Source organism: Schistocerca americana, chromosome 1 (assembly GCF_021461395.2).
Source record: "Schistocerca americana isolate TAMUIC-IGC-003095 chromosome 1, iqSchAmer2.1, whole genome shotgun sequence".
NCBI lineage: Eukaryota > Metazoa > Arthropoda > Insecta > Orthoptera > Acrididae > Schistocerca > Schistocerca americana.
This window is the reverse complement of record NC_060119.1, coordinates 660,534,614-661,688,046: the sequence shown is the minus strand read 5'-3', so window position 1 is coordinate 661,688,046 and position 1,153,433 is coordinate 660,534,614. Positions and strand designations below refer to the sequence as shown.

General features: G+C 40.4%; 2 protein-coding genes and 2 non-coding genes across 4 annotated transcripts; 3 read left to right on the top strand and 1 right to left on the bottom strand.

Moving 5' to 3' along the window:
• The first annotated feature begins 288,009 nt into the window (after nt 1–288,009).
• On the top strand, nt 288,010–898,613 carry LOC124587131 (collagen alpha chain CG42342). The gene is made up of 25 exons (XM_047131431.1): nt 288,010–288,054; nt 288,811–288,846; nt 315,583–315,618; nt 324,142–324,213; nt 342,237–342,290; nt 345,773–345,952; nt 371,777–371,830; nt 436,800–436,905; nt 462,874–462,971; nt 464,199–464,325; nt 471,989–472,077; nt 480,599–480,688; nt 533,457–533,501; nt 553,123–553,149; nt 638,778–638,813; nt 650,729–650,833; nt 669,239–669,283; nt 677,940–678,002; nt 684,170–684,196; nt 790,362–790,415; nt 790,781–790,807; nt 813,034–813,069; nt 836,753–836,887; nt 847,002–847,179; nt 897,743–898,613. The coding sequence occupies exons 1-24, from the start codon at nt 288,010–288,012 to the stop codon at nt 847,170–847,172; spliced, it is 1,758 nt and encodes a 585-aa protein (XP_046987387.1). The 3' UTR covers nt 847,173–847,179; nt 897,743–898,613.
• A 75,906-nt stretch (nt 898,614–974,519) lies between these two features.
• LOC124544630 (retinoid-inducible serine carboxypeptidase-like) lies at nt 974,520–1,147,711 on the top strand. The gene is made up of 9 exons (XM_047123240.1): nt 974,520–974,649; nt 998,359–998,585; nt 1,048,828–1,049,058; nt 1,065,821–1,065,931; nt 1,087,386–1,087,587; nt 1,103,030–1,103,200; nt 1,106,051–1,106,128; nt 1,106,228–1,106,382; nt 1,147,546–1,147,711. Exons 1-9 carry the CDS (start codon nt 974,592–974,594, stop codon nt 1,147,606–1,147,608), a joined length of 1,296 nt encoding a protein of 431 aa, XP_046979196.1. The 5' UTR covers nt 974,520–974,591; the 3' UTR covers nt 1,147,609–1,147,711.
• On the bottom strand, nt 1,027,953–1,028,027 carry Trnas-uga. Its single transcript has one exon. It is a non-coding gene; the product is annotated as a tRNA-Ser (tRNA).
• Trnaf-gaa lies at nt 1,139,960–1,140,032 on the top strand. Its single transcript has one exon. It is a non-coding gene; the product is annotated as a tRNA-Phe (tRNA).
• Nucleotides 1,147,712–1,153,433: the final 5,722 nt, after the last annotated feature.

The following is a 1,153,433-nucleotide window of genomic DNA, read 5'->3' as shown; positions in this document are numbered from 1 at the left end:
AGCAGCGTGTGCCACTCCAGAAGGAACGATTCTCCTGTTGACAGCAAACGCCTATCGACCTCGGCCGTCCGCCCGCCAGTTTGGCACACGTTTCCTACTCTCTATCTCTCTAGGAGGCGGTCCTCGCCTCCCAAGCAGCTACTAGTGTTCCGTTCGCTGGCCGACTCCCAACTGTCTGTCGCCGACCGGTGGAGGCGCTACGAGCACTTGCCAGGCTCTGCCCCCGACCTCTCGCATATTCTGCGCCGCACCGACTTGAACACGCCCCGCCAGCGGCGGGAGAGGCGAATGTGCGGCCGCAGTTCACGGGAGAATACGACCCCCTCAGTTTCTGACGACTCGTCTAGCACTTTAAAACGAAACGATTGGCAGCATGACACTCCTCAGAATACAATTAACATTCAATAAAGAGAAACCAGAAAGAACGTAAGGCTATTTGTTTCTTCTGAACTGTCACCACTGTCATTGTCGCTGTTCAGAATGTTGTGTTCACGATTCACGCTGCAATTTTTCAAGAATTTCAGAAAATTTTGCTTCTCCGCTCTTGAGGTACTTTCTCGTTTCGTTGCCACAACAAGTTTGAGTCCCCTCAATAAATTCAACCCTTTTTCTCAATAATCAGAAAAACCACGAATTGGTGCGACCATCGCACAACATTCATGGAAAACGATACGAAGGAGTTAAAAGGAACTCCTTTCAGATGGTTCAAACGGCTCTAGGCACTATGGGACTTAACTTCTGAGGTCATCAGTCCCCTAGACTTAGAACTACTTTAATCTAACTAACCAAAAGACATCACACACATCCATGCCCGAGGCAGGATTCGAACCTGCGACCGTAGCAGCAGCGCGGTTCCGGACTGAAGCGCCTAGAGCCGCTTGGCCACAACGGCCGGCGGAACTCCTTTATCTCTAAAATAAAATACCTTATTTTTTTTCGCCACATGAACTAATTTTCATAAAACTATAAATTCAACATAAAATTTTAATGTATATATGTGTTTATTTTATAATGAAGTTCATCCTGAATGAGATTTTCACTCTGCAGCGGAGTGTTCGCTGATATGAAACTTCCTGGCAGATTAAAACTGTGTGCCGGACCGAGACTCGAACTCGGGACCTATTGTCTTTCGCAGTTAAGTGCTCTACTCCCGAGTTCGAGTCTCAGTCCGGCACACAGTTTTAATCTGCCAGGAAGTTTCATATCAGCGCACACTCCGCTGCAGAGTGAAAGTCTCGTTCTGGAAACATCCCCCAGGCTGTGGCTAAGCCATGTCTCCGCAATATCTTTCTTTCAGGAGTGCTAGTTCTGCAGGTTCGCAGGAGAGCTTCTGTTAGGTTTGGAAGGTAGCAGACGAGGTACTGGCAGAAGTGAAGCTGTGACGACGGGGCGTGAGTCGTGCTTGGGTCGCTCAGTTGGTAGAGCACTTGCCCGCGATAGGCAAAGGTCCCGAGTTCGAGTGTCGGTCCGGCACACAGTTTTAATCTGCCAGGAAGTTTCAGGTTGATCCGGTTTTACCAGTTACTCAAATTGTCAGTATGCAACCGATATTCATGTGACAAATGTGTTATTTTGTAATTCAACTGTCATATCCTTTGTTCTTCATTTTAAAAGTCTAACTCCTAAAGGCGTCGTAAAATGTTTATTCTATGTTGTTTACCTACAAGTATGTACCTTAAAAATGGTGATATCTCCATACAACTGCAGCTTCATCGTAAGGTTAGAGCTGTAACAGCATATATTCCCGCATTGAAACGCAAGGTGTACTAAAAGTTTTCACTACAGCGGCGTTGCTGGTTGCATTACATAGCGGCCTCGTCTTGTTTATCTACCAAGATGTTCTCCGCTGTTAGTGACTTCAAAGAGACACGGAGTCCTGAGACCCAATGAACGTGGTAGTGGTGGCTTCACGGGCTCCGAGCACTCCGCCGGCGCAGTTAATCGCCTTAATTATGGCGGTAACTGAGTTTCAACAATTTGCGGCGGCCGTGGCTGGGCAGCGCGAACCGCTCCGGCCGCCATTCGGCGGTGGAGGGCTGGGGGAGTCGCCGCACGACCTCCTTGTTCCTGCACATGTCCATCAAAGCGCTATCGCATCTACAGTGTTCTCATGGTCTTCACCCTGCTCTGTATGCCAAAAACATCCTCGACGACATTCTCGACGTATATTTTGCTATATTTGTAGTATAGCACTGTAATCTAGTTGCTGTTAAACATTAAATTTTGAAATGTACCTGAAATATTATGTCCGTGTGTATAATGCACTAAACAGTCTACTTAATATCTACAGTGTTCTCACACTCTTTTCGTTTTCAAATTCTGTAGCATCGGATTTTAGTATTAGCATATGGCTCCTACAAACTTCCGATGCCCCCATTACAGATTGCTGTATTATATGCATCATCATCATCATCATCATCATCATCATCATCATCATCATTATCTCTTACATTCATATAGAAACACAAATCATTTACTAACCGACAGTCTCAATATTTTGATGGTGCACTGTTTACGAACGAAGAGGGCTATGAGAACAATTTTATTATTATTTTGAGCTTTTCCTCATTACAGAGGCTTATCTCCAACATAATAATTTACTCGGAAATTACAATACAAAGAATAAACGTTCTTAAACTATATTTTCAAAATATTCCTCCAGGTGTTTCGATCTTGTGTGTCCTCTTCCTCTGCGCCCATTCTCCTCATTGTGTGCCGTACATTTTGGATCCAGGTGGTCACAGGTCGTCCTCTTCTTCTCCTCCCCTCCGGTTCCCACTCCAGTATCAATTTTGGTATTCTGGTTTTCTCCATTCGTCGTACATGCCCGTACCACTGTAATTTCTTCCTATCCATTACGTCATATATTCTTTCTTTTATTTCCATTCTTCTTATTATTTCGGTGTTCCTTATCTTTTCTTTCCTGGAGATTCTTGCCGATCTTCTCCAGAAGTCCATCTCTAGAGCTTGTAATTTTTTAATGTGCTTCAAGTTAATTGTCCAGCTCTCCGTTCCATACAGAACCACACTCTCTAATATGGATTTGTATATTAATTTTTTAGTTCTGCTCATTACATTCCTGCTCCATAAGACTGAGTTAAGCATCCCAATGACCCTCCGTCCGCTACTAATTCTTTTATTGATTTCTGACTCTGATTTTCCCTCGATTTCTAAAATGGATCCCAAATAACAGAAAGTGTTTATCTTTTTGATTTTTTCCTTCTGTGTATAGCTCATCTGAATCATTAGTCAAGTATTCTGTTTTTTTGGTAATTAATCTTCAAACCCCAAGTTTTGTATGCTACTGCTAGTTGATTGCACATATAGTTTGCATGCCCCCCATCTTGTGCTACGACTACTTGATCATCAGCAAACAATAAATGATGTAGGTAAACTCCATCTCTTATTTCTAATCCCATACTATTACATTTACGAGACCATGTTCTAAGGCTAATAACTATATAGATTTTAAATAATGATGGTGACGTGGGACAGCCCTGTAAAAGGCCTTTGCTTGTTCTAAATTTCTGTGGAAGTTTATTACCAACTTTCACTTGGCAAATGTTATCTTTATACATCTGTCGTATTATTTTAATCAAGGAAGGGTTTATGTTTGCCATATGTAGTGCTCTCCAAAGTAATTTTCTTGGAACAGTATCATACCCTTTTTCTAGATCTTATGAGAACAATACACATAGTAATCATAGTATTTAATGTTTTAAGGCGCGACAGTATATATATATGATATACTTCACATGAGACTAACAGGCTTGTCATTATGCTAGATTTGTCCTGAAAGGCACCATACTATATTGTCGCTGCGTCCTAACTAAAGCATGACAATACACTAATTTCTCAACAATCCCTCACTGTTAGACACTTCTCGTGCCAGCACGAAATGCACCGCATCATTCCTAATGAATAGTTACGTTCTAGCAATTTATTTTTGACGTAAGGAAAGCATTAACTCCCAAAAGCTGATACCTTAATCATACATCCTGTAAACAATATTTTCACATTATCTAATCGAGACTTTTATCCCAAATAAAATGAATCTGTTCTCGTATCACAGTAACTATCAAAGCGTCTGGATGTGAGTTGAGCGCGAGAAGTGTTTTCTAGACGACAAAGACTATTATTTTAAAGTGGATTTTTTTCATTATTTCGTAATAATTTGATCGCCAGTAAAAATGCTGACAAAGTAATTGCATTTCAGTACAGAGCAGTGAGCTATAGAAGAGAACTGCGGAGACATGTGTCGCATGTCTCGAAATTTGGAACAAGAATTAGTTTCTCAAAAATTGCCTTACGAAATAATACGCACAACAAATATGTGAAAGACAGCTTTAAAAAAATGAAAATATATGCGGTAAATTACATTATATTTCTTCTAAGAGGAGACGAAATAGTAACGAATCCAGTGTGGTTTTCAATCGTAGAGGTAGCTACAATGAATTTTCACTCTTCAGTGGAGTGTGCTCTGCAGAGGAAACATTCATTCTGGCTGGCTCTGAGCACTATGGGACTTAACATCTATGGTCATCAGTCTCCTAGAGCTTAGAACTACTTAAACCTAACTAACCTAAGGACATCACACAACACCCAGTCATCACATTCATTCTGGAATCAATCCCCAGGACTGTGGTAAGCCATATCTCCGCAATATCCGTTGTTCCAGAAGTGCTAGTCTTGCAAGGTTCGCAGGAGAGCTTCTGTGAATATAGGATGGTAGGAGATGAGGTACTGGCAGAATTGAGGGTATGAGGACGTGTCGTGAGTCGTGCTCGGAGAGCACAATCGGTAGAGCAATTGCTCGCGAAAGGCAAAGGTCCCGATTTCAAGTCTCGGTCCGGCACACAGTTTTAACCTGCCAGGAGGTACCTAGTTTGTGAATGGAAATATATTCATAAACTGTGAAACAAAGGTCATCAAAATCGCTCATACCTACAAGGTAGTGACGAAATCCTAATCTGTGTATTACTAGAACATTACAAGAAACGATAACAACGCTTACATGAGTGAACCTGTAATGTAACGTTCAAGGGTAGCAATGTATTTGATGATACGACTGCTCAAATATTTCGAAATGTATAACTCTGACCATCAAGTGTATGTAGAAATAGGTACCGAGTGAATATAGGGAAGGTCTGGGTCTACATACGACGTTTATCATTCAGTATCGCAATAGTATAAACGCTGTAATTCTTTAACTAAATGTTGCCTGTTAATTATAAATCTGTAAATTAGAAATTGTCTGTAAATTAAAAATTAGAAATTAAATTAGAAATAGAAATAGAAAGTAGAAATTCCTTATCCATTAGTACTGCACTCCATGTACATTCACATCTTTGGATACACAGCTCCGAAACGGAAATTTTTTAACGCAGGAGGACATAACAAATTGCGTATAATAAACATCAACATTGAATCTCGGTTCCTTTTCAGTGATCTTAACTGGTAAAAAGTTTTCGAGGGCATTGAGCCACAGTCATCCTAAACTTTTTAAAAGAGTAAACTGCCATTTGACTGCGCATTACTATATTTATTTTTTGTACTATCCAGACTTCGATTTTACGCCATTATCAAGTACAATGCTAAAGGTTGTTAGACCTTGTACTTTAATGCAGCCCAAAGCCTGGACTGCCTTATCAGATATGACTTAATAATGGTCTAACAATTTTCAGCAGCAGCGCGGGGTAGCCCTGCGGTCGGAGGCGTCTTGTCACGGCTCGCGCGGTTTCCCCCGTCGGAGGTTCGAGTCCTCCCTCGGGCATGGGTGTGTGTGTTTTCCTTACCATAAGTTAGGTTAAGTTAGATTAATTAGTGTGTAAGTCTAGGGACCGATGACCTCAGTATTTTGATCCCATAGTCCTTACCACAAATTTCCAATTTTTATTTCCAGCTTTCAGCATTGTACTTGATAATGGCATAACAACCGAAATCTGAATAGTACGAAAGGCAAATATAATAATATGCAGTCAAATGGCGGTTTACTCTTCTTTTTTTTTTTTTTTAAAAAAAAAAAGAAGAAAGTCATAACTAGTGATTGTTCGAGACCTATAATTTCCTATTGTTTTTTGGTATTGTTTATGATGCAGAGCGTTGATGATTGAAGTCAGGCTGTATTTGGCAGTATATTCTTCTCCCTATGTTTTGTGGCGTTTCTATGACGTCCGGAAAAATATATTTGCCACGACTGTTTTATCAGCTGTCTTTAGACACTGCATGTCTCATCATAGAATATACAGTAGGTGATAATGTTAAGTCGCCTTGTAAAAAAATTTGCCAGATGTGTCTAGTTACTGTGTTTGACGCTAAGTGCAGACGAAAGTCAAATATATAAGCCTCTAGTTTAACCGAAGTTAGAACTTATGCTTCGTGTATTTTTAATCTCATATTTGCGTAGATATATTTGATAGATGAAGCCCATCGTTCAGTTAAAGCCTATTAAATCAGGTACTTCTGAGTCTTTCTGTAAAGAGTATTTACTTCGTAATTGGCATCTCAGAGCTTGCTTCGAGAGAAAGTTAGCACCTATCATGAAGATATTGTTATGGTTCAAATGGCTCTGAGCACTATGGGACTCAACTTCTGAGGAGGTTAGTGGCTTAGAACTACTTAAGCCTAACTAACCTAAGGACATCACACACATCCATGCCCGAGGCAGGATTCGAACCTGCGACCGTAGCGGTCGCGCGGTTCCAGACTGTAGCGCCTAGAACCGCTCGGCCACTCCGTCGGGCATATTGTTTATGCCTGTATTCTTAAATCTTTTTCATTTCATTAAGCTTTCCAGTGTATTATAACTTTTGCTTCTTCTTACTTCCATAGCCTTCACAGTACTTGCATTAGTTCAGTGTAAATGGAGTGAATTGCCATTGTCTTACAGCAGTCGATTTTGACTGTCGTATAGTACTTCTCAGACGCGTCAATATTTTTTCCTGAGATTAGCCCCGCTGCGCAGTGCGGCATCATGAGATGTGTATACTGCATGCAATGACAACGACAGTCGCTAGGAGACAAGGCCTATGTCTAGAATAGGTACACGAGCAGATGAACCGGGTAAGACGCCTCTAAGATCCTACAATGTAAGCAACTCTGTGGGCCCTGTGGGATACCGCTGTCGGAGGAAATGATGCGACATACAAAGGAGCTATGGATGGATGGAGTACTCATTGCGAAGAGTTAACCGATGCGGCCATTGAATGCGCACCTCAGAAAATATACAAGTGGTTAAAACGGAATACCCGGTCACTGCAGAATATGAAGTCATTCCAGGCTTTGAGACAATGTTTGAATTGACTTTAGGTTGACTAACCCCGTCAGTGCTGCAATGCCGGCCAACCCGCGACAGATGTGGCGCAAGCCCCTAGTAGAACACTGTATAGGACAAGCTGAACAATCCACCATTTTGAATCGTACGTTGAAGCGCTCGTTTGGACAGTACGGAACACTTACAGCTTTTAATATGCTCTTAAGACCAACAAATGTACATTCCTTGCGCAGATAATATTACAGCATGGTAAATGTATTGTCTTACATTTTCCTTTAACAGGCGAGCAAATTAAAGGTGGCGATTAGACGACATTTCGAGATATGATACATTCACTTACGTTCCGTGTAAGTCATACGTTGCTGTTCTAAATATTTACCAAACACAGTTAAAATGCGTTACCAGTACCGCATTTTCTAGTTTATTTATGATACATCGACTTAAGTTTGTAGTAAGTAAGAGTTGCATTCGTAAATAATTACGGAATGATGTTAAAATGGAACACAACAGGCATAAAAATTTCATTCAGCACAAGAGGGAATTACATGAGCACTGAAAGTATATTACTACCCCAATTTTATAGACTATTTCAAAAGCTTTAAAAGAAATCTGTCAGAAGTTATTTAAAAAATAAAAAAACTGCAAATATTTTGTTACTACCAACAAGTTGCGATAAGGTATTATTAATTTACTCTTTGTATAAAATTAACAGCTCCTTAGGATGACTTGTCGTTTTATACACTCGTTGTAAATAAAATCAAGGAAAGTAGGTTACTGTAAACTTCAGTTGTTACGACGTGTTATGTAAACATAATCTGCAGCAAAAAAATGCTTCAAATGGCTCTGAGCACTATGGGACTTAACTTCTGAGGTCATCAGTCCCCTAGATCTTAGAACTACTTAAACCTAACTAACCTACGGACATCACACACGCCCATGCCCGAGGCAGGATTCGAACCTGCGATCGTAGCGGTCGCGCGGTTCCAGACTGAAGCTCCTAGAACCGCTCGGCCGCTCCAGCCGGCAATCTGCAGCAAGACTAAAATAAACACACTTCTTCATATATAATTTCATTATCACCACTCTGTGAGCACAACTATTTCCAAGACAAAGAAAAAAAAAAGCCTGTTTACTTACATGACACTGGTAGTTTCTCGATTTTGGTGTCCAGTCTCTGCGCCTTGCATTTGCAGGCCACCTTTTACGCCGATCTATGTCTTAAGGAAACCGATAAAACTGATAGCGACCATTTCTGCTATTATTTGAGCAGTCTGGAGCTGCACTCCAACCATTTGACGCTGTGGAACAATAAAATTAAACAAAATTCTCTAATTCACTTTCCTACGCCACGCGTTACAACACTGTTCTCTGATTGGGATTCAAAATGGCGGATTGGTTCAAATGGCTCTAAGCACTATGGGACTTAACATCCGAGGTCATCAGTCTCCTAGACTTAGAACTACTTAAACCTAGCTAAGCTAAGGACATCACAGACATCCATGCCCGAGGGAGGATTCGGACCTGCGACCGTAGCAGCAGCGCTGTTCCGGACTGAAGCGCCTAGAACCGCTCGGTCACAGCGGCCGGCTGAATGGCGGATTGTTCAGCTCGGTATGTCCGGTGCTTTAGCCCCTGGCACTCTGTCATGATCCAGAAATGAGTTTAATATTCTCGTCCGGCGGTGCAGAAAGTACCAGGTATAAAGCTGATAAGAACAGCTTTTTTAAACAAAATATGTCTTAGTTATGCTTCTGTGGAAGCATAAATTTAAATAAAAGTTGTAATATGATGCAATAAAATGTAAAATATTACGATTTTACGAAAAAATCCTTTTTTATATAAAAATTTACGCGATGATACATGTTAGCCAGCTTATAGGTATTTTACTTGTAGTTGGAACTGGTTTATAAAGTTCATATAGCACATTAAAGCCCTCTGTTTTGGAAGTGCACCCTCACCTGAAGGCCTTTCAACACTTTCCGTACTCTTCTGTAGCTCCTGCCTCTGCGTCACGAAACAGATGAAGGATACTGCGAACCACGGAAAGCCGTGACGTAGCGCATTCTAATTTTTCTCCGGCTGGAAGCCCCTAGAGCACACTTCCAGCGAGTAAGCCAGGCTCACAGCTCACCGGTTGGAACTTCACAGGGCAGGAAAGTATGCATCGTACTCTGCAGCATGCAGAATTGCTAGGTGGTACGCTGCTGCAATGTCTTATTTCAGCTCGGTGGCCTTTTCAGTAGTTGCAGGGGCAACAGTCTGGATGATTGACTGATCTGGCCTTGTAACACTAACCAAAACGGCCTTGCTGTGCTGGTTCTGCGAACGGCTGAAAGCAAGGGGAAACTACAGCCGTAATTTTTCCCGAGGGCATGGAGCTTTACTGTATTCATGGAGAGCTGCATCAAACCAGTCTCAAGACTGAAGACCACAACAACAACAACAACAGCTTTAAATAAAAGCCTCCAGTGAGACAGCCATTCCGACGCCTTGTTGGTTGTCGGGACTTGAAGGGCCACGCACCCGTGCTTGACACTCCCATCGATGGATCTTCCATATCCGTAAATACTAAACCTCAATATAAGTATGCTACTCGAGTTCTTGGTGGGGAGAACAGTGCGTGTTATATTGGATGGAGCATGTTATATTGGACGGATCGTCATCGGCATATGCAAAAGTAAGTTTAGGTAATTTTGCAGTGAACACATAGTGTGTAGTGGGGCGATCACTCTGTTGTAGAAATAATTCAAAAGCTAAGATCGCTTAAGTACTGTTCACTGGATAACCGGTTTCAACACACTAAAGGTGCCATCATCGGATCTGAATGTAGATTAATATTTGTAAACCATTTGGATGTAACGAAACATGAGGCAGACCAGCTGATATAAAATCACTGTCACAAAAATTAAGAAACAACTGCTCTCCTGGTGATTTCTTTGCATGACATATGTAAAACCGAATTCACAAGATAAAACTATTTGGTACATGACAGCTGCTCGACTGACAGCGGTCGGCATCACACTCAGTGAGTTTGGGTAATTCGCAAAGAAGTGTGTTAGGATCCTTCTTGTTCATACTGTATTTTAATGACCTGGCAAACAATAGTAGCTGTAACCTCGAAGGTTTTGGAAATGATGCAGTTAAATGTAATGAAATATTTACTGAGAAACACTGCGCAAATATTCATCATATCTTCATAACATTGAAAATTGTTGCAAAGATCGGCAGCTTACTTAAAATGTTTGGAAATGTAAAATTGCACACGTCACAAAACGAAACTGCGTAGTATCATTTGACTACAATATCAGTAAGTTGTAGTTGGAATCAGTCAACTCATACAAATACTTAGATGTAGAACCTTCTGGGGATATGAAATGGAATGATCACATAGACGCACTCAGAAGCGAAGAGGTTGGAAGATTTAGGGTCATTGTTGGATGATCTCCAGAAAAACTCCAAAGAGGCAATATCGTTAGAGAAGTATTTATTTAAATGACCGGTTTCGGTAAGACTATGCTACCATCTTAGGATCTTCAACTTCATATTTCATGCAGTCTCCGCTATCTTCGGTTTGTATTGTGTCATATCACAAATGTATGGAGTAAGGATTGTGGAAAACACCAAGATATCCGCATGTCATAATTAATATAACTATTTAACTAGTTAATTACGATATGTGGACTTCCAGTATGCTGCACAACCCTCACACATACGTTTGTGATATGACGCGATACAAAGTGCAGATGGTGGAGATTGTATGAATTGGACTGCTCACACAAATAGATACTTAACTTGTGAACTTGACTGTCTGGAACTTTTCCGGAGGGCCAATGCACGAAAAATGCAATCACATCACAAAAAAATCGTACGCCGGTCCTCGAATATTGGCTCAAATGGCTCTGAGCACTATGGGACTTAACTTCTGAGGTCATCAGTCATCAGTCCCCTAGAACTTAGAACTACTTAAACCTAACTAACCTAAGGCCTTCATACACATCCATGTCCGAGGCAGGATTCGAACCTGCGACCGTAGCGGTCGCGCGGTTCCAGACTGCAGTGCCTAGAACCGCTTGGCCACTCTGGCCGGCTCCTCGAATATTGTTCAGCTGTAAGGTTCCCATACTATATTTGACTAATAAGGAATAGCGAACTTTTACGAAGAAGGGCAACACAAATGGTTGGAAGTTTCTGCTTCACATACAAGAGAGCGCTACAGAAATGTTGAAAATCTGAGCTGATAGACGACAGAAGATAAAGGCCAACTATTCTGCTAACGCATATGTGCAGATTGTCGAGGACCATTACGAAGTGATGAATCTAGAAATATACTGTAGGATCATGCGTATCGTTCTCATTGGGCCCGCAAAGAAACGCGCACAGAGGCATTCAGGCAGTCATCTTTCCTGTGCTCCATACGCAAATTGAATGGGAAGAAACTCTAATAATTGTATTGTATGTATTGTATGTTAACCGGGGACTTAGAAACGACAGAGACGCAGCCGCAGTGGTCCACAACCCCACGACGACTACCGCAGTCCACGTCACCCCTCCGCCGCCCCACACCGAACCCAGGGTTCGGCCCCCGGAGGACCCGCCAAGGAACGTCTCACCCCTATGTTTGCGTGGTAGAGTAATGGTGGTGTACGCGTACGTGGAGAACTTGTTTGCGCAGCAATCGCCGACGTAGGGTAACTGAGGCAGAATAAGGGGAACCAGCCCGCATTCGCCGAGGCAGACGGAAAACCGCCTAAAAACCATCCACAGACTGGGCGGGTCACCGGACCTCGACACAAATCCGCCGGGTGGATTCGTGCCGGGGACCGGCGCTCCTACCCTCCCGGAACTCGAATAATACGAGGAACATTGAGGAGTAGACTCTGTCACGCTATGGACAGTGTTTTTGGAGTGAGAATGTTGATGCGGAGGAAAGGCGGCTTACGCAGGCCGGAGAGCGGCTGCCGCGCGGGCGGCGGCGCCACAGGCGCAGACGCGGCAGCTGCACTGCGGCGCTCTCGGCCACCGCGGCCCTCAGCGGTGGCCCACCAGTCTGTAAAGATAGTTATTTAAATAAAAACTCTTTCTAGAGAAGGCTGATTAATCGAAATATCGAACTGACGTAAAGTAACGCAAGTGCTTAATGTTCTTGACGCATCGTAGTCTTAGTAGCGTGACAACAGCCGAGCCGACGTGAATACACCGGTTCCCGTCATATCACAGACGTTAAGCACCGTCGGGTGTGGCCAGTACTTGTATGGGAGACCGTCCGTTATGCTGCGTGACGTTGGCAATTTTCCCTTTGCTTTTACGGTAGAGGAGACAGGTGGTGCAAGGTACCTGATCGGCAGTCTTTGCGCCAGTGTCCTGGTTTATTATCCAAACCACTTCGCAGTGTCACATCAAGTGACGACATGCGATACTGTTTCAGGTGGTCCTTCCGTCGGATCGAGACCTTAAGCTGGACGGCCTCCTTGGTGCTCTTCCACAGGAGTAAGCTAAGTGCTGGCACCGTGTTTCACCGTCTCTCTTCTCTCATCATCTCCAACATGAACATGACACTATAGTACACACACACACCCGCTACAGTCACCTCCACTTAACATAAATACTTACATACACAGCACTCATACACTGAAGTGGCAAAAGTCATTGCATAGCGATATGCACATGTACAGATTACGTCAGTATCGCGTACAGAAGGTATAAAAGGGTAGTCCGTTGGCGGAGCTCTCAAAATGGTTCAAATGGCTCTGAGCACTATGGGACTTAACTTCTAAGGTCATCAGTCCCCTAGAACTTAGAACTACTTAAACCTAACTAACCTAAGGACATCACAAACACCCATGCCCGAGGCAGGATTCGAACCTGCGACCGCAGCGGCCGCGCGGGCCGGAGCTCTCACTCGTACTCATGCGATTCACGTGAAAAGGTTTCCTACACAATTATGGCCGCACGACGGGAATTAACAGACTTTGAATGTGGAACAGTAGTTTGCGCTAGACGCCTGGAACATTCCATATCGAAAATCGTTTGGAAATTCAGTATTCAGAGATCCGCAGTGTCAACAGTGTGCACAGAATACCAAGTCGGGCATTACCTCTAGCCAAGGACAGCGTAGAGGGCGACGGCCTTCACGTAACGACCGAGAGCAACGGCGTTTGCGTAGGGTTGTCAGTGCTAACAGACAAGCAACACTGCGTGAAGTAATGACAGAAATCCAGTTGGGACGTACGTCGAACTTATCCGTTGGGACAGAATGGCAGAATTTGGTGTTAATGGGCTATGGCAGCAGACGAACGACGCGTTGCCTTTGCTAACAGTACGACATTGCCTACAGTGCCCCTCCTGGGCTCATGACCATATCGGTTGGACGACTGGAAGACTGCGATCTCCTCATATGAGTCACCGTTTCAGTTGGTAAGAGCTGATGGTAGAGATCGAGATGTGGCGAAAACTCCAAGAAGCCGTGGACGCAGGTTGTCAACAAGGCACTGTTGAAGCTGGTGGTGGCTCCATAATGGTGTGGAATGTGTTTACATTTAATGGACTGGGTCCTTTGGTCCAACTGAACCCATCGTTGACTGGAAATGTTTACGTTCGGCTATTTGAAAACCATTTGCAGCCATTCGATGAAGGAATTTTTATGGATGGCAGTGCGCCATGACATCGGGCCACAATTGTTCGCGATAGGTTTGAAGAACATTCTTAACAATTCGAGTGAATAATTTCGCCACCCAGATCGCCCGACGTGAATCCCATCGAAAATTTGTGGGACATAATCCAGAGATCGGTTCGTGCACAAATTCCTGCACCGGCAAAACTTTCGCAGCTGTGAACGGCTAGAGAAGCAGCATGGCTCAATATTCCTGAAAGGGTCGTCGAGCGACTTGTTGAGACCATGCCACGTTGAGTTGCTGTACTAGCCAGGCAAAAGGCGCTCCGATACAATGTTAGTATGTTGGTTGATTAGTTGATTCCGGGTGAGGGGGCCAAACAGCGAGGTCATTGGTCCCTTTTGGAGGTATCCCATGACTTTTGTCATCTCAGTGTACTTTGCGGAGTAAATGTGGCTGCAGACGCGGAGTGCAGGGATAACCTTTCCTAGTAGGCAGCTGAAACTGCCCTACCGGCTCTCCCTGACATTCGTGCCATACTACTTTACTTAATAATAGCGTGACGTCTGTGTGCATGTATACCGTACAGCAACGAGCAACTCGCGCTCGTCTTTCGCCCTAACTTGGGTACACAGTCCGAAAAACAGTGTCGCTGAGTGTAACGGAATACCGAAGATCTACAAACTATGTGGAGGTCATCACCGGATGTGCTGGACACCACCTAAAACGACCAATATCTAGTATGTCACCAACTTGGATACTTGCACGCATGAAGCTCCTGAGGCACAACTGATGAGACAGTTCTGAAATTAAAATTAGTCAGGGGACATGTTCTTGTCGAATTGTTCCGCAGTTTGCTGATTAGTGACAACGACGTATCTGGTCGATGACATAGCGCTTATTTTTCTTTCGCTTGGTTAAAATTTCAAAGAAAAAAGATTTATTGCACTCGATATAAATCGTAGGAAATAACCAAAATAATATTCGCCATTGAAAAATTAAAATAATGGCGCAAGAAACATATCTCACTGCACAGTTGGAAGATTTCATATAACAAATAAACATCTTTAAACCGAGATTTTGACGATAGATCGAACATTTTCATAGATTAGACCATGGTTTGAGACACCCATATACAGGAGTTTTAAAAAAAGTGGAATTCTGTAAGAAATGCATGCTTGAACGTAAATGCAGATGCTTAAAAGCCTGCACGTTGCGCTGTTGCATTTGACCACGAACACCATCCGTTCAATGTCCTCAACATGTTGCAACATGTGCAAGGTCCTCGCCCCGTAAGTCCATTGTCCCCTGTTTCGTGTATTGAATAGTCGCTTTCTCTGCAATACCATGAACTGGAATATACCAGTAACTCCAGATTCACACTGTCTAGATTGACGACTTTAGACTTCCATCATTTCATCACATTCTTCCATTATTTTACCTCCACAGGTTCCAATGAAATATACAATTATTTTTTGCAAGGAATCCTTCCTTGACATCTCATTTACCGTTACCGAAATTCCATTCAAGAAGTTTCATTGTCTTGGCTTCAGTTCTGTGTACCTTATTTAGGAATATCGCATGCAATTCATTGGATTTTTAGTAGCTTACAGCCCAAAGATTTTACTTACTTTTAAAGAAATATTGCTACAATCACATCATAAACGAAGTGCGAAAAGAATAATAGTTTATCTCACGGCGTAGTTTTCTTCATCATACTTGGGAAAAAGATTCGCATGATGCATTCTGTATATCATATGATAAATTTCAAACTTCGTTCGTCAATGCTTCCTATGACAGTTACAACACAAGCAACGGCTCAAGGAATGCTCAATCGGAAGAGAGGTATTATGAGAAGTCGGCAGTAGCGAGAGAAAGAATATACATCTTGCGGTTGACACAGCAGGATGAACTGCAAATATAATTGCGATGGAAACAACTAACTCGCTATGGATGTGTGTGGGAGTAAAAGGAGAAACGTAGTGGTGCGACAATGAACTTAAAATAAGTTACAAGAATTTTGTGCGTTTTTTTCCTCTTAAATTAATAAAGAAATCCAATTAACCTTCAAGATAAGAGAACATATAAATATTGACTCGTACCTGGTTCAAAGCATCCATATTTTTCAGAGTTGTGTTACGCTCTGGTTTTGGACTCATCCCGTGGTATGCGTTGGTGCGAATACCTCGCTTATTATCTAACTGTTCATTACCGTAATAGCCAGGGCTGTTTTCACAGCATTAACTTTAATTACGTCAGCGTAAACACCTGTATCACTTTGCTGATGAATGTCCCCTGAGAGCAGTCTACAAAATCAGGGCGTTCAGGTACTCTCTGCACTCAGATTAGCGTTGGCTGCAGCGGTTCCAAACATTTCGTCCTGTTTGTGGACTGAACACGTACAAGCGTATAATGTTTAATAAATCCTGAAGCGAAAATTTCTTCATTTCAGTAGAGTTTTACGAATAGCTAAAGCAACGAATAGAGTATTCATTTCAGAATATTCGAATGTTTCGAAGTCTTAAGATCTTGAAATAATGCGCGCTGTGTTGAAGTGGTATAAACCAGGGCGAAGAATTGGTTAATAATGTGATGATGATTATTTCAGTTTTAAATGCAGTATCATCTTGACGACTTACTAATTATTTACATGACGGTTCTTTCAAGAGAGGGTTCATTAATCGAGTTATCAAACTGACGTAAAGCAGTTCATTTACTTAAGTTCTTGGAGCGTCCTGTTCTAGTAGCGTGGTGTTCTTGTACGAGTGTACCGTACAGCACTGAGAATTCGTCTCCGTCTTTTGTGCTTGCGTTGGTACACAGCATAGAAACCATTGTCGCAGAGTTTAGTCGTATACGCTGTAATGAGGTCCACGCGGTACTGTATCCGATAACCTCATCCGCAATCGGATGCATAAAAAAGAAAAAAAAAACAAGAACACGTATTTAGAGTAATTGCCGTAACCACCCATCCACTTTAGTGGAAACAGGTGTATCGACTGCAGTTATCGACAAGTAAATTATTTCTTCACCTGGCAGAGAAAACAGGACCGTCATACTTCTATGCATTGCACATTTAACGTCATTCGCCATACGCCAAGGACAGTGCATAGAAGATACAGTTATGTCTATTCTTACAGGGCCTCAGAGAAAGTGATACAAAAAATAGGTTCAAAAAAATGTTCAGATGTTTGTGAAATCTTATGGGACTTAACTGCTAAGGTCATCAGTCCCTAAGCTTACACACTACTTAACCTAAATTATCATAAGGACAAACACACACACCCATGCCCGAGGGAGGACTCGAACCTCCGCCGGGACCAGCTAATACTGCTTTTCACAAAAAATAGATGGCGTCCTTTGAATGGTTATTGCTGTTCGGTGGGTAAAGTGGACACAATTAATGCGCAGGCGCACTATCTGGCTTTCTCAGTACCGAAAATACAAACACTCGGGTGCAGTTCTGTGACTTTCAGTATTGTAGTCAGTCATTTACAGTACGACATCACCAGTCTTTTATTTGGTTCTGTACTTCCTGTTTTGAGAAAGGTTTTTGGAATCTTCTGCAAACTGCATAACATTGTCATTCAGAGGACTCGTCTTTGTGATCCGCTCTCATGAGCATGTCGTCGATGGGGCTTGAAACGCTAATGTACTTACCAACATGCCTCCCTTGGTGCGATCTCCATTCAAGGTTCGGAAGTGTTAATAAAGTAATACCATCGAGCGTATCAGTCAGAGTATGACCTTTACTGCCGTTAACATAACAAAGATAAGTATTTCTTGTAATCATTCTGAAGTGACTTACAACATCGGCTGTTTCAGTTGTACAGTAATTGACCTACGAAAAATGTAAAATAAATTTCTGTAGAAAAATGAAGACATTGACTACAAATTTAAGAACTTTGAAGAGCATGCGGGTGATGCTGAAAATAAGGAACAGGTGGAAATAGTAGAGGAAACAGCTTTATTAGGAATACAGGTGAAAGGTAATTAAAAAGGCAGACACAAAATTAACCTTCAGTCTGACAACAAATGTGGAAGACACGCATTTTCGTTTAGAAACATCGGAGGTACATTCGAACAACAAAGTATAGACCACACACGAAACGATTACACATTCAGAAACCACGTCGATGCAAGATGCGGAACTTCATCCTGGAATCTCCACTTCACGTGACAGCCGTGCTACCCCGACACAATGGAGGCCAGAGAAGGAGAAAATTATAAATATTTATGTTGGAAATCTGTTCCTGTAGAACTAACGCATAGTAGGGAAAAAGGATGTGAAACATAAAAGCTTTAATATGTAACTCAATTAATTCTGGCCGTTGACTGTAGGCAGCTTAAGAGATGATGGGTGTTGCTCTATGTGAGGAAATATAGCATCGAAACAATTGAAGTAAGGAGTCTCGTTTGTGTAAGAGGGGTCAACTGGATCAAGCAATAGATCAACGAACTGGTAGTATGTCATTTACATTTCAGTAATGCTGACACCGTGAGGGGGGCGACATGGCGCCGCGTTCCTGTCTGTTACTTGACGTTGGCCAACCGTGTCGGGCGCACTCTTCCGGTGAGGGCTCCGTAACGGACACGACCGCAGGCTGTCAAGGCGTGACACGTGGTCTCTACTGCAAATAAGCGTCCAAACGTAAAAGGCACTTTGCTAATCCACTGTTAATGCGCTTCATTAACACGACGTGAACGGCGCGCATGAAGTTTCTCTCTACATTCATTATCTCTTAAGCTGTTCCAACATTGATTCCACAGTTTTTGGTCTCAAATAAACCTTTTCGGACACGTTGACGTACTTCTTTTAAATGAAGTAGGAAACATCACCCATCGGAAAACGCTGCGTCTTCCCAATTAGCAGCATTCCGGTCCAGTCCAATCGTTTTCGTTGAAGCGGTGTCGTTAGTTTGAGTAGAGCGATTGTCCATCTGTTTCGAAGCTAATCACGGTTTCTCGAACTGTTGTGCTAAACACGCGTCTCCTCATTCCCTCCCGGTTTATTTCGATGATGAACGATTGCACTGGGCAACAGGCCCTCCCCGTATAAGCTCCCACAGGATACCAAAGGCGTGAGAAACTCTGCAGTTTTGATGACAAATGTTCAGATTAACGCCTCCTGTTTATTTTCAACGCAGTGTACGTGAACATATGCAAAACTGCGTTGTTTCACAGTGACAACTCCCTTGATCGGAAATCAGAAGACCATTTCTGAATCCAACTCGGGTTCATTGTCGTGGCGGCTACTAGCCAAACATGTGCAGAATGCTTTTCTTTTTAATGCGTTTTATTTTCTGTCCCGAAGTTTAGAGTGGGCTGTTCAAAATCCACTGTAAAGGAATCACGGTTTCCATTATTTGCAGTTATCATTAAAGTTTAGCGGCATAAAAAAAGTTTCGAATTTAGGCATTCCTTTCTAAACAGGATAAATCTCATCCACTACTACGGTAGATCCTTGACTCCAGTCTTAAAGATGAGTAAAAATACGAAAATTAAAAAAGAAAAGCGAAATATTTTTTTGGGATTTACCTAGAACATACTCACTCGTGATTAATGACTATTTACATTGTCTAAAAGTTCATTCAACAACCCGGAATCACATGATAAGTCCAAAATGTCAACAAACACAGATACCAGGTGTAAAATAACGCAATTCTCCAAGATTGGCGATGTTTTACAGAAGCTCGAACCGAGCGAGGTGGCGCAGCGGTTAGCACACTGGACTCGCATTCGGGAGGACGACGGTTCAATCCCGCATTCGGCCATCCTGATTTAGGTTTTCCGTGATTTTCCTAAATCACTCCAGGCAGATGCTGGGATGGTTCCTTTGAAAGAGCACGGCCGACTTCCTTCCCCGTCCTTCCCTAATCCGATGAGACCGATGACCTCGCTGTTTGGTCTCTTCCCCCAAACACTCTAAACAGAAGCTCGAATTTAGTCTCTATGCCAATGCGAGATGCCTTTAACAGTTTCCACAATAAGACAGTGCCTTGAAATATGGCACGAAATCCAAAGATATTCTGCTGCTAAGTAAAGCTCAGCAGCGCTACTGGCGACAGCGCCACTATAGTAAATTCTCTAAACATGCTTTAACGAAATTCCGTCACCATAGAAGATACGCTAAGTATTCCAGAACTCATATGAAAAACCGCAGCCAACATGATTTACTTAGAAGTAAACATAGCATAGCGAAGCAGCTTAAGTCATTTAATAAAAGCAAGTCTTCCAGTCCAGATTGTATACCAGTGAGGTTCTTTTGGAGCATACTGATGTAGCAGCACCGTATTTAACAATCTTACTCAACCGCTCGCTTAATAAATGAGCTGTGCCTAAGGACTGTAATGTTGCACAATTCACACCAGTACATAAAAAAGGACATAGAAGTACCGTAACCTGCTGAATTATGGACCCATATAACTGACGTTTTTTAGTAAGATTTTGGAACATATACTGTGTTAGAACATTAAACAATAATTTGAAGAAAACGCTGGTCAACACGGATTCAAAAAGTATCGTTATTGTAAAATTCAACTGGCCCTTTATACCCAGAAGTAAGTGCTTTAGATAGGGAATGTCAAGCTGATTCCGTATTTCTATATTTTGAAAGGGTTTTGACACCATTCCTCACAAGCTACTTATAATCAAACTCCATGTCTGCAGAGTATCGTCTCAGTTGTGCGACTGGATTCGAGGTTTCCTGTCATCAAGGAACCGTTCGTAGTAATTGACGGAATGTCACCGAATGAGACACAGGTAGTATCCGGCGTTCCCCGTATACAGTATAATTAAATACCCCCGAAGCGACGTAGATGACACTGAGACAAGTAATTTAATATAAGATACATAGGGTCGCAAATATAAGCGAATACCCCAAAATTGGATGAAAAATTGTAACGTCAGCAGATGACGTACCTCGCCACATGTGCAGCGTTTGAGCCTGTCGGTCTGGGTATCTGATCATCCCAACCAAAGTCAACTATTCACGTCAATGTGGCTCTGACCGTGATCCACTTTAGCGCATGGAGCTCAGGGTTCGAGTCTTGCGCCTGGCAGGCGTATTTTTTTCCATTGCGTTGGCCAGTTATATGTTTACAGTGAGGTAAGACTTAATTTACCGATCTCACGGTCACCGCTGGTTTATACCAAAGTACATTACCGTATTGCGTCACAAGTGTAAGCTTCCGAATTGCGTTCTGCCAGTAAATGACCCACTTTTTCTTTAGTAAATGAGGTCTGATTTCAGAACGAAACATTTCTGATTACTTTGTTGCGTTCCCTCACTACATTTTTTCGCCTTCAGTGTTTACTTGCGTGCAGGATCCCTGTTTCAAGCATTTGACGATCCACAGTAGCAAACGATATGTTAGAAGGTGAAACATGCCTTGGGAAACGTTCTGCGTAAATACGTCTTTCTACAAGCGCATTGCTATTGGCAGCACCACAACAGAGATGCATGTCTGCAAGCTCTTTAAATGTACACCGATTAATCGTTGTCTTGTGTTACCACACCGCGAGCACTACCATTTGGCATCGGACAATGCAAGAACGAAAACATGGCAGCCTGGCGGAGGGATGTATAGCACTGCCGCCTACCGGTGAGGGTAGAATCGACAAGCCTAACCTCTGCACGTGCGACGAGGTATGTCATCTGATGACGTCACCGGTTAAATATTTGTCACCCACTTTTGGGGTATTTCCCGACATTTGCGAGACCATATGTCTTATATTATGCTTATCTCAGCGACATCTACGTTACTTTGGTATACATTAATCACCAACTTTCTCCTCTGTAAAAGAAGGTATGTCGTTGACTCCAGCCTACATAGGACGAACTGACGCGACAAAATGAAAGGAATCAGAGCTCGCACGGAAATATTCAAGTATTCATTCATTCCACGTGCTTTTCGGGCGTGGAACTGTCAAGAAATAATCTGAAATTAATTCTGTGGATCCTCTGACAATCGCTTAAATGTGAATTACAGAGTAATGATGTAGATTGAGGTGTACTGTGCTCTGATTGGTCTGAGGCGACTGTGATAATGGCCGATGCTAAAGCGCGCGCGCATTTCAAGGGAACGCAATAGTATGAGATTTTTCTGTGCCCTACATCGAGCCAGTGCCGGGTTGGGGCTGGTGTGGAATGTGTCCAGTTACCGCGGATAACCAACCATATCTTAACGTAAGCAATTATTACGAAGCTGCCGCCACTCTCAAAGGCATTTTAAAGCTCTTCTCCGCTAGAGAGGAATCCCTGCAACCCTCTGCGTTTAGTGCTTATCGCTTCGTCAAATGTGACAATGTTTCATAAAGTGTTTGCGCGTCGTGTAACTGAGGCGGAACGAGGAGTCAACTTCAAATTCAAATGGTTCAAATGGCTCTGAGCATTATGGGACTTAACATCTGAGGTCATCAGTCCTCTAGAACGTAGAAATACTTAAACCTAACTAACCTAAGGACATCACACACATCCATGCCCGAGGCAGGATTCGAACCTGCGACCGTAGCAATCGCGCGGTTCCAGACTGAAGCGCCTAGAACCGCTCGGCCACATCGGCCGGCCGGAACGAGGGAACCAGCTGGTTGTTTATCTAGGTGGATGAGGAAAATCGCCTAGAAATCACATCCAGGTGCCCAGCACACTGGTCCCCATCATTAATCGACGAGGCAAACACACACACACACACACACACACACACGCACGCACACACACACACACACAAAGAGCATCCCCTAAAGCACTCTAAAATTACAAATAAAGATAATTAAAGGTAAAAATAACATACTTCAGTAACAGTGTACGCAGTTAGAGAAAATGTAACATCGAGAAGTCTAAGAATTTTATGAATCAAATCATGAATAGACACCTGTTAATACGTAGATACTAAGGCCGCTGGGATACTAATACTCTTCCTCGTAGACAAGACGTACTCTCCACTAACGTTTGTTTCAAAGAGACACAACTTTTAGGTTAAATATCGTGACACTTAGTTGCAGAGGGCAAACTTCATAGCCATTAAAAATGAGCGACGAATTCTCATGTTGATGGCTGTTCAAAAATTACTATATAAACATATAAGTATGTATATTAACATATCTAAAGCGCGCATTTTTATCGTGACTGCTGCGAAACGCACGCCAATCGGATACATCTGCAGATCCCTCGGCGCAGTGGGTAGGAGTAGACATTGTTAAGAATTCTTAGCTCGTGGCAGTCTCGTCTTCCTGTCGGATTCGTTTCTCGTCGTTGTGTACACTGACGATTAATCTGACATAATGCTATACAACAGCATTTTCTGACTTCCATTACCTTGGGTTCAGGCTTGCAGGTTGCAGGCTTACTATGAATTGCACCGCATTGCGAGATACGGCGTCGTCCGACGGCACGCTTCGACGCTACGACGCTAAGACGTGCCGCCCACCTACATGCGATTGCTACATTCATAAGCGCTGCGGCTTATATTATCACTTCAACGGCTTTCTACAACTCGCGTAGTTGGTTAATGGTTCCCATTCTCTATCAGCATAGTTTTTCCCCATCTGCGTATGAAATTCGTTTTGCTATTATCTTGCCGTTCCGTTTCTAACACGATGTGGGCTGGACTAAGGAAACTGTTCTATATTTTTAAGACTTTTTGCGTTCTAGAAATTTCCCATGTGACAGGGTTGTTTTCACTTATAATCCAGTGGCGTGGAATAGTGTCTCCCTAAATGGAAAGGCTGCTTCACCTTTAATTCTTTTTGAAGAATATAGCTAAATGAAGCTAAAATTATAGTAACTGTTTATTGTCTGCAGCCGTCCCATATTTATATACGAAGTTTCAGCTGAAACACCTGTTGTAAGCCAAGAAGTCTAATGCTGCTACGGTCATGGTGACTGAAGAAATTCTCTGGAAGGAAGAAATTACTTCTACATCTGCATCTACATGACTACTCTGCAATTCACATTTAACTGCTTGGCAGAGGGTTCATCGAACCATAATCATACTATCTTTCTACCATTCCACTCCCGATCAGCGCGCGGGAAAAACGAGCACCTAAACCTTTCTGTTCGAGCTCTGATTTCTCTTATTTTATTTTGATGATCATTCCTACCTATGTAGGTTGGGCTCAACAAAATATTTTCTATGCGAGAAGGGATGGAACTGACAATTAGGAAAAAACTAACAGCCAAGATTTCCACGTTTTCAAAACGCGTGTATATCAGTTCACGAATACGACAACAGACGCACATCTCTCGAGACGGATGATCGCTGCCACTCACTCTTTCGGAGCCTCTTTGCTATGAGACAGATATCGGTAGCAACAGTGGCTCTGAGCACTATGGGACTTAACTTCTGAGGTCATCAGTCCCCTAGAACTTAGAACTACTTAAACCTAACTAACCTAAGGACATCACACACATCCGTGCCCGAGGCAGGATTCGAACCTGCGACCGTAGCGGTCGCGCGGTTCCAGACTGTAGCGCCTAGAACCGCTCGGCCACCCCGGCCGGCGATAGCAACAGTGTTTCAATCTTCATTGTAAAATAAATCAACTTGTCCACATAATTAAACGATTTCATTAAAAGAGCGTTTTGTAATACAGGCACAAATACACTTAAAAGTATGTAAACAGTTAAGTAATGTAAGGATAGTAGCTCAGTACTGAGCGAAGTATTATAGAACCTTAAGCGTAGAGAAATAAAGATGTCTGTTACCTTTATGATTTACATCAATACAAAAAAATATAGGCTACTAATGTTGTCTTCACGAGCCCGTAGTAGAATCCAATTTCTTCCGCAGCCGAATACCAGGGAAGGTGGTTGTGGGGTATAGTTAATGTCAATTGAGATTGTTTGAGAACGGGCTTACAGTTCCAATATTTGCGTTACAACCGATGAAAACCCTACCGAAAACCTTAATCAGAAGGTAGGAAATTTTTTTAATTTAATTCTAGGACACTAGGTCTCATGTACCTGTAAGTGTATGGGTTTATGTAGTATACAGAGTAATCTGGATGACTTGCGAGACGCCGTGGTGCACGGAGAGCCTGTGCTGTGCGTCGGACATTCTCAGCGAGTTCGCCGGTGCCGCGAGAGGGAAGGCCGGCGGCGGAGTACCGGTAGACCGGGCTGCTCCGCTGGACGCAAACTCGATTTGTGTCCGTCTGCTGCCAGACTGGCAGCCTCGCCCTCGCCCCACGCCGGCTGGCGCTTCAACGGCGATTTGCCGGAAAGCCTCGTGGCTCCAGGGACGCCCCTTTTCCGCTTGTCCTTCTTGCTGTGTCCTTCTCCAGCCTCGCTCCCCTTTCCTCCGTTTTTTCTCTTCGCCATTCCCCAGACGTGTGTATGAGCGTGTGGCAGCGGAAGAGAATAGCGATAGTATTTTCTTTCCTTTTATTTTCTTTTTTCGTGCCTCACTGCATTCCCGAAACGAAGTGACAGAAACTAAACTGCTAGCTAAACTCAATAACTGACTGTCTGTAGTAGCCGTATCTGCTTTAGCGGCCGGGTAAGATCATACACTTCGTCCGAAATGAAGTGCTCTCCTTTGCTTCTCTTCCATAATTTAACAGCTTTTAGCGGCGCAATGTGGAGGCTGTAAATTTGTAGGGAGAAAGAATAGGATCATACAGTGCATCTCAATAAGCAGCTAATTTCTTCCTTATAAACGTATTTTTCGCTGCATGTATTGCATAATACAGTGGAGATTATATTTTACAGCGAGTTCATTTGCACTGCGTTTAATGAGTGAAGGAAACCACAATATTTAATTGATTCGCAAACTTCAGCAAATATTTTGTACTTTCGGCACAGGATTTAGGAAGATAAGAGTTTACCTCCCGTCGACGCGAGGATCATCAGATACTGAATACAAGCTTGCATTGGACAAGGGAAGGAGCCGTTTCGTTGCTTCAGGTTATTGTTTATTTCCGACGACGTCATTGTGTTGAAAAGCGGAATATAGGCTTATACTGGGCAAGGAAACCGGTAGCGTCCTTGGGTAAGGGACTACTCCAGTATTCACCCGGCATGATTTAGGGAAACAACGAAAAGAGGAATCTAATCTAAAACACGCTGTTCCCGAATACGAGACATTGTCTTAACGGATGTACCACCTCGTTTGACGTACGTATAGTATTTACATCTACATGGATACTCTGCAAATCACACTTAAGTGCCTAGCAGAGGCTGCATCGAACCACCTTCACAATTCTCTATTATTCCAATCTCGTATAGCGCGCGGAAAGAATGAACACCTATATCTTTCCGTACGAGCTCTGATTTCCCTTATTTTATTGTGGTGATCGTTTCTCCCTATATAGGTCAGTGTCAACAAAATATTTTCGCATTCGGAGGAGAAAGTTGGTGATTGGAATTTCGTGAGAAGATTCCGTCAACACGAAAAACGCCTTTCTTTTAATAATTTCCAGTCCAAATCCTGCATCCTTTCTGTGACACTCTCTCCCATACTTCGCGATAATACAAAACGTGCTGCCTTTCTTTGAACTTTTTCGATGTACTCCGTCAGTCCTATCTGGTAAGGACCCCACACCGCGCAGCAGTATTCTAAAAGAGGACGAACAAGCGTAGTGTAGGCAGTCTCCTCAGTAGGTCTGTTACATTTTCTAAGTGTCCTGCCAACAAAACGCAGCATTTGGTTAGCCTTCCCCACAACATTTTCTATGTGTTCTTTCCAATTTAAGTTGTTCGTAATTGTAATACCTAGGTATTTAGTTGAATTTACGGCTTTTAGATTAGACTGATTTATAGTGTAACCGAAGTTTAACGAGTTCCTTTTAGCACACATATGGATGACCTCACACTTTTCGTTATTTTGGGTCAATTGCCACTTTTCGCACCATTCAGATATTTTTTCTAAATCGTTTTGCGGTTTGTTTTGATCTTCTGAATGAACATCTTAAAAATTAACATTTGAGATCACAATAATATATCTTTATTTGTTTGACCCCCTATGGCTGGCGCTGGCGGCTCCTCGGATTTTTCATGATACCACGAAAGATGACAGTCGTTTTACGGTGCGGACGAAACTATATGTGCTCCATCTGAACGTGATATTATTTGAGTGTGTGCCTCAATTCACTCTGTGGAGAGATTTTTTATTGTGTGCCGGATATGGATCATCTGTAGTGATAGGGGTGCACCGTCAGCGAAATGGCATTGAATTTTAATTATGTTAACTTGCGCTTAACGTGTTTATAGTCTCGTAGATGGTTTCAGGAAGCTTTTGCCACAGTTTTGGGCGTAGCTGACAGCGCTGTATGGCGGTTATGTGGCAGTTGGTATGTTGCCGCTATTCAGTGCTTGTGAAAGGAACATTGTGCTCTGTGCAAATATTACAATGAAAATTCTAAGTACCAAAATATTCGGTTCAGAATATTAGTAAACTTACGCATAAGTGCATGCGAAATAATCTAAGTATTCAAACCAATACAGTCTCTCGTTGTACTAGAAAAAAGGGCATCTGTGTTCAATTGGACTGTTGTTCCTTTCTTTTTAAAAAAAGGCGTGCCCTTACTGAGCACGTAATGTTTGTGCAGCATGTTCCATATAACTGACACGCAGTAAGGCTGTTTCCTATCCTCCAACGAACGTATAAGTTCTGTCACGTCGTTTGTATTCCCTCGACCTCGTTTATGGAATTACATTGTTCTCAGAAAAGATGATGGTAGCGGAATACCAGTCGCCACGGTCGATGTTACTTCGAATGCATGTCAGTTGTCAGATTAGGAAGTTTCTCCCGGCAACAGAGAAACTTTCCGCGTCACGGGGAATCTTGTGGGAATAAAATGGCCGTAAGATCCTCTTTTTCGTAGAGAACACTCTTTGAAACAAGAATCTCTTAGTGTACGCTGCACAGTCTGTTGTAGAAAAATACGCTGTTTCATGGGAATTTTGACAGTTCTGCTGTTTACTTATATACGGGCTGTAAAGGCGTCGACCGAATCAACTGAATGTTTTTATATTTCCTATTCCCGCGCTGCATGGAAAACCCGGATGACCTACATCTGAGAAGATCGCACTATTACCGAAACTCTGCTATCACCAGATATTTCTGCTGTTGCTCCTAATAAACTATTTTTATTGGTTTGTTTTGTGACCATCTGTTCCTCAGCGTTTTGAAATATAGCCTTCAGAAACTAAACATAATAACGGAACTTTTTGTGCCTAAAATAATCGTATTATGTTCAGAGGCACAGATCTGTAGATCCTAACGTCCGTTATTAGTAATGCTGTCAGTTATCGATCGGACAGACTATTATTTTAACGTGCTTGTATGTATACATCAATGCGATGTTGCTTCTGTCGTAACTGATAAACGCACTTGATATAATTCTCCTTCCCATTCCCTTTTATATTTTTACTCCTAGACACTTCTGCAGAGGCCGGCCGCGGTGGCCGCGCGGTTCTACGTGCTGCAGTCCGGAACCGCGGGACTGCTATGGTCGCAGGTTCGAATCCTGCCTCGGCCATGGATGTGTGTGATGTCCTTAGGTTAGTTAGGTTTAAGTAGTTCTGAGTTCTAGGGGACTGATGACGTAGGATGTTAAGTCCCATAGTACTCAGAGCCAGTTGAACCATTACTACTGCAGAAAACAATATTTCCTCTGTAAAAATATGCCACCCTGAAAACAAACCCACATGTTACTAGTAATTTATTGCTACATCTCGAAATATCTTTGATCGCAAACCATTTTTGATACGAAGCACTTGGCTCTTAATATGAACTACGGTTTTAAAAAATAAAAAATTACAAACGATGAGAAGTCGATATACTACCAACGACGTCAGGAAAATTTTTAATACAGGCTACAAGCTGAATTTGCTTGTTAGTCTGACTAAGCATTACATTCAAATTGCTGTACAACGGAGCATTTGTTTCGTTTAATGTAAATTTTATGGTTTAAGCTTGCCTTCGCTAACATTTCTGTTCCTAAAAATTTTTCTGTCGTTGTTTTCATACGAATGTTTTCTTCAATGAGTTTCATTTATCATTGATTTTTTTCAGCGGTTCATACTAGTCGGTTAAACAATATGGAATTTCTGACTGCAACATTACCCTGAACCAGTGTCATAAGGAATTCTTGTACTCGACCTATATATCATGTAAGCTCTGCAGCGTGTAATCTCAAGAGAAACATGGTATGAAGGATCCAGATCAACATTCACATAGATGAATAGAAGTCTTCTATCTTACTAGGTACGAAAGAAAGAAAGATGAAACCAAAATAATACATTAACGGGCCGTCACCATAAAGGTATTGTCGGTTTGGCAACGGTGGAGCATGAAGTCGATCGTGGGCCCGTTAAAAAGGAGTCGTAACAGTATAAGGCTTGAGAAGTAAACTCAGGATCTCCCGATGGGCATTTGATGTTCGCTCTTTCCAAATCCATATCTATTGCCAAAACTACCACACCACTTCTAACGGTCATTCAGGAGCAACGGTTTCAGTTCGACAAACTCAGGTTCTACAAAAACTACCAATTAATTGAGGCCCCTGTGTGGTGATGTCTCTCAGGAAATGGAAAATGGCCTACGTTTGATTCGTAAATCATCTGCAGTATGATGCTAAAGCTTCACTCGAATGTCAGCACAGTATTAAGCACGCACACCGTCAAAAGTTTCTTCTTTTGTTTCTTTATTCACCTAGAGCATAGTCACCAGCACAAAATATCTCGACTGAATACAAATGACCTGGTACATACAATGTAATTAGTTCACCTCTTGTGTCGCTTGCCGTTTTTTCCCTTCTCTTTTCAGCCCAAAGAGCGCGATAAATACGGAAGAGCGAAATATAGTACAATGCCGTGAATTAAATGAGCGGTAGGAGCAAGTTATTTGCCGCGGGATTTGGCAGCTTTCAGTGCGGTGTTTACGTGAGCATTAACCACGTAAGCTGCTTACGGCCTGGCGCTCCCCGAGCCCGCTCTGTGCCGTTTGTTGTGTAGCTCAGCAACACGTGCCGGGCACAGCCAGCGCTGCCTCGCCTCGCAGAAAGCGGCTGCGATGCGCTCTGCGAAAACCCATCTTGCCTTCTCTCTCTTGGCATTCCTCAGACGCGTACAGCAGCTGTTATGGAAACCATTTCTTGGAACTCCATGTACTGGCCCATAACTACATCTGTAGGCCCTAACTGATCTCTATTGCACTTTCTGCTCCGTTCACGTGTGGAGTAAGTGGCCAATGTATGTTTAGACAGTTATTCCAGAAATATTAGGCGTCCTTTGATGAAGTGCCCACCAGTTATAATTTCAATTTTTTTTTTACCCTTTCAATTCAATCATACAACCTTTTGACCATTTTTATAGCTCTTCTTTGCGTATGTTGACGTGTGCTGCTAGTCAACGTCATGCGGAACCCGCACAAATAAACTGGTGTAAGTCGTGCAAGAATTTTGTAGGAAGCGATCTGCGAAAGCAAACTGGAGTTTCCAAATAACGCCGAGCGAAGAATCAAACACTCCACATGTTTCACCAACAATGCAGACGTGTGAACATTCAACTTCATATTCCCATGCGTGTATCCCGCTCCGATAAATCACGCCTGTTTTTCATTCGCGCCTTTCAGCCACCCAAACTCAGATGCAGTTCCGGAACGTTCCATCTACCCTTTTCTGCTCTCACAAACAATACTCCTCTGCAAAGTGCTGCTTCCTGCTAGGATTTTTCAAAAATTTATTTCAAACTTGTGCTGGAAAACACCTGTCGTCATGGAAACGTAGCTAGCCCTTAAGGTAACACAGTATGCCCACCACTACAACCCATTTAAAAGGGTTACAGGGAGACCAACCCATTATTCCAGGCTGTACAAAGCCTCCTTCCCTGGGTACTTGAAACTGGCTCCAGGGTTCACAGATACGAGATCACGGTCGCAGTGAAGAATATGTTGCAAACCCGGTACTTGTGAAAAACATGTATGAAGAAACGCCAAAACACACTATGAGCATGAGAGTGTACCACAAACAAGACCCTTAAAGCACATGTCTTTATATTCTAAGATACCACGCCTTCGTGGAGCGAAGGAAAGATCTGAGTGCCTTACTTACGAGCAACTTGGTATGAAGGTGAAGACATTTTATGAAGCTTGACATGATCAAGCTGCGGAAGACGACTTTTTGTTATTCATTAAAGGTTTTGTTAGTCTCGATCACAAATACCGTGTGGTTATAATTGAAGTGCAGCCACTCACGGAGGTCCAATATGGACTGTAATTATCTTACGGCAGCGAAACTTGGCAGATATGCTAATGCGTTAAAGTGGGATCGATGTACTCTGGAAAACAAATTAGTTTCTCTTGTGGCCACCAGGCCACTGCGTGCAAATCAGGTATTTTACACTGTTTGTATGACGGTATGACACCCACGCTGTCGTTTGACAAGCCCTAACGTGAGTAATCAGTACGGCTGTCTAGAAGAGAGACCGTGCACTGTCAGTGAAACTTTTTATGTGAGCGGCAGCAATTACAGTGGTGCATTAAAAGAGTATCGCCGACTGAAAGGTCTAAGAAGAGACCCGATTCCATTAAATGGTTTAAAGAAGATGATAATGAAATTCTAAAACCCGGGTAAGCTTGGTGTGACACATGGAAGGCGAAGGCTTGGAAGCTATTGACGAGGAATAAAAGTTTTTCAATTATGGACAACGCCGGCCGGTGTGGCCGAGCAGTTCTAGGCGCTTCAATCTGGAACCGCGCGACCGCTACGTCGCAGGTTCGAATCCTGCCTCGGGAATGGATGCGTGTGATGTCCTTAGGTTAGTTAGGTTTAAGTAGTTCTAAGTTCTAGGGGACTGATGACCTCAGATGTTAAGTCCGATAGTGCTCAGAGCCATTTGAACCATTTTTGAATTATGGACAAATAGGAAAACGTAACTAAGGCCTTTGTCCGGAAGATTTACTCGAAACTCTTGAGTTAGCTAAAGCTAGAACCCATTCGGTGTAATTCAATGCATACAACTGACTTCTTTGTGTTTAAAGATACTGCTGAAATACTGTTGCCAATGCAGGTGGATAAGATCTCCATATGTAGCATGATCATAGTGTCTCATACTCAGCCATCTGAAACAGGTAAGCTGAAGTACCGCTTTCTGACAGTAGGCGGCCCTGCCCAACCCGACCCACCGCTCTGCCAGTGGAGGGGCGTGTGGTCAGCCCATGGGCCTCCCGGTCCTTGTCGGGTTACTTTGCCTTGGAACCGCTACTATTTGCTCGAGTAGCTTCTCAGTTGGGCTCACGAGGCTCAGTGCACACCGTACCAGTCCTCCAACCAAGAGAAAAAAAAATCGTTGGCATCCATCTGACATAGCTATAAAAAATCGTTAACTTGCAACAGAAGAGCGGAAAAATATCAAAAGAGGAAAGACCATGACTGATGTATGTCACGTCGTCCTTCATCTAAAACACCAGCCATCCTTATCAGTTGCATAACAGAAAGGCCTTTTGACGATGTTTTCATTTCTTCGTCAGGAGCACAGGAGTTCTACAATAAACTGTGCAATATCTGGTCCCAAGAATGGAGTCGTGTAACAAACAGATGTCCATGCGGGAAAATCTTTTTCTTGATTTAAACTTTGTTATTTCTGCGGTATCGGCCTCTATCCGATCGGGCGCACTTTCTAATACGTGCGCTGCCAGTCACGCCGCCGCGTTTCCTACAGCCGCCACCGCGACACGAGGGCGTTGCCACGAGCGATTACTCCGTGCTGATGAGATGCCCTCTCCGGAGCTCCACTGGCGCGTGTACTTAAGTTCGAACATTCGCGCACTCCACCCATTTTGTGTTCTTGAATAACGTCTACAGATTTTCATAGTGACCAGGCTTCGTGATGGACTGAACAGTTATCGTATTGAAGACTGACTGACTTGTAAATCCACGGCATCTGTTTTTATAATCAACGCTGCCGTTAATAAATGACGCTGCAGCTACAGCAACAATGTTATGTATTATTTTTACTGATTCATATTATATGTAGAATAAATTAACATCTGAATTCTCTGTTCATGTACAGCATCTGTTCCTCACTCCTGTATCCATTAAAGAACCACACGGCGTGCAAGGAAGTTATAACAGTTTTCTTGTAAAAATTTTGTAAAATATGAGAAATGGTTTTCGTTGAAGACAGTTCTACTATAAGAAAAGAAAAGGAACCACCAGAGCCGTATCACCGAAGAAATTTATTTCAAACGGCTAATATAGGTGCAACATGTACGCCATCTTCAGTTCCACTATAAACCAAAAGAGTACTTTCATTCCTTGGCCTGTGTATCGTAGAACCGATATAATACTACTCGTCGTGACTGCATAAACCAGGAGTGTATACTCTACAACGTGTTCTCACCAGTGGTGACACCACATTGTCATTCACAAAAGTTCCATTGTTCGTTGGGAACACGAAGTCCGTGAATGACTGCAAACCGCCTCCAAGTAGCCAAAACTAACCATTTCCAGTCAATGATCGGTTCATTTAGACCAGAGGACCCACTCCATTCCATGTAAACACAGGCCCACATGCCATTGTTGGGCCACCACCAGTTTAAACAGTGCCTCGTTGACAATTTGGGTCCATGGTTTTGTGGGGCCTGCGCCATACTTGAACCCTGTCATCAGCTCTTATCAACTGAAAGCCGTCTAGTGTCCAACTGACATGGTCACGAGCCCAGAAGAGGCGCTGCAGGCGATGTCGTGCTGCCAGCAAAAGCACTAGCTTCGGTTGTCTGCTGCCACAGCCCATTAACGCCAAATTTCGCCGCATTATCCTAACGGGTAAGTTCGTCGTACGTCCCACACTGATTACTGTTGCTTGTCTGTTAGTACTGTACAAAAACGCCGCTGCTCTCGGTGCTTACGTAAAGGTCGTCGGTCACTGCGTTGTCCATGGTGACGGTTAATGTCTGAAATTTGATATTCTCGGCACACTCTTGACACTATGTATATCGGAGACTTTAACTCTCTAACGATTTCCGAAATGGAATGGCCCATGCGCCTAGCATTAACCACCATTCTGCCTTCAATTTCTTCTCTAATTTTGTCAATTTCATAAATGATATTACGCTTTTTAAGCTCTTTCACGATTACCAGCATTTTTGTCATTCTCATTTCCCTATAAAACGGATCTGTGCCGTTCTTCTCTAGCCAGTCCACTAAGTAACCTCTCCTACTGACGAATATAGGGACTTTGTTTTACTGAACGGCGTTGTTTGGTACATATTCGAAAATTATAGTCGAGTTCTTTTCAGTTTCGGAAGCAAAGAGTGTACGAATCACTTTCATTTTAATTCCATCATTTCCCGTTAGAACTGCCAAGATTTCTTTAATCCAAACAACTACGAAGCATTTGGCACAAACCCACCGATTGTTCCAGCACGCAAACGAATGAGCCACTTGCCTTTATCTAATGGAAGTTTCATTTTTTCTCGTGCAGTGTCGTCAGTCCCCGCGGTGGGTCTGGAATGATCAACATTTACCCACGTTTCGTCCAACCAAATGGTTTCGTGGGGATTGCATTTCCCTAAAAAAAACAGTATCCCCAGTCATCAATACGCTCCCGTTCAAGCATAACTCCTCTTCCAGAAAGCATTTTCTTTCGAAACTTAATATTTTTTGCTACCACTGAAAGACTGGTTTTACATCCAAAAAACTACTCACGATCTCGTAGTGAGAGAAGCAGCTTCTTCCGTGTGAGATATTTCTCCGCACATAATAGTCATATGTATGTCGCCGAACTGCTTCCTCCTGAGAATTACTGAGTTCCTCCATTTTAGCTGTAAGCATTCTTGTTTTTCCTGAAACCGAAAGAGCAGCAGTTGTTTCCTGTAGATCTTCGCCATACTTCTCCCACGTTATCTTCTTCACAGAAATCGTTCCAGTTTTGAGAGCAGCAGCTACTCGTTCGATGATATTCGACAAAAATGTAAGAGGGACGGTGTCATCCCTTTCTTCCTCAGAATGTCATTGTACATTATATACGAGCTTCCGAGACTGGCTTTTTAAGGTAGCGTCAATGTCCATTTTCCTGTGGCTGGAAGAACTGGCCATTTGCAATTACAAAACGACTCTTTAGACCGCTCCGTTAATACGAACTGAATCGGTAACTGACGACTCGCAAAAAACGCTTTGCAGCCACTGAGTTTAGTACTAGACACAACCTGAATTATCGGGGTGGCAACGGGGCACTATCACTGTTGCAACGTTTACGAATTCCTGAGCTCGGATTGGTGCTATAGTGTCCTCTCCACACAATGTGGTTAACGTGCGTGAACTTTCAGGGACGTTCTTTCAGCGGCTTGACTATAGCAGAAATGTATTGAAGTCCATCGTTCTTGTGGACAGGGCACAGCGGCTGCTAATATAAGTAAAGAAAGCGAACCATGACAGCCGTATCATCGGCCACAGTTGCTCACGACTGATGTGAAGAATATTCTGAACATTTCTGGCGAATTATTTGGCCACCCAGATCGCCCGACATGAATCCCATTGAAAATTTGTGGGACGTAATCGAGAGGTCAGTTCTTGCGCAAAATACTGCACCGGCAATATTTTCGCAGTTAAGAACGGCTGTAGAAGCAGCATGGGTCAATATTTTTGCGGGGGACTTCCAAAGACTTTTGAATCCATGTCACGTCGTGTTGCTCCATTACGCCGACACGATATTAGGAATTGTCCCATGACTTGTGTCTCTAGTCTATGATGCATACAGAAAGAACAGTTTTAAATTACGCTATTGGCCATTACACTATTGCCCACTTATTAATGTATGTGGTATACAGACTACTGGCCATTAAAATTGCTACACCAAGAAGAAATGCAGATGATAAACGGGTATTCATTGGACAAATATATTATACTAGAACTGAGATGTGATTACATTTTCACGCAATTTGGCTGCATAGATCCTGAGAAATCAGTACACAGAACAACCACTTCTGGCCGTAATAACGGCTTTGATACGCATGGGCATTGAGTCAAACAGAGCTGGGATGGCGTGTACAGGTACAGCTGCCCATGCAGCTTCAACACGATACCACAGTTTATCAAGAGTAGTGACTGGCGTATTGTGACGAGGCAGTTGTTCTGCCACCATTGACCAGATGTTTCCAACTGGTGAGAGAGCTGGAGAATGTGCTGGCCAGGGCAGCAGTCGAACATTTTCTGTCTCCAGAAAGACCCGTGCAGGACCTGCAACATGCGGTCGTGCATTATCCTGCTGAAATGTATGGATCCGCAGGGATCGAATGAAGGGTAGACCGACGAGTCGTAACACATCTGAAATGTAACGTCCACTGTTCAAAGCGCCGTCAATGCGAACAAGAGGTGACCGAGACGTGTAACCAATGGCACCCCATACCATCACGCCGGGTGATACGCCAGTATGGCGATGACGAATAAACGCTCCCAATGTGCGTTCACCGCGATGTCGCCAAACACGGATGCGACCATCATGATGCTGTAAACAGAACCTGGATTCATCCGAAAAAATGACGTTTTGCCATTCGTGCACCCAGGTTCGTCGTTGAGTACACCATCGCAGGCACTCCTGTCTGTGATGCAGCGTCAAGGGTAACCGCAGGCACGGTCTCCGAGCTGGTAGTCCATGCTGCTGCAAACGTCGTCGAACTGTTCGTGCAGATGGTTGTTGTCTTGCAAACGTCCCCATCTGCTGACTGAGAGATCGAGACGTGGCTGCACGATCCGTTACAGCCATGCGGATAAGATGCCTGTCATCTCGACTGCTAGTGAAAGAACGCCGTTAGGATCCAGCACGGCGTTCCGTACCACCCTCCTGAACCCACCGATTCCATATTCTGCTAACAGTCATTGGATCTCGACCAGCGCGACCAGGAATATCGCAATACGATAAACCGCAATCGCGATGGGCTACAATCCGACCTTTATCAAAAGTCAGAAACGTGATGGTACGCATTTCTCCTCTTTACACGAGGCATCACAACAACGTTTCACGAGGCAACGCCGATCAACTGCTGTTTGTGTATGAGAAATCGGTTGGAAACTTTCCTCATGTCAGCACGTTGTAGGTGTCGCCACCGCGCCAAGCTTGTGTGAATGCTCTGAAAAGTTAATCATTTGCATATCACAGCATCTTCTTCCTGTCGGTTAAATTTCGCGTCTGTAGCACGTCATCTTCGTGGTGTAGCAATTTCAGAGACCAGTGGTGTATAAGAAGTCAAAAGTTTAAAGCGAGAGACATTGGCCAGTGTTATACCCACACCGCGGACAGGGGTTTGCGCTGGCGTGCCTGCGGTGGGCGGGGCATCGTCGCGGCCGGCCACAGCGCGCCACTGCTCGGCGGGCCGCGGGCCACCCAGCGCGCCGCACCGCACTACACCTGCGTGCCTCTGGCGGCCGCGGCCGGCCCGGCCTGCTCACGTATCTGCCGCACGAGCGCCAGCCGCGGTGCTAACGGCGCTGCGTGACTCCGCCCGCCACCGTCTCGGTGCTTTGTGTGCATTCTTTCTGTGCGTCGTTAACTGTCCGTCCATTAGGCAGCTGGCCACACGACGCCGAATTCTATCAGCAAAGTTCGAAACGGCAATGCACCGATGGAAATCAGTTTTTCTAATCGAGAAATATTGGTTAATGAATTATTATGCGAAATTAATGAATATCTATTCATGACTCCACTGTAAAGTGCCTCGTAAGATTCACCTTTTACATTATGAATTGAAGACTGTGAAGGGCTGTCGTAGCAAGATTGAATATTGTACTCCCCAAATTCTCGAAAAATAAACGAAAAATATACCTATTCAAAAAAGCAGATAAAAATTCACTTGATGCCTTCCTGAGAAACCATCTCCACTCATTCCAAATTAATAATGTAAGTGTAGACCAGATGTGGCTTGAATTCAAAGAACTAGTATCGGCAGCAATCGAGAGATTTATACCAAATAAAATAACAAACGACGGAGCTGATCCTCCTTGGTACACGAAACGGGTTAGAATACTGTTGCAGAAACAACGAAACAAACATGCCAAATTTAAACAGACGCAAAATCCCCAAGTTTGGCGACTTTTTACAGAAGCTCGAAATTTAGCGCGGACTTCAATGCGAGATGCTTATAACAGTTTCCACAACGAAACTTTGCCTCGAAACCTGGCAGAAAATCCACTGCGATTCTGGTCGTATGTGAAATATGTTAGGGGCAAGAAACAATCAATGCCTTCTCTGCACGATAGCAATGGAGATATCATCGAAGACTGCTGCCAAAGCAGAGTTACTAAACACAGCCTTCCGAAATGCCTTCACAAATGAAGACGAAGTAAATATTGCAGAATTCGAATCGAGAACTGCTACCAACATGAGTAACGTAGAAGTAAATATCTTCGGAGCAATGAAGCAACATGAGTAACGTAGAAGTAAATATCCTAGGAGTAGTGAAGGAACTCAAATCGCTTAATAAAAGCGAGTCTTCTGCTCCAGACTGTATACCAATTACGTTCCTTTCGGTGTATACTGATGCATTAGCTCCATACTTAACAATCATATACAACCGTTCGCTCGACGAAAGATCCATACCCGAAGACTGGAAAGTTGCACAGGTCACACCAATATTCAAGAAAGGTAGTAGGAGTAATCCACTAAATTACAGGCCCATATCGTTAACGTCGATATGCAGCAGGATTTTAGAACATATATTGTGTCCGAACATTATGAATTACCTCGAAGGAAACGGTCTATTGACACACAGTCAACATGGGTTTAGAAAACATCGTTCCTGTAAAACACAACTAGCTCCTTATCCACATGAAGTGCTGAGTGCTATTGACAAAGGATTTCAGATCGATTCCGTATTTCTGGATTTCCGGAAGGCTTTTAACCCTGTACCGCACAAGCAGCTGTGTGAAATTGCGTGCTTATGGAATATCGTTTCAGTTATGTGACTGGATTTGCGATTTCCTGTCAGAGAGGTCACAGTTCGTAGTAACTGACGGAAAGTCATCGAGTGAAACAGAAATGATTTCAGGCGTTCCCCAAGGTAGTGTTATAGGCTCTTCGCCGTTCTTTATCAATATAAACGATTTGGCAGACAATATGAGCAGCCGTCTTCGGTTGTTTGCAGATGACGCTGTCGTTTATCGACTAATAAAGTTATCATAAGATAAAAACAAACTGCAAAACGATTTAGAAAAAAATATCTGAATGGTGCGAAAAGTGGCAGTTGACCCAAAATAATGAAAAGTGTGAGGTCATCCACATGAATGCTAAAAGGAACTCTTTAAACTTCGGTTACACGATAAATCAGTCTAATCTAAAAGCCGTAAATTCAACTAAATACCTAGGTATTACAATTACGAACAACTTAAATTGGAAAGAACACATAGAAAATGTTGTGGGGAAGGCTAACCAAAGGCTGCGTTTTATTGGCAGGACACTTAGAAAATGTAACAGACTGCCTACACTACGCTTGTCCGCCCTCTTTTAGAATACTGCTGCGCGGTGTGGGATCATTAGCAGGTAGGGCTGAAGGATTACATCGAAAAAGTTTAAAGATAGGCAGCACGTTTTGTATTATCGCGAAATATCGCAGAGAGTGTCACAGAAATGACACAGGATTTGGGCTGGAAATAAGTGAAAGAAAGGCGTTTTTCGTTGCGATGGAATCTTCTCACGAAATTCCAATCACCAACTTTCTCCTCCGAACGCGAAAATATTTTGTTGACACCGTCTTACATAGGGAGGAACGATCACCAAGATAAACTAAGGGAAATCAGATCTCGTACGGAAAGATGTAGGTGTTCATTCTTTCCGCGTGCTATACGAGACTGGAATAATAGAGAATTGTGAAGGTGGTTCGATGAACCCTCTGCCAGGCACTTAAATGTGATTTGCAGAGTACCGATGTAGATGTAGATACACGACACTGGTTTAATACTCTGCAATATGTATTATTTGTTACACGAACCGGTTTTCCGCTATTACTCCATCATCAGGTAAATAGATAACTATGTGATTAAGTATTTTGCTGGATTGAAGATTATAAACTACTGCCTAAGAGTACCTCCGTCTCCAGAGATGAGAAATGTTAATTATTTCAGTGCTAATGCGGGATAAGATTATTTAACTAATATAAAATATGTGACAGATTAACTAATTCTTTACCCCATCCTTGACCCACGACCTCAAGAACGCAATAAATGGTGCAAAATTCCATACTTAGGAAAAATCTCACTGGATGCACCTAGAAAGCTTAAATCCAGGAACGTAAAGATATCATTTTATGTGTACAACATTGTTGTACGCTTTTTGCCTAATGGTAAAGACAGCACTCCAGCTTTGGAAGAGAGAGGAACATATAAAATTACTTTTAAAAAAAACACGTCCGAATAGGACATGAAGGTCCAACACAACCGACTGACCGCCATGTCATCCTCAACACCTTAGGTGCCATCGGATGCGTATACTGAGGGGCATGTGGTCAGCACACCGCTCTCCCGGCCGTTCTCTGTTTTCATAATCGGTGTCGCTACATCTCAATCAAGTAGCTCCTCAATTGGCCTTACAAGGACCGAGTGCACCCCGCTTGCCAACAGCACTCGGCAGACCTGGTCGGTGACCCATTCAAGTGCTAGCCCAACCCGACAGACTCATAATTCCATCAAGGCCATGTTGTAAATTGCCCCTCTTCTTTATGCCCCATTTCCTTTATTTAATTTATTCTGATTTCTATCATTCAGTTAAAAAATTTTACATCGTCTAATCGCACCTGTATCTCTCACCTGCTTAACATCAGTATTGTACTAGTTTTTTTTTCAAGCCATTTCTTTGTAATATATCACCAAATTTTATTTTTCAGTTTTCTTCTGTTATGTAAAACTGTCTCTTGTTTTATTCCTATCTCTAACATTAACATTTTCATCTCTGGAAATGGAGATGCTCTGTAGATGCACTAGTTTAAAATCTTTGATCCAGTTAAATTTCCCTGCACCACATACCTGATGATGGCGTAACATTCGAAAACCGGTTCGTGTAACAAATAGTAAATATTGTAAAATATTACAAGTTTTGTGTGTGTTTAATTCTACCAAGAACCGGCGAAATAGTGAACGACTGCGATTCACTTTTTACGTTATTCTATTTCAAGAAGTCTACGGAAGCTTTGTGTAAAGGACTTGCGCACTCTCGAATCCGGAATCTTTTACTCTGCAGTGAATAGTGCACAGGTTCCAGTTTTCCGACAGTTTAAAACTGAAACGGACGGAGATTCGTAAACGGAAGCTCTCTTTTGGCGTGCGCTGCTGTTACCAGTGAAGTTACGCAGACGAGACTTGCCCCAGGTGCTGTTTTAATCTAACGGAAATTTTCTCTGAAAGCTGGTTTCATGAGCTGTTTCCGTAGTGAAAAATGATTCAAAACGTTTTTTGCACAAACTAATAAAGGGTCAGACACCTGACTGGTCCCACACCATAAACTACAAAAGTACTTGCATTGCTTTTTCTTAGCGTAGGTCTATTGTCCATAATTTTAGCACCCCTCATCCATCAGGACCTAGTGCTTTATAAGACCGACAGTTCTGTTAACTGTCTCAGAAGCGCATAAATAAATAAGCGACAATATACAGGTATTCGCTATCGTCTTTCAATTTCTTTAATGCCTCCTCTGTATCTACTCTTTGTGAGAAGAAAGGATGTTATCTAATATTACGTTTACGTCTGTCACCGCTGAAAGATGCTGTTCAGAAGAGCGGAGAAACGAGACGTCTAAGCGACAGATCATGTGAAAAGAAATCCACCTGGTTAGCATCCTGACCCTTCCAATTTTTGGCAGTTGCTCGACACTGCGGAATAATGCATACGCAACGCCATGCCTGTGTCGTCTAGCTGTCCATTATTTACTTCATTCGTTATCCAACTAGTTATCCGGACAATTAACAATTAGGGGAAACAAGCGCTTTGTGGCACAGCTGACTTAGAAAGAAGAGAGGCTGATAGGACGCATCGAAAAAACATCAACCAATTGTTAATTTGGTAATGGAGGTAAGTTCAAATGGCTCTGAGCACTATGCGACTTAACTTCTGAGGTCATCAGTCGCCTAGAACTTAGAACTAATTGAACGTAACTAACCTAAGGGCATCACACACATCAATGCCCGAGGCAGGATTCCAACCTGCGACCGTAGCGGTCGCTCGGTTCCAGATTGTAGCGCCTAGAACCGCACGGCCACTCCGGCAACGGAGGTAAGTGAGGAGCGGCTAAATATTGTAGAGGGCAACAGAAGTAAGTGCAGATTGTCGTTGGCTGCACCAGGTAACGGAGAGATGAAGAGGCTAGTATAGAATGGAAACCGTGAGGAGTAGCATCAAACTAGTATTCAAACTGAACACTATCACATCCCGTAACGTCACGATGATTAGATACAGTACGATGAACAGTAGGTTGTCGACGATTGCTGCTAACTTCTCGAAGTGGCTTCCTACCAACAATAGCCTCGCCCTATCTGAACCACTTCTGTATAGTGCTCAGTTCCGATGCTCTGCCGGCCGGTGTGGCTACGGTCGCAGGTTCGAATTCTGCCTTGGACATGGATACGTGGGATGTCCTTAGGATAGTTAGGTTTAAGTAGTTCTAAGTTCTAGGAGACTGATGACCTCAGATGTTAAGTCCCGTAGTGCTCAGAGCCAACTAGTCCGATGCTCTGTTGATGTTCCTGACTTTCTAAGGAGTTTCCAAGTCGTGTTTTGATTACGTTGATGTTATTACTGAACGAACCCACAATACATTTACGCTCTAACATTTTTCACATACAGTATGCAGTTGCTGTTTGTTCAGTACTTCACGAAAGCGATGTGAAAGTCAGGCGAGCATGTATACTGGCCCGAATATCGTTCTCTCTGACTTTAAATGCATTGATTTGGTGAGACTCCAAAGAGCTTCAAGGTTAAAGATCGTTGACAGTTTTATGCGTCCTAGACTAAATTACATGCTTCCATTTTCTGAAGTCATACCTCAAGAAGTTGAAGTACTCTTCCATCTCACAGATACATCGGTCCAGCTCTTTACTTGGTCGTATTATGATTTGCATCTGTGTGCAAGTACTAGAAATGTAGCACAGACCGTATCATCACCCGTCAAACGCCGTTGCCTTGTCAGTATATCTGTTGGTTGCTGTGGCTTGATCGCAGGCACTGTTGACAGAACTGCCATTAGACGGCGGAGATGCGGGTGGCTCTTCCAGTGGATGCCCGCAGTCGACCTGCACCTGCGCGGTCGCTCCCAGGCGGTGCCAGGTAGGCCGTTTTTTGTCGCAGTGGCGGATTCTGGAGGCTGTGGGTGCCGCCCCATCCGTCACGGCCTCCGTTCCTTTACCGGCCGCGCTGCCTGTTACCACAAAATATTAGTGTTTCCATTCACGACCCTGCCTTTACCTCCTTTCTGTTGGTCTTCTGTCAACCCCTAACCGCCCACAGCGTTCCTAGAGTATGTTTTGCAAAGCACAGAAGTCGAATAGGAGGGTAGTATATAGAGGATCGTCAAACACTTATACCTGGAGAAATATAGGTGAACCATAAAAAATGAGCACAACGACGGAACGTCTGTGTAGTAAAGCAACGTTTGGGAAAGCGTCTCGTTTTTTTCGTCTTCATACCTGTACCTCTGATGGCCTTGGCTGTATATAAGTTTATGGAGGTCATATAACAAAAAAAGGAAATTACCTGCCGACACCGGTATCAGAACAGCAACTCTGTAAAATTTTCATTGTTTTTTACTAAAACACTCAACGAGGTCGCGTAGTGGTAAGGCTGTGGCCTCGAATTAGATAGAACGGTGGTTCAGATTCCCATCCAGCTGTACGCGTTTAGCTTTTCCGTGATTTCTCTAAAACGATACTGCTTTCCCACCCTTCCACAACAAGAATGTGTGCTTAGTCTCCAACGATCTCGGTGTCGACGGAACGTAAACTTCTGTCTTCATTCTTCTTATTCGAAGAATGTTCTTCTTATACGTTCTTCACCATTCGGTACCGTGCGCAAAATATATCAGAGGTATACCTTGTGGCTATACACTTCATTACGGAAGTGACTTTCGAGACAGGAAATCGAGACATAATCGAATCGAATTAACGATAGTCTGATTTAGCGGTGACTTCAGACGTATTTCTAGTCACACATACACAACATGCACTCCCACGTTGTAAATCGAGTGAATGAAAGTGCGAAGTTCAAGGCAAGTTGCAAGGAACCACTTTGGAGTTTCACGTGCAGACTTTGGGTACCGTTTCGATGCAGTGTTCGTAGCAGCAGAAGCTATTGTGTGTAATATCAGATAGCAACGTGGCTTAATTGAATGATGTTACTAATTATAATTTATTGTAGTTCAAAGAGAGTCTAATCACCCCCATGAAATTAGCTGCGGAAGTAGAGGAGCGAAGGAAATTCATCCGGTTCTTGAGATAAGTTGCTACCTAAAGTGTCTTGGTCTGATTACGTCGCGTAGCACGAATATCGAGCGGGTTACGTGAAATGCGGAGGAGAATGGTCGCTGCAACTGCTCAGAAACAAAGAAAAGATGTAACGTTGTACTCGGCCTTATTTTCGGGAAATAAGATACAGTTTTTCCTTTAACACTATCATGAGGGTTTAAATGTTTAAACGTCCATATTTATGAGAATTTAAACTGGAAAAAGCACGTTTTGGAACTCCTCAAACAACTTATCTCAACCATATCTGCACTTAGAATTATTGCAGATCTTGGGGAGAGGCAAATCAGTAAGTTGACATATTTTGAATATTTTCATTCAGAAATGTCATATGGAATAATATTCTGGGGTAACTGATCTTTAATAAAGAAAGTCGTTGTTGCTCAGAAACGTACTGTAAGAATAAAATGTACTGCGTACCCATGATCATCTTGTACACATCGTTCTAAGGATTTCGGTATTCTGACTACTGCTTCACAGTATATTTATTCCACCATGAAGCTTCTTGTAAATATCGCACTGCAGTTCAAAAGGAAGTATGATGTACAAAATTACAATACCAGAAGGAAAAATGACATTCATTACGCCACATAACGATTGTCTATAGCATAAAAAGGGGTTCACAGTGCTGCAACAAAAATTTTTTATCCGTAAAATAATTTCTTTTATACTAATGTGTAAAAGGTGGTGGGTAGGAATTTCTAACTCACATCTGTATATTAAAAAAAAAAAAAAAAAACTTATAAATGTTCAGTATGTAACCATATTTACAAATTAATTTGCTATGTGAATATAAAGTAACTCGTTCCACATCATTACGATTTATCTTGTAAACTGATCCTTGGAGCATGAAACTAAGTAACCGGCATCAGTGACAAATACGCTACTCGTTAAATACAGTGTTGTATGGTCATCACGAACAGTCATCACGTAGGCTCTGAATGCTCGCTGTAGACCAGAAAAAAGCTTTATTCCCTAAAACAAGAGAGTGGTACCCAATTATTAGCCCAAATTACATCGTTAACTGATAAGATGCAAGGTAAACCAGCTTAAGTGTGTGACGGATACTGACACTGGACAGTATTCTGATCATTAAGTCATATGATCTTTATACGAATGCGTGGTGTCTGTTCTTTCGGACATGTCCCAAAGAACAGACATCACGCATTCGTATAATTGATTCACTCCGATGGGCCATGAATCCATTGCTTTCAGTGAGGGTGCACAATTATATTAGACCTCCTGCAAGAATCTCAAACTAGCGAGCATGGAGGACATGGAAGGGACTGCGGATAGGTGGCATTCGGTGGGAGTGTGGGTGGGTCGGGAGGCTTGCCGAAACAGTCTGCGCAAATTGCGATAGTTTGTCCGTGTGGTGTAGGTTAACGCAACTGCCTAGTGAGCGGGAGAGCCCGGGTTCGGGCCACGGTCCACCACATATTTTCACTCGTCGCCGTTGATTCCGCATAAAGTCCCGCAGATGACACCAAAAATTCCTTCCCTTGCCCGCCCGGTTAGCCGTGCGGTGTAACGCAAAGCTTTCCGGACTGGGAAGGAACGCCTGGTCCCCGGCAGGAATCCACCCGGTGGACTTGTCGAGGTCCGGTGAGCCGGCCAGTCTGTGGATGGTTTTTAGGCGGTTTTCCATCTGCCTCGGCGAATGCGGGCTGCTTCCCCTTATTCCGCCTCAGCTACACTATGTCGGCGATTGCTGCGCAAACAAGTTCTCCGCCTACGCGTACACCACCATTCCTCTACCACGCAAACATACGGGTGTGAGACGTTCCCTGGGGGGGGTGGGGGGGGGTGGGGTCCACCAGGGGCCGAACCGCACCCTGGAAGAGGGGTTCAGTGTTGGGCGGAGGGGCGGGGGGTGGGGGGAGGGTGAAGTGGACTGCGGTAGTCGTCGTGGGGTTGTGGACCACTGCGGCTGCTGCGGGGACGGAGCCTCTCCGTCGTTTCTAGGCCCCCGGTTAAAAAATGGTTCAGTGGCTCTGAACACTATGAGACTTAACTTCTGAGGTCATCAGTCCCCTAGAACTTAGAACTACTTAAACCTAACTAACCTGAGGACATCACACACATCCACGTCCGTGGCAGGATTCGAACCTGGGCCTAGAACCGCTCGGCTACTCCAGCCGGCCCCCCGGTTAACATACAGTACAATACAGTACAATTCTTTCCCTTCCCTTTCTCCCTCCTGCACCTTCAATTTGCATAAGAAGTATGATCTTTGCTGTAATTTATGTTCAGCACGTTCGTACTCAGTGTATCACGACTGAATCACTTCGGTACTTGGTGCAGTGGCACCAATCGCATGGCTCCCCACAGCCCGAGAGAGAGAAAGTGTACGTTTCCTACGCAGCGCAGCGGCACGGCGAGTAAACAGTTGTTGCATTTTGATGGGATGTTTTTCCGATAAGTGGCCGGCAGAGCAGTGCGGAGACAGCTGAGCTCGGGCAGGCGCAGCACGCAGCCACTTGGCGCCCGCGGCACGTCGCCTGCCGATATTGCCGGCCGGCATCGCAGCGCCGATGGCGCCTGCGATACACCACGCTCGCCGTCTGCCGCCGCCACCGAATAAAACTTTATTGCGCTTCCAGCGCCGCGCGGCTTAATTCCGTTAATGCGGCAGCGCCGGCGCAGGCTATGCGTCGCATGCCGTAGTGTGGTACCGGGACCGTCTTCTCTGAGCCAAAACACTGCAGAGCGCAGCGCACACTGTCTTCAGTAGAAGTAAACTAATTAAGCAGGCGACTGAGGGTGGGTGTGCAAGACGGGGAGCCATCCGAGTAGAGAATTCACCACGTTGCAGTTTTGCTGCTTAGTACCAGCACACGCGTGTCTTCGTAGATAATGTTTTAATAAGATTGTTGTAGCCATGGTTTTCGACAGAGCTGACACTGGGTATTAATTAATGTAAATCAGACTTATCAATAACAAAATTATTGCTCTCAAGTTTGGCATTTAAACTGGAAACAAATCACAGCACCAAATATTAATGTATGTAGAGTAATTAAATTTCGATAATACAGTTGTCTAGCTGATTCATGTGATTAACATTGCAAGATCACAGGGTAAAGTAAGCGCGAGGTAAACCACTGCATGTGAAATGTTGGTGCATTAATAAGCCGGCCGGAGTGGCCGTGCGGTTCTAGGCGCTACAGTCTGGAACCGAGCGACAGCTACGGTCGCAGGTTCGAATCCTGCCTCGGGCATGGATGTGTGTGATGTCCTTAGGTTAGTTCGGTATAATTAGTTCTAAGTTCTAGGCAACTGATGACCTCAGAAGTCAAGTCGCATAGTGCTCAGAGACATTTGAACCATTTTGGTACATTAATAACCGGTCTAACAGCCGGAATGTTGAAGTAAGCACGCAAACGTGCGTGCTTTATGTTGTAAGGTGCGATGACGTCCCGTATGTGCTCGACTAAAGACACATCTGGTGATCTAGCAGACCAAGGCAACGTGTCGACACTCCGCAGGGCATGTTGGGTTACAACAGCAGTATGTAGACCAGCGTTATCCTGTTGGAAAACACCCTCTAGAAAGCTGTTCACGAATGGCAGCACAACAGGTCGAATCATCAGATTTACGTACGTATGTGGAGTCTGGGTGCGTGGAATAACCACGAGTGTGCTCCTGCTGTCATACGAAATCGCACCACAGACCATGACTCGAGGTGCAGTCTAGCACTCAGACACGTTAGTCGCAGGCCCTCAACCGGCCTTCTTCTAACCAACACTCAGCCATCACTGGCACCCGGACAGAACCAGCTCTCATCAGAAAACCCAACAGACCTCCTCCCTGCCATCGAATGAGCTCTCGCTTGACACCATTGAAGTCGCAAATTGCGGTGATTTGGGGTCAGTGGAATGCACGCTGCATGACGTCTGGCTCGGAGCTGTCCTTGAAGTAATCGATTTGTCACAGTTCGTTATGTCACTGTGGTGCCACGGCTGCTCAGACCGCTACTACAGATGCAGTACGACGCACCAGAGACGTACGTGACGTAGTGCAACGTCGCCCTCCGGTGCGCGGTCCTCTTGCGACCGCTCATTCTCGTGATCACCACGGCCAGCAATCATGTACAGTGGATACATTCCTGCCAAATCTTTTCGCAATACCGCAGAAAACATCCAGTTTTTCGTAGCTCTATTATAAGACCTCGTTCAAACTCTGTGAAGTGTTGATAACGCCGTCTTTGGCGCCTTAAAGGCATTCGTGACTAAAATCAACTCACCACGTCCACTAACGTTCACAATCGTTACAGCGCGTTTCCAGAATGAGATTTTCACCCTGCAGCGGAGTGTGCGCTGATATGAAACTTCGTGGCAGATTAAAACTGTGTGCCGGACCGAGACTCGAACTCGGGACCTTTGCCTTTCGCAGACAAGTGCTCTACCAACTGAACTACCCAAGCACGATTCACGCCCCGTCCTCACAGCTTTACTTCTGCCGGTATCCCGTCTCCTACCTTCCAAACTTTACAGAAGCTCTCCTGCGAACCCTGCGGAACTAGATTTTATAAATGGTACTTTGAACAAATCCAGGTCAAATGTAGTTCTGGCATAATTTTTTACAAATAAAAAAGTAGTTTTTGTTGGAAGCGTCTGGCAGTCAATTGAGAAATGTGGGGAAAATCCGATACAAACATATCATGGCAGACCGCTGATTTGAAATCCCGCCCACGTTTTGCCAACAGTCACGTGGTTTATGTTGGAGCCACACTAGCCCCATAGCTTCTGCACAGCAAGGCCAGTCTAGTAGTATCTATGGTCGAAGCACAACTCCTTCTTGGTGTTGCTGTTTTGTTCCATATGAACCTAATTTATACTTAACTCTGGCCTGCGTAATTCTTATTTATACGTAAAGTTGTGTCGTTCCCGGCAAAATCTAATTTAAAAACATGTTAATTAAACCTTGCATTTGCGTAATGGATTATTACGTAGTTCGCTGTTACACGTAAGACATTCCGGTGAAATAAATTAAGTTTTGCATAGTTGTAGTGAGCATTGTTGTTCGAATCGTAGCCCTGTGATAGTTTCCTTAACTTTATTGACGTAAACAAGTAAAGCGAGCAGGCGCAACCGCGCAGACAAGAGGCAAAGACACGATTAACCAGAGCGGGCGGGATGTAAACAACACTCCTGACGCTGTAGTCTTAGCACAATAATTTTTTTTGTAGTAACAGTCGAGAAGTCAAAAGTTGCCGTCTGACGTTTATTATTGAACAGCAGTAGCTTTCGATCAACCACAGAGAACATAAAATGGAAAAGTTACACACTAGATCATAAAGTAAAATTCATACAAGAGGTGGATGCCAATCCACACAAAACGATATCCGTTATTGTTTGAGATTTAGGAACTGTCTATACCACACTATGTACATTCATCAGCTAAAGAAATATAATTTCGAGCGAGTTATTAAAACCAGGTGCAAAATCAACAAAACGCAGCCATAGATTTGGAAAAGGCACTTGTTGCATGGTTCCAGAAAAAATGGGCTGTAGCTCTGCCGATCATTGGCGACATGCTGAAAGGGAAGATGACAGATTTAGCTACAACTATGAACATCACTGCTGATTTCAAGGCTTCATCAGGATGGTTACAAGGATTTAAAGATCGTCATGGTATCACAGGGAGAACAGTTTCTGGTGAATCGAAAGCTGTGGACGTCGCGGTGCAGCACTGAATTGATGAGATTCTACCGGGTATCTTAAGGGATTATAAACCTCAAAACGTCTACAACTTTGCCAAGACCGGGATGTTCTACAGTATGTTTCCTAGTAAAAAATTAGTTGAAAAGAGTGACTCATGCCATGGAGGAGAAAAGTTAAACTGACGTTACAAGATTTCTCGCCATAAATGCAGATGAATCTGACAATCTTCCCAACTTGTGACAGGAAAATCTAAGAATCCAAGATGTCTCAATGGTGTAAAGACTAGACTTATGGAACGCGAATCCAATAAAAATTCTAGGATGACCATGATTTTAATGGAACAGTAGTTAAAAAATGTACATTATAATGAAAAAGAAAAAAAGTAGAGGATCCTTCTTCTTATGGATCGAGTCGCAGCACATCCACCCCATGCAGTTTTGGTACTTATTCGAGTGGAATTTTTCCCTTCAAATTGTACCGGTGTTCTACAGCCGCTTGAGTTGGGCATTTCAAAGTGCACTGTAGACAAAACTGGTTTAACATTTGATAGCATTGACATGCAGGAAATGAAAATCTCTCCATTAACTTATTGCAAGGCATGGAGTTTATTTCGCTGCCTGGCAGCTGGTGTCATCTTCCACAGTCAACAACTATAAAACTGGTGCCTTGCTGGAAGAAACTACCGCTGATGATGATGACAGTGGAGCCGTGTCTGGTAATGAGCTATCTCTACTGTATGGAGCAGATTTCGACAGTTTTGTACATTTTGATGATAATCTTTCCGTCTATGCGTAACTACAGGATGAGGAGATTGTTGCTGATGTGTGCCAACAAAACAGTGATGATCGAGAAGCTGGACCTGCTTCAACTGACAGCGGTGGAGATAGAGAAGACGACTTGAATCCCGAAACACCTAAATTGAGTGAAGTGTTAAGTGCAATCGATGTGTGCAGCCATTACATCAGTGCAAAAAGTAGTAGTGAAAAAACTTTAAATTCATTAATAAGTTTGCAAAATGAGGTGTACGAGCACACGAAAAGTGAAACAGATATCTGATTTCTTTAAAGAGGGATCAAGTTCAAATGAATGTATGTTCTATTTAAAACTGTATCTTTGTTCTTTGCGCAGTGCAAACCGCCAAATTACACTTCTGTAGAGTTGACGCATGTTTCTTTCTTTTATTTTTTTTTATTTTTTATTTTATTTTTTTTTTTTAATAAGGGAAAATATGCATATGTCTCTATCTGTGTTCTAAGTAATTCCAGCTATATATAATCATTTCTCTTCCCCTTGATATACGTTTTACCATCATGCGTGTAATCAAGTTTAACTGTATGTTCCTCTTTAAAAGACTGGCGGAAAAGTGGGGAACCAGCTAGCTCAATTTTCATTCTGCCGTCATCACCAAAAATTTAGGCATACAAACACGTTCGTGCTCTTTTAACACAGGACACTATAAATCCTTTCATCTAGTCCCTCTCTGTAGTGAAGCCTTCATACTCAGCGCTAGCGGCTCAGGGCGAGGGGAAAGTTGGATCTCATACAGAGGGCACCAGAGATGCGTACATAAGCGGCATTCCGCAGTCACACATTAGGTAGGCTGGCGGATCCCCTCAGTTCGTTTAGGAAGAGTCAGAAGTGTGCAGATAATTGTGGACCCCCTAGGCAGTAAAATAAAGGATAGACACAAAAGCGTCAACAATGCACACATGAAGACGCGTGAAACTCCTGGTTGGCAGCAGCCGTTTTCACTTGCCTTAAATCAGGAGACATACGAATAACTGATTGACCCCTGTAGGCACCGGGACGAAGCGGAGACACAAACCGCCAAGAATTCATACAGGGAGGTATGTGAAACTATGAAACTGTAGAATAAGTCAACCTGCTTACAAAAATGTTTGCTGGACAGAGAGAAGATTGCGTATAAATCACGAACGCCAGCAGATTCTTAGATGAAGCACAAACACATAAGCCTGTCGGGGTCTCACGCAGAGACAGCCGTTATCATTGAAACGTCCCCTTTGAACAATTATACACGTGACTGGGCTTAAACTGACACACAATATTTTTAGCGCAACGCAATCTCACTTTCAAAAATCCCTACAAAAGAATGGCCCTGACTAACATTAACCTATGCGTTTCACAAATCGCTTACCTCACAAAAATCTTGGTTACTCGAACTACAGCAATGCAGCAAGCGCCACTACTGCCAGCTAAATAAAAGATTCAAACTACGGAAGGCACTAACTACTGATAGGCATAGTTAGCAAATGAAAGATTTTGATAGAGAACAAACAATGTATTTACCTTAATAGTGTTGAAAAATCATAATATACATAGCAGTTCATGATATCCAGTATTAAAATTTCAAAACTCCGCCATCTCTCTCCCCACATCCACCACTGCTGGCGGCTCACCTCCAACTGCACAACGCTCGCGCTGTTCGCATCCAGCTGCCCAACACTACAATGGCAGACAACAATGCAAACTAGCCACAGACTGCACACAGCACAGCCAGTGATTTTCATACAGAGAGCTACGTAACGTTGCCAATAAGAAAACAAACAGCCTACTTACATAGCCCCCATGCTCCCCACAAAAAATTTTACAAATTGTTTTGGGCACTGGCCAATACATATTTGTTAAAAAATTTTCATAATTATAATTAGAATAACAAAGAAATCAAATGCACACACTTATTGATACAATGTTGGTCAAAAGCTAACATTTTCTCACAGTCCATAAAGACAGTCCTGATCGTTTATCACAGTAAAATAGCAGTGTTTTTCTCAATGTCTGAGCAGTAAAAGAAAATGCACACGGAAGTAGTGGATTTCCATACAGTCTTGAAGAAGTAGTGTTGTCCTTCCAACAGAAAGACAGTGCTGACTCTTGACATGCAGACAGGTAAAGGGCCACAACAGAGCAAACTCACAGCAGAGTCAGTCGAAGTTGAAGGATATTGGTAGGTAGGTCATCACAGAGCAGACCCACTGTAGTCCTGGTAGAGATTACGGTGTTGATGGGTCACCAGAGGTGCAGACCCACTGTAGTCCTTGTAGAAATAATGGTATTGATGAATCATCAAAGGTGTAGACCCACTGTAGTCCTTGTAGAGATGGCCAGCAGCCATCTGCTGCGACTGTGGTGGTGCACAATCACCATCGAAGAGTCTTGCGGACAATATAGCAAGTCCATAACCACCACTTGTGCACTCACAAAGTTTTTGGAATTGTCCTTAGAACCAGCAATGCTGTTATCCAGTCCCTTGCTGAATTATTAACACACGTGTAAACACTAACAGTCCCTACTTCTCACATATTGTCCATATACTATGACCAACAGAAACATGTGCAGTGAAATGTAACTTACAAGTTAATAATATGATGAACTGGTATCAATTACAATTTTATAACACAAGAATACAATAACAACGGAACAAAATACGTCATTAAAAACATAATAATACAGATAAAATTTGTAGGAATAGGGGCTTTACAAACGAATGGAAATAAACATATACATCAGTGTTACAGCAATTATGACATAAGTAAATACATAAAAGATCAGAATAATTATTGAAACATCAACTTCACACATGAGCATTAAAACAGAACAGAATTAATAGTGTCTAACATCTTTACAAAGTAAAAAACATATTATTAATGCAAATTATATTTGATGATAACAGTATTCTTCATTATAGTTCATGTAGCTGAGTATTAGAAAAATTCTACAACATAAGTGTTATCAGATAAACATATAAAGACAGGAAGAACATAAATACACAAGGGTACACAAACACATAGTGGGATAACACACGGAAAGGACAGGGTTTGTTTTACTGCAGTATTTTGCAAACAAAACTTTCTTTACTTCTCGGAGATCTCCCTTCGTTCTTCATTATTTCCAAAAAGTCCTATCTATACCTGCTTTCTGTACTTTTCTCGTATAGCCTCTCAGTGCAATTCTTCAAATTCATCGCAACTCATTCTCTTATAGGCTACCCCAAGCTAACTTAAATCCACTGAGCTCAGATGCTAAACTAAGGGACGAGGCAATGCAGCAGCACAAAACAATTAACACAAACAGCAATGACAAAAAAAATGGAAAATTGCAAAGCAAGCTACAGTAAATCTAAATTACCAAGCAATGCAACATTACAACTAATATGAGCCAATGTGCAGCAACAAGAAAAATAAATCAGTAGTAAAGCTAGCTTAACAGAGTAATACAAAGTGAAATTTAGTAGCACTATTCCTGGCAAACAGCAGCAGCAAATGTAATAACTTATATCTAAACGTGACATAGCTCAAGCAGAAAAAAATATTACACTAAAGACAACAATGCAGATGGGGGAAATGTATATTCACATCTTAATGTCTATGTAATTAAAGTGGTGCATTACAACTTATTCTACAAAAGAAATTACCATCTACTTGAAAAGAAAATTCTGTATGCAATTCCTGTGAAGGGAAATGTTTTTTTGTGCTCCTTCGTTTTTTTTTAAGTACATCATAAAGTTACTATTTACTGGATCTGTAGGCATAAAATATCTATATTAGTACATCTATAAAATTTTATTTTAACCAATGCTGCAGTGCAGCTAGAAACTTGATGTTAAACAAAATGAGCAATCTCTCAACTACAAAGACAATAGATGGAATTGTTTCTCATCATTTCATTAGACATTTTAGTAAATATCATAAATTAAGAACTCCACAGTATAATCATATGTTTTCAAGTTTGAGCGTGTCATATTTGCGATGCTTTCTACAAAGGAATGTCAATAGCGAGGCTAATGGCCTCCCTTTTTTTTCCACCTGTGCCTCTGAAAGGCACACACTAATGGCTTTTTTTTCCAGGCGTCTTTCGCGCAGCTGGGTGCCCACAACACATTATGTGAAGGTGGTCACTTAACTTTCTTACCGAAATATTTACGACAGCAGTTTCCGCTACAGTGACAGTCTCATATAAAAAAATTCCACAGGTTGAGAATTTGCGTTACAGATGTGTAGAAACAAAATCCTGTAAATATAACAGTGTTCAAAAAGTTTTCGTCGGCATTGTGATACAGTCACGCATTTACACACATTTCATACCTCTTAAAGTACGATTCTTGGTTTCCAACATCCTTTACCACAAATCAGAGTCCCTAAACAGTACTCATTATTCCTTACCTTATTCGTCGACACTTCTTCAATATTTCATCATAACAGATATGTAGCATACTCAAATAACTCTTATAGCATCAGCGTATTGATCATAAACATACCTCAACAGCATAATACACATCATCATCGTAATAACAACATCATAAAACCTCAGCCAAATCTCAAAATCGTCATAGCTTCCTCCAATAGTTTCAAAACCTAAAAAAAATTCTCTGCTCATGTCAGTAGTATCATTTACCTCAAACTTACTTCAAAAATCATGCTCCCTTACCAAATACATCATTCAAAGCTCTCGTAGTATCACAATGGTTCCAAAAAAATATGAACAGTTCACAAAGTACAGACAAAATACAATTTCATAAGTGTGAAGTTACCCAACTGTGTAATTGCGTAAACATGTGTCACTGGTGTAGTACAAAAAATATGTTTATCTCTCAGTTAAATGATCAGATAGCTGTGTAATTGGTGTGTTAGAGAAATATGGTACCGATGTGTAAAGTTGTATAAGCAAATACCATATTAGCTAGGGCTCCTTGTGCTTGCCAAACACATGGTACACAAAGTAAACGTGTAACCCCCTGAGGATTAATGTAATTATACCCTCAGGTGTTACAGATTACAGCAATGGAATGAAATGTATCACGGAAAACTTTCTTTGTAATTCAAAAATCTTTAAAAATAAATGTTTTAAGTACAAAATTAATCACTGAAATGCGTGTCCTGTAGCGCTAAATGTGCGTCTTGCTGTAAGATAATTCTGTTGAAGTGTCGCAGTTATCATCCTCTGTAAGCAAAGTTCTGCTGGGGTCAATGTACTCACCTCATCATAAACAAAAGTGAGATGCTTTGCGTATAGATATCTTAGTTATTACGCTTATTGTTGTGATGAAGAAAGTCCTGTACTGTAACGTATTGTTGTGCTACGGAAAAGGCTGTCTCATTGTAGCTATACCACAAAAGTTACTACTAACACATGTTTTACTTTCCAGAATAAAATAGAAAACTGTGCAGATATAAAAAGGAAACACTGCAAAAGCAACATTGTAAATTGTCACTCATTAGTAGCGTCGTGATAAGATCGTGTAGGTGTCACATAAACTATCCACTATGTCATCTGGTATCTCACTGAAAGTACTTTAAATCCAGAATGTATTTTCAAGTAAACCAAAATTTTGCATTAAAATTTCATTAGCAGTACCAGTATATGTCCTAAGTATGTAAGCCTGATAGTCGTTACGTAATCGTGCAACTAACAAGCAAGAATGTACAAATACAACACTGTGTCATCTGTTCACTATAACAATGCATTCGTAATTTCTGTTTAAAAATGTTCCCTAGGTTCTAGACTGGATATTTAACTTCAAACATTGTTGCATGTTAACAGTTTCTTAAGTCTGACAAAGCATACTAGAAATGTGAAGTGAAAGTTTTATGGCAAAGACAAAGTTAAAAAGCAGATTATCTTTCAATAAACGGTTTTACATGTGAAATGTGGTGTAAACCTTTACTCTTCCTAGTACGCAGAGTTTCAACGCAATTATCATACAGTATACGTCGGTAAAGAATACTGGAATTTTTCTCAATGTTAGCGTCTATGTTATTTTTCTCTGAGCCAGCCGGCGCACGCGTCTGCCTGCGCTGCGAGTCATTGTCTGTTTCTTTGTTGGCGCGCGTTGTTATTGGGATTAGGAGACCTAACTTCTACAAATTCACCTTGTCGAAAGTGCCCTGCTCTTTTTGAATCTCGCCAGTTCTGATGCAATTCAGGTCTGTCGTTACGATTATATCGTCTGTCGTCATGTCGGTAGTTCCTGTAGTTTCTTTCTTGTCGGTTAAGTGGTGGAGAACTTCTCCCTGAATCGTAACTGCGCGCTGGTCCGTTGTGTCTAAAGTTATTCTGTCTCCCTTGATAATATTTATTTTGGTTCCCATATTGTCTGTTTCTCTGATTGTCTCTGTGATAGTCATTACCGTGGAGAGGTGATCTTTCCCTGTAGTTATTACTACTCTGCCAACGGTTATCATACGGGTGGTGTCTGTTTTGGTCATGATTTGTGTTGTGAGAATAGCCTTGTCGTGTCCAGTTATTATTTCTTTCATTGCGGAATTGCGAAGGATGTGACCTGTAATTGTTGTGTTCCTGTTTTCGCGTTCTGCGATTGTCAGTGTCAATTTCTAATTCTTGTAAGAGTCCGTGAAAAGCTTCAATGTCGTCTTTGCAACGTCCTGCCAAAATAATATGTCGTAAATGTTCAGGTAATTTGATTAAGCAAATGCGGATGAGTTCTGAGGGGCCGTATGGGTTTGACAGGTACTGATTCTTGTGCAACATGTCTTCAAAATATCACAAGACTGGAAAATTCAGATTGTTCGAAATGTTTCATCATTATGATGCTATGTTTTACTCGGTCTTGTGTAGCTTGAGACCAATATGCTGAGAGGTAGGCATGGTAAAATTCTCCTTCACTGTGACAATCGTGAATGACCGATCGCATTCTTACAGCTGGTTCATTCTCTAAGTAGCCACACATAAATTCTAATCTGTGCTCTAATGACCAGTTGGGAGGAAAACAATGAGAGAATTGATGGAGTCATGCTTGTGGATGAATGTCGTTGCCAGAATGTTAAATGTTTTGAATTTACGTGTAGTAATGAACAGCTTATAGTCAAGATCATCATGTCGGCGAGTCGCGTATCGGTCATTGTTACGTCGTTTCGGCGGTTCCGTCTCAAAATTCGGTGTGCCTTGCCAATTTCTTTCATAATTTCCGAAGTGTCCTGTGTTATTATTTTGTGGTTGTTCCGTATTTCTAAGTCCCTCTTCCCGTGTTGGGGCGCGAGTGTCCTCTGAAATATGTAATTTTTGCATTACTTGTGTCAGCTGATCTTGTACTTCCCGGATTTCTCTTTGGTGTTGCGTATTAATTTGATTCTGATTTTGTTTGAATTTCCTAATTTGTTCGCACTCTTCTGTGTCATTAAATACTACCGGTTTTGTGTCATTCAGATTATCATCTACCTTCGTAGATAAATTATTTAGCCGATCCGAAAGTTCAACTACTTTCTCTGATAATGAACTAATTTCCTCCATGCGTCTTTCTACTGTGTCCTTTAAGTTTTCCTGAGTTTTTGCAAGTTGCGTAACCGAATCGGTAGATGCAACTGAGTCAATTTTAGCTTGGAAGGTCTCATGATTTTCATGAACAATAATTTGCAGTTCTTTTATGGTTGCTTCGTGATTCTGTAATGCATTTTCATGCCGCAAAAAAATAGGTTGAAAATGCTCACAAATTTGTGTTTTTACGTCGTTACAGACTTTTTGACATTTCGATTCGATTTTATGTAACTCAGTAGTTAAATCTTCACGTGTTTGTTCAAGCGTGGTGTGAAGATTTTGTTCCATTGCGTCTAACTGTTGCTGTGTTTGTCTCTGGTGTTCTTCCATTGTGTCTAACTTTTGAAGATTTTGTTCCATTATGTCTAACTTTTGAAGCTTTTGCTGTGTTTGTCTCTGATTTTGTTCCATTTGTTGCATTAGCTGTAATAACAATGCATTAGTGTCTGGAATCTGTTCCTCTACGCTTTTCGGCAGTGCATTTGCACCGGCAACATTCACATTTTGACAAGCAGGAAATGTGTCTTGACTTATTTGAGAAAACGGTGTGGACGCAAAACCTGACTCTACAGTATTTGGAAAATTGTGTCCTGTCATTTCGGATTCCTGAGGCGAGCTGTTGCCGACCGATCGATCGATAATGCTTCCCTGTTCACTATTTGTTTCACTGCTTACGCCATTGTTTGCCGCCCGCTCCATTTCCCTATGCACAATTACCAAATTACTATGTTGAACATTAGTTAATTCATTACACGGTGGCGCTAACACACTGCTTTCGTCTTCACTGTCATTTCTCAGTTTACTTTGGAGCCTAGTATTACGTTTTTCACACGCCATTATTGTCACAATATTTCACACGACAACACAGAAAAATACAATTTGAAGAGCAAAAATAAGAGAACACATTAACATAGCACTGAAAATAATATGTAGTTAATTGCAAGCGCAGCTGCGAAATACTTGGTGCAAATCTACATGCATGCCACTACTGTTTTACTGTACAACAATGAAAAACTACAACTACAAAGGAAATTCTCTCTATAATTACGCGCTAGCAATAAACAAAAGCTACACTAATTACACAAACTACAAGAAAAAATCAGAAGATTCCAGTGAGGTATTCTCGGCTAAGGGTCGACATATGAAACGTCCGCTTTGAACAATTATACACGTGACTGGGCTTAAACTGACACACAATATTTTTAGCACAACGCAATCTCACTTTCAAAAATCCCTACAAAAGAATGGCCCTGACTAACATTAACCTATGCGTTTCACAAATCGCTTACCTCACAAAAATCTTGGTTACTCGAACTACAGCAATACAGCGAGCGCCACTACTGCCAGCTAAATAAAAGATTCAAACTACGGAAGGCACTAACTACTGATAGGCATAGTTAGCAAATGAAAGATTTTGATAGAGAACAAACAGTGTATTTACCTTAATAGTGTTGAAAAATCATAATATACATAGCAGTTCATGATATCCAGTATTACAAATTTCAAAACTCCGCCATCTCTCTCCCCACATCCACCACTGCTGGCGGCTCACCTCCAACTGCACAACGCTCGCGCTGTTCGCATCCAGCTGCCCAACACTACAATGGCAGACAACAATGCAAACTAGCCACAGACTGCACACAGCACAGCCAGTGATTTTCATACAGAGAGCTACGTAACGTTGCCAATAAGAAAACAAACAGCCTACTTACGTCATTAAGTGTTGTGCGGCTGCTTTCACAGCAACTAGGGAATGTGGAAAAACATCGGAAAAAGTGCGACAGCGAACATGTGAGAAAGCCGCCAGTTCCCGAATCACACACCAGAAATTTCCACCTTGCAGGGGGATGCGTGGTCACGAAAAGGCGATCAGTCATTGGATGGCATCGTAAATTTAGTCCGCCAGTGACAACGCCGAGAGGAGCAAAACTTCGAGGAGCCTGTGAGCCAAGCAGAGTGATGAGAGGTGATGGGATTCGGTGAGACAGCACGGAAACAAGAGGACGTAGGCGGTCTTCCATTCATCGCCTACTTAGTCTGCTGACTTTGAATCTGATCCTTACTCCCATACGAATGTTCGTCGTCATTTTGTGACTCATTCTTTTCCGGTTTCATATTAACTGGACGAATCCCTGAGGTCCATTGTTTAAGAGTTAAGCACTAGACTGGGCATTGCCGTTTCTTTGCCTAATATCCGCCTCGCGACACAGCGATGTCGCTGTTTCGGCTACGGCAAACCACCGTTCTGAGGCCTGACTGCTAGGCAACGGCACACAGATGAGAGCTGCCGACTCGCCGCCGTTGCTACGAGGCGACGCGCCGTAATGAGCCGGCTTCTGCCGCCGTCATCACCACACCACAAATTACTACGAATAATGGTGACATGATTCATTCCCCTTCCTTCCCCTTAATAACTCAGTCGTGACCACACCTTGTCAAATCAGCCATGAGATCTGTAATTTTCTTATGTAAAAGATACTGTAACGAAAGCAACCATTTCATATTTTAATCACCTAATTAATCTGTTTCATTCTTACATCAATGCCTTAATCTCAGAGTAATTTTTTATTTGATTTCACTAAATTATTGATGTCACTTAATTATTGGCTCCCAACTTGGTGCGATCTCATTGGTAATTTGCATCCTACGTCATACCACAGGGTTTTGAAGGATTCACTACAATACACATCTCTCCTCCACGGTATTCTTTTTCTCCCACTGATATACAGTGTATCCCACTGCCACTGTCTCGTCTCTCACATTGCCGCCTTTTTTTTTTCTTTCCCGCTGCCACTGTCTCCACCATACCCCGGAAGCTCAAAAATTTTGGCTGGTTGAACTTTTTTCTTTTCCCGATACTCACTTGTTGAAAGTTTCAGTCCAAAATGCGCCCTCTCCTACATCTGTGTGTTAAGGTCCAGAACCCCCAAGCCTATGTATGGTCTCCACTCATCTCCGTTTTTCATTTCAACTGTTTCCGCTCTCTTTTACTCCCACTGTTTCTGTCTCCATCCATCTCTCTTTCTCTTTTACTAACACTTCTGTCACTGACCATCAATGCCTCGTCTCTGTTTGGCTCCCACTGCTGTTTTCTTCGTCTATATATCTTTCCATTTCACTCTCAGTTTCTCTCTCTCTCACTATCACTGCCTCCTGTCTCTCTCTCTCTCTCTCTCTCTCTCTCTCTCCCTCCCTCCCTCCCTCCCTCCCTCCCTCCATCCCTCCCTCCCTCCATCCCTCCCTCCGTCCCCACCTCTCCCTCTCCCCCTCTTGAACTGTCACCTCTCTCATCCACAGTAACTGTCTCTCTGCTACTATATCTTAGCACAAAAGAGCGCGAATATACATGCACTCCAAAATTTTTGGTGAAGAAGGCGGAATGAGAACTGAGGCACTTTTCTATCAGAGTCCTTTAGAGAGGAACACATTCGTCTTTTTTGTGGTCCGACAGGAGCAGTTTGCCCATTGTCCCCCAGGCTGTGGCTAAGCCATGTATTCGCAATATCCTTTCTTTCAGGAGTGCTAGTTCTGCAAGGTTCACAGGAGAGCTTCTGTAAAGTTTGGTAGGTAGGAGACGAGGTACTGGCAGAAGTAAAGCTGTGAGGACGGGGCGAGAGTCGTGCTTGGGTAGCTCAGTTGGTAGAGCAATTGCCCACGAAAGGCAAAGGTCCCGAGCTCGAGTGTCGGTCCGGCACTCAGTTTTAATCTGCCAGGAAGTTTCATATGAGCGCACACTCCGCTGCAGAGTGAAAATTTCATTCTGAAACGATTTGACAGTTTATTGGTCGTTTTGCAAGTGCACAGAATTTCGCATGACAAAACAACTTTTTGTAAAGGCGCTTACGCCGCCAGGTGACACCATCGAATAATTTCTACCTCAAGAGAGCCTGTATAGGTGTCAAGGGTCCATTATACAGAGACAGCGCGTTACAAAGTTTTATTGGTGAAAAAATGGTGACTAAAACATTCTTTGCTGACCTCAGAACCCTTGCGATGACGCCAGAACCCTTGATTTGTGTTCACTACGTTAGTTAAAACTGCATTTACGCCTGAGACCTGTTACTTTACGTGCACAAGTACGGTAACTTTGAACCTCGGTAACTAACTGTGATAGCAACAAAAATCTCAGGGTTCCTCGAGAACATCTTAAGATAATATGGTAAAAATTTCGACGATTTGTCGTGAATAAAAGTTATAAACGTGACCATCCCCACATTTGGTGATTTTGGTACAAAAAAACCATGGTTTTTCGTGGCATTCTCAGGAACCGCCCATTCACGAATGGAGTTTTAATAAGTTCCTCCCTAGACCACACCTAATGCAAAAGAACCAACCGATTTTCTTAATTTGCCTGGGCTGGAGGAAGTTTGTAATGTTTAGACTTTGACCAGGCGCTGTAAGGTAGCTACAGTTGTTCTTCCGATACAAGCGGTCGCTAGGCCAAGTCCCATCCAAAACAATTGACTCCTTATTTCTGTGGTCAATAGAACTCGATATACGACTCCCTGAAAAATCTTATTTTCACGTGCGGCTTTTTGGATCATCATGGGACCGGGCATCGTCGTGCACAGACTGATATGTGCAAGAACCACGAGGGAACAATAAGATCGAAATACTATGAACGAAATATTTAAAAAGGGTGTAAGACATGGATGTGGTATTCAGACCTGCTGTTCAGTCTATATATTAAAGAAGCAATACTGGAAATAAAAGTTGAAGACATGTTTAAAATTCAGGTGCAGTGATGTCAATGATAATGTTCACTAATGACATTACTATCCTTAGTGAAAGCGAAGAAGAATTACAGGACCTGTTAAATGGAATAAACAGTGCAGTGAGTATAGAATGTGGATTGAGAATAAACCGAAGAAAGGTGAAAGTTCAAAAATGGTTCAAATGGCTCTAAGCACTATGCGACTTATCATCTGAAGGCATCAGTCTCCTAGAATTAGGACTACTGAAACCTAGCTAACCTAAGGACACCACACACACCCATGCCCGAGGCAGGATTCAAACCTGCGACCGTAGCAGTCGTGCGGTTCCGGACTCAAGCGCCTAGAACCGCACGGCCACAACGGCTGGCCAGAGGCGAAAGTAATGAGGAGTAGTAGAAATAATAATAACAATAAACTTAATATCAAAACTGGTGAGCATGAAGTGGACGAAGTGAAGAAATGTGCTAACTTGGAAGCACAGTAACGAATGATGGACGAAGCAAGTAGGACTTAAAAGAGACTAGCACAGGAAAAAGGGCACTCCTGTCCTAAAGAAGTCTACTAGAATCAAACACAGTTCTTATTTTGAGGAAGAATTTTCTGAGAATATACGTTTGGAGCACAGCTTTATATCGTAGAGAATCACAGACTGTGAGAAAACCGAAACAGAAGAGAATCAAAACGTTTGAGGTATGGTGCTACATATGGCAATTGAAAACTATGTGGACTGATAAGTTAAGGAACATGTACATGAGTACTCTTCAATTCATGTTGAAGTGCCTGGCAGAGGAGGAAAATGTTCGCCTCGTAATCGGCGAAGAAAGGAACATATGGAAAACACTGGTAAGCAGAAAGAAAATGTGTCAAGAAATTAGGGAGTAGCTTTCATGGAACTAGCAGGAGATGTAGAGGACGACAGAGACTGGAATACAGCCTACAAATAACTGAATAGTGCTAATCTGTGACGTAGAGGTTAGTGCGATAGACGGAAAGTCAGTACCTGCCTTGGAGGACTCGTGATGACTTAGACCGTTCGCCTGGTGTAATCTTTTACTTGATGCCACTTCGGCGACTTGCGTCTCGCTGAGGATGGAGTGATGACAAAGACAACACAACATCCAGTCCCTGAGCAGAGAAAAATCTCCAACACGAAGCGAACCCGGGTCCCTTGCATGGTATTCCACCACGCAGACCACTCAGCTATTGAAGCGTGCAGAGAAATAGTTGTCAGTCTTTTCACCGGGCTGATGGTTTGTCGTCATCGGATTGCATCTTTTACCGTACAGAAATTCTGTAGACGACTATCCTCCAAGGATAACGTGCTGCGTCCTTTATGGTAGGATATTATCCGTCTAGTCGCAAACTCAGTTGTGTATCCAGAATGAGATTTTCACTCTGCAGCGGAGTGTGCGCTGATATGAAACTTCCTGGCAGATGTCATTTTCAATGGAGAGAAGTCTTCCGAAGTAAGAGTGATTTCAGGTGTGCCGCAGAAAGATAGATCCTTTATCATTTAGCTACAAAATAGCAGGTCAGCAACTGGAAGCAGTTAATACCATAAATTATCTGGGAGTACGCATTAGGAGTGATTTAAAATGGAATGATCATATAATGTTGATCGTCGGTGGGGCAGGTGCCAGACTGAGATTCATTGGAAGAATCCTAAGGAAATGCAATCCGAAAACAAAGGAAGTAGGTTACAGTACGCTTGTTCGCCCACTGCTTGAATACTGCTCAGCAGTGTGGGATCCGTACCAGATAGGGTTGATAGAAGATATAGAGAAGATCCAACGGAGAGCAGCGCGCTTCGTTACAGGATCATTTAGTAATCGCGAAAGCGTTACGGAGATGATAGATAAACTCCAGTGGAAGACTGTGCAGGAGAGACGCTCAGTAGCTCGGTACGGGCTTTTGTCAAAGTTTCGAGAACATACCTTCACCGAAGAGTCAAGCAGTATATTGCTCCCTCCTACGTATATCTCGCGAAGAGATCATGAGGATAAAATCAGTGAGATTAGAGCCCACACAGAGGCATACCGACAATCCTTCTTTCCACGAACAATACGAGACTGGAATAGAAGGGAGAACCGATAGAGGTACTCGAGGTACCCTCCGCACACCGTCAGGTGGCTTTCGGAGTATGGATGTAGATGTAGATGTAGATTGAAACTGCGTGCCGGACCGAGACTCGAACTCGGGACCTTTGCCCGCTAAAGGCAAAGGTCCCGAGTTCGAGTCTCGGTCTGGCACGCAGATTTAATCTGCCAGGAAGTTTCAGTTGTGTATCCCACGGGAACGTACTCTTATTTTGTGTACAAATCGTTTATATGTTAACCGGTCAAATGGTTTTGCAAAGGCTAGAAACGCTGAACCGTTTGCTGTTCTCAATGCATGGGACAGAAGGTATTATGTGTGAACGGATCGAGCTATGTTTCTGGTATCCATGCCGGTGAACAAAGTTGTTTTGTTGCCGATAGTAAAGAATAAATGAAAATTAGGATCTAACTTCCGCGGCTACGACCTTCTTAGTGACGGTTCACAGAATCGAATAGGGTAAGGACAGGGGAAGAAATGATGGTGTCCTTTATTACAGATCATCACCACATTTTCCTTGAGCGTTTTGAGGAGACCGGGAGAAACTTAAACTTGGATGGTCGGATGAGGATTTGAACCACCGCCGTCTAGAATGAGCGAGTCCGGAGTCTTACTACTGAGCCACCGTGCCCAGTTGTTCCTGGTAGATCGTATAGTCAGAACTTAAGAGTTATGTTTTGGAATTCTGTTTCAAATAAATGTAAATGATATCGGCCGATGTAATCAAAGAAGATTATGACAATATGCGTACACTGTACGTCATTTTTGATAGCGTCACGCACTCTTCACAACACCATCCAGTTCCGCAGAATTTGTCATTTCATTCAGCACAAACATTTTTCTGTGTCTGGTGCCTTACGGGAGACGAAGTGGTATTAATCGCCTAGCCAAATAGAATTATGACAGTAATTAAAAATTGGCACACATAAATAAAGGAAGCGTAAATTCAAGGTTGAGGGGAACCCTTGTAAAGAATATGATGGAACCAAGGAGAAAACTGAAAACAAATAGAACTACACCAAAGTTAGTAAAAGTGTAACTGGTTTTGAATATGTCTCTAGGAGAATGTTCCGGAATGATTTGGAGTACTGGAGTGAGACGAATCGGTTACAAGTTGTGGGTTGTGGTTCTGCAGAGGAGCATTAAAATCGGAGCTGGCTAATAGAACACAAATAGACAGCATTCCACACGAGCTGTGAGAGGGAGGAGAAACTTCTCGAAAAATATTAAATACTTTGACGGGGATGACAGAGAGGTTCTGCTTGAAACAGCATTTCAGTTTGCTTTCTGTTTTTACATTTCACTTGCCGAATAAAAAGAGTTGAGTCGGTTTGGCGAGGAGCCCATTTGACACAAAACGCGAGCTGATTACCAACGGAAATGAAGTGCTGACCGCCCAGGTAGGGGGGCCAATTTGTAGCCGTGTCAGCTATTAGCGTCATTTCGCGCGCAGGTGCAACAGGCACGCCTGTCAGAACGACTATTCGCAGTCTTTATGCGACGGGACCTCACAACTGGCTGTAAACAGAACTGAGTTTTACGAGCGTTATGTTTGAAATAACGATATGGGGCCTTCTCCGGTCATTGCTTGGAAGAAACAGGTTAGCTTGGTGAGAGAAGTGAGGCGTGAAGAAGAACTATGTGGCTGTTGTGATTTATTCACCCATTGACAAGATCTTTCAGAAACGACAGTGTTCATGAAAAACAACTGAAGTAATACTGAAAGATAATGCACCGTGTCCACGAGGGAAAACCTATTTTCTAGTAGTTACTTTCTGTTATACGTCTTTGCTCGTACTCTGTTGGAAAAAAATTCCTGCGCCTGTAAAAAGATATGAGTGGCCGAGCGGTTCTAGGCGCTACAGTCTGGAACCGCGAGACCGCTACGGTCGCAGGTTCAAATCCTGCCTCTGGCATGGATGTGTGTGATGCCCTTAGCTTAGTTAGGTTTAAGTAGTTCTAAGTTCTAGGGGAGTGATGACCTCACAAGTTAAGTCCCATGGTGCTCAGAGCGATTTGAACCATTTTGTAAAGAGATAGATGCATGAAGCATACAACAGCTACAAGCGTCATATCTTGGCAAAAGACCTTGCCGAGGAACCGAGAAAATTCTGGTCCTACCTAAACTCACTAAGCGGGTCGAAGGTTTCTATCCAACCACTCGTTGACCAGTTTGGTGCGGTGGTAGAACGCGGCAGAAGGGAAGGTGAATTTTTAAATTTCGCCTTTAAGAAATCTCTCACGCAGGAGGCTCATACAAACATACAGTCGTTTGTCTGTTGCACAGCCCCCATTTCAGAGGACATCATAATAGGCATCCGTGACGCAGAGAAGCAACTGGAAAAGTTGAAGACGAATAAGTCGCCAGGTCCGCAAGGAATCCCAATTCGGTTTTATAAAGAGTACTCTACGGTGTTGGCCCTTTACTTATCTTGCTTTTATCACGAATCTCTCGTCCAGCGCAAAGTCTCGAGTGAATGGAAAAATGCGCAGGTGACTCCTGTATATAAGAAGAGGGTTGAAGAACAGACCCACAAAATTATAGACCTATATCCGTAACATCGGTTTGATGCAGAATTCTTGAACATATTCTCAGTTGGAATATACTAGTAATAAATTTTCTTTAGACGGAAAAGCTTGTGTTCACAAACCGGCATAGATTTAGGAAGCATGGCTCCTGGGTAGCTCAGCTTGGTCTTTTCTCGCACGATCTCCTGCGAATCATGGATGGATGGCTGGCAACAGGCAAATTCCATGTTTCTAGATTTCCAGAAAGCGTGTGACACGGTACCCGACTGCAGACTCTTAACGCAGGTACGAATATACGGAACAGGTGCTAGATATGCGAGTGGCTCGAAGACTTCGAAAGTAATAGGACCCAGTACGTTTTCCTCGACGGGGAGTGTTAATCAGAGACAAGGGTATCGTCAGGAGAACCCCAGGGAAGTGTGATAAGACTGCTGCTATTCTCTACACACATAATTGATCTGACGGTCATTATGAGTAGCAATCTGCAACTGTTTCCTAATGATGCTTTGATGTACGAGAAGCTGTCGTCGTTGAGCGACTGTAGAAGGATACAGGATTTTTATTATTATTATTACTTTTTAGCTTTTCCTCATTACAGAGGCTTATCTCCAACATAATAATTTACTCGGATATTACTACACAAAGAATAAACCTTCTAAAACTATATTTTCAAAATATTCCTCCAGGTGTTTCGATCTTGTGTGTCCTCCTCCTCTGCATCCATTCTCCTCATTGTGTGCTGTACATTTTGGTCCCAGGTAGTCATAGGTCGTCCTCTTCTTCTTCTTTTTCTTCCCTCCAGTTTCCACTCCAGTATCAATTTTGGTACTCTGGCTTCCTCCATTCACCGTACATGCCCGTACCACTGTAATTTCTGCCTATCCATTACGTCATATATTCTTTCTTTTATTTCCATTCTCCTTATTATTTCGTTGTTCCTCATCTTCTCTTTCCTGGAGAGACTTTTCGATCTTCTCCAGAAGTCCATCTCTAGAGCTTGTAATTTTTTAATGTGCTTCAAGTTAATTGTCCAGCTCTCCGTTCCATACAGAACCACACTCTCAAATATAGATTTTTATATTAATTTTTTAGTTCTGCACATTACAGTCCTGCTCCATAAGACTGAATTAAGCATCCCAATGACATTCCGTCCGCTTCTAATTCTTTTATTGATTTCTGACTCTGATTTTCCCTTGATTTCTAAAATGGATCCCAAATAACAGAAAGTGTTTATCTTTTTGATTTTTTCCTTCTGTGTATAGCTCATCTGAATCATTAGTCAAGTATTCTGTTTTTTGGTAATTAATCTTCAAACCCCAAGTTTTGTATGCTACTGCTAGTTGATTGCACAATGTTGAGACAGGATTACGTAGACAAAATTTCTAGCTGGTGTGATGATGGCAGCTACCTCTAAATGTAGAAAAATGTAAATTAAAGCAGATGAGTAGGAAAAACTATCCCACAATGTCCGAATACAGCATTAGTAGTGTGCTGCTTGACATAGTCAGGTCGATGAAATATCTAGCCGTAACGTTGCAAAGCAATAGGAAATGAAAGGATCACGTAATGACAGTGTGGGGAAGGCGAATAGTCGACGCCAGTTTATTGGGAGAAATTTAATAAAGTGTAGCTCATCTACAGGGTGTTTCAGAGGTGATGGTCAGTATCCAGGGATATGACAGGAGAGATCATTCGAAACAGAAAAGTCAAGTAAACATGGGCTCTAAAACACATACCTTAAGAGCTATGAGCAATTCGTAATCTTCGGTACTGTGAAACAAATCTCTTCTACTGCGAGCTCTGTGCTTTCCATATGTTTGGAAGTGGTAGTATGGACCAAAATAAGAAAAAAAGTCCGCTAAACATATGCTCTAAAATGCATACCTTAAAAGTAATGAGCACTTGTTCATTAGAACAGTTGTGCTTGAAAGTAGCGAAGATGAGGAAGTGCCCATAGCTCTAAAGGTATGCATTTTAGAGCACATTTTTACTGGACATTTGGTCCATACTACCACTTCCCAAAATATGGAAAACAAAGAGCTTGTAGTAGAAGAGATTTATTTCTCAGTATCGAAGATCAAGAATTGCTCATAGTCCTTAAGGTAAGCGTTTTAGAGACTATGTTCACTTGACTTTTTTATTTCGAAAGATCATTCTTGTCATATCTCTGAATATTGACTATCAGTTTTGAAACACCCTGTATAAAGGAAACCGCGTGAAGAAAACTACGGCAACGTATTCCTGAGTACTGCTCGAGTGCTTGGGATCCCCACCAGGTCCGACTACACCGAAGTAATTAAGAAGCAGGGTGCTAGATTTGTCACCAGTGCGTTCGATCAACACGCGGTTATTACGAAGATGCTCCGCGTACTCAAGTGGGTAGGGAAGACAACATTCTTTTCGAGAAACACCATTGAGACTGATGGACGGTACACTGTCACATTTTGTATTCGTGGTTAATCACGACCAAGGAAAGGAGCGAACAAGCGCTGTTAACCATCATGTAGCTCCTGTCTAATAACTTGAGGCAAGAGGGCCAGCCTAACAAAAGCCACGAAAAAATGTAATTTTTTGTTTATCGCGTATTTATATCAGAACAGTTTTGCAGAGATCTATCGGCGCACGCGAGAAGTTGAAAGGTCAGTGATCGTTCACCCTTGGCTATTCTCAAAGGAAAGATTCTTTAACATAGGACAGCGCATTTTCTCTTCGTCATGATTTGGAGCAACGACAGGCAGCCTCCCACAAGACTTTAAGAACTTCACAGCAGTGAGTTAGACAGTAACGAGAGTAGAGCACGCTAGTAAACAAAAGACACATTCTTAAAAGATGGATCTTGAAACAAAATATACCTTAAAAAGCTTTTCACTACAGAAGTACCCCTGACAAGTTAGAGATAATATTTGGAGCTACGTTTCCTCATTGAGCTTGTTCAGTAACGCCTGTTTAACTGTCTCGGTTCTGAAAGACGTGTGTAGTGATGAGAAGCGGTGACTATTCCCATAAATAATGATAGTTAAATACTCCCAAGCTATGCAAAAACCATAATTCTTATGTCCCAGAAAATAGCTTGAAAACACTACTCGACTCGAAAAGTTTAACAGAAATAGTCACGCGTCCACGTACATACAGCGGAACTACGAAAAATGGACTTGCATAGCTACTATTTGAATACTGATTCCCTGAATATTGATCAAAAATTGAACAAGTGTTGACGTTCTGCTTGTAAACACACATACAGACTCTCTCTCTCTCTCTCTCTCTCTCTCTCTCTCTCACTCACACACACACACACACACACACACACACACTCGCGCACGCACAGTGTCAGATTGTCTCTCAAAGGCCAAGACCTCGTATCTTAAAATCGGTGACACATTAGCCGGCCGAGCTGTTCTAGGCGCTTCAGTCCGGAACCGCGCTGTTGCTACTGTCACAGGTTCGAATCTTGCTTCGGGCGTGTGATGTCCTTAAGGTTGGTTAGGTTTAAGTAGTTCGAAGTCTAAGGGACTGATGACCTCAGATGTTAAGTCCCATAGTGCTTAGAGCTTTTGAACCATTTCAGTGACACATTGCAATTTTGAAAGTGCAGTATTCAAGGCGAGGATAATGGGGAAACTAAAAAAAAGTAGTAGCTGGAAACATTTATGTAAATAAGATTCTGCATTAAGTTGTCTATGGATGCAGACCAGAAACTGTGAAAGAAAATCAGCTATAACGCAAAATACAGAATACCAGCAAACCACAATATGTGGTAATAAGCTAAACAGGTTGAGGTAGCTAAGACAGGCCACGCCAAATATATCCAGAATGTATAAATTTATCGAGATGCGGTTTCCGCCAACTTATGGGGACAATATCGTGAACGTCATGATGCTTGCAAGTAATTTTTATTGTTTATAATCACCTAATTACGACACCAGCTTAATTTTTTTCTAATAGAAGTATATATTTTTTTATGTGACCTTTGAAGGAAATGTTTCTGTGACCTTTGAAGGAAGCTTCTATGAGTGCTTCAGCGACATAATAGGTATAGGACTTGGTTAAATAACATCAAGATAACAGCATCGCTAATCACTGTCCCACAATCAGGATAAATGTTACACGAACGGCTGTCCTATTATACAAAACGTAAGCGAACACGTAGCTCATGTACGGTTCGTGTGTTTAGATCGCGGCTGTCATACCAAGTGCTCAAAATTAACCTTGAGCACTGCTACACGCTATAAAGTGATTCTGCAGTAGGTAACGGCTGCCCAGGCCCTTGATATAAGGCATTTTATGCCTTCGGTAGTTGTCGGTGTTTCTTAATGGGCCTCCTTTTTTAATTTCTTCACAGACAAAAGTATAAAAGTGGTAAGTTTGGTGAGTGTGTAGGCTATTTTGCGTTTCCTGAACAAGCGTTCCATTACTCTCAAAATGTTCTCTTAAGAACGTTTGTATGTACCCGGTATGGGAGGTACGTCCGTCATGTTGATGCCACACTGACTGCGGTATGTCCATTAGCATGACTTACAATAACAGCGGCAGCAGAATATCTTAGGAACTAGGGGGGGTTGGGTTGTTTTAGGAGAAGAGACCAAACAGCAAGGTCATCGGTCTCATCGGATTAGGGAAGGAAGTCGGCCGTGCCCTTTCTAAGGGACCATCCCGGCATTTGCCTGGAGCGATTTAGGGAAATCACGGAAGACCTAAATCTGGATGGCCAGATGCGGGATTGAACCGTCGTCCTCCCGAATGCGAGTCCAGTGTGTAGGAACTAGGGATAATTAGTATTAGCATTATTTAGATTTCCATCAATAAGAAGGGAGCAGTGATGCGGTCTTCAAAAACAAGCACTAGACGTTGACAGACCAAAAGCTTTGTTTTTATCCACTTCTTTGAGTCAGCGTGGTTGTTCTACTGACGATTAGTGCGTATTGCGAAGTTTGACTTGTCCTTGGTTTGTAAACAATGCTTCTTCCTTAACCAAAATTTTGTATAGATATGCTGCATCACTTTGCACTTTTGCTGGCAAACATATGGAGGAATGTAACCAATTCTGGAAGTCATTGCATGAAGTTGTAGATGCAGCGAAACGTGAAGAAGAAGAAATGCGATGGAATGTGGCGTTCGCAGAACATTTATTTGATTCATCCCTCTCGTACTTCCGAGTTGACTCTTAGTGACATTTTCACTGTGCGTTACTACTACTACAGCGTTAGTTTCATTTCATTCATCAGTTGCTCTTCCTTTTCCTTGGCGTATTTTATTCTCCACACTTCCTGTTTCTAGAACTTTCTTTTATAATGTTTACAGAAACAGACCGTGAGTTCTTGGCACGATCCGGGTACTCTTCAACAACAACCACACCGCTACTCTAATAGTTTGGCAACATTCACCATACACAATATTAACTTTTTCGACGGACATTATGTTGTGTATGTCTCACTAGCTTTACGAAGAAGTAATATGATTGGTAAAACAGCACAAGACAGGCAGATGGACGCACAGATAAATACAAGAATCATACCTGAGTTACGGGTTTGCTTACATTTGGTATAATTAGGGCAGACGTTTGAGGAACCTTTTCTCCTGACGGGGGTACAGTGGTTTGCGGCGCTGTACCTTGATACTGTTCAATCAAGTCCCACACGTTATACCGCTGAAGTCGTCTCAGAAGCTTCTTTCAAAAGCCACAGAAAAGTATATAATTCCGCTAGAAACAAATGAAGTCGGTTCGTAATTTGGCGACTATAAACGATATAAATTACTTGCAAACGTGAGGAAATTCACCATATTGTTCGCTATAATTTGGCGAAAACCGCACCTCGATATATTTATTCATTCTGGATGTAGGCTGAGTGGCCTGTCTTAGCTGCCACACCCATGTACAAAATAAAGTCTGTTTTCAAATTTCTCAATACTTTTCTGAGAAACTAAAACGCCGGTAAGTACAGATAGTAAAGAGCAGTTTTCCTGTTATTTAATAGAAATAAAATAAAAACCCCACTCGTGATGCTGTAACTTCAGGGAAACATGCCTCAGTAAAAAGAAGAAAAAATGTGTTTTCTGAAGGTGGAAACAACCCAAAAAGAGGTTTTCTTTTAAGCAAACACGGCAAAAGTGAGCTTTATTAACCTCAGTATGAATGGATGACTTAGGTTTCGTCTGGTGATCTCATGTTTTACTTTATATATACTTGATTATACGATGTTTCTCCTCCATAATTGTCCATGATATATTCGTGGATTTATTTCTGAAACTTAGTATGTAAGGTCACTGTAATCAAGGTACAAAACGTAGTAACGTGCGACAAGTAAGCCTGGAAAGACTTTTGTTTACCTATTTATCTCCAATACGTCGGGTAATCATATCATGTTCTTCATATACTTTAAGTTACCTGCGAGCCACTTCCGTACGTTAAAGCAAAGTTCGCTGTTGGATGTCTGAAAATATGGCATTTCCGGATTATGTTTTCGTTTCTGTCGTTCTTATTCGAGTTTTATATGGAATTTGGAAATTAATCTAGCTGAGTACGAGGGGCGCCCACATTACATTGCAAACAAAATAAATCATTCTGTTATTATCTTCAGCAAGTAGCTTCATTGTAGCGAACGGTAAAGGAACTCCCAAATCTCCATTGTCACCTCGCAAGTAAGACTACGTTTAGTAAGTACTCTTCTTCGAAAATTGTTGAAGTTTTCCTTTAAATGAGTCGCATGTTACAGGATTAGCGAAAATGTTGGTAGATATTTCCAGGTTGCGCCGTTGAGATAAGATTATTGGTGTGAGTGTCGCTGATGTCGCATGCGGTGTGAATAATGGATGAGCACAGCATTAAAATTAACACATGCTGTCGCGCGCTTTATTAGAGAAAAATATTCGTTTTCTTCCTTTTTACTATGTTTCTTCCAATTTTGTCTTAGCCGTATAAATTTCTCGAGGCTAGTACCGGCTGCGCTGCGTCTGTGAACATAGTTGGGACTTAAATTAATGAGGCCCCCTGAGGACGAGAAGCACCGCGTGAGGCGGCAGAACTGATGGCGACCACAGGGAGTCTGGGCTAATTTAGAGGCTCGCGTCGAGTTTGTGCGGAGACAGCGTCTTGTAGTCACTAGCGGGACGTGGTGTACGTTTCCTACGGTCTTGTTTGTTACGAAGTGCTGATATATGATACGACAGGGTTCAACTTTTGTCTGTAGGTATTAATCAAAACTCGCATGAAATAAATGCGCTGAAAACTATCCATTCTATGGTGTAAAGACACTGGTAATGTTGCCACGATCTGAAGTCTAACGCAGCAACAATTTGGGATTTATGCAACGCGTCCGTTGGGATCTTCTCCGCTTTTTTCCATTTTCAAGAGAAAAAGGTACAAAATTTGGTGTTCCGAGCGCTGATATACCAGTGAGCTTAATATTTCAATGGTCGATCGGCGTTTGGAGTCCTTGTAAAGTAGGCATGACAGCAGACATCGAACAAAATCAGGTCGGTTTAGGTCATACGAAAGTGTAGCAGAGATCTAGCAGAATTGAAATTGGAGTCTTTGGAAAAAGTGCGTTGTAACTCATAAAACCTTGTTACATAAATTTAAAACACTTGTATGCAAGGAATATTGTGCAATAATTTTGCTGCCGCCGTCGTAGATCTCGCATGACGACCAAGAGAGAAAGGGAAGAGAGATTAAGGGTTAATAGATACGTACAGATAGCCCCTTACTCCCCGCTGTATTTGCCAAAGGTGTAACACAGAAAATAATACTAACACTGATACCGAGTACCCTCCCACACCTAACGTGTAGTGGCTTGGAGAGTGCATATGTAGATGTAGATCAACTTTAGGGAATACCAGTTTCTTAATTTCGTTCATTATATCAGACGAGCCAGGAAAGCCTGCAACTGTGTCATTCATGATTTAAATAATGAAAACTGCTCCAGTTACATATTTTTTGAGTTTAGCACAACGCTTTACGAGATTTTGTTCTCGTTTTCAACTTAATTTGTGTATCTGTTTACATGAATATGTTTGGTGATATTCGCATGTGTGGTTTTAAGCCTCTCTTGAAGATATACGGCAATCGTAAAATCGGACTTCCTGAAGGTAGACTGCAGTCGGAAAGTCGGACATTTTGAAGTTAGACTGTGACCGATTTTACTGTGGCTGTCTAACTTCGAAAAGACACAAAAGAGGCAGAAAGTCGCACATGCGGATATCACAAACATATTAATGTAAACAGATATAGAAATGCACTTGAAAATGACAGTAAATTCTCGAAACGCGTTGTGCTAAACATAAAAAATGAGTAACTGTGCAGTTCTCATTATTTAGCTCATGAATACCAATTTCGTTCCCGAATTCCTCTCCGTGTTCATATCCCACAAACAGCTGTAATATCAGTTAAACGTCATTGTAGAGTTATCACTCGCGTGGATGCGTGGTGTTGATGGCTTTTAAGGAGTGTTGTACCTCAGTGGAGCCTTATGATTCGCGTCTTTACGTATTATTGTTGAGAGTGAGGATGAACCTGGTGTCGACCCCCTTTCGGAAATTTGTGTTGTTGGGTGCCTCGCTTATTCTCTTCATGCAGCAGAGGTATTCACGTAAAGCAACAGAAGATCAGGTGTTATTTCTGTATATAAACAGTGCAAAAGCCGGCCGCGGTGGCCGAGCGGTTCTAGGTACTTCAGTCCGGAACAGCGCGACTGATACGGTGACGTTAGCGGACCTTCGAATTCTGGTTAGTCCGTACCAACATCCTTTGAGGATGAGTCGCCGCATCCTGAAATCACTGGACCTAAACTCAGACCAAGACGGAAAAGCTTCTTCGCAACATTTAATTCTCATTCACTGTTCAAAGTGAGTAAATTGAAACATCTGACCGATTCAGTAACACAACACAACATAGTACTGGCAGCAGTACAGGAAACCAGATTCGTGGATGATCATGTCTTTGAGTCCCAAGGATACTGAATCCTCAAAGGAGAAGTGGGTAAGTGGATAGTGAACAACGTACCTCACTTAGTTACAGGATTTATAATCAGTCACAAGATACTGAATTCAGTGATTGACTTCACCTCTCCAAGCAGTCGTGTATCCATCCTCTTACTCAAATGTGCTAACAAGGGCTACAATGTAGTCAACGAACATGCCCCAACCAACCAGGACAACAGACGCAATCCAGACAGAACTGCAAAGTCTGGGAAGACTTAGAAGATATTCTCTCTAAAGTTCCAGAGACACACACCATCATACTGCTTGGTGACTTCAATGCCCATCTTGGAAGAGAGAAAAGTACAGAAATATAGTGGCAACTACCCGGCACATATGAGGACCAGCCGCAATGGTAGATCTGTGTAGGACTTCTGGGTTGGTCATGAAGTCTACAGCCTTCAGACATCTGCCAAGGACGCAGTAGACTTGGATTTCACCTAACACCAACTTGGGTGAATTCTAGAAAGATCATACGGCCATTTCAAGAAAATCTTAACAGGTAATAAAAAACGTTAAGGTATTAAGAAGTGCCAATCTGGACTTAGACCACTACCTCTCAAAGATCAAAATGAGACTCCAGCCTTTTGTAGATGACATGGCACCGACTGCTGATTCTCTTGAATCGTCAATAATGATGGTAAACTGCCTCAGAAAACAGACAGCCAAAGTGGGTCTTCAGGTGTCGCTGGAGAAAACAGAGTTCTTCACCAACATCAAAGAAGCTAACAAATGGTTCAAATGGCTCTGAGCACTATGGGACTTAACTTCTGAGGTCATCAGTCCCCTAGAACTTAGAACTACTGAAACCTAACTAACCTAAGGACATCACACACATCGATGCCCGAGGCAGGATTCGAACCTGCGACCGTAGCGGTCGCACGGTTCCAGACTGAAGCACCTAGAACCGCTCGGCCACTCGTGCCGGCAAAGAAGCTAACAGAGAGATGTTACTAGACCAGGGAAACATCAAAAGGACTGAGAAGTTTAAGTATCTCGGCGAATGGATTGAACCCAACTTGTCAGAAGAAACACCTACAACAAAAATGCCTGTCACGCAACCCGAAACTTAAGCAGTTTACATCAGTCATACGACTAGAAGCCCTGTATGCAATGGAATGTCTTTCCTTGAACCAGAGACGTCTGATGGAGAAATTGGAAGTCAGAGGGAGGAGAAGTGTCAAGTAGAACCTAGGCCCGGTAGAAGAAGATGGGGAATTCAGTAGGCGACATATCTCGGAGCTCTACGAACATATCGAGAGGTTCACTGACTGTGCAAGAAAAATAAGGGCAGCTTTCTATAGCCCTGTTGCGAGATTGCCTCCAAACAGATTGATCAACCGTCTGTTCACCTTCTGTCAAAACAAGAAGGTTCGCACCACTTTGCTGACAGAAACTGAAAAGGACGTTGAAGAACAAAGAACTAGGAATAACTGATCTCCAGAACAGCCAGTCTGTGAGACGTACCCTGGAGGAAGTCCGAGGATTTCAGGAAAAGCCCCGATGGAAAGGTACCCTCTGGACAGAAGAAAGGAAGTAGTTACTTCGTCAGAGGCTACGACAGTATTGGGCAAAGATCAAAGCCCACAGTTGAACAAGCGTGGTCAAAGTAGGCCCATTCGAAACAAGAAGAAGAAACATGGGCTCTAAAATGCACACATTAAGAGCTTTGAGCACTTTTTATTCTTCGCTAGTGAGAAACTCATCTCGGCTACTGAACAAGGGCCTATAACTCTTAAGGTATGCGTTTTAGAGTCCATGTCTACTAGACGTTTTGTCTTGTTGTGGTCGGTACTACCTCCTCACGAAATATGGAAAGCAAAGAGCTAGCAGTAGAAGAGATGTGTTTCATAACATCGAAGATAAACAAGTACTCATATCTCTTAAAGTATGCGCTTTAGAGCCTTTGTTACCGGACCTTTTTTCTTGTTTTGGCGTAAGGAATCTGTCCCTAAAGATTGTCGGTGTTTTTCTTTGAGCACACTGTATACTAATTTCGTCCCGTTGACAGACCTCAGTGACAAAGCCGGTATGATAGTCGGTAAGCGACTGTACGTAACTGTACTGCATTCTTCGAGAAGTCCAGGGAGCTGGTATCCGTAAGTTTCCAGTGGTTGACACCTGGGCGCTAGGCGAGCGCTCCCGTCTGGCGGCGGGAAGGCGCGGGCTCAGTGCGGAGCGGCCAGCATGGGTGCGTGTTTTTGCGGCTGGGGCTGGGTGGCCGCGCCGTGATTTACCGCGCACCGCCAGATGCGGCCTGCCAGCGAGTCACGCCGGCTGCGCGCCGGGACCGCAGGCACCTCACACGCCGCGCCGCCTCGTGTCCGCAGTCGCTGGAGGGGAACGCGGCGGCGCTTTCTGTCCCCGCCCTGCCACTGCCTCTATCTGTGCGGTGGCTTTCTCATTTGTTTTTACCTCCCTCCAGCAAGTCTTTCTGTGAATTTACAACTTACGACATTGTGTTGTTTAAATCTCCATCTGCACTCGGACAGCCACTTTACGGTGTTTGGCAGAGGGTATTTTGTGTACCAATATAAGTTCCCTCCGTTCCTCTTCTTGTAGCGAATGGTGCATGGGAAGAATTACTCCTACTAAGACTCCGTATTCTCTGGCATCTATCTAATTCTATCTTCTCGGTACTTTCGCAATGTACGTATGTACCAAGAAGTGACAAGTTGTTTCGCCCTTCTAGGAATGAGTGCCCTCGGAAATTTTGACAACAAGCCTTACCGTGTTGCACAATTCCACTGTCCTAGGGTCTGGCATTGGAGTTGGAGAAGCAACTCCAAGCCAGTTTCTAGTTTCCTAAAAGGATCTGTGACGATCGGAGTTATTCTTCTTTGGATCTCCTCTATTTCATATCTCAATCTTGCCTCGTGAAGACCTCAGGCTGCTAAGCAGTACTCACGAATCATTCTTACAAAAGTTTTATAAACCACATCTTTCGTGGATGAATTACATTTCTTTAAGGTATTTCCAGTGAATCAGTACGGAATTTGTAATTCCTACTCTTATTTTCATTTGGTCGTTCCGTTTTTAATAGCTCCGGACTCATGCTCTGGGATATTTAACGAATGTGACTGTTTTCAGTCGTTCTGCGGCAATTGTGTTGTCAAACATAATGGGTGCTTCCGGCGGTATATCTGCAATATCTTACGTCTCTGTATCATAAGCCATCCCATTCCTCGTCTCCACGCACTTCAATTTTCTAGCGTTTCAGCCCATCTGTTCGGAACAACGTAAACGGCAAAGTTCCTCTTGTAGCGCTTTACGTTATCCACGAGGAACATTTTACGTACATTGTGAACAGTAATCGTCGTGTAACACTCCCATGATGTACATGCTAAGTTACATTTACATACGAAGATTTCTCTCCGTTAAGACCGACAATCTGTGTTCCGTTTAGTTCAGTCTCTTCAGTCCAACAACAAAGAGCGCCTTGTGTTAAGTGCGTTTGTACACTGTCAGATCACATTAATGTTACCACCTGTCAAAGAGCCTGAATATCGTGCCCTGGGGTAGATGTATACTTGTGTTAATCCATTGTGCTTTCCAGAATGACGAAATCATCCACAGAATACCACGAAAACATTCGCCAGATCATAATACTGCCTCCTCCGGCCTGCAACCGTCCGACGATAGTTGCAGGGTGTTTGCCTTCAAACGTCTCACGCCTTACATTCCAACGGCCATCTGTCCTATGGAGCATAAAACGTAATTCACCTGAGACGTGAGAGTAGACATCCAGTTGCGGTACTGGCGTGCAAATTCCAGCTTCTGTCACCGATGAACATCAGTCAGCATTGGAGCATGAATCAGGCGCCTACTGAGGAGGCCCATAAACAGCAATGCTGTCTGAACGGTCGTTGAAGAGACCCTTGGTACATCTGGGGGGTCAGTTGCTAAACAGTTGCACATCTATTCGTCCGTACATTTTTCCGCAACCCTCGTTCACCACTGTCGTGTATGGCCCATGGTGCATCACAGCTACCTCGGTGCTGGTTTTTGATAGGACATCACACTCACCCATGCCCGAGGCAGGATTCGAACCTGCGACTATAGCAGCAGCGCGGTTCCGGACTGAAGCGCCTACAACCGCTCGGCCACAGCGGCCGGCTAATGTATCGCTGATTTTAAGATACGAGGTCTTAGCCTTTGAGAGACAGTCTGACACTGTGTGCCACAACGGCCGGCGGGTACATTCAGATGATATGATGATGATGTTATTCGTTTGTGGGGGGCTCAGCATCTTGGTCACCGGCGCCCGTACAAGTTCACAGTCTTTCCATTTCCAGTCTCGCCACGTCTCGAATGATGATGAGAACAACACAGACACCCAGTCCCCGAGCGGAGAAAATCCTCGACCCGGTCGGGAATCGAATCTGGGACCCCATGATCCAGAGGCAGGGTTCATTTAGTACAACCAAGGGCGTTACAGAGATGCTCATCAAACTCCTGTGACAGACGCTACAAGAGAGGGGTCGTGCATTACGCGGAGAGGTTTACTGTTGAATTTGGGAGGGAGAGTATTCCCAGAGAAGCCGGGCAACATACTTTGACGAGACAAAATCTTGTGACCACTGCGGACTCCGAAACTGAAGCCGCCTGGTGGCGTTTGTGGTTGCGTGTCGCATTAAGGAAAGTCTACAAGCGGAGCAGAGACGAATGGAAAAGCGTTCTAGGAACTTCGCCAGATGACTGATTGTTATGGACCGGCGCCTGGGCACGAGAATATCGCAAACAGTGACGCTGTTCAATGATGATGATGATGATGATGTTTGGTTTGTGGGGCGCTGAACTCTGAACTGCGCGGTTATTAACGGCCGTACGAAGTCCCAATTATTTCACAGTCCACTCTAGTCACTGTCACGAATGATGAGGATGATGATGAAATGACAAACACCCATTCCCGGGGCAGACAAAATCCCCAACCCGGCCAGGAATCGAACCCGTGATTCCGTGTGTCGCTATTCCTGTGCTACTGACGCGATCACACTATGTTATCAAAAGTATCCGGACACCCCCAAAAACATACGTTTTTTCATATTAGGTGCATTGTGCTGCCACCTACTGCTAAGTACTCCGTATCAGCTACCTCAGTAATCATTAGACATCGTGAGAGAGCAGAATGGGGCATTCCACGGAACTCACGGACTTCGAACGTGGTCAGGTGATTGGGTGTCACTTGTGTCATACGTCTGTACGCTAAGTACAGACATCCCTAGATCCACTGTTTCCGATGTGATAGTACAGTAGAAACGTGAAGGGATACGTACAGCACAAAAGCGTACAGGCCGACGTCGTCTGTTGACTGACAGAGACCGCCGACAATTGAAGAGGGTCGAAATGTATAATAGGCAGACATCTATCCAGACCATCACACAGGACTTCAAACTGCATCAGTATCCACTGCAGATACTACAACTGTTAGGCGGGAGGTGAGAAAACTTGGATTTCATGGTCGAGCAGCTGCTCAAAAACCACACATCACGCCGGTAAATGCCAAACGACGCCCCGCTTGATGTAAGGAGCGTAAACATTGGACGACTGAACAGTGGAAAAATGTTGTGTGGAGTGACGAATCACGGTACACAATGTGGCGATCCAATGGCAGGGTGTGGGTATGGCAAATGCCCGGTGAACGTCATCTGCCAGCGTGTGTAGTGCCAACAGTGAAATTCGGAGGCGGTGGTGTTATGGTGTGGTCGTGTTTTTCATGGAAGAGGGCCGGCCGGTGTGGCCGTGCGGTCTAGGCGCTTCAGTCTGGAACCGCGTGACCGCTCCGGTCGCAGGTTCGAATCCTGCCGCGGGCATAGATGTGTGTGGTGTCCTTAGGTTAGTTAGGTTTAAGTAGTTCTAAGTTCTAGGGGACTGATGACCACAGATGTTAAGCCCCATAGTGCTCAGAGCCATTTGAACCATTTTTTGAACCATGGAAGAGGCTTGCACCCCTTCTTGTTTTGCGTGGCACTATCATAGCACGGGCCTACATTGATGCTTTAAGCACCTTCTTGCTTCCCACTGTTGGAGAGGAATTCGGGGATGGCGATTGCATCTTTTCAACACGATCGAGCACCTGTTCATAATGGACGGCCTGTGGCGGAGTGGTAACACGACAATAACTTCCCTGTAATGGACTGGCCTGCACAGAGTCCTGACCTGAATCCTATAGAACACCTTTGGGATGTTTTGGAACGCCGCCTTCGTGTCAGGCCTCTCCCCCCGACTTCGATACCTCGCCTCAGTGCAGCACTCTGTGAAGAATAAGCTTCCATTCCCCAAGAAACCTTCCAGCAAATTATTTAACGTATGCCTGCGAGAGTGGAAGCTGTCATCAAGGCTAAGGATGGGCCAATACCATATCGAATATTGAATACCATAGAAGAAATTACATTAACAGATAGTATTTTCATAAAAACAAAACACACATTACTTACACTGAAGATATACCATAAAATTAATATTCATTTAAATATATCTAACAATATTTACCATTTTGTGCTGTACTGTGTAACACATAAAGCAGGTTGATTAAGGCGTTCCCTTTGAATTTTGTGCGACCAAGGAATCATTGAAATGGGTTCAATTTTTTTCAGTTTAGCAGTAAGCTGTTGGGAGCCATCCCTGTAATTCCATAGCAGCTCGAATTCAAGGTTGTATCTGATGTATTACACAATTCATATCGTCAAAGCCAGACAACTGCAATACTTTATTAATGTTAGATCCCCGATCACGAACAATACAATGCACCTCTTGGTCATTTGTGTCTCATTCTTCAAGTATAGCTTCATATTTTGTAGATATTACATTTTTATGGTGCCCAGTCATGAATTCACATTTAAAAATTATTGCAATGTCCTGAAAATCCTTTGAAATACGAGTACCAAGAGAAGTCAAACTAAGTAAGGAAGTTCCAGAATGTAGATCAGACCATATGTCAATTGTGAAAGATATTTCTTCACATTTTTCAAGTAAATTTTTGATTTTTGTTGTCAGCTTGTTGCACAAGTTATCGCACAAATACGAAGAAAGAAAATTACGATCTTTCAACTTACGCTTTGGAAGAGCAGATTTCATTTCTCTGCGGAAGCCGGTACCCACAACAAAATTAAACGATAAGTCCTGGAGGGCAATCATTTCAGCAATCACACGATCCATTTGTTGAGACTTTAGATGTGAGGAATCCCAGTAATCATTTACTTGCAGACTTTTTTGCAGTATAAGTTGTTGTTTAGCATCTTTGGCTGGAGTAAAAGACACCCATAACAACCGACACAATAAAAATAGCAAATATGCGTAACTCGGACGCCAGCTGGGGGAAACTGCTGAAATGCCCTGCGTCCGCGTGCCAAATGTTCGACCCGGAATGGCAAATTGCAACGAGACGCCGCATACCGCACGGGCGTTCACCAGCCGGTAATTAACTCCCATTACCAGAGCGCTCGCGTGCTGTATTCAGCGCCGTAATTGCGCGGTTTATAATTGCGCAGATTGCGCCAGCCGCCAGTGGGAGGAATCACCGAGGATACTGTTCTTCGGGCAGACAGTCGTCGCGAACCGCCGCGACAAAAAGTTGAATGCTATCCATCTTATTCGCGTTCGGCTCACGTCCGTCACAACTCGAAATTTATAATCACGTGTTTTATATAATCACCGTGTTAAAGAGGCGCGTTTTGCCAGAGGAGCATCATAAATATGAATGGGTTGGGAAGCAGCGTCATAGAGGCAAGAGTAGCAGGAGCAACGGCGATAGCAAAAACCGTCTGCGGCGCGTAATGAGGCCACGGCGGCCAGTGGGCCAGCAGTCTCTCGCCGTCTCGTTATCGTCGAGTTTTACGCCCTGCGCAGCCGCTGAACACCACTCGGAACTGCCTGCACCACTTTTGTTTGGGTACTCCAGCTGCTCGCCTCGCTTGTTCCGAGTTTCTTCTTTGCAGCTCGCTGCTGTCTGCCCCCACCTCTTATCAGGACTCGAAATGTTCTTCTTGTCTTGTCGAGCACAAACGCGCGTGTGCGTGTACCCAGATACATGTTTCGGTAGTGTCTGCGAAGTACGTACAGTAAGACCCCCAGTCAATAGATGTTGAGGCATTGTCAAAATTCTACACTGATATCCTGTATAGATCTTGAGGTGAATCACGATTATCATGATATTACCTAACGGTGAGCTACCAGAGCTACTGTGTCTGTAATGAGATCTTCTGCAGAGAACTATAGTGCCTCCTTTCCTGTGAGTACCTTGTAGAAATAAAAGAAGGGATAATACACACATCAAAAAAAGTTTTGCATCACCCCGTTTCCCAAAACTCCTGAAGACAGACGTTGACTGTGGATATTGTATCACGGACACAGTCCCTTTGACTGTTCAGAGATGTCACTAAGCCCGCCCATAGATGTAAACAACCATGCATGAGCGGCGCCTGTTAGACGGAGGGTGTCCGACAGCCGATCAGTTCCAGTCGTTCCAACAGGAAGGAGGTACACGGCTCCTGTAGTTCAACCATGGCTAGACGGTCAGTACCACAGTTCGATCGCGTTCGCATTGTTACTTTGTGCCAGGAAGGGCTCTCAACAAGGTAAGTGTCCAGGCGTCTCGGAGTGAACCAAAGCGATGTTGTTCGGACATGGAGGAGATATAGAGAGACAGGAACTGTCGATGACATGCCACGCTCAGGCCGCCCAAGGACTACTACTGCAGTGTATGACCGCTACCTACGGATTATGGCTCGGAGGAACCCTGACAACAACGCCACCATGTTGAATAATGCTTTTCGTGCAGCCACAGGACGTCGTGTTACGACTCAAACTGTGCGCAATAGGCTGCATGACGCGCAGCTTCACTCCTGACGTCCATGGAGAGGTCCAGCTTTGAACCACGACACCATGCAGCGCGGTACAGATGGGCCCAAAAACATGCCGAATGGGCCGCTCAGGATTGGCATCACGTTAACTTCACCGATGAGTGTCGCATATGCCTTGAACCAGACAATCGTCGTAGACGTGTTTGGAGGCAACCCGGTTAGGCTGAAAGCCTTAGAAACATTGTCCAGAGAGTGCAGCAAGGTGGAGGTTCCCTGCTGTTTTGGGGTGGCATTATGTGGGGCCGACGAACGCCGCTGGTGGTCATGGAAGGCGCCGTAACGGCTGTACGATACGTGAATGCCATCCTCCGACTGATAGTGCAACCATATCGGCAGCATGTTGGCGAGGCATTTGTCTTCACGGACGATAATTCGTTGCCCCATCGTGCATATCTTTTGAATTACTTCCTTCAGGATAACGACAACGCTCGACTAGAGTGGGCAGCATGTTCTCGAGACATGAACCCTATCGATTATGCCTGGGAAATTGAAAAGGGCTGGTTATGGACGACGTGACCTACCAACCACTCTGAGGGATCTACGCCGAATCGCCTTTGGGGAGTGGGACACTCTGATCTAACAGTGCCTTGATGAACTTGTGTATATTACGCCACGACGAATTCAGACATGCATCGATGCAAGACGACGTGCTACTGGGTATTAGAGGTACCGTTGTGTACAGCAATCTGCACCACCACCTCTGAAGGCCTCACTGTATGGTGTTACATCACGCAATGTGTGATTTTTGTGAGCAATAAAAAGGGCGAAAATGATGTTTATGTTGATCTCTATTCCAATTTTCTGTAGAGATTCCGGAACTCTCGGAACGGAGGTGATGCAAAAGTTTTTTGATGTGTGTATGTAAGTCGCTGCTTTCACGTGTCTTACTTTTCTCGAAAGATACAGTCTTACCGGCTTGCTGAATGCACGAATTTCTTGTACGGATTAGCAACACAATATCTTTTACCCTCGTTGTCACCTCATATAACACGATGCAAACTTTGTAGTTCGGTACCTGTGAAGTAAAGCTATCCATTACTCTCTGTACAAAAAGGTTTGTGCTGTAAATTTCTTTCATCTTTAGAATTACAAAGAGAACAAACACTTTTAACGAATACTACGTACATACTGCCGAGTGATATTGTTATTATCTACTTTACGTTGCGATGTACGTTTCGAATTGCCCTTTTGTGTGTGCGTGTGTGTGCGCGCGCGCGCGTGCGTTGACACTAGCAGCATAAATATTGCTCGTAGATGTTACTGGATAAAACTACCGATTCACTTGTGTCCCAGTGATTGATTACCATGGTTTCTGCGCAATGTGAGGCGGCATTCGTTATAACAATGCTGTAGTTTGTTAAGTGTGCCGATAAGGTGAAGGTTTCTGAAGGGATGGCCGGATGGTAATTATTATCCGTCTGTAGTGTTGAATCCCTTTCTTTAATCAATGAGCTACCTCTTCCGAAGAATTCGATGGTAACGAGTATTCCAAACATTGCAAGTGTAAAGCGACGCCTTATGAGAAAGATACTTATCATGGACTTTTAAATTAGGGGAAACATGTGCATTAAATACTGAGTAAGTTGACACAACCGACAGATACACATTATTCTAAAAAATAAAGGGACAAGATTCTATGAGTCTGTGGATTAAGATTACGATTTGATGTTGGAAGTGATTTTTAAGGATAGATATTGTGTCATATCAGTTCTTACAGTACATAAACTGTCAAATTATTTGTCATTCATAAATTGTTCTGTACTTCGAAAATTTTTTTTGGTACTATTATTTAAAATCCAGTTTTCCGCGTTTGTTTCTAAGTAATTGTTTTCGTGTTTCAGGTGAGTGCGTGACCCTTCTGCTGCAGCTGTATTCGTAAGTCAGATGCTGTAACATTTAGTGTTAATATAGTGAATAATGGAATCTGCACAAGTTGCCAAATGTACAAGAATAGTCATCCGAATTTCCAGAAAGTACCGCCACCTCACGGACGTATTTCCATGATTTTTGGAGGAATGCTTTAGCAATGACATTATAAGCACAGCGATGTAGTAAATCATTCACCATTGGTGACAATAGTGGCTTATGACTCGCAGACACACACACATAGAAGAAAAACAAAGTTATGTTTCACAATCCATCTTCTTTAGTTAAAAGTAAAGATAAGATAAAAAACACAAAGAATCATTTATTATGTAGTAACTTCATGATATAAACATATAAAAACTGAATATTTGTCTTTGCGGAGAAGTTAAATGTACCACGTTAATTATATAAATAAAATAGGCAAGCAAATTATTCGTTTTATAAATTACGTAGAAGAATCTCACGCAGCACAGAAACTATTTTATGCCTTGCAGGTACAGGCATTATTTTCCCTTGCTGCTTACTTGTGTACTTATTGAAGTGTATACATGTTATCATACGTATTATTGCTGTCAAATTATTCCACTGTGAAGTGATCCGGCAGCGAGTAAAATTTCGAAGGGGGTGACCAGATCGCCTAAGGATGATTAGGAAACATGTTGAAATGTTTCTTCATGATTACTATGTCACTCAGTTGATCACCAAGTTCGAAATTTTCGTCACTGATGGATCCGTGAGAAAGGTATAATGTGGCATTGTACACAGCTATCATTTCAACTAAAGATGACGATATCCGAACGTTGCTCCATGATGATGCGGTTCCTGGTCTGGAAGTCTGAGAATATTTCATCAGTGAAACCCGCAGAAAACGTTTTCGCTCTCGTACAGCGAGTTACTTCAAAAATGGTTCAAATGGCTCTGAGCACTATGGGACTTAACAGCTATGGTCATCAGTCCCCTAGAACTTAGAACTACTTAAACCTAACTAACCTAAGGACGTCACACAACACCCAGCCATCACGAGACAGAGAAAATCCCTGACCCCGCCGGGAATCGAACCCGGGAACCCGGGCGTGGGAAGCGAGAACGCTACCGCACGACCACGAGATGCGGGCACAGCGAGTTACTGTTTTTATTTTTGTTGATAACAGATTGCTAATTCTACAAAGTTATTAATGGACCAGTATTTACTAAATCGTACGAGTAGTTTAAAATTATGTACTGAGTGTAGTCAATAAGTTATCTAAGTATACGTTGCGTATTTGTAATTCCATACGTTACGCTGGGGTAAAGAAACTGATGATTCAGGACTCTCTCATTATATCCATGTCTGAACTAACCATGTACTGGTCCTATTATTTCATAAAACGTTTTCTTCACGTAGACCGTAATCGATTTCAGATATCTTGTATATTGTTAAAACCAAGACTTTTAGTGTAGCTATCTGAAGATGAGAATAGCTGCCCCAAACTGATTATCATCCAAATAACGCATAAGTTTTACAGAATATTGATCTTGGCCGTTCACATCATCGTCATGAAAGTTGGATATTTTCTATCTTCGTACAAGTGCGCATGTTACCAACCTACTCTCTCAGTTCCAAAAGGAATCCGTATGTGTGTATAATCATATCTGCGGTTTTAAATTTAAAAAAATAAAAAAAAATGCACGTTATGTGGTACTCCTAGCGTAAACTGAACCTTCAAATCACTTCTTTACGTGTGCGTTATTGTATGTTAACTCCGTTTTTAACCGCTCTTTTGCTGGAAGGGGTTTTCACCCTGCACGCGAATAATTCGTTGTGTCATGTAAGTCAGAGACTCTCAAACTATGGGTTGTATTCCACAGAGTCGTGGCGACGTGAATGTCTTCCAAGTGGAGGAATAAGAAACACTCTCACAATGCACAATTAAGAAGTACAGTTTTTGCTGAAATGAAATGATCATATGGCTTTAATAGTCTGTCTGCTCGTCCAACAAGTGCAAGTCTTTCTACTAGGCGTTGCTTCGGGGAATTGTGCATCTGATAAAGATAAGATGAGTGATGAAGACAAAAAACACACACACAGTTCTTCCTCAAGTGCCAAGTGCCATGAAGCGTATTTCTTAAATACTACAATTCGAACTATGAATACTGCAACTTTAAATGGATAAACTTTCCAGTCAAAAACGTTATTTAAAAAGAAAAATCTGATATCACTGTTCTGCTTAGTGCTGTCAGCCATTAATGTCTTTTTTAACTGGATGTGAAGAAATGGAGTAAATTGCAGAGCGAGACCAAGGACTGACGACAGTAAACAGGTTCAACACGATATAGCTATGCGGAGCTGAACAGTCTTGCACAGAATAGATTAGCGTAGAGATCTGCATAGTACCAGGCTTGGGCTGAATCCCATACAAGAACAAGACAAGCTTGTATCCATGATATTTATAAAATCCTGTAAAAAAAATCGGAAGTATCCAGACAGAAAATTCCACTCTTGAGTGCAGTATGCACTGTTTTGAAACATCTTGGTAGTTTAAAACTGTGTGGCGGACGGAGACTGGAACCCGTAATCTTGCTTTCCGCTGGCAATGCTCTAACCAGATGACGTTTGTAAGAGTGGTTCAGGACCCTCCCTCACATACCATTACCACTCTCCTCCTTTCCAAACTTTAAAGAATCTCTCGTGCGTACACTGCGAGGCCAGCACTTCTGGTAGGAATATTGGGGAGATAATGATTAGCCACAGCCTACGGTCGGTTTCCAGAGCATCTGTCAGGAAGTTTCAAAACAGCACACACTCCTCTTGCGAGTGGAGATTTGCTACCGAAAGGTTTGTCTCCAGTATAAATATAGCTTTCTATATGTGCTATCGATGTTATTGTTTTTGTTTAGTGCACTATATGGCATAAATTGGAATGTGTGCTCTCGCCATACGTAATCAATAGGTTACTATTCACTGTAGTAGCCGACAAACCTTGACGTTGCTTCAGTATTCATTTTGCCAGTTTTCGACTAGGTATGGAAACAATAACGAATTGTTTTTGTAGTGTAATATCGAAAAAATTTCATTTGCAAGTACTCGTGGAAACACCTTTGAAATTATGAAATAGTTATGCAAAGAAATACGCATAATGTGCTAAAGTATAGGCTCAGTATCCCGGAGAGTTTCTGTATGCTGGGCGCAGCTGCTTCGTGTGTCTACAAAGCGATTTTGTAAACGTATCTATGGCAACGCCTCTTCATGGCTCTATAAACAGCTTTTGCTTTAGCGTGAAGCCGTTGGCGCTTTGCAGCTGAAAATTGTCAAAAGTGCTGCCAGGTGTCAGGGACTTCCTTAAGTTGACTCGACTGTAGGAGTGTCCCAGCAGAAAAGAAGAAATGCATTAAAACTTCATGCAAGGTGTGGCATTTTTTTTCACGCATCTAAAAGTGTTCACCAGGTTATATTTCTTGTACTACACGTCGCTCAATGATATATTTGCGTCGGTACATTCAGCGGCATATGTGAATATCGTGAGCGAAATATGTGGCGAATAGAATTAGTAGCAAAGAAGTAATAAATTTAAACGTCATGCGTGATGAGGCAGTTTTTCAGGCAAGTCTTTCCTTGTGACTTCATCTCTCCTGAGCTGTGGTAGGCAGGTGGTTCTCACCCACATAGTGCCTGTTGGTTGACAATAATGGATATGTGTAACAAACGCGTGCGCCCACACAAACACTCAAACACACATCCATTTTTATAATACATAGCGTACGGAAATTCCACTTGCAAATTTCTAGGATTTGTAGGTGGGAGTGAGTACGTAATATGAATAGGAACCTATATCTGGAAACGTACCGTTTCCTTTCTTTGACGATTTCAAGTCAGATGTGAAATGCGTCCTCGTCTGCTGAAGGAAAGAGAAAAGCCGGAGAGTTGCTTGTCGTGGTGTGCGGTAGAGTAGACAGGATGATGTGTACTACATCAGACGGTCACCTGATGTCACTTAACGTCTGTCTTGCTGCATGACCTACTCAATGGCGGTGCATTTCCGATACAGTAAACATGGTCCGGTACATGTTTTCGAAATACACAGTGTATGGTGATGCTCGAGGTAACGGAAAAACTGTTAGTCGGCTGTATCACGTAGGTTTTCCGCAACTCAGAACACCATCGCACAAGCTTTCTTTCCAAGCTTATGCAGCGGCTCTGAGAAACAGGTACCTTCACCATGTGGAGGCAGGACTGCTGTGCTCCACGGTAACGCCACATGCCCGAATTTGAAGGAGATGTACTGCATGACGTTGAAGAGACCCGTCAACAAGTACTCGGAACAATTGCAGGTGCAATGGCTGTTGGTCACAGTATCGTCTGGAGCTTTTTGATGAGCAAACGTTACATTCCCACTACTTACAAAGTGTACAGAGTATGAGTCCAGCCGATTTCCTACAACGCGTTACCCATTGCTCGTGGTTCCTGCATCGCTGCATTGTCACATCCCTGTTTCCACATCGAGTCCTGTTCACAGATGAAAGGAATTTCACTAGGAACTGTGTTCTGAATTTCGAGAAACAGCCATGTCTGGACAGACGAAAACCTTGGTGCCATGCTTGTTCAGGGATTTCAGAACCTGTTTGGTATTAACGTATGGGCAAGTATTCTAGACGGTAATGTGATTGGGCAGTACCTCCTTCCACTCAAGCTAATTGGTCCCTCATACTTGATCTTCCTTCGAAAAGTATTGGACCGGGTCTTGGAAGCTGTGCCAGTGGATGTCTGTCAAGAAATGTGGTTTCAGCATGATGGTGCACCATCTCACTTCTCACGAACAGTTCGGAGACATACATCTCAACAGACTATATGGTAAAAGATGGCGAGACCGAGGATGTCCAACCGTGTGGCTGCCGCGATCGCCGAATGTAACTCCAACGGTCTGTTTCTCGTAGGGTGGTATGCAATCTTTAATTTACGGGACTCATGTAGAGACAGAGAAAGATCTGCTAGGACAAGTTCTGACCACTGCACAAGAAATTGAAGAGACACCAGCTGCCGGCCGCGGTGGCCGAGCAGTTCTAGGCGCTTCAGTCCGAAACCGCGCGACAGCTACAGTCGCAGGTCCGTATACTGCCTCGGGCATGGATGTGTGTGATGTCTTTAGGTTAGTTAGGTTTAAGTAGTTCTAAGTTCTAGGGAACTGATGACCTCAGATGTTAAGAGCCATAGTGCTCAGAGCCATTTGAACCATTTTTTAGACCCCAGCTGGTATGGAGAGTGTGTACCAGAACACATGTTTCGTAGATACAATGTTTGTAACAACGTTGGTTGTCGCCACATCGAGCTGCTGTTGTAATGCATCAGTATTGCTCTGTATGTACAGTATGCTAGGTTCTTTTTTGTTTTGGAATAATATAAACATGTAATGTTTAAGTGTTAATACAAAATTTGCTTAAGTAACAAATGGATGTTTCGTTATATTTCCTTTCAGATTGTCACCTAATAATTGTTCTGGGTCACGTCTAATTCAGTTACTCAGGCAGAAGTGGATAATTTAAACACCTGAATTGGAACCGTCGTAGAAAGAAACGGTACGTTTCCGGAAATTGGTTTCTATTCAGAATATTATATACTCACTCCCCTCTACAAATCGTATAATTTTGTAACGGGACTTTCCGAACAGGCTCTATGTATGGATACCTTATGACAGAATGCTGGCGAAACGCGCGCTGCAAACTAAACGTTGTTAATAACCGTGAGTGAGGCAACAAATCATGTTGTCTATAAAATTTGTTGATTGCTGTTCTTTGCGAAAAATTTATCTGATTGTATACGAATTGTAGAGTTCTCTGAGTGGTGTTCAAAGCTGCAAGGAAGAACGAATTCTTCTGCTTCTTCCCCAGCCGCCTCACCTCGCACTTCCTCCGCTGTCAGTCACTCTGCTGCGCTTTCTCTTTTGCCGAAGCCAGAGAGGAGCGCAGTTGGTTTACATAGCGGGACTCAAATGAGAGCGCGGCTGGAGATGGGGTGCGGCGGATTGCGGCGCGTGATTTGGCCGGCTGCGACTGTCGCCGAGGCGCCGCCCCGGGCTGGCGCGGACTTCATTTGCAGAGATGAGTCCGCGCTAATTCCGCCGCCCACCCAACACTGCCGGCTGCAGCGGCAGCATTCCATCCGCCCCCGGCCTGCAAGTGTTCCTCCTCGGACGCGCCACCAGACAGCAGGCAGCAGGCGGCGCGGAATTCGGCAATATCGGCCCCGGCCGCAATATCCGCAGCGCGTCGGCCGGCCAATAACGCCAGGGCCTCGTTGTTTCCTCGGCCGACCGGCGAAAGGAAAAATAACTGGTGGCTCGCGCCGCGCCCTCGTCGTTCCGAGGCTGCCGCGCGTGTCGCCGTACCTAATCGCTCGCTCCGATACGACTCGTTGGCTCTGCAAGACCGCACCACACCGAGTCAGGTCACTGCTAAGGTACACTAGAGGCGTAGACGTTTGCGTCGGCTGCCAACTTCAGTTTCTGTAAACTGATTTCCCAATACTCTATCTCGATTCTGGAAATGCGGCTTGCAGCTCCCACAATCGGTTTTCGCTTCGTGTAAACTCTCTATCGCATCTGAATCGTGGCTAATGTGTCACGTTGCTACTTGGTTATTAAATTGTGTATTGGCGTGGGTGATTATTTGGTATAAAATGAAGGAGGAAGAGGAGGAGAAGAAGGAGAAGAAGAAGAAGTTGGACTGATCAGGAAGTTAATTTCATACATTTAATTGAAATTTGTTGACATTGAGTATAGATTTAAGTGTCAGGAAGTCGTTTCTGAAAGTATTTGTTTGGAGTGTAGCCATGTACGGAAGTGAAACATGGACAATAAATAGTTTGGACAAGAAGAGAATAGAAGCTTTCGAAATGTGGTGCTACAGAAGAATGCTGAAGATTAGATGGGTAGATCACATAACTAATGAGGAGGTATTGAATAGGATTGAGGAGAAGAGGAGTTTGTGGCACAACGTGACTAGAAAAAGGGATCGGTTCGTAGGACACATTCTGAGGCATCAAGGGATCACCAATTTAGTATTGGAGGGCAGCGTGGAGGGTAAAAATCGTAGAGGGAGACCAAGAGATGACTACACTAAACAGATTCTGAAGGATTTAGGTTGCAGTAGCTACTGGCAGATGAAGAAGCTTGCACAGGATAGAGTAGCATGGAGAGCTGCATCAAACCAGTCTCAGGACTGAAGACCACAACAACAACAACAACAATTGAAAAGAAGTGAATTCTTTATCAGCTGGAAAGATATACATAATTATACTACGCATTCATATAAAATGCGTAAAATTAAACTACTTCTGTACGCTGGCCAATAGGAAGTTGTCAATAGTTACAAAAACAGATGCATCGTCCCATATATTGGTGAAATTCAAGATAATCTCACAAAAAAATTTGAAGTCTCGCAACCACATTCTTCCACTCTACAAGAACAACTGTGTTTCAAAATCTTTATTCATTTATAAATACAGACTGCAACCCTTGACAAACGGTGGTCTGTATGAAATCACATGCAGGCACTGTGAAAAAGTATGTACTGGTCAGTCAGGCACAGCTTTATCAGTTGCATTTTCTGAACATGAGGGGAGTTAGAGACTAATGAGTCTTTGTCGATCACATATAATGCAGACTTCGAAGTCGTACATTCTGTTAGAAAGGGAAGAAAGATCACCCTGCTGCAAATCAACAAGCATGTGACACAGAATGCCATCATGGTATTAAATGGCGAAACTCAGTTCAACTTTTCCTCTGTTAAGTTACAAATAACAGATTAAAACTGTAAATTCAATTTTATTTCGTATCAGTTGTTAAATATGTCTCCACATAAAAAATTGTTACGTTTTTAATTTACGCATCACGAAAAATGTACTACTTCCTATGCAAACACTGTAAGAGTCATCGTCTTTCTACCTTCTGTATGTATATTATCTGTGAAAGTCATAGTTATTTTATCTTTGCTTGCGCCATTCAGTTGTCACGTGAAGATAGCCTAAGTAGCCGAAAGGCGGTTCCTGAGCACATACACTATGTGATCAAAAGTATCCAGACACCCCTAAAAACGTACGTTTTTCATATTCGGTTCATTGTGCTGCCACCTACTGCCAGATACTCCATGTCAATGTCCTCAATAGTCATTAGACATCGTGAGAGAGCAGAATGGGGCGCTCCATAGAACTCACGGACTTCGAAAGTGGTCAGGTGATTGGGTGTCACTTGTGTCATACGTCTTCACGCGAGATTTCCACACTCCTAAACATCCCTAAGTCCACTGTTTCCGGTGTGGTAGTGAAGTGGAAACGTGAAGGGATACGCACAGCACAAAAGCGTACAGGCCGACATCGTCTGTTGACTGACGGAGACCGCCGACAGTTCAAGAAGGTCGAAATGTGTAATAGGCAGACATATATCCAGACTATCACACATGAATTCCAAACTGCATCAGGATCTACTGCAAGTACTATGACTGTTAGGCAGGAGGTGAGAAAACTTGGATTTCATGGTCGAGCAGGTGCTCATAAACCACAAATCACGACGGCAAATGCCAAACGACGCCTCGCTTGGTGTAAGGATCGTAAACGTTGGACGACTGAACAGTGGAAAAACGTCGTGTGGACTGTCGAATCACGGTACACAATGTGGCGATCCAATGGCAGGGTATGGGTATGGCGAATGCCCGGTGAACGTCATCTCCCAGCGTGTGTAGTGCATACAGGAAAATTCGGAGGCGGTGGTGTTATGGTGTGGTTGTGTTTTTCATGGAGACGGCTTGCATCCTTGTTGTTTTGAGTAGCACTATCACAGCACAGGCCTACATTGATGGTTTAAGCACCTTCTTGCTTCCCACTGGTAAAGAGCAATTCGGGCATGGTGATCGCATCTTTCAACACGATCGAGCACCTGTTCATAATGCACGGCCTGTGGGGGAGTTGTTACACGTCAGTAACATCCCTGGGACTGGCCTGCACCGAGTCCTGACCCAAATCCTATACAATACCTTTGTGATGTTTTTGAACGCCGACTTCGTGCCAGGCCTCACCGACCGACATCGGGGTCTCCTCAGTGTAGCACTCCTTGAAGAATTGGCTGCCATTCCCCAAGAAACCTTTCAGCACCCGATTGAACGTATGCCTGCGAGAGTGGAGCTGTTGTCAGGGCTAAGGGAGGGACATCACCATAGTGAATTCCAGCATTACTGATCGTGGGCGCCATGTTCTCATATTCTACCAAGCACCGCCGGAAAAATCAGTTAATGCTATCCATATGTTTGGTGAATCATCAAAGCTGAACTGCTTGACCAAAATCCTATAAGCGTCTAGGGATCTAATTTGTATACCGTTACACCTGTTCATCGTTTTGGTGGCAAAGTACCTCATGAACAATCAGTGGCTGGTGACCAAACGTTAACTACTTTTTTCCAGAGAAACAGGAGTGTGTCTGCACGCATTCGGAAGTTTTCTAACTATCCAAGTCTCCAAAACGTTGGCGTTCACCAGTCGCCATGTTGCGCATTTTCTCAACGCATATGATCTACATAGATGTAAGAAAAGAGCTTTGCGCGCATTAATTGACGTCTATGCGATTTTTTAACATTGCTGCTAGAACTTCTCCTTCGCCCTCCCTCCTTCTCCTCATCCTCCTTACTATTTTACTCATATCCTTAAGAAAATTGCAGTCTCTGCTAAAAAATTACGAAGATAATGATCATCTCACTTCGATCTGATGACTAAATCTAAAGAGCTGATGTACAGACACTACATGCATAAAATAACTGGCGCCTGTAAAACCGATATGACTGAGTTTTTAAAGTCGGTTAGTGCCTAATACGTAACTGTGATCACGAAACTCAGTTTCTGATTTCGATTTTCGATTTTTCGCAAGTTTTGAAACATATAAACGCAGTATTACGGACGTTCTCATTGCATGCAAATGTCTGTACTTTAAGACTGTCTCTCATAATACACACAAAACATAGCTGTATCGTCAACAGTCAAGACTTGTTACAGCTGAAGAATCCAAATGTGTATCTTCTGCGAGTTGTTCAGCGTCACGCCTAAGCAAACTACATCAACTTTTTTTCGTTAACTTCCGAGTTACGCCCTTTGTTTCGCACCCAGAGCGATACATCTTGTTTCACCATCTAGTATAGATAGTACCGTGTCTTCAACTCAACTTCCTAATTTTTAGAGCCCTTACCAGTACCCAGAGATCACAAATTTCCTGTTCGCACAAATCATTTAAGAACAGAGTGAAAACATCGTGTCTTGTGGATGTATGGGTGGAAGGAAGCTTTAGTTAATGCTTCTCAGCAGAATGACTCCTCTGTTACATGGTAGAAGTGTTATTACTATCGGTCGAGAGCCGTAATTGTGGAATAGGCTTCGAAAGCAGTGCTACAAAAAAATATTAAGTTACTTTCATGTAATCTGGTCACGCTGATGATTTGAATGTGGCATTATGGACACACAGCTGAACTACATTCCACGTAAATCTGCTCTGTACCTGTACGGTGATGAAGAACAGGAATTTACTCATTAATTGGAAATACAATGTATCGAAATTTATTTTTGGTGTCGTTTCACTTTCGAGATGAGAGAATCGTAAAAAGTGTTTGGTTATCTTTCAGCAAAAGAGTGGTGAAATGAAACTGTCCCGGCTAGTGTGACTTAAAATCGCAAACGCGATCTGAAACATACAGAACTGGCCTCTGACCATTCCTCGTGTAAATATAGTCTTAAAATTCTGGAACTCTGAAGTGGAAACATATATTGCGCTATATTAATAGAATGTTTCTCAAATACGTTAATACATCGAGGAAGTAGCATATTAATTTGTCATTGGAGGTGATAAATAATGGAACATATTGATTAGTCTGTATAGATACTGAAAGATTCATATGTTTGCTTAGCAGATATAAAGATGAAAACTATGAGGCAATTCTATAATTTAATCGATCATATGATTACTTAGATGGAAGGGTTTCCTATATGATCTGCGTGCTTTCCTCCTAAAATGTTTTGCTGACGTTTGCGAATAAGTATGAATATTTTGACTTTCCGGAAAATTTAAATCATCGAGAAGATGTTATTTAAAAATTACACCAATTGAAATTCTGGTTCAAATGGCTGTAAGTACTATGGGACTTAACATCTGAGGTCATCAGTCCTCTAGACTTATGACTACAAGACCTAACTGACCTAAGGACATCACACACATCCATGCCCGATGCAGGATTGGAACCTGCGACAGCGGCCGGCGCAATTCTGAATTTTTTGGGCACTTTCCTCCTTGTAATACTCGGAGACTATGTAGAAATTTACCTCGTTGGATTCCCGCTTTGATGCTAATGGATTCTCACGTGAAAGCCACGATGTCGAAGTTCGTGTGTATATTGCTGAACGTATTCGCGTCGAGCACCGGGGAACATCAGAGTGAAAACAACAGATGGTAGAAAATAAACGGAAGGCGTGTCCAGTTCGTGAGAATGTTCACGGCACCTAAGGGACAGTCCGCTTGGTGCTAAAATGTTATTTTCCGAGAAGTTCGGGAGAGAAATAAAAGCGGAGCGAAGGAGCCGGTTGTTTGTTGAAGAAATGCTCGCGGTCAGCGTTGCCTGTGACGGGTGGTGCCTCTTTGTTTACCCGCGGCGTTTGTTTTCCTCCCATCGAGTATTTCTTCTGCCTCCAACGAGTCCCAGTAAGCGTTGTTTACGTAACGTTCCGCTTTTGTTTTACTATCGCCAGAAAACAGTCCCGCCATGTAAAAATGTATCGTGGAAATGAGAACTGTTAGTTGGCGGAACGACTCGACGAAGTTCGTCAGCCCGGTGGCTTAAACACGCAGAACACGAGTGCGACCCTCGCTGCCTCGCCAGTCTTTCCCTGCTGAATTCGAACGAATTCCACTCATCTGTTACAAGGTGCAGCTTCCTGGAGTTTTCAGTCTCCAGGATGCTGCGTGTCCACTGCAAGATGCAGGTCAGCTAATGTCAGGGCACTGACAAAGTTATATCGTAATCTGTGAAGATACCTTGGCCACGAAAAACAACTTAATACATTAGTGACCATAACGATGCTGAGAAGTTAGCTATCTGTAACCCTGCAGATCCAGCAGTGGTAAATAAGCACACTCAACCCACTCATCAGTCATATGTCCTCGTCGCTGACGGGACATCTCCCTCACTTGTACTTACGTTGTCCACACAGAGCAACCAATACAAAACTCCGAGTGTACACAATGTTTCACGTAGATACTACGCCATATTTTAATGTACTAACGTTCTCGGATTATCAGTACTGCGTTCAGTGTGACATATTCGTCTCGCTGCTTCTGTTCCTGTATTCTTCCATTCTCTAGGAGTTCACATCGCGGTACGTGTGAATGATTTCTTTGGTACGGAAGGGAGCCCGGGTCTAAGGAATGCGAGCAAGCTGGTTTTGAAGCTTCTGCTTTACATTATTGAAATAACAGTAACAATAACTTATTTACAGTAATAAGCAGAAGTTGCTGAACAGAAGTACAAAATCACAAACAATTTGCTTTGAACCAGTTAAATTTTTTAATTGCACAAAATAAAATTTTATAACTTCGCAACTACGTTTTTAAGAAACAAATGTAAATTACCAGAGTGAACGCAAGCACTTAACAAATGCTGAACTCCCGATTACATGTAGACCAGAACATTACAAAAAAATCTTTTTTCTAAAAAAATCTTATTCCAGGAGGCAAAACAAACAACGCAAACAACAACGAATGATCTGACCAAAACCTGAAACCAGCACGTCGTTAAGACCGTCGAAGCAACAACACCGTCAAGGAAAAAAAGACAGTTGGGTACAGCACACCAAACAAACGCCCTTTATTTTATCTAGCGCGTCACGATGTTCTTTTACAAAGTGAACTGAATTTAAAATATTTAAATTTTTTCCATTAACGTAATGCAGTATGTATTTTATAATTAATTGCTACGTGAAGTTGAAACGTCGCTCTTTATATTGTGATCTAGTACTCTTTGGTGGTTGTTGACCACTGGAACGGCAGAACAAAAATGGTTCAAATGGCTCTGAGCACTATGCCACTTAACTTCTTAGATCATCAGTAGCCTAGAACTTAAAACTAATTAAACCTAACTAACCTAAGGACATCACACACATCCATGCCCGAGGCAGGTCTCGAACCTGCGACCGTAGCTGTCGCTCGGTTCCAGACTGTAGCGCCTAGAACCGCACGGCCACTCCGGCCGGAGGAATGGCAGAACATGAGAAACAGTAGTCAGCTGTGAGTTGTAGGGACCCAGGAATGATTTTGATTGTCTGAATTAGTTTCTCCATGGGATTTTCATTTTAGGGGGACTTCATAGCGATGGTTCTTCACATACAGCCTGTAATAAGTCAAACTGTATGAACTTCAACGCTCCGGATTCAATTCTCAGACCCTTTTAAAATGGGAGCCATCACAAATATAAGCTTTTCGCTCCACAGTCAGTCACATATTAGCTTTTTTCCACTTTCCTACACCTGGATAAGATTGACATAGTCCCCCTGGCGACGAACACATTTCTCCTGGCAAAAGATCAGTTTGTTAGAGGATGATCAATGACAATCAACCCAAGGTGTCGAATTGGTGCAGATATAGCAGCGAACGTTTGTAGTCTGGCATGTCGTACTGTAAGAGAGGGTTTTCCATGTATGGACGAAGTCTTCGAATTCAAAACTTCGGCCGGAGTGGCCGTGCGGTTCTACGCACTACAGTCTGGAATCGAGCGACCGCTACGGTCGCAGGTTCGAATCCTGCCTCGGGCCTGGATGTGTGTGATGCCCTTAGGTTAGTTAGGCTTAATTAGTTCTAAGTTCTAGGCGACTGATGACCTCAGAAGTTAAGTCGCATAGTGCTCAGAGGCATTTGAACCAATTCGAAACTCGATAAGAGTAGGCTGTTTGTCACGCACCGACATAGTTACGGTACACACCACGATGTTACACGCTACAATATCGGCCCCTGTAGCGGCAGAAAGTTGTAAATATGTAGACATGAAGAATAAAGATGTAAAATCTTAATAACGTTTGCTTTGTTTATCAAGTTTTAAGAGTTTCCTCATAAAACTTTCGGACGCTTTTCAGCACGACCTCGTACATTGTTAGAGAGCGCCTAATTGCTAATAGTTTCTGACGCGCAGGATAGGAATGGTTTCTCACCTGCACTGTTTATGAACTGTGTATAGAATACGTAAACCGAAAAGTTAAAGTTTTCGTAATATGTTGCTCCTCAGTGTGTAAACTAAGGATAAATCAAAATTTTTGCTTATAGGACATTATATGACTTTGTTTCATTCTTAACTGTCTGTCGCTTATTTATTCTTACGTGCCACCTATCATTTGGATAGCAGCTAGCGTCTTGATAGGAGCTCTTTACCTGTTTTATTAAATGTATCCCTTTTTACCCTACACTACTCTTTCGATTTTTGCGTAACACCTATTTCTCCATAAAGCGATCGCCTAAGAGAAATGATAATGCAAAAAGAGTATTTCAGTGCAGAAGGACAATAATATATAAACGGCATTTCCAGCTTTAGTGTGATTCAGTAGTAAAGCTCGACTTTTAGCGCGATATAGATTTTGACTGATCTTTCTGTTAACGAAAACGTAAAACAAAACTTTTAACTTCGGTTTAAAAATCTCCCATTACACCCAACAGCGAAGAAACACTGTTCCTTCTCTCTGATCTCGAATATAAATCTTCGACTGTATCTTCTTCCGTAACGGTAATAAAAGTCGTGGTGGCATAGCAGGTACAGCACTAGACTGCAGTTCTGGAGGTCCCAGGTTCAGTCCCACATAGGGGTCGGGAATTTTTCTCGTTGGTGTGTCTCCTGCCTCCCCTTCCCCCCCAGTTCCCAGTTCACTGTCTCTGCTAACAAATAAGTGCTGTGGATCTTGCTTGAGAGATGGACCCGCCACCTTTCTCATCCTAGTGCCGCGGCGAAGAAAGTTTCCGCTCTATCTGGAGTGAGGCCAATAGCCCAATCACGGGCTTGCGCCAAAAACTTTACCTTCACCTTTAACCGTACTAGGGTGGTAACTTTACCGGCTACTCTTTCAAATAGTTTAATGTTTGTAACATTCCCACCTAAAAACGTGCACGATTTTAACTGCACCGCGCACTTTCATAACATGGCAATTTTTATCTTCGCAGAATCATTATTTTACACAGAAAACCACTTTTATTAGTAAAAGGACGTAAAGAAGAAAGAATAAATGGTATAAAGTGAGTGTGACATTCACTCTTAGTAGAAATCAAAGTTGTGAATAAATACAAATTTCTAATTTATCGCTTGAAACATAAAAACCTTTTTTTACCACGGCTGAGGTGAATAAAATAGCTTCTTAATCAGTAAAATTTCGCAGATAGGCTTTAGATCTTCTAAGCGTGACCCACAACAGGACAATTTAGTGATATATTGTAGTAGCTACACATTACATCTATCCATTATAGCCAAAATATGTTTGCATGTAAATAGATTGCTTGAAACGGCAACTTGGGCGATTTGTCTTCATTGTGCCGCGAGAGTAATTGAAATGTAAAATATGTTTATCACTGCCTCTTAAAATATTCGAAAAACGTCGTGATTTACCTGCTCGAGCTGCTGATAAAATTCTTCATTTTACAACCAGTTTCGTTTGTTAAATAAATAAATTTATTAGCAGCTCGAGGCGGTAAGCATGACTTTTTCAAATATTTACTTGCTGTGGGCAACGCCAGCAGAAAATTGCCTCTTAATCTTCCCTAAAAACAGATCAAGGAGGTGCAGTGTCAAAGTTGATCTAGGTTCCTTATGAACAAACCAATCACAGAATGCTGTAAAGGAAGGTTGCTGCTGTTATCTCTCGAGAGCACAACACTGGAGGATTAATGAACTCGTCATTTGACGGGAGCGAGAGGGTTCGGGCTGTGTTAACAGCGGCAGCGGTGACAACTCTAGCTGCCCCCGGCGTGTAGGCTAGCCGCGACACATCCTTGGCAGTGGGCCCGCAGTCGTTAATCACAGACCTCCAGCGCTACACTGTGTGGTATGGCGCGGCGCACACCGCTCCCATTGTTGTGGTTGTTCCTCCGCCAGGAATTCCTCTCATTGACATGTAAGAGATTAATAATACGGTTGTGTGTGTGTGTGTGTGTGTGTGTGTGTGTGTGCGTGTGTGTGTGTGAGTGCGCGCGCGCGCGAACGCGTGTGTTTCAAAAGGATTCCTTTGCTGAAAATATGACGTATTTTGAATTAAACTGAAACAAATCAGCAATTTAAAATCGAGAAAATCGACCTGTATTCAATCTTTGACCTTCGGAACGACATACTGATGGACTCAGTATAGGAGTGTCGGCCACAGAGTTCGTAGTCGAACGTGAATCAGAATGAAAGACGAGTACTAACCCGATATACAACATTCCAAACAAGAAATTAATTTTAAAAAAATGTTCCGTTGCTGACTGACACATAATTTTTAAAGTGCAACTGCTTTTTTCTGTCTAGTTAATTTTTCATCGTGCACCTCATCCTCTAACTACGAAATTCATGGTGACATCTCGTGTTTCCTCAATTCATCGAGTTCCTTTGAGCAACGCTTACCCTGCTTTACAGAACATTTTGCCGAAACGTCCTTCGACTGTTCCTTTTTCAATTTCCACTATTCATTTCTCTTATGCTCCTCTCGTTGTTTGAAGAATATCAGTGCAATCGGTTAACAGCGGCTGACATTACACTAAGAAGCGTAATGATACTCGTGCGATCATCGACAGATAGGCGACACTCGACTAAAGTGTCGGTAATACTACATTCTTTTATTACCGAAGTTTGGAGCAGGGAATTTAAGTGCATATTCCTTTTACACACAAGTATGTGCTTAGGGCTCACCAAAGCACAATTAATTAGTCAGCGGATTATTTAAATGGGCAGGGTATTTGTGGAGCAAGAGGATAGACATTTATGAAGAACACTGGCAACAAAACGATGGTATGTTTGCGTGTGGTAAGAAGGTACAGGTTAACCCACTGGATTTCCCTTTAATCATTGTCGAATAGCTACTTTTACAGTCAGATGGCTGTAGTGAAGAGTTTAATGTGTAAAACATGAAATATAATTGTGCGTTCGATGGTTGCCAATGCTAGAACGGCGCACAGGATCCCTAAGATGGCCGTAATGAAATGTGACAGGATGTAGGGATGGCTTGGAGTGGGTGAGTGGTTCTCTACCGGAGATGAAAGTACGCGCAGCAAAAGAAAGCAGCTTGTGGATATTAACACCTTTTATTGTTTATTATTTACTATCATTCAGTCTTCTTGATCACGGATGTGAGATTTCAGTTCAGCCCCGGAACATGTGAAGGCAGCTGGTTCTTAGCGACTAGACCCACGCTGACGGCGGGGCGCAGGGCTGGCAAGAGCAAGGGCAGTCAGGCAGAGCAGTCGAGGGTTCCATGCCCAGTGACGGTTTTCGCAGATGCGTCATAGATACGTGGCTGTTTACTCGGTCGCGGCAGCATCCGACGCAGGCTGGGCGTAACATAACTCAGATATCCAGTTATGATTGGCTGGCTCCCCTCAGCGGGTGTGGTGATGGTGTTGGGGGAGGGGGGGGGGGGGGGGAATAATGCTCTCTAGAGGCTGATCACGTGGAAGAGGTAGCACTGCCTCATACTTCCATCACGCGGAAGCTTCTTGAAAGATGGGTCAGTGTCCGAGTACTCAGCCATTGCCTCGCGGAGGTAGCTTGAAATGCAGAAGCGGCTCACAGCTCCTGAGGGTGCAGTGGTCAGTGCCTGGATATGGTGCTGAGTCTGTAGGCACCGTTTCGTTCATTACAGAAATGAGGTGGCTGACTCATGAGTTACGGACCCACGTTTGGGATCAAGGTCTAAATTTCTTATTCATTTGAGGCAAATCAACGCAGCCAGTTTCTTTACCCATCCTTCATCAATCTGAGCTTGTACTCCGTCTATAATGAGCTCTATGTCGACGGGACATTAAACAACTATCTTTCTTCCTTCTTACATCCACCGCAACGTCTGTGACAAGAACGGCGATCCTCCAATTGGTTACTTTGGATCTTAAACGCGTCTAAATGGATTTTGTGTTACCTTATTCTTTTGGCGTTTTTGGATGACTCCTTTTGGCATTCTCGCATCTCAAATCGATTTGAATCATTTCCGCCAAAGAGATAACATTTTGGAACGATGTTTTATATTCTCTCAATATAATACATCATCTTACGATCAGGTAAGTGTGAGAACGTAGCGTCGTGGTATCTTCTCCACTTAAGTCCCAGTGTACGGAGTGCTCAGAAACAGTCTGAAGAGCTTCTAAGAGTGTTGTAAGGTAGGTTATGCTGAGAAATAATTGTTAAGAAAAAATTCGACACTTTGCGCACTTTCCGAGTTAATTACCATCGAAGTTAGACAGTAAGGCAACTGCGCGTGCTAATTCAAACGGTCCAGCAAATACAGTCAGTGCCGGTTGTTCACAAAGCAGAAATGATAGTGCACGAGACGGCTCACCCTTTGGTTCAGGTTCGATTCTTGTTACCGTCCCGTGTCCAATTTTTGGAACGCTCTCTTGTTCCGTTTTAAGAAACAAAATGAAGCACACACTTCGCGACGCCGTCTCTTGCAGGTAGCTTGAATAATTGCGATTAGAAATTGTTTATATGTCGTGAAGCAGCGTAACTCACAGCGCACAAATACCCAGAGTATAGTCATCCAGGATTTGAGAATGAACGCACTTAGTGACTTGCACCAAACTTAATTTCAAGCCTTTTCTAAAACTTTTGTCGCTTACACGTTAACGTCAAATATTTAACGCATTAACTCATTATCAAAGTAACCAGGAGTTGGAAGCTGTTTCATACATGCGAGTTCGATTCTTTAAATAATTGTGGGTCTACTGGAGCACACAGAAATGGCGTGCAGCTGACGCATGTCGGCGGCGATACAGGGACGTGGCAAGGGGGTGCAGGACGATCGTACTACAAATGGATCCGAGTATGTCGTCTTCATTAGACGAAGATAGTGATGCACTGGATGTTTTGCAACTCGTAAATGTTCACCATCGAAGAGGATATTGGATGCATTCATTAATGGTTGAAAAAATGGAAGAAATATGGCATGTTCGACGTAATGAAAGACCTGAGTATGTATCCCGACAGTTTTCAGAATTTTTACAGAATTTCTAAAAAGTATTTCTATATTGTGTTGAACAAAGTTAAATAAAGCATTCACAGAAAAGCAACGAACTTGAGGCAGCCTGTCTGTCCGGAGGAGAAACTGTTGGTGGACTGATCTTGAGATATGTCAATTACAAAACAATCTTTGTTTGCTAAGCAAGCAGTTCTTTAAAAGTTTTCTAAAACCTAGAGTGATAATCATTATTCGTCGCTGTACATGTGAAGTACAAAATTAAAGATGTGAAATTTCATTCCTTTGGCGGTACTGTGTTACTGGATGTTCATTGAAAGCCCTTCTATTCTACTTTCTCGGCAGGCCATTCCACAGATCGATTAACTGTGCATGACACACCATAGGGTTTATCGCAGAACTTTAATACATGTCTACGCCTTCTGCAGCCAGATAGGAAGGAATAAAGCACCGTTTCTATGCGCTGTGGAACTTGCTCAACAGTTTCGGTAGTGTCGACGGTAAACACATAATAATAAAGGCACCACTACTTTCTGGCTGTGCCTCTGTTAACTACAAAGGATGTATTTTTTCAGATATGTTGTTGCGCGCCGCAGAATCAGACTGCTTATTTGGAACAGTAGACGCAGGTGAATATGGACATAACAGCACTGGACGAGGTTTTCAAAACAGTAATTCTGATCGAGATTTGCAACAATGACCAGACCCACTCCAATACCGGGTGAGACGTACAAGATTCCTTTTTATTTCGTGGCAGATGAGTCGTTCGCCTTTCACACAAATATGATGAAACCTTTCTCACGGAATCGGTTGATAAACGAGCGAAGAATATACAACCGTAAAACTTCCTGGCAGATTAAAACTGTGTGCCAGACCGAGACTCGAACTCGGGACCTGAGTCATGCTTGGGTAGCTCAGTTGGTAGAGCACTTGCCCGCGAAAGACAACGGTCTCGGTCCGGCACACAGTTTTAATCTGCCAGGAAGTTTCAAATCAGCGCACACTCCGCTGCAGAGTGAAAATCTCATTCTGGAGACATCCCCTAGGCTGTGGCTAAGCCATGTCTCCGCAGTATCCTTTCTTTCAGGGGTGCTAGTTCTGCAAGGTTCGCAGGAGAGCTTCTGTTAAGTTTGGAAGGTAGGAGACGAGATACTGGCAGAAGTAAAGCTGTGAGGACGGGGCGTGAGTCGTGCTTGGGTAGCTCAGTTGGTAGAGCACTTGCTCGCGAAAGGCAAAGGTCCCGATTGCGTGTCTCGGTCCGGCACACAGTTTCAATCTGCCAGGAAGTTTTCTGCCAGGAAGTTTCATATCAGCGCACACTCCTGTGCAGAGTGGAAATATCATTCTGTATAACCGTAAATTGTCAATGGTACGAAAATCATTGGAATGCTCGTTTGGTTTGTTAATATCTAAATTCAGAGTTTTAAATACGCCATTCTATTGCAACCATTCCAAAGTTAATGCTATCATTCAAGATACGTGCGTGTTATACAACAGTATCCGGAACTTCGATGGAACATTTTCAAGATCTCAGTGCGCCGTAATCATAATAGGAAACCAAATGAGGAGTGAATTACAATCGCAACGGACAACTCCACAATACAGTAGAGGGTATCTCTGGAAATACTTAGTAGAAAGCTCTCCTATTCCTTTTCAGGATAGGTATCTCGTTGACTACACTCACACAAGTAGAGTAAGTCTAGTGCGATGGGTAAACTTTCTTCGCATTGTTACAAGAAGACTCTCAAGGTGCTTGACTTAAGGACTAACAGTGACATAATTTTTACTGATAAGCGTTGTTTGAATCATATGAAACTACGTTATACTGTTGTTAGGTCTGAATCTTACGAACTCATTCAATTGGTAGCTACTACAAAGTTCAGTTTCATTATCTGTCAGTCCTTGTGGCGCTGCATTTGACCGGTCTGTTTGGAGATCAGTTTGACAGCTGTTCGAACAAGCGCTGCTGACGAAGGGAGGACAATCCAGGGATCCTGTTCCAAAAGTGCGCTACTTAACTCGAAAATACCTATTTTGAACTTTCGTTTTCGTTGTGCCGTCATTGCCTCCAAATCTGGAAGCAAATTTTCGAGAAAAGCTATATCTGCGACAAATTCATCTACTTTGATCTGTTTTCGTTTTAATAAATTTTGCTTTTCCTGAAAATACTTAAAAAAAACCTTCCTTGACCGCTTGTATGTTTATTTATGCTTTTGTCTTTTTGTTATCAATTTAACAACTACTTGTATGGTAATTTATGCTTTTGTCTTTGTTATCAGTTTAACAACTACAGATGCTGTAGGCAACACTTACAAAGTATTTCGTTGGAAAGTAAGAGATGGTCCTTATCAGGAAGAACAGGAATCTTGCGCCAACAGGTCATGATCTTCTGGCATCATCTACATCTACACCTACGTGATTACTTAGCTATTCACAATTAAGTGCCTGGCAGAAGGTTCAATGAACCACCTTCAAGCTGTCTCTCTAGCGTTTCACTCTCGAACGGCGCGCGGGAACTACGAGCACTTAAATTTTTCTGTGTGAGCCCTGATTTCTCTTATTTTATCGTGATGATCATTTCTCCCTATGCAGGTGGGTGCCAACAGAATATTTTCGCAATCGGAGGAGAAAACAGGTGATCGAAGTTTCATGAGAAGATCCCGCCGCAACGAAAAACGCCTTTGTTTTAATGATTGCCACTCAAATTCACGTATCTTGTCTGTGGCACAGTCTCCGCTGTTTCGCGATAATACAAAACGAGCCGCCCTTCTTTAAACTTTTTCAATATCATCCATCAGTCCCTCCTAATACGGATCCCATACCACACAGCAATACTCCAGAATAGGGCGGGCAAGTGTAGTGTAAGCAGTCTCTTTAGTAGATCTGTTGCTCCTTTCAAGTGTTCTGCCAATGAAGCGCAGTCTTTGGTTTGCTCTACCCACAACATTATCTATATGATCGTTCCAATTTAGGTTATTTGTAATTGTAATCCCTAAGTATTTGGTTGAATTTACAGCCTTCACATTTGTGTGACTTATCGCATAATCGAAATTAAGTGGATTTCTTTTAGCGCTCATGTGAATAACTTCACACTTCTCTTTATTCAGTGTCAATTGCCACTTTTCGCACCACACAGATATCTTAAATCATTTTGCAATTCGTTTTGGTCATCTGATGATTTTACAAGACGGTAAATGACAACATCATCTGCAAATAATCTAAGAGGGCTACTCCAATGTTGTTAACATAGATCAGGAACAATAGAGGGCCTATAACACTTCTTTGGGGAACGCCGAATATCACTTCTGTTTTACTCGATGGCTTTCCATCTATTACTACGAACTGTGACCTTTCTGACAGGAAATCACGGATCCAGTCGCACAACTGAGGCGATATTCCATAGGCACACAGTATGTTTAGAACACGCTTGTAAGGAACGGTGTCGAAAGCCTTCTGAAAATCTAAAAATATGGAGTCAATTTGACATCCCCTGTCGATAGCACTCATTACTTCATGAGTATAAAGAGCTAGTTGTGTTCTGCAAGAACGATATTTTCTGGTAGGTTGGTTGTTTGGTTGGTTTGAGGGATAAAGGGACGAAACTGCAGGGTCATCAGTCCCGGTATTTTCTGAATCCGTGCTGACTATGGGTTAGTAAACCGTTTTTTTTTTTTTTTTTTTTTTGGAGGTACTCCATAATGTTGCATAAAGTATATGTTCCAAAACCCTACAGCAAACCGATGTTAGTGATATGAGCCTGTAATTGAGCAAATTACTCCTATTTCCCTTTTTGGGTATTGGTGTGACTAGAAAAAAATGGCTCTGAGCACTATGGGACTTAACATCTAAGGTCATCAGCCCCCTAGAACTTAGAACTACTTAAACCTAACTAACCAAAGGACATCACACACATCCGTGCCCGAGGCGGGATTCGAACCTGCGACCGTAGCAGTCACGCGGTTCCGGACTGAAGCGCCTAGAACCGCTCGGCCACCGCGGCTGGTGGTGTGACTAGAGCAACTTTCGAGTCTTTAGGTAAGGAACTTTTTGTGAGCGAGCGGTTGTATATAATTGCTAAAAATGGAGCTATTTTATCAGCATACTCTGAAAGGATCCTGACTGGTATACCATCTGGACCGGAAGCCTTGCCTTTATTAAGTGATTTAAGCTGTTTTGCTACACCGAGGATACCTACTTCTATGTTTCTCATCTTCGCAGTTGCTCTTGATTGTAATTCGGGAATATTTACTTCGTCTTCTTTGGTGTAGGAGTTTCGGAAAACTGTGTTCAATAACTCTGCTTTGGTGGCACTTTCATCAGTAAATTCACCGTTGTTATCACGCAGTGAAGGTATTGATTGCGTCATGCCACTAGTGTGCTTTATATATGACCAGAATCTCTTTGGTTTTTCTGCCAGATTCCGAGACAGAGTTGCTTGTGGAAATTATTAAAAGCATCTCGCATTGAAGCACACGCTATATTTCGAACTTGTACAAAACTTTGCCAACCTTCCAGATTTTGCGTTCTTTTAAATTTGGCATGCTTTTTTCGTTGCTTCTGCAACAGCGATCTGACCCGTTTTGCGTACCATGGAGGATCAGTACCATCACTTATTAATTTATGTGGTATATCTCTCTCAGCTTTTCTACATCATTCCACATCTTTTCTACGCTTACGTGATCAGATCGGAAGGAGTGGAGACTGTCTCTCAAAAAGGCGTTAAGAGCATTTTTATCAGCTTCTTTAAATAGATATACTTTGCGTTTCTTTTTGATGGTTGTGGGCGTTACGTATTCAGCCTTGTGGTCGCTAATCCCTGTATTCGTCATGATACTCCCTATTTGTCCAGAATTATTTGTTGCTAGGAGGTCAAGTATGCTTTCGCAACCATTTGCACTTCGACTTGGCTCATGAACTAATTGTTCAAAATAATTTTCTAAGAAAGCATTCGGTACAATTTCGGATGACGTTTTATACCTGCTGCCGGCTTTAAACGTATAATTTTTCCAGTATATCGAAGGTAGATTGAAGTCGCCATCGACTATAATTGTATGAGTGGGGTACCTATTTGAAATGAGACTCAAGTTTTCTTTGAACTGAACTGTTCAGCAACTATATCATATGAATCGTGGGGTCGGTAAAACGATCCAATTATTAGTTTAGTCCGATTGTCAAGTATAACCTCTACCCATACTATTTTGCAGGAACTATGTACTTCAATTTCACTACAAGGCTAACTACTTCTGACAGCAATAAATACTCCACCACCAACTCTATTTAATCTATCCATTCGGAACACTGTTGCATCGTTTGAAAAAATTTCGGCTGAACTTATTTCCGCCTTTAGCCAGCTTTTTGTACCTATAACTATATGAGCTTCGGTGCTTTCTGTTAGGTCTTGGAGCTCTGGTTCATTCCCAACGCAGCTACGACATTTTACAACTACAATACCGATCGTTTTTACAACTACCTTACTGTGTTTTACCTGCCCCCTTTTAGACGGACGCCCTTTTTGTGGTTTCCTGAGACCCTCTAACGTAAAAAGCCGCCAAGTCCCTTGCACACAGCCCCCGCCATCCGCGTAGCCGCTTCCTGTGTGTAGTAGGTTCCTGTCCTATTAAGCGGAACCCGGAAACCCACCACCCGATGGCGCAAGTCAAGGAATCTGCAGTCTACACGGTCACAGAACCGCCTGAGCCTCTGATTCAGACCCTCCATTCGATTCTGCACCAAAGGTTCACAGTCGGTTCTGTCTACAATGCTGCAGATGGTGAGCTCCGCCTTAATCTCGTAAGCGAGACTGGCAGTCTTTAACATTTCCGCTAGCCACCCGAAACCAGAGAGAATATCCTCCGATCCAAAGCTACATGGTACCGACATGGGCCACCACCTGCAGTTGGCTGCACGCTGTACTCTTCATGGCATCCAGAAGCACCCTTTTCACATCCGGAATGACTCTCCCCGGTATGCACATGGAGTGCACATTGGCTTCCTTCCCCTCCTTGGCCGCCATGTTTCTAAGGGTTCCCATTACGCGCCTAACGTTGGAGCTCCCAACTACCAGCAAACCCACCCTCTGTGAATTCCCAGACCTCGCGGATGTCCGGATGAAGAAGCTTCCTCTGGAACAATGTGGACGACTGCATCCGGCTCAGAGACTTCGTCAGCCACAGATAGCGCCCGAAACCTGTTCATCAAATGAACCGGGGAGGCCCTACGATCGGCCCCACGGAAAGTCTTTCTCTGCCTGCGAGACTTTGGAATGATCTCCTACTCGACCGCGGGTGAGGGGTCAACCTCAGTGCAGGCAGTACCTGGTGCTGCCACAGCAGTGGATCGATCAGGGGACACGTGGGTCATGCTCGACGTTCCTTGTATCCCTGCGTCCGACCCCCCACAGTGATCCCCCTGGGCAGCAGCCTCAAACTGTGTGACGAAAGCCAATACTTCCTGGAGCTGTGAGCAAAGGGTCACCAACTCAGCTCGCATCTGTACACAGCAATCACAGTGCCTATCCATTTCTGAACTCACTCCTGTTTGAAACTCGTAAAGATATGCAATAAACAAACGGTGTACTCGCTTCACTAGTAACAGGAACTTGCGGTGCTCTCTCACTGACGGTCTACCCGTTATTCATATGAAATCTGTCATTTTCTTGATCATCTCTTGTTTCTCCGATGACAAGGTTAACCCCCTCAGATAGCAGGGTGCGTCAGCACGTCACTTCAGGGACTCAGGGAGGCGAGCACAGCCCGCATCGAATTCGCTTCGCTGATTAACGACCAAGGCTGGTGAGCCAGCAGGCCTGGATGTGGTTTTAGGGCTGTTTCCCACATCTGGCTAGGTGAATGCCGGTCTGGTGACCATGTACGGCCTCAGAGTTACGCTACATAAACATTTAGAAAATGGTCTCACACTTGTACGTAGGATTGGACGAAGACAGATGGGGTACACAGATTCCGTCCTGCGGGTTAATGAGTGACTGGTGACCTTAGATGTTCCGACTCTTCAAATCCTTAATCTGTAAAGGCAGCAGATGAAAAGGTTGCTGTTTTAAGGTAGCGATATTAAAAAACTATCCAGAGGCTGAAAATGTCTTCCAAGTAGTGCACTCTAATATGTTTAGCTCCAGAACGTTATGGAAGTAATGCCGCCTTTTTCTATTTGGTGTACCGCCCTCTTACATTTCTCCAGCTCTCCTTACAGTTACTCAGTAGAAAGAAAAATTCCATCCTACTGGCTAGTGATTGGTATGCTGTAGAAGGTGAGGATGTTTTCAGTAATTATGCATAATCAGGTCCGATATTATTTACGATGAGGTTTATTATTCAACCTCTTTCATTTAGTCCTCCAGCGTTGTTCTGCATGCTTTCCCTTGCAGACAGCTATTGCAACAGTATGCTCAACTATGATCGTTTAGTTGAGTTGAGGATACTTTCCTGTTGTTTCATAAAACTTTACGTTAAACTCTTAATCATCTTACATTTTGACACTTAGAATTAATGAAAACAACAGCGCGCCACTTAACCGTCTCCGCCATTCGTCGCTTCGGCGTGCCACTCACGGCTCCAAACGGATATGCCGCGGATCATGAAGCGACGGAGGGCACTACACCTAACTCCCGAAATGGATTCGCTATTCCTTCTTCAGGTATCCCCTCTACTGTATTCACGAAGCTAAATACGCCGCGTTTTCAGTCATGTCAGGAAGAACTATGTCTTGGCAGTACCGGAAATGAAAACGATGCCCTCCGTGTAACGGAGGCAGGCATTAATCTCATTATGTATGAGTATTTTTTCTCTGGGTGCTGATGGTATCGTTCTGACAGAGCACTAGCTTGTGTGCCAAATTGTCTTAGTTTTTAAACTTCGAATAATCGTTTTGGAAGCTACGAGTCTGCGAAGTTGATGGTAGCCAGAAACCGCTCGTTTCTCGCACTAGAGATTATACACCTGATTGCGAGTAACTGAGGTGCCTTGACGCTGCCTACGACGCAGTAAATACATGATTGTCAGCCTCACAAAGATACGCCAAAATCGATTCCATGAGAGTGAAATCTGACAGTTTAAGATCTGATATTTTCGCTACTTTCCAGCGCATTATACAGTATGGGTTTAAAGATGCGGCGACGCGAAAACGAAGGAAATTAATTACACATTGTCAAGGGATACGGCATGAGCTGTCGGCTTTGATTTCATCTTTTCATCTCGTCACTAGGCTGCCGCATCAATAAATCAATTCCTTCTTAATTAGTACAGTATTAAACATTCGCTCAGATACATAATACTATCAAATGCCAAACGTCGCATTTAGAGAAACTGTTGCCCATTCTCAGTTTAAGTAAACAAGAATCTTCGCAGTATTAAAAATCACCAAAAGCCACACACTAAATCATCGGCATAAGCAAGCAACTTTGTTCACATTACAATCAGTCCCCTTCCCGCCACATCGATCTCGTCGAATCCGTTCCCTTGTCTCTTCCTCCTCTACAGTGCTCTCTCCCATTAACACTCCACTGTCACGTATTTACTGCCACAACGCGACCCCGAATCGTCAGTGCACTGGCGCTACCGGCACTTACCGCGCCACCTCCGGAAGACACGTCACCCATATTCACGTACATCTTTCGCGAGGACATTGGATAATAGAGTGTCAGTCCATTACAAGCTGCGTTGAAGTTTGCTGCAGCGTTTTCGCAGCTTTTAAATAAAACACTCAAGCCACGTTGTTGTTGTTGTTGTGGTCTTCAGTACTGAGACTGGTTTGATGCAGCTCTCCGTGCTACTCTATCCTGTGCAAGCTTCTTCATCTCGCAGTACTTACTGCAACCTACATCCTTCTGTATGTGTTTAGTGTATTCATCTCTTGGTCTCCCTCTACGATTTTTACCCTCCACGCTGCCCTCCAATACTAATTTGGTGATCCCTTAATGCCTCAGAACATGTCCTACCAACCGATCCCTTCTTCTAGTCAAGTTGTGCCACAAACTTCTCTTCTCCCCAATCCTATTCAATACCTCCTCATTAGTTGTATGATCTACCCATCTAATCTTCAGCACTCTTCTGTAGCACCACTTACGGCTTAAAAAGAACCTCGTCTCATGTAGAAGCAGAAGCGTTTATTGGTTTCCAAACAAGTCTATTTTCTTTCTCTTATTCAGTGTGCGTAGTACTTCATGTTCTGTATCTATTATGGCTAGGGAATGTCCAGTGTCCGAATGTGGCTGGTCTATTGATTTTGTTCAGTATATAGGCATATTTGTGTTAGTTGTATCTCAATTTAAATCTCCTCCCCGTCTCGTCTACCTATTTAGCGTCGCATGATGCCAGATTTAATTATTTTCCCCGTCATAACGTGAGATACGTCACAGCAAATTATCTGTTGTGTTCGCTGCCATAACGTTGAGAACGTTAACTACTTTTTGCGAGATACTGCCGTAGTACGATAACATTTTACGCTTCTTATCACACTCCTGGACCAGAAATTCAATCAAATTTTATTGGTTACCCTTTTTTTCAGTTACAGCTTTTGTTATACTGAATTCGGGCTGCGTATAGTTTGTGGGCCACTGGAACTTTAAGAATCCAGTCTTCTAAGCTACTAAACGCAGATTCTTTATAAAACTCGGCGGGACAGAAATCATTCTGTCTTGCCAAATCGTAGATTTCGGTTTCCTGCGTACATTGATTTCACGTGTTCTGTCAGGTGTCTTGATGTTAACATCTAGGAACTGTAGAGTTCCGCTTGTTTCATATTCCGCTGTAAATGTAATTTCCTCGTGTAAGTTATTGAATTGGTTAATATTCCAGTAATTATCTAACAACTACGCTCTCATGAGAAAATGTAGTATCCAGTAGGTTCCGTCGTTCTCAGTCTTTTTAGGTCCGCGTGAAGTTACTACGGTCGCTAGTGAACAGTTACGTTGGGAAGGACGACAGGAGGCGGAAATCTGCCAGCAGGCGCGTTTCTCTGGCGGAGGAGGCGTCTCGGCGCGGTACGTCTTGCCCGCTTATTAAGCGCAGCGCCTCCGGCCGACCGCTGGTTCTACGGCCAGCCCGGAGAAGAGGAGAACTTTCTCCCCTCAGGAAGGAAGGAAGGAAGATCTTGCAAGGGAAACATAATTGCGTTTCGCGCAAGTTTACAGCGAGTTAAGTCTTTGTTTAAAGAGAGTGCAGGGAAACCTCATGAATGTTAAAACGGCGGCTGGGAAATCGGCCGGGCAGAAGGGCGGCCGTTGAGGTTATCGGGTGCAGCATTGCTCCCTCGCGGCTCTGCGCTCTCGTCTGCCACGCGTGAGGGGAGCGGTACCGGCGGCCGGCAGCCGCGCCGGACCTCGTGACTGGGGATAGTTTTTCCGTTGCATTTACGTGCGTTCTTAGAACTGCCAAGCGCAGACGCCTGCAGACAAAAACAATAACCGTCTATCGAGTTCCAGCAGTACTGAGGCGTTCCCATAGCAGACCAATAGAATTAGCCTTTACAACAATTAGGATCCACCCACTGTACTTCACTGTATGTAAGTTACGATCGATGTGCTGTCGAGCTCAAAATTATACGAGCGACCTGATGCATTCCGCCTGATTTGACTGCAGCCCAGGTAATTAACTCTTAATCCCTCTTTGGTACAGTCGTTTCATTATACAAAATGGCTGCCTGAAGAGACCACAAAACAACATTGCTCTTTATGACAATATGTTGTTGTTGTGGTCTTCAGTTCAGAGACTGGTTTGATGCAGCTCTCGATGCTACTCCATCCTGTGCAAGCTCCTTCAAGTACATCTACATCTACATTTATACTCCGCAAGCCACCCAACGGTGAGTAGTGGAGGGCACTTTACGTGCCACTGTCGTTATCTCCCTTTCCTGTTCCAGTCGCGTATGGTTCGCGGCAAGATCGACTGCCGGAAAGCCTCCGTGCGCGCTCGAATCTCTCTAATTTTACATTCGTGATCTCCTCGGGAGGTATAAGTAGGGGGAAGCAATATATTCGATACCTCATACAGAAACGCACTCTCTCGAAACCTGGACAGCAAGCTACACCGCGATGCAGAGCGCCTCTCTTGCAGAGTCTGCCACTTGAGTTTCCTAAACATCTCCATAACGCTATCACGCTTACCAAATAACCCTGTGACGAAACGCGCCGCTCTTCTTTGGATCTTCTCTATCTCCTCTGTCAACCCGACCTGGTGCAGATCCCACACTGATGAGCAATACTCAAGTACCTGCTGCAACCTACATCCTTCTGAATCTGCTTAGTGTATTCATCTCCTGATCTTCCTCTACGATTTTTACCGTTCACGCTGCCCTCCAATACTAAATTGGTGATCCGTTGATGCCTCAGAACATGTGCTGCCAACCGATCTCTTCTTCTGGTCAAATTGTGCCACAAATTCCTCTTCTCCCCAATTCTATTCAATACCTCCTCATTAGTTATGTTATCTACCCGTCTAATATTCAGCATTTTTCTGTAGCACCACATTTCGAAGGCTTCTATTCTCTTCTTGTCTAAGCTATATATCGCCCATATTTCACTTCCATACATGACTACACCGCATACAAATACTTTCAGAAAAGACTTCCTGACACTTAAATCTATACATGATGTTAATAAATTTCTCATCTTCAGAAACGCTTTTGTTGCCATTGCCAGTCTACATTTTATATCCTATCTACTTCGAACATCATCAGTTATTTCGCACCCCAAATAGCAAAAGTGATCTACTACTTTAAGTGTCTCATCTCCTAATCTAATTCCTTCAGCATTACCTGATTTAATCCGACTGCATTCCGTTATCCTCGTTTTGCTTTTGTTGATGTTCATCTTACATCCTCCTTTGAAGACTCTGTCCATTCCGTTCAGCTGCTCTTCCAAGTCATTTGCTGCCTCTGATAGAATTACAATGTCATCGGCAAACCTCAAAGTTTTTATTTCTTCTCCATGGATTTTAATTCCTACTCCAAATTTTTCTTTTGTTTCATTTACTGCTTGCTCAATACATAGATTGAATGACATCTGGAATAGGCTACAACCCTGTTTCACTCCCTTCCCAACCACTGCTTCCCTTTCATGCCCCTCGACTCTTTATAACTGCCGTCTGGTTTCTGTACAAATTGTTAATAGCCTTTCGTTCCTTGTGTTTGACCCCTGCCACATTCAGAATTTGAAAGAGAGTATTCCAACCAACATTGTCAAAAGCTTTCTCTAAGTCTACAAATGACAGAAACGTAGGATTGCCTTTCCTTAATCTATCGTCTAAGATAGGTCGCAGGGTCAGTATTGCCTCACGTGTTCTAACATTTCTAAGGAATCCAAACTGATCTTCCCCGAGATCGGCTTCTACCACTTTTTCCATTAGTCTGTACAGAATTCGTGTTAGTATTTCGCAACCGTGACTTATTAAACTGATAGTTCGGTAATTTTCACAGCTGTCAACACCTTCTTTGGCTCTGAGGACTATAGGACTGGACATCTGAGGTCATCAGTCCCCCAGAACTTAGAACTACTTAAACCTAACTAACCTAAGGACTTCACACACATCCATTCCCGAGGCAGGATTCGAGCCTGCGACCGTAGCAGTTGCGCGGTTCCGGAATGAAGCACCTAGAACCACTCGGCCACCGCGGCCGGCAACACCTGCTTTCTTTGGGATTGGAATTATTATACACTTCTGGACGTCTGAGGGTATTTCGCCTGTCTCATACATCTTACTCGCCAGATGGTAGAGTTTTGTCATGGTTGACTCTCCCAAGGCTATCTGTAGTTCTAATGGAATGTTGTCTACTCCCGGAGCCTTGTTTCGACTTAGGTCTTTCAGTGCTCTGTCAAATTCTTCACGTAGTATCATATCTCCCATTTCATCTTTATCTACACCCTCTTCCAGTTCTGTAGTGTTGCCCTCAAGTACATCGCCCTTGTATAGACCCTCTATATAAGCCACCTTTCTGCCTTCCCTTCTTTCCTTAGGACTTGTTTTGCGTCTGAGCTCTTGATATTCATACAAGCGGTTCTCTTTTCTCCAGAGGTCTCTTTAATTTTCCTTTAGGCAGTATTTGTCTTACCCCTAGTAATATTATGCCCCTACAGCCTTACATTTGTCCTCTAGCCATCCCTGCTTAGCCATTTTGCACTTCCTCTCGATCTCATTTTTTAGGCCTTTGTATTCCTTTTGTCTGATTTATTTACTGCATTTTTATATTTTCTCCTTTCAGCAATTAAATTCAGTAGCTCTTGTGTTACCCAAGGATTTCTACTAGCCCCCGTGTTTTTACCTACTTGATCCTCTGCTGCCTTCACTATTTCATCCCTCAAAGCTACCCATTTTTCTTCTACTGTGTTTATTTCTCCCGTTGTTGTCAATCGTTCTCTAATACTCTCTCTGAAACTCGCTACAACCTCTGGTTCTTTCAGTTTATCCAGGTCTCATCTCCTTAAATTCCCGCCTTTTTGCAGTTTCTTAAGTTTTAATCTACAGTTCATATATTGTGGTCGGTGTTCACATCTGGCCCTGGAAAGCCTTACAATTTAAAAACTAGTTCCTAAATCTCTACCTTACCATTATATAATCTGTCTGAAACCTTCCAGAGTCTCCGGGCCTCTTCCACGTACACAATCTTCTTTCATGATTCTTGAACCATGTTTAGCTATGATTAAGTTATGCTCTGTGCAAAATTCTACCAGGCGGCTTCCTCTTTCATTCCTTACCCCCATTCCATATTCAGCTACTACTTTTCCTTCTGTTCCTTTTCCTACAATCAAATTCCAGCACCCCATGACTATTAAATTTTCTTCTCCTTTCACTATGTGAATAATTTATTTCATGTCATCATACATTTCTTGTAACTCTTCATCATCTGCGTAGCTAGTTCTCATATATACTTTTACTAGGGGTAGGCGTGGGCTTCGTGTCTATCTTGGCTGCAATAATACATTCACTTTGCTGTTCGTAGTAGCTTACCCGCCCTCCTATTTTTTTATTCATTATTAAACCTACTCCTGCATTACCCCTATTTGATTTTGTATTTATAACTCTTCATTCAACTGACCAGAAGTCCTGTTCCTCCTGTCCCCTAAATTCACTAATTCCCACTATATCTAGCTTCAACCTATCCATTTCCCCTTTTAAATTTTGGAACCTACCTGCCCGATTAAGGGATCTGACGGAGACCCGAATGGGGGACTATTTTACCTCCGGAATATTTTACCAAAGGGGACGCCATCATCATTTAACCATACAGTCAAGCTGCATGCCCTCGGGATAAAAACCTGTAGTGTTCCTCTCTGCTGGTGCTGATACTGTTAACTTTTCGTGACGAACGATCAGACGGCCATGTTGTCTATGATACTTAACGTAGATTTGTTTCTCCTTACACTGTTATTCTTATTCTTTCCTTTCATTTCCTCCTTTGGTTCTTCAACATGCAAGTTAAGCAACAATATCGGTGGCAAGTTGCAACCTTGATACCACAATCTTATTTTTCTTCGTTTTCCACTTCATTACTCCAACGGTGAAGTAAATAAACTAATAATATAATTTCTGTTGATTTACCCGGGACGACGACTTTGCAGTCGAAAATCACGGATACCAACACTTCATGCCAGCAGAGGTGTTCCAGCTAGCAATTGTTCTCAGCCCTTGAGCAGAACAGCGGAGGAATACGCACATCGATCTGATGTTTTTTCTCTTGCTTCTCTGTGGCCGAAAGGAAGAATTCGAACGCAGAGACTACTCATGGGAAAAGTCTTTCAACACTGTCTGCAACACTGTTGTGTGGGAAGAATGCTGACAGATAGTGCCACCGGCGAAGATGGTTCGGCATGCGTTGCGGAAAAGACTGCCGCCACCGCGGAGGTCTCACTAGCGAAAAAAAAAGAAAGAGCAGGAACATTTGTGAGATGCCGGCAGGTCGCCGTATGACTCGTGTCGCCGTGTCCCGCCACCGCCATTAACAAACAATGGCGGCCCCTGGCGGCTTGTATTACCACACAATCTGCTGCGGTGTGTGGCGAGCGCCACCTGTGAGACGCTCGCACCCCTGGACGCCGGCGCCGAGAACCGAGACTCCAGCTACCGGCCTCACGCCGGATTTGTCGATGCATCAAAAGTAAGGAAATCACAACCGATTACGCCGTCTTCATATAGGTGGCTGTAGCCAACCGCCGACCGGAGTGGCCGTGCGGTTCTGGGCGCTATAGTCTGGAACCGAGCGACCGCTACGGTCGCAGGTTCGAATCCTGCCTCGGGCATGGATGTGTGTGATGTCCTTAGGTTGGTTAGGTTTATTTAGTTCTAAGTTCTAGGCGCCTGATGACCTCAGAAGTTGAGTCGCATAGTGCTCAGAGCCATTTGAACCATATTTTTGTAGCCAACCCTTGTCGTGAAATAACTGCAGGAAGTCTAGTCTATATTTACAATTTTATTCTTCATTACGCATCTATTCATAGATTTGCTTACACCGTCAGCAATATGAACGTATTTTCTGTTGTTGATACACGTTGCGTTGAAGCGAATGCTGTTTTTTTTTTCGACCTTCGTATTAACGGTGTTACAGCAGATACAAACGCTGCTATAGATCCTCTTGAAATTGGTCCCTCATGGCAGCCTGAAAACTAAAATTTGCGAGTCCTAAAGCACTTCATTACGGAATCTCCAAAGACTATCTCGCAATGCATCATTCTGTTCAGAATGCAGATATAGAGATAAGAATTCCCGCACGGTTGGTGCGAGGTGCTTGGGGTGTGTCATTATTAAATAGTAAAACTATTTCAGCTATAATGTGGCGGAAGAAGCCTTTCATTTGTCATTAAGTTGTTCTGTTGGGTCGAAGAAATGCACGAAATGATGGATAGCTTTACTAATATCGTACGGAATAACGATGTTCTCTGCATGATAGCATGCCAGACTTAAAAGATTACATAAAAGTTCCGTAAAGCTTTCCATAAACACTCAATGAAAAACTGCAGCAATGCAAAAAGGGATCTGTCAGAGCATTCATAATGCTATTCTCAGTTCCAAAGGCATCTATGATTACACCAATGACAAGGATGAAGCTGTTGGTGTGTTTGACGTATTGACATATTATCTATGATAAAAATTCACAACTGATTTACATAATTACCTTCGTGTACGCACACTCGGATTTTACAAATCTAACACTATATCCTGCACTACGTCATGCCTATAGCACGTATAGTAGCCATAGGGTCACTCCTGCAGGCTGCACGTTACCTTCCCCGATAGAGAACGATGCCACAGTGGTTAAGACACTGAACCCCTCGAATAACGGAATTAAAGTCTCCAGTCTATGAAGGTGTTCCATGATTTGCTGTGACCTGTCTGAGCTCTTACTCCGTTGCTAATTACCTCACTCTAACCGATCTGGACCACTACATTCCTTCTTTCACACATTCCACCCTTACCCATTCGAAGCGGTCATTGCAGCCCTGTAGTGACAGTGACTGTATAGAAAATCAGTGCCGGCCTTCAGCAATGTCATCGCCTTGAAACCTACAGAATTTCAGTGTTTACTCCATGCCGAGGCCTTTGCATAAGAGCTGCAAAAAAATGTTGAAATGTGTGTGAAATCTTATGGGACTTAACTGCTAAGGTCATCAGTCCCTAAGCTTACACACTACTTATCCTAAATTATCCTTAGGACAAACACACGCCGGCCGGAGTGGCCGTGCGGTTCTAGGCGCTACATTCTGGAGCCGAGCGACCGCTACGGTCGCAGGTTCGAATCCTGCCTCGGGCGTGGATGTGTGTGATATCCTTAGGTTAGTTAGGTTTAATTAGTTCTAAGCTCTAGGCGACTGATGACCTCAGAAGTTAAGTCGCATAGTGCTCAGAGCCATTTGAACCATTTTGACAAACACACACACACTTTCCCGAGGGAGGACTCGAACCTCCGCCGGAAACAGCCGCATAAGAGCTGCACGTATGGGCGACGTGCAGGTAAACAAAATCTGTCGCCTATGAGGGTCTCAATGAAATCCCGAAGTGACCATCCGCCATCCGCCAAAGCGTCTGGATAGCTGCTTTAACGCTTGTTAACACTAGTGACTTTGATCATCGTTGTTAAACTTTAGTACTGTTCTCCGAGGCACGACTTCCCATTTAACTGAACATTAAATACAGGAAACCGGGAAAAATATCTGATTCGTACTAGTGTCAAGCGATGATGCTATTCCTTATTGGACTGCTTCGTAGCTGATAGGTGCCAGAGACGTTACTACGTCGACGTGGTATGGTTTATGGAACGTTAATGTCAATGAAAATTAGTAACTCCTTAGAAAAGCAGAATGATGTAATACCTCTCAAGCAATTAACTACGACGAATAACAAAATTATTTTTCCATTTACCATTCTGCTGCTAGCTATAAACCTTTGAGTGTCCGATTTGACGATTGTTAAGTAACTACTCCAGCTCGACAACAGTAGAAATCTTTCACTTACCTTCCAACAGCTAAGATTAGTAACGTATGCAGACATCAGGTGGACGCTGGGTGCTGAATGTCGAACCCGTAGACCTCGGTGGCGCATCGTCGTGCAGACAGCAGCAGCTTGCATGCCCACTTCAGCTCGATGGCAGGCTGACCTCGTGACACTAACATTCCTGACCGGGCTGCTGAATTGGCTGTTAGAACAATGCCAAGTTAAGGACTTGTTGGCAGCCTGCCCCAGCCGTTGCAAATGACGGGAGCGTAGGCATCTGGGTCGTGAACCCTGGGGCGGAGTCTAGTTATCGGCGTCTGGAGCTGGCAGGTACACTTGACAGCAAAAAAGTGGGCCACTGTCGAATGCAACCAACGTAACGTAGCTGTTCCGCAGCTTAATGGCAGTCAGCTTAGTTTTAAACTAATACCGTCATACAACAAATATAAAACACTTTATTAGAGATGAGACAGTACCTAACACTAGTAAATTAAACTTCATTACAATAAGTGACACGTCGGAAGACTTATCACACCCATTAAATAATAAGACGAGTTTTTTTCGTGATCCAAATTTGAACCCACTTTTAACCAAACAAAGCTGGCGTCTCTGGTCGAGACTAGACTAGGCATAAAGAAATGTAAAATATCGAACTCGTCACCAGTATCAGTTTACAAGAGCGAACGTCCAAGCCTGGAAATAAATGACGATACTTTTAGCAATGCACCGGGATCCCCATGAAGCATGTACTGTCACTGTGAAGTAACTGGGAAAGGTATGTCACATATTGGAACGCATAAGTTTGAAATGCCTTGAAGTAAAGTTGTGGCTGTGGACGGGGAGTAAAACCCAGTACCTATGTGAATTGTTAACTAAGTACAGTCAGATGTCAAATAGTAAATATGTTCACCAGTAGCACCATATTTGTACCTGAAACCTGGCAGAGATTCAAACCCGGTATCTTTCGCTATTGTCTTATAGCTATGTATAGACACGAAATATTTATCGTTTCTTCACTAGTAGCGAGATGTGTACACTTTCGGCTACAGGTAACGCAATGAATAGTTCCGTGCTGCATGGGATTCCAATCCCACGCATATCGCCGTTGTTGACACTGTCAACAACTGGGAAAGGTATGTTAACTATCAAATTCCCTTTCACTAGTAGTTAGGACCGCGTCATTTATACAGACCTGGAGGAGTTTGGCATCGTGAGGAAACAACGAAATGATGGGATAGTATCATCTCAAAGGGTTCAAATCCAGAGAAAAATTTGAAATGGGGCTCCAATCCTACTCCAGGGCTAATATTTTCAAAATCACATAGTCGCTTTAAATAGGAAGTGAAAATCCTATGACCTTACACGACGATACTAAAATAACATTTGGAATTCCTGTGTGATAGTCTGGATAGACATCTGTCTACTACACATTATGACCCTCTTCAACTGTCGGCGGTCTCTGTCAGTCAACAAACGAGGTCGGCCTGTACGCTTTTGTACTGTACGTGTCCCTTCACGTTTCCACTTCACTATCACATCAGAAACAGTGGACCTAGGGATGTTTAGGAATGTGGAAATCTCGCGTACAGACGTTGACACAAGTGACACCCAATCACATGACCACGTTCGAAGTCCGTGATTTCCGCGGATCTTCCCATTCTGCTGTCTCAAGATGTCTAATGACTACTGAAGTCGCTGATATGATTTGGCAGTAGGTGGCAGCACAATGCACCTAATACGAAAAAAGTATTTTTCTGGTGGTGTCCGGATACTTTTGATCACATAGTGTATGTGCAGATGATTTGTTTTGATCTGTAATGACTCCTCAAGGACACTCATCTTCTGGTTTCTCTGTGTGGGACAAATTAAGGTCGCACTATCAGCTTTGTAGGGCGTACTGTGACTGGTTTGGCCTGACTGTGTTACAGTTCCAAAATGGAAAGTAGTTTGTGCCGTCAGGCACGATTACTAGTATATTATGCACCTTCAGTTACACTAACTTCTTCTTAGGAGTGGATGACATAACATTCGAACCGACATTGTGTACATATTAGGGATATTTGCATCAAATCTGTTACTGGGTTCCATCCTGACTGGTATCAATATCGAGCACAAGGAAAAGGGACCCGTCCTCTGACGCCGCAGAGACCCTGTGTGTGGATAAGTTGGAGTAACTCCAGGAATAATTCGTCCATTATTCTCCCACTTCCCATCCCTCCTTTCAGGCTTTCAGGAAGTCTTCTATTTACTTTCCAACAATTTATGTTAGTAACTCATGCCCAAATCAGGCGGGTGCTGGGTGGTGAGCGTCGAGTCCACGAACCTGGCACGGCGGACACCGAGTTCTGGTCGTGCTGGAAGCATGGTCCAGTCGTCGCGAGTGACGAGAGCGTCGGCACCCGGAGTGTATATCCCTGTCCAACGTCTGACTGGCAGCATCAATCACTGGCGAGAACCCCCTGGCTCGGTAGCTGGGAGGGCCAAAGTTCGACCCTCGGCCCATAACTTCTGCAGCTCGACCGTGGGAGGCGCCCCTGTCAGGATGACGGTCGAGTGGTGGATGCCTCATGCCGGAAGTGCACTCTACAGTGGACGCCAACTCGATGCCCAATCTTAGGGGACAGCCTGTGTTCATGTGTGCAGAAGGAGATTTGCTGTGGAGTGGCCACCACAAGTGTGACCTAAGCCGCGTGCCGAAGCGTCCCTCGATTCGATAGCTCGCCGGTCACTGACAGGGCAGCGGGTTGCAGCGCCTACGCAGGCGGCGTGGCATAGTTCTACGCTAGCATTTTATGGCAAGTGGGTCTCTTATATTAATGTGTGGTGTCTGATCATTCGGAGATGTCCGAAAGAAGAGACACCACATGGAATCCGCACCAGTGATACATGTTATGTAAATGGAATGTGGAGGGGGGGGGGGGGGAGAAAGGAAAGGTCAGAGAAGGGACTATTGATGTCAGCTGCATCGGGGCTTTATATAGCGACGCGTGAGACGAGTAAGCAGGATGTCCTGCTTCGGCACACATTTTCAATCGTCGCCACTGATTCCGCATAAAGCCCCGGTGCAGCTGACCTCCAAAGGTCCCATCCCTAATGCAGCTGACATCAAAATTCCCGTCCCTTTCCTTTCTTCCCTCTCCACCTTCAATTTGCATAACAAAGTGGGTCTCTTTCTTTAACGAACACTTGACTTTGGGTTCCGTCATTTCATTTAATAGCTCTTGCGCACTGAAATGCAATACAGATTGAGAATGAACTGTTCACGATTACTAGAATCTAAAGAGATAATAATATTTGCTGCTGAAGTTTCGGGTTCTGATGTTCTTTAACGTGTAGTTCTCAAACTACCAACGACTTTTCAGGGTTCATATCTATCACGAATCCCACAGACATTTTCCATCACACAAATGCAGGGAGATAGCGGCCATGATATTTTCCAGCACCCACCGCCGAAACTCTTCCTTCTTATAGGTCGAGTGTGGGGCATTTAACGCCTTAATTCTATTAAGAAAGATTGCAACATTTCTTTTGTTAGTAGTATATAATTGTAACGACATACTGAGTATACATTACGTGTGAATCAATAAATAGTCAAAGTACATGGGTGTTTAAAATCATCTGTTGTTGGGCTCCCGCACAACATTTTATGTCCTTTCCAAGTAGCAATCTGTCGTGTCTCATGGCCTGGATAAATATACTAATATTCTAGAGTTTTCGTTTTCGTATTTGTGTCTGTTGCTTAACACATGCGAGCGGAATATTGCCTCGTCAGGAATGTCAATCTCTAAACAGCACCCTGATTTCGTCTCTGTTGACCAGAGAAAGCATTCGTTACTGAGAGCTACAGCTACAAAAGTGCCTAGTAGGGCCTGCTGAAACATGGATGTTCGTCGGAAAACACACACACAACCACTTTACAAGAAAAGAGCTAAGTAATTCTGGAAAAGTCAACCGTTACACATTTTATTCGCAGGTATGGAATGATTTCTATAGTCACTTATTTATTTGATGAAAAACGCTTGGTTTGCGTGGTATTTTTCTTCAACAGTTTGTTTACGGGGTGATTGACGTGTTTGCTTTTGCATGTTTCGCTCTGTGCACACTGTTTGAAATCACGCCAACAGAGACGGCAATGGCTCGTTTGCTGTCCACTCAAAACACGGCCGTGTCACGTTGCCGGCGGCCGCGAACGAAATGAAATTGGAGCAGTTGACCTGTGAACTTTGGGCGGTGACGTGGGTTTTTAGCGTCACGCGGCCGGGCCGCAGTGGCTGCACAGACAGCAACGCACACAGGCGGCGCCGCGCACGGCGGACAGTAGCGCCGGACCGCTGCTCCAGCCCGAGGAGGCGGCGTCCGGCACTCACACTGCAACGAATTCAGCTCCTAGCGTCGGGCAAGATATTCTCGGCGCTTCCTTTCTAATAGGAGTGATCTGATGGAATCATATCTCAACGCCGACTTGAGAGTCTCGTGAGGGTTCAGTCGGCTAAATCGGAAAGATTTTCAGAATTAATCGTTTGCTCCGCAGCAGACCGTGCGCTGATTATCAACTTCCAGGCACATTAAAACTGTGTGTCGGCCCGAACTCTAGCCTCAGACGTTGTTTCCGTGGACGACGCTCTAATCGACGGAGCACCAAGGTACGATTGACGACCCATTATCACACTTTCGACTGTGCTCGGTATCTGTCTCCTTGACTGTGCTGCTGATCCCGACGGAGGTTGGAGTCCTCCCTCTGGCATGGGTGTGTGTATTTGTTCTTAGGATAATTTAGGTTAAGTAGTGTGTAAGCTTAGGGACTGATGACCTTAGCAGTTAAGTCCCACAAGATTTCATATACATTTGAACATCTGTCTCCTTCTTTCAAGCTTTTATGTATATCCTGCCGCACGATGAAAGGGTATATCGATTAAACTGGTCAGCCATAGACGAAAGGTTGTTTCCAGAGCATCTGCCAGGAAGTTTCAAATCAGCGCACCCTCTACTGCAGAATGGAAGATCCAGTCTAGCAACAATCCCCTAAGTAGTGCTTAACTCGTTGTACAGCAGTTCCTTTCTTCCAGGACTTCAAGTCTCCTGAGGTATGAGATCTTCCGTGAAGTTTGGAAAATAGGAGGGAGATAGTGAATAGAACTGAAGCTGTGAGGACGGATCGTGAGTGACGCCTCGAGTAGCTTAGTCGCTAAGTCAGGGTTCCACATCACACCATCCACTCTTTGTGATCCTTCTCAGCCAACCAGCACCTATAACCTAGTGGATATATGGCAGAACCTCTGACGTGGCATCAAAACAGAATGTGTGACAAATACTGGGGGAATATCTAGTGGCACCTGAGGGAGTTGCAAATACTGGCTACATACCATGTTTCTTAGCCGAATCGCATTCTCAATTCGGTCATTTTATTACTATCTTAAACCCGTCGGCGACCTGTAACCGCACTGTTGGTCTGATAATACAGGGTGATTCAAAAAGAATACCACAACTTTAGGAATTTAAAACTCTGCAACTACAAAAGGCAGAGCTAAGCACTATCTGTCGGCGAATTAAGGGAGCTATAAAGTTTCATTTAGTTGTACATTTGTTCGCTTGAGGCGCTGTTGACTAGGCGTCAGCGTCAGTTGATGCTAAGATGGCGATCGCTCAACAGAAAGCTTTTTGTGTTATTGAGTACGGCAGAAGTGAATCGACGACAGTTGTTCAGCGTGCATTTCGAACGAAGTATGGTGTTAAACCTCCTGATAGGTGGTGTATTAAACGTTGGTATAAACAGTTTACAGAGAATGGGTGTTTGTGCAAAGGGAAAAGTTCTGGACGGCCGAGAATGAGTGATGAAAATGTAGCACGCATCCAGCAAGCATTTGTTCGCAGCCCAGGAAAATCGACTCGCAGAGCTAGCAGAGAGCTGCAAATTCCACAATCAACTGTATGGAGAGTCCTACGAAAAAGGTTAGTTATGAAACCTTATCGTCTGAAATTGGTTCAAGCACTGTCTGCAGCTGATAAGATTAAAAGAATCGATTTCTGTGATTTTATCCTTGCTCAAATGGAAACAGATGAATCTTTCGTTTCAAAGATTGTGTTTAGTGATGAAGCAACTTTCCACACTAACGGGAAAGTCAACCGTCACAATGTCTGTATATGGGGCACTGAGAATCCGCGGGAAACAACTCAGTATGAACGTGACTCGCCTAAGGTGAACGTTTTCTGTGCCATTTCAGCCAATAAAGTTTTTGGTCCCTTTTTCTTCGAAGGTGCTACTGTAACTGGACTACAGTATCTGGAGATGTTAGAGAATTGGCTGTTCCCTCAGCTCGAACAAGAAGCACAACAATTCATATTTCAGCAGGATGGAGCGCCACCACATTGGCACTTATCTGTCCGTAACTACCTGAACGTCAACTACCCGAGGCGATGGATCGGCCGCCAGGCAGCCCGTGACAGAGGACTTCATCACTGGCCTCCAAGAAGCCCTGATCTTACCCCCTGCGATTTTTTCTTATGGGGGTATGTTAAGGATATGGTGTTTCGGCCACCCCTCCCAGCCACCATTGATGATTTGAAACGAGAAATAACAGCAGCTATCCAAACTGTTACGCCTCATATGCTACAGAGAGTGTGGAACGAGTTGGAGTATCGGGTTGATATTGCTCGAGTGTCTGGAGGGGGCCATATTGAACATCTCTGAACTTGTTTTTAAGTGAAAAAAAAACCTTTTTAAATACTCTTTGTAATGATGTATAACAGAAGGTTATATTATGTTTCTTTCATTAAATACACATTTTTAAAGTTGTGGTATTCTTTTTGAATCACACTGTATATTCACTGTCGCAGTATTTGTCTGGAAAAACCACTTCATACAGAGATAATGTCATACCTCGATTTGCCGGCTGGAGTGGCCGAGCGATTCTAGGCGCTACAGTCTGGAACCGCGCGACCGCTACTGTCGCAGGTTCGAATCCTGCCTCGGGCATCGATGTGTGTGATATACTTAGGTTAGTTAGGTTTAAGTAGTTCTAAGTTCTAGGGGACTGATGACCTCAGATGTTAAGTCCCGTAGTGCTCAGAGCCATTTGAACCATGTTTTGGATCACACTCCCATCGTATTATGTGCAGCATTTCGAATCTTATTACACCAAATACCACTCGCGAGCAGGAGCTGATCCTGTCCCATTATCATAATCGTCAGAATAAAACTAACGGACTCTCTCCTCCAGCCCGTTACATGAGTCCTGGTCCCTTCCACTTACTTCCTGCAGTTGGCATAAAGCCTCTGAACGTCGTCTTCCAGATAGCCTCCTGCAGCTCCATCATTACCATCCAGCACTACACTGACGACACAAGTATTAGCAGGAAAACCGTTATCACTGCATGATAATCACTTGTTTTAATAATATAATTTGTCTTTTTTCATCTATTGATACGAGGGTTGGAACTTAAATAGTGAAAACTGTTTATTCACAACCATTACAAAAGAGTTACACGTTTGCACTTGTTACTGTCCTTCAAAGTAGTAGGAAATTTGGGAATTTGTTGTAAGGTCATCGGTCCCTAAGCCTACACACTACTTAAGCTAACTTAAACTAACTTACGCTACGAACAACACACACACACCTATGCCCGAGGCGAGGACTCGAACATCCGACAGGGGGACCCTCACGGACTGTGACAAAACGCCCAAGACCGCGAGGCTACCCCGCGCGGCGGATTCAGAGTAGTCACAAGAATTGTGTACAACCCGTTGCCAGCGATGTGGAAGGCGCAGTATACCGTTAGCAGAGCCTGTTCTGTTGATGGTGCGAATGGAGCGGTCGAAAGTTATGGTGATTCTCGTGTACGACAGTGATGGTGTTATCCTAACACATTATGTTCCTCCACGGCAGACCGTCAGTGCACAGTATTACTGTTCGTTTTTGGAGCATCACCTGCGACTAGCTTTGCGAAAGAAGCGGCGACACTTTCTGCGCAACCTACCCATCATTTCGCACGACAATGGGCGGCCGCATACAGTGCTAAGCTGTGGCTGCTCTGTTCGGTCGATGGGACTGGGAAGTACTGTACCATCCACCATACTCCCCGAACGTAAGTCCTTGTGACTTTGATTTGATTCCGAAGATGAAGGAACCACTTCGTGGCATTCGCTTCAGAACTGTTCCAGAGATTCGACAGGTAGTAGATCGCTCCATTCGCACCATCAACAGAACAGGCTCTGCTAACGGTATACTTCGCCTTCCATATCGCTGGCAACGGATTCTACACAGCGCTGGTGACTACTTTGAAGGACAGTGACAGGTGCAGACATGTAGCTCTACCGAGCGAGGTGGCGCAGTGGTTAGACACTGGACTCGCATTCGAGAGGACGACGGTTCAATCCCGCGTCCGGCCATCCTGATTTAGGTTTTACGTGATTTCCCTAAATCACTCCAGGCAAATGCCAGGATGGTTCCTCTGAAAGGGCACGGCCGACTTCCTTCCCCGTCCTTCCCTAATCCGATGAGACCGATGACCTCGCTGTCTGGTCTCCTTCCCCAAACATAAAATAAATAGTTGCCACTATTTAAATTCCAACCCTCGTAAACTGAATTGAAAAAATAAAAAAAACTGTGATTCTGAAGAAAAGTACATTCTGCTACCAGACCAACCCCTGTGCTTTTCTGGTAGCTATGAAATAACGATAAAGCAAACCAGCGGTGGTTGATATGGCATGCTACGCTGTCTCCGCGTGCTGCGCTCTGAGAACAGGTCAGCGACCCGGACGGTGTATGGTTCAAATGGCTCTGAGCACTATGGGACTTAACTACTGAGGTCATCAGTCCCCTAGAACTTAGAACTACTTAAACCTAACTAACCTAAGGACATCACACACATCCATGCCCATGGCTGGATTCGAACCTGCGACCGTAGCAGTCACGCGGTTCCAAACTGACGCGCTTAGAACCGCACGGCCACACCGGCCGGCCGACGGTGTACGCTGTAAGACAGCTGAACAGTGGAGACTGATGTCACGAGAGTCGTGGGATAGCAATATGCACATATGCAGATGTCTGTAGTATCGCGTAGACAAGGCGTAAAAGGACAGTGTATTAGTGGAGCTGTCACTTGTACTCAAGCGATTCATGTGAAAAGGTAACCGATGTGACTATAGCCACATGACGGGAATTGACAGATTTTGAATGCAGAATGGTAGGTTAGAGAGAGACGCATGACACATCCCATTTCGGAAATCGTTACGGAACTCAATATTCCGAGATCCACGGTGTCAAGACTATGCCAAGAATACCATGTTTCAGGCAGTGTCTTTCAACACCGACAACGCAGTGGCCGACGGCCTTCACTTGGCGACCGAGAGCAGCGCCGTTTGTGTATAGTTGTCGGTGCTAACTGACATGCAACACCGCGTGAAATAATCGACGAACGAATCCGTTACGACAGGGCGATGACATTTGGCGCTAATGGGCTATAGCAGCAGACGGACGATGCGAGTGCCTTTGCTAAGAGCACGACATCGCCCGCAGCGCTTCTCCTGGGCTCGTGGCCACATGGATTGGACCCTAGAAATTGACCTGGTCAGATGAGTCCTGCTTTCAGTTGGTGAGGCACCAGAGAAGCAATCCTGACGTTACGGTTTGTTAATGGAAACAAGACTAAAGCAACATCAAGACACGTTCGTAGGACTTGTCGATCTAGAAAAAGCGTTCTACAATGTAAAATGGTGCAAGATGTTCGAAATTCTGAGAAAAACAGGAGTAAGCTATAGGGAGAGACGGGTAATATACAATATGTACAGGAATCAAGAGGGAATAATAAGAGTGGACGACCAAGAACAAAGAACTCGGATTAAAATGGGTGTAAGGCAGGATGTAATCTTTCATCACTACTGTTCAATCTGTACATCGAAGAAGCAATGATGAAAATAAAAGAAACGTTCAGGAGTGAAGGGATATCAATGATACGATTCGCTGATGGTATTGCTATCGTGAGTGAAAGTGAAGAAGAATTACATTATCTGCTGAATGGGATGAACAGTGTAATCAGTACAGAACATGGACTGAGCGTAATTCGAAGAAAGACGAAAGTAATGATAAGTAGCTGAAATGAGAACAGCGAGAAACTTAACATCAGAATTGATGGTCACAAAGTAGATGAAGTTAAGGAATTCTACTATCTAGGCGCCAAAATAACGAATGACGCAGGAGCAAGGAGGACATAAAAAGCAGACTAACACTGGCAAAAAGGGCATTCCCGTCCAAGAGAAGTCTAATAGTATCAAACATAGGCTTCATTTGAGGAAGAAATTTCTGAGAATGTACGTTTGGATCACAGCATTGTATGGTAATGAAACAAGGACTGTGGGAAGACCAAAGATAAGAGAATCGACGCATTTGTGGTTTGGTGCTACAGGCGAATGTTGAAAATTAGATGGACTTGTAAGGTAAGGAATGAGGAAGTTCTGCGCAGAATCGGTGAGGATCGGAATATATGGAAAACACTGACAAGGAGTAGGGGCAGGATGATAGGACATCTTTTAAGACATCTGGGAATGACTTCCATGCTACTAAAGACAGCTTCAGGGGCAAAAACTTAGAGGAAGATAGACAGGAATATATCCAGCAAATAATTGAGGACGTAGGTTGCAAGGGTTACTCTGAGATGAAGAGGTTGGGATAGGAGAAGAATTCGTGGCGGGCCGTATAAAACTAGTCAGAAAATTGATGACTCAAGAAAAAGAGCTGATTGTAGGTTTCGAGTGTGGCGCAGGCCTCACGGAGCATGGACCCAAGTTGTCAACAAGTCACTGTGCAAGTTGGTAGAGGCTCCATAATGGTGTGGACTGTGTTTTCATGGAACGGACTTGGTCCTCTGGTCCCACTTAACGGACAATTGACTGAAAATGGTTACGTTCGGCTGCTTTGAGACCATTTGCGGCCGTTCATGGACTTCATGTTCCCAGACAATGATGTCATGTCACCGTGACACAATTGTTCACGATTGGTTTGAAGACAATTCGAGCGAATGACTTGGCCACCCAGATAGACCGACATGAATCCCATGGATTGTTTATGGGACATAATCAAAAAATGTGTGTGAAATCTTATGAGACTTAACTGCTAAGGTCATCAGTCCCTAAGCTCACACACTACTTAACCCAAATTATCCTAAGGACAAACACACACACCCTCGCTCGCGGGGTAGAATCTGAGCTAACTCTTTGTAGTATCGTTCCCAGAACCGATTGCGGTCCTCTGGTTTGGAGCCGAGTAGAAGGCTTAAACCAAAGGCTCAGACGATTCTGCGGAGGTCTGGGGTGCAAATTTCTCGACCTCCGCTATCGGGTGGAGAAATGTAGGGTCCCCCTGAATAGGTCAGGCGTGCACTACAAGCTGGAAGCGGCTACAAGAGTAGCGGAGTACGTGTGGAGTGCACATGTCGGTTTTTTAGGTTAGAGAATTCCCTCCCTAGGCCCGACAATACGCCTCCTGGGACGCGGCAAGGTTAGGAGCAGGCAAAATGCAACAGGGAATAACAATATTAATGTGCTAATAGTAAACTGCAGGAGCGTCTATAGAAAGATCCCAGAACTGCTCTCATTAATAAACGGTCACAATGCCCACATAGTACTAGGGACAGAAAGTTGGCTGAAACCAGATGTAAACAGTAATGAAATTCTAAACTCAGATTGGAATGTATACCGCAGAGACAGGCTGGACAGTGAAGGGGGAGGCGTGTTTATAGCGAAAAGAAGTGCAATAGTATCGAAGGAAATTGACGGAAATCCGAAATGTGAAATACTTTGGGTGAAGGTCACGGTTAAAGCAGGCTCAGACATGGTAATTGGATGTCTCTATAGGCCCCCTGGTTCAGCAGCTGTTGTGGCTGAGCACCTGAAGGATAATTTGGAAAATATTTCGAGTAGATTTCCCCACCATGTTATAGTTCTGGGTGGAGATTTTAATTTGCCGGATATAGACTGGAAGACTCAAACGTTCATAAAGGGTGGCAGGGACAAAGAATCCAGTTAAATTTTTTTAAGTGCTTTATCTGAAAACTACCTTGAGCAGTTAAACAGAGAACCGACTCGTGGCGATAACATATTAGACCTTCTGGTGACAAACAGACCCGAACTATTTGAAACAGTTAACGCAGAACAGGGAATCAGCGATCATAAAGCGGTTACTGCATCGATGATTTCAGCCGTAAATAGAAATATTAAAAAAGGTAGGAAGATTTTTCTGTTTAGCAAAAGTGACAAAAAGCAGATTTCAGAGTACCTGACGGCTCAGCACAAAAGTTGTTTTAAGTACAGATAGTGTTGAGGATCAGTGGACAAAGTTCAAAACCATCGCACAATATGCGTTAGATGAATATGTGCCAAGCAAGATCGTAAGAGATGGAAAAGAGCCACCGTGGTACAACAGAGTTAGAAAACTGCTGCGGAAGCAAAGGGAACTTCACAGCAAACATAAACATAGCCAACGCCTTGCAGATAAACAAAAATTACGTGAAGCGAAATGTAATGTGAGGAGGGCCAGGTGAGAGGCGTTCAATGAATTCGAAAGTAGAGTTCTATGTACTGACTTGGCAGAAAATTCTAAAAAAAATTTTGGTCTTATGTCAAAGCGGTAGGTGGATCAAAACAAAATGTCCAGACACTCTGTGACCAAAACGGTACTAAAACAGAGGATGACAGACTAAAGGCCGAAATACTAAATGTCTTTTTCCAAAGCTGTTTCACTGGGGAAGACTACACTGTAGTTCCTTCTCTAGATTGTCGCACAGATGACAAAATGGTAGATATCGAAATAGACGACAGAGGGATAGAGAAACAATTAAAATCGCTCAAAAGAGGAAAGGCCGCTGGACCTGATGGGATACCAGTTCGATTTTACACAGAGTACGCGAAGGAACTTGCCCACCTTCTTGCAGCGGTGTACCGTAGGTCTCTAGAAGGGCGTAGCGTTCCAAAGGATTAGAAAAGGGCACAGGTCATCCCCGTTTTCAAGAAGGGACGTCGAACAGATGTGCAGAACTATAGACCTTTATCTCTAACGTCGATCAGTTGTGGAATTTTGGAACACCTATTATGTTCGAGTATAATGACTTTTCTGGAAACTAGAAATCTACTCTGTAGGAATCAGCATGGGTTTCGAAAAAGACGATCATGTGAAACCCAGCTCGCGCTATTCGTCCACGAGACTCAGAGGGCCATAGACACGGGTTCCCAGGTAGATTCCGTGTTTCTTGACTTACGCAAGGCGTTCGATACAGTTCCCCACAGTCGTTTAATGAACAAAGAACAAAGTAAGAGCATATGGACTATCAGACCAATTGTGTGATTGGATTGAAGAGTTCCTAGATAATAGAACGCAGCATGTCATTCTCAATGGAGAGAAGTCTTCCGAAGTAAGAGTGATTTCAGGTGTGCCGCAGGGGAGTGTCGTGGGACCGTTGCTATTCACAATATACATAAATGACCTTGTGGATGACATCGGAAGTTCACTGAGGCGTTCTGCGGATGATGTTGTGGTATATCGAGAGGTTGTAACAATGGAAAATTGTACTGAAATGCAGGAGGATCTGCAGCGAATTGACGCATGGTGCAGGGAATGGCAGTTGAATCTCAATGTAGACAAGTGTTATGTGCTGCGAATACATAGAAAGAAAGATCCCATATCATTTATCTACAATATAGCAGGTCAGCAACTGGAAGCAGTTAATTCCATAAATTATCTGGGAGTACGCATTAGGAGTGATTTAAAATGGAATGATCGCGTAAAGTTGATCGTCGGTAAAGCAGATGCCAGACTGAGATTCATTGGAAGAATCCTAAGGAAATGCAATCCGAAAACAAAGGAAGTAGGTTACAGTACGCTTGTTCGCCCACTGCTTGAATACGGCTCAGCAGTGTGGGATCCGTACTAGATAGGGTTGATAGAAGAGATAGAGAAGATCCAACGGAGAGTAGCGCGCTTCGTTACAGGATCATTTAGTAATCGCGAAAGCATTACGGAGATGATAGATAAACTCCAGTGGAAGACTCTGCAAGAGAGACGCTCAGTAGCTCGGTACGGGCTTTTGTTGAAGTTTCGAGAACATACCTTCACCGAGTAGTCAAGCAGTATATTGCTCCCTCCTACGTATATCTCGCGAAGAGACCATGAGGATAAAATCAGATAGATTAGAGCCCACACAGAGGCATACCGACAATCCTTCTTTCCACGAACAATACGAGACTGGAATAGAAGGGAGAACCGATAGAGGTACTCAAGGTACCCTCCGCCACACACCGTCAGGTGGCTAGCGGAGTGTGGATATAGGTGTAGATGTAGATGACGGGGGAGGACTCGAACCTCCGCCGGGACCAGCCTCACGGGACATAATCGAAAGGTCGGTTTGTGCACAACTTCCTGCGCCAGCATCACGTTCACTACTGTGGAGGGCTACAGCGGCAGCATGGCTTAATAGTTCTGCAGGTGACTTCGAACGACTTGTTGAGCCCATGCCACGTCGAGATGCTGCACTACGCCGGCCATAAGGAGGTCCGACACGTTATTAGGATGTATCCCTTGACTTTTGTCACCTCAGTGTGTATCGTATGGTCTGCCAGTCGTATCATAGCCCATTAATCACGGACGCGTGACGTCTCCAGAGCATCCGAGAAGTTACTGGCTCGGCGGTCTGTGCGCGAGACAAATGGCGTAAGCCGGCCGCGACAGACACCAGAGTGGCGCCCGCCGAGACGGACGGCGTGACGGCGCGGCTCCGGCGCGCTGCCAGCGCCTCTGGCGGTAAATGCGGCGGCGCTGGCGCGGCTCCGCTCGGGGCTCGTTTGTTGCCTGAAATAGCGGCAGCGCGTAACATACGGCGCCGCGGCCGCCACTGTCACCAGAATCCGTAAACCGCGCTCTCTCAAATAAGTGGCCCGCTCCGCCGTAAACAGCGCAGACTTCTCGGCAGTCCGAGCCGTTTCGCTGCCGCCGCCGGCTGTTTCCCGCTCAGGGCGTGTGAAGAGCGCCAGTTGACAGCGCAGGCTTTTAATTTTAACTGACCAGTTGACGCGCCGCAGATCGTTTCGGAAGCACAGTTCTTTTTCTAGTCGGTTGAGTTTTATGAGGTTATGCTGACTCATCTCTCTGACGACGAAGAGAATTTTCAGGGCGCACTAGCAGTATGTTACTTTGTTGTTTCGGGTGTAGAGTATGAAGCGTGGAGCGTAGCTTCCCAAAATACGTTGTACTGTTTTCCTCAAAAATACGGAAATTTCTATTTCCTAAAAAAATAGATATTTGCATCTCTACAACTTCCGCTTTTCTTCCATCGTATGACTAGAGCATGACTCGTAAAATTACGATTTTTAATTTCCATCCCTGATGGACAGCAAAAACGTGTTTTGAAAAAAAAATTGAATTTGTGGTAAACTACTGAGGTCATCGGTCCCTAAGCTTACGCACTACTTAATCTAACTGAAACTAACTTACGCTAAGGACAACACACACACCCTTGCCCGAGGGGTGTGACGCCAACTGGAAAGACTTGCAACTCGGCGGCCAAATTTCCTAAGGTGGGGACTTTAGACCATCAGTGCCATACGATCATTTCCCCCCCCCCCCCTCCCCCTTGTTTTTTACTTTTATCATGTCCTGTCTCTACTTCTCATAAACCAAAATCACGGTTATCGAAGAATAAGTGTTCGTGAATAAAGACGGCTTACAGCGTCGTCATAAATCTAATCGAATGTCACTCCATGAAGCCGGTGTGTGTGTGAGAAACGCCTAATGATGAAAAAAAAAAGAAATAACTGACCAGTGCACTAAGCCACCTTAATCCACTTCCACGTTTCCACATCTACATCTATACTCCGCAAGCCACCTTGCTTGTGGTGTGTGGCGGAGGGTACTTTGTGTACCACTGTTACCTAACCATCCTCACCCCCCTTTCTTTTACCAGTAGCGAGTATTCCGCCGGAAGAACGATTACCAGGAAGCCTCCATGTGGGAACAGGACTCTCTAATTTTATCTTAGTGGTCTTTTCGCAAGATATACATAGGTGTAAGCATTATATTTGTTGACTCTTATAGGAACGGACGCTCTCAGAAATTTAGCAGTAAAACATACCCTGATGCAGAACGCCTCTCTTGCAGCGTATGCCACCGGAGTTCGTTGATCATCTCTGTGACGCTTTCTGCTAAACAAGGCTAAAAAGAGATTGAAATTTTGGTCCACGACTTTTAACTTTGCTTCGATCGTGGTAGAGTTATTATCATTTTACTGCTGGGCACACTTTCATTACAAGGCGAAACTTGGCGCTCAGTAAAAGTCCTCGGAGGCGGCTTTCTTCGATATCCACAACAAAAGCTGCTGAACATCCTTCCTCAAAACTGCACTTACGGCCAGTACCCCAAATCCACGACTAACAGCACACCTGTGATTTCCTATTGCCCACTATGTGGGACACATCAGTAACCCATAATGTAGAAGTGTTTCAGTGTCTCGCTACAGACTGTTATTTCATTTTTATTACAAATTTGACTAAACAGAAAATTATTAAGCTAGCCACAAATTTTTGGTGGTGTACAGCATCAGCCAGCCACAACTGGTTTTAGGGTACGCTATTCCAAAAGTTCCGTTACTGGCTTCGAATTTATACGACTCAACATCAGACGGCTTGCATGCTCTCTTTGAAACTTTTGGTACGAGGGCCTGGTTATAAGTAATGTCTCCGAAGTTTTTACGTGAAAATTCTATAAACTTATTAAATAAAACAAACGTTATTAACAATCGACATCTCCATTCTTTGTGTCTACATATTTGTTTCTCAACATGGTCACGGCGTCGAGCACGTTCCAATGAGAGACCAGTTTGTTGATACCGTCATTGTAGAATGTTTGACTTCGTTGACGGATCCACACCCTCACTTCTACTTGCGCCGTTTCATCACTAACAAACTACTAGAAGGTGTTCTTGAAGCTTGCTTGAAACGTCCGCCTGAAAAATTTGTTTGTACAGCTTTTCTCAGGCAAATCATATTCAGTATTCATGTCCTTTGCATTTTCACGCACAGTTATTTTGAACTGAAGACATATTTTCCTTTAGATAATATAAGACACTAAATACAGAAAATAGACGGCGTTTAGTGAACTAAAGCATTATAAAGTTCTTTTTACAAAGTTAGATAAATGTGGATAAGATAGTAATTAGAAATCTCGTTTGCTATGTGAAAAGTGTTGAAAGTACATTAAGATTTATTGATATCTAGTGCCATATACTTACTGACCATACTAATACGTGCAGTATTGTGACATTTTAATTGATCAGCCAGTAGGTGGAGGAACTAAATGAATATTGCCGTGTGGAAAGCACCTGTGGAAGTTATTCAGGAAAACAGTATTAGGCAACTCAGTATGCTCATTAAGGATGTGGTCAGGGAAGCCATTTGTGTGAGTGTGGATTTCCGTTTCTTGTAAAAGGTTCATAGTGGTTCCCTTTTCTGCTGTGTGTAATGTTTCTCACTGGATGGTTTTCTCCATCCGCGTGTGCTGCAAACGCAAATTTGTTGAAGTTCCAAGTCCTAAACATTAAAGGTATTTGTTGTTTCTAATTCTTTATGAGTATGCTGATACAATAGCTTCATATTCAGCAACGATGTATAACGGTCGCTCGTCGAAAAATCCGTATCTAAAGACTGTAAAGTTGCTCAAAACAGGCAAAAACCCAAGAAAGGAAATAGGAGTAATCCGCTGAACTACAAGCCTGTATCACTAACGTAGATTTGCAGTATCATTTTGGAACATATATTGCGTTCGAACATTGTGAATTACTTCGAAGAAAACGATTTACTGACAAATAGCCAACACGAATGCAGAAAACATCGTTCCTGTGAAACACAACTAGCTTTTTATTCTCACGTAATAATGAGTGCTATCGAAAGGGAATGTCAAACTGATACATTTTTAGATTTCCAGAAGGCTCTTGACACCGTTGCTCACGAGAGGCCAATCAAATTGCCTGCTTACGGAGTACCGTCTTATTTGTGCGACTGGATTCGTGATTTCCTGTGAGAAAGGTCACACAGTTCGTAGTAGTTAACGAAAAGTCATCGAGTCAAACAAAGCTCGTATCTGGCGTCCCACAAGGAAGTGTCACAGGCGATCTGCTATCCCTGATCTACGTGAACGGCTAGGGAGACCAGCTGAGCAGCCGTTTTAGGTTGTTTGCAGATTTTGCTGTCATTTACCGTCATGTAAAATGATTGAGAGGAAATACTTGTATGGTGCGAAAAGTGGCAGTTGACTCTAAATATCAAAGAGTGCGATGTCATCCACATGAGTGCTAAAAGGAACGAGTAAATTTCGGTTTCACGATAAACGACTCGTATCTAAATGCTGTACTGTATACTCATCTGGATACTTCAGGATTGGAATTACGAATTACTTAAATTGGAACTATCACATAGATAATATTCCTGGGAAAGCAAGTAAAATGCTGTGATTTATTCGCTGAACGCTTAGAAAATGCAACGGTTCTTCACAACTCTTGTCCGCCCCCTTCTGGAGTATTGCCGCGACTTATAGCATCCGCATCAGATATAATTGGCGGAGAACATCGCGAAAGCGAAAAGAATTTGTGCTACAGTGAAACATAGAAGAGAGTGCCACGGAGATGATACGCGAACTGCGGCGATAATCATTAAAACAAAGGCATTTTCGTTGCGAAAGGATCTTCTATTGAAATTTCAGTTACCAGCTTGCTCCTTATAGGAAGAAATGATCATCGTAATAAAAGATGAGAAATCAGAACTCGCACGGAAAGATTCAAGTGCTCGTTTTTGCCGCGCGCTGTTCGAGAGTGGAACAGCAGCGAAATACCTTGAAAGTGGTTCGATGAACTCTCTGCCAGGCACATAATTGTGAATTTGCAGAGAAATTCTGAAGACATAGATATATAGATGCAATCTCAGTATTTCTCCCAGTTTGACCCATGTTGAATTATGAGCATGAATCACATTTGGCGTTTCAAGCTTAAGTAGGAATATCTGGCCTCCATCACTATAAATTTCTGTTACATCGTTTTCCATGTTCAGTATTACTATCTTACACGTCTAACAGCAGTTTCAGTAGCTTATTTTCATTGTACTCTGACTCAGCAACTTGGGCGTAAGCTCCTCACCTCTTCGCTAAACAAACTTTCGTCTGGCCCCAGCACACAGACCGAAGCATCAATTCAGTATCAGCTCGAAGAAAGGTGGAATGTGTGACTGCTAATGACTAGTAGCAGTGTGCTGAGTACGATTGGTTGTGAAATCCCGAAAATAGGCTATGTTGCCATTCACCGGGAAATTAATATGAGTTGGCTGCCGAGAGGAACAAGCCACATTCGACATAAATTGCCTTGCGTCTGTTCCGTTAAAGGTCTTAGAAGGCGTTTAAGGTCGGGAAGCAGCTACAAATTTGTTGCAAGTTGAAATACAGTGGAAACTGTCTAAGAACTTAACAGAAAAAGGTGCGCTGTTCCGCTGGGCGATACCACTAGGAGCCTGCCAGACAGGTAGCCAGAAACAGGATCTGTCCGCTACCTGTGGGCTGCGGCTGCTCTCTCGCGGCCCGCCCTGTCACAACAGGATGCGCCGCGTGGCCTACGGACGCGGACACAAAAGCGTTCCGGGAGCGTGCGCGGAAGGCGCGCACCAGCCGCGCCGTGCTGATAGCGCGACAGCCAGCAGCCACGCCACGCCACGCGCTGACTCACTGCCGAGCACAGCGCCGGAAGCGGGCGCTCGGCTTGACTACGTCTAGTCGGTCAACATTTACTTCCTTCGCCTAAATGTTTTGTACCTGCCGCGAGTTTTTCCTAATCACGACGCCGACTAAATGATGAGGTTGGTCCTCAGATCAGGCCGATCCGACGTCCTCTTTACCATTTGCGCTCACCGAGCAGTCTGACATTTGTGAACACTCCTTATGCCTAGACCACGTCTCATCTGGTGTTATTGTAACGAAAAACATCGCCTTGTTAGACTCTTCATTTATTTATTATTACCAATTTCGATCTAATGCACAGATCACATTCAAATCCAAACTATTGTTGCAAAACGTAGTTTGTCCAAGGGATTCAGGATACAACCGTAAACTGCTTATCAACAAAGTGCGCTTTGCAGCACTAGTTTCAGATCTGAAGATGACATCTGTACGAGTTACTTCGACTTCTCGTTAATTATCCGAGTTATGTCGATGCTGAAGATAGTATAACAGATTGATAATATCAATATTTTCAATTTATTGCATTTTCAACGTATCAGGAATAGTTAATTTTACACCAAAACAGACTTTAGGTTTAAAACATGACTCTTTTGTCATTTACGAGTAAATTTGTTTTACGTGAAGTATGTCATGGTTGATGAACACAATAAACCCATATTCATCTTTGTATCACAGCCAACATACATACATCAAAAAAAGTATTGCATCACTCAGGTTCCCAGAACTCCTGAAGATAGACATTGACTGTGGATATTGTATCACAGACACAGTCACTTTGACTGTTCAGAGATGTCACTAAACGCGCCCAAAGATGTAAACAACCATGCATGAGCAGGGCCTATTAGCTATTAGACGGAGGGGGTCCGACAGCCGATCAGTTCCAGTCATTCCACCAGGAAGGACGTACACGGCTCGTGTTGTCTGTAGTTCAACCATGCCTAGACGGTCAATACGGCGGTTCAATCGCGTCCGCATTGTTACTTTGTGCCAGAAAGGGCTCTCAATAAGGGAAGTGTCCAGGCGTTTAGGAGTGAACCAAAGCGATGTAGGTCGCACATGGAGGAGATACAGAGAGATAGAAACTGTCGATGACATGCCTCACTCAGGCCACCCAAGAGCTACTATTGCAGTGGATGACCGCTGCCTACGGATTATGGCTCGGAGGAACCCTGACAGCAACGCCACCATGTTGAATATGCTTTTCGTGCAGCCACAGGACGCCGTGTTACTACTCAAACTGTGTGCAGTAGGCTGCATGATGCGCAACTTCACTTCTGACGCCCATGGCGAGGTCCGTCTTTACAACCAAGACGCCATGCAGCGCGGGCCCAACAACATGCCGAATGGACCGCTCAGGATTGGCATGAAATTCTCCTCACCAATGAGTGTCGCAAATGCCTTGAACCAGACAATCGTCGGAGACGTGTTTGGAGGCAACCCGGTCAGGCTGAACGCTTTAGACACACTGTCCAGCGAATGCAGCAAGGTGGAGGTTCCCTGCTGTTTTGCGGTGGCATTATGTGGAGCCGATGTACGCCGCTGGTGGTCATGGAAGACGACGTAACGGCTGTACGATACGTGAATGCCATCCTCCGACCGATAGTGAAACCGTATCGGCAGTCTATTGGCGAGGCATTCGTCTTCATGGACGACAATTCGCGTCCCCATCGTGCACGTGTTGTGAATGACTTCCTTCAGTATAACGTCATCGCTCTACTAGGGCGGCCAGCATGTTCTCGAAAGGTGAACCCTCTCGAACGTGCCTGGGATAGATGGAAAAAGGCTGTTTATGAATGACGTGACCCACCAACCACTCTGAGGGATCTACGCCGGAGTGGGACAATCTCGAACAACAGTGCCTTGATGAACTTTTGGATTGTGCCACGACGAATATAGTTATGCATCAATGCAAGGCGACGTGCTACTGGGTATTATAGGTACTGGTGTGTACAGCAATCTGGACCTCCACCTCTGAAGGTCTCGCTGTACGGGGGTACAACATGCAATGTGTGGTTTTCATGAGCAATAAAAAGGGCAGAAATGATGTTTATATGGGTTTCTATTCCGATTTCCTGTACAGGTTCCGGAACTCTTGGAACCGAGGTGATGCAAAACTTTTTTTGATGTATGTAGTATTTGGAATCAGCAACGTTAACACTTTTTAAAGTTCCACATAATACCTAAGTTCAGACCAGGCTCAAAGGAGTCATACTGAGCAATTAAACACTTAAAATCAAATCTACAACAGGTTCACTGGGAAAAATTTAAAAATGTTCCAGAAATCGTGTACTACTCGGATTCAAAATGATGAGACTTTTTTACACACAGACGATTCCTTTGATTTGTATTGTAAATTGAGGGTTATACCATAGATGTGGACATATAATGATTCACATTAAATAAATGAGTTACGTTTACTTCCAATACTTATGATACAATCAAATAAAAAAAGGAGTTTTCATAAGACTAAAGGATGATTAGCATTTAACGGCCTGTCGACGACGATACTACTAGATACCGGGAGGAGGAGGAGGAAATGACTCGACCATCTGCTTTCCAATGGATTCATCTCCACGTTTGCCTTAGTTAATGACGTCATGTCCGAAGGAACATTCCATCGTACTTCCGAGCAACACAGGCATTGCAATATCGCATTATCCGCCGACCCCAGACAAGCGACATGCAATGAAAATACCTCCCTGGCACGGGAATGTACACAATGGATGTACGAGTGTAGGTTGTAGACACATGGTTGACGATGTGTGTACGTTTGAGTCTGGCTGTGGAACGTGCTCGGATAGCCTAATGGTAAGGCGACCGCTCGCGATAAGCGGGAAATCCGTTTCGAGTCCCAACCGGGAACAAATTTTCATTGACATCATTCCATTCTACAGCTGATGGTTGTCCATATTCGCCACTGCGAAAACATTTCACATATTTCCTATAATTGTCCATGGCATCTGTCAGAAAGTGATGTTTCACCAGTGCAAAATTACGCGCTTCATCCATGTCCCGACTGCGCTGTAGAAATAGAAAAGGAAAGCGAGCTGCGATATTTTTGGATACGTTGATTGAACGGATATCGACTGGCCTGTTGTGTCATTTTATACTAAGCTCGTTTCAAATTGTAGGACGAAAGATTATGGGTTAACGTTCCGTGGGTGGCGAGGTCCTCAGGTCAGTGCGAACATTGGAGGAAGATGGTGAAGGAAATCGGCCGTATCCATTTCAAAGGAAATTTCCCCGAATTTGCCATGATCAGTTTTTAGGGAATTCACAGAAACTTTAGTATTGATGGCCGAACCGATACTTAAAGGCAGTCTCCCGAATACTTGTCCAGTTTTTTACCACTGCCTCCAGAACTCGATCAGAGTGTTGAAACTATAGCAGCACAGTCCCAAAAATTTTGAGAGATACTGAAATTGTGCCGAATAATGTTACTGTTCGAAGGCTGTGTAATAGTGAACTGCAATCTCGAAGGATCGTTTACCGATGTAACGCAGTTGCCCTTTTGGAGTATTCTCAACATTTTAAATCTGAATATAGCTGTATGTAGCTGTTAGGCAAGACTCTTGTTTTAATAGGCAGACTTTGTTCCACATATGTTATATTGGCATATTGCCTTTGGTGTTAGACGCGTTTTCGTGAGTCCGTTCCAAGTCGTCTTTGAACACTATTGGCAACGGATGCCTCATAGCGTGAGGGAGGATGCTGAAAGTACAACAACAGTATACTATATAAATAACAATGAAACGTAGCCATTGAGATTACAGTTCAAATACAATCAATTGACATCTATCTGGACATCTATTGACTGCATCAATTGTAAGAATTCTTCAGTAAATTACTAACATTAATGAGCAACATTCCGTAAGTATCTGTACTTAATATCTCAGTCTTAAATCACATTATCTTTGATGGAATATCATTCTTCATCAGGTAATGGTATCAGAATAATATTCTAACACTGATACACAATTACCTAACAATAAAACGGAATTTCAGTCTGTCTGTTCAATTCAGCTACGGCCCAAGAAGCGCACTTGTACGAGAGGGAAGAGGCATCCTGTTCGGTTAGTATTTCAATTAGAAGCGTGATGTGAGCATTGTGGCTTTTCCTTTGTGAATAAATTTTTTTATGTATGTTCATCTTTATTAAATAATTTGTTGCTATTCACTGATTTGCCGAGCAGTTTGTCACTCAGACGTGATGTTTCTTCCCTTCTGTTAATCACTGGGCAGCGTCACCGAATTCTGTGCACACTTCGAGAACCTAACGGTGTTGGACTTCGACCCCTGAGGCGCATTCTTGGATTATTGCACGAGCTCGACGCTTTTGTCAGGCTTCAACCCTCACTGGTCCACGACATCCCTTCTACACCTGGGAGGACAAGCAGACGGTGCCTCGATTATTAGGACTCTCAGCAAATTTCTAAATTAAATATACACGCCATCCAGTCAATCAGCCTCAAGAGCACAATACTGGAGGTTTCATTGGTCGTCATATTCTCCCGCTAATTTCACTTCTGTGGAAAGTATTGCTTCTTGCCAGGCTTTCCTCGCAAGTCTATTTCCCACTTAAATGGTGATCGAAAAATTTTGACGTCGTCAGAAGGTCTCCAGTTCTTAAGCCGTCGCCACACAGACCGTGTATTCGAATATCAACGTTGAGCGTGCCTTGTTGCTGACGTAACGCGGAAGCAGCACGCTGAGGAGTCTTTGCGAACCTCTAGAACAATATCCTACATGTCAGACATTCTGATCGCTCATTTGGACGTACACTAATGAGGTGAAGAACGCCACCTACATAACACGCAGGCCATCTCTCTTTTCAGTACAGAGTTGGCAGACGCCATATTGGATTTCAGGTGAAGCCCATATTTCAAGGGTTGTCATTACAACTTACGGCGTATGAATACGTGCCGTTTGAGATCATCAGCACATTGAAGATCTTTCGAAACGCATAGTTACTCATCATCATCATCATCATCATCATCATCATCATTATCATTTAAGAGTGATTGTGCCTTTCAGCGTTCAGTCTGGAGCATAGCCCCCCTTATAAAATTCCTCCATGATCCCCTATTCAGCACTAACATTGGTTCCTCTTCTGATGTTAAACCTATTACTTCGAAATCATTCTTAACCGAATCCAGGTACCTTCTCCTTGGTGTGCCCCGACTCCTCCTACCCTCTACTGCTGAACCCATGAGTCTCTTGGGTAACCTTGCTTCTCCCATGCGTGTAACATGACCCCACCATCTAAGCCTGTTCGCCCTGACTGCTACATCTATAGAGTTCATTCCCAGTTTTTCTTTGATTTCCTCATTGTGGACACCCTCCTGCCATTGTTCCCATCTACTAGTACCTGCAATCATCCTAGCTACTTTCATATCCGTAACCTCAACCTTGTTGATAAGGTAACCTGAATCCACCCAGCTTTCGCTCCCATACAACAAAGTTGGTCGAAAGATTGAACGGTGCACAGATAACTTAGTCTTGGTACTGACTTCCTTCTTGCAGAAGAGAGTAGATCGTAGCTGAGCGCTCACTGCATTAGCTTTGCTACACCTCGCTTCCAGTTCTTTCACTATGTTGCCATCCTGTGAGAATATGCATCCTAAGTACTTGAAACCGTCCACCTGTTCTAACTTTGTTCCTCCTATTTGGCACTCAATCCGTTTATATTTCTTTTCCCACTGACATTACTTTCGTTTTGGAGATGCTAATCTTCATACCATAGTCCTTACATTTCTGATCTAGCTCTGAAATATTACTCTGCAAACTTTCAATCGAATCTGCCATCACAACTAAGTCATCCGCATATGCAAGACTGCTTATTTTGTGTTCACATATCTTAATCTCACCCAGCCAGTCTATTGTTTTCAACATATGATCCATAAATAATATGAACAACAGTGGAGACAGGTTGCAGCCTTGTATTACCCCTGAAACTACTCTGAACCATGAACTCAGTTTACCGTCAACTCTAACTGCTGCCTGACTATCCATGTAAAGACCTTTAATTGCTTGCAAAAGTGCCTCCTATTCCATAATCTCGTAGAACAGACAATAACTTCCTCCTAGGAACCCGGTCATATGCCTTTTCTAGATCTATAAAGCATAGATACAATTCCCTGTTCCACTCATAACACTTCTCCATTATTTGTCGTAAGCTAAAGATCTGGTCCTGACAACCTCTAAGAGGCCTAAACCCACACTGATTTTCATCCAATTGGTCCTCAACTGATACTCGCACTTTCCTTTCAACAATACCTGAGAAGATTTTACCCACAACGCTGATTAAAGAGATACCTCTGTAGTTGTTACAATCTTTTCTGTTTCCATGTTTAAAGATTGGTGTGATTACTGCTTTTGTCCAGTCTGATGGAACCTGTCCCGACTCCCAGGCCATTTCAATTATCCTGTGTAGCCATTTAAGACCTGACATTCCACTGTATTTGATGAGTTCCGACTTAATTTCATCCACCCCAGCTGCTTTATTGCACTGCAATCTATTGACCATTTTTTCCACCTCCTCAAACGTGATCCTATTTCCATCATCATTTCTATCCCATTCTACCTCGAAATCTGAAACATTACTGATCGTATTTTCACCTACCTTGAGCAACTCTTCAAAATATTCCCTCCATCTGCCCAAGGCATCCACAGGATTCACCAGCAGTTTTCCCGACCTGTCCAAAATACTTGTCATTTTCTTCTTACCTCCCTTTCGAAGACTGCTAATTACACTCCAGAATGGTTTTCCAGCAGCTTGACCCAATGTCTCCAACCTGTTTCCAAAGTCTTCCCAAGATTTCTTCTTGGATGCTGCAATTATCTGTTTGGCTTTGTTTCTTTCTACAACATAACTTTCTCTGTCTACCTGAGTTCTAGTATGTAGCCATTTTTTATACGCCTTCTTTTTCCTTTTACAGGCTGCCTTGACTGTGTCATTCCACCAAGCTGTTTGCTTCCTCCTACTTTTACGCACTACTGTTCCAAGACATTCTTTAGCCACTTCTAGTACTGTGTCCCTGTACCTTGCCCATTCCTTTTCCAATGACTGTAATTGACTACATTCAACTAACTGGTACCTTTCTGAGATCGCTGTTATGTACTTGTGCCTGATTTCCTTATCCTGAAGTTTCTCCACTCTTATCCTCCTACATATGGACCTGACGTCCTGCACTTTCGGCCTCGCAATCCCAATTTCACTGCAGATTAAATAATGATCAGCGTCATCAAAGAATCCCCTGAATACACGTGTGTCCCTCACAGCCTTCCTGAGTTCCTGATCTGTTATTATATAGTCAATGACAGATCTGGTTCCCCTGCTTCCCTACGTATACCGGTGAATGTTCCTATGTTTAAAAAAGGAGTTTGTGATTACTAAGCCCATACTGGCACAGAAATCCAAGAGTTGCTTCCCGTTCCTGTTGGCCTCCATATCCTTTCCAAATTTACCCATAACCTTTTCATACCCTTCTGTTCGATTTCCAATCCTGGCGTTAAAATCACCCATGAGCAGAACACTGTCCTTGTCCTTTACTCTAACAACTACATCACTGAGTGCCTCGTAAAAACTATCCATCTTATCTTGATCAGTCCCTTCACAATGCGAATATACTGACACAATCCTAATTTTCTTGCTAGACACTGTCAAATCTATCCACATTAGTCGTTCGTTTACATACCTTATTGCAACTACGCTGGGTTCCATTTCTTTCCTGATGTAAAGCCCTACACCCCATTGTGCTATTCCTGCTTTGACTCCTGACAAGTAGACCTTGTATTCTCCCACTTCCTCTTCTTTCTCACCCCTTACCCGAATGTCACTAGCAGCTAAAACGTCCAGCCCCATCTTACTTGCAGCCTCTGCCAGCTCTACCTTCTTCCCAGAGTAGCCCCCATAGATATTAATAGCTCCCCATCTCATTACCGTTTGTTTGCCAAGTCGTATTTTAGGAGTCCCTGGTTTGTCAGTTAGAGGTGGGACTCCATCACCTCCAAAGGTCCGAGGCATTTTGCTCTGATTGTTGCCAGCATCATTTCTAAAGTACCAGGGAAGCAGGTTGCTAGCCTTACTTGCCCCGAGTCCCATTGGGTTTTACCCCTAACGGCTGAGGGACTAACCGGTGGATTTGGTAGTCTTTGCCATATGAGCATAAAGGTGACCACGACTCAGAATATGTCCGAGATGCCCAGCCTCATTCCAAAGTAACTGGTATCCCGACTGTCGGGACCACTTACTTGGCCACTCATACGTTGCCCGTGGTTCATGAACTAGGACATGACTACAGAAACCCACACCATGAACCATACATCGTTACTGGCACGATTTATTGTAATACAAAGACGGGAATCGTCATATTGGTAGTTAAAGAATTTACACATTGTACCTTGTGCATCATGAAGTATGCGGTTTCAGGGCATCGGCACAATGAAGTTCCTTGAAAAACGACTTGTTCTTTGTGCTTTTTTTATGATTAAATGTCAGTTAATAACGTGTCGAAAATTTAAGCCTCCAGGTTCTGCAGACATCCAAGTTCAGCGTAGTGACGCGTAGAGACGCGAAATTACTTCATGGTGTCTGTATGTCTGATGTGTACGTCTGTTCGTGTCTCACTTAATTCAAATTTTTTAAAATTTATTTTCGCATTTTCTAGAATGTCCAGGTACTTTATTATTAATTTAATAGAAGTATGTTCCTGAATGTTTGATGTTATGTAAATGTATTTCCGCGCTCTCTCAGGAGTGTGTTTGTACGATTGGCTTTATCTACAAGAGATTTTGCTCTACTTCCAGCGAGATATTTTGCAGTTTCTTGTTCCAAGTCTTGTTTTTCACATGTTGTAAAGATTCTGCTCTGTATGGAAACAGCTATCTAATAAGAATGACCTTAGGATTTGACTAAAAAGCGAGAATGATGAAATTTTATCTTATCGAGAAAACTATTGTAAATTTGTATCGCACTTATTGTAATGGAATAAGCATTTAAGCTAATGCCCTCAGTGATTGGGAATTGAACTTTCCTCTTTGCTTCATAACATGTTCATGGATAATGAATTTTATACTAATACACACTACAGTCAGAACAACATGACTAGCACGTGCACAAGGATGGAATTTTGTGTTTTAAAAGCTAAAGTCGGAATTTTATGCCCGCGAATTTCGCTAACAATCTGTGATTTCAGAGCCAGATACAGCCGACAACTACCGCTGGAGCGTCATGCACTCGCGTATGCCACGTGGAAGCACACATACCGTGTGCGCAAGATGTGTCGTTTCAGAGCGTTCAGTAGCAAGGTGGGGGGATAAGTCAGCGCGTTACACGTTTAATAACGCGGCCCATGTGACGATGACTTTCGGCAAGCCCAGTGTTATGTGACCACAATATTTACCACACATGTTTGTCTCATGCAGCACACACTTTACGCGTGGAAGGGAAACTCAACGTATTAGTTTCAGGTCTCAAAGCAAGTTACCTTTAACTAACAGCCTAAGCAAAACTTGCGTCGGTAACAGCTGAGATCATGTTCTCAGGCAGCGGCCATTTATCAGACCAGATCCCAAAGAAACTAAAATCCCTGCCCCATTAAATTACTAACAACGTAATAGCTGCTTTGAATACTCATCTCGTCAGGTTCGAAAATGATATGTTACATTTTGTATCTTGTCATTGCTAATATATATTTGATACTATGCCAAAGAAACAATTAAGAGAGTGGCAACATATACGCAATGAGAATAAATACCAGTAATGAGAGTCACACATGACAGTCGTTCTGGTTCTAGGCGCTTCTGTCCGGAGCCGCGCGACTGCTACGGTCGCAGGTTCGACGCCTGTCTCGGGCATGGATGTGTGTGATGTCCTTAGGTTAGTTAGGTTTAAGTAGTTCTAAGTTCTAGGTGACTGATGACCTCAGGTGTTAAGTCCCATAGTGCTCAGAGCCATTTGAACCATTTAGTCGTTCTAGCCCGAAACAGGCAAGACCCATAGAATACAATGAATAGCATACTGGCTGTAAAATGTGGAACTAGGGAAAATGAAGATATAGGTGATGAGAATGGAGAACAGCGATTTGTTAAATGTGAATACTGTGAAAGACATAGCAACAGATGTGAAGGGACTCTCGACTTAAGCACAAAGGTTACCTAAAACGGCTGAAATAAGGAAATTATCAGGTACGGACAGATACGTATGTAGAGGGGTTTCTTTACTGTCAGATGCTGACGTAAATTTCAGGATGTACTGAAAAAAGTTAAATATTATGTGAGGAGATAAAATACGAATGCAAGAGGTACAAGAAAGAAGTTCACAGAGAATCGTTATCATAGTGACGCCCTGTAGAGGTCAGTTGTAACTATATCCAGAAATAGTTAACTGTGAGATGAAGGAAACAGGAGGAGGATAAGTTGTGGAATTAACAGCGATTACATTTGGTAAAACAGACGATCAGGCCTGAGATAGTAAGTTTTCACGAGGTCGGTTGAAAAGACGGCAACCAAGCAGTCGAAAGATCGATGACTTAAGGAAAAGCAGACACATAACTTACAAAAGTAGACAGGTAGTCTGGCTTCCCCCACCCCCGCAGCAGCTTGGCGGTGAAGCGTGCGGTGCGGGTTGCGCAGAGCCAGCAGGTCGCTGGGCGTTGTTTGCGCGGCGCGGAGCGGCGCTGAGTGGCGGCATCCTGTGTGAGAAGCGACCCCTCCGCCGGCGCTCGGTCACACCACCCACCCACAACCGGCCACCGCTCGCTCCAGGGTGCGCCAGCTCAGCCGCGTGTCACGGACAAGCCGGCGGCCCGACACTGCACCACTCACATCGGCAACTGTCTGCACCGGAGCTGCAGCTGCAGATACGTTGTTGTCGCTGTGATATACTTTTATGCGGCTCTCCACGCTAATGTATACTGTCCAATCCTCAATGACACTGCACTTATTAAAAGAAACAGGAAATTCGTAATTACAAGAGGTGGTGACTCATTTTCACCAAAACTATTTTTCGCCAACTAGAAAGAAGTTTTAAATAACAAAACTGAGATGGAGAAGGAACGCTTATCAGAGGATCTTACCTCTAACATCTCGATTTACAGCTGACTTTGTTTTGCTTACTTCGACTACAAATTTTTTTTTGAAACGACTGAAACTACTATACCAAAAAAAAACACAAGAGGGGAAAGGAAGAAAAGTTTCGTCCTCGCCGGAGGCATTAGACACGGAGCCCAGCGTGGAGTAATCAAGGGCAGGGAAGAGAATCAGCCACGGCCCTATTTATGGAACCAAACTGGTATTTTCTTAAAGTGAGCTAGGAAAAGCACAGAAAATCTAGATTACGATAATGGGACGGGAATTTGTATTATCTTAATCAGTGTCTTGCAGAATTTAAGGAAGATTTGATTGCTGAAAGAAAGATATTGAAGAATGCCAGTGGCGTTGTCGGAACAGTTTAATCTCAGTACTTCGAACAGTGAATATGGCAGGTGCTAGATAGCAGATTAAATAACAAAGGAAGTAAAGATATTAACCCTTAAACGCTAATATTCCTTCATTCGGGAACTAAAGTTACAGAATTTACTTGGAAAGATTTACAATTTCCCTAGAATATCCGTTCTTACAGTTTCATATACGCAATCCACAGAAAATGAGAACTTCACAGTGTACAGTAGGAAGGAACACGTAGGAAAAAAGGAAGAAGGTCTGAGTTTCTACGACCAGGCCATAACATCTGAAGCATAAGTTCGCAATGCACAAGGATAGAGAAGGAAAACGACCATTTTCTTTTCAAAGAAACGTGCGTCCTACGCTAAACTTAAAACTGCAAGCATGGTCGGAATATCAAACTTGCCTCTACCGAGCGTTGCTCTACGTCGTGACCACAGAGCCATGTCGCTGTGTGAAACACATCGAAATAACGATAGAACGTGGCGTTGCGTTGTAAACTGCTTATACTGTTTCAGTATATTAAAATCCTGGAAGTAAAGCGTACCGTGACTACTACTGTATTTTTACGGTTTTTGTACTTTTAAGTGTTAGTTTTTGAGTGTTATTTGCACAAAGGGTTTTTGTATCTGTTCATAAGATGTAACCTTACTGCTGTGGGAAGATCGTGAATGAATATGCTACAAGCAGAGTTTAATGTGGATCATTGACACTCACAAGTTTTTATCCTGAAACAGTATTCTGCTACACAAGTGTATAATCTGCTCTGCGTTACCTTTAAGATAATGGTGAGCTTCCAATGTTCCCTACCTTAAATATGCCATTTAAGTAAACTGCTCTCAGCAGCCTTTACTACCAAATCTCCCAACACCGATAACTCTATTTTGTGTAGCCAGCCCCACTGTAAAAGGCGAGGGTTTTATTCTGAACGGAAATCATTGGTCCATCTGACAGTCGTGAAGATCCAGCGTCTGCTCATAAGTATCGTCGAACCGTAAGGATACCAGTGCAGAAATGCAGACACTACATGTAAACAAAACCTACCATCATACTAAGATTACGGCCGCCACAGAAAAGAGATGTTGGCACAAAAGCATAAAACACAGATGGAGAGACTGACTGTTAAAGGTAATATAAATTAAAAGTGGAAAGGGTTTTATTCACATCCTTTAATTAACGTTCTCATCCTTTTATAAGGCTTCATCTAGTCTCTGTATTTATGTTAGCTAGTAAATGCTCCTTCTTTACACTATAACGAATAAAGTTTAATCTAGTCTCTGTTACGCCATTAGACACTTCCAGTGCTTTTTGACAACTAGAAAGACCCACAAACTATGTGTCCTCCAGCCTTCGATCCATCATAATTACCTGTTCCCACCCATAAAGGAAACTATAGAAAGTTTACTACGGTGCTTTACCTTTGACAGAGAGGGCTGCGCCACTGCGTTCTCATCAGTCCTTTCCGAACTGCCACTTTCTTATTTCGGGTTGCTTCCAACTCTTCACACCGCTGTCACCTCAGTTACACTACCGGCCCCGACTCCGGACCAGCACCCACTGCCTTCACTAGTCTTTCAAGCCCTGTACACCCATACACAAATCTTGGCCTCTGCCCTCTTTAGACTGGCTGTCTCATATCACTCGCAGTGCTGAGCTGTCACTGCTCACTCGATTCAGTTCCCTCTTACCCCACTGCCTCTCTTGCTCTTCCCATACAAATTTCTCGGTATAACTGTGGCTCGGGGACCACAGCTATTACGATTACCGGGAAAGTAACACTTGGCAGCTGGCGTAACACTTCCATTCTGGGTTAGGAAAGTAGCCTCGGAGTTCCAGAGCCGCTTTGGTTCCGTAACAACTCCAGGGGTCTCAAGGCCTCGTGAGAAACACTTCCGAGAACGGTTTAATTTGGCTGTGTCTGGCATTTGACATCTGTCGAGAGAATGTTTTCAAAATAGCCTAGGAGTTCCCACAGCCGCTATGGTTCCACAACAACTACAGGAGTCGCAAAGTTTCTTGATAAACGCTACTGGGAACGGGTTGAATTCTCGGTATTCGGCGTTCCCAGGGCCCTCGTTCCCAAGCGAGTGGCCAACTACCCACTCCGTCGGCGGAGACCGTTCTCCTTGCAGCCGAACCCACATGTTGCCCACCTCCTCCCTTTCAGTAAAGCAAGACCAGTATCGAACCTAACTACATCTCCAGACTATAGTCTCACTAAGTGATCCGTAAAAAGCTCAGCTTAAGAGTGTCGATCTTTTCTTAATATCGATTCGTAGGTAATTTATTAAATGAAACAATGGTTCTACAATTATTCCTTTTGAGTTACCATTCACCATTTTCAATTTGTTTTCGGCGCCGAATGTTATCATAGAACATTACCATTGATGGCACCGCATTATTCCACTTCGTCCGTCACTTTGTTAAAGTAATGCTTGTTCCCCAGTTGTCATATTCAAGAGTTGCATCTGTCTTGAACCCTTGGTATTTTGTCTAAATTGTTAATTATCTCAATATAGCTACAGCACTCATATATTTCAGCGTCATCTTTCTTATATCCAACCTTCTCCACGTACTAAGCCTCTCTGTTCTGCTCTGACGCTACTGACAGTACTCTGCTGTCCCCTTCCAGCGACTTAGCGTCCTGGTGTCGCATAGTACGCTTTTCACTGACTTACATCACAGTGTTTCATATGGCTCACCAATAAGGACAATAATCTTCCCAACTATTTCTTATTCCTATATATGCTTTTTCCTACGAAACTTCTACATTAAAATGGGGGGTGAGTTCAGGGTAGATTTATTTACCTATACAACAGTTTCAGTTATCTGCACATTATTCAGAATATGAGGTGACATCGAAGGTTTCAGAAGATATGGTCAGCTTAGAACGAGAAGCGATAGAAAACAAAACGAATAGATAAATTGTGTACAACATTTATTTTATTTTTCTCCGCGCTAGTGTGTGACTGGTCATTTGAAAGCGTCGCGTGTACAATTTCAGAAATTACATAATGTCACCATGATCCCAGCTACTATCTGTACCTGGTACAAGATTAAGTACCTCCGTTTGAGGATTAGCGTATCAAATGGAAGAATTAAAATCTTTTAAAAAGCTTAATAAAGTGGCTCGTAACAGTATCAAACAAATTATCTGTCATTTCTGTTACACTCTTCCTCCAGTAAGACAAGCATGCGATCATACTTGTCGCCCTTATTCGTATATGCTCGGTGTCCTCTGTTAGTCCAGTCTCAGGTGAAACGGATCGCATGCACTTGACTGTATTCCAGTATGGTCAAGTTTGGTCAAGTGTTTTGGAAGTGAATTGTTTCACCTATAAATCAGATTACGCGATAGTTTCAATTCATTTATCTTCATTTTATTTATGCTAGATATTTATGTGGCGTGACTGGCTCTAATTGCATTTCGTTAATCATGGCGTCCATGACAACATTATTTAATTTTTTTCGTGAAGTGCACAACTTTACATTTCTTTATATTAAAAGCGAACCAGTCTCGTGTTTTTTTCAGGGTATAACTGGATATTATCGCGGCTTTCATCGGATAAAACTTTCTTACGGATAAATGCGTCATCCACGAAAGAGTGTAAGATGATCTCTACTTTGGAACACATCAGATGTAATTTCTGTTCCTTTAAATGCGAGTATCGGATAACATCAATTTTCAGTCTATCGCAAGTGTGGTTATGTGTCGAAAGCGAACGTGTCTACCTTAGAGTGCCTCGTTTTGGTACTGAGTAAAAACCGTTTTTGAAGTCCAGAAACGCCTGACTACCACTCTCTATGAGACTTTGGATATCATGCATGGAGAGTACAATTTCTGCATGATTTATGTTTTAGTCATTCCTGCTGGTTTTCAGGTAGGTCATTTTGTTTCATAGTAGTAATTTTATAAACACCTGCATTTCCTGAGAGCCGCATTTCCACTGCCTGAAAAAATAGAGCGCCCTGCTCGCTCACGATTTATTGTTGCAATATTGCATATGGAGTACGTGAAATGACTACATTTACAAATCAACCTTAAAACTCTGTCTACTCCTCCGCCCCCTGAATCCTCGGCGGCCACTGCTGATGATTTTTGATCAAAATTTAAGCGGTGGTGGTGTTCGAACCCGCGACCGAAGACATTTTGATTACTAATCAAAGACGTTACCCCTAGTCAAATAGAAGAAGCACACTCCAAAATTTACGAAATCCTAATTTCCACGTGATCGGTTGAAAATAAATAATGAGTCCTTGCGATATCCAACAAGATTAGCTGCAGTCATCATCGCAGTTCTAGTGTGAAAAAGAATCTCTTGTTGGGAAAAGGAAGGAAGAAAGGAAATTAAAACTGAGATGTCCCCTCGAGAGCGTGTCATTCGAGCCGGAGCACAGGCTCTGGCTGAGAAAGGATGCGGAAGGCAGTGGAGCATACCCATTCTCTAGAACCACCCGTCAGTTGCCTTAAGCGATTGAGCAACACCACGAAGAATGTTAACTTGATTGGTCGGGCAAGGATTTGAACCGACTTCCTCTCCAATGAGTGTTCAGTCTGTTACCACTGCGCTTGAATAGAACTTTAAAAAATCAGATATTAAAAAATATAACTACATTTTTGTCAGTGGATATTCCAATAGCCGAATCTGTGGAAGTGTTTCCCCTCTGGCCTGTGTGTACTAGTTCCGCACGCTTGCAGTTCCTGGCGTTCGAATGTGAATTGCGCGCTTTGCTGCACTCAGATTGCATCGCGCAAAGAATCGGTTCCTATGACGCTGCAGATGGTTGCGATATTCGCTGTGCATCTGACATTCGTGACGGACGTACCGTAACGAGCAATTCCCATGAACTGGTAACGTCTGAAAGCACAAACTGAAAAAAAAGTTGTTTTTTTTTAATTCCCGCGTTGTAAAAAGATCTGTAGGTGAATGAAGCATTGCTACATCAATTTCTGGCGTTAGTTTTCGTTTAATATCCCATTTTTAAATGGAACAAAGGAAACTATTGTTTCTGAACTCACGTGATTCAGAAATGCTGCAGTGTTTTCGGCTGAGTTCGAGGAATCGAATCCTTCTTATTTTGAAACATAAGTGTAACGGTGTTTGATAATATTGAAATGTTCTTAGGTATTCATATGGATGGCATCACTCAGATGCTGGAATGTTTCGGTAAGAGGCATTGCTGCTTTCGCCCGGTTCTAACAGTGATCGTACAAAAATTAACTTCCAGAGTTCTTATTAAATAAACATTAACAAATTGGGATAATGGGACAAGTCATTCATGTTGATACTAATCTATAGTTTATATGTGGAGAACTTTTTGTTTTGGTACTATTTTCTGAGATACTCTATAATTTACTTATAACGATTTGTGTATCTGTTGAACAATACTGTAAATACGGTCATTTCATAGCTGTTACAGTATCTACCCAAATGTGTGTCGTACGCATAACTACGTTGTGTGTAGCATTTGCTATTCATTTTGTAAACACTTTTACGTTATAAATATGTTAATAGTTTCTGCGACTTCTTCTCTTTATTGAGACGTTACATTTTCTGGAGTGTGTCTGGAAGTGGTTTTCGCAATTTTAGTGAATATTCGAAGCTTTAGCTTTAGCATATTCAGAACCTGACTATATTGCTTAGCATTCACAAACATTACTCGTCCCCCTTTCACATCTCGCCGTAGCGACTCGGATCGCTGCTCGGCGCCCTCTGACACACCTACCCGGTCACTTCATGGGAACTTAACAGCCATCTGATCCTCAACTAAACCCGCCATTGTAGAATACCTTGCAAAGCGGACTTGCCACTCGTAAAATTACCCCAATGCTGATTGATTTACTTTTATCTTCGCGTGCGGAATCAATATTGGTCACGCTACTATGACTACCATTATTCGAGTCTGTAGCAGTTCCCACATTTATGATCATCTCCAGTGCTTGATCTAGTATATCTTGACTTTCAATGTACCGCTTATCAGTTTTCTTTATGAAGTCCTTGCGTTTCTTTTGTTATGGAAGAAAGTTTTAATAATGTGTCCATTCTGAATGTCATGTTAAGTTCAAAACCGCCGATCTTGACAGTTGCCCGTTCAGGTCTGTAGGAGTCAATTCTGGATGGTATAGGATACAATAGGATCATCTCTGGTTAAAGTGTTGTCTACTTTATAAGCTCCATGGCCTGGTTTATCCATTTTGATCAATGAGTATAACTGTGGTCTCAGCATGTACTTAGGAATTCTGTTTCCTATTAACCAGGACACCACTTTTCTCCTCGTGGAGATTGATCTTGGAGCTCGAGTCAGCTGCTTGTATGGTAAGGGACATTACCTATAATGAGTACAGTAGAAGGTGTTAGATTAGGTATTACTCTCGCCTTCAGTCAGTTTCCGTAATTTGAGAAGTCCATGTCGTCTTGATATCCCGTCTCCTACCTAGCTTTTAACTTGGTTCAAATGGCTCTGAGCACTATGGGTCTTAACATCTGAGGTCATCAGTCCCATAGAACTTAGAACTACTTAAAACTAACTAACCTAAGGACACACATACAACCATGCCCGAGGCAGGATTCGAACCTGCGACCGTAGCGGTCTCGCGATTCCGGACTGAAGCGCCTCGAACCGCACGGCCACCGCGGCCGGCTAGCTTTTAACTGTACGTAGAGGTTGAATACAGTACCATCCTCTGTACCAGCATGGATGATGATATTATTCAGCTTGCTTTGGAAACTGGTTTCAACAGAATCTGTTGAGATGTCACTTCATCCGTATAGTGCTGCGTGGCAAGTGTAAACATATGTCCCGTCCGTATAGAAACTGAACGACAGTTACGTCTGTACTCTCAAACACTTTTTAAGTAAGCACTTCATTTCGTCATGATACTGTTTTGTTCCGTGAGTATTTTTCAGTTACTCACTGTTTTCTTCCACCTCAATCTCAGAACGCTAAGGATTTTTCAGACTGTGTTCATACTTCCCTCAAAATTCTACAATTCTTTATGTATTTTCTTTAATGTGGGTCTTCTTTTATCTGTAATATAGGAGTTATTCATCACGTGATTAACGGCTTGCATACTAAAACTATCTAAGTTCTCCCTACAAGGACTTCTGGTCCTTTCGTCACGATGTGTCGAAAATCTCCAAGATTCGCCTGTTTTGACTCATTCCAGTTCTGTCCCGTCCTGTCCTGATATATTAGTTGCTCCCGTTACTTGTTTCACAGTTTCTTTCACCATAAACTGGTAGACACTCGCAACCACTTTGCGGGTTTGACTACGAAGAACCTTGCTCTTTGCTTGCTTTGTACTGGTAGCATGTTCAACTTTGAATGTACTCTGCCAGAGTATTTTCTAGCTGAGCGCTCCCCCTGACACGATGGCAGCACGCCCGACGCTGCCGATCGACTGAGCAGGGCCTACTGCGTGAGATCTGTTGGCATCAGCTTTACGATTCGTGTGTGCACTCGAAGCCCGTCGTTCTGTGCTCTGCTGTTGTGATCCGACAACTTGCTCCAGAGTCTGCTCAGACGTCTACAGAGTATACGAAAGAGGAAAAGTAGATACTAACTTTATTTATGGCGGATGTCGCCAAACGTAGAGCAGCGTTGCGACTCTTTGTTGAAGGTGTCCTGAACATGACAAGCCCTCATGATCTTTCAAACATTATAAAAAAAATCAAGAAAAAACGACATTCCGTTGAAGGACATCAGTGACTAGCCTATTGTGAACATCTGTTCGTTTCGCACATAATCACTTTCTATGACAAAAATGTAACTGTATCGGCCTGCAATGACCTCGCGATGCTATTGGCCATAGATGTATTTTGGTAAACCGCACGTTCACTATATACGTTCTCAGCTTGCTTGAATTTTGCAGTGCATATAATCAATGTTTTGCTCACGAAATGCTTTCCATGACTAATAGCATCTGAATATGGCCATTGTTAGCCGAAACTGCGTATATTTGTTTCACGGAATACAACTGTGTCCAAAATACGTAGACGTTCACAATACAGAAAAGGAAGTGTAAAGAGTAAAATAAACAAACGAATGAGGGAAATGCAAGTAACATTCCAAGCGTGGTACTATACAATCCATATGTCAGTACGAGGTGGCCTTAGTGAGCGAGTGGGATCAGCAGAAAAAGTGTTCTGTGAGTACTACATTCCAGTATACTTCATCCTTTCCACACTTAGATCCGTCATGAGCTTCATGGAATCTTCGAAAAGCACAAAGTTATGCGGCGTTTCTTTGCAAGAGTTTGTTTACGGATGGGAAACCACTTTTGAGTCGTGGGCTAAATCATTTTCAGAGTATGCACTAGTGTTTATTTTAGAATCTACGCTTGGTGAGAGAGGTGAATGGTGGGCTTTACATGAATCTATCATTAGTTCTTGTTTTTCTGATGAGACTAATGAGCCACCTCCTTCGTAACAGGTATGCTACAGCAGTTATTGGAAGATCCCACTGAACATAAGGCTGTCGACGTGGTGCCAGCATGACGGATGTTATTTTCATTCAGTGTAGGAAATCAGAGACGTTCTTACCAGAAGGCATGGAAATCATTGGATCGATCGTTTGGGAAACATATCAGACTTAACACCTCTTAACTTTTACCTGCGGAGAAAATTAAAACGGAGGAAATTAAAACAAAGAGTCTACACGGAAACACTGATGACTCCCGAAGACATAAAATACCATGACGCGGACCTATGCTGCGAAAAGTCCTGATGAGATTCACGTGCTATATTTTCTGCCTGGAAGCGCTTTGTAGCGTGTTTTTGTACTTAAGGTCAACATTTTAAGCAATTTATAACACAAATTCCTGACAGTGTCAGTATTTTTTTTTTGGGGTGGGGGATGGGGGGGGGGGGGGGGGTCGGTGGGGGGCGTGATCTGTAATGTAAGGTAACTGGAGAAAACTTTACACGATCGCCAAAAAAGTATTTTATTGGATGACTGATTTCGACAGAGCTGTGCTATCATCGTAAGATCCGATAATGACAGCATAGCTCTGTCGAACCAGGTCGTCCAGTGAAATGCTTTTTTAGCGTTCTTGGCTAGTGAAGTTTTCTTCAATTACCACTTTATAGTGATACACACTCGAACCATAACTGAGTTACCATTTGAGTACATTTGTTGCTGTAAGGCATATATTTGTGGCACCTCTCTACTGATGCCGGGACGCTGCTTTTGTGGTGCTTTTATCATATCACGTCGTTGATGTCCTCTTTGAAGGTTCTTTCCAGTGTCACAGTTTAAAAAGATCTATATCATAATTCGGCAGTTGTAAACATTAAAAAATCACACCATCTGACGACGCCACCCTGATGAATAGCCGAGAGCAACTCAAGATAAGCGTAATGTCTTACATTTGTATTGAAATACGTACATTACTGTTACCGAATATAGTTACTACGAAATATCAAAATTAGTTAAACGTGCATACTTGATTATCGATTCGTATCATGTCATTGATGGTGACTTTACGTCTTGTAAATTTCGAAGCACACAGTATCTCGAATATAATGTAATTAACACTGTGATCGCGAACGTGTGACAAACGACAAAGAATGAAAAATGGTTATCTTCGTGGGTGCCTAAATAAACGTAAAACCAACGAGCTTGTATTATAAGCCGGCCGGTGTGGCCGTGCGGTTAAAGGCGCTTCAGTCTGCAACCGCGTGACCGCTACGGTCGCAGGTTCGAATCCTGCCTCGGGCATGGATGTGTGTGATGTCCATAGGTTAGTTAGGTTTAATTAGTTCTAAGTTCTAGGCGACTGATGACCTCAGAAGTTGGGTCGCATAGTGCTCAGAGCCATTTTTGTATTATAAGCTACGATTTTATATCAGTCAAAGAATACTTACTTTCACAATGTATCGGATTTAACGGCTGTTTTACGTGCTTGTTTTGGCTCTTAATGAACAATTTTCTTCTCTTATTCTTTCACATTTTAATCAACATTTTTTCGGTTCTGATTATACCTCTGCTTCTTTCTTTACGTCCTAATCTAACATTCTCGACGAATTCGCTCGAATGAAAAACTTAACGATATTTTGTACATATTACAACCTTCACACCCTCCTATTCCTTTTCCTGCCTGCTACTGCCTGTATTTAAGCATTTTCGTGGGCTGGGCGTCCAAGCACAGAACCAATGAACACCTCCGTTATCCTGGCAACAGCTTTCTCTAGAATTATTTGCTCCTTCTTTGATACCTAATGACGACTGATTTCTCTATTTATGAATTAGTTTTTCTTCGGTCACGCTCTGTTGCACGCGGAAGATTTCGAATGACGTGGAGGCTGGCGAGAGCGCGGCACAGCCGGTTGCCTAGCGTCCAGCCTAGCTGTCCGCGCGCGGACCCTCGCCCGTGCCATCAATTTGCATTTATACAGCGCTTTAATTCGAGGAAAGCAGACCCTCCACCAGGGACCCTCGCGTGTACGCTTCGATTGCTTTGGCCGCTAAACGCGTGCGGATGCAGCCGGCGGCGGACGCCCGAGCGTGGAGCGCTACCCAGCAGCTACCAACACTTGTCAGCGAGCAGCCGTCCCACGAGAACATCATTTGATTCCGGCACGCGCCCTTCCGTGTCACGTGCCTCTTCAGGTAGTTGCGTCTTAGATTTATGTAATGCTTACTCTCGGTGCATTACAGTCACAGCTTTACAGCTTTCGGAAAGTTCGGATGTTATCGTGCTGTCGAGAAAACGTGTCAGTGCTTCTTTCCTTTCATTATAGCGTTACTTTTGTTACTTTTTCACAGAAAGAATGAGTTGGCACTACCTTTTAGACGTGTATCGATTTCCCGCGCCGGATAAACAACCACTGGTTTGATGTGATTCTTCAGTTTCTCGCGGCGTATTTGTTGCTCGAACAGTCCACGGGTATACTGCCGGTTCAGACATGTCGCCATCGTCAGCGCACCTGACGATGGCGACATGTCTGATCGCCGAAATGTTGTGCCCGTTGGGCTCTATGAACCGGCAGTATACCTGTGGACTGTTCGAGCAACCACTGGTTTGATTTGATACTCCTACACCGAACAATGTGAACGGTTTTTAAGCTGTTTTCTCGTCCGTCTAGGCATTGCTCATCTAACCCCTTAGCTCCACCTCAGTTTAAACAATTTGCAGAGAGTTCTCACAGTGTTGCCTCATGTCTTAAGATAAATGACGGTGGACAAAAAAAGAAATCCGACTACACAAAATGCTGTTGAATTCCGGCGGGCTTAGTGACCACCGACATCGGACGAGATTAGTGGCAGGGGAGGGAGAAAATATGAAAACGGTGATCGGACCTCACTCATCAAGATAGCGCTGATGTTTTGACTACACTAAAGCAAATGATGCTCTTTTGAAGGCTACATCTACCGTACTTGTAATACTACTGTAATGACAATAATGAAAATGCACAAAAGCGTGCCTTTCTGACGTAGTGTTGTAAAATATTGAAATTTTATCATCACGCTGTTTGAATGTAAGGAGGATGGATTGTGATGCACGGACAACAAATTTATATCTTCCGTTTCTCTAATTGGTAACTAAAGGAAACTACGACACTATAAACAAGAAATATCACCTAATAAATATCAGTTATCGTATATGTAATATCTTCGTGGGTTTTTAGCAGAGGAAACGTCATGGTTGTCGCAACTGTTCGCCACACGTTTAGACAGTATCAGCCAAGCAGTTCCAGTTGAACATAAATTCGACAGTTAGTGAGAATTTGTTGTTGTTGTTCTAACAGCGGATGATAACGTGTCAGTGTTGATGTTTGCTCTCCAACAGACAGCTGTAGACGTCTGCAATGCATTTTGTATACCTTCTACTGATGTTACATTGGTCCGTGATTTAGCCTGTTCCCGAGTGGTGGGATGGATCATCTGGCTAAAAGGAGAACCTGCGCGTCGTATTTCTACATCTCTGAGTAGAGCCCGTTTAACGACCATTGACTTCCAAGTATCGAACTGTGACATGAGAAGACCAGCAGCAGCAGTTCTCCAAGAGCTGTTGTGTTGGAGACGAATTCAACACGATCTCTTGCAGACTACATGCACTCTGGCCATGACCTATCGAAGGTATATGTTATTGCTTGTGAAACCTAAAACAGCAAGAAGGACATTTCAAAACGATGTCAGTGTTAACGGACATTCAAACTTGTGGCATTTAATAAATCCGAATTACATAGGAATAGTTGCTGCACGGTCTCACCGGTGCATCCTGGACAGCCATTCTAGTTGTGTATGGAGAGAGATGCGGAACGTGTGGCCAACCTTTAGGTTGAATTAAGTCATCTGGTAGATGTCCGAAGCAGAATGCTTTGAGTTAACAAAATTGACAGTTAGAAATTATATATATATATTTTACTGACATAAAGAACATCCATCTTTCAGTAACGACTTAAACTGATACCATGCATCGAAGGTGACGACCACCAGTCTCAATGCATGCATTACAACGACACACTCTCTCAAACTTCCTCATTGTCTGCTCTGCTGTCAGACAGATAGCTGGGAGCCTCAAAACTTGTAGTTCTTCACTTTCTAATGACTTTTCATAAATCGATTACATGTAACTACCATAGCAAAAGAAACCACCATGGACAAATCACTGAAGGTTGTGTTGTTATTCAAGGTAACATCTCCCACGCTAGTAGAGAAACACAGGCATTTTACAAACATGTGCCGCGCACACATAGCTCAGTCAAGACCTCCGTACCTGAAATGTTCATTTCTGACCATTTGTTATTCATCTCTAAATTCTCAGTTTAGGATCTTCTGCCGTCTGGGTAATATTGATCCTAGAGGTTTGGTGCACGCTGTAGAGTATCGCCGAAAATTTTCTATTACTTGTTATACTTTATACTGCTTGTAACTCGTCAATCCTGAAGTGGAAGCAAACAACAATTTTACATTACATAACATACACAACTTAATACTTTCATACGTTTACATATTTGTTCTAGGTAATTCGAGCTACCTTTTTCAGATGAAACTACCCTGTAGCGTGCGTCGTTTGCAAAAATCTGGGGTCAGAAGTAATGTTTTTTGTAAAGCAGTTAACACCCAAGGTACAGTCGTTCTCTCTCATTTTCCCGAAACTGCTTCTCCATTTTTCTGGTTCTCCTACCATTATACACGCTCTCCGAAGGTGTATTTCTGTTCCACTCATGAGAGATGATTGGTTGAACACGCGTTTCCTTAGAAACCTTACACAATGGTCAGAGGGTTGGCTGACAGTAACCTTGTGGCTGTCGTCTGTCAACGTCGTTCCTGTGCACATTTATTCAGACTCATTTGTTCTGGAGTGTCCGACTGACTATTCCCATAGGCGGAGCAAATTTTTTCCCGATTGTCGCAAGCAGTACAGGGAGGAATAAATTTAGCCTCAAAAATCCTGCAGTTTGAAGGTTTTTACTTAGTGCCAGTATCTAAGACCACACCTATTTCACGCAGTGTATGGTTACGAGCCACAATTGTTGATACACTTGTGTTCCGTAGAGTGTGCAGATGTTCATATCCTGATTTGCCAGTTCCACAAGCCGATGCATTGCTTCTGAATCTGCGAAAGAGCTTGGTATTGGTACAAGAGTCCGCCCTCCGTTTTGCTTACGTCCGTGCTCGATCAGACGCAACACACCGAATACCGGTTTACAGGCAGAGAAAGTTTGGTCGCCAGCTGCCGCAAATGCTGCTTCTTTCTTTCTGGAAGAGCGGCCCCCGAATCTTGTTTCGACGCACGCCTGCTGCAGGCGGATGCCACCATCAATAAGAGGGCGCCGCCCGCGCTTTACGGGAGTAGCTTTTGTCGGGCGGCCAGGGGGGCGGAATCGCTTTGGCACCGACATTCCCCGTCCATCTACGAGTCGTTGGCGCATACTCGACAAACTTCTAGTAAGGCGGCGAAGTAGGAAACACGCGTACATAGGACAGGGGATGCTTGCGGTGGTCGTAGCTCATTGTGTTTGACGGCAAAACTGTTGTAACAATCTCATTATCTGAGAGGACGTTACACTTCTGCGAGCCTTTATGGATACTTAAAGATGACTTCCACCCTCAGTACAACACTTCCAGCGATGCACTATTGAATCGTGTACTTACTTATTAGCCCCAAGTATTTACAGTTAAGCTGGAAATGTTATTTTTAACAAGCGGCGTAAAACTACGCCTCAGAAATGGAAAGACACCGAGGCGTCTTTTTCACTAACATATTTATTGTTCAAAAAATGTTCAAATGTGTGTGAAATCTTATAGGACTTAACTGCTAAGGTCATCAGTCCCTAAGCTTACACACTACTTAACCTAAATTATCCTAAAGACAAACACACACACCCTGCCCGAGGGAGGACTCGAACCTCCGCCGGGACCAGCCGCACAGTCCGTGACTGCAGCGCCCCAGACCGCTCGTCTAATCCCGCGCGGCTATTTACTGTTAGATGTCGTCGCAGCTTCCGTACAACCGAGCTACTTCAGAAGTCCTTATGGTCTTAAAACAATTCTCCCGCGTACATTTAGCTGATTTGACAGAATCGAGTTCCAGATGGCGGTCCAGTGAAATTTTTTGTTCTTTAGTGACAGCTGTACTCTATTGTTCCGCTAATAAAAATGCAGGATTGTAGCAGCCTTAGTACTGCGATCCTGCTGTACATTTGCGAGTGACCAGAAGATAACGTAACAGTGTTAGAATCGGTACGTGAGAAGTAGTGAAGGATTCTCTGTGTTACCCTGAAACGGACGCGATTAATACCGATTTGTAGCAGCAACGGTTTGTGGCAAAATGAATGCTTTTTTGCTTCCAGAGAGATTCATAGCGTTTTTGTCAACGATGGTGAGAGCGGTAATCTGCAAATCGTAAGCTGCTGCTTGAAAACCATCCGTGGTCTTCGCAAGGTGTTGAAGTTGATCTGCACAGTGATCACCTCTCGCCTGAGACCATAGTGAACATTATCATCTTAGTAACTGATGCCATTGTTAGGGAAAGCCGCAGCCGTATAGAAACCGTTTGTTACCTAAATGAGCATATTATGCTTCGCTGCAATACCTCCGTGGACAGTAATAATCGTAACAAAATGCTGCCGAACACATAAACTAAACGAGTATAAGTTTATTAATCGTGGAGACTAAAAGACTTTTCATTGAACAGAAAAGATTCACCATTATTACCAACAGCTGCAGCCATCTGCCTTCCACTGCTGGATAAAGTCCTTCTCTAGACTTTTTCGTGCATTACGGTCTTTAAGTAGACGCAGCCTTCCATTACGTCACCGTTTTATCTTTCAGAAACCACGTAAGAGCTTGCTTGGTCCATCTATCATCCATTCGTTCGGTTACGTGTTTCACTTCAGTCTCCTCACAGCTTTCTAGATCTCACCAGTAGTTATATTGTATAAGAAGTTGCGGTCAATCAGCCAGTAAATGATATTAATGGCGAGTCAGCAAATAAACAGATAAATACAAATCAAGGAATTTATGGACTACAATGCGTATGGCAAATGTCTTGTAACTTGATATTGTTCCCAAACTATCCACACACTCTAGTCAGGATATAAGATCTTATTACTAGAAATATTTCAGTTTTGAAAACTAATTTACTTAAAGATGAATCAAGTGCCCCCATTCGAATGTGTAGCAATATTACAGTAGAAGTAGTATGCTCGCTCTACATTTAAGTAACTTAATTCTTCCTCTTAATACAAATTTTGCTTGTATATTTTTATTGTAAGAGTTTTCTGTTTCATTTTCGCAATGGAGACACGTGATAATTTGTTACCATAAAGTGGCAATAGAATTGTCCTGGCTTTTGAAGACAGGCTCTGATAAATAAGTAAAGAGAAAATTGTGTGCCTCGTTGCTATATTGTACCATCGTCCTACAGTTAAATCAGACACGGACTTCCCCAACAGTCATGAAACTTTCCTGGATGTTGTACTTAAGACATAAGGTTCCTTCACAGTGTTGCAAGTTTCTTCTTCTGTTACAGCTGCGCCCTTTCCTATTCTTGTTTAGCTGTTTGATTTTCATTTGGATCTTGTTAAGCAAGACGTCGATAAAAATAGTGTCCTTGGGAACAAATGATGAGCAGGCATATTTCTTCCACATGCACAGCGACATCTAGTTAATGTAAATGTTATTTTTTGAGATGCGCGGAAATGACGTATTCATACGGAAGCGCACGACTCGGTGTGTTTTATTTGGGGATCCTTTGTCACCTATGCCATGTTATCACAGCTCTGTTTGCTGGCCACAATGATATTTACACGGCAGCAGGACGGCTGTTCCTTAGAGATCATGTTCCACGAAGTGGTCCGGCCGTCGTCAAACAGAGGGTGTGTTTCCTGGGCTGTGGGGCCCACCAGAGGCTGCTGTACGTGCGTCAAAGGCTCTCCGCTGGTCACCTACTGCTCACGGTGTTGTTGGCACGCGTTATATTACCGACGGCTTTCCACAGTTCCCGTGCGAGTTGAGAATATCTCTCGTCGTAATTCTAAACGAAGCAAATTGTCCCCATACGAGGGATCGGTCTTTTGGCACGTCACTTCTCTTGAAAGGTTAAGGTTACACCTGAAACATTAATTAATACGATAAACTTCAGTGTGGTCAATAGGCGAACTGTATGCATGCAGATTAAGTGTGCATGTAACAAAACAACCGACATCAACTATATTTCAGGTAAAAATGCCCCGGTCACAAGTAGAAGACGACCAAATACAGAGATTACACAAGCGAACTGAACGCGTACTTCAGTATATATAGGGATGAAATTAAAATCTGATAATCATGGAGGATAAAGTCAAATAAGGCAACCCAGGTCCAGTTATAGACTCATCGTAATTAAATAGTGATGATGAAGCGAAGGATGAAGTTTGAGTGGCCGAGCGGTTCTGGCGCTACAGTCTGGAACCGCGAGACCGCTACGGTCGCAGGTTCGAATCCTGCCTCGGGCGTGGATGTGTGTGTTGTCCTTAGGTTAGTTAGGTTTAAGTAGTTCTAAGTTCTAGGGGACTTATGACCTCAGCAGTTGAGTCCCATAGTGCTCAGAGCCATTTGAACCATTTTGATGAAGTTTGAGAGAATCATTAGGAAGAATCAACGTCCAAGAAAGTCGGGAAGTATCGAAGAACGATGATGTGTGTTGAGGCTTAGCGGTAATGGACAACTCTAAACATGATAACAGGAACTGGATAGATAAACGTATTAGAAAGCCTGAGACAGGTAACAGTCTAGTAGTTGTGGGTGACAGGATACATACAACAACTAATCGAAGAAAGAATAAATCTAAAATTTTTCTGCAAAAGAAAGGAGAACAGAAATATAATTCATTTAGAAATTAAACTAATAGGGAATGCAACGAAGCTAAAATGAAATGATCGTAGAGAAAAAAAATGAAGATATAGAAAAAGAATGCTATTCGGAAATACATATTCGGACCCTGTAAAAGCCAGATAACTTAAAAACAAAGGCGTCAGCACCGTGAGTGCAAAGGAATTACATAATTAGGTGCAGAGGAGAGGTGGAAAGAGGAGAGCAGCTGTCTGTTTAGTGATAATAAACGCAGTGTTGATTTGTAGAATCCATTAATACAGTCAGATTGAGACGTTGTCGCTCATTCACGAAATGGACGATTTCCCAATCACGTTTGTCTGAGCATTGTCTTGTTTAAATATGACATGGTCATTTGCTTGAAGTAGAAATCGCACTGCACCATTTGAATCCTCCCCGATGTGCTGGAACTGCTTTCGCTAAGTCAAGATCACATCCTAATCAACAAAATTCGGCATTACCCGCTATGCCTCCAATCCGTGCAGCCTGTAGATTGCAGTCACATGGTGACGCGTGACAGTTACGCACATTTCGCTGCAGAGGAGATTGCTAAGTGGGCCAGCACGAGAGCATCAGGTTTCTGTGTTCAATGCAGTCTGAGTCATATGACATTTCTGGACAAGGGAAGCAGAGCAAGCAGGTAAACACCCACTGCAGTGCACCCGCGCCCAACGAGCACTGTGAAAAAGCGGTCTCTTACGGCCGTGCGATCAAGGCGTAGGCCACCGGTGCTGCGACCACATTGCACGGTCCAGTGGCGGCTCGTCTCTTCTATTCACTGGTTCCACTGTCATCCACACACGCTTCATGTCCTGTACGAGCTGAAATTTCACGAGGCTTGAAATCCAGACGGCCAGAAAACAATTCTTTTTCCCCCATTTACACCCTTTTACACGCGACTAAGAATACTTGTTCGTGCCGTCGTGTTTCCTCTTCCTTTGGCGAAATAACAATTTTTTACTGTCTGCTCAGAAAAGAGAGTTCCGATAATCTAACCCCCGAGTTTAGATTCATTCTGTAGACTGTTGTTTGGGTAATGTTATTCTCAATACCTTAGTGAATATTTCGCTTACTTTTTAATGTTGAGATGATACGCCGCTTAATCTCCACCTAGGGGATCACATTCTGTATGTGATAGTAACCGTCGACGCACTTACTGGGGTCCAGAAAAAAATACGGAAACACCGCGAGAAATACATGCTTGGACATAAATGCAAATGTTAACCAAACTTGCAGGTTTCACTGTTGTATTGTACCACGAAAGGCACCTGAGCAAGATCCTCAATACGTTGTAGGTGTCTGCCATCATCAGATCAGGGTTCTTTATATTTGTGAGCACGTTATGTCGGAGCTAAATGAATTCGAACGTGGGCAAATTATTGGTGCTGGTATTGTAAGTGCTTCCACAAATAAAGCAGCCGAGGTGTTTGGTGTTTCAAGAGGCACCGTATCAAAGATTTATACCGCATATCTACATCTACATCTACATCCATACTCCGCAAGCCACCTGACGGTAGGTGGCGGAGGGTACCTTGAGTACCTCTATCGGTTCTCCCATCTATTCCATTCTCGTATTGTTCGTGGAAAGAAGGATTGTCGGTATGCCTCTGTGTGGGCTCTAATCTCTCTGATTTTATCCTCATGGTCTCTTCGCGAGATATACGTAGGAGGGAGCAATATACTGCTTGACTCTTCGGTGAAGGTATGTTCTCGAAACTTTGACAAAAGCCCGTACCGAGCTACTGAGCGTCTCTCCTGCAGAGTCTTCCACTGGAGTTTATCTATCATCTCCGTAACGCTTTCGCGATTACTAAATGATCCTGTAACGAAGCGTGCTGCTCTCCGTTGGATCTTCTCTATATCTTCTATCAACCCTACCTGGTACGGATCCCACACTGCTGAGCAGTATTCAAGCAGTGGGCGAACAAGCGTACTGTAACCTACTTCCTTTGTTTTCGGATTGCATTTCCTTAGGATTCTTCCAATGAATCTCAGTCTGGCATCTGCTTTACCGACGATCAACATTATATGATCATTCCATTTTAAATCACTCCTAATGCGTACTCCCAGATAATTTATGGTATTAACTGCTTCCAGTTGCTGACCTGCTATTTTGCAGCTAAATGATAAAGGATCTATCTTTCTGTGTATTCGCAGCACATTACACTTGTCTACATTGAGATTCAATTGCCATTCCCTGCACCATGCGTCAATTCGCTGCAGATCCTCCTGCATTTCAGTACAATTTTCCATTGTTACAACCTCTCGATACACCATCCGCAAAAAGCCTCAGTGGACTTCCGATGTCATCCACAAGGTCATTTATGTATATTGTGAATAGCAACGGTCCTATGACACTCTTCTGCGGCACACCTGAAATCACTCTTACTTCGGAAGACTTCTCTCCATTGAGAATGACATGCTGCGTCCTGTTATCTAGGAACTCCTCAATCCAATCACACAATTGGTCTGATAGTCCATATGCTCTTACTTTGTTCATTAAACGACTGTGGAGAACTGTATCGAACGCCTTGCGGAAGTCAAGAAACACGGCATCTACCTGTGAACCCGTATCTATGGCCCTCTGAGTCTCGTGGACGAATAGCGCTAGCTGGGTTTCACATGACCGCCTTTTTCGAAACCCATGCTGATTCCTACAGAGTAGGTTTCTGGTCTCCAGAAAAATCATTATACTCAAACACAACACGTGTTCCAAAATTCTACAACTGATTGACGTTAGAGATATAGGTCTATAGTTCTGCACATCTGCTCGACGTCCCTTCTTGAAAACGGGGATGACCTGTGCCCTTTTCCAATCCTTTGGAACGCTACGCTCTTCTAGAGACCTACGGTACACCGCTGCAAGAAGGGGGGCAAGTTCCTTCGCGTACTCTGTGTAAAATTGAACTGGTATCCCATCAGGTCCAGAGGCCTTTCCTCTTTTGAGCGATTTTAATTGTTTCTCTATCCCTCTGTCGTCCATTTCGATATCTACCATTTTGTCATCTGTGCGACAATCTAGAGAAGGAACTACAGTGCAATCTTCCTCTGTGAAACAACTTTGGAAAAAGACATTTAGTATTTCGGCCTTTAGTCTGTCATCCTCTGTTTCAGTACCATTTTGGTCACAGAGTGTCTGGACATTTGTTTTGATCCACCTACCGCTTTGACATAAGACCAAAATTTCTTAGGATTTTCTGCCAAGTCAGTACATAGAACTTTACTTTCGAATTCATTGAACGCCTCTCGCATAGCCCTCCTCACACTACATTTCGCTTCACGTAATTTTTGTTTGTCTGCAAGGCTTTGGCTATGTTTATGTTTGCTGTGAAGTTCCCTTTGCTTCCGCAGCAGTTTTCTAACTCGGTTGTTGTACCGCGGTGGCTCTTTTCCATCTCTTACGATCTTGCTTGGCACATACTCATCTAACGCATTATGTACGACGGTTTTGAACTTTTTCCACTGATCCTCAACACTATCTGTACTTGAGACAAAACTTTTGTGTTGAGCCAACAGGTACTCTGAAATCTGCTTTTTGTCACTTTTTCTAAACAGAAAAATCTTCCTACCCTTTTTAATATTCCAAATTACGGCTGAAATCATCGATGCCGTAACCGCTTTATGATCGCTGATTCCCTGTTCTGCGTTAACTTTTTCAAATAGTTCGGGTCTGTTTGTCAACAGAAGGTCTAATATGTTATCGCCACGAGTCGGTTCTCTGTTTAACTGCTCAAGGTAGTTTTCAGATAAAGCACTTAAAAAAATTTCACTGGATTCTTTGTCCCTGCCACCCGTTATGAACGTCTGAGTCTCCCAGTCTACATCCGGCAAATTAAAATCTCCACCCAGAACTATAACATGGTGGGGAAATCTACTCGAAATATTTTACAAATTATCCTTCAGGTGCTCATCCACAACAGCTGCTGAGCCAGGGGGCCTGTAGAGACATCCAATTACCATGTCTGAGCCTGCTTTAACCGTGACCTTCACCCAAATCATTTCACATTTCGGATCTCCGTCAATTTCCTTCGATACTATTGCACTTCTTATCGCTATAAACACGCCTCCCCCTTCACTGTCCAGCCTGTCTCTGCGGTATACATTCCAATCTGAGTTTAGGATTTCATTACTATTTACATCTGGTTTCAGCCAACTTTCTGTCCCTAGTACTATATGGGCGTTGTGACCGTTTATTAATGAGAGCAGTTCTGGGACCTTTCTGTAGACGCTCCTGCAGTTTACTATTAGCACATTAATATTGTTATTCCCTGTTGCATTTTGCCTACTCCTAACCTTGCTGCGTCTCAGGAGGCGTCTTGTCGGGCCTAGGGAGGGGATTCTCTAACCTAAAAAACCCCCATGTGCACTCCACACGTACTCCGCTACCCTTGTAGCCGCTTCCGACGTGTAGTGCACGCCTGACCTATTCAGGGGGACCCTACATTTCTCCACCCGATAGCATACAGGGAAAGCGAGAAAACATCATCCCCTAAGTCACAACGCGGACGAAAGTGTGTGTTGAGTGATCATGGCAGACAGTATTGAAGAGGATTGTGACGGAAAATAAGGGGACAACAGATGAAAAAGCCACTGCAGAACTGAATGTCGCACTCGCGAAACCCGTCAGCACCAAACAACACGAAGGGAGCTTCATAAGCAGGTAACTGCAAGGCGAGCTGAAATTCCAGAGCCACTTACACTACTGGCCATTAAAATTGCTACACCACGAAGATGACGTGTTACAGACGCGAAATTTAACCGACAGGATGAAGGTGCTGTGATATGCAAATGATTAGCTTTTCAGAGCATTCACACGAGGTTGGCGCCGGTGGCGACACCTACAACGTGCTCACATGACGAAAGTTTCCAACCGATTCCTCATATACCAACGGCAGTTGACCGGCGTTTCCTGCTGAAACGTTGTTGTGATGCTTTATGCAAGGAGGGGAAATGCGTACCATCACCTTTTCCGACTTTGATAAAGGTCGGATTGTAGCCTATCTCGATTACGGTTTATGGTATCGCGACATTGCTGCTCGCGTTGGTCGAGATCCAATGACTGTTAGCAGAATATGGAATCGGTAGGTTCAGGAGGGTAGTACGGAACGCCGTCCTGGATCCCAACGGCCTCGTATCAACAGCAGTCGAGATGACAGGCATCTTATCGGCATGGCTGTAACGGATCGTGCAGCCACGTCTCGATCCCTGAGTCAACAGATGGGGACGTTTGCAAGACAACAACCATCCGCACGAACAGTTCGACGACGCTTGCAGCAGCATGGACTATCAGCTCGGAGACAATGGCTGCGGTTACCCTTGACGCTGCGTCACACAGGAGCGCCTGCGATGGTGTACTCAACGACGAACCGGGTTCTGTTTACAACATCATGATGGTCGCATCTGTGTTTGGCGACATCGCGGTGAACGCACATTGGAAGCGTGTATTCGTCATCGCCATACTGGCGTATCACCCGGCTAGATGGTATGGGGTGCCATTGGCTACACGTCTCGGTCACCTCTTGTTCGCACTGACGGCACTTTGATCAGTGGACGTTAGATTCCAGATGTTTTACGACCCGTGACTTTACCCTCCTGTCGATCCCTGCGATACCCTATATTTCAGCAGGATAATGCACAGCCGCATGTTGCAGGTCCTGTACGGACCTTTCTGGACACAGAAAATGTTCGACTGCTGCCCTGGCCAGCACATTCTCCAGATCTCTCACCAACTGAAAACGTCTGGTCAATGTGGCCGAGCAACTGGCTCGTCACAATACGCCAGTCACTACTCTTGATGAACTATGGTATTGTGTTGAAGCTGCATGGGCAGCTGTACCTGTACACGCCATCCAAGCTCTGTTTGACTCAATGCCCAGGTGTATCAAGACCGTTATTATGGCCAGAGGTGGTTGTTCTGGGTACTGATTTCTCTCAGGATCTATGCACCCACATTGCGTGAAAGTGTAATCACATGTCAGTTATGGTATAATATGTTTGTCCAATGAATACCCGTTTATCATCTGCATTTCTTCTAGGTGTAGCAATTTTAATGGCCAGTAGTGTATCAGTGATAGAAATGACGGTAATTGGAAAACGTGGTGGCGAAGCCGTAAAACCTGGACTATGGAGCAATGGAAGAATGGCAAATGGTTCAAATGGCTCTAAGCACGATGGTACTTAACATCTTAGGTCATCAGTCCCCTAGACTTAGAACTACGTAAGCCAATCCAACCTAAGGACATCACAGACATCCATGCCCGAGGCAGGATTCGAACCTGCGACCGTAGCAGCCACGTGGTTCTGGACTGAAACGCCCAGAACCGCTCGGCCACAGCGGCTGGCGGAAGAAAGTCATTTTGTGAATTAATCTTGCTTCACACGAGTGAAACATTGCGAGGGTTCGGTGATGTTTTGGGCAGTCGTATCGTAGTGTTCCATGGGCCCCTCGGTTATTCACAAAGGTCGCATTACTGCCGAGGACTGTGTGACCATTTTGGCCGATCGCGTCCATCCCGTGTTTTTTCCCAAGTAGTGATGCTGTGTTCAAGACGACAGTGCCCCTGTTTCCCAAAGCCTACGTCGCGCAGAACGGGTTTTCCTAGCGCGTGGATGAGCGGTCACATCTCTGGCCACCGCAATCGCCAGATCTCAGTGTTATCGAGCATTTGCCGGCCTAATGGTATAAGATTCTCTTGAAAACCATACGGGTCGTATATTTTACCATTTCGATATGAACTGGAAGCTGTTTTGATTGCCAAGTGGTTCCGTACACCTATTAGGTGTGGTAATGTGTTATTTTTGGTGTTTCCATTTTTCTTTTCCAGGGCCTGAATGCAAAGACACTTGGAAAACCGCTTGTTGACGTGCTTCCTTTGCTGTTGTGCAGAGAGTATCTGCCGGTCGTGCGGAGCGCCCTGTTAGGGTGGACGCCAGCGAGTGGCGCGTGTCCTGTGCAGCGGGGCCGGCTCGGAAATTACCGGCGAGGACGGGAAATGGCCGGCGCACAGATTGGGTGCTTCCGGCCGGCGCGGCCCGCGCCCGGGACCGGGACCAGGGCAACGCTACCGACGCTCACCCGCCCGGCCCTTCTGCACAAAAGCCTGCAGCACTACGCGCATTGCACTGTGCGTCGAGGCACGTGCAGCTAAATGGCACAGATAGCCGCGCCTACCACATATCACTCTGAATATGTCGTCACAATAAACGGACCGCAGCCGATCAGTACCCATCCAAAACAAGACGTTTTGCTCGTGTGGGATTTTGTTTAGTGACACCCACAGTATCGGAGCAACCCATTTGTGCTTATCTTCTCATCCAGATTACAGAGTAGCTTCCATGGAAGTACGACCTGGTCTCGAGCTGTATTCCACCGTTAGTTTGCAATAGGGTTTTAGAACATATACTGTATTCGAGCATTATAAACTACCTCGAAGAAAACGATTTATTGACATATAGTCAGCACGGATTCAGAAAATATCGTCCTTGTGAAACACAACTAGCTCTTTATACCCATGAAGTAATAAGTGCTATCGCCGGCTGGAGTGGCCGTGCGGTTCTAGGCGCTACAGTCTCGAGCCGAGCGACCGCTACGGTCGCAGGTTCGAATCCTGCCTCGGGCATGGATGTGTGTTTAATTAGTTCTAAGTTCTAGGCGACTGAAGACCTCAGAAGTTGAGTCGCATAGTGCTCAGAGCCATTTGAACCATTTAATAAGTGCTATCGGCAGGGGATATCAAATTGATTCCATATTTTTAGATTTTCAGAAGGCTTTCGATACCGTTCCTCACAAGCGTCTTCTAACCAAACTGCGTGCCTACAGAGTATCGCCTCAGTTGCGCGACTGGATTCGTGATTTCCTGTCGGAAAGGTCACAGTTCGTAGTAACAGGCGGAAAGTCATCGAGTAAAACAGAAGTAATATCCGGCGTTCTCAAATGAAGTGTTATAAGCCCTCTATTGTTCCTGATCTATATTAACGACATGGGAGAAAATATGAGTAGCCATCTTTGATTGTTTGCAGATGATGCTGTCATTTACCATCTTGTAAAGTCATCAGATGATCAAAACGACTTGCAAAATGATTTAGATATGATATCTGTATGGTGGGAAAAGTGGCAATTGACCCTGAATAAAGAAAAGTGTGAAGTTATTCACATGACTACTAAAAGAAATCAGCTAAATTTCGATTACGCGATAAGTCACACAAATCTGAGGGCTGTAAATTCAACTAAATACTTAGGGATTACAATTACAAATAACCTAAATTGGAACGATCACATGGATAATATTGTGGATAGAGCAAACCACAGACTGCAATTCATTGGAAGCGCACTTAGAAGGTGCAACAGGTCTATCAAAGAGACTGCTTACACCAAGCTTGTCCACCCTATTCTGGAGTATTGCTGTGCGGTGTCGGATCTGCATCAGAGGGGACTGACGAATGACATGAAAAAAGTTCAAAGAAGGGCAGCTCGTTCTGTATTATCGCGACATAGGGGAGATAGTGCCACAGACATGATACGTGAATTCTACATCTACATTTATACTATGCAAGCCACCCAACGGTGTGTGGCGGAGGGCACTTTACGTGCCACTGTCATTACCTCCCTTTCCTGTTCCAGTCGCGTATGGTTCGTGGGAAGAACGACTGTCTGAAAGATTCCGTGCGCGCTCTAATCTCTCTAATTGGAGTGGCAATCATTAAAACAAAGGCGTTTTTCGTTGCGACGGGATCTTCTCATAAAATTTCAATCACCAGTCTTCTCCTCCGATTGCGAAAACATTCTGTTGGCACCCTCCTACATAGGGAGAAATGATCATCTCGATAAAATAAGAGAAATCAGAGCTCGCACAGAAAAATTTAAGTGATCGTTTTTCCCCCGTGCCGTTCGAGAGTGGAACGGTAGAGAGACAGCATGAAGGTGGTTCATTGAACCCTCTGCCAGGCATTTTATTGTGAATAGCAGAGTAATCACGTAGATGTAGATGTAGATATAGTTATGTCCTGTTGTTACCTTATCTTTAGTAGCTGAGCGCTTCATTTTAAAATGCTTGTTCAGCGTGTTCAATACCATGGAAATTGCCGTTTCTAATTTTTCATTCATACTTTGCAAGTTACTGTAAAGTGTATGACCATGAGTACTTCCTATTCTACCTTTTAGGGTTTCCTCCAGTACCATTCACAAATGCAGTGCGAGAGGAATCGCTGCTTAAATTGTATCTGTAATTAGTCTGGTCTTGTCTGCGGGGTACTTTTGGAAGTCATACATAGGCGGTTGTAAAATACTGCTAGATTCCTCACTCAGTACCACATGTTGAAACTTTCCAATTATATTGCGAGGTAGTTGACGTCTGTCTTGCGCCATGTGCCATTTCAGGTTTATTCCGCTTTCCAATGAACCAAACAAACCTGTGACCATTCATCACCCATTCTATACGTGCAGTAGACCTCGTTACTTATTGAAACAACGAATTTACGACTATTGGGATGTATTTAAAATATTTACTGAGGAGGGCAAAGTCCTTACTAAACTTCACTGGCAATCATAATAATATTCGCAGATTGTTCCAAATCACTAGAGGGCGGATATTTCGCTTACTATTGTAAGTTTGTGATGTCAGGGATAATATTTACGTTTCTGTGGAAGCTCTTAAATGGTCTGAGAAACTTTTCGGGATGTAGCAAATCATTGAATTTGCGGAACACTTGGACAAAAATGATGTTGCTGAAGACTAAATCATGTTATTACGTCATCATGCACAAATATCTCACTTTAAGGAAACACATGCTCTGGTTCCTACCGTCGCAGCATGTTTCTTACTCTCTTTATTAGTACTTGATGGCGCTGATGACCCAGCAGTTTTAGTTTTCCCAAAGCTATAATCATCGTCGTCATTTGTATGAAACCTTATTCGCTTATTTTCCTACTGCAGAATGAATTTGTTGGCATTTTTCACTGTTATACTGTATAAAAGTTAACCTTCTCTCTGACTCCAAACTTGTAACTGGTGGAATGTCACCTCATTTGGAACATTATGTTGTAACTGGAACAGAGAAGTCTTGGCTAAATACAAAGATGGAATTCAGTATTGCGATGAATTGAAAGCAAGACTGTATGCAGTGACTGTTCTAGTAGATCAATCTGATAACATACGGAAAGACACACTATGAGATGGGAACGTGGCTCTCAAAATTCGTAGCCGTGTGTCAACATTGCTTTATTGCGTATTGTATTTTGAATTAACCTAACCTAGTTAACAACCACTACATCAGTTTCATACGGTAAAAAATGTCAAGAAGGTAATAACATTAAAAGTCCAGAGAATCGCAAGGAAAGGGCATCCTGTTTGTAACTGAGTCTTCGATTAACGGAGAATAATGAGATGCATTAAAAATTCTCAGAATTATTAATTCTGGACTAAAAAAAAGCATTGGGGTAATGCAGTAGTATAATAGAAACATGACGTTTATAATCACATAATGAAACAACGAAAAGTAAATAATCCATAATTTCGAGGTAATTACATTTTGTGAGAGAAGGAACGCTAGGACCTAAGTTCCGTCGACGATGAGAAGCGGAGCACCAACTGGATCTGGGAAAGGAAGCGGTGTAAAATCGACTGTGTGCTCTTCAATTTGCCTCAAGAGATTGCGAGGAAGTGTGATAAGTAAATCTGGAGGCCTCACGGGGTTCAAAAGCGACCCATAGCACGTTTCAGTAAAGGGTTTACAGCCAGAAGCAGAAATTCATACCGAGCTAGGTGGCGCAGTGGACTGGACTCTCAGTCGGGAGGACGACGGTTCAATCCCGCGTCCGGTCATTCTGATTTAGGTTTTCCGTGATTTCCCTAAATCGGTTCAAGCAAATGCCGGGATGGCTCCTTTCAAAGGGCACGGCCGCCTTCCTTCCATAATCCTTTGAGACCGATGGCCTTGCTTTTTGGTATCCTCCACCAGATCAACCCCAACCCAGAAATTCATAATGGGCGAGGACCGGTCTGCTGAGAAAGGGTGTTTGATAGTGTTGATTAATTCACCAAAAGAATACTGGACAGTTTTTGGGAGTCACCGTGAAGAGGAGAAATCCGATTCAGAATACAAGTTGACAGTTCTGGAGCTCTGTTGGGTGCAGCTTTTTTCTGCACTTTTGGTATTTTTAAGGTCAGCGTTGTAGTCCACGAGAACTGTGTCGATTAAGATTAAACAGCTTAGAAGAAGGAGTAGTTCGTAATTCCGTTTTCTTTTCTGGGCTAAAAACGTGGGGAGATGTGGTTGGTCTGTGTTACTTCATGGCGACAGCCCTGTGTTACGGATTTCGTTAGTTTCAGCTAAAGTGGTGATTAAGTTTACCTCAGTATGATTGCGGACTCCCGCCTTTTTAACTCTTACCTTTCATCTCTTCACTGATTAAATGACGTTGATTGAAACCAGTCGGCGGTTACATGGAGGCGGTAGTCGGTTTACAACTATCGGTCCTGTAGTCGAATCAGGTGTTTTCCCACTGAAATCAGGTGGCAACAGGACGCTGTTCAACAGAGTAAAATCGGAGACTTCGACGAGTGAGAGTGAGACAGGTGGCCTTCATGAAATCAACATTACGGATGCAGTTTTTTGCGGGTATAGTCTCTTTCCACAAATAAAATATCGTATTTGCTGTCTGTGAAATTACTAAGGACAGCGGAATGTATACATTGCACATCGTCTAAACCTTACGATATGACGACAGCCAGCGTCCTACATCTACCACGCGTGGGAAAGCAATACGTGTAGCCTGCGTAGACGATAATCGTGCACCTTTACACAGCATCCAGCAATACAGCAGTCAATATTCTGGTAGTTGGTTCAAATGGTTCAAATGGCTCTGAGGACTATGGGTCTTAACATCTATGGTCATCAGTCCCCTAGAACTTAGAACTACTTAAACCTAACTAACCTAAGGACATCACACAACACCCAGTCATCACGAGGCAGAGAAAATCCCTGACCCCGCCGGGAATCGAACACGGGAACCCAGGCACTGGTAGTTGATGAATTTACAAGAACCCCTGATTCGCTTACAATTCGTGGCATACCGATCTTACTCTTACGTTAGGTAAAGGTGTGAAGACCTTTCCGACAATAGAAGTTAAGGCGATATTGTGTTTGTGGTATTTTCACTACTGCATTCTACTGTTGTGGTTGTAGTCAGCACTGAATAAAAACTGCTCGAAAGATTGATGAAAGCGTCTGTGAGAAGTGGATTTACAGAAGCAGAATTCAACGCGTAAATTAATGTAAAATACAGTGACCAACAATGAATCATCATTTTTAGCGATGCACAAATCAAACCAAAGGGCTTAAGCACAGTGATCGAAATGATTCTCCCTGTAAATGGCTCTTAACTCAGGAAGGCACTGCTCTTGCCATTAGTTTTCCGCCATAAGTGGGCGACTGGTAAATCACGTAAGCTATGTTTATCATGCCTTCCTCATTGCTCGGTTAAACAGCATTAATTCAGCGGTGTGGCAGTATATTCCAGGCCCATCAACAAATAAATCACGCGATATTACCGTTTAAACGTAAAATTATCGCCGAACATCATTCATAAGCTATGAAGCGCGAAACACACAGGCAACACGGCTGATAAGCTGAAACCACAATAGAGCAGACGGTAAATACTCGGGAAGATAAGCTCCACGGGCAAACTGCGACAACAGTGTCACGTATCACCCGATATTTGTGGATAATGGCGCAACTGGTCGTACTTCATGTGTCGGAAATGGTGAGCACAGCGCTAGCAGTTAACACTCCGCTCATTTAGCACTGACGTCAGAGACACTCATTGCTTTTCCTTTTTTAGCCCTGTTTGTCTCTGCTTGGAGGCTGCCGATGACAGGACCAGGTGTCTAGAGCGAAATTCCTCATTCAAAGTTTCATCGAAGTTGGTATTTTGCTAGCTTTCAAGATAAAGAAATATTCGTTGAACTGTTAGTCTTTTTCCGTAACTTACAATACCTAGGCTCCCCCAGGGGCTCCTTTGTTGAATTCAAACATTAATAACCGCATCAATCGGCAGTTGACTTATAAACAACTGCACAAAATAATTACAGAGGTATTGAGATAGTGAATTTCGGGGACTAGTTCTGATTGTTGATTTTCGCCACTGAGGACGCCACTTCTGATATCACTGCAATAACCACCGACCGGAAAAATCCGCTGTGTCAACATCATTTGCATCTCATCTAATCTTTTCTGATCCCATATAAAGACCTTCTCCTTTTCATCGTAGTCATTCTATCCCACATCCATCATTTCCATCTCCCTCTCACACTTTCGAAGTAACCTATTACACAATTGCCCCATTATTTCTCACCTCTTTTGATTGACCTTCGACAACATTATTTTCACATATAGTCATTAATTCAGGACTTCTTTATCCATTTTACACTAATTAACACCCATTCTGTACAGAGCACATTGCTGTAGTAACCACGATAACATGAACCACTCATATTCACCTAACTCTACAATTCACTAAACTATAATTTTTGGAAGACTTGTCTCACGTCTAGTCCATCGTTGGTTCTGCTTTTGAAGAAGTAATAACTGAAGCTATCTCTTTTTACATGTCATCTCAACTATTTTTGTAGTGCTCACACGTGATGTAATTTCACGGCAAAAAGGGAAAAAAAGGAGAAAGTAAGTCACATTGGCTTCCGCAGCACTTTCCCACTCAACCACCAGGCAGCACAGCAGTCATAGTGCTCGCTTCTTCCACGGACGATTGGTGCGGCTAAACAGTTACGTAGTACTCCAGACCGAAGCCATATACAGCGTAACACACACACATTTGCGCATACATATACAAATACACAAAATTTTAATATTTGCCTTGGATAATGGACTACATTGTTTCAGAAATAAATTAAAATAATTTCAATCATCCAGTCAATTATTCCCACTTAATTGGGAGTTTATGTCGCGTCCCGACACAGGTCCGATCTACCATAAAGGGTTGGTGTGGTCTGCGTGGCGCAATCAGGACGATGACGACAGTTTATTTCTGTAGTGAGACAGGTCCTCCTAATTAACTTTTATAGCGGAGTCGAGAGGGGAGTTGATTAGGGTCGGTTCTGGGGAACAAAGGAATATATCTTACAGGAATGATGATCTGTCAAGGTGGCGAAGTGACGTAAACTATTAATTACTTCTAAATAAGTTTACTCACCATCACACGGATTTACGTGGGGGTGTCTGACTAACAATCCCCATAAACTCTGTATCACCCGCAACCCCTTTCACCATCATTCCACCGATTAATTGACCCACTCCTGGACTACACACCTTATTTTTTTTGTTCTTTTTTTTAATCTTATGGGACTTAACTGCTATGGCCATCAGTCCTTAAGCTTACACACTACTTGACCTAAATTATCCTAAGGACAAGCACACACACCCATGCCCGTGGGAGGACTCGAACCTCCGTCGGGACCAGCCGCACAGTCCATGACTGCAGCGCCTAGACCACTCGGCTAATCCCGCGCGGCACACCTTATTTTTCGGAACTTGCAGAACATTCCGTCTCTGCACCTCCTTGTTGGTTTCTTCCTGACAGGTTGATTCTCTGGTCGAAACGTTTCTAGAGCGAGCGGCTGAGGTCCTGAATCTCCGCTTTCGGTGTTCTGTTAATGTTTACCCCAGTACAGCTGCAATTTTCAGGCGTTTCTTTAAATGTCCTGAGAGTCGTAAGCGCACGGACGTTTGTGGCTTGGCCAGACCCTGCTCGAGGTATCGACTGAGTCTTTTACACTTGATAGCATGATTGATAATTAAAATATTTTGTGATCACGACATCCGTTTTAACCACTCCCAGCTCTTCTCGTATCTGTCTGACTCATCAGTGGCTCGAACAGCCCACTTTACGTCCAGGGGTAGGGAATGCAAACTATAGGAAAAAGAACTTTCTCAGTCTGATCAGGGTTTTGGGGGATTACTCCTTTCATCAGGCGAATACCGAAACTGGAAATCCCTTCCCAGACAATCTCTGTTGGGATCGTCCCTGCAGCAGCCCGCCATCCTCTCACGATTATGTAAGGAAAGATACGGGGAAAAGAACGTGTCTATCACAAGTAACATGGAAATCTGGCCGCCATCCGTTAAAAGTGTGTATTTCAAGTCAGTGTGCATTCAAATTTCAGTATGATGCACACTAAACTCACCTTAAGTGAATCGATAACGAGTTATCATTGCATCAGGTAGTTTCTTGATAGCAGAGCTAAGAACCAATTAAACCTGCCACACTCAGGTTTCACTATAATTACGCGGCTGGTGTCACCTCAGCAAATAGTGAGAATTATTTTTGCCATTGTATTATCAAAGCTGATCCATCTGTTCTTTAACAGAAGGTTGAATTTTTGAATCCACGTTTCAAGGTTCAAATCGCGCTATTGAATATCGTATCGTATCCTATCGCAGCCCATTTTTGCTAAAATAGAGGGTATTTTATTCCCAAAACATGTTTTCTGTGTTATTTGAAATACCTTCATCATGTATGACTTCTTTTAAAATTTTATAATGGGTGAATATTTTCTAATGATGGATAGGGCTTGAGTACACTTGTCTCAAATAGAGTTTGCGCTCTTTTGCAAAAATCTTCAGCTCTTTTGCAAAAATCTTCATTAGTGTCTGAATTTAGGAATTTAGCTATACTGAACCGCCAATAAACGTGAATTCTCCGCCATCTTTGGAAATTGCCGTCAAAATTTCGATTTCTCGCTAGTTCCAGGGGTGGTGGTGGGGGGAAGGGTGGCGGGGGTAGGGACCCTCATGCTGGTTGACGAAAATCCATGACATCATCTGGGGATGGCGGTAATTAATCGATCAATTAATTAATTTGATATCAAAATTGGTGTATAACTCTCGCTGTCCCACTACTGTCATCTTGCCCAGAAGATTACCAACATGTCTAACACGTTCGATTTGCTTGCAAAAGGCCACTCGCTCATGTGACCAAGGGCGGAAAGAATCAGTTGATAAACACGTGTGAATTGCGTGTATGGTACGTGTAAATACAAAAGCGGAACAATAAAATCTTTGAAGTCCTATAAACTCAGAAAAGCATTATACAAGAATTTCCTGGCCAAAGTTTTGAAGTCATACGTTAATCTGGTTATTCGACCTGTGGTGCTGCCATTCGTGAACAGTGTTCCAGAGGCTGTTTTCCAACACAATAACGCTCTCCCGCATTCCTCTATTGTAGCTCAACATGCTCTACACAGTGTCGACACGTATGTTTCCTTGGCCTGCTCGATCAGCAGATCTGCCTCCAGTCGAGCACGTATGCGACATCATCGGACGAAACTCCAGCGTCGTCCACAACCAGCATTAATTGTCCCTGTTTTGACGAACCAAGCGCAACAGGCATGGAACTCCGTCACAAAAACTGACATCTGGTACCTGCACAACTCAAGGCACGCATTTTTGCATGCTTGCGTTCAACATTGGAATGGCTTTTCTCGCGCTTACATTAACCTGTGAACTTGCAACGTTAATAACGAAAGTATGATAGTTAAACAAATGTATTCCAGAAATTTCATTACTTTACATTAATAAACTTTTGTCAGTCAGTGTATTATGATTGTGGATCACGTTAAAATACGTTGAAAGTAATTTTATGTAACTTTCTCATCAGTTCCAAACCAGTTTTCAAGCATTGCTAGGAACAAACGCAGTACCACCGTATACAATACCGTATCGGTTTGTAAACGGTGTAAGCATATCTTTGACCGAATCTCTGCTAGCAAACTTTGATAGCCAGTTTATCAGGTGAACTTTGGACCAATACCTTATTGTAAATTTTAACATATTTTATGTAGAAATTTTATAAAAACGATTACCGCGCTGCCGGCCGGAGTGGCCGAGTGGTTCTAGGCGCTACAGTCTGGAACCGCGCGACCGCTGCGGCCGCAGGTTCGAATCTTGCCTCGAGCATGGATGTGTGTGATGTCCCTAGGTTAGTTAGGTTTAAGTAGTTCTAAGTTCTAGGCGACTGATGACCTCAGAAGTTAAGTCGCATAGTGCTCAGAGCCATTTGAACCATTTGATTACCGCGCTATATAGTGTGCCTGTGTATTTTTATCTTATAATCTTTAATACTTCATACAGGGTATATGAAAATCTGTGTTATTCCAGAACAGATGCCTTAATAGGTTGTGTATCTTTTTTATCAGAGCATCCGTTTTAATACCGTAGAACTTTATAAGCCGGCTTTGTGGTAACTCTTTATTGAGTCAAAAGTGTAACGATTGCTGCACAGTAGTGTAGGTTTGACGGATGTATTCACAAGTTTTGTTATCCACTTACAGCACCTATTTCCTATTACCTTAATCATAAAAAAGCCGAAAATTAGCCCTCCAATTAACAGTTTTCCACGTTCATTAAGTCCAAAGCTATACGCTACTGAGCTACAAGTAACGGATACGGGGAACAATGTGTACACCTATAAACACAACATTACACTCTGAAGTCAAACTGCAAACAGTAGGTTCAAGCAGTGGCGGATTTACATATAGGCCCAGTAGGCACGGGCCTAGGGGCGCACCTTAAGAGGGGCGGCATTTTTTGTTCTGTACTCATTTTAACCTTTTACGTTTTAAAATAACTGCGGCTACAAACAACAAAAAATTTTAATATTGTTAAACAACTTGCTAGTTTAAATAAGCCTTAAGAACGAAATTCGACAATATTAGATTGGAAATATACATAGTTTACTTGGTGACTGAATGGAAACTTAACATTAGGTTTCTGTCTGGTATCATCTTCGTGATTGTTCAAAATATTTTGAAGTAAGCTGTCAGGACGGCAATCCACAATATAACGTTTGAAACATTATTATTCCGAGAATGTTGTCGGCTTCTGAAATACTGTAATATGTGTGGGCCTCAGTATGTAAAACCCGACTACTTAAATTTCTTGTAGAAATTACGGGAAAGTATCAAGTCAACCCTCCATTACTGTAATTAATGGTCTTCGATATTTGAGCTTTGATTTAATGACACGCGTTTAACTAAACATATCGATACTGGGAATGATTTACATTTTGAAACATATGTTCATACGAAAAGAACATAAGCAGAATACCTAATAATGTGTGAAATGCACTTCACAACAGTTAAAACTTTTATTTATTTACTTAGCTACTTTTTTTGTCGAAAAAAGAAGAAGAAACCAACTTTTGTTTGTCTCATTTATTGTGCTGCAGCCTGCACGATATCAAAATTCCTACTTTATGCAATCTAATAGTACGTGGCATTGCAAATTTTACATTAAACTTCTTAACTAAATTTTTTTTCTTCGAGGAAAGGCTATTTTTATTTTATGTTGGAACAAAATGTTCATTTGCGTGTAGACATAACAGCAGTATTCACACAAATGACAACACACCACATCAACTGCCAACAAGACTACTTAAATTTTGTAGTCTGTCTTTTATGCCTACAAAAACTGCTAAAATTTTATAAGCATAAGTGGGATAAGAGTCGATCCAGCACACCTCACTGCAAGAAATTGCAAAAATTATTTGCTCTTTAAATTAGAAATACAATGTCAAGAATATTCAGAACATATTTGCGTCCCAACTAAAATTCCAGCGACGCGGGAAACAGAAGCCACAGTCTCGTTTTCTTTACGAGACGTATTCCAGCGGGTGTGCTTCTATTGTTCACTGACAACAGAGAAACAGGCTACAATGAAATTAAATTATTCTGCGTTGTCGTTCTTTCATAGCACAGTTACGTCGAGTAATCCGAGTTGGTCAGTTCATCGATCCGTGTTTAAAGGAAACATCTTTTGCTCGTGTGCCGTGTTGTCCTCATGTGCAGTGTAGTATGATTGAAATTGGATACAGTTTTTCTTTCTTTCCTTTTACAATTTTGTTTCTTTTTTTTACTGTTGGTTGACAATTTTGTAAGTACCTTAACATAATAACAGTGAAAAAAAGCAAACGTGCAAAATTAAGTGAGACGGCATTTCGGAAATTATCGAAGGAAAGGCGAGAACGAGAAGCCAATCTTCTAAAAACGCTTGGCAGAGTAGATAAATTTTTCACGACAAATATTCAACTTCGAGTTCAAGTGGTACGGATGATATTACTGGCACTGTAGCTGTTGTAAAAGAAGTAAATACAGACGAAACAAAAGTTAAAAATGAAGAAAAGCGAATTGTTCCTGATTTCGAGTTTCACGAAAAACTAAGTGTCGAATAAGACAGTACAAAAAGAAATAATCTCGTTAGTTATGATCCTGTTGAATGGTGTTTCAATGAATCAACTATCGACATTCTCTTACAACGTGGCATTAATCAAAATTGTAACGGTGATTTTTCTAATTCAAGAAAATCAGTAGGCGATAAAACCAGATATTTGAACAAAAATGTATTTTAGCGCAAACTTTTAAAAGGTGAATCAACTTGGCGTGATTTTCTAGTATACTCCTGTAGCATGGGTGCTGTTTTTTGTACACCATGTAAATTGTTCGGAGGTAGGGCCGCGATTGCTACTAATGATACTGGAGACAGGAAAAATATTTCTAATATTTTGTCTCATCATGAGAATTCACTTGAACACAAAAATTTTGAGTTATCACTCTTAACAAGAAAAAAGTCACTTGGAACAACAGATAACCATTTCGAGTGATGTATTGAAACAGAAAAAATGTACTCGCGCAGTGCGTTGGAAAGGGTGTTTGCAGTAGTGATGAGCTAGCAAGTCGTGGACTTCCCCTACGTGGACACGTTGAAAGATTCCATTCAGTACACAATGGTCAGTTTATGATGTCTCTTGAACTTCTAGCCGAGTTTGATCCTTTTCTCACAGAGCACATTGAACGATATGGAAATCTAGGGAAGGGACATAAAAGTTATCTTTCTTCAACAATCTGTGATGGAATAATAGAGCTTCTTTCTGAACGAATAAAAATAATTATCATAAGTGAAATAAAACAGGCCAAATATTTCTCTGTAATAGTCGATTCTACTGCAACACGTTGTTCAGCAAGAGAGGAAGCGGGTGTAAGTCTATATGAAAACTGGGAGGGCGTTATCAATGCCCTCCACATATTGCCAATAATACTTTTGTAAAACCACTTGTGCGAAATGAGGCTTCATCTTTTTTACTGAATCAACTCAGCGGACTAAAACATTATTCATGATGACAGTTTGGAAGGACATACTCCAGAGATTTAATAGTGTAAATCTGAAATTACAAAGCGTAAATATTGATAGTAAAGTAGTGCATGAATTATATGAATCACTTGTAGAATTTATTGCATCTGTTCGTGCCATATTCGACTATTATGAAAATAAATCCATGGAGATTATGACTGATGTAGATTATGAATGCACCTATGAAAGATCACGAAAACGCAAACTTAATGATGACGAAGAAACGGACCCTGAAGAAGTTTTTCTAACTGGAAAGGAAAAATTTAGAGTCGAAACATTTCTCCCAGTACTCAGCAACTTGCACGCGGAATTAGTGAGGAGGAAGAAAAGCTATAGAACACTGTTGGACTCCTTCACAGTTTTCAGCAACCTTAAGAACAGTTCGCCTGACGATATTGCTGAACATGCAGGAAAACTTCAAGCGTCATATGACAGATTTAGAGCCTTCCTTCCCTAGTGATGTGTACATTTCGCGGAACTTTTGAAATCTTGTGAGATTAGTGGTATACCAGTCGAAATGAGTAAATTTTTACGAAAAAGGAGGTTACAGTCCATGTTTCCGATTGTTGACATTGCTCTTAGAATATTTCTATGTATGGAATTCATAAATTATTCAGCAGAATGCTCGTTTTCGGCTCTTAAAAGACTGAAATCGTACCTACATTCTACGTTGTCTGAGGGGAGATTAAACGCCTTGTCCATTCTTCACATCGAAGCCGACCTCCTAATTGATAACCGACTGAACTATAAAGATATGATCAACGAGCTTTCTGCCATCAAAGCCAGGCGCTAACTTTGCCGATTGGCTAGTTTGTCTATTTATTCATATTAGTTTTAAGAATTTAAGATTATAATGTGATTTTCACTATAACTTACAGCACATTCATTGGATTTACAAACTAAGTGTTACCTATCTATTGTACAGTTGCCGATGGCAGAACGTGGAACCAAACCTCGTCTACGTGCAGACGTGACCGAAGGCACCCGACAGTCGTCCTGATACTGTAGTATATTACAACTGATGCGTATTCTTGGCGTCTGGCAAAGTTATCGCGGAAATATACGTTATCGGAGTGTACGATCAGATGAAAAAGTGTTAATAAATTAAGTAGTTCAGTTCTTTCGATAAATACGTAAAAGCTGTGCTAATACCGTTAGAAAGAGGTATGGTGAGAGCAGTAGCTGCAGTACAAAAGTGTTCAGCCCTTACGTGGGTTAAAGGTATTGTGTACATTTATTATGCAGCATCTAGCTAAATGGTTCAAATGGCTCTGAGCACTATGGGACTCAACTACTGAGGTCATTAGTCGCCTAGAACTTAGAACTAGTTAAACCTAACTAACCTAAGGACATTACACACATCCATGCCCGAGGCAGGATTCGAAGCTGTGACTGTAGCGGTCTCGCGGTTCCAGACTGCAGCGCCTAGAACCGCACGGCCACTTCGGCCGGCACATCTAGCTACACAGACCATAATGCTTCATACGTTAAATATTAGATTATAAAACAAATTTGACTTTTCCACACTAGTCTGTAAAATTATGTAATAGCAAATCCAGTTCTGTGCTTGTTCGTCTGTATTTAGTTATTAGTTCGTGCATCGAAATCTCTATTTCATTTTCATTTCTTACGCTTTCCTATAGATTCATGTATTAATACCGAACGTTTCTATCTGCTACACATTCAAGTTATTAGATCGTAAAACGGCAGTTTAATTTTGAACGCATCACTGTAAAAGTAAGTATTAATTTTTAATGTATGACATGTTCACTTCAATTCTTTATCGTAACACAACATTTTTTTTTCGTTTTCAACGGTTTCGTCTAAAAGAACATATTAAAAGTGAATGTATAACAAAAATCCATTGTCTCCTACACACTCTGCTGAATTTTTAAGCCATGAAAGAAAAGTTTATTATCCTTGTGTTCGTTTCTGTTGTCTTTCGACAGAAGAATGTGTTAACACAATGCAGTTTTAAGTTTGTTTTATCCGCTGCCGTACACCAAGTACAGTTCAGGAACCAAATTACACTTTGATCGAGCGCGACTAGCCGCTGACGCGTCCTTCGGAACAACGAATAGCAGAGTACGGAAACAGCTCATAGCGCTCCGACCCAAAACGGCAATTGTAAAGAGATCGAGTAATAGTTATTATTTAAAACATGTTTTTTTAGGGGGGGGGGGACGCATATAATATGGTGTGCCTAAGGGCGCAAAATTTTTAAATCCGCCTCTGGGTTCAAGTAGGACTGAAGTCTACAGTCATCGTTTGTGGCGAACACGTACGGCAGAGCTGCAACTAGAAACTTCACTCCGAAAACTATTGCTTGAGCTTTGCTGTCAGTTGAGTCTGTTGGGGTAGCGCAATTTAAATTTGCATGGAAATCTCTTTTCGCTGAAGCTGTTCATCCGTTAAAAAACATTTTCCATCAGAATCAATCTGCATCCATCTAATGGAAACACAGTCACTTAATCGCGAGTGCATATATATATTAACATCTACAGCCATTTTTCCGCAGCTTTTTGCCACTGAATTTCAATTTTTAACGAAGTATTTTTATCTAATTGTTTCAAACACGTCCAGTAGTCTACAAAGGAAATGAAGTTATTGGTTGCGCAAATATAAATATTATGTTTTGGTATACTTAGTGTTTTAGGTTATATTAATATTCATGAAAGTCACACATAAAACATATGCAGATGAACACTTACTGCAGAAGACATAGAAGTGAAACGTTGTTGGTTTCTGTTGATTTCATTGGCCGTATGTAATCTTCTCATCGGTACCTATTTAGTGAGGTAAGATGAACTTGAAACTTGGTTTAATAGAGTAGCGCTTTACTAGTCGCCATCCTACCGGTGGGTATATGTCCATGACTTTTTCCGGCTTTTGCAATGATTTACCGAACCAGTTATAGGGAGAACTGCAGTTCAAAAAAAAAAAAAAAAAAAAATGGTTCAAATGGCTCTGAGCACTATGGGACTCAACTGCTGTGGTCATAAGTCCCCTAGAACTTAGAACTACTTAAACCTAACTAACATAAGGACATCACACACATCCATGCCCGAGGCAGGATTCGAACCTGCGACCGTAGCGGTCGTGCGGTTCCAGAATGTAGCGCCTTTAACCGCTCGGCCACTCCGGCCGACCAACTGCAGTTCAACGTGGAGTACGAACCACCGTGCAAACTGTTCATTAATATACGTTGAATGATGTAGCATCGTTTTTGGCATCTTGTCAGTCGAGCTGCCCCGATTTCGTAAATACCGACTACGTGCAAATACTAGGAAAAGATCTGGTGGGATTCGGACATCAAATTCCTGCTTTTACAATCCTGTGCGCTAACTGGTGGATTACACAAAATACGTGAACGCTATATCCTAAATCACTGTACTAACATGATCCTTCAAATTCTTATAAGAGGACCAATAATTGAAATTAAACTACTAGAAAGAATGGTTCGCTCTTCTTGGAAGTTTCTGTATTGCATGTGGTTTCATTGTCCTGTACACTGCTATCTACGGATCCAGAATGGCCGGCAACTAGTGTCCACAATTTGAAGCACTAGGCTGAAATTTAATCGTATATGCCCTGAGCGTATCGCTAATGTAGCCTCACACAACTGCAAGGAATAACCACTCGCTCACCTGACTGCTCTAACCAAATCAGTTTCAGATTACTGTGTTTAGTCAAAGAAACCATCTCGGTTTTCGTAGTAAGTTATTTAGCGGAATCGCAGAAGGAGAGAAATAAGAAACTTCTTTGTGTAATATGGTTATCAATAAACACGTTCGGGTAGTACTTTTAGACAGCGATGTCCTCTCCAGTAATGTATGAGAAACAATTACTGCTTCCTCGTTTTCTTATTGTCCTCTTACACCATTTTCTTTCATCGCGCTGTTGAATGAGCTCAGTTTCTATTCGCCCTACCTATGCAAAAGTTTGGAAGATGTGACTGGATAGCGAGAACCCTCATGTCAAAGCAAATAATACAAAAAATTCGTCACAACTGACACACTGCTGGTGTGGAAAGCAGAATGTTTGGTACCAGGTTGCGTGTTAACAGCGATGTATTGACGTCACACTGTTTGTAGACCAGTTCGCGCAGTAGACGTACCTCGTAACTGCAAAGTGTATAATGATGCATGCGCACAGAATGACAACTAGATTACATCGGAAAGCTACTGCATACGTCGTAATCGTACAGATATTTGAAGCTGTGTTGCGCGTCTATGTCTGGGACGAGAAGAAACTGAACGCACATAAATTCTCCCCGCAAGCTCGTCTATACCCCAAAGTTAGAGGGGGAACACACCGAAAGCAGGCAGTTTGCTTGCTAACTTGGGGGGGGGGGGGTGGGTGTGGGGGGAGAATGCAGTAAGGTACGTGTGAGCGACTGCATGTAGGTGCGGGAAGTAATGCCGGTGGCTACAGGTCCAAGCCGGCTGGCCCCAAACATCGTGTAAACGTGCGGACAGTTACGAGAGCGGAAAGAAAATGAAATTAAATGATCGTATGGCATTTACTGGCCGGGATATCCCCTTCGGGGTTCAGCCGCCGTATTGCAACCCTTTTTAGTTGACGCCACTTCTTCGACTTGCGTGTCAATGATGATGAAGAACATAACGTGACGGAGACAGCAAGGTTTCTTGGGATGGGGGAAAGAGGCGTATCTGTCCACCGGACCCGCTGGAGGTGGCCCTAAACTGTGCCATGGCGACAGACGAGATGAAGAAAGGGAAACGGTTTCGTCACGTCACGTCACTATGATTGCAGTTTTCGGAACGAGGGTGTGGAGGTATTACGGGCCACCTGACGTTGGCCCGCCGAATTGGATGAATAGGATAACGAAAGGAAAGCAGGTTCGTCTCTGTGGAAGGATGCCCTGAGGAAATGAGTGAGAGAGGAGTGGCGGCAAGACTTGGCCCGACTACTGGCAATACTAACATTGTGTGTCTCTGTAACGGGGCAGTGGTGAATCCCACGATTATGTTACAAAATTTCATGGATGACGCAGAAGGGTAAATGCTGTATCAAACTGAGGTAAGGGATCCCGGTGCGGAAACGACTGGGTCGAAAGTTATGAGTGAAAATCGTTCTGATTCCTCTGACAGCGGAATGCATGTACATGTACTGCTGTTGCTAAGGTTCTAGAATAAGAAACTTTCATAGTTGTCAGTATGGACCCAAACAGGAAAAAAATGCCTAGTAAGCATGGGCTCTAAAAGGCATACCTTAAGAGCCATAAGCACTTATTCATCTTTAATACTGAGAAATACATCTCTTCTACTGCGAACTCTTTGCTTTCCTTATTTTTGGAGGAGGTAGTACTGAAAGACTGTAACATCGAAACGGTATCACCCCATAGACAGACATAACTGCAAAATTTTTCAAGTGAATAATGTAATTTTTTAAGAGCCATTTATACCTGATGGAAGGAGAATTTGTTGGCTTGCAACAACACAAGCGAAGAAATTTGGTTGTTTTATACTGGCAATCAGCTTTTTATAAGCCTTTGACCTGTCCTGTCGATTGTTATACGTTTAATGATTAAGATCCCCTCGCAGTCGCAACTGCATTACCATGTAAGTGAATTTAAGTTTTGTTAACTCTACAATGTTGCAGAAAAAGATGTGCAATTTTACACGGCAGCAAGAGAAAAATTATCAGAACTTCTCTGAAAAAAAAAGACAAAAAAATCACACGAAAAGAAATCACCACTACTGTTGCAGTTTCTGAGATTTCTGTAACTCAGGTGCAATGGAAACTTGACAAAGAATTTTCTCGCGCGCGTGTGTGTGTGTGTGTGTGTGTGTGTGTGTGTGTGTGTGTGTGTGTGTGTGCGTGTGTGTGTGTGTGTGAGACGAATAGTCGCAAATGGTTCACAAAGTAATAAGCAAGATGTTTTCACAACGCTGTTATCCAAAGAGATACAGCTATCAACTTTTCTTTTTTTCGGAACAGAACTATGCTGTTTTTTGTTCCAGAACATTAAATATCATTTAGACTATTATGCAGATTTAAAGCAGTGAACACACTAACGACCTGCAGAATCCAGCTGCCTACGTGTCCAGTTAAAAATAAATTATTAACGTCTTTGATGAACTGTAAGATAATTGGAGGGAAAATGTCTGACCTTCCCTGTACTCAGGGATAGGAACAAAAGTTGACACGCTGTTTTCTGAATATATATTCACTGATCGTTAAATATATTCACTCATCGGAAAAGTAAAAGAAAAATCCTTTGGTAATTTTCGCTTCCAGATATTCGTTAGTAAAAATATTTCGCGTTCCTGAATTGCTCCGCAATTGAAGCAAAAGTGACGAGTTATTCCTTTAGAGAAGTTCGTCAGAGGCGAGTTCGAGTAACTCTTCCATTTCTCTTGCTACCATGATAAAGTTTACTTCATCTGCCAAAGCGTAGCAAAGCTTACTCTCCATAAATTCACTAACGTGCTAATGCAGTTCTAATTGCGAAAAACCCTAAATCATATTATGAAGCAAGTAAATGAGGACAGGTTAATAGCTTGTGAAAGAAGTCATTGGTCGTACAAAAATAAGTATTTAATTTCTTCGTATACGTTGCTGCACACCCGCAAAATTTGTCTTTTCATCAGTTATCGGTAGTCCTTAAAACACGTTATTCTAATGGAAAAATTTATATTTACTTCTGTTGCGACGTAGACGCAATATTTGCATATTAATCACATCCCATAATGCTCTTCTCTTTGTGCACTATCACATTCCAGAAACTTGTTTCGATGTCGTGAAACTATAATGAAATATGATGGACGTTATGAATAATTCACTACAGTTGTGTTATTCGCGCGCACGGGCGGAAGTGAGTGTGCTACATAGAATCCATTTTCTCCGAACCTGAGGTACATATAGACCTCTTCTCAAGTGTAAAGAAAAACTCAATATGTTAGTTACATTTCATATGTATGCTGACACAAATACATACACTGATGCACCAAAGAAACTGGTATATGCATGTGTATTCAAATACAGAGATATGTAAAAAAAAGCAGATTATGGCCCTGCGGTTGGCAACGCCTATGTAAGACAAGTGTCTGGCGCTGTTGTTAGCTCGGTTACTGTTGTTACAGTCGCTGGCCATTGAGATTTGAGTGAGTTTGAACATGGCGCTATAGTCAGCGCACGAGCAATGGAACACAGCATCTCCGAGAAAGCGATGAAGTGGTAATTTTGCCGTACGACCATTACACGAGTGTACAGTGAATATCAGGACTCCGGTAAAACATCAAATCTCCGAGATAGCTGCGGCCGGTAAAAGATCCTGCCAGAACGGGACCAATGAGAGAATCGTTCAACGTGTCAGAAGTGCAACTCTTCCGAAATTTGCTGTAAATATCAGTGCTGGGCCATCAAGAAGCGTCAGCATGCGAACCATCCAACGAAACATCATCGATATGGGCTTTCGGAGCCCAAGGCCCACCCGTGTACCCTTGATGACTACGCGACACAAAGCTTTGTGCATCGCCTGAACCCGTCAACGCCGACATTGGACTTTTAATGACTGGAAACATGTTGCCTGTTCGGACGAGTCTCGTTTCAAATTGTATCGTCGGATGGACGTTTATGGGTAGGGAGACAACCTTATGAATTCATGGACCCTACATGTCAACAGGGGACTGTTCAAGCTGGTGGAGGCTCTGTAATGGTATGGGCGTGTGCAGTTGGAGTGATACGGGGCCCGTGATACGTCTAGATACGACTCTGATAGGTGACACGTACGTACGCATTCTGTCTGATCACTTTCATCCATTCATGTCCATTGTGCATTCCGACGGACTTGGGCAATTACAGCAGAACAATGCGACACCCCATACGTCCAGAATTGCTACACAGTGGCTCCAGAAACACTATTCTGAGTTTACACGCTTCCGCTGGCCAACAAACTCCCCAGACATGTGCATTATTGAGCATATCTGGGATACCTTGCAACGTGCTGTTCAGAAGAGATCTCCACCGCCTCGTACTCTTACTGATTTATGGATAGCCCTGTGGAATTCATGGTGTCAGTTTCCTCCAGCACTACTTAAGACATTAGTGGAGTCCATGCCATGTCGTTTTGCGGCACTTCTGCACGCTCACGGAGGCGCTACACGATATTAGGCTGGTGTACCAGCTTCTTTGGCTCTTCAGTGTAGAATGAATAAGAAAATTTATGTTTCTTAGTTCAATGAATGGTGCTTTAGCTTCACAATATGACATTACGGTGTGCAGATGTCCATAACGTTGTGCAGCTGGCGCTGGCGGTGAGCAGATCGCGCCTGAGTTCCTCGGGAGCGGCGGGCGCAGAGCTTAGGCAGCGAGCAGCGCGGCTAATTGAAACAAGTCTGTGGGGAGAAGATAAGGCGTGAGTTAGGAACCGACCTCTCACCCCGGGCTCGGGGCGCCAGCGGGGGAGCACAGCTCGCGTCTCACTGCACTCACTGACGCTGCGCCACAGCAAGTGTGTAGCCAGGCGGACGGTGAGCTTAGCGCGTCTCACTGCTCAGATTATGAGCCTCGGCTTCACATTTGTTTTCCCCTAAAGGTTTAACGCGGCGCAGATTTGCATCATTTTAACAGAACAAGATGTATCACCGAAGTCACTCTTGATTCGACACACGGGAAGTCTCAATAGAGGCCAGAGTTGGCACTACGTTTGAAGACAGTGTTCGACGAGATGTATTCCTGCATGGCTCTGCATTTTTTAAACACACAGTTTCTTACCGACAGTGCCAGTTTCCTAGAATATCGCCAACTGAACGTCCACTAGAAACGGCCGTGTTCTCCAGAATTTCATTAAATTAGTAGCTTGAAGCAGTTTAGCAGAAAAGACCGCAGGAACACAACTACCACGAATCGAAATCGTATTATAACTCATACTGATTTGCGAAAAATTAATTTGTACCAGCAACCTGCTTAAACGTTTTGCAGGCTTAATCTTGATTTGTATCCACGCTGTATTCTTAGAAGTCCAGACAAATTGACAGAAGTGTATTATTAAACATCCTCCCACATCATCCAACACCTTCTCAAAATGTACTGTGAATACAGCTCGTTGTAAAGAGTTCTTTAAGGCTTGAACAACTTTTTCTCTTACGTTTCTCTCCACAGCGAAACATAAACATTAAGTTACGATCCCGCTTGCTGCGGAACTTTTCTGTGTGCAACCTTTCGGCTATGTTAGCACTACGTTTTGCTGCACTAAATATTACACTACTGGCCATTAAAATTGCTACACCAAGAAGAAATTCAGATGATAAACGGGTATTCATTGGACAAATATATTATACTACCACTGACATGTGATTACATTTTCACGCAATTTGGGTGCATAGATCCTGAGAAATCAGTACCCACAACAACCACTTCGGCCATTAATAACGGCCTTGATACGCCTGGGCATTGAGTCAAACAGAGCTTGGATAGCGTGTACAGGTACAGCCAGTTGCTCGGTCACCATTGACCAGACATTTTCAGTTGGTGAGAGATCTGGAGAATGTGCTGGTCAGGGCAGCAGTCGAATATTTTCTGTATCCAGAAAGGCCCGTACAGGACCTGCAACATGCAGTCGTGCTTTATCCTGCTGAAATGTAGGGTTTCGCAGGGATCGAATGAAGGGTAGAGCCACGGGTCGTAACACATCTGAAATGTAACGTCCACTGTTCAAAGTGCCGTCAGTGCGAACAAGGGGTGACCGAAACGTATAACCAATGGCACCCCATATCATCACACCGGGTGATACGCCAGTATGGGGATGACGAACACACGTTTCCAATGTGCGTTCACCGCGATGTCGCCAAACACGGATACGACCATCATGATGCTGTAAACAGAACCTGGATTCATCCGAAAAAATGACGTTTTGCCATTCGGGTGCACCCAGGTTCGTCGTTGAGTACACCATCGCAGGCGCTCCTGTGTGATGCAGCGTCAAGGGTAACCGCAGCCATTGTCTCCGAGCTGATAGTCCATGCTGCTGCAAACGTCGTCGAACTGTTCGTGCAGATGGTTGTTCTCTTGCAAACGTCCCCATCTGTTGACTCAGGGATCGAGACGTGGCTGCACGATCCGTTACAACCATGCGGATAAGATGCCTGTCATCTCGACTGCTGTTGATACGAGGCCGTTGGGATCCAGGACGGCGTTCCGTACTACCCTCCTGAACCTACCGATTCCATATTCTGCTAACAGTCATTGGATCTCGACCAACGCGAGCAGCAATGTCTTCATCAAAGTCGGAAACGTGATGGTACGCATTTCTCCTCCTTACACGAGGCATCACAACAACGTTTCACCAGGCAACGCCGATCAACTGCTGTTTGCGTATGAGAAATCGGTTGGAAACTTTCCTCATGTCAGCACGTTGTAGGTGTCGCCACCGGCGCCAGCCTTGTGTCAATGCTCTGGAAAGCTAATCATTTGCATATCACAGCATCTTCTTCCTGTTGGTTAAATTTCGCGTCTGTAGCACATCATCTTCGTGGTGTAGCAATTTTAATGGCCAGTAGTGTAACTATTTGCATTCAGGTTCCTGTTAAGAGTAACGTTGCGTCCAATAACTACACTGCACAAAAAAGTTAAGAGGTCATTTTTTTTTTGAAACCCCGTCATTTTCCTCCATTGTGACCCAAAAGTTTTCAAATTTGGATTAAAGTTGCCTACAACCTTCTTCTGAAATGGTGCAAAAGCGTGGTGTCCTGCGACGTCGTCTTCAACTCGGCGACGCTTCAAGTAGTTGGGTGTCGACACAAGCGGAAAAAAGGCAAGAGCTTTAAAGTTCATGTAAGGCGTAACGTGGATTAATTCTGTCACATTGCTGACAAATTCTACAATTCCACCTGATATCACCGTGGATTTGTCACACGATGGGAAGCTCGTCACCCAGCACCCCCAACCCCTTAATCACTTCTAACCCCATCTCTTGACGTCTCTAGGAAGGAGATCGGAGCCACTGTTTTCTTATAGATGACTAGGGAACACATATCAGGAACACTGCCGCTCAAAATCGACACGGAAAGGCCTCAGGAAGTGGCGTAAAGGACATCAGCGAAGCCACTGTCTTCATTGATACGTTAATTTACATACATTTCGCGGCCAAAAACGGCAAATTGCAATGCGATGTGCGACAAGAGCGACGTTCATGACAATCTCTGACATTTGCGACAGCCCCCCCCCCCCCCACATACACACACCCACAACACACAGAATTCATCCCTTCTTTAGTGACATCGTGGGGCTGTAACCCGATTGAATGTGATGATGGACCCCTTTGGAGTATAGTGCAGCCGCAACTTTTGCTCTGGTATACAGGGTACAACAACTGTGGACTGTTCAAGATCATCATCGAAACTTGAACGTGATCCGAAGCAGCAAAGGGAGTTTATGCTCATCCAGCCTCCTACTGTTTCGTGGTGACTTCCTGAGGCGTTGTTACGGGGTGTGACATTAACACATGTATGAATAAAATGGTAAAGAGTCCCTTAAAGACCCCCAGTTTGGCAACACTCTCTATGTCACTCGCGTACCTTTGCTGAGCACTTTAAAAACGTATCAGCACACAGAGAACCTTTAACAAAATCCTAGGTGCTTGCGGCCAAGCAACCCGTTCTCGACACTCTACAGCTGAGTGCACGGATTGCTCCTGTAGCACCTATTCTCGCCCATGCGAAATTTGAGGGGTGTCGAAGGGTCTGCCCGCAGACACCAAGGAATCAGTCCAGGGTTGTCTCTGTACAGGTACATATTTAAAGTGTTCAACAAAGGGGCGCGGGTGACATTGAGGGTGTTGCCGAAACGTGGGATGTTAGAAAGATCCTTTTCAGTTTTATTCATTGGGGTGGGGGTTCTAGACAATCCAAGTGTGAACCGTAAGAAGGGTCAAAGCGTCTGTATAAGTCTCGCTACGGGAGATGGTGCAAAAGGAGGACTGGAAAAGAATAAACAACCTTTGCTGCTTTCGATCATGTTTGTAGTTGCTCGAATGGTCCCTAGAGGTTCCATCCTGTATACCAGAGTGGTCGTGCCACACTCCCAAGGGATCATGTCATTTTCTGTGGAACTGTAGCCCTACAATGTCCTTAGAGAAGGGTTGAATCATCCAGTGTATGTCAGCAATGGCAAAGGTTGTCAAGAAAGTAGTCCTGTTACACATCACACAGAAAACTGTCGTTTCCGACCGCGAAATGTGTGTGGATGGACGCCCCGGGGGGAAGTGGTGGTTTCATTGATGTCCTGTACCCAGCTCTTGTGGCCTTCTCGGGTCGATTCTGGGCGGCTGTTTGTCTGAAATGTTTTCCTCGGCCACCTGAAAGAAAATCGCGTGATTTCAACGCCGATCGTAGCGGCTCTGACCTCCATTGCTGAGGAGGCATCAAGAGAAGGAAATTGGATTTGGTTAGGGCGAGGAAGGGTGTGACACTTTCACAGTAGCGTTGGGCTGAATTGTGGAATTTGGTGCCAACGTGCCCTCAGCAATCCACTTCAGAGCTCTGGCCTTATGAGTCGATACCCTCCTGTCTGAAGCGCCGCCGAGCCAAGAGTAACGTCACAGGGCACACGCTTTTGCAGCATTGCAGAGGAAAGTTGTAGGCACGTTTGAGCCAGTTTCAGACTTCTGCGTCTCAATGGGGGAAAATGAAGGAGCTTCAAAATATTCATATGCTCTGTGTAGTTACGGAATGTCAACAGTGACAAGCTCCTCTGTGGTCACACCAGATGGCTATGTACAGTATTATTTCCAAGACAACATAAATAGTATCGATGCTGTAGGGCAGTTGTATTTTACCCTCCACCACAGACCATATACGAGAGCTATTCGAAAAGTAAGGATCGATCGGTCGCGAAATGGAAACCACGGTGAGAATTAAAACTGTTCTATTTGCGACAGTTAGCTACACCTTCCAGCTACTTCTTTACATAGCGTGTGGTCGCTCCGATTAGTCATCCGTCCTAGCGTTCTAGCGTTGTACCAAATTTCCAATGCCATCGTCATAGAAGGTAGCCTCCTGTGCTTTCCGACAATTTTCTACTCTGAACTGGAGCTCGTTGTCTGTGCCAAAATGTTGTCTTCATAGCCAGTGGATGATTTGGACAGAGGTGAAAATCAGAGGGAGCCAGGTCCGGGCTGTATGGTGACTGATCAAACACTTCCCATCGCCAATGCTGCAGGAAATTCCTCATTGCCCTTGCAGTGTACGGTCGAGAACTGTCATGAAGAAGGAATTACATGACAGTTACATGACGTGGGGTTGCATGAAATCAGGAGAAATCTCTCGGCAGGCACCCATGTTTGGCGGGAGACACTATTTTCTAGACATCCTTAGGTGCTCACTCTGTGCTCGGAAGTGAGATGAGCGACGTGATGTTATCTACAGACATACTAGAAACACTGCCCAACGCATCCGTCCGAAGTTTCATGGGATTTTTACAGCGGTTTCCATTTCGCGCCCAGTCATTCCTTTTTTCTCCGAATAGCGCTCATAGTTATCGATGGCTTGCTGTCTGTAGTGTACATGTTATAAAACCTAATTAATTTTCAAACAGGGCAGTTTTTCAAATGAAAAGTGTCGTGTCGTTCCCATTTACAGAACGGGAAATTAGGAACATGTATCAGAGCCACGTCTGTCCATCATCTTACTGACATGATCGACGAAAGAATCTGAACGGATTATATAGCTGTTATTAGTATGTTAATGTGGTACAAGAAAATCTTACCAGAAAAAAACCTGAATTCCAGAAGGAGCCTAGTGAAATCCCATTATTGGTTGTCACTAATTTACAACTAAAATTCTTTAAGAACAGCTACACGATAGTGGCTTATATAGACTTGATCAATGCTCTGAGATCTATCTGAATCCCTTTGTTGTTGAACATCTATAGTGGAGACTTACATCAGTATTTTCATAGCAATATCCGGATATAAAATGCAACTGATGTACGCCCACACACCGAATAAAAAACTCTGTAACCTCATCAACAAAAAATTGAACCGTGCCTGACATCTGTTTTTCTAACTGGATTTAATAGAAAGAGAATACCAAGAAAATAAAGAATATGACCAGCGCAGTATCCCATGTAGTAAAAACAATGAGGTATATTTATTTTTATACTTGATAAGCTAAACAAGCTGTTCCACCATGGCTTCATCTGGGGCAATTTCTTGTTCCAGTGACACGCAGTAGAGCGATGTCACAGAGGAGGAAGGAGTCGTTAGACCGAGGTCCACTCACCGTTTCGCAAGAAGGAGTATTCAGAGTGTGACAGCACTCATTCAGGAAGCTGACAACGACGAAGTCACCGATCAGCACCTCTGAAAGGCGAAGTCGGAAACTTTTACAGCCAGAACATTATGACCACCGAGCTACTATCAATACAAACCCGTCCAGGCGGTAACAGTGTCACCTGGCGAGGAAGGGTTGCGAATCGAACACACACACACACACACACACACACACACACACACACACACACACACACACACACACACACGGTGAAGGTAGTATCAGCGAGCTCGCTGTCCGTGTATTGAATGGGGAAAGCGCGCGATCCATTTGAGTTTGTCTGAGAGCAGATTGTGATGGCCCGGAGGCACGGCACGGGCATTTAGGAACTGCACGACTTGTCGGGTGTTTGAGGAGTGCTGTGGTGAGTGACTTCAACATGTGGTGAAACCATGTCCAGACGTCGTGGGGTCGGGTGGCCACACCTCATTACAGATGTTGGACGTTGTAGGCTGGTTAGACTGGTAAAACAGGACAGGCGGCGAACAGTGGCGGGATTAACATCAAACTTTAATGCTGGGTAGAGTATAAGTGTGTCTGAACATGCAGTGCACCGAACACTTCTAACGATGGGCCTCCACAGCCAACAACCCATGCATGTGTCACTGTTAACACCACGATATCGGTAACTATGACTGAAATGGCCACTTAACCATCGGCACTGGATGTTGGCGTAGCATGGTCTGATGAATCCCAATACCTTCTTCATCTTGGCTATGGGAGGGCGCGAATCCGTCGTCTTCCAGGAGAACAGATTCGTGACACCTTTACTGCGAGAGGGAGCCAAGCTGACAGCGGCTCCCTTATGCTCTGTGGAACACACATGTGGACATCCTTGGGTCCAGTGCAGTATGTGCAAGGCACCAAGATGGCCAAGGAGTATCGTTCACTGGTTTCAGACCACGTACACCCCTTCATGACGATCATGTTCCCCGACACAAGGCCAAGAGTGTGATGGAGTGTTTCAAGGTACACAGTCGCGAGTTCCAATTGATGCGCCCCCCCCCCCCCCCCCTCAACTCGACAAATCTGAACACGATCAAAAACATCTGGGATGTGATTGAATGTGGCGTCAGAGCTCAACCCCCCGCCCCACCCCTCCTCACTGGAATTTACTGAAATTAGGCGACTTGTTTGCGCAGGTGTGGTGCCAACTTTCTCCAGCGACCTACCAAGGCTTAATCGTTTCCATGCCATAATGCATCGCCACTATTATCTGTGCCAAGGTGGACATACCGGCCTTTAGGTAGCTGGTCATAATGTTCTGACTGACCAGAGTATATAACACCCCCCCCCCCCCCCCAATTAGATCCCCGCTGCCAGGCAGGATCCAGGTGTGTATGGGATGCCAAATTCCACAGTCTGCGCCAGACGTTAACTTTGGTACTGCAGTGAACTTATTGTCAGAGCTCAGTAGCTGCAGGCTCAGGTGGAGTCTGTATGGAGACAACATGTGTCTCCGCACCACTGGATCACCTGCTGGGTGACTGCCTGCTGCCGAGAACCGTGGGTGGCGTGTTCGTGCCTGGGTTAGAGGCTGCCCGACTACACGTTACTGCTCACGAGTCTTGTGAGCCCTCTTTGACCGTTGTCGGCATATTGGGTACTACAGTTTAACACCATCTATTGCAGTGTGTTGTCCCTGTGGCAACGGAATGGTCTTCCCTCAGCGACGGGACGGCCCTTGCATAAGACTCCAGGGGAGCGTCGGCTTCAGAAGTGGCGGCTTCCACGTGCGTTGCCTGCGGGGCACGCGAAACGCTCATCCTGACACACAGCACACTCGGAGACTCGTACACCACGTTGCCAGTAACCTATCCTCCAGCTATGGCTTCATCCTTGTACTCGGATTGAATAAAGCACTGTTATATCTAGGGATGTTCTATCAACGATCTGTCATACGAGTACAGCCAGCAGACCTCACGCAGCCCAGTTGCAGGCGGAAAGACAGCGCTCCATCCTGGGTTGCCATCAACCATTTCACCCGTCACTGTAGGCGTCACGTCCCAATCCCTACAAGGAAAATCGTATTAATTATAGTGTTAAAAACTTTGAAGAAGCATGTAATATTTCTCAACCTAAAAATGACTCATGTTGGGTTCCAATCGATAAAGAGCCACGATCAATGCCGGAGCCTAATAAGAATGTATTTCGATTTTGGTCTTAGCCACCAGAGGACATTCTCAGAAAGCTCCAGACTGTCACGTACAAACTTTAGTAGTAGTAGATGGTTTACGTTGACCCCTACTGACACGTTGCAAGATGAACCAAATATACCAGCGTTGAAAGTGCGAGTATTATTTGTACGCAAGAAATATCATCTATGACTCTTTGGATGAAATTACAATCAAGCTGTTTGCCCGGAAGAAACTGGATAAATAAGTTACTTCCACCACTTTCTACTGAGTGTACGGAATCTCTAGAATTATGACAAGACGTGTAATACACTGACTCTCCCAATATACATTATAACGAGTTTAAAATTTCAGAACTGCTAATATTTCGCTATAGGTGCTACGTTGCGTGTTGGTTCTGTAAAACTGGTGTTGCACTGCTGCTACAGTCGTCGCATTGCGTGACAACATAACGCATGTTTTAATAAACCGCCACAGAGTATGAACTGTTCCGTGTAGTGTGCTCCACGTACGACGCATGTCAGGCTGGAACCAATAGCCCTGCAAGCCACCATCATAGCAGTGTGTTCGGGCCCGTTACTCGGAGAGTCTGGAAGTAGGAGTATCAGCTTTAACAGAGAAAATGATGGGAGAGGCCTCGGAGACAACTCCAAAAAATCATTGCATCATTTAACGATTGAAACTGGTGTGTCAGTAGTACAAAAACACGAACTCAAACCTTAAAAAGTAATGGTGGTGCATCGACTGACAATTACAGATGCAGTTGCCCGATGTCAGTATTGAAGCTCAGTCTTGTAGTCTACGTATGGTAGAGAGGATGGTCGTAAAATGCTCTTTTTTATGATGAAACTGACTGTATTTATCCTGTGAACTCGCAAAACAGTCCACGCTGGAGTTCTGAAAATTCCTCATCACTTACGTTCAGAATATCTGCGTTAAGTGGAAACGGGCGTGAGGTGTGTAATTAGCGCAACACGAATTTCTAGACCAATATTTTTTACACCACACCATAACTTCTTATTGACATGTAGCGATATGTTGCATCACTTTTTTTCAGAGCACTAAGAACTAACGAAGAACAGGCCAAATACTGACAATGAAAATTTTATCTACCACCAGAATTCGAACAAGCGTTACCTCCTTGTCGATCACGCTTTATTAGTAACGTTAAAATAAGCATTTTCAATGTAAAAATCCAGTCTGGTACAAGGACGGATTAGTTACAAAATGGATGTAGTGGATAGTTCCCAACACTTTTTTTATAATGAAAAGTGTCAATCTTTGTCACGGGCACGAGTCAAAAGAAAGCAAGCATCCGCATAACATTCCCAGCAGCACGCGATGATGCGTCATAAATCTCCGCCTTTATTTCATACAAAACAATGCAAGAGCACATATAGCCAATGCGTCTATGACAGTATTACGAGGTATTTTTGTTGAGTCTATAATCCATAATGTAGCATTACATCGATGTATTCTTTATGTCTCGGATGAGATACGCACATACGCACACCGAGGAAAGAAAAACAGTGTCAGACAGCCTAAAGCTTACTTACGTGGTTTTTGTCACCAGTACGGACAGATGTACAGCCACCGAAGCTGGCCTCGCCGTTTTCCTCCTTTGTTTAAGCAGTGCTGAGGAAGGCGCGGCACCTCGCCGGCTGGCGCCACTCCCGGGAGACGTCGCGCCGTGTGAAACACGATCGGCCATTTTTCACCCCCACTTAATTACGTTGTATCCCTGGCGCTCAGAGCGACCTGACCCTCGCCGCGGACCGGCCGCGCTGTGCCGACAAAAAGCCGGGACGCTCAACTCGCCGTAGCCGCCTAAGCCCTCTGTTCTTGTAGCATCCATCCATACTGATTCCCTGTCCTGCTCTCCATATTTTGGGTGCCGAGGACGACGGGTCGCAGCGTATTACAGGAAAATCTCATCGTCTTGGTAGAGCATATGGGGAACGCAAATGACCTTGTGTGCAACAGTCTGCTAACACGATCTCTCTCTTCCACGCCGATGTGAATATTATTACTGATTCTTGGCGTGTTCACAATGAGGTTCGAGGCTGCTTCTTATTCCCTGACATCAACAGTGCAGAAGTTTCTTGGGTACCTCCCTCACTGTCTGTTCGTCGATCCTTTCCGAAGCTGACTCGCGTAATGATTTTTGTCTGAAGAAACAGTAACCCACAAAGAGCAGCTTATTCTCTCGTTCGTTTTTAGTGATCCATTCCACCGTTAATCGTGGCATTGGCCACTACAGCTTATTCAGTCGTTGAATTAAAGATAATACCCAAAGTGCATGTGGATAATACCCGCATTTATAGCCGAGGTAAGGGTCTGCAAGCGGGCTCAGTTCCCATTAAGAGCTCTTTCCGGCAAAGGTGCCCGGTTTCAGAGATGCTTTTTGCGGTAGCAGTCTAGCCGATGATGCATGTTATGCGACGCTGTTTCGCTGGAATAACGCTACATGAGACCACACTTATTTGTCGTTCCTATACGTACGAACTAATACTCCTCGTCCGCTCAGGACATGAAGTGCGTCAGACTTTCGGGCATCTCAACATGTGCGGCATAGCGGCAGGTAGTGTAGTTAACATGACGAAGTCGAGAATACTAAACATCGGATGAGATCTGGAAGCTGTGTCAGGACCGCTTCAGATGGTGGAAACGCTGCGATGCCCGGGGATCATATTTGGTTGTTCTTTGAGGCGATCAGTGGCGGCGACTTATCAGCAGCTACTTCAGAATGTTCAGTTGCCCGTAAGCAACAATTCCTTGAGAGCACTCGACATGGTCGAAAGTTTAGCGTACACGTGTCTCGACTGCCACATTCAGCGCAGATCCTACAGTTTCCGAAGGGTATTGCGGACCGCCTTATGGGACGTTATTTAAGATCAAGTATGACACGTTAACACATTCGTTCCGGAACGGCGCCCTCAACCTCACGAACGTGCGCGACTCAGGATGATGCGTCACCACGGCCGCAACGTCAAGGAACTCAAACATCCAATGAGAGACTGGCAGCATATCTGGTGTGCGGTGCCTGCGCCATTACTTTCAACGGCAGCGCGATCGACGAGGTGTATTCTCCTCAATCATAAAATTGTCACACAGAACCGGTTGTACGCCATTCATGTGGCTGATTCTCCCATTTGCATAATCTTTGGACTGTTGGATGCGGAGAAACGTGGCTTAGTGTGCGGCCTGGCGAGGAACGTCTGGGTGGTGAAGCGTCAGTTATTGGCCGCACCAGCGATATACAGGGTGAGTCACTAACTATTGCCACCGAGCGGGGTGGCGCAGTGGTTAGACACTGGACTCGCATTCGGGAGGACGACGGTTCAATCCCGCGTCCGGCCATCCTGATTTAGGTTTTCCGTGATTTCCCTAAATCACTCCAGGCAAATGCCGGGATGGTTCCTCTGAAAGGGCACGGCCGACTTCCTTCCCAATCCTTCCCTAATCCGATGAGACCGATGACCACGCTGTCTGGTCTCCTTCCCCAAACCAACCAACCAACCAACTAACTATTGCCACCTAGAATAACTCCGAAAGTATGATAGTACCTGAAACGTTTGTGGGACAAATGTTGCATGGGACAACGGGGGCCATAATATATAACGTTGGTTTTTTTTGTTGCTAGGTGGGGTCGCGTCAGTGATATGAAGGTGAACTTTTTTTTATGGGATTCTCTAGTTTGGTAGTTATTTTCTGATAGCGGCTATCTAGACGAATCGATTGATGTGTAACAGAAAGGTCAACGAAGGTCAAAGAGGTGGCATGAACGTCCATTTACAGAAGGTGTTCGAAGTGGTGACCAATGGTAACAGTGCAGTGCTGCAATCTTCTTATCATGGATTGAGTGGTATTCCTTATCACTTTGGCACTTATCGAAGCACATGCTCCGACAATTCTCTCTCGTATATCGTGCAAATAGTAAATATTTCGCGAAATACGGCGTATCTGTCTAACGTGCCATTGACATGTAAACACCATTCGACGGTTTCGCAATACATCACTAATAGGAACAGTAAGAATGGTATCGTCGAATCAAGCGAATGTGAACGATGTATTCCTTCGAAGAACAAGTCGATATGCTTCTCATTTACGGAGAATGCCAACGAAATTCAGTGAGAGCTAAAGACGCTGAAAGATATCCTCATCGTAGTCATCCTACACGTTGTACATTTAGATATGTGTATGATGAATTGAGAACAACTGGATCTTTAACGCATCGGAAACATATCCGGTAGAGCAAAGTTACTAACGAGGAAACGGAAATTGGTACTCTTGCCACTGTGATTCGAGATCCTTGTGTTAGTTCGCGTCAAATCGCAAGGGAATCCGACACGAGCCAGTGTGTGTGTTTTTCGTGTTCTGCATCGCCATAAATATCATCACTACCATATCAGTGTCCACTAAGAATTAAGTGGTACGCATTGTATGCGTCGCATTGAATTCTGCCAATAGGCTCAACTTCACATTCAGATGGATTTATTAATTTGATTTTATTTACCGACGAGGCTACATTCACGAACCACAGTAATGTTAATTTGCATAACATGCGTTATTGGGCAACTGAAAATCCATGTTGAGTGCGGCAAGTTGCACACCAAAAACCGTGGTCTGTGAATGTATGGTGTGGGATTCTGGAGGACAGAATTATAGGCCCCTATTTCATCGAAGGAAATCTTAATGGTACACCACATTCCTGCTAGAAACACTAGGTCTGTTACTGGAAGCAATACCTTTAGAAACACGGAAAAGAATGTGGTTTCAACACGATGGGTGCCCGGCACATTTTTCGCTGATGGCTAGAAATGAGTTGCAGATACAGTTCACAAATCGTTAGATTAGACTCGGAGGAGATATGTCGTGGCCGGCTCTTTCGCCAGGCTTGACGCATCTGGATTTTTTCTAGTGGGGATTCGTAACAGACATTGTTTATAAAGACGTTCCAACTACACCTGAAGATATGCGAGAGAGAATTGTCAGAGCATGTGCTTCGATAAGTGCCTATGTGATAAGAAATACCACTCAGTCCATGACAAGAAGATTGGAAGACCTTACTTTTGCATATCATTGATTCGTCTCCATAGCCGCTATCAGAAAATAAGTACCAAACTATAGCACCCCATTTTATTTTAAAAAAAGTTTAACTTATATCTCTGAAGCGACCCAGCCTAGAAACAAAAAACCAACGTCATATTAGGGCCCCCGTTGTCACATGCAACTTTTGTCCCATAAACTTTTCAGCTATTATCATACTTTCAGAGTTATTCTTGGTGGCAATAGTTAGTGACTCACCTCGCAGAGATCTCATCGGATGCACTTCTTTTACAGGACACGACGTTCTTTCCTAAACGTAAGACGTATGCGGTTACCTGGATCGTTGGACACGCGACGCAGTACATGTTTTCTCATGGTGTATTGTCTGTGGTGGATTACTGGATGTATCTAGAAGAAGAACATGACCTCATACGAAATATAGAACTTTCTATGCTAACTATTTAGGAAGCGTATTTCACAATCCACCCGACAGCTAGGATGTTCCAGGAATGAGACACCTCGCGGAACCGAAAGTTTAAAAACGATAATGTACTCAGTTTATGCATGTTGGCATAATGCGCATTGAGAAGACGACTGGCCCCTACCTGTTGGCGCCAGATGTAATTGGACATGTTTACGAGTCCTACGAGCGATGGTAAACGTCTACAACGACTCACATAATGCTCCGATAAAAGGTCGCCACGGAAACCAGGGATGCCGCCCGGGGATGACTAAGTTTATCCGGCTGGATGCAAGATTTATGACGCATCATCGCGTGCTGCTGGGGATGTTATGCAGATACTTGCTTTGTTTTGACTCGTGCCCGTGACAAAGATTGACACTTTTCTTTTCATTATAAAAAAAGAGTGTTGGGGACTACCCACTACATCCATTTTGTAACTAATCCGCCCTTGAACCAGACTGGATTTTTACGTTGAAAATGCTTATTTTAACGTTACTAACAAAGCGTGATCGACTAGGAGATAAAGCTTGTTCGAATTCTGGTGGTAGACAAAATTTTCATCGTCAATATTTGGCCTGCAAGAGAAGGGGTGGTGTTGGAGTAAAGTTCCTAATCACCAGTCTTTACATCAATGTCTTGGATTAAATTCCGAACTTCTTCGCGGTGTCTTATAAAATGAGGACATGTGACACTGTTAACAGTGATCCTTCCATCGGATGAGGATGTTAATCTTGCCAGTACCCTTTTGTCGCTATACGGGAGTAGTAGGCTACGTGCTAGCACCGGATTTCATACTCTCTCTTCTCACAATACAACAGTTATCACTACACTGTATACGCTACCATTACATTCACCTACGCTCCACAAATATACATGTGACACAAGTTTCATAATGTCCGCAAGGAAACTGGTCAATGTGCGCTGCAGGAGAACACCTTTTCCGACAGGCGTCTGAAAACGCTCCGTGAGATATCCCAGCCAACAAGGCCACATGACATTTATGTTCTTTTATTTCGATAATAGACTACGCTGCCACAAGACAGCATGCATAAATATTATTTGGCTATCCTTCTCAAAGTTTGCTCAACCGTTACAGACAGTAATCAGTGCCTTATGTTTTAGACAACACTCTTGAACGGTTGATTCACTGTTTACATCTAACACACCATTTTTCTTGTTGGGTTATGAATAAATAATTAATTTACTGTTTAGAAGCGGACACTCAGGCGTATAACACCAGTCAGCAGTACAAAATATTTTCTTTCGTTACGTAACTGTTATTGATAAATAGATTTTATTCGCATTATACCGTTAAGAATCCGACAATTCACGAATAAAGTTAATGATTCAATATACTATCATTCTAATGAAGAACACTATTGTAACTTTTATATACAACAGCGATCTGAACAAACTTTAGCAGGATAAATCCCCGTATAATTCGTGGTTTCCTGAAACCCCCAGGCGGAGTCCATATTCCTAGATTTTCTGAAAGCGTTTGACACGGTGACCCACTGCAAACTGTTGACGAAGGTACGGGTATATGGAGTAAGCTCCCACATATACGAGTGACTCGAAGACTTTTTAAGTAATGGAGCCCAGTCCGCTGTCGTCGACGGCAAATGTTCATCAGAGACCCGGATATCGTCAGGAAAGCCCCAGGGAAGTTCGACAGGACCGCTTTTATTCTCTGTATACATGAATGACTTGACGGACAGGGTGAGCAGCAATTTACGGCTATCTGCTAATGACGCTGTGATGTCGTCGTAGGGTGACTGTTGGAGTGTACAAAAGTACTTACGCAATATTTCTAGCTGGTGTGACAGCTTGCTGCTAGTGTAGAAAATGTAAGTTAGTGAGGATGAGAACCGAAAACAATTCCGTAATGTTCGTATACAACATTAGTAGGGTGCAGCTTGACACAGTCACATTGATTAAGTACGTAGGCATAACGTTGCAAAGCGATATGAAATTGAGCGAGCAGATCAGGTCGGTACTTCCAAAGGCGAATGGTCCTGCTGACGAGCCGCAGACTGCAGCTCTTCTCGGTGAGAAGGGTCAACTTGCTGGCGTTGAGGTTCGCCGGGACGCGGCTCAAGACGCGAATACGGTCACTGCCAATCTGCGACGGTTAGCGGTGACGCAAGCGGTGTCTCGCAACCGCCGCGCCGTGTCAATGATTCGTCTGGCAGTCCGCGCTGCACGAGCACTACACCACAAGCTTTAATATCTGCTTTTTCCATGTTAAATTGTTATATGTTGATAAAAAGCCACCGATTTACCTAGATTTTCAAATTACTTGTCCCTTTTCCTCGTAGTTTTAACGCTACTGGTGATATCGTCTTACAGTCTCTCTCTCTCGCCTGAAAATATTGGAGTGTGCTTTTATTTTTTCATTTAACTCTCTCCATATTTTTTAGCAGGTTGCGCGTGCGATGCGCAATTGTCACAAGGAAAAATGTAGTGATCTAGGGTTCAAATGGCTCTGAGCACTATGGGACTCAACTGCTGAGGTCATTAGTCCCCTAGAACTTAGAACTAGTTAAACCTAACTAACCTAAGGACATCACACACATCCATGCCCGAGGCAGGATTCGAACCTGCGACGGTAGCGGTCTCGCGGTTCCAGACTGCAGTGCCAGAACCGCGCGGCCACTTCGGCCGGCGTAGTGATCTAGGGATTATAACTACATCTTTATTTCACATGTGAAATAACAGCACCTTAAATTTATAACAAGTTAAGGAAACACGGTCTTGATATGACTGTAGCTGATGCGGTGTAGTAGTAAAAACGCTCTGTCGTGGATCATTGTATACGTTTGGTGAATGGTAGGAACAGTGAAAGGTTAGTTACATGTAACATTGTTTTTCGCGGAACCGACCATAAAATGTTACGAAGTTTTATTTCAAAGAACTTGAAGCAGTAACAGTTCAAAGACATTCAAAGATGAAGTTACTAAATAACCAGTAAGATTGTAATGTCTGTTAACGGTTGCAGGTTGAATAGTCTTATACTGGAGAAATGCAGAATACTTTTTCCGGCATTCAGAAATGCTGAAGCATAACAAGACGAATATGCAGTTTCACAGTTATCAAATCAGACAGGTAACATAATCATCGAATTAGTAGTAATCATTCGAAATAAGTAACTGATTGACTACCTTATGCAGACTAGCACAACAGTCATTATGAGTAGCTACTTGTATCAAACGTGATTTGTGTTTTCCGTTGCAAGTTGCCGTTGCCAGAAAACTCTGCTTCTTTCGTTTTATGTCAGTTTAATGAAATTACGGAACAACTGAATTTCTTAGTCATACTATCCATAATGTACTGATAGCATTTTTTTCTATTTATTTGAAAACACAATCACTTTTATATTCTTGCATGACCAACTCCGTCCTTAGTCATCTCCTGTTGTAGAAGGAAACAAGTAAGTCAAGATATGTATCTAATTTTACGTACGATATAAAAAGAAATTAGTACTCTAAAATAATAAAATTCTCATAACAGCACATAGCGTTGTCTTACCGTAGATGAGAAGCATCTGTCGTCACTGTCGTAAGAAAGTGTTCTGCTTAACTATAGACATAACAGTGGCGAATTATTTCCTTTTCTACCGCCATCTGGTAGTGGCTACAAAGGGATAAATGAACTACCGAGAGTGTTAAAATGTAACGCATGTAATATAATGCAAAAATATACTTTCTTTGGCAAATTTTTATACATAAGACCCGGTATGTAAAAAGCATGTTAGTGTCCTATACTAGATGCGAAACTGCTTCAGTAACATAAAAACATGAAACAAAAGGTATAAATTTTTCTCAGATGCTAAAGAGACAGTTCGTGCCATTACAAGTCATACTTCACATCAACTGCATTGCAATACATTGTCAGGGTCAGCGGTAGATTTACAAAATAGCATTGGCACATCCACAAAGAATTGAAGTACTTGTAGGCAGCTTACAACAGACGCCCTCTATTCTATTAACACTGCTTCATATTTTGCCAGTGAAGGACGTATTACGATATTTTTCCTTTTAAGCGAATCTTTCTATAACACGTCCAGCGGTATCGATAATGCGCATATCTCCACATTGCTTAATTCATTCACTGGTGTGTTGTTTTGCTCATTCTTCGTGTTTTGGAAGTTTGAATGTGCGTCTCTTTATGCAAGTGAAGTTTTGCTTACTGGAAGTTAAAAATATTCACCACATACGCCATAACTAGAACTGATTACATTTCTTGAATACTGAACTGCACATGTCAAAACCAAATCGTTCTAAACTGCAGTGTAGTGCGTACCCTATTCAGAATGATGATGATGATGATGATGATGAAGTCCCGTACTCCTTTACAGAGCGTAGGAGAACGAGGCGGGAGACCCGCGCCGCCATACTAGGCAACGTCCTAGTGGAGGTGGTTTACCATTGCCATCCTCCGACCGTAATGGGCATGAATGATGATGATGATGATGATGATGAAGACGACACAACAACACCCAGTCATCTCGAGGCAGGTGAAAATTCCTGACCCGCCGGGAATCGATCCGGGACCCCGTGCTCGGGAAGCGAGAACGCTACCGCGAGACCACGAGCTGCGGACCAGAATGATAATAAGACAGGAAACAAATTGTGAAGTTAGTTGTGAAACCCATGTCATTGTACTGAACTCCTGTGGAGTTATCATTACTGGATGAAACTTTGAGCTTTTGGAAATGAGAAGATGTGGGAGGGTATTTTGTAACTTGGCTTTGACAGAAAACTTCTAATGTAAGACTTAACAGTAATTTCACTGATGTATATCTTGTTAAAATGGACATTTTATATGAAAGCTCACGAAAACAAACTAGGACGAAATATTTCTGCCTGTGACACACCAGTATGTTGTATCCATGGGTAGTTCCGTAAATGTTGAAGAAGCGATGTTGTCTTGCGGGTACCGAGCGAGGTAGCACCGCAGCCAGCACTCTGCAGTACTCGCAGTCAGGAGGGCGACACTCCAGATCCCTCTGTGGCCATCTACAGTTAGGGTTTTCGTGATTTCCTTAAATCACTCCAGGTAAATTCCTGGATAGTTCCTGTTGTGACTTGGCAAGACAGCCAAGCCACTATGAGAGGAAGCCGAAAGGCACGCGTATAAGCTCACGCAGGCTGGCGTGAGGTCTGGAACAGTTAAAGGAATAGAGACTAGCAAAATAGGTACGTAGCTTCTGGAATACTTAACTTTAATCCATAATTGGTGAACATCGGTCTGACGGTACATGCATCACAAGATAAATAGCAAATGATAATGGCGCCTTGCTAGGTCTAGCAAATGACGTAGCTGAAGGCTATGCTAACTATCGTCTCGGCAAATGAGAGCGTAATTTGTCAGTGAACCATCGCTAGCAAAGTCGGCTGTACAACTGGGGCGAGTGCTAGGAAGTCTCTCTAGACCTGCCGTGTGGCGGCGCTCGGCCTGCAATCACTGATAGTGGCGACACGCGGGTCCGACGTATACTAACGGACCGCGGCCGATTTAAAGGCTACCACCTAGCAAGTGAGGTGTCTGGCGGTGACACCACAGTTCCTTTGAAACAGGATTGCCTATTTCCTTCCTTATCGTTCTCTAACTCGAGCTTGTGCTCCGTCTCCAAAGAACTCGTTATCAGCGTGACGTTAATCTCTAATCCTCCTTCGCGTTGCGGGTGCGTCTCCTATAACGCCCTCGGGAAGTTCTAATGCCTCTGGGCTTGAAAAGTTGACGGAAATTAACAAAATATTTCTGCTCCTCTCATTCGAAGAATTGGTCCTATGTTTAGTGTTTTCACTATCAGGAGGTGTATACACTACTAGCAATTAAAATTGCTACACCAAGAAGAAATGCAGATAATAAACGGTTATTCAGTGGACAAATATATTATACTAGAACTGACATGTGATTACATTTCCACGCAATTTGGATGCATAGATCCTAAGAAATCAGTACCCAGAACAACCACCTCTGGCCGTAATAACGGCCTTGATATGCCAGGGCATTGAGTCAAACATAGCTTGGATGGCGTGTACAGGTACAGCTGCCCATGCAGCTTCAACACGATACCACAGTTCATCAAGAGTAGTGACTGGCCAGTTGCTCCGCCACCATTGACCAGACGTTTTCAGTTAGTGAGAGATCTGGAGAATGTGCTGGCCAGGGTAGCAGTCGAACATTTTCTGTATCCAGAAAGTCCCGTACAGGACCTGCAACGTGCGGTCGTGCATTATCCTGCTGAAATGTAGGGTTTCGCAGGGATCGAATAAAGGATAGAGCCACGGGTCGTAACATATCTGAAATGTAGCGTCCACTGTTCAAAGTGCCGTCAATGCGAACAAGAGGTGACCGAGACGTGTAACCAATGGCACCCCATGCCATCACACCGCGTGATACGCCAGTATGGCGATGACGAATACACGCTTCCAATGTGCGATGTCGCCAAACACTGATGCGACCATCATGATGCTGTAAACAGAACCTGGATTCATCCGAAAAAATGACGTTTTGCAATTCGGGTGCACCCAGGTTCGTCGTTGAGTACACCTTCGCAGGCGCTCCTGTCTGTGATGCAGCGCCAATTGTAACCGCAGCCATGGTCTCCGAGCTGATAGTCCACGCTGCTCCAAACGCCGTCGAACTGTTCGTGCAGATGGTTGTTGTCTTGCAAACGTCCCCATCTGTTGACTCAGGGATCGAGACGTGGCTGCACGATCCGTTACAGCCATGCGGATAAGATGCCTGTCATCTCGACTGCTAGTTATACGAGGCCGTTGGGATCCAGCACGGCGTTCCGTATTACCCTCCTGAACTCACCGATTCCATATTCTGCTAACAGTCATTGGATCTCGACCAACGCGAGCAGCAATGTCACGATACGATAAACCGCAATCGCGATAGGCTACAATCCGACCTTTATCAAAGTCGGAAACGTGATAGTACGCATTTCTCCTCCTTACACGAGGCATCACAACAACGTTTCACCAGGCAACGCTGGTCAACTCCTGCTTGTGTATGAGAAATCGGTTAGAAACTTTCCTCATGTCAGCACGTTGTAGGTGTCGCCACCGGCGCCAACCTTGTGTGAATGCTCTGAAAAGCTGATCATTTGCATATCACAGCATCTTCTTCCTGTCGGTTAAATTTCGCGTCTGTAGCACGTCATCTTCGTGGTGTAGCAATTTTAATGGACAGTAGTGTAGATGCAGCCCCAGACTAAGTTTACACTATGGCAAAAGTAATTGTAATCATACCATATCTCGCTGTTTCCGCGGAAAGGTCATTTCACATCCTGAAAACGATGAAAACGCGTCAGAGACACGTCAGCGTCAAGAACGTGTTTCACATTTGGCTCCTTTACCAACGTAAGACGCTGTCATAGACGAGTCGTAGGTTAACAGAATATTCTTTTACAAAGTTACTAAACAACTAATATGAATGAACTTTCCATACGATTTAAGTCCCAAAACATAACAGAAACGGTAAATGTTACTCCTGATAGTGGAACACGATAAAGTCGGCGCGTGATACAACTGGTGAAGCAGTGAATCAGCAAGATTTCTCTTAGAAGAAAGGATATTACTGTTTTTAATCTGAAATTCTCGATATTAATCATGATTTGATTATTTTTTGTTGTTAGTGATACTGTCTTCTGTATTATGCTAAATGAATTAATACTACATTTGGACTAAACGTTACCAAGCTATACATCTCCAGCCTTCCGTTTTTATTCCAACAGACAGCATGCTGAACATCACAAAGTATGCGCCCATGAGTAGTTGCTGTTAGCATTGGTAATTCGGGTTAATCCTTTCATTAATTTTCTTTTCAACTTTCTGTTTGGCTTTCTTAGATATCTTGTAATTTTGAATCCGTATGATTTAAAAAAGTATTTTTCCCTTTTGGCGTATTTTGGAGGAGTATTTTGTACGCGGAAACGTCGAGGAAAGGAAGGCGGTGGATTTGGTAGGATCGCTGCTGGCGAAGCACTTTGATCAATCCAGATGAGGGGGCTGGCGGCGTTGCGAGGCAGCCGGCGGACAGCGCAGCGTGGCTGCGTGGCCGCGCCGTGTTTGCGAGGGAGCCGCGCGGCTCGTGTTTGCCGTCGTAATTCACGGGGATTATAAGCAAACACAGCGGGCACAGGCAAAGTTGCCGGCCTATCGACCGCAGCCGGAGCTCCACCGCCGCAACAAGTGACGCTGCTACCTGGCAGCGATCTCTGCCGCCTGGTACTACACACCTGCCAATACGTCACTTACGGAGCTGGAAGTCTAAACGCTTCTACAACCTGCGACGCTGTCTGGCACTCGATAGCTGTCAAATATCCACGCAAATAATAAATGACATGATTCACAGACTCAAATTCATGTTGCCTAAAAAATAATCCAGTGTTCGGTACCAGTTACCAGGTAACATCAGTCTTTCTTAAAGTCTATGAAGCTAGTGGAAAAAAATAAAAGACTTCATTGTATTACTATCGTGACTGCACCCCTAAAGAAAAGTTCACTAGCAGCGTGTGTTCATCCACACACGCCTTGCTAGCGCCATGGTTACAATGCAGGAAGTGGTTCCCATCAAAGTTCAATATATATTAAAATTTCACACGTCCTAGTATTCTAATATGCTAAATTTAGACGTTGTTAACGAAATACAGTTATTCTATTATACTAACAGGGGAAAATTCCTCGCAATGTGTGGTGTATCGATACAATGACACTCACAAAGACCATGAGCTCGTTACTTCCGGTGGAGACAACTAACATGCGCTACTACTATCTTTGACCCCTTCAGAATCTCTAGGGGAGCCGTCTACTACAAGTTACAAAATGGTTCAAATGGCTCCGAGCACTATGGGACTTAACATGTATGGTCATCAGTCCCCTAGAACTCAGAACTACTTAAACCTAACTTAACCTAAGGACATCACACAACACCCAGTCATCACGAGGCAGAGAAAATCCCTGACCCCGCCGGGAATCGAACCCGGGTACCCGAGCGCGGGAAGCGAGAACGCTACCGCGCGACCACGAGCTGCGGACTACAAGTTACAGCTGTTTGTTACTGTAATGGTACAAACCCAAGCCATGGCCACCCATGTGTACAGTTAAAAGCAGAAGATTGTATTGTATGTTGCCTGTAGCCGGGTTAATGCAGCGGGTCCAGTTGTGTACGAATTTCTACTGAGAGATGTAGAAGTTTGCGCCCTGCAAACTGACCGGAAGACACTATTCCTTGCACGAAGCTCTTAACAACTAATTCCTCATGGCGTTGGTACGACAGTAAGATGGGTCACTTTGTGCACTGTGTTGAGGAAGAGGCAACTGTAGACCATCTTTAATGAAAACTGTAAAACCGAGAAAGATTACGGATACAACCAAATTCATATAATGCATAGAACTACGTACGAGTAAACTCATATCATGCGCAGAACTACGTACGAGCAATCAGCATATAAAATTTTAGAGAGTTGGGCTAACTTTTACGCCCATAAAAACCCTCTGTTATGTGGCGAGAAAGATCGTGTTTCGCCAACATTAATCAGTGACCAACCGCAAAAGGAAACAGAAAGGTGAAAGAAAGTGCCAGTGTTAGTCAAGAGGCTCAAATTCACACACGAGCGAGTCAGAATGAGCCAGAAGTTTCTGTCTCCAGAAAGAAAACAGTGACATTTCGGTTCATACAAGGACACACTGTCTTGTCAGAGAAGCCCCATACGCAGCTGTGAGTCGGCATTGGGCCACATGATGTTGCCCTAACCCTAGGGAGCCCAAAATCTTGTTCACATGCCCATGACGGATTGGACAACTTCGTCCCCAACGTTTCTGAGCTGGAGCACTGCAGTAGATCTGGTGCCGTCCCCGTCGACTGTTAGACGCCATCTTCTGGCGCACATGCCATTTCGTAAGCTTCCATTGTCCATATTCGACAGATGCTCCAGGCTGAATGACAGGCGAAATGCCGAAACTAGTCTTTCTGGACGAATCCCGCTTCAGTATCTCCAATAGTGATGGTCCCATATAGGCAACAGGCGATCGTGTGATTGCAGTCTGGTTACGCTGCACTGCTGCGTGACATAGCGACAAACGCCAAATTCAATGGTCTGGGGCGCCAATGCACACAACATGATTTCTTGAACCCTACATATTCAGAACAAGAGTGGTAATGCTCGCTGTGTGCTTAGTTACAAGTAAGCGTTTCTCGTGGTAGGTGCTGTGTGCTAGTGCCTCCGGGAGACTAGCCTTCGGTATCTGAGTTCGGGTTTGGCGGATCAAACGTTTGAAGCTTGGGTCGAATCACCGCCGATAGTCTTATATAGACGTAAGGCCCGGGCATGATCACTGTTTGTCACTGTAGAATCTGTGTGTAACATGGAACGGGGCGTTTGGATTATCCGTCAAGATCGCGATGGTGATCATCTGAACAAGATACGCGAAGAAAAAAATGCAACCTCAAGCTGTGTTGCGCGCTGGAGGGATGGACGATTGTCGAGACAAAACAGTCGGTAGCGGGTTATTCCTCACACTCCTCAGACGTATACGACTTGCCCAGAAGGTATTAGGCGTTCTTTTTGCTAGCTACTCATGGAAGTTTTATGGGACCCCATCTCCCGGTTGAGGTGGTTCGTTGGGCTGTATTCCCACCAAATAGCTAAGAGACTTAGTGTGGCAGTCCACTTGTCAGGTCTTTCAAAACTATGTAAAATAACAGAAACAGGCCACGTCCTGGGATAAATAGTATCTTTATTATCATTAAATTAGAGGAAAGTACTTTTGAGAAAGTATCACCTCTCTGCGCCGATTTCCGGTTGCAGTGACCCACAGATTTACAAAATTTCTGAGGTCAGTACAGAGATCACGAAACGCTACGTTCCTGGCCGAGACAGTTGTTAAAAGTCAGATTGCGTGTAGGGTAACTATCACCCTAGACACTGCTCTAAAGTAAAATGAAGAGGTACTCAGATGCGGACACACAATAAACCTTAGCACCAAAGAGCTGTAGTAAGAAAGGGCAGTACCGATCCGACAGCTGCAACAATCCTCCCCCTCCCCCCCCCCCCCCAAAAAAAAAGAAAGTTAATGATGAAGTAGGGAAGATATCAGCTATTAGTTTTCTTCAGTTTAATAGAAGTATCAGAGTACATTGCAGCATGTTTCATCCACCAGAATCTCATGCTATGCATACCTAACTCACTGTGTTGCTCCAAGGAGAAACATATAGCACATGCGGTTCAGCTGCCCGTAAAGGAAATAAGGTACTGCTCTGATCAGGTGTGTGAATTGCTCCAGAAAACACCAGTTTGGAGTAGAGAATGTCTTGAAAATACAAGAAATCAAAGCTGCGCAATACATACGCAAATAAGGCTTTTAATGTTAGCCGGTCGCAAGCTTTCGGAAAATTATTCGCTTTAGCAACCCAGTGTTGGTACTAAGACGATGTCTGCTAATGAAAGCACAACAACTCGTACCTGCACATGAAACTGTAAATCTGCACCATCGACAAGATCAGTAAGTACGCCTATGGGAATCAACAATGGCGAACGTAATGCCGATAGGAATAATGTATACTCCTATAATCTCGGCTGACGGACAAGAAGAAATAAAAGAAGACATGTGGTAGCTGGTATACAGCGTTATCATCGTCTTCAGAGTCATTGCAAAACCCCAAGAACACTGGACTTCCCTTTGAGCTCTACATACATCAAAAAAAGTTTTGCACCACCTCAGTTCCAAGATTTCCGGAACCGGTACAGAAAATTGGAATAGAGATCAACATAAATATCGTTTTCGCCCTTTTTATTGGCTATGAAAACCACACATTGCATGTTGTACCACCATACAGCGAGTCGAGACCTTCAGAGGTTGTGGTCCAGATTGCTGTACACACCGGTACCTTTAATACCCAGTAGCACGTCCTCTTCCATTCGTCTTGTCATACTATTCACAATTTCATCAAGGTACTGTTGGTCCAGATTGCCCCCTCCTCAACGGCGATTCGGCCTATATCCTTCAAAGTGGTTGGTGGGTCACGACGTCCATGAACAGCCCTTTCGATAGGGTTCATATCTGGAGAACATGCTGGCCACTCTAGTCGAGTGATGCCGTTATCCTGAAGGAAGTCATTCACAAGATGTGCACAATGGGGACGCAAATTGTCGTCCATGAAGACGAATGCCTCGCCAGTATGCTGCCGATATGGTTGCACTATCGGTGGAGGATGGCATTCATGTATCTTACAGCCTTACATATATCCTCAGCGACTGACACCAAACCAAGCCGCTACGGTTGCAGGTTCGAATCCTGCCTCGGGCATGGATGTGTGTGGTGTCCTTAGGTTAGTTAGGTTTAAGTAGTTCTAAGTTCTAGGGGACTGATGACCTCAGAAGTTAAGTCCCATAGTGCTCACAGCCATTTGAACCAAACCAAGGCTGAGATACATCATATACCATACAGTGGTAGTCCTGCACTTTCTTTCTATTTTCATCAGTTTTCACATTTATTAAGTTTTGCAAAATGCTTCACATGTGCTCTCGAAGATATAAACTCAGTAAAATTCCTTTTCTTGGGGTTATGTTTGTTTTGTTGAGTTAAGCCAAGTTCACCTCTTATGCACTTATTTGCAACGATATGCTGCAATCATAGTGATCAAGCTTTCCTCCTGTATCAGCATGTTCCACACAGCTCTACCACCACCACTCCTCTGTAGTTACCCCAGTATCACTGTGGCCTCTGGATGTGCTCCTTCTCAACATAATTTAACACATCACACCCCTTTACTCCAACTCCTGCTTCATACTTTACAGGTTTGAATGTGTTGTGCGTAGTGTTTGGGATGTTGTAATGACTGTCATGAATAGTTTGCTGTGGTGCTGGAAGAAGAAAGCAAACTCAGGGTTCATCAACGATAAGATCATTAAAGATTGAGCACATACGTCACGAGAGAAGGAAGAGAAATCGGCTATGTCTGTTACCAAGGAACCAACCAGTATTTGCCATAATCAGTTAGGGAATACACGAAAACTTAAATCTAAACGTCTAGACAGGGATCTGAATCCTCGACATCTTGAGTGCGATTCCAGTGTCGTAACCATTGCGCCACCTCGCTCGATAGTGAAGGTTGATATTATCACTGTTTGTTGGTATACACTCCAACAAGGTAGAAGTGACAAGCTACACAAATCATAATGCCACCACAGTCACGGCAGACGTGAGACTTAAGGTGCGATCTGTCCTCATACAAATAGGCATCCGCACTGTATAAATGCCTGCAAGTACCTTGGCAGTACTGCCTCAAACAAGTTCATTTGTCACTTGTACAAACGAAATTGCTGTATGGGAAAACCTTAAACGCTACTGAGACACTTATGCAATATTGATCTGATGGAATAACATTTTCCTTGAGACATATGTAGCTCAACTTTACCTTTGATAATAATGGAAGCTGAAGAAATGAATTGAAATTTGTACCACCACCTGAACTTAAACTCAGATCTCCTACTTACTAGGCAGAGATGTTAATTATTACTCCACCACAGTAGTACGATTAATACAGCTGCACGGACTATCCTAGATCAATGCCCTCCCCAATACAAACTTCAACTCACGCCTTCAGCCCTTTTTTTCGCCTCCTTAAATCGTCAGTACTGCTACTGCTCTCTGATATGGATTAGCACCCCAGGTTTGTACATAATGGGGAAATCCTGCTTGTATCACATTACTGAAGATAAAGTTGAGACACGTATGTGTAAAGGAAAATGCTATTCCATCAGATCAACAGATCATCTATGCCTGAGTTACAAGCAGGATTTCCACATTACGTACAAACCTGGGGTGCTATTCCATATGGAGAGCTTTGGTTAACTGACGATTTGAGAAGGGAAGTAAAAAGTGACTCAAGGTGTGAATTGAAGTTTGTATTGGGGAACGCACTGGACTAGGGTAGTCCATGCAGCTGCAGTAGCCGCACTGCTATGGATAGTGGTTAACACATCTGTGTAGTAAGCAGGAGGCCCATGTTCAAGTCCCGGTGGTGGCACAAATTTTAATCCATTTCTTAAGATTCCATCATTATTATATTACAAGATAAAGGGCAATAACTACGATTTCGCACCTTAAGCATGCAAAATGAAAATATAATATAATATAATATGCAAGTGGTATGAGACAATAATTATGATCGACAAAAGTACATCTATGAGTTACATGAAAGCATAGAGGCTGTTCTTTAGGAGGTGTCTGAAAGAACAGACACCACGCAAAATCTACATCTACATCTACATCTACATTGATACTCCGCAAGCTACCCAACGGTGTGTGGCGGAGGGCACTTTACGTGCCACTGTCATTACCTCCCTTTCCTGTTCCAGTCGCGTATGGTTCGCGGGAAGAACGACTGTCTGAAAGCCTCCGTGCGCGCTCTAATCTCTCTAATTTTACATTCGTGATCTCCTCGGGAGGTATAAGTAGGGGGAAGCAATATATTCGATACCTCATCCAGAAACGCACCCTCTCGAAACCTGGACAGCAAGCTACACCGCGATGCAGAGCGCCTCTCTTGCAGAGTCTGCCACTTGAGTTTATTAAACATCTCCGTAACGCTATCACGGTTACCAAATAACCCGGTGACGAAACGCGCCGCTCTTCTTTGGATCTTTTCTATCTCCTCCGTCAACCCGACCTGGTACGGATCCCACACTGACGAGCAATACTCAAGTATAGGTCGAACGAGTGTTTTGTAAGCCACCTCCTTTGTTGATGGACTACATTTTCTAAGCACTCTCCCAATGAATCTCAACCTGGTACCCGCCTTACCAACAATTAATTTTATATGATCATTCCACTTCAAATCGTTCCGTACGCATACTCCCAGATATTTTACAGAAGTAACTGCTACCAGTGTTTGTTCCGCTATCATATAATCATACAATAAAGGATCCTTCTTTCTATGTATTCGCAATACATTACATTTGTCTATGTTAAGGGTCAGTTGCCACTCCCTGCACCAAGTGCCTATCCGCTGCAGATCTTCCTGTATTTCGCTACAATTTTCTAATGCAGCAACTTCTCTGTATACTACAGCATCATCCGCGAAAAGCCGCATGGAACTTCCGACACTATCTACTAAGTCATTTATATATATTGTGAAAAGCAATGGTCCCATAACACTCCCCTGTGGCACGCCAGAGGTTACTTTAACGTCTGTAGACGTCTCTCCATTGATAACAACATGCTGTGTTCTGTTTGCTAAAAACTCTTCAATCCAGCCACACAGCTGGTCTGATATTCCGTAGGCTCTTACTTTGTTTATCAGGCGACAGTGCGGAACTGTATCGAACGCCTTCCGGAAGTCAAGAAAAATAGCATCTACCTGGGAGCCTGTATCTAATATTTTCTGGGTCTCATGAACAAATAAGGCGAGTTGGGTCTCACACGATCGCTGTTTCCGGAATCCATGTTGATTCCTACATAGTAGATTCTGGGTTTCCAGAAATGACATGATACGCGAGCAAAAAACATGTTCTAAAATTCTACAAGAGATCGACGTAAGAGATATAGGTCTATAGTTTTGCGCATCTGCTCGACGACCCTTCTTGAAGACTGGGACTATCTGTGCTCTTTTCCAATCATTTGGAACCCTCCGTTCCTCTAGAGACTTGCGGTACACGGCTGTTAGAAGGGGGGCAAGTTCTTTCGCGTGCTCTGTGTAGAATCGAATTGGTATCCCGTCAGGTCCAGTGGACTTTCCTCTATTGAGTGATTCCAGTTGCTTTTCTATTCCTTGGACACTTATTTCGATGTCAGCCATTTTTTCGTTTGTGCGAGGATTTAGAGAAGGAACTGCAGTGCGGTCTTCCTCTGTGAAACAGCTTTGGAAAAAGGTGTTTAGTATTTCAGCTTTACGCGTGTCATCCTCTGTTTCAATGCCATCATCATCCCGTAGTGTCTGGATATGCTGTTTCGAGCCACTTACTGATTTAACGTAAGACCAGAACTTCCTAGGATTTTCTGTCAAGTCGGTACATAGAATTTTACTTTCGAATTCAATGAACGCTTCACGCATAGCCCTCCTTACGCTAACTTTGACATCGTTTAGCTTCTGTTTGTCTGAGAGGTTTTGGCTGCGTTTAAACTTGGAGTGGAGCTCTCTTTGCTTTCGCAGTAGTTTCCTAACTTTGTTGTTGTACCACGGTGGGTTTTTCCCGTCCCTCACAGTTTTACTCGGCACGTACCTGTCTAAAACGCATTTTACGATTGCCTTGAACTTTTTCCATAAACACTCAACATTGTCAGTGTCGGAACAGAAATTTTCGTTTTGATCTGTTAGGTAGTCTGAAATCTGCCTTCTATTACTCTTGCTAAACAGATAAACCTTCCTCCCTTTTTTTATATTCCTATTAACTTCCATATTCAGGGATGCTGCAACGGCCTTATGATCACTGATTCCCTGTTCTGTACATACAGAGTGGAAAAGTTCGGGTCTGTTTGTTATCAGTAGGTCCAAGATGTTATCTCCACGAGTCGGTTCTCTGTTTAATTGCTCGAGGTAATTTTCGGATAGTGCACTCAGTATAATGTCACTCGATGCTCTGTCCCTACCACCCGTCCTAAACATCTGAGTGTCCCAGTCTATATCTGGTAAATTGAAATCTCCACCTAAGACTATAACATGCTGAGAAAATTTATGTGAAATGTATTCCAAATTTTCTCTCAGTTGTTCTGCCACTAATGCTGCTGAGTCGGGAGGTCGGTAAAAGGAGCCAATTATTAACCTAGTTCGGTTGTTTAGTGTAACCTCCACCCATAATAATTCACAGGAACTATCCACTTCTACTTCACTACAGGATAAACTACTACTAACAGCGACGAACACTCCACCACCGGTTGCATGCAATCTATCCTTTCTAAACACTGTCTGTACCTTTGTAAAAATTTCGGCAGAATTTATCTCTGGCAACTGCTTTGCGGAAAGTAATTGCTATAAACTATACTCCGGACGTCGAGAGAAGAGCTCTGACAGCTGAAGGTAGAAAGGGGCAGAAAATATGATATCAGCTGCATATGGACTTTATGCAGAATCAGTGGCGATGAATGAAAGCGTGTGTTGGACCAGGGTTCGAACTCAGGATTTCCTGCATGCTAGGCAGCTGTGTCAACCACCGCGCCACCCGGACGCAGTGTTCACCATAAATGCGTTGGCTGTCTCGGCACGCTCGCCGGCCGACTCACATTCCCACCTTGTGCCACCTATCCGCAGACCCGTCCATGTCCTCCATACTCGCTAATTTTGAATTCCTGCTGGAGGACGAATGTAAATGTGCGTGTGCACTGTAGGTTGTGGATTCATTGCTTAAAAGACATGTAAGGGTTGGGAAATACAGCCTTCAGATTGGGTAGATATACGCAGTTCTGCTTTTTCTGTATGTGATACTTTATCATAGTTTACACTGATGTGGTATTTAATGTGATGATGTAATATCCTGTATGTATAATAAGGCTAAATTAGCGAAAGGCACGTTAAAGACCATCATGAGAGAAAATTGTATAGGTCAGTCTGTGGTTCTGTTATGCCAACTGCGAAGTAGTAAGACGTTTCTTCAAACACTAAAAAATGTCAAACAGCGGAAAAATGGTCAAATATCGGACATTAGCAAAAGTAGCTATCTCTGGAACTCAAACCAGTGCGACACGAGTAATGTGATATGCGAATGTATTGTTATTGAAAAATGGAAAAAACATGTGAAAAAATACTGGCCGCGAAACTTAATCACAATTTTTTTTTCTCTCCAGAAATATAATAACGCTCCACAATGAAGGAAGACAGTTGAAGTCAAAGGGGGATAGGGGAAGGGGGTGAACGGCTTCATAAGTGGCTTCACGGCGTCGGGAATGTTAGCTACTGCGTCATGGTTGTTGCGGGCAACTGCTTTGCGGAAAGTAATTGCTATAAACTATACTCCGGACGTCGAGAGAAGAGCTCTGACAGCTGGTAGCTCAGTTGCCAGTATTCGACACGGACGGGCAGCTAGCCAGCGGTGGGGAAAGCGGGCTGACAGAACCTTCCCGTCCCACCCTTCGGCCCGCGGCAACACTCGCCTCCTTCAGAACCTAACAATGCCGCGTCATTCATTGCAACATTCCTGTAGGAGCAGCATTCTGCTGACCGATGTGTTCCTTGATGGAATATTTTTTCACATGCGCTACCAGTGTTTGTCACCCTACACAAACACACACGCAAATATTTTCTTTAATGATGTTACAGCCATTTGACTGCAACAATTTTTATTTTATTGTTATACGGTTCAGATTTTCCTGTATTTCATGCCAGTCTGATATCTTTTGGCATATAAATAAGTTACTGTACTTGAAAATGGCCTATGACCGAACTCTGGATCGTATAGCATTATTATTCAAAAAAGTGACTGGTTGCAGTTGTGTATAACTTATTTACATTCAATATACAGTCACGGTTCTAAAATATCCGTAATGGCTAAGCATAAAAATTATTACCGTCAAACGGCGTAACATCACTAAAAAATTACCATGACTATGGTTCCAGCCAAAATAAAAATTACATACAATCAGATTTTCAACATTTACAAGGTAAAGCAAATTGCACAAATGTTATATGTAAAATATTGAATAAGGACGTTACCTCTATTTTTCGTGCAGGAGAACGGAAACCCCAAGATCATCGTCATCTGATTGGTCATCTCTCGTCACATCCACATAGTCTTCGGTATCTTCGCTGCCGCTGTCCTCATCGTCTGATAAAGAAATTACAGGATTATGAGTGAATTCTTCCCTTACACTTTCTTCTATGTTTGACTTTGTAGTCTCTTTCCACACGTGGTTCACGACGTTCTTCCAATTTTCTGGGGTTATTCGTGTGGCAGCCTCATTTACCAGCCTCTCTGTGTCTCGCAACGTAAAGGTTTCGTTTCGTTCCGCAATATCTGCTTTTATTTGAGCCCAGATGAGCTCAACTGTGTTGTAATGGCAGTGATTCATCAGAAGACGTATAAGTTTGTGGCCGTGGTTCTCTGCTAATGTATCAATCACATAATGCGTCTTCTGTGGCTTGTACCGTTTCACTAACTCCAGAAGTTCCGCTTTCTGCATATTCTGTTCAAAGCCTATGACTATTTCGTCTCTCCTTGCGGCAGCCGCTGGTGCCTTATTTAATTGTACAGAATGGTACGGCGGATTGTCCATTGCAAAAACACTACCAAAACTGTCGTTTGGAAGTAAACGAGTAACGAACCAGCCTTTGAATGTATCTACATTCATCTCCTCGTGGTAGTCGGCATTTGTTTTCGACTGAAACATCATCGTAGCACCGAACACAAAACCGTTCGTAGAGCCGGCATGAACTATAACTAGTCGTCCTTCGTTCATAGAGCCAGCATGAACTATAATTAGTCGCCCTCCCTTACCAGTTGGCACTCTTACAGCTCCATGGCGCGTGTCGTCTGTCCATGCGACGGAACGTGTATGGCGTATGTTGACACATGTTTCTCCCTCCATATTACATTTACCGGATTTACTGCTGGCAACTAGCACAGGAATCGACATCTCCATGCTACAATCTCTCCGGGGTCCAAAAAATGGGCTCTGGGAGGGAAGGGGGCTGGTAGTGCTTACTGTTAATAATTTGACACAAGAATCAGTCCAGTTGTGATGCAACAGGAATACTATTACACAAAGAGACAAGCGTGGTCAGTGTGCGAGTTTAATTTCATGATCAGTACTGTTTTGGCAGATGGCTTGTGAACCCAAACTACGTGTGACAAATCCTCTGTGACTGATAACGACATCGTTCCAGTAACCTGATGGAAATGCCGCAAATTCTCGCCTATCAATATCTCTATACATTTTACATTTGTTTTTTAATACGTCTCACTCTGATAGAGTGACCCATTCCAGATCCAGTCCATTGTAGAGCGCAGTTCTTTCAGCCAAATACCAGGAGATCTCCTAGTGGGGCAGATGGGTTCCCAGTTGGAATGGATGAGAGGTGATTTGTTATTTTACTGTTGGCTGAATTTTAACAAGTTTTAATAAATCAGTCGGGATTACAAACATGCTCAGGCAGTTAAGTATGCCTATTTAGGCAATCTGCAATAATTCTATATGGTATTTTAGAAATGCAACGTTTTCTGCCTAAACTATTATTAAAATATGATTTAGGCGTATTACGTCATTCTCAAGTGACAGCTCACTATGAAGTTCGTCAGTGCATAACCGTTCCCTTTTAAGAGTATAATGTCGTTGTGTGAACCACGTTCACAAATTTTATATGCTTAACGAGGCAGGAGTACAAGAAAGAACATGAAGAGCTGTGTCATTCATATAGATGACAAAGATTCCTGTCTTATTACGCATATGAAATCTGTAACAAGGCTGATGCAAGGACAAAGTCCTCTTAAAAGGAACGATTTGATGCACTGCCGAGCGGTCTAAGGTGCTGCAGTCATGGACTGTGCGGCTGGTCCCGGTAGAGGTTCGAGTCCTCCCTCGGGCATGGGTGTGTGTGTTTGTCCTTAGGATAATTTAAGTAGTGTGTAAGCTTAGGGACTAATGACCTTAGCAGTTAAGTCCCATAAGATTTCACATACATTTGAACATTTTTGTGATTTGATGCACTGACGCAGTTCAGTGTGAACTGTCACTTGAATATGGCATTACAGCTAAAATCGCAGTTAATGAACAAATAAATTTAATAACAGTACAAGCAGAAAATTTTTGTCATTTCTGAAATACTGCAGGGCTGTGGACACAAACACACAGAAAACAGTTGGTAGAGAATTTTCTCGTGAGAGGCAAATGTTCCCCATTTAAGTCCCGACCAGACACAAAGTTTTACTCCACCTGAAAATTTTAAATCAGCGTTCACTCCACTGCAGAGCGAAAATCTATTCTGGAAACAATCCCCTTGGCTGTGACTGACATTTCACCACAAAAGATTCGCTTTTACCATGTGACAATATGATTCATATTTGACTGGCTTAGTTTTAATCATTTTATGTCAGAATTCATATAACTTGATTTTATATATATCATGACGAAAGTTTTTATGGATTAATTACAACTTCTGAAGATGGAAATAAATTTCCGAAAGCAGTAATTCGAATGTTGTAGTAATTAAGCAATCTTCACGGAATATAAAATTATATAACCATCCAAGTAGCAAAGAACTGAAAGAGTTTGCAAATGTTTTGAAGAGGGCGATTGAATCTTCAGAGTACTATCCTGACCCTCAAATACTTTGGAGCACTTCTGTGGTACGTCCTCTGTCGTAATGTACGCAATGTAAATATTGACTAACGAAACTACGAATGCTTATGGGGTACACTGCAGTTAGCATGGGTCCAGATCCGTGTCGTGATGTACCAATAGCCTAGTGACTCACTTCCAGATCGTCTCTCTCCTATCTTAGTGTAGTCGACAGATGTTTTGGCTACTAGAGTATGGCTGTAATAGTGTAAAAGTGTGTATGTTTCTTTTATGTATTAATTGGTCGGACACCTTTCTCCTTGGGTATTACTGTTCTGGACTGAGTTGCACCAATGTGAAGGAATTCCGCTCATATCCAACGGATTGATCAAGCTCAGAATACGATATGTCAGTCGTTACCTAAGGGATTTAGGAGGTGGTGATAGTGTATACTGTAAGAAAAGAATTCTGGGGCTGTCTCTAGTCAGTATGCTATACACAGACATGGGCGCAGGAGTCCCAATCGCCATACGAAGACAGCGAAATAAATGAAGAAGAAGAAGAAGAAGAAGATGGCAAGTGAAACCAAACATCACTTACTTGCCCATGAAAATCAGTCATAAGGGCTCAGATCGAGAAAAGTCGTACTTTAGGCAATGAGTCTATTTCTTTGTCTGCAGACTCCTGTTAAATACGGTTCTGCCAGAGGCATGGGCGTGGAATTCAATCTGAGATTAAAAACGAAAATCCCACTGGTTACTACATGCACCGTACAACGTGACAGACACTGGCCAGTGGCAGTACTATGGTGATGCAATGAAAAATGACTGAAGCAGTGTGGATATGTAAAGAGAGAGGCACTTTACTGATGTGAGAAACTTCACAATGCCTTATATCTTCTGGTCACACAAAGCTGCACAGACCATTTAATTGATGAAATATATAATTTTGGACTATACAGTCAATCTGAGATGTTTTGTTTTAATATTTGATCCTGTTCACATGTATTTTTCTTGTAGTCGACCTCTTTTGTGCGTTTTGTTTGTATATTTGATACCTCTTCTTTGTAAAATAGGCTTATCTTCCTCTGTCTTAATGTATGGTTATTGCAATAATATGTCCTTGACACAACAGTAATAATATATACAGTAATAACTAGTTTTTTCCCTGCAGTTTCACTTGTTTATACATTTGACACATGTACTGAACATACCTCCTCCTCCCCATCTCTGTGTCCACCTCTCGTTCCCTCCGTCTGTCCATCTCATACTCCCATCTCTATCTGTCTATTTACTCCTCCCTACTTTTGCCCATTTCCTCTGCCTCCCCTTCTGCCTGTATCTTTCTGCCCCCTCCCTCTGTCCACCTCTACTTCTCTCTCTCTCTCTCTTCACATCTTCACCTCCCCCTCTCTCTCTTCACATCTCTGCCTCCCCCTCTTCCTCTTTCACCTGCCCATCACCCCTCTCAATCTTCCACATGCCTCATGAATCTCTCCCTCCTACCTTCTCTCAGTCCATTTCCTCCTCTCCCTCACTCTGTCCACCCCTTCCTCCATTCATCTCAACCTGTCCCCTGCCATGCTCAGTGGCATGTACAGCCGATACTACTTGCATAACACGCCTATCATGCAGGTCAATCTACACATCTGGGGATTGGTGTACAGGCTGTCATGCTAAGCAGGTCGATAAAGCAGGGCGATACTACTCCAATGCAACACACCTGTCATGCAAGACAACCTACACATTGGGTTTCCAGAAAACCGATTCTTGCCCCTGACATGCTGCCCAGCATAGCAGGTTGATTTGGCAGGGCGACGCTGTTTCCACACAAAATGCTTGTCATGCAATGAAGTCTATGTGCCAGGGGCCGAGAAAAAAAAAACCTGTTTCTGCCAATATCTTCACTCCTTTGTAGCTAGGACGTTATAAACCTCATACTGATGGTACTCGTGAGACCTGCTGCTTCTGTGTCAGAATTGGTTGAAATCGACCAGGGGTTTGGGAGGAGATCCCAGATACACACAAACACTCTGATTTGTGTATGTATTAGATGAGAATAATAACAATAATGATAATAGCTGTTGTTTATAATTTTGTAGTAAATCTTGTCTGTATTAAGTGGTGCACATCGAGGAAGACACATTAAGCCGTCGCATTACTTGTCACTGACTATACTCCTTTAACTTGTAGGAGACTTAACGATAGAGGTAACGGAGACGTCCAGTGTGTGACGCGAATCCACTTACACGTAGAGCAGAGAGCAGGACGTCCCCTAATAAGGGTTAATGGGGACGAGGTCGGCGGATGAAGAAAGAGCAGAGAGCGGGTAGGGGCGGCGTAATCCGGCCGGCGCGCCGCCCTCGAGCGGCCGAGTGTTGCCGCAATTAGCGAGAGGGTGCTCGACCGCGGCGGGGCTGCCGCTGACGCGCTCACAAAGCCCTCTCGCCGCGCTGTCCGTCCGTCGGCCCTCACCGTGACGCCGCTCCGAGCTCCCAGCCCCAGGCACCGCTCTTGTCCCATTCACGAACCTCTCCCGGCCCTTTTACCTCCACTTTGGCTCCTTCCACGTTGCAAAGGTCTCTGACCCTATCGCAAACTTCCTCGAAACACTAACGAAATCTGCCAGAGATTTTCAGTTTCTAACTTTCCAGTCTTTCTTTCAGGGTTCTGTGGACACCTGTACGTATTTCACATTCTTCCCCCGCTTTAATTAGGACAACCAAACAGCTCAAAATTTTATACAATCCTCGTAACTTGTATAGCTAGTGCAGAAAATTCGGAAACGTCTTTCTCAATATTTCTCTTACTGGAGTAAATGGCAACGTACTGTTATCTGTGTGCTAGAGGTAAAAGCAAACATACGCTACTGGCTATTAATATTTCTACACCAAGAAGATGACGTGCTACAACGCGAAATTTAACCGACAGGAAGAAGATGCTGTGATATGCAAATGATCAGCTTTTCAGAGCATTCACACAAGGTTGGCGCCGGTGGCGACACCTACAACGTGCTGACATGAGGAAAGTTTCCAACCGATTTCTCATACACAAGCAGGAGTTGACCGGCGTTGCCTGGTGAAACGTTGTTGTGATGCCTCGTGTAAGGAGGAGAAATGCGTACCATCACGTTTCCGACTTTGATAAAGGTCGGATTGTAGCCTATCGCGATTGCGGTTTATCGTATCGTGACATTTCTGCTCGCGTTGGTCGAGATCCAATGACTGTTAGCAGAATATGGAATCGGTGGGTTCAGGAGGGTAATACGGAACGCCTTGCTGGATCCCAACGGCCTCGTATCACTAGCAGTCGAGATGACAGGCATCTTATCCGCATGGCTGTAACGGATCGTGCAGCCACGTCTCGATCCCTGAGTCAACAGATGCGGACGTTTGCGAGACAACAACCATCTGCACGAACAGTTCGACGACGTTTGCATCAGCATGGACTATCAGCTCGTAGACCATGGCTGCGGTTACAATTGGCGCTGCATCGTAGACAGGAGCGCCTGCGAAGGTGTACTCAACGACGAACCTGGGTGCACGAATGGCAAAACGTCATTTTTTCGGATGAATCCAGGTTCTTTTTACAGCATCATGATGGTCGCATCCGTGTTTGGCGACGTCACACATTGGAAGGGTGTATTCGTCATCGCCATACTGGCGTATCACGCGGTGTGATGGTATGGGGTGCTATTGGTTACACGTCTCGGTCACCTCTTGTTCGCATTGACGGCACTTTGAACAGTGGACGTTACATTTCAGATATGTTACGACCCGTGGCTCTATCCTTCATTCGATCCCTGCGAAACCCTACATTTCAGCAGGACAATGCACGACCGCACGTTGCAGGTCCTGTACGGGTCTTTCTGGATACAGAAAATGTTCGACTGTTACCCTGGCCAGCACATTCTCCAGATCTCTCACTAATTGAAAACGTCTGGTCAATGGTGGCGGAGCAACTGGCCAGTCACTATTCTTGATGAACTGTGGTATCGTGTTGGAGGTGCATGGGCAGCTGTACCTGTACACACCATCCAAGCTATGTTTGACTCAATGCCCTGGCGTATCAGGGCCGTTATTACGGCCAGAGGTGGTTGTTCTGGGTACTGATTTCTCAGTATCTATGCATCCCAATTTCGTGAAAATGTAATCACATGTCAGTTCTAGTATAATATATTTATCCTATGTATACCCATTCGTCATCTGCATTCCTTCTTGGTGTAGCAATTTAATGGCCAGTAGTGTACATGTTCAGTGGAGCGCGCTCCATCTCTAATCGTAAAGACACAGTGCAGCTCGCGTGCACTGTTTAACGTGTCAGCGAGCCTCACAGAGTGATTTCAGTGTTAGACCGTGGAACACTGTTACTTTATGGTAAGAAGGATTGTCTTGTCAGCACAGCATCTTGTCGTCCTAATTTGCCATACATCACAGCACCGCCGTTACAATATTATCGCTGTCATCAGGCACGAAACGTCGAAGGTCTGGTGAGTAGTGATCTAACAATGCCAGCTGAAGACCACTTCCTGCATATGGTAGGGTGTAGCAACTGCCAGTAAAATGCAGCAGAAATGCGCGCTGCGTTATTGGAAGAAGTGGCAGAGCTACGTCGACGCAGACAGCATGCATCAGTCTTCACATGATCAATTGGCCTTCGGGCGTCGATTATGAACAACAGTTCAAAATGGCTCTCAGCACTATGGGACTTAACTTCTAAGGTCATTAGTCCCCTGGAACTTCATCATCATCATCATCATCATCATCATCATCAGCCAATTCAGTCCTTAAATGATGTGGCCTCTTCGAGTCGTGGATTCACGTAGGCTTTCAGCAGTCTTCTCCAAGTGGGACGGTCTTGGGCAGTTCTCTGCCAGGTGTTATCAGCGATCTTCTTGATGTCTTTGTCCCATCTGTCTGGTGGTCTTCCTCTAGGCCTCCGATGCTCTCTCGGACTCCACTCCAGTACTAGCTTCGTCCATCTGTTGTCTCTTCTTCTTGCGACGTGGCCAGCCTACTGCCATTTCAAGGAACCTACTGTCTCTAAGATATCATTAACCTTCGTCACAGACCGGATGTCATCTGCCTTTCCCTATCCTTTCTTGTATAGCCCAGCATTTATCTCTCCATGGCTCTCTGTGCTGTCCTAAGTTTCCCTTTTGTAAATGAGTTCAGTGTCCATGTCTCGCAGCCATACGTCATCACAGGAAGAATGCATTGATCAAATACTGCTTTCTTCAGATTTACTGGCATTTTTGATCTGAATACTGTTGAATTCTTCCCAAATGCTTGCCAACCAAGCTTGATACGTCGATAAATTTCTGGCCTTATGTCTCACTTCATATTTATAATCTGGCCAAGGTAGACATATTCACTGACCTCTTCACTGACCCTATAACTTAGAACTACTTAAACCTAACTAACCTAAGGACATCACACACATATGGGAATTGGATGTACGTCCTAATCTCCCCCCCCCCCCCCCCTTCTCTTTGTCCATCTCTTTCTCTTTTCTATATATCACATATTCCTCTCTTTCTCTGTCCCTATTCTCGCTCCCCCCTCTCTTCATCACCTTCTGGCCCCTCTCTCTTTCCATTTCCTCCTTTCCGCTTTCTGTCTCCATTTCCTCCCACCTCTGTGTCCATCTCCTCTTCTCCCCTCTCTCTGACCGTGAGCTTTATTCATTGTTATTGCATATTCAGATTCTATAGTAGTCTTCTAATCATAAGCCGATAAGCCATAAATACAACTTTCCTGTGTTTGCTAACAACGTTTCACTATTAATATATAGCCAATGTCTGTCTGAATGTTCGTTAGAGTACTGTATAAAAATGTGGAGCAAATCGGTCAAGAGCTTATCGGTACTTTCGGTAACAACTTTTTTCCGTTATGTATTACATTTTTGTTTATGTATAATATGTATTAAAACAAGTATATGAAAACAAACGGGGTTTCGAATGCGACATTGTGTCACAATTTCGAATTAATCGGTGAAGAACTTCCAGAGAAATAAGATTTTGAATGAATTATAAGATGAGAGTCATTTTGGTTCCGGAAATGAAAATCGTGGTTTGCGTATGGCGTGTGTATACTGTATTCCTGACAGTTGTGGTATGTTATGTATTGGTCAGACTATCAGGACCGTGGAGGACCGGTGTATAGAGCATAAGCGTCACACTCGCTTGCAACTGCCAAGCAAATCGGCTATTGCAGAATATTGTTTTGACACCGGTCCATCCTATGGAATACAGATATTCTGGAATGCATTTCGATCTATTGCGATAGTGTTACTAAGGAAGTATTTGAGATTAAATTAGCAAGTGACATTATAAAAAGAAATGGTTGTTTTATTTAAATTCTACGTGGAATCCTGCTCATTCCCGTGTCTCAGAAAACTGAGGGACAGAGTTAATCCTACGTTACCCTTTGGTTATTTTTTTCACTATCGATAACTTCTGACGTCGGTCATCTTTAGTTGTGTGATAGCGCTTTTCCTTACAGAGTGAGTGAGTGTGTGTGTGTGTGTGTGTGTGTGTGTGTGTGTGTTTTATCTTCCCGCAGTTCCCTGCAAACCGAGGTTTTAAATTCCCCTCCACAGCGCTTACTTGCTGCAGTTTTGCCTTGAAGATGATAAGGTGTGCACTTGTCGAAATATCGGCGGTTGTCAACAGCATCACCCAGTTACATTCCCCTAAGTTATCTGTACATCCTATACGCCGGGAGAAACTCCGGTCTCACAATATCAGAAAGATCTCAGCCTGCGGCCTTGTGAACGAACAAGCAACAGACGACAAAGTAAACTTTTAGTTTCGGTGCGCAATTTAAAATTTACGAAGTTTCTGTCTTCATTCACGTAGACGATGTAGTCTTGTGATAAAGGATGAATCCTTTTTAAACATCCTGTATAAGAAAGACACAGTCCGAATTTATCGAAATTTCAAATTAGGTCAGGTACTGCATCCGAATATATCATAATTATCCATTTAAAATAAATGGACCTATTTATTACACTGATAATCTTAGTTGCTCTTTTCCGTTGCATTATCGCGCGTTTTATGCATTGCTTTCTGTGTTTCCCTTAGCCAACTGCTTGCATTCAGAGAGCTGTTTAGTTCCTCTCTTGTTAACGGATAAGCTCATCGGTCAAAGATTTGTCACCCCCAGAGAAATCATTACAAGCACCATTTAATATCGTGTACTTTCGTCCCTTCACAAAGTAACCCCCTAGATTCGGTTAGAAAGAGAGTCCACAAGGTTGTACAGATACGTCGGATCCAGATTCAGGCATTCGCTGAGGATTTGATCGCGCACCTAATTGCTGGGACAATGACGTCGGCATTTTACCCGCTGTTCCAACATTTGCCATAGATTTCCTATGAGGTAGAATTCAGGTGTTATTTTAGACTACTCGAGATGTAATATAGAGGGGAAGTGTTCACAAAACCAGTCACATAGTGTTCCAGTCCAATGAACTTTGCTGTTGTCGTCTTTATGTGCCTGTACGAGCAACGACCTCTTTCAAGGTGATCGACTCGAGATGCTCCTTGCATGCAGTTCCCGTCGCAATATTCTCTCACTAACTGGTTGGTATAGACCTTCGTTTACTGCCTGTAGCAACTCCTGTCGGGTTTGGAAACGATTTTGATTCTCAAGTCGTGAAACGCCTTCTCAGCCCCTCTCAGTCGGGACCTTTATCCGACCACAATTCTGACGCTGTGTTTCATGGTCACGTGTGTTACACCACTGCTTGTAGATACGTTGAACAGTCCGCAGCGAAACACGAACAAATCCAGCAACTTCACACACGGTATGGCCAAACATGATTCCTCTCTTTTGCTACTCTGTCAGGTCCTTACATTTACCTATATTTGCGTACAATGCCCGCTTGAAACATAAACGTTTCAATAATCGCTATTACCTTATGCTCACTCCGAGGCACGCGCAGTTGAGCACGTAACTCGATCGCTGCGCCATCTGTGAAGGTTTGATTCACTGTGTGTGCTCACTGGGGTGACCAGTATTTTGTTCAGTGAGCTTGCTTGTGTTGTCGCTTGGTAGAACAAATTTAAACTTATTAACTAAAATACGAACTGCGTCGTTCTACCTTTAAACAATTTGGCGAAAAATGTTCCATATGAAATGTATGTTGGAAAACTCAGAGCCGTAGCACAAAAGTTAAAAGTATTCGTTGAATAAATATGAAGAAAAATCGGGTAGAGATAATAGGATGAGCCAAATTACAGTATAAGTTGAAGTCATGGTACCGATAAATCTAAATCTGTAACTAAGTAATTTACTACTGTTATAAATAATCCTGAATGCCAGGTAACTTCAGATGAACGATGCGATAGTTTCTCCCACATGACTGCCACCATCGTGGTCCCTTATTCTTGCCCAGTCTTTGTGGAGCTACTGTTCCATTTCTGTAGAGACTTTGTCCTAACATTCCTCTCTCCATAATAATAATAATAATAATAATAATAATAATAATAATAATAAATAGGTCCCATGTCACGGATTATGCGGACCCTCCCGCCGGAGGTTCGAGTCTCCCTCGGCCGTAGGTGTGTGTGTGTGTGTGTTGTTCTTGGCGTAAGTTAATTTAAGTTAGTTTAAGTAGTGTGTAAGTCTAGGGACCGATGACCTCAGCAGTTTGGTCCCTTAGGGGTCACACGCAATATCCAACAACAAAAAATAGTTTGGAAGTTGTTTACATTAATGTAAAATCTGTACATTTTGCGTTTCTCTGTTACAAAGCACAGTCCGTGCTGATCGATGTGAACACGGCGAAAACATAATAAGAGCACTTTTTACCACTGCTACTTCACATCATCCTATAACACTGATTGACGTCATTCTTGGTGGGTTCTTGAGATCCACATGGCTCTTTCTGCAGCTTTCGTTAGGAGCGACGCCAGAATCACTTCCCAGACTCAGCTTCCAGCAGGGGCCCAGGAACGCGCTGCTTGATAGATAGCCATCACGTCCCAGACCAGCAGGAGGGCATGTTCCTCGGCGACCCACCCGGACGGCTACGCGTCTGCCTCGTAAATAAGTTTAACAGATTTATCTCAGCCGCCATCTTACCTAAAAGAGATGTAATGTGCCCAAACGGTGGGGAGACGCGTTGTTATTAAGAAATAATACGCCCCCTGCAGCATTTCTCCGACGCTTCGGGAATATTTCTCAAACCCATCCCTCACGTCAAGACTGGCGGGACCCTCCTTAACATTATGACAAAAAATACAGGCTACGCTACGCCTTCGATGGTGACCCAGGCTTGAGGTCCCAGAGGCGAAAACAGAAAAAATAAAACGTAAGCTTTCTCGTCAGTTGTGAAATAATGCATGTAAATGGCGCAGAGGTTAAAATCATTCTTCACAGAAATAAAAAAATAAAAGAACAAGAAGACGTGAAACTTAACTCAAAAGAATGGACCGTGACACTTGAGATATCGTCTACATGACTCTTGTATAAAAAAAAATAATGAAGATATAAATCTGTAAATTAATGCTGTCTGACGCATTTTATTGATCCCAGTTGGAGCTGTCGCAGCCGATCGCTGCCAATTATTCTAATGCGCTCCACGGGATAATACATTAGTACTGCGCCAAAACATTATGACCACTACCCACCGCAAGACTGAGTACTGCTTGGCGGCGTTGCGGCCACGTGACGCGGTAAAGAAAGTATATAAGCCGAGCATGGAGAACGGCGAATCATTCCAGCTAACACCCGCTCCAAAGATGAGGAAACACACTGACAAAACCCACTCACATAAAAGGCAGACTTTTTACGACCGGCGGCTAGGAACAAGCGCCTCGGAAACCGCGAATCTGGTCCGCTGTTCGCGTGCTACTGTCGTGGGCATTTATGGATCGTGGTTGAGGGACGTTGAACCCAGGAATAGACGACAAGATGTTAGACGTTCATGCCTCACCACAGAAAGTGGAGGTCGGAAGTTTGCCCGCTCTCTTAAACGGGATAGGCGGTGATCTGTGGCAGATTTGCCGAAAGGTTCGACTCTGGTGTAGCACTTTATCGTTGCACCCGGACGATAATCGTGTCCGGATATGCCGTTGCCAGGCGAACGGCTGCTGCAGACATTCACCGTGCCACGTAAGCAGGCTGTGAGGGCAGTATTATGCTATTGGGGTCATTCACCTGGAGTTCCAGGGCACCTGTGGGAATAATCAAAGGCACCATGACAGCTGTGGGCTACATGAACGTTATTGCAGATCACATGCATCTTTTCATGCATAATGTCTTTACCGACGGCGACGGCATCTTCCAGCAGGATAAGTGCCTATGTCACATGGCCAGAAACGTGTTATAGTGGTTTGAGGAGCATGGTAGTGAATTCACGTTGAAGTCTTTGACATCATATTCACCCGATGTGTACCCGACGGAACACATAGGGACGCTGTCGAGCGCCAGTTCCGCGCCCACAAACCATCAGCCCGTAATTTGCGGCAACTGCCTGACCTATACATAGACACGTGGTGTCAAATGCCTCCTGAAACCTACCAAGGACTTGGTAAATCAATGCTACGCAGAATCGTTGTTGTATTGGTTTCCAAAACTGGACCAGAAATCTATTACACAGGTGGTCATTATGTTTTGGCTCATCTGTGTATGTTTCTGGTACGGTTCACACCTACTATGTCAGAAGAATCAAGAGCTTTCATATGAGAAATAGAAGTTGTACTTATTATAGATACGGTACTGGAGGAACGGTACTGGAGCGACCTGTCTTTGAATGTGCTTTATTATTTTCGTTCTTCCATTGAAATAACGTACTAAGAAACCTTTGAAGTTTACTATGTCGGTTCGTGGCACACGTCCGTGCTTCATTCTAAGGTCAACTTCCGGAATGATGTTAATTAATAGTTGCTGAAATATAAGAGGATTTCAGGTTATTAATCTTAAGTGTGAGATCCGTATCATATTACTGGCAGTATTTCGCGCTTGGGTGTTACCTCCCCGATGGAAGTGACGCGGTGTGTAAGCGGGACATAGAGGTTCATATCGCCGTTCATCTAGTGTCGCTTCAATTTGCCAATGGGTTCCCCAAAACGCCAGTAAGTGCAGGGACGGTTCTTCAAAACGTTCGCGACCGATTTTTCTTTTTTCTTTTTCGTATCTGTGAACAACACAGCTAGAGTCCGTCGCTAATTCCTCGAAGTCGACGGGACGCTATTCCCTATCTTTCGTATTCTTTCTCTATACATTGATGTGAGTACTGTGTATTACTGGTCACACTGTTTCTTTTTTTACTTCTTTTGTTATTTTATTCGGCTAAGGTACCACGATGTTGTTATTGCTCCATGCTTCGAGACCTCATGACTGTGTCTCAATTAGTTTGGTATCATTAACTAAATGTCCAAGAACTATGATTGTACATATACCTGACATAAACCAGGCAGTTTTTTTCGTATTACCATGATACAGGGGACAGAATATCATGGGTACAATAAGCTACATGAGGTAGCCAATCATTAAAATAAAGACGCGTTTCGTTGCGTCGAGATCTTCCACGAAATTTCAATTACCGATTTTCTCTCCAAATGCAAGAACATTTTTTTGACTCCGAACTACGAAGGGGAAAATGACCATCGTCATAAACAAACGAGTAATCAGACCTCACGCGGCAAAATTTTTGTCTTAATTTTTCCCATGTGCTGTTTGACAATGGAACGGTAGAGAAATAGTCTGAAAGTGGTTCTGTGTGCCCTCTGTGTAACACTTAGTGTGAACTGCAGAGTAATCATGAAGAAGTGACAATTTTTGGTTGTGATAATGTCAACAATGGCCAACGTTTTGCGCGGTTTTTCGTCCTATGAGTGTCGAAGGAAACGAAAAAAGTATTAATTTGTTATGCTGTTCCACCATGTAATATTCTGAAACACGTTTAAAGTTACGTAAATGAGCAGAAGGGAAAACAGATCTACAAAAAGAAATGCTATACGAGGAAACATACTCTTCTACCTATGTTTCGAGACTATTATGAAACCTAGACGAGAAATTTTTACAATCTTTCACCAATAACACAGAGTCAAGCCAGCTGAAACACAAATATTTTAGTGTTCTTAACATGTTTTATCCTATATATCCTTCAGTATAACATCAATAAAAAATTCAATGAAGAAATCACTAAATAAAGCATTTGGCGACATCACCTTTCCATGAGGAGGAGGAGCAGCATATGAGGACAAGAACGGCGGGAAGAACGTCGTGACCTGAAGTAAAAATGAGCAACTGTAAGTCAGTATGTGTTACCTGCAAGTAACTACACTGTTCTGCAAAACCTAAGGACGAAAGTAACTTTCGCATGATGTGTTACTGCCAAGCAACATAGCTCTATGAAACTTGTGGTGTACATAGAAAGGACTGCTACAATATAGTACAGTACGGTACAGTACAGCACAGTACAAAAGATAACTGAAAGAAATATGCGCCGGCCGCTGTGGCCGAGTGGTTCTAGGCGCTTCAGTCCGGAACCGCGCTGCTGCTACGGTCGCAGGTTCGAATCCTGCCTTGGGCATGGATGTGTGTGATGTCCTTAGGTTAGTTAGGTTTATGTAGTTCTAAGTCTAGGGGACTGATGACCTCAGTTGTTAAGACCTATAGTCTTTAGAGCCATTTGAACGATTTTGAAAGAAATATGCAATGAGACGAACTGATTGACTGTTTTATTCTAATACAATAAGTCCCAGCGATTTATGATGGTCTTCTGGAGTTTATAAATGGCGGGACATCGTTCTTAATAGGGTGTGTGATCACCAGGGACAGCAATGCAAGCTCTGGAACGTGCGCCCATGCTGGCCACTAGGTTGGTAAGGAATTCTTGTGGGAGGGGTTCCATTCCTCCACCAACGCTATTGACAACGGCTGGATGATCGTTGATGCATCTAGACGCGCTGCAAGACTCTCCGCAACATATGCCAAATATGTTCGGTGGGATTTAAGTCGAGGGAACGGCAGGTCAGTCTAATCGCCAAATATTCTCTCGTTCTCATCTGTGCTGTTCGATACGGTCGTGCATTGTCTTCATAAAAAGGAAGTCAAGGCGGAATGCACCCCTGGAAAGACTCATATGGGAAAGGAGTTCAATATCACAATAACCCTATACGAGTACAGGTTGTCTTTTCCTCCTTGTTGTGCCATCTCCGTATCTTCTGACCGCTCCCTACAACAGTGCATTAGCGCTCGTTTTGTGAATATATGATAACACAAAAAAGTGTTTTTTACAAACATTTTTTACAATTTGGTAGTCATTAAAATTATGTCAACAAATAAGAATTCTCTTTCATTCTTTGATTTTTTGTTTCTCCATTTGTCTAGTGGCACAGGACTCGGGCGTGGTTCGATTCCCTTTCTAATACGTACAGATATAGGCTCCCCACAGTTTTTCTGATAAATTTAGAAGAATGCTGGGATAGTTCTCCAGGGAAGGTTACAGTCGACTCTTTGCTTCTTCTGAGCGAGGTGGCGGAGTGGTGATTCAAATCGCCGTCTGGTTCAAAATGGTTCAAATGGCTCTAAGCACTATGGGACTTAACATCTGAGGTCATCAGTCCCCTAGACTTAGAACTACGTAAACCTAACTAACCTAAGGACGTCACACACATGCATGCCCGAGGCAGGATTAGAACCTGCGACCGTAGGAGCCGCGTGGTTCCGGACTGAAGCGCCTAGAACCGCTTTGTCACAGCAGCCGGCTCACCGTCTGGCATTCCAGATTTAAGTTACCCGCGTTTTCTCTAAACTTCTTAAGGGCGAATGACAGGACGTTTCCTTTGGAGGAACACGACCGATGTCCTACCACATGCTTTCCCAAATTGGACCTTTTGGTAGATCACTTACGACGGTCAGCTGATCTTCCTCAGGAAGGAGAATTACACCGACTCTGCTGTCGCTGTTCGTATAAATTCACGCAGAAGTGCGAATATTTCTATCAAGACGACGTAGCGCTGGTGCACAGCACCCTAACTCGTTCCACACACCGACCAAACTCGACAACGAGTGATATAACTAATCTCAGTGACTTTCAAAAACAGTTGAAACAAGGTCCAGGAGTCTCTGTCAGGTTCAATACAGACATTTTAACCATGATAGATGGTAGATCCCTCGGACAAAAAAGTGTGTCTAGTGGTTGGAAGAAAGCACAGGTCACACGTGTCTACATGAAAGGCAACACAATCTCACTGGTATTTAACCGTTGTATAATCTTAGAACACATTGTGAGCTCACAGCCTCGATGGAATCCACTGCTCCATACGCTCCACGAGCCGCTGTTCCGTCGCCGTGTACAGCCTCCGCTGGCCCTTTACCACGGCCTCGCCAACCGGCCTTACGTTCTTCGAGCCTCCCAGGTGTCATCAGGTGCAGCCACGACTCATCACAGTCCACGGTCTTTGTAGGACTCTGCATATATAAACACTGTGAGAAACTTCCTGCGATCGAACTTCGTGTGAACTTCCTATTTGTGAGATGCACCAATACCCTTACAGCGGATCTGTCAAAAACTGATTCTTATTTTCTTGTTGTCAAGCAGAGGCTCTTATTTTCCTGTGGGGACCAGCTCCACGTTACCTGTTTTTCGTGTTCACCAATAATAAAACATTGTGCATTGCTATCGGTGGAATGTCAAGCGTGTTGTTCCCTTGTTGTCATGGACACAAGAGAGTGTTTCCACCCTTCGCCTTTATGATGCTTTGGATTCTGCCGGGGATACTTTCAATGAGGTGTGTCAATATCAGTGGAGGAATGGCATCCCATTCTTCCTCAAGAATCGAAACCAGAGAAAGTAGTGATATTGGACACTGGGGTTTGGAGCGAAATCGACATCCAAACTCATCCCAAAGATGTTCCATTGGATTGAGGTCGGAGCTCTGGCAAGTCAGTCCATTTGAGGAACGTACAGAGTATTTAACTACAAGCCATTGCCTCACAGTTGCTGCTTTATGACGGGATGCATTCTCTTGCTGATATAAACAAACGTAGCCCCCGAACTGTTCCTGTATTGTATGAGTACACAATGTTGTAAAATGTTTTCAAATCCTTTCGCATTTCGCATTTTCTTTATCACAGTAAGGAAATGACACCCTAACCATGAAAAACACCGCACTTACCGCAACATCACTGCCTCCGTACTTCACGGTTGGCACCACATACGGTGGCATGTGACGTTTCTTTAGCGTTTGCCACAGCGTATAGCGCGAATCATTACTCTAAATCACTCGTTTCCAATCGTATGATGTTATAGCGTCCCTCTTTACATCACCTCAAGTGTCGCTTAGCGTTGACTGCAGACTGTGTGGGTTATGAGGAGCTGCTCCATCATTGTATCCCGCTATTTTAAAATCCCTACGCACAGTTTCTGTGCCAGCTGGACTGCTGGCAGCACTTTGAAACTCAAGAGTGATTCATTCCGTTGATTTCATGCGGTTTTTTGCAGCCACCCACCGGCAGTGCATGAGGTATGTCTGGCGTTGGTTTAGCTGTGGCTGTTCCATTTCCCAGTCACATGGCAAACAGCCGATTTCATCAGGGCTGCAACGTCCCTGACGGATTTGTTACTCAGGTGGCACCCAGTGTCTAGTAAACGTGCGAAGTCACTGAGCTCTCCTGTCCGACGCATTCTGCTGTTACTTCTCTTCTGCTGACAACGCAGTACTCCCCGCTACCTTTTACAGTCGCGGGTCCGATTCTCGTGACATCTAGTGGCATAGCCCGTATTACATAGGTGTGTCCGGACACTTTGGGTCAGATGTGTAACTTGGTCCTGCTATTTGTCGCCATCAATAAAGAGCTTGACTTCTAGCGCCAGACCAATGCCGTCAGTACTGAAATGAACACATCTGCGAGAGTCGTGCTGCTACAGTCAATCAGCGGCCCATATCGTTTGTCGCGATCCAAGCGACGACAACTATACTGCTGTTAATGCTGGTGGAGACGCTCTGCGTGGACAGAGACTCAGCGTGATCCTCAGTCACTACTGTGTATTCCTTTAAGGGTTCGCAGCAAAGTCAGGACCAGAGTGTATCTGGAAACTTCTTGTCACATTAAAACTGTGTGCTAGCCCGGGATTAAAACCCAGAACCTTGCCTTTCGCCTTGCTCTTACAGACTGAGCTATCCAGGCGCGGCATACGACCCGCCCTCACAACCGACTTTGGTCAGAATATCTTTCAGACTCAGCTTCCGCCAGTACCTCCCTGTGCGGAGGACAGGTCGTGTGATTCGGTAAGTGCATTACCCGCGAAAGGCAAGGTTCTGGGTGAGAGTTCCGATTTGCCAAAATCATAAAAACACAAATTTTCGAAAGTTACATAACGAATGCACTCAAAATTAACTAAATTGTAAATCACATAACGTTATAGTAACAGAACTTGTAAACACAGAACAGGGAGCAGAATTTACATTTAAAAATGTGTAAAGCGGATACATCAAAAGAGTACAACTCTTAACTTCATTGTGGCTCGGTGGGTGCGCGGACTCTAGAAGTTGTACCCTCAGTCGTTCCTAGAATTTCTCCTGTCAGTTACCATTTCTTTCACCTCTGGCAGCCATTTATTAACGAGGAAAATGCTAAGTGACACCTGTACTCGGAGTCCATATTAAATAGTACAGTCTCCTATAACTGTCTGCCTAATACTGTTCAAAGATTGCAGAAAGGCATGCTCATACCGCTTGCAATTGAACGACGCCTATTAAAACGCCGCAGTGTTCAAACCATCCTTCGGTTTTAGCACAGCTTTACCTAACTAACCTGACTTTCAGTACAACATATACGATTGGGTTGTTGACAATGCTGTCCATGAGCTCTGTAGATGATTTATCCTATGGTTCTCGCAAAGCTTCTAACGTTGAGACAATGGCTTTTTGCATCCTAAACGTGCTGTTTGGGGTTCAGCTGGCTTTTCCATTTTCTGTCTGCTGCTGAAGATAATATTTGTACACTAGGAGACATCTGCATGGTCGAGCTCTCTCACATTTACTTTGGGAACAAAAAAAAATCACCTATTGCCGCGTGTATGCCAATGTTTAGTGGGAACAGTTTGACAATATCACATATGAAGAAATACTATTTCAAAATGGATCCCATGTACCAAACGAAAATGTTCCCAGATTCACATTCGAGAAATAGGTTTACTGGAAATCTTTATTACATCAGATTAGACTTTCAGCGTGTTGATGCTTTGCATGAAGCTTTCATTTAAATGTGTTTTCCTTTGGCAATCTCTACGCGTTTCACTAGAAGGTATTCTTACTATAGGGAAGAAATACACTGCAAGAAGTAATAAAGGAATGTAGAAACGAATAATTAAAGAGATCCCGTAAAGATTAAAAAATACGTTATCACGATCAAATACAATAACAGTTAATGAAACAGACCTCCGATTCTTGTAGGCAGTAATATTAACAGATATCGAAGTGACAACATATATCGTCTCAGAAAACAGTGATTCTGCGAAAAATCTGTATGCTTGTTTTCTCGTACTTCCATATGTTTGAGTTGATGCTTACAGTGGCTGGCAGATCCTAATGTTACTGATTGCTATTTCTGCCTTTTGGGTGCTCTTAGCATGAATACACCACGTGAAATAGGCCTCCCTTTAGAATTAGGTAGACTTTTAATAAAATACCATATATTCTGTCAAGCTTTGACGCAGCCAGTAATGTAGCTTTTTCTTTTCTCAGAAGAGCTTGTAGCTGATGGCGCCAAATCAGTGTACACTGCTCAGCGAGTATTCAGTCTTGTACCTTGTACACTGCCACGAGTGATCGACAACTGCTTTATTGTTGCAGGGCCGCCGGGTCCTCCCGGCCAGAAGGGCCGGCGAGGCAGGAAAGGTGACGCGGGAGCGACGGTGAGTCCCTATCAACTATAACTATGCACTTCACATCTTATTGTTATTATTATTATTATTATTATTACTATTAATAATATCACTTTATTAACAGAATGAGATTTTCACTCTGCAGCGGAGTGTGCTCTGATATGAAACTTCCTGGCAGATTAAAACTGTGTGCCCGACCGAGACTCGAACTCGGGACCTTTGCCTTTCGCGGGCAAGTGTTCTACCACCTGAGCTACCGAAGCACGACTCACGCCCGGTACTCACATGCTGGCAGAAGTAAAGCTGTGAGTACCGGGCGTGAGTCGTGCTTCGGTAGCTCAGGTGGTAGAGCACTTGCCCGCGAAAGGCGAAGGTCCCGAGTTCGAGTCTCGGTCGGGCACACAGTTTTAATCTGTCACTTTATTAAGATAAATGACGACTGACAACAGCTTCTCAATTTTTCTAATCGACCACAGTCCACCACTCAACCCAGCAAACAGATTTTTTAACATTTTGCTCTTCAGTTTTGCGCCTTTTAATCTTTTACTACTATGCTAGCATAATTCTTTTACTTCCCAGGATAGCTACCGAACTCGAACGGGTTTGGAGCCGGATATTTCAATACGTAAGATGTTGGCACACTGCTACTACGTACGAGTACAAACTCTGCTGATCAGTGGGCCACTGTCAAGTGCATGGGAGATGGTACTTAGCGGGGAAAGAATGGCTACTTAATTCCTTCTGCGAACGTTCTAAGTAGTCGCAATCCCTTCTAAAGCTGCCCAAGTCGACTGTTGGTGATGTGACTGTGAAGCAGAGACGCAAAGGAACAATCATAACAATACGAAGATCAGGCAGACCCCTGACGGACAGGGACCGTAGAAAACTGCGAGAGCTGGTTATAAAAAGCTCCACGAAATCAGCTGAATGAGTCACTAATTAGTTACAGAGTGCACCCAGCAGTCCAACTGGAACAATGGCTGTGCATAGAAAGTTAAAAATAACGGAGTGCAACGGTCGAGCAGCTCCCCATAAGCCACATATTCTGTAGTTACTGATAAATGACGCTTGAGGTGGTGTAAAGAACGCGATGGAAGGGTTTAGATTTGCCTAATGCCTGGAAAATGTTGCTTGTCATCCCGTGTAGTTCCAACAGTGAAGTACAGAGGAGTTGGTGCTACGGCATGAGGGTGTTTTTCGTGGTTCCCTTAGTGTGCTTATGTAAATACCGAATGCAGAAAGATATGGACGTATGTTACAGCATTCTGTACTGCGTCCAGTAGAGGAGCAGTTCGGAAATGAAGACTGATAGCATCAACACGACAATGAACCTTGTCATAAAGCAGCATGTCTGAGGCAATAATTTGTGGACAATAACATTCCTGAAATGGACTGACATGCGTAGAGTACAGACCTGAACATAGTGGAATACGTTTAGGATTATGCAGAACGTCGACTTCGCTGCGGGCCCCAGCACCAACCTCGTTACCTCTTCTGGTTTCGGCTCTTGAGGAAGAATGGTCTGCCATTTCTCAACAGGTATTCAGATATTTCACCGAAGGTGTTCCCAGCAGAGTTGAAGCTGTTATCAAGGCAAAGGGCGGACACACTGCATTTTGATGTCCACTAATAGATGTCTGGATACTGTTGATCAGATAGTGCATTTCTGTCTCCATTCAAGATGACATGCTGCGTCTCTCCCTACAAAGAAGCCAATACCAGTATGATGGTGTGTTTGTTAATCTACGTTAGTGTGGTAACGAGTCACATGTTATTCAAAAATCAGGAAGTACTGCATCGTCCTGAATGCCTTGATTCAGGCTTTTTGAATGCTATACAAGAAAAGCGCAAATTGGATTTAGCAAGATAGGTGTGCTCGGAACTAACGCAGGTTGGTGTGCAAGAGGCCATTCCTTTTGAGTTACCTCAGTATGTCTGGGCTTAGAAAATGCCTGAAGATTGTACAACAGGTAGATGCCAATGAGACTGATGTTGCCTTTCACGTAGATTGATGTGACCTGTACTTTCTGCCAACCTCTCGGCACAGCTTGTTGTTCGACGGATGTACTTTCTATTACGGTTAAAATGTGAGCTACCTCACCTGCAAATTCTGTGTAGAATTGGACAGGGACTCGGTCTGGCCCTGGAGCCTTGTTTAATATTAGCGGTTCAGTTATTTCTCTACAGCAACATCACTCATCTTTGCAGGGAGAAAGAAGTAAACTGAGGACTGTACTTCTGTAGTTTCTTTTGTAAAGGGAGATTTGAAAACAGAGTTATGATATTCTGCTTTTGTTTTGCAACGTTCAGTTTCTGTTCCTATGTCATCCATGAGTTTGTGGGCACTAATTTTAGTGTCACTAACAGCCTTTACAAATGACTATGAGTAGTTAGGGCTTTGTGCGAGATCTTTCGAGAAGGTTCTACTATGGCGATCATTGAAGACTTCACCTATTGCCCTTTGGACAGCCAAACGCGTTTTGTTCTGCATTTTGGTCAACTATTCTATTAATCTTGAACCACAGTGCCTCTACATGCTCCTGCCTAGACATAAATGTTTTCAGTTCCTCTTTGAGATGAGACACGACTACCTCGTTATCTAGTTGTCTGAACGTGAAAATCGTACTACTTGTTTTACTTGCCCTTTTTACTTTAGCAGTCATTGTTGCTACGAGGGTTGCCGAGAAACTAATGCACCGCATTGTTTTTCTTTAACACATCTTTATTGAACCTAATAGAATTACACACACACGAAAGAATGGTGTTTTATCTACACACGCTATTTTTGCACGGAATCTCCATCCCGTTCTATGGCCTTCCTCCAGATCGAAACAAGGGTTTGCATGCTCTGTCGTTACGAATCTTTGTCCTGGTGGCGGAACCAGTGCTTCACTGTGTGAATCACCTCCTCCTTGTCCTCAAAATGTCGTCCACGGATGGCCCAAACAAGTGGGAATCCAAGGGGGCTAGGTCAGAACTGTAGGGTAACAACATTGTACAATCCTGTTTTGCGACGTTTTCAGCAGTCCTCAGACTTGTGCGTAGCCCAGCGTTATCGTGTTGCAGCAAAACATCTACTGGGTTGCTGCGGCGCCGAAGTCGCCGGAAGCGCGTCTTGAGTTTTGTTAATGTGTTGACATATGCTTCCGAATTAATGAGAATCACATCTTCACAGACCCAGAACACGGTGATCAGGACCTTATCGGCCGAAGCAGTTGCTTTGAATTTTTTTCTGTGGGGAATGTGAATGGCATCTTTCCATCGACTGTCGCTTTGTTTCGGGGTCAAAATGGTGAACCCAGGTTTCATCACCTGTCACAATTCGGGACAAGAAGGCCTCCCCTTCAGTTCCAAAATGTTGCAACAAATCAAAACAAGTGTTTTTTCTCTGCAGTTTGTAATCCACCGTTAGACACCGCGGGACACACCTTCCACACACTTTTGAATATCCAAGAGTGCAGATAATTGCATCCACGCTTCCTTTGCTGATTGACAGATGCAGCGCCAACAGCCGAATCGCAATGAGTCTGTCCTCGTGAATGACAACTTCAGCTCGCTGCAACATGTCAGGTGTGACAGCCGTGGATAGCCTCCCCGAGCGCTGCAAATAGTGGAGCTTCACCGAACAGCCTTCTGATGGCCTCACTCTCCGTGCCCCGCGACTAACTGTTCTTCTGTCGACAGCAGATGCTCCATAGACTGTGCACAAGCGTTTGTGAATATTCCCCACAGTTTCTTTATCTGCATTGAGAAATTCAACGACGGCACGTTGCTCGTAACGTACGTTACTTACAGACGCCATTTTGAAACTGTCCTGCAGCTACGCTATCTGTCGGAAGTCACTGCAGAGTCAAAGAAACTGGTAGACCTCCCGATATTTCGTGTAGGGCCCCCTCGAGCACGCAGAAGTGCTGCGACACGACGTGGCATGGACTTGACTAATGTCTGAAGTAGTGCTGGAGGGGATTGGCACCATGAATACTGCAGTGCTAGCCATAAATCCCTAACAGTACGAGGGTTGGAGATCTCTTCTTAACAGAACGTTGCAAGGCATCCCAGATATGCTCACTAATGTTCATGTCTGGGGAGTTTCGTGGCCAGCGGAAGTGTTTAAGCTCAGAAGGGTGTTCCTGGAGCCACTCTGAAGCAATTCCGGACGTGTGGGGTGTCTCATTGTCCTGCAGGAATTGCCCAACTCCGTCGGAATGCACAATGGACATGAATGGATGCAGGTGATCAGGCAGGATACTTACGTACGTGTCACCTGTCAGAGTCGTATCTAGACGTATCAGGGGTCCCATATCACTCCAACTGCAGACGCCCCACACTATTACAGAGCCTTCACCAGCTTGAACCCCCTGCTGACATGCATGGTCCATGGATTCATGAGGTTTTCACCATACCCCTACACGTCCATCCGAGACTCGTCCGACCAGACAACATGTCTCCAGTCATCGACAGTCCAATGTCAATGTTGATGGGACCAGGTGAGGTGTAAAGCTTTGTGTCGTGGAGTCATCAAGTGTACAGGAGTGGGCCTTCGGCTCCGAAAGGCCATATCGATGATGTTTCGTTGAATGGTTCGCATGTTGACACATGTTAATGGCCCAGCATTGAAATCTGCAGCAATTTGCGGAAGCTTTGTAATTCTGTCACGCTGAACGATTCTCTCAGTCGTTGTTGGTCCCGCTCTCGCAGGATCTTTTCCTGATGTCGGAGATTTGATGTGTTACCGGATTCAAAAATGGTTCAAATTGGCTCTGAGCACTCTGGGACTTAACATCGAAGGTCATCAGTCCACTAGAATTTAGAACTATTTAAACCTAACTAATCTAAGGACATCACACACATCCATGCCCGAGGCAGGATTTGAATCTGCGACCGCAGCAGTCGCGCGGTTCCGGACTGAAGCGCCTATAACCGCTCGGGCACCGCGGCCGGCGTTACCGGATTCCTGATATTCACGGTACACTCGTGAAATGGTCGTACGGGAAAATCCTCACTTCATCGCTACCTCGGAGACGCTGTGTCCCATCGCTCGTGCGTGGACTATAAAACCACGTTCAAACTCACTTAAATCCTGATAATCTACCATTGTAGCAGCGGTAACTGATCAAACAAGCGCCAGACACCTGTTGTCTTGTATAGGCGTTGCTGACCGCAGCGCCGTATTCTGCCTGTTTACATACCTCAGTATTCGAATACATGTGCCTATTCCAGTTTCTTTGGCGCTTCAGTGTATTTCTACCATGAATGAGTTTCTGAACTAGTTGTACCAAGTAGCTTTCAGAGACTGCTTGTATTATTATCATTACGTCTACCTCACACAACACTGTAAGTATCCTAACCGTCTGTTGAAAGTTTTATGTGCTCTCCACAGATGAATGATTGGTGAATGTATGTACTAGCGAGCAGAGGTTTTTGTATTACATCTTGAGATGTGTCTGGTGGTCGTCAGAAAGATAGAATTGTGAGTTTATATTCACCCTTCCTACTAAGTCTTGTCCAAACAGTCTCACAAGTAAATTTAGTTTGTATCTCAATAGATTTGAATTTCTTGCCTTCTGCGATAAATTACGCTACCTCCATTTCTGATCAGCATACCCTTTCATACCCCTGAAAACTCACTGCTGTCAGTTTCAGGTTTTAGTCAGCTTTCCGTCCCTAGTGCTGTTTATATACGCTCTATCGCTTTATAGCGCTACATGTAACTCTGGGAGGTTTTGGCTTTTGATCACTGGGATTATTATCGTTCCATGTCAGGAGGGCATTTATTTGGGTCTTACACTACAACTTGAGGATATCTTACTGTTATCACTACCTGGACTGGAGAGTGTGGATTCTACACACCGTCAGCTATCTACACTCCTGGAAATGGAAAAAAGAACACATTGACACCGGTGTGTCAGACCCACCATACTTGCTCCGGAAACTGCGAGAGGGCTGTACAAGCAATGATCACACGCACGGCACAGCGGACACACCAGGAACCGCGGTGTTGGCCGTCGAATGGCGCTAGCTGCGCAGCATTTGTGCACCGCCGCCGTCAGTGTCAGCCAGTTTGCCGTGGCATACGGAGCTCCATCGCAGTCTTTAACACTGGTAGCATGCCGCGACAGCGTGGACGTGAACCGTATGTGCAGTTGACGGACTTTGAGCGAGGGCGTACAGTGGGCATGCGGGAGGCCGGGTGGACGTACCGCCGAATTGCTCAACACGTGGGGCGTGAGGTCTCCACAGTACATCGATGTTGTCGCCAGTGGTCGGCGGAAGGTGCACGTGCCCGTCGACCTGGGACCGGACCGCAGCGACGCACGGATGCACGCCAAGACCGTAGGATCCTACGCAGTGCCGTAGGGGACCGCACCGCCACTTCCCAGCAAATTAGGGACACTGTTGCTCCTGGGGTATCGGCGAGGACCATTCGCAACCGTCTCCATGAAGCTGGGCTACGGTCCCGCACACCGTTAGGCCGTCTTCCGCTCACGCCCCAATATCGTGCAGCCCGCCTCCAGTGGTGTCGCGACAGGCGTGAATGGAGGGACGAATGGAGACGTGTCATCTTCAGCGATGAGAGTCGCTTCTGCCTTGGTGCCAATGATGGTCGTATGCGTGTTTGGCGCCGTGCAGGTGAGCGCCACAATCAGGACTGCATACGACCGAGGCACACAGGGCCAACACCCGGCATCATGGTGTGGGGAGCGATCTCCCACACTGGCCGTACACCACTGGTGATCGTCGAGGGGACACTGAACAGTGCACGGTACATCCAAACCGTCATCGAACCCATCGTTCTACCATTCCTAGACCGGCAAGGGAACTTGCTGTTCCAACAGGACAATGCACGTCCGCATGTATCCCGTGCCACCCAACGTGCTCTAGAAGGTGTAAGTCAACTACCCTGGCCAGCAAGATCTCCGGATCTGTCCCCCATTGAGCATGTTTGGGACTGGATGAAGCGTCGCCTCACGCGGTCTGCACGTCCAGCACGAACGCTGGTCCAACTGAGGCGCCAGGTGGAAATGGCATGGCAAGCCGTTCCACAGGACTACATCCAGCATCTCTACGATCGTCTCCATGGGAGAATAGCAGCCTGCATTGCTGCGAAAGGTGGATATACACTGTACTAGTGCCGACATTGTGCATGCTCTGTTGCCTGTGTCTATGTGCCTGTGGTTCTGTCAGTGTGATCATGTGATGTATCTGACCCCAGGAATGTGTCAATAAAGTTTCCCCTTCCTGGGACAATGAATTCACGGTGTTCTTATTTCAATTTCCAGGAGTGTATATAGCAGCCTCTGATGCGTAGTGCTCTACTGACCTATTTAGGGAAGCCCTGCAACTCTCTGCAACATTGAATAAGTACAGGAAGTTACAGCAGAACTTTCGATGTCTCATGCTCAAATCTTCTGCTCGCTTTAGAAATAATTCGTTTCGTCCAGTTCTGGAGAAATGCTGCAGATATTGATCTTGATTGAAACGCTGTGAAATAGGGTGGGTTTTTCAGCTTTCTCTGCAGGTCGCTGGGATGAAACACGTACGACCAAGCTGTTCCAACATGCGTCACGGTCTGCAGTTGCTTCCTCCCTATTCCCTCAGTAGCGGCATTTCAGCATGTGAAATGGGTGCTCTAGACATACAAGCTGCTTCTCATTCTATGTTGCCATTTCCCTATGGCGTGCTATTATCTGACCGTACATAGATTAACAGTGTCCTTGCTTCCACCTGACAAGGGACACAGCAGGCATCCTAACAGCTGAAGCGTGTCTCACTGGCTCAGTTTCAGTTTCAGAGGAAGACACCTGCTCATACTAGTCATTAGTTGGGAGGGGACGGGGGAGAGCTTCTCATAGTTCCCCTGACACATTCATTTGAAGCAATTTCTAGGTTCTTGGCAGCAGTCTGAGCGATTTACAGCTACTTGCGAACAACCACCAAATCATACCATGGCCATAAACAGGACTCACAATGAGGCGTACATTCTGACTGGTGTAATGTTTATCTGAAAAATTTAGAAACAACTTTAAATTAACCTCACTGATTCTGTTTCAATTTCAGAATCCGTTATGCTAGTCTGTAAGCTGCCAAAATTGCTGAGAAGTGCTGATGTAGTTTACAACTGGTAATATCGTACTAATTTTATACAGAGCTCACAAACATTTGAAACTACACAATAAATACACAATACTTGACACAACCAATTAAAGATATTGGGAAAAACCCAAATTGTAAAATATTCGAATGTAGAATTTTGAGTGGAACCTATCTCACACAGATTGTCTCACATAAACGAAAAAATAGAAGTCTGTTTATATACGTAAATAAACGGCCAAATGGACGGATGTCATTAGCTGAGTCTGAGAGACCACCTACACTAACGTTACAAAGACGAACACAATAGCATCAGTTTGTCACACTGAAAACAGAAAAACTTGTAGAGCAATATGCAACACCGTGTTTATCCTCTGTAAGGTTTCTTCCGCCTTCGTCTAACCATCTCCTCTTTCGTCGAACACGTGCGACTAGTTCTGTGGTCTGGCGCAGCTGCTCCTGCAAACGTACGAATACTGATCACATTAACTGATATTTCGCTCAAGTGTCATTTAATTCTGTCATGCCTTGCATCATGGATTGCAGTTTCCCAAAGTTATCTTCAAGTCGTTGAATTTCTTTTTTTATTGGCTATACTTTAATGTCCATGCTTGATGTCCACTGATATTCTAGAATCACTGCATCCTGCTGCTGTGTGAATAGTACCCCATCACTCAAAGGACGTACCTTTAGAGTTTCAGCCAATTTGTATCTGCCCAGAAGGCCAAGGAACACCACAACAATGATGCCTCTTGGTTTCCACTCCCCTTTGCCCTGTATTCGATGACTGTAACCCGAGTTGCTATCCTCTGTTCTCCGTGAACAGGTTCTGGGTTGGGTCTGGACCGCATCATACGGGAAGAGGAAATTCCCTGTTAGTTTTCCTGTCCTTTTCGCTCCCTCAGAGTGTTTGGGGAGGGGTCGGAATAACCGCAGATCCATCCTGCTTTACTTACCTAGTAGGTCTACATTTATTTATCGTATTTTCTCCTACGACTTACCCTCCCCCTTTGGAAGGAGTTGACAGAAACTGAGGCAGTGTGTACGGGTCACACTGAAATGGACTAATTCTTGTTATGAGCACCACAGTGCTTTGGCTTGGAAGTCGTAGTTTGACTTTAATCATAGACACTATCTCGACTGTTTTATAAGGTCCTTGGAAATGCAAAATGAACTTATTAGTTTTCTTTCTTTCTGCAGCTGAGCGTTAGATAACATTATCCACTGTCCAACGTGATACTTAGGTAACTATGCCTTTCTGTTGTTAGTGCCTTCCAGCTATTCTAGAGCCTTCGTATTCATCTTTATAACGTGGCTTCAAGTACTTTTTGACTTTTTAGCAAAATTTCGAACAGAGGATATACCCTCTCCTGAGATACGTTTGCGTAATTAAAAAAGGGAGGGCATCCTTTCGCCAAAAACAAAGCGCATATTTCCGAGAACCTTTATTTGAGGAGCTACTTTACTGAGGAGTAGGGGCTCTGTCCATGAAAACTGGCAACGGCCGGGAGGGGCTGTTCTGACTCCATATCTGCATTCAGTGACGCCTAACACCTGAGGATGACACGGCGGTCGGTCTGTACCGTTAGCCCCTCCGCGGCCTGTCAGGAAGAAGTTTTTCCCATCATTCAGTGTATTCTACCAGTCCTGGTGTTTGTTTGCTGCTCTACTGCACATTTTCGTAACTCCTTTATGTTTAATAGCCGACATAATTGCTTCAGTATAATGGACGTAAAGTTAGTGCCTTGGTCAGTTGTTACGGTCTCCATGTTCCTAATTTCGATATCCATTCATTAACCATTGCCTATCCCATCGTTTCCCTGTTGATTTTATGTAGCATTCATGGTCAAGAAACGTCAAAAATGGTCAGTTTCAGTTAATACAAGTCGATTTCCTGATAGTGTTTGTGCAGAGGGACCAAAAATCTCAATTACAATCAACTGGAATGGTCTAACCACCTTACGTAACTGTTGTAATTGGACTCGCCAACGACTGAGCTCCGCTATTTGAGCGCAAGGAATTAAGTTCTTTACGCAACGCTCTACGTCTTACTTCCTCGTGGGCCACCAATAATTTTGTGCGATAAGGCGCTCTGTGGGACTGCTAAAATGGAATCATGAGCCTGCCTCAATATTGTGTTCCACGAACTTGCTGACACAGATATAAACTGGCTGCTCTTCTTTGCTTTTACAGCACTCTATCATCAGAGCTGAATATTGGGAAACGGCGGGAGCGGCGGAACCGGTCGGTTTTGCAAGAGTTCCGTAAATAAACGTTCCAGTGTATCCTGAGATTTCTTGCAAAACTTTTGAAAACTTTGTAGTAAGTCGTGCACACTTTGGACCAGCTGCTGAAGTGCAACTTCCGCCATGAGGAAGATACACGCAGGCACCAACTCGTCGCCACTTGTGTTGTGACTGACAAGTCGCAATTTTTCACAAGCATAACTCACAAGATTAATAACTGAACAACAAACGAAAGGTAACAATAACGATGCCACACACACACACAGACACACACACACACACACACACACACACACACACACACACACACACACACTAGTAAGAGTCCAATTCAGAGACGAAGACGTAATCTTCAGCGGTCGAAGTACACGAGGTTGGCATCTGGAGTGAATTGAACTTCGGGGCTGGTTCTTGCCACTAAATAGCGGTCTCGAGCCAATCAGGTTTTGGCTGTAGTGATACTTCCTGCAGGCCATGGCTCGAGCTCCCCCTGCAGGAAGTAGTGCTCGGGATGTCTGTTTCCATTATCTTGTATGTTAATAGCTGGTGTTTACCATGGTGCTTTTGGTACGCCTTGGACATAGACAACCACGTTCTCTGTGGTGTAATATGGGTTGCCGGCCCGCAGGGGCTACCTTGGCTCCGGCATAACAGTATCTTAACTTTAAAACTATGTAGCTCAGTGGTGGAGTCTGTATGGTTGCCGAACACTCATCACAGTCATGCATGATAGGATGGGAGTGGGAAAGTGATGCACATGTGTCTTAATTTACATAAATACCACGCTGTGGGGAGGATCTTCTTCATGTTGCACAGCACTGGGCTGGTTTTCCGTGGTCCCAGTATGCCGAGACAGTACCATGCTGCTGCAACAAATTCCCACTGCTACTGCCCTGGCCGTCGTCTCACCCGTACAAGATGAGGCTGTGCCATGCCTTGTCACACTCTGGAGTACTCGGCAGACACCATAAGAGAACACACTGCACCGCTACTCGAATACAAAGAAGCTGCCTCTACCTGTGGACTGGTCAGCATCGCATCATCAGTTAGAAAAGTTGACGGTTGTGTGGCACATGTTATAATCTAAAGGTAGTGTACCTCTACCACAGACAGATACATTATTTTTCACTGGAAAGCTGGAAGGCATCATACTGAGCTGCGTACCTCCTCTGGTGCCGCCATGCCCCGGCCTGTTCAATGCGGTCCCTTCTCTGCCCCCATTGACCCAGCTCAGCACTGTCAAGATGTCTTTCTTTGGTGTTTTAGGGTATGCAAGACTGTACGAAGCACATCTTTAAGCCTTACTCCATTTACGAATGGAATGTGGATGTTCTTCTTGTGAAACATTAATGCGAAAATTTACAGAATGTACAGATGTTCTAAAATCCGAAAATGTCAAAGATTTACTATCAGTTATTGAAAATAGGAATGACAGCTTAACACCACGTCACTATACTTTACAGCGCCAATTCTGTGCAACACAATACAAGAATGTTTCTGATGTCATCATTTAGCGGCAGAACTCTTAGCGTGATCGGGAAAATGATTTAACACAATCCTACAGCCTTAGGTCCATCTCGAAACTTCGTGAATAAATCGATGGGTTTTCGTAATCATAATTATCTTACAGGATTTGGGAATCCTGGCAGGCTATGTTTTTGACGGGTTTTTATGGTGGATACATATGTAAAATTTCCAGGACTGTTTGATGAACACACAAAATTACCATTTTATCTCTCTGTTCAGATATAACAGTCCAAGAATGTAGCACTTCAGTCCCTCCAATGAGGAAATGTAAGCATAGTGGTGACAGAATCTCACTATTTCCTATCATTGACTGAGAATCGCTACAGTTATAAAACTGAACTACTGTATTTAAATCCAAGACGTGACAAGGAAACGGTGTACTTCACATCATCTCACATGCAGCTTCGTTTGGTGGAATCTAAGGTGCTGAGAAGATGCAACTTGATTTTTCTATTCTATATTGGAAATAACGAATTACATTATGAAACGTGTTTCCAGCAGGTTGACAGGTGCAATTCAATCCACAATATGCTTGCATTTGAGGTATTTCACTGGCCAAGGTTGCAGATGATAGAGAAATCTGCTGTTACGATTTACAATACATCCATGATGGAAGTTTACAATTACCGTCAGATTGCACAAGTACATGAATCATTTCTACAGTGGTTTCCTCCTGGTATCTGGCATTATATATTTTAGAGGTGTACAATTGTCAGGGTCGCTCAACTGGTAGAGTACTTCTGGTTGTTGTATTGCTGTTTGAATTCCGAATATTGAACAATAGATCTCATGGCGAATTTAGTAAGGTAGTAGCAGCGGATTCTTACTGTAGATTGGACAGGTTCCCAACTAGCTATAGAAGTAGTAGTAGTACATTCACAACCACAAATTCTCAACTGAGTGACCATACACTCCTCCGATGGGTGGAAGTGTTATTTTGAATTAATACTGATTTTCCATTTCAGTTTATTCTCAACTAGATGAGCTGGAATGCCAACACACTCTTTTGATTGCCAACGGTATTATTCTCTACATAAGAGTGATTGTCGCTGTAGGTATGCCCTGGTATGGTGGAAACTTGATATCAATATAGATGCAACATTAAACTCTGTCATCCTTTCTATAAACAGAAAATGATCTAAATCTCCAGCTAGCAATGCATTTTTAGCTGACTCGTCACATAAACTGTAAGTGTTTTAAATTATACATAAGACGTAAGACATCTCCAGAAGACTTCTGAATGGTGATAGATGGGAGATCTCAAGATGTGAATAAAATGTGAAACCTGTATATAACCATCTAGTGGGGTAGCAGAACTTCTGTTAGCAAGCATACATGTCCCCTAGGATTTATATATCATTTTACGATTAATGCCTGTAAGATTTCTCCAACAAGGCACTTCAGAGTGGCATAAGGATGGACTAGGATGTTGTGAAGGTTGGGTGGGCGACTCCCAGTCTCAACCCCTTGCCATATGGATCATATTCCTGTGGAAGATCCAGGTGCAAAACCTGCCCAATCCACTCTCCCACTATTTCCTATACCAGTCCTGTCGCAGGCTTATCCTACCCCTTCAGAGTCTGAGCCACCTGTAAAAGCATCTATGTCACATACCAGCTATTCTGCAAACATTGCACAGCTTTTTATATTGGTATAACTACCAACCAGCTGTCCACTAGGAGGAACGGCCACCACCAAACTGTGGCCAAGAGCAAAGTGCACCAGCCTGTGGCGCAACATGCAGCTGAACATAATATGCTTGAGTTCAGTGGCTGCCTCACTACACGAGCCATGCGGATCCTCCACTCCACCAGCAGCTTTCCTGAACTGCCCGGAATGGTACGTCCGAAATACTCAATATGCTAAAAGAACTCTATTGTCATGACTGTGATGACGAAGACATTCAACATATTCTCTGCTCTTGAAATTATCCTGACCTCAACCTACAGTGACCTACTGTCCCCACATCCTCTACCCAACAGTTTCTACCCCCTCTGTCCTATCACCTCCTCCGTAACTTCGTCAACCAACGTCCTTGTGTGCCGTCCTCAGCCAACACACCCGCCCGTCCCGTTTAACGCCCTCCCCCCACCTCCATGCCCCATACCCTCCTGAAGCTGCGCCTGTCTAGTTCCTGCGTGTTTCGCCAGGTAGCCCTCTTGTCTCCCCTCACCCGTAACCTGCTATCACTTTTCCTTTCCCGCTCCCTCCAAATTGTTATTCTGAATCTATGTGACACTTGTATTCTGGTCCGAGCTGCCGGAGACGGCGGCCATGTGTGCGTAAGGTGTGCTTGCTTGTGTGAATGAATGTGTGTGTGTTTCCTTTTCTGACGAAGGCTTTGGATGAAAGCTAATGTGCAAGTGGCTTTTCGTTGTGCCTGTTACTCAATATGTCGTCTGTACAGAGCACAGCAATTTATCTTTTCCTTATATTGTTGATATACCAACCTGGAGTTTCCATTACGTAATACATATGGATTTTGCGTGTGCAGTACTTATGTATAGAAACAACACTTATACTTTAATTTTGGTCTTTCTAAGCAAGCCTGCCCGCTTATTATCAGCTAAGTTATGCACTCGTTTCAGAACAGATATCTAATACTGGTCACTTTCATCTTGAGCTTCAAACCATCGCAAGGCAGTATCTAACACGCAAATGCTTCAGAAGCAGCCAGTATCTTTTCATCTACATGTTCTGGATCACTAGATGATGAGACGCTGGCGGCGTCAACTTTATCAGTGACGAAATTTACAACTTCGCTGTCCTGCACGATATGGTGCCATGTATCTCCATCGTCGACAACCGTCTGATCCTGAACGTCTTCTTCATCACATTCATGGCAATTGAGTTCTTTTAGCATGATGAGAACTTCAGGCGTATCATTCTGTTCGTCATTTTCAGTTGGATTCTGAGAACTTTGTGTCATATCCAAAATGTTACTGCAGACTTTTTTCAAATTCTGTTCCTTTACGCTATCCCATGCTGCTCCGACCGGGTAGAACGCACCTTTGAATTCAATATTTTTATGATTTCTTAAAAGGATTTCTTCTCCCTCCTTTTCTCTTTCTAACAACAATTTACATAATATTTGTTTTTGTAATACCGTTTGAAAGCCTCGATAATGTCTTTATCATAGGCTGTACTAAGATGGTTATGTTAAAAGGAAGAAATGTCGCTCATATGAACTCGTTCCCTTCGTTTAAGTTATCGCATGATGGATGAGATAGTGGGTTGTTAAGGATCAGTATTGTTTTCTCCCTTGTACCATTCTTTAACTGATGAGATTTTACAAGAGGATTCAAAAACTTTCATAAACCATTCCATGAAAATCATACTATCCAGTCAGGCATTCTTTTGTGAGACTAAACGATAAGCATTGCAGAAATATTAACGTGTCTGAAATCACGCAGTTTCTTACTTTTAACAATGACGAACAAAGGCAATCAGCAGCAGTAGCACAAACTTAAGCAGTAATACGATCCTTGCTTATTTTAGGACCAAGTGCTGCTAATTTACGACCGTGAAGCAAGAGTTTATCTTGGCAAAGTTTTTCAGTTGAGTCACGTTTCGTCAGCATTGTAAATGTTTATGAGACCGTATCTCCTTCCCTCAATACGTCCCTTAGTATGACTTTGAAAGAATCAGCTGCTGAAGAATAAGGAGACAGTTTTTCCCTTGTATTTGAAGCTCACGAATGCATAGCCTTGAATAAAGTCTTTCAACCAGCCATCCAAGATTTTCATTAAACTTAATTGCCTTATCACATACATTGGGACCAGAGATAGGTTTTCGTTGCGATTTTTTTTTTTTTTTTTTTTTTAAACTTCTTGTAAACAGCGTCATCTGGATCCCTGTTAGTGGCGAGCTTCACAGTTTCACGTGTTTCCGAACCATCAGTAGAATCAATCTTAGATATGAAATTTGTAATCCTGGTCTTTTGTTTATTCATATCTGTAATTGTTGACTAACCAATTTTGTACTTATTATATAACTTGGTTGGACATTCATCTTCCTATAGCATTTTATTAATCTCGCATTTATCTCTCATAGAAAGGACTACTCGTTTACGTTTCGGCATTTTATATCACATGTTTACTTTACCCAGCGAAGGTGACACAAGTGATCGAACAGAGCACAAACAGTTACTGTTGTTGGCATCTCGGCATTGGATCGAGGCAGAGGATGGGAGTGAGGGGGGGGGGGGGGATGGGGGGGGGGGTCTGTGATTGGGCGGAAAGCGAAGCAAGAACAGTTTGGTTAAGCGGTCGTTCGGTTGACCGACCTCCAGATAATTGACGCAAGTACTTTAAATTTTTGAACAACCGCGTTCCAAACACATTTTGTCTCTTCTAATAATGAACTGCTACAGCTGAAAATGCATGAACTGCTACGTTTTTCTCGAACATAGTAACCACAACTGAAAATGTACGAACTGTTAAGGCTGTCTGACACCGTAGCAGTTCAAATGTTAAGTTTCATCTCATGTGCAGTGTGCTGTGCCCAGTGACTAAAGCAAAAATTTGGGACTGGTAAGTCCCCAGTGTAATCTTATGCTTTCACACCTATTGTGCAGTGAATATCTGAGGTCGCCAGTTATGAGAGTTATCTACGTAAAACCATATAACACTTATGTATATTGAGAATTATTTTGTTACAATTTGTGATGTAACATGGAGCATTTTGCTAAAACTTTACCTATCTTAAGCCTTTTTTTTAAAACAACTCTTAAGTCGCTCTCTCTCTCACTCTCTGACATTGCAACAGCTGAAATATTAAAATTTGCTAAGCTGCTTCCACGTAACAACTACTACAACAACAGGGGCTGTAAAGTTGTGGCTCCGCTTATCAACAACTATTCTACTAGATATGTGTATCCTGTGTATGGACAAATATTCGCTTAAACTTGAACTACAGTTCTTAGATATGCTCCTGCCCATAGGTAAACGTTTCCAGAACCTTCTTGTCTCGATGCCTTATTATTTGGATTACTGAACGTTTGCAGAATTTTAGAACTGTACATTTTATTCGACATGTTTGAGGTTTTTGATGAAATGAAACACGGTTTAGAGAGATAAATTGTCCTTTATTTTCATTTTTTAAAATTTGATTTAACGTAATGGGATACACAAATAAATATAAAACGCACGTAATTCTATAGCAGCGTCAGCTAGCGATCATGCTGATTCATAATAATTGCTGCATACTGGAACACAACATGCCTCGAAATTCGTTGCAAACCCCTCTGAAGTGTTCTCACATGTAAACTTTGTAAGTGCATGCAGACATTTTCAAAAAAACCCACACACACACACACACACACACACACACACACACACACACACACACACACACACACAAGCGCGCGCGCGCGCACGCATGCATTCTGGATGACAACAACAAGTTTCAGAATGTAAATTCCTGAAAGTGAATGCACTTTGTGGTATTCTCGTTGTAGTATATTTTCACTGTTCTTGGGTGGTCTCCTACATGTATTGTATGACAATCCAGTAACACTGCAAACATTTGAGTGTGGATATTGCAGTTATTTGTGTTGAACTCTGACATAATTGATACCATTTTTAGTCTGAAAACACTGCTTTCATGTCTGTAAATTATCGACTTTCAAAAGTTACCGTTTATTTAACTCATGATCTGAGAAGCTGCCTACAACTATATGTTACTATTACTCTCATTCATCTTGGAAGTTGAAGCAAATACACCTCCTTCACAACTGCCTTAAACAATCGCAGCAGCTTGATAAATGGTGCAGATGTTGCTGATAGTGGAAACTCTAAATCTGGAAACAGTTGTGTGTCCTGTTCGGATATATCGGGCACTACATCATGGAGTTAGTCTGTGTGCTGACTTGATTTCTGCTGCTGCTCAAATGTATCAAGCTGTGCATCAGATATGTCAGGGAACTGACGTGCTTAGGGAGAAATCCACTGAAGAGCTAAAGAAACTGGTACACCTGCCTAAAATATCGTGTAGGACCCCCTCGAGAACGAAGAACTCGACATGGCATGGACTCGACTAATGTCTGAAGTAGTGCTGGAGGGAACTGACATCATGAATCCCACAGGGCTTTCCATAAATCCGTAAGAGTACGAGTGGGCGGAGATCTCTCATGAACAGCACGTTGCACGGCATCCCAGATATGCTCACTAATGTTCATGTCTGTTGAGTTTGGTGGCCAGCGGAAGAGTTTAAACTCAGAAGGTTGTTCCTGGAGCCACTCTGTAGCAACTCTGGACATGTGGGGTGTCGCCTTGCCCTGCTGCCATTGTCCAATTTCGTCGGAACGCACAATGGACATGAATGGATGTAGGTGATCAGACAGGATGCTTACGTACGTGTCACCTGTCAGAGTCGTATATAGACGTATCAGAGGTGCCGAATCACTCCAAATACACACGCCCCACACTATTATAGATTCTCCACCAGCTTTAACAGCCCCCTGCTGACATACATGGTCCATGGATTCATGAAGTTGTCTCCACACTCATACACGTTCATCCGCTCGATACAATTTGAAACGAGACTCGTCCGACCAGTCATCCAACAGTCCAATGTTGGTGTTGATGGGCCCAGGCGAAGCGTAAAGCTTTGTGCCATGCAGTCATCAACGGTATACTAGTGGGCCTCCGGCCGCAGCGATGTCGGAGATTTGATGTTTTACCGGATTCCTGATATTCACGGTACACTCGTGAAATGGTCTTACGGGAAGATTCCCACTTCATCGCTATCTCGGAGATGTTGTGTCCCATTGCTCGTGCACCGACAATAAGATCACGTTCAAACTCACTTAAATCTTGATAATCTGGCATTGCAGCAGCAATAACCGATGAAACAACCGCGCCAGACACTTGTCGTCTTATGTAGGCGTTGCCGACCGCAGCGCCTTATCCTGCCAGTTTACATTTCTCTGTATTTGAACACACATGCCTGTGCCAGTTTCTTTGGTGCTTCAGTGTATTAGCTACAGGACCAACTGTGAATCTGATAAGATTAGTATCGTCAGTTCTTCGAGACCTCTGAAGTAACTGAGGGCCCCTAAGGTGACACTGAGTTCTGCTGTAGGGATTGTTGCCTCTGGTGGTAATTTAATTCTTGCTTTGTGATATTGCTCAGATACACACAACCTGTCCCGTTGGAGCCTTTCGAATCATTAATGTAGATTAGTCTTGAAGACGTCCATTTGACATGACATCCGCTAGGATGTTATTATTCATACAGTAGTGGGAAAAGGCGGAATTTCGAAATATAGAGTCGCTAGAGGAGTAAGGTTCCTGTTGTTCCGGAATTTTGAAGCAGTGGACTGCAAGTTCTTTGACCTTCTATAATAGTTCATCTTATGAGAAATGGCATCATTCAGGAGAAATTTAGAGCTACTGTAATTCCGTTGAACATCCATAGACATTTCGTTCCTTTCGACCTGGAAGTCATTTGTTGGGGTTGACACAACAGATTCTGAGTGCTTTGTGCTGACGCTTGTATAAGAGAACTAAGACCCAGTCCGACACTGATGCGAAACAGAGAGAGCCATAATCCAGAAGTGGTTTTACCAATGTGTGCTTAAGGAGTGAAACTGATTCTTAGGTCGATCCTCTTTTTCGGTAAAAAAGGAACCCTTTTAGGATCACTTCATTGTCTGTCTGTTAAGATTCAGTTTTCTCAGGAACAGGTATAGGTAAGAAATTGAGATTTATGTTTTGGTTAGTAAATGTATTTTCATGAATTTGTATAGTTCTTACATAGTAGGAAATGGGTAGGTACTTCAAAAATGGTTCAAATGGCTCTAAGCTCTATGGGACTTACCATCTGAGGTCATCAGTCCCCTCACTTAGAACTACTTGAACCTAACTAACCTAAGGACATCACACACATCCGTGCCCGAGGCAGGATTCGAACCTGCGACAGTAGCAGCAGCGCGGCTCCACACTGAAGCGCCTAGAACCGTTCGACCACAGCGGCCGGCGGATAGGTACTATTTAAGTTTGTTTGTGAACACAAGGTGAAGTGGCTGCTGTCGGGGAACAACTAGACATCGTTGCGCCGGCCACGGCCGACAGGACTCAGTCTGAAGCCCTAAGCTGCAACGACGTTGAGGCTCGTGTGGTGCAAGCAGCGACACCTCCGGCGCCATTGGAATCTCCTCGGAACACCATTCTCATTGCATCTTCTGATGCGCAGCTGACCGCTTTGTCCCCAAGCGGCAGCGAGTGGCGGGCAGTGATGGGATCGTGTATCTCTGGGAAGAAGGCAAATGTACGAGCTGGTAATACTGCTGCCTTCTTAAGCTGTAGCAACAGGTATGATAACACACCTGTTTAAAAAGGCAGATAAAAATTCACTTGACGCCTTTCTAAGAGACGGTCTCGGGTCATTCCAACATGACTGTGTAAGCGTAGGCCAGATGCGGTTTAAATTCAAAGGAATGGTACTGAATGCAATTGCGAGACATACGCTAAATAAATTAATAAGAGATGATACTGATCCCCCCCATCATTCGCAAAACAGGTCATAAACCGTTGCAGAAGCAGCGGAAAAAGCATGTGCAATTTAAATTAAAAAAAAAAACATGTTGTACAAAAGCTCGAAATTTAGTACCAACTTCAATGCGTAATGCTTTTAATAGTTATGTTGTTGTGGTCTTCAGTCCTGAGACTGGTTTGATGCAGTTCTCAATGCTACTCTATCCTGTGCAAGCTTCTTCATCTCCCAGTCCTTACTGCAACCTACATCCTTCTGAATCTGCTTAGTGTATTCATCACTTCGTCTCCCTCTACGATTTTTACCCTCCACGCTGCCCTCCAATGCTAAATTTGTGATCCCTTGATGTCTCAGAACGTGTCCTACTAACCGGTCCCTTATTCTTGTCAAGTTGCGCCACAAACTCCTCTTCTCCCCAATTCTATTCAATACTTCCTCATTAGTTATGTGATCTACCCATCTAATCTTCAGCATTCTTCTGTAGCACTACTTTCTTCTTCTTGTCCAAACTATTTATCGTCCATGTTTCACTTCCATACATGGCTACACTCCATAAAAATACTTTCATAAACGACTTCCTGACACTTAAGTCTGTACTCGATGTTAACAAATTTCTCTTCTTCAGAAACGATTCCCTTGCCATTGCCAGTTTACATTTTATATCCTCTCTACTTCATCAGTTATTTTACTCCCCAAATAGGAAAACTCCTTTACTACTTTAAATGTCTTATTTCCTAATCTAATTGCCTCGCCATCACCCAACTCAATTCAACTACATTCCATTATCCTCGTTTTGCTTTTGTTGATGTTCATCTTATATCCTCCTTTCAAGACACTGTCCATTCCGTTCAACTGCTCTTCCAAGTCCTTTGCTGTCTCTGACAGAATTACAATGGCATCGGCGAAGCTCTAAGTTTTTATTTCTTCTCCATGGATTTTAATACCTACTCCGAATTTTTCTTTTGTTTCCTTTACTGCTTGCTCAATATACAGATTGAATAGCATCGGGGAGAGGCTACATCCCTGTTCCACTCCCTTCCCAACCACTGCTTCCCTTTGATGTCCCTCGACTCTTATAACTGCCATCTGTTTTCTGTACAAATTGTAAATAGCCTATCGCTCCCTGTATTTTACCCCTGCCACCTTCAGAATTTGAAAGAGATTATTCCAGTCAACATTGTCAAAAGCTTTCTCTAAGACTACGAATGCTAGAAACATAGGTTTGCCTTTTCTTAATCTTTCTTCTAAGATACGTCATAGGGTCAGTATTGCCTCACGTGTTCCAACATTTCTACGGAATCCAAACTGATCTTTCCCGAGGTCGGCTTCTACCAGTTTTTCCATTCGTCTGTAAAAAATTCGCGTTAGTATTTTGCGTCCGTGACTTATTAAACTGATAGTTTGGTAATTTTCACATCTGTCAACACCTGCTTTCTTTGCGATTGGAATTATTATATTCTTCTTGAACTCTGAGGTTATTTCGCCTGTCTTATACATCTTGCTCACCAGATGGTAGAGTTTTGTCAGGACTGGCTCTCCCAAGGCTGTCAGTAGTTCTAATGGAATGTTGTCTACTCCTGGGGCTTTGTTTAGACTCAGGTCTTTCAGTGCTCTGTCGAACTCTTCACGCAGTATCATATCTCCCATTTCATCTTCATCTACCTCCTCTTCCATTTCCATAATATTGTCCTCAAGGACATCGCTCCTGTATAGACCCTCTATATACTCCTTCCACCTTTCTGCTGTCCCTTCTTTGCTTAGAACTGGGTTTCCATCTGAGTTCTTGATATTCATACAAGTGGTTCTCTTTTCTCCAAAGGTCTCATTAATTTTCCTGTAGGCAGTATCTATCTTACCCTCGGGAAAAATTACGGCTGTAATTTCCACTTGCTTTCAGCCGTCCGCAGTACCACAACAGCAAAGCCGTTTTGCTTAGTGTTACAGGGCCAGATCAGTCAATCATCCAGACTGTTGCCCCTGCAACTACTGAAAAGGCTGCTGCCCCTCTTCAGGAACCACACTTTTGTCTGGCCCCTCAACAGATACCCCTCTGTTGTGGTTGCACCTACGGTACGGCTATCTGTATCGTTGAGGCACGCAAGCCTCCCCACCAATGGCAAGGTCCATGGTTCATGGGGAAGGGGGGGTACCACAACGAAACTCTGTCTCGAAATCCGGGAGAAGACTCAAAGACATTCTGGTCGCATAGTTAGCGAAAAAACACAATTAATACCTTCACTGCGCGACGACGAAGGCGGCGGTACTGATGTCAACGCCACTATACCAGTGTTACTGAATACGGCTTTTCGAAATTCCTTCGCCGAAGACGCTAAAGGAGATATTCCAGAATTCTATTCGAGAACAACTGTCAACATGAGTAACTTAAAAAGTAGACATCGTTGGTGTACCGAGCAGCTTGAATCAATTAATAATGGCAAGGCCTCCGGTGCAGATTTTATACCCCTCATGTTCCTTTCTGAGTATGCTGTTACAGTAGCTCTATATTTAGCAATCATATGCAACTGTACGCTCGTCGAAAAATCCCAATCCAAAGACTGGAATGTTGCTCCAGTCACACCAACACCCGATAAAGCAAATAGGGGTAATCCGCTGAATAACCAACCCATATCCCCAACATAGATTTGCAGCAGGTGTTTGAACATATACTATGTTCTAACTTTACGGGTTATCTCGAAGAAAACGATTTATTGAGAAATTGCCAACACGGATTCGGAAAATATAATTCTTGTGAAACACAAATAGTTCTTTATTCTCACGAAATAATGAGTGCTATTGATAGGGGAAGTCAAGCTGATTCCATATACACTCCTGGAAATTGAAATAAGAACATCGTGAATTCATTGTCCCAGGAAGGGGAAACTTTATTGACACGTTCCTGGGGTCGGATACATCACATGATCACACTGACAGAACCACAGGCACATAGACACAGGCAACAGAGCATGCACAATGTCGGCACTAGTACAGTGTATATTCACCTTTCGCAGCAATGCAGGCTGCTATTCTCCCATGGAGACGATCGTAGAGATGCTGGATGTAGTCCTGTGGAACGGCTTGCCATGCCATTTCCACCTGGCGCCTCAATTGGACCAGCGTTCGTGCTGGACGTGCAGACCGCGTGAGACGACGCTTCATCCAGTCCCAAACATGCTCAATGGGGGACAGATCCGGAGATCTTGCTGGCCAGGGTAGTTGACTTACACCGTCTAGAGCACGTTGGGTGGCACGGGATACATGCGGACGTGCATAGTCCTGTTGGAACAGCAAGTTCCCTTGCCGGTCTAGGAATGGCAGAACGATGGGTTCGATGACGGTTTGGATGTACCGTGCACTATTCAGTGTCCCCTCGACGATCACCAGTGGTGTACGGCCAGTGTAGGAGATCGCTCCCCACACCATGATGCCGGGTGTTGGCCCTGTGTGCCTCGGTCGTATGCAGTCCTGATTGTGGCGCTCACCTGCACGGCGCCAAACACGCATACGACCATCATTGGCACCAAGGCAGAAGCGACTCTCATCGCTGAAGACGACACGTCTCCATTCGTCCCTCCATTCACGCCTGTCGCGACACCACTGGAGGCGGGCTGCACGATGTTGGGGCGTGAGCGGAAGACGGCCTAACGGTGTGCGGGACCGTAGCCCAGCTTCATGGAGACGGTTGCGAATGGTCCTCGTCGATACCCCAGGAGCAACAGTGTCCCTAATTTGCTGGGAAGTGGCGGTGCGGTCCCCTACGGCACTGCGTAGGATCCTACGGTCTTGGCGTGCATCCGTGCGTCGCTGCGGTCCGGTCCCAGGTCGACGGGCACGTGCACCTTCCGCCGACCACTGGCGACAACATCGATGTACTGTGGAGACCTCACGCCCCACGTGTTGAGCAATTCGGCGGTACGTCCACCCGGCCTCCCGCATGCCCACTATACGCCCTCGCTCAAAGTCCGTCAACTGCACATACGGTTCACGTCCACGCTGTCGCGGCATGCTACCAGCGTTAAAGACTGCGATGGAGCTCCGTATGCCACGGCAAACTGGCTGACACTGACGGCGACGGTGCACAAATGCTGCGCAGCTAGCGCCATTCGACGGCCAACACCGCGGTTCCTGGTGTGTCCGCTGTGCCGTGCGTGTGATCATTGCTTGTACAGCCCTCTCGCAGTGTCCGGAGCAAGTATGGTGGGTCTGACACACCGGTGTCAATGTGTTCTTTTTTCCATTTCCAGGAGTGTATTTAGATTTTCAAAAGGCTTTTGACATCGTTCCTCACAAACGACTCCTAATAAAATGGGTGCCTGTGGAGCATAGTCTCGGTTGTGCGATTGGATTAATGATTTCCTGTCAGAAAAGTCACAGTTCATAGTAACTGATGGGAAGTCGTCGAATAAAACGGAACTTCCCAAAAGATGTGTTATAGGCCGTTTACTGTTCCTGCTATACATAAACGATTTAGGAGACAATCTGAGTAGCCCGGTTAGATTGTTTTCAATTGATGCTGTCATTTACTGTTATGTAAAGTCATCAGATGATCAAAAGAGGAAATACAAAATGATTTAGACAAGATGTCTCCTGTGGTACAAAAAGTGGCAATTCACTCTAAATCATTAAAAGTGTGAAGTCATCCACATGGGTATTAAAAGAAATTCGCTAAGTCATACAAATCTGTAAACTCAACTACATACCTAGGTATTACAATTACGTATAATGTAAGCTGGAACGATCACATAGATAATGTTGGGCAGGAAACAAACCAAAGATGCGATTTATTGGTAGAACACTTAGAAAATGTAAAAGGTCTGCTATAGGGATTGCCTACACTACGCTTGTCCGTCCTCTTCTGGAGTACAGCTGTGCGGTGTAGGATCCGTACCGGATGGGACTGACGGAGGCCATCTACAAAGCCTCGGAAATATAAAAACATGGAATAAGTTTAATTACTTCGTGAGAATAAAGAGCTAGTTGTGTATCTCAAGAACGATATTAAATGAGAGAATGCCACGGATATGATACGCAACTGTGGTGTGAATCATTAAAATAAATGTATTTTTCGTTGCGGGAGAAATTTTTCATGGAAGTTCCATTAGCAAGTTTCTCCTCAGAGTGGGAAAATATTTTGTTGGCACCCATATACATAGGGAGGAATGAGCATCGTAATAAAATAAGATAATCAAAGTTAGCATCGAAATATTTAAGTTGGTTTGATGAACCTTCTCCCAAGCACTTGATTGTGAATTGCAGAGTAATCACGTAGATACAGACCCTAGCATACTGACTGACTCTCCTGCCGTGTCCAGACAAGCACAGATATGCCGGTCTGTGGGAGCTCCAAAATTAGGCTGGTAGTGGGGGCCGCTCAGAAGAATAGTAGGCAGATCCGGAAAGAAGGCGAAAGTGCACTCGATAAGTTTGCCTGTAGGTCTCGTCTGAGACGGGAATAAGGCTTCACCGATGGTTTTTGATCGCTCTGGGTGTAATAGGCTTCAAAACGGAGCTCATGACGGCACGAATGATGCTTGCCGTCTCGTTTCTGACGCCATCCTCAGTTCCTTTAGATGACTGTGCTGATGAAGAGAGCTAACATCACACGAGTGGCGCATCCACATCTCCCTATATTGCAGCACCGTACCCTGAATCGATCGCGGTCCTCTGAATTGCCGGCCTGTGTGGCCGAGCGGTTCTAGGCGCTGTAGTCTGGAACCGCGCGACCGCTACGGTCGCTGGTTCGAATCCTGCCTCAGGCATGGATGTGTGTGATGTCCTTAGCTTAGTTACGTTTAAGTAGTTCTAAGTTCTAGGGGACTGATGACCTCAGAGGTTAAGTTTCATAGTGCTCAGAGCCATTTGAACCATCCTCTGAATTGCATCCAAGCGAAAGTTCTAGACCAGAGGTTCAAAGGTTTCTGCGACGTTCTCAGGTGCGAGTTTCTTGTCTTCCGCTGTTAGGAAGGAATTCCAGCGCTTCCTTCAATAGGAGAGGCGAGCGCTACCCAAAGGAAGCGACTACTCAGGTGGCAGAGTTCTTGTGGCGTCCGTAAATCATTTTTTATTTTTTTATTTTGGCGGGGTGGGGGGAAGCAAACCCCTCCTTTGGGTCAGTGACAAGTTTTCTACCGGAACTGAAAACGATCACCCACGTTACTCTTCGAAGAAAGCTTTCATCCTTGCAGATCGGAAAGATAACATGTTAATATGGTATGAGGATGCTGGTGGAGAATCCATGGTAAAATCCCAGAATTAGTATAGCTTATTAGAGGTAATAGTACCAACACGATACTGGAACCGCAGCGAAAACTCAGATTGGAGTATATAATGTGTTAAAAAAAAAATATTTCGTACACTCCTGGAAATGGAAAAAAGAACACATTGACACCGGTGTGTCAGACCCACCATACTTGCTCCGGACACTGCGAGAGGGCTGTACAAGCAATGATCACACGCACGGCACAGCGGACACACCAGGAACCGCGGTGTTGGCCGTCGAATGGCGCTAGCTGCGCAGCATTTGTGCACCGCCGCCGTCAGTGTCAGCCAGTTTGCCGTGGCATACGGAGCTCCATCGCAGTCTTTAACGCTGGTAGCATGCCGCGACAGCGTGGACGTGAACCGTATGTGCAGTTGACGGACTTTGAGCGAGGGCGTATAGTGGGCATGCGGGAGGCCGGGTGGACGTACCGCCGAATTGCTCAACACGTGGGGCGTGAGGTCTCCACAGTACATCGATGTTGTCGCCAGTGGTCGGCGGAAGGTGCACGTGCCCGTCGACCTGGGACCGGACCGCAGCGACGCACGGATGCACGCCAAGACCGTAGGATCCTACGCAGTGCCGTAGGGGACCGCACCGCCACTTCCCAGCAAATTAGGGACACTGTTGCTCCTGGGGTATCGACGAGGACCATTCGCAACCGTCTCCATGAAGCTGGGCTACGGTCCCGCACACCGTTAGGCCGTCTTCCGCTCACGCCCCAACATCGTGCAGCCCGCCTCCAGTGGTGTCGCGACAGGCGTGAATGGAGGGACGAATGGAGACGTGTCGTCTTCAGCGATGAGAGTCGCTTCTGCCTTGGTGCCAATGATGGTCGTATGCGTGTTTGGCGCCGTGCAGGTGAGCGCCACAATCAGGACTGCATACGACCGAGGCACACAGGGCCAACACCCGGCATCATGGTGTGGGGAGCGATCTCCTACACTGGCCGTACACCACTGGTGATCGTCGAGGGGACACTGAATAGTGCACGGTACATCCAAACCGTCATCGAACCCATCGTTCTACCATTCCTAGACCGGCAAGGGAACTTGCTGTTCCAACAGGACAATGCACGTCCGCATGTATCCCGTGCCACCCAACGTGCTCTAGAAGGTGTAAGTCAACTACCCTGGCCAGCAAGATCTCCGGATCTGTCCCCCATTGAGCATGTTTGGGACTGGATGAAGCGTCGTCTCACGCGGTCTGCACGTCCAGCACGAACGCTGGTCCAACTGAGGCGCCAGGTGGAAATGGCATGGCAAGCCGTTCCACAGGACTACATCCAGGATCTCTACGATCGTCTCCATGGGAGAATAGCAGCCTGCATTGCTGCGAAAGGTGGATATACACTGTACTAGTGCCGACATTGTGCATGCTCTGTTGCCTGTGTCTATGTGCCTGTGGTTCTGTCAGTGTGATCATGTGATGTATCTGACCCCAGGAATGTGTCAATAAAGTTTCCCCTTCCTGGGACAATGAATTCACGGTGTTCTTATTTCAATTTCCAGGAGTGTATTTTGAGAGGACCAAAATGAGAAAGAAAAAGTCCAGAGAACATGGGTTTTAAAATGCATTCCATAAGAGCTATGAACACTCGTTCATTTTCACTACTGTGAAAACATCTCTTTTACAGCGAAAGTGCTCATAGCTCTTAAGGTATTCCTTTCAGAGCCCATATTTACTGAAATTTTTTTCTTGTTTTCGTCCGTATACCTCCTCTCAAAATAATGGAACAATTTTTATTAACATCCTGTATATCGGAACCATAGACTAGAGGCTGCTGGTAGCAGTGTATTTACTGCCGTCAAGAACTCCACAGTATGAAACGAGGTTATTACCGATTCTGAATGTGAAATAATTTGGATAATGTTAAGCTTCAAAAGTGAGTCAAACACGGTAATCACATTCTTTGGTAGACAACATGTGCCACAGGCTGTAGTAGCAGAACACTTCAGACAAAACTTAGGAGTAAGTTCCCAGATTATGTAATTGGGGGGGAGGGGGGGGGACTTCTACTCGTCAGCAATAAAAATGGTAGAGTCATACACTTAACACTGGCATCAGAGACGGTGAACATGTGAGATCGTTCTGAATGTCTTCTTTGAAAATTATTTGAAGCAGATCATAATACAGCCGGCACATTGACGGCGTCGTCTTAGAACTCCTAGTACATAAAAACAGAGCATCGTTATTACGATCGCCGTGGTAACATCAGTTACTACGGAAGTTAAAAGAAATGTTAAGAAAGCTAGAAAACAGTTTTTATTATCAAGAATGAAAGGGTCCAAATTGATGAGTGTCTGAGAAGTCAGCATAGCGTATGCAGCTCTTTGAATGAAGATGTGTATCACAAATGGATAAAATTCAAAAGCATTACACAGTACGTCTTAGACTAGTAAGTGACGAGAAAAGTTGTGAGGTACGGGGTTCTACCCCACGCTTCAGTAGCCATGTTAACAAGCTGCTACGAAAGCGAAAAGCTCATATTTAAGAGCTTTCAAACTGTAGTTATAAGAATATAGCCTAATAAAGCCAAAATGAACGTAAGGGAGCAGTGCAAGAGGCATTCATTGAACTCGAAAGTACGATTTTGTCGAACGATATGATTTTACCTTAAGTCAGTAACAGTATCGAAATCATCTCTTCATTCACCCAGTGACCATACTGGCTGTAAAACAGAAAATGACAGAGAGAAGGCTGAAGAAATATCACTGACCGTATGATATTTCTAAAGTATTTCACTGGGAAAGATAGTAATATGGTTCTTCGTTTCAATCACTTCACGGACGAGAAAATGGCAGATATTGAAATAAGTGATCGTGGAATGGAAAATAAGATAAAACAGCTCAATAGCAGAAAGATATCTGGATCGGATGAGATACGTACAAAGATTATGTGAATGAGCTTGCTCTCCTTCAAGTAACAATTTATAGCTGGTCGCTGAAGCAGCGTTGGGTACGTAACGACTGGAAAAAAGCCGCAGGTTATGCCCTTTGTCAGGAAGAGTCATCGGAAAGATGTACTACACACCCAAAAGTATCTAAATGACCTGAATTACGTTTCGCCTGATGCGCACGCAGCCCACATAACGGAGCTGTCTTGCAGGTCCTCTAGTCACTTTGCAGTACAGTCGTTTGACTATACAAAATCGATACCACAAGACATCACTAGAGAACACTGTTCTTTAAAGTAATGAGTCCAGTTGTAAATCAACACCACAGTATTATAAATACTAGAAAATGCGTCATTATAGATGAGACTGTCTTTAACGCTGGTAAACACAATTTTGTTGCGGTAAGTGACGCTTCAAAATTACTACCACACTCATTAAAATTTGAGTTAACTAATTCCGTCACTTAAGCCATACCAGAATCTTTTGGAAAAATTAAATATTATTATGTTCAAATGAAATAAATAGCCCTGTGACCTGGAGTGACTATTAGCTCTTTAAATAAAATGCTAAGGCCCAAATTAAACTGGCTGTGCATTATTTGGCAGCGGAGGGATATGATGGTTATAAGGCGCATTTTGAACTACGGTGCAACCTGACGTTCTTCTCTTGCTTTACTAGAGATGAAGGAGAGCTGTTCGTGTGTGTTTACATGCCAGAATTGTGAATCGAGCCCATACCTCACAATTAGAAAATAAGGATCAGCACACCAGACCACTGAGGACCACATATGCTACATTCATGATTGTTTTCAGAATGAGATTTTCACTCGGCAGTGGAGTGTGCGCTGACATGAAACTTCCCGGCAGATCAAAACTGTGTGCCGGACCGAGACTCGAACTCGGGACCCTTGCCTTTCGCGTGCAAGTGCTCTACCATCTGAGCCACCCAACACGACTCACGCCCCGTCCTCACAGCTTTACTTCTGCCAGTACCTCGTCTCCTACCTTCCAAACTTTACAGAAGCTCTCCGCGAACGTTGCAGAACTAGCACTCCTGAAAGAAAGGATAGCTTCTGTAAAGTTTGGAAGGTAGGAGACGAGGTACTGGCAGACGTAAAGCTGTGAGGACAGGGCGTGAGTCGTGTTTGGGTAGCTCAGATGGTAGAGCACTTGCCCGCGAAAGGCAAAGGTCTCGAGTTCGAGTCTCGGTCGGGCACACGGTTTTAATCTGCCAGGAAGTTTCATTCATGATTGTGTTGTAAAATGTGAGGCGCTTGTCACAAATCAGACAGGGTTATAAAAATTCTATCCTATATTAACAAATTTAATTATCAACAGGCATCTGACACGAAAATTATACTACTCACATGTCAGCTGGTTGTAAAGACACTTTTAGCCATCATAGCCTCGATGCAAAACCATTTTGAAATTTTCATTCTTTCAAGAAATTTATTAGATCGAGAAATACCGTTGAGGAGTATGAAGCTATTACTACCATTATCGCTATTAAGTTCTTCATTCTGATGCTGCTACGTGGATGCTTGATAGAAATATTCAATGTTTATTGGTCATTTTTAGAAGCGCTTTCCGCTCTTAATCGCGTTGCTTTTAACGTGTTAGTTCAACATCCAGTTTATGATAAAGCACTCAGATGCGTTTCACAAGTGTGCGAAAAGCTCTTAAAGAGAGAAAATATTTCGGATTGTCATAGAACTTTAGGAGCCCAGTTATTGTCTCAAAATAACTTGTTCGTAATAATATTTAATTTTGCCTAAAGCTTCTGGAGTGACTTAAGTGACGGAATTAGTTAACTCAAATTTTAAAGAGTGTGGTAGTGATTTTGAAATGTCACTTACCGCAACGAAATTGAGTTAACAAACATTAAAGACTGTCTCATCTCTAATGATGCATTTTCTAGTATTTATAATACCGCGATGTTGATTTACAACTGAACTGATTACCGTAAAGAACAGTGTTCTCTCGTGATGTCTTGTGGTATCAATTTTGTATAGTCAAACGACTGTACTGCAAAGAGACTAGAGGACCTGCAAGACAGCTCCGTTATGTGGGCCGCATGCTCATCAGGCGAAACGTAATTCAGGTCATTTAGATACTTTTGGGTGTGTAGTATATAATTTAATAGTCATGGGTGACTGGAATTCGAGAGTAGGAAAAGGGAGAGAAGGAAACATAGTAGGTGAATATGGATTGGGGCTAAGAAATGAAAGAGGAAGCCGCCTGGTAGAGTTTTGCACAGAGCACTTGGTTCAAGAATTATGAAAGAAGGTTGTATACATGGAAGAATCCTGGAGATACTAGAAGGTATCAGATAGATTATATAATGGTAAGACAGAGATTCAGGAAGAGCATAAGACATTTCCAGGGGGAGATGTGGACTCTGACCACAATCTATTGGTTATGACCTGTAGATTAAAACTGAAGAAACTGCAAAAAGGTGGGAATTTAAGGAGATGGGACCTGGATAAACTGAAAGAACCAGAGGTTGTACAGAGTTTCAGGAAGAGCATAAGGGAACAATTGACAAGAATGGGGGAAAGAAGAACAGTAGAAGAAGAATGGGTAGCTTTGAGGGATGAAGTAGTAAAGGCAGCAGAGGCTCAAGTAGGTAAAAAGACGAGGGCTAGTAAAACTCCTTGGGTAACAGAAGAAATATTGAATTTAATTGATGAAAGGAGAAAATATAAAAATGCAGTAAATGAAGCAGGCAAAAAGGAATACAGACGTCTCAAAAATGAGATCGACAGGAAGTGCAAAATGTCTAAGCAGGGATGGCTAGAGGACAAATGTAAGGATGTAGAGGCTTATCTCACTAGGGGTAAGATAGATACTGCCTACAGGAAAATTAAAGAGACCTTTGGAGAAAAGAGAACCACTTGTATGAATATCAAGAGTTCAGATGGAAACCCAGTTCTAAGCAAAGAAGGGAAAGCAGAAAGGTGGAAGGAGTACATAGAGGGTCTATACAAGAGCGATTTACTTGAGGACAATATTATGGAAATGGAAGAGGATGTAGATGAAGATGAAATGGGAGAAACGATACTGCGTGAAGAGTTCGAGAGAGCACTGAAAGACCTGAGTCAAAACAAGGCCCCAGGAGTAGACAACATTCCATTAGAACTACTGATGGCCTTGGGAGAGACAGTCCTGACAAAAGTCTACCATCTGGTGAGCAAGATGTACGAGACAGGCGAAATACCCTCAGACTTCACGAAGAATATAATAATTCCAATCCCAAAGAAAGCAGGCGTTGACAGATGTGAAAATTACTGAACTATCAGTTTAATAAGTTACAGCTGCAAAATACTAATGCGAATTCTTTACAGACGAATGGAAAAACTGGTAGAAGCCGACCTCGGGGAAGATCAGTTGGATTCCGTAGAAATATTGGAATACGTGAGGCAATACTGACCTTACGACTTACCTTAGAAGAAAGATTAAGGAAAGGCAAAGCTACGTTTCTAGCATTTGTAGACTTAGAGAAAGCTTTTGACAATGTTGACTGGAATATTCCCTTTCAATTTCTAAAGGTGGCAGGGGTAAAACACAGGGAACGAAAGGCTATTTACAAAATGGTTCAAATGGCTCTGAGCACTATGGGACTTAACATCTATGGTCATCAGTCCCCTAGAACTTAGAACTACTTAAACCTAACTAACCTAAGGACATCACACACATCCAAGCCCGAGGCAGGATTCGAACTTGCGACCGCAGTAGCCGCGCGGCTCCGGACTGAGCGCCTAGAACCGCTAGACCACCGCGGCCGGCGGCTATTTACAATTTGTACAGAAACCAGATGGCAGTTATAAGATTCGAGGGGCATGAAAGGGTATCAGTGGTTGGGAAGGGAGTGATACAGGGTTGTAGCTTCTCCCCAAAGTTATTCAATTTGTATATTGAGCAAGCAGTAAAGGAAACAAAAGAAAAATTCGGGGTAGGTATTAAAATCCATGGAGAAGAAATAAAAACTTTGAGATTCGCCGGTGACGTTTTAATTCTATCAGAGAAAGCAAAGGACTTGGAAGAGCAGTTGAACGGAATGGACAGTGTCTTGAATGGAGGATATAAGATGAACATCAACAAAAGCAAAACGAGGATAATGGAATGTAGTCGAATTAAGTCGGGTGATGATGAGGGAATTAGATTAGGAAATGAGACACTTAAAGTAGTAAAGGAGTTTTGTTATTTGGGGAGCAAAATAACTGATGATGGCCGAAGTAGAGAAGATATAAAACGTAGACTGGCAATGGCAAGGAAAGCGTTTCTGAAGAAGAGAAATTTGTTAACATCGAGTATAGATTTGAGTGTCAGGAAGTCGTTTCTGAAAGTATTTGTATGGATTGTAGTCATATATGGAAGTGAAACATGGACGATAAATAGTTTGGACAAGAAGAGAATAGAAGCTTTCGAAATGTGGTGCTACAGAAGAATGCTGGAGATTAGATGGGTAGATCACATAACTAACGATGAATTATTGAATAGAATTGGGGAGAAGAGGAGTATGTGGCACAACTTGACAAAAAGAAGGGACCGGTTAGTAGGACATGTTCTGAGGCGTCAAGGGATCACAAATTTAGCATTTGAGGGCAACGTGGAGGGTAAAAATCGTAGAGGGAGACCAGGAGATGAATACACTAAGCAGATTTAGAAGGATGTGGGTTGCAGTAAGTACTGGGAGATGAAGCTTGCACAGGTTAGGGTAGCATGGAGAGCTGCATCAAACCAGTCTCAGGACTGAAGACCACAGCAACAACAACAGTATATAATTAAAAGTCTGTATCGCTGACGTCAGACCGTTCTTGGGCTGCGAAATATTTACTATACTGATGTATTATGTCATCGCTGGAGAACATGGCATTAGTGTGGACGCCGTTGTTTACAGCGCTCTGAGTCTCGTGGACGAACTCTTCTGTTTAGTTTTGTTATTGTCAATATAGTTATTATTTTCAGTTTTAAACACAGAAACCCACAACCAAACTCGTTGATTGCAATGGTGATTTGTATTGTGTTATTATTCTATATGTTAGTTATATATTATTTTAATCATGTTACAATTTATTTTCAGACCTCCTCTGCCAGAGTCTTACATTCATTTATCTATACCGACGGCAAACAGAATAAAGTCATCAGCAGGTCACAGTTGCTTAAAACATGGTGCATTACACGTATGCCTTCTCGTTTTGCCAGTGTAAGGTTATGGACACGTCCTGCAGAACATCGCCTTGTCTGGTTCCTCTTCCCATTCTGACTTCACCGTTATCCTCGTTATTCTGATGAATCCCACGGAAACAATAGCACTAATGTCCATTTCTTCAGTATACTAACGTAGATGTAGTCATTGCTTTGTGTGTCACTAACTGTTAGTACGTAGTGATATCACTGAAACTGAGTGCTCTGAAAATCTATGATTACTAGGTATAATGGTAAGTCATTCCCGGCTTGCAGACAGTTCACCATAGTGCTACAATTTCTTGTCCCTTTGCTCGATTAAAATCTAATGGATGTTTTATTCGCTTCTAAATAATCCTAGTGAATTTTGTGATGCACAAATAAATATATGAATTCTATGAATCTTAACTCACAAATGAAATTCAATATAACTCAAAACATTCCATTTTCTTTTTCAGGGAGCCATTGGTCCGCCTGGAAAAAACGGTTTTCCGGTGAGTAGAACTTCTTTGTGTAGCTATGTTACTGCAACACTATATCTAGCAAAGCTAACACTTCGAATTGTTGTCGAAAAACTTGTTTCCCTAAACAAACGCTGATAACATGAAAAATTTCTCCACTGCAATGACCATCTCTTAGTTTGAGTCAGAACAATAGAAGTATGTTAGCCGAAGGCTAATAATTTTAATAACAGTATCAAAACGGGCAACATCGGAGGGAGCCTTATCCAGCATGCGAACGATGATCCTGTGATAGCTAATCACTTCGAATGCTCATTCATCATCTGTGATGATGGGAAGTGCCATTTGTAAATTAAGTGCTCTCCCCCGTTCTCTGTTAGCTATACACAAGGGCTTCCAAACTGGGCACACAGGCAAACAAAATATTTCACTGTTCCTAATGTATGTTTTCACGCATTCAGCAAACACTGTTACTCTGTAACGTACAGCTCTGCTGTAAGTATTTGCAGCACCACAAGAGACTGTTTTAAATTACGAAAAATATTTTGCGCTTCTACCTGCATTTTGCGTGCTACAAAGCGTACAGACCTTTGATTCGTAGCTTAGTTTAAAGAAATTTGGAGAAATCTTCTTAGTTATTTACTGCAATTGAAAAGTCCATATGATAGTGTGTGTTTCTAGTAACTTCGTTAGTATCTGTGTTTTGAATGCTGTCTGCTGGTTGTTGTTTCCGTAGAGTAGGAGAAATTTACTTCTTAGAAAATAAAAATGTTCATACAATTACTATTACAAAGTAAAGTAATAAACCATACTTGATACAGTAACAGCAGTTGTATAAAATAATTTGGATACTGGGCTGCATCATTATAAATTAATAAAGAAACTAAACTGTCGACGTTTCGACAGACTTGCTGAGGTCCTATTCAGGGCAGTTATCCGCCCTGAAGAAAACCGCAACAAATCGGTCGGAACGTCGGCAATTTAGTTGCTTTAGTGGCTTATAATGACGTGGCCCAATACCAAAATCATTTTATTTAAAATGACGTCAACAGTGGAAGCCTACGAACTTGTATAAGTGTTTGTATAGTTTATATATTGTGTTTCGCATCGACAATCGTGACAGAACTTCAGTACAGACCGTTTGTTATTAAGACTGTAGAAACTTTATTTATCTTGAAGCATAATAGCTAGTATCTTCATCACTCATTCGTCATCCAGTGCTAGACGAAGGCCTTTTTCAGAAGGCCCCGTGCATCGCTATCTTTAGCTGTAAGCTTCATGTTGCTCCTTCTTGTTTAGCAACGTCAACTACCCAACTCCCGTTAGATCGTCACCTCGTACTTCTCTCACTTCTTAGAAAACAGAAAATAACTGTTTGGTCTGGTAATATTCTGCGAATATTACATTCCAAAGCATTTCATCCCTTCCACTTTTCGCGCCATCAACAGTTTCCTGGCGATGAAATTCAAATTTGAAATTCGGTTACAGTTTTCCGAATGGTGTCTACGAAAACTATAAAGCGATGCACCGTTTCTATGCGAAATTTTGTGTAAATCTGAACAATCATTTACAAACGATGAATAAATCAATCTTGACATTGAGCACACGTGATCAACTGAAAGTCCACGCTGGCTGAGAGAAATGAATAAATAACGACCTTGGTCTGACAACGCGTGGTGCTATCTTTTCAAGAATCACGTAATTGGTCCCTATTTTATTAATGGGAATCAATCAATCACAGGTGCCGTAGTTATTGGTAGACATCCCACTGGGCATAAGGCATTGCATATGGTATCAACATGGCGGATGTTATGCCCATTGTGCTTAATGTACACGGATGTTCTTAACAGTATAATTTGAGATCTTTGGATGCGTCATTCGCGAAACAGTAAGTAGCTTAGACCAACAGTAGACTTCAACACCTCTGAACATTTATCTGTGGGAAAGATTAAAACAAGTGGTTTTCAAGGAAACACCGATGGCTCCCGAAGACGTGTAACGTGTTGTGAAAAGTATGGACGAAATTCAACGTGCAGTATTGTGCGTATGTAGTCGCTTTTTTGCATGTGGTAGGGCAAACCTTTGTGGAACCATCTCTCATGACAGTGGAACAGTGTTGTTTTGTTCCACACAGATGACGTCGTTTGGAGACTTGTTCAAAGACTTTTCCCAATGCCGTAGAAAATGTATAATTTCATTAAAAAAAAGTTGTCATAATTAGACAGCTATACGCGTAGCTTTGTGTACGTTAGAAAGTTCGTCACATTGTCCCCTATAGCGTAGCTAAACTCGGCGCTCCATCAATTTACTGTTCCGGATGTACTTCGGTGGCCCGTCTTAGCTGCCACACCTTTTATAACCTGAAACTATCGTGCGAATCTTGTTGCAGGAAAAGCAGATACCACACTGAGATTCACTAGAAGAATCTGAATGAAATATAATTAATCCACGAAAAAGTGGCTAACAAACAACTTGTTCGACCCAGTTGTGGAAATTCTTTATCATTACGGAAGACTTATAACGTCGGGTTAATAGAAGAAATAGGGTTGATTCAACGAAGATTGGTATGCTTCATCACGTTGTTCGTTAGTGAGTGCGAGGGCGCTACAGAAATGCCCAACAAACACCAGAGACAGGCTCTGCATGCGAGGTGTTGGACGTCACGGGGAGCGTACGTGGCTGGATAAGTTGGGCATCATGTAAATTCCTCCCTCATACGTCTCGCGAAACGACATCGACGAGAGAATCAGTGAACTAGAGCTGATGCGATGACTTGCCGACAGTCGTTCTTACCTCGTGCCATTCGCGGATGGAACTGCGAAGTGGGGAAAATGACGGCGGTGCTGGAAGTACTCTCCGCCACACATCGTTACATAGCTTATGAAATAATCATGTAGATGTAGACTCCTACAGCGTCAAATAGCGTTGAGACACGGGGATATCGAACAATTCCGCAACGATATCACGGTTCAGATTGCCTACACCTCTTCTCCAACTCAAGCTGCCGTAGACCAGACACTGGAACATCTAACAGGAACCATCCTGCAAGCAGCTGGAGAACCCGTCCGCAGAACCCCGGCTGGCCCTCGACTACCGCGCTATCACTGAAGCACCCAAGTTAGTCCTGAAAGAAGCACTCGTAGAGCATTGCAATGAGGAATGGCTTACACGCTTCTCAGCCCTCAACATAGTGTATAAGTCCCTACAGCAATTCACGAACAGTTTATGAAAGACCCGTCCGAATTTACAACGCGACCGTCGGGATTTACTATGTAAGATGTTAATTGATTGAAAATGTGACCGTGAAGGCGTCTGACTATCCGATGCCGCGCGAGAACTAAATTTCAATTGCCGCGACGATATCTCCTCACTTTTATATACACGTATTGGCAGTTAGTAATTAGAGTGAAACAAAACATCTGTGACGAATGGAAGGTTCACATGGAGTAGCTAATGATGTGTTACATCACTGAATCGCATAATAATATAGTAACGTAATAACTACAACCATCATTCACACTATCATTCACTTACATTCAAATGCTATTCATGATGATGTTTGATATGTAGGGCGCGGTCATCAGCGCCTGTACGAAGTCCCAATTTTTACAGAGCCTAATTGTTTTCACAGTCCAATCTAGCCACTGTCACGGATGATGATGATGATGAAATAATGAGGACAACACAAACACCCAGTCCCCGGGCAGAGAAAATCCCCAACCCGGCTGGGAATCGAACCCGGAACCCGTGAGCCAGAGGCAGCAACGCTAACCACTAGACGATGAGTTGCGGACAAGCAATAAAGTTGTACGGAATCAGTTGTTTACAATGGTTTTAGTTCAACAGTCCCTGAATGTAAATATAAACTATTAATGAGAAACTGAACTTTACATGTAACTGTCACTTAGCTCAGTTGTTGCTGTTGTAAGAGTATGAATGCGCTTGGTGGTAATGGGAGTTGATGATATGCACCCTTACTGCTGAACTGAGATTGGGAGATCGTGTGTGCTGGCGCTCACAGAAATATACATAAGGCTGAGAATTGGACTGCGGAAGACTATGTTTAAGTAATAAAAGTTATAGGTAAAAGAAAATTAGACTATTTTCGGATCGATGTAGTGGTTTATGTTGGAGAGGACGCCGGACGGGTGCTCGTGACGTCAGAGCTGGTAGTGTCCCAGCGTCTGCAGAGCAGTGCGGCATGCCATGGAGCTCTATCCATGGCGAAGTTCCGTGATCGTGGGACTCGATATATGTATAACACTGAACCGACTGTGACTCAGAATCGTAAGGAGAGCCTGTTCTTGTCATTAGTTGACTGTATGAAGTTACTGATGATCGGAAATGAATCCGATGTGAACTTCCCAGTGCCTTTTACTACGTAATAGCAGTCATTTCACAGAAGAAGTCTGATGGAAGGCAAGGTCCCTCCGAAGCGAGTGAGAAGATCGCTTCAGTAAGAGAGAACCCTCGCACTGTGACATCGCTGTTCAGTGGTAGATAAATATTTTCCATATCCTTCCTCGTTTGTTTTACAGCCGTTTTACTTTATTTATTACATAGTGGTACATCTCTTCTTGTAGTATCCCCCTATAAATCCACGTTATAAATACTCTTCCGTACGTATTTCTTCGATCATTACAGAATGCACAACACACGTCATTGCCACTCCGAACCAACTGCTGTAAACTAGTACTCTCACAGTTGTTGTGATGAATAAAAACTTTGCCTAATTAGTGTAGCTCGCGCGCAAGTACATTAAATGTTTTACATAATTTTCTTCTTGTCAGCACACATTTTACTTTTCAGTATAGTCTAACTTTTGAAATAATTGATTACACAAATGATGGCATCCACAAAAAATAAAGTGGCAAATTTATGCAGACAATTTCTTGTGCTACAACAAATGACGTTATGTTTATGGTTATAGAACAGTGGCGCATACTTTGAAATATTCCAGATCTTATTATGAAATTAATCACAAATAAAATTATGCTGTGCTTTTATGTTCCGCAAGTGAGTAACTAAGTGTATGTTACTGTCTTGGCATAATTCCACCACTGACTTTACAGCTAATCTTGTCTTGTTTTGAGCAATGCCGATCAGGCGAATACGTTCACTTACATATTTGAGAAACAATTGCGACCTGCAGATGTACAGTACAAAAAACACGAAGACATTGTTCGACTGCAACATTACTTGAAGTAAAGCAATTGCTACTCTTCGCCCCTAAAGGCTTGACAGATATAATAAAATCGTTTCTAGAAAGAAACCTTCAAACCACAGCCAGCTCGCCAATTAGTTATTAAAATCATCCACTTTGGAATATTTTTGATGGTCTCAACCGATCACCTCAGTTTCCCAACTACTGGAAGCGCACCGAAACGGTCGCAATGACGGAAACAGGAAAATTCTCAGTTGTCTGCAAACAGAATAGCCCAGGCAGCCTTCTGCGAACCCTCGGTAGAATTTACGAGCGCTTCATGGTAAGACCATTTTGGTAGTATGTCAGAAGACAACAAATTCTGCCAACATTCCATCACGGTTTGCGGCAAAAAATCTTTTCCCCCCAACAGATAATGGGAATAGTTGAAACCGCCAAAGGAAGTTTCAACAAGAGAGGTTATTGCAGGGTTCTGTCACTCTACGTAGCCTACCCGAATATTTGATTCGATGATTCACATCATACCTCTTTATAAATTACTCAACCAAGAATTTCCTGAGAAAATAGGTGAAATTACTGAATGGTATCTCTCAGGTTAGAGCTTCCCCGTGAAATCTACCAAGCGACTCATCTGAGTAGGTGTTTTCCAAGATGTTGTAACATATGTGTCCCAGAGTTTTATAATTTGTACATTTGTCAGTACGCGTATAAAACTTTTCGTAAACACAGCCTCTTATGCATCTGTTACTACGTTCTTCTCCTGCTTGAAGAATAGATACTTAGGAATTACGAGTCAGCAAACTGTACTTAACGAAACGAAGCACTGGGAAATACGAGGGCAGTTCAATAAGTAATGCAACACATTTTTTTTCTCGGCCAATTTTGGTTGAAAAAACCGGAAATTTCTTGTGGAATATTTTCAAACATTCCTGCTTCGTCTCGCATAGTTTCATTGACTTCCGACAGGTGGCAGCGCTGTACGGAGCTGTTAAAATGGCGTCTGTAACGGATGTGCATTGCAAACAACGGGCAGTGATCGAGTTTCTTTTGGCGGAAAACCAGGGCATCTCAGATACTCATAGGCGCTTGCAGAATGTCTACGGTGATCTGGCAGTGGACAAAATCACGGTGAGTCGTTGGGCAAAGCGTGTGTCATCATCGCCGCAAGGTCAAGTAAGACTGTCTGATCTCCCGCGTGCGGGCCGGCCGTGCACAGCTGTGACTCCTGCAATGGCTGAGCGTGGGAACACACTCGTTCGAGATGATCGACGGATCACCATCAAACAACTCAGTGCTCAACTTGACATCTCTGTTGGTAGTGCTGTCACAATTGTTCACCAGTTGGGATATTCAAAGGTTTGTTCCCGCTGGGTCCCTCGTTGTCTAACCGAACACCATAAAGAGCAAAGGAGAACCATCTGTGCGGAATTGCTTGCTCGTCATGTGGCTGACGGTGACAATTTCTTGTCAAAGATTGTTACAGGCGATGAAACATGGGTTCATCACTTCGAACCTGAAACAAAACGGCAATCAATGGAATGGCGCCACACCCACTCCCCTACCAAGAAAAAGTTTAAAGCCATACCCTCAGCTGGTAAAGTCATGGTTACAGTCTTCTGGGACGCTCAAGGGGCTATTCTGTTCGATGTCCTTCCCCATGGTCAAACGATCAACTCTGAAGTGTATTGTGCTACTCTTCAGAAATTGAAGAAACAACTTCAGCGTGTTCGTAGGCACAAAAATCTGAACAAACTTCTCCTTCTTCATGACAACGCAAGACCTCACACAAGTCTTCGCACCCGAGAGGAGCTCACAAAACTTCAGTGGACTGTTCTTCCTCATGCACCCTACAGCCCCAATCTCGCACCGTCGGATTTCCACATGTTTGGCCCAATGAAGAACGCAATCCGTGGGAGGCACTACACGGATGATGAAGAAGTTATTGATGCAGTACGACGTTGGCTCCGACATCGACCAGTGGAATGGTACCGTGCAGGCATACAGGCCCTCATTTCAACGTGGCGTGAGGCCGTAGCATTGAATGGAGATTACGTTGAAAAATAGTGTTGTGTAGCTAAAAGATTGGGGAATAACCTGGTGTATTTCAATGCTGAATAAAACAACCCCTGTTTCAGAAAAAAAAAAAATGTGTTGCATTACTTATTGAACTGCCCTCGTAAATGGCACATCTCTCCAAAATCAGAGAGAACCCTAATCTCACAAAAACGCCAAGATAAAAAAGCCCCTACAACGACTGTTAACCTTCCAAGGAGTCTTAGCTAAACTCCATGGCGAGAAACTTGACAGAAACCTAACGGAAGAGTGTAAGTAATGTACCTTATTTGAAACGTGAGCTTCACTGCTACGATAGGAATGTGTTTATACCGCAGCGTATGTATAAGCCGTCTGATCTTGGTATATGCGTGCTCTGTGTACAGTCAAGTCAATGTTTAAATTCTACACACCGTCCAAAATAGAACAGTTCTCAACACTTCTAGTGGTTTTCACTAACCTCCTATCTTCACACTGCCCCCGTAATAATATGTCAATGTTGTTTCGCGTAATGGCACGCATTATAAAAGACTGCACGACACTACATTACTCTGTATAAATGATCGACATGAACGCAAAAGTTACACTGTTTGCTATGTGGTTTACTCGTGTGTAACATGACGCAGATTAAAACATTTTCATGTTGTCATTTTATAAGGAAATTTTTGGTTCATTTATAAAAGAGAATATTTTCGTTTTGTAAGTAGGGATACGGAACGCAGAGCGCAACTGCAACTATTTTGATGGCTGTGGGACAAAGTTAACGTTGTTTTTCCAAGTCTGATCCGAAGAATAATCTTTGTTCCAGCGTGCTGTCTGTATGTTGTTAATTTGTATACTTGCTTTAGCGGTGTAGCAAATGTATTTACGTATGTTAGAAGCCCAAAGTGGAACAGCTGATCACTAAGAAATATGGTTTTATATCCTCCCTAATACAGTTTTACTCCAGAATATCATTTACAGTCTAACAGAATTGTATTCAAGATTCTTTGCTATCTCGTGCTGCATTGTCTCTCTGCAACTGTGTTTCTCGAGACAAAACATTCATAAAATTCCAGTAAATCAGCGATGCGAACTTAGAAATTTTGCGAGCCCAGTGTGGTAACCACTGCGCCACCTTGCCCAGTGCATTCCGATTTTAGACTGCAGTATAACATTCACCTCATGACATCGCGATCGAATATTAGTTTGACGTATTATATGCGGAGACTGCGGTGGAACACCGCAAACACCATCGTACAGGCACTACGAGTGGTCTTCGACCGTGAGGACACGTGATGCCCCACATCGCACCCCATTAGCCCGCCTCCGGGTGGCCCCGTTTATTGTACAATATGCATACATTTTGTATCTGAGACCTACGGGTAACTCTGGATCCACTAAATGAGATTTAGCAAACTCATAGTGGAACCGGTACATGTGTAGTTTCTAGATGTTCAGTATGCACATCCCCAAATAGATACGTTTCGTAAACTTTACTGCATCCTTCGACAGCTCCATAGCAACAAAGTTCTTATTGAATATGGTGATCCCCTTAAAATTTGGTCTGGTGATGCATTTTCTTATGTCCCATGGCCCATCCCATTGGGTCCTAATCAATATGTCGCATTCATTTCTTGCATTCCGCATGATTTTACCAAAAATGGAATTAGTAATTAATTTATAAAAATCTTTTTTGAAATCACTAGTCAGATCTGCCCTCTTTTCAGTATTTAATATACTCCTTCAACCAGGGGGACTGACTGAAGGAGATAGCTCGGGTGATTCTACCTACCTCCGACCCCAAGCTAAGAGGCTGTCGGAGATTACGATAATGAATTATATACCTCTGCTAGTGCTCAACAGTGATCACCACTTTAGGGATAGTACTTCCTCACAGAACTTGTTGCTCTGGACATAACTCAAGTCGTTTGTCATTTCATGCATGCCAACAGGGTATATGGGGTCTGCCTCCACCACATACCCTACATCAGAATCAGCCATCAGACCCATTATTTTCCACTTAATCCTTCTAATTCGTTTTCAGGCACCCATTGAAACCTTCCAACTGGCAGAGGCTGCACCGTGGCCTGCCTGTACAAGTTACTCATATTCAAATATAGAATGTAACTTGAATCGATGGAGGCATTGAACCCTGGATGCATACATGCGTTACTTGCCTTGGCGTGTCTATGGACACACTGGGCAAAGTCCCCCATGGATCCTATGCTCAAAGAAAAGAAGCATATCAGCATAATGAAAAGTTTGATGATGCGCCTTGTTTTTTGAATATAGCATCCCTGGACAATAAAAGGCGAGGTCCAGAGAGTACATGGCCATGCATACATTCCCGAAATTTTCATAAACATCCACAAGCAGGTGCATGTTGGTGCCCATATATAGTCTCGCATATTCATCCAAACTGAGAATGTTGAATTCCCGCCAGACGTTCATGCAATGCTCATAATCTGCACTAGTTATGTCATCGGCTGTGAGAGTACTGGTAAATGCAGGCATGTCAGTCGAGTTTTGCCTTACTATCCAGATACTCATAAGGGAATACTCCTTTCCTAGTCACAAGTTGAAACTTTACCTCATTGGGGTATGCAGATCAGGTGATGTGCATATCCTCCTCAGGTAGAGTGTCAACATGTTTCTGGAGTGAAGTCTGCATGAAACGCAAAAAGTCTGGGAAGCAGAGCATAATTTTCGAGGTCATTCATTTCGAGAAAGAAATGTACTTCTCTATACTCTCAGGCAGGACACTGACCTGATCTTTCTTCACACCAAAATTAACCAACTGTTCAACTATAAAGTGAGCATCTAATCCACTCAAATTTTGAAAGAAGACGGGTATTGGTCATTGTAACTTATACTTCAAGTTGCATGCATTGTGAGATGCGTCATGATATTTCTCAGTAAGATGACAGTGATCTCCAGGTGGAGTTTCAGCTTTTCTGTCTAATGGCAGCCCACAAATGTGATAGTTAACTGCATTATTGTATAATTTTTTATCCTCCTCCAATTCTGTCCTGGGGATGTCAGTGCTGTAAATGAGTGCTCTAAAGCCTATCAGCATCCCATGAAAGTTATCGACCTCAGTGAGCAATCAAACTGCAGGATTATCCCTGACATAAGATTCACAGTGGTTAAGATTTGAATCATGTGAGTATACAAGTTGGAATGCTGCCACATACAGTACTTGTTTTTGCGTGAAGGTCGTGTATGAGGTTATGGGGTTCCCCTTCACAGTGGGTGACAGGAGCAAGGAGACATTCGAAGTCAGCGTATGCAACAAATGGGCATCATTCATGGTCGTGAGCATTCTTGAGATTAAAGAACTTGTTTTCTTCGGTAGGCATAACAACACATACCAGTTCCTTGGATTCACAAACCTCCAGATGCGTTTTTAAATACTTTTCTTCTGAAAAGATATTTAGACACCTGAAGCAAATATGCTTTCTATGTTCATGTTTCGACAGTTGTCTGTAAATGAGGCAGTACATGTCTCTGATCCCAACATAACGCTGATTGTCACCTTCAGAGAAGAGTAGCATGTTTACATGTAGATTACGCTCACCTGCATATTTCGGAAAATGGAGGGGTCCGACTGCAGTATGCTTGTCCTGCTTCTGTTGTTGATTAGCATCATCAGCTTCATCTGGCTTGTTTTTCTGTGTCTTCAGGCCACAAACATGAACTGATATTTTAGGATTTTGTGCCTGAAATTTTTGTATGTCAGGAATCTTTACAGGGAACTGGATACTGTCAAAATTATAATTTCTGGGGTTTTTATTCTTTGGTACATTGTATGTTGTTGTGCACTCGAGATGGTGTCTGTAATAGTGATTTCTCTCACAATCCAGGATTGACCATGCAAAACAAGCATTATCCTTCTTGTTTTCAGTGTTGTTACGACCATGCTTGTTCTAAATATCCTCAGGGAGTTTGATATAACTGGATCCTACTTTTAATGTATCATAGACTTGAATATGGATGTTGAGGTGTGGTATTTGGTTGAGTGTGTTAGCTGACCTTCTTACTTCCATCTCGGGAAAGTGGTCAGTATAGGACGCAACGTGGATTCACAATACCACTCAGCAATTGATGCGCTCCGAGATATAATGCCATTATCACCCCAGATGTTGTGCATGCTTTTCACCTCAGCATCACTCTGCTGTTTTGGAGAGTGAGGCAGCTCGCACCAGAGTACTATGTTACATTTAATGGCCTTAAATCTCAGATCATCTGGGGCTTTGAGGAGCTCTGTCTTCAGCGCTGGGAGGCACGGTTCTAGAAACCTGACTGGTTTGCGATACACTCCTGCTGGATGCTGCTAGCGAAAGAGATACGCCCCTCAAGAGGCCCTAGCAACTGCTGAGTATTTTAGAGGGTCATGGTGCTGCTAATCTGATGTCCTTTGCAATCAGAATGGGAGAGAGCACTACCGTTAGCCACAGGTTCATTATCATTAACACTGCAAATAAAACTACATCTAGGGGAAGCCAATGGCTGTGTCTACGTGGTGGATGGGAGCGTTAGGAAGGAGGCGCCTGTCGGGGTGAGGCATATGCATAGAGGCACACATACCTGTCATTGATAAGGGTGATCAGTCTGGGATGGAACAGGAGGAGGCAGCGGCGATGAGGCCAAGTTTGAGCATCCAGGTTGCAGAGAGGATGCTTGTTGATGCTGCTGCATGCTGAGCCTTCAGATCACCAGCTTTGGGGGTGAGAGATCATTGCCATCCTTCTTCTTTTTAGTGCTGTGGAACTTCCTATAGAATTCTAGTGATCATATGCGGCAACCTATGAGCATATGTATTTTTTATGAGTCAAGATAGCAGTTATCTTAGGAGTGCCTAATCAACATTCTGCCCTGCTTCTGTGACCAATAGGGCGTCTTACACGCAAGCATCAAAGAAACGTGCGAAGTCAATTACAGATGTATGCAAACAGGCAAGATACGGCACTGCAGTCGGCAACGCCTTTATAAGACAACAAATGTCTGGTGTAGTTGTTAGATCGGTTGCTTCTGCTACAAGGCAGTTTATCAAGATTTAACAGGGTGTATACGACCCGGGACAACCGGGAGATCCGGGAAAAACCCGGGAATTTTTTCATCCGGGGGAAAACTGGGAAAAACCCGGGAATTGCTTGGAATTCCGGGAATTTTTCATTGTTTTAGTTTTCATTTAAATTTTTGTGATTTTGTCTGGTAAGAACCAATACTCTAACAAAGGATATTACTGTATCCCGCTACTGCAGAATAATACTGCAGCAACAAAACATGAACGAGAGGAAAAACAAACGAAAATAAAACTTAAGTTGCAAAAGGAAATGCGCCGTATAGAGCAACAAAACACAGTGCTCATACAAGCATCTGCTTTTCTTATTTGTGTGTTCGCGCCACTTGAGAGTGATCTTGCTATTGGCTGACTACATCACATATCCTATGCTGTCATCAGCTGGCGAGATCACGTGACATGAGCTATAACTGGCTTACAAATGCACATCGTAATCTCGATTTCAATGCTTAGAAAAGTGATATGCGGTGTTTCGTGGAATTCAAATTTGTACCTTCATAACACGGAAATATGCAGCGTACATGTTGCTGCACATCAAAGATCTTTCAAAACGTGCTGGGAAATTCTACGTCGGTATATAAAACTATAAACATTCAAAGGAATGATGAGTTTTACAGTGCTGAGGAAGAGTATACTGTCATGGAAAAAGTGTATTTTCACCCGGGAGAAAGTGTATTTTTAACCGGGAAATCCGGGAATTTTTTTTCCTTGTACACATATAGACCCTGTTTAAGTGAGTTTGAACGTGGTCTTATTGTCGGCGCACGAGCGATGGAACACAGCACCTCCAAGGTAGCGATGAAGTTGGTATTTTCCCGTACAACCATTTCGCCAATGTACCGTGAATATCAGGAATCCGGTAAAACGTCAAATTTCTGACATTGCTGCGGCCAGAGGCCCACTCATGTACCCTTGATTAATGCGTGCCACAAAGCTTTACCACACTTGACTTGCATTCCGGAGGACGATGGTCCAATCCCGCATCCGGCCATAATGATTTAGGTTTTCCATGATTTCCCTAAATCACTCCAGGTTCTTTTGAAAGGGCACGGCCGAATTCCTCCCCCGTCCTTCCCTAATCTGATGAGACCGATGACTGGAAACATGTTGCCTGGTCGGACGCATCTCGTTTTAAAATGTATCGGCTTAGAAGGCTGAAACTAGTCATAAACAAACAAAATTAATACAGCAAAAGTGGAACATTGGACTGTTGATGACTGGAAACATGTTGCCTGGTCGGACGCATCTCGTTTTAAAATGTATCAGCTTAGAAGGCTGAAACTAGTCATAAACAACTAAAATTAATACAGCAAAAGTGGAAAATGTCATCTTCTTTTAGTATGAATGTGTTTTCTGTAGATGGCCTGCTAAATGTGCCCTTTTTCAGTAGATCTTAGGAAGAGAAAGTGAGATTTAAGGGCAAATGTAGGGCAAAACTGCGAAAAGATCAAACTTTTTTAATTGAGTAATTTATTAAATTGATCATTTAAGAATAACATCGCAAAGTTTCATAATCAAATTCTGGCTAGAAATATGTTTAGAAAAATTTTGTTCGGACATCTGCGCCTTGCCACACACCCTCTTTCTATGCTGTGGTCCACATCTTCTCTACAAGAAATTTTTTGTGCATTAATTTTTCGTTCACACAATTGACATGAGTCTAGGAGGCTGTGAGGAGAATTACCTTTGCTTGTTCCTTTGTTTGCAACATGGTTTTTTTAATAGTGATGATGATGATGATGAGGTCCCATACTCCGAAGAGCATAGGGGGCGATGCGGGACACCCACACTGCCGACTAGGCAAGGTCCTGATATATGTCCATCATGTTTTCATATTTCAAGGATCACCTCAATGTCACCTTACGTTGCTCAAGCGAATATCTTACTTCATTCATTGCTGCACTGTCATCTACTGAAATGGGGAGCACCAACGTCTGTTAAGAAAACAATGGACTACTCTACCATGCAAAACTGCAGTGGTATGTCATTTTGTTCCAAAGATATTAGCTACGGTACCAAAGAGTTTCTATGTTTTTCTGGACCCTTCTGTATATTGCACATGATAAGAATGTTGCTGACGGACGACGTCAGCCGACAGCCTTAGTTTGAAAATTCGTCGTAAGTTAAAGAGTGCAAGGACCACTGACAGAGTTAGGGAGGGGATCATGTGTTTCAGTGATGTGCAATAGCTTTCTTATGACTCTGAAGTATCTATTGTTGTCTTCTCGTTATCATGTACTTAAAAGGCGTTCTGCATGTATGTTAAAATAAATTAGTTCTTTAATCTGTGATGTGCTGTGCATTTGCATGTGTTCCCTGCCAATTTTTCTAAAGGAGATTCTCAGCAGGAGCACTATGTGTTGTGCAGTTGGATTTCCTGCCTGTGTCTACGCTTCGATGACATGTCCCGTTGAATGGCACAAAGAACAAATGACAAGTTAGCAGCATAAGACTTCTGTGGGAAAAGTGGGTGCAAATGCATCCGAATCTATATCATCCTCACACAAACATTATTGTAGTTGAGCAAATACAACTTAAATTTAAAATTATAATAACTTTTGGTACATAATTTATTAGTATTATGCTCTTAGGGGGAGCCAGAATGATCCATCTCCTCCATGTTAATTTTAGCGAATCGAAGGAACATTTTTTCTAAAACCATTAAACATTTTGCTCTGAAATTTGGACTACATGTTCAGTGAATATTTCTCTACAAAGTTATAACGCCAGGTTAAGAAATATTTATTGGTTTTTGTTTTTCAATTTTTTAAACAGATGCTTATTTTTTTCTCTAAAATTTTGCACTTTTTCTTCTATAACTCTTGAATTATACAATATCTTTTTACAATTTGTTATAAAAATGAAGGAAAAGAAGTAAACAATATTGTGTATAAATTTCATTGATATACTGTTAGCTGTTTTTGGGAAAATGTTCCTCAAAGATGAAAATGTTAAATTTACAGGAAATGGATTCCAAAGATTTTTAATACATTCCTGCCCCATATGATGGATTATCAGTATCCTCTACTTTTTCCAGTGTTAGTTTCCTTTTCACTGGTCTTTTCTTCCCTTTTGCTGCATGTTGTACACTTTTGCCTCTTCTTCCTGCACCTCTTAGTCTTTCTTCATCAATTAGGCGCATTGTGGAGATGGTGTTGTGTCCTGGTTGGAAACCTAAACGTTTCAGCACATCACATTTGATAATGTTTCCTTCATTGTATGTTGCCACTGCATCATACACTCCAAAATGAAATGTTTTTATCTGTACAAACACTCTTTCGGGAATCCTAATCCAAATTAAATTATATACACTTTCTTTTGGATTTTGTGTTTTCCCATGTAAACACTTTTACAATAAACTTGGCTGTGATAAATCTCTGAAAATGGGCTTAATTACATCAATTACAGCATTTGGCAAACTGTTGTTATGGGCATATTCATTTTCTGATTGGTACTTACACCATGAGTCATCACCTGTGGGGCACAGTGCATGTTGTGGGTGCTGTTGGTGCAGTATGGAAAAATAATGCCCATACTGCTCTCCTCATATGCTCAATGTTTCTTGTATTTTTCCTAATTGCACACCCATAATACCTCTGCAATCTATCAATTGCTTCATCTCTCAATCTTCCTCTTCCTCCATGGATCTTACCATCACTAAGCTTCTGGGATCCTAATGTCTGCTTTAGTTTGCACAAGCGAGCCCCTATGCACTTATGCACATGTCCAATGCACTGCTGTTTTTTAATGTGAATTTCATTGCCATAAGGTTTGAGTTCCTCTACAGCTTTATATCCCTTAGAATCACCATCTCCTGGATAGTTAGTGATCATACATTATACCACTCCTGTGATCTGAAAAAAATTGCTTTCACTCCATCTACACCCATCACTTCATTCGTGCCGTGAAAATTTACTTCACAACTTTCACTATGTTCGTCCTTGGTATTGCCCTTACATCTACAATGTTTTGAGAGAATAGCAACATCAATTACCTTGCAACTGTCTCCACTGGTAGCTGTCACAACTCCATTTACAGATTTATGACCTCTACGTTGCCATGATCCATCTAAAGCAACAGTTAAATCTCTACAATTTCCATTATCTGTCACAGCTTCTTCAATTGCTTTCTTCATTATTGCTTGAGCAATATCTTCAGCAGAAGATCCCACCAATTCATTATAAAACCCAAACTTGGTTGGTGGTTTTGGCAAGTTCATAATTCCACATAACATTGTCCCTGCAGCACTGCCCCTGCCAATGCAATGCAAGCCATACACTAGCCTAACATTTATATCATACACTTTCTTTCCACTATTACCACTATGAGGAATACTGTTAGAATTAGAAAACAAATCTTCTGCAGCACATTTGTTACACTTCAATAACATTTTACATGCCAAACCAATGTTTGAAGTTATTTTCAATTCCAGTCCTCTTTCTTTGCAAACTTGGCATAATATATTATGTTTCAAAATATTAGAGAGCAAGGAAATGTTAATTATTTCAGTCACATCATTACTTTCACTTTCATAGTTTTCAAATTTTTCTTTGCTGTCACAAAGATTCTTGCTGGAAGAAGTTCTATCACGTTAATTTGGAGTAGCCAATGTAGTCGATGAAGCAGTCTGAGCAGCATCTCCCTTCCAAACAACAAAAGATTTCTTCTTCCACTCATTGTGCCTTTTCTTAAACACTTGATTGCTGAAACGGGGTTTATTGATACCCACAAACCAAATACGTGAAACAGGTATGAGCAAAATTCGTCAAAAACGCAAAATTGAACAACTAAACAACACAAAGCAAACTCCACAAGTCAACACACACGGTATAGCATTTATGTTTACCGATATGAACAGTCACTTGTCACAGAGATAAAGCCATATATCGTTGGAAAACAAAACACTATCTAATTCCGCAAAGATACCCTGCTTACAGCCAGCGAGCGGTGCCGTCAGAGGTGACACACCAACTCGCTACAACCGTTTACGCGGCGTGTCAACTTTGCAGCAATAAAAAACACACTTAAAATTCACTTAGAAGGGTAAGACTTGATTTGTTTTATTTAGAAAACTCCAAATAATTTTATAATGAAAAAACCAAAAAAACATTAATTTTGTCATTTTCATCGTTCCGGCTCCCCTTAACAACCAATCGATTCATTATGATCCAAAAGAGAGTATGGTATGTGTGAAGCTCTTTAAGAATAAGAGCAAGGCTAAACATTTTCATCATTTCACAACTGGTTTCAGCTTTTGAAGCCGTTATCAAATGCTTATGCTGAAGAGTCTCCATATGTACAGTCTCGGAAAATAGTATTCATACACCGTTGTTGGTGTAGAATAACTTCATTTATTAGAACTAAAGATCACAAGCAGAGATGTTATTTGCTAAACCTGCAGTATAGGATTTCATTCCTAATTTGTACTTATAAATAAAAGGACACCTAAATTAGCCTTATACCAAAAATAAATAAAAATTCCATTCCATATGGTTTCACACAGTGTAGAAAAAATGTTTCATACATGCAAAGGAAATTACAATGTACATAAATATAATGACTATGTTTTATACTTTTTAGGCATTGCTTTTCTATGTATCACTTCTGCTAACCACTTTGGTGTGGAAGAAACCAGTTTTTTGGTAGTCTCTGAGGTTTCATAGCAGTCTTACTCCATATTTCATATTTCCTGGACATTATTTCAAGCGTACTTCAAAGGTGCTCAACTGGATCCAACACCACATCTAGCCATACATCCTCATACCATAATTCCTACACTGTTGAATGTGTTTGGGATCCAGCTCAGTATTTGGTCATTCCATACCAAACTATGCCATCATTTACAAATACGTTAAATTTACTTTGGTCTGTAAACAGTACCTCATTTCAGAAACTTGTGTTCTTGCTTATATGCGCTTGAGCAAATTCAGGTCTCAGTTTCTTGTCTTGATGATGTATAGTTCTCTTCTAGGTACCCTTGCTCCATACCCTGCACTACTTAAAATGTAGCGTACAGCCCTTGATGTGATTTCCTTCCCGAACTGATCAGCAACAAGCACAGACAATCCGGAAACTGTCAATTTAGGATCGTTTTTGACCATCCTTGTTAACATATTTCATCCTTTTTGAGTTAGCTTCTGTGGTCAATCTTTTCTTCTGCTGTTACAGTATTTCTTTCTCTAACTCGCGATATTATGGACTGGACAGTTGCCCAGCTTCTTCCAATAATATCAGCTATTTCTTAAAATGATATTCTGTTTTCGTATTGGGAGATAAGTATTTGTCTTTTCTTTTCAGTTGTTTCTTTCCCTTTGAGATGCATTTTGCTGTTGCATGCCATTCATGGCACATCAGAACCATCATTCATGAGGTGCAGCTTGCCACTGAAGGCATAGCTCACTGCAAGCGGTTCGTTAGTCACTTCTATGTTTACATTTCTAGTAGTGTATGAATACTTTTTTCACCACTGTGTGAAGCCAGCTGGTACGGAGCTTTTATGTATTTTTTTCAGAAGTCTAACTTAGTTAATCCTTTTATATGTACAGATTAGGAAAGACACCTCATATTGTTAATTAACCAAGTAACATCTCTGGTTGTTAACTAAAAATAAAGTTGTGGACAGCGTTGTATGAATACTTTTCCTTATTACTGTTTATAAATGGTAGCGAATTCACATTTTATATTTGCTATCGTGTTTCTTTAAAAAAATTTAAGTACTATGTGAATTCGCTTCATGGTTATACATATGACATCTTTTCTTAGCAAACAGTGGATAATGGCTTAAAATGCAGAAAACAGTTGTGAAACAAATGAAAAGTTTATAAATATCTTACTGCTTGATTGGAAAGAATACTGCATTCAGTCACAATTTGTAGGCCTATATAGGTGTTACGGTACCAGCAATGAGGAAGCTGGGTGTAACAATTTGTAGGGATATGAAATGGAATGATCACATTGTCATACATAAATGTTTTGTAGCAGATTTCCGTATTTTGATAGATACCCATCCTAGAATGTTGCTCAAGTGTATGGGACTTATATCAAATAGAATTAAAATGTGGGTAAAGTGCACTTATGGCGTGTGCGGTTTTTGGGTGAGGTGTAGATGTTGTTAACAGGGTATTTCATTGATTTGTCATGGGTGGGACACTTGAACTAAATTTTTCAACCATTGAAAGCTAATATAACAAGAAGCGTAAACAGAAATAAGTAAATACTGATGTACGATGATATGAATAGTTGTTGTACTTTCTTTTTAAATCTGAATATCAGAAATTTATGAGCTGTTAATCATCTTTAAAACATTTTCACTGGTGATACAGCAAATTGACATAGCACTGAACATGACCATCATGTACAAGATTTGTGTGAATTAATGAGCTTATATTTGAAAACATCAAAGTCACACTATTGAACATTTACCTCTATGTGAAATATCACTAACTATACATTGTTAACATTTACTTATAAAAACTGAAATTGAAGAGTTATCACAGATGAGACAATTGAAATGGAATTGCTTTTATAAGTGAAAATTAATTTCATTTTATTAATTTGGAGATGAATCAGAAACTGATATATTTAGACCTCACTTCCAATTTAGAAAACCTTATACTTATAATTAAGATAAATTTCAGTGCAGCTTTCAGTGTACCTAATTATTTTAAGTTAAAAATCCACCACTAAAAGGAAAAAAAGATAATACAGATCACTGCTCATCAGCCTTCATAAATGACTAAATTTTCCTGAAAATTCATAATATAAGGTGTTCCTAACATGTTTGCTGCCTGAATTTGGGAGAACTGCAAAAACTTGTTTGATATCGATGTTGCATACATCCTTCGCCAAGTCCTCTACAAATGTTGTTGTTGTGGTCTTCAGTCCTGAGACTGGTTTGATGCAGCTCTCCATGCTACTGTATCCTGTGCAATCTTCTTCATCTCCAAGTACCTACTGCAACCTACATCCTTCTGAATCTGCTTAGCGTATTCGTCTCTTGGTCTCCCTCTACGATTTTTACCCTCCACACTGCCCTCCAATACTAAACTGGTGATCCCTTGATGCCTCAGAACATGTCCTACCAACCGATCCCTTCTTCTAGTTAAGTTGTGCCACAAACTTCTCTTCTCCCCAGTCCTATTCAACACTTTCTCATTAGTTATATGATCTACCCATCTAATCTTCAGCATTCTTCTGTAGCACCACATTTCAAAAGATTCTATTCTCTTCTTGTCCAAAATATTTATCGTCCATATTTCACTTCCATACATGGCTACACTCCATACAAATACTTTCAGAAACGACTTCCTGATACTTAAATCTGTACTAGATGCTAACAAATTTCTCTTCTTCAGAAATGCTTTCCTTGCCATTGCCAGTCTACATTTTATATCCACTCTACTTCGACCATCATCAGTTATTTTGCTCCCCAAATAACAAAACTCCTTTACTTCTTTAAGTGTCTCATTTCCTAATCTAATTCCCTCAGCATCACCTGACTTAATTCGACTACATTCCATTATCCTCATTTTGCTTTTGTTGATGTTCATCTTATATCCTCCTTTCAAGACGCTGTCCATTCCGTTCAGCTGCTCTTCCAAGTCCTTTGCTGTCTCTGATAGAATTACAATGTCATCAGCGAACCTCAAAGTTTTTATTTCTTCTCCATGGATTTTAATACCTGCTCCAAATTTTTCTTTTGTTTCCTTCACTGCTTGCTCAATATACAGATTGAATAACATTGGGGAGAGGCTACAACCCTGTCTCACTCCCTTCCCAACCACTGCTTCCCTTTGATGTCCCTCGACTCTTACAACTGCCATCTGGTTTCTGTACAAATTGTAAATAGCTTTTTGCTCTTTCTATTTTACCCCTGCCACCTTTAGAATTTGAAAGAGAGTATTCCAGTCAACATTGTCAAAAGCTTTCTCTAGGTCTACAAATGCTAGAAACGTAGGTTTGCCTTTCCTTAATCTAGCTTCTCAGATGAGTCGTAAGGTCAGTATTGCCTCACGTGTTCCAACATTTCTACAGAATCTAAACTGATCTTCCTCGAGGTCGGCTTCTACTAGTTTTTCCATTCGTCTGTAAAGAATTCGCATTAGTATTTTGCAGCCGTGACTTATTAAACTGACAGTTCAGTAATTTTCACATCTGTCAACACCTGCTTTCTTTGGGATTGGAATTATTATATTCTTCGTGAAGTCTGAGGGTATTTCGCCTGTCTCATACATCTTCCTCACCAGATGGTAGAGTTTTCTCCCAAGGCTGTCAGTAGTTCTAATGGAATGTTGTCTACTCCCGGGGCTTTGTTTAGACTCAGGTCTTTCAGTGCTCTCTCGAACTCTTCACGCAGTATCATATCTCCCATTTCATCTTCATCTACATCCTCTTCCATTTCCAAAATATTGTCCTCAAGTACATTGCCCTTGTTCAGACCCTCTATATACTCCTTCCACCTTTCTTCTTTCCCTTCTTTGCTTAGAACTGGGTTTCCATCTGAGCTCTTGATATTCATACAAGTGGTTCTCTTTTCTCCAAAAGTCTCTTTAATTTTCCTGTAGGCAGTATCTATCTGACCCCTAGTGAGATAAGCCTCTACATCCTTACATTTGTCCTCTAGCCATCCCTGCTTAGACATTTTGCTCTTCCTGTCGATCTCATTTTTGAGACGATTGTATTCCTTTTTGTCTTCTTCATTTACTGCATTTTTACAGTTTCTCCTTTCATCAATTAAATTCAATATTTCTTCTGTTACCCAAGGATTTCTACTAGCCCTCCTCTTTTTTCCTACTTGATCCTCTGCTGCCTTCACTACTTCGTCCCTCAAAGCTACAGTATTTCTTTCCCCCATTCTTGTCAATTGTTCCCTTATGCTCTTCCTGAAACTCTGTACAACCTCTGGTTTAGTCAGTTTATCCAGGTCCCATCTCCTTAAATTCCCACCTTTTTGCAGTTTCTTCAGTTTTAATCTACAGGTCAAAACCAATAGATTGTGGTCAGAGTCCACATCTGCCCCTGGAAATGTCTTACAATTTAAAACCTGGTTCCTAAATCTCTGTTTTACCATTATGTAATCTATCTGAAACCTGTCAGTATCTCCAGGCTTCCTCCATGTATACAGTCTTCTTTCATGATTCTTGAACCAAGTATTAGCTATGATTAAGTTGTGCTCTGTGCAAAATTCTACCAGGCGGCTTCCTCTTTCGTTTCTTACCCCCAATCCATATTCACCTACTATGTTTTCTTCTCTCCCTTTCCCTACTGATGAATTCCAGTCACCCATGACTATTAAATTTTCGTCTCCCTTCACTATCTGAATAATTTCTTTTATTTCATATATAAAAACAAAGATGAGGTGACTTACCGAACAAAAGCGCTGGCAGGTCGATAGACACACAAACAAACACAAACATACACACAAAATTCAAGCTTTCGCAACAAACTGTTGCCTCATCAGGAAAGAGGGAAGGAGAGGGGAAGACGAAAGGAAGTGGGTTCCTCTCCCTTAAAACCCACTTCCTTTCGTCTTCCCCTCTCCTTCCCTCTTTCCTGATGAGGCAACAGTTTGTTGCGAAAGCTTGAATTTTGTGTGTATGTTTGTGTTTGTTTGTGTGTCTATCGACCTGCCAGCGCTTTTGTTCGGTAAGTCACCTCATCTTTGTTTTTATATATAATTTTTCCCACGTGGAATGTTTCCTTCCATTATATTGATATCATTTCTTTTATTTCATCATACATTTCTTCAATTTCTTCGTCATCTGCAGAGCTAGTTGGCATATAAACTTGTACTACTGTGGTAGGCGTGGGCTTTGTGTCTATCTTGGCCACAATAATGCGTTCACTATGCTGTTTGTAGTAGCTTACCCGCATTCCTATTTTCCTATTCATTATTAAACCTACTCCTGCATTACCCCTATTTGATTTTGTGTTTATAACCCTGTAGTCACCTGATCAGAAGTCTTGTTCCTCCTGCCACCGAACTTCACTAATTCCCACTATATCTAACTTTAACCTATCCATTTCCATTTTTAAATTTTCTAACCTACCTGCCCGATTAAGGGATCTGACATTCCCCACTCCCTCTACAAATATCAAACACATAATCTGTATTTTTGAATTTTCTTCAGCAGCCCTCTGTGTAATTGCAGCATACTTGTATTTGGCTGATTTCTCTCTTGCAGTTTGGAACTCCAACAAAATACTTCAGTGGTAGGCAGTGAAAACCTCATAACTCCATCTGTCTGTGAAAATTCATAATTTCTTGATAATCAAAGAGAGATTTTAAAGTATGTTAATTTCTCCAATCCATCAATAACTAGGCTTCTGATGTATAGGTATACATGTAGCAACTTTCCGTAATACTTTGTATTATTTTTTAAGAAACCATTTTTGCTTCACCTGCAAAATTTAACACAATGGAGTTATGATATTTTCGTTGCCTAGCATCAATATATTCCTGGCATGACTGTTCAACAAATGTTTCTGACTGTGTTCGTCGATCCACACTATCACACTTCTGGCCTTGTGACATGGCGCATTACCTTTTTGAAAAATGTCACTGCCGTTGGGAAACATGGTCGTCACGAAACGGTGTACGTGGTCTGCAACTAGTGTAAGACACTTCTTGGCCATCATAGTGCTTTCACGAGCTCCACTGGAGCTGAGTCTACAATAGATGCCTTCATACCATGCAGTTGCCTGCTGATTTTATCACTTTTGAAAATGTTTTGTATTTTGACCAGGTTATCCCCTGTAAGTTTGTAAGTTGAAGTTTTCTTGTCTCCAAAGAAAAACTACTTGCTACCTTTCAGGTAGGCTTTGCCATTCAAGCTTCTTTTTTAAAAAAAATGCTGATTGTTTTTGAGGGATGGAAGGGAGCAGCTTCTTTACCTGAGCAACAGATATCTTGACAAAGGACTGAAGACATTTATATGATCCTATCTGGGAAGCACAGGTCTCTCATGCTCAGTCAGTATAGATTTTAATGTAAGCCTGTACTTTCTTTTATTTCAGTTTTCTTCCTTCAATGTTCAGTTAAACATTTTTCAGAGAAATATGCCACCATCTTCATGCTTTCCATTCATTATCTACCTTTGTGGGTATTGTATTTTCTGGCATCATTCTGCAACTTTTCTCAAAGTTTTCTCATATGTTTTGCTGACATCTTTTTCTCATTATTGAAAAAAATAATAAGTCAATATTAGTGTAAACCATTAAGGCACTGGTTGTACCATAACTTCAAAATGATCAGAAGTTTTAAGTTGTTTAGATTTTAGTAACAGTCTAAAAAAAACTCTCAACAGTGAGGTACAGTTCATTTATAGATAGTCATTTACATTCTAAACACTGCTTTATCGGCAATGTTTCTATTGAATGTTCTCACTCCTAACACAAAATCAGCAGAGGTGCTGAGTTACAGAGTAGACTTTTTGTCATGGGTGTGACAATGAACGTAAAACTCTTTTTGTAAATTAGCTGTGAACCTAATATCTTCACTTTCTTTAAAAATTGAAGTTTCCGTGAAAGATAAGGTTCTGCTCTTGAGACTTAACAACTGAAACAACAACAATGGTTGCAACTTAAATTTAAACAGCGGCCAAAAACTTTTTGACCTCTATCCTCATCTGCAAAAACACCACATTTGTTTAACTATATTTCTTGAAATAATTTGGTAGCTGTAAAAATTGTTTTAAAAACAGTAATATCTAACTTTTGTAGAAAACTATGATATGAAATTACATAATTAAAAATAAAGTTAAAAAAAAAAAAAAAAAAAAACCTCAGGCTCAGTTTCACATGGAATCATCCAGTGACTACAGAGAAAGACCGCAAGCCTATATTCACCCATTTTGGAATAAAGACAATGTTCTGCGATTATTTTTTTTTAATCCATCTCAGTGTAAAAGAAGAACATTGAAATACCAAGTTGTCGACTGTCTGGAACACAAGATAATTTTCCAATGGTTGCTCTGAAGATGCACCGCCCTCCACCTTTAGAAGTCCAGTGTCTGCTGCCAGGATTATTCAAAAGAAAAGTTGCACGGGATTTGAAACAGCACTAGACTAGTAGACTACTGGTGAATTTTTCAGTAGTGAGCAAAGTGACTGAACAAAATAATATTGTTTTCTTTTGTTATATATGTCCTTATTGTGAACAATTTTCTTTATATGTTATATGAAATATTTTAAACGACTCTTATGTATGTATATATGTACTTCTGATGCAGTCCGTCCAGTCATCATTGCATGGAGACATTGAAGCAATTCAGAGACGGACTGCTAGATTTGTTACCAGTAGGTTTGAAAAACATGTAATTGTTACGGAGATGCTTCGGTAACTCAAATGGGAATCCCTGGAAGGAAGGTGAAATTTTTTTTGAGTGACATTATCGAGAAAATTTAGAGATCGGCATTTGAAGCTGACTGATTTACTGCTGACAACATACATTGCGCATGAGGACTGTGAAGATAAGGTATGATAAATTAGGGCTCATACAGAGGCATATAGACAGTCATTTTTCCCTTGTTCTATTTGTGAGTGGAAATGGAGAGAATGACTGGTGGTACACGGTACCCTCTGCGAGAACCGTATGGTGGCTTGCAGTGTATCTATGCAGATGTAAACAATGCAGATCTAGTAATAAGGTAATAGTACTGGTCACATGTTTCTTTGGCACATGGGAGAGTGTCACGGAGTTGCTGAAGAAATTGAATTAGCGGAGACAAACTATTTGGAGAACGCCTACATGACAAAGTTACGAGAACCAGCTTTATATGATGAATCTAGAAATAACTGCAGTCCTCCATGTATCACTCCCATAGGGATTGCAAGGACAACATTAGTAATTACAGGATGCATGTAAACATTTAAGTAGTCCTTCTCCCATCGCTCCACACAACGATGTACCATGATAGAAAGAAACAGTAATAACTGTTACAATGGGAAGAACCATGTGCCGTTTACTTCACATTGGTCTGCAGAGTATGAATGTAGATGTGGATGCTGACACAATCACAGATGTCAGCAGAAGGTAACAATGGAAAGAGCACCAGATACACTGGGTAAAAGATTATGGCATTTCTCCCCAGGTATTTCTTCCCCTACCTGCTCCCCTCTTTTTTTTATTTTTTTTATAAGAACTAATAAATATTCTTCTTTCTACTGAACTGAGCTTCTTAATTCACAGTTCCTTCAGCAGATGTTAAAAGTTTGTTGTTTCATTACCAACTCTTTTTTTAAAAGTACTGTAATTCTGTAGTTAGTTGTCAGTGTATTCATGTTAAAATAGTATTAGTAATGATGCTTACAGTTGTCATAGCAACAGTGAGCAGTAAAGAAATTATAACACATGTATGTTACTTTCTGTAATATGTAATACTAAATGGTTTTTCACTTATTGCTTATAGTAGCTCTTTACTAATTGCCAGCTTTGATTCACACCATTAGTTATTTCTAACTGGAATCTTCTGATCTGCTTTTCTTCAGGGACCTATTGGCTTGGACGGTCCAAAGGGAGATCCAGTAAGTATGCTTTTCTAACACACTGTATTGCAATTTCACTGCTAATATTCATTCGTGTAACTAATAATTTTGTGTGAGCGCGCGCGTGCAGAGTGTGTGTGTGTGTGTGTGTGTGTGTGTGTGTGTGTGTGTGTGTGTACACACACAATGCATGACATATGCATGATATACATATAATCAATGTGGAATTCCTGGAATTCCTGAATGTGCTAGGAGAATAACCAAGACGAAGTAATAGTTCATTTACTATAGTCATCTGATTTAAAGTATAGAATTGTTATGGTATTTGTTTGAAGTTTTGTATGTTAAATCAAGTGCAGAAGATTACAACAAGTACAGAATGACTAGCAGCATTTTTGTACTTAACCAGACAGCTGTTGTAAACTCATTGAACAATGCACTGTTTTTGTTCTTATGTGATGATAAGGCAGTATATGCTTCCTGTAAAACATCCCCAGAAAAAATAATGCATTCAGTTCTGTGTGAAAATCTAAAAAGCCTTGTAATCTCCTTTCCACTTTATGTGCTGTGCAGATGTGCCCAGTGTTTCATGCAAAAAATGAATATTCTCCATGATCCATAAGTCTCCAAAGTCAGTGTGCAGTATCATCTATTAGCTATGTTTGAGAAACCAGTGTTTAGAGAAGTGGCTATAACAGTCAGTTCAGAATATGTCACAAAGTGCAATCTTCAGTTATGCCTCATGACATATTCCTTGAATCAACCCTTGAAATTTATGATGTTCAATTGTTAGATATTTTAATATTTTGCTTGCATGTTCAGAAGTGTATTTGCCTACACAAGTGGAAGCTTGTATCTGTCGTATTCAGTGCCTCATAACACATTAACTTAAAAAAGGTAAAGCTGACATCAACCCACAGGTTGGTTTGAACACAACAGTGCTCTACAATGCATAGTTTTTTTTGGAATTGCTGCACAGTTGCAGTCTTCTGATTTTTGAGGAAACTTACTCAGCCAATTATAGGGGCACCTACAGTTAAGCATGGACTCCAAACCATTATGTTTCATATTCGTGTACGATGTTATTAATGTATTGTCAGCAGTAGAATGTACTCTCAAGGTTCCTACACTTGATTTTTCGGTTATTAATATTCTAAATAATGTGCAGTGGATGAAACATCTATTTAGCAAAATAAAATACATATTTATGCAATGTAAGGAGACAACTGTTTCTTCTCTAATGGTGTATGAACCAACAATGAATTTAGCAAAGGCCTGAAAGTTTCACAGTGTAGAAAATGATGAATATTGTACTGCATTTTAAACATATTGCCTTCTCTGTGTACTTGTTACAGATGCTTTTCACACTAAATTTATCTTTATGGATAAAATAATAAAACTAAATCACAAAAATTAATGATAAATCAATGAGAAAACTGATTTACAATAACTTTTGTACATATTTTGGTAGGGCTTAGCCTACTAAATTCAGTGCCCTTTTATTAGTAGCATTCTACAGAGTAGATTTACTTTTACTGTTATCACAGTGAGAGTTTACATGTGGTATACAGAATCTTTTCTGTATAAATGAGTTGATAAGTCCAACTAATACATGGTTATTACAAATGATTGAAGCGATTTCACAGCTCTACAATAGCTTTATTATTTGAGATATTTTCACAATGCTTTGCACACACATACAAAAACTCAAAAAGTTTTTTTAGGCATTCACAAATGTTCAATATGTGCCCCTTTAGTGATTCAGCAGACATCAAGCCGATAATCAAGTTTCTCCCACACTCGGTGCAGCATGTCCCCATCGATGAGTTCGAAAGCATCGTTGATGCGAGCTCGCAGTTCTGGCACATTTCTTGGTAGAGGAGGTTTAAACACTGAATCTTTCACATAACCCCACAGAAAGAAATCGCATGGGGTTAAGTCGGGAGAGCGTGGAGGTCATGACATGAATTGCTGATCATGATCTCCACCACGACCGATCCATCGGTTTTCCAATCTCCTGTTTAAGAAATGCCAAACATCATGATGGAAGTGCGGTGGGGCACCATCCTGTTGAAAGATGAAGTCGGCGCTGTCGGTCTCCAGTTGTGATATGAGCCAATTTTCCAGTATGTCCAGATACACGTGTCCTGTAACGTTTTTTTCGCAGAAGAAAAAGGGACCGTAAACTTTAAACCGTGAGATTGCACAAAACACATTAACTTTTGGTGAATTGCGAATTTGCTGCACGAATGCGTGAGGATTCTCTACCGCCCAGATTCGCACGTTGTGTCTGTTCACTTCACCATTAAGAAAAAATGTTGCTTCATCACTGAAAACAAGTTTCGCACTGAACGCATCCTCTTCCATGAGCTGTTGCAACTGCTCCGAATATTCAAAGTGTTTGATTTTGTCATCGGGTATCAGGGCTTGTAGCAATTGTAAATGGTAAGGCTTCTGCTTTAGCCTTTTCTGTAAGATTTTCCAAAGCATCGGCTGTGGTACGTTTAGCTCTCTGCTTGCCTTATTCGTCGACTTCCGCGGGCTACGCGTGAAACTTGCCTGCACGCGTTCAACCGTTTCTTCCCTCACTGCAGGCCGACCTGTTGATTTCCCCTTACCGAGGCATCCAGAAGCTTTAAACTGTGCATACCATCGCTGAATGGCACTGACTGATGTCAGTGCATTTCAAGCACGACATACGCTTTCTTGGTTCCTGTCACCATTTTGTCTCACTGCGCTCTCGAGCGCTCTGGCGGCAGAAACCTGAAGTGCGGCTTCAGCCGAACAAAACTTTATGAATTTTTCTACGTATCTGTAGTGTGTCGTGACCATATGTCAATGAATGGAGCTACAGTGAATTTATGAAATCGCTTCAATCATTTGTAATAGCCCTGTATATGGCCTCCTTACCACATTCTCCCTCTTTTGATATTTCTTTTAACAAAGCAACTATCTTATCTTGTATTTTAAAGCAGATATAACTTCATAGAAATTTTTAGATTTTGAAGTAATTGCTTAGAGAATGGAATATAATGAATGAGTAACATAATTAATAATGAGGTCAGCCACGCCAACTGCAACTTACCATTGTTCTCCAACACACTGCAGATGTTTCTGGGACCTTTGCCCATAATCCTAAGCTTGAGCCCTCCATATTTATTATCTTCCTGTGTTTTAAAGCCCCAGGTGAAATGGGTAGCAGAGAATGAATTCTCTGTGGCTTCTTGGTAAGTATGAAATCAGAAAGAGATGAGGTCAGTAGAAACAAAAGATGGGATCATCATCAAAGACATAGAAGGAATAAGAATATACACTCCTGGAAATGGAAAAAAGAACACATTGACACCGGTGTGTCAGACCCACAATACTTGCTCCGGACACTGCGAGAGGGCTGTACAAGCAATGATCACACGCACGGCACAGCGGACACACCAGGAACCGCGGTGTTGGCCGTCGAATGGCGCTAGCTGCGCAGCACTTGTGCACCGCCGCCGTCAGTGTCAGCCAGTTTGCCGTGGCATACGGAGCTCCATCGCAGTCTTTAACACTGGTAGCATGCCGCGACAGCGTGGACGTGAACCGTATGTGCAGTTGACGGACTTTGAGCGAGGGCATATAGTGGGCATGTGGGAGGCCGGGTGGACGTACCGCCGAATTGCTCAACACGTGGGGCGTGAGGTCTCCACAGTACATTGATGTTGTTGCCAGTGGTCGGCGGAAGGTGCAAGTGCCCGTCGACCTGGGACCGGACCGCAGCGACGCACGGATGCACGCCAAGACCGTAGGATCCTACGCAGTGCCGTAGGGGACCGCACCGCCACTTCCCAGCAAATTAGGGACACTGTTGCTCCTGGGGTATCGGCGAGGACCATTCGCAACCGTCGCCATGAAGCTGGGCTACGGTCCCGCACACAGTTAAGCCGTCTTCCGCTCACGCCCCAACATTGTGCAGCCCGCCTCCAGTGGTGTCGCGACAGGCGTGAATGGAGGGACGAATGGAGGCGTGTCGTCTTCAGCGATGAGAGTTGCTTCTGCCTTGGTGCCAATGATGGTCGTATGCGTGTTTGGCGCCGTGCAGCTGAGCGCCACAATCAGGACTGCATACGACCGAGGCACACAGGGCCAACACCCGGCATCATGGTGTGGGGAGCGATCTCCTACACTGGCCGTACACCACTGGTGATCGTCGAGGGGACACTGAATAGTGCACGGTAAATCCAAACCGTCATCGAACCCATCGTTCTACCATTCCTAGACCGGCAAGGGAACTTGCTGTTCCAACAGGACAATGCACGTCCGCATGTATCCCGTGCCACCCAACGTGCTCTAGAAGGTGTAAGTCAACTACCCTGGCCAGCAAGATCTCCGGATCTGTCCCCCATTGAGCATGTTTGGGACTGGATGAAGTGTCGTCTCACGCGGTCTGCACGTCCAGCACGAACGCTGGTCCAACTGAGGCGCCAGGTGGAAATGGCATGGCAAGCCGTTCCACAGGACTACATCCAGCATCTCTACGATCGTCTCCATGGGAGAATAGCAGCCTGCATTGCTGCGAAAGGTGGATATACACTGTACTAGTGCCGACATTGTGCATGCTCTGTTGCCTGTGTCTATGTGCCTGTGGTTCTGTCAGTGTGATCATGTGATGTATCTGACCCCAGGAATATGTCAATAAAGTTTCCCCTTCCTGGGACAATGAATTCACGGTGTTCTTATTTCAATTTTCAGGAGTGTATATAAAGGTTTATTCTGGAGTGTTGTTGAATGGGAACACTGTGGAAGATCATTAACCGGGAGTAAATGATCTGCTTAATGGAGAACAACCACTAATTACCTGGGCAGAAACTGCTTTAAAACAAATGAAAGAAGGGAACTTTGCCCATAATAAAAGCAGTGAGAATCATGGAATTCAGTTGTTGCACTGAATCCTGGGAGTGATATGGAGAGAAAATTGGGTACCTAGTGACTGAAAAATGGGATTTATAGTACCAATATTTAAAATAAAGGAACAGGAAATAATGTGTCAACTCTAGAGGGATCACTATTTTCCCATTATTTCTTACTTGGAAAATATTCTAGAAACAAGATTGGAACTTAGTCTAGAACTTCAGTTTGAATAAGAAGGTGGTAGGTGAAGGATTAACTGTGGAATAATGTACTTTATTTTTGCACTCAAACAAATGATATATAAATATTGGGAGAAAGGGAAAGGTATGATAAATGTTTTCTTAGATTTGGAGAAGGCACATGACAGTGTGTCACAGAATGAAATATGGCACTGGTTAGAAAAACAGAATCACATTAACTCTCTAACTACAAAAATTCTCATGCTGAATGCTAATTTAGAGCAGTATACCAATAGAAGACTGAAAGTTGGAATGGTTTAGAACATGTAGAGGTATGCAACAGGGCAGTTTGGTTTTCCCATTCCACTTCATCACATACATGGATACCACAAAGGACACAAAAGTAGTGGGAAAAGAAGACCTAAATGCTCTTGTATTATATTTATGAATGTGTCTGCTTTCTGAAAACTCACCAGGAATCCTCAAAGTTGAATAATTAGGTTCGTAACTGTAAAACAAGAAACAGAGATTATTTTCACAGTTGTGTCCACAAAAGGCTCTTTACCAAAAATGTGTACTTCATCAACCTGCTGCAATAAAGAAAATTAATGAATGTCATGAATTCAAAGTATAGTTAAAACACTTTTTAGTAACACATAGCTTTTATTACACTGAAGAATATATGAATATCAAAAAGTAAAATTATTTACGTATATTGACATAAGACAGTTGTATTTACATGTAAGTTTGTAAACAACTTAAATATAAGACATTTTATTGTAGATAGGCCTGGCTACAAATTGTCTACATCCATACAATGCATATTTGTTGCCAGGTGAATAAAGAGATGGAAATGAATTGAAGGGAAACTGAGTCTGTGGAACCCCAAGTTCAAAGAGTTTGGGTTAACTGAGAGCAAAAACAGGACACTGGTGATGCCAGTGAGTTGAACACCCACTTTACATACCCTATTTTAGGAGGGAAAGAAGATCAAGAATGCGAATAATTGTAGAGATCTTGGTACCATTGTGCCAAGTGAGGAGAGTGCCAATCTTCAGGTTTTGAACAGGGTGATCAAAGTATCCATACTTTTCAGTCTAATACGAAGACTTGTGTGGGATAAGGATGTTCCTCTAAGAGCTAATTAGACCATGTGACCATACTCAAAATTATTATTTTGCCTATCATGTTGTACAGCCTGTAGATCTGTGTCATAACCAAAAGACATGTAAGTCAACTACAAGCTTGTGAAATGAAACTCTATAGGTCTCTCTGCAAAAGCCAGTGAAAGCCAAGACCAAAAATGAGCACAAAAAGAGAGACCTGGAAGTAGAACTGACCATTTAGGAAACAGAAGTTCTTGTCAAACCAATTTAATGATAGCAGGAAAAAGAAGAAGAAAGGAGGAGTATATTGGTATTGTTGCCTGGGTGACTTCAAGAGATAAGTTAAGTCTCCTAATTGGAACTGATTTTCTTCCTTCCTCCACACACAATGGCTCTTTTCCTCACAATGTTTGGGACTCATTTATTGAGTGTATGTTTTGGTTTAGGTGGATACAATGAATTTGTGTGTAGTCGGGTGTCATGCTTGTGCTAAATGATAGCAAGAGAAGGGAGAATGTGAAACTCAGTGCCTGCACACAGTCTACTTCTCTTGAATAACACTATGTGGTCCACTAAGCTTATTCCCAAGTGACAGACAGATTACCATTGACAGAGTCACATGCCCACACTCCATGGGACACTGTCGAGAGGTTTGAAATTTAATGCAGCACATTGGCATAAAGTCTGGTGATAAGAAACTTAATGCTACCCCTTCTGTTGCTTGCCATATATTGGTGTTGAACATTCCTTAGACAACCATGATTCAAATCAGCTATCTCCTATTGAAATGCTGATACACAGATGTGCATTAGCAATCTCAACTATGGAGTCAGGTTCAGGGCACTTGAAGAAAGGTAAACATGAAAAGAAATGATTGGACACTTGAGGGAGAAATGGGGAGGTGAGGGGGAGAAGGAGACACAGAGTTTACAGGCAAGAAAACATGGATATGAGAAACAGCAGCATATTTTTGAAAACTGAAGTAACGTAACATTAATCATAATACTAATGTGAGGAAGGGAGAAGACTGTAGTGAGAATAGAACACAAAGGAATGGAAGGGAAGGGAAGGGCAAGGTTGAGCTATGAGGGAAGAGAGGGAGAGCGGAGAGTCGATGGACCAAGATGAGCAGAAATTAAAGCTAGGGAGACTGTGAGACAGCAGGTTGACACCACTCACATTCACACATTCTATGAGCTTGTAGGGATGAATGTTCAAAGTAGTAATTATCTGATTTTAATTTTAATTGAGGCAGTGTTTTCACTTCATTGCTATCTAACCCAGTAGATGGTTGAGCTATGGGACTTAACATCTGAGGTCATCAGTCCCCTAGAACTTAGATCTAATTAAACCTAACTAACCTAAGGACATCACACACATCCATGCCCAAGGCAGGATTCAAACTTGCGACTGTAGCTGTCACGTGGTTCCAGACTGAATGCCTGGAACTGCTCGGCCATTCCAGCCGGCAGTCAGCAGTACAAAAGGTGACATCTGACTAAGATGTACCATGGCACTATAACCTATGGATGCTTGCTTTTATCTGCATCAAAGAGCTCATAAACATCATCTTTACGTGTGGAAAGCTTAAAAACATTTGCAAGTACATTCCTGTGTGTGAATATGGATTTCAATCAATTTTTCCCAATGTCGATAGGCATGTGTTATGGCTTAGTACATGCACATGAGATTGGCTGGTAGAGATATTGTATTATACCAAGGAAGTATTAGATTAGTGTGAGGAGATGCTGATGGAAGAGATGGATTTGATAAGAATAAATTCAAGTGAATAAAATTCATTTGTTTCCTTTGAAATTAGAAGTGTTTTGATTTTTATGTGATTCTGTCTTACTCAGCTTAATTGTTTTCCTGTTTTATCTCTATGGAAATTTCAGTGAAAGTTACAAGGAACCTCTTGGGGGTGTTACATTGACTGTTTGTTGTGTAAATTTTCAAGTCTAGTGGTCAGATGTTAGTTTTTCTTAGTGTGTAACTTTATCACTGAATAGTTATGAGAAGATGTGATGGATTTTACGTTTACATGCTCTCCATAGGGACATTTTTCAGGAGTCTGTGAACTATGAGGTTCAGAACAGTAACAGCATATGGATGAATTAGGATGTGAAGTAGGCTGAGCTGATGACAAGATAATATTTCAGCCATTATGGAGAGGTTGTTGAGGAGGCCGTAAAGAGTGATAGCTTATATCATGGCAAAGGATGTTTTTGAATCCTTTCAGCTAATAAGTGATGAAATAAAGTACCTCAAGTTTTTAATTTTATTTCATAGTGAAAATAATTATTCAGCAACAGCTTTCTCTCTACACAGTTAATTAGCTATTAGATTTATTCCAAATTGTATGTTAATAAAATTTAAAAAATGTATTACAGGGGCGTCCAGGAGAGAAGGGCCAAAAGGGAGAGTTGGGGAGTCCAGGTTTTGATGTCTTCTCTGCTGTTAAGGTGAGAATGAATTATACATTCATGAATGTATGTGTTGTTAGGTTTCATTCATAAATTCAGTAAATTCAAACAAATTATTTGAGAGAAGAAATTTAAAATGTAAATATAAGATATCTGTGTATTTATAAATGTAAGTGGAAAGCTGGTTATTCTTGCAAAAGCATAGAGAATTATTTTGGTAAATACTTTGAAAGCCTTGTTTTGTCTTTTATTATTTTAGAATGTAGGCTATGTGTTAAGTGCAAACCCCTTCAAATTTTATTATTGGATCCATATCTAGAAGTATATTATTAGGCATAAATTATTTTCATATTGTACTATAGCTATTTATCTGACACTCCAAAAAATTGTAACAATAACTAAAGGAACCACAAGGGAAATATAATTCTGTGCCATGAAATTTATAATTTATTAGTTTACATTTGACTGTTAATGCACTAGTTTAGAGAAATGAGAAATAGAATCCCATGATTTAAGTAATAACCTTACCCATAAATTTGATCATGCTTATACAACAAATTCTGATTTCTAGCTACAGAAGTACAGTGTTTACACTCAAGCCACAAACTGTGTTGTCAATAGTTATTCTTATGTTTTAGGAGATATGACTTTCATGCACAAAAACATTAACAATTAAAACCACTATACAGATTTGAAAACAAATTTGGCTATCTCTTATCACTGTTACCTTACATTCTGCTTAGGCAAAATGATTGGAGAAAAGAAAAAAATTACAATGACAACAATGGCAAGAATATTATGAAGAGAACAACTGTTTTATTGACTTTTTTATCTGACAGTACTCTTGACACTCCCTCTCCCTGCAAATTATACACAAACACATTTGTTTTACAAGTAACACAAATAGTCTAGTCTAAAAATACATGTGTAATGAGACTTCATGACACCATAGAAAGACAGTTATAGTCCAATCCATGAACGATGGCAGTTCACGCACGTCGAGGCATGGACGGGGATTGCATTATCGATGATTCTAAGTGACAGTTGTGGTATGTGCATGTGCCCACACACACGTGCCTTTTGAAGAAAGCAAGTGTCTTGCAAATTAAGTCTCTTACTTGCTTATACAGAATTCATCACTACTACGACAGTCAGTGATGACAGCTCACAACAAATGGAATCAAAATTCACTAAATAGCTTGCTACTTTCACATTTAATTCCCGCATTAGGTACATTATTCACAGCAGAGTCAGAACACTACTGAAAGGTCATTGGCTGAAAGAAAATATGTGACAAAGGCGTGCAGAATGAGCCTAAAGTTGACCGCCATCATTTCTAACTCTACCTATAGTGGCCTGAAAATAAATGCCTTTAAAGTTTACAATTTTCCTTTCTTGATGTCTGTTGTATTCCTAAGTTTTTTCATGTTATCAAAATACAATTTTATTTTTGTGATCAGTTTCATATTTATTTCCATTTCTATATTTCTTATTAGTAATTTTATCATTTTACACAGCAGTTTTTGTCAGTTGAATAATTAACACTGCCTGTCAAAAAAATTGAACCATCCAGAAGGGGAGGAGGAAAAGAAATGAAAGTTCATGAGTTGAGAGGGGGTGTGATATTATTTCAGTCATAACAAAATCAAGTCAAATGTACAAAGAACTTGTCAGTATGAGCCAGCTTGTCAGTATGATGTTGTACTGCCTCCTCTGGCCTGAGTGCAAGCACTGATTAGGTACCATTAAGCCATTATATCTTCTTATGTCACAAGTTGGCCCAACAACTGTTGTAACTGGTTCTTGATATACTGGCACTGGCATGGAGTTGACATCTGAGTGGTGCCCGAGATGTTGTATCAAGGACAGATCGGAGAATCTTGCTGGTCATGGAGAGTACTTAAATATCACGCAGACAGTTCATAGAGATACATGCTATGTGTGACCAAGTACTGTTCTGTTGAGAACTGGCACCACAATACTGTCACATGATAGGTAACACATGAGGATACAGGATGTCTGCGACATATCGTTGTGCCATCAGAGTTTCTTCAATCACTACCAGCCATGACCTGAAGTCATACCCTATGGTTCCTCACACCGTGACATCAGGAGTAACAAGACACTGCATACTTGCTGATAATGATCATCCAGAACAGTGTAAAACCACAGTTCATTGCTGAGCACAGTGAGATAGCATTCATCATAAGTCCATGTTCCTGGTCACAGCACCACTCCAAATGCAGCTGTTTGTGGAGTGGTGTTAATGGCAGTGTATGCATGGGATGGCAGCTTGCTAGTCCTGCTGCTGATATTATCTAATCAGGGGTGCAGGATGACACAGAATGTTTGTGGAGCCCATTACTTGTTCTTAGATGGCAGGTGCAGATGTGAAGATGTTATGATGTGCTTGATGCACAATAAGGTAACCCTTCCCTGTGGTGAGATGGCATGTTTCCATGCAGTCAAACATCAGGCAATTGTCACATCTGAATACACTACAAATTTGAATATTACCCAATTCGACCAGCAAACCATTTTGAGGCCCACAATGAGGCTGGTTTGAAATTCTCTCAGGTGCTGATGACATTGTCTTACAGGTATATATGGGATCTCCATGCCTTACACAATGACCACTAAATATCTGACACTGTACACACCCTGTATACACACTACCAAGTTTGGTACCAAAACTATACACAAACTACACTTATGCATTCTGATGGCCATACTACATGTTGCAGGGAATTTCAGCTCTATTGATTTACATACCCACAAATGTTGTGTATGTTTACACAGTTACTCTGCTATCTGGCCATGTCTTCTAGGTCTTTCACTTTTTACGTCAATGTAATACTTATATGTTTGTATTGGTCTCATGGTGTCCAGCTAGTTGCAGTCATTTACATGACACGATATTTCTGCAGTAAACCTTGCCATCACCTGCAGGTGGAATTAATATCTTTGCTACTTCATGTGTCCTTTATACCTTTATCACTTCCTATGTTTGCTCATAGTAGTTGGCTGCAAGCTTTGCTGGGTTGAGTGGCGGGGGGATGTGATTGCTGAATGCAGGCCATGAATTTTGATCCCTCAGTGCTGCTGCCGCTGCTGTCAGTTGCAGAAGTTGCTCTCAGTGGACTTTGACTTGACTTGGCTGAGCACTGGGTCAACAACGTTACTGAGAGTGAAGTGTTGTCTCTATTGATCAGGCAATTGGCCACTCATATTTTGACAGTCTCCTTTGGAGCACAATCCCAAAATGACACATTAGAGTCATCTACAGGAGTTAAGACTCTGGATAATCTTTGAAATGGGAAAGACCATTTGCTCAGTTTTCTTGCCTTTTTGATGAGGTGTCATAACCATGGCATAATACCGACATTTTTAAGGATCACCCATTCTATAAATACTGCCAGCTACCCACCAGAGCACAAGAAGAGCAAGTCTGGCTCTTGTAAGAGAAGTGACCTGGTACATACACTGGTGACTATACACAATGTCTAAGGAATTGCTCAAACTCCATGGAGAGGTGGGTTGTGTACTCTCATTTGATTCTTCAGAGTGGGTTGACCCCCTCTCTTAGGCTTAAATTCAAACATCTGGCAGTGAGAGGGAAACAACTGCAGGAAGAGCGATGACAAACTGTAATCAATCTCATGGAGCAAGAGATTGACAGTGCAACAAAATTAGGTGCAAACGGACTCAATTTTGCAGCAATGCTGACTGCTGTACCTGTTACAGATTTCATCAGTAGTGTAGAAGAAGTAATTTACAGCCTCTCTGGTAACGATGTGGAAGTGATTCATCAGGAAATGTGCCACATGCTCACCAGAGCTATTTTACCAGAGACAGCCATTCGAGAGTTACGGAATGATCATGAAATAGTCATTTTACCTGTGGACCCTGCAGACGAATGAGATGCCTCTGTAGTACTACTTCCATTGTCAAAGTACAATTGCAGAATGAAATCTTACTAAAGGATCCAGAATACCAGGAATTAAAGGGATGCATGAACAGTGGAATAAGTAGGAAGACCGTTGAGCTTCCATGCCAGTCCCTGACAAAAGTATATCATCAAAAAACTTTGACCATGAGTTACTGCACGACCAAGGCTCTACAGCTTACCAAAAATTCACAAACAGGTTATCCTTCTACAGCCTATTGTAAGCGACATAGATGCACCAACATACCAGCTGGCTAGATATCTAATGGCAATATTATGCTATTGCTGTGTCAGTAAATATCAGCACCACATCAGGTTGCAAGACTGCACTTTTGTAATCGGGACCATATGGTGGGGTTTGATGAGGTCTCCCTCTTCAGAAAAGTGTGGCTTTCTGACTCTCTCAAACAGATCAGGAAGAAATTCAGCCTTATAATCATTGCCCTCCTTAAATTTGTCCCCACAACTACAGTCTTTCCCTCCAGTAATGACTAATGTGAACAGATTATGACCTCACTATGAGGTGCCCTCTGTCACCAATTGGTCGAAAGCTATCCATGGACAGTTTCAAAGGGAAAGCTCTGGAAAAAGCTGCACTGAAACCCACATGATTTTTCAGGGAAGTTGATAATGCACTTACACCACTCACGTCATAAAACAACGTATGGAAGTAAATGTGCCACTTGCTTTGTACATGATCTGTATGAATCAAACCTAGATTTGTTGCTGTGGAGATCTGGTATTCACCCTGTAGGTGTGAGGAGTACAGTTTCAAGGAACATGAGTGTTTGTTATCATCATACAAAACTATTTCTGGATAAGTATTCTGTTCTACAAAGTAGTTGTTTTGATCCAATTCGGATCCATAAGAAGACAGCAAGGTTTAGTCTTTGAGAAATTGATATAAAATCAATATTGAAAGAGAATTAGTGCACAAGTCTTAACATCGAATGAGGACAGAAGCTACGTTGCAGGTGTGTCTCACTACTAAAAAGTGGATTTTCTGATAATGTACGTGGTAGTGATGAAGAGTATCAGCAACCTTCAACCACAGTGGCTGAGCAATTAAATACTTCAGTGACTACACTTGGTTTGTCTCCCATGAAGATAGAGAGTTGGGAAAAGTTACAGACCCAATTACGTTTGAAGAAAACTACAAGAAACTGAAATGTAAATGAAACACAAAATGGCAGAGGGACTAGTGGTTGAAGAGGAAGCACTATCTACTCCAAAGAAACAGAAATCATGCCATAAATGCTCCGGTTTGGACAAAATTATGCATGACTTAAGAAAAAGTGTAGTATCTGCACGCCTTGCACTTTTTGGTCTATTGAGCATACTGTATAGGAAAATTTAAAAAAAAATCCAAGGAGTGCATACAGAACTTCGACAGGCTCTGGGTAAACAATTTAAGTTCAGAAATAAAGGTGCTAGTATCAGAGTTTTATGAAAATGATTACTACAGCAGAATAATGCCAGAAAGAATATGTTACTGTAAAAATGGGAAATGTATGGGTGCAGATGCAAAAAAAGGCTCTTGCTTTGTAACATTTCTAAACTTTATGTAGAATTCAAGGAAGAATATTCTAATTTTGTTGAACTGTGTTGTGAAAAACCAGACAAACTGACCACACACAGAGCTTTACGGCAACAGCACAATATGTATATCTCCAATTTTGTAAGGATCATGTGAAACAAGATGAAACTGAAGTAATAGTGGACTTTTCTGAAAATTATGCATTTATAGTGCAAGATGATATTCAAGGATACCAACGGGACAACAGCCAAGCAACTCGACAACCATTTATGATTGACAATAGCAATGAATCAGGTGGTGTGTCTGTTATTAACTTGTGCATTTTTAGTGACTGTTTAATTCATGATGCCATTGCAGTTCATGCCTGTGGCATGTGATGGCTTATGTTAAAAGTAAGCTGCCTCACATACGTTCTACAAAGTACTTCAGTGATGGGGCAGCTAGCCAGTACAAAAATTGTAAAAATCTCAAAAATTTATGCATGCATTTCCATGGTTTTCAGATAATGCAGATTGGAATTTTTTGGCAACAAGTCATGGTAAAAATGTATGTGACGGAATTGGTGCTACCATTAAGTCATCTAGTCTGCGGAACCCTTCAGAAGAGCACATTCTAACACCTCTTCTATTATTTACCTGGGCACAGAAAAATATCTCTGGTGTACAATCATTTTATGTTTTGAAAGATGAGGTGAAATCTGTTGAAGAGTTGCTAAAAAGCAGACTGAACCTGTTAAAACTATTGCAGGCACAAGGAGCCATAATCACTTTTCTCCAGTGGATTCTGGTGTAATGCAGATGAGCAGACTATTTGGTTATAATGCACAACGTGTGTCTTCACAGTATCTGACCCTGGATTCAGAAGCAAAAGCGTCAACATGCAATCAGGTTGCTATGTTGTTGCTATTTATGATTACGAATGTGTCGCAGAGTGCTGTGAAGCTGGAGGTGATGTAGTAGTGAACTTCATGGCACCAGCAGAATCATTTCACCGGCCACATTTGACAGACCTGTGTCGGATTCCTTTCGAATGTGTTGTTATGACAGTTACAGTTGCTACTGCTGTATCAGGAAGAAAGTACAATTTGCCACTCGATGTACAGAGTACAATAGCTACTGTTTGGGAAGACTTCTGCTCTAAGCACAAACAACAGTTTCTAGCAGTTAATGTGCATTAAACATTAATGATAGGTTGTGTTTATCTATATATTGTTGCTTAGTAGTTAAACAATGGGCAAGAGGATAAGAAGAGGCAGAAGAGTTTAAGGTACTTTTTTTCTGAAATTGTGTTCTGGAACAATGGTCACATCACCAAATATATCTCTGTCAGTTTTTGTTGTACACAAAGTCCTTCGAATAACATGTTCAAATTTTGAGACACATAACATTATAATCTACTTATACAGTGTGTGAAATTTGGATTGGATATCATTTGTCCATTTTATTTACACCACTTTGAAACTACACATTTTTGTGGTGATTTTTCAGGTTTTTGTATTTTCCTTCATGTGTAACTCCATATGTATGAAAGATGTAGACGCAATGCATTGTGTGTGCGTTTGGCTCACATTGCACTTACTGTAAAAAGTATTTTCCCATTCCTGAGTGAATTATATTTGGCTTGGCGGGCACCTACAACATATATCTTCTAACATGTTACATTTTGTTATCACATTTTGATATTTATTATTTTCCCTCAGAAACATGTTGTTGGTGTTTTGCTGCATTGAGTTTGTTCCCTAAGTGGATGTTATCAGATGTAAAAATTTCACGGGTTTGTGAGGAACAGATCCTAAGTTATTAAGCCCTGAAGTTGGCTCTGAAGATTGATTGCCAAATGTGCATTTCTTTTTCTGGGTCACACCACCGTCTTTTGCAGGCTATAATTCTGAACTAATTCTCAGGGGAATCTAATACTGTGTATGTGAGTGTTCCATACGTGGTAGCATTGGTGTACTAAATTTCAGCCAAATCTGTTTGAGCTGGAGCCCCTGGTTAAATTGACATGGAATGACCCAAAATGAATGAACAGAAATGCTAAGACAGACTTTGGCATTTTCAGATCATGTTCTGAAGGCGGCTGTTGAAATATGATGGCCTGATCTATAGAGACAGTGCCTTCACAGTCAGTAGAGCATAAGACGGAACACTCAGCCACCTGAAGTTACAACGTTGGCCACTGGTGACTTCAGTTCCCCAATGGCAGTAGAAGCACTGATGGATCAATGTTTGAGCATTCAGCAATCTTTTTCTCCCACTACTCCACTGGCAGCCGCATGTAACTGTGTTGTGAGGGAAGGGGTGGGAAGCAATAAGAATATGTGGGGGGGGTGCAAAACAGCAAAGACACTTATTCTATTTGTCACTCAGAGTTGATGACAAAGTACGCTGTAGAAATATCATGTTTCATAAATGGCTGCATGTTGGCTGGACAGCTGAGTGCAATACGAGTGTGATACAAACGGTGAATTTCCTGGGTAAGCTTAAGAACGCAATTCCCATCTGTTTCTGTTTTTGTTATTTAACACTAGAAATCCTAAGTAACATAAGTCATATAATTAGGAGACATATGTTCCTTTACAATCATTAATTTATATCTGAATATATGAACCAATTAAATTTGTATATTGAAAGAACCGTCAGTTGAATCATGCACCCGAGCAACATTGTAACCAACACATTTGTAGAAAGTGAATTAGAGTAGATAGAATGTTGTAGCTAGTTCACTGCATTTGTTGGTTAAATTGTTTCCACTGCAAATTATTTTTGGTACCATTGTTGCGCTGCAAAGTCTGTGTTGCAGTAAACAACACTGTAAGTGAAGGCATCATGGATTATGCATCAAATGCTGTGGCAATGAGCAGAGTGAATGAGTACCTGAATAAAGGAAAGAAACTAAAGAGACTTGCAGTTAACATTTGTGACAGGAAGGCCAATAAACACAAGGCATTGAGAGATAGTGGAAGCCCTTATATATTGAGGGTAAATGGTTCTTTTCCTGGAATATTGCCAGCTGATGGGGTGGGTGGAACAGTATTGTAACTGCTGCTCATAATGAAAAAACGTTTCTCATAATTTGCATAGCCAATAAGTTCTATGTGTTAAATGTTTGCAGCAATCTAATATAATAGTGTAATACTTTTGCCCTGATGGAATAGGCAAAAATTCATTTCATGTTAATCGCCCAGGCAATAGAATTCCCATCGCTATCAATGAAAGTTGATTCCTAGTCTGCAAGATGGAACCTAGAGCATTTCAGGGGTGTTGGTACATCAGACCAAGTGTTGCATAGAGGCTCATTCAAAATAAGTATGTCTGACTACAGATTTCACCTGATGACCCATTTATATTAAGGGGAAGAAAAGATAATAACATCCTGCAACTGTGGGTCTATAAAAAGATTGCAGAGAAACTGGGAGAATAAATCACCATCTAACATTGCAGTTATCTCTATACTGCATGTTAAACTTACACCAGTCAAAAGCACCAAGAAGCAAGACTTATTCAACATCAGTGAGTAAATTCCATAAAAGCTCCATTGACAAAAATAACCAATGAATTATTCAGATCTGGCTGTTTCCCCAAGTACCTAAACAAGCAAAAGTAATACCCATATGTAAAAATAGTGATGCAGAAAATGTAGAATACTACAGATCAATCTCTTCCTTGCCCATCATTTCCAAAATGAATGAAACACTAATGAAAAAAAGATTAATGAACAGCATGGTCTCAGGCCCAAAAGAGGTACAAAATCTGCTATTTCACAGTTTTCAAAACTCATTTGAGAGCTGCTGGACAAAAGTGAACATGCAAATGTAATTTTCTTAGATTTATCAAAGTCATTTGGCACAGATGACCACAGAATTTTATAGTGTATATTAGATTTACTAGGAGTAAGGTGAGGTTTAAGTCTACAAGTTGATATCTCACATATTCAAAACATTTTAATGTAAGCATCCCGCAGGGGAGTGTGTCAGACCAATCCTTTTTCTTATCTACATTAATGATTTCCCATGGAGTGCCAGATGTCAAGAAAATTACTGTGTGCCAATGAAAGTAACAATGTGATCACACATAAAAATCCAACACAGTTGACACAACTCGATGGTGCTACATTAAAAATTAATGAAGATGCTTTAGAATGTGTAACATATACCAAATCCTCGAGCTGAATGTTGACTGCCAGTTGAAATCAACAGAACATGTAAGGGCTTTGGCCAAGAGACTATCCACAGCATTTAATGTTCTATGAATCCTTGCACCAGTGTGCAGTGTTTCATGCCTCTTAGTGACCTTTTTGGATACATACATTCAGTCCTCAATTATGGAATCATGTTTTGGGGTACAAGTGCTGAGAACAGGCAGGCTGGCTTTAGCATATAGAAAATATTGTAAGGATTGTAACAAATAGCAGCAATAGAACCCATTGAATTGATTTACTCAAAAAGCTACAAAATTCTGACTGTCCCATGTGAATAAATCTTCCAGGGTATAATTAAAATAACTATATATAGCCACTTTATAATTATGAATACACCATATATTATGCAACAGTATATGACATAATTATAGATATTGTAAGGCTAATTATTTATAAGAACTGTAAAAGTTGTAAGAATCTATTTTTGTTTATTTAGTAAGAAATATTGTACCAACAATTGACAACATCTGTATACAGAATGAGATTTTCACTCTGCAGCGGAGTGTGCGCTGATATGAAACTTCCTGGCAGATTAAAACTGTGTGCCCGACCGAGACTCGAACTCGGGACCTTTGCCTTTCGCGGGCAAGTGCTCTACCAACTGAGCTACCGAAGCACGACTCACGCCCGGTACTCACAGCTTTACTTCTGCCAGTACCTCGTCTCCTACCTTCCAAACTTTACAGAAGCTCTCCTGCGAACCTTGCAGAACTAGCACTCCTGAAAGAAAGGATATTGCGGAGACATGGCTTAGCCACAGCCTGGGGGATGTTGCCAGAATGACATTTTCACTCTGCAGCGGAGTGTGCGCTGATATGAAACTTCCTGGCAGATTAAAACTGTGTGCCCGACCGAGACTCGAACTCGGGACCTTTGCCTTTCGCGGGCAAGTGCTCTACCAACTGAGCTACCGAAGCACGACTCACGCCCGGTACTCACAGCTTTACTTCTGCCAGTACCTCGTCTCCTACCTTCCAAACTTTACAGAAGCTCTCCTGCGAACCTTGCAGAACTAGCACTCCTGAAAGAAAGGATATTGCGGAGACATGGCTTAGCCACAGCCTGGGGGATGTTTCCAGAATGAGATTTTCACTCTGCAGCGGAGTGTGCGCTGATATGAAACTTCCTGGCAGATTAAAACTGTGTGCCCGACCGAGACTCGAACTCGGGACCTTTGCCTTTCGCGGGCAAGTGCTCTACCAACTGAGCTACCGAAGCACGACTCACGCCCGGTACTCACAGCTTTACTTCTGCCAGTACCTCGTCTCCTACCTTCCAAACTTTACAGAAGCTCTCCTGCGAACCTTGCAGAACTAGCACTCCTGAAAGAAAGGATATTGCGGAGACATGGCTTAGCCACAGCCTGGGGGATGTTGCCAGAATGACATTTTCACTCTGCAGCGGAGTGTGCGCTGATATGAAACTTCCTGGCAGATTAAAACTGTGTGCCCGACCGAGACTCGAACTCGGGACCTTTGCCTTTCGCGGGCAAGTGCTCTACCAACTGAGCTACCGAAGCACGACTCACGCCCGGTACTCACAGCTTTACTTCTGCCAGTACCTCGTCTCCTACCTTCCAAACTTTACAGAAGCTCTCCTGCGAACCTTGCAGAACTAGCACTCCTGAAAGAAAGGATATTGCGGAGACATGGCTTAGCCACAGCCTGGGGGATGTTTCCAGAATGACATTTTCACTCTGCAGCGGAGTGTGCGCTGATATGAAACTTCCTGGCAGATTAAAACTGTGTGCCCGACCGAGACTCGAACTCGGGACCTTTGCCTTTCGCGGGCAAGTGCTCTACCAACTGAGCTACCGAAGCACGACTCACGCCCGGTACTCACAGCTTTACTTCTGCCAGTACCTCGTCTCCTACCTTCCAAACTTTACAGAAGCTCTCCTGCGAACCTTGCAGAACTAGCACTCCTGAAAGAAAGGATATTGCGGAGACATGGCTTAGCCACAGCCTGGAAGGTAGGAGACGAGGTACTGGCAGAAGTAAAGCTGTGAGTACCGGGCGTGAGTCGTGCTTCGGTAGCTCAGTTGGTAGAGCACTTGCCCGCGAAAGGCAAAGGTCCCGAGTTCGAGTCTCGGTCGGGCACACAGTTTTAATCTGCCAGGAAGTTTCAACATCTGTATAGTTTATTTTATTTTACAGATGAATAAATATATCAGTCAATCAATAAATCAGTGTTTCAGTATGTACTGAACTGAAAAACTGAATTTTTCCAGTAATTACCAAACGAATAGAGAATTTGAACACTAATTTTTCAAAAACCCATTGATTGAGAGATGGCAATGTAATGCTGAAAAAACATGTTTAGTGTAATTACAAAAGCAATGATGCTGAATTTTTCAGTATTTTCTCCTGCTGCCTAGAGAGATTTGCATTATAATAAATATTACAGCGTATGAGTTTTGACCGGTTCTATAGTATTTTTGCAGAATAATCTTTCTATTTCTGTAATGAATAACATTGAAAAACCAGAGTGACTCAGCAGTACAACACAGTTACTACACAGATAGGTATTTTTTCTGGAAAATGAATATATTAACATACCAATTTTGTAACAGCTGTTAGAAAAATATACAGAATGGGATTTTACCTCCTATGTTCTGAGTTGTGTCAAGAAAGCCCAACTTGGCAGCATCAAAACAGTTATTTTGTTCTCCTGTAAAATTTGTTTTTTGTTAGTTAAAATTTTGTTCAGGTGCACAGTTCAGTCATTGTATAAATACTTTTCTGAAAGTGAAGCTTTGATGAGTGATGTCCACAGAGAAGTACGTGGTCAGAAGAAAGATGATTCAGATATATACAGAATAAGCAAGCAAAATGTCTTCAAAGAGACTGCAAAATTGATGAACTATGGTTGAGCATTGTATTGCATGATATGAGTTAGTTATTATATCTACATAAAACATGACATTTATCAAAAAACAAAGATGATGTGACTTACCAAACGAAAGCGCTGGCAGGTCGAAAGACACACAAACAAACACAAACATACACACAAAATTCAAGCTTTCGCAACAAACTTCTTCCCTCTTTCCTGATGAGGCAACAGTTTGTTGCGAAAGCTTGAATTTTGTGTGTATGTTTGTGTTTGCTTGTGTGTCTTTCGACCTGCCAGCACTTTCGTTTGGTAAGTCACATCATCTTTGTTTTTTGATAAATTTTTCCCACGTGGAATGTTTCCCTCTATTATATTAAAACATGACATTGTGAGATGTTTTGGAGGACTTCTTGCAGCATCTAAAGCAATTACACATCACAGAATCTGATGTAATGGTCAGCTTTGATGTGGTATCTCTGGGTGCTACAGGAAGTCTCACTGGACCTGATTGCCAAGAGATTTGATGAGCTTTTTTGGATCTGTTCAGGAATATGCTGATCTCAACTTATTTTCTGTATGATGGCCAATATAATGAGCAAACAGAAGGTGTAGCCATGGGCAGCCCTTTGTTTCGAGTGGTTGTCAATATGTTAATGCAGAGATTTGAAGAGAAGGCATTAGAAATAGCTAGATACAAACCCACATGCTTCTTCTGGTATGTATGTGATGTATTAGTGATGTGGCCTTAGAGTATGATGAGTCCGTGAGTTTCTGGAACATCTTAACTCAAGCTACTCAAATATTTAGTTCGCCATGGAACTGGAGAAGGATGCCTAGGTGTCATTTATGGATATACTTGTCAAGCGGAAAGTAGGTGGGTCATTTGGCTGCGGTGTATATCACAAACCCACGCACACTGATTTATACTACAAGCCAGCAGCTGTCACCATCCTGCTCAGATGAATGGAGGTCAGAAGACAGAGGTCCACAGAGCACACACACCTTGTCACACCTAGATAGTTTGACAGCAGAAATAGAGCATATACGATCAGAGTTTGTCAAAAATGCATACACTGACAAACAGATTCAGAAGGCCTTTCAACCAGCCGCTCCACCTTTTGATCTAGAAAAAGAGCTAGATGAAGCAACGATTGCGGTGTACTGCCCGATGCGGGATCTATTTCCAACAAAATCAAGAAGATTCTTGGGAAGCTTAATATAAAATGTGTGTTCTGCCTACCTACCAAAAGGTAGGACTACTGGTAAATGTGAAAGATGACCTGGGACTACAAGAACCAGGAATGTATATCACACCTTGCCAATGTGCCATGACATATATTGACCGAAAAACAAGGGCAATGGACATCACATGCAAAGAATATCAGAGGCACACCCGGCTAAAGCAGGCAACAAAATCAATGATCATTCCATTAACTATGGTTAAACGGAGGTTCTGGCACAGACCAAGGAACTGGGATAGTGTTATAAGAGAGTCAGTCTATAGAGATAAAGGTGACAGAAAACCTCATGAATTGTGACTCTGGGTACATAGTAGAGCCTGAGATCCGGCACTGGAGCTGCTGAAAATCCAATGGGGCAGCAACAGAATCCTACAAAAAGAACAACTCAGACTGTGGATGCGGTGAATGAACCCCTTCAGATACATCAGACCAATGATTGAACATTGCAGGATGCTTTTAGTGTGAGCAGGCCATGGAGGAACACATAGAATGGATTGGACTGAAAATGGAATGCCAGTATGCAGACAGGTGCACTGGACCAAAGATGAAACACCAGAGATTTCTGTGGCACACCATACCAAAGAGGGAACACCTAAGGATGCATTTAATGGGAGTGAACTGCAAACATAACACCTGGAACCACCCATGGAGGAGGAAGACCATAGGTATTAATACTGGACATGTTCCACTCAATGAGCAGTCTCAGGTAGCACCTGATGAAGATAAAAAGTCACATTGTCAGAGTATTGTGCAAGAACAGTGCTGACACCTGACAGAATACCCAACACCTTAAGATGTCAATGGATTTCCAGGAAAACTTGAAGAACTATGTAAAACATGTTCACACATGATGACAATGCAGGTAGTATGCTAGTATGTTGACTTCTTGCACACAAATGTTTGAGTGTAAAGATAAAAGCTAGAAGTTCATCTTTTGGAGCATTTGAAGCCCTCTCATCCTGGAGTAACATTATGTGAAGGAAAAATATTTATTTGAAACATCAATTAAATTATTTAGTTTATAGCTGGTTGCCAAATAACTAGTGAGAGCGATACCAACATTTCAAAACTGAAACAGAAAATCTGCCCAAATCCATGAATTTGATGTGTGGATTCTTATTTTGACACTTGAGTAAAAATTGGACCTTGTTCATTTTTTGCCATTTCTGACTGATGCAATGATTTTTGTAGTGAACGGAGATCTGTGGGGGCAGAAACTGGACCATGACCTGAAGTATGTTTTTCTCCCCCATCTACAGACAGAACTGTGTACTTTAAGAAGTAAAATAACCTTTTTCACTGATGTAATGGGACATGTTCATTGAGTTTGGAACATTGTGGATAGTGATTTGAAGTTTCAAAATTTACAGTGATTTTGGAGATGATAACTGTAAGTGAAACCACTACAGTGCCTTAAATATCTGTGTATTCCAATTTTTAAGTCTCAGTGCTTCTGCTTTTCTGAATTTAAACACAGATTATGCATGTTACTTCATCATTATTTACGTACTTTTGCATCAATGAAAGTGGGTGCAAATTCAGAGGTGTCATAGAGAATGTATCCATTGTCAGGGATGAAATTCAGATATTCCATGATTGACATCAAAGATTGGAAAAATGTGAACAAACTGGAGCTGGTGGTTTATCTTTCACTTAAAAACATGTCAGAGCATAGCTGTTGTATCCATAAAAATATGAAGAAAAAGCTTTCTCTAAATGGAGTTAATAAATAAGAGATATGTTACTGAAGACAAACTGGCAGCTACATTGTTGGTAAGGAGGAAATGCTGAGATTTTGTAAATGTTTGGGTAAGCTGCCAGTTTAAGGTATTTGCTTGTTTTGTGGGGCAGACGGAACACTTGGAGCACCTTATGAGATTTACATCACTGGAGACCTGCCGCAACAGGTGAGGACTTCACACACAATGTGCAAGACAACCATAAGACGGCCAAGGCAGCAGCAATCAGTGTATAGAATGCCTGATGTGGCAAAGATGAGAAACAGAGCCTCAGATGATCGGCACAACACCAGATGACTGCCAAGCCAGGTGTGGATAATGGTTGGAGTACTAGTGGGAAGAAAACCAACCCTGGCAAGCGTGCACCACAGACGGAGTACCTAATGCTCTGCAGACCAAAAGTGGAGCATGCAATTATGGGCACGACAACAGAGGACATCCAGGCCAGGTTCAGATGGCAGTCAGAGCACCAGTGGCAAGAGTGGACAACTAAATGTGGTCCCTGGTGGGTGGACTCTGCGGACAGAGCATCCGATGTGGCAGAGACGAAAAACAGCATCCGATGTGGCAGAGACGAAAAACAGAGCATCATCCAGGACCCAATTCTCCCTTGGGCCAGCCTCAGTATGCACCTGAAGAAGACAGTGAGTCACATCAAAATATCATACAAGAATGACACGAACAACCGGCAGAAGACTCAATTATTCAACATGTCAATATATCGCCAGGCAAGCCAGAAGAATTACATTAGTTGATTCTATTTTCTAAGTCATCTGAACGTATAGTCTGTTCACTGATGATATTTCACATGTAAAGAAATTTATTCAAAAGTTGTACAACGTAAATTACTAACAGTCTGAGAAACTGTGGAACATATCTAGAGACACAGTATAGTGTCTTCTTTTTGAAGAAACTTGGAGGATTTAAGCACATTCTTCTGTTATAACAGAAACAGAATTGACTTAAATTATGAAGGTTTTTACTATGAGAGGTACATGTGCAGTGAAGAGGTGCACAGTAGAGGATATTGTTAAAAATCATAATTGTAATCTGAAAGAAATGTAGTGACAGTAGACTATGAGGAGAAATTAAGTAGAGTAACTAGATAAATAAACAAATATGCTCAAATAGAACAGTTTTATTACATGTGTCACATAAATGTTGACTATATTCAGGCCTTGCAGGGTCACTTTTGCCCAGTGTTTTCAATAATACTTGTTAAAATGATAGTTCCACATCTTTTCATGAATACTTGAGGAAACTCTATGTTCACAGGGACTAAAGCGTTCTGTCACCACTCTTCGTGGTGGTACCTTAGGCTACGCTGAGATAGTTGCAGTGAAGGTGAGGTGTACATGCAGTACAAATAGTTTGTGCTTTGTAGGTGTTTGGTAACTGGTGTAACAAGCTTTTGTGGTACAGTAACAGGCCTTAGTGCTGTAGAATGCTCTAACGTCTTCAGCACTGCATTTTATTTGCAGTGAAGATTTGGTAGAAAGTGTTGTGTGTTGCATTAGCTACTATTTTGTTTCAGGTTTCCTAGTGTTTTAATTTTGTTGTGTAATTGTTAACAAATGTCCATGCAATTTACAACAGCTTGAGCCATTCTTTCAGCATCAAAGTTATTTATTACAGAACATACACCATTTTGTACCCTTTGTCCACTTGTAATTTACTTGGTCACCGCTTGTAAATTGGGGTAGTTTATTGCCAAGAAGTACCTCTGTCGCTTACTAAATTTAGTGACCGATTTGATCACAGATATTGCTTTTTATGACTGCTGTAAGCCGATAATTAGCCATCTACAGATCACGCTTACCCATTTCCATACTAGTTTATCTTGTAATCTGTATCTGCAAACTATTGTCTGCATCCTATCATGCAACAATCTGCACAAGACAATGATAACACCAGTTAACAGACACAGACTGACCTGTTCAAGCATATCGTGTGCAGAAATGAGCTGATGAAAACTTACTAGCAGCCAAAAGTGGTCATAAAAGCTGACAGAGACATCAGTAAACTTTGTATACAGCTTTCAGTAAGTGAATGTGTCTCTTTACAACTGTTAAATGAACTTCTCCATTAAAAAAAGATAATTTGTACATTTTCATTGTGTAACCAGATCAATGAAATGAAACTGTGACACAATGAAGTGATTGTTTTGGGTTACTGTTGTCACTGCAGTATTTGAACATTTGAAATAATACTGATAATTCATTTGACTGATCTCTTTGAAGCAAATTGAAGAAAAAATGAAGGAAGTATGATATTTGTTTCATCTACATATATTTTAATATTCTTCCATAATTTTATGAAGCACAAAACCAGCAAAAAGATTTGCTACAAAAGCTTTATTGCTTCAGAATCAGACAAATTGAATTCCACATTATTAAACTTTGATGCTATTGAATAACATGCAAAATCTCTTGTAAATTGAGTAGGAGCTTGTTAAATAGTTGGTGTAGAGATTAATCTTCTTTGTAGTGTAGAGTGTGGAGCGTTGTTATCTTAATGCTTCTGTTGTTAGCATGTTGTAGCTGTGGTTAATCATGTAACATTTTTAGGGTCTGCAGGAACTTGGCCATAACATTTCTGCACAACAAATAATTAAACTCAAGGTAAGAGCACTGGCAAAGCTTTAAGTATGATGCATGAATCCTGCATGGTACGGGGAAGCCACAAAGAATTGTTTAAGTTAAAATTATTTGTGTTCAGATAATATGGTTTTGCCCTTGAAAACATTGTAGTTGACTGATAATGCATGCTGTTGTGTGTGATGATTAATTATATCTCATATATACCTTTGCTTATTGATTTCAATTTGATTGTAAGAAATTTTGAAAAGAAAATTTAAAAAATCCATGCATTTGTTGTTTTTTGTTCAGTGCATAATTCTAAACAAATTTTGTGACTTGTTGGATTGTAAGTCCTGTAGTGTAGCAGCAGCATCATCTTACCTCTCTCTCTCTCTCTCTCTCTCTCTCTCTCTCTCTCTCTGTGTGTGTGTGTGTGTGTGTGTGTGTGTGTGTGTGTGTGTGTGTGTGTGTGCAGGGCAAAGAATCCATGAAATGTCCTTAGAAGAAGAAGAGACATATTAGTGAATAGACACTAAACTAGCTAGAAACTTGGAAGTGGAAGAAGCATTAGAGAGAAAATATAGTACACATTGACAAAAACTGGATGATACAATCTAAACATTTTGGAGGACATTAAATACAATATACATGCAAAAATGAAAATATTAGCTGAAAACAGGAGTTTACAACATCAAACCAGCAGAAAGAAAATAACAAAAGAAGTGAAAGTTTTTTAAAACATGTCTTTAAATGAAAGAACCATTGCTCTTTTAATTGAGGTTTACAAGTGAAATCAGGATTTGTACTTCATATGATAGTTGCTAACCATGTTTTTGAAACATGTTCCTGAAGAAACTAATTTGTTGCATTCCATTTGCTTTTGATAAGATTATTTGCATAAGATATTTAAAGGACAGAGTCTGCAGCATGCTTCAGTATACTCTTATATTCTAGAACTTAGAAATGGATGTGGTAATAAACCAAATGTATTTAAAATGCACAAAATTACTTCAGAATTATTTGGAATTTGTTAGGTTGAGCATGAGCAACTTCATATTCTGAACAACACTCACTCACACTTTGTCTTCTAAAGAAACTTTCATTATTGGTTACGTGGTGGTACTTCATGTAGTGAATACTTATATTGTGATCTTATAATGCTGAAACTAAGTGCACACAGACAAATTATTTTTACGATATTCACAGATTTGGTGTCAAAATAATTTTCAAGTGTTGAATTGTGTGTGGAGAACAACATATTATGTACTCATTTCTTGAGAAAATAATATGCATTTTCAGTTTCTGTAGAAGACGGCAATACAGGAACACCGTTATTTCTGCTGCACCTTTCATAAACAAATGTTAGCCTCAGCTTGAATTGCACTGACTTTACCTTCCAACAAGGTAACTTAGAATTCTTTATTCCTGCTTCCTCATAAGCCATATTACTTAATGCTCTTTGTGTGCTTAATAATGCTGTACAAAATTTGCTCATACAGTGCCAGCGGGTCTTTACATTTTTGGTGACATCAGTTATTTGGGAATTAAGTTGTGGTCTAAGACATATTTTGGTGCATAACATTTTTGCTCCTGCAGCAGTAGATTTCCTCAGAGGTTATTCTGTTAATTCTCCAATATAGACTTGCCCAGCTGATGTTGTTTTGTATTATAGATGACATCCTTAGAGGTTACGAAGACATAGTAAGTTTATTTTTCCACATAAACTTACTCAGGGACATATTAGAGTCAACTAACTACATCTTCTTAACATCTGATGGTCTATCACACTGTAGGAGATGAAACATTCAGAAGAAAATGTGCCTTTGGCCAGATTCTCAGAAAACAATTCAACAAGAACTGTAAGTTTGTAGTTCCTGTTAAAACATAAAACATCATTCATCATACAATTAGGTATGATCAGTTATTATTGATTTTGCTGTATTAAGTGTACTGCAATTAATTAAATGCAGTTTTACACAAGACACATTTCACTTTTATACTGTCTACTTACATTAATGTGAACATCTGTCAAAAACCTGAATAACCACATTTGCAGTGTGGACTGCTGTGAGACGTGCAGGAAAAGAGTCACTGAGGTTGTGAGAAGTACTGACAGGGATATAAAGCCATGCCAGCTGCAGTGCCATGGCCAGCTACACTAGGTTTCTCAGTTGAGGATCAGTGGCACAAACAGCCTGATCAAGATGGTCCCACAGATTGTCAATCTGGTTTAAATCCAGGGAGTTTGGTAGCCAGGGGGTATGGCAAACTCATCCTGGTGCTCTTCAAAGCAGGGGCATACACTGTGTGCTGTGTAACTTCTTGTATTGTCCTTCTGTTAGATGCTATCATGTTGAGGAGTCATTCTGGTGCTTTTCGAACCACACACGTACACTGTGAGCTGTGTGACATGTTGCATTGTCTTACTGGTTGATGCCATCATGTAGAGGAAATATAAACTACATGTGGGGGTGGACATGGTCCCCAAGTATAGATGCACACTTGTTTGATCCATTGTGCCTTCCAGAATGATAATATCACCCACAGAATGACAGAAAAACATGCCCCAGGTGATAACGCTCCCTCTTCCTACCTGGACCATACTGACAGTGCTTGCAGGGTGTTTGCTTTCAGACACTTCACGCCGTACATGCCAACAGCCATCTGACCAGTGGAGCATAAAATGGGTTCCATCTGAAAAGGCCACATGTCGCCACTCAGTGCAGTACTGGTGTGCAAATTCCAGCCTTCATTGCTGATGAACAGCAGTCAGCATGGTTGCATGAACCAGGTACCTACTATGGAGGCTCAAATGCAGCAACGTTCGCTGAGTGTTCATTGAGGAGTCATTCTTGCTACCCCTTGGTTCACCTGGGAGGTCAGTAACTCAACAGTCGCACATCTGTTCACCTGTACACATCTCTGCAGCCATCATTCACTTTTGTCATCTACGGCCAGTGGTGCACCACAGTTTCCTCAGTGCCAGTTTTGGATTGCGCTGCTTTGCTGTGCTTGGTATATTTTAACATGAAGGCAAGCAAACAGCTTATAAACTTAGCTGTTCCTGAAATGCTTCTGCCATTGGCTTGAAAGCCAGTTATCATGTCCTTTTGGACATCAGATAAATCATTCTGTTTCCACATGATGACAATGACTGCACTGTTTTCCGTGTACCCCTGACATGCTTTATGTACCCTCCACTGCTAATGCTACCAACTGCTGCCTTTGAGTGGTTAATGCACATTGACACTGAACATGAATGGGTGGTCACATTAATTTGTTTAATAAATTTGTCTGGTGTAAAATTCTCTTGAGTTAATTGTAGTAAGCTTACGATGGCAAAACCAATAATAATCGATCTTAAAAGATGCTACAGAAGATGGCCATGCAGACAAACATATGTAGGTATGATATTAAGAAAATTTATTTTATTGAGCAGTTGATACTATAATATTTATTATATTTTGTTATGAATAGATATGTAAACTGGAACAGTAGTGAATGTCTTTGTGCTTGATACACAGGGTGAACCTGGTGAACCTGGACCACCAGGCCCACCAGGACCTCAAGGCCCAGAAGGTCTTCCAGGTCACGACGGGCGACAAGGAATTCCAGGAGAACCAGGGCCACCAGGGGAGAGGGGGCCACCTGGTGTTGCTGGACCACCTGGAACTGCAGGCAGTCCAGGTGTACCTGGTCCTCCAGTAAGTTATACAGCATTTTCCACTGCAAAGAACTGTCGTATTTCATATACAAATTTAATATTTGTATCTCATATTGCTGTATAATTTTTACCATTAATGACTATGACAATACTGACTTTTATTTGATGCAGAAAACTGAGTGACATTTTACCAAACAGAATTGTGGAATTTGCACATTCTTCGTTGCAGATGGCATGCCACAATTACCATTATTGCATTTAACTCTCTGTCTGTCTGTCTGTCTGTCTGTCTCTCTCTCTCTCTCTCTCTCTCTCTCTCTCTCTCTCTCTCTCTCTCTGACTTACCATTCGAAAGCGCTGGCAGGTCGATAGAAACACAAACAGACACATACATACACACAAAATTCAAGCTTTCGCAACAAACTGTTGCCTCATCAGGAAAGAGGGAAGGAGAGGGAAAGACAAAAGGATGTGGGTTTTAAGGGAGAGGGTAAGGAGTCATTCCAATCCCGGGAGCGGAAAGACTTACCTTAGGGGGGAAAAAAGGACAGGTATACACTCGCACACACACCCATATGCAACCGCACATATACAGACACAAGCAGACATTTGTAAAGCTAATATATATATATATATATATATATATATATATATATATATATATATATATATATATATATATATATATATATATATATATATATATATACATACCAACAATTAAAGGGAACAGCCATGGGTACCAGGATGGCCCCCTCGAACGCCAACCTATTGATGGGTCCCTTAGAGGAAGCCTTCTTTGTTACCCAGGCCTGCCAACCCAAAGTTTGGTACAGATTTATTGATGACATCTTCATGATCTGGACTCACAGTGAAGAAGAACTCCAGAATTTCCTCTCCAACCTCAACTCCTTTGGTTCCATCAGATTCACCTGGTCCTACTCCAAATCCCATGCCACTTTCCTTGACGTTGACCTCCACCTGTTCGATGGCCAGCTTCACACGTCTGTCCACATCAAACCCACCAACAAGCAACAGTACCTCCATTATGACAGCTGCCACCCATTCCACATCAAACGGTCCCTTCCCTACAGCATAGGTATTCGTGGCAAATGAATCTGCTCCAGTCCAGAATCCCTGAACCATTACACCAACAACCTGAAAACAGCTTTCGCATCCCGCAACTACCCTCCCGACCTGGTACAGAAGCAAATAACCAGAGCCACTTCCTCATCTCCTCTAACCCAGAACCTCCCACAGAAGAACCCCAAAAGTGCCCCACTTGTGACAGGATACTTTCCGGGACTGGATCAGACTCTGAATGTGGCTCTCCAGCAGGGATATGACTTCCTCAAATCCTACCCTGAAATGAGATCAATCTTTCATGAAATTCTCCCCACTCCACCAAGAGTGTCTTTCCGCCGTCCACCTAACCTTCGTAACCTCTTAGTTCATCCCTATGAAATCCCCAAACCACCTTCCCTACCCTCTGGCTCCTACCCTTGTAACTGCCCCTGGTGTAAAACCTGTCCCATGCACCCTCCCACCACCACCTACTCCAGCCCTGTAACCCGGAAGGTGTACACGATCAAAGGCAGAGCCACGTGTGAAATCACCCATGTGATTTACCAACTGACCTGCCTACACTGTGAAGCTTTCTATGTCGGAATGACCAGCAACAAACTGTCCATTCGCATGAATGGACACAGGCAGACAGTGTTTGTTGGCAATGAGGATCACCCTGTGGCTAAACATGCTTTGGTGCACGGCCAGCACATCTTGGCACAGTGTTGCACCGTCTGGATACTTCCCACTAACACCAACCTGTCAGAACTCCGGAGATGGGAACTTGCCCTTCAGTATATCCTCTCTTCTCGTTATCCACAAGGCCTCAATCTCTGCTAATTTCTAATTTCAATTTGCCACCGCTCATACCTCACCTGCCTTTCAACGTCATCTTTGCCTCTGTACTTCTGCCTCGACTGACATCTCTGCCCAAACTCTTTGCCTTTACAAATGTCTGCTTGTGTCTGTGTATGTGCGGATGGATATGTGTGTGTGTGCGAGTGTATACCTGTCCTTTTTTCCCCCTAAGGTAAGTCTTTCCGCTCCCGGGATTGGAATGACTCCTTACCGTCTCCCTTAAAACCCACATCCTTTCGTCTTTCCCTCTCCTTCCCTCTTTCCTGATGAAGCAATATATACATATATGACAAAAGTGCCATTTTATCAATCAAGGAGTGCTGTATTGCTGCATATGCTTCTCGAGATGATAACAGTTAATGTTCTTGAAATATGTGACCATCTTACAGATGATATTATAACTGTCCATCACTGGAAATCCTTAAAACCTTAAGTGTAATTTTTCCTTTGTGCACTGAAAATCCATAGCCATTATTTTATGACCATGTGCATTGAGTAGAATAGGTGATAGACTGAGGGTTTACATGAAGTGTAGCAACATAATTTGTATTTCAGGTAGCACAATAATACATAGCTACAATCCATTAATCAAGAAAGTTTATCTCATTCAGCCACTTTTCATGTTGAGTCAATCCAATCATGGAGGAGAATTGTAAGGGATGTGAAATGAGTTAAGGTGTAGGTTAACAAAGTTTAACAGCAGTCAAATACCATATTTATATGGTACTGTTGTTAAACCCCTATGAAGTATTTGTGCTTACTTGGTCTATATTTAACACAGAATAATGAAGTGGAATGCTACTATTTTTATTCATTCCCAGATTCATTCATTCAGTCATGAAAAAGAGCTACTGTCTCCTCCTTATTTCCCATAGGCAGTTCAACATTTTTATGACCACATTGATATTTATCACTAACTATAGTCATCTTTGCCCCATATTAACGAAAACCGGTTTGCATGAACTTTGCCACTCACATGCAGCCAACAGGAATCTTTGCATTCAATATGGAAATAATATAATCAGTTGAGAGCATTTCTAATTAAGTAAGTTTTTAATTTTGTTTCAGTTTATAGGTATTCACAATTTCTTGCTGTATACCAGTTGGGAGGTTGTTGGATACTTTTGAAATACAACACAGAAACTCATTCTGAACCTGGAAAAGGTCTAAATGGATAGTATTTTTGTGTTTTGTGTTGTGGTTGAGTAAATCACGTTTTAGCTCAAACTGATGTCTGTTATTACCAATGAATGTCATTAAGGGAGTGAGTGTAAAATATCAAAGATCTTCAACGATCTCTGAAGAGGTCTTAAGAAGTGGATTTGTGTTACTTACACAGTATTTACTCTTGTACTGGATGAATGCTTTCTGTACTTAGCTGGATGCCACAGAAGATAATTCTGTAACATAAGAGATACTGAAAGTGAGTGAAATAGACAAACACTCTAGTCTTCAAGTCAACCCATGAGAGATACCTCTAAGCATGAAAAATGCCAAACTGGGGCTCTTTGTTAGTTTTTCTATGTTTTGACTTTATTTTAACTCTTTATCCTGCTGGATTAGGATTTTATGCTTAATATTTTTACAGTGAAGGCTTTTGTGACCAGATGTGTTAGCTGGTAATCATCTGCATTATATGGTTGTTGTCTGTGAAAATTTTTCATACCTGATGTTTCATCCAGAGCTGTCATTGGGAACAGAAATGTTTGGTGGACCACAAACATAAAACCTGGAAGATTTATCAGCAGCTAATACAATGTTTAGTTTATTGTGTGACCATTAATGTACTTTTAGAAATGTATGTGCCAGTGGTATGTTTAATTGGAGGTAATGTACTTTCTGTCACCTAATGTCATTTGTAGTAATTTGCGTATCCATAGTATTACTCATTGTGAGATGAAGACTTTAATTATTTTGTACAAACTAGATGCTGGCATGTTCAGCCACCTTCTCAGCTGTGTCTGGTTTAACTGAGTTTGGGTATATGTTTATTATGTTAATATTATTGACAAACATTACAGCTTTTGAATAGTCCATTAAAGTGATTAAGAAGAGGAATAGACCAGAAACTAAATCATATAGGGCATCATATTTTAGGTTCTTCTGTTCTACCATTCATTAAAGTGATCCTGTGATTTCTGTTATGGAGATATAAATCTATCCATGTGAGAAGGATGTCAGTAATTCCAAAAAATTGTAGGTATTTTGGACAACATAAGCAAAGCCTATGGAAGTTTACAGAGTATGTCAGCACTACAGTTTTCTTGTTTAGACCTGGCAATAATTAAATTGTGGGGCCATATGTGGATTTTACGTGAAGAATCCTATATGCACGCCAAACTAAGGACTAGGTAAGACTGTAGGCTGTCAAAAATGAGTCAGTATACAGGATATGATGATCCTACACCAGCGTAAAATTGTAAGGAATCAAAGATTCATAAGATGCACACTAAAAATAGGTGCAAGGAAACTCTCATCATGCAGGCTGCCGTAAATTTAGATAAGGAATACTTATTTAAGAATTGAAATATTAAAGTAAGCATCAGGTGCAGAAAAAACAAATGTTATACAGATATAAACAAATGGGACAGTTATTTAGTAAAGATACTTATAGAAATAGCAAATAATGTTGCAGATATGAAGCAAACAAAATAAAATAATATGCCAGTGGAAGAGGAAATTGTTAAATAGGTGAGAGTTTCTAGTGAATGATAACAGAATGATTGAAACAAAACTGTTCTTGAATTTTCCTGTGAGAATGTGAGAAAGATTTAAAATCATAGGAGATTGAAGAAAACAAAACTGGAATATATGTTGGATGGATATCATGTCTTACAAGACTCTCAGACCAAAAACAAAAGTAACATAACATTTGTAATGAAGGGGAAATGACTTATGCTATACATCACTCATTCTCAGTGTGGCATAGAAAGGAGTGAGACATTCAGCCATAAATTTTTTTACCATATACCTAGAGGTGTAAAGATTTTAATAGATAACAGAATTAACTGTCGTCTAAAATCATATCTGATTGATACCTCATTCTACTCCATAGAAGAACGTATTATTGTGAAATAATATTGTGTGTGTGTGTGTGTGTGTGTGTGTGTGTGTGTGTGCGCGCGCGCGCGCATGTGTGGTCAGAGAGAGATTGAGCATAGTTAAGTATAAATCAATTTATGAAAAAGAAAAAGCAACTAAAGGTAATGCCATATTTTTCACTGAGAAAGTGTATAATAATTATAAAACTGACTTGTTACACATCTTACAGAGAGGTCACAGTTGCAGTACATCAATACATGGACCATATAAATGGCTAAACTAAATTATATTGTAGTTCAAGACATGGTAAGAAACGTAGATAATTATATAGTGAAACTAATTTTATTCTGGAAGTAATGTCAGAAGACACATGTAAAGGCATTAAAAGAACGAAAAACAAAAGGTGCAAGATATTTGCTAAACTTAGTTAAAAAAAAAAAAAAAAAAAAAAAAAAAGAGAGAGAGAGAGAGAGAAGAAGGGATTTTTTTTGGGGGGGGGGGGGGGGGCAGACAAACAGACTGGCTTTAGACGTGGTTGTAGTACAATGGACCATGTGCTCATTTTCCACAAAATGCTTCCAGGTATGTGATGCATAGGGCTGAAGGTTGTCATACCTATTTCATTTATGTATTTCATTGTATTTATAGATATGTGGAGGAGTCCTTTATTCAGCAAATGGCTGGTGGTCACAGTGGTGGTGGTGATGATGATGACACTGCTGTTGTATGACATTTTCTCAGACTGTTTTGATATCATAGAAGAAATGAAATAAGTGTTAAATTAGATTATATTTTCTTATCGAGGGTGGCTACTTGTCTAGAAGACTAGAAAAATGGGAATTCTCAGAGAACATGAATTTATTGAAAAAATCAGAAAATCTTAGGGAAAAGTGAAAGAGTCAGGAAATTCTCAGAGACTAGGAGGAATTTAACTGCTTATGGAAGAAATCAAATCTACATAGTTATTTTGTTACAAATCACTCCGAGATTCTGCTTCAGAAACAACTGGCTGTTAGCTGTTTGTTGTTGGTTGATTGTTGCTGCATCCAACATGCTTGACAACCTTGAGAATCTACAGTGTTGTCCATTGGTTCTTGGGCTCCAGTTTCGTTTACCTTTGCATGATTTTGTGTGTGACAGAGTGCTGTGTGTGAGAATTTGAGACAAAGTCGTGAATTCATCATTCACATAAAATCGAAGTATTTTAATTTTTTTTAAAAATAACCTGTAACTGGTATTTGTTCACAGTGCCCTGAGTCATGGCTCCATAGTTCTGGGTTGGCAGATGTTGATGGAAGTCTATTGAATTTGGCCCACTAATGTTTTGTTTCTGGCTGCTGTCAACACAGGAGATCTAACAATACAATATTGATGTATACCATAACTGTAACGAAGTGATGTAATGCCATACTGTGCAAACCAGTGCATGCAGGTGTAGTGCCTGCACTGTCTATTATGATGCAGCTTGCTGCCTCCAACCCACTGCCCTTCCCCCATTGCTATCGAGGATGGCATTTTTACTACTCACTGGGGACTGTCGTATACTCGAAAAGGATATGGATTGTGATGTGTTTCCTGTAATGGTTTGTTCTATTAGGTGAATAGACAATTCAAATATTGCCTGAAGGGCTATGGCAATTACTCCATATATCAAGAAATTCATCAAGGGCATGAAAAGGACAAATGTGAACCTATCCACAAGAGCTACAGAGCAGTTGTGAAGTATGCCAATGGTTCGTTGTTGCAGGCAAAATTCATATTTTTTATTTTCTTGGCTGCTGGTGTGCAATCCTTTCTCCAAAATTTCCCATTCTATGTTACATTAGTTTCATTTCTACACACATCCTTACCTATGATTAGCAAAACTTGATGAAATGAGTAATGAAGCATGAAATGTTGAGTAATGCTGCATTGGTAGAACATTAGGACATTAAAAATGACAGTAATTCACTCCCAGAAAAGATTGTTTCTTTGAAATTAGATATTTGTAGTGAAGTGAAGATGGTTAATAGCACTAAGATAGCCAAATGTCTTAGTTTCAAGGAAGAATGAAATATACTGCTTCAAAAACTCATCCCTAGAACATTTCTCTGAACTCTGACTTAAATGTTGGTCAACAGCTACAAGTAGTCTTAATGACATTTTTGAAAATAATTTCCTTTTGAGACAGTAGCAGCTGAATAAACTTCTTCCAATACTTGTGGTAAAGAATTAACTTCAAAATTATTATGCATGAGTTCTGTGAACTTATAACTTGCTCACAAGTAATGTATGCATTGTGAATGTGCATTTATCCACCAAACCAGTTTTATCATTTCCAGAGAGCCTTCTGGATTACAAATTTGCAAACTTCTTGCACTCAGTTAAAATGATAATCTGTCTCTTCTACAGCAACACAAATGTAGAGCAAGGGTTCTCTGTAAATGCAGTGTGCTCGTTTGAGAATATGAAAGAAGAATCAGTTGTTAAAATGTGTCAGGTCTGTGATGTTGTCACGGAACAAGGTGAGGTAGAGAATGTAGCCCTAATAAAATCTCTTCCATTCAGTATTAGAAATATGCATTCTTTGCACATTCAACATATGGAGCATTGTCATAAAAAATTGGCTACTGTAACATATGAGACAAATACACTATAAATATTATGGTACTTTGATAATTTTATCTTTTGGACCATCTAACGATATCTGAATGAAACACAATTTTTGTGCCATACATGTTTCACCTTTATTCTCTGCAAGACATCTTCAGTCACCTGGAATATGTACATATTTTTACTATGTAGTTTACAGTTTAGGGCAATTTACCTATAGGTTATAAACAGTTCTGGTGGTTGGTTTTTGCTATGATGTAGTAAAATGTTTTAAATTCTACTTTCTTTTGGTGCTGTTCCTTTTTTTTATAATTGTCACTTGGTCTTTTTGTTTTCCACATTTCATAGCACTAGGAACTGAACATTTGTTTTGATGTGATGTTTTGGTTTGTGTTGCCAACTGTTGGATGTTATTGCCAAAGATTGAATGTTAGTGCCAACTTTCAAGTGTAATCTTTGAGATGTGTGTGATCTGTTTGTGTATGTGTGTGTGTTTTTGTGTTTTGTGTGAAATAGTATTTGTTTTGGTGAGCTTTCTTTTCTTTTCTCCTCTTTCTTTGTGTGTGTTGTGTGTGTGTCGTGTGTGTGTCCATCCAGAAGGCAAAGGGTGGTAGGGTGGGGAGGTGGGGTGGGGGGAGAGGGAGAGAGAGAGAGAGAGAGAGAGAGAGAGAGAGAGAGAGAGAGAGAGAGAGAGATAATTTTTTGTGGCTGCTTTTGTGAGAGGGCTGATTTTTATCTTATTATTTCTTTTGTTAAGTGTAGTAGGGAGTCTGTACTGCTGTGTGTTTGCTCATTTTTCTTGCATTTGTATAAGGTATGTGCCATGGTTATTTACTCTCATTATGTTCAAAAACAAACATGTGATAAATGAGCAAACACACGTGAGTACAAACTCCCTACTACACTGCCCCCTCCTTGCAGGCAGTCAGGCAGACACACAGACACACACACACACACACACACACACACACACACACACACACACACACGAAAAGAAAATGGAACAGGAACGTAAGATGCAGAAAATTGTCCACACAACCTTTAAGTAGAATTTAAAAAATATTACTACATCATAGCAAAACCAACCACCAAAACTGTTTATAACCTATAGGCACATTGCCCCAAACTGTAAACTAAATAGTAAAAATATGTACATGTTCCAGGCTACTGAAGATGCCTTGCAGAGAATAAAGGTGAAAAACGTATGGCACATAAATTGTGTTTCATTCAGTTGTAGTTAGATGGTCCAAAAGTAAAAATTATCAATATACCGTAATATTTATTGTGTATTTGAAACTTAACCCATTGATTCTTATTGTCACTCCTCTACTTGACGAGATGACATGGGAAAGATGAACTTCTTTACTCTTCATAGGAATTTACAAAATGGGTGGTCAAAGGCAGTTGCAGAAATCAATTGTACAATATTTCTGATGTTATTAATAATTCATTGATTTGAAATCACAAAAAGTCATTACATACTGGTATGCTGAAGACAAGTTCTTACTGATTTAAGAAGCTGTTTTAAGTTTCTAAAGTAACTGAACTAATATTTATGCTGTTCTGTTCACTTTGAACATACAGTAGATTAGTTTTTAAGGAAAAGTGCAAAGAAAAGGAATATTTCTCTGGCCAGAAAATGGCAAGCACACATGAGCCCAAGTGAGTTGCTTTATTGCTTTAATCTCTTTTTGGTAACATTGTTTCATTATTGTCACAGAGGAGATTGTGGTGTAAATGTTCTCCATCACGTCTTTGCCTATTGACCTCTGGGAAATGCTTCAAAGCGCAAGAGTGGGATGGAATTCTTTCACTGCATGTAGTGCAAGACGTGGTTGAAATAGGTTTTCTACTGACATATTCATCATCATTAATTACTCTACCTTGATCACTGAGGGATTGACCTGAACAGAACAGTTCAACACTATGTTAGTAGAGAATAGTAGAAGACCTTTCTGAAATAAAGTGCATGTGGAATTACTACACACATTTATAATTTGGTGAAACTAGTTGGTGAAAGAGGTTCTCTCTTCCAAACACACACACACACACACACACACACACACACACACACACACAACAAAAAAATTGCAACTACAGACTAAAACACACACACACACACACACACACACACACACACACACACACACACACAACAAAAAAATTGCAACTACAGACTAATTTTATTCTGTTGAATTTCTGGGATTAGAGAACTAGGACTAGTTTGCATCATATGAGTCTTTATATACAATGCACAGTGGTTGGTTCTAACACGAATACATCACATAACTGTAGTAACTTCATGTGTAAATAAGTATGCTTGTAGAATGAATATCACTGTAATCAGAAAACAGTTTAGAAATACCATAAACAGTCCTAGGCCAAATTTGATTATGTACAGAAAGACCTGAGAGTGGAGACAAGTGAACATGAGAACACACAATAACAAAATGAGACCAAGTGCACTTGATTTCAGGATTATATCAGGTAGTTTGCGTGTCAGTCTCTCAGGGTGGCACTGTCAGTGAGCTGCATATGCAGAGCCCAATATGTTGCTGCCTACAGAATGAGGCCAAGTGCACTTGATTTCAGGATTATATCAGGTAGTTTGCATGTCAGTCTCTCAGGGTGGCACAGTCATGGTGGCCCTGTTTCTCAATCATTATCACTATCACATTCTCTTTCACCAAACAGCTCAGCATTCCAATGCAGATGCACTCTCAACTCTCCCTACTGGTCCTGACAACCAGCTTTGACCAGCAAGAATTCCTTTGTTTTTACTTCGGTGAAGTAGCTCGGTGGACTGAAGATGAGCTTCCCATTATAAGCACCAACATCACTCATGTGGTCAGCTTGGATCCATTTCTCCAGCAACTGCAGCAGTATATCCAGAGAATGACCATCGGTCCAAGCATCAGGTCCTGTCTGTAATTATTTTGTGTTGCACCACAGACTCACTCTCGATGACTATGTACTCATATATTTCTCTAAAGAAAATTCATACAATACCTGTAAAATAATGGACATAACACCCTTCAGATCATAAATCCTGTAAAGGAGATAATAACTTGCTGTTCATTCAAAATACGTTAGTTACACATTCAGAAATACAGAAGTTCTTTTTTTTATCAGTTTACCTGTTCAGTTACCATTCAGATCTCAAAATGTGTCAGGGAAAGATGGTAAAACTGTCTGGAAATCAGGAAACTGTCAAGGAATTTCCCTTTGGAAAACTTTTGGAAACCCAGGATTTGATTGTGAAGGGTGTCATGAAATCCTGAGGCAAGACGACCACAACTGTTTAACTGGTCCTTCATGTCCTGGCTATTGACGTTCCCACACTTGTTTTATCAGGGTCAGATCTGGGAACCCTTTTGGCCACAGAAACACCTCAACATTACACAGACAGTTCATAGAGCCACATGCCGTGTGTGGATGAGCATTGTCTGATTCAAAAATGGCACTATGATACTGGTACTGGTACTGGGAGATGAAATTTGCACAGGATAGAGTAGCATGGAGAGCTGCATCAAACCAGTCTCAGGACTGAAGACCATAACAACAACAATGATACTGGTGCATGGGAGGTAACACATGAGGATGCAGGATGTTTCTGTCATACTGTGCCATCAGAGAGCCCTCTAAAACTGTCTACCATAACCTTAAGTCATACCTGATGTCTTCTCATACCGTGACTTTATGAGCAACACTGCTGTGCCTCTCCAAAATATTGTAAGAATGGGACAGGTCACTGCTGCACACACTGATGATGATTATCTGGTCTAATGCAGAAGCATGATTCATCACTGAACGTGGTGCGATGATGTTTATCGGCAGTCCACACTTCCCAGTCATGGCGCCATTCCTGATGCTGCCGTTTGTGCTGTAGTGTTAATGGAAGCTCATACATGGGTTGGTAATTCTGTAGTCAAACTGCTGCTAGTTTCTAACTATTGATGTGGGATGTCACAGAAAGTTGCAGGGATGCCGTTACTTGCTTATTGATGCCAGGTGCAGCTGTGAAGGGGTTACACTGTGCTTTGTGCACCATATGGCTATCCTCCTTTGTGGTAGCTAGACATGGTTGACCAGAATCTTGATAGTGAGTATGCATTTCCTCACATTCCCATGCAATCCACCATTGGGCCACTGTCAAATTTGAATGCCCACCAAGTCTGGGTAAATGTGGTAACACAATGGGGCCAGTTTCAAATTTTGTCAGGGTCTGGTTACACGTGAACACATACACAGTATCACTGTAGTAATAAGTATAATTACAATGTTACATAAATTGTTTGCTACTGTTGATGGAATTCTTATTTTATATGCTCTCTGCACTTGTTCACCTCTAATACATCATCTTTCTTTGAGTCAGTTTATAGAAAGTTTACGGGATGTAAATACAACTTGAAAAACTGCCTGTGACCCCTGAAAGGTATTTACGTGTATATCATTATCCACTAAGCCTTCAAATCACCAATATAACTTTGATCCTTCACTGAATTATTATTATTATTATTATTATTATTATTATTGCTGTTGTTGTTATTATTATTATTGCAATCAGCTGTCACCAGACATTGCCACAGGTTGTGGACAAAAGCTGTGCATACAGTTTGTCTCTGCCTTATTAAATGAAATACATCCATCTGTGATGGAGGTATAATCCTCTGAAAAACTTGTATAGTCCTCTGAACAATTTCGTGGGAAGAATAGTCCTCTGAACAATTTAGTGGGAAGAATAGTAAATGTGACTGGTTTCAATAATTTGTATTTTTGGTTGATATTCATAAAAGTCCTGGTAAAATTAACCTAAAATGCTCAAATTTAGAACTATTTTTCTATCACCATTAGAATTGTTAAGGCACTTCTCCTTTTTGTAGCACAAATAAAATAATAGTTTATGTAGGATTGTTTTGCTAAATTTATGTCAAATAATTAAGGGATATTCTCCCTGTGAAAGTATGAATCCGTATACCACAATTTTCTTGTTGCGTGTCAAATTAAATTCTCTTCTGTAGATGATCAAACACTTTCATTTTAATTTTAATTTTTCTTTTTTCTTTTACTCATTCTCTGAATGTTGGTGATCTTTCTCAAAGTATAAACTCATTGCATATCACTAATCCCATCAATTTTACCAGATTTTAGAAATATTATGTACACTTTTTTTGAGGTTCTTCAGACTCAGCCACCTTTGTTGCCTTTTGCGCTGCCTGCGATCGTGGAAAATTTGTCCCACATACTGTGTATATTTAATATGGGAAAACGGAAGAATATCACTTACAGAAAAGGTGCAACAAGGAATTCTTTTAGATAAGCTAAATCATTATGGTTTGAGGGGGGCAGTGCACAAATGGTTTAATTCATACTTAAATGGAAGAATTCAGAAAGTTAAAATAAGTGGTTCATGTAATGTTAAAACAACAGCTGATTCCTCAAACTGGGGGGCTATCAAGTACGGGGTCCCACAGGGTTCGGTCTTAGGTCCTTTACTGTTCTTGATATACATTAATGACTTACCATTCCACTTTGATCAAGATGCAAAGTTAGTTCTTTTTGATGATGATACAAGTTTAGTAATAACATCCAAAAACAAAGAACTAAGTGATGTAATTGTAAATGATGTTTTTCACAAAATTATTAAGTGGTTCTCAGCAAACGGACTCTCTTCAAATTTTGATAAAACACAGTATATACAGTTCCGTACAGTAAATGGCACAACTCCAGTAATAAATATAGACTTTGAACAGAAGTCTGTAGCTAAGGTAGAATTTTCAAAATTTTTAGGTGTGTCCATTGATGAGAGGTTAAACTTGGAAGCAACACATTGATGGTCTGCTGAAACGTCTGAGTTCAGCTACGTATGCTATTAGGGTTATTGCAAATTTTGGTGATAAGAATCTCAGTAAACTAGCTTACTATGCCTACTTTCATTCACTGCTTTCGTATGGCATCATATTCTCGGGTAATTCATCGTTTAGTAGAAAAGTATTCATTGCTCAAAAACGTGTAATCAGAATAATTGCTGGAGCCCACCCACGGTCATCCTGCAGACATCTATTTAAGGATCTAGGGATCCTCACAGTAACCTCACAGTATATATATTCACTTATGAAATTTGTTGTTAATAATGCAACCCAGTTCAAAAGTAATAGCAGTGTGCATAGCTATAACACCAGGAGAAAGGATGATCTTCACTATGCAGGGTTAAATCTGACTTTGGCACAGAAAGGGATAAATTATGCTGCCACAAAAGTCTTTGGTCGCCTACCAAACAGCATCAAAAGCCTGACAGAAAGCCAACCAACATTTAAAAATAAATTAAAAGAATTTCTAAATGACAACTCCTACACATTGGCTGAATTTTTAGATATAAATTAAGGGAGGGGAAAAAAACCAACTTAAACATTAGTGTCATGCAATATTTTGTGTAATGTAATATCTTGTACAGACATCTTTTATTAACCTGACACGTTCCACATCATTATGAAGTGTCGTATTCATGATCTATGGAACAAGTATTAATCTAATCTAATCTAATCTAATCTAGTCAACAGACATCTCCAAATGTTATAACATTTATCTGTCCGTGAATCTGATTAGTGGCATGCTAGTTATTAACTAGCATATTTTTCCATCATTTACCATACAAAAGTTATGCATTCAGGTCCTCTTGTACATTTTTTAGTTATTTTACAACATAAGCTATTTATACTTTCATGTAACACTTAATGGAATTTCACATAAGGTCATTACCAGTTTATAATATTGTTACAACTGGAATAGAAAATCAGAACTTTAGACAAGAAAGGAAAAAAGAAAAGGGGCAAAAAGAACCACTCAGCTAAAATATGTACAAAGCTTTAGGCATCAGGCATGAGCTAGCCATGTATAGGCACTAAATGTAAATGATGAGGTACCATTATTTCTAGGTAACTGTGGCACATCTCTGATGTAACTGGCATGTTATTCTATCATCAAATACTTGCTATAAACATCTTGGGCAATTTGAATCTAAGGACTGAATACTTTGTGAGTGTTTTGGATATAGGAGTCCTGTAACCAAAGACACATATTGGGTTGGGGATTGTGATTATTAAGGAGATGATGGAGCAAATATAATGTTACTTTTGTGTTTCTGAAGTTAACAATTATTTTTATAAAGATACAATGCATATTCCAAAACTAAGATCTGTGACCAATATTTAACTTATTTAACTGATGGTAGGCCTGAATCAAGTTTCACGCATGCAGCGTGCGGTGTGATGAGATTTTTGCTGGCAAAAGGATTTCAGTTGCTGAAATCTATTGTGAGTTATACCTAATGTGTAAACCTGAAATAATGAGTGACAAACACATTTGAAAATAGTGTCAACAATTTCAAAATGGCCACACAAATGTTCACAATGAGCAGCGGAGTGACAGGCCCAGTATTTGCATCAATGACATTGTTGACCAAGTGAACCAAAAACTTCAAAGTGATGAGCAATTAATGATCAGTGGTCTGGCTAATGAATTCCAAAATTTTACTCAAACCTCAATTTACAGGATTGTAACTGAACAGCTTGGATGTGAGGTGGGTACCAAAAATGCTCATTGATCAGCACAAAGGGCAAATTAATGCATAGTCCACAACAGTTTTTGGAGCACTATAGGCAAGATGAATATGATTTGTTTTTCCACAATGTTAACAGGTGATGAGACATGGATATCGTACACCAATGCAGAATCAAAAGAAAAGTCAATACAGTGTTGTCATTCAAGTACATCCAATCCAAAAAAGTTTAAGCAGTCTCCACTCTCAAAATGAAAAATGATGGTTACTGTTTTTTTGAATGAAAAGAACATCCTTTTGATTGCTTTCATGGACTGTGGGTCAACAATTACAGTTGACGTATATTGTTAAGTGCTAACCAAACTGAGAAGTCATCCAGCATAATCCACCTTCACAACAATGCACTCTCTCTCACTGCTGTCAAAGCCAAGGAGAAGATTCAAGATTTTTGGTGGGAACTTTTTGAGCTCCTCTGTGCAGTCCTGACCTTATGCTAAGTGACTATATCCTCTTCTTGCAACTGAAAAAGTGATTTGGGGGACAATGATTTCAAAAACAATGAACATGAAACTGAAATTACCAACTGGTTCATTTCTCAGGCAGCAGACTTCTGTGCAAATGGCTTAAAGAAGCAGTTGCCGCATTGCAGAAAATATATAGATGCGAAAGGAGATTATATAGAAAAGTAAAGTATTAGGTTGGTGCATACGTTTGTAGTGTTTTTCCGTAAGTTAAATAAACACAACAGGTACTCATAACAGAGACTTTAGTTATCAATAATATTTTCTCCTTCACTATTTACAACAGTCTGCCATTGCTGGGGTAACTTCTCAATTCCGTAACTGTAGAAATCATTTGGTTTTAATGTGAAGAACTCATCGAGCCATGTTTGGACCGCATTTTCATCTGGGAAGGAAGTGCTTTGAAGGTTGTTTGATAACGTACAGAAAAGGTGAAAACCTGAGGGTGCAAGATCAGTTAATAAGATGGGTGTGGAATGACTTTCCAAGTCAACTCCTATATAATGTTTTTTGTCAGTCTAGTAGAATGCAGATGGAAGACAGAGGAATGCAGTGCAGTCTTCTTGGTCATTGTCCTTGGATTACATTTGCAAGAAGTCTCAGTTGTTGACAGTAAATGTCAGCAGTAATGGTTACACCACATGGAAGCAATTCATCATACATCACAGCATTGCTGTTCCATCAGATGAATAATACAATTTTTTGTGGATGCATGCAGGTCTTTGTATGGGAGTTGCCACATTGTTTGGGCTCAATCATTCCTTTCTTTTCCTTAAAGATGCTAATTGTTGTCGCCAGTAATGATGCAGGATAGGAATCGTTGGTGTTGTTCGTGAGCCAGTTGGTGAGAAGCAAACAGAGGTGTAAATACAGTCAGCTACTGATTTTTGTGATTTTGGCTTAGAGCATGCAGTACCCCATACATCTGATTTTTGAACCTTCCCCATTACATGAAAATGTTATGCAATGGTGGAATGGTCACAGTTCATCACATTTGTCAGTTGTTGAGTACACTGATGTGCATCATTGTGGATTAATGCATTTAAAGGATCTTCATCAAACCCCAAAGGTATTTCTGAACAGGGAGAGTCACTAATGTCAAAACAATTCTCCTAAAAATTAAAAAAAACATTTTTCAGCCATGCTCTGTCCAAGGGCATTATACCCGTACACAATGCAAATTATGGAACTCAAACCGAAAAATATGTTGAAAATGTTCTGATTACTCCATTTGGCCCACTATTTTCCAATGTCCACAACTCCACTCACTATCACAAAATGACAAAATGACAGTATGTAAGCTCAAATAGCACAGAGAACTACAAATAAAAAATTACAGTCAATAAATAAGCCCATAGCAACCATAATACCAACATGCAAAACAAAAACTCTCTCAACATATGTGTCAACTTGATTGATATGTAGTAAAATATTACTGTCAATAAAAACCATTCTCATGAGCTTATTTTTTGTGAGTGAACAAACCTTAATTTTGGAATATGACTTATACCAAGTGATACTTGTACTATCTTGCACACACATGAATTGTACTTTATATCTAGTTTAAGTGTTTATCCAACATTGTGAAGTGACAAAGTGCGAAAAGCCTCAAGGCCAATCTAGAAGAAGAAGAAAATGATGACAGTGATGAAGATGGTGTGTGTGTGTGTGTGTGTGTGTGTGTGTGTGTGTGTGTGTGTGTGTGTGAGAGAGAGAGAGAGAGAGAGAGAGAGAGAGAGAGAGAGAGAGAGAGAGAGATTTGTACTTGTGTGTCAGTGTGTTTGTTTTCTATTTCAGAAGAAGAACTTTGTACAAAAACTTAATACAGGATGAGTTGAAAAGGGCTTTACAACTTTAAATGGTATAAAAATTTACTGAGATAACTTACAGAATCAGTAGATGTATCATTTTGTAGCAAACAACCTCAAGTTTCACATAAAAATGTCAACTATCATTTTGGTTTAATGTGACTATCATTTGTGATGTGGCAAACATTCCATTGTTAATCAATTTCTTCCTACATTTGTTGCAGAAAATTGGACGTAACTTGTGCAATGGCACTGTAGACTCAATTTTTCAGGTCAGCTAAATTGTTTGGTAGGAGAGAACTTGCATACAGTCTTTAATGAAACCCCAGAGAGAGGAATCAATCTGTGTCAGGTATGGGTAGTGAGGAAACCTCGAACTTCTTTGAGAAAATGAGGTGGTGCACCATGTTTCTGGTAGTAAACCATCCCATTTTGGTCATCTTCACCGATGCGTGGAAATTAAAAGTTTTCAAGCATATTCAGACACACAGTACCAGTCACAAAACACACAGTGAGCCTGTTCCACACAAGTGAGAGTAGATTTTAATTATATGCTATGCTAGCACTCCTGTTGGCATAATGGGATATTGATGCACTATGTGAATCAAACTTGAGGTTGTTTGTTGTAAAATGACACATCTACCAATTCTGTAATTTATCTCAATAAATTTCGCTATCATTTCAGATTTGTAAACTCCCATTTTGACTTGTCCAGTACTTAAGCAGTCTTTTCCATAGTGCCTGCCTGGAACCAATGCCTCCTCTGTATGGTGAGTAGCAATCAGTCCTTTCCATGTTATTGACAAAGAACTGATTGTTATGGCCCCAACTCCAGCTCTTCAGTTTAGTTTTTCATTGAACACTGTACTCTTTTTAACATTTTATATTTAATCATCATTCAGCTTCATTAGCATTTTTTTCCCTTGTCACAGGAAGTAAAGGAAATGCTGAGGTCCACATCTGATAATCACAATAATCTGATTCATAATACTTGTAAGAGGTTGTCCAAAACTTAGTTGGAGCTGTTCCTCTTCATAATCCACTCTACCATTCTAATATACGAAATGCAATATGTTGCACGTTAATTACATCTGTATCAATTTTGTATCAGAATGCAGATCTTCATGAATTAAGTGATCATTTACATGTTGAGTTTCATTTTATGACGTAGCACTTTTATTTGCTTCTAAAGATGCCATTTTCTAGTATAGGTGGCAATCCATATAGTTAACTCTGATCTTCACATTGCACTAGGGAAAGGTCGTTCTGATGTACAGTTGTGCTACCTTTCAATGTCTTTCAGCCATGAGTTTCTCTATCTTGCAGAGTGCCTTTTCCTGTTAATGTTTCCTTCACTAATAAATTGTAATAATGAATATCTCTCATCCTTCATAATACAGGGTCCAGTCACATTAATGTGACCACCATCAGCATGCAATAACCACTCACAGACAGCAGGTGGCATCGCTAGCAATGGAGGGTACATGAAGTGTGTCAAGGCGATGTGGAAAACAGTGCAGTCATTATCGTAATGTGGAAATTTAGTGCTTTATCTGACATCCAAAAAGGCATGGTCATTAGCTTTTGGGTCAAGGGTGGTAGCATTTCTGAATCAGCTAAGTTTATAAATTGTTCACATGCTGCTGTGGCTAAAGTATAATTTGCATGGCAAAATGGCATTATCCAAAACTAGTGCCAATGCAACTGTGCTGCACCACGGGCCATAGACTACAAGGACAAAAGACAACTATGGAGAGATGTGTACAGGTGAATAGACATGCAGCTGGTGATCTGCTGACCACCCAGGTGAACCAAGAGTCTGCTAACAGTGTCTCCTTGACAACCATTCAGTGAACATTGCTGCAGCAGGTGTCCGACTCGTGCCCTTGTTGACTGCTATTGAACAGTGATGAAGGCTGGAATTAGCCCACCATTACCGCAACAGGTGGTCTTTTCAGATGAATCACATTTTACACTCAATTGAACTATGGCCCTTGGTGTGTACAGCATGAAACATCTGAAAGAAAAGCACCCTGCAACCAGGAGGGAGGGTTATGGTCTGAGGAATGTTTTTGTGATGTTTTCCGGGAGATTTTGTCATTCTGGAATGCAGAGTGGATCAACACAAATATGCATCTATCCTTGTGGACCAGGTCCACCATATATCCTGTTTGTTTTTACTAATCATGATGGCATATACCAGCAGGACAATGCAAAATGTCACACAGCTTCCAGTGTATGAGTATAGTTCAAAGAGCATGAGAATGAGTTTACTGTACTCCCCTGTCACCAAACTCCTCGAATTTAAACCCATCTAAGAATCTGCTGGACCACTTTTGTCAAGCTGTTTGTGCTATGGATTCTCAATGAAAACCTAGCACAGCTGGCCGCACTACTGGAGTCAGCATGGCTCCACATCCCTGTCAGTGCCTTCCAGTACCTTACTGATGCCCTTTCTGCCTGTCTTGCTGTGCAAAAGATGGTTATCCAGGCTTTTGACAAGTAGCCACATTAATGTGACTGGATGGTGTATATCCCAAGTATTGTGTCTTCTTTTGTTTCATAATATGTTTCAGTTTTCTTTCCTTTAACATCTGTGATATCTGGTGGAGAACTTTTACATTTGATATTTTCAATTTACAGGATATAAACAAGAGATATTATTATTATGTGCGATTGGACCCATACGGATCACGCAAAGCTTTTCCGATTCAATTTTTTAATTCTCCAAACTTCTCTCATTCTTTCCCCATGAATTCTCTTTCTTTCCTCTGTCCATTTTGTCCCCTGTCTCTTGCAAACTTCATTCTCGGGTTGTACTTTGCAACTATTGATTTTTTGCCTGTATACATTTCTGTTTATAACTTCCGAAGAATTTATTTGTGCATTTGCTAAATCTGTTTTGGTTTCTTGTATCCAGGGTATGGTTTTCAATTTTTCAATGTATATTAAAATTTTGTGGGAGAGTCTGGGTGTTGGGAGTCTGTGGATGTGACCGTAAAATTTTAGTCTTCTTTTCCGGATGTCTGCGGCGAGGTTAGATAATTTTTCTGTAGTTTTCCGAGACTGTAACCTGTATCCATCTTCCGTTCTTTTTGGGCCAAGGATCTTTCTGATAATTTTGCGTTCCTCTTTCAGGATGCCTTCCAGGTCGCCTTTTCTATGGAGTGTGAGTGTTTTGCTGGCATATAGTGCTTCGGGCTTGATTACTGTATTGTAGTGTCGTATTTTTGAGTGAATGGAGAGACACTTTTTATTGTAGATGTTGTGGGTTTTCCAGTATGCTCTTTTCAGTTTTTGCAGTCGAACTTTTTGTGCAGTTTTCTCTCCCCCTGTGGGTTCTAGGACCTCGCCTAAGTATTTAAAGAATGGAACTCTCTCAATTTGTCCATATTTTGTAGTCAGTTTTTGAGTTTCAAATTTTGAGCAGATGAATTTGGTTTTTTGGAAGGAAATATGTAGCCCAACTTTTTCGGCCCATTCTTTGAGAATGTCTATCTGTTTAATTGCTGTGGTCTCGTTTTCTGCTAGAATGGCCACGTCATCTGCAAATGCCAAGCATGAAATTTTAATACCATCTTTAGATCTTCCTAGTTGTATAGGCTTCCAGTAATTTTGATTCTTCAATTCTTTTTCCCATTCTCGGATGACTTTGTCTAAGACAAGGTTGAAGAGGAGTGGAGACAAGCCGTCACCTTGTCTGACGCCGGTTTTGATCAGGAAGGGCTCTGATATTTCACCCAGGAATTTTATCTTAGAAGTTGTGTTTGTGAGCGTTTCTTTGATAAGGATTAGGGTTTTCGGATCGAGTCCTAGCTCCTCTAGGATAATAAAGAGAGATTGCCTATCAATTGAATCATAAGTCTTTGCGAAATCAACAAAGGAACAAATGATCGGACTGTTTCTGACTGCTTTGTATTTTAGTGTTGTCTTCAAATTGAAAATTTGTTCTGCACAGGATCGGTGAGGGCGAAAGCCAGCTTGGTATTCACCAATACTGTGTTCGAGTTGTTCTTGTGTTCGTTGAAGAAGACAAGCTGAGAGGATTTTATAAGTGACTTGGAGAAGGGAGATTCCTCGATAATTGTTTATATCTGCCATGTCTCCCTTTTTATGCAGTGGATGAATTAGGGCGCATTTCCAATCTTCTGGTAGTTTTTCTGTCTGCCAAATGTCTGTGATGATTTGAGTGAGTTCTTTGAGGGAATTTGGTCCAAGATTTTTAAGTAGTTCTGCAGTGATATTATCTTCTCCGGATGCCTTGTTGTTTTTCAGTCTATGAATATGTCTTTGGATCTCCTCTAGTGTAGGTGGTGGGGATTCTGGATTTGTGTAGGTAGCAGTTTCTTGAGGGAATCTTGAAGAAGGTTCAGGGCAATTGAGGAGTCCGGAAAAGTATCTTGCCAGCTCCTCACAATTTTCCCGATTTGTGAGCGCTAGTTTTCCATCTGGTTTTCTGAAACATAGATTTCGTGAGCCGTATCCATTGATTCTCCCAGCAAAGGTCTTATAAAAGTCTCGTACATTATAGTTACGGAAATTTTCTTCAATAGACTCACACTGTTCCTTGAGGTACTTCCTCTTGACTTGTCTGATTGTTTTTGCCACTTGTCTTCTGGTGTTGTGGAAGTGATCTAGATTTTCTGGGGATTTTTTACTGTTATACTTCAGAAAGGCTTTCTTTCTTTCTTCCAGCGCTTTTTCACATCCAGAGTCCCACCAGGGGTGTTTTGTGTTCTTTTTCAATGGGATCAGTTCTTTTGCCTTCTTTGTAATTTTTGTTCGAAATTTTTCCCAAGAGTCAGCTGGTTCCTTTTCCCACTCCTCCTTCAGATTGGTTTCTTTGATTGTTCGTGTGTCAAATTTCATCATGTGTGTTTTCTTCGGATAGAATTTTTTTGGGGTGAATTTCACTTGAATGCGTGTAAAGTAGTGGTCTGAGTCAATGTTCGCCCCTCTGCGGACTTGGACATCATGGATCTCTTTCTGTACGAAATAGGAGATGGCAATGTGGTCAATCTGATATTCGCCGATCTCTTGTATGGGGGACCTCCAGGTCTTTTGTTTTCTAGGTTTTTTTCTCAAAGATGTAGACATTATTTTTAGATTATTTTGTTGGCATAGTTCAATAAATCTCACAGTCCATTTCTGTTGGTGAATCTGTGTGCTGGATATTTTCCTACAGTTTTTTGGTGTTCTTTCTCTCTGCCGATTTGTGCATTGAAATCTCCCATTAAGATTTTGATATCATCCCGGGGAATTTTGGCCATGACATCTTCAAGTTTAGTCCAGAATTTTTCAGTTTGTAGTTGGCGATTTTTTGTTGTCTATGTTTGTGGGTGCATGAACATTTATCAATGTGTATTTCTTGTTGGCGCACTGGATATGCATGGTCATGAGGCGATTATTTATGGAAGAGACCTCTCTAATTGAGCCTAATATATTTCTGTGCACCGCAAATGCCATGCCCAGGAGTGGCGTACCATTGGCAATTCGTTTGTCAGTCTTGCTCTTGAAGATGCAATAGTTTCCATAGTCTATTGTATTTTCATCCGTGAATCTAGTTTCTTGTAATGCTAAGATCTTAATTTTTTGTTGGTCTAGCTCTGTTACTAAGTTGTGTAATTTTCCAGGTTGAATTAGGGTCTGAATGTTAAAGGTACCAATGTACATGGGAACCTTGGGACGAAGTTTGCTTGAGAACTCTGATCGTGATTGCCCGGGTTCCCCAGAATCCGAAAACCCAGTTGTCGTCTGTCGACGAGTGGATTGGTTACCACCTGGGGTAATTCTGTCATTACTCTCACGAATCATGATAGCTTGTAAGTTTTGGTCCAGTGTTTCCACTGGGTGTTTAGAACCAGGGATTGTCAGTTCCTGGAGCATATAATACAGCCGCACCTGCTAGATGGACAGACGCTGACCTCGCTGCCGCTCGACTCGAGTACAGACGCATTGAGGATTTGGAATGTGAGATTTTTTTTCAAGGTTTTCTCCTATAGATCCGCCGTGTTCTGCATTAACAGGGTCACTTCGTGTAGGATGTGGCTCTTCACCACGCACGGATGGTCTTGGATGTAGCTTCCTCAGAGGCAGAGGTCTTGCATACCTCCTCAGCTCATCCCTGGGGTGGTGAGGACCAGTACTGAGTCAACCCCAAGCAAAGGTGCTACCTCTACCAACCACCTTGACCCCTAAACAAGAGATAATGATACAAATACATTTCAAATGTGTCGGGGCACTTATATACCAAGGTGAAATTTCCATTCCACTGATTTTACATAACCATTGAAATCCCAGTTTGAAGTTAAAGTTGGAGGCTAAATTTAAGGTGAGCCTGGGGTCTGAGTGACCTGTTATTCCTCTTAAGCATTTGCCAACCTATCCCTCTCTCCTCCCTGAGGATGCAACTGATGTTCTGAAAGCTAGGATAGTGTGTTTACTTTTATATGTGCTTATAAGCTATACAAATATGGATAATTCACTTTAGTTTAGTTATGAGTTGTCTATAAGTTATGTAACATCAATCATTTTCTTCCATTAACATTTAGGAACTGCCCCAGTTGTTTTTTATGTGATGCACCTACCTACAGAAATAGAGTACAGTTCAGTTTCTGTTATATTGCCATTAGATACAAATTCATTGTCTATTAAACACCTAGTTTTAAATATGTGTCCAGAATCTCTGTGGATTTATTCCAATTAGCTTTCAATCAGCATAACTGTCAAACCCTGAAAATATTTGATAACAATCTGAAAGTGAATTTTCTCATCTTTTATGCTACATATCATACTAACTTCTCCGCATTGATAACCAACAATTTGCTCTGCTGCATGCCCAAAATTTAATGGACTATTCATTATGCCACAAAAAGATAAAAATGCAAACCAACAATCTAGTCATATTCATTAGTCATTTTCAACAACAATATTATCAAAATTACCCATTCTTTTTTAGAAATTTGTGTGACGTATCAGTCTATCTGTGTATAATTATTTATTATCTACCATGTACAGAATTCTTCATTGTTTGCTTCGTGGGACACACAGACATCAGTATTTGTTCCTAAATTTGTGGAAAAACCTCACCTAAACTGAAGAGACTCAGAATATGTTGGCACTTGATGATGGCAAGTATGGCTGTAGTAAAAATCAGAGTATAGTTCCCAACAATGGTGATATCTTTGTGTGGATGAATGTTTTGCTGGATGAAACTGGGCCCTTGGTATATCTGACATCATGCCTCATAGGCTAAGAAACAAAGACATGCTGATTAACAATATGCTTCTGTTTCCTCCCCATAATATCTTCATGAAGAACTCTTTGGTTAATTGAAATGGCATTTCACTTTACCATTTCTGAATTTTGGCATAAAAATTTGACGGACAACCATCAAAATGGAACTACTTGTGTACCCCTGAGTTCACATGGTCTCAGTACTGTTGGGAACATTTGGTATGTAAATGACTTATATTTGCATGAACTGGAGTTTCTGTAACTCACTTCCATAAACTGTCATTGGCTATTGAGTGTCATGGATCAGCATAGCTCCCCAAACGTTTCCAAGGTATTGCAGATTCTTTGCAAGGAGAAACTTACACCATTGTCACGATAAAAGATTTTGGTCAACATTGCCAGGCAGGCATCATTACTTCAGTCACCGTTGGGTGTACATAAAATCACAATTAAAAGGCCTCCCCCCCCCCCCCCCCCCTTTTTTATGACAACATACATCTGTGAGATATTAGTGATTATCAGAACAGTGTGAATGAATGAACTCTGCAATCCTGAAAGCCAGGTAATGTATACAAACAGTTTTTCTGTCAGATTTGATTACCTCAAGGAAAAAAAGATTTCCTTTTTTCCATGTGATGCTACTGGAATTTTGGCTGCTTTAGGACCACATTTTCATACAGTCACATAACTATAAAAATCTGTGCTGTATGCAGACTGCACCAGTTGCACAGTGTCTGAGTGTTGTGCGTGGGCACCTGATTGTTGTTGCATTTTGCTTAGTACTCGAACTCAAGAGTAGGAAACAGTCAGAAAAGTTTGAAATGCAACCTCATAATATCACTCTGATTATCACCTTTAACTCGTATGACACTATAATGTTTCCTTTAAAGGTCTGTTTGTGTAACTGTTGGCTGATACAAATGGGTTAAGATTTACTTCAGTTGTCATGAGTGATTAAATGTTATATAATAGTGCCTTCCACCTCATGTTCATTTAGTTTTATACAAGTATTTAAAGTGCTTTTTGTATCTCATTTTACTCATCATCATGGCTGCTGGATGTGCTACAGCTGTGTTAGAATTTAAACATTTGCTTGTAATATGCTGTCCAAACACAAAGTGAGAAGTAATCATCTTTGGACAGTTTTTGTTTTCCATATGCTATTAGGTTATGTTGTGTGACAGGGGCATGCAGGCAAACCAGGACCTATGGGAGAACCAGGAATTCCCGGGTGGCCAGTAAGTCCTTGTATGGAATTCTCAGCCTGCTCACTCACAATTTATTTTTCTTCAGCAGAATATGCACACTGCCTCACTTGTAACTGCCAATGTAAATTTAATTCATCGTATATGGATTAAATGAAGTTATTGTAATATGTGTTACATATTCTTCTTTGGATGATAGTCACATTGTAGCAGGATATGCTTTATCACTGGGGATTAATCAAAAGATTTCTGTTGGCCATGAATTTCTCTTCTACATACTGTATTAGCTTCAAGAAATTTAACCTTCTTCCTTTTCTTTTGCAGAAACAGTGACACTGCTACACTAAAGCAAGAGATTTTTTTAAGATAGTCCTATTTTAAGTCATCATGCTGCAGTAAATTCTAAAGAAATTTAAAGCAATTTATTTTGTAGTAGAGTAGTATGCTGTTTGTGTCTTCCTTCTGAAAACATAACAAAGTTATTGGTTTTATTTATGCTCTCAGCATATTTTCCGGAGGTTCATTGTTTCATAACCCACCTGGAGATTGACTTATGTCTTTAATTACCAATATGTGGAATTGTTTCTCTCAGTTTGCAACAGCATTCATAATGTATTTAAGCAAGCACTGGAAGGATATGAGTAATTCTTGTTGTATCACATTGTCTCAGTTTTCTAGTTTCTGTCATAAATAATCTTTAGCACTGTGTTCCGTTTTTTAACTTTTTTTGATTAGTTTATGTTGCCCTATTTATTTCAAAAAGATAGACTCAGAGTCACATTTCTAAAAAATGCATGTGTGGGCCAGTCTTCACATGTTTTGTACATGTTTATGTATTTTTTTAAGCTCATTGTGTTGTCAAACTTATACTAGCTGATAGCTCTGGGATTCTGGCATGACATTCTCAATATATTAAGTGTTTTTAACCCTCCATATAATCTGGCTGCTTTGTTATTTTGTTCTTCGTTTCTGTCAGGTTTCTTCTTCTAGCATTTTTTATATGCAACCACTATAGCTTTTTAAATCGTCAAGTCTGTTCGTACCTTAACCAGACTTCTTTCATTATCCACAGAATGTTTATTTTTCATAGAAGTCATATTATATGTACCATTAAGTTTTTGGAAATTCATCTGCACCTCAAGAATATAACATTTAAACCCTCATAGCACAGCCATAAAATGTAGCAAGAATTTATTTAATGTGCTTAACATTGGTACACAGACTTTTTTTTCTGGCCTTCCCAATAAATACAACAACAACAACAGCAATAGTGGTAATAATAATAATAATAATAATAATAATAATAATAATAATAATTTTGTGTGGCTCAATGGCCTGTTTTAAGTCTTTCTATTGGACGCCGGTTCGACGACTTGTGTGTCCCTAACCTGAGTAAAACGAACCTACAGTTTAATGTGGAATCCATACCACATGTTGTTTCCAGTGCATCTCCATATAATTGAAAAGGGAATTCTAGGTTAAAGGCAGACTGAAAAATCCTTGTACAAGAGGGATTTGATCCCCTTTTGGTTTCAAGGAATGCACTTTATTGCTAGATCACTTTGCCCAACCCTTATAAGTATAGTGCTTCAGTTGAAGATGTTTTACACACTTATAATTTTCACAGGTTAGTAAATGGAGCCAACAACGGTTAACAGTTTTGGATGTTCATATGAAGCTGTGGCTGGAAGGACTGATTTTAAAGACTGTGAACAGGTGTGGGTCATGGTTTCCATACTGGGGAAAGCTGCAACATTTATCGATTGGAATTAACGTAGTCCCTGCTATGCTACAGATCACAGTATCACCAAAACCAAGATTTCAGGGTGGAGGATCTCACTAAAGCCAAAAGTCTACATACCGTATCTCCTTTCCATTTCATAATCAACTACAACAAACCACAAAAAAGCTAACTCCAAGATAAGATCTATAGGTGGCATATTTATTCACAAAAGTCACATTTCCCAACACTTTATCACAACAGATCATACTAAAAGATGCATTTATGGGGTACCTTGAACAGAGTGTGTGTTCGCTTTGGTGTACGCTTAATGTTTTTCGTGTTTTCTATTCTAAATGAGTGATGTATAGTGTCTTTATATTCAGTCTCCAACATTTTAAGAGTTTGAAGCTCAAAGCAGTGATATATCTGTGATGTCATGGGTCTTGTGCTGTCAATGGCTGACAAAAGCAAACTGAGCAGCTGCTATTTTCATTCAAGTGTTTGCAAAGCTAGCGTACCATATTTGTTAGTGTTCATATTTATTCTTGTGTATCACAGATACATTATGTTATCAAAAGTATCCAGACACCCCCCCAAAACATATGTTTTTCATATTAGGTGCATTGTGCTGCCACCTACTGCCAGTTACTCCATATCAGTGACCTCAGTAGTCATTAGACATAATGAGAGAGCAGAATGGGATGCTCCGCAGACTCACAGACTTCGAACGTGGTCAGGTGATTGGGTGTCACTTGTGTCATAAGTCTGTATGTGAGATTTCCACACTCCTATACATCCCTAGGTCCACTGTTTGCAATGTGATAGTGAAGTGGAAATGGCAGTTGCTTTGAAAGCATCAGGTTGCTCAGAGGCATTGGCATATTTGTGCACTATGACCATGCCAAGGAAGTACTGTGAGGTGTCGCCAAAGCTATGTGCTGGTCCAGAGAGAATGTAGCTAAACAAGGGACCGAGAGTAGTATGGATTTCAACATTTGAATAGCTCATTCACAGTCCCGGCTCCAACAGAAATGTACATTCTTGTGTAACAAGGCATTCAATGAGTGGGTTGAGGCGGCCGCCCCTAGGAAGGCCTGAAGCTCCTTCATATATGATGGCCGAGGCCTAGATGCAACAATGAAGATATGACCTGGCAGAGAACGAACCCCTTTTTATGAGACCTTGAACTGCAAATAAACAATAGCAGGTTGAAAAAACTGAGATTTCATGAGGATAGACCGTAAGCCGTGGACTGTAAGAGAGAAAACAAAGTACACTACTTTTTCAAGTGATCATCCATGGGGGAGCCTGTGACAATAATATCATCCACATAATTAATTAAGTTGCTCTATAAATCATTGGAAAATAGTTGGAGCACTAGCCAAACTAAAGGGAAGGCACAAATATTGATAGAGACCAAAGGAATATTCAAATCTAGGACTCGCCGAGACTCTTTGTTCATGCTAACCTGCAGATATGTTTCAGACAAATCAATTTTAGAAAAGTTATGGCCATCAGCTATTTTCACCAACAGTTCCTCCTGGTGTGGGAGAGGGTATGTAACTATGATTGGTTGTGCATTGACAGTAGTACAAAATTCACCACAGAGGTGAAGTTTCACCGATGGCTTCTGAACTACAACCAGCAGAGGAATGAACCACTGACTTGTAAGAGGCACATCCCATAAATTGTCCCAACAGCACAGTGTTCTGTTTCTTATAACTGACCAGCTTTCACATGACCAGTGACAATGGCAGCACGCCTAAACTCACATAGATTAGAGAATTCAATAATGTCACCTGTGTCAACCTGTAGCTGGAACAGTTGGCGAGAAACACTTAACTTGATAAACAACTTGGAAGAAGTTACAAGCATTGGAGTCACATAGTTTATGTCCTTGCCCATATCCTGAGCAACTTTCAGTGAACAACATGTGGAGGTGTTGCGGCTTTTCTTGTGGCACGCATTACAAGTAGCCCAGCAGTTAGAGCATGCTCAATGTTCGTCCTGACAAAATGAAAAGGATAATACAAGCAGCCCAGTACTTAGGGCACACTGAATGTTCATGCTGATAAAATGGAAAGGATAACATAGAAACAGAGAATGCTCGCACTAGCACTATGGTGGTTGCAGCTGCTTTGGCCAGCCTTTGTCTCCTAGGTGCTGGGTCCACATGTTTACCGCCGCTACTACTGCTTCTTTGTGCAAGCTGTCTGCCATCCTAGAGGGCACATCTTATGACCCTAAAAGCCATATCCCCCATGCCTCAGTTTGATCACGCACTGCCTGATAAACTTCAGAAGATTGTGCTATTTGCAAAACTTCTTCCAATGGGGGTTTCACAGAGTAAAGTCTTCGGGTGTACTTCCCTGTCCAAAGATAAGCATATAATTGTGTTGCACACCATAGAGTCTGCATAAGAGTCATTATGAGCATCAGTAATGAATTGACACTTATGGCTAAGGCTGTGAAGTTCAGATGCCTGGGCAATGTATGACTGGTTTAGTTTCCTGGAGCATTTGTTGAATTCAGCTCGCACCGCTGTGACATATGTTCATTTACATTGGTAGTTGGACAGTAAACTGCACATATTATCAAAAGTAAGAGCTGTCGGTTCTTCTAAAGGGGCAAGCTGACACAGTAATTGATTGATACACCTTAGGTGGAATCCACAGAGGAATAAAGCTTTGCACAAATTTGAGTGCATCACATTGAGAAACAAAAATTGCTCTCCAAGTCTTTCTGCATAAGCTTCCCAATCCTCAGTTGAATCATCATACAGAGGAAAAGTGGGTGGATAGGCCAGTGAAACAGCACCCTGTCTGTTAATGGAAGCAACAAAGTGGGCCTTGCCAAAGTAAGCTGTTCAGACAGGGCCGATAGCACGGCATCCATAATGACTTAACCTGATGAAACTGCACATAAAGACTGCACGCAAAGGTACCGTTCGAAACTCATCGCCAGTCATGTAGTAACCAAGTAATACATGAAATCAATCTGAGTAACAGAAATATTGGCTTACTCATAAACCTCTCAATGACAACGGAAATAAGTCTCTCATGACTCCACATGTAACAAGACAAAGGAATCATACAGAAGGCTCAACGTAAGCGATACACTGAACAGTGATGTGAGTGGAACAAACTAAAAGAACATAGTGTGGGTGAGTCAACACTGCTGCGTGCATATATAGGCATGTGTCACCAGTAGAGTGCATGGTGGAGATTGTGCCGTGTGCATGCTTCTTACAGGTGGCCTCCAGTGGCTGGCCTGCGCTGATACAGTTGGCGGTTGATTTAAGCACACACATGCAGCATCATGTATTTTCTCATCATGTATTCTCCTTTTCAGCTATACACGCTCTCTTCTTTTCATTTGTTTTGTAATCCATCTGCCATTTTGATAGTTTGAATAGTTTCTGAGAACATGTTTTAATTTATTGTAAGTTCTTGTATTTCACAGTTATCATCTGGTGTGGAGTAGTCATTACGAGCACTCTAATCTTCCCCTTCAGCCTCCTTTTCTATGTAAATATTTTCAGAAGCTGCACATTTCCAGATCTACACTTTGTTCAGTGTCAGGTGCTTTTCCCCTACATTCTGTAATGCTTGTCCATCATTTTTGATGGTTGTGGTCTTCAAATCAATTGCTTTTGTAATGCCTTTGTTAAATTTTCCAGAAAAGATATTTTCATAAAATACAGTATCTCTGGCAGTCATTAGAGTTCCTGTTTCTGAATGCAACAGTCTGCAGGCTTTCATGATTTCAGAATATTCAACCATTATATGAGGTTGTCCTTGTGGCTGAAATTTGTTATGTTGATTTTCACTTTTGCCTGTGCACAACATTTGAATAATCGTAGATGATCAATGTTTGGTCCTCATCTAAGCCATTGTTTGTACGGACTTTCTCCAACACTTGGTATTGTTGGACATGTATTTTGGAAGTAATTTGCCATTGCTATTGCTTTGCCCCAGAAATTTTGTGATGTTCCACTTTCCAGGAGCATACATCACACAGTATCTGAAAGATTTTTTATCATTAGGTTTCCCTCCTCATATATTCACCTGCACTGTATGAATGTAGCACTCCTATCTTTTTCTGTTGAAAATTTTCTTCATATGCTTAGTGTTTGTTGAATTATGGAAACAACTCACTTTTGACCTTTAGGAAATATGTTAGTGCATATTTTCAGTAATCGTCAATGAAATGAGAACATCTTTCATTCCACCATGTAACTGTGGGGCAGAGACATGCATTACCTCACTGTGTATCAAATGTAGCTGTTAATGTGTCCTGTTTTCAGTCTGCTGGGGGAAAGGCTTGACTTTTCATCTTACCTTCAGTTTATGCACTGCGTGGCTGATGTACCCTGTCATCTGACGCTTTGGGAATTGTTCCACTACATTTGAGCTGTCACTTAGCTTTTTATCAATGTGAATGTGGCATAGCCTCTGGTGCCATAAATCCATTTTTGACTAGTGGTAAGATTTGTGACAGGATCAGATCCACTCACTAAAATAACTGGAGTTTTCTTTGCTAAGGTACTACAGATTACCTTTCTTTGAAGCTTTCCTGATTCTTTCCCTGAATTGTTTCGTGATTCTATCTTCAACTTTTGTTAAAAATAATGTCATTCCTTTTCAATTGTTTGAGGAACTGATATAAAATTACACATGGCATCTGGGTTGTAGACTACGAAGTACTGTGTGAGTCAACTTTTTCTCCTCCACATTTTTCTGACATATCAATCAGAATAATCAATTTTTGAAAAATGATATAAAAGGGTAGTTTAAAAAATGTGTCAATAAGTGACATCAGGAGGCAACACATATAAAAGTTAAGGAAATGTGCAAGCTTTCGGAACCATTGGCTCATTCTTCTTCTGGCAGACGGGTTGAAGGGGAACTAAGAAGCATGAAGGAAAAGGACGACTGCTGGCACTTGATGTGTCTGTTTGTACCTGTCCAATTATATTACATTCGATTGATAGGTACAGGGACACATTGCTAAACCAGTATTTTGCAAATATCCGCCACCAGCTACTTTTACCGACTCTTCACGTTTGGAGAAAAAGATAAAGTTTTCATTTGGTAAATCATGTGGTCTGTTGCCCTACTGTCTAGAATCCACACATTATTTATTTCATTTTCTCAGAAAGTAGTGTATGTTGCAAGTGAATACACTACAGTGTCCAACATGCCTGCAGTTAATTCATTCATAGGATGACTTTTTGTGCCATTGTGTTTTGCTGTCAATAACAATAACACTAGCAGTTAGTGTTGCAGAATTTGAAGATGTATTGTCTGCCTCCTTTTCATGGTTTGCTTGCTCTTGTTTGAAACATGATCACCTAATTGTGAGCAATGTTTTCTAATAAGTTTGTATTCTTGACAACAAAAACATCACAGGCCATGGTCATACAATTTTTCTTAATTATTGTGACTATTATCCTGCAGGTTGGTTCCACAGCCTCCTCTCCTTTAAACACTTCCTTCTTGCCTTGTTTATTGTGATTGGCTTCTTCTGACTGTCTAAACTTCTAATGCTCTTGCCTCATTTTTGCCTTTTGTGTTTGTTGGTCATTGTTCTTCTCCTAAAAGATGATTTTTAAATTTAGAGAGAATCAACAGTGATATCTGTTTAGTCACACTGTGTACTTCTTGTAGGGGTTTCATATTCAGATGGTAGACCCATTAACATATGCACAGCTGCTTGCTTGTGTTATAATTCTGTGCCAGAACCATTTACTTTGAACAGCTTTACATTGTCTTGCCATTTGTCTTCAATTTTTGTGCTTTCTCTGCCCCCCCCCCCCCCTCTCCCTTCTGTATCCACTTATTCCTTTAACCCAAGCATTTTGTCACTGAAATCAAAATGTGTATGGGAACCTTTCAACATGTGGCATAATTCATTTGTAGGTTTATTTTATAGTCTTGTACATCATCAAGTGAATTATCATGTACTGTTATCAGTATTCCGATCACCTTTTCATATGTCTTTTGTTCATCTGCCACACATTTGTTTCTTATGCCAGGGTTGATCACTCACAAACACTGTTTACTTAAGAGAATTCCCTTAATTCATTGAGTCTGGTGCTGATAATTATCTTTATTCAACACTTCAATTTTTCACTCGTCCACCATGTTTGATCATTTACTTACGTAACATAAATATAACGTGGAGTATGAAAACTTTCTCACTTATTTTTGTCAAATTCAGATGTATCTGTCACTTTCATGTTGATTGCATAATATTGCTTATAAACCCTTCTCAGGCCAGAAGAAAGAAAATTTTCATTACAGATGCTCACAGTTTCTCAGCATTTTGAACGATCTTCCAGCCTTTCATGTTATTTAGGTGGTACCCTCTCTTCCTGTCAGAGTTGATTGACAATTCTGTGTCCATAACTTCTGAATCTTCTTTATAAAAAATTCAGGGAGTGTGCACAAATTTGCAGCATTTCACAGTTGAAGGAACACTTTTATTTTGGTATATATGTACAGATTCCTGCCTTTCACAATACATCATAACAAGAAGAAAACAATAGGCACTTAAGAGTTCAAGAGAAAGGTAGTTCATGTCACTGATACAAACAGACCATCACAATGGAGAGAGTTCATCAGTTGCAACAAGAAGAAGTGAATGATGACTTTGTGGACAAAATTATCTTCAGTCTCGAGTCTTGTTTTCACGTTGGATAGCTTATTTAATAGGTACAATTGCTGTACACAAATTTGACAAGTGACTGATGAGAAAAAAACCCATATCCGAGATGTCACTGATGTGCATTTGGGTTTGGAGGAATTGTTGGACCATTTTTCTTTGAAAACAAGATAGGTAAAGCATTAATGGTAAATGATGGAAATTATTGTGACTTGATACCCCAGTTCTTTGAGCTCAGTATGAAGGTATTGCTCATGACATGTGGTTTCAGCAGGATGGTGCCACTTGCCATACCACCCATATGACACTGATGGTCCTGCTCGAGTCTTTTTCTTGTTATATCATCTGTTGTTTTGGTGACCAGAATTGGTTGTCATGATCTTGTGATTTAACACTTGTGCATTTTGTGCTTTGGGTTTTCTAAAACCACAGATTTACTCTAACAAGCCGACAACATCCCCAGCATTAAAGGCAGAAGCTAAATACTATATCAAGAAAATACTCTGACATTTACCCAGATTTCACCAGAACTTACTTGAGGTTGGATTCTATTACGAGTTGAGCTATTGATGGTTTAGGTATTTTAACATCATGTGCCTGTACCAGCTTTCCGGATCCATATGACTCTCTACTCAACACACTGATTATGGCTGCACTGTAGTTGAAATCTAGCTAGATCTGCAATAAAATGCAGACTGATATGCAACTGATTGCTGCATTTGTCCCCGATTAGCACTTACCTGTGTGCCACCAAAGAAATTTCAACCATTCACTGGATGTTTCGTTATATACATGAATATAAAATTTTATCTTATAAATCAATAAATATTACAAAGTTTTGCTACAGTATTTTTAAAATTCAGATCTTGCACTGTTATTGAAGCACCCTTTATAATGGAGGTACATAATTCAAGGAGTAAAAGTAACAGCTCATGAGTTGTCAGGAGCTACATATTGAGACAACACTGCAGGTTGAAGAATTTCAGTGTGCAAAACGACTGAAGGCATTTACCTGCAAACACCAAAAAATTAATTGTGCGTTATACTTAAAACATTATCACCACTCCTCATAATATTATAATATCTAGGTAATAAGGCACTCTTGTTTATTTTCATGAAGATAATTGCTCTGTATGTGTGTACTGAGGGTACTGTCAGTATTTTCATTTCTAACTGTGCCCTGCAGGATTGTGTTGAGGGGGATATCAAATTATATTTGATTGGCTTCTTTATTATATAATCACAACTATACAGCACACACCACAATATAGTATGGCAGGTATACGAATATTAACCCACAATACATTTTCAGTAATGTATCTTCATTTACTGTAGTGGTTTATTTCCCCCTGAGAAATACATTAGAGCTTATTTTTGGGCAAATGTTTTCTGTGTGAGGTTCCCATGCCATATATTGGTTTACAATAATAGAGTTGAGAGCCTTCTCTTTTTCCTTCAGAAATGAGTCATTTAACCTGAGATTAATATTGTTAGCTATAGCTGTTACATTGCTGTGGAACTGCATATACGTTGTCTTACCATCATTTTTTTTTTACAAACTGCTGCTAATGAAATGTGGAGCTACGTTTTCCATAATGTGTGACATTTTCCTCACAGTTCTTCCTCAGTCTTGCTACTGGCTACAATGGGTGTGTCATAAATATATATAATTATCTTGTCTTTTACTGAAAGTAGCACATAATTTGTATGTAAGCTGAATAGCAAAGGGGTCAGTACTAACCTCTGCTGCTTGTCATCTGAAGAGTAGTAATAATGTTTTAATTGTTTTCTGAAGAAATAAAGTTACAGAGTTATGAGGGGCATTCAGTAAGTAATGCAACACATGTTTCTTCTCAGCCAATTTTGGCTGGAAAAAATTTTGGAATTTGTTGTGGGACATTGTGGAATATTCCTGCTTCAGCCCCTACAGTTCCATGAAGTTCCAATATGTGGTGGTGGATGCTACATGTAGTCTTCAAAATAATGTTCGTAATGGATGTGTGTTCCAAGCGGAGAGCTGTCATTGAGTATCTTTTGGCAGAAAGTGAGAACATCACAGATATTCATAGGCTCTTGCAGAATATCCACAGAGACCAGGCAGTAATCAAAAGCATGGTAATTAATTTTAGGAGGTGTCTGTCATCTTTGCAATGAGGTTGCACAAATCTGTCTCATCTTCTGTGAGCTGGCCGGCTGCACACTGCTGTGACTTCTGCTGTGGCGGAAGATGTGGACACTGTCATTCAAGGTGATCAATGGATCAAAATCAAACACCTTGCTGCAGAGCTGGATATATCTATTTGTAGTGCTGACACACTCATCCACCAGTTGGAGTACTTAAAAAAGGTGTGTGCCAGGTGTGTTTCTCTCCGTCTAACAGGAGACCATAAAGAGCAATGAAGGACCCTCTGAGATGAATTGCTTGATGTTCAGAGGCTGATTGTGACAATTTATTGTTGATCATCATCACAAAATTTTGTGCCTTCTGTCATCCATTTGTTTGACTCAATAAAGTATGCAGTATGTAGAGGCTGGGGAGGTTACTGATACAGCCAGGCTTTGGCTCCAAAATCGACCAGTAGAGTGGTACTCTGATATCCTGGTCTGACAATTTTGACAGCCCACCAGAAAGTATGGACATAGATGACATCTGCTAGGTGGCTTCCTATAATCTGCAAGTGCTGCTGTTGCTGCCACAGCACTACATTCAGGCCATGCCTGCCGCACTGGCCTATCGGCATTCATGGTGGTCCTGTATATCCAGCAGCGCAGGGGCTCAGACCACAGTTGTGTTCCAACAATGCTCATGATCATTTGTGTATTCATCATTGCTCTGGTCACTGATATTTGCTATTTTTTGGTATACGATTTGTTTTTTCTTTCTAGTCTTGGTATTTGGTGTGCTCCAGTCGTGCTCAGTTCCGATTACTAGAGGTACCATGCGGATTTATAGGCTCTCCCAATAAGGTGGCATAAGCCCATTGCATTAAACAGAGATTATGTTGAAAAATAGTATCCAGGATACAATGAACTTGTTACAACAGTTGTGGAACAACTTGCCTCAGGAGAGGATTCAGTGGCTCTATTATAACTTTCTCAACTGAGTCAGTGAATTCATTCAGGCCAGAGGGAGCACGGCGTCGTATTGATAAGTGGGCCATACTGCCAATTCTTTGTAAATTTGATTGGAGATTGTAATCATTGAAACAACATCCATATCTTCTCAACCCATAAAATTTAGTTTTATTTCCTCCTCTCCTTACAGGTCTACACTTTTGTGTCAGGTGGTGTATATTAATATGCTCTTTGCAATCATATGGTCCTGAAACTTACTTCAACTGGATAAAAATGAAAACACCAGCAGCCCGAAGTGATGCTCTGCAGGGCTGACTGCCAGCTTCTCTGTGACAGTTGGCATTCATCAAGGCTCAGCTGTGTCTGCTGCTCTTTGTTGCCGTAACGGAAACCTTGACACATGCCTTACAAAACTGTCTATCGTGGACGATGGTATATGCTGATGAAGTGATGCTTATGGCAGATACTCGGGAGGGTCTTAAAACTCAATTCCAAATGTGATATGATCATCTACAAAGATGTAGCCCCCATTTAAACATCTACAGGACTGAGTACCTGTAAATGATTCCAACTCCTGAAGCTATAGAAATTTAAGGAGCTGCTGTTACCAATGTGGATACATCCTGATATTTATGTTCTCAACTACAGAGTGACAGCTATGTGAATGAGGGTATGCTAACAAGAATAAAAGCAACTCGGATGTGATTCAGAGACATCATTAATATTATTTATCATAAGAAAATGCCTATCCACCTAAAATCAAAAATATACTGCACAATGGTATGACCAGTTGTATTATATGGTACCAAGTACTGGCCCACACCTAGAAATGCTGAGCACTCAAAACGCACCATGGAAATGTGAATACTGAGAAGATCATTAGGCATTTCCCTGCCTGGCCATATCAACAATGCAATGATTCAATATGCAGATGGACTCCAGTCAATGAGAAGATCTCTGTGGTATGGAAATATCATGTGGGCACTACTTGCTTGAGTCATCAGCTCTGCCTATCACCTCACTGTAGAAGACCAGAGACAATGTGGAAGACATAAATTGAAGTGGCTAGACACTGTAAACGCATATTTAAGATCAAGAAGCATAAATCCACAGGAAGCATTTGACTGTAAGACATGACATTCCGTACTTGAGTGGTCAGTGTAGCTGACTGCCACACTGAGGATCTGGATCCAATTCCTGGTACTGCCAGGGATTTTTCCATGGTGGGAAGACTGGTATGGGCCATACTCAAACTCATGAAGCCAGCTGAGGGGCTACTCAACTGTTTATTAGTGGTGCCAAGGTCAAGAAACCTGATATCGACCTGGAGAGTTGTGTGCTGACCACATGCTCATCCATATCGCATTCTGTGACTCCACTGGGAGAGGATGACACAGTGGTCAGTCAGTCCTGATTGGTCTGTCTAGGGCCACAATCCAGAACTTTACCTAACTAACTTGAAATTATAAAAACTCGAAGTTTATTGACTTGCGCTGGTTGGGCTTTGGATGTTTTGTGGATTTTCCGGTACTGTTGTACTTTGATGTTTTAAAATAAGTATTTTATTTTAAAAATAGCCTATTGTGCTTTACCAACATGGTAGCAGAGGTGTGTGGTTGGTAAAATTTTCATAAAGTGTGACAATTGTAACCAATTTTGATAATAATCCAATGTTATAGAAATGCAAAAGATGAGATGATGGCAGACAAAAGACAGCAGACTGAAAAACTCATTGGTGCAGAAAACTGGAAAACCTGGTGAATTATGTAACTGATGGACCAAGGCCAATGGATAGCTAAGGAAATGCCTAATTCAGTCACTCAATACTATGTCTTTACTTTGTGTCAGGGAATACAAGATCACCAAAGAGACTTGGATATAAACTGCATAAGATTTTTGATGTTCGCTCAGCCAAAACCATTGATCTGCTTAAACACAGATTTCATTATGTTGTGTGAGAAGCCATATAGCCAAATCTGATGAAATACAAACTCAATTTTCTTTGTTATACAGGCCGAACAATAACAGTGATGATGTGAACAATTTTTGCAAACTTTGCTCAAGGAGCTCTGTTACATTTATGTTACATGACATGATTTACCTACTGAGGGGAAAACATGGTATAAGTTACAAAAACAATGTTGAAGCTGTTAGCTGAGAATAACAGGCTGTGGTGATAAAAGTGTTGCTACAGCAATAATGTCAAAAATGTAGGTTAATAAATGTTGACAAAGGCACAGTCAAACTAAATCTGAGCCAAGTACATCAAGAACATTTCATAGTAAATGAAATGAAAGTAAAAGAAAAAGTGTTTTTCATGTGGCAAAGTAGGTCACTTATGGAAACAATGTAACACAGGTTTGGTTTGTTTTAGACCTAAGGAAAAGGGCTATTAATCAAATGAGTGTCCTTGTGTAGATGAAAGAAAAGACTGTTATGTTTTTGACTGCTGTAAAATTAATAGAACTTAAGAAATTATAGCCACACATGTACCTCATAAATTCGAAAGAAAGTTTTAATGGTGATAGACAGTAATTTTGTGTAGTTATACTCAAACTGGACTGTGCCAATGCAATCTTATTAGTGTCTTTCTCATTTGTATTTTCGTACCATACATAGCTAAATATTTTGTCCTCCTCCGAGAGTTTCTAGAACTTCCTTCATGGATAGTGAAATGGTAAATGTGTAATTAGCATAAATAATATGTTGCTAAATTGGAAATTTTCAGTATTCCTATGGCATTAATTCTTCTGGCATTAATAGTTTTTCATCAGTACCCTGTCTTGCAGTTTTTGCTTCATTTCTTCATTGATACAAATATTAATGTAACTTGAAAGGGAGATAGCCTTGGAGCACCAATCTACCACATCTAATATTATAATCATCACAAAAAATTTCATAAAAATAATTCTACTTAACTTGTTGAGTTTTCAGTTTTAGACTTTTTATAATGTAATCAAAGAACTTTAATGATTATATCACTTGAAAGCTGCTTTTCCTGTGGTAATAATGTGACCCAGACATGTGAATATAATCAGTAATCAGTTGACTGTTTCCTTTCTGCTAGAATATTTGTTTGAATTTCTGCTTCCTCTGTCAAGATGTCCCACCTGCTCTGAGGAGTCTTCTACGTAACGTCTGTTCTTAGTCTTGTGGTGCACATGTGAAGTTCTATTGATGATTTGTTTGATTATGTGAATATTTTCTTTACATCCATTTTGAAAAGCTGGAATAAAATATTGAGCAATTACTTGCTTTTTTACACTAACATCATTTCCAGCCCTTGAGCTCCTTATTTTTGTTGCTGAAGCTACGACATGGGGCAGCATGAAGTTCTGTTGAACTTCGCTGTTTAGGTGGCTGTAGAATATCTGAGACATATGACTAACATCCTGCATACTAATGTACTTGCAACCAAAAGCTCATGGAGCTTTGCATTGGCTTTTTGTTGCAGGAGGAAATGAAAGCGGTGCAAACCTGAGGGGGGCGGGGGAAATTTGTTTGATTATACACATAACTCTTATTTACAGAATCAAAATTGCTATGAAACAGAAGTATCATTATAATATTCCATCTACTTAAATAAATTTCAATCTGAAGCAAAGCCTCCTATGGCCAATGTCACTGTGATTGTGTTGTATGTGACCATATTGTCAGTATGTAAAATTCTCCATTGTTTCAGCCACTGTTGCAAATGACCATCAGCACAACTCCCTGAGGAGATGGCCACTGCAACAATGACTGAGACATTGGAGAATATTATGTACTGACAGTGCATTCACATACACTGAGTAATTTTATCCACAAATTTTAATTGTGCTTTAATTAAGTGATTCAATATAAAACTCATGGTGTGTATATATGTGCCAGTCTATAAATTCAGAAATCCTTTAATACTACCTAAGTCGTTCTGCTGTATCTATTTTGAAATTCTTCACATCCTTTTCTTCCTTTATTTTCTATAGAGTGCTGAATGCACTTCAGAACTCATTATGACACCATCGGTCATCAAAAGCCCGTGCAATGGTTGCCATAACGGCTTTGTTAATTAGTGTTGTTAACTCATACTTCATGTATAAATGTAGTAGCTTGAGGAAGGATTATAATACTCTAGATGCAAAAAAATTTCTGCTTTTCATAGATTTTCTGTAAATGCAATGAAAATGTGCTGTGCATCTTGTTTGCCACTTGAGATAGGATGTGTTTTGCTGCGTTATGATCACTGGACATGATGTGTTCTGCAGCAGTTTTAACATATCGGACCTTTTGTTTTCTGTGTTACATCTACATCTACATACATACTCCACAATCCACCATATGCTGCATGGCGGAGGGTACCTCGTACCACAACTATCATCTTCTCTCCCTGTTCCACTCCCAAACAGAACAAGGGAAAAATGACTGCCTATATGCCTCTGTACGAGCCCTAATCTCTCTTATCTTATCTTTGTGGTCTTTCCGCGAAATATAAGTTGGCAGCAGTAAAATTGTATTGCAGTCAGCCTCAAATGCTGATTCTCTAAATTTCCTCAGTAGCGATTCACGAAAAGAACGCCTCCTTTCCTCCAGAGACTCCCATTCGAGTTCCTGAAGCATTTCTGTAACACTCGCATGATGATGAAACCTACCAGTAACAAATCTAGCAGCCCGCCTCTGAATTGCTTCTATGTCCTCCCTCAATCTGACCTGATAGGGATCCCAAACACTCAAGCAGTACTCAAGAATAGGTCGTATTAGTGTTTTATAAGCGGTCTCCTTTACAGATGAAACACATCTTCCCAAAATTCTACCAGTGAACCGAAGACGACTATCCGCCTTCCCCACAACTGCCATTACATACTTGTCCCACATCATATCGCTCTGCAATGTTACGCCCAAATATTTAATCAACATGACTGTGTCAAGCGCTACACTACTAATGGAGTATTCAAACATTATGGGATTCTTTTTCCTATTCATCTGCATTAATTTACATTTATCTATATTTAGAGTTAGCTGCCATTCTTTACACCAATAACAAATCCTGTCCAAGTCATCTTGTATCCTCCTACAGTCACTCAACGATGGCACCATCCCGTACACCACAGCATCATCAGCAAACAGCTGCACATTGCTATCCACCCTATCCAAAAGATGATTTATGTAGATAGAAAGCAACAGCAGACTTATCACACTTCCCTGGGGCACTCCAGATGATACCCTCACCTCTGATGAACACTCACCATCAAGGACAACGTACTGGGTTCTATTACTTAAGAAGTCTTCGAGCCAATCACATATTTGGGAACCAATCCCATATGCTCGTACCTTAGTTAGGAGTCTGCAGTGGGGCACCGAGTCAAACGCTTTCCGGAAGTCAAGGAATATGGCATCCATCTGATACCCTTCATCCATGGTTCGCAAGATATCATGTGAAAAAAGGGCAAGTTGCATTTCGCATGAGTGATGCTTTCTAAAGCCGTGCTGATGCATGGACAGCAACTTCTCTGTCTCAAGGAAATTCATTATATTCGAACTGAGAATATGTTCGAGAATCCTGCAACAAACCGATGTTAAGGATATTGGTCTGTAATTTTGAGGATCTGTCCTTCTACCATTCCTATATACAGGCGTCACCTGTGCTTTTTTCCAGTCACCTGGGACTTTACGTTGGGCAAGAGATTCGTGATAAATGCAAGCTAAGTAAGGAGCCAATGCAGTAGAGTACTCTCTGTAAAAACGAATTGGAATCCCATCAGGACCTGACGATTTATTTATTTTCAACCCATTCAGCTGCTTCACAACCCCAGGGATGTCTATCACTATGTCCTCCATACGGGAATCTGTACGAGACTGAAATGGCGGTATGTTTGTATGATCCTCCTGCGTGAAAGATTTCTCAAATGCTAAATTTAAAATTTCAGCTTTCGTTTTGCTGTCTTCCATTGCCAGGCCATACTGATCAGTGAGTGGCTGAATGGAAGACTTCGACCCGCTTACCGATTTTACATAAGACCAGAATTTCCTTGGGTTTTCAGCAAGATCTTTTGCTAAGGTATGACGGTGGTAGTGGTTGTATACTTCGCGCATTGCTCTTTTTACAGCAGCACGAATCTCTACTAATGTTTGCCTATCTTCATTCTCCCGATCTTTCTTGTACCACGAGTGCAACTGTCTTTGCTTCCTGAGCATTCTCCAAATTACGCTGTTAAACCACGGTGGGTCTTTTCCGTCCGTAACCCACTCTTTCGGCACATACTTGTCCAATGTGTGATTTACAATGTGTTTAAAATTTGCCCATAATTCTTCTACGTCCATCGCACCGGAAGTAAATGAAGTTGATTCATTTACTAAGTGGGATACTAACAACTGCTTATTTGCTATTTCTAGTAAGAACACTCTCCTAGCCTTCTTGACGAACTTTTTAACTTTCGTAACCATACTCATAACGACAACGTCATGATCACTAATCCCTGTCTCAACACTGACACTGTCGATGAGGTCTGGTCTGTTCGTGGCTACCAGATCTAAAATATTTCCATTACGCATTGGCTGTCGATTTAGCTGCTCAAGACAGTTTTTGGATAATGTGTTCAAAAGTAATTCACACAACGGCTTGTCTGTACCACCTGTATAGACTGGGATGTCTATGGATTCATAGACATCCCAGTCTATACTAGGTAGGTTGAAGTTGCCTCCGGCTAATATAGCATGATCCGGGTACTTCTGCGATACAGAATGTAGACTCCCTTTGAATGATTCTAGAACTGTCACGGTGGAACCTGGTGGTCCGTAATAACACCCCACAATTAACTTTATATCCCCTAGCCCTGTTAAACGTGTCCAGATTACTTCACAATGACACTCTATTTCGACCTCAGTAGACACAATATTTTTGTCAACTGCAATGAAGACACCACCTCCTACGGTGTGTAATCTGTCTTTGCGATACTCATTCCAACCCTCACTAAATATTTCAGAACTTCCTATCTCAGGGCTCAGCCAGGTCTCAGTCCCGAGAATAGTTTGCGCGCCACGTGCTTCCTGGAGGGTTGTAAATTCAGGAACTTTATTCTGAACACTCTGAAAATTTACTGCTAATATCTTGATAGCTGAAGTGTCTTTACACTGAGTGCATCCTGATTTCCCTACCTGCACGTTGACTGGTGAGTGTTCATCAGGACACCTCGCACTACTGCCTAGCCTAGAAAACCCCCATATGCATGCCACAAGTACTCTGCTACCCGAATAGCCGCTTCCTTTGTGTAGTGCAACCCTGACCTATCTAGGGACGTCCAACAATTCCCCACCCAATAGCGCAAGTCTAGAAATCTGTTAAATGGGGTTTGCGTTATTCCTACACTTTTAAAATATTTGTCTTGATGATCATAATTTTTATGAAAAAAGGGCAATACAGATTTTGCATCTTGACAACTCAAATGGAATAATACATATCGAAGTAATAGCACAGAAGGCCTACAGAAAATCATGCAGCATATAGAGGTCCTTGACTTAATAGAACATCACTGACCTCCTTAATGAGGGCAGTTAGATTAGTGCAAAATTTCATGTCGTATGCTTGTCAAAAATTAAGTATGAGAATTGTTAACAGTCATGTTCTCAGAGGTCAGAAAAGCTATTTGTGATGAATCAGTTTTGTTCTGAACAATAATGTACAACTCTCTCTTATTGTGTGATCCAGATTCTAGCTGTAACTTTACTCTCGTTTGTAATATGTATTGCAGGTAAAAAATTTAGTGGCTGAACAATCCTGGCCCTGTCTATTCTTCCTCTGATACTGGATTTAGTGTTATTCACCAATAGCAGCATAATCTCCTTTTTCTTTTTCCTAGCCTTCTACATTTATATCTACATCACTACTCTGCAATGGACAATTAAGTACCTGATAGAGGATTCTTGGAACCACCTTCAGACTATTTCTAACAGCACATGGGCAAAATGAACACTTAAATATTTGTGTATGAACTCTGATTTCTCTTATTTTGTTATGATGATCATTTTTTGCTTTGTAAGTTGGTGACAATAAAATGTTTTCAGTGTCAGAGGAGAAAGTTGGTAATCTGATGACAACAAAAAACACTTTTGTTTTAACGATTGGCATCCCAACTCGCTTACCATCTGTGGTACTCTCTCCCCTATTTTGCAATAATACAAAACTAACTGCCCTTTTTGGACCTTTTTGATGTCCTCCATTAATCCTATGTGGGAAGAATCCCATAGTGCACAGCATTACTGTAGCAGACGACGAACAAGCATAGTGCAGCCATTCTCCTTAGTAGACTTGTTGCATCTTCTAAATGTTCTGCCAATACAACACAGTCTTTGGTTTGCCTTCTCCCCAACAATAGCTATGGGATTATTCCACTTTTGATTATTTGTAATTGTAAGTTGTAGGTATTTAGTTTAATTGACAGCCTTTAAGTTTGTGTGATTTATCATGTAACCAAAGCTTAATGGATATCTTTTCTTACTCATGTGGATGACCCCATGCTTTTCCTTATTCAGAGACAATTGCCACTTTTCCTGTCATATAGATATCATGTCAAATTCATTTTGCAATTGATTTTGATCTTCTGATGACTTTACTAGATGCTAAATGGCAGCATCATCTGCAAACAATCTAATAGACTGGCTCAGATTGTCTCCTAAATTGTTTACATAGATTAGGAACAGCAGAGGCACTATAACACTTTGGTGGGGAACACCAGATACTGCTTGTTTTACTTGATGATTTTTCATCAGTTATTATGCACTGTAACCTTTGTGACTCGAAATCACAAATCCAGTCACACAGCTGAAGAGATACTTCATAGGCATGCAGTTTGATTAGAAGTCTCATGTGACGAATGGTGTCTGGAAATCTAGAAACATGGAATCAATTTTAGATCCCCTGTTGATAGCACTCATTACTTCATGTGGATAAAGAGCTACTTGTGTTTCCCAAGGAGGATATTTTGTGAATCCGTGCTGCCTAATTGTCATCCGACCATTATGTTTGAAATAATTCAAAATGTTCGAACCCAGCATATGTTCCAGAATTCTGCTGTTGATAGTAATCAGTGATATAGGTCTGTAATTCAGCAGATTCCTCCTATTTCCTTTCTTGAATATTGGCTTCTCCAGATGTTTGGTACAGATTTTTCATCAAGAAAGCAGTTATATACATGTGTTAAGTATGGGGCTTATGTATCAGCATATTCTAAAAGGAACCTAAGTGGTATAAAATCTGGACTGTAATACTTGTCTTTATTAAGTCCTTTAAGCTGCTTTGCTGCACTGAGGACATTTACTTCTAAGTTTACTCATGTGGGCCGTTGTTCTTGATTAGAATTCTAGGATATTTACTTCATCTCCTTGCTGAAGGAAATTCAGAAAACTGTGTTTAATAACTCCACCTTAGTGGTGCTGTCATCAGTGATATTACCTTTGGTATCACACAGTGAAGGTATTATTTGTGTCTTGCCACTGCTGTACTTCACAGGAGACCAGAATCTCTTTAGTATTACTGTCAAATTTTGAGACAGAGTTTCATTGTGGAAGCTATTAACAGCTATTGCATTGAGGTTCATGTTAAGTTTTGAGATTCAGTAAAACATTGCCTATCTTGGAGATTTTGTGTTCTTTGAAATTTGGCATGCCTTTTTGTTGCTTCTGCAACAGTGTTTCGACTTGTTTTGTGTACCATGGGGAATCACTTTCATATTTTGTTAATTTATTCGATCCAAATCTCTCAGTTGTCTCACATACTATGTCTTTGAATGTAAGCCACATCTGATCTACAGTTAAATAGGTAGTTGGGAAGGAGTGGAGACTGTCTCTTAGGGATGTGTCAGTCATATTTTTATCTGCTTTACTGAATTGATGTATATTGCATTTGCTTATCGTGGTTGTGGATGTTTTGGTGGTCAGTCTCGCTGTATTGACCTTGTGGTTACAGATCCCTTTATCCATCTTGATGCTCCTTATTTATTCAGGATTATTTGTTGTTAAGAGGTCAAGTATGTTTTCACAACGATTTACTCTTTGCGTGAGCTCCTGAACTGATTGCTGAAAATAATTTTCAGAGAATGCATTTAGTACAATTTTTGATGATGTATATCTACTACTGGCTTTCAACATCTGTTTTTGCCAACATATCAGTGGTAGTCTGAAGTCTCTTCTGACTATAATAGTGTGAGTGGGGTACCTATTTGAGATGATACACAGGTTTTCTTTGAACAGTCCAGCAACTGAATCATCTGAGTCGGGGAATTGGTAAAAGGAACCAGTTATTAATTTATTCCAGCTGTCAAGTGTAATCTCTACCTTTACTACCTCATAGGAACTACCTACTTCAATTTTGCTACAAGGTAAATGACTTATAACAGCAACAAGCATGTCACCTCCAGCTGTACATAACCTATCCTTTCTGAAAGCTGTTACATCCTTTGAAAGAATTTCAGTTGAAGTTATCTCCAGCTTTCAGTACCTGTTATGATTTGAGCTTCAGTACTTTCTATTAGCACTTGGAGTTCTGGTTCTTTGCCAGCACAGTTGTGACAGTTTGCAACTACAATACTGATTGTTGCTATGTCTACCTCTTCCTGTGCTCATGCTGCACCCTTTGAGACTGAAGCCCTTTCTGCACTTTCCCAAAACCATCTAACTTTAAAAAAATTGCCCAGTCCATTCCACACAGCTCCTGCTACCTATGTAGGTGCTACCTGCATACAACTAATACCTGACCTGTAATGGATACCTGAACTATTAAGTGGAACCCAAAACACCACCAACCTATGGTGCAACCTGAGAAATTGGCAACCTACACAGTTTCAGTACTGCCTGAGTCACTGGTTTGGACTGTTCCCTCAGCTCTGTACCAAAGGTCCACAATAGGTAATGTTGACAGTGCTACAGATGGTGAGTCCTGCTTTCATCTTGCAAGCAAGACCATCCGTCTTTACCACTTTGGCTCTCCACCCAAAACCAGAGAGAATCTCTTCTGTTCCAAAGTGACATACACTGTTAGTAATGACATGAGGCACCCTGTGCTCTTCATGGCATCTGGTAGCACTCATTCCACATGTGAAATGTCTCCTCACAATAGGCACACACAATGCACACTGGATTTCTGTCCCTCCTTGGCAGCCATATCCGTAAGGGGTCCTGTTACGTTACTGCGATTGCAGCTCCCAGTATTTGCAACCTGTGTGAATGCTCAGATCTTGCGGGCTGAGAGGCTTTTATTGGACAGGGTGAAGGACATCAGCCACAGATAGCACCTGAAAATTTGTTCATCAGACAAACTGGGGAGGCCCTCTGGTTGGTCCCCAGAAAGTCTTTCACTGCCTTTCACACCTTGAAACAACCTCCCATCCAACCACAAGTGAGGGGTCACTCTCAATGCAGGTAGGAATGTAGACAGTCACAGGGAGTGGACCAATCGGTGGATGCAAGGGATGTGCTGGATGTACCCTGCATCCCCACATCTGATTCCCCAAAAAAATACCCGTTCACAACAGCCCCGAGCTTTGTGACTGAAGCCAGCACTCTTAGAGCTGTGAGCAAAGGGTCACCAACTCAGATCATGTTTGAACAGAGCAGTCACAGTCTCTATCCATACTAAAGATGGTGGAACTATAGACTAGACTGTAACTAAAACCCAGAATAGTATTTACTAGATACAGAAATACTCAATAAGTTTCAGAGTATAGGCTGAAGTGCACACATGAAGTACTAATATAAGTTGCTTCTAGTTATTAGAAGCTCATTACAACTCCCAAAAGGTAAGTGGTGTGCTCTGGTGTTCTGATGATGATACAGAAGCTGCTGCCCAGCTAGTGTGTATTTCAACTGTTCGTATTGTGACAGGCATTTGTTTTTGTGTAGCAGTCAGTTTCTACTACTGAAACTGACTGCTCACACAAAAACAAATGCCTGTTACAATACAAACAGTTGAAATATACACTATAAAGTAATTAATAGCCTGAACTTTAGGTAATGGATACACAAATACACAATAAATTTAAGAGGTTATGCTAAAATGCACATAGTAAGTAAAAATAGAAGTCCCTTCTTGTTATTAGAAGCTCGCTACATCACATATCTTCAAGAGGTCAGCATGATAATGTGGATTTGGCAATACTGGGGTATAGTGAGGTTGGATACCCTTCCTGCCAACACCCCTTCTACCCTAGGATGGAAATTGTCCACCCCATCTGTTTGTGTTGAGTGTTACCCATGTGGATGTGGAAGAACATTTCTGAAATGTTTGCAGTTTATGTTATTGAGGCGGAAAATGTGTAGCAACCCAGCTTTCAGGTAGTCGGCTCTGAGAAATTGCCTAAAAACCACTTCCAGGCTTGCCAGCACATTGACCCTTGTTGTTAATCTGCCTGGCAGATTTGATCTGGGGCCAGCGTGCCTCCTTGAATACCAGAACTGACATGCTAACATGCATTGCTATCTGGACGAGTAACAGTAGCATAATATTTAGGACAGTTCTCATTTACATCTAATTATTATTTTGTACACTTATGTTGTGACACATTTTCATTAGTGTTGTTGATACATACTGAAGTAGGCACATTGTTGTTTTTTATTATAATTGTTTGTCGAGCTTGTATCCATGTCATGTGAATGGCTGTAATTAATGAGTGCTTCTGCACTTTAGTGTTGCATTTGTGTCATCATAATTGACTGCTGAAAGAACATATCTTATATTTGCACTTCAGAAGTTACAATATGGTGTTTGGCAAAGGGTATGTGTTGTCCCCTGCTTATAGTCCATGTTTCTGTTCCATTTGGGGATGGTCATTGCAGCTCTGTATAAGTACAAATCTCTCTAATTTGACAGACATTTAAAGTTTAAAGCTCTGTAGATATACATTAACATCCCCATTTCATGAGCGAATCACCATAAAAGATATCAGATACACCAACTCCCTGAGTCATTAGTGGAAGTGGGATCTAACACAAGACATCAACATACCATACACGATTTTTACATTCACTTTGATCCAAAGTTCTTCATCTTAACCAAACATATTTTGAGAAGATCTTACCTTTAATTTATAATATATAGGAAACAGTTACTTCCAAAGCCATATTCGATCAAAGATGATCATTTTCTGAAAGATTTTTAATTTTGAACATAATTTAATAAACTGAAATTGTGAAATGGCAAGGATAAATGTTTTAGAATGGGTACTGGAAGACTGTGTTTCTTCAAAATATAAATGCATTCAGATTGCCACAGACTGCCCTGTCAAGACAGTGCATATTGTTCAATGTTTCTCCAGTGAGTTAACTCCATCTATGAGATGTTATTGTGGAAGGTCTGCAGAACACCTATCTGTAACTGCAATAACATTACTAGTAGACTCATTTACTTATTTATTTTTAGACTCTACCCCTCTATTCACTCATTTGCTCATCCTGTAGATCCAGAAGACTTGCATACTATTGCCCTATTAAATGAAATCAGTAAGAGGCCTTTTGAATCCCAGAAAACACTGACCTCTTTTCTAGCAGATATCACCTTCTGCTAATATAACCACAGCTATTAATGTCCATCTGGTTGATAGATTGCTTATGGTTTTGGTTGTTGAGTGGTTGAATAATATCTGTATATAGAAAATGACCCATAAGAAAAGAAGTTTGTCTTCCACAAAGCTTTTTGTAGTTGATTCTTTGTGTGAAAAGTACCATTAGCTTTCTTTTTATGTGCTTGTGGAACTAGATGTCTCATAAATCTTTAACTGACAATTATTCCATATCATATTGTGCATTTTCTTGATGTTTTCATCTATGGTTGTAGTCTGGGCATGTACTTCACGTGGATCATCCTCAAGATGAGACACAAACTTTGAATTTGGGTGCCCATTACCAACTCTTTAAAATCAAGGAGCATGTTTGTTATACAGCTTCACACACTTGGGACGTAGTTCCACTGGAATTAGCCATCCTAAACAAGGCATTTTATGACAGCAGGTTATTCCAACCTTTCCATTTGAACAAGCCTAAACATCATGACTACTTTAATAAACTTTTTAATAAAAAATATTCTGCATTATCTGATCTTAAACACACTGTATAAATTTGTTACCAGCCTGAAAATAACCATAGTTGATATTTCTGCTTAGTCTTAATTTGAAGTATACTTCTGCTCTTTATCTCACTTTTTGTAAGCTACCTCAAATATCAGATTGAACTACACGTCCACAGTCTGCATTATCCTCCAACAATCCAGAGGTGACCTATGAAATTAAAAATATCGCAAGTCTAAGGATGCAGAGCTTCGTTGTGTATAATGCACCCAGATAGCTATTGACTACAATAGCTGCTTCAGTATCAACATCATTTCAGTGTATGATGAGCACATTAACTATGATAGTTTTGTTGCTGTAATGTACCCTATTGCCACCAAACAGTACGTTTAACATTTCACTGAAAATGAAAATACATATTCATTATTGATGACCATTTTTGGGTGATCTGTTCATTTTTGAACTATTGCCTGCACCTTTGTCATGTGATTGTAAAATAATTCCAGTGTAATATGCAAAAGTTTTGTTTTTGTCCTCCAGTATACATTTGAACTGTCTGTCCTTGGCACAATTGACTTCGACACACTAGCATATGCCATATTTAAAGTGCATGGATGTCAGTTGTGTGAAGGATGGAGATTTTAAATGTATGCTTTAAGAACAGTTTGAAACTTTTTGTTACACTAGAATTATAAAGGCACAGGCAGTGGTTCAAAAATGAACAGACTGCTTCAAAACTAGGCACTGTTAAGGAGTTTGTAGGCAAATGTAACAGAGAACAAAATGATTAATTTATCAGAATGTTTAATGTTATTATGATAGTTTAGTTTCTGTTAATTTCAGATACAGTTTGCATTACTCTGAATTTACTATAATTTTCTGAGAAGTGGAACAGCTGGAATGAAAATATCATAGTATTTTATGAAGCACTATAGTCATTCTGCATACAAGGCAATTGTCATATTCTGCTGAAACTGGTGTGTCTACACTTTGCACTAACCCCTATTCTGTTACTGGTATTTCTATGTAGCTGGATTTCTTACCAAGTGCATGCTTGAGCTAAAAATGGTTGTTGGTTATTGGTGGGAGTAATTTTTTTTATTCTTCATTTTATTTATTTTCAATATTTATTTTTTTGTAGTATAACTTTATAATCCATATTTTATCTCGCTAAATAACTAATTCTTTTATCCTTTCTGATGACTGGTAAGAGTGCCCTGTTGTTGTATGAAATGTTTGTATAAATTGTGTAGCACTGAATGGCAAGATCTAGAAGATAGCATCAGCTTGAACAGGAAAGCAAGATGTAATATTTTCAGCCCTCATCCAGTAATATTTACCTTATTTTTATTAGTTATGAAACATCTGAATCATACATCTGTATGGCTACAATAATGATACACAGCATGTACTTGTACTATGGAAATAAATATCAGAAAGCCCATTCTGAAATGAAAAGAAAGATAAGAGATTGTATCCACATACATTCATAAGCAATTGAATTACACACCCTGATGAAGCAGTGGCATGACTATGGTAGCTGGCACCTGGGGCAAACTTTGACTTTGTCCCTGAAATGAGTTGGCTACTAACTTCTCTTTTTCTTTGCGGAACTATTCAGAATAAGAGCTTTGAGATCCAACACATAGAAAGTGCAGTCTTTCTGAACTCTGTCTCTGCAAGTGAGAATTTTGTCCCAGAATCCCAGCACAGTCAGGCAGTCATACCTATGCATGTGACTGCACAGTTGACTTGCATCACAACTAGGTTTCCCAGTCTTATAGTTATCTCCTGTCAAATCCTGAAGAATTTGAACTACCTTTGTAAAGAACTGGTTGATAGGATGCACTACTTCTTACAGTGCACCAATTTTTGCTTTCAGGGCTGTATGTGTTACTTTTTTGAGTGCCTTCTAGCATAGTGTCAAGTGAGAAAAGGAAACAAAGTGCTTGAATAGTTTCAAGGCATGATATCGCTATTGCATCTTGGTTGGCTGAATGCGCACCTGATAAATTCAGGAAGTGCCTACCACAATTATCAAAGAGATCCAGATTATTTTTGTCTTCGACCTGTCCATTAACTCCATTCTTGTAACTAGCCATCACTACAGTGTTATTGTAGCACTGTGATCTGCAGTCGCAAATATTCGTTCATTCCTTTCCCAGTCAGCCTTAGATGTCATTCATAATACAACAATGTTAGTTTTTGTGTATTTGCTAACAGATATTGAGATGGATTCATATGAGCTGGCACGGATATCACAGTGAAACAGTGCAGAATGATGTCATGGAGGGTCCATGAGAATCATTGTATGGGCAGAGCTACTGATGCAGTTGCATACTTGTCAGTGGCAATAGGTCTGTCCCAGCAGTTCTTATGCTGACATGAACATATTTGGACCTTCCTTGTGCCGTTCCCTGATTCCACATGCCAAGCTGTTCAATCATTCGCACTTGTCATGTTGTGTTTTCCCCTTGCTCATCTCTAGGCAGTGTTCGGATTTCTGCTCCCCCCTAGATTGACTCACATGTGAAATTTATTCCCTCTTCTTGGCTCCTGCTCCCTGAATTTGTTGACATGTCACCATTGGCATGGGTTGTTCCATTTGTGCCAATAGCGATGTTTTCCAAATGGTGTCATGCCTGTGCGTGTGCAAAATTGGTGACATAGCATACTCTAACGTGTGTGGTGTTTTATTTTGTTCTCTTAGTACAAAGGGTGCTAGGAAAGTTTTGTAATACAGCTTTACTTATTTAATTTTTTGAAGTAATTTCTGCCACATTGAATGCAACTCTCCATCCTCTTAAACCAATTCGTAAACCAGTTTTCTGTATGAAGTAAGGCACACTCTTTGCCCCCAAGCCATCAGGAGGTCCTCATCACTTGAAAACTGCACCCCATTCAGCTTCATTTTCGCATGTGGGAACAGAGCAAAGTCACAAGGAGCAAGGCATGGATTGTAAGGAGGATGCTCAAGAAATTTCAGTCCAGTACCCTGCAAATATTCTGTGCATGCTTTGGCACGGGTGAGCTGGAGCATTGTCATGATGGAGGAACCAAGTGTCCATTCTCAACTTCTGTCACAGGTTCTTCAAAGATTGGATGACTTTGGACAGGCTCTGTTCAGTGTACCGCTTAGTTGTGACTGTCTTATGTGTGCCCAAAACAACACACTTCACAGTTCCATTTGATTTGAGTGGAAAAAAAAGAAAGAAAGATAGAAAGAAAGAAAGAAAGAAAAGAAACCAGCATCATTTTCTTCTTTACTGATTAGGATTTTCTGGCAGCTGCAGGTGTGTTGTCATCATCAAAGTCCCTAACTTTGTGTTGAGTCTTAGTTGGCATGTCATAGTAGTACAGCTAAGTCTCATTACCTGCCACAATTTTATTCACATATTGAGGTTGTCCCTTAGAAAACTTCTGTTATGTCTCCCAGCACCAAGTCAAACATCGTGTCATCTGCTCTTCCGTCAGTCTATAGACACCCAGAGACAACAAAGTTTAATTACTTGCAAATGATCATGCAGAATCTAAAGAATTCCTGGTGCATTTAACTCTAAGGCATTGTCTATTTGGTTATAGATCTACCATTTTCCTCATAGCATCAATGTTTTCCTCCGTAACTGATGATCCGGGCCTTTCCATCCTCTCAGGATCCTCCAGAGTGAACTTTCCTCTTTGGAATTCTCTGTAGCACCTGAATATAGTTGTACAATGTGGACACACATCACCAAGTGCAAGAGTCATTTCTCCAAAGCACTGGTATATGTTTAAACAATGCACAAAGTTTTACTGCAAAAGTATGAAATATTCTCAGAACACAGCAACAGTCAGTCTCATGCCACTTACTGTTGTGTTGTATTGCAAAATTTTTCTACCGCCCTTTGTATTAATTTGTAGCCACCATGGACCCGGCATTTCTGTAATGCTGGCATGATCAGTTGCAGCTCCAGAAACAACAATAACTGCAGCAGAATCAGTTGCAGGGGCTGCTCAAACCGAGTGTGGAACTGATCTGTCCACATGCCACACTTGTGTCAAACCAGACTCCTGCAGAAAAGCTTTCTTCCACCACTGCTGTTTGCTGGTTTCGATGAGTCTACAAAAAAGTGGAAGAACTACCTGCATTGGTTTTTGTTGCACTGCCTGGTAAGGCCTTCGATATAGCGGCAGAGGCTGCCTTGTTATTGTCGAGCAGTGTGGTATTGTATAAATTCTTGCAGAATTTGAGGCCCTCTACTTGGCTTGACAGCCTTAGCTTTCAGGAACTTTGTCAGTTGCTCATGCAGTATTTAGTTCATCAGATGCATGTGATGGCAGCATGGTTACAGTTCAACCAGCACCACAGGCATCCAGACAGTCATGTGTGGCATGGATCACTAATCTATATAGTGTCTTGCACAAGTGTCATTTTGAGTGTCCTCAGTGTGCTACCTCGTATATAGACTCATTAATTAAGTACTTTATCATCCATTTAATGCTCAATCCATAGGTTCAAATTAGGGCTTTGGCTTGGTCCCACCCTTGTTTAGCTGAACTTACTAAGATTGTGGATTATATGAACTGAAGGCAGTGGACTGAGTGAGGTGACACTGTGGTTAGCGCACTGGACTCGCACTGGGAGGATGGCAGTTCAAACATGCCTCCAGCAAACCTTATTAGGTTTTCTGTGATTTTACTAAATCACTCCAGCCAAATGTTGGGATGGTTCCTGTGAAATGACACGGCAAATTTCCTTCCCCATCCCTGATACAATCTGAGCTTATTCTCTATCTCTAATGACCTTGATGTTGATGGGATGTTAAATCTGGGCTTACTATCTGACAAATGGTATATGGTAGATATGTGCGACAAACATTCCCCAGTGCCCCATGGAGTGAGACAAGCAGCCTTGCCTTCCACTTAGCTACCATGTGTTGATGCCGTTCATGATTTGAGTACAGTGCAGTCATGACACTGCCTATCTCGGCTCATGTTGGGCTCAGTAGGTATGATTCAGTTGAAGTATCATACTTCCTGCTCGCTACATTTTTGGGGTTCTTGGTGTTGCTCTCCTTCCACACCTGTTTCTGCTCAGTGGGTAAGCCAGTAGTGCCACCACAATTGTCATTTGGCTCAGATTGACAGTATGGTCACAATGTACGAGGGTTGGAACTTAAATAGTGTCAACTATTTATCCACAACTGATACAAAAGAGTTACATGTTTGTGCCTGTTACTGTCCTTCAAAGTAGTCACCAGCATTGTGTAGAACCCATTGCCAATGATGTGGAAGGCGTAGTATACCGTTAGCAGAGCCTGTTCTGTTGATGGTGCAAATGGAGTGGTCTAAAGTTATGGTGATTCACATGTACGACTGTGATGGTGTTGTCCTAACTCATTACGTTCCTCCATGGCAGACAGTCAATGCACAGTATTACTGTTCATTTTTGGAGCATCACCTGCAACTGCCTTTGCAAAAGAAGCGGCGACACTTTCTGTGCAACCCACCCATCATTTTGCATGGCCATGCACGGGAGCATACAGTGCAAGCTGTGACTGCTCTGTTTGGTCGATGAGACTGGGAAGTACGATACCATCCACCATACTCCCCAGACTTAAGTCGTGGCTTTGATTTGATTCTGAAGATGAAGGAATCCCTTCATGGCATTTGCTTCCAAACTGTTCCAGTGATTCAACAGTCAGTAAGTCGCTCCATTCGTACCATCAACAGAACAGGCTCTGCTAATGGTATACTTCGCCTTCCACATCACTGGCAACAGGTTCTACACAATGCTGGTGACTACTTTGAAGGACAGTAACAGGTGCAAACATGTAACTCTTTTGTATCAGTTGTGAATAAATAGTTGCCACTATTAAACTTCCAACCCTCATAAATACAATGTGTATGGTATGCCACATAGTGGGCCTTTTGACAACAGTTTGTGACACTTAACAATCTGTGTTACGATCATTTGGGGTCTTAGTGTTTTTCCTGGATTCAGAGGCTGTCTCCAGTGCCACACAAGCATTGCCCCCAACTTATTCTGTTAAAGTTGACCAAGGTGGGGTGACTGATTGAGTTTCAGTTAGATGTGGGAGCAATGGTCAGCCTAATTAACTTTGACATGTACAGGCTGTTGGGGTTCCCCGTGTGGCAACTGCCACTGCATCAAATAGTGTCTTGTAGTAAATGGTGCATTATTTTGTGGGGATGTTTCTCCACCTCAACACTATATAAGAATGTGGAATGTCAACTTATGTTGTTAGTGGTTAATTCGCTGTCATCGCAAAATATTGTCACGCAGAAGAAGGTGTAATTAGATGAATGACAAACACTAACTTCACTTAAAGAAGGTTTATTCAGCACTTGCACATACAAGAGCGAGGAGCGAACTGCCTCCAGCCTGAACACACATGATATATATACAGTTACAGAGCATTCCAGTACAATCATTCTTGACATTTGTGGATACTTCTAGAATGTACTCGAATCAAATATAGAAATTAAAATTTTACAGTTTTGGTGAGTTTTTAACTCATTACCCTTCATGCAACAGTCTAGTCTCATAACCACTACACCACAGTTTCTGTGACAGTGCTCCCTTCTTAAGAGAACAGCATGTCGGTATTACACCCTCTTAGTCCAGGAATGAGTCATCGGTCCTGCATACTCTGACTCCCAATGACTGATGTTCACCCTGGCGTTGATCTTCTTAGAACTTTCTTTGCCATTATGCTCTTTGTCACCTTTCCACTTGTTGCTTGTTGCTGGATCTTTGAATTCACCTGGGTTGCAAGATCCTTATAGGAGTTCATTCAAAGGATGTGGACTGTATCTGTGATCTTTCGTCGTGTTGTGTCGGGGTTGATATCTTCAACTTCATAAGTAACATCAGACAACTGTCTTACAACCTTATAAGGCCCAAAGTAGCGCCTGAGGATCTTCTCAGAGAGACCAACCTTCCGAACAGGAGTGACGATCCAGACGAGGTCACCAGGCTAGTAGACAACAGGGTTGTGACTCGCATCATACCTTCGGCAGTCGTATTCTTGAGCCAGAAGTGTGCAGACTCGAGCTAGCTGCCGTGCTTCCTCAGCTCTGGTTAACACCTGGCCAATGTAGTCGTCATCCACGTTATCAGGATGTAACAGAAACACAGTGTCGAACATTGTAGATGCCTCGCACCCATGCACCAGGAAAAATGGCGTAAATCCTGTGGTGTCTTGTTTAGCGGTGTTGTAGGCAAATGCCATGAAAGGTAGCACCTCATCCCAGTTGCCCTGCTCAACATTGACAAACATTGATAGCCTGTTGGCCAAAATCTTATTAAGGTGTTCAGTAAGCACATTAGTTTGCTGATGGTAGGCAGTCATCATTTGATGAGTAATGTTGCAGCAACAGTTTATCTCTGTCACAAGATTCGATTTAAAAACTTTCCCTCAATCCATAATTAACAACCTTGGGGCACCGTGTTTTAATACAATGTCTTCCATGATGAATTTGGCTACCTTGAATGCTTCGGCTGTTTTCACGGCTTCTGTAATGGCGTAGTGCGTCAGATAATCAGTGCAAACAATAATCCATCTATTTCCACCAGCAGACGTTGGAAATCATCCAAGGAGGTCAATCCCAACACGCTGGAAAGGCGTTTCGGCTGGTGGAATTTGTATGAGTCAGCCAGTTGGTTTCTGAGGAACTGCCTTTCTCCTCTGGCACTGTCGACAGTGCAACGCATAGTGACGGACACTCCTAAATAAACCTGGCCAGAAAAATCTCTTACAGATCCTATCGTGTGTCTTAATAAATCCTAAATGTCTGGCCTCAGGTGTGTCATCTAATTTCTATAGAACATCTAAGCACATGTGTTTAGGAATCACTGGTAGCCACCCCCTTGCAAACGGATCAAAGTTTTTCTTGCAAAGTAATCCATTAACTATCTTAAATAGTCCTTTCACATCTTCTGACCAATTTAAGGCAAGCATAATTTGAGATATCTTGGTGTCCTTCTTCTGCTAAGCAAAGAGATCATGGAGTGCAAGGAGACAGTCACTATCTTCATCAAAGTCTTAATGGTCTTGCACAGGGTTTTTGAGAGACAGGTGGCATCTTGGTGTTTTCTTCCACTTTTGTACACTATGGTAATGTCATACTCTTGAGGACATAGTGCCCACCTGGCGAGTTGTCCTGTTGGATCCTTAAGACCTGTCAACCAACAAACTGAATGATGGTCTGTAATCACTGTGAATGGCCTTCCACAGAGATACTGTCAAAATTTGCACATGGCCCAGATCACAGCAAGACATTCTCTTTCTGTAGTTGAGTAGTTTCTCTCAGCTTTTGTTAGTGTCCTAGAAGCATAGGCTATAACCTTCTCTTTTTCATCCAAAGTTTGCACCAGAACAGCATGATGCCATACCCACTGGCATCTGTGTGTGGTTCTGTAGGTGCTTTCTCATCATACAGAACAAGTACAGGGTCAGTCATCAGAGCTTTTCACAGCATATCGAAAGAATCTTGTTGAGCACCACCCCAGATAAATTTAGCATCAGCTGTTACAACTCTTGGAGTGGCCTGGCTTTGATACAAAATCTTTGATAAAACGATGGTAATTAGAACATAATCTGAGGAGGCTTCCCACATCTCTAATACTTTTAGGAATAGGTAATTCCATTATAGATCTTACCTTTTCTGGGTCTGGCCACACACCTTCATTTGACACAAGGTGTCCAATTATTTTGATTTCTTTTGCTCCAAAGAGACACTTTCTTGGATTAAGTTTCAGTCCACCATGTTGGAGACACTTACGAATGGCCCTCAGTATTTTTATGTATTCATCAAATGTCTCTGAGAACACTATAATGTCATCTAAATAACAAAGACTCTTCGTCCACTTCAGGTGACTTAGAAGATTATCCGTCATCCATTCAAAAGTTGCTGGTGCATTACACAAACCAAAAGGCAATACCTTAAACTTATACAGGCCCTCAGGGGTGATGAATGCAGTTTTCTCATGATCAGCCTCATCTGCTTCAATTTGCCAGTAATCCGAGTACATGTCCATGGTTGAGAAAAACTTAGCCCCCTTCAGACAATCTAGTGTATTGTCAATCGGAAGAGGGTAAACGTCCTTTCTAGTTGTCTTATTAAGCTTCCTGTAATCAACACAAAAGTGCCAACTGCCATCCTCCTTCCTGACAAAAACCACTGGTGACAACCATGGGCTCTGCAAAGGCTGAATGATGTCATTCTTCATCATTTTCTATACCTCATCATGAATTATTCAATGTTCCATTGCTGACACATGATATGCTCTATGGCTCCATAGTGAGATCTGGTGATAGTTGAGCTAGAAGATCTTGTCTCATAGTGGTAGCACTAATTTCACCCACAGACTCAGCATGGGAGGTTTCTATGAAGCTCAGCTGTTCTGCAGTTAATGGCTCAGTCTTTGCTATGCACATGTGTCTTGGAAGGATCTGCAGTTCTCGGCGACAGTTAACTATCCACAATTCACCGAATCCATTCTTAAACGAGATGACAGAGGCTGGTATGACCAAGTTATTCTTCAGTGGTATGCTTCTCTTACATTCCACTACAAGATACATGGGTTGATGCCTGGCATGACACGACAGTTACCTTTCTAGAACTGACTGCAGGAATGATCACTTCATCCAGCACACATAGTCTCCACACTCTCGGATACATAATTTCCTGTACACAGTATCTCATCTCGTCTAACATAATCTTCAAGTGACCACAATCTATAATTGCCTGAGAAGCTTTCAGAAAGTCTCATCCGAGAATGACATCATGACTACACTCTTGTAGGACAATGACTTCCAAGGGCTGAGATGGCCACTTATACCCACACGAATGACACATCTTGCTGTAGGTTTTACATATTCCCCATTAGCCACCTTCAGCAGAGATGTTTTGTTGTCGACGAATATGGTTTTCTGCAACTGGCGATGGTACTTCTCCGAAATGACTGAATATGATGCTCCAGAGTCCACAAGAGCTTGGGCTGGTGGGCCATCCATGAGGATATCAATGTAGTTTCCTATAATTCTTGTAGTGATTGACGGCAGAGGCTTTTTCTCTTTGGCAGCCTCACCTCCAAGGAAGGTTGCACCCATTAGTTTTCCATGTTGTGGTGGGTAGGTGATCGGCTGGAGCTTCTAAACGGCAGTGGAGACCTTGGTCGGCATGTTGGGGAGTGTCCTCTCCAGCTGCTAGCTTGCAGCGATGGTGACCTACGTCGTTCTGCACCCACATCTTGTTGTTCATCTTCGTCATCCCGGAGTTGATGTCGGCGAAGATCGGTCTGCTGTCTTCTGGCATGGGCATCATCAAATATCCGCCACCTTTCTTGACAATGGCACACCACATGTCCCGGTTGTCCTCAGTGGAAACATATGGGTTGGTTATAGTGGTCCTCCAGACGTCAGTGTTCCTTGGTGCCCAAACAGGTTCCTCATGCGGTATTGTAGGAATGTAACTTCACCTGGGTCTCAACTTTTTCACTGTTTTAAAGGGTGATAAAGGATGAGAGATTGGGTTCAATGTCTGTTCCACTTCCTGCCTTATGATCTCTTGAAGTGTCTTGGTTTTTTGCTCGCTGTGCAATCCTAGTGCCTTTTGAACTTCCTCTCTCACTGAAGAACACTTGTGAAATCAGTTTCTTCCTCCATCACAGACATTGATATGACATTTGGAAGCTGTTCAAACTTCTTGCATGTAATTCTTTTTTGATGCGTTGTCTCAATATACTGGCACCATTTTATGAAGTCATCTGCTGTAGAAACCTCCTTCAGGAGTAGGGCTTGATACATGTCCTCAGCAATACCCTTCATTCTAGGATTCACTATTTTACACAGCTCCAAGATGTCTTGAATGTAGGATGCTGTAATTTTGTGCCCTGCACTTTAATTTATCTTCAGCCTTGCACTTCTGTCATCATGTGTCACTGAAATACTTGTGCAGTTCCACCTGGAATACTTCCCAGCTTGTGAACTTCCCCTCATTGTTCTCATACCATGGCTTGGCAGTCCCCTCCAAGCAGAAAAATTCGTTAGCCAAACACACAGTGTCATCCCATTTGTTAAATTTGGCTATATGCTCATATACCTTCAGCCATTTGATAGGATCTTGGCCATCATCACCAGAGAACCTGGAAGGATGTCTCATGTGGTGGCACACAGTTGCTGTCATTGTAATGTCTGCTTCTGTCTCCGATAGATTGCGATCTGTTGAATATGGCTCGAACTTGGGTATCTCGGAGTGTAAACGGTGTCTCTGTTGTGGCCTGATGGGAGCTACTGTGTCGTTGATAATGCGCACTATCACAAGTTCCAATACCTGGCACCTCCACCAGAATAATGTCACATAGAAGAAGGTGTGATTAGATGAATGATGAACACTAACTTCTCTTAATGAAGGTTTATTCGGCACTTGCACATGCAAGAGTGTGGAACTAACTGCCTCCAGCCGGAACACATATGGTATATATGCGGCTACAGAACATTCTAGTACAATCATTCCTGACATTTGTGGATACTTCTAGAATGTACTCAAACCGAATATAGAAATAAATTTTACAGTTCAGGTGAGTTTTGAACTCATGACCTTCCATGCAACAGTCTAGTCTCATAACTACTATACCATGGTTTCTGCGACAATATCTTTTGGTTAGGTGCCTTTACTGTTTTTGGCTTTCAGTGCTTTGATGAAGTTTTAGAGCCCCAATCAGTGTCCTTTCAAGATTTAAACTCCTTACTATGATCATACAACCAGCTATTTGAGAATACTTTTGGTCAGACAGAAAGTTTCAAGGCACAAGCCTCTCTTCAGCCATCAGAAATACCTAAATTTTATTGTCCCTGTCCTGTTTACTTTGCAAGGTGCATTGAGGTCAAGGTTGTTTTGCAGCATTGGCAGGACCTTGGCTCATTTCTCCTATTTTGTTGAGTTAGTGGGCCACCTCTTTGTTGGTGACTCAGGAGCCAGATGGTGCCACACACCTTTTTGGATATTTTAAACATATGGTCAGAGTGCAGTGAGTTTCAGGCTCTTCTCCCATTCCACATGAAGAGGAGGTGTTTTTGAAGTTGTCAGGCGGCCAGTTGTTTTTATACATCAATTAGTGCAATGTATACTTGCAGTTGCCAGTGGATGCTACTTCTTGGAGTTTCTTGATGCTCGATGTCCCCTTTGAGTTTCAACAGTTCAGTCACTTGCCTTTTGGAATTTCGTATGTGCCAGGAATTTATCAAAGATATTCAGAGCAACTGATTCAGGACATTCCCTGTGGCATAAAATACCTTGATGACATTGGGTCATAGGCTATGGACAAAAGAAGCATTTATGTACTCTGCAGGTGGTTTTCCAGCACCTCCTGAAGAATGGTGTTCATTGCAGGTTGGAAAGATTTATTTTCTTTTTCCCCAAAAGTGAATGTTTTGTGTCAAATGTTTGGCAAAGGTGGCCTCTCCCTATGGATGAGGATGTCCAAGCCATCATCAGCCTGTCTGTGTCCAAGAACATGAGTGAGCTCCAGTCCTTTTTTGGGGAATATTTCTTATTATGTTAAATTCATTCTTTATATCAGGCACATCTGCAACCTCTTAAGCACACTAAGCCATACTGGCAGCCAGGGTTAACCATTTATCTGTTGTAAAAGAGGCCAAACAGGAAGCAGAGCACAGATGTTGATTGAGGGACTGAACAGCACAATGATAATCCACAGACCACACAAGGGCATCGAATGTGAGTGGTCTGTGGATTATCACTGTGCTGTTCAGTCCTTCAATCAACATTTGTGCTCCGTTTCCTGTTTGGCCTCTTTTACAATGGATAAATGGTTAACCTTGGCTGCCAGTATGGCTTAGTGTGATTCTGACGCATTGGAAATCAGGTGGGATCAAGCAGCCCATAACTTAAACACTTTTCATGATGCAACATAAGTAATGCAAGGGGGCAAGATGGCACTGGCTATTTGTGTGTGTGTTTGTGTGCGTGTGTGTGTGTGTGTGTGTGTGTGTGTGTGTGTGGAACAAAGTTCCTACTTATTACTGATCACTGGTCTCTGGTTTCTATACTTGACCATCACTCTAAGCTAGCAGATTGGACTGCCCACTGATGGCAGAGGTGGATCCTCTTTGATGCTATGACATTTGTTACTGGTCCATTGCTTAGCATGCTCATGCAGATGGACAATCATGGTTGTCAGTGGTGCCTGACCCAAAGTTTGGTCAACAGGAGACTCTAGTTTTCACATTGGAGGATACCTTGCAGTGGACATTCCTGGATTTTCCTTTGATGCCACAGGAGATCATTGCCGCCATGTCCACTGACATGCTTTTCTGGAAAACCATTTCAGCAGTGCAGACAGAAGGGTCTAAGCATATCCTTTCAGAAACACAGGAGCACATTCAGCATGGCATACGTTTTTTCTGCTGCAAGATCAGCTCAGTGTTTTCCAAGAGTTCTCATGCTTGTCACGGAGGATGTGATATTGAACATCTTGTGTGGGTTTGCACAGCTTGTGCACAAAACCAGCATGCATCACAATGTCAGTTTTCCTCTTGGCCAGTTTTGGAGCACCCATGGGACAGAGTACAAATCAACTTCATGGGTCCTTTTGGGAAGCATGTGCTTGTTTGTGCTCAATGCGTTGTGAAATTGTCAAACTGTCCTCCACAATGTCAACAGCTACTATTTGTGTGTTTCAGGTCATTTTTGCTATTGAGGGATCTCCCTGGAGCCACATCTTAATAACAGCTGATGACTTGTGGCATGAGAGTTTGCTGAATTTTAGATATGCAGTACTATACAATATCCATCATCCCGTTTCAGTCAGCTTCTAACCGTGAGGTGGAGCAATCATGTGAATGTTCAAAACCAAAGAAGTCTATGCCTGCCTTGTCCTGCAACAATACACTGTCCTTTATTCTTGCACATACTTGGTGACGCCAGTTAACAGATGCAGTCCAGTCGAGCATTTGCATTACATGAGCCACAGGGTCTTTTGGATCTGTTGCACACTGAGTTGCATTCCACAGAACATTGCAGCCTCCCACGTTTTCCTCATGGGGTTGCCATTTGGGCCTGATCTTTCTGCTGGCATCAAGGGCTGCTGCCTGGCATTGTGGTAGGCCACAAAGTTCATTATTTGTTTGTGATGGATGTCTGTTGGTAGCAGCTGACCTGTCTTTCCAGTCACTTGCGTCCACAACCTGTTGGACACTCTAAGCCACTGTCTCCAAGCCAGCCAGACAACAAGGTCAGTCATGGCATTGTTCTAATTGAAGACTCCCAATTGCAGCAGCATGCTCACTTGTTGCCATCCCCATAACACTTCTGCCATCCTATCTGCACAACAGGGCACCAATGGGAATAGCTCCGACAACTACCAAAGGTGAGGCCATGGGATTTGAATCAGCACCCTCCTTTCCTCACACACCAGTGGATGAGTCCTCACCCCACCAATGCTGCTGGACCAACCACTATCCCTGTCTCTGCAATCTTCTGCTCTTCCAATGTAGCCAACTCTGTTGGTCGTGTCTCATTTAGTGATCAGTCCTGTGCCAGAAATTGATCAACCCCTTCAATTTTGCAATGTAGGTCATGGCAGAAGCCAGGCCATTTTAGTCCTACATGGCCTTTCAGGGGGGGATTTAGTATCCACAGCAGTGGACGTTGAGATGGAAGCAGGTGAACTGGTGTGGGTAAAGCACCAGAATAGTGCAGAACACTGCCATGATCAGTGTGGTTAACAGGGACCTTTTTGCCTCCCCTCACATTCTCATGGAGTCAAACATCAGATCATTGTGACATCTGATTGCCCCACAAATCTGGATACTGCATAATTTGACCACCAGCCATAATGAGCCCCTTTCAGACTCTGTCAGGTACTGAAAATGCTGTCTCACTTAAGTATGCAGCATGTCCGTGTCCTTCCCAGGGTCATTCCATGTCAATTCAACACACCTCTCAACCTGACGCTCTCGGATTTCTTTTGTTGCATTCAATGTCCCAGATAAGAGATAGAAAAATACCAATTTGCAGATGTGTATTACAACTGTGAAAAAGTTACAGGTCTGGGAAGTTTGGTATTTGTGCTAAATTTACATGCATATGTCACAACATAAATGATTATAACTCTGATTCTAATTCAGTTACAGCAATGAAAATGGTACCATTGGAAAGCTAACAAAAGACCTTTACATTGATATGCCACATGACAGGTTTCTAAGAGTTTTCATACTAAAGGTCACTGACCTTGACCTTTGACCTTTAATATCTCAACAAAAAAATCTTCATTTTCTTTAAATATATGTAATTACTCCATTATGTTACTATAAATATGGTAAATATCAAGATGGCACACCAAAGGCATCATGAACAAAAATTATTTTGTCAACTTAAGTACACCACCAACATGCAGTAAGCAGCTACGTATCCAGTTTTTTCCTGTAACACCAGCCAATAGCAGTTACTTTTATTCAGACCAGTTCTTTAATATTTCTAGCTGTGAACAGCCAATGAGAGACACTTTTATTTCAACCAATCAACATTAGCCTGTTTTAGTGAACAGCCAATCAGAGAGACTCTTATTTCAACTAGTCACAATTAGTCCACTGATCTCTTTATATTATGTAAATTTTGTTTCGTATGTTTTATGGCTGTGGCTTGTTTAACAAAGTGCAGTGTAAATGTGTCGTAAAGTAATATTTAGTAAAAAATGAATTTCAGGTCAAAATTATATTGTTGCAATCTGTTAAGGGAAGAAGGTCGTGCAAGGATGCAAAAGAATTTAAGGAATGTCAGAAGAATTTAAGGAATGTTAGTGGATGATAAACAAATATACTAATGTATTGTTAGGTGGAAAAATTTGCAGTAAATGTAGAAAAAAAATGGCAAAACCCAGCAATAACTACAGATGTTGGCTCAGTTGGCCCAGATACTTCCAGAGAATATTTAAGTGAAGATGAAGTAGCATCAGATCTGGCACTTGATGCTTTAAATAGCAGCCTTCAGTGTTTAGGTGAATCCCCTGTGAATAAAATGAGGCTTCAGAGTGAAAAAAGTACCCAAAGCAAAAACTGAAAAAATAGCCTCTGTGTTGGAACATACTTATATGGCACAACTGGAAAAAGAAGAGAGAGAAAATGGAGAAAGTGAAGTTACCACCCAGCTGAAAGATAAGTTTCACAATTCAGACTGTATGTGCGACAAAACACAAATTGTAACTGTACTTCCAAAGAGTTGGAGTATAAGGAAAACTATGAAAGAATTTTCTGCTTCAGATTACTTGGTACGGAGAGCAAAACAGTTAGTTGCAGACGATGGTACATTAGTGACACCAAATCCAAAACCAGGTAAGACATTATATGAGAAAACTGTTCAGTGTGTGTGTGAGATTTTTACTGTGATCATGACGTGAGGCATATCATGCCAGGAAGAAAAAACTCTGTGTCTGTGAAAGAAAATGGAATTACAGTACATAAACAAAAGCAGCTAGTGTTGCACAACCTTAAGGAACTGTATGCATATTTCAAAGATAAATACCTAGATATAAATATTGGATTCTCCAAATTTTGTGAGCTGTGGCCAAAGCACTGTGTTCTTGCCAATGCCAGTGGAACCCATGCTGTTTGTGTGTGTGTGTGCGCCTTGCACCAGAATTTCATGTTAATGATTGAAGTTATGAACTTAGAGCATTAACAAAGAGTGAAGAATACACATTACCATCATACAAGCACTTTGTAGCATTTATTACATACCATACGCGACTGGAACAGGAAAGGGAGGTAATGACAGTGGCACGTAAGGTGCCCTCCGCCACACACCGTTGGGTGGCTTGCGGAGTATCAATGTAGATGTAGATGTAGATGTAATCCTGCACTACCAGGATGTTTCTTAGGTTCATATCCCTATTGTCCAGGCATGACAAGACTAACTGATTATCCGTATGGTCTGTTTGGTAAGAACTGCATTGACAAAATTGCATATAAGTGTTGGTTAACTATGGGCAAGGCAGTTCTAGAGGCTATAACAAAGTCAACAGATGATTTCATTGAGGTGTTTGCATCGAGATTGCAGCAGCTCCTACTACACTCATTTATCTCCCAGCAGCAATCACATTTCTATAAAATCACTAAAGAAGGTCTCAAAGTAAATGCATTTCTTGTTTTTTGTGACTTTGCAGAAAATTACTCCTTCACCATTCAGGATGAGGTACAAGAATTCCACTGGAATAATTCACAGGCTACAATTCACCCATTTGTAGCTTACTACAGAGACTCAAGCACTAATGAAATACAACATGTACCATATGTGGAGATATCTGACTGCCTTCAGCATGATACATGATGATAAACACACACATGGTTATTTTTTCCAGACAAATGTCATCAATTTCTAAAATTTAAGTTTTCAAATCCAAAGCACATTTATTACTTTTCGGATGGATGTGCTGCCCAACACAAAAACAGCAAGAACTTTATGAATCTGTTCTACTTTCAAGAAGATTTTGATGTTACAGCAGAATGGCATTTTTTTGCTACAGAGCATGGTAAAGGACCTTGTGATGGGGTAGCAGGGACTGTAAAGAGATTAGCAAGACTTGCCAGCCTCAAGTGGCCTTACGAAAATCATGTTTTGACATGACAACAGTTGTTTGAATGGTGCAAGGAAAATATTCCTTCATGCGTCTTCCATTCTACATCGGTTTCCCATCATGATGAAGATATGGCCAAGCTGAAACAATGTTTCAAAAATACAAGGACGATTCCAGGTACCTGTAAGCTTAATTGTTCAATACCTGTTAACAAAGGTTTAGTAAAGACAAAGACATATTCTGCTTCTTTAGTGAGTAGAGATGAGTCGGTGATTGCTATGGTGAATGAAATGCTGTTCACAAATGTACATGGATTTGTTGCCTGTATGTAGGACAGTCATTGGTGGGTTGCATATGTCTTACAAACATGTGAAGAAACAGATAAAATAAAGTAGAGGTCAACATCTTGCATCCACATGGACCATCTCCATCATTTGTGTTTCCTGCCAAACCAGACACTTGTGTCACCAGAAAATGTGACATTATCACAAGAGTGGAACCAGTGACACCAACTGGAAGGACATACAATCTCCCTGCATCAGATCTGGCGAACATTAACAATTTAGTTGGAGAATTGTGAGGAGACATCTAATGACTTTTAATTGCCTTTTCATTACAGCTGTAATGTAAATAATGTACTGTAATGTAAATAATTCATAATACTACTATAATAATGTAAACCATATTTTGGTACAATATTACTTATGGATTGCACTTTATCATAATTTGTGTTTTATATATGTGTGTTACCTTCTTCATTTCGATAGTGTATTGATGCTGACAAAATAATTTTTTGTGCATGGTGCCTTTGGTGTGCCATCTTGATATTTACCATATTTATAGTAACATACTGGAGCCACTAAATATATTTTTTTTTCAGAAAAATTGAAGATGGGGTGTTTTGAGATATTCAAGGTCAAAGGTCAAGGTCCATGACTTTTAGTATGAAAATTCACAGGAACTTGCCATGTAGCATATCAATGTAAAGCTCTATTTTTTAGCTTTCCAATGGTACCATTTTCATTTCTGTAACCGAATTAGAACCTGAATGAAAGACATTTGTGTTGTGAGAGACACATGTAAATTTTGCACTAATTCCAAACTTTCCAGACCTGTAACTTTCTTCACAGTTGTAACACACACCTGGAAATTGGTATTTTTCCATCTTTTATCTGTGTCATCAAATTTACCAAATTTGAAAGAAATCTGAGATGGTCAGGTTGAAAATGTTACTTTACTGCATTGAATTGGCATGGAATGACCCCCCGCCCCCCAGTAATCACTCAGCAACTGTACTAATCAGACCCCCTACATACCATATCAGACCAGGTAACAACAACAAACATGAAGAACATTAATGCACTTTGGTGGTCCTTTTACTTGTGAATGCAGCCCTGATCATTTGTATACATGCTCATGGTGTGTACATGTACAAAGTTACATTGACATCTGACCAAGTCTTTATGGTGTTTCACTGTTCTGTGTAAAGAAATGGTACACACACATATTCAGTATACCACTACCTCACTGTACTCTGTAATGTTATTCTTATTTCTGTTGTCATAGTGTTCTTCAGTCTGAAGACTGATTTCGTGCAGCTCTCCATGCTAGCCTAACCTGTTAAAGCATCTTCATTTCCGGTAAAGTACTGCAACCTACATCCATTTGAATCAGCTCACTGTATTCATCCCTTGGCCTTCCTCTACAATTTTTACCATTACACATGCCTCCAATTCCATACTGACAATTCCTTGTTGTCTCAGAATGCGTGCTGCCAATTGGACCCTTCTTTTAGTGAAGTTGTACCATCTCCAGTTAAGCTCAGTGCCTCCTCATTAGTTACACATTATGTTCACGTAATTTTCAGCACTCTTCTGTGTCACCACATTTTAAAAGCTTCTATTCTCTTTTTGTCTGATCTGCTTATCTCCATGTTTCACATCCATACAACACTACTAACTACTACTACTACAACTACTACTTACTACTACTACTACTACTACTACTACTACTACCAGTAAACTCCATCTGAACAGGCCTTGGAAGGCCCAACGGTACTGAGCAGCCGATGTGTCATCTTCAACCCACAGGTGTCACTGGATGCAGATATGTAGGGGCATGTGGTCAGCACACCGCTTTCCCGAGCGTATGTCAGTTTACGAGACCGGAGCTGCTGCTTCTCACTCAAGTAGCTCCTCAGTTTGTCTCACAAAGGTTGAGTGCACCCCACTTGCCAACAGGGCTCTGCAGACTGGATAGTCACCCATCCAAATGCTAGCCCAGCCCGACAGCACTTAACTTCAGTATATCTGACGGAAACTGATGTAACCACTGCAGCAAGGCCATTGGCTATACAACACTACACTCCAAACAAATACCTTCAGAAAAACACTTCCTGACACTTTAACTTATATTTGTAGACAATAAATTTTTCTTTTTTCAAAAATGCTTTTTTTGTTGTAGCCAGTCTGCATTTTACATCCTCTACACTTCAGCCATCATCACTTATTTTGCTGTTCAAAAACCAAACCTCATCTGTTAATTTTAGCATCTCATTTCGTAACCTAATCCTCATGAGATAACCAGATTTAATTCGACTACATTGGATTACCTTTCTTTTACTCTTGTTGATGTTCATCTTACATTCTCTTTTCAAGGCATTATTCGTACCATTCAACTGCTCTTCAAGGGACTTTGCTGTCTAAGACAGTATCAGATTGTCATCCGGAAATCTCAGAGTTTTTGTTTCTTCTTCCTGAATGTTAAATCCCTGTACAGATCTTCTTCATTTCCTTTACTGCTTGCTTAATGTACAGGTTGAACAATATCAGAAATAGCCTACAATCCTATTTCACTCCCTTCCCAACCATTGCTTAAGAGATAGCTTAAAACCCCATCTCACTCCCTTCTCAATCATTGCACCCCTTTCACGCAACTTGGTTCTTGTAGATATCTCTGGAACCCAAACTTTTCTTTGCCAAGGGCAGATACTGACAGTTTTTCATTCTCCTGTAAGTGCTTCCTGTCAGAATTTTGCAGCAATGGCTTATTAAACTGATAGTTTGGTGATATTCACACCTGTCATCACCTACTTTCTTTGGAGTTGTAATTATTACATTCTTCTTGAAGTCTGAGGGAATTTACACTGTCTCATATACACAGTCCAGTCATATTAATGTGATCACTGCCTGTTTCTGAAGTTAACTTGCAGTAACGACTCACAGACAGCAGTAGCAATGGAGGGTATATTAGGTATGTTCAGAAAATTCCAGAACTTTGTCCACAAAATTTTTCTGTGCTTACCTTTTACTTATTGTGCATGGTCTCCTTCAAAATATTCTGCTCCATAGTTATTACCCTGCTCCCAGTGCCATTTCCACTTCTGGAAACAGTCTTGGTACACCTCTTGCTGGATCGTGTGAAGTGCTGTCTGCAGATTTTCTTTTAGCTCGTCTATTGTTGAAGAACTTTGTCCTTTCAGTGGGGCTTTCAACTTCAGAAATAAAAAAGGTTCAAAGGGGCCAAATCTGGAGAGTACAGAGTATGAGGCAGCTCATTGATTTTGTTTTTTGTGCAATAGTCATGCACCAAGAGGGATGAATGTGCAGGTGTGTTATTGTAATGCAAGAGCCACAAATAGTCTCACTACATTTAGGCCGTTTCCTTCTCACATTTTCTCTCAGGCATCGCAACATGTCCTGATAGTACCATTGATTAACATTTTGTCCCTGTGGCATGAATTCATGATGAAATAATCCTTCAGAGTGAAGGAAAGCTACTACCATAGCTTTGACATTTGACCTTCCCTGATGAGATTTTTTTTTGTCTTGGAGAACCTTTCCTGACCCATTGTAAAGACTGAACCTTGATCTCAGCATCATAACCATAGACCCATGTTTCATCACCAGTTATGATTTCTTAAGGAACATATCATTCTCATTTGCACGATCCAAAAGCTCTTCACAGATTGCATGGTGTAGGTCTTACTGGTCTTGTTTCATGAGCCATGGGGCGAATTTGGCGGCAACATGATGCATTCCAAGATGCTGTGTCAGGATTTCATGACATAATCCAACTGAAATCTTACATTCTTCTGCAATTTTTCAGTCAGTCAGTCTTTGATTGGCATGCACAATTTCATTGATGTTCCTGACATGACCATCATCGGTAGACATCAAAGGGCATCCTGAATGAGGGTCATCTTTAACTTACGTCAGGCCATTTTAAACCACGTAAACCATTTGTAATGCTGAGTATGGCTTAAGCACTCGTCACTGTTGGCTCCTAGTGTCATTTTGATGTGTGTATCTACAGGTTTTCTTAAGTTTCACGTAAAATTTGGTGCAGACATGTTTCTGCTCTAACTCTGCTGCTTCAAAATTTGCAGACTGTGTGACAGAACATTCTACTCAATACAGCACTGAATAATAGCTAGCAGACACACAACAGTGAAACTTCAGGCTGTTACACATTAAAAATAGGCATGTGCTGGGATAGCAACCACATTTCGCTCCAACACACGATTGGCATGAAATTATGAATGTTCCGGAATTTTTTGAACAGACCTCATACAAAGCATGTCAGAGGGGTACACAAAATAATGCAGTAGTTGTCATAATGCAGAAATGTTCAAAAGGGCATGATCATTGGCTTTTGGTTCACAGGTGGAAATATTTTTGAAATGGCTAAGTTTGTAAACTGTTCTTGTGTCACTGTGATTAAAGTGTACTGTGCATGGCAAAATGGCACTGTCCAGAACTGACACTGAGGCAACTGTGGTGCACCATGGGCCATGGATGACAGGAGTGAACAATAGCTGCAGAGATATGTACAAGTGAATAGACATGCAACTTCTGAACAATTGAATACTCAGATGAACCAATGGCTACCAACAGTCTCTTCAATGGCCATTCAGCAAACTTTGCTGCATATGGGCCTCTGCAATAGGTGCCTGGTTCATGCACCTATACTGACTACTGTTCATGATCAATGAAGGCTGGAATTTGCATGGCAACAGCATAACTGGATGTTCACTGAGTGGTGACTGGTGGCTTTTTCAGATAAATCACATTTTATGCTCCATTGGAAATGTGGCCGTTGACTTGTATAGTGTGAAACCTCTGAAAGCAAAGGGTCTGGGGAGTGTTTTTGTGGCACTCTCTGTGTGATCTCTTAATTCTGGAAGGTACAGTGGACCAACAAAAGTATACACCTATCCTTAAGGACCACGTCTAACCTTACATACTGTTTGTTGTTCCTCAGCATGATAGCATCTACCAGCAGTGCAGTACAGCATGTTATACAGCTCACATTGTATGTATGCAGTTCACAATGCACCACAGAGAGTTTACTGTACTCCTGTGGCCACCAGACTCTGGAGATTAAACTAAGTTGAGAATTTATGGGACCACCTTGGTTGGCCCGTTCATGTTATGGGTTGTTAACCAAGAAACCTAGTGCAACTGGCTGCAGCAGTGGAGTCAGTATGGCACCACATCCCTGTCAGTACATTCCTGCACACCTCATAGTGGTCCACACTGCAAAAGGGGCTATCCAGGCTTTTGACAGTTGCCCACATTAATGTGAATGGATAGTGTATCTTGTACACCAGGTGGAGTTGTTTTTTCATAGCTGGCTCTCCCAAGGATCTCATTCTGAGCAAATTTCATGTACTCCAGAGGCCTTGTTTTGACTTAGATCTTTCACAGGGGAACATTCCCAAGTGTAAATAAATGATATTCATGAAACTTTGTGGATCTGTGCAGAAGACAAAATAATGCAATAAACATTTTTTCATTACTGCCCAGCTCCACTTTTAAGGAGTAAAGCACATCCAAAAAGTAATTTAGAGGGAATATCATCAAAAAAATGATATATAAAATATGCTTTTCATATAAAAGTTGATATAATCTAAAAGTTCTTGAAAACTATACAGTCAACTTTTGTAATAGTTTTAATATTATGAAAAGGATAGTTGCTACTAACCATATAGTGTAGATGCCGAGTTACAGATAGACACAACAAGAAGACTGTCAAACAAGCAAGCTTTCAGCCAAAAAGGCCGTCATCAAAATTGCACACCATACACACACACTCAAGCAAATCCAACTCACACACATATGACCACAGTCTCTGGCAGCTAAAGCCAGATTGCAATCAGCAGCACATGATGAGGGAGGCAACTGAATGGTAATTGAAACGAAGAATGTTGTGTTGGACAGCATGCTCAGTAACTGAATGGTCCAACTGTTTCTTGCCCATAGTTTGTCGGTGGCCATTCATGTGGACAGACAGCTTGTTGGGTGTCATGTCCACGTAAAATGCAACAGAGTGGTTGCAGCTTAGCTTGTAGATCGCATGAAAGGTTTCAAGGGTAGCTCTGCCTTTGATGGGATAGGTGATGCTTGTGATTGGACTGGAGTTGTTTCTGGTGGGAGGATGTATGGTACAGGTCTTGCATCTATGTCTATTATAGAGATATGAGCCATGAGGCAAGGGGTTGGGAGCATGGATTGTGTATAGGGATGTATGAGAATATTGTGTAAGTTGGTTGGGTAGCAGAATACCCTAATTTCAGACCATGATGAGAGGTAGTCAAAACTCTGGTGGAGAATGTGATTCATTTGCTCCAGTCCTAGGTGGTAGTGAGTCATGAGGGAATGCTCCTCTGTGACCGAATGCTAAGGCTTTGGGAGGTGGTTGGTGGTTGGAGAGGTAAGACACATTAGAGATCTGTTTTTGTACAAGATTGAGACAGTAATTACAGTCTCTGAAGGCCTCAGTGAGATTCTCAGTATATTACGAGAGGGACTGCTCATCACTACGATGCAGTGGCTTCAGATGGCTAGGCTGTATGGAAGGGACTTCTTGGTATGGAATGTGTGGCAGCTGTCAAAGTGGAGGTATTGCTGGTGATTTTCAGGTTGGATATAGATGGAGGTACTGATATAGCCATCTTTTAGGTGGAAGTCAATGTTGAGATGGTGGCTTGCTGGTTTGAGGAGGACCTGGTGAGGCAAATGTGGGAGAAGGTGTTGATGTTCTGGAGGAATGTGGGTAGGGTCATAAAGATGTCATCAATGAATCTGAACCAGGTAAGTGGTTTGGAAGTCTAGGTGGTTAGAGAGGATTCCTGTAGATGGCCCATGAATAGGTTGGCATAGGATGTGGCCATGTGGGTGCCCATAGCCATACCCCGTATTTGTTTTTAGCTGATGCTTTCGAAGGAGTAGCAATTATGGGTGAGGATATGATTGGTCTTGGTGACTAAGAAGGATGTTTTTGGTTTGGAACTAGTCAGGCATTGGGGAAGGTAGTGTTCAATAGCGGTAATGCCATGGGCGTTAGAGATGTTAATGTAAAGTGTGGTGGCACGAATAGTGATGAGTAGGGCATCATGTGCTAAAGGAACAGAAACTGTGGAGAGTTGGTGGAGAAAATGGTTGGTATCTTTTATACAGGAGGTAAGGTTGCAGGTAGGCTGAAGTTGTTGGTTATGAAAGCAGAGATTCTCTCAGTGGGGGCACAGTAACCTGCCACAGTGGGGTGTCATGAAAAGTAGAAGCTAAGAGTGTGGTGAGTGGTAGGAATGAGGAATGAAATGATTCTGGGGAGGGGTTCTGGGTTGGGCCTAAAGATTTGGGGAGAGACTGGAGATCCTGCTGGATTTCTGGAATGGGGTCTCTGTGACAGGGTTTGCAGTTGGATGAATCTGATGGTTGTTGAAGTCCTTCTGTCAGGTAATTCTTGTGGTTCAAAACAACAGTGGTGGAGCATATGTCAGCAGGCAGGGTTATGTCAGGATCAGTTTTTAGGTGATTGATTGCAGTTATTTCTTGCATGTTGAGGGATGTGGGGAACGATGGTGAGGCAAGGTTAGAGGTTAAGAAATTCTGGAAGTTAACAGGGGGTGATTTGATGACAGTGGGTGTGGATCATGGTTGGATGGAGAAGACAACTGATTAAGGCAGGGTTCAACATTGGTTTTGGTTGTGTTTGATTGGTAGGGTTGGTGGTGAAAAAGTGTTTCCACTATAAGCACTGAGAGATGGAGAGAAGGTCTTTAACAAATCCTTTATGATCGAATTTGGGAGTGAAGTAAAAGGTGAGGCCTTTGGAAAGGGCTGATACTTTTGTGGACTATGGCTTCAGGAGGAAACCAGTCATGTGATCTACAAGCTAAGGTGCAACCACTGTGCTGCATTCTACATGGACATGAGAACCAACAAGCTCTCTGTCTTCATGAATTATAACCTACAAACTGTGACCAAGCAACAGATGGACCATCCAGATGCTGAGCACACTGCTCAGCATGACATTGTTTATTTTAAAGATCCTTCCCACCAACACCAGCTTTTCTGAATTGTGCAGGTGTGAACTCTCTTTGCAATATATCTTACGTTCCTGTAACCCTCCTGGCCTCAACCCTGCTGGCCTCAACCTTTGTTAGTCATTGTCCTTCACCCAACTATCTCCTTGTTCCAATTCTGGCACCACACAGCCCACTGTTACACAAACACAGTCACAGTCTTTTTGCTTCTCTGCATTTCAGCTGTCTACTGCCCTCCATCTTACCTCCCAGCTGCACCTAGCTTTCCTGCCCTCTCCCCACCTCATCCCTGTATGCTCCCACAAGCAGAACTTTACTGTCCCTTACTCCTACCCTGCTATCCCTCCCCCTCCCCATCCAAACTCCTCATTAACCCCACCACCAATATTGCCCATCCCATCCCATCCCATTATATGTTGCTGCTCTCAGTGTGTCCTCAGCAGCCTTATATTATTGCACATGGTGGAAGTTTCTTCCCGATCACTTTCATCACTAAATCCTCCTTTGTCCTTTGTGCCTTTGAAAAGTCACCTGGCAATATCATCATAATTTACTGGGCATTATCATATTAGAAGCAGGCAAATCCAACACGCTTTGAGTTTTCAGACCGTCGTACTAAGCACTGCCATGTACCTAGCGAATTACAAAAATTGGAGTGGACAGAAAACACAATAATCTAAACAGGTAAGATATTGTCTGACATTGGAGCCGTAGTGGAAAATTGTAATGTCAGGGGTAGTCCCACAGCAGATCGGAAAGGGTTAAGGGAGGTTCCAGAATCTCTACTACACCATTATACGAGGGTTGACTGAAAAGTAATACCTCCACCTTTGTCACTCTTCAACAGTTGGCAGCATTGGTATGCAGCTTATACTGGCTTTTCCTGTAGACTCTTCTCTACAGCTCCAGTCAGTGGGAAGCCTTAGCATTGAACGGATGTGCTGTTACAGTGTAAAGTATGGAACCCTGTGCAGATGGTCAGTCAATGTGATTTAAGCAAAGTGCAATCATTGAATTCTTGACAGCAGAAGGTGTCACTCCAAAGGAAATTCACCAGAGAATGAAAGCAGTTTATGGTGTTTGTACTGATCCTGCTGATTTAAAGATGTTGAGGCGGGAACATCTGACCTGCATGACAAACAAAGAGTTGGACATCCTGTGACAGCAACCACCAAGTTTCACAAGCAAATGTTGACAGATTGATTCAGGACAATTGTCATATCACTCAGAGAGAAATTGCAAGCACAATTGGCATTTCGCAGAAACATGTGGGTCATATTATTGCTTTGCTTGGCAAACCACACACTTCAGGTGCCACCACAGCAGAACTTCAGAGACTGAATTTCACCACTGCATGGCATCCTGTCTGACTTCCATCCATTCTCGATAATAAAAGATGTTCTGCGGGAACATCATTATGCTTCTGATGGAGACGTTGAGAGAATTGTGAGACTGTGGTTGCAGAAACAGTGTGTTGACTTCTTCCATGATGCCTTCAGAAAACTTGTTCATCATTGGCAGAAATCTATCCAATTAGCTGGTCATTATGTGGAAAAGTGAATATTGGTAATTAAAGATCGCATTCTAAGGATTATTTCTGCATTTGATTTATTAAAATATTCCCATCCAAACCCAGTTAACAAAGATGGAGACATTACTTTTCATTCAACCCATGTATAATCAATCTGAAACCTTCTAGAGTCTCCAGGTGCCCTCCATGTGTACACCCTTATTACAAGATTGGTGAACCAAGTGTTAGAATTAAAAGATGCTCACATAAAGCTTTCAGCCACAGCCAGCTTCAGTAAAAGAGAAACTCACATCATTCATACACACATGCAAGCATATGTCATGCACACATGACCACCATTTCTGTCAGGTCAGGCTGGAATCCAGCTATCACATGGGATGGAAGCAGCAACCTGGAGGGGGTGGAGAAGGGGAAGGGATAGTATTGTGTGGTCGGAGGATGAGGCAAATGCTGTCTGCTGGAGTGTGCAGGGATTTGAATGCCAACTGGTGCAGTATCAAGAAGTTGTGGGGTAGGGAGGAGGGGAAAAAAGGAGCGAAGAAGGAGGGAGTGGGGAAAGATGGGTAGATGCATTGGCAGGGGGCGGCAAACAAAGATGGTGGGAGATGAGAATGGGGATGAGGTAATAGATAGAGGGGATGGAAACTATTGGGTATAGGGTGTGGGGACAGTATGTTACGTAGGTTGAGCCTGTGATAATTACAGGTGTGGAGAACATGTTTTAAGGATAATTCCCATCTGCACAGTTTAGAAAAACTGGTGGTGGAGGGGAGGATCCAGATGACTTGGCAAGTGAAGCAGCCAGTGAAATTGAGCATCTTATGTTCAGCTGTATGGAGTGCCACAGGGTGGTCCACTTTGCTCTTGGCCACAGTTTGATGGTGACCATTCATCCTGGTGGACAGCTGGTTGGTAGTCTTACCAATATAAAAAGCTATGCAATGTTTGCAGCAGAGCTGGTAAATGACATTCTGCTGTCACAGGTGGCCTAGCTCCTGATGGTGTAGGATATACTTGTGACAAGACTGAAATAGGAAGTGCTGGATGGCTGGATTTGGAAGGTCTTGGACCTGGCTCTTCCACAGGTATGTGATCCTTGTGGTATTGGATTGGGATTGGGAGTGGCATAGGGGTGGACTAGGATGTTGTGGAGGTTGGATGGATGACAGAGTACCGCTTTGGGAAGGGTGGGAAAGATCTCAGGTAGGAAGTCCCTCATTTCAGGGCACAATGATAGTTAATCAGAATCCCGGTGAAGGATGTGGTTCAGTTGTTGCAGGCTGGGTTGGTACTGGGTGACGAAGGGGGCACTCCTTTGTGTCTGGTTCTTGAGGGTGGTGGGAGGATTGGGGCGTGAGGGGAAATGGCATGGGAGATTGTGTACAAACTAGGTCTGAGAGGATAGTGCCAGCCTATGAAGACTTTGGTGAGGACCTCAGCATACTGAGCAAGGGATTTTTTGTCGCTGCAGATATGCCATTGCCAGATGGCCAGGTTGTATGGAAGGGATTTTTTGGTGTGAAATGGATGACAGCTGTCAAAATGCAGGCACTGTTGATGGGAGGAGGTCAACAACTAGGAAGATGGCACACTAGGTTGAAGATGATTATGTGAGGCAGATGGGACAGAAGGTGTTGAGGTTGTGAAGAAACAGAGAACAGAATGTCTTGGCCCTGAGTCCAGATCGTGAAGATATTATCAATGGACCTAAACCAGATGAGGCGTTTGGCGTTTTGGGAGACAAGGAAGGTCTCCTCTAGATGGCCCATAAACAGGTTGGCATAGGAGGGTGGCATGCGGGTGCCCATGGCTGTGCCGCAAATTTTTCTGTATACCTTCCCCTCAAAGGAGAAGTACCTGTGAGTTAGGATAAATTTAGTAAGGTGTATGAGGAATGAGATAGCAGGTTGGGAGACAGAAGAATGTTGGGAAAGGTAATTTTCAATAACAGTAAGACCATGGGCATGAGGGATTCTGGTGTATAGGGAGGTGGTGTCAAAGTAACGAATAAGGTTGGGATGGTGGAGAGTTGATGAAGGAAGTGGTTGGTCTTTTTGAGGTGGGAGGCTAGATTACAGGCAATTGATTGGAGATGTTGGTCAGTGAGGGCTGAAATTATTTCAGTCAGTGCACAGTAAACAACCACAATGGGGCATCCAGGATTGTTGGGTTTGTGGATTTTGGGGAGCATGTAGAAGATAGGTGTGTGGCATTTAAGCAGGAATTGGAGGTTGTTTTGGACTTCTAGGATGGGATCACTCTGGCAGAGTTTATAGGTGGAACATTCAGATAATTGGTAGAGGCCTTCTGCCAGGTAGCCTCTGTGATTCTTAACAGTGGTGGAACCTTTGTCTGCAGATAGAATGATCAAGTCAGTATTTGTTTGCAGGTTATGTGTGGCTTTTCTTTCTCCTAGTGAAAGGTTGGTGTACTGAGGAAGGGACCTGGGTGAGGCTGATGAGACGAAGTTGGAGGTATGAGGCTAAGTTGGAGGTAAGGAATTCTTGGAAGGTGACCAAAAGGTGGTTGGTGGGAGGGGTGAGGATCATGGTTGGAAGAGGCAGCGTTCAATGTTGGAATTAGGTTGGTTTTGGTTTAAGGGATTGGTGGCAAAGAAGTACTTCCACTGCAAGGTTTAGGAAAAGGTGTGTAGGTCTTTCACAAGTCCAATGTGGTTAAATTTGGGTATAGGGCTAAAGGTGAGACCTTTGGAAAGGACAGAGTGGTGGATGAGGAGGAACATTATGTGTAGGATAGGGGTTGGATGGTGGTGCTACAAGGCAACAGCAGTATGTCAGCAAGTTGGATAACTTTTGAGGTGGTGTCTGGAATGCTCCCTCAGGTGCTGGAGAGCAAGGGATTCAATTTCAGAGATGTGATGTATGGAGAAGGGATTACACAATAGTGGTATCTTGCAGAAGGAGCAGAGGTGGCTCTGGTATGCCTGTGCCATGGAAATATGTTTTTGCAGTACCATGTTTATGAGAGCCTGGGATTGGCAGAATCTGAAAAGTTGACGGTCATTATGAAAGGAGGAATGGGATCCAGAGAAAGGAATCTTTCTGGTTAGGCTATTTGGAGGATACCATAGTTTAGGCAGCATTTGAGAAGTAGGACATGGGACTGGGTTTTAGCAAGGAAAAGGAATACTTATCTGAAGTGATGCAGAAAGATGCTGCAGGGGTCCAGTGTGGCAAGAATGGTGTAAAAGAAATGGGCAAAATGGCTGTTGATGGTTGTGAAAGGAGCTGGATAAGAGAAAAGATTGTAAAAAATACGTAAAGACACGCATAGATATTCAAAAATATGCACAGATATGTAAATATATGAAAAAATGCATAAAGCTGCGTAAAACGACATCAAAATTCTCGCAAATACATGATGAACGTACAGGAACATGGGAGGAAAGGAACAGTGAGGTATGTGTGTGTGTGTGTGTGTGTGTGTGTGTGTGTGTGTGTGTGTGTGTGTGTGTGTGTCCTGCAACAAGGGAAGAGAGGGGGAGGGGGGATGAATTAGGTCGAGGATCATAAGATCATGTGGCACAGGTAGGTGTGGAAAATAAAAAGCAAAAGTAAGTCAGGATAAAGGATGAAGTTGGATCAAGTGGAATAAATACAAATATAACTATCAGAGGTAAGAACCTGGTGCATCACATGCTTCATCAACAATGCGCATGGTCATGAAGCCAGCATTGTGCACACATGATTGTTGATATCGTGTGGCTTGGCAGTAGACACAGTTTGGGAGATGGTGAATAAACACAGGAAAGAAGAGAAAGAATGCACACTGAGAAGAGTAATGCTATAGAGAAGGTTAACAAAGGAAAATATCACAGGTTTGTAGGATGGAAGAAAAGCTGTGTGGCAGAATCAAGCAATGGAATCTCCAGTTAAGAATATCAACAATGTAGGAAAGGATGGTTGGTGCTTACCACAAAGACAGATTAAGTTGCAGACAGGCACAATTAAAAGACACTTATATAAAGCTTTTGGCCACTGCCTTTATCAGCAAAAGAGAAATGCAAACCATTCATACACACAAGCAAGCACACCTCATGCACACATGATCACCAACTCTGGCATCTTGGGAGCAAACTGGAGGGGTCAGGAAGGGAAGAGTTAGTAGATGGGGGTAGAGGCAAACACTGTCTGGCAGAGTATGCAGGCACTAGAATGCCAACAGGCACAGTGTCAGGGGATTGTGGGGCAGGAAGGTGGTGAAAAAAAAAAAAAAGCGGAAAAGGATGGAAGTGGGGAGAGGTGGGCGGATGCGTTGGCAGAGGGTGGTAGACAAAGAGGATAGGAGACAAGAATAGGGAGGAGATGATAGGACAGAGGGGCGGGAAACAGTTAGGTGGAAGGTGTTGGGGCCGGTGCGTTAGATAGATTGAGGTTGGGATAATTATGGGGGTGGAAAATGTGTTGTAAGGACAACTCCCATCTGCACAGTTCGGAGAAGCTGGTGGTGGTGGGGAGGATCCAGAGGGCTTGGTTGGTGAAGCAGTCACTGAAATCAAGCATGTTATGTTTACCTGCATGTTATGCCACAAGGTGGTCTACTTTGCTCTTGGCCACAGTTTGATGGTGGCTGTTCATCCTGGTGGACAACTGGTTGGTAAGCATATCCATAAAAAGCTGTGCAGTGACTCCAGCAGAGCTGGTAAATGACATGGCTGCTTTCACAGGTGGCCTGGGCCTGTAATTATCCTGGCCTCAAACTACAGCAACACACTGTCACCACACCCTCCAAGGAACAGTTTCCACCCTCTCTGTCCTATATTCTCCTCCCCATTCTTGTTTCCCACCCTCTTTGCTTGCTGCCCTTTGCCAATGCATCCACCCATCTTTCCCCAATCGTGTTCTTTTGTCCTCTTCTTTTTTGCCCCTTTTCCCCCCACATCTCTGCCCAACGACCTCCTGACACCATGCCTGTTGGCATCCCAGTCCCTCCACACTCTGCCAGACAGGTTTTGCCTCTCTTCCACCCATACACTACTATCCCTTCCCCATCCCTGTCCCCTACAGATTGCTGCTTGCATCCCAAGTGATAGTTGCGTTCTAGCCCGAGCTGCTGGAGTTGGCAGTCATGTATGCATGAGGTGTGCTTGCCTGTTTATGAATGAGTGTGTGTTTTTCTTTCACTGATGAAGGCTGTGGCTGAAACCTTTACGTAAGAATCTTTTAATTGTGCCTGTCTCCAACTTAACTCGACTTCTTTACAGTCAGTAGCAATCTGTCTTTTCCTACTTTGTTGATATTCCTACAGGGAATGCAATTGTTTGAAAAAAAAGTGTTACAAATGATCAAATTATGCTCTGTGCAAAATCTACCAGATCACTTCAATTTTCGTTCTTTTTCCCCAGTCCCTATTATTTTGCTATTTTTCCTCCCCTTTCATTTTCTACTTCAAATTCCAGTCCCTAATCACAATTAAATTTTCTTCTCTCTTAACAATCCAAATTATTTCTTTTACCTCATCATACATTCTTTTATTTTTTTCATCACCTATGGGGCTAGTTGTCACGTAAACTTCTACTAGTGAGGTGGGCATTGGCTTTGTGTCCTCCTTGACTATTACAATGTATTCACTATGTTATTCATAGTAGCTTGCCCATATTCCTATTTTGTTCTTTATTAGACTTGTGCCTGCATTACCCGTGTTTGATTTTGTATTTATGGTTCCTCTACTTCCCTAATCAGAAATCCTGTTCTTCCTGCCACTGCATTTCACTAACTCCCACTATATCTAATTTCAATCTATCCATTTTCCTTTTTAAATTCTCCAATCTACATATCTGGTTGAGGGATGTGCATTCTTTGCTCCACCATGTAGAATGTCAATCTTGTTTTTCCTGATGGTATTCTCCTGATTAGTCTCCATTTGGGAATCCAAGTGGGGGATGGTTTTACCTTCAGAATGTTTTACCTCTGAGGATACCATCATCATTTAACCATAAAGGAGGGTAGCATGTCCTTGGGAAAAATAACAGCAGTGTTTCCATTTGTTTCAGCTGTTCACAGTACTGTCACAGCAGGGCCATATTGGCAACTTTAGAAGACCAAATCAGTCAATCATCCAGTCTATTGCCACTGCAGCTACCCAAAAGGCCGCTTAAAGAACTGTTGCTCATCACCATCAAGTTGAAATCTCCTCATGATTTTCTTTCACGCATCTCTGACTGCTTGAATAGAATGTGATAGTACATTGCAATAAGTGTTGATCAATTACAAACCTCCAAAAATAATGTAATGAGTATATTCTTTATCTGCCCCTTTCTTTTGACAAAACAGTCATTTTTCTTTCCATTGATAGAGATTCATTGCTAGAGATTCATGGCCTGTTTATTCATTTATTTTCCTTCTACCACTGTTAAATTTGTTCCTGTTTCTGTCCCTCAAATGTATAGTCTCATCTTCTTTCTCAAATGTAGATGATATTAATTTTTTACTTACAATTTTGAATTAAATTTCTGAACATCGGAGCACTTTTGTGTGATTTCATATAAGAAATTACCTACTCTTTTTTCTCTGTAAAAACATCGCATTTTGGGAATATGTAGCAGGGAAGGTAGCAGCAATGTGAGAATGCTATATTTGGTCGTTAAAGAGTGGACCATTTGGAAACTGAAAGGCTTTTTCTGCTTAAGAACCATTTCTCATTTGCATAGCCTAAAGAGAGTTATGAAAAACCAGATAACTTTGAGAAGTTCAACTATTTTTAGATATTTTCCCAAAGTATAGCTTCTAACAGTGTGAACAGATTTCAGTTTCATATCCAACAAAATACTGTTTCTGGAAGCTGGAACACTCTATCTTCATATTGAAGTCAGTTCCTTTTCCTTATCCACAATAGTAGTGAATTTGTTGAATTATCAGTCTGTGCACTGCAGCTGAACAGAGACAATAATAAGAAAACATAAACTAGGTTGAACTGAGAGTCCCCTACATTCTGACTGTTGGCACCAAGTTTAGAATAAGCTGTGTATTCCATTATTGGCCAGTGTGATGTTCACCAGGCCATGTTTTGCATAGTATGACTTCTGTACATGTGTTCTCATTTATGGAGGAAAATGAGATCATGTGACTTATTTCTACCTTATGAGTGAAACCTTATAATGGCCAAATTTTTCAAGTTGCTGATGTATTTAAATGATTTAACCAGAATAGCTTGAGTGATGCTATAGTAGGCTGACCAGTTTGCAGTTTTCAAAATCATACATTACTAACAGAAATTGTGAGGTCATTGCAAGTAACTGGCAATGATCTATAATAAATATTTTAAGTGATCATATGAATAATGAATGAAAGAAAAATCAATGCTTTTTTTTTTCTAAGAATAACTATATGTAGTACGCATGGGTTGCGATTTTTTAAAAATATTAATGGCCGTGACATTAATAGTGGTGACTGTACAGATGGTCACATAATATAATGTATAATGATGCCTTTGTTAGATGCAAATTTGATATGATAAACATTATTAATCTTAGTGATATACTAATGAATATTAAAAAATACACTCCCCTTTTTTTGCCCTGTGTTTTACTCTTAGTTACAAGAGCATAAGAACAACCACACACACTCATTTGCTGTTACACATTTATTCTATCATGTATTGTGTGGTGTCAGTGATCTACCTTTTTTCCATCATTATAAGATGTGAATACCTTAAGAACTGTGTAGACTTAATTTATGTCTCAATGAACGTTTTTTATTATGTTGTAGATAATTAAGGATCATAGCTGCAGTTGAGGCACTGGCATATTCTTTTGCTTTCACCTTTTACATAGTGAAATTGCTGCACGGGATTAGCTGAGCAGTCTAGGACACTGCAGTCATGGACTGTGCGGCTGGTCCCGGTGGAGGTTCGAGTCCTCCCTCGGGCATGGGTGTGTGTGTTTGTCCTTCGGATAATTTAGGTTAAGTAGTGTGTAAGCTTAGGGACTGATGACCTTAGCAGTTAAGTCCCATAAGATTTCACACACATTTGAACACTTTTTGAACATAGTGAAATTCCTTTGAAGTATTCAATAAGTACCAACCTGTGTGAAGAACTATGAGGAGTAAACTTTTTCCAATTCAAATTACTGTTAAAACAGTATACCATGGATTAAAGAAATTCATCTCTGTAAACCAGTTAATTATTATTTGTCAAACAATGGAAAATCCAGGATGGAATGTAACAATATTATGAAAAGGAAAGTTGCCACTCATCATATCACCATATAGCAGAGATGATGAGTCGCAGATGGGCACAAAAAAAACTGTCACAAATAAGCTTTTGGGCTACAAGACCTTTGTTGAAAATAGATAACACACACACACACACACACACACACACACACACACACACGTGTGCAAACACAACTCACACACACAACTGCAGTCTCTGAGCCTTTTTGTTGTGCCTATCTGCGACTCAGCATCTCCACTATGTGGTGAGTGGCAATTCATAATTATTATTTATGTAAATATGCCCATTTAATTAAGTTCTGATGTGACAGCGCTAGGAATATGAACTTATAACATAAATTATGAGAAAGTTATTCGTATATAAGTCTTAGAAATGCAGGTCAGTTAGATAAAAAATTCTTCGATGGATGGAAGAATGTCTAAAATTTATAAATATAGTGTGCTGTATTAGATGAATAGTGGGAAACTAATTACAAACAGGGCATCTTTAAAGTGGCAACTTTTGTCTAAATAATGCAAGATCAGTTTGTACTTTCACACATATATAAGCTAATATGACAAGTACTCTTGACAAATATCGTATTCATCATATCCGTATGATACCTATTAATGCAGTCAATTCAAGTAGTTCATCATAACTGAATCTCTGTTATATTAATATGGCAATAGGAAGCCCTTGATGGAATATGAATAATGGAAGGAATAAAGTTAACAATTCACCAACTAATTGAGACCCAGAGTCATTGAGAATGTATAAAGTTTTTAAATGTATCATTCTTCAGAGCTATGCACCACACATACATATACATACATGTGCATAACTGTGTTCTCCTGACTACCTACATTTTCACTCGAAACACATCCTTAGACCCTCTAACACTCTTGGCCTCAGTCTCCTCTAGCTTCTGTTCCACTCTCTCCTCGATTCATGCCTCATGATCCGAGCTTCACTAATCTTTTCCCCTTCTCCACAGTCTCTCTCCTGCTCTATCTCTCTCTCTCTCAATCCACTCACTATGTCATTGTGCACTGTGCACAAATACCCCTATCTGTGACCAAAAGGTTCTCGTCAGTGTCACATTCCTATCCTGTGTGTCTGCTGTGTCTCCCTCCCGACTTACATTCACTCTTTGTCAATCCTCCTTGCCTTCTTTCTTCCATTGCCCACTGCACCTGACACAACCCCTTACACCAGTCAAGCAGTGGTGTCACACAATGTTATCAAGCAGGACAATGTACCCACGCAGGTGTTTGTGTGTGTGTGTGTGTGTGTGTGTGTGTGTGTGTGTGTGTGTATTCTTATTTATATGGCTAGTGATGGCTCATTGCCACAACTATTTAGTGAGTTGTTACTTTGATACCTTCCATTATTTATCTCTATCTTTGACTTGTGTTATGCCCCTGAGGATGCCATCTGATTATGCAGTCTGTGAACATTTGTAAATGAATTTTAAAGAAAAGACTGAAGAAAATATTGTGTACTCATAAATACAGAACCATGAAAAGCTACAAAGGCTACTAAGTTCTAGAATAAACAAATTTGCAAAAGTCCACTCAGAGGATGAAAGTTGTAAAATGTTTTGCACTATATTGTACTCACTTTGGTTTTCTCATTTGTTTTAGCAAAAAGCTCAAAAATTGATATGTTTGGAGGTATTGCTCTATGAATGGGATATTGGTATTAATATATCAACCATAAAGACAGTGATGGTGTCAATGTTCTTATACTGATGTCCATTATTCATGTCCTTCACATACTTTAGACCAGCAGCAAAACTCTTGTAAATAGTTTTCTGTCAGTGTCAGCATCAGTTTCAGATGATGAATAATCATTTCACGAGTGTAGTGTTCACAAAATAACTTGACATGTAACTGTGCAGATGGCACTTTAGGGGAGGGGACAACGATAATGGTGGGTACTGCATTGTTAATGAACAACTCTCAGTAGGAAAGTTTCAGTTCAACAGCAAAATCCTAAGCACAAACATATATCTTACATAGATAGGAAAGTAAAACAAGATCGACCACACATTGCCAGAAGGAAAACTAACAAAAGAAAAAGGGATACAGAATTTAGCTAAGCGGACAGCATCACATACTGTGATTCTGATAATGTAAAATAAAGAACATGTGTTGCATTAAAGGTATATTTAAGTCCCCGTGACAGTCTGTTTGGCAATAATATCTAAGAATAAAATTTTCTTCCCATTCTTCCACATCTTTCCACAATAGTGAAACTTTGGAAAGTATTCATATTTACGATTCTCTTTATTGAGTTTCTAGGATAGCTGATAGTTCTGCAACCCTCTCAAGTACAGCTTTTTTTTGAATTTTTGCTCTCTCATTTGCCTTTTCTGCCAAACATTTAACACAATTGCATATAATTTCACGTGTCGATTATGAAGTGAATTCTGCACTTATAGGGTGTAAAGAGAGAGGTGCCATGCTGTGTGGTAAAGTGGTAGAGACAAAAATGTACAGAGTGCACAGGCTGGCAAGTGACAGTCTATTAAGGTGATTAAACACTTCAGAACAAACAGATGAATGTAACACTTTGTACAGATATAGGATGGAATAATCACATGGGCTCAGTCATGGGTAAAGCAGATGGTAGACTTCAGTTCATTGGTAGAATACTGGGGAAACACAATCAGTCTACAAAGGAGACTGGTTACAAATCATTTGCTGAAGTGTGTTGGATCCATACCTTATAGGACTAACAGGAAATATTGAATGTATACAGAGAAGGGTAGCATGAATGGCCACAGGGTTATTTGAGCCATGGAGAGTGTCACAGAGATGCTGAAGAAACTGAACTGGCAGCCTCTTGAAAGTGGATGTAAAATACCTTGAGAAAGCCTGCTTACAAAGTTCCAAGAACTGGCTTTAAATGATGACCCTGGGAATATACTATAACCCCTAGTACAACGGAATATACCCTCTTCCACACACTTCACTTGTAGTTTTGAATATTTGTTTGATAAATTTTAAGACTGTCACAGCATATTTCTGGCAGAAATGTTTTCAAGTCTCATAGGCAGTTCCTTTCACATTGTGTTGCTGTGCCAGAAGTCACTATCATGTGGGACTGGTGGTGCATGATGTGACACATGATGACAATGATATTACTTATGGTAGGAATTAAGTGTAAGAATTCTTTTGATCTGTCAGAAAACTATACTTTTGTGAAATGTGGCATTTATTTTAGAAATAATAATAATGAGCATATGGCATTGGTGGCTAGGAGACCCCTCGCGGGGCAGTTCGGCCGCATCTCCACAAGTTCTTTAACGCCACTACGGTGACTTGCGAGTGAACAAAAATACACACAACACCCAGCCATCTCGAGGCAGAGAAAATCCCCGACCCCGCCAGGAATCGAACCTGGGACCCTGTGCACGGGAAGTGAGAATGCTACCACAAGACCACCAGCTGCGGACATTTTAGAAATTATCTTTGTTGACTTGCATCATGTTAATGAAGATAATTGTATGAGGACTGTAATTGAAACTATTTTTCTTGTAATGGCTATTATTAAATTGAATAAAATTTTGTGTTTTGGAAGTAGAATTTGTGCCAGGATCAGACAATTCGTTTCTTGTGTATCAACTTCAAATTAATGTCCTGAATTCCAGTATTTCACTTTCATGAAAACAGTTCTTATGAACTTGGCATAGGATAATTGTCCTACAGCCATTTATAACAAGATGATTTCATCTGCTGTTAAGATGTATTTACTACAACTTATAGTGGCAGCTCCTTCATGTTGCTAATGTTCTGCTCACTTTTTCTGGAAATTCCACTTCATGTTAAAATTCACAATGTATAATACAATTGATTGATCTGACTTGTAGGGATCGAAAGGTGACAAGGGAGAAAGAGGCCTCACAACAACTCTGAATGGTGACAACTTTCCTACTGGAATCATTGAAGGTCCACCTGGGCCTCCAGGACCTCCAGGTAAGTTTGATTTTGCATGTTTTATACTTTCATTATTACTTATGTATTGCTGTAATTATGAATATGTAAGCTATGGAAGTGAATGTCTAACAGTATTTGAAAGCAGTATCATTTGTAAGTAATATATATCACAAAATGTCAGACAATAAAGAATATATTGTTGAAAAATGACAGCTAATTGAAATAAAATTTTCTCAATTAGAAAAGTAGTTTAAACAGGAAAGTTAAACAATACTAAAATATGGCAGGGGACTTAGAACATTAGCATAGTTAGTGTTCAAATGGCTCTGAGCACTATGGGACTTAACATCTGTGGTCATCATCTGTGGTCATCAGCCCCCATAGTTACTGTATTTGTATTGTCATATGTAATGTTTTCTAGTGATGTTCAGTGCCAGACATAAGCAATTTGCATTTAACAGTTAATTGTTACACCATACATCGAGATTCAGTTTTATAGCCCTGTTTAACCATTATATCTAGTCTATTCTTTATACGACAGTCACTCAGACATCCAGTATGTGTCTTCATATCATCATATTTACCTACTTTTTGTATTTTAAATTTGCTTTTCTACATAATAGCTCAATTAACAACTGGAAATAAGTACTCACCTACTAAACTCAAAATATAAACATGAGCTTCGTGAAGTTATTTTGTCTAATCACATAACAGAACTGGACGGGGATGTACAGTCAGTGGGCAAAATGAATAATGAGCAGAGCTTCTGGTGGGGAAGTTGTCTTTCCTGAAAGAGCACTACAGCTGCCGTAAGGGTGGCTGTGAATCAATTTCCTCTCTAGCAATGTAGAACAGTGTGCAGAGATTTATGTAGATTTTATCAATATGCATTTCTTTCTTCAGTATTATTGGTAAGTCATGCCTATGTTCCATGCACTGTTAATGCATTTTGTGGTAAGGAAAACCTCCTGGGCACATCTGTGCACTGTGTCACTAGTGAGTCATGAGGGGCACTGCAGTATAACTTCATGAAATATTCTGTATTTGCTTCTTGTGATTAAGAGAGAGTGAGGAATTACCTACTTGCTCTTCAGTTTGCAGACCTCTGAATGAAGGAAGTGCATGACCACAATCTGGCTAATGACCTTCCCTCATGCTTCTACCCTTCATCAGTGCCCCTCTAGCCTTTCAAACCCCCAGAACACAATTTATCCCTTAGTAATGATCTGCTGCACTTACACATGATACATACAAACAATCATTCCTAACCCACTTCATTTAATAATAAATATTAATTTTCAATGGAAAATCCAGGATGGAATGTAACTGTTGCTGAACACGCTGCCAAACATGATATCCCTCATCTCAATGACTGCTTCACAGCCTGTGCCATATGGATCCTTCCCACCAACACCAGCTTTTCTGAATTGCGCAGGTGGAAACTTCCCCTGCAATACATCCTACATTCCCGTAACCTTTCTGGCCTCAGCCTTTGTTAGTCACTGTTCTCACCCATCCAGCCCCTCCCTGTTCCCGTTCCAGCACAACACAGCTGTCATTCCACCGCCACACCCAGTCTTTTAATTTCTTTTTATTTCTCTCCTTTCCGCTACTTACCTCCTCCCCCCTCCACACCTTCTCTCCTGCCCTCTGTCTAAACTGCAACACTTCACTGTCCACCACTCTCACCATACTATCCCACCCCCTCCCCACCCCAGCCTCATTCTTACCCCCACCCAATCGCCACTCCCATCATGCACTGGTGCCACTGCTTGCAGTGTGGTTTCAGTTCTCTGAGACTGCAGACGTGTGTGCATGTTGCGTTTGCATGAGTGTATATGTGCGTATGTGTATGAGTGTCTATTGCTGACAAAGGCCTTTATGGCTGAAAGCTACAATTGTGTGAATCTTTTTGTTGTACCTATCGTGACTCAGCATCTCCACTATATGGTGAGTAGCAACTTTCCTTCTCTGATATTGTTAAATACTAATTTTATACCATTAAAACATTATTTTTAATGATTTTCAATTTTTCTATCTCCTGAAATGTGGAAACTGTGCCATAAGAAAAAATAAATAGGACTCTCTTTCAGTGAATTTAATGTGGTTTAAATTTTCACTAGGAAACATTTTCGCTAGAAGTTGATATTTTTGAGTTACCCAAGCAAAACATAAAAAGTGACCTTCAAGTGCCCCCCTCCTTCTTGAATCCCCATGCTCACATCCTAGTAGAGGGAATTTTTAGTATGTTTGCTCATGTCACTCCCTACTACCAATGTACAAAAATTTATGACTACATAATTTTTTCCCCAATCAATCTTTTTTTGTCTTCCTTTACTGGGCTAAACAAGACAAAATGAGTTTTGAGGTGCTAGGGTGTATAAGGAATATAGGGATAGGGAGAGGGGAGTCTGTTATATATATATATATATATATATATATATATATATATATATGCATGCTTGTGGCAGTCTTTCACTGCACAACTGTAGCAGTTCTGTACATCCTTACTTAACTACAGCCATCTGCTAAGGCAGTGAGTTTCTTCCCTTGCGCATTTACTTCAGTCCCAAGCTGTCAATCCTGCAGTGAGACTAGATAGTTGTGTAGTACAATTGTTGGCTACAAGTGCAGAACAATAGCTTGGTCCCTAGCAAGTCTCCTGCCGACCTTGCCTCACCTTTAGTCTTCATCTGCTCCTCACGGTGTCAACATTGTCTTCTGCTCCATGCTGCAACACATAGGCCTTGTGGTGATGCTTATCATGAAATTTGAGAGACACAACAGTGCCGCACCATCTCTATGCCTGCCAAGCAGGCTGACATATAGATATGTGTTTTTTGCTCCATCTTGTGCCAGACACAATTAATTCCACATCTCACATTGAAAGTTAACTGTGTTTTTGTGCTTATATTTGGGGATGAGGTTGCAAATTCACTAAGTTTCATTATTTCTACCATGTCGTGACTTTATCTACTGCCATCACATCAGTGAATGACTCTTTACAGCATTTATAAATTTGGATACTATTTCATGTATTCGTAAGTGTGGTTGTTAAATAAACCACGTGTCGACATTGTTCTTTGTGTGGCATGTACTATGATTTGTTTCACTATTTCCTAATCAAACTTGTAAGTTAGATAGGGAAACAATTGCTACACTAGTGACCTGACAATAAACTCAGTTGACTTCATTTTCCGTTTTTGCATGTTGTAGGCTACCTTATCCCAGTGTCATCTGTTTCGATTCCCATGCATGTGTGTGCCCCACCAGCAGATTCAGTTTTCATGCTAAGGACAATAGAGTGTCCTTCTTATCATGTTTCTCTTGCATGTATTTTTTCAACCCTTGTGTAACTTTGCGATCTTCACTACTACCATCAGCCCAACTGATGCCTCGCCACATGTGGCTGCTGCTCCCATGCTTCATCACATTGTCTCCGAGCTGACTGTACACCTCATGGATCTACAACATTGTAAAACTGAGCTGCACAAGCAATTCACTGTGAGATGACCACCAGTGGCACAGCCACCGGTGCCAGATTACACAACACATGCACTGGCCCCTGCTGCTGGCATTGCCATTGCCATTACCTCCCAGTCTTGAAGTGCTGACGCCTGACAACCTCCATGCCACTACCAATCTGTCCAGTCATGCTATGGCTCACCCTAAAGCCTTCAATGGATGGGACTCATGCCTTTGATTTTTTTGGCAGATGGTATCTTCACTGGCTGTGACATCACCCAGAATGACACCATGTTTGCTATGGTGATCAGCCAGTTCAAGCTGACAAGTGCAATGGAGGTCTGCAATGTCAATTTGTCACCCGCAGCCACTATGAGACACTGTGCCACCACCTCACGATGCAAATAACTTCATCCGAAATGCAGTGCACCAGGACCCTCCTTACCCTTGAACATTGTGGGGACTGGCAATCCTTGCAATTTCTCTATTTCTCTGCCATCTCCGAAACCTAATGGAGCCACTATGATCTCTGACAGTTTCCCCTAGAACACATGGCTGGTTTGTCTCATGGCTCCAATAGAGACAGCTGTGGTGTCACACACTGATCTCCCCCTCACCAAAGCTGCCAGCCTCAAGGGTAGGGTGCAAAAAACACTGGTGTCCCTCCATATGATAGCAGCCACTATGTGCCAGCCTCACTGCCACTTGGCACATTTAGCTGGCTGTCACTCTTCCAGCCACCTGTCCATAAGTTCCGCCTCACTGCTTGTTAGGCTGCTACTGATGTTACTAGCCATTCTTCTCCCTGCTGGCCCACAGGACAGCACCTAGCAGCTGGAAGTGTATGACATGTTTACCCCCCTCAGCACTGACATGGCAATGCTGCTGGCAACTGTAACCTGCCTGATACCAACCACTGTCCTCTGTGCAGCACCATCTGCTGGTGCAATGGTAACTGCCATTGCTGCAGCTCTATCTACCTTGCTGACATCTCTTGTGACATTACTGGCCTCTACTGGTGCCACAGGAGCTTCAATCCAGGAGCTGTGAACTGCAGAGAGCCCTACTCTTGACTCCCAGATGCCAAAAACCATGAGGATTAGGCACACCTCATTGTTGCTCAGTCTCACACTGTCTGCTTGTCCATCACACTGGCTCCTCCATTCCATTCCTGCCTGATTGACAATGGCCCCAGCTTGTGTATCTTTTCTCAGTGGCCTGTACAGGAACCCGGGCTCATCTCAGCCATTCTCCTAACAGCAGCAAATATCTCTACCATCACCACCAACAGCAAATGTCATTGCATTTTCAACTTTGACTTCAGTGGGATCTCCCTCCCCTATATCTTCACCATTGCCGACATCGCTGACACCATTATCAGAGCTTACTTCATCAGGTACTACTGCCTGCTTCCTGGTGTTGCTGGCTGTTGCCTCATTGACAGCAGCACTGGGAGATCAACAAAGTCTACCAATCATTTCACTGTTTTCTATGACGGGAAGCAGGTGGCATATTCAGGCCCATGTACTGACCTACTGACACAATTTTCTGCTCTAACATGCTCATCAAGCATACCTGTGGAGGTCCACCATTCAACTGTGCAACTTGAGATTGGCAAGGCTGAGTTTGATAAACTCCTTGCTGCTAGTGTGCTGCACCTTTCAAAGAGCCTGTAGGCTTCTGCCATTCACCTTGCCAAGAAGAAGGATGGCTCCTGGCGCCCATGCAGCAGTTACCAGATGATAAACATGTGTCCTATCCCTGGCCGTTACCCAGTGCTGGTCCTACACACCTACAACAATGCACCATTTGGCGCTACAATTTTCAGCACTGTCGACTGCTCCAGGGCCTTTACCCAGATTCTGGTAGCACCCGTTGGCATACAGGAAACCACCATCATCATGCCAATTGGTTTCTCTGAGAGCACCTTCATAATATTCGGCCTCCACAATGCTGCAAAAATATGTCATTGTTTCTTGTGTGGCATCTTGCAAGGCTTGCGCTGTTGTTTCACCTACTTTGACGACAACCACTTTTCTTCTATGAGGCCTGGGGAACACTACAGGTACCCCTGCAGTACATTTGAATGCCTACAGAATGCTGAAATCGTCATCAACACAGCAAAATGCGTTCTCAGTGCAAGCAAGGTGGTATTCCTGATCTGCATTATCTCCACCACCACCTCACATCCCAACAAGGTGCAAGCTATTCTTGAATTCCTACATCTAGAGACATTCAAGGACCTCCACCACTTCCTCAGCATGTTAATATTCTCCACTGCCATTTGATGAATGCCTTTGCTACTGAGAGGCTGCTCTGTGCCACCCTTCATGATGCCAAAACAAAGGATACGCTGGTGCTGTGGATAACACAAATGAAAGACTACTTCTCTGCCAACAAGCGTGACTTGGCGGATGCTACCCTGCTGACCCAACCCCATCCCACTGTCGCCCTTGCCTCATGGTTGATGCCAGCCAGACAGCCATCAACACTGTCCTGCAGCATCACACTTGCAATGCCTAGTAGCTGCTTGTTTTCTTCTCCAGCAAGCTCTCTGTCACTCAGTGGCACTGAAGCACATATGACAGAGAGCTCCACACCATCCACAAGGCAAATACCTTCCACCATTGGTTGAGGTCTGTCATTTCATGATCTTCACTGACCATAACTACATAGTGTTTTTCATTGCAGAAGACTGACTGATGCTTCCAGCATCAATCCCAGCAGCTGTAATTTATCTCCTAATTTACTGGTGACATACATTAAATCACCAGAACTGACAGCGTTATCACCAACTTCCTCAGCTACACCTGCACCTTTACCTCTTCCCTGATCTATGAGGCACTTAGCTCAATGTACCCATTCATGTCTCGTGCCTTCTGCAAGGCTGCATTTGAGCAGTTACACAACCTGGGACACCCCAGCATGCATGCACCTGCCACTCTGGTGGTGCAGCATTTTGTGTGGCCGGACATCAGAGAGTCTGCAGGACCTGCGCTGCACTTGCCTTGCCTGTCATTGTGCCAAGGTCAGCCACCACATACATGTCTCCTTCACTGGCTTCCCTGATGTCACGCATCACTTCGCCCATTTTCATGTAAACATCGTCAGCCCATTACTGTCCTCTGACAACTGCTGGTATCTCATCAGAAGGATGGACAGGTTCACTCGCTAGCCTGAGGCAATGCCGATACATGATGTCATTGCTGCCATGATAGCTGCTCCCTTTGTCTCCATGTGGATTGCCCATTTCAGCTGCCCACACCACAACACCATGGATCATGGATGCCAATTTGGATCTGCCATTTTCCCTCAATGACAGAGCTCTATGAGGTTGACTTGCACCTGACATGGAGCAACCATCCAGCCATCAACAGCGTGTTGGAACTGTTCCACCGTACCTTGAATGCTGCCCTCATCTGCCACAACAACTGATGGACTGCTGCCCTGACTCTGGTACTCCTTGGCTCCCACTTCACTCAAAGACTGACGTTGAGATGTCTGCTGCTGACCTTGTTTATGTCCAACTGCTCACTGTGCCTGACGATTTCCTGGAGCCCACCCATTTGCCTGTGGATGAAGTCTTCCCTGTATTTGTCACCAGCTTGCAGCACTGCATGGCTTGCCTGATGCCCACCCCTCCCCCATGCTTCATGAGCCATGCTTCATCCACACTACTGCTGCCCCCACTAGGTCTTAAAGCGGGACTTGGAGACATTTACTCTGCATCTCCACAGCACCCCAACCAGCACTTTGATCCATAGACTGAAGCATGCTTATAAGCTGCTCAGTCCCACACTACCCAGCCGGACAATCATTCTACGCAGCCCCACAGACGCATGCTGACAAAGACGCCAGCGCCTCTGATGGTGCCACTATCAACAATGTCACCATGCCAAGCACACTCACCATCTAAGCCCCCGTGATGCCTAAGTACCACACTACAACTTAGGAAATAGTGGGAAAACCACCATGCTTGGCCAGTACCACCCCCAACCTACCGGTACTGGCCTTAAGCAACCCAGGCACGAGCATCTCTGATGAGAAGGACACTCATGCTCCTGGCCCTCTACCTCTCACGCAGTCTATGCCCAAAGCAGCAATTTCACCTCCGGTGCCATCAAAAGCCAGGTATGCCACTGACACTATATCGCTGCCTCTGCCACTTCCACAATGGTGTTATTTCACATGTTCCTTGCACCATACCCCAGACCTGCTGCCACCTATCTTCACACTGGAGCAACCTGTGACTCGTGCTTACAGTGTCCAGCGTGTATCATTCAGCTGTAAAATGTGACCACCAGGCTGTCAACCACTCCTTGTAGTCACCCAACAATACCACTGTGCCTTTGCCTCTGCAGATCTGCACTGCCAACCATTCCCAGTACCTGCCCATCCCTGCATGCGTAGCACTGGATACAAGCTCTGCCCTGGCATCGCCCACCCAGTGTGCTGCTAGCTTACTCATTGTGTGCAATAGCTCCCCATACTGTGCCACCACTACCTACCACGTGACAGACTGGCACTAGTGTCAGCCAGCTGCCCCACCCATCTCACACCCAGCATCCTGGCATCTGGTGCCTGTTACTGTCACATGACCAGCAACCACAGCATCAGTGCCAATATCCACGCCCTCATCATTGGTGCAACATGCCCCTCCTAAGTTACCAGCTGTTTTAGAAGTTACATATGGCCATAGCTCACTACAGCTGTCTGCTAAGGCAGTGAGTGTCTTCCCTTATGCATTTACTTGTGTCCCAAGCTGTTGATCCTGCCGTGTGATCAAATATCTGCATGCTGTGGTTGCTGGCTACTGGTAAGGATCAGGAGCTAAGTCCCTAGTGAGGCTTTCACCAACCTACCCTCACCTTTAGTCTCCACCTGCTCCTCACAGCATCATCATCATCATCATCATCATCTGCTCCATAAAGCAACAGAGACACCACATGGCAACATATATCTGTATCATGAAGTTTGAGTCACACCTGTGCTGCACTGTACCTTCACCTGTTATGAAGTGGGGTATGTAAGTCAGTGTTCTGCTCCATGTCTTCCATCAGATATGATTAATTCTGTGCCTTGCATCACAGATTAACTGTGTCATGCTGGTGATACTCAGGGATGAGGTCACGACTTTGCACAATTGCATTATTTGTGCTGCACCTTTGTCTAGTGCCACATCAGTGACTAACTCATTTCAGTGTTTATAAATTTTGAAACTGATTCATGTTTTGTAGTTGTGTAGTTCTTAAAAAAATGTGTATCTTAAACATGTGAGTACGTTGTTCTTTGTGTGCCACACACCATGCCTTGTTTCACTATTTCATAACTAAACTTGTAAGTTAGGTAGCGAAACAAATCTTACATGTTCTACCCACTCAGAACTCCTTTCATCATGTTGTTTAGCCACTATGTCATCCCTCTTTCCTGCTTGTACATCCCACTATCCTGCTATCCCCTCTGTAACTCATGTGTCCTTCCCTCCTCTCCCCACAATCATCAACCCAGGCAAGTTCTCTCTAGTAGTTACATCACTACAGCCATGGTAGTGCATGAATTGGTGTCTGTTGTGTGTGAATTTGTGGACTTCCTGCCAGAGGAAGAACGAAGAGCCAGGGCTCAAAATCTAGTTAATATTGTGCTTGTAGGCACCACACATCAGTCTGCTAAAGGTAAGTGGTAGACTTCCATTATTTTATGAATTACTCAGATTAAATAGTCCTCTGTTAATCTGCATGGAAATATATTCATACTGTTGTTTACTTTTATGTATTTATTCCTTGTTTATCACATTGTTTCCTGCCTTTCTTTGGTTATGCTTCCATTTGTACTTTAGTCATTGGTACGTTACAAACCACCCCGCTCCCACATGAACCATGGACCTTGCTGTTGGTGGGGAGGCTATTCAGTGATACAGATAGCCATACCTTAGGTGGAACCATAGCAGAAGGCTATCTGTTGAGAGGGCAGACAAATGTGTTGTTCCTGAAGAGGGCAGTAATCTTTTCAGTAGTTGGAGGGGCAACAGTCTGGATGTTTGACTCATCTGGCCTTGTAACATCAACCAAAACAGCCATGCTGTGCTGATACCGTGAATGGCTGAAAGCAAGGGGAAACAACATCCATAATTTTTACTCAGAGTATGCTGCTCTACTGTATGGTTAATTGATGATAGCTCTCTCTTGGATAAAATATTCTGGAGGTAAAATGATACCCCATTCAGATCTCTGTGTGAGGACTACCAGAAGAAACAAAACTGGCATTCTATGGATCAGAGCATGGAACATCTGATCCCTTAATCAGGCACGTAGGTTAGAAAATTTAAAAAAGGAAATGGATAAGTTAAAGATAGATATAGTGGGAATTAGTGAAGTTTGGTAGCAGGAGGAACAGGACTTCTGGTCAGGTGAATACAAGGTTATAGATAAAAAAAATCAAATAGGGGTACAGGGCTATAGATAAAAAATCAAATAGGGGTAATGCAGGAGTAGTTTAATAATGAATAAAAAACAGGAATGCGGATAAGCTACTATGGACAGCATAGTGAATGCATTATTGTAGCTAAGATAAACACAAAGCCCACACCCACTGCACATAGCACACGTTTATAAGCCAACTAACTTCTCAGTTGAGGAAGAGATTGAAGAAATTTATGGCAAGATAAAAGAACTTATTCAGCTAGTTAAGGGAAACAAAAATTTAATGGTCAAGGGGGACTGGAATTTGATTGTAGAAGAAGGAAAAATAGTAAGTGAATATGGACTGGGTGAAAGGAATGAAAGAGGAAGTTGCATGGTAGAATTTTGCACAGAGCATAATTTAATCATTGCTAACACTTGTTATAAGAATCATGTAGGAAGGTTGTATACATGGAAGAGAGACTGGAGGCACAAGAAGGTTTCAGATTAATTATATAATGGTATGACAGAGATTTTGGAACCAGGTTTTAAATTGTATGACATTCCCAGAGGCAGATGTTGACTCTGACCACAATTTATAGGTTATTGACCACAATTTATAGGTTATGAACTGTAAATTAAAACTGAAGAGACCACAAAAGGTAGGAACTGAAGAAGAAGGAACGTGGATAAACTGAAAGAACCAAAGATTGCTGAGAGTTTCAGAGGGAGCATTAGGGAATGATTGCCAAGAATAGGGGAAAGTAATACAGTACATGAAGAATGAGTAACTTGATAGATGAAACAGTGAAGACAGCAGAGGATCAAATAGGTAAAAAGATTATGGCTAATAGAAATCCTTGGCTAACGCAGGAGATACTGAATTTAATCGATGAAAGGAGAAAATATAAAAATACAGTAAATGAAACAGGCAAAGGGAATACAAACATAAAAAAATGGGATTGACAGGAAGTGCAAAATGGATAAGCAAGAATGGCTAGAGAAAAAACATAAGGATGTAGAAGCATATATCACTAAGGTTAAGATGGATATTGCCTTCAGGAAAATCAAGGAGACCTTTGGAGAAAAGAGAACCACTTCTATGAATATCAAGAACTCAGATGAAAAACCAGTTCCAAGGAAAGATGGGAAAGGAGAATGATGGAAGGAGTATATAGAGGTTCTATACAAGGGAGATGTGCTTGAGGGCACTACAGATAGCCTTCAGAGGGCCAGCCATGATAAAACTCTTCCACCTGGTGAGCAAGATATGTGAGACATGCAAAATATCCCGAGACTTCAAGAACAATATAATAATTTCAGTTCCAAAGAAAGCAAGTGCCGACAGGTATTAAAATTATCGAACTGTCAGATTAATAAGTCATGATTGCAAAATACTGACATGAGTTCTTTACAGAAGAATGGAAAAGCTGGTAGAAGCCAACCCCAGGGAAGATCTGTTTGGATTCCAGAGAAATGTAGGACTATGCGAGGCACTACTGACCCTATGACTTGTCATAGAAGATAGGTTAAGGAAAGGCAAACCTACATTTATAGTCTTTGGGACTTCAAGAAAGCTTTTGAAAATGTTGACTCTCTTTCAGATTCTAAAGCTGGCAGGGGTAAAATACAGGTAGCAAAAGGCTACTTACAAATTGTACAGAAATGATATGGCAGTTATAAGAGTCGAGGAACAGGAAAGGTAAGCAGTAGGGAGTGAGAGAGCATTATAGCCTATACCTGATGTTATTAAATCTGTATATTGAGCAAGCAGTAATGAAAGTAAAGAAAAATTTCTAGTAGGAATTTAAGTCCAGGAAGAAGAAATAAAAACTTTGAGGTTTGTTGATGACATAGTAATTCTCTCAGAGACAGCAAAGGACTTGGAAGAGCAGTTGACTGGAATGGACAGTGTCTTGAAAGGAGGCTGTGAGATGAATATCAACAAAAGCAAAGCTAGGACAATGGAATGTAGTCAAATGAAATCAGGGGATGCTGCAGGAATTACATTAGGAAATGAGATGCTGAAAGTAGTAGATGATTTTTACTATTTAGGCAACAAAATAACTGATGATGGTTGAAGTAGAGAGGATGTAAAATGTAGGCTGGCAATGGCAAGAAGAGCATTTCCAAAGAAGAAGAAATTTTTTAGCATCAAATATAGATTTATGTGTCAGGATATATTTTCTGGAAGTATTTGCATGGAGTGTAGCCATGTATGGAAGCGAAACATGGATGACAAAACAATTTAGACAAGAAGAGAACAGAAGCTTTTGATATGTTGTGATACTTAAGAATGTGAATTTTAGATCAGTAGGTCTACAACTAATGACGAGGTAATGAATAGAATTGGGGAAAAGAGGAATTTGTGGCTCAACCTGACTCGAAGAAGGGATCAGTTGGTAGGATACATTCTGAGCCATCAAGGGATCACCAATTTTGTACTTGAGGGAAGTGTGGTGGGTAAAAATCATAGAGAGAGACCAATAGATGAACACAGCAAGCAGATTCAGAAGGATGTAGATTGCAGTAGTTACTCAGAGATGAAGAGGCTTGCGGAGGATAGAGTAGCATGGAGAGCTCCATCAAACCAGTCTTTGGACTAAAGACTGCAACAACCAGATGTTCCAAAAAGCCACATATAAAAATGGGATTTTCTGGTGCTTGTACCTTGCATCCTGTTGGTGGTAAAAAGGTAGGGTCAGTTGTCTTGGATAGCCCTTGGGCTAGGGACCATTTGCATACCCAACAGAAGGATTGTCTTAATGTCACTGTCATACAGTATGTGGTCAAGGCATTAACATTACACACTTACTCCTGCTTAGGCAAGTGGAGCAAATCGATTGGTTCTTTTTGCATTTGATGTGTTCTATAGTGGGCTTATTGGGACTTTTGGGGTTACCATTAACTCGTGGGCAGTGCCTCGGAAAACCCCCCAAATAATGGTATTTTGACTATATTTTCACTGTCAACAGTAGACCAAAATGTAAGATCGCTATATACAGCAAATACCTAAGATCCCAATCTCAACCTACCTTGAAAATTTTCATTTTATCTTGATCCCTTTCCAAGTTACGAAGGTTGAAAATTACACTACTTGTATAAGTAAAAAGGAAATGAAGTCCCGTGCTTCTTGGCAGAGTGTAGAGGAACGATGCAGGAGACCCACACCGCTGTACTAGGCAAGGTCCTAATGGAGGTTGTTTGCTGTTGTCCTCCTCCAAATAAATAATATACATAAAGAAATTAAATAATGATTATGGCCATATCTGAGATATCTCCTGATTTAAATTTATTGGTATACCCATGATGAATAAATGAATGATGCATTTGCATAATTTTTTAGGGTGTTTCCCAGAACAACTGGCAAATCTGGGATTTTTTATCCATGATAAAACCAGGAAAAACCCAGAATTTTTTTGGAATTCCTGGAATTTTTCATTGTTTTAGTTTTCAGTTAAATTTTTGTTATTTTAAATGCTAAGAACAGATACTCTAACAAAGAATATTACTGTATCCTGATAATGCAGAATAATATTGCTGCAATAAAACATAAATGAGAGAATAAAAACCAAAATAAACTTTAGTTGCAAAGGAAATGCATCATTTACAACAACAAAACACTGTGCATACACAAATGTCTGCCAACAGCAAAATGTGTCAGAGACTATGCAGTAGTTCCTAACAACAAACTGCTTCCGATGAATGTGGTGTCACAACTCTTTACATTAGGTTTGTTTGATCAGTTGCCAGTGTGCTTGTGTGCCTGTGCAATTCGGTTGGATATGAGCAGTACATTCTCCTGCTTCTGGTTACTTGAAGCCAGATGCTAACCATAATTTTTTTCCGGTGGACCCAAGCTGCCAGATTTAGTGGAGGGGCAGTAGTCTCCACATGACCCATGTTTACATTTAGTGATTTTGCTGTTTCCTCTTCATTTGCAGCTCCCACGTCAAATGAAAACAGAACAGATTTCTGTAGTCAGGATAAATCAAGTGAATTAAAATACTTTCACATAATTACAGAAGGCTGAAATATATTATTAGTGTCAGTTTTGTGATTTTATTTTATTTGCACATTTTTGGCAGTCACGTATTAATTGCTTTGCAGAACAATGAAGTTATTTTTGTCAGTTTGCTAAAGAAATTTAGCTTTCATTAATCTTTTCTACTGAGGCAGTAAATTTATTTGAAATGAAGTGTTTCATTCCACACTACTGTCGAGTTTCAACTGTTTGCTGAATTTCAAGTGCACATTTTTACCTTCTGGCACACAGGGCATTATGCCATAATAAAGAACCAAACTAGAGATAATACAGTACTGGTACTCTAAGAAAATTCACACCCCAGAAACCACACTGAAAAGGTTAATATCAGATTGAGGCATTCTTTGTTCTGAATCTGGACATACGAATGTGCGTTCCAAGCCAAATTTTGCATTTTACTATGATTCACCAAATTCTGATGCTCTTGGAGTATCCTCTGATGTCCTCTTTCTCTTATAACATAATGAGATCTCTTAATGCTTTATATGTACAAACGTACAGGCTTCCTATGTAATTGTGCACACACAGTAAAGCCTGTTCTCTGGCGCTCTCTGGAAACTGCTGAATCGAACCCATTTCTAACAGGTCTCGGGAAAATATTGGGCATGGTGCTTTGGAAACCGTTAATTTCAAAGTAAATTTACTTTTACTTAAGCTGACTTATGTTACATATGAGAATGTGTGATGAATTTCTTAAATCACAGAGCATTTGACGCTCGTTTGAAACTTAACATTTTGACGATCAGCCACTTAGAAGAATTTTGAACCCAGAAGACCAGACATTTATGTCATTATTTTAAATTTTGCTGGCACATTTGTGTGATGTATCTGAAAGTTTAGCACACGAAAAAAGACCAATATTACATGTGACGCTTAGCTTCTCTTGTAGCTTATTAATCTTCGATATCAATATTATATGTGAAAGCTTGGCTTTTCCTGTAGTTACACTATGTATATTAATTTAAATCATTAACTTTTCCTATTTGTGTGATCATGCTACTTAACAGTGATGTTGCTAGTGGCTGACTGCTTTACCTGCCCTATGCTCTAAATATCTGCTGTCATCAGCTGGCAAGATCACGTGATACGATCTGTGATTGCCTTACAAAAGGGCATTGCAATCTCGATTTCAGTGCTTCAGAAGCTAACATGTTGTGTTTGGTGGAATTTGAATTTATACTTTTGTAATGCAAAAATATGCAGCATATCATAGTATGAAAATATGCAGCATACGTGTTGCTGCACATCAAACACCATTCTAAAACTTTTTTTTTTTTTTTTTTTTTTTTTTTTTTTTTTTTTTTTTTTTCTGGGTTTAATTTTCTAATGTATCAGGAAGTTCTACGCTGGTGTATAAAATGTTAACCATTCAAAGGAATTAAGTTTTGCAGCTCCATGGGAAAGTATACTGTCACGTAATATGGGAAAAGTGTATTTTTACCCAAGAAAAAGTGTATTTTAAAGGGGAAATCTGGGATAAATCTGGGAATTTTGTTTCCTTGTCCACATATACACCCTGTTTTTTCAGGTACAGTTTGCCAAAATTGTATTACCTGTAGACTTAAAAAATGTTAAAAATATGATCTTTTGGTTCCAAAACTCAGCCATGGATTCCAAGATGACTATGCATAGCAAATGGCAGTAGTTTTTATGATATGTTCATAAGATCCCAGTCATGAACAACCTCAGAAAAATTTCTAGGTTTTTTTCCCTTCCCAAGGTACAGGGGTTCAAAGTTACCATACTTGTGCACATCAAATATGCACTTAAAATGCAGAGTAAGGCTAAAACGTAGTTTGCAAAATGATGTGGCATGGGGAAATATGATGTAAAGTGCCTCCATTATCATCAGAAGGGTTCTGAGAACTCCATGTTGTAGCACTGAGGCACATTCAAAATTTTTGTACCTGTAAAATCTGGTCTGAGATGTAAGAATAGTTTTGCATTATTTCAGTTTCACAAAAGGAAACTGTTCAAATTTTTCTGACCCTTCAAGTTCTTTTCATATGAGTGACATGTCCTGCTGTGGCAGGGAAAAGAATGGAACCAGCAGAAAATGATCCTATCAGAGCACAAAAAACCAAAATGCTCCTCTTCATTAAAAGACTCTGACTGAAAAGCAGGGGGCAAGCTTCCTCATTCTACATTTAAAACTTTTTGCAAAAATATTGGCAAGTGAATATATTCCCACTTTTGTATGCTCAAAGAGATGGAGACAGTGGCAGCGGGAAAGAAATGGAGAGCTAATAAGTACTGGAAAATAGTAGAGAGTGGTTGTGGCCAAGAAAAAATGAAGGAGACATTTTGCAGTGCAAAAGAAAGGGAGAGACACAGAGGCAGTGGAGTGTAGTTGACAATGACAGAACTGTGCTAGGAAAAGAGTGAAGGAGACAGTGCCAGTGAGAGAGGAGTAAAGAGACGGAGAAAGTAGGAGTGAGTGAGAGGCAGTGATAGTGAGAGGCAGTGATAGTGAGAGACAGAGTGTATGCCAATAACAATAAGGAAGAGAGAGATAGTCACAGTAGTGAGAAGAGACAGTAGCAGTGGATAGAATGAATGAGGTAGTAGCAGTAAGAGAGAACAAGTGGAACAGTGAGAAGAGACAGCAGTAGAAGGAGAGAACAAAGGTGAGTGTAGCTGTGAGACAGGAACCCTTGACAGTTGGAGAGCCACAAGCAATTGGGAATGGATGGGGGTGAAGAGTTACAGCAATTCAATAGTGGATGTGAGTGAGTTACAGTTAGAGCAGCTTGTGGGAGTGAGGGGTGAGTTGCATATTAAAAAGAGCATGATTATGTTGACATGCCAATATTTTTGCAAAACATTTTAAGTGTACTGAGGAAAATAGAATGAGGCAGCTGGTACTTCACTTTTCAATCAGAGTTGTTTAATAAAGATGAGCATATTCATCTTTTTTGTGCTCCAGTGTGAGCATTTTTCCTCTGGTTATTGCTTCTATGAGGTTTACCATTTTCTGAATTTATTTTCATTTCTTCCATATACTTTTACTTTTTTGATTGTATGTGGTTGCTGAAGGACTGTGTTTTCTACATGTGTTCTGTTTTCTTATTTTCATTTCTTTTTTTCCTTTTTGTTTTATATTCATCATAGGACTCTTGAGCGAAGCACAGTAGTGAAAGCTCATATTGAAAGATCTTTTTTTGAGTGTTCGGTTCACAAAATACACCAAAACTGTAAGTTTTGGTTTACCTTTAATTTACCTATGTTTCTGTCTGTTATATTAATTCTTATATATTCTTGCTTCATAAAAATGTTACTAAAATACAAGTGCATCTGTAGATCATGGAAAACTTAAAGCAGTGACTGGGGTGCTACAACAGTAATTCCAGTAATATTTTTGTTTTAGAGATTGATTTGATCATCCATGAAACTGAATGTTGAATTCATCATGAAACTGCAGCAGTTGCTTTGCCACCATTTTAAATTTCTGTTAAATCTGAATAATTTTTATATCTGTCAGTTACTTCTAGGAAAATTAAAATGATTTGGTCCTGTAATATTTGGCCAGCAAATATTAATCAGCCCATTGTTTAGTATCAATGTTGACCAATATGTGAGTCATTATTCGTCTTTTTATGAAACTGATGTAAATTACTAAAGATCGGCACAAAAAGGAGCAGAGTATGAACTAATATAAGATGATATGTGTACATACCCGAAAGGTAGTACCAAGCACATAACTCTCCTTTAATTCTTATTTTTAATACTGATTGTTCACCTTGTACTAACTTGGCAGTAACAACTTAACAAAAATAGTTTTTGAGTGAAACAATAATTAAGTAAAGCTGAAGAAATAATTACCCTGTTTACTGTGTGACAGCAGGCATGTGCAGGAAGGAAAATTATAAAAAGGTAGTCACTTTTGTATGAATAATTCCTTCAATTGGCATTTGAGAGGAGGATGTCAAAGGGAACAGGTGTATGCAAACATGAAAATCAATCAGGAAAGTGGAAATGGCAGGAAAGGATGAGAGAAGAATCAATTCTGGATTTAGAACAACAAATGTGGTATAAAAACATAAATTAATGTATTTTACTTGATCATATTCCTTCCAAACATTTCTAATCTTTTACCAGAGGGAAGAAAACTTCGCTTCTCAAAACTAGCATTTTTGTGTCCATTTGTTTATGGCAGTGTCTAGCAATACCTCACCAGTGAGTCTTGTTATGTGTATTTACATGTGTGATTCAGAAAGTAAGGTCCAAATTTCCATAACTAATAGAATGTCACACCAAATTGAAACATGCATGCGTGGCTTACTCATCAGATAGCACCATTCTCATTGGTATTGCCACAGTGTGCTGTTTATAGTGCCAGTTCAACATGTTTAAAACAATTGATCAGCCTGCTGAGTGTGAAATATAGTCATCGATTTGGTTTTTGATAACAAAGAATAACACAGCAACAGAAATTCATCAATGGGTAAGTAAAGTGTATTGTTCCAATGTAATGAGTGACAGAAAAGTGCATAAATGAGTGAGAGCTTTCAGGGATAGATGGAAAAGAGTGTGTGTGTGATGAACTTTGATCATGCTGACCATCAGTGATCTCTGAAGATTTGGTCAAAGCCATGGATGGAAAGATTCCTGAAGACTGGTGAGTCACAAGTTCAACTTCTGCATTGGAATTTCTGAATGTAGGTAGAACAACTTTCCACAATATTGTCTCCAAAAGTTTGCAGTTTTGCAAATTTTGCACATGTTGGGTTCACAGGCTGCTTACTGAGAAACACAAGAACACAAAATGGAAAGAATGGCTTGTGCTCTTGATTATTTGGACTGATATCATAAGAAAAGTGGTCAGCTTTTAGAGAACATTATCACAGGTGATGAGACATTGGTTTCTCACATGACTACAGAGTCTAAACGTCAGTCAATGGAATAGCATCAAATGACATCACCAGTCAAAGTCAAGGCCAAGCAGACAATCTCAGTGTACAAGGTTATGGCAGCCATGTTTTGGGACAGACATAGGATCTTGATAGTTGAATTTATGCAGCAAGGGGTAGCAGTAAATGCAGCCACTTACTGTCTGTCCTGACTAAACTTTGACATGTAATACAGAGTAACTGACACGACCTTTGGATGTCTGTAGTTTTGTTACTGCATGACAATGCCAGACCCATTTTGCCACTGACATGCAAAATCTGATCATACTGTTTGTAAGGGAACAGTGATTCTCCACCCACCATGCAGTTCAGACTTAGCACCAAGCAATTTTCACTTGTTCTACTATGTCAATGAGTTTTTCAGTGGCAAGTGCTTTGTAACAGATTATGGGTGAAAGAGCAGGTAAAGATTGGTTATCATCATATGTGGCAGATGTATGTGACTTAGGGATACAAAAGCTTGTAGAAAATTATGACAGATCTTTAGACAAATATGGAAGCTACATAGAAAAATAGGGAAACATGTAAAGAATTAAAAAAAACAGTTTTTTGAAAAAATCAGTGATGGTTTATGTTTTATAAGAAATTAGACCTTACTTTCTGAGTAACCATCGTATTAGTGCACAATGCATGAGGATATGTCTAACATTACCAAAAGCCTTAGACATGCTACAATAAAAGAGGATAATTCTTAACTCCCCCCTCTCCACAAGAAGTCTAAATATTGCTCGCTGCCTCACTCCAATTATCTCTTTCTCCATCTCTCAACCTTCTTTCTCTTTCATCTTCATAGGTCCATTTTAGACATCAGGCAAAGTCCTGACACAATTTTTTTTTATTTAATGGTTGCTATAAATTTTTTGTTGCCTAAATTATGTAAAGAAAATGAATGAAAAGCTAGAATGACTCATAATTGCTCTATATTCATGTCTCTTCTATATATATCTACATCTTTATCTGCATAAACATACATACTTTGCAAACAACTGTGAAATTCATGACAGAGGATACTTCCAATTGTAGCTTGTACTAAGACTACTTTACAGCAGAGTGAACACAAGTGAACAAGCATCAGCAAATGAGAATTCTCTCTGGTGAGTGAACAGTATTCAGTTGTGTTCACTATGTGTTTGCTGGTGCTCACTTGTGTTCTGCTGGTTGTTGCTCTAATAGCAAACCATCAAAGGAAATTCACATTTTCTCTGCATCAACAGTAACAATGCAGAGGGCACTCATCAGCTATTTTGCATGTGAACTTCTTTTGTTTTTGGCATGAGTTGCATGAGTGGTGGAGTAGTTGAAGAGAATCTAATGTTGATTGTAGAAGAATGCAAATATCATAGGTGCTTGTGGAATACAAGAGATTCACAGCACTGATTCTGAAGAAAAAGAAGTGTGATTGGCATAAAATTGACAAAACAGTCATAGGGCTCACTGAGAAGACGATAACATCATTAGAAGCTCACATAAGGTGGTAACAGAGTGAATAAGCACAAGCGTTCTATTTATTTTTATTAAAAAGGAACATCATGGTAAATTGCCTTGACAGTAAACAAGTGTGAATATGTATCTATTACACTGATAACAATTAAAACTGTATGACAGATGTTATAATTCATGTTTCTTACATTCATGGTAACTGTAATTACGTGCCTCATGATTACTGCTGTTGTACAGGTTTTTGTTGTAATAACTGAACAGATAAAAATTATTTCCTGAAATCATGCTATTCTTTTTCTAACAAAGTATATAGCTGATTTGATCAAGTAATCTATGTGACAAGTTGCATGTACATTTCACATTTCACTGATTGTACTTTATTGACATTATCTTCCTTACAAGTACTTTAGCAGAATCCTCAAGAACTTTACATTTATGTCACTGACAACATCAGAAATTGTCTGACTTACAGCATCTACTGAAATGCAAAACAGTTACTAAATAATTATCTCCAGGTGCTATCAACTTGAGTGTAATGCTGTCCTTCCTTCAGGTTGTGTTGATTGCTGATAAGTAGTGCTCACCTTTTAAATTTTCTGCTCACTTTCAATGAGAATCTAGTGAACAGTGTCAACTCACATATGTGCATAGCTTTGTAATAATGTTAATGAAGCTTGGAGATGTAATTCAGTGTTCAACACTCTAACTACACATGTTTCAAACTTACATGCAAATAAGACTCCTACAGTATTCTTTTTCTATGTCATATTGCATTATTCTTTAAAGACAGGGTACTTGCCATGCAGAACAATCCTATTTGAATATAATAGGTTTGCATTGTGGCTGTAAGTTGTGCTGTTGTCAAGTGAAACCTGTGTGACAATTATTATTAAAAAATGGTAAATTGTCTAAAGATGCATGTTCACTTGCCATTAAATGAAACAACTGGTTCACTGTTACCAGTCACTGTTTATTTATCTCCACGACATGTTTCAGAGGTTTAAACCTCCATCATTAAGTGGATTTACATTTGTTAGTATGATGTGTGTTGTGTTACAATTTTTTGGAGGAACTTGTGGCACTATCTCTTGGAGAAACAAAACACTATTTCAGAACATACTTTTGGGTTTCTTTTGACAAAAAATTAAATGTACATCTAACAGGAAAAATAAATTATGTAAAATAGAGTACCTCCACTGGTCACAGGTTTCTTTCACTGACAGTATATGAGTGATGTGTTACGACGGTGCAAGGAACCTGTGACCACTGGAGGTACTCTATTTTACATAATTTATTTTTACTGTTAGATATACGTTTAGTTTTTTGTCAAAAGAAACCCAAAACCATGTTCTGAAATAATGTTTTGTTTTCCACTAGACAGTGCCACAAGGTCCTCCAAAAAATCACACACACACACACACACACACACACACACACACACACACACGTCATACTAACAAATGCAAATCTACCTGATGATGGAGATTTAAACCTTTGAAATGCTTTGTGGAAATAAATAAACAGTGACTGGTAACAGTAAACCTGTTGTTTCATTTAATGTCAATAACAGTCACGGTAAAGCCTAACCTAAAAAGTTCACATTTAAATGTTCACTTGTGTTAACTTACATTTATTCCATCGTAAATAAGTGTTAAGAGTTCTTCCTTTTACATTTATGTATGGAGCTCAGGAAGAATGACTGTTGAAATGGCTCTGTGCTTGCTGCAACCAGTCTGATTTTATCTTTATGGTGTCTATGAGAACAATACTTGGGAAGCTGTAGATTCCTTTGTTAATACTGGTGCTTGAAGCATTGGAAGTAGGCTTTCATGGAATATTTGATATCTACCTTCAAGTGTCTTTCAGATAATGTTCATGAGTATTTACTTGACTGACTCTCATCAGTCAGATAGGCCTGAGTCCATATATACAGCCCATTATCGTATACATTCAGTATCCTGTTACTTCTATTGTATTTGGTACAGGTCTCACCTTCAGCAATATTACAGGATAGGTCATGTGAGTTTCTAGTAAGCAGTTGCTTCTGTAGGCTAACTACATTTTCCCTGTGTCATATCAATGGATCAAAGTGTGCTACCTACTTTACCTACATTACCTACATTTAATCTGCCCACAAACCATAGCACTTAATTACTTCCTTGTGTTGACTGGTACCAGCTATGATTCATTAATACTGGAGTCATGTGTTGTGGATTTTTGAAGTGCACAATTTTACATTTCGTACATTTAAAACAGGTTGTCAATCTTTGCACCACTTGACAATCAAATCAATGCCTAACTGGGCATTTGTGCAACTATTTTCAGATACTACTTCATTATCGATAAATTAGGGATGAGAAAAAATCATTTAGTTATGATCAATAGTGGTACTATTTTTTACCAATTCCAATGTCACTTGTTGCCAATTTCAGTTTATATTTCAGTCAGTTTTGCTGTCACTTGTTACTGTGTTCGGTGTTGTTTTTTTCCAATTTTGGTGCTATTTTTTGGTGATTTGTATTAAGAAAAAAGAAGTCATTTATGTTAAACACATTGAATGTTATCAGTTTAAAAATGAGTCTGCAGCCATGCACTGCTGCATCCTTTGAAAAGCAAACATTCTCATAACTTCAAAATTCTGTTCTAGGGCATTATACCGCCGATCCATCAACACTTAACTGTATCATAAAAACAATTGCCCAGAGTATGTACTTGAAGATGGAAGACTTACTGCCTTCAGTACAACACAAGGCATTTGACAGTATCCATATTTCCAGCTGACATGGAATGTCGCTTTTTCACTAAATTATGAAGGGATTTGTATCTCTTCAGAATACGTGCATGGCTGAGACCTGAAATTCCAGGTACACATAACAGACTCTTTGACATGTCAGTATTAATGAAGTTCATCATTATTGTCCTATAGTTGAAACAAGAACCTATGGCTGTGAACAGTTTTCTGCATGGATTTATGGCCATAAGAGTTGTTAGTCTAGTTTAAAGGTGCAATTTATTGTGTGTCAGTATTTCCTAAACGTCTGCACAAACCATTTGCCCTTTCATGTTTGTCAGAATTTTGCTGCTTTCATCACTAAAACTCACTTTTCCTACAATAATGAAAAAGTCTTCAAACTCTTTTAATTTGGAATAAAAAAGCTGGCACTTTTATTAGGGTGGACTACATTGGAAATAATGTATTTTCGTTTGACATCAAATCTTGACCCATAGTCTTTAAACAGGAAATGAACAGCCATTTTAAGAGTGTGTACAAACTGCTGCCATCTGATTAACAACATATTTACATGGTGTAACATCCCTGCCCTCAGTATAGATAAAAATTGACTCGAATTTTAATTATACATTGCTGTCTTCTCATTTAATAAAATGGAATAATTGTGATGTCTTCAAAGCATTAGAGCAAGAAATGTGACATTATTTATGTATAGTACTTAACTCAAAGAGTCAATGCTGAAGATGAACATTGATAGTGATTATTCCTCATTTTTCTTCAGTGAACCTGGATTTTCATTTTGGTCTTATGTATTTATGATGTGGAAATAGGTTCTATACTTTTCAAATAATTTGTGACTTTCAGGATTCATATTTTCTTCATTTGTTAAAACTTTTTACAACTAATATGAACCATCACTTTTCACAACTTTTACAACAACTCTCTGTAGCAACTTCCACCTTACTCTTACTCCCTGCTTCCTCTTCTTTGGCCTAGCACAGGCCCTTCTAAATGTTAATTACAGTGCATTTGTATTGTTACAGTTACAGTTTGTGTTCTGTACAATAAAAATGAGTTGGTCCAAATTGCTTTAAATCTGACAATATACTAAGCAGAAAATAGTAATACATTTTTAGTAAATTGTTTTGTTAAATGCAAAGTTGACCTGTGCAAAATTTCATGAAATGAGAGGTTTTAACAATTAATTAGAAATATTATAAATTTGGTTAAAGCAATTTAAGTATTTTAATGCCCTACAATAGATGTGCTAAAGTTTTATAATTTTATGCAAAGAATAATATTTCGAATTATACTGAAGGCTTGCAGTGTGCAAAATGTTTACACTCTGAGGAATTGATTACATTATTTTGATCATAAATATGTTGGTTCAAATGTTGTTAGAAAATGAGTAATATTAGTTGTAAACTGACACCTGATCATAAATGTTCAATACAACTGTGTAACAAGATTATGGTGTATTGTGTTCTTTATTAAACAGATGTGTTGTATTATTTAGTTGGAGAATTTCAGTCTCTTGCATGTCAACAGAAAGAGGAAAATGCCAAATTTCTGGACATTTTGTAAAAGTGCTGATTCAATGTTATATAGCAAGAAACTGTTGATTTTGCAGTATTTTTTTGCACTAGCATTTACACAAAATTTTCCTCTCCCTATAGGTATCTGCATAATTGTAAACATCTGAGGTTAATATTAATATAGTCTCCTAGATCATAACATGGACAGCAAGGATCCCAATGCACTTAGATGGGACATGCCTAAAGTTTTATCTGTATCTGTTGATAACTTTCCATCCAAGACATCACCTTGTGTCACCCCTACCGAGAAATGCTCAATCTAGTGACAACTCTTATTTGATACACTATATGATCATTCGTTCATTAATGAGTATTGATAGGGTACTGTGTCACATAATGTGTGGTATGATTTTTGGCTGTACATACATTTTTGGTTCACTGTTCTGCATTTTCTTAATATGTGCTTCAATATTCAGTGGCCTCATGCATTATAAAAAAAGTAATGAAGTGTGGTGTCCATTATTTTCCATGTTAATAAACTCTGCAGAATCTGAATAGCATCTACAATTAAAAAACTTGATGACAGCAGTTTTTGTTATCTACAAATTCTTCTTCCTGATCACAGTTAAGGATGTTGCCTGTTCCATTAACCAAATATCATAAAATTAATAACGATGTATCTGTCTCTTTCTCTGTATATCATTATTTCTGACTTGTATTTTCATCATTTCAATAATGTTTTCTTCCTGACATGAACAAATATTGCTATTGACATTTAGTGTACAATATTCATCAGGCATAGGTTTCCTTCTTATTCTGTGGCAATTCCCTCTCATCGACAAGTGATATCCTCCTTTCTCTTTTCTGTTGTACTCAATATTATTTTGGTCTCTTGACTTTCTTCTAGCTACAGATATTTTATAATTCATGCTCCAATTTAACACACATAAAATGCATGCTAGTTGTCATAGATTCATATGTTTGTGAACATTTAATGGGTTGATTATGAGTTCTGTACCACTATGATTCACTATTTCTTTCTTTGTGTAAATGCCAGCTGCAGGAAAACTTTTGTTCCACAGTGGTGTGTTTACCTATTAAAAGTTAAGGGTACATAATCTATTTGCTATGACGCAAAATGTAAATACCACTATTATGCTGAAAATTCTGAGGTGGAATACAAATAACAGGAGGAGTAACAGAAGTGACTTAACAATATGGTATAGGCATTGTGTGGGCAACAGGCACATTAACACTCAAACCAATATTTTCTTTTCCCCTTTAATAGCACCAACATAAGTTTTTTTTTCATATTATTGTCAATTACAGCACAACTGCTTGGGAGAAAATAAATAGGACCATGTAATGTAAGATTAAAGAAATGTTTTCAGTTTTACAATTGTGTTTGTTTTATTTTTACCTGTGGACTGGGGTATTTAATTTTGGATGGCCCATGTGTGATTTCACAATTTATGATGTATAGGACCAGAAGGAACGAGGGGAGCAAAAGGTGAGATGGGCCCTGCTGGTCCACCAGGCCTACCAGGGGAGAAAGGGGCTCGTGGCAAACGAGGAAAGAGGGTAAGCCAGCACAACTGAGATGACAGAGCATGCATGCCATTTGTGCAGAAGCATGCTTGGGGTACCTTGCACATGCTTATCCTATGCCAGATCCACTCATGTGCTCATGGCTCAGTTTTAATTAAATTTCTTTAGTTTCTTTGAGCTGATTTAATGTTCACTATTATTTAAACTTTTTGGGAATTTTTTGTATATTTTTTGTCCTCATCTCATAAAAGTACTTTTGATATGGTGGTGGCAGCAAAGATTAACCAGAATTTAATCAGAGCTCTTTCGTATTTCATTTTTGTGATTTTTATTGTGTTAGTAAACTTTTGATCACCACACATTTCATTACCTTTGTAGATAGTTTTTTAGTTTTATTTTCCTGGCTATGCTGAAATTGTTATTTGTTTGTAGTTTCTATTAATGTGTGTCTTTTGTTTCACCCAAGGCTCTTCCCACACTAACCTTTTGTATTAGTTTGTAGTCGAGTTGATTAACCACGCAAAACACAAACAACTCCTCACATCGCAAGTGGCAATGCAGTTGATGTAAGTACAATTATTTGGCTTGTGTCTACTCTAAACTGAGTCCTAGTTCCATTATACTTCATAAGTTTTCAATAAGCTGGTTGTAAATTAAGAAACTCTTTCAAAAAAATCTGCATAATTGTTCGGCTGAACTTCCATTAATATTTGCAGAAGCTAACACAATAATTACTTTAATGCTATTTTCAGCTTCATTATTATGAAATGGCTTCCTGCACTGTATGTTCATAAAAGGCTGTCATTATATCTATTGTTACTAAGTTACTAGTTTTCCAAACTGAAACAACCATTTGTTAAGCTTATTTGTAAATGGTAATATTACTGCTAAGTGACTTACATATCTTCTTCTCACAGCAGTTATTCTGTAGATGGTATCTTATAGGCTAGCAAGAAATTTTTAGCATTATAGGACAACATGAAATGTCAAGACGTGTTATTCTCCACATCTCATATTTACAATTTAAATTTTCATAATGGGATCTTCAAATAAAAGAACATGTTGAGTAAATGTAAATTACACAAATGTTTTCTATAAAATATGTGAGTATATTTAAAAATATGCTATTGCATTTTATTGTTTTGTAATCTATTAAGTTATCTTTCCAGGGAAAGTATTCGATACAACTTTGTAGTAATATGCTGATATTAGAAATATTTGTAAGCTTTGTGTATTCTTATAGACAAAAATATGTGCTAGGGTCGCAAGGGAATGTCTGGTGAGGCAGCTGAACGAGGCTTACCTGGTGAACCAGGTGCAAAAGGTGAACCAGGAGACTCTGGTCCTAAGGGTGAGAAAGGAGATAGGGGTGCCATGGGACTTGCAGGTATGCTTGTTCTCACAACAGATGTGTATTACCAAAACCTATTTGATCTGAATGCCCTGGCAATTGCTATTTGTGACTTATGCTAATGTAACAATCAATAAAATCATTACACAATCACAGTTTGTGTATTCCATTGGAATAACAATTTACATTCTGAAGGTTATTGGTAAAAAATTGTCAAAATTCCATATTATTAGGCATTTGTAGTTTTCTGGACATATTTATTAATCATTCTGATAATAAATTGTATAGATGTCAGATAACTTTCCATTTGCTTGGAGTGAACTTTGCCCTAAATAAAATTTAAAAAACGTTTTGAACATAAATATACACATTTAGGATGAAGAAATGTGATACACACACATGTTATTAGTATACCAATGTCTCAAGACAATTACTCCTGTAATGTTACTCATGTCTTTGTTGTTGCTACAGTATTGGGTCCAAAGACTGGTTTGATGTAGCTCTCCATGCTAGTCTATCCTGTACAAGCCTTTTCATCTCTAATAATAACTAATGCAACATACATACATTTGCATTCACACACAAACACACACACACACACACACACACACACACACACACACACACACACACACACACACACACCCTTGATGCCTCAGGGTATGTCCCATCAACCGATTCTTTCTATTAGTCAAGTTGTGCCATAAATTGATTTTTTCCCCAATTTGGTTAGTACCTCTACATTTATTATTTAGTCTACCCAGATGTCATCAGAAAAGACTTAAATTGATATTAAATGTTAACAAAACTCTTCTTGTTCAGAATTTTTTTCCTAGCTTTTTCAAATCTGTGTTTTGTAGCTTCCCTACTTTGGACATTATCAGTTATTTTGATGCCCAAATACCAGAACTCATCTACTAATTTTAGTGTCTCCTTCCATAATCTAATTTCCTCAGCATCGTGTGATTTAATATGACTTCACTCCGTTACCTTTGCTTCACTCTTATTGATGTCCATCTTATAGTCTCTTTCCAAAGCATTATCCAGTCTGTTCAAGAGCTCTTCCAAACCCTTAGCCATCATTGACAGAATTGCAATGTCATGGGTGAACTGCAAAGTTTTTATTTCTTCTCTGTAAACTTCAATACCCTTTCCTAATTTCTTTCTGTGATTTCCTTCACAGCTTCTTAAATGTACAGATTGTATAATATTGGGGATAGGCTCCAACCATGTCTCACATACTTCTCAACTGTGGCTTCCTTTTCATTTCCTTCACTCTTTTTGCAGTTTCGCCATGATAAATAATTTTTATTGGTACTGTCAGTAGAGGAGAAAACTGGCACTAATTGGACGATATTCATTTCCCCCTGCGTGCTGCCAAGATTTCTGCACATGTCACATCTGCTTTCATATAAGCACACTGCCCTCCCCTTACCACTCCTTTTCCTCACCACTCCCCTCCCCACGGTAGCCTTAATGTGAAGACAGGATAGGTCTCCTACTATCCCTGACAGCCATTGCACAAATAATCAACTTATTGTGGCCAAAATAAAACAGCAGCCTGATTTCTGCACAAGTTTTGAGTAACCTTAACAATTTTGGAGACTGTAGTGCAATCCACATTATCCAAAGCTTTATATAAACCTACAAATGATACAAGCATAAGTTTGGCAAAAGCATAAGTTTGGCTTTTGGTAATCTATGTTCTAAAATAAGTCATAGGGTCAGTATTGCCTGACATCGTCATGCATTCATCTGGAACCCAAACTGATCTTCCCTGAGTCTGGTGTCTACCAGGTTTTCCATTCTTCTGCATGTGAGTGTTTTACAACTGTGACTTATTAACTAATTATTTGTAGTATTCACACATGCCAGGACCTGCTTTCTTTGGAGTTGGAGTTATTGTATTCTTCCTGAAGTCTGAATGTGGTCTGCCTGTCTTATATGTCTCAGGAACTAGAGGGAATAATTTTGTCATGGTTGGTCCTCCGAAGGATGTCAGTAATTATGAGGGAATGTCATCTGCTCCAGAGGCCTTGTATCTACTCACATCTTTCACTGCTGTATCAGGTCCTTCTCCCGTCATACATTCACCTACTTCCTCTTCCCTTTCTGTAATCCTGTCCTCAAGTTTGTTCCCCTCATACAGACCCTCTAATATTCCTTTCTTTGTTTCGTGCTAACTCACCATCTGAGCTCCCAATATTTGTCTGTTCTTTCTCTTTTCTTCAAATGCGTCTTTAATTTTCCTGTAATGAGCATCTTTCCTCTAGTTTTGCATGCTTATACAGCCTTACATTTGTCCTCTAGCCATTCCTGCTTAGACATTTTGCACTTTCTGTAGGTCTTATTTGTGCCAGTGTGACCTCAACAGCCAGCGACAGTGTTCATCTGTGTGTGAGTTGCATTTGCATGAATATATTTGTGTGTGTGTGTGTGTGTGTGTGTGTGTAAAATATCCTCATTATTCCATCCTTGATTGTCCATTGTTTGATTTAATCTCATTTTTTAGGCATCCATATTCCTGTTTACCTGCTTCACTTGCTGTGTTTTTATATTTTCTCATTTTATCAGTTAAATTCAGTATCTCCTGAGTTATCCAGGATCTCTACTAGTCTTTGTCATTTAACTTATGTGATCGTCTGCTGTCTTCCATGTTTCATCACTCAAAGTTGCCCATTTGTTTTCTGTTGTATTCCATCCTCCTGTTTCAGTCCAGTGTTGCCTAATGCTCCTTCTGAAACTCGGAACAACTTCTAGTCCACTCAGTTTATCCAGGTCCCATCGCCTTAATTTCCTGCCTTTTTGCAAATTATTATGTTTTAATAATTAATAAGTTGAGTCCAGCCCCACATCTACCCCTGCAAATCTGGTTTCAAATCTGTGCTGCATCATTGTGTAATAAATCTGATACCTTCTAGTGTTTCCAGGTCTCTTCGATGTGTACAACCTTCTTGCATGAGTATTAAACAAAGTGTGAGTGGTGATTAAATTAGGTTCTGTGCAGAATTAGACCATGTGGCTTTTTCTTTCATTCCTTTCTCCCACGCTGTCTTCTCCTATTATTTTTCATGCTCTTCCTTTTCTTAATTCTAGCCACCCATCAGAATTAAATTTTCATCTCCCTTAACTGAATAATTTCCTTTTTTACCCATACCAAATAATTTCAAACAAATTGTGATACACAAGGATACAATGAAAAAATTAAAATAATAATCATCCAATTTTGATTCTGCTACCCTGTGTAGACTTTGGCACTATTTGCCCACAAGCATGATAGAACACACACACACACACACACACACACACACACACACACACACACACACACACACACACAAACAAACAAGCAAAGATTTCTTTGCCAAGTAAAACAGATGCTACTTGCATGAAATTATAAATATATGAAAGCTATATTAAAAGACTTGCACCTTACTTCCCAGTTCTTTCATCATTTCCTTGGTCATCCTTACTTAACAGAGCAAAACATATCTATATATCCCTATGTTTTTTTTATTGTTTTGATTAATGGTTTTGATTTGGTGCACAGATCATCTTTGGATCTAAAACTGGGGTAAAAGAAAATTGTGTGATAATGCAAAAATTGTAGGACTGTAATGTGAAAAGACGTACTGTGAAATGGTGCTTAAAAGAGAAAAAAAACCTGGTTGACTCTACGGCAGTTAGGTTCCTTTCAGATTATAGTGATATAATTCTTAGCAATGGTGTACAACTGCTCGAATGATGAAAGAAGTCTGGAGACTTGCACAGGTCACACCTGTAACAGTTGAGAAATGCAGTAAAGGTGATTTCATGAGTCCTGTGCAAGCCACGCAAGTGTGCATTGTGGAGTAATCCAGTAGATGTAGGAAGGAGACAAGCACTTAAGAATCGCCTAAAAATAAAAGATAAACATATCAGTCCTAAACAAGTTTTTTTTTTTTTTTTCAAATTCGAAGTATGTGTACAGAGGAAAGTCAAGTAGACCAATTAAGCTCTTATAGAGTACATAACAGGTATGTAGAAACTTTCAGTACACTTTCCTTGCAGAAAGAAATAGAAAATGTGTTAAGGCTTTTTTTATACAACTCCTCACAGAAAAATAATCGTAGATAGTGCACAGAAACAGAATGTACCAGCATGCAACATGAATTGGGGTAATGGGTTTTGAACGTTGGTCTCCGAATGTGAGTCCGGCCACAGGAGCGCATCACATCAGTAAGTTGAGAGGTAACTGTGGCACTGTGCATAAACTCAACAATGCAACACTCAGCACTCAACCTACTGTATATGATGCACTTCTGTGGCCACTTTCTATGTTTTAACTTCACTGTTGATCACTAACTCCCAACTTCTACAATGTTAAACACTTTAATACATTACTTCTAGCCCCAAAAACACATGACTTGCCTCCTACACCTGCTAGCCAGCTTCTCTATTTTATGAGTACCCAGAAGCTCTTTGCAGTTGTGTTATTATCCAGGCCTTACATCCATTCAGGCTCAGGGGAGGACTGCTGACATTTTCATTGGCCTTTCCATATTTCATCCTACAGCACTCCTTTGCATAGTGCTGATTCCTGCCAAGATTTCTTGCACATTTATTTTTAGTGGGTGTTGGTGAACACCTGTCTTCTGTGCACTTAATACATCATGGTCATCTTCAACCATAAACCACTTAGATGGATTACAGAACGGCAAACCTGTCATCTTCACGTTAGACCAAACTCTTCTCCAGCAGATTCCAGAATGGGCTCTCCCAAGAGCCTAGAGAATGACCACATGGTGAGGCTAGGAATGATATATTATGAGAGGTTATGTCTTCAGTTATGATGTCTCGATTTCATTCTCAGTAATGGATCATTGCCTTCTCTTTCTCAGTTTTGCATGCAGAAAAGCTATTAAGAAATCATTGTAGTAGATGTATAAAAGGAAATACCCTGACTGATTGACTGACTCATCATCGTGTAGCCCTAACTGCTAATGATACACACTTCAGATCTGGAGAGGGTGTCGATGTTATGTTGTAAATGATGTTTAAGGAGGGATTTTTCAAAATTCCGCACCTAAGGAAGTGAAATAGGGGATGAAAGGTTTTTTGACAATATGTCACTATTAAGGCAATTTTGAAACTACAGCTGTGAAAATTGGTATCTGGTTTCTTAGTCAGAAGTAAAGAAGTACCTGTTTCAGCATTTCTGGAAATTTAACCCATAGGGGGTGAAATAATAGATGAAAGTTTTTTCAAAAACAAATCATTATGAAAGAACTACTACAGCATTGTTAAAGCCATGTCCATGAAAATTGATATTTGACTTCTTGGTTACAAATAAGAAAATTGTTTTTGGAAATTCAGTCTGCAAAGGTTGAAATGGGGGCTGAAATGTTTTATGAAAATATTTGATTATGAAAGCATTTTTAAAGCTAAATCTATGAAAATTGGTATTTGACTTCTCAATTACAAATTTAAAAAATGCACATTTCGGTGATTTTGGAAACTGAACCCGCAAGGGGAAATAGGGGATGAAACATTTTATGAAAATTTTTAATTACCGAAGCATTTTTAAAGCTAAATCTGTGAAAATCCGAATTTGACTTCTCAGTTAAAAAAAAAAAAAAAATGTGTTTCAGTGTTTTTGGAAATTCATCCTCTAAGGGGGTGAAATAGGGCTCGACTGATTCACTGACTCATCATCACCCAGCCCAAACTGTTACGGATAGAAACTTGAAATTTGGCGATCTTATACTGAAGGCAGTGTTTAAAAACGGATCCTTTGATACTCCACCTATAAGGGGCTGAAGGGTTTTTCAAAAATATCCTGCTATTAAGACAATTTTGAAGGTAGAACTATGAAGACTGGTATGTGGTTTCTTGGTCAGAAATAAAAACTATGTGGTTCAGCGTTTTTGAAGATTCAGTCACTGAGGCCATAAAATAGTGGGTGAAACTTTATTTTGAAAATAGATCTTTGTTATAGTGCTACTAAAGCATTTTTAAAGCAACATATATTGAAATTGTTATTTCAGTGATTTTGCTTATTACACCATAAGGGCATTAAATAGGCGATGAAAATTTTTATGAAATAATTCATCATATTGAAACACACTCAAAGCCAAAGTTATGAAAACTGGCATTGGACTTCTAAAAAAATACATGTTAGGGGACGGAAGTTTTTATGGAAGGCAGGATTAACGAAGACCTCCAATCCCAGCTACCAGAATCACTTTTTGGGCAAAGTAAGTTTGGAAAAGTCCATGCTTGTATGACACTAGTTAACGTCAAAAGTTTGGAAGGTGTTGCAGTTCGTGAACAACATAAAAATTCAATTAAAGAAAACAAAAAAGTCTTTGCAGACCAAGCAGTCTAAACAAGCAAAGCAGTGGGGGCTAAGCTAGTAGTAGATATGATTCATGATCTTCTCTGAAAAATACGAAGACTTTACCAGTTATATTACATTTAAAATTGTTATGATTGTAATGATTTTGTAGTGTGTTTCCAATTAGTTGGTTGGTTGGTTTGGGGAAGACCAGACAGCTTGGTCATTGGTCTCATCGGATTAGGGAAGGATGGGGAAGGAAGTCAGCCGTGCCCTTTCAGAGGAACCATCCCGGCATTTGCCTGGAGTGATTTAGGGAAATTCACGGAAAACCTAAATCAGGATGGCCGGACGCGGGATTGAACCGTCGTCCTTCCGAATGCGAGTCCAGTGTCTAACCACTGCGCCACCTCGCTCGGTTTTCCAATTAGTTTGTGTCTGTTCTGTAGTTATTCTGCCTCAATTTTCTCAGTCTTCAGTCAGTACACTATGAACTATTCAGTGTGTCTAGTTACTTAAAGTTTGTTTATGTAAAATCTAGACATGTGTCTTTTTGACACAGAACTTATTATCAATAGTGATACACACTATGAATATTTAGAACAGTAATTACTTCAGATATATTAATTGTTTTGTTACCCAGTTTTTGATGGAATTAAAGTGTACTATGTGATAGTGTCCAGCTTTAATGTCAAAAGTTTCAACACATTGTGTTGGACTTACTGAAGGCATTTATATCTCTGTAGATTATAGGTGGAACAGAATTGACTTAACACATGTGAAGTGCCTGATCAAATTTGGCAGCAGTCACAGCTTTTCCTAGAGCAGTTTAATATTATTATATAGTGCAAGAAAGGGAAATAAGTTTAAAAGTTGCTACAGTTAATACAATATATGTCAAAAAGATGAATGAGTCTTAAGACAAGTTTGTTTAAAATGCAAAATAGAATGAATGATTTTTCTAGTATTTGGTTGATAGAGCTGTTGATTCAATTAACATCAAATTTTGTAACTGAAATCAGAATTTGTTTTGTGTCAAAGTTTTTTGGCCAATTGTGTAGGAATATTTTTAAACAATGTTTGATAGGAAGTCAGTGAGCTAAATTTGTGTGTAATATTATTTCTTCTACTTAGTCTTCTATTTTATGGTCTTATTGACAAATTTAAGATGCAGACAAAAGGTACACAAAATAAAAAAAAGTGTGTCATTTAAGTGATATATATATAATGTTGAAACATTCACTTCCATAGCTTTTTAATAAATCAGCTGTTTATTGGCAACCTTCTTTAATCTCTGAAGATTAGATTTAAGATATTAGACCTGAGTGCACAGAATTCATTGTGCACATGAATGAGAAATATGTTTAAATCCCTACTTTTCAGGCAGCCGTGGTGACCCTGGACCAAGAGGACCTCCAGGTGAAGATGGCCGAGATGGAGAAGTTGGGCCTCAGGGTCCTCCTGGTTTACCTGTAAGATTCTTGTATTTAAAATAAAATTTTCATTTTATATTTTATGGTTAAATTATTGGATGCATATTGTTAAATCAAAATTCTTAGTTAGAGTTTTTAGACTCAGGATAAGGTAATTTAAACTGGCACAATCCTGACTTTGCTTCTTTTATTTTTTTCTGTTCTTTCTCAAAGAATATTCTTCTGCAGTTCAAATTTACCAGTATTCCTTTAATAAAACTCAACTACCCATTTTCATTAGTCACCTTAACTGATGCAGCTGCTATCCATTGTCATATTCAGTCACCAGACTTCTAGAACCCACCACAATTCATAATTTTGTATAAAATAATAATATTACAGCATCAGACAGCATGTTCTTTAAATCTAATTATATTTGCAATATGATACAGCTTTGAAATTAAGAATGTCAGGGAGTTAAGAGTAATTACAAATATCGCCATTCCCATGACCTGTGTATTAGGTTCTTCATTAAAGTCAGGGGATCAGATTCTAGACTAGTCTCTACCATTGTAGCCTCTACATCTACTGGAGGAGCTTGTGTAATAGCTCGATAATACATAGACTTTTCTGTTAAATGTGCCTGTCTGAATCTCAGTGCCTCCTCTATGTAGTGAGTATCAATATGTCCTAATTAATTAAATATAACTGTAATAAATACACCACCTCTAATGTTCAAATTAGTATCATTTCAGTTAGTAATAAGGTTCTTATCCTATCTCAGAATTGTTATTCAAACAATGGAAAATCCAGGATGGAATCTACACTCCTGGAAATTGAAATAAGAACACCGTGAATTCATTGTCCCAGGAAGGGGAAACTTTATTGACACATTCCTGGGGTCAGATACATCACATGATCACACTGACAGAACCACAGGCACATAGACACAGGCAACAGAGCATGCACAATGTCGGCACTAGTACAGTGTATATCCACCTTTCGCAGCAATGCAGGCTGCTATTCTCCCATGGAGACGATCGTAGAGATGCTGGATGTAGTCCTGTGGAACGGCTTGCCATGCCATTTCCACCTGGCGCCTCAGTTGGACCAGCGTTCGTGCTGGACGTGCAGACCGCGTGAGACGACGCTTCATCCAGTCCCAAACATGCTCAATGGGGGACAGATCCGGAGATCTTGCTGGCCAGGGTAGTTGACTTACACCTTCTAGAGCATGTTGGGTGGCACGGGATACATGCGGACGTGCATTGTCCTGTTGGAACAGCAAGTTCCCTTGCCGGTCTAGGAATGGTAGAACGATGGGTTTGATGACGGTTTGGATGTACCGTGCACTATTCAGTGTCCCCTCGACGATCACCAGTGGTGTACGGCCAGTGAAGGAGATCGCTCCCCACACCATGATGCCGGGTGTTGGCCCTGTGTGCCTCGGTCGTATGCAGTCCTGATTGTGGCGCTCACCTGCACGGCGCTAAACACGCATACGACCATCATTGGCACCAAGGCAGAAGCGACTCTCATCGCTGAAGACGACACGTCTCCATCCGTCCCTCCATTCACGCCTGTCGCGTTACCACTGGAGGTGGGCTGCATGATGTTGGGGCGTGAGCGGAAGACGGCCTAACGGTGTGCGGGACCGTAGCCCAGCTTCATGGAGACGGTTGCGAATGGTCCTCACCGATACCCCAGGAGCAACAGTGTCCCTAATTTGCTGGGAAGTGGCGGTGCAGTCCCCTACGGCACTGCGTAGGATCCTACGGTCTTGGCGTGCATCCGTGCGTCGCTGCGGTCCGGTCCCAGGTCGACGGGCACGTGCACCTTCCGCCGACCACTGGCGACAACATCGATGTACTGTGGAGACCTCACGCCCCACGTGTTGAGCAATTCGGCGGTACGTCCACCCGGCCTCCCGCATGCCCACTATACGCCCTCGCTCAAAGTCTGTCAACTGCACATACGGTTCACGTCCACGCTGTCGCGGCATGCTACCAGTGTTAAAGACTGCGATGGAGCTCCATATGCCACGGCAAACTGGCTGACACTGACGGCAGCGGTGCACAAATGCTGCGCAGCTAGCGCCATTCGACGGCCAACACCGCGGTTCCTGGTGTATCCGCTGTGCCGTGCGTGTGATCATTGCTTGTACAGCCCTCTCGCAGTGTCCGGAGCAAGTATGGTGGGTCTGACACACAAGTGTCAATGTGTTCTTTTTTCCATTTCCAGGAGTGTAATAATATTAGCATTATTATTCATGGTTTTAGCCAACTTCAGTCATGAATGTAATTATAGGTCTGCAAGTTTTCAGTAGTGCCTCAATATTTTGCAGTTTTTTGTGAACTCTTTTGTAGTTAATCACATATATTTTGATATTCTCTTGTCTTGGAAACATTTATAAAGATTTGGTAGGAGTATTTTAAAGTAATCTATATCAGCATTTATCCAGTCTGGATGGACATTTGCTTAGAACTGAAAAGAGCACATTGTGAGAACTCCACACACAGCCAGCTACATTAGTTGTTGTCTTTGGTCTGAAGTAAATCTTTCCATGATTTAAGGAAACTTTGAACTGTTAACCATATGGCCCAAGTCTTGGAAGTCATAACTTGTCTCAGGTTCAGGGGCTCTATTCACTTCAAAACCCAGAGTCCCATGATCATATTTTGGAATGGTGCTGTAGATGCAAACTTTATCAAATCACGATGAGATAAGCTGGCTGTTTTGACCTCCACTGTAAGTCATCAAAAGGTACTATGAATAGTCCAGAGGAAAGCTGGCAGCTTGGTTTGTTTCATTGTGGACCATGTTCTCCAGGTTGCAACCCTTTCCTGTAATGGTTAGTATGATAGTCTCTTCAACATAATAAAAAAAGTAAGTTTTTCCAAATATGAAAAACTATTCCAAGATACTAAACGGTCATATACCTACTCTCTTCAAATTTAAAAGTGTTTCAATAAAGAAAATCATGTCAGTATTGTATTTAATAGTCTATGAGTTACATTATTACTCTTCTGCAAAGCAAAGAATAGTAAGTGAAATTAAGTTCAGAAATAGTATTATCAGAAACCAGTTACAAATTAAAAACATTTTGAAATAGAAGCTATTGACAATTAAAACCAACTTCCATTTTCAAAACTGGGAAAATTGTTTGGACATTTAAGAAACTTGTTTTACATTTACACAATTACTCTGCAATTCACAATCGGGTACCTAGCAGAGGGTTAACTGAACCAATTTCAAACTATTTTCCTACAATTCCCCTCTTGAACAGTGTGCATGAAAAACAGAAACTTAAATCTTTCTGTGTAATCTTATCTTATTATGATGATCATTCTCACTATATAGGTGGATGCTAACAAAATTTTTATGCATTTGGAGGAGAAAGATGGTGATTAAAATTTCACAAGAAGAACCTGCCACCTTGAAAAATATCTTTGTTTCAATGACTGCCACCCCAATTTATGCACATCAGTGGTGTTCCCTCCTCTATTTTGTGATAGTACTAAATGAGCTTCACTCCTTTACACTTTTTCAATGTCCTCCATCTGTCCTATCTCATATGGCTCCCATACCACACAGCAAGGTCCAGAGGAGGACAGACAAGCTTAAATTCTTTTATTTTTTTAAAGGGTGGTTACCATCTCAAAAAGATCTGCTGTTACCTCTGTATTTGTTAGTTATCAATTGAGGACTTCACAGGCTGTGGAGCGGTGATGTTATCCATACTTCTGGGTAGGATTACCCACTAACATAGTCACAGTGAGGAGATAGATAGTGGACAAAAAATGAAAGAAGGGTAACAGTTTCAAGGACAGAGGGACAAAAGTACCAAGCCAAGCATCAGGGGAAAACAAACCTGTGCGATAGTCTAGTCGGGTAGTAAGAGCGGTAGCGGTTTTCTTGCAGTCTGTGACAGATCATACAGGGGTAGGGTGGTTGTTAGGTTTTGGTATCATGCAGTGCTTCTGGAAGGAAAACCTTAGCCTCACAGAAATGTCAGTCCTGTCCAAAGGCCTCACCTTTTGCCCCACTCCCAAATTCACTCATGCAGGATTTGTTAAAGATAATCTCCTTCTCCTGATTCCTACAGAGGAAGTGCTTTTCGCCACCAACCATACAAATCAGACTCAACCAAAGACCAATGTTGAATCCTGCCTAACTCAGTTCACTCCTCCATCCAACTGTGATCCACCCCCACTGGCCCCTAATTACCTGCTGTTAACCTTCCTTAATCTCGAACCTTATATCACGATCATTCCCCAAATCCCTGAACATGCAAACTAATCTTATATCCACAGTCCACCCTCTAAAAACTGATCCCAACTTTATAATCCTACCTGCAAGATAAACGCTCCACCATTGTTGTTTTGAACCACAAGAATTATCTGGCAGAAGGACTCCACCAGCTGTCAGATGCATCCACCTTCAAACCTTGCCACAGTGATACCATTCCAAAAATCCAGCAAGATCTCCAGTCACTCTTCAAATCCATAGGCCCAGCTCAGAACCTCTCCCCAAAGTTCATCTCTCTGTTCACATCTACCACTCCCCGGACTCCTACCTTGTACACACTTCCTAAAATCCATAAACCCAACCACCCAGGATGCCCCATTTTGCTTGTTACTGTGCCCCCACTGAGAGAATTTCTACTCTCATAGACCAACACCTTCAACTTATTCCCCAGATCCTACCCTCCTATAAAGAAGATACTAACCATTTCCTCCACCGACTCTCCACAGTCCTTGTGCCTTTACCACACAGTGCCATGCTCATCACTATTGATGCCACCTCCCTTTGCACAGGCATCCCTAATGCCCATGGCCTTACCACTATTGAACACTACCTTTCCCAACAGCCAATGGATCCCAAACCAACAAAATCGCCATGACCAACTAGATCCTCACCCACAATTACTTCTCCTTTGAAGGCATTACCTACAAACAAATCTGGGTATGGCTATGGGCACATGCATAGCACTATCCTATGCCAACCTATTCATGGTTCATCTAGAGGAATGCCTCCTAAACACCCAGAATCCTAAGCCCCTCACCTGGTTCAGAATCATTGATGACATGTTTGCAATTTGGATTGAGGGCGAGGACACTCTACTCACATTTCTACAGAACCTCAACAACTTCTCCCCAATTTGTATCACCTGGTCCTACTCAACCCAACAAACCACCTTCCTAGATGTTGACCTCCACATCAAAGATGGCTACATCAGTACCTCCATCCATATCAAACCTATTGACCACCAGTAATACCTTCACTTTGACAGCTGCCACACATTCCATATCAGGAAGTCCCTTCCATACAGCCTAGCCACCCGTGGCCGTCGCATCTACAGTGACGAGCAGTCCCTCTCAAAATATCCCAAGGGTCTCACTGAAGCCTTTACAAGCTGTAATTATCCTCCCAACCTTGTACAAAAACAAATCTCCCGTGCCTTATCTTTCCAGTCTCCCATCACCTCCCAAAGTCCCACCGTCCATCCTCAGAGGAGCATTCCCCTTGTAGCCCAGTACCACCATGGACTAGAGCAACTGAATTACATTCTCTGCCATGATTTTGGTTATCTCTCATTGTGCCCTGAAATGAGATATGTCCTGCCCATTATCCTTCCCATCCCTCCAACAGCGGTATTCTACCGCCCACCAAACCTACACAATATACTCGTCCATATCTACATGACCCCTGCTCCCAACCCCTTACCTCAAGCCTCATACCCCTGTAATAGACCTAGATGCAAGACATATCCAACACTTCCTCCCACCACTACTTAATCCATTCTGGTCATGAACATCACCTATCCCATCAAAGGCATGGTGACCTGTGAAACCAGTCATGTGATCTACAAGCTAAGCTGCAACCACTGTGCTGCATTCTCAGTGGGCATGACAACCAACAAGCTGTCTGTCTGCATGAATGGCCACTAAGAAACTGTGACCAAGAAACAAGTGGACCACCATGTTACTGAACATGCTATCAAACATGACATCCTTCATTTTAGTGACTGCTTCACAGCCAGTGCCATATGGATTCTTCCCACCAACACCAGCTTTTCTGAATTGCAGAGGTGGGAACTTTCCCTGCAATGTATTGTTCGTTCCTGTAATGCTCCTGGCCTCAATCTTCATTAGTCATTGTCCTCTCCCATCCAGCCCCTTCTCTGCTCCCATTCCAGCCCTCATTCCTTCTTTGCTCCCAGTCTTTTTACTTCTCTGCTTTTCCACGTCTCTGCTGCCCTCCACTAACCTCCCAACTGCATGTAGCTGCCCTACCCTCTTTCCACCTTGTCCCTGCGCACTCCCCAACACCACGTTACTGTCCGCCACCTGTACCCTACTATGCCTCCTCCTCCCTGCCCCAGCCTCCTCCTTACTCTCACCCAGTTGCCACTCCCATCATGCACTGGTGCTGCTACTCGCAGTGTGGCCTCAGTTGCCTGACACTGCAGTCATGTGTGTGTGAGTTGCATTTGCATGAGTCTGTATGTGTGTGTTTGTCATCTAATTTTGGCGAAGACCTTACTGCCTGTAAGCTTTATTTGTGACAGTTCACAATATTGAACCAATTATTAAATTGTTTTGGTTGTCAAGTATAAGCTCTAACCATACTAATCCACAGGAACTGTCTGCTTCAATTTCACTACAAGATACACTGCTTCTCACAGCTGTAGACACTCCACTACTAGTTGTATTTAATCTATCCTTTCTGAACACAGTTAGACCCTTTGTAAAAATTTCAGCAGAACTTATTTCTGGCTTTAGCCAGCTTCCCACACCTATAACAATTTGAGCTTTAGTGCCTTCTTTTTGTGCTTGGGGTTCATTTGCAAATATCAACTGTTCTGTGGTAATAGCCCTTCAATTCTAACTGATGAAGTGTGGCTTAACCATCCACATATTGTGTAACTAATTTTGAAAATATACAGAATTGTACTTGCCACATAGCTGTGTAAAAGAATAATTAACAGTATCCTCCAAATAGATTTCATATATTATACAGCACTTAAATATGTAGAACTCATAATTATTGCAAATACTACATAGAACACAACCTCATGTCTCACAACAACAAAAACAGTAGAAAATGATACAATATTATAGGTTTATAAGACCATAGTGAAAATTTTAAAAGTAAAATTAAACAACTGTTTTGTACGTTTGGTGTCCTGCAGCCTGCATTGAATTGATGAATGACATTATATATGTATGCGGACAAGGCTGCTATTTGTATCACTTACTTGTATAGATTGGACCAGTCTCATGCTACCTGCCCACCTCAATGAAAATTCTGCCAGGGCACAAAAGTGAATTATATTACTACTGTCAGGTAAAATATAGTGTTATCTATTTGGTATTTTCTGCTGGACTGGTGAAGTTTGACACATAGTGCCCTGTACTGATCCAGTCTAATTAAATAAATGTGTGTGTGTGTGTGTGTGTGTGTGTGTGTGTGTGTGTGTGTGTGTGTGTGTTTGTTTCTTCAAATACTTACGGTATTGTTATACCCACAACAAATGTCATACAGTCATTACAACATAACTGATATATTGTGTATGTCATATGTATGTGGCTGTACCTTTGATTAGATAAGGATCCCATTTAACTAGAAAATACACAGCTGTGAAGAATATTGTCTGAGTAAGATTATCATCATATTTGGATAACTCTACTTCCCAGCGCAGATGTGGCACTCACAAATTCCAGTGCTCTAGGGGTGGGACTTTCTGACATGAAATGTTTGACACCTGTAAAAATGGGATATTAGGTGAATCTTATGATGCAGAGATTTTTATGAAGCCGTTTGGGAGGTGGAGAACAATCTTTATCTATTCTGAATGTACCAATCATTGCTGAATTACAAGAAAATTTCCTCCTAAATAGAATTTCATCATTCAAGTCTTTGAAAACCTCAAAAGTTATCTAATATCACATTTGAAACATTACATGTATGTAATATTTTAAATTAGCAGAGCGTATTGAATTGAACAATTCTCCTGACAAGTGTATGTACAATTTAAAAGTGCAGGAGGTAATAAAACTCCTCGTTGTACCATAATGATGAATTTCAGGAAGAGACAGTATCTATTTGTAAATTGTAGCTGTAACTGCTGCTTACACAGGAATTATTGTAACTGTAACAGTGCTAAGGTCAGTAATGAATTGGGCAGAAATGGTTGAAATATTATTTATTTGAGAAAGATATGTTGTTTTAGATTAAAATTTATATGCTCGTATGGAAATTTTTAAGCTATGATATATTATAATGTTATATTCACTTCAGTTGATCCTAATAATAGTACATATAATAAATAGTTATCATGTTTTATCTATTCCAAGGAACATACAGTTCTTACTTCCTGACTGAGGACCCATCTGCAGCCTTGCTGTTACCCCATTATAGTACTGCAGACTAGAACCAACATAGAGCTGGCTGGCACACTGCTACTTTTGATATGTAAACAGGAGCATGTACACAGGATAAAAAAATATACTGTATTATTGTTAAATAATTAGAAAGAACATGAATATTTTCCTTATCAGCAAATTGTACATTACAGGGGCAGTTTGGACCTAAAGGTGAAAAAGGCGAGTATGGTGACATTGGCCCACCTGGCCTGATGGGTCCTCCAGGTCTTCCTGGTCCTCCTGTGAGTATATGATGATAACATCCACAAATATGTGCAGCTTTTATCTGTTTCTGTTATGCAAGTATTGTTAAGTTGCTGTAGCATTTTTTATTTTAGATTCAAAACAAAAATTTTATGCAGTTTCATTAAGGACTGCATATTTTTTCCACAGAACTAATAATTATTAATAACTTTACAAACAGTGTTATGGAAACACTGGAAAATCCAAGATGGAACAAAGACTGTCCACAAAGCCTTCTTCTAAAATAGAAAACACATACAGATTCACACAAGCTCAAGCACTGAGGCCAGACTGCATACTGCAGTTGAATGTGTGTGTGTTTTCTGCTTTAGAAGATGGCCTCGTGTCCAAAAGCTCAAATGTATAGCAGTCTTTTTGTTATGCCTGTCTGCAACTCAGTGTACCCTCTATATTTATTTATTTCATTTATTTACACATCAAGATTTGTAGGACCAAATTGAGGAGCAAATCTCCAAGATCATGGAATGTGTCAGTACATAAAATTACAACACAAGATAAAAATAAAATATTTATGAACCCAGAAAAAGTCAAGCCATAAGGTTAAGTAAGTGCAGTCAACAATATAACATAAAAATCAGCTTAATTTTTCAAGGAACTCTTCAACAGAATAGAAGGAGTGAACCCTGAGGAAACTCTTCAGTTTTGATTTCAAAGCACATGGATTACTGCTATAGGAGGGTTAGTCTCTGTTGTTGCCCCGGATGATGATTACACGAACGTTTTGTCAGGATTTGTAAGTGGTGGGTTGCTGAGGTATGGCAATACGCGAACACGAGAAGTAAGTTTAAACAGATTTATTAACAAAGTCGGATTATAAAACATGCAAGCTATGCGCACCCATCATCACTGTGTCTGACATCCTAACACCAGCTAATTACGGCCGTATTGAAAGGCTCCATGGTGAGCTAAGAAAAGAGACATATTCACGGCCGAGGCCGCGCTACTTAATACCGCCCGCTGCAGATGGCGGCCAGTTGCGTACTCTCCGTCGTAGTGCGGCTGGACTCACGTCTACTGACCAAGCGAATCGTTAGCATTCCAGATAGGCCAGCTGGCGAGCGTGTGTTAATGCACTGCACGGCTGTGCGCAATCCGTAGGTCCTTACACTGCTAAGATTTTTGAGTTCTTGTGGTAGCTGATTGAAAATGAATGCTGCAGTATACTGCACACCTTTCTGCAGAAGAGTTTAGGAAGTCCGATCCAAATGCCGAGTATTAACTGAGTGGAAACTTCTTATTCTTGGGAATAAGCTGGTATTGTTAACAAGAAACAACAATAAAGAATATATATATTGAGAGGACAGTGTCAAAATACAAGGGTTGACAAGAAGTTCATGAACTTATGCAATTTATTGCACAAACTGCCCGTTTCTGAGCCAAAAATATACTTTTAGAATGGAAGAGTTACCCCAAAATATAATACCATACAACATAAGCAAATGGAAATAAGCAAAGTAGACTAATTTTCATGGCGAACAATGACTTACTTCAGACACTGTTCAAATAGTAAAAATGCCAGCATTAAGTCTTTGAACAAGATCCTGAATGTGGGCTTTCCACGACAGTTTACTATCTATCTGAACATGTAGAAATTTGAACTGTTCAGTTTCACTTATCATATGACAATTCTGTGAAATTAAAATGTCAGGTTTTGTTGAATTGTGTGTTAGAAACTGTAAAAACTGAGTCTTACTGTGATTTAGCATTATTTTATTTTATACAAGCCATGAACTTATGTCATGAACTGCACTGTTTGAAACCAAACCAATGTTGCACTCAACATCTTTTACTATCAAGTTAGTGTCATCTGCAAACAGAAATGTTTTAGAGTTACCCATAATACTAGAGGGCATATCATTTATATAAATAAGTAACAGGAGTGGCCCCAACACTGATCCCTGGGGCACCCCCCATTTGACCTTACCCCACTCAGGCCCCACATCACAACCATTGTCAACACTGTGAATAATGGCCTTTTCCTATCTGTTGTTGAAGTAAGAGGTGAACCAATTGTGAGCTACTCCACGTATTCCGCAATGATCCAATTGCTGGAGCAATATTTTGTGATCAACACAATCAAATGACTTAATTAAATCAAAAAATGTGCCTAGCATTGAAATCTTCTGTTTAACCCATCCAGTACCTCAGAGAGAAAAGAGAATATAGCATTTTCAGTTGTTAAATGACTTCTAAAGCCGAACTGTGCATTTGATAGCAAATTATGTGATATAAAATGGTCAATTATATTTACATACATAGCCTTTTCAATAACTTTAGCAAACACCGATGGCATAGAAACAGGTCTAAAATTGTCCACATTATCCCTTTACCCTTTTTATAAAGTGGCTTTACTACTGAGTACTTTAATCGTTCAGGGAACATATCATTCCTTAAGGAAAAATTACAAATATGGCTGAGTATAGGGCTAACATGTGCAACACAGTACTTAAATATTCTGATAGGTACTCCATCATATCCATGAGAGTCCTTAGTCTTCAGTGATTTAATTATTGACTCAATCTCCCCCTTGTCTGTATCACAGAGGAGTATTTCAGACATCAATCTCAGAAAAGCATTTGGCAAGAGAGTTATACGATTCTGTGTAGAAACCAACTAAATTTTTATTTAACTCACCAGCAATGCTCAGAAAATGATTGTTAAATACTGTACATATATCTGATTTATCAGTAACAGAAATATATTTACTACGAACTGACTTCATACCATTGACCTTTTGCTGTTGGCCAGACACCACCATATACTCTTTGCCTTCCTAATAACATTTTTAAGCACCTTACAATACCCTTTGCAATGGGCAGCTGTAGCTTGACTGTGACTACTTCTAACATTTCGATACAATTCCTGCTTTGTTCTACATGCTCTCCTTAGTCAGCTACCCAGGCTGCTTTTTCATGATAGTACCCCATTTGGAATGTTCTAATGGAAAGCAACTCTCAAAGATCATGAGAAGTGTGTTAAGGAAAGCATTATGTTTGTAATCTATGTTATCAGTGCTATAAACATCCTGCCACTCTTGTTCCTTGACGAGTTTTAAAAAACTCTGTATTGCCATTGGATTAACTTTCCTACATGGTTTGTAATTAGATGTGAGATTTGTTTGAGTACAAAAGCCGTTTAGTGTTAAAATTTGTGCATCATGGTCTGAAAGGCCATTCACCCTTTTACTGACAGAATCCCCATCTAGCAATGAAGCATGAAAAAAATACTGTCTATGGCTGTGCTGCTGTTCCCCTGCACCCTGGTTGGAAAAAAGAAGTCTGTATCAGACCATATGAATTCAGGAGATCTACGGACATCCATTTTCTTGCACTATCATATACTAAATTAATATTGAAGTCACCACATATAACTACTTCCTGGTACTTCCTATAAAGTGAATCAAGAACCCTTTCTAGCTAGAGCAGAAATGTTCTGAAGTCAGAGTTAGGAGACATATGTTGTTGTTGTTGTGGTCTTCAGTCCTGAGACTGGTTTGATGCAGCTCTCCATGCTACTCTATCCTGTGCAAGCTTCTTCATCTCCCAGTACCTACTGCAACCTACATCCTTCTGAATCTGCTTAGTGTGTTCATCTCCTGGTCTCCCTCTACGATTTTTACCCTCCATGCTGCCCTCCAATGCTAAATTTGTGATTCCTTGATGCCTCAGAACATGTCCTAACAACCGATCCCTTCTTCTAGTCAAGTTGTGCCACAAACTTCTCTTCTCCCCAATCCTATTCAATACCTCCTCATTAGTTACGTGATCTACCCACCTTATCTTCAGCATTCTTCTGTAACACCACATTTCGAAAGCTTCTGTTCTCTTCTTGTCCAAACTAGTTATCGTCCATGTTTCACTTCCATACATGGCTACACTCCGCACAAATACTTTCAGAAACAACTTTCTGGCACTTAAATCTATAATCGATGTTAACAAATTTCTCTTCTTCAGAAACGTTTTCCTTGCCATTGCCAGTCTACATTTTATATCCTCTCTACTTCGACCATCATCAGTTATTTTACTCCCTAAATAGCAAAACTCCTTTACTACTTTAAGTGCCTCATTTCCTAATCTAATTTCCTCAGCATCACCCAATTTAATTTGACTACATTCCATTATCCTCATTTTGCTTTGTTGATGTTCATCTTATATCCTCCTTTCAAGACACTGTCCATTCCGTTCAACTGCTCTTCCAAGTCCTTTGCTGTCTCTGACAGAATTACAATGTCATCGGTGAACCTCAAAGTTTTTACTTCTTCTCCATGAATTTTAATACCTACTCCAAATTTTTCTTTTGTTTCCTTTACTGCTTGCTCAATATACAGATTGAATAACATCGGGGAGAGGCTACAACCCTGTCTCACTCCTTTCCCAACCACTGCTTCCCTTTCATGCCCCTCGACTCTTATAACTGCCATCTGATTTCTGTACAAATTGTAAATAGCCTTTCGCTCCCTGTATTTTATACCTGCCACCTTCAGAATTTGAAAGAGAGTATTCCAGTTAACATTGTCAAAAGCTTTCTCTAAGTCTACAAATGCTAGAAACGTAGGTTTGCCTTTTCTTAATCTTTCTTCTAAGATAAGTCGTAAGGTTAGTATTGCCTCACGTGTTCCAACATTTCTACGGAATCCAAACTGATCTTCCCCGAGGTCCGCTTCTACCAGTTTTTCCATTCGTCTGTAAAGAATTCGCGTTAGTATTTTGCAGCTGTGACTTATTAAACTGATAGTTCAGTAATTTTCACATCTGTCAACATCTGCTTTCTTTGGGATTGTAATTATTATATTCTTCTTGAAGTCTGAGGGTATTTCACCTGTCTCATACATCTTGCTCACCAGATGGTAGAGTTTTGTCATGACTGGCTCTCCCAAGGCCATCAGTAGTTCTAATGGAATGTTGTCTACTCCCGGGGCCTTGTTTCGACTCAGGTCTTTCAGTGCTCTGTCAAACTCTTCACGCAGTATCTTATCTCCCATTTTGTCTTCATCTACATCCTCTTCCATTTCCATAATATTGTCCTCAAGTACATCGCCCTTGTATAAACCCTCTATATACTCCTACCACCTTTCTGCCTTCCCTTCTTTGCTTAGAAAAATTAGAAGTTTATTTCCATTAAATTCAACTGCCCCTGCACAACATTCGAATATATGTTCAGTGCAGTGTCATGATACAGCTATGGACTCAAATGGAATACTGGTTTTTACGTACATGGCCACTCCACCGCATTAAGATGAGACCGATCATGGCACTGTTGAAGAGCAATCTATACTTGCCATAATATTGTCTTTACTCCATATTGGAATTTCCAGTAATGTATAGATTGCTGCTCACCAGCGTCATGATCAGCCTCATCTTAATTCGGCTCTTAAGTGCATTAACAAGGGGCTGGAGAAGGCACTGTTGGCAGTGGGCATGAGGTCACATTGCAGTGGTGCCAGTTGAGTCCATCAGTAGATCGCATTTCACTAGGCATGGCCTGCACCTCAATAGGTATGGGAAGGGGAGGCTGGCAAAGCTTATAGGCGACAGTGTAGTAGGAGGTGGTGGGATCACTCATGGAAAAATTCCTGTAATAGTTTGTGTTAGAGCTGCATCTTTTTTAGATTGAAGTTAACTGATAGGTGTACCTGCTTAAAGGAAGTCCCTCTAACTAAGGAATCACCTTCAGAGGATGTCATGATTCCAAGTAGAGAAGGAATTAGCATATTTCATCAATATGTAAGAGGTTTTAGAGATAAAGTTAGTGAACTGCTTATGGATGTAGACTCTGAAATTACTGGTATATTGGAGCACCACTTAAATACACTGGTCAGAAATTAATGGTGAGAAATACAACAGAAATTTTGCCTTGTGCTGTACCTGAGGCTACTTCATCATGTAGTGAGAGCTTGTCACTTTGGAGCATTTCAGTTTTAATGGAGTATTGTTGCAGTTTCTTTCCATTTTCCCCCTCCTAGTTATGGTCTGTGATCATTTTATTGGCATGTTTCCAAACTATTTCTTATGGAATCTTATTGTTTCATGTTGTAATTCCATCACTGAAGCCTACTGGTCAGTAGTGAATAATTTAAGGAGCTGTGTGTTCAATTATCCAGACTGCGGCATTGTTTTGTGTTCAAGGGTATCACAACTTTTGCAGCTTTATCATTTCCATTATGTTGAAGCAATTTGGGGTTCTATGATCTATGATCACAAGTCTTCTTCAGATGCAAGACCAGATCTGGGCATTCACTGGGGGTGGGTTTGCTGGTAGGTGGGAGCTCCAACATTAGTCATGCAATGGGGCGCCTTAGGGACATGGCTGCCAAGGAGGGGAAGTAAGCCAGTGTGCATTCAGTGTGGATACCAGGGGGAGTCATTCTGGATGGGGAAAGAGTGCTTCCGAATGCCATGGAGAGTACAGGGTGCAGCCAACTGCAGGTGGTGGCCTATGTCAGTACCAATGACATGTGTCGCTTTGGAACGTAGGAGATTCTCTCTGGTTTTGGGCGGCTAGCGGAAATGGTAAAGACTGCCAGTCTTGCTTGCAAGATTAAGGTGGTGCTCACCATCTGCAGCATTGTCGACAGAACAGACTGTAGTCCTTTGGTGCAGAGCCAAGTGGAGGGTCTAAATCAGAGGCTCAGGCAGTTCTGTGACTGTGTAGGCTGCAGATTCCTTGACTTGTGCTATTGGCTGGTGGGTTTCCAGTTTCCACTTAATAGGTCAGGAGTCGACTGCCCACAGGAAGTGGCTACATGGGTAATGGGGGTGTGTGGAAGGGAGGAATGGGTGGTTTTTTAGGTTAGAGGGTCTCAGGAAACCATAGAAATGGCATCTGTCGAAAAGGGGACAGGTAAAACACAGTAAGGTAGCTGTAGAAACGATCGGTATTGTAGTTGTAAATTTTTGTAGCTGTGTTGGGAAAGAACCAGAGCTGCAAGCCCTAATAGAAAGCACTGAAGCTCAAATAGTTATAGGTACGGAAAGCTGGTGGTGGAGTATTTATTGCTGTCAGAAGTAGTTTACCTTGTAATAAAATTGAAGTAGATAGTTCCTGCGAAATAGAATTGGTAGAGGTTATACTTGACAATTGGACTAAACTATGATTTGGATCATATTACCGATTCCCTAACTCAGAAGGTATAGTTGCTGAGCAGTTGAAAGAGTCCCATTTCAAATAGGTACCCCACTCATACAATTATGGTTGGTGGTGACTTCAATCTACAATCGATATGCTGGAAAAATGGTACGTTTGAAGCTGGCAGCAGGCATAAAACATCAACCAAGATTGTACTGAATGCTTTCTCAGAGAATTATTTTGAACAATTAGTTCATGAGCCCACTCAAAGTACAAATGGTTGCGAAAGCATACTTGTCCTCCTAGCAACAAATAATCCTGGTCAAATAGGGAGTATCATGATAAATACAGGGATTAGCAGCCAGAAGGCAGTTGCTTCTAGGCTGAATACCATGACACCTACAACCATCAAAAAGAAACAAAAAGTAAATCTATTTAAAAAAGCTGATAAAAATTCTCTTAATGCCTTTTTCAGGAGCAGTCTCCACTCCTTTTGATCAGATCACGTAAGTGTAGAAAAGATGTAGAATGATTTCAAAGAGATAGTATTGATGGCAATTGAGAGGTATATGCCAGATAAATTAATAAGTAATGGTACTGATCACCCATGGTACCAAAATGGGTCAGATAGTTTTTGCAGAAGCAATGAAAAATGCATGCCAAATTTAAAAGAATGTAAAATCCTCAAGATTGACCAAGTTTTGCAAAAGTTCGAAATACAGCACATACTTCAATGAGAGATGCATTTAATAATTTCCACAACGAAACACTGTCTTGGAATCTGGCAGAAAACACAAAAGATTCTGGTCATAGATAAAGCACATCAGTGGCTAGATGCAATCAATATCTTCACTGTGCAATAACAACGATGAAGCCACTGATGACAGTGCCACTAAAGCAGAGTTATTAAACATGGTTTTCCAAAACTCCTTCACCAAAGAAGACAAAGTAAATGTTCCTGAATTCCAATCAAGAACAACTGCCAAGATGAGAAACATAGTAGTAGATATCCTCGATGTAGCAAAGCAGCTTAAATTACTAAATAAAGTTAAGGCCTCTGGTCCAGATTGTATACCAGTCAGGTTTCTTCCAGAGTATGCTGACACAATAGCTCCATATTTAGCAATTATATACAACCACTCTCCCACAGAAAGTTTCGTACCTAAAGACTGGAAAATTGCTGAAGTCAAACCAATACCCAAAAAGGGAAATAGGAGTAATCTGCTGAATTACAGGCCCATATTACTAACATCAATTTGCAGTAGGGTTTTATAACATATACTGTGTTTGAACATTATGAATTATCTCAAAGAAAACAATTTATTGACACATGGCTAGCACGGATTCAGAAAACATCGTTCTTGTGAAACACAACTAGCTCTTTATTCTGCTGAAGTAATATTGTTCCTAATCTATATTAATGACATGGGAGACAATCTGAGTAGTGCTATTAGATTGTTTGCAGACAATGCTGTCATTTACTATCTTGTAGAATCATCAGATGACCAAATGAATTTCAAAATGATTTAGATAAGATATGTGTATGGTGTGAATAGTGGCAATTGACCCTGGATAAAAAAAAGTGTGAAAATTCACATGAGTACTAAAAGAAGTCCACTAAATTTCGATTACACAATAAGTCACACAAGTCTGAAGGCTGTAAATTCAACTATATACCTAGGAATTACAAGTACAAATAACCTAAATTGGAATGATCACATAGATAATGTTGTGGGTAGAGCAAACCAAAGACTGTGATTCACTGGCAGAACGCTTAGAAGGTGCAACAGGTCTATTAAAGAGACTGCTTACACCATGCTTGTGTGCCCTATTCTGGAGTATTGGTGTGTGGTGTGGGATCTACATCAGGTGGGACTGACGGATGACATTGAAAAAGTTAAAAGAATGGCATCTCATTTTGTACTATCACAAAATAGGGGAGATAGTGCCACAGACATGATACGTGAATTGGAGTAGCAATCATTAAAACAAAGGCTTTTATCCCTGCAATAGGCTCTTCTCATGAAATTTCAATCACCAGTTTTCTCCTCCAATTGCGAAAACATTCTGTTGGCACCCAACTATATAGGGAGAAATGATCATCACGATAAAATAAGAGAAATCAGGGCTCACACAGAAGAATGTAAGTGCTTGTTTTTCCCGCATGCCAGTTGAGAGTAGAATGGTAGAGAGACAACTTGAAGGTGGTTCATTGAACCCTCTGACAGGCACTTTATTGTGAATAGTTGAGTAATCATGTAGATGTAGATGTAGATCTCAGATGCAGTTCCACCAGTGACCTTGTCAATTAACGTATCAATAAGACCACATGTTACTTATGGGAAAGTTATAATGAGGCAGATGCTGTATAATTTTTCATGATTTCCTATTTTTACATTGATGATCGTGTACAACATGGCTTTTACATTATGTGGGCATTCCTGTGTAGGTTCCTCCAGATGATTTGACATTTCATCTGAGGGTGGATGTCCTTGATGTGATTTTGTCTGCTGTTCTTCATAAGAAAAGGTCATAGTTCTATTTGTCAAACAATGGAAAATCCAGGATGGAGTGTGTAACGATCCTTAAATCCATTTCACCTTATGATAAACCAGTACATTGTTCATTGGGGAGTATCTACCATAAAAACAAATGCTGAACAATAGCAGACTGGAGGCATATAGTGCAGTCCAGCTAATCATGATTTTACCTCATTTCAAGTGTTGCAAGGTGTAGAGTGCACTGACAGCCCAATGAGCTGTAACCCGCCCTTGTGTATTGAAGAAGTAGTTCAGGCTGAAGGTGGCTCAGTGATCTGTTGAGAATGTTATTTGTATCAATGACTTGGGCCCACTCATTCAAATTTCTATGAATGTGAATCAGAATGTTTATTTCAGCAATCTAAGTAGTAAGGTGTTGGCCTTCCTTCTACATCTTCATTGTGAGTATACCATGTATAGTCTCATCTTCCAGTATGATGACAGCCCTGTTCACAGGGTTGCTTGCTTTCTTTGCTGGTTTGGCAAACACTCTTCCTCAGCTGGCCTGCTAAACCACACAGTCATAATCCCACAGACAATATCTGAAACTATTTGGAACAGTGGGTGAATGAAGCTGTCAGCCTTCCTGAAATTTAAGACCTCGGTGGTATGTAATCATTAATAAGTGGCTTCAGCTGGATGTAGCATACCTAAAGAAACTTGTTTACTCTCCTCCTTTCCAAAATGAGGCCATTATCAAGGCTAGAGGTAATGTTAAATGATACTACCATGAGGACTTAGGGGGCCAGTAATTTTGTGCCTGGTGTGCTTTTGTGGCATTGAATAATTTATTAGTTGGGTTTCGTTATATGTTTACTTCCACAGCCAGATTTCTGTCTTTTTACAGTAGTCCCAAATACAAGGCTGCATGTGACCCACAGATGGTTTCATGGCTAAATTGCTTAAAATCTTGTCTTATGTATACTTTTTGTTTTATGAAAAGTATGCTTTTGTTATTGGGTAATTATGGTAAGTTGCAAGTCATGTGTATTAGTACAGTTCACTTTCTAAAAAGTTTTTGCTTAGTTATTGAATGTAACAGATAAACTTAAGAGAAAAATAATCATTAACAACAACTCTCTCAACAATAGTCTGACAATGTTCAGGTAATTTTTTACTTTCTCACCTACATAAATTTACCATTTTCGAAATAAGAAATTTGTCAAGCTAGTTTTGAAATGTATTTTAATCAAGACAGGATTTTTCTATCTGATTGTTTGATAAGAAGTAAGAAGATCAACACTTGAGTGCACAAGATCAGGAAAACTATGAGGAATGAACTCTGAAGCAGATCCGGGATGACTTCTTTTATCCTTTGGCAAGCATTTTCATATGGTAATAACATTTGTTGTCATTTTCTTGATCTTTTTTCTGAGACTGCAATGACGAAGCATCTCAGTTTCCTGTTTCACTACTGTCTGCATTCCCAAAAATAGCTGAATCAATCATGAAAGATAGACTAATGAGTTACTTATGAATAAGTACAACTTTATAGTGAAGTAGAGTTTCATTTCCAAAGTGAGAGAAGTACAATATTGGTCATTACTGAACTGACATAAGTCATACTTGAAACTATTGACATGGTGTTACAGCCACAGTCTTAGACTTGTCTAAGGTTTTTGACACTGTTGACTGTAAAGTACTATTATTAAATGAGAAGCACTAGGTGTAAGAGCAATAGAAAATAAGTGTTTCCTGTTTTACCTGGTAAAGAGTGTGCAAAAAATACAGGTAATCTATATGTCTGCTTACAATAAATTCTTAGTAAAACAATTGTTGAATAAGCAACATGTAAACATAGGAGTGCCCCAGGGCAGTGTACTGGGTCTAATACATTTCAGTGACTTTCCAAACAATATAAGATACGGAGGAAAAGTGCTCTTTGCTGATGACAGTAACATCACAGTAACTGATAAGGCATTAGAACTCCTACTACAGAAAGCAAATGAAACCCTCAAGGATGTTTACTCAGAGTAGTGGTTAATGATGAAAGGTGACAACTATAACATCCTGTCACATTACAATACATAATGACAATGTAATGATTCTGCAAGAAAAACATGTGCCAGGATCTAAAGTTCATGGCAGTAACGTCTTATCATTCTCCAGAGCTCAACACCTCACTCATCATGTGAGGATGCCAACTCAGCTATTCAGGTCAATTGAGGGAAGTACCTGAAGACATGTATGGGCAAGGTTGCCTATTTATGAGGCTGGAGGCAGTTTCTGAATAGACTGGAGGGAGTGTAAAGGATGTAAGAGTAAATTTGCAGTCCAAGAGTCACCAGCAGGTGTCTTTAGCGTGTGTAGTGTAAAAGTATGTTTTATATTATGTTATCTGATGAATATTTAAAATAAATCAAGAACATTGTATGATAGGGAACAACCACATGAGGCAGTACAGTTTTTAAGGCACTCACCGCACATTTGGGTGACTTACAGCCTGCCCTATCCTCATTAAAACATATTTAAATATTGTATTTGTACATATACTTTGGGCTAGTGATTGTCATTGCATTACAACGACAAATTCTACTTCATTGTGAGATGGTGTCTGGATGAACAAATCAAATTAAATCATATCAAATCAGTTGTTGACAACAAAGGCTAGCTGCAATGGATACATCCCTGGGAAAAGTTAATATCACACAGCACACTCTTTGTGCCACTGCATGCATAGCACTGTTATTTGTGGATGCACACTGGCGTTTTCTCAAGGAGATGTTTTCTGTTGTGCTTGCATCAAATAAAAATTCATTAGTAACAGCATTCGATAATTTTCAGTGACATTCAACCAGAAATGCAGGTAATGATTACCCACTGATTTTTGCTGTTTTGAATTAGAACAAGCAGTACCCATACTTCCATTGAATGCAACCGCTACATGAGGATCAAAGGCTCATAGTTCATCACATTGGCATATTATTAGGTACACTGACATGGATTATGTTGTTGTTACTTCCCAGTATTCATGCAGTTTATCTAAGATATTTCATGCAGAAACTCAAACTGCAGTAATAAATTATTTTATCATTGCCAAAGCCACATGTCCTGTGGATCATAGGCTTAGGGTGCAATGCATTGCAATCTACTGGATAGTAGGTGGCTACTGCATCAAGAGCAAGCTCTCAAGCAGAAAGTGTTCTGAAATGGACAGCCAGGTAGCAGCTCTTTTGTGACACATTTCTGAAGCTTTTTCTGTTAGTGGCGAACCAGAAAGTGAAATAAATCATAAACTGATAGTTTTAACATACAACAAAATACTGTTTAAAAAATTGAGGAAGTAGTGGGAAAAAACTCTCAGCCTGCATTTATCCTGTGCATTTTAATTATTTCAACTATGGAACAATAAGACTGGAAGACCAAGAATGAAATTCTCAGATTAAAAATGGTGTAATACAGGGATGTAGTCTCGCACCCTTACTGCTCAATCTGTACAGTGAAGAAGCAACAATGTAAATAAAAGAAAGGTTCAAGAGTCAGATTAAAATTCATGATGAAAGGCTCTCAGTGATAAGATTCGCCAATGGCATTGCTATCCTCAGTGAAAGTGAAGAAGAATTACAGGATCTGTTAAATGGAATGAACAGTTTGACGAATACAGAATGTGGTTTGAGAGAAAAACAAAGAAAGGTCAGAGCAACAAAAAGTAGCAGAAATGAGAAAAGTGAGGAACATAACTTTAGAATTGGGGATCACAAAGTGTATGGAATGTAAGGAATTCTACTATCTAGGCTGCAAAATAACCCATGATGGGTGCAGCAAAGAAAATATAAAAAAACAGACTAGTACTGGCAAAAGGGGCATTCCTTGCCAAGAGAGGTCAAAGGCCTTAATTTGAGGAAGAAATATCTGAGAATGTATGTTTGGAGCACAGGATTGCATGGTAGTGGAATATGAACTGTGGGAAAATTGGAACAGAAGAGAGAGCATTTGAGACGTGGTGCAACAGAAGACTGTCAAAAATTAGTTGAACTGATAAGGTAAGGAATGAGAAGGCTCTCTGCAGAATCAGAGGGGAAAGGAGTATATGGAAAACACTGGCAAGAAGAAGGAATAGGATGATAGGAAATCTTTTAAGACATCATGGTATAACTTCCATGATACTATAGGGAACTGTTGGGGTTCAGACTATAGGGGAAGGCAGAGATTGTCATACATCCAACAAATATTTGAGGACGTAGTTTGCAAATGCTACTCTGAGGTGAAAAGGCTGGCACAGGATAGAAATTTTTGGGGGACCACTTCAAACCAGTCAGAAGACTGATGACTCATAAAAAATGGTTTCTTGGTGGCATATTGTAAATAGTATTAAACAGTTAATACAATTTGCACTAAGCAGTGATTACCACTAGAACACAAGCAGATACAGCCCCACATCAGCTTGAGCAGAAGATAACATCAGAAACTGTATATGGAACAATGCTGTGCTGCCATGTCTGTGATTTATGATGCTCTTTCTGATATGATCTTGTATTTATTAGCATCTGTTAATTTTGCGAGTAATAAGATACAATCAATGAAATAAAAAATTTAAAACTAACCTCAGTAAGTAGCTAGTTATCCTATGTCAGGTTATGTCTTCCCGTCCACATGAGTCTTGGAAATTCACCAGTCAGCCTCCTTAGGAGGAAATCAATGCTATTTACAAAAAAATTCTTTCCTGTGTCCTATATCCTAGTTACCCACAAACATGGAAGACTGTTGCAATGTTTTCTTCCTTTATGTTTCTGACAGATAATATTCACAAAAAATAAAACACTCTATATAGAAGAGAGCAACTATTGTGCAATTTGATTATTTATTTTCATTTGGTAACTTATATCGAGGGATGACACTTGTCTTTAGGGTGCACTGACAATTGAAGCAACTTAGTGAGAGGAAGTGCCTGCATGGGCATTTATGCCTAAGTTCCAGCCTCATAGTGCTGAGATCAGTTTGAGAAGAAAAACCAAAATATTGTATTTTATCTGTCATTCATAAACCTGATCTGGAGTTATGAGTTCTTTGTAATGTTCCCGTAGAAAGAACCATTTATCATGAGCAGTTAATTGTATCATACTTGAAGAATGTGTGGCATATATATATTTCAAAAGAACTATATGTTGTTGTAAATAATTTTAAATTTCAGCAGAGACAGCAGTATTTCAAGAAGTAGTCCATAAATTCACACAACCTAGAATAAATGTGAGCTTAATAATATTTAGCCATTACAGCTCAATAAAAAAATCTGAATTTTGGTGAGGGAGCAGCAACATATGGAACATTACATGCTGGCAACTTGGTGTTAATTAAATGATCAGCAAATGATACTATTTAAGAGTTGATTGAAAATGTATTGGAAAATGAGGAATTGTCATTGACACTGAGTAAACAACCTAACAGCAAGAAGGGGTGCATAGTTAATAATACGTTATGGAAGTCAAACATTCCAGAAGAAACACTTTTGCTGATAAATAACAATTAAAATTAGCAGGAAAAATCTGTCATCAAAGAATACTATGTCCATGAGTCAGAAAGAAGTCTGAAGGCCAACAATTATTAAGGACAATGACTGTTTCTAGCGGGTGCCCAGCAATTCACAGCAACTAGTGGCACAAACAGCAGTTGCTCACAACCTACAATGACATGGCCTCATCAAGTTGCATTGACATGCTTTTTTTGTCACCATAACAATGTGGCATGCTGCTCAGCCACGTTTGGTGAGCTATAGTGAAGTGTAGTTGAAGTTGGCTTTGTTATGATATAAGTTATCTAGTGAAATTACCCACACTTTGATTGTTTTTTGCTAGGGAACATTGTTAGGGAAGAATGCTCAGCTGAACACTAGTATAGGACAGTTAGTACAGAAAATGGTGTCTTAAAGGCTCAAGGTGCAGTATGAAATGAAAAACTAGATACCACTAGTATTGACATAAAGGCTGAATTAAATGCAACAATAGACATCCATAGTGTTAAATTCAAACAAACTATTCCTGAGAGAAATGCAAAGGTAGATGACAGATACTGGAATAAATCAACACATTATTCACTCACATCAGGAAAAGGCTGAAATAAATAATAAAATATCAAAATTACAATCTACAATATTATATTTAAAATTGTTAAGCAGTGTTAGAAATGAGGAATTGAACATTTTAGAGATATGAAACAGATGAAAGAATTTCCTGACCAGGGATTTATTGAGTTACATAAACAAATGTCAGACACTACAATAATATTAAATGTTTTGGAGCAAATTAAAGATTCAGGCAAAATGGCAATTTTGGTCTCCACCTCGTGACATTAGGAGAGAACATTAATAATTTATTTGAACAAAGGTTTCAGCCAAATATTGAGTTATCTATTAATACAAATTTGTCATCAGTTATTGTCAGCAAACAATCCATTTGGGAGAAATAATTTGAATTTAGTATGCAGCTCCAGCTGAGCAGGTGGAATGAATGCATAAATGTTTTGTGTAGAGAGTCCAGAACTAACTACAATGATTTTACTTGTCAAATAGTATTTTATGTCAGTTTACTTCTAATGCCTTATCTTAGTATATGACAGTGACTAATACCTGAACAGTAACAGTAAGAGAGGAAATTGCTAATGAAAAGAAAAATATATGGTTCACTTAGTATCTACAGTTTTATTACAACAACCGAGTAACAGAACATGCAACAGCAAGGGCTTAGCACCAGAATTACATGTACTTGTGAACATGGAAAAAGAGGAAAGAACATTCCAAGCTGAGTCTGGTAACAGGCAATAGTTTGTTACAGCAAGATCACAGAATAGTCCTGGTTAGCAAGTAGTACTTTCAGTAAGCACAAACAGTGCACAAGAGAGTGGGGTTCATAGTTGAAGTGCAGCTGTCACCAGTAGGCTGGTAGTGCCACTGGCTCCAAGGAAAGCCAGTGCTCTTATTTCATTCTTTTGCCATTTGTGCCCAATATGAGGTCTGCATTTGTGGTGGTGTTGTTGCCATATCCTTCCCCTCTTTGGGAACTGGTGCATCACCGTTGGAAGAAGAATGTGGAGAACCAAAATTTTGGAGCTGCTGCTGCTGACAGATGGGCATGTCTGATAAGGTCGTGAGGTCTGCCCAGGCAACTCTGTAGCAGTGATAGCATTGTGGTGGCAGTTGTGTGTTGTCTTTGTTTGCTTCGATGGGCTCATTGGTGTTCGATGAGATGTTGCTGTCCCAGTGATCAGCCATCAGCTATCTTCGGCCTGGCAGGGCATTTGGCCAGAAGTGACCAATAATGGCAATCTGGGCATGACAGTGATATTGCACGTGGTATGAAAAATGTGCTGTGGCAGTTGTGTTGTCGATGTTTGCTTCCACGGGCTCATCGGCATTCAATGAGACATTGACGTCACAGGGATGGGCCATCAGCTATCTTCTGGCTGGTGGGGCATTTGGCCAGAAGTGGCCTGATAATGGTAAGCTGGACAAGGCAGCGATCTTGCACTTTGTGTGAACAATGTACTGTGGCAGAAAGGGACAGGACGATGATGATGGGGGAAGAACCGACGAGCACTCCTGTGGGATGGCTATGTCCTGGCAGCTGTCCTCAAATGTTCACTGCAAACTATATGTGGCTGCAGCTGCATCTGAGCATCATCAGTGTTCAACAATACCTCAAGCTACAGTGGCCCTGTGGTGCCCAGCCTATGGATAGGAGGATCGCTTGCAGGTGGACTCCCTGCTGGCATTGGCTGTGGCTGCGGGTGCACAACCAAGGAAGCTACTGATTCTGATTGCGGAATAGAGATACCACGCTGATGCCTATGGTGAACATTTGCTGACTATGCATTGTTTGCATAATCACTGGTGCCCTTCCAGGACGCTGACTAAAAGTACTTGCCCAGACAGGGATGCCCAGGGCTTGTTGTGAAGAGTGTGAGTTTACCTTGAGCTGTAGTGTTGAGCAGATCAGGTGCAGCTGAGTTTGTGGCTACTGGCTGTGGAGGATCTCTGCTGGGCTACTGTCATGCAGTGGTGTGATCCCCTATTGCTCAAAAACAGAGGCAATGCCTAGTTTGCTGACGACTCCACAACGCACTTTTTTAACTTTGTCTTAAATTTGTGCACCGTTCATTGTACTTCCCCATTTGATTGTTGGTGAAACAATGTGGAACTGGTGTGAGGAATACCATTATGGGCACAGAAAGTGAAACTGTGGGCCATAATCATGGGAGATCACCTGGGGAAACTCTTCAGTCACAAAGACCCACATGGTAACCTCTGTGGTGGTGGAGCACAGAGTGCATGTGGAGGACATAAAGGTAGTTGTAGAGTGCATCAACCCCCATCAACCACATAGAATCACAGAAGGAACCCACAAAAACAACATGGATGAGGTTCCAAAACTGAGTCTGCGTGGCCCTGCCGTGAAAGTTCTTGCAGTCCGGCCAGGTGCTCAGAGCCCTGTTAGCATTTATGGACAATCTTCTCAATAATTGAAATGTTGCCAAGCCAGTAGAAAAAACACAATGCAAGTACCTCTAATGGGTCAAACTACAGTGGTCACGGTGTAGGAGAGCAAGGATAAGAGCATGCAGGACAGGAGGAATAATGACCCGGGGATCACCCAAGTCAGTGCTAAGGAGGCCAACCATTGCACATAAAATTACATGTCACAAAATAGGATCTTACTGGGTGGCCTGCGCTACGTCATGGGCCATTATTGGAAGTCTGTCCACTGTGTGCTGCAAGTGACCACCAACCTGAAAACAGACAACCTCGGCTTTGTGGAATGCATGGTCATGTCCCTTGAAAAAGTGCAACAACTCATCTAACATTAACATTCTGTGCCATAAATCTATAACCAATCCCATAATGGTACACACTCAAAAACAAAACCTAATGCTGGAGTCTTTGTGCAGTCCTGTAGGGAAGTGGTGAACAGGACCAAAGAATCCCGCAAGCTTCGTATGGTCAGTGATGAAGTAAACTTTGTTGCTGTACATGAAAACATAGTGCTGTAGAGGAAAACATGGAGCTTTTGGACTGTATACACGATGTCTGAACCTTCCTTTTCTGTGTGAGAAAAATTGCATTGAACAGCTGTCAATGTCTTGGTTGGTGCACAATAGGCTGTTCAGATATGTCAGTTCCATATTGGGAAGCATCCATTGAGAGGGCAAGCAGTTTGACCAGTGTAAAGGTGCTAAGACATGGCAATGTCTTTGTTAGGAACTTTACATGGACAAATGCTTTGTTGTAGTCTGCAGACCAAATGAAAGGAACATCTTTCTTATGTGACATATTTGATGGCTGAATGATATCTACTATGGTTAGGGAGAAATTTCAAATAATAAATGATTGTGCCCAGAAACAATTGGAATTCCTTCAGGTTCCACAGATTGGATAGGTTATCAGTCATCACTACATGGTTCGAACTGGATTTGATGCCATCCTTCAAAAGAAAGTGGCCCATATATTTTATTTCTATTAGAAAAAAAAACTTCAGTTTCTGCAGGTTGCCTCTTGCTGTGTAATGAATAGACTCTGAAGGTTCATGAGATGGTCCTACTGTGAGGAATCCATGATGGTAATGTCATAGTCTGCACAGGACAGAACACATTATGTTAACTGTTCCAAAAATGTTTGGAAATGAGTGGGGGAGCACTTGCGATGCTGAATGACAGGTGGTACAAACCAAAGGAAGTGTTGATGGCCATAATCTGTTGGGGTGTGGAATCCAGCCAAAGTTGCAGGTACACCTCTGCCAAATCAGTTTTTGGAAAACACTGATGTGATAGCTTTGAGAGTATTCCTTCAGGGCATGGATAGGGTAGCAAACCAGTAATGATTGGGCATTATTGGTGGACTTAAAATTCCTATACAAATAAAGTGTTCCCATAGGCTTTTTATAACAACCAGTAATCCACTGGTTTAAGGAATGGGTTCAGTCATGCTCAGGCCTTGCAACCTTTCCAGTTCTTCCTTGAAAGCTAGCCAGTGACCAAATGAAATATTCAAACACAATAAACTTATTGAGACACAAACTGCTTTCATTAAAACTAATGTTTACAACGCTCTTACCCAGAGTTGTGGCTACGATTAATAGTGAAAACACTAACAGATATTTACTGCAACCTGTATCCATGACAATAACAGAGGAATGTACCCTCATTTGTTTGCTGCATTCTGTAGATCATTTATGATACCAAAGAGTTTGCAGCAGAAGATGTGTGTTTCACAGTAACAAAGATGAACAAGTGCTAGTTCGTGAGGTATGCGTTTTAGAGCCCATGATTCCTGGAGAGATTCGTGTTGTTTTTGTCCATACTACACGCATCAAAATATGAAGTACATTTCTTTTAACACTATATCCACACACACACACACACACACACACACACACACACACACACACACACACACAGATATAGAGGGAAACATTCCACATGGGAAAAATATATCTAAAAACAAAGATGATGTAACTTAACAAACGAAAGCATTGGTATGTTGATAGACACACAAACACACACACAAAATTCAATCTTTCGCAGGCAATGGTTGCTTCATCAGGAAAGAGGGAAGGAGAGGGAAAGACGATAGGATGTGGGTTTTAAGGGAGAGGCCCTAAACCACTTGAATAATTTCAACTAAAATTGATTTTATTAAATGATTTAAGTTGCTTCACTACTCTGAAGATATCGACTTCCAAGTTACTCATGTTGGCAGCTGTTCTTGATTCGAATTCTGGAATATTCACTTTGTCTTCTTTGGTGAAAGAATTTCAGAAAGCTGCGTGTAGTAACTCTGCTTTAACACCAACGTCATTAATAGTATTTATGAAGAAAATGAAGATTGTATAGGAAAATATTTGCTTCTGAGAAAAGTGGTTTTATTGATAGTTTCTGCTACGATAGAATACTAAGTATTTTGGGACTTATCCACTGTTGTAGAAAGGGGAACATACTAGAGTCAAAATAGATTGCTGAGTATAATTAAGAAGGAAGTTATTTAAAATGAAAGAAAGAAAACAATTGCAGTACACAAACTGTTGGGAATTCTAAGAGTACCAAGTACTCAGAATGTAACTCCACCTAAATGGTTATCGAGACCAAAAAAATGTGACAAATTAATACAGAATGTTTTAGCAGCTAGACTCCATTCTGTTATCATAAAATGATACGTGTTTAAAAATTGTTCTTATAATTCGGCTTTGAAAAGAATGTTAGAAAAACTGAGCTGTAGTAACTTGGAGAGAAAAATGCTATCAACATGAAATAATAGTATATGTTATAGTCATACAAAACAGATCAGTGGTAAATGTGACTACAACTTATGTTGAGAACACATTATCTGTATTGTGTCCATATAAACGCTGATAGAAAAAAAAAAAAAAAAAAAATCACTACACTCAGAAGGACTAGTGCGTCATAAATGAAAGTTGGTATGTGTATTACTAAGATGAAGTTGATTCAGATTTCACTCCAGCCACATAAAAGTGGCACTAGTAATACCACTATGAGAATGCAAATCAGGTTTGCATTAAATATACATTGTAACAGTCATGAGCATTAATTACCTTTGAGATTGGACATGGTGAGTTGATGTTACTCAAGACTGCCTTTAAGGTTACAAAGACGTCACTACCAGCACCTCACTGAGTTTAAATGAGGTCATGCAATAGGGCTGTGAGAAGCTGGATGTTCCTTCTGTGATATTTCAGAAATACTTCATAGGAATGTAGCCACTGTACATGGCTGCTTGCAGTAGTGATCATGGGAATGTACAGTCGCAAGGAGACAGGGCTCCAAATGGTTACATGTCACTACACAGCAGCAATTTGAGCAGCAGTTGGCACCACAATAAAACAACAAACTGTTACAAACCAGTTACTTCAAGGACAGCTCTGAACCAGATGTTCTGTAGCATTCATTCCACTGATCCCAAATGACTGCCATCTGTAACTTCAGTTGTACCAAGCAAGAGCTCATTGGAGGGTGGGGTGGAGGACTGTTGTGTTTTCAGATGAAAGCTGGTTCTGTCTCGGTGTCAGTGATGGCTTTGAGTTGGTTTGTAGGAGGCCAGTTGAGGGCTTGCAAACAACCTGTCTGTGTGCTAGACACAATGGATCTAAACCTGCAGTTACGGTCTGTGATGCGATTTTGTGTGACAGCAGGCACACTCATGTGGCTATTGCATGTGCCCTGACTGAAAATTTGTCCATCAGTCTGGTGATATGACCTGTTGTGCTGCCATTCCTGAACATCATTCTGGGGGTGTTTTCCAACAGGATGACGCTCGCCTGTATTCCAATATTGTAGCTCAGTGTGTTCTACATAGTGTTGACGTGTTGCCTTGGCGTGCTTGACACCAGATTTGTCTCCAATCATGCACACATGGGACATCATCGGACGACAACTTCAGCACCATTCACAACCTGCATTAACTGTCTCCGTATTGACTGATCAAGTGCAACAGGCATGTAACTCCATATGACAAACTCACATCCAGCACATGAACAACATAATGCATGCATGTTTACATGCTTGTATTCAACATTCTAGTGGTTACACCGGTTACTAATGAACCAGCGTTTCATGTTTTCAATGGCTTATCTCATGCTGTGATCTAGCAATGTTAATCACTTAAATAGGTTACCTAGACAAATGTATTCCCGACATTTCATTACTCTACATTAACTTATTTTTGGTGCTGCAATTTTTGTCCATCAATGTAGCTGCATTATCCTTAATGGCAAATGAAACCTCTAAATTGCTATGTTATTTTATTTAAAAAATAGTGAGAGGACTTAAAAACAAATGAGAAAGGAAGAGAGAGAAAAGCTTATCATGACATTCTTAAAATGAAAGTAGTAACTTTTATGAAGAAGTAGTAGCTTGTGATCTTATATAAGCTATTAATGGCACTTGTGAAAGAAGTACTTATATCAAGAAGTTAATATGTGTCTAAAGTATAATCAGCAATTTTGACTCGCGATCATTTATCCAGAAGGATGATATGAAACCCTGCATTTACTACTCTGCTGGATGATGCTCATGGACATTAAAATAATATAATAGATTATATAGGAGCGTGTAACTGTTTTATGATTTTGTTATTTAATTTTGATATAGCTAGTCCTATTGAGGGACAACATATATCTTGAAGGTGGGAGCGCAGCTATAGGAATTTTATGAGGGGATTGATTTGATTTGATTTGATTCTATCAGGGAAGCAAAAACAACTTTGGTCAAGCCTGCTGTAGCCTGCGCCAAAACAGAGTTTATTGTGCGGTATCATTCCCCTGTGTCTCTAGTAAACCCAACCACTGCCCTTGAACAGTGCAAGGAGATCCTTCACCACTGCTTTGCTGGACACAATTTCTTCATGTCTGGTTGATCCAAATATTCTGTGTCTTTTAATCTCAAATGCCTCGCATTCAAAGATCAAATGTGTTGCTGTTTCCTTGGCCCCACCACACATCCTACATTTGGGGTCTTGTTCTATTACCCCCATTGTATGTAGGTGTTTTTTGAAATTCCCATGGCCTGTCAATAGTCCAACCATGAGTTTCATTCCTCTCCTGTTCAAGCCCAGGACTGAGAGACTTCTCTTAGAACATGGCTTCGGAATCAATACCTTGCCATGTTTTTGCTTTTGGACCTTAGCCCAGTATTCTGCATGATGTCTCCTTGTCCAGTCTCATAGTTTTATTTTGATTATCACCTTGGTGATTGTCAGGACAGGTTCAGGTACAATCGCCCCATGTTGGCCTGTTGGCCAACCTACTGGCTTGCTCATTACCATTAATCCCTGAGTTGCCAGGGACCCACATTAGGTTTACCCTATTACTTTCCCCTAGCTCCACAAGGACTTTGTGGCATTCTGCCACAATCTTTGATCCTGTTGCAGAGGCTGCCAGTGCTTTTAGGGCTGCTTGGCTGTTTTAATAAATGAAAATGCTACTAACTCTGTAGCACCTCCGCAAATTCTCCTTACGCACACCCTGATAGCAGATATTTCTGCTTGAAACACGGTGGCCATCTTCCCTAGAGAGATTGCATTCTCCAGGCTTGGCTGAACCCAACATACCATGGCTCCAAACCTTGGTCCATTTTCAAACTGTCAGTGAACCAGACTATGTCCCCAGTACAGTGTTGTAATTTGTTCTTCCAGAGCTCTCTACTTCCGATTACTACACTGAATGGCTGATTGAAGCAGCTGGGAGTTATTATATAGTCAGCTGCCATTTCCCCAACCATACTTACGTCTACCTCATTCAGTAATTTAGTGTGAGATCCTGGATACCCCAGTGTGTTCCAGTTTTTGCCGGTCTTTATCTGGTGTGCTCCAGCTACTGCCTCCATCTTTGCTCACAGGTGTAATGGGGGCATGTCCAGCATAGGTTCCATGCCAGCAATGGGTGTGCTGCTAATTCCACCTGTAATGGCTAAGCAGGCCAATCTCTGCACCTTAGCAAGCTCCTTAGCAGGTACCTGCTGTTTTACCTTTTTCTATCACACTGTAGCCCCCACAAGTAATCATGGGTTTTACTGCCATGGTGTATATCCAGTACATACTCTTGGGGATTAAGCCCCAGTTTTTACCACAAGCTCTCCTGGTACTCATTGGAGTATCTTTTGCCTTGGCACAGGTGCTCCTTACGTAAGGGGTCAATGATAGTATCTCATTCAGGTTTACCTCTAGATATTTCACTATCCCCTTCACTGGTAGAGTTTCATTGAGAAGCTTGAGATTCCAATACATGTGTTGGATCTGTTTCCTCACAATTGGTGATAGTTTCTCATTCAGGGTTACCCCTAGATATTTCACTATCCCCTTCACTGGTAGAGTTTCACCAAGAAGCTTGAGATTCCAATACGTGTGTTGGATCTGCTTCCTCGTAAATGGTGCTACAACAGTCTTCTTAGGACAGACCCTTAGATCCTCTTTCCTGCGCCAATTTTGCACAATGTTCAATGGTCCTTGTGCAATAGATCTGACCGTACTTGAAAATTTGCCATGTATTACTATGACAAGATCGTCTGCGTATTACTGGTGAAAACACTGTCTCGAGTTTAATTCTACAATGAGTTCATTCACCACAAGGTTCCACAGTAGAGGGGAAAGGAAACCTCCTTGTGGACAGCCTCTGGTGGAGTTGATTACTGTTTTTTCCTGCAAAATGGTGGCTTCTACCTTTTTATCATGAAGCTTGGCTCCAATTCACCTGCAAATGGTGCTCTTCAAGCCATGCACCTCTGCTACCTTAACCACGGATTCAAAGGTCATGTTGCTTATAGCCCCTTTGATGTCCAAGGTGATGCAAAGGGCTACTTCCTGAAAGTGTAGTGCTTTCTCCACCTTCCCAACAAGTCAGTAGAGTGCAGTTTTACATGGTTTTCCTGGTTGGTATGCATGTTAGTTTTTGTGTAGAGGGGCCCTAGTTAACCTCCTCTCCCTAACATGCATGTTGACAAATTTTTCTAATGTTTTAAGAAGAAAGGAGGACAGACTGGTTTGTCTCATTCCTTGGCCTTGGTATGATCAGTTCTCCCTGGCTTTGGAATGAAGACAACCTTCACTGCCCTCCAGATGTTAGGAATGATTCCTGATGCTAGGCTAGCCCTAAATAACCTGTATAGGAATCTTATTAAGTTAACTCCTGCTTGTTGCAGGAGTGCTGGAAAAATTCCATCCAGACCAGGTGACTTGAACAGTTGGAATGTTCCCACTGCCCATAGGATTTTACTATGGTCAACACATTCTCTGGCAGATTCCCGGTTCTCCCTTCAAATACCTGAAAACTGATATCTCACAGGGATCTTGTCCTGGTCTTGTTGTCTGTCAGGAAATGAGTTTTGAGGAGTAGTTCCAACATTTCATGTGCTGTCCTTGTATACTCCCCATCCTCTTTCCTTAAAGTTCCTCCTGGATTAGTTGGGTATCCTAGTGAGGATTTTGTGATGTCTGACCTGAACAGCTATACCCTCTACCTCCTCACAGTATACCTTCCAGAGTAGTAATTGCAAGACTGTATTTGACACGGGCCTCCCGATATTCTGTCCATTGTACTTTCCTTCTCACAAGGTTAAACAGTCATCGTACGTGTTTCCTGTGTGATTCCAGGTTGTTGTTCCACCAAGATACATTCCTCTTCGTGCTCTTCTTGGTGATTGAGCTGTTGTCATGGTATGAGGTCATGATGGCAGAGGTCACTGTTCTCTGCCACCTCCTCAAACTCTACAGGATTCCTTATCAAAGTACTGACTTCTTATAGGCTTGAGTCGAGGTCCCTCCTATATGTTTCCCAGTCCGTTTTCCTGGGATTCTTGTAGGACATGGTCTGTCTAATGCCCATTTCAACCTTGAATGCAATATACATGGGGTCTGATGAATATGGCTCTAAAGACACATGCCATTGTTTGGCATAACTACCCATCAAAGTGGAACCGAAGGTTATGTCAATTACCTCTTCACTTCATATATTCCTAAATGTATGTTCCTTACCCCTATTGAGGATCTCTAAGTTATTAGCTAGAAGAAATTCTAGAAGTTACTCACCTCTGCTGCTGGTGTCAATGCTTCCCCACACTCAGTTGTGGGCATTAGCATCGCATCCAACCAATAGATGGTTGGCCTGTTGTGCACATGCTTCTGTCAGTCTCTTCATCTCCTGAGGAGGAGGAGCACTGTCCTCGTAAGGAAGGTATGCTGAGGCCATTACAAACTCCCTCCCCTTGTGATATGTTCCTCACATTGCTACATCCCTATGGTCACTAAGTCTGTAGAACAAAAGCCTGCCATCGGCATGAAAAGTATTCTACTTTGTTACATAAATGCATGTTCTGGAGTTTCTTATATTTCTAGCATAAACCACCTTACCTCCAGTGCTGCCTAGGCCCAACACGTCCCCTGCACATTATATAAAAAGAAACAAGAGATGAAGGGAAAGAAAGAAGGCTGGAAAGCTTATCATGATATTCTTAATATAAAAGTAGTAACTTTTATAAAGAAGTAGTAACTTTTATAAAGAAGTAGTAGGTTATGATCTTATATAAGCTATTAACAGCACCTGTGAAAGAAGTACTTGTGTCAAGAAGTTAAAATATGTCTAAAGTATAATCAGCAATTCTGTCTCAAGATCGTTTATCCAGAAGGATAATATGAAACCCTACCCTGTGGGCCCGGGGATTAGAGTAGTACCAAGGTATTCCTGCCTGACGTAAGAGGTGACTAAAAGGAGTCTCACATGTTTTGGCCTTTATGTGATGGTCCCCTGTAGGGTTTGATCTCAATTTTGAAAATTTTCCCAAAGAGTGAGCCAATTGGGGAAGGACACCTTAGGTGGTGCTTAGTGTCCATCATGCATTGAGACCTCTTGCATCCTTTGTCGATGTGAATCTGCACTTCTGCTCATTCTACATCTGATGGGCGAGGTCACCCTCTTTGGTGTGTTTTCCTCCAGCCTCTGTGCATATCACTTTCTGTGCTGTCAATGATAATGGACTTCTTTGCTCATTTGTGCCTGATATCTAGCACTGTAGCCAGTCCCTTGTGGTGGGCCGCCATGTACCCCATTGGTTGTAGCCCCCTGACCATATAGGGATTGCTCTGCTGATGCCTGCCCCGTTAACTCCACACTTATGCCAAGGAATAGATGCCAGTCACCCTGGGACATTGGGACTACCAGCAATGGCCATCTTGCTGAGTGGCCTTTGCTGTGGCTGGGTGGCACCCGCGGGAAGGGCCCCTGGTCGGAATGGGTGGCATCAGGGCGAATGACATGCCATGAAGCGTAGTATGACATCTCTTGCTGGTGGTCAAACATCAGCTGTCTGTGAGTGATCAAGCTCTATCTTCAAAGCTAAGAAATACGATTCCAAATCATCCCCCTGCGCTAGCCTCACCATGAGAGGAATGCCAGGCTAACGATGGCAGCGAAGCTTATTCACCCCGGTACCTCGTATGTTTGAGAGTTGATGGGGAATCTTTCTTGTCAATGAAACCTCAGCTTTTTGTGGAGCATTTAGAGGACAAGTTTGGGGAGGTGGAGGGCTTGTCCAAAATGCAATCAGGCTCAGTCTTGATCAAAACAGCATTCTCTGCCCAGTCATAGGCACTGCTCGCTTGTGACAACTTGTGGAGTGTTTCTGTTTCCATCATGCCCAATAAGAGCTTACATATGGTCCAGGGTATCATATTGCACAGGGACCTTATTTTGCAGTCTGGTGATGAGCTGCGTGCCAATTTAGAGCGACGAGGTGTCTATTTCATCCAGTGTGTCCACCTGGGTCCGAGGGACAATCAGGTTGCCACTGGTGTCTTTGTCTTGGCCTTCAAGGGTGACACATTACCTGTGAAAGTCAAGGTGATGTAACGTAAAGCCATACATCCCTCTCCCAATGCAGTGCTTTAAGTGCTGGAAGTTTGGCCATATGTCTTCCCACAGTACTTCCAGCGTCACCTGTTAGGATTGAGGATGTCCTTCACATCCTAATACTTCATTTGCCTTGCTCGCAAGACTGCCGGATTCTCCAGAAAGAAAGAAAATTAATGGAATACAAGACCCTGGACTGACTGACCTACACTGAGGCTAAGAGAAAATATGAGAGGCTACATCCTATGCACATAATGTCAACCTATGCCGCCGCTATGACAACATTTCTACCATCTTCCATCCCGCCGTGTACAAATGGTCTCAGAGCTGTCAGACTCTGCTTGCCCCCTTGATGGTGGGGGCCACTTCCCTCCCTGTTGCTCCTGCACAACCTACTTCAGGAGCAACAAACCCCCCCCACCATCAGGGATGTCAGTCCCTGCTTCTCAGCCGGAGAAGCGTAAGTCTTCTTCGGCTCCTCTTCCCAGGAAGGGATCCCTTGGATCACTCCCTTCCCAGGTTCCTACCAGTGGCAAAGCTGAGACCCGCCAGTAGCTGAAGCAACCACAGGTAGATGGTCGCATGGCTTTCACGGTCCTCCTCAGTACCTGAGACTGAATCAGTGAAGCCCTCCCAGCTGGACAAACCTACAAGCTCTGTGTCTGAGGATGAGGCGGAGATTCTGGCGTCCACTGAGGACCTAGATCTCACTGGGCCCTCAGACACATTGAATGTCGTTCGCACAGGTACTCATCTGGTGGCACCAGGTGACCCTGAGGTGTAGACTGCCTCATTGAATGTTTCATGCCCTCCCAGTCTCATGATCACGTAATCCTCCAGTGGAATTGCAGCAGTTTTTTCCACCACCTGGCTGAGCTAAGGCAACTGTTAAGCTTTACACCTGCTTTCTGCATTGCCCTCCAGGAAACCTGGTTCCTGGAAATGCAGACCACTGCCCTCTGCAGCTATAAGGATATTACAGAAACCATAGCAACTATAATAGAGTGTGAGGTGGAGTTTGTGTCTGTGTCCTGAACTCTGTATGTAGTGAAACTGTGCCCCTTCAAACCCCTCTTGAAGCTGTGGCTGTCAGGATAAGGATGACATAGGAAATGACTGTCTGCAATGTATATCTTTCTCCAGATGGTGCAGTGCCCTCGAACGTATTGGCTGCACTGATTGATCAACTCCCTAAACCTTTCCTACTTTTAGGAGATTTTAATGTGCATAACCCCTGTGCTTACTGGCCAAGATAGGGAGGGTGAAAATTTACTGTCACAACTCAACCTCTGCCTCCCTTGGAGGATGCCAGAAATCGCTGAGGCAATTAAAGAGCTTCAGTGAGCTCTACAGCAACATAAGCAGCACCCAGCTTACAACCCTATGGAAACAGGAGTGTAGGGAGAGGTACATGTTGACCATTGGGTGCCATACGTCACTTTCCAAAGTCTGGATGAAGATAAGATGTCTTTTTGGGTACCAGACCCCAACAAGTGTCCCTGGCTTTAACATCAATGGTGTGTTATCTACCGATGCAAACGTGATTGCTGACTACTTTGCTGAGAACTATGGTCAAGCCTGTGCGTCGGAGAACTACCCCCCAGCCTTTCACACCCTCAAATGTCAGATGGAAAGGAAAGTTCTCTTTTTCACTACATGCCACAGTGAACCCTATAATGCCCCATTTGCAAAGTGGGAGCTCCTCAGCACCCTTCCACATTGCCCTGACACAGCTCCTGGATCGGATTGGATCCACAATCAGATGATTAAACATCTCTTGTCTGACTGCAAGCCACATCTCTTCGTCACCTTCTACCGGATCTGGTGTGATGGTGTCTTTTCATCACAATGGCGGGAGAGCACCATCATTCCGGTGCTCGAACCTGGTCAAAACTCACTTGATGTGGATGGCTACCAGCTCATCAGCCTCACCAACTTTCTTTGTAAGCTGCTGGAACATATGGTGTGTCGGCAGTTGGGTTGGGTAGTGGAGTCACGTGGCCTACAGGCTCTATGTCAGGGCAGCTTCCGCCACGGTCGCTCTACCACTGATAATATTGTGTCCCTCGAGTGTCCCATCTGAACAGCCTTTTCTAGATGCCAACATCTGGTTGCCATCTTTGTGGTCTTACATAAAGCATATGACATCACCTGGCGACATTGTATCCTTGCCACATTGTATGAGTGGGGTCTCTGGGGCCTGCTCTCAATTTTTATCCAAAACTTTCAGTCGTTTCATACTTTCTGTGTCCAAGTTGGTGTCTCCCATAGTTCCCCCTGTATTCAGGAGAATGACATTCTGCAGGTCTCCGTATTGGGTGTCTCTATTTTTAGTGGTTATTAATGGTCTTGTAGCATCTGTAGGGCCATTGGTCTCACCTTCTCTGTATGCGGATGACTTCTGCATTTCTTACTGCTCCTCCAGGACTGGTGTTGCTGAGTAGGGCCTACAGAAGTGCTGACAGCACCTCAATGCCCTCGGCTGCCTGAGCAACACCAACTGGGGTGCAGATCGCTCTACACTGCCGCAGCTCTACGGAGTCATTTCTCAATCCTGTTTTGGCTATGGGAGTCTGGTTTATGGTTTGGTGGCACCCTCAGCGTTGCGTTTACTTGACCCTGTGCACCACTATGGCATTCGCCTTATAACGTAGCTTTTAGAAAGGGTCCGGTGACCAGTGTCCTGGTGGAGGCTCGAGTCCCTCCATTGAAGTTTAAGCATGCACAACTGCTCACCAGTTACATTGCACACATTCATAGTTCTCCTGTGCATCCAAAATTACTATCTCCTTTTCCCAGCCACAGTGGTTCCTCTCCCACATTGGCGGCCTAGGTCAGGGCTTATGATTGCGGTTCGCATGTTGTCCCTTCTGTCTGAACTGGAGTCCTTGCCTTTACCACCTTTACTTGAGGTCCATTCATGTACATCTCCATGGTGTACACCTGGGCTGCAGATTCTTCTTAACCTTTCACATTTCACTAAGGACTCCGTTAACCCTGCCACTCTCCGCTATCACTTCCTCTCGATTCTCGACATGTACCAGGGCCATGAAGTGGTTTACGCCAACAGCTCAATGGCTGATGGTCACATAGGCTTTGCATATGTTCATGGAGGACATATTGAACAGCACCCCTTGCCAGATGGCTGCAGTGTTTTCACTGCGGAGCTGGCAGCCATATGTCGTGCTCTTGAGCACATCCACTCATGCCCTAGTGAGTCATTTCTCCTGTGTACTGACACCTTGAGCAGCCTACAAGCTATCCACCAGTGCTACCCTCACCATCCTTTGGTAGCGCCTCTTCAGGAGTCCATATATACTCTGGAACGGTCCCGTCATTCAGTGGTGTTTGTGTGAACCCCAGGACACATCGGAATCCCAGGCAATGACCTTGCCAACAGGCTGGGCAGAAACTGCTTCTGGAGATGGGCATCTCTGAAACTGACATGCGTCTTGTCTCATGCCACAGGGTTTTTTGGCCTTGGGAGATGGAATGGAAGAACAGTATGCACAACTAACTGTGTGCCATTAAGGAGACTGCATATGCGTGGAAGTCTTCCATGTGGTCCTCTTGCAGGGAATCAGTTGTAAATTTTAAAATTTTCCTGGTGAATTGACTGTTCAAACAAATTTTGGGCTTGCAGCCAGTCATCAGTCAATACCTCGCACAATATTTCAACTGGGCATGTGCCAGTCATTTTCAGGTGAGCCGTCACAGACTGATGAAAACGTCCTCCGTTCCTCAATATATAGTGCACTGTAACTATTCTGCCCATGCATCAAAAACTTGATAGATGGACCACACAGCCCACCGGCAGTGCCCTTGCTGGTGTTGCTGTTTGCCGCGCCCATCGGCACACTCTCTTGTCTTCGATTAGAGCAATTCATGGAGATGATGGGATTCTATGCACTGTCCAGCTCGTAGCCACTGTCACGGTTCAACAGATTTTCTGCTAGTCATATTTCTGTGGAATCTTTAATAATGCAGTCCTTTTGTGGGCAAGTGCTCATATCTCATACGACCTCAGCTGGTTTTATCAATAGACTGGGGGCTCCTTGTCTTAGCAGTGTAGACCTTTTAGTAAGTTTTGATGTGGTCTCACTTTTTACAAAAGTCCCTCTTGCAGATTCTTTGGCACTAATTAGTAATATGTTTCCTGTTGATATCGCTGCTTTGTTTAGGCACGCTCTTTCCTCAACTTATTTTATGTTTAATCAAGAATATTTTGAACAGACTGATGGTTTCGCCATGGGTAGCCCCCTGTCTCCCTTGGCGGCCAACCTTTTTATGGAGGATTTTGAGGAGAGAGCACTTGAATCAGCTGCCCAGAAACCAACAGCTTTTGGAGGTATGCGGATGATACGTTCATAGTGTGGCCTTATGGAGAAGACAAATTATCTGAGTTTCTACATCACCTCAACTCCACTCATAGCAACATCCAGTTCACCATGGAAATAGAGAAAAATGGTTGTTTGCCTTTCATGGTTGTCTTGGTTCAAAGGAAGAATGATGGTTCTCTCGGGCATTCAGTGTATCAGAAGCCCACTCATACTGATTTATACCTGCAAGCATCGAGTTGCCATCACCTGTTGCAAGCCATGAGTGCGCTTAAAACACTTGTTCATAGAGCTCATACTGTCTCAGATCTTGATAGCATACCTCAAGAACTCACCCATCTAAAGACAGTATTCAGTGAAAATGTGTATTCTGTGTGGCAGATTAATAGGGCACTAACAGTTAAAACTAAGAAGTAGGTAGTTGATAAAGAGGAGAACGTCCTGGAACAATCTTTAGCTTTTCTTCCTTTCGTTGGCAGCACTTTGTTTAAAATAGCAATAATTCTCTGAAAATTTAAGGGAAAAGTGGTTTTCTGTCCACCATCGGAGATTGCGGATCTTATGGGATCAGTTAAGGACAATCTATTACTATGAAAAGCCGGAATTTACAAGATAGCATGCCAGTGTGGTATGGCTTACATAGGTCAAACCACACGCACCGTGAAAGAACGCTGCACTGACCATCAATGCTACACGTGCCTTTTGCAGCCAAGCAAGTCCGCTATTGCTGAACATTGTATTTCTTCTGGACATTCAATAGAGTATGAGAAAACAATCATTTTGTCCACAGCAACATCTTTCTGGGACTCCGTTATTAAAGAATCCATAAAAATACGACTGGCGGAAAATCTGTTGAATGGTGACAGTGGCTACTAGCTGCACAGTGCATGGAATTCCATCATCTTCATGATTTGCTCTAATGGAAGATGAGAGACTGCGCTGACAGCCGCAGCAAACAGCTACACAGAGGATGACTGAGTTCCGCCATCCCACCAGGGAGGACGCTTCCAGCGGGTAGTGTGGTCCGTCTATAAAGTTTTCGACACATGCACAGAATAGTTACAGCGCTCTATATATTGCAGAACGGAGGAAGTTTTCGCCAGTCTGCGACAGCTCACCTGAAGGTGACTGGCAGGTGCCGAGTTGAAATATCGTGCGAGGTATTGAATGACGACCGGCTGCAAGCCAAAAATTTGTTTGAACAGGAAATCAGTTGCCCTCTGCCGGCTCCACATTGGCCATACGTGGCTAATGCATGGTTACCTCCTCCGTCGCGAGGACCCACCTCAGTGTCCCTGTGGCTCACAAATGATGGCTATACACCTCTTGCTGGACTGCCCACTTTTAGCCACTCTGCGGCAGACTTTTAACTTTCCCAGCATCCTGCCTTTGGTGTTTGGCGACAATGCCCCAACAGCAGCTTTAGTTTTATGTTTTATTTGTGAGGGTGGGTTTTATCATTTGATCTATGTTTTAGTGCATGTCCTGTGTTCTCCACCCTAGTACTTTTAAGGTTGAGGTATTAATGTGTTGCAGAGTGGCTGGCTTCTCCTTTGTATTCTCACGGTCAGTCAGCCAAGGTAATCTGCTCTCTTTGTTTTGATCTCTTTTACATGTTTCTTGCGTCTCTCTGTGGTTTTCTTGTCCGATTTTGTGCATTTTAGTGTTGGTTGCCCTGGTGTTATTCTTGTGGTTTTCGCCTTTCTTCCAGCTGTGTTTTGTATGTCTTGATTATTTTACTCCCATCCTTGTGGAATTATTTTAATTGGAACAAGGGACGGATGACCCAGCAGTTTGGTCTCCCCCCATCTTTTAAACCAACCAACCAACCAGCCATTTACTACTCTGTGTATTGAGGACAGTGTATGTCTTCAGGGTGGGAGGGCAATTACAGGAATTTTATGAGGGGAAGTACCTGCTTAGTTGGTTATGCACACTCCATCTACCATTGGCCAAGGCTGGAGTAACATGTTGGTCCTAGAATTAAAGCTCCAGCCTAACAATTCTGGGATTAATTTGAGAAGAAAAAAGAGAAGATTGTATTTTATTGTTCATTGATTGTCTGACCTGGGGTCATGAGTTAACTGCAGCGTTCCTGTAGAAACAACTGTTTATCATTAGCAAGTAATGATATTATACTTGAAGATCGTATGCCACATGTGTGTTAAGAAAGTCATCACATGCATTTCTGAAGTTTTAGATATTGTGTTAAATCATTTAACCTGCAGTATTTTAAGAAGAAATCCATAAATTTAACCAATCATGGTTGAGAATATTTGAAACAAATAATCATCAATGTAAGGAACATTACAAATGCCAAAAGTCAACCAAAAATCAGAAATTGCTGTAGTCAACATTTTTAACAACATATCAGAAATTATAATTCATCAGTTGGGGTTACGGGTTCTTCATACAGGAAAAGCCCTCAAAAAATATCAGTTATGAACATCCTAAAGTGATTAACACCATACTAAAATTATGTTGGATATACACTTCATATGTATGGCATTAAACCAATAAGCCGAAGGACAGAATGTCTTCCAAGTCTAGTAACTGTGGCCTAATGGCAGCATATGGTTAATCGTGTATTACCAGAGGGAGACCGCACTACAACAGTTGGACTAAAATGTAGTACATTTAATTAAAGTAGCTCTGGAAAATTTTTGAAATGAAGTGACAAAAAACTCAACTAAATTCCTTGTTAGAAAACAGTTTATGAGACATTAAGTGTTATATTTGAAAAAAATAAATTCCAAAAGAAGCCATTGAACAGCTAAAATGGTAACACACACAACCAAGTTGTATTACTGTTAATAAAAGACACATACCAGGAAAAATTCCATTGCTAAAGCAATTCATGAGAGGAAACGACCATTTGATGGTAAGAACTGTAGTAGAATTATAAACAAAAAATGAAGGATTTAAAATGATAAAAAATAAATAACAGACTATATGTTGAGCAGTAGATTAGTATAAACATAAATGATCCCAAAAAATATAAACACATTAATACTAAACACTGCAGTTGTTTTTGCCATGTCCTGAAATGACCATCTACTAATAGAAAATAAGACTTTTCTAAAACTTAAATGAGCATGAGCTTAACTAATTGTTAACATTGGAAGACTTTGTAAGTTTGCTGATCTCTGTCAGTCAGGTTCTTTGGAAATCTCCTCTTGGTGTCCAGTTAATAGTTGCTGGGTACTATGGGAAAATTTTAAATTACTTTTCACAACATCGTAAGACTAGGTTTTCAGTTTTATGTTAATAATTTATTTTTACTGGCCATTTTGATGAGGAACAGCTTTTATATTGTAAGCTCACATTTGTTATACTTCAGATCATCAAACTCGTGTAGACTATGATCAATCAAAATTAACAAGTGGCAGTTATGCATGGTTCATACTCAGTATTTGTCCAGTTAAAGCATTAAACAAACGACTGATCTTGACAAAAGCTGTATGGTGACTGAATAAACATTAATCTATGAAAGTACAATCAGAAATGACTGACATGTAACATTAACTAATGAATGTTTGATGTGTTTAAATGTGGCACTGCTTAATTAAAGCTGTGTACAGACTGACCACATACTACTAAATTTTCTATATCTTAGGTTGGTAAAGACTCACTCTGGCTTTGTGGATGTACCCTATTTAAAGATTTGTGCAGGACGGTTATCATACACTGAAGCTCCAAAGAAACTGGTACAGGCATGCATGTTCAAATACAGAGATATATATATAGGCAGGCAGAATACAGCACTGTGTTTGGCAATGCCTATATAAGACAACAAGTGTCTCAGTTGTCAGATTGGTTATAGCTGCTATAGGGGCAGGTTATCAAGATACAACTGAGTGCTATAATTGGCACATGAGCAATGAGACACAGCATCTGTGAGATGGCTATGAAGGGGGATTTTCCCATTTGACCATTTCACAAGTGTACCATGAATATCAGGGATCTGATAAAACATCAAATCTCTAAGATCACTGCAGCCGGAAAAAGATCCTGCAAGTACGGGACCAACAATGACTGAAGAGAATCATTCAACGTGACACAAGTGCAACCCCTCCACAAATTGCTGCAGATTTCAATGCTGGGCCATCAACAAGTGTCAGCATGTAAACCATTCAACATAATATTATTGATAAGGGCTTTCAGAGCCGAAGGCCCACTCATGTACCCTTGATGACTGCACAACACAAAGCTTTATGCCTGGCCTGGGCCCATCAACACCGAGATCGGATTCTTGATGACTGGAAATATGTTGCCTGGTCAGACAAGACTCATTTCAAAGTGTATAGAGTGGATGGACGTGTACGGATATGGAGACAACTGTATGAATCCGTGGACTCTGCACACCAGCAGGGGACTGTTCAAGCTGGTGGAGGCTCTGAAAAGGTGTGGGGCACTTGCAGTTTGGACCCCTGATACGTCTAGATATGACTCTGTCAGGTGACACATAAATAAGCATCCTATCTGATCACCTGCATCCATTCATATCCATTGTACATTCCAACAGACTTGGTCAATTCCAGCAGGACAATGTAACACATCCGGAATTGCTACAGAGTGGCTCCAGGGACACTCTTCTGAGTTTAAACACATCTGCTGGCCACTAAACTCCCCAGACATGACCATTATTGAGCGCATCTGAGGTGCCTTGCAATGTGTTGTTCAGAAGAGATCTCCACCCCCTCGTACTCTTACATATTTATGGACAGCCTTGCAGGATTCATGGTGTCAGTTCCCTCCAGCACTACTTCAGACATTAGTCGAGTCCATGCCATGTCGTGTTGTGGCACTTCTCCATGCTTGTGGGGACCCTATACGATATGAGGCAGGTGTACCAGTGTCTTTGGCTCTTCAGTGTAAAGTGTTAAAATACAAAGTTATTACTTTTTAAGTAGCAACGTAAAAGACAGAGAAGAACAGACTGCCCATATTCACTACCCAGATAAGTCATTTTGATTAAAAATTGGTTAATATGCTCAAAATGGTGAAAATGATGGGGTATGTTTCAGGTAGCGAAATTTTGGGCATGCACTTGTATCCCTGAGATTTAGAAAGTCAACTCCTGCAAAGAATATTCTGGAAACTTACAATTTCTAACTTAAATATTTCATACAGTGACATGTTATTCCAATAAAATTAGCAATAAATTTTTGGAAACAGACAAATTACATTACTATGGAACCAAATTTCCAAAATTACCACCGTCTAAAATTCAAACATTCTGGAAAATATACATTACTGAACAATATACATTACTGAATAAGTTCAGTTACACTGTTTTCAGAAAAGACATGATGGTCTTTAGAAGCAGCGAATGAAGGTTTTTGGGTAATGTAGTTAGACGTGAAACAAACTATTACTGCGGGGGTCAAATTTCAAAGTTCAAGTGGTTCTAGTGAATCATAAATTTTTAACATTTCTTTAAATAAAATGTTTCTTAATGAACTACTTACAACATTTTTCTTAGCAGGCCAGAAATTATACATTTACAATGAAGTTTTCAAAAATATACTTTATATAAGAATTTGATTTGAAAATCTCATGTCTGTACAGTATGTGTACTGCATCTGGAATAGAGAGAGGAAAAATAAATGATGTATGTTAGGAGTGGTATTACAGCAAGCATAGCTATTTCATCTTGATATCTACATCTACATCTACATATGCATACATACTCCAAAAGCCACCGTGTGGTGCATGGCAGAGGGAACCCTGTACCACTACTAGATGTTAACCTTTCTTGTGCAAATAAAGTGAGGAAGAAATGACTGTTTATATACCTCTGTATGAGCCCTAATTTCTCATACCTTATCTTCGTCGTCCTTGCATGCAGTGTAAGTTGGTGGCAATAGAATTTTTGGCAGTCAGCTTCAAATGCCTGTTCTCTAAATTTTCTCAGTAGTGTTTCTTGAAAAGAACATAGCCTTCCCTCCAGGTATTCCCATTGGAGTTCCCAAAGCATCTCTGTAACACTTACATGTTGTTTGAATCTACTGGCAACAAATCTAGCAGCCCACCTCTCAGTTGCTTTGATGTCTTCCTTCAATCGCACCTGTACGAATCCAAACACTCAAGCAGTACTTGATAACATGTCACACTAGCACCCTATATGCAGTCTCATTAACAGGTAAACCACTCTTTCCTAAAATTCTCACTTGCTGCGTATCGACAGACGAGTGTACTTCAGAGCACCTCAAACTACTGCCTAGCCTAAGAAACTCCCATGTGCACTCCACGAGTACTGTGCTATTTGAGTAGCTGCTTCCACTGCAGCTGTGCAAATGTGGGAATGAGGTGACAGACTAAATATTTGTGGGATTTCCTCTGGGTTGGTAAGTCCATTTTTCCATACACTATTTCAGTGAGTGATCTAGCCAGCTTTATGAGATCATTTGACTGATGGTCTTATATGTGCACACTGCCTTAACTCCAGTCTGCTCCAAGTCAAAGCAGTGAGCACATGGTATAGTTAAGACCTTGTTGAAAACCATGGTGGTACCTGAGCCAAAAACTGACATTCGACAAGGAGTCAGGATCCAATAATTCCATAAACATTTCAACAACATTTGAAATTCAAGAGAAAATTCTAAACTGAAGAGAACCATAACACCCATCAGAAAAAGGGTAGGGATGCAGCATTGAAAAGATACAATCTAGTTTGAATGACCAGAAGCCTCGACACTACTTTCAGACTATTAATTAAAGGCATTGTCTGCATATCAGTGGGTGAGAGCTACATACAGGGAATTTTCAGCAATATTAAAAAATGATGCTGTGAACTAAGAGTGGTGTTCTTAGATTCTAGTAGACATTTAAGTTCAAATTATCTGACCTGAGGTGGCTTACATTAGCGATGGGTAAAACCACTTGGTTAAAATTGATACTGGTGTTTTAGTTCTGAATAACCAGCATTTTTCGGTATGTGTTTGGTCTTGGTTATAACTGGTGTTTGTTTTTTTATTTTTTACTAATGACTGCCTAAAAAAAAAAAACAGAATATCAAATAGCCATAGCAACAGTGCCATAATTTTTTGTTTTTAAATGATCTTTTTTGAAAAATTAGTAATTTTTATTTGTGAAATTCCCATTGCTTTTAAATATTGTGTTGTTATAGAAAATAGGAAAAGCAATCAGTGCTGTTTTAATAACATTAGTGACAGAAATGAGCAATAAACACATGCCATAATAATTGGCACAGCATTGCTGAGACTATAATGTACCTCTTACCATGTGGCATGGCCTATTGGATGGTACACATGTACATGCAGTGTGGGAGACTTGCCCCACCCTTTCTGTATGGTAGTTTGACACTGTTGTCATCAGACATTAGTTGTATTACAGTAGGGCAACATCCCTAGTTTGAAAGTATTTTGTGTTCCATGGTGCCAGTGAAGTACAATGCTCCATTTCCCTTAAAAGATTAAGAACTGTAGGAGTCACAACAGACTTGTGAAATTGTATATGGAGAAAACTTATAAGTTAATAATTCATTTGCAGTTTACAATAAAAACTCAACATAGGTGATTTATTGCCTGTGTCTACATACTGTATCTTTGTCTGCTTGTAGCCCTTGATAATGAACAAATTAACTTGAAAAATAGAGTTCTTCAACCTCAGTTTTCACCCTTCACCACTGATTAATCCTAATGTCCAAACGGTAGTACAGGTCTTAATTGGAGGGGGAAATTTCTGAGAGTGTACACTTGGAGCACAACATTGTGTCGATTACAATATGATTTTTGAGCAGAGCTTCAAAAAATTGGAATTAATGAGAGAATACTGGCAATTTTTTGTAATATTCAGTGATTTACCACTTTTTGTGAAAAGCAGCAGATGGTGAACAGACGAAGTTTTCTTATCTTTTTATTTGCCAATTTAATTTAGTATTGTGACTGTATTTATCCTAAAACAGAGGGAGTCATAATTTTTCAATCTTTGTTCAATTTTTATGTCATTACAGAAATTAACAGGAGTAAAAAATAAAAAATTGGTTGTTTCAGAAACCAGTTATTTTGAGCAGTTTTAACACTCAGGTTAAACTGGCATTTAAAAGAAAGAAAAAAAAAAACATGTAACTGAAAACTGGAATGTTTTAGCTACAATCACCATCCATGGTTTACATCTTGATAAATTATGCTCAAAATCTTTAGTAACATGCTTACAGATAATTGTCTACCTGAGAAGTAGTGATGGGGGTAATAAAACATATGACGCAATAAAAAAGTCTTCGCAAAGTTTTTAACATCAGTTTCATTTTCAGTTTCTCATCTCTAGATTCACAAATGTGTTCTTCCAACCTACAATGTGTATTTGTAACCTGAGTGATTAAGCTGGTTAACTGAAATTGTGTTTCTGAAGTCGAAGTCTCTGTTGTTTCTTTTGTCTCTGAGGCCAGATTTCCTATTTTCTGGTTCAGTACCGTTTTCCACAAAGGCCAGCCCTCCATGTCCACTACGCTATCTTCTGAAATGTTTGCTATTTATTTTGAACTCAAAATTGTCATCTGTGTTATATACAGGTATCATAATCAATCAGTCACATTGGCATAGTTTGTATACAGTATGATACACTTTCACTGTCTGTCAGCGTGAATTGAACTCACTGAATATGTCTTTGTTTATGTAAGCTAACTCATGGTGTAGACAGTAACTTACCATTCACTTCAGTTTTGCCCAGCTGCCACCACCTGGTTCTGACACACAGATCTCACTGCCTGCTAAGTCAGCTTACAGACAGCCCCCCCCCCCCCCCCCCCCCCACTTCCCCCTTCCACTCTTCCACCAGAATGCATTGCTTGACATTGGTGATGCCCAGTAGCTACCACCAATAGGCGATGACTTGATTGATGTCGACCCCTCCTAGATGCAGCTACCTAAATTCTAAATACCTCTTGCAACAGCATTCTGCACTCCCCTGCAAACTCTGTGTCACATGGTCATGGCCTGCAACATTGGCTGTCCCTGCTGCCCTCACCAGGATGTAATGTTTTATCGTTGACAGCACTCAGTTACCACATCTGCACACTGCATCTTATAATCATTGTTTACTAGTAAAAAATCTCTCTCTCTTCTAGTGAGCTTCATTTCCAGGTATCCATGTTCACACATCAGTGAATCAGCCACCATGTGCAGTGCCATTCCCCTCTTTAAATAGGTAACAACACCAGTGTGTGCTATAATTAAAGTTATGACCACTTTCAATCACATGTGGTAAATACTAAATCTTGAACTTACCAGTCTTTTTTTTCCAGGGGTGTGCAACAGTGAAATTTTGAATTAACTCAAAGAATTATTTTGATTAACTTTCTGCACATTGGGAAGTTGAGAGAGATGAAAATTCAGTTTTGTGCATCTCAAACATTGATAAAACTCCTTGGATTTCCTCAAATTGCACTAGTTGCCTAATATCTCTTCTGGCAACTCTCAATATATTGATTGGTGCTAAGCTTTAATACTCAAAGACCTTCAAAAGTTCATCAATGAAATTTGGTCCTCAAATCAATCATCACATGATGGTGACAGACTAAAAAAATCGTACACATCTTTATCACATTCCAACATGTCAATATTTTTGATTGAGAAACACATAAAGTTTCACAGTTATTGATGTAAATTTTCACATCAGGAGGGCAAGAGCAGCCAGCTCATGGTCACTGGTGGCAGAGGTAGGGAATATGCTACTGACTGCAAGTTGTGGTGCCTTTCCTCTACATGAACCAGAATAGAAACAGAATATTGAGTATACAATTCATACATTTTTTGTTACAACAACAATATTTAACACTAATGCCATTCAGTATAGTTTACCATATCAGTATGATATTGACTCACCTAACAACAGAGGGGTAGGACATGGTGCAACTGCCAGGACCTTCTCGTCACACCACATCCACCACTCCCAGAACAAATGGCACTACCGTGCTATTGCTGCTGGTGCAGCAGATTCATGACCATGTGGCAAGGATGAGATGGCCACCTGTGTCCCACCACAGTGAACATCCAGTCTTCAAGCTCCACCCAGTTACTGTCCAAGCTCCTCTACAACACCCTAATACTGGGTCGCACCAAGTACTATGACATGATGATGACAATATAGACATCTTGCAGAATGGAAAAAAAGCATCTTGATGTCCATTGAAAGAGTGAAGCCAGCATAGATCTTACCATCACCAATGCTCGACAATCCTTCTTCGGTTGAGGAGGGCTGAGTTTCAAAGAGCCTACACACAAACTGTGAAGTCCACATCAAGACGCAAGAGCACCATGGAACAGCTGGTCATGGTTTGCACTCACATCAACACACCAACTGGCCTTTCATATAAGAGCCAGATTAAAAATCAAATTCAAGTATCCCTACACCCCAGTTGCTCTGCACTTTAGGAGGGGGGTATAGTGGATTTTGGAGAAAGACTTTTATCCTTGCTGCTTTAGAACTGTTACTTCTGAGTGTGTGGGCGTAAATGGTGATGCTCATGATTGCAGACAACGTGCAGTTGACATGAACAAGATGGCATGCAATAAATATTTGGCATGATCATATGCTCATGATGCTTCTGTAATTGCTGGAGCTTGTTATCTTGTTGTGTCCATTTTGTTGTCATCTCTCAGTGTCAGAAGTTCTAACACTGCAATCTCTTGTTGCAGCTATTGGATCTCATCACCAATGTATTGTAAAAAGCCCTTTTCACCTCCCATGTTCAACAACTGTAATGCAAAGACTGTTATTGTGCATTAAACTGTCTCGGATTTTGAGGTCATCAGTTATGTAAGACAGAAATGAAACCTACATATGTATCACAACATTGCTTTTTCTGGATCACAGTCAGAGGTAACAGTTCCATACCAGCTTACTCCAAAAGCTGCTACACTGGCAAGGAATGAACTGGCATTTCACTGGTCAGTTTTTCATTCCAACAGATCCCTTCATGATGAAGAATCTCAATGGCTGTGTTATGATTCAAGAAAATTTGTATGATCAAATAGTAAAGTAACACCAGATATATTGAAGACCATAATTTTTGAACATTTGCATCCCTTGCATTTCGTATATTTGTGTTAGAATGACTTCCTTCCACTTTAATGAACTCGGTTGATGACATAAATAGAGACTGAATAGAATTTGTAGTTCTGTTTATGAGAATCTGTTTCCTTCTAGTTTGTTACCCTCTTTGGGGAAGGATCATGGAAAATAAATGTTGTGAAATATGGTGGACAGTCAAAAAGTTCCCTGGATTTCATTATAACTATTTATTACGAAAATATAGGTACACATTTACTTTAAAAACAGGATCCTTCAGCACACACACACACACACACACACACACACACACACAGGAAGTCATTCTAACACAAATATACGAAATGCAAGGGATGCAAATGTTCAAAAATTATGGTCTTCAATATATCTGGTGTTACTTTACTATTTGATCATACAAATTTTCTTGAATCATAACACAGCCATTGAGATTCTTCATCATGAAGGGATCTGTTGGAATGAAAAACTGACCAGTGAAATGCCAGTTCATTCCTTGCCAGTGTAGCAGCTTTTGGAGTAAGCTGGTATGGAACTGTTACCTCTGACTGTGATCCAGAAAAAGCAATGTTGTGATACATATGTAGGTTTCATTTCTGTCTTACATAACTGATGACCTCAAAATCCGAGACAGTTTAATGCACAATAACAGTCTTTGCATTACAGTTGTTGAACATGGGAGGTGAAAAGGGCTTTTTACAATACATTGGTGATGAGATCCAATAGCTGCAACAAGAGATTGCAGTGTTAGAACTTCTGACACTGAGAGATGACAACAAAATGGACACAACAAGATAACAAGCTCCAGCAATTACAGAAGCATCATGAGCATATGATCATGCCAAATATTTATTGCATGCCATCTTGTTCATGTCAACTGCACGTTGTCTGCAATCATGAGCATCACCATTTACGCCCACACACTCAGAAGTAACAGTTCTAAAGCAGCAAGGATAAAAGTCTTTCTCCAAAATCCACTATACCCCCCTCCTAAAGTGCAGAGCAACTGGGGTGTAGGGATACTTGAATTTGATTTTTAATCTGGCTCTTATATGAAAGGCCAGTTGGTGTGTTGATGTGAGTGCAAACCATGACCAGCTGTTCCATGGTGCTCTTGCGTCTTGATGTGGACTTCACAGTTTGTGTGTAGGCTCTTTGAAACTCAGCCCTCCTCAACCGAAGAAGGATTGTCGAGCATTGGTGATGGTAAGATCTATGCTGGCTTCACTCTTTCAATGGACATCAAGATGCTTTTTTTCCATTCTGCAAGATGTCTATATTGTCATCATCATGTCATAGTACTTGGTGCGACCCAGTATTAGGGTGTTGTAGAGGAGCTTGGACAGTAACTGGGTGGAGCTTGAAGACTGGATGTTCACTGTGGTGGGACACAGGTGGCCATCTCATCCTTGCCACATGGTCATGAATCTGCTGCACCAGCAGCAATAGCACGGTAGTGCCATTTGTTCTGGGAGTGGTGGATGTGGTGTGACGAGAAGGTCCTGGCAGTTGCACCATGTCCTACCCCTCTGTTGTTAGGTGAGTCAATATCATACTGATATGGTAAACTATACTGAATGGCATTAGTGTTAAATATTGTTGTTGTAACAAAAAATGTATGAATTGTATACTCAATATTCTGTTTCTATTCTGGTTCATGTAGAGGAAAGGCACCACAACTTGCAGTCAGTAGCATATTCCCTACCTCTGCCACCAGTGACCATGAGCTGGCTGCTCTTGCCCTCCTGATGTGAAAATTTACATCAATAACTGTGAAACTTTATGTGTTTCTCAATCAAAAATATTGACATGTTGGAATGTGATAAAGATGTGTACGATTTTTTTAGTCTGTCACCATCATGTGATGATTGATTTGAGGACCAAATTTCATTGATGAATTTTTGAAGGTCTTTGAGTATTAAAGCTTAGCACCAATCAATATATTGAGAGTTGCCAGAAGAGATATTAGGCAACTAGTGCAATTTGAGGAAATCCAAGGAGTTTTATCAATGTTTGAGATGCACAAAACTGAATTTTCATCTCTCTCAACTTCCCAATGTGCAGAAAGTTAATCAAAATAATTCTTTGAGTTAATTCAAAATTTCACTGTTGCACACCCCTGGAAAAAAAAGACTGGTAAGTTCAAGATTTAGTATTTACCACATGTGATTGAAAGTGGTCATAACTTTAATTATAGCACACACTGGTGTTGTTACCTATTTAAAGAGGGGAATGGCACTGCACATGGTGGCTGATTCACTGATGTGTGAACATGGATACCTGGAAATGAAGCTCACTAGAAGAGAGAGAGATTTTTTACTAGTAAACAATGATTATAAGATGCAGTGTGCAGATGTGGTAACTGAGTGCTGTCAACGATAAAACATTACATCCTGGTGAGGGCAGCAGGGACAGCCAATGTTGCAGGCCATGACCATGTGACACAGAGTTTGCAGGGGAGTGCAGAATGCTGTTGCAAGAGGTATTTAGAATTTAGGTAGCTGCATCTAGGAGGGGTCGACATCAATCAAGTCATCGCCTATTGGTGGTAGCTACTGGGCATCACCAATGTCAAGCAATGCATTCTGGTGGAAGAGTGGAAGGGGGAAGTGGGGGGGGGGGGGCTGTCTGTAAGCTGACTTAGCAGGCAGTGAGATCTGTGTGTCAGAACCAGGTGGTGGCAGCTGGGCAAAACTGAAGTGAATGGTAAGTTACTGTCTACACCATGAGTTAGCTTACATAAACAAAGACATATTCAGTGAGTTCAATTCACGCTGACAGACAGTGAAAGTGTATCATACTGTATACAAACTATGCCAATGTGACTGATTGATTATGATACCTGTATATAACACAGATGACAATTTTGAGTTCAAAATAAATAGCAAACATTTCAGAAGATAGCGTAGTGGACATGGAGGGCTGGCCTTTGTGGAAAACGGTACTGAACCAGAAAATAGGAAATCTGGCCTCAGAGACAAAAGAAACAATCCTGCCATTGTTGGAAACAACAATAAAAACTCCTTTTTTTGTATCCTGTGAAGTTCATTCGTAATGCTAGTGGAAAAATGAAACTTTGAGGATCTTTTTGATATCTGTCAGTGCTAAATCCCTTGAGTAGGGAGGATGGTAGATGAGTGGAATATTTGTTTCTGTGAGCCACATCCGCACAATAAGTGATGTGTGGGAGGGAGCACTGTTGTGATGCAGCGTCCATCCTCCTTGCAGTATGTTTTCTTCAGATTGCCTCCCTCAGTGGTTTCAAAACCTGCATGTAGAAAGGGCCAGTAACAGTAGATGATACAAATTCACAATGCACCTCACCTTCATTGTCAAAAACACAATGGGCATCACTTTTGTTTTGAATTTGACATGATGTGCTTTGTGCCATCCTGATGACTGCATTTTTTGATCTGGGTTGTCTGTGTACACTCAGGTCTCATCACCAGCAATGATTGTGTGAAGATATGTTGACCCCTCTGTGCCTTGGTCATAATCAACAAACAAGTTTCCATTTGATCTGAATTCAGTACCCACAGGAACAACTTTGCACTGACATGTTTCATCTTAAAATCATGTGTCTGGATGCATGAGAGATACGCAGTTCTTGTGCCAGCTTGTCAAGGGTCAGTTATCAGTATGATCTGACTAACCATTTCGCTTGCTCGACCAATTCTTCATTTCTGAACGTTGATTGTCTTACACTGTGGTGCTCATCTTTCAGCGATCCCTGTCCACCAAAAATCTCTCAAAAACCTCTTGTAAATGGCTGTTTTCTTTAAAGCAGCATCCCCATAAACTGCATGTAAGGCAAACAAAGTCTCTGCACCAGATTTCCTCAATCTGCACTTGAATTTGATGTTCAGCCTTTGCTTGAACTATGACACTGCTTACAAATTATTGCAGAGTAGTCAAGAATAATTAGATAAGTCAAAGTAATTAATTAGCCTAATAAAAGGGCAGCAAAACAGTTACATTGAATTTCTTGAAACTTTTTGACTGCCCCTCATATATGTGTCTTTTATTTCTGGTCAACAGATCCACAGATCATAATGAATGAATGACTGCATAATGAGTGCAGAGAAATGTAAACTCTGTAAAAATTATAGGTAGATATTGGAGTAATTGATCTTTGGTTTTTAATTACTTAGCATTTCCATTGCAACTGATATTAAATATATATGTATGTATGCATTCATAGTAGTTTACTTTGCATGCTGTTAAATAAGTATTTATTTTACTAGCACCTACAACCAGTGGGCATATAACGATTGTGGCTACATAAGATTCACTCCAAACATTACTCCAATTTTATTGCAGCAATGGAAAACTTGCCATCGAATTATGCTGGTATGGAAATATTGTGTGAGGCAATGAAAATACCATCTTTCTGTTGAAAAAATATAAAGATATGGTTTTAGTATGACAAATATTAGCAACAAGGTGATGAAGTATCATTCAGTTTTGGGATCACTTGGCACCGAAGTTGCTGATCTAATTTCATTCTAAACCATTGTCAGCTTTCTCATATACAGATTTAAAGACATTTCTTTCCACAGAATTGGAAGGCAAAAAAATTAAAAAATTACTAACAGAAGTAGTACTAGGAGGCAAAGAGCCATCTACTTTGCTCGAGAGATTTGTGCAATTGCCAGAATGCAAGTAAATGATGGCTTTTTAAGAATGATATTTCTTCAGCAACTACCAACCAATGCGCATTCTGGATGTAAGCCTCAATGCAGTGACTTCTATTGCTGATAAAATCGTAGAGAGTATGGTGACAATCATTTCATATATAGTGCTGAAACTGTTTCATATCTAACTCAACATGACAGACCAATCTGAAAAGATAGCATTTAGAACTAACAACCCAGATTCAAAAACTATGAACTGGGACATGATCAAGAAGCAGATGAAATCACTCTGGCATGCACAGAAACATCCCATGTGTTGGTATTATTATAAATTCAGACAGAATGCAAAGAAATGCACACCATCATGTTCATTTATTTCTTAACAATCTGCTGAAGCTCAGACAGAAAACTAGCACACTAATTACTCGATGTGACAAAAAGTGAGGAGACTAATTTCGCTACTTTTCAAAACAGATCATAACGTATATCTTTGCTTTTTGGTTGATTCTGGAATAGATTTTTCTGTATTGCCAGCAACAGTATCAGATCACAAGAATGTCTAGAAATAGCAAATCTATACTTCAAACAGGTCCATAATATATATATGTAGTGACTGACTATGCAATATGAAAGAATCCAACAAAGAAGATTTCCATTGCCGTTTGTTCTTACAGATGTTTGCCATCCAATTATTGGTGCTGATTTCTTGGTCTGTTGCTCATTGTTGGTCATTATGGTCTGTTGCTCATTGTTGGTCATTATGGTCTGTTGCTCATTGTTAAGTGAAAAAAGTTACTCAATTGAGAAACTTAAGCCACTGATGTAGACTGTGCTGACATAATTACTGACAGTTTAGTGTTTTATATTGACTCAAAGCACAAGTATCAAGACTTTCTGAAGAGATGTCTTACTGTTCTCACAAAGAAACATAATTATGGTGTTACTGAAGTTAACGTGCAATGCACTATCACAACAGGACATCCAGTTCATGCACAAGCCATATGCCTGTCGACAGAAAAATTAGCACAAGCAATACTTGAATTTCAGGAGATGATGTCTTGATATTTGTTGTTCTCAAAGCTACCGGGATAGTCCTCTCCATCTTGTTCCAAAGAAAGACGGAACTTGGTGTCCCTGTGGAGATTATAAAGCTTTAAATGCTCTCACATTGCCAGGCCATGATCAAATACTACATTTACAAGATTTCATCTGCCGACACTCTAAGAGAAAGATATCTCAGAATCTGGTCTTACTACCATATTCCTTTTGTGCCAGATGTACTTGAAACAACCGTTATCACACCATTTGGACTTCAAATTTTTGAAGATGCCAGCTGATCTACGCAATGTAGAGCAAACATTCCATTGATATACTTGTAGCATTTTGAATGATTTACCTTTTATGTATTCCTATTTAGATGATATTCTCATTGGTTCAGCATGAGATGGAGAACATATATTGCATCTGCAACAACTTCTTGGATAACTGAATAACCTTAAAATTAATGTTTGAAAATGGATTTTTGGAAAGAAAGAGGTATCATTCTAGAGTAATCATGTGTCACATTAAGCGATTTCACCATTAGAAGGAAAAGCAAAAATAATTAAGGACTTCCCTCATCCTAAAGCAGTGGTAGAACTACGCTTTTTTTTTTAGGACAGATGAGTTTCTGCAGACATATGTTAGCGCATACTACAGAAATCCATAAGCTCTGTTTAAAAGGTGCAGGAACACCAGAAGGAAGGATAATCAGCCTATTAAATGGACTGATGAAGCAGACAAATCGATCAAGAAGTTAAAAGAAGAATTAGCTAATACAAGTTAGCTCACTTATCTCTGAACAGATTTTTCCTTAATTTTGATGTGTCAGACTGTCTTATGGGTGCTTCTTTACTCCAGTTGCAACACCTGAACTTTTGTGGTTTTCTCCTGGTCTCTCACTGACACATAATGTAGTACCTATAATCATGAGTTAGTGGCAGGCTCTTTTGCAGTCAAATACTTTTGTTATATTATGGAAGGCAGAGAATTAATAACATTCACAGAACACAAACAATTAGCATTTGCCTTTAAAAAGTGCCCATAAAAAGCAACACCCAGGCAACTACACCATGTGGAATTTCTCATTCAGCTCTCCACAAATATTTGATACCTTCATGAAGGAAAGAACATTCTTTTTGGTACACATTCCGGAGTGACAGACATCATTTTGCCAATTAGTATTTCATTTCAAAAACTGCAAAAGCATGAAGCAGTGACTCAGAACTGGCTTAACCTGGCATAAAGGGTACAGAAGACTTGATTCAAGAAGACTTCTTGGTCCTCACTGAAACAAGATGTAAACCTATGGGCAAAGCAGGTGTTCACTGCCAATGAGCAAAGCTTTCAGAATGTACAACCAGAGCTCGTGGAACTTTCTGTGAAGCTGTATATTTGATCTACCTTGCTCTCAGGGTGTCACCTCTCATTTCATAATGACCGACACGTTTACACATTGGCCAGAGGAAGTTCCATTGAAGAACATCTCTGTAGAAAGTGTTGCCAGGACTCTCTTATTATCATGGATCACATGATTTGGAGTCCCAAAACTGGTCACCACCAACTGAGGACAACAGTTTGAGTGTCAACTGTTGACGCACCTCTCAGTGACCCAAGGTACACACCACATCAAGACCACTGCCTACCATCCAGTGCCAAACTGCAGAGTTGGATCATGGCATAGCATCATCAAAACATCATTGAGATTCCAACTTCCAGATGACTGGATTGGCAACTTACGAACAGTTTTAGTTGGTCTCTGTGCTTGTGTGTGCATTTTCATGTGATGGCTGTATTGTTCAAAGTGTGTTTTATTTGTGTCAGTGATACATGACAGGTTTTGGGGTCAGATGTACCATATTTACTCGAATCTAAGCCGCACTTTTTTGCAGTTTTTGTAATCCAAAAAACCGCCTGCGGCTTAGAATCGAGTGCAAAGTAAGCGGAAGTTCTGAAAAATGTTGGTAGGTGTCGCCACAACTAACTTCTGCCGTCGAATATATGTAGCACTACACAGGCATGCTTTGCAGGTGCAAAGATAAATACCGGCGCCAAAACCTCTGCGTCAGTTAAAAAAAAAAAAAAAAAAAAAAAAAAAAAAGGTGGAAGACAAGGTTTTTTTCTCCGCCCAGAGTTTCGACCACTTCATTTTCGTACATTATCCAATGAAGTAAATACAAATTCCGTATTGTTCATCTTCGAATGTAGCAACATTTCAATGTACTACGAAAATCTGACTGGCAAGACTGTTTGGAATGTTTGTCAATATGGCCAACTCTACGTTCTGAATTTTTTCCTACCTGTGAGAAGAGATGGTTGCTAATAGGAACATTTATGAATTGTGAATCACACACAGTATTCTCTTCACCATACGAATATAAACATTTATGCATGTATTCTTTCGTGTTTGCTGTTATCTCATTTAAATCCTGTCTGCCTAATAAACTACGAAACTAGAGTGCGACAACAGCAAACGCGGAAGAATATACATATCATGTCATGTTTATATTCGTATTAATCTTATGCATAATAGTGATACAGTCAGAAATGAAGCACGGCTATTGACTAGATTTTTAAAACTAAGATGACTAATTTCTGTGCAAAATATAAAGTACTAAAGAGGTGTCTGCAAAGATTTTAAAACGGAGAAAAATTTTAGCTAAACTCTTGTTCTGAACATCTTCTATCATACGCAGCCTATTATTTGGTTCTTGTTGATCATTATCAAAGAAAGCAGCGGTGTAAGTAACAACAAATAGCAGTCTCTTGTCATTGTTTCGATAATGAGATGATTCCTCTCTCTCTCTTTTTTTTTTAAATTGTAAGCGGTGGTAGCGCGCACAAAAGCAAACCATGCCGCATCGGCGGCAGGCCGTAAACACTCATCATCAGAATGCAACAAACAATGCTTGACACAGTACAGTAATGCATTTTCAGCTTAGAGGGACGTAAACACCTATAACAAAGAGAACAGCACTTATCAGATCAAAGAAAAATAAACAATCAACTCAAACCAGGCGAAGCACGTGAAAAAGGAAGGGTACCCGTATAAATACGGATGGAGCGCCTGACGCATAGCAGTGGCTACCTGGTAAAGCTTAACTGCTAAGCTTACGACTCGAACCAAACTACTGTAGCTGTATCGTCATTTATTCGACCTAAGTTGTGTCTCATATTACAATGGACCAACTTTGTTTCGATTTGGAGGTGTGGCCTAAAACTTTTCTCTCCGCTTGAATTTCGAGTCTCAAACTTCAGGTGCGGCTTAGATTTGGGAAAATTTTTTTCCTTGATTTCGAGTCTCATTTTTCAGGTGCGGCTTAGATTTGAGTGCGGCTTAGATTCGAGTAAATACGGTACGTTAGTTCTGTTTTTAACATTTACATGTGTTTCCTAAGTCTTAAATGTTTATGAATCATTTTTAACCAGTCTTTGTTTGTATCATCTGTCTGCCCATTTAATTTCTTTGATTAAACACATGTTTAAATGTAAGCAGTACTAAATGTCTCCTCTCTTTTAACTTGTTATTTGCTTTAAAAACCAAACCATTGCTCATCTTTATTTTTAAGCTATCATGGTGATGTAATGAGTTAATTAGATTGATACTGTATGTGAGAGCTCCAAGATATTGAAGCTATTTTAATTCTACAAATGAGACATAGGAGAAACACCAGATAGTTAGTAAAACTATACCTATGGACATCTGTGAATGCAAGCAAACTTTGACCTGAAGTTTTCTGATTTGTAGGGCTACCCTGGACAGAAAGGTGAAAAGGGTGACAAGGGAGAATCGGTAAGTAAATAAATTGTGTACAATAAATTCACTTGAAAAACTGTCCAAATATGGTCTAACACCATGGCTGTGACTATACTAAAAATAGTTTTATGATGTTTATTACATCACACTTGAGAGTATATTGATAATCTTGATTAGATTTATAACATTCTTGTCAAAAATCTCTTAAATTTTGAAAGTGGTTTTAATGCAATGTATAATTTCACTGGAAATTTATTCCGAGTTATGAGGCTTTTATTGCATTTATTTTGGTCATAGAAAGTGTTTCATAATACATTCTTAATTAATGAGTTCAGCTCATTTATGAAATTTATTTAGTTTTACATGTACCCTCCTCACAGAAACTTTATAATATTGTTCGGTGTAGTGTGTTCTGATTTTTCTTTATGAAATAATATAATTTCTAATGAGAAAAATTTCATTGTAAGATATTATGCCTTCTCTGTACAGTTAATATAGTGAAAAAGAGATTAATGTAATTCTAATTGGAATATTTATAGTATTTCATGAGAAAACTTATGGTTTCCACAATAAATATATATTTATGTTTTGATGCTAAATATGCAATAGCCATGTTATAATGATCAACTTACTTTAATATGTACTGCTTTTCTTTGTAATATCATTGGTCAGACAGTTTTCTTTCTGCTGACGTGTGGGGCTTACTGTCAGAGTGTTTCAAAAATTTGATTTATGGATTCAGTCCCAGTGAACTGACTGAGGTTTGATAGTGTGGCATTAGTAACACATAAGAAGGCAAGTACAGGGGGCATAAAACTAACAATGGTGAAATAGGAACTACAAAAATACAGAGGACATCTATTTGATGGCACAAATCCAGCAAATGGAAATTTAGAACTGAAACTCTCTTTTATGTGCATAAGGATTGAGCTTTATTGAAAATCCTTACAAAGAAAGATGACAACATGCACAGATAAAGGCTCGGCTGGGAGTATGCCAAGGAACTTCCGATGACATGTGGAAATTATGAACTAAATTTTTCAGTGGAAAATGCTAATCAACTTTCAACAGGTAATGAATTGTTAAAAATTAAGTTTAATGCTAATTTTAATAATCTCCTAAATCAGTTTTTGAAGCTTATAACAATTAAGAAGCTGATATTGGTTGCAATTTGTTGTTAACAGTGTTTCAGAATATGAAGTTTTTGTTAAGGCTTAGAAGACTAAATGAAGTGAGCAATTAAAACTTAGTTTTATAAGTGGCAGACTGTTAGAAGAGGAAATAAAACACAATCATTCTAGAAACAGAGAGACATTATTAAATATTTTTTGAAGACATTGTTGGAGAAAGTCAGCAGTCACAATGTAATATTTGAAATTAATTATAAAACAGTCTTGATCACATGGCATGTTTATTAAAAGGTGACCAGTTTTGATCATCATATGATTACCTTCAGATCTTCAACCGTATTGATGGGCAATGGCTGTGCATAGACCAGGAACTGCTGAATGATGATACTCAACTGCAGTTGGTTCAGCAGTTCCTGCTCCATGCACAGCCATTTCCATCAATATGGTTGAATGTCTGAAGATGATCATGTGATGATTGAAACAGTCAGCATTTAATAAACATAGCTTTTCATAAACATGGCTTTTCTAATTAATTTTGGAAAGGTTAGTAAATGAAGTGTCATCATTTACAGCACTTATTTTGTACCAAATGTTGAGAAAGCACAAAGGAAAAAATACATTAAAAGGTATGTTTGACAGAAAAAACAAATTGTGACCTAAATACATTTAAAAATATAATAAAAACAACATAGATGGCATGAAATATTTTATTTATGGCCAGTTTCGAACAGTGGCTAATAATCTTCAGACCATTGCTAAGTGGAGTAATATGAAAGTTATTAGAGGGTAAATAAAGATAAACACAACAGTAAGAGACTATAACAATGACATAAGTGAAAGGACAGATACCTTTTCTGACTGCTGGGGTTGGTGGCATGTAGCAATAACAGCTCTAGGCTGGTGTGAAGAACAGCTGTTGCATGACATGGAGTTGCCACTGCATAAGTGGTGAGAAGTCTGCCCACCATGATAGCCAGTGGCTGTCAAATAGGAATAAAATTAATCATATCTGATGGCCCCTGGCTATCGCTAATATAATACTGGAGGCAGTGGACAGAGCTCTAGCTATTTATACCACAGCAACTGCATGTCATGCAGCAGATGCTTTTCACAGCTTAGAGCAGTTACAATTGAGTTGACAGACGTTGATGCCTGAGAATTGCAGTTGGCTATGTGCATTTGATTGTGGTTCTATATCAACCAATAAAATTACATGATTTTGTAAATGTCTCAGTTTTGTTACAGCTCTGCAGACAGCTACTGTTTTCACATGCAGCTGAAAGCTGGCAGAAAAGCTGCAACCTGTCAGCAATCTTCTTACAATGTCTCACCTATAGTGCTCCATGCCACCAATTCCAGCAGTCAGAAAGGGTATCTCTTCCTTCGCTTCTATTGTAGTTATATGGTATTTTTACTGTTGTGTTTATTTTCATGTGTCCTCTAACAACTTTCATGTTACTCCCTTTACAGAATTTGTGATGGCCTGAGGATGATCAGCCACTGATTAAAACTGGTTACCATTTTTTAAAATAAAATATTTTATGTGGTCTAGACTATTTTTATTGAATTCTTAATTGTTTATGATAGCTGATGTTTCCTGATCTAAATATATTTGACAGTGATACAGAAAACCAACTGCACAGTTAAATGATGATGGCATCCTGTTGTATAAAATAATGAAAGAGGAAGCTGCCTGGTAGAATTTTGCACAGAGCATAACTTAATCATAGCTAACACTTAGTTCAAGAATCATAAAAGAATGTTGTATACATGGAAGAGGCCTGGAGATACTGAAAGGTTTCAGATAGATTATATAATGGAAAGACAGAGATTTAGGAACCAGGTTTTAAATTGTAAGACATTTCCAGGGGCAGACGTGGACTCTGACCACAATCTATTGGTTATGAACTGTAGATTAAAACTGAAGAAACTACCAAAAGGGGGGAATTTCAGGATATGGGATCTGGATAAACTGACAGAACCAGAGATTGAAGAGAGTTTCAGGGATAGCATTAGGGAACAATTGATAAGAATGGGGGAAGAAATACAGTAGAAGAAGAATGGGTAGCTTTGAGAGATGAAATAGTGAAGGCAGCAGAGGATCAAGTAGGTAAAAAGACGAGGGCTAATAGAAATCCTTGGGTAACAGAAGAGATATTGAATTTAATTGATAAAAGGAGAAAATATAAAAATGCTGTAAATGAGGCAGGCAAAAAGGAATACAAATGTCTCAAAAATTAGATTGACAGGAAGTGCAAAATGGCTAAGGAGGGATGGCTAGAAGACAAATGTAAGGATTTAGAGGCACATATCAGTAGGGGTTAGATAGATACTGCATGTTGTTGTTGCTGTGGTCTTCAGTCCTGAGACAGGTTCGATGCAGCTCTCCATGTTACTCTATCCTGTGCAAGCTTCTTCATCTCCCAGTACCTACTACAGATACTGCCAACAGGAAAATTAGAGAGACCTCTGGAGAAAAGAGAACCACTTGTATGAATATCAAGAGCTCAGATGGAAACCCAGTTCTAAGCAAAGAAGGGGAAGCAGAAAGGTGGAAGGAGTATATAGAGGGACTATACAAGGGCGATGTTCTTGAGGACAATATTATGGAAATGGAAGAGGATGTAGGTGAAGATGAAATGGGAGATATGATACTGCTTGAAGAGTTTGACAGAACACTGAAAGATCTAAGTCAAAGCAAGGCCCCAGGAGTAGACAACATTCCATTAGAACTACTGATAGCCTTGGGAGAGCCAGCCCTGACAAAACTCTACCATCTGGTGAGCAAAATGTATGAGACAGGCGAAATACCCTCAGACTTCAAGAAGAATATAATAATTTCAATCCCAAAGAAAGCAGGTGTTGACAGATGTGAAAACTACTGAACTATCAGTTTAATAAGCCACAGCTGCAAAATACTAAAACAAATTCTTTACAGAAGAATGGAAAAATTCGTAGAAGCCGACCTAGTGGAAGATCAGTTGGAACACGTGAGGCAATACTGACCCTACAACTTATCATAGAAAATAGATTAAGGAAAGGCAAACCTACATTTCTAGCATTTGTAGACTTAGAGAAAGCTTTTGACTATGTTGATTGGAATACTCTTTCAAATTCTGAAGGTGGCAGGGGTAAAAAATGGGGAGCGAAAGGCTATTTACAATTTGTACAGAAACCAGATGGCAGTTATAAGAGTCGAGGGGTATGAAAGGGAAGCAGTTGTTGGGAAGGGAGTGAGACAGGGTTTTAGCCTCTCCCCGATGTTATTCAATCTGTATATTGAGCAAGCAGTAAAGAAAACAAAAGAAGAATTTGGAGTTGGAATTAAAATCCATGGAGAAGAAATAAAAACTTTGAGATTCACCGATGATATTTAATTCTGTCAGAGACAGCAAAGGACCTGGAAGAGCAGCTGAACAGAATAGACAGTGTCTTGAAAGGAGGATATAAGATGAACATCAACAAAAGCAAAATGGGGATAATGGAATGTAGTCAAATTAAATCGGGTGATGCTGAGGGTATTAGATTAGGAAATGAGATGCTTAAAGTAGTAAATGAGTTTTGCTATTTGGGGAGCAAAATAACTGATGATGGTCGAAGTAGAGAGGATATAAAATGTAGACTGGAAATGGCAAGGAAAGCGTTTCTGAAGAAGAGAAATTTGTTAACATCGAGTATAGATTTAAGTGTCAGGAAGTCTTTTCTGAAAGTATTTTCATGGAGTGTAGCCATGTATGGAAGTGAAACGTGGACGATAAATAGTTTAGGCAAAAAGAGAATAGATGCTTTCGAAATGTGGTGCTACAGAAGAATGCTGAAGATTGAATGGGTAGATCACATAACTAATGAGGAGGTATTGAATAGACTTGGGGAGAAGAGGAGTTTGTGGCACAACTTGACTAGAAGAAGGGATTGGTTGGTAGGACATACTCTGAGGCATCAAGGGATCACCAGTTTAGTATTGGAGGGCAGCGTGGAGGGTAAAAAATCATGGAGGGAGACCAAGAGATGAATACACTAAACAGATTCAGAAGTATGTAGGTTGCAGTAGGTACTGGGAGATGAAGAAGCTTGCACAGAATAGAGTAACTTGGAGAACTGCATCAAACCAGTCTCTGGACTGAAGACCACAACAACAACAGAAAACCAGATTGTATTAGAGAGCAACAGAAAACAAAAACAGAGTGTAACAATACTGCAAGTGTAACAGTGAATTTGCTGGAAACAAATGAAACAGAAGATAGTTTTTCTGTCTTGGAAATTACCGGAAGTTATGTAGGTCACTAAGCAAGTTAGAAGGAAGGATATGTGCATGACAAAGTAAGGTAGAAGGAAGGACAATTGGGTTTAGGATCTCGCTGACAGTGAAGTCATTAGAGATGAAGGAAAATTTGGGATTGGGCAGGATGGGGAAGCAAATAAGCTGGATCCTTTTGATGAAATCATCCACACTTTTGCAGTAAGCAATTATGAGAAACTGCAAAAAGAAAAAAGAAAAAAAAAATCTTATTCATGATGCGAAAATTTATGGTGGATGACAAGCTGGAGTGGTATCTGGCCTTAGGAAGCTCAGAATATGTTGCTAAGGAATTTGTTCCTTTAACTAATGGCAGGAAACGTGAAGAGCCAATGGGAATAAAGGGGCTGAGGTGGATATCTTTTTGTTACTGTAAAAGATAAGTGAAGTTTAAAGTTGGTGTTAAAGAAATTTTGATTGAAAGATGTTCTTGTATTGCCAAGAATGCTAAGCAGTGGTGTGCCCTGGGTGTGAACTGTGCTCATGACTCCATTTTATGCAAAATATTTGAACAACTGATCCAATTGTCTCCTATGGCTACTGTAAGTCCTATGCTTATTTGTGCCGGGACTCCATGCCTTTTGATGCTCATTTGTTTTCCAGATCTCAGATTCCTATTCCATGAACTGCATATTCTCTTAGTGCTTTACAGGTCTAGTGGATGAGAAGGCCAGTGAGATTCAATAATCTTAGTGCTGGACTTCAAAAGTTGTTTAAATTTAACCCCATGTTCATGATTTATTAGGTTCATCACCATCTTTATTTCATAGACTCATTAATAAATATGTCCCAGAAACTTGGTATTTGCACCATACTGCTGATCTCATCACATTTCATATCATGATTGTGTTGAAAACTATGCTCAGAGGGAGATGATTTGCTTTGTTTTTTTAGCCAGTTATGTCATTGGTTCCTTGCACCTGTCCTCAGTTATTCTAATATTCTTCCGCAAGTTAGACATGCCACATTCACAGGGAATGTGGTATACACATTGCTTTTGGAGACTTAGATCATCTTTAATGTAACAAATAAGACTTTTTTTATCTTTGTTGATGCGGGTAAATTACACTGAATGCCATGTTTCAATAATAGTCTACCAATCTTTCTGGAGATTGTGCCAGCATAAAGCAGAAAAGTGTTTGTGGTTTATCTTTCTTAGTCTCAATTTCTATCTAAGGGCTTGATCTGAACACACATTCCTCTGGAACAAAATTCATAGACATTGTAATTATTTGGTGAGGCTCTGATGATATGATGGCATTTGAGCTCTATGGAACACTGTTTTTACCATGACATCATTTTTTTGTGGATTGTGATGGCGCAAAGTGTAGAAGTAGATATTTGTGTGCTCCAATTTTCTATACACATTCTGACCCAGGGATCCATCTGTTCTTCTTTGAAGTATTACTTCAAGGAAAGGTAATGGCCCCTCCTTCCATTGTAAATTTTGTATTATGATGGATAGAGATTAAACATTCCACAAACACTTAAAGCTTTTTAACTCCATGTGTCTACACTACAAAGGTGTTGTCCATGTATCAGTAGGAACACACTGGTTTGACCATGGCTGATTATAGTGCAATATCTTCAAAGAATTCCACGTACAGTATACATTCACCTTGAAAGTTGCTAATGGGTTAACCATCACTACATCATAAGATGATGTGAGAACACATGTAAAAGGTTCTGTGAAGTAACTGTCAAGCTTTTTTGCAATTATTTTTGAAGATTCAGAAGTTGAGAGTCTCATAAAGATGGAGGCCATATGTGCATCTTGGGACCAGAGTTGACTGGACAGTGCACAGCTCAAGTGGGTTATGAATGTAGTCTTCACACCTCCCCACACATTCTCTGAGAGTCTGTTTCAGTTATTTCAACAGATGGCGTTTAGGTACACCAATATCAGTAACTATGGGTCTTAGTAAACTGCCTCCCTTGTGTATTTTAGGAATCCCATATCATAATAGTGACACAGCTGTTCATTTTTGGGGACTTTTTATAATGTGACATAGTAAATATGACTCACTTAAAAAACATATCATTTTTCCCTCAACTTTACTTATAGGATCAATGAGTGCAAGGATCATCAGCAACACCCCTAACTAAAACTACCAAATAAATCTGTGATCACCAAGCACTGCCTTAAATATAACCATGAAATGATGTATAACAAAATCAATATTGTGATACAAGCATCAAGTTTCTGCAACAGTTTAATTAAGGAGACTAAAGAATTGAAGATGCCTGAAGAAACTTTATTAATGGTGATGGAGTTTTGATTTTGAACAAGTATTGCGGCATGACACTCAGTTTGTTGATATCTTACCAGCCATCTCATCCTCCTGAGCTGGAAAAGCTGAAAAACTGTGTAGTCAGAGACTTGCACACTTCTGAAACACATTTGAGCATAGTGTAATGGGTGATGGAAGTCAAACTTAGCTATAAATAGTGGAGCAACACCAACAATGCTTCACAGTTCAGTTGAAGTTAAGAAGTCATGACAGCTCACAGTACCTGAAGAAAATGTGAGTTGATCCTAAAAATGTTGTGCATAAAATGGAAACAACAATTTGGCCATACATCTGAAACCACACCATTAATCAATAACACCAAGGAAACTTGCGAGATCACAAGATTATATTCTTTTCAGTATTTAAATTAGAAGCAATTGGTTATTGCACTGTTGTTGAAAAATCATTAAGCTCAGTTGTGATAATGTGTGCTGATGCTGAGACGAATGAGTGCTCTGAGGGATACTTATACTGAGGATAATTTTGTAACATAAATACTTAGGGGATTTTAACTCTGAAAATGGGAAGTACCTCCAATTTGTAACAGATAGGCTGAATTACATAAAGTTTTCAAAACCTATAAATAGATGTTATCACTGTGCCGAAAGGAAATAAATGCGCTTGTTGCATAGTCATTCATGCTCCATCCAGACAGTCAGTTGAATTCTGTGAGCTCTCTACAAAAACCTCTAAAAGTGTATACCACATGTTTTCTTTATCAATTCTTGTGTGCAATGAAAACTTTTCAATAGAAAAAAAATTTGGAAAAACTTTGTCCTTTAGAACCATCGTTGCTCACTTGCATATTTTACTCACTTGCACATTTCTTCAGAATTATTGACTAGCATGTTTGAAGCTGTATTATTAAAGTGTTTCATGACTTGTTATTGTATCAGTGGTTACACGTCATGATGTTTTTGGAAAAAGTAATTTTTGAAGGAGACAAATTTCCATTCAAAGATTGAACCAGTAAGACACTGACTAGTTCTGTTGCTTTAAATATCTTGAGGAATTATTTTGGAAGTAATCTTCCAACCCTACATCTTAGTAAAAACAAATCTAAAATACTTTCAACTAAACCTCTAACAAGAGGGGTACAATGGGGTGTTGTGTCTGATGATGGTAGATGAATAAATGGTACATTTGCTTTCCTTGGCATAAATGCTAGGCAAGCACCTCTCTTGGGAATATCACATTGATCTTTTATACCAAAAACTAAGAAAGTAAACAGTGACAAGTCATGGATTGAGCAACAACAGTGTTATGGAAAGGATAGATTGATAGTCATCACAAGAAACAGACACCGAGTCACAGATAGTCACATTGAAAAGACTAAGATTTCTGCCAAAAGACCTTTGTCAGAAATAGAAAACACACACACACACACACACACACACACACACACACACACACATATCCACAGAAGCATAACTCACACATCGCCACTATCTCTGGCCACTGTGCATCTGATGTGGATTGGAGCTGCATCTGACATCATGAATAATCTGAGGTGGGTGGTGTGGAGAAGGAGGGGGCATGGGCAGGGAGTGGGAGGTATAGCAGGGTAGGGGTGGAGAAAGGTGTTGTGCTACCGGTGAGAATGTGCAGAGACATAGTGGGGGACAGGATAGGGTTCCTAGATGCAGAGTAAGTGGAATAGAAAAGGGCAAGGGGAGACGAGAGACATAGAGAAGGTGAAAAGATTAGTGGGTGCAATAGTGAAACAGAAGGCATATGTAATGCAGGATTGGGATCAGGGAAGGGGATAGGTTGGTGGAAAACAAGGACTAGCAAAAGTTGAGTTCAGGGGGTTTACAGATTTGTTGTAGGGAGGATTCCTACCTGCAAAAAAGCTGGCGTTAGTAGGAATGATCCAGTTAATGTAGGCTGTGAAGCAGTCATGAAGTGAAGCACATTCTGTTGGGCAGTATGTTCAGCAGCTGAATGATCCAACAGTGTCTTAGCCATAGTTTGACAGTGGCCATTCGTGTGGACACACAACTTGTTAGTTGTCATGTTGATTTAGAAATCAGCACAGTGGTTGGAGGTTTGTTGTACATCAGGTGGCTGCATTTACAAGTAGCCCTGCATTTGATGAGATAGGAGATGCCTGTGACAGGACTGGAGTAAGTATGGTGAAAGGATTTATGGGACAGATTGTGTGTTTAGGTCTATTACAGAGATGTGTGCCATGAAGCAAAGGTTGGGAGCAGGGATGGACAAGGATATTGCATAGGTTCAGTGGGCAGCAGAATACCACTATGGCGGGGGCAGGATGGATAGTGGGTAGGATTTTCCTCATTTCAGGGCATGATGAGAAGTAGTCAGAACTCTGGCAGGGTATGTGATTCATTTAGTCCAGCCATTGGTTGTACGGGGGTCTCAGGAGGAGTGCTCATTTGTGGCTGTACGGTGTAAGGAAGGGACATTTTGATATGGAATAGGTGGCAGCTGCAAAGTAGAGTTATCATTGATGATTGGAAGGGTTTGGTGTTCTGGAGGTGCTGATGAAGCCATCCTTGATATGGAAGTCATTATAGAGGAAGGTGGATTATTGGTTTGAGGAGGACTCGGTGAAGCAAACTGGGGAGAAGGTGTTGAAGTCCTTGGGGAATGTGGATACGGTGTCCTCACCCTGATCCACATCATGAAGATGCCATTAGTGAATCTGAGCTGGGTGAGTGGTCTGGGTCTGGTATTCTGTGTGGTTGGGAAGGATTGCTTTAGATAGGCCACAGATAGATTGGCATAGGATGGTGCCATGTGAGGGCTCATTGCTGTTCCATGGATTTGTTTTTAGGGAATATTTTCAAAATAGTAAGATGTCATTATTGAAAATGTTAGTGTAGAGGGAGGTGGCATAATTAATGATGAGCAGGGAGTCAGATGGTAAAGGAACAGGAACTGTGGAGAGTTGGTGGTGCAAATGGTTGGTGTCCTTTATATAGTAGGGGAGATCATGGCTAATAGGCTAAAGGTATTGGTCCATCAGAGTAGATATGCTCTGAGTGGTGGCACAGTAACGAGCCACATTGGGGCATCCTGGGTGGTTGGATTTATGGACTTGAGGAAGCATGTAGAAGGTATGAGTGCAGGGAATGGTAAGGGTGAGGAGAGAGGTAGACTCAGTTGAGACATTTTGGGATGGTCCTAAGGATTTGAGAAGGGTCTGGAAGACCTGCTGGATTTCTGGAATGAGGTCACTGTGGCAGGGTTTCTAGATGGAAGGAGCAAAGACTCATAGTAGAGGATAGAAAAAAATGTCTGAAAGTACATGGGTAATATCAGAAAAAGGTTGAACCAGAGAAATCTGACAGCTGGAAGAGTTCTGCCAGGTAATCCCTGTGATTCATAAACACAGTGATGGAGACTTTGTCAGCAGATGGTACCATAAGGCCAGGATCCATTTTTAGGAGTTGCATTGTGGTTATTTCTGCAGATGTAAGGTTGATTTCCATCTTGAGAGATGATGACAAAGCAAGCTTCAAGGCTAGAAAATTATGGAAAGTTAATGGAGGGGACTAGGAAATGCCGTTAAGGTCCTAGACTCGATGAAGAAAAACTCCTGATTTACACCTCTACACAGTAGAGAGTAGGCAACATCATTTCATTTGGGCTAATGTAGACAGGATCCAAGGGATGACCGGGATAACTCATCACCCCAGCATTTGCTGAGCAGGGCACCCTCTTGCCCTGGAAATGAAATCATTTCCAAAGTCAGAATGACCAGCTGATGGTCGATGGCATAGGATGTGGAAGACAAAAGGAAACCACCATATTAAAGATCGATGGATATCCCAAGCACCAGCAGTAAAACATGCCAGTATCTTCTGTAAAATTTTCAGGAGATAAAATAGTTTGCCATTCAGAGCTCTGGGTGCAGACTGCAAAAGATACAGACAAGGTGAAGGAAAATAATCCCAATTTTAACAAAGGAACTTGGAATGTGAGAACACTGCTTCAGTGTAGTAAACTAGAAAATTTAAAACTTGAAATGGAATGACTGGAAATTGATATCCTAGGCGTATCGGAGATGAGATGGCCCCAACCAGGTGATTTCTGGTCTGAGAAATACAGAGTCATTCACACCGGAAATAGCCAAGATGGACCAGGAATGGAAGGGGTCGGAATAATTTTGAGCAAAAACTATGGCTCATGTGTCAAGGGATGTGTGCAATATAGCTCTCAAATAATACTAGTCAAAATTGAAACTAAAGGACACTGTGATAATACAAGTATACATGCGAACATCCAAAGAAAAAGATGCAGTCATTGATGAAATATATGAAGAAATCAGTAATGCAATGAGAAATGTTAAGGGAGATGGGGGACTGGAATGGGAGTGTAGGTGAAGAACCGGAGGAAGGAATTGTTGGAAAATTTGGATTTGGATGAAGAAATGAAAGAGGAGGTCAACTAATAGAGTTCAGCTCGAGGCACCATTTAGTTGTTGCCAACACAATTTTCCAACATCACAAATGAAGAAGATACACATGGAAGGCCCCTGGAGACCTGAGGAGTCAGCAGATTTATTACATTCTAGTGAAAGCACGTTTTAGGAACCAGGTAAAAGATTGCAGGAGCTATCATTTGTGGACATAGGCAGTGACCATAATCTGGTCCTGATGAAGAGTTCTCTCAGATTCAGGTGTCTGAAGAAGAAGACTGAAAAACTTAAATGGGAATTAGAAAAACTGAAAACCAAGAGACTGGCAAAGTGTTATACTCACAAAAAAGACAACCTAGCTAAACATTTTCAACATGGTTGGGTACATGAAGACTGGGATGAAATTAAATCTGGTGTACACAAAGCAGCAGAAAAGATATTTGGAGGAACTAAACCCAAAAACAAGAGGAAATGAGTTACAGCAGATTTTATTGAGCTTATAGAAAACAGGGGATCATACAAAATCACAACTGATTAACAATGAAGAGCTGAATACAGAGAAGGCTAAGGAATTTAGTCAATAGAGAAGCTAGGAAAGCAAAAGAAAATTTTCTTGAGGAAATGTGCAAGGAAGTGGAAGAAAATATGCAAAACAGAAGAACTGATTTAGCCTACAGAACAGCAAATAAATTTTTTAACAAACATAAAACAACACTTTCAGGTACAATAGGAAATAAATAGGGGGGAATGCTGTTTGGTGAAGAGATGGTGAGGAGATGGGAAGAATACATTGAGGAGCTGTACACCGGAACACCTTTTTTGGAGGAAGTAATAGGAAGAGAAGACCAAGTAGATGAAGATGACAAGAGAAACGACATTCTGCAAGAAGAATTTGACAAAGTTCTAAAAGAACTACAGGACAACAAAGCAATGGGTATTGATGACATCCCTGCAGAACTAATAAAAAAAAGGCAGCAGCTACAAAATATGAACAGTACCAAACTTTAAGCCTAATATCACATGCATCAAAAATTCTTGTAAAAATAATTCTGAAGAGAATTGAAGATAAAGTGGAGGATATGCTGAGTGAAGATCAGTTTGGTTTCAGAAGGGGACTGAAAACAAGAGAAGCGATTCTGGCACTGAGGCTTCTTATCGAAAGCAATTACAGAAAAATAAACCAAGTTACTTTGCCTTTGTAGACCTGGAAAAGGCATTTGATAATATTGCTTGGCAAGAGGTGTTCAGAGTGCTGAGGAGAAATGGAAAGAAGTACAAAGATGTCCATGTGATACTTAGTTTCTATAAGAATGGGGTAGCAGTGATTAGGAACTGTCACCAGGAACCAGAAGCAAAAATTAGAAAGGGATAAGACAAGGATGGTTCGAGAAACTACTGAGGTGGGAATCAAAATTAATTGGCAGTAGATAGACATGCTACGTTATGCAGATGATATTACTATAGTCATTGAGACAAAAGAAGATCTAGAGAAAGTCCTCAGAACAATGGAAAGTATTCTATGCAATCAATGTGGAATGAGAATAAACAAGAAAAAGAATTAAGTGATGGTATGCAGTAAGAAGCAGAATATGAACCTCTGAGAATGAGAATTGGAAGAGAGGAGCTGGAAGGGATAGAGGCATTTACCTACCTGGGAACCAAAATCACAACGGATGGTAGAAGCTGGAAAGAAATTGTGAGCAGAATGCAACAGACCAAAATTGCATTTAATCTGAAGAGTAACTTATTCACCAGCAAGAACATCAGTCTAAAAATAAGGAAACATATTATGAAAGCTTTCGTTTGGAGTGTGGACCTAAATACGGATATGAAACTTGGACAATAGGAATAGAAGAGAGAAGATGGTAGAGAGCCCTGGAGATGTGGTGCTATAGAGGGATGATGAAGATCAGCTGGAGAGACAAAGTAACAAATGAAGAGGTGCTTAGAAGAGTACAGGAAACCAGGTCTCTGTGGAGGCACATCCAAACAAGAAGAGATAAACTTGTAGGGTACATCCTAAGACACAACGACATCATTGGAACAATAGCAGAAGGAGCTACTGTGGGAAGGAATCAGAGGGGTCGACCAAGGATATCGTGCAACAGATCATGAATGATGTTGGATGTAACACGTACATGGAAATGATGAGGAAGGCAGAAAGAAGAGAGGAATGGCGCTCTGCTGCAAACCAACCTCAGAGCTGAACACTAAAAGAAGGAGAATGGGGTGATTCGGGGGTAGTGGGGAAGGATCATGAATTGAGTGGGACAAGGTTCAGTATTGGTTTTGGATTGAGTCTGATTAGTAGTGTTGGTGGTGAAAAAGTGTTTTCACTGTGGGAATGGGAGGAGAAGAGCAGGTCTTTTACAAGTCCAGCATGATTGAATTCTGGAAATAAGCAGAAGTTAAAGCCTTTGGAAAGGACTGCTTCTTCTGTGTGACTGAAGCTTTTTTAGGACAGGGTCATGGTCTATTTGGGCCTGGGTTCTGAGGGTGTGGTAAATTTATTAGTTCTGTGAGGTGGAGCCTTTTGGCTATGAGGGGTTGTGAGGGAAGTTTGAAGGCTCTTGTAGAGATAGTGGACAGTGGTAGCTTAAGGCAAAAGTTGAAGGTGAACAGGTTGGAGAGCTTTTTGAGGTGGTATTGTGCAAGCTGCCCTAGTTCCTGGAGTGCAGGAGTTTTCAGTCTGGGAGATGGGATGCAGGAATTTGGGATTGGGGAGAAGGAGAATTTTGAGGGTGGAGAGGAGGTATTGCAGGGAGGTTTGCACCTGACTTGTATGGAAGGATTAGGTTGGTGAGTTCTATGGGCTGATGGAATTTGACCAGATAGAGGTCTTGTGGAAGGAAGGATTGCATGTGGAGTAGGTTGATTTGATGGTCAGGCCATTTTCTTTTTGAGAGAGGCTAGGGAGAGGGAAATTTTTCAGTATTGACGCAATTGGAAGGAGCAAGGATGCATTGTGGACAATAGAAAAAAATGAGTGAAAGCACATGGGGAAACATCACAAAAAGGATGAAATAGATAAAGTATGAGGGAAAAAGGTGAAACTTGAGGAAGTAGGGCCAATAATGGCAGATGAAAATGAACTAAAATCCATGTGAAAACATAATGAGATTAAAGAGAAAATATATAGAGAGATAATAATAGCGGGTTGCAGATCAGTGGATGGATATGTGTGAAGATAAGGAATAGCAAGTGTAAATCGATTAAGTGAGATCAATATGTGCATGCTGGAATTAAGGAAGAGAGAGACAGGATGGGTGTGATCAGGTATGGGTTCCTCGAGTTCATGTGGCACAAGAAGGTATGGAAGCAAGAGTGAGGAAGGAAGTGTGATCAGTTTGTAGGTCTAGGAGTAATTGTATTGGCCAGAAGAATGTGCGACATGACATGCTGCACCAGCAACCTGCATGGTCATGTTGCCATGTGTTGTACACAGAGAGACACTTGATGTGGCTCGGAAGACAGAGCATGTGCATTTTAGAAGGTGGCTGCAAAATACAGGAAAGTAGAGAAAGAAAAGGATGGTCATTGAGTAAAGTAATGTGTTAGAGAATCATAACATAGGAAAACTACAGTGGGTTGTGAGATGAAAGAAATGTAGTTAGGGAATGTCAACAATGGAAAGTCCAGCATGATACAATAACAAGATTATGAAAAGGACAGATTGCTATTCACCACATAGAGGAGTTGTGAGTCACTGACGGCACAATGAGAAGACCGCTAACCATATAAACTTTCAGCAAAAAGGCTATCTTTGGAAGAAAAAGGTTATTTTTTTATTTTTTCAGTGAAGATATGTAACAAATTCTAAGTCATGAGAAAATGTGTATAGTGTGCTTTGGATTAGTGTGTCTACATCTTACACATAGAACTGAAGTTTGGGGTTTGTCCTGCACTCCAGGATATAGATAGAATATATGTCTAATTTTTTTTTAAAGTGGGGGGGGGGGGGGGGGAGGTTGTGTAGAAGAATGGGAGGAAGTAATAAGGATACTGTGCAGTCTCTGCTATAATGAATCATGTAAAGGAATTTTCAGGACTAAGCAATCACTTACACTCTCATCTCTATTTAAAAACTTGCACAAGTTTTGAAGTACCAACTGTACAATAACTTAAACAAAATTTTATTTATTTGTAACGCTGGCATACATTATAACTATCACCTGGCAAAGCATAACACAAAAAGTGCAAACAACAGCAGCTATTATATATTGTGTAATAAACATCTGAGGTACCTAAAAAAATTTAAAAGAAAGCTGCTTTGAAGTGGCATTGGATGAGTTCCATACCAATAAGTAATTTCATAGTATTAAAGAATGGTTGCAGAAAAGTAAACTGTTTTCTCATCTGTAACATGTCATTTATGAGTAATCAAGATATAATGCATTTTAGTATTGTCTCCATGAAATTATAAATAAATTCTAATGTGTGTCTGCAATCCAAAAAGTATCTTGTACTTGTATATGTAGAACAAATAAGTGAATGACAGGCTCACAAAAGGGACTGTTAGAGTGGTTGAGATAATGGAAAACAAATCAGAAGATGAGGGACATCAGAATGAAACCATTTTCTAGGAAAGTCAACAAGCTGATGATGGAAATCCAGAGCTCATAACAAATGAAAAGATGAAGGAAAAGAAACCTTCAGAAATGAAATAACAGACTGATAAGGAAATCTTGAAATATGATGACCAACCAGATTTCACTTTGAATGCAGAAATATATGTGGAAAATGTATCTCAGGATTTTGAAGATTTAAAGAATAAACATTGTCATGAGAATGGACGAAGGCAATAAAAGAAGAACTGTACCTCGAACATCAACATCGCTTCCAGTAAATAAGAGCTGTTGAGTGTCCAAAGTAACAGAAAATTATCCTGAAATATTGGACAGGACAAGACAGATTTAGAAACTGAGGTTGAGCATAGGTAATAGTATATAACCATAAGGAAACATGCTCTTTGACTCACTACTTTGACTGCTATTTTTAGTTTGGCGAATGAATATGACTTTTGTCATAGGACAAATAGATGTACAGAATACATTTCTACATGAAAGACTTGTTGATGATATTTATATTGAAGTACTTTGAGGTGTACAGAATATGGAAGGACCTGGATGTGAACTTCACAACTCCTTATATGGAGTGAACCACATTCTGAGAGCTTGGCACTTGACAATTTTGTGAAGGAAATAGGGTTTCAACACTCTAAAATTGATAAATATATGTGTTGGAAGTTTTGATGACTTAATTGTTTATGTGCCACTATATGTTAATTACATTTTGATTGTCAGGAATTGTGGAACAAACTCACAGGTATTATGTATAAATTAATGACAACGTTTTGAATGAGAGAACTCAGTGATCCAAGTTCCTTGCAGAGTATTTCTTAATCAATGCACTTATGACCAAAACTTGCTAAATAGATTCATTATAGAAGACTGCAAACCTTGCAAGAAGCATATGGATGTCAATACCAGGTAAGAAGATTGTGGAGACATGGTTGAATATGAATACAGTGAGTTAATTGGGAAGGACATTCAATAAGTAACGCAACACCATTTTTTCTGAAAGCAGCTTGGTTTAATTAAGCATTCTAATACACCATATTATTCTCCACTCCTTTGAATACAAAACCCTGTTTTTAATATAATCTCCATTCACTGTGATAGCCTTACACCAACTTAACTGGGAAGTCCTGTATGCTCGCATGGTACCAGTCTAATGGCTGACATAGGAGCCAACGCTTTGCTTCAGCAATAACCTCCACATAGTGTTTGACAAAAAATTGTCATAATCAGCCTTGTAATGTGCAAGTAGGTGCACACAGATGGTTATACTGCGAAGAACCCAATGGTTGCACACCTTTGAGCACCCCAACGGTGGATGATTGTGTCAGAACTACCAACAAAGATGTCCAATTGTGCAATGAGGTGTTCGATGTGATCCATCAATCTCCTGAAATGAGAGTGTCTGCACTTTCCAACATTGCTGAAGCCACAGCCATGTGCTGTCGGCCAGCACACAGGAGATCGGATAGATTTGCGTGACCTGGTTGTGATGATGACAGACACTTCATCCATTGACTCACAGTGCTTTTGTTCACTGCAAGGTCTCTATAGACATTCTGTATGTGTATATGAATATCTGTGATGCTCTGGTTTTCCACAAAAAGAAACCAATAACAACTCTCTGCTTGAAACGCATCTCCGTTACAGACACCATTTTGAAGGCTACATATAGGGACACCACCAATCAGAACTTCATGAAATTATAGGAGCTGAAGTGAGAATAGTCCTTGATGTCCCACAACAAATTCTACATTTGTTGAACCAAAACTGGGTGAGGAAAAAAAGTGAGTGTTGCATTGCTTATTGAACATTCATCGTAATTCTTTGACAGCTCAAGCCCAAAGATCATGCATAAATTAACAATTTTAGCAGACATGAAAATAGACCCATAGAAAGATGTTGAAAAGGTCTGAAGTGAATGTTTGAAATATCAAAGGGAAGCTGATGTTTGTGTTACAGAAAGACATATACAAATGCTGTTCTGTATTATGTTGATCCTAAGTGGGGGAGTGAAGAGAGCAGAGTATATGCAACATGATTCATGTTTCTTTTTGGAAACACTCTGTATTGGACTACAAAAAGACAAACTTGTGGCCACTTCATACAACAGAAACAGTTTTATGTTTTTTAGACAAGAGGAATTTTGTGGCCAAAGAAATGTTCTAAAGATTTTAGAACATATATGAAAACTCCAAATGTCTTTTAAGACAATCTGTTATGCTTATATCTGTTGGTATAAAAGGGAACATTAATGACTGAACCATACTGGTATTAAGTATAATTTTGTATGACAGTTTGATAGTAAAGCACAATTGGAAGTAAAGTACATCAGCTACAGAAATACAAGTGGCTCAAATATTGACAAAATCAGCTATGGGTGAAGAGTTCAACTGGATGTGTTTCAGGATGGGGATAATGAAATTGGGAGACAATTTGTTTGTGTGTTTTTTCTTTCCTTTTTTAAAACTGGTACTCAAGATTTTGATATCTTTTGTAGTTGTATCCTGACATCACATAGGTGTTACTGTTACTAAACTGGATGGGAATGATGATATTATGGGAAGTGAGGAGGGGAAGAGACACTGTAGAAGTATTGGTGCCTGACAAACTTAATAACATCATTATAATGAGAACTTATCACTTTAGGTATTCCTTTGCTTTGTAATTTGTCAGTCATTTTCATATTGTGCTGATGAGTGGATGATTTTGTAAGTACAGTTGTAAAATTAACAGTTTTTACTGGATGAACTATGATTTCTGTTTCTGTTGAGGAGTGTCAGCAGGAAATTTATGTATTTATTTATGTAGTCTTTATCCACTTACTGAAAGACGACTGTGTGCTTCTGTAATTGTGTATCTTTTCAAAAATGTAATTGAGAAATAAGTTGTAGATTTTTAAGTGTTACATCTCATAAACTATAGACTGTAACGTGTCCTTTTTCTCTTTTCTCGGCACACTTGTTGAATCGCAGAAGTACAAAAAACTCAGACGGAGACAGGTAAGAGAAACTAGTTAATTCATTTTTATGTAGAGATGCAATTAGGTTAAACTAGCGGATGAATTCACTAACTTACACTGGAATTTTAGTTTAAAATAACTTATGGGAGAGCATTTATATTGTGTTGTATATGTCCAAAACATAACTTGTACTTTAACTCATCTTAAATGTTTATGTGAAATTTTCCAGCTAATATGAGAATTTTATAATTGGTAATTGCTTACATAACAACAACAACACAGACTATTTAATTTTGAGAAATTTTCTAGTATTCTATTTCATCTGTGGTATCCATATCTTTTTTTCTTCCTAAGCATTTTATATACTACTGCAGAAATATTATAACACCAGTAAACTATGTTTATTAATATTTAATTGTAATATTGTAATTCTTCATGATTTTAAAATGTACATGTGCAAGCTTATCTCAATATTGGTGAGTACAGAAGATTCATGTATTGCACACAGGATATTCAATTAAGAGAGACACCTGTAGAAACATTGCTTAAGGTCAATTTGACTAATTGCTACAAATGATTTATTTCCTCACTGATTTTCATAAAGTCTCTAAACAGTATTATGCTTGTATCTGCATGCTATATTCATCACTGTTTGAAACAATTTACCTCCTTGCCCCTCAAGACCACATTGAGTTCAGATAATGTAATAGAGACAGCTTTGCTGTACATATAAAATTTTCAGCAAAAACATTTAGGAGTAGAAGTTCATAGCTATGTAGACAACATTAATAACAACAATATACTGATGAATAACTTGAAAAATTATGCAATTGAGTTTTTTTTTTATTTGTTGATTCTTTAATTTATGATGGTCACTCTGTATTTCGTTTTTCATAAGTGGGATCTGTTTGGCATTACACTTCCAAAAAAAGGCACACTGAAACAAATCCCCAACGTAAATTGTTTAGGAAATGTTCAGTTATGTATTGCTGTGGAAAACCAAGGAGAAATATCCATTGTTCACATGCCCAGGGTCAGTTCTGAATGATGATGCATTACAGTGTCAAACTGGTTATGAATGCCAGTCAGTAGCTTGTGGAACTTTGCATGGCATTTGGAACCTCTTCCTCTTTCATGCATATGGGCTGTCAGTAGTCCAATAAATACTGAAATTATGTAACTGTCCTTCAAAATTAAATTTGTTTCAAGAATTTTTGTAGAACCTCCCTTCTGCACCTGCCAACACATTCACCATGCTTTTGGGACAGCATAGACATCCTATTCTATTGACTTAATACAAGAGTCCTCATATAAAGAAGGCTTACAGTCAATGAAAATTCTACTGCCTAATAGTGGCATATATCTAACAGTATATATTTCATTTAATTGAATCAAGGAGACAAAATTATGTAATTGATGTGGGAACATTCCTGTTTAATTTTGACTCAAAAAAATGAAATGAATGCCTTTCAACTTACACTTCCATAATGACATTTATCCAGCAAATAAGATGAGGGCAAGGAAGATGGGCCAAAGCACAGTGCCCATTTTCTTTCAAGTTAGTGGATACTTACCAATATTGAGCACATCTTTTTTCTCTGCTTTTTGACCACTAATAACAACAGCCCACTTTTAAAACTTCATTTTTGTACACAAATTTTGTGCTTGGAGGAACAACGAGTGGACTGTTACTTTTAGCAGCCAAACAGTTCTGAAAAAAGACATACTCAGTTCTCAAATAATACCTGCTGGCCTCCTGTGCGACTTTGTGTTGCAGCTTAAACTAAAAAATACTGAGCTATAATTATAAATGCACTTGACAGTAAGATAGTAACTGCAGCTTTGTATATTGGGATTTGAATTGACATGATTTTTCAAAATGACAAAGCAGAAGATGGCAAAAGCTGAATTGCATAAGATCTTGTACTGTCATGACAGCATATCGACATACTAGGAGGCCAGCTGCTCTCCTCTTTCCACCCTTATTTGTCTTGAAAAATCCTAGCTCTAGACATTTCTACACCCGCTAGGCAATTATATCTAGAACCATGCACTTTCTTTCTGTTCTAATAAAGAAAAGAAATCATCCGCAAAAATTAATTTGAGTCTCTGTAATCACATATATCTGGATACTGGGTTTTCTTGATAAATCTCCCAGGAAGACACACTCTGAGGTCACCTAGTTGCACTATAGTATACATTCTAGTATACATTGTGAAGCAAATTATTCGAGGATATGTAAAATTATATCTTTGCAAAAGCAGGAATTTGAATTAATTTCTTAAACCTTCAGAGTGACCCTCATATTTGTATTACATAAGCTTGTTCATGCTTTTTAGTACTGCTTAATTTATGTAACTAACATTAAAGACACTTACTGTAGTGAGATGAGCACATTTAGGCATTCTTAAGGGCACAGAAATGCAGAGTGATAGATCAGTTTGCTAGTTATATAATTTACTGAAATTCTGACTTAATGTCATTAAATAATATCACTTTTCATCATTTGCCTATTTATGAATAATTAGTGAATATATATATATATATATATATATATATAAAAAAACAAAGATGAGGTGACTTACCGAACAAACACATATGTGTGTGTGTGTGCGAGTGTATACCTGTCCTTTTTTCCCCCTAAGGTAAGTCTTTCCGCTCCTGGGATTGGAATGACTCCTTACCCTCTCCTTTAAAACCCACTTCCTTTCGTCTTCCCCTCTCCTTCCCTCTTTCCTGATGAGGCAACAGTTTGTTGCGAAAGCTTGAATTTTGTGTGTATGTTTGTGTTTGTTTGTGTGTCTATCGACCTGCCAGCGCTTTTGTTCGGTAAGTCACCTCATCTTTGTTTTTATATATAATTTTTCCCATGTGGAATGTTTCCTTCCATTATATATATATATATATATATATATATATATATATATATAAATAGAGGGAAGCATTCCACATAGGAAATAAATATCTAAAAACAAAGATGATTTGACTTACCAAATGAAAGTGCTGGCAGGTCGACAGACACACAAACAACCACAAACATACACACAAAATTCAAGCTTTCGCAACAAACTGTTGCCTCGTCAGGAAAGAGGGAAGGAGAGGGAAAGACGAAAGGAAGTGGGTTTTAAGGGAGAGGGTAAGGAGTCATGCCAATCCCGGGAGCGGAAAGACTTACCTTAGGGGGAAAAAAGGACGGGTATACACTCGCGCGCACACACACACACATATCCATCCACACATATACAGACACAAGCAGACATATTTAAAGACAAAGAGCATCTCTGCCCAAACTCTTTGTCTTTAAATATGTCTGCTTGTGTCTGTATATGTGTGGATGGATATGTGTGTGTGTGTGTGTGTGTGTGTGTGTGTGTGTGTGTGTGCGCGAGTGTATACCCGTCCTTTTTTCCCCCTAAGGTAAGTCTTTCCGCTCCCGGGATTGGAATGACTCCTTACCCTCTCCCTTAAAACCCACTTCCTTTCGTCTTGTTTCGTCTTTCCCTCTCCTTCCCTCTTTCCTGATGAGGCAACAGCTTTAATTTTGTGTGTATGTTTGTGGTTGTTTGTGTGTCTGTCGACCTGCCAGCACTTTCATTTGGTAAGTCAAATCATCTTTTTTTGTATATATATATATATATATATATATATATATATATATATATATATATATATATATATATAAAAATCAAAAATGAGGTGACTTACCGAACGAAAGCGCTGGCAGGTCGATAGACACACAAACAAACACAAACATACACACAAAATTCAAGCTTTCGCAACAAACTGTTGCCTCATCAGGAAAGAGGGAAGGAGAGGGGAAGACGAAAGGAAGTGGGTTTTAAGGGAGAGGGTAAGGAGTCATTCCAATCCCGGGAGCGGAAAGACTTACCTTAGGGGGAAAAAAGGACAGGTATACATTCGCACACACGCACATATCCATCCACACATACAGACACAAGCAGACATATTTAAAGACAAAGAATTTGGGCAGAGATGTCAGTCAAGGCAGAAGTACAGAGGCAAAGATGATGTTGAATGACAGGTGAGGTATGAGTGGCGGCAACTTGAAATTAGCGGAGATTGAGGCCTGGTGGATAACGGGAAGAGAGGATATATTGAAGGGCAAGTTCCCATCTCCGAAGTTCGGATAGGTTGGTGTTAGTGGGAAGTATCCAGATAACCCGAATGGCGTAACACTGTGCCAAGATGTGCTGGCCGTGCACCAAGGCATGTTTAGCCACAGGGTGATCCTCATGACCAACAAACACTGTCTGCCTGTGTCCATTCATGCGAATGGACAGTTTGTTGCTGGTCATTCCCACATAGAATTCATCACAGTGTAGGCAGGTCAGTTGGTAAATCACGTGGGTGCTTTCACACGTGGCTCTGCCTTTGATCGTGTACACCTTCCGGGTTACAGGACTGGAGTAGGTGGTGGTGGGAGGGTGCATGGGACAGGTTTTGCATCGGGGGCGGTTACAAGGATAGGAGCCAGAGGGTAGGGAAGGTGGTTTGGGGATTTCATAGGGATGAACTAACAGGTTACGAAGGTTAGGTGGACGGGGGAAAGACACTCTTGGCGGAGTGGGGAGGATTTCATGAAGGATGGATCTCATTTCAGGGCAGGATTTGAGGAAGTCGTATCCCTGCTGGAGAGCCACATTCAGAGTCTGGTCCAGTCCCGGAAAGTATCCTGTCACAAGTGGGGCACTTTTGTGTTTTTTCTGTGGGGCATTCTGGGTTTGAGGGGACAAGGAAGTGGCTCTGGTTTCTTGCTTCTGTACCAGGTCGGGAGGGTAGTTGCGGGATGCGAAAGCTGTTTTCAGGTTGTTGGTGTAATGATTCAGGGATTCTGGACTGGAGCAGATTCGTTTGCCACGAAGACCTAGGCTGTAGGGAAGGGACCGTTTGATGTGGAATGGGTGGCAGCTGTCATAATGGAGGTACTGTTGATTGTTGGTGGGTTTGATGTGGACGGACGTGTGAAGTTGGCCATTGGACAGGTGGAGGTCAACGTCAAGGAAAGTGGCATGGGATTTGGAATAGGACCAGGTGAATCTGATGGAACCAAAGGAGTTGAGGTTGGAGAGGAAATTCTGGAGTTCTTCTTCACTGTGAGTCCAGATCATAAAGATGTCATCAATAAATCTGTACCAAACTTTGGGTTGGCAGACTTGGGTAACCAAGAAGGCTTCCTCTAAGCGACCCATGAATAGGTTGGCATAGGAGGGGGCCATCCTGGTACCCATGGCTGTTCCCTTTAATTGTTGGTATGTCTGGCCTTCATATATATATATATATATATATATATATATATATATATATATATATATATATATATATATATATATAAAAATCTCATTTACTCAAAAACATTGTACAAGTATACAGTAATACAGTGTGTTGACAGCAGTAATATGATTTTTGGAATTTAGGTACTTTTACTCTATTGTGAAATACTGCCAGCATGAAGATTAAAATTCATGAACTGCCCTTTTATCAGTTAGAGAACTGAGCAATTTTTATAAGTGCACTCTGTTCTTTTGTACATTTACAAATTATCCTCATGCTAGTGAGTAGCAAAAAGTAAATTGCAATTAATTAAGAAAGGGAGTGAATAAAAACAAACACCAATGGAAATAGTGTTTACTGTATTGGGAGGGGGTGGGGAATATGGAAACATAAAAGAATAACACATGCCTAATACATCATAGGAAAAACCAATAAAACCAATGAGTTCCAAAACAGCTTCCAGTCATCTGGGAATGGATAAATAGAGGCCTGTGTGGTTTCCAGAGGAATCTTATACCATGCTTGTTGCAGAATAGAGGGAAGTTCAGGTAATGATAATGGAGGTGCATAATAATCATGCCCTCTTCTCTTCATAGTAGACCACAAGGGCTAAATGATATTGAGATTTGGTGACTTTGATGGCCAGGGCATCCTCATGCTCACAAAACCAGTGCTGGAAAATGTGAGCTTTGTAAACAGAGGCCCTGTCATCTTGGAACACAGCATCACCATTTTGAAACAAATTTTGTTCCATTGCACCTGATCAACCAAAATGGTAACATAATCCCTGACAGCCGTCTGGCCTTGCACAGTAACTATGGAGCCCATGGAATACCATGATATGGCTCCCAAATTGTCACCAAACACGTGCCATGTTTCACTCTTGGCAACACGCAGTCCGCATTGTAAGTCAGATGTAAACTCAGCCAGAAGTTAGAAACAGTGTGTAACAAGACTCATTTCATCAAAAGACTCTCTTCTATTGCCCCATAGTCTAGGTTTCATGGCTTTGGCACCATATTTTCCTATTACCAGCATTTGTGTTACTGATGTGTGGTTTTGGAATTCCAGCTCACCCTGCAATTCTCAGCTTGTGGAGTTCCCTTCATGGTTAGTTTGGTGCTGGGTTCATCAGTGCAACATTCAGTTCTATAACAAATTTTGCAGCTAACATCCTCTTACTTTTCAAACCAATCCTCTTCAAGGACAATTTGTCAGGATCACTCAGCACACACTTTCATTTACGTTGTGACGTAGCAGGTGATATTTTCCTGCTTTCCATGTATTTGGTATAAATCTATGATATGGTGTCTCTTTTAACACCAAACATTTAAGTTACCTTTGTTACTGAAGCATCCACTATACAAACATCATGAATTTGCTCATGTTTGATCTCACTTAGCTCCAGCAAAATGCACTCACAACTTCAAAGAAGACTGATCTGGCTATATCTGACACTTGCAATGTAGTGAGGGCATTGTTCAGGTGCCATTTGTGATCAAATACAACAGTGCTTGCTAGCACCTGTATTTATGTTTATCATGCATTTCTCTCAGTGTGTCCGTATTTTTTTCCAACCCCTGTAAACAGCATACACATTTTTCTTCATATTTTAACCATTTTTGGTAGTTTATTGTAATATAGAACCATATTTGTTTGTTCTGTTGGAGATGTTTTCCATTATTGTAATGATGAACTGGTTGTTTCATTTCATCATCGTGCATAAGCTGTTTCTTGATTGTAAAGTAACAGTTCTCTTGATTTGCTACTTTATTCTTTTCATGAGTTATCCAGTCACACTTAATGGCCACCTGTTTCAGTCTCTATTGTGAACATTTTCATGTGTTTAACTGGCCTTTCTTTCCAGAAGTATTCTGATCAGTTTGATTGGGCACAACATGACTTCCTCCTGCACACCAGCCTCTTCGTATCAGATTGACACTTACACCCAATATCCCCGATTATTTATTAAACATATTCCAAACTCTCTCTTCACCTACAGTTTCTTCCCCTCTACAGCTCTCTCTACAACCATGGAAGCTATTCCTTGATGTTGTAATACATACTTTTCACAAGTTCCCTCTTCTAGTGAGCATTTTCTTCTGAATATTCCTTTCCTCAGTGGTTTAACAGATAACCTCCTCATTTAATATCTTATGAGTGTTCTTAATTTTTAGGATGCTTCTGCAACACCATGTCTCAAGTGCTTTGATTCGCTGTTTTCCAGTTTTCTTACAGTCCTTCGATCTCTTCTATACATGGCTGCACTCCAGATGTACAGTCTCAGATATTTTTTTCTCAGATTTGTCCTATGTTTGACACTAGTAGATCTCGTTTAGTGAAGAATGGCCTATTTGTATGTGCTAGCATGCTTCTTATATTGTCCTTCAAAGGTTACAAAGTGGTGTCTCTTTGTCTATTGACCCTGATTTTGGTATTAAGTTTTTATCACTAACCTCATTTCTGCTACTCAGCATGACTTGTGTCCTTTTTTTATTTCACCCTCGAATAATGTTGTTCAAGTCTTTACCATCTACAGGGTTATATAATTGTATTTTTTCAAAAAGTGTCAAAAAACCTACATACTGGCTTGAATAATCAATTGGCTGTCATTTCCATCAGTGATTTTAGAAATTTGTGTTGTTGGTTCACAAGTCTTCCAAAGTTCTGAGTTCTCTCAAACTCTAACTCTGATACTGGAGTCCATATGTCTTCCATACTGACAGCCATTTCTTGTCAGCAAAGAGTTCCTGCCTTTGTAGTGGCTTTCAGTGTACACTTTCTTACACTTATGACTCCACGCTTAATGTTAATGTAGTTGCTATTAACTTCACTGAAAGTTATTTTACATCTCTGTATGGAAGGTCCTCTCTTAAAATAACTGCCACAGTTTTGTTCATTTATTTGTGTTGTATAAAAACTAAATTGTATAAAAACAGAATTACTCCATAGGTCAGCAGGAAATACAAGTTTTCTGAGTGCAAAACAACTGTTAGGGCAATTAGGTTCCTTGTACTGTGATTGACACATACTGGATTAAATGAGATTTAGTTTTGAAAATGCTAATTTTGCCTATTTATTTACTGACATAGGGAGCATATCATTGCAAATTAAGTAAACATATGTGCACGGATTGCAACTTGCTGAACTGTGTAGGGTAACAACTCTTTTGTATTCTGTTATTTTGTAAGAGTTTAAATCAGCAAGTAATAGGCCAGTGATGCATTTTATGAAAGATTTTCCAGTGAAATTTATAGTTGACAAAGCAAGAGTCTGGGCCATAGAAAATCTCTATGAGGTGTTTTTAATCTTCTTTTCTTGATGAATGAATTTAGTTTTCTCCTTGTGAGTCTAAGTTATTGTAAAAAATGAACAAATTTTGTGAGCATACAGTATGTTAAAAGAAATTTCTGTATTTGCCAAGGTCACATGCGTTCTGTTGACATTTTCTACAGTGTGCATTGTGGCCCATGCTGAAACAGTTTCTAATGCTCTGGATGACTTAAAGTGGCGAAGTATGAGTGCAAAATCCCACTTCTTTAACAATACGACTTACTTCAGATGGTCAGCTGACTTTCCCTGCTGGTTAGCTAAGACACTGCGGGCTTTCAAATAATAAATGATGATGTGATGGTGTGGTGGCCCTCAACTATGTACCCTCCAACTCAGAGTTGAAATATTAAAAGTTTTGGTTGGTATACATAGTTGCCACATTACAAGCCAAATACTGCTGAGAATAGACACATGGATAGACACATGAATCGAATGTTCGAAAGTTCCTATCACTCGGCAATTGCGAATGTAACGTAGAAATTTTGCAATTAAATTAAATCTGCAGGTACTATCTTAACAACTTTAAATGAAGAGTACAATAGTAGAAGTACTTTTGAGAATGTGGTATATTTCTGTAAAACACTTATTGGTGTCAATGGTCCAGCAATTAAATAAAATGTAAGTTGAATCACAGGAAAAGAATAGATTCCTACTGCACATAATTAGTTATGAATGACAACATAGCTCTTGAGATATTCATTTCTAAACACATGCTACATCTCCACTGTAGAAACCTTGGAAATCTCAGAAGTTCAGAAGTCTGCACTCTGAAGTATTTCTATCTCTCACGACCACATGCAAACCACTCCACACTCCAAGTCTCTCTCGCCATTGTGCGTGCCTCACCCAATACTATCCTCAACTCCCCAAGTTCTCTACGCCATACTCACCCCTGTGCCGCCCTGTTCTGAACTCCCCTCCATTCACTTCGGTAGTTGCCTCCCTTAGTAACGAGCGCTGTGATTGGCGATAGTGCTTCCGTCATGTCTCCAAGCCAATGCAAACTCACACACATTTTGAAACACATTCGAAATACTCTAACACACTCTAACACACATTATTAGATACATAAACAAATTAAATAAACATATATCAAAGGAACAGAACAAAAGGTAGGCCAGTAGGCTAATGTTTCTGTGCTTTCTAGAACACAGTAAATATTTAACCAATTTCTTCATGAATAGTATATCTCAGATGTAAAGAAAGACATAGAAGAATAAACATATTTATAAGCATGCTACTATCATTTTTTCGTGTAACTGTTTAGTACTTATGGCCTGACACGATCGATAGTAATCGGACACTTTGACCTCCAATAACTCATGTACTGTTCAAGTTACATGCCAGTAATTCATACCAATTTAGGTTTACACTAATGGCTTTCTAAAGACATGTCAATCGACGAAATTGGATGAGTCATTTAGATTTTGGAAATTTGTTGTTGGGTGTTACTTGTACAATTTACAGTCAGATACTAAACTTTAAACTAATAAAGACATTGAAAATCTGATTACACCATCAGAATCATCGTGCAAATAATGGAAATGTGCATGTTTTTTATTAAGTTATCATTATTCCTCTGGCTGTTATTAATTTCTATACGAGCTGTGAAATGTCTGCCATTAATGTTTCACAAAGTCCGCCATCTTTGGCACTCCTGGCATGTCTCCTTCATCATCACAGTGTCACCATGGAATTCCCAGCCATGTGGTTGGACCACACTTTGGGGCTACCCCTCTTGCTAAGCTAACGTTTGGCACCACGTGGTTCCTGCTAGCCCACGACCCGCCAAGAGGCCTCAGTGCAGCCATGCCAACTCCAGACTTAGAATATTTTCAGGGTGCCACAACTCGCCCGTTACCTCACAACTCTTTCTACTTATAAAAATAAACACTCGTACACAGTTTCTTTTGCTTTGCTTCATAACATATATTTGAACATCAAACTTTTACAAAACTCCTTCTCCACATAAACAAACACTATCAAGTAAGTCTCTTCACATGTCCAAATGTTAAAAACAGAGTTTATTTAATCATAAGAAAAGGTTGGCTTAATAACAAAGTCCATTCTCATGCTGAATCTGAATACATGTTTTATCCATTCCAAGTCCAAAAAGAGCATTAATTAAGTCTTTTTTCCAACTCCATTGTTCTTTTTTTGTCCACTACAATAATCAAAGTTATAAAACAGCACAGAATACATAAACACTCCTTGTTCTTTCACTACGGCTTCCATGGCGCGACCAGCAAACACTTGCCGGTGCTGTTTGACTGCCATGTCTATAGTCGTCTCACGATAAACTTCAAACCTGCACACACAGACAGGTGATGCACAATAAATAGGCTCTCTCTCACTTATATTTAAAATATTGTGTGTTCAAGATGGTAGAAGCCTGAGTGGTTCTAGAATTTATGCAGAAATCCTCAAAACACTACAAATTGTGTGCTTAACTTGCCTCCCTCTAGAGCACCCATTTACCAGCAGAGAGATGAAGTCAGTTGCAAATGAGTTAAACATATATTTGTTTAAATTTATTTTGCATGTTGCTCATTATAAGACGACATTCATAAGTATCTCATTCGTGCCTTGTAGATATGATTTCATAGTCTTTAACTGAAACTGAAACTATCAGTATATTTTTGGTGAATGAGTGTAAACATTACTATAAGGGCTGATCAAGAAGTTTCCATTTGATGATGGGTTTGGTGCAGCATAGATAGATGTATACCTACTATTAAGTTACAGGTACTGTTGCCCAGTACAAGTTGTTTGATGAGCTGTAACAAACTATTAGGGACTTAGACTTCCTTCAGTGCATTTATTTGAAATGAGATTAATTTTGTTCTTAATAAATCCACTGTATGACTCCTTTGTACGCTTCCAATGTTCTCCACCACAGTAGACCAGTGGTTATGGGCTGTGTTTGATTTCTTACAATATTGTTCTTAGCCAGAAATATAGTGCTTATTCTTCATGTGGCAATTATGTATGGAAGTGGCTGTAATTATTCATTTGCACAATTTATATTTTACAGAACATTTATAATATTTTACGAGGCCTGCCCAGACAGTAATAACACCACATTTTTTTCTCACCCAAAAACAATTCTATGAGTGAAAAACATTACATATGTATTATTTGAAGTCTCCTTAGTGAGTGCACCAATTTTCTGTCACTTCTGACAGCATAGCTGCAGGACGGTTTCAAAATAGTGTCTGTATGTGATGTACATTACGAGCAACATTCTGTCATTGGATTTCTCAGTGCAGAGAAAGAAACTGTGAGGAATATTCACAAACACTTGTACAAAGTCTCTGGAGCATCTGCTGTTGACAGAAGTACAGGTAGTTGCTGGGCATGGAGGGTGAGGTCACCAGAAGGCAATATGGTGGAGCTCTACAATTTGCAGTGCTTGGGGAGACCATCCACAGCTGTCACATCTGACATGTTACAGGGAACTGATGATGTCAATCCACTTTTTGGGCCATTAAGGGATGCCATTTGTGGCAGAAATTTTGAGGATGTTAAGGACGTGATCCACACAATGAAACACTGGCTACGCCACCGGACAAGGATTGGTACTGACAGGCATACACATCCTTGTTTCACACTGGAGGAAGGCCATAGAACGGGATGGAGATTACATGGAAAAATAGGACCTTTCATCTGTGTAATTCTCATTATGTTCAACAAAGAATTGTTGAAGGAAAAATATGTGGTCATTACTTTCTGGGCAACCCTCATATCATCTTTAAAATAGAGTCCACCATACTTAATGCACCTGTTTCAGTTGTTGTCCAAAGCTATAGTGCACATTACCTCCAGCAGTTTTGTATCACTTCTTCTAACTGGCAAGCTTCCCTTTTGGACACACTTTCATTCCAAACAGCCCGCAAAGAACAGGGATCAAATCCAGTGAGTGTGGTGTTCTAAAACCATTTTCATTTCAGTTTTGGCTAACACTTGACTGACAATAAATACCAAGATAATTGTTATGATGGAGCATCCATTCCTTTGATCAACATAGCATGGGCAATTTTTTTCCTCTGCATTGCTTCACACAGTTATTTTAGCACTTGGAGTTAGGTAATGGTGGTTAACTGTGGTGCAAATCATACTTCACAGCAATTGGATGTATCTCTCCTCACCCCCACTTCTCTGCCTTCCCCATCCTCAACATCTGTTGTTGCCAGTGGCTTGCTGCACCAATTTACATGGTTATACAGAAAGTGATATGGTTTAACAATAAGCATTGAGTATTTTAGAGATCCCAGAACCATTTCTTTCATCACAATACTGAATGCATTTTGAAAGTTATTTGACAATCTGCCCACTATCTTCTACAAAACATCCAGAGAGCAGATTAGTAATAACTGTGAGGTATTGTAAATTATGTAATCAGAAAGGCCAAATATTTTGTGCAGAGAGAACTAGCAGATCAAACAGAGCAGTGATAATTTTTCAGAACATCATTAAAAATGGCACAGATATGGGGATAGAATAAAATCATGCACAGAGATCTTATTTCTTCATTATGGGGACAGAGAAATAATTTGACAGACTTTTCCAGTGAATTCAATTAGTTTTCTATCATTCCCACCCATCTTTGCTCACAGTTTTTCTGCACATCATTAGTATCATTTTCCCTGAGAACCTTTTCTACTCAAAGCCCATGAGTATCAAACTGCCTTCAAACAACTGTATTCTGACACTGACACAAGAAATATTCCATGTATCAGGTACTCTTTCCTGCTGTAATATGCATATGTATGCTGACTAAATGAATTTTCATGAATCCTGTCAGTGAGTGTTACATGGCAGAATCTCTTTCTTTTCTATACTTTCGTTAAAAGAACAGAGTCTATAGCTTAATTTATAGTCACTTTCTCATTTGTGACGCTCTTCACACTGTCACTATAGAGGTATTCATTAAACCTACCATTCTGTCAGTTGTTTTACTGATACATATCAAAGAACCACCATTGTCACTTTTCTTTTCAAAAGTAAACAGGTAATCTGCTTAGAAATTTCCATGCTTTGTTTGTCAACATAGTTTCTTTTTCAAACCTCACCTTTCCTGCCCTTCAAGAAGCCACTTTTTTTATGATAAATGTGATTAAACTCAATTATAGATCTCTGGAGAGTATAAATTCTATGAAAACTGGTGCTATGTTTTTCCTGACCCATAGTTGTTTAGTGTTACTGTACTGTGTAGTTCAGTTCTGTTTTCTGCTTGTGGACCAGTATACTTACACGTGCCCATTATGCATTTCTGATTTTCCCAAACTTTTGATGGAAGTTCATGCCTTCATATCAGTTGGGACATGATTATGTTGTGTAGACCAGGCCTGGCAAAGCGTGGCATGTGAGCAATTCCCCTCAAGCAAGTGCTTCCCCCCTCCGACTCGACTCATGTGGTGCTGCCACAGCCTTGCAATAGCCACTCTGGTGAATTGCAGGGATCAATGTCAGTTATTGTGGATTGTGAGCCCTACCTATGCTCTGTACATAAATGTCAAAGGACAGGAACTAAAACTTAGATTTTTATTCCTTTTCTTCTCTTTTTTCTCAATCTTATATTTAGGCTAGATTTATTTAACTTGGTCTTGACAAGTTCTGCAATATCAAATTTAGTTTGCTTTGTAGTGAAAAGAAATTGGATGTTCCAAAGACTCATTGGTCACTGCATTATGATGAGTAGATATAAGGTACTCCACGGTAGAAAATATATTGACACAAGTGTGGGATGATCTGGAAAAATATTTTATTTTAAAAGTGAAATCTGTGAGTTTCTAGTACTGATCTTGTGGCCTGACACCAGAATAAATTAATATACATAAACATATCAGAAAAAGTGTCTTACTTTTCTTACAAACAGAATTTCACTTTATTTGAATGATTTGTAATATCTGTTAGAAATGGTAATTCTGATAAAAAGCATCCTTCAGCTTATTTTCAAATTCTATAGTATCCTATTTTACTTTTTCATTCAAAAACTTGAAAAGTTATTTTCTAAGGAAAAAAAAGTGAACTAAACATTTTGTCGCATATGAATAAACGAATTTCCAAGTGAAGAAGTATGTCTCCACATTCCAGGTGAACTTCAGTGAAAAATTGATTACTTTTTTGATGACAGAATGATCAATTTTCTCCACAAGTGATAGTCATAATTTTCATTACACATTTCGTTGTGGACAGCATTCTGACACTTTTCCCACATAGTGCTCCTTGATGAATAATCCAATGATAAGTTAAACAATTTATTCCTCTCTCTCTCCTTTTAGTATGTCATCCCTGAAGTGTTTATAATTTTTGGTAGTTTTAAGTGTACTGCGAAAATTGCAGGTTTCTTTAAGACTTACTAGTTCAGGTAACTCTCGTAACTCTTTTCTCGACTTCTCCATTAAAGCGCACCACTCATCAAGAAAGAAAGATCTGTGTGTTTGTTCATGGAAGGAAGACAAATGTCCAGTGAGATTACTACCTTTGTTTCAACTTCAGCATTTTGTACATATACAATATAGAGATTTCTTATAAGAACTGTGTACAAAACTCAATCTCCCACTCCTCGCTGAAAACATAGTTTTCAATATTCTTTCTTTTCAACCCACCAGGGTAGCCGAGAGCACTAATGCACTACTTCCTGGACTCAGGTAGGCATGCCAGCCCCGGATAAAATCCGCCTGGCGGATTAACGATGAGGGCCAGTACTCCCGCCAGGCTGGATGAGATTTTTAGGCGGTTTTCCACATCCCCCTAGGTGAAAACTGGGTTAGTCCCCACGTTCTGCCTCAGTTACATGACTCACAGACGTTTGAAAACATTCACACTATTTCATAGCTTACACTAGACACAGAAAGCTGGGGTACACTAATTCCATCCCGGGAGGTTCGAGATGATGACAGGAAGGGCATGCGGCCACCCTCTACCACTAACACTCCCAGATCTACAGTAACACGGCTGATCCCCCCGTTGAAGCGGGACAAAGGCCCAAAGGAAATGATAAAATGATGATTTCTTTTCAACATTCTTGAGAACTGTAATAGAAAACTAGCCGCTGTACTAACCAAAATTACAACCTGAATGATAGCACAATATTAAAGAGAGTAAACTTGGGAAAACACCAAGAGCAAGCAGACTAAATCAGCAATGCCTCTTAGAAGTGAGACAGTGAATGAAGATACAAGAAAGCCTCTGCCTTGAGGAACCAATTGAAGGGACACTGCCCCATGTGATTGGTGTTGAACAAACGAACTGTAAGCTGTGATGAGACTGTGATGACACCGTGCAGGTGTAATTGCAGGGGAAAGCACTCACTGAAGGGGAATGGCTAGCAGGCCACCCTTTGCCAGACCTGGTGTAGACAAAACCTCAACATTTTTTTGCAATGTTGAATTTTATTTTGTGTGATTAGTAGTAATTTAGTTGGGCCCACTGATCTAGTGGTTAAACACGTGCCTGGAAAGTCAGAGGTCATGGGATTGAATTCCCATGAAACTGTGAAAATTTTTCATTCTGCTTTTAACCCAACTTCATCTCCCAGTGAAGATATAACAGGAACTATATGGAATAGGGTCATGCAAACCACCAAACTGGTGTCCAACCACATGAGATTATTATTATTATTACTATTTAGTGCAGTTCGACAATATTGGAAATTGCAAAGCTGTTTCAGTCATCATGATTTCCAAGTTACCATCATTTTTTCTCCATGGATTATTTTTCTTTCTTCAGTCCACTTTGTCTCTGGTTTTGTGGTAAGTTAATTCTCAGGCAGCTCTTCCTGTCTGCTACCATTTCAGCACATTCACCAACATATTCCGATCGAGCTTTGTTTCTCAAACTACAGCAGTTTCTACTGGAAGTTGTGTGTACAAATCCAACATCCAATTCTCAATATAATATAATCTTCAGAAAATCAACATATCGTATGTTCTACTCTTGTGTACAGTGACCCTTAATTATAAAGTTGTTTTAACATTTGAAACATCACAATTAAATGAAAATGACTAAGTCCACAAACAATCTGTTTTATGTAAAAGATTCCATTTGAGAGAATGTATAACAAGTTTTCTCTTGTCTCATGATGTATATATTGTCAAGGCAGGATCTGATGACACAAAATAAACTGCCCAACCAGTAGGTAGTACATACACGGTATGGTGTTTATCGCTGTCCTGGCATGAGTATGGGTGACATCAACTCATTTCATGATACATGTACATAAGCAAAATGTCCATCCAACCAGTAGATTATCTACTTTATTACAAAAATAAACTTTTTATAGTGATGATAATCATTTGTCAGTTTCAAAAATGCTTGTGCTACACATCAATTCACAAGAGTTATATGTTACATTACAGGGTTTACAATAGTTACAAGATTATTATGTTATATAGTCTTAATAATAAGAAGTGTATGGTGGCTAATAATGGTTTGTTTAAGTATACTGTGGTAAAAGCAGAAATAAGTTCTACATTGAAAGTGTTATTGGTTTATAGAGAATTTGGCCAATTATAGACCACTTAGAACCTAAGGCAAAGGCACAATCTTTTTCTTTTTATCTTTCCAGAACTCTGTTCATTTAATACCACCCTCCCAGTTTGTGAATTCCATTGTTGGGCAGGAAATTTTGCAGTACTGATCAGTAGCCAGAACCTCCCCCGTTCTATAGGGAGTCTTCTGCAATGTTAAGTTTTCTCAAGTCCTTTTTTTGTCTCTTCCAGACATCCTGTGATGTTTTTTAAATTTGGAAATGAAATTAAAAATTTTCTTCATTAATTCGTTGTCATTAATTCTGTAAATATGACCATAAATATTTAAACTCCTCATTCTTATTGCTTCCGTGATGGTTTCTATGTTTCTGTAGATCTTAATTCCTCCTCTTTGTGGTCTTAAAATTTGCCTGGGTGTTTTCCTTTCTTTCTTTTGCAGTTCTTCTCGTTCACCTTTTTTTTTCAGTCTTTGGCATTCAGATCCATGAAGTTCTTCTTGTTTAATTAATGTTGTGTAGTGTTTAGTTTTTGCCTGGAATGATTCTGATCTTTTATTATGTTGGCTTTGGGTGAGTTTGTTTGCTAATTCCATTTTATTCAATCTTTCCCTACTTGTGGTGTTATCTAATCCATTTGATTGTATTCATTCTCAAAAATACTTAAACTTATCAACTCTCTTGATGTCTTCATGTTGTGTTTGCACAGATTTTTCTCTGTTTGTGTATGTTCAATGATATTCCATTTTCTCACATCGTTTTAGTAATCCAGTTTTAGCTGAAATTTCATGAAGTGTTTCTATCATTATCTTTGCATCTGTTTTGTCCTTGGAAAATACTGCAATATTGTTAGCAAAAGTGAGGCATTTCACTTCAAATCTTACTCTTCCTTGTCCTAGATGGATTCCTTTGATGTTTTTCTCTTGTAGTTCTTTATCCCATTCTCTCATGACCTTGTCTAAGCCCAGATCGAAGAGAATCAATGATATTCCATCACCATGCCAAAAACCTGTATTAATTCTGAAGGATTCAGAAACTTCTCCCACAAATTTAACTTTTGAAGTTGTCTGTGAGTATCTGTTCAATTAATTGTCTGGTGGTTTTGCTGATACCTGCTTTTCCAGTGTTAGGAATACAATCTGTTGTCTCTCTACAGAATCATATGGTTTTTTGAAATCAATGAATGCAATGACTGTGTTAAGGTTCCACATTTTTATGATCCTGAGAATAGTTTTCAAATTAAAAATTTTCTCTGTGCATGATCTTTTTTTCTGATCCTTGCTTGTACTAGCAAGTTGTATGTTGTGGTTGATCTTCTGTCTTATTCAATAGAACTTTGGGTATAATTTTGTAGCACAGTTATGCCTTGGTAATTGTTGGTATCTGTCCTGTGACCCTTTTTATGGGTTGTGAATGGATTATGTCTTGTTTCCAGTCATTTAGTATTATTCCTTTCTCCCAATGATCTTTAATAATCTCATAAACGGTTTTAGCTGCCTGCTTCCCTCCCAGTTTCCACATCTCAGCTAATATTCCATATTCACCTGGCACTCTGTTGTTTTTCAGCTGGCCAATGTATCGTTCAGTTTGACGCAGTGATGGTGGTTTTGAAGGTGGGTTTTCCTTTTGAGGCTGTCTGAAAATTAGTTGCTGTGATGGTTCCTTGAAGTTTAGAAGATTTTTTAAGTATTTTGCTCGTAATTCACAGTTGTGTGTTGATCCATGAAGTGTAGGCTCATCAGTTTGTAACCTCTTATTTTTCCTTTGAAAACCCTGTAGAAGTCCCTAGTGTTCTTCTGTCTGGAATTTGTATCTATTTCCTCTAATCATTTTTTGTCATATTTAAGTTTCACTGTTTGAATAATTTGTGATGTCTGTTTTATAATCTCAGTGCATGTATTAAAGTCTCTTTCCTTTCAGCAGGAGTTCCATTTTTTCCAAGCAGTTCACCTACACTCTGTCACTTCATCGCATATCTTATTCCACCACCTACGTTGCCTTATTCTTCATGGTTGTTGTAGTTCTTTCACCATTTCTATTATTGCTTCTCTGATTGCATCCCAATTCCCAATCTTCTTTGCGTGGAGGTTTTAATGAATTTGTTCCTATGATCGGACAGAAATTTTGTGTCAGTTCTATGGACTTTTTTAATTTTGGGATTTGGTTTTTTAGATTGAAATTTGGCTTTGATTTCTATTAAAAAGTGGTCCGAATCTGTGCCTAGTCCATTTCTGATCGATATTTTCAAAATTTCTCTATTGTTTTGTTTGGTTATTGTCCATGAGCCTAAATTTGTATTAGGAGAAGACCAGGTCTTCTTCCTCCTTGGTAATTTCCTGAGAAAGGTTGACATTAGTTTTAAGTCAAATTGTCTGCCGAAGTTGATGAGTCTTTCTCCATACTTAATGATGTGTTTGTGTGCCTTGTATTTCTCTTCTCTATCAATCTGTGCATTGAAGTCTCCTACGAGTTGTTTTATGTGGTGCTTTGGTATATTTGGTGTCTCATTTTCTAGTGTCTTCCAAAATTGTTTGACTTCCTCTCGATTTTTTCTGTTGTCTTTGTTGGTAAGTGCATTTACGATGGAATAGCCCTTGTTGGCTGATAAGAATGGGAGAAAACGTGCCAATGGGTACACAAAAGTTTTTATGGATTCTGATTGATTTCATTTGATAGTGAGAACTGTTACGAGCATAGTGAATTTCTGCTTATTCTTTATGGCTGGTTTTCCTTTATAGTTCTTGTTGCCCTCTGATTCAAATGTTTTCTCATCACTGGTTTTCTGAGGTGCTAGTATATGTATGTTGCATCTATTTAACACATCCGTAAATTGTTTTAAGTTTCCCAGTCTTTAGTGAAGTGCTGATGTCCAACGTGCCTTGCAGATGTTTGTCCTTAAGTCATCTGCAAGAAGTTATAGGAAGCTCCAACTCTTCCTTCCTAGAATCTCCAGAATCCGATGTCCTAGTTGCATCACTATTTCCAGTGATGAAGGATTGTTCACCTCCTGGAGTACTTTTCAGTTCAGTCTTCACCATCAGATCTTGGTTGAAAGTAAATTAGGAAGGGTTGTTAATCACTTTGTAGGATGTCCCATCTGTGATCGAATCACCAGGTGTGTCTTAAGAGGCCACGCAATATGGGAACAGATACCTTTCATAGCTGATCACTTTGATAACAGATGCTACTGATTTCTGTAGCCACCAGCAATATGGAGAGAGATGCTGACAACGTAGCTGCTTGTAGCAAGTCAAAATGTGATGTGAATTTTTGTTGTGCCGAGCAGATTCTCTCTTGTGCTAGATCCACTGTATTGAGGTCCATCCTCTCCGCCTTTGCTACTGTTGAGGTATCACTGTCAGGAGAAAATGGCTCATCTGCTCTTCATCTCAACTCCCTATGACTATATATTATCTTTCGATGGAAAGTTTTTGAAAAAAAGGAATGCATGTAAAAATTGTCCTGTGAACATGGTAATATGGACACGGGAATTGGCTTCTATTTCTAGCCAATGCAGTTACAAATTAAAAATGTTTGACAATTATATCACTGAAAACTTGATAAAGAACACATTGCAATATTAGCCATTGAGTCTGACCAGCAGTGCAGTGAGTATGTGACAAATGGTGTAAACAACATGGTGAGTGTGATTAATTCACTCTTTATTGTTTGTATATGCTGTCAACAAGCATATCCTTCAGGGATGTAGAACAAGTCAAGTTACTCATTACAATGAGACAAGGGTATCATAGATATTTAATTGGTATACTGTACTGACAATAAACTATCTCTACACTGCTTAATGTTATTCACATATATGCCATTTAAATATTAGTCAGTAAATTAGAAAGAAGGCTGGTACTTTGAAAAAATCAGCGGCCTCCTCAGTATTATTATACATCTGTTGATTATCTGTTATTAGTAGCTTCATATTTAACTGATCACAAATTCACAGAAAATGTTTTTTTAAAATCTGTAGATACTGAGTCCTATTTACAGTGGATTATTACTTGTTGTATATATTTATAACAAACACTGCTACTTGCCATGTAGCAAACAGAAATTTTAAATTCTGGGCTGTTGATACTCAGATAATACTGGGAAAGAGTGTTTAATGTGGTATGTTTTTAATTTTCCTTTGAACTAGTGGATATTCCCAATTTCTTGCTTCATGTCAGATGGGAGCTTGTTCACTATCTTACCAGCAGAGTACACAGCTCAAATCTGAATCTTGAACATGGAAGCTGTGTCAGCATGAAAATTATATTTTTATTATGTATTAGGACCCTGTGTCTACACAGTTCAGGTGAAACAGATTTTTTTTTTTTTTTTTTTTTTTTGTCAGCATTAAAAGATATTAAGGAATAAATGTATTGGGAGGTGAGTGTAAGATTTCAAAGAACCTTAAAAATGCATCTCTAAGACACACAGTTATCTACTTTACACAATATTCTTACTGCTTATTTCTGCTGAACATATGATTGGCAAATAACATGGACAGTTTTGATTATGAGAATTTACTACACTGAAAAAAAAGTTCCAATTACAACTATTGTGATCAGTCACATCTTAATAACAGAAACCTTCTGTTGAAAGAAGTTCAGTTGGATATCATAAAAAGAGCTCTGCAGTTATAGTGACAACCATTTTACATGGTATGAAAAAGAAAAAGTACGTATCAGGAATAAATCAGAATGGTTGTGACGAGAAGATTTTAACTGTTTGTGGGAAGGAAAATGAATTGAGTACAAATATAAAAAAAAAAAAAATTATAAATTAGCTGAAGATGAATCTTACAGTATATTTCACACAAATCACATAAATAATTGCTACACTCAGAGAAAACACTAATATGCACACAAAAATTATAGGTACAAGATATTTAGCAATACTTGCCAGTAGCAGCCGAGTATTTCCACATGGTATCATGTACAACAAAACAGGACTGACTGGTGCTATATAAACAAAGATATCGCCATCCCTACAAAACAAAGCACAAATCAATAAAGAAACAGAACGAAGTAAAAAGAGTAATAGTGAAAAAAAGTAAAAAGGTAAATTTAAACTATCTACCTATCAGTCAGAAGCAAACAATAATAAATCAAGGATGGAATAATGACAATATTCTAAAAAGGACCGACTGCTATTCACCATATAGTGTAGGATGTTGACTCGCCTAAAGTAGATGATACACCCACATTCATGCAAGCACAATTTGCTCACATGTTACCACTCCAGCCTTGGCAGTTAACATAATAGTCGTGTGTGTGTGTGTGTGTGTGTGTGTGTGTGTGTGTGTGTGTGTGTGTGCATTTATCTACTATAGAAGAAGGCGTTCTAGAAGCTCACTTGTTTAGGAGTCTTTTAATTGTGCTTATCCAATCAGAATCATTATTTTGCCTCTCAGAATCTTCCACTGAAAAAATTGATCTCCACCCACCCAAAGTATTCTCATAACACTGTCATGAACACCACATTTCATTGATGGCCATGAAAAAAAAGAATTACCATTTTTTTAAATATAAATTCTGCCCACACTTTCTAAAAATAATTAATAAATATACTGTTTTTCTGGATAACTTTTCCATCATTTACTCATCAAAATGTCATGATAATTGTGACATTCATTATTTTCCTACCCAATAATACTTTTATTGCTCCCTCTCTCTTTCCCTGCCCTGCCCAATACCCATCCATAAAACAAAAACACTCTGTACGCAATCCAGTCCCATTTCACTTTTAAGATGAAAATTAAGGACTTTCTTCTGCCAACCTCATTACATTTCCCAAAAAATTATGTGTGCAGATAGTTTTTTCCCCTGTCAAGCAGTAAAGCATATGTTCCAATCTGGTTCCAGTTATACTTCTTGCTCTTCCAGCCCTTCTCTCTCTCTCTCTCTCTCTCTCTCTCTCTCACACACACACACACGCACACGCGAGTGCGCGTGCTGCCGCAGTCATCTCCGACTGCCCAAATATGACTGTCTGAGATGAGCATTGATCTTTACTTGGATTGCTAATGGGAGTACAAGAGACATGGGGCAGGGAGGGGGAGCAATGATATGATAAGGGTGGGACAAGATGTTAGTGCTGCCAGTGGGAGCACGCAACAATATAATAATATGGCGGGAACAGGACAATGGGCTGCTACTAGTTACAGTATCGGAGGGTGGGGGGGGGGGGGGGGGGGGGGGGGTTGACAGAAGGGAGAGAAGGTGAAAATATGATGCAGGTATATTGGCATTGGCAGGACAGAAACCACAGTAGGGCTGGAATGGGAGCAGGTAAGAGGAGAAGCAGGCAGAGCACTGTGTCTGTGATACAATATCCACAATCAATGTCTATCTTCAGGAGTGCTGGGAACCGGGGTTATGCAAAACTTTTTTCGATGTGTGTAGGTTTAATTTTGAATTTAGAAGAGGAGATATGTTCTATATTTAAATTATTTCCATGTCTTGTATTATTCTTGCATAAATTAAAGATTCCCTAAAATGGTTTATTAGTAATACAAAAAATATTTGGAGAGTGTGTAGTATAAAATGTATGTAGGGTTTCGTATAGGTTTAAAGAGGCCTCTGAAGTTATACAGATATTTCTTTTCATTGGACAACATAGATTGAAACTTTACAATAAGGAACTATCATTATTATCTCCTAGATAACACAATATTAGAGAGTCCTGTGTGCAAAACATACCAGACTGTGATTCTTGGTTAACTGTCATGTGTGTCAACTCCATTCTGGTTCATTTCCCAGCTAGACCTCAACAAATTTTATGCCTGGCATTTCATTCAACGTATGTCCATTTGAAGTACCAAGTGATTATAGTGATTATTTTTGTTTCTTTGAAACTACTCAACATGAATCTTACTGTGAACCAGTTGTTTCCCTGCAATGTATAGTAAGGTTTAGTTTGGACCTTTAACTAGCATGCTAGTATCAGCTGCACACTTCACAGTTTGTAAACATTTTTCTTTCAGATGATTGATAGGTCTTTTATATTGTATAAAAGCATAAATGGATCCACATCTAGTGTTGGCCCCTGTGGAACTCCACTTGTTTGCCCCATTCTAAATAGTTTTATTTTTGTAGTTCTGTTTGCTAGTGAGACCTACTGCATTCTTTTCATGTAGGTACATTTCCATCCTTACAACAGGATGTTGTTCATAACATTTAGGTTTGTAACATCAGTAAAATGGCTATCTGCTTATAAGGTACTTCTGCAGATGAATATTTCTATCAGTCCCATGGAAACTTCTGTGAGAATAATGGTACTGAAAGTCATTTGCAGCATACCTCACTGTTAGAAAATGTTTCTTTTTAAGGAATAAATAAAAAACAATTTGCAAATTAAAACTGATTTTTGATAAAATTCCTAAATCACATTGAGTTGGCAAGCTACGCATGAAGGCTAACAATAACATTCAAACTCAGCAACATTCAGACCTCATTCTTTTGCTTGCTTGTCAGGTAGGTTATCATTTTATTTTATTTTTTAGTCAGTTACTTCAAAGGTAGTGAGTTCACTGATAGCTTGATGGACTCCAGTTTAATTGTTCACCATCAGTATGCAAACTCTTACACACTTATTTGTGTTTGAGCTTAAAATAAGAGTCTTTATTCATAAAGCAAAAATGACATTCCAAAATGGCCAGTATTTTTATTTCAGTCTGAATCATGTACCTACAGGAAAACAGATCTGAATTAAAAAAGCAAGACAGACAGAATACAGGGGGTTTAACTGCAAATTTCTGACCAAATTTACTTGATATTTTGCGACCTTGATGACATCACAAATATTGCTTTGAAATAAGAGATTGTAATCTTACTGGTCTTCTGATTTTTATTGACTATGATAGGGTTGTTGAACTTTGTGGATGTAAATGATGGTTACTTTTTTTATGTGTCCAATAAGAATTTTCATTTAATTTGTCTTGTTCAAGTTGCATTTCTGTTGGTGATAATTCCCCTTTTTAAATGCATTTTAAGCTGTATCTGAACTTCTGCATCTGTCTGCCTTGGTAGCTGCATGGTCAGCACAACAGATTGCAAAGCAAAGGGGCCCGGGTTCAGGGTTCAAGCTAGAGATATTCTCTGCTCAGGGAGTAGTGTTGTGTTTTCCTTACATATGCCATGACTGCCAAAAAAAAAAAAAAAAAACTTAAGTGTACAACAAACACACAACAATTTATTGTTACTGAAGCACCTTGTTCTACAGATACTGTGAAGTAAAGTATATTCCACTTGCCACAGTGTTTATAGGACAAAAAACATCATTACCAGTGTAATTTCATGTGTTTGCATTAAAATGAAGAATCCATAATGATGTAGCATCTCTCACACATGAAGTGTCACATTTAGGTCATCTTGATATAATTAAAAAATGCACTTGATAATAAGAAGCATTCTTCCAAAACGTATTGTGTGCAAAATAAACACAAATAATGATTTATCGTAACAAATATTTTAACATAAATAAGGGTAACATCTTGAATTTCATTCTTTCTCATTTTGTTTACTAGTGGCATTTTTGTGTAATTTCTATCTGTAAACGAAGTAAACTTGTTATTCAGCAGAAGCAGATGGTAATTTCCAATGCTAAAGACAGTCATAAGTCTTGCATGGCAAAGAACGTGATTTGATACCATCTTCTTTGTACGGTATATTGAAAAGTAATTGAGCCTTTCGAAATGCTGAAGCTGAAGACTTTTCTTGACTGAAAATAAGCTCGCTTGTCCATCACTATCCAAGCAGTTTGAGTCATCATCTTTTAAGGCTCCTTGAAATTTGGGATGGACACATTTCTGCAGGCAGAAATCTGTTGCAAGAAATGGCATAAGAAATCATCTGTAAGTTTGAGATTGAAGATTGATTGAATCAAATGTTTGACATTTGACAGAATTCATAAATACAAATAATGTATAAATGGAGAAAACAGGGCAGAGGAGGAGATTAGTGCTTATTGTCCTGTCAACAACAAGGTCATTAGAGATGGATTAGGGAGGGATGGGGCAGAAACAAGGCATGCCGTTTCAAAGGAACCTAGAGTACTGCACAAATAGTATTTTATCACTACTAATACAAGTCTGTCAGTTCATAAATTTCCAGTCTTATTGAAATATGGATCTTTTACTATTTATTTCTCTTGCAATTTACTTCCTTTATCAATGTGCTCTGTTATGGATAAATATATGTCAATGCAAAAAGGGGCAAACAAATATTGACAGCACTGTCATTTATGGATATTTATGGAAATAATAAATTACTATAATTAATAATTGTAAAGTTAAAGTTTTAGAACCAAGTGTTTTATAAACATGAAAATCTATCTTATGCTCAAAACTTCAATAGCAATGCAGGGATGCCTCAAAAGTTTCATACAGGTATTTAGAAGTTTAGGTACCAAGATCAAGAAATAGGAAGAAATATTGTTCTAATTATTGATAGATATCCTTCACATTCTGAGTTAACATAATTTCTGAGGGATTTCAGTTTTGTGTTTTTCCTACTAATTGTCAAGTCACATGTATCTCAGGACTTGGACAAAATTTACTCCTTGAAAGCAAAATGTTGTGCAGAGGCCAGTTTCTTCTTCAGAAGAAAGGGAAAATGAAGAATATGTTTTACAGGCTATTCATATACTTGTTACAGTCAGGGGTGTTGTGACACAGTACATTGTATTGGAGGGTTTTGCAAGTGCTGGCTGTGGTACAATGTCAGTTGCTGTAGAAGATAAAGATTTTCATAAAAAAGAATGGATAGCCATCACAGATGTGTAGCAAATGAGGCATTTGTCTGTGACAGTATCCTGACTTTCACATCCAGGATGGTTGTGTGACGCTATTTTAAAGGAACAATGTAAAATAGATGAGGGTGATGACAGATGTGAGGTTGGTACAGAAAAGGAGTCACCTTTAGCATGTTTTGCTGTAGGTCTTCAACTACTTCATAGTCCTGCTTTACAGTCTATTGTTTCTCACTTCAGTCAGTATTTACCAGCATCAACCAACTGGAGTGACTTGGTGTCAGTATTTTATCCTAGAAGGGAGAAGCAAATTGTTTATACTGATTTTGAGTCAAAGGGCTGTATGTTACTCATTCATTCTGTATATCTCATCAAGAAAGAAAACTTTCAAGGATGTGGAATGAGTAAAGGTATAAATTAACAAAAGACAGTAAACTCATAGAAACTTAATGTGTACACTGCACAGAAAAATAGACTATCAGTATACTGCTTAACACTACATGTGTTTATGCCATCTAAATGTAGTCTAGTAGATTAGTAGAAATGGTTATTAATTAAAAAAAGGCTACTGCTTCCTCAATGTAGTTCAATAGCTGCTATTTATTGTCTATTGGTCATTCATTAATTTTTAATTTGGCCTTTGAATGTCCCATCCATTCAGTCATACACATGACTGTGAAATTACAACATATTCTTAACAACTTCCTGTAATGCAACCCTGGTTACGGTATGGCAAAAGATTGTTAAGACTGTTGATCAGGCCATAGTTGCAGTTAGATGTAGATCTCCATTGAAGACAGTAAAGATGATGACAGAAACTTGTTTTCTTAAGTTGTATCTGCACAATTTCATCATGGGATCTGTCTTGTATCTGGTGTGACAGTTTTATCAAGTGATCCATTTGGTCTGGGAACACATGTTGATTATTGATAAAGTTCCTTATAAGTGATAATCTGACAAATGTACATCAGAGACAAATATTGTCTCTTCAAACACAGTTTTCATATGAATCAGTCCTTCTAAGACAGTAAACTCAGCTGTCATTATCAATGCTTTGATGGGGAACTTAATGAGTCCACAATATTAAATTCTTCTGTTGAAAAATGGGCATTCAATGACTTCACTTAAAAGCTTTCTAGCACACTGTCACCTAGTAATTTTCCATGCATCTCCATTGGCACGCATGTCCAACACATTCTGATTTCAAGAGCAGGAATGGTAAACAGAAAAATTATTGGAAAAGAGTTTACAGTTTTTGAAGAGATTGATAGTGTTGGTCTATCCTGAAGTACAGCTCTACTATTGGAGGATTTTTTTTAAAGACCAGGATCATTTTGTGAATCATCTCACTGCTAGATTTTGAACCTTTTGTAGATGTGTGTCTTTCATAAATTGGAAGTGTTTTATTAAGAATATGCATCCCATGTATTTATGGTGTGAGTCATAATTTCATCCCATTTCATGAGGAGGCTGCTAGTAGTGGCATCTTTACAAATTTTTGACATATATCAAGTTTTTTAAGAGTGCCATCTATAGCCAGTTCAAGGTATTTGCAGCCATAATCTGTATAACTCTGTACTACATACCAATTTAGTACAGAGTAATCACAAAATCTAAGTTCAATGCACCAATGATGTACCAGAAATAGTCCTTAACATTTTAATTGCTCCGTTACATCTCTTTACTGCCTTTCAGATATGTAGTGACTGCATGAGTTTCTAGTCAAAGAAATGTCTGAGTTAATTTAGTATTTTGTTGAGTGAGAAAGTAAATTATGCAAAACCATTTTCCCTTGTTTTCTTAGTCAGTGTCTTGTAGATATACCAGCAGATGAAGTGTCAAGTTATATTGTGAATGATTTCACATTAAGCCAGTCATCAATGATGAGCATTTGACTTATATTCCGTCTCCATTCTGACAGAACCCTGCAAACTGTGTGAATATATATGTTGTCGATATACTGCAGCATCTTAAAAGATGATGAAATATTTTGTGTAATCCCACATTTAAGAGGTTGTAAATTATTGGAGATAATACTGATCAATGAGGCAGACCTTTCCTTGATTACATTTACCTACATTTGTAACAACTGAGGCCTATTTGCCTTACACTGCTAATTGTCATATTGCTTAGGAATGAAAGTTGCTACTTTCCATACACCTTACAGAAATTTTCAGTATGTCAACTATAATATTCATAGTTAATAAAAGTAGTCAGTAATGGGGCATGCTTTTAATTTTCTTTTGAATTGGTCTGGATATCGAATATCTTGTGTATGTAAAATGAGAAATTGTTGAAAAACTGAGCATGAGATTACGTTATTCCACTTTGAACAACAGACGTGGTGTAAATGGAAATTATTTGTAGGTCTTATACTGTGATTGTGTAAATAACAGTTTAGTTGAAACTGATTCTTGTTATCAGAATCACAAAACGATAAGGGAGTAAATGTAGTGGAATTGAGAAGAAGATTGATAGAGGCCTCTGGAAGATCCATGGTTATTTACTTTATGGTATATTCTTACTGTCAGCTGAGTGGTCCACATGGCTGACTGCAGTGTAGAGGACCTGCGTTCAATTTCTGGTACTACCAGGGATTTTTCTTTAGTGGGAGTACTGAATGGGATCCACCTCAGCCTTGTGATGGTGACTGAACTACTTGAATGAGAAGTAGCAGTTGGAAGGTCGGCAAATCTGACAGTAATCAGGAGAGTGGTGTGCTGACCCCACACCCCTCCATATCACAAACAAATGACTGTGCTGGGTGAAGATGACGTGATGGTCAGACAGTCCCATTTGGCATGTCTGAGGCCAGAACAGCAGAACTTACGTTATATTCTTACTACTTGCCAATGCTACATGATTATTTTATTTACTTTCATTGCACTTCCCTTGAAAGAAAGTTGTGCAAGACAGGACAAAGAATTACTGCAGAAATTATAAAGAAGTTACTTCCCCCTAGCAGTAGTTAGAAACATCATGTAAGTAGTATGAGAGGAAGTGCAATAGCATTTTTTTAAAAGTACCTCCTGTTGCCCTAATGTAAATATAGATGAGGCTTCATCTGCATGTTAATACATAAATTGACTTATTCCATATCCCAGAAGGCTTCTCGGTGTAATATAAATATCATATGACATTCTTTAGAGATACAACAATTTAACAGTTTCTTATGTTTATTTGCACCATAAGGGTTCCTTCTCTTAGTGTACTGAGCCATGTAAGTATGCACATAGATAATGTTACTGTGTTACTGCAGGCAGAAACAGTGAGACAATGAAGTGGGGGAGTCAGACCTAGTGTTAGAACATAGCTGTCAATTAATGACACATGTTCCAGCAGTTGTCAGGAACTTGCTATGGTAGTTCTCTCAGTACAAAAAAAATGGATGAAAGTGATATTGTGCAGAAATTTATATAAAATATGTTTAGATTTGGTTTACAATGTTCGATCTTCCTGAACCACATGGTTGCTTGGCTGCCTATACATGAACATTTTACCTTATAAGGACATGTTAATCCATTATGATACATTCCAGTAAACACTTACCCTTTCGAACAGTGACTTTATAAAATCCTCACACAGTGACTTCCTCTTTATTAAATTGCTTGAGTGTAATTCATGTGCTAGTTGCAATTCAACTGAAATTTCTGTAACGACATATGTGGACACTTTCTCATTGTTGAGGTTGCTCACTGTAATTCTAGGATGGCTCTCCACATTTTTTATTTTGATTCTGTAGGAGACTTTTGTATACTTTTGTTCACTTTATAGAATTTCATTTGAGCTTGGTTGGTTGGTTGGATGATTTGGGGGAAGGGACAAAACAGCGAGGTTATTGGTCCCATCAGATTAGAGAAGGCTGGGGAAGGAAGTCACCCACACCCTTTCAAAGGAACCAGCCTGGCATTTGCCTGAAGCGATTTACGGAAATCATGGAAAACCTAAATCAGGATGGTCGGACATGGGTTTGAACTGTTGTCCTACCCAATTTGAGTCCAGCTTGCTAACCACTACGCCACCTCACTTGGTTCATTTGAGTTTGCAACAAATACATTTCCTTCATTACATATGCAGTCTCTGTTGCATGTTGTTTATATCATTTGTGAATTAAGGTTGCAGGAGGAACATTGTATCCAAGTTATTATCTAGATGCCTGTTAAATGGCATAAAGAATCAGATACTAACATGTAATTGTCAACCTTACCTCTTTAATGTTGTAAAAAGAGTATGCGTAATCAACACATGGAAAAGAAAACAGTACTAATTACCAATTAAGTAATAGTACTAGTTTATGAGCTTTATATTCAGGGTCATTGATAACAATGAATGGGTAAACAGTGTGAAAAACTTTTGATAAATTTAGGAGAGCTTTCAAAACCAGGCTTACAGTGTTTCTGAAACAGATAATTTTCAATCAGTATATGTTGGCAGTCTTTATTAATATCAGTAAGACATGAACTTTTAACACAAAATTCTTTTGAAAACAAAGCATTCCTCAGAAGTGGAGAGAAACACGTTGGGAAATACTAGAAGGGACAAGAAAACAAATAGATCATGAAGAGACTGCATTGGAAAATGTGCACTAATGAGACAAAACATTATGATCACCTGCTTAATAACATATCAGTCCTCCTTTGAAATATAACACAGCAGCAGTTCTGTGTGGCATGGATATCACAAGTCCTCAGTAGGTTTCTGGAGGTGTGTGACTCAAAATGTCTACACAAAGGTCACCCAAATCCTTTGAGTTACAGGCCAGGCATAGAGCTGGTGACATACAGCTTTCCATATGTGTACTATTCGATTCAGATCAGGCAAATTTGGTGGTCAAGACATCAGCATGAGTTCACTATCAAGCTGCTCCAACCACTGTAACATGATTCAAGCCATCATCATTTGTGAAGACATCAAGCATGGAGGGTTGCAGGTGGTCTCAACAATGTTGGCACAGTGCGCAGATGTCACAGTGTCTTTGATTGCTCCTATAGGCCCCTTGGGAACCCAGATAAATGCCCCCCCCCCCCCCCCCCCCCCCCCGAGCATAATATTTCCCTCACCACACTGTGTCTGTGGTGCCGTGCACATTCTGAGCAACCATTTGCCTGGATGATGGCATACCCAGACACAATCACTGATCTAGTGTAACAAGAAATGTGATTAATCTGATCAGGCAATACATTTCCACTAATCTTCATTTCTGTCTTGATGATTCCTTCCCACACGCAAGCTTAATTCAGTCAGTATTGGAACTTACGGGGATTGTCTGCTACAGAGCATAAGGTTAACAATATGTGCTGAACAGTGTGCTTCAAAACAATTGTGCCTACATCAGCATTGTACTCCATCATCAGATCTGATCTACAAAAGACTGTTAACTGTCCTGCTTTACAATGTGGGCAATCCTCTGGCCTCCATGACCTATGATGAGGCATGAATGTACTGGTGTTTCATTTGTTTTGGCTGTGAATTACATTATCAGATTTAATTTTATTGTCCTTGAAGTCTTATACTTTCTTTGCTTCTTTCCATGGTTGTTGCAATAAAAGACTTCATCTACTCCTTGATCACTGCTTGCTGGAAGAAAATGCAACTTTTAATTTTCCTTACACCTCTTGTATCTACAATCCCCTTGTTATCCACAAACATCCTACAGATAACATCAAACATCAAATCAGAATGTCCAACTCAAACATGCTACGTACCAGTTAATACCAAGAGTGACTGTTAAAGAAAAGTATTATATAAACCACACTTGATAATTCCAATTAGACCTTTCTCAGATTTATTAAATTTACTGTAAGAAACCTAAGATTTTCTTTTTAAAATCGGAAATCCTACCATCAGTGAGGTCAGTCTCAAATAAAGTGCTCAAGTATAGTATGCACCATCTCCCTATATGCAAATGTGTGTGGGCTTACATTCAAGGGGAGCACGGAATGAAAGAATAAGCCTAATGAAACTGAAGAGGTAATGAAATAAAAACAAATCAATAATTAAAACAAAGGCAGCCTGTTCAAAGTGCACATCTTTGTTCATCTGTGAAATCAAAATGTTCTACTTGTAACATCCAATACTGTGTTTCTGCGCCCTGTGGGTTGTAATGACTGCCAACAAGATGGTCAAGACTGCTTGTCAAACTTGTCCCACTGTTTGATGGTGGCCCTCATGTTCTCATCCAGTGCATGCAGAGGGTTCCTGCTAGACAAACTTAAAGTTTCAACTGGTCCAGTGCACGATTAGTCAAGTTCATGTCGGGAGATATCACAGGTGCTTTGAAAAGTTCTCAGAATCACCAAGAGAGGTCAGCACTAGCACTACGAGTTGTTCACGTGATATTCATTGGACTGTTGCCTGTAAACATGTGCCACATCAGTGCTCTTGGAAGAGAGGTATGGCGGTGATGTGGCTCTTTTGTTGTTCCCGAATAGTGATTTGTGAAGATGGAAAAAAACCGAGATTGGAGCAGTGATTAAGTACTTTGTAAAGAAAGGAATGAAAGCAAAGGAAATCCATGCCAATTTTCAGATTACACTGGGGGACCCTGCTCCTTCATATTCAGCTGTTTCCAAGTGGACAAATGAATTTAAATTAGGTCAGAAGAGCTTAGATGATGATCCGCACAGTGGTCGGCCGAGCTGTGTCACTACTTCAGAAATCATTGCAAAAGTGCACCAAATGGTCATGGAGGCTCACCGATTGAAAGTGCATGAACTTGCTCACACTTGCCAGATGTCATATAAAATATTTTAACTGAAGAATTAGAAATGAAAAAATTATCTGCAAGATGGGTGCTGCGACCCTTGACACTGGATCAAAAATGCATGAGAATGGACATATCGGAACAATGTTTGGTCCATTTTACGAGAAATGAACTAATTTTTTGCCGTGATTTGTGATCACAGATAAAACCTGGGTGCACTACTATACCCCAGAGACAGAACATCAATCAAAGTAGTGGGAACATGCTAATTCTCTGCCACTAAAGAAATCTTTCACCAAAGAAATCAAAGACAATTTCTTCAGTGGGAAAGGTCCTGGCATCAGTGTTCTGGGATGTGAAGGGGATTCTGTTTGTAGAGTATCTCTTCACTGGCCAAACAGTTACTGGAGAATAGTATGCTAACCTCCTGGACAAATTGCAACAAAAGATACATGAAAAAAGTCCAGGTTTAGCAAGGAAGAATGTCACCTTCCATCAAGACAGTGTGTGCCCACACTCATGTGCCATCGCTGTGGCAAAATTACACAAACTAAGGTGTGAATTGTTGTCACACCCACCTTATTCACATGATATGCCTCCATCAGACTTCCATCTCTTCCCAAAACTGAAAATTTTTCTTGGTGGATGAAGATCACACTTCAAGCAAAGAACTGAGAGCTGGAGTTGACAACAATTTTGCAGGGCTGGAGGAAACTCATTTTCGAGATTGGATCAAGACATTGGAACATCATTGGGTGAATTGCATTAATCTGTAAGGAGACTGCATTCAAAAATAAAAAATAAAGTTTCAGTGATGTAAGTACTTTTTTTCTATTCCATTCCAAGAATTTTTCAAACCACCCTCGTATTCGTGAGGTGTTCACAGTGTGCTTCCACATTGTTGTCTTTATAGATTATTGTCTTTATAGATTATTTTTCATTTGAATGTTAACTGTTGGGATGACAGTATGTTGGAGGGTCCTATCCTGATACTGCACAGCATTCTCAGTAGCCTCAATAACGATGAGAGACATTTAACTCTCTACATCATACTAGCCCAAAACGTGTATGACCTACTTTTCTGCTGAATCCATGGAACTGTGTGCCTGAAATGTGCATTAGTACCTAGCAGCTGCCACATTCTTCATGATGGTCATCAGGCATCAGACAAATCATGCACCCATGTTATTGATCCAGGTTCCATTCCAGGTGTTTCCTTGCCCACCTTTCCTGCAACACTATGGATATCTAGGGACCAAATTGACCATATGGAGATCATTGAATACTGTCTGGCTCAATGAAGCCATTACACTCGCCTCCAAAAAAAGCCTGTGGACAATTCTGTTGCATTCTCCTTTGGGTACCCTCAAGCCACAATTTGTAACAGCTAGTGTTGTTGACTGCAGGTGGACACTGTTATTCAGACATTGAATAGTGTGTCTCATGACAGTGATTAAAAGCCTTAATGAGATTACTGTGTTGTTGTCCCTATTAGGCAGATAGTTTTCGACATTGACAACCCTTCTTACTGTAATGTGACAGGTTGCACACAGCGCATATTTGAAATTACTCTTCAAGGGCGAGTCAAGTAAAAACCATAAAAGTGTAATTTTATGTAAGTGTTGTGTTGACATTACGTTAGCCAATTATGTAAGGAATACCCTGCAGGTGGCAGAATACTACAGACAAGCAAAACTTTACCATATTACCAGTTCAAAATAGCTGCCTTGCTTGTGACATGCTCCAAGGAAGAACAGTGTCCTGATGCATGTTTTCTGAGTAGTGAAGGTGCGAAACCTATTTAAATCAAATGGTGAGAGACAATCCAGTAAGGTAATGATTGTCTATCACTGCAGCAAGTGCATGAATGGAGTACAAAGTTTGGAAATTGCAGGACTTCTGTGACAGATGCTCAGTACCCCCGGTCAGGCACACCATATTGTGTGTGATATCAGAGTTACTACAGCATTTGAAGCCATTGTGATGAAAAATAGCTGTGTGATGGTGGATGAAATAGCCACAGATCCGAATATTAGACAAGGTTCAACACATCACATCATTCAGGAAATGCTTAATTCTTGCTAATTGTCTGCAAGACGGGTGCCACTGCAGCTCATAACTGGAAGTGAAATGCAGTATGCATAAAGAACTTTTGCAACAGTTTGAAGCAGAAGGTGAGGCTTCTTTGTGAGAACCATTACACAAGATAAAACCTGGATACACTACAATAACTTGAAACAGATAGGGAATGCAAGGAACAGCACCGTTTCTCATCACGAAAACACAAGAAGTTCCGGATGCAGCTATCTGCAGGGAAGGTTTTGCTGACACTCTTTTGATATGAACAAGGTGTTGTCTTGGAATATGATTTGACTAGGGGAAACATTATCACCAGTTCATCATATTTCAGTACGTCAAGAAACCAGCTTTGGCCTGCAATAAAATCAAAGCAATGTGAACTTCTGACTAGACTCATCTTTTCGGCCATGCTCATCTTCCTACTGTCCCTGCAACCCTTGCAACCACTGATGACCTGCCCTTTGATACTCTGCATAATCATCAGATCTTGCGTTGAGTGATTACTGTGTTTGAACCACTCAGGGAGGTGATGGGAGGAAATAAATTTTGTTCCAATGAAGAAGTGCCGCAGGCAATACATGGGATAATATACCAAGTAAGATTTCCAAGTAAAATGTTAGAGAACTATTAAAAAAAACACACACACAAACTGGTTCAGAAAATTTGGAGAAGTAAAAAGATGTCAAGAAACTGGAACATATCCATCATCACATCTCAGTACATAAGAAGTGCGACAGAACAAATTGAAATAATCATGCAGGAGTGGTGCTGGAGAATGTTGCCTATAAAATACTTGCTAAGATACTGAACAGGAGAGTATGATCATATGTAGAAGTTGTGGTTGGGAAATAATAGTGCAAGTACAGGAAGAAAAGAAGAATAATAGATCAGATGTTCACCCTTACATTAGTAATGGAAAAGTGTTACAGGTTCACTATAATGGTACATCAATGGCATGTGGATTTTAAAGCAGTTTATGACAGTGTCAAAATAAATGATCTTTTAAGGCATTATGGAAGCTGAGGGCACCACTAAAGATAATAAGGCCCACAAAAATTATCTTAAGCAATAATAACTGCAAGGGAAAAGCTAACGGTGAAAATTCCAATAATTTTTTAATCCTTTGAGCATTTAAACAAGGAGATTATGTATCACTGACGTTATTTAACTTTGCTGTGGAGGCTGTCATGCATAACTGCCAAGCACAACAGGCGGTACTATTTTCAACAGGATGATTCAGAATATGACATTTGCAGATGACGTAGCCATGCTTGGGAGAAATAGAGAATATCTGCTGGAAAAGTATGTAGTTTTGGAATGCAAAGTGGCTGCACTTGGCTTGACCATAAGTAATGAAAAAATAAAAATATTTAATCAACACCAGAAATTAAATTAGGTGGAGAGTTGTTGACCTGTTTGAAGGGTTTGAAAGAGTAAATAAATTTAAGCATTTGGGAGTTATGGTTACGAAAGATACTGCGGGACCAACAGAGATAAAGGCAAGAATAGCTCCTGGTAACACATGTTATTACAGCTCCCTTAACATGTTGCAATCCTTCGACATTTCAAGATAGCTGAAGGCAACAAATTATAAAACCATCATGGGTCTGAACCATGGACAACAACACAAGAAGTCAGAAATGCTTTGGATGCATGGGAACACAAAGTAATAAACAAGATATATTGGGCAGATGTGAAAATGGTGCTTGGAGAAGTAAGACCAATGCAAATCTGTATGAACTCTATAAAAATACACGTCACCATAGATGTAAAGGCACGAAGGTTACAGTGGTTGGAGCACGTGCAGAGAATGGAAAAAAGCAAGTACCAAAGAAGGTGCTATGTGCAAAGCCAGAGGAGTAGCTGCTCAGTGGGGAGATAAAGATTGTGATGGATGGATGATGTAGAGATGAATCTGAAAAGATTAGGAGTGTGGAACTGGACAGGTGGTTGACAAGGCCAGAGTCCTGTTTTGGCTGTAGTGGTGGAAGAGAAGAAGACCAGAGCATTTCCAGAAGGAGTGTGGATAGAGATCCTTTCATAAGGACACCACATAATTGTCCTTTGGTACTGTAGTGCCTTGCTTCATGCAGACTTCATGACACTTCAAAATAACATCACATTTTCTTCTTCCCATCACTTACAGATGGTCTCTGCCAGCATCTGTGTTGAAATACTTGCATCAGATCTGTTGTAGATTCTGAACTAGTGGATATTGTTGTAGGTTTTTCACCAAAAGGAAAGTGTGATTCTGTCAAGGAGGCATAGTTGTCAGCTTGACCATGCATAAGGGATTGTGAATAAATGATAAACTCTGCGCAAAAATTAATGGTGATGGACTGTGATCTATGACATGTGACTGCCGTAACACTAAACACAGGCAATGTTCAGTTGTTATCATCATTGTCTGTCATCATCATCCCCAAAATTCTGCCCATGGAGCAATAAATATCAAAGTTATGTTATGCTTTACAAGAATCATTCTGTCTTGTTGGCAGTGAGTGAGCTACAAAGTTACATTCTTCATTTACTGGTGATTTGAAAACTCCTCGCCCCCACCTCCCTCTCTTGGACAGTGGCTCAGTGAACACCGCAGCTATAGGCTTTCAATGATTACAGACTTTCAGTGGGAGGATGAGCTTTGTTTTGTTGATGCAGTGGATTCGTAGCAGACAAACATGAAAAGCACCTGTAAAATTACTTTTGATTGTCAAATGAGCATATATGATCAAAAATTCTTCCCTACATTTCCCACTTGATCTTGGTTAGTGAAGTTACATGAGTGTGTATGAATAGAAGATCCACAAAATATACTGCCAATCAAGTAGTATTGGTTGCTGTGCAGTGTCTGGAAGGTCTACCTTTTGAAAATGTTCTCAAAGTCTGATAAGTTTACCATGAATAAGTAGCCAACTGGTCTTTGCCATATTTTAGTGAAAGTTAGTCTGCCAAACAATTTTTCTTGTTGTATCTGATGGATGCACACACACTGGAGTGCTGCAGTCCTTGCTCCTCATATTTTTTTACAAAATGAGACTCCTCAAAATTACTACAAAATATTACTCCTTGTATTTACTAAAAATGTACAATCAATTCTGTAATTGCCATTGTTTTCTTGTGAGAGCTGTTGTTGTTGTTGCCTTTAGCCTGAAGCCTGATGCAACTCTTTATGTTACTCTATCCTGTATAAGCCTCTTCATCTCAGAGTAACTACAGCAACACAAATCCATTTCAGCCTGTGTACTGTACCTGTTTCTTGGCTTCGTTCTGCAATATGAAACTGATGATTCGCTGATGTCTCAATGTTTCCTATCAACCAGCCCCTTCTCTGTCCCCATTCCAGCATTACACAGCCCTCATTCCTCCATTGCAGCCAATCTTTTTACTTCTCTCCTTTTCCACTATCTCACCCCGCTTTCCCCACCTCTCTGCTCAATACATCTGACCTCCCGAATGCACATAGCTGCCCTACCCTCTTTCCACCTCATCCCTCTGTGCTCCCCAACAGCACATCACTGTCTGCCCGAGCCTCCTCCTTACCCCCACCCAGTCGCAACTCCCATCATGCACCAGTGCTGCTGCTCACAGTGTGGCCTCAGTTGCTTTAGATTGCAGTTGTGTGTGTGAGTTGCGTTTTCATGAGTGTGTATGTGGGTGTTTGCCATCTATTCTGACAAAGATATTACTGGAAAAAAGTTATATTTGTGACAGTCTTTTTGTTGTGCCTACTGCAACTCAGCGCCTCCGCTGTATGGTGAGTAGCAACTTTCCTTTTCACAATATTGTTACCATCTGATTATTTATGCATTCTACCCATCTAATCTTCCATAGAATCATATGTAAAAAGCTTCTAATCTTTTCATGTCTGAGTTGTGTATCATCCACATTTCACTTCCACACAAGTCTAAACTCCTAACACATGCCTTCAGAAAAGACTTTCTAAAACTTAAATTCATGTTTGATATTTAACAAGATACTCTTCTTTAGAAATGTGTTTCTTGCTGTTGCCATTGTACATTTTATATCTTCTCCGTTTCAGCCACAGTAATGGGAAAATTCATCTGCTAGTTTTAGTGTCTCATTTTCTGACCTAATCCTCTCAGAATCAGATGATTTAATTCAACTACATTCCATTATCCTTGTTATCCCTTTGTTAATGTTCATCTTATATCTTTCTTTCAAGACACTGTCCATTTTATTCAATTGCACTTTCTTCTGTCTATGAAAAAATTACGATGTGATCAGCTGACACCAAAATTTTTTATTTCATCTCTCTAGACTTTAATTCATGTTCCCAATTTCTCTCTGCTTTCCTTGACAGCTTTCTCAATGTATAAATTGAATAACATTGGGAATAGGCTACAACCTTCTCTCACTCCCTTCTAAAACACCGTCCTTTTCATACCAATCAATTCTCATAAATTCCATCTGTTATCTGTACAAATTGTAAATAAAATTTTGCTTACTGTATTTTACACCTGCTACCTTCAGAAATTGAAAGAGCATACTTCAATCTCAAAACTGAGATCAACATGAAGTGCCAAATTGCTAAGCAGGGATGGCTAGAGGACAAATGTAAGGATGTGGAGGCATATATCAGTAGGGGTAAGATAGCTACTGCCTACAGGAAAATTAAAAAGACCTTTGGAGAAGAAGGAACCACTTGTATGAATATCAAGAGCTCAGATAGAAACCCAGTTCTAAGCAAAGAAGGGGAAGCAGAAAGGTGGAAGGAGTGTATAGAGGGACCATACAAGGGCGATGTTCTTGAGGACAATATTATGGAAATGGAAGAGGATGTAGGTGAAGATGAAATGGGAGGCATGATACTGCTTGAAGAGTTTGACAGAACACTGAAATACCTAAGTCGAAGCAAAGCCCCGGGAGTAGACAACATTCCATTAAAACTACTGATAGCCTTGGGAGAGCCAGCCCTGACAAAACTCTACCTTCTGGTGAGCAAGATGTGTCAGACAGGTGAAATACTGTCAGACTTCAAGAAGAACGTAGTAATTCCAACCCCAAAGAAATCAGGTGTTGACAGATGTGAAAATTGCTGAACTATCAGTTTAATAAGTCACGGCTGCAAAATACTGACACATATTCTTTACAGACGAATGGAAAAACTGGTAGAAACCGATCTTGGGGAAGATCAATTTGGATTCCATAGAAATGCTGGAAAACGTGAGGCAATATTGACCCTACGACTTATCTTAGAAGATAGATTAAGGAAAGGCAAACCTACATTTCTAGCATTTTTAGACTTAGAAAAAGCTTATGACAATGTTGAGTGGAATACTCTCTTTCAAATTCTGAAGGTGACAGGAGTCACGTACAGGGAGCAAAAGGCTATTTACAATTTGTACAGAAACCAGAATGCAGTTATAAGAGTCAAGGGGTATGAAAGGGAAGCAGTGGTTGGGAAGGGAGTGGGACAGAGTTATGGACTATCCCTGATGTTATTCAATCTGCATATTGAGCAACCAGTAAAGCAAACAAAAGAAAAATTTGGAGAAGAATTAAAATCCATGGAGAAGAAATAAAAACTTTGAGTTTCATAGATGACATTGTAATTCTGTCAGAGACAGCAAAGGGGCTGGAAGATCAGTGGGCAGAGTGGACAGGGCCTTCAAAGGAGGATATAAGATGAACATCAACAAAAGCAAAACAAGAATAATGGAATGCAGTCGAAGCAAATCAGGTGATGCTGAGGGAATTAGATTAGGCAATGAGACAATTTAGTCATAGACGAGTTTTGCTATTTAGGAAGCAAAATAACTGATAATGGTCAAAGTAGAGAGGATATAAAATGAAGACTGGCAATGGCAAGAAAAGCATTTCTGAAGAAGAGAAATTTGTTAACATCAAATATAGATTTAAGTGTCAGAAAGTCTTTTCGGAAAGTATTTGTATGGAGTGTAGCCATGTATGGATGTGAAACATTGACGATAAATAGTTAAAACAAGAAGAGAATAGAAGCTTTTGAAATGTGGTGCTACAGAAGAGTGCTGAAGATTAGATGGGTAGATCTCATAACTAATGAGGAGGTACTAATAGAATTGGGGAGAAGAGGAATTTGTGGTACAACTTGACTAGAAGAAGGGATCAGTTGGTAGGACATTCACTGAGCCATGAAGGGATCTCCAAGTTAGTATTGGCGGGCAGTGTGGAGGGTAGAAATAATAGAGGGAGTCCAAGAGATGAATACACTAAGCATATTCAAAAGGATGTAGGTTGCAGTAGTTACTTGGAGGTGAAGAAGCTTGCACAGGATAGAGTAGCACGGAGAGCTGCATCAACCAGTTTCTGGACTGAAGACCACAACAACATACTGTAATCAACATTTTCAAAAGCTTTCTCCAAATCAACAAATGCTATAAACATAGCATTTCTTAACTAATGCTCTAGAATAATTCGTAGGGTGACTATTACCTGGTGTGTGTTCCAACATTTCTCTGGAACCCAAACTGATCTTCTGCAAAGTCGGCTTTTACCAGTCTTACCACTCTTGTACAAATATATCGCGCCAATGATTTGCAACCATGACTTATTAAACAGGTAGTTCAGTAATATTCACAGCTGTCAGTACCTGATTTCTTTGGGTTTGGACTTACTAAATTTTTCTTGATGTCTGAGGGTTTTTCCCTCATCTCATATATCTTGCACACCAGGGGAATGGTTGATTTTTGGTTGGTTCTCCCAAGGGTATCAGCTATTCTCAGGGAACATCATGTACTCCAGAGCTTCGTGTCAGCTTAGGTTGTAACATTACTATATTTACCTGTGCTAACATGCCTCCAGTAGCAGCACCTCACTCGAATCTATTTGAAAAATAATTTGTGAAAGTAGGCTATTTCAAACAATATTGTGCACACCAGATTTACAGTCAAAAACACTGTAATGGCACTTTGATATTAACTAATCTATGGTTTACGGCCAGTTTGAATCTCATTCACTGTAATTTATGCACAGATAAAGAGTTAGCCACTTACCACACTCTTCTGACATTCTGTAATATGACTTGATGTTTGAGTGCAGTAATCTAACAAACCCAATCACTAATGACACTGTTCTTCCATGTAGAGAGTCATATTGAAACTAAACAAAGGCAAAGCACAGTTCACAGTTCAGTCCTATTATCACAGTGCACATTGTAGAAGATATGGAACTAAAATGAAGTTCACAGTCAGCCACTGAAAAATAGTCACTGTACAAACTGTTGGATATGGAATTTAGATAAAACTCGACACCTTAATATGACATTTAATTTTGTACTAACTCGTCTGCGTACATTGTGCAATAATTTTGTGCACAGATCTTACTTACATCATAACCTACTACAGACTGAAATGGTTCCCAGCAGCCTCTCTTTTATAAGATTACAATAATTAGCAGTACATTTATCTATTATTGTTTGCTGTATTTTTACAATTTACCATTAAATATATCTATTTCTGAATAACTGAATAGTGGAATTAGGTTTGTTTGACTGAGGACCTTTAGATAAAACAATAACTGCTATTGGATTATGCTCTAGTTTGCCAAAATATTGAATCCTATTTCAGTAACAGTATATATACTTTTATCTATCTTATCTGAATGTTAACATAAATGTATGAAAAGATAGACTGCTACTTACCATAAGGTGACATGTTAAGTTGCAGACAGGCTTACACATAAGCTATTGGCAACAGCCCTCATTAGAAAAGGAAAGAGAAACACACACCATTCATTCAAACAAGCAAGTACACCTCATTCACAGCATATGAAGGGGGCGAGGCAGGCTAAGGGATAACAATGTACAAGTAGGGGGTGGGGGGTGGGAGGTGAGGAAGCGCAGTCTGATGGAGTGTGTGGGGCTAGACTGCCAACAGGTGCAGCATCGGGAGATTGTGGGGCAGGGGATAGTTATACTGAGAACATATTCTTCACTCCCATAAGTATCCCAGCCTCAACCTACAGTAACATACTGTCCCCACATCCTCCACCCAACAGTTTCCACATCCACTTTCCTATCCTCTCCTCTTTATTATCATCCCCCACCCTCTTTGTGTGCTGCCTTCTACCGATACACCTACTAACTTTCCCTCTCTCCTCCTTTTTTATTTCATTTTTACCCACCTCCCTGCCCCACAATCTCCCAATGCTGTGCCAGTTAGCAGTCTAGTTGTGTACTCTGCCAGACAGCACTCCTCTGTCTCCCTACTTGCCCTCACTTGTACACTGCTATCCCTTCCCCTTTCTTGTCTCCTCTAGATTGCTACTTCCATTCCGTGTGATAGCTGCATTCTTGTCCGACCTGCCAGAGTTGGCAGTCATATGTGCGTGAGGCGTGCTTGGTAGTGTGAATGAATGGTGTGTGTTTCTCTTCCTTTTTCCAATGGAAGGCTGTGGCCGAAAGCTTATGTGTAAGTGTCTTTTAACATTATGTGTTTGCAATTTAACATGTCGTCTTTACAGTAAGTAGCAATATGTCTTTTCCTACTTTGTAGGTAAAAAGACAGGGTATAGTAGAAATCCTTGGGTATCAGAGGAGATACTGAATATAATGGATGAAAGGAGAAAATACAAAAATGCAGTAAATGAAGCAGGTGAAAATAAATACAAATGTCTAAAAATTGCAATTGACAGGAAGTGCAAAATGGCTAAGCAAAATAGAGTGGATATGGGACAAATAAGTATATAGAAGCATATATAGTGTGGGACAGTTTGACAGCACCCATGCCAAAATTAAACCAGCCCTTGGAGGAAAGAGAAGCAGTATGTGTGTGAATATCAAGAGCTCAGATGGAAGACTAGCATTAAGCAAAGAAGAGAAAGTTGAAAGGTGGAAAGAATATATAGAGGGGCTATGTAAAGGAAATGAACTTCAAGGCAATTTTATAAAAAATGGGAAAGGGAAGGAGATGTTGAGACAGGAGATATGATAATGAGAAAAGAATTTGGCAGAGCACTGAAAGACCTGGTGACAAGGCATGTAGACTCTTCCCAGCTGTTATGTTTTTCTTCGTACCTCTCCCCCCAGCCCCACCCCTCTACTCCCCTTTCCCCCCCCTGTTTTAGCAAATATTTTCAATAGTATTTTATAGGACAAAGTGTGCAGTACCAAAAATCTCAAATAGTAACTCAGAGCTAAGTCAGCTTAACTTTATTATCCATTGCTATCATTTAGTTAAAGCAGCCATTGGTGTAATTGGTTTACAAATAACAGTAATTTAAAACTTCATTATCATTGTTCCTAAGTAAACATGTACCAGATTGCTAACTTTCAGATAATGGAACATTCAGGTTGGGATATCAACAATATATGAAAAGATAGACTGCTTTTTATTGTAAAAATGGCACTCTAAGTTGCAGACAGACACAATTAAAAGACAGCTTTTGGCTACAGCCTTTATCAGAAAAGGAAAGAGAGACACATTGGGACAGATACTGTTCTGAGCTGCCGGAGCTGGCAGTCATGTGTGCATGAGGTGTGCTTGCCTGTATGGATGAATGGTGTGTGTTTCTCTTCCTTTTTCTGGTGGAGGCTGTACCTGAAAGCTTATGTATAAGTGTCTCTTAATTGTGCCTGTCTGCAACTTAATATGTCATCTTTATATTAAGTAGCAATCTGTCTACAATGTTGCTATTCTAACCTTGAGTTTCCATTGTTTGTATTTTTACGTGTTTCATCCTCTGTTGCTACACCATTTCATCTCACAAATCTATCCTTTCATCTTATAATGTATTCCTTTCCCTGTTTTAATGAACCATTGTCCAATGTTGCCTTTGGAACTCTCAACAACCTCTGATCTTTCAATTTATCCAGGTTCAATCTACTTAATTTCCCACTGTTTTGCAAATTCTTCAGTTTTAACGTATAGTTCAAAACCAGTAAATTATTGTTAGAGTTTATATCTGGACTTGGAAACATTTTACAGTTATTATCTGGTTTTAAACTCTATGTCTTCCCATTACATAATCAGTCTTAAACTTGCCACTGTCACCAGGTCTCTTCCCTTATATATTCTTCTTTAATGATTCTCAAACCAAGTGTTAGCAGTGATTAACTTCTACACTCTGTGCAAAGTTCTACAAGGCAACTTCCTCTTTCATTCCTTTCCCTGAGTCCTACTATTTTTCCTTCTCTTCCTGTTCCTATTACCATATCCTAGTTACCCATTGCAATCAAGTTTTCATCTCCCTTAACTGTCTGAATACTTTCTTTCTTCTCATCATACATTCTTTCAATATCTTCATCATTTGCAGAGCTATTTTGTATATAAACATGTACTAACATTCTTTCAATATCTTCATCATTTGCAGAGCTGTTTTGTATATAAACATGTACTACTGTTAAAGGTGTCATCTTTATGTCTACCTTGGCTATGGTAATGCATTTACTATACTATTCTTAATAGTTTTCCCACATTCCTATTTTCTTATTCATTATTGGACCTACTCCTACATTACTTCTATTTGATTTTGTATCCATAACCCTATATTCACCTGACCAGGAGTTCTGTTCATCCTGACAATAAACTTTATTAATCCTAGACTATGTCTTGCTTCAACCTATCCATTTCCCTTTTCATATTTTCTAACCTACCTGTCCACTTAAGGGATCAACATTCCATGCTCCAATCCACAGAATGTCAGTTTTGCTTTTCCTGATGACCACCTCCTCCTGAGAAGTCCACACCTGGAGATCCAAATAGATAACTATTTTATCTCCAAAATATTTTACCCAATAGGATGGTACAGTCATTTATCCATACAGTAGACCTGCATGACAAGGGGGAAAGGTAATGGTAGTAGTTACCCCTTGCTTTCAGCTGTTCGCAGTATCAGCACAGGGAAGACCATGATGGCTGATGTTACGAGGCCAGCTCAGTTGATCATCCAGACAGTTGTCCTGGTAACTACTGAAAAGGCTGCTGCCCCTCCTTAGACACTCCATGTTTACTTGGCCTTTCTAGAGATATCCTTCCATTGTTGTTGGACCTACAGTGTGGCTATCTGTATCAAGGAGCCACACAAGCCACCACCCCTATGCAATGTCTGCATTCTATGAGAGCAATGTTTCATGAAGGCAGAGTGGAAAACCCTTCAGATCTCTTGAAATCTGAGGATAGATTTGCTCTTTTGAGGTCTGGCATGGAGAAGTTTGGCAAGCTGTAAGGGATACGATCCTCATTCTTGTGCAGGCAGCCTGACAGAGGTATGGTCCTGATCAGGCTACATTGTCTGTGATATCTGTTACTCATTTCTAGACAAGAGTTTTCAACTTTTGATGTCATACAATGGCTGCTGCCTCTCATAATATATGTAGTGGTCATTATGACCCCATTAAGAGTTGTTTCCTCCACTGATTATCCTTCTAAGTTGTTAAAGGCAGTGTGGAAGAATGTCAGTTATTGTTGTTGTTGTTGTTTCCAGTCCTGAGACTGGTTTGATGCAGCTCTCCATGCTACTCTATCCTGTGCAAGCTTCTTCAACTCCCAGTACTTACTGCAACCTACATCCTTCTGAATCTGCTTAGTGTATTCATCTCTTGGTCTCCCTCTACGATTTTTTCCCTCCACGCTGACCTCCAATGCTAAATTTGTGATCCCTTGATGCCTCAGAACATGTCCTACCAACTGGTCCCTTCTTCTTATCAAGTTGTGCCACAAACTCCTCTTCTCCCCAGTTCTATTCAATACCTCCTCATTAAAATTACTTTCCGTTTGATGTTTCAGCAAGTTGAGTGGTAGGGGTTAGCCACCAGCTAGTGATACAACCCCTAGTTCAGTGCTGCCCATGACATGCCAAACTTCATGTATGCACTGTGTGTGGGTCAAGGCCTGGCGTGGCAGTCAGCTTTCCTTGGTCCTTTTCGGAAGCAACCGGAACAGTGCAACCTTTCATTTTGTATTGCGGTGTGGTGTTTTGTGATCAGCACAACTCTCTTGAGTTCAGCAGAATTGTGGTGTCAGCACTGTTTACTCTTCACTGTGCACTTGAAAAAATTGATGGTAGAAATAGTGAAATTCCTGAAGTTGCACACATTATTCCATTTTCACTTGCAATAGTTTCCAATGGGTATGAACGAAGAGTGTGATGACTTCATATATTACTTGGAAGTGCATTGGTTAAGTCAAGAGACATGTCTGGAAAGATTTTTCTATTTGAATTGTGTTAGTGTTGAATTTATGAAGAAAAAAGGAGTGCAGGAATTAAAATTTGAACATCCAAAATGCATTGCGGACTTCACATTTTAAGAGAGTGTCAATTGCACACTACCCACATCAAGACATTATAGAGTAACTTCTTTCCAATTTGATGGGGATGCATTTTTAAAAAAATCACATTGTAGAAGGGACACATTCTGACAAAGACAGTCCAGTTCACTAAACTGACTGGCATTAAATAAAGTGCAATGTTTGAAGAATTCATGGCCTTGTAAAAATTACAATGATGTTTTTATAAGGTTTTGTGGATACTGTCAATCTAACATCTGTTTTTGAGACCATTTGCTGTCTCTGTTGAAAGCACTCCTGTACATTTGGAGATGTAACTGATTGACCTACAAGGTAATTCCAGTTTTCAATACAAATCTTTTTATGTTAAAACCGTCCAGGACATCTACATTGCTTTTCTCGAGTAGATTTTCCAAGTGTTCATAGTGAGGTTGCAAAAGTGCTACAATATTTCAGTCAACATATTTGTGTGAAAGTCCTGTTTTTAATTATGAAACTAATATGGCAGCTTGAGTGCAATGCTCTGTGAAATTTTGTCTGCCCGAATGCTGAAAGTTCATATCAAATAAAAATTGTATTGCATCTTCAGTGCACCAAAAATAATTAACTAATACTGAAAACTTTTTTCTTTGTGATCTGTATTACTGTGAAATACAAAACCAGGTCACATGCAGTATGGCGGTACTGCCATTTAAATGCAGTGTATTCACTGTTTTCACCTCTTCCCCTCCATGCACAGTCCACGTGTTGGAATCTTGGCCACCCCTGCCATAGTCCTTTCTCGCGTGCCCCATTCTTGCTGTGCTGCCTCTTTTTTTTTTTTTTTTTTTTTTTTTTAAAAAAAAGTGTGCATCGCGTCTTGTGAAGTGTGGCTGGCTGGATGCTGGCAACATTGCCTCCCACCACTGCAGTCTGTCAGTAACAAAGTAATTTTAATAAGAGCATATAATCAGATGTGTTTTAAAAATCCAAGTTTCAGTATCATTTCACATGTATAAATATGTGTGTCAACTGCCAGTGCATCTCAGACTTACTTCCCTCCAAAGGCAATTCACATTGAGATAGTACATGTACTGCGTAGTCAAACACATGTACAAATCACTGAAGGATTAATGTTAAGACCTCCACATTTGTTTCAAAGGGTATACAAAAAACTGCAATAATACGTAACTTTTACTAAACAGTGTACTAAGACTGAGTACAGAATGTAAATAAAAGCTATTTTGGTGAGAGATACCTCATCACCAGTATACTTGTCAGTTGGTGTTAACTGCATAATGCAAAATATCTTTTGGAATTAACATGAGGTCTAGGCAGATGAGTAATGAAAAAGATACATTAGAGATACAGCAAAGTGCTATCAGGTTCACTTATTGTGCTGTAAGGTGGAACCCACAAATCCCCCCCCTCCGCACTTTCCCTGTCATGCTCTCCTGCAGTGTTCTCCTGCCCTTTGGAGGTCATCTACCTGGTGAGGTTACCTACTCTCCACTTGATGTGTGATTGAAGAAGGTTCATTGAATTGTTGTAAAGTTGGTGTTACAGGAAATATTCTAATAATGTGTACCAGGCATTTTTAATTAATATAGCTTTTTCCCATATTTTTATCACTAGAGACAATACAATGAGTAGTTGCAGTTCTCACGAAAAATGGTTTATATAGGCAGGCATCTTCTAACAACTCATCAGTGTGACAGTGACAGAATACTCACTAAGCTGTTGAAATCAAAGTCTCACACAACAGTCACAATATCATGATGGTTTCAGTTTGTATAAGAAATCAGTACACAAATCTTCTGGTAGCTGACACAAATAAACAGTAATGTCTACAATATTGACACCATACATTACCAGAATCAAAGTTACTCACGTGTTGAGTCAAAGAGGGTCATTGAAGAGAGTACAACTCGCTGCATGATATTAACAAATTACATGAGTTATATGAATACATAGATCATGTCAATTCAAAAGACAGTCTTTCCCTGAAATGTTAATAATATAATAATACACTGATCAAGCCCAGGTTTACTATAAAAGCTTTAACACAATAATAGTCAACAGCAAACTTTTATGGAAGGGCCAATACTGTGACTGCTAACCACAGATTTCAGCAGTCTTTTTACGTAGATCTTACATGTGTGATTACTGGTTGCAGATTACCAATTTTGGAGATGGGGTAGGTCTTATAAAGAACAATATGAACATTTTAGTATTTCGAAACTACATAATGATTTGAAAAACTGCTCAGTTCAATTTTAATAATGATTTGAAGAACCGCTAGGTTCAATTTTAATAATTGGACTAAGTCCACAATAACTTGGTTTACATGAAAATTGTTTAGTTAATAAAGTAAAAAAAAGTGACAGAATATTTAGAGTGTCTAGGCTGTGGAATCCGTAACTGCAAGTATGGCAACTACACTCCTGGAAATGGAAAAAAGAACACATTGACACCGGTGTGTCAGACCCACCATACTTGCTCCGGACACTGCGAGAGGGCTGTACAAGCAATGATCACACGCACGGCACAGCGGACACACCAGGAACCGCGGTGTTGGCCGTCGAATGGCGCTAGCTGTGCAGCATTTGTGCACCGCCGCCGTCAGTGTCAGCCAGTTTGCCGTGGCATACGGAGCTCCATCGCAGTCTTTAACACTTGTAGCATGCTGCGACAGCGTGGATGTGAACCGTATGTGCAGTTGACGGCCTTTGAGCGAGGGCGTATAGTGGGCATGCGGGAGGCCGGGTGGACGTACCACCGAATTGCTCAACACGTGGGGCGTGAGGTCTCCACAGTACATCGATGTTGTCGCCAGTGGTCGGCAGAAGGTGCACGTGCCCGTCGACCTGGGACCGGACCGCAGCGACGCACGGATGCACGCCAAGACCGTAGGATCCTACGCAGTGCCGTAGGGGACCGCACCGCCACTTCCCAGCAAATTAGGGACACTGTTGCTCCTTGGGTATCGGCGACGACCATTCGCAACCGTCTCCATGAAGCTGGGCTACGGTCCCGCACACCGTTAGGCCGTCTTCCGCTCACGCCCCAACATCGTGCAGCCCGCCTCCAGTGGTGTCGCGACAGGCCTGAATGGAGGGACGAATGGAGACGTGTCGTCTTCAGCGATGAGAGTCGCTTCTGCCTTGGTGCCAATGATGGTCGTATGCGTGTTTGGCACCGTGCAGGTGAGCGCCACAATCAGGACTGCATACGACCGAGGCACACAGGGCCAACACCCGGCATCATGGTGTGGGGAGCGATCTCCTACACTGGCCGTACACCACTGGTGATCGTCGAGGGGACACTGAATAGTGCACGGTACATCCAAACCGTCATCGAACCCATCGTTCTACCATTCCTAGACCGGCAAGGGAACATGCTGTTCCAACAGGACAATGCACGTCCGCATGTATCCCGTGCCACCCAATGTGCTCTAGAAGGTGTAAGTCAACTACCCTGGCCAGCAAGATCTCCGGATCTGTCCCCCATTGAGCATGTTTGGGACTGGATGAAGCGTCGTCTCACGCGGTCTGCACGTCCAGCACGAACGCTGGTCCAACTGAGGCGCCAGGTGGAAATGGCATGGCAAGCCGTTCCACAGGACTACATCCAGCATCTCTACGATCGTCTCCATGGGAGAATAGCAGCCTGCATTGCTGCGAAAGGTGGATATACACTGTACTAGTGCCGACATTGTGCATGCTCTGTTGCCTGTGTCTATGTGCCTGTGGTTCTGTCAGTGTGATCATGTGATGTATCTGACCCCAGGAATGTGTCAATAAAGTTTCCCCTTCCTGGGACAATGAATTCACGGTGTTCTTATTTCAATTTCCAGGAGTGTATATTTAGAGTCATAATCATTTGTGATAATGTACACAGTTCTTAATTAATGGTTTAACTAATTAGTGGAGGGAGTTCTTTGGTCCAGAAAAGTTGGAGTGACAAAAGTATTGTGATATTAGCTGGAACTTAGCGATAGAAATTTTGGGTTTCGACAAAATTTGATGTTAATTATATGGTGAGTTAATGAGTTTCAATAAAATTGAAATATGTTTCTGTAAAGGCCAGGTGCTTGCCATTCTAATGACTAGTGCCATTGGTTATAAAACTATGTATTGGCTTACTGGAAATGTGCTATTGCATACAGTATTAATTAGTAGAATTCTTAATGTAACCTGGTTTCTGGGAAAACTACATGTCCTATTACAATCAGCATACTAAAAAGAATAATTTGAATGATAAATGGAAGCGAGACAGAGTCTGGTTAATGTTTTATTGAATTCAGATTCATACTACATACGCATTATGGGGGCAAAAAGTAAAAAAAATGAGTAAAGAAAAATATATTAAGTATTAGCATGAGGGCAATCTTTGAAGGCAGTCATAGAAGATGGAGTAGTTCCAGCTTGTTATGTTACACCTGCTCCCTCCACCTCCCCCTCCTCAAATCACAACCTAGTAGTTTAGTGAACAGTCACGTTATTTTCAGCTACTTCTTATGTCATATCCATTGGCCAATTGGAGAGCTTTTAAGCAAACACACTTGTTCAATATCCAGTGTGTTACCATCTTATGCCAAGACACTTACCCGTCAGAGATTTCCACATCTTTTGCTCTCTTTCAATTATAGCCTCACTAGTTTACTGGCCATTAAAACAGTGCAGCCACTCACACACCCAGAATTTTACCAGTGATTAAAACAAAATAGGCCAATCAGTATGTAGCTGCCATGTTCCTGTGCAACACTGACCTGTATGCTGCTTGTTTATGAATGTTTCCAAGACATGAAGTTGCAGGAAATGTGTTGTTTTCCATTGTATCTATACTATTAACTTTGAACATAAACTTATAATAGTATTCCAAAATACATTTTTGATTTTTTTATGTTTTCTTATTCTTTATTTTCCTGATTGCTTTGTTTTCATGACACATGAATGTTGTGTGATGACCATCACATATCTCCTATGAGTGTTCTTGCACAAAAGAGATTGATTTCCTGAAAGTGAAAATGGCTTAGGTTTTACAATACCATGACAGAGAGAAAGCCTACACTAGACACAAATCCCACATATGAATGCAAAAGTTTGTGTGTGAGTTTGTTTGTTGTACCTTCATGCTGAAAGGACTGAATGGATTTGGAAAAAACTTGAATGGAATTTTTTATACCCTGAATTAACACACAGGATGTGCAGTGCGGTATATTTATTGATTTGAAGAATATAATGTGAAATGTGGAAAAATAACTACTCTTATGAAAAGCTATTTACTCATTGCCTTTTGAACAGTATCATATTTGTGAAAATGCTTTCATTGTTTAATATGCCCTGAATAATATAGTTTAACATAATGAATACAATTCTTATACAATCCTTGAAGTGGTTAATCCATACTTCGATACAGGATGTTGCATTTTAGGCATTGAGGATCAGACATTTCTCGTAGCCTCTGAGATGCCTGAAGACCCACAGCAGTGGTGTCATTTAAATGCCGTGTGACAGAGAGATGTTGTGCTTTTACATGTAGAATATGATAGGCTAATAGTGAGGCTGAGCTTGATTACGATATGTGAGTGTATCCATTGGTAATTGGCACATACACGATGAGAGTAGATGTTGCATGTACAAATATTATAAAATTTGCGTGCCACCAAACTAGAAATTGCATGGTTGATTTCATCATTGAGTCACTCCTTCACACTGAAGCAGCTGGATGCATTTGGATGAACTTTGGAATACACTGTTCCTTTTTGATGGGTAACATGACTGAAAAGTTACCAATGAAAGTTAACTGTCAAATGAATGCATTAAATTTAGCATAGAGATCAGTTTTTAGCCATTTTGACAAGTGAAGTAAGTACCTATGTAAGGACTAGGACAGCAGGAATATTCTTGTAGGATAAAATTTAACACATGTGCATGAAAATATTTCACAGCACATAGAATGTTTGGGAAGTGCATTGGATTGTGATATTATAGGGATTCTTAAACAGTGACTTGGCTTTTCTGTTTGGATTCTTTCTTTCCTCCTAGGGTCTCCACAGTCCAGATGAATTAATGTTGAGAGAACTTGGATTGTCGAAGGGTATTGGACTGTGATATTAGCATGATTATTGGGCATTGACTTACTTTTTCTCTTTGGTTTTCAATGATTCATGGTTTCTTTGTCAATTCCAATTGTTTTTAGCATTTCAAAAGTGTGCTTTTCAGACACTAACATGACTTTTCTGGTTGAATTTGAGTGAGCCATAGTTTCTTTTGTGATTTCGTTGGTTTGTGCAATCATGATAGTTTGTTTCTCAGCTAGGTTTGTTGTTTCTTTTCTTTGCTTCATTGGCATTTGTTTTGGATTACTGATTGTGTCATCCAAGTGGTTGTACTGTTGTTAGTATAGTTTCTTATTAGGTTAAGTTGTTTAGGTCAGATATCTTATGATATCAGTTCCTCAGCTTCGGTATTACTATTTAAATGTCTGTGACTGTTAGACACAAGTTGAATCTTTCTCAGAGCTTACAGGATGGCTAGACAGCAACAATCATTAGTTCATGATAACCAGCAGAGAATTGAGCAAGTAGAGTCTCAGGTAAATGCTCGATTGACTGAAACCTCAGCTCTGGCTTTTGCTTGATGCCAACAGAATGCTGAATGTCTTACATCTTACTGTGCAGCCGAGACACCTGAGCTATCATATACTTGACAACAGTATACAGCACAACACACGGCCTCACAGTGTGCTTCTGAGACAGCTGAAGCTGTGGCTTCTTAGCATCAGGAGAATGCAGCATGCGTGGCCTCTGTGAATCCCTTTGAAACAGTCGAAGAGACAGATGTGCACTGACTCGCTGTTGCTCAAAGACAAAGTGAATGTTGGCATATACTTTCATTGAATACCTATGGATTTTTTTAAATGTGCTTTCAACTGTGATCCAACTTTAGATTACACTAACCACAAGGTCATCAAAATTGACCAAGTGAACAAGGCATGTAGATTTTTGTGAGGCACTGAAATGGAAGCAAAAAACGGTAAGAATTCTATTGCTCTTAGGTCACATTAGAAGTGCTGGTCAATCGTTTAAAAGAATTATTTTCTAATGGGACCAAAGGTTTCTAAACAGTATAAAAAATGTAATTTATGTTTTCACATGACCTACTTTGGGGCACATAGAATTCTTTTCATGCCTGGGTTTTCATCAACCTTTACAGTGCAGGGGCAAGTGCACCATAAAATAGGATGCCTTTTACCTCAATCCAACAGTAAACCAAGATTTTTGCAAGTTTACTTTATAGCAGATGATGAGCCGGAGATAACAGGTGTACTGAAAATACAACAAGTTCTGCATGATCACATTGTGTTTTTGTGTGAGTTTAAAACAGTTCTTAAAAATGTGCCTGATAAAAGCTACAGGCTTGTGATCCGTGTGGATAAAATGCTGAGCAAGTAGCATGTGTACTGCTACAACATGACAGCTGCGGTTGAGGTTGCAGCTGTGGTCACGAGTGTCAGGCACACTGCCCCAAGGGATAGTGTTATGTGCAAGCTCAATGACCCCATCATCATGATCATGGACACACTGCTACTGTGATGCTCTAATTATATTTTGGAAAGATCAAGAAGGATATCATTTTGCATCCCCCAGACAGATCTGGCAACTGTGCAACTGAACCAAACAAGAAAGTGATGATGCATTTCACATGATGGTCCGTGAACATGACTTCAATTTGTCACTGTGCTGTCTCAGTTTTTGGTGGACATGTACATGAAGATGGATAACAGGTGTCTTAAGGTACACAGTGCTAAACCAAAGCAAGCTGCATGCAGAGAATTACATCCACCTGCAAGATGCCAGTCTGAATGACTGCAGTCTGAATGACTTAGATCAGTTGGTCATCCTCCTACTGTCATTCGTGGACAGTCCAAGGCACCCAGGATGCCTTCTACTATGTCTGGAACTATGGTCAGCTGGGCATCTTCTCATGAAACCTACTCTGGACTAAGATCAGGGAAGATCTGATGGATGGCAGAAACTGACAGACTGTCACAATACTGTAGCATGACTTCTTAAGATTAAAATGCTAAAGGTGGTGGCTCTCCTCAAGAAAGAGATTTTTTGTGGTGGGGTGCAGTGCTTCATGTATTCTGTTAAGTGGCAAAAATGCAGCTTGCCACATGTATACTTGTTGCTGAGATTAAAACAGGAATTGAGGCCAAACCAAATCATTCAAGTGATATGAGCATAGCTGCCCACCACAGTGCAGACAAAAAGCTATATGACATGGTCACTAAGAGCCTAATCCACAGTCCATGCAGAGCACGGAACCCTATTACCTCATGCATGAGGGGCAGGAAATGCACCAAAAAGTATTCTCGGGCACTGTTAACCCTTGAACAATGGGCTCACTGTTTTTTTATAACATGAGCGGGCATGTAGCACACTTTATACCCTTGTAAAGAATAGCTGTCTTTATGTTACCAAGCTAAAGGTGTAGGTGCAAAATCACAGTTTAATCTTAGTTTAATTAAAGAATGATATGATAAATGTACATGTTTATTGTTTGATTAAACAATAATAAAATAAACTTTAATTATATAACTCCATTATTGCATTCAAGTGTGACACCACAGTAATACCCTCTCAAAGTATTAAACAGTGTAGTTGCATCAGATCCCATCGAACCACTAATTCGATTCCTAGTTATCTTGTTACAACTGCCACATTATGGGATTGTGTTGCAAGTTCTGAATCTGGGTTATTTTCTTGCATGGATTGCACATTTTTTTCTCACACTGCACTTTGTTTATTTCATATTACTGCTGCTCAGTTGGATGTATGGCTGCACAACTTATCATTTTGTTAGGTGAAGCAGTCATGAAGGATTAGGTATGAGATTGCAATTGTAAAACAACAATGCAATGGTACAAGGGAATTGTTATTTGTGGATGGCACACTTTATAAGCGCAGCCACTCGAGGTTTGAAAGAGACCCAAATGAATGAGAATGGATTTCCTTTGTACAGACACAGAGCACCCGAGGAAAGGGGCATACTGCCACAGTTAAAATGAGAGGTACCACACAAGATATCATAGTGGACAATAGCTGGGTGGTTCCATACTCACCTCTCCTTTCCAGAAGTTTTAATGCCCACATTAATATGGAGTCTTGTAACTCAGTTCAGGGAATTAGGGAATTAAATACTTTTTCAAGCGAATAAACACAGGCAGTGACCAGGTGACATTTACTGTGCAACAGCAGGGCTACACTAATACTAACACAATAGATGAAGTGCAATGTTTAATGGGTTTATATGTGGGCAACAGTGAAGCAAAATGGCAAATATTGGGCTTGTCTCTTCACAAGAGGCACCCAACAGTGACACGTCTTGCTGTGCACCTTCCCAGTGGCAAGCATGAGTTCTCCATGGAGGCCAACTTGCTAGGTCAAGTAACAGCTCCATCTGTGCCCAATGGACTATATTGTCCAAACTTCACTGCACGTGAAAGTGCCAAAATACTATGCACGGAATGCATCACAGAAAATGTTGTGTACAGAAAAACCCCATTGGAGGCTGATAATGTGTTAGGGCATTTGATGCCCTGGGAAGAATTTACACTGTGTATGTAACAGACTTAGACTGTTATTGTGTACAGTTGCTGCTGACCTGTGTCTGGGGCCCTGTCAGTTTTCAGGACCTCAAAACAGTCAAAAGTCACATTCCACGAAGCATGTGAGGCAATGGAACCTTTTGGAAGATGACAGACTCTGAGATGCAATGATGGAGGATGGCATATTGTGCTCAGATAGGCCAGGTTAAGAAAATTCTCACCTATGAAGTTGAACACCTGCGGACTCTCGAATCCTATGACACATTGTAACAGATATAAAACCGTACTGTCAGAAGAGATTGCACACCTGACCAAGGGACAGCATAGGCCAGTGACAATATATATTTCAATGAAGAGCTGAAACTTGTGGAGGACAACATTTTCTCAATGGTGATAAAACGGCTGTCTGCTGTCTGATTTCAGCTTGCCCAACCCACAATGAGCAGGAGGGTCAAGACTTTGCCACTGTGGGTAAAAATAAAAGATTGAACCTCACACCTAATATGAGACTCCAGGTGTACAATGACTGAGAGTCTAGGCTGTTTGCTCAATACCACTTCAGGGTGGGCAAGGACTGCATGGAAATGGATATGGAAGGCTTAATAGATTTTGTAGGCTGCTTCTGCAGTGTTGTAAGCACAGAAGATAACCTAATTAATGAGGTTTTAATGAGCTTGTAGCAGAACTTAAGCAACGAGAAGTGGTTATGTCTCAGAACAATATTGGCATCCAAGAATGAAGTGGTGGGAAACATGAGCAAAAAAAATTATTGATGAGGTGACCATCAGCCAATACAGTGATAACAAGAGATGATGCTACATACCCTGTAGAATTTCTAAGCTCATTAGAGATGTTGGGGTTGCCATCCACAAGTTGGAGCTGGAGATGGGTTTGCCATCGGTATGATTGGCACCTACTGATGCATAATGTGGATGCACCAAGATTGTTCAATGGCACTGAGAAGGCACACCATGCAGGCCACCATCATCACCAGCAGTGCCAAAGGAGGGAGAGTATTTACACCACAAATTCCTATCATTCCAACAAACTTGTATTTCCAGTTCAAATGCTTGCAGTTCCCTTTGAAACTGACCTGCTTGATCACTGGAAATAAGAGTCAATGACAAATATTAAAATTGTCAGGTATTCTTCTGGACATCTCATGGTTTTCACACAGGCAGCTCCACATTGGCTGTTTGCATATATTGAGAATCAGAAGTCTCTACATATACACAAGGAATAAAAATTCTTGCACCATTGTTTACTGAGACCTGTTACAGTAGATTTCTGGCTCTCCATACACTGCAAGAGAATCATGGTATTTTCTGTGCTAGGCTTGTCTGAAACAGTCATAAAATTATTTACTCCCTTTCCTGGCACATTTTGTAATTCATTACAAGGTTACACAAAAATTTTTGCCTTAAGTGATGAGTGAGTTTTGAGTGACATGTAAGCTGCCAGCTTCACCCATTATCTCAATTATCCTTGCACTCTCTGCCACGCCTTCTGTTTGATGGGTTGCAAGTGGTTCATGCCTCCCCAGTACCTCTAAGATATAACTTTTGTGATGGCACATATGTGTGGCTAGTGAGTTTTGGCATTTTAACCATGGGTAACATCACAGGGCACAGTTAGTGGAAACATAAATTGATGCAAAAATTAGCCTTGTTGGGTGAGAAAAACAGTTTGTTGTTGTTATTTGACACTTAGAACAAAAATAACACAATGGACAAGATAAAAAGGCTCAAGGTATTGCCTTCTGAATATTGTTTTTCTTGTTTCTATGTAATATACCTTCTCTAGCAAGTAAATGCTGCTGTTCTGAAATCTTTGGATGGCATTTGTCCTATTCTTTCACTTCTCATAGTTTACCCTACAAACTTTGTTGAAAATATTATAAACTTTATCAATATTGGTCCTGTCATTATGATTCTGACCTCCTGTACGATGGATGGAACTCACAACATCACCTTCTCTGTTCAGTACTGAGCTAAGTAACGTGAGGTTGTGTTCGTATTCCATCTATTGTGAACACACCTACATTTGATGGTCACTTCATCTTCTGTTACATTCCATTCTGATTACATCCATTGTTTATCAGTCTTAAGGAATCTAACTGATTTCATCTGGTTCATCATGATTTCATCTGCTGTGACAACCTCTTCACCTCAAAGTTGAGAGCTGCCTATTACCTTTTTATAAAAAGCAAAATTGTGGTGGAAAGCATTTTATTCTTTTTCCAAATATCCATCTTTAAAAATTACACCCTGTCTCATGCATTAGTTTTACACTATCGCTGTTGCTAAGGAATAGAGAACAGATTTCATAACATGGGACTGTGTTCCTCACAGTCAATATCCTCACTGTCTAGTGTGTTTCACACCTCAGCTCTCCTGTATGGAGAGTGGTGGTTGTCCATAAACAGAAATTCATGACCTACTGCAATCCTGAACAGATGGACATAATCCAGAATAATCTCCCTGCAATACTTCTGGGCTGTAATGGTACTTCGCACAAACATGCAGTGGTATCTCACCATACTGCATAATGCATGCCCACACCATAATGCCTAGACCATTCTGATGATGTTCGTTGACATTCTGTGGTGTGTAACGTATTCCTCTCTCTCTCTGCATTAAATGGTGGCCAGAATCACTTGCCACATTGAAGCAGGATTCACAAGCAGCTTAGCGATTGCCCTTATGTGTGGCTGAGGACAGATGCTGTATAAACACCTTTTCAGCCAGTACTGTCACTGACCCCAATGCACATGCTCCCTACAGCAACAAACTTTCTTGACAAAGGTATGGTTGAAGTGGGATTCATTCAACAGGCTCCAAGCATACAAACCAGCCTGATTTAGTCACTGAAAAATGGTTTTGTCAGTGACTGATGTACCAGTAGGAGTTGCAATGTCTATAGTAATCTGCCTAGGAGTGAGATGCCTGTTGCTTTTCACCATCAGCACCACGTTCAATCCACATGCAGTGTGGTGGTCCATCTGTCATTACCAGCATGCTTTCAGATAGCATTTCCATCTTCAGTGGCCTTTTTTTGATTGCAACACTTTGGGATACACTGATTACTGTGACCATAGCAGTAGTGCTTTGACAATCTTCAAGTGATCCAGCTGCTTGTCTATGATTGTAAGCAAACAAATGATGTCTTGCAGACATGTTGCCATACCACATGGAATGTTGCACTAATTGGTTCCACAAGAACCTTTATCAGACATTGTACTATGTACACTGTTAAATGCATACAGAGTGTTCCTGGACAGGCTTCATTGCAGTTAACACATACCAACTTCTACATTTCCTTTTACTATCATTGGTTGGGTGTTCCGTATTAATTTTCACTTGTTTCTTAATGATACTTAAGCAGTGTACATATATTAACTTTAACCTTACAGTCCTGTTTCAGCCTTTTGATTTGAAGTTACAACTATTTCCCACAGATTTAAGTAATCTGATAACTGCTTGACAACATTCTCAGAGATATTACCCATTACAGGACAGGAAGAACATATGAATCAAGCTGCCTGCTTCCAGAACATTCACAATACCTATAACACTACTTATAAACATCAGGTACAGTTGGCAAACACACAAACTGAATTACTTTGATGTGCAGTTAATACGTGTAACAATATTTTTGTTAAATGTGGGAAACAATCCTGGGAAGAAGATGCAAGAACTGGCACGATTCTACCATTGTGATATTATTAAACTGCATAAAGTGCAGGTCCGAAGAGCAATGAGCACTTCATCTGCTACCAGCAGGCAGCCAGGCAGCATCTTGGTGAGCTGAGGGTGATATAAGCCTGTTATCAGAATGCAAAATTCACTTCTCACCAGTATTGTCATATTGTAGTTCATTTCACTGTGAAATTATAGTTATTGCTATGAAAGCAGTCAATGTAACCATTTCATTTATTATATAGTGTAGAGGCAATTATGTAACTTGCATTTGAGATTGCACTACATTTTTCTTGAATGTGCATGCGCTGAGGACCTGTATTCAAGATTACATTTCCTCTTCCTTGAATGTGTAAGTCCTGAATATACATATGCATTCGAGCCAGCTCAGTGTATAATGATTCTTTAGCAGTCATTGACAACCTGAGACTTGCTGACTAAGCATTTTTGCTTTTTGGAATGAGTTCGAACTCATTGGAATGAATTGGAACTTGCTGACTTAGCTGGAAAGTAGGCATTAAAAGTGAGGCTGCCACTTGTAGAAAGGTACTGATGTGCCTTCATAGCCATCATCATTGTCCAATGTTTTTCTTTTTGAACATTTGTGCAACAAGAAGTATAAGTCTCATGTATATTACTATTACAGTCTTTCATCTTTCACATACTGATTTCTTGCTGTTACTCAGGGGATACTTTTTTCTTATCCAGAGTTGAGGAATCTGATGCAGCTAGGGGGGCAAGAGCAGTGCTTGTTTTCTAATATCTGATCAGAGTAGAAGTCAGACCAACTTGAGTATTTGGTCAAGTTTCAATAGGCTGAACAATGTGGATGTTGTGACTGTTTACATAAATGCTAACCTAACAGAACTATTGTATTAATGAAATACCTTCTTAAAACAGTGAAAGAACACTGAATTTTTGTTAGTGAAGTGTCAAGTTTAATAATTCTTTTTGTGCTCTAGTAAATTAAATCCAACCAGTGAGTTGAAATAGGTTGCTGCTGAATGTGCATTTGAATGTGCAATTAAAAAAAAAAAAAAAAAAAAAAAAGAGAGAGAGAGTTTAATGCCATCCAAAATTAGTGACCAGTAGTACTCAACTAATGTTACTGATAAGCTGTTAAACAAACTAGAGACTTTTCATGAGAGAGATTCCAATTGGGCACTGAAAGAAGTAGTTTAATTGCATATTAATATTAAGGAAAATAAAGGACTTTGTGCAGGAATTTACAAAAAACTACCTAAAGTGGTAGCAAATAAACATGCTCTAATATACTAGTCGGCTGGAACATTATGACCAACTGCCTAATAGCTGGTATGTCCACCTTTAGCATGGGTAACAGTGGTGACATGTCATGGCATGGAAGCATTGAGGCCTTGGTAGTTGCTGGAGGGAGCTGGCACATCTGCACACAAAACATCACCTAATTCCCATAAATTAAAGGGGGGAGGATGATGATCTCTGACACCATGGTCAATCCCATCCCAGATGTGTTTGATCAAGCTCAGATCTGGTGAGTTGGAGGGCTAGCATATCAATTACAACTTGCCAATGTGTTCCTCAAACTGCTTCATCACAGTCCTGGCCTTGTGACATGATGCATTATCTTGTTGAAAAACACGTTCATCATGAAAGGGTGCATATGACATGCAACCAGTAGATGATACTCCTGTCATGGTGCCTTGCATAAGCTCCTCTGGACCCATGGATGCCTGCATGAATGTTCCCCAGAGCACAATGGAGCCACTGCCATCTTGTTTCCATCCTGCAGTACAGGTGTCCAGGAGCTGTTCCCCTGGAAGCTGATGGATTCACACCCTCCCATGCATGGGTCATCGGCTGTGGAGGTCCATCATTAGGAGTGTTTGGTACACTGTGTGTTCAGACATACTTATACTCCATCCAGCATTAAAGTCTGGTGTTAGTTCTGCCACAGTTTGCCACCTGTCCTGTATTACCAGTCTGCTCAGCCTATGATGTCTGACATCTGTAATGAGGGGTGGCTACCCAGTCCCACAATGTCTGGATATGGTTTGATTTCAGTTTTGCCACATGTTGAAGACACTCACCACAGCACTCTTCAATAGCTGAAAACTCTTGCAGTTTCCAAAATGCTCATGCCAAACATCTGGGCCATCACAATTCACCCTCGCTCAAACCCAGACAGATAGAGCACCTTCTCGAGTCTACAAAAAGACTGCACACTAACTGATACTACATGCGTGTTGTGTGTGCCTGACTAGCAGTCGTTCCTCACCAGGTGATACTGCTATTGCTTAGACAAGTTTATATCAATAGTAGGTCAGTGGACATAATGTTCAGTGTAAATGTTCGCTCAAAAAACACTATCTGCTTTAAGTGGTCAATTCTGCCAGATTAATATCATGTGTGTCTAAATATTGGTGATAGGCAGATATATTAAACTTTGTTAACTTTTTGTTTCCTACAGAGCAAAGCATGTACACACATTTGAAAAATGGAATGAAAGCATCTCTGTTAATCTCTATGTCATCCAGTATTCTGATTATGAGTGGATGAACACAGGAAGCAAGAAAGTTGTACTGATATACATCACAAAGCACCATCTTGAGAAATATAATTCACATACATACCATTTCTATAATATAAAGATTGTTTGGATGGTAGCACATGGAAGCATTACTCCTTCTCATCCTTGTATTATAAGATGTGAGCGCTGTTTGTGTTATTTTAATTCCAAAGAAAAATGAGATGTACCTTTGCCAGTGTACAGTTTAAGGAAGTCAGCAGTATCATGCCTAATCACAATAATTAGTTCATAAAATTTAGCTCATTTAATAACAAACTGAAGCTCTTTTTAATAATTTATGCTGATACAGAATGTTTGTTAGAACCAGTTACTGCTTATAGTTGTATTAGTGTCTGTGGTTCATATTCTGATCAAGTACATTTGCGTACACCATTCAATGTAGTCTATTACATACACTGCTGCCATGACAAAGGATATTCTGCATTTATAATTTACAGAGGCAATTATTGCATGAAGTGGTTCACTTAACAGATTAAAGACACTGAGGCTAATAAATAATTATTTTTGTGAGAGAGAATGTGTTCAAGAATATAACTTTATTTTTGCGTGTTGTTGAATACAGGAACCAAAGCCAAGACATATAAAAGGAGATGGCATAGTGCTAGAACAAAACAAAAGAATAAACACATCATAAATAACATTCTTCACAGAATAAACACTAAAGGCCGTTGTGTCACCAGGCGGTTCCTACACAGCCCCCCCCTTTGTAGAGCGGAGCTCTGGGCATATGAGTATATACTTGTATTTTATAATTCTGCCCACCCTAGAGCACTTCTCTGAGAATGGTGGGTCTTCTGGTGTGGTTTCCTGTTTCTGGCTTGGCTTGTTGGTCTCTGCATCATATTGTGTAGGCGGTGGTTCTTTATTGGTGTCTTGATGTTCTTTGTCAGCTGGTGGCCACATGTGCGCCAGTTTAACTCTCAGAATGCAAACTGTTTGTCACTTCCTGTCATTATTTATCTGCAGTGTATGTTCATCTCTTGTGAGTACTTTATACAGCCCAGTATATGGTGGCTGAAAAGGTGTTTGTACAGCATCTGTCCTCAGCCACACGTAAGGACAATCGCTAAGCCGCTTGTGAACAAATGGCGTGTTGGTGCCATGTTGAGAACCAGGTGTCGGTCGTAGCTGTGCCATGTCATTGCGGACTTGTTGTAACACAGATGGGATGTCGCCCACTGTTGCTTTCATCAGTTCAATGAAAAATTCTGCTGGCAGCCTCATGTTCTCTCTGTAAACCAGTTCAGCCATGGATGCACCTAGGTCTGATTTGCAAGCAGTTCGGAGACCTAGCAGCACCACTGGCAACGCTGAAGTCCAGCTGTCCTTGTGGCACATCAATGCTGTCTTTAATGCCCTGTGCCACTGCTCAACCATGTCATTGCTCACTGGGTGATAAGCGGTGGTCCAGTGATGGCGGAATCCACAGAGTTTGGCTAATTGTTGGAAGTGGATTCAAATTGTAATCCTTGATCAGTTGTAATGTATAGTGGGCATCCTAAATGGGAGATCCAAGAAGCCAAAAATACTCGAGTTACCATCTCTGCTGAAATGTCTGATAGTGGAGAAGCTTCTGCCCATCTTGTATACCAGTCCACCAATGTCAACAAATACTTGTAGCCTTCAAAAGGTGGTAGAGGGCCCACAATGTCCAAATGAACGTGGGAGAACCTCTTTGTTACGAGGGGAAAATCTCCAACTGCTTTATGTACATGCCATCCAATGTTGTTCCTTTGGCACAGCATGCATGTTGTTACCCAACTGCGGCAATCCTTCCTTGTACTCGGCCAGGCAAAATGTTCCATGAGTAGTTTGATAGTTGCTCTGCTACCCGGATGACTGAGTGCGTGTATGCTTTCGAAAACTTCTTTCCTTAGTTTCCTTGGGATGAAAGGCCTGGGTTTGTTTGTAGCTATGTCACTCCATATCTTCACATTCGCGCCCGCTTGCTGGATTAATTTTAACTAAAGTCCGATTGTTACGTCCTGTAAGTACTGTTGGAGTTGTGTGTCATTAGCTTGTGCTGCGGCTAATTTATCGTAGTCTGTGGTTTGCGAAATAACCAAGACCCATGACAGGAAATCAGCGACTATGTTAGAGACTAACTTGATATGCTTGATATCTGTTGTAAATTGACTGATGTATTCTAAGTGGTGAAACTATGTGGAGAACAGTTATCCTGTGACTTACTGAATGCCAGTGCTCAGTGTATACAGTAAATGCTCTTGCCTCTACATACGGGCGAAAGTACTGGATAGCTTCATATATCCCTAATAGTTCTCTGTCATATGTGCTCCATTTCCTTTGTGGGGCTGTAAGTTTTCATGAGAAAAAACCCAAAGGCTGCCATTTGTCGTTTACTTTCTGGTGCAGTGTGGCTCCCAATGCTTCTTGGGTGGCATCGGCTACTATTGACAGAGGTGCTTTTGGTACCGAATGTGTAATGAGTATTGCTTTTCATAAGTCAGCCTTTATGTGTTGAAATGCTCTCTCTATATCCACGTTCCATTGCAAAAATCATTTGCTGTTTGTATTGTTACCTGTGAGAGTATCTGTCAAGGGCATTTTTACTAGTGCAGCTTGCAGCAAATGCTGTCTGCAGAAATTTACTGCGCCTAAAAATTTTCTGAGTTGATGGTAAGTCTCGGGGCGGTTCATGTTGTTGATTACTAGTACCTTGTCCTCTCTTGGCCACATGCCCTCCGCCAATACTTCATATACTAGAAACATCACTTGCCATTTTTGCAGTTTGCATTTTTCTTTGTTCACTATTATTCCATACTGGTTTATGCAGGCGAACACTATGGACAGTTGCTTCTCATGTGCTTCTGCCGTCATTGATGAGATTAATATGTCATCAAGGTACATGAGGCATCCTTTCAATCTGCGCAACACTACATCAATAAGCTGTTGCCCTGTTTGAACTGCGTTCTTTAACCCGAAAGGCATTCAGACATATTCAAATAAACCGAAAGGTGTTGTAACTGCTGTTTTCAGTATGTCTTCCTCAGCGACCGGTATCTGGTGATAAGCTTTTTTACAATCAATAACGCTAAAGATCGTTGGCCCAGCTAAATGATTTGTGAAATCGTGAATATTAGGCATTGGGTAACAATCTGGTATATTACATGCATTTAACTTCCTGTAATTGCCACATGGTCTCCACGACCCATCTTTCTTCTTTACCAAATGTATGGGTGAGACCATGGGCTGTCTGATCTACGTATGACACCTGATGCCAGTAATGCCTCAAATTCTGCTTTTGCTGCCACGAACTGATCGGGTACTAACCTGTGTGGTCATTCATGTATTGGCTGACCGGGCATGGTGTGAATGCAGTGTACAGTTTTGTGAGTTATTTTTTTGTGACCATGTTATCATTTACAGCATGTGACACTGTGTCACAGTTATGCTTGCCAGGGTGGTAAGTGTCCCATTCCGTGATGCCATTTGCTGTCTCTTGATTTCATTTAACCTGTGTGTTAGCAAGATCTATGGTAATGTGCATGTCACAAAGAAAGACTGCACCCAATATCGCCTCTGACACCTCTGCCAGAATGAAGGTCCACTGACTGAGAAACCTAAAGTGACTTCAATTTTACTCGTGCTGTGAGTAACAATGGGCAACTTATTTGCTGTGGCTAATTGCATAAATGGAATGCTATCCATTCCTTGATAGTCAGTAAAGGGGAGCACACTCACATCAGATCCCCAGTCTGGTTCAACTTGGCATCTCTGACATAAAGCCGTTAGGAGATGGTAAGAAAATCATTGACGTTACTCACCCATCAGTAGTTTGCATCTACCTCACCTCACTGCTGCAGGTGCTCTTCTATGCTACCATGGCCCACTGTGCCTACTGCTGGCCACTGCTCATGTTTGGGTACACACATGGCTGTGAACATTTTGTTGCTCTATCCGCGAAGCATTGATGCTACCAACATACCCGTCCTTGTTGAATTTCGCCGTTGGCCTGGCTGTTTTCATTCTGTAACAATTGTAAGACCTGTTGCTACAATAATGTCATCTGTCATGTTAGTTCTTGTATTTCTTTGTTGACATCTGTATGCTGAGTCTTCTGTATTGCTGCTATTGCTTCTGACGCTTCTTCCCCGTTAAAGATTGCCACACAAACCATCTGTAGATTGCCTATGGTCGCATGGACTTTGTCTGCTATCTCCAAGAGGTTCTGCACGTTGTCTTTTTCATGAGTTACTAGTGCTGCTTTTACCGTGCTTGATAATTGGTCTAGCCAGATGTGTTTGAGTGTTGCATCTAACAATTCTTCTGTGTTGACGATACCACGCAAATGCTTCCAGATTCTGACGTTGTCCTGTCACCTACAGCTTCTTCTTTAAGCACCTGCTGTATGAGTTGAATTAATGATTTATGCATTCCGGTGAGTGATACATTTTTCAATGCAGCATATGGTCGTTCTGCTGGAGGACAGAGTATTACATTTTCTGCTGCAGTTGCTGCTCTAGCATCCAGTGCATTCATTGTTATTGCGAACTTTGTATGCTCATCATGGATCTTGCTTTGGGCAAATGTGAGCTCAATCATTGCAAACCATAGCTGCAGTTTGTCAGGAAGGAACTGCGTGTTTGAATTTTTATGTGCTGCATGTTTTCCGTTGGGCTGTTGGTTTGTACAGCTGCACGTGTGTTTGACGTTGGAGTAATAGGTGTCTCTAATGCTAACTTCAGTGCTTCAAGTTGTTCATGTATCTGTTCTTGAAGGTTCACAAGCTGCATCTCTTCATTCCTTCATGAATTTTCTGAAGTCGCTGAATTCTCTTGTTTGTACATAGTAATTTCCTTTATGTTCAGTGTTTGGGGTCACCACTAAAGCCACTGAGGGTAATTAATAATTATTTTTGGGAGAGAGTAATGCGTTCAAGAATATAACTTTATTTTTGCATGTTGTTAAACACAGGAACTAATTCCAAAGTCTAGATGTGTAAAAAGAGATATCATAGCACTAGAACAAAACCAAAGAATAAAAACTTCGTAAATAACGTTCTTCACAGAATGAATGCCAAAGTCTACTGTGCAATTCCGTTGTGTCACCAGGTAGTTCCTACAAGCTATTTGTAACTGCTGGGGCTGAAATGAGTTTTTATCATGAAAGAATGAATGTAAGTCCTGAAGAAAAATAAGCATTTTGCTCAGCAGAGGTCTGTCATATTTTCCAAGAACCACTGAAGCAAGAAGATCTTAAGCAGAGAGACGATTATCATTTCACTGGTGCATATCAGGATACCACACAAGCCAGTTGCAGTTTGAAATGTGGATTTCACTTTACAGTATCAGTTATATTTCTCAATCTGGTCAATTACAAAGATCATTTCTTGATCACAAATATATGTGAACAAATAATGAAGAAACAATTAAGAATTGCAACAAAGTCTGGGTCACATTTCTGTGCTGTCACTGAATACAGAGAAATATAAATTATTTATGAAGAGCATTGTAGTAATGCACCAAGAGAGAAGGTGAAATGTAAATTTTCAATTTATATTTTTGTTTAATTTTTTTAAAATGCTCCCTCGAAAAGTGTGCATCATACTTCAAATCAGAACTTGGGATAATGAGATCATATGTTCCTGATGATTATGAATTTAATTTAGCCAATTGTAAAGGCATTTTTCCCTATGAGTATGTGAGTAATGAATTGTTTTCGCTAGAAGATCATTTGCCTACAGCTGAGAAGTTTAAAAGTTTATTAACTGTTGAAATTATAACAAGAAGTCAAGTAGCAAACAGTTTGCAGTGTATGGAATTTATTCAAGTGTAACACACTGGAAGAGTATTCCAATTTATGGATGGAAATTACTTGGTGATGTATTCAAAAGCTTTTGTAGCCTTTGCCTTAAAACATATGAAATATATCTTGCTCAGTTCAGCACTTCACATGGGTTGGCATGGAATGTTCTGCTGAAAGTTACTAGAGCCAAAGTGCAGTTTATGACTGACATCAGATAACTTCAGTTTATTAAAAGAGATGTTAATAGTAGTGTTGCTCATTGTTCATGCAGACATGCTGTTGCAGACAACAGGATAATAGCTAGTTATGATGTTAAAACAGAAGAATCTTGTCTGATGTATCTCTTGAGTGAATAGCGATTACAACTGGGCAGCATTACAGTATCTTCCAGTGTCTAATTCTACAGACTGTTGAAACTTTTTATGTGACAAACACACCACATGATTCTGACATCAGATTCATTTTAGAATTTAACATATGATACGTTTCAGAAGTGGATCTCGAATATCCTGAGAGCATTCACAAGACTCATTCAAATTTTTTCTTGTGTGCTGAAAAAATGGCCCTACCATCCAATAGTAAGAAGCCTTGTAAATTAATTTCAAATTTCTATGATAGCAAAAACTATTTATTTACTACAGATACCCAAAACAATGTATGTCTCATAAACTGGTGTACGAAATATTCATATAATTTTCTTATTTAGACAAGCTCTCTGGATGAAGCCATACATTGAGATTAATATGCAGAAACATATGAGTGCAAGGAATCAAACTGCTGTATAATAGTGTGTTTGGTAAAACTAATCAAAATGTGCAAAAATTGAGAGACATAAAATTATTGAAAGCTTGGAAAGGTGGATCTAGAAGTGCTGCTTTAATTGCCAAATCAAATTTTCAGAGGAGCGTTATTTTTAACAAAAATGTGGTTGACACTGAATTGTACAGTTTTAAGATGGTACTCTCTGATAAACCCATTGCAGTAAGAATAACTATTTTGGATATTGCAAAAGCCATTCTCATAGACTTTTGTTATGGATATACATTAAATAAGTTCTCTGTAAATAATATAAAACTGTGCTACACAAAGGCCAATAGCATAATTGATCATATTAAAACTCCAAATATTTACAAGGATCTCAGGAATTATGTCTATATATGGATTAGCACTTCAGGCTCCCCTTAAATAACAGATACAAGATTTCACTGGTAAATAAAAAAGATGTTGGAATAATGAAAGAAGAATTGAATGGTTACCCTATTACTTAATTTGATGGTCTATGAGGAGGAGTGTATGCACTCCTGACTGAGTCATTATGCGTATTGTGTAGAACTAAAGGCATAAAACAGTCTTCTGTTAATGGGTTGACCATTGATGATTACTGATTGTGTATGTTGGTTCTGAAGTTAAAACAACTATGCAGCATGAAATTCTTCCAAGCGTCAAGTAATTTCTACTGTCAAACAGCATGTGCTATGGTTATCAGAACAAGATCATAAGTGATTTAAGCTTCCAGATGTGAATACTGTAGATTTGGGTCACCACTATTCAGAAAATGATGGTAGTGACTGATTTTAGTGTGTATGTGAAATCATAAAAACGTTAAATGTGTTTTGTAACTGAAGTGAATACATTACATTGGAAATGGGGAGGGGGGAGGACATCATAACCATCTAAAAGTGATTATGGCTGATTCTATTATTTTCTTGTATGGGGACTGAGATGTTACATATGGTAATATTGAACCCAACATTAAGTATTCGCTCATTTATAATGAATTAACTTTATTTTGATCATGTCGGTACAAACACATCTGCTCGGATACAGAATTCGGAACACACTGAGATCAACAGTTTTCAAAGAAGTTTGTTCTCAAAGATGTGGCGGTTGACTCTTCCAGTCGATAACTGCCACAGAGCCCTCACTGGTAGTGCGGAGCACGGTAAGGATGATGAGAGGCGTGTGTGCACTCGGCCGGCTGATGGTGCAGGTGCACGTGACCGATCCTGTCTTGGCAGGCGCTAGTGCGAGGCACGATCAGACTGTTTCTCGATGTCTTGGTAGGCGCAACCAGCGGAGGGAACGAGGCACGGAAGGTGTCCACAGGTTGACCATGCTATGCTGCTGATGGCACAGTGGAAGCAGAAGGCAGCAGCGTGTCGGTGGGGAGAACATCGTGGTGCTGAGGCCGTGTGGCACAGCGGGGTTTTGATCCAATCAAAGGCACGGAGTGGGTCAAAGATGCGATGCAATGTATTAGCCAGCGAGTGCTGCAGTAAGTGCAACGTGTCCGGTAACAGTTTGTTATTGGCCGTATGACAGAAAGGAGCAAGCATGCTGTGGATTAACAGATTGCATAAGCAATGCCAGATGACTAACACTCACTGTAATGATGGAGTTATAGAGGTGCTTAATGTCGCAGCAGGGGAGAAAACAGCAAGCTGCATGTGACTAACCTTGGCGACGGATGACTTCGGTGTAGACGGAAGCGTCACCTCAGAGTCCGTGGACGCTGAATGTGTTACAGCGGTAGATGGCAGGATGTTCCAAGTGGAGTTGACAGTGTCAGTGTTTTGATGTGCGAAACAGCAATGGTCAAAGGTTGGGGGGTGTGGCCATGAGCCCTGTGCATGAGGCATGGCGACGGCGAGAGGTGGTGGAAGGCAGACGTGGTCGGCGAAACCATGGTTGGAGCAGGAAGGTGATGAGATGTAATGTGAATGTGAAGAAGTCGAATTGGTGGATGAACCACTGGTCTGTAATGGAGAGGCGACACAGTTTGATGGAACTGGAGCTGCATGTGTGCTGTTGCTGTCGGCGCTGCGGTCAAGTCGTAAGGCTACAAGCTGCTCACGCGAAACTGCTGCACGGTCGTGTGTCAGAGCGGAAAGCTGCTCACTTGTCGAAATGGCAGATGTGTTGATTATACATTGCGGAGGTAGTGAAGAGGGCGGCAAAGCAAGCGGTGCTGGAATGCGGCTGGTTATGCTGTGGTACAGAAACGAAATGTCTGGAACTACCAAGGAAAGGTTGCAGCAGCGTAAATAAGTTACTTGTATCACATCAGTAACGTAGAATTTCTACTTGAGGTGGCGTGATGATGACAGTTGTGACATCTGGGACATAGATCCATGTAGCGTGATCGTCAGGGTATTAGTTGTAGCTAGTAGTAACGGCAAAGGATTGTCAGCAGTCAGAGGTGGAACAATGACAGGAGCATTTTGTTGCATGTCGTGCTCGGTTAGTGTCGGCTGCAGCATGTGTAACTGATCTTGTACCAACAAGTTGTATGTCACAATTTGCTCACGTAGCTGTTGCAGTTGTTCAGGCGAAAATGTATGTCATGAAGCAATGACAGCAGCATCTCGTTGCATTTTGTGCTCAGTTGGTTTTTTGTAAACTATATCATTGTTAACACCAAAAGAAAAAGGCCACGCTACTTCTGTTAAGACAAACTGATAAGAATCAATAAACTCAACTTCCACTCCTTTATTAGTTAGATTTTCAGTTATCATTGTGACTGTTAACAGGATTTTATTCACTAGTCCCTCATTCCTTCTCATTACTGCTCTGTTTACTTCCAACATTTATTTTCTCTTTATTTTTCATACCACCTTCATTGTCATAATCCAGTTCAGATATTTCCCTCTTCTTCTCTTCTTTATTACCAGTAAATTCTTTACCACCTTTATCATTACTTTTATCATTACCTGAACCACTATTACCATCACTGTCACTACTCCCCTGTGCTTGGATCAGCAGTTGTTCTACGTTCTCACTGTTTGACGAAAAAGCGAAGATGCTGAGTCGCAGATAGGCACAACAAAAAGACTCTCACAATTAAAGCTTTTGGCCATTAAGGCCTTCCTCATTTTCATAATATTGTTACATTGGATTTTTGATTCTTTGATATTTGACCATAAAGGAAGACATTTAAATTTCTCTGCTTTTCACAATTGTTTATATTTCTTCATACCATTATGATACTTTTCTGACAATGTTTCCTATACAGAGCTGTTAAATATTCTTCTGTGTCCTTTATTTGTTTTTCAGTTTCATCTGTTTCATCTAATTAATGTCAGTGAGATTGTTTCCACTGAAAATAGTTCTGTTTATTATTAAAAATGAATATTAGTCCTCATGAGTTTGTTTCTAACCATGTGTGGCTCTTTCCTGTTCCTAGCTCAATCCAAGCCCCACTATAGTAAATCTCAGTCTTCGTGTTGAGTCTGTGATTATTACTCCCCCTACTTCTGTCAATAAATTTCTTCTGTCATTTCTATATGCATTCTGTCTGTTCCTTTTTGTCTCTACATTTATCATTCTTCTTACCAGTTTCTGTTGTTCTCTTTCTAGTTGCTTGATAGTCTCCTCTAACTTGGTTTCTGAGATCAAAATTACTTCTGCTCTCTCAGATATGGGTTTCATATGCTTTACTTTTCCCACATTATTCAGAAAATTGCTAATAATACTCTTAGGAGTAGGCAAAAGCAGTTCCCTAATTCTTTGAGGCAGTTTGTTTTCTAATCCTATAATTATGGAATTACTACCTAGTTTCTTATCTAAGTACTTAAGTTTATTGATCCAATCTTTAATGTTACCCTTCCAAGGGTCATACCTATCTCCTTCACAAAATTCATTTAAAATCCTCTGCTGTTAATCCTTAGACCAAGGTTCATTCAAAAATAACTTCCTAAACTCTTCCCATGACCTATAAGATTGTGACCAACCATACACATCATACTTCAAAAATCTTCTTTTCGTCTTTGGTATTAATAAACTGCTTCAGCTGTATTTACTCATTTATTTACAGATCACTGCCGTTTTCATGTCACTAAAAGCCACACCTTCAGATGAATATATAACTAAAACATTAGGCTTGAAACGCTTGGAACTCTACGCAACATTTATGTTCACCTGAAGAGGTGGCTTTTAGTGCCGTGAACCTAGTAGTGATCTAAAAATAAAGGATTAAATACAGCAGAAGTGGTTTATTAATTATGGTTGCTCTACGCACAAGACTGTCAACACAGTCACCTTTTCCTTATCACTCAAGTTTTCTGGCAAATTACTGAATTCTCCAATAAAATCATGGGGGTGTACATCACAATATGATTTATAGTGATAAAATTTCTTACAGCTAACAAAAGAAGCTCCATGAGGTACAGTAGACACACCGTGCTGTACACTTTGAACTTTATTGACTTTATTTCCAATTTCCACAAGCTTAGAATGTACATTTTCGTGTACCGTTTCCATTTCTTTTTCAATAACAACTATAGGCCTACCCATGATTTATACTTGTGTTTCCAACCTATCCTCCAATTCTGTTTTAATCTGATCAATTTGACTTTTTAGCTCTTGCATATTATCATTTCAAAAATTTTCGTATTATGTTTTGTTTTTCTCATGGGAACCAGTAACAGCATCCATTCTCTTTTGTGTAGGGTTCAAAACTATCTTGTTGTTAGCTGTGCAAGTGCTACTAACTGTTTAAATTTACACCTATTTCCAGCTCTACTTTCTTTCTGCTTTCCTCAAAATCAATTTCCACGGCCTCTAGAGAATTCATTATGGAAGAATCCCACAGGCTGTGGGTAAGCCACACATCCACAACATCCTTTTTTCCACAAGTGCTAGTCCTGCAAGTTTTACAGGAGAATTTCTGTGAAGTTTGGAAGATAGGAGATGAGGTACTGGTGGAAGTAAACCTGTGAGGATGGGTCATGAGCCATTCTTGGGTAGCTGAGCAGGTAGAGCATTTGCCTGCGAAAGACAAAGTTCCTGGTTCAAGTCACCATTTAGCACACAGGTTTAATCTGCAAGAAAGTTTCAGAACTCATATTGTTTATAATGTATGGCTTTAGAGTCATGTTGTCATAACAACTGACACATAGTAACTAATTAGTAGCAAACTGAAATTTAAGTCAGACAACTACCTGGATGTAGGAGAAGAAATGCACATTTAAACTACTCTATCCACTTCAAGATGACGGTGTAAGCTCATGAAATGCACTGTGGAAGTAAATGAAAAGTAAGTGGCACAGATAATGTTTTCAATTTGCCTTTTGTTTAAAATAAATTTTATTTACATTGCGCATTGGTTGGGAAATGAATGCCTGCAAAAAAATGCCTTTCTTTAATTGTGCTTGGTGCACCAATTTTCTCTGCTTTCACTGATTCTAATAAATATCATCAGATGCATTGTGTAGGCTTAACACAAAGAAATAATGCAAGCCATCCTCCAAGAAACTGAAAGGAGAGAAAGAAGATTCTAGCAGTAACTGCATGACACTTTTGCTCATTTATCTTCACACTTGCCAAAAAAAAGTTCATGTGTTTTGAGGAAAAAACAAAAATGCGGGAAACTCCAAACCCAAAAAATGCACAATGTGCATAGAATATAGAATACATGTCATAAAAAAATTAAAAATAATAAACTTTCACCATTGTCCACAATAACATTAATTTTATTTAAAATTCCAATTTAAAATTTCATATCAGCATTTACTCTGTTGCTAAAGAGTAAATAATTACTGCATAAATGGCAGTTCAAACACATATGCACTGAAGTTTATTGTAATCTGAAAAGTTTGCAAGGTTTATTCTTAAAAGCAAAGTTTCCTTTGGTGTTAATTATATAATTTATGTGATAACCAGATAATTTATAGAAGCAATGGCTAATATTATATGTATATAATTTCCTATTGAATTTTCAGTTATTATTAATTTTTTCTCTTATGTCTGTAGGCATAAAATCTGAAAATCATTATAAACCATCAATGCAGTTAGGGAGTAAATGTACTGTAATGTAAGTTTATGAATTCCAAGACTTTTTAAGAGGATTTTGTAAGGTGTGTGATTGCTGTTTTACGCTAGATGCTAATTACTCACGTTTGTAAAATGGCTACGTCATTGCTTTAACCATATTGATCCAGGAAATAATTCCACAACTCTGAGCTAAAACTCAAGCTTTTGAAGACAATCACCATGTTTTTCATCAGGAGATGGCTGATAACTGGAAGGAAAGTCTTTGTCCTTTATAGGGTGGTCAAGCTTGTCATTAGAATGAGATTTTTACTCTGCAGCGGTGTGTGTGCTGATATGAAACTTCCTGGCAAATTAAAACTGTGTGCTGGACCGAGACTCGAACTCGGGACATTTGCCTTTCGTGGGCAAGTGTTCTACAATCTGAGCTACCCAAGCACTACTCACGCCCCATCCTCACAGCTTATGTATGTTATGAAAGTATTCCATCTCAAGGCAAAGGTGCATCAAAGATGAATCAAAAAGTTGTTTTTCGTAGTATGATTTGTTATAATTAAATGTCAGTTAATGTCATATTGGCAATTAGGGTATCATACATTATAAGATGTCTAAGCTTGTGAGACCATGATCGTGTCATAGGTAGTATAGTTGTGTATTGTAATATTAGATTTTATATATGTGTAAAAGCTTGCTTTCTCAGAAGAGAGTATGTTCCATTGTGTAAACATGCTAGAGAATATGGACCAGTGAAAATTGTTTTCTATGTCACAACTTGAATCAGTCATAATTCAATACTTATTTTTTTCATTCAAAAATCACAATCACTGCAGGAGACTCATAATGTCACAGAAATCTTACTCTTTTATTGCACAAACTCATAAGTGCCACAGATTGAACACACACAATATTACACATCTCTCAATTTGAACAGAAAACACCAAAAACATCAAGCATTCAGCATAGTTAACACACACAGCATTAAATATCTCTCCAAAAGCAGCTTTTTGTATGATTTTTTTGTAATGGAGTATTGGGAAATGTGACATTGGAGGATTAATATGCTACCTATAGATTTTATTTTGATGTTACCATCAGTGTTATGTCGTAGTTGATTATGAAACAGAAAGAAGATAGAATATATAAACTTTTGGCTATCATGTGATGTTGCCCCTGCCACCCCCCCCCCCCCCTTCCCCCCTCCACCCCCCCTTCCCCATCCACCCCACCCCCCCACACCAAAAAAAAGGGAAAAAAATACAAACACAAATCTTGGTTCTCATGACAAGGCAATTTATAGCGCAGCCCAAGGTCTAGGTTAGTTCTTATCGATCACTGTCACAGCCTTCCCCAGCATCAAAACTATTAGCCATGCCTTCTCTGGATACTATATTCCCAATATACCTGATAAACATGTCTTTATGACACTGGAATGGACTGCAATATTTGATGTCAGTGCATAAGAGTCTGTGCTTTTCAGTGTAGTCAAATGTAACATGATGTAGTCACAATGCACAAATGTTATGCAGAAACCCATCATATAAACTTATGCATTTCATTTCTTTATTTGTGGCATTGCCTTTGTCTCCATTATGCAAGTAATTATCACTAAAATCTTGTTTGGTAACAGTGTCATGTAAATTAGTCCTACCTGTTATGGAATAAGCTGCACATTTTCACTGGATCACCGCCCGAAAGTGCTGCTGTAGGACTCTTAAAATGAATAGTCAGAAGTTTCTTTTAAAGTTCAAAGTTCTAAGAGCCTACCGTTAATGACCATGTCTGTTACAGTCTCTAATAATGTTTAGACACATGGACATATGTGGAGGATGGTAGTTCTTATTTCTTCAAAAAAAGTAAAGCTTCACACAGTACAGATGAAGTGAACCTATGTTGCTTCACATTCAATTAAGTAGAAAAAGTCACAGAACTGTTGTTAGTAACAGATATTGTTCAAATGATCCAAAACACACATTCAGATTGTCTGTTTCTCATTACTATATAACATGTTCTCTCAGACCGGTTTACACAAATGGAAATGCAACTCAAAAGGTTTCCAAGAAGGGGCTACAGAACAGGCTAGCCATATCACCTGAAGGCTATGAATGGACTGCCAGAAACCTAACGACAGACTGACTGAATATGGTGCAAGCATTGCCCTTATAAAGAATTGCTTGTGGATATTACTGAACTTTGTTAATTTATAATAGTTTAGAAAATATATGGGTCATGAAGGTCATCTTTTATTTGCCATTGATTTTGTTATTATATTTTGTTTGTGTATTATTTCTCATGAATAGTATCTATTAAAGTATGCAGCACTAACTTATGCCTACACAATGGGAATTCTGGGTTTATACCACAGGATTCATCTTGTATGATAATTTTAGTTACTGAAAATTTAGCAGTTTTTAATTGAGGACTCATTCGCATTAATGAGGGTGTCAATATATTCAGAAAAATTGGGTGATTGAAGGAATATCAACAGATCCCAGAAATTTACAGTAATTTGGCTATATTTGGAACTAAAAATTCGGACCAGGTGAAATCTTTAATTGACAGTATCTTTTAGACTAATTGAGTTTAGGTTAATGTAATATTTTCCTGAAAAGAGGAAAAATAGCTCTTCAATTTGGAAGTGATCTTTCTTTCTGAATTTTCCAATTAGCTCATAAGATTTTGCCTTGGCTAGAAGTATGGAACTTCATAATTTGCAATAACTTTTGATGGCCATTATCTCTGATGAAACTAATTAGGTCATTACAATCAGGACAACAAATTGAATCATCTGGATAATGAAGTTTTGTGGGGGGAATTTGTTTCAACCATTTTATAATTTATGTGATATGTGCTTTATGTAGGAACTTTAACAGCAGTACTTTAGAAATTATAAATAACATTCACCATTAAAGGAGGAAAATCACTATTATATTTAATTCCTTACTAATGAAATTTGATAGCTGGAAGGCCTTTATGTAAACTAAGGAGTGTCGACCTAGCCACAGCAGTTAAAAAAACTGTGATGTTAACTGACAAAAGAAGCAAGCCAATCAAAAATTAAAACTCAACTTTAATGCAGCTTATAGCTGAACAGTCTTACAATTGGTTCATGATGATGATTTATGTTTTAATCTCAAAAAAATTCGTAATATGCAATTTCAAAAAATCAAAAATGACTTTTTAGCACCAGAAGTGGACATTAATGGTCGTACACTAAATGAAATACACTGTGTAAAATTCCTTGGAGTCTACCAAACAAGTTAAAATGGAGTCAACACTAGATGAACAAATAATGAGGCTGTGTTAATCATATTTTGCTCATAGAAGTATCTCTCATTGTGTTGAGATAAAGGCAAGTGTGTTTACCTATGTAGCTGTTTTTACTCCCTGTTTTATTATGGAATTTTTGGATATTAGACCTAATATAACTACAGTCTTTTTTCAGCAGAAATGACTTGTGAGAATAAAGTGTGAAGCAGGTAAACATGTCTTCTTTGAGGGTTCTTGGAACTGTTACTTCCACTTTGCACTACATATACTCCTTAGTGAGTTTTGTTACTGACAGTAAAAATTAGTTTCAGCTGAACCATGCTCTACATGTTGACAACACAAGACACAAAAATTATTTTCATATAGACTTTACCTTAGTGTCTAGGGATCAGAGTGGAATTTTGTGTTCCATTGCAAAGGTTTTCAACAAGCTTATGACTAACATAAAGCAGGGTATTGGGAAGCACTATCACTTTGAAAGAAAGTTAAGAACATAATTAATTAGCAAAACAATGTACAAATTTTCTGGGCATCTTATATTCAAGGATTAAAAAGTTCTGTTAGCTGTCCTGCAAGTTACAGTGTTTATTGTAAAGCTACATGATGTGTAGTAATGCAAATGGTATTATCTGTTTGCTAGTGAAGGTAACTGTTCGCTTTCGAATTACCTATGTAATCAAGTAAATATTAACCTTACAGCAGAAGGTAAACAACAACAACTGACGATATACAATAGCAGATTTCTTTCTAATTGGTTTAATTTAGCTGGCATAAACATAAGTAGTATTAGGTGATATAGTGATAGTTTATCGTTGATACAGGGCACAGATTATATTTGCTGATTTACTTGTGTTCTGCTAATATATATCTTGACTCATTCCTTGTCCCTATATTTTACCCTTCTCTGTGTGATTTGCAGAATGGGATGAAAGATTGTATGAATGGATACATTGCATACATGAAAAAAATCCAGCTTTCCGATAGAACACAGCCACAAACACTTAGCCACAAATAATCCTGATCTAATAGAGAGTGTCATGATGGATACAGGGATTAGTGAACACAAGGTCATTGTAGCGAGGCTCAAAACCATACCAACCAAAACCACTAAAAATACACACAAAATATATCTATTTAAAACAGCAGATAAAAATTCGCTTGATGCCTTTCTAAAAGAGAGTCTCCATTCCTTCCAAGCTAATTATGTAAGTGTAGACCAGATATGGCTCAAATTCAAAGATACAAAATCAACAGCAATAGATAGATTAATGCCACATAAGTTAATAAGAGACGGGACTCATCCACCATGGTACACAAAACATGTCAGAACACTGTTGCAGAAACAACGAAAAAAGCATGCCAAATTCAGAAGAATACAAAACCCCCCAGACTGACTAATATTCACAGAAGCTCGAAATTTAGTGTGGACATGAATGTGAGATGCTTTTAATAAGTTTCACAATGAAACATTGTCTCAAAATATGATAGAAAACCCAAAGAGATCATGGTCATTTGTAAAGTACACCAGTGGCAAAAACCAGTCAATACTGTCACTGTGCGATAGCGATGGAAATGTTACTGATGATGGTGGCACTAAAGTGGAGTTACTAAATACAGTTTTCCATAATTCCTTCATGAAGGAAGACAAAGTAAATATTCCAGAATTCGAAACCAGAACAGCTGTTAGCATGAGTGACATAAAAGTAGATGTCTTAGGTGTTGTGAAACAACTCAAATCAATTAAGAAAGGCAAGTCTTCCGGACCATATGGTATACCAATCAGTTTCCTTTCAGAGTATGCAGACACAATAGCGCCTTTCTTAGCTATCACATACAACCGCTCATTTGACGAAAGGTCTGTTCCTAAATACTGGAAAGTAGCATAGGTCACACCAATATTCAAGAAAAGAAATAGGAGTAACCCATAGAATTACAGACCCATATCACTGACCTCAATTTGCAGTAGGATTATGGAGCATATACTGTACTCTAACATTATGAATCACCTTGAAGAAAATGACTTGTTGATACATAACCAACACAGATTCAGAAAATATCATTCTTGTGCAACACAGCCAGCTCTTTATTCCCATGAAGTAATTAGTGCTATCAACAAGGGATATCAGATCAATTCCATATTCCCAGATTTCCAGGAAGTTTTTGATACCGTTCCTCACAAGCAACTATTAATCAAATTGTGTGCATATGGAGTATTGTCTTAGTTGTGTGACTTGATTCGTGATTTCCTCTCAGAGAGGTCACAGTTCATAATGATGGGCTGTAAATCATGGAGCAGAAGAGAAGTGATATCTGGCATTCTGCAAGGTAGTGTCATAGGCCCTCTGCTGTTCCTGATTTGCATAAATGATCTAGGTGATAATCTGAGCAGCCCCCTTGGATTGTTTGCAGATGACGCTATAATTTACTGTCTAGTAAAATCATCAGACAATCGATTCCAATTACAAAATGATCTAGAGAGAATTTCTGTATGGTGCGAAGAGTGGCAATTGGCACTTAACAAAGAAAGTGTGGCATCATCCACATGGCTACTGAAAGAAATCCAATAAATTTTGGGTATACGAAAAATGACACAAATATAATGGCTGTCAATTCAACTAAATACCTAGGTATTACAATTACAAGCAACTTAAATTGGAAAGACCACATAGATAATATTGTGGGAAGGGCAAAACAAAGACTGTGCTTTGTTGGCAGAACACTTAGAAGATGCGACAAACCCACTAAAGAGACAGCCTACATTACACTTGTCTGTCCTCTGCTGGAATATTGCCGTGCGGAGTGGGATCCATACCAGGTGGGATTGTTGGAGGACATCGAAAAAGTGCAAAGAAGGGCAGCTCATTTCATGTTATCGCACAATAGGGGTGAGAGTGTTACTGGTAAGATACGCAAGTTGGGGTAGCAGTCATTGAAACAAAGGCGGTTTTCTTTGCAGCGAGATCTATTTATGAAATTTCAATCACCAACTTTCTCCTCCGAATGCAAAAATATTTTGTTGACACCCACCTATGTAGGGAGAAATAAGCAAAATCACAGCTTGAATGGAAAGATTTAGGTGTTCCTTTTTCCAAAACGCCATTCAAGAGTGGAATGGTAGAGAAGTAGTATGAAAATGATTAGATGAACCCTCTGCTAGGCACTTAAGTGTGAATTGAGGAGTAACCATGTGGATGTAGATATAGACCAGCAGTCAGGTATTCATGAATGTTCCAATGGAAGTAGCTCACACTTTCTGAAAGACAAGAGTGTATCTATCTTCTTTTAATTAAAGCGTAATCACAGATGAAACATCAGGTCCCCATTTATTGAATTGACAGCTTTAATAATTTCATTTCTCAGTTCTTGAAGAGTAGTTGCCATAAGAAGGACAAATAAGTGGGACAAATACTCTGTCTTCTGTGTGTGTGTGTGTGTGTGTGTGTGTGTGTGTGTGTGTGTGTGTGGATATGTGGATATACATAATGAAGCTGAGCGAACAACCAGTTTTGCAGCATGTCCAGATATGATATTCCTCTCACAATTTATTCCACAAAAAAGAAAGGTTCATAAACTTTGTGAACAGAAATGACACAAAACACATTGTTTTGGTGAGTCTCTTTCATGTTTAACAATATTGCCAGGATTTTGTGAACCTCAAATCTTTACATTATGGTGATTTACTTACCCGATAGATGAAATGTCAATTCACCCAGTAAGATGAGTCATCAAAAAGTGCACCTGCCATATCTTGGAGAATTGAAATGTAAAATTCATACCGTCTGTTATGGTAGCTGGGAAGCAACTACTGCGGTAACTGAAACTTGTAAGGCTTCATATGCAGGAGTAATTACAAAATGCGTTTGAGGAAGTTGAAGTTCATAGCCTGTCTATCCTGTGGCCTTCTGAGTGCTCTGTGTCAAAGCATCTCGGATACATTCATTGTTTCCAACAGACGTGTGTGGCCAGTGAGTACTCTTCCCTTTGCATATGCAACCACTACATGAATCAGTCATTACAACCAAATTTAAACTCATTTTTCCACTTGGCAACAGTTGAATACAAAGGAACAGTGTCACCCCCAATGTGTTCTGAAAATCAGAACAAATTTCTTTTGCTTTGATGCCTTTCTTTACAAAGTACTTTATCACTGATTAACTCTTGTTTTTTTCCATCTTCTCAAATCACTATACGTGAACAAAATCAGAGAAACCTCCACATCATAGACCTGTACTCAGAACACTGATGCATCACATTTGTACTCATAAAGGATGATGTACTATTACAAGGAAACTTCATTGTTCTTCTCTATTACATCTGATGGTAATTCCACAAACTTTTCAAACTACCCTCCTAGGCTGGCTTGGCTGACAATTCTGAGTAGAGAATGCTATACTGTTTCAAGATTAATTATTTTCACATGCAGAACAAAACTTCATAAGTATTAAATTGGGGGTGAGTAGCATCCAACGATTATTAAAAGTTTGATGAGATTGATTAATAATATTTTGTTTCATATATTGTAGTGTTACTATAATTTCTATGATAATTTCTTTTTCAGAGAGGCAAACTGTTTATTTTTTTTAAATAAAAATCTTGACTTCCATTATTTATTTTGAATAAATCAGTGTATCTTAATTATTTCTTGGATAGATAATTCCTCTGAATACAAATATTAATAGTGTGAGCGAAGCATATCCTCCATAAACCAACACTTAATGGAGATTACCCATTTTAAGTACATTAATTAGATAACTCAATTACAGGTTCTTTATTTCTGTATTACAATAAAACCCAATAATGCTCTTGACAGTACAGATCCCATCTACTTACAGTCACTGGTTGTTGACTAATCCGTCGTGGCAACTGTAAACAGAGAAGTATGATGCCACACTGTCACGATATCATAAGTTCGAAGTGAAACAAAATATTTAAGAAAAAGTTGGTATTTTGAAACAGAGTTAACATAAATATGTTGAAATAAAAATTAATAAATAAGTACCTGACACTGTTCATGCAGGAAAGATATCGATGTACCATCAATATTAATAAACTACACTATCCATTTTATTTTTTACATTCTCCACCATGTTAGTATTTCAAAAGTCTCTAACAACTACCTGTGTTCCCTCTTTATGGTCCAAGTTATGGCATTGGACAGGTCACTATACACAAAACACTTAATCCATCTCTTCCTACATCATATTTCCATGCTGCTGCCTAAAATCCTCCTTCTCTTACAGAATACCAATGTTTCTCATTCTGTTCTCAAATTAGTATCAGTACTGCACCTTAATTGCTTTCTATCATTCTTTATAGTTAGTTACAATCACGCACAGCCCAAATTCTCTCTATTCATAATTATTTTTGTTCTTTTGTCTCCTCGTGTTGTCAATAATATCATTTTCTGTACATTTTCACTCCAAAATCATTTCAGGTAGTTTTGATTTCTACTATACTATCACTATTAATGCCCAAGAAATCCTAAATCTTTTAGGTGATATATATAATCATACATCTCTACTTATAAGTAATACTTGATAGCCTACAATGATTTTAGCTTATGTTAATTTTCATTCATGCACAAAACTGTGATATTTGACCATACAAAGGTTGACAGAGTCAAATTTTTAACTGCTGTAACATGACATTACTATCAGTGATCAAGAGATTTAGTTAATAAGGCTATCACAGGAGAAGTGATATGTTAGAGTGCAAAGTACATTTGTGTTTCACTATATAAGAATTAATTTTGTTCAGCTACCTTTCATAACTTTGACTTTCGAAATGTGTCTTGTTACATACTGTCCGACAGGGAGTAAAATATTAACACAAAATCAGTACTTAATTGTTTGGAGCATCGCAATTCTCCTGATACCATGTTTTATTTTCTCCTCATGCTGGCAGAATATTACTTTGATTATTTGACATAGATTGACTACCATATTTCATTACTTTCATACATGTCAGAAGAGTGGTTCTGTAAATGCATGGAAATTGTAATACAAATATTGCATGGTCTTGTGTATAATGTTTATTTATAGTTAGTTTTACAAAACAAGAATGTTATAATTTTGAAAACTCAATAAATGATATCAATTCAGTTTTGAAAAAATATTGAGAAAGAAAATCTGTTTCAGGGTGATGGAACGTTTGAAGGAAGTGGAACAGAATATGTAAGTTCAGGAACTTAGCAGGATAATTGATAACTAGAAATTGTAGATTAGTTTTGCTTATGTTTGTATGGTAATTCTAAATGATTGTTGAAATATCCAAAAATCAAATTACACATTGAAATCAATGTAGTGTTGTAAATCATATATGTCATCACTGCAGTAAGAATAATCTTCCATTGCCTCTAAAAATGTCGCGAAATCCCAGCAATCATTTAGAATCGTCTTCTATGTTATGGTACCACTTTATTTTAGTAGCCATTGTTATTCTGATTTTGAGAACATTGCTTTTGATCGATCATTCAACGTGTATTACTACCCTATTTCAATTTTTGTACCATTCTAGTTAAAGTATAAGGTGCAGAATAATTTTATATCAACTCTTTTGGTTATATTTTACTAATCTTCTTATCATAGATATGTCTTCAAAAATGTCTGCTTGTAATATATCAAGGTATTCAACACTTCTTAAGCCTGTACATTATGCTGCTTGTGAGTGGTTTGTAGAAAACTGCCAAGTAATTTTATATTCCATTTGTGGAGTGGTTTTTGGGTATTTTTGAGCAGCTTCTTTAGTAAGAGCTGATGTATTCCTTCATGTCTCTTATACTTTTGAGCAATAAACACTTTAGCCTACTGGTTTATGTTGTCACCAGCTATTATGTGCTTTCATAAACTTTCTCTAGATATAGTACACAAGTTATTTGTAAGCAGTGTCTTTTGCAGATAAACTGGAGGGAAAATTTCGAATATTTATTCTGTGTTTCATATGATTTCATTTGGCATTGTTAAGGTTATACATGATTATGCTATTTTATTTCCTGTAACAGTTTTTACTGTAGATATTTGAACAGTATGACAAATGCTCATCAGTATTTGTTAATTTTGCTGTTGAATTCCACTGAATTTTCATATTTAATGTTCTCTGTGCATTGCATATGCTTTTATTTAATCCTAATCACTGCTGATTCTACCAAAATGTGCCTAAACACTGTCAGGCTAATGGTTGATGCAAATTTGTTTTTGTATTGGTATATTGAGAATGATAAACAGTACAGTATTACTGACCTTGATGGAATTATATCTTGATCGCACCTTATTACTGCTAGACCCACAGATTTCATTAGGTAATATTTGATAGAAAATTCAGCATTGTGTGATATGCAGTCCTAAAATGCTAGATAGTTACCACAGAAATGTTTATTCTGCTTCAGCAAATAATAAAAATTCAACATAGAAAATATTTTCTACCTCAATAATGGACTATGAATCTTTATTTTTTAGTGTATTATTATACTATCATTGAAAAAGACAGTTCTCTGAGTGGTCCTTCAATCTTGTGGTTTCAATATAATCATTAAATCTGACCTATTAGTCCTGGAAAATTGAAAGGATGGCACATTTGAATATCTGTTCTAGAAGTTAAAGCAGGTGGTGGTCTTCCTGGCACTTATAGCTGTATACTTCAGTTATCCATAAATATAGCCATCAAATGTAAAGTAGCTAGGGTGAACATGAACTTGACCAATAATGTGTACATTTCAACTCATTGAGTCACCCATAGAAGATTCATTGAGTAAATTTGTCATTACTCATATGCTGTACATGGACAATCCCTGAATGCAAGTCAGTAAATATTATTGTTTCTATGCTATGTATCCCTGTTTTAAAGAGAACTGTAATTTTTTTTACTTTGCTCACCCAATTGGTCTTCATAATTTTCTGAAGTCCGGCAAGTCAAAGCACTTTAAATTCTAATGAGGTCAAGTTTCACACCTGTAAAGCAGGCTTGAGGCAGAAACTACTTATTACTTCTCCATTAATATGATGACTACACTTACATCTTCAGTGAGAATGTTCTAATGTTAGGCATTGAGACGCCATGTGACCAATGAAAATTATGTTTCCACATTCCTTTTGAGAGTATAATTCTTTGTTAGAATGCTTCCACATGATCTATCTGTTCCAGATGTTCCTAATCATAGTGTATAGAAGTGCAGAGGTTCTGCAAGCACCTTGGCTTTCTCAGTGTTCACAGTCAGACCAAATCACTCAAATGGCATCTCTGTTGTTGGGCCTGAGTGAATTTAGTGAATCTTCTTCGGTGAAGTGTGGCTTTATTAAAATGTACATCATGAAACTAGTATCTAATTCTCATACTGCTGTTGTCTGTAGTTGATGGGTTATGAAGTATGATCACAAAGCTGAGGGCAAAAACTGTATATAGACGTCTACAGCCTTGTTTACGTTCATTTGTGATTCAAACTTCCTCTGAGACGTTACTTTCATACAGAACCTCAGCAGTCAAACATCTGTTGTGAGCTTTGATGAGAACTACAATATGTGGAGGACAATTAAAGTATCTTAAAATCACCTACAAAACATCTGTTGATGTAATGTCAAAGGTTTTCAAAGAACATATAACACTACAAATAGGAGTCATGGATGTTCGCTGCATTTCTTTTGTTGTTATTTGACACAAATATCATGTCATTGGCACCTCTACAAGAGTGAAACCCACAATGTGAAGTAGATAAATCAGCAGGTGTGTCATGTGTCATGGAAGAACTCGGAAAGCATAGCTCTGAGCATGAGCATGTAGAACATCTGTTGCCCAAGTTCAGAAAATAGTTAGCCAAGCACTGAATAGTTATGTACCTTTTAGAACAGTTTTTGACGGGAGGGACCCTCTGTAAAGAGACTTATCAAGAAACATAAACTAATGTGATGATGAAGTCTCATACTCTGTGAAAGAGTGTAGGGGATGATGCGGGAGACCCGCACCACCGTACTAGGCAAGATCCTAGTGGAGGTGGTTTGCCATTGCCTTCCTCTGACCATAATGGGGATGAATGATATGAATGATGATGATAAAGACAACACAACAACACCAAGTCATCTTGAGGCAGGTGAAAATCCCTGACTCCGCCGGGAATTGAACCCGAGACCCTGGGCTCGGGAAGCGAGAACGCTACCATGAGACTACAAGCTGCGGACAAACTAATGTACAATAGGATTAAAACAAGGAATAGGGCTGAAGATAGGGAGATGCTAAATGAGATACATTTGGCTTTCAGTAAGGCAATATACAAAGCCTTCAATGGCTACCACAGCTGAATTTTGTTGAAGATCATGCTAGAAAGGAATCCTGTTGATGATGTTGATATCTCACAAAACACAGAGTAAGTCTGGTCATATGAAAAGGCTGTCTTTGGCAACAAAGTTAGTTCACAGACACTCATGGATGACACAGGAACTGAAACTGAAGTTAATGAAAGAAAAGACAGAAATGTGGAACTCCATTTTTAAATGTTCCCTTACAAAAGACAATCCAGGAGTACATCCCCAGTTTCATTCTTGCACCACTTCAAAGATGAGTGATTTATTTATTAGTGTCCGTGGTGTTGAGAAACAACTGAAATTATTAAAACAGAACAAGACACCATGGCCTGATGAAAATCTTATCAGATTCTCTGTACAGAGTTTGCAACTGAGTTAGCACCTCTTTTAACCATACAGTATCATAGATCCCTTGAACAAGAAACCATTCCCAGTAGTTGGAAGGAAGAACATGTCACACCCAACTACAAGCATGAAAGCAAAAGTGATCCATAAAATTATTACTGAGGGAGATGGTCTGGTGGTAGGACACTGATTTCATATACAGTTTTCCATGATTTTGCTACATCACTTAAGGCAAATATTGGGTTGGCACCTTTGAAAGGTTATTGCCAACTTTGTTTCCCATAACTATCTAATGGAAGTTTGTCCTCTTTGTCTAATGGCCTAGTCATTGATGGAATGTTAAACCCTAATCATCAGTTCTTGTTTTCCAGTGTCACTGACATCCACCTGTTATAGAATCTTAGAACATAATCTGAGCTAAATGTAGTGAGGCACCTCAAGCAGATTGACCTTCTCCAAGATAATCTGCATGAAAAAAATGGACATCATTTAATTCCAATATGATAGAAGTAGAGGAATTATGGTCAAGGTTTAAATGGATTGTATATTGTGCCTTGGAGAAGTATGTGTCAAGTAAAAGATTAAGGACAGAAAAGATCGAACATGATTTAATAGCAAAATTCTTAAATTGCTAAGTAAGCGGAGACTGTTACACTCTCAGTTCAAAAAAGAACACGTGAACAATGACAGGCAAAAGTTACTAGAAATTCACACATCTGTAAGAAGATTGATGCATGGAGTATTCAACAACTGTGAACATCATACCTTAGCTTAAGATGTTTATGAAAAACCCAAGAAAATTCTGATCCTATGTAAAATCACTAAGCAAGTTGAAGGCTTCTAGCCCATCACTCTTTCTCCAATTTGATGTGACAATAGAAGAAAAAGGAAAGCTGAAGTTTTAAATCTCACGTTGAAGAAATCATTCACTCAGGAGAATTATAGAACCATGCCGTCATTTCACCATCATAACAAAATCCTGTATTGTGGACAAGGTAATAGGCATCCCTGGTATAGAAAAGCAACTTATTGAGCTGAAAACAAATAAGTTGCCAGGTACAGATGGATTCCCAGTTTTGTTTTACAGGGATTACTCTATGACATAGACCCCTTACTTAGCTTGCATCTGTTGTGAAACTCTCACATAGTGCAAAATCCCAGGTGATTGCAAGAAAGCAAAGATGACTCCCATACAGAAGAAGAGCAGAAGAACTGTCTTGAAAAAGTTACGGATCAGGATCCTTAACATTGGTTTGCTGCAGAATTCTTGAACATGTCCACATTCAGAATATAATAAAATTCAGTGAGACGAAAGAACTTCTGTCCACAAATCAGCATGGATTTAGAAAACATGCCTTTCTCTCACATGATATCCTGTGAATCATGAATGAAGGGCAACAGACAGATTCCATATTCTTAGTTTTCTGGAAAGCATTTGATACAGTGCCACATTGCAGACTGTTTACAAAGGTATGGGCATATGGAATAGGTTCCCAGATATGTGAGTGGCTGGAAGACTTATTAAGTAATAGAACCCAGTATACTGTCCTCAACAGCTAGTGATCATCAGAGACAAGGGTATTGTCAGGAGTGTCTCAGGGAAGTGTGATAGGACTACTCTTATTCTCTCTATGTGTAAGTAATTTGATGGATAGAATGAGAAGCAATATGCAGCTGTTTGCTGATGGTGCTGTGGTGTATGGGAAGGTGTCATCTTGAGAGACTGTAGGAGGATACAAGGTGACTTAGAAAAAAATTCTAATTTGTGTAAAGAAGAGCAGCTTGTTGGAAATGTAGAAACATATGAGCTAATGCAGACGAGTCTGAAAATCAATCCTGTAATGTTCAAATACAACATACAGTGTACTGCTTGGCACAGTCATATTGATTAAATATCTAGGTGTAACACTGCAAAGTAGTATGAAACATGACAAGCTCATAAGGATGGTAGTAGGGAAGGTGAATGTTTGACTTCAGTTTATTGGGAGAATTTTCGGAAAGTGTGGTTGATCTGTGAAGGAGACCACATACAGTTCACTAATGCAACCCATTCTTGAGTGCTACCTGAATGTTTGGGATGTCCACGTCATTTGATTATGGGAAGACATTGAAGCAGTTCAGAGGTGAGCTGCTAAATTTGTTACCAGTTGGTTCAATCAACACACAAGGCTCCCTCCTAGGTCCACAAAGTGGAAAGTGAGCAGATGAGACCCCAATCACTCTACCCCACTTCAATACAATGAGCAACTACATGGTGTTTCATGAAGATATACTGACCATTCCACAGCATGTGTTATACATCAGTGGTGGCGCAGTGTGCAGACATGCCCAGGGATGCTTATTTTTACAAAATGTGTTAACACTACATGAAATACAGATATGGAATGGGACTGATCATGTTGAAGTACTAAACAGTAATCTGCCATAATGTATTGCTTGCCCATTTTTCAAATATCTAACATTCTTCAACACCTAGATGACCTACTGCTGTTGCAGAGGGAGCCAATTTAAGCCTGTGGATCACTTCATGTTGTCGAGGTAAGGGTGGGGTGATGGATTTGATTCCTCTCATAGTGTGAAAAGTATTCCAGCCACTGCTAGTGGGTATAATGAAATCAGCATTGTGGAATACACATTGAAAGGATAAAACACTTGGGGAATGCTCTGTAGTATGGTAAACAATTGGCTGCTCCAGCTGATGCACTTCTTGATAAGTGTCGCTGAGTCCCAAACCAGTAAGTAGGTTGATTAGATTTGTTGATCTAAATTTGCTGTGAATGATGAGTGTGACAGCATGTATTATTGGAGATATAGATGACTGAGAGTGAATGGCAGTAATGTGGCCATGGGATCCATTGTTATTGTGGCAGCTGCTTTTATGATTCTCTCCCTTCTGCTTCTTCGTCTCTGCTCTTTGAAGAATACCACACACAATTTAAAAAAAATTACACTATCTACAAAAACACACAACAGTTTTTCTGGTGCAAATTGTGCAGTAAACTATGCAGTCCACATACATATGGGGTATTGTAACAGAAACTTTCTCCAGCAGTTTGTCTAAGGTGAACTGGCATGTGTCATGTCACTTTGACCAACTGAATATCTGCTTCATCCTCAGGATGTCCTCTTTCTTCAGTATACATACTTAATGTATGAAGAACTATTTTTAGAGGTCAGTGTGACACTTTGCATCTACAGAGTGTAGTTCTCCAAGAGAGCAGAAATGTCTTCATTTGGTATCTCTCCATTCATCCTTCCTCTGTTGTGTCCTGTGCAAGCCTTTCATCACAATTGTTGTTTCTGTCCTCTGTTTTAAAGAAATTCAAAATTGCCATCTTTAACATAAAACAGACAGTTAGTTTTTGTTTTAAACAAATTCCACTTCAGCTGAATGCAAACTCCATGGGACATTGAAGGGTGTTCCTCTGAAATCTGTTAATTGAATCAGCCGTGGTGTATTCTTTTACACAACATACATAGACAACACTAGGATTTTTGTTCATGAAACTTTAGGGATTCCTAAATTTCTCAAATAACTTGCATTTGCCAATTCAACCGCTTTCTCACTAATATTATATAGGTCACTGATAATGCAGCACATACAAATTATAAACTTCTCAGTCATTGTTTACAGGAATGTATTCTACAGAAAAACTCTCTTAAAAAACTAAACTCTGCCCACAGGAGTCACTGGATTCGAATGTGGAGGGGTTGTGTGGTCAGCACACCCATCTCCTGACAATATGTCAATTTATGAGACCTGAGCCACTACCTCTCAATCAAGTAGCTCCTTAGTTTGCCTCACAAGGGCTGAGTTCACCATCCAAGTGCTGGCCCAGCATGACAGTGCTTAACTTTGGTGATCTGATGAGAGCCAGTGTTATCACTCCAGCAAGGCCTGACTAGATTCTGGTGATTCGTCTTCCCTCACAATTCTAGCCGTTAAAAGGATGAATTCTGAGTAGAGGCAGGGTGTCTTTTGGCATTAATGATAGCTAAAATTTTTGTATAGGCTTAATAAAACCAGTTTCTGCTTCTTTTTCCTTTTTTTCTTTAGTGAAGCCAAAAGTTTTTTCTACTAATTCCATGATGAGTTCTCCAAGAGTAGTCCACTGCAGCTGTCCTCCATGGTAATTCGATGCAGAGTTGGCTGATATAATACTGAGCTGGTACTCAGTGATCACAGTTTCATTTTGAAGTTTTGAGATGTTAATTATTCTATCAGCATTGTTATGAAGTGAGCATGAAGCTCGTAATTGACAAGGAACTTGAGATGACCTTTTTTCAGTCCAGATATCTTCAGTATTTCTGGCCCCCTTTATGATAATGATTTCTTTCATCAGACATTGACTAGTAACACTACAATCAAGAAGATGACAGTATTTAGAGCATAAATGCTTCCATTTAAATTTGCAGCAGTTTAGTAGAAAGAACTGGATGATAGTGATAAAAAGCTCATGCTCTACACAAATATCAAGAAGTGGACTCTGTTGCCAGTGCAGTTCACTACTCTTTATTTGGTTGTGTCAGTATGGTGTGGTTCATAATATGTCCTAAATTAAGTTTTCAGCAAGTAATGTTAGTTCACCTGACTGTGCCCACTTCAAAAGAACAGAGCTTAACTGCTCATAAGAATGCTTCTTAGAGTTATATTTATTAGGTGTTGTCATGATGATTGAGTGTAATGTAGTAGTTTTCAGAGATAGGGATGAGAAAGATCATGATCTGTTCATTTAAAGCAATTGGAGGAAGGCAGTGTTCATTGAGTGAACTAGTCTTTCCTGCAAAACCAACATTGTGATTACAATGTTCTCCACCTGCCTTCCCCTTCAAAAGGATGAACGAATCTGCTGCCCTCAGCCATCTTACCTTCATCTGATAACTGGGTTTCAGTGAGAGCAGCAATGTCTTTTTCAGCATGTGCTAACACAGAGGTTACAAGAGCTCCTCTTGTTTCTAGTCTGTAATTGATATTCATCACATCCATTTTTTTCCATATCCCTTGTCCAGCTTTCATTCTATTTCATCTAATTTATTTTTCCTGCTAAGTCTGATTTACCTTAAGGGTACTACTAACTAGTCAGATTAACCACCAACATTCTGATCACATTAGAGACCCTCCCAAAGTGGGGCAAGCATCAGTGTTTCTAAACAGATCTGTGCACTCATACATATTGACTGTATCTCTGAGTAGTCTAGATTAGAGACACTCTGTGTCAGTCACCACCTGTCTCCATCACCTTTGTCATGTCTTTGATTACACTGTTAGATATAAATCACTGGAAAGAGCCACTGCCACAGAATATCTAGGAGCATGCACACAAGGCCATAAAAACAACCATTTGAAATTATACAGATAGCAGAGTGATATTCATTGACAGAAGCGAAATGAAAGTAAATACACCCACAAAAGAGGGCACAACTAATATAGAGGAGTTTTTTAAAGAACTGGAAATATTTAGTAGTAGTTTTTAAAAATGGAAATTAAAGCATAAAAAATTGTAAGCCAACAGTGTCAACTTTTTCAAACATTTTTTATTTCCTATATCATCTTCTTTCATTGTATTAAATTACAACTGACGATAGAAGAGAAAAAAATTTGCCCTCTCCATTGACAAACTGAAATAATACTCATAGTAATTTATGAAAAACCATGTAAGTGTGACTCAGAATAGGATGAGACACTGTAAGACAAAAATGACTATATGAATTGGCTTACAAGTCAGCATATAAAATGTTAGAAGTCTACATAGGCCAGTAGCTACCAAAATTGTGGTGTCCAAATTGGAGGAATATAAAGTCAGTGTCACTGCATTACAAGAAAATGGATTGTGTGGGGAAGGGATTTTATGTGAGAATAAATCATTAATCTTTTATGTACGGTATGAAGAGAATGGAAGGCTTGACTATAGAACAGTGAAGTGTGCAGTCAGCAGAGGATGTCATGTCTCATTACAAGGAATAAGTATGGAAATGTAACACTTGTTAATGCATATGCCCCAACAAGTGATAAGGAGGAGAAAAGTAGATTTTATGAAGAATTAAAAACAATGTGAAAGCATTGGTACCAGAAATATTAAAGTCATTTTGGGAGATTTCAGAGCCAAAGTGAGATAGAAAGACCTGTGTAGGACCAACAATTAGGAAGGAGGCAGTACATGCAAAAACAGATGACAGTGAACTATACCTAATCATTTTTGTACTAACTCAGAGCTTTGTGGTGAGCTCGACAGTTTGCCTCCCCAAATGGATACACAAAGGGACCTGGACACCTCAGGTGGTAATACTATCAATCAGATTGATTGTTTGCTTGTAGATGATGGGTACTTATAGATGAGAGGTGCAAGGTATTAGATATTAGATCTTACAGAGGTGCTGCTGTAGGGACTGACCATTAGCTAGTAATTGGAAAACTACAATTGTACTGTAAAATATAGAGAAACAACATGGTCAAGAGATATTTTGATGCTGAGAAGCATAAAGATCCAGAGTTGTGTCACCAGTATAATATCAGAGTGTATAGCAAGTCCAAAGTCCTGGCATCAAACCTCAGGGATGAAATAAATGTTATTGATCAATGTGGAAGATATAAAGACCACCATAACTGAAGCAGCAAAAGAAATGCTGGGTGGAAAAAATCCAACACCCAAGAAGAAATGGTTCAGTGATACATGTGAACAAGCTGTGAAAGCCAGGAAGAGAGTAAGGGAGACTTTAATGCAGAATAGAAACCATGCAGAAAAACAGGAAGCATTCAAGAACATAAAATGAGGAACAAACAGGATTCTGAGCACAGAGAAAAATGATGACCAATATGGTTAATGAAATAGAGAGGGCAAATACAAATTTGACAACAGAAAAATGCCAGGAAAAGGGTCTGTACAGGAATAGGGAATATTTTGGGAAGATGTTGAATGCTGTAGATCCTGACAATATCTCCCCAAAAGGAATAATTGCAGAGGGTGTAGAGGAAGAAGAAACTGAAATGAGTCAGTATGATGTAGTTAGAGCTACTAAGAAACTGGAGAATAATAAGATGTCAGGAGAAGCTAGGATAATGGCAGAGATGTTAAAGGCAGTAGATGAAACTCTTCAGAAAGAGATATACAGTCTTGTAAGTGAAGCATGGAGAAAAGAGGAAATCAGTTACAATTATTTCACTGCAGGAAAAGAACTCTAAAAGGAGCTGAAGCAGTTATAGCGATATATCTCTGCTAACTGTTCCATACAAAATACTATCATGGATAATTCTTGATAAGCTGAAGTCTTATGCTGAAGACATTGGTCTAAGCTATCAGTCAAGTTTTCAGGCAGAAACATCAACTGTGGATCAAATTTTCACCATGAGACAAATCTTGGGGAACTGCTGTGAATCCAACCTATGCATCCGGATAACATTCATAGTTCTCTCAAAGGCTTATAGTAGTATACGCAGGTTAAGTATTTACAACATCCTGAAAAAGCATGGCACACAAAGAAAGTTAGTCAACTTGGTCAAGGTGTGTGCAGCAGAGGTGAGAGCCAAACTAAAATATTAGGAGGAACTGTTAAAGGAATCCTCCTTTGGTCCTCGAGAAAGTTATTCAAGAAATGAAAACAGAGGGCAAAGGGATGAAGCTAAATGCAAAGACACAGACATTGAGATATGCAGATGACATTGCAGCCAAAGTGGAGTCAGAGGAAGAGGTAGCAGAAACTATAATGGACTTAGCCGAGAATGTCAGTGAGATTGGATTGAGGATTGATGTGAGAAGATTGAAGTGATGGAAGTACACAGAGAAGCCAATAATAATGCCCCACTACAGACAGGAGTGTGGAACGTATCCAGAGTGGAATACTGTTGCTGTTAAGTAACTGTTAACTGGTTGTCCACATCAAGCTTTGTGCATTTTGTGTACATGATGTATTCCTATACCACATGTATGTTTTCTGCACCAATAAATAACAAAAGATTGTATTTCCCATAGTTAACTGGTAAGTAATTCATGCATGATTTCTTTTAGTTTCTGAACAATAAAAAATAGAGGGTTTTTATTTATTTATTTATTTATTGAAACAGTAATTTCTTGAACCACCTCCACAGATTTTTCACTGCACTGCCACAGTGACCCATTGTTTCAAGAAATTAAGAATAAATTAAAGTAATAATCATCAGGCCAATAAAATTTGGATAAAAAACTGCCTAGGGGTAAAGGGAGTATTCTTGTGAAATTGGTAGAGTTATTCATATTAAGATATTGTTATGAAATTTATCACTTTCCCTACCCACAGTAGAAATTTTTGTGTAATTTTATGAATATTGCATACATAATGCTTCATACATAGGGTTGTATTAAATCTGAAAGGAAATTGTCATGAGAAAGGTATTAAATGGTGGGAAACCTACTTATGGAAAATAAATTCTTTACCAGGAACTAGGACACCAGCTTTGAATAACATTTGTACTGTTGCAGGTAATTGGTCCTCCAGGCCCTCCAGGTCCAGCTGGCAGCCCAGGTCTCCAAGGACCCCCAGGGATCAAAGGGGATAGGGGAATGGATGGAACAAAAGGAGAGCCTGTAAGTACTTTCACTGTCTGTATGTATGTCAGATGTTTCTTTCATCAACCTAAATATAGCTTCAGCATAATTAAATGATTATGTTGTATCCATTGTCTGATGAAAAATATTTGCCCTGGATTTATGACAATATGACCAGTATTCATACAAATACTACTTCTAACTAACAGTGAGTTTCCTTTTGACTTTATATATCTTAGTATTCCATCAGAGATTAGTAAGTACAGGATTCTGGAATTCTGTTAACAATTGCCCTCCATACTTTTTGACAGATTCCCAGTGCCATTGAAGAATCTGGATGTAACTTTGGATGAGCACTTTAGCTGGGCAGAGAATAGTGTCACCTTGTGCAAGAAGACTTACATGTGCCTTTGTGCCCTCAAAAAGTTTCAGAATATATATCCATAGGATGTGAAATGTAAATTACCCAATCACCCATTCTACCAAACCTCCACTATTGTCACACATTTCTCTTGATGCGACATCCACGGCTGGTGTAAATACCAGTTGTTATTGAAATGTCTGAATAAATATTATTTTCCAAAAATGAAAGCACAAGCAAGTTTCAGGACAGCAATCCCATCTTCAGGTTCATCTGAAAAATTATAACTAAATTGTGACAACCGCAAAATGTCAAATTCTTAAAAAGAATGCAGAACTTGCAATGATATTTTAAAAAATACAACTTATAGATACAGAATGTCCAACTAATAGACGTTAATATACAGATTCTGTGGTTAGTGGCATGTAAGCAGAAAATTCGTCTCATACATTCCTAGGCCAGACAGAAAACCTCTCCAAAAGCAGGGCAGCCTACATAAAAACACATTAAACCCCATTTATAAAAAGTGTGACTGCTGCAAATAAAATCAAAAGATCAACTATTAATGACTCTACACCACATGAACCACAATACTACTTATAATATATTAAAAACAAAGATTCCATTACTTACCAAACGGGAAAGCGCTGGTAGATAGACACACTTTCCCATTTGGTAAGTCATGGAATCTTTGTTTTTAATATATTTTTCCCATGTGGAATGTTTCTTTCTATTTTATTTATACTACTTTTAATGATATACAGTTAAGAGTGTGTCTAACATGTTCCTGCAAAGAGTGAAATAGCTGGACTTTCATGCACTAGAACCAGATAAAGAAAGAATACATAATCTTTGCACCTACAGTCATCAGCATGTACACTGTAGTACCTTTCTATAAAGACTTTGGCTTATCAGTACTTACCAGCCACACACCAGTGTGAAAGTGCCAGGGGGTGGGCAGTATTGCCACCACATAAGCGAGTGCAATGTGTATGCCACCTCTTGGCTAAGCTCCAAACTAATATCCCCATTATCAGCATATCTAAAACTTCTAAAAATAGAACCACTGTCATCATGCTAATTCCAAACATCCACTATTATTACAAATAATATTGCCTGCTGTAAACCAATTACAAACCAACAGGTGTAACAAGAATTAGGTAAGTGACATAGCTCCTATCATTAGATTAGATTAGATTAGATTTACTTTCATTCCAATTGATCCGTAGTGAGGAGGTCCTCCAGGATGTGGAACATGTCAGAAAAACAACAATACATGACAAATATTTAAACTAAAACAAATAAGCTAATGTACCATTCCACAGGTCCCAAGTGGAATGATCGTCATTTTTTAATGAACACTAAGAGTCATTTTACAAATACTATTGCACTGAATTTAAAATAAAAAAGTTTTTTATTTATTTATAAGGTAAGAAACATGTAATACAACTACTGTAATACTTATTTACAATGAACACATTACTGCACTGAAATGGTGCAGAAGTTAGATTATACGTACACACACACACACACACACACACACACACACACACACACACACAAATTTTCAGTGAACACATTACTGCACTGAAATTGTGCAGAAGATATGTTGTACTTATATACAAATCAGTTGGTTTTCCTCAGAAATTCATCAATGGAGTAGAAGGAGTTGGCCACCAATAAATCCTTTAGGCTTCTCTTAAACTGAATTTCATTGGTTGTTAAGCTTTTTATGGCTGCTGGCAAGTTATTGAAAATGTGTGTTCCTGAATAATGCACACCTTTTTGTACAAGACTAAGTGACTTTAAATCCTTGTGAAGATTATTCTTATTTCTAGTATTGATTCCATGAATTGAGCTATTGGTTTGAAAAAGTGATATATTTTTAATGACAAATTTCATTAAGGAATAAATATATTGGGAAGCTGTAGTTAGTATCCCTAGTTCCCTAAACAGGCTTCTGCAGGATGTTCTTGAGTTCACACCACATATAATTCTTACTGCACGTTTTTGTGCCCGGAAAACTTTAGCTTGGCTTGATGAATTACCCCAGAAAATAATCCCATATGACATTATGGAATGAAAGTAAGCATAGTATGCCAGCTTTTTCATTTTTATATCCCCTATGTCTGACAAAATTCGCATTGCAAACAGAGATTTGTTAAGACGCTTCAGCAGTTCTGTGGTGTGCTCCTCCCAGTTGAATTTATTATCAAGCTGTAATCCCAAGAATTTAACACCGTCCACTTCTTCTATCTTCTTGTCATCATATGTTAGACATATACTCTTGGGACACCCCTTACAAGTTCTGAACTGCATGTAGTGTGTTTTTTCAAAGTTTAGTGACAAAGAATTGGCTAGGAACCAGTGATTAATGTCTACAAATATTTTATTGGCTGATCTTTCTAAGACTACACTTGATTTGCTATTTATTGCAATGTTTGTATCATCAGCAAACAAAACAAACTTGGCATCTGGTAATGTTACTGATGAAAGGTCATTGATATACACAAGAAAAAGTAAGGGCCCCAAAATGGAACCTTGTGGGACCCCACATGTAATTAGTTCCCAGTTGGATGATGCCTGATAGCTTGATACATGTCTCTTTCCTAATAACACCCTTTGTTTCCTGCCAGAGATATAAGATTTGAACCATTTTGCAGCATTTCCTGTTACACTATAATATTCTAGTTTACTTAAAAGGATATTGTGATTTACACAGTCAAATGCCTTTGACAGATCACAAAATATACCAGTTGCCTGCAATTTTTTGTCTAATGAATTAAGTACATTTTCACTGTAAGTGTAGATAGCCTTCTCAATATCAGAACCTTTTAGAAATCCAAACTGTGACTTTGACAGTATGTTATTTGAGATAAGATGGTTATAAAGACGACTGTACATTACTTTTTCGAAAATTTTTGAGAATGCTGGCAACAGTGAAATTGGACGGAAATTTGATGCTATTTCTTTATCTCCCTTCTTAAACAGTGGCTTAACTTCAGCATATTTCAGCCATTCGGGAAATATTCCACTGATAAACGACTGGTTACACAGATAGCTTAATATGTTACTTAGCTCAGAATCACATTCTTTAATTAACTTTGTTGATATTTCATCATACCCACTAGATGTTTTTGATTTTAAAGATTTTATGATGGACATTATTTCTGTTGGGGTAGTGAGGGTCAAATTCATATTATGGAAGTTACTTGAAATGTCTGGTCTAAGGTAATCCATAGCAGCATCTACCGAACCTGACAACCCCATCTTTTCAGTAACAGTTATAAAATGTTTGTTAAAAAGTTCTGCAACACTGTACACATCTGTCACCAATGCATCATTTACTCTTAATGCTATTTGTTCCTCTTCATGTCTGGTTCTACCGGTCTCCTCCTTCACTATATCCCATATTGTCTTTATTTTGTTATCTGATATGACTATCTTTTCCTTGTAATATATTTGCTTTGACATCCGTATTACAGTCTTTAATATTTTGCAGTATTTCTTATAATGTGCTATAGCATCAACATTGGAAATGTTTCGGATTGACAGATACAGATCATGCCACTCTGGAAGTCATATGGCACATTATGACAGCACACACAAAATTGTCGCTAAATTGTACCCATTCTGACTTTTTAGTAAACTAAACCAATGGACCTAAATCAATAAATAACTTTTTAAAACCACCATCCTAACATAGACCACATAAACAATAGCCATATGAATTAAAAAAACAATAAAAAGCCACATATTAGGAATATTTGTTAAAAGTATAAGCAGTAAATTACCAGTTTATCTCCAATACCATTGCACCTGGTGCATGGTGTGTGTGTGGAGGGGGAGGGGCGGGGGGGGGGGGGGGGGGAGGGGGAGAGGGGGGTGACAACTTTAAAATCTTCAGTGGGTACCTTTGTTTTTTTATTGCAGATTATGACTCTGTGGCAAAATCTACAGATGTTTTGTCTGAAACATTTTCTTCATTTCACCAGAGATGGCGCTATAATCAGAGGAATAGCAATGGGTACACAATCATAATTTACGACATGCTACTCAATGGTCCTTGAAAATCCAATGACACGTGGGACCCCACCTCCATGCTGTGAGGGTAGAACAGGCCAGTATTTCATAACTTCTAATTGGAAACCCCATTTGCAACATTGTATTGCTGGACATGTCAAACAGGGGACTATTTGACAAGCCACCACCACCGCCATCTAGCAAACTACGACATATCATAACAGGCAGTACACTGTGACTGAATCTCATGTATTGTGCAGACATTCAACAGATAATGGCTCTAAAGATTACATTACTTGTGCAGTGTTTATTGCCTGCAGACCTGCCTATAATTTGCAGAATAGACGTGCAAGTGGATGATGAATATTACAACAAAAGAAGAAAAAATTGAAATGATCGCAATTTATGGAGAATGTAGGAGAAATGCTGAGACTGCTGTTGCTGTGTTTGCTGAGTATTTTCCAGAGAAAGCTCACTCTTGAACTATCTTTTAGAAGGCTGTGAACACTTTTATCTCTGATGGCAGCCTGTAGATTGAAAAAAGGAAACAAAAGAAATGTGTTACAAGAAAAGTTAAAGAAATAGCTGTAATAATGGCAGCATCTAACAATTACACCATGATTCCAGTATGTCCATAGTTAATATTGTCACAATACTGCATCGTCATAAGTATCATCCATACTTCGTGTCACTGCATCAAGAACTTCTTGATGCTGATTTCCATAATTGGGTAGTGTTTTGTGAATGGGCACATCAACAAATGCAACGACCCCCACATTCTTTGACAAGGTACTACTTTCTGATGAGTCTACATTCACAAACCAAGGTAGCATTAACCGGCATAACACGTGGTACTGGATTGTAGATAATCCCTACTGGTTACGGCGAGTTGACCATCAACATCCTTGGTTGGTTAACGTATGGTTATGGGGTTTGATCAATGGCACATTGAATGGATGCAAATATTGAATGTTTTTGGAATAGGAACTACTGGTACTATTGCAAAATATTGCCCTGGGTGTTCAACAACATATGTGTTTTCAACATGATGGCTGCCCAGCCCATTATGCAATTGAAGCTCAGGCAGTATTGGACTATGTTTACACTGGCCAGTGGGTTAGAGGAGGTGGCCCTATTACTTGACCTGCTAGGTTGTCAGATTTGATGTCACCAGATTTTTTTCTGCCTGGATATTTAAAAGATATGCTGTACTAGCAAGTCTCAACAGGCTGTGACAACATGGTCAACCGCATCAGAACTGACATCCTTGCTCATATGCCTCTGTCTTGTGTACAGTTATTTGAAATGCAGATCACTAACGTTATTTATGTTGGCAGTACTACTTTTGAACACTTACTTTAATTGGAAAAGTGGAGTAGCATTTGCCTCAAGCCATGGCCACAGTGCCATTGAGTTGTCCCCTGTTTGATATGCCAGAGGAATAGAATGTTGTGAATGGATTACCAATTAGAAGTTATGATACCAGACTGTCCTGACTCTTAAATCTATACCCGATTTTAACAAATTTATCTTCCTCAGAAACGCTTTCCTTGCCATTGCCACTCTACATTTATATCATCTCTACTTCTACCATTATAATTTACTTTGCTCCCCAAATAGCAAAACTCATCTACTGCTTTAAGTGTCTCATTTCCTAATCTAATTCCCTCAGGATCGTCCAATTTAATTCGACTGCATTCCATTATCCTAATCTTGCTTTTCTTGATGTTCATCTTATATCCACCTTTTAAGACACTGTCCATTCTGTTCAGCAGCTCTTCCAGGTCCTTTGCTGTCTCTGACAGAATTACAGTGTCATCAGCAAACCTCAAAGTTTTTATTTCTTCTCCATGGATTTTAATTCATATCTAAATTTTTCTTTTGTTTGCGTTACTGCTTGCTCAATATGCAGACTGATAACATGGGGGATAGGCTACAATCCTGTCTCACTCCCTTCCCAACCACTCCTTCCCTTTCATGCCCCTCGACTCTTACAACTGCCATCTGATTTCTGTACAAATTGTAAATAGCCTTTCGCTCCCTGTATTTTACCCCTGCCACCTTCAGAATTTGAAAGAGAGTATTCCAGTCAACATTGTCAAAAGCTTTCTCTAAATCTACAAATGCTAGAAATGTAGGTTTGCCTTTCCTTAATCTATTTTCTAAGATAAGTTGTAGGGCCAGTATTGCCTCATTTGTTCCAACATTTCTTTGGAATCCAAACTGATCTTCCTCAAGGTTGGCTTCTACCAGTTTTTCCCTTCATCTGTAAAGAATTCTAGTTAGTCTTTAGTAGCCGTGACTTATTAAACTGATAGTTCAGTAATTTTCACAACTGTCAACACCTGCTTTCTTTGGGATTGGAATTATTACATTCTTCATGAAGTCTGAGGGTATTTCACCTGTCTGATACATCTTGCTCATCAGATGGTAGAGTTTTGTCAGGGCTGGCTCTCCCAAGGCTATCAGTAGTTCTAAGGGAATTTTGTCCACTCTTGAGACCTTGTTTCGACTTAGGTCTTTCAGTGCTCTATCAAACTGTTCATGCAGTATCATCTCTCCCATTTCATCTTCATCTACATCCTCTTCCATTTCCATAATATTGTCCTCAAGTACATCGCCCTTGTATAGACCCTCTATATACTCCTTCCACCTTTCTGCTTTCCCTTCTTTGCTTAGAACTGGGTTTCCATCTGAGATCTTGATATTCATACAAATGGCTCTCTTTTCTCCAAAAGTCTCTTTAATTTTCCTGTAGGCAGTATCTATCTGACCCCTAGTGAGATAAGCCTCTACATCCTTACATTTGTCCTCTAGCCATCCCTGCTTAGCCATTTTGCGCTTCCTGCTGATCTCATTTTTGAGTCATTTGTTGAATGGAATACTCTCAAATTCTGAAGGTTGCAGGGGTCAAATACAGGGAGAGAATGGCTATTTACAATTAGTACAGAAATCAGCACGCAGTTATAAGAGTGGAGGGGCATGAAAGGGAAGGAGTGGTAGGGAAGGGATGAGACAGGATTGTAGCCTATCCCCCATGTTATCAGTCTGCATATTGAGCAAGCAGTAAAGCAAACAAAAGAAAAATTCGGAGTAGGTATTGAAATCCATGGAGAAGAAATAAAAACTTTGAGGTTCGCCGATGACATTGTAATCCTGTCAGAGACAGCAAAGGACTTGGAAGAGCAGTTGAACGGAATGGACGGTGTCTTGAAAGGAGGATATAAGATGAAAATCAACAACAACAAAAAAAAAAAAAAAAACGAGGATAATGGAATGTAGTCAAATTAAGTTGGGTGTTTTGCTATTTGGGGAGCAAAATAACTGATGATGGCCGAAGTAGAGAGGATATAAAATGTAGGCTGGCAATGGCAAGGAAAGCGTTTCTGAAGAAGAGAAATTTGTTTATATCGAGTATAGATTTAAGTGTCTGGAAGTCGTTTCTGAAAGTATTTGTATGGAGTGTAGCCATGTATGGAAGTGAAACATGAACGTTAAAAAGTTTGGACGAGAAGAGAAAATAAGCTTTCAAAATGTGGTGCTACAGAAGAATGCTGAAGATTAGACGGGTACATCACATAACTAATGAGGAGGTATTGAATAGAATTGGGGAGAAGAGGAGTTTGTGGCGCAACTTGACTGGAAGAAGGGACCGGTGGGTAGGACATATTCTGAGGCTTCAAGGGATCACCAATTTAGCATTGGAGGGCAGCGTGGAGGGTAAAAATCGCAGAGGGAGACCAAGAGATGAATACACTAAACAGATTCAGAAGGATGTAGTTTGCAGTAAGTACTGGGAGATCAAGAAGCTTGCACAGGATAGAGTAGCGTGGAGAGCTGCATCAAACCAGTCTCAGGACTGAAGACCAACACAACAACAACAACAACAACAACATCTCATTAAATTCCCACCTTATTGCAGTTTCTTCAGTTTTAATCTACAGTTCATAACCAATAGATTGTGATCAGAGTCCACGTCTGCCCCTGGAAAGGCCTCACAATTTAAAACCTGGTCCCTAAGTCACTGTCTTACCATTATATAATCTATCTGAAACCTTCTAGTGTCTGCAGGCCTCTTCCATGTATACAACCTTCTTTCATGATTCTTCAACCAAGTGTTAGCTATGATTAAGTTATGCTCTGTGCAAGATTCTATCAAGCGGCTTCCTCTTTCATTCCATACCCCCATTCCATATTCACCAACTATTTTTCCTTTTCCTGATTATTTGCATAGTCATCACAATTTAGTTGTAATTTTTCAGATGCACTGAAGATGGGAGCATTGTCCTGAAATCTGGTTGTGCTTTACTTTCTGGAGAATAAGTTTTATTAGAACTGCAGCAGGTGTTATCAATAGCGAACTCCACTGTTGAGAAGTAATACAACATGGCATGAGTACTGGAAACACAAGATGTTTAGAACTAACCATGAATGCATGCATGCATTACATCTGCAACCTTTTTTTATATGACCATGTCAGTATTTCATACGCCCAGTTCAGGTGGATGCAACCAGAGGAGTTATATGGCTGCCACACACTGTGCTTATTTTACATCTACATCTACATCTACATCTACATTGATACTCCGCAAGCCACCCAACGGTGTGTGGCGGAGGGCACTTTACGTGCCACTGTCATTACCTCCCTTTCCTGTTCCAGTCGCGTATGGTTCGCGGGAAGAACGACTGTCTGAAAGCCTCTGTACTCCCAGATATTTTACAGAAGTAACTGCTACCAGTGTTTGTTCCGCTATCATATAATCATACAATAAAGGATCCTTCTTTCTATGTATTCGCAATACATTACATTTGTCTATGTTAAGGGTCAGTTGCCACTCACTGCACCAAGTGCCTATCCGCTGCAGACCTTCCTGCATTTCGCTACAATTTTCTAATGCTGCAACTTCTCTGTATACTACAGCATCATCTGCGAAAAGCCGCATGGAACTTCCGACACTATCTACTAGGTCATTTATATATATTGTGAAAAGCAATGGTCCCATAACACTCCCCTGTGGCACGCCAGAGGTTACTTTAACGTCTGTAGACGTCTCTCCATTGATAACAACATGCTGTGTTCTGTTTGCTAAAAACTCTTCAATCCAGCCACACAGCTGGTCTGATATTCTGTAGGCTCTTACTTTGTTTATCAGGCGACAGTGCGGAACTGTATCGAACGCCTTCCGGAAGTCAAGAAAAATAGCATCTACCTGGGAGCCTGTATCTAATATTTTCTGGGTCTCATGAACAAATAAAGTGAGTTGGGTCTCACACAATCGCTGTTTCCGGAATCCATGTTGATTCCTACATAGTAGATTCTGGGTTTCCAGAAATGACATGATACTCGAGCAAAAAACATGTTCTAAAATTCTACAACGGATCAACGTCAGAGATATAGGTCTATAGTTTTGCGCATCTGCTCGACGACCCTTCTTGAAGACTGGTACTACCTGTGCTCTTTTCCAATCATTTGGAACCTTCCGTTCCTCTAGAGACTTGCGGTACACGGCTGTTAGAAGGGGGAAAGTTCTTTCGCGCACTCTGAGTAGAATCGAATTGGTATCCCGTCAGGTCCAGTGGACTTTCCTCTGTTGAGTGATTCCAGTTGCTTTTCTATTCCTTGGACACTTATTTCGATGTCAGCCATTTTTTCGTTTGTGCAAGGATTTAGAGAAGGAACTGCAGTGCGGTCTTCCTTTGTGAAACAGCTTTGGAAAAAGGTGTTTAGTATTTCAGCTTTATGCGTGTCATCCTCTGTTTCAATGCCATCATCATCCCGTAGTGTCTGGAGCCACTTACTGATTTAACGTAAGACCAGAACTTCCTAGGATTTTCTGTCAAGTCGGTACATAGAATTTTACCTTCGAATTCAATGAACGCTTCACGAATAGCCCTCCATACACTAACGTTGACATCGTTTAGCTTCTGTTTGTCTGAGAGGTTTTGGCTGCGTTTAAACTTGGAGTGGAGCTCTCTTTGCTTTCGCTGTAGTTTCCTAACTTTGTTGTTGTACCACGGTGGGTTTTTCCCGTCCCTCACAGTTTTACTCGGCACGTACCTGTCTAAAACGCATTTTACGATTGCCTTGAACTTTTTCCATAAACACTCAACATTGTCAGTGTTGGAACAGAAATTTTCGTTTTGATCTGTTAGGACATCTGAAATCTGACTTCTATTACTCTTGCTAAACAGATAAACCTTCCTCTCTTTTTTTAAATTCCTATTAACTTCCATATTCAGGGATGCTGCAATGGCCTTGTGATCACTGATTCCCTGTTCGGCACTTACAGAGTCGAAAAGTTCGGGTCTGTTTGTTATCAGTAGGTCCAAGATGCTATCTCCACAAGTCGGTTCTCTGTTTAATTGCTCGAGGTAATTTTCGGATAGTGCACTCAGTATAATGTCACTCGATGCTCTGTCCCTACCACCCGTCCTAAACATCTGAGTGTCCCAGTCTATATCTGGTAAATTGAAATCTCCACCTAAGACTATAACATGCTGAGAAAATTTATGTGAAATGTATTCCAAATTTTCTCTCAGTTGTTCTGCCACTAATGCTGCTGAGTCGGGAGGTCGGTAAAAGGAGCCAATTATTAACCTAGCTCGGTTGTTTTGTGTAACCTCCACCCATAATAATTCACAGGAACTATCCACTTCTACTTCACTACAGGATAAACTACTACTAACAGCGACGAACACTCCACCACCGGTTGCATGCAATCTATCCTTTCTAAACACCGTCTGTACCTTTGTAAAAATTTCGGCAGAATTTATCTCTGGCTTAAGCCAGCTTTCTGTACCTATAACGATTTCAGCTTCGGTGCTTTCTATCAGCGCTTGAAGTTCTGGTACTTCACCAACGCAGCTTCGACAGTTGACAATTACAATACCGATTGCTGCTTGGTCCCCGCATGTCCTGACTTTGCCCCGCACCCGTTGAGGCTGTTGCCCTTTCTGTACTTGCCCAAGGCCATCTAACCTAAAAAACCGCCCAGCCCACGCCACACAACCCCTGCTACCCGTGTAGCCACTTGTTGCGTGTAGTGGACTCCTGACCTATCCAGCGGAACCCGAAACCCCACCAACCTATGGCGCAAGTTGAGGAATCTGCAGCCCACACGGTCGCAGAACCGTCTCAGCCTCAGATTCAGACCCTCCACTCGGCTCTGTACCAAAGGTCCGCAGTCAGTCCTGTCGACGATGCTGCAGATGGTGAGCTCTGCTTTCATCCCGCTAGCGAGACTGGCAGTCTTCACCAAATCAGATAGCCGCCGGAAGCCAGAGAGGATTTCCTCCGATCCATAGCGACACACATCATTGGTGCCGACATGAGCGACCACCTGCAGATGGGTGCACCCTGTACCCTTCATGGCATCCGGAATGACTCCCCACGGTATGCACATGGAGTGCACATTGGTTTTCTTCCCCTCTCTTGCTGCCATTTCCCTAAGGGGCCCCATTACGCGCCTGACGTTGGAGCTCCCAACTACCAATAAGCCCACCCTCTGCAACTGCCCGGATCTTGCAGACTGAGGGGCAACCTCTGGAACAGGACAAGCAGCCATGTCAGGCCAAAGATCAGTATCAGCCTGAGACAGAGCCTGGAACCGGTTCGTCAGACAAACTGGAGAGGCTTTCCGTTCAGCCCTCCGGAATGTCTTTCGCCCCCTGCCACACCTTGAAACGACCTCCCACTCTACCACAGGTGAGGGATCAGCCTCAATCCGGGCAGTATCCCGGGCAACCACAGTCTTAGTCCGATCAGGGGATGCGTGGGACGAGCTGGCCGTCCCCAACAAACCCCCATCCGGACCCCCACAGTGATGCCCATTGGCAACAGCCTCAAGCTGTGTGACCGAAGCCAACACTGCCTGAAGCTGGGAGCGAAGGGATGCCAACTCAGCCTGCATCCGAACAGGATCTCACATTGTAAATGAAACACATCTCAAGCCATCATAATTAGATCAGAACTTCTCACTTATCTAGTATCCTAGCTGTGCCCATTCATAATATAGAAAAATTTGAAAAATCCTTTGCTGTCCACCTCTGAAGAAAGCTACCCTACATTTTGTGTACATTTCAGTGATCTACTGTGTTTAAGAAGAAGTTGAAGAACTTTCTTTTGTCACCCTCATAATGTTTACCAAAAAGTTAATGATGGTCAACTCTCCCTCTTTGAAATAGTAAAATCAATACTCCTGTTTTGTCCCAGTTATGCTTCCTTGTCTTTTCTTTTCTATCCAGAGTCATGCCACATTCTTTTCCCTTATATTCATTAACTGTGTGTTTTCACATACTTCTTTCTCTCCCTCCTCCACCCCTTTCTCTCATGCCATAGCTGCTTGCTCTGATAATTAAAAGCTACCTTACTGTAATTTTTAATAATTGTTGCACTTATCACGTATGAATATAAACCATGTGTGTGTTTTTTCTCTGTATTATTGTAAGGGAAGGGCAACCACTCACCTACAGTGGATCAATGCATGGAGCTCAGTAACTCATAGCAGAAAACAGCATTCCCGTGGCCATGGAGAGCACAGTTGTTTGTCTGTGTAGTTGTATGTATTAATGCTTGTACTATCGCAGGAACTAGAGCTAGTGCTCCAGAGCTGGTGTGAATGTTGTTTTCTGTTATGTGTTAGTGTGCTCCATGCTTTGATCCACTATAGGTGGGTTGTTGCCTTGCCCGTATTTTGTGTGTTGCTCCACCCAGGAATTTTCACTGTTGTTATCTGTACTATTATAATTTTTACTTTCTAAATGTGGTACAAGATGCTGCCATAGTAGTGTGTCATGTAAAATATGTAGAATGTGTGGTTAGATGTAAGAGAGGGCCTCATGGGCCTGATCTTGCCGGATTAAATGAATCAATAAATAAATAAGTAAAGTTAGGATATCTTGAAAGACTTAGGGCAAAACTGATAGTGAGGATCTTTCTTATTGTGACCTTCAAAGGTACTTTTCATTTATATTGTCTAATGTAGCTTTCATTTACTGTTGATGTTACATAAGTGTTGCTGCTGCTAATAAGTTAAGGAATAATTTACCAGAATTGCAGTTAAAAACTTTCAGCATAGACAAAGTAAATATAAAGCTGCAAGTTGTGCATAGTTTTGTATTCATATAGTTTATGTGTGCACAGAAATTACAGGTCATAGGCTGTACCATAAAGCAAGGCGTTTGGGATTTAAAATATTCCAAATGGAAGCACCAGCAACATCTATTCTCCAGTAAAGTGAACTAGAGGCAAAATTAAATGTTAATTTTCCTCATCGTAAAACAAGCATGCAAGATTTTCTTTTCCAGGGTGTATAAGCAGACAAGGAAAATAAATTCCTGGATCTTTCCCAAGTTTCCTGGTTAAAAATGCAGTTTTTCCGTGTGAAAATACACTTTCTCTTAGTTAAGTAACAGTACATTTTCCCCTAGAACTGTAAAACTCATCAATTCTTTGAATGGTTAAGGTTTTGTACCCCGGCACAGAACTTCCTGGCACTTTGGAAAACACATTTTGGAATGATCTTTGATGTGCAACAACATGTACGCTGCATATTTTTGTATATTACAGAAGTGTATTTTTGAACTCCACTAAATACAGGATGTTAGTTTCCGAAGCACTAAAATTGAGATTGCGATGTGATTTTGTAAGCCAGTCATAGCTCATGTCACATGAACATGCCAGCCAGTGATAGCAGATATTCAGAGCCTAGGACACACGATCTAATCAGCCAATAGAAACGTCACTGTTAAGTAGCACGAACACGGCAGTAGGAAATGTTAATGATTTAAATTAATATACATTGTCCAGCTACAAGGTAAGCTAAGCTTTCACATATAATATTGATCTTTTTTAGTGTTTGTCACACTTGAAGATATATCAGACAAATGTGCAAGTAAAATTTTAAATAATGATGTAAATATCTGGTCTTCTGGCCTCGATCTTATTCTAAATGGCTGGCCCTCAAAGTGTTCAGCTTTAAAGCCAAATGCTCTATGATTTAAGAAATTCAAAGCATGTTCACACCCATAACATAATTCATCTTATGTAAAATGAAATTTACTTTGAAAGTAATGCTTTTAAATCCACCATTCACAATATTTTCTCACGACCTGTTAGAATTTGTTTCAGCAGTTGTCGGGGAGCACCAGAAAATGTTGTTATTGTTATTGTGCATGCGCAGCTACGATGATGTAGGAAGCCCTTATATTCATACATATATAGCATTAAGAGATCTTACATCATAAATGAAACAGGACATCAGAGGATTGGAATTTCGTAAACTGCACTAAAATGCATAATTCCACTTAATGTGCACCGTCATATGTCCAGATTCACTAAGAAGTGGACCTCAGCCTGATATTAAGCTTTGGAGTGTGGTTTGCAGGATGAAAATTTTCTTGGAGTGCCAGAACTGTATTATCTCATGTTTGGTTCTGTATTATACTGTAATGCCTTATGTGTTCTGCAACGTTAATTAATTGCCTGACTACCAAAAACCTGGAAATAAAATAAAATCAGAAAACTGAAACTCATAACATGTTTTAGGCTTTCATACATAGGTGAATGTAGTTTAATGCACTTGATACATCACAGCCACAGAAATCCATTTTGTTTTCATTTGATGTGAGAGCTGTAAATGAAGAGGAAACAGCAAAATCACTAAACATAAACACAGGTCGTGTGGATACTACCCCTCTCGCGCCTACAAATCAGACTGCTGTGTGCATGCACGAATCTGGCAGCTTAGCCATGCCAGAGAAATTTTTCTGGGTACCTTCTGGCTGCTTGTTGCTATTGCTCATACAGCTAACAGCTGCACATCAAGTAGCCAGAAGTTGAAGAAGGTACTGCTCATATGAGACTCAACTGTGCATTTGCATGAGCCCACTGGCAACCACTCAAATAAACTGAATGTAAACTGTTGTGATGTCATACTCAATGGAAGCAGTTTGTTGTTACGAATAATTCTGTAGGCTTCATCCTAAAGTGTTTGACACATTTTACTGTTGGCAGATGCTTGTGTGTGCACCATCTTTTGTTGATTAGAAGGCACATTTCCTTTGCAACTTAAGTTCTATTCTTTTTCCCCCTCATATACATTTTATTGCTGGAGTATTATTCTGCAGTTGCAGGCTAGAGAAAAAATTCTTTCTTAGAGTATCAGTTCTTACCAACCAAAACTATAAAAATTTAACTGAAACTAAAAGAACGAAAAATTCCCAGAATCCAAAAAAAATTTCTGGATTTTTCCCAGATTTCCCTGTTATCCCAGTGTGTTTACACTGTGTTTATGTTTAATGAGTATCTTAAATTACACTGATCAGTTATGACCACATTAAGACCACCGACCAACTGTCAGTATAAACCAATCCAGGCAATAGCAGTGTCATCTGGAGAGGAATGACTGCTAGTCGGACATACACACGGTGCATGTAGTATCAGTGTCTGTGTGTAGAATGGGGAAGGCACACAATCTATTTGAGTTTGACCATGGGCAGATTGTGATGGCCCGGGGGATCAGCACAAGCATATTGGAAATTGCATCACTTGTTGAGTGTTTGAGGAGTGCTGTGGTGAGCATCTTCAAAAGTGGTGAAAGCGTATCCAGATGTCATGGGGTTTGTGATGGCCTGGTGGGTCAGTGGAAGCATTTTGGAAATTGCATGAATTGTTTGAGGAGTGTTGTGGTGAGCATCTTCAAAAGTTGTGAAACCATATCCAGATATCATGGGGTTGGGTAGCCACCCATTGTTACAGATGTCAGATGTCGTAGTCTGGGCAGACTGGTAAAACAGGACAGGCACTGAACCAGGGTGGAACTAACATCATACTTTAAACTTTAATACTGGGCAGAATACAAGTGTGTGTGAACACACGGAGCACTGAACATTCCTAATGGTGGGCCTCTGCAGCCAACGACCCATGGATCTACCAATGTTAACTCCATGACATTGGCAACTGTGACTGAAATGGGCACATGGCCGCCGGCTTTGGACTTTGGCATAGTGGCAGAGTGTTGCATGGTCTGATGAATACTGATATCCTCTCCATCATGCCAACGGAAGTGTGCAAATCCATGTTCTTCAAGAGCAACAGCTCATGGACACCTATACTGCTGGATGGAGATAAGTTAGTGGGGAAATTGACATGGGTCCAGTGCAGCTCATGCAAGGCACCAAGACAGTCAAGGAGTATCAGACACCGGTTGCACACCATGAGTTTACGTCTCTGCATGATGATCATATTTCCCGAAGGTAGTGGCATTTTTCAGAAAGATAATGCACCATGTCACAAGGCTAGGAGTGTGATGGAATGGTTCAAGGAACACAGTGGTGAGATCCAATTGATGTTCTGGCCCTGCAACTCACCAGATCCTAACCCTATTGAATAAGGTGTCAGAGCTCACCATCCTCTCCTTGGAATTTACAGGAATTAGGTTACTTGGGTGTGCAGAGGATGTGACAACTCCCTCCCATGACCTACCAAGGCCTCATTGCATCCATGCAATGATGCATCACTGCTGTTACCCATGCCAAAGGTGGACGTATAGGCTATTAGGTAGGTGGTCGTAATGTTCTCACTGATCAGTGTAAAAAAAAAAGCTACCAGTTTCAAAAAAGCTTGTACTTTCCCTTTTCTACTTCAGAAGCTACTACTAATCCAATAAAATAACCCTGAGGTGAATCTGAAGCAAAATGTTGGTAAAGTTACTCCACACAAAGGAGTTAAGTGATCGTAACATTTCCCAGTTGCTGTGTCACCTGTAGACCCTGGCTGGTTGCACTCCCTCCTCACCCTTAAGGATGTCCCTGTTTGAAAATGACAATGGTGATTTGCTTTTTGAAGTTGCTTGTTATGCATAACAGTAAATTAATGTGAGAAGGATTTCCAGGGAACATTAACTGAATAATTGACATAATTTTTCAGTTTGGTGATTTTATTTCTTGGATAGTAATATATTGGCCCAAAAACTGAGTACTCTATCCAGTAGTTATCTTCTAGTTAACTCACTCATTTTGTAATGTGTATATTAACACAATATGGATCAAATGAAGATGTAAAGAGAGAGGGATACAAATAGATGAAGATGGAGATGTAGATGCAAGAAGTGATAATTATGTGAGAGCTATTTTATGAAAGGAGGCAACTTACAAGCAGTAAAGGAGAATCAAGGGGCTCATATACACACAAAAGTGAGTGGAAGACAGCTTTATAAAAGTCACATCTCACAGAAAAGACATGGAATGATGAGAATAAAGAAAAAGAGTACAGTGAAATGCAAATAAATGGATGAGATAAAAAAACATAAAGATAGTAAATGGAAAATTGGAGAGAGCATTTTTCTCTACCTCATGGAGCACTCAAGGCTAGTAGAGATACAGACTACTCCTGTATTCAGAATGTTTTTAAACTTTATAGTGGTACAACCAACCATCACTTATGGATGCTTTAGCACTGCTTTCGGACCATCTTTAAACTCTTATTTCTCTCTGTCATTTTTAGATTGGATTTCTGCTGTGATCTAGTTTTGTATCTAACCCTGTGTAAATGAGTTTTGTCATTAGCCACTTTTCTGCTTACATTTGCACCAGTTACATCATTTGCAGCGTAACTTATCCAGGTCAACAATTTTATTTTTATCATCTGCTATTTTTGTCAACCTCTTATTTTTCTTTGAGGTGCCCAACCTCTTAATATCATGGACTGATTTTCCAAAAGTCTCCCATTTCCTTTCTGTGATATTTATTTGCTAAGAGAAAGAAGTATTTATTATTATTCTTGATATTCCAATGTGGATTTTGCATTGTTAGTATTTATTTTTAAATGTTTATTCCATGCTTCTGTGTCTTTTTTATTCACAAACATCATATGAAAATACATGTAGTCTGACTTTTCCCATTTCCCCTTCATTTATTGTATGTGGAATTTGTTTTCGTTATTGTAGATTATTTTACTGTGCTTTGGCTTAAACTATTTTTATATATTAATTCTTTCAGACAAAAAGAAAATAATCTTGTTCTTTGTCTAATACATGTCATTACTTAATTTTTTTTTTCAGGGAGAAAAGGGGTCAAAAGGAGATCCAGGACCTATGGGACTGCCAGTAAGTATTGATTCCATTATTTTAAGCTTTAACATGTTACAGGCACTTATTATGTTTATTATGAAGTGTAGAACTATTTATTTCCATAATATCAATTTGTGTATAGGGCCTTAGTTTCTGATGTTTAATGGATACTTTTGTCACAGCAGTAGTTTCTCTGTCATGTATAGTTAATAATTAATCGAATAAAACCTATATGTCAAAAATATTTTTTGTTCTGTGCCTTACAGCAATCATTTTTTTTTACATTTCTTCTTCAAGGTATGATGTTTCAAAAAAGGTGACAGGCACATAATGAGTACTTAGTAGTTCACATAGGAGACTGTTGCAAATGGACTTAAAGCCTGAAATGTGTCCTTTACTTTGCAGAAAAAGGTGTTGTAGGGGAGGCAGAATGAAAGATATGAGATTATTAGTCTGTGCTGTACTTACATTCATAAAGTCAAATTACCAATGTAACTGAAAGAAAATTTACAAGTAGAGATTGTTCAAGCTAGCTTTCAGAACATGTGTATTACTTCTTCATGGAGGGAAGAGGGATTAGTTGGGGAAGTCTGGAAATGTATGGGGGGAAGGGAGCAGTTCATTACTGGCCAGCCATTCTGACTCCTTGTTATTATCAGTTTCCATGACTGAATATTGTTATTGATGAAGTGTTGTTTTCTTTCTTACAGTAGACCATTTTATTCATAAATTTGTGTAATAAAATTTAGATTGTAAGAAAGTATACAAAATTGCTATTTTTGTTATTTCCATTATCATTAGTTGCTGTCATAAAAACAATATATATTCAAACTCATTTGTATTGCCTCAGAGTTCTTCTCCCAGTTACAATAGCAAACAGATGAGATGGAGGTCTCAACATGAAGATTATAATAGAAACCCAAATAAGTAACCATTGCAAAGGAGTTTTTGACAAACTCTTCAACACTTACTCTTTAAATTATCTTCTCAAGAGACAGCATCTTGTTTGATGCTGTTGTAAACAGTGAGAGGACACATGCCATTTCCTATTACTTGACTTCCTCTCTCTCTCTCTCTCTCTCTCTCTCTCTCTCTCTCTCTCTCTGATACTACTGGGTGGTTTTAAAGTGTGGATACTCACAGAAGTTCAGTGTGGGCTGTAGTTATCATATGGTGGCAAAACATGGTAGATATTATAATACATTAATGCAGAATGGATTTACTTTGAATATGAGCATTAGAGATGTCAATGAGATGCTTTGCATTGCCAGATTTGTCCCTGGTGTCCAAAATTGGAACTATTTTTTTTCTAGCGTAAATCAGTTCCACATTAACATATCTACAAGTTTTGCTGTCATAGGATAATTAAAGCCCACACTGGACCTCTGTGAGTAGCTACACTATAATTATAACCACTTTTTTATAGCCTCATGTACAGTTGCTTTCCATAAAAGCCTTGTTATATACCACTGGAGAAAACAGAAAAAGAAAAGTGCTGCAACCAAATACATTTATGCTTTTTTCCTTTCTTTCCATGATATGTACCTAAATAGCCATAAAATTTTCAACTCTTCTTAGATGAAATAGGATCCTTCTTATTTGTATATATCTAGTGTCACATTTAAAATCTATGACTAACAATATTAGTCGCTTAAAAATGAAGATATCACTCATTGTGTGTTTTCACCAGTGTGTCATGTAACTCAGTCATGTTTTAGAATATCATGATGGTTGAAAAATTTGGCAAGTTAACATTGTTTATTGGTCTAAGGTTCAAACCCAGATACTGACTTTTCATTGGCCTTAGTCTTCTCAACTGAGCTGTCCATACACACTTTGCAGACAACTTCACAGCTTCTGTTTGCCCATAGTTTCTCTCCATTACTCATAAAATGTGGGTGTCTAGGTTCGAGACATGGATTAGTGCAAGCACGTACTCAGTAAAGAATAAGAGGATTATATCTTGTCCTTGTAATTATTTGAAACGGACATTAACAGAAAGTGCATGAGCTGTAACATGAACAATTTTAGTTGTGTTGTGTTCATTGTGAAGTTATCATATGCTTAACATGAATTGAGAAAGAATAATGGATGAGAAGGGTCCTTACTAAATAAACTGCAAAAACATAACAGCTTACCCATGTGTCAGTAGACTGACACACACAAATAGAAGCTATAATATGTTAGATTATTGCATCTGGTAAATGAAATGGAAGATTCCAAGGAAGAGTATTTAGTAATTATCTGAGAGGAAGTTTACCTAAGATCCACGCCCAATGGATACCCAACAAAATAATATAAAAATGAGTTAAAAATGACACAGACAGATGAGTTTTAGTTTCAGACAAGTCAGTATTGACAGAGAGGTCACAGAACAAATCAGAAATAAAGCAAAGAGTGACTGGATGAAGAAGCTTTGATTACATAAATATTGTAAAATTACTGAACAACTGAAGGTGATGAGAAAAATAAGAAAATGTGATGGGCACACTAAAAACATGAAGATGCCCTCTAATGACACTGTAGGATATTCAGTGATGGGTAGGAATTCTAAGCACATGCTTTAGAGCAACTTTTCACAATTTTGAAATATTGGTGCATATGTGAAGGATCCAAATAATGACATAGGTAAATGAAATAGGTGTCATGTATAATGCATTATTAGTTGTCATTTCTGACTATACTCTGCCTGAAACCATACACACTTTTTATGATGTAGATGCAATACTTCTTGGCTACTGCAAATAGAATCTGTTTTGAGCACTGGAACACCACTGGTGCAATGGCAACACTGGTGAAATTTGATGACTGTGAAAAGCTAAACATGAGAAACCTCTTCAAAAGTGGTTTATTGTAGAGGCCCATGTGTCACACCCAATAAGGTTTATGAAAGAGCACTTCTGCAGCCTTTTCCATTTTTGCTGGTAGGAACTTGTTTGTCATATTTTCTTGGGAGCTCACATCTGTCACCTTCTTGCTGTACACAGCACAATGAGTAAGAATTGTGCCAATGCTGTCCCAGAGCATCTTTTCAGTACTGCCCCTTACAAGAAATTGTGCCGGAGTTGGTGAGGCTGTGTGCCAACTTTGGAGGCAATGTCTTTCATGTTCAGTCAACAATTTTCTTTCATGTTCATTCAGCAATCACAAAACATCTGGCTCCACTTATGTGACCATGTTGTCAGACTGGCTAGTGCAATGTCGAGAGTGTTTATCTCCTTTGTCACATGATGTTCTGTCTTCTTTAACTATCACACCTACAGACACTTGTATTCTATGTTCATGATTTCATCACCACTAACATCACTCAAAAGGTGATGAATTTTAATAGGTGGAACACAAAACAACTTGAGAAAACAAGTGATTTCTTGCTGTTCTTGTAATGAAAACATTGTGATTCCTAATATCAGAAATATTCCTCAGTCTTGCAATGGCCATTAGAGTTCTGTGTGTCATACAGTGCTGACATCTGTGTCATGCATACACAGAGAGTGCCCACATATTTGTATTTGCCACTAGTCCTGAAGGGAAAAAATAATCAGAGACCTTAGAATTTGAACCCATCTTTTATGGTGAGACTTTGAAGAAAAACAAATTGTTGCGATGTAAGAAGATTACTGGGTAGGGTAGATCACATTTTAGCATGTATCTTAAAGAAGCTACCACACAGTTTCCCTCTACTTATGTTATACTTTACTTGTCTGAATTTTACCCAGCTTCTCCAAGCTGGGTAAAATTCAGGCAAGTAAAGTATAACGTAAGTAGAGGGAAACTTTTATGTTTTGTGTTTAAAGTGACTTGTAGCATATTTGTAAGCCTGGTCGACTATTTGGATCGAGAATGTGGATCTGACAAGATAGATCCTTATACGAATAGCTTTTTTGTCTATCTATGCTCAATTACTTTTGTATATAAAAATGAAAAATGCAAACTGAGAACACTTCATGAATGTTTTTTCAGATTAATGAATAGTTCAAATGTACAAGACCATGAGCAGATGGCCCTGCTCTAGACACCAATATATTAGGAAACAAATAATTTAATGCAGTAACTGTCGCAATCTAGATGTTGTTAACTTGGTGAGAGTCCGATGCACTTGGGTACATGTTAATGCCAAATTAAATATTTCTCCCGCCAAAAAACAACCACTTGACTGTGAAACATACTTTTCTCTCAAGTCTTGGTATCCCAGCTTTCCCAACTCCTCTGTTATCTCCTTCATCCTTCATTTACTTGTTCTTGTTTGGCCATTTAAAGAGCACATAGAAACTTGAGTTGACTTTATGCTTCTTGCTCTTCTTGCCTTCTGAAAAGTGCTTCATTGCGTCATTATGGGTCTGTTGTGTTTCTGGTGTCCAAACATTTTTATTTTTCATGTTAGTTTTGGTCAGTTGTTTGAATGTGTAGTTATGAGTCTTCATCTTCTGAATTTGTGTAGGTCATGTAGTTACCAGTGTGTGAACAGTGACATCTGTGAAATCATTTTGAGTGTCATTTAGTGATCATACCTCAATTTATTGGGTCCCATTTATGATGTGGCAGTTTCTCTTGCACAGTCTTGAGTCATATAATTTGCATTACATGTCTGTCAAGTTTCTGACTATGCAATGTAACTAGATTTTTTGGCCAGGAAACATAGTGCGAACATAGTGCTCTTGAGCCTTTTCACATCCAAATAACATCTTGTCCTTGTGTTCATATATTTTCCTCAATGTCTCTTGTTTTGTTTTCATAATGGCATTCACACTGATGATTAATAATGATGTCTTAACTGCATAGCATACTTCTGGGAGAAGAATTGTGCAATAGTGGCAATATTTGGTTTTGGTGGAAGAGGATTTCTTATTGTGAATTTTCCTGTGATGATACCGAGTTTACACAACTTTTCTACATTGATTTTATTGGTGTAATGTTATTGTCATTGTTCCTGATAGTGCCATCTAAGTGATTCAAATGTTTAACCAATGTATGTTGCCTCAAGAAGTGTCTCAGTTCATGCTTGAAGTACATGTTTTGCATTTTCTCATAAGATATTTGGAGGCCAATTTTGACAGCAATCTCATGCAGCTTCTCAAAGGTGTGTTGGTTTCATTGTGAGTCCAGGTAATTATTGCTAGGTCATCGGCAGAAATGTAGCTTGTGGTATTTATGTCCCCCCCCCCTTTTAGTTCGGCAATCTTTTGATGAAGTTTCCTGCGGGTGTGGGATCCAGTACTGCAAAGTGGCAAATGAGAAATGCCTCACTAATAATTCACTTTATTTAATTGCTTGTAAAAATTTTCATCTTTCGCCCCTTAAAATGTCTTTTCATTTTCCTTCCCATCATCTATTTTTTTTTTTTTCTTTTCCAAGAAGGCACTAATTCTTTTGCTACTCTTGAACTACTGACCGTCTTGTCTCATTGCAACTTTCCTATCTTTCTATATCGTGATTGCTGTTTCATTGTTATCTTGTGATTCTTCATCTCCTGCTCTGTCCCTATTGATTCAAATTCCTGGTTTATTTCCCTATTTACTCAGTTTTATCCCTCTCTTTTTCATTATTTTTCATGGGAATATGTCATCAGTTTCAAAAACTAATGAATTCTATCGCCTCTTTTTCGGTCTTCTATTACAATTTTTAACCAACTTTTTGTATGTGACAAAGGAAGAAATGGTTTTTCCTTGTAATAACTTGAAAAGTGACATTGCTTCCAAAAATATATCTAACTGCAATGTAATGAAAATATGATTGTTGTAAAGCTTTTATGAAAATGGTTTTAGTAAACAGTAACAATATTAAAAGGAAACCCATTTAAATTTTTAAATTTTTAAGTTGGTTTAGTCAGTTTTAGTTTTATCAGTCATACATACTATGATCAGCAATGTTAACTGCACAATTCAAGTAAACTGAGAAAGAAATTTGTTCACTCTACCAGTCTCCAATTGTAATAACAAAGTTAAATACTTGCTACTTGAACTATAAGAAATATGTAAAAATTGTATAAATGTTTGAAATCAGATATGCCCAAGAGAGACTGGGGGGGGGGGGGGATGGAACTGGAATCCATGAGCAACACCACAGCAACACGTGAAATTAGATTGATGATTGATTATCCTTATTGACATAATGTTGTCTACTTCTCCAGTACTTCGATACCAGTGTCTATTAGTACTTCAGAAGGGACATCTACATGGCCTACCTCATGGACCATGATGTTTTCAAAATGGGGATTTTCATTTATAATAGAAGAGAACATGTTAAAAGAAAATCATTAATCTACCTTATAAATTTAACCTTACAACAGAACAAAATGAATAACACTGAACATAAATGAAATTTGTGTAAACAAATTAATATATTAAATGAGAATGGCCAAAGTAGAACTGACTTGACTAATGTTAGAAGTCTGACATGAAACAAGTTCAACTACTTAATGAACAGGAGAAATGCTCTTTAATGCAAATGCTGGAAATGGTTACCATTCATGCCAAACCAATGCTGTGTATGATTTATTAAAATTTCAGGAACAATATGTGTAGCAGCTTAGCCTGATGGGTGACAGCCATGTTTTCAGTGTTCTGCTAAAGCTCTTCCAGTGAGGGGGTCATTTAAGTGTACCTGACGCTTCAACTTACGTCACAGACTAAGAGACTATTTCTGATGTTATTGTATTGGTGTGAATCGTCCTATTATACAACAGATGCGTAAAGTAAGGTTGGCTTTATTATAAGAGAGCTTTGTCATTTGGGGTATCTGTTCTTTGTAACCACAAATTTTAAAATCAAAAAGTATAGACAAAATGTTGAGTGCTGTAATTAACACAAGTCTTGGCTTGCAGAAGTATATGGCATGGATATCATTAAGACTGTTTTCTTCTTTTTTTGTCCTGCTCATTTTCTTTATAGTAAAATGGGAAAGTGTGCTTAAGGAAAGGAGGACACTGATCTTGAATGTTATTTGGTGTTAGAAAAAGCTGATCATATGGCATTGACAGCTGGGAGTCTGCATCTAGGGAAGTTTGGCAGTCAAGTTGACATCACACTGAGTAGCTTGTGTATTGATGATGATGAAACGGTGATGAGGACAACACAGTACCCAGTCCGTGAGTGGAGGAAATCTCCAACCCATCCAGGAATCGAACCTGGACCCATTGGATGGCAGTCAGACACACTGACCACTCAGCTAAGGGGGTAGGCATTTAGTTTTAGCAAGTGATAAGGCAAGGAGGCATAATGCTGCTTGATGAGAGTATATGCACGTCATGTGTATCTGTGAAAGTATAAGTTATCAAACAGTCAACTATGTGGATGAAGACAATATATTACAATTGTTTTTAATTCTTAATATTTGTAGTGTGAGCCTGTAAAGTTGTAATGAATTGATGTCATTAAGAAAACTTAGAGGCTCACTTACTACTTACAATCATTGTTCTGCTTTCAGATGAAAATTTTGCTTGTAGCATAGAGTACACTGAAAAGAACCATTCTTTCATGTTTCAGTGCATGTTAAATGCTGAATTATATTTTTATTTTATGAGATAAAGTCTTCCATTGATCCTTGCAAACATGCATTGTTGTCTGGGTGAAGCCTCCAGTATCATGGGCTGTGTTTCATTATCCAGACTGAATTGGTCTGACATTCTTAGGAGTAATTATTTGGTAGAGGCTTACTTAGCCCCATAATTAGACAATTATCTAGGGCTGTAGCCAGCCAGCCTTTGGCATGTTCTTCTTCCAAGAAATGGTATTCCATCATAATATACAGAGTGTTTCTGTGAACTCTTCAAAAGTAGTATTGAGGCTCATTCTCATTGCATTTTTAACTTGGACCAAAAGAGATATTCTGGTTGCTTAAACAAATGAGTATTACACACAGATGACAAATGTTTGGGTTTGAGGGTTGACATATCAGGTAATTGCATTATTTTTATGTGTTTTCTCACAACAGTGAGATGTCTGTTTAAAAAATATTGGTTTTCAATGTCTAAGTTAATGAAAATAGTTGTTTCAACTGTTGCTATTTTTGGTTAATTTGGATGAGAAAATTCACAGCAGTATCCAGCTTTGACAATGATACACTTGTCAAAAAATATATGTGCCAGCTGTCAACACGCTCTTTACAGCACATAGTCTGTGCATTTCACATTCTGCAGGTACATCACGAAAACCTACAATTTCAATTTAACTTTAATTTTTGCACCACAAGCAAGATTGCTATTACTTATCTTTATATTTCATGGTTCTTGCTATGTCCAGTATGACAGTACTATGAGAGCTTAAGTGATGATTTTCTTCTTTCTGAATCTTAACTGAGGCATTGCCTGAAGGTACATTCAATCACTTAGAAACAAGTATTCACATTTAACTATTTTTCTTGCATTTAAACTACTTTTCAATGATTGTAGAACTCTTTTAAGAAACAGTACTATTGCTAATACAATTTATTTATCATCTTGTCTTATTAACTTATTAAATTCATTGTTATAAGCAATTATCTCTTTCCTGTGTTTCTAAAAGATGTCAGTGTTATGTCTGGAGTTACACAGCTTGTTAAACTTAAATCATTTATGAGAAGTAGAGGTGGCATTCTTAAGAAATGAATTCAAAATGATTTGTTAATGTCGCATATCAGAACAGAAAGACCATTTGATACAAACAAAGAACAATATTCTGACACTGGTCATTAAGGTATTTACCATTATTGTCTTCAGGGCCCAATGGGACTCCGTGGAGAGCCAGGTCGACCTGGAGATGTTGGGAAGACGGGAGGCACGGTAAGGTCTACACATTCTTAGACTGGTTGGCGGCGCAGCCATCTACTGCAACTAACAGCCACACAACTCATTCAGTGCCTCAAGTCTTAACATACAGTCAGCCAGTTCCTGATGCTTGCTTGGAGGTGCCGGTTTGTACCTTGCCCACACTCTCCTGCAGACTCAACAAAGTTGATGCACATGGGCAAAAACATTAACCAGTTTATTGAATATTTATTTGTTAACAGAGAAGCTGGCTAAAGAAGGTTGGTGTGTGTTTAGGCATGTGTATGTTAGTTTTGTAATACTTGATTTTGGTACACACAGATCAGTGAAACAATGTTTGTCGTATGGTCCGAAAACAGTATTTCTTCAAATGAGAGCCGGCTTGCATTGTACTTCATGACAGATTATATTCAGAAGTAGCCAGTACATGTATATATATTTATATGAATATTATATTTCAGTATATTACTAATATAAATATGTGTGTGTATATAAACAGAGTTGCTCCAGTTGTGAAGATGTGGCAGACAGTGCTTAAGAAAAGAATTTTGTACAATTTAATATGGCTACTTGAGAGACTGTGACAGTGCTAGCCAGTGAGTTTGTGTGCCAATAAATTCATTGATGTACGGCTATCATATCTGTAATAATATGAGTCAAAATTTTGTTTTCATAATATTTGAAACTATTGTTCATCTAACAAGCAAACTGCAAAAAATGAAGTTTTCAACAACAGTCACACTGCATTTTGAAACTAAAATGTTATTTAACTGTCAGTTGTTGCATTTGAGGGTACTCTCCAGAAAAGAGTGTACGTTTCACAGTTTCCCTTTCTAGGCCTCAAGGGATGCACTGTTGTTGATCGTAACTGACACGTCATAAAAAAATTACAAAATCATAATTACTTGCTCCAGATGTTTTTGGAATATATTCTGCATATTTACTTCAGTGTAAAATGTAATCCAGGTGTATCTGGAAAGTAGTGAGGTGGAGATTCTATTGACAGAATATTTTTTATGTACAAACAGCGTAAAAAGTTCCTTTCTTTAAACCTGGCAGTATTATGTACAGGAATATCAGTAATTCCATTCCACAAACATACTCCTAAAAATTCTAAAAATAATCTGCAAAATTTATCAAAATGCTAAAAGGATATGTCGTCCATTGTTGGATTTGTCATGCGGGAACATTATGACAGCATTTAATTTGAGAGACATTTCTCTCATAAACAATCTAATGAATTACTGTTTACTGATATGATGACAAGGTAAAATGCAGCGAATCTGCACACTAAATAAATTGGGGATATTTCATCATATTCCTTCTCTACTGTCATTTTATATATCCATTGTATAAATTATGAAACTGTTCGTCTGTGTATTTATTTGTAAAATTTAAACCTGTATAGATGTAAGATAATAATTTGTTGGGAGATTGTCTTCCTTTACTGTGAAATATGTTTAGTGTAAGAATGAAATTGTTGCTTGGAAAATAAATTGGCATGCATGCTGCTAAAGTCTTATCTCTATAAATGCTTCTGGCTTATGCTCAAGCTTTAAGTTGTTTCTCTCAAGTCCAGTGCATGACATGCCATGCTCTGATTTTTGTGGACTTCTTTTTCTGTTTCAAAAGGAATCTTTTTCTGTTTAAAAGTGAATGATATGCAACAGCTGAATATACTGCCTGCTTGAACATAATCAACCAGAAACAGTTCATTTTTTGATCTCTAGGAGAAATAGATTGTTAATGGAGCCTATAAGATTGAAGAAAACAGCAAGTAATTTGGTGGAAAATAAAATTAATGTTTTTAATACAGAAAGATCATAATAAATAACCATTCTCTTAATTTTGCAGAGCATGAGAAATATATGCAGTTATGACACTGTCTCATAGTGAAAGGTATCAATAATTTGAAGTTTTCATGTATTTCTCTTATATAGCTACAATAAAAGGCCTGGTAGTTGTTTTGAGTGGTTCAAGTGAAAACGTATTCATCTTGTTTCATAAGGTTCAAACTTGTGCAGTGTTCAGGTTAAGGTTATTGCTTTGATATCAGTAGCACAAATAACACATCTATCTATGGATTGATATTGTGTTCCCCAACTGAAGTGCATCCATCTATAAAATCGTTTAATTCCTTTTTTTAGTTAAAAATAATAGTAAGAATCATTGAAACCCATGAATAATCCCCTTTTGCAATTGTAAAGTAGTTGATTTGTTATAATGAATACATTTTCAGTGATTAGATGTGGCAGTAACAGTTGTTTATTGGGAAATTTTACACAGAAATACAAACGTTAGTTCCACAGTACCTATAAGGACAAAGGCCTAACAATGAAAAATTAAAATCCCTTTAACTGAAAACTTCCAGTTATTTTGTAACAATTCTGAGCTACCTTCTTTTTCAGCTGTATTAACAAGGCTGTGTATCAGCAACATGTATTAACATTTGGCCTGAACTCTTTGTTATTTAGTCATTGTAGAGAAAGCAAATTCATTCCACATCTTTTAAGTATAAAAAAATCACCATATTGTTACAAAAACAAATGACAAAAGAGTCACTTGTCAGCTGTTAAAATAATTAACTCTTGTGCAGTGTTCCTAGTTTTCTAATTATTCCATAAAATTATTTGCTAAAGGCACTTTAGACAGTGTTATAATCTGTTATTATATACTTTAATGAACAGTGGCAGTTGTAGTGAACATGGTCTGTGAATGTACTTAATGATGTCCTGTTTTGAAATATGGTCTCTTTTCCACATGTTCCAGTGTACATGTTTTTGCAATAAAAGTATCTTTTCATTAATAAAAAGGGTCACATTGAATAACTGAACAGGTTTTGGGTGCCAGCTACTTTCTTACTGTTTCATTCATTGTAAAAGATTTGGTGTGATAGCACAAGGTATGAAACTGAGAGGCCTTTCAGGCATTGAAATGTATCAGCTGCTGATCAAAATGTAGAATAAATACTACAAATAAATATGAAAATTAAGTAATTCAGTAGCGTGTACTATACTCCATTAGGTGAGGTTTACAATCTGTCATATAGATGGCAAGGAAGATTGCTTGTGACGCTACTTAATATACATGCTTCAAAATATCAAGCAGTTGCAACAATAACACCTGTATTCATTTTGTCTTATTAATTTTCACATGCATATAGTAAAATGCTTTGAAATATTTGGGTAAAATTTTTTGTTGTAACTTCTGCAATATAAAGTGGTCATAAAAATACAATAACTTTTAACAAATTGCTAAACAGTTCCGTGTTTTTGTGTCACATAGTGTTTCCCATAACTTCATGTTACACAGTCGAGGCATTTCAATTTGTGAACTGTCGAATATAGACAACGGAAATTGTCATTGTGATAAATGTATAATGTCAGACATTTTACTGAAATAGTCTGGACGCTGTGATGCAAATCTTTGCTACTAAGTACTTATCCAGGTCTTAACTCCAGAAATACTGTGTAGTAAAATATTTGCTCCCTGTGATATTGTGATATTAATGATTTAATTCTTCCTGACTGATTTTTGAAACAGTGAAATGTCCTCTTTTGAAGTAAAATGCATACCTAATTACTTCTGTTTATATTCAGAGATGAAATAAGTCATTTGCTTTTATCTGAAAGATTTGATATGTATAACTGTATACTAACTACTTTTTTCTGCTACATTGCAATGACAGTTTATCATATAGTCAAACAAAGAAGCAGCCAAAGACATGAATTTGACACATATCTGCTGAAAAGTTTGAAGTTTCATTAAAATCACTTTAGATGAGAAATGTTTACACAAAGAGACAGTAAAAGGAAAGAGAGAGGGGGAGAGAGATAGAGAAAGAGCGAGAGCAAGAGAGATAGATAGATAGAGAGAGAGAGAGAGAGAGAGAGAGAGAGAGGGAGAGAGAGAAACTTTGGTCACTTTCCAGAAGCATTTAGAAGTTTTGAGCAGAAATATGTTTTCCTTTATCAAGAACTATACATGACCCATTTCCTATCCCTATTTGTTTCTCAAGTGGCATTTGCTGAAAGCAATGTAATGTGTGTGTCTCATCCATTAAGTATATTGTTTCCATTGCTTACCATGATACATGGCTTATAAAAAACCATGTTGAATTTCACTCTGTTGTTTGTTCAAGTTCAGTTCATCTCATTATGGAGAGTGCTCATTTCCTTAGGAGCACATATGGAATTTTCTGTTAACATCCATTTGAATTACACACTGTACTGAATATTTGCAGTTTTTGTCTTTCAGTGTATTTTAATACAGTTAATTAGGATGCATTAAACTATTTTTAGCTATTTTTGTATCTTAATCACTCATTCCTTAACCCAAGTTACCATCAGCTTCTGTTGTATTGACGATTTACATTTTTCTTTAGAAAACTGAAGCAGCTATGGGAGCACACATACATTGTAAAATGCACTTTATTAGAAATGAAATACCAAAAATTACTGAAAATGATGCTATGCTTACTATAGCTTATAGATTCTCCTTGACATTGTCTCCTTATGATTTAATAACTTGCTTCTGTAAGTACAGTGCTACAGTTTACTTGTTCTTCACAATAAAGGATGGCAGCCAAAAACAGTTGCAGGAAAACTGCAACTGTTTTTGGCTGCCATCCTTTATTGTAAAGAATTTTAACAGTTGCTGCTGCAGCCATGTTTAAAATCTTGTTTACTTGTTCATCATTTTTGTTATAGCATTAGCTCACTTCTGTTCCTCATTTGTCCATTTATATAAAAACAGCTGTAATTTTCTTTTGATTCTTCAGTTTTTTCTAACACATACTAAGCTGTATAAGCTGTAAAATGAACGTCTGGACTGTTTTTGGGATGCATAGTCCAGGTTGAGGTTTGAGTGTCGAATGCCTGCCCTGTGAATATTGGCTACCTGTACAAATAGAAGCCACTCCAGTGTCCTGGCATCAGTCCATCACCACACCTGATGATGACAATTCATCCCATTCACAAAATACAGTGCACATTTGATACATAAACCTATTTGTCCAAAACTTTTGCGTCTTAGTCTTTTTTTATACTTTATCATTAAAGGGAATTATAATTGTAAACTGAGCTTTAAGCAGATAACATGTGTGAAGCTCAGTTTGCCTATAATTTTTATCTAAAATTGCTGTACTATTCAATCTATACATTTTGTACTTTTCTGTAAGGTAAACTGTACAGCATCTTCAGGATACAGACTTCATATTGTTGGCATTTGTCATATAGACATGATTTTCATGAGCAACTGTCAGCTATAACAATAAATGATGTTAAAAAAGGAACTCATGTGTTATTTTAGACCACATGTTTAAAACAGCTCTCAGTGAAAAATTATTTGCTTAGCTGACTGTATAATATTTCATATTCATAAAAATTGTTCCACAGTTTTAGCAGGAAAGTTGAAAGGGACTCTGTGAGATATGAGTAAGTATGCAACCGTACATGCCATATTTTAACTCCTTCTCATATAATTTAACTAATATTACTTGACAAGGCACACGTAAAGTGAGATGCAAAGAAAAACACAATTTTGAAACTAAAGAACAGTCATATTGTTATAATATCACTTTCTCTATCCATATCTGTTACTCTCATGTATACCTGGATAATTTACAGAAAAATAGTAAAGCAGGGAAATGTATGTTCAGATGCAGTCAGTGAAAGGGAAAGATGTGTTTTTACCATAACAGGTAACATGTAAAGCCCATGCCACAATAGTAACTGCCACACATCACACTCCTGACTCTTTGCTTCTAGCTTGTCTGTATTCTTTTAGTATGTACCACATCACTGGATTGACTGGATGTTGCTGCCACCATCATTGCTTTTCTTTTTTTCTTTTTTTTTTTATTAACCCTTTCACTGGCGAACTTAATATGGAAGAAAGTGATTTCCTAAGGCTTTTAAACATGCTAGAATCTAAATTTAACAGGACAACTGTCATCAAGTAACTAGCATTGGCAAAGAACATTAAGAAAATATATGTTTTAAATATATCCTGTTCTTGAAAAAATGGAGACAGTAAGAAAAAAATGAAACGTGTACTCACAGTGAAAGGGTTACTTAACACAAATAAATGACATGGTTTTGGTTTGAGTTTTTTATGGTTTTATTTGTTTGTATTGTTTCGACATTATTTTATTTTATTTTATTATCTTTTTCCTATTGTAGGGTCCATCAGGCCTCGATGGCATGAAGGTATGTTGAGACAACTTTGTAGTACAATACACATCATTTGTAAATAAATATAAATATTTAATATGTACTATTATATTTAAAATAATTAAGTGTCACAACTTTGCTTACCAATAAAATGTGAAACATATCATATAAACTTGCTGTGCTTGCAGCAGCGTTATACATTGTGTAAGGATAAACACTGATGGGGAGTGTCAGCTTGGAACTACAATGCTGTCTTTCCTATTGGGTTGAGTGATGTTCACATCCGCACAGACTTTTCAGACTTCTTCTAAAAGTCCTATTTCTCTAGCCATGGCTTTGCTGATTTTTCTCTATCAAGTCATATTTGTATTTGAGCCATTTGGGATTGATTGTTAGTAGAGGCTACATGTGACAGGTTTGTGGTTACACCATACAAAATTTTAAGAATCATGTTGTGATTAAAAATATCTTTTTCTCTATAAAAAGTAAAGGAAATTTTTACTAAGGCAAAACATTTCTTGAAAACAGAGCTTCCTTCGTATTGTTAACTAATAATAATTCTAAAAAATATTTTGAAAATAAAATTTAATATTTCAAGATGTAGGTATTCACTGAATCATCATGCCACTTGGATGCCATCGTGAAGGAGAAATTTCAGGGATGTGTAACAAGTCCAGATATAAAATAACAAACAGAATTTTCAGTTCTTTTTTAATAATTAAGTACTGTTCATATTGTGTGAAGAAAAATCTGTCCTTACCCAGAATAAATTCAGCACAATAAAATTAATAAGAAAGCTGGTACTTTTGAAAGTTAAGTTAGAACTGTTTCTCTCCAACTAGTAACTTAACATGTGATGGTTAAAGGATTTTAACAACAAAGATCTGCTTGCAATGAACATTGTTACTTGTCATAAACTTAACAGAAATGTTCATTTTTAGAATTCAGGAAATGTGAAAATATGTAAAAGAAGTAGGTACTCTGAAATAGTTTATTTTTGATTTATGGGGATTCTCAACATCTCTTTTTATTGCTGATGGTACTTTACCAAAGACATTCACACTCAAATACAGAATAGGCCTACCACTCTGAATTGTAGACAAATATACATGAAAATTATTTTCTGTCTTTTACGATGGTGTTATGATCTATTACTGAAGTGAAACTGTTAGCAACAAATATTATTAGGGAGAAAATGCAATGAGATGTGTGTCAAGGAATTCTAAGATCTTTGAAGAGGCATCTGCAGATTTTTTGGTTATGTCCTTCCACAATGGCCTTATTACCCACATTTGCTGGATGAATATTTCATTTAGCAAATAACGGAAAATCTAGGGTGGAATGTAACAATATTATGAAAAGGATAGTTGTTACTTACCATATCGTGGAGATGCTGAGTTGTAGATAAGCACAACAAAAAGACTGTCATGCTATAAGTTTTCGGCAGCAAGGCCTTTGTCAAAAATAGACAACAGACACACACACACACACACACACACACACACACACACAAGTAAATGCAGCACACACACACACATGACCACAGTCTGGCTCCAACTGCAAGAGACTGTGGTCAATAGACACAAGCAAATGCAGCTTGCACACACATGACCACAGTCTGGATCCAACTACAAGAGACTGTGGTCATGTGTGTGTGCGTTGCATTTGCGTGTGTGTGTGTGTGTGTGTGTGTGTGTGTGTGTGTGTGTGTCGTCTATTTTTGACAAAGGCCTTGTTGGCTGAAAGCTTGTGTGAACCTATCTGCAAGTCAGCATCTCTGCTATATAGTGAGTAGCAACTATCCTGTTTGTAATATTATTATTTCATTTAACTTCATTTTTCCCAAGATTAGAATTCTGTAAGACAGTGGGGAGCAAAAGAATTCAAAATTGGTTTGCTTCCTGGTCTTCAAGTTCACACAACAGAGGTACTTCTAAGTGCAGACATACTGAACTGAGCTGCTTTCATTAGCTTACTAGCTAACTGTACCTCAATGCATTTTACACATATTTTTCATTTGCTGTCTGACACCTTTAGTGGGAAATTTTTGAAGCTTCACATTCTTTGTGCTTGTTTGAAAAGTTCATTTTCAGGCCTACTTGACTATCAGTTGTGTGATTGGCTCATTTTGTTTAGGACACCTGTTCACTTGTAAATATTACAAAGTTTGAACAATTCTTCAAAGTCATTGAAAGATGGTTTTGTTAGGTGAAAAGATGGATATCCATTACTGGCCCTTGAGAGACCTATATTTTGTTTCTTAAATCTGAGCTTGATTATATTATTTTGATGCAGTTTGTCAACAGATATTTTGCTTTGTTTCATGAACATAAAACTCCAACCATGCAACAGAGATGCAATGTGCTGTAACATTTTGGTTTCCTAAATAGAAGTTTATGGTCTGTACAGTCAAGTCCCTAGAGACATATATCAACCCAGTAGCTATCACTGTTTAGTACAACTAAGCCCTTGTTTTAAGCATTTCTCAATAGAGAAGCACATAAAAAAGTTAAAATGGGAGCCCAATAACAAGTTGTATACTGTAAACCAAATCACTAATCAAGTGTAGGCTGGTTTCCAAAGTATTAGAGTTAGAGACATGGGTGTGTAATTGGAGATTTTTGTTTATCTGAATTCTTATATGTTTATGTCACTACTTATTTAAACCCACAAGAAAAATTTTATAGAATGTTTTATTTAACTACAAATGTAGTGTAAAGGTGCTTCTACCAGACAAGTGCAAGATTTTGGTACTATATTAGAAACATCATCTGACTCCTAAGAATTACCACTTATAGTTTTCTGTTGTGTAATTAAAATTAATTCTGTTTAAGAGGGATGCAATTAATGCCATAATATTACATGTACCCAAGTAAAATCTTGTTTTGCACACAATCAAAGTCACTGGAAAGGTCATAGTTTATAATGACATCCTATCTATTATTACTTAATTCTTGTAAGATTTCATTTGGTAGATTAAATATGACATGACTTTCTCTGCAGTCAAACTATGAGACAACCCACAATTATGCTATAAACATGAGGTACTGTTTCTCAAACCCATGTAAAAGGCTTGCAGGTATGATCAGAAACTGTAACTAAATGTCACTTGTTTATTTTTGTTGATATAGATAAGTGCCACTATTGGGAGCCTATGAGGGCTGTAAATAAAGTAGTGCCAACATAGTCCAGTTCAGACAATCACAGGAGTTGGACACGTGCAAATAGGATATAAGAGCTATCCTGTAGCAATGCTGTGGTGTGTAATGTGCATTTGAGGAGCATCCTGCTGGAACTGTTCCTGGGTGCCATTGAAGTGACAAGTGTTGATTTCACTACTCTAAAGCAAGTTTGTTTTCAAAAGGTAATTAATATTTGTGGATTAAAATCGAGGTTTCTCATTGCAAAAATTCATCAGAATGCTGTCAAGGATTACATGAAGCCTATGGCGAGAGTGCATTATCATATAGGATGGTTGCACAATATGTCAAGACATATCATGTGGGAATCCGACTGCAGATTTGCACTTTACAGATCTGCTATCCATTCCTCAAGATCAGATTGACATCTAAAGTGGTCTCATTTCCATAGACCATTAAAGAGTTGTCTGGAAATTATTTGTGGAGGTTGGTCTCAGTCATTAAACAGTGTGGCGTGTACTGGCAAATGTCTTAACATGAAGAACATTGCATTTCACAATGACTCACTAGTGTACATAAATGGCACCAGTATCCACCAAATGACATCCATCTGGACAAATACCGCAATGAAGGAGACACATTGCAGAGTATTGTCACCATTTAAGAGATGTGGAAACAAGCCTGTGAGCTGAATTAAAAGCATGAGTCGAATGCATGGTATTATCGAGGTCTGCCACATCCACAGAAATTTTAACAGAAACCCAGTTGTGTGAAGCTTGTGTTGATTGTGGCACATGATTCTGAGCTATTACTCTTATGCATGCTGTTCGCTGAGGGACATCCTGTCAACAGTGACTACTATCGCTGATTTTTGGATGCAGTATTGGAGTCCACGCAGGTGACAAAACAAAACCATGTCCATTGCAAGATGATCATCCTGTTGTGTTGCATGACAGTGCACACTGAAATGTCATAAACAATGTCAAGCTGCTATTGAAAAAGTGGCTTGGGAGGTTTTGAAAGATCCTCTATACTCACCAGACACGATTTCTTTTTACTTGGACTTGTTTCCCAAGTTGAAGGAACCAATCTGAAGCTGTGAATTTGTGACATGGCATCTGTAATCCACACAGTGAGGTGCTCTGTCATTGTCATCAGCAGAGAACACCTTGCCAGTGGTCCCCAGCTTCTTCCTGACATTTGGAGAAAGGTAAAGACTTTATTGATGACTAAATTAAAGAAATGTAATGCAGTTGTACTTGTTAGTTCATTAAATATTGTGTTCTATCAATGTTGTCACTGTGTTATTTACAGCCCACATAAGTTCATCATATAACAGTGATGTTTCTATCAAGACTGAATGAGGTATTCATAACTTTAAGAATGCTGTGATAACCATAACCATAGTAATATAATGTTGTTGTTGTTATTGTTGCATTCAGTCCAAAGGTTGGTTTGATGTAGTTCTCCATAGTAGTCAACCCTGTGCAAGCCTCTTTGCCCTGAGATAACTACTGCAATCTACATTCATTTGATCCTGCTTACTGTATTCAAGAGTTAGCCTCTCTCTACAATTTTTACTCATGTATTTCCCTCCATGACTAAATTAACTATTTCTTAATGCCTCAAGAAATCTCCTATCAGTCAGTCCCTTCTCTTAATCAAGTTGTACCATGAATTTCCATATTTGCCAGTTTGATTTAGTATTTATTCGTTAGTTATCCAATTTGCCCATCTAATAATCAACACTCTTCTGTAGCTCAATATTACAAAAGCTTCTATTATCTTCTTGTCTGGACTGCTATGGCAGCCCAGTCTTCTGGTAAATTGAATAAGATTTATGAGTAGAGCTAAAATTGTAAGACTGAGGTTTTTATATAGACCGACTTAGGTGAGCTGTGACTATTAGGGGCCTAACGTAAAAATCTCCCACCCTATAACATGGCAATGACTAAGATACTTCTGCTGCTCCAGATATGACTAACTTCAAAGAACACGTACTGATAGAACATAGAATAAATGAACATCACACTCACACACAGCTGTACTACTAATAAAAAGAAACTGCTCACTCTGCAAATAAATGGAAATAAAATAGTGTTGTTGTTGTTGTTGTTGTCTTCAGTCCAGAGACTGGTTTGATGCAGCTCTCCATGCTACTCTATCCTGTGCAAGCTTCTTCGTCTCCCAGTACCTCCTGCAAACTACATCCTTCTTAATCAGTTTAGTGTATTCATCTCTTGGTCCCCCTCTATGATTTTTACCCCCACACTGCCCTCCAATACTAAATTGGTGATCCCTTGATGCCTCAGAATGTGTCCTACCAAGCGATCCCTTCTTCCAGTCAAGTTGTGCGACAAATTTCTCTTCTCCCCAATTCTATTCAATATTATGTGATCTACCCATCTAATCTTCAGCATTCTTCTGTAGCACCACATTTCAGAAGCTTCTATTCTCTTCTTGTCTAAACTATTTATCATCCACATTTCACTTCCATACATGGCTACACTCCATACAAATACTTTCAGAAACGACTTCCTGACACTTAAATCTATACTCAATGTTAACAAATTTCTCTTCTTAAGAAACGTTTTCCTTGCCATTGCCAGTCTACATTTAATATCCTCTCTACTTTGACCATCATCAGTTATTTTTCTCCCCAAATAGCAAAACTCATTTACTACTTTAATCATCTCATTTCCTAATATAATTCCCTCAGCATCACCCAATTTAATTTGACTACATTCCATTATCCTCGTTTTGCTTTTGTTGATGTTCATCTTATATCCTCCTTTGAAGACACTATTCATACCATTCAGCAGCTCTTCCAGGTCCTTTGCTGTCTCCGACAGAATTACAATGTCATTGACAGACCTCAAAGTTTTTACTTCTTCTCCATGGATTTTAAGTCCTATTCCGAGTTTTTCTTCTGTTTCCTTTACTGCTTGCTCAATATACAGATGAATAACATCGGGGATAGGCTACAACCCTGTCTCACTCCCTTCCCAACCACTGCTTCCCTTTCATGCCCCTCACCTCTTATAACTGCCATCTGCTTTCTGTACAAATTGTAAATAACCTTTCGCTCCCTGGATTTTACCCCTGCCACCTTCAGAATTTGAAAGAGAGTATTCCAGTCAACATTGTAAAAAGCTTTTTCTAAGTCTACAAATGCTAAAAATGTAGGTTTGCCTTTTCTTAATCTATTTTCTAAGATAAGTCATACGGTCAGTATTGCCTCACATGTTCCAACATTTCTATGGAATCCAAACTGATCTTGCCTGAGGTTGGCTTCTACCAGTTTTTCCATTTGTCTGTAAAGAATTCGTGTTAGTATTTTGCAGCAGTGGCTTATTAAACTGCTAGTTAGGTAATTTTCACATCTGTCAACATCTGCTTTCTTTGGGATTGGAATTATTATATCCTTCTTGAAGTGTTATTTTCACATAATTCAGTTTATAAACAAACCAGTGATCTACAGGTAACAAATAAAATGATACATTCTTTATAGAAGATTACAGGCACTACACCTCATAGTAGCTGACTGCTATCGGTTATTATTAACTAGAATAATCCTAGCTTACTGCATCCATTAATAGCCCAGCCCATAGTGGTTATGAAACTATGTCTGACAAATAGATTTTATAAGATTTACTTTGTTTCAGCTCTGTAACAGCACATTGTGGTCTCTGTTCTGTTTGGTCCATTTTTATGTGCCTCCATAGCATGTCATCAGTCTTCCAGCTTGTACATCCCTTGAAACCCAAAGCTTGGTGGCACATTGGAAGTTTTTAGTTGATGACATGAAATGGGTTTACTCAAAACATCTTAACAAAAGGATTTTTCCCCATTTGCTGCATTTTCACTGTCACACAGCAACAGTTTGAAATTATATTTTTCCTCGATTATATTTAAAATTAGCACTTTGCTGCGGATCAAAAAAAGTATGTTTCTGGACTGTTACATTTTTCCACACCTACATGCATGGGGACATTCCATTTTGGAAATCATTAGGTAATTCAATTTTGCAAGGGCCAGACTGAAGCAAATTGAGCTGAATCCACCAAGTCAAAGGATTAGACTAACAAGCTGAGTGGTTGTTAACATTGACGAATGGAGTGAAAAGCAAAATACTATGCACTCAGTGAACTACAAGGCTCCAGAGCACACCTGCATCTCTCTATGTGTGTAGGCTCCACTCTCCCCCTCACCGCCAGTCTCCAACTCTAAATGTTTTAGCATATTTTAATAGTTCACTTAAGAAACCATAAGTACCTAACCATGTCAGGTCCTTACTTTTGTTAGAAATTGAGAACTATGTCACTCAATCTTACACTCCATCTCACTAAAACTAATAACCATTTCTATGTATTACCATTTTAAATCTCTTACTCCACATAATATATATTGAATATCATACCTCTCCACTCAGCATCAATACAAATCAGCTGTCAACAATGGTTAGTTTGTGAAGATGAATTAAGAATATTTATTTTCATTTTCATCTAGCCTTTAGGAACCACTGGAATAGTGCTTCTCACACTATAGTCTAATGTGCATAAATTTCTCTTTTTACAGTATATGATTACATTAACAATTTTTGCTACTTATGAGGTTGCTTAAACATCAGTATCAGCAACGTTACCATTCGTACTACCCTATTCTACAAGAAAATGTCTCCTAAAATATTAACAATTAATGCCAGCAGTGGGAATAAACACCATCCACCATGTATATTATTAATTAATCACTGTGGCTGAAAGCTCTCTTGGTCAAATTCTGTTGGCAAGAATTAAAGATAAAAAATTTATTCTTGTCCTTTTTTATACACTGTTTATTGATGATCTCTACGAAAGTAGTTGTGAGAATGTCACTTAAATTCACAGTCGCATTGAGACAATGCCTTGGATTTTTAATATCTCCTCTGTTGCACTCCACCAACAATAATGTTTAAACACTCTCAAGCTGTTGCTACTGCAGTTAAAGCAATTGAATTCTATTAACATAAAGTATAACAGATAAATAGACAAATAATGTTACTCTTTTTTAAAGTGAGCAAATGAATTATCAAGGCTAACTTGTCTTATGAAAAGAAATAGTGTATAAAAGTATATCTTTCAAATGAATAAAAAAATACTTTTCCAGTCTCATCTCTGATTACCATGTGAACACCAAACACAAAGCATTTCTTCAAGTCCCCCATGTGAAAAATAATTGCCTCACATGCAGCAATTGGACACCACAGGTTTCCATCAATTACATTCTCACTTACAGAGAATGGTAATCAACTTACTGAACAATGAAAATAGTGTTCAGAACTTACAGAATCATCTAAATACTCATTCAGGTTCAAATATTTTCCAAAAGAAGGACTGAAAACACCATACATTCTAGTTTATTTACCCGGAGACAGAATTTCTAAACTTAATTACTCTGAGGCCCATCCAACCAGAATTGGTTGTTAAGGGCTGATTTAAATTCTGTGAATACCTCATAATTACTTTGGGACATGAATCTCTCTTGTGCAGCATCATTTTGTAGGTAACCTACAAATCATCTGTTTTTTTTATGTTGTTTGACCAACCTGTAGGAAATACACGCTGGACTGACTAAAAATATAACTGGATGTAAACCATCAGCTGGATCATGTGGAGCTGAATTATGTAATTTTAATTTTTTGTTTCTGTCAGTTTCTCATAACCGCAGTAATTCTGCATAAGCCTTGATCCTTTACGTTAGGTAATTGTTTGGTAGTTATATTACTCTTTTCTTCCTTAACTCTTCCATTAAGCATTGATTACACTTCTTTGATCTCACATAAATAAGTCTCTAAACAGGATTCCATTTTGCTAGCTTGTAACTAACAATTTTTTCCCAATGTGCCTTGTTCAGTTGCATCAGATTTTACTTGACTTGAACTACTATTCTGTTTTCTCAGTCACAAAACTTTGATTTTTGTAAGCTGTCTCTCAAGAGTCATTTAACTCAGAGATTCCTTCCTGAAGTGGACAAATAGCTCATGTTTGTTTTCTTTTTATTTTATCCACAGGTGTTTTAGTATTAATAAACAGACTGTCCATTTTTTGGTGTACTACTGCTAAACCTGCTGTGATTTCATTCTTAAGCTTAATAGATCTTTCATGGCACTTAGTTATTACCTCTTGCATAGTTTTATAAAAATCACTTCTCAATTGGCTAGTTTCAGTCTTTACAGTCGTTCTCTCTCAATGATTAGTCTCTAATTAGGCAGTAAGTTTTCATTCAAATCTACTGTTGTCTCACTTTGGTTTAGTTACTTCTTTGAATGTATCCTGTGCCTTGTTTCAAGGCATGAAAATAGACATCCTGCCCACAATTCTTTCCATTCCTCCTTAAGTCAAGTGGTATGACACCACACACCCCCAACCTACACAACATTATAGTCATTCCTATTCAACTCCCACCCCCAACCCCTTTCCACAGGGGTTATATTCCTGTGGAAGATACAGGTGCAAGACCTGCTCGATTCAGTCACCCAGCACATCCTAACCTAGTCCTGTCACAGGCTTATGCCATTTCATTGGAGACAGGGCTACTTGTGGCATCAGCCATGTCGTATTCCAGCCCTGCCACAATTTCTGCATTGCATTTTATGTTGGAATGACCACCAATAAGCTGTCCATGAGAATGAATGATGACTTCCAAACTGTGGCCGAGAGCAGAGTTGACTATCTAGTGGCAGAACACGTTTCTGATCACAATGTGCTCAAGTGCAATAGCTACTTTACAACCCAAGCCATTTGGATCCTTCTCTCAAGCACCAGCTTTTCTGAACCATGCAGATGGTAGTTATATTTGTAACACATGCATCACTCCTGTAATGCTCTTGGCCTCAGCCTGCTCTACATCTACATCAATACTCCACAATCCACCTTACGGTACTACTACTACTCATTTCCTTCGCTGTTCCACTCACAAATAGAACCAGGTAAAGATGACAGTTTACATGCCTCCATATGAGCCCTCTTTTCTCAAATCTTATATTCATGGTCCTTACCTGCATTGTATGTTGGAGGTAACAGAATCGTTCTAGAGTCAGCTTCAAATGCCGGTTTTCTAAATTTTCTCAATATTGTTCCTCGAAAAGAGTGTCACATTCCCTCCAGGGATTCCCATTTGAGTTCCCGAAGCATCTCCATAGTACTTGTGTGTTGTTTGAACCCACCAGTATTAAATCTAACAGCCCACTTCTGAATTACTTCATTCTCTTCATTCAGTCCAATCTGGTGCGGATCCCAAACACTTGAGCAGTGCTCAAGAATAGGTTGCACTAGCATCCTATTGCAGTCTCCTTTACAGATGAACCACATTTTCCTAGAATTCTCCCAATATACCAAAGTCAACCATTCGCCTTTCCTACTACAATCCTCACTAGCTCATTCCATTCCACATTGCTTTGCAACATTACACCCACATTTTTAAATGACATGGCGATGTCAAGCATGGCACTACTAATGATGTATCTGAGCATTACAGGTTCGTTTTTCTTACTCATCCACATTAACTTACATTCATCTACATTTAGAGCTAGCTGCCATTCATCACACCAACTAGAAATTTTGTCTAAGTCATCTTGTATCCTCCTACATTTACTCAGTGATGACACGTTGCCATACACCACAGCATCATTAGCAAACAACTGCAGATTGCTGCCAATCCTGTCCATCAAATCATTTACGTATATAGAGAATAACAGTGGTCCTAACCACACCTCCCTGAGGCACTTCTGATGATACCCTTGTCTTTGATAAACGTTTGCCATCAAGGACAACATACTGGTTTCTATAACTTAAGAAGTCTTTGAGCCACTCACATGTCTGTGGACCTTTTCCATATGCTTCAACAGACTGTAATGGAAATCCTGAAATATGGAATCTGCCTGTTGCCCTTCACCCACAGTTTGCAGTATATCATCTGAGAAAAGGGCAAACAGAGTTTCACATGAGCAATGCTATCTAAAACCATGCTGATTCATGGGCATGAGTTTCTCGCTCTCCAGAAAATTTATTATATTAAACCGAGAATATGTACAAGGATTCTGCAGAAAACTGATGTTAGGGATATTGGTGTGTAATTTTGCAGGTTTCTTCTTTTGCTCTTCTTATACAAATGAGTCACTTTTTCTTTTTTCCAATCTCTTGGGACTTTGCACTGGGTGAGAGATTCGTGATAAATGCAAGGTGACTAAGGGACCAGTGCCATAGAGTACTCCTTATAAAACTGAATTGAGATTCCATCTGGACCTGGTGACTTATTTGTTTTCAACTCCTTCAATTGTTTCTCTACATCAGGCATCAGGCGTGCTTATTACTATGTTATTCATGTTGGAGTCTGTTTGATGATCAAATGATGGTGTGTTTGTACGATTCTCCTGCATGAACAATTTCTTGACAGTGAAATTTAAAATTTTGGCTTTCATTTAGCTATCTTCAACTGCCACACCAAACTGGTCAACAGGTGACTGGATGGAAGCATTAGATCTACTTAGCAATTTTACATAGGACCAAAATGTTTTTTGGGTTCCCTACCAGATCTTTTGCTCAGGTATGAGAGTGATAGTAGTTGTAAGTTTTGTGCACAGATCTTTTCACAGATACATGAATCTCTACTAATCTTTGCTTATCATCATTTCCACATTCTCTTTTAATCCAAAAGTGCAACAGCCAATGCAGCCAATGCTTGCTCAGCAGTTTCTGAATCTTGTTATTAAACCGTGGTGTGTATTTTCTATCCTCACTCCACTTACTAGACCATTCTCTTGACCATGGTTTACGGTGTCCATCATACTGGAAGTAAGTGATGTCAGTTTACTGTCTAAGTGAGATGCTAACAACTGCTTATTTGCTCTTTCTAGCAGAAATACTCTCCTAGCCTTCTTGGCTTATTTATTAACTTTTGTTACCATAGTTGCTATACTGACTTCATGATTGCTAATCCCCATTTCTACACTGACATTGTCAATAAGGTCTGACCTCTTTGTAGCTACAAGATCTATTTCCATTGTGTAAGGGCTGCTGAACTAGCTGCTCAAGATAGTTTTCAGAAAATGTGTTCAAAAGTACTTCACATGACCATCTGCAGTGAATGCATACACATCCCAATCTATACTTAGACTTAGGTAAAAGTCGTCTCCAACTATCAGTGCATGGTCTTTCTATTTACATGGTACTGACCATAGACATTCTTTGAATGACTCTAGAACTGTCACAGCAGAATCTGGTGGCCAGTAAAAACATCCAACAGTTAACTTGGTTTCACGTAGATCGTTTATGCACAACCAGATAACTTCACAGACACACTCAACTTTGACCTCAATATAGACAATATTTTTGTCACCTGCAATGAACACTCCCCTTCCTGTGGCCTCTAATGTGTCTTTCTGACATGTGTTCCATGACTTGCTAAGTGTCTCATAGCTTTCCACTCCAGGCTTCAACCAGCTCTTGTCCCAACAATAACGTGAGTGTGACAATGCTCCTGGAGGACAGTATATCAGGAACTTTGTTACAAATACATCAACAATTTACTGATAAAATTTTGACAGCCAAAGTATCTTTACTCTGAATGCAGTCTGACTTCCCTTGTTGCGTACTGACTGGCAAGGGTTCGGCAGTGTACCTCAAACTATCGCTTAGCCTAAAAAACCCGTATCTACACTCCACAAGTACTCTGATATCCAAGTAGCTGCTTTCTTTGTGTAGTGCACCCCTGATCTGTCAAGGGGAATCCTACAAATCCCCATCCGATAATGCACGTATATAAATCTCCAACCAAGATTGACAAATCCTTTGGTTCAGACTCTCCACTCAGCTCCAAACGAAAAGACCCCATCAACTCTTGGAGCAATGCTGCAAATTGCAAGCTCTGCTTGCACTCCATGCATAGGCTAGCAGTCTTCACCACTTCTGCCAGCTGCCTTTATAAGCTTATGATGGCCTCAGAACCTATGCGACAGGTGTCATTGGTGTGGACGTGAGCCTCAACTTCCAGGTAACTACACCCTGCATGCTCGAAAGCCTCAGGCAAGGCCTCCTCCATATCTTAGATGAGGCCCTCAGGCAACATACCAAGTGCAGATTGGCTTTCTTTCCAACCCTCAACACTTTCTGACTAAAGAGCTCCATAATGCATCTAATGTTGGAGCTCCCAATAACTAGTAAACCCATACCCCCGTGTGCCTGCTCGGACCTTGCTGAAGGAGCAACCACCTGTCCACTCACAGGGTGAATGGGCGAAGCCAGATGATCAGTTTCCTCACTGGTCCACTGCCTCAAGTGACACAAATGCATTACCACTCACTACTCATTCTGCTGTGAGGGCAGATCCCAGCAAAACAAGCAACAGTTCAGATACCAGATATTCCACCACTGCTGCACCCTGAGGCAGCGGCCTGCAGCTGACTGACCATAGCAAAAAATGCATCCAACTCAAAAATAGTCACCAAAACAGTTGGCACATTTATCCCATTGTGACACTAGCCAGTCGATTCCATCCTAAAAGAAGCAAGTAGGCTGCTGTTGGATCCAGGCCTGGACCTAGTCACACCCTTCATTATCTGTTGCGAACTGATGTCCGCCAATAGCTTGTTTTAGAGGTCCAAACACAGGAAAGTCACACAGTGAAAGGTTGGGACTGTGTGCTGTATGTTACAGCATTTCCCACCGAAACTGCTGCAGTGTTGTCTTCACCGCACTGGCCATGTGTGGGCTGGCATTATCATGCAAGAGGATAACGCCGCTGTACAACATGCCTTGGCGTTTCGACTTGAGGGCTCATCTAAGGTTCTGAAAAGTGGCATGATAACACTGGGTATTGATGGTGGTTCCCCTTTCCAGGAACTCGACAAGCAGTGGGCCCTTGTGGTCAAAAAAGGAGGACTTAATGACCTTACCAGAACTGGTGTGCAGGGCCTTTGATTTCTTTGGAGGTGGTGAAGTTGCATGTTTCCACTGCTTGCTCTGATGCTTGCTTTCCAGTTCAAATTGGTGACACATGTTTCATGACAGAAAGCTGTATTCCTCCTCATGATAAAGTTGCAGATGACTCAAAGACAGGGCCATTCTAGTATTGTGCTGTTCAGCAGTCAGTTGGTGGGGATCCCACTGCGAACAGATTTTTAGAAAGTTCAAGTGTTGATGCATTATGGTGTGGGCAGCGCCCACGCTAATATTCAGTCACCAATGGATCTTGTCCATGGTGATTCTGCAGTTGTCCAAGACTGAAGCATTCACTTCCGCAACCATTTCTGGTGTGATGACACGGTGAGTCTGTCCAGGACGAGCATCGTCTTCCAGTGACTTGTGTCCATCAAGCAAATTGTTTGTGCCATTCCACGACACTTGAACAACTCAGGCTATACTCACCATACACAGCCTTCATCCGTCGATACATTTCACAGCCTTCAACTCCCTCCACCGCCAAAAATCGAATCACTCCTCATTGTTCCTACTTACTTGCCTGCATGTTCAGGCATGGACAATAACTTGAGTGGCCACTTTCTCATTGGCATGAAACTACACTGGCGTTAATCAACATCACACGGTGTGTATGCATCAACAACATATCCACAGTTATGTGGTGCCACCTTACGTGTCTGACAAAGATAGATGCACTGACCAGGTTTCACTTGAATGAACCTCATACTACGAGTAAAAGACAGGAAAAGATAAAAACATTAATACTTAACTTGCTGCTCTGTATGTTTGTATCAGCTGAGAGCTGGGCCTGACTGACTCACTCACTAAACAAACATACATTTGTCTTCAAAAGAAAGCAAATGAGTAACTACCACACTACAGGCTGGTTGAATTTAAACTTACAGAAACCTGAGATTAAACCTCTTAAACATAAAAACATGCATGAAATTTAATAAATATACTATGAGGAAAACATACGAAAAGATAAACAATTACTTGCTACTCTGTAGAGATGTATAAGATGAGAACTGGAGCCTCACTGACTGGCTTACTAAATGAACGTACACTTGTCTTCAAAACAAAACAAATGAGCAGCTTCTGTGCTACAGACAGAAAGAATTTACACTTACAAAAATGCAAGATTAAGTTTAATAAATATACCGTTAGGAAAAGAAAAGAAAACATAAACACTTAACTCACCACTGTGTAAATATCTATCTGCTGAGAGTTGTCTAATGCTTTAGACGACCCAAAGCGATGTGAAGTTGGATTGCAAAATTCACACCTCTCTCCCATAGGTTGACTTACTTGGTATGTACAGCCGATTTTCTTCTCTTGATTTCCAGCTATGTCGATCTCTAAAAACTTCTTCTGCAAAGAACACTGCTGGTTAACAGGAATTTATAAGACTATCTCTCTCTACCTCTGAAATAATTTAGTACTCAAAGAAACTTTTAGTTCAGCCTTGGTATATTTCAACTTCCACAAATAACATATTCCCCATTTCTCACATCAATATTCGAATGTATACAAGTCAACCGATTCGTCTTGCGTTATACTTGATAAAATACATGTTCAATAAAGTTGGTTTAACAACCACACAATTTATGAACCCATCTTGCCTCTAGCGAGTCCAATACATGAATTACAATTAACAGTGTTTCAACTGTTCTTCTTTTTTCTTGTTTCAATAGTCAATGATATAAAACACCATAAGATACATAAACACTCCTTGTTCTTCCAATACAGCTTCCGTGGCACGAGCGGCAAACATTTGTTGATCGTATTCGACTGTCGCGTCTACCTTGTGCTCATGACTCCTTTCCAGTCTGCACACACAAACATGTGTCGCACAGTATGTACGTTCTCTCACACTTATTTTTAAAATATCATGTGTTTGAGATGGCAGAAGAGTGAGTGGTTCTAGAATTTATGTGGAAATTGTTGAATCACTATATTACCCTCCCCCCCCACCCACCCACTACACCCATCATCCCCCCCTCCCCTTCAGATCAAACATGCGATATTTTATACATACTCATTATTACATATAACAATTCATATTTCCACTGCATACATTCCCCATTTTCTTTTATTAACCGTGCAAACCCTATTATTTACTATGAAGCTCTTCTTTTTTTCATTCTACTTTGATAATTACAATTTGAGCATTTCACCTAATGTTGGAGTCAGTCCTTTATATCTAGGAATTGTGCAGACAACATTTCTGATTTCCAATTGTAAACTCCAGGTGTCATAGACACTTCATTATTTCATCCTTTATTCTGAATCTTTGTACTATTTTTGCTTTAGCACATACCAGTTTCATTATTCTCAGTAGTTTACAGCCCAGAGGAACCCTGGACAAATGAGAGTGTTCTTTCCAACACTCAGAACACATAATAATGCTAGTGGTATACAGAATTCAAACTTACCAGAAGAAGTCCTATAAAATGTGTGATTTCTGTCACAATACTGTCCTTTTCCCCTAGGATCAGTACCTATACATTACATGTGGGTTGACCCTATGAGTGCACTTTCTCATTACGTTCCGGTAGGTATGCCTCTTTATAACAAATACCTATTCTTCAGGTCCATGTCATCCTATCTCTATGTAGGTATGCCTACCCTATATCCGTAGCAAATGCCAGTTACACCCCCCTTATCCTTTGTGAGTAGGCCTTGTGGTTCATTGCCCTAGTATATATCTTTATGTGTAGTGTAATTATTTCCTGGTAAAAATAAAAATCTATTTTACACTTCACTCTCACTTCTTGATACTTCATTTAGTTCCTGGAGTCCTCCTCTACTTTTTGACTTCTTTTCTCTTAACAGATACTATTTCTACCTATACTTCGACTCGACATTCCTTAATAATTATCACAATCGATTCCTCTGACGTTTGTGCTTTCTTTCCGTACTCATGCCTCCTTCTTATATAATCGACGTAGAATCCTTTAGTTTTTTTATGTATAGATACATGTGATACTGAATCGCCATAGTTCTTAGATATCAACACTTGACGGTTCTCACCTTTTGACAGGTTTCTAGTCAGTAGTTTCATTGTTTGCGTGTATGTTGATGTGTGTTTGTGCAGCTTGATTCTTCGGCCTTCTTATCTGAAGATAACTTGAAGGTTATCAGAAACCACAGAAACAAGGAAGGACTTCTGCGATAGCAGTGATGAATATGAAAAGAGGGAGAAATAGATAGGTTCTCAAACGAGAAGCAAGAAAGGAAACAAAAATAGATGTGGTTGCTAAGATCGAAGAAGGGAGAAAAACAGCCCCAAAGACAGGAAACCCATCCCCCACCACTCTTCCCCAGGACCTCCACCTCCCTGTACTTGAGTGAGAAGCCAGAGGAGGTATGGTGTTAAATCATCTCCTACAGAATGGTTATTCCCACCTTCACACGTGAGGTCCCCAAAGTAAATCTTAGCAACCCTATGGAAATGCCAAATTGCGAAGAATGAGGCGCACTTGTTTGCAAGGGTTGTCTGAAAGGTGTCATGCATGTTTAGTGTTAGCCATGACTTATCTGTTGGTGTAAATCATGCTTTTATCTACACTACCCACCCCTTTCAAAATTGACACAAACCCTCCGGTGTATATCATATCTCATAAAAGGTATAAAATATTCTATACAAAATAGAAAATTATACACTATGATAAAATAGTTGTTCTGTTTGTCACATTATATTACATTATCCATAAATATAATATTCTACTCATTTCATTTCATGTCGAGAGATCACTGTTTATCCATGGTTCTCTTACACCAGTCTTTATGTTATGGCCATATCCAGTTTGCTAAATACTAAAATTATAGGGTAATTTAAGAATTCAGTAATAGACTACAGAATAGTTTAAGATTTGAGATGAATTCGGTGCAGGAAATTTGTTTTGGAAGAAACACCGAAAACAACTCGGGATCCGACAGTTGTCACTTCGCCCGTTAACACAGAACATTAATGTTCCTGGGGGATAAATGTGATTCAGCCCAGATCCCATGGATCTGATATTAACTTCACTTGAACAAGTGCAAACCAGTACTTCTCATTAAACTTTGTGTGAAAGTCTCCCCACGGCAAAACAATCACTACTTTAGTAGGTAACACAACATCAGGTAAAGTTATTCTATTTTCTACTCTATCCTGGATAAATTTGAATCCTTTCCATGCTTCATCCATACCTCTGTTGGTATTACTAATCTCAGAAGATAAAACAGGACATATGTTCTTGGAGAGTATTTTTGCGGCAACTTTTCGATGTATCATCTCTTCTACTTGTTCCTCCAGACTGGTTATATCTATTATGTCTGAGGTTGCTAGTTTCTCTTTAAAGTTTCTTTCCACATTATCTATTTGAGTGTTAATGCTTGCAATTTGCATTGGACTACTGGTATTAACTTTTCCTGCTTTTCAACATTTTCTTTTAAGGTATGCAACCTCTGCTTTACTGCATCAAATGTAATATTACGTACAATTTGAAATAATCCTAATTTTTCACTCAGTTCAGTTTCTACACTATTACATTTATCTTCAGTATCAATTCTAACTTCCTCATGAAATTCTGAAATTGATCATTCTGTCTCTGATTAAAGTCAGTGAACAGTTGATTTATGTTACTGCTTAAAGAGCTAGTTAATTCGTCTTTCAAATCTATTTTAAGATTTTCTACTTTTGTAGTTAAAGCATCAAATTTCCCATACCTTCACATAAATTACTAAAGTCTTTACTTTGTGAAACTACCTTAGCACTTAACAATCCTTAAGTTTTATTCTGAACATCCAATTTATTATTTAATTGAGTATTCACTGTCTATTTCTCTTCTTAAATTAGTTTTTCGCTTAAAGTTGCACTTAATTAATTTCTCAAAGAAGCAACCTGGTCATCTATTTTATCATTTAATTGAGTATTTACTCTGTCTAATTTAAGACTTTGAGCATTTAAAGTTGTATTTAGTCCCTTTCTTAAAGAAGTATTTTGAGTAGGTAGTTCCTTTCTTAAAGTTGCTGAATCTGCACTTTGGTTATCTATTTTATCATTTAAAGTTTTGATCAAATTCATTAATTCAGACCAGTCTGGCACCTCCTTACTCACTTTCATTGAAATGGCTGATTCTGAAGTTTCCCCAATTTTCTGTATATTATCCATATTTCTATAAGTTTTTGATCTAGTGAGCATTTAAGGAATTAACTTCACTAATACAGTCTAGTGACCAGTTTCTTTGACTTTTCTTGAACAATTATTGTTTTTCACTCACCCGGCGTAGAGTTTTAGGCTGTGTCAGTGGGCAGGTGAAGAATCAGCACCAGTGAACAGTAACTGGTGCCGGTGGCATCGGTTGCTGGTTTCTGCATCGGCATCAGCATGCGGATATAGAATCAGCACTGGTTTGCTGCAATTGGTGGCTGTGGTGCCGGATGCTGTCTCCACGTCTTTGTCCCCGCAATGCGTGTGACAGCTGTACACTCCCCACACCGAATCTTTGTAGTTGAATTATTCTTGTTGCATCTCTTCTTAGTCTAATACGTCAAGGTCTTCTTTCCATTCTTTTAATGTTATTACCTTCGTATGTTTTTCACTGTGTTGCATTCACAAATTTTTTATATTTGATTTTTGGACTTAATCCAATTACGCGAAACAGTTCTCTTGTCATGCTATACCTGGTTGCTATGGCAACACATCATATCTTCTGATTCGATTTCCTCTCAAAATACCCATTTTTTTGAGTTCTTTTCACTGGTTGCCATGTTCTAATGCTTTAGATGACCCGAAGCGATGTGAAGTTGGAATGCAAAATTGACACCTCTCTCCCATAGGTTGACTTACTTGGTATGTACAGCCAATCTTATTCTCTTGATTTCTGGCTACGTCAATCTCTAAAAACTTCTTCTCCAAAGAATACTGCTGGTTAACAGGAATTTATGACTCTCTCTCTCTACTTTTAAAATAATTTAGTACTTGAGGAATACTTTTAGTTCAGCCTTGGTTATATTTCAACTTCCACAAATAACATATTCCCCATTTCTCACATCAATATTCGAATGTACAGAAGTCAACAAATTCATCTCGCAATATACGTGATAAAATACATGTGCAACAACCACATAATTTATGAACCCATCTTGCCTCTAGTGAGTCCAATACATGAATTACAATTAACAATGTATCAACTGTTCTTCTTTTTTCTCATTACAGTAGTCAACGATATAAAACACCATAAGATACATAAACACTCCTTGTTCTTCCAATACGGCTTCCATGGCGCAAGCGGCAAACATTTGTTGATGGCGTTCAGCAGTCGCGTCTACCTTGTGCTCTTGAATCTTTTCCAGCCTGCACACACGAACATGTGTCATGCAGTATGTACGCTCTCTCACACTTATTTTTAAAATATGGTATGTTCAAGACAGTAGAAGGGCGAGTGGTTCTAGAATTTACACGGAAATTCTCAAATCACTACAGTTGGATCTGAGCGACTCACTTACTAAATAAACATACACTTGTCTTCAGAAAAAAAATCTAATGAGCAACTACTGCACTACAGACTGAATGAATTTATGCTTACAAAAATACAAGATTAAACTTCTTAAACAGAAAAACATGCATGAAGTTTAATAAATATAGTAGGAGGAGAACACAGGAAAAGATAAACATTTTACTTGCCTGTCTCCTGATATGTATCAGCCTAGAGCTGGAGCTAAACCACTCTGCCCATACTCTTCACCCCATGGTCTTTCCTTCCTCTGTTCTGTCACCCATCCCAATCCATACCTCCATGTCATCATAACTGCGCACCACATGAACTCACAGGATCACTGGATCTGGTGTCCATGTGTCACTTTCTTTCCCACACTCCAGCTGCCTCTCCCTCCTGTGTTCCTATTCCTCATACCTGTTGCCTTTCCCCTAGCCACCAGCTACCCAACCTTATCCCTCACCATTTCTCTTTCTCCCTCTACCCACCACACTCAACACAATCCTTCACTCTATTATACCTGCTGAAATGGGAACCCTGCATTACATTGTGTGTTCAGGCAACACAATAGACCTGCATTTGTGTGTGTGTGTGTGTGTGTGTGTGTGTGTGTGTGTGTGTGTGTGCGAGCGTGTGCATGCGTGTGTGCGTGAGCATGCGCTTGCTCTTGCGCGTGTGCGTGTGTGTGAAATATCAGTTATGTGATCATATTTAGCTTCCTCAGCAAAGGAGTCTTTATGGAAGCCAAACAGAATTATTAAAAAGCAATTGTCAGGAAGGCGGTTTCATATTCTGTTGTAAGTTTTTGTCCTAAAGGAGAGATGTGGTTATAATAAATAAAGGTCAGTTGCTTAGCTCCACTTTCGTACATGGATAAACTAATGTGTATTTCAGTCTTTCAAGAAGTGCACCTTACTATGACTGATTCCAATGATAGCTCACAGAGAGAAATTTAGTATTTTAGTTAAAAAACCATAATAGCCAGAGCAATTACTGCTTTTCACTGACCTAATGCTTGTTGTGAAGTCTAACAGCTGATTTGGTAAAAATTGTGTCTTGTGGTGTAATTCTCATCTAGGTAAGTCCAATGGATCCATTTTTAGTGCTCAGTTTTTTCTGTGATTCTTGTTACTTGTAGGAGAAATGCATCTGGTGTAGTGACCAATGATATGACTCTGACATTATCTGTCTCACAGCTACTGTCTAGAAGTCACTGATTTTTACTTGCCTTACTGAGCTTATCATTTCATGCCTGATAATTCTCCAAGTTGCTTTTGAATTGTTCATTTAGTTTTTCTCTATTTGTACATAGTGCATGATTTTTCATTTTGTATGGTGCTGTGAAGAATGTTGCAGTATTTTTGTGCACCTTTAAGTCTTGAACAAAGCTAGTCTTCTGCATTAAACAAAGTTATCTGCTGCCTATGTATTTACTGAAGACCTGCTCTGAAGGATATACATATTTACAGTATTATAAGAACAGCTTTTGAAAAATAATTAAATTCCTAACATATTGTGTGCCATTGGTAGACTTCTGCATATATCAGCCAACAAACAGGCCATAGCTGAACATATTTATTTAATACCTATGTATGCACTTATATACTTCACTTACACAGAGACAGAATAACTATGCAGTGACATGGAGTCATACTGTCTATTGGAACTTTACTCACATAACTTAGTGTGTTCCTTATAATCATAGCCTGCCCTAGAGTGAGAAGTAATATGCTCCAGCCTGGAAAATGTGCTTTAAAAGACGGGTTGCACTATATATGTGAGCAAGGTGCATAAAACATCTTGTTTCCTGTTGCAGAGTTTCTTGTAATAGGTCTAATTGAGGGCACGAATGAAATAACATCTGTCTGAAATTTTGATGTTATATTCTCATTTTAATGATACACATCCTGCTACCAAGTCTGCCCTAACACACAGTTCTTGAACTGAAAATATATGTTTCTCATAGTTTGCACTATCACATTTACACACAACACATTCTAACAGATAGTAGCCAGCTTAAGCATAGTATTTACAATCTGCTGTCTAAAGAACCTCAGCTTTTACCAGTCAATAAACAGTTGAAAAATTCACACAGTGGTTGTAAGTTTTGTATACTGTCCAGTATTATATAGTTCACTAATATTGTATTTTGTAAAGTCAACTGCAGAGCACATCATGTGAAATTTTTTAGCTCACTGAAAGAAAGAAATTTTTTTAGAATTCTCAAAACTTCCAGAACAGTGTTCATCCCAGATCCCACTGTTTTATGAAACACTCATCTTCTCAGTAATAGCAACATGTGTTTTTACAAAATTCCTCAAACATAGAAACACAAGTCCTCACACTGCTAAAGATGAAGCATGACTCCTTGAGTTGAGTGCACACACATCTCTTTCTCATTCAGAATCCCCAGCCATTCTTTATTTTGACTGACTTGAAATACTGTAATCAATCAGCCTCAGTTGCCTGAGACTGCAGCTGTGTGTGTGTGTGTGTGTGTGTGTGTGTGTGTGTGTGTGTCTTCATTGGTAAAATTTTCCATGATCAGAGGTCATCAGTTGAGGTGTTCCACGCTTCAAAATTATGTTTCCTGCAAGGGACTTTTAAATTTCCAGAGCTCCAGCTGTCAGCACAACTTTGGTGACAGCATAGTGGCTGAGACAGTGCAGGTTATTTTCCACCTACTTGCATTTGTCGACTTTGGAAACAAGAGGTCAGCTCCAATTCAGTGGTATGGTGCCGTGACAGGCATGATTGTTACCAGATATGTGCAGCACATGCTTCTGTTATTGGCTTTCTTTACAGTGGTTCACATAGTGTCTAATGGATCAGTATAGACTTGGCCAGTGACACCTGCATCTAATTCAGTTTAGAGTCTTCACAAATCCTCGGTGAACAGACAGTGCAACGCCATGAAAATACTTCACTTTTAGTGGATGCATATGAGCTGGGATGATGAGCAACCGTTTCTACCCCATCAGATCATAATTACTCTCATATTCCTTATATTCTGTTTATTAACTAGAATCCTCATTTCATTGGTTCCTATTCTTAAGGTTTCTATGGTTTTCAGCAGTGCTGGATCTTCCCTGCACAGCATCAGTATCATTTAATGTGACAATGGTAGTGATTTCATTATCACTACTGTGTTACAGCAAAAGATTCCTTGAAATTCAGCTGGCATTCTTGTGTTTACATCCATTTTTGTACACTGTTGTGGCATCTTATTCCAGAAAGCTGGCTGAAGCCAGAGATAAATTCTGCCGAAATTTATACAAAGCCACAGATGGTATTTAGAAAAGATAGATTCAATGCATCTGGTGGTGGCGTTTTTGACATTGTTAGTAGTAGTTTATCCTGTAGTGAAGTAGAAGTGGATAGTTCCTGTGAATTATTATGGGTGGAGGTTACACTCAACAACCGAGGTAGGATAATAGTTGGCTCCTTTTACCAACCTCCCGACTCAGCAGCATTAGTGGCAGAACAACTGAGAGAAAATTTGGAATACATTCCACATAAATTTTCTCAGCGTGTTATAGTCTTAGGTGGAGATTTCAATTTACCAGATATAGACTGGGACACTCAAATGTTTAGGACAGGTGGTAGGGACAGAGCATCGAGTGACATTATACTTAGTGCACTATCCGAAAATTACCTCGAGTAATTAAACAGAGAACCGACTCATGGAGATAACATCTTGGACCTACTGATAACAAACAGACCCGAACTTTTCGACTCTGTAAGTGCCGAACAGGGAATCAGTGATCACAAGGCCATTGCAGCATCCCTGAATATGGAAGTTAATAGGAATTTAAAAAAAGAGAGGAAGGTTTATCTGTTTAGCAAGAGTAATAGAAGTCAGATTTCAGATGTCCTAACAGATCAAAACGAAAATTTCTGTTCCGACACTGACAATGTTGAGTGTTTATGGAAAAAGTTCAAGGTAATCGTAAAATGCGTTTTAGACAGGTACGTGCTGAGTAAAACTGTGAGGGACGGGAAAAAACCACCGTGGTTCAACAACAAAGTTAGGAAACTACTGCAAAAGCAAAGAGAGCTTCACTCCAAGTGTAAACACAGCCAAAACCTCTCAGACAAACAGAAGCTAAACGATGTCAAAGTTAGCATAAGGAGGGCTATGCGTGAAGCGTTCAGTGAATTGGAAATTAAAATTCTATGTACCAACTTCACAGAAAATCATAAGAAGTTCTGGTCTTACGTTAAATCAGTAAGTGGCTTGAAACAGCATATCCAGACACTCCAGGATGATGATGGCATTGAAACAGAGGATGACACGCGTAAAGCTGAAATACTAAACACCTTTTTCCAAAGCTGTTTCACAGAGGAAGACCGCACTGCAGTTCCTTCTCTAAATCCTCGCACAAACGAAAAAATGGCTGACATCGAAATAAGTGTCCAATGAATAGAAAAGCAACTGGAATCACTCAACAGAGGAAAGTCCACTGGACCTGACGGGATACCAATTCGATTCTACACAGAGTACACAAAAGAATTTGCCCCCCTTCTAACAGCCATGTACCGCAAGTTTCTAGAGGAACGGAAGGTTCCAAATGATTGGAAAAGAGCACAGGTAGTCCCAGTCTTCAAGAAGGGTCGTCGAGCAGATGCGCAAAACTATAGACCTATATCTCTGTTGTCGATCTGTTGTAGAATTTTAGAACATGTTTTTTGCTCGAGTATCATGTCGTTTCTGGAAACCCAGAATCTACTCTGTAGGAATCAACATGGATTCCGGAAACAGTGATCGTGTGAGACCCAACTCGCTTTATTTGTTCATGAGACCCAGAAAATATTAGATACAGGCTCCCAGGTAGGTGCTAATTTTCCTTGACTACAGTTCCGCACTGTCGCCTGATAAACAAAGTAAGAGCCTACAGAATATCAGACTAGCTGTGTGGCTGGATTGAAGAGTTTTTAGCAAACAGAACACAGCATGTTGTTATCAATGGGGAGACGTCTACAGACGTTAAAGTAACCTCTGACGTGCCACAGGGGAGTGTTATGGGACCATTGCTTTTCACAATATATATAAATGACCTAGTAGATAGTGTCGGAAGTTCCATGCGGCTTTTCGCGGATGATGCTGTAGTATACAGAGAAGTTGCACCATTAGAAAATTGTAGTGAAATGCAGGAAGATCTGCAGCGGACAGGCACTTGGTGCAGGGAATGGCAACTGACCCTTAACATAGACAAATGTAATGTATTGCGAATACATAGAAAAAAGATCCTTTATTGTATGATTATATGATAGCGGAACAAACACTGGTAGCAGTTACTTCTGTAAAATATCTGGGAGTATGCATACGGAACGATTTGAAGTGGAATGATCATATAAAATTAATTGTTGGTAAGGCGGGTACCAGGTTGAGATTCATTGGGACAGTCCTTAGAAGGTGTAGTCCATCAACAAAGGAGGTGGCTTACAAAACACTCGTTCGACCTATACTTGAGTATTACTGATCAATGTGGGATCCGTACCAGATCGGGTTGACGGAGGAGATAGAGAATATCCAAAGAAGAGCGGCGCGTTTCATCACCTGGTTATTTGGTAACCGTGATAGCATTACGGAGATGTTTAGCAAACTCAAGCGGCAGATTCTGCAAGAGAGGCGCTCTGCATCGCGGTGTAGGTTGCTCGCCAGGTTTCGAGAGGGTGCGTTTCTGGATGAGGTATCGAATATATTGCTTCCCCCTACTTATACCTACCGAGGAGATCACAAATGTAAAATTAGAGAGATTCGAGTGCGTACGGAGGCTTTCAGACAGTCGTTCTTCCCGCGAACCTTACGTGACTAGAACAGAAAAGGGAAGTAATGACCGTGGCATGTAAAGTGCCCTCCACCACACACTGTTGGGTGGCTTGCGGAGTATAAATGTAGATGTAGATGTAGAAGCCTCAGTGCCCAGCTCACCAATTGACTCAATGGATCCTTCAGGCTAGTCAGCCAGCGTAGAGTATGGTGATCCACCACAGCAGTGAATGGCTTTGCAGTAAATATGACTGGATCTTGTTTATGGTCAAATAACTGCAAGGCACTTATTCTGGAAACTTCATGGTGGATTAAAATTATGTGCCAGACAGAGACTCAAGCTTGGGATGTTCATCTTTCACAGGCAAGTGCTCAACCAACTGAGCTACCAAAGCTCAACTCATAAAAAATCCTCAAAGCTTTACTTCCACTAGTATATCATCTCGTACCTTCTTAACTTCACAGAAGCTGTCCTGCAAAACTTGCAAGACTAGCAATCCCGGAAGAAAGGATATTGCAGAGGTGAGGCATTGCTTAGCCACAGCCTGGTGGACACTTCAAGAATGAAATTTTCACTGTGCATTGAAGTGTGTGGTGATGTGAAACTACCTGGCACATTAAAATTGTGTGCCAGACCGAGTCTTGAACTCAGGACCTTTGCCTTTTGTGGGCAAGTGCTCTACTGACTGAGCTACCCAGCTAGCAGAGTGAAAATTTCATTCTGGGTACTCTTACTTGGTTGTGGAGTAGGTCTTCTCGGACTTGGAGAGTACTTTGGAAGCATCCTCCTGAATTTGTACTAGAATTCCCCTCACCCCAAAACCTCTAGTGTCAGTATGAAGTTCGTCAGTATTCATACCATACAATACTAGTGCAGGAGAAGATATTAACGCCTCCCTGAAGATAAGGAAGGATCTTTCACTTGCCTCCTTCCAGGAAAATTTTGCATCTCCTTGCAGAAGTTTGTGCAAGGGACGTACCTTGGTGCAGAAGTTCTTTATGAATTACTGGTAGTATGACCACATTCTGAGAAAGGAGTTGGAAAATCTGTGACTGCTCTTGTTTTCTATGGATCGAGACACACACTACTGCCATTCACTACATGCCCTAAAATTTTTATTTCTTCAGTGACGAAAAGACACTTTTTCAGATTCAAGCAGAGACCTGCAGTCTGTACACACTTCCAATATTTTCAGCCAGCTGAGACATTCTTCAAATGGCTTTGATAAAATGATCATGTTATCCAGATATCAAAGACACATTGTCCATTTATGGTGATGAAGTAGGTTGACCATCGTACGTTAAAAGCTTGCTAGATTATTACTGAGTCCAAACAGCATAAGATGCCATTAGAAGCTATGAAGGCAATATTTGCCCACTCCATACCACCAGCCTCGATTTGCTTGTAGCCTGCCTGCATTTTCTTAGATGACAAATATATTGCTCTTTTTAAGCAGTCCAGGATCTCATCAATGTCTGGAAATGGCTAGACATCTTTCATTGTAATTTTGTTCAGTTGTCAGTAGTTGACACAGCAATGCTATGTGCTGTCATTCTTTACAAGGACCACCAGAGAGGATGAAAGACTCTCTGAAGGTACAATGATGTTCTCTTGCACCATCTTCTCCACTTCTTTCTGGATTATTTGCCATTCACTGTAAGGGAACTGGCTAATTAGTGGATGATCTCCAGTTCTGATATAGCATTTTATCAGAGGCTGCTTGTTCTGCCTGTTCTCTGCTCCTGACTTGAAAGGAACTAAAAATTGATGCAGAATGGCCTTTATTCATCAAGACTGTTCCTTGGTGAGACCAGATCATGTTGGAAATTTGATAGCAGCTTCCTCCTCTGCATTTTCATCATCAGGGACATTAAGCTGACCGTGCTGGATTGGTTCACTGATCCTAGCTCGTAACTTTTTTTGTTTTTTTGTTTTATGTAAGCCTGACTGGCTTTCTGCAGTTGACAAAAGCTTTGTAGATTAACTGTACATATCAACTGATGAGTGGAACTCTTCTGATTGGTGACAGTGAGGTAACATCCATAGCAGTGTTTGTTATATGTGCTTGTTGAAATAGCTTCATCTACCTGAATCTCTGCTCTTCCACAGTCTATGATTGGCCATCACTTGTAAGAAGTCCAATCTGAGAATAGTATCATGATTATATTCTGTTAAAATGACAGATTTGAAGGGATGTCTTCTGTCATTGACAGCTACTACTGCAATACTTGTCCCTGCATGTGGGATATCTTTACCATTTGGTACCTGCAGCACAGCCATTTCATAGCACAGCCATTTCAGCTAATGATGATATTACAGAAAAATAGCCCATGAGCTGACTAATGTTCAGGCCAGCTGGTCGTCTGTGGTAATGTCAGTGAGATTTCTTGCCGTATTTGTAACTGTTGTCCATGGAGGGTTTTTATCCTGTGCAGCCTTACCTCCTCAAATGGTTGCCTCACCTAGTTTTCCTGTATTTGGCCACTAGATAAGCAGATGGTACCTCTGTATGGTGACAGGGAACAGTTATGGCATGTTGATGAGTGATCTTGCTCAGGGTTCTACGATGAGCTGTAGCCCACAGGCGAACTATAGTCATCAACAGATAACGGGCATGAATACCACTGGTGTGATTGTTCACGTCTTGTCTATAATAGTCATCAAATGTTTGTCTTCTTTCTCTGCAACATCACACAACATATCCAGAGTATCCACAACAAAAACAGACTGATATGTTGTCCTGGCATTCAAAAGTTTCTGTAGATTGATGGTGAAGGTCAACACTCCTCTCCCTCAATCTTCAATATTAACTCCTGGAGTACTGAGTTGATTTTCAGGGCTGCTATCTCTTGTACATCTGGTCTGGTCTTTCTGCCTGTCATACACTACTGTATTTCTTCTCTTACTATCATATGTATAAGAGATGGAAGCTCCTGGTGGTCTTCCCTTGTCTTTTTGCAAAGCCGATTTGCTGTTGATTGGTGCCAAACATTTCCAAGTTTAGCAGATGTCACAGATATTGAGCTTCTTTTTGTTGTTCTCAAACCACTGCTGCACTGTATCATCCAAGCAGAACAACACAATTACCAAACTGATCATATCATCTCACCTGTGGTATTTGGTAACTCAGTCAAATGGTTTCAGCTGTTTCATGGGGTGTTGACCAGCATCTCTGGAGAATACTGATAGATGCCTGAGATGCAGCTGACCTATTGCTGGCTTGGAATGCATTGGTGCCCTAAATATATGGACCCTGGGAATGATGTACTGCTTGTATTCTGGTTCCTGTCAGTGTATGTGACAGCTTCTATGTTGCCTAATTAGACCTACACTGATGCAGTTGTTTTGAAGTACCTGAAATCTCCACCAAACAATGTCACACTGAAACCACAATCAAATCCAAAAACTGCAGTAATGGTCATTAATGAAAATACAAACCTGGCCCTGAAAGCTTCTTTATTAAGAATACTGATGTACAGCCAAATATGAACTAATCTGCTGGATGCAAAGTGCAGCTATTTATACAAACATCAGATACCCCAGAGAGGTAGTATTTATAAAACTATCAAATATTTGAAACTCCAGGTAGGAACATCAACAATGTAGAAAAAAGATTGCTACCTACCATAACGAAGACACATCAGGTCGCAAACAGGCACAATTAAAAGACACTTACATAAAGCTTACAGCTACAGCCTTCATTAGTAAGAGAGAGACACACACAAACAAACACACCTCAGACACATACTACTACCAAATCCAGTATCTCGGGCCAGAATGCACCTATCATTTGGGATACAAGCAGCAATCTGGAGGGGGCAGCGAAGGATAAGATATAGTAGTGTACAGGTGGAGAAAGAGAGGAATGCTGCCTGGTGGGCTGTGCGGCAATTAGACTGCCAACAGGTGCAGCGTCAGGAGGTTGTGGGACAGGAGATGGCGAAAAAATGGCAAAAAAAGGAGAGGAGAAGGAAAGATGGGTGGATGTGTTGGCAGAGGGCTGCAAATAAACAGGGCGAGAGATGAAAATGGGGAGGAGATGATAGGACAGAGAGGGTGGAAACTGTTGGGCGGAGGATAATTATAGGAACAGTGAATGTGTTGTAATGACAACACCCATCTGTGCTGTTCAGAAAAGGTGGTGGTTGAGGGAAGGATGTATGTTGCATGGGTAATGAAGCAGCCATTGAAATCAAGTGTGTTACGTTCAGCTGGGTGTCGTGCCACAGGGTGGTCTACTTTGCTCTTGGCCACAGTTTGACGATGTCTGTTCATCCTGGTGGACAGCTGGTTGGTAGCAATATTAGTATGACTACCAACACGCTTGATTTCAGTTGCTACTTCACTACCAGTGCCATCTGGTTTTTCCCTCCACCACTAGCGTTTTAGAACTCTGCAGATGGAAGTTATCCTTACAACACATTCTCCACTACCATAATTATTACAGCCTCAACCTAAGGTAACATACTGGCCCTCCACCACTAGCTTTTTAGAACTGTGCGGATGGGAGTTATTCTTACAACACATTCTCCACTCCCATAATTATTCTGGCCTCAACCTACGGTAACGTACTGTCTCCACACCCTCCACGTAACAGTTTCCACCTGCTCTGTCCAATAATCTCCTCCTCATTCTCATCTACTATCCTGTTTATTTACAGCCCTTTGCCAATGATCTGCTCATCTTTCCCTGCTTCTCTCCTTATTTTGCTGCTTTTTTCCCAACCTTCTTACCCCATAACCTCCTGATGCTGCACCTGTTGGCAGTCTAGTCTCTGCACAGTCCACCAGAGAGTGTTCGTCTCTCTCACCATCCATACACTACTATCCCTTCCCCTTCCCTGCCCCCTCCAGGTTGCTACTTGCATCCCACGTGATAGTTGCAGTCTGGCACGTGATGCTGAAGTTGGCAGTCCTGTGAGTGAGAGGCGTGCTTGCTTGCGTGCGTGAATGGTGTGTGTCTCTCTTTTACTGATAAAGGCTATGGCCAAAAGCTTTATGTAAGTGTCTTTTAATTGTGCCTGTCTGCAGCTTGACGTGTCTTCTTTACAGTAAGTAGCAATCTGTCTTTTCCTACATTGTTGTTATTAAATATTTGAGGTATACAAACATATTTCAAGAACTTTCTAAACTAAACTCCACCCAAACAGGCCATGGACGCCCAATGGTACCGATTGGCCACTGTGTCATCCTCAGCCCACAGGTGTCACTGGATGCAGATATGGAGCTGCAGAAATTATAAATATGAAATAACAAATAACTGCTGCTGGTCAGGTTTGAACTGGTGCTAACCACTACACCACCCTGATGGCAACAGAGCTTGCTTCAATATTGCTATGCTGCAACTGGCCAATACTTACCTCATAGAGGTGAAATTCCAGCACTGCAGACAGTCAGATTTAGAAGTGAAAAATATGAAGCTGCTTTTTGGTACTCCTAGTCCCTTCCTTATGGAAGAAAGGGAGGGGGGGGGAGGGGGTTAGTTGGGGAAGGTTAAAAAGGTGGGACACATCACTTAGATTCCAGGATGAGAGATACCCACCTGTCCCACCTCTTGTGAGGACAATGGGAAAAAATGGGGAGTCCTCTTATCCTGGGGTGTAGGTGACTTTCCCCTCCTTTCTAACATTTTACAACATCTCTCTCTTTGTTCTATGAGGAAGGAACTAGTAGTTTTGGAAGCCAGGATAATTTTTTTAACTTTTGTTTATTGATAATACTGGAATTTTGCCTCTTGCATGGTTCTTTCTTTCCCCTTTTTTTTTCCCCCCCAGATGAATTTTCTTTGTGGTGTTATGTAGTTAAGTGATTTTTTGCCCTATAGAAATCTGTTTGGTTACTACAATTGTAGGTTGTCCCAATAACAAATGAACAAATTGTAAGATTGTGGCAGAGCATTTGCCTACTGACAACAGTTAGCTGTAAGCTGGTCTAAGAAATGTTGACAGTGTAACTTGGTTGCAGTGAGCAGCACCAGAATCAGGGAAACTGCATTACTGTCTCTTGTGAAAAAAAATTAGAGGTTGTTAGGTTCTTCTCCTGTCAACATGTTGTACAAAAATCCTCAGTTACTGTCTATGTATCAACTGAAAGTATCAGGTGGATCATGTTCAGGTCTGATGTAGTTTTGTTAGGACAACAGTGTTTAGGACATGTACAATGAACTACTCTGACCTTCCACTAAGTAGCTTTAAAGGATTCACTGGTGCTGCAAAAGACTATGAGATGATACATTCCTCATTGTTCCAATGGTGGTCTCTCCCTCTGAAGGGAAACAGAACTGGGGAAAAAGAAGAAGTAAAATGTTGCTGCCATGTTATATGAATGATAATACCCAGCAGTTAAATAACATCAGTTTATTTTTTAATATCTCTCATCACAGATTGGAGTGTAGATACTAGGTCACAAGGCCTACCTTCAGTGCTGCTTAGCTTCTTCCAGAGACATATGGTTGATGAGTAGGTGCCAGTGATGTTTATTTTTAGCCCCATTTCTAACATGGGTTTAAGCTGTCTGTTCTGGAGCTGGATGAAATATCTCAAACAAAGGAGTAGATGATATTATGGTGCAAGAACTTCAGAAATCATGAACAATATTATTACAGCTGGAGACTTCTTGGGTTGATGCTGATACATCAGTTTTGCACTATTTATTCAAGAAGTGGGTTGTGTGGGAGACTGCTTTTGGAAATCAGCAAATGCTTAAACCCTAAAATAATGAGTGTTACTCCCTAAAATATGTTACAAACCTCTACTGTAGATAAATGAGGTGAATGAGAATAATATAAGTCTAGTGATTAACTGGTGAAGGATTCAAGTTGAAGAATGTAATTTTACCTTTCTTCAAGAAAGAAATGGGGAATATATAACACTGATTTTTTTTAAAAAAATGGAAGAAAACAATAAAATAAAAGAAAATAAGAGGTATAGTAAATGCAAATGTCATGTGACTAGGGCCTCCCGTTGGGTAGACCATTCACTGGGTGCAAGTCTTTCAATTTGACACCACTTCGGCGACTTGCGTGTTGATGGGGCTGAAATGATGGTGATTAGGACAACACAACACCCAGTCCCTGAGCGGAGAAAATCTCCAGCCCATCTGGAAATTGAACCCGGTGCCCTTAGAATTGACATTCTGTCGCACTGACCACTCAGCTACCGGTGGCGGACAGAGGTATAGTGTAGTGTAATGTTGAATTAGATGTGCAAAAAGTGTTGAGAAAAGGAAATATGCCTTCAGAAAGATAAATCAAAATTTCAAAGAGGCTGGAATAAATACAACATGCAGGTAAATGAACATTAAACCCAGTGTAGTTCATGTTCTTTAACAGTGGCACTGTGGATGCAATTGTGAGTTTATACAGAACAGCACTTCAGTGCATCTGAGAAAACAAAAACAATTAAGCGGTAATGGTTTTGGGTGTGCTCATTTATATAAATATTATAAGAATGCTGTTACTCACTGATCACCAACAAAAGTCAACCATTTAGGAGAGAATTTTAAGCATTATTTGCTTCCAACATTTCCAAACAATGAATTGTCATAAAATTTTAATGTTAGATTGTTTGAGATCTGGTGCAAAACTACTACTAACAAGAATAATGAACTGCAGTCTCTCAAGAATATGGAGCCTTATAAGTGTTCAAGAGGTTGCCATCAGTGAAGAAGTTAAAAGGTGAAATTGTAAATAGATTGATTTTTTTTTTTTTTTTTAGTAACATGAAGTCTCGTAGGTCTTTATACACATAAAGAAGAAAACAAAAACAGGACACATATCAGTCCATGATGTACATTATTTCCTAACTACAATGGGTATTGTATTTTGTGCACGTTATTTATAAACATTCATCTGGAGTTGGGTGGAATGAGATTATTCTTCAGAAATCAAAAACCCTTCTATGCCACAACATTCTTACCCTTGATGAGAATAATATCCCTTACAACCTACATAGTGTACTCCAAAATTTCCACTCTGCGATAGAATGTATGCTGGTTTGAAACCTTCTGGCAAATTAAAATTGTTTGGGTATAGGAGCTGAACCTGCAATTTTTGCCATTCTATCAACTGAGCTGTTCACGAATGATCCACAACCCGACCTGACAGCTTCTGCCAGTGCCTCTTCTTTTGCATTTCAAACTTCAGTTATGAGAGCAGTTCATGAGTCATATATGGATAGCTTGGTCAATTGAGTAGTTTTCCATGGTTGGCAAATATCCCACATTCAAGACCCAATACAGCACACAGTTTTAGTGTGCAAGGAAGTTTCAAATTAATATACACTCCAATACAGAAAAACTCATTTGAAAACTATCTTTCACACTGTGGCTAGGCATTTTTCTGCATTATACCTTTTCCTCGTGAGTGCTAAACCTACAAGGGATACTTGAGAAGTTTTTCTAAGTTTGGAAGGCAGGAGAAGAGCTACTGGAGGAAGTAAACTTGTGAAGGTAGGTTTTGAGTGGTGCTTGGATAAGTCAGTTGGTAGACCACTTGCCCACAAAAAGCAAAGGTGCTAAGTTTGAGCCTCACTTTGGCATAACATTTTAATTGGCCAGAGTGTTTCAAATCAAGACAAATTGAATTGCAGGATGAAAATTCATTTTGTAAACAATCTCCTAGGCTGTGGCTATGCCATTTCTCTGTAATATCCTGTCTTCCAGGGGTGCTAGTACCACAAGGTATGAAGGAAAACTGTGTAGGTGGTAGAACTGCTACTGGCAGAGGTAAAGTTGTGAGGATGACTTATGAGTAGAGACATTAGAGCACTTGCCTGTGAAAGGGAAAAATTCCCAGGTTTGAGTCCCAGTTCACAATATTTAACCTGCTAGGAACTTACACAGTGTATTTTCAAAAAATATATGACATGATAGTTTAACCAACAGAAAATTCCTGTTTTTATAGAATTGGATAGTGTTAGTTTCTGAGAGGCAAAGAGTTTGATCTGGACCAGTTGTTAACCTGTACCACTATTCCCTTTGATGTATGAGTTATTGATGTGTTTGGGGCCTTTACCAGTGCCGTTATTTCATCACCAATATCTTAGTTTTGAAGAGTCCTTCAGTGTCCTAATTAAATCATTGATGTAGATCAAGATAAGATTTGATTTTATAGCATGAATTTTCACTCTGCAGCAGAGTGTGCACTGATTTTTGTAAATGACTTTTATTACCACATATTTAAGTCTCTAGGAAATAAATTTTGACACATTAGTGACTTCAAATTTGAGGAGTTCTCTGTCAATTTGGCAAACAAATTCAGTACCTTGCTTGAAATACTATCATAACCAGAAAAATGTGTGCTTTTCAATAACCCAATGCTTTTTGTGATGCATTTAGGATTTAAGCTGTCATAAATGATGTCTACTGGCTCAGTATGCAAATGTATATATTCATTTTTGATGAATCATTTTTATTGATATGGTTTCTGCAGCTGTTAAAGAATGTATGTAGTGGTCAATATTTTGAATGTAGTATCATCAGTCTCACAGTTACTGCCAACAAGGAGTTGAATGTCACTTTATGTTTTGTGATTATTCTTCTCATCTACTTCTACATACAAACCACTGTGAATCATGTGTTAGAGGGTACTTCAAATTTGTACCATTTATCAGCCCTTCTTCTCATCCTGTACACACATGGAGCTTGATAAAAATGTTGCTTAAACACTTCTGTGCATGTTGTAAGTAGTATAACTGGCTCTTTGCAAGTCATACTACAGTAATGCATAGTGTGGGGGTGGGGGGAGGGGTTGTGGTATATTTCTAGATTCCTCACTTAAAACTGGTTCTTGAAACTCTGAAAGTAGGCTTTCATGGTATAATTTGCCCTTATCTTTAAATTTCTACCAGGCCGTGTTTCTCAGCATATTCGTAATGTTCTCCCATGTAGCAACAAACCTGTGTCCATTCATACAGCCCTTCTTTGTACACCTTCTGTATCCCTTCTTAGCCTTTGGTACCAGTCCCAAACACTTGATCGGTATTCTAGGGTGACTTGCACAGGTATTTTGTAAGAATCTTCGCTGTAGACTGCTTGTATTTTCCTAATATCATACCAATGAACTGAAGTCTGCCTCCTACTTTGTTGAAAACTGATCCTAAGTGGGTGTTCAATTTCATATCCCTACAAATTTTTACACACTTGTATCCCTATTAGTTGACAAATTCCACTTGTGACTCATTGATATGGTAGTCATAAAATATACTTTTTTATTTTGTGCAGCAACTTCACATTTCTGAACATTTAAAGCAAATTGTCAGTCATTATACCATTTTGAACTCTTTTCAAGACCTGACTTAAAACTTATGCAGCCTTTTTCAGGCAGCAATTCATTGCAGATAGTGGTATACTTTGCCAAAAGGCTGAGGTTACCATTAATCTTTCTTACTAGGTCATTAATATATAAGGGGGATACAAAAAAAGTTTCCATTGGAAGGTCACACAGTCCAGGATTGGTGTGCTAATCAGGCAAAATCACCGTCAACATTGAGGCAATCATCCCACTGATGCACCAGGTTAAAGATAGCCATTTGGTAAAACACCATGTCCTGATGCATCAAGAAGTCGGCAACTGCTTGCTGCATATCCTTATCTGACAGGAGTCATTGACCCTTGAAGGCCTTTTTTAAGGTTCTCAAAGGAGTGTGTTAATTGCTTGGGTAAAGATCTGGACAATAGGGCAGGTGCTTGTGTTGAATCACAACAAGCACACAACTTTTTGACAAACATACTGCCGCCTAGTTGTTCTTTATTCTCTAATGGGTGTCTACTGGTGGTTTTCCTTTCTCAGCCAAGAAAAGGATAACAGCATGTTGATCCTGTTTGGACATTTTTTTTAAAAATAATGTTGCCGCAATTCATGTTTCTGCATTTACTGCGCACACATCAGAAAAACACTAATGCCACACTTATCCCTTGCCTACATGGCAGTGCTAATATACCCACATCAGAGTCATACTATGTTACATGTATTCTACAGCAACACTCTCAAATGGAAAGTTTTCAATTGCCCCTTATGCAACATGAAGATCTTGGGTCCAGGCACATGCCTGGAGTTACTTCTAAATCCAAGATAACGTACTGCAACCCCCTTAATAGTAAATCACCAATGAATTCACCAGGATGTCATCCAACAAAAGCTGATTGACATGGAGATGGCCATTCTGTTTGAAAAACATCAGTATGTTTCGGTGCAGAATATGTTTTAAGATTCTACTAAAAACATATGTAACAGATTTTGGATGGTAGTTTTGTGGATCACTTCTGCCACCTTTCTTGTACACAGGTGTGATGTGTGCTCTCTTCCAACTACTGGGCAAAAAGTTTTTTTTGAGATATTTATAGTATATTATGGTTAAAAGTTGGGATAACTCAACTTCAAATTCTGTATAGAATCTGGTGGGAATTCCATCAGGGTACTAGAGCTTTGATCAGCTAAAGTGACCCAAGCTGTTTCTCAACTCCAGTAACACTTATATCTATATCGCTCATATTTGCAGTGTTATGAAAATTAAACTGGGTGAAACTCATGTGTTTCTTTTGTAAAGGAACATTTGAAAATGGAATTCAGCATTTCTAATTTTCCTTTGCTGCCCTCAATTTCTATTCCTGTGTCATTCACAAGTGTCTGACCACTAGCTTTGGTGCCACCGGTAGTCCTATATATGGTTAGAATTTCTTTTGTGACAAAGGAGTCATTTCACAAAAAATCAAAAACAATGGGAAAAGAAAGAAAACTAGCTAGTCTTTGGAGTAATTCTTTTTTGAGCTAGGCATACATGTGTAGCTGTGTGTGTGTGTGTGTGTGTGTGTGTGTGTGTGTGTGTGTGTGTGTGTGTGTTTTGTTTGTTTGTTTGTACTCTAGCTGCAAAAAGGGTTACTCCAAGCGCTACTGTTTTCTTTCTTTTTGTGTGTACCTATCAATGACTCAGTGCTTATCTTCTTGTTGAGTAGTCACCTTTAATCAAAAAGTATTTACACTCTGCCACAATTTCTTTCGGTTCCATGAGAGATCTAAAAATCTAACATGATTCTGCTGTAGTCGTCATTGAAGGCTTCACACATGGCCCTTCTGACAGGTGTTTTCTTTCTTCCTTAGTATCATTATTATTATTATTAGGAGGGGTGTTTGAAAAGTGCGTGCAAAGTCCAAGAGATGGCACCACTGGCATGTATCGAGGTCATGTTTAGTTAGTAGCACCTTTGGAAAGAATGCACACCAATTTTCAGCCATAATGGTCTATTTCTTTATGTTTGGCATTTGTGTGAATCAAGGAAGTTGAGTGATTGTCAAAAAATGGACGAAGAAGAATTTCGTGTGGTGATTAAACATTACTTTATGAAAGGCAAAATGCCTTAGGAGACTAAAGAGAAGCTTGGTAAACATTATGGTGACTGTGCACTTTTGATTAGAACAGTTTATAAGTGGTTTCAAAATATGGGCACAAGTGATGCTGAACGTTCTGGACAGCCTGTGGAGGTTATGACTTCAGAAATCGTTGATAAAATCCATGATATGGTGATGGATGACAGAAGAGTTAAGGTGCATGAGATTGCTAGTGCTGTGGGCATCTTGAATGAATAGGTACGTAATAATTTGCATAAACATCTGGACATGAGAAAGCTACCCACAAGATGGGTTCTGCAAATGCACACACTTGACCAAAAATGGAACCGTGTGAAGTGTTGCAAGGATGGTTTGCAGCTGTTTAGGAAGAATCCGCAGGACTTTAAGCATTGTTACGAAACTGTGAATGAAACATGTATACATTACTATACTCCTGAGACCAAACAACAATCTAAACAATGGGTTACCAAGGGAGAATCTGCACCAAAACATGCGAAGACCAGTCCTTCGTCCAGGAAGGTTATGGCGACAGTCTTTTGGGATTCACAAGGGATAATCCTCATCGACTATCTGGAAAAGGGTAAAACTATTACAGGTGCATATTATTCATCATTATTTCACCATTTGAAAACTGAGCTGCAAGAAAAACACCAGCGATTGGACTACAGAAAAGTCCTTTTCCATCACGACAATGAATCAGCACACACCTCAGCAGCTGTGGTCGCAAAATTAATGGAAATAGGATTCCAACTCATTTCACATCCCCCCTATTTTCCAGACTTGGCTCCCTTGGACTACTATTTGTTCCCCAATTTGAAGAAATGGCTGATGGAACAAAGATTTTATTCAAAGGAGGAGGTGATTGGAGCATCTAATAGATGTTTTGCAGACTTGGACAATTCCTGTTATTTGGAAGGAATCAACAAATTAGAACAGCATTGGACAAAGTGTATAAATCTAACAGGAGACTATGTCAAAAAATAAAAAAGGTTTACCCCAAATGTGTAAGTAGTTCTTATTTTTGCACGGACATTTTAAGTGGCCCTCAATTTATTATTATTATTATTATTATTATTATTAAAACAGGGAATGTATACATTGGAGTGTATGGCCGATCACAAGCTTCTACCACTTACATATATATGAGATATTATTTTATTTCCAAGCAACCAGGATTCCTTTATTTTGTCTACTTCTTAGTCACCAATTTTGACAATAAGTTTATAACTGATGTCATATATGCTGCTCTTCATTAATTTCATCTTACTTCGGTTTACTTTCATGCTCATTAGATATTAATTCCATTCAGCAGATCCTCCAATTCTTCATTGCTTTTACTGCGGATAGTGTGACATTCCTTGCTCTTAAACATATCATGATAATAAATTAATTTCATAAAATTGAGATGCTTTCAGCTCCAAGTATTACATCATAAGTATTTTTAATAATTGATGTTGCAATATGTTAATTTTGAACAGAATTAAAGGGTATATTATTATTTTATGTAAGGTGTTTGGAAGTTCCCATTATAAACTTATAGGACTTGTAGGGGAAACATAGTAGATAGTACATCTACATCTACATTTATACTCCGCAAGCCACCCAACAAAGTATGGCGGAGGGCACTTTACGTGCCACTGTCAACACCTCCCTTTTCTGTTCCAGTCGCATATGGTTCGCGGGAAGAACGACTGTCTGAAAGCCTCCGTGCACTCTCGAATCTCTCTAATTTTACATTCGTGATCTCCTCGGCAGGTATAAGTAGGGGGAAGCAATATATTCGATACCTCATCCAGAAACGCACCCTCTCGAAACCTGGCAAGCAAACTACACCGCGATGCAGAGTGCCTCTCTTGCAGAATCTGACACTTGAGTTTGCTAAACATCTCTGTAACGCTATCACGGTTACCAAATAACCCTGTGACAAAACGCGCCGCTCTTCTTTGGATCTTCTCTATCTCCTCCGTCAAACCGATCTGGTACGTATCCCACACTGATGAGCAATACTCAAGTATAGGTCGAACGAGTGTTTTGTAAGCCACCTCCTTTGTTGATGGACTACATTTACTAAGCACTCTCCCAATGAATCTCAACCTGGTACCTGCCTTACCAACAATTAATTTTATATGATCATTCCACTTCAAATCGTTCCGCACGCATACTCCCAGATATTGTACAGAAGTAACTGCTACCAGTGTTTGTTCCGCTATCATATAATCATACAGTAAAGGATCCTTCTTTCTATGTATTCGCAATACATTACATTTGTCTATGTTAAGGGTCAGTTGCCACTCACTGCACCAAGTGCCTATCCGCTGCAGATCTTCCTGCATTTCGCTACAATTTTCTAATGCCGCAACTTCTCTGTATACTACAACATCATCTGCGAAAAGCCGCATGGAATTTCCGGCACTATCTACTAGGTCATTTATATACACTCCTGGAAATGGAAAAAAGAACACATTGACACCGGTGTGTCAGACCCACCATACTTGCTCCGGACACTGCGAGAGGGCTGTACAAGCAATGATCACACGCACGGCACAGCGGACACACCAGGAACCGCGGTGTTGGCCGTCGAATGGCGCTAGCTGCGCAACATTTGTGCACCACCGCCGTCAGTGTCAGCCAGTTTGCCGTGGCATACGGAGCTCCATCGCAGTCTTTAACACTGGTAGCATGCCGCGACAGCGTGGACGTGAACCGTATGTGCAGTTGACGGACTTTGAGCGAGGGCGTATAGTGGGCATGCGGGAGGCCGGGTGGACGTACCGCCGAATTGCTCAACACGTGGGGCGTGAGGTCTCCACAGTACATCGATGTTGTAGCCAGTGGTCGGCAGAAAGTGCACGTGCCCGTCGACCTGGGACCAGACCGCAGCTACGCACGGATGCACGCCAAGACCGTAGGATCCTACGCAGTGCCGTAGGGGACCGCACCGCCACTTCCCAGCAAATTAGGGACACTGTTGCTCCTGGGGTATCGGCGAGGACCATTCGCAACCGTCTCCATGAAGCTGGGCTACGGTCCCGCACACCGTTAGGCCGTCTTCCGCTCACGCCCCAACATCGTGCAGCCCGCCTCCAGTGGTGTCGCGACAGGCGTGAATGGAGGGACGAATGGAGACGTGTCGTCTTCAGCAAAGAGAGTCGCTTCTGCCTTGGTGCCAATGATGGTCGTATGCGTGTTTGGCGCCGTGCAGGTGAGCGCCACAATCAGGACTGCATACGACCAAGGCACACAGGGCCAACACCCGGCATCATGGTGTGGGGAGCGATCTCCTACACTGGCCGTACACCACTGGTGATCGTCGAGGGGACACTGAATAGTGCACGGTACATCCAAACCATCATCGAACCCATCGTTCTACCATTCCTAGACCGGCAAGGGAACTTGCTGTTCCAACAGGACAATGCACGTCCGCACGTATCCCATGCCACCCAACGTGCTCTAGAAGATGTAAGTCAACTACCCTGGCCAGCAAGATCTCCGGATCTGTCCCCCCTTGAGCATGTTTGGGACTGGATGAAGCGTCGTCTCACGCGGTCTGCACGTTCAGCACGAACGCTGGTCCAACTGAGGCGCCAGGTGGAAATGGCATGGCAAGCCGTTCCACAGGACTACATCCAGCATCTCTACGATCGTCTCCATGGGAGAATAGCAGCCTGCATTGCTGCGAAAGGTGGATATACACTGTACTAGTGCCGACATTGTGCATGCTCTGTTGCCTGTGTCTATGTGGTTGTGGTTCTGTCAGTGTGATCATGTGATGTATCTGACCCCAGGAATGTGTCAATAAAGTTTCCCCTTCCTGGGACAATGAATTCACGGTGTTCTTATTTCAATTTCCAGGAGTGTATATTGTGAAAAGCAATGGTCCCATAACACTCCCCTGTGGCACGCCAGAGGTTACTTTAACGTCTGCAGATGTCTCTCCATTGAGAACAACATGCTGTGTTCTGTTTGCTAAAAACTCTTCAATCCAGCCACACAGCTGGTCTGATATCCTGTAGGCTCTTACTTTGTATATCATGCGACAATGCGGAACTGTATCAAACGCCTTCTGGAAGTCAAGGAAAATAGCATCTACCAGAGAGCCTGTATCTAATATTTTCTGGGTCTCATGAACAAATAAAGCGAGTTGGGTCTCACACGATCACTGTTTCCAGAATCCATGTTGATTCCTACAGAGTAGATTCTGGGTTTCCAGAAACGACAAGATACTCGAGCAAAAAACATGTTCTAAAATTCTACAACAGATCAACGCCAGAGATATAGGTCTATAGTTTTGTGCATCTGCTCGACGACCCTTCTTGAAGACTGGGACTACCTGTGCTCTTTTCCAATCATTTGGAACCTTCCGTTCCTCTAGAAACTTGCAGTACATGGCTGTTAGAAGGGGGGCAAATTCTTTTGTGTACTCTGTGTAGAATCGAACTGGTATCCCGTCAGGTCCAGTGGACTTTCCTCTGTTGAGTGATTCCACTTTGCTTTTCTATTCCTTGGACACTTATTTCGATGTCAGCCATTTTTTCGTTTGTGCGAGGATTTAGAGAAGGAACTGTAGTGTTGTCTTCCTCTGTGAAACAGCTTTGGAAAAAGGTGTTTAGTATTTCAGCTTTACGCGTGTCATCCTCTGTTTCAATGCCATCATCATCCCGGAGTGTCTGGATGTGCTGTTTCAAGCCACTTACTGATTTAACATAAGACCAGAACTTCCTAGGATTTTCTGTCAAGTTGGTACATAGAATTTTACTTTCGACTTCACTGAGCACTTCACGCATAGCCCTCCTTATGCTAACGTTGACATCGTTTAGATTCTGTTTGTCTGAGAGGATTTGTCTGCGTTTCAACTTGGAGTGAAGCTCTCTTTGCTTTTGCAGTAGTTTCCTAACTTTGTTGTTGAATCATGGTGGGTTTTTCCCGTCCCTCACAGTTTTACTCGGCACGTACCTGTCTAAAACGCATTTTACAATTGCCTTAAACTTTTTCCATAAGCACTCAACATTGTCAGTGTCGGAACAGAAATTTTCGTTTTGATCTGTTAGGTAGTCTGAAATTGACTTGGGACCCTTGTCCGAAAACTTACTGTTTCTCTGCTACAACCCTTTGAAAACATCTTGGTACAAGTGTGGTTTGAAAAGTTCTTAGAATGGAATAGAAAAAAAGTACTTACATCACTGTAACTTTTTTTATTTTTCAATGTTTTCTCCTTGTAGATTAATGCAAATGGCCCAACAATGTTCCAGTGCCTTGATCCCATCTCGAAAATGAGTTTCCTCCTGGTCTGCAAAATAGTTGTGAACTCCAGCTATCAATTCTTTGTTTGAAGTGAATCTTCATCCAGCAAGAAAAATTTTCCATTTTGGGAAGAGGTGGAACTCTGATGGAGCCGTATCAGGTGAATAAGATGGGTGTGGCAACAATTCATACCTAAGTTTGTGTAATTTTGGCATGGTGATGGCACACATTTTTGATCCAGCATCAAGAGTCATGGCACCCATCTTGACAGATATTTTTTTCATTTCTAATTCTTCAGTTAAAATGTGATATACCCTTTCAGATGACATCTGGCAAGTGTGAGCAATTTCATGCACTTTCAATCAAGACGATTTTGTACACTTTTGCAATGATTTCTGGAGTAGTGACACATCTTGGCTGACCACTACACAGATCACCATCTAAGCACTTGCAACCAAATTTAAATTAATTTCTCCACTTGGCAACAGTTGAAAATGAAGGAGAGTCCCCCAGTGTATTCTGGAAATTGGCATCGTTGTCCTTTGCTTTCATACCTTTCTTTATGAAGTACTTAATGACTCCTTGAACCTCAATTTTTTTTTCCATCTTTGCAAATCGCTATGCAAGAACAACAACAAAGCCACATCACTGCCACAGCTCTCTTCCAAGAGCACTGATGTGACATGTGTTTACAGGCAATAGTCCAATGAATATCATGTGAACAATGCGTTGCGCTATTGCTGACCTCTCATGGTGGATCCAAGAACTTTTTGAACCAACCTCATAATGAGACTGCTTTTACAAGTAATTGATTATATGTGATGCAGTGCATCACCTGTTTACCAATTCCACTCATTAATAACCAAAGAAACAAAAAGGAAACTTAATCAGTTGTCACAAATGCTGTTGTTTACAGTATGGCCTATTCCAATTTGGTGTGTGTTGTCTCCTTGGAGGATCACAGTCACACCTGCTGGTGGTAAAGGTACTCCTTTCTCAAAGCTGTTGCATAATTGTGGCAGAAAGTGTGTACGATGGAGTCAGACATTGTGGATAATGATTTTGGTAAAGGTGACAAGCAGCTCACGCACTATTGTGAGCTTCGTCATACAGAATGATCACATTGGTGTATTCAGCAAACTTGTACTCAACTTGGTTGTTCTGCCACTCGCAGACACAAGAATGAGGCTTGAACCAGGTCAGAGAGGTAAAAGAGACATCAATTTACATCAGTCGAATTGATGTACTCAGCCCCCACCATTACTGCCCTATTGCATATCTACCTAACAAACATGTTTTCAAATGGCTGCAGCACAGAAATGGCACACTTCTGGACATGGGTTCCTACTCAAAGTGTTATATACTCACTCCCCTCTACAAGTCATAGAAGTTTGCAAGGGGAATTTCCAAACATCCTGTATAAATTACTTTCTTCCATCTTTTTAAAACTTTTAACTGATACGTGCTTTCTTTAAAACAGTTGTCTTAATTTTTTTGCAAATGTTTGAATCCAAGTTCTATTAAAGTAATTTCTTCATTTAGGTGTTGGATGAAAATATGGAAACACCATGAGAAATATGTAGTTGAACATAAATACACATACTATCCAAGCCTTCAGGTTGCACTGTTGTATTTAACCATGAATGGTGTCTCTGCAGTGTCCTCAATATGTTGCAAATATAGGTCATGTTCAGAACTGTGTTCTGTGTAATTCCAAGTGCATTGTGTTGGAGCTAAATGAATTTGAATCTGGACATATTGTTGACACTTCTGTAACCAAGGTAGCCAATGTGTTTGTTGTTTGAAGAGGTATCATGTTTACAATTTATACAGCATACAGGGAAAGTGGAAAAAGATCATCTGCTAAGTCAGAATGCAGGTGAAAGTGTATGTTGAGTCACTCTGTCAGACAGTTGTTGATGAAACTGGCAATGAAGAATAAGAGGACAATAACTACAAAAGTCTCTCCAGACCTGAATGTTGCACTTGTGAATGCTGTCAGCATGAAAACAACATGAAGGGAGCTCCATAAGCAGGGAATTGTGGGGCAAGCTTGAATCCCAAAACTACTTATTGTTGATGCAAATGCCCGTAGCAGAAAAATGTGGTGCCAACCATAAAACTTGGGTAATGGAAGGAATGGAACAATGTCAGTTGGTCAGATGAGACTTGTTTCTCATAGCCTCTGTCTTCTGGCCCAGTTTAAATCGCAACCGTGAAAAATGGTGGGGATTTGGTGATAATTTGGGCTGGTATAATGTGGTATTCTGTAGTCACCAAGGTCACTCTTCAAAGTCGCACTACTGCCAACCACTATGTGAACATTTTGGCTGATCAGGGCCATCCCATGGTACACCTTAACACTGCTATGATCCATGAGGACAGGGCCCTTGTACGCACATCCCACATTGTCCAGGACTGGTTTTGTGTGAATGAAGGTGAAGTGTTGCATCTCCTCTGGCCACCACAGCACCAGATTTCAATATTATTGCGCCTTTGTGCTCTACTTTGGAGAAAAGAATGTGTGATTACTTGGCAGAGAAGAATGTGTTATCACTATCCACCTCCATCATTGTTACCTGAACTGTTTTGCAGGAAGACATACACAACTTGTATTTATCCGTTCTGTGACTACTGGAAGCTGTTTTCAATATCATTGGTTTTCCTACACTGCATTAGGTATGGTAATGCATTGTGTTTGTGGTGTTCCAAATTTTTGTCCAATCTATGTATTTGCATTAAATATTGTTTAACAATAATTGGTGTAAGTTGAAAATAAAGGTATGACCATAAATTTGTATAACAGAGTTGTAGCATATCCTATGGTTTACTAGTCAGATTTATTGTATACTATAAAAACAATCAATTTTTGACAAAATAATTTAATTGGCTAGATAAAATGTTGATTCACCAAGTGGTGGCAGAACACACACACACACACATAAAAGAGGGTTGTAATTAGGCAAGCATTTTCAGGCAGAAGGCTTGAAGGGGACGGAAGAGGGGTGAAGGAAAAGGACTGAAGAGGTCTAGGAAAAGGGTTAGAGTTTGGGAAAGTCACCCTGCTCCACAGGTCAAGGGATACTTACTGCACAGGATGTGAAGGAAGTGAGGTAAGTCTGCCCTGACCCTCAGTTCTGGGTGACGTTCCTGGAATCTACCCCTTTTTCTAGACCTCTCTAGTCCTTTTCCTCCTCCTTCAACTCTTCTGCCTAAAGAAGGAGCCACTGGCTATGAAAGCTTGCCTAATTACAACCCTCTTTTATGGGTGTGATCTGTCACAGCTTGGTGAGTCAGTTTTTTATCCATCCAATTAAATTATTGTATACTAAAATACAGGATGTCCCACTCAAACTTCACTGATTTCAAGGACCCAGGAGAGAAAAACCATGTCAGATATGACAATTAAAAAATGCACCACATTGTAGAGAATCTCAAAGAATCTATATTCCCATGTTAGAAGTGCCAAGTATCGTCACCAGAGTGATGCATGGTCGCATGAAGTGAAAATGGTGACTTCACAGCAGTGCGTGCAAGCAGTAGTGTGGTTTGCAGAAACAAAATCGCCGATTACTGTGCAAAGAAATTATTATCATGTGTATGAATGTGATCCACTTGATGTGAAAACAATTAAGGAATGGTATAGGAAGTTTCTGGCAGCAGGAAGTGTTCTGAAACATTCTAGTGGTGCATGTTACGGAGTTTCAGAAGAGACCGTGGAGAACATCAGACTGACATTTCTCAGAAGCCCATGTAAGTCAATTCATCAAGCATCTAAGCAACTTGATGTACCTTGATCAACATAGCATTGTGTAGTTCACCAGCATCTTTGTATGTGTCCTTACAAGGTGCAAATTGTGCAACATCTGATGCCAAACAACAAACCACACTGACAACAATTTGCTGCAGATATGCTGCAGCATATTGATATGGATGCCAGCTTCCTGGAAAGATGTTTATTCTCAAATGAGGCAACCTTTCATCTATCAGGAATGATTAATAGGCATAATGTTTGGATTTTGGGTTCACAAAATCCGCACATTGTCATTGAACATGTTCGTGATAGCCCTAAACTAAACATCTGGTGTGGGCTAATGCACGACGGGATTGTTGGACCATTCTTCTTTGTGGAACAAACAGTGAATGGGTCAGTGTATCTGGTCATGTTGGAGCAGTTTGTGTACCCTCAGATACCAGACTTGCAACCCAACATCATTTTTCAACAAGATGGAGCTCCGCCGCATTGGTCAATGACTGTTCACAAGTTCCTGGACAGGAAATTTTCCAATTGTTGGATCGGATGTCGAGGACCCATTGCCTGGCCACCACATTCACCCAACATCATTTTTCAACAAGATAGAACACTCCGCATTGGTCAACGGCTGTTCGCAAGTTCCTGGACAGGAAATTTCCCAGTTGTTGGATCGGACGTGGAGGATCCATTGCCTGGCCACCACGTTTACCCGATGTTATGCCTCTCGATTTCTTCATGTGGGGATTTGTGAAGGATCGCATGTATGCGACCAAAGTGGACAATATTCCTACACTGCAACATCATATCACTAATGCAATTGCAGTGATAACAGAGGAAATGTTACAAAGAACTTGGCAAGAAATTGAATGTAGGCTAGATATTCTTCGTGCTACAAATTGCTGACGTGTAGAGGTGTATAGATGATAAATAAATAAATTCTTTGAGATGCTCTACAATGTGGTGCATTTTTCATTGTTGTATCTACTGTGTTTTTTCCCCTGGGTCTTTGAAATCAGGGAGCTTTGAGTGGGGCACCCTGTACATGGGTCTTGTGTTATTATAATAGCAATGTCATAGATTCTTATAATTGGTAACCTTTTACCCTGAGTTTAACTGCCTTTCCAGAAACATTTCTTTAGAGGTGAAAGATTAGATCCTTGTATTAAAGCCCTTCTGATCTGGGCACTTTGTTGTTGGACTTCTGTTCTTATTTTTCCCTCTCAGTTCTTGTAAATATTACATACTGCTTGTATCTCCTTATAGCTTACATGTATTTTCCTGAGAATTTTGAACAATTTGCATTATTTTAAATTGTTGGACCTTTTTTTAGTTCAACAAATCCTGTAAATATGTCTTGACTTTTTGTAAGTCCATTATCAAATGCAACATTAGAACCATCTATATGGTGCCTTTACCTTTTTTCTAAAGGCAATCTGACTGTGATGTATCCTGCATTCTTTTTCCATTCTTTTGTATATTATTCTTATCAGCAATGCTGATTGCAAATAGTTATCATTCTCATGCTTATCAGCCCTTTCTGTCTTGGGATTGTGTGGACAATATTTATTCAAAAGACTGATGGTATCTCTTCAGTCCCATTGACTCTACAAACCAACTTAAATAGTCATTTCTGAAGGAATATTATCTATGTCTTCCATACCTTATTTAATCATAAGTCTTCCAAAGCTCTGTTAAACTATGACTCTAATCAGTGCCTGATTCGCAAAAATTTGTGTCGTCCTTAAGATTAAGACATTATTACAAGTGTGAATACATTTGCACTGGTAAAAAATAAAACTCCCTTGTGCAATAATGATGTTCTATTGCCCTTTTTATTAATTAAGCTGAAATTTTATCTCAGTTTATGTTTTTGTCCCAAAAAATTAATTCCAGTTCAGAGAATGCGTGTAAACCTGAATTATAATATACTGAAAAAGGGAAATATGTAAATATTTTAATTTATAGTTTAAAAATGGCCCAAAGCTATAAAAGTTTTATTGTACATCCCTCCTCACTCTCTTTCCTTACTGTTGGTATCCATAGTGGAGTACCATCCACAAAGTAGCCAAGATTTCAGGTACTTTCAAGAGTCAAAATGAGTCAGTGGTGGGGTATTCAACTTCAGAAAAAGTAATGGATAAACAGTTTTTGTTAACACAGAGGATCTACAATCAGTAATGATCAGATTCACTTGTGAAAACTGTCTTCCTCATTCACTAGATGACGTTGAATTGTCTTGATGATATGCGTCAATGGAAGCAAATTTGTTTTGTTTCCAAAGTTTCCACCGAAGTTCTCACAACTGTCAGAAACATACTAATGAATTGCTTTAATCATATCTTGTTTGTTCAGCTGAAAGTAATGTGCAAGTGACTCAACATCTTTTCTCCCAAAAGTATCATCTTTAATGTCTTTCTGCTTCAACTGTAACAAAAGCTCTATCCCTCCCTCCCCCTCAGAGGTAACTGTGTGGGGTACTGGCACATACCATCAAAAATCAAACACTGCCTCTAATACTGAATACCCTGTGTTCTCCATATTGACTCCCATTTCTCCTGTATCGTGTCACCAGGCAGTTCCTCCCTCTTGTAGAGGCCTTCACTGTACTCTTTCTACCTGTCTGCTCTCTCCTCTGTGTTTAAAAGTTGAATTTCTCTTGCATTCTTAATGTTGATGCTTTTTCTTTAAACATGGTGTTACTGCCTCTTCATCTAACTTGTTGAACATACACTTGCAGACACACACAACAAAAAGAGTATTATGCATTATAGCTTTCAGCCAAAGCCTTCTTCAAGAAAGAAAACATACACACATTCACACCACCAAGCACAGCTCATACAAGCATGACCACTACCAATGACAGCCCCAATTGGTAGCAGTGGTCATGTGTGTAGAACGTATGCTTGCTTGTGTGAATGTATGTGTGTTTTCTTTGCTGAAGAATGCTTTTGACGAAAGCTATAGTGTGTAACAGTCTTCTCATTGTGCCTGCCTGCAACTCAGCAGGTCATGTTTGCATTGAGTACCCATCTTAACATCTTACTAATATTGTTGATATTCCAACCTGGAGTCTCCATTGTTTGATTTTGCTGACCATACAAATATTTCTACTTGTTTTAGCTGTCCTTTGTAATTTTGTGATCATTGTTGCCACAGTCACCTCATGGTAAACAATGCCAGTTTCAACATGGACACACCAATAGAGATCAATCAAATAATGCTCTGAATTGCTTTTACATTTCTCAGAAATTTTTAATTTTTTGTGTATAGTGCATAGTTTCTGTTTTGTGATGACACAGTGAAGAATGTTGCAATACTGCTTATTGTGCAACTTTAAGCCTTGATTTGTTCTTGTACTTTGCATTGAATAATGTTTTTGCTATGGCTCATCTAGTGAGATGCTTGCAAAACAACATGTTCTAAGTCAACAGAAATGTTAATTGCAATATGATAGGATATTAGCTAAACAAAAATTTTTTTTCATTAACTTAATACCAAACTCTCACAGAACTCAATCAGGTATTCACCTAGAAAACAACAAAGTTAATTAAGATGAAGGGACATAAAGACCAATCCAATGAAGTTTCTCACTGGAAGGAAGGAGAGTGTACTTTGCAGCAGCTGGCTGAAGATAATTCTTGGAGGTGATATTGGAGGGGTCTGAAGTCCCACTGTTGCAGCTCCACCCGTGCTCTGTTTAAAGGGCTTGTTTTACCTGGAACATGAGTTGGCCCAGAGCATCCATGAATGACCGCTGATGAGTGGAGCTACACCGCTGTAAATAGCTGGGGATGCAGAGATATATTTATGGATCCACTTCTGTGCACATGACTTAACAGAGGAAAGTAGATCCCCAAGAAAGAGGACCTTGGTTGTGTTAGCTCCGCCATCTGTTGGTTGCCGACAGCAAGAGTCCTGGGAGGCAACACCTTGGGGGTATGAATGTATGCGACACTTCTACTGCTGGTATATGACAACCCTCCACTGAAAGTAGAGGAAAGACATGGTAGCTGGCCATGGTGTAAGCTAAACCCCTCAGTGTGTGTTGATCCAGGGCATGGTGGTTGATGTCCTTTCAACTGACCCAAGGACTGGTGCCAGACAGCAGCTGTCTGCTGGTGAAAGTGTAGGAGCTGCCATAGGTGGTGCGCTCAGTTGAATCTGGTACAAAAATAGGTGCTTCATCCACCTTGGAAGCCAATGGTGCATGCCTGGTACAGACTTGGTTCAGATGTTTATGGCAGTAGGAACTGTCAGAGAGTTGGACCTCCACCATTGCTTGTCCCAATGGTTGTGTTACTACCACCAGAGTCTAACAGCAGCCATGTCAGGACAATATCAGGATTCAGTTGTCATTGTGAATAGAAAAATGGTGCTGACAACCCTGTGAAAGAGGCTTCAGTGGCCACCTTGGATGAAAAAGGGAGAAGTGTGGTCGCTGTGGCTGCCTAAGAAATTGTTCAACTGGACTGGTTCCCTCCTGCGAGATTAACTGATAAGAGGAAGCTCCAACGTCAAGCGCGTAATGGGGCCCCTTAGGGAAATGGCAGCAAGAGAGGGGAAGAAAACCAATGTGCACTCCATGTGCATACCGGGGGGAGTCATTCCGGATGCCATGAAGGGTACAGGGTGCACCCATCTGCAGGTGGTCGCTCATGTCGGCACCAATGATGTGTGTCGCTATGGATCGGAGGAAATCCTCTCTGGCTTCCGGCGGCTATCTGATTTGGTGAAGACTGCCAGTCTCGCTAGCGGGATGAAAGCAGAGCTCACCATCTGCAGCATCGTCGACAGGACTGACTGCAGACCTTTGGTACAGAGCGGAGTGGAGGGTCTGAATCAGAGGCTGAGACGGTTCTGCGACCGTGTGGGCTGCAGATTCCTCGACTTGCGCCATAGGGTGGTGGGGTTTCGGGTTCCGCTGGATAGGTCAGGAGTCCACTACACGCAACAAGCGGCTACATGGGTAGCAGGGGTTGTGTGGCATGGGCTGGGCGGTTTTTTAGGTTAGATGGCCTTGGGCAAGTACAGAAAGGGCAACAGCCTCAACGGGTGTGAGGCAAAGTCAGGACGGACATGCGGGGACCAAGCAGCAATCGGTATTGTAATTGTCAACTGTCGAAGCTGCGTTGGTAAAGTACCAGAACTTCAAGCGCTGATAGAAAGCACCAAAGCTGAAATCGTTATAGGTACAGAAAGCTGGCTTAAGCCAGAGATAAATTCTGCCGAAATTTTTACAAAGGTACAGACGGTGTTTAGAAAGGATAGACTGCATGCAACCGGAGGTGGAGTGTTCGTCCCTGTTAGTAGTAGTTTATCCTGTAGTGAAGTAGAAGTGGATAGTTCCTGTGAATTATTATGGGTGGAGGTTACACTCAACAACCGAGCTAGGTTAATAATTGGCTCCTTTTACCGACCTCCCGACTCAGCAGCATTAGTGGCAGAACAACTGAGAGAAAATTTGGAATACATTTTACATAAATTTTCTCAGCATGTTATAGTATTAGGTGGAGATTTCAATTTACCAGATATAGACTGAGACACTCAGATGTTTAGGACGGGTGGTAGGGACAGAGCATCGAGTGACATTATACTGAGTGCACTATCCGAAAATTACCTCGAGCAATTAAACAGAAAACCGACTCGTGGAGATAACATCTTGGACCTACTGATAACAAACAGACCCGAACTTTTCGACTCTGTAAGTGCAGAACAGGGAATCAGTGATCATAAGGCCGTTGCAGCATCCCTGAATATGGAAGTTAATAGGAATATAAAAAAAAGGGAGGAAGGTTTATCTGTTTAGCAAGAGTAATAGAAGGCAGATTTCAGACTACCTAACAGATCAAAACGAAAATTTCTGTTCCGACACTGACAATGTTGAGTGTTTATGGGAAAAGTTCAAGGCAATCGTAAAATGCGTTTTAGACAGGTACGTGCTGAGTAAAACTGTGAGGGATGGGGAAAACCCACCGTGATACAACAACAAAGTTAGGAAACTACTGCGAAAGCAAAGAGAGCTTCACTCCAAGTTGAAACACAGTCAAGTCCTCTCAGACAAACAGAAGCTATACGATGTCAAAGTTAGCATAAGGAGGGCTATGCGTGAAGCGTTCAGTGAATTGGAAAGTAAAATTCTATGTACCGACTTGACAGAAAATCCTAGGAACTTCTGGTCTTACATTAAATCAGTAAGTGGCTCGAAACAGCATATCCAGACACTCCGGGATGATGATGGCATTGAAACAGAGGATGACACGCGTAAAGCTGAAATACTAAACACCTTTTTCCAAAGCTGTTTCACAGAGGAAGACCGCACTGCAGTTCCTTCTCTAAATCCTCACACAAACAAAAAAATGGCTGACATCGAAATAAGTGTCCAAGGAATAGAAAAGCAACTGGAATCACTCAATAGAGGAAAGTCCACTGGACCTGACGGGATACCAATTCGATTCTACACTGAGTGCGCGAAAGAATTTGCCCCCCTTCTAACAGCCGTGCACCGGAAGTCTCTAGAGGAACGGAGGGTTCCAAATGATTGGAAAAGAGCACAGGTAGTCCCAGTCTTCAAGAAGGGTCGTCGAGCAGATGCACAAAACTATAGACCTATATCTCTGACGTCGATCTGTTGTAGAATTTTAGAACATGTTTTTTGCTCGAGTATCATGTCGTTTTTGGAAACCCAGAATCTACTATATAGGAATCAACATGGATTCTGGAAACAGCAATCGTGTGAGACCCAACTCGCTTTATTTGTTCATGAGACCCAGAAAATATTAGATACAGGCTCCCAGGTAGATGCTATTTTTCTTGACTTCCAGAAGGCATTCAATACAGTTCCGCACTGTCGCCTGATAAACAAAGTAAGAGCCTACGGAATATCAGACCAGCTGTGTGGCTGGATTGAAGAGTTTTTAGCAAACAGAACACAGCATGTTGTTGTCAATGGTGAGACGTCTACAGACGTTAAAGTAACCTCTGGCGTGCCACAGGGGAGTGTTATGGGACCATTGCTTTTCACAATATATATAAATGACCTAGTAGATAGTGTCGGAAGTTCCATGCGGCTTTTCGCGGATGATGCTGTAGTATACAGAGAAGTTGCAGCATTAGAAAATTGTAGCGAAATGCAGGAAGATCTGCAGCGGATAGGCACTTGGTGCAGTGAGTGGCAACTGACCCTTAACATAGACAAATGTAATGTATTGCAAATACATAGAAAGAAGGATCCTTTATTGTATGATTATATGATAGCGGAACAAACACTGGTAGCAGTTACTTCTGTAAAATATCTGGGAGTATGCGTGCGGAACGATTTGAAGTGGAATGATCATATAAAATTAATTGTTGGTAAGGCGGGTACCAGGTTGAGATTCATTGGGAGAGTGCTTAGTAAATGTAGTCCATCAACAAAGGAGGTGGCTTACAAAACACTCGTTCGACCTATACTTGAGTATTGCTCATCAGTGTGGGATCCGTACCAGATCGGTTTGACTGAGGAGATAGAGAAGATCCAAAGAAGAGCGGCGCGTTTCGTCACAGGGTTATTTGGTAACCGTGATAGCGTTACGGAGATGTTTAATAAACTCAAGTGGCAGACTCTGCAAGAGAGACGCTCTGCATCGCGGTGTAGATTGCTCGCCAGGTTTCGAGAGGGTGCGTTTCTGGATGAGGTATCGAATATATTGCTTCCCCCTACTTAAAGCTCCCGAGGAGATCACGAATGTAAAATTGGAGAGATTAGAGCGCGTACGGAGGCTTTCAGACAGTCGTTCTTCCCGCGAACCATACGCGACTGGAACAGGAAAGGGAGGTAATGGCAGTGGCACGTAAAGTGCCCTCCGCCACACACCGTTGGGTGGCTTGCGGAGTATAAATGTAGATGTAGATGTAGAGGCCAGAAAGATGGAAAGTGCATCATCCAGTGTGTGGTAACAGTGGAGCTTCAACACCTAATACTTAAACGTTCATATGAGCTGTTCTGCCAGACCAGTGGATGCAAGTTGGAATGGTACCATGTGGATGAGAGCCATTCCATAGGAAGCACAAAATGATTAAACTGGCAGACATAAATTGAGGCTCATTGTCTGTGACAGATGGTTTGGGAAGACCTTCAACCCAGAACATTCATGTCAAGGCTTGGATCACATGTGTTAGGGACATAGAGAAAACCAGATCCAGTAACCTGTGATATCCAGATGGGGCTGCAACCAAGATGTTGATTCCTCCAACTGCGGGAAATAGCAATCCACTGGAGCTGCTTTCTTGCTTTGGCAGGATATGCAGGCTGTCACTATGGCCACAATGTTGGCATCCATCCCTTTCCAATAAACATGTTGATGTGCCAGGCATTTTGTACACACAATACTTCAACAACCATGTTGAAGCAGCCACACAATCCAGTGCTGGAGAGAGGATGGAGAGATGACCTGAGTCTTGCCATTTTCACCTTGGATGTGCAGGTCACCATTGAGGGTACAGAATCACTGCCTGTGATGACAATAACTTTGAACATGTGGGTTAAACACCTTCTGGCAAACTGATGGTCACCCCCACTAGACTGCAAAGAGGAGCTCATGAAGGATCTGGCCTTCTGTTGAACGCTGAGCTACCAATTTGACATTCATAGTAAGTGAGATGACGGGTTCTTCATCATTGGTATCAAAGTGGCATAGTAAGAGGTAGAATGCTAGGAATAAGTGGCAAAAAACAGAGCCCTTCTTTGAAGGTGCCAAACCAATTTTGTGGGGATGTTTGCTTCAGAGCAAAATAAGGGCATCAGTGGTCTGCGGTGTGCCAGCAGGGTAAAATGGCGCCCATACACAGTCATGGAATTTTTTTAAAGTGAAGTCTGTGGCCAGAGCCAACTTTTTGATCTGTCCATAGTTGCATTGGGCCAATATCAACATTTTTGAGATGAAAGTGACAGACCATTTCACACCATTGGCAATGTGAGAGAGGGTAGCACCTAATCCATAACTGCATACATCTGATGCAACAACCACAGGAAGTGAGTGATTGATCATAAACCATCAGACTGTTGGCTGAAACAATGCATGTTAAATATCCTGGAAGATGGTGTCACTTGCTGTGTCTCAATTCCATACCATGTTTTACATAAGAAATGGTGCAGTTGTTCGGTGATATGGCAGCATGGGGGATGAACTTACGATGGTAATTCATTTAACCTAATATGGACTGAAGTTGGTTCACATTCGTCAGTGGTGGCAAGTTCTGCATAGCTTTGATATTTTACAGCATCAGCCAGGTACATGTGGCATTAAGGATATGTCCCAAATGTTCGACTTGAGGAATGAAAATCTGGCACTTCTCCAAGTTACATCAAAGATTTCCTACCTGTAGAATGGAAAAAAGGGAGCATGAGTTATTCTCCGGTTGTTGGGCAGACTGCCCTGCAATGTTGATGCCATCCAGGTAATTGGTGCACTTGGCACTTCCCACATAAAGTGTTCCAACTACCTCTGAAATATCACTGGTGTGCTTGCAATTCCAAAAGTCCAATGGAAGCTGTAAATATGTGTCCTTGAAATCAATTTTCATGAAGAATTTGCCACAACACATCCAAGTAAGAATCTCATCCACCTTTGTGACAGGGTAAGAATCGACAATGAACTGTGCGTTAATCGTTTTCTTCACGTCACCACATGTGTGGAGAGAGCCATCCCTTTCATCGACCAGCACAGTGGGTGTTACCCACTGACTGTTGGAAACAGCCACTGAGATACCGGCATCCTGTAAATGTTGCAGGGTGAATAGGATGTTCTGAGCCTTGAAAAAACTGGGCGTGGCCATTGATAGGAAGGTAATGTGGGCTTCAAATCCCATGATTTTTAGCCTTCTAAAAAACCAAATAATACATTGAGTGAGGAGCTAGGTGATAAGAATTCTCCATGCCTGGCTGGATGCTATTGGTTGCATTGTGCAGTTCTAGTCCCAAAGAAACAAAGAGATCAAGTCCCAATAAGTCTGTCAACCCAGGAGCATTGATGACAAAGAGATACATACTGCATGTTGTGACACCATGTTGGATGAGGCATGTGAACTGACCTTTGACCACCACTATATCATTGCTGTCACTGTGAAGGCATCGATTAAACATTTGGAGGGGAGGAGGACCCAATCACTGGTATGTCTTCCATGTGATGATCAACAAGGAACAACCTGTGACTATTGATCGACACCTGCAGGAGCAGTTGTCGGTCCCAGACAGGAAGTACTGCATGGACATGGAGGATCTCCATATCTGCCATGGGAGGGGAAAACTCTGTCAAGTGGAGGAAGGGGGGGGGGGGGGTGGCTCGTGGGTTGTTAAGCAGTGGGTGGGGGTTGCTGGTGGGTTGGCAAACAGTGGGTGAGGTGGGTTGTGCAAGGATGCTGATGCATGAAGGGGCTGCTTGAATGATCAAAAGGCAAGAATGAGAGCTGGGCTCTTTCAACTTCAGTAAGACCATCTGAAGTTTCTCATCTGGGGCATGCATCAAGATCATGTCTTAAATGAATGACACATTATATGACTGTTGACATCTATAATTTGAGCATTGGGTGAGGTGGGTTGTGCAAGGATGCTGATGCATGAAGGGGCTGCTTGAATGATCAAAAGGCAAGAATGAGAGCTGGGTTCTTTCAACTTCAGTAAGACCATCTGAAGTTTCTCATCTGGGGCATGCATCAAGATCATGTCTTAAATGAATGACACATTATATGACTGTTGACATCTATAATTTGAGCACTGAAAATGGCATTCCCAAGAAAGACCCTGGAGCTTCATGATCCATTCCTGCTACCATTATTCCTGTTGTTTACGGCAGCTAAAGAACTTGTTTCACACTGCTGCTATGTACATCTGGGAGCAGAAGTATTCTAGCAGGCAAAATTTCAGTTCCTCATATGGCAGAACATGCTGTTCAAGTTTAGCCTGAAGAAGGCAGTAGACCTTTGGTGCAGTATAGGTGAGAAGGAATGCCTGATGATGAGAATCATGAGAGATACCATAAGCCAGGCAATGCTGCCTGAATCGGGCCATATAAGTTGCTCAAGTTTCCAGTTTTCTATCAAAGGTCAGAAATGGTGGAGGAGCTCTGTGGAGGCCTTTAGCCATAGAGGCCATTTGGAAAGAGAGTTGTGATCCTTCATTGAATGCTGCAATAATGTCCACCATCACGTTTACCAGCCCCAGCATGATGTGCTGCATATCTTGCAGGAATAGCACTATCTGTTGCATGACATCAAGGATTTCAGGAACTGGGTTTTGGCCATAGGGAAGCAAGAAGATCTGGCCTATCTATTGACCTGGGGGGAGTAAATAACAAAAGAACACACACATGGCTACCTGGGTTCAAAGAAAATCTCATTGCCAAACAGCTATGTCTGACATAGAGAGATGCCTGTGAAACAACATGTTCTGAGTTAACAACAGGAAGGTTTATTACAACAGAACAAGATATTAGCTAAACAAAAACTTTTTCTTACAAATTTAATACAAACCTCTCTTAGAAAGCAAGCAGGCATTTGCCTTGAAAACAACAAAGTTAACTAAGATGAAGGGATATAAAGACTAATCCAACAAAGATTCCCACTGGAAGGAAGGAGAGTTCACTCAGCAGTAGCTGGTCAAATATACTATTCATATGCAACATTGGAGAGGTCCAAAGTCCTGCTGCAATGTCTCCAATCAGGCTCTAACTGAAGGGCTAATATTAGCCGACACATGAGTCTGTGGAGAACTGCTAATGAGCAGAGCTGCACCACTAAAATAGCCAGTGTGCGGAGGTATACTTATGAATCTACTTCTACACATGACTCAGTGGGGAGAGAGAGATCCTCAGTGAGGAGGACCTCTGGTTGCGCTTAAACTGCCATCTATTCGGTGTGATATTACACTTGGCAGCAGCTGGAGTTCTGGGAGACCAATGTCTTTTAGGTACGCATGTACATGATGCATCTCCATCAGCAGGGTTGCTTATCCATCAGTTATACTACTGGTACATGACAGTTTTCTCTTCATGACACAAAACATTTTGATGCCAAATCTTAGCACAGAAAAGTTTGAAGAGTGTTTTACAGATCTCTTTAATTACATTCTGACATCAAATTTACTTCCTTTTCAACAGAAAATATCATGAATGTTGATGTGTGGTGATGGGTAGTTCATTATCCACTGTCATGGCAAACCTCTAGCTGGAACACTTTCAGCAAAGGCACTGAAATCTGTCAATGTGGAATGAATGCATTTCTGTTGGTACATGGATGACACATTTGTGGTGTGGTCAAATGAAGCAGAAAAGCTTCCACAGTTCCTGGAACTTTTAAACTGTATCCTATGTAATATAGAATTCATGATGGAACTTGAAAAACAGAGCTAACTGCCTTTCCTCAACATGTTAGTTAAGAGAAGAATAGATGGATTATTGACTCACAGTGTATATATAAAACTAATGCATGCTGACCTCTATATCCACACCTTGATCCATCACACTTCACCACAGTGAAATTCAGTGCTAAAGACTCTGATCCAAAGAGCCTCGGCAAAGAATAACAACACCTCTGATTAGTGTTCTGAAGGATTTGCCACTCAATTCTTCAAACTGAATGGACAATGCAGTCAAAATCAAGATGGCCCGAGAAAGAGGTGAGACTGAGACTGAGGTAGAGAATCCAAAAGTTGCTTATCTACATTATGCTGGCCCAATATCTGGAGAGATCAGTAGACCTCTATGGAAACGTAGTATTTTAGTATATTTCACTCTTTTCAGCTAAGATAAAATATATTCATTGTAAAGTTAAAAATGAAGTGTCTGAGAGTCAGGTGTGCATCATATTCCATGGGAATGTGGCATGTCTTACGTTGGACAGACTAACAGACCAGTTGAGGAGAGCAGCAAGGAACATCAGCAATGCACCTGACTAAAATGATCAAGCAAACCAGCTGTCGCTGAGTGCCGCATCAAGTATAATCTTGAAAGGGAATACAATGAGACCAGTACTATGGTGCAAACACCAAGTCTATGGGACAGCATAATTAAGAAATCTGTTGAAATAAAGATGTCAGAAAACCTATTAAATAGGGATGGAGGTTTCAATTTAAATATTGCATAGGGTCCAGCACTCAAGTTACTAAAATCTTGCAGGCCATCTCATCCAGCACAGGTGGAAAACACTGACAGAATTTGTGTTTCATGGAATATCAATGCAAGCTCTGAAAAACAAAAGATCACCAAAGGGTATAGTGGACATCTGGAATCGAATTCAACTATAAATAATGGCATGAGGCAAACAACAGTTTACAATCTGGTTGAAGTCCAGGCACTGAGTACACATAATAGCAAAACTTGTGGCACCTGAAGAAGATGGCTGGGTCAGTCTCTGAAACATTGTGCATAAAATGGAAATAACAACATGGCAGAACACCCAGAAGCTCACCATTAATTGACTAGATTCTATTGCCCTGATGTTTCTTGAAGTTTTCCTAGTGGATAGGAAATTCCATCATGTATCAGGGCTGCATCCACGATAATGTTTTTCTCCTTTTGCTATTAATCATACAGCCATTTCAAAGTGAGCCACTGACAAAAATAAAACCATTTGACACAATGGAGTAAATGTGCATGGGTCTGAGATAACACTGTTAACAATAAAGGAGTCATCTCTAAAACTCTGCTTCTAAGAGTAAAATATAATGCACGCAGAGTCAGCAAATCTATAGTGCCTACAAATTATGTGGTAAATTATTAACATAGGTAACATATGTTGTAATGCCAGACAGCTAAGACTCAGAACAATAATTCCTGTGACGGCGCATAGACATGAAATGAGTGGTGTCCATGATTTGTCAAGGTGGAAACTCTTGTCTTGGTTCTGCATATTGGATGCTTATTCTGTTTCCATAGCTTCCTTAACCAGTGAATCCCAGTAGAATTAGACTGTTGCCAATATCTTCACTCTTCCATAACCCATGGAATGGTCAGTGGCAATACAATCTTCAGTCACTGCAGATTTGTTTTGCTGTAGAAGATGGGTATGTCATTGCTGTTTGTTGCACTGTCATTGTACAACTTGTATTGTTTGTCCCATGTACTTTTTAACATAATGACAAGGAGTTTCATATACACCTATCTTTTATAACAGCAGATCATTGTTTGCAGCTCTAAAACAACTATTGTTTTTGTCAGTGGGAAGTAGACCACTTCTGCTGTGCACTTCTTCATTATTCTGGCAATTTTTGTAAAAACCTTTCCAACTTATGGCAATACAGTAGACAGCCTCTCAGATCTGTTCAATAAATCAGTTATTTTCATGAATGGAGAAAAGGTACTTACGAAATTCCTTCAGTTTCTCCTCCCATGGGGCCAAATTGTGAATATGTCATCAACATATTTCGTGAACACAGTCAGTTTTAAACTGTGGAACTGAACTCATTTCCTTCAAAATCCTCCCTAAATAAATTAACTACCATCCACGGGATAGGACTAACTATGGTCATGCCATCAATCTGTTTGAAATATTGGCTATCAAATAAAAAATAAGCAATGGTTAGTGCATGCTTAAATAATATGTCTTTCTCAAACATGATGCTAAGAGGACCAATAATAGATACTTTAGTAAACACAGAGCTGTTAAGTTTCAAAATTTTTAATCTGCCAATAAAAATCTGCTGAGTTAAGGCCTGATATTCACATTTACCTAAAACAGCTATCAACAATGAGGCTAAATATTTGGCCAAGCAGCAAATAGGTTCATTTATAATCCTCACTATTAATCTAAGAGCCAACATTTTTAGTATCTGTCCCAAGCATGATTTTTGACTTCCATTGCCTTCTGAACCCCTTTCTTGTTTCCATATAACCTTGTATATCCAGATTATATGCCCTTCCCAAGGTCCACAGAATTCAATAGAGGAATTCGTTTTTAGGGTATTGCATATTCTGTGAGCCCACTCACATTGATTTCTTCTTGTAAGCATCTACCTGCCAGCATCATTAAAAAGCTATGAGCATATTTAAAACTTTAGTATGTAGGACACATAGTATAGTGTGCACATGGACAGCCTACAGGATGAACTGGTACATTAGGAAGAGCTGTTCAGTAAAAATGGATACACAAAATGGCACATTAAGAGAGCTCTGCAAGCAATAACACCAGACCAGCCACAGCAAAAGGAAGGAGAAAGTGATGTAAAGTCTATAGCCTACCTACCATATATGAGAAATATTTCTTCAAGAATTGTCAGAATAATGAAGAAGGATAAAGTGGATGTGACATTCCTCCTATTGGTGAAGATGGAAACTCTTCTGAGACCTGTGAAAGGTGATCTGCTCTTATCAAGGGCGGATATAAAATAAATTCTTTTCGGTACAGTAATAAGCACATAGGACAAACAATATGCACTGTACAAGAATGGTGCATCAAACACCAAACCAAGTGAGGTGGCGCAGTGGTTAGCAAACTGATTCGCATTTGGGAGGATGATGGTTCAAACCCACGTCTGGCCATCCTGATTCAGGTTTCCCTTGTTTTCCCTAAATTGCTTCAGGCAAATGCCAGGATGATTCAATCGAAAGGGCATGGCTGACTTCCTTCCCCATCCTTCCCTAATCCACTGGGACTGATGACCTCACTGTTTAGACTCCTCCTCTAAATCAACTAACCAATTAAACACCAATGACTCACCCATCTTCTGCAGCCCAATGGATCTGTAGTGTCCAAACATTGTATTTCCACTGGCCATTCTATGGATTATGGGAGAAATCAAGATACTGGCCACAGCCTCTTCCTATTACACTTCTGTGGTTGTGGAAGCTATGGAAATGGAATTAGCATACAACCTGTTCAACTGAGATATGTTCGCCTTCGTAGCGTAGCAGTAGCGTTACCGCTTACAATGCAGGGGGCCTGGGTTTGATTCCCAGCAGGGGACTGGGTGTTGTGTGTCATCCATCATCATTTTCATCATCATTGACTTGCAAGTCACCGATGTGGCATCACCAAAAAAGGACTTGCAACACAGCGGCCAAACAACCCTGAATGGGTTCCCGGCCAACAATGCCATATGATCATTTCATTTTTTTTCATGGGTTTCTAGCGCAATAAGTCTTCCAAACAATGCATTTCATGCTATTGTTGTCAGAGGAATTATTATTATGAGTCTTAACTGACTGGTATTCCAACACATGCCATCCATTTCAATAATTTACCACATAATTTGTAAGTAATGAGGATTTGCCGACTCTGCACGTGCTATGTTTTATTCTTACATGCATAGTTTTATTTATGACTGTCACTCTCGTTGTCATCAGTGTTATCTTTGATCCATATGCATTAATTCTGCCTTGTTATATCAAGTGATTTTATTTATGGCACTGAGTAACTTTGAAAATAGACGTATGGTTATAATCTGAAATATCGGTAGGAGAAATAATGCCTGAAAGCAAACAGAATATTCCATTATCCTTGTTTTGTTGTTGTTATCATTTATCTAATAACCTATTTTGAAGACAACATTGATTCTGTTCAACTTCTACTCTAAGTCCTGTTTCTCTCTAACAAGCTGAACAAATCTCAAAGATTCAAATTCTTCTACATAAAACTCAAATCTTTTCCGAATCTAGCCTTGTTTTCCCTCATAGTGAGCTCAATGTAATAATTAAAAAATGTTGGGGTTAGGCTGCAACTCTGTCCCAGTCCCTTCTCAATTACAGCATCACTTTCATATTATCAACTCTTTTAATTTGTCTGATTTCTATACAGCATGGAAATAAGCTTTAGCTCCCTGTATTTTATCTGTTCTAACTTCATACTTTCAAAGTGTATTTTGGTCAACATTGTCAAAATTCTTCTCTAAATCTATAAATGCTCTAAAGGTAAGGTTGTATTTCTATGACCTTGCTTCTAAGATAAATCATAGTGTCAATATTGCTTTGTGTGTTCCTACATATCTTTATAATGCTAACTGATCTTACCTGAGACTGGCTTCTGTAAATACTTTGTCTCAATATTTTGCTAGAATGCCATATTAAGCAAATATTTTACCAGTATTCGCACCTATCGGCACCTGCTTTCTTCAGTATTGGAAGTATTACATTGTTCTTGAAACTTCAAGGGATTTCACCGGTCTTATGTATCTTGTATCCTAGGTGGAAAGTTTTGTTGTGGCTTGCTCTCCCAAAGATATCTACAATTCTTCTACTGCATGCAGTTTATTTCTAAATTTACATTTATACTATTTAAGGCCCTGAAGGTGTATGGTGGAAGGTACTCCTGGTACTACTTCTGGATCCCCTTCCTTGTTCCAGTCACAAATGGCGCATGGAAAGAATGAATGTCAGTATATCTTCATATTAGCTCTAATTTCTCAAATTTTCTTATTGGTGCTATTTCATAAGACATATGAGGAATGAAATTTTCTTACTGGGGAAATTTTCTTATTGATGAAAAGTAATACATTGTCCAACTTTTCCCAGAATGTAACTTTTTTGGGTTTCAATAGTAAACCTCTCCACGATACTCAGCAACTCTCTTGGAGCGTCTACCACTGGAGTTCACTGAGCATATTTGTAACGCTCTCTTGCTGAGTCATGGATTCCATTACAAAATGCACGACACTTCATTGGGTCCTGTATCTCTTCTATTACTCCAATCTTGTAAGGTTCCCAGACTAATAATGAAAACTCAATATAGCTACAGTTTCAAGTAAATTGTCATCAGTAGTGTAATTGTGCAGTAGTAGACTACTTCTTCTATGTAATTGCAGTATGTTACTTTTATTTGTGTTCAGGGTCAACTGCCAGTCTTGCGCCATTCTCAGTCCTCTGCAGGTCTTCCTGCAGTTTGCTGCAGTCTTCTAATATTACTACTTTCTTAGAGACAATTGCATCACCTGCAAGTACCCTTGTGGAGCTTCTGAAGTTTTCCACTAGTTAATTTATGAATTTTACAAACAGTAATGGTCCTATCACACTTCCTAGGGATACGTGTGAAATTACTTTTACATCTGTCAATTTTGATCCATTGAGGGTGACATATTGAGTTCTACATGCAAAAAAGTCTTGAATCCAGTCACAAAACTGGTCTGATACTTGGTAAGCTCATATTTTTTTCCAGTAAAAGACAGTGCAGATCTGTTTCAAGTGCCTTCCTGAAGTCAGGAAACATGGTATCAACCAGAGCGCCCCAAAGTGTCAATGTCTTGGTTTTCTGGATCTTACAGATTAACAGTGCAAAATGCATTTAGCAGGATCACTGTTTGTGAAATGCATGTTTATTTTTAAAGAGGAGATTTTTGTCTTCCAAAAATATCATAACCTGCAAATGTAAAGCATGTTCCATAATTCTCCAACAGATTTATGTAAGCAATATAGGCCTATAACAATGTGATTCTTTCCTGTGACCCTCATTGAAGAGTCCTCCACTTTTTCCAGTCACAGAAGGCTCCAACTATCTACCTTTTTGGTATTCATGCACTGACCATGTCACAATCTTCCATAGTGCAACTGTTCCAGAAGGAGAAATTCAGTATTTCAGTCTTCTCCTCTGTGTTATGTATCATTGCAGTGCCAGAATGGTCACTGAATGATTGAATAGATTATTTCAATCTGCTTACTAATTTTATGTAAGACCTTAAGTTCTTAGGGTTTTTTAATAAGATCAATTTGCAAGTCTTTGAAGATTTTACATTGTCCATTTATGCTCATTTTCAATTTTTTCAGCTTTTGTTTAGCAGCTAAGTTTTGACTTCTCTTTAAGCAGAGATAAAGCTCTCTTTGCTTACCTAGCATATTTCTAAGATTGGTACTAAACCATGGTGGGTCTTTCACATACCTTAAAACCTAGCTCGGAACTTACTTCACTAAAGCTTGTTGAATAATCCTGTTTAACTTTATGAAAAGGAAAGTTGCTACTCACCATATAGTGGAGATGCTGAGTTGCAGATAGGCACAACAAAAATACTGTCACAAATAAACTTTCAGCCCGACGAGCCTTTGTCAAAATAGACGACAGACACAGACACATATGCACTCATGCAGATGCAACTCACACACATGACTGCAGTCTTTGGCAAATGAAGCAGCTGTATATGTGTGTGTGTGTGTGTGTGTGTGTGTGTGTGTGTGTGTGTGTGATCTATTTTTGATGAAGGCGTTTCTGGCTGAAAGCTTATTTCTGGCAGTGTTTTCATTGTACCTATCTGTGACTCAGCATCTCTGCTGTACAGTGAGTAGCAACTTTCATTTTCATAACATTGTTACATTCCATCCTGTTTAATTTTACCAATTTCTACTCCTTATCTTTATCCTCAATACTGAGTATTTGATTTCAGCTACTCATATATGCTGCAATTTTTATTCTGATAGGTTGTTGAACAAAAATAATGTCATACATTTGTTAACAGTGCAGTATCCATAATCACTGGTGCTGTCATGGCCTTATGATCACTGCTGCTCTTCCCTATGTTAACTGGTTCAAAAAGTTCACATCTGTTTGTTGCTAAGAGGTCTAAGATATTACCTTCATGAGTTGGTCCTCTGTCTGCTTGATGTAGTTTTCAGACAAGACATTCAGGTTAATGTCACACAAATCTCTGCTAAAGGGGTTATTGATGTCTCCCCCTCTCCCTCTTACAGTAGGATGATCGTGAAACGTATTTGTGAAATTCTGCAAGGTCTGTCTGAAGTGCTTTAACCTACAGCCCCTATATAAAAATCTATAAAATCATCCAATTAGCTTTCTTGACTCAGCTTTACTGCCTAACTTTATGCAGTTATTCAAAGTATTTACTCCAATAAATACACTTATCCTTATGATAACTATTGCAGTCTCTATTTAGGATTTCATTGCTGTTCACTTCTGTTTCAACTAACTTTCTGTTTCTAATACTATATGGGCATTATTATCTTTCATTTTGAAATTAACTCACTGTCTGCAAATTCCTTGTTATCAATTGTATTTGGTATAGGTCCCACTACCCGTTAGTGATATATGAAAATATTGGGACTGGAACCTAGATTTTACACTTATTGCAAGTGGTTGTCTCAAGCACTTCAACTGTCTGTGCATGCTCCTCAGACCAGCTTAAACTTCCATATGTCACACTGTCTAAATCCTTATGTTTTTGTACACTACATTCGTCACCTAATGCTTGCAACGTATTATTCATCAGGAAACTTTGTTCTTTCATATGAATGCAGAGCACATTTAAAATTCACTGTAAAATTAGTGCCATCTAATGAATGGTTTTTATTTTTTCCCTTGTGATTGCTGTGAGAAATATACAATAGTTGGAGAAGAAGTTGCAGGACTTTTAGATGATCTCTCACAGTCAGCTATGTCTATCCTTCTGTTACCTGTTGAGCTGTCTTCAGCATCTGATAATGTTGGTCATATGCTGCAGTGGTGCGCAAGTAAGAAGGTGCGTGCATGGGATGTTCTACACAGATAGAGGCATAGAATACTTTGTGGGATTGTCTGTGTGCTGTCTGTTTCTGTCCCTGACCTCAGGCTTCAACCCTCACTTCCCCTGGTAACTGAGTAAGTGTGATATTGGGCATCTATTTCTGAATTTGAATCTCCCTAGAAAACTTTATATGCTCAGACAGCTAACAGTGTCTCTTGTTAACATTATGCTTCTCATTTTTTCTGTATATCACGCATAAAGAACACTGCAGGTGTTAGTACCGTCACCATATCTAAACTAATGTGAAAATCAACTGTGTAGGAAATGGCAGATTGTTACTTACCATAAAGAAGACACATCAAGTTGCAGACAGGCGCAATTAAAAGACACTCACATCAAGCTTTTGACCACAGCCTTTGTCAGTAAAAGAGAGAGACACTAACCAATCACGCACACACAAGCAAGCGCACCTCACACACACATGACTGCTGACTCCAGCATCTCGGGCCAGAATGGCAATATGTCTAATATGAAAATCAATACCAAATATTTCACATGCAGACTGAAACACACAGTACAGAGTGATGTGGCAGAATGATGCTACTGGCTGGATGCTTAACACTGTGTATCTCCCCACTACCCACCTTTTTATATGAATGCCAGTTTAACAATGGTTTACATCCTGGTATCTTTAAATAACCCGATTTTCTAGAGATTTCATCTCTCTTTTAAATTGTTGTGGTGTTTTAAGATGGTATACAATAGTTTTGTATTAGTGTTGTAGTGAGGATGAATCTATTTATTATTTTATCATACTTTGTCTTATTACTGCAGAGGTAATTGTGAGCTCTTCCATGTGAATCTTTGTGCAAGTGTATGTACATATTCATTATTTATCACTGGAGTCAGAATAATATACTGTGAAGGTCAACTTCTTGAAAACAGAGGTGGGAGATTAAAAGTATGTCAGTGACTACAGTATGTTAAACGGTATCCTACCCTCTGCATACTGTATTATTTCATTAATTTTTATGTCTGGCAATTTTTGTTCTGCAGTATAATATGGATCAAGTTCTGTTCCACAATGGATGATTACTTGAAAAGGTAACTCATTGTACAAGTAAACTACAGTCTATTCAAGGTGCATGTGTGGAATATAACATTTTCCACAAATGTCATGGACTTTTCATTCGAGAGTTGAAAAACAATAATCACATTATTACGGATTATCAATGTAGGGGCAAATTTTTCAGACTGAATGAGACAGTCCTGAGCATGAAATATTGAGCTTTCATCTGAAAAGAGCGGATAATAAAATCCTGCATCCAATCATCTCAATTCATGTGGGTTCCCCAATAATAAATAAGATGATTTCATCGAAAATGACACAGGCAATTTAATTTCCCATCCTCGTTCAGCCTCTGCATGTGCTTCATTTCTTCACTCCTTGCTTTTACAAGCTTTTGCATTGTGAAATCTTACCCTAATGTATTCTCTCAGTATGGCCAAATAAAGTGTGAGAATAAATCTTACTCTTTTCTCTAGTTCATTGTTTCAACTTGTCTTTATTTTCTTGGCAGCCACCACTCTTTCATTTTCCATTCTTCATCATCTTCTTTACTGTCAGTTGGCATTGTTTCATGACATGACCTACAACTTTACATTTATTTAGTGTGTTATGTTTTCTACATTGTATGGCATTTCCTTAGAGGGTTTTGGTGCTAGTAGTTCGTTTTCATGGCACACTGACACTATTTCAACCAGCAGAGTACCATTTCATAGCTCTGTAACAGATTTCAATTCACTAGCTGTATGCTCATGTGCCTTCTGAATGTAAAATAGTTTCCAAAGATGCACTCTACCACCTTTGCTGCAATAAACATATTACATAAGATTCATTCTGTTACCCTTAGTTTCTAATGACTTTCCTACAAGAGGATACAATACTCAGGTCTCGTTAGGTTTGTATGTGGTCTTGCTTTCCAGGCTTCCAATCCAATTTTCTGGGAGTTTTTTTATTGAATTTTTGGATTACAGCTTAGGGAAAGACATATGCTGCCTCACAAATCTGAACAGGTGTAATCTATCTGAAGTTGGGAAGGGCTCTGGAGTAAGGTGACAGCTCTTGTCTCCACAGCACTACAGGAGTGTACAGCATTCATTTGTCAATTATTTGTATGCGTTTCCAACTGAAATGAATTATTTTCATTCATCCATATGCTTAGTAGTTTAGTTTGTAAACGTCTTGTGTGTTTGTGTCCTTAATGAGCACAGTCCCACATTTTAATTACTATGTAGTATAATTTTCTGCTGTATCTATGATAGGTGGGGACTGTGATTGCTATGCTTGGCTGCAGGCTGAGTTGGAAACCCTTTGCTCATAGCGCCAGGTGGCACTGACCATGGTGAAGCAGCTTGAAGCAGTTGCCATTGGACATCACTGTGTCGGGCCAAACGTGGGAATCCAAGCACCATCCAGCACATCCCATGTGTCCCCTGATCAATCCACTATTGTGGCTGCTGTGGTTACTGAGTGCAGTGAGTCTGATCCTTCACCTGTTAGGCACATAAAGGGGCCCCTTAGGGATATGGCTGCCAGGGGAAGAATTCCAGTGCACACTTACTGTGCACAATGAAGGGAGTCACCCCAGATGTGGAATGGGTCCTTCTGGATGCCACAAAAAGCACAGGGTGTAGCCAACTGCAGATGGTGGCTCATGGCAGTACTAATAATGTATGTTGCTGTCAATCGGGAGAGATTCTTTCTGGTTTCTGGTGGCTATCTGAAGTGTTAAAGACTACCAGTCTTCCTTGCAACATGAAGGCAAAGTTCACCATCTGTAGCAACATCAACATGACTGATTTCAAACCTTTGGTACACAGTTATGTGACTGCGTAGAGTGCAGATTCCTTGATTAGCACCATAGGGTGGTGGGCTATCGGACTGTGCCTAATATGTCAGGAGTCCATTACACACAGATTGCAGCTACATGGGTAGTGGGGGATGTGTGGAATAGCATGGGCAGTTTTTAGCTTAAATAGTGTTGGGAAACAACAAAAAGGGTTTTAGTCTCAAACAGAGCAAATCAAACCCAAGACAACAGTATAATTAGGAACCACATCTGTTATAGTAGTAAATTGTCATATCTGTGTTGGTAAATAGCCAGAGCCAGAGCTCCAAGTGCTGGTAGAAAGCACTGAAGCTCAAATCATTATGGGTTCTGAAAGCTGGCTAAAGCCAGAGATAAGTTCAGTCAAAATTTTTGCAAAGGGAATCCTACAGTGTTCTGAAAGGATAGATTAAATACAGTTGGTGGAGGCATGTTTGTTGCTGTTAGAAATAGTTTATCTTGTAAGAAAATTGAAATAGATTGCTTCTATGAATTAGAACAGGTAAAGGTTATGCCTGACAACCAGAGTAAAGTAATAACTTGTTCCTTTTACCAAATGCCTGACTCAGATGATACAGCTGCTGAAAGGTTCAAAGAAAACTTGATCTCACATTGGTACCTGACTCATACAGATATAGTTACTTCAGTCTATCCTCAACTTGGTGGCGAAAGAAAATACATCTTCAAACAAGGTGGTGGGTATAAAAATCATCTGGTTGTACTAAATGCTTTCTCTGAAAATTGGTTTGAGGAGCTAGTTTAGGAGCTCATTTGAAGTGTGAATGGTTGTGTAAACATACTTCACATCCTAACAACAAGTAATCCCGAGCAAGTAGGGAGCATCATGATGGATACAGGGATTAGTGATCACAAGATCATTGTAGTGAGAATGAATACCATAACACATCCATTCCTTCTGAACTAATCATGTAAGTACAGATCAGATATGGCTTAAATTCAAAGAAATAGTGACAATAGGAATTGAGATACTTATAACAAATAAACTGAAAAGAAATGCAACTGATCCCCCATTGGACAAAAAAAGGTAGAACACCGTTTGGGGGGGGAAAAAAAAGCATGCCGAATGTAAAAGAATGCAGAAGCCTCAAGATTGTTGAAGTTTTACAGAAGCTCAAAATTTAGTGCATGTTTCAATGTGAGATACTTTTAGTGGTTTCCACAATGAAACTCTGTCTCAAAATCTGGCAGAAAATTAAGAAAGATTCTGGTTGTATTTAAAGTACATCAGCAGCAAGACACAGTCAACACTACACTGCACAATGGTGATAGTAATGTAGAACAGTGACACTAAAGCAGAGCCCTTCAACAAAGAAGACAAAATAAATATTCCAGAACCAAGAGCTGTTGCTAAAATGAGTAAGTTAGAAGTAGTTATCCTTCGTGTACTGAAGAAACTCAAATCACTTAATAAAGACGAGTCTGTTGGTACAGACAATACATCAATGAGATTTCTTTCAGAGAGTGCTGATATAATAGCTCCATACCTCTCAGTCATACACAACTGCTCACTCTACGAGAGATCCATACCTAAAGACCGCAAGTTTCAAGGGTCATATCAATACTCAAGAAAGGAAATAGGAGATATCAATGACGTGTGTTGCTTTGGATCAGATGAGATTCTCTCCAGTTTCTAGCAGCTAAGGGAAGTGGTAAGGCTGCCAGTCTTGCTTGTGTGATGAAAGCAGAGCTCCCACTTTTAGCATAGATGATGGGACTGATTGCAGAACTCTGGTACAGAGATGAGTGTAGGGTCTGAATCAGAGGTGCAGATGGTTGTGCAGCCACGTAGGCTGCAAATTCCTCAACTTGCACCATGGGGTGGATGGGTTTTGATTTTTGTTGAATAGGCCAGGAATTCATTAAATGCAGGAGGCAGATACATGGGTAGCAGGGGCTGTGTGGCATATACTTGGCAGTTTTTTAGGTGTGAGGGTCTCAGGGAAACAATAAGAGCTTCGGTCTCACAGGGTGCGCCAAACACAGGAAGAACATAGATACAAGAACCATTGGTATAACAGTTGAAAATTGCCATAACTGTGTTGGGAAATTACCAGAGCTTGAAGCGCTAATAGAAAATGCTAATGCTCAAATCATTACAGGCACTGAAAGCTGGCTAAAGCAGGAGATAAGTTCAGTCGAAATATTTGTGAAGAACATAATGGTGTTCCGAAATGATAGACTAAACGCAGTTGGCAGTGGCCTGTTGGTTGCTGTTAGAAGTAGTTTATCTTGTAGCAAAATGGAAGTAGATAGTTCATGTGAGTCAGTACAGGCAGAAGTCATTCTTGGCAACAGGAATAAAATAATAATTTTACTGATCTCCCATCTCAGATGATACAGTTACTGAAAGGTTCAAAGAAAACTTGAGTTTAATTTCAAACATTTACCCAACTGATGCAGTTATAGGTGGGTGACTTTAATTTACCCTTGATATGTTGGCAAAAACACATGTTTAAATTCGAATTGAGCTAAATGCTTTCTCTGAAAATTATTTTGAGCAGTTACTTTATGAGCCCATGTGAATAGAAAATGGTTGTGAAAACACACTTGATCTCTTAGTAACATCTAATCCTGAGCTAAATATGAGCATCGAAAAAGTACAGGGGCTAGTGAACATAGGGTTGTCATAGTGGGAGTAAATATTGTAACTCCCAAATTCTCCAAAAATAAATTTAATATAAATATACTCAAAAAGCAGATAAAAATTCACTTGTTGCCTTCTGAGAGACTATCTCCACTCCTTCCAAATTAATGATGTATGTGTAGACCAGATGTGTCATGAACATACAGAAATATTATCAACAACAATTGAGAGATTTATACCAAATAAATTAACAAATGAAAGAACTGATTCCCCTTGGTACACAAAATGAGTCAGAACACCATTACAAAAACAGCAACAAAAAAGCGTGCCAAATTTAACTGAATGCAAAATCTCCAAGACTGGTGATCTTTTACAGAAACTCAAAATTTACTGAAGACTCCAATGAGGGATGCTTATAATAGTTTCCACAATGAAGCTTTGTCTGGTTCAAATGGCTCTGAGCACTATGGGACTTAACACCTGTGGTCATCAGCCCCTAGAACTTAGAACTACTTAAGCCTAACTAATCTAAGGACATCACACACATCCATGCCCAAGGCAGGATTCGAACCTGCGACCGTAGCGGTCACGCGGTTCCTCACTGAAGCGCCTAGAACCGCACGGCCACACCGGGCGGCCTTTGTCTGGAAACCTGGCAGAAAATCTGAAGAGATTCTGGTCATATGTAAAGTATGCTAGTGACAAGGCAGAATCGATGCCTTCTCTGCACAATAGCAAAGGAAATACTATCGATGACAGTGCTGCCAAAACAGGGTTACTGAACACATCCTTTTGAAATTCCTTCACCAAAGAAGATAAAGTAAATATTACAGAATTTGAATCAAGAACAGCTGCCTACATGAGTATTGTAGCTGTAGATATCCTCAGAGCAAGGAAGCAACTTAAATCCCTTTTAAAAGCAAGTCTTCTGGTCCATACTGTATCCCAATGAGGTTCCTTTCAGAGTATCCTGATGCAGTAGCACCATACTTAACATCATATACAACCACTCTCTCGATGGAAGGTCCACATCCATAGACTGGAAAGAATTCACACCAATATTCTACATCTACATTTATACTCCGCAAGCCACCCAACGGTGTGTGGCGGAGGGCACTTTATGTGCCACTGTCATTACCTCCCTTTCCTGTTCCAGTCGCATATGGTTCACGGGAAGAACGGCTGCCGGAAAGCCTCCATGCGTGCTCGAAACTTTCTGATTTTACATTCGTGATCTCCTCAGGAGGTATAAGTAGGGGGAAGCAATATATTCGATACCTCATCCAGAAACGTACCCTGTCGAAACCCGGATAGCAAGCTACACCGCGATGCAGAGCGCCTCTCTTGCAGAATCTGCCACTTGAGTTTGCTAAACATCTCTGTAACGCTATCACACTTACCAAATAACCCTGTGATGAAGCGCGCTGCTCTTCTTTGGATCTTCTCTATCTCCTCTGTCAACCCGACCTGGTACGGATCCCACACTGATGAGAAATACTCAAGTACAGGTCGATGAGGTGGCGGGGCACGGATGGCGGAGGGAGCGCGCCGCGGGCGGAGGGTATTTAAATCGGCCGCCGTCGCGACCGAACCCAGTTCCCTCTGAGCAGCCATAGCGTACGGATCTCCATGCCGGCATGTTCACAGGAGCTCAGTCCGTCAGTTCACCTGATGGTGGCGACATGTATGATCGCCGAAATATTGTGCCCGTTGGACACTATAGACCGGCAGCACACCTGTGGATATTTTGAATATAAAATTAATTGTTGGTAAGATGGGTACCAGCTTGAGATTCATTGGGAGAGTCCTTAGCAAATGTAGTTCATCAACAAAGGGGGTGGCTTACAAGGTAATTTACCTCCTTTTCAGTCTCCATAGTGAATTAGCCGCCGCGACCGAACCCAGTTCCCTCTGAGCACCAATAGCGTATGGATCTCCGTGCCGGCACGTTCACAGGAGCTCAGTCCGTCAGTTCACCTGATGATGGCAACATGTATGATCGCCGCAATACTGTGCCCGTTGGACACCATAGACCAGCAGCACACCCGTGGATATTTTGATTATCAAATACGCCGGGAGAAACTCAAGAATCACAATTAATTTTATATGATCATTCCATTTCAAATCATTCCCTACGCATACTCTCAGATATTTTACAGAAATAACTGCTACCAGTGTTTATTCCACTATCATATAATCATACAATAAAGGATCCTTCTTTCTATTATTCGCAATACATTACATTTGTCTATGTTGAGGGTCAGTTGCCACTCCCTGCACCAAGTGCCTATTCGCTGCAGATCTTCCTGCATTTCACTACAATTTCCTAGTGCTGCAACTTCTCTGTATACTACAGCATCATCCACGAAAAGCCTCATGGAACTTCCAACACTATCTACTAGGTCATTTATATATATTGTGAAAAGCAATAGTCCTATAACGCTCCTCTGTGTGCATGCCAGAGGTTACTTTAACGTCTGTAGACATCTCTCCATTTGAGAACAACATGCTATGTTCTGTTTGCTAAAAACTCTTCATTCCAGCTACACAGCTGGTCAGATATTCCCTAGGCTCTTACTTTGTTTATCAGGTGACAGTGCGCAAATATATCGAATGCCTTCCGAAAGTCAAGGTAAATGGCATCTACCTGGGAGCCTGTACCTAACATTTTCTGGGTCTCATGAACAAATAAAGCGAGTTGTGTCTCACACGATCACTGTTACTGGAATCCATGTTGATTCCTACAGAGTAGATTCTGGGTTTCCAGAAATGACATGATACGCGAGCAAAAAACATGTTCTAAAACTCTACAACAGATCGACGTCAGAGATATAGTTTTGCGCATCTGCTCGACGACCCTTCTTGAAGACTGGAACTACCTGGGCTCTTTTCCAATCATTTGGAACCTTCTGTTCCTCTAGAGACTTGCGGTACATGACTGTTAGAAGGGGGGCAAGTTCTTTCACGTACTATGTGTAGAATCGAATTGGTATCCCGTCAGGTCCAGTGGACTTTCCTCTTTTGAATGATTTCAGTTGCTTTTCTATTCCTTGGACATTTATTTCAATGTCAGCCATTTTTTCGTTTGTGTGAGGATTAGAGAAGGATCTGCAGTGCGGTCTTCCTCTGTAAAACAGCTTTGGAAAAAGTTGTTTAGTATTTCAGCTTTACGCATGTCATCCTCTGTTTCGGTGACGTTATCGTCCCAGAGTGTCTGGATATGCTTTACCAGATAGGATTAATGGAGCACCTCAAGAAAGCTCAAAGAAGAGCAGCACATTTTGTTTTGCCACCAAATATGGGAGGGAGTGTAAGACCAGAACTTGCTAGGATTTTCTGTCAAGTCGGTACATAGAATTTTACTTTTGAATTCACTGAATGCTTCACACATAGCCCTCCTTACGCTAACTTTGACATTGTTTAGCTTCTGTTTGTCTGAGGGGTTTTGGCTGCATTTAAATTTGCAGTGAAGCTCTCTTTGCTTTCGCATTAGTTTCCTAACTTTGTTGTTGAACCACGGTGGGTTTTTCCCATCCCTCACAGTTTTACTCAGAACGTACCTGTCTAAAACACATTTTATGATTGCCTTGAACTTTTTCCATAAACACTCAACATTGTCAGTGTCAGAACAGACAAGGAAGGCAATAGGAGTAATCCACTAAATTACAGGCCCGTATCATTAATATCAATATGCAACAGGATATGGAACACATACTGTGTTTGAACATTATGCAGCAGGATATTGAAGACATACTGTGTTTGAACATTATGAATTACCTGAAAGAGAACAGTCTATTGACATGTGGTCAATACAGATTTAGAAAACATTGTTCTTGTGAAACACGACCAGCTCTTCACACATGAAGTGTTGAGTGCTGTTGACAAGGTATTTCAGATTGATTCTGTATATTTGTATTTCCAGGAGGCTTTTGACACTGTGTCACACCAGTGGCTTGTAGTAAAATTGCATACTTATGGTATATTGTCACAGTTATGTGACTCGATTCATGAGTTTCCTATCAGAGAGATCACACTTTGTAGCCCCAAGGTAGTGTTATAGGCCCTCTGCAAGTTCCTTATCTATATAAATGATTTAGGAGACTGTCTGACAAGCCGGCTTAGATTGTTTGCAGATGATGCTGTTTTTTATCATCTAGTAAAGTCACTAGAAGAACAAATCGAATTGCAAAATTATTTAGAAAAGATATCTGTATGGTGCATAAATTGACAATTGATCCTAATTAATGTAAAGTTTGATGTCAGCCACATGAGTGCTGAAAGGAATCGATTAAATTTCAGTTACACAATAAATCAGTTACATCTAATGGCCGTATATTCAACTAAGTACCTACAATTATGACCAACTTAAAGTGGATGGAACACATTTGTTGTGGGGAAGGTGAACCAAAGACTGTGTTTTATATGGAGAACACTTGGAAAATGCAACAGATCTACTAAAGAGACTGCCTACACTAAGCTTATCCATTCTCTTTTAGAGTACTGCTGCATGGTCTGTGATCTTTACCAGATAGAATTAATGGAGTACATCAAGAAAGCTCAAAGAAGAGCAGCACATTTTGTATTGCAACAAAATATGGGAGGGAGTGTCAACTGACATGATACAGAATTTGGGGTGGACATTATTAAAACAAAGGCATTTTTCATTGCAGCGGTTCTTCTCACGAAATTTCAATCACCACCTTCCTCTTCCGAATACGAAAATATTTTGTTGATGCCGACCTACACAGGGAGAAATGATCACCATAATAAAATAAGGGAATTCAGAGCTTGCACAGAAAGATATAGGTGTTCATTTGTTCCATGCACTGTTAGAGGTTGGAATAGTGGAAATTATTGTGAAGGTGGTTTGATGAACCCTCTGCCAGATGCTTAAGTGTGATTTGCAGAGTATCCATGTAGATATAGATGGAGATCTGCTGAATTAAAACCCTTATCACTGACATTAATTTGCAGTAGAATTTTGTGGCATATACTGTGTTTGAACATTATGAATTACATTGAAGGAAATGGTCATTGCCACACATTCTACATGGATTTAGAAAATATTGTTCTTGTGCAACACAACTAGCTCTTTATTCTGATCAAGTAATGGGTGGTATTGACTAAGGATCTCAAACTCATTTCATATTTATGGATTTCAAGAATGCTTATGATATCATTCCTCAGAAGTGGCTTGTTTGCCTATGTAGCATTGTCTGAGCTATGTTCCTGGATTTGTGATTTCCTGTCAGTAACTGGCAGAAAGTCATTGAGTAAAATGGAACTAATATCTGAAGTTCCCCAAGGAAGTGTTGAAGCACTTCACTGTTCGTAATCCATACAATTGATTTAGAAAACAATCTAGGCAGCCCTCTTAGACTGTTTACAGATGATCATTTATCATCTAATTAAGTTATCAGAAGATCAAAATCAATTCCAAAATGATTTAGACAAGACATCTGTATGGTGTGAAGTGGGACAACTGGCTCTAAATAATGAAAAGTGTGAGGCTGTCCACATATGTTCTAAAAGGAATCAATTAAATTTCTGTTACATGATAAATTACACAAATTTAAATGCTGGAAGTTCAACTAAATACCTAGTGATAACAGTTATGAGCAACTTAAATTGAAACGATTGCAGATGATGGTGTGAGGAAGGTGAACCAAAGACTGTGTTTTATTGGTAGAACACTTAGAAGATGCAACAAATTTACTAAATAGACTGCTTACACTGTGCCTGTCTGCCCTCTACTAGAGTATTTCTGTGGAGTGTGGGATTCTTACCAGACAGGATTGATGGAGGACATCAGAAAGGTTCAAAGAACTATTTTGGTGCTATTATGAAGTAGGTGAGAAAGTGTCACGGGTATGGTATGTGATATGGTGGTAATCATTAAAGCAATGATGTTTTCAATAAAGTGAGATCTTTTTATGAAATTTTAATCTTCATGTTTCCTCTCTAACAGTAAAAATATTTTGTTGATGTCCACCTATAGAGGGCAAAATGATGATTGTGATACAATAAGAGAAATCAGAGCTTGCACAGAGAGATTTAAGTGTTCATTTTTCTCATGCACTGTTCAGGAGTGGAGCAGTAGAGAAATAGTGTGAAAGTTTCACAACCTGCAACATTGTCACGAATAAAACAGTGACCCGTATATACAATAAGTTTCCTTTAATTTACATCTAAGGTCACAAACTTTTTGTTGACAGATTACCAGTTTCGGTCTATAAATGACCATCATCAGATCTGCAGCAAAAAATGGGAAAAACATGAATACACTCGCAGATTGTCTACAGCTTAAAAACAATACATAGACCATCTTCCTCTTTTTAACAATCTTACTTTTGTCGTGTTCTTTTTCATTGCTTTTTATTACTGAAATGCCTTTTATACGTTATAAGCTCATTACAGACTTCAACTATTGTATCCTCCCTTTACTTTTACTGTTCAGTTAATTATTGAAAACTAGTGTATGTCAATATTAGTGACATCTGGTGAACTTACAACACAAACATCTTGTGGCTACTGTACGGCAGCTTGTTCAGAACGGTAGTCCTACTTACAACATGACTTGTGCATATGATGTTATTTATGTATATTTGACAATGCTGGTGCTGATTCTGCATTTAACATTTGACGATGTCACTACGGCTGCAGTACATTAGGACTTTGTTTTTATAAAACAGGTATGCCTCTTCATACTTAAAGCACACAAATGCATATATTTGTCAGTAGTACTTTTCATTATGGTCTATGTATCGTTTTTAAGCTGTAGACAATCTGTGAGTGTATTTATGTTTTTCCCATTCTTTGCTGCAGATCTGATGATGGTCATTATAGACCGAAACTGGTAATCTGTTAACAAAAAACTTGTGGCCAAAGACATAAATTAAAGGAAACTTATAGTGTAAAAGTGTTTTGACGAACCCTCTGTCAACCACTTAAGTGTGAACTGCAGAGTGGTCATGTTCATGTAGATGTAAATATAGATATAGGTATTGAGTTTATCCTCTAATGCCTGTTTGCCCTCAACAGCCAACCACCACATCAGCATGTAGTGCACCTTGAGGTTGTTGTTTTTGTAGAAATTTCCACTACATTTATTATCAGGCAGTTAAACCAACGTTTCACCACTGAAACACATGGTAGTGTTTGATATGTCATCAAGGAACACAACTAAATAGTGCATCTTATGGGTGTGGCAAGCATTATCCCTTGGGAAACAACTAGAAAATGCACTATATAATAATAGTGAACTGGTGAAATGTATATAGAACAAATGACATCATAGGCATATCAAAAGGATGAGTAAAGGATCTAATACATTACAAACTCAGCATGGGAAAGCTTTGTGTTAGGTGGATGCTACATTTGTTAAGTACTGACCAAAGCAAATGTGGAAACAAATTTCTCTGTGATGTTTGTACTGTTTCTCAATAAATGTAATTGATTGTTTGGGCTGTATTGGTCTCTGTGGATGATATATGAGTCCACAATTTCACATCAGAAATGAAACACCACCTCAAACTTTCTGCCTTGCAACAGGAAATCAAAGTCTGTTTCATCTGGCACTTAGTCTAGTTGGATATAAAGAGATTTCTTCCTACTAATTTGCAATGAGTAAAACAATAACTGGCAAACTATGTAATATATGTTCTGTACCAACTAGATGAAAATTTATATATTGGAGGAGAAGAAAAAAAATATTGTAAGACAATTACAGCTACTTGTTCATGGAAATAGTGAGGGTTTTGAGTTACAAATTGTTAGAACATCCACCCTTTTCAATACACTGGGCAGTCTAAAGACGTTTTTTGCTGGAAAACATTTTGATTTCCGCCAATAGATTATGACAGAGGTAAAGAGGAATTTTGCAACCTTTGCTGGTTCACACTTTAAATATGGAGTCTACTAACTACAAAGGTTGTTGGTCAGAAGCACTGATCTTAAAGAGAATATCTTGAAAAATAATTTAATGTATAAAAATCAATTTTGGTCACTTCAGGCCAAAATCTTTTCACTTGTTCTTATATTATTTAGAAAGTTGAACATTTATATGTGAAACCATAACATGTTTCTAGGCCTTTCTACAATGATGCATTCTAACAAAGTTTCTATGTTTTCTGTTGTATGTTTCTCACTAAAAGCATTTTGTTTCCATGATATACATTCCAAGACCTGTAATTTCCTTATCTGTATCTCCTCATCCATTCATGCACAATTTTTCAAGGGGTCATATCCCAGGTTCTATTAAGTGGAATCCAATAACCCACTCACCATGGAATCTGTAGTCTACAAGATCACATAATTGCCTGCGCCTCTGTTTCAGATCTTCCATTTGGCTCTGTACCAAAGATTTGCAGTCAGTCCTGCCGATGATGCTACAGATAGTGAACTTTTCCTTCATGTTGCAAGGAAGACTGGTAGTCTTTACCACTTCAGATAGCCGCTAGAAACCAGAGAGAATCTCTTCTGATCCAAATTAATATACATCATTAGTACTGCCATGAGCCACCACTTGCACCTGTCTACACCCTGTGTTTTTAATGGCATCCAGAAGGACCCATTCCACATCTGGGGAACTCCCTCCATTGTGCTCAGTAAGTGCACACTGGACTTCCTCCCCCCATTGGCAGCCATATCCTTAAGGAGCCCCATTACACACCTAACATTAGACCTCCCATCTACCAGTAATCCCACATGGTGTTACTGCCCAGACCTTGCAAGCTCAGCAGCTTCCTCAAAAACAGGACAGGTGCCAGCATCTGGCACAGGATCTTTATCATACACAATTGGGAGCCAAAATCTGTTTGTCAGATGAACCGTGGAGACCTTACAATTGGCTTCCTGTAAAGACTTTCACTGCCTGCCACACCTAGGAATGACCTCCCACTTGACCACAGGTGAGGGATCAGCCACTGTGCAGGTAGTAACTGCAGTAGCTTGTAATCTTACCCTCCCACACATCACTATTAAATTTTTCTTAGTGTCTTCATTAGTTCAAAAGCTTCGAGAGGTTTAAGACTTACAAATGAAAAACTTTTTACTTATCTTCATTTTCTGTTGTTGTTGTTTTGTTGTTGTTGGCTGCAAGTCTTGCAGCTGAAATTTTGATTTAACGTTGTGGGTTTCTGATGACTAAATAACTGATGAAGATTTGCCTGTATAATTCTTGAATTATATTCTTTGTCACATTATTAACTATCACACCATGCATACAATTTTCACTTTATATTCCTAATTACATTCTTAGTGACCATCATATACACTACTGGCCATTAAAATTGCTACACCAAGAAGAAATGCAGATGATAAATGGGTACTCATTGGACAAATATATTATACTAGAACTGACATGTGATTACATTTTCACGCAATTTGGGTGCATAGATCCTGAGAAATCAGTACCCAGAACAACGACCTCTGGCCGTAATAATGGCTTTGATACGCCTGGGCATTGAGTCAAACAGAGCTTGGATGGCATGTACAGGTACAACTGCCCATGCAGCTTCAACACGATACCACAGTTCATCAAGAGTAGTGACTGGCGTATTGTAATGAGCCAGTGGCTCGGCCACCATTGACCACACATTTTGAATTGGTGAGAGATCTGGAGAATGTGCTGGCCAGGGCAGCAGTCGAACATTTTCTGTATCCAGAAAGGCTCGTACAGGACCTGCAACATGCGGTCGTGCATTATCCTGCTGAAATGTAGGGCTTTGCAGGGAATGAATGAAGGGTAGAGCCATGGGTCGTAACACATCTGAAATGTAATGTCCACTGTTCAAACTGCTGTCAATGCGAACAAGAGGTGACCCAGACATGTAACCAATGGCACCCCATACCATCACACCGGTTAATACGCCAGTATGGCAATGAGGAGTACATACTTCCAATGTGTGTTCACCACAGTGTCACCAAACATTGATGTGACCGTCATGATGCTGTAAACATAACCTGAATTCATCCAAAAAAATGATGTTTTGCCATTCGTGCACCCAGGTTCATTGTTGAGTACACCATCGCAGTTGCTCCTGTCTGTGATGCAGCGTCAAGGGTAACTGCAGCCATGGTCTCTGAGCTGATAGTCTATGCTGCTGCAAATGTCATTGAACTGTTCATGCAGATGGTTATTGTCTTACAAATGTCCCCATCTGTTGACTTAGGGATCGAGATGTGGCTGCACGTTCCATTACAACCATGTGGATAAGATGCCTGTCATCTAGACTGCTAGTGATACGAGGCCATTGGGATCCAGCAAGGCATTCCATATTACCCTCCTGAACCCACCGATTCCATATTCTGCTAACAGTCATTGGATCTTGACCAATGTCAGCAGCAATGTTGCAATACGATGAACCGCAGTCCCAATATGCTACAGTCCGACCTTTATCAAAGTCAGAAACGTGATGGTATGCATTTCTCCTCCTTACGCGAGGCATCACAACAAAGTTTCACCAGGCAATGCTGGTCAACTGCTGTTTGTGTATGAGAAATCGGTTGGAAACTTTGCTCATGTCAGCACGTTGTAGGTGTCGCCACTGGCGCCAACCTTGTGTGAATGCTCTGGAAAGCTAATCATTTGCATATCACAGCATCTTCTTCCTGTCAGTTAAATTTCGTGTCTGTAGCACGTCATCTTCATGGTGTAGCAATTTTAATGGCAAGTAGTGTAGAAATGTCTGTCTCCATCAGAGGCATGTCCACTACTCCTAACATTCTGCCAAACTCACAATATTCCAAAGAGTTTACAAAACAAAAGAGTTTACAGACTTCCTTGAAAAAAGTAGAATATTCACGGAAATATATCGTTATTTTGCAAATGAGTCCAGAAATAAGTTTAATAATTGGTATTAAATTGTGCAGTTAATAATATGAATTTTAAGTATACCATAGTTTCAAATATTTCTAAAGCAAGGATAATTTTTAACCATTAGTGCATATCGATTGTAACAAATTAATTTCTTTTTATACATCTTAGAGTGAAATATAATACATTGTATACAAAATCAAATGAAATTTTTTCAATGAAACAGCTGAGAATGTTCACCTATACAAGAATCGATAGTACAAACGCTATTGGTTTTTTATATATATATATATATATATATATATATATATATATATATATATATATATATATATATATATATATATATATATAAAAAATTGGGTTAGAGGAGGGTGTCCCATTACAATATCCCCCTCACAAAATTTGGAAACAGTGTGTTTACAATGCTTTGTGACACTCTCTAAGTTTGCCAAACAGTGAACAAAATGATGCCCAAGATTGCATATACCGGTAAATGTATAGAAGTATGTGATACATGACATATTACAGAAAACATAAGAAAAATATCTACTATACAAATCATAATGTATACAAATATCAGGATATGGCATTCAGATTTTCGGATCTGTGGAACATACTGTCACAAGAAAATACTACAAAATCAAAACTACTATATTACACCACTAAACCGTAGAAATAATTACAGAGAAAAGCTAAATTACTAGAATTGCACATTTTAAGTTTAATCCATACAATCAAACCTTCAAAATATTCAAATGAGAAGAGAAAAATTTCAGAGCCTAAGTGTACGACGAGTGAGCCGACTCGAAAAACTCACAAAGAAGGGTACAGACCAGAAGAATATACTCAACCATGAGTAGGACTCAGTCAGCCACATAAATCAAAGTATTCAAGGATATGTTAACTCATGAAAGAACAAATTAATGGAAAAATATTAGGACCTATGTTTACGATGTAAGGGTCGACCCATGAGTTCTAACCACACTGGGTACATACCAGCAAAAAAAGTTTCAACACAACAAAATGAATAAAGTTCATAACCATATCAATAAGTTCAGTTATATGCAAGGAGTAACTGTAAGAAGTGTCTAGCCTCAGTCAATGGTTGTATGCTCTCCTTGAGTACACACACAGTTGTGATGACCAGGGGTACCCAAAACAGAGCTAAGCATGAATCTGTCCACAACCCAAGATTCAATCAGATACAATATTGCAATTCTCAGGATAGATTCAAGTAAACACAGTCATAAATAGCTTTCAATGACGACACAATTTAGTAGCTTGAGAACCAAAATCAGAGTATGAAGGCAGACATGTGTATATCTTGTTATATTGTCTACACTAGTGAATGTCTTCCACACTGTTTGCTAATTGTCCATAAAAACTAACCTACACATATAAAGACCTAGAAGAACCACTTACAAGTGATAAAAAAATGCATACTGATTTAAAGTTACATAATGTATTGTACTTGAAAAAATATGCATTTATGCTGAATAACATTGTCTTTAGCAGTCTTGGCTATCAATTTGCAAATATCAGTCACAGCACAAATCCAGTCAACAGATGCTCGAGTACGTTACTCAGCACCCGTGATCTGTTGCAAGTTGACTGGTCCAGCAGGGTACAGCCATATGGCAGTGTAGGGAGTGGATCTTCCCACATCTTTCAGCTTCCTCCTTAGAGTTCTCATCACATGCTCCACATGATAGGTAACTTTCTGTCTAGCATTCACATCAAATTCTGAAACATTGTTTTGTGTACTAAATATGCTGTCCATGCATACTAAATATGCACCTTCTTCACATCACATGAGATATGCTCTGCTTGGTAACTTTTCATAGTCAGTTATATGGGATTTATGTCAGGTGAAATTAAAAAGAGTTCACATATGAAACATTAATAAACAGAGTTAAATGCAATAAAAAATGGACTAATAAGCTATTACACACAGATATGCTCAGATACTTTTCCTAATTTTTGCAGGATAAAAAAACTATCCCATTTCAAAATTGCAAAAATATCTACTCATTTAGTCTCATGGCATATATGTATCAAATTCTAAAACACAAATCGATTACAGAATGTAATTATATATTGTATCATACATTTTATCTCAATTAATAGATAATACAAAACTAGAAATCACATCATCTTACATACTAAATTCCAGACAAACAAAACACAATTACATAGTTTTATGAATCTACGGATAGATTTAAACTCAGTCACTGGATAAGATAGAACTATAGAAACTATATGATCTTACATACTACATTCATGAGAATGGAAAAGAACAAACAAATAAAAATTATATACTTATGGATCATATCTATATGCTTTCAGTTCAGTGATGTTGCGTAACCCAAACTTCTTAGATTTAGGGTACACAATTCTATATGTACTAGGATGTGGAGTTTCAAGAATTTTGAATGATCCAATGTAAATATCAAAAAATTTCTTTATCTCAGATGTCAACACCTTAGATTTCTCTTTGGCTTTCACCAACACAAGATCTCCTATCTCAGACTTAGAAAATCTACCTTTACCACCATTTCTCCTCTTTCTCCCATCCCCCTGTGTTTTTCATCATCCCCTTAACACATTCTTCGCTCTCTTGTGGAAACAGCATTTTACATGGTAGAAACTCAACATTTGCATAATTAAAGTTAGCTGGTCTGCGATTAAACATGATTTCAAATGGTGAAAATCCTGTTGAATAATGTTGTAAGCTGCTCATAATATCTTCAAAATCACTGACATAATCTGTCCATTACTGCAATATGTTCTAAACAATCTTCCAATCTCTCTCATATATGTTTCTGCAGGGTTACTCAAAGGATTGTACACCAAGGTTAGAATAATCCTTATTTTTGTGTGATCAACAAAATCTTTCCAAGCTTGTGATGTAAACTGACAACCATTATCAGATAAAATTGTGTTAGGAATACCCACCTGATGAAAATATGTGTTTTCAATCTGAGAGATGATTTGTTTACTGGCAGCTTTCTTAAGAGGAAACAGCTTTATGAACTTTGAAGATACACCAACCACCACAAAAACATAACAAAATCCATTCTTAGACTTAGGTAAAGGTCCTGAAACATCCACAGACACAAGATGTAGGTTACTATTTGTCAATATGTCTTGCATTTGGCCTCTATTTGTTTCTTCACTTTGACATCTGTCACAGCTGGCAGTCATCTTCTTGACTCTCCTACCTTTGTTATAAAAATACGTTTTCCTGAATCTTTTGTGAGAAATAGGTTGATCCACAATGGCCAAAACTCTCATGTGTATAAGTAATTAAAGCATCAATAGATTGTTCTGGCCAAAATGGTTTACAATCCTCTGAGTTAGTCTTATGTCTCCTGAATAAAATACTGTTGGGTACCTTATAATACTGTTCCATCTTTTTTCCTCCTTTGTTACTCAACATGCTCTCAACCAATTTCCAATTTTGATCATGATTTTAATACCTGCAGATGTCATTGTAAATTTTCAAGATATCGTTTTCTTCTTTCACACCTCTCAAGTACATCATTTTAAACTCTTTTTGTTCTTCTCCAAAGTTGTTAGATGATTCACTCCCTAAAGTTAGCCTAGACAAACCATCAGCAGCTACATTATCTGTGCCCTTAATGTACCTGATATCATAATTGAACTGCTGTGAAAACAAGGCCCAACATGTGATTCTGCTATGGTACAACTTACACACACCTGAAGATAACATAATGCTTTGTGATCTGTTGTTGAATGTCCAATGTACAGCCAAAAGTTCTTCCTCAGTTAAAGTGTATGTCTTTTCATGTTTCTGCAATACTCTACTAGCAAACGCAAGAGATCTATATTCAATAACACCTTCAACTTCAACCTCCCGAAATAAATGAGCACCCAATTCAACATCACTACTGTCTGTCATAATACAAAAAGGAAGAGATAAATCTGGTCTGAACAATATTTGACTTTCACACAACTGCCCTTTGATCTCATCAAAAGCATTCTGATGCTCCTGATTCCAATCCCAGATGGTATTCATCTTCAAAAGTTCACACAAGCCCAGAGCATTGAAAGCTTGGCTGCTACAAAATTTTCTATAAAATCCATTTAAACCAAAAAATGGTTTAAGCTGTTTTTATTGCAAGGAGTTGGAAAATTAGCAATGGCATCAAGTTTCTCTTTATCAGCTGCAATTCCTTTTTCAGATATGACATGTCCTAAATATTTAACTTCTTCCACACCAAATTTACACTTACCTATTTTCGAAGTCATGCCTCCTGATTCTAATTTTGAAAACACATCTTTTAACAGATCCAAATGTTGTTTCCAAGTTTTTTCAGTGACCAGAATGCCATCAACATACACAATTGATTTTGAACTCACTTCACTTCCTAAGACAGAATCCAGAGCTCTTATGAATTCAACTACAGATACATTTAGCCCAAATGGCACCACACAATACTGAAAACACTTACCTCCATACACAAATGCTATATACTTTCTAGAACTAATTTCAAGTGGTATCTGGTGAAATACGGAGGTCATGTCCAAACTACTCACGTATTTTCATAACTAAATTTGTGTAACAGCTCGTCCTTGTTCTCAGTATGATCATTCTCTCAGATAAGAAATTTATTAAGATGTCTAGAATCCAAAACAATTCTCACCCCACCATTTCTCTTACTTACCACAACTAAAAGATTATTGTAAGCACTCCTGCTTCTCTCAATTACATCCCATGTTTCCATTTTCTGAATTTCTTTCTCTACATCTTTCCTTTTTGAAAATGGTATATTATATGGCTTGAGAAAAAAAGGTTGATGATCTTTAATGTAAAGTATACACTGATAGCCTTTTACTTTTCCTGTTTTTTCACTAAACACTTTTCTAAACTCCTATAACATCTTCCAAAGTTGTTCTTTTTGTAGGTCACTAACAGTTGTAACTTCCCTTACTTTAGAATCTATTACACTTCCAAAATCCTGATCCTCAGTCTCATCAAAATCCGTATCTTCATCAAACACCTGGTACTCAGCTTGGTTCACAATGCTTTGCAAATAGTTACAACTTTTCCCCCAGTTTAAAATACAGAAATTAGTTTTACATAAGTATTACGTTTATGTTCCAGAATAAACAATTCTTTAACATTACATCCAAAACAAGCATCAAGTTTCACTATCCAATCCATTCTGAGAATTATATTTGCTTCCAGACTAGTGATCACTAAGCATCCATGTTCAAAGTTTTGCTTTTTATACTAAACGTTAAAATTATCTGAGATTTTATCAGTTTGCGTTGCTTACCTGTAGCTCCTCTTACCTTTACACCTACAATGTGCATTTCCACAAAATTCTTACCATATTTAATATTTAATCTTGTCTCTAAATTGTTCAGATATACCACAAATTGGACTACCTGTATCAATCAAACAGTTCCCTTCTCACTGATCAATTTTAATCTTAATGTAAGGAAATCCAAAATCTGAATCATCATCTCTGTTATTAGACACTTCTTGCAAAAGATCACTTTCAATTTCTTCAAATGCAACATCTATACTGTTTTTGCGTGGTTTTATCAACTTTACTGGTATCATAGCATTACTTTGGTTTCTTATGTTGTTAGGTATAGATTGAACACACTGAATGGATTCCATAGCACAACTAACATCACTTATTACAGAAGGAGCACAAAATACACTACTGGCCATTAAAATTGCTACACCATGAAGATGATGTGCTACAGACACGAAATTTAACTGAAAGGAAGAAGATACTGTGATATGCAAATGATTAGCTTTTCAGAGCATTCACACAAGGTTGAAGCCGGTGGCAACACCTACAACGTGCTGACATGAGCAAAGTTTCCAACCGATTTCTTGTACACAGACAGCAGTTGACCAGTGTTCGTGTAAGGAGGAGAAATGCATACCATCACGTTTCCGACTTTGATAAAGGTCAGACTGTAGCCTATCACGATTGCGGTTTATCGTATTGCAACATTGCTGCTCACGTTGGTCAAGATCCAATGACTTAGCAGAATATGGAAACGGTGGGTTCAGGAGGGTAATTCGTAATGCCTTGCTTGATCCCAATGGCCTCGTATCACTAGCAGTCTAGATGACAGGCATCTTATCCACGTGGTTGTAACTGATCATGCAGCCACATCTTGATCCCTAAGTCAACAGATGGGGACATTTGCTAGACAATAACCATCTGCACGAACAGTTCGATGAAATTTGCAGCAGCATAGACTATCAGCTCAGAGACCATGGCTGCGGTTACCCTTGACGCTGCGTCACAGACAGGAACAACTGCGATGGTGTACTCATCAATGAACCTGGGTGCACGAATGGCAAAACATCATTTTTTTGGATGAATTCAGGTTATGTTTACAGCATCATGATGGCCGCATCCATGTTTGGCGACATTGTGGTGAACACACATTGGAAGTGTGCACTCATCATCGCCATACTGGCGTATCAACCGGCATGATGGTATGGGGTGCCATTGGTTACACGTCTCAGTCACCTCTTGTGGATGTTACATTTCAGATGTGTTACGACCCGTGGCTCTACCCTTCATTCAATCCCTGCAAAACCCTACATTTCAGCAAGGTAATGCATGACTGCATGCTGCAGGTCTTGTATGGGCCTTTCTGGATGCAGAAAATGTTCGACTGCTGCCCTGGCCAGCACATTCTCCAGATCTCTCACCAATTGAAAACGTCTGGTCAATTGTGGCTGAGCAACTGGCTCGTCACAATATGCCAGTCAATACTCCTGATGAACTGTGGTATCGTGTTGAAGCTGCATGGGCAGCTGTACCTGTACACGCCATCCAAGCTCTGTTTGACTCAATGCCCAGGCGTCTGAAGGCCGTTATTACGGCCAGAGGTGGTTGTTCTGGGTACTGATTTCTCAGGATCTATGCACCCAAATTGCGTGAAAATGTAATCACATGTCAGTTCTAGTATAATATATTTGTCCAATCGATACCCGTCTATCATCTGCATTTCTTCTTGGTGTATAATTTTAATAGCCAGTAGTGTATATTACTGTCAAAATTACATTTTCTGCTTAGATCTTCTTTCACTTCATTCCACCAGTATGGATACAAAGTTTGACTAACCGCAGCCAACTTACTCCAGAATGCACATTTGTCTATGTTATCTTCAATTTGGTCCCAAACAAATTTCAAAAAGCTTTCACCTTTATTCTTGAGGCTTACAGATAACTCACCTTTACTGTTTACTCTGCATGATATTAATGAAAAACTGCTCTGACTAGACTGGTATTCCATGACTCTCAGTTGTATCACTTACCTTACCTGTATTCACAAATAACTCTAAGATTTCATTATTCTTAAACTCAACAAAAACCTGATACTCATCATCATCATCAGCAGCAGCAGCATCATCATCATCATAATATTCTTCCAGAATAACTTCATCAATAACATCATTAACGACACAAGTCTTATCTCCATTAAAGTCACACACCTCACCTACATTCATTTGCAATAAGCTACCAGTCTCAGTCTTACCAACCTCAGTAATTTCACAGCTCTCATTCACACCTACATCAAAAATACCACCTAATTCAGATTCAATACAGTCATCACCTGTTTTACATGTATCAATAACAATGTTTTCTGACCAAGAGAAGAAATCATTCGTACACACTACATCAAAATTCTCATTACTCTCACATTGTGGTTTGTGATTAGTATCTACATCACTATAATTAAACATAGCATTTCAAAACTGTTGATCAAAACATAAATGAGAAATCTGATGTTCCTTCTGTGCCACATTATTAATACTGTTATTATTGCCTATTTGTAAGTGTAAATTGGGGGTTCTGTACTTGTTGTGTTTCCTCTCCCCAAAACTGTGGACCTTCATTGAGACAGATTGCTGTTACCCAAATAGTTACCTCTATGATTGTTTCTCCTATTATATTGCCCATAGTTATCCCCATTAGTCCTATTCTGCTGATGTTCATAATTTTTGTCTCTATTACCATTTTGAAACTGACAGAAATTACCACTATTTCTGTTTCTATAGTTATTACCTTTGTGATCTCTATCATTTCAGTGATTATGGTACATGCTTCTTTCTACTGCTCTATCCAGCCTGTTAACATATCATAAAAATTGTTCAAGATAATTGTCAGGTCCTTGTATTAAATCCCACAGCAACCTTTCTGGTAATCTCCTTTTTTGTGCATCAATCAATGTCATTTTGTCAAATTGTTCATCAAGAAGAGTTAATTTCTTAAGTTGATTCTTGCAGAACTCTTTCAGGGTACCATCCCTATTCCTATAATTTGGACCATTTGGAAATTCACTTTTAATTCTCCCTTGTCCAGCTTCCAACCAAAATTTATTTAAAAAAATTCTTTCGAAACTTTGATATGTTTCCCACTTACTTAAATTTAGATTTACCCATGACTGAGCTTTGGCTTCAAGAGATCTTTTAACAAATTTAATTTTTTGATCATCACTTGTGCCTGACTCAAAAATGTCCCTACAGTGCTGTAAAAAATCCACTGGATGTAAATTGTCTGATGGAAAACTTTTGATTGGAACGTTGGACCACGCAATATCATTGTTTGAATGCAAATTACTGTGGATGCAATTTTCCTGTACTACTGAAATATTTTGATATAAAACATTTACATTAGTTAGCATACTGTTTTCAGTGTTTAAAATTTTTTGATCTAAACTTCTAAAGTTCTGTTCCATTTTTTCCTCTACTGCCTTCTGTTGTACTTTGATGTTATTAACATTCTTCTCCCACTGTGAAGATTGTGAACTAACTCATTTTCCAAAACAATAAATTTACTTTCTAAGATATCAACTTTTTATTCACACTTTCTAATCCATCTGGCAGCCCACTTTTTAGCTCAGAAACCTGATTACTAAGTTGGCCTCTTTGGCATTGTACCCTGTGCATTTTACAATTGTTTTTAGACTGTTTTGTTTTCATTTCCCCTAATTTTATTAAAATCAACTGCAAAATATCAGTTTTAACTGTTTCTTTGCTGACTACACCTTCACTTGGTTTAAACATGTCTTGACTGGGCCCTACAGCTTTCACATCTACATCACTACCCTCATCTCTATTCATTTTCCTGGCAATCACATGAGTCCACCAAAAAAAATTAATTTCACAAATAGTTGGTACTTATCTTTTCTGATGTCTTTCATCGTTTTTATAAAGTCCTCTTTCAATTCATCCGATCTGACATTATTGATATTATCTCGTCACTGTTGATACAACTTTGTTGGGTAGTTCTAGCGTCTTACTTCATCGAGTGATTGAAGTTCATTTGCATAAAATCTGCAAATATAGAAATAATTGTGCTATCTTCTTATGCAACAGACAAAACTCCTTTATCAGTCAACAGATCCCGGCTGATGCCCACACTTATTATCTTACCCTCCCACACATCACTATTAAATTTTTCTTTGTGTCTTGATTACTTTCAGAAGCTTCTGTTATAACCTTTAATCACCAATAATTGTGTGGATATTCAAACACACTCACTTAGAAACAATAGCTCGTTACATGATAACAACTCAGTATCTCTTATTCGACTGCCGTGCCGTGACATGCGGCTGGCGCCATTCATAGCTAGGTGGCGCACCCGCGCTCAGCCGAGTTGCAGAGCGCCTCTATCGCCGTTTGCGCGTACTGTCGTGGCAGCAAAGTTAAATGTCGTGGCACTGTCACAACAGCTTCAAGAGGTGTAAGGTATACAAAAGAAAAACTTTTTACTTATCTTCATTTTCACTTGTTGTAGTTGTTGTCTCCAAGTCTTGCATCTAAGAGTACATTCTGGCAGCTGAAATTTTTATTTATCAATGTGGGTTCCTGATGACTAAATAACGGATGAAGATTTGCCTGTATATATCGTGAATTTTATTCTTTCTCACATTATTAAATATCACACTCTTCTTACAATTTCCACTTAATATTCCAAATTACATTGTTAATGTCAATCATATAAAACATCTGCCTCCATCAGAAGCATGCCCACTACACCTAACATTCTGCCAAATTCACAATATTCTGAAGAGTTTACAAAACAAAAGAGTTTACAAACTTTCTTGAAAAAAGTAGAATATTCGCTAAAATATATCATTATTTTGCAGATGAGTCCAGAAATAAATTTAATAATTAGCTTTAGATTGTGCAATTAATAATATGAACTTTAAGTATACCAGAATTTCTAATTTCTAATTATTTTTAAAACAAGAATATTTTTTAACAATTAGTACATATCGATTGTGACCTGCCATGTTAGCCAAGGGTGGGAATGTGGTGCTTTCTGGACTTGGGTAGGCGCACCAGCCATGGGTCAAATCTGTCCAGTGGATTAACAATAAGGGCCAGTGTGCCGCCCAGCCTGGATGTGGTTTTTAGGTGACTTTCCATTCCCACTAGGTGAATATGTCCCACCTCAGTAACACAACTTGCTAACATTTGAAAGTGTTCACACTATTTCATAGCTTACACTAGACGCAGACATCTGGGGTACACTAATTCTGTCCCCGGGGGCACGGGGTGGTGACAGCAAGGGCATCCGGCCACTAACAAGGCTGAATCCACATTGTAGTTGGACAAAGGTCCAAGGAAATGATGATGAGTACATATCAGTTGTAACAAATTAATTTCTTTTTATCTATCTTAGCCTGAAATATAATACATCGTATACAAAATCAAATGAAATTCTTTCTGTGAAACAGCTGAGAATATTCACCTATACAAGAATCGAAAGTATACATGGTATCTGTTAGAAGGGATATCCGCATCCAGTGATGCCTGTGGGCTGAGGATGACATGGCGCCTTGTCGTTACCATTGGGCTTTCATGGCCTGTTCAGGCGGAGTCTAGTTTTTAGAGGAGGGTGTCCCATTACAAGCCAAGAGAGTGGACTGATTGAGGGACACATGGGATGTGTTGGATGTCAGTTGGATTCCCACATTTGACCCACCACAGTGATGTCCACTGACAACTGCTTTAATGTGATTGACCAGTGCCAGTACCACTTGGAGTTGTTAGTGAAGGGTTGACAACTCAGCCTGCAGCCAAGCATAGCAATAACAGTCCCAGTACAGCAGAAGACTACACTATATAGTTATTAAAATGTGGGACTATGTCCAGTAATTACACAAACACACAAGAAATTTACAAACCAAACTACTAAGCACACAAGTAAATGAAAATATGTCACTTCTGTTAGAGGCATGTAAAAATAATTGACAAATGAATGCTGTACTCCCCTGAGTTTCTGTGGAGATGAGAGCTGTCACCTTGCTTCAGACATATTATACTTGTTCAGACATATGAGGTAGCGCATACCTCTAACTAATATCTTGTAGGATGATATTGGAATCTGAAAAATTCAATAATCAGAAATAAGTGGTCAAGTGTTTTGGATAGTCCTTGGCCTAATGAACATTGTTACATACTGGAGCAACCCTGTGGTACAGGGTCAAAATTGAAACATTACACACTTCCTCTGGCCCAGGCAAATTAAGCAAATCAGTTAGTTCTTTCACATTAGATGTGATCTAGGGTAGACTGTATATGGCTGATAAAAGCCTCATTCATTTGTTCATGTGCTGTTCCTGATAAAACCCCAAAAGCTATTATTCTTTGGTACAAAAAGCACCAATTGTGGGGATGGCCACATCTATAATTTCTATTCATGGCAAATTGTTGACATTTTTATGATATCTTCATAAGATAATATTTTTGGTGAATTTCAAAAACTTTTTCTTGTTCCTGAGATCCAGGAGATGCAGAAAACAGAAAAAACTAATTTCTAGCTGTTTTTGCACTGTGGACCACAATTATCTAAGTGACTAACTGTAGCAAATGACTCATATTTTGACTGGCCCTTCTTTAGACTTAATAACAATGCATTTTGGGTACCAAATGTACCAATTTTGGGGATGATTACTTCCATAATTTCTTTTCATGGCAGAGTGTCAAAATTTTTCCCATATGTTCTCAGGGAATCTCAAAACTTTTTTTGAAATCATTATCCATTACAAAGTCCACAGGTTCAAAGTTACCATATTTATGCAGGTGAAATATGCATGTAATATCCAGTCTGAAGCAGAGATGTGGTTTTAACTGAGACAGTGAACATATGACAAGAGTTCTAAGGTCATTACAAGCATTCTGAGATCAACACGCTATGTTTTTAACCAGTATTTTTTTTTTCATCAATAAAACTTTGTGACTCACTTGTTCTGTATAATGGGCCCTTCTTACCTATACAAATATACGAAAGTGGTACTACAGTGACAAAAAAATGGGCTGAAAAGGAACTTAACATGCCTGACAAAAACTTAAAATAAATGGCCAAAATTATTTAAAACTGGAAAGACTGCAAATTCAGTAAAATGTTTCTAATAACATTGTTAATCTTTTAAGAAAAAAAATCATAAGCTGGGGGTTTTCGATGAATTGCAAATGTTGAGCAAAGTATCTGGCAAAAATGTAAAGCAAACAATTTTGGATTAACCTTTTATTGTGTGTACTATGTTTGTATGTGTCAAAGTATACAAATGTGTCAAAGTATGTAAACAAACTATCAAAAATTTACTGATCTACAGATTTGCTTTATATAAGCAGTAACCCTGATGAAGCAGGTAAAAGAAGGGAACCACTGGAAAAATGTTCCTTTCAGAACACAAAAAGGGCAAATAAGGTCTTCTTTTAAAAAAACCATGACAGAAAAGAGGATACTCAGTTGCCTCAATCCTCATTCCACCTTCTCCAACATAATTTTTTGCATGTAAACATATTTACAATTTTTGTGCTAGAAGAAAGTCGCAGAAAGACAGTGATGGTGGTGGAGGAGGAAGAGGAGGAGATTCATGTTTAATGTCCTTTCAACAGTGAGATCATTACAGACTGAGCACAAGCTTGGATTAGGGAAGGATAGGAAGGAAAGTGGCCATGCCCTTTCAAAGGAACCATTCCTACATTTGCCTTAAGAGATTTAGGGAAATCACAGAAAACCTAAATGATGATGACTGGACGCAGGTTTGAACCATTATCCTCCTGAATATGGTGGTGGAAGGAAGAGGAGACAATACCAGTGGGAGGGATAAAGAGGAGATATAGTGATGACAGCAGGGAAAAAGTGGCAGTGGCAGAGAAAGAGTAGATAGAAGAAGAAAACAGCAGTGGGATCAACAAATAGAGCAGACCGTGGAAATGAATAACACTGGAGTGGAGACCATACATAGGTTTTGAGGGGTGGGGGTGGGGTGGTGGAGTGTGTAGGAATCTGGATACTCCCAGACCAGCAGAAGCTTAACACATAGATACAGAGGAGGGTGAATTTTGGTCCAAAATTTTAAACATGTAGGCAAAGGGGAAAATGTAAGTTGTACCCCTCAGAATTTTTGAGCTACTGAGATGTGTTGGGGCAGTGACAGCAGAAAAGAAAGACAGAAGGAGACAGTAGCAGTGGGATATACTGTAAATTACTGGGGACAAAGGAGACAGTGGGAGAGAGACATACATAAACTGTGGCAGTGAGTGGGAGATGCTGAGTTTGAAGGCCTCACTGGGAAAAAGAGGCTGACTGAAAGGATTGTGAATGTTCTGTGTTAAAAGAGCACAAATGTGTTAGCAAGCCAAAATTTTTGGTGAGTAAAGCAGGAGCTGGTTATCCACTTTTTTGACAGAGTCTTTAAAGAGGAGCATATTTGCCTTTTGTGTGCTTATGAAAATAGATGAGTGGAAATACTCTTGTTTCACTACCAGATTCTCGTTAGCAAATATTTCTGTTATTGTTTAAAAGCTCATATTACCCAAATACAGTACCATCTGCCTCTGGCCATCTCATAATTCGAAGTGTGACGTACACTGTAATTAAAATCATAATTTACTTCAAACTGTTATGACTTGTCAGTATTTCTAATAAACTATGAGATTGTTTCTTATTCACATTTATGCAAAGTTCTTCAGGGTCTCTCCTACAAACTTTGGAGGTCAATAGTGCACACACACACAAAAATTCTTAAAGAAATGTATCCTATGAAGCCCTTCATGACAGGGTACTTCAAAAAGTGCACTGGTTTTTATGTGTCAGATTATGAACTTTATTTTTTTTTTTTCAAAACACATTTTCAAAATAGAGATACATTTTCATCACACCTTCCTATTTCAGGTATGGAAAATGACATTGGCATACAACCTCCTCTACTGCACAGACTCATAAGAATTCTGTCTGTAAAATTTACAATGAATGCCTGACAAGAGTCCACTTGAATTTCACAAACAATAAATCGAATTTAAACCTTTAACTCACGGATGTCTTGGGGTTTATTGATAAACATGAATGATTTAGATTAACCCCAAATAAAAAAAACTGCAAGGGGTTAAATGACATGACTTTGGTGGGCATTGTTGTTCATCATTACACAAGATGAGGCAATCCAGAAACTGCTCATTGAGTAACTCAGTGGTTTCACAGGAAGTGCAACAAGTGGCAATATTCTGCAGAAACCTCAACTCTTGCATGTCCATTCCATTGAAATGAGGCTACAAAAAGTCTCTTAACATTGCATGCTTTCTATTAACTGCCACAATTTGCCCTGAGTCATCTTAAAAAAAATTAGGGCCAATGATGCTGCTAACCCAAAAGCTACACCAAACCATCTCTCACTGTGTATGCATTTCCTTCTCTTGAACACTGCAGGATTTTCTGATCCCACATGTGGCAGTTCTGTTTATTCACAAACCCATTTTAGTGGAAGTACACCTCATCAATAAATGTGATGTTCCTGTAGTCTTCTCAGAAACCAGTCAACAAAATGTCACATTTTCTCTCAATAGGCTTCTTTTTCTGCTGCATTAACTAAATTTTGTAAGGGTGCTAATGGAGATTGTACAAGAGAATTTGATATACTGAAGTATATCTTACGTCCAGTTTTTGAGAATGGCAAAGAACTGACTTCACTGGATTAGCAAACACTCTGCCATTAACCATTGTAAACTTTTGCACAGATCAGCCAGTACGAGGGCATCCAGAACTTTTAATGTTCACTGTTGAACCCATTTCTTTGAACATAACACATCTGCAAACTGTTGATTCATCTGGTGCTTCATTGTTTCTTATACTCATGGGAAGATATCTTATATTCAGTGTATGACTTTCTTTCAATGATACAGATATTGACTGAATCTAGAAGCATTGGTTTCCCGAAAAGAGACACTCTACCAGAGTACTTTTGCTAGGGTTTGTTAGTGTCATCAAGACCCAAGGGGTATTCATTCTGAGCATGCTACCAGTGGAAGGTGTGTTGCATGAACACTGAATTTAAGGGATGCATGACAAATTTAGTGATGTACCTCCAACCAGTATGCATGGAGTGACATGTGCTATCTTTATCAAACTGTTAATGATTCTGTCTTTCATAAAACATCTAATTTACAGATGATGCCTATTTTTCATGGTCTGGTTATTTTAACAGCCGGAAAAGTCACATTTTGTACCACCAACAATGGTTTATTCTCATAATGAGGGCTAGAATGGCCAGTAATCATCTATGACATTATTCTGCCAGCACCTTAAATTGGAATTACTTACCATTAGTTGCTGTGTACTATGCACACTGAGGTACAAAGCACAGTACTGCTTGCTGCATACAGTGACCTCTCATTCCAGCATGATTGAAACTCCACATATTTTAGTGTTATCATGCATACACAGTTAACTGTCGACAATGCAGTTCATGCAGGAGTTATTGCATAGTTTCCTCAAATCTACAAAATCTAACATCTCATGATTGCTTGAACCAAACATGTGTATTGTGATGTGAAACAGAATGCTGTAGTGCTTCACAGAATAGGATGGTTATTAGTGGAAAGATACAAAGTATGTGATAATGCTTAGGCTATAGTGTTTCAACATCCCCAATGTCTGTAATAGTACGCAGTTATTATTCATTCTCAAAATATTATAGGTATATTATGAGCACAACCCTTAAGTGATGAGCTAAAAGTAATATGTGTGATCTATCGTTCTTTAATAAAATGAAATGATTGTGTGGCATTGATAGCTGGGAGTCCGCACCCAGGGAATTTCAGCACTGAGTTGCAAGTCACTTCAGTTGACCCCACATTGAGTGACTTGCATGGTACTGATGATGAAATGATGATGAGGACAGCACAACACCCAGTCCATGAGTGGAGAAAATTTCTGACCTGGCTGGGAATTGAACCTGGGCCCACCACGTGGCAGTCAGATGAGCTGACCACTAAGCTAAGGCGACAGACCTTCTTTAAAGTTTGTTGATGATGACCTGAAACACCCTGCATTTCTTCCAATCGACATGACAATAAATGACTTGATAAAACTCACCATTCATCTCGCTAAGTATTCTTTGTTTTTCTCTTTACTTCCTACCTCTCTCAAATCACAAAACTAATGCTGTGTTTTAAGAAATCATATTAATATCTTTAATTGTCATCTTCTTGTTGAGTCTACATTAGTGTGACTCTTATATGGTACTTTTAAAAGAAATCATACTTTTTTTGGGTTGCCCACCAATTTTGTTAAATTCTGTCTAAAAATAATCTGTGTGAAATATGAGGTCAGGAGAAAAAGGGGAAGGGGTGTCTGTAGTTCTTACAAATCTGACAATTCATAAAAAATGGCAACCATCAACTTTGTGAACTATTACTTGTTCATGACAAATTTATTATTTAATTAATGTAAACACAATATTTACTTCAGTCTTCTTACATTAATTGATTGCCATTTCATAGATCATAATGCTCACATGATGTGACGAGTCATTGAACCAAGAAGGGTAGAGATGGGCAGAACAAGCCAATATGTTCCTTCTTTTGGCACAACCGCATTGCACTATTCATCTCTCACTTTAGAGAAAAGGCAACAGATGTAGCAAGTACAATGTCTTCATCTTCAATTCGTTAATGAGAGATGATTTATTTGCCTTAATACTGCTCACATAAAACAACTAGAAGCAAACAGCACCTGCCAAACAACCTTTTACAGTTATGTTTTACAATTTACAATATTTAATTTAAATGTCTGACAGACTGCCATCCTAGTTGATGAAAAGTGACAATTTATTGGGAAATCTGCTAATTCTGACACAAGAACTGAGAAATGGCATAACACAAATAGAAGTTTTATATCATAAAATAGATGCAACTACTAAGATTTTGTATTTGAATATGATCCTTTATATTTGATATGAATCTTTATATTTGAATATGAAATTTTAAAATTAACTGTGAACTTTTTTTGGCAAAGCACAATCTTTTGGTTTTTTGCTGTGTGTTCTAGAGACAATCCATCAGTCAAAGTGAATCGAGAAAGATAATTATTATTTGAAAATGTTTGAGGCCATGATGAATCTGAATTATCACAAGAAGAGAATGAAATTTGTGATATATGATTTTCCTTGAAGATGGTCTGTGCCACCTCTGCAACCCGAAGAGTAGTATTTAGTTTTCACCTTTGTTTCAAAATGTGTTAATATCATGTCAATCATGATATTTCTAGTGCAGCTTCAAAAACTGAAAAGACATTTATAGCACTTGGCTTCTAAATCAATCATCTTTGCATCATTTGAATACTATTCACCCCATATTACACAAAAATTCTTTATTCTGCAATGGAACCACTCTAGGGATCAGCATAAAGAAAAAAAATTAAACTTGAGAAGTAAGAGCCATTCCAGTCTGCAAGATTTCCTCTTTTCATGTTTGCTTTTTCTAAGTGTTGCATGTTCTTTCCAGCATTTGCGTTTGCATGAAATTACTTTCTGGTGTAGTAACAGGCTGCCATAAGGTCTACTGTCATCACGTACCATTTTCTGTGAATTTTGTGACCATTGCAAATAGCACTTGAACAGTCAGTAGAGCACTATCTGTGAAGTCAAGCACAGCAGCCAATAATAGCAGCAGTTTATGTTTCTATACAGCATTTAGTTTAGGATTTTTTCTCATGTGCTTTTGTCAAGAAGCCAATAGAATTTTTGTAACTAACAGTACTGACTTATGTTTAACTACTTTCTCTATGTCTTCACACATTTTTTGAGCAGTATGTCACATGAGCTGACTTTTTAGCATAATAGTAACCAGAAACAGCATCACTTAGGCCACAGATAGTGACTGTTTGGGCTAGTGTTATCATTGTTGTATAGACAAATATAGATTGCAGGTAGATAGGGACTACACCTGTTGCATAGAGATGCAGAGCAATTAGCCAGTATCCGGAAACAATTGGCAGCTGCATTGATCAATGTTGACAGGCTTCAGGCTGCTGCCCAGGTATGGTGTTGAGATGTCTAAGACAAAAACTTTTGCACCACTGGCATGTGAAGCATCAGCCAGGGTTCCTGATGTTTCAGCACCTCCCAGTACCCATAATGTGATCAGTATACATCCACCTGAGTGTCAATGAAAGACAGTGTCATGGTCATATATTTCTGGATGGAAGGCAATAATGGGTACTAGCTGGAAGGCTGTCCCCTTCTGTCTTAAAAGCAAGTTTGAGGTCTTCCCCAGTGCTAAAAGTACATCTAGTGTGCAGAGAATGTTTCACCTTTTGGAATAACGGACAATATTCCTGAAAGGTCAGGATAAGTGCAGAGGGTAGGCTTTGGGTTCTTGGGAGCTCTAGTGTTAGGCACATGACAGAGCCCATTAGGCAAATAGCAGTAATGTCAAGAAGGAAGGCTAGTTTCCAATCTGTTTGACTGCCAGATGTTTCATCTGAGATGTGGAGGAGGTTTTGTTGGCTGTTATTGGGCACACTCTGTGCAATCTGCTGCAAATCATGGCTCATGTTGGCCTGCATGACATCTGCCACATAGGTTTACAGCTATCTGGCTGCATTGGTAAAGACAGCTAGCCTTGCATGCAGAATGGATGTTGAGCTGACATTTGCAGCATTGTTCCAAGAACCATTTGTGGTCTTCTGGTTTGGAGCCAAGTGCAAGGTTTAAACCAAAGGCTCAGACAGTTCTTTGGTAAGCTTGGATGTGAACTTCTCAACCTTCAGTATTAGGTGGAGAATTTAAGATACCTCTTAATAAATTAGCTGTATTGGATGTGAATTTCTCAATCTCCATTATCGGATGGAGAATTATAAGATCCCTCTTAATAGATCGGGTGTGTGTGGGTTCAGGTTTATGGCTTCTAGTGTCAGGTGAAGAATTAGAGGAACTCTCCTAATAGACTGGATATGTGCGATGCAGATTTTTCAGCTTCCATTATGGGGTTGAGAATTGTAGGGCCCCTCATAATGGATTAGGTGTGCACTATGCATGAAGTGGCTACGAGGATAGCACAGCTGGTGTTTCAAGTACATATGGGTTTTTTGAGTAGAGAAATCCCTCAATGGACAGAATGATCACTCCCTGATTTCAGAAAAGGAAGTACTTTTTTAAGTTTTTTTATTTTTTGAGTTACATGTCTTGTGATTGGTTAGATGTAATTTGCCACAAATTCCTCTGTTGTGACAAACTCTTTGTTTCAGAGTAACACTCACACTTTGCATCTTCAGTTATATGTTGTATGTGTTTCAGCCTCTACAGTTTCCTCTATTGCCATGGAAGCCATTCCATGATGTCTTAACACATTTTCTATCATCCCATCACTTCTTCGTGTCAATGTTTTCCACATCTCCCATTCTTAACTGATTTGGCAGAGTACCATCTCATTTATTGCATAGCAGTTCATCCAATTTTCAATATAATTCTATAGCACCACAGTTCAACTGTTTAAATTCTCATCTTTTCCAGTTTTCTAACATTCCACAATTCATTGCCATACAATGGTATTCACTAAATGCATATTTTTCAGAAATTTCTACTAAAATTAAGGACTATGTTTGATAGTTGCAGATTTCTATTGGCCAGGGATGCCTTCTTTGGCTGTGCTAGACTGCTCTTCATAGCTGAAGGAATGGTCTTTGCCTTGTTTGGTGCAGATTCTCCCTTAGTAACTCATTGTTTAAATTGTTGTTTGGTCTCAGAGGTATAGTAATGTATCCATTTTTCATCCACAGTGATGAAATGATGCTTAAAGTCCTGCGGATTCTTCCTGAACAGCTGCAAACCATCCTTGCAACATTTCACATGATTCCATTTTTGGTCAAGCATGAGCAATCGTGGAACCCATCTTGCGGATAGCTTTCTCATGTCCAAATGTTTATGCAAAATATTATGTACCCATTCATTCAAGATGACCGAGCGAGGTGGTGCAGTGGTTAGCACACTGGACTCGCATTCGGGAGGATGACGGTTCAATCCCATCTCCAGCCATCCTGATTTAGGTTTTCCGTGATTTCCCTGAATCATTTCAGGTAAATGCCGGGATGGTTCCTTTGAAAGGGCACGGCCGATTTCCTCCCCAATCCTTCCCTAACCCGAGCTTGCGCTCCGTCTCTAATGACCTCGTTGTCGACGGGACATTAAACACTAACCACCACCACCACCACTACGACCACTACCACATCATTCAAGATGCCCATAGTACTAGCAATCTCATGCACCTTAACTCTTCTGATTTCTGGAGTTGTAATCTCCACAGGGCATCCAGAACATTCAGCATCACTTGTGCCCATATGGCCATTGAAAAAATTTTGAAACCACTTAAAAACTGTTGTAACCAAAAGTACAGAGCCACCGTAATGTTTATTAAGCTTCTCTTTAACTCCTGAGGTGTTTTGCCTTTCATAAAGTAATGTTTAATCGCCACACGAAATTCTTTTTCGTCCATTTTTTGACAATCACTCGACTTCCTTGATTCACATGAATGCCAAACACAAACAAATAGACCAATATGGCTGAAACTTGGTGTGCATTCTTTCCAGAGATGCTACTAACTAAACATAACCTTGATACGTGCCCGTGGTGCCATCTCTCGGACTTTGCATGGACTTTTCAAACGCCCCTTCATACAATAGTAAGTTATGGTTCTTCATGCATTTCCCTTGTCTAATAACTTCTTTATTCTGTTGTTATACTATCCTACCAATGCATTTAGTACTCTGACTCAACAAACTTTGCATAGAACCATCCAACTGACACAAATAAGTTACTTTTTTCAGCCTCATTCCACACCGAGCTCCAACATCATCCAAAAATGGTACAACTGAGCAGTTAATGTATAATTTGTTCTGAGGAACAGTAACATGCTAATCCTTCTTGTAGCTCTAATTTCTTTGCGTCAAATGTTCATTACACACCATCAATATGGAAAATATTCATTTTTCCATTCCCATGTCTTTGAAAATGAAAATCATTGACTTTCTTGATGAAGTTATTCATTGCAAAGATCTTATCAATTCACACTGACACATGAACTGGAACTGGATAGCTTTCTCATCAACCATTTGAGGTACAGAACCTCTTGTATGAGCTATTTTATGCTTTATGTGCTAACAGAAACAGCCACTTTAGACAAGCAGAGGTGTTCGCTATTATTTCCCAGATTAAAATACACTGTTCAGAGGTAAAGTACTTAATCCCTGCTGAATCAAAATGCAGTGTACTTATACATGTACTCTAAGTTCTCTGCAAGTGATTGGTCTTCCTATTAAATTTCCTTGATAATGTTTTATTTGGATTCCAGGATATTTAGGTAACTGATTAGGACTGTTGTGGTTCCAGCTAAAATAATGTGTAGTGTTGTTTTATGCTAAAACTGTTTCAAGTGCACTTAAAGCATTTTTTGTTTAAACTCATTTAAATGTGATGCTTCTGTTACAGGGAGCTCAGGGTGAGCCAGGGAGCAAGGGAGAGAGAGGTGATCCAGGATTGCCCGTATGTACATTCTTATTTCATGATTGATGTTTCATATTCACCTATTAATCTCATTCCCTTAACACTCTCACAAATAATTCAGCCATGGTTTCTTCAGTGAATCAAACTACAAGCATGTATTAATCACTGACATTTACTTTAACAATGTTACAATAAATGACACTTATAATGTTTCACATAAAAAGCAAATAAAATATTAATATTCCAAATGCATAATTGAACAACAGATTAATTTTTTCTGTGTTTGGACTCATTTTATTGGCAGAACAACAAAAATTATATTTTTTTAATGAAATGGCTATACCATCTCCCTTCACATAATTTGGCTGTCTATAACATTAACATATTTTTCCATTGTATTTTAGGGTACTGATGGAATTCCTGGTGCAGAGGTACCCCAGCTTTAAGTAATTCTTGCTTTGTGTAGCATTCAGTTGCATGTTATCTTGCAACAGCTTGGTGCTTTTTGAAATGCATGAGTAGTTTATGATTTTTGGAATGTGTGCACATTTATTTATTTCAGAGTGATGCATCTATGTTTGTAGATTAATGGCAAAGCATGGGTGCATAATCTTATCATAAACTGCAACAAAAAAGAAACAAATTCACAATCTGACATAATTTAATGAGCCACAGTAACTTATGTAAATTGTACTTTAATGGCATAATCTGTGCACATAGAGCTAACCTATTGGTGTGTGCCTAACTTTATTTAATCTGAGTAACCAAATGTAAGATTTTTCGTAAGTTATAAGTTTTCCATAAGTGAGAATGAAGCTTTTTTTTTTTTGTGGAAAGCCCAGGTGCTGTGAGCCTTTAGCTTTAAGAATAAATTCTTTTTGTGGTGACTAAAGGAAGAAGAAAAGATTTTTAAAATGGTAGAAGGACCCAAGAGGTGACACTAATACACATGCGATGAGAGAAATATTGACACAAAAAGATCCAAATTTGGCCATAGAAATGTGGTCAAGACAACTTATCATTGTACTAAGGAGGTGATAAGTATTGAGCTGGTACATTGTTGCTCAGCTCTTTAACTGCCTTTGTTCTTTCATTCATCATATTTCATAGATATGTATTGAATTGAAAATTAAATTGAGAAAACTTATAGAATGACTGGCTACTACCAACTTTCATAAGGTGTAATTTCTAGTACTACTCATAGAAGCACTTGAAGTAGAAAATAATAATAACAGCTTTTTCAACTAAAGGTTCATTCTTAAGGGAGGAAAGAGGGGCTGGTTCAGGAAAGTTGGAAGAGACTCCCAGACAATAGGTTGATAGGGACTCACTAATTCTGAGATCATTGGAGAAATGCAAAGGTGGATGAATGGCCATTAGGGAGAGTAGGGGACAAAGAGAGTACATTGGTAAGCACTTTACCAGCTTCATATTGGAGATTACAAAAGGGACATACCGGTATGAAATTGATTTATTCACCTCATTCTTATAATTTTCAAATCATTTGATTTATTGTTCATATTATATGTTAAGCCTTACAACAAAACATTTTTATAAGAGTAAGAAAAGGTTTTACACATGTTATTGTGATACAACTACTCAATACTTACTAATTACAGTTTTCAGTCTGCAAAAGATACACAAAATTATATACCGTTCCCTTGCTTCAGCTATAAAATTGTCATGCATGGCTTCTTCAATGTAATAATGGTACTTTTATTATAAAATAATTAAAGACCAAACTTTTAAGTGAACCAATCTCCCTGTTGAATATATTTCTGCCTTTTAGTTTATTGTAAATTTGTAATCCCATATACTCTGCTCTTGGGGCATACAGTTTTAAATGCTGTGTGGGAAGATTAAAATTATTTCTACACTAAGTGCTGTAATTGTGCTGGAAATAAAAACTTTCAAATGTCTTTTGCTTTTTGTATATGAAAATCGAAACCTTATAAATGTACATTGTGGAAGTGGGTAACATTAGTATGATTGGATTTCCTGATTCTTAGAAGATCAAAGGAACAATCTGTTTTACATACTAAAAATATTCAACAGCCTAGCAAATAAGTGTTCCTTTGTTTCTTTATTTAAAACAACTGGTTTCAACACACTTTGCTGTTATCTTCAGGTCTTTAAAAAATCTTTTCATTAATGTCCTGATTTTTATCCACATATCAGCTTGGCATGATGTCCAACATAAAATGAACACATTTCACAACAAAAAGATTTTTTAAGACCTGAAGATGGCAGCAAAGTCTGTCAAAACTGGTTGTCTTGACATAGGCTGCTGAATATTTTTAGTAGTATTATTATATTTTTTAACAGTGGATGACGCATTACCCTTTGTTTGCTGAGCTGTAACACTAGTATCCTCAATACATTTATTGAATTCCCACAAAAGATTATGCCATAAGGAATAACTGACACAAAGTAACAGTGACACATGATCATTTTGCTATTTATTTTTGTGACATCTGACAACATGATCATTATAAATACAGTGACTCTTTGATCTTCATAAAGAAACAAATACATAATACATCAGCATGAAAAAGTGCAACAGAAGTGTGGTAAAAGGAATTTTATGCATTAATACCAATTATGGCAACACTGCATCGCGGTGTAACTTGCTCGCCAGGTTTCGAGAGGGTGCGTTTCTGGATGAGGTATCGAATATATTGCTTCCCCCTACTTATACCTCCCGAGGAGATCACGAATGTAAAATTAGAGAGATTAGAGCGCGCACGGAGGCTTTCAGACAGTCGTTCTTCCCGCGAACCATACGCGACTGGAATAGGAAAGGGAGGTAATGAAAGTGACACGTAAAGTGCCCTCCGGCACACACCGTTGGGTGGCTTGCGGAGTATCAATGTAGAATGTAGAATGAATGGTGTGCTAAAGTGAACATCAAGTTCATAAATAGTAATTCACCCTGGTGGCATCATGATTATTTTTTTAAGAAACATGTAGATCTGTTAAACACAATAAACTTGAAAAATGAAATCATTTATTTACTAAATAATGAAATTAAAGCTCTTAATACGGCAATAGTTGCCTTGAAAGAAGGAAAACACATTACTGAAAATGACTTTTTAATAGTTAGTCATTCAATGCTAAAAAATATCATGAGTCCAAATTGTGAAGTTGATGTGCAGCCAGGCATAATAACACATCAAGTAAATAAACTGGAACATTTCAAGAATGTTTTGCATGCAAAATAGAAGTCAAAATCCATAATCAAGAGTGAAAACTACAAAAGTGTTTTTATATAGATGAGCATGACTTCCCTTCAACAAAAACTATTCATCTGTGTTCAGGAATTATAATAACCAGCACATTGCACAGGAGATTAGTGAGTGATAAGTACATCAACAAAATAAACTATAGCACCTGTGATCAGTGTAATGGTCTGGATTAGGTGCAATATTTGTAGATTCAAACAAGTTTATTAGTGAGGATTGTATGGGGCAGGACCTCTGACATCAATATAGTTTAAGATCTGTAACTTCTAGCAAAAAACTGGAAAATTACACAAAGCAAGGGAAACTAGTATGTACCAAGGGAGAAGATAAACTGAAAAACACAGATGACCTAAAGGTAATGTATCCACAGGATAAAATCACAAAAATTGATGAGCTGCAAAGTATTCTTTCAGAGGGAAAAACATATCAATGTCATATGACAAAACAAACACTGACTTATGAAAGATTTTATCACAGTTTTAAGTAAAACAAAAAACTTTGTGGCAGCTAGCAACTTTTGTAGGAGAAACATATTTCAGTGAGGTTCCTGCATATTGGGTTACAACTTGTTAGAATGTAAAGAATGAGATGATTTTAATTACTAAACAAAGAATTATATTTGAAAGTTGTTGTGTGTATCTGTAATGATGGAATCTCAATATATATAGAATTCCAGGTAGTGATGCAACCAAAATTATTTTTAGAAGTGCTGCAGTATCTCCTACATTAAATCACAAAGAAACATGGAAACAAATTGTAAATGCTGCTAATGGTAGCATAGATGCGGCAGTGAAATGAGTACGTTAACTATATTTATTGATTTAATTCAAGAACCTGGCTTTAGAATAATTTCAATGATTTCACCAGGATAAATGAGCAAATAGTGTCATGCATTGACATTTTTTAACAAATTATAGATTTAACAACACAGCCAAACTCAGTTTAAACTTAGAAATCTCAGATCACTTCACTTTTCTTATTGAATTACTAAAAATGTATGAAGAAAATGGAAGGAAATATTTCATGGAAATACAGTTCAGTGAAGAAGAGATAAATTTGTTCAGTTGCAGATTAAGTGCAACATGACATCTTATGTTAAAATAATGTTGATACATTTTTAAACAGATTTTTACATGTTTTTGATGAAAAATTTCCACCGTTAGTCTAAAGAAAAAAGCAACAGATAAACTAAATTGGATTATTGCTTGCATTAAAATATGTAGTTATAGAAACAAGCAGCTTTATACTGAACTGAAACTCAGTAATAGTGCTGAGTTCATTACCAATGTCAAAGCATATAAGAAGAGAGTTTAAGAAGATTTTAAAGGCAGCTAATGACATTTCAAACACCAAAAGCATAGAAATAAATCAAGGGAAGTATGAGCAGTTGTCATATGTGAACTTGGAATCAAACCTAACAACTGAGAATTTTCTAAAAGAAAGAAAAAGTTATTGTAAAACCTGCTCAAATAACAGAAAATTTTAATGCTCTTCATAGCTGTATTAAAATCTGCTGGTGATGTAGACTCCTATCACGACAAGGTGATTTATTTGGTGCACGCCAGAGTAAGTCTGAGAGTCTAATTAAATTTCACAAAGTAACACCAAAATATGTAGAGAAAACTACATTAATCCAAAAAATAAAATGATATAGGATGAGATGGAATACCTGCCAAAGTTGGTAAAACAGCTTTAAAAATAATAGAACATCTACTGTCGAAAATAAATAATTAATTATTTGAAGGACACCACTTTCTGCATTTTCTGAAACATGTAGAAGTGAAACCACCATTTAAAAAAAATATCCAAATAAGATATGGGAAATTACCACACAATTTCCCTTAGTTTCATGTTTTCTATATTATTTGAAATGATTGTTGCCATTCAAAATTCTGTCAAAACTTTGGCTCCGAAAACACAAAAGTACAATTTATGCCAACAGTGAATTCATGAATAAAGTTACATGAAATTTGGAAATGTAACAAAATAAATTCTATTCCATGGGAAAAATGGAGAAGAAGGGCTGCTAACAAAGGTCAAGTTTAGAAGGTAACCGACTGTGTTTCCTCTGAGCAGTGAGCGGTTATCTTTCATCATTTTAGTGCTCGCGTTACTGTATTTATATACTTCACTGTCAGATTAAAAAAAAAAGGTCACTCTTTGAGTTTCATTTCAATCATGTGTCCTGTGAATTGGAGAAAGGAGGAGGTAGATAGGAAATGTGTACAAACTTCTCAGATGATGGTTTAATTCTTCATTTATATATAATTATGTAGGCTTCCACAGGCAGAACCAATTGATATAAAAGTTTTCTGAATATTGTACGAAAACTTTTTTGTCTGCTTCTATATATAAACTCTGCATAGCACTATAGCACTGTAAAGTGCATGGCAGAAAGTAGAGCCTTCTTAGCATGGTACCACATGTTATGCTTCCCATTCCAGTTGCGTATAGTGTGTAGGAAGAATGACTGGTTAAATGCCTCTACAAGTGCTGCAATTAGTCTAATTTTGTTTTCTCATACACTATGAGAGGAATTTGTAGTGGAATGAAGAGTAACTCTAGATTGAAACAATGAAAAATTCAGGATGGACTGTAACATTATGAAAAGGAAAGTTGCTACTCACATAGAGCAGAGATGCTGAGGTGTGACAGGCACAACAAAATGATTCTCACAATTAAAGCTTTCGGCCATTAAAACACACACACACACACACACACACACACACACACACACACACACACAATATCTCTAGATTCCTCACATAATATTGGTTTTTGTAATTTTGTAAGTAACAGACAGTGCTTTGTTGTGTGTCATTTATTATCTGTGAAAAGTCTGTCAGAGCTATGATGGACAGTCAAGCAAAGAATTAGTTGAAAGCCTTGAGTTAATGAAAATTCCTTTTATGTTTGGATTCAAAATACACATCTCTGAACCAAGAAACCCACAATTTTTGGAAGGAAATTGATTTACATGTACTTGTGAAACAAAACGTAGATCGCACTACATGCTGAGTTAGCTTGTTTGAAAGTACCCTGCACTGCATGGCTCTAAGGCTGAACATGTCCAATGCAGTCCAAGTTCAAGGACTAAAAGCTGAAAACCACAGGAGCAAACATCAAAAAATATGTAAAAAGCAAATGCTATTACTATGAGGAAGATTTTATAAATGAGGGAGACAAGTAGCAAATATTAAAATTTTTGGAAGATATAATCTCTGTAGATACATGTGCTTTCTGTTTGAATGGAGATACATGTTTTTCTATATATAGGTATACTTATAAACTACAGAAACAAATACTGAAAAATATGTAAAAAGAAAATGCCATTACGATATATATATGTCTGCTTGTGTCTGTGTATGTGCGGATGGAAATGTGTGTGTGTATACCTGTCCTTTTTTTCCCCCTAAGGTAAGTCTTTCCACTCCTGGGATTGGAATGACTCCTTACCCTCTCTCTTAAAACCCACATCCTTTCGTCTTTCCCTCTCCTTCCCTCTTTCCTGATGAAGCAACCATTTGTTGCGAAAGCTCGAATTTTGTGTGTATGTTTGTGTTTGTTTGTGTGTCTATCGACCTGCCAGCACTTTCGTTTGGTAAGTCACATCATCTTTGTTTTTAGATATATTTTTCCCACGTGGAATGTTTCCCTCTATTATATATATTGTTTTTATATATGTCTTTGTAGGCACAGAGCTGTATTCATTTATGAATCACCAAATTTTCACTCAAATAGATCTTTATGATATATTATGTGGCAATAAAGATTTTATTCTATTCTTGAGGTTGCCATTCATATCATCTGCAAGATCATTAATATGATGATGATGATGATGTCCTCCTCACCGACAGCAACTCTGTCAGTCGTTTAGTCCGTATTGTGGTGGGCTTGGATGTGGCTTGCAAAACCGAGCTTTGCTTTGAAGATCTGGTTGCACAAAGTGCAATACAGTTCCCCAGTGGTGTTAAACATATAGATGTAATTAGGCTTGGGCTTAGATTTGCGGGGCTTTCGTTTATCGTCCAGGTTCTTTAGGCAGATATGCTCGAATTGTGTTATTAATATACACCATCATTGTATCATTAATATACAATACCTACAACAAGGATTCCGAAACACTTCTGTGAGACATGCTAGAAGTTAGTTCTAATTCTGTCAGTGACTTTCTGTCTGAGGTAATGCATTGCATCATGCCTATCAAGGGGCCTTCAGCCAAGTCACAAAGCTTATTTGAAATCTTGTGTAATCATACTTTTGTTAATATACATCAGTATGGTAATGAGTCAAATATTTTGCAATAGTCTTGAAATATATAGATTATTTCCTTTATCCATAGCTTTGAGGATGTCATGTGAGAAACGCACAAGTTTTGTTTCATGTGATCAGTGTTTTTGGAATCATTATGATTGGCATGGGGGATGTTGTTCTGTTTGAAATACCTCATTATTTTGGAACTCAGAGTGTATTCTAGGATTCTTCAACAGATGGACATCACTGAGATTTGATGATAGTATCGTAGGTCACTTCAGTTACCCACCTTGAGACAGGTGTGACGTGTGCATTTTCTCAATCACTGGTCACAGTTTTATGTTCAAGGGATCTGCAGTATATTATGATTAAATTGGAGCCAACTAAGATAAAAATTCTATATAGAATTTCACATGTATCCCATCTGGCCAAGGAGTCTTTTTTAATATTAATGATTTAAGCTGTTGCTGCTACTGACACTATATCATTCAATTCATCTGTACAGTAAATAAATTCAATAATTAAATTAGGGAATTATTCTTATGTTTTCTGTGTAAATGAACATTTGAAAATGGAGTTCAGCATTTCTGCATTTGCTTTGATACATTCAGTTTCACTTCCTGTGCCATCCATGGGTGTCTCACCACAATGCCACTGACAGTCTTCACAAATGACCAAATTTTCTTTGGATTTTCTGAGAATTATCAGACGACTATGATATGCTAGTCATTGAAGGATTCATGCAATGGCCTCTTGACAGCCAAATATGATCCATTCAGCATTTGCCTTTCTGTGGACCTATGATTTGTTTTATACCCATTTTGAAAAAGTTGCTGTTCCTTTAAAAGTTTTGTAAAAGTGGCAGTATACCTCGGAGAGTTCCCACTTCATGAACTGTTCTACTAGGTACACTCCTGGAAATGGAAAAAAGAACACATTGACACCGGTGTGTCAGACCCACCATACTTGCTCCGGACACTGCGAGAGGGCTGTACAAGCAATGATCACACGCACGGCACAGCGGACACACCAGGAACCGCGGTGTTGGTCGTCGAATGGCGCTAGCTGCGCAGCATTTGTGCACCGCCGCCGTCAGTGTCAGCCAGTTTGCCGTGGCATACGGAGCTCCATCGCAGTCTTTAACACTGGTAGCATGCCGCGACAGCGTGGACGTGAACCGTATGTGCAGTTGACGGACTTTGAGCGAGGGCGTATAGTGGGCATGCGGGAGGCCGGGTGGACGTACCGCCGAATTGCTCAACATGTGAGGCGTGAGGTCTCCACAGTACATCGATGTTGTCGCCAGTGGTCGGCAGAAGGTGCACGTGCCCGTCGACCTGGGACCGGACTGCAGCGACGCATGGATGCACGCCAAGACCATAGGATCCTACGCAGTGCCGTAGGGGACCGCACCGCCACTTCCCAGCAAATTAGGGACACTGTTGCTCCTGGGGTATCGGCGAGGACCATTCGCAACCGTCTCCATGAAGCTGGGCTACGGTCCCGCACACCGTTAGGCCGTCTTCCGCTCATGCCCCAACATCGTGCAGCCCGCCTCCAGTGGTGTCGCGACAGGCGTGAATGGAGGGACGAATGGAGACGTGTCATCTTCAGCGATGAGAGTCGCTTCTGCCTTGGTGCCAATGATGGTTGTATGTGTGTTTGGCGCCGTGCAGGTGAGCGCCACAATCAGGACTGCATACGACCGTGGCACACAGGGCCAACACCCGGCATCATGGTGTGGCGAGCGATCTCCTACACTGGCCGTACACCACTGGTGATCGTCGAGGGGACACTGAATAGTGCACGGTACATCCAAACCGTCATCGAACCCATCGTTCTACCATTCCTAGACCGGCAAGGGAACTTGCTGTTCCAACAGGACAATGCACGTCCGCATGTATCCCGTGCCACCCAACGTGCTCTAGAAGGTGTAAGTCAACTACCCTGGCCAGCAAGATCTCCGGATCTGTCCCCCATTGAGCATGTTTGGGACTGGATGAAGCGTCGTCTCACGCGGTCTGCACGTCCAGCACGAACGCTGGTCCAACTGAGGCGCCAGGTGGAAATGGCATGGCAAGCCGTTCCACAGGACTACATCCAGCATCTCTACGATCGTCTCCATGGGAGAATAGCAGCCTGCATTGCTGCGAAAGGTGGATATACACTGTACTAGTGCCGACATTGTGCATGCTCTGTTGCCTGTGTCTATGTGCCTGTGGTTCTGTCAGTGTGATCATGTGATGTATCTGACCCCAGGAATGTGTCAATAAAGTTCCCCCTTCCTGGGACAATGAATTCACGGTGTTCTTATTTCAATTTCCAGGAGTGTATATATCTGCCCAGTGTATGGTCATTTAGGTCAGCTATTCACTGAAACGTGAGCTACAGTTCTTTTTTTATTTATTTACATTTTCTTTGGGTTGAACCATCACAATAATGGTTTCTGCAAATGTCAGACGTAACAGTATGGCAATTATTTACACTTACAAAATATGTTATATACTGCAGTTGTTGGATTTCTATTTTATTCATTTTTTTACATTACAGTTGAAATGCTACTGGTTCATGTTACAAACATTGTCTTAAAATTCATTAATGAATATAAACATTTTTCTATCATAAATGATTTTAAATTTGTGTTAAATCATTCCATATATTTTCTATTCTTAGAGACTTTGGTAATTTTTAAAACCAATTCAAACCATTGGTGTATGTGCTTCTTTCTGTCTTTTTGTAATGTTGTTCTTTCCAGAAACAGTTACATTTTCTCTTGATGTTGATGTTGTGATCATGTATATCACTTCCATTGATTGACTCATAAAAATGTAACTAATTTAAAAATGTCCAGAGAATATACTGTTAGGTATTTGTCCTTTTACTCAAAGGCATATATTTTGAACTCCTCTTTATCTAACTTACTAAATGTGAACAATGTAGGAAAAAACAGATTGCTACTTACTCTAAAGAAGACATGTCAGGTTGCAGACAGGCACAATTAAAAGATACACACATATAGCTTTTGGCCACAGTAATAAAGACAAACACACACACACACACACACACACACACACACACACACACACACACGTGTGCGCGCTCGCTCAAACACACTTCGTGCACACACGACCACCATATCCGGCACCTCGGGCCAGAAGATGCTGGAGTTGGTGGTCATGTATATGTGTGTGTGTGTGTGTGTGTGTGTGTGTGTGTGTGTGTGTGTGTGTGTGTGTGTGTGTACCTGGAGTTTCCAATACTAAATATGAAGTCTTTAGTGATGTTTCACAGGACATCTTTACACACCTGACTCTTAAAAGGTTGTAATTTTTCCAGTCGACTTTCTGATGATTTAAGTCTTTGCCAGCGTTGTTTTCAGGTATGCCTGGGGATGAACAAATATCTAATAAAATCAATATCTAATAAAAATTCATGCCCATCCTTGACACTGAGTCTTACTCAAACTATCTCACTTACAGCTTCAGTTTCTGTCCTAATGGATTTGAGTTGTGTATCTACTGTGACAAATACTACATCACCTCCATTTTTCAGTAGCCCACACTTTCAATATACACTTAGATTTTGCCCACAAATATCACTGCTGACAGTTTTTGGTGTTCCTTATATTATATGAGCTCCAGTGCATTTTAAGACTGCTTTAAACTCTGGCACTTTATTATTAATACTTTGGCAGTTGATCACTAAGATGATAAATGCTTTGTCTGTGGGGGCCAGCCATAAAATTTTGGGGTCTCCAGTATCACTCATTATTTGGAGTAAATGGAGAGTCTCCTAAATTAAATAAAAAAAGAAGCCCTGCATTGTTCTCCAAACACTTTCAGCCACCTGGTGAGCAGCTTCTGGTATGTAGTGCACCTCTAATCCCTTTATAGGGACCCTACAATTCTCAACCACATGAAACTAGTTCAGGAAGTCACAGCCCACACTGTCACAGAACCTTAAAGTATCTGGTTCAAGACATCTACTGACCTCAGAACCTGAAGGCCTCAATCTATTCTGGGGCAGTGCAATAAACTGTAATATTCATTGAATCTCGATGAGCAAAGCAGGTCATCTCAACCTTCTCCATCAGTCAGTGACATGATCCAGAGTATGACCTCTGACTGCAGTGGTTTATGGTAACAAAATATGTTGTGAAATTAATCATCAGATGAAACTAATTTGTTACCATCCAACCACTGGAGAGTTAGCACACAATCTTATATTAGTTTAGTGACCTGACTTCTGATCTAGAGGTCTGGTTGTGCACTGTTGCATTTTCCCATTACGAAAGCATTTAATGATTATGTGGGAGGTGTAAGGAAACAGACAGTGGGTGATGTACAGAAACATGAATAACATAAGTGATTAAACAAAAAGTAAGTAAAGGTTATGATCCCTCAGGATATTAATACAGACTATGCACACTATTAAATTTCACTGTCAGTTTGTTCACAGATGACATAAATTTACTTAGAATGGTGACCCTACACATGATAATATTACACAAAGTGCTACAAATAAACTTAGAAATAGTTGTCCTGTCAGAGCAAGTGGAGCATATGCAGGCAACGCCTACTGTGTGCTTAAGGCATTGTGCAGTGCTTCAGATCATTAATTTGAACAAAAACCTAACATTTAACCAGTTCTCTCAAGTCTCTTAACAGGAACCGATTTTTTAAATCCTAGTTCAGTAACAAATTTCTGTACTGGCACCCAGTAAATACACACTCCCAAAGTTGCAAACACTTGTACTAAAATGATTATATTTCTGAACTATCTGCATACTGTGCCATCACTTAAACACCTGGTCACACCAGACCTTACTACCTTACTCTTCCAAGAACAGTACCAAAAGACCCTTCTATCACTTCTGATTGCACTTTCTTCAATTCTCTTCCATTCTAGTCATGTCTACTCTTATGTTCTAGGGGACTATTCAGTTTTACTTACAAAATTCTCAACACATTCCATTAACACACTGATTAATCTGTACTTATAATAAAACTGCAAAACCATCTTGCCTATCAGTTTGTCTGTTTCAACAAGCTAATTGCCAAAGCTACTAGACCAATTTTCATGGGATTTTCACAGGTAACTTGAGGTAGCTTGGGGCAATATATAGGCATCATTTCATTAAAATCAGATCACAGAAATAAAAGCTACCGTTATTTAAAGTTTTATCTAGAAGCATAATGTTTGTCTGTTTGAACACACTAACCTACAAAACTGCAAGGAGAATTTTCTTGGGGTTTTCTCAAATAACTTAAGCTTAGCCTGGAGTAATGTATAGGCATTATTTCATCAAAATTGGATCACAGAAAAAATATAATGTAAAGATTTAGGAGCTGCTCAACATAGTTCTTCAAATATTTACCTTAGTGATGGCAATATACACCAAAGAACAGGTAGACAGCATTGTTAGTTTCATAATACACTGGAGAACCAATTCATGATGCTGTTAGTTTGTTTACCTTAGTGACAGAGGTATTTTTAGAAGTTAACATCAGCAACACAATTAAGTGCTGCTATCTAACCTTTACAAATACAAACTAACATTGAATTTACTTGGCTAGGATACATAGATTTACTGATAGCACTTACTGTAAGCAGATTCACATATTTACAATACATGTGTCTCTCACATCTGCACAACATCCTCGACTTCCTACAGACTGGAAATAGACCTGTGTGATAACTTTGATATCTTAAAAAAAAAAATATTGGGCAATTCTCTCTTTTTCATAGACCTTCTAAAACTAAACCACCCAAACAGACCATGAAGGCCCAATGGTACTGATCTTCCACCATGTCATCCTCAGCCCACAGGCATGACTGGATATGGATATGGAGGGCCATGTGATCAGCACACCACTCTCCTGGCTGTATGTTAGTTTACGAGACTGGAGTCACTACTTCTCAATCAAGTAGCTCCTCAGTTTGCCTCACAAGGGCTCAGTGCACCCCACTTGCCAACAGCACTCAGCAGACTGAACGGTCACCCATTCAATTGCTAGCCCAGCCCAACAGTACTTAACTTTGGTGATCTGATGGGAACCAGTGTTACCACTGCAGCCAGACTGGTGGCTACAGACCATCTCCCTCCTTTTATTCTTAAATGTAAATTTTTAACTACTATTTCCGTACATATATTTAGTACTTTATTGTATATATCAAAATATATTCACTGCCCCCCCCCCCTCCCCCCCCATGAACCATGGACCTTGCCGTTGGTCGGGAGGCTTGAGTGCATCAGCAATACAGATAGCCATACCGTAGGTGCAACCACAACGGAGAGGCCAGACAAACATGTGTTTCCTGAAGAGGGGCAGCAGCCTTTTCAGTAGTTGCAGGGGCAACAGTCTGGATGATTGACTGATCTGGCCTTGTAACACTAACCAAAATGACTTCGCTGTGCTGGTACTGCGAACGGCTGAAAGCAAGGGGAAACTACAGTCGTAATTTTTCCCGAGGGCGTGCAGCTTTACTGTATGGTTAAATGATGATAGTGTCCTCTTGGGTAAAATTTTCCGGAGGAAAAGTAGTCCCCCATTTGGATCTCCAGGCGGGGACTAATCAGGAGGACTTTGTTATCAGGATAAAGAAAACTGGCATTCTACAGGTCAGAGCATGGAAAGTCAGATCCCTTAATCGGGCAGGTAGGTTAGAAAATTTAAAAAGTGAAATGGATTGGTTAAAGTCAGATATACTGGGAATTAGTGAAGTTCGGTGGCAGGAGGAACAAGACTTCTGATCAGGTGAATACAGGGTTATAAATACAAAATCAAATAGGGGTAATGCAGCAGTAGATTTAATAATGAATAAAAAAATAAGAGTGCGGGTAAGCTATTACAAACAGCATAGTGAATGCATTATTGTGGCCGACATAGATACGAAGCCCACGTCTACCACAGTAGTACAAGTTTATATGCCGACTGGCTTCACACATGATGACAAGATTGATGAAATGTATGATGAGATAAAAGAAATTATTCAGATAGTGAAGGGAGACAAAAATTTAATAGTTATGGGTGACTGGAATTTCATAGGAAGAGGAATAGAAGAAAATGTGGTAGGTGAATGTGGAATGGGGGTAGGGAATGAAAGAGGAAGCTGCCTGGTAGAATTTTGCACAGAGCATAACTTAATCATAGCTAACACTTGGTTCAAGAATCATGAAAGAAGGTTGTATACATGGAAGAAGCCTGGAGATAGTGGAAGGTATCAGATAGATTATATAATGGTAAGACAAAGATTTAGGAACCAGGTTTTAAATTGTAAAAAATTTCCAGGGACAGATGTGGACTCTGACCACAATCTATTGGTTATGAACTGTAGATTAAAACTGTAGATACTGCAAAAAGGTGGGAATTTAAGGAAATGGGACCTGGATAAACTGACAGAACCAGAGGTTGTAGAGAGTTTCAGGGAGAGCATTAGGGAACGATTGACAAAAATGGGGGAAAGAAATACAGTAGAAGAAGAATGGGTAACTTTGAAAGATGAAATAGTGAAGGCAGCAGAGTATTAAGTGCGTAAAAAGATGAGGGCCAGTAGAAATCCTTGGGTAACAGAAGAGATACTGAATTTAATTGATGAAAGGAGAAAATACAAAAATTCAGTAAATGAAGCAGGCAAAAAGGAATACAAACGTCTCAAAAATGAGATCGACAGGAAGTGCAAAATGGCTAAGCAGGGATAGCTAGAGGACAAATGTAAGGATGTAGAGGCATATATCACTAGGGGTAAGATAGATACTGCCTACAGGAAAATTAAAGAGACCTTTGGAGAAAAGAGAACCACTTGCATGAATATCAAGATCTCAGATGGAAACCCAGTTCTAAGCAAAGTAGGGAAAGCAGAAAGGTGGAAGGAGTATGTGGAGGGTCTATACAAGGACGAGGTACTTGAGGACAACATTATGGAAATGGAAGAGGATGTAGATGAAGATGAAATGGGAGTTATGATACTGTGTGAAGAGTTTGACAGAGCACTGAAAGACCTAAGTCGAAACAAGGCCCGGGGGTAAACAACATCCCATTAGAACTACTTATAGCCTTGGGAGAGCCAGCCCTGACAAAACTCTACCATCTGGTAAGCAAGACATATGAGACAGGCGAATTACCCTCAGTCTTCAAACAAATGTAATAATTCCAATCCCAAAGAAAGCAGGTGTTGACAGATGTGAAAATTACTGAATTATCAGTTTAATAAGCCACGGCTGCAAAATATTGACGCACATTCTTTACAGACAAATGGAAAAACTGGTAGAAGCCGACCTCGGGGAAGATCAGTTTGGATTCCATAGAAATGTTGGAACACATGAGGCAATACTGACCCTACAGCTCATCTTAGAAAGTAGATTAAGTAAAGGCAAACCTACATTTCTAGCATGTGTAGACTTAGAGAAAGCTTTTGAAAATGTTGACTGGAATACTCTCTTTCAAATTCTGAAGGTTGCAGGGATAAGAAGCAGGGAGTTCAAGGCTATTTACAGTTTGTACAGAAACCAGATGCCAGTTATAAGAGTCGAGGGACATGAAAGGGAGCAGTGGTTGGGAAGGGAGTGAGACAGGGTTGTAGCCTATCCCAGAGGTTATTGAATCTGTGTATTTAGCAAGCAGTAAAGGAAACAAAAAAAACTTGGAATAGGAATTAAAATCCATGAAGAAGAAATAAAAACTTTAGGTTCATCAATGACATTGTAATTCTGTCAGAGACAGCAAAGGACCTGGAAGAGCAGTTGAATGGAATGGACAGTGTCTTGAAAGGAGGATGTAAGATGAACATCAACAAAAGAAAAACGAGGATAATGGAATGTAGTTGAATTTAATTGGGTGATGCTGGGGTTATTAGATTAGGAAATGAGACACTTAAAGTAGTAAATGAGTTTTGCTGTTTGGGGAGTAAAGTAACTGATGATGGTTGAAGTAGAGAGGATATAAAATGTAGACTGGCAATGGCAAGGAAAGCGTTTGTGAAAAAGAGAAATTTTTTAACTTCAGGTATATATTTAAGTGTCAGGAAGTCATTTCTGAAAGTATTTATATGGAATGTAGCCATGTATGTTTGTGAGAAGTGTGGCTATTTATTTATTAGTGCAATAGAGAGAACTTGTGGAAGCATTCCAGGAATCTTCACCGCAGTTGGATCGACAGGCAGGTGGCACAGAAGGATCCGGACCTCCAAACAGCTAGTCTGAGAAGAGTGGATATAGGTAATACTACTTTCATCTGGCAGTGTATTTGGGTCTGCAAAATATTGTCCAGTTATCTGTCCCAGGAATGTTAACGTTCTGCGTTAATGGGGAGTGACGACCGTCGGATCCCAAGTTTTTTTTCGGTGTTTCTTCTGTACTATTTTTCCTGCATCAAATTCCCATCAAATCTTAAACTATTCTTTTAATGAATTCTTAAACTGTCCTATATTTTTAGCATATAGAAAACCAAATATGAGAGAAAAATAATAGACTTAAGAGAATCACGTATAAGCAGTGAACCCTAGAAATGATATGAAATGAGTAGAATATAGTATTAATGGAAAAATAATATCATGGTACTATTCAAACAGAGTGTTTTATGTGTGTATGAAATATAGTATAAACTGACTAACTAAACAACTTTTTGATTGTAGTGTATAATTTTCTATTTTTATAGAACATTTTACACCTTTTATGATATGTGATGTAAAGGGGAGGGTTTGTATTGGTTTTGGAATGGGTGGATATTATAGATTAAAACATGATTTACACTAACAAATAAATCATGACTAACACAGAACACACACCACACCTTTCAAACGACCCTCACAAACAAGTGCAACTGATTATTCACCGTCCACAGGGGTTGCTAAGATTTTCTTCGGGGACTTCAAAGGTGAAGGTGAGAATGTCCATTATGTAGGAGGCATTTAACACCATACTTCCTCCAGCTTCTCATGCAAGTAATGGCGAAGTAGGCATCCTGGGGAAAGGGTGTGGGAAGGGTTTCCTGCCTTTGTGACTATCTTCTATCTCTTCTTCAATCTTAGCAACCATTTCTACTTTTTCCTTTCTTACTTCTCATCTATCGGACTGTGTTTCCCTATTTACATATTCATATACTTCTATTGCTGAAGTCCTTCTTATTTTCCATGGTTTCCAGTAACCTTCAACTTATTTCAAATAAGTAAGCTAAAGAATCAGGTTACACAGACACACTTACACATATACACAACGAAACACGAAGACATAAACAATGGAAGTACAGATAAAAATGATGTAAGAACCATCAAGTGTTGTAGGGGAAAAGAATGTGCGTATAGAAAAATATGCACATATGGCTGTTTGTTGTGATGTTTCTGCATCACCTAGTTAATTGAGAAAACTATCAAATAGATATTTATTAACATGTATACATAGGAAATATATGTATAAGAACAATGACAATTCTATATCACATATGTACATAAGGATATAAAAACTATGGTATTTCCACACCAGGGACACATAAGAAGGAAGTGTGAATCGTTCAGGAGAGCATAAGCCAAGGAGGAACTAATGAGCATAAGCCAAGGATGAACTAATGAGCATAAGCCAGCGAGAAACTAATTGTGACAATTTTTCAGGAATCTCAGCCAAATATTTGTTCTGGTGATTTGTAGGATAGTAGGACAAGTATAGCATAAGTAAATGTATCATATATATCAAATAATATATATGGGGTATATTTTTCCCTCTTCTCCTGCTGATGGATATTTCATAGGGTTTGTGGTGGGTCTTATACCAGCACTAGCAGGAAGTTGCGTCCTTGGCCGATATAACTGGGCAATATTTTGCCAGCCCTAATACACCACCAGATGAAAGTAGTATTACCTTTATCCTCTCTTCTCAGAGTAGTTGTTTGGTGGTCCGGATCCTTCCGAGCCACCCTCCTGTCGAGCCAACTGCAGTGAAGATTCCTGGAATGCTTCTGCAAGATCTCTCTACTGCACTACTAAATAAATAGCCACACTTCTCAAAAACAGGGGTTTATTTTGCCCAACATTTTCACTATTTCTTTTAACAACATAACAAATAATTGCTACGGTAATACCACTCTCTTGAGTACATTCAAAAATGTCCGTACATGCGTACTTTAGGACCTGAGAGAGCAAACAAAACACAGATAAAAAAACTACTGCTGTTCAAATGTTCATTACGCCCTTGTTGGTGCGTGATTTACTCCATGGCTTTCGTATTCAGGCCCTTGCTGCACATGGCCCAAATGACTTCCAGATAACCAGTGGTTGCAGTACCATTTTTACTGGCCCCCTTCTTGCTGGCTCCACCACTGCTCCACAATCACTGCATACAAGAAAGGAAAACAAGCAGTTTCCCTTTCCCACTACATTTATCCTTATGCAACTTACTCAACAAGCATCTCTTGTCAATGGCTTCCCAATGGTGTGCTGCGATGTTTACAAATATCCTGAAACACTACACATATGAGTATCAAAATCTACAACAGAATGCCAGTATGCATAAGAAATTTAGAAGACTAAAATAAATTTAAAGCAGAATTTGATAAATTTCCACTCAAGTGTTATTACTACTCATAACTGAGTATGTTAGTCAATATCATTTGTTGGATAATGTTTATATTATGGCAAAACTGAAAATACTGCCTTTGCACTTTAACATTTTTATTACATTTACTACATATTTCACAGACAACTGTCTGATGTAAAACCTTTACTGAATCATTGTCGTGTATAAAAGGATTTGCTGGGTAGGGGAGGAAAAACAGACTATTTTTATAAGAACAGGAGAATATACATGTATGTAAACTGGCATTACTATGTATTGTATGGTAGTACTATTTTATGAAACAATGGAAAATCCAGGATGGAATGTAACAATATTATGAAAAGGAGAGTTCCTACTCACCATGTAGCAGAGATGCTGAGTCGCAGATATGCACATCAAATAGACTGTCAGGTGTCAGTTACCTGAGTCTGCAGTCATGTGTGTGAGTTGTGTTTGCATGTGTGTGAGTTGTGTTTCCGTGAATGTGTGTATGTGTGTCTGTTGTCTGTTACTGATGAAGGCTTTACTGGCCAAAAGCTTTACTTTTGACAGTCTTTTCGTTGTGCCTATTTGTGACTCAGCATCTCTAATAGTATTATTTTATGTGTATATTTGTATTCCATGTCCATGCAATGGTTTCGCATGAAATTCTCACATATATCTGGATAACATCCGTACAATATTTATTGCCTGTGTATGAATGAATAAACACACTGAGAAAGATTTGGCAACAATCAGTCAGTTTAGGTTAACAAATTAATTCTGTTACCCCTGACTATTTGTTAATTATTTGCACATCCATCTCTGAAAGATACACTTTAAGTTTCATACTACTGAAAAAAATCAGAACCTCTAGTTTCCATACATAATTATTATCAGTGAGTAGTACTGAAACAGGTGATGCTTTGCATGACTTTTTATCAATATGTAACCAACATGAGTAGGGATAGGTACTATGTGATGTAGCAGACAGGAACAATATATACCTCTGAAGGTGTTCCTCTACTTCTTTCATACCAACCTCAGCCCCACTATATGACCTTTTGTAATGTACAGTGTGGACAAGGCCCATTAACTTCTGGAACTCATATACACATATGTACAATTAATGTGTCTACTGGTAGTTATGCATGTACGTCAACACAAATTTAGATGCTTGCAAATAATGCATGGGTTATAGAATGCCATAGAACTTGCATTTAGCTATGGCAATGTAGTATAGGACTCTTTGTTAAGATTCAGTTATTAGCTGTAGTACCGTGTGACACATGGAAGATGGATGGTTTGAAACTGTGTAGTACTGAGAGTGCTGTGGTGGGAGGAGATCACAGTGGGTATAGTTCTTCTACATACAACACACCATTTCAGTTACAACGGAGCAGTGGAGCACATAATATCATGTAATATTATTTGTTCACCTATGACAGTTTTATTAGAAGTGGTGAGACCTGTCACAGCTACACAGTGACAGTTCCATGTACAGTTCAATCTCAGTCAACAAGGAGTTGTTCCGATTGTTCTGAGTTGTAACACAATCCTTAGATGGGTGAAACACTTAAGATCAACTGTGAACATAATGGATAAGAAGTGTACAGACCTGTGATGCAGTGTAATGATGTAAGAAAATGTTGCAGGGGTAAGGGGACTGATAGTCAGAAGCCCAGGAGAGTCAGATAGATGTCATGCTAATGAACTATCAATCAATCATGAATTGGTTGGACAAATTTTGCAAATATTAAAATTTCATCTGTATCAATTTCTTATTGTGCAACAACTGAAACCAACTGATTTTGCTGTGCACAAAGACTTTTCTTGCAGAATGCAAGTGATTTTAAATGATAAAGTGATTTTATTGATGAGCAGTCAAGCTCATTTTCATTTAATGGGACTGTCAATAAACAAAACCTGTGTTGCAGGGCTCCTGAGAACCCACACCTTACTCGCCATTGTTTTTTAAATCTGAAGAAGTCCCCAAATGTGGTGCTCTTGGCTCTTGCAGCATGATCGAACCCTTTTTTGTGCAGAAAATGGAGCCACAGTCACTGTTAATTTGACTTGACACATTCATATGCTTGAAATGTTCTTGAAACTAGAAGTGAGAAGACAAATAATCCCTTTAAAACATGTTTGGTTTCAGCAGAATGACACTACATCACATGCAGAACACACTTCAACAGCAGTTCTTCAAGGCATGTTTGAGGAACAGATTAGCTCACTTTTTGACAATGTTCTTTGGCCTTCCAGATCTCTATACTTATAAGTTTGTGACTTTCTGTGGGAGTACATCAAGAGCCCTGTCTATATCCACAAAATGTGAAATTTCAACTGATTGAAGAATGCAATCATTCAAGAAATTGCTGCCATTACTGCAGAGATATTGGTCCATGTAATGGGGGATTTGGAGAATAGACTTGAATTGTGCAATCGAAATTTTTCACAAACAACTCTAGCCCACATTAAATGGCAAGCAATGAACTTGGATTTAATGTCAATAAACATACATTAACTTTAAAACTGACTAACCATTCTTTACTTAAATCCATACACCTCCCAGATGTCACTCTATTTTAGACAAAAGTAACATGCTTGATGACATGGAAGAGGGAGTAGGATGTGATGTAACACTGATGATGCAACTGTAAAAATGAAGCTCACACTTAGGTAGTACAAGGACAGAGAAGGAAATCAAGTGTGCACCTCTCAAAAGCATCATCCCTCCCATCATCTACATCTTGATGACTGGATGGAAGTTTGATCCTCACTCCTCCTGAATGGCAACCTATAGTCCAATTCATGAGTGATGGCAATCCATACAGGTCAAGGCATTGCTGGTTGCAGTATGCACATAGAGGGGCCTTGCACTGGAACAAAGTATTCATCTTGCAAATTATGTCTCTCACTTGCTTATGTAGTATTTGTCATTTACCACCATCATCACACATGACAACTCACAAGAAATAGAATAAAACTTCATTAAGTAAGGTGGTATGATCATGTTTAATGCTCGCACTCACTACAACATTCACAGCAGAACACTTGGAACACTACTGAATGCTCATTGGCTGTTGAAGAATGCATGATGTCAGATGCACAGAACATGCCTAAACTCAACTACTGTTGTTTGTGATTCCAGCTATAGTGTCTTAACCATTGAGTCAGCTAGTTCACTTAATTTGCTTCAGAATGACCCTCTGAAATAAACAATTGATAATTTCTTCCAATGTACAGAAAATGATTTGTGTATCAAAAATTGAAATTTTGTATTTGTTTCTGTATTACACCAACTATAATACTAATTTTTGCTTTTCCTCATTTATCCATCTTCAAGATGATTTTTGTACTTATGAACAGGGACTGAGAAATGGCAGTTTCAATCATTATTTTAAATGGAATGTTGCACATGTGAACAATTGTAATTGTTATGCATGTAAAGGTAGTTATCTACAAAACTTGTTTACCTAGCTTTAATTCCCTTTATTTTGAAAGCATGATTTAAAGGAAACTGTAAAATACTGTTTGTTGAAGCACTGTGGCCTAATTCAAACCTTACTGTAGTTATTTAGGTTAATTCAACTGACAAGTGAAAAATAATTTCCACCTTTTTCCTAAATTACAGGGTCCAAAAGGAGAAAAGGGAGCCAAAGGAGAATCTGTAAGTATTTAAATACATCTACATCGATACTCTGCAAGCCACCATACAGTGTGTGGCTGAAGGTACCCTGCACCACTACATGTCATTTCCTTTCCTGTTCCACTTGCAAACAGAGTGAGGGAAAAATGATTATCTGTATGTCTCTGCATGAGCACTAATTTCTCGTATCTTATCTTTGTGGTCTTTATGCGCAATGTATGCTAACAGCAGTAGAGTCATTTGGCAGTCAGCTTCATTTGCCAGTTCCCTAAATTTTCTCAATAGTGTTTCTCAAAAATAATGTCCATCGATTCCCATTTTAATTCCTGAAGCATCTCTGTAACACTTACATGTTGTTCAAATCTGCCAGTAACAAATCTCACAGCCTGTCTCTGAATTGCTTCAATGTCTTACTTCAATCCAACATGGTAAGGATACCAGACACTTGAGCAGCACTCAAGAATAGGTTGCACCAGCATGTTATATACGGTCTCCTTTACAGATGAACCAAACTTTCCTAAAATTCTCCCAATAAACCAAAGTTGACCGTTCGCCTTCCTTCCCACAGGTCTCACAAGCTTGTTCCACCTCATATCACTTTGCAACGTTATACCCAGATATTTGAATGACTTGACTGTGTCAAGCATGACACTAGTAATACTGTATCCAAACATTACAGGTTTTATCTTCCTACTGACCCGCATCAACTTACATTTTTCCACATTTAGGGCTAGCTGCCATTCGTCACACCAACTGGAAGTTTTGTCTTAAGTTGTCTTGTATATTCTCACAGTTTATCAACTTCGACAACTTACCATACACCACACCATCATTGGCAAACAACTGCAAATTGCTGCCCATCATGTCCGCCAAAACATTTATGTATATAGAAAACAACAGCGGTCCCATCACACTTCCGTGGGGCACAGTGTCAAGAGGGCAGAGGTTGACCTAAAGAGATGACAGAATGAAAGGACCAATCAATTGTCAAAGAGGCACTCAGAGCCCCGGATTCACTATTATCATCAATATGATCTGCAACTGATGCTTCAGTGACCACAAGGGCTATTAATAGATGGTTCACAGAAAGGGAGCTAAACTTATGGCACCCCTTGCACTGACTACCACTGATCTCTGTAAACCAACAAGCTCATTTGCAGTGGTGTTGAGCACATTCAATCTGGACTCTCATTGGCTTGAGTAGAGTTGGCTTCAGTGATGAGTCCCACTTTGAACTGAGTCCGATGGCCAGCGAAGATGTGTCTGGAGACTCCTGCAGTGCACTGGGATACCATCCCAACTGTAACCTGCCATATGGTCACCAAATTTTTCCCATTGAGAACATGTGGAGCATTATTCGTAGGACCCTCCTACCTTGGGATTTTGACAGTCTACCATGCCAATTGGACAGATCTGACATGATATCCCTCACGACATTCAAAAACTCCATCAACAAACACCATGCTGAATAACTGTTTCCATAAGGGCCAGAGGTAGACCAACATGTTGTTTCCTTGCTCAATTTGTTGAGCTCTTTCTCTTGAATAAATCATCATGGTCCTCTGAAACTGTAATCATTTGTCTGTCTGTACATCACATCCACCAACTTCCATCCAATTTGGAGAATTACTTCATGGCACATTTTTTTTTTCTTTCTTTCTTTCTTTTTCCTTAGAATGTAAGTTGAAATTATCAACTGAACTTATATGACATGTTTCTGCTCTTTAATGGAGTAAAACTGTGATGAACATTTTATGATAATTAATAACTGTTGCCGCCCTAACCCCAAACACACATATCTGCCTTCTCCCAGAGAAACGTGTCCAACAGTGTTATACAAGAGTCTTCTTAGAGTTCAAAAAGCAATTAATGACAAGCTGACTAGCCTGTGAAATGTGGAAGCCTGAAATGGAGCCTAGGTCTCAGATATGACTGTAACTCCAGCCAAAACAATCATCACAACTAAACATTGCAAAGGGGAATGAAATTGAACAATAAAGACTGAATATGTACAATGAAACAGAATTATGATGGGTTTTCGAGCACCACAGTCACTTCTAAGTAATATTTCATGCACTAATGGCCATTAAAATTGCTACACCATGAAGATGACATGTTACAGATGTGAAATTTAGATGAGAGGAAGAAAATGCTGTGATATGAAATGATTATCTTTTCAGAGCATTCACACAAGGTTGGCGCCGGTGGCAACACCTACAACATGCTGACATGAGGAAAGTTTCCAACCGATTTCTCACACAAACAGCAGTTGCCAGCATTGCCTGATGAAACGTTGTTGTGGTGCCTCGTGTAAGGAGGAGAAATGCATACCATCACGTTTCCGACTTTGATAAAGGTCGGATTGTAGCCTATTGCGATTGCGGTTTATCGTATCGCGACATTGCTGCTCACATTGGTCGAGATCCAATGACTGTTAGCAGAATATGGAATCAGTGGGTTCAGGAGAGTAATACGGAACACCGTGCTGGATCCCAATGGCCTCGTATCACTAGCAGTCGAGATAACAGGCATCTTATTCACATGGCTGTAATGGATCATGCAGCCATTTCTCAATCCCTGAGTCAACAGATGGGGACATTTGCAAGACAGCAATCATCTGCACGAACAGTTCGACGACGTTTGCAGCACCATGGACTATCAGCTCGGAGACCATGGCTGCAGTCACCCTTGATGCTGCGTCATAGACAGGAGCACCTGAAATGGTCTACTCAATGATGAACCTGGGTGCATGAATGGCAAACGTCATTTTTTTCTGATGAATCCAAGTTCTGTTTACAGCGTCATGATGGTCGCACTGTGTTAGGCAAAATCATGGTGAATGCACATTGGAAGCACGTATTCGTCATCGTCATACTGGCGTATCACCCAGCATGATGGTATGGGACGCCATTGGTTACTCATCTCGGTTGCCTCTTGTTCACATTGACAGCACTTTGAACAGTGGACGTTACATTTCAGATGTGTTACAACACTTGGCTCTACCCTTCATTCGATCCCTGCGAAACCCTACATTTCAGCAGGATAATGCACGACCGCATGTAGCAGGTCCTGTAGGGGGCCTTTCTGGATACAGAAAATGTTTGACAGCTGCCCTGGCCAGCACATTCTCCAGATCTCTCACCAATTGAAAATGTCTGGTCAATGGTGGCAGAGCAATTGGCTCATCATAATACGCCAATCACTACTCTTGATGAACTGTGGTATCGTGTTGAAACTGAATGTGCACCTGTACCTGTACACACCATCCAAGCTCTGTTTGACTCAATGCCCAGGCGTCTCAAGGCCGTTATTATGGCCAGAGGTGGTTGTTCTGGATACTGATTTCTCAGGATCTATGCACCCAAACTGCGTGAAAATGTAATCACATGCCAGTTCTAGTATAATATATTTGTCCAGTGAATACCCGTTTATCATCTGCATTTCTTCTTGGTGTAGCAATTTTAATGGCCAGTAGTGTATATAGTGCAGTAGGGGAAATCATGGCAAAATAGTCCCTGTATGGTGTTTGGCCCTATATTCTGGATAACATTCTAAATATGTTCAGGCCCATTGCGTATAGGTTTCCTATATATATTAGCAGCCACTTAAGTTACTTTTAAAATTTTGAAATGTAAAAGTAGTTTAGAAAAAATGAATAATAATTGTAATGTAAAGAATTGTTTTGCTGCAGGTATTTGGGGGAAAATGATCGCCTGGATTATAATTTGCAGTTTATTGCCATTCTTTTTATTTTTGAGTTTGTAGCAAAAGTATTCACACATATGCAGATGTTAATCAATTTTTATTTTACAAGATTATTGATAACATAATGTTTCACCCATGAACCATGGACCTTGCAATTGGTGGGGAGGCTTGCATGCCTCAGTGACACAGATAGCCGTACCAGAGGTGCAACCGCACTAGAGGGATATCTGTTGAGACGCCAGACAAACGTGTGGTTCCTGAAGAGGGGCAGCAGCCTTTTGCAGGGGCAACAGTCTGGGTGATTGACTGATCTGGCCTTGTAACACTAACCAAAACAGCCTTGCTGTGCCAGTTCTGTGAATGGCTGAAAGCAAGGGGAAACTACAGCCATAATTTTTCCTGAGGGCATGCAGCTTTACTGTATGGTTAAATGATGATGGCATCCTCTTGGGTAAAACATTCCAGAGGTAAAATAGTCTCCCATTCAGATCTCCGGGCGGGGACTACTCAAGAGGACGTTGTTATCAGGAGAAAGAAAACTGGCATTCTACAGATCAGAGCATGGAATGTCAGACCCCTTAATTGGACAGGTAGATTAGAAAATTTAAAAAGGGAAATGGATAGGTTAAAGTTATATATAGTGGGAATTAGTGAAGTTCGGTGGCAGAAGGAACAAGACTTTTGGTCAAGCGAATAAAGGGTTATAAATACAGAATGAAATAGGGGTAATGCAGGAGTAGGTTTAATAATGAATAAAAAAAATAGGAATGTGGGTAAGCTACTTTCAACAGCATAGTGAAGGCATATTGTGGCCACGACAGACACGAAGCCCATGCCTACTACAGTAGTACAAGTTTATATGACAATTAGAAGACGAATGGGTAGCTTTGAGGGATGAAGTTGCAAAGGCAGCAGAGGATCAAGCAGGTAAATAGACGAGGGCTAGTAGAAATCCTTGGGTAACAGAAGAAATATTGAATTTAATTGATCAAAGGAGAAAATATAAAAATGCAGTAAATGAAGCAGGCAAAAAGAAATACATATGTCTCAAAAATGGGATCGACAGGAAGTGCAAAATGGCTAAGCAGGGATCGCTCGAAGACAAATGTATGAATGTAGAGGCTTATCTCACTAGGGGTAAGATAGATACTGCCTACAGGAAAATTAAAGAGACCTTTTGAGAAAAGAGAATCACTTGTGTGAATATCATGAGCTCAGATGGAAACCCAGTTCTAAGCAAAGTAGGGAAAGCAGAACAGTGGAAGGAATATATAGAGGGTCTACACAAGGGCGAGGTACTTGAGGACAACATTATGGAAATGGAAGAGGATGCAGATGAAGATGAAATCGGAGATATGATACTGTGTGAGGAGTTTGACAGAGCACTGAAAGACCTACGTCAAAACAAGACCTTGGGAGTGCCAGTCCTGACAAAACTCTACCATCTGGTGAGCAAGATGTATGAGACAGGCGAAATACCCTCAGACTTCAAAAAGAATATAATAATTCCAATTCCAAAGAAAGCAGGTGCTGACAGGTGTGAAAATTACCGAACTATCAGTTTAATAAATCACGGCTGCAAAAAACTAACGTAAATTCTTTACAGAAGAATGGAAAAACTGGTAGAAGCCGACCTCGGGGAAGATCAGTTTGGATTCCGTAGAAATATTGGAACACATGAGGCAATACTGACCTTACAACTTATGATAGAAAATGGATTAAGGAAAGGCAAACCTGCTTTTCTAACATTTGTAGACTTAGAGACAGCTTTTGAAAATGTTGACTGGAATACTCTCTTTCAAATTCTGAAGGTGGCAGGGGTAAAATACAGGGAGTGAAAGGCTATTTACAATTTGTACAGAAACCAGATGGCAGTTATAAGAGTCGAGGGACATGAAAGGGAAGCATTGGTTGGGAAGGGAGGGAGATAGGGTTGTAGCCTATCCCAGATGTTATTCAATCTGTATATTGAGCAAGCAGTAAAGGAAACAAAAGAAAAACTTGGAATAGGAATTAAAATCCATGGAGAAGAAAAAAAAAACTTTGAGGTTCGTCAGTGACATTGTAATTCTGTGAGAGACAGCAAAGGACCTGGAAGAGCAGTTGAGTGGAATGGACAGTGTCTTGAAAGGAAGATATAAGATGAACATCAACAAAAGCAAAATGAGGATAATGGAATGTAATCAAATTAAATCAGGTGATGCTGAGGGAATTAGATTAGAAAATGAGACACTTAAAGTAGTAAAGGAGTTTTGCTATTTGGGGAGCAAAGTAACTGATGATGGTCAAAGTAGAGAGGATATTAAATGTAGACTGGCAATGGCATGGGAAGAATCTCTGAAGAAGAGATTTAAATGTCAGAAAGTCGTTTCTGAAAGTATTTCTATGGAGTGTTGCCATGTATGGAAGTGAAACATTGATGATAAATAGTTTGGACAAGAAGAGAATAGAAGGTTTCAAAATATGGTGCTACAGAAGAATGCTGAAGATTAGATGGGTAGATCACATAGCTAATGAGGAGGTATTGAATAGAATTGGGGAGAAGAGGAGTTTCTGGCACAACTTGATATTGGCTTCCCTCTGACAACCATGCCTCCATCCTTGCTACCCTCCCTATTTTCCTTTCCCTGTTGTGTCATAACCTGGGTTGTGAGTAACTGAATCTCCTTTCCCTTCTTCCCTTTCTTTCCCCTCTCTCCTCCTCGATGAAGGAACATTTGTTCCAAAAGCTAGGAACGTAAATTTTCAGTTCTGTTTTATGTGTTTCTATCGGCTGTGCTGAGCTGAGGTAAGTACTGGCCAGCCCCTCTATCTCTCTGTTAGTAGATGATTACACTAAGCAGATTCAGAAGGATGTAGGTTGCAGCAGGTACTGGGAGATGAAGAAGCTTGCACAGGATAGAGTAGCATGGAGAGCTGCATGAAACCAGTCTCAGGACTGAAAACCACAACAACAACAACAACAATGTTTCACATAAGGTGCACCTAAATAAAGCTGAAATGCGATTTTCTTTCATTATCACGAAGTGAAAAATTAAAATATGTGTGCCTTTTATTGAAAAGGATGTAGCAAATAAAAAGAATACAAGGCTCATTACATATTCAGCTTCCTTTGACTTGCCAGAACATTAATGCTCTTACAGAAATTGCAAATGAACTCGTTATCAGCATTGTCCATTCCAGCACATTGGTCATGAGAACAGTTTTCACACTCCTAACACATAAAACAGTATTCACCACATACAGAATAATTTTTTAAAACCCCCAGAATTGTCTGTAATTGCAATGCATAAATTTGAAACTGGCTCAAAGGTGCCTACAACCCTCCTCTGTAATAGTACAAAAGCATGATGCCATGCAACTTCACCCGTGGGCTCAGTGATGCTTCAAACAATAAGGTATTGACGCTTGCAAAAATATGGTCACAGCTCAGAAGTTCATATGAACTCTAAGGTGGGTTAACAACATCACATTGGCACCAAATCTCACCATAACTCTGCCCAATGCCATTGTGGACATGTCACACACTGAGAAGGTCATTACATCCCCTCTTACTCATGCTTCATCCCTTCTTTTGATGTCTAGGTAATGAAGGTCAGAACTGTGACACTCACAGTTGCAATCATGTGGTTTTCTTATGCATGGCCAAGGACAACATTTCAGATGCAGTGCCACTCAGGACTGACACAAATCGGCCTCAGGGGATGGCGTAAATGGCATCAGTGAAACTACCCCTTTCCCTGGGGTGTTGATTCCCACACTTCACAGTGTGATGAGCAACAGGAAGATGTTCTAGACAAATTTTGACACTGCTGACACCCTTTGATGTTTCAAACATTCTCTAACAACACAGTTGGACTGCATTCCTGTTTGAACATGGTAGCAGTACTTTGGAGTGCAATGTGACTGCAATTTTTGCTGTTGTGCACAGTGGAACCACTAAACAAAATTTGAACATGATCAGAAGCAACAAAGTGTTCTTATGCTTTTTCAGATTCTCTGTTTTGTGCCCTTCTGTGGCACAATCATGCAACAGTGCAACATTAACATGTGCATCAATAAAATGGCAGAGGGCCCCTCTAAGACACCCCCTCCCCACCCCTCCATTCAGCAACACCTTTGATGCCACCCATGCAGCTACATTGAGCAGATTAGAAATGTAACTTTAAAAATTTTGACAACAAATCTGCCTGGTGGATGCTCTAGTGCCTCATGATTAGGCAACTCTCTTGACACACCTTGGGTAGGAAATAAACACAGAGCAACTTACAGGCTGAAATGGTATCAAAGTTTCCGACAGTTATATTTGTAACATCCTTAACAAAGTTGAGGGTGTTGCCAAACTGGGGGGAGGGGGCTCTTAGAGGGCCACTTCACTGTCTTATTCATACACATGTTAATGTTGCACTCTGGCATGATCATGCCACTAGAGGGTGAAAACAGGAGTGCTGAAAAGGCATAAGAATCTTTTGCTGCTCTAGATTAAGTTAAAATTTTGTTGAATGGTTTTGAATGGTCCCTAGTGGTTCCAATCCCGACAAAAGAGCAAAAATTGTGGTTGTGCTGCATTCCAAAGCTGTGCTGAGTGGCCACGCAGTCTAAGGTGCCCTGTCATGGATTGCACGGCCTCTCCCGCCGGAGGTTCAAGTCCTCCCTTGGGCATGGGTGTGTGTGTTGTTCTTAGCATAAGTTAGTTTAATTTAGTTTAAGTAGTATGTAAGTCTAGGGACCGATGACCTCAGTAGTTTGGTCCCTTAGGAATTCACACACATTTTTTGCACTCCAAAGGGGTGCAATCATGTTCAATGGGCATGCAGTCTGACAATGCCCTTAGAGAAAGGTTGAAATGCCTGAAGCCGTCAGCAGTGTCAATGGTTGTCAAGAATATCTTCCTGTTGCACATTGCACTGTGAACTTTTGTTTTCAATTGTGAAATGTGTGGGAAACAATGCCCAAGGGAAAGGGGTAGTTTCATTGATGCCCTTTGTGCCACCCCTTGCATTCTTTTCAAGTTGATTCTGAGTTGCAGCATGTCTGAAATGTTTTCCTTGGCCACACATAAGAAAAATGTGTTATTTCAGTGTCATGGCTCTAACCTCCATTGCATAGATGCCAAAAGAAGAGGTAAAATGTGGGTAAGAGGGGTTGTGATGACTTATTATTTTGTGATACATCTATGGTGGCACTGGGCAGAATTGTGGCGAAATTGAATCCCTGTACATGAACTTAGGAGCTGTTGCTTTTTTTTGCAACCTTTTTTTATATGTGTCAACACCTTGCTATTTGAAGGGTCACCAAGCCTGAGTGTGATGTTGCAAGATGCGACGCTTTTCCACCATTACAGAAGAAAGATTTATGCATCTTTGAGCCAAATTTCAAACTTTTGTGCCACAATGGGAGACACTTACAGGGTTTTGAAAAAGTGATCCTTTCAGTTTGAGGCACATTGTATGTGTTCTTGCAGTAAATACCTTCTGGGTTAACAATGTCATCAACACCATCTTCGTAATAATCATTCTCTTGCACATATGACTGGCCCATCTTCTTAGATGTTCCTTTTCTTTTCAGCAAAGAGCTATTTGATTTGTTTGCATGCCCTTGTTTATTTTCAGATCTTAAGGTGATGTTTCTGTTGATTATTCTCTCTCTCTTTTTTTAGTTCTGCTGAAGTATTTTTGTATGGACTTTTAATCAGTACTGTAGCAGCACCCCTCTCCCTCTTCATAACACACCTTGGTCCTCTCATTTTGGGAATGGGATGATATTGGCTGGAGATACTGCACCATTCTTTATTCTCCTATACCACATTTTGATAATTTTATAGTTGCATACAGATGTCATTCATAAAGTGATATAAAATAAAGAAGAAAAAAGTTATATTACTATCTGGTGTGGTACAAGAATCATTGGAACTGTTCCATCATTTTGTTACAGGGGGTTAAAGGAATGGAAGATATATTGCAGGGAGAGTTCCCACAAGAACAATTCAGAAAAGCTGTTGTTGGGGGAGAAAATCCAGCTGGTTCAGGCTGTGAAGGAGTCATTGCAGTCTAGCACATCATGTTGGGCAGCATGCTCGGCAACTGGGTGATCTGCCCAACTTGAAATACTTAACTTCAGTGAGTGCATCACACCATGTGCCACCTAGATTCTTCCCACCAGCACCAGGTTTTCTGAACTGTGCTGGTGGGAAATTTCCCTGCAACATATCCTTCTTTCCCATAATGCTTCTTACCTTAATCTTTGCTAGTCACTGTCCTCTACCTGCCTCTGTCTCCTTCCCTGCCCCCACTCCACCCTTTTATATGTGCTTACTGCCCCCCCCCCCCCACCTCCCGGCCCCACCCAAGTGCATCTGCATAATCCTTTCCTCTTCTCTGCTTCTCTCCTCTCCTCTTTTGCCCCCATAGCACAGCCTCCCAAGGCTTCAACTTGTAGCCCATAAGCCTATCACTGACACATCCCTCCACACTCCCACGGGCAGCACTACACCACCCTCCCCAACCTCTACCCCACTACAACTCCCCTCCCCCTCTGGGGTCCACGACTCTGTACCCTCAGTACCCAATAAAGCTGAGATTGCTGCTGACCACAGTCGCAGTTTGACCTTAGTGCCCAGATACAATAGTGGCCATATAATTGCGTTTCTTTCATGTGTTAATGTGTGTGAGTTTTGTCTACATCTGACACAGAACTTGTCTGATAAATGAAAATATGAAGCAACCTGCTTTCAATGTGCCTGTTTACTACTCAATAAATAACAGAACATATCATTGAGCTCAACTATGGATTTTCCATTGTTTAAATCCAAGGGTTATATGTAGGAGAAGACCAATGAATGACTTATGCAACATTTTTGGAGATGGTGGCAATAAATGCTTGGGCCATTTGAAAAATACTGGTAGTCAAAACCAAGAGGTGAAAAGGAAATAGTTCATTCTACAGCTAGCACATGAACTAAAGAGAAGAAAAATGGAGGTAGAACAGCACCACAGAGGACAGCCAGAGGTGACAGAATGTAAGGCTAGTAAAGAAACAGATCAGTACCAAATCAGCTTTTGTTCAAATTTGATTACGGACTGCATGGTCTATTCCATTTCTGTTTCACTCTGCAGATGTCTGCCTACAAATATGCAACCATCTGTATATATATGTGGAGATCATGTGTCTAAAAGATTAAACTTTAAATTTGAGAATTCAGGTTAATTTGAGGGAAAGTATGGGGGATAATCTAGCAATGGGTTCCCTCCTGCAAGGGTTCTTAGTAGACTTTCATAGAGTCAGTGGAAATCTTATTTCTTTTAATCACTTTTGCTCAAGGTAGATGCTCTGATTGCTATCTCTTCTAAGGGTTTTGATGACCACTCTTTCATTATCAGTTCATTGGCAGCTTTGAGAAGGGGCCTATGAAATATATTGAGAAAAATTTGATGGTGAAAGTACCTGAAATTTTATCAAAGTATGGTTGAGTGAGAATGGCATAGAATCAATCTTAGACATAGGTATGTTCTGGGGATGGCAAGGTTCAACTTTGGTTTTGTGTCAATGCTGGTCACTAGACTAGCTGGTACAGAAGTGTTTCCAAAGCAGTAAGAAGGTGAGGGATGTAGAGCTTTGATTAGTGCAGCACACTTAAATTTGGATGTAGTACTGAAGATAAGCACCTAGGATGCAACTGAAACTTTATATAGGATCAACACTATTCAATGAGTGCTTCTTAACTCTAGGAGTAACAAGGGACTATTTTTTACCCACAAGGGTTTGTTGAGGGCCCTAGTCCCAACATAATCATCACAGGACCAAACAGTCCTGTGACTTTTTATAGGGCTGTATCATTCATCAAAAGTTCATCCCCCAAGCACATGTAGAAGTATGAAAAATTGATCTATTATACCAGAAGTACCACATGAGTCATTTTTTTGAACCATACACAGTTCAATGCAATTTGATGTCAATAACACCATTTTTCAGACACTAAATAGTTTCTGGCTGTGCTCCAACATTATTCATGAGATTTTGTAGTATATTTCAACAGTTTAGGATTAAAATTGAAATTCCGAGGTTGTGCAATGCTTGATATCAATGCGGCAGTCATCTTAGGTTTGGTTCTGTATCATCAAGGAGACAACACACGGAAACTGATAAATTTTGCCTTGCTTCTGATACTATTTACTGACAATTTCATTGCCCAGTACAAGCCAGCAAAAGCATAGCTGTTGAGGAGCAGCCGTATCCTTACAAGTGCAGGTTCCCTTTGATACAGTACATGCTGAGCAAAACTTATAAATATGGGATAAAATTCTGGCTTTGTGCAATGCTGACAAGTGCCACTTTCTGAAGGGATCCCTTACTGTGGCAAAGATGAAGTTCATCATCCGAGCAAGGATCTTGGTCACCATGTTGTTATGAAGTTGACACAGCCATTCCTCAATGACTGACAACTTCTTCATCTCCATGAAACTGGCAGATGAGCTGAAACAAAGAGGAATGAGTTTAAATGGCCTCTTCAGAGATCACTCAAGGAAGTCTCTCCTGTGGCATGAAGTGAAGATGACACACTATATGCAACACAATTGTACAAGATGAGTGATAATCCTCTCACAGTATACCAGTGGATAAAGGAAACAAATGTCCTTAAGCTGAGTAACATGCATGCTAGAAGTCAGGTCAATGAGAACACTGAGAACAAACTTCCAGAAACTGTGAAGTTTTATAATGAAACTAAGAGTGGAGTCAATATAGTTGACCAAATGACTAGACTCTACAGTGTCTGAGCTGGTGACCACTGATGGTCTATGCATGTCTCTTACAAGATTCTTGATTTGCCATGATCAATGGTCACTCAATTTGTAATTTACTTACCTCTAAGAAGATTTTGCTGTGAGATTTTATCCTCAGAGTAGCAGATAATCTTGCTGGTCCCTGCAAACTGAGCATTGTCAAATTCAGGTTTCCTGTGAAGAACTAAAGGGGAATAAAACATCACGCATATGTTTCAATGCAGTAAGTGTATGTATAAAAGCTGCCAAGCCAAAACTCTTGTCTAATGTCAGAACTATGAACCCATCCCAGCTCCTGCCCACTCCTTTTTCATAAATATTTCCAAATATTTATAATTGTAGAGTGAAATTATTTGTTCTTATGTTTTTGTTCCTGGACTGCAATAAGCAATAAAACATGCTAAGCATTGTAGTCGCATGCTGCATTTTAAAATCTTTTGGAAATACATGGTCCTAACCCTGTGTGTCTGTAAAAGTAAATATACTATTAGTACTCATATAAACAGTATGTTTTGACTCTTTTTCAAACTTTTCATGAAGAAAAACCATGTAACATTGTTTTTCTTACTTGTTTTAATGATGTTTGATGAGATGCTGAGGAATTTCATCCGTAAAATTTAAAACAAAAAAATAAAAAACGTTTTATTTCTAAAAATTTATTTTTGACATTGTACCTGAACATATTGTTAACTAGCAGATACCCAAAACATCATCCAAATACCAATAAAACAATGGTTTCTTAGAGCAGGTCAAAAATTATCCATGTGGTAGTTCAAGGGGTATGGAAAAGTCCAGTACTTCTAGTGTTCTTGACTTATCTGTCTCTTCTATCCAGTCTTGTATGACCATGTATTGAGCATTAGACTCACATTCAGTTCTTTGCCACCACTTATGCGTCATTCCTCCACATCCAGTAAAATGCTGGTACTTGACAGAAAGATACAAATACCCATAACTAACAAATATTTCTTCTTTATAAAATGTTCATCAGCAGTGTTGGTTACAATCAAATCATCTATTCACAGTCAAGATGTACATGGTATAGTAGTGCTCATCCTGAACATTCATTAGTGACTGGCAGCTTTTATTAAAAGAACAGATAAAATTGACTTTGCCAACAGTCAATGGTGTCACTCACAACACTTATGTTATTGCACAGTCAATGATCATTTTTCAGAGGGTACCTCCTGGACAGAGGACTGTAGATGTGCTCCACTAGTTGTTGCTCACTATACACATATCATACCCTGGCAAAAGGCACAACTATGGAGACTCTGAAAATTATAAATTGATCATTACCAACTTGTAAATTTAATGTCATGGAATATGAGATGTTGGCCAGTCTACCACATTTATAAAGCAGATACCATGGGTTTGTAACCTTACAAAATAACAGTGTTTTCATCTGTTTGGAACTTAGGTCCTCTAAGGCGTTGGCTAGAAGGACTTGAGCATATGGCAGATGAAACAACCTATTCATCTAAGATATGAAGACTATGAATTCAAGTAATGATTTCAATGTGGCTCAGTGAGTTTCTTGAGTGTTATTCTGAAGCAGATGATAGATAGGTAGTTTAGTGAGATTGTTGAGTAGAAGCTGAAAATCACTTGTTTTAGCAAGGTGATTATTGGTATAGATCTCCAGTTGTTGGAAGGCAAAGGTTTCAACTCAGATGAGGAGGTGTAAATAATTAGGATATCATTGTACAAATTTTTGTGGAGGAAACACAAGGTTTGTGAGGTATAAGAACTGGTGGACTCTGAAAACTTGGAGGTCTGTGTGAAAAATAAGGCTGTTTCAATTGTCAGACCATGGAAGGGGGTGGGAGGTGGAGAGTAGATTCTGTAGGTTGTGTTACATTTCAGAAACATTATGTGAAACTAGGTTGGCACCATAGTAGGAAAGCTGTTCTGGATTGCTTGATGGAGCAAGCTTCTGTACTCAGATTGAAAGTAAAGTGAAGGAAGGAAGATTAGTGTTAATGTATTGTCAACATCAAGGTCATTAGAGGCGGAGGTTGGAAGTGGATGTGGAACTAACTGTCATTGAGACGGAGAATAAGCACTGGAAATAATCACAGGAAATAAATATAACAAAGAAATACGTAAGATGAATTAAAAAGATCATTGGTGAAAATCTTTTCAAAAGGGTGCAGGAATGTTATAAAAATGCTGTCAAACATTATGGAGGATGAATGTGTGGATACATTTCTGTCACGTGAGTCACATGACAATATTTAATGGAGCATATATGATCATTTACTGCATCAGTATGGGAAAAATATATGAAATATCCTCAAGAATGAACTACAAATGTGTGATAAAAATTTGAATGGAAATGGCTGAAAAATGAGAGGAAAGAAATTGTTGCATAGTTTTTTTGACTGAGTTTTAGCAATCAGTGATTTAAGGAGACTGAGTTTCTACTATTAATTTGAATTAGACCTTTACAACAGACTGTCACAGAAGTTATATGATTCTGGGCAGCATGCAGTAATATACTTGTAGAAATGAACTACAACAACTGAAATGAAAAGTGCACTGCATTTAATTTCAGGCACACCATACAAGTGTTCTAAAGTTGTTTTTTATGCTATGTTTAATAATTTTGATCTTTTGAAATGTTTGAATAAGACAATATAAACCATTAATATCACTGATCAGCCTAATGAACTACTTTTTCTTCTGTTTCTATACATCCATATCAAAATGTGCAAGTGTTGTAACAATATTGTGCTGGAAATTTTAGGATATTATGCTGTGTGGAGGATGTGAGTAAAACAGAGACACTACTACCAGGAATTAACAGTAAACTTCCAGCTTTTAGTGGAATTGTGGAACAGAGGTGGTCAGTGAATCAATAGCAAATAGAGCAGTGGATTACTGTGGCCTCTCAAACTACATTATTAAATCTGTCAGAAATCAAACTGTAATGCAAGTGACTAAAATAAATCTTAAAAGAAAGAAATTATCCTCCATGTTTGAAAACAACTGTAGTTAAACCAGTAAGCAAGAAATGAGATATAACATCTCCAGATAACTGTTGACCTATATCACATATACCTATAATTTCAAAAATATTAGAATACCACAGGCATAAACAGGTGAGTCAATATTTTGAATCAAATGTACTTATTTCTTCACAGTATGGTTTCAGATCCAACTAAAATATATCCAACTAAAATATACAATTATTTTGTAAATGAAGAGATTATCTGTGCTGGACTATTGCACCCCAGGAAAGCATTTGATTTGATCTCTCACAACATTCTCATAAAACAAATTCTATCTCTGTGAAATGAGAGAGATTGCTCTGTGCTTAATGAAGTCTTTCTTGGACAACAGAAAACAGTTAGTTAAGATAAATAAACAATAGACAGAATGTCTTCTGGTTATAAAGGGTGTACCTCAGTGATCTGTTCATGAACCATTACTTTTCATTATTTAAATGAATCATTTACCCACAGTTGCACAATGTGATGTAGTGCTGTAATCTGCAGATGGCACAATACTCTTAACATGTGATACCATCCTTGAAAATGTGTGACACAACATAGCAGTAGTGATAAAGAGATACACTACCTGGTTTGAGACAAAAGTATGGAAAAAATTACAGCAAAACTGAAGACATTGCATTCAGTCTGAATGCTCCTAGTTGTGATGAGAAAATAGTCAAACTACTAGAATTTCACATAGACTAAAAGCTTAGTTTGTGTTGTGACTTGGCAAGACAGCCAAGCCACTATGGGGTAGCCGAAAGGCACGCGTTTAAGCTCACGCAGGCTGGCGTGAGGTCTGGAACAGTTAAAGGAGTTGAGTCTAGTAAAAAAAGTATGTAGCTTCTGGAATACTTAACTTTAATCCATAATTGGTGAACATCGCTCGTGACAGTACATGTTTTACAACATCAATAGTGACTGGTGATGGCGCCTTGCTAGGTCGTAGCAAATGACGTAGCTGAAGGCTATGCTAACTATCGTCTCGGCAAATGAGAGCGTAATTTGTCAGTGAACCATCGCTAGCAAAGTCAGCTGTACAACTGGGGCGAGTGCTAGGAAGTCTCTCTAGACCTGCTGTGTGGCAGTGCTCGGTCTGCAATCACTGACAGAGGCGACACGCGGGTCCGACGTATACTAACGGACCGCGGCCGATTTAAAGGCTACCACCTAGCAAGTGTGGTGTCTGGCAACCACAGTTTGCATACCCACACAGGGAAATTATGTGGCAGACTAGTCCATGTGACTTGTCTTCTGTACAAGCTCAGGAGCTGTGTCAGTAAAGAACTTCAGTTTTAGGCATATTTTATATTCTTCCAGTCCCGCCTTATTGATGTGATACTAGTAAAGGGTTGTAGAATCCTACCTCACGATAGGATAAGGGGGTACAAATAATATGTCCCAGTATGAAATAACACTCTCTTTATTTTTCAAATAATTGCAATACAAGACCATGTCTACACACGAGACAGTGACAGAACAAACTAAAGCACGTTCCCAGTTCCAAAGATCACCTGCACAATACCACAGTTGATAGCAAGGTTAGTATTTCACGTGGCATCCACACAGAGCCTCCCTCCCTCCTCTACCCCCATCCCACCCCCACCCCTCGACCACCAGTATAGTGGAGCACTCAGACAGTATGACATACGTGTGGCAGGAGAAGCATGGTCTGCTTCGTAGCAGATGTTAGTCAAAGCTGTATTGGTATCAGGTGGCCATAAGTGAGAGCGTTTCCCTTGTCATTACAAAGAGGTGATAGTCCTGAAGATGTACTGGAGGTTATCAGTTTAGCCACAGCAGAAGTAGTTGTAGTCAATGGTCATTGGAGTGAAGTCTGCAGGGTTTCCTTGTGGGGTCTAAGCATCAGAATTGTCAGAAAAGAATCTGAGCAGATGTGATATTCTGGGTACTATAATAATGAGGTAGCCATCTGGTGATAGTCGTGACATAATAGTGGCTGAGTCCACATTTGGCAGGTCACAAGTACATGTGAAGTGAAAGGCAATGAAGCCATCCTTAGCACACTGCTACAGGTGTTTTCCTTTGACAACCAGAAAATTTTCAACTAATTTGACATTAAGGAGATCAGGCAGAAAGTTTTGCACATAGAGGTATACTGTGAAATAACTGGCAGCAATGATGTGTGCTGTTGGCCTGCCCAGCTGAGGGGCAGGGGTTGGAGCTGACTGGAATAAAGGAAGCAGTGCATCATCGGTGAATAAGTCCTCGTGCAGGATCCAAGTGGCCTGTTGTAGGCTTGCTGCTCAGTAATATCTCTAAAGAGTGCCTCATTTAAGTTCCTTGTGAAGTCCCATGTGCAGTGACTGAAAAACTGACCAGATTGTGTCATCATGGAGTAAAATGAAATCCCAACTGGCCAGCACTTTATGTTTGAAGATTTTTGGCACATTGTGCAGCTGTGGGGGAGAGATGTGGAAGCATGTCATATGACACTTAATGTGTGTGACAAGGCCAGGTAGATCTGTGGCTCTGACAAGTGGTTGTTTATGCACAAAATCAGCTGCTAAGGAAAACGTTTCACAACACAGGATTTCTGCCAAAGAAGCCCCCAAGTCATGTTTGTGTGCTGAGTGTACAGTAGCAACACCTAAGGTCAGTTGGCCTCCATAGCACATGAGTACCATTTTCAAGGTACAGTGCCAGTTTTCAACAACCCCATTGTTCTGTGGATGGTAGGCAGATGTCTGATGTTGATGAGTGCTGCAAAGATTGCATAGTTTGCTGAACAGGTCCAATTTGAATTGCCAACCTTGATCAGTGGTTATAGACACAAAGTATCAAAACCCATAAATCCATGCATCAATGAAAGCCTGGCAGTTGAATATGCAGTGATGTCCCAGAGAGGTATAGCCTGTGCTCACCATGGTACATGGTTGATGATAGGAAGAATGTATCAATGACCTTTGGACTCAAGGAGAGAGGTCCTGCCAATTGGAGATGCACACGTTGGAATCATCCCTGTGGAATCTCGAACCAAGAGGCAGTTGCATATGACGCAACCACATTACTCCATTGAAATGGCATATGTGCCAAGTCCACTTTTTGCAATCTTCCTCAATATTCAGCTACATAACAAGGCATGTCATTGGGGCACATACTGGGATGTGGCAGTTTGTCAAACTGTCTGAAGATAATCTTCTGAAGCAGCTGATGGGTGATTGGGTGAGTTCAATTTTGTGACACATCACATAATATCTGTCTAGTCATAACTGGTATCAGGACATGTTTAAGTTTGAGACTAGTAGTGGGATGGTCCTGGTCCTGGACCAGTGCCTCTGTGAACTTATCATAGTTGATTTGTGTAGGGGTGACATTGATCCATGAGAGACAATCTGCAACAACATTGTCCACACCCTTCATGGGTCATAAACTGTGAAGTAGAATCCAGGTGGTGGGAATGCAAGGGTCACGTGTCTTTTGACAGATTTCAGATTGAGTCTGCCAGCAGTCAGTGGTCCATGTAAATGACTAGTGGTCTGCTTTTCACATCATCTTTCAACTGGTGTACCGCTTCATAAATCACAAGAAATTCGTGAAAAATCCAGGATGGAATGAAAGAATACTATGAAAATTATAGTTGCTACTCAACATATAGCAGAGATGCTGAGTCTCTGATAGGCACAACAAAATGACTGTCACACAATAAGCTTTCAGGCAACAAGGCCATCTCACATACCGATGAGCACAGTCCACTGTGGTCATGTGTGTGTGTGTGTGTGTGTGTGTGTGTGTGTGTGTGTGTTTTGTCTGTTTTTGACAAAGATCTTGTTGTCTGAAAGCTTATTGTGTGACTGGTTTTTTTTTTTTTTTTTGTGTGTGTATCTGTGACTCATCATATCTGCTATATGATGCTTAGCAACTATCCTTTTGTAATATTGTTACAAGAAGTTCATGGACATAGATATACCACTTATTCTATGAAACTATTAGTTTATATGAGTAAAATTGAAATGGTCATGTTAAACCTGCCATTTTCTCAAGGAATACTGCCCCAACAGTGAAATCACTCATATCGGATGTAGTAATGGGTTGAGCAAGAGAAAGTGAGTGAGCCAAAGCTGTGATATGTGCAAGGCTGTCTTTAAGCTGGTCAAAGATATGTTTTGTGTGAGGGAGCCCTGCCAGCTTATGTTTACTAATGGTAGTTTTGCACTTGAGAACCTCTGTGAGTGGGGCTGAATGGTGGCTGCCTGTGGAAGGTGACAGAGATAGAAATTAATCATCCATAGGAATCGACGTAACTTTTGTAGGTCCTGCGGTGGTGGCAGCTGATGAGCTTGCTGTGGCATGGACAAATGTCAATGGCATTGATGACATGTCTGAGAAAGATAACTTCAGTTTGCCAAAGTTGGCATTTTTCTTTGTTAATCATAACATCATTATCAGCTTGTCATCAAAAACTTGCTCAAGATGTAATACATGTATGTCCTTGCCTGCGGAAAAATGAGGATGCATCAAGGAATGCATAACAGAAAGGGAGCTTAAATGAAATATCATCAATACATCATTGTCAGATTTCAGCCATGTTTTTGAGGTTGAATGCCATAAACAGGAACTCAGAGAAGCTGAAAGGCATGATAGTTGCTGTCTTGTTAATGTCTTCTGCACTCATTGATATGTGCAGGTAATCTTACTTGCAGTCAGTAACACTGAAAACAGAAGCAGCCATGAGAAAGTTGGTGAAATCCTGAATGTTTGTTGTTGAGTAGCTGTCAATTATTGTACAAGCATTAATAGCCCTGTAGTCTCCACATAAATGTACAGTCCCATCTTTCCTGGCCACTAACTTAATTGGTGAAGCCCATTATCTGTCTAAAGGTCTTCTGACATCAGGTTTTAAGATTTCATGCCTTAGTAGCACAAAGGTTGTCCAGAATTAACTTACATTGTCTGTGGTAGAACAGAGGGCCTGGCATGATGATAATCTTGTGTACAATTCGGTTTCTGATAGTGCACTTTGTAAACAACACTCACAGAGAGACTGGGGTTGCAGGAAAGCAAGGAGTTTCATTGGGAAGCACATGAGCAGAATATGCTTTACTGACCTTATTGATGAGTGAAGTCTGTGTTGACACAGGCACTTCTTCAGTGGTTGCCAAGTGCCGTATCGAGACCACTGTGAGATTGTCTGATAAATTTGTAGATTGTACCCTGTTGTATTGAGTCCCTTCGACATCTTGTGGATTGCTCATTGTATGGTGTCATTTTTCTGCTCTAGGCATAGGGAATCCGGTTGTGTCTCACAGTGGAGTAGCTGGAATTGTCAAATTCTGATGAGTGACGTGATGCAGTTTTGTCGATAATGACAGGGATCATTCATAGAACTGTGACACTGTGTGTTGGCTGAGGGAGATGTGGTAAGAGTGTGCTGTATTGCTGGAAAGGCATTGCCAATGACACTAGCAACAGAGTGTCTGCAACCTCAGAGCATCAATGTACCTAGTCACACATGATGAAGAAAATCAGTGCAGAGTACACGTTGACTGACATCCATGATGAGGCAGTGCCTTGTGATCACATCCTCAAGATCCAGATCCAGTATGTAGCACTGATAGCTGTAGATGGTGACTGCAGAGTCGTTTGCCACGTGGAGCTGTGTAACGGAACTGCTGCATGGTTTAAGAGGATGGGCCAAAGATGCAGTACTTACTCCAGAATCAGAATTGATGACATAATATTGTTGGAGTGAGTGATTGAGGATGTAATGTCTGCTGTCATGGGAGATACTTCATTATTGCAGTGTTAGATGAGGCAACTTTAATAGTCTCCTCAGTCCGGTGTGCCTACTGCAGACTGTGTGACTCCTTTGGGTAGTCGTAAAGTGGGCAACAGTTATGTGCAGTGTCACCAAACTATGTTTGAAACCAGTGCCAAACTGTGTTTGAAACCAGCAAAGTTGGTCTCACAAAGTTGTGGCAGTTTGAGGGGCACAGTTACCAGGTGCTTGGTAATTTGTTGTGTTTGCATGAAGTTCACTGTCTTTGGCTGGGGCTGTGATGTGACAGTCAGCAGAGACTGATAAGGGTCAGTTGGGCTCAGCTTCAGTGAGATGGTGGGCAGGTCAAAACTAGTTGTGCAATCTTTGTGCATTGGTGCTATTATCGATGGTAGTGACACATTGTCAGTGTTGGAGTGTGCTGCAGGTTCTGTCAGCTAATTTGAGCCTGTTATTCAATGATGTATTTTCATGGGAAATCATGGTGAGTTACTCTTAAGGCAGAAGTTTGACCACCCATAAGGTCCGGCATCAGTTGATAATCAACTAGTGTACATAATCTACACTAGAGCTTTGATTGAGTCCTGTTCCCCAATTGTTCATTATAAATCAGTTGCTGTAGCTATTCTCCCGGTGGCCTCTCCCAGTGCCCATGAGAGGTGTTCAAGAAGAGCAGATTTTGTTGCAATGCACTTGTTATCTGTGGGGGGTGCAAGATAATGTCGTTTATCACATCAGCATGCTCTCCTGATTGTTTGAGCAGCATAACAAATTTAGCACCATCGTTGGAGACATTGTATGTGGTAAGGATGGTTTTGGCTATCGTGAACCATACAGTAGTTTGGTCTGTGCAAAATGGTGGTGGTTTAGGAAGTGCACTAAGGCATGTGGAGGTGACATCAGTGGGTAGTCATGCTGATCACCAGGATGACATATGTGGGGGTATAACAGATGAATGTGTTATATCTGTTTGAAGTCCAGAGGAGAGCACAGTAGGAACATCAGAAGTCTGCACATCTGGCTGCACCAGCAATGGGTTGAATGATTTCAAACATGGCACGAAAGACACATCAGGCTAAGCAAACAATCTTGAATCTGATTGATCGGATTGTTGTGGCTCAGAACATACCAGATTTTCATGCAAAGCAGGAGTGACAATGAAGTCACACAGCAAACATTTTGTAGTGCACCATTATTTGACATTATTGTCCAATGTTGGAGCACTGCTCTGATGAGTGCCACTTTCGTGTTTGATGAATGTCGGTTTCTGAATAGTCAATTGTGAAACACTGCACACTTTGACACTGAAATAATTGTTTTCTCTTGTGAACTGGGATGCACATCAGTTACACAAAGACTCCATTGCTGATGGTTAATATCTGAATTAAGATAAAAGTAAATTAGTATGTGGTCTTTGTGGGTCACAAATGCTGAGTCCTACGCAGGTATATGATCAGAGTGACAGATAACATGTACCTGTATGAGATAGCACTCTCTTTATTACAAAAATAACCACAATATAAGACCACATCCATGCAAGAGTCAACCATAGAATTATCTAAACCTCATTCACAGTTTCAAAGATTGCCTGCACAAGACCACAGTTGATAATCAATAATGTTAACATCTCACAGCATGCCCACAAGGTAATTCTATAGGCTGGAATAAGTTTTCAATTACAAAGGAAAGCTATAAGGTGCATTGCAGCACTTAGTCTACTTGGATCATGTATATATTATTTCAAGTAGTAAATGTAATGACCATAACTAGCCCATATATTTATGAGTGTCTTGTCTTTGTGAAAGAGAAACAAAGTAAATTTGATGGAAGCAGGTCAGTTCATGTTTGGTGACTTTTTCTTGGTAAATATTTGACCAGCCACTGTCCTGTATCCACAATGGATCAACAGGGACATAACACAAGAAGTGGACATACAATTAATGTGCCATATGGTAGGCTGGCAAAGACCCATAACAGCTACAAATATCTTGGTTTTACATACTTCAACAAATTACCTGAAAATGCCACTACAATGCCAGTAAATAAATTTAAAACAAGTCTTGTGAAATGTATGGAAAGTAAAGGAATTTACTCTGCTCAAGGGTCCTTGAGTGTGTGACAAATGACCCAAATTTCTTATGAGAATGAACAATAAATAAAAAACAGACTTTTTGTATAACCATATAACTATTTTACCGCTGTCTCATATGCTTATTTCAATTTAACTGTTTAATTATTTATTGTCTTTGTCATTCACTTAAATATGTGTAGCACATTTATTTTGTAATTGCTCTATAATTTAAATATTTATGCTTACTCTCATTTGCTTAATTACGCTTTGTATCTATCTCACATTGTTTTCTTGAACTTCATGACTTTTGTGTATTTTTTTATTATTATTATTATTTTATTTAATTTGACTGATACTAATTGCATATAAAGATGCTCAAAGGTGAATAAAGTTTTTGTATTTGTGTTTCTAGGGTCCAGTAGGGAAGCGTGGTCGCAAGGGAGACAAGGGTGATAAAGGAGATCAAGGAGTGCCTGGCCTTGATGCTCCATGTCCACTTGGGCCCGATGGGCTTCCGCTTCCAGGATGTGGGTGGAGACCTCCAAAGGTATGGAAACCATAATTTTCTAAAAACATGCATGACCTGACACTAACACAAATGAATGAAACCTGCATTTTTAGACATAATTGCAATTCCTTTACCTCTAATACATATAGGCATGAATATCACGGTCATCTTATAATACAAACAACACATGAATTTATTACTCAGAAAAACCTCCATTCAAACCAACAATGAAAATGAACAATACTATGTCAGATAATTAGAAAAAATGTACAAGAGCAATGATATTTAGATGGAATTAGAATGAAATATTAAATGTGATGTACACATTTGATGTAACTGAATTCACATTTTAAGATAAATATGGAATAAATTAATTGAAAGTGAAAGTGAGTAGCCATGGATGAATAGAGAAAGTAGAGCATTTTGTAAATTGAGAAAGAAACATTATCTACTAACAATAGGAAGAAAACATCCAGTTGTAGGTGAGCTCAGTAAAAATTACACTATTACCTCAAGAAAAGTATTTTAAAGGTGAAATATTACAAATTCAAACATCACAGTTACATTTATATGTGATATAGTGATAAACAAATGTGGCATAAGCCATATAACAAGATATTAATTCTATTGAACTGAATGAAATGTTCATCAATAGTCATTCACAATCAACAAGTATTTATCATTGTCATTTGTTTAAGTTTGAAGAGAAAATATTTTGGGCATTTAGTAAAAATAATTGGGGTACACATGATGCGGAAAGCGAATTATTAAGAAGATGCGACTTACCAAACGAAAGCACTGGCAGGTTGATAGATACACAAACAAACACATATATACACACAAAATTCTAGCTTTCGCAACCAACGGCTGCCTCATCAGGAAAGAGGGAAAGAGAGGAAAAGACGAAAGGATGTGGGTTTTAAAGGAGGGGTTAGGAGTCATTCCAATCCCGGGAGCAGAAAGACTTACCTTAGGGGCAAAAAAGGACAGGTATACACTCGCATACACACACATATCCATCCGCACATACACAGACACAAGCAGACATTTGTAAAGGCAAAGAGTTTGGGCAGAGATGTCAGTCGAGGTGGAAGTACATAGGCAAAGATGTTGTTGAATGACAGGTGAGGTATGAGCGGCGGCAACTTGAAATTAACAGAGGCTGAGGCGTGGCGGGTAACAAGAAGAGAGGATTTACTGAAGGGCAAGTTCCCATCTCTGGAGTTCTGACATGTTGGTGTTAGTGGAAAGTATCCAGATAACCCGGATGGTGTAACCCTGTGCCAAGATGTGCTGGCTGTGCACCAAGGCATGTTTAGCCACAGGGTGATCCTCATTACCAACAAACACTGTCTGCCTGTGTCCATTCATGCGAATGGACAGTTTGTTGCTGGTCATTCCCAAATAGAAAGCTTCACAGTGTAGGCAGGTCAGTTGGTAAATCACGTGGGTGCTTTCACATGTGGCTCTGCCTTTGATCGTGTACACTTTCCGGGTTACAGGACTGGAGTAGGTAGTGGTGGGAGGGTGCATGGGACAGCTTTTACACCAGGGGCGGTTACAAGGGTAGGAGCCAGAGGGTAGGGAAGGTGGTTTGGGGATTTCATAGGGATGAACTAAGAGGTTACGAAGGTTAGGTGGACGGTGGAAAGACACTCTTGGTGGAGTGGGGAGGATTTCATGAAGGACGGATCTCATTTCAGGGCAGGATTTGAGGAAGTCGTATACCTGCTGGAGAGCCACATTCAGAGACTGATCCAGTCCTGGAAAGTATCCTGTCACAAGTGGGGCACTTTTGGGGTTCTTCTGTGGGAGGTTCTGGGTTTGAGGGCATGAGGAAGTGGCTCTGGTTATTTGCTTCTGTACCAGGTCGGGAGGGTAGTTGCGGGATGCGAAAGCTGTTTTCAGGTTGTTGGTGTAATGGTTCAGGGCTTCTGGACTGAAGCAGATTCGTTTGCCACGAAGACCTAGGCTGTAGGGAAGGGACCGTTGATGTGGAATGGGTGGCAGCTGTCATAATGGAGGTACTGTTGTTTGTTGGTGGGTTTGATGTGGACGGATGTGTGAAGCTGGCCATTGGACAGGTGGAGGTCAACGTCAAGGAAAGTGGAATGGGATTTGGAGTAGGACCAGGTGAATCTGATGGAACCAAAGGAGTTGAGGTTGGAGAGGAAATTCTGGAGTTCTTCTTCACTGTGAGTCCAGATCATACAGATGTCATCAATAAATCTCATTTCAGGGCAGGATTTGAGGAAGTCCTATCCCTGCTGGAGAACCAAATTCTGAGTCTGATCCAGTCCCGGAAAGTATCCTATCACAAGTGGGGCACTTTTGGGGTTCTTCTGTGGGAGGATCTGGGTTTGAGGGGATGAGGAAGTGGCTCTGGTTATTTGCTTCTGTACCAGGTCAGGAGGGTAGTTGCGGGATGCGAAAGCTGTTTTCAGGTTGTTGGTGAAATGGTTCAGGGCTTCCAGACTGGAGCAGACATTGATGACATCTTCTTGATCTAGACCCACAGTGAAGAAGAACTCCAGAATTTCCTCTCCAACCTCAACTCCTTTGGTTCCATCAGATTCACCTGGTCCTACTCCAAATCCCATGCCACTTTCCTTGACGTTGACCTCCACCTGTCCAATGGCCAGCTTCACACATCCGTCCACATCAAACCCACCAACAAACAACAGTACCTCCATTATGACAGCTGTCACCCATTTCACATCAAACGGTCCCTTCCCTACAGCCTAAGTCTTCGTGGCAAACGAATCTGCTCCAGTCCGGAAGCCCTGAACCATTACACCAACAACCTGAAAACAGCTTTCGCATCCCGCAACTACCCTCCCGACCTGATACAGGAGCAAATAACAAGAGCCACTTCCTCATCCCCTCAAACCCAGAACCTCCCACAGAAGAACCTCAAAAGTGTCCCACTTGTGACAGGATACTTTCCGGGACTGGATCAGACTCTGAATGTGGCTCTCCAGCAGGGATACGACTTCCTCAAATCCTGTCCTGAAATGAGATCCATTCTTCATGAAATCCTCCACACTCCACCAAGAGTGTCTTTCCGCCATCCACCTAACCTTCGTAACCTCTTAGTTCATCCCTATGAAATCCCCAAACCACCTTCCCTACCCTCTGGCTCCTACCCTTGTAACTGCCCCCAGTGTAAAACCTGTCCAATGCATCCTCCCACCACCACCTACTCCAATCCTGTAACCCGGAAGGTGTACACGATCAAAGGCAGAGCCACGTGTGAAAGCACCCACGTGATTTACCAACTGACCTGCCTACACTGTGAAGCTTTCTATTTGGGAATGACCAGCAACAAACTGTCCATTCGCATGAATGGACACAGGCAGACAGTGTTTGTTGGTAATGAGGATCACCCTGTGGCTGAACATGCCTTGGTGCACGGCCCGCACATCTTGGCACAGTGTTACACCGTCCGGGTTATCTGGATACTTCCCACTAACACCAACCTGTCAGAACTCCGGAGATGGGAACTTCCCCTTCAGTATATCCTCTCTTCTCGATACCTGCCTGGCCTCAACCTCCGCTAATTTCAAGTTGCCGCCGCTCATACCTCACTTGTCAATCAACAACATCTTTGCCTCTGTACTTCCACCTCGACTGACATCTCTGCCCAAACTCTTTGCCTTTACAAATGTCTGCTTGTGTCTGTGTATGTGCGGATGGATATGTGTGTGTATGCGAGTGTATACCTGTCCTTATTTGCCCCTAAGGTAAGTCTTTCTGCTCCCGGGATTGGAATGACTCCTTACCCTCTGCCTTAAAACCCACATCCTTTCGTCTTTCCCTCTCCTTCCCTCTTTCGTGATGAAGCAACCGTTGGTTGCGAAAGCTAGAATTTTGTGTGTATGTTTGTGTTTGTTTGTGTGTCTATCGATTGTTTAGTAATTCTCATCATCTTTGTTTTTAGATATATTTTTCCCACGTGGAATGTTTCCCTCTATATATATATATATATATATATATATATATATAAACAAAGATGATGTGACTGACCTTAATGAGAGCGCTGGCAGGTCGATAGAAACACAAACACATACATACATACACACAAAATTCTAGCTTTCACAACCAATGGTTGCTTTGTCAGGAAAGAGGGAAGGAGAGGGAAAGACGAAAGGATGTGGGTTTGAAGGGAGAGGGTAAGGAGTCATTTCAATCCCGGGAGCGGAAAGACTTACCTTAGTGGGAAAAGAGGACAGGTATGCACTCGCACACACACACACACACACACACACACACACACACACACACACACACACATATCCATCCGAACATACACAGACACAAGCAGACATTTGTAAAGGCAAAGAGTTTGGGCAGAGATGTCAGTCGAGGTGGAAGTACAGAGGCAAAGATGTTGTTGAAAGACAGGTGAGGTATGAGCGGCGGCAACTTGAAATTAGCGGAGGTTGAGGCCTGGTGGATAACAAGAAGAGAGGATATACTGAAGGGCAAGTTCCCATCTCCGGAGTTCTGACAGGTTGGTGTTAGTGGGAAGTATCCAGACAACCCGGATGGTGTAACACTGTGCCAAGATGTGCTGGCTGTGCACCAAGGCATGTTTAGCCACAGGGTGATCCTCATTACCAACAAACACTGTCTGCCTGTGTCCATTCATGAGGAAGTCGCTCTGGTTATTTGCTTCTGTACCAGGTCGGGAGGGTCGTTGTGGGATAGTGGGGTAATAGATTGGGTAAGGATTCGAGGCGTTTGAGAAAGTGGTTGGTGTCTTTGATGAAGGATAGGAGACTGCATGTAATGGGTTGAAGGTGTTGATCTACGTAGGCAGAGATACGTTCTGTGGGGGCTTGGTAACCAGCTACAATGGGGCGGCCGGGATGATTGGGTTTGTGAATTTTAGGAAGAAGGTAGAAGGTAGGGGTGCGGGGTGTCGGTGGGGTCAGGAGGTTGATGGAGTCAGGTGAAAGGATTTGTAGGGGGCCTAAGGTTCTGAGGATTCCTTGAAGCTCCGCCTGGACATCAGGAATGGGATTACCTTGGCAGACTTTGTATGTGGTGTTGTCTGAAAGCTGACACAGTCCCTCAGCCACATACTCCCGACGATCAAGTACCACGGTCGTGGAACCCTTGTCCACCGGAAGAATGACGATGGATCGGTCAGCCTTCAGATCAGGGATAGCTTGGGCTTCAGCAGTGGTGATGTTGGGAGTAGGATTAAGGTTTTTTAAGAAGGATTGAGAAGCAAGGCTGGAAGTCAGAAATCCTGGAAGGTTTGGAGAGGGTGATTTTGATGAAGAGAAGGTGGGTCCCGCTGTGACGGAGGATGGAATTGTTCCAGGCAGGGTTCAATTTGGATAGTGTCTTGGGCAGTTGGATCATTAGGAGTAGGATTAGGATCATTTTCCTTCGTGGCAAAGTGATATTTCCAGCACAGAGTACGAGTGTAGGACAGTAAATCTTTGACGAGGGCTGTTTGGTTGAATCTGGGAGTGGGACTGAAGATGAGGTCTTTGGATAGGCCTCTCCCACTTCCAGCTCCACTCCCTCCAAAACCTCAAAATTCCAATCAACGCAATCTGGAACCACAACACCCCAATTCAGTAGTTAACCTTTCCTCCAAACCTCCCTCCCAATCCGAAATCTCTGTCCTATCCAAAGGCCTCACCTTCAGCCCCACTTCCAGATTCAACCAAACAGCCCTCGTCAAAGATTTACTGTCCTAAACTCGTACTCTCTGCTGGAAATATCACTTTGCCATGAACATCACCACTGCTGAAGCCCAAGCTATCTGTGATCTGAAGGCTTACCGATCCATCATCATTCTTCTGGCGGACAAGGGTTCCATGACCGTGGTACTTGATGGTCGGGAGTATGTGGCTGAGGGACTGTGTCAGCTTTCAGACAACACCACATACAAAGTCTGCCAAGGTAATCCCATTCCTGATGTCCAGGCGGAGCTTCAAGGAATCCTCAGAACCTTAGGCCCCCTACAAATCCTTTCACCTGACTCCATCAACCTCCTGACCCCACCGACACCCCGCACCCCTACCTTCTACCTTCTTCCTAAAATTCACAAACCCAATCATCCCGGCCGCCCCATTGTAGCTGGTTACCAAGCCCCCACAGAACGTATCTCTGCCTACGTAGAACAACACTTTCAAACCATTACATGCAGTCTCCCATCCTTCATCAAAGACACCAACCACTTTCTCGAACGCCTGGAATCCTTACCCTATCTATTACCCCTGGAAACCATCCTTGTAACCATTGATGCCACTTCCTTATACACAAATATTCCGCACGTCCAGGGCCTCACTGCGATGGAGCACTTCCTTTCATGCCTATCACCTGCCACCCCACCTAAAACCTCTTTCCTCATTACCTTAGCCAGCTTCATCCTGACCCACAACTTCTTCACTTTTGAAGGCCAGACATACCAACAATTAAAGGGAACAGCCATGGGTACCAGGATGGCCCCCTCGTATGCCAACCTATTCATGGGTCGCTCAGAGGAAGCCTTCTTGGTTACCCAGGCCTGCCAACCCAAAGTTTGGTACAGATTTATTGATGACATCTCCATGATCTGGACTCACAGTGAAGAAGAACTCCAGAATTTCCTCTCCAACCTCAACTCCTTTAGTTCCATCAGATTCACCTGGTCCTACTCCAAATCCCATGCCACTTTCCTTGACGTTGACCTCCATCTGTCCAATGGCCAGCTTCAAACATCTGTCCACATCAAACCCACCAATAAACAACAGTACCTCCTTTATGACAGCTGCCACCCATTCCACATCAAACGGTCCCTTCCCTCCAGTCTAGGTCTTCGTGGCAAACGAATCTGCTCCAGTCCGGAATCCCTGAACCATTACATCAACAACCTGAAAACAGCTTTCACATCCCGCAGCTACCCTCCCGACCTGGTACAGAAGCAAATAACCAGAGCCACTTCCTCATCCCCTCAAACCCAGAACCTCCCACAGAAGAACCCCAAAAGTGCCCCACTTGTGACAGGATACTTTCCAGGACTGGATCAGACTCTGAATGTGGCTCTCCAGCAGGGATACGACTTCCTCAAATCCTGCCCTGAAATGAGATCCATTCTTCATGAAATCCTTCCCACTCCACGAAGAGTGTCTTTCCGCCGTCCACCTAACCTTCGTAACCTCTTAGTTCATCCCTATGAAATCCCCAAACCACCTTCCTTACCCTCTGGCTCCTACCCTTGTAACTGCCCCCAGTGTAAAACCTGTCCAATGCACCCTCCCACCACCACCTACCCCAGTCCTGTAACCCGGAAGGTGTACACGATCAGAGGCAGAGCCACGTGTGAAAGCACCCACGTGATTTACCAACTGACCTGCCTACACTGTGAAGCTTTCTATGTGGGAATGACCAGCAACAAACTGTCCAATCACATGAATGGACACAGGCAGACAGTGTTTGTTGGTAATGAGGATCACCCTGTGGCTAAACAAGCCTTGGTGCACGGTCAGCACATCTTGGCACAGTGTTACACCGTCCGGGTTATCTGGATACTTTCCACTAACACCAACCTTTCAGAACTCCGGAGATGGGAACTTGCCCTTCAGTATATCCTCTCTTCTCGTTATCCACCAGTCCTCAACCTCCGCTAATTTCAAGTTGCCGCCGCTCATACCTCACCTGTCTTTCAACAACATCTTTGCCTCTGTACTTCCGCCTTGACTGACATCTCTGCCCAAACTCTTTGCCTTTACAAATGCCTGTGTGAGTGTATACCTGTCCTTCTTTCCCCCTAAGGTAAGTCTTTCCGCTCCCGGGATTGGAATGACTCCTTACCCTCTGCCTTAAAACTCACATCCTTTTGTCTTTCCCTCTCCTTCCCTCTTTCCTGACGAAGCAACCGTTGGTTGCGAAAGCTAGAATTTTGTGTGTATGTATGTGTTTGTTTGTGTTTCTATCGACCTGCCAGCGCTTTCGTATGGTAAGTCACATCATCTTTGTTTTTAAATATATTTTTCCTGCGTGGAATGTTTCCCTCTATTATATATACATATGAGTTACAGATTGCACCTATTAGCTCTCCAGAGTTATGAACACATGAATTATTTAATGACTGATCCCATGCCCTTTGTCTCATTCTTGTGTTTAAAGACTGTCTTCCTATTTGGCAATAGTTTTGCAGCTTTCAGCATTTCTATTATTTCTGTGAAGCTACCTTTTCCTTAAACCTTAAATTTCTATGCCCATAGTGATGCACTTTAATTTATTTGTCACTTTTTTTTGAATGTTGTTTGAGGCTGATATGTCTTGTTGAAGGCATCTATAAAACTATTGAAAAATTTTTCAAAATTTGTGTTACTTGAGATTAGTGATGGAAAGGCCATTTTGTCCCATTTAGCTTATTATCAAACACAAATAAGTTTTCTTTAGTGAAGTTCTTTTATATGGATTTTTATGCCTGTAATGTTGCTCCCTGTCAGTGTCATCTCAATGAATAATACAGTATGATCTGAGTCAAGCCTACCTTTTCACGCATCTTTTCTTGAGATAATAGTGTAATTTTTCTTAGCACACCTACAACTGGATATTTTCTTCCTCTTGCTAGTAGATAGTGTTTCTTTTTCAATTTACAAAATATTCTAATTTCTCTATTCATCCATGGCTACTCATTTTCACTTTCAATTAGCTTATTCCAGATTCATTGTAAAATGTGAATTCAGTTGCATCATATTTTCACACATGTTCACATATGTAATTCAGTGTGGTCAATTTATTGAATTTTCCTATGACTTATTTATATTTTTAAATATATTTTTATACACCTAGTTCCATAGGTCCAAATTGAGGAGCAAATTTCCATGGTCAAGGAATGAGTCAGGATATAAAAACTGCTGAGTATATACTAGAATCAACAATATAACACTGGAAATGCTAATTATTATTATTATTATTATTATTATTATTTTGAGGAAGCCCCCAAAAGAGTAGAAGGAGTGAGTCATGAGGGAATTATTTAGTTTAGACTTAAAAGTGTGTGGATTACTGCTCAGATCTTTTTGATTCTTGTGGTAGCTTACTGAAAATGCATACAGCAGAATACTTCCCCACTTCTGCATAAGAATCAAGGAGTTGCAATCCAAATGTAAATTGGATTTCTGCCTAGTATTAAGTGAATGAAAACTGACAATTCTTGGAATAAGCTCTTAGTCTTAACAACAAATGTCATTAAAGAAAATATGTATTGAGAGGCCAATAGAAGAATTTTCAGACTTCTAAACAGGGGTTGACAAGAAGCTGGTGAACTTACACCAAAAATTACTCAAACTGCCAGTTTCTGAACCAAAAATACCCTTTGTGCATGAGAAGTGTTATCACAGAAGATAATACCGTGTGTCATAAGCAAAAGAAAATAAGTGAAGTAGATTAATTTTCATGTTGGACTATCAGTTATTGCAGATACTTTTCTAATGGTAAATATAGCAGTTTTTAAACAAGATCTTGAACATGCACTTACCACAGCAGCTTCCTGTCTACCTGAACACCTAAGAATATGACTGTTCAGACTTGCTAAACAAATGCCCATTCCGTGTACTCAGAATGTCAATCTTAGTTGGATTGCGTGTTAAAAACTGAATCTTACTGTAATTTTGCATCCATTTATTTTCTATAATCCATGAACGTATGTCTTGAACTGTGGTAAATTGATACATTGCCTATGTTGCACTCCACATCCTTCACTACTAAGCTAGTGTCATAGAGAAACAGGAATATTCTAGAATTGCCTGTCATATCAGAAGGCATACAATTTATTTATAGTAAACAGTATGGTCCAGTTTGATCCCTATGACAACACAAATACAAACTCAAACACCCATTCAACCATGCCACAATGAGACTCTACATCACAGTCGTTCTCATTACCATGGAGAATGACATTTGCTGTTTGTTCTTAAAGTACAAGAGGATCTAGTTGTGAGCAACTCCTCTTATTTCACGATGGTCCAACTACTGCAGTGATATTTTATGATCATCACAACCAAACACTTAAGTTAAATCAAAGAATGCTATGTCTCTTACTTGTGTGCAAGGAACATAGTTTTCCACTTCATGTTGACTGTGCCTATAATTAACCATATCTGACTTCCATTACAACTTTGCTTTATGGGATTCTCAGGATTATGCACAACATGTTACACCTCCTCCAACACCGCATCTTCCTGCAGTAACAGCAGAGCCTGCTGAGAGTGATTATGGGGACCCTGGTGAAGGAGAAGAAGATTATGATGAATACGAGGAGCATGGTAATGGTAACTACAACAATCAGCCCTCCAGATACCGACATTAACACATGGGTAAGTCTATTTTGTGATAGCTGGGAAAGAGTGTGTTTCTATGTGCAAATGACAAAAATTATGGAAATTTCTTCTTACATAAATTAGAAAGGATTTACAGATTTCCTATCTTGTATTAAATACATCAAAACAAAGTTCCCAGAAAATTGTACTAGGTAAAGGGGCAACTAATTAACTGTACTTCTAATGCTTGTATATTTTTATCTGCATTTAAAACCTCTTGAAAAGACGAGTTTGGTGACATAATGTTTGGTAATATCAGCAGTAAAATTTTTGCAAAAATATCTGTGTAATATTTTAAATACAAGTGCCAAGGTAGATAGCGCAATGCTGTTTCTACTCCACTGAAGGTGTTAACATCACTGAGCAGATCTGAGTCCACTGCCACTGCACTTAGGGATGGTGGAGATGGGATGAAATTTAATAGGGTCAGACACTGTGTCCTGTATCACACTGATTACTAAAAAGGATGTATAGAAGTTTATTTTGTGAAAATAGCAATGGTTCTGCAAAACATGACATACAAACGTGCATTGTAAGTTTTGTCTACAACGTCTGTGAACCAACAAGAATCCCAAAACCGGTTGAAAAGAAAACAATAACAATAATGCAGCATTACCTAATCCTTTCACAGGCACATCAGCATTATTTTAAATCCACAAAACCACTTGATAATGTGAAGAAACACCAGAAACCTGTTGCATATCATATAATATGATGTAACAGTTTTTAGTAAATATATGTTTAACTCAAATCATCATTCAGTAAATATATATGTAACTCAAATCACCATTTTCTTTTGTCTTTCCCTGGGCTGGTTCATACTCCATTTGTTGCTCCTATTTCCATGAACTTTTCCATTTGCTTATGCAGGATGTGGTGGTGTGCTACAGCTACATGTCAGTGGAGGGTTTATAATCATAGTGAAGTAAATCATTGAACTATGATTTGGAGAAATTGAAATTTTTGTGCATTTACTAAAACCAAACATTTCTTTCATTTATAAGTAAAATGGGATCCCCTTTATTTAAAAAAATTAAATGTTATGAATTATCATGACAATACCATTAATGTTAAAGTTGCCATTAATGCTCCAGTTTCATGTTCTTGTTTCATGCTCCAGTTTCATGAGGGGACTGTCATTTCAACTGCTATGAGTTTTGATCTCTAAATAGATTTTTTGCCAGTACAGTAATTTTTATAGAATGTTATTTTTGGTCAGATTTCATGATTATGATAAAACAAGACGTAAACAGTATCTCAATGAAAATGAAGAGTAAAAAAGCAGCTTCATAAACATAAAAAACATTTGGAAAGCATCACAAAGAATGTAGCATCAGATTAAATACTTATTATGATTTTCATAGATATTGATGAGTATCTGTACATGAGTAAGCACAAAGCAAAGAACACGCTGTTAAGCGTGTGCAGTGAGATATGTGCTATTTAGTACACTGTGTTTTTATAGTTATTTAAATATAAAGTGGGATGAAATCAGGAGACGATTCAAGTCAAATAATGTCATTGCCTCATCATATAATTTCTTTAAGTATGTTTTATTCAGTAATTGCTTAAATATGTTTTATTCAGTAGTTGCATTGGTGCTAAAACAAAATGTGCAGGGCTATGCTGCACACACATATTCTTTTGTATAAAAAGGGGTGCATCTCCAAGAAATTCTGGCAAGAAGCCTCTCAGGAAATCAGCATAAATGCAGACAGTTACTGTCTTTTCGATAAACTACAGGCCAATGGCAAAGTCATTAAGGATTATACACCACACATGCATGCTTTACTGTTGCTGAATTTTTACTATACTGCCCAGCAATGCATATTGAGCAAATCTACATGTCTGCAGTTGACAAATATAACTTCATCATTGAACAGTATGATAAAATCTACAAAATAAGGTTTATTGCCAAAAATAACCTTCATGATGCTACTGATGAAGCTGATAAGGGAATCTTGTGAATTGATTTGAAGATTTTGCTAAACCAGTTCACAAACTCTTGTTATCATTGTTATGATACAAGCTACATAATAGGATATCATACAGCATATACTTCATTGACTTGTTTGGCATATATATCACATTCACTGTACACTAAGAGAATACTGAAGTTTTCTTCATCACTAAAGTTCATTCTTCACACACTGTCACAAACACAAAGACACTAGAATTCATGCACACCAATAACAACAGGTGCCCACTGTTCCTGACATTCACCTGAATCATTTTCAAGTACTGTTTGTCCCTTCAGCAGGGCAGAGAAAGTAGCTGGTTGCCAGTCTTAGCACTTATATTTACAAAATTGTCTGTATTCTGTTCAAAATTATATTCAGATTGGACATGAAAATTGGAAGTGTGGAGCAGAATTGCCTCATAAACTTACTACTGGATCTTTGTATTAACTACCACTCAGCTCCAAGTTGCAACTGAAAACCATATAGAAAAACTCAGCTCATTAATAATTAAGTTTCCCTATCATATTGTCATTACTGGAGGAGACTGTAACCATCCAGCAATTGACTGACATAATAAAATTTTTGTAACTGGTGTACATAACAAGACATCATGCGAAACAATACTAAATGCTTTCTCTGAAGCCTATACAGAACAAATATTTCAGAGACCACATATGATGAAAATATATTAGAGCAACACCAAAAATAACAAGCATGAAAGTGTCACAGAGATGTTCAGCCAACTACAGTGGCAGATGCTACATGGGAGGCCCTCTGTATCATGATGTGGCTTACTATTAAAAAACTAAGTAACCCCACACTTGTAAGCTCCTAGATGAGTCAACCAGTACATTGCTTCCTACTATGTATATTTTACAAAAAAATCATTAAGGTAAAATTAGAGAGACTTGAACTCACACAGAGGCATCCCGGAAATCATTCTTCTTAGAATTCATTTGCAAGTAGAACTCAAAAGCTGCAACCCTATTATCACTAGTATTGTAAAATCTGCCAGTTTGCTATCAGACAAGTCATGCTTAAAAAATTAAATGCTCCAAGAAATATCCAAAAACAGTTTGGAACATTATTGAAGAAAAAGCTAACAACTATGATGATACAGTGAAACTGATCACGCAAAAGTAGTATGGCAAAAATGATGACTCTTTGAAAGCATTGGCCATGAAATTCATTGGCAGAAAAACTGCACCCATACCTAATGTTTTGAAAAATTTATAAGGTCACTAAAAAGTAGAAAATCTGCCAGCTATGGTGATATTGTTAGCAATATATCACATTATTTTTCTATTACCTTTCTAATCAATCAATGACTTGGGGAATATTTTCTGATAGACTTACATATGCTGCAGTGAAACCAACCTATAAAATTGGACACAAGCAAACCACATCTAATCATAAATCTACTTCACTCCTCCAAATCTGTTCATAAGTATTTAAGGAAGTGGCCTATGTCAGAATAGTGTGTCATGTAACTGAGCAGAATTTATTAACTACTTCACAGTTTAGCTTTCATAAAGGATTCTCCACACAGAAAGCAATACAGTACTTTACAAATGATGTGCTGGCAGAGCCAAATATGATAAATTATTGAGGTGGTATATTTTGTAACCTTGCCAAAGTCTGAGAGCCTGTGAATCAAAAAATTCCGCTGGACAATCTAAAGTACTGTGGTATTAATGGAGACCCTTTTTCATGTATTTACAGATTGTGTCATGGGCATGAGACCAACCTCGGAACTGGAGAATATAATATGTGAGGTTGTGAAAGGATTGATACTGTGTCCCTTCCTACTTTTCACCTATATACATCATCTTCCACTGACATTCAAGGACAGAACAAAAAAGTTAATATTTGAGAACAGCACAAAGATACCAACCAAACGTCCAAAGTTAATATCTGCAGATGCAGCTCATATGACAGATTAACTAGTTTACATGTAACAAATTTGTTTGTGTGGCCATCCTCCACAGCAAGCACAGAAATATAGTTTACATGTGTTTCACAGTAAAAATCTTTTGTCTTAATTTCACAAAGACTCATAATATGCCTTTTTAATCTGGCAATAAAGACCTGTTAGTGTCAGGAGACAACAATAGTCATAAACTAAATAAAACTTCGTGCACAAAATTCCTTGGGGTGACGTTTGCTAACAAGTCAGAATAGAGTCAACACAGATGAACTAATTCAGAAGCATGGTTCAGCATCTCCTTTGCTGACAAATGTCTCTCTTTTTTGTGACCTAAAGACAATAATGGAGGGTTATTTTGCATATTTTCACTACTTGTTGCCTTATGGAGCTACCTTCTGGAGCAGCACACCTAACATTAAGTGTGTATTCAGAAGAAGCAAGGCAACAAATATGTTGTGAAAAATAAATAACCAAATATCTTGCAGAAACCTTTTTAAGGATCTTAAGAGTTCTTAAATTCACTTCCCAACACAGATTTCCCTCAATGGCTACTGTCACTAACAATGAAAATTAGTTTCATTTAAATGTGATGCAGATAATCACAACACAAAACACAAAAATAATTTTCATCAAGACGTTTCCACCACATCAATGAAGTTGGTGCTATTATGCCAATAACAATACTAACAATAATAATAACAACTTTATTTTTATTACACCATTACAGCGAAAGACAACATCAAATACATAGTACAGGATGATTAATGACACAAAATACAATAGGTCAACTACTGACATTACAACTTTATATTAAAATCAGCTGACAAACACAGTGTCACACAGTATTGCCCAGGTATTCATTTTGCCAATTTTGTATTAGAAGCTTTAAAAAAATGCTTTTATAGGTATCAAAACAAAAAAATTCATTTCCATGTATTCACGAATACCTCTTTGAAATTATGAAACAGTCATGCAAAGAAATGTACAAATGTATGAGTACAGTATCCAAATCAAGAAAGTGATCCTGGACAGTTTCTGTATGCTAGCTGCAACTGCTTCACATGTCCACAAAGTAGTTTTATAAACATCTCTGTGACAATGCCTGATCATAGCTCTCTAGGCAGCTACTGTTTTTGTCTACAGTCGTTTGCACTTGACAGTTGACAACTGTCAAACATGCTGTCAGGTACCAAGGATATCCTTAATTTCACTTGACTGCACAAGTATCTTAGGAAGGAAGGAAGATTGGGTTTAACATCCCATCAACATTGAACTCATTACATGTACATCACAAGCTCAGATTGTGTCAAAGACAGGGAAAGAAATCAACCATGCCATTTCAAAGAATCCATTATGGCATTTGCATGGAGTGATTTAGCAAAATCATCAAAAACCCAAATATGGATGGCTGGACATGGGTTTGAACCATCATCCTCCTGAACATAAGTCCAGTGTGCTAACTACTGTGCCACCTCATTCAGTGAGTGTCTCAGTAGTAAAGAATAAATGTATTAAAGCTTAATGCTTGATACAGCATTTTCATGCATCTCAGTGTTTATGATGTCATATCTCTTGAACTATGTATCTTACAGTGATGTATTTGTGTAGGTACATTCAGTGGCATATGTCAATACTGCCTTCAAAATATCTCATGAATAAATGGAAACATCTAGCATGAAGCAGCAGTTTTTCATGCATCTCTGTGCTTAAGACATCGTATCTCCTGATCTGTGTGTCATACAGTGATATAATTTTGCAGCTACATTCAGCAGCAAATGTGGATACTGTCTGAAAAATGTGTTAAGAATGGAGTTAGTTGAAAATAAGTACAAGGTGTACAACTTTGCTTCCGCCGTTTGCTGATAGGTGGCGACAACAGCAAGTAGCGGTCTAAAGAAGCAGATCACAGGCATCAAGCATTTAGCTTGGATCTCGGTCAACATAATCTCATTCAAGCATTAGTTGATTTTTGTCTGCATCATAAAGTTGTTAGTGATTGAAAATATCAGTTTACTAGCGCAATTCTCATCATTTGCAGAAGGTGTTACTATTTTGTTTCAATATGGAGGATACAGCGGCTGAGTCTCATCGAATGCTCTCAAGCACATATGGTAAGGACACTATTAGTGAAAGGACATGTCGTGAGTGGTTTCAAAGCTTCAAGAACAGTGATTTTAATGTCATAGACTGGCATAGAGGTGGAAGAGAGAAAGTTTTCAAAGATGCAGTGTGCTCCCTGCCACTGTTGGATAAGCAGCAGCCAGCTTCTTCTTCTACTTCTTCTTTCTTGGCTCTACAGCTCATGATGAGCCTTGGCCTCTTCTACAATTTCCTTCCATCTCTCTCGGTCCTGTTGCCAATACTCTCCAGTTTCTATAGCCCATCTTCCTAAGATCTTTGATTACTCTATCTTCCCATCTGGCTCTTGGTCGACCACATCCTCTGCCAGCAGCAAGTTGTATACTCTTAGCTCACTTATTGGTTACATAGTTTAATTCTTAATTTCTTTGCATGTTTTTGGGTACTTGCATTGTCTAATTCATAAATTTTGGGTGTGTTATAGTATTTGAGAGTTGTAGCATCACGCTTTAGTACCTGTATAGTGTAAATGCGCGTATTCGTCTGTCTTCTGTTTTTGTTTTGAAAGGCCAGTGTCGGTTGGTCACAGCTGGTGTGCTCCCTGCCGCCGTTGGATAAGCAACTGCCAGCAGCAAGTCGTATACTCTTAGCTCACTTATTTGTTACATAGTTTAATTCTTAATTTCTTTGCGTGTTTTTGGGTACTTGCATTGTTTAGTTCATAAATTTCAGTTGTATTACAGTATTTGAGAGTTGTATCATCGCGGTTTAGTACCTGATTAGTGTAAAATTGCGTAGTCTCCTTCTGCCGCTGAGCAGTGTGTCAGCAGTGTGCAAGTAGCAGCATTACTGCATTTACTAGGCAATCTTGTATTTTAATAACCGTTTAAATTTTGTGTCAAATTGTTTGTGCTCTCTGTAGATTAGTTTAGACGTTCTTTGCACAACAGTTTTTTTAGCATGGATAAGGACTGCGACTGCTGTGTTTGGATGTGGGCTGAGTTGGCATCCCTTCGCTCCCAGCTTCAGGCAGTGTTGGCTTTGGTCACACAGCTTGAGGGTGTTGCCAATGGGCATCACTGTGGGGGGCCGGATGGGGGTTTGTCAGGGACAGCCAGCTCGTCCCACGCATCCCCCAATTGGACCACAGCTGTGGCGGCCCGGGATACTGCCCATATTGAGGGTGACCCCTCACCGGTGGTAGAGTGGGAGGTCGTCTCGAGGTGTGGCAGGGGGCAAAAGATATTCCGGAGGGCTGAACGGAAGGCCTCTCCAGTTTGTCTGACAAACCGGTTTCAGGCTCTGTCTCTGGCTGATACTGATCTTTGGCTGGACATGGCTGCTTGTCCTGTTCCAGAGGTTGCCCCTCAGTATGGAAGATCCAGGCGGTCGCAGAGGATGGGCTTACTGGTATTTGGGAGCTCCAACATCAGGCGCGTAATGGGGCCCCTTAGGGATATGGCAGCAATAGAGGGGAAGAAAACCATTGTTCACTCCGTGTGCATACCGGGGGGGAGTTATTCCAGATGTAGAAAGGGTCCTTCCAGATGCCATGAAGGGTACAAGGTGCACCCATCTGCAGGTGGTCGCTCATGTTGGCACCAATGATGAGTGTTGCTATGGATCAGAGGAAATCCTCTCTGGCTTCCAGCGGCTATCTTATTTTGTGAAGACTGCCAGTCTCGCTAGCGGGATGAAAGCAGAGCTCACCATCTGCACCATCATCAACAGGATTGACTGTGGGCCTTTGGTACAGAGCTGAGTGGAGGATCTGTTTCAGAGACTGAGACAGTTCTGCGACCGTGTGAGCTGCAGAATCCTCGACTTGCGCCATAGGGTGGTGGAGTTTTGGGTTCTGCTGGATAGGTCAGGAGTCCACTACACACAGCAGGTGGCTACATGGGTAGCAGGGGTTGTGTGGCATGGACTGGGCGTTTTTTTAGCTTAGATGGCCTCGGGCAAGTACAGAAAGGGCAACAGCCTCAAAGGGTTCAGGGCAAAGTCAGGACACACAGGGACCAAGCAGCAATCAGTATTGTAATTGCAAACTGTCGAAGCTGCATTGGTAAAGTACCAGAACTTCAAGCACTGATAGAAAGCACCAAAGCTGAAATCATTATAGGTACAGAAAGCTGGCTGAAGCCAGAGATAAATTCTGCCGAAATTTTTACAAAGGCACAGATGGTGTTTAGAAAGGATAGATTGCATGCAACTGGTGGTGGCGTGTTTGTGCTGTTAGTAGTAGTTTATCCTGTAGTGAAGTAGAAGTGGATAGTTCCTGTGAATTATTATGGGTGGAGGATACACTCAACAACCGAGCTAGGTTAATAATTGGCTCCTTTTACTGACCTCCCGACTCAGCAGCATTAGTGGCAGAACAACTGAGAGGAAATCTGGGATTCATTTCAAATAAATTTTCTCAGCATGTTATAGTCTTAGGTGGAGATTTCAGTTTACCAGATATAGACTGGGACACTCAGATGTTTAGGACGGGTGGTAGGGACAGAGCAACGAGTGACATTATACTGAGTGCACTATCCGCAAATTACCTCAAGCATTTAAACAGAGAACTGACACATGGAGGTAGCATCTTGGACCTACTGATAATAAACAGACCCAAACTTTTCGACTCTGTAAGTGCAGAACAGGGAATCAGTTATCATAAGGCCATTCCAGCATCCCTGAATATGGAAGTAAATAGGAATATAAAAAAAGGGAGGAAGATTTATCTGTTTAGCAAGAGTAATAGAAGGCAGATTTAGACTACCTAACAGATCAAAATGAAAATTTCTGTTCCGACACTGACAACGTTGAGTGTTTATGGAAAAAGTTCAAGGCAATCTTAAAATGCATTTCAGACAGGTACGTGCCGAGTGAATCTGTGAGGGAGGGGAAAAACCCACCGTGGTACAACAACAAAGTTAGGAAACTACTGCAAAAGCAAAGATAGCTTCACTGCAAGTTTAAACGCAGCCAAAACCTCTCAGACAAACAGAAGCTAAACGATGTCAAAGTTAGCATAAGGAGGGCTATGCGTGAAGCGTTCAGTGAATTCGAAAGTAAAATTCTATGTACCAACTTGACAGAAAATTGTAGGAAGTTCTGGTCTTATGTTAAATCAGTAAGTGGCTCGAAACAGCATATCCAGACACTCCAGGAAGATGATGGCATTGAAACAGAGGATGACACGTGTAAAGCTGAAATACTAATCACCTTTTTCCAAAGCTGTTTCACAGAGGAAGACCGCAGTGCAGTTCGTTCTCTAAATCCTCGAGCAAACAAAAAAATGGCTGACATTGAAATAAGCGTCCAAGGAATAGAAAAGCAACTGGAATCACTCAACAGAGGAAAGTCCACTGGACCTGATGGGATACCAATTCGATCTACACATAGTACGTGAAAGAACTTGCCCCCCTTCTAACAGTCATGTACCGCAAGTCTCTAGAGGAACAGAAGGTTCCAAATGATTGGAAAAGAGCACAAGTAGTTCCAGTCTTCAAGAAGGGTCATCGAGCAGATGCGCAAAACTATAGACCTATATCTCTGACGTCGATCTGTTGTAGAATTTTAGAACATGTTTTTTGCTTGCGTATCATGTCGTTTCTGGAAACCCAGAATCTACTCTGTACGAATCAACATGGATTCCGGAAAGAGCGATCGTGTGAGACCCAACTCGCTTTATTTGTTCATGAGACCCAGAAAATATTAGGTACAGGCTCCCAGGTAGATGCCATTTTCCTTGACTTCCGGAAGGTGTTCGATACAGTTCCGCACTGTCGCCTGATAAACAAAGTAAGAGCCTATGGAATATCAGACCAGCTGTGTGGCTGGATTGAAGAGTTTTTAGCAAACAGAACACAGCATGTTGTTCTCAATGGAGAGACGTCTACAGACGTTAAAGTAACCTCTGGCGTGCCACAGGGGAGTGTTATGGGACCATTGCTTTTCACAGTATATAGTGTTTTGTAAGCCACCTCCTTTGTTGATGGACTACATTTTCTAAGGACTGTCCCAATGAATCTCAACCTGGTACTCGTCTTACCAACAATTAATTTTATATGATCATTCCACTTCAGTAGATAGTGTTGGAAGTTCCATGCGACTTTTTGCAGATGATGCTGTAGTATACAGAGAAGTTGCAGCATTAGAAAATTGCAGCGAAATGCAGGAAGATCTGCAGTGGATAGGCACTTGGTGCAGGGAGTGGCAACTGACCCTTAACATATAAAAATGTAATGTATTGCAAATACATAGAAATAAGGATCCTTTATTGTATGATTATATGATAGCGGAACAAACACTGGTAGCAGTTACTTCTGTAAAATATCTGGGAGTATGCATGCGGAACGATTTGAAGTGGAGTGATCATCTAAATCAATTGTTGGTAAGACGAGTACCAGGTTGAGATTCATTGGGACAGTCCTTAGAAAATGTAGTCCATCAACAAAGGAGGTGGCTTACAAAACACTTGTTTGCGAAACTTGAGTATTGCTTATCAGTGTGGGATTCATACCAGGTCGGGTTGACAGAGGAGATAGAGAAGATCCAAAGAAGAATGGCGCGTTTCATCACAGGGTTATTTGGTAAGCGTCATAGTGTTACGGAGATGTTTAGCAAACTCAAGTGGCAGACTCTGCAAGAGAGCCACTCTGCATCGTAGTGTAGCTTGCTGTCCAGGTTTCGAGAGGGTGCGTTTCTGGATGAAGTATCGAATATATTGCTTCCCCCTACTTATACCTCCCGAGGAGATCACGAATGTAAAATTAGAGAGATTGAAACATGCACTGAGGCTTTCCGGCAGTCGCTCTTCCCGTGAACCATACGCGACTGGAACAGGAAAGGGAGGTAATGACAGTGGCATGTAAAGTGCCCTCCACCACACCCCATTGGGTGGCTTGCAGAGTATAAATGTAGATGTAGATATAGATACAGAATTGGAGACACTGCTGAGTGAAGACTCACATCAGACCCAAGTAGAATTGTCACGATTAGTAGGAGTGACCCAGCAAGCCATTTTAAAATGTCTCAAGGCTATGGGCATGTTTCAGAAGGAAGGAAATTGGGTCCTGTGTGAGCTGAAACCAAAAGATATTAAATGGCTTTTGCGTGTTTGTGAACAGTTCAGAGGCAAAAACGGAAAGGACCAGGGATGAAAAATGGGTTGATTACGATAACCCTAAATGCAAAAAATCATGGGGATATCCCAGCCAGGCTTCCACAGCGATGCCAAACCGTATATTCTTGGCTCCAATATCATGCTCTGCATTTGCTGGGACCAGCTTGGCGTCGTGTACCATGAGGTGTTAAAACCAAGTGTAACAATCATAGGCACTTGTTATTAAATGCAATTAATGCATCTTAGCACAACATTAAAAGACAAAGGGCCGCAATACAGTGAGAGGCAGGATAAAGTGATTTTGCAGCATGACAATGCTCAACCCCGTGTTGCAAAAGAGGTCAAAACATACTTGGAAACATTAAAATGGGAAGTCCTACCCCACCCACTGTATTCTCCAGACATTGCTACCTCTAACTATCACCTGTTTAGATCAATGGCACATGGCCTGGCTGATCAACACTTCCAATCTCATGAAGAAGTCACAAATTGGATTGATTCATGGATCGCTTCAAAAGATGAACAATTTTTTCGACATGGGATTCATGCACTGTCTGAAAGATGGGATAAAGTAGTGCCCAGTGATGGAAAATACTTTGAATAATACATGTGCAACTAGTTTGTTTCATTAAAGCCTCAAATGTTGGGGAAAAAACGGCGGAAACAAAGTTTTACATCTTGTAATAAATTTAAACGTCATGTATATTGCAGCAGTTTTTCAGGCATCTCAGCGTTTATGATGTCATACTTCCAGAACTATGTTGGGTAGGTAGTTACTATCCCGCAGAAATTGTTGTCTGACCTTGAAGTATATGTGTACCAAGTTTGGTTGAAATCACTCCTGTAGCTGGGAGGACATCTGTAAGCCTCCCCCCCCCCCCCCCCCTCCCTGCAGTATACCTCACACACATGCACACATACATTTTTGGTAACATGTATGACTTAATAAATACATATATATCATAGAAAGAGTGGATAATAGACCAGTCATTTATTTGTTTTTGAGTTCCATGAATCCTTCACATGAGAGCATCAGTAGGATGTGTAACATGCAGATTATTGCAGTAATAACCATATGTAAATGGTCATAAGGCTTACAATCCAAATCATATGTAAACAGATACATGATAAGAGAAGTCTAAATGTTAAGTTACTATCTCAAAATTATAGTAGTAATATTAGTCATGTAAACAAATTATGAGGCTTAGACTGTAATTTATATATAAAACTTTCTGGCAGTGCTGTATAATAATTCCATATAGTAATGCTTACAATTCAGTTCACAAAGTATAACACATTGTAAAAAAAAAAAAAAAAAAAATACGTAAAGAGTAGAAAGAGCTTTCTGAAAGATGAAGATTTGGCTGTTTTCTGAATTTAGTCAGATTGCCAATGACTGATTTGATACGAACTGTAAGTTTATTGTATACTATTAAGATTGAATAATGTACCATACTGAGATTATTTTATGTGTCTTTGAAGATCATGTTTAACAATGTAGGAAAAGACAGATCGCTTCTTTACAGTAAGTAGCACTCTGTCTTTTCCTCAATTGTTGATATTCCTACCCGGAGTTTCATTGTTTGAAGATCATGTTTACTTCTTGTGTCATGATCATAATATGCACTGTTCATTTTGTACACTGTACAATTCTTGTTGACAAAGCACATAAGTGAAAAATTGTATTGGTGTGGCGTATTATGGATCCCCAGCAGTTTGAATAAATTTCTGCAAGAGCATCTACTCATTATCCTGATAAACCTCTTCTGTGCTATAAAGATTTTATTTGTTTGTGACTGCTTCCCCCCCCCCCCCCCCCCCCCCCCAGAGAAAGTGGACATGGTGCTACAGTAAAGGCTGTTAGTGGCGCCAAAGCTAGCATCCAGGCCCTAGTGAATGGGACAGGAACTGAAATTGAGGGTAGCAAAGCAAAAGCTGACATGCTTAAATGTTCCTTTACAAAATGAAACCCAAGAAAATTGCCCCAGTTTAACCCTTGTACCACTGAAATAATGAGTGAAATCAGTGGTATTGAGAAACAGCCGAAATCTTTAAAACTGATTAAATCTCAAAAAAATCTGTATCAGATTCTATACTGAATTTGTGACTGAGTTAGCCCCTCATCTAACTATGACCTATTGTAGATCCCTCGAACAAAAAGCCGTGCCCAATAGCACTGGAAAAAAGCACAGGCAACACCTATGTACAAGAATGGTGGCTGAAGTGGTCCACAGAAACACTGTCCAGTATCCTTGACATCCATTCAGTGTAGAATCTTAGAACATATTCTGAGCTCAATCATAATGAGGTAGGTCCAACAGAATGACCTCACCCCTGGCACCAGCATGGGTCCTGAAAACATCTATCATGTGAAACCCAGCTCCCACTTTTCTCTCACAATGTATTGAAAGAAAGAGGATATTAGTGTTTAACATCTCATTGACAATGAGGTCATTAGAGTGAAAACACGTTCAGGTTAGGGAAGGACGGAGAAGGAAAGCAGCTGTGCCATTTCGGAGGAACCATCCAGGCATATGGCTTAAATGATTTTGGGAAATCACAGAAAACCTAAATCAGGATGGCCAGATGCAGGTTTGAACCATCATCCTCCCAAATACATACTGAGAGCTTTGGTTCAAGGGAGTCAGGTAGACGCAGTATTTCTTGATTTCTGAAAAGCATTTGACTTAGTACCACTACTATGCTTATTGTCAAAAGTTATATCATATAGGGTACAAAGTGAAATTTGTGACTGGATTGAGGACCTTTTGGTAGTGAGGACGCAGCATGTTATCTTGGGTGGGGAGTCATCATCAGATGTAGAAGTAACTTCTGGTGTGCTCCAGGGCAGTGTGTTGAGACCCTTTCTGTTAATGTTATACATTAATGACCTAGTGGACAATATTAATAGTAACTTCAGACTTTCCGCAGATGGTGTAGTTACCCATAATGAATTACTGTCTGAAAGAAGCTGCTTAAATATTCAGTCAGATGTTGATAAGATTTGAAAGTGGTGCAAAGACTGGCAACTTACTTCAAATGTTCAGAAATGTAAAATTGTGAACCTCACAAAATGAAAGTACATAGTATCCTATAACTATAATATGAGTAATTACAATTGAAACTCAGCAATTCATACTATTACTTGGGTGTAACACTTTGTAGGGATATGAAGTGGAGTGATCAAATAGGCTCAGTTCTGGATAAAGCAAGTGGTAGACTTCGGTTTGTTGGTAGAATACTGAAGAAATGCAATAAGTCTACAAAGGAGATTGCTTACAAATCACTCATGTAACCAATTCTAGAATACTGTTCAAGTGTGTGGGTCGCATACCAAATAGAACTAACAGGGGATATTGAACATATACAGAGCAGGGTAGCATGAATGGTCACAGGTTTGTTTGACCCATGAGAGTGTTAGGGAGATGCTGATGTAACTGAACTGGCAGATCCTTGAAGATAGATGTAAACTATCTTGAGAAAATCTATTAACAACGTTTCAAGAATGGGATTTAAATGGTTACTCTTGGAATATACAGCAACCCACTACGTATCCCTCACATAGGAATCATGAGGACAAGATTAGGATAATTAGGCATTCAAGCAATCATCTTCCCCTACTTATTAAATGAATGGAACTGGAAGAAGCTCTAATAACTGGTACAATGGGATGTCACCTCTGCCATGCACTTCACAGTGGTTTGCAAGTATGAATGTAGATGTAGATGCTGGTAAGTGGAAGGTAATATCAGAGGTATGCAGCTTTGATTGTTTCCAAGTCAAACATATGCAATCAAATGAATGCCAAATGCTGCCAAATTAAGTCTTTTACATAAGTCAAGGATGTGAACTCACCAGTTTAGATTGCTGTTTATATGTAATCCCTTGCTGTCTGCAAATAGGGTGAAGTGTGGTTTTTGGTTCATATATAATGGCAATTCATTGATAAAGGTTAAAGACAGTAAGTGACCAAGCACTGAGGCCTGTGGTATTCGACATTTCATTTCATCCCCGTCAGAGCAGGCAGGTGCCGTTGTAGAATTACTGAACCCTGGTTTCTGCTTTCTGTCATCTAGATATGCCTTGAGCCATATTCATGCTCTTTACTATTTACGCCATAGTGCTCAGCCTTTCTATATATAATTTTGTGATCTGCACTGTCATTCCATGGGCAGATTACAAAAGATTCCAACTGGTGACATTTATTGTATGTGAATTAGAGAAATTGGTTAACAAATGAGAAAATGACCTATTTAGTTGAAATGATTTTGATGTAATTGAACATGTCATATTTACAGTGTTGACCATGTCATTTTTATTGTATTTTTCAAAAACTTCTGTTTGATAATTCTGTGTATTTTGTACAAAAAATGTTTTATATGAACAATTTCTCTTCCTGGAGCTGAAATTATTGAATTGACTGAACAGAAACATGTGTAGTGACACATAAAATTTAAAATTGTACAGTTATGTAATTTTGCATTCAAAATGAGGTGATGAAACTTGTCTTCTGCAGATCATTAAATTACCGCAAAAGATGTTAAATAATGATTAATATATGCAGAATAAAGAATTAATACTCATAAATATACAACAACATAAAAAGTTACAATGTGTCACATATTACACTAGAAGCATTTATCACCTTCTCCTATATGAAGTACTGTCTGAAAGAAGCTGTATAAATATTCAGTCACATCTTGATTTAAAAGTGGTGCAAAGATTGGCAACTTTCTTTCAGTGTTCAAATATGTAAAATTGTGCACTTCACAAAATGAATAAGTGTAGTATCCTATGACTATAATATCAATGAGTCACAGTTGCAATTAGCCAACTCATGCAAATACCTGGGTGTAACACTTTGTAGGGCTTTGAAATGGAATGATCACATATGCTCAGTTGTGGGTAAAGCTGGTGGTAGACTTCTGTTACTTGGTAGAATACTGCAGAAGTGCAATCAGTTCCCAAAGGAGATTGCTTACAAATTACTCATGCAACCAGTTCTAGAATATTGTTCAAGTGTTTGGGATCTATACCAAAGAGGACTGACGTGTGATACTGAATGTATACAGAGAAGGGCAGCACAAATAGCCACAGGTTTGTTCGATTCATGGGAGAGTGTTACAAAGATACTGAAGAAAGTGAACTGGCAGACTCTTGAAGATAGGCATAAACTATCCTGAGAAAGTCTGCTGACAAAGTTTCAAGAACTGGTTTTAAGTGATGACTCTAGGAACATACTAAAACACTCTACATATCATTCACATAGGGATCATGAGGATGAGGTTAGAATAATCACACCACACACAGAGGCATTCAAACAATCATTCTTACCATTTTTACCATATGTAAATGGAACTGGAAGAAGCCGTAATAACTGTTACAATGGAATGTACCCTCTTCCATGCACTTCTTTTGGTTTTCATAGTATAAATGTAAATGTAGATGTAGATATATAAGTTTTTTTTTTCAGTATTTCGTAAACTGAATAGAATGATACCCAAATATAACACAAAATCTAAAACTGTTACATTACAAAATACACATTCATAACAATGAAACCCAAGGAAGAAAGAACACAATTAAATACAGCTTAGTCATTGCTGTACTTATTCCAAATTATTAATGTTTCAAGAAAGAATCTACATTGCTCCTTCTTTATGTAGCTACTGGTGCACATGAACTTTCTAAAAGTAATACAAAGAAAATTAATGCATATAAACTGGTATTTCTGAAATACTAAGCTATATCATGTATATAGTGATTGAACATTCACGATATGATTTGCGAGGTCCTGAAAAGAAATTCACAAAATCTGGAACTGAAGAGGAGAGAATACAGCTTTAAAGCAAAGGCACAGTGTCACTGCCATTCTGTATGTGATGTGTCTTTCCAAATGAGAAGAAGGTTTGTGAAATAAAGTAGATCTGTATTCCAACCACTTGCAAGGAAGCAAGACCTACTCAGTTCCCTGCAAGACATTTTCTGGTTAAAAATAGACTTTTGCACAAGAATTTCCTTCACTTTGTGTTATTGTATATTGAAAACAAGAGTTTCACTGCTCTGGAAAGCTTTTCTGGTTATTTTTGTCTTATAAAAACCAAATATGTTGAAGAGTCACATCAGTGACCAAGTTAGTTCCTTTTTTTCCTTAAACATGTAGCACTACAGCCTTTTGTAACTCCTATTGTTGCTTGCACCTCTTAGATGGACATTTGATATCTCATATTCCTGCAGGGTGATTGTTGAAACTACTATGGAGAGCTTGCAGTCATCTATCCATGCATTTGGCTTAGCTGTTATTCTAATTCTTGCTAACTGTCTCCAGAATACTGCACACTTTTGAAATTTATCTGACTCTTTCATAGTTGAGTGATCTAACAGTGGAACTTTTACCATTGTCTAAGAAACATATTCACTGCCTATTGTGACCCTTATCATTGCATGTATCTCTTAGTTAGACATATGATGTTTCTATTCCCAGCAGACTGATAGTTTAAAACTACTTTGGGGAACCTGTTGTCATCCATTTACTGCACATGATTTTGTCATTATTCGGATACCTGTCATCTGTCTGCAGAATACTATGTGCTTTGAAAATTTCTCTGACTCTTTGATTCTTTCTGTGATCTAGCAGTGACATTCCTACCATTTCCCTAAGAAACCTTATGTTCACTGCTTGAACTCCTGCCTTCAGATGTGGTTACCCATATTTGAGTTCTGTAGCGGTCCACTGACATCATAATGTATCATTTTCATTCTCTCATTATTCATTAAGAGAGATGTTATGTGGGGATTAGCTGTAAATGCAGTTTACTCAGGATCATCTACGAATATTTTTTGCAATATAATTTAAAGTGTTGTGAGAACAGCAAACTTTTTTTAGTGCTTGACATGTCTGGAACCTGACATTGATTCTTAATGAATTGATCAATCTATGAGGGTAATCCCAAAAGTAAGGTCTCCTATTTTTTTATAAGTACATAGACCTGTTTATTTCTACAATGATTTACATTGGTTTACAGCTTGAACATTTAGCTAATTTTTGACATAATCACCATTTCTGTTGGAGCATTTTTGTAGATGCTGTGGAGTTTTTGTATGCCCATGTCATACTAGCTCAACACCATGCTGTTCAGAAATGTTATGAACCTCTTCTTTCACCTCGTTGTTGGAACTGAATTGCTTTCCAGCCAAATGTTCTTTTAATCTAGGGAACAGGTGATAGTCACTGGGTGCCAAGTCAGGACTATATGGTGGGTGGATGATTATGTTCCACTGAAACTGTTGCAGGAGAACAATGGTTTGCCGAGCAATGTGTGGGCAAGCGTTGTCATGGAGAATGTGTACCCCCTTGCTCAACATTCCTCTTCTCCATTCTGAATTGCCTGTTTGAGTTTTTTCAGTGTCTCGCAGTACCTGTTAGCATTAATTGTGGTCCCAGTGGGCACAAAGATGACCAACAATACCCCTTTCCAATCCCAAAAAATGGTTGTCATGACTTTACCAGCAGACTGTGTTTGTTTGAATTTCCGCAGCTTTGGAAAAGAAGGATGCTGCCTCTGGTGTGAGTGTTGCTTGGTCTCAGGTTTTGTAATCCATGACAATTGAGTCCAGAAAGTTGTCCTGTTTGGCTGCAAGGCAGTGAAGAAATGTGCAGGAAGCATCAACTCTTTGTAGCATGTGGTCCTCAGTCAGCATGTGTGGCACTCATCTTGCACACACCTTCTGGTAATTTAATGTTTCCATTAAAATTCTGTGAGCAGTGCTTCGGGAAACCTCAGGAACCAATGTGCAGAGATCATCCAGGATGATCTGCCGATCTTCAAGCGTGCTTGCTCAACCTTCAACACTCTCTCCTCAGAAATTGAAGGTCTCCTGCTCCGTTGTTCATCGTGAATTTCGGTCCAACCAGCTGCAAACTCTCTACACCACTTATGAACATTTTTGACATCCGTGCACAACTCACCATACACTTCCATCAATTGACGCAGTGCCCTTTGCATTCAAAAACCAAATAACTGCACGCAATTTGCACTTGGCGGTAATATCCAATGGGAGCTCCAGTCTCAATGGCTGCCAAGCCAAGACTGAGCACCTCAGGACAGCATGCACATGTTTACACACAGAACCAATACAAGGACATCATTGGAGTAATGACCAGGTTACAATTTTTAGAGCAGCGATATATTTTCAAAATAAGACCACAAGTGTTGCAGTTATAAGTGATGACACAGGACTTGACTGAGCACATGCTTTCCTAGCAATGCACAAAATTCTTCAACTGCAAACAGGGTCAGAGAAGATCATCATTATTTCTGATGATGCTCCTAGTCATTTTAAAAATTGTTACCAGCTGTTTGAACTGAGTAAGTCGCTTGTGCCAACTGACTGGGTATACAGCGCTACTGGTCACAAGAAGTGGCCTGGTGATGGTGTAGGAGGCCTGCTGAAGCACCATGCTACAAAACATAATCTTTCAAGACCAAATACAGCTGCAATTCAGAATGCTGAGGATTTTATGAGAGTCATGAAATCTTACACATCCACAGCCCTCATTCTTTTGCCCAAAGAGGAAATCGAAGAACTCCATGAGCAGAAAAAAGAAGAATGGTCCAAATGAACTGCTCCTGTGAAAGGAATTCAGAAGACACATTTTTGTACTGAAAGTGATGGGCGAACTCATGTTGCACTCAGTTTAAAGAGCAAGAAAGAAGAAATTTCATTTGTTTGGCCAGAAACAGCAGGATAATATTCAGATTCACAAACTGAGAAGAGGGATGTTTTTGGGGTGTGTGTATGACTGTGACTAGTGAATTGCAGAGATTATAGTCACCAGTTATGAGTTAAATGAAGTTGTAGCGAACTTTGTGCTTTCACATGGACCAGGGGCTGGATATGGGTTTCCAGCTGAAGGAAAGCTACAATGCCATTGATGCTCACTTTCTGCTCACAATGTTTTGAAGATTGTAAGTGCTCCAGTTCCTATTGGTTCAACAGGACGGCATCATTCTATATCAAAGGAAGATACTGAAGCAGTGGAACACATTTTTAGTTCATTGACTGGCTAATTTCAGTACAAAACAGAGTGCATGGAAGTTGTATAAATTGAAACCTTTAAGTCTTTGGACCTTTCACATACATTTTGGGACCATTAAAATGCTTGAAAAATGAGTCTCTTACTCATCTTTCATAACTAAAATTATGTTAAATAAGGCTAGGTTTTGATTTTTATGAGCCTGTTATGTGAGAATGTGATAATAAAACAGGTTTTATGTATGGCAAAAATTTCAATTGTTTATAAAATCCATTGAACCCAAAAGTGGAAGCTCTCCTTTTCAGAGATTGTGGAACTATATGGTACTAATCAACAGAAAAAAAAATCTAAAATTTTATCAATTGGCAGTTCAAAAAAAAAAATTTCCATAAATTATAAAAAAAGTTCAGAGTGCTATAGTAAAAGAACTTCGACAGATAGGTCCAAATGAAGGATTTCTTTGTAATCATAAAGCAATTACCTTTCAAATAATAGAACTAACAAAATATCTAGAACTGTTCCAGAGATACAGCATTTTAAAATTTTTCCCAAAATTTGCATCTTCAAAATTGTATGTGCAGTCTCATCTTTGGAGGGCTGTATCTCGAAGCAGAAATTGTTTTGGAGAATACAAAAAAATACATGTTCCTTACTTAGTTGTTCATTTTAACATATGCTAAATTCAATAACATCTGAGACTATGAAAGGTAATATTTTTTCCTAGCCTTCCTGAATTGATATGGACTATTACTCCACCTCAAACAGTGTGCGGAAAAAAGAAACACCTACATCTTTCAATATAAGCTTTGATTTCCCTTATTTTATTACAATAATCATTTCTCCCTACATTAGTATGTGTCAACAAAATACTTCCACATTCAGAGAAGAAAGTTGTTGATAGAAAGTTCCTGAGAAAATCCTGCTGCAAAGAGAAATGCCTTTGTTTTAATGATGTACGCCCCAAATACTGTATCATGTCCATGATGCTTTCTTCCCTATTTCTCGATAATGCAAAATGTGCTGCTCGTCTTTGAACTTTATCAAAGTACTCCATTAATCCTATCTGATAAGTCTCCTACTCCATGCAGCAGTGCTTCAAAAGAGGATGGACAAGTGTAGCATAGGCAGTGTCTTTCTGCCAATAAAACATTTTCTATGTGTTCTTTCCAATTTAAGTTGCTCATAATAGTAACTCCTAGATATTTAGTGGAATCTATGACCTTTAGATTTGATTGATTTATTGTGTAACCAAAGTTTAATGGATTCCTTTTAGCACTCACATGGATGACCTCACACTTTTCATTATTTAGGGTCAACATCCAATTTCTACCACATATAGATATCTTTTATAAATCATTTGTCAAATTTGTTTTGATCATCTGATGGCTTTACTAGATGATAAACAACAGCATCATCTGCAAAAAATACAATATCACTGCTCAGAGTGTCTCCTAAATCATTAATATAGATAAGGAACAGCAGAAGGCCTGAAACACTAACTTGGGAAATGCCAGAAATCACTTCTGTTTTACTCGAGGACTTTCCGTCAATTACTACAAGCTGTGACCTTTATGTCAGGAAATCATGAATTCAGTTGCATAACTGAGATGATATTCTATAAGCAAGCAATTTCATTACAAGCTGCTTTTGAGGTACAGTGTCAAAAGCATTTTGGAAATCTGTGAATACTGGACCAATTTGAAATCCCTTGTTGACTGCACTGAACACTTCATGTGAGTACAGAGATATTTGTGTTTCACAGAACAATGTTTTCTAAATTCATGTTGGCTGTGTATCAATAGACCATTGTATTTAAGGTAATTCATAATGTTTGAACACAATATATGTTCCAAAATCCTGCTGCATATCAATGTTAAAGAGATGGGCTTGTAATTTAGTGGATCATTCCTAATTACTCCTATTGCCTTTCTTGGATATTGGTGTGCCCTGTGCAACTTTCCAGTCTTTGGGTACAGATCTTTCATCAAGCAAGGTGTTGTATATGATTATTAGGTATGGAAGTATTGTACCAGCATACTCTGAAAGGAGTTGTTCTCCTATAGTTACTTCTATATCCTTTATTGACCCTCCATCCAAGATAACATGTTGTGTTTTTCCTAAATTCCAAATCCCATCACAAGTTTTGCTTGATGGCTTAGACCATTGTACTTTTGGTAATATGTTTATGTGTGGTACTGAGTCCAAAGCATTTCAGAGGCACAGAAATACCTCATCCACTTGACTGCCTTGACATACTGCTTTTAGGATGTCATGCATGAAAAGTGGGAGCTGGTTTTCACATGATCAATGTTTTTGGAATCTGTGTAGGTTGACAGAGAAGATCACTCAGTTCAAGAAATGTTATTACATCTGAGCTGCACAGCAAATTGGCGTCAAGTATACTGGATGGTAGTTTTTGGATTGCTTCTGTTGCCTTTCTTGTAGAAAAGACTGGCCTGTGCTTTTTTCCAAACATTCTGCACAGTTTTTTTGTTCAAGGGATCTCAGTGTATCAGGGTTAAAAGAGGTGGTAACTTAGCTGCAACTTTTGTATATAATCTGATAAAGATTCCTTCACATCCTGGAAAAAATTCAGTTGTAATGATTTCAGCTGTTTCTATATCACTCATCTTTGCAGTGGCACAATAATTAAATTGGGGTAGTACTTTAGGATTTTCTTTGTTAAGGAACATTCAAAAATGAAGCTCACCATTGTTACCCTCAGATTCAGTTCCTCTCCGGTCAGTGAGTGCCTGGACACTAACTTTGGTCCATTAACAGCCTTTACATTTGACTAGAATTTCTTCAAGCTTTTTAAGGATTCTTCCAATAATATTCTGCTTGCTACTTTCTATTGTAGTTGTTGACCCCCCTCCCCCCCTTCATGAACCATGGACATTGCTGTTAGTAGGGAGGCTTGTGTGCCTCAGCGATACAGGTAGCCATATCTCAGGTGCAACCTCAGTGGAGGGGTCAGACAAATGTGTAGTTCCTAAAGATGGGCTGCAGCCTTTTCAGTAGTTTCAGGGCAACAGCCTGGATAATTGACTAGTCTGGCCTTTTAACATCAACCAAAATGAGCTTGCTGTGCTGGTACAGCAAACAACTGAAAGCAAGGGGAAACTGCAGCTATAATTTTTCCTGAGGATATGCAGCTTTACTGTATGTTAAATGATGATGCATCCTCTTGGGTAAAATATTCTGGAGGTAAAATAGTCCCCCATTCTGATATCTGGGCTGGGACTACTCAGGAGGACGTTGTTATACAGCAGAAACAAAACTGGCGTTCACGGATCGGAACGTGGAATGTCAGATCCTTAATCAGACAAGTAAGTCAGAAAATTTAAAAAGAGAAATTGGTAAATTTAAGTTAGATATAGTAGAAATTAATGAAGTTCGGTGGTAGGAGGAACAAGACTTCTGGTCAGGTGAATACACAGTTATAAATACAATACCAAATAAGGGTAATGCAGGATTTGGTTTAATAATGAATAAAAAAAATAGGAATGCAGATAGGCTACTACAAACAGCATATTAAACACTTTATTGTAGCCAAGATAGACATGAAGCCCAAGCCTACCACAGTAGTACAAGTTTATATGCCAACTAGCTCCGCAGATGATAAACAGATTCAAGAAATGTATGATGCAATAAAAGAAATTAATCATATAGTTAAGGGAGACAAAAATTTAATAGTCATGTGATAGTACAGAAACAAAGAGAAGGAAAAGTAGTATTTGAAAATGGAATAATTGTAAGGAATGCAAGAGGAAGTCACCTGGTAGAATTTTGCACAGTGCACAACTTAATCATAGCTAACACTTGGTTTAAGAATCATGAAAGAATGCTGTACATGCAGAAGAGGCCTGGAGACACTGGAAGGTTTCAGATAGATTATGTAATGGTAAGACAGAGATTTAGGAACCATGTTTTAAATTTGAAGATATTTCCAGTGGCAGGTGTGGACTCTGATCACAATTTATTGGTTATGAACTGTAGACTAAAACTGAAGAGACTGCAAAAAGGTGGAAATTTAAGGAGATGGGACCTGGATAAACCGAAAGAACCAGAGGCTGTAGAGAGATTCAGAGAGAGCATTAGGGAACAATTGATAAGAACAGGGGAAAGAGATACAGTAGAAGAAGAATTGGTACCTTTGAGAGAAGAAATAGTGAAGGCAGCAAAGGATCAAATAGGTAAAAAAACAAGAGCTAGTAGAAATCTATGGGTAACAGAAGAGATATTGAATTTAATCTCTGAAGGGAGAAAATATAAAAATGCAGTAAATGAAGGAGGCGAAAAGGAAGACAAACGTCTCAAAAATGACATCAACAGTAAGTGCAAAATTGCTAAGCAGTGATGGCTAGAGGACAAATATAAGGATGTAGAAGCATTTAACACTAGGGGTAAGATAGATGCTGCCTACAGGAAAATTAAAGAGACTTTCGGAGAAAAGAGATCACCTGTATGAACATCAAGAGCTCAGATGGAAAACCAGTCCTCAGAAAAGAAGGGAAAGCAAGAAGTTGGAAGGAGTATATAGAGGGTCTCTACAAGGGTGATGTACTTGAGGGAAATATTATTGAAATGGAAGAGGACATGGATGAAGATGATACTGCGTGAAGAATTTGACAGAGCACTGAAAGACCTAAGCCAAAACAAGGTCTCGGGAACAGCCAGCATTCTATTAGAACTACTGATAGCCTTGATAGAGCCAGGCATGACAAACCTCTTCCATCTGGTGAGCAAGATGTATGAGACTGGTTAAATATCCTGAGACTTCCAGAAGAATATAATAATTCCAATCCCAAAGAAAGCGAGTGCTGACAGGTGTGAAAATTGTCAAATTATCAGTTTAATAAGTCATAGTTGCAAAATGCTAACATGAATTTTTTACAGACGTATGGAAAATCTGGTAGAAGCCAACCACAGGGAAGATCAGTTTGGATTCCATAGAAATGTTGGAACTCACAAGGCAATACTGACACTATGACTTATCTTAGAAGATAGGTTAAGGAAAGGCAAACCTACATTTTTAGCATTTGTAGACTTAGAGAAAGCTTTTGACAATGTTGGCTGGTATACTCTCTTTCAAATTCTGAAGGTGGCAGGAATAAAATACAGGGAGCAAAAGGCTATTTACAAATTTTGCAGAAACCGGTTGAGGGGCACAAAAGAGAAGCAGCAGTTGAGGAGGGAGTGAGACATGGTTGTAGCCTATCTCCAGTGTTATTCAATCTGTAAATTGAGCAAGCGGTAAAGGAAACAAAAGAAAAATTAGGAGTAGGAATTATAATTCATCGAGAAGAAATAAAAACTTCGAGGTCTGCTGATGACATTGTAATTCTGTCGGAGACAGCAAAGGACTTGGAAGAGCAGCTGAACGGAATGGAACATGTCTTGATAGGAGGATATAAGATGAACATCAACAAAAGCAAAATGAAAATAATGTAATATAGTCCAATTCTTGAAAGGAGGATATAAAACGAACATCAACAAAAGCAAAATGAAGATAATGAAATGTAGTGAAATTAAATCAGGTGAAGCTGAGGGAATTAGATTAGGAAATGAGACACTTAAAGTAGTAAAGGAGTTTTGCTATTTGGGGAGAAAAATAACTGATGATGGTCAAAGTAGAGAGGATATAAAATGTAGACAGTTTATGGAAAGGAAAGCTTTTCTGAAGAAGAGAAATTTGTTAACATTGAGTATATATTTAAGTTTCAGAAAGTTTTTTCTGGAAGTATTTGTGTGGAGTGTAGCCATGTATGGAAGTGAAACATGGACAATAATTAGTTTTGACTAGAGGAGAATAGAAGTTTTTGAGATGTGGTGCTACAGAAGAATGCTGAAGATTAGATGAGTAGATCATGTAACTAATGAGGAGGTACTGAATAGAACTGAGGAGAAGACAAATTTGTGGCACAAATTGGCTAGAAGAAGGGATCAGTTGGTAGGACACATTTTGAGGCATCAAGGCATCACCAATTTAGTATTAGAGGAAGTGTGGAGAGTAAAAATTGTAGAGGGAGACCAAGAGATGAATACACTAAGCAAATTCAGAAGAATGTAGGTTGCAGTAGTTATTTGGAGATGAAGAGGCTTGCACAGGATAGAGTAACAAGGGGAACTGCATCAAATCTGTCTGTGGACTGAAGACATAGCAACAAGTTTTTGATGGCTTCACACATTGTCCTCTTGACAGCCAAGTGTGTTTTGTTCAACATCTCTCTATCTATACCCCTATGCTTCATTTTACACCTGTTATGCAGTAGTCTCAGTTGCTTTAGAGTTTCTTTAAAATGACTGTATACCATGGAGAGTCTTTACCACCACAATACATGGTCAATCAATCTTTTAAACTTAAGCCACATTTGTGCATTATCCTGTCCAGAGCTGTGTTTCAACTCTGTTATTGAAATATAACATGACTGTCTACGTTTCTACTTTGCTGAGTGTGTAAATATTTGTACTTGTCTTAGTTTCCCTGTGTACTTTGGTAATCATTGTTGTCACAGTTTTCTCATGGTTACTGTTATCAACTTCCATGTGGATATCCTCAATGAGACCAGTTCTATTTACTGCCATTATATGCAAAACAGTTCCATCCAGAATGTCCCTACAAACTATCAGTTCTAGGCAGTTTTCAGAGGAGACATTTGATAATGTTTCACAGAAAGTCTTGTCATGCTGAGAGCTTACAAAATTGCTATTTTCCCAATCAAATGTTGGATGATTGAAGTCTCCTCCACTGATTCCAGTATGGCTGGGGAACTTACATACTAGCACTCAGTAGTTTTCTTTAAAGGTTTCAGTCATAGTGAGAAGTGAGTCTGATGGTCAATGAAGGATCCAGCTATACTTTTCTACCCAACTGTTGTGCTGAGTCCTGTCAAAACAGTCTCACATGCAGCTGCAATTTCTAATTTGGTAGAGTTGAGATTCTTGTCTGCTGTGACAGACACATGATCTCCATTTTCCATTAGCCAGTACTTTCAATACACACTTAAATTTCTCCCAAAATCTCACTGGTATCAATTCTGGACTTGAATAAGTTTTCTGTAACTATTGCTGTGTGTGCTCCACCGTTTTTTATGAGCAATTCAGACTGTGGCACTGTGTTGAAATTGCTTTAGCAGTTAACCACAATGATTTTAATACTATTGTTTATAAAAGGTGTCTCCTTGTATCTTACTTTTGGGTGTCCTATAGCTGTTGTTAAATGGACTGTAACAGCTAGTTTGAGATATTCAATCAGAAATCCCCTTCCCCCCCTATCCATACATGCTGAACGTTCCTGGTGTTTCTTCCCATCCCTTGCTGCTATTTCCCTGAGAGATAATGTTATTTGCTGCACAGTTAGATGTTCAATGTTAAATAGACCTCTAACATAATGCATTTGTCTCCCCTTGACACAGGACACAGCATGTTTTCCAGTAGGTAAAGTGAGGCTCACTGGCACAGTTTCAGTTTCAGTTGAAGGCAGGACCTTGTATTGGTTGGTTTTGGGGATGTGAATAGAACCCTGAGCTCTTCCTCATCCCTGTCCTCTCTACACAGGGCACCTATACCTATCATTGATGCTCCACTCACAGTCAAGTGAATGAGTAATGATAAATCCTGTACTTTTCTCTTGAGAGGACATCATCTGCAAGGAAGAATAAGTCTTGAGGTGCCTTTGGTATCTCTGGTCCAGTATGACTTTTGGTAGCCCTCCCAACACACCAATTTGCAGCATCTTACAGTCACATGATGGTAGTTAGGATGGTTTCCAGCTGCTCACATCAACTAACTTATCCCATACATGAGAACAGCATACATAATGGAACTGCACTGAGGTTGGTTGGTTGATTTGGGGGAGGGAACCAAACAGCGAGGTCATCCGTTCCATCGAATTAGGGAAGGATGGGAAAGGAAGTCGGCCGTCCCCTTTCAAAGGCGAGCTGCACTACAGATGGTAAATTATTTTGCACAACAATAATCAAATAATATTAAAGTAAGCTTGCTGATTCTCTTTTAATGTATTGGTCTGATATGCTACAAGTATTACCCATTGTTTTTATGAACTGCGTCCACCTCCATGGCTCAGTAGTCAGCATGTCTGAGTGCCATGTGGAACAACCGAATTCAGTGCTCAGTGCTGCCAAAGGGGCAGACTGGAATAAGGTGCACTCAGCCTCATGAGGCAAGCCAACAATGGCTGGGAGCCCATGCACTTTCATACAGCATCCAAATGACTGGAGATGACATGGTGGTTGTCTGTTCTCAATTTGTGCAATTGGTCCAGAATGTGGAGCTTTACTTTTACATTCCTTTTTATAAACTGAAGTGATTAACACTCAAAAAGAAATAACTATAATGAGAACAGAAAAACTTGTATTAAAAGTTACTCATTCCCTGAAATGATTTTGGTGTTATGGTGTCCAACAAATTTGAAAATAGCATTAATTTAGGACAAATGCAGGCAATGTACCATCCTGTTAGAAGATAAAACACAATACATTAGTTATTACATATCCTACAGAAACTGTGCATCATAAATGCCTATTTAATATGAAATATGTTCACCCCAATACTCATAACTTCTGAAAATGCTTGATTTATTTTCCCATGTAGGTAAGCACTGAAATTTGGATCAAATAACTTTTTTATCATGAGTACTACTGTGAAAATTGTATAAGTCACAAATATGTCTACCACTTGGGGTGACTAACAATCAATTGTAAAACATTATTGTTTGTGAAGACCGCTTGTTCATCAGCATACATAAGGGACCCTGTGAATTTAGATCGCTCCATATTCTTTGTAATACCTGTATATTGTCACCTGTCCTCTTATAAAGACAAATAAAACTTCCCCCCTTTCTTACAACAAATTATAGAGTTTTCATAAATATTTCTGATGATCATTATCAGACTATGGGAATATCATCTAGTTAAATATTTCACATAGTTTATCTGTTCTTAAGTTATTAAAAACCTCTATGCTGTCTGCATTTCTACCTTATTTGCTCTACCATGAAGACTTTCTTTTTTTATGAGTTGTTTTACAGCATCATTGAATGCCTCCATAAACCAGTTGCCCATGCTCTTGATCTGCGTTAGTGTGTTCTGTCAATGCCATCCTCATTTCCTACATTTTGTCCTTTCTTTGTCTAAATCTTTTCTGATCTCCTACAGGTCCCCATGACTAAATTTCTGTGGTATTCTATTACCCTCAATACATCTCTCATGTTGTTTTTGTTGTGGTCTTCAGTCCTGAGACTGGTTTGATGCAGCTCTCCATGCTACTCTATCCCGTGCAAGCTTCTTCATCTCCCAGTATCTGCTGCAGCCTACATCCTTCTGAATCTGCTTAGTGTATTCATCTCTTGGTCTCCCTCTATGATTTTTACCCTCCATGCTGCCCTCCAGTAGCAAATTGGTGATCCCTTGATACCTCATACTATGTCCAACCAACTGATCCCTTCTTCTAGTCAAGTTGTGCCACAAACTCCTCTTCTCCCCAATTCTATTCAATGCCTCCTCATTAGTTATGTGATCTACCCATCTAATCTTCAGCATTCTTCTGTAGCACCACATTTCAAAAGCTTTTATTCTCTTCTTGTCTCTCATAGTCATACCATTATTACTGTTCCCATTTCTATCCATTGTACTAATATTAAGTCTATTTCCAACATTTATTTTTTATATCTATTCTTTACCATCACCATTATTGTGGTTTTGCCAACACCTTTTTCAATACATCATTTCCATCACATGGAGTCTTTCTATCAATTTCATTGTCAGTGTCCACACTATTACCCCATGTAACACAGTGCTTTCTGCAACATTCTTGTATGGTGGATTCTTTGTAACATTGGAGATACTGTCAATCAATAATACCATAATATATGTAGCTACTTAGTTATGACCTTTGCTTTTTATATTTTATTCTGAACACCCTAAAAACCCCTTCCACCCACTGTTAGTGTAAAGCCTAAACTGTTACATGAGGCTGTATTTTTCATACTTTCTTTCTCAGTTTTAAGTCATGCTGATTGGCTCCTATGGCCATACATTGCTTTTTTTCCTAAATTTTTCAGTGTATATTATTTCTTGGATTTTTTCACTATCTTTTCAACTTGTAGCTTTCATTTTCATCATCTTTGGCTACAGTCACTTGGTAGTGTGCAAACACTTGATTATATATACTCTCATTTCCTACTCAGAGACCTATACTGTGATATTTTCTCCTCCAGCCTTACAGTACATATTTACAGGAGCAAAACAGAGACACAACAAACTTGTCTCAACCTCTTGTTAACAGTAAACCCTTATAACAAACATTTACTTATTTTGAGTCTACTTTTATCTTTATGAAGCTGTTTCACTGTGGTGATGCAAATAGCAGAAAACTTTTGTCTTCCATTGCTTCTGACAAGTTTTTGACTGGCGTATTATCATATACATTTTGCAAATCAATAAATGTCAGATACACATACACACACACATAGTAATATTGTAACTAAATATCTGTTTGAAAAAATATCCTGTAAATGATTCACAAGCTAGCCACGTGTCCTAGCATACTTCCATGGGAAACACTACTCACTCAATATTGTGCAGCCCCTGGTGCACATCTGTTGTCTATCAAGATGCGATGAGGAGTGAACTTTTCTCTCATGGTTCTTAACAGGCAGCCACCCATATTGTACTCATCTGCTTGACTTCAGACTGAGCCAGTAGTGATAGCCAAATTTCCTACAACAAACTGGGTCTCTTCCACTTGTTGCAAAACAACAGTATTTTATTACTCTTAACTGAGACTTATATCTTCCATTTACAGGAATCTTGATCCTTCCTTTTCTAAATTTATTAAACCAGAATGGCAACGTGCTTCTCACTTGTAGTTTTAGGACTCACAATTTTGCACCTTGATCTGGTCCTACAGTTACAATGTCCATTTGGAAATCGCCATTCTGCCCATCTCATAGTAGCTTTTTTCAAGAACTGGACTGGATTGGACAGTGTTGCCCTGGTAAACTGTAAATTTTTCCAGTCAGACTGGTACCACGTATGCCCCAAACAACCCATGTCTTGTTATCTTACATGACCACAACATTGTCAGGTATTCTCATTGTATCAATTCCAGTAAGGCATTGTGTATTATGAGATTCCTCTCTCTCTCTGTATGTAGCATCTGCAAGTGATCTTCACAATTTTATGGCCATCTTTACCTCTTCTTTAAACTTGTAGCTTTAGAAATGGACAATAAATCAAATAGCTGGATATATATATATATATATATAGAGGGAAACATTCCACGTGGGAAAAATTTATCAAAAAACAAAGATGATGTGACATACCAAACGAAAGCGCTGGCAGGTCGAAAGACACACAAACAAACACAAACATACACACAAAATTCAAGCTTTCGCAACGAACTGTTGCCTCATCAGGAAAGAGGGAAGGAGAGGGAAAGATGAAAGAATGTGGGTTTTAAGGGCAAACATGCCTTCGCCCTAGCCAGATTACGCTCCCTTTACCCTAAGGTAAGTCTTTCCGCTCCCGGGATTGGATGGCTCCTTACCCTCTCCGTTAAAACCCACATCCTTTCGTCTTTCCCTCTCCTTCCCTCTTTCCTGATGAGGCAACAGTTTGTTGCGAAAGCTTGAATTTTGTGTGTATGTTTGTGTTTGTTTGTGTGTCTTTCGACCTGCCAGCGCTTTCGTTTGGTAAGTCACATCATCTTTGTTTTTTCATATATATATTATAATAGAGAGAAACATTCCACGTAGGAAATAAATATCTAAATTCATCCATGTCCTCTTCCATTTCAATAATATTTGTGTGTCTGTCGACCTGCCAGCACTTTCATTTGGTAAGTCAAATCATCTTTGTTTTTATATATATATATATACAACCTCAATATAATGGAAGGAAACATTCCACGTGGGAAAAATTATATATAAAAAACAAAGATGAGGTGACTTACCGAACAAAAGCGCTGGCAGGTCGATAGATACACAAACAAACACAAACATACACACAAAATTCAAGCTTTTGCAACACACTGTTGCCTCATCAGGAAAGAGGGAAGGAGAGGGGAAGACCCTTTCGTCTTCCCCTCTCCTTCCCTCTTTCCTGATGAGGCAACAGTTTGTTGCGAAAGCTTGAATTTTGTGTGTATGTTTGTGTTTGTTTGTGTATCTATCGACCTGCCAGCGCTTTTGTTCGGTAAGTCACCTCATCTTTGTTTTTTATATATATACAACCTCAACTCCTTTGGTTCCATCAGATTCACCTGGTCCTACTCCAAATCCCATGCCACTTTCCTTGATGTTGACCTCCACCTGTCCAATGGCCAGCTTCACACGTCCGTCCACAGCAAACCCACCAACAAGCAACAGTACCTCCATTATGACAGCTGCCACCCATTCCACATCAAACGGTCCCTTCCCTACAGCCTAGGTCTTCATGGCAAACAAATCTGCTCCAGTCTGGAATCCCTGAACCATTACACCAACAACCTGATAACAGCTTTCGCATCCCGCAACTACCCTCCCGACTTGGTACAGAAGCAAATAACCAGAGCCACTTCCTCATCCTCTCAAACACAAAAGTGCTCCACTTGTGACAGGATACTTTCCAGGACTGGATCAGACTCTGAATGTTGCTCTCCAGCAGGGATACGACTTCCTCAAATCCTGCCCTGAAATGAGATCCATCCTTCATGAAATCCTCCCCACTCCACCAAGAGTGTCTTTCCGCCGTCCACCTAACCTTCGTAACCTCTTAGTTCATCCCTATGAAATCCCCAAACCACCTTCCCTACCCTCTGGCTCCTACCCTTGTAACCGCCCCCGGTGTAAAACCTGTCCCATGCACCCTCCCACCACCACCTACTCCAGTCCTGTAACCCGGAAGGTGTACACGATCAAAGGCAGAGCCACGTGTGAAAGCAGCCACGTGATTTACCAACTGACCTGCCTACACTGTGACGCATTCTATGTGGGAATGACCAGCAACAAACTGTCCATTCGCATGAATGTGACACAGGCAGACAGTGTTTGTTGGTAATGAGGACCACCCTGTGGCTAAATATGCCTTGGTGCACGGCCAGCACATCTTGGCACAGTGTTACACCATCCGGTTTATCTGGATACTTCCCACTAACACCAACCTATCCGAACTCCGGAGATGGGAACTTGCTCTTCAATATATCTTCTCTTCCCGTTATCCACCAGGCCTCAATCTCCACTAATTTCAAGTTGCCACCACTCATACCTCACCTGTCATTCAACAACATCTTTGCCTCTGCACTTCCACCTCGACTGACATCTCTGCCCAAACTCTTTGTCTTTAAATATGTCTGCTTGTGTCTGTATATGTGTGGATGGATATGTGTGTGTTTGCGAGTGTATACCTGTCCTTTTTTCCCCCTAAGGTAAGTCTTTCTGCTACCGGGATTGGAATGACTCCTTACCCTCTCCCTTAAAACCCACATCCTTTCGTCTTTCCCTCTCCTTCCCTCTTTCCTGATGAGGCAACAGTTTGTTGCGAAAGCTTGAATTTTGTGTGTATGTTTGTGTTTGTTTGTGTGTCTATCGACGTGCCAGCGCTTTCGTTATATATATATATATATATATATATATATATATATATATATAAGATGTGACTTATATAAGATGTGACTTATATATATAAGATGTGACTTACCAAACGAAAGCGCTGGCAGGTTGACAGACACACAAACATACACACAAAATTCTTGCTTTCGCAACCAACGGCTGCTTCATCAGGAAAGAGGGAAGGAGAGGGAAAGACGAAAGGATGTGGGTTTTAAGGGAGAGGGCAAGGAGTCATTCCAATCCTGGGAGCATTCCTAGACAAAGCCCAATACATGTACACAGCTACAAAATCTCTAATACCTTTCAGAACTATGTTGTACACTGGGGGTGTAGCAGCCACTGCCTGGACTTTGTTTTTTCACATCTCTCACAGAAGCACAAGTCTGCCCTCATTTTTTGTGCCATAGTCTTAAGGTGACAGTTTCTCTGCAACAGTACAAGCATTTTTTCTTGCTCGAAAGTTTGCCTGACTGATGTGCATGTGCTAGATAAGTTTGTTTACCACTTTGTCAGGCACACTCACCTTCCATTCCCCTTGCACCTGGCTATGACTGTGAAACAACACTTAATTCCTCATTACATGGATTGCCTTATGGAGTTATGCTCTCTATCTTTCCGTCACTCAATTATGTTTCTCAATTCAGGATGTTTTCCCTGTTTCTCCATGATGTTAAGAAAAATATGCTGCAAGAAATTATCAGAAGGACCACATTTGATATACAGCACCTTATTTCATGCTCAGAATCCTGTAATGGTATTACTCCTTTTCCCAGCAATCAGTAGTCCTGCCAGGGCATCTGTGACCACATTCTTATAGTGTGGAAGATAGTACACTGAAAAGTCAAACTTCTCCAAAGCCAGCACCTTTCACATAAGCATCCATGAGTGAGTTTGACCTCCATCAGGAATTGCAATGTGTTATGGTCTGCCCAGACTGGTGTACACCAACCTAATAAAAAAGACTTTAAATTCTGAAACACCCAGATGATGACCAATTTTTTGAGCTTGGTTACAGAATAATTCCTCTCACTCTTATTCAGCATCTGACTCACAAATGCTACTGCCCTGTGTTCCTGTCCCGTTTCATCTTCCACTGCTTGACAGAGCATTGCATTGATTCCCCAACAGGAACTGTCACTCACAAGATGAAACTGCTGTGTAATATTGGTATGAGCTAAAAGTTTTGCATTGCCCAAATCTCCCTTGATCCTATGAGTCTTCTGTTCGTATTACTCCTCCCATTCCCAAGATACATTCTTCCTAGTGAGGGCTTGGTGACTCACACTCTACCTGTAAAAGCACACTAGCCACATAGAAGTACATACTTATCATGTATCAGTGTCTACTGTCACATCTTCTATTGTACTGAACTTGTCGGTATCAGGTATTATACCCTACTGGCTGATTACATGGGTGCGGAATTTCATTTGCCCTTGTCCACATACAGACTTTTTTAAGCTCACAGCCTCTCTTCTAACTCCTAAATCTTGTGATACTTGTCCTAGTAACTGGTGGTTTTCCTGCCACATTTTGGCTGGAATTAGTAGGTTGCCTATTTAGACTCTGATCTTAATTTCTAGGTTGCAACCAAACATGTCACCCAGAGCCCCCACAAATGCTGCAGCCCAAAATGTAACCTTGTATATTGATAAAACTTACCCATGTACAGAAAAGTGGTTATTGTTATCAAGCTGGTGATCTGCCAATACCAAAATGTAAGATCGAAGCTAGTTAATGTCTGTAACAATTCACCTATTAATTCTGGTAAACCTCTCTCCCCTCCACCAGAATTTAATTCAACTTGTAAGCATCAAGCACTAATCACACTGTCCGATCTTTCTTGGAGACAGCTATCATCAAGTCATTGTAATGATTTGCTGCTCACTCTGTGATGCCTCTATTCAGCATGTGTTGGAATTCCTTATCCAGTGTATCTGTCTTTGTGAGTTGGATCAGAAATGGCTTAGTGTAGAAAGGCACATTAGGCTTCACTTTAAATTTTTGATAAGACTGTGTAATTTCACGTGGGTGTGGTGAAAACACATAAGTAATGGTGCACCAAATGGTTTAACTGTTCTGTTTACTGTTGTGGTGTGCCTACCAGTTCTATGGTCTTTGTTTCTATTTCCTGGTCATTGGTTAGACTGTCATGAATTGTGGCTTGATCTACTCTGATTCTGCTATTGCAATTTTCATTAGTGTACAGTCTGTCATATGTTGAACACAGTATCCTTTGCACTGCCAGGCAATTCTCACTCTTTCAGTGCAACTATCACCTGTTTTTGTCAGATATGACCATGAGGAGACCCTTCTTTGTCTAGTAATTGGAATCAGATTGGGAGTTGCTGACCAACCAGCTGAGGGTGTCAACAGTGAGTTGCCCAAATCCACAGAAAGATAGCTATGGATGACAACAAGGACAACAACCATGAAGGCATATGACAATAACAACAACAACAACAATAGCCACCATGAATAGATAAGGCAGTAGACAAGTCCATGCAGTAAACCAGATTAAGGGCTGAGACATAGTGAGATTCAAGAACCAACAATGACGCTTATAGTATAGAGCACAAGATTGCAATTGGAACATGACTGACTTCTGAGCCCCTGTGCTGCAGGCTTTATAGGGGCCCCATGAGTGCCAATAAGCTACCACAGCAGGCGTAGCCCACACACAGCTCTGTGGGGATGACAGTAGTGCTTATAGGTTATAGGTGCATTGCCTAGTGGCTGTTGTCTGTGTCCATGCCCTCTGGTGGGCCGTCAAATTGCTGGACCAGGATACCAGACTCTGTGTGCTTGTGGAGCTCTTTGTGATAACTCAGCATTTGAAATTGGTGTGGCTCTTTTTGTATTGTCATTCTTGATTAGGCCCTTTCAGAAACAAATTATTGTCTCCCCTATACTCTGTTGCAGGCTCTTTCACTACTACTGACCCTCTGGCCTAATTGCTTGGCTTGACTCTTCCTTTCAGCATTATAACGTTCACAAGCACATTATCCTGTTCATTTTGGCACCTTGCCCACACCTGGTCATTTTGATGGGTAAAAGATGGTTCCCTTGGCCTCATCTGCCTTGAATCTAACCTTCATCTCTCAGTGATGTGAAGAGTCACCAGAAACAACACATGGTTTGGATTGCACTTTGAGCCAGAGATCCCCTCTCTCCAGTTGAGTAACTGGGGTCAAATAGAGACACACATGTCACTGACGTGGTGCCCTATTGAAAGGCTTGCACTTGGCCATTGAGCCATATGTAATTGTTATTGATGTAAAAATAATGAACACTGATCCCACTGCCTTGTTTGAATGGTTTGGTTTAGTATATGTTGTTTCTTTCCCTGCTTTCCTTAGCACTGGATGAAAATTTTGCAAGGAACATGGCATCAAGTTTGGTAAACTTCTGACAAAACTATGTTATTCTTAGCCATCATGCTATAGTTTCATCTTGCAAATGATTTACAGCTTAACTAATTTTTCATCACTCACTCTGTGACTTCAGCAGTACCTCTGAGCATAGGTGCACCTTCTCTGTTGTGCAGGTTGTCACGATGTATGCAGATGGAAAAAATCATTCACTGCCTCCTTCATCATCTTCTTGCCTCATTCCTGCTTTGCTGCCCCTTGTGCTGACTGATTCACATTTTCACATGGATCAGATAAGACAGAGCTACTTGGGGACACAAGTGTGAGGGGTGTTCAATAAGTACTGCAACAGATTTTGTTTCTGATGTTTGGTTGGTTTTATTCAGCATTTCAATCTGTCATATTAATCCCCAAGCTTTTGGCTACAAAACCCTGTTCTTCAACATAATCTCCATTTAGTGCGAGAGCCTTATGTCACTGTATTGGAGGGTCTGTATCCCTGCATGGTACCAATCTTCTGGTCAACATCAGAGCCAACGTCTTGCTACATCAATAACCTCATGATCATCCATGTACTGCTTCCTGGGCATCTTTCATTGGGTCTAACAGATGGAAGTTGGAGGTATGAGATCCAGGTTGTAGGGTGGGAGAACCATCCAGTGAAGTTTTTTGAGCTCCTCTCGGGTGTGCAGACTTGTGTGAGGCCTTGTGTTGTCAAGAAGAAGGGGAAGTTTGTTTGCATTTTTATGGTGATGATCTTCAGTTTCCTGAGAGTAGCACAATACATTTCAAAGTTAACCATTGCACCATGAGGGAGTCATCAAATCAAATAACTCCTTCAGAGTCTCAGAAGACTGTCACCGTGACTTTACTAGTTGAGGTTGTGGCTTTAAACTACTTCTTTGGAGGAGAGTTGGTGTCCACCATTCCATGGATTGCCATTTTGTTTCTGGTGTGAAAGGATAAACCCATGTTTCATCACCTGTGATGATTGTCATGATCAGCCTGATAACATGCAAGAAATTCCATACGGATGGTCCTTTGTTGCTCTTTATGGTCTTCTCTTAGGTGGCAAGGATCCCAGCGGGCACACATCTTTGAGTACCCTAACTAGTGGAGGGGACTGTGTCAGGATTACCAGCAGAGACATCCAGTTGAGCAGCTAGGTGTTTGAGTGTGATCTGTCAGTCACCTCAAATCAGTGTGTCTGCACCTTTCAACCACAGCTGTCTGCAGCCAGCTAGCATAGGGGAGCTCAGACTGGTTTGTGTGGCATTATTGCATTGATGACAGATGCCTTGCCCAACCACTCACATGCTTTTGTTCACTAAAAGGTCTCCAGAGACATTCTGCAAGTGCCTATGAATATTTGCAATGCTCTGTTTTCTGCCAAAAGAGACTCAATGACAGCTCTGTGCTTGCAACACACTTGTGTTACGGATGTTGTTGTTGTTGTTGTTGTGGTCTTCAGTCCTGAGACTGGTTTGATGCAGCTCTCCATGCTACTCTATCCTGTGCAAGCTTCTTCATCTCCCAGTCCCTACTGCAACCTACATTCTTCTGAATCTGCTTAGTGTGCTACAGATGCCATTTTAAAATATACGTATAGAACTGCCATTTATTGGAACTTCTTGAAAATTCTGCATTCTGAATCAAGAATATTCGAAGAGGTCACATAAAAATTCCGCATTTTTTCAAACAAACATGGCCAAGGAAAAAAATGTTTTGCATTACTTATTGAGAGCCTATCGTAGTTACAGTAGTCCATCATATTGGCCACTTGTCTTTACAGGCAAGAGGGTCTAGTAGTTATGCCGTGTTCAATCAACTGTTGAGGTGACTGGCTTCTTTGATGACACCTTTTTGGGAGCTGACACTGCTCACTTCAATGGGAGCATCTCTATCTTTTCATGGCTTCTGTCTGGGATTAATCCTTTCAGGTACTCCAAGCTGTAATGACAACAGCAGTGGTTCATCATTAACATACCTCTGTGACTCTTCCTATTGCTCTGGTCTCTACCCCCTGTTAAGTTTGTTCCTTTTTCAACCAATTGTTGTTGTGAGTGCTCATGTAGCCATTCTTGTACTTTGAGATTTTTGTCAAGACTTCAACATCATCAGAGGACAATTCCTGCCACAGCCTTAGACGTTTTCTGTGAACTGCTTCATGTGGTCCTTCTGGGCTTCATTCTCCTCCACAGTGTCATCAAGCCTCTTCCAAGTGACTTGGAAAGACAGTGTTAGTGTCTGTACCATGGTATATAATTTCACTACAAGTATCAAAATTTCAGCAACCAATCCAGTCAAACCCTCCAGTGACTTGTTCATTGCCAAGTGCTTTGCACTCATCTCCTTACTTGGCACCTCAAATCTTTCATGTATAGCATCTTGTTCCTCTGCTATCTTTTTAATAATGGCTTCCTCTTCTTTGTTCATATTTCCCTGAACATGTCTGATGTCAGGAATCTCTGATACTACTTTACTCAAGTCATGCACAACTTGTAGAAGGAATCTAATCTGCTTAAATCAAGCAGAGGCAGATCACTGCTACTAAAGTATCCTGTTTGATTAGGCCTTTCTGTTCTTAACAGTTGTACTTCTGTCTTTTCTGTTTAACTATCCATATTTGTTAACTATTTAATGGCTTACTACATATAATGAAATTTTTTTCACAGTATTGTCACACCCATTTGTCGCCTATGTCTTATCTAAATACCATCCAAAACACACAAAATGTAATTCCTATAGTTATTCATCACACACATGTTCTTCTTCTAAGAAGTACATAACACTGAGCATATGAGCCCTATGTTTTTATAAAACAAAAATCTGTAAAATTCAAGAACTACTATTTATCAAACATACACTTTAATACTTGATTGTGTGGCAAAATTTAGCAAATACTTAAAACCCACTAAACATTGGCCATGTCACTCGCAAGTAAAAAGCTCTCTTTTTTTTAAATGAAGTAGTGTGGCTTTTTTTTAAAAAAAAAAAAAAAAAAAAAGACTTAGCACTGCCCAAACATGATGTACTTGTTCCATACTCACCAATGTTGCCTTGTTGCATCTGCTGCAGATCCTTTTTACTAGTGTTCTCTTTGCCACGTGTCCACTAGAGGATACTTATGTAGCAGGAATTGCCATGTGTGTGATTACATGGATTTCTTGGCTGGTATTGCCAAGTGTAAGGTTGCATGGTTTTCTTAGGTGGTTGGGACTGGTACTCTCCTGCACAGTGTGAGCTCCTTTATTTCCCTCACACACTGCACCACAGCTAGCCAGAATTAATTATGGCCATGTTACAAGGCAATTGCTGACTCTGGGGTATAATATAAACAGATCAACAATGTAAGAAAAGATAGATTGCTGCTTACTCTAAATATGAAACATTAAGTTGCAGACAGGCACAATTAAAAGACACTTATACAAAGCTTTCAGCCACAGCCTTCATCAGAAAAAGAGAAAAACACACCATTCATTCACACAAGCAAGCACGCTTCATGCACACATGACTGCCAACTCTGGCAACTCAGGCCGTAATCAGATTAAACAGACTGACTATTGAATAACAGTGTCACCACTAGGCCTTATCACATCCAAAAGAATGAAAGGGAATTGAGCTGACAATATCAAAGTCCAGTGAAGCTCCACATCTTCTAACATGTTATGATAATGATTGTACCATGAGGCACAGTAAACATTTGTTACCAGTGAACAAAAAAGTAATTTGTCATCTATCAAGATGCAGCCAAGGGTTAAGTAATCTCCCATGATTCTTAGCTGCCTTATTGCAATCCAAGAGCTTGATTTCAAACATAAGCGATTCTAAAACCTCCTACCACAAGACAAGTCTCTTCCCCTTGTTGCAAAACAATAATATTTTATTACTTTTAACTCAGAGCATATGTTTTGTTTCTCTAAATATATTAAATCTGATTGCTTCCTGTGCTTTTTACTTGTATTTTTAGAATGTGCACATCCCGGACCAGTTCATGGTTATGCTGTCCACTTGAAAATCTCCCTCATCTTGAGGTGTACCAGGTGGAAGGAATTGCCTGCCCATCCCGAAATGATTTTTTTTTTTTTTTTTTTTTTTCCAAGAAAAAGACATCTGAAATGTGCTCCTGTTGTGTCAAATAAAGATTCTTCATGTCAGTCTTGCACCATAGCTAGCTATGTATGCTTGAAGCACATCTTGCAATGTCATTGCCTTGCAGTATACTCATGAATTTCTGACAGGTAACCACACCATGATGCTGTGCAGCTCCCTTGCAGCATTGACCACTTTTGAACTTCTAAGTGAGCCGGTGTTGAAATATACTGCTCTCCTTTGTATCTTCTCTGTTTCCTTTATCAATCCTATATGGTACAGACACCAGACTCATGAGCAGTATTCAAGTTGGATGACTGAAGATTCTGTAAGCTACTTCCTTTTAGGTGGACTATCTCAGTCTGGCATCTGCCTTACCTGGAGTTAGTTCTTATATGGTTGTTCCATTTTAAATTGTTCCATATGCATAGTCTTGCGTATATTGTGGATATGATTGATTTCAGTGACTGTTCTGCAATCATGTAAACATAAAGTAATGAGTATTTCTGCCTATTTATGCACAAAACATTACTTTTGTTTAAGTTGAGGGTCAACTGGCAATCCCTGTGCTAAGCATTGATTCTTTGTAGGTCTTCCCCAATTTTTTGTCTTCTAGTGTTGCAACTTATCTGTATTCAGCAGCATCTTCTGTGGAAAATGTCATCAAACTTCTAACATTGTGAAAAATAATGGTCCTGTAATGCTCCTTAGGAGCTCAGAGCTACTTTTACATCTAAAGGTTTATCTCAATTGAGAATAACATGCTGTGTTTCGTTTCTAGAAACTCTCCAATCAAATCATTCATTAGGCAACAGTGCAAAACTTTATCAAATGCCTTTTGGAAGTCAAGGAACGTAGCATCTACTTGGGTACTAGCATCTACTTCTTACTGGGTCCTGTGGACTAATGAAGTGAACTGGGTTTCACATGCTTGTCGCTATCAGAATCCATGTTGATTCCTATAGAGAAGAGTTTCAGTCTGCAGAAATGTCATAATACAAGAGCATAAACATATCTTCCAAAATTCTTCAACAGACTGATATGAGGGCTACATGACTATAGTTCTGTGTGCCTCTTCAACGACCCTTCTTGAAAATGGCAATGACCTCTGCTTTCTTCCACTCATTTGGAATGCTTTGTTCCTACTGTGTCCCATGGTAAAAGGCCGCTCAAAGAGAAGCAAGTTCTTTCACATACTCTATGTAGAATTGTATTGTTATCCCATTAGGTCAAGTGGGCTTTCCTCTGTTGAGACATTTCAGTAGATTTTCTATCCCACACTTACCTCTCTCATTATTTGTTATTTTAGAAATTCATGTTGTGAATTACTGGGGAACAACAGTGCAGTCTTCCCCAGTGAAATAGTTTTGGAAAAATATGTTTAGCATTATATCTTTCTATCAGTCATCCTCCCTTTCAGTACCATTATGGTCACAGAATGTGTGGAGAGATGATTTCAATCAATATCGTGGTATAACTTAAGACCAAAACTTCTTAGGTTTTTCTGTCAAGTTGGTAGAGAGAATAAAAAGAATCTTAACTTCAAATTCATGGAATGCTTTACTTGTGGCTCTGTTTACGCTAATTGGCTTAATTCAGTTTTTGTTTGTCTGTGAAGCTTTGCCTGGTTCTCAATTTGCAGTGAAGCTCTCTTTGCTTTCGTAGCAGCTTTCTAACATAGATGTCAAATCCCAGCAGGTCTTTCACATCCCTCACAACTTCACTCATCACTTACCTGCCTAATGCAATACTCCTGAATAGAATAAAATAGAAGTTTATCGTCTCATAACATAAAATTTCAAGTCATTGTCTTAATGTACAGGAGACTTGTCAAAACACAAAAACTGGTTCACAATTTTCCTTATAATATCAGTAATATAATATACTGCACTGGATAATTAATTAATTAAGCAATTAATATTTTTTCTTTGAAACTAACAAACTTTTAAAAATGAACAGTCCTAAGTACATGCTCTCTCCTGGTCAAATTTTAAGGTTATCATTCATGAATTCTTCTAATGAATGGTAACATTTCTGCACTAGTTTCTCATATAAGGTTTTTTCGGTGGTTCTAAATTTATGCTGAGCAATTCTCTTCCTTTCACTTGAGTATAAATTTTCATACCCATATAATGTGGAGTTTGAGCATAAAGTTTTAAACGGTGGGTGGGCAGCATAAAATTATTTTGATTTTTGGTGTTGTAATAATACTGGAAATGATTTGCTACAAATAAATAAGAGTTACTGCGTACAAAGATAATCAGCTGATAGCTGAATAGTGAGGGAACCCTTAATATACTTAGATTTTTTAGGAGTGGGCAACATGATTTTCTTCACCTTACATTGTGTATATTTCTAATGATGGTTTTCTGAAGTTACAATATTCAACACATGTTGTTTCAGTTACCCCAAAATACAATTTCATACCTTATTACTGACTCAAAGTAGCTGTGATATACTACTTTTCTTATACCCATACTGGTAGCATTGTACAATATCCTCATTGCAAATGCTAGGCTATTTAATTTATTTGAAAGATACTGTATATGTGAAACCCATGATATATTTTTATTCAGTTGCATTCCTAGGAATTTCACACAGCTAGCTTCCTGCAGATCCTGGTTTCTGTGACTGACCTGAATATCATTTAATTTTGTTGGTTTGTTTTAACTGCATTAACTGCGGCTTTTACATGTTTAATTTTAACCTGCTTAAAACAAACCAGGTATCTAATTTTCCTAATGTATTTAATATAGTTTGGGGAATTTGGTCTGTACTATTACTTTCAATGATCACAGATGTGCTATCTGCAAATAAAACTGAGTGACACTCGATATTAAACGGTAGATCATTTACGTGAAACAGAATTTTGAAGCATAAGTTCCTCTCCCTGATAATATTACCACTCCCTGTCTTTGGCTGGTTAGATAGGACTTAAACCATTGTAATACTGTGCCCCTAATTCCATACTTTCCCAGTTTACAAAGTAGCAAGGAATGGTTCACACTATCAAAGACCTTTGATAAGTCACAAAAAAATTCCTGTGGAATGCAGTGAGTTGTCTAGAAAGCAGCTAATTTTTTTTACAAAATGGTTTATAGGAGATACTATGGTTTTTCCTTTTTGAAATCCATAATTATTTTTTGATATTATCTTAAAGTTTTCTGTGAAATTGTGAATTTGTATAGTGATGACCTTTTCACATATTTTTGATAGTGATGGAAGATGAGAGATTGGGCAATAAATTCCCTATGTTCTTTTGTGCCTTTTGGGTGAACATTGGCTTAAGTACTGTGCACTTCAGTGTGGAAAATAATCTTCTTCAAGGGACTCATTAACTATTGTAGATAGTGGCTGTGCAACTATTTTAGAGACTGTTTTTAAGACTTTTGTTGGTATCCCATCCCATCCTGCTGATGTTTTACTTTTTAGCGATAGTATCACATTTTCTATATCTTTTACAATAATTTTGGTAAATCTACTGAAAAATTCACCTTCAAACTGCTCACTGTTGAAGAAATTTACGTTATCTGGGTAATCTCCTACATTGATGTTTGATTTGTTTACATTTATAAAGAATTCATTAAATAATTCAGAAATTTGAGGAGGAATTACAATAGTGTTATCCTCTATCTTGATTTCAGCAATATCATGGCCTCTAGCTGTGGTACCTGTTTTACCTTTGATCACTGACTGTAATGCCTTTGATTAGTTTTCACTATCTGAAATAAATCTATTATTTGACAGTTCTTTTGCTGCCTTCACAACCTTTCTTTTTTTTGAGTGAGGTTCTATTTTGTATTTGGTAACATCATAAACAGAGCATAATGACCAGAAAGTCCTAACCTCTTGAGTCCCGAAGATAAAATAAGTGAGGAAAATTGTTTTCAGTGTTATCGTTATTGGCCTTATGCATAATTACATTCAGGATTACATTATTTGTATTTTTATTTTTTGTACAGTCTAAAATATTTGAGGTATACATATGTGGACTTCATGTCTTAACCGGTAAATAAATAATGCATTGAAAAACATGTTAAACTTTTATTTGATGATTTTTACAAAACAAAGTTTTTTAGTCCCATATATATAAACATTACACTTATTGCACAAGGTTCTTGTGCAGGATTTACAACCTTCAAAGCAACATTTGGAAGCATTTCTTGCCTCTACGCATAGGGGAAGATGATCGCTCCGGTCATATTGAGTTGGGTTCCTTGGCTGACTTCCTTGGCATGGAAACAACTTTTCTTCTTTTTGGTTTATTGTATTCATCTTCTCCTGAACTTTCAGTGATTTCCTGTTCATCCAAGGTTATTTCTTTTGAGAGTTGTGAGGAACTTCTGACATGAGAACACTTTATCAGTACATTAGCCAAATTCAGTCTGAAGTTTATTAGGGACAATCTGTTACTCTCTGGTACTTCTTCTTTTGCAAAGGTTCTTTTGTACAATATCCAGCAATTAATAATAGTTAAATCAGTAAAAAGGTTAAATAGTTTGAGTGTCCATTTTCTTGTTCTGTTATTTGACCTGTAGTAGGCCATGAATCTGTCACATAGGTCAATACCACCCATGGTACAATTATACCTCTTCACAATAACTGGTTTTGCTACATTGATACTTCTTTTCTGAGCCTTGGACCATCGCTCACAAGTAACTTGTGGCTCACTCCCAGCACGAGATGATACCAAATTAACAGACTTGTTATCTTTCCATTTAAATGCACACACCTTTTTGTCTTCCCTCACGTAATCATCCCATTCACCTCTACTTAGATCACAATCAGTTTTAATTTAGAAGCAACATCAGAAATTTTGGTTTTCATTACAGTTCCTGTTTGATATATGTTGTTTCCTAACAGAAGCTCAATTGACTTAATGCCTGTAAAAAATCTGACACTCTATATTACATGCTGCCCACTGTTTAGAACAGTCACAGTCAAAAGCTTAATTATACTTGCACCTAAACCTATTTTTTTAATTCAGTGTCAAACATTGTTCCTTTGCCAATATGTATTATGAAGTCAAGAACTAAATCATCTGAAGATGCCAAAATAAAGTTCTTCAATCCAAGGAGATTAGGCTTTGATGGCACATTGCACATCTGCCACAAAATGGAATTATCTGCTCATCAATTGAAAGATGTTTACATCGTGGCAAGGCAAGACACTTATTCCTGAAAAAATTAATCACAGGCCTCACTTTCCAAAGTTTCTCACTCCTATCACGATTGTGTAAATTATTTAGGGTACGAAATGTAAATTATGTCGTAACTTGAAATACCTGTCTCAAGTCACAGTGTCACTGATGAGAGGCAAATCAAGTAGCCTACTCCATGACATCTTGGCTTGTTGTAGCTTGAGTGTACCCATTAGAATTTCAATCCCAACAAGGGAATGAATTTCAGGCTTAGGGTCTTCTATTTCAATTTCTGCATGTTCAGTAGTGACAGCAGATTCGGGGCAGCCTCCTCATCTGAAACTTGTTGACTCTCTTTGTCTGAAAGTGAACTGAAGTCACTCTCCTCTAGCACCTGAACTGTTTCTTCATCATTGATTACTGAAAATAACACCATAAATTAATTGTTGATGTTTAAGTAATTGAGATCCTAAAAATTGTATAACATTTTGCCACAACAATTGGATAATTATGAGGAGATCCTCACACAATACCATAACAACTAAAACTTCCAAATGAATAAGGTAAACATAAAAACAACCTTTGATGTCCACTGTATTCACAATAAGAGATAATTTAAAAAAAAAACATGTATCAATCAGATTTGTGACTGTTTTGACACATGTAAAACAAAAAAGAAAGTAAATTTAGCATACAGAATATCGTATTATTTTGAATTACCTACAGAGCCCACGCCGTGTGTAGCTATTTCACAAACATGTATCTTCAAAACATCACAGTGGGCACTGCAAGCAGATTATGGTGCAATATCTGACACTACGAAACTTCCACAAACTTGTACTAGAGGTCTTTAGTCGATAGAAACTGTTCATAAGTTTTATGAAATAAAACCACGAAGTCCACATACGTGGACCCATGGACTGAGGAGGTTAAGTCCAAACAAAACTGATTTGCCTCATTATAAGTATAATTGGTTAAAATATTATCTATCCACATTGCAGACATTTCGTTTACTCCAGTAAAATCAGTGAAATTAGCATTAAAACCTGATATGTGGATCATATCAATGAATTCTGTGCAGTTGTTGGCTTTACTGGCTAGATCTATGTTGAAATCAGCAGTTGTTATGACTCTATTCTTGGCTTCTTTTTGAAGTTTTTGCAATAGGCACTGGAATTTCAACAAAAAATGTTTCATTATTTCTGTGTCTGGGAGCCTATACACAGATAAAATTACAATATTTTCCCCTAACTCTACACAGCAGCTTTCAAATATACATTCTTCATTAAGGGAATTGCAATCAGATCTTGCTCTACTTTCCATTGATCTTTCCACAAGTATGCACAAACCTCTTAATATTAAATCACTGGTACAAAAGCTGCTTGCGACATAAAAATTATCAAGGTTATTTAAGATTTTGATACTATCCTTTGCAAGCCAGTGTTCATTCAAGTCTAGACCTACTAGTCTATTTGGTATTTCTGACAAAGTGATTTGCAAGATGTTTTGTTTCTCTGCCATTTGTAGGGCTATAGTTCGAACTTAACCTATTTTTGTTCAAGTGCATTACAAATGTATTGTTACTTTTTTGAATAGTCCTAATGGCATCTGTTTTGAAATGCTGTTTTTGTATTTTTATTTCAACTTTGGTATCAATTTTTGCACCACCATCTCAGCATACTACACTCATGCTCATAAATTAAGGATAATTGCAGAATGTGGTGCTACACAATGTGGCATTATACAAAACTGGTGCTAATAGCATAGGCACATAGGGAACACACACGACACAGATATGTAAGTCCACAGTATTAGTGATAAGTTGAGAAAACTGTCCTGAAGCACATGTGCTACAAAACACTGCTGTTTACTGCACACGTACCCCAACATCAATATGGGATACGATCACCATGCACATATACACAGGCCGCACAGTGGGTTGGAATACTCTGGATCAGGTAGTCGAGCAGCTGCTGGGCTACAGCCTCCCATTCTTGCACCAGTGCCTGTTGGGGCTCCTGAAGTGTCATAGGAGTTTGAAGACATGCAGTGATATGTTGACCGAGAGCATCCCAGACGTGCTTGATGGGGTTTAGGTCTGGAGAACAGGCAGTCCACTCCATTCATCTGATATCTTCTATTTCAAGGTACTCCTCCATGATGGCCGTGCGTTATCATCCATCAGGAGGAAGGTGGGACCCACTGCACCCCTGAAAAGGTGGACATACTAGTGCAAAATGATGTCCCCATATACCTGACCTGTTACAGTTCCTCTGTCAAAATCATGCAGTGTTGTACTGGCACCAATCATAATCCCACCCCATACCATCAAACCACGACCTCCCAACAGGTCCCTTTTAAGGACATTTAAGGAGTTGGTATCTGGTTGCTTTTCCATGCCAGATGAGAATCCAGTGAGAATCACTGTTCAGACTATACCTGGACTCGTCTGTGAACATAACCTGGGAGCACTGTTCCAATGACCATGTACTGTGTTCTTGACACCAGGCTTTATGGACTCTCCTGTTACTAGGGGTCAGTGGAGTGCACCTTGCAGGTCTCTGGGTGAATAAACCATATCTGTTCAGTTGTCTGTAGACTGTGTTCTGGAGACAACTGTTCCAGTGGCTGTGGTAAGGTCCCGAGCAAGGGCACCTGCAGTACTCCATGTTTGTCTGCGGGCACTGATGGTGAGATATCGGTCTTCTTGTGGAGTTGTACACTGTGGACGTCCTGTATTGTAGTGCCTGGACATGTTTCCTGTCTGCTGGAATCATTACCATAATCTGGAGATCACACTTCGTGGCACACAGAGGGTCTGTGCTACAACCTGCTGTGTTTGACCAGCCTCCAGTTGCCCTAGTATTCTGCCCCTCATAACGTCATTAATACATGTTCTTTGAGCCATTTTCAACACACAGTCATGTCTGAAAACGTCTACACACTTACTCGCTACACCGTATTCTCACATGCACCAACACACCTCTGCGTATGTGGACTGCTGCCAGAAACACCGTGCAATGAACGCAGGTCAAATGCACTACATGGTCATACCCTGGGGTGATTTAAACCTGCAAACTGCCCACCAGAGCATTGTTTCACCATGTATCAGCATTATCCTTAATTTATGAGCATGAGTGTAGTTTCCCGTACTAAGTATCATCTTACGAATATCTCTGTACATGCTGCTGAATGTTGCTGATCCTAACCTGTTTAGATGCAGTCCATTGTGCCCTAAACATTGCTCTCTGATGCAATTCTTTGTCTTGTCTATGAATTAATCACTTACCGATCTTTGGTGCAGGAGACTACTTATAATAAACTCTGAGATTTCATGCTCCATTTATGACCTCTTCTTCACTGCTGTTTCACAGCAAGTTCGTCCCCACATGGATGAAAACATATTTATAGTTTTCATTGAGATTTACCAGTGGGAATGCATTTTGTTTAATTGTCTGCATGTTCTTGAAGTTGTTATTTAACTGACGTATACAAATCCGTGGGAGGACATCAGTTTTAGTACTCGGTGCTGCAACATTTTTAATTAGTGAATCGCCACTTATTAAGAGTAATTTTTTGTGCTTTGTTTGACACATTCTTGATGCTTCCTTGTTTTGTTTTTGCACGTTATTGCAGACAACTTATATTTTTTTCTAGGTTCAACATTTGTGTATTTCTTTGTACATGATTTTTGTCATTGTTATCACCTTTTCTGGTTTGCATATCACTTTTAACACTTTAAGTTGCTTTCCCCCCCCCCCCCCCCCCCCCCCCCCCTTTTCACTGATTCTCTGTTTCCATGAATCCGTAAATGTTTTTCATTTAGTAGTTTTGCGTTTTTTGCTTTAAGATTGCTTGCAGTATTAATGACATGCCTCTTGTTTTCTGTGAATTAACAGTTATATTGTATTATATGCCTGACGTCTATTGCTGTAATGGCTAATGACAATAAAATTATTAATATTATTATTATTATTATTATTATTTCTTTTTTGAACATTGGCCATTAATGCTCAACATTTTCAGTGCTGGAGATGGGATTTTTGTTAGTTATTTACCAGAATATTTGGAAGAAAATGAAGAAATGAGAGCAATTTTGCTGTACATTTGTCACTCATATTCTGTAACAAAGATCGAGGTTATATATTGACTTGACTTAGATGTGTATGTATCATACAAACTGTATAAAAGCTTACATGCCAATAAATGATTTTCTTTTTTGTTTCAGTCCATGATCACTGGTGGATAATGTACATACTGTACTTATTACTAGATTCAGTGTACAGAACTGCTGTGAAATTGGAAGCTGTGTGAGAGACGATCTCATACTATGAACAATTCTTAATTAATAATGTGTGAAAGTAAATGCATCAGTGGATATTAACATTCTCTAGTGCATGTTTATTTGATGATTAATTTATGTGTGTAACTGCCAGAAAAGTGATGTATGAAAAATTAACTTTTAATGAGAAGCAGACTGAACTATAATGTCAGTGACAAGTGTTGTGTGTTAAGTGATATTACAGAAATTGAGAATATACAGAGGAGTTCAAGCAGTCGCAAAAGTCAAGAAGCGAGTGATATATCTTACAGACTAGAAATTTGAAGGTTTCTGTGATAATGAAAATCTCATTACCACACTTCGTAACTGATAATAAGCAACTGTGAGCTCCTGTGTTCATTTCTTACTTTAAAATCAACAATGATGAAACTATCTGGAGGATGTGGCTCTGGATGACTACCTCAAAAACTGAAAAAAATTAAATGGTTTGAATGAAGAATGTTTGTATTTGTGCCATTTTTGATACAAGGGAGAGTAAATGTGAAAACAGAAATAACAAACTCATATTGTAAATAAATTATCTTGTCATTAATGTTGTCTATAAACCTCTTGGCAGTAGCATCTCTCTCTCTCTCTCTCTCTCTCTCTCTCTCTCTCTCTCTCTCTCTCTCTCACTCTCTCACTCTGATCTGTGAAATAAACCAGCTATAAGTGACTGCCAAGAAAATTGCTTCTGCCATCTGATTTAACTTAAGCAGTACCTTATGTAAATAATACTTTGGTTCATATCTCACAATGCATATATATTTGTAAATAAATTCTCATTACTGCCACGATTTATACAGAATTAATTTTTTATTTTATGTAAAATTGCTATAATGTTCACTTTGTTTGTGAGGCATATGGCCAGTATACACTCTGATATATTATATTTTTGCTTCACATTGCACAAAATTAAGAATTGCAGTATGCATGCAACTAGTGAAGTCACATGAGTAGGTATTGTACTGCTTGTGAAGTTCCTTCTCACTGCTTCAATGATTGATAATTACTCCTCTCTCTCTCTCCTTGATGATTATGGATTGTCTCATAATTATTATTGTTCAATTATCATTTGTGTCAAGTTTATTAAGCAAAATGAATTGAGATGCAATTATTAGTTTATTATATGCTTTGTTGAAAGGTAACCACATCTGAAGATGCCATATCAACTTCTACTTTACTGGTGTGTGCTCAAAAGCAAGCCATCATGAAAATAATTATTGACTCCAGAGATGATTAACTGTGCATAGCAGTAGATCACAGAAGTGGTATTTGTTACCATTTCGATTGAGATGCAGTAACGGTGACCTCAGATACCTACAGCCCTTAAATTTTTGTCCTCAGATTTCTCATCCAAATGAAATCTCCAAGGTAAGGAAGCCAGAACAAAGTCACAACCAAAAACATGCAAATCTTCCAAGAAAGGCAACAAAATGCAGTCAGCCCTTTTCACGAGCTTCAGTCAAATTTAGAATGTGGGTAAATGTGACTAGTGCTGTTTGGTTGGTAATCTGGCACCTAATTTCATCTTTGATATAACCATCTATGAGGCTTTGGACTATCTTTGTGTTGTTGCTCCTTTGCCATCCTCAAGTAATAAAGTCAAGTTGTCATCAATCCAAAGTTTGTTTTGAACAGCACAGTTCTATTCATGGTCCCAATTATACGGGGACCCAGAGTTCAATGATGCCTCTGAAACTCTACAATTAAATTCCAGAGAAGGTGTGTTCTATCGGGCTCATTTCTGCTGAGTTGGGGAGCCAGAACATCAACTAGGATTTGGCACTTTATTCTTTGAACCACTCCATAATGCTCCTAGGCCAGGAGCATTATGGAGTGGTGACATGGCGCATTATCCTGTTGAAAAATGTCACTGCCACCAGTAAACATGATCATCATGGAGGGGTGTACATGGTCTGCAACCAGTGTGCAATACTACTTGGCCATCATGTTGCCTTGCATGACCCCATTAGATCCATGGATAGAGCATAATGGAGCTGCCGCCAGCTTTTCTCCGTCCTGCAGTACAGGTGACAAGGAGCTGTTCCCCTGGCAGATGATGGATTTGTGCCCTCCCATCAGCATGATGAAGAAGGTATCAGGTTTCATCAGGCAATGCAACATTCTGTTTGCTGCATCAATATCCTGTGTTGATGGTCACATGCCAATTTCAGTTATAGCTGCCGATGTCGTGGTGTTAACATTTGCACATGCATGGGTCATCAGCTGTGGAGGCCCGTTACTAAGAGAGTTCGGTGCACTGTGTGCTCAGTTGCACTGATACTCTGCCCAGCATTAAAGTCTGATGTTAGTTCCACCACAGTTCGCTGCCCGTCCTGTTTTGCCAGTCTGCTCGGCCTATGATGTCTGAAATCCTTAATGAGGGGTGGCCGCCGAACCTCACAACAGTTTCACTTTGGTTTTGCTGCACGTTGAAGACACTCACCACGGCACTCCTTGGACACCCAATAAGATTTGCAGTTTCTGTAATGCCTATGCTGAGCCTCCAGGCCATCACAATCTGCCCTCAGTCAAGCTCAGATAGATTGCCCACCTTCCCCATTCTACACATGGAGAGCTCACTCAGTGATACTACTTGCACCATGTGTGTGTCTGACTAGATGTCATTCCTTGCCAGGTGACACTTCTATTGCCTGGACAGGTTTATATCAATAGTAGGTTGGTGGACATAATTTCTGGCTGATCACTGTATTCTGCAAACCACTGAGAAGTGCAAGACAAAGGGTACATCCCATTGCTCCAGTTGTTAGGATTTTTTCCATTCCATTGATGTATGGATCATAGGGAAATGAGTGATTGAATACCTGTGTACCTGTTGTAATTAATCTAATCTTATCGTGATGATCCAGTATTTTACACATGAACAAACATTGCCAGAGTTGTAAGAATTGCTAAACAAGCTACAAAAATTGTAGGATTAACTGGGGACTGAACCTGATACCTTTGGATTGGGAGTCTGGCACTTTAGCATTGATCCACCACTCCCTGGTGTATGATATGACACTGTTGTATGAATAAAAGTGTTGTGAACAAAGAGAGAGTTCCATAGAGAGGCAACACCATGACCAAAATAAAGCAGATTCAACAAATCTCTGCTATGTTTTTGGAAGTCAAGAAAAGGGTTTAGTGCATGATAGTGCATAAGGAGAATATGAAATTTCAGCTAATAATGCTTTGCAATTACAGCCAGAAACAATACTATCTCTGAGTGTAGCACACTAACACTTTATACGGGGCAGTCAGAAACAGTCTGAAAAGATGGAAAGGTATTGCAGGGTAGATTCTTCTGAGAAATAACAGATAAGAAAAAAATTTGGTATGTAACCCCATTTCCAATTTAATTAGCACAGATGTTAGCCAAACAGGTCATGGTGAGCACAGTTTCAAGCACTTGCACACATGAAAATGTTGTAATGGACGGATGTCTGGGGGGGTTCTGTGAGTTACCACTTGTTCAAATGCTCACTACCACTTTAAAAAATTTTTTTTTTCCTTAGTGATACACTTAAGCTAGGTAGGCAACAGCTATGTCTGTTCAGTTTTGGAAATCAAATAAATAAGATGTTTGTCAGCACTGTCTCTGGTAGGCAGCTTGAGTTTGTGCATGCAATGACCTGATTGGCTAACCAAGGTGCCAGGTAAATCATAAATGGCACAACATACTGAATTTATTTTTAAAAATTATTTGTGAGCATAACCTACCCTCAAAGATGGCCACTGTGTTGGTACGATGTTAATATCTACTCCATTTGTATTATGTATTTGTGGTCGAAAATGCTTGTATTCAGTAAGTGAGTGTGTGCAAAGGCATGAGTACCGTTGTAAAAGTGAGTGTGATCCATAGACATGTTGCTGTGATAATGAGAGATGCATAAATACTATTTGTGTAATCACCTGCATGTAACAGTCATTCTCTGTGGCCTGTACCATGTCGCACCGCTTTGGCTTGCAAAGCGTCAGCATCAGCGTTCAGGCCAAGTGGAGTGCAGTTTACATCAGCAGCAGAACTGCCATTGGCTGTCACACTGTGAGGCACCAGGGACACCAGCTTTGGTACTAGAGGAAGTATGTGACATCGGTGACTGCAGAAGCTTCAGCAACAATGTCGTTTGTAGGTGAGTACCAACACAGCAAAACATAGGCATCCACAGAGTATGAAACATGGATGATGCAAAAAGTGACATAGAGACTGAAATGTAGCGCTCCACAAAAATTTCAGAGCACTCAGAAATAAGTAATGTAGAGCCAGGCGAACCTGAGGACATAGTGCAATGCATTGGTAAAGGAATTCTGTGTAACCATGAAGGTTACTGCTGCAAAAATACTAGAGTTGAAATGCATACTCGCTCATTGGGCAATATCACATGCAAAACTGACTGAGCAATAGCACAATTAGAAAAAGAAAATGCGAGTCTTAGGAAGGAAAACAAAAACATTGTGGTCTGTTTGCTGCTGTGGCAACCAGTGCGCCATGAGCTCAGACAGCTGCCACAAAATCAAAGACTGAGATCACACAAGCCAAGCAAGGTAGTACACTGTTAATCAAATCCAAGGAATAGAAAGACACAAAGAAATACAGATATGTCTCACAGAGCTAACTGATCTGAAGGAATAAAAGTTAAGAATCAAGAAAATGAAGAAAGTGAATGATGTAGTCACAACTGAAACAGAAACAGAATAGAAAATCAGGAATCTGAAACCAAATTTGGAGCTAAATAAGGAAATGGTGTGTGAGCCACCAAGGACACACAGGCCAAAAGCAATTGTGTATGACATCCCAGCTGACACACTACGAAGTGAATTAAGTAAGTCCAGTGTACCAACAGAACTCTGAGACAGTAAGCCATTTTTAGAAGAAACAAAAGTTTCAAAACAGGTCCACAGGAGAAGCTGTCAGTAAATTATGTGCTGAAGGTAAAAACAAAAGTCAAAACATAACTGGTTACATGGACAATAATATATATTGGATTTTGATCAACCGCTGTGAAAGATTACATTGCAGTCACCAAATGCTATAATTGCCACAACTATGGGCACATTGCAAAATGGTACAAGGAAAACAAACTGATATGCTCCCATATTAAAAATTGCAAGTAAGCTCCAGTGTGTACCCCATGTGTGAAAAGAAAGACTATGGATTGTGAACCATTGTGTAATCTGCTGACAAGCATCGCATGATACCACAGAGTAAATACAAACTCAATGAATGTCAGGTCAACAGACAAAAAAGGCAAAACATTGTCCAGGAAGAAAACTATTAAACCTAAGTGTGTTAATCAGATGGATTATAAAACTATCTGTCATCTTTGTCAAAAAAGAAGCAAGCTGAAAGAGCCAAAATATTCTGGTGCACAGTTAAGGATGGAATGAGAAGAGACATAGCAACACAAATAGAAAATGTGACTGAACATATAGACAAGGGCAATAATTAGATGGACAATAAAAAGGCCACTAACAAGAATAACAGAGAGAAAGAGCAAAGTTTCTGGAAGTGACAAAGAATAAAGATAAAAAAGGAATGGGCAGCATGCCTATCTCTACACAAGGAAGACAAATGCAGAAGAAATAGTAGAATGAATCCAACATGTGACATCATGCAATGCATTATAGCAGCAGAGCATGACAGCACACAACAGCTAATACAGGAAGATTATGAAAGTACACAGATCATAGGAGAAACTACAGAGTCTCAGGAATTATGAAAAGGATATAAACATTGATGGACATGACATGAGAAAAGGATGTGGTTTATGGATGGACCTGCAGCCTATTTATAAAATGTGTGAAAACACAATGAGACTAGATAAATCGGAGGACAAGCATGTGTTAAAAATAGCGATAAGACACCTGGTTAGACACCATCACCCAAAAGGCTGTATCATAAATTTTCCTGTCATGAGTGAAATCGATCATATATAGCTCAGTGTCAATAACTTGTCTACAAATACAAAGGAATTGCAGACCCTACCTGACATCCTCTTCAAGAGGAGGGAAAAGACACTTGATACTGAGCATCTGTGCAAGCAGTAAGTGATGACACATGGCTGAATTGTATATGATCACAGATTAGGCTGTCTCCATAGCTATGTGCTCACTAGCTTCTCATAATATTCACATACAATCAACATTCCCAATGGTAATGAAACATATACAAATGATTAAAACTGGGCAGAGAGATGCAATGTGCAGTGCTATGATGATTCAAGAACTTGGTCAAGTGTTAGAGGAGATGGACCTACACTTATTAGTCATACAGGACCCATATTTCAGAAATGGATCATTATGCCAAATGCCAGTAACAGCACAGATCTTAACATCAGGTCATCATCCAATGGCCAACATTGTTGTGCCAGATAAAGACATAACAGTGACAAAGATACATCAACTGTGTGGCAGCCATAGGAAATTTTATTTAACTGATTAATATTTTCAATACAGTCAGGAGATGCAACCACACACAGAAAATTTAAAAATAGCAGCAATAATGAGTTGACATGACAGACATTTTTCACAGTAGATGCAAATGCAAAATCAGCATTGTGACATATCAGAGCAACTGATGAAAGAGGACTCTGCCTTCAGGATGCTGTACAAGAACTTAGCCTTCATGTCATGAAAAGGCCTCTGAGCCTGCCTACTTTCCAACACACACAGAAACAGCAACAAATATAGATATCACCCTCACAAATATGAAAGACAGTGACCACATTGTGAATTGGAAGGTGGACTTACAAGTAACCATAATCTCAATTACTTCACAATTACAGATGCGGCTAAGGACTCAGAAACTGACATCCAGCATGAGAGGCTATACAACCTACACAAAATGAACTGGCAACAGCACCATTCAAGATACAATCACGCCAAGGAAGTAGGTTTGATCTTGATGCCAAATCCAATGAACTGATGTGAGCATTGCAGATGTTGCAGAGAAAGTGATACCAACATTTGTCAGAAAGTCAAAACAGTTAAACTTCCATTGAGCCTTTAAGACTCAGAGCAAGCCAGACAATAAGATACTGCCAGAGATCCTTATGGGAAATAATATGACAAAGGAGACTGAGTTTCTATTGAACAGTCAGACAACAATATAAAGAACTACTACACCAAACAAGAGTAGAAAAATGGGAGGTGTATGTTAAGGACCAAATGATAACAGATGTTTGGGGATTTCCATGTGAACGTGTAAGAAATGAAGTTCAATCACCAACTGTATTGTCAACCCTGAAACAATCTGATGACACAGTGACTGCAAACTGGGAAACATCAGTGCAGTACCTACTCAGAACTCTGTTGCCAGATGATACAATTATGGAAGACACATAGTATCATCAGCAACTTCACTCTGAGTTACTAGAGCAACATATAAATAATAGTGTTGTGATTCATTTGTCCAAGAAGGAGTGAGGCTGTAGATATTAAGTTAAAGAAGAAGAAAGCATGAAGTTGAAGAAGAAGAAAGCACCAGGGCCTGATAGAATTGTGGCCAAAGTGTTGCTTTAGCTAGTGGACCAAACTGGACCATCTATAACAGTGTTATTAAATGAATGTCTTTTGTAGTGATAGGTGCTCAGAAACTGGAAAAATCTTGCTAAAAAATGGGGAACACAAAGACCCAGGAAAATAGAAGTCTTAAGACCAATTTGTTTGATAAATGCTCTAGCCAAAGTACAGGAAAAGATTTTTTAATATGACCCGATAGACCACAGACAGGTAGTAGCCATGAGCCCCCTTGAAGTACTGATTCAGGAAAGGGAACCCACAGAGAATGTGATAAATAATGCTATGGACAGTGTGAAAATATCAGATCTCAAATGTGTTACAGACGTAATGTTTGATATAGTTCAGGCATTTGATAATTTATGGTAGCCTGCCTGTTCAAAAGACTGAAATTGATGGACTGTCCCAGATGTCTATATAACAGCCAACAAGATTATTGCACAGATAGGGAGTTGTAATGAGAATGTCCAGGAAAGAAAACTGTGAAAAACATCATCAAAAGCTGTTCTCATGACTCTGCCTGTGGTCCACGGTTCTGGAATGTTGGTATAGAGCCATTACTAAACCAGTTTCAGAGTGTAACATACACTAGAGACTGCATAACCTATGCAGACTATCTGTTAATTCTAGTATCTGCCAACTCAAGGGCTAAATTAGAGGAGAGTGGTTCTTGAAAAACTAAGTAAGTGTTGTGTAGAAAACAAACTAATGGTACTTCCACACAGAACAGTATATTTTACTGAAGGAAACATTATCAAGAACAATAAACTCCTCAGTCAGAATAAATAAGCAACCTGTGGAAAGAAAGGAAGTATACTTATTTGCTATTGTGGCCTGCAGGTTGAGCATTGGGCTCAGAGACATGAAAATATAAGTACAGCACAAGCTGTATGGCTAGAACAGAGAAGAGTACTCCTGCACCTGACAGATACATACAGAACAACTCTGACTGAGATGCTGCTGGTGATACTAGGCTTGCTAACTCTAGACCTAGCAGGAAGAAATAGAGGTGCACAATATTGCCTCAAAACAGGGCACAAGAGCCTAACTGAATAAGGAAATAGGGACTTGCATTGACAGAGAATGTAATGAAACCTGGGACAGGTGAGAAACAGGGAGAAGAACTTGCAAGTTCCTTCTTCACATAGCTATCAGGACATGGTCCACATCCCAGCTAATTACCGAAAATACGATGGCAGACCACAGACATTTGTGAATGTGGAGCAGTTATCTCCCATACCACATCATCTGGGAATGTGACATTAGACAAGATGTTATTACAGACCAGGACAGAAAAAAAACATCTTTGACAATGAAATAGTCCATAACATAATACGGAATGAGGAACTGTGGCACAAACTGAATTCACTGACAGCTAAAATATCAGCTTATGAACTGCAAGCCTACATGACTGAAAGATAATGAAGAAGAGGCAATACATAATGAAAATGGGATGCACCATGGCAGAACGTCCACCAGCAACAACATTCCAGAAACAATGAGGAGGTGAGTGTCAGGGAGGATCAGGAAGGATTTCCTGAGACCCTGACAGCAATCTCCCAATGTTTACATCATGGATGGCACAGCTAACCTGTGAGTCCTGAGTTGTATATCAGCATGCTGGGGGATAACTATCCAAACAAATGAGAAATCTAGCTTGGTTCTGATACATAGGACAGTAGCATAGTGTAGTGCTGTGTAGGGTAGTGTTGTATAGTAATGTAGTCCAGAAATGTAAATTGCAAAATTTGTGATCTAGTAATGCAGCATGGTGTAGCAGAGCAGTAGCATGTGCCTTCTGAATTCTGTATGAACATATATCTGTGCACCAGATGGCCAAATGGAATTTGTAGACTTTTTGTTTCTTTTTAAAAAAGTTATTAGTTTTTGTACTAACACATTTAAAATTATGTTAAAATTTCATGTGTTATATTCAAGCTAATTCATGTGCAAGATTTGGTCTCTTCTTTTTTCTACATACCAGACTAAAAGAAAATAGCAAATAAATAAATAAATAAACACTATTACAAGCTTCTCAGTCTGTTTCTGGCCAACCTGTATACTTCATCTCTCAATAATGTCTGTAGCTTTCGAACAAATACTCTAACCCAAGATGATCATCAAAACAGAACTCGCTTGAAGTAAGGTATATTCATAGCTTTCTTGCCACTGTGTGTGCAATTATATGCCATGCATATGTCAAGCATGATTTTGAAAAACAATTTGGCAGTTGCTTATCTTGTAAGTTAGCACACACACTATCTTGCTTTCAGAACACCAAAGATTGACTTCCAAATATATGTGGTGGCTAATAATCTCGCTTGGCACCATAGGGGGCACTAGATAATAAGGGACATTCTCTCCATATATTTTATCTTGTATGTTATGAACCATGTAATTAACAGCAACCCCAACACATTCTAACATCTAATATTATCAGTAAACTCCATAGACTGCATATAACTTATCTAAGCACAATGTGCTATTGTGTAAGCATGAATATATCCAGTTTAGCAGTGATACATCACAATCAAATCTTGTATGACAACTTTAAAAGAAATACTAATAATATCGTCAATCCCAGCTAGCACTCAAGCTTATTTCAAGGTGGATATTGAGTTAAGGTTCAGCTGAAAATTCAAGATTGAAAAATCAACCTGTTACACAGCTTATTTCAAGGTGGATATTGAGTTTAGGTTCAGTTGAGAATTCAAGATTGAAAAATCAACCTGTTACACAGTTTACATCAAGCTGTAAAAATTTAGCTTGAATTAAAATAATTTTCCCAAGCTTGAAATAAACTGTAATTTCTCTGGAAGGCTGTACAGCAGATGCGCGTGCAGCATAGCTTCCATAGACTTCCACGGGAAGCGCCACAAGCGTTTATAAGCCTTGCATTGACTGTACTACGTTTACGGCCATTTTACCTTTGTGATGTATGTTAATGATTTTTGACTGTTGTGAAGTTTGTTTTATACTGGAAAATAGTTTGGTAAGTGTGTGGCATCTCCTGCCTCACTGCTACACCGGGTCTGAAGAGGAAATATAGTGTATTATAGGTACGTTGGTGCATTTTTCTCTAGTGGTACGTTTATATTACAAATGTTAAATATTATTACGTAACGTAAACAAATATCATATTCTTTTACGTAGAAAAATTGAGCCTGGATAAAAGTGAAATGGATTACCAGATAAGAATACATATTACAAGTTGTTCAGCAAAAAGAGGTCATTTTAAACTAGCTCTCTAGTAGCTGAGCACGAGATCAGTTTCAACTTTTAACATTTTTTATGTGTAGGTATGGCTAACATTTTCTTTTACCTGTTACAGGATCATTATATCAGCAGAAGTCAGCGATATTTGATCCTGCTCTGGTCTGTGTGCGGGTGCCAGAGGGGCTTCAGAATAATTAAATTTTAAAATAAAACAATTTTAAACACTTTGAAAATAAAAAATTTTGAACATACATGTCTTGATAATTTTTTCACACCATTTCCATTCTGATATTTATTTAATTAATTCGGTTCAATAAATTCAGATTAATAATTATATAGCATAAAACAAGCTGTAAATACCAGGCTGTATTCCATGCGTGTAGATACAGCTGGAGCCAAACTTGATAAGTCAAGCTTGAAATATAGCTTGAACTCTGCCAACTTTGATGTTTGTTTCAAGCTTGAATCCAACTAACAGGTCTGAATATTCCAGCTTTGATCAAGCTTATATACTTGAACTTTACATCTGGAAACAAGTTTGAAACTGGCTTACTGTGCTATCTGGGATCCTTATGGTAGTAGAGGAGTAAATTATAAAATAAAACGTTGATAAAAAGCTTTGCCTCAAGTTAGATTAAATTTCTTAGTAATGCACAGAGAATGATGAGCTTGTTATCAATGGTAAAGAAAATTTTATCTATGAGCTTCACTAAATCTTATGAAAAGTGAATGGTTTGAAGTTGTTTAAGGTAAATATGCTATATTTGCACTCACACAAAATGCAGTAGACATTGCCTAATACACAATTAGGAAACTTAATTGTAAGTGTAAGTGAAAATAATTTTAATCATAGGAACAGAAAAAAGTTTCTTTATAAACATTAAATATGTGAAAACAGAAAAATAATCATGTAGAATTTGCAGATTTTTCCTAACCTATTAAACTAGCATGTCATGTGAACAATATGTGCATAGAGGCCTACATCTTCAAATTATCATATATTCAAATAAGAACAGAAAGCTAAGTTCATTGTATGTAGTGGAGTTGGATGGCAGGGAAAAATAGGCTGAATTGTTAAGGCTTTCATGGCCACTTGTTGACGAACTGCCTATTGGCTTCTGTCTCGGGTTCTTCGGCCGACGTTCGTCTAATGATTTTTCTGACATTTCGCCAGCACGAGTGGCTGGCATTGTCAAAGCTTCACCCTCCATTGCCGGTGGTGAACTGGAGGCGAGCTCGCGGCCACAGACTATATGTACCTGGCGCGCCAACGTCCGAGGGCTTCTCCGCGGTCATTTCCGGTGCGGTTCTCCTCTTGCTACCTGTGACGGTCGTTCGCTGCAGTACGGGAAGCCAGGATCCGTTTACCTTAAGGCTTTCCTCTTTCTTGTTGAAACTGTTCGCATGTTTTTGGATTTCTACAGCTTCTCTGAACAGGTGCGTGTGATAGTGCTTCTCTACAGCCAGAACTTCCGTGTCGGTGAATTTTATTACGTGGTCGGTCTCATTCAGTGCGTGCTCTGCCACGGCCAATTTCTCCACCTGCCCCAACCTGCAATGTTGCTTATGCTCTTTGATCCTGGTGTTAGTTGATCATCCAGTCATTCCCACATAAACTTTTCCGCATGTGCATGGTATACGGTATATTCCCGACATTGCAAGTGGGTCTCTTTTCTCCTTCGCCGATCTAAGACACTCTTTGATCTTCCTTGTCAGTTTGAAAATCGTCTTTACGCCGTGTTTGCACAATATACGGCCGATTCTGTCCGTCACTCTGGGAATGTAAGGCAGAAAGGCCGTACCCGACATTTCTTTTTCTGGTTCCTTACTTCGCCAAGTGTTTGGCTCTGTTACACTTCTATTGTAATTTGTGGAGTACCCATTGCTCCTCAGAACAGTTTCCAGGTGTTGCATTTCTCGTTTGAGGTGTTGAGGCTCACATATTCGTCCTGCTCTCGTTACGAGCGTACTAATCATGCCTCTTTTCTGGCTCAGGTGGTGGTTTGACAGTTTGTGCAGGTATCGGTCCGTGTGTGCCAGTTTTTGATACACGCTGTGTCCCAGGTTTTCGCCGTCCCTTGAGACCAGCACATCTAGAAATGGCAGTTTCTTGTCCTTTTCTACTTCCATGGTAAATGTTATGTTGGCATGGAAACTGTTCAAGTGTCTCAGGAATTCACCGAGCTGTTCTTCACCATGGCTCCACACCACGAAAGTATCATCGACATACCTTTAGGTTTGCAAGTCGCCGAGTCCAGTGCCTGTGCTTCAAATTGTTCCATGAAGAAGTTGGTCACCACTAGACTGAGAGGACTACCCATGGCGATGCCTTCCAGCTGTTCGTAGAAATTGCCATTCCACGTGAAATAGCTCGTGGTGAGACATGCATGGAAGAGCTTTTTGATGTCTTGCAGCGGTGTACCATAAGTCTCTAGAAGAGCGTAGCATTCCAAAGGATTGGAAAAGTACACAGGTCATCCCCGTTTTCAAGAAGGGATGTCCAACAGATGTGCAGAACTGTAGACCTATATCTCTAACGTCTATCAGTTGTAGAATTTTGGAACATGTATTATGTTTGAGTATAATGACTTTTCTAGAGACTAGAAATCTACTCTGTAGGAATCAGCATGGGTTTTGAAAAAGACGATTGTGTGAGACCCAGCTCACACTATTCGTCCACGAGACTCAGAGGCCCATAGACACGGGTACCCAGGTGGATGCCGTGTTTCTTGACTTCCGCAAGGCATTCGATACAGTTCCCCATAGTCATTTAATTAACAAAGTAAGAGCATATAGACTATCAGACCAATTGTGTGATTGGGTTGAAGAGTTCCTAGATAACAGAACACAGCATGTCATTCTCAATGGAGAGAAGTCTTCCGAAGTAAGAGTGATTTCAGGTGTGACACAGGGGAGTGTCGTAGGACCGTTGCTATTCACAATATACATAAATGACCTTGTGGATGACATCGGAAGTTCTCTGAGGCATTTTGTGGATGATGCTGTATAGAGCCATTACTAAACCAGTTTCAGAGTGTAACATACACTAGAGACTGCATAACCTATGCAGATTTTCTGCCAACTCAAGGGCTAAATTAGAGGAGAGTGGTTCCTGACAAACTAAGTAAGTGTTGTGTAGAAAACAAACTAATGGTACTTCCACACAGAATTTCAGTCGAGAGGTTGTAACAATGGAAAATTGTACTGAAATGCAGGAGGATCTGCAGCGAATTGACGCATGGTGCAGGGAATGGCAATTGAATCTCAATGTAGACAAGTGTAATGTGCTGCGAGTACATAGAAAGAAAGATCCCTTATCATTTAGCTACAATACAGCAGGACAGCAACTGGAAGCAGTTAATTCCATAAATTATCTGGGAGTAGTCATTAGGAGTGATTTAAAATGGCATGATCATATAAAGATGATCGTCGGTAAAGCAGATGCCAGACTAAGATTCATTGGAAGAATCCTAAGGAAATGCAATCCGAAAACAAAGGAAGTAGGTTACAGTATGCTTGTACGCCCACTGCTTGAATACTGCTCAACAGGGTGGGATCCGTACCAGATAGGTTTGATAGAAGAGATAGAGAAGATCCAACGGAGAGCAGCGCGCTTCATTGCAGGATCATTTAGTAATCGCGAAAGTGTTAGGGAGATGATAGATAAACTCCAGTGGAAGACTCTGCAAGAGAGACGCTCAGTAGCTCAGTATAGGTTTTTGTTGAAGTTTCGAGAACATACCTTCACCTAGGAGTCAAGCAGTATATTGCTCCATCCTACGTATATCTCGTGAAGAGACCATGAGGATAAAATCAGAGAGATTAGAGCACACACCGAGGCATACCGACAAACCTTCTTTCCATGAACAATACGAGACTGGAATAGAAGGGAGAACTGATAGAGGTACTCAAGGTACCCTCCGCCACACACCGTCAGGTGGCTTGCGGAGTGTGGATGTAGATGTAGATGTAGATTATGGCTTGGAAGAACCCTTACAGAATGTCACCATGTTGAATAATGCTTCTCGTGCAGCCACAGGACATGGTGTTAAGACTTAAACTGTGCGCAATAGGCTCCATGATACACAACTTCACTCCCGACGCCCATGGCGAGGTCCATCTTTGCAACCATGACACCTTGCAGCATGGTACAGATGGGCCCTACAACATGCTGAATGGACTGCTCAGGATTGGTATCACGCTCTCTTCAGCTATGAGTGTTGCATATACCTACAACCAAACAATCGTTGGAGACGTGTCTGTAGGCAACCCAGTCAGGCTGAACACCTTAGACACACTGTCCAATAAGTGCAGTATGGTGGAGGTTCCCTGATGTTTTGGAGTGGCATTATGTGGGGCTGACGTATGCTGTTGGTGGTCATGGAAGGTGCCGTATCGGGTGTACGATATGTGAATGCCATACTATGCTCATACTATCATCAGACCACACACTTAGCCCAAAATAAACATGCCCCTCCCCAAATACAAGTATGTAAAAAATCAAAGAAGTAAAATTTGTCCAAACACAAATGAACCTATGATGGAAACCTCCATAAACTACCAACAAGCATTAAAAATACAAATAACCATATGCTAACAGTGAGAATATGTGATGTGCTAAATACAGTACTGGAATACAGTCCTATAAAGCCCCTCAAAAAATTATGAAGAAAACAGAAACTGTCTGCAACACTGGTGCTGCTTAACACCATCAACTGTTATTACATATTAACTGTTTACAATATAAACCAAAGGATATCCTGATGTAGATGTACAATATTTATTGTGCAAATAAATTTTATATACTGATACTGTATTTAAACTGCACTAGTGACAGACATCTACAAATAAAATATTTAAGCAGCAACTGCAGAAGAAAGAATAGCCAACTAACAAAATATGTAAAATGCTTTAACCTCACAGTAAGAATCACAAAGGACACTTTGGGGTCTTGCCCACTCATTGCTTAAAGGGTGCCTAAGGGATGCAATGTTCTTGGAATGCTATACTACAGTTCAAATGAATGACATTAGCAGTTTTATTTCTACAAAGCAAATTGACAATACTTAACTTTAGTTACAGCAAATGTCACTAGTGACAGGAGACATGAAAACAGTAATGTTGTTGCTATACACGAAGTCCAAGTAAATACTTGATATGGATGTCAACAATCTGATTACATAGCACTAATCCCATTGCAGCAGACTGGGCCAATTTAAGCGGCTGAGGCTAGCAGGAGTGACACTTATATTCACTTCTTCCAGGTGTCACTCTTGTGCGGCATAGTCCAATTCTGCACACCATTGGCAGACGTTCCCTCACCACCTTCTCTGCTTTTGCATTCCGCATCTTTGTTCCCATTGCACCAGATCATTCCTCCCCCCTCAAAGCAACAGACCGTCATCGTGTGTGGAGTGTGACCAAGGCAGGAATGCAGGAGCATGGGCACCTCGACAGGCCAGAAGCTGTCGCTCCATGGGACATCAACTGAATCTCCTATGGGACTTTATTTCTCAGTAAATTACTTCTGTTTGATGAGAAATGGGCTTCAAGATTCTTCAGAATCAAGTACAACAAAATAACAGTTTAGCACAATGATGCAGTGTGCACTATGGCTATTTGCCCAATCAGTGAGTGTCCATTTTTTTATATGATGATTAAACTAAGGATGAATAGAGTATGGAATCTGTTCCCATCAAGCTGTTCCTTGGTCCTATTTTTCTCCTCAGTACATATCAGTACAAGTTGACAGTCTTCATGATATCTTGTTTTTTACTGCTGCCAATAGCAGTAATCTAACAGTTATGTAAGTGCTACAACAGGAGTAATTTAATTTCTTATACTTTATCAAATTGAACATGAACATTTCTGTAATGCACGTCTAGCCGGCGCTCTGGTGGAAACATCCCCCAGAAAACAACCAGAACGGTACGCGTTCACCTCCTGCTGCCATGAACCAGGTGAATAAGGCAGTGACTGCTGAGGTGTGTGCGGGTCCAGCTCCATTGGTAGGACAAGAGGAGGTGGAGGCCCCATCTCCATGGGGTTGTCCCGCGGTGCCGTGATGACACCCTCTGATGGCTGCTGTGGCCTTGCTTTCCTCTGAACCAATGAATCTGGGGGAAGAGATACTGAAAGATCATTTTGTAGATGACAGAGGCAAAGTTGATTTTGATGGTGGTGCAGCAATCCATCTGGACCTCAAATAAGATACATGCAAGCATGAAGTCAACGGATGACCTTCCCCACACCTACCATCTGCTGCCACTAAAAACCCTGTAAAAGACAATATCATGTTGTGTAACGCAATACTTGCAGCCTTCCTGCAGTGCCAGATGCTGAGGAGGGAAGAGCACATGGAGCAGTGTGTGATGGCAGTGGCCATGAAGCAATTCCTCTGGTGATGGGCCATCACGTGGGTGCAAACGATACGAGGCGAGAAACAGTTGCAATGCTTGGTCACTGGTGTGTGCTGACTGAAGTTTGGCCCTCTGCTGCTTGAATGTCTTTTACATTTAATGCATACACTGACAACACATTGTCCTGAATGTTAAAGCCAAACAATTTGAAAGATTAAAGTCCAAAAATGTTCCACTCTCATGTGGTTTGAACACTGTAAATGTCACTGTTCGCATATGCAAGCAATACACATCAGGCACAGTACACGTTCTGAGAACAGTAATGTCTTGTCCATTACAAGCCATCAGTTGTGAGCTAGTTTTAGACAAGCATAGGGAGCCTAACAGTTCATATGTGTGATGGTTTAGCAATGTGACAGAGGCACCCATGTCCAACTGAAATTTCACATGTTTCCCACAAATAAGTAAATGAAAAAAAATTTGTTTGACTGACATATTACTGTAGAAACTGCACGCTTGCTAGTTGCAGACTTGGAATATACTGCATTAATGAAATTGGCCTTGTGACTAGATTTCTGTGAGTGGGCCGAATTCTTAATTTTGTTCCATTTCAAACATACAGGTTGCACATGTCCTTTCCTACCACATAAAACTGAGCTTGTTGGGAGGAGCAGTCGTGGCATTTGTGCCATGAATAACAGTGAGGACAAGATTTAATTTTGTCTGCTTGTGTAGCTACCTGTTTAGTGAACTGATTACATGGCATGGCATGGAAGGTTGTTTATTTGGGATGGCTAGCTCACACTGCCAGTGTGAAATGGTGCAATCACAGCTAAGGGACTTAAACCAACAAATAGCTGGCTGCTCAAATGTATGAGCCGACAAGGCACCAGAATTATACTGACCTAGTGTTTGCACTACCTGCTGAAATGATGGATTGAACTGTTTCAAAATTTGTTCTCTGATTTTGACATCAGGTACAATGTACATGATTGCATCACAAAACATAATATCAGAATATAAAGCACCGCAAGCACATTTGAATTTGCATTTCCTCGTTGTACTTTGCAAATCTGTTACCCACTCATGATAAGTGTGTCCTGCCCGTTTTTTACAATTAAAGATACCTAGCCACTACCACATTCACTTGTTGCTCATAATAGTTTGTTAGGGCCTGTACTACTTGGTCATAACTAACTTTACTCGGAGTGGCATTAGGAAAGAGTTTTTGAATTAATCTGAACACTGCAATTCCTACTGTTGATAACAGATAGGGAAGTTTCACAGTACCTGGAACATTGTGGGCAAGTAAATGTGGCTCAAACTGTGACAACCACTCGAGCCATTCTTCTTCTTGTTCACTAAACTTTGGAAAAGGTGATATAGCAGCTGTAGTAGGTGCTGCTTGTTCTGCTGGATGTGCAGCATTGGCAAGTAGCTGCTGCACTGTGTTGAGCAGGGTAGAAATCTGGTTCATCTGAAACTGAAACATCAGTATTAACTGTGTGGTATCAAACACTTGTGGCTGTGACACCTGACCAGGTGCAGGACAGGATTGGTGGGCATGTTGGAAGACACAAATGCAACAAATAGACAAAAATAATGATAAAGGCAAAGAAATGTTGTGCAATGCCCACTTGAAAACACTGATTAGCAAAAACAACAAGAAACTGTTAAAGCAATATGTGCCCCTGAAAAGTAAAGACAAGAGAGAATTAAGGCACCTGCAAGAATATGTCCGTGGCCATTGGCACATAGTTTGGTTGATGACTCATTGCCAGTTGTGGGGTCTTGCCCACTCATTGCTTATAGGGTGCCTAACGGATGCAGCATTCTTGAAATGCTTTACAACAATTCAAATGAATAACATTAGTAGTTTCATTTCTAGAAAGCAAATTGACAATACTTAACTTTAGTTACAACAAATATCACTAGCAAGAGGTGACATGAAAACAGTAAAGTTCTTGTTATACATAAAGTCCAAGTAAACACTTGATACGTATCACGAAAATCTGATAGTGTAGCACTAATCCTGTTGCAGACTGGGCCAATCTGATGGGCCGAGGCTAAGAGGAGCGACACTTATATTCACTTCTCCCAGGCGTCACTCTTGGCATGGCGTGGTCCAATTCCGCGCACCATTGGCCAACGTTTCCTTAACGCCTTCTCTGCTCTTGCATTCCACATCTTTGTTCTGATGCTTGTGGTTGTGCCAGAATAGACACTACAATACATTAGATGCCTTAGTAAAATTGCAATGAAATTCAACACTCTGTCACCAGCAAGCTGTTATATGGGGTGGGAGCATAGAGGTGCAATTAAGTGATCTTTTTCATTTTCATGTATGTTGCTGCCAACTCAGGTGCCATTTACTGATTAGTTACTGTGGTAGAAAATACACATAGAAGTATCAAGTTTTCATGAAAGTGCATTACAGAAATGTTCATGTTCAATTTGATAAAGTATAAGAAATTAAATTACTCCTGTTGTAGTACTTACATAACTGTTAGATTACTGCTATTGGCAGCAGTAAAAAACAAGATATCATGAAGACTGTCAACTTGTACTGATATGTACTGAGGAGAAAATAGGACCAAGGAACAGCTTGATGGGAACAGATTCCATACTCTATTCATCCTTAGTTTAATCATCATATAAAAAAATGGACACTCACTGATTGGGCAAATAGCCATAGTGCACACTGCATCATTGTGCTAAACTGTTATTTTGTTGTACTTGATTCTGAAGAATCTTGAAGCCCATTTCTCATCAAACAGAAGTAATTTACTGAGAAATAAAGTCCCATAGGAGATTCAGTTGATGTCAACTGGACACAAAATGAGTTTTAAAAATGGTTCACCCAATATATTTGCACTGTTTTGGGGCAATATTAGTGTTGCATAAAAATTAGTCATGTGCTACGCTCCATGGAATATAGTCTGATTAATATAATCATCCCATGAGAAATTTTAATTTGCTTATATACACATTAATACTTCTGCAGTCACTGGGGACTAATGTTTTCCTCTTGTGATGAGCATCAACGCCAAATGGACTATGGATAGCACATACAACAACTATATCTCTGAGATCGGTAGCCTATTGTTGATACAGGTTTGTTCCACTGTATAACTTACATCTCAATAAAAAATTATTATCACACTAGCAGCTGGGCTTTCTGTTCTACCAAGATCAAGTGCAATAATATGTACCAAATTGGTGTCTTTGAATGATTTCAGTTTTCTTGTTATTCATTTTGTGTGTCTGTCATCACCTATCCAAGTGACTGTGAGTGGCGTGTTGGTGGTGGATCTAGGCATCCTGCACAGGGTGGATGGGGACCAGGGAGGACTAAGGTGTTTTGTGGATCCCCCTGACCAACAAGTTTGAGGTGGTGTCTTTCACTGAAACTGAAACTGAGCTAATGGGACTCACTTCACCTGTTTTGGGGAAACCTGTTTTGTATAGTGTCAGGAGGAAGCAGACGCAAAAGGGTAGAGGTCTATTAATTGTTGGCAGTTCAGATGTACAGAAAATGATGGTACCCCATAGGGAAATGGCAGCAAGGGACAGGAAAGGACACTAGGTAAACTCAGTGTGTACGCTTGTGAGCCTCATTCAGTGTGTTGAAGGGGCCATAGTGAGAACAGGTTGCAACCAACTGCAGATTGTGACACAAATTGGAAAAAATGATGCCTGTCATCTGGGCTCTGAGGCCATTCTTTGGTCACTCCAGCTACTGGCGGAGAAGGTTGTGAAGACCAGCCTTGTGCATGGAGTCTCAATGAAGCTCACAATTTGCAACATTGTCTCAAGGACTGATTGTGGCCCTTTGGTTCTGAGTCCAGTGGAAGGACTGAACTGGAGACTTTGAAGGTCCTGTGACAAGCTAGGCTCTGACTCCCTGGACTTGTGCCGTGGGGTTGAGAAATGTAGGGTACCCCTATATAGGTCATGTGTGCACTATACATCAGAGGCTGCTACTCAAGTAGGTGACTGTGTGTGGGGGAACAAACAAGGTTTTTTTAGATTAGGTGACTCTCCATTCAATCCAGATAATGACAGGAGTAGAAAACCCAGAGGTATCAGTGTAAGATGGAAAGAAATGCCTCCCACAGATGAGAGTACTAAAATTCTAATGCTAAACTGCTGACGCATTTGCAACAAAGTGCCAAAGTTTGAAGCACTCATGAAAAGCAGTGAAGTTCACATAATGCTAGGTACAGAAAGCTGGTTGAAACCTGAAATTGATAGCAGTGTGGATTTTGGGGAAAATTAAAGTGTATATCAAAAGGATATGTAAGTGTGAAATGGAGATGGTGTATTTGTCACAGTAGAAAAGAAACTCAGATCTGTTGAGGTAGAAATTGAAGCTGCAGGTCAGATTGTTTGGGAAAGACTCTACATCAGGGGTGGGCATAAAATTATTATAGAATCCTTTTATTGTCCACCAGACCCATCATCTAATGTAACCAAAACTTTAGAGTAAACCTCAGTTCACTTGTATGTAAGTTCCCCAATCACACTGTAATCATCAGTGGAGACTTTAATCATCCAACAATTAATTGGGAAAACTGCAGTTTAGTTAGTGGTGGGCATTATAAAACGTCCTGTGAAACATTACAAAATTCCTTCTCTGAAAACTATCTAGAATAGGTAGTTAAGGAACCCCACTCATGTTGGAAATATATTGGAATTAATAGCAACAAATATACTTGACCTCTTTGATGATGTCCATATAAAACTGGTATTAGTGACCATGACATGGTTTTGGCAACAATAATTACCAAAGTACAATGGACAACTAAAACAAGCAGAAAGATATATATGTTCAGTAAACTAGATAAAAAAAACAGTAGTGCCACATCTCTATGAGGAACTTGAAACTTTCAGTACAGGGCAGGATCATGTAGAGGAACTCTGGCTCAAGTTAAAAGAATAGTTGACCTGCACTGGACAGAGATATACCCACTAGAACAGTTCACAATGGGACGGATCCTCAATAGTATACAGTCATTGTAAAAAAACTTCTAAAGAAACAGAGATTACTGCATAATAGGTATAAAACAAAGCATGGGACTATAGATAAAGAGGTGCTGAATGAAATGTGCTTGGCTACCAAGAGAGCAATGCATGAAGCCTTTAATGAGCACCGTAGCAGAATACTGTCAAATGATCACTTGCAGAACTCCCAGAAATCATGGTCACGCGTAAAGGCTGTTAGTGGTACCAAAGTTAGTGTCCAATCCCTAGCGAATGAGACAGGAACTGAAATTGAGGGTAACAAAGAAAAAGCTGAAATGCTTAAATCCATTTCCAAATATTCCTTTACAAAGGAAAACCCAGGAGAATTTCCCTAATTTAATCCTCATACCACTGAAAACATGAATGAAATTTTGCACTTCTCAAAATGAGGCACTGTAGTGTCCTATGACTATAATATTCTAGTGCTTCAAGAATTTCTGCATATAGTCTGGAACTACTCGTCCTTCTACCATCCTTAACATATGATATTTTTAAAAAAATAAGTGTGAGAGAATGTACATACTGCACGACACATGTTTGTGTGTGCAAGCTGTAAAGGAGTCATGAGCACAAGGGAGACGTGATAGTCAAACAGCATCAACAAGTGTTTGCTGCTCACACCACAGAAGCTGTATTGGAAAAACAAAGATTGTTTGTGTATCTTATGGTGTTTTATATTGTTGACTATTGTAATGAGAAAAAAAGAAGAACAGTTGAAACATTATTAATTAAAATTCATGTATTGGACTTGAGAGAAGTAGGACATCTACATAACTGCTGGTGGTTATTAAGGCAACTACGTTGTAAATGTATTCTAATAGGATCTGACGTGAGATGAATTGGTTGACTTGCACGAGCTTGAATATTTATGTGTGGGAAATTTTTAATTTGTTCTCTGTGGAAGTTAAAATATACTATGACTGAGTTAAAAATATTCTTTCGTACTAATTTATTTCAAAAATAGGGAGAGGGTCTTATAAATTCCCGTAACTAGCATTATTCTTCAGAGAAGAAGGTTCTGGAGATCGACGGAATCGGCAATCCAGAGAAGAAGATCAGCTGTGCAGATCAAGTAAGTCAACTGATGTGAGAGAGGTGTGAATTTTGCTTGCAATCCAAAGTCACACCGCTTCCTATTGTCACACATCATTAGGACATGGTGACCAGCCGTAAGGCCTTGAAAAAACGGGAATTTTGAGAGGAAATTGAACCAGAAGATATGATGTGTTGCCATAGCAACCAGGTATAACAAGACAAGAGAACTGTTTCACAGAACTGGATTCTGCCTAAAAAGCTCAAATGGTGAAAGTTAATAAACACAATAAAAGAGAAGATGTAAGGACGATGTAACATTAAAAGAAGACAGAGAAGATTCCGATGTATTAGACTGATAAAAAATACGACAAGAATAATTCATCAAAGAAGATCCAGTGTGGGGAGGAAGCAGCTGTAACACACATTGCGGGCATGCAGATGTGGAAACCAGCCTAAGTCCGACGACACCAGCACCAGTCACTGATCACTGGTGCTGATTCCACATATGCCCACTGATGCCGATGCTGAAACTAACATTTGACACTGCCAGTGCTGTTCACTGGTGCTGATTTCACATCCGCTCACCAATGCAGCTAGAACTCTACGCTAGGTGAGCACAAAACAATAATTGTTTGAGTGTAAAGTTAAAAAGAAACTGTTGAATAATAGATTGTTAGTATAATTATTATACTCAGTGTAGAATTTTTTTTTGTGATTACTAAATCAAAAAGTAAGAGAAATATGGATAATACACAGAGAATTGAGGAAACTTCAGAACCAGCCATGGCAATGAAAGTGTGTGAGGAGGTGCCTGACTGGTTTGAAGTAGTAAATTTAGTCAAAGCTCAAAGGGAAGATTCAGAGGCTTTAAGAAAGGAAGTAAGTCTTAAATTAGACTCAATAAATACTCAGTTAAATGAAACTTTAAATTCTCAATTGCATGATTGAAATACAGCTTTAAATGCTCAAAGTCTTAAATTAGACTCAGTGAATACTCAATTAAATAATAAACTGGATGTTCAGAATGAAACTTTAGGATTATTAAGTGCTAAGGTAGATTCACAAAGTAAAGACTCTAGTAATTTATGTGAAGTATGGGAAATTTGAAGACTGTATTTTATGCTTTAACTACTAAAGTAGAAAATTTTAAAATAGATTTGAAAGAGGAATTAACTAGTTCATTAAGCAGTCATGTAAACCAACTGTTCACTGACTTTAGTCAGACAGAGTAACCAATTTGAGGACTTAGCTAAAAAGTTAGAATTGGATATTGAAGATAAATATAGCAATAAAGAACCCAATCGTAATGAAAAGTTAGAATATTGTGATTATGTGTGTAATATTAAATACGATAATGTAAGTCAGGAATGAATACTCTGAAAAAGAGTGTAAATCAATCTATGGAATTAATGTCGATTAGTCAAACACAGATTACAGTTGTCAGTACACGAGTTGTCAGTTCACGAGTAAATGCTGTAGGATGGAATTTCAAAGAGAATCTATCCAGCTTTGATATTACAAGTGTATGTAGCTTGTAGGAACCATTTAGAGAAATGATAGATCAAAGAGTTGCAGCAAGAGTAGCCTCCGGAAACTTTTGACTGTTGCTTGTTCCAAACTTAATAATATCAGCAAGGTTATAGGCATCTTGTGGAAAGGATTCAGATTCATCCAGGATAGAGTAGAAAACAGAATATCTTTACCTGATATTGTGTTACCTAGTAAAGTGGTGATTGTTTTGGCGTGGGGAAACTTTCACACAAAATTTAGTGAGAAGTACTGATCTGCGCTTACTCAAGTGAAGTTAATATCAGATCCATGGGATCCGATAGGGGTCACGTATGTCTCCCAGGGACATTAATGTTCTGTGTTAATGGGGAGAGTGACGACCGTCGGATTCCAGGCTGTTTTCGGTGTTACTTCTGTAAAAAAAAATATTGGTGCACCGAACTTCCCCAACTGCTTACACTACCCCCCTACTTCTTACCCTATCCTATCGTAGTGGGTTATGTGCCAGGAGGTGCCACATTAAAACTCAGAGAGAACTTTCCAAATGATTTATTTGCTACCATACAGTGCTCCATTCACCTCGGTCTGCATCACAGGGCCCCACAATGTTGAGAAAGCACCCCAGTGGCCTGTGCAATGCAATGCTGTGTCGTGCCAGCCTTGGCCGGCCTGCTGAGTTCTAATGATGTCAGGATGGCTGTGCCAGCAGTCAACTCAGTTTTGCTCGGTGTGAGCCACGGGTGGCCAGCTGTGTCCTCCTCACCGGTGTGGCTGGGATCATGGCGACAAACAAGCACCCGCTATTCAGCATCCAAATCTGCGACCCTCACCTCGGGAAGTCTCCGGCATGTGTCGGGAGCCGAGACGAATGCGCACGGTAATGAGCCGAAGAGTGGCCCACTGCTGGCTGGCTGTGGACCCCGCGTCGGCCTCAGACGGTCGAACCAACAACCCACCATGGACTGGGGCACTGGTGCCCCATCTGTTGCTGCGTGTAGCCCGGTAGTGTGATACGCCCTGCTGTCCAGCAGAGCTGCCACACTTGAATGCCCCCACGTTGGCCTCAAAGGGTCGAACCAGTGACCCAGTGTGGACTGGAATGCTGGCACCCCATCTGCTCTGCAAGTAGCCAGTGGTGTGACACGCCGCGCCGTCCAGGAGAGGTGCCACACTTGATGAATCTCGTTAGAAAATGGCACCTATTTATACTTGGCTGTGCGCCTCTGTTTTACCAAGTGCACCATTTCGGATCATGTATGCATAACACTTAGGTTAGCAAGTTGCCCTCTTCTGCCTGTGACTTGCACCATGGAAACTGCTGTGTGCACCCTCTCTGGCAGTTCTATGCCCCTGTGGCCTCTGTTTGCCTTCACATCTGCTGGTATGCGTAACTTACTGCAATCCAGCCCACACCTGGCTGTAACTCGTGCTCCGAATATTGCACAAAACTAAATTTCCCTATACTAAATGGTGGTGCCGCTACATTATTCCCCTCTTTGGGAAGACCCGGTCCCTGGGTCATCCTTTAACTAACTCTTAAACTTGTTTGGATTGGCACTTATGACATACTTACTTACTATTAGAAAACTTAGACGTGGTCTAGTGCTACTAAGCCCATGTCATGAGTGGAGAAACATAAAAAAATCCTTAATGGATGACCACTCCGCTGAATGGTCGTTCAACCCCTTGCCTACGCCCTTGGTATCCAATCTACTGAGATTTGGACTACCGTGGATCTCTCTAGGAATTGGCTCTTTGCCTGATCAGAAAGAAAACAACACATAACACGGTTAAGGCTGCGATGACTCTAGGCACAGAGATGCTCAAAATGATCTTTATTTGGCATTGCCTTTTCCTATAATGAGCAACATGTTGAACAAGCTGTTCGGCTGATATGCACCCCTCTTGCTCTAAAATGAACTGGTTTACAGATCTCAACAGACCTGGCTCCACTCTAAAGTGGGTTCTGGCCAGTACAGCTGTGGCTGCATAACATTCAATTTCATGACTCCTGAAATTGACGCTGGCAGATGGAAGGTTGGTCCTATTATGTTACACTCAGTTCCATTGATTAAAATTCCGCTCCCCTCGAGGTCTATAAGTTTCGCTTCTGCAAATATTCCCTGCTCAAAACAGCTTGCTACTACTACGAAATTCTCGTAGGTGGAGGAGATCCAGTGCATCGCAACCCATTGCCAGTTCAATTTTGGATCCACAATGTCCCTTGGACAGTCTATTCCTTTCCCCCTAGCTAAAAATAACTGCATCGTGCATGTGTCCCATATTTGTAGCTTCACAGTTTTTCCTCCAACATTCACTATTTTTGATCCAAACTCAATACCGATTGTGTGATTACTTTCATCCTTAAATCTACATTATATGAACTGGTGCACTAAACACGACTTTCCTGACCCAGCACTGTGATAACAAAAAATTTAAACAGGAAATCATACGACTCTGTCATCGTTCCAGATATGTATATTACAGCTTTGCCGCAAAATTTACTCCGACACATTTATTTCTCCAGAACTGAATTCGATTTCTCCCCCAACAACAATCCACATACGTCAGACACTGCACTTCCCTTTTCAGTGACCTGAGGACAGGGATCACCATCACCCTTCCTCTCTCTTCAAAAGACTGCTGCCCACAGCAGGCTCACAGTACTTGATAACACATGTAAGATACAATGCCCAATTAACCCTTTGAGTGCTGCACCGGCACGTGTGGCTGGCCGTGTCAAGCCTGGCATTGGGGCCACCTAATACGTGTGCCTGCGCTGGCAGCCACTTCCGGGGACTATTGTGCGTGCCTCAGCTTTCCGCTCGGCCGTCTTTGCCCTGGGCTGAGTATTTCTGGAACCACCAAAGTCATGACAGTCTCGCAGTTGGTGTGATTGCTGTCGCTACAAATAAACGCAGGATATCTGGATACTTATTCCACAGCTTTGAATCTGAAGATGAATTGCTCGACAGACCAATTGTACACTGAAACTGCTTACGCTGCTAACATGTAACTCCTCATCAAAGGCTTTCTTTCATTCGCAATTAGTTCTTGAGAATTGTCATAAGGTCTCAGTATACATCTGTGTTTTATTTGGCATACTGGTAATCATCAGATTTTTGTACGAAACTTACAATGTAAACACTGTAGAATCTATAACGAGAGCATTAACCCAATAAATTATCCCCAAGGAAACTTCAAAATCAAATATTCAACATTTCTGAATTCCTTTTGTATGGGACGCTGTTGTTATTGTACAGAAGAAATAAACAATGATTTATAACTTTTGTTTAAGAATTAGATAAGGAAATATGCAAGTTTCTGAACTAACTAATTAAACATCACCTTTAATTCCTAATCACTTTTTGTGCTTCAGAATAGGGTGAGTGTGCGCAACTGACCAATGTGTGCCGAGACGCCCTTTCCAAGTGTAGGCCTAGGCCTAAATTTTTTTTTCACAAATCCAGTTTCCTGGAAAAATAGAACAGCAATGTGTTACTGAATATTACTAGAAAATTGTAGCCTGGGTTGCGGTAAAAGATATTTATTTAAGTGGCGACTAGTTTCAGGCAAAGCCCATTTTCAAACAACCATGTCAAAAAGGAATGTGACAGACACATTATAGCTATTAATAAAACCATAGAATATCGATAGCTATCCATTTTCTATGGTTTTATTAACAGCTATAATGTGGTTGTCACAGTCTTTGTTATACATCATGGTTTGAAAATGGTCTTCGCCCAAAACTAGTCGCCGCTTAAATACATATCTTTTACTGCAACCCAGGCTACAATTTTGTAGTAATAATAATGCTAGAATTTTTTGTTTAATTAATGATATTTGCACTAAGTTTAAGGTTTAACTTCTACCAAGAAGTTATGGAAGAATCCATAAATTTGTACTAAGTTTTTATTTTTGCACCTTCTGTATGGACATTTGAAGTATCCAGTCTGTGTTTGTCAGCACAGATTGGATGTTTCACATGTACGTACATAAGATGTTTGTAACCAGAGTAATTCATCTGGAGAGGCTCTTCAAGCTCAGATAATTCAGTGATTTTTTTTTTTTTGGCACAGTTACATTTCCCATACTTCTTTCTCATCCGGGCTTTGGACCAACAATGGCGAAGTAAAAAATATTTTTTAAAAATATTTGTAATTATTTTTATTTTTTAATTTTTGAGTAATTTTTTCCGAAGTAAGGGCTTCATTTCATCTTCCATCTGTAGCAACTTGGCTAAAAGTTCTTCTTTGTGTGGTATGTTTGAAAACATAGGTCAATGCACAAAGGTACATTGCATATTTTCCATTCATATTTCGTTTCTCGCCGCACGTATTGTTTCGAGCAGACAGCACATCTATCGCCATAGTCCACGTTTCTTGGACTGGTCACTTGGAATGCCACGTGGAAAGTGCCGCCCAGTAAATCGAAGAGGATTCTCATCGTCAGAACGTCTTCCTTTCCTATCTCTTCTCCGTTCTGTAGCAAATTTTTCCACAAGTTATCGTACCAGACATAAATGAAATCTGCTAATGATATTTTGCTCCCTGTCATCAATCTGTGAAGTGTGTGAGCGTTCAAAACACAAAGGTCCACAATATAAAAAAACTTTTTTGTACCATTTAACAGATTTATGCACAGATGCAAAGAGCTTAATAGCATACCGGAGTGGTCTACTGCTCCCTTTATTTGCATTGTGATCAGCAACACATTGCGGTTCATTACTTTTTCGCAAGTCATCCTGTTTGTCTTTCCCGTGTCAGGCATTTCTGTGGTGTTGCAGGTAGTCAGCATGAACACTTCTCTCCTGTCGCACCACTTGTTGGCAAGCATTGTGTCAGTTGAAATAAACTCAACTTTTCTACGTTTTAGTTTCTTTTGTAGGTTCTGAAAGTTGCGCCTGTTCCCATGTACAGTACCGCATGCTGTTGTTCTCTGGTTGTGAAACCAGAGGAACAAACGCTGGACTTGTATACCAATTGTCAACATACAAGGTATGTCCACGTTCAAGGTATGTCTTCATTAGTGTTGCCACAATATCACCAGATTTCCTCAAGTTATGGACTTCAGTTTCTGTTGTTGTGCCTGTGTATACAATGAAACCCAAGACGTATCCAGTTTTACAGTCGCACAACACAAATGTTTTGATTCCAAATCTACTTCGTTTCGGAGGAATGTATTGTTTAAAAGATTTTTAAAAAGCGACCTTTGAACAATAATAGGCTTTCATCGACACACAGTTTCCTGTATGGATTAAATGCACTGCCGAACGCCACACGGACTGTATCAATTATTTTCCTAATTTTAAACGAACTGTCATCTCCACGATTGGCCGAGTTGTCACTAAATAAAATGCAACATTCTCAAAAGTAACATAAAAAGGTCACGGGACATAACTTCGCCAAACATTGGAGTACTCAGAAGTACATCTCTGGACCAATATTCCTTTATTCTCAACTTTTTAACACGAGCCATGAGTAGCCAAATACCAATGAAGATATACATTTCCTCAAAACCTGTATCTTTCCAGGTGGATAGTCGAGAATGACCTGATTCCGACGTATTTGCCATGGTGAAAGTGAAAAATTGGTTCGTTTCAAGTGCTATAAATTACAACACATCTTCTGATAAAAATAGCATGAAAAAGGATAGAGCGCTTGAATCAGGCGCTAGTTGTCAATTATGTCCTGAAGATGAATCATCAAATGCATGAAGTGCTGGACTGAATTCACGTTTTTGCCAATCAAATTTCTCATTCTCACTATGGCGTGGCCTTTTACGGATTGATTTGTCTTCACTTTCAGAATCTGAAGAAGAACTAGAACTGTGCTGGCGAGCTCTACTAGGTGAAGTGTGTGGAGGTGTATTGCTACGAGATTCTTCTGATGAATCTTCATCGTCACTACATTCATTGAAGATGCCACACTCACTGTCACTGTCATTCCTTTTCAGTATCGCGAGTATCTCTTCGTCAGTGCAACGCCGTCCGCCCCCAGTAGCTGAGTGGTCAGCGCGACAGACTGTCAATCCAAAGGGCCCAGGTTCGATTCCTGGCTGGGTCTGAGATTTTCTCCGCTCAGGGACTGGGAACAATAAATAGGGTACATCCATCCCATGGAGTGCACGGGACAACAGAACCTGCGACGGGCCGGCATGCAGCCCTGAGCGGCTATTGACGTCCGTAGGCCCACAGGCAGTGGAACCAGCTGGGTATAAGCCGTCACTGGGACTCGGGTACCGGCCAGGCCGCGCGGCTAATGCCGTCTGCAGCGCCCATGGGAAAGGCCACTTCAGCGGCAAACAACGTCCGCAGGCCCCGCGGCAAAGTGGAGCGACGCGGCATATCACGTCTGCAGTACTAAAAGGGTTAATCTATGCAAACCCAGTGATGCATAACAGGAAAAACAACAAAAACTACAAATACTCTACTGCTTTCTAGATCGCAAAGCATACGGTACTTCATGCTGTACTCTATCTTCCTGGTTTTCTCTGTGCTTAGCACCTCTCTTCACTCTCTCTTTCTTCCTCTTTCCTTCCTGTGACACATCTGGAATCACATCCGAGCAATCCTTAAATTGCCGCAACCACCCAATGTGTTCTCGTTGGCAGCTGAAGCTTAACATTAACGGGAGATGTGGTTTCAACAACTTAGTATGGCCCTTGATACCTCGTGAGGAACTTCTTTGTTTTCCCTTTTTGCGTACAGGGGCTGGACAGCATTACCCATTGCCCCACTCTATACTGCGGCGACCTTCCTTTCCACTTTCCTGCGTCTTCCTGCCTTTCCAAAGCCTTCTTATTCGCCTTTTGTACCTGTTTCCAAACATCCCAAACTGTCCTTGTGAATTGACGTACAGATTCACTGGTCCTTCCCTTCTGTAGCTTCACTAAATCAAATGGTGACGGCATTTTACGCCCGTAAACTACCTCATATGAAGACAAACCGGTATTTGTATGGACTTTTGCGTTATATCCACATACAATATGCTTCAAATACTCGTCCCACTGATGGTGATGAGAATCCACATAAAAACTCAGCATCTTCCCAATTGGTCTGTGTACCCGTTCTGTCCTTCCGTTGGCCTGTGGATGCAACACGCTCATCCTCAACTTCTTTATGTTCAACAATTTACACAGCTCCTTCTTCAAATCCAACATGAAGTTGGTCCCTCGGTCAGTAATTATTGCCTCCAGTACACCAAACTTCAAAATCCAGTTGTTTACTATTGCTTGCGCGACCATTGTTGCCTGTTGATTTGGCATAGCCACCATCTCCACATACCTCACAAACTGGTCTATTATTGTCAGAACGAATCTGCTTCCCGATGGTATTCGCCTAAAAGGTCCCAAGACATCAATCCCGAGCAAACAGAATGGACATGTTGCTTCCGGTAAATGTTGTAGCTGTGTCTGTTTCTGACTCAAATCTGCTCTCTGCACACATGGTATACAATTCTTGACATACTTATCCACATCTCCTTTCCTACCTCTCTACCAATACCTCTCCGCCACTCTCCTATTCGTTGCTCTACACCCTCCACGACTGGATAACACTTGATCATGTGCTTCCTTTAAAACCTCATCTCTCAGCTTCGCTGGCACTACTATCCTTGACCCTAACTTAGTTTCCCTGCACAGAAGACCATCGCACACATTAAACTGTGGCTGTGTAGAATACAATTTACAATCATTGTCCGCGTCCTGTAATTTTTGTCATACTGCTAGGTCATACCTATGACTTCTACTTTTGCCACCTACCTACTTAGTGCATCTGCATTACCGAGCTTCTTCCCAGGCTTGTGCACCACCTCGTAGTCGAATTCACTAAGCCTCACAGCCCATCTAGCGAGTCTAGTGGATGGATCCTTCAACCTCAAGACTTAACCTCTCCCTAAAGTACCTAGCGCTATTCTGTTTCTTATACCTTTGTAAAAGCCCTTCCTTTCATTGCTTTAATTGTCCTGCCTTTCTTAAGGTCTCAGAAAACCTTACACATGTTTTTGCTTCACACGTTAATCTAATCTCGGCTATATGCAACAACTGCTCGTCAGACCAACCATTCATCACTGCTGAAGTCTTCAAGTCCTCCACAAACGAACGCACATCCTCAGATGCCTTGCCGGAAATGGAACAATCAAACTTGTGGCGGCTGGATCAATCTCCTGCACCCTACGCAACAACGAGTGATCAGATGCAGTTTCCCGCTCACTTCTAGATGTTCATTCATTTCTCAACTGCGTATTGTCTGTTGTCAATTGTGCTACTTTTTCCAACAATATCCGCACCGCTTCTAGTTCCAACACACCTTGTTTCCTTGACTCTGCCATTGTGTTGCTTTCGTTCCCAGTTGTCCTGACACAGAACGATTAAGTACAAGAATAATCTGACTTCCTACAGCTCCATATCGTCATACTCAGTATCATCATAAACCAATACAAAAGTAATCAAATGCCATGAAAAAAAAAAATCTTACTGCCCCCAAATACACTAACACTTACTCTGGCACCAAAAAATAGTATGCCTACACAAAACATCCACAATGTGGCTTTTGACAATTCATACTCAAAACACAAACAAAAAAGAAAGAAAACGTCCAACACTCAAAAGAACAATTTTGACAGCACTCACCTCTTCTTGTGACTGTACTGCAGGCAGTGGGCTCGAACGTTGTACTGGATGGATGACGTCCGCTATTCTGACACCAAATGTTATGGATGGGGTGCCAGGAGGTGCCACATTAAAACTCGTTGAGAACTTTCCAAATGATTTATTTGTTTCCACTAAAGTGCTCTGCTCACCTCGGTCTGCATCACAGGGCCCCACAATGCTGAGGAAGCATCCCAGTGGCCAGTGCAATGCAGCACCGTGTCCTGCCAGCCTTGACCGGCCCGCTGAGGTCCGATGATGTCAAGATGGCAGTGCCAGCAGCCGACTCAGCGCTCTTCAGTGTGAGCTGCAAGCCGGCCAGCTACGTCCTTCTCCTTGCTGGCATGACTGTGGTCGCAGAAATGAATGAGTGCCTGCTATCCAGGGTCCGAACCTGCGGCCCTTGCTTCGGGAAGTCTCTGGCGTGTGTTGGGAGCCAAGACAACTGCCCACGAAACCGAGCCGAAGAGTGGCCTGCCACTGGCTGGCTGTGGACCCCGCGTCTGCCTCAGAGGGTCGAACCAATGACCCTCCGTGGACTGGGACACTGGCGCCCCATCTGTTACTGCGTGTAGCCAGTTGGTGTGATACGCCCTGCCGTCTAGGAGAGCTGCGACACTTGAATGCCCCGCGTTGGCCTCAGAGGGTCGAACCAGTGATCCGTTGTAGACTGGAATGCTGGCGCCCCATCTGCTCTGCATGTAGCCAGTGGTGCGACACGCCCCACCATCCAGGAGAGCTGCCACACCTGAATGAATCTCGTTAGAAAACAGCACCTATTTATACTCAATGCCTCTGTTTTGCGAAGCGCGCCGCTTTGCATCACATATGCATAGTACTTAGGTTGGCCAGTGGCCCTCTTCTGCCTGTGACTTGCGCCAAGGAAACCGCTGTGTGTGCCCTCTCTGGCAGTTCTACGCCCCTGAGGCCTCTATTTGCCTTCGCAACTGCTGGTATGCGTAACTTACTGCAATCCGGCCTGCACCTGGCTGTAACTCTTGCTCTGAATATGAAACAAAACTAACTTTCCCTATCCTAAACAGTGGTGACACTACACTTTCATGCTCCACTTACAGTTTAATAGAGAAACATACCAGCAAGGAATTGTGATTACGTCACCCACAACTGCTCCTGGTACGTGACTGTGTTGTCGCGTCCTCTGATTTTAGAGAGTTGTGCCCACTACGAGTTTGACTGTGTGATCCTCAGTTGTTAGAGAGTTGTGCCTGCTAGGAATTTTGATTGCATCATCCTCCGTTATTCCAGGAGGTGCCCCTACCTCACCTCATGGCTTGTCCTGTCTTATCCCAACTTATTCTGACTTGCTAGGCGGCGACATGACATGGGAATTGGTGGGCATATTACCCATGAGGTAAGATAGACTAAATCTGCCTAGCCAACCAGTCTCTCCCATCATCCATGTTTAGTTAGGTTTTATTTTTGCCTGAATTAGTCTCTGTAAGTAATTGCTTCACCAATGTTCTGTGCAAATCTGTGGACAGGAGTCTGGGCGAAGTCAATGTCATTAAATCTATTAATATGAGTGATTAAAAAATAGTTTTCAGCAAAGCTGCCTGGTAATCCTAGTCCTAAGTAAATAGGAAGAATCATACCTGGCACATAACTTTTGAGATAATTTTCGATTTTGTGAGAATACCACTGTGCCCGCTACTAGTTTGACTCACACTGAATGTAAGATAATCGAGTTATAGTCATTGAAGCAGAATTCGCCTAGGAAACTGAATAGAACATATAATTATATACTTGATACAGAATATTTTATACCTTTTATGAGATGTGATGTAAATGGGAGGTTTTGTATAATTTTTGGAAGGGGTGGGTATTGTACATTAAAACATGATTTACACCAGGCAATCGCAGAACACACGCCACACCTTTCAGACAATCTTCACAAACAAGTGTGACTGATTCTTCACCGTTTGCTGTTGCATAGGGGTTGCTAAGATTTTCTTCGGGACCTCAAGGATGAAGGTGAGAATGTCCATTCTGTAGGAGACGATTTAACACCATACCTCCTCTGACTTCTCACTCAATTACCAGCGAGGTAGGGATACTGGGGAAGGGGGTGGGGGGGGGGGGGGGGGTGGGGGGGGGAAGGGTTTCCTGTCTTTGGCGCTATCTTCTTTGATCTTAGCAACCATTTCTATTTTTTCCTTCATTACTTCTCTTTTGAGTTCCTGCCTATTTTTCCCTCTTTCCATATTCACCTACTTCTATTGCAGAAGTCCTTAATATTCTCCTTGGTTTCCAATCACCTACAACTCATCTCCATATAAGAAGGCCGAAGAATCAGGTTGCACAAACACACATCATCACACATACACAGAGATATACAAGTATGCAAACAATGAAACTACTAACTAGAAACCTGTCAAGAGGTATGAAGCGTCAAGTGTTGTAGGGGGAAGGTATGTGTACATCGGGAAATATGCACAAATTGTTGTTTATTGTGATGGTTCTACATCACACATATATATATATATATAGGAAAATATACATATGAGAATTACGATGATTTCATATCACATATATACATAAAAAAAAGCACTCCGTCTTCAGGCCACAAGTGGCCCATCAGGACCATCTGACCGCCGTGTCACCCTCAGTTGAGGATGCGGATAGGAGGGGCGTGTGGTCAGCACACCGCTCTCCCAGTCGTTATGATGGTTTTCTTTGACTGCAGACGCTACTATTCAGTCGAGTAGCTCCTCAATTGGCATCACAAGGCTGAGTGTACCCCGAAAAATGGCAACAGAGCATGGCGGCTGGACGGTCACCCATCCAAGTGCCGGCCACACCCGACAGCGCTTAACTTCGATGGTCTCACGGGAACCGGTGTATCCACTGTGGCAAGGCCGTTGCACATATATACATAAGTATAGAAAAACTATAATGATTTTACGACGAGTATACATAAGAAGGAGGCATGAGTAATGATGGAGAATGCAAGCAAGATTGGAGTTAATTATGATGCTTAATTAAGTAAAATCAGTATACCAAGTACTCTGATGGAGTGACGAGTCATTGAGTAGTGGGACTTGATCATTAGGTGTAGACATAGTATCTACTATGACATGAATAATATGGGTAGACATAGTATCTACTAAAGATTACAGAAGTTGAAAAGTAGAGGAGGACTCTAGGGTATTAAATGAAGTTTTAAGAAGTGAGTGTGAAGTCAGAAATAGATTTTTATTTTTTCCAGGAAATATTTAATTGTAGTGTACATAAAATTTATACTAGGGCAATGAACCATGATGCCTACTCATAAAGGATAAGGGGAGAGTACTCGGCATTTGCTAAGGATACAGGGCAGGTGTACCTGCATGGGGATAGGACGACCTGTGGCCTGATGAATAGGGATGTTTTTGAAAAGGGGCATACGTACCAAGACGGAAGAGTAAGTGCACTCATACGGCCAACCCAGTTGTAAGATATAGGTATTGATCCTAGGGGAAAAGGACAGTATCGTGTCAGAAGTCACTCATTTAATAGGAATTATTCTGGTAAGTTTGAATTCTATATTCCACGAGTATTATTATGTTTTATGTGAGTTTACAAGTGTCAAGAAGAACACATTCGTTTGCCCAGAGTTCCTCCAGACTACAAACAGTCTATAATTAATGAGGCTAATACGTACTAAAGAAGCAGTACAAAGAATTAGAATAAAGAGTAAAATACTCAATTGTCATGAACACCTGTAGCTTATGATTGGAAACTGAAGGTTTAGGCCCCACGACTCCTAGATATAAAAGAATTGACTCCAACATTGAGTGAAATACTCCCATTTTATAATCAAAATAAAACGAAAAAAGAAAAGCTAAATAGTAAATAAAAGGGTTATACACAGTTAATAAAAAAGTGGAATGTGTATTTTTGAAATATGAATTGTTATTATATGTAGTACTAACGTACACAATGAGTATGTGTAAAATATGACATATTTGAACTGAGGGGAGGGATATGTAGTGCTTCGAGAATTTCCACGTAAATTCTAGAACCACTCGTCCTTCTACCATCTCAAACATACGATATTTTAAAAAATAAGTGTGAGAGAATGCACACACTGTGTGACACATGTTTGTGTGTGCAGGCTGGAAAGGAGTCATGAGCAAAAGGGAGACGCGATGGTCAAACAGCATCGACAAGTGTTTGCCGCTCATACCACAGAAGCTGTATTGGAAAAACAAGGAGTGTTTATGTATTGTATGGTGTTTTTATATTGTTGACTATAGTAATGAGAAAAAAAGAATAGTTGAAACATTGTTGATTAAAATTCATGTAATGGACTTGAGATAAGTAGGACATGTGCATAACTGCTGGTGGTTATTAAGCCAACTATACTGTAAATGTATTCTAATCGAATCTGATGTGATATGAGTTGGTTGACTTGCACGAGCTTGAATGTTTAAATGTGGGAAATACTCAATTTGTTCTCTGTGGAAGTTGAAATATACTATGACTGAGTTAAAAGTATTCTTTGAGTACTAAATTATTTCAAAAATAGAGAGAGGGTCTTATAAAATTCCCATAACCAGCATTATTCTTTGGAGAAGATGGTTTTGGAGATCAATGGAGCTGGCTATACAGAGAAGAAGATCGGCTGGGCAGATCAAGTAAGTCAACCGATGTGAAAGAGGTGTGAATTTTGCTTGCAATCCAACATCACACCACTTCTTATCATCACACACCGTTAGAACATCAGTGAGTCACTGGTGGAGTCAGCCAATTAATATAAATACCTGGGTGTAACACTTTGTAGGGATGTAAAGTGAAATGATCACATAGGTTCAGTCATTGGTAAAGCAAGTGGTAGTAGGCTTTGGTTTATTGGTAGAATACTGGGAAGTGCAATCAGTCTACAAAGGAGATTGCTTACAAATCACTTGTGCGACCACTTCTAGAATATTGCTCAAGTATGTGGGACCCGTACCCAACAGGACTAAGAGGACATTGAACATATACAGAGAAGAACAGCAAAAATGGTCACAGGTTTGTTTAATTTACCAGAGGGTGTCACAGAGATACTGAAGGAACTGAACTGGAAGACATAAACTTTCTTGAGAAAGTCTATTAACAAAACTTTCAAGAACTGGCTTTAAACGATTACTCTCAGAAGATAAGATGAGAATAATTACTGCATGCACAGAGGCATTAAAACAATCATTCTTCCCACACACCAAGTGTGAAGGGAACAAGAAGAAACCCTATTAACTGTTACAATGGAATGTACCCTCTGCCATTCACCTGATGGTGATTTGCGGAGTATAGATGTAGATGTTCATCAGTGATGGTTGTTGAAGACACTGGATCACTATCAGTGGAGTGATACGACACCCGCGTTCCCTAGTTTCATGCCCAGGTGCGACTGTGAAGCAATGGTATCATCTTCAGTACAGCAGACAGACACAAATAATGCCGCATTTTCGACTACTTCTGGGCTCCCAGCCACCTACCTAACGTCTGTGGCCCAACCATTCTGGGGAATGTTTATGCCAGCATCAGCTCACACACGGTTACATTGACCATTGAGTATCATCTATGGCTCCAGCTTTTGGCCTGCTAACCCTGAAGCCTGACGTTACTTCTCACTGCTTTAATGCTACACTGCCTGCGGCTCCAAATGTGGTTTCTGCTGAACAAGTGACAAACTCACTTTTGGTGCATGTTCTTCAGTGCTCGTTAGGGACTGCTAATATGTCTTTCATACAACTTCTGTTTCACAATCCGATGACAACAGTTGTTCCACCTAGATGGGTCTACGTCATATCATTTGTAACCACAGAACCCATCTACTGTTCACACAACCTACGACTGTGCAGTATGTCCTCCAGGCAGATTCATCAAACTACCATAGTTACAAAAGAATAATCCAAAAACATGGTTCATCTTTTTAAACAACTTTCTAAGCATCCTGGATGATGATACCCATTTTATATGCTTTGTCAGCTGCATATATTACTTAATGAATCTCAACAACAACCTACTTTTGTCCAATTATTGAACCTAAAGTACGAGATGGCGAAATCAATCATTATCAAAGGTCTCTTGCGTCCTCCTGCTGAAGCTGTCCATCATGTAATGGGCACCATCTATGTAAACTCGTGGATCTGGAAGTTGCGCCTGACATTGCCCTGTGGACACTTTGGCTTGTTAAACTCCTGCATGAGCTTAAGCTACAGCTCCTCTCCCATGCATCTGGCCATGGGGAGACCAACCTTCGTCTGGCCAACCAGGCTCTCAGAATCATCCACCACAGGTAACTACTTCCGACTGCTGTGCAGATTGCGCAGCTGGCACCCCCTTCCCCCCCCCCCCCCCCCCCCCCCCCAAGTCCTCAACTGGCTTACCCGCTAAAATTGTCGTTCATTCTGCACCTAACTGAACACATCACACAAGACGGTCTAGATGCCACGGCTCACGACTCTGACCAACCATGTCTCCCCATGATCTCTCTCCTGGTGAAGCTGTCATTATATGCCACCAATATGTCCCTCATTGACGTGCATGGTGCAGCTGAATTTTGAGTCAGTTATGCCTTACAGACAGTTTCACTAGACATTCCATGTGTCGGTGAGTCAGTCATAGATACTGACTTGCTGACACACTTCAGTTTATCTCTGGACCTACTTTATTACATTACGCTACCAGAGCCTGCATTTGGGGTTCGTTTGGTTATTCCCAACAAGTGATCCAATTCTTTCTACTTTACCCAAGTGCTCTTCGCAGAATACCTCACTGTCTTTCCTACTTGATGAGTTCACTGTTGAGCGCCCAGAGGTTGACACCCTACGTGCTCACATTCCATGTAAGTTACACCATGTGAAAGTAATTTTCAGTGAACTATGTGCTGGTATTGTATGACCCCCAGACAGTAAGTGGTCATCATCTGTCCAGCCCATGCTCAAGAAGGACAGGGACTATTGCTGGCTTAACACTCACACTATTTCTGGCAGTTACCCTATTCCAAACATCCAAGAATTTGCCTACCTACTTAATGGGGTGCAAGTGTTCAGCGTCCTCGATTGTAGGAAGGTATACTTGCAGATTCCTATGTGTAGCGATGAAATTCCAAAAACAGCAAACATTACCTCTTTCTGCCATTTTAAGTTATGTTTTATGCATTATGGTCCCAAGAATGTGGCCCAAACTTTGCAATTCGACATTGACTCAGTACTGCTCAATCTCCCATACTATTATGCGTATCTTCATGGTATCCTCATATTTTCTTCCTCAGGAAAACATGTCTCATGGTCAGGCAGTTGTCAGCACCTACAGTGTTGAAATTAACTCCGACAAGTCACAGTATAACTGGAGAGGTGTACCCTCCTCAATCACACTGTAACAGCTGATGGTGTTAATCTCATATTCGACCAAGTTGAATTCATATGGAATCATCCCTTACTCACCACTTATTCTGATTTGCGTCATTTTCTTGGCATGCAAAACATTTAAAGAAAACATTTGCTACACACCGATCCATTCAGTTTTCTCTCGCAAAGGCTTTGGTTGGGAAGAATACATCTGGAAAACTCAAGATTCTATGGTTGGAAGTTATGATCCAGGCAATCAGCACACTGAAGACTGCATTATTGAATGCTGTTATACTCACAACACCCAGTGCTCAAAGAGTGCATATCTATTACATATGATGTAAGAGACATCTCTATCAGCATTGTCCTTCAGCAACGTGTCAATGACATGGCTCAGACCCCCTGGTTCTTTTTGAACAAACTCACGACCTCCCAACATAAATAGTCAATATTTGACCATGAGTTAATTGTGGTTTATGAAGTCACGAGATATATCCACAAAGACATCAAAGGATGCACAGTCACGATTTCCACAGATCATAAGCTGCCTGCTGATGCTATCTACAACCCAGCACAGGACCTTCCCCTGAGGAGATTCCTTGATATAGACCTTAATTAGTCAGAATACACAGACACTCAACACATACAAGGAGCAGACAATCTATGAGCAGTAGTAAATGTTCTTTTCAAGGTAGACTCAATCACTACGACTTTAGACTTGGAGAAGTTGGCGAAGTTACAGGTGGATGATGTCAAACTTTGAAGCTTACACCAGAATGCCGATTCAGCCCTAAAATTGGTTTCACACTGTCTCCCTGGCTCCGCTACTCCTGTTTGGTTTAATTCATCGACTGACAACCTTCGTGCTTTTTTCCTGCCCCTGTCCATCATACAGATTTTTTTTTTTTTTTTTTTTTTTTGCCATACATCACCTTGTGCAGCCTGGCATTAAGGCTACTAAACGCCTCATAGCCAAACATTTTGTATGGCCTGGAATGCAGAAAGACTGACACATTTGGTAAGGGGTTTTTATTCTGCGCAAATGTAGCACGGTTGAATGGCACTCAGAACCGCCATTGGGCAGTTTTGACATACCGAAGGGCCGCCTCCATCCCATGCAACTGGATTTAAATGATCCTTCCCTTGTCTGAGGAGTATAAGTACATCCTGTCTACTATCAAACATTCTACCAGGTGGGTCAAAGCCATTCCCTTGGCTAACATCACAGCTGACTCAGTAGCTTGAACCTTCATTTTCATGTAGGTCTTGTGTTTTGGCTGTCCCTTTGTAACCTCCCCCTCTCTTATCGACCTTAATGACAGTGAAAAATTGAACCACGTGTACCTAATGGAAATTTGGGAAAAGCAATCGTCACCAAAGTCAATCTGTCAGTAAAGAGGGAGGAAAGGGTTACATCTAAATGAAAGGAAAAATGCAAATGAAATTGGTGGAAATTAATTTTGAGAAAAGCGTAAAATTAATAAAGAAAGTAAATGTGCAGTCGTTACGTTAACAATTAATTGGAGTTAATTAGATATTTGAGATTTGGGGAAAATTACGGTCGGCAGTCCTATAGACAACGACTATAACAACTGAAAAAGAAAGGTTATTGCACATTTAATTAGCACTAAAAGCTTGGCAACTGAAGTTTGACACATGTTGTGTGAAAACTGAATGTTTGTTAGAAGTAATAAATTTCGCTACACTCGGACATAATTTAGCAAAAGAATTAATAAAACCGGAAAATTTAAAGTTAATTTAGTGGCTGAAATTAATAGTGAACTTAGTTTCTAAAGCACTACAAAATTCAATAAAATAAGGTTAGTCTTGGGCTACCTCAACAATCATCTCAAAAGCTACTTGAATCTACGCAATTTAGAAATAAGAGATTTAACTTTGAACTTGAATTAAATGATTCTGAACAATTAACAACAGTAAAATTAGTACGTACCAAGCTGAGCTGCAGTCACAGGTAAGCTAAAATATGGTAACAAAACTCGCACTCTTAATTTGTGCTTGTGTAATCTAAATATTGTAGCCAGCTTTGAATACTTTAACTGAACTTTGAAATGAAAGCAGTGAAATGGGATGATATTACTTTAATGCTGGCATTTGAATTTCAACGACACTCGGGTTCATTTCGGAAAAGGAAGGGACCCTGCTTAGTAATGCAATTGGGACAATGAGCAACAAAGGTTCATGCTAAGTTGCTGTATTTTTTCTGATGCAACAGTTTTAAAAGCTGAAGTCTGCCATACAGTTCTAAAACTTTACGTGATTCCAGTCTTCCTTGTTGGTTGATTGAAGGTTTGAAGCCGTCGATCGAGGAGGTGGCGACAGTCACTCATTGTCGGCCGTCGCTGTTGCAGAAATTGAATGTTGGCGTGCCTTCCTCTTGACACGGTCTCCAGCCGAAACGGGCTCTTGATGTGTGCCAGCTAACGCCTTCCGTCCGCGACACCATGTCAGAATCTAACATAGCAAGTCGAGCGCAATAGGAGGATATGCATTTCCGGCGTTACACGTGCCCCACATTGTCTGAGGATGTTCGTGTAACCTAAACAGACTCAGAAAATGTCCCAAAAAGAAAAAAAAAACAGCGGAAATGCATATGCTGAAAACATCTAGAAAATGTAGCGTTAGGCTAATTAACCATAAACCAATTTCTAGACCAGAATAATTGAGTGAAGACACTCCTAATCTTATTCCACTCTGTCATCTTACACAAAAGAAAACATGTTGACAATATATTAAAATTCATAGAAAACATAGAAAATGTTTTAGCTATTCCAAAATCAACAAAATTCCTAACAGTATCAAGAAATGGAATACTATTTACAAAATTAACCAGAGTACATGGTCATAAAAACAGGTATATCAAAATACGCAAATTAATAATTAATGACATAGAATACACATTTTATATAACCTTTTCATAATTAATATTCTCGTCATGAGAGTCCACTTAACGCTAAATAAGAAAATAATATACAGCAGATCGAAAAAAACATAAATATTGATAGCAGAATTCTTTCACATCAGCTGTCTGGGAAGAAAAACAACTCCGCCTTCCGTACCCGCAAGTACAAAGAATGCCGAGAGCGGCACGGAGAGCCTACGGCGGCACAAGAGCCGATAGCGGCTCCGCCTCGCCAGTATTGTTGCGCCCGCGCGTGCGGCACGCTTGATATCACTCGCCTGTGTAACGGCATTTCCAGAACGTCCGTTTCACTGAATTCTTTCCGAAAAACTCACTCCCGAGTAATCTCAAGGAGTCCATTAACACTATCACAGTGGATAACTCAACACTGTCCATCGTCACACGCATGTACTAGCCTGAAACTTGAAACAGCGTCTAAGTACATCAGCAACGACTAGTAAAACACACATTCATGAAATCTTACAGCTAGTTACAAAATCATATTTACATTCCTTAAACTACTGTGACTCAGCTGAAAACTTAAACTACCAGCTTGGATTTTTCAATTGATTACTAATCAGTTACTTTTAAATCATTTAATCAAAATTAATTACTTATTAATGACAACTTCTTTAACGACCTCTAGGTCAGGCAAAAGCATCGCAACATGGCACATCCTTAAATCTTACACTCTATATTTACATACTGTACAAATCACCCTAGCTGTGGTATTAATCAGTCCTTGGTTGGTACAATTTCAGGTCTACAATGTTCCATATACCTAAAAGCTTTCCAGAGCTTGGATACTCTAAGCAATAAGCATTTGTGTGAGGTATACCAATGACTATATATGGTCCATTATAAACAAACTTAAATTTAGAGATTTCATTGTCTATCTCGCTTGATTTCTCATGAGCTTTTACAAGTACTAAGTCTCCGATTGCAAACTTAGCAAAACGCGCTTTAGTGTCATGACGATGTATGCGAGCATCGGCTTTTAGCTTCATTATTTCTCACAAACGATCTTTTTTCACACCAATACTAATGTCAATCCGTGCAGGGAATTTGATTATCTCTCCCACTAAACTTTTACTTCTATCATCTAACATGATTTCCTCTGGAGAAAATCCCGTAGACTCATGTCTCAAGGGATTCATAATTCTCTCAAATTCTGCTACATATTTGCCCCATGCCCTACGGTTGTGGTGGCAATAGGTACGGCAAAGTCGGCCTAGCTCGCGCATATACCTCTCAGCGGGATTCCCAGCCGGACAATAAGCTGAAATATGGATCACTTCGACCCCATTACTTTCCATGCCTTCATTCCACAACTTCGAAGTAAATTGTGCCCCATTGTCTGATAGGATCGCCTTGGGCTTACCAATATGAACAAAATAATCGTTCACAAGCTTGCTATAAACCGCTTTGGCTGTAGCTTTCTTAATCGGGTATAGTTTGATGAACTTGGAAAAAGCTTCTAGCACTACTAAAATGTAGGCAAAGTTTCCTGAAGATCTGGGCAAAGGTCCGTACAAGTCGCCGCACAGTAATTCAAAGGTGTCGTTAGGCCTTATACTTTGCATAGGACCACGACTCGTACAGTTGGTAACCTTCACCTTCTGACATAAATCGCAAGTTTTCACTCTGTCAGTAACGCGTTTTAACATGTTATTAAAATGCACTACTTCACTCGGCTTTTCCGTACATTTCTTTGGTCCACAGTGACCATACGCCAAATGGTAGTAGTCTATTATTTCCGTGACTTATTTGGTGGGCCAGCATACCCGCTAAATTTTACTATCTTCACCCTTACGTATGTACAATATATGATCGTATATCTTGTAATACTTAGTTAATTTCTCTCCTTCTGGACTCCTTTCGTCATATCGGGTTTTCACCATGTTTAAACAACCGTCCCCGTTCTGATGACGACGTAGATTCTTACAGATGTTCACTACTAATTTACGTCCCTCAACTTCTTTAAAATAACATAATTTGACCACTCCATCTGACTCATCTTTCAATACATCTTGATTAGACTCGGGCAACTGCGACAGCGCATCCGTTACGCAATTGTCGGTCCCTTTTACGTAACAGATGTCATAGTTGAATTGCTGTAAATACAGCGACCACATAGTCAGTCTTTCGTGAAGTAGTTTACAATCCTTCAGATAAGTGAGCGCCTTATGGTCCGTATGAATAATCACCTTACGGTCCCATAGGTAAGCCTTGAACTTCTTGAATCCCCACACGATAGCGAGACACTCCTTCTCAGAAATCGTGTAGTTTCGCTCACTTTTTAACAAAGTTCGACTCGCGAACGCTATCGTCCGGTGTTCTTTATCCTCTCCTTTACCAACTTCTTGGAACAGTTCTACCCCCACCCCGTAATTCGACGAATCCGTTTCCAGATGGAAGGGTAGCGATAAATCAGGATGAAATAGTATGTTAGATCTTAACAACTCGTCTTTTAATCTCTCGAAAGCGGCCTGACATCCGTCAGTCCACACAAACTGAACATTTTTGCGTAAGAGGTTACTCAAATTCTCATAATTAAACTAATGTCCTTTTACAAATGTACGGTAAAATCCTGTGAGCCCTAGAAAACTTTTTAACTGTTTCCTAGACTTGGGTGGAGGACAATTCCTTATTGCCTCTAGTTTCTCTGGGCCTTTCGTAATACCAGCAGTTGTAATTACATGCCCTAAAAATTTCAGTTCCTGCTTCACAAATTCGCATTTCTTTAGCTTTAGAGTCATTCCGCCATGGCACAATGCTCTAAAAACTTCATCTAACAGGTCACAATGGTCATGCCAAGTGGCACTGGCCAACAATAGGTCGTCAACATATACAGTTAATCTTGAACTCAAAGCCGGCCCTAGCACTTTATCTAGGGCCCTGATGAATACGGACACAGATATATTAAGTCCAAACGGCAGTACTCTATACTGATAACACCTGCCCGCAAACAAGAAGGCGGTGTATGGCCTAGATTCTTCTTCGAGTTCTATTTGCCAGTAACTAGCCGTCAGATCGAGGCTAGTCATGAACTTAACGTCATGAAAACGTTGCAAAGTCTCCTCCATACTCTCTGGTCTGTCTGTTTCGCGTTGGACGACCCTATTCAGCGTGCGTGCATCAATCACAATACGCACACTACCATCCCGTTTTGCTACAATGACCAAACCGTTATTGTATGGACTCGTACTCCTTTCAATCACTCCCCATTCGATCATCTTATCTATCTCCCGTTGCACTGCTTCCTTTTTGGACAGCGGTATAGCATACGGTCTCACGAAGAATGGTTCGTGTGGCATTACATGAAACTTGCATTTATATCCTTCCACAACTCCCGGTTTGTCTGAAAACACACTCTCACTCCTCATTACTTCATACAGGGCTCGTCTTTGTTCGTGTGTTACGTTTGACACACCGTCTACAATACTTTCCAATTCACTTTCTACACTATTGTCAATGCCGAGATTCCTCACGTTACAGTAGTTCAAATCCATACCTACGTCAATGGCATCCGGCCAGTTAACATTGTGTGTAGGCTGGTATTGCCTATGCACACCATCTCCTGCCTCGTCAAAACTAACTACTATTGTTTTATCTTGTGACGTACATGTCAAACCGTCGCAGGTTCGAATCCTGCCTCGGGCATGGATGTGTGTGATGTCCTTAGGTTAGTTAGGTTTAAGTGGTTCTAAGTTCTAGGGGACTGATGACCACAGATGTTAAGTCCCATAGTGCTCAGAGCCATTTGAACATGTCAAAGTTTTGCTTTCGCAATTAATCACTGCACAGTACTTTAATAGCCAATCTAACCCGATAATTACTTCCGTAGTTAAGTCTGGCACGACGACAAACTCTTGTTCAAATCGTGCCCCACATATCTCCAAGTTGACAAAAGTCTGTTTTGTGACCGGTTTACTGGCCTTCCCAGTAGCACCGATAATTTTCACTCTTGTTGCTGGCATAACTACGATACCAGGACTGTCTTTCAGTAACTCAAATATTTTCCCAGATACAGCACTCAATTCTGCACCGGTGTCAATCAACACGTTTAGTTGTAGGCCGTGCATATTAACAGACACCACTATCTGTCTACACTTGTCCTCGACTGTTTCTTTATTTTCCCACAGTAAATCCTCGTCTATATCCAGGTCATTCCAGAAAAAACCATCTGGCTTTGATTCTAAATCCGGCTTATCTGGCGGCTTTTTCAGCTTCTGTTCACATACAGTTTTAATTTCAACACGTTTGTCCTGAGGCTTAGTCTGTAGCTTCGCCTCCAATACCGAAACCTTTTCCTGTAACTCGTCAACTAGTGAGTGTTGCTTTGCTATCATTTCACTAATTGTCACCTTCGTTGATTCCTCTTTGGTCAGACTGATTTCATCTGCCAATCTACCTGGAGGAATGTGCCCAGTAGTATCTGCAATTACTTCCTCTGGATCTGCGCAACCCGCACTGCTACCGCCTGATCGTATAACGTCAGCTCTAACCTCATACACGCTGTAATCTACGTGCTTTTCTACCAATCGTGTCCGGCTATCACTAAAATTCTCGTAATCTTTCTCCTCAATACTTTCGCAATGTTTAAACTGGAGTTTTGGGTCGGATGGGTCGGCTGCTTCTAACACTATAACTTTCGGAAAAGTCTGCCGGTCAGGGCCAGAACTTTCCGTTACTACTTCAACATCCAACTCTTGCGGTATGAACCACGACGGATCTTGCTCGTGCTCCCCATTAACATCAACTATTTCTGGTAAAGTCTGCCGGTTATGGCCAGAACTTTCTATCATTTCACAAACACTATCTTCCTGCGGGACGAGACGCGGAAAATCCTGCACGCGCTCCCCATAAACACTTCTCCCATACAGTCCCTATAATTTATTAGTTCGTCGTATAAGCGACCGAACTGCCTTAACCAGACCTCATCCCTCTCTGCATCCCCTCGCTCGATGACGGACGTTTTATCCGACATCTGAACTTCTCTCAACACTTGCGAATAATTATTAAACTCAATCTCCAGTTCCGCTGTGGGATTTACAGCTGCCCCTTTATAATTGATTTCCGGAACACTGCTTAAATTGTTCTCACTGACAGTGAATGTATTTTCTGCTGCCGTGTCTACAACTGATCTACTACTTGTGGGCGCACTCCTTTTTCCTAACACTGGCACACTCTCCCGCCGTTGATTATTCCATACGGAATTTTCATAACGACGACACCTCGGTTTTCTACTGTTATTAGGCCGCCAAAATTTCTCCACGCCCTGTCGGCCCCTCACCGGCGCGGCTAATGGTTTCCCTGTCTCGTCCCAGCAGATACGCTCCCCGGATGCTGCTGAGGCGGCTGATCACACACTCTGGCGTTATTACTATTCTGCGAAGCCCGTATCACGCTAGGGTGATACTGGTTTCCGTCATTCATGTTATTATTTGCGTTGTACCGATTGTCATTACGGCCCGAACCACTATTGTTATTGCTGCCAAGATTGCGGTATGCATTATTCCCATAGTTATCATTGTTGTGGTTGCTGTGGTACCCGTTGTTGTTACCACGGCCTCTACCACTGTCGCGATTATTGCGCCAATTGTCCTCGTCCTCAACTCTTTCCAAGAAATCATTGATTGTCCTATAATTGCTTCCTACGTAGCGTTTTGTATAATCTGGAAGCTTATTATAGAGTTCCCAGACTATTTCGGATTCCGTGCTGCGATCACGCAAATATTCCAACTTGCGGATCCACCCCTCACAAAACTCCTTCATCGGGCCGCGCGAATTCGCATCGAAAGGCCTCGATACGACAAATTCGCGCCAGACACTTCGTTGTTTTTGCTATTACCAGTATTCAGCCTGAAACAAATTTTTAAACTCGTCAAAAGTCAGGTTCGTAATGTTGAGGTTTAAGCCCCAACGCTTGGCATCACCAGCCAACACATCAATAACGGCATTAACTTTTCTCTCATTAGTCCATGATCTGGGTAAAACTCTTTCACACTTTTTAATGAAATCCGTCGCGTGTATACCGCCTTTTTTCAAGGGGTCGAACCGCACCTTTTTCGTCAACAATTCCGAACTATGTGCACAGATTGGCACATAGCTCTGTTTTTCGTCAAGTTTCTTTTCTAATTCCGACACTCTCGTAATTACTTGGCAAGTAGTTGTCGCAAGCGTTTCTACTTCCCTTTTTTTCTCTTCGGAGGTATTAGCCTGCTTCCTCACTTTAGTATCTACTTCGGATACTAAAGCCTTTAAAGTTTCCACCTTCTGTTGATCCTCTTTTTTCACTAATTGAATTTGTTCCGTCACCTTATTCTCGATGATCGGAGCAACTGCTTCTCCTACACTTTTCTCGATTCTGCTAATTTCGGAATCAAAACGAGTATTTACGCTCGCAATTTCCGCCTGAAGTCCTGTCATTTCCTGTTTAATATTACCGATTTCGGTATTAATCATTACAATATCTTCTTTGCTTTTATCAACTTTTGTGTTAACAACTCCAACATTGTTGTTAACAACATTAATAGCTTTGTTCTGGTTGTCTAGCTTCCTGTCAATTTTTTCAGACCGAGCTTTAATTTCTGCCGATTGACTCTTGATTTCGTTAATCAAAACATTCAATAAATCAGTTAAATTCCCGGAAACTACCGGTTTTACCGCCTTAGCTCGTTCCTCTATGTATGTTCCCCCGTATTCGTCATCAAGGGGTACAGATTTGATTTTCGCTTCCGATTTCGAAACATTTTCTAAAGTTTGGAATTCCATTTCTGCTCTTTGTTGCGTTTCGGCGGTCGTGTCTTTCATGCAAGCCGCCTGCCCCTGAACAATGGGTACCGCGGTGCGCGTTTCCCACTGTTCGACCGATTGTTCCGTATCCAAGTCTACCAAATTCTGGTAATTGTTGCCTTCACTCATTTTACAAATTTTCAATATAAATGCCAAATCTCAAATCTAATTAGGATTCTTCCCACTACTTATTCTCGCTGACGTAAAGACCTGTTCGTAACCAGTACTTTGTTACGAGATTTGCACAATGCAAAATTTGTTTCCAGAACAACCTCAAATCCGAAGATTGTCCTGTCACCAGGTCGCCACGTGTAACCTTCCCCTCTCTTATCGACCTTAATGACAGTGAAAAATTAAACCGCGTGTACCTAATGGAAATTTGGCAAAAGCAATCGTCACCGAAGTCAATCTGTCGGTAAAGAGGGAGGAAAGGGTTACATCTAAATGAAAGGAAAACTGCAAATGAAATTGGTGGAAATTGATTTTGAGAAAAGGGTAAAATTAATAAAGAAAGTAAATGTGCGGTCGTTACGTTAACAATTAATTGGCATTAATTAGATATTTGAGATTTGGGGAAAATTACGGTCGCCAGTCCTATGGACAACTACTATAATAATTGAAAAAGAAAGGTTATCGCACATTTAATTAGCACTAAAAGCGTGGCAACTGAAGGTTGACACGTGTTGTGTGAAAACTGAATGTTTGTCAGAAGTAATAAATTTCGCTACACTCGGACATAATTTAGCAAAAGAATTAATAAAACCGGAAAATTGAAAGTTAATTTAGTGGCTGAAATTAATAGTGAACTTTGTTTCTAAAGCACTACGAAATTCAATATAATAAGGTTAGTCTTGGGCTACCTCAACAATCATCTCAAAAGCTACTTGAATCTACGCAATTTAGAAATAAGAGATTTAACTTTGAACTTGAATTAAATGATTCTGAACAATTAACAACAGTAAAATTAGTACGTACCAAGCTGAGCTGCAGTCACAGGTAAGCTAAAATATGGTAACAAAACTCGCACTCTTAATTTGTGCTTGTGTAATCTAAATATTGTAGCCAGCTATGAATACTTTAACTGAACTTTGAAATGAAAGCAGTGAAATGGAATGGTATTACTTTAATGCTGGCATTTGAATTTCAACGAGACTCGGGTTCATTTCGGAAAAGGAAGGGACCCTGCTTAGTAATGCAATTGGGACAATGAGCAACAAAGTTTCATGCTAAGTTGCTGTATTTTTTGTGATGCAACAGTTTTAAAAGCTGAGGTCTGCCATACAGTTCTAAAACTTTACGTGATTCCAGTCTTCCTTGTTGGTTGATTGAAGGTTTGAAGCCGTCGATCGAGGAGGTGGCGACAGTCACTCATTGTCGGCCATCGCTGTTGCAGAAATTGAATGTTGGCGCGCCTTCTTCTTGACACGGTCTCCAGCCGAAACGGGCTCTTGATGTGTGCCAGCTAACGCCTTCCGTCCGCGACACCATGTCAGAAACTAACATAGCAAGTCGAGTGCAATTACATGCTGCCAAACCATGAAAGCGCGGCAGCTCGTGGGAGCGTCACACAACACACCTGCTCCACTGCCCTACTCCCGCCAGACTCCCCTCTGCTTGCGCTCCGCACGGCAGAGTTAACACTCTCAAAGATCGTAAACACTTTGGTTCTCCACACGACCTATCGATGTAATGGTTGGATAGCATAGTTTTCCCTAGGCAAGACCTAGCATAAAAATACAAATAATATTTACAAAACAAACCAATTATACATCGACATAAATGCATATATATTAATACAATTACAATATATAAAGACACAGAAATGTCATATCTTCAGGTAACAAAATAAGGAAAAAATTCATAGTACATTAGATGGAAATAGGAGGATATGCATTTCCGGCGTTACACCTTGTTCCTTACTACAGACCAGGGATGATAGTTCAAGTGCCTGCTGTCCCCCAAATTGCGTTCATTACGCAGCATAGACAGATTCTGTACCATGGCAAAATCATCCACAGAGTAACTAATATATCTTGGAGATTCATGGTCAGAAGGTTCACCTAGTATTCTACTTGTTATTCATGCATCCCATAACAATGGTTTGAATGCCTCTCTGCCTGAACTCCTTTACACCAAACTGCTTTTATTGCTGGCGTAGTTCATCAAGGACACTGCTCTCCCTTCGAGGGAAGATATACCCACATTAGTTGGGTGCATTCATTCACATATTGTGAACATTCACACCCCTGCTCCATGCACTGACACAATTCCACGATTATTCATTCATAATGATCTAGCATCTTGTGAGATGGTCATGCCCCATGAGTATCACCATCTGGTCAGCACTCCATCTACCTTACTTAGACCCCATAAGTTTCTCAGTTGTTCAACTAACACTTTAGACATCTTCCTAAATAGGAGAAATGAAACAGTCTTTCTTAATAGGGTGCAATATGCTTGGACCGTGGATGACGAGCCTCATGCCACCATCAGTACTGCTCCAGAGGCACCAGTCGGTGACAATACAACTCCTTGTGGCGTTGCCTTCACCCCTCACCCCTACCACCCCAGGATTAACCATTACATGGTGCATATTGGTTCCATAACTCTGTGTGATGTTCTTCCTGTAAAAGAGGTTTTGAATTTACACAAGTCAGACAGCAACTGCCCACTGATAAACAGAAACAAAAGAAAGTGTCCAGTTTTCTGACATTTTACGAGTACATAACCAGGGGCAAATTATGTAGTTTCATCTGCGTGCTTTGGTAGTAGTTTTGGATTTTCTGCATGTTAATTTAATAGACACAGTGCCAACATTTTCATTTGCGTCAGAAAGTAAGCCAATTTTGTGACATATTACAAGTTCCTAACCAGAAGCGAATTATTTAGTCTCACTTGCATGCTTTGATAGTTTTGTTTTTGAATCTCTGCGTATTAATCTAATTTATTAGACACAATTCTTGCATTTTCGTCAGTGTTTACAGTAGAATTCCACAGCACACATCGATAGGCCTTTGTTTCTCTGTGTAGTGTAATTTTCTACTGCCTGTAGTATGGATAGGGAGTGTGATTGCTGTGTGCAAATGCGAGTGGAGTTGGCAACACTTCACTCTCAGCTCCAAGCTGTATCGTTTTCAGTTACACACTTTGGGGCTATAACGGATGGGCATCTCTGTTGTGGGCCAGTCGTGGGGATCGAACAGATGCCCAGCATGACCCACGAGTCCATCAATTGGTCCACACTGGTGGCCAGCCCAGTTACTGCTCACATTGAGGTTGAGCCCTCACCTGAGGTCCAATGGGAGGTCGCCTCGGGGTGTGGCAGTCTGCAATACTTCCCAGGGGGCCAAACGTAAGGCCTCCACAGTTAATCAGACAAACAGGTTCCAGGTGTTGCCTGTGGCTGACATTGTCCTTCAGCCAGATGCTGTCGCTTGTCTTACTTTGGAAGAGAGCTCTCAGTCTGCAAGATCTGGACATTCACAAATGGTGGAATTATTGGTAGTTGGAAGGTCCAATGTTAGGCATGTTACGGGGCTCCTTGGGAATATGGGTGCCTATGAGGGGAAAAAAGCCAGTGTGCACTTCATGTGCATACCAGTTGGAGCCATTCCAGATGTGAAATGGGTCCTTCCAGATGCCATGAAGACCACAGGGTGCACCCAACTGCAGGTGGTGGTTCACATCAGTACTAATGATGTGTGTCACCCTGGATCAGAAAAGGTTCACTCTGATTTCAAGTGAAGTGGTGACACTGCCAGTCTTGCTTGCAAGATGAAAGCAGAGCTCAGCATTTGCAGCATGGTTGACAGGTCTGACTGTGGATGTCTGGTAGAGAGCCAAGTGGAGGACCTGAATCAGAGGCTAAAATGGTTCTGCAGTCATGTAGGTAGCAGATTCCTTGATTTGTACTATAGCGGGTGGGGGGTGAACTTTTGGGTTCTGCTGGATAAGTCAGGACTCCAGTACATGCAGAAGACGGCTACATGGGTAGCGGGGGCTGTGTGGTGGAGAATAACAGAAAGCACTGATGCTCAAATTGTAATAGGCACTGAAAGTTGGCTGATGCTGAAGATAAGTTTAGCTGAAATTTTTGTGAAGAGCCTAATGGTGTTCAGAAAGGATAGGATAAATGTAGTTGGCAATGGTGTATTTGCTGCTGTTAGATGTAGTTTATCTTCTTGCGAAACTGAAGTAGATAGTTCCTGTGAAGTAGTATGGATAGAGGTGATTCTTGGCAGCCAGAATGAAATTATAATAGGATCCTTGACCAGACTCCCAACTCAGATGATACAATTGTTGAAAGGTTCAAAGAAAACTTGAGGGTAATTTGAAACGTCTACCCAACTCATACGACTCTAGTTGGTGGTGACTTCACTTTACCTTCGATATGCTAGTGAAAATACCATAGATATTTAAACCCAGATCTCTGCATAAAACATCATCCAAAATGCATTCTCTAAAAATTGTTTTGAGCAAGTAGTTCATGAGCCCACTCAGGGAGTAAATAGTTGTGAAAACACACTTAACCTCCAAGCAATGAATAATCCTGAGCTAGAAACGAGCATCAAAATGGATACAGAGATTAGTAGACACAGGGTTGTCGTAACAAGACAGAGTACCTTAAGTCCCAAATCCTCCAAAAATAAACGAAAAATGTGTCTATTCAAAACAGCAGATAAATAATTCGCTTGACACCTTTCTGAGAGATAATCTCCAATTCTTCCAAATTAACGATGCAAGTGTTGACCAGATGTGTCTTGAATTCAGAGAAATATTGTCGACAGCAGTTGTGAGATTTATAGCAAATAAATTAACAAACGAGGTGCTGATCCCCCATGTATAAAAAACAGGTGAGAACATTGTTGCAGAAACAACGAAAAAGTGTGCTAAATTCAAACGAACGCAAAATCCCTAAGATTGTCGATCTTTTGCAGAGAGTCGAAATTTCATGCAGATGTCAATGCGAGATGCGTATGATAGTTTCCACAATGAAATTTTGCTCGAAACCTGGATGAAAATCCAAAGATTTCTGATCGTATGTAAAGTATGCTTGCAGAAAGATGCAATGAAAGCGTTCTCTTCGCGACAGCAATGGAAATACTATCAATGAGTGTTGCTAAAGCAGAGTTAGTAACCACAGCCTCCCGAAATTCCTTCACCAAAGAAGAAGAAGTTGTTGGAACTGATTCTTTCTTGATTAACTAATAATACATCGGACGTGATTAACTTGAATTTTATTTTGCAACACACACACACAAGAAGATTGAATACTTGTTACAGGAAAAATAAAGATACTGTCTGCAAAGGAAACACACACCAAAAGCCATGATGAACAAAATAAAATAAATGTATTCCGCCAGAACATATACAACAAATAAATTTGTCCTTTTTGCTCACTTTAACAGTTCCACTTAAAGAGGACACAAATTATATAGTGTTTACAAGTTTCTTAAAAATGTCCTGAATGCTTAATTTACGAGGGGCGTCTGAAAAGTCCGTGCAAAGACCGAGAGATGGCACCACCGGCGCATATCGAGGTCATGTTCAGTTAGTAGCATCTTTGGAAAGAACGCACACCAAGTTTCAAAGTTTCAGCCATATTGGTCTATTTCTTTATATTTGGCATTCGTGTGAATTAAGGAGGTCGAATGATTATCAAAAAATGGACGAAAAACAATTTTGTGTGGTGATTAAACATTACTTTATGAAAGGCAAAACACCCCAGGAGACTAAAGAGAAGCTTGATAAACATTACGGTGATTCTGTACCTTCGATTAGAATAGTTTTTAAGTGGTTTCAAAATTTTTGGACTGGCCATATGGGCACAAATGATGCTGATCGTTCTGGACGCCCTGTATAAGGTTACAACTCCAGAAATCATTGATAAAAACCATGATATGGTGATTGTGACAGAAGAGTTAAGGTGCATGAGACTGCTAGTATGGTGGGCATCTCGAATGAATGGGTACATAATATTTTGCATAAACATTTGGATATGAGAAAGCTGTCAACAAGACGGGTTCCACGCTTGCTCACACTTGACCAAAAACGGAATCGTGTGAAATGTTGTAAGGATGCTTTGCAGCTCCTCAGGAAGAATCCGCAGGACTTTAAGCGTCGTTTCGTCACAATGGATGAAACATGGATACATTACTATACTCCTGAGACCAAAGAACAATCTAAACAAAAAAGGCGAAGACTATTCCTTCAGCCAGAAACGTTATGGCGACTGTCTTTTGGGATTCGCAAAGGATAATCCTCATTGGCTATCTGGAAAAGGGTAAAACCATTACAGGTGCATAATATTCATCGTTATTGGACCGTTTGAAAACCGAACAGCAAGAAAAACGCCGGCAATTGCACCGCAAAAAAGTCCTTTTAAATCACGACAAAGCACCAGCACACACCTTAGCAGTTGTGGTCAGAAAATTGATGGAAATAGGATTCCAACTCGTTTGACAACCGCCCCCCCCCCCCCTATTCTCCAGACTTGGCTCCCTTGGACTATTATTTATTCCCCAATTTGAAGTAATGGCTGGCTTGACAAAGATTTTATTCAAGCAAGGGGGTGATTGCAGCAACTAATAGCTATTTTGCAGACTTGGACAATTCCTATTATTTGGAAGGGATCAACAAATTAGAACAGCTTGGGACGAAGTGTATATGTCTAAAAGGAGACTGTTGTTGTTGTGGTCTTCAGTCCTGAGACTGGTTTGATGCAGCTCTCCATGCTACTCTATCCTGTGCTATCCTCTTCATCTACCAGTACCTGCTGCAGCCTACATCCTTCTGAATCTGCTTAGTGTATTCATCAAGTGGTCTCCCTCTATGATTCTTACCCTCCATGCTGCCATCCAGTACTAAATTGGTGATCCCTTGATGCCTCAGAACATGTCCTACCAACAGATCCCTTCTTCTAGTCAAGTTGTGCCACAAACTCCTCTTCTCCCCAATTCTATTCAATACCTCCTCATTAGTTATGTGATCTACCCATTTAATCTTCAGCATTCTTCTGTAGCACCACATTTCGAAAGCTTCTATTCTCTTCTTGTCTAATTCCCTCAGCATCACCCGACTTAATTCGACTATATTCCATTATCCTCGTTTTGCTTTTGTTGATGTTCATCTTATACCCTCCTTAAGGAGACTATGTCGTAAAAAAAGGGTTTATCCCAAACATGTAAGTAGTTTTTATTTTTGCACGGACTTTTCAAACGCCCCTCGTTTTCATCTTTTCATCTGTATCTGAAGTCTCACCTCAGGTAATGGCTTGGTAGTGAATCAGCATGCTGGTTTTTGGATAGAACATGCTCCAGTACAAGCTCATTTTCCTTGCATGTATTGCGCACAAAATGATAAAATACACCAATATGCTTGCTTCTCTGATGAAACTCAGGGTTTTTAATGTTTCACTTCATTTAAATTCTCTCTTTTCAAAGTTGTCTTTATTTTGTTAAATAAAACCAAGTCACTGAGCAAACTTTTCAACCAAACAATTTCTCTCACTGTCTAACTGGCTGCAATGTATTCAGCCTCAGTTGTAGAAAACGTTCCTACTTTCTGTTCTGTTTAATAGGGGAGTCACCGAGCTTTAACAACATACTACTTGTGGATCTTCTAGTTACGACATCACCAGCATAGTTGGCATCACTGTAGACATAAAGGTAACTTTCCTGCTTTGAAGGAAAATGAAGTGCCTTTAACATATTTCATGATCCTCTGTACAGCACTCCAATGTATTTTCGCTGCTTTTTCAAGGTCCTGACAGGCACTGTTGACTGCAAAAGTAATGTCTGGCTGTGTTCCAACTGATAGATACAGCAGACTACAACTTACTTATATGGAACATTGGACACATCCTTCTCCCATCTTTTATGCATATCAGCACACGTCTGATGATGACGATCTGCAATAGAATCACAGGCTTAGTATCCTCCATCCTGAAGTGGAGTAGAATCTTCCTCTTGATGCAGAAAAATAGAACCATCTGCTAATTGTTCTGCTTGCAGGCCCAGTAGGTACCCAATTTCTTGGATGTGATGTCAAGTTATCCTCCTAGTTCACTTAGCAAAAAACTGATGGCATCAGGATCTTTAGCAGCTACCAGACCATCATCCATATGCACTGCCAAGATCAATGGATTATTTGTGTCCTGGCGGTGAATACACATAGATGTGCATTCATTGGCTAAAGTCTGAGCTTGCATCAAACTGCTGTGATACGTTGGTTCCAACACCTGCATGATTATGTCTGGTCATACAATTTTCGATTTAGTTTATACACATGATAAGCCCATCTTCAAAACCTTTTGATTGATTTGTATAAGTGCTTTCTGCAAAATTTCCATAAAGAAAATCAGTTTGGACATGCTGCAATGGATAACGCTATATGAACTGAGTCAAATATAGTCTCTGGACTGTAAGTTTCCCGATAATCTATACCTGTGACTTGCCTGAAACCTCTAGCCACAAGTCTAGCTTTGAAATGTGGAGTATAATCACTGTTAAAATACATGATTAAGTACACCCGATGGTTATTAATAACTTGGCGATGTGCAGGTAGATCCACTGATGTCCACATTTGGTTAATCTCCGAGGAATTAATTTCATCATTCATTGTATCTTTCCATTTTTCTGCCTCATCACACACAACTGCTTCGTTCATAAGTTACTGGTTCAACAATATCAAAAACAGATACACAGTTTTCTTATCTTGTTTGCAAACTTAATGATCTGCGATCACTTAACTGATATTTCCTAACAGATTTAACATTTTCAAATGCTACTGCTTCCTGTTCACTGGTATCATCAGAATGTGCGTCATTGTCTCTCTCTTCACAAACATATGTATAACCCTGTACCACGAGAATATTCAGAGGTTCTCTTTTAGAGACAATAACTTGTTTTCAGGTAGGAAAAAATTCCCTGCTCTTGGTGTTGATATTCCATGTGTGCTGCAGTTTTCTCTGAAGAGTCTTCCTGTAAAAGTAACATTTCTATAGAGTTTTACTTGTTGCCTATCTGTAAACCATACATGATAACCTTTTGTGTTCTGGCCGTAACCAACAAAATACCCCGTCTTACAGTTTGCATCCCATTTTTACCTTTCCTTCACTAAAAGTTCTGAGGATTTTCAAGCTTGGCTTTCTCCATAACGACATCTCACGTAGCACATACCCCCCTTTCTTTACTTGTCCCAGTCCAGCTGAGTGTGAATACTGCATAATTCACAGCTTTTGCCCAAATTTCAATTGGCAGTCCACTTGCTTGCATACAAGTCTTGGCTAACTCGAAAACACTTCTATTTTCCCTTTCAGTGACTCCATTCGCTTGTGGACTGTATGGCACTGTTTGCCACTGCAAAATGCCATTCTAACCTCTTGATTACAAAAGTCTAAACCATTATTTGTTCTTAATATCTTTATACTTCTGCACAAAGATTTTTCACTCATTTTAAAGAAATTTCGCAAACATTCAAATGTGTCTGATTTATTCTTGATAAAGTACACGATTCTGCGGTGTCTATAGTCATATATCAACATCAATAAATATTTTGCGCCTCTGTAGGAGTCTTCTTCCATTTTAGATCACAAATCTCCATGAACAAGCTCACCTTTTTGTTTTGAGTTTGTATCACTGGCTGGAAACGACGGTTTATACATTTTACCAGTACTGCAAACCTGACACTGAAAGTTCTGATCTCGAAAATTTATGTTAACCTTTCACAAAACATGTTTAACTTGCATTATATTTTGATGTGCCATCCTCTTGTGCCACAAAGAAAGAGGTTCAATAGTAACAACATTTACACAATACTCACAATTTGACACAACTTTAAATTTCGTATTAAATAGTTTGAAACGTCTCTCTGCCACAGCAACAACACTGTCATCCTTTAAAAATTTACTCACTCTGTTGGCAGACTGATGTGTCACATGTTTATCAAGGGCAGCTCCCAAAGCAAACTGATTGTTGGCCAACTCTGGAATGTACAAAACATTGCTCATGCGCTTCTCATTCTATTTCTTTGCATTGTAGGCAAGAATACTAATGTCTCCAGATTCAAGAACAGTAATGTATTTTCTGTCACCAGAAATTCTGTATAAATGATGAACCGAGAATACTTACTGGACATACAATCAGTTGCTCCCAAATCCATATACCATGGTTCTCCAGTTGTATCTGAAACAGTGCTTTTCCAATGAGAGCTTCTCCACTGAGTGAAGATGGGTTTTCAGTTGTGGTTTTTCGCTTTTTACAGCCATAGGTCCAGTCACCTGGCTTGTGAGTATAGTGATAACTGCCTGATTTTGCAAAATACGTGTTCTTTAGTGCCATTTTTATGAGAGTTATTGCTTGCTGTGTATGCTGAACTTTCACCTTTATCACCTATGTTCACTCTGTCTTCCTCAAAGATGAGTCTGGAGATAAGATTGCTAAATGTTGGCTCACATGCCTGCACAGATTCCCATGCACTGATAAAGAATTTGTATGCCACTTGTAGAGTCGTCAGAATTTTCGCAACAACCATCTGCTAACCTAGAATCTGCAAGTGATGTGCAAGATCTTCAGTTCTAGCAATATGTGTCACTATATCATCGGCTGGTTTCTTTTGCAAACTGTACCACTGTTGCAGTAACATGTAAACACTGGTTTTGTATTTTTGTTCATAAACAGACACTAGCTTGTCTCATATTTGTTTTGAAATGTTGCAGTTCATAATATGCAGCACTATTTTTTTTTTAACTGACATGACAACAATTCGTTGAGCTGTTGTGTCACACTTTGTCCAGGCAGCAACCAACTTGTTGTATGTACCATTATTGGATGTTTCTTCGGGCAGTTTATTTGAACCATTGACAACAGGCTAAGCAATATGTGATTTCAACACCATGCATACCTACAACTTCCAGGCAGTCTAATTTTCTACATCATTGAGTTTATTTATACAGACGATCTCACTTTTAATCTTGAGTTTAACCCATTACAATTGATTCTTTCTTGATTAACAAATAATGCATCAAATGTGATTAACTTGGATTTTATTTGGCAGCACACACACACACACACAACACAATGGAAGAAGACTAAGCACTTGTTACAGAAAAACAGGGATACTGGGCTGCAAAGAAAACAATGCAGCAGAGAGTCATGATAAACAAAGAAAATCACTGTAGCACTCCAGAACATATGTAACAAATAAATTTGTCCTCTTTACTCATTTCAACATGTGATAAAGCAAGCTGGAATCTATTTACTTCCTCTCTTGTTTTGCCATCTGCCTCCTTAAAGTCATTTTATTTCCATTTTTGCCTAATTACCATTACATGCACGTGTATAATCTACATTTCCATAAAAGAGAAACTTTGGCCTACAGTCTTAAGGAACATAGCACCAGGTCTACTTTAGTGCTTAGTTTTGTATAGCTAATTAATTTCCTAAATTATTTTGACCATTCCTATTCATATCTTTTGTTATAAAGTGAAATTAGTAATTGTTTCGTGACTTTGGTTCTATTGTTGAGTTATAAACAAATATAAATTCTGTACTAATCATAAACATTTGGAAGGAGAACTGCTAGGATTCTTAAAGTATTTATTTGTCTCTATTCGAAAACGTATTAGCAAAGCTAGTCGTTAATTAATTCCAAAATAATTACCAGGTTCGTCAAAAGTATTGTTTTTATAACTATGTCCGTTAATTTCATTATTTAAACAAATAATTCAGCCTAACCTTTGTGGTAGAAGGAACTTTTAAAAAGGAGGAATTTTTCGAAGTGTTCAGTTAATCGAGTGAGTCATGTTGTAATTGTAATTTCTCTAATTTAAACATGGAACAATGTATGGTTTCAGTGCCTGTTATTGTGAAGAAAAAAGAATCGAATTTTGGTCCCGAGACAGTCAGTCCATGGTGTGATGTGAAACATGTATTGGTTAGTGTAACAACAACGAATCAACTTAACAGTGGAATAAATGTAATACAAATAGTCCATGTGTTAGAACAATTAATGACAGTGTATGTTTAATTTATTTGAACAATATTGTCATACATATCATATTATTCTGCATGAACTGTGAACAATGTGGTTAGGTTTTTGCTGCTCATAGATGTTCAATAGCAAACTGATGTGGCAGTGTGCTGATGTTGCCTGCAAACTGTTAATGAGAGTTATCAGCATTTATGAATAGTGAACTGGCCATATAATTGTGTAATATGGGGAGGGGGGCTGTGAACAGTGAAAGTAAAGAACTGTGAAACGCAATTGTGCTGCTGTCAGCTACATCACTTACAGTGGTCAGTGTTGACTTCATCCCCTATTTTTCAGCCAGTATAGCTATTTAGTACGTTGACACTGAGGACTATCAACGAAGAAATAAAGCAGGGGAACTTAGCAAACAGAAGTAAATATTCCAGAATTCATATCAAGAATAGTTGCCAACATGAGTAAGTCAGTAGCAGATGTCCATGGAGTAGTGAAGCGACTTAAATCGCTTCATAAAACCAGGTCTTTCAGTCCATACTGTATACAGGTAGGTTCCTTTCAGAGTATGCTGGCGCAGTCGTCCAGACTTAACGATCATGTACAACCACCCACTCAATGAAAGATCCATATGCAAAGACTGGAAAGTTGCATGCACCAATATTCAAGAAAGGCAATGAAAGTAATACACTGAATTACAAGCCCATATTGTTAATGTCGATATGCAGCAGGATTTTCGAACACATATTGTATTCGAACATTGTGAATTACCTCAAAGAGAATGGTCAATTGACACGTAGTCAACACAGATTTAGAAAACATCATTCTTGTGAAGAATAACTAGCTTTTTACTCACACGAAGTACTGAGTGCAATTGATAAGGGCTTTCAAATTGATTCCATATTTCTATATTTCCAGAAGGCTTCTAGCATTATGCATCACAAGTGGCTTGTAAGAATATTGTGAGTTTCTGGAATATCGTCTGTCATGCACCTGGATTCCTGATTTCCTTTCAGAGATGTCACAGTTCGTAGTAATTGACTAAAAGTAATCAAGTAAACCAGAAGAGATTTTTGGCGTTCCCCAAAGTAGTGTTCTAGACCCTCTGCAGTTCCTTATCTATATAAACTATTTAAGAGACAATTTGAACAGCTTTCTTAGGTTGTTTGCAGATGATGCTGTCGTTTATTGTCTGTTAAAGACATCAGAAAATCAAAACAAACTGAAAAACGATTTAGACAAGATATCTGTATGGTGGTCTATTTGCTGAGAGGACGACGGTTCAATCCCGCGTCCGGCCATCCTGATTTAGGTTTTCCGTGATTTCCCTAAATCGCTCCAGGCAAATGCTGGGATGGTTCCTTTGAAAGGGCACGGCCGACTTCCTTCCCCATCCTTCCCTAGTCCGATGAGACCGATGACCTCGCAGTTTGGTCTCTTCCCCCAAACAATCCAATCCAATCCAATCTTCCCATCAGTTGCAACAGGGTATAAGATTGTTGAGACTCCTACCAACGCAATAAACTTCCAGTGACAGTTCAGATGTTGGATCATTTGAAGTTGCGTATTGTGGACTAGAATAATCAACATGTTGACTTTCGCAGTGAGGAAATCATTGTACGATTAGATCTAAGGCAGGGTAGGTGTACGGTATAAAACCAGTGCACGCAATCCACAGCACATCACATCGCTCCTGAACCACAAAGTGATAACACGTGCGAGCTATGAGTTTCGTAAACCAATTGGCTTGATACTTCACAATGACGTTCTCACTCTATATAACCAGTCCAGTAGAGTATGATATTAGAATTAATCAATTAATTAGAAGTATTCCTGAAGCCGGCAGGAATACTTCTCGCTTAAACCTTATGCTTCAACAACATTCAACAAGAACGATGAAATTAGGATCGTCATCCAGCACCAAGATGCGCTGATACTTCCATGCAAGAGTTTCGTTTATTTGGAGGGATCATTCAAGAAAACCGACGGCAGTGCTACAGTGGGATCCAAGCTTAAGCGTAACGCTTTAGCATTCCTGTTTCAAGAGATATTCTATGAACTCAATGCTCCTGAGATCGACCGTACATGCAATGTCAGCATAACATCACACGTCTCTGCATAACCCACGGATTTGAATGGTTTAGAAAATGTAGGATGGTTCCTAGACGATCTGGTGGATAGAATAGTTGCAGAGTCCAAACGATTTACTGCATGCATACTTCTAAAAATGCTTATTGACTACATTGAGGACATGAAACAGATTATTATGGATGCTAAACAGGAATTCAATGTGGTATGAAGTGCGACGGATAATAATGCATTCAAAGAGCTCAAGAGGAGAGTATGGACACAATCAGCAAGATGATATGGAAAATGTCTCACGTCGGTGTATCAGACAAGGACTATTTGAAGCTTTTTAAAAGTTCTGAATTCTGGTACATATCTATCACTAACTTTCCGCTATTGGGAGGTTTTTGAGTGCCCAGTGATACAGACTACAAGCAGACAAACGTGGGTTATTCAAAGTTCTTCGCAGCTAGATTTGCCTAAAGTCATCATACTTGCGTTTCAGACTGATAGAAAAGGGAATATAGCAAACGATCCCACTGTATTCGACTAATGCCACAGTCTACATGAATTCAGAATTCTGCCCATGTAACAATTTACACCTGCAGTGGGATGAAAATGTATGCAATGTTTCGCCCTTCTTACTATGAAACTGCTGAAGAAGTAGGAGGAGGCTGTCTACTCAGCCCACGAAAATTCAAGGACCTATCACCGATCATCGTAACACACTGCTTGAAAGGGAACGAGATAATTAAATCTGGATCAATAGATGTACAAACTTAATTTGAATATTCAGCAAATTTCCTGTAACACACTGCAGTGTATGCTCTAGTACTACATGACCGTCTGATTAACTACTGCCCGCTCACCAGTCTTGTCCAACAAACTGTATAAAAGACAGCTGCTACGCCATACCAAGAGCATTCCACAATGGCATCTCAAGGTATGAACATCGTTGTGAACGCTCAGGTTTATATCGTGATGTGCATAGACAGTTCATACTAAAGATGCTGCATTCATAGTGTACACAGAATATGCCGGAATAATAGAGGTATTCTCAGCAAACATTTCATCACTTAGATCTTTCGAGGATGTGAAGTGCGCTAAAACATGGAATAGTGCAAAATGGTTAACACATTTCTACCATGGAATTTACTGGAATGATCCTGGCATACACCATAGAGATACGGTGACGTCACTTTGATTTTTCGACCGCGTGGGTAGCATCACCTACGTGAAGGGGAAGGGGAAGATCTCAAGGATGAATCTAATCTTCAAGTTTGCTGCTATTCAAGACCTGGAATTCTATGGGTGTTCTGCTCTCCACCGAGTCAAGAAGACGATGTGTGAAAATAGTGTTGCTGTGCCTGCTTATGAAAATGTAAAACTACTTTCAAGTTGGATGGGAAATAAATGAATTTTTACTTTATATTATGCGTATGATTTCTCTTCACCCTCTTCACACTTTGATAGTACACAGTTCCATCCAGATACTATGTCTGTGGTTTTCTTCAAGCACAGGAGATATGACTTTAGACATGTTTGCTATAAGTCTGTGGAAGCAGACGCAGTCACGCGCCTCCTGCTCCCATAACCCAATTCGTGCTGCATGATAGGTGTGATTCCATGCAGCCATTCTATATATTTTGCTGTTCTCTGTTTTGAAGTTCACCTCCTTGATACCACTCATCTTCAGAAAAACTAATGTCATATGTGTTCTGCACAGCCTTTATATATGCATAATAATGGAATATAGTCACAACTTGAAACTTTTCTTTGTCAGGAAATGCAACTCGAGTCATATGCATGTCCTCCAAGGTAGAGTTTCAACGAATTTTTGGAGTGATGCCTGCATAAAACGTAGCGTGTCAAGGAAGTGGAGAGTAATTTTTGGCGTTATCCGTTTGGAGAATGAAATGTATTTCTCGACGCTCTCATATAGGTCACCGACCTGATCTTTCTCCATTTCGAAATCAGCCATGTTGTCAAGTAGAAAGTGACTGTCATACCCACTTAAATTATGGAAGAAAACGGGTATGTACCTTGGTAGCTGGTACTTCCCTGTAAGATAACAGTGGTCCCAGCGAGGAATTTGCACCTTTCTATCTAATGGCAGCCCACAAATACGACAGTCAACCACGTTATTGTAGAAATCTTCATTCTCCTTCGACTTTTTGATCATGGGAACGTTGTCACTGTAAAGCTTATCTACCTCTCACGAAAGTTTTTCTATCTAAGTGAGCAGCCAAACCACAGGATTACCCTCAGGATAAGATTTGTAGCTGTTAAGGCACGAATCATAGGATGATACAATTTGGTACACTGCCACATATGGTACGTGTTTTTCTGTAAAGGCGATACGAGAGATTGTGGGGTCACCTTCACAGCAGATCACAGGAGCAAGGAGGCATTCAAAGTCGACGTACACTACAAATGGTCATCGCTCCTGGTGGTGAGCATTTTTATACTTTATGGATTTTTTTCCTCAGTGGGCAGAATAACACATAGCGAGTCCTTGGAAGCACAATCTACTACATGCTCTGCTAATAGCTTGTCTGAGGAAAAGGCATTGAGGCACATGAAGCAAATATGTTGTTTGGGTGCATGTTTGCTCAGTTGAGCAGAAAGGAGTCGGGACATGTCTTTGATACAAACATGATGATAATTATCACCTTCAGAGAAGAGTAGTATATTTACACACATCTCACACTCACCGGCAAATTTTGAGAAGAAGATGCTGACGACTCTATGCTTGTCCTGCTCATCTGACTTGCTTTTCTTCTCCAGGCCATAAACATGAACAGATATTCCGGTATTCTGCACTTCAAATTTAGACATATCCTGGATCTTGACGAGGAACTCGATACCATCAAAGTTATAACACCCACGAATATTATCACTTACATGGTACGTACTAGGACGTTCAGGATGATCTCTGTAATTGTAATTTATCTCGCAAGCCAGGACTGACCACACAAAACAAGCCTAATCTGTTCTGTTTTCGACATTAATGCATGCTCTCTTATCAGTTACATCCTTTGGGAGCTTGATGCAACTGGACCCTTCATTTACCAGATCATAGATATGTGTATGGATGTTATATGTGTATGGATGTACATATGTAATATTCAGCTGAGTGCTTTAGCTGACCCTCTCACTTCCATCTTGGAAAACTGGGTCATTGTAGTACACAAGGTGGATTCACAAAACCACTCGGCAATTGACATGTTCCGCATTATCTCGCCACTAAAGGCGGCATAACGCGGATCACTGACTACTTTGAGGAACTCCGTTTGCAAGACATAAAGGCATGCTCTTAGAAACTTGACAAGGTTGATGTACGCTTCTCCCAGATTCTCGATCTATGTGAACAAGATTTGCTCCTCAAAAGTGCCTGCAGTCACCGAGTACTGTAACTGTGGTATGTTGTCACTGACCTGGTGCACTTCACAAAAAGGATGAGAGAGGGAACTGCTGCTAGCCACAGGATCATCTCTATTACTAATAATACTGCTATTACTACAGGGTGATGAGGTCCATCCTGTTGACGACTGACTCGGCGAGAGGCACGTGTACCTTCCATTTCTAGAGAGGGTGAACAGTCAAAGCAGGAGTAGGATGAGATGGCGACAGTGAGGGCCAGTGGGAACACCCTGGTTGTGGCGACAGTGTCCGGCAATGCTGCTGCTGCTGCTGAGTGCTGAAACCTTCACCACAGTCAGCCTGGGGGTGGGAGATCGTTGCTGCTTTTCTTCTTCTTTTTCCAACTGAATCACCCAAAGACGCCAGGGGGTATGTGATGTTGCGGGGATCGGGACTGCAGCGGCTGCAACTGATTCCACTGCCTCTCGTCTCGGGCAGCCGCTAGAAGGCTTTCCACAGCACTGTACGCTGCTCTGACGTGTGTTTCATTCCTACCACCAAAACCACCGCTCTAGGCACTCGTGCCACAGCTAGCTATTGTGCTGCTGGTGGCGACTGTGCTGCCTCTGTAACATACGAATTACGAAAAAAAATTAACTACAATACTGAAGAATTTAAAAAAAATGCTGTAAACAAATAACAACATGTCAGAATAATAATCATCTTTTCCTCTCTGGGTCCAAGGACTGAGCTGTTCAGTCGTGTTTCCAGTAGTTCTCCCACCAAACCCAGTATTTCCTCATCCTACCCCAAAAGGCGAGATGGCACTGCGTTTCAGTTTCCTCTGCAGCAGCCGCCGTCTCATGTTCTCACTCTGGTATTTCATCCTCGCCTTGGGACCGTTCACCTTGTTCACTGACACTACCTACAACAATAAGATACTGAACGTAATTGTTTCTTGAAAATATTACACACACACAAAAAATCGTACTGAAAATAGTTTTCTTAAACTCTTTGAAGTATAAATAGAAAATCATATCCTCTAGTTCAATGAAATTACTTATACACACATCAAAAAAAAGTTTTGCGTCACCCCGGTTCCCAGAACTCCTGAAGACAGACGTTGACTGTGGATATTATATCACAGACACAGTCCCATTGACTGTTCCAGAGATGTCACTAAACCCGCCTAAAGATATAAACAACCAAGCATGAGCAGCGTCTATTAGACGGACGGGGTCCGACAGTCGATCAGTTCCAGTCATTCCACCAGGAAGGGGGTACACGGCTCATGTTTTCTGTAGTTCAACCATTCATAGACGATCAATACCGCGGTTCGATCGCGTTCGCATTGTTACTTTGTGCCAGGAAGGGCTCTCAACAAGGGAAGCGTCCAGACGCCTCGGAGTGAACCAAAGCGATGTTGTTCGGACATGGGGAGATACATGCCTCTCTCAGGCCACCCAAGGGCTACTACGGTAGTGGATGACCGCTACCTATGGATTATGGCTTGGAGGAATCCTGATAGCAACGCCACCAAGTAGAATAATGCTTTTCGTGCAGCCAGAGGACGCTGTGTTACGACTCATGCTGTGCACAGTAGGCTCCATGATGCGCAACTTCACTCCCGACGTCCATGGCGAGGTCCATCTTTGCAACCATGACACCATGCAGTGCGGTACAGATGGGACCAACAACATGCCGAATGGACCGCTCAACGTTGGCATAATGTTCTCTTTATCGATGAGTGTCGCATATACATACAACCAGACAATCGTTGGAGACGTGTTTGGAGGCAACCCAGTCAGGCTGAACACCTTAGACACACTGTACGGCAAGTGCAGCGAGGTGGAGATTTCCTGATGGTTTGGAGTGGCATTATGTGGGGCCGACGTACACTGTTGGTGGTCATGGAAGGCGTCATAACGGCTGTACCATACGTGAATGCCATCATCCGTCTGATAGTGCAATCACATTGGTAGCGTATTGGCGAGGCATTTGTCTACATGGACGACAATTCGCGACCCGTGCACTTCTTGTGAATGACTTCCTTTAGGATAACGACATTGCTCAACTAGAATGGCCAGCATGTTCTCCAAACATGAACCGTATCGAACATGCCTGGGATAGATTGAAAAGGACTGTTTATGGACGACATGACCCACCAGCCTCTCTGAGGGATCTACGCCGAATTGCCGTTGAGGCGTGGGACAATCTGGACCAACAGTACCTTCATGAACTTGTGGATAGTATGTCATGACTAATACAGGCATGCATCAATGCAACAGGACGTGCTACTGGGTATTAGAGGTACCGGTGTGTACAGAAATCTAGACCATCACCTATTAAGGTCTCGCTGTATGGTGGTACAACATGCAATGTGTGGTTTTCATAAGACATAAAAAGGGCGAGAATGATGTTTATGTTGATCTCTGTTCCAATTTTCTGTACAGGTTTCAGAACTCTCAGAACCGAGGTGATGCAAAATCTTTAGTGATGTGTGTATATGAAACATATTGTATTTGAATATCGTTCTCTGCTACTTACAAGACTGAATCGATTGCTCCTGGCTCTCAGCCTCAACACATACCCCTATGTCTCCTTCCTCATCCACAGAAACACCTACAAAAGCAAAGAGTATGCCAGACAACTGAATGCACCATGTTACGAAAAATGAACGTAGCTACATTCGCCAGCCCTCATCGTTAGAACCAAAGTACATCACATGAACAAAAGGATATTTTCTCATAACAGCCACATGTCAAGAAAATAAAATAAAAAATAAAAGCACTTATATTTTCGCTGCGCCAACTCATTTATTAATCGTAAAATGAAGAACAAACCGCCTTCAGTCACAAGTTGCGTTTATTTACTGCACTATGCATTTCGAGCCCTGGAGGCTCATCTTCAGGTGCTTTTTAGTGATTTACATCAGGTTTTTTAGTTGTTTGCAGTTTAAAAAACCTGATGTAAATCACTAAAAAGCACCTGAAGATGAGCCTCCAGGGCTCGAAATGCATAGTGCAACAAATAAACGCAACTTGTGACTGAAGGCGGTTTGTTCTTCATTTTACGAAAGTAAAACAGTCGTGGACGGAACACTGAAAAACAATGGATAAAATTAAGTCATTTATTAATGCTGGAGGCTGTGGCTGCAGTAGTTTCGCAGCCCCCCTCCCCCCCTCTGCTGATCTAGATCGGCTAGATCAGCACTCAGGGGCGAAGGCTACAATGACAAGAGAAAAAGGATTGTAATACCTGCTACAGATTAAAAACGCACTAAAATTACAGCAGCGAGCCGATCAATAGCTCGGTAGTATGGGTGTATGCCTCTACTGACTACGACCTAAACAAGTGCTGTGAGGGATATTATCATTATGGAGCACACACATACACTGAATGATTAGAACAATTAACTTATATGGTAGACTGTCCTGGGGAAGGAATTTGCTGCTACTGCTACTGCTGCTGATGCTGTCCCTAAAAAGTGTACGCTTCATTTTTTTCCTGAAAAAAAAAATGCCAAAAGAACACACAATCAATCACATAGGTAAACTGACGAAGGCAGAATGAGAGCAACTGCACCATGACAATGGTTTATATAACCTCTACCGCTTCAGCCGTCATTTTACCCAGGGAGCCAGTAGGAGTGCAGATTCCACCCCACTTACTGATGAATGCTGGTCTGAGCATGCAGGACAAGCCACGAATTTCGCGTGCTCGTGGATCTGACCGAGAAGCCCTGCTACAGATCGCTGCTTCACTCTGTGGGACCTGCATCCACTGTCGGAAGTGCCGACACTTCGCAGATCCCGACTTATGACCATTTGTCGTGCAGCAAACTACTGTGATAGTGTATTTAACAATGTTTTTTTACGGGATGTAGGATCGTTTCAGAATGTCGACACAGTGTATTTGCGCTCATTTATGTTATTTTCAGTCTATAAACAATATTTCCGTGTTATATATTTTCGAGTGTATTTGTTGTAATGTATTTTCATTCCATGTGCACCTGGGAAGACAGTGCAGAGTTCTGTTGTGAGCATAATTGAAACAAATTATTTGAAGCGATGTTTGCAAAGGTATTAAGTGTTAAAACACTTCATCTAATTTGTTAACCACACAATTATTCCAGAGCAGTTGACGAAGACTGAGAGGTTTGACAAATGAGCCCCAATCTTTTTAGAGTCTGTGTTCAAGTGTGGTGGTATACATCGCAAAATTGAGGCAAACTACTGTGTGGTGATCCTTTTTGAAAGTGTATTTAGAGGTATATTCAATTGGATTTAGTCACTCCTGAAGCGGCTTGTGCTCAAAGACAAGGAAAGGATGTGGTATTTCCCACAAAAGTGTGCGAAGTGTCTCAGAGATGGTTTCACAAGTGTGCTGCAGTCTTTTCTTTTAGAGTCTATGTTCAGGTATGATGGTAGTATTCCTTAGAATGAAATTTGTAATTACATTGTAAATTATTTAAATATTCTTGCATCATCCCCAAAGCTCACTCACTTTGTGCAGTGGTACATTTAGTTCTTGTGATATCTTTAAGGTATTTGTGTGACAATATTCTGCAGATTACTTGAACACCAGATTTAATAACTCCCAAAGCAGTTCTTGTTCAATGACAAAGGGTATCTGTGCACCAGGGATGGGAAGGAGAAAACCTGCAGGTATTTCCAACATGACAGGAAGTACTTATCATATGACTGGCCCTGCCACTACCTTGTGCTGGTGCTGTGAGCCTGGCACATGGCCTCTCCCAGTAAATGTGGATACTCTGGGGCAGGGAGCACACATGCCAGAGTGGGTGAAAATATTGCCACTTGTGCTTCAAAAGAGTGACTGGACTACTATCGAATGATCTACAGCTACAGCTCATGCATTTATCAGCATGAGTTATGAAATGTAACTTGCCCCAATCCTGTTGCATCTTCATTATTTGATTAAGTGTATTTTTATTCTTCATACATTCACCAAATATCATTGCTTTGCAAACATCGTTCAGGTGGCTATGGACACAGGCCTCAGCTGCATGATTACAGCTACTATATCCATTAAACTACTACTTCTCTAGCACAGACATCGCATCCATTGAACACATAGTACATAGCAAAAATCTGTTCTCCCAGTCCAGCAGCTAGACACAGGTAGACCGAATTTTCCGCCATTTTTTCCCCAGAGCGCCATATTGGATTATACCATGTGAGGGGAGACGGGGAGGGTTGACAGTACCCACTCGCATGATGACCATTTTGTTGCATTTAAAACACATCAGCCGGCCGAAGTGGCCATGCGGTTAAAGGCGCTGCAGTCTGGAACCGCAAGACCGCTACAGTCGCAGGTTCGAATCCTGCCTCGGGCATGGATGTTTGTGATGTCCTTAGGTTGGTTAGGTTTAACTAGTTCTAAGTTCTAGGGGACTAATGACCTCAGCAGTTGAGTCCCATAGTGCTCAGAGCCATTTGAACCATTTTTTTTAAAACACATCAGATGCACACATGGACATCTATGACTTGGCGAATTCGATTGTGGATACCTCATTACTCCTGACTGTCCCATTTCCCCGCCTTTTCTTGATACAACCGGCCCCATCTTTTTTATACTTTTATCTGTGCATCACTCTCGCGCCATATGGCCTGGCTTCCATGCATGAAACACTTGGTGGCTTTCTTCTCGGTCCACAGCACCACACTACAACCTCAGACAATCATCTTTGCCACTGTCTGTCGTTGCTAATGCATCTCCTCTGTGGTGTCTGCGAATCAGCAGCTGGTATGCGGGATTAGCCGAGCGGTCTAAGGTGCCGCAGTCATGGACTGTGCCGCTGGTCCCGGCAGAGGTTCAAATCCTCCCTCGGGCATGGGTGTGTGTGTTTGTCCTTAGGATCATTTAGGTTAAGTAGTGTGTAAGCTTAGGGACTGATGACCTCTGTTACGTCTGCCACAGATAGTCCCTGCCAGGCAGACAATACTCAAGACACTCCTGTGTACCATATAACATACACAAGCACTTGCAGGCGCAACCAAGAGGAAAACAATTCTTCAAAACAAATAGAACTTGCTAGAGACTAATGCGAACCTTTTTCTGCAGAGGTCGCCTCACAGATACAGGGAAAGTTGGAGTACTCCGCCGGCTTTATAAGGCCAGTGCAGCAGCAGTACAGCCAGTGCCTCGCAGAGCAAGGACCAGATCCGACGGACCTCATCGATGCTCTTGATGAATGGTCGTCTACAAGTTATTTATTTTTGTGTGTATATAATGATTTTTCGAGAAGTGTAGTTCAGTTTCAATAAACGACATTATACTGAATGTTCTACAATACTGAATATTCTCCAGTGGATCCCATCCTCGTGGCCACTGCATACAGCGAGCATTCTAGGCGCTCAGTGACATTGGAGACTAGAGAAGATCCGTCCAGTCAGCTGATGTGGAGATGGCTAACTGGAAGTTTGAATGAATTATGGAACTCCGTCAGGAAACAATCGAACAAAGACAAGACTTGGATAACCAGAATCTTTAATTGCTTGTCTGAGCAAGAATTGGATAATGACTTGAATGAAAGTACACTGGTCCTGACTGCAAAATGCCATAGAGGGAGATACATGGCTAAGTAGCATGAGCAGAGCCAGAGTGAATACTACAAGTCCAAGTGCCAGGCCTAACCTACATAGATGTCTCTCCTGGATCTCTGTCTATACTGAACTCCCCCGTGGGTTACGCCTCCCCGCCTTTCATCTGTGTAGCAGGCTGTGTCGCCCCTTCCACATTGGCGCCTCTGGACACTGCCTTGCAGGGCCTAGTGTGACCATATATGGTCACTGCCAATGCGCTGCCATGCCTCGCAGCTCTCCACGTTAGTCAACATAACCTTTTCGGCCAACACCCAAACCACTGGCCTTCCTGTGGTGTCTCCTTTGAACTCCAAGTGCTTTCCAGAAAACTTATCCTTCCTGGCTTCTGTTCTGTTGTCTTTCAGGCGTTGCATTTTTTAAATATTTGACAATGTGACCACACAAGAACCTGAACCATATTCCATCAGACATTTGTAGCTGACCTATTTCCACCAATACTATTTCAGCTCTACATACATTTTATTCACTAACCTGTAACACAGTAAGCCTTTTAATATAGTAATGGAATTTCTATGACATCACTCTACAGATACTAATCTCCATGGTTCTAAATTTAGAATATTAAAGGAGGCGATCCATAACATCATTGATAACTTCAGAAATCAACATGCGTCATTGTGTTGCATGCCAAATCAGTGAATAACATGCCAGTAGTGCTGAAGTAGTATTGGGGGAATAAGGTGAACTACAAATAACTGATGAAATGAGCTTGAGGTTTAGACATACATATGTGGTTACTATATGCAGGGTAGTGGTGCAGCACGGTGTAGACCAGGGATAGTGTGACCTTTGTATAAGTGGTTTACTGTGTCAGTATGTCACACATCAATAACGTGCTAGAAATTCGCAGTATAGACTTCTTCTGAAGTGTCCTGGTGGGTGAGCTGTATAAGGCTTCACCAGACAATTCCATAAAAGCTATACATATGAACATATCACACTGCTCTAGTTTACAGGATGAAGAAGAGTAGGCAGAGGATGATTCTTTTTGATCTGGGGAGAGCAGTAGGGGATTACCTTGACTGTACCACGTACGAATCCGTGGGCAGGGCTCCTGGAGGTCTTTTCAGTTGACTGAACTGGTAACAACGGGTTTGGGGGCAGATTTGGCAGTGCCTCAGGTGCGTAGGCAGATCTGGTGGATGGGAGGGAAGGGGGTAACCTTGAATGTACCACATGCAAGTGTGTGTGCAGGCCTGCAAGTGGGAGTGTTGGAAGCTTACCCAGTTGCTTCAACTGGCACTGGAAGTACTTATTTGTGACCTTGAGATAATATCTCTATCAGGGCCAGAACCCACTTTGCTTATATGCTACTTATTAGTTACAGCATTATCTTATCACTGGAAGATAGACGTGTCCCAATGTTTACCTGTTATTGCACAAACCCTGCATAACTACTGAAATGCTACTGTTTTTTATGTCACTCTTGTGTGCAATAGAGCCAACTTGACGAAACTGCGACACAGGCTCAACACTGACATTCATGAAGTAATAAACTGGGAGAGCAAAACAAGCAACTTGTACAAAACAAGTTTTGCGTCTGTGAGGATACACCAAATTCTGCTTCTTCATCATGCAAATGGATTCATTCAGGGTTTTGCAACTTTGCACTGTCTTTTGCTCCTTTAGGCTATGATTTTGGTACATTTTATTGGAGACCGAAGTTGTTTTGCTTGTGTTTTAGGGGTGTAATCGATAGAGGGGAGCATAAAAAGACAATGGTGATAACAGATCATTTTAGAGAAAAAGTGGATTTACCACAGTTTTCTTCTGGACGCCTCATTTATTTTTTCTTTTTCTATACTTTGCTCTGAGGTCAATGACATTCGTACCGTAATCTTTAAGCAAATATTTTGATATTTCTTCTTCCAAAATTACAGTAAATAATAGGACTACTATGCAAGGTATCAAAAAATTCTTTCTGGACGCTATTTTAATGTCATCACATATGCTGTTATAAATGTAGGTTAGTAATATGTTCAAGTCTTAAGTGTAATATCATGGGTACACTTTGTTTACTTAGACCAATAAACTACTTTTCACATTCAGTTGTTGATGCCGTCCAGCTTGAGAAACTGGACTTTCTTTTGAGACTTACAAAAAGATATCAATGCAGGCTCCATTTGAATTATATAATGCTTAACGGAAGGCCACTTGAGCGGCCACTTGTGAACGTCAATCAACAACGGGCACATAGTAATAAACAGATTAATAAGAGTGGCCCAAAAGGTAGCACTCAGAAAGCAGCACAATTTCGTTACGATAACAGAGACAATTTGAGAGGAAAGCACAGCAGATATAAACAGGAGCTACTGATAGAGACCGCCAGTGGTTAGAGAGAGCATCATGTCTTTTCTCAGCGTGGTTAGCCTGTTGGTGCTGCTGTTCGTTGCAGCCTGTTCTGGTAAGTTTGAATGCAGTCTCGCTCACAAATTCGAGAACCTTTCTATGTGGGAATTTTAATTACCAACATGTTTTTACGCACAGACCAGCGCTAGAAAACCTAAGAAAAATTCTGCTAGTGCTGGAAATTTAACGGTAGCCAGCCTCTAGACGTGGAGAAGTAATTAAGGAAAAAATCACAAAAACTACTGGTTCTGTTACCTCAAGATGACGTTAGCAGTTCCAGTGCGCTAAAAATATCGCCTTTGAAGAATATTTACGTATGCATTTATTTGATCATGGTTCCCAAGCAACATTCTTGTGACAAAATCTCTCATACTACAGGATGTGTCTGGAGTAATAACTGATAACTAGACGGAATAGACAACTTAAACGAGATTATAATTACTGACATATTACCTTTAGATGTCAGATTATTTTTACCGAGAAATCTATTTTCGATCGCAAGCAAGCCATTAAATGAAAGTATCTCGAGAAAGTGAATCACTTCCAGGCATTAAGCCATGCTTACAGGCAAGATCAGTTACTATAATCTGAGACAAAAATTTAAGGGGAAAAAGAAATATCCAATAAATGATCTGCAAAAGTGATGAAACTGAACTGTCATCGGAAGAAATTCCTCAGCTGTACGCACCATTTATAGATTCCATCATCTGAAATATATCCTCACACTGACCTCTCGGTTTTCGCTATTTGATCCATGTTACGTTATATTGTCAACCATAGAGATTCAGCTTATGTTTTTGTCACAAACAACACTTTCTCCAGTCAGCAAGAAAAATATTGTGGCAAGTGATGCTAGTCCTACTCGACAGGCGACCTCCTATGAGGATGATTCAAGTTAAAACTATAAAGGTATTTAAAAATATCACATGTGAGACAGAACTATCTTTTTCTGTATAATCGCCCCCAAGTCCATTGAAATTCGCTTTCTTCACTGTGGCACAGAAGCAATAAGCCTCTCTGGGTGGCGAGGCTGAAAGAGTTTCAGCTTACAAAGGCATTTTTTTCTAGAGGGCATGGGGAGTTGCCCTCCTCTGCCCATCACCGGGCATGTTCTTGCATATGGACACTGCTTAGAAAAGGTTTGGTGAATATTTGAGATGCAGATCTCTGATTGACAACTGTTATACTGACTCATACCTTTTCAAGCTGCAAAGGAGAGCTTGAAGGCAGCAAGCCGCGCCGTGGACTAGACTGAAGGCCAGGGGTGAATCATCAGTTCTGAGTGTGTCGCACTGGTAGCTGTGCTCTCTTGCTCCAAGCTGATGTCTTGACCATCTGAAGCCAGGGTCGGAGAAACCTTTCCTGTTAATGACTATCGTCTAAGATACTTTGATTTGGTTAATGATGATGGGCACCATTTTCTATTCTGTCTCATGTTTACTGTTGCTGGTGCTGACTTCTACTTAATTACTATTTTTTCGAGGAAAACATGTTCAACTCGCCACAGAGTTTCCCTCATGTATCAACAGTTTATTGTTTAAGTGGGTAGAGCGCCAAATGGGCCGATGTGGAGCAGGAGAGGCACCACAGGACACTTTAATTCCTACTGTCTATGTTTTTACAAACAAATTCGTGAAACATTGTCTGCATGACCGGGAAAAATTCAGGATTCACACTCATAGCAGTGGAAGTGGAACAGAACAAAATAAATGTTTTCATATGTGAAATTTCATCATTTTTTCATTCATTTGCCTCAGATTTTTAACTGAGGTTGTGATCAGGTTGTACTAAGCTGTTATGATGGAATTAAGGATGCCAGATTTCTTAGGCTTTCCTCTGGGATAATCCCGATTTCTCAATCGTCAAACAGGGACACAATGAAAAAACGCTTCTCAAATTGTAACATAAAATATCTTTATTAAAAACAAAAACGAAAAATACAACAAAATATATACATATGTATATATGAACATGTGTGTCAACAATACTTGTGTCTCTATAATGTACATACGATTTTAGGGAGAAAAACAATAAGCACAAAGTCATCTTATACATCTTACAACTTAACTACAATATCACAGAAATAAACTGAACTTTTAACACTTTTCTCCGTACCTTGCGTTTGACTTGGGCATTTCAATAGAGCCTTATTTTATTGATAAATAATCATGCATTTTGGAACTATAAAAATCACAATTTCCCAAGTACATAAAATACTTTCAGTGGTGTCAAATGAATGTTTATTTCCTTCATCCATCTACTGTATTTCCATCAAAGAAAATTTTCTTTCTGTGTTTCCTTTGTGGGGTTGTGTGGAAAAAAGGTACTCACACCTGAAATACAAATCTTTGTGTTGCTCATGAAATTCTGTTTCAAATTAGGAAAATACAACTATTTCTCGAAAGTTGATTTGTTTTTCCAATCTGGAGTCTGAAATTCACAGGTTAGAATAACTTTTAGTGTGGCAATGCATTTAAATAAAAATTTATCATTTATATTAATATTTCTGTTTTCGTATATTCCGTCGATTTTTCTACATCTTTTCACTGAACTCTTTTTTCTGAAGTCAATCATGAAAACACTAAGTATTTTTGTAATTGTGTTGTCCACTGTTTCAAACAATTAGTCATTGCTTCATAAAATTTTGTTTTTTTGGAAATTATACCATTTTCTTGGCACTTACTTAACCTTTGGGAAGGTAAAAACTGAATTTTCAGCTTTTCCATTGCTATCTTCTCAGTCTATGTAACATTTAAAACTTGTACAATTGAACTTTTTCTTCCTTCAATTTTTAATACCTTGAAATGAAAAACGCTTCATTGGTTATGAAGGATCCAAAGATAGACATCACTGAGACGACTTCTGAAAAAAATCATGTATAATTTTGGGTGCTTTTACTTCCACCAAACAATTATTTTAAAACATCAATTAACTATACAATACATTCAGTAGATGGTAAAAATGACATCCATCTCGTTTTGGAATATGACAGCAGAGTTTTATATTCTGCACTAAGAAGCTCAGAGACATCTTTTAATACTTCTATCCTGACAGTGTATGTAGCAAAATAATTACATAATTTTTGTATTATTGGATCAATGTCACACAATAATTGGTCAGCGGCTGTTTGTAGTGGATTATGTAACATAGGAAAAGGGCATCCAATTGCTTCTATATTGGCTCCAATTCCTAGTTTTAGTTCATTGTAGATTTTACAGGGTGTCCAGAAAAGGACTCCCTGATTTCAAAATTAAATATCTCGAAAACAAAGATCGATAGAGGAATGCAGTAAACGGTATGTTTATTGTGAAAGCTGTAAGAAGTTTATACAGCAGTTTGAAATAATAGTTACAAAAGCTGCTAACAGATGGCGCTGTACGCTGTACAGCTCATATCAGCATACATAAGTGAAATAATCGTATGAAAACAATCTTTGCAAACAATCACATCGCAATGTTTTCAAAATGTTCACCATTGGCACTACAGAGGTAGCGCAAGCGAAGAATGAAATTCGCCATCACATTTCGTAGTGTCTCAACCGAAATGGATTCACATGCCACAGCGTGGCGGGATGCCTCGGGTAGACCATGTCTTTCACTGTGCCCCACAAAAAAAAGTCACAGGGAGTCAAATCCGGCGAATATGGAGGCCAATCCACGCCTGCACCAGTACATTTGGGATATTCGAAAGCAATGACTCGATTCCCAGTATTCCTCAAGAAAGAGAAACACTTGTTCGGTCCGATGTGGTCGGGCTCCATCTTGCATAAACCATTCAGTACCTGGTCGATCCTCTAACGCTAGCTGTGTGGCGACAAATTGTTCCAAAATCGCAACGTAACGTGCACCAGTGACCGTTTCTCGAATGAAAAAAGGGCCAATAATGCCTCTTCTGCATACTGCAACCCACACAGTAACTTTAGGAGAATACAGGGGTTTCGCTTCACACCAATATGGCTTTTCGGAACCCCAAAATCGCCAGTTCAGCTTATTCACGTATCCATTCAGGTGGAAGTGTGCTTCATCTGTAAACCAGATGCAGCCAACATCAAATCCTTCACTATCAATCATTGTGAGCATCTGATTAGCAAAGGCAACCCATTGTTGCACAGCTCGTACGGGTATGGCCTGGTGCGTTTGAATTTTGAATGGAAACATGTGTAGGCTCTTTCTCAGTATTTTCTGCGTGCTGGAACGCTTCAAACCAGTCTCAGATGCAATTCTACGGACGGATGACATTGGATTTCGCTGAATAATTCCAGAAACTGTGGCGATATTTTCAGGCGTACCTGCGGTATGCTTGCGGCCAACATGCCCCACTAGATCATCAGTCACGCTGCCTGTTCGTTGAAATTTTGCGAAGAGCGTACGAATGGTTTTCGCATCGGGTCATTTTGGAACATCAAATCGTGCTTGAAAACTTCGCCTTAGTGCCGTAGTACTCTCTTCTATTCTGTGGTACTCTAGCACCAGAAAAACGCGTTGTTCAATGGAGTACATAGATTTAATCTCTTCCTTCAGTACGCTAACCTCCTTTCACGTTTCAATAGTGGAACTGATCGCTCTGGGCGTCGGATCACTATTTATACTTGGCATTACGTATGGCGATTACAGCCGCCGTAATCGCTATCTGTTAGCAGCTTTTGTAAATATTATTTCAAACTGCTGTATAAACTTATTACAGCTTTCACAATAAACATACCGTTTACTGCATTCCTCTATCGACCTTTGCTTTCGAGATATTTAATTTTGAAATCAAGGAGTCCTTTTCTGGACACCCTGTATCAGTACCATGTCTGCCTTGTCCTCCAAAATTAATGTTAGTATTACTGTGTCAAAATCCAGTGCTTTCTTCACATCACGTAAATTTTTATATAATTTAAAACCTGTACACAAAAACTGACAACAAAATCTGAGGCCCCACTCTTAAACTTTTCAGTTTCGATTAGTTTATATTTATGCCTCTCTTGCTAACATACTGAATCAAAACTGGATTTTTTTTTCATTTTTATGGTTACTAGTATCAGTGCTAACGCTATCAAATGAACAGCTTTGAAGTTCATTATGAATGAGATCAACTGAATGAGGTACAAGAACTTGATTAATGAAACACATTGTATAATTTTTTATTTTTTTTTATTTTATTTTTTTTTTTTTGTAGCTGAGGCACACTGAGTGCTAGTTTTTGTACTAACTTATCAAGGTAGTCTGCTGAAGCAAAAGATTGACATTTTTGACTGCATGGTATGCAAAATACAGTTTTGCTACAGTAATTATTTCTTCTCCTAAATTATTGTGTTTTAGAAAATAATTTGTGAGTATTTTATTTGTACTTGAAGATAGTACACTCGCTTTATGTTTCTCCAGTCCAATGTGATCTTTTATAGCTGCAGTTCCTCGATGTATTATAGAATTTGCAGACGCCTTCATATTCTGTTCTGCCCTTTTTTAATAAAGGAATATTTCTTGCTATATTTGTCAGAATATTTTCACTTTCTCTGTTATAAAATACAGAATTTAGAAACTTCCTCATTAATTTAAAGAAGCTATATTTTATGTACAGTATGAAAACTTCTTAAAAAGTGCAGAGGTAAGCATTTAACAGCATTTCATGGATTGCAGGCAACATGAACTTTGGCCGATCGTGTGCTGCTCTTCAAATGTCAAATGTAAATTTTGCGATAATGGTCAGTAAGGATGCTCACATTCAAATATCGTATTATTTGTAGTCATTAATACTAAATAAGATAAATTACAGTAGCAATGACTCAATAAGTAGGAAATCAATGACATTTTAAACTACCATAGTGCATTTACTTCCTATCATACAGTTAGATTGCAAGTGTTTTGAGCAACAAGCGAAAGCACGATATCTATCAACTTCTATCAACGTGACCCAAGTGGAACTAGATTCGGATGAGTTCCTTAAAATGTTGTCATAATGTAATCACTAGCTTTAGTAAAATTTACCTACATCAGTAGCAATCTGTAGTCAGAGGCTTTAGAAAGATCTGCGTAAATATCATGTTCTCAAAATTTGTCGGCAAACACATTATCATCAGCTGAACATAGTATCAGTCAAACCCTCCGCTTGTACACCTGTGAGAACATGATTTTGAGGAACAAGGAATGCTACGTACCAAATAGAGGGAGTGCTACCAGTTTGACAATGTAAACATTGTTAGGAATCAAGAAGTCGATAAACCGAGACCTTTGAACTTCCTGAAATATGTGGCCAGGACACCAGGACTTGAAATTCAAAACCGAGACAATCCCGATTAATCGGCACATCTGGAAACCCTAGATGGAGATTACTTTTATTTGGGGTATGTTTTAGGATCATGACATCCAGCTGCTTGAAACATGTGCGTAGGTTATCATGATATTTTTGTTTTGTTTTCACTGTTATTACAAAGGTGTCCCAAATTCCCCCTGCCCCTCTTGACTTCGCACAACTGTGGGTATAAATAATCGTTTTATTGGTACTGCTGCTTTAAAATTAACAAAACGCATTGTTATCAGTATTTTGTGGTTACATAGATGAGGGTCGACTAGTAGTTTGAGTCTGTTAGCACCGATGTCCAAGGACATGACAAACAATAACAGATAACGCGCTTAGAGATCGATTTGGCAAAGCCCAACTCGTAAAGGAACCACGTTTCATTCAGAGATATGTGCGTTTTGACAGGAAAGATCAAAGACTGGCCGCGTAAGGAAATGCAAGAGGAAACGTATGCCGACGTCACTCGATCAGCTGTGGAGTCTTCAATCAAATCCGTTCAGGAAACAGTGATTGAAATTTCACTTGCATGATCACGTCAAAAGATACTTGAAAATGGAAGGATTTAGATGCAAGTTTGTGAATTAATAACCTGGCAACGACCGGAGCAACAAGTTTTAGGCTGCAGTGCAATTTCCAGATGTCGCGTCTCGCTCAAGAATGTTATTTTCTTATGAATACGTGATATATTGTAGTTCGCACATGAGAAATGTGGTTCTCCAGTCTAAGAAAAATCCCCATTATGTGCAGGAGTTAGCAAGGAAAGTGTCTATCTTGTGAGGTAGGCTGAGATGTCATCACAGCACCTGTTCAGAGGTTTCTTTTTTTGTGGTACATGAATGGAAATTCTTATTTAGAGAAGTCACAAACGTGATTAACACCTCAGCAAAAAGACAGGGAAATCTTGGGCCGTGGATGATTACCGCAAGATGGAGCTCCAGACACTTTGCTGTTCAATGTGTAAGACCCCTGGTGAAGAATTTAGAGGCCACTGAATTACATGTTGTTCAGCAACATCTCACACCCCATTGAAATAGCCACCACAATGTCCTGACCTTACCACGCCAGATAACTCGTTATGGGAGATGAGCAAGTCCCCTGCGGCTCAATGTCGATACAAGACTAATGACGAAGTCCACAAAAATTTTGGGGAATCATTTCAAATCTTTACATCTAATATGATACACAATACGTCAAGGAGGTTAGGCAGGGACATAGATCTTTGTGTAAGACACAATGATGCATATACAGATACACTGGATTAGTAGTTTTATATAAAATTAATCCAACAAACAATGTGCTATTTCAGCTTAGGGTACAGAAATTCTAAGACACACTGTATAATATCAGCCAAGTACGCTCATGAGCAATTAATTTAGAGGTAGTGTGTAGGTACATGGTGAAAGACCCCCAGGCTATCGTAAACTTAAAATTTATTAAAAACAAAAAATGAGAAACACCAATCGACCATAAGCGTCGGCAAAGACATTAATTATGAAAGCGCAGTAAGGTGCAGACAAATGAAAAAAAAATACATCATTCATTTTTCTTTGTACATGATTTTGTTTCTCACTCTCTAGTGTGAGGAATTTCTGTAAAGATGTGCTGCTTGGAGTATGACGGGCTACGAGTACTTTGTATCATACATGTTTCGAAATAAGAGAAGACTTGATATCGATATTAAGTATTTTTTATTGAAGTGAAGTAGAGCCCAGTAAGGAGAATTTCCTTATTTTTGACACGCACTTGTGTCCTTGAAGTCGGCTACCTGCATCTACAATTGAAATGTAAGAGAAGTCCGATTAGCCTAAAATTCGTACATGCAGAACATTTCTAATAATGCGATTGTAACATACTTTAAATTAATTTTTTCCACTCATATATTTCTTACTTTTTTGTTATTATAACACAGTAGGTGCTGTGTTAAAGAAAGAGCACCATGTTATATGATTGCAGTGGAGTCGAATTTTGTATCACACATCGAAGTGAGACTTGTGCAGTGTGCACAAGACGCACAAGATGCAGGATATCGACACATTCGATCCCTTTTATATTTTAGACGTCCTGCATAAATAACACTCTGCCTGTGAGGTGTACACATCCTGCGATTCTCATGTGTACTGTGTCGAATGCATACCATGAATACCTTGATATGGTGAAAATCACTGCTGTCAGAGACAGCTACAATGGCAATAGTAGCCGCAAAAAGAGTATTTGGCCAACCTTGAACCACCTCCCCTTTCCAGCAGGCCTCGAATTAGTACTAAAATGATGTATAAAAATAAGGATAAAAATATTATGTAACCTTCACAGGCACCAATGCCAAATACATTTATGTAAAATATTTGCCTCTGAGTTATGACAGTGTGCATACAAACACACACACACACACACACACACACACACACATACACACACACACACACACATTGCATAGTGCTCCACCTCCCTCTCCTCACCTCTAATCAGAGACTAGTATTTCAGCCATTATTAAAATGAAAGAGCCTGTTGCAAATATAGCTGTTGGTAACGGAGAAAACAAGATATATATTCCCACATATACTCCATAACAGCTTATGTTACCTCAAATATGAACGCACGCACAACATAAAGCACGGAATAAGTAACAGAAAAGTAAACCAAAGAACAGCTATATCAATCCAGCTTGAAACCGTCACTGCACGAAACGTTTATGCTTTACTGTACTCTTGTGAAGACAAAACGTCAGAGCGGCTAACTACACGACGTCCTTCTTTAGTGCTAACGATTGCGCAGATTTAATTTAAGCCGTCCAACCCTTGATACCACTTCTTTCTTGAAACTAGGTGGTGAGCCACATGTGTCACTGGTCCTAACAGGGAGTGGGGTAGTAATCGGTCTGTTTCGCAGTGCCTGGTTCACTGTGGTGCTTGTTGAGTACAGGAACCCTTTTGTTGATTCTTTTGTCTTCTCTGGTTTGCATTCCATGACCGTTATAATGCCTGTTGCATCCAGAAATGGTCCAATCCAATGCGAGTGTGGTGGGTGTACCGTTGATCATTATGCGGAAAGTACTGTTACCCCTACTGACTACTGGATACGGTCCATGTAACAGTGGCTGCAATGGCTTACACATTGCATCATTACATAAGAACACGTATGTGCACTTGCCTGGTTGCACAAAAACGAATGAGTATCTTTCCAATTGGTTTCTAGACATTGTAAGTCTTAGCTGGAGTATACGTTCTCTTAATTAGGTGATGAAGTCCGAGGCAATGATTGTGTCATGTGCCACACTGTGCAAAAGCTCATCAGACACGAGTAACATTCGTCCTTCTAACAGTTCTGGTGCTGTGCTCTTCAGATTTCTCTTAAATGACTTTCGTAGACCTAAAAGCAAGACACGCAGGATCCCTGTCCATACTGACAGGTAGTGGTTGCCGTTTCACATGTTGCTGAACACATCCTGTTTTCTTAAATAACGTAACTATTCGGCGAACGGTCCGGACACTTGGATGATGTCGTCCAGGATACCGAGCAGCATACATAGCACACGACCTTTGGGCATTTTTATCACAATATTTCTATGCATTTTTGATCACATATTTCTATGCATGGCAACGACTTTGAACGTCGTGAACAATTCTGCCACTGGGCACAAGAGAAATTACAAGATGATGACAGATTTTTTGCACGCGTTCTATTTAGCGTCGAAGCATCATTCACCAACAGCGGTAACGTAAACCGGCATAATATGCACTATTGGGCAACGGAAAATCCACGACGGCTGCAACAAGTGGAACATCAGTGACCTTGGCGAGTTACTGTATGGTGTGGCATCATGGGAGGAAGGATAACTGGCCCCCATTTTATCGAGGGCAATCTAAATGGTGCAATGTATGCTGATTTCCTACGTAATGTTCTACCGATGTTACTACAAGATGTTTCACTGCAGGACAGAATGGCGATATACTTCCAACATGATGGATGTCCAGCACATAGCTCGCGTGTGGTTGAAGCGGTATTGAATAGCATATTTCATGACAGGTGGATTGGTCGTCGAAGCACCATGGGCCGCACTTTCACCGGATCTGACGTCCCCGAATTTCTTTGTGTGGGGAAAGATGAAGGATATTTGCTATCGTGATCCACCGACAACGCCTCACAACATGGCCTGTTGTCCAACAGATCAGGTGTGATGGATGAAGAGACTTCGATAACAAGAAAGTCTCGAAATTGGTGGCAAGCAGAGGCATAGAGCATTGCATCACTCCACCTTACACACCACAGAAAAATGGTGTTGCAGAAAGAGAAAACCGCACTATTGTGGAGTGTGCACATTCTATGTTGAACCCCAGTAAATCGCCAAAGGAAATGTGCGCAGAAGCATGCAATACAGCTGCATATCTTTTAAATCGCACTGGGAAGGCCTCTAATGACAACGAACCTCCATATGAACTGAATCAGCTGAGAATCTTTGGAACAAAACGTTATGTGCATGTGAATGAGAATTTTCGGTCATCATTTGACAACAAGGTTGTGCTTGGACATCAGCTGGGGTACGTAAATGACAGAGATGGCTTCAGGGTCTGAATTCCATCTCAAAGAAAAGTTGTACTAAGTCATGGCGTAAAATTCAAGCCTGAAGTTGTATGCAATCTGCGCACTAGTGCTACTGAATTTGGAGTTGTTGGTGAAGTCAGCCTAATCAGACTTCTGATGAGAAAAAGGAATCAAGAGCTGTCAGCCAAGACGAGAGAACAGAAAGAGTAAGTTAAGTGGAAGAAGACTTGGAGACAACATCAAGTTCTGGAGGAAGAAATAAGGAGAAAGAAGATTTGGATATGGTATCAAGTTTGGGAGGATGCAAAGTGAGAGGAAGAAACCAGAATGGATGACCAGTGGAGATTATGAGTGCATGGCTGGAACTCCTGTCATCATGGACAAGGATCCAAGCACATATACAGAAGTTTTGCAGTCCAGCAATAAAAATCTGTGGCTGGAGGCCATTCATGAAGAATTAAAGTCCCTGAAAGAGAATAATACTTGGATGTGACTTGAGTGTCCAAGTGGTGTACGGATTTTGCAAGATCGGTGGGTCTTACGAAAGAAAACTGCAAAAAATGGGAAAATTCGCTTCAAGGGTCGACTTGAGGCCAAAGGACACGTAAAAAGACAAGGAATTGACTATGAAGAAACGTTAAGCCCTGTCGTGCGTTATGATACAATTCGGACTGTGTTGGCAGTGCCTGCTGCAGAGAAATTGAAGCTCGGCCAGTTTGATGTCAAAACAGCGTTTCTAAATGGTGTACTCGAAGAAGATGTACACATGGAACAACTTGAAGGTTTTGAAGATGATACTGAACGTGTTTGTTTGCTGAAGAAAAGTCTGAATGTTCTCAAACAGACTCCACACTGTTGCAACAAACGATTCCAAGACTTCATGATGGAGGTTGGATTAAAAAACTCTGATGCTGACCTGTGTCTCTGCTACTGTTGGAGCAACAAGAACTGTCTATATGATTCAATCTACTTATATGTTGATGATGGTTCAGTTGTGGACAGCAAAAGAGCAGATATTGAAGAGTTCATGAAAATGTTGAAGTTGCAGTTTCATGGAACTATAGGGGCGCTCAACAACTTTTTGGGTATGAAGATACAACAAAATGAAGACAGGTCAATAGCAGTGAATCAAGAAGACAGCACAAAGAAAAGTGCAAAAAGATTTGGAATTGCTGAGTGTAATGGAAAATGGTTCAATTGGCGCTAAGCACTATGGGACTTAACATCAGAGGTCATCAGTTCCCTACACTTAGAACTATGTAAACCTAACTAACGTAAGAACATCACACACATCCATGCCTGAGGCAGGATTCGAGCCTGCGACCGTAGCAGCCGCGTGGTTCCGGACTGAAGGGCCTAGAACCGCTCGGCCTCCGTGGTCGGCTGAGTCTAATGGAGTTTCTACTCCCATTGGACATGAAAAAAATAATGTCAAAGAGAAGAGTACAGCCAAAGTTTCATATCTAGAGGCAGTGGGTTGTCTAACGTATTTAACTACAGTCTCACGTCCATACATTGCTTTTGCAGTGAACAAAACAGCTATAGAATTGGAATATCCTACAGTTCAAGACTGGAATCAAGTAAAACGAATTTTTAGGTACTTGAAGAATACAGTGGACTAGAGAATTAAGTTCAACAACAAAGAGAGTTTGAAAGTCTACAGTGTTGCTGATTATGCTGGTGACAAGAACACAAGACGTTCAAGGACAGGTGTCATTGAAAGTATCTGTCATGGGGCTGTATCATGGACCAGTCAATTACAAAAGACAGTGGTAACATCTACTATGGAAACAGAAATAATTCACACATCAAAAAAGCTTTGCGTCACCTTGGTTTCGAGAGTTCCTGAACCTGTACAGAAAATTGGAATAGATATCAACATAAACATCATTTCCGCCCTAATTATTGCTCATGAAAACCACACATTGCATGTTGTACCACCATACAGCGAGACCTTCAGACTGCTTACACACTGGTACCTTTAATACCCAGTGACACATCCTCTTGCACTGATGCATGCCTGTATTCATCATGACATACTATCCACAAGTTCATCAAGGTATTGTTGGTCCAGATTGTCCCACTCCTCAACGGCGATTCGGAGTAGATCCCTCAAAGTGGTAGCGGGTCATGTCGTCCATAAATAGCCCTTTTCAATCTATCCCAGGCATGTTCGATAGGGTCCATGTTTGAAGAACATGCTGGCCACTCTAGTCGATCGATGCCGTTATCCTGAAGGAAGTCATTCACAAGGTGTGGATGATGGGGGTGCGAATTGTCGTCCATGCAGACAAAATGCCTCGTCAATACGCCTCCGATTTGGGTGCACTATTGGTGGGAGGATAGCATTCACAAATCGCACAGCCATTGCGGCACCTTCCATGACCACCAGTGGCATATGTCAGCCCCACATAATGCCACCCCAAAACAGCAGGGAACCTCCACCTAGCTGCACCCACTGGACAGTGTGTCTAAGGCGTTCAGCCTGACCAGTTTGCCTCCAAACACGTCCCCGACGATTATCTGATTGAAGGCATATACAATACTCATCGGTGAAGAGAACGTGATGCCAATCCTGAGTGGTCCATTTGGCACATTGTTGGGCCCTTCTGTACCACATTGCATGGTGTCGTGGTTGCAAAGATGGCGAGGCATGTCATTGATGGTTCTTGTCTCTCTGTATCTCCTCCATGTCTGAACAACATCACTTTGGTTCACTCCGAGACATCTGGACACTTCGCTTGTTGAGAGCCCTGTCCTGGCACAAAGTAACAATGCGGACGGGATCGAACTGCGATATTGACCGTCTAGGCATGGTTGAACTACAGACAACACGAGTCGTGTACCTCCTTCTTGGTGGAATGAGTGAAACTGATGGGCTGTCGAACACTCTCCGTCTAATGGGCGCTGCTCATGCGTGGTTGTTTACATCTTTGGGCGGGTTTAGTGACATCTCTGCACAATCAAAGGGATTGTGTCTGTGATTATGCACAGTCAACGTCTATCTTCAGGAGTTCTGGGAACTGGGGTGATGCAAAACTTTTTTGATGTGTGTATCAGCCAGTGAACAAGCATTTGAGATAATCTGGTTAAAAAGGTTCTTGTATGAATTGTTTGGAACTTCCAAACAAGTGAAACCTCCTACTCTACATGTTGACAATGCAAGTACAGTAAAACTGTCCAAAAATCCAACATTTCTTCGAAAATCAAAGCACATACAAGTCCGCCCCTTCTATGTCAGCTAAAGATTCTTGATCGGGATCTTGAATTAGAACACATTGACAGGACCAGCTAGTTAGGTGATCTACGATCTAAGACACTGGAAAGGGTTCGACTCGAGATGTTACGCGAAAGAACTGGAGTGCAGAAGATTAAATCCATGTGAAATTCAGTACTCACCTTTTATTTTTCTTTGGAGGACGTGTCAAAGTTAAAATAGAAATGAAATGTGTTGTCATAACTATGTAATCGGAGATTTTCAAGTCTTTGTCATATGTGTACAATTGAATCTTCGGACAGTAGAACAGAGAGTGTTCGTATTTGTCACAAAATTTAACGTTTGTGTGTGTGTGTAATGGTTATCCGTGAGGAACGACGTTTTAGTAAATCTTTGGAACCTTGTAATTTGTTTCAGATAAATAATCTTAACAGACATGATTTTGCACTCTGTAATGATGGTTGTCGGATTTATTTGGCTCGCAAAACAGAACAGTTTATTCACAAAAATGGATGCACATAAAATTCCTATATTCATTCTGTTAAAACGAATATTTCCTTTCCTGACCGTATGCTAGTTATGTTGTTCGCTTGGTGATGCACGTAAATAAAAACTTTAATATCTGTGAACGTATAATAACACAAAAATGGAAGATTCATCTCCACTTAGAAAAAACATCATCTTATAAAAGTTCACTAAATCAGACATACTCACTCCTGACTGAGGGCGCACGTATCTTTACATAACATCAAATATTACAGAAATTATTTCTATTAATTTCATATGAACCTCCCACAACGTTTTAGTAAAAGCGAATGTGAAAGTGAAATTGAAAATAATTTGATGCGAATCCTCGTCCTTTCTGGTGCTAATTCTCAAGCACAGACTTTCAACCATATAGGCTATGCCACATGTCACAGTTCATTATCCACTTTACTTTAGTCCCCAAATTGTTATTCACATTTAATAATTCATAATACGAACGACACGTTTTTATGAATCTTAGATGGATCGTAGCTTACTCTTGTTACAGACGAGTTATAATGCGAAAATATTTTAAAAAATACTTAAATCACCAATATGACGTTTACCGTCAATTTATTACAACAGCTCGTATCGAAACGATTCGTTCTCGAGACATTCACCGTATGGTGCTTATACCCGTATCATAACAAAGTGATTGACCACGAAGCATAGTTGAGCGTGGAAGGGGGTGACGTTATCGATTTGCCGGTGCATACGCACGCATTATGGTTTTAGCAGCAACAGCAGTTCTTTTACAACAAGCAGGATGAATCACGTTCACTTACCGTATTGGATACATAAGGGATGATAAAATGACTCTGAATTGTTCATGTAAATACGCTAACTAACATCATTGATATAATATAAACTGCTTGAATACTTATCAATCACTGTAGCGCGCATGCAGAGTGTCATACTTATGCAGAGGAGTATTCCTTAATAATGAGATAAGATTTATTGTACAAGTGCAGTTCACGCCATTCAGTCAAAAATATGAAGTGAAAACACAAAAATAAAGATGAATTATGGCAAAGGGAAAATGCCACTTAGTTCAGAATCACTTTCTCCTGGACACTATCGTTATCTGAGCTCGGATCCGTGGATAAGGCATTGGAGTTTCCCTAGAATGTAATTACATTTTCTACATTACTCTCGGCACGCACTTCATTTCTCCACACTTCTTTAATAACCGTTTCTGTGTGCTGCATTTCTCTACTTCTCTTGAGTTATTTATTTGTGTCACTGCTTCCTTTAACAGTCTTTGAATTTATGCCACAGTAAAGCTTTTGTTACATGTTGCCACATAATTTGTAATTTGTGCCCAAATGATTTCGATGGTATTAAAGTGGCAGTGAAATGGTGGAAGCTTAAGAAACCTGTGGCCATGTTATATAGCTACCCTGTCCACAACACACTGTTGAAACTACGGCTTATTTTTATTTACTGTTTCCATGATCTCCGCCTTACAAAAATCGTCCTGAATTTTCAGGCTGTGGCGTTTCAACCATTGTGCAAGTTCGGATTTTTTCGTGGCCATTGTTGGAGATTTACCTTTAATAACTGAATGGTAGGAGCATTAGCTTTTACAATGACAAACGGCCAGTTTAAGATTACCAGTAGCTGCAGCTTGAACCACCTTAGAAATCTTTTGTGGTTCATATCCTCGTGGTAGTTGTTTATTGTCCTCGATTTGTAAAAGAGGGGACAGTCATGTACCAAACCAGATGCAGTTCCAGCATGCAAGACAATAGTTCTTGTGCCCTTCCCCACCGGAACAGCAGAACTTCCACATTCTTTTCTGACAGAATGACCGACATTTATCCCCGCGGTTTCGTCTAGCCACACAGTGTCTTCAAATGGCATTTTAACTATAGTTCTTAGAAATCGACGACGCCAAGTTACGATGTTGCTTCTCTCCTTTATAATTTTCCGTTCATTAATTTTTTTATATCGAAAACCAATGGCTCTGACAACCGTTAACAAAGACGTTTTGCTGCCACTGAATAACTCTGTCTCATGGACAGTAATGGGCAGTTTTTTTAATAGTTGTATGTGTTTTTTTTATAATATCCATATTTGTGGCGATGAACAGCATCTAATTGATAAAGAGTCCTAGTTTGTTAGACGTGATTCTGATCTTCTCTTCTTTCCGCGTGTCCGCTTTTTGGATGAAGTAGGCTACTGCACAGTAGGGGAAGAAGCACTCGGCCACGCAATTAGTAAAACAGCTACACTGCGCGCCAAAATGCCCTGCTAGCTCAGCCGATAGAGCATGAGACTTTTAATCTCAGTGTCGTGGATTCGCGCCCCACGTTGGGCGCCAGTGTAGCTGTTTTACTAACGGCATGGCAGATTCGCAGGACCTAATTCATTTACACTGCGACTAAAACTTGGTTATTCTGATCCGGTTATAGAAACAGCATATATTCATACAGTGTAATGTCGCAGGTTCGAATCCTGCCTCGGGCATGGACGTGTGTGATGTCCTTATGTTAGTTAGGTTTAAGTAGTTCTACGTTCTAGGGGACTGATGACCTCAGATGTTAAGTCCAATAGTGCTCAGAGACATTTTGAACCACGGGGTTCTTCTGAACACAACAAATACAGTATGGGGTTTTGCTTTCTACTTGTGCCGTAGGGAGCATTCTTGCTTCGTATTGATTCTACTTTACGTGGCATTTGCCGAAATATCGCAGAACTTAATCTTGTGTTTCACGTGACGAAATGTCTTCTCAACGAGAAACAGCAGGAAGTGACGACATAAAACTCATGTCAACGTTAGAGGAGCCTGCAGGCGACAGGAAAAAGGCATTGTTGTCGCTGATAAAATCAGGTGATGGACTGTTTGTGCTTGCCCTTTCTCTTTTTCAAATTTCTAACTGATTTTCAGATACGAAAACTGCATACCAAACGAGCTGAATCAGTGCAGGATAGGCACTGGCGTTTGTGATGTTCTAGTTCTTTCGAATGATCTTTTTAGTTTGTTGGTCAAATCCTTTTATCTCACAGGCACTGAATCTAGGTAATACACGAAATGAGGTTTCTTTGACCTTTGAAGGAGACAGTTGACCTTGCTTCTAATGTAAAACGCAGAAACCACAGGCTTAATCATGAGCCGGCCGCTGTGACTGAGCGGTTCTAGGCGCTTCCGTCTGGAACCGCGCTGCTGCTACGGTTGTAGGTTCGAATCCTGCCTCAGGCATGGATGTGTGTGATGTCCTTAGGTTAGTTAGGTTTAAGTAGTTCTAAGTCTAGGGGACTTAGAGCCATTTGAACCATTTGCGCTTAGTCATGATTGTTAAATATAATTGGAAGATGATGTTTAATCACTCTCAGTAAATATTTGCTTTATAACATCTATCAAGATCCCCTTGCAGTAGCGACAAAATTGTACCTTAGTACCATGTACCTTGTTAGACTAAATGTAATGGCGGTGTCCTGTGACGCTGCCTTATAAGCTTACTCTGTTTTCTATTTGCATGAACAAGGGTTAACTGAAAAGTAATGCCTCCACCTTCGTAATTCTTCAACAGTTGGCAGCATTGGTATGAGGCAGGTACTGCCTTGTTCCGTAACCTCTTCTCTACAGATCCAGTTGGCGGAAGCCTTAGCCTTGAACGGCTGTGTTGTTACAGTGTTGAGTATGGAACTCTGCGCAGACGGTTGGTCAATGCGATTAAAGCAACGTGCAGTCATTGAATTCTTGGCAGCAGATGGTATCACCCCAATGAGATTCATCAAAAAATGAAAGCAGTTTATGGTGACTGTGTTGATGTGAGTACTGTGCATCGTTGGGAGAATAAGTTTAAAGATGTTGAGGCAGGAACATCTGACCGCGTGACAAACAAAGAGTTGGACGTCCTGTGACAGCAACCACCGAGTTTCACAAGCAAAATGTTGACAGAGTGATTCAGGATGATGGTCGTATCACTCAGAGAGAAATTCCAACCACAATTGGCACAAGTGGGTCACATTACTGCTTTGCTTAGTTATCATATCTGTGCACGATGAGTACCCCAGATGCTGACTCCTGAAATGAAAGCGCACAGACTTGAAATCTGCCAGGAACTCCTCTTGCATTACGAGAATGAAGGTGATGCCTTTCTCCATTCAATTGTGACAGGAGACAAAACGTGGGTACACCATTACACCCGGGAGACGAAACGTCGGTCTATGGAATAAAGACACAAAGACTCACCCCAGAAAAAGAAATTCACGACGCTGCCCTCAGCTGGAAAAATCGTGGCCACAGTGTCATGGGACGCAGATGGTGTCATCCATGTTGATTTCCTTGGTCGTGGATCAACAATAAACTCAGAGCGTTACATCACAACGCTGAAACGACGGCTAACAAGGGTCCGAAAGGAAAAGGGAAATGTTTTCCTGCAACATGACAATGCCAAACCGCACACATCACATGCCACCATAGCAGAACTTAAGAGACTGAATCTCACCACTGAACAGCATCCTCCACACAATTCAGATTTGACTTCCATCTGTTCCGCGTAATGAAAGACGATATGCGGGGACGTCATTATGCTTCTGATGAAGACATTGAGAGAACTGTGGGACTGTGGTTGCAGAAACAGGGTGTCAACTTCTTCTGTGATGGCTTTAGAAAACTTGTTCATCGTTGGCAGAAATTTATCCAATTGGCTGGTGATAATGTGCAGAAGTGAGTATTGGTTATTAAAGATCACATTCTAAGGTATATTTCTGCGTTTGATTTATGAAAATATTCCCATCCAAACATAATTAACGAAGGTGGAGGCATTACTTATCATTCAACCCTCGTAGTAAGTTTTACTTCACACCTCACAAATTCTAAAATACCTTTATTTCATTTCCTATATAGATCTGGTGATGGCTGTGAGGTCTAAACCAGCTATCTGTACAAATAAAGTCTGACCAAGCCTACAAGATTTTTTGGTAACACTTAGCGGATTGTCACAAACCCTTCATTATCCAGGTTGCAATATTCTGTCTTCAGAGGTAAACGCCCTATTTCGTATGAACTACTGGTATGTAAGGAGAAATTCATTTTCCGGCTTTAAATGCAACTTTTACAGCTGGTTACGACTTTCTGAATAGCCTTTCTTTTAATGTGTAACATGAAATTTGACTGTGATCTCAAATAAGTGATAACTCGTTGCCTCTTAGCTCTTATTATTTACCACACAGTGAGGCAGACAAAAAAGAACATCAAAAAATTCACATAAACTATTGATTTAAATGCCAGCTGCTGTGACAGAGTGGTTCTAGGTGCTTTAGCCCGGAACCGCACTGCTGCTACAGTCGCAGGTTTGAATCCTGCCTCAGGCATGGACGTGTGTGATGTCGTTAGGTTTAAGCAGTTCTACATCTAGGGGACTGATGACCTCAGATGTTAAGTCCCATAGTGCTTAGAGCCATTTGAACCATTTTTGTTAATTTAAATAATTTTTTATATGAATGTAGTGTAGGCTTCATGAGTGAAAATTAATAATTCGCCATGAAAGTTGTCATTTTTTGAATATGGAATTACTCAGATGGCATCCTTTCCTTTGAACACATTGTCAGTTTCTGAGGGTGAAAAGCGTATATGGTTATTGTAATCTTGAGGTTGGAGAGCTTGTATAATAAGCATCTTGTGTGGGTAGTGGTGGAGATCATTCTTCAAATTCGTTCTCACTTATCAATAGCAGAGAAAAAGATCTGCATTATGCTGTCTAGTTGATTTTCACTGACTGTTTTTGCAAAGAAACTTCCTGGCAGATTAAAACTGTGTGCTGGAGGGAGACTTGAACTCAGGACCTTTGTCTTTTGCAGGCAAGTGCTCTACAATCTGAGCTACCCAAGCACAACTCATGACTCATCCTCACAGCTCCAATTCCGCCAGTAACTCATCTCCTATCTTGCAAAGTTTTGTGTGCATGATAAATATCTTTTTGGCTCTGACTTCTTTTGATATTGCCATCTTTTTTTTCAGTGCTACCAGTGACTTGCTAACATTTCTCACCTGAGGGCTGATAGCATGGGAAGATGCCCCAGGAACTCATGGAGTAAATGAAGCTCTTGATGGAAAGCCCTTTGAGCTCCAACAAAACTATCCAAGTGTTTGTAATACACCTTTACACCAAACACACATTGTGCTTGTGACCAACACTTCATGCCTACTAAAACTTCCACCTGTCTACATGGCCTAGGTACATCACCCACTCTTGTAACCTCTCATCATGGCCACCAGCCAGTACTCAAATTTACCCATTTGAGTGCCTCACTCTGTACATAGCGTCTTCTTATTCCTGAATTTGTCAATAGAATTTTTTGTATTGTAAAATGACCTCTGTCTGGCAGTTGAGCAGACCAATTTCTTAGAAATTTTGTGTTACATTGCTACTTTTTTAAAATTAAATTACATTTTGAAATAGTTGCCTCCCAGCTAATCCAATGTGATGCAGCAGTCTCTCAACACAGTTGAAGACACACTGAACAGTCATTAAAGCCCCAGGCAGCTGGCAAATCAAAAAAATATGTCATTGCCTTCATGGCAGAATATGAAGAGTCACAACTGCAATAAATATTTTTTTTACATGTAAAGGGTTACCGATTTCAATCTGTTTTAGACCATCTTCAGACCTGCACCATGATGGTAGACAGTGGCTGTTAACAGAGCATGTGCTACACCTCCACAAACATTAGCATTTGGGGAGGTGTAGTGCCTGATCTGTTAACACCACCATCTACCACCATGGTGAGGTCTGAAGATGGTCTAAAACAGACCAAAACTGGTAACCATATGTACAAAAAATGTTTACTGAGATTGTGACTGTTCATATTCATTTTCACTTTCATAGAATGCTTCCACCATCCTATTCAGTCAGTTCCTCACAGTGGTCCAACCCATTTACTCATACGCCTTAAGTATTTTCAAGACAGTCAACTAAATGCAGCGTTTCTTGATTTCCAGAAAGCATTTGACTCAGTTTCACATATACATTTGTTATTAAAAATACTATCACATATGGTAAAAAGCAAAATTTGTGACTGGAGTGAGCATTTTTTGGTATTGAGGAGGCAGCAAATTATCTTGGGCTGAGGATTGTCAACAGATATGGAAGCAAGTATGGATTTGACCCAGAAAGTATGTTGGAAGCCTTCCTATTCATGTTGTGTATTAATGACCTTGCAGACAATATTAATTTTAACCTCAGACATTTTTCATATGATGCAGTTAAATGATGAAGCATGAATTTTCAATCAGATCTTGATAAGATTTCAAAGCAATGCAAAGATTGGTAACTTGCTTCAAATGTTCATAAATGTAAAACTGTGCACTTCGCTAAATGAAAAAAAAAAATGTATTGTATGGCTCTCATGTCATTTTTGAACTCATTCAAATTAATAGGTGCAACACTTTGTAGGGGTATGAAATGGAAAGCTCACATAGGCTCAGTCACTGGTGAAACAGGTGATAGAAATGAACACAGGTTTTTTTGATTTATAGAAGAGTTTCACGGAGATGCTGAAGGAAATTAACTGGCAGAAACCCTAATTATTGGTGCAATTGGATGTACACTTTGTCATGCACTTGACAATGGTTTGCAGGATATAGATGTAGATGTAGACATACTATTCTCTTAAACTAAGTGCAGGGGCTTACTGTGTTACTCAGGTGTTTTCTTTAGTCAACAGCTGTAGACTTGAAGAAAGAAATGGACACCATGAAGGACACCATAAGCATAATGGAGCAGAAAAGACAAAATGTGGATTCTGTTTTCCAGCAGTTGCTGTTTGAAGTTGAAGCAGTCACTAAGCAGTTAGATGTGAGAATGAAAGAAATGGCTAGTTATGCTTTCTTGACAGATACGATGTGATAAACACCTAACTGCTCAGTCCATTGAGGAAGAGTTTTGAAGGGCCTTGCACATGCCCCTGTTTTGGAATATAAAATCGAATCTAAAGGAGAGGCTTTTCCCAGATGGGATGAGTATTTTCAGTTGGAGGATTTTTCTCACATGTATAACTTACAGTGAAGGAGATATTCGAACTGCCAGAAAAGTGGTAGAGATGTACGCACAGCTTCTGGATACCCTTATCGCACTGGTATTGCAGGAATTCAAACTTTGGAAGGCTAGATGGAAGTGTAGTTTAGAGCCTGGTCTTATAATTTTGGAGTCTCTACTTTATATCATCGAAATGTACAACACTGAACTGTGCCTCAAACAATACTAAAAGTTTTAGCCATGGTACTAATTAGTACAGCAACAACAGAATGTATGTTCTCAATCCTTCATCACCACTAGACTTGACTTAGAGCAGCCATGAGGGAAGAACAATTCACTAGTCTTGCTTCAATGCATAGCTGCAGGGAAACTGATATTGATGTAGCTATTATGATATTTTAAAGGAGTAAGAGGAGATGACTTTAGTTTGTCCTGTGGATTGTATATATTAATGTAACAAAAAATTTGATACATTGTAGTGCTATTTTTATTGTTGTTACAATGCTATGCAACTGTATACAATTGTATTTCTGGAGGGGCATGGAGTGTGGGAGGGGAGTGAAGGGGGAGGGGGGGGGGGGAAGAGGGAGGTCACAGGGACTTTGTAATAAAAGTAATAGATATTGGGAAAGAAAGAAACATTGAGGAGATATAAGTACTACTTTCTGTTTTTTCCTTGCCCCCTGCCCCCTTCCTTCCCTCTGCTCTAACAAAGATGCTGATGATAAAACAATTTGAAAACCATCCTAAATCATGATAAGCATGCAGCTACCACATTTCTCAACCATGGTCAGTGGGAGAAACCTGAGCCCAATTAGACTGAAGATAACTAAAAGGCTTCAATTCAAATACATCTATAGTAAGTAGGACAATATTCCATACTGATGGTGTCAGTGACACTTATAACACCACATTCAAAATTTTCGCACTAGTACCACTTTTACATACCTATGTTTACTGGAACATTTTACAAGTATTACTAGCCACTTTCACCCATCAATTCTTGTGTTAAGTGTGAATTTCAAATTCAACAATGTAACATTTCAAAATAAGGCCTGTTTAATGATACAACATCTCATGAAGATATACTGAAAGCAACGAAACTCTCACAGAATGAGACGCCACAGATTTCATAATCAACACAGACTAAATGGGCTTTAGTGATGGCTACAATGAGTTCTATTTGTTATTAGCAACTTTCTTTTCCTGGTTGCAGGACGACAGGGTGTTGGCCCTGGTGAGCAGGACTGGGGCTATATAGACGTCCGTGATGGGGCGCACATGTTCTACTGGCTGTACTACACTACTGCCACAACCAACTATGCCACGCGGCCACTTGTCATCTGGCTGCAAGGTGGGCCTGGAGCTTCTGGCACAGGTTATGGTAACTTCGAGGAACTCGGCATTGTTGACACTGACCTCAATGTCCGGAACTCATCTTGGGTAAGAGCTTCGATTTGCATTACAGCTACGTAATCAAAAATTGTTGTCCTAAAGCTGCCTCTTTAATTGCAGAAGTGTGATGTCACAGTAAACCTGTGACTAGATTTGTACCAGGCAACTTATGGTGCAGCAACTAGCAGACAGGTCCATATTTATAATGCAACTCCTGAGATCCAGAAATTGTGCTTGTGAATTCCTATCCTATTCATATATCAAAGAAATAAAATTAGTACAGAAGAATGTAACAAGAAATATTTTTATTTCTTGTGAAAAATGTTCAGTCTTATATGGCCTTCACTTCTTCTTTTGAAAACTGTAACATTCATATTTAATGTCATTTCAAAAGTTTGCTTCCAGCTTGGCATAGTCTGTCATATACCTCTGAACAAATCACAAACAAGTCAAAAAATTGTTCTCTGACTGCAAGAATGGATCAGTGTTCCCTTCAAATAATTTCTTTCTGAGGAAACTTTGAAATGACATTGCTTTGTCACTATATATTACATCTAACCATTTTTTTTATTTAAATCATCATTATGAAGCAATATCTTTTTTTTTTCTTTTTCACATACATGTGGAATGAGGTTCACAATGGAAAGGAGTTATTTGTTTGTACTTCACCAATATCAGCTACGCAAACTTACATGCCATTGTCTCTTTTTATTAATAATGATCCCTGGAAACACCTTCAACTTTTAGAATTTCTGTTGATGATTTTTACATTGTCTCCTACTTCTGTAACCAGAGAATTAGGTGGTATTGATTTTTTCTGATGTATGTCTTATTTTCTTCACTTCTTGCTATTCATTTCCTGAGAAAAAATTCCTCTGAATAATTTTTGTCTGAGTTGACTGCAGGCTACAAGAAGATTAAAATAATGTACACAGAATTACAAAAACTGTCTGTAGAAAGTGCCTTGAGAAATAAATTGAGGGGGAAAAAGTAAATGCAGAAATGCCACCTACCTACACTACAGAGGATCGAAGCTACAGGAACCAAGTGGTCTAGGCCATTCCTTCAATAGTGACATGAGTTTGTATGCTGACATAATTCTGTTTCGAGAGGTGTTGGATATGTAATAACCGATTGTGAGAAGTTGCTGCCAAAGTGTGCTCTGGTGGCAGGCATTGGTCACTGTTACTCTTTAGCGGTATTGGATTATATATCAAAACAATGGTACCAATGCAAAAATAGAACTTAAAGACACCTTGTACATTGCTTCCAAGTCTGCCAGCATTGGTTAGTTTCATAATATAAAATAAAAAAATAAAAAAATATCTCTCCTTTCCACTACTTTCGCCCTCCCCCCTCCGCACCTTCTCTCCTGCCCTCCGTCTAAACTGCAACACTTCACTGTCCGCCACTCCCACCATACTATCCGTCCCCATCCCAGCCCTCCTTACCCCCGCCCAGTCGCCATTCCCATCATGCACTGGTGCTGCTGCTCGCAGTGTAGTTTCAGCTCTCTGAGACTGCAGACGTGTGTGCAAGTTGCATTTGCATGAGTGTGTGTGTGCGTGTGTGTATGTGTGTCTACTGCTGACAAAGGCTTAATGGCCAAAAGCTATGAGTGTGTGAATCTTTTTATTGTGTCTGTCGCAACTCAGTATCTCCACTACATGTTTCTGATCATTGTTTTTTTATTGTTACTACAGCAAGAGCAGTTAACTATCCTCAGCCCATTGCATCTCTTAGAAACATTTTTCCTCTTTTCACTATGGATAAACAGTCTTCATGTCCACTTACTTTTAAAGGGAGAATTATGGCTATTTTCAAAACTTTAACTTTGGTCTGACATATGCTCCTGGTATGAGCAATTTTTCTTGCACTCAGGCACAAACTGCCTTTTCATGTCACTACTTTGTGCATCCCAATATAATTTCAGGCTTTCCAGCTTTTGTTTTCATTAGCCACCCATAAGGCAGACAAACCTCTGCTTCTGAACTGACCAACTGCAAGCATTAAAATTTTCATCATGGCAACTGACTCATTCAAACTGTTCCAAAACTCCTATTCTCATGTTTGACAATAATCCTCTAAAAGAAAGCTTTGTACCTCTTACACTATAAATTGAAAACTGTTGTCTGCAGCAGTGTAACACTTTGGTTAATCGCAATTTCCATATATATGTGTGGTGACATTGAACACCAATATTGACGCTAGCCAACTTATCAACCACAGCAAATATGTACTTGGTTTATCTGTAGCCTAAGTTCATGACCTTTGATCACCAGTTCCCAGTCATCTCTCGAAGTGGGTGTATTGCAATAGCATTTTTGTGTGTGTTTGGTAGCAGTAAATGTTCACAGCAATAAAGTGTTGAATAATTTGCCAAGGTGTCTGTATATCATTCTACTCCACACTGGTTACATGCTATTCCTACACTGGTGACCCTAGACCACAGTACATCTGCCCTGTATTTAATGTATACGCAGTCCACTACCAGGACAATGGATACCAATGATAAACCAGGAAGATTCAGATCTTTTGTTGAACTTGACAGGGTTCTTCATGGACTACATTGTACAATGAGTGATCCGGGATATGTCAAATGAGGAAGTGTGAGCAAAAGTGAATTCTTCCACTCTCCCATGTGTGCACTCGAACTCTCATCTCCACGTGGCACAAACTGCCACCTCACATCACAACAATTCAGATTACCCCACCTCATATGGAACACCATCTGGGCCCAACACATGTGAGCCACCTTACTATCCTGCTGGACACTGGTGTTCACATGCAATGACATTTGTCCAGACCCCCCTCCCCATTGGCTTGTGCTACTGCAGCAGGCTCTCAGGTATTGAATCTGTTCCTACCTAACGGCAGAGCTTAGCTGGCTGAGCCATGCCAGTGTACATCTGCTTAACTGCTTCCAATATGCAAGAAAGGACTCCCATTGGACCATAAATTACACTTATCTTTGCAAATGGGCACCCAAACTACCCAGCAACCACCAGCACTACATATTTGCTGGTAGTCATGTTGCACATCGAGTTGGCAGATGGCTTCTGAATGACACCATTCTCTTCCGATGTTACCCAAGGCACAGAACAGGGAGCAGCGGCAGCCATCTTGCTCTTTCCATGATGCTGCCACCGAACAGTCCGACCTCATGCGAGGTCCTTTGATACATGATACTTGGAGCAGTGACAGCCACCTTACCTTGCTACACAGCAGGCCCTGACTGACTGCTACTGGACCTTTCTGATGACACCTGATACCACCACAGCTTGTCATCAACTTCAGTTGGCTGCACTACACCCCTGACAACTGATGACAACAGGCGGCATGGTGTCACCTGCACCATGTAAGATGGACAACCAAGCACAAATGTTGCAGTGATGCTAGTTTCACACCTGCATTGGTACTGATGGACACAAGTGTCCTCAACTCTGCCAATGCCCAAACGCCTTCCACAACCTACACTAGTGTCCGAGGCTGCTGCTTCTACGAAGTTCGCCACTCACTTAACCCAGTGAACTAAACCAGTTTGTCTGACCCATCCGTTGGCAACAACCACAGGCTCTGTGTGCAGTCATCACATAAAACAGCACTTTTTGGTGGACTCAGGGTTGATAATTAATATGAGCTCAAATACCACCCTACCTCCTCACACCCCTGACTCTGCACTTACACTAAGAGCAGAAAATGCATTGATCATTGCCACTTACTGAAAGATCACCTGTGATACTGACCTTGGCAGTGCCAACACTTCACATGGACATTTCTTTGTGCTAATGTCAATGAATCACTGATTGGAGCTGACTTCCTATGGCATTTCCATCTCTTCCCAGATTTATGAGAAGGAATGTTGCTCTGCAGACTAAGTAATGTCACCATTATGAGCACCATCAGATGACCACTGGCCCCAGCTCCAGCACAACATGAGACACCTTCCTTTCAGTGGTATGCAGGCTCCAGCTGCTACAACCCTCCACCCAGAATCAACTTAAAGCAACCAACCAACAGTACATTGATATATGGAATGAATGCCTTACACTACAGGAGGAAACCTCCTTGCTTTAGAGGCTATTGCATAAGAGCCAAATCAGCTACAAGCAGCAGAATCACAACTTAGAGGCCTTCAGACCTCACCTACCACCACCACAGAATAACTACTACCTCAGGCCTCAGGGCACAAACCCAGTGAACATATGGCACATGCTGAAGGATCTCCATACTAGAGTGCAGAAATTCTTTGCCAGCCCTATCAACAACAACGAATACAATCATCTCAACAAATCATTGACTCAGCTGCTGCTCACCACAGACTCCACAGACACTACCAGTGACATTCTCACATGCCACTGCTTCAAACAAGTATTGGAAACCATCCAATGTCACATCGATCTGCTCAAGTCCTTGTGGATGTAACCCTTTAGCAACAGTAAACAACCACCTTCAACAAACACTATGAATGAACAGGACAGTGCCAGTGAGACAAGTGATAGTGCAATCAGTGTTTGTGAAACAAGTGGTTATGACAGATAAGCCCTCCCCCCAAATCCCCCTGCCTCCTTCCCACTACTATGGCATTAGTAATAGCGTGGTGCACAGAATCATAACAACAGATCAACCACCTATCTCTTACAAAGAGTGCTGCCTCTCCCCTGAGAAAAGGCAAATCGCCAAAGGCATTGTAGATCGAGTTACTTAACTCGGGCGCCATCCATCCTTCAAACAGCCCTTGGGCTTCCCTATACCAAGATGATGGTAATTTAAAAAAATGTGGGGACTACAGAATCCTCAATTCAATACTCGTACAATTCTCAACTGTTGCCCTGTACCCAGCATCAAGGACTTTACACATGAATTATTGGGTGTAACAATCTTCAGCATCATTGACTGCCAAAAGACATATCTGCATATACAAACGACCAATGAAGCCATTACTAAAACTGCCATTATCACCCTTTTCAGGTGATTTGAATACTGATTCATGCCATACCGACTAAAATATGCAGCTCAGACATGGCAGCAATTCATCGATTCTGCCCTATGCAAATTCCTGTTGTTTCCATTGACTGGAGGTTATACTGATATACTCTGCTTTGCTCCAAGAGCATGAAGACTATGTGCTACAGGTTTTACACGCTCTAGAACAACCAGGTGTAGTCATCAACAGTGAAAAGTGCCACATGTGTCAGCGGAGCCTATTCTGTTTCATCAGCAGGTATCGGACCAACAGAAGAAAGAAAGCAATTCATACAATTCACTCCCAGGCCTGGTACCTACAAGGAGCTATGCAGATTTCTAGGAATGCTAAATTTCTACAGGCATCACTTTCCATAGGCAGCTAAAATCAGGTAGGCCTCACCAATGCCTTTCCAGAACCAGTACCAAAGGAACTGAACTGTTCCATGGTTGGAGGAAATGTCACAGCCTTTCAAGGTGATGAAACAGTCACTGCAGAGGTCCATGACCCTGGACCACCCCTCACCAATGGCCCACCTCTCAGGCAATGCTGATATTAGCAAGACTGTCATTGACATTGGCATTCCACAAACAGGTAACTCTGTGCAATCATCCTTGTGATTCTTCTCATGCAAATTGAAGGGATCGTAGAAGTTGTCTGGATACAACCACAGACTACTTCCCTCTATGAGGCAGTAAAGTATTTCAGACAGAACATTGAGGGCTGCCCTCTCACTTTTTCACTGGCCTCTGCCCCTTGATGCATGCCATTCACAATCCTAGTTAGGATGTATCACCCCACCACTTGTGGCACTTTGACCTGACAGCTCAGTTCTTGATAGACATCCAGCACATGAATGGGAGGAAAATGTGATGGTAGACTACATTTCCCATATCCACACCATCAGTATCCTAAACAATTAGGACGACCTAGCAAATGCATAAGTACATGAAGACTTATATCAACTCTTAGATAATCCCAACTCAGGCCTGCATCTCTAACAAATAAAGCTCATTGACTCTCACAGCAAAGTTTGGTGTGCAGCACTGCAGGGAAGACCATGCCCATTGGTGTGCATCCAATTAAGAAAACCAAATTTTGACAGCCTTCATAGCCTGTCACATCCCATGGATGAGCACACTATGAGGCTCATTACATAACATTTTGTTTGGCTGGGGGTTAAAGCAGACTACATGTGTTCCGTGCCAGTGAAGAAAGACTGAATGGCATGCACCCCCTCCAAACACATACACTTGGGCTTAGTCAACCCCAACCCTAGTCAAAAGGCTGCAAATACATCTTATTGGCCATTGAGTGCATGAACTGTTGGGAGAAGTGATCCCCTCCAATGACATAACAGCCAAATCAATGGCATGGGCGTTCATTAACAGCTGGGTTTCTCACTTTGCTTTACCCCTATCCATCACAACTAACAAGGGCCAACAATTTGAAATCCTCCCTCTTCACTGAGGTGTGCAATCTATTTCCTCCTGTCCATCACAAATGACAAGGCCCAACAATTTGAAATCCCCCCTCTTCACTGAGCCATGCAAACTATGTTTCATACAACATTTCCATACAAAGATCTACCACTCACAGAACAACTTGTTAGTGGAAAGATGACACCCAACTTTGAAGACTTCCTTAATGTGCCACGAAAAGCAATGGATGTATCCTGGGTTCTGCTAGGCACTTGGGCAGCATACAAGGATGAGCTCAAGTCCATTTGCAGTGGTGGTGTATGGTAAATGCCTTACCCTCCTAGCATATTTAATCTTGCTGTCTCCACCACTTACAACCACAGAGCTACCTGTGTTAGTGCAGAACATCCAACACCTTATTAACAACTCCCTCACACCCCCACCACATACCAATGGGTTTCCACCAACCTTTGTCCACAAGGGGCTAAGCAAGTGCTTTCACTTAATGCTAAGCAATGACATGGTCCATGACAAACTCCAACAATTATACACCAGCCCATAAAAAGTACTCCAACAGGGTGAACAAACATTCTCAGTACCACAGAAGGAAAAATCCACAACAGCATCCATCCGCTATCTTAAAGCGACCTGGGTGCTAATAGCAGAGGAGAAAATCTCTCTCTCCAACCCTCCTAGCTAGGGTTGTTACTTACCATAAAGATGACACATTATGTTGCAGACAGGCATACTTTCCAGCCCCACTACTTCCTGATGCTGCACTTCTTGGCATTCTAGTCCCTGCACACTCCGCTGGACAGTGTTCCTCTCTCCCCTCACCTGTAAACTGCTATCCCTTCCCCTTCCCTGCCCCATTCAGATTGTAGCTTTCATCCCAAGTGACAGTTGCATTGTGGCCCACGCTGCCGGAGTTGACAGTCATGTGTGCTTAAGGTATGCTTGCTTGTTTGTGTGAATAGCATGTGTTTCCTTTTGCTGATGAAGGCTTTGGCTGAAAGCTTTGTGTAAGTGTCTTTTAATAGTGCCTGTCTGGAAAATTAGAAGTTAAATGTATGTATGGTAACATCACATATTAATATTGTTATTGCGTTACAGTCCTCCACCAGTGGCCAAAATTTCCAAAGAAGATACTATAAATTAATTATGGTCTCCGTTACCTTTTTTAATTGACTCAGAAGCACTCTCTGTTTCTTACACCTCCTATTTGCTGACACTGTTGGCTCCATTACTGTAAAATGTGGTCCAGAGAATTCTTGAATGCCAGCAGAGTTCTTCTGTAATAAAGTTGTTACACTGGCTTGCTGTTTTAATCTGTCTAATAATGCAGTATAATAATTAATCTTTTTCATTACCCAGACTAGCTACTAATTCTTTCGCCACAACTTGCATTATTACCTCTTGGAGGGCTCTCTTTCAACTAAACCCACCTTTCAAAATGATGGGTCCATTTTTTTGCGCATATCTCTGTACAGTTTGCCTTTCACCATGCAACCTGTACAAGAACATATAGAGATGTGCAAACATAGTTGAAAAAATAGAAGAGTAGTAGATAATAAACATCATATAAAGGAAACCACATATTGGAGTTTCACAGATTGTAACATTAAGTGACAAGATTTGAATTTATATTGATGAAAGTAACTGCACATACTTTGCATTCAGAAAAGAAAGAATGACACCAAGGAGCCACAAAAGAGGAAAGGTGATATGAAAGCAACAGTCCTCCATAATATCATGCCCTCCTCTATATTAAGACTTGCTCTATGGCTCACAGTTATTTTGCAAATACATCCTGATGTTAATTCCCCTTTCCTGGTGTTATTTCCTTCTTGGAATGCTCCTTGTTCTATGTAGTAGGGTCTGCTGCACCTCTGACCTGTATAATTCACTTTCACTGAAAAATAACACTGTTTTAGACTTTTTTGATCAGACTTTAAGCAGTTGTTAATTCCTTATCTATAGCAAAAAGCCCACATTTCTGTCCTTCCAGCATATTCTTTTACAAAATAAATGCTGAACTCATCAGTCATTAGTGCCTTAGTTCTTCACACACCACCTAAGGAAACTTTTCATCAAATCTGGAAGTGTCTCCCTGTCTTTCTGTAGTTGCAAGGTGTTAACATCTTTAAACACATTGTACTTTAGCAAACTTCCCTTTGCCATTCTTCTCACATCTTGCACACATGGCAATAAGATATGCCCAGTATACAATAATATAGGCTTACTCAGTCCCATTACTGCACACCAAGTATTGAAATAACTATTGCTATCATGCAATGTGAAAACTTTAAAAAATAGAAGCACACAATTCACTAACAATGAAAAATAGAATACATTAAAGTTGTGGAAAAATTAATCAGTTATTATGTGCCATAATGCTTTAAAACCTGACTTAAAATGGCACTTAAGATACCTTGTTGTGTTTATTAATACAGATCAATTGAAGCCATTGATAGCACTTTGCCAACTCACAAAAATTCTCACCATTCAACCTAACATAGACCTTGGACTACATTACAGATCAATTTACTCCCTAACACTAAAAGTTTTTTATTCTCATTTCTTACCGTGTCATCTTACAACTAAACTGTTATCTGAGAATGGATTCTAGATTTTGAGGTATACTACAGATCAGTCTGTCACCACATCCTACATTCTAAAACATTATGTAGACATAAAATCTTAATAGTGTCCTTTTCTATGTGTTTGCACACTTATGATGTCACACGTCAAATCATTACTTCATGGAAAGAAGGTGACATCTGGTACCAATAGACTTAATTGACCTGTTAATTCTGTATCACTCACACCACATCATTTCTGATAAAAATGTGGAGGAATACATCAATTGTATCTGAATAACTTTTCTGGGAACATTTATTAGGTTCAGTGGGCCTATTAATTCTGAATTATTCATATCAAATCATACCTCCTCAGGAATATGGAGAAATTCGTTAACTGTTCCTTAACTATCTTTCTGGGAACAATTATGGTGTGCAAATAGTTAAATTATCAAAACTATGCCATTAATATAGGACACCCTCTACAACAAGAAACCACATAGAATAAAATGTGTATAAATAACGGACACTTCAAAATATTAATTACAAGATTTGAATCAGTCTATCTGAGGCCCAGTTAAAGAACACACACATTTTATACCTATGTATTGGATATCCATTTTCCAAACAAGCACTGCTTCAATTAAAGCACAGATACAGACAAAATGGGCTCTGATATATGAGTGTTCTTGTTGTAGTTTTTTATTGTTGCTACTTTTAGTTGAAAGAAATTGCCGAAGGAAGCCTTACAATCTAAAAATTGGAGTGTTTAATTCTATCATGTAATTTTGTAATGACAGTAGTGTACTTATGTTAGTAACATACTTATATACATCTGTACAGTTTTATGTGTCAAATATCCTGTAAAACAATCCTTGGACAAATGAACAAAATAGCTACAACACAAATGCAAGATGTGAGGAGATCAATTTCAATGACAGGCAAGTAATTCAAATTCTAACGAATTATAGATTATTCATGACCATCTCATTAACAATGAATTTGCATCAATATATATTTCCCTACTTTCTACATAGGCCTCTTGTGTATCTTTAAATGATGAGGAAGTGCTGCTGTGATTGTAAACATTTCTTCATTAATATTAATATCTTTTTATCCAGACATAAGTAAACACCTACATAATGTCCACAGTATGTGTATTTGTATAAATTCTTCCTGAGCATAAAATCCCTAACACATAATTCCCACAGTACATTCTGAAAGTCTACAATTTCACAAAACCACAAAAAAGTATACACTTGCTATATAGATCGTGCCCCAGACTGTTTCTTTATGAGAATCTTCGAGAGAACATGAAAATCAAACTGCCTTTCTGAGCCATTCACATATGCACATAAATGATCTTTTATAAGTTTCAAATTACACCGAAGCCAATTTTTTGGAAGATTCAGTTCATCAGAACCCAAATTGAGTTCCGTCACAGAATGTCAGTTGTGTTTGCGTGCAAATCCTTTTTATTATACATTGATTGAATCATGATTTAATGGGATTAGAAAGGCTAAAAAATGTCAAAGGAAAAATCACTACAATAATCTGAAGCAGAAACTGAACCTAATATTATTTTTTGCACATCAAGTAATTCCATTTCGTTAGAAAAATGCAAATATGAAATCAGACATGTTAAAACAATTACTTAGAAAGCTATTTGTGCATCTTATAGACATTTTTAGTAATCATTTTAATTTATCTTTCAGATGAAATTAGTTACCTGAATCAGAATACTTTCACCTCATATCTCAACTGAGGTATTTATTGTTCAGATTTCTTTTTAAAACAAGAAGTTTAGCAGTGGATTCATATCAGGCTTGGTGTACAGGGTTGAAACATAATTTTTTTCTTCTGGGGTGGTGGGGTCTTTGATTCTGTTCATGTACAAGACATTTCTTCAGATCAGTATCCCAGAATATCAGCAGCTGAACTGTCATAAACGTTTAATCATTTACAATTAGAACACAAGTTGCATCTATTGAAAATTCTGATACAATGAATGGAAATGAAAGCAATGTACTACAAAAACTGTGACACTTAATGATGTTGATGTGAATCACAATATTTAGGGTGGATAAACTGCTTGTTATGTGGCAGTTTACTGTAAATGCTTCCTTTCTGAGCATAGTTACCCACACATTACTTAATACTTCAAACCAGTTAGCATCACTTAAGTTGCTTCAGTCCACAAACAAAGAAGTTTTACTTTTACAGATAAAATTGGAACTGGAGAGACATTAACACATTTCTACCTATCTTGTGACCTGACTACATTATACTGAAAACAAGAAGTGAAACTATAGATAGCATCCTGTATTCCTAACCCATCTTCAGCACTTTCTTTAAGGTCTTCCGTGGGTGAATACAGTTTTGCTACTTGACTTAAAAAAAAAAAAAAATGATTTAATTGATGCTTATGAAGATCTTCTTTGAGCTGTTGGCTCCATGACAGTTCCTAAAAAGAATCAAAAAACATGTGAAATATTTGATGTTGACTTGTTGTGACATTGTAGGGCTGAAATAATCATAAATACTGTGTATTAAAGGAAAAAAAATTAAAGTAGTCTTAGTAATGTGATTTTTTAGAGTTCTTGTTTTCTAATGCATACCAGCAATCTGAAAAGTGAGTAATTACTTGTAATGAAATGTTTCAAAATCTCACAGATTGACTTTGGTAATACTCTGCAACATACTCATAAGTTCATTCAAAAAAACCTCATCACTACAATGTTGTTATTCATTGCAGCAAGATACACTATTAACTTTGAAGGTACAACAGTCAGTAGATAATTTTTTTATTGATTGATTACCTTCATTAGATAAATTGAGCAATATGATTGGGATGTGGTGAGTTATGTTTCTATTACTTGCACTTCTATTTTGAAGTTTCTTGTGTTTACATTAAGGAGTATGAGAGCTGTACCACTGTTCACATTTAACTTGCTGGTTTATCATTTAAAATCAGAAGGCTTCCCCATCTAAGTGAAAGTAATGGACATGTAATGTACCACTCCCTTATTCCCTTTCCTTTCACATTTATATAGTGGTGATTCAAGCAATTAACCTGCATCATATTACCATAATATTTGTATCAAGTTTTTTACTTTGTACATTCGGGACCACTGCAATCACATAATGTAATAATGTAACCATACTGTCTAGCTTGGCCAACTTTTCTTGAGATAATGTCCCCCCCCCCCCCCCCCCCCCCCTCACCCCAAGTATTGCTCAAAATTTGTTGATAGAATCTGGAAATGTTTGTGATGCTTGTTACCGTGCTTACTGACCTACAACATGTGCTGACACTAAGTAGCACTGCACTAGCCATTATGAAGTGAACTGGATGACCTTGAGTTGTTGTATTATTTTAATTTAAATTCATATTCATAACTGCAAATTAATACCATGTGTGGAACATGAACACTACTGTAACTGGCTTTCCAGAAACCTTGTTACTTCCTTGCAGCATTTCCACATTGGCAGGTGGTCGGATCATAATGTGAGCTGTAAATGTTGTCAACACTTTGGGAGATTTCCCCTCATAACATTTCACTGAACAAGCAATAATGCTGTTGGATTTTGGCAGAGAAATAGATCTGCCACAGTCAATTTGTGTGAGTTTTACATATTCCTAAGTTTTCAGTTTTCTTCACCGTGTTATCGCTTTTTGCTGCTTTCTGGATGAACATAATTTGAAAATATTCTCAAAACGGCATGTTTTAAGGCATAATTTGTAGGTGTGGTGTGTCAGGGGAAGGCAAGGCAGTCCTTCGGAATTATTACCAAAATGAAATATGAATCAAAAGAAAATACACATTTAGGTATACATAAATACATATTTATCTAATACAAAGATGATGAGACTTACCAAACAAAAGCGCTGGCAGGTTGATAGACACACAAACAAACACAAACATACACACAAAATTCAAGCTTTCGCAACAAACGGTTGCTTCATCAGGAAAGAGGGAAGGAGAGGGAAAGACGAAAGGATGTGGGTTTTAAGGGAGAGGGTAAGGAGTCATTCCAATCCCGGGAGCGGAAAGACTTACCTTAGGGGGAAAAAAGGACAGGTATACACTCGCACACACACGCACACATATCCATCCGCACATACACAGACACAAGCAGACATTTGTAAAAATTAGATATATTTTTCCCACGTGGAATGTTTCCCTCTATTATATAAATACATATTTATATATACCAAACTATGGGATGGCTTCTTTGTGGCCTCTCCTTCTCCCCCACAGCAGGCCCTGTGAGCATGGTAATTATGTCCCTGAAATTGACTGAGTAATGAAACACTGTTCATTTGTGAACATTATTCTACACCTTACAGTACATATAAAGTCACATTTCCATTCTTCAAGTGTATTCTCCTCCAATATGTCCATCTCCTGGAGCATTACACATATTTTTAATCCATTTACAAGGCCACTAGAACCAGACTAGTTATGGCTTACTTAAGTGGTAACCCCCTAATCTTAATATTGAGTTGATGGCACAAAAGTTGTATTCGTTATCACGTAAATTAGCTTGATTAAATTATCACACTTATTTATAAAACACTTCACTCTTCCAAAATATAAATAAAAAACTTATCAATGATATATCAATTCAGGTGAAAACTCCATTCTTGCTAGCAGTGTGATGAAATGTTTTAAAACTTCCACAGACCCTATTTTTCATTCAACCTGCAAGTTAAAAGCACTCGTGTGAAGATTGGTATGTGAACTTAGGACACAGCTATTGGGTGTTCGTACACCATTGGAAATAGGTCCAACTTATGCTCATGGGCACCTGCAAAAAGTTTTTCAGGGAAACATTTTAGTAGAGAGGATGGGTGGGGTGGTGGGGGGTAGACTTTAGAATGTCCATTTTTATTTAAATGACTTGGTGAATTTTGAGACACATCTTGCCATAAGAACTACACTGAACAAGTTACTTTGAGCCCATCAGGAACTATGGTGCACAGTGAGCATAGACTATAAGGAAGGAGAGGCACACAGCAATCCCATTAGTTTTTATTATTCTTGCAGATCTAGAGTTCGGCTATAAATAACCATCTTCGGTGCTAAAATACAAGGAGAATTACAGAATCAAAATTAATTTGCTTTACATAGAACAATAAGTGAACACCATGTTATCCAATAGCAGCAATCCACTCCAGTCAACATACCACTTTCGTTACAGTTCAACAGACTTGCAGCAGTTCATGTCACCAAATGTTCTTACAGGTGTATAGGCAGAAGGACATTGAGGCACTTATTTACCGTAAGTACAACAGCCTTAGTTTACATCATGTAGTACAAGTAAAAGCCTCTATGTTACAAACTAACTACCAGAGTTTTGTTTCAATAGAGTAGTTTAAAGAGCCTTTTTTTTATTTAATATTTAAAATCAAGCATATTACTTTGAAATATTGAAGAAATGCCAAATTACAATGTACCATCTCTTAGTGCTCATGCAATCCATCAAAAGCTATGCAAAGGAGCATTAATAGGTTCACATAACTGTCTTATACAAAATTATTATGCCTGTAAGAACATATGGTGACATGAACTGCTGTAAATCTGTTGAATTGTAACGAAAATGGTACGTTGACTGGAGTGGATTGCTGCTATTGGATAACACAGTGTTTACTTATTGTTCTGTATAAAGAAAATTAATTTTGTTTCTGTAATTTTCCTTGTATTTTAACAATGGAGATGGCTATTTATAGCTGAAATCTAGATTTTCAAGAATAATAAAATTTAATGGGATTGCAACTGATTGCTGTGAGTTTCCTCCTTCCTCACACTGAACAAGTGACACAAAAAACATATCATATCAAAGAGAACTGACGTTTATCCACACAGTGTAGAAATAAAAAACTCAGTATTCCAGATTCCAAAGGGGCAAGGGGCAAAAAGTGCCTCTCTTTTATCTGTCCTTGCAGACACCTGTGGATATACAGTCGCAGCATTACTATGTATGAAACTCTTGAGACATATTGGAGTCTAAAGCAGTAAAATCATTCAAGTTTTTGGTAATCCATATGCTTTAAGCCATGTTTCTTTTATTTCAAATTTTGATGATCTCAAACACTACAGATTTGCTTTATAGAAGATATCAATAAGTGAATGTAAATTGTCAGTACTAAGTTAAGCTTTGACCTCACATGTTGTCCCCACATTGAGGAGGGATGTAAGAGGGAGATCTGTTCTGTCCACTATACAATGATGCCACCTCAGGCATGCATGCATGCAGATAATCAATAGCTATGGTATAGCTTACACACAGAAGTAACAACGTTATGTGAAAGAATATCATAGAGTTGGTCATTTTCTGATATACTCACTACACTATTTATTTTTCAATTGACACAAACAATAGAAGTTTAACATACTAGTGTAGTGCTACAGCTGTTAGATTACTAACATTGACAGCAGTCATAAGCATAAGACAGTTAACATGAAGTGTACTGACATGTGCTGATAACAGGTAAGGGACGAAGCTCAACTTAGCATTGCAACTTGTAATCATTGTACCATTTCTCTCACTGCTGCCAAACTTTGCAATCTAACAGTCATTATAATTGTTCAATGGACAAAATTTGATATCCTATTGATTACAACAACAGTTTCCATATTTTAACAAGAGAAAACGTAAATCCACTAAAAACTAAAAAGAAAAGTCTTCAAGGCTCTGTGCAAGGGGCTTTGGACCCCTATCATCACACCCTTTCTACTTGCTCCTATTGGTGGCGGTACTGGTAGTCCATGGGAGTTATCTGACTCAGTAACTGATAGAACATGAAAACCAAACTGCCTTATAAACTGTCATTTCTCATTATATGAAAATAAATTATATTTTATACAATTTCATATTACACTGAAGGCTAATTAGATGGAAGCTTTAATTCACCAAAATAATGTCACTGCAAATAAAAGGTCATTCTGATTTTCAGTAATGTTCATAATACTGGGCACTGTTTTGAAAAATAAACCAAAATCAAAATCTTGGATCACATAATATGAGTTCATCTGTAACTTAACTACATACATACACTGCAAATCACTGTGATGGGCATGGAAGTGGGTAAATACCTTAAGTACCAGAGTTCAAAGTGCTCCTGATCAGCAGTGAAGCTCACACAATGCAATGTACAGAAAGCATGTTGAAACCTGAAATTGATAGCAGTGACATGTTGGGGAAAATTTAAGTGTATATTAAAAGAATAGGGTAATGAGGAATGGAGATGGTGTACTTTTCACAGCAGGCAGGAAAGTTGGATCCACAAAGACAGAAATTGAAGCTACATATGAGGTTATTTGGGGAAGACTCAGTATCAGAGGTGGACGTAAAATGGTAATTGGATGCTTCTGCAGTCCACCAGACTCATTTCTTGATATAAACAAAAACTTAGATGAAGTCTCAGTCCACTTGTACATAAGTTCCCCAGACATATTATAATCATCAGTGGAGACTTTAATCGCCCAATAATCAATTGGGAAAATTAAGTTTTGTTACTGGTGAGGGTGATAAAACATCCTGCAAAGTATTAGTATGTGATGACTGTCGACCAAGTCATGTGTAATATCTTTGTTTTGGCAAGCTCTTTGCGGCAGTCTGTGGCTACATGCAAAAGAGTAGACACGTGGATAGAGACTCAAGAATGTACATAACTGTATATGTGTGCTTCCGAGTAATAAAATAGTGCTTATTACATGTGGTATAGTGTGCATCATTGGATTCGGCAATCCTACAACACTAATGTCCATACTGGTGACCCCAAATTTTGTTTGTGAGTGCTACAATGAACTCTTCATACCATCAAACAGCACACAATGGATCGCTTACCACCCGCTACACCACACACATGCCAACTAAGTTTCCCAATGGACGCTTTGGCATGGTTTTCCAATTATCCACCTCATGTTCACAATAGGTCGATGCAGTTCCCAAACACACCTACTAGCTGTACTCAACAGGACACTGCTTCTGCATTCCCACAGCCACATGTGGAGGCATCAGGTACAAACAATAACTTTCCATTATCATGCATGAGTCAGCAGTTGTGTGACAGTGTTCCATACCAACAGAATGTTTTTCACGTGCAAAACTTTGAATGCGAATGTTTTACATTGAATATGAAGTTTCCACATGTTCCGAGTGCCCAACAACGGCCGCCACAATGTGCTCAAACCACAGTGACTATGTTTACGGTTTTCTCAAGTGCCAGTGTGGACTTTCCACCTGAATCAGTGGTGGGACAAATCGAGCCGGATGCTCAAGATGGAAAATTTCATGTTTGTCCTGGAACTGCAATGCCGCCGTCGGAGGAAGCTACAAACAAGACCCCCTCCACTGCCACTTCGACCTCAGCCAGCATGATGGGTGACACCATCCCAGTTGGTGTTATTTCCATTTCTGCTTTGGCGATGCAGATGAGAAATCTCGTTCTCCATGCGCATTCCCAAACTAATAATGCAACCCAGTTCAGGCGCTACAGGCCATGTTGCGTCGCACAGACTACTATCACTTAATACTTCTTCACCTCACACGCCAGGACACTTGTACATAAAAAAGACGCAGTGTCTTGCCTTTCATTTCTAGACGACATGGGGGCCGAGGTTAGTGTGATACCTTTGTCTGCAGGTATTAAATTCGAGCGGCAGCCTTGCCCCCCCCCCCCCCCCCACCCCCCCTCGCTTTGAGCCACCAACAATTCCCTGATCCAATCTCATGGAATAACTAATTTAAGCCTTAAACTGCAGGACATTAATACCCCCTTATTTTGCTTTCATTATTGTGGAGGTGGATGAACCCTTGGTCAGGGTAGATTTTCTCTTAGCCCATGCACTGTCACCCGACATATAACGAGGTACACTAACCTTTAACTCGATAGACCATACCACTGGTTCAGGTATCTCTTCCCTGTCATCCTAGAGCACCACTCTATTGTGTGAGCTAGTTGAAACCGTTGTTGCAGTGCTCTTTCTTAGATCACATAACGACGAACTTCAGGACAGCAATGAAGCCCTTCTCTTACACATCGCTGACATGCAAGCCAAGCTCAAGGACGCTCGTAAGCAGGTCACCCAGCTGTCATACACAGCCATGCCACCAACCCCCGCACTGCTTCCTTGCACCTGCCACCGACGCCACGTGACGTTTTTACTGTTGGACAGAAGCTGTGCCCACGACACTACCAAGTACCCCACCGAGCTCTATGACAAGGACTACCAGTGGGTCACTGCCACTGCTGCTGACCCACCGGTCTGGGACACGCTAGCATGTGCATTACAGTTTAGTCATACTGCATCGGGTGCGAGTCCTTCATCCCCATCGGTGTTCGTGATCAACAATGGTACTGTCCACAGAATCAATACCACAGAAGGCCCACCAGTATGGGCAAAGACTAGGTGTTTAAATCCAGAAAAACTTAAACACACCAAAGCTATTAATCAGGAACTTTTAGATAGTAAGACTATTCGCCCTTCTTCTAGTAGTTGGTCATCACCCATTCACTTGGTGCCCAAGAAAGATGACACTCTCTGCCTCTACGGTGACTATTGGGCGCTTAACAGCAGAACAATTCTAGATAATTATCTCATCACAAATATTCAAGACTTTGCTTCCCAACTGCATGGGGCACAAATTTTTCAGTGTAATCGACTATCACAAGGCATATCACCAACTGCCATTGGCACCGGAGGAAGTTGAAAAAACTGCTATCATCACCCCGTTCGGGTTGTTCAAGTGTATGTTCATGCCGTTCGGCGTTAAAAATGCTGCACAGACATGGCAATGGTTCATCGACCCATTGGTTGGAAAACTGGACTTTGAATATGCCGACCTGGATGACTTGTTAACTTTTTCTTCCTCCCTTGAGGAATGTGAACTACATTTAAATACAGTGTTCCAACTATTAAAAACAGACGGTGTTGCAGTGAACAATGCTAAACGACTCTGCTGCACTAGTGTCACTTTTATGGAGCACAGTGTTTCTGCTGACGGCATCCGCCACCTACCCAAACGGGTCGAGGCCATTAGTACGGTGCCTTTGCCCAAAGATTTTCAGGGCCTCCGCCACTTCCTTGGAACAATAAATTACTATTGCAAACACAACCCCCACGCCACCGACATACAAGCCCCACTGACAGATGCTCTCGCAGGAAAAAACACTTCAGGGTCTCAGGTGGTCATGTGGACTCCAAATATGCATTGCACATTTGATAACCTAAAGTCAGCCTTACCGACGGTCGTTACGCTCGCTCACCACATTCCTGATGCTTCCATCTCGCTTACTACAGATGTGAGTGATACAGGAGTGGGGGTGTTACTTCAGCAATCCATGGGTTCTGTTATACAGCTGCTTCCCAATGTAAATGGTCAATTTTCGACCGGGAACTGTTAGCTATTTACGCCACTATCAAATATTTCCAGGACAATATCGAGGGTCACCATCTAGTGGTATTTACTGACCACAATCCATTGGTATATGCTTTCTGTAACCCAGGCAAGGACTCATCCCCGAGATGTTTTCGGCAAATGGACCTCAAATGTCAGTTTATGAATGACATATGTTACGTCAGAGGGGCAGACAATGTCGTCACCAATTTTCTATCTCGTGTGTCAGGTTTTTCTTCACAACTGGACCTCAGTGAACTCCCTAAATTGCAGACAGAGGATACTGAACTCACCGCATTGTGCTCCGATGTTAAAACAGGACTCAAACTAGAGTTACGGACACTTCTTGGTTTTTCATCACCCATCTGGTGCAACATTTCAACAGGACACATATGTCCGGTGATTCCTGCACCTCTCCGACGGAACATTTTTAATAGTATCCATTACTTGGCACACCCTGTCATTTGTGCTACCACATGTCTCATATCTGAATGTTTTTTTTGGCCCGGGGTGATAAAACAATGTCGCAGTTGTGCGTGAGCATGTGTGGCTTGTCAGTGCACAAAAGTAGGACGTCACACACAGCCCCCTATGGGTCCGTTCGATGTGGCAAAAAGAAGATTCCAGCTCATACACATTGATATCATCGGGTCCTTATGCCCCTCTGGCCCCTTCCATTACATACTGTCCACCATAGATAGGTTTTCCCTCTGGTTAGAGGTAATTCTTCTCACTACTATCACAGCTGATACAGTGGCCTTATTAATGTGGATTTCGCGATTCGGCTGCCCATTTCTATCACTACTAACCAGGACTGCCAGTTTGAGTCTGCCCTCTTCCAACAGATTTGTGAACTGTGAGGGGTGAAATGATTTAGGACTACAGTGTACCACCCCCAGAGCAATGGGCCTGTCGAACGCTGGTACTGAACGCTTAAAGCTTCCCTGGTGTGTCACAGAGGTGAGTGGGCCAGTGCCTTACCATGGGTAATGTTAGGCATTCAGGCCTCATACAAAGAGGACCTTGGCACATCCCTGGCAGAAGTACTGTACGGAAAAGCCCTCACACTCCCAGAAGTGTTAGTGGAGTCTTCACTTCCTTCAGATCAGATCTGCGACTCAACATTCGTTGGACATGTTAAGGAGTTAATCGCTAACATTCGCATGCCTCCACCTCGACCGCACTTGTTCCCTCCTGTATTTCTGCATAAGAACTTGGTGTCGTGCATTCATGTCATGGTGTGCGATGACACTGTCCAACCAGCACTCAGACCTCCATACTCGGGCCTGCACAGAGTCATATCACAATGTACCAACACGTTCAAAGTGCTCATTAATGGCACACCTCAAACGGTATTTGTCTGCCACCTCAAACTGGCGTGGTCTCTGGGAGAACTGCCCGATACCCCACCCAGTCAGCCCTGACCCCATGCTACACCCGCCTCACACAAGGTATCTACCGGCAGTTCGCAGATGAGTGACGCCCTTTCCTGCACTTGTGACATTACCCACTCCCATTCTTGTGACAGTGCTACAGGTGCTTGTGACATTCCCATACAGAGTGATGCATGTGATGACTCCCCCTCCTACAGGCAACCCCCTGCCTCTCCTTGGTTAGGATTCAGTGACGTATCAGGGGCCAGCCTCGAAACGTGTGATGTCGCCACCGATGACTTGCGTGGAGATTCTGTCAACCCATACATGGAAGTGGTAGTGAATGTCAATACAGAGTTTATTTGCAGCTCTAAAGTGTTTTTTGTTATGCAGCCAGATGTGTGTATCTTCTACGAACGAGCCAGCTCCCCCAATGACTACTTAACCCACATTCATCTTCTCCAGTCTGTCCCCTTGCCTATTGATACTGACCCATCAACGTGAAAAGTACTATGTACCGCAACAGGCATTCAGGTCCACTACCCTGACTCCTCACAACCCACCATCAGCTCCCCCAGATCCCTTGACTTCTGTATGAAGGTTCACCCGGTCAGGCAGGACCATCCGCCCCCCTCGCTGGCTCAAAGACTTCAGTTACTAATGCAACGTAATTTAAGGTATGGTTTCAGTTTAACTATCCTTTCCCTCCCCCCTGGGTGTTTTCTTTACATGTATGCCCCAATATTTATGTTTTGTGCTCCTCACTCTAAGGGGGAGGGGGGTGGGGGCTAATGTGGTGACTATCAATCAAGTCGCATGTAATATCTTTGTTTTGGCAAGCTCTTTGTGGCAGTCTGTGGCCGTGTGCGAAAAAGTACACACATGGACAGAGATTCAAGAATATATATAATTGTACATGTGAGCTTCCGAGTAATAAAATAGTGGTTATTACATGTGGTATAGTGTGCATCATTGGATTCGGCAATCCTACAACACTAATATCCATAAGTAAATGCCTAAATGTATTGGATATAATGGCAAAATAGACACAATTGTGGCAAGAATGATCACCAAAGTAACAAACAACAGTGGTGTTCAGGTCTTTGTTTCATGGTTGCAAAGAAGTGTATTGTTGTATGATGTTCAGCTACCACACTACAGATATCGCCATAACAGTTCTCCAGTGTATTGTATCCAGCAGAAGTTTCACAGATGCACTTCCATCATCTGTGCCCTTTATTCTTGTATCACCATGTTGGAAGGGAGTGTAGTGGCAAGACAGGAATCACACTATGCTGACATGCAACTATGACTCTGCGATAGATTATCGCAAATAAGAGCTAATGCTGCTAAAAATTGTGTTATCCTAACTGAAACCAGTTACCAAAAGTTAGTCAACAATACAAAAAAAGGCTAAGATGACCACGAAGAAGGAAGCATGGGACTACTGGCTGCTAAAACACTATGATGTAATAACAGTTGAGAAAAAAACTAAGTTGACTGTACTGTTAAAGAAGCTGTAAGTGCTACTCAGTTTTACATCATGGACTCTGAGTTATTTGACATTCTCGATAAGGCTCATTTGGCTATTGGTCACAGAGGATGGGACAGAATGTTGAAAGAACTTTCACCCAAGTATAAGAATATTACCCACCATGATACTTAGCTGTACATTTACCTTTGTGAGCCTTACCAGAAGAAACAAAAAGATGTTAAAAGAGGCCTTGTGATAAAGCCAATGGTATTTTCAGAATTCAGTTCCCATTGTCAGGTCAATCTCAATGAATTTCAGTCCCATCCTCAAAGAGAGTACAAGTTTATAATGGTCTACCAAGGTCATCTCACTAAGTTTGTGGTTCTCAGGGCTCTGAAATCAAAGAGAGTGGAAGAAGTAGCCTACAATATCATCAACATATTTAGACTGATTGGTGCTCCAACGATTCTACAGTCCAGTAATAGCAGAGAATTTACAAACAGTGTAGCAATCAGCCTAAAGGAGTATTGGCCCACCTTGAAGATCATCCTTGGTAAGCCACGCCACTCACAAAGCCAGAGAATCATTGAAAGAGCAAACAGAACACTGAAAATATGCTTTATATTTGAATGCAAGATGAAAAAAACTAGCTGCTTGAGTGACAAACATCCCTGCCTGGTGATGTTTTACAAGATGTAGAGACTGAGGAAGAGCTGGAAAAAATAATAAAGAACATACCAACAACACAATAGCAGAAAGCAAGATGAGATGAATGTATACAAGAGACACAGCTCCTGCAGGAGACATAGATGAAAATGCAATCCATGAGGGAGAAAACCAAAACAGTGATGAAGCGATAGTTATCAAAAAGCTTTCCATTTCTGTGGGTACTTAAAGTCCTTCTTTCTGATATCTGTTGCATCTGCTTGAAAGAGACCAGCAGTGCTCATACATGTCATGAGTGTGGCCAAAACTTTCATGCCATTTGTGGACATTCTCCTAAAGATGACAATGGTGAGAAACTACAGTGTTATGTATTTTGTGCTGTGTTTACTTCAATGTTGAGAAAGCTATCCAAAGTAAAATGGAATCGAAACAGAACCTTGAGATTCAGGCCCAAAAATGTAAAGGCATTCAGACAAAAAAATTCCTCCTATGCCTTTGGGTGCCATTGTTCATGTTCCAATTCCTGACATCACCAGAGGGTGGGGTGGCACACAATCTATTGTTATGAACATGACAGAAGATAGATTTCACTGACTTGGAATTACAGAAGTAATCTTGAAGCAGCTCTACACAAAATCAGAATACATCATATGTCCAAAGAAAATAATGAGAACTTAAGTCATTCCTGACCATGAAATACCTTTCTGATCTTCTCAGTTCACAGAAAGTGGCCAAGGATTCATCAGATGTTGTGTGGTAGGAAATGCCAAAATATGAGGTGACTTTGTGTCCCCATTCTTCTTCAAGTTGTGAAATGTACGTACAAGATCAAACTGCTAAAATGTAAAGTGTTTTTTGTAAAGAAGATAAGTGTGTACTTACTGTAACAAATACTTTAATCTCAGTTCTGGTTTCATTATTTTCCTGTAAGAATATCCCTTGCTTTATTTCGCAATTTTGTTCTTTCAGTTTCAATTACATATTAATTAATAAGGCTCCTCATATTGTGCCCCACCCCCTTTTACCACTTTGTGCAAATGGTTTTGGTCATTCTGTATAACGCCAAGGAATAGTATTAGAACGCCCAGGAGAAGTAGGTAACATTTTCGCAAAAAACTTATATTTCACTGTTTCCCTAAAACCATCCGGCACTCTATACATTACCTAGGCATGCTATAGAATACCAGGGTTTCACACAATGCTGGTAACATGTATATTATGTTTGAGATATTTTTGAACTGTAGTACAATATCTTCATAAACTAAACAGGATTGATTTCCTCTTAAGTCAACTACTTTTAATTGACACAGTAGGCAAGCAATGTTACAATGTATCTTCTGCATGTATCTAAACAGTACATAAACATAATGTGATAATATCACAACTTTCTATTACATGGAATCATACTCTTCATTTAATACTGCCTACTCTGCAACATTACACTAGGCTGAATTACACAAGTATTACATAAGCAGTCTCTTTTAAATTGACTGTATTTTTCCAGTATTCTACCAACAATGCAAGTTCTTCCATTTGGATTAATTACATGTGGACCTATATGATTATATTTCATACTCTTATTAGTCATTGTAGCCAGGTATTTGTATGAGTTGACTGATTTCACTGGTGACCTATTGATGTTGGTGTCTTTCAGTTTTCATTATCTTGCATTTTGTGATGTGCACGATTTTAGGTTTCTGTATGTGTAATGCAAATTGCTGTTGTATGCTTCCCCTTGAAATCTTATCAAGATCTGCCTGGATATTTTTGCAGACAGCAATTGATTGTAGATTACTGTATTGGGTTGGTGCATAAGTTCAAAGTGCTGACATTCCAGGTGTTATGAGTTTATTTGTCCATTGTCATTGTTTTGTTTGTAGTTCACTGTTGTTATTTCAGTTAACATATTGTCATTTTGTCATTGGAGATAGCAAGAAGAGCTTTGGATGCTAGAAAATAGAGTGCCAAGTGGAGAAATTGGAACATTTCTGATATAGTCTTCTGTTTGAAGTCAATAATAGGCTGGCAGTAGAGGCATTTGCTCCATGTATTGAGACAATGCCATTGGACAGAGCAAGGCAAGAAAATAGTTTTCTCAGTTTAAAGAGGATCGTTTGGCATTAGTGACTCTCCATGTTCAGGAATATCTTCATCTTTGGGATTTGATGAAGATCGTTTACATGTGCTAATCCACAATTATCCATGTCAGTGTACTCAAGAACTGGTAAATGTGATGAAGTGTGATCATTCCACAGTCATTCAACAGGGAAGGTTAAAAAAATCAGGAATGTGAGTACTGCATGGTCTAAACCAAAATCACAAAAATCAGCAGCTGGTCATATGTGCATCTCTGCTTGCTCACCATCAATTGGCTCATGACCAACACCGACCATTCCTATCCACCTAGTGATGAGAAATGGTGTCTTTATGCTGACATAACATGAGCCCAAACAATGCAGCAACTTCTCAAACATAGACCTGTCCCACATCCTCAAAAGATAATGTCATATGTCTGTTGGAAGAGTGATGGTGTGGTGTACTATGAATTGCTTCCCCAAGATGTAACCATCACTGCTGACGTTTTTTATCAACAACTGTGCCATCTTGCAGACACAATCGAAGATTAATGACCAGGAATACTGCATGAAATGATGCTACTCCATGATAATGCCCACTTGCATTCTGCTAGAGTTCTGTTAGGAGTTGGGTTGGGAAGTCATTCCACTTGTATCTCATTCACCTGATCTTGCACCCTCAGGTTTTCACTTTTCCACACCCTATTGCAAAACCTTCAGGCAACTTCCTTTCTGAATGAAAATGCACTGCAGACATTGATGAGTTCTTTGCCTCAAAACCAAGTGATTTCTATAGTTGCGGAATTGGAAAGTTACCCCAGTGTTAGCAGACTGTTATAAATAGTGAAGGAGAATATATTATTTCTGACTAAAATCTTTGTAACATGTATCTGTTGTGTTTATTAAACTTCTGGAAAAATGCTATGAACTTATTCAACGACCTAATATTATAAGCCCAAAGTCTTAGTGTACTATTACTATTGTTTGCCAGCAATATGAACATCAAGTGCCCCAATACCCTTCCCTAGCACACATCTTTAATTACTTCTAATACTTCAACTACTGTGATGACTCTCCATTGAAGACAACATTCTGTGTCTTCCCTACCAGGAAACTGATAATCCAGTTGTAAGGTAACAGGGGATAATATGGAACTCTTTCAAGTAATTTAAAATTTAAAGCACGGCAGCAGAGATAATATGCTGGGCAAAATAGACCGGAAAATATTTGTTTGTGTTTTGATGGACGTTGTAGTTCCATTGGATAGTGTTTTGGTTTTCTTTTAATTGCAACGAACTATATAAGTGTGGTGATAATTTGTAAAATTATATAATGTATTTAGATTTAAGTATTTAAATATTATAAAATACTGTAAACGAATTGTGGCCATGTTTAGCAATTATTTTGACTACTGTGGTGTCATGTGACCCAACTCAGGACTGTGGATGTGAGCGGGAAAATTGGGGTCTTTTGTCGTTGGCCGTTGTGGTGGCGAGTTTGGAGCGGCAAAGTGCTGCGAGTGCAAGCATGGACGCCAGGGTATGCGAAGGAACAAAGTGAAAGTGTGTGGGTGTGAGACAAACAGTGTACGAATTGCACGGATTATTATTTGTGAACTTAAAAATGCATGGCCACAACGTTAAAGTGTTTCTTTTGAATAAATAAGTTTCAATCTGAACGTGTATAGTTCAATTCACTGCTCTTCAAAAGCCAGCCAATATCAGACTCAATAATAGGGGCACAAATGCAACTGTTTACTACCAACCCCTTTGCAGATGAGCCACGTGAAAAATAGGTAGTAAACGAGCCCGAGTTCAGTTGCACAGTCACAAAAGTCTACTTGATACCCCAAATGAAAGTACTTCTGTTAATAAGCATTGCTGTGGTTCGGAGCCAAATGCTTCATTAGACATTAGAATCTTGTTTAGTTTTAGTAATTTCAGCCATTCTTAAATATCTCTGTCTGTATTTCTCATCTGCGCAGTAATGTGAGACTGGAATGAGGCCAGCTCTTACGTAGCTTCTATTGTAAGGGAAGATTTCAATACAAAGTTCAACATTTCTGCTTTTACTTCGCTACCCTCTATTTTGGTTCTTTGCCATGCATGAGCAACTGGACTCTAATATTGATGCCACTGACAGCTTTGCTTATGACCAGAATTTCTTTGGGTTTTATGAGAGATATTTCGATAAGGTTCTGCTATGTTTCATTCAGCATCACTACCTATGGCCTGATGGTCTGGTTTGCATCTATTACACAGAATTCACCATTTCTTTAGAGTGATTGTATATCATTGAGCCTCCCATAATGAATTTTCTCATAGCTACATATCTATACAGTGCTTGGTTAACTATTCTTTTAAACTTGAGTCTCAATTCCTCTGTGTGTTCCTTCCCAGAGGTAAGCATTTTGAGTTCCTCTTTGAGATATGACATGACTGTCTATTTATCAGGCAAGATAATCTTTATCTCATATATCTACTGTAAATTTTATATAATCTCGGTGTTTATCTGGCCACATTTTTATTCTCCTTTGAGTTTTGGCAACCACTGTTGCAACGACTGCCTCATGTTCACTGATACCAATTTCAATATGGGCATCCCAAAAGAGGTCATGTCTATTTGATGCCATTGGGACTCATATATTTCCATCACAGGTTGGCGTCTGATCTATCTGTTCCAAGCAGTATTCAGAGAAATTGTTTAGTACTACTTCATAGGATAACTTGTCACATGCACTACATAAAAGATTATAAATGTCCCAATCAACTGTTAGATGATTAAAGTCTACTACAGTCAAATCAGTATGATTGGGAAATGTGTCTATTAGTGAGCTGAGAATTTCTCTACCTTTTTGGTTGTCTCTGGAATTTATGCCCGTCCTTCAATTTGATATTGTCCAAATAATTTTGTATGCAGCTCCAATTTTTAATTTTGGTCCATCTACTTCTTGGCTACTGTAATAAATACAAACCTTCATTTCCCATTAGCCTATTTTTCCGATACACAGGGCATTCAAAAAGAAAGTGTTGAACACTTTGAGAGGTGGTAGAACTCAACGAAACAAGAAAAATAATTCCAATAAACACGGTTCTGGAAATGCATACTTTCCGAGATAAAAAGTATTTATAGAAAGGGCTTCGGGACGCATGGTTGTGGATGTTAGCACAATCGTTGCATTGGCGCTCTATCAAATGTAACAGCAGGGTATTATGATGTCTTACTCACAGGTGGTCTGCCGTCATCTGTGTGGTTCAAGTCATGTTGTAGGCTACGTTAGTTTTTGTCATCTTTGTGTGCCTTATTGCACAGTACTGTCAACCCTGCATATGTATCATAGTGTTTAACCTTCTTCAAAATGCAGAGTCACGTATGTGTTTACTGTTATTGCACTGTTTGTATGTACAAATGATGTAGTACATTTACATTTTCTCTCTTGCATCACTTGTTAGGAATGGAAGCCTACTACTTGACAAGTGAAATGACGGATATGATATTCTGCTAAGGTTCAGCAGATGGACATAGCCTGTGAACCCTTTCCCTTTTCACTGAAACACATACACTGCACAGAGTGCCCTGTGATAAGCTGTTTGGTAGACTTTTCCTGTGTCTGAGGCACCAGTTATCCTCGCACCTCAGAAGACTAACAGTGGAAGGCCCTGCACAATCTGCGTGCCCGACATGGAGGAGCGTTTGCTTTGCTTCAGTGGAAGAAACTCCTGGGACCAGTGTGCGACAATTAGCAACAGCAGAAGACTTTGCTCACTCTCTTATCTGGCGTAGTGGGGGTACTTCATGAACCGTTGCTGTACCCATATCATCCACAGTGAGTTCAGGCTCTAAGGCTACAGGATCATCATGACAGATGGTGATTCTGTCAATGGCAGTTGCAGAAGTGGGCTGCAGATCCACTGTTCACATCCAAGATTTTATTTACCAATGAGGCAGGGTTCACAAGACATGGTGATGTGATTTTCCATGACCAACATGTATGGGCAGATGTAAATCCCCAAGCAATTAAAAAAAGAGGGCATCAACACTGATTCTCAATCAACATATGGGCAGGTATACTTGGTGATAGATTAATAGGGCCATACGTGCTATCACAAAGGTTAACTGGGGTGCATTATATGGAATTTCTCATTATGTACTGCCTACCTTACTGGAGGGTGTGCCACTACAGCAATGAATAAAAATGTGGTTCATGAGTGATGGCACTTTGTCAAAATGTGTGTGAACACATGTTTAGCATAAATCCCACTTGTGCACTGATGACTTGTAAGCTTGTCATGGGCAGCAGTGGGGAAAGTTCTTTGTTTTGAGTATCTGGCTTGCTGTTGTTCTTTTGCAAAAAAGCTATTGGCCCAGGATACAAAAATTGTTTAGAATTAATTTTAATACCTTCAGCTGCTGACGGGCATTGATATATACCAACAGGGACAGGTGAAAATGTGTGCCCCGACTGGGACTCGAACCCAGGATCTCCTGCTTTCATGGCAGACGCTCTATCCATCTGAGCCAACCGAGGACACAGATGAATAGCGCAACTGCAGGGACTATCTTGTGCACACCTCCCGCGAGACCCACATTCTCACCTTGTATGTCCACACACTACACTCATTACTCGTGGAAGACATTCTTACCAAGTCCCGTAAGAGTTCAGGGAATATGTGTGCATCCACACAGAAGAAGAAGGTCATGGCCGGTATTGCCAGAACTATATACTTATATGGATATGATGTCTGTTCTTTCGCACATGTCCGAAAGAACAGACACCATATCCATATAAGTATATGGGAAAATTGTTGTCCCCCTGCGATGGAAGAAAATGTTGGCTTATAAGCAATGCTCAGCAAATCTCAGAAGTCTATGTTATTAAACATAACTAGTTCCTGAGCTCTTCATTGTCTATGGTATTTAGGACAGGATCAATTCATGAGTGGTTGCTGACCACCACTAACTATACAGGGTGTTAAAAAAGTGTCAAATACTCTAGAGATGGCAGTACTCACTGATACAAGAAAAATAAGTCCAATAAACATAGATCCAGAAATGCATTCTTTCTGAGATAAGTCCAGTAAACATGGGTCTGGAAATGCATACTTTCTGAGATAAGTCCAATAAACATGGGTCTGGAAATGCATACTTTCTGTGACAACCACTTGTTTACAGGATGTGTTCAATGTGCCATCCACTCATGGCAGTGCACCTCTCTGCCCCATGGCATAAGGAATGATGAACCCTTTGAAGTATATCCTGTTATTGTTGTTGTTCCTGCTGGCACACATTGAAAACACTACTCTGTAGTGTCCACATATTGTTGATTGGTGTGGTGTAGACCAATTCCTTCAAGTGTTCCCCTAACCAAAAGTCTAGGGGTTTGAGGTCTGGGGAACAAGCAGGCCATGTGGATGAGCCTCTTCAGACAAACATTGCTTGCTGACCTTACTGGCAACAAGTGTAAGTAAGCGAAAACTTTAAGGTACAAGAGTGGTTTCAGTATCGAAACCTGCTATATGCCATGCAACGTGCAGTGATCCATATATGTCAGAATCCCTATGTGCCTGGTGTTCACAGGGTAACAACGTTGTAAGTACCAAATCAATGACATCATCTCGTTCACAATGAACTAATCGATAAGATAATAAATGTTATAGACATTTTTGTTCAAAATAAGCAATGAAACAATACTATTAATGATAATGATAGCAGGATTCTCTCCCATCCTAAATTATGAAACCTATAAAAGTATTGCAGTGGAATGCAAGATCAGCTAATTTCATCAGAGGAAGCTTCCAAGCTCATTGTCAGCCTGATATAGTCCTCTTATGTGAAACAAGGTTCAAGTCTCATCAGCCTGTTCACTTTGAAAATTATTTCATAATAAAGGAGGAGCATATTGATGGGGAACGTGACATCACTGTATTAGTAAAAAATGTGCTACTGTGTAAAACATTCCCACTCAATGCAAGAAGCAGTGAAATCAAATTAGTTGATGTGCAAATATAAGATGCTCACAAAACCTTTTCAGTCGTCTTTGTTTATAAATCTCCCCAATATAGAATCATGGAAGATGACTTGAAACTTCTAGTAAACTAGCTATGGCCTCTATTTATGGTAGGTGGTCACCTGTATTCCCATCATGGTGCATTGGAAGGAGATGTGACTGACAGGAATGGCAAGGCTTTGATGGATGTTGTTGAAGACAAAAAATAACCTAGTGATAGTCAATGATGGAGCTCCCACTATGGTGTCTACTCCCTTCCATGCTTTGTACCCCTTGTTTCACAGAACTTTCTAACTGACACATTAAAACTGAGTCAATGGGGTCAGATCATCACCAAATAGAATTCTTCATTGACATAAATGTTGATACTAAACAAATATTTTATGCAAATAGTAAGCACAAAATTGGAGAAGCAGACTGAGACAAATATAGGGGTGCAGTTCGAAGAAACCTTGAAACTACACAGAGTAACTTACAGGAAAAAAATGCTTACCAAATTTTAAAAAATTCTATAGAAGCCACAGCAGATGTCAACATTCCTAAGAAAAAACATTTACTATTATAAAGCAACATTCCTCTCCTTCATGGAATCCAGAATGCCCTAGAGATTTAGCAAAATGCCATCATACTCTAAATTTCTGAAAAAAAAAATCAAAAAAATAAACTGGATGTAATTTTGTTCTTCACTCAGTAAAGCAACCAGTTTTTCGAGCATTTGGTATAAAACAAAGGCTTTTAGGCATCTTCCATCAACTCTTCCTACTACAACTTCTTGGATAGAGGGATTTATTGATACACTCGCACCTCCAGTAATCACATTCCACCATTATGCACTTCCAGTTGAAGATGACTATCATCATATCTTGCTTCATCCTTTTCCTAAAAAAGAACTAAATGACGCTATTAAAACATTGTGTGATAGTTGTCCTGGTATTGATTCCAAACTGTTGTGCTTCAAGAATTTCAGAGTTAATTCTAGAACCACTCAGCCTTCCACCATTTTGAACACCTGATATTTTAGAGGTGAGTGGGAGAAACGAATACACTCTACTGTGCATCACCTATTTGTATGTGCAGGTCAAAAAACAGTTATGAGAAAAAGATGGACCCGGCGGCCAAACAGTGGCAGACAAGTACCTACTGTATGATCCACAGTTTCCGTGTATGGGTAGAGAAGAACAAAAAAAGGTTTATGTAGTATTTTGTGCTCTCTAGTGTCTGTGTTGATTGTAAAAAGACTAATGATCAACTGAATATAGATTTCTATGTACATTCACGTATTGGACTCGCTTGAGACTAGAGACTTTTAATTTACTTCATGTCTTGGCTGTGAACGAAGCAAGACACTTGTATGATGTTTATAAATTATTTGGTTATCAAACCAATGATATTTGAATATGTGTAAATGAGTCTAATGTTTAAGAACTAAGTTAGCTTGCAGAAGTTGTTGTTGTGAAAGTTGAAAATATAAAGTGATTGAACTGAAAAGTATTCTGAGTGCCCAAATTATTTCAAGGATAGAGAAGTAGTTTGATAAAATCCTTTAACCAGCTATAGTCTTCAGAGAAGAAGCTTTTGGGAGATCGATGTAGCTGATTACCCATAGAAGAGGATCGGCTACACACAAAGTGCAAGTTACCTGACTTGAGAGACGTTTGAGCCTTGCAACCCAATGCCACACTGTCCCTTGTAATCCGAACAACATTAGAATACATTATCCTATACTTGAGAATCTGCTCTTGGAAATAAAATATTTTCTATTGGTCATTTTTAACCATTATTGTATGAAAGAGGGCCTATTGGAAACTTGGAAGATGCAGTTTATAGTTCCAGTTCTGAAAAAAGGGAAAGATCCAAATGCCTCCTCTTAACTATTAACCAGTTCATTGTCGTCTTGTGTAGCAAAGACACTGGAACGAATGGTCAAAATGAGATTGGAATGGTGGCTTGAAAAGTGTAATTTAATGCCTCCGAGTCAATACAGATTTAGAAAAATCTAAGGGACAATTGACAATCTATATTCACTTGCTATGGACATCACTTCAGTCTTTCATATGAAAAAAATTGTCATTGCCACTTTCCTTGATGTTGAGGGAGCTTATGATAATGCGCAGATATCAGTTCCCTTGAACAAGCTGGTGGATCTTGGTATTCCTTTGAGGATGGTATATGGCATCAGTTGTCTGGTCACTCAAAGAACAATCTATATCAAATTTAAAGGAAACATGTTCGGTCTGTTTCATGTTGCTCAGGGCTTGTGCCAGGGTGCAGCTTTAAGCCCTCTCTTGTATTCTCTGTGTACCTATGATTTAGAAAGAATAATCACTCTCCCAACAAAAATTTTACAATATGCAGACAATGTTTGGGTTTATTCAACTGCAGACTCATACATTCAGGCTAAAACAGAGTTACTCACTGCTATAGAAAACATTGATGAATGGCTGTCTATCAATGGGTTGGTGGTCCCGGCTGAAAGACTGGTAGTTGTACCCTTTTATAAATTGAACATCGCTTGCGCCATTGATCACAATACATGCAGAAAGTATACTTTCCAGATAAAATCTCATGATTGATTGCTCAGTGTGATATTTGAAGCTTGGCTCAGCTGGATGCCTCACATACATCTATTGTTGATAATTTGCTCTCTCATTCGTGTGTGGTGGTGAAGACATCAAAGTATTCTACTCGTGCTGTATCAAGGGATTATTCTATGTGGACTGGACCATAGTTGCATGCCATATCACAATTTGCCTAAGATTTACCGCTCCAAATTATATACTCTTCAGTTCAGAGCCATTTGGACCTGCCTTGGGGCCATGTGTTTGATGCCTACAAATGCTCTTTTGCTGGAGGCAGGAAAGATGCCCTTAAGCATTAGATGCCAAATGCTGCCAGATAAAGTTTTCATTCAAGGAATGGCCTTCATGGAAAGTCCTGTCTATAAGAGTAGAGACCACATTTACCAATTACGGAATGTCTCCAACTAAAATTATGGACTTCTGCACTCTTGGTATTCAGTCATACATTTCATGAAATATTCTTCACATTTGCCTTTGTTTGAATATGATCTTGACACTCTCAGCTTCCATATTCGTCTATTATTATAACATAACAACCTCGCTGGGTGTGAATGGAAATTTCAGATTTAACTGTCTCACTAAAACTCAATGGCTCAGTTACATCTGTATATATACTGATGGACCCAGAATTCCACAAGAGGAGTATACTGGAGGTGCTTTTCCATGCCCTCAGATCCAAATCAGTAGGGCCTACAAACTGCCTAAAAATGCTTCAATTTTTATGGTGGAGACTGTGGTAATTTTGGAAACAATTAAGTTGTTTATCTTTTACTTCCTTCTTGAAGATATTAGTTGTGTCCAACTCCTAGAGTGTTCTTAACAGTATTCACCTCTGAAGATGGAATGAAACTCCCTGTTGCTATAGTTTGGATGTGGTACTGGAATATATATGCTGTAAACAGAGTGTACAGACAATCACTGTGCTCTGGGTCCAGTCCCATACTGGCATCCACTATAATGAGGAAGTTGACACCTAAGTGAAACAAGCTGCAAGTGCAGGAACTGTTCTTAATTACCATAGACAGAGTACTTACGTGAAGTCAAGAACCACAGAAAACAGCAATGACAAGAGATGTTGAATGTGTCCCCAAAAATGAAAGGTGGACATTATGTGACATTACAACCTCAAATTACCACAATACCATGGTTTATGAGAACACATTTGGACCAATCTATTATTTTCACCATCACTTGACTACATTTTAACCATGCCTCATTTCCTTTACATTTGTATAGAATCAACATTTATGATTCCCCTACATATGAGTGTGATTCCAAGTCAGAAGCTGATGTAAACCATATTTTGTTTCTGTATTCCAAATCTCATGGTGAATGATCGAAATTTCTAAGGACTTTGATGAACATTGCTTACCTTCTCCATCTATCACCTTTTTTACTTTTGGTTTCTAAAGACATTTGTCTGCATCTTTATGATCTCTAAGATTCATATTTTCATTTATCTGCATTAGTTATTATTAAATGTAAGAAGTAGTGTGAATTGTGGGCATAAATATCTCTAATTTACTTATCAGTCTATTTGTTGAACATTTGTTGTGATAAAAGCTTGAGATTTCCATTCTGTAAATATGTGTTTTTTATTTTCTCAGTATAATTATGTATTCTGTGTAAACATGCATTCTCAATGGCTAAACAGAGTACTAATTGTGGAGGTCAAACAAAACAAAACAAAATAAAAGATGCTGCATCTGCAGCTTGGTGCCAATACAGTGCCACTCATGTGTGACGCCACTTCTGGTGTTTGATGCCATTGTGATGTCAGCCGTGTGTGCCATCATGTAGATGCTGCCTCTGCTGCTCAGTGACTTTTCCCATGTCAACTTCTGTACCAGCAATGTACTATGTAGTCATTGTCTGCTACTGCTGTTACTAACAATTGCTATTATGCTTATTGCCCCACTAAATACGCTATTACTACTGCTGCTTTTCCCATTGCTGCACTATACAGAAACTTGCGAGCCCCCTCTGGGACAATCAATCTCGAAATAACAAAAGAATGAAATTGCAGTCCAATCATGGATCAGACCCCAATTACAATGTTTTCACCAATTCCCAGGGTGTGGGCAGTGTATGGCCATTAACTTCGAATGTGGCTTGCTAACATCAATAGGGGATGGCCGTACACCATCAGTCTTTAGCCTAACAACACAATATAATAATGTTAATACCAAAGCCTCCCCCCCATGAACCATGGACCTTGCCGTTGGTGGGGAGGCTCGCGTGCCTCAATGATACAGATAGCCGTACCATAGGTACAACCACAACGGAGGGGTATCTGTTGAGAGGCCACACAAACGTGTGGTTCCTGAAGAGGGGCAGCAGCCTTTTCAGTAGTTGTAGGGGCAACAGTCTGGGGAAAAAGAAGAAGAAGAAGAAGAAGAAGAAGAAGAAGAAATGAGGGAGGAGCTGTCAGCCATTTTTAAAAACAACTACAAAATATGTTTCAAACAGTGGTAGTGGTAGAACTGGTGAGACAAATGTATTATTTGTAATGTAGAGTATTTTGAAGGGGATAAGTTTTTCTTTTTTTCCAGGTGGGGGGGGGGGGGGGGGGGTGGGGCGGGGGGTGTACCTCATCATATACTAAAGCTATGTTGAGGATATTGTTCATTCTTCAGTTACAGAGTTTTATCGCGAGTAAAATTCTGTACATTTTAAAAATTAGTTATACTTGTGGACAGTTAAGCTATACAGTTTCAGTTATGAACCATCTTGTTTCTTGAAGTAGAAGTTGTTTTTCCCAAGGAACATACCATATTTTCACATGAATATTGAGTTTCTTAAATTTTTCCCTGTCTGTAAAATGGAAATTTGTGTTAGTTCCAATAGCTTCTGTTTCAGACTGTTTTAAACCTGTAACCGGTTCTTAATAATACTTCTTAATTTGATTTCACTTACTGATTACTTGTGTGTATAAGAGTAATAACGTAACAGACAGGTGACTAAATACAGTACTGACAAGATTATCTCAATTGCAAAAAAATTAATTTCAATAGAAAATTTGTTTCCAGATACATACCCACATTGTACATTGGAAGGTGTTTTATGTTTGGAAAAAAACTTTAATTTTCCTGTGTACTTTTTGTAATTTCAGTAGACAACTGCAGCACATATGAAGTGTGCAAAGTGTTACAATGTACAACAGTCATCCCAACCTCGGCAACTAGTAACACTTCTGATTCTTTTTGTTGGGCATTTTGCTGTTGTCTTTTTAAATTGAATTTTTTAAAACCTTTTGCTCTACTTGTTACATTGTTTTTCCCTGCCTCTGGATACCAAAAATTGTGGTCTGTTTGTGTTGCTGCTTTTCCTGGGGCCAGACCTGCTTCAGCAGCTGTCAAACAATCTACTGCTAATGTTAGATCTGCTGTGTCTGATACCAATGATTATTCTGCTCTTGCTTCATTTTCCACTTCTGCTTCTGGTGCTACCGTACTGATGGTGCTACTAGTGATTGTGATGCTTCACATGCTGATGATGATGATGCAACTTCTTGCTCATGAGGTGTAGCTGGTGATGCTTGTTCCTCACATGCTGTTGATGCATCCTTCTTTTCTTTTGTAATAAGTAGTACACCTTTTGTAATGAGCAGTACACATGTTACAGATTGTGTAATTTTTATATGGGTGTTCTCTACTGCTGTTTTTCTCAACAGGACAGTTTCTTTGATCACCACTTTCTTGCCTAGGTAGTGTCTATATATTCCATATCTAGTAAAGTGCTCTATGTCAGAACAGTTGCTTTAGTGAGTGTTGTAATGACACAAAAAATTGCTATAAATCATCCTGAATTTTTGGTTTCTTGCTGTTATATCTCTATTTACACAAGAGTTTTATATTAAATCATGTCTGTGGAGTATGCTTACAACAAAAACTTTTGCTAGTGATACTTTCAGGGTTCTGCACCAAGGCTACTTTCATTCTAATTCACATCATTTCCCCCTGTGATTATGACACAGCTTACACCATTTTTACTGCACTTTCACAGCTTTCTGGCGCTCCATGTATTGGAGCTCTAGGGTTTGAAATGCCAGTCACTTCATACTCTGACTGCATTTCAGGCTTGATCATGGCTAGTCCTGTACCATGAGTCACATGATGTAACTTACCAAACGAAAGCATTGGTATGTTGATAGACACACAAACAAACACAAACACACACACAAAATTCGAGCTTTCACAACCCACGGTTGCTTCATCAGGAAAGAGGGAAGGAGATGGAAAGACAAAAGGATGTGGCTTTTAAGGGAGAGGGTAAGGAGTCATTCCAATCCCGGGAGTGGAAAGACTTACCTTAGGGGAAAAAAGGACAGGTATACACCCGCACACACACGCACACATATCCATCCGCACATATACAGACACAAGCAGATATATGTAAAGGCAAAGAGTTTAGGCAGAGATGTCAGTCGAGGCGGAAGTACAGAGGCAAAGATGATGTTGAATGACAGGTGAGGTATGAGCGGTGGCAACTTGAAATTAGCGGAGGTTGAGGCCTGTTGGGTAACGGGAAGAGAGGATATATTGAAGGGCAAGTTCCCATCTTCAGAGTTCTGATAGGTTGGTGTCAGTGGGAAGTACCCAGATAACCCGAACAGTGTAACACTGTGCCAAGATGTGCTGGACGTGCTCCAAGGCATGTTTAGCCACAGGGTGATCCTCATTACCAACAAACACTGTCTGCCTGTGTCCATTCATGTGAATGGACAGTTTGTTGCTGGTCATTCCCACATAGAAAGCTTCACAGTGTAGCCAGGTCAGTTGGTAAATCACGTGGGTGCTTTCACATGTGGCTCTGCCTTTGATTGTGTACACCTTCCAGGTTACAGGACTGGAGTAGGTGGTGGTGGGAGGGTGCATGCATGGAACAGGTTTTACACCGGTGGCAGTTACAAGGGTAGGAGCCAGAGGGTAGGGAAGATGGTTTGGTGATTTCTTAGGGATGAACCAAGAGGTTACGAAGGTTAGGTGGACGGCGGAAAGACACTCTTGGTGGAGTGGGGAGGATTTCATGAAGGATGGATCTCATTTTAGGGCAGGATTTGAGAAAGTCGTATCCCTTCTGGAGAGCCTCATTCAGAGTCTGATCCAGTCCCGGAAAGTATCCTGTCACAAGTGGGGCACTTTTGGGGTTTTTCTGTGGGAGGTTCTTGGTTTGAGGGGATGAGGAAGTGGCTCTGGTTATTTGCTTCTGTACCAGGTCGGGAGGGTAGCTGCGGGCTGCGAAAGCTGTTTTCAGGTTGTTGGTGTAATGGTTCAGGGATTCAGGATTAGAGCAGATTCGTTTGCCACGAAGACCTAGGCTGTAGGGAAGGGACCGTTTGATATGGAATGGGTGGCAGCTGTCATAATGGAGGTACTGTTGCTTGTTGGTGGGTTTGATGTGGATGGATGTGTGAAGCTGGCCATTGGATAGATGGAGGTCAACGTCAAGGAAAGTGGCATGGGATTTGGAGTAGGACCAAGTGAATCTGATGGAACGAAAGGAGTTGAGGTTGGAGAGGAAATTCTGGAGCTCTTCTTCACTGTGAGTCCAGATCATGAAGATGTCATCAATAAATCTGTAACAAACTTTGGGTTGGCAGGCCTGGGTAACCAAGAAGGCTTCCTCTAAGCGATCCATAAATAGGTTGGTGTACGAGGGGGCCATCCTGGTACCCATGGCTGTTCCCTTTAATTGTTGGTATGTCTGGCCTTCGAAAATGAAGAAGTTGTGAGTCAGGATGAAGCTGGCTAAGGTAGTGAGGAAAGAGGTTTTAGGTAGGGTGGCAGGTGATTGGCATGAAAGGAAGTGCTCCATCGCAGCGAGGCCCTGGACGTGCAGAATATTTGTGTATAAGGAAGTGGCATCAATGGTTACAAAGATGGTTTCTGGGGGTAACAGATTGGGTAAGAATTCCAGGCATTCGAGAAAGTGGTTGGTGTCTTTGATGTAGGATGGGAAACTGCATGTAATGGGTTGAAGGTGTTGATCTACGTAGGCAGAGATATGTTCTGTGGGGGCTTGGTAACCAGCTAAAATGGGGCGGCCGGGATGATTGGGTTTGTGAATTTTAGGAAGTAGGTAGAAGGTAGGGGTGCAGGGTGCCAGTGGGGTCAGGAGGTTGATGGAGTCAGGTGAAAGATTTTGTAGGGGGCCTAAGATTCTGAGGATTCCTTGAAGCTCTGCCTGGACATCAGGAATGGGATTACCTTGGCAAACTTTGTATGTAGTGTTGTCTGAAAGCTGATGCAGTCCCTCAGCCACACACCCCTGACGATCAAGTACCACAGTCGTGGAACCCTTGTCCGCCGGAAGAATGACAATGGATCGGTCAGCCTTCAGATCATGGATAGCCTGGGCTTCAGCAGTGGTGATGTTGGGAGTAGTATTAAGATTTTTTAAGAAGGGTTGAGAGGCAAGGCTGGAAGTCAGAAATTCCTGGAAGGTTTGGAGAGGGTGATTTTGAGGAAGAGGAGGTGGGTCCCACTGTGACGGAGGACGGAACAGTTCGAGGCAGGGTTCAATTTGGATAGTGTCTTGGGGAGTTGGATCATTAGGAGTAGGATTAGGATTATTTTTCTTCGTGACAAAGTGATATTCCCAGCGGAGAGTACGAGTGTAGGACAGTAAATCTTTGACGAGGGCTGTTTGGTTGAATCTGGGAGTAGGGCTGAAGGTGAGGCCTTTGGATAGGACAGAGGTTTCGGATTGGGAGAGAGGTTTGGAGGAAAGGTTAACTACTGAATTAGGGTGTTGTGGTTCCAGATTGTGTTGATTAGAATTTTGAGGTTTTGGGGGGAGTGGAACTGGAAGTGAGAGATTGAGTAGATGGGAGAGACAGGGTCTGTGTGCAATGAGAGGAGGTTGAGGTTTGCTGGAAAGGTTGTGGAGGGTGAGTGAGTTGCCATTCCGGAGGTGGGAAACCAGGAGATTGGATAGTTTTTTGAGGTGGAGGTTGGCATGCTGTTCTAATTTGCGGTTGGCCTGTAGGAGGATGCTCTGAACAGCCGGTGTGGATGTGGGAGAGGAAAGATTGAGGACTTTTATTAAGGATAGGAGTTGACGGGTGTGTTCACTGACTGAGTTGATGTGTAGCTGAAGGATTAGGTGGGTGAGGGGTATGGACTGTTCAGTTTGGAACCGGTATAGGGACTGATGGAAAGAAGGGTTACAGCCAGAGATGGGAACTTTAAGTGTGAGGCCTTTGGGGGTAATGCCAAATGTCAGACTAGCCTGAGTAAATAAAATATGGGAGCGTAATCTGGCTAGAGTGAAGGCATGTTTGTGGAGGGAATGTAAATAAAACTTAATGGGTTCGTTGTGGGGATGTTGTGAGGGTGACATGGTATTAGAAGGTGGAAAGTGTAACATAAGGCTGAAATGAAAATGAAAATAAAAATAAAAATATATGGGGAGAGATAAAGGTGAACTAGAAAGCAACTGGAGATCTGGTGTGAAAAAAGTTGAAAAAGTGTTGGTTAAAGCTGAGCTATGTTGATCCTGTGCTGAACTTGTGTTGGTAAACAACGATGTGCATGAAGGTAAAGTGGTTGCGTTGCCACCAAAACATGTTAAAGGGTGGAGAAATTTGGGAAAATTTCGAAAAAACTGGGTGTAAATGTATTAAAAGGAGTGGTTTTGTGGTGGCAGATTATGAAAATGAAGCTAACAATTGTCTGACGAAGAAATAACGATGTTAAAACCTGTGGGAAGCGGCTAAAAATGATCAGTGATGTGGGAAAAACGGAAATGGAAATAAAGAGAAAGTTGTTAGAACTAGCCGAAATGGTTGTTTTATAGGTGAAAGGAACTGTTTGTCAACTGGGAATGGTGGATTTTATAGCAGCGGTAGTGTTGAAAGCGGAAAATAATTTTTTGGTTATGGTTTGGAAGTGGGTTATGTATTATTGAGTAGGAATATATAGGCAGGATAAAATTGTATGGTAGATTACGGTAAAAAGGAGAAGGTGAATACAAAGTGAAACTACTTGCACAAACAGAAAGAGAAAGTAAGATGACAGAAAAGATTTCGAAATGCAACAGTGACAATAACAAACGTAATTGTTGGGTTCAAATTAATGATATGAGTATAATAGAGGGAAACATTCCATGTGGGAAAAATATATCTAAAATCAAAGATGATGTAACTTACCAAACGAAAGCGTTGGTATGTTGATAGACACACAAACAAACACAAACACACACACAAAATTCGAGCTTTCGCAACCCACGGTTGCTTCATCAGGAAAGAGGGACGGAGAGGGAAAGACGAAAGGATGTGGCTTTTAAGGGAGAGGGTAAGGAGTCATTCCAATCCCGGGAGTGGAAAGACTTACCTTAGGGGGAAAAAAGGACTGGTGTACACTGGCACACACACACACATATCCATCCGCATGTACACAGACACAAGCAGACATTTGTAAAGGCAAAGAGTTTGGGCAGAGATGTCAGTCGAGGCGGAAGTACAGAGGCAAAGATGATGTTGAATGACGGGTGAGGTATGAGCGGTGGCAACTTGAAATTAGCGGAGGTTGCTGCCTGGTGGGTAACGGGAAGAGAGGATATATTGAAGGGCAAGTTCCCATCTCCGGAGTTCTGATAGGCTGGTGTTAGTGGGCAGTATCCAGATAACCCGTACGGTGCAACACTGTGCCAAGATGTGCTGGGCGTGCACCAAGGCATGTTTAGCCACAAGGTGATCCTCATTACCAACAAACACTGTCTGCCTGTGTCCATTCATGCGAATGGACAGTTTGTTGCTGGTCATTCCCACATAGAAAGCTTCACAGTGTAGCCAGGTCAGTTGGTAAATCATGTGGGTGCTTTCACACGTGGCTCTGCCTTTGATTGTGTACACCTTCCGGGTTGCAGGACTGGAGTAGGTGGTGGTGGGAGGGTGCATGGAACAGTTTTTACACCGGGGGCGGTTATAAGGGTAGGAGCCAGAGGGTAGGGAAGGTGGTTTGGGGATTTCATAGGGATGAACCAAGAGGTTACAAAGGTTAGGTGGATGGCGGAAAGACATTTTTGGTGGAGTGGGGAGGATTTCATGAAGGATGGATCTCATTTCAGGGCAGGATTTGAGGAAGTCGTATCCCTGCTGGAGAGCCACATTCAGAGTCTGATCCAGTCCTGGAAAGTATCCTGTCACAAGTAGGGCACTTATGAGGTTTTTCTGTGGGAGGTTCTGGGTTTGAGGGGATGAGGAAGTGGCTCTGGCTATTTGCTTCTGTACCAGGTCGGGAGGGTAGTTGCGGGATGCGAAAGCTGTTTTCAGGTTGTTGGTGTAATGGTTCAGGGATTCAGGACTGGAGCAGATTCGTTTGCCATGAAGACCTAGGCTCTCTCACTTCACAGACATCTGTAGAATCCTGCATTACAGGAATATTCTTAAGATTGTCTTATTTTCAAATAGAAAAAAAGTTCACTGTTTTTACTGTTGATGTTTCATGTGTGCTGCAGTTGTTCTCTCTCTCTGTGGAGTCTTACTTTCACTGAGAACCACACATGATAATCATTTTTGTGTTTTGGCCACGACCAACCAAACACCCCTTTTCAGCCTTTCCATCCCATTTTTGAGACTTTTCTTTAGGAACATGTGAATCTTGTGACATACTAACATAATTTTTGACTGTACTGTTATGAGAATCTTGTGATATTTTCACATCCCTTGCACCTGCCTCTCTGGACTTTTCATTAGGCTTAATTTCAATCAATGTTGGATGACTGGATACTGATCTTAGCCTAAAAAAGTACTCCCATGAGTTTCAGTGCCGCCTCACCCCCTCCCCCTTAAAGATTTTGCTATCATCCCAGCCAGTTTACCCTTCCCTTTCCTATCGAGATGCAGGCCATGTCTTGTGAAGTCCCACCTCCTAATATCATCAACTGAAACCAAACCTATGCTTGACAAAGTAGCTGCCCAAAGCAGCTGATCTAGCTCTATATTGACCCTCCTGACAGAGCTGTTCAACTGGGGCCGGTCATACCGCATGAAAGCAGGTACCAAGCCAACATTTGCATGGTTCATTGCAGATGCTATTTTTACCAGGCACACTCAATATTGTAGCCCTGATCCCTATCAATACTGTTTCCTGCTCCACCCACTACCACAACATGATCCTGTTTTGTAAAACCTTTGGACAATAATCCTACAACCTCTCTCACTTGGCTAAGACATGCACTGGGCTTGAAAATAATTTGTTACATGATACCTGTCACCTAATTTTTCGTGCAAAATCTGGTCCACACCTCTTCCATGGCTACTACCTAACAACAGAACTTTCCCCTACTTTCTACTTTTTTTTGCAACTGTTGGTTTCCTCGTGAAAGTCTGTAGAGTGCTGACAACATTTACATTTAATTGAGCCTCTTCCTTAGTTGACTGAGGTAGCAAGGCAAATCTGTTATTTGTGCCAATGATGAAACTTTAGATACTGTTCTCTTTCTGTGGCCCCTGTTCCTTCTCCGTCCTTAACCTCATCATTTCCTCCCTAGCACTATCGAGTTCAGCCTGAAGGGCTCTAATCTTCCCTTCCTGTTCCACTATTTGCCTATCCCTTGAACATAATCTGCAATACCATGGAAGAGACCCATTTACTGCCCCGATTCCCATGCCACTACATTCACCCCAATGTAACCATCTGCCACAACAGCTGCACAAAACCCCAGAACTGACTTTCCTACGGCAGCTCAAACATTTCTCACTCATGGTTGTTTACAATATTTTTTACAAAATTTATCTAGGCAATAACAATAATATTCTATTAACTACAGATCACAAAAGCCATTAAAGTTATGTGGAACACTAATAATGTGTATACTATTAATATAGTAACATAATGCAGTTAAACTAACGTTAAAAATCAAAACTTGTATACACGAAAAATTAGGCCTGAGATCATATATGCACGATACGTACTTTACGCATTTTGAAAGGAAATAAAAGATAGAACTTAAAACCTTTAATTCCCCGAGTAGATACGGTACTACTAAATATAGTGTAATGAGAACAACTTAATTTTTTTTTTCCGAGAAATGCACTGAAATGAGTGAAACCTTCAATAGATAATTTAAACAGACTCTAATGAACTTTCTTACAGTGTAATATTAACTTAATTGACAGTTATTATAGAATTAATTACTTATCTTGATGAGCCTAATATTCAAGCTTGTGGGGTCTGCGCCAGTGCTGCCAAGACTCAAGTATCTGATTTTAGAAAATGCTTGTGTTTTTTTTTACCACAATTTTAATGAGAGTTGTTGCTTGCTGCACATACTAAACTTTCACCTGTATCACATGTGTTCAATCTACATTCCTCAATGGCAAGTCTGAATGTCAGACAGCTAAGTGTTCACACATTTACCTGGACAGATTCCCATGCACTGACGCAGTAATTGTACGCTACTGTTAGTGTCATCAAAATTTTTGTAACAATCATTGAACAGGTACTTGCTTGCTTAGAATCTGCAAGTGAGTTGTAAGATCTGCAGTTCTAGCAGTATGTGTCATTATGTCGTCCCTTAGTTTCTTTTGCAAACTATAACACCACTACAGTAATGTGTGAAAACTAGTTCCAGATTTTTGTTCGTAAACAAACATTAGCTTGTCTCACATTTCTTTTGACATATTTCAGTTCATAGTATGCAGCATAGCTATTTCTCTACCTGACATGGTGATAATTCAGTGAGTTTGCAGTTGCAACTTTTAGCTTTTGTGTCCCATTTGGTCCAGGCTGCAACCAACTTCCTGTACACATCATTATCTGATGTTTCTTCAGGCAAGTTATACAAACTATTTACTACAGTCCAAACATTGTCTCATTTCAACACTATATGTACTTGAAACTGCAGATCAGTTTTTGACATGTTTGAGTTTATTTATACAGGTGATATCAGTTTCCATCTTAAGGTTAAGTTATGTTTCTCTTCATGCATAGCCAGAAAACTAGTCTCACTTGGCACAATTGTATTTTAATTATTATCTTGTGTCCAATACTAACTTTCCACAAAATATTATTTTTTGTGTTCCACGACCACAACTTGTTGGACTGATTATTTCTGTATTAACAAATAATACATCAAATATGGTGATCTTGAATATTATTTGATACACACAACACAGGGTGTGAAATTGATCTCATTGAGGTTTCCCACCAATTTAAGCTGGTTTTCACCTTTCACTAACGATGTACTCCCTCAGATTTGTCCTTCTTCCCTGTATTTCACCCATTTAATCCTTTTCATGATTTTTTCCCATGCATTTGGGTGTATTTTTATGTGTTTTTCGGATGTAATTTTACGTTATTTAAGTATTTTTCTATGTTTTCTTCCATCACCATGTATTCTTGCTCCTCCCATCTGCATCAATACAGAAAAGTTTCCTTATCCCTAGCCAGAACCCAGTGCCACATATTGTTCCTGCACTCTTGCTTGACACAAGGTATCCCCCAAATGGCCTTACTTCAAAATTACCCATCTCCGACTGCCACCCTTCCTTCCACAGTGACCTCCATCTGTTCAGATTCTGCCAGTCCTTAGACCTTGTAGCAGTTCCACCTGCTTTTATTTCTTTGGTTGTTGTCCTCAGTGTTCACGTAATGTGTTGCTACATTGGCTGACAAATGGGGTTTGTAATTTGGACACTGACTATGGTAAACAATGTAGCCGACCAATGCACAGTCTTTACTTTCACTGTTTACAACCCCCCACCCATACACATTTAATATGGCGAGTGCACTATTGTTTAACTTTTGATAAGCCTCAGTAATAGGTTACAGACGAACCTCCACATACTGCTACAATAGTTTACTGTTGAACATCTAGGAGCAGTAAGGACATAACCACAAAGCTCACAGTTCTTGAAGAATAGAAAGGTACTTATAGAGCAGGCACTGTCAGTCTGTTAACACATGGCCTAATTGTTTAACACTTATTACACTGTTAAACTGTTGCATTTTTATCATTCTAAGCAACACAGATTCCTCGTCTGAAACTCAGCCATGGACAGACTGTCAAAATATATATATCATCACAATAATAGGTACTGAAACTATACATTGTTTAAAATTAAATTTACAGAAATTACAATTAAAACTTAACTCATTAAATTAACTGAATACATTGAAAAATTTCATCTTTTTAACAGTTTCTTCTACTACAAGGTTTATGCCAACTTATTTGTTTAAATCATGAAATTAACATATGTAGTTACACAAACAATACTTTTGACAAAGCTGTTAATTACTTTGTAATTAATCAATGGCTGGATTTGCTAACATGTTTTTGAATATATCCAAATAGATCCTTTAAAATTACTATTAGTTGTCCCTCCAAATGTTTATACTTAGTGCAGAATTTACATTTGTTTATACGTCAACAATAGAATTTATGAAACAATTACTAATTTGGCCCTATAATGAAAGATACTAACTAGTAATAGTCAAAATAAATTAGAAAATTAATTACATACATAAAACTAAGCACTAAACTAGGTCTAGTGTTAAATTCTTTAAAACTGAGGGCCAACCTTTCTCTTATATAAAAATGCAGGTGTATTCATGTATGTTAATGGTAATAAGTTAAAATTGAAAAAACGAATTTAAGGAGGCAGATGGCAAAAATAAGAGGGGAATTAAAAATATCCCTACTTGCTTTGTCACAACATCACAAACATAGTCCTACAAAACCATATCAATCAAGCCCAAACCTCCTTACAATACCTTCTCTACATCTATAAAATTCTCCTTTTATGCAACCCCAAATTCCTGGATCCCATAACAAACACTGAAACCCTTGTTCTCCAGCAACTAGAGTGACATGCTCAACACTGCCTCAAAAAACTCTCCACACTGTTAACTTCCTACTCCCACCTTGGACTACCACTATCAACCAGCTTTACAACAACCTCCAAACCTCCCCCCACGTCCCCTCATAGCTGACAAACCCTGTCTCGCAGACCTACTACATTTACCCCCCCCCCCCCCCCCCTCAAAAACTCCCTTCCACCACCAAGCAGAATCCAGGACCTAAACAGACCCAAAACACAATCATGAACCATTCCTCCAAAAGCCTTATTCCTGCAAAAGTATCAGTCCTTTTCAAAGGCCTCGCCTTTTTCCCCACCCACAAATTCAATCATGAAGGGCTTGTTAAAGACATTCTCTTCTTCTCCCAGTCCTTTCAGTGGAAACACTTTTTCTCCACCAACCCTACCAACCACACACACCCAGAGACCAATGTTGAACCCCGCCTGACTCAGTTCACTCCTCTATCGAACCATGATCCACCATCACTGCTGCCAAATCACCCCTGTTAACTTTTCAGAATTTCTTAATTTCAAATCTTGCTTCATCATAATTCCACAAATCCCTCAACATAGAAACAAACCCTACATCCACAGAAAGAACCACAATCCACCACCTAAAAACTGATCCCAACCTCATAATCCTATCTGCTGACAAAGGTTCCACCATTGTTGTTTCGATCCACAGGGATTACCTGGCAGCAGGGATCTACCAGCTGTCAGATTTATCCACCTGCAAACCGTGCCACAGTGACTCATTCCAGAAATCCAGCAGAATCTCCAATCTCTTGTCAAATCCTTAGTTTCATCAGATAACCTCTCCCTGTAGTCCATCTCTTTCCTCACTCCTACCACTCACCACACTCCTACCTTGTACATGCTTCCTAAAGTCCATAAACCTGAACACCATCTCCCCCATTCGCTTCACCTGGTCCTACTCAACCCCACAAGCAATTGTCTTCATGTTGACCTCCACCTCAAAGATGGCTACATCAGTGCTACTGTCCATATCAAACTTACCAACCATCAGCAATATCTCCACTTTGACAGCTGCCACCCATTCCATACCAAGAAGTGCCTTCCATACAGCTTAGGCACCTGTGGCTGTCACATCTGGAATGATGAGCAGTCTTTCTCGAAATATACCGAGGGTCTCACTGAGGCCTTTACAGATTGTAATTACCCTCCCAACATTGTAGAAAAACAGATTTCCCATGTCTTATCCTTCCAGTCACCCACCACCTCCAAAAGTCCCATGGTCCAGCCAAGAGGAGCATTCCACTCATGACTCAGTACCACCCAGGACTGGAGCAACTGAATCACATTTTCCGCCAGGATTTCAACTACCTCTCGTCATGCCCTGTAAAGAGAATGTCCTTCCCACCATCCTTCCCCCCTCCCACAGTGGTATTTCTGCCACCCACCGAACCTACACAATATCCTTGTCCATCCTTACTCAGCCTCTCCTCCCTACCTTTGTGTCATGGCTCATATCCCTGTAACTGACCTAGGTGCAAGTACTGTCCCATTAATCCTCCCACCACCACCTACTCCAGTCCAGTCACAAACATCACCTATCCCATCAAAGGCAGAGCTATCTGTGAAACCAATCATGTGATCCACAAGCTAAGCTGCAACCACTGTGTTGCATTCTGTGTGGGGATGATACGCAACAAGCTGTCTGTCTGTATGAATGGCCAGTGAGAAACTGTGCCCAAGAAACAACTGGAGCACCATATTGAGCAGGCTGCCAAACACAGTGTTCTTCATTTCAGTGACTGCTTCACAGTCTGTGCCATCTGGATCCTTCCCATCGACTTCCCCTGGCCTCCGTCTATCCTCCCGACTGCATCTAGCTGCCATACCTTTTCTCCACTTATCCATGGACTCTTCCACTAACAGCACTTTACCATAACCCCCCACCCCCCACCCTCTGCCCTAGCCTCCTCCTTACCCCCTCTCAGTTGGCTCTCCGATCATGCATTGCTGCTTGCAGTCTGGCTTCAGCTGCCAGAGACTGTGGTTGTGTTTATTAGTTGCATTTGTGTGTGTGTGTGTTGCCTATTTTTGGCAAAACCCTTATTGGCCAAAAGCTAATTTTGTGAGTCCCTTTATTGTGCCTATCTGTGACTCAGAATCTCTGCTATTTGGTGAGTAGCAACTATCCTTTTCATTATATAATTAATCTTAAGCATGTGTGGTTACATATGATAATGTCACTCTAGTAAGTTTTTCAACACCAGAAACAAATTTCTTGTAACAGCTACTTTTATCTATTATTCAGCATCACATAATATAAATGTAGTGCATACTAACTCATTAATAAAGGTTGTCTAAGTACTAAAGTATTCAGATTACACATTTCAACAATTTATTGCTGTCTTCAGATGTGACAATTAATCCATTGGGAGCTTTGTCCTGATGTATAAAACTTCAATTTATGCACTCTGAACACCATGAAATCATATAAAATATGTCAACAAATTATTCATGTACCACCCATGGTAAAAAGACATATTTTATACCATTTAATGACATGCAGAGTGTGTATCTTGAATTTTTATACATGATGACAAAGCTGTTAGTGAATTAATTGTCAAATCTGAAGTTAGCAATTATCTGTCAAAATGGGTAATGTGAATAGTGTAGCAATCAGACAGTCTTGATGTAAAAAAATGTTTTATAAAAATTTATAAGACTGCATGCTTGTGTTTGACAATATGGCAGTTCTTAAATAAATAAAGCTAATCTTTTTAATACTGTGTACATTTTGCTCTGTGATCATGTTATTCTGTGTGTGTTATTGGATATCACAAGTCACTCACACCACATTCTATATGATGGTGTGAGACATATTTGTTATATTCAAAATTTGATGCCACGGGCTATGAATTAAACAAGAATGATTTATGATTTCTAACATTTATTTCCTTTTGTAGGTTCATAAGGTGAATGTATTGTTTATAGATAATCCTGTGGGAACAGGATTCAGTTATGTGGACAGTAACTCCTTGTATACAACTACAAATGCAGAAATTGCTGCTGATTTACTTACCTTTATTAAGGCATTTGTGGAACAGTACCCCACTTTTCAAACTGTTCCACTCTACATATTCAGTGAATCATATGGTGGAAAAATGGCATCAGAGTTTGCCCTTGAACTGTACAAGGTTAGTGTTAAATTATATATATATATATATATATATATATTCTGTTACATTATTCAGTTTTGCTTTCATCAGTATATTTTATTTCTCTAGTAAATTTTTACTATTTGAAGAATGTATATTTTCTCCATGTTCATGTATGTTACATTTAGCTGGAAATGATCTCTTTCTCTCTCTCTCTCTCTTTGTGTGTGTGTGTGTGTGTGTGTGTGTGTGTGTGTGTGTGTGTGTGTTGTGTGTGTGTGTGTGTGTGTGCGCGTGCGTGCGTTGTGTGTGTGTGTGTGTGTGTGTGTGTGTGTGTGTGTTGATGATCCTAAATTAAACTAAAGGTATACGATGTTGCGAATATGACTCCCAGTTATCAAATCATAAATATGCCTGATCTAAAAATTTAACACCATAATGTGCAATCCCTGCATGATAGTACTGATGAAATTAACTCATTGTTAACAGATTAACGTAAAGATATTTCAGTCTTATGCATTTCTGAGCACTGGCTTAACCCAGAATTAATCCAGAATACAAAAATAAATAAATTCATTTTTTCTTCTTATTATTGCACGAAAAACAGCAAGCAAGGTGGGGTGGCAATTTATACAAAGAAAAGTAGACTTTGTTCCCTACCTGACTTAACTAGAACAAATATCGAAAAGGATTATGAAATTGCAGCTATAAAAATTATTCAGTTCAACCTGGTTATTGCTACAGTTTACTGATCACCATCTGGAAATTTTGAACTTTTCTTAAATAAAATGCAGTCAATGCTAAATAAAGTAAATAAAATAGATTTGAGTTCATAATCTGTGGTGACTTCAAAATTGATTTCCTCACAAATAGTGGAAATAGAGAGACCCTTTTGGACCTTGCAACATCCTATTATTTAAAGGCAGAAGTAAAAGCTGCTACCTGAGTAACAGAAACTCCCCAAACAGCTTTAGATCAATTTCTAGTCAAGAAGAGTTTACACAACACTTTACTAAAATTTTTCAATGCAGGTTTTTTAGTGGCCATATTTGCTCAGATATTAGGCATAAAAGTGAAAGGCAGTTTTATTAACAACATGTCTTTAAGAACCTCATGTAGATGTTATAATCAGGATAATGTAAACTACTTCAACAGTGTATTACAGAAAGAAAAATGGTCAGAAGTGTACAAAATGACTGATACAAGTGAAATATTCAACACCTTCATTGATACATTAACCCATTTCTTTCAAATTGCTTTCCCACTGAAAACTGTAACCATGCGGGGGAACTCTAGAACAAACAGCTGGATCACAAGGGGAATTAGGGTTTCATGCCAGAAGAAAAGACTACTTTATGAAACATATAACACAAAAAATTCCTCACCTGAAGTATGCACACACTATAAAAAATACTCCAAAATATTGAGTAAAGTAATAAAAGCAGCAAAGATAATGCAAAATGATGAATATATTGCTAATTCTGCTAATAAATTAAAGGCTATGTGTAGTGTTACAAAAGAAGTATCTGTAGAATACTATCACAAAAAATAAAAAAGTAACAAACCCCTTAGAAGTAGCCAACACATTTAACAATTTCTTCACAGATCATTGCTGACAATATGTTACAATCAAAGTTACATACGAGCACCCAGGCGAATGAATATAAAATAAATACATGTAGAGGATCAATGTACATGAGTCCTGTTTCACAAGATGAAGCAGCGAAATCAATGAAAGGACTGATAAGTTCCAACTCTGCAGGCACTGATGGTGTACCGCAACAATATTAAAGAAGAGTGCATGAAACCTAATTGAAAAACTCACACACTTATGTGACTACTCACTTCAGCAGGCTCTTTCTCTGATGTACTGAAAACATTAAAAGTTATTCCAGTATATAAAAAATGTGAGAAAGGAAATGTAAATAACTACAGAGCCATCACAATTTCCTCCTGCATCTCTGAAGTATTAGAAAAAGTTATGTATGGCATACTTACAAAGTTTATAAAAAAAACATCCTATATAATGAACAACATGGATTCACATCTTGTAAATGACTTCCTTCAGGATAACGACATCACTCGACTAGAGTGCCCAGCATGTTCTCCTATCGAACATGCCTGGGATGGATTGAAAAGGGCTGTTTATGGATGATGTGACCAACCAATCACTCTCAGGGATCTGTGACGAATTGCCGTTGAGGAGTGGGACAATCAGGACCAACAGTGCCTTGATGAAATTGTGGATAGTATGCCGTGACAAATACAGGCATGCATCAATGCAAGAGGGTGTGCTACTGGGTATTAGAAGTACCACTGTGTACAGCAGTCTGGACCACCACCTCTGAAGGCCTCACTGTATAGTGGTACAACATGCAATGTGTGGTTTTCATGAGCAATAAAAAAGGCGGAAATGATGTTTACGTTGATCTCTATTCCAATTTTCTGTACAGGTTCCGGAACTCTTGGAACCAAGGTGATGCAAAACTTTTTTTGATGTTTCTATTTTGGGGTAATTCATCACTAAAGGAAAAAGTGTTTGTTGCACAAAAGTGTGTAATCAGAATAATAGCTGGAGCCCACCCTAGATCGCCTTGCAGACATTTATTTAAGGAAGTCAGGATATTCACAGTACCTTCGCAATACATTATGAAATCTGTTATCAATAACCCATCCCAGCTCAAAAATAATAGCGAAGTGCATAGCTACGTCGCTAGAAGAAAGGCTGATCTTCACAATCTGGGTTAAATCTGGCTTTGGCTCAGAAAGGGGTGAATTATACTGCCACAAAAATCGTTGGTCACTTACCAAATAGCATTAAAAGTCTAACAGATAGCCAACCAACATTTAAAAACAAATTAAGAGAATTTATGAATGACAACTCCTTCTACTCAATAGATGAATTTTCAGATATGAGGTAGTAACTAAAAAAAAAATAATTAATTAATTATATTATGTAAAGAAAACTTATGTTAAACTGATACATTTCACATCATTATGAATTGTATTCATGATCTATGGAACAAGAATTAATGTAATATAATGTAACACTGTACCACTAATGAGTGTGCTACACATTAAAAGTTGCTACCAAGTGTGCAAATGTTCCTTTAAAAGGAAGATTCATAAGTATTGCCAAGTTCAATTCTCATACCACTGGAAAAATGAGTGATATTTCATTAAAAGAGCTGAAATCACCAAAATTGAATAGGATTCCAGGACTCATTGGGAACCTCATTAGATTGTATATAGAATCTGCAGCTGACGTAACACCACATTCAACCATAATTTAGAGAAAATCCTTCATTCAGAAAACCATGCCTAATAGGTCAAAAAAATGTACAAGTCACATATGTCTACAAGTAAAGTAGTTTAGCAGAAGTGGCCCAGAAAACTAACATTCATCATTGTTGACATCCTTCTATTGTAGAATCTTATAACACATTCTGAGTTGAGACATAATGAAGTTTCTTGAACAGAATGACCACCTCCATGTCAGCCAGTGTATATGTGCATCGGTACCAACATACATACTCTGCAAAACACCATATGATGTGTGGTGGAGCTTACCCTGTACTATTGCTGGTCACTTCCTTTCTTGTTCCAGTTCCAAACAAAGTGAGGGAAAAATTCCTGTCCGTATGCCTCTGTACAAGCCCTAACTTCTTGTGTCTTTCCTTTGCGGCCCATGTGCGAAATGTATGTTGGCAACAGTCAACTGAAAAAGAATTTCACCATCCCTGCAGGGATTCCCGTTTGAATTCCCAAAGCATCTCCATAATACTTGCATGTTGTTCAAACCTGCTCGTAATAAATGTAGCAGCTAGCCTATGAAGAGCTTTGATGTCTTTCTTTAATCTCAACTGGTGTGGATCCCAAAAGCTCCAGCAGTACTCAAGAATAGGATGCACTAGTGTTCTATATGCAGTCTCCTTTACAGATGAACTACACTTTTCCAAAATTCTCCCAATAAACCAAAGTCAACCATTTATCTTCCCTACCACAATCATCACATGCTTGTTCCATTTCATATTTGCTGTGCAACATTACACACTAATATTTAAACAACATGACTGTGTTAAGCAAGAAACTAATAATATTGTATCTGAACATTACAGGTTTGTTTTTCTGACTCATCCACAGTAACTTAATTCCACAGACATGGGTCATTAGATTAGATTAGATCAGATGTACTTTTCAGCCCATTGACCCATGGTGATGAGATCCTCCAGGATGTAAAACATGACAGAAAACCAAGTGTACACAGCATATATTCACAATGAAAAATATACATGCTAATGTGCCTTCCACAAATCCAAAGTGAAATGATCATCATGGATGTGGAATGAGTCAAAAAATATTTAACATATTTTTGTTTAAAAGATACTAAATACTAAATTGAAAACTCATTTTACAACACTTATTGAGAATGATTGTATTAATACACTGACACAAGTCAGATTGTACTAATATTTACATTATTTGGTATTATTAGTAACACACACAAATAACTTAATTCTACTAAGAGATTTGTCACTTGATTAGGACTACCAATAAATCCATTACGCTCCTCTAAAACCAAACTGCAATGATAGCAAAGTTTCGAAAATGTGTGGTTCCTGAATAATGGATGTGGAATGAGTCAAAAAATATTTAACATCATAACATGTAAGCGTTCACAGCCAGCATCTTCATTAATTAAAACTTCCGGGCTAAATTGCCGTGGTCCATATATAAAACTTCTTCTCCTTCCTGACGTTTCGTTGCCTACTGCGGGCAACATCTTCTGAGGTGAGTCGGTGACTAGCTGCTAGGCGCTGATGATCCCGCTTATATAGAGTGCTTAGATGGCGCCACCACTTGTCATGTGCTTTCGACTTTAAAACTAACTCTGGCTAGTGCCATCTCTCTCAATTACAAAGTCGACCGCCATATCTTGTCTAGTTAATAGAAAAGAAGAAGAATTAAAACTAGACAAGATATGGTGGTCGACTTTGTACCAACGAAGTGACAATCGATTACCTGTAATCGAGAGAGATGGCACTAGCCAGAGATAGTTTAAAAGTTGAAAGCACGTGACGAGTGGTGGCGGCATCTAAGCACTCTGTATAAGCGGGACCACCAGCGCCTAGCAGCCAGTCGCCGACTCACCTCAGAAGATGTTGCCCGCAGTAGGCAACGAAACGTCAGGAAGGAGAAGAAGTTTTATATATGGACCACGGCAATTTAGCCTGGAAGTTTTAATTAATGAATATTTAACATATTTTTGTTTAAAATATACTAAATACTAAATTGAAAACTCATTTTACAACACTTATTTAGAATGATCATATTAATACACTGACACAAGTCAGATTGTACTAATATTTACATTATTTGATATTATTAGTAACACACACACATAACTTAATTCTACTAAGAGATTTGTCACTGGATTAGAACAAGTTGGCTAGCAATAAATCCATTACATTCCTCTAAAACCAAACTGCAATGACAGTAAAGTTTTGAAAATGTGTGGTTCCTGAATAATTTTTGGATCAAATTAAGTGACTTTAAATCTTTTGAAGATTATTCTTATTTCTAGTGTTGATTCCATGAACTGAGCTGTTGATTTGAAAACAGATACACTTGTAATGATAAATTTCATTAACGAATAAATATATTGGGAAACAATAATTAATATCCTGGGTTCCCTAAACAAGCTCATGGAAGACATTCTTGAGTCCACACATTTTTGTACACACAAAACTTTAGCATTGCTTTATGGGTTACCCCAAAAAATGATCCCATGTAACATATTTCATTTTTATATTCCTATGTCTGACAACATGTGCATTGCAAATATAAATATGTTTAGGTGCTTCAGCATCTCTGTGGTATGTTCCTCACATTTCAGTTTATTATCAAGCTGTAATCCCAAGAATTTAACACTGTCCATTTCTTCTATGTGTTTGTTATCATATTTTAGGCATATACTAATGGGAAACTTCTTACAAATCCTGAACTGCACACAGAATGTGTGTCTGTGTGTGTGTGTGTTTTTTCCGAAGTTAAGTGACAAAAAAAGTGGCTAGAAACATTTATTAATGTCCACAAGAGTTTCATCTGCTTCTGAAGCTGAATGGAGCTGGCATGGTAGCTCAGCATGTCCTCTGTAATGAAAAAACTGAGTGAATGGGTCAATGATGAACATGACTGGATGTCATGGGATGTCCACCCCAAACAAATGCAACATATGATAATGAACAAAATGAAATAATAATAATAGAAGTGGTCAACATCACTGACTGACATGCAGGGGACCTGGGTTCAGTTCCTGTCCAGTTCAGAGATTTTATCCACTTGGGGACTGGGTATTGTATTGTTCTCGTTTTCATTTCATAATCATGATGTAAGTTGCCGAAGTTATCTCAAATAAAAAGACTTGCACTAGGTGGCTGAACTACTCCAGATGGGGTCTCCTGGCCAAAAATGCGATATAAACATTTTTTTCATGAAAAATTTCATTAACCAATTTTCTAATCTACACTTGATTTGCTATTTATTGCAATGTTTGTATCTTCTGCAGACAAAACAAACTAGACATATGGTAATGTTACTGAATGGTCACTGATATACACAACATAAAATAATTGTCCTAAGATGGTACCTAGTGGGACACCACATGTGGTTAGTTCCCAGTTGGATGATACCTGATATGTTAATACATGATTCTTTCCTAATGACACTCTTTGTTTCCTGTCAGAGATATAGGATTTGAACCATTTTGCAGCATTTCCTGTTGCAATTTAATATTCTAACTTACTTAAAACAACATTGTGAATTACACAGTGAGATGCATTTGGCCAGAACCATCTGAAATCCAATATGTGACTTTCATAATATGTTATTTGCTGTTAGATAGTTAAGAAAATATTGCTGGGAAAATGAAATTGGATAGAAATTTGGCAGTATTTCTTTATCTCCTTTCTGAAATAGAGGCTTCACTTCAGCATATTTCAGCTATTCAGGATATGTTCCACTGATTAACAACTGGTTGGACAGATAGCTTAATATGTTACTGAACTCAAAACCAGATTATTTAAGTAGCATTGTTGATATTTCATCATAACCACTAGGTTTCTTTATATTAAGGATATGAAATGCTTGTTGCACACATCTGTTACCAATGTGTCATTTACTCTTAATGCTATTTGCCCCTCTTCTTGTCTGGTTCTACCAGTCTCCTCCTTCACCATACCACATATTGTCTTTATTTTGTTATCTGATGTGATTCTCTATTTCTTGTACTGCACTTGCTTTGATGTTTGTACCAGTATTACTATATTTAACGTCTGGCATTATATCTTGTAATGTGTTGCAGCATCAACTTCAGAGTTGTTTCTGATTAACACATGCTACTTTTATTTCTTGATTAGTCCATGGAAAATCCAAGATGGAATGTAACAATATTATGAAAAGAGAAGTTGCTACTCATCGTATAGCAGAGATGCTGAGTCACAGATAGGCACAACAAAAAGACTGTCACATATTTGGTTGGGCCAGTATGGCCTTCATCAAAAATAGACAACAGAAACACACACACACACACACACACACACACACACACACACACACATGACTTCAATTTCTGGCAGCTGAAGTGTGGCTTCAGTTGCCAGAGACTTCAGTCATGTGTGTGTGAGTTGCATTAGTTCTTGCATGTGTGTGTGCGTGTGTGTGTGTGTGTGTGTGTGTGTGTGTGTGTGTGTGTGTGTCGCCTATTTTTGACAAAGGCCCCACTCACCGAAAGCTAATTTGTGACAGTCTTTTTGCTGTGCCTATCTACGACTCAGCATCTCCACTATGTGGTGAGTAGGAACTTTCCTTTTCATGATATTGTTATTAATAAAAATGGTGTATTTTTCATTCATCCCATGAGTGCTGTATACATCACTCCAGTTCATGTCTTTGAGAACTGTTCTAAAACAATCAATTTTTGACTTCCGGACTACCCTCAGATTTAATAGATTTTATATTCTGTTCAGTATTAACATTTAACAAAAGGAACAGCATCTCATGGCCTGAGAGGCTACTGACTATTGGTTTTGTAATATAATTTTGTTCATTAGACCTTTCTATAAAGATATTATCAACAACAGCTTGTGAACAATTAGCTACCCTAGTTGAAAAGTTTGTGGTAGGAATTAAGCTGAATGATAGTGTTTTTGATTCTAATACGTTCTTACTGAGAGACTCTTAAATAAAATATATACACTCCTGGAAATTGAAATAAGAACACCGTGAATTCATTGTCCCAGGAAGGGGAAACTTTATTGACACATTCCTGGGGTCAGATACATCACATGATCACACTGACAGAACCACAGGCACATAGACACAGGCAACAGAGCATGCACAATGTCGGCACTAGTACAGTGTATATCCACCTTTCGCAGCAATGCAGGCTGCTATTCTCCCATGGAGACGATCGTAGAGATGCTGGATGTAGTCCTGTGGAACGGCTTGCCATGCCATTTCCACCTGGCGCCTCAGTTGGACCAGCGTTTGTGCTGGACGTGCAGACCGCGTGAGACGACGCTTCATCCAGTCCCAAACATGCTCAATGGGGGACAGATCCGGAGATCTTGCTGGCCAGGGTAGTTGACTTACACCTTCTAGAGCACGTTGGGTGGCACGGGATACATGCAGACGTGCATTGTCCTGTTGGAACAGCAAGTTCCCTTGCCGGTCTAGGAATGGTAGAACGATGGGTTCGATGACGGTTTGGATGTACCGTGCACTATTCAGTGTCCCCTCGACGATCACCAGTGGTGTACGGCCAGTGTAGGAGATCGCTCCCCACACCATGATGCCGGGTGTTGGCCCTGTGTGCCTCGGTCGTATGCAGTCCTGATTGTGGCGCTCACCTGCACGGCGCCAAACACGCATACGACCATCATTGGCACCAAGGCAGAAGCGACTCTCATCGCTGAAGACGACACGTCTCCATTCGTCCCTCCATTCATGCCTGTCGCGACACCACTGGAGGCGGGCTGCACGATGTTGGGGCATGAGCGGAAGACGGCCTAACGGTGTGCGGGACCGTAGCCCAGCTTCATGGAGATGGTTGCGAATGGTCCTCGCTGATACCCCAGGAGCAACAGTGTCCCTAATTTGCTGGGAAGTGGCGGTGCGGTCCCCTACGGCACTGCGTAGGATCCTACGGTCTTGGCGTGCATCCGTGCGTCGCTGCGGTCCGATCCCAGGTCGACAGGCACGTGCACCTTCCGCCGACCACTGGCGACAACATCGATGTACTGTGGAGACCTCACGCTCCACGTGTTGAGCAATTCGGCGGTACGTCCACCCGGCCTCCCGCATGCCCACTATACGCCCTCACTCAAAGTCCGTCAACTGCACATACGGTTCACGTCCACGCTGTCACGGCATGCTACCAGTGTTAAAGACTGCGATGGAGCTCCGTATGCCACGGCAAACTGGCTGACACTGACGGCGGCGGTGCACAAATGCTGCGCAGCTTGCGCCATTCGACGGCCAACACCGCGGTTCCTGGTGTGTCCGCTGTGCCGTGCGTGTGATCATTGCTTGTACAGCCCTCTCGCAGTGTCCGGAGCAAGTATGGTGGGTCTGACACACCGGTGTCAATGTGTTCTTTTTTCCATTTCCAGGAGTGTACTTAAGTCATCAGCAACCACTGTTTTTTGTTTTTGTTTTTTGTTGTTGAATACGGAGTGTCATGTGGTTTATGAACAGATTAAAGCTATCTGTTGGTGCTCGGTATACATTTACCATTATGAAGTGTTTGTTATGAAATTCTACTTCTGCATGCATGCTTCCATATGCTGCTCTAAGAAAACTTTATTAATGTCTAAGTTGGTTTCTTTCTGTCCTCCTTATTCTAAAAAGGTGCTGTTATGGACCCTACAACCACTAGTATTTTATCACTAATGACACTGTCACCTCCCTCTTATACTTTCTGCGGTTTGCCCAGACAGTTTACCCTTCCATTTCCTGTTGGTGTGAAGCGTAATCCCATCTGCTGGGAGAATCAACAGCCATTCCAACTCAAAATTAACTCTCCTTAAAGAAGACTTAAATGAGGTTGGTCAGGGCATCTGAGAGCAGATACATACTAATTAATTGGGATGTTTCATGCAAAATTCAACTCACAGTTTACACTTGAAATCCATGGATCAACCTAGTCAGCTGTATGCTGTACTCCTGGTCTTCTGAAAAGCATTTGGCTCAGTATTGCACCAACAATGATTAACAAAAGTTCCATCATTTGGGATATCAAAGAAATTATTGACCTGGTTGAGTATTTTTTGGCATGCAAGACACAGTATGTTATCTTGGATGGAGAGCCAGTGACATAAGTAGAAGTAGCCTCAGCTTTCCCCCAAGGAATTGTGTTGGGGTCCTTGCTGTTTGTGTTTTATATTAACGATCTGACAGACAATATTAATAGCAGCCTCTGACATTTTGGAGATGATATAATTATGTACACTGAACAGCCAAAGAAACTGGTACATCTGCTGCCTAATACTGTGTAGGGCTCCCACGAGATTACAGAAATGCTGCAACACGATGTGACATGGATTCGACTAATATCTAAAGTAGTGCTGGAGGGATCTGACACCATGAATCCTGCAGGGCTGTCCATAAATCCATAAGAGTATGAGGTGGTGGAGATCTCTTCTAAACAGCACATTGCAAGGCATCCCAGATATGCTCAATAATATTCATGTCTGGGGAATCTGGTAGCCAGCAGAAGTGTTTAAACTCAGAAGAGTGGTCCTAGAGCCACTCTGTAACAATTCTGAACATGTGGGATGTTGTGTTGTCCTGCTGGAATTTCCCAAGTCCATCATAATGCACAATGGACATGAATGGATGCAGGTCATCAGACAGGATGCTTATGTACATACCATTTGTCAGTGTCAAATCTAGACATATCAGGGGTCCCATATCACTCCAACTGCACACATCCCACACCATTACAGAGCCTCCACCAGCTTGAACAGTCCCTTGCTCACATGCAGGATCCATGAATTCATGAGGTTGTTTCCATAGTCATACATATCCATCCACTTAGTACAATTTGAAATGCGACTCATCTGATCAGGCAACATGTTTCCAGCCATCAACAGTGCAATGTCAGTGTTGACGGGCTCAAGCAAGGCATAAAGCCTTGTGTCATCAAAGGTACATAAGTGGGCCTTCTGCTCCAAAAGCTCATATCAATGATATTTCATTGAATGGTTCCCACGCTGACACTTGCTGATGGCCCAGCGTTGCAATTTGTGGGAGGCTTGCACTTCTGTCTCACTGAACAATTGTCTTCAGTTGTTGTTGGCCCAGCTCTTGCAGGATATTTTTTCGGTCACAGCGATGTTGAAGATTTTATGTTTTACCAGATTCGTGATATTCACAGTACACTCATGAAATGGTCATACAGGAAAATCCCCACTTCATTGCTATCTCAGAGATACTGTGTCACATCACTTATGCACCGACTATAATACCATGTTCAAACTTACTTAAATCTTGATAACCTGCCAGTGTCGCAACAGTAACCGATCTAACAACTGCACCAGACACTTGTCATCTTATATAGGCATTGCCAACCAAAGCACCGTATTTTGCCTGTTTTACATACCTCTGTATTTTAATACACATGCTTATCTCTTTCAGGGGCAGTGGTTATCAGTGTTAACCTCATATTTTTTGGCTCTTTGAGGGGCAGGATGTTTTTAAAAATGAAAACACATGATTTGTCAACATTATAAAACTTCTTACCAAACAAAACAATTTTAATACAATTTTACAATATTTTGTTTACTTTTCTAATTACAGTCAATTAAATTGTGGTTTCCTCTGTTAACCACCGCCCATAATATTCATTAGCTACTTATTTGTTGACAAATTTTGAGAGGTAAAATTTTGAACAGTTTTCTTAGGAAATTATTTACACAAACAACTCAAAAGTACATCATTATTGAGAATGAAATGTTTGAAAGCAAGTGTTGCCTTTTCATAGACAAAGAGGTACATTACACGAAGAACACATCCACACTGTTCTAACAGGAACAGCACGTGTGCTGCATACTGCACATCTTCTTGAGGTGGCCTGTTTTGGCTGATGTGGACTACCTCCTAATCTGATTTGTTTGTCCACGTGTGGTTTATGTTTACTGAGAGTTACGCTCTTCCCTTTTTCACTTAGGCCACTGCAATGGACAATTGCCTTGGCAAGCAGTCCTTCGTACACTTTCCTTCGGAAGTGTTTATTCGTGAATTGTTCCATTTCAATTTATTTGTGTATGATAAACGCATTCACTGCACACATATCAATAAAGTGGAAAAAAAGCCTATGCCACCATTTTTTACTTTTGCAATCACAACCATAGTCTCCTTTTAGACAATCAAAATTGTCAACAAAATTCATGCTCCTGTTATAGTCACTCAATACACAGGGACATGTCACTACAGTAGTTGATCCATCATTTTCCTTCCTATTTACACTTGAGGTGTCACTAGGATCATGCAAAGCAGAGATCAAATTCACAGCTCGTTTGTCCATTCACTTGTAAAATGCTACACCATGATTGCTGACTTTGCTGTCAAAGTCCCCTCGTTTCATCTTTTTATCTTCCTTCAGTTTTGGGAAGAAATTAAGGGGAGAGTTCACATTTACAACTGCAAATGTTTTCTGCGCTTTTGGTAGGACAAAAAGATTATAAGATGTGAAGAAATTATCCATGAAAGCAATATGATTTTTGCCATAAAGTTCTTCACATAAATCTGTTACTACCCGTGCACCCAGTCCCAGTTCATACTTCTCTGTAGCTAATCTTCCAGTATAAATTTGTAACTTCAAATTATATGCAGATTCATCACACAGTATCCATATTTTATAGCCTCTTTTTCACAGGCTTGTCCATCTTGTATTGCCTCATTGAGCTTCTGCCTTTAAATTTCACCATTGACTCATCAATTGCTACTTTTTGATGAGGCTGATAGCACTGTGCAAACCTTTAATTCAACATTTCAACAACAGGCCTTATTTTAAAAAGCTTGTCAAAATTGGCCTGTTCCCTTTTACGCATCATCGAGTTGTCATTTGAATGGATATGACTGAGGAGAAAACTGAATCATTTTACAATCATCAAGTCACATATATATGACTCATTTAAATCTGGAGATGAAGACCAGTAATCTCGGTTCTAGGCGCTACAGTCTGGAACCGAGTGACCTCTATGGTCGCAGGTTCGAATCCTGCCTCGGGCATGGATGTGTGTGATGTCCTTAGGTTAGTTAGGTTTAATTAGTTCTAAGTTCTAGGCGACTGATGACCTCAGAAGTTAAGTCACATAATGCTCAGAGCCATTTTTTGAATAATCTCAATAACTTGGTAATTTTTTGACACTCATAAACAAATTGATGCCTAAGAAAGCCCTTATCTCATCTTCAGTAGTTTGGATGAAAGGCTTTCCTTTTTGTGTGGTGCACAAATTGGTGTGAAATGTAATATGTTTTACAATTTCATCAGTAAAAAATTCACAAAATATTTTATGTGGCGATGGATTTGACATCTCTGTAAAAACAGCTGTAGGGCCAATTTTTTACACAAAATCAGACAGTGCTTCAACTCTGAAATTTTGACTCCATTGTGGAGGATCATCCTGAACAATGGGTACACTTTCAGATCCACCAGAGGTACCAGAATGATTTGGGATGTTTGGCTGTATATGTGAAGAATTAACTGTCACAAATGTCGTTGCTTTAGCCAGTGGTGATCTTGAACGTCTAGGCATGGACAGAGAAACTGATTCAGATGCAGACAAATCATCATTTGATGGAATTGTAGCCACGCAAGGTTGTTTATTATCACACAAGTGATGATTACTTTCTGGTAAATTATCATCTGCTTCATTGCTACTCTCTTCAGAACATGATAACATAATATTATCACAGTTAGGTTCATATGTAGGATCAATGTCAGAGTCTTCTAACAAACTTATTTCACTATCTGAGTCTGATAGAAGGTCCTCGAAAAGCAGTTTTCATATTTCATCATCACTAAGACACCTCCTAGCCATACTGAATGAAAGCTGTATCCCAGTTGTGCGGCGGTTAGCAGCGCTAACCTAGATTAAAGTAACAAAAATATGAAATAAGTAAACTTGTTTCATGTAACTATTGCACTGGAAGTCATTAGCATGAACTAAATTTACATATTAAAATACTTACTTGGAAATGAAAGTGGTATATATGGGCTAAATTTGTTCTTCAAAACGTACACCAACTAAATGGCACAAAACTGCTGCAAGCCAACAAACGAATTGTGCTGTACCAACAATAGGAAAGCAAAATGTGTGATATCCAATGCCATGGCATCTAGGTAGAACTCCCTCGACTAACTGTGTGGCTCGCAGTGACAACTAATGCCCCATTCGGTCACCAGGTGTCGTAAAATAGGTGGTTAACATTGATAACACTGATAACCACCACCCTTGAAAGAGATAATGCCTGGTGATAGCCATTGCCCCTCAAAGAGTTATATCAGTTTCTTTGGCACTTTAGTGTATAATGAAGCACTGTCTGAATAAAGGTGCATGAATGTTCAGCTAGATCTTGATCAGATTTTAAAGTGGTACAAAGATTGGCAACTTGCGTTAAAAGTTGAAAAATGTAAAAGTATACTTTTACAAAAAACAAAAATGTTTGTGTCATGTGTCAACAATGTCAGTGATTCACAGTTGGTGTCTGTCAACTCATAAAATACTTGGAAGTAACAATTTTTGGGGATGTGAAATGTAATGATCATGTAGGTACATTGTAGGTAAATCAAGTAGCAGACTTCATTTTATTGGTCAGGTGTTGGGAAATAGTACTCAGCCTACAAAGAAGGTGGATTATGAAATACTCAATCAATTATTCCTAGAATATAGCTTTTCCAGGGAAGTGTGATAACACCACTCTTATTCCCTACATATATAAATAAACTGATAGACAGGGTGAACAGCAATCTGCTGCTGTTTGCTGATGATGCTGTAGTGAATGTGAAAGTGTTGTTGTTGAATGACTGTAGGAGGATACGAGTTGACTTAGACCAATTTTCTAGTTGGTGTTATAATGACAGCTTGTTCCAAATGTAGAAAGGTGTAAGTTAATGCAGATGAGTAAGAAAAATAATCTTGTGTTTTTTGAAGACAGCATTATTAATGTGCTGCTTGACAGAGCCGCATCAATGAAATATCTAGGAGGAGGTGAATGGTCAACTTCAGTTTACTGGATGAATTTTAGGAAAGTGTACTCATCTGTAAAGGATACAGCTTATAGGACACTAGTGTAACCCATTCTTGAGTACAGCTTAAGTGTGTGGGATCCCAACCAGATCAGAATAAAGGAACACATCAAAGTAATTCAAAAGTGTGCCATTAGATTTGTTACCAGTGGGTTTGATCAGCATGCAAATATTATTGAGATCCTTCGTAAATGCAAATGGAAATCCCTCGATTGAAAGAACTGGCATTTAAGGCTGACTGAAGAACAATTCTATTTTGCAAGGGCCACAAAGATAAGATAAAAGAAACTAGGGCTCATATGGAAGCACACAGAGAGTCATTTTCCCTCACTCCATTTGCAAGCAGAACAGGAAAGGAAATCTCTAGAAGTAGTACAAGGCATCCCCTGCCATGTACCATATGATGACTTATGTAAAATGTATATTGATGGAGAAGTGTGTGCGACCCATACCAAACAGCTGTAACAGGTGATACTGAACGCATAAAAAGAAGGGCAGTGTGAATAATCACAGATCTGTTTGGCTCACAGAAAAACATCACATGAACACTGAAAAAACTGAAATGGCAGACCCTTGAAGGGTGACATCAACTGCCTTGCAAAACCCTACTTCTAAAGTTTCAAGAACCAGCATTAAGTTAAGAATCTAATAATACACTACAGCTTCCTAAAAAAAGAAATTTCCAAAAGGATTCGGCAAACACAAAAAGACAATGTTAGATTAAGTACGTCATGCACAGCTGTACATAGGCAGTCATTCTTCTTGTGCTTCATATACAAATGGAACAGGAAGACACCCCAATATGTTGCACAGTGAGAGGCACTCTCTGCCATGCACTTCACATCAGTTTGCTGAATATGGATGTAAATAAAAATTAAAGAATCATAATTTGGTATTTGCACCTAGACTTAATCTCGTAGAATTGTTAGGTGTCCAGACGGGTCCCATCTTATGTTCTCCACGATAATTTGGCACACAGACTCATTGCCATTCTCAGGTGGCTACTGATAATTGCCACTCTGCTCATGTATGCATTTTATATATGTTGCCCATTACCCCCTCTTTGAATATGTTAATCTGGAACCACCAGAAGATGGCAATGAGTATGTCTGCAGAAATATCGTGGGAAACGTACGATGTGGTATGGGAAGACACTTGAGAATTCTACAAGTTAGAAATACTTCGCAAAAACATCAGATTGTGTAGTCATAATATGATTATAATGTAAGACCAATTACTAAACATTTAAAAAAATTAATAGCAGGGGATAACTTCCCACTAAATTCAGCCCACTAAATTCAGCTTTCACCTCTCTCATTTCCTTTGGGGTCAGTAGAAAATTTGTATTCACAAAAAATGGCTTTTATTTGAGTGTCCAGAAAAATGTATATTCAGTATTATATTAAAATAGAATCAATGTAATCCCTTTCAACATTTAAATTAACTTTTAGCCACTGGGTATAATGTTGTGTATCAATATTTTGACAGGCAATACAAGCTGGTGAAGTGACAATCCCACTTAGAGGAGTTGCTATGGGAGATTCTTGGATTTCTCCCATAGATTCAGTACTCACCTGGGCACCATTTCTTCTGCAAACTGTAAGGAATCCATTGCTACTTTTGTCTTTAAAATAAGTCAATTATAACCATATATTGTTACTAGTACCATTTTAACATTAGATGATGAACTGTGAAACAATCACATTTACTCTGGTGTAAAACTAAAATTAAAATCACTAATGAAATGTTAAGGATTAGAACTGACAAAAGCCCTCCACAAGAGCCACAATGTTCAGGTCTGAAAGATTAAATTAAGAAATAATAACTTGGATATCAGTGCACTACTGTAAACAGCCTCAGTGAAAGACCCTTATATGGGTTTTCTGCTTTATGTGCTTCTTATTATTCTGTTCTTTTGCCACTTTTCACATTATGCCTGATGTTTTTCAAATACTTTTAGTACAATTTATATGCAAATTTTCACAATAGTTGCTGTAGCTAATCTAGTCATCCTCATTGAGCCAACATTTCACACTTTATAGTTTATAAAGACCTATAGTAGTATCTGCCTGTTAACAAAGCAAGTTTCTTGAAGACCTATAGTAGTATAGAGTTAGAAATCAGTCAAAAATAACATGTGTGTAGGGTTTAGGATCACTCATTGGAATGTGTAATGTTGCTTTCCTCCATGCTACGAGTAGGACTGTTTTTATGTAATAGAGATTCCATGTTCTGTAATAAATTTACCAAGTCTTTCTCCAAAAAACAACAGATAAGATCTCTCAAAGATGCCTCTGTAAACATGTATTTACTATATTCTGCAAGCTTCTCTATGAGAAAAAGCTTTCAGGAATATAAAAAGTTTCTGGAAACGCATTATTAGGCTAAAGGAATGTCCTCAGATGCCTTTCTTGTGTTGGATTTTCTTATTGAGTGGTTTATCTTGAGAAATTTCCATATACTGCTGGAGGTGTTTTCACAGAGAATGCGAGGTTTTCATATTAACAATTTATTGAAACACATTGACTCACTTTCACAAAGCATAGTATAACAAGATAAATGAGGCAAAGTTATTAGTTGTGGTGTACAGAGCATACTGTATGCACAGAGTTTGAAATATAGAAGAGTTATCAAATAAAGTAAATGTTATTAAAGATAAACACTCTCCTATATTTAATAACTTACAAACCCTGGTATTACTGAGTAATGTCTGAAATCTGAGTAACAACCCTCCGTTGTGCATGTTGTTGCTCCATTATCTGTATGCCAACTTTCTTTGTTGGAATCAGACTACAGGATGAATGATGTTACAGCAAGGAGCTATGATTTCTTATGTATAACACTGCCATAAAGAATTGCTAATTATTTTGTTACAGTGGTGACCAACCATCTGCTGTACACATTTGACGTTATTTGATTACAAGATTTGTCCTTCGGAGTAATTACATATTATTTTATTCTTCTAATCAAATTCAACAGAGTGTTTCTTCTGCTAGTTCGGACTTAATGTATATTCTTTTTCTCTCACAAGTACAGTTATGTAGTGAGATGATCAACAGTTCTATCACCTTTAGACAGCAACATTCATCTGAATTTAAACAAAAAACATTCCTCTGGTAAGGTACCTAGAATATTGGAAATTAAAAATAAATCAGATAATGCAAAATTATTCACAGCACTTTTGTTCAGATATTGCTTTAAATCATTACAAAAAGTTTTCAGTTTAGATATATGGCTAACAATATTACTGTGTTTTTTAAACAAAAGCACCACTAACAAACATCATACATTGTATATTTACACACACCATGAAATAATCAATGCAATTCCATCCAGATGTTCCTTTTAAGATAGCCAATGCTTATGAGCCTTGTTGTACCCTTTTCCATACAACCACCAAAGCTGTAATTTTACCATAAATTATGAAAAAAATGGCATTTACTTTAACTTTACAAATTAAGGACATTAAGTATTATACCATTATAATAAGTTGAGCTTTCGGAAGATATGGGTGAGCAGCTATCTGTTTGAGGTGGGTGGAGGTGCAGACAATGTATGCAGCCAAACTGTTGCCAAAACTCTTAATTAAAATTCATCATGAAAATAAAACAGTATATCCGCAGTAGACAGTCAGTGGTGGTGGGCAGCTATGAGTCAGTTGCTGTACAGGTCTAGGGAGCTTACCCCAATGGGACTCCCTTGCTGATGAACATGAAACTGCAGGCTGGAGAGTGGTGGCGATCATTGGCTGATATAGAGCAAACTGGAACCTGCGATGCAACTTTGAAGTGGCACCAGATGGCTGATGGACTGTGGTCAGGCAGTTGAACAGCAGTTACTACTTCTTGGCTAGGAGACGGCAAACATAGCTGTGGCATAAGCACACTGAAAAGCAGAACGGGCTGTTCATCTTATCATGGATCAGCTGTGTGTGCCAGTCATGGTGGGCTGGACCTGGGAGTTTAAATGCTGCTACCTATGGCTGAGTTTGCAGAAGAGCCATGTTTCTGTGTCACTCGGAAACCTATGGGCATTGACTGAAACCTGGCTATTGTCATGTGGCAGATAGTCAAACTGCAGAAGCTTCCCAGAGGCTGTTCAATTCTTGAGTCATTGGCATTGAGGAGAGTTGCATCATCTGCTGAATTGCTTTGTAAGCAGGGTGTCATCTGGCTGGTGGTCTGTGGGTGTGGCCTGGTTGCAGTTCTAGGCTGCTTTCCATGCCACTCTGCCAGTACATTTCCTCTCTCCTTAGATTAACCCAGATCCCTGGATTACTGCTTAAGAATCCGGATGCAACAGAGACACTCATTTTTTACATCATTGTTTGCATACTTTCCATGCTACAGCACAAAGTCAGAATAAAACAATATTTCATAACGTTTCCCCTTTGCTTTTCCTTCTTCCCTTTTTATGTTTTGTTATATACACTATCTCACTCTGGTAATGCTCAAACATGGAGGTTATAGGTCCTTTGTTTTGTTCTCACTACTCTCGTTCATTCACAGAGATTGATTCACTTGCTGATATGACTGCTATGGACCACCAGGTTAAAGGAAAGTAAGGGTGGGCTTTGGACAACTCTACATCTGAGGTGGCTGTACACAACAGTTATTATTATCAGAATTATGCTGGAAGATGATTTGCTAATTCCTATGGCTGACAGTCAGTGGAAATGTTAGATCTGTTATTTCTTGATGTGATCATGCAGGTGCTCTATTATCATTTGACCATTTTGTGCTGCTACCATCTGTTCCAGGGAAGAAAGAAGGGTTGGGTCTGGATTGTCACTTAAGTTAGGTGTTCCTTGGGCAAGATCTCAAAGGGTAGCTCTGGCAGGTAGATTAACAAATTGTGTCGTGCCTCTCATGATGGTGGCTGGTAACTGGGATAGGTCCTGAAATGTCGCATCATATTACATTTATTGCCCATTTCCTGTGCCTGAAGTTCTATTTGCTGTATCCCACTGAAGTAACCTTCTTGGTAGCAAGTACCAATGACAGCTACCAATGTTGGTACTGGGAATAGGTGATGTGACCTCTCTGGGGCACTCAGTCAGTGGCTTATTAGAAAAGAAACTGTGTGTTCTGACATGGCTCAGGGTTTGTGTGTATTTATTTTGTGGGGCAGATGGTGGTTTGCCCAGTTCAGCAATGCAGTAATTCCATGGTGGAGAATAGGGCACATGACTTTCTATCGGGTGATACCAAGAGTATTTCGTACACCTGTAGGCACCCAAATTTCTGAAGGGTTCCCAATGCTACTGGGCATGTGTGGATAGGAAAACATTTAAACCAGCAGTCTTTACATGTTAGTGGTATCTGCACCTGAAACTTCATCCTGATCCCCTCTTTCATACTGGATACACTAGCCATATGGTAGTATAGTGGGGATAATTCTTCCTCTGTTGTTGCGAACAGTTCTAATGGTGCTTGTACCATGGCTCAGATTTTACATAGTCGTTCAAAGAACTGCCACAGAGCTAAAAATATTGGGATCAGATGGCCACAGACAGTGTGAAGGAGAGCTTCCTGTAGTTCTGTGACTTCAGTGCACTTCTCAGTGATATTTTTTGCAAGAGTGCATAAAGTCTCAAGATGGTCAATTGTGTATCAACATTACCAGCTGGTCCTTAAAAAGTCCTAAGTCATTATTTACCAAATATGCTGATTCCCATAAGTAGATTGTGATGATGGTGGCCATGGTGCATAACTGCCAGTTATCGTTCATCACATCTTCCTGGGGGCTTTTGAGCTGCATGATGTGCATTGCAAGGGTCTCGTGGTGGCCTTCCACTTCTGCTTGTATCTGTTGTCACACTGTCTTTATCTTCTCCATGTTTTCCACATTGGCAGTGCTGAATACTGTCTTCAGGATTCTGCACCTGCATCTAACTTTGTTGAACTCGTGGGACCAATTCTGTGGTGTGACACAGCTGTGTCTGTGAATATACAAAGGCTGATCATAATAGCTGCTTTTCCCCTTGAGTATGATTGAACACTGTTTTAGCTTGCATTATGAATTGGATTTTCTTCTCTGCACCCATACATTGTAACCCATTCCTAATGACCACTGCTGTTTTGACATTACTACATCCAGCTGCTGTGTAAATAGTACCCCATCACTCAAATGATATAACTTCAGAGATTCTGCCAATTTGTATCTACACAGTGGGCTCATAGTAACGACACTGGTGATGTCTCTTGTTTTCACATTTCCCCTTGTCTTGCACTTGATCACCAGAGCTAGAACTGCTACCTTCTGTCCCCCACAATTTGGTCCTCAGCTGCGCCCTATGGCAAGAAGAAATTCGTCTGTCAGTTTGCTTGTTCATTTTGCATTTTAAAGCATAGGGTTAGGTTGGATTAAACACAGGTACACCCTGCTTCACTTACCTAATTCTACCTTTCTTTATTTCCTCCACCCATTTCCCTTCTCCCTTCAGAAAGTAATATAAGCAGTGCTGCTGGCCCATGCTGAAATGTATGAATTTATCCCACATTCACCACCATCCTTCAAGTCAAAGCTGTAGTTAGGTGTAAACTGGAGATGTTACCTACATGCTACATGGTAAGATTCTTGGTGATACAAAATGAACTTATTAATTTTTTCTTTCAGAACACAGGTGTCAGATAACATTAACCTCTGTCAGACACACTAATAATGCAATTCTGCTTTGTTGTGAGTGCTTTCCCATCATTTTAGGGCTTTTGTATTAATCTTTTTAATCGGATTTTCAACCTTTTAGCAAAATCATGAATAGAGGATGTATCTTATTCCAGAGTCGGCAAATTTTGGAAAATTTAACAGCAGAGGACACTTCTTGGCCAAAAACAACCTTTTAGTGTGATAAGGATATGTTTGTGTTAATTGTCTAGTTATACATGCCCATGACACATAGAAGTAGAGTGTCACGAAATTTTGGTTATTATTTACATGATAACTTAATATTTTCCCCACTGACCTGAGAACTATTTCAGTTCTGCCACTTGCGTGCATAGATAGTACACTAGTACATAACTTCTTGGTGCATAATACACTCCTGGAAATTGAAATAAGAACACCGTGAATTCATTATCCCAGGAAGGGGAAACTTTATTGACACATTCCTGGGGTCAGATACATCACATGATCACACTGACAGAACCACAGGCACATAGACACAGGCAACAGAGCATGCACAATGTCGGCACTAGTACAGTGTATATCCACCTTTCGCAGCAATGCAGGCTGCTATTCTCCCATGGAGACGATCGTAGAGATGCTGGATGTAGTCCTGTGGAACGGCTTGCCATGCCATTTCCACCTGGCGCCTCAGTTGGACCAGCGTTTGTGCTGGACGTGCAGACTGCGTGAGACGACGCTTCATCCAGTCCCAAACATGCTCAATGGGGGACAGATCCAGAGATCTTGCTGGCCAGGGTAGTTGACTTACACCTTCTAGAGCACGTTGGGTGGCACGGGATACATGCGGACGTGCATTGTCCTGTTGGAACAGCAAGTTCCCTTGCCGGTCTAGGAATGGTAGAACGATGGGTTCGATGACGGTTTGGATGTACTGTGCACTATTCAGTGTCCCCTCGACGATCACCAGTGGTGTACGGCCAGTGTAGGAGATCGCTCCCCACACCATGATGCCGGGTGTTGGCCCTGTGTGCCTCGGTCGTATGCAGTCCTGATTGTGGCGCTCACCTGCACGGCGCCAAACACGCATACGACCATCATTGGCACCAAGGCAGAAGCGACTCTCATCGCTGAAGACGACACGTCTCCATTCGTCCCTCCATTCACGCCTGTCGCGACACCACTGGAGGCAGTCTGCACGATGTTGGGGCATGAGCGGAAGACGGCCTAACGGTGTGCGGGACTGTAGCCCAGCTTCATGGAGACGGTTGCGAATGGTCCTCGCCGATACCCCAGGAGCAACAGTGTCCCTAATTTGCTGGGAAGTGGCGGTGCGGTCCCCTACGGCACTGCGTAGGATCCTACGGTCTTGGCGTGCATCCGTGCGTCGCTGCGGTCCGGTCCCAGGTCGACGGGCACGTGCACCTTCCGCCGACCACTGGCGACAACATCGATGTACTGTGGAGACCTCACGCCCGATGTGTTGAGCAATTCGGCGGTACGTCCACCCGGCCTCCCGCATGCCCACTATACGCCCTCGCTCAAAGTCCGTCAACTGCACATACGGTTCACGTCCATGCTGTCGCGGCATGCTACCAGTGTTAAAGACTGCGATGGAGCTCCGTATGCCACGGCAAACTGGCTGACACTGACGGCGGCGGTGCACAAATGCTGCGCAGCTAGCGCCATTCGACGGCCAACACCGCGGTTCCTGGTGTGTCCGCTGTGCCGTGCTTGTGATCATTGCTTGTACAGCCCTCTCGCAGTGTCCGGAGCAAGTATGGTGGGTCTGACACACCAGTGTCAATGTGTTCTTTTTTCCATTTCCAGGAGTGTAGTTGGCATAACAGCTTTAATAATGCAGACTAAAGTTAGTGACCTGGTCAGTTATTAAAGTTTATCGTGTCTCAAATTTCAATAAGCATTGGATAAAATAACCTGTGCCACTGCTTCTGCTTGTTGATTTGGCATAGTGATTATGGTGAACAAAAGTGAGAAATGATCGATTTCAGTTTATGTACATAGGTTCCCTGCCGGTGAGCATCTAAAGAGGCTGAGGATGATCATTCTGATCATTTGGAATGATCTATCTGCCTCCGGTCACCTTTGAAATGGGATTCACTGATAGTTCATGTTGGCTCTTTGATCACAAGGGATATAGGTCTTTAGATAATGGTACAAATCTTGTTCTCTGATTGATCACCAGTAATTTTCCACAGTGCAGTGGTATGTGGCACATCATTCGTTATGTCCTGCCAAGATGGAATCATGAACCTGTCTTATTACTTAATGAAGTACTGAGACAGGTTCATGATTCCATCTTAGCAGGACATAATGAATGATGAGCCACATATCACTGCATAGCTATGCATCAGCTGAATCATGATTACTTAAATAGCACTCTGTCATCAGAACTGAACTGTGCTTGCCTCACAAACTGTTGACAAACCAATCTGAGCTCTGTGCCATTCTTCCATGCTTACTTCAATACATTCTATGCCACATTCTTTCTGACTCAATCCATCTCTGTTGCCATGAGATTTTCCTAGATGGAAATAGATTATGCCAAAAAACAGCAAGAGCATCTCATTTTTGCTAGCTGAATAGTTCTTCTCTGCCAAACTGAGCTACTAAATGTTCTCTTCGTCTATCTCTTGATTTAAAACATAACCTAGAGCATGGTTGCTTGAGTCACATGACAATCTAATCTGTTTTTGATAGTCAGAAAAAGCAAGGACAGGACCTATGGTGAACAATTCTTTCAGTTGCTCAATTGCTGTTTCATTATCCGGAGAATAGTGCAGCTTTGCTCCCTTCTTTAACAGATGCATAAGGAGTCTTCCTAACTCTGCAAATTCTGAGCTGTATCTTCTATAAATATTGGCAATCCCAAGATATGAATGTAATTTCTTTACTGTTCTAGGCACTGGAAATCCTTTATGGCTTGTACCAGTATTGAATGAGTTTTCACATTTTCTTTGCTGATAGTATGGCCTGATTGCAGACCTCATGTAATACAAAATGACACTTTTCTAAACCTAAGGTCAGTTGTCCTACATGTAACTATTCAAATACCTCTCACAGATGTACCATTTTCTCCTGGACATCCTAGAGAAAACAATTGTATTGTCTAGATAGACAATGCATTGTTTTGGCTTCAAACCCCATAGCACCCTGTCTAACAGGTGTTTGGAAGTCACTAGTGCATTTTCAGTGGCATCCAATGAAGCTAGTAATGACCAGATGGAACTGAGAACACTGTTTTAGATTGACGCTCCAGTGCTACTTCTAATTTTTGGTACTTGCTTTGTAAATCCATGGTAGTAAAATTGCTCCAAATTGTTTAAGGTCTCTTTAATGTTCAGTTTGGGATAGGTACCATTTGTTTGTTGTCCATTGGTTTAAATACTTATAATCACAGCAGAATGTATAAGCCTTCTCAATCATCTCATGATGTCTTTGGAATAATGATGACTGGTGCTGACCAGGAACTTGTGTTTTCTTCTATAATTCACACATCATTAAAAACAAAATGGGATGAAGTCAAGCAAGACATCAAATAAGAATGTGGATTTGAGGTAAACATTACTAGGAAGAAAGGTAAAACCATTTAAATTCTCATCAGTATGGACACCTTTAAATTTTGAAGTTTCCACACTGTTAATCATTTCTTCACCATGTGTTACACTTATCTCAGTATAGTATCCCCAGATGAGCAGAACAGAATAAGATTGAGGGTGAAACCCTTTGCAGAGAACCAGACAATGATACTTTTGTGAACATTTTTTTACCATTTTTTTCTGTTTTTGTATGTATACTTGAATTTATTACAATTCTAGTGCAATCTGTAAAATGAAATAATAGCAGGAGATCGTTGATATACATGAGGAACAATAGTGGACCTAAGATTGAATGTTGGGGGAACTGCACATGTGATTTCACCCCAGCCAGAATAAAGTCCACAGACTACATTGGTTGAATTACTGTGTAAACTTTCTGTACTCATTTGAACAATGGAAAATCCAGGATGGACTGTAACAATATAATGAAAATGATAGTTGATACTCACCATATAGCAGAGATGCTGAGTCACAGAAAGGCACAACAAAAAGACTCATACAATTAGCTTTCAGCCTACAAGACCTTTGTCAAAATAAGACAACATATACACATGTACACACTCACACAAACAGAACTCATACATACATGACCACAGTCTCTGGCAGCTGGAGCCAGACTGTGAGCAGCAGTATTCTTTTGGTTAGATATGATATGATATCCATTGGTTGGCTATACTTTTAATCCCATAAAACTTCAATTTATCTGGGAGAATACTGTGATTGATACAGTCGAATGTCTAATATAATCCTTTTACAATTTTACAAAGTTTCTCAAGTGTTGCAGGCTACATGAATAATGTCTTTGTGCAAATTTTTGACCTGTCTGAACTCTCCTGTGGTCTGTGTAGATATCACGATGTGTTTTTATAAACTGCTGTGCTATGTCTACCTCTACTGTGACTTACACTGTTACTGTGAGATGTAATTGCCTTATTTTCCAAAATAATGCTTCTTATTTACTTTTGTTTGTATTTGATTTAAAAATGTGATGACTTTCTTTCTGAGACCTTCAAGTTCTCAAATTTTGCTAAAGAAAATATTATTCTCAACATAAAATGAATAAGGAAACAGTAATATCAGTAAAGTACTTCATTGTATTGAAATAGTACACAGAATCAAGTACTGTGTAGCTCCCAACTAAATTAGCATCAAAATATTTGTAAAAAAAATGGTCTCAAAAGATTCAATAAAGCAAGGATCTCAACCCTAGGTTTATTACAAAATGACTCAGAATTCCAACTTCACCACCCCTGTGCATATATTCTATAATGGGATTTGTTGACAATATTGACTCATTCAGAAGAAACTGCAACATTCAAACAGTGAACCCTAGGCAGAAAAGCAATATGTCCCTAGAGAACACTTCCTTAAACACTTTACAGAGAGGTGTGTACTATTCACATTATTCAACAGATCTCACTAGCAACAGGCTTCCAGCAGAAATGAAAAACATTATTTATAAAGTTCCAAGTATTCAAATCCAAGTTGAAATATTTCTTTGTGGCATATTATTTCTATTCTGTACAGGAGCTCCTTGCTATAATTTATATTATTTCTTCACTGTGCTGTAAAATATTGCACCAGCCACAAAGCTGCCCCACTGTAACTTTGTGGTGCTGTCATTCACTGAATCTGAAACTAAGCCAGTGGGACTCACTTCACCTGTCAGGAAACCTGGTTTACCCTGTGTCAAGAGGAGCCAAATGAAAAAGGGTAGGGAGTCTATTAACTGTCAGCAGTTCAAATGTAAGGCAAATAATGGTAACCCTAAGGGAAATAGCAGCAAGGGACAAGAAGGAGCACCAGGTGCACTCAGTGTGTCTTTGTGGGCGGTCGTCGTTCAACCACCATATTGAAGGGATTCTATCTGTAGCCATTGACAGAATAGGGTACAGCCAACTGCAGATTGTAGCACCCAATGGAAGGAATGATTACTGTTACCTGGGCTCCAATGTCATACTTGGATCATTCCAGTGACTGCCAGAAAAAGTTGAGAATGCCAGCCTTTCACATGGAGTTTCAGTGAAGCCCACAATTTGCAGCATTGTCCCCAGAACTGATTCTAATCCCTGGTTCCTGAGCTAAACTGAAGGAATGAACCAGAGACTTCAAGGTTCTGTGACAAGCTAAGTTGCAAATTCCTGGACTTCCACCATTGGGTTGAGCATGGCAGGACCTCCTAAATGCACCAGATATGTACTACACACCAGAGGCTGCTACCCAGGTAACTGTCTGCATGTGGGATACACACAAGGGTTTCTTAGATTAGGCAACTCTCCATCCAGTCCAGATAACAATAACTGTAGTAAACCCAAAAAGTATAGGTTTAAAATGCAAAGAAATGCACCCCACAAGCAAGAGTGTTAAAATCCTAGTAGTTAACAGCCAAAGCATTTGCAACAAAGTGCCAGACTTTGGGGCATTCTTGAAAAGCAATGGAACTCACAGAATATTAGGTACCAAAAGATGGTTAACCATTTCTGTTCCACTGTTAGACTACATCTAACATTATAATTTTCCACTGTGGCTCCATGTTGGACAATGTCTGATACATTTTCATTATTGTATTTTCCATCAGCTCCTTTGTTGGAATTCACTAGCTGGGTGGCAGCACTTAGTTTGAAGATCCAACATCTCAAAGCATGTTGTGTTCACCTGTTAATTTACTACAATGCCCAATTGAGAAAATGTGAGCGTAGATGATATTGCCAGGGGGCTTCTCAATCATATTAAGTATGAATGAGAATTTAGTGATGAAAGTGATTAAGAAGAAAGTTCCACCGTGTGCAGTGATATAAGTTCTAGTGAATCAGAAGTTACTTATGGAGTGGAGAGTGATGAAAAGACACAACCTGTAGCAAATTACTGGAAAGTTTATCATGATGGCAATGATGAACTCATGAAATTTTGTTTTTCCATCATGTAACAAGGTTTCATCATTCCCTGTGGTGTATGAGCAAAATCTGAACTTGAATATTTTCAGCTCTTCTTCACTGAAATTTTATTAGTGAAATTGTGCATTTTAGAAATATGTGTGTTAAGAAAAGATAAGAATGTCACTCCATTTACAAAACATTCAGTGTGGCACTCATGGAGGGATATTTCATGTCAAGAAATGAACTATCCTTGACTTTGTAAAAAAAGTCTTCTGTAAAAAGAAGACTGGGTAGAACAACTCCATTTTTCAATAATGTTTTTTCTCATCTCCATGGTTTTCTTTTGCTTATATTTTGGATGCTGCATTTAGTTCCACCTGTCACAGCTCAATGGTGTCAGCATATGACAGGGGCCAAGGCAAAGAACATTAGTGAGTATATTGACAGTAAATGCAAAGAACTTTAGTTACTGAAAAGAAAGCTGTGGCTATTGATGAGAGCATAGTAGGATTCAAACAAAGAATTCAGTTCAAGTGATATAATCCAGAGAAGCCTACAAAGTGGAGTTTAGGAGTTTTCTGTCTGTGAGATTCAGAAAATGGTTATGTTTTTCCTCACATTACATATTATGGGAAGACAACTGCAGAAAGTCTACTTCATCCTGATTTACCTTTTGCAACAAGAATAGTGATTCATTTGGCACAGAAATTGCTAGGTTATGCTGGTGGTTCAGGCTATCACATTTTTACTGGCAGGTTCTGTGCAATCCCTCAACTTGTTCAGGAATTGCACAGAATGAAATTTCATCTAACAGGTATGACTATGCCATCTTGGAAGAGTTTTCTATGCAATTTGAAGAAGACAAACTTGCTGAATATAAGTTATCTGCCTATCAGAGTTAGATGAAAATTATGTATCTGTTGTTCCACGACAAGAGGTTAGTGACTATGTTGCATACATTCTTTGGTCCTCAAACCCAATTGATCACTGGTTGTAGGAAGAAAGAGTCTGTGCAGTTCCTGAAACCCATGGTTATTTTGGAATACAGAAAGTGTATGGGAGGAGTGGACAGGGCTGATCACTACTATGGCTGCTATTGTCGTACAAGGCAGTCATAAAAGTGGTGTAAAAAATTATTCTTTTGGTTGATTGAAGTTGCTGTAGTGAAAATTGTATGAGATCCATTCAAAATATTTCAGAACTTTGTCCACAAAATTTTTCTGTGCTTACCTTTTGCTTATTGTGAATGGTCTCCTTTGAAATACTCTCCTCAACAATTGATACACCACTCCCAATGCCCTTTTCACTTCCAGAAACAGTCCTGGTATGCCTCTCCATATACCACAAGAAGTGGTGTCTGCAAATTTTCTTTTATCTTCTCTATCATTTCAAATCTTCATCCTTTCAGTGGGGTTTTCAACTTCGGAAACAAAAAAAGTCCACAGGGGTCAGATCTGGAGAATACAGAGGAAGAGCCAGCACAGTGATTTCGCACCAACTGGGATGAATGTGCGGGTGCATGGGAAGAACTTGATGGCAACACGATGCTTTCCATGATGCTGTGTCAAGATTTCATGAGATGATCCAACTCAAATGTTACATTCTTCTGCATTCTCTCAGACAGTCAGTCTTCGATTAGCTTGCACAATTTTGTGGTCGTTTTTAAACCATGTCAACATTTTTTATACATTGAGAATGGCTCAGCTACTCATCACTGTAGGCTTCCTGCATCAGTTGGTGTGTCTCTGTAAAGGTTTTTCTTGAGTTTCTAGCAAAATTTACTGTAGACATATTGCTCCTCTAAATGTGCCATCTTGAAATTTGCAAACTGTGAAATACAACTTTTTACTCAGTACAGCACTGAATAATAATTAACAGACATATAACAATGAAACTTTTGGCAGTTAAAAATTAAACAAAGGTATGTGCAGAGGTGTGAACCACATTTCACTCCAACACGTCATTGGTGCAAAATTATGAATATTCCAGAATTTTTTTAACAGACTTTATACTCTTTACTGAATAAACAGAAATGAATGTGGACAGCAACTGCAGACTCACCTTTCCTACAGAAGAATTAGACAGTGCAGTGTTTCAAAAATTTCCGCATAAATTCTAGAACCATTCGGCCTTCTACCATCTCAAACATGCAATATTTTAAATCTAAGAGTTGGAGAATCTATTTATGGCACATCACCTGTCCATGTGTGCAGGTTGCATCATGGAAGCTGTAGTGAAAGAACAAGGAATGTTTATGTATTCAGTGCTGTTCTGTAACTTTGATGATTGTAGTGACAAAATATCAATGGAGTTGGAAAAAGACTTTTAATTAATGCTTCTTTTGGACTTGGGACTTGTATTCAGATTCATATTGAAAAAGGACAAGGTTATCAAGCCAACCCGACAAAATATCAATGGAGTTGGAAAAAGACTTTTAATTAATGCTTCTTTTGGACTTGGGACGTGTATTCAGATTCATATTGAAAAAGGACAAGGTTATCAAGCCAACCCTACCTTTAATGTAAATCTACTTTGTTTCTACCCTTTGGATACATGATAGTATTTGTTTATGTGGAGGCTGAGATTTGTAAAAGTTTGATTTTCAAATATATGTCATTAAGTGAAGAAAAAGAAACTGCATACTTCTGCTTATTGTATAAGTAGAAAGAGTCTTGAGAAATTCCTGGTCCTAGCAAATATACTTCAGAGAAGAAGAGAAAAGGAGGTTGCAGCGGCAAGCTAACCAGCAAGGAAAGTTGGTTGACAATCTCAAGTAAGTTGTATCGTTAAAGAAGTGAGAGTTTATACACATACTTGACCACTTTAAGCTGTCCAAATCCTTAGAACAGCTAGTCAACAAGATGAGAAATACAAATTCAAAGAAAAGAGGAAGAACATCATTATCTGATACAAAGGAGAGCTGAAATGAAAAGATGCATTTTATAATGTACTATGAAACATACAAGAGGAAGCCTGGACTTCACTCAGTGGAATGTTTCTAGAAGCCCTGTACAGAAAAAAATATGAAAAATCATAAATAGACATGATTGCAGTTTAAAAAACTGGTGTAAAAGATAGTAAAATTGTCAAGTGGCCTCATATTGTATTTTATTTATTTATTTATTTATTTATTTAACAGTATTGTAGTAACACATAATACCTTACATCCTTACACACAAAAAATAAATAAGAGTTGGGGAGAATGCAGTGGGTAGAAAAATTGGATTGGAAATGGTTAAAACCTGAAGTTGATAGCAGTGAGATTTTAGGGAAAAATTTAAGTTTACATGGAAGGGATAGGCAGATGAGAAATGGAAGTCATCTATTAGTTGATGTAGACAAGACATTAGAATGAATACAGACCAAAATATAACTCAGTTGAATAATATGCTAAGGAATGGCAAATTCTCAAGTGAACTATTCTACATTCTTAACCAAGCCTGCTCATTCATAAAAAAGAGAATTCAGTCACATGCTGTAACCTGAAACTGGATTTCAAGTTCAGTCACTGAGGCTAGAGAAAAACTAAGATGGTATGAGTATGCTATGTTAAATGACTTGAGCAATAAAAAATTAAAAGAAGAGTTCAAAAAATATCAGAAATACTATGTAGACCTCCTAATTTCAGAAAAACAGAAACATTTTGAAAGTGTCATTCAGAACTCAAATAATATCTCCAAAACATCATGGTCACTAGTAAATAGAGAAATAGGTAAATCTGGGAACCATACAACTGAAAATCACTTGTTGATAAACGGCACAATAGAAACTGATCAGAATAAGGTAGCAGATCTATTTAACAATCACTTTGCTTCTGTTGGTTCCAGCATAAACAATCAGCTTAAAAATCATAAATAAAAATTCAGAGGAACACCAGTGCCAGGAAGTATATTTTTGATGCCAACAAGTAAAGAAAAAATAATTAAAATAGTGAGTAGCTTAAAGAATTCCCATGCAGCAGGATATGATGGTTTTAGTCTGGACACTCTTAAGAAATGTATACATAAAATTGCATCACCTTTATCAACAGTTATCAATTCTCATATGGAAGATGGTCTATTTCCAGATGAGTTGAAAATTGCCCTAGTTGTGCCTATTTTCAAAAAAGGAAACAGGAATTTAGTAGAAAACTTTTGACCCATTTCTGTTCTTCCAATAATATCCAAAATCTTTGCGAAAGTAATATACATAAGAATCTGGAACTTCCTGGTATGCGAAAAAGTGATTTCTAAGGGGCAGTATGGGTTTGTCAAGGGGTCATCCACCATCACAGCAGCATGCAACTTAATCGAAGGTGTCACTCAAGCAATAGATAATAAAGAACATGTATGTGGCATCTTTCTAGACTTACAAAAAGCATTTGACTGTGTTGATACGACCATATTGCTGGACAAACTGTGGAACTATGGGATTCGAGGCACAGCCCATAATCTGATGAGGTCCTACTTGACAAATAGGAAGCAGTTTGTGTCTATTAGCACTACAGAGGGAACAAACAAATCAAACACCACTGACATAAATTTTGGTATTCCACAGGGGCCAATATTAGGACCACTTCTTTTTATTATCTATGTAAATGATATTCAGTCCATTACAAACCATGCAACAGCTATCTTATATGCAGATGATACCACGTTAATATGCAGCAATCCAAGCTATTCACAGCTCGAAGTGGAATCCAATACTGCAGCAGGCATAATTCTGCAGTATTTTAATGAAAACAAACTAAAATTAATCTGTCTATATTGAATTTGATCTTGGGAGGCAAAAAACTTATGAAAACCAAATCTTAATGGGTGACGAATACATTAAAAAACAATACTCGACCAAATTTCTTGGCCTGACACTAGATGCAGAGTTAAACTGCTCTGATCATGTGAATGATATTTGCAAAAAGCTATGTACTACCATATATGTCCTAAGAAAACTGACACCTTTTTGTAACATCACCACTCTGAGGCAAATATATTTTGCACTACTTGAATCCCATCTAAGTTATGGGATAGAGGTATGGGGATCCAGCAGTAAAGGTAATATGAAAAGTGTACTTACCTTACAAAAGAAGGCACTTAGAATTATGGGAAAGAAATGTGCCAGGGAGTCCTGCAGAAACTTGTTTAAAGAATTTAAAATACTAACTGTTCATAACCCGTATGTGCTGAAGATAATCATTACGGCAGTAAACAGTAACAAAACACTTAATAAAGACATACACGATCACAACACTAGAGGTAGAGAGAGACCCCACATCATCTCTCATAGAACAACACTTCATGAGAAAAGCCCTCACTATGCAGGCATAAAACTACTGAATTGCTTCCATCCTAATATCTCCAAATTGCCCATTACAAAACTAAAAATGAAATTAAAATTATGGCTCCTAAACAGTCCTGTATATTCAATAGATGAGTTTCTAGATTTAGTACACTCGTATGATGGAAGACCATCTATCTAAAAATATATGTAATCTCAGATCTTAGACTGTGTCACAAACTGTAAATATTTGAATGTCAGATATGAATACTGTGTTACAAACTGTAGATTCCTTAATCTAAGTATGGCAATAACAATTTTTTTATGTATAGTCCATATATGTAACTCTGATCTCTCAACTAAATTTAGAAAAAGTTGTGTGGATAAAAGTGCCAGCCAATAATATGTAACCCTAGTAAGTAAGGCTCTGACTTATCCAGAAGACTGGAACAAAAAAACCTTTTTTTGTAATCAGTTGATGTTAGATCAAAATAAAATAAATAAATAAATAATCAGATTCACCGAAATATGAACTGATGCTGCATGTGAGATTGTTGGAGAAAGTCTCAGTATTAGGGCTGGGCATAAAATTTTAAGTGGATCCTTCTATCAACCAAAAAACTCACCTCCTTATGTAACCAAAAACTTTAGACAAAGCTTCATTTCACTTCTACCAACATTCCCCAGGCATACTGTAATCATCAATGTAGACAATAACTAGACAATAATCACTCAACACTGAGTTGGGAACTTACAGTTGTTTTAGAGATGCGCATGACAAGGAAACTTGAGAAACATTCCTAAATGCCTCCTATGAGAACTACCTAGAACAGAAGGTTAAGAACCGCACTCATGATGGAAATATTTTACATCTAATGGCAATAAAGTGGCTTGAGCTCATTGAGGATGTTGACAGCAAAACTGGTATCAGTCACCATGACATGGTTGTGGCAACAATTATTTCAAAAGTACAAAGGGCAACTGAAAATGTAGGAAGACATTTTAGCAGAGAACAAGGGCATGTAGAGAAGACATGGTTCAAGTTTAAAAAAGTGGTTGACCATGCACAGGATAGATACAGGGTGTTTCAAAAATGACCGGTATATTTGAAACGACAATAAAAACTAAACGAGCAGCGATAGAAATACACCGTTTGTTGCAATATGTTTGGGACAACAGTACATTTTCAGGCAGACAAACTTTTGAAATTACAGTAGTTACAATTTTCAACAACAGATGGCGCTGCAGTCTGGGAAACTCTATAGTACGATATTTTCCACATATCCACCATGCGTAGCAATAATATGGCGTAGTCTCTGAATGAAATTACCCGAAACCTTTGACAACGTGTCTGGCGGAATGGCTTCACATGCAGATGAGATGTACTGCTTCAGCTGTTCAATTGTTTCTGGATTCTGGCGGTTCACCTGGTCTTTCAAGTGTCCCCACAGAAAGAAGTCACAGGGGTTCTTGTCTGGCGAATAGGGAGGCCAATCCACGCCGCCTCCTGTATGTTTCGGATAGCCCAAAGCAATCACATGATCATCGAAATATTCATTCAGGAAATTAAAGACGTCGGCCATGCGATGTGGCCGGGCACCATCTTGCATAAACCACGAGGTGTTCGCAGTGTCGTCTAAGGCAGTTTGTACCGCCACAAATTCACGAAGAATGTCCAGATAGCGTGATGCAGTAATTGTTTCGGATCTGAAAAATGGGCCAGTGATTCCTTTGGAAGAAATGGCGGCCCAGACCAGCACTTTTTGAGGATGCAGGGACGATGGGACTGCAACATGGGGCTTTTCGGTTCCCCATATGCGCCAGTTCTGTTTATTGACGAAGCCGGCCAGGTAAAAATAAGCTTCGTCAGTAAACCAAATGCTGCCCACATGCATATCGCCGTCATCAATCCTGTGCACTATATCATTAGCAAATGTCTCTCGTGCAGCAATGGTAGCGGTGCTGAGAGGTTGCCGCGTTTGAATTTTGTATGGATAGAGGTGTAAACTCTGGCGCATGAGACGATACGTGGACGTTGGCGTCATTTGGACCGCAGCTGCAACACGGCGAACGGAAACCTGAGGCCGCTGTTGGATCACCTGCTGCACTAGCTGCGCGTTGCCCTCTGTGGTTGCAGTACGCGGTCGCCCTACCTTTCCAGCACATTCATCCGTCACGTTCCCAGTCCGTTGAAATTTTTCAAACAGATCCTTTATTGTATCGCTTTTCGGTCCTTTGGTTACATTAAACCTCCGTTGAAAACTTCCTCTTGTTGCAACAACACTGTGTTCTAGGCGGTGGAATTCCAACACCAGAAAAATCCTCTGTTCTAAGGAATAAACCATGTTCTCTACAGCACACTTGCACGATGTGAACAGCACACGCTTACAGCAGAAAGACGACGTACAGAATGGCGCACCCACAGACTGCGTTGTCTTCTATATCTTTCACATCACTTGCAGCGCCATCTGTTGTTGAAAATTGTAACTACTGTAATTTCGAAAGCTTGTCTGCCTGAAAATGTACTGTTGTCCCAAGCATATTGCAACAAACGGTGTATTTCTATCGCTGCTTGTTTAGTTTTTATTGCCATTTCAAATATACCGGTCATTTTTGAAACACCCTGTATGTACCCCATAGAACAGTCCATAGGGGGAGGGACACTTTTTGATATACAGTCACTGTAAAGAAACTTCTAAGGAAACAGATACAACTGAATAACAGGGGTGAAACAAAGCATAGGGCTGATGCGAGGTGCTGAACGAAATGCATTTGGCCATCAGGAGAACAATGCATGAAGCCTTCAAAGACTACCATAGCAGAATTTTGTCAAATGATCTTTCACAAAACCCTAAGATATTCTGGTGATATGTCAATGCTATTAGTGGCACCAAAGTTAGTATCCAGTAAAGGACAGGAACTGAATTTGAGAGTAGCAAAGAAAAAGCAGAAATGCTTAAAGCTGTTTTCAAATCTTTCTTTACAGAGGAAAACCCAAGAGACCTGCCCAAATATAAATCTTGTACTACTGAAAAGAAGAGCAAAATAAGCATTAGTGTTAGGGGCATTGAGAAACAACTTAAACCATAAAACTGGAAGTAGCTCCATGGCCTGGTAGAATCCCTGTCAGATTCTGTACCGAACTTCCAGCTGAGTTAGCCCCTCTTTTAACTATAATTTATCATATATCCTTTGAACAAAAAACTGTGGCCAGCAGATGAAAGAAAGCATAAGTCACACCAATTTAAAAGAAGGGTTGCCAAAATGATATGCAAAAGTGCTGTGCAATATCCTTGGCACCATTTTGTTACAGGATCATAGAACAAATTCTGAGTCCAAACATAACAGAATATCTTGAACAGAATGACCTCCTTCATGCCAGCCAGTATGGATTCTGAAAACATTGGTCATGTTAAACCCTACTCATAATTTTCTCACATGATGTACTGAAAGCCTTGGATCAAGGCAGTCAGGTAGATACAGTATTTCTCGATTTCCAAAAATCATTTAACTTGTGCCACATCTCCACTTATTATCAAAAGTATGATCTTATGGAGTGACAATGGAAATGTGGGATTGGTTTGAGAGGTTTTTGTAGGCAGGGCACAGTAAATTGGAGAGTCATTGACAGATGAAGAACTAATTTCAGATGTGCCCCAGGAAAATGAGTTGGGATCCTTGCTGTTTATGTTGTATATTTATGATCTTGTGGACAACGTTAATAGTAACCTCAGACATTCTGCAGATGATTCAGTAATTAAGTACTGTCTGAAAGAAGTTGCATAAATATACAGTCAGATCTTGAGAAGGTTTCAAAGTGGTGCAAAACTTGGCAAATTGCTTTATATGTTCAGGAGTAGAAAAATGTGCACTTCACAAAATGAAAAAATGTAGTATCTTGTGACTATAGTATCAAGATTACATAGGCTCAGTCACTGGTAAGGCATGTTGTAGACTTCAGTTTATTGGTAGACTACTGGGGAAATGCAATCAGGGGGAAATGCAGTCAGTCTACAAAGAAGATTGCTTACAAATCACTCATGCAACCCATCTTAGAATATTGCTCAAAAGGGTGGGACTCACACCAAATAGGACTAACAGGGGATATTGAATATATACAGAAGAGGTTAGAATGAATGGTCACAGGTTTGTTTGGCCCATGGGATAGTGTCACAGAGATGCTGAAGAAACGGAACTGTCAGACTCTTGAAGATAGATGTAAACTATCCCAAGAAAGCCTACTTACAAAATTACAACAACAAGCTTTAAACAGTAACTTTAGGAATGTACTACAACCCCCTATATGCCACTGTCCTAAGTATTATGAGGACAACATTAGATCAAGAACAGTGTTCACAGAGGCATTTAGGCAATCATTCTTCCCCCACTCCATACAAGAGAGGACTGTGGAAAAAGCCCTAATAATTGGCACCCTGTGACGTACTCTCTGGAACATACTTTACAGTGGTTTGCAGAGTGCAAACATAGATGTATATATATTTTTTAGCTCCAATGAAGGACTTTGTACAAAAGTAATCCCATTTCCAACCTTTTATGTACCCAATTCCTGCTCAGTGCATTCTGTATTTGTCGAGTAAAGATCTGTCTTCATGTATGTGTCAGATGAGTGCAATTATTTATGTTTCATGTTCCAATGATTTTATTTTTGTACATTGACAGGGTATGATAGATAGTGAAGATTATGCTGAAATTGATCGGTATGCTCAGTTAACAAATGATGCTGTCAATGCTGGAAATTATGGTTTGGCCACATCACTATGGTCAATTACAGAAAATGTTATTTTATCAGTAACATCCAATATAGATTTCTACAACATACTGTACAAAGTTAATGGTTATGGAAGGTACTCACACAAAGCAGGTAAACATATTTTGAAGTTATTTATTATTCTCATATGGTACATTTCTAAATCACTTTTTTTCAGCTACAGGAGACACCACAATGAAAGTGCAACAAGTGCTAACTATAACATAATACTATTATGGTTCACTTACAGAAGAAAGTTACTTAATAAATTTAATACCAAGTTAAAGTGTGCTCAAATTATCAGTTCATTTTGCATCAGATCTTCTACTAAAAGTGGCATTTGTCACACAGAATGAATGACCTTTGAGCTACTTTTCGGATGATTTAGCTTCACAATAAGTATGCTACTGTCTGTCAATTTGTAATATAATTTGACTGTCAGGTACTCAAAAATCTGAGCATATAATTTAAATTTTTCTATGGAAAGAATGAAAATATCTTTGTTTTCAATGTTCTAAGCATGTACAAAATGCTTTTTATCAAAAAATATTACTTTCTTGTGATGGACAATTATAGTTTTGTAAATGTACAGGAAGGGAAAATGTAGGAGTCATAGTTTTCAAGCCAGCCACTGTGGACAAGCAGTTCTAGGCACTTCAGTCTGGAACCCCGTGACCGCTATGGTCGCAGGTACGAATTGTGCCTTGGGCGTGGATGTGTGTGATGTCCTTAGATTGATTAGGTTTAAGTATTTCTAAGTTCCAGGGGACTAATGGCCTCAGCTGTTAAGTCCCATATTGCTCAGAGTCATTTGAACCATAGTTTTCAAAATAATGGGTTACGTGTTTGTTTTGACAATGCAGTCCATAATTTACTTCTGAATCAACAGTAGTTAAGATACAACAATGAAAACAATTAATTATTGACAAAATTATTTAATTGGATAGATAAAAAAATCTACTCACCAAGCAGTGGCAGAACACACATAAAAAATGGTTGTAATTGGAGCTTTTGGAACCAGTGACTCCTTCTTCAGGCAGAAGGGTTGAAGGGGAAAGAAGAAGGGTGAAAGGTGAAGGTACCATATGGTACGGTAAGTCTCCCCTGACCTGCGGTTCTTGGTGACTTTCCCAAAAATCTACCCCTTTTCCTAGACCTCTCCAGTGCTTTTCCTTCATCCTTCTTCCTTCCCTTTAAACCCTTCCGCTTGAAGAAGGAGTCATTGGCTTCAAAAGCTTGCCAATTACAATCATCTTTTATGTGTTTGTTCTATCGCTGCTTTGTTAGTAGTTTTCTTATCTATCTAATAAAATGTAATTTTGTCAGTATTCAAGATACACTACTTCAGCTTCCCCAGAAATCTATCTACATCTACATCCATACTCCGCAAGCCACCTGACGGTGTGTGGCGGAGGGTCATGTCAAACTTGATGACAGATTCAAAATACCTAAGATATGCTATTTTTTCATGTATTTATGACACCAGCATTTTTAATATTTGTAAATAAAATGTAAAACTGTTTAATTTATTTATTATGAATTCAGTGTGAGTATTATTGAGGCAATAGATTCAGGTCCTTCCTCTGCATCGCTATCCTAATGAATGTAGATGTTTCATCTGCAAGCACAAGAGTTGATAAACTTATATTTATTGGTAATGGAAAAGATAGATTGCTACTGACCATAAAAATGACATATTGAGTTGCAGTCAGACACAATAAAAAATTGTGTGTGTGTTCACTTTTCTGAATAAGGCTTTGGCTGAAAACTAAATGTGTAATAATCTTTATGTCCTGCCTGTCTATAACTCTATGTGCCATCTTTACAGTGAATAGCAATCTATATTTTCCCTTGTAGTGTGGACATTCCAACCTGGAGCTTCCATTGTTTTAATTGTTGGTAAGTTATTCATGTGAAATATAATTCTATAATGAAGCCTTGAGGGACATCCTCTGGTATTGTACTCCATATAGAAGTGATGTTTATCCTTTGTCTCTTGTTCTGCAGGTTTGATGAAAGCCACTGAAGAGCTTTGCCATTATTACCATACTTATCTAATTTGAACATTGGAAACTCCAGGTTGGAATATCAAGAATGTAGGAAGATACAGATTGCTACTTACCATAAAGGAGACACTCTAGTTGCAGACAGGCACAGCCAAAAGCTTATGTAGTATCTTTTAACTGTACCTATCTGCAACTTGATGAGTCTTCTGTACAGTCGGTAGCAATCTGTCTTTTCCTACATTGTTGTTATGTAATTTGAGGATAATCAAGGCATAATCAAGAGTCTTTGTAAGATCACAGAAGGTACTTGCAGCCTTACTTTCCTGATCTAAATCTTCATTTACAATTTTGACAAAATTCTGCATGACACCCACTGTGCTTTTATCTTATGTTTGTATTGAATAATTCTATATTTTACAATAAAATTTATAATCTGAATGACAGCTACTTTCTCCAACACTTTTGACAGAACTGGGAGAATAGAAGTATGGTAATGGTGTCTCATGTCTTTCCTTGATCCTTTGTTTGGCATATATTTTAGCACTGCACACTTCAACATGTGAGGAAATCATCCCTGCACAAAGACTGATTATTATTGTAGTTAGTGGAGGTACTCTCCTATAATGCACAGTTTTAATTACTTTTGTGGGTGTTTCATCACTCCCAGCATAATTTTTTTAGTGGTAAGCTAGCATCTTCCACATCTTTTACTAGAATTTTTTTTTAACTCTGCAAGGTATTCAGCTCCTTGGTAAAGTCAAAGGAATTTATTTTAATGTGATAAACTGCTACATTAAAATCTACATTCACTACATTTATGACTAATTCTCTTATAGTTTACCTATGTCTGCAGTAATCTTTGATATTTCACATCTAGAAACTCTAATGTAGAACCCATGACCCATGGGCTGTATACAGCCCAGAGCAAGTACCAATGTGGCCCAAGAAGTGAGAATCCTTGCTTTTTAGAATGCTAATGTTAAGTATATTAGGTGTGGCCCAAAATTACTCGTCTTCTTCCCATGTGGCCCAGGTAAGCTGAAATGTTGGATACTCCTGCTCTAACCTGACTACATTGTTTTTGTCTTACTTTTACATTTTCAAACTAATATACTCTTTGCCACTTGTTTTAGTAGGTTCAAATTTTAACAATGTAGCAAAAGACAGGTTGCTACTTATTGTAAAGAAGGCACATTGAGTTGCAGACAGGAGCAATTAAAAGACACTTATAAAGCTTTGGGCCACAACCTTCATCAGTAAAAGAGAGATATATATACCATTCATACACGCAAGCAGCATTCTGGCCTGAGATGCTAGAGTTGGTGGTCATGTGTGCATGAGGTGTGCTTGCTTGTGTGTATGGATGGTGTGTGTCTTCCTTTTTACTGATGAGGGCAGTGGCTGAAAGCTATATCTGTCTGGAACTTAACATGCTTTCTTTATGGTAAGTAGCAATCTCTCTTTTCCTACACTGCTGAAATTCCTACCTGGAGATTTCACTGTTTGGATTCAAATTTTTTAAAATATCATTTTTGTAATGTATGATTTCTTTCACTTGAAATAGACTGTTCCTGTTACTAGAAATTTTTGTACCTGTGTGACCTATTTAAGTCTGCTAGCCACTTCATTGCATATGGTTCTGATTGCAATGGTTAGATTTTCAAGGAAGTGACTAGAAAACTTTCCAGTGTTAGTGGAAGCCTACTATTGGGGATGCTGTTGCCAATAAGTGATGTGACCTCTTTCAATGTACCAGTAATATTAAATATGGTCTTTTTACATTAAAATTAATTTTCATATGGTTTTTGATGTATGGAATTATTCTGCTAAGTTTGATAATTAATGCAAAGTGATCAAGGATTCCTAAATTTGAAAACACTTTCAAACATATAATTAGTTAAGATCCTGTCAGTGCAGATTGCTGACTGTACATTTATTTGTGAGAACATCAAGTGTGATATACGGCATGATTTTAAAAGAAAGGACAGGTAGCAGTGGTACATTACAGATAAACTATAAAAGATAGAAACACATTGTGGTTGTCACTGAACAGAGGAAGATTCAAAGATTTGACACACTTGAGCTGCTGTTTGTTTCTACCAACATGGCAACTACATCCCAGGAGAAATCATTTTGTGTGTTGGAATTTGCATGAAGTCAGTCCATTGTTCAAGTGCAACATGCATTCTGCTGACAATTCAACAAGAAGCTGCCCCTGCCCAAGCAGATTTATGAGTGGCATACAAAATTCTTGGAAGTTGGGTGCATATGCAAAGGGAACAGCACTGGTCAGCCAGGCACATCTGATGAGAATGTCAGGCATATCCGAGATGTGTTCACACTGAGCCCTCAGAAGCGCACAAGATGGGGAGGCCAGGAACTTCAACTTCCTGAAATAATGGTGTGGCGTATTCTGAAATGACACATGCATATGAAACCTTTCAAATTGCAGTTACTGCAGCAATTGTGTCCTGGAGATCATAACTGAAGGTACAAATTTAGCATTTCAATTCTCCAGGATACAACAGAGGACACTTTTTCTGACTGATTTATCTTTTCAGATGAATCCATGTTTCATCTATTGGGCACAATAAAGCATCATAATGTGAGGACTTGGGGATCACAAAATCCTGGCATTATTGTTCAACATGAAAGAGAACCACTGGAACTGAGTATTTCACGCCATTTCTGTTCACAAAGATTATGCACTTTTTTTTCAGAGGAAACTGTGACTGGAATATCATACTCCATGAAGATTTCAATGATTTCATTTTTATGCATGATGGCACCTCACCTCACTTTCACCTTGAGGTGCTATGTTATCTTAACAACACCATCCCACAGCAATGGATTGAAAGAGGTGGACAATAAGCTCCTGTTCATTGCATTTGGCCTTCCAGGTCCCAGGACCTCAGACCTCGCAATTTTTTTTCTTTGTGGGTACATAAAAGGCCACAGCTTAGTTGAAGCTGTTGACTCAATAAACAGGCACCTTTTGATTCATGTTTGAAATGAAATAGACTTTCATATTGATGTTTCTTGAGCAGTGTATGTTGTTTATTGAGTTTATGGTATAGTGTTTGTGTGGACATACAACTTTGAACCTTCGTCTGTCCAGTGAAATGTGCACTTTGTTTCTATCTTTCATAGTTGTCTGTAATAAACAACTGAAATCTGTTCTCTCTTTTTAAATCACCCTATACATCACTGATGTATAATAAGTGTAATGTCTGTAACTTAGCAACAGACTTTAGTGCTCTCCAACAGTGTGGATGTGTGGATAGGATCATTTTTTTCAAGATGGCACATCTCCACATATTGCAAATTCAGTTAAGCAGCTGCCGAAGCACCATTTCGTAAGTGCTAGAGTTATCAGCTGCCATTTCCCTACAGCCTGGCCGTCCCAGTCATCTGATCTTAATCTGTGTGACTTCTGGCTGTGAGGCTATCTGAAATATGTTGTGTTCAGTGTTCCAATTGCAAACTTAGCTGCATTGAAGGCATGCGTTGTGCAACACATTCAGAACATGACCACGGAAACACTTTGATCAGTTGCGTAACATGCTGTTCCTCAATTTCAACTTCTTGCAGAAAATGATGGACAGCCTATTGAGCATGTTTTGCACCATTCACACAGAAATTAATAATCCAATTTGATTTTTATTTATGCTTTTTATGCGAGTTTTGGCCTCAGGACAATTAAAAACTGATGTGATTGATACCTTTTATGTGGATTTTGGCCTCGGGGCAGTTATAAACTGATGATATTGATGCTTTTTATGTGGTTTTGGGCCTCAGGACAATTAAAAACTGATGTGAGTGACGCTTTTTATGTGGTTTTTAGCCTCAGTTCAATTAAAAACTGATTTTTCCCGTGTGATGTGACATGACCTTGCCATAGTGGATGGGCTTGCCATAGTGGATGGGCTTACGTAAATAACATTATCACACCTGTATGTAAGAATTTATTTTTATTCTGCCATATGTTTTTCCCCTTTTCCAATAATATTCTGTTGCAATTTGATGTCATTCTGACCAGTGTTGTTCTTTCTACAGTGGTTTGAAAGTTTAACTTTAATTATAATTACCCTGATATGTGGTGTATCCCATGAACCATGGACCTTGCCGTTGGTGAGGAGGCTTGTGTGCCTCAGTGATACAGACAGCCGTACCGTAGGTGCAACCACAACAGCGGAGAATCTGTTGAGAGGCCAGACAAATGTGTGGTTCCTGAAGAGGGGCAGCAGCCTTTTCAGTAGTTGCAGGGGCAACAGTCTGGGTGATTGACTGATCTGGCCTTGTAACACTAACCAAAACAGCCTTGCTGTGCTGGTACTGTGAACGGCTGAAAGCAAGGGGAAACTACAGCCGTAATTTTTCCCAAGGGCATACAGCTATAATGTATGGTTAAATGATGATGGTGTCCTCTTGGGTAAAATATTCTGGAGGTAAAATAGTCCCCCATTTGGATCTCCGTGTGGGGACTACTCTAGAGGATGTCTACATCTACATCTACATCCATACTACGCAAGCCACCTGACGGTGTGTGGCGGAGGGTACCTCGAGTACCTCTATCGGTTCTCTCTTCTATTCCAATCTCGTATTGTTCATGGAAAGAAGGATTGTCGGTATGCCTCTGTGTGGGCTCTAATCTCTCTGATTTTATCCTCATAGTCTCTTCGCGAGATATATGCAGGAGGGAGCAATATACGGCTTGACTCCTCGGTGAAGGTAAGTTTTCAAAACTTCAACAAAAGCCCGTACCGAGCTACTGAGTGTCTCTCCTGACTTCCACTGGAGTTTATCTATCATCTCCGTAATGCTTTCACGATTACTAAATGATCCTGTAACGAAGCGCACTGCTCTCCATTGGATCTTCTCTATCTCTTCTATCAACCCTATCTGGTACGGATCCCACACTGCTGAGCAGTATTCAAGCAGTGGGTGAGCAACCATACTGTAACCTACTTCCTTTGTTTTCAGATTGCATTTCCTTAGGATTCTTCCAATTAATCTCAGTCTGGCATCTGCTTTACCGACGATCAACTTTATATGATCATTCCATTTGAAATCACTCCTAATGCGTACTCCCAGATAATATATGGAATTAAGTGCTTCCAGTTGCTGACCTGCTATATTGTAGCTAAATGAGAAGGGATCTTTCTTTCTTTGTATTTGCAGCACATTACACTTGTCTACATTGAGATTCAATTGCCATTCCCTGCACCATGCATCAATTCGCTGCAGATCCTCCTGCGTTTCAGTACAATTTTCCATTGTTACAAACTCTCAGTATACCACAGCATCATCCGCAAAAAGCCTCAGGGAACTTCCGATGTCATCCACAAGGTCATTTATGTATATTTTGAATAGCAACGGTCCTACGACACTCCCCTGCGGCACACCTGAAATCACTCTTACTTCGGAAGACTTCTCTCCATTGAGAATGACATGCTGCGTTCTGTTACCTAGGAACTCTTCAATCCAATCACACAATTGGTCTGATAGTCCATATGCTTTTACTTTGTTCATTTGTGGGGATCTGTATCGAACGCCTTGCGGAAGTCAAGAAACATGGCATCTACCTGGGAACCCGTGTCTGTGGCCCTCTGAGTCTCGTGGATGAATAGCGCAAGCTGGGTTTCACACGATCGTCTTTTCCGAAACCCATGCTGATTCCTACAGAGTAGATTTCTAGTTTCCAGAAAAGTCATTATACTCGAACATAATATGTGTTCCAAAATTCTACAACTGATTGACATTAGAGATATAGGTCTATAGTTCTGCACATCTGTTCGATGTCCCTTCTTGAAAACGGGGATGACCTGTGCCTCTTTCCAATCCTTTGGAATGTTACGCTCTTCTAGAGACCTACAGTACACCGCTGCAAGAAGGGGGGCAAGTTCCTTCACGTACTCTGTGTAAAAATCAAACTGGTATCCCATCAGGTCCAGCGGCCTTTCCTCTTTTGAGCAATTTTAATTGTTTCTCTATCCCTCTGTCGTCTATTTCGATATTTACCATTTTGTCATCTGTGCAACAATCTAGAGAAGGAACTACAGTGCAATCTTCCTCTGTGAAACAGATTTGGAAAAAGACATTTAGTATTTCAGCCTTTAGTCTGTCATCCTCTGTTTCAGTACCATTTTGGTGACAGAGTGTCTGGATATTTTGTTTTGATCCACCTACCGCTTTGACATAAGACCAAAATTTCTTAGGATTTTCAGCCAAGTCAGTACATAGAACTTTACTTTCGAATTCATTGAACGCCTCTCACATAGCCCTCCTCACACTACATTTCGCTTCGCGTAATTTTTGTTTGTCTGCAAGGCTTTGGCTATGTTTATGTTTTCTGTGAAGTTCCCTTTGCTTCCGCAGCAGTTTTCTAACTCAGTTGTTGTACCAAAGTGGCCGTTTTCCATCTCTTATGATCTTGCTTGGCACATACTCATCTAACACATATTGTACTATGATTTTGAACTTTATCCACTGATCAACACTATCTGTACTTGAGACATAACTTTTGTGTTGAGCCATCAGGTACTCTGAAATCTGCTTTTTGTCACTTTTGCTAAACAGAAAAATCTTCCTACCTTTTTTAATATTTCTATTTACGGCTGAAATCATCAATGCGGTAACCACTTTATGATCGCTGATTCCCTGTTCTGCGTTAACTGTTTCAAATAGTTCAGGTCTGTTTGTCACCAGAATGTCTAATATGTTATTGACATGAGTCAGTTCTCTGTTTAACTGCTCAAGGTAGTTTTCAGATAAAGCACTTAAAAAAATTTCACTGGATTCTTTGGCCCTGCCACTCGTTATGAACGTTTGAGTCTCCCAGTCTATATCCGGCAAATTAAAATCTCCACCCAGAACTATAACATGGTGGGGAAATCTGCTCAAAATATTTTCCAAATTATCCTTCAGGTGCTCAGACACAACAGCTGCTGAGCCAGGGGGCCTATAGAGACATCCAATTACCATGTCTGAGCCTGCTTTAACTGTGACCTTCACCCAAATTATTTCACATTCCGAATCTCCATCAATTTCCTTCGATACTGGTTCAAATGGCTCTGAGCACTATGGGACTCAACTGCTTAGGTCATTAGTCCCCTAGAACTTAGAACTAGTTAAACCTAACTAACCTAAGGACATCACACACATCCATGCCCGAGGCAGGATTCGAACCTGCGACCGTAGCGGTCTCGCGGTTCCGGACTGCAGCGCCCAGAACCGCACGGCCACTTCGGCCGGCCCTTCGATACTATTGCACTTCTTATCGCCTCCCCCTTCACTGTCCAGCCTGTCTCTGTGGTATACATTCCAACCTGAGTTTAGAATTTCATTACTGTATATATCTGGTTTCAGCTAACTTTCTGTCCCTAGTACTATGTGGGCATTGTGACCGTTTATTAATGAGGACCATTCTGGGACCTTTCTATAGATGCTCCTGCAGTTTACTATTAGCCAATTAATATTGTTATTCCCTGTTGCATTTTGCCTACTCCTACCTTGCTACGTCTCAGGAGGCATCTTGTCGGGCCTAGGGAGGGAATTCTCTAACCCAAAAAACCAACTTGTGCACTCCACACATACTCTGCTACCCTTGTAGCCACTTCCTGCGTGTAGTGCATGCCTGACCTATTCAAGGGGACCCTACATTTCTCCACCCGATAGCGGAGGTCAGGAAATTTGCACCCCAAATCTCCACAGAATCGTCTGAGCCTCTGGTTTAAGCCTTCCACTCTGCTCCAAACCAGAGGACAGCGATCGGTTCTGGGAACAATACTACAAATAGTTAGCTCAGATTCCACCCCGCGAGCGAGGCTTTCCGCCTTCACCAACTCCGCCAACCGCCTGTCTGAACTGAGGATGACCTCAGAACCCAGACGGCAGGAGTCATTGGTGCCAACATGAGCAACAATTTGCAGTCGGGTGCACCCAGTGCTCTCTGTCTCCGCCAGCAGGGCCTCCTCCACATCTCGGATGAGACCCCCCGGGAAGCAGACAGAGTGAACACTGGCTTTCTTCCCTGACTTTTCTGCTATTTCCCTAAGGGGCTCCATCACCTGCCTAACGTTGGAGCTCCCAATCACTAATAAACCCCTCCCCCCATGTGCCTGCTCGGGCCTTGCTGAAGGAGCGGCCACATGTCCACTCAAAGGCAGAGCGGGCGATGCCACACAGCCAGCCTCCACATTGACCCTCCGCCTCGTGTGCCGTGAACGCCCCTGAACCTGCCACTCCCCTTGGGGAGAGGGTGGCCCAACTGCAGCGGTACCCGCGAAGATGTCTTGACAGCAGGGACAGTGGGTGAAGCATGTAACACCTGGGGTGTACCAAGCGACACACCAGACTCCCCACTGCCACTACACCCTGAGGCAGCAGCCTGGAGACGGCTGACTGAGGCACCAACATGTTCAGCTGTTTGTGAACAGTGGCCAGCTCCTCCTGTGTCCGTACACAGCAGTCACACATCCTATCCATCCTAAGAAATCAATTTACTGTAGAAAGTTAATAAGCTTTTAACTAGACTGCTGATTCACTAAAGGCGGCTGATAGTTGACTAAACTGTGGTTACTAGACACTTCTTGTAGAAAACAATGAAAATAGCACTACATGTCTCTGGACTGTATTCAAAACAAACACTAGCACTACTGGCACTGTGGCTGACTAAAGGGACTCTCTGACTGTATTCAAAACAAACACGAAATCTATGGAACACTATTACTAGCACTCGACAATTAAAGCCTCCTAAAAGCAAGAACACATGGAAGAAGAAGTGACATGCTATCAGGAGAAAGAAAACTGGGGTTGTGTGGATCGGAGTGTGGAATGTCAGATACCTTAATTGTGCAGATAGGTTAGAAAATTTAAAAAGGGAAATGGATTGGTTAAAGTTAGATATAGCGGGAATTAGTGAAGTTCGGTGGCAGGAGGAACAGGACTTTTGGCCAAGTGAATACAGGGTTATAAATACAAAATGAAATTGGGGTAACGCAGGAGTAGGTTTAATAATGAATAAAAACATAGGAGTGCAGGTAAACTACTACAAACGGCATAGTGAACACATTATTGTGGCCAAGATAGACACAAAGCCCACGCCTACTACAGTAGTACAAGTTTATATGCCAACTAGCTCTGCGGATGATGAAGAAATTAATGAAATGTATGATGAGATATAAGAAATTATTCAGATAGTGAAGGGAGATGAGAATTTAATAGTCATGGGTGACTGGAATTCAATAGTAGGAAAAGAGAGAGAAGGAAACATAGTAGGTGAATATGGATTGGGGGTAAGAAATGAAAGAGGAAGCCACCTGGTAGAATTTTGCACAGAGCGTAACTTAATCATAGCTATCACTTGGTTCAAGAATCATGAAAGAAGGCTGTATACATGGAAGAAGCCTGGAGATATTAGAAGGTAGCAGATAGATTATGTAATGGTAAGACATAGATTTAGGAACAAGGTTTTAAATCATAAGACATTTCCAGGGGCAGATGAGGACTCTGACCACAATCTATCATTTATGAACTGTAGATTAAAACTGAAGAAACTGCAAAAAGGTGGGAATTTAAGGAGATCGGACCTGGACAAACTGACTAAACTAGAGGTTGTACAGAGTTTCAGGGAGAGCACAAGGGAACAATTGACAGGAATGAGGGAAAGAAATACAGTCGAAGTAGAATGGTTAGCTTTGAGAGATGAAGTAGTGAAGGCAGCAGAAGATCAAGTAGGTAAAAAGATGAGGGCTAGTAGAAATCCTTGGATAACAGAACAAATATTGAATTTAATTGATGAAAGGAGAAAATACAAAAACGAGTTAAATGAAGCAGGCAAAAAGGAATACAAACGTCTCAAAAATGAGATCGCCAAGAAGTGCAAAATGGCTAAGCAGGGATGGCTAGAGGATAAATGTAAGGATGTAGAGGCTTATCTCACTAGGGGTAACATAGATACTGCCTACAGGAAAATTAAAGAGACCTTAGAGCCACTTGTATGGATATCAAGAGCTCAGATGGAAACCGAGTTCTAAGCAAAGAAGGCAAAGCAGAAAGATGAAAGGAGTATATACAGGGTCTATACAAGGGCGATGTACTTCAGGACAGTATTGTGAAAATGGAAGAGGATGTAGATGAAGATGAAATGGGAGATATGATACTGCGTGAAGATTTTGACAGAGCACTGAAAGATGTGAGTCGAAACAAGGCCTCGGGAGTAGACAACATTCCATTGGAACCACTGACAGCCATGGGAGAGTCAGTCCTGACAAAACTCTACCATCTGGGGAGCAAGATGTATGAGACAAGGCGAGATACCCTCTGACTTCAAGAAGAATATGATAATTCCAATCCCAAAGAAAGCAGGTGTTGACAGATGTGAAAATTACCGAACTATCAGTTTAATAATTCACAGCTGCAAAGCACTAACGTGAATTCTTTACAGACGAATGGAAAAACTGGTAGAAGCTGACCTCGAGAACATAGATTAAGGGAAGACAAACCTACATTTTTAGTGTTTGTAGACTTAGAGAAAGCTTTTGAGAATATTGACTGGAATACTCTCTTTCAAGTTCTGAAGGTGGCAGGGGTAAACTACAGGGAGTGAAAGGCTATTTACAATTTGTACAGAAACCAGATGGCAGTTATAAGAGTCGAGGGACATGAAAGGGAAGCAGTGGTTGGGAAGGGAGTGAGACAGGGTTGCAGCCTTCTCTGATGTTATTCAATCCATATATTGAGCAAGCAGTAAAGAAAATAAAAGAAAAATCCAGAGTTGGTAATAAAATGCATGGAGAAGAAATAAAAACTTTAAGGTTCACCGATGACATTGTAATTCTGTCAGAGACAGCATAGGACCTGGAAGAGCAGCTGAACGGAATGGACAGTGTCTTGAAAGGAGGATATAAGTTGAACATCAACAAAAGCAAAATGAGGGTAATGAAATGTAGTCGAATTAAATTGGGTGAAGCTGAGGGAATTAGATTAGGAAATGAGACACTTAACGGAGCAAAGGAGTTTTGCTATTTGGGGAGCAAAATAACGATGATGGTCAAAGTAGAGAGGATATAAAATGTAGACTGGCAATGGCAAGGAAAGCATTTCTGAAGAAGAGAAATTTGTTAACATCGAGTATAGACTTAAGTGTCAGGATGTCATTTTTGAAAGTATTTGTATGGAGTGTAGCCATGTATGGAAATGGAACATGGACGATAAATAGTTTGGACAAGAAGAGAATAGAAGCTTTCAAAATGGGGTGCTACAGAAGAATACTGAAGATTAGATGGGTAGATCACATAACTAATGAGGTATTGAATAGAACTGGAGAGAAGAGGAGTTTGTGGCACAACTTGACTAGAAGAAGGGATCGGTTGGTAGGACATATTCTGAGGCATCAAGGAATCACCAATGTAGTATTAGAGGGCAGCATGGATGGTAAAAATCATAGAGGGAGACCAAGAGATGAAAATATTAAGCAGATTCAAAAGGATGTAGGTTGTAGTAGGTACTGGGAGATGAAGAAACTTGCACAGGATAGAGTAGCATGGAGAGCTGCATCAAACTAGTCCCAGGACTGAAGACCACAACAGCATGTGGTGTAGAACAGTCACCATTTTGATCCAGCAGCCAATATGAATTAAGACACTGGCTGTAAGTGAGGACTGATTTAAATCAATGGGGAATGTAGAAAATTTGTGCCCTCTCACAGCCAATGTCTGTAATTCCTTTATATTGCAAATCATAGAGGCTGCTAGATCAAAATTGTGTCTGCTCGCTCAGATATGGCCAAAAGAACAGGTGTCACACACACACACACACACACACACACACACACACAGATATATATATATATATATATATATATATATATATATATATATATAAAAACAAAGATGAGGTGACTTACCGAACAAAAGCGCTGGCAGGTCGATAGACACACAAACAAACACAAACATACACACAAAATTCAAGCTTTCGCAACAAACTGTTGCCTCATCAGGAAAGAGGGAAGGAGAGGGGAAGACGAAAGGAAGTGGGTTTTAAAGGAGAGGGTAAGGAGTCATTCCAATCCCGGGAGCGGAAAGACTTACCTTAGGGGGAAAAAAGGACAGGTATACACTCGCACACACGCACATATCCATCCACACATACAGACACAAGCAGACACGTGGAATGTTTCCTTCCATTATATTGATATATATATATATATATATATATATATATATATATATATATATATATATATATATATAAAAACAAAGATGATGTGACTTACCAAATGAAAGTGCTGGCAGGTCGACAGACACACAAACATACACACAAAATTCAAGCTTTCGCAACAAACTGTTGCCTCATCAGGAAAGAGGGAAGGAGAGGGAAAGACAAAAGGATGTGGGTTTTAAGGGAGAGGGTAAGGAGTCATTCCAATCCTGGGAGCGGAAAGACTTACCTTAGGGGGAAAAAAGGACAGGTATACACTCGCGCACACACACACATATCCATCCGCACATACAGAGACACAAGCAGACATTTGCCTTTACAAATGTCTGCTTGTGTCTGCTTGTGTCCTATGTAAATTCCTCTTCTATCATGACAAATTTTTCTTTGTTTATTGTTAAAACATTGTTCACTGATTTGTATAACATCTGCAGTTCATTCCACCACTATGTCCAAAGGAACAAGAGGTGGTTCTGCATCCCCTTCTCATTCAATATATTCTCTCATTGAACTGACTAATTCACGTGACTAACTATGTATGGTTGCTCCGTGGCTGACAGTTTTTGAAATTTTCTTAGAAGAGTGAATCTCAAACTGTCTTTCAGCTACCAGTACTTCCATTGTACATCATAAGGCATGCAAAACCAAAGATACATGACTCACAACAATGCAGGATTCTTGTACAGGCACCCATTACTGCATTGCTAGAAGATGCAGTCCAGGTTGCTTGCTGTCAAATGCAAACTAACTTAAATGGGACTATAGCCCTATGGATGAAATAAAACCCTCTCTTCCTGACACAAGATAGTTTTAACTCCTATATTAATCATCCTTGCTTATGGCTTCCACTGTATTTGTGCCTGCTCAATTATAGGATATTAAGATTCATGGTGTTGTAAGCATATTTTTAAGGAAGAATTAAATTTGTCATATACTCCACGCTATTGGTAAGCTTCTTCCCACTGGTAATTCCATGAAGTATCTCTGAATGAACATGTAAGATTTGCGAAAGAGTGCCTTTCCCTTCCTTGCAAAACTGGATTCCTATCGTTATTGTCTTTTAACCATCATGATCAGACAAACCTTTTATTTCATAGAAGGCAGTTGGATCAGGAAATAAATTATGTGTCATGGTTGCCATATGTTGTACTATTCTTGTTGCGAATGTTTGCTCGGGGATAGTAACTAAAGCTAGGATTATTAATTCCTAAAGATGCACATTTATATTATGGAGTGACCTTAAGTAAATCTTCAGTCTAAAAGGAACATTAAAGATGATTTTCTATTTTCACCTTGTATATTAGTAATGTGTCTTCTCATTTTTACGGCAGAGCTCAGAGGACTTAATAGAGCATCTGATGAAGAGCTAAATGAACTGATGAATGGCTATGTGAGAAACATCCTGGGAGATGTGATTCCTTCCAATGTTTCCTGGGGTTCTCAGAGTACTTATGTTTCTAATGCTCTAAATGATGATTTTATGAAACCAGTAACAGATGTTGGTGCGTACATATTGTAAATTAAACTTTTAATTATACTTATTATGATTTTGTTCTCATTCTAAACCTAGATGTAATAATATCATCACCAGTTTAAAAAAAAATATCTGGGAATCATCACCAATACTTAAAATAAAAATGTCTGTAATTATCTTACAACCACAATTCTGTTCCATTTATTTTAAAGGAGTTTGTCAGTGCATGATTGGATTTTTAAAGTTTGCTTTAAAAACTCAGTAGTGATAAAAATAACTTTCTGTTTTTCAACATCAGTTTTATTAAAGTTGAGAATGGTTTTGTAGTTGACTTTCATCTTTTGCATGTTTTTTGTGTATTTGTAAAAGGCTGTTAAGGGATATGCACTGTTAGCAGAATCTATTAAGTTCATTAAATCGTTCCTTACTACTATAATACAAATCAGATTTGAAGAATCATAGAATGCCAAGTGTAATGTATAAGTTAACTCACAACGTGACTTTTCTGTAACAAATACTATGATGTGTGGTCTCTGGGACCACTATCTATACATTGAGATCTAAGGCATAAGTCATTTTAGAGTTTTAATTTAAGTTGCTGTATCTATTTTTACAATTATGTAAGTGTTGTTTCAATACCTCTTGTTGATTTTATTGCCATTAGGAGAAACCGGAAGTATTTTACTTTTTATCCCAAAATATGACATACTTTTATGCAGTTTTTTAGGCAACGCACTTAAATAAACTGTTAGAGAACTGAATTTTTCATTTTGAAATATTGTAATATCTGTATAGGAAATAAATTTTTATACAAAACTCAATTCCAAGGTATAAAATTTTACATAAAAATTGCACTTGATAGGTATGAAATGAAAGTCAGTCAAATGCACTATTCCCCTGAAGTTTGTCCTCTGGATAACTGTCTTCTTGTATTCTAGCATAACTGGGACCATTGGCTATTGCAAAAACGTCATCTTTGTCATCTATGTCTATATCTAACTGATGTGAAAAAATTACAACACCAAAAAATAGTTATTGTAGGGTAATAAAATTTTGGGAATACATTTGCTAAGTAACATGTTTAAGTAACTAACACGCAAAATCATAGATTAATGTAAGTGTGATACAAGCAATTGCAAATGTGAAATGCTGGTACGTTAATAACTGGTGTAATTGCCAGAATGTTGAAAGCAAGCATGCAAAAATGCATGCATTGTGTTGTACAGGTGCCACATGTCAGTTTGTGGGATGGAGCTCAAAGTCTGTTGCACATGGTGGGTCAACACATTATTGTTGATCTAACCAATAGGGATTCTGCATCTGAAACTCAGCCGTGGACTGACTGCCTTGGGACCAAAAATCGTGTTCTTATATATCCTCACAGTAATAGGCACTGAAGCTACACATTGTTTGATGTTTAATTTACAGAAATCACAATTAAAATTTAACTCATTTAATTAATTGAAAAATTGCGTCTTTTTAAGTTTCTTCTGCTACAAGAGTTAGGCCAAATTATTTGTTTAAATGATGAAATTAACAGATATCATTACATAAACAATACTTTTGACAAACTATTAATTACTTTGGAATTAATGAAGGGCTGGCTTTGCTAACATGTTTTCGAATAGAGCTAAATAAATACTTTAAGATTACCAGTATTTTGTCTTATAATGTTTATAATTAGTACAGAATTTATCTTTGTTTATAAGTCAACAACAGAATTTAAGTTATGAAACAATTACTGATTCCACCCTATAACAAGAGATATTAACTAAGAATAGTCAAATAAATTAGAAAATCAATTACATACATAAAACTAAGCACAAAATTCATCTGGTGTTACATTCCTTAAATTCTTTAAAACTGAGGGCCAACCTTTCTCTTTTATGTAAATGCAGATTATACTTATGTATGTTAATGGTAATTAGTTAAAAGCAAAAAAAATGAATTTTAAGAAGGCAGATGGTTTAACAAGAGGGGAAGTCTTCATCTTAAGAAGACTGCCCCATACTGACAGAAGACTGGCGCACCATAGCCACTGCCACTAGTGCTTACATAACATACAACAATTACAAAAGCTTTCTGCTTATTCTTTGAGCGGCACATAATTAATCTTACAATTGATATGTATGTGCTTACACAAGACTGATTACACAATTTAGTTTGCAAATAATGGCAACAAACTGACAAACTGATGTAGTTGGATGTCTTGAAATAAATTTATTTTTACCTCAAAATTCCATGAAATACCCACTGATAACAATGGAAAGATGGCTGTATTTCTCAGTTACTATGTAATTTCAAAATGACTTTTGTTCCTAATGTGACTCTGGCATCTTTGCATAGAGTTCAGTCATTAGTACTACTGGTTCCGTGTTTTGAGTTTGCAGTGCAATGCTTCCATAAATAAACTGTATTTGTATATTATGCACCTGATTTCATCATAACTTGGTTAGTTTTAAAGATTGCATAAATGTATCACAATCTCCATAATTCACACAGCCATTCTTTTCATGTTATACTGTCCCCTTCTGCCACATTACAATCACCAGTAGCCAATGTGGACATACCAGTATCAAAAAGGTGTGTTACATATAGAAAATAATTTCTCAATTTAGCTTCAGTTCATAATAAGATATCAGTTAGTGCACTAATGAAGAGTGACAAATAAACAGTAATAATTATTATGTTGAAATAATCTGTGATTTTTCAATGTCATTGTCTAAAGAAACTTTCAAAGTGAAATGTATACTTACTGTGATTGTATGCTTATTTGTATGCCATAATTTACTTTAAAATCTTAATACTTTCAAACACTTTGAAATTACATTATGATGATCCTACAAATATTTTCAGTCCCTAGTATTTTATTTTTCAGTTGAATCACTTCTCAATGAGACTGACATTGCTGTAGTAGTGTACACTGGAAATCTGGATCTCATTGTCGACACAACAGGTAAATAAATCTAAAAATAGAGATTTCAAGTGCAGTGATATTTTGTAAAATGAATTAAATATCCATCAGAGAAAGTGACTGAAACACTTCCTCACACAGGTACACTAAAGTGGGTAGAAAATTTAAAGTGGGCTGGTGCTCAAAGCTGGGAGGAATCAGACCGTTCACCTATAATGGTTAATGGTACCATTGAAGGATACTACAAGAAATATGACAACTTTGCCTTCTATTGGATTACACGTTCTGGCCATATGGTGAGTGATACAATTTCATTTCTACAGAATGTCAAAAATATGATTTTTAAAGGAGTTGTTGTTGATGTGGTCTTCAGTCCTGAGACTGGTTTGATGCAGCTCTCCATGCTACTCTTTCCTGTGCAAGCTTCTTCATCTCCCAGTACCTACTGCAACCTACATCCTTTTGAATCTGCTTAGTGTATTCATCTCTTGGTCTCCCTATACAATTTTTACCCTCCACACTGCCCTCCAATGCTAAATTTGTGATCCCTTGATGCCTCAGAACATGTCCTACCAACCGGTCCCTTCTTCCAGTCAGGTTATGCCACAAACTTCTCTTCTCCCCAATTCTATTCAATACCACCTCATTAGTTAAGTGATCTACCCATCTAACCTTCCACATTCTTCTGTAGCACCACATTTTGAAAGCTTCTATTCTCTTCTTGTCCAACCTATTTATCGTCCATGTTTCACTTCCATACATGGCTACACTCCATACAAATACTTTCAGAAACGACTTCCTGACACTTAAATCTATACTCGATGTTAACAAATTTCTCTTCTTCAGAAATGCTTTCCTTGCTATTGCAGTCTACATTTTATATCCTCTCTACTTCGACCATCATCAGTTATTTTGCTCCCCAAATAGCAAAACTCCTTTACTACTTTAAGTGTCTCATTTCCTAATCTAATACCCTCAACATCACCTGATTTAATTCGACTACATTCCATTATCCTTGTTTTGCTTTTGTTGATGCTCATCTTATATCCTCCTTTCAGGACACTGTCCATTACGATCAACTACTCTGCCAAGTCCTTTGTTGCCTCAGATCGAATTACAATGTCATCGGCGAACCTTAAAGTTTTTATATCTTCTCCATGGATTTTAATACCTACTCCAGATTTTTCTTTTGTTTCCTTTACTGCTTGCTCAATATACAGATTGAATAACATTGGGGAGAGTCTACAAGCCTGTCTCACTCCCTTCCCAACCACTGCTTCCCTTTCATGTCTCTCGACTCTTATAACTGCCATCTGGTTTCTGTACAAATTGTAAAGGTACTGATATAAAATAATGTAGCTTAATAATTCTCATCTACTAGTCCCCCAAATTCAGGGAATGCTGAATGAAATTACAATGCTAGTGAAACTATTTCTACATCAAGTGATCAAAAAACATGTATATCAATAACCATTTGACATCAATGTTAATGTAGAGTTACTTTATTTTCGTTACATCAGTACCACAAAAATGTTCATCATTTGAAACAATACATTGTTTGCTATTCTGTAGAAGAGAACACCAAATTCTTCCAGTATATTGTCTTCTGACCCACTATCACTCATTTTCAATCAGTTTATATACTCCACTTTTACACTACTAATGACTTTTCCTTAAGCAATAATTAGTATTCTGCTGGTGCAGCTGTCATCTCAGTTCATCATCTGGAAGGCTGCTACATATCATAATTCTCTCATTGAGGCATGTTGCTTAGCCCAGTCAGCTGTGCTCAATTGCATGGTGATTGGCTGCTGCTGTAACCGATGACCACTTCCATAGAACCTGTTTGCTGTCTGGCAGCTGTCGTACTCTGTTACTGTGCCCATAAAACCTGCATGTTGATTGGCTGCTGCACCTTTCTAATTACTGGTGGCTGCCTCAAATCTGATATTTCAAAATAAATGAATTTCATAATTCCATAAAATTGTCTGTTCATTGTCCTTAACAAAAACTCTGATGCCATATGTATCATACAGTCATTTCTTTAAAATCACTGCGTTGTAGACTGAGCTTGAGTTCACTGTTCAGTTGACATAAATTGTTCAAAGTTTTTAGTAAGTTGTCTGTTGTACCCAACACAATACTCCTCACTAGTGAGGCACCACATACAGCATACCCGGTCATAAATCAGCTTGTAGTTCCTAAGTAGCAGAGACACTCTCTACAATGATGTGGCCAACACACACACGCACATACACATTTGATTTTATAGGTTTCACTTCCATAAATGTCAGGTGTCCCTCACTGAATTAGTTATGGCTAGTATGTGTCTCAGTTACATAGTTAAGTGTCATTTACCATGTGCGCACATACTGCACCTTCTAATTATATAAGAGTCACTGTGCATTAAAAAATTATCAACCTACAACCATCTCACTCAAGTGAATCAATATGTGTGGCATTTTTATGTCAAAGTTAACTAGCAATAATTTTTAATTGTCCTTCTTCACTGTCCATATTCTTATTCACAACAATATTTCATTGCACCATTACATTATTATGGTTCTGATTGGCATGGATTCCTCTCTCAAAATCTCAGAACATTACAATGACTTCAGGTCCCGTGCTTATATAGTTTTGAAAAATGGGGTTCTTCTGTTGGAGGTTCTGGGTTTGAGGGGATGAGGAAGTGTATCTGGTTATTTGCTTCTGTACCAGGTCGGGAGGGTAGTTGCGGGATCGAAAGCTGTTTTCAGGTTGTTGGTGTAATGGTTCAGGGATTCAGGACTGGAGCAGATTCATTTGCCACGAAGACCTAGGCTGTAGGGGAGGGTGCACGGCCAGCACATCTTGGCACATTGTTACACCATCCGGGTTATCTGGATACTTCCCACTGACACCAACCTATCAGAACTCCAGAGATGGGAACTTGCCCTTCAATATATCCTCTCTTCCCGTTACCCACCAGGCCTCAACCTCTACTAATTTCAAGTTGCCACCGCTCATACCTCACCTGTCATTCAACATCTTTGCCTCTGTACTTCCACCTCGACTGACATCTCTGCCCAAACTCTTTGCCTTTACATATGTCTGCTTTTGTCTGTATATGTGCGGATGGATATGTGTGTGTGTGCGAGTGTATACCTGTCCCTTTTTTCCCCCTAAGGTAAGTCTTTCCGCTCCCGGGATTGGAATGACTCCTTACCCTCTCCCTTAAAACCCACATCCTTTCATCTTTCCCTCTCCTTCTCTCTTTCCTGATGAAGCAACTGTGGGTAGCGAAAGCTTGAAATTTGTGTGTGTGTTAGTGTTTGTGGTAATGCAGAGAGAAGAGCATTTCAATTAATATTTTGTTAATTTCTCTCATATATTCTTTCAGTAGACAATTACAAGTAGAATGTGTTCAATATCACTTGGTCCCTTGCTGTGGGGATGGTGTGTTAGGGGAGAAATCAACAGTACTGGTGAGGGCATCCTTGCTGATGGGACATTGCATTATGGCAAATGTAGTTCTACAGCTCAAGCCTTCATAAAAATGGCTGTCTTGCAAAACTTCAAAGATATAGCTACCAAGTCTGCAAGCAGCTGTATTAATGGGTTATCCCAAGATGACAAACAGCTCAACAAGTCAGCCACTCATTATTACACACAAAGGGTTACATTATGCTGAAACTGCAACAGAAGGAGTGACTGATTTTCACCTGACTTGTAAAACATTTTTCCTTACTCTTGTTCCCCTGTTAAAATTAGATTTTTTTGCAAAACCAGAACATAGTTTATGCAATTTAATCTCAGTAATATGTTAATGCAGTTGCAACTGTAACAGAATCCTGAAACAGAGTATTATTAAGCAAAAAAACTCAGGACAAGTCAGTTCAACAGCTTATGAAAAGCACAGTATAAAAATAAACATACGATTTCTTCACTTACCGTACTACAAACCTTACTAATGCTCATTTCACAAGCTATCAACGTCTCTTAAAATACCTACTGTATCGCCGAAAGAATCTGTATTTAGTCATACATCACAGTTAAAAGAAAATTTTGCATATTAACTATATGAAAAATACTCTCCGCTTTGCATGCTATTATTGGCCAAAAACTTGGTTCAATATCTTGAACCACTTATGAGATTAGGATGATGCTATGAATATTTCACTTTCACTCTATTGTTTGCAAGCTCAACTGGAAGTGTGTGCCGGCCGAAGTGGCCGTGCGGTTAAAGACGCTGCAGTCTGGAACCGCAAGACCGCTACAGTCGCAGGTTCGAATCCTGCCTCGGGCATGGATGTTTGTGATGTCGTTAGGTTTAACTAGTTCTAAGTTCTAGGGGACTAATGACCTCAGCAGTTGAGTCCCATAGTGCTCAGAGCCATTTGAACCATTTGGAAGTGTGTGCACAACATACAATCCATTTCTTCAGATTTAAAATGGATGTAGATCTCTTCAAAAGTTAAAAGAAAAATTCTATATATCATCTACATTTCATATGCAGCAATACATGATTTGACATCCACCCAAAGTAAAACTGTAGCAACCCCTACTTTTCACTGTAAACTACTCAAATTTCATGCAGTACCTTACAAAATACAAAAATATCACAATAAATGTAACCATTAATGGAATGATAGGCAGTTTATCATGAGGCTACGAGGTGTATTAAATAATTATTTTTTTTTTTTACCAAAAGTCCTTTAAAATTGTTTGTGAAAGGTTACATTGTAGCCAAGGCAGGAAAAGAATGTTTTGCTCATAACAAGTGAAACACACAGCTCAATAGACCACAGCAAACTTAGGCAACTGCCGTTTCATAACAGAGGGGTTAACTCACCCAGAGTTGTGAATGACTATGCAATTCACAGCAGGGGTCAACTTATCATGAATGTGCTCCAGCAGTGTCAATGAAGAGAATATGAAAATGAAAACCTAATAACAACTCAGACACAGTGCAATGCAGCTGCAAAGATATATAATATTTTAATTCTTGCAATACCAATGAGGGTGGGCTATTACAGCTGATTATTGTGCTCGCACTGAAAGAATTTCAGCCCTCATTGACCCACACCTCCAACCAATTGTCCGTAATCTAGCTTCCAACATCATAGATACCAAACACTTTTTTCACCGTCTATCAAACATCCCCACTCCTTTACCTCCTGGATCCCTACTCATCACTGTTAAAATCGTTTCCTTACACACAACATCCTTCAAGCCCATGGTCTCGCCGCTATTGAACACTACCTCTCCTAAGTTTCTTCAAACTCCAAAACCACCATCTCATACCTCATACACCTTACTAACTTTTCCTAACAAATCTGCAGCACAGCCATGGGCACGCACATGGTATGCTCCTATGACAACCTGGGCCATCTAGATGAAAACTTCCTAGCCTTCCAAAACCCTAAACCCTGATAAGATTCAGGTTCATTCATGATATCTTCATGACCTGGACTCACAGCCAAGACACCGTATCCTCAATCCTTCACAATGGCAACACCTTCTCTCCCATCCATTTCACCTGGTCCTCCTCAACCCAGGATGGTATCTTCCTAGACATTGAATGCTTGCTTGCTCCCTGATGGCTCTGTCTACACAACTGTAAACATTAAACCCAATGACAACCAACAGTACCAACATTTTGAAAGTTGTCCTACCTTTCACACCAAAGAATCCCTCCCACCCAACATTGACACCTGGGGACAGAATATTTTCAGTGACAAGCACACTTTTACCCAATATGCTGAAGGTCTTGTAAAGGCCTGGAACAGATGAACTGCAACCTTCATCAGGATTTTGATTATCTATTATCATGCCCTCAAATGAGGAACATCCAACTTGAAATCATTCCCACCCCTCCTAAAGCGGTTTCATCAGCCACCCAACGCCCACAACATTCTAGTCCATCCTTATTTCATCCCAATCCAAGCCTCTTGCCACAAGGATCATATCTCTGTGGAAGACCTAGGTGCAAGACCTGCCTAATCCACTCACCCGGCACTTTCCATTCCAGTCCTGCAAAAGGCTTATCCTGCCCCATCAGAAGCCAGGCCACCTACGAATTCAGCGATGCCATATACCAGCTTTGCTGCAGCCACTTTGCAGCTTTTTACATTGGTATGACTACCAACCAGCTGTTACCAGGATGAATGGCACCGACAAACTGTGGCCAAGAGCAAAGTAGACCACCCTGTGGCACAATATGCAGCTGAATATAACATGATTGATTTTAATGGCTGCTTTGCAACTTGGGCTATCTGAATCCTCCCCTTCACCACCAGCTTTTCTGAAAAGTGTAGATGGGAGTCAACTGTACAGAATATTCTCCACTCCTGATTTCATCCCAGCTTCACACTTCGGTAACATACTATCCCCACACCCAACACCCCTTCATCCCATCCCTCCCTCCCAATTCACACCACCTCACTCTCACTCACTCTGTGTTTTCCCCTTCTCTGATCCTCTCCTCTTCCACTTTCCATTCCCCCCGTCCCTGTCAGCCTCCTGATGCTGCATCTGGCAGTCTTGTCTGGCCACCATATAATCCCTGCACCCTCTGCTAGGCACTGATGACTCCTCTCCCCCCATTGCATTCTGTTATCCCTCTCCCCTCCCTGTCCTTTTCTGGATTGCTGCTTCCATTTGACATGACACCATTACATTCAGGCTGGATGGTTAGAGTTAAAGGTTGTGTTAATGAAGTGTGCTTGCTTGTGTGAATGTGCATGTTTTTTCCTTAATGAAGAAGGCTGTGGTCCAAAGCTCAATGCATAACATTATTTTTAATGTGCTTATCTGTAGCTCAATGTTTTATCTTTATGGTGAACGGCAGCCTATCCTTTTCATAATACTGTTGGTATTCCAACCTGGACTTTCCTTTGCTAGAAAAAAATGTCTTGTAAACACAGGCTCTAAATTCCATACCGTAACAGGTATGAGGATTTGTCAGTGGAAGAGATATGTCTCCCAGTAGTGAAGGTAAACAAGTGGTCATGACTCTTAAGGTATTCACCTTCGAGACCATTTATACTAGATATTACTGTTTCATCTGTAAATCCTGTCATATCCCTGAATATTGACCATTGCTCCTGGGACACTCTGTATAGCAAAAATTATTGATTTTGGAGTAGTGACAAGTGTAACCTTGCCTTGCAAATAGAAGTGTGGCTGGTAACTCATATTTAGACAGATTTTAATAGACAGCAGTGCAGAAAATTAATCTGTGTATACCAGTGTGCATGACTGCCCTGCAGCAGGCCTGGGTCTGATTCCTGGCTGTGTCAGAGTATTTCTCTGCTTGGATACTGGGTGTTGTGTTGTCCTCATCATCATTTCATCATTATTGAGATGCAAGTAATCCAGTGTGGTGTCAACTGAAAGGATTTGCAACTCAGTGGCTGAACTTCCCCAAGCAGGGACTCTCATCTATCAATGCCATACAGTCATTTCATTTTTTCATTTCAGTGCAGTATGTTGTGTAATTTGTCTTGCATTACACATATCACTAAGAGTGTGTGGGTTTTGACAATAACTGGTAGTGAATCATTGCACAACAACATGACCTCTTTGAGGGTGAGACAGGAATATTTCAGACATAAGGCATAAATGATGTTTATAACAATGACAGAGAACTGCTAAAATAGTGCTAAAAGATATTAGAAGCTTTGCAGAGTTGTAAAAGTGAACATTTTCAAAGTTAGCATTTTACAAGGACAGGATCTGTGTAAAATTCATTTGTAAACATAGAAACAACTATGACTAAAACAACTACGACTAATAGCAAATAAAAGAAAATACATAATAGTATGGCAAATACAACATTCACACATGCAACATCTGTAAGCCATTATTTTTCAAAACATAGTTTGCACAGAAGGAAAAGATATGATAATGTGAGAAAAATAATAGAAGTTATTAAATAAATGACAGGTAAGAATCTTCAAGAAATACACTACAACCACCATCAGCGGTATTTTCAAAACCAGTCATGGACATGAAATTGTGTCTCACAACATGAAAATCAACTCAAAAAGCAATATGATGACAGAGAGATATCATCCAGGAAATTATGTTTAGAAGAGGAGCACACACAGAAAGTGACAACAGATGACTCAATAGTATCCACGACAGTGAAAGAAGGACTTATATTTTTTGTTATAAGAATTCGCAGAAGTCGCTAGCAGTGGTTTCTGCTGCCTGTTATCTTGTAACTTGACATATTCCACATCTTGAAGGATATCCTTCATGGTGGGATTCACACAATATGATGCGTGAATAAATGGATGTAGAACTGAAGAAAGAACTATGAGGGTGAGTCAAATGAAAACCTTAAATTTGTAATAACAAATCGAAATTTCGCGCCATCATCCTGTAAGTTGGTAAGCGTGCTACAAACAGCATGCAGAATGGCCTGTAGGTGGCAGCATAATGCAGATGCACACATACCGTCACGGTATCAGTATAAAGGTGGCCACCCCACTTGTGACTTGCACCAGGGAAGAACAGGGTTCTGTTATTCGGTTTTTGCGTAGTGAAGGTATGAAACCTCTTGAAATTCATCAACAAATGAAGGTTCAGTACGGTGATGCATGTTTGTCACAGCAGCAAGTCTACAAATGAAGTAGGAAGTTTGCAAATGGTGCGACTTCAGTGGAAGATGCTCCTCATCCAGGTCAGGAACAATGAGTTGTGACTCCACAGAACACTGCAGCAGTTGAAGCCATAGTGAAGGAAAACTGCTGAGTGACACTGAATGACACTGCAGCATGTTTACAGATTAATCATGGGTCAGCACACCACATTTATGCATGACATGCTCCAGTTTCACAAAGTGTCTGCAAGGTGGGTGCCATGGCAGCTGACTCCTGAAATGAGAGAATGACGTGTTGCTGCTTGTGAAGAATTTCTTCGGCGCTTCGAACGAGAAGGTGATGGCTTCCTTGCAAAAATTGTTACTGGAGGCAAAACCTGGGTTCACGTCCACCAATTAGAAATGAAGAGAGTGAGGAAGGAATGGCACCATTCCTCATCACCAAAACCAAAGAAGTTTCAAACAGAACCATCAGCAGGGAAGGTTATGCTGACTCTCTTTCGGAACAAAAAAGGCATCATTTTGGAGCATTACATGCCTAGAGGAACCACTGTGACCAGTGCATCATACACAGACCTCCTAAAAAATCATCTGCAGCTTGCAATCAAATCAAAGCTACATGGATTGCTGTCAGCGGGTGTACTTTAGCAACATGACAATGCAAGGCCCCACACTGCCCGTCCAACAGTTGCAACAATCACAGACCTGCATTTTGAGTGTCTTCCTCATCCACCATACTCACCAGACCTTGCCCCAAGTGATTTACATATGTTTGGACCACACAGAGATGCAATGGGAGGAAAGAAGTTCCATTCTGATGAAGAGGTGCATCACACGGTGCATGAGTGGTTGCGCGGACTACCAAAAGAATTTTTTTTCTAAAGGAAATTATGCACTTTGTAAGTGCTGCAGGACTTGCATTGAGCATGGGGGAGATTATGTTGAAAAGTGATACAACTTTGTGCCTCTTCTGCACAATAAATAAAATTTTAAAAAATGTTTAAAGCTTTCATTTGACTCACCCTCGTAGGTATACAATGAAAGCTACAAGAAACTTTGCAAAGGCAAAGTGCATAAAATCTCACTACATAAAGTGGAGAAGAAAGCTGCAACACCAATAGATGAACTAGAGGCACTGGAACTAGTTGTAGGAGAACCTATATCTAACTTGTTAGATGTGACTAGCAGTGCAGTCAGCCCAAGGAAGAAAATACCAACATCAGAAGTGGGGGACAAATTAAAGCAGCAGTAGGTAACTCAGTCTATTATAACAAAATGCAGATGAAATTTTGTTTGCAATGGGGAATGAAGAAAGCAGTGTGGTAGACGAAAGGACAATATTTCCTCTGTGTCTGAAGTATTTTATTGTTGGACAAAAAAAGGTAAGCAACCAAGGTGGTAAGTAAAACTTTAACAATTCTCCACTAAAATACTGACTCCAAGAATTATAAAATCCAGAATTATCAGGTAAAACCCATGACCTTTAACCTCTTACAAAAGAGCATGTTTCTAAAACAAAAAATCTCCTACAGGTGTAGGACAATATACAAGGGGGTATCCAAAAGAAACTGAAATTATTTTTAAGTTGTTTATTCGTGTTTTAAGCACAAACCTTCAGTCCCCTTGAAAGTGTTCTTCACTTGCACAACACAATTATTTAATCTTTTCTTCCATTTTTCAAAACATTTTTTAAACTCATACTTGCCTTTCTTGTCTGTTTTCATTCTAGAAAAACTAAACTCCATCCGCCCAAACAGGCCATGAAGACCCTATAGTACCAACTGGCTGCCATGCCATCCTCAGCCCACAGGTGTCAATGGATGCGGATATCAAGAAGCATGTGGTCAGTACATTGCTCCCCAGCCGTATGTCAGTTTCAGACCAGATGTTCTCATTCTAGGAAACAAAAAAATGTTGCGTGGGGCAAGACTGTGTGTGTATGGTGGGCAACAAACAGGGGTCATATTGTTATTGTTCACACAGGGCTGTGTGAGGAGGGGCATTATCATGACAAAAAACTAGTCATTTGACTGTCACAAATCAGGCTGCTTCTATCACAGTCTGTTGTGCAGTATTTTCAAAACTTCCAAATAGAAAGACCAGTTAATTGTCTGGCCCTGCAGAACAAACTCTGAATCTCTTTCAGTCCATCTTTTTATAGATGGTTGCAGGACCTCTGCTATTCAGTATAAAGTGTCAAATCAAAACGCTTTCAGCTGCCTAAGTTTCCAGTTGTTATTTTCTGGATTAACCAGTTTTGATGCTACATTATACCATCTTCAGTCCCCCTGACGAACATGTAGGAAGAAACTGGATGACTCCTCTCACATTGAAAAAACAAATCAGCTTTGATGTGATTCTTGAGTTTCTCCCGGCGTATTTGATAATCAAAATATCCACGGGTGGATATTTTGATTATCAAATACGCCGGGAGAAACTCAAGAATCACATCATACACCTTTACGGGGAGGAGATGTATCGCAGCATGAAGAAATTTGATAAGTTGCGCCACCGTAGATGTCGTTTGCTAAGTACTCTTGCCTTTCTAAAGAGATGTCATTCCGAGAATGTTGTTCCAAATTTTGCTAAGGTTATGCATCACATCGATTCTGCAGCAGCTAAGAGAATCAAGAAACGAGCCAGCCTCGCATTGGTACATGAGAGAGTGCAATTCACCCGCCGGAGCCTTGAGTTTATCTCACAGGAATTACTCAAACTACATTTGCAACTGGCTAGTAAGTTCACTTCTTGTTCCTGGGATTGGATTGATGGCGTAACCTGGGTGTCAGCTGATTCCGCCCATAAGAAGGCCACGGGACGTCAAACAGCTAAGTTCTCATGTCTCCTTGACAAACCATCTCTGCAGGTTCCGTGCAAGACTGTCATCAATTTGAGTGGCATGGTGTTGAGTGATGATGCGGTCTCGGTTTTGCAAAAAGGTCTCAACTTCGCTCCCACCCCCAAGTTCACTCCGGTCGCAGAAATTGTTAGTGCTGTTGAACAGGTTGCAGCTCGACTTCCTCCAGAATCAGCCGACGAAATACGCCATGAAACTTGTTGTGCGTTGATGAAATCCAAGCCGATGAAGCCAAATATCAGCAGTAAAGAGAGGGCGGCCATTCGTGATCTGAGGGAGCACTCTGAAATTGTTGTCTTACCGGCTGACAAAGGCAATGCTACAGTTGTTGTCTCCCATAAGGACTGCACTGATAAGATGCAGAGCCTGCTAAATGACGATTCCTACCAGAAGATCAGCGTTGACCCTACAAAGAAGGTGGAGAACAAGACAAGGGCGCTTCTCAAGGACGCAGATTTACCGGAGGGTGACGCTAAGAAATTGTTACCCAAAGGTCCGGTACCGCCTAGACTATATGGACTCCCGAAGGTTCACAAAGAGGGGGTACCATTACGCCCCATTGTCAGCAACATCAGGGCACCTACATATTTGTTGGCTAAATACATGATGGGAATATTAAGTCCTTATGTGGGTAAATGCCCTCATCACATCCGTAATTCTGTGGATTTTGTTAAACGCCTTGATAGCTTCAGGTTGGATGAGTCAGATATCATTCATGGTGAGTTTTGACGTCGTTTCCTTGTTTACGAGGTTACCCCTGCGAGAGTCACTAGAATTGATTAGTCAGAAGTTTGACGAGAAGACCACTGAACTTTTTAGGCATGTCTTGACTTCCATGTATTTTCTTTTTAATGGAGAATACTACGAACAAACGGAGGGAGTCCCCATGGGTAGCCCACTCTCACCGGTGGTAGCGAATTTGTACATGGAGAACTTCGAGGAGGAAGCCCTGTCGTCATCCGTATGGAAACCTACTTGCTTTTTCCGTTACGTGGACGACACGTTCGTCATCTGGCCACATGGTATGGATAAACTCCTTGACTTCCTTACACATCTAAACTCCATACACCCCAACATCAAATTCACTATGGAGACTGAAACGGAGGGTAAATTACCTTTCCTTGGCGTCTTGGTCAAGAGAAGGGCTGACGGCACCCTAGGTCATGGGGTGTATCGGAAGACTACGCACACTGATCTGTATTTGCACGCAGACAGCTGCCACCACCCTTCACAGAGGAATGGGGTACTTAAAACTCTAGCACATAGGGTGCGCACTATCTCTGGCGCAGAGAGTCTACCCCAGGAATTGGAACATCTGAGAACAGTATTTCGAAAAAATGGGTACTCAGAGTGGCAGATTCAACGTGCTCTCCGCCCAACCACTGCAGCACAACCTGTTGAGATGGATGAAGTCACGAGGGAGGAGGTAGGCACTGCATTTATTCCATACACAGGCGCACCCTCGGAGAAAATCGCCCGCATTCTGAAGAAACACCAGGTCAGAACTGTGTTTTGTCCTCTAAATAAAACTCGTGCACTGGTGGGGAGCGCCAAAGATGACCTCGGTTTGAGGAAGGCCGGCATGTACCAGATTCCGTGTCAATGTGGCAAGTCGTATATTGGTCAGACGATGCGTACCGTCGAGGATCGATGCCGTGAACACCAGAGGCACACTCGACTGATGTATCCGAGCAAGTCAGCAGTCGCTGAACATTGTCAGAAAATCACACCATGGAGTATGACCGCACGAGGATTCTGGTACAGACGTCGAGATACTGGGACAGCATTGTTAGAGAGGCCATCGAAATTCGCACCAATGACGACCTCATAAACCGTGACTGTGGCTATAATCTTAGCAAGGCTTGGGAACCAGTGATCAGATTAATCAAGAGTAAATCGAGCAAACGTATAGTTGTGATGACCACGGCAGACAGAGCCATCACACCGACATCATCTCAGACGCCGTCGCAATCTGTTCCACCGCGCGACCGTGGCGCGGGGCGCGGACGGCGGAGGGAGCGCGCCGCGGGCGGAGGGTATTTAAATCGGCCGCCGCCGCGACCAAACCCAGTTCCCTCTGAGCAGCCTTAGCGTACGGATCTCCGTGCCTGCACGTTCACAGGAGCTCAGTCCGTCAGTTCACCTGATGATGGTGACATGTATGATCACCGAAATATTGTGCCCGTTGGACACTATAGACCGGCAGCACACCCGTGGATATTTTGATAAATCAGCTTTGTTTTAATATTTTATTTCACCTGATGAGCTTTCTTGAATCAAGGTGAACTTGAAGTCTTCCACTGGCTTCACTGCTGCTTTAATTCAGAATCATAAGCGCAGCACCATGTTTTGTCACCTATGATAATCTTTGAAAAATAAATTGGAAAATTCTGGAACTCTTCTTTCAAAGTGCAGTTTCTAAGTTACCTTATTTTTGTTCAGCAGTCATGGTACGAATTTGGCAGTCACCCTTTTCATTCCCAAATCATCTGCCACAATTTGCTTCACTGAACTCCAGGCTATTCCCAACAACTCTACAATTTCTTCAATAATCTGTCATCAATCTTTGTTGATGATTGGATGAAAGTTTTCAATATTTTCATGTGTTCAGGCTATGGAAGGAGACCAGAACAAGGTTTTTTATCAACTGGCACAACCATTTTTGAAACAGGAAAACAACTCAAACATTTAAGTTTCCCCCATGGCATTGTCCTTGTACACTGTTTTTCAAATTTCAAGAGTTTGTTCCACCTTTTCTGAGCAAAAAGAATTACACCACTGCATGCCATTCACATAAATCAGCTATTACAAAACGACAATCACATCAGTTATCACTATAAACTCTGCCAAAACTAATCCTGGCCTTCTTCAGTGATGGCACTTGACTTACTGTCTGAAATGGTTGCTCTATATGCTCCTAGCAGCAAAATGTGGTTCTATAAAAGCTTTGCCCACTAAAATATTAGTTTAGTTTCTTTTGGGTACCCCCTTGTATATATGTCAAAAAAGTTTTAGACTTTGGAGTGAAATTTGGTCTTAAGTTACTCACAGATGATAAAAGTTTTTATATTTTTTAAATAGAATTAATGGCATAGTAAATGAAATTGTCTGTAATATATGTGCATTAATTGCTTCTTGAAAATTTTAAAGCATTTATCAATAATTTAACCCAACCTGTAGATATGCAATATAATTGTAAGAATAGTGTCATTTTATATGGCAATATAAATGCAAACAGTGCCAACAAAAATAATGTCAGTAGACTCTTACATGCCTTAAATTTTCTGTACTGCATTGATACTGCATAAAAGTTGGTCAGATTGATAATCTTCAGTTTAGAAAATTCTTACAGGATGCAAATAAGAGCTTTATGCCAGAACCTTGATTTTCACATGCAATGCTCTTAACCCCTTGAGCTCTCCACAATGGAAAGCTTATGTGAAGTTTATAAAGCAGAAGATGGGTACTTTCAGCATTGCAACTGTGAGCATGGACTGTGAGGCTTGTTTGTGTAGTTCAGCAGAAGCATTGCTCACAATGGCAAGTCTCACTGTTTGTCTGCTTATAGAGTCATTGAGGGTGCTGGACAAAAAACTCCCAGAAACAGCTTCACCATACCATTCAACTATCACTTGGCCCTGTACTTATGTGAGCAGCAGTTTGTGCTTGCCACCACTGGTACATACTGAAATGCAGCTTGTTGTTTTTCCGATCTTATTGTTTACAATGCAGTTTGCCAAGTTGCACTGACGGAAAAAATCCAGTCACAATTCATAAGGTTTGTAAATGCCTGTATTTTGGTTGCCTTCATCATAATATTATCACAGAACCACCCAACGGACAGATAACAGACACTTTCTTCGTGAAGCAGTGCTAAGTCAATGCTAATTTCCTTCTTGGTATAGTATTAGATTGTGTACACAGTGTATTTATTGCAACTTGTGGAGACACAGCATTATGCCTGTATGGTTGTAAGCACTTAAGGCCAAAAGCCAAATAGATAATAAAAAATAACATTATGTCTGTCCAACATAAGGCTTGTCACATTTGCAAGAAATGTGACAGAGCCAAAATCTATGAAACTGCTGGTTATCTTTCACACAGCCCAAGAAGGTGATTATTTTTGCAACTGGTCAGAAGATGGGCATGACTCTTTCTTGTTCAGAGTTTGGCTGAATCTTGTGAATAGTGTGGCAATATATGGTGGGAATGTGATTCTCAGGTCTCTTTCTTTGCTCTTTCTCTATGTCACAGAGTTCTAGCTTCTCCACAACATCTTTACAATTAAAGCTATTGGAAGCAATGTTATTTTTCCAGATAATCGAATTCAGTTGATAGGTTGTCTTCACTATGTACAATCTTAGCCTTTGCATCAGCTTTGTCAGTCATTCATCCATTCCTTTTATTACACAGATGCCATAAAGAAAGGAATTAACAAAAATTATCTTAAATCACTTAAATCACTGACATTTAAACTGTACTCTGCATTAACAATAATGTCTCACTATACAGCTGAACAATATTTGTGACTATACCAGATAAATGCAACATTTTGAAATAAATTGTTGCTTTCATCAGTTGTATTAAATAGTTGTTGTTTGTCTTTTATTAATACCATAGCTTAATATTTCATTACTCTGGTATTTTACAAAGAAAATAACCTCCATTTATAATAACACAGGCCTGATAGCAATACACTAATCAGAGTGCAGCATAGTACATAACTCCACCTTTAAAAACAAGACAAGGAGGCATAGTCTACACTACAGGAAAATGCTTTTGGTATTTTGTATTGTGAATGTGCAAATCACACATCAGGTGTAAGTAATTTTCATTATCAGCAAAAAAATTATAAATGAGTAAATGTAAGGTGCTGGGAAGTAAGTGTAGGTATTTAAAGATTCTTAATAAGACCTCTGCAAGATTAGAAATTACCTACTTTACACAATATTAATACTACTCGCTTCTGCTTAGTACGTTTTTGTTTGCTTTAGGTGCATCACCCCAAACAATAACCCCATAAAATGACAAGAAGTGAAACATGTAAAATTAGATCAACATAGACAGTGACACTTGTGATGGCGAAACATGATGAACTGACCTTCTTGGTTAGTTTATCTATGTATTTAATCCTTTAATCCATTTCAATTTGATATCCACTTGGACTCCCAACAAATTTTATGCATTTTGTTTCATTTCTTGTATGACTGTTAATGTATACTTCCTGTACTAACAGGTCTTTTTTGCTTGTTTGAAATTGAATAATACGAGTCTTTGTGAAAGTAAAACTTAAAACTATTGCTGTGAACTAGTTGTACAACTGTCCAGCTACTGTCTGAGTTGTATGTGGAAGTTGTGATTTCCATTACTAATGTGAGACCTCACACATTATGTTCTCCCGTTCTAGAGTTAGTTTCATTCCTTTCATAGAATCTGTGATTGAGGTCCCCTATGATAAAGGTAATATTCCATCCATGCAAAAAGGAATGCCATTAATGATATAACATTTTTGGTTGCCAAATAGGATTTTGTGGTCCACACAACAAAGGCTTTCACTTGGTCTTATGTTTAGCTTTGCCAAGACTTCATTTATGAGGTCAAGAAGCTGTTACCAAGTTCCATTTAGAACAGTTAGTCAGTTCTATTATACACCTCTTTCTCAAAAATGTTTGAAAAACTGAAACAAGTGTCAAACCAATTGTGGTTTGCTTATTTCCAATTTTATAGATGAGTATTACTACAGCATGTTTTAGTCTGTTTGCAAGTATATCCTTATTAGAAAGATAGCTCAAATGCAGTCATATTATGCAACCATGACAATTTCATACTCTGGTAGAAATCCCATCAGAGCCAGAAGAATTAATATGTTTTAGGCACCCTATGCTTCTCCATGATCTATGGACATTGTCAAAGTAAGGTGACTTCTGTACCATAGGTACTACCACATCAGATGAGTGATCTGTGAGAAGAGTGAGTGAGATCTGTGAGGACACCAGACAAACATGTGGTTCATGAAAAGAGCCAGCAGCCTTTCAGTAGTTGCAGAGGGAACAGTCTGGATGACTGACTGATCTGACATTATAAAATCAACCAAAATGATGTTGAATGCTGGTACTGTGACTATCTGAAAGAATTAGGAAACTACAGCTCTCATTTTTCCCAAGGGCATGCAGCTATACTATGAGCACATGGTTAAAAGAAGATGACATCTTCTTGGGTAAAATATTGAAGAGGTAAAATAGTCTCACCAGATGTAGACTACTCAGGAGAACATCTTCATCAGGAAAACATAACATATCTCCTACAGTTTGGAAAGTGTAACATTAGAACCCTTAAGCAGATAGGGAAGTTAGAAAATTTAAAAAGGAAATGAATAGGTTGCTGTTGGATATTAGGGGAATTAGTGAAGTGGGTAGTAGGAACAGGATTTCTGGTCAGGTGAGAAGAGTGTTATCAATAAAAAATCAAACAGGGGCTATGTAGAAATGGATCTAATAATGAATAAGAAAATAGGAACATGGGTATGTAACTACAAACAGCTTAGTGAACACATTATCATAGCCATGATTGACACAAAGCCAACTTCCACCACAGTTCATATGCCATTTAGCTCTGCAGATAATGAAGAGGCTAGAACAACATATGATGAGGTAAAAGATTATTCAGGTAGTTAAGAGAAATGAAAATTTAATTGTGATGGTGTACTGGAATTCAATGGTAGGTTAATGAAGATGTAAAGTAGTGGAAGAACATGGACTGGTGGAAGGGAATGACAGATGACACTGTGTGGTAAATTTTGCAAAAAGTATAATTTAAGTATTGCTAATACTTGGTTTAAAATTCATGGAAGATGGTTGTATACATGGAAGAGACATGTAGCCACAGGAAAGTTTCAAATAGACTACACAACAGTATGACAGAAATTTCAAAACAATATTTTAAACTGCACAATATTTTCGTGGGCAGATGTGGACTCTGTCCATGATTTATTGGCTGTAAACTGTACAGTATAAATGAAGGATGTTAAGGACATGGAATCTATCTGTGTTGAAAGAACTAGAGGTTGTTGAGAGTTTCAAAGGAAATATTAGCCATAACTTACTGAAACAAGTGTAAGGAACACAACAGAAGATGAATGAGTAGCCTTGATAGATGAAATAGTGAAAGCAGCACACAATCAAATAGGGAAAAAGATCAAACTCAGTAAAAATCCTTAGATAATGCATGAGATACCGAATCTAATTGATGGATTTAGAAAATAAGAAAATGCAGTCAATGAAGCAGATAAAAGAGAATGCAGGCATCTAAATAATGTAATTGACTGGAAGTGCAAAATGGCAAAGCGGGAATGGTTAGATAGGAAATATAAGGACCTAGAAGCATTTATAGCTAGGGCAAAGACAAGTACCAGCTATAGGAAAACAAAAGAGACCCTTCAAGAAATTAGAAGCAGCTGTATGAATATTAAGAGCTGAGATGGCAATCCAGTACTAAGCATAGAAGGGAAAGCTGGAAGGTGCAAGAAATATACAGAATGGCTATGAAAGTGAAATGAACTTGAAGGCAAAGTTATAGAAAGGGAAGAGGAAGTAGATGAAGATGAGATCGAGGGTACAATATTGCATGAAGAGTTTAACAGAGCACTGAAAGACCTAAATCAAAATGAGGCCCCTGGAGTAGATAATATTCAGTAAAATTATTGATGTAATTGAGACAGCCAGCCATGACAAAACTTCTCCCCCTGGAGAGGAAGATGTATGGGAAAGGTTAGTTTATTCCCTTGGACTTCAAGAAGAATGTATTAATTCCAATTCTAAAGAAGACAGGTGCTGACAGGTGTGAATATTACTGATCTATCAGTTTGATAAGTCATGGTTGAAAAATACTGACATGAATTATGTACATAAGAATAGAGAAACAGACAGAAGCTGACCAGAGAACACCAATTTACCTTTGTCACAAGTATCCTGTAACAAGTGGGGCACTTTTGGGGTTCTTCTGTGGGAGGTTCTGGGTTTGAGGGGATGAGAAAGTGGCTCTGGTTATTTGCTTCTGTACCAGGTCGGGAGGGTAGTTGCGGGATGTGAAAGCTGTTTTCAGGTTGTTGCTGTAATGGTTCAGGGATTCAGGACTGGAGCAGATTCATTTGCCACGAAGACCTAGGCTGTAGGGAAGGGACAGGATACTTTCCGGGACTGGATCAGACTCTGAATGTGGCTCTCCAGCAGAGATACGACTTCCTCAAATCCTACCCTGAAATGAGATCCATCCTTCATGAAATCCTCCCCACTCCACCAAGAGTGTCTTTTCACCGTCCACCTAACCTTCGTAACCTCTTGGTTCATCCCTATGAAATCCCCAAACCACTTTCCCTACCCTCTGGCTCCTACCCTTGTAACCACCCCCGGTGTAAAACCTGTCCCATGCACCCTCCCACCACCACCTACTCCAGTCCTGTAACTTGGAAGGTGTACACAATCAAAGGCAGAGCCACATGTGAAAGCACCCACGTGATTTACCAACTGACCTGCCTACACTGTGAAGCTTTCTATGTGGGAATGACCAGCAACAAACTGTCCATTCACATGAACGGACACAGGCAGATAGTGTTTGTTGGTAATGAGGATCACCCTGTGGCTAAACATGCCTTGGTGCACGGCCAGCACATCTTGGCACAGTGTTACACCATCCGGGTTATCTGGATACTTCCCACTAACACCAACCTATCAGAACTCCGGAGATGGGAACTTGCCCTCCAATATATCCTCTCTTCCCGTTACCCACAAGGCATCAACCTCTGCTAATTTCAAGTTGCCACCGCTCATACCTCACCTGTCATTCAACAACATCTTTGCCTCTGTACTTCTGCCTCGACTGACTTCTCTGCCCAAACTCTTTGCCTTTACGTATGTCTGCTTGTGTCTGTATATGTGCGGATGGATGTGTGTGTGTGTGCGAGTGTATACTTGTCCCTTTTTTCCCCCTAAGGTAAGTCTTTCCGCTCCCAGGATTGGAATGACTCCTTACCCTCTCCCTTAAAACCCACATCCTTTTGTCTTTCCCTCGCCTTCCCTCTTTCCTGATGAAGCAACCGTGGGTTGCAAAAGCTTGAAATTTGTGTGTGTGTTTGTGTTTGTTATTGTCTTTATCAACATACCAACACTTTCATTTGGTAAGTTACAGCACCTTTGTTTTTAGACATATTTTCTCACGTGGAATGTTTCCCTCTATATAATGATCCATTTTGGTGAGGTGGGTCATGCATTCAGATCCGACACAAGATTTTGTTGCAGCTCTGACACAGGGTTTTGTTGACAAATATTAGCAGCTAGCTCAGTGCGAGTGGCTGGAGGATAATTCTTTCACCTGGCATCATCTGTGTGGCTGATCATGGATCTGCATATATGAGGAGTGGCACTATGTGAAGCCGCATGTGATCACTGCGTGCAGCGAGCACACTCATTCTGCATGTGCGCAATGTTGATGTCAGAACCTGGCTCAGTGCTTTGCTTTGTGTGTGTGTGTGTGTGTGTGGGGGGGGGGGGGGGGGTGGAGGCCGGGGGGGGGGGGGGCAGTTCTACCACATGCCTGCACAGACTGTTACTTGCTCTTGCTCCCGTTGTTGCTGTTAGCTCTTGATATGTGAAAGACATGAAGTAAAACCATACTGGATATAAGCATGAGCCATAATTTCACCCAACCACTTGCAGTCCCTTTTGCTCTAGTGTTGCTGCTTGACTAATACCCTTACATTGCAAATGAAATTTTGAAAATTTATACTGTCATTTACACCCGTAAAGTTTATATGAGACACCACTAGGTCCTGGCTGACACTGTAGCATAATGACACTCACAGTCTGTGTTTCTTTTTCTTTCTTCCATTCCTTTTGATATCATAGACTGTGTTCACACAATTCTCCTTTAGTACAAATTTGGTGTTTTTGAGATAGTTGTGAATCCTCTTCCTTGTTCTGTCTTCCAATCTTATCCTTAATTCATTGGAATGCATTTCCTCTGTCATATTCTTTCTCTGGTATTGTCATACATTTTCAAGCACTTTATTTCATTTTTCTTCTTCTTCTGAGCAGTTTTCTGCTAAGGACCACCTTAAAATTTGCATTGATATTTACTGACATCTATGTGAGCATAATTTCACCCAACCACTTGCAGTCCATTTTGCTCTAGTGTTGCTGCTTGACTAATACCCTTACATTGCAAATGAAATTTTGAAAATTTATACTGTCATTTACACCTGTAAAGTTTATATGAGACACCACTAGGTCCTGGCTGACACTGTAGCATAATGACACTCACAGTCTGTGTTTCTTTTTCTTTCTTCCATTCCTTTTGATATCGTAGACTGTGTTCACACAATTCTCCTTTAGTACAAATTTGGTGTTTTTGAGATAGTTGTGAATCCTCTTCCTTGTTCTGTCTTCCAATCTTATCCTTAATTCATTGGAATGCATTTCCTCTGTCATATTCTTTCTCTGGTATTGTCATACATTTTCAAGCACTTTATTTCATTTTTCTTCTTCTTCTGAGCAGTTTTCTGCTAAGGACCACCTTAAAATTTGCATTGATATTTACTGACATCTATGTGAGCATACTCTACACTTCTGCATATTCTGTTATCTTTGTTGATGCAATTTAAATGTTTTGTTCTTTCATACAATTGGTAGGCCACCTCTCCTTGAATTTTGTAATAAATAAAAATAAAAAAAATAAAAAAAAAGTGACAGAATTGAGTGGACTTTGCAGATAAAATTTGCCAGTTTTGCTTAATTGTGACATTCTACTACTATAGTTTCACTATGTTCACTACTTGAAACTGTCTGATTTCTATTCAGTGTACTCCTGGTCATCTTCTTTGATTTTACTATTGTTCTTGGTGACTTCATTCTTCACTGTTTCCTCTTGGTCCATAAAATTTTTCATTTGCATCTCTTACAGTCTCCTCAGTTTTTGTTACATTACTACACACTTCTTCTAGGTCTTTCTTTTCTTTCAAATTTTCTTTCTTACCCAAATTGGTTATCGTCTCTAGTTCTCCACCCATGGCTGCACATGTTTGTTTACTTTAGTTTTTGTAGTTTTCCATCCAATTTGGAAATCTTTGCTTTGATATCTTTATTTCTTCTGCTGTTTTTCTCTCTCATGCTTTCTGTTCTTCCTTTTCTCTTAGCTGTTGCACTTACTGTTCTTGTATACTTTGTTCTGACTCACCAGATATGGCAGTAAATATTGATTAAGTCCTCTTAGTACCTTTAACTCTGGATTTTTCGTCTCTTCTTCCTATTCTTCCATTAATTCTTTTCTTAGCCCTCTTTCATTTGTCTCTCTCTTTCCCCTTAACTCCTCACCAAGTAATGTGGTGCAGTGGTTAGCACACTGGATTAAGCGTTTGGGAGGATGATGGTTCAAATCTGTGTCCAGCCATCCTGATTTAGGTTTTCTGTGATTTTCCCTAAATCCCCACAGGCAAATGCCAAGATAGTTCTGATGGGACTGATGACCTCACTGTTTGCTCCTCTCCCCTCAAGTCAACCAACCAAATTTAACTCTTGTTTTCTTGTAATCCTTTATCATTATGCTTCCCATAATTCACTAAAAGTCATTTCTTCTTTTGCTGACCTACTTATGACCCTGAACCAGGGGTGCTGCCATACATAGTGTAATCTCCCAGTTTGATTTTGCTACCATCCAAAAATTATAAATCCTTAGTGTTTTTCCCTTGTTCCACTTTATTCTTGTCCTTGTCCTTATTTATCCATGCAAATATTTCTTCTGTTTCAGCCATACAGGTAATTGGGAATGCTATTCATTTATCAGTCATCCTTTAACTTGACAAACATGTAAAATACAGTTCACTCTGGATCATCACTCACTATTCCACAACCCCAAGAAAAATGTGACTGTTCCACTCAAATATTTCGTTGTAGCAATGCTTGAAAAATTACAGCATTGCTTCTTGTGACACTTCATTGCCTAGAACTGCTATAGCAGCATAGAGTAGCATACTCAGCAACACTGAAGGCTGTTCACTGGTGTTCTTGTAATGTTTTCCCTTGTTCAATCATATAAAAGTATCCCATTTATCCAGTTTACCATTTACTGAACAGTCCTTTCTGTCTGCATGGATCACTACACTGATTCCTACTAGCCATTTGACAATGGGTATGCACTCCCCTATTGTTGGTATGTACTGCGAGTTCTTTCACAATCAGTTTTTAATTTTAATATAATTCTTTTGGTTTATTCTACCTCAAATAATTCTTCACCAAAGATTATACAGTCACTTGATGCTCAAATATCAAGCCACTCATCACTTTGGAGATTTAGAGCAATAAACTCTTCAAACACTGGGAGATTCAGAGCAATAAATTCTTCAAACTCCATAGTTAAACCAAAAACTGTTTATTGGACAGAAACTTATTCTTGATCACAAATGAACTCAAGCATATATTTCCTGTTCTTATTTACAGTCAGGCTACTTTTATAATCTTCATTAGATATGAGAGACTCCTGCCTTGACAATAAACATCAGCAAGTTTGAACATCAAATTGTTTCCACACACATGCTTTTCTACTTAATCAACATACACATCTTCATATATACAACGCAAGCCACACTATGTTGTGTGGAGGATGGTACCCTGTATCAACTATAGTCATTTCATCTTCTGTCCCACTCATAAATAGAGAGAGGGAGAAATGGCTGCCCATATGCCTCCATATGAGCCCTAATTTCTCATATCTTAGGTTCATGGTCCGTAGGCAAATTGTATGTTGGTGGCAGTAGAATCATTCTCCAGTCAGCTTGAAATGCTGTTTCTCTAAATTTTCTCAATGGTGTTACTTAAAAAGAATGTCAAATTCCCTCAATTGATTCAACATCTACATCTACATCATACTCCACAAGCCACCTTATGGTGTGGTAGAGGGTACCTTTGGTACCACTATCTGATCCCTCCAACCCTGTTCCACTCGCTAATAGTGTGTGGGAAGAATGATTGTTGGTAAGCCTCTGTATTGGCTCTAATTTCTCAGATTTTCTCCTCATGGTCAATACGCAAGATGTATGTGGAGGGAACCAATCAGTTGTTCAACTCTTCCTCAAAAGTGCTGTCCTGAAATTTCAATAGTAAATTTCCCCCTGGTGCACAAAGTTTATCTTGTAACGTCTCACAGTGGAGTTGGTTTAGCATTTCTGTAACGATCTCTCACCAGCTAAATGATCCCGTGATGCAACACACCACTCTTTGTTGGATCTTCTCTATCTCCTTTATCAGTCCTATGAGATAGGGATCCCTGTTAGATGAACAATACTCAAGAATCGGGCAAACAAGCGCCTTATAAGCCACTTATTTCGTGGATGAGTTACATTTCCTGAAGATTCTTCCAATGAATCTGCTTTACTCACTATTGTTTTATGTGGAAACTCCACTTAAGATTGCTCTGGATAGTTACGCCTAAATATTTGATGGCAGATGCTGACTCCAGCTGTTTGTCATCAATAGTGTAGCTGTACAGTCATGGATTTCTTTTCCTATGTAAGCACAATATGTTACATTTATTTATGTTCAGGGTCAACTGCCAGAGTCTGCACCATTCATCAATTCTCTGCAGGTCATTCTGCAAATTCTTACTATCTCCTGGCATTGCTACTTTGATATAGGCAACTGCATCATCTCTGAATAGTTTTAAAGAGCATCCAACACTTTCTACAAGATCATTTATATGTATTGTAAACAGCAATTGACCTATCACACTACCTTAAGGTACTCCAGATGTTACCTTTACATCTGTCAATTTTGTTTTGTTAAGAGCAACATGTTGAGTTCTATCTGCAAGAGAGTCTTGAATCCAATTGCAAGTCTGCTCCAATACTCTGTAAGCTCATATTTTTTTCCATTAAATAACAATGTGGGACAGTTTCAAATGCCTTACTGAAATCAAGGGACATGGTATCACCATGAGCGCCATTGTGCACTGCACTGTGGATCACATGGAGGAACAGAGTGAGCTGAGTTTCACAGGATCTCTGTTTGCAGAGTTTCACAGGATCTCTGTTTGTGAAATCCATGATAATGTTTATAGAGGAGATGTTGATTTTCCAAAAACATCATAATTCTTGAGCATAGAACATGTCTCATAATTCTACAACAGATTGACAACAGTGATGTAGCTCTATAATTGTGTGGATCTGTCTTACGGCATTTCTTAAAAATGGGAATGACCTGCACTTTTTTCCAGTCATTAGGTACCTTTCGTTGCTCAAGCAATCTACAATAAATTCCTGCTAGAAGGGGAGCAAGTTTTTTCACGTAATCTTTATAGAATTTATAGGTATCTTATCTGGTCCTGGCATCTTTCCATTACTAAGTGATTGTAGCTACTTTTCAGTTCTGCAATCGGCTGTCTCAATATCTGCCATTTTGACGTTCATACAACAATTAAAAGGATGGACAGTGTTACGATCTTCTGTGGTGAAACAACTTTGGAAGACCGAATTCAGTATAGTACTTTGGCCTTCTTGCTGTTATCTTCTGTTTCAGTGCCAGTGTGGTCACTGAGAGAGTGAATAGATGATTTTGACCCACTTACTTATTTTACATACAATCAGGGTTTTTACTCAGGTTGGTTGACATCTTACTTTTAAAATCATTGAACTCTTCTCCCATTGCTCTCCTTATGCTCATTTTTGCTTTGTTCAGCTTTGGTTTGTCTGCTAGGTTTTTACTTCTTTCGAATCTGAGATGAAGCGCTCTTTGTTTATGTAGTGCTTTTCTAACATGGCTATTAAACCATGCTGCATCTTCCCCATCCCTTAAAACCTTACTTGGAATATCCCTTTGAATTTTTTCCATTTCTTCTCCACATCTTTGTCCTTATCACCAAATATTTAATGCTGACTGCTGAGATATTCTGGAATTTGTATCCTGTTACCCTTGCTGAGCAAATATATCTTCCTACCTTTCTTAACATTCCTTCTAGGACCCGTTGTCATAGATGCTGTCATAGCCTTATGATCACTGATACCTTCTTCTATGTTAACTAATTTGACAAGTTCAGGGCTGTTTGTTGCCAGGAAGCCTAAGATGTTACCCTCATGAGTTGACTCTCTAACTGTCTGCTCAAGGTAATTTTCGGACAAGGCATCCAGAACAATTCCACATGAATTCCTGTCTCTGGCACCAGTTTTAGTGGCATAACAGTCCCAATCTATACCTGACAAGTTGAAGTCACCCCCTATTACAACGGCATGATCAGGAAAATTACTAATGATATTCTGCAAGTTCTGTCTGAAGCTCTCTACAAGTACACATGCTGACCCAGGTGGTCTATAAAAGCAGCCAATCACCATTTTTGACCGTTCTTTGATACTCAATGTCACCCAGTTTAATTCATATTCAGAATCAATGATAAGCTCGCTAGATTTTATCTAATTTTTTACTGCAATAAACACACTGTCATCATTGCCAACTAACCTATCCTTATGGTAAGCATTCCAATCTGAACTTAGGATTTTGTTGTCATTGATGTCTGGTTTCAACAAGCTTTCTGTTCCCAATACTATCTTGGATTCCCATTAAAGTTCCCAAAGCAGCTCTGTAATACTTGTGTGTTGTTCAAACCTACTGTTAACAAATCCATAAGTCTGCTTCTGAATTGCTTCAATGTCTTTTTTTAATCTAACTTGGTGCAAATCTCAAGCACTACTCAAGAATGGGTTTGCACTAGTATCCTATATGTGGCCTCTTTTGCAGATGAACCTTACTTTCTCAAAATTCTCACAATAAACTGAAGTCAATCATTCATCTTCTCTAACACTGTCATTTACTCATTCAGTTTCATATTGCTTTGCAGCATTATACCCAGATATTTAAATGATCTTACTGTGACACTACTAATGCTTCATTCAAACATTACTGGTTTCTTTCTCCTACTCATCTGCATTAACTTACATTTTTCTTCATTTACAGCTAGCTGCCATTCATAACATCAACTAGAAATTTTGTTTAAGTCATATTCTTCTCTGTTTGGCAGTCAACATACTTTTATGCTTCTTACAAACACATTATTTCACTTGGCACTCGGGCAGCTATATTCCTCACCATAGTGGCCTTCACTTGGCTACACATAAATTGGAGACACTGTAAAGATATAGATACCTTACAATGTGCAGTCTCACTGAATCAGAATGTTTGCCCAAGGTAATTGGTTATGAAACAGAATTCATTTACCAGATGTGGCAACATAACTGAAAACTGGTTAAAGCTTCCCATACTGGGAAAACAACTTTACTGACCACTGAGGATTGAGTGATCATGACTAGATATACTCAACACTCTTTGACACACCTACTGCGCCACAAAGGGCCCACTAGTTGTCTCCTACAACCATGAGGGCTGTTGACCAAATCCTCAGTTTCGTGTATTTCTAGCTGATAGACTAAATTGTTTAAACATTAATCTCTTTCGGCCAATAAGCTCTAGAAACAGGCTGTAGGCATTTTCAGTGGACCTTTCCTGTTCCTTGTAATGGCACTCCTCTACAAAGTGCTGCTCCTGTCAGCACTTCTTGGATGTTTATTTCCAACAGATGTAAAACACTTGCTATTATAAGAAATAAATTAGTCTTTAAGCCAGCATATTGGGTCCCAACCACAAACCACTTAAATAGATTGTGGAAAAGTCACTCCATAATCTCCAGGCTGGCCAAAAGCCCCTTACACCAGATTCCAGAAACTGGTCCTGGCATGCTCCACTGTGAAGAGGATGGTTCCAAGGCATGGCCAAGATTGATGCATTACAAGTTGTTTTTGAACTGACAGTATTCTACCATATTTTTAGTATGTACTGTAAGGAGGCTCCTAGTTTCTTGATTCCATGTGCTTTGCTTTGGCATGTTTTATTTCATATGTTTGCAGTTATTCATAGGTAATGACAAGTTACTGTGCCAGTGTCACTTCTTAACTGTACATGTATGTATATATTAAATTTAGATATTAGTAACTGTAAACATAATCCACTTAACATTATATGAGGGTTGCCCAGAAAGTAAAGCAATGCATTTTTTTTCTTCAACAATTCCTTATTGAACATAATGATAATTACACACATGAAAGAATGGTGTTTTATATACAAACCCTATTTTTCCATGTAATCTCCATCCCATTCTGTGGCCTTCCTTCAGCACGAAACAAGGGCATGTATGCCCTGTTGTTACCAATCCCTGTCCTAGTGGCGGAGCCAGTGCTTCACTTTGTGAATCACCTCCTCATTGTCCTCAAAATGTCTTCCATGAATGGCATCCTTTAATATGTCCTTGCAAATGATAACATCAGCTCGCTGCAACATGTCAGGTGTGACAGCTGTGGGTGGTCTCCCCGATCGCTGCAAATCATAGAGCTCTGCCGAACTGCCTTCTGATGACCTCACCCTCCGTGCCCAGCGACTAACTGTATCTGTCAACAGCAAATTCTCCATAGACTTTGCACAAACATTTGTGAATATTCCCCACAGTTTCTTTCTCTGCAGTGAGAAATTCAATGACAGCATGTTGCTTGTAATGTACATCACCTACAGACGCCATTTTGAAAATGTCCTGCAGCTACACTATCTGTCAGAAGTGACAGAAACTTGGCATGATCACTAGGAAGACTTCAAATAATACATAAGTAACAGTTTGCATTCATGGCATTGTTTTTGTCTGAGGAAAAAAAATGCAGTGCATTACTTTCTGGGCAATCGTCATACATGTTACAACTACACACATCAATATAGTTGCACAATAACATTGAGTATAAACAAAGTAAAATATGAATTTATAGGCAACCTGATGCCACGGAATTGAGGGAACATTCTGAGTATATGACCTCCAGATGGCAAGGAGGTGGGACAAACCTCTATGCTATACTTTACCCTATCTTCTATTCTTTTTTTCTTTTCTTAAAAAAAATAGTTGTTATAATTTTCTATAACCTAAATCATATATGTGATTAATCAAAATACAAATGTTGCTTAAGAAAAACATTGCTTAAAAAACCATAAGAGAAAAGTAATAGCCCATGTCCAGGTGGCAGGGATGGTCAATGGTGCACATGGCATGTGATGGGTAGCCACAATAGTCAACATCAAGTGCAGTGATCAAGAGACCTAAATGTCCAGCAGTAATAAACTGGGCAGCCAAAAAAAGAACCTCCTCTTAAGTTTAGTTCACAACCTTGATTACAAACCCACATTCAAAATTAATGAAATGAATTGGTTCAGCTACATTGCAGCATACTTAATTACTGTTACAGACAATAAAAAATTCAGAATGTCATTTATTCTACATATTTACATTCTAATGAGTTACTGTATTATGTTGTAAAAAAATTTGTCTTACATGGGTAATATTTTCAAAACTGAGATATTTTTAATATATTTATCACTTTACACATATATACATTAATTTTGTTCATCATATTATTATTTCTCTTTGACCAAAAAATATACTGGAAAATACAAAGATAGTTTTATGGCTAAAAACAACTTCTCTAAAGTCTTCTATAACCACAGGGATGAGTCAGCCTCTATTCCTGATTGTGGGATACAGCATAAACATTCACACTTACACACACACACACACACACACTTAACATAAAATACATAAACAGTATACTTTCAGGAAATATATGAATTTTTAGCTTTTATTGGTAAAAGAGCTTGCATTATGTAATGTTACCCTCCCACACATCACCATTAAAGTTCTCATTCTTTGCACAAATTGTGAAAACTTTGAAAGGAGTAAGATTACGAAAGAAGAACTTTTTTACTTATCTTGATTATCTCCGTGTTGTTGTTGTTGTTGTTGTTGCTGGCTCAAAATCTTGTTGTGTCTAGGAGTAAATTCTTGCTGCTGAAAATTCTGGTTTAATGTTGTGGGTTCTTGAAGACAAAATAACTGATGAAGAGTTGCCTGTTGCTATGAATATCTTTTTATTTGGGTCAACAGAAACCTCCGATCTTACTTGTCTGCTTTGACCCGTGACGTAAGCGTGTTGTGGTGTGTGACGTCATTACGGCGCAGGGTTTAGTCTTGTTTTTGTTTGTGGTGCTCTCTGGTGGTGTGTTCATGGTTTTCGTTTGTTTTAATTTAATGCTCATTGCTGTATGTCGGGTGAGTTTGTTATTGAGTGTATTTGGTTGTGGTTTTTTGTTTAGGAATGGATATGAAAGACCGCCTTAATAGTGTTCGGTTGAGGGCGATGATGGGCGAGACAGCATTAGAACTTATCAAGTTCTTACAACTATTCGGTTTAATCGCCGAAGTTGTTAAGTGTTCTCTTTGCCTTGAGGCGATGAAATTGGTTAAAGTTCCGGCCTCTCGGACCAGCGACGGATACATGTGGTGTTGCCGGAAAGATGGCGTATGGCGTTCTATAAGGCGTGGTACCTGGTTCGAGAAGTCTAGATTGGGCATGCGTGAGATTGTGCTTATTACATATTATTTTTGTTATAGATGCCCACAGAGTTTTTGCGCGTTTGAGACTGGTGTGAGTGAGAGGACTGTTTTAGACTGGTATTCCTTTTGTCGTGAAGTGTGTTCGGAATTTATTAAGTACAGGGGTAAGTTGGGTGGGCATGGGGTGCTTGTGGAGGTGGACGAGTCGCAGTTTGGTAAAAGGAAGTATGGGAGGGGGAAGTCTGTGGCTGGTCTTTGGGTGTGGGGGGCTGTTGTTCACGGGGGTGGGGGTACTGAATGTGTTTTTAGGGTTGTGGAGGGGAGGTCGAAGGCTGAATTAGTGGGGTTAATTGAGGAGTATGTAGAGCCCGGGTCCACAATAGTTTCTGATGCTTTTTCTTCTTATAAGGGGTTGGGTGACAGGGGATTTAATCATTTAGTAGTGAACCACAGTCTAGAATTTAAGAATTATGATACTGGGGCTTGCACTAACACAATTGAGGGGATGTGGGGGGCGGTTAAGTCAGTTCTTGGGAGGGGGAAGAGGCGCTCTTCCAACCTTCAGTCTCATTTAGATGAGTACTGTTGGCGGAAGAGTGTCCCAGAGGCCTATTGCATTTTTCGGGTTTTTTTAAGGGCTGTGGGTAAAATGTATAGGCCGAAAGTGGTTAGTTAGGGTGCATTTTTGTGTGATTGTGGTGGCCAATCTAGTTTGTGGGGCTGGAACTTTTTTGAGGTAAGTTCCATTTTTTTTTGTTTTTGATGTGTGTTTTGTGTCAACAGAAACATCCGATCTCATGCGTCGGCTTTGACCCATGACGTTAGGGACCGACACATTGATCTGTAGCGTAGCCCTGAATACGAAGTTAGGTTGGGAGGTTTTTTTTTTTGGCGGGGGGGGGTCAGGGGGGGGCGCAGCCCCCCCCCTGCCTGGCCTCGAGTACCACTTGTTTATTATTATCATTGTTCGATCGTAATTTATGTGATTGGGAGCTGTTGTAAATGTATGTAGGTGTAAGGGAAGTGTTGGTTTTTTAGGTTCGTGTTGGGGGATGTGATCGGTAGGTTCTGTTGAGCTATATAGGTCAACGGAAGTGTTCGATCGTAATTTATGTGATTGGGAGCTGTTGTAGATGTATGTAGGTGTAAGGGAAGTGTTCTTTTTTTTTGTATTGGAGGATGTGATCGGTAGGTTCTGTTGAGCTACATAGGTCAAGGGAAGTGTCCGATTCTGGATAGGAATGTGTTTTTTGGTATTTGGCCAGTTTTGTGATGTTGATTTATTTCGTTGTTTTGCGTGGTTTTGTATGGCGGTCGGTGGCTACATTTGTGTATATTTAGTTTGTCCCCACCCAAAAACCCCCAATTTCCCACGCTTGTCCCGTTAGAGTCATTAGGCTTTTTGTGAAACTTGTGTATTTCAGTGTTTATAATACGTATGCGATGTTTTTATATCCGCCATATTGGATAATATGTATGCGATGTTTTTATATCCGCCATATTGGAATTGTCATTTATAGTCGTTTCCGCTACATTTGTGACGTCATGGGTCAAAGCCGACGGGTAAGATCGGACGCTTCTGTATTTCCTTTTATTTTATCCTATTCCTCTAAACCACACCAACTTTATAATTACCACACCCAAAAAAAAACAATAATTACATTCTTGGTGACAAACTTTTAAAAAATGCCTTCTTCCATTTGAGCAATGCCCATTACTACTTACATTCTGCAGTACTCACAATTTCCAAAGAGTTTACAAAGCAAAAGAGTTTACAAACTTTCTCACCAGGAGAACAATCTTTACCAAATTATATCATTATTTCATAAATAAATCCAGAAACAAATTTAATAATTAGCATCTAATTGCACAATTAATAATATGAATTTTAAGTGTGCCAAAAATTTTGTAATTTCAATCATTCTTAAAAGAAGATTAATTTTCACTGTTAGTACATATTGATTGTAACACATTAATTTCTTTTTTCTACATTTTAGCCTGAAATATAATACATTGTATACAAAATCTTTTGAATTCTTTTAATGAAACAGCTGAGATAATTTTAACCTAAGCAAGAATTGACATCATATGTGGTATCAGTTATCTATATATACGTATATATATAAAAAGATAACATTAGAGGAGGATGACTTATTATAACTACTTGCAGTAGTACTTGTTTCAAGCCTATTGTACAACAAATGTTCTAAAAATTTTGCTTCTGAGTACAAACAATGATCGAATAAGAATTCCACTAGAATTTTACAAAAAAGTGAAAATGATGGTATAATTTTTACCTGATGTGGAAGACTATTGTAAATTTCTGGAGCACTATTTGTATTGGAGGTTTTATTAGCTGATATCCTTACTGATTGTCAGACACGAAGCTGTTCCTTTTTCCAGAATGAGATTTTCACTCCTCAGCGGAGTGTGCGCTGATATGAAACTTCCTGGCAGAATAAAACTGTGTGCTGGACCGAGACTCGAAGTGGGGCCCTTTGCCTTTCGTGGGCAAGTGCTCTACCAACTGAGCTACCCAAACACAACTCTCGCCCCGTCCTCACAGCTTTACTTCTGCCGTACCTCGCCTCCTACCTGACAAACTTTACAGAAGCTCTCCTGCGAAACTTGCAGAACTAGCACTCCTGAAAGAAAGGATATTGCGGAGACATGGCTTAGCCACAGCCTGGGAGATGTTTCCAGAATGAGATTTTCACTCTGCAGTGGAAAGTGCATTGATATGAAACCTCCTGGCAGATTAAAACTGTGTGTCGGACTGAGACTCGAACTCGGGACCTTTGCCTTCTCATTCTGGAAACATCCCCCATGCTGTGGCTAAGCCATGTCTCCGCAATATCCTTTCTTTCAGGAGTGCTAGCTCTGCAGGGTTCGCAGGAGAGCTTCTGTAAAGTTTGGAAGGTAGGAGGCGAGGTACTGGCAGAAGTGTGTAAAGCTGTGAGGACGGGGCGTGAGTCGTGCCCGGGTAGCTCAGTTGGTAGAGCACTTGCCCGAAAGGCAAAGGTCCCGAGTTCGAGTCTCGGTCCGGCACACAGCTTTAATCTGCCAGGAAGTGTTCTTTTTGCCTTGTATCATACACATGGATATTAAAGTTTTTATTTATATCTTTTAATTTCTTTATGACATTTTTATAAATTTCTATTTTACACATACAGTGAAGAGGGAGGATTGACAATCTGTTGAGCTTCATACATTGCTTGTGCTTTTCTGCGTCAACTGAATGTCTTAACTAATAAGTGTTTTACCCCAGAACATAATTCCGTACGGTAGGATGCTGTGGTATTGTGCAAAGTAGACAATTCAGGCAGTATGAATACTTGTTTTAACAGACAGTAAACATGGAGTGTAACTTATTTTATTTAGTGTTCCATTTATTTTGATTGTGTGTGAATGTCATAAGTAGGTGGTGTTTTACTCCAGAGTATAATACCAGAGTATAATTCTGTACAGTAGGATGCTGTGGTATTGTGAAAATTAGACAATTCAGACAGTGTGTATACTACTTGTTTTAACAGACAGTAAACATGGAGTGTAACATATTTTATTTAGTGTTCCATTTATTTTGATTATGTGTTTATGTCATCTGAAGTCATTCTGAAGCCATTTTCCTGAAAACTATGTTTCCAAGGAATATGTACTTTTGTTGGATTTTATTGTCACACTGGCATTGTATCCGTCACCTTTGATACAGAAATTAAGGGACCAACCAGTTAGTTGTGCTGCAGTGTTCACTTGGAAAGTTTCCTGTAATAAACATGTTTGTGTCTTCTGCAAAACAAAAAGTATGGTTAGGTCTAGATCATTCATATACAAGAGAAAAAGGATTGGCCCAAGTATGGATCCTTGAGGAACTCAGTATCAGTGAGAATTTTTGTTTTTGTCTGAAAATTTCATTAACCTCTTATACATTACTTTTTGTGTTATTTTACTAAAGCCAGATAATAAGGCAGTTCGTCTATAGTTTTATATGTATGATTTGTCTCCTTTCCTATGAATAGGGACTACTTTAGCAAATTTAAAATAGTCTGGACAGTGACTATGCCTCACAGACAGGGACATGAAAAATACACATAGATGTCAGCATTTGAGAAATGTTATGTAGCTGGGCTCAGAGAAGCCAGTTGGAGCAATCAGAAAATCACTCAGCATTTGAATAGAAGCAATGCCACTACATCTACATCCATACTCCGCAAGCCACCTGACGGTGTGTGGCGGAGGGTACCTTGAGTACCTCTATCGGTTCTCTCTTCTATTCCAGTCTCGTATTGTTCGTGGAAAGAAGGATTGTCGGTATGCCTCTGTGTGGGCTCTAATCTCTCTGATTTTATCCTCATGGTCTCTTCGCGAGATATACGTAGGAGGGAGCAATATACTGCTTGACTCTTCGGTGAAGGTATGTTCTCAAAACTTTGACAAAAGCCCGTACCGAGCTACTGAGCGTCTCTCCTGCAGAGTCTTCCACTGGAGTTTATCTATCATCTCCGTAACGCTTTCGCGATTACTAAATGATCCTGTAACGAAGCACGCTGCTCTCCGTTGGATCTTCTCTATATCTTCTATCAACCCTATCTGGCACGGATCCCACACCGCTGAGCAGCACTCAAGCAGTGGGCGAACAAGTGTACTGTAACCTACTTCCTTTGTTTTCGGATTGCATTTCCTTAGGATTCTTCCAATGAATCTCAGTCTGGCACCTGCTTTACCGACGATCAACATTATACGATTATTCCATTTTAAATCACTCCTAATGCGTACTCCCAGATAATTTATGGCATTAACTGCTTCCAGTTGCTGACCTGCTATTTTGTAGCTAAATGATAAAGGATCTATCTTTCTGTGTATTCGCAGCACATTACACTTGTCTACACTGAGATTCAATTGCCATTCCCTGCACCATGCGTCAATTCGCTGCAGATCCTCCTGCATTTCAGTACAATTTTCCATTGTTACAACCTCTCGATACACCACAGCATCATCTGCAAAAAGCCTCAGTGAACTTCCGATGTCATCCACAAGGTCATTTATGTATATTGTGAATAGCAACAGTCCTATGACACTCCCCTGTGGCACACCTGAAATCACTCTTACTTCGGAAGACTTCTCTCCATTGAGAATGACATGCTGCGTCCTGTTATCTAGGAACTCCTCAATCCAATCACACAATTGGTCTGATAGTCCATATGCTCTTACTTTCTTCATTAAACGACTGTGGGGAACTGTATCGAACGATTTGCGGAAGTCAAGAAACACGGCATCTACCTGTGAACCCGTGTCTATGGCCCTCTGAGTCTCGTGGACGAATAGCGCGAGCTGAGTTTCACATGACCGTCTTTTTCGAAACCCATGAAAAGTCATTATACTCAAACACAATATGTGTTCCAAAATTCTACAACTGATCGACGTTAGAGATATAGGTCTATAGTTCTGCACATCTGCTCGACGTCCCTTCTTGAAAACGGGGATGACCTGTGCCCTTTTCCAATCCTTTAGAATGCTACGCTCTTCTAGAGACCTACGGTACACCGCTGCAAGAAGGGGGGCAAGTTCCTTCGCATACTCTGTGTAAGATTGAACTGCTATCCCATCAGGTCCAGAGGCCTTTCCTCTTTTGAGCGATTTTAATTCTTTCTCTATCCCTCTGTCGTCTATTTCGATATCTACCATTTTGTCATCTGTGCGACAATCTAGAGAAGGAACTACAGTACAATCTTCCTCTGTGAAACAACTTTGGAAAAAGACATTTAGTATTTCGGCCTTTAGTCTGTCATCCTCTGTTTCAGTACCATTTTGGTCACAGAGTGTCTGGACATTTTGTTTTGATCCACCTACCGCTTTGACATAAGTCCAAAATTTCTTAGGATTTTCTGCCAAGTCAGTACATAGAACTTTACTTTCGAATTCATTGAACGCCTCTCGCATAGCCCTCCTCACACTACATTTCGCTTCGCGTAATTTTTGTTTGTCTGCAAGGCTTTGGCTATGTTTATGTTCCCTTTGCTTCCGCAGCAGTTTTCTAACTCAGTTGTTGTACCACGGTGGCTCTTTTCCATCTCTTACGATCTTGCTTGGCACATACTCATCTAACGCATTATGTACGACGGTTTTGAACTTTGTCCACTGATCCTCAACACTATCTGTACTTGAGACAAAACTTTTGTGGTGAGCCAACAGGTACTCTGAAATCTGCTTTTTGTCACTTTTTCGAAACAGAAAAATCTTCCTATCCTTTTTAATATTCCTATTTACAGCTGAAATCATCGATGCCGTAACCGCTTTATGATCGCTGATTCCCTGTTCTGCGTTAACTTTTTGAAATAGTTCGGGTCTGTCACCAGAAGGTCTAATATGTTATCGCCACGAGTCGGTTCTCTGTTTAACTGCTCAAGGTAGTTTTCAGATAAAGCACTTAAAAAAATTTCACTGGATTCTTTGTCCCTGCCACCCGTTATGACGTCTGAGTCTCCCAGTCCATATCCAGCAAATTAAAATCTCCACCCAGAACTATAACATGGTGGGGAAATCTACTCGAAATATTTTCCAAATTATCCTTCAGGTGCTCAGCCACAACAGCTGCTGAGCCAGGGGGCCTATAGAGGCATCCAATTACCATGTCTGAGCCTGCTTTAACCGTGACCTTCACCCAAATCATTTCACATTTCGGATCTCCGTCAATTTCCTTCGATACTATTGCACTTCTTATCGCTATACACACGCCTCCCCCTTCACTGTCCAGCCTGTCTCTGCGGTATACATTCCAATCTGAGTTTAGGATTTCATTACTATTTGCGTCTGGTTTCAGCCAACTTTCTGTCCCTAGTACTATATGAGCGTTGTGACCGTTTATTAAGGAGAGCAGTTCTGGGACCTTTCTGTAGACGCTCCTGCAGTTTACTATTAGCACATTAATATTGTTATTCCCTGTTGCATTTTGCCTACTCCTACCTTGCTGCGTCTCAGGAGGCGTCTTGTCGGGCCTAGGGAGGGGATTCTCTAACCTAAAAAACCCCCATGTGCACTCCACACGTACTCCGCTACCCTTGTAGTCGCTTCCGGCGTGTAGTGCACGCCTGACCTATTCAGGGGGACCCTACATTTCTCCACCCGATAGCGGAGGTCGAGAAATTTGCACCCCAGATCTCCACATAATCGTCTGAGCCTCTGGTTTAAGCCTTCCACTCGGCTCCGAACCAGAGGACCGCGATCGGTTCTGGGAATGATACTACAAATAGTTAGCTCTGATTTCACCCCGTGAGCGAGGCTTTCCGCCTTCACCAATTCCGCCAACCGCCTGTACGAACTGAGGATGACCTCTGAACCCAGACGGCAGGAGTCATTGGTGCCAACATGAGCAACAATTTGCAGTCGGGTGCACCCAGTGCTCTCTATCGCCGCCGGTAGGGCCTCCTCCACATCTCGGATGAGACCCCCCGGCAAGCAGACAGAGTTAACACTGGCCTTCTTCCCCGACCTTCCCGCTATTTCCCTAAGGGGCACCATCACCCACCTAACATTGGAGCTCCCAATAACTAATAAACCCCTCCCCCCGTGTGCCTGCTCGGACCTTGCTGAAGGAGCAGCCACATGTCCACTCACAGGCAGAGCGGGCGATGCCACACGGCCAGCCTCCACATTGACCCTCCGCCTCGTGCGCTGCAAACGCCGCTGAACCCGCCACTCCCCTTGGGGAGAGGGTGGTTCAACCGCGCCCAGTACATGCGAAGATGTCTCGACAGCAGGGACAGTGGGTGAAGCATGTAACACCTGGGGTGTACCTTGCGACGCACCAGACTCCCCACTGCCGCTACACTCCGAGGCAGCAGCCTGAAGACAGCTGACCGCGGCCATCAACACGCTCAGCTGTTCGCGAACAGTGGCCAGCTCCTCCTGCGTCCGTACACAGCAGTCACACATCCTATCCATCCTAAGGAATCAATTTACTGAAGAGAGTTAATCAACCTTTAACTAGACTGCTAATTCACTAAAGGCGGCTGTTTATTCACTAAACTGTGATTGCTAGGCACTTCTTGTAGAAAACAATGAAAATAGCACTACCTGTCTCTGGACTGTATTGCAAACAAACACTAGCACTACTGGCACTATGGTTGACTAAAGGGACTCTCTCTGACTGTATTCAAAACAAACACGAAATCTATGGAACTATTAATAGGACTCGACAATTAAAGCTTCCTAAAAGCAAATACACACGGAAGAAGAAGTGACAAGTAAGAAAAATACAGTTAATACTTAAATTAAGGTAGCTCGCTGCACAGCAGACGTGAAGCAGACGGCAGTTACGACGACACTGACTCTCCTGGCACTATGGCTGACTAAAGGGACTCTCTCTGACTGTATTCAAAACATACACGAAATCTATGGAACACTATTAATAGCACCCGACAATTAAAGCTTCCTAAAAGCAAATACACACGGAAGAAGAAGTGACAAGTAAGAAAAATACTCAGCGATGTTGGCAAGACTGGGTGAACCATGCCAGACACAGTGACAAGGAGAAAATGGTCAACCTAGAGAGACAACAGAACATGAGGATCGACCATCTGAGAGGCCATTCAGAGCCTGGATTCATCATTAGCATGATCCAAAGTGCAACTGGTGCTCATAGAAAGGGGCATGAGCTAATGGCACCACTTGCACTGACTACCATTGACCTCTGTACACGAACAAGCCTGCCTGCAGTGGGATTGGGCACATTCAATCTGGAATCTGATTGACTAGAGTAGAATTGTCTTCAGTGATGAGTCCTCCTTCAGACTGAGCCCAAATGACCACCAAAAATGTGTCTAGAGATGCCCCAGATGGTGGCAGGATAGCAGCCTGACTTTCACTCTCCATATGCCCAGAGAATCAGGAGTGATGGACAGGTGGCAATTTCATTCCATAGCAGGGACCCTCTGATTGTCATCTGCAGCACCATTACAGCACAGTGGTATGTCACAGATGTTCTATGCTCCGTTTTGTTGCCCTTCATGGCAAGCCATCCTGGGCTTACATGTCAGCAAGATAAAGCCCATACACACATGGCAAGAATTTCTACTGCTTGTCTTGATGCTTGGCTAATCCTATCTTGGCCAATACGGTCACCGGATCACTCCCCAATTGAGAATGTTTGGAGCATTGTGGGTATGGCCCTCCAATCAGCTTGGATTTTGATTATCTAACATGCCAGTTGGACAGAATCTGGCATAATATCTACCAGGAGGACATTCAGCGTCTCTTATCCATTGATACCAAACCAGCTAACTGCTTGGATAAGAGTCAATGCATTACTGACTTGTTCGATCTGTGAAGCTCTTTCTCTTGAATGGATCCTCCTTCCTTCTTTTTTATCATATCTGTGTCCATACAGGTACATCATATATACCAATTTCCATCCAATTCAGATAATTCCTAGATGGTTCCTCCATTTTTATTATTGTTTCTACAGGAATCATTTGCTAGTATGTAGTCTGGTATAGAAAAGGAAACAATCTGGTCAATATTTAGGCAGTGCTCAGTAATGCACAGATACATGGATACATGTGTACTCAGCAGCCTACAAGAGTATATCAAATTTACTGTAAATAATACTGAAATGTGTAAGAGAGGAGTAAGTATTATATTATGGGGAACTAGGCCATTACCACTTACAACAATTTCATTTACAAATTACAGTCTTCGCAACTGTCATTGTCAAGTAAATAACATAAATGAAAACATGCAACCAGGCATAATACAGACTCTATACCCAACTTCAAATGAGTACTAGTGTTGTCCAGATTACACAACAGACAAATATTCGTATAACTACGACAAGCTCATGGAAGTAGTATGCCCATATTCCATTGTTCAAATTATCCCTGTTAAGAGTTGGATTATGAAATTCTCAAAATAGAGGTAAGAATAAATAACAATGAAGATTGGCAATCACAAGGGTCACTACAACGTTTAACAATGATGTAAAGGACATGGATCTGTCCCTTATCAAACTCCTTTTACTTCAGTGAAGATTGTCTTGACATAAATTTTAAAATTAATCTCTTAATTTATAGGTAGTGTCAACACTGTAATATTACAGTCTTTCATAGAGTTAGGTGATTTTGTTATACTGTATTTTAGTGAAACTGGCATCTTTGACAAATTTCCATATACCAGAGACTCATTTCCTTGAGATCCTTGGGATATAATACATGTAATATAACTGAATGCATCTGTTAATAGTTCATTAGCTAATACATCCAATAATTATTGATTCGACACTGGAAGGAACAACAAAAGGGAAACTTACAGACAAATATTACAACAAGTAAAATAAATTACTGAGGTTACTAAGAACAACAGAAAGTAGAAATCAAATCAACACAAAACTGGAAGAGATGGAAAGTAGCATCAAAACTGTAAAAAGGTTGATAACTGATGTTTGTCATTCAGATACTGTTAACTAATCTTATTATTGTACTCTCTTAAAAACATTTTTCTTTGTAATTTTTCTACCATATTAAATGAGACCACTCTTCAGAATAATTTATAATGTTTATTTCTTCATTTTAGGTTCCAACTGACAATCCTGATGGTGCACTTTGGGTGTTGAAAGATGTCACTCAATATGAGTAAAAACAGTCAAGAAAGAAGAACTGCTCTGAGATTAGTTTAATTTCTTGGGTATGTCTAATGTGTGTTATTAGTGATTCACAATAAAATTTTCATGATAAACATATAAAACACATAACATTCTCCTGTTGCTTCCAATGAACATCATTGTCTTATTTTAAGAAGTAATGGTACCCCTTTCAAATATTTTCAGAGGAGGACTTATGTAAGTGCCATAAAGGCAAATGATAGGATGGGAAAGATGGTCAATGTGCACTTGGTATGTATATCAAAAGGTCTTGTACAAGGTGTGAAATTGCTCTGCTGGCAGCTATTCAGTGCACTGAGAACAGCTGGTCGCACGTCATAGATCGTGTTGGCTTGAATGATGTTCATCACAAGAGTTTAGAAGCTATCCCCAGTTCTTTTAATTTATTGGGTAAAATGATTAAGAGAGTTAGCCTCACACGTGGGTTGGAAACATGTCTCATTGCAGCATCATGCCCACACCCAAAATCAGTCCTGGTCCTCTGGTTTGAAGTCAAGTAGAAGGTCTGAACTATAAATTAAACAATACTGGAATAATCTCTGATGCATGTTTCTCAACCTCTGCTATCCAGTGGATAACTGTAGGGCTCAGTTTAATAATTCAAGTGTATATACAGAAACAGAGCAGCTACTCTGGTACCAAGGTATGTGTGGTATGCTCATAGAGGTCTTTTACATAGAGTTAATGATGAGTTATCTTTGTGAATCAGAGGAAGGACAGCCATATTACTCTCAGAAGGAAATGTTTGTCCTTGCACACTTGAAAAAGAACATGTTAATATGATGTTAAAAAACTGCAGAGAGCTGGCTCAAATAAGAAGTGAATAGCAGCTAAACCCTTAATCCATATTGGAATATATCTCACAAGGATAAGCTAGACACTAACAATGGCAGTATATTTATAGATATAGAGAACACAATCTTATCTTGTGTGATTATGGATTTTGAATGTGAACTGATCTGAGTGAGGGTAAGAATAAAAGGTGGCTCAAACATGACAATCAGATGCTTTTAAAGACCACCTGACCCAGAAGCTGAAATAAGAGAGAACTTTAGATGAAACTAGGAGACCATTGCAAGAAATTTTCCTGGTCATGCTATGGTAATAGAGGGAGACATCAGTTCGCTAGTTACAGAATAGGAGAGTCATGTGTTTCAATTGGTGTCAGAAACAACGTTTCATGTGAGATTGTTCTGGATTTTTTTTCCTGGAAGCACTTCAAGCAGTTACTGATCAGGGCAATGTCTCAGACCACTTAATAGGTAGTAGAACCAAACATTTTGAAACAGTTAACACAGAGGACAAAATTAGTGATCATTATGGAGCTACGACATTAATAGCTAGATATGTCACAAGAAATGATAAGAAAGATAGAGAAATATTTTGCTGTTGATAGAGCAGGAAACAGAATGAAGACCAATGTAAGTGGAATGGCTGTGGTGAATGGTAGCAGGAAGTGGGCATCTGGGTTGTCAGGATAATTTCACAGAAATTCAGAACCAGACCATTTATAGATTCAAAAGTGGAGTTGATTGCTCCAGACCTATTCCCTAAGAGGCAAAGAAGTCCTAAGGGGCATTCTGCAGTGACAGAGGGGAATATTGCCTGAAATAATGGAGGAGCTGGGAAACTCGTCTGGTCAGGAGACAGCTTGGCAGGCAAAAGGCTGACTCAGGGGTGCCCCAGTGCTCTCAATTGTCCTCTCCATGGCCACACATGATCATTTCCAGCCCTTGGTTGTGGATAGCTGCATCTCTGGCAGCATCTGGTACTCCATGGGGCCAGACATGGTCATAGTTCTAACACAAGAGGTTGTCCCAGATGAATAAACTGTAATAAAGTAAAATTGGAAAAAATTATCCCTTAATCCTTTCATTAATCCCACTGTCTGATTGCTCACCACACACGTTCCTTCCCCCATCCAAAGAGGTGCAGTTATGAGTGTTAAGTTTAATTTTAGCAAGTACAAAAGGCAGCAAAAGTTAACGGCTCCATTGTAGGTTGGATGACTCATAGTGAAGGAGCTTAATCTAGAGGAGGGAATACTGGATTTGAACAATCGTTTAAGTGAATGGGAAAAGAGGTGAAGATTATAATACATGGTGTTTCAAAAAGAATTACCTGGTTTTGAATGGTAATAATTATAAAACATGGGATGTGCTAGCCAGGAAATGTATGTTGTTTGAATGGGTGTGGCCTACAGTTTCAGAAAATTGTCGTTAAATGTCAATCAATGCATCTCCTCTGTTTACAGTCAGTCGAAGTTAATATGGCATCCATTTAACAGAAGGTGTTTTGTGTGCTGCAGTTTGCAGAATCAACCTCCCACTCCTGATGACATAGTGGAAACAATTCAACAGATGTTTGAGCAGAGTCCATATAAGTCTGCTCACCACACAAGCAGAGAACTGGCAATGCCTTATACAACTGCCTGTGAAGTATTAAGACATTTTTTATTCTATAAACCATACAGACAACAATTAGTTCAAGCTCTTCAGGTTGGTGATAAAAGGAAATGGGTTGACTTCAACAACACACTGCTAGAGGACATGGAAGATGATACATTTTTTCCATGGTTAATTTTCAGTGATGAAGCAATGTTCCTTGTCAGCGTAAAGTAAACCTACATAATGCGTGCATGTGGAGACTTCAGAATCAACATGGCATTATTGAACACCAAAGAGACTCACCTAAAGTAAACATTTTTTGTGCCATTTCTCATGAAAAAGTGTACTGTTCCTTCTCGTTTGAGAGATACATAGTGACTGGAGTGAGCTATCTTCAAATGCTAAAGAATTGGCTTTTTTTCACAGCTTCATAGGACTCCAGTGACTTCATTTTCCAACAGGGTGGAACACCACCACACTGGCATAACAATGTACGTCAGTTTCTAAATGACACTCTGCTTCAACACTGGATAGGGCACATGGGACCCCCAGACAGTGCCCCTCATTCTTGGCCTCCAAGATCACCAGACACGACCCCACTCAGTTTTTTTCTAGCGGAAATATGTGAAGGAAAGTGTGTTCATCTCCTCTTTAACTTGTGACATAGAAGAAACAGAGACCAAAATAGCAGTTGCTGTAGCTTTTGTAAAAGCACATACATTGTGTAAAGTTTATAACAAATTTAGCTATCATCTAGATGTTCTTCGTGTAGCTGCTGGTGGACACACAGAGAATTTGTAATAGCAAAGCTAAAAATTTAATATTTTGTGAGTATTTTGCAATTCATCCCATGTTGTTTATAGTATGTTTTTATCAATAAATATGGATATTTGATATCAGGTCATTCTTTTTGAAACACCCTGGAGTTTTCAGTTTTGTCTTTATATAAGGCTGTTGAATGCATTCCATACAAATTTTTTTTGGCCACTTACTTTCAGCAACAATTAAAGAGACAGTGGCTCTTGTTTTTGGCTGATTTGTTGCCTCTAGAGATTGGAGGTGGTACCATGGTGGCGACAGAGTATGGATCCAATGGGGGCAGTGCGAAGGCAAGCAATGGGTGTCAGTCAGTCAACAACTGGCTGGCATATGATAATACCCAAGGCAGAAACAGGAGACTGTGGTTAAGACCAAGAGTGCTGGTGCTACTGAAGAAGGGTTAGCAGGTGGGACAAACAGTCCTCACTGGAGACTGCAACAGTCAGTTACTGGGATGCACCAGTGGGATGCATTGGAGGATGTCAGTCTAAAGGTGGAAAATATGCTGATAATAGTGGCACAAACTATTGGTAGTCTACAGTAAATCACTTAATTCAATGGCAACAACTTTTGAACTGACATAGATTACACACTATTTTATAGTTAGACCATATAAATTATTAAAACATCATTAACTCCCTATTGTTAGGCTCCCTATATACAAAGTTACATGTTCCCATAATATAAGACATCTGAGGCTTTTCAGTATTTCAGTTCCTTTACCTAATTTCTAAATCTTAATTTAAGAGGGGATGGGCATACTTGATAGATATCATTACAAAAAATGTATTACCCAGGCTATCAGCTAGATGGCTGCTGTTCAGATATTGCTGGAGACTGTGCTTTACAATGGTTGTGGTAATGTGGGTATACACGACCCAGATAACAAAGCAGGCAAGTCAGAGTTAAAGGAACAAATGTGGCATTAGGGATAAACACTTGGTGTAAATAATCCATAGAGCTCCATTTAGCAATGTGGTCAAGGGTGATCTGTCCTTGTATCTGAACTAATAAATCATTGATAACCTTTGGTATTATTTGGCAATACTGGCTGGTTGCCATGTTAGAGCAATACCAGCAAGGCCTCAGGCAAGTAAAGAAGGAACGATTTGATACTATTTTTGAGTGCATAATAGGTTACTTCAGCAGACAGCCTGATAATGGGTGTGACTATGTCAGAGGAGGAGCTGTTGTAGAGTAATCCACTACCAGTCAAAGTGATACGATATGTCCGCAACATAAATATGTGATCTTAGCAAAACTGGGCTACTGTGGTGGGCTGTAGTACAGTGTATAGTAAGCTGTTGACAACTGATATTAATGAAGGTTTGTGTATCGCACTGACAGTGCATGAGCAATGAGGTATTTTAGCATCTAGAAACAACATGATCTTGCAGTCACTCACCACCATACTAAGTCAACGTAAGTGAAGACTGATAAATATCAAGGGGCATAGTGGAGTGCATTGCACAAGAAATGGGTAATGGTATTTGCACATATAATTTGTCTAAAGGCCATAACAGCTGTACCTCTGTTGTAAACCTAACTGAATGATAGTATGCAAAGTTTTGACATACACAAATCAAAAAAAGTTTTGCATCACGTCGGTTCTGAGAGTTCCAGAACTTGTACAGAAAACTGGAATAGAGATCAACATAAACATCATTGCCACCCTTCTTATTGCTCACAAAAACCACACATTGCATGTTGCACCACCATACAGCAAGACCTTTAGAGGTGATGGTCCAGATTGCACACCAACACCCCTAATACCCAGTAGCACATCCTCTTGTAATGATGCATGCCTGTATTTGTCATGGCATACTATCCAAAAGTTCATCAAGGCAATGTTAATCCAGATTGTCCCACTCCTCAATGGAAATTTGGCACAGATCCCTCAAAATGGTTGGTGGGTCATAAACAGCCCTTTTCAGTCCATACCAGGTATGTTCAATAAGGCTCATGTCTGGAGAACATGCTGACCACTATAGTTGAGCAATGTCATTATCCTGACGGAAGTTGTTCACAAGATGTGCATGATGGGGGCGCAAATTGTCGTCCATGAAGACAAATTCCTTGTCAATATGCTGTCAATATGATTGCACTATCGGTCAGAGGATGACATTCACGTATTGTACAGCCAATACGGCACCTTCAATGACCACCTGCAGCATGCGTTGGCTCCACATTGGGGAACCTCCACCTTGCTGCACTCACTGGACAGTGTGTGTAAGGCATTTAGCCTGACCTGGTTACCTCCAAACACATCTCTGACAATTGTCTGGTTGAAAGCACAGGCGGCACTCATTGGTGCCATTCGGCATGTTGTTGGCCCATCTGTACTGCGCTGCAGGGTGTTGTGGTTGCAAAGATGGACCTCACCATGGACGTCAAGGGTGAAGTTGCGCATCATGCAGCCTATTGCACACAGTTTGAGTCATAACATGATGTCCTGTGGCTGCATGAAAAGCATTATTCAACTTGTTGGAGTTGCTGTCAGGATTCATCTGAGCCATAATCTGTAAGTAGAGGTCATCCACTGCAGTAGTAGACCTTGGGCAGTCTGTGCAATGCATGTCATCCACAGTTCCTGT

Coding starts and splice junctions, on each gene's coding strand:
- LOC124544630 (XM_047123240.1), top strand. CDS start 974,592: ATGTCTTTTCTCAGCGTGGTTAGCCTGTTGGTGCTGCTGTTCGTTGCA. Junction 1,049,059..1,065,820: donor TTGCCCTTGAACTGTACAAG/GTTAGTGTTAAA, acceptor ATATTTTGACAG/GCAATACAAGCTGGTGAAGT. Junction 1,087,588..1,103,029: donor AAGGTACTCACACAAAGCAG/GTAAACATATTT, acceptor TTTTTACGGCAG/AGCTCAGAGGACTTAATAGA.
- LOC124587131 (XM_047131431.1), top strand. CDS start 288,010: ATGTATTATGTCATCGCTGGAGAACATGGCATTAGTGTGGACGCC. Junction 324,214..342,236: donor ATGTCTTCTCTGCTGTTAAG/GTGAGAATGAAT, acceptor TAACATTTTTAG/GGTCTGCAGGAACTTGGCCA. Junction 650,834..669,238: donor ATGGAACAAAAGGAGAGCCT/GTAAGTACTTTC, acceptor TTTTTTTTTCAG/GGAGAAAAGGGGTCAAAAGG.